Source organism: Zonotrichia leucophrys, chromosome 1 (assembly GCF_028769735.1).
Source record: "Zonotrichia leucophrys gambelii isolate GWCS_2022_RI chromosome 1, RI_Zleu_2.0, whole genome shotgun sequence".
Taxonomy (NCBI): domain Eukaryota; kingdom Metazoa; phylum Chordata; class Aves; order Passeriformes; family Passerellidae; genus Zonotrichia; species Zonotrichia leucophrys.
In genome coordinates this window covers 38,286,197-39,439,629 of record NC_088169.1, presented here as the reverse complement: position 1 = coordinate 39,439,629, position 1,153,433 = coordinate 38,286,197, and the positions used below count along the sequence as shown (strand labels likewise).

Below are 1,153,433 nucleotides of genomic sequence, written 5' to 3'. Positions count from 1 at the left end.
TTCGTTGTAAGTACATCATCACTGGGGACAAAAACACACCACAAGAGATCGAAATTGCTCCGGGACTGACAACATCAGATCCCAAGCAATTTGTTCTCAGCCTGCACTGTTTCCACCCACCCCTGTTTCTTCCTAAGGACAAATTGTTGCTCAAGCTATCCCTGTGCCATCTTTACCTGAAAATGTTGATAAAAAAGGGCCCACAGTCGCCCGGGTCCAAGTTATTGGGACAGATAAACCCAAATTGTGGTGCAATGTCAGTGGGGGTGGGGAGTCTAAACGCATTGAGATGCTTGTAGACACAGGTGCAGACTGCACAGTGATTCCAGTACAAGACTGGCCAGCACACTGGCCTTTACAAAATGTTGCTGGTCACCTTCGAGGTGTAGGAGGTCTGCAATTGGCAAGGCAATCCAAAAGCATTATTCAATTCGAGGGTCCAAACGGACAATTGGCAAATATCCGTCCATTTGTGTTAGATTATTCAGAACCTTTGTTAGGGAGAGATTTAATGGCCCAGTGGGGTGTCACAATTAATATTCCAGACTCTCCACAGCATTTTTGTGCAGCAGTCATTAAACAACAGCGCCCCACCCAAAAACTTAAGTGGAAAACAGACAAACCAGTTGATGTGAAACAGTGGCCACTCAGTAAACAAAAAATAAAGGTGCTTGAGGAACTAGTACAAGAGCAACTAAGAAAGGGCCACATTGTGGAGACCATGTCCCCATGGAACTCTCCAGTGTTTGTCATCCAAAAAGCTGACAAAAAGAGGTGGCGACTTCTCTGTGACCTCCGACAAATTAATAATGTAATTGAAGATATGGGTTCTCCTCAACCTGGTATGCCATCCCCAACAATGCTTCCCCAAGATTGGAAATTAGCTGTTATTGATATTAAAGATTGTTTTTTCCAAATCCCATTGCACCTGATGATGCACCGCGTTTGGCATTCTCTGTCCCTTCTATCAATTCAGAAGCTCCTATGAAAAGGTACCATTGGACCGTTCTTCCTCAGGGCCTGAAGGTATCTCCAGCTATCTGCCAGTGGTATGTCTCTTCCCTGCTTTCCCCAGTTCGTGCAGCCGCAGAGAAGGCCATCATTTATCATTATATGGATGATATCCTTGTGTGTGCCCCCAATGATGATTTACTAACACATGCGCTTGACCTAACGATCGATGCATTGATTGTTGCAGGGTTCGAGCTCCAGGAACAGAAAATTCAAAAGATGCCACCTTGGAAGTATTTGGGCTTAGAAATTGGAAATAGGACCATTGTTCCTCAAAAACTAGAAATCAATCCAAGGATCAAGACCCTTGCGGATGTCCACAAGTTGTGTGGGTCTTTGAATTGGGTAAGACCATGGCTTGGTCTGACTAATGAAGACCTTGCCCCTCTTTTCAATTTATTGAAAGGGGGAGAGGACCCAGGGGCTCCTAGGTCTATTACCCCAGAGGCACGGAAAGCTCTAGAAAAGGTTCAGATTGCAATGTCCACAAGACAGGCCCACCGATGCCGGCCTGATCTGCCATTCAAATTTATCATCCTAGGTAAGTTGCCATACCTCCATGGAATTATTTTCCAGTGGGAGGAAAAACAAACACCTAAGGCAAAGGACACACCAAATAAGGACCGGGACCAGAGGGACTCTCTCTTGATCATAGAATGGGTTTTCCTCAGTCACAAAAGATCCAAGAGACTGACAAAGCCTCAGGAGCTGATAGCAGAACTGATCCGGAAAGCAAGGACCCGGATCAGGGAGTTAGCAGGATGTGATTTTAAGTGCATTCACATTCCAGTTGAGTTAAAATCAGGTCAAAATACTATGAAGATACTGGAACAATTGTTTCAAGAAAATGAAGTGTTGCAGTTTGCTCTGGATTCCTACTCAGGACAATTTTCGGTAGCACGGCCCGCTTGCAAATTGTTTGAACAAGATGTTCAATTTACTTTAAAATTAAGAACTGCTCTAAGTAGGAGACCTTTAAAAAGGGCTCTAACTGTCTTTACAGATGCGTCCGGGAGGTCACACAAGTCTGTTATGACTTGGAAGGATCCTCAAACCCAGCAGTGGGAGACGGACATTGCTGAGGTGGAAGGTTCACCTCAGGTTGCTGAATTGGCTGCGGTTGTTAGGGCTTTTGAAAGGTTCTCAGAACCATTTAATCTGATTACAGACTCTGCATACGTGGCAGGAGTAGTATCCAGAGCAGATCAAGCAATACTGCAAGATGTATCTAACATTGCAGTTTTTGAATTGCTCTCAAAACTGGTAAAGTTAGTCACTCACCGAGAGCAACCCTTTTATGTGATGCATGTCAGGTCACACACTGACTTGCCAGGGTTTATCGCTGAAGGCAACAGAAGGGCAGATGCTCTTGCTGCACCTGCAGTGATGGCCACTCTCCCAAATGTTTTTGAACAGGCAAAAATCAGCCACCAGCTTTTCCACCAAAATGCACCTGGCCTGGTTCGCCAGTTTAACATCCCTCGAGAACAGGCCAAAGCGATTGTGGCCACGTGCCCAAATTGCCAACAACATGCACTCCCTACAGTGAGTACGGGAGCAAACCCAAGGGGACTGAACAGTTGTGAACTGTGGCAAACAGATGTAACACACATACAGGCTTTTGGACGGCAGAAATATGTTCATGTTAGTGTAGATACCTTTTCTGGAGCGGTCTATGCTTCTGCCCACACAGGAGAATCATCTATTGATGCTATTAAGCACCTCTTACAGGCTTTTTCTTTCATGGGCATCCCCAAGGAGCTGAAAACTGATAATGGGCCTGCTTATAAATCCAAGGAATTCGGGAGCTTCCTGCAGCAATGGGGAGTAGAGCACAAAACTGGCATCCCCTACTCCCCTACAGGTCAAGCCATTGTAGAAAGAACTCACCGTGATATTAAAAGGGTCCTGGACCAGCAACAACAGGTTCTGAAGGTAGAACCTCCCCACATCCGGTTATCCAGGGCGCTATTCACAATAAATTTTCTGAATTGTTCTTTTGACAGCCTGAACCCTCCCATCCTACGCCACTTTGGGGGAACAGTCACAGGTTGATGAAAGAAAAACCTCCAGTTTTAGTAAAGGACCCTGAGACTTGGAAAATGGTGGGACCTTACAAATTGGTTACTTGGGGACGTGGATACGCCTGTGTGTCCACCCCCTCTGGTTTAAGGTGGGTTCCTTCCAAATGGGTAAAGCCCTATGTTCCCAAAGTCTCAGAGAAATCTGCAGAAGCACCCCAGGTTGCTCACGCTGCCTGGAGAAGAAAACGCCGCACGCGTTCTCTGGAGGAAATTCCATTTAAGCCTCCTATCTGGAATAGTTTGTAATATATGTTTGTCTCAAGTTTTTGTACCAGTTTAGATCCCACTGTTCGTGTGTAGCCTCGAGACGTCATGAGACCGAGCCTGCTTCTCGTCCTACTCGTGATCATCCCACCTGCAATCTCCTACATAGTACCGCAGCCCAAACCACATATGGACTACCTCGATAAAGGTTCTCAGACATCAACAGAGAAACTGACAACGAGCTGAATGGACTTTTCAATGGCTGGGGACTCTCGGGCTGGTTGGGATCTATTCTGAAAACTGTAATTTTAGTGCTGTTTATTTTAGTTGTAGTTATTGTAGTTTTTAGCATTGTTTTTGGAGTAATCAGACGCATGGTTCTCAAGTTAATCTCAAACTCATCTCCCCCTCCTGAAGTCTACCATTTGGAAGCCCTCAGTGCTCCAGTGGATGACCTGGAAGCCTCAGTAGAATCATTCTGCACCATAAACACAGCCCTCTTCTTTTTAAACAAAACTAGGGGGAGATGTTGTGGTGTGTTGCAATATCCTGTTTTACCTTCTCCCTTCCCCCTCACCCCTCGCTGAGTGTGCCCTGTCAATCAGGCTAACATACCAGCAAGGCGTCGTGTGATAGGTGTCCCTAGTACCTTGAGACCCTGCCCCTTCACCTGGTTGGTGACTCACCTGTCCCCTCCCCTTCCCCTGTCCTGAGCTTAAAATGTGAATGAGACCATGCGGCCTCCATTCTGTTACCAGCAGTGGCCCAGTGCAGACATATCTGTGCTCATGGAATAAACATCTGGCTACCTTCTAGCAGAATCGACTCCCTTTCTCTCCACCATCGCCAGAAGCTCTCCCCTGAGGTAAACGGAGTCCTGTCTTGTGCCCCGCTGCACTCTGCCGCCAGCCAAGGTATCTCTGGGGTTAAACACCACAGTGCTGCCTCTGGCCAAGCAGCGAAGGTCAGAACTGGCCTAGGCACCATCTAACTGGTTATATTGGGATACATATTCCAATACAAAGGATATTATCAAGAAGGTCTTAATATTTCAAGAACTAGGGAAGCAAGAGCATGCAGGACAAACGAGGCTATTTATGAATTCAGTGGTAGAGTGAGTGTTACATAATTCTCTGAATAGGAATATAGAATTTCTTTATATTAATATAAAAATTATTCTGTGATTTAGGTTCCATTTTTTTCTGAAACAGAAATGGCTTGCTTGTAGTTTGTTCATGTTGTGAACTGATGGAGAAAGCAGATAGTTTTGGCCTATCTGAATATATTATCAGGCTTATTCATGTCACTGAGAATGAATTGGCAACACCTTTGTCTTCTAATTTCAGAAAGATCAGTCTGGCTTAGCACAAGTTGCTTTCCCCATCTTCCTTTACTGAGATAAAGCCTTTTTGTCTGAAAATACTTCTTATTCTGGGGTTCAACTCCCTTCACGCTTTGCTGGGTTAATTTTTGTAAAACCAGAAGAAAACTAGATGGCATTGGGTTTCGAGGGAGCTTTAAAGCCTGATGCAGGAGCTGAAAGAGAAGTGCTGGAGAGCATCACACACATCAGCTTTGTGCCTGACATCCAGATGCCAGCATCAGCTTTAGATACCTGCCCTTAAAGGGCACAGTTTGGCTATAAATATTCCAGTGAGAAAGAGAGGTAGGACTGATGTGTCACAGCTTTGATCTTCTCTGGGTGAGCTGAAGAAGACAGCATGACCCAGTGCCTGGCTCTTTGCTGATGTGTGCTCAGCAGCAACGCACATCTACAGAACCCAGGCCCGAATGAACAAAACTCACACAGTCAAACTTTCAAGACTTCACTGAGTAAAAAGGAGCAAATATAAAAAATAAATTTTTTAAATACAAATTAAAGAAATATTATCCTTTAGGAAGAATTGTATCAGGATTGACAAGTCTCTCTCAGGCTGTCCTGCTGTGAATGTGGAGAGCTGGACTAGAGGGAAGTGAGACCTTCCACAGACAATTTAGCAGTGCAAATTATTATTCACAATGATATTGCATTGGTACTTAAGCATGCGCTGCAAAAGATTGCCTCCATCCCCAGGGAAACAGTGATGTCAAGAGACAGAATAATCTCAGAGCTTGAAAGGAGACACAGGCAGGGAGGACGACGTCAGCGGCACAAGGCTAGACAGCAGGTCAGCAGCAGAGGAGAACAAAATTCCAGTCCCTGACCTGGATTGTGCTTCCTACCCAGCTCTCAGCCTTGCAGCCACAAGAGGCTTCCCACCCTTAGTGTTAAGTCTTAAAATAAACAAAGTGATAGCATCCCATATGTGGTCCCTGCATTAGTGCATAATGGAAACTGGTTTTACAATCTCTTACACTGTTACCCTGCTGCTGCTGTCACTTTTCAGCAAGATGCCCCAGACAGCAGTCTGGCTCAGCAATGACAATTTCAATTAAAGACATTTGTTTTCACATCCTCTTAACAGTTCCCACATGGTGAGAAATGCCTCCTCTCCCCACATGAATTTGGGGCATAGGACAGTGAACAAAACACATATGTTTCTCTCTGTGCAGAAAACTTAATTCCATTGTGGCTTCATTTGGCCTCGTGATGTAGCAGAGCCAGGGTTGCACTGTTGTGTATCTCACAGTGCTAATATTAGGGAATTTATTTTCCCTAAGCAAATATTCTCTGTTTAGCCTTTTTCAAATGTAGAAACAAAAGCAACTATCATACAAACAAAAAGGGAATTCTTGTATAAGGGAGTAAGTTTGTTTGCTATGATATCCAGCCTCTAAATATGCTGTTACTAGTTTGCAGATCTTATTTCTGCAACATCTGGGGTTAAGTATGCTTTATGTTGCTGTACACATATTTAAATAAGTAGAAACATTTTATATGTTAATGTCCTGACACTGCAAAGTAAACACATTTTTTCAGCTGTTTAAGAGGTTTTTTCCCACAATCAGCATGCTAGGTTTAAGGAAATATTTGTGATGTGCTGCAAATATTGTACATATGCTGCTGCATATGTACATTTTTTAAAGGAAAATGATGGGTTTTGCCCATTAGCAACATAATCCTCTTCCTCCAAAGAGCCTATTTCTCTGCCAGTACCCAACTTCACTTTGTTTCACAGAACCAGCAAGTAGTCAAGGGATCAGGACCTGCTCTGCATGCGAAAATGATATGCAGATATGTTCATGTTTGAAATGACAGGCAGGCATGAATAAAACTGGCCTGGCGTTTTTGACCTTGCAGGAAACAATACTCACTAGCAGTGATTAAAACCTGTCCTGGGGTGAGACAGCAACCTGGTCTCTTCCCTTTGCAGGATTGCTTGATATCTTTTTACGTACCTCAGCTTTCTAGATACCTCCCTACTTAATTTGAAAGCTCCTCTGGTGTTTATTATTAATTATTATCAATTGTCCGTGAATAGTCTCCCTGAAATGACTGTTTCTTCAGAGATGAGTACCTACTTTTTCCCCTAAAGCTATGTAGCAGGTACTTTCTTGAATTCCTGCAGAATGACAAAAAGCCAGGTACGTTCAGGCTCTACCTGTGTCATAACATCTCTCACCCTGTATGCAGAGGTCTAGCAGCTGCAGCACTCATCCAGAGTGGGAGAAACTCAAAAGGAATGATCAAAAGGCTGAGACAAGCTCACCTGAGGGGATGCTCCTCTACAGCCATCACTGGGATAGACAAGAATCTGGTGAGTTGACAACTTACTGCTGACATTGCCCTGGGTCCTTGTATAACTGTGTGTCTCCTGCATTTCTGTCTGGGAAATGGCCAACTATAGCTCAGATCATCCCAGGGCAGCCCTAGGGGCTGTTTATTCTCAGGAGGGGCACAGGAGGCCAAATCTGTGACCTGATTGAGAAGCTCAGAATTCCTTTTGTTTTCTTGTACTTTCAATGGAAGCATTAAATATTTACAGAAATGAATTTCAAATGTTTTATTTCCTTACATGAGAAATGCATGAAAGGTGCTTTCCAAGTGTTCTGGCAGCTGTGTTGGGTAGAAGGACCATCCCCCCTAACTGAGCACCAGGAACTTCAGCTGCTTCTGAGACTTACTTAAGTCAGGCACCAAAACCAAGCAAACTGTGGAAAGTCATGTTCCTTCCCTCTATTGCATCAACAAATCACACCATTGTGTTACCTTGTATGAGTTCAGTATCTGCTGTGGGATTGGAACCAAGGATCATCCAAGTCAAATGCAAAGACCATATCATTCCATATGGATCCAGGAAAGGTGAAAATAGTCTAAATATAGAGGAAGTGATGGAGAGAGGTGGTGGGATCATTATAGTTTTAACTGGACATTTATGTTTAGATATTAAAGTCATATTACCAGACTGCCTTCCTTTTTCAAGAGGACCCTGAGCCCTGGGCAGAGAGTAGCTCAGAAAGGGCAAAAACAGGTGACAGGAATGGGATAAGCAAGTAGGGTATGAAAAATGGCAGAGTTTGGTTGTACTTCAAGGAACACTGAAGAGCAGAACCCTTAGGCACAAAGTGGTAGATGTTAAAAAGAGAAGAGATTAGGAGTTTTATTTAAAAGACAGCTCTAGACAACCAGAAAAGGGAATGCAGCAAGTCAAGGAAGTCAAATGGATACTTGTGTTATATGAAATTTAAAACAATGACAACAAAAATTTTAGAAAAATCACCCTATTTCTCTTATTCAACTCAAAAATTGTAGTGAGGTTCTGCTGATCTCCATGGGATAACCATTCTGAAGAATCCTGTTGTTGACTCCTGAGTCCGACCAGGTTTTGTGGCATATGCAAACGTAAAGGATGTTTCCCCAATCAGGAAAGCAAAATTAGGTAAAGAGAAAGTTTTTTTTTTTTGCTATTTTCTAAGTCCAGTAAATAGTTCTGGAGTTTTCATGTTCAAATGTACACATATCCTATAAGCATGTGGTATTACTGATTTTGTGGGCATTTCTTCATATTTCTCTCTTTCTTCCACTGCAAAATAGACCAGCTTAAAGTAATACATACGTTACAGAACCTGTTATTTTGTAGAACTCACCCTAAGGGCCAGTATTCCAGAACAAAGAATAAACAAAAACATATTTTTACCAGCTAAATAATATGATTCATTGGCAATAGAAAGAGAATAAGGTAAAAGTGAAACTATCTGTATGACTGAAGCTTTAGTGTATGTGAACAGTATAAGGCACAGTTGTGCAAGGCTTGAAGCTGATTTGACTTTTCATTGACTTCAGGGGCTCCTTGAGAATATCCATCAATCAATAATTGAATGCATTAAAACAAGAGGTCTCTAGAAAGCAAATATTAGAAAACCATTTCAGTATATTGACAATATAGCAATTTAATCTTGGCACGAGAACAAATATATCTACCAAATGTCACAGTAAATAAATGTGTTTTTTAGAATTGTTGGTAATTTTACAGAGCTGGGGTCATGCTAAAATCTCCTTATGTGTCCAACAATAAGGTGTGGCCTAAACCAGTTAATAGTTAAGAGGGAGATTGAGGTGGATGGTTTCAGGGTTCATCTCAGGTAAGACAGATACTTAAAATGCCTGAGATGAGCAGAAGGACCCAGACACTGAAAGTGCCTGTTCCTTTCTATTAAATGGTTATCTTGGTCTAGATAAGTAATCAGCAGGCAATCAGAGTTAAATAATGATCTTCACCACTGGTCATGGCTGTTACACAAAGTTCAAGAGCTGGAGGAGAGATACACATCACCCATGACTGGGAGACCTTAGCACCTGCTAAAGTGGGCAGCAGAGAGAAATGGTGACAAATGCACATGAAGTGACAACTTCAAATGTCCAACAGGCATCAGAACTCCTTTTCCTCACTGGCCACTTGAGGAACTGACATTGATAGCCCTGGATGCCTATAGATCTGAATCATTCTTTGGTCTCTTGAGCTCAAGGTCTCTTGAGCTCAGATATGTTTGCCAGTTACCAGGATAATTAATTTAAGTAGTATGAAAATTGCCCCTAGGTATTAATAAAGCAACAGTTTTCAGATGCCAAACAATTGTTTATGTGAATGACATCTCTCCTAATCATCACAGAAATGCCCTGTGTTTGTGCAAAAAATCTGGATTGAAGAAGGACCTAGAATGGAGATGCCACCTTGTACAAGATTGAAATCTATTGGTTTTTTCTGGTAGATGAGGAATTCCCAGAACTCAAGTTGATTACCCACAAAATTCTGGTCAATTTGAATTCTCTCTTAGAGACCTGTGTAGTTATCTTTTGAGTGTTGATTAGTTTTTGTGGTAGAGATGATAATTTTCTGGAGAATGGTGATGGTAGAAAATAAGGTTTTTTCAGGCTGTTTGTACAAACTTCTTTTTTGTGTTATCTAAGACTGTGTTATATTGTTAGCACTGCAGAACCAAAGAAAGCTTGTGAACTCGCTGTCCCCTGGGGCATACCCATCCTTGACAGAATGATTAATTAATTTCTAGTATCACCTGCTGTGCTTGGGAATGTTTATCTTGCTGTAGCTGCACAAGTTAGAAGGAGGCTGGCTTGTCTGGCAGGATCTGAATGGAATTTAAACAGTGATCAAAATCAACATTACCTCTTTCTGTATTGACAGAGAAATGAGGAAAACAAAGCTGGAGCTGCTCTCAGCAAAGGCAGGAAAGGGGAGCAACTGAATGTCCTCCAGATCCATAAGAACTAGTTCTTACATTCATAGTGTTCCACAGAACTGATGATTTTCTGTTGGTTTCAGGAGTGATTCAGGCTGGGAAAGCCAGAAAATAACATACTCTGTGATCTTTTATGGTGACTGCCTCCTTACCACTCTCTGGTACATAATGGTACTTGCTGCTCATTTTCCCTTTGTAGTTTGATTTGTGGGGGTTTTGAAATGTCAAGACACAGTTTACCCACTTTTTATATACTCATAAATCCAAATAAATAATAAAATAAAAATTGGGCCATTTATTCAGTCACTTTTCAGTGTAGAACGTCATTTAAAAAATACAGCTTAGCTGCAGGGTAAGCAATCTTTCAGCATTATGTTTCCAATCTGTCAATCTGATCAGAGCTTAAAGGACTCCCATTCTCTCTTTTCCATAGAAACAAAACACTTGCTCAACAGTAAATATAGCTTAAGCTGCCTAACAGACAGTGTGCATCTCTGCTTCTCCATTGTCATTATCTTGGAAAATTGGCCAGTTGTCAGCTGAATGGAGCTGGCATTTTGAAAGTCATTGAGTGGCTCAGTACAGAGGATTTGGCAGCACAAACATTGACAGATTCTGGAGAAAATATGTGTCAGGGATGAATCTCATTCCACTTTTGTGATCATGAAAGTCATAACACATTTGCACATGTATATAACCCAAAGGTTATGTATCCTGAGTTATGACTTAGGCCTCATCTACTTCTTTACAAGATCCCTTTTCAGTGCTGAGGTAGATAAATAAATTTAAACTTCCTCATATTTTCTTTAAGGCTGAGGCAGCCCTGTCCTGTTCCACTATTTGGACTTCCTAACACTGGTCTCAAAGCTGGTTCTTTGTTTCAACAGTGCTGAAATAAAGGACTACAGTGGTGCTACACTACAGAAATAAAGAACACCAGTGCTGAAATAAAGAACTACAGTGCCATATTAATTCTTTTTTCACTATCACAGTTTTCTATAACAAGTCTCTAAGAAGAAAAACTTCTTGGCTCCAGTTTCTTGAACACTATGGTAGCAAAATTAATGGCAGGTTGCAAGGTCTTAAGCTGTCATGATTAGAAATGTATTATGGATGATCTGTAGTAAGTAGAGCTGCATGAGACAGCAGACTATGAGTTTCTTGCTGACCAAAAGAAAATATCATTTCTTAAATTGCAACAGCAGAAACAAACCTAAAAACCTGCAGATATTCAAGCTGATTCAAGCTGCCTAATTTAATTTTTTCCAGTGTTTTTGTCTTCTTTTGTTTTGTTTAGTTTTAGCAGGAAATAGTAAAACTTCAATTCCTTTTGAAGACTAAAACTGCGTACAGAAGATATTTCTGCAGAAAGGCCCAGAGTTATTATTTGCCCTGGGAGATATAAGTCAGAATCCTGGAGAAATAAATATCCGAGCTGTACTCCTAAGAGTAAAGAAATGGTACAATTTATTTATTTTCTGAGTTTGGTATATGCAATTCATCTGTTATTTCTGGGTGATCATGAAGTTTATACTGAAAAGATTATTCTGTGACTACAAAACAAAGCCAAACCACAAATATTTAAACAGCTAAGAAGATTTTATAGTGAGAGCCACCAAAAAAACCCTATTTTGAAAAGTCTGTCAGTGAAGAAGACAGATGACAAATTTTTGAAAATTCCTTCAGAAAAGGTTTAGACAAAGTCAATGGGAAACTCTCTACCATCTGATGTACTCAAGGTAACATTTTTAAATGTTAAAATTGTTGATTGTAGTTGTATGAGTTTAGTTTTATCTCAGCGTATTTTTTCCTAAAATAACAAGGAGTGTTGGACATGAATGTATGAAATTAGGTGATGCCTCAGTTAATTTTCCTTTTCTAATAATTGGTATTTCTTCTTCCTTACTTGCTAGTGAAACCTATCAGGGAACATAATGCTATTGTTGTGTCGTCAGCAACCTCTGGATGCAGGACCAAGCTTATTCAGAGCTAGGCATCCAAATGTGAGTATGAAAGATTAATTTTTAAAAAATGGACAAAATTCTCCAGACCTGTTTTCTGGCTTGATTTTCAGGAAATTAGAATAATTTTAAACTTTGCTGATTTCAGGGGAAGCAACAGTTGAGACCTCACTCCAGAAATAGGGTTCACATAGATGGGATTAAATGTGATCTAAATGTGGGTTTATGTCTAGCATTCTTTTCAAGGAAACTGTAAAGAAGAGGAGAAGAAATAAAACCCCAATGTTTTAAGGCCTTCTGGATTTGTAAATAGGAAAGCTAGCTCATAAGGAACTGGAAGAGACTTTCATAAATACCAGTCCAGGATACAGACTTACTTCTGGGTAATAAGTTTAAAGTGATATAATTTTATATATCACTGGGGCTGTTGGAAAAATAAACATGAAACAAGCTGTATCAAGTGGAATTTATCTCATCCACCAGAAGCCATGGAAAAATTAGATGTCTGTTAAGAGTTTATAATTTAGGCTCATGCTGTAGGCAGCAAAGTCATACCTTTCCAGAGGACTCCATATCCCCTTGTCTTAGGCACCTACTTTGACATGGGATAGGCTTTTCTCTGAGGGTGTCTTTATTTCTCTTCTAACTACAAGGAAAATTTAAATAACTTGATTTCATTTGAAGTCTGCTGTTTACCAGCTCTAGATAGACAAAATAAGACTGAAAAATAAAAATGGGAAATATTAAATAAATACATATTTAAAAAATTGAGAAATACAAGGCAGAAAAAATGAACCCAGTGTAAAGGTCTTTGTTATTAATTATACTTGCATTGAAGGATGAAACCAAGAAAAACAAGTGAACTTAAAAAAAAGGAAAAGGTATCTTTAAATTACAAGAGCTTTACATTTAAGCAATCCACTGACTTCTCCTTTGATGAGACCCCTTCTTCTTAGATTAAAAAAAAGATAGCAAATAATTTTAACTATGGCTTTGGTTTATATTTTTGGGTCTGATTTTTTTTTTTTTTTTGGACCCTGAGTCACTAATTGCACAGCAAAGGCAAACTGAGAGTAATCTGCAGAAGGATCAAACAGCATTGTTTCACAGTGGTATTTTCATGGCAACCAAAAAGCCTCTCCGTGCTTTGGAAGGAAGTATTGGAGCTATACAACATCACCAGAGCATTCCAATTACCCATCAAATTATGTTTTTTTCCCTGATCCACTGACATGCACTAAGATAATCTCTGTGACTGTCCCTTCAGTGGATGATGTACATAATCACCTATTTAGGGATGCAGTGGTATTAAATATTTGTGTGGCATCTTGGTCTTGTCTTTATACAAAAGCGTCCAGGTTCTGTATGTGCAATATGGTTTAGCAAGATACCAAGGAAAACTTAATTTCACCATAGCCTGTCACACTGGCTACCTCCACCTTCCATGAATCTAAAGAGCAATCTTTTCAGGAAAATCTGCAGAAGTAAAATAAAATCAAAATAGATGGTGGTCAAGCTACTATATCCCCTTTACAAGAACTGTATTTTGCAGTGAATGAAAGATACAGAAACCATACTGGGTAAGAGAGAAGAATTCCATATGAATATATGAATGTTAGTTATTCAGACAGGGAAAAGCTTGCGTTTAACCACATGATGTAAGGCAAAACATCTGGGGACTTCTGCTTCCTGAATAGTACACAGATTATGGCTAACTGTAAATAACCATGAACAAAGAATATCTCAGTAGCCAATATTTTTCTCTGTTGGTATCAAATGAAATTCATTTGGTATCAGCTGGAGTTTTTATAGTCCTAATGGAAGTTATTTTCAGTTATCACATCAGCCCCTAAGTATACAAAGGCAGCAATTTCGCTGGTAATCTGGAGATCAGTTTGTATGTAGGGGGTATACTTTAGACTCTTTCTGCAATGCAGGCTTTTATCTTAATAAATGTGGTGAATCATAAATAAAAAGGAAATAATAAAAAAAGAACATTCAGCTGGGGCTAAGGTTGGATTTGGAAGCATTTCATAGCATGAATGTCTGAACTCTCAAACATGCTGTCCAGTAAGCCCTGAGCTCAGTGGAGAACCAAGGAACCTGAGAACTAAATAGAACTGAATTTTTCTTTACAGTAACTCCTCTGATACTCCTTTAACATATTACACAAGACAAAATCTAGTTGAATGCTGTTGGGATGCATGACATACACAAACTTGCAATTCTTTTTAATAAACACATGAATTTTAGCACATAGCATACTGCCAAAGGATTAAGTAATCCAATAAATAAGGAAGGGTTTAACTCTGCTTTTTTTATAGTTCTACAAATCCTATCAGCAATGCCAGTCTTTAATTGTGGTACGTTGATTAGTATTTCAATACTCTTTGTTAAGAGGTAAATTAAATTCTCCAAAATTGCATTTTTAGAAGAGCTTTCATATTTCACAGCTCTGTTACTCATTTTCTCTAATGACAAATTTAACAGTAGCTAGTTAAAATTTATCTAGTGTAATGCATACACAGTGCTTAGAAGTTACAGAATGTGTTGCTGCAGCATGCACAGACAATTGTCTGTGCAAGAGAGTAGGGCTGGACTCTCAAGAAGTAATACAGCTGAATTTTCTTATATTGATTAAAATGTAAGTGACTGTCAATGCTAATGGCCCTTAAAGATGAACTGCAATTTTCTAATTCCCACCAGCCATATTATAGCTACGTGAGGAATGGATTGCTGTCCTACATTGTGTTCCCTGGCTCCAGGGATCCAGCTCCTGGATCCAGGAGTTCCAACTGTAACACTTGGACAACTATCACAACAGTTCCATCCAGGCTTGACCAGTAAAACACCTTCCCACTGAAAATAGAGTGAAGTGTGAGAGTACGTGATATAGAGCCAAGTTCCTTGGCTGGAGCATGATCTATTCTATTCTATTCTATTCTACTCTATTCTATTCGTGGTTGGGTCTCAAGGGGAGGTCCACCAGACTTGGAAGTGGTCCCATACCCTGCGACGGTGGTCACAAGGGTTGCAGGATGAAGAGAGAGGCGAGAATGTCGATTCCATGTTCAGAAGGCTTGATTTATTATTTTATGATATATATTACATTATGACTATACTAAAAAGAAATAGAAGGAAAAGTTCTCAGAAGGCTAGCTAAGCTAAGAACAGAAAAGAATGAATAACAAAGGAGCTCTCTCCGACTCTGTCCCAGAGAGAGCTCGGTCCTTGATTGGCCATTAATGGTACACATCCAACATGGGCCAACCACAGGTGCACCTGTTGCATTCCACAGCAGCAGATAATCATTGTTTACATTCTTTTCCTGGGGCCTCAGCTTCCCAGAAGGGAAAATCCTAAAGAAAGGATTTTTATGAAAAGATGTCTGTGACAATACCCCACTCCCTGGCTGCAGGCCTGTGATGCTTGCTGCAGCAGCTACTTGCTTGCTGCCTGTACATTTCTGTAAGGAATATATTTTTACTTACCATATAATTATGTGCACTATTTCTTCTTTATGATACCTGTTATTCATGCTGATAATGTAACACAGTCTGTCAAACTGTTGATTTCACATCATAAATGTAGAGCATGATCAGCTAATGAGGTAAACAAAAGCAACCAGCTGAACACAGAACATATTGCTATGGGCTTTTAACAATGTTAAACTTCAACATTTACGACTTTTTTACCACTTCAGGTAAAATCTGAATAATAAAGAAGGCACACCCTCTAATTTTGTAAAGAATGAAAAGTTCAAAGTAATACAACAGTTCAAATGTTTTCTTTATTCAGTGAAAAACACTCACTATTGTTTCAAGCTGAAATGCAGAAAAACAAAAACAAAAAATACAACTGGATAATCCTAACCTGTCACAGATTATCAGTCTTTTTTGAGTTTGAATCCCAGTAGTGAATCTTTTTTTTATGCAGTCATATGTAACAATTATGTAACAATAGTTACAGGGATATAATTTGTAACCAGCACTAGATTTATAATTTTCTATTTAGGTAACAAACCATTTTGATGCAATTGCTTGGTTATAGCTCTTTATTGACAACCATCTTTGCCTGTGCAAATGGCTAAACATCAGCCCACATTCTTTCTGATATTCTAGGAAAACAACTGAGTCATGAAACCTACCTGAACTGACAGACATAGGCAAACTTTCAGCTGCTGTATGTAACTAAGATAGCAAGAACATTTTTCCCAGCACTACTGAGATTTGGATCTTCATTGCCTTTCCCTTGGAGCAGTCAGTTCCACTTAAGCAAAGAAGTTCCAAGGCTGTTAAAATTCCAGCATCACCATGACATCCATGCTCACTTTGCATTCATGACTGTAAGGCAGTACAGAATTAGGATTCTTCTGGTGAGTACAGGTGCTCTCATTTCACACTAAGGACCAAGGGGGTGAAGATCAATGTCTGCATTGATATTAAAGCAAAACCACTGAAGTGACATCCTGAACTGCATTAAATACCAAGTTCCTTGCCTGGAGGACAGTCTGATCTATTCTATTCTATTCTATTCTATTCTATTCTATTCTATTCTATTCTATTCTATTCTATTCTATTCATTCTTATTCTTATTCTATTCCATTCTCCTGTGGTGCGCTGTGCTCTTCTGTCCTGTCCTAGTCTTTATAGTAGTCTCGCTATGAACAGAGGTCCAGCATTTTTTCAGAAGTTTATTAAGCATCATACTTAACATCTCTCATACTGTGATCACTTTTTCCTGCATTTTTTTCCTCTGGGAAAAGAATAACATGCGTAGTGTGTTTATGCTGGGTGGGACACACTCAGAGACTTTCTTCTGCTTTGCAAGTTGGCCTCCATTTGTTCTAAAGAGGCATCCAAAATGCAACAGGTCCAGGGTTCTGTGACCGTCCTTATTTTCCAAGTTAGCTCAATCTGTGTAGTCCTGCATCCTCCAGTCCCTTGAGAAAGTTCCTTATCTGAAACAGGAAAGCTATACACTGATAACAGACAAGTGCATTATACCAGCAGAAGAGAACTGTCAGCTATGTAGTCAGCCTGCAGCAGGCTTAAAAAGATGAAGACTGAAAGAAGAAGTGCAAGAACTTGAGCCTTATAAGAAGTGCAAGAACTTCTTACGAGAATTTCCTTTCTGGAAGGGAAATGGAATCTTGCAATTTCAATGGGGACAATTGGGCAATCTTTGGTCCATGTCCTTGCTCTTGATGGCATCTCCTGCCTTTTGATGGCTTTCAGTTGGTGACAATTTTTAAATCTTTTTTTTCAGTATCCATGCCATGTCTCTGATATCTTCCTGTCAAAGTTGTGTCTTCCTCCTTAATTTTTTACGCTGCTTTTGCAGCATCTCTGAGCTTAGATTTGGCATGTTTTGGTCCTTTGCATTGCACTTCATTTCCTCCGAGACCATTTTCTGGTAGTCATTAAATGTTCAAATTTTCAGGATTTTTTGGGTTTTTTTCAGTCGCATTTCCTTGGTGCTATCTCCTTTCCAGTGTGTTTGTGAGCCTTTCTTTTCTGGTTCGCAAGATTCTGTTTCCCTTCCTGAAAGAAAATGAACATTTCTAGGATGGCAATCAGAAAGGAGAAAAATATTATTATATTCTCCCATTATGCTTTATTGATGAAGATTACTGCTGAATATTCTGTTCTAGTTGTCATCTATATTAATTTATTATTTTTGTCCATATGGAAGCAGTAAAGGCATTTATAGTAGACAAAAGATCGATAGACAAATGACAGTATGCAGTCTCATAACCGCACAGAACTAACTTGACTTCTTAGGAATGTTACTACAAAGGAGCTTAATGTCCATAAAGAAAACAATGTAGGGACCTGAATTTGCCTCTGTGGATGTGAATTCCCCTCTCTGTAAACCTTTCAGAACATTTTCCTTTTCTTTTCTACCCAATTGATTGTTCTAAGTAAATGATGCATATGAAAAAAGTAAATATTGGGAGACATTGAAAAGGGAGGTGGAGTCTCCTCTTGCCATGCTTCAGGGCAGATTTAAACTGATTAAGCAAACTTCTTGAGCCCTACTTTAAGAAGGCATCACCACAGCTCATCCTACAGCCAAATGCTGTAGCAATCCCAGCAGATGTGAATAGCATTGAAAGCAGCTGATCAATCACAGGAAGTACTGTGTCTGTTCCCATTCTGCCTTGTAGCCTACATCCACAACTGTCAGTTTGCAGGTGGTAACTCTAGCTGAGTGTGTAGTTAGCCTTTGCCTCATTTATGTTTCTGCTTGATTAGTCTGGAGAAGCTGTATGCTGGGCCAACACCAGGATGAATCAATACCCTCTTCTTCAAGGATTAGCAGGCAAGTGGATGTGACAAAGACAAGGTTCCTTGTGGGATCTCAGGATCTGAGTCCTGAGATGCCGGGCCACCGAGACCACCCTTGGGGGGCCCGGGAGTCCTGGAATGTTGCCAGAAGTGTCTGGTGGCTGGACTTTGGTCCTACACAGGAGACGACAAGGATGAGGGTTTCACCGGGGTGAATGGTGAAGGGATTAGCTAATTAGAGGGTGAGACACAGGGTTTAGGATTTATGTACAGGGGGGTTTAGAGAAGTAAGATGGAGGAATTGGGGTGTGTCCTCTTCTTCTTCTTCTTCTTCTTCTTCTTCTTCTTCTTCTTCTCCTCCTCCATCTTCTTTGGCCATGGTGGCATTTTTGGATTGGTTATTACTGAAAGTGCACCCAGCAATAAGAATAAATGGTATTGGGGAAAAATGATAAATATTGTACACGTAACAATGGGTATAAAGATACGTGGCTGTCCGGAGGACAGCACAGTGTGCTCATGGCTGACTGCTGAGCAGATCTCTGTTCGGCTGAAAGAACATCTTTTAGATAAACAATTAATAAACATAAAAACCGAAAGAAGAACTGAAGCCTCTTCTCGTCCTTCGATACGCGGGCTGTCCCAAGGCCACTCCGGGCCTTTCCAGGCCCTTCAAACAGCCGAGAAAACCCGACAGTTCCTCTACAGAATAAGTGTTTTGGTCTGACACAGCCTAGGCTGGTTGTGTCTCTCTTCCAGCAGCCAAGAGATGCTCCTGGCTGCCCAGTGATGCCTCTGTCTCAGCCCGGGGTTGCTTTGTGGATGAATGTGCTGAGCCCTGGCAATGAAAGCAGGATGAGAGCTGTGGTGCTCAGCCTGATGGATCCTCAGTAAGAAAAATTGACCCATCAAATGTTGTCTTTGCATGACACTTCCATGTAGGACTTTACTCTAGTTAACTTGGGGCTTTTCTGTGGTCAGGACTGGTTAAAAAAAGCAGATGGTGCACAAGAATAAGAATGGGCAGTCATACTATCCTCAATTATAACAGTAACCATGTATTTTAAGATTGCATTTCAAATATTGATAGACCATGTACAATGCAATAAATGCAGTACCATTCTTGTAATTAGTGGTCCTAGGCTATCTTTCAAAGACAGCTGCATTTAGAGCATTTATGCATTTGAATTCTGTGAAATTGTACTTGACACAGAATTTCTAAGAAATGCAAAAATAATTGAGACATGATGGAGGAACTCTCTCTTGTCTCCAGTTTTTCATATGATAACTGACCCGAATTTCTTTTAAGTCAAAAGCTGCTGTGATGACACTGAGTAGCCATTAAATCCAACCTATCAATTCCACTGAGATTTCTTGCAGATATTAAGGCTGAGTAAGTATTTGCAGATTTGAGCTGATGTTTATCAAATATAAAACTGCAGTAATGGAAGCCTAAAAAAATTATGATTATTTTCTAATGATGAAGAAAAGGACTGATTTTTTTATAGGGGATGCAAAGCTTGCAGTTCTCAAACTAAGAAAAAAACAAAACCCAAAGCTGTAGTAGAGATACTGAACACATTCCAAAACTATAAAAATAAGCAGAGTAAACAGTAAATAATGAATATTGTAATTTCATGTGGATTAACAATAAAATTTGAATATTTATAGTGTTACTATGCTGAAAAAACAGTTTGAATGATTAGGAAATCACCTTATTTTTTCTAAATAAATAAATTACTGCCTCTGCCTCCATCCAATTCTACATTTAAAACCTCATGACTTAAGTAATATAAGAGGGGAAAAAAATCTTAATAAGTGTTTTCTGTGCTTTGCAGTAGACATCTGTCATGGCTGAGTATTGCTAATAACGAAAAAGATACAACCACCTGTCCTGGGTTGCCTATATGATGCTTTTATCCCCAATCGCCTCATTCTGTTTATGTTGAATAATAAGTTTTGCACCTTTACGAGTGTTCCAGAGAGTGAAGGGGGGAGAGAAGAAGCACGCAGTTTGTTTTCAGACACTGCACTCACTCCTCCACATTCCTGCTCCTGGACTGTGTTGTCTGTGGACAGACAGTGGACAGAGCTCTTTTTTTTGCTTTTTGGTTACTGCTAGCAAGCTGAGGCAAAGAAGTTCCCTGGACTGTTTTTTCCCCTTTTCTTTGGACCTCTTGAAGCTGCTCTGGACTGAACACCCAGGGCAGCACCGGCAGCTGCAGCTGGGGCCCACCGGGCCAGGCCTGGCCTGCGACAATTCCAGCACTGAGGGACTGATCAGAGATTGAGTGAGCTGAGCTGCAACCCGGGGCTTTCTCAGTTTGTCATCTCTTTTGGAGTGGCAAGGGGTCTCATTGTTTAATATTGTTTTAGTTATATTGTTTAACAAACAGGTTTTTTCCACCTTTCTCCAAGGAGGTATTTTTTTTCCTCCCAGACCAGTTGGGGGAGGGGCCAATTGGATCTGCTTTTCCCACCGGAGCTCCTTTGGGGGATTCTTCCCCAAATTTTCTCTAAACCTGGACACCACCCTTCCCAGATTCCAGAATTCTATAAACATTGTCTGCTGAAAGTTTGGGAAGAACACGCATTTATCGGGTTTCCAAAATGAAATTTGGTTTTCGTGTCTTGTTCTATCACCTAGTGTAGAAGTTCAAACTAATTTTCTTTTATCTTATTTAGTTATTGTTTTATATTATCTGTTTCACCAGCCTTTCCTGTCTTCTAGATTAGCTTTATCTGATGTTGGCAGAATGTTTTCTTATTAGCAGCGAACAAAATGTCAAGTTTCACTGATTTTCAGAGCTGGATTCTTACTTCTTTTCATTTCCTTCATAAAGAGACCATTGAATTCCTACTGTTGAGAAAACTGCCTTTTCTTAATGCACAAATCATGCTCTTTTCCATTCTAGAAGGCGCTGCTTAAAAAAAAAAAAACAACAAGAAATCAAAATACAGCATGATAAAATAATGATACTAAGCATCATTATATCATGAACTCAGCTTGGAAAGAATATCTTGCCTCTGTGACTGAGCTAGCATCTGAAGTGTCTTTCCAATGGAAGTCAACAGAGTTATATCAGGCAATTTTTTAAAATTGACTCAGCATTGGCTATGCTCACAGGGACAATGCAGAGAACATTCAAACTCAGTTTTGGTTTTTTTTTTTACATTTCATCTTTTGTAAAAGGAAGAAAGGAACAACTGCCACACAAATAAAATGCTTTGACACTTACATATTTAGTAGACAGAAAACAAATCCCATGATCTTTTCTTTGATGTTAATTTCTCGGCATTTTTTAGCAAATGAATTCTTCATTCTACATTCCAGAAGGAATGTTTAAAATGGCCTGTTTATGGACTCTTTATGGGCTATTTCAGAAGAAAATCCACTGGCAGCTCCATTAAAACCAAAATAAATTAATACACTGCCAGTGTTTCGTCTGTTGGTGTCACAGCAATTCTTTATTGAATTGATGCAACCAACAAACTCTCCAGAACTGATCTTGTAATAAAAACTTCTGGATAACATTAGGCACACTGAGGACCTAAGTTTCTAACATATAGGGAAAAAAATCTTGGTAGTGCTCTTTGTTTTCACCTTCCCTTTATGTTAGAAGTTGAACGAAAGAATTCTTGAAGGGATTATTCTTCTCTCTTTTTGTCTTCCTTTCAAAAATCACCCAAACATTTAAAATAAGTGTTCTGTGTGCATGCTGAGGCTGTAAAGAGACAGCTCCAGCAGATAACTTTTCTTGTTCTCAGGTGATTGTCAGGTAGGTAGGATGAGCTGTCCTGGCAAGGAATCTCTTTCTGTCCTTTCCCAAATGGGTTTGTGAGGAAGCACTCATACCATCTTAGCTGAACCTTTTCACACACACAAAAGTATAGCCAGACACAGGTTTCAGCACAGGATATCTTACTGAGGTTTTTGCTTCTGACAGATCTCAACAATGCCAAAAGTACCTGCTTTTCAAATGTCTGTAAATGTTTTATTTGACCTGCTGTGTTAATAGCCAGGTACAGAACAAGTAAAATAAAAAAAAAAAAAGAACATTTGGCATGAACACTATAAATATGCTGCAAATAGCTATGTATTTTTTATCAGTGTCATTTTGATGTTTTCTCCAAGTGAGAGATTTAGAAATCACAAAGACTATAGGGGAGAAATGGACCAAAATAGTTATCAGCGCTCTGGTGCATATCCATCATGTTTTGTGAAACCAGAAGAGACCTCTGGCTACCCCCTGGACTGCTATTCCAACCAGTGCCACTAATTCCAGACCTTTTCTGACAGCTGCAAAGGTGTATTTGATAATGGTGTATTCCCAGGTTCTTATTCTGTGCTCTCAGGTGCCAAGAAGATATGTGGTCATTTCAGGGAAATCAATGCAGTCTTCAAGATTATATTTCATGATAGACACTAACCTATTGACCATGACATCAGTTTTAATCAATTTTTATAAAGGTTTTAGTTCACATTTAAGGAACTTGTACGGAGGCAGAAAACTTACAGGAGATTTAGAGAGTTATATGATCAAGCAGTAAAAATGTCAAAATATTAGTAATAAAAAAAATTGATCTTACCTCCTGTTAATATAGGTTGTATTTTTCAGAGGATAGCTGGCTTTAAGGGACTCAGTGCTCAGTCTTCACTATTGTCCTCTGAGACAGGATGAATGGAAAATAGTCACTTCCTATATTGGAGTTACTAGAGACACCTCATGGGTCTTTGAGTTCATTAATTTCACTGAAATCCCTTCTGAAATGCAAACAGTAGCAATGATGCTCTAAAACCCTGAACTTACTTTTGCATTTGGAAGAAGAACACATTCTGATTTATTCACTGAATGTTTTATAAATGTAATTACAGAACAGTACAGATCACCTGTCTTCAATCATTGTCCCCAGTAATGAAAAAGGCATTGTTTACTCCACTGCTGTGAAGAGTAAGCTTGAGACAAAAGTTCAACTCACGCCAAGAGAATGATAAAATACACATCCTTTGCATAGAGGAGAACTGATATTTAAGGCAGTGTCAGAGAGATAGATAAAGAGCTGTACAGAAAAAGATTTTAAATACTATTTTTTTCATCACATAGAGACAGTGAATTCTTTCTTGGGCAACCCAGACCTGCCTCTACCTTTACTCACATAAAAGTCAACAATATTTTTATGTCTTGATTTTGCACACTGAAAATAAACTCTTGCAACTTTCTGAAGGCATAGAATTGCCATGCCTTCTCCTGAGAAAAATTTGGAAGTAGCTATGTTATTTTTGCATGCTAAATGTCCACTATTTTTGTTGCAGTTTTTTGTAAATTAAAAGCACTTCATCTTGAAAGGTAAGTTAACCTTTTGAAAGTAAGTCCTGCCTTACTGAAAGAAAAGCAAAATTTTTTTTCAGTGGGTCCAAAATACTATTCTACTTCAACCTTCAATAGAGTAGCATCTATGCAGGAATTTGGTTATCATTACAAGTCTATGAAGTGCAAACATTTAATTGCCTGTGAGGTTACATGACAGAGAAAATAGTATCTTAAATGTTAATTATGACCTTTTCTTTATTGCAAGTTATTTTATCTGAGGAGAAAAATCCCAGTAAAGTTTTTAGTCTAAAATAATTACTTAGATTATTAGGTCCCCTAATGTCATCTGAAGATTCACAGTGAAATTTCTCTTTTATGGCCAATTGACACCAAATAGCAAGAATAGACCTGAGGGCAGACTGAGCAGATTACTTATTTTTACAGCTGAACTCAGCCAGCACACCAGCTGTGTAATTCCACCAGATATTACTACTTTCAAGGCAAATGTGAACATTATTTTTTCTGAAGGAATGTAATGCAGCACTATAAGGCTTTTGGACCTTGGTCCCTGAACCAAGATTGTATGAAGCTTCAGTACTCTAATCTTACCTTTAATAACTAAGATAGCTGAGAAACAGGGGATCCTCTGCCCAGCCTTCACACTGTATAAACAACTCACAACTTTCTTTAATTTTCTGTGATTGCATATTGAGGAAAATATGACTAAAATGGAAATTTTTAGGCAAAAGTGTTAAATGAAAGAAATAATCTGTCAATCTAGAAAACTATTCTCAGCTGGGAGCTGGTGCCTTCTGTTTGGTTAGTTATACCAGTCTCAGTACAGTCTGTCACTTCAGGAGATTTCCCTCTGCATAAATTGCAGCGCTACATTGCTGGCGGAGTGAACGGCCCCAGCCAGGCCTGCATGTAGATAATCCCTGTGCATTTGCAGAGGTGGCCATCCAGCATAAATCTTATTCTTCCCAGGCCACAGGGGCTTCATCAGCCAGTATTTAATAACTTTGTATTCAGAATGGTGACCTGGAATTCCCAGTCACATTGCACTTCACTCACACTCACTCCCCAGACAAAACTTCCTTCCCTGTCTGCTCCCAGCCTGTGAATGCACCCACTCATTGGGGTTTGCTTGCAGCTCAGGCACTGTTTCTCCTTTCCAGCCTTCTGAGCTTTCTGTAATGTAGCAAATGTGCTATTGATTTCAGAGGGATTGCTCATGTGATTAAAATGGCCATGTGCTAAATTGCCTACAACACCAACTTCCACTCTGAGCCATTTTCCCTGGCAGCCTAGAGGTACAGAATCCCTCTGCAAGAATACAGGGACCACTGTGGTCCCTATACAGGTTTATTACCTGCACACAGTCTGTGCAGCTGTCTATTCTCTCTCTGATTTTGGCTAAATCTGTATTATTTCCTGGTAGAGTATAAGAGCATGACGCTTTTCTGAATCCTCTACAAGCCTCTGATTTCTAGCAGCTTGAGGGAGAACTTGAGTGAGTTCTAGTTACTAAGAATTTAGTAGCTGTTAGTGAAATTCCTTTCCATGAGCATAAAAAGCGTCCTGAACTTTTATAAGTGCCCCATCCCAGGGCAATGAACCCTTCCACAGCTCAGTTAGGACCTCTCTTTTATGCCTACTCTGCATGAGGGCTGCTCATCACATTTTTTGTAATATAAATTCATTTGAAGGTGTTTTCTAAGTATTTGTAAGGGTATAATGTATAATAACTATAATTACATTATATTGCATTATAACTTGATATAAATAATATAATTGACATTATATTATTTATCATATTTTACTTCAGCATAGTGCATTGCATTGCACATTTGGACTTTTTGTAACGTAAATAACTATGAAAAATAGTAAAGCCAGTTAAGTCAGATAAACTATGCACAGTTAGGCCTGAGATAGAGCCCCAACTACTTTATGAGGTCCCTACACACATCTTACAGTGCTTCAGGATCTCACATTTTACCACTGTCACTATTTTACCATTGAAAGTTATGAGACTTGTCACTGGCTTCCATGGGAGCAGCGCTGAGCTACATATGAACTATTCAAGGTCACATAGGTATAAAGTGTCGGGTGCAGGAAATAAACCTGTATCTCCTGATTCCTATGTATTTCTTTAGCCTCAAGGGGAACCTCTGTTCCCTTGCTTTTATTTAAAAAACATTTTTACCAAAACATATTAGTTAGTCCATGATGTTGCATGAATAATTCCTCTTACAGTAAGACTTGGTTACTTTTCTCATACATTTTTGATCTAGAAAGAAAAAGAACATGCAGTTTCTTCCAGCTAACGAAATTCTCTGTTGAAAAATTAATGGATTAATTTTGCACTTCCTATTGATCAGATCTTCAGGTTTGTAAGCCAAACCCTAGTCTTTCTTACAGGAATCAAAATCTAAAATCTTGTTCCATGCTTGCCCACAATTTTGGACGCTTTTGCATAAGCTAACAGTAAAATGAGGACTATTCCAGGGCCTGGAGGCGTTGAACGCAGGCAGAATATAGGTTGGATAGTTAGTTGGTGCCAAACCTTTGCACTCAGTTATCAGTGTCCTGGAACATGTGGAAAGACATGATCTTTTCATTTTATGATAATGTACTGACAAAATATGAGAAAAGGGGTTGTGAAAAACACATTTCAGTACTTAAAATACTTCTGAAATCCATCCCCCAACACTTCTCTGAACAACCTCAGCCTTTTGGAAAGTTTTTTCCCATATTATTTATATTAAGGACCATAAGGGACAGCCAGCCAGAAACATGGAAATCTTCTAAAGGCAGAAACACTATTTATAACAGAATGTTCCCATGCTGCCAAATAGACCAGATTCTATGGCAAGAGAAAAACAACTTAGAAACAAAAGGGCAGTAATCTCCATTATGATGTTTGCCTCTAAACATTCTCTGAAGACATTTTATAAACCCATTTGCAGGAAATGAATCCATACAAGATATGGGATTAGGAGGGTGAAAACAGCATAAGCTACTCTTTATGTACACTGTCCACAGAAACTATATCACATTGGCTGTCAGTCTCTGTGGACTAAGTTGAACAGCCCCTGACACTGGGGATTTATTCCTTTGCTTGTGCCATTTTGTTCCTGGAGATAGCTGTGGAATTACCTCTGTTTGCCAACACTTGCAGAAGTGTGGCTATCACCTCACAAACATCAAGAAAATATGATAAGAAGCTGAATTAATTAAAAAAGAAAAGCAAAAGGGAATAATGAATTTCATTGAGAAGTGCTGCTGGCTATGATGTAACATACGTGGGAGATATAGGATACTACAATTAGCACTCGTGATGTGATGTAGCACAGGATTTGCATCACTAGCCCTTCACAGTTTGGACTGTGCCAGGACCAGCAGCACAGGTCTGGCACCTTTCTTTGTTGCTGCATTTACTCTTTGCTGCGGTATTGGTGGGAAGGAAAGAGCAGGACCCGTAAGTGTATTTCTCATGTTGTGTCTGGTACAGGATGAAGCATGTGTTGCTTCTTTCTAGTCAGAGACAGACAATCTTTTTCATGTTCTGTCATTTACCCAAAATGTGTTACAGTGACACTCTTCAAATAACTTTGAAATTACTTTCACACCACTTCCACAGGCAGGCAAGATTATTGCTATATAGAATGTGAACAAATGTGTTTGAAATCATTCTGTTATCTAGTACATCAAATACAATGAACAACATTGAAACATTGGTTACAAGTGTAAATTTGAAACAGAAATAGACCTGAATAGTACCAAACCTTTACAATTGATAATTTTATTTTGATTTTAACATGCTAATAATAGTTATAATTAGAAGTTAATATCTTAATAATTTTATGTTATTGAATTCCGTGGATGAAGGTCCATCAGATAGAGTTGACAGAAAAAATTCTCTTGATTCCTTGCTTGGAGAAGTCTTGACTGTTACTGAAGCCTTGTTAGCAGTGGTATAGATTATTAGAGCATTGTCACTTTGTTTCCTTTTCAGATCTGTCAGTCTATGTCTCTAGACTTTCATAAAATGATTTTGCTTCTTAAAAACACAAAAGCTGTCTGAAGACGGAACTTTTCTAATGTCTGTGTTTCTACCCTTTGAACAATTTTCATGCTGTTTTTCACAAACTCTCTCTGGCTGCATTTTTTATGCTTTTAACTAGAAGTTTTGTCCTAGCTCTGTATCATCGTAATGGTTTATGATCCCATAGTTCAGTGAACTTCTGCATTGTCTTCATTTTACTTCCAAGCCTTGAATCCTGATCTGAGGCTGTGTCCTCTGCTCCAAGTCTTCTAATTGCCTTTTTCTCTAATCCCCATTACACTCTACTTGGGAACTCCACAAGCCTACCAAGAAAGACAGTATCTGTAACACTGGAGACATGACTTTGTTATTGATTCACAAAGGATGCTGAGCTGGGTTCACATGCTCAAAGACTTCTTAGCAGGGTCTGTAGCTAGAAACATACATAGGCTGTAGTCCTGAAAGTTGCTTTGGGGGAAAAATATTAGAAATAGAAGAGAGAGCAAGCTAAAAAACAAAGCAGAAAGCTTTTCCTAGGTCCATCCAGGAGAAAAGGTGATGAGGCTCCCTTGTCAAACACTCTCTGCATATGCCCTCTCCAGTGCGTTAGGATCCCTTGTCCCCCCAGGAAAGTTTCCTAGAGTGACTACATTTTCTTTTTTCAGAACCTTCTTTTGTTGTCTGGCTTACAGTGCTATTAGCAGTGATAGGAATGTGCTTTGATGAGGAATAGGTGCTGCTCTTGGTTGTAAAGCTCAGTGCATGCATATTTTCATAGAATCATAGAATATTTAAGGGTTGGAATGGATCCTAAGGAGCATCTAGTCCCAACCTTTCCTGCTATGGGCAGGCACCCCTCCCACTGGACCAGGCATCTCAAGGCCTAATCCAACTTGGCTGTGATCACTGCCAGGGTTGAGGCATCCACAACTTCCCTGGGCAGCCTGCTCCAGTGTCTCACCACTGTCACAGTAAAGAATTTCTTCCTGATATCTAACCTAAATTTCCCCTCTTTCATTTTGTAGCCATTACTCCTTGTCCTATCAGCACAGTTCCTGACAAAGAGTCCCTCTTGGCTTCCCTGCAGGCCCTTCAGATACTGGAAGGCTGCTATGAGGTCTCCACACAACCTTCTCTTCTCCAGGCTGAACAGCCTCGACTTCCTCAGCCTGTCTTCCACAGGGGAGATGCTCCAGCCCTCTCACCCACCTTGTGGCCCTTCTCTGGACTTGCTCCACCAGTTCCAGGTCCTTCCTGTGCTGGTGGTACTGGAGTTGGATACAGTGCTCCAGGGGAAGCCTCACAGGAGCAGAACAGAGGGGGACAATCACCTCCTTCAACCCATGTGCCATGCTGGTTTTGATGCAGCCCAGGATTTAATTGTCTTTCTGGGCTGTGGGCTCACACTGCCAGTTTATGCAGAGTTTTTCATCAACCACCAACCACCAGGTCTTTCTCCACAGGATTGCTCTCAATCCCTTCTCTGCTCAGCCTGTAAGTGTGCCTAGAATTGCCATGAGCCAGGTATAGAACCTTGCACACTTCTTTGTTGAACTTCGTGAGTTTTTAAATAAACCCACCTCTAAAGTCAGTCAAGGTCTCTCTGAATGGCATTATTGTCTCTCTTAATGTAAATCAAACATTACAACCAAGGGTAGGAGAAGGTGGGGTTCTCATGCCAAAAACAAAAATAAGAATTTGCAATGATACTTAGCAGAGCTTGGAGATGTAAGGCCGTGAGAATAGCAAGATGAGAGCAAATAGTTTTAGAGCAAAAAGGGAAAAATCCAGTCCTGGAGAATCTGGAAAATGCTGCTTTTTTAGCCTGAGTGAGAGGGTACAGAGCTGGCAGGGAAAGGCAGGCTGAAGAATTGTGACTGCAGCACCCGCAGCAATGTAAAAGATATTTTGGGCACTGAACAACCTTATGAAGTCCAAGAGTTTCCCTAAATTTTTCATTTCTTATATGGTAATATATTTCAAGTTCCATTCTTTGTGAGATTATTATATAGTGTAAATTTCTTTAAAACACAGTGATTACTGTCCTGTTCTTCCTTGCTTAACTGCAGAGCTTGAGCCTCTGACAGGAAATACTAAAAAAGATTTTTTGAAGCATGAGGAAAAGATGGCTTGTTTTCCATTCTTCATGTGCTCTGAAAAGTTAATTAAGAGATAAGTGAAGAACATGGCTGTGAAAGTAGGAGAAGTGCTTGTACTGTGAGCATCAACTAAGTCTAATAGATCCCATTCACCCCAGAATGATGGATTTTCTAATAAGCCAAGCCAGGAGGTAGCCTACTTTTATGTTTGCCATCTCTCTTTGAATATTCTGGCTGGGACCCCAGAGAGGAGCTACCTTTTATACAAATGAAGTCTGAGTAATCTTAGATATCTCAGAAAGCACAAATCTTGATATCCAAGGAAGAAAAGAAAAAAGCTATAATTTCTGATTTGGTTGTTAGGGCTCACTTCAAGCCCAAACTCAATTTTTTGTAAGGAAGAGTCTTTTCCCTTCAAACCTTGCCACTCTTATTTTGGTAGCTTTGAAAAGGCCCTTAAGTCTATCTCCTCTCTACATTGCCTCTGCTGCCTTGGTGGACATGGCAGAAATTCCTTTCTGTGTGTCCTGTACCCTCCCATTACAAACTCTGGCCATTTGGAGGTTGCCTGTTGCTTTCCTCAGGAAAGAAGGCAGTTTATGGACTTTGTTCATATCTCAATGAGATAATGGAAATAAACCAGTAGGTGTGACCTATGTGGCAGGGTGCAACACCCTCCAGAAAAGTTTTGAGGGTAACACTAGGGTACCAAGAGCTTCTTCTCAGGAATGAGAAGATAATTCAGAATCTTGAGTCCAGATGGAGACGCATACATCGGCCATGATTGCTGCCTGTGGATGGTGGATCTGGCAATACCAGCGGGCTTTGTGTCACACACAACAACTTCTTCCACTGAATTATAGCCGCCAAATGTTAGAACAGGTGATGCAAAATCATCCAGTTCTCTTCAACTCTCTCCAGGTAAAGTTGCCTCTGTTCCCAGCATTATCAGGAGGGAAGGACAGAGCTGAGCTCTTTATGTGTTCTCTGTTGCTCTGTATAGATGCAATACAATGGGATAACAAGATAAGTGTTGCTAACAGAGCAACAGATCTTTACAGATGAAAGCAGACATTTCCATTTTAGATATATACAAAAACATCCAAGGCATTTATGTTAGAGGAAACTTTGGGACTACAGACCTGCAAAGTGACACATGCATGTGTTTCCTAAGTTGCTACAGGCAAAATCAGTCAGGTGATCTTCAACTAAATATTTAAACTGTCTAAGACAATCAGTCTGAGTTTGCTTGAGAAGAATTATGGTGCTGTTCCACTGTCACATTGGGCAATGGTTTCTGACAAGGGGTAGTCAGCCTCTCTAGAGCTGGATAGGGAAAAGAAAAGCATTCCTGTTGCCTAGAAATGCTTGTACAATTCAGCCTTTGGGAGTTAGTGTCACTTCCAGGCTGACTGTCAGAACCTCACTTGTAGCTGTGTTTGGCTGTAGCACAGGAGGGAAGCTGATGTCAGTGGGAAAATCCACATGGCTACGTAGAGATTTCATGGCCTTGGTATTAGTGGCTTTCTTGCAGTCAGTTCCCTAACAGACCTGGGACACTACTGGGATTCACTAAGGAAGCTTCTAGTGCTATTAAAAACTTCTCCTGAGATAAAGTGCATGGTCCTGAGGGCAACACCAAGCTTTTATTATCCTCCATGGGCTGAACCTGGGACCACCACCCCAGGATCCTGGGCCCCATTTCATCTCAGCCATGCCCATCCCAGCTCCAGCAAAGCTGCAGGAGTGCCTGTGCTCGGCCCTGCCTCTCTGCTAACTCTGGCCAGCCTGGGAGCCCAGCTTGCTGCTTCCCACAAGTGTCAGAGGCTGCTGGTGTCCCTGTTACTGGTGCCAGCTCTACCCAGAGCGCTCACCCCTGAGGTCACCACAGCACCCTGCTCCCCAGTTCCATGGGAACAAATGGTCACTGGTGAGCTTGGATGTTACACTTCTTGTATAAAATAACTCTGTCTGCCAACAGCAGTTAGTAGGTCTCAGGGATTTTTTCCAAGCCAACTGTGTGTGTGCAGTGCCCTGGTTTATACTGAGCCCTGTACTGCCGTCACACTTGCTCTGCCATCCTGGGTATGAGTCTCACACTTTTAGCTCTTTCCATGGCACTGCTTTCCTGAGTCTCATTCCCCAGTCTGTATATACATCCAGGATATTCCCACCCCAGGTGCAGAATCTGGCACTTTCTCTTGTTGAATTTCAGATGATTGGTGGTTACCCAGGCCTTTAATTTGTCAAAGTCTCTCTGCAGGGCCTCTCTGCCTTCGAGGCAGACAACAGCTCCTCCCAAAACTATTGTCTGTGAACTTGTACAAATATCTCCTGCTAATTGTAAAAGAATGTCCTAATTCAACTGCCAATTACAGAGTAGGCATCCTTTAGACTGTTAGTGCTGATAAGGAATGCATTACCTCCTTCAAGGTTCTGACAACACAAATTGTCCATCAAGGTAACACAAGAACACCCTGAGGAATATCAGTCCCATGCTTTATGTGTACAAGCTCTCTTTCAGTATTGAACACACTTTTTATTTCCTTGTTTAGACACCAGCAGAGAGATGTGGTTTTGCATTTCACTAAGTGTATGCAACTCTATTAACAGTAAAAGAGATTGGAATGTGCAGCAAGAGAGGCTATATCCTAAGGCATTCATCTCTCATCTCTGCTGGAGAATTGTACTGTGTTCATCTAGGAGTACAGAAATTTCATCCTGGTCTTTTTGTATAAATTCTATATACTGATAACTAACAAGTGCCCTTTTGTCCCCAGAGATTTTTTTAAATTATAATTTTCTCTGTTTACCAATTGTGGAATATCAGCAGGTCATAAACTACCATAGATTACCTGCAAATCCCAAAGGCATTTATTAGATATGAGAAAAAAACCCCCAAACACTGTGGTTCTGACATAAAGGATATTTTGTCTCATTGATAGATGTGAGATTTGATGGGAAATCACCTAGATCTCACTTTACTTGGATGTGCTTAAAAGTTCTGTAAGAATTCATAAAACTATGAAGAAAAGAAATCTGTGTTAAAAATGGAAAAATATGTATTTTATCTCTGTGTGTTTCCACCAAATATTGAAACTTGCAAGCCAGCCTAAAGGTAGGCTTGTAACCAAGTATAGACACTGATGTTTGGATCTGCTGTTCAAAGGCAAGTTCTATATACATAGGTTTGAAGTCTGTGGCTTTTAAGTGAACCTTTTCCTCTTATGAAGTTGGAGAGAGCTACAAAAGTGGGATTTTAAAATTGGCCACAATCTGTATTTTGATGTCTATAATCTATGAATGAAATGTGTCAGAAAATGTTCCTGGGAAACTCTTTATTCTGCTGAGAGAAAGATTAGAGGAAATGAAAAGCTGAAATGGGGTTGCAGTTAAGTAGGACTGGCAATTTGTGACTGGTGTGGGACTGGGAGAGCAGAGTGAGTGACACTGGGGCTGAAACACTGACAAATGTCTTCAGAGTGAAATTAACAGCAGTGTATTTCATAGAAATGAATTTTCTTCTTTTATTCAATGTTTTTGTGTCAGAAATTGGAAAATGCAATGGCCCAATTATTTCTTTATTGTATTGGCATGGCTTCAAGTGACTGCCATTTCACACTGATTGAAGATTATAGTTGCTAACTACGTTGCTGTAGAAATTGCAGAAGCTTTTCCCCTTCCATCTGAAAGTGTTATGCTTAACAAAAATAGTCACTCTGTGCTAGGAGTTGCAGTTCAGAACTTTGTCCCACAGGTTTTCTATTATACTAAAGCCATGAGATCCAGGGAATAAAGGAATGAGCATATAGAAGAAAATTATTTCCCACTCTGACCCTTGTGACTAAGACACTGGAATACCTTGTTCAAGTCACTGTTCTCTTTATGCATGTTCAAAAGGAAATAATTTTCCCTTCATTTGCCAGTGAAGTGCCTTATATTTCACAATCTTTTAATTGGAAAGAATGACCTACATGCAGTCCAGACATTCAGCGATGTTGTGTATGAATAACAAAAGGTCAAAGGCTGAAGGAAAGCTTGAATCATCACCTCACTCTTTTTTATTTTTTTATTATGTGCTAGGTGACTTCCTAAAACACTGATTCGGGTGTGAAATAAAATGCAATAATCTGTCATTTTATCAAACTACCCATGCATTGTGGAAAGGCTGGGGGTGGTAGAGCCTGAATTAATTTCTAGATTCATTGGCTGCAGAGATTTGAACTCCTCCATACTTCTGCTATAAAAGAATTCACATATGACTTTAATTAATGCTAGGTTTTAGAATTATTCATTATGATGGTTTTAGAGTTATTCATTATGATTTACTATGTTGTTATGGTTTATTGTAGATGTTTCATTTGAAAGGAGTTGACAAATTTGTGTCTGGAAGAGATGGCATTTTTAATTTTGCAGGTGATTAAAAGTATAGGCCAAATTCTGTCCCTAGATTTCACTTAATTCCTCTGAGACAGAGTCTGGCTTTAGTTTACAATAGACTCATGCAAGTCTTCACAGAAAGCTCATTTGCACAGTGTTGAAAGGGTGATGTTCTACAAGGTATATAAAGCAGTTCAGCTTGTCTTGAACAGCAAACAAACTCATGTAGGTTCAAGCTAATTACTTTTTGGCACTGAGGGACCTGAAGTCTTAGTTGCTTGTTCTGATCTGACACTTATAAATTAACTGCCAAAAGACCCCAAACTTGTGTGAGTTCAGCGGCCTATAGCTTCAGCCAAAGGCAGCATAAAAGCTTTATATATCAATTTGTAAAATGCATGGATATTCTCATTTGAACTCTTGGTAGGACCATAATTTGTCTTAAGTTCACTTTTACCCATTTACATTTTAAAAAGTTTGGTGCTGAGGTACCTAAGCCTAGGAAACTACTGGAAAAACTCCTTTGGAATACATCTTTCAAAAGTTAGAAACTGCTTATCTGAGACAATATAACAATTCCTGGTTAGAGAAATAGGTCTCCCACTGACATGAGAATGCTCAGGATTGGACCTTTTGTGAATACATTTGAATTCTTACGCACCTCTGTTGCTTTTCCGATACTTTTTGAACTACTTTCTATGTTAGGAAGGCCTGACCATAAATCCAGAATACATCCAGATGACATTTTACTTGAATCTTCACATGAAATGGTTTATGTTGCATTCTAGAACACTAAAAACTAAAATAATTTAATTTTATGGTCTGTTTTTCCTTTCTCTCATTGATTTCAGCCAAAATGTTGATCTCTGAATCTATATGCAGATTAAAGAAGAAAGTTTCAAAACCAAGTGACTGGTATTGATTTCAGACATCTGACCATAGTTAGTCAATCGGAAAGTATTGGCCTGAGATGCCTTGTACTTCAGAAAATTTCTCATGTAATAACTCTTTGAAACCTGATTGTGCTTCATTTCAAATGGTGTTATTGACCTGTGCATGGAAAAGACCTTTCTTCAGAGAATTTTAATTTCATGTATTCTTCCTCTGCTTTGCTTGTCTTTTAAAATGAGTCTTTAGGGATTTTCTGAAGTGGTTAGTAACTAGGAAAATATTCCTGTGTCTTCTCATATACACAACTCCATGACTGTTTGCTACTCACTATTGTTTGGGATGCAGCCAAATGAAATATTAGTGGCAATTGTTCAGTTGATGATTAATGTCTCAGCCTTCAGAAATGGTGGGAGAGAGCCAATAATTGTTAAGAGCTATAAAAGGCACTTCGTGAAGATATGCATGCAGCCTTACAGAAAAGTATTTTCTCTTCTCTCTCCTGCTTTAGATCCATGTCTGCTTTTCTTTTATCTGCAAGCAGAAAATTGAAAGCTGTTTTGTTGTTTTACTCTCTGTTTTTTGAGGGCTTCATTATTGATCTGGTGCCAGCATCTGTGCAACTACTAGTCAAATTTGTCTCTTAAAGGCAAACATTTTTTTTTTTTCCAGAAAACTCAAATCTGACATGAATGGAGCTTTTCCTCACATACTTTCCTTTCTCCCTCATTCAGATTCTGGTTGCAACTGGCAGCAGATACTGCAACAGTCTGATTTGTCAAAATTTCAGCACCTTTGTGAGCACACATTTGTGCCTCTAATCTCTGATTTATATTCTATTTTTGTTTGTTCATTTCCTCCACTTCCTTTTTCTCAGTATAGAAAGATCTTATTTTTCAGTCAGTGAATATGCTCTTTGTGATACTGTTGCTCATTGTAGAGGACTGCAGAAAAGGAGGATCCTTGCAAGAATTCCCATCCCTCCACAAATATACCCATAATTAATATTCACATAGGTTTCACTTACCCTAGTGTGAACAACATATAAACAGTCCAAGCTGGTGGAGTTGAGAAAAGGGCATAAGTGAGGTGAGAGTTCACCTGAAAGGATTCCATCTGATGTCCATCTTGCTCCATCTGAGCAAAGTGCTTCAGAAAATTCTAAGGTGCATAAATTATTGTGTCACTGTTTTCAGATTTCTTATGAAAGATCTAATTACAGATCTGATTTGCTTCCATGACAGAACACCAGCTAGAGCTTATGGAAATATGTAATTTCTGCAGTCTTCATGTCCAAATCTAAAGCTGAAAAGATTCCTCTGCAGCTGTAACTAGTGATTACTGCAGAAAATTTTGTAGTAATCACATTAGAATTATTAAAAAAATGGTGCAGTGAATGGGCAAATCTTACATATTTTACATGTAAGACTTTAGTGTGTGTGCAATCCACAAGTAGACAGTTGACTGGGAATTTTCAGTCGATCTGGAGAGCTGAGTATCACTGCGTACTTTCCCTGATGCTGCTGCTGAGCAAACCAGAGAGGAGTCCTGTTAAAGAAAAGGGGAAACAAAAGTTGATTCTTCAGAGCAGGTAAACTGGAGCATTCATTTTGGCCTTCCTTTGGAAAGATGAACTTCCCTGGTGAAACATGCTGAAAGCACTGGTTGTCTCTCTCAGGACATCTTCATTTTGATTAAGTCTGGATGCAATTTCTTCAACTAATCTTCACCATCTATGGGTTTAATGTATAAATTTAAACTCCTTTTGCAGTCAGCACAGGGGAGGGTGCTCTGAAGAAGGCAGCTCATCCCTTCTTTGGACAGTAGTTTGAAAGTGCAGTGTCACAATCAGCCCATGTGAGATGTGATGGTGTTGAGAGGATGGGCCCCAAGCCACCTTCTGTCCCCAGCCTAGAACCTGTGCTGCCTTCCCTGCAGTGGGTCTAGACAACCTTCCATAGCTAGGATGAATATCAGTTTGGATTCTCCTATCTCTTTCCTGTAACTAAAGGAGATGCAAATTCTTAGATAATATAAACGGGGTGAGATGAATCTTCTCCTTGACTGGGAAAGTAAGAATAACTTGTTACGGACATAGTGCAGTACTCAGCTTAATTTTTGTACAGAAAAGCATCCAAACTACAGTCTGCCAGAAGTAGTTAATAGCAATAGAGGTTTTTTGGGGAAGGTATGACTAGCTGCTATGCATTTCCTGGGATTTATCCAGTATTTGTTTCCAAACTTCCATAGGATTTTATGGAAGTAAATATAAATGTTTGTCTTTTTCTTCTTCTCTTAATATTTTTATTCACTTCTCATTCTTTGCTTTCATAGTCTCTAACAAACACTTTGTGAGATTTTGAATAACAGCTCTCTCTTCAGGTAAGACCATCTAGGTAACCTGGGAACCCAGAAACTGAATAATTCTTTTGTTATGGATAAGCAAAATCCTGAATTTCTTTTTTTTTTTTTTTTTTGTGATTAGTCTCAAGTGATTAATTCAGGTGCAAACATTTATGTTGTAAAGAGAAGTCTTCCAAGGCTCACCTTAGTTACTGAAGATTTATATCCATGACAGATGCCCCATCTGGGAGACTGATTGCCCCTGCTCACCTTTGCCAAATTACATCTATGTGGTTTCTTTGGGGCCTGCAAATGGAGGAACTTTGGCAGTAGCCTTTCTCTTGCTTTTTATAATTACAGGATTTTCTCCTTTGCTAAGTAGGCTGATTTCACAGAAACTATAGCCAATTATAACACAGATATGTGTGTAACCTGCAGTTAGGTGTGTTGAATCCCATCTAGACTGGTCATGCAAGATTGCCTTCACAGAAAAACAGGCTGAAATGGGTCAGGAATTTAAAATAATTGCTATCCCTACATTAGTCTAAATGAGCATTTAAAAACAATGCTGGAGTTAACTCTACAGCAGCACAAAGTGCATTAATTGTGTGAGGGGAATGCACATTTGAAAATTTCAATTAGACTTCATTGAGGGTTACCAAAAGTTCAGTGTGAATTGGAGCCTAAATATTGCAACTGGGCTTGCCTCTTAACTTCATCTGCACAGGATTAAGTCAATAGTGAAAAGGATGTCATCAATTAGATTGTACAACAAGTGCCTTGTTGACATAATTACCTGCAGCACTATCCCAGTTGTAAAAGATGCATTAGCAGTACATATTTGCTTCCAAAACAGACAACTCAGTTTCTCTAAAATCACATTGAAACTGAGGTTAAAATACCTTTGTGACACTTTCTCTACTGCTCAGTGAATGCAGTAACAAAAAAAACCTTATGTCTCTCACTTGCCAAGTTGAGTGATGCCTAATAATCAAGAATGTCAAGTTACCTCTAGGCTCAGGAACAGAACAGGCTGTATTGTCCTGTTCCTGAAAAGGCATGACCAAAAGTACCTATGTCTAACAAAAAACTTAATTATTAAAAAAGCAGGTTTTCTTTTGTCCAGTTCTTCCAGCATAGTTATTAATACACATCCATTTCTCAATTCTTTCCTGGGAATAGAACACCAGTTTGAATAAAAGTAGCTCCACTATATTTCTACATTGCTTTTCTTTATTTTTATTCTATTCTGGTGACAAGTTCACTTGAAGGTTAAGAAAGTCTAATCACATTAGCTGTAAGTGTTAACAGTAAGGAGTCAGCTCGATGCAACGATTTTCCTAGTGATAAAGCTGACTAAAGTTTCTACATCCTTTCAAACCCATCAACACATATCTGTCCTCTGGAGGCAAGCCAATCTCCTCTTCTTAATTTTGTCCAGATAGCTGAGATAAATTTATATTTATGCTCTAAATGGGATCAAGAAAGTGATCCAGATTCTGAAAAATTGTTCAAAAATATGTTTGTGGGAGTTTTTTTGTTAGGTTTTTTTCTTTAAATCTTCACTTGCTCTATGTTTATAGTCAAGTGAAAAATTAAGAGATTCAGACAAATACCAGGCAATTCAAGCTCACACACATTCAATGAAATAAAAAACAGGATAAAAGGAAAACCCATAGCAACTTGATATACTTCTGCTTTTCATTAGCTAGGTGAGCCTTGACTGATTCAGCTTTTAAAGACAATCAATGATTTTTCGTAGCATAAAAATATTTTCGTTTTCCATTTCCTCATTATAGAGAGTTTTGAGTTACATTTCTTCAATGCCTCAGTATTTTTTCCTGTTTGATGCTGGGATTCAAATTATCTTTTGACAGTTGCTTGCAGAGAATTTGCTGGGATTAGCAAACCATCATAGATCAGGCATAACCAATAACTTTTACTGGTTTATAAAAGAACAACAGAAGTGTGTTTCAGTTTCATTTGTGCTGCTGGTTATGAAACACAGTGGTGAGGGTCTGATGTAGTTTGGCCCCAGCCAGGAGCTCAGCCACTCACAACCACTCACTCAACGCCCTGGTGGGATGAGGGAGAGAATCAGAAACCACAGAAAAATTGAGACAGCTCATGGATTGAGATAAAGACAAAGCAAAGCAAGGGATTAATTCACCCCTTCCCATGGGCAGGCAGGTGTTCAGGCATCCCCAGGCAAACTGGGCTCCATTATCTGCAATGGTGACTTGGGAAGAAAACTAGCATTGTTCCAAACATTCCCCCTTACTTTTTCTTCCTCCAGCTCTATATGCTGAGTATAATGCCATGTGGTTTGGGACATCCCTCTGGTCAGTTGGGATCCCCTGGCAGTGTCCCTCCCAACTTGTGCACCCCCAGCTTATTTCACTGGCAGGGTGAGAGGCAGAAAAAGCCTTGACTCTGTGCAAGTGCTGCTCAGCAACAGCTGAAACATCCCTGAGTTATCAAACTGTTTGCAGCACAAATCTAAAACAGTCCCATGCAGCTACGGTGGAGAAAGTTAACTCTATTCCAACCCAAACCAGCACAGGATCGTATACAACTTGCTGGCATTTGATTGCAAGGATTTTCTCAATGCACATCCATCTTTGATCAAAGGTTCACACTGGTTGAATTCTCTGACTAGACAGCTGTACTTGACCATAAAGTCTGCTATAAAGAATGTACTTTGTACCTCATACTGCATAATCTTCAGGTTCAAGGTTCCTCAAAAGCTTCAAAGCAACTTCAGTAGTAGCAAACTTCTGCTTAGTTTTCATCCAGCTACTCTCTTAGCAAAGATGGTTGTGGTGGGTGGAGCAGTCCTTTGAACTCAGACAGGAAAGCAGGACATGTGCAACAGATTTCCTGCACAGGTGTTTGGTTTATCTACCAGTTGGACAGTCCCTATCTTTGCCATTCTTGAGACAAGTTTTCTGTCAGTGCCTGCTATGGACAAGATGTCAGAATATATTTCTTTTAGATTAGGTGTTTCATTAGGAAAATCTTGTGTAAGGGGAGGAACCATTTTATTCCCAAGGATGGCTACTTTTGGGTTTTTTTCCTCTTCTGAGAGTGAATAGAAGCTCCTAAATTAAATTGATATGAATTATGCAGTAAGGATACAGAAGCAATCTGTTCAGATCTGCAGCGGCTCTAAACCACATGGGCTCAGAGGCTTCATGGCCACAAGATTTGGCTCAACAAAAATCAACCTGTATACAAGAGTTTTGCATTTTAATCAGCACGATCAGAGTGTTCTTCCCCACTGGTCTGTACTGCCAAATGTCTACTTGGTGGAAAAAAGTCATTAAGCACTTAACAGTAGTTCTGATGCAATATGACTCACATGCTTGTGCTCTGTAACTTTTCTGGGGTTGGTAGGCTGTTTTGTCCAAAGGTACATTTGCCAATTTTTTAAAAAGAAATCTCAGGTTGAAGTGACTGGAAGTTTTACTTAAATGAAGATGACACTCTCTGATTTACTGTTCTGTCTGAAAAATGATGAACAGCCACTGTGCTTAATCATGGCCTTGATAAGATCTAGAAGGCTATGGCTCAGACACTGCTGTCTCAATCTCTCTTTGGGATGGCTTTTTGACAAAGAATTAGGTGGAATCATTTTGGTATGTAACAGCCACAGATCATTTATTTTTCTGTCTTCAAAGAATAGTCAAATGCAGTGAAGATTTACAGCAAGATTTATGCATGTTATGTTAATGCATCCCTACAGTCTTAGTTTCAAAGCTTTCATAGTTCTGTCAGTCAATTTGATTCAACATCATAATAAAAGTAAGTCTAATTTTCCTGGCTTTCAACACACCTTTATTTTCAGCAAATCAAGCTTGCAATAACAAGAATCAGAGTCATACTATCAGTGCAGAGTCAGACTATCGGTGCAAAGTAACAGATGAATCTGCCAGGATAAGTAGTCATCTTTCACAAAGGGTGCATTGATTTATCTTCATTAAGGCATAGAAATCAACCACAACACATCACACTTGACCATTTACTTGTCTACCTTCCAATTTACATCTCTGGGTCCTTCCATCAATTAAGAGAGAGGTGTTAACCCCATTTGTTAAAGTTACTGAAGACTTAATTTTGACCTTGTTTTTTGGTTACTGAAAATTTTCAAGTGCTTCTATTTCTAGAAACACCCTTTAAGAACCCAGTGGAGCATTGCTTAGGGCTTATGCAAGCATTCCTCTGCAGAATCAGGTAGGTAAAAGTAAAAATTACTCAAATATTTCTTTTCTGCCCTAAGGGGGTGGAACGACAGAGACAGGCAAAATTGATGAGGCGTTTTCAGGTTTGGTGTGATTTAAAAAGAGCCCAAGTTTTAAGCTGCTGTGTATGAAATTATATGAGATGAGTGAAAAGGCTTGAGGCTTTGAGTGAAATTTGGCAGGGAAACATCATTTGCTGAAAAGAAGCAACTATGCTTGTTTTGTGGAGAATTGGCTTCATTTGGCCAAGCTAAAAGCCTTGTCAAATTATGAGCTGTAGCTGTAAAATATGCAGCTTTTAAAAAGTGCGCAGCACACATATGCAATGAAAAGTCTAGTCAGGTAAATTGCTGCAATTCAGAGAAGGCTCCTTGAAAAAGGTACCTAGCAAGGCTTGTCAGGCACTAAATGACTGCTTGTGCAAGAAAGGGTTCCTGCTGACTTAGTAGGAGATGTTATGCTGCACTTATACCTCCTAGGGATATATTGATTCCTGGCTATTGTCAGAGACAAGACAATGGATGAAATAGGATTTTGGTTTAGTTCTGTGTGGCAACTCCTATATTTCTAAGAATGTAAATTTTACCTAAAACTGAAAAGCTAGTATTGTAATCTGGGTTCCCCTAGGCAAAGCTCATTGCATTACTGAATGGGAATAATATTGAGTGTTGTCTATTTTCATCATCAGAGATTTTGCCTTGCCACAATTAAGCCACTGGGCCAAGATCCCTGTTAATTTTCATATCTGTCAGTAATTATGGAGATTTTCCTTTGCAGGCCAAACTCCCAGCTGAAGGCTCAAGGATGGCTTTTTCTGCATCTGAGTCTGTGGGAGAAGCTGTCCATGCAGCTGCTCAGTACTGCTGCTGCTTAGCACTGTACATTGGCCTCCACATAAACTGTGCAGTGATTTCAGTGTAATTTCTCAAATCTCAGCAGAAACAACAGATTGGGATAAACTTTTGTTTAAAAAAGATGACAGACAATGTCAAATGAAAGAAACACAGCTCTGTAGGAGTTTTCTGTAGGAATAGGGGTTTCATTATCAAAGGTATTGGAGAGGTCAGGTCCAACTGAAATAATGTCTTATGTTCCCATTCATTTCATCTGAGGAAAAAAAGAAACAGCTTTGTATTAGCTTTATAACACTTAGCTTCTTTTGGTCTTGATTCTTAAAAAAACTCTTTAAAATAACTCCTTAACTGCACTCTACTTCATATTACATATGCTTTCTCTTTAATATACTTTGCTTGCCATCAATTCACATGCAAGTTCTATCCAACACATCTGATGAAAGTACCTACTCCTGAGAGCGCTAATCTCAATATTTACTTAGTTATGCACTCATACTAAACATCCCTAGCTAATACAAAAGGCAATTAGTTTGCTGATTCATGGACTCTTTTACTTCAATTTCAGTTAGGAGCAATAAAAATTAAGGTTGGAAAAGGCAGTCTGGTTTACATGAGAACTTTGAGCTGAATGAAGATTGATGTTTTGTTCAGTACTGGTACAGGCTTCTCCTTTGGGGAGCTGTTGAGCTCCTTGAAGAGAGAAACCCATTTAGCAGGGCTGCCCAAGGAAGAACCACAGATCCCCTCATCCACATTACAAGAAGGGAGTACCTGAACACAAATGCCTACCACACAAAAAAATCCAGCAAACACAGCACAGGAGAGCCAGTCCTGGTTGGAAGGTAACTGTTTGGTTAAGAGCAGCATCAAGGAATCATACCATATTCAGAAAGCTGATCATTTATAAAAGGAAAACGTTGAGGAAACAGTCAGTTGAGCTCCTGTGTGTTTCAGCTCTTGGAAGCAAGCAGGGCATGATGCCATATTTCCCTCTCTGTGAGACTTGTTTCAGGAGGCTGACTCCCGAAGAGCTGTCAGCCAGCTGTGCTTCTCAGCAGTGATGCTGAAGCGTTGACTCAGGAAAGGAGGTAGGAGGCATTTAAATCACTGTCTCAGGCTGCCAAGATCAAAGCAGAAGTTGCACATTTTTAAAAGTGTAATGTGGCAGAACATCTAATAGCTGTAGCATGGCAGTGCAGCCAGTGCTAGGAGTGCAACACATGAGTGGCCCTTGCCTAGGACGCAGCTGGTGGCACCAGCAGGAGTTGCCTACCCCAGTGGGAGAGTGAAGGGGGAGAGACCCAGAGCCTCCTTCTAGAGGGCTGCAGCAGGAAAATGAGGTTGACACTGTTCTGGGAAAAATAAGGCAAAGAAGGGGAAGAGAAACATCCTCTGAACACTCCAAGGACCTGGAGAAGGAGCAGACAGCTGCAGGTTTTAACTTCACAGTGCCATTAGCTCTTTAAGGACACACGCCCAGAAGCTCTCAGTCGCCAGAGGGCAAAATAAATAGACTTTGTATGGTGCCCACTCTTAACTCTGTCATTACAAAATTCAACTGATTGAAATTGCTGCTGACGAAGGGAAGAAAGCAGGGTAATTAGGCAGCCATGTCACTACTCTTGTTTAATTTGTATAACCAAAGCAGCCAGAAACAGGAGGCATTTCTCTGTCACTGTGTGTTACACAAATATAGAACAAAGACATGGTCCCTTTCCTCAAAACCTGCAATTTTAATATCCACAGACAAGAAACCTTAAAGAGACAGCAAAAATGTTGAGATACATGAGAGGTAGCAGGCCAAGCATTTCCCAAGGACCTGCTTCTTGTCATGAGGGAGGGAGGAGGAGGAAGAGGGGGCTGCAGAGGAGGAAGGCACATACAACCTCTGGCTGACACAGCAGAGCTGCTGAAAAGTGTGCACTGAGTGAAATCGCAAAGTCATGAGGTCAGGGAGAAAACCTTTGTGGTGATGTACAGGCCGCACATCGATAGCACAAGGTGACATTTGTCATTTTTGTGGCAAAATCTGTTGCATTGGCTGAGGCAAAGAATTTTAATGCTGGGAGGAAGTCAGAAAAACAGCCAGCACATGTACAAGTGCATCCCAGGCAGTCTGTGTCATCTCTGAAGAGCAGAAAGCTGGAATACAAGTAAGGACAATGGGGCTTCAGTAAGTTTGTGGGGCTTGACAGTCAATTGTAGCCAAAGGCATTTCCTAAAAAAAAAAAAGAAAAAAAAACAAAAAGAAAAATCCAGACAATTCCCTCACTGCCACAGGATTCAGACCTTGTCAAAGATGTCAGTCTGACAGTCCTGGAGCCTGAAGCCCTCATTATGCACAGAGCAGGTGCAGCACAGGGAGCAGAAGGACAGGTTTTTTGGTGCTGATCTAACAAGCCTGCCTTTAGCAGTAAGATGCCACTTTTCTGTGACAGATAAATTGCTGATCTCCTGATGGAGTCTGCAATTTGGTGGTAGGTGCAGTGGAGTTCAGAGACTGATTGCACTCTTATTGAGAGCTGAGGTGAGGCAAAGCATCCGCTTTGGATCTCTTGAGTGAGAAGACTGTCAGAAGCAATGCCTTACAGTCAAAACACATTACATTGTAATTTGTAATTTAACCTAGCACTCACAGACCAAAAATTAGAGCCCCACTTCAACACTGCATCTTCTCACCAAATTTCTTTATCTTGGCTTTCAGACCCTTGAATCATTCAATATCTTCCAAATTCCTCTATTGGACCTTATTGTCCTTCCTGACCTGCCTCAATAACTAGGGATATGAAGATTTTAGGAGAAACTATTGAGAAGGGTATGACACAATTCTGATGTAGAATTAGCAGAACCACCTCACCTGGATGCTGCACCCAATCATATGTACCTCTACCTGGAAGTGCTTTTCATTGCTTGTAATATGGTAAAATGCACATATGCACTATGGACCACCTCTCAGCATTTCGCATGCCAGGCAGCTCCTAGAATACCTGGCAAGGGCCTCTTCTTTCTAACTTATGAGGATGTCTCATTTCAATGTCATAATTTCCTACAACTCCAATCTCTAGTCCTAATCTATCTCGATGGATGGAGCAGAGCTTATAGGTTGTTAAAACATAAATTTATTCTAAACTAAGGATTTAGCACATTTGGGGAACTTGGAAAGTTCTGGTTAATCAAAAACTCCTCATGTCTTAGAAATGTGTGATTGGTAGGTACATAAAGTTTTTTCTTACTTTTTGCTCATTTCTTGAACAATTTCACATCCCTTTCTCAGCCTTTAAATACTTATTGCCAGAGCTCACTGTTAGCCATAGTTTAACTCAGGGTTTTAGTTTGTTATCTTCTATTTTCACATCAGTCAAACCACCTGGTAAACTCCTGCGCTCACTTAACAGCTGTAATTACACTGGTTGTGCTCACGAGTTTCACTAGTTTTACCAAGTCCCTGAAGTACTGTCTGTATTTTCCAGGATATCTGTGCACCTTTTTGGCTTGCATTTTGATATTCTGAACTGCCACTGCAAATGTCACTGCTTTCCAACATCAGTCCAAAATTAAATGTTAGTTTCAGGAAGGTCCTTCCCTACTTCCTTTTCAGATATAGGTTATCTCCCTTTGTGCAACATAAAATGTGAACTTTATAAAATACTTCCCCACTACCCTTTTTGATGTCATAGCAGCACTCTCCATCAGCATCAAATAGGCTGGATGCCTCTTCTTGTCTGATTTAAAATGTGGAATAGGACATAAAATGAATATTTTTATACCATTGCTTTCCACTTTTGCCATTTGCATCTATGTTATTTGAAAGGATGCTTGTTTTCTTCTGAGTATTGCCTTCTGTTGTGAGTGGCTTTTAGTGCCTTTATCAGTAGTGACTGCTTTCCTTATCGATATTTGTGGCATTTCTTTTAATCCATTCTTTAGGCATCCAATCTTTAAGCATTGATTTGTTTAATTTTTTTAAAATTAAATATCGATGCTTAACCCATTTTTCAAAGCAAGGGATTTTTTTCCCCAAATATTTCTGCAGACTTTAATTTTAGACCATTTTGGAACCACATTTAAAATTATGAGCTATACCATAGTTGTTTTAATTTTTAGAAAAGGTGTTTTCAAAGACATATCTTGACACAGCATCTATGGGTATCCTGTCTGTTTGTACAACACAATGTGCAATTAGATATTTTTCACTGCTACCTAGGCAACAGTTAATTTTTAGGTAATTTTGTACTAGTGATTGGCTCATAGAATACTGCATCCCCTGGAAAGAGGCACTTACTGCTTTGTTGAGAAAAAAACCTCTCTGCTCTAAACAGCAGCTATTTACTGTAAAATGTAAGCAATCACTGTAAAGTCATTTAAAAGTATAGAACTTAATACTTAAAGTATAGTCTTTAAGCAATGGTCTTTAAATTTTCATCATATGGACTATTCTATTACTTCAAGAAGTTACTCATCCAAGTAACTTGGGTAACTTCTGAAGTTATCAGTAGCAAATGATCAGCCCCTCAGAGTGGGAAGACAGGAAATGTATCAGTTCAGAATATCTTGTTTTGTGAGGGATTCAGTCCATTTGATTCACATACACCCTAGGGGAAACACATGGGTTCAGGAACATTCTGCTGTTTCTGGACTGTCACCTTCAAGACATGCACTTCTCCTCCCTCCTGTGTAAAAGTGAAACGTTCCCAGGTGTGACTAGGACATGAACTCAAGGATCTGGACTTTGTGGAAAATTGGTCTGATCCTGCCTGGCAGTTCTGTTGTTAAGGAGGGACTAAATGAGTGGGTGTGATGGCTTCTTATTCTACAGAGCTCTGAAACTACAGCTTGGAGTCTCCTGAATCCTTGTTTTGCTCTTTTCTGGATGAGCCGACAACACCTAACACTCATATCATCATTGAGACCATGTCAAACCCTCACAGGAGCATTACTGTTGTCCAGGGTACGAGAGTCATGTTCTGAAGTTCTGCATCCAGTGACTGGAAAATCTGCCTCCATGTCCTTTTGGTCAGGAAGAAGTCATTAGGTCAGATTATATTGCCATTTATTCATTTTTAAGATAGGAAGATGGGGCTGTACATATTAATGGAGGGAAATTGTACATCTATTTCAGCATCAAGCAGGGTAAACCTCCCCAAAGGGATTATGTACACCCCATGCCTGGAAGTGTTCAAGGCCAGGCTGGATGGGGCTCTGAGCACCCTGGTCTAATGGAGGGTGTCCCTGCCCTTGGCAGGGGAGCTGGAACTGGATGATCTTTGAGGTGCCTTCCAGCCCAAACCATTCCATGTGATTCCATAATTCTATAAAACAGGACATAACTCCCCAACCTTAAATATTTTAAAGATGTGGGTAAGATAACCACTCAGCTTTTTAAGTGGTTGCCGTAGGAGGAAAGAGAAACATTACCTGCAGTGAAAGAGAACTAAAGCAGGTCTTGTGAGGTACTGTTCTGCATTATCTCAGGCACTTCAGTATCAATGGGGAATTGGGCATGGCAGGCATCCAAATACTCAGCTTTTTACTACCAGTGATGTTCCCTTTAATGCTTTTGTCTTTGAGGGAAATTCATCAGATGTAAAACCTGAAGACATAGTATACTGTTCTGATCATCCTTCATTATTATTGTTCCAAATGTGTTTTAATACAGCTGACCCCAAATGTTCAGAATTCACAAATCACACTCCTGTAAGTGATCTTGAGTTAGAAGCCAGAAATTTCAAGGACAAAAAACCCCGAAAATAATAAAAAAGTAATATTTCCCAAAAGTAATACAAGTAATATTTTCTTATCTTTTATGAACTATTATTCTGGATGTGTCATTATCATAAGGATTCTTTTGTGAAATTTAAGTATTGATATTTTCCCTTCCCGTCCCTTCCCTTCCCTTCCCTTCCCTTCCCTTCCCTTCCCTTCCCTTCCCTTCCCTTCCCTTCCCTTCCCTTCCCTTCCCTTCCCTTCCCTTCCCTTCCCTTCCCTTCCCTTCCCTTCCCTTCCCTTCCCTTCCCTTCCCTTCCCTTCCCTTCCCTTCCCTTCCCTTTTATTCCTTTTTTTAATGAACACAAAAAACCCTTGACTATTTAACATAACCTTTACAAAGGTTATTTTACTTTTTCTGGAGGGCTGACCATGGAGGTTAAATTCATTACACTGAAGTGTCTGTCTGTGCTTCTGTGTCTGCTTATGTACTGTGTGTCAAGCCTCTCTTGCAGGCCTTGGAGAATTCTGGAGGAATTGCCTTGGATAAACACAGAGCTGTAGAGTCATTTTAGGTGAGACAGTCTCCAGAGTCTCTTCCAGAAAGAGCAGTCTTTCATAAGTTTGAGTTGTGCCTGCCCACCCTGTGTAGCTCTCTGGATATTGATGAGCATCCCAGCCCCTTATGGGATCTGGACATCTGAACTTGGTCAGGGGATGTGTGGGTGCCTGATGAATCCCTCTGCACACACCACTGAAGGAGGGGTTGGCTAAGGCATGCTAAACACAGCCATACCATGTATCCCTGATGCCCTGAAGCACCTGAGACACCTGAGCTGGACTGACAGAGCTGATGTGGTGCTCATTCTCTGAGGTCATGGTGTGGAGGTAGCTGGGAGATTTCCATGGAGTTTATTTGGAACTAAGAGACGCAGCTCACACCTTGAACTGTCTTCAGCTGTGAACAGAATCCACGTTTGGTTGTTACAAGGTGCAAACACGTGCAATTTAAATCTCATGTAGGTATTTCATCCAGTGGTATTTGTACTACAAGATGTTACATCTGTACAAACAAAAATGAGACATTCTCCTTTGTGTAAGGAAAAAAAAAAAAGGCAGTGGTTGCATAAACAATGGCTGGGGGTTTTTTTTGGCTCAGTTTCCAGATTATTAATTTTCGTCTTTGTATGTCAGCATTTTCTTTCAGTTCAGTGATGTATTTTGAAATCTGTATTGCACACTTTCTAAATTCCCAAATGAATTATTAGAGAAGCACACTAAATTATGGGTTTTCAATGGCAAGATGGGTATCTGCCTCTTTGCATATGCATTTTATGTAAAAATACAAGCATGCTTCTAATTTGCTCACTGCAGTGTGACCTTTGTATTATGGTTTTGCTATGGGAGTTTCAAAAATTGTTTCAGACCAGTGGATCATGTCTGAAGGAACAAAACAGCAAATATATTGTAGCTTTTTATTAAGGCTAATGCATGCTAATAAATGCTAATGCCATTTTCTAAAGTACCAAATTGTGATATTAGACTCCAGCATCAGAATCTGTGGATTAGTCTCAGGTAGTTGAGAAATGGAAAGACCTCTAAGCTTGAAGATCACAGTCAGAAAAGGGAAATGGAAAACTCAGGGAAGGAAGCATGTATTATGAAACACTAAAGTCAGGTTGCTTTTATGATGTGAGTCTCTGTCCAGATCTTCCCTGTTTTTCCCTAAGGTTCACGTGTCTGTAAGTTTTGTGCTTCTGCCAGGCCCAAGGGATCACATCCAGTGCCTGCCAGTGTGTGAAAGAGTGGTAGGTGCTTGGTGTGGGCAATTGAACTGAAGGCAAAGGCTTGAGGCTTCACTGTTTGCTAAGATTATTAGGACATATCTGGCCTGGCTGTGCTGCTTTTAACCAGCAGACATGTCTGGTGTCCTTCCTGTATTGTCTGAACGTTCCCTCCTGATATTGGAAGGATTCCTCTGCTCCAGAGTCCTGGGATACTAAATTTAGGTATGTTTGAGCTTTCCTAGTGTCACTGAAAGAAGCTATGTCACCCCCAGGGTAGCTCAGGTAGCTAAATTTCATGAGGGAAATGTCCTAGTCTGGTCTTCCCAGCACACAGACAGGGAGGTTTTACTCTGCCAATGTAATGGTAAAGCAGAAATCTGCACTGACCAAACTGGAATCCCAGAAGTTAAGTATACCTGTGAAAAAAAGCAAAAGGGAAGGGATTTTCTCAGCATGAAGTCAGTCATTGATGGAAAATATACTGCAAAGGATAGAGAAAAATTAATGCCACGGATTGAGTTGTTATAGATCCTTGTTAACTGTGAGGCTAGCAGCCATTTCTACCATCTCTGAGGTGAACAACAGAATTGTGAGGGCTTTACATGTTCTATTCTTCTGGCTGAGCCAGACAACTGGTTATCACAAGAATTCTTATTTATTATACCCCAGGGTAGAAGTGAATGATGCATGAATACAATTCTTTCTCTCTGCTGTAATTCTGAGACCTGCCCCAGCAGGCTGTGGCAACAGCTGCCCACCCACAAACACAGAGCTGTGTGATAAGGCTATTGTGAAAAGGATTACTTAATTGGATTAATTGCACGATTACATAGACTCAGAGATAATCACAGGGAAATAGAAATCTTGTAAGTGGCAAGAACTGTTTTTAAAAATTGTCACTTCAAGATGACAGAAAACATAGATTTCCACTGCAGAACTAAAAAAAAAATCTGTTCAGAGATAAACTTCTTTAAAGTTGATGTCTTAGAGGAATCTGGGTGAGTCTGAGCCCTGCTCATGCCATGCAGCCCGCAAATGCAAATCTTTGGTGCTCAGGGATGGAACTGTGGCTGCAGAAACTCTTGTGGTGCAGCCATCAGAAGCACTGCAAAAGCTGGAAGCAAGACTCATTGAACATTGAAAGATGGAGCTGTCAGTGTCTTTATGTCTCCCTTTATTATTTGTAAAGTATTTGGAAGGAGGCAGTTGCTGTAAGCATTTTCCCACCTTCTTAGCTTTGTTACTTCCCTTCTGTCCACTTTTAATCAGAGTACAATAACAGTGCAGTTGAGAAGAGACAGGATGTTTTTGGTACCTTAAAATCAGAGGCTTGCTGTGCCTGGCTAGGATTGCTACCCAGTAGCCAGGGGAAAAGCTGATGGTTTTGCTTGTCTGGTACACTGAAAAAATGCCTCATCCAAGAAATTAGAGAAAGAAAATAATGACTGAACATACAAAATAGCCAACAAAATGACTGCTAGATGATGACAATAGTTTGTAATCTTGAGAATTAATTTTGTTCACTAAGTCTGCAGGAATCTCACACTCTGTTTGTAAAACAAGGTCTTTAAAAGTGGACAGAAATGCTAAGATGGCCACAATACTTGCTTTTGTAAGAGACGCAGCAATCACTTTCAAACATTAACCACGGCTCTGCAATGTGATGGGTCTGTGTCTGAAAAGGACCCAAATACATGAGCTCCTTTCAAAAATGGTTTCCATTGAAGAGTTCTGGAAAAAAAATTATGAGAATAAGAGAAGTTGAATCTCTCTTTAAATAATACAGAGAAGCAGTTAGTTGTATTTTTTGTTCTGCTGTTATTAACTGCATTCTGTATGCTATCCACTTTTTAAAATCCTCTGGAGATGCTCTTTTTTCTTATATTGTGTTTCTATTTCTGCAGTGAAACTCTGGACCCACTGAAATCTACAGAAGTCTTGTCTTGCCTGTTGGCAAGGAGTCATATCTGGCTGACTTCAGCAGTCCAAACAAAATAGCCATACATTTTATAATCCAAGATGTTTGTTTTCTGAAATATCCCTTCCTCTTTCCTCTGCTGTCTTACTGAGGAAATGTTTCTCCTTCTTCCTTCTTCACGGATAGCATTTCTTCCTTCTTCACGGATAGCATTTCTTCCTTCTTCACTGATAGCAGTAGTGGCAAGAAGGTGCCCAAGGAGCACAATAACTCTGGCAACAGGTGTAATTAGCTCTATTATTGACACTATTGGCAACTGTGTAGTGAGGGTTTATGTATTATTCCGAGTGTGATGGAGCTGAATGACCATGTTTGCAGGAAGAGAAAAATAGCTTGATCAATCCACACATTCTCTGTCTTTTTCATATTGAAATGACTTTTTAAGATTTGTCAATAAATAGTAGAAACCTGTTGAGGGATTCAGTCATTCATTAGGTTGGAGTGGCATAATTTTATTCATATGAGGTGTCCTTGCACAAGTAACAAGAGTGAGTTGAGAAAACTAGGTTTTACCTTTAATTTATACTTGCAGTAGTTGGGTGCTTTTTGCATATGTGTGGAGTAAGGAAAGCCAAGCTTCAAAGAAAATGGACAACTATATTTATTGCAAAAAGACCTGTTAATAAACAGGCTGGGAGAAGGACAAACAAGTTAAATGTTATGGGCAAAAATCAGTGGAGCCTGTGTAAACTCATCAATTAAACCTTGCAGAGTCTGGTGGGGCAGTCTGCATGGGAGCTGTGACCTCTGCTGTTACTGACTGAGACCAGGCTTTTCTAATTAACATGGCTCTCCAGGGAACACTGAATTGATGATGAGTTTTGTGCAGGTACCTGATCACAATTGCAAATAGAAGCTCAGAAATTCAGATTGCAGGTGCTTCGCTCTGTGCTGCTGAGATGAATTTTCTCTGTGCATGCAGAATGTGGAGTCCTACAAAACTGTTGCCCAGGCACTGCTCTGAAAATTCAGCCCACAGAACTCAGCTTCTTTTTCATTCTTGTCATTCAGCCTTACTGAGACTGTGACCTTCTCTTTATATGATCTTATTTAAGCAATAAATTGCCTACTCCATGAGAGTGTATTTTCTCATACTCTCATGATTTTCAATAGTATTTAAATACACCAGAGGCTTTTGCTTTGTCTACTTCTGGTCAGAGGTTGCTGCGTATGGACACTTTTGCCTCAACAGAGAAGAGGAATGCCTTATTAAAACTGATAGTTTCTACTACATGACCTTTTCAAAAAGCCTGTTACATTTTACTTAAGATTCTCAAGAAGTTGAAAAGCTATATTCACATTACATTTCTGTTCCATTTAATTTCCTCACTCCTATCTTGACATATTTAGAAACAGGACTTCAATCTAGCTTTGAAGAAGAGACAAATTCTTATTGGAATGCAAACAGGACCTTAGAAACAACGTTGTATCCTTACACAATGGAGATACAGGCAATGAACAGTGCCTAAATAACCTGGGCTGCCTTTCCATTAGTAAAATTAGAAGTGTCAGAATTTTGGCCTATGCCAAACCACACAGAGGGGATCAATTTCAACTCCATGGGCTGGCTTCAGGTTTCACATACTCCCTAGCAAACTGGTAAATACTCTCATTCCTCTCCTTTATATGTTGGAAGAAAATTTCAAATACTTCTTGAAATAAAGTCACAGATCAGGCAAGAAATCTGCTCAGAAAAGGAAAAGGGTGTTGCAAGTAAAAGGTGTAAAGCTGGAAATAGTTTTGTCTCTGTCTTTGCTACAGTAAGGTGAAGTCAGAGATACAAGTGAGGAAATGTTCCAGATGAAATCCAGCAGGGAGGGAGCTGGCAAAGGGCTACAGAGAAGATCTGGGGTTTCAGCTGTGACAGAAGACACAGGGGAAAAAGAAAAATAATAGAAAAAGAAAGATGATGTCAAAAAGCTTGGACATGGAAGGGTTTGGTTGTCAAGTTGAGATTCTGTGAGGAGTCCCACTGAATATTAACCCTTGGTGAGGCATGGAGGTCCTCAGCAGCCAACTCACACTTTTCAACGCAAATTTGCCAACATAATTTAAAATGCCTGGTGTTTGCTTACACAATGGCATTACCCCCATTTTCTGAGGAAAGGATCATGTGGGATGAAGGTAAAGAACAGTGAAACAAGGGTTAACATCCCTGGGAACTTCAATTTAATGTTTCTTTCTCAGAAGCCTGTTTCTGGTGTCATGCTGGGATGCTAACAGATGAAGCATGTCTGGACCCATGTCCCTTAATATTTCAACCTTTTATCTTCTGGTCCAGTGAAGAAGTGGTGCAGAACTGAAATGCCACCCATACTGTGACAATTCAATTGTTGTTTTATATTTTAAAAATGTCCTGTTGTTCACAGAAATATGATACCAACAAAAACCCAATAGGAACTAGATGGAATTATTTACTTGCCTAAAACACCAGCTTCTTTATCTGCAGGAAATCCATGTCTCTTTTGTAAATATCTGCTAGTGATGGGGGGGCAGCTGGATTAAAATAATTGAGGAGTTAAAGTATCAACCCAGGAAAAATGCTCATTAAAAATAGTACAATGCCAAAAGGAAGCCGTCCAAAAATGTCACCATTGTTCCTTAACTTTTTGTTGTATCTTAGAACACAAAATGGGGTTTGATGTTATATGACACATCAATCCCAACAGCTTGTGTACTTTTATTTGTAAAGTTTTTAAGTTACACATTTTTTCTTTTTTTATGATTTTGGACTTTTACATTCCCATCTTCCCAATTCAAATATGTTTGCTCCAAGTGGAAAGGATGACAGCAAAACACTTCAGAACTGCTTCCAATTATATTGACCTTGAATTATAAATCCTTTTCTAGCAGGATAAGCTGGCTACTGCTGCACCTCAACCAGGGCTGGTTGACCAAGAGCTTCTAAACATGAAGGTGAGCAATAGTGGGTGACAAATTATCAGTGTGTGCATGTACAAGGCTGAACCCACATTTGAATATAATTCAAGGAATATGTGGTCTGATGTCCTGAGGGATTGTGCATGTCACATGTGTTCATTTGATACTGTGAACAAGTAGTAATGGAACCCTAAAAAACCTCTGAAACAAAACAGGAAGAGGTGTTTGAAACAAACTCTCCATTTACAGCAACAATTCTGTATCCTTTCCTATGCTGCATAAAGCACAGTTTTATATCAGCTATGTGAGAAAGGAAAATTGCTTTTATATAAAATAACTGATTTTGAAATTGAAGAGCAAGTAAGAACACTGTATGTTTACAAATTAAATTTGTAATGTAAGTATCAATAAAAGGGGACTTATTTTTTCAATCATCTTTTATTTTTGGAGTTGCTAAAATATTTACTACTACATGGCAGTAAGAGAAAACCAAGTGATTATTGACGTATGCTCTAATTAATCATTTTCCTCTTCCAGAACTATGTTAGCATCATCATTACTCCTATTTCATTAGCAGAAGATGAAAAAATAGGCATAATTCAAAACTGTTGCTAAGTATAACATGGATGGGTGTGTAGAAAACCAGACAAAGTCAAGCAGACAAGCAGAAGTAAAATGATTAATGATTTCTTCAAAAAGCACCATTGATTTAATAATTTGGGGTTGAATGTGGTGCATTTTGGAAAGCCCAATTAACTGCTGGTTAGGAGGAGATAACTGTGTGCAATGCCCTTGCTGAGTGCATAAAGACAGTGGTGTCTAAAGGTTAAAAATGGATGCAGAAGAAAATGCTTGGAAACAATTCAGGGCTGAACATGCATGAGGTCAAGTGTGAAAACTGCTTCCTGCTTATTCTCTTTTTTATCTCCAAGCAGAGAAGAAATCAATAAACCTGTACAGTGCACACTTCTGAATAAGAACTAGCCACCCCATCCTGAGTAGTCCATTCACGTGAGCTCCATGCATTGACAAGAATAAAAAAGAAAAAAAGGACCTTTTTTCTCCATTGCCACAAATTAGGAACAGTATTTTACCTCTTCCCTTTGGTGCTGCTTTAGACATGGGTTAGCTCATGGCCACTGCACACCTGAGAGGGACACAAAAGGTAATCTTCAGCTATTTGGATATAAAATGAAAATACATCAAACAAGCTGCTTTGACTTAAGCAGACTCTGCAGGTGAAGATGAAACATCCCAGAATGGGTAGAATACTTCCCCTAATTCATGGAGCAGCATTCTATCATCCTCTTATCTTTCTTTCCTTCTTTTCAAACATAGGTGATTGCCTACAGGAGCCAAGGCAGGAACCACAGACCCCATTCCATGAGTCAGTTCCTTTCAGTCAGTGCAGATGATTTTCTTTTCTCCATTAGCAAACATTGATTTTCCTAGTTTTGTTTCTTTGGACCTATACTCTGCAAAGCTCCACCTGCTCCCATTGTGCTGCTGCAGATCATCACTAACATCAAGAAATGCTCTGACAATAATAAAGGCTACTTACCTGCTGGTTTTGAGACAGCAGAGAAAGCACAAAAGCACAAAAGGATGCAGAATAAAGATGCTCTGGTGATTAATCCCTTCTCAAAACCTTCCTCCATTGTGGTGCCAGCAGCAAAACTTGACAGTGGTCAGGCTGTGGCTGAGCAGAGGCCTCTGCCCGACGCTGTGGCTGGAAGTATCATTTCAACTTGTGGTCTCTTCCTACTTGTCTGTCCAATTTACCCATCCCTTGTAAAATATTTTAGGTAAGCACCATCTTTTCAACTGCTATGCCACAGGGAAATGCCACAGTGTGCTGTTTAAACCCAGTCTAGATAAAAGAGGCCTATTTACTTATTATTGACATGTAAGGTAATAAGAAACCACTGAAATATCTATTAAAGACAAATGCAACAGGCAAAACACAGCACTAGATGTTGAAAAAACCTTAATGAATGCTCAGCAATTTCTGAAGATCCTTCCATAACAAACCCAGGATGTTTTAATCCCATGCCATCCTGCAGGGCCCTTGGCAGCCGGTGTCCTGCAGTGCCATGTGTGGGTGTCTCAGCCTCATGGGCAGCCCTGCTGCTCCCCCAGTCTGCTGAATCCCAGCCCTGGGCCCTGGCATTTCCAGAGAGCCATCTCTGCTGTCTAACTTAACCCAGGGTCCTTATTTGAAACATCAGGATGTGGCTGTCACACCTGTGTCTCATGTAACTTGTGTGTTATTTTGCCGTGTGCTTTGTGGCCCCCACTGAGCAATCCGGAGGTGCTGGTGTGCTTGTGTTGGAGCTTGGGCTTGGCAACACAGTGGGGGAAAATCCTGGTTTGGTCTCTTGTTTTGCAGGGAGAGCAGAAACTGATTGAACTTTTTTATTTTTAATTGAAGTATTTCAGGATTTAGCTACCACTGCTACAACAAAAGGCTTTTGCAGAACCATCCATTTTCTGAGGCTTAGAAATATATGTTTAATTTCCATCCTAAATTTATTCATGGCCACTTTTTCCCCACCAGTGCTTGCACAAGCAATGTTCATTAGTCTGAATAACAGCTATTTCACAGGCTGCAGCACTGGAGGCCTGGTAGGAAGCTCCAACAGCCAGGCAGCCTTGTGGGCATCCTAAATCCATTTTTCAAGGAATTCATCAAGGCTGGAAGAACAGCTTGGTGTGATAGCTGCATGGAAGCCAGACTCTCAGCTGGGGGGGAATGCTAGCAACAGTAGGAAAGATTTCTGGATGAAAACCAATAAATGCATTGTTACACAGGATTTTACATGCAGTGGGACACAGTTAGCTTCACTTGAGAGTAGAAGCCAAATTTTCCTTGGCCGTTATCTGTCTCCCACACCTGATGCAAGATGACTTCCAAGGGAAGAGAGAAACTCTTCAGAAGAAAAATCTTCATCTGGATATTTAGCTACACTAACATAGATTTTATCAAACAAAAGGAAAACCAGATTATTTCTTCAGTTTGCATGCAAGAGTGCTGAACTCAGCATGGAACACTTTGCCAGTGTCCATGTGGCCTCCCAGGGGAGCCTCTTTGATAGCTTTCTCTACCTGAGAAGGAGAAAACACTTTCCATAATTTTCATGTCATCACCTTTTCAAACCACATCAAGAAGTGAATCTGAGTATTTATATTTTTTTTACTATATTTATACAAAGTACAAACATTCAGTGTTAGCTTTGGTTTTAAAATATTGCCTTCTCAGAGTTCACTGATGACTTTCAGATAGCTGGGAGCATGTTATGGCGCTGGCAGACATCCTGGGAAATTTATAGTGAACAAATCTCCAGTTCTTCAGGGCTCTTTGAATAAACTTCCATGTTTAATGAAAACAAGCAGCAAGCTGCTGTTGGTAGTGAGGAACCTTATAAGACTGCCCTGGGATAGGAGGTTCTGGAACTTAACAACCTTTATACTCTAAGTTCTGCTTTTAAAATGTAGATGCAAATAATTGTGTGTGGATGTGAACTGAGATCAAAAAGAATGAACTATGGAAAAAATTTATGTGTGTGGGTCATTTCTCAGCTTGGGCAGGGCAAGTCAGCCAAATGAGAAGTAGTTTTATTGAAAAACATATGGCAAAATCAGGAAATATTCCTGCTGAAATCAGACTTTTAAGATTTCAGGTTAGTTCAGCATATGATGTAGTGCCAGGACTGTGTCTTTGAGGAATAGACCACTTGAGTTGCAAGCCTAGCTAGTAATAGGACAGAACTTATGCATAGATGCAAGGCAGTTTATCTCTGGAGTTCAGAAGCTGATTGAAGTGTCCTGTTTCAGGTAGCCACATATCGGAGACAAACTTCTTTCAAGATCATTCATGTTGCTTATACATATTTTGCATGTCAGATGGGGCCCATGCTAGACTCGCACAGTGATGATATACTTCCATACAGGATCCTGTGGTGATGGGATTGGAACTAGATGATCTCTAGGGTCCCCTTCCAATCCAGACCATTCTGTGATTCTAGGAGGATCTGCCCTTGGTCTGTTGCTTAAAGGAGAAGGCCACATGGTATTTGGCTGCTGTTGAGAGAGTCAGTGTCCAAACTGAGCTTTGGGCTCTGCCAAAGATCCCAGATATTTCTGTGTCCTGTGGGAGGACACAGAAGGAGGGGGAGCCCCAGTGGCAGAGGTTTGTGGAGTAGGAAGCACCTGGGTAAGTCTGCCACTCAGCAGTGGCATTGTCTGGTAAGCTGAGAAGCCCACCCAGCTGAGTTGTGTCACATTTACCCCCATAAACTGCAGACTACACAGGAACAATTCTCAGCCACTACACAGCCACAGATACATTCAGATTTCTGTAAGTGAAAACTTTTCCATGCATTTCATAGGCACTTTCTACAGCCCAGGGATCAGATGTCTTCCAGTGCTTCAAAAGAAGCTGATTTTGGTAAAAGACACTTTTAGTTGACAGTAGGTGCAGTGAGCCTTCCTTTGGAGCAGACAGGAACAAGGCAGTAATTCATTACTGTGAGCATTACGCAGCATTTTGGTAGGACAGGAGCACTTCTGCTCAGGGGTTTGGGAAAGTTCTCCTCAGCAGGCAGTGCCACAGAGCCCATTTGCTGGAGAGGCACCAGGCTGTGGGCTGCAGGGAAGGAGCTGAGGAAGCTTCAGAGCCTGGCACACGTGAGCAGGGCACGGCTGTCACTGGGGACCTTGGCCATGGCATGTGAGATCTGCAGCACTGCCTTGTGCTAGAGGCTTTGCAGGTGTTTCCTCCAGTGCCTGGACACCTGAAAGCTGTGTCCCACAGGCCAGACACCTCTGCAACAGCATTTTAAAAAATGTTCTATTCCTGCTGTGTAGAGGCTCTCCATGTCCACAGTGGTGTGGCCCCAGGCTTTTTTCCACAGGAATTTAAAGATACTGGGCCTTAGAGTCCTTTGGGGAAAGATTTCCTCTTTCTATGCATTTTAGAGCATCAAGGAGACATGAGCTTAGCGGAAACTGTCAGATAAAAAGCATTGCTTTTGTGTGTCTCTCAGATATATGTAGAGGAAAGTACTATTCTTGGCAAGGAAAGCATTCTTTGAAAAAAAATAGATGCTAAAATAATTATTATTTTGAGCCTGAAGGGCTTGACTTTGCAAACTCAGAGTAATTTTAAAGCAAATCTACTCAAAAGTTTGTTTTAACTGGGTTCTTTCATCACTTATCTCAGCAAAATAACAGCGGCCAGGGCTTTCCTGTCTGATGGCTCATATTGCATTTATGTTTACATGCCCTGCAGTGCCCCTCATCAGTAGGAAACAGTAAAATAAAATAAAAAAAAGAAATGAAAATCTGCTTCTATGCTGCTTTGTTTTGTCTGTTGTTACTAACAGAGATTCACAGAAAAAGAGTAGCAATTAAAAACTGCTGGAGCCATTTTGGGTCAATTTTTATTATTTGTGACACTAGAAATGAAATGCTAATAACAGGTAAATGTAGCAAAGGTTTACTACTCCTGCCAGAGAGGCCGCAGCCATATTTTCACTGAGATCACCCAGTTTGCTGCTTCAGGGAGGTGTTATGCCCAAGAGGATGCAATCAATGGCAGGTTGCCTCAGGTGAGCACACTAAAGTCATAGGGCACGTCAGGTCTGAAGGTATTTGGGAAAGATAATCAAGGATCCATTTGTGCGGGTGGTAGCTTGGCCAGAGGTGTTTTATGTAGTGGACAAGAAACATTTGAGACCTTCATAGCACAAATAAATGCAAGGAGAAACTTGTTACTGCACCTCTGTTTGGCAAATGATGAGCCATTGGTATCCCAAATCACTCAACCAGCTTCATGGCAGCTGGCTTACAAACCTGCAAAGCAAGGTGAAGAAAGGGATGAAAAAACACATTTCCAGTCCCTGAGTAGACCTTGTCAAATGTCCCTGGGTGCTGTGCAGTCTTTTTAGGCCTTTTGTTTTACTTGTAGATCAGACAGATTTCTGCTGGGTAGACCTATTTTTTATTCTGTCTCATCTCAGTAAAAAGGGAAAAAGCTTTTCCACAATGTGCCACACGACACGAAGACTATTGTTCACCATGGTAGTACAAAAAACTGTACCAGAAAAGGCTTGTCTTCCACTTTATGTGGCATTTCAATATATATTAATTATAATTCTATGAAATACTACTATAATATCATGGAAATAGAAAGCAAATATTGCCAGTAGGATGGTTCTGATCAAAACTGTTGCATCTCCTGTGTATTGCTTACTACTTCAGAAGATCAAAAAAAGGCACAAATACTACTGAAGGATTTTTTCCCACTCAAGTATTTAAAGTTTTTCTTGTCATTGCTGCTACAGACCTAACAATAAAACCAGAAGATTAGCTTCACTGAGCCAATCTAAAGATCCAATACCCTGTCTTTGGCAGAGAGCAATGACAGATGCTTGGAGAAGGAATGTAAGAAATAGCACATTTATAGTGATCTTTCCCCTGGTATGCACTAGCTGTTCCCAGCAATAACCATTTAAGAGTTTGCTGTGCCAGCCGTGGCATCCAGACCATCATGTTTAATGAGGAACTCCGCTCACTGGGCTGTCACCAGGTTGTTGTAATTAGGTCCTGAGTAATTCTGCAGCAGCTGGAGCTGGGCAGAGTCCAGATGCCTCCTGAAAAGGGCTCCAAGGTGCAGTCCCTGGGGCAGAGCTCCTGCAGAAGGTGGAGCTGCCACTCATCCACTCCTGGGGCAGTGGGAATGGTGTGTGCTGGGACCCAGCCTCCAACACACCCTGGGCACAGGTGCTCTGCTACACAATGCTGTTCCTTGGGGTGAGGTGGCAGCTGAAGAAAAAGAGAAATAAAGGAAGAAATATGAAACACAAGCCTTTCCAAGAGCCTTCCTGGAAACTTATGCTGCTGGTAAGCTGTAATTTTGCATGTTTTGGGAAAAGAGGTAAAACTTGTGTATGCTTCCCTATGGTTTACTGATACAGTTTTCCAGGAACAGAACAGCCCTCTTTGTGAAGGTGTTAAGTGACTGAATAAAGGTGATGGCCTTAAACTGAAGGAGAGTAGGTTTAAATTAGAAATCTGGAAGGAATTCAGTGATGTGGCACTGGAGCAGGTTACCCAGAGCAGTTGTGGATGCCCCATCCCTGGAAGTGTCCATTGCTTGATGGCCTTTGAGCAACCTGGCCTAATGAAAGGTGTTCCTGCCCATGTCCCTTCCAAATCAAACCATTCCATGATTCTATAAGTCTATGGTTCTTGTTTCACCCTGCTGTGAAAAACAAGGGAGGAAACAAGAATGACACATGTTTGAGACAGCAGAAAGCACCTTCAACTAGAGAATTGCTGCTTTTGCTTTCTGCATCTTTCACCCATTGCTCTGTAACAGAAAAGCTTCAAGAGAGACCAACTTCATCTTTTCCACTATCTCAACATATCCCAGACTCATTTTCAGTGGTTCTTGTGTATCACTCCTTCTCACCTGACTAATCTTGACTAATTCTCTATGCTGACAAGCTTGTGCAGCTTCAGCCAGATTCCTTTGTTTGAGGCACTTTTATTGAACAGGTTCACACTTGAAATAAAGCAGGGTGTCACAGTTCTGGTTCTTGGTTCCAGTAATGCCCTTAGCTTTCAAGCAGCCTGAAATACCTGATACACCATCATCTAGAAGAGGAAATGTTTTCCCTTTGTGCTCTAAGGAATTAATTCTCCCTCTGACTATTAATTTTGCAGTGCACTACGCACTCACTTGCAGGTGTTAGTGAAGATAATCTTTGTGCCAATTAAAGCTCTGACTTGGCACAGAGACGATACAGCTTTGCAGGTTGCTTTTCTCCTGCCTGGAGAACATATGTTTCCCTCTTATTTCCACACCTCAGCTTTGGGGACAGCACAGTGATAAACAGTGGCACGACCTGTCTTCCTGTGCTGTTCCCAATGATTTTAAACAGAAGTTACCAGAGACACATCTGAGGCAATGGTTGTCCCTGATAATCCAACCTTGCACTGCTGATGTGTGAACTCACCCTTACTCCCAGTATGGTCCCATGTCCTCTGCAAGTGACCCCGAAGCCCATGGGCTACCACAATGACCCTTGAGTTGGGTTCCCCTTTCACAGCTGCACCCCTGCTACTGTGACATTGCTGGTACCTCAAGGACCAGCCCCACGCCAGCTAAATACCAGTTAGTAATGACAAAGCAACAGCAGGCTGCTGCAAGGCCCTGCCTACTCACTCCAAAAGATGGAAAGAAAGCTAAAATCTGCAAGAAAGCTGTGTAAAGATTTCCTGAAAAATTATTTTATGCATCGTACATTCTACCCTTGCTGCTGTCCATTGTACAGCTTTAGGATTTGCAGCCATTGCAGGGCTTTCTTCAGTAGACACTCTCAGGAAAAAAACCATCCAAACCATCAAACCATCTTCATCTTCTTCTTTGTGGGCTGAGGAAAGTGATGCTTGGGAACAGGTTGCCCAGAGACACTGTGGACATGTCATCCCTGGATGTGTTAAAGACCAGGTGTGATGGGGCTTTGAGCAACCTCAACTAGTGGAAGGTGTCCCTGCCATGTCTGGTGGCATTGAACTAGTTGATCTTTAATACTCCTTTCAACCCAAACCATTCTATGATTCTATGACCTTTCTCTCCTTCATCTTTCCTCAATCCTCCCACCACTGCACAACTCAAGCTTTGCTACAGCCTGCTTGCATTTATCAACAGAACGATCACAGACATTTCCAGCAATTCCTCCACATGGGCTGACCCTCAGCTCCTCCTTCCCAACTAAATGTTGGAAATGGAAAGAAACAATAGAAGTTTTTTACACTGATTTGGGCTCCAGATTACATTTCCTGCTGATAGGTATTCCACTGCATGCAGGAAAGAAAAACTACTCTCTCTCTCGTTGCTTCCCCAGCACACAAAAGCTGAGCAATGCAGGCAGTGTTTAACTGTGATGCCAAATGTGAAAGACAATCACAAGAACAAACCTGCCTTCACTGGAAGGTAGCAGTGCCTTGTGTGTTCACAGGTTGTGCTTCCTGGGCACTACCTTGCAGGGCACTTGCAGCAATTTCCAGATGCAGATGTGCAATGGAGTTTTCAAATGAAATTCATGCACAGTTCAAGTTGAGCTTGCTGAGAGTTTACCTGGGAAATGTTTTGATAAGGCAGAAAGTCTTGTGGTTCATGTTAGATGAACCATTGAGGAGGAAGCCCAGAGTGTAATTAGAAGTGAAGATGTGAATGTGTAACTGAATGTGGGTGAACCACAACTGGACAAGTCACTGCACACAGCTGGGAGCTGCACATGTGGGCATCTGAAGTGGAAATGAACCACATTAGTCCAAAAGCCCATTGCATCTGTCCATTAGGAGGAACATCATGGGCTGACTGCAGATGCAGGGAAACTTCATGCTGCTTTTAGTTGACGTGCACCATTCTGTGCTTTTCTTCCCCCTCTTAATGTAAAAATTGTTACAGAAAAATTACCCCAAGCACTCACTGTTTTCTTGATGAAGCACAGAAAGCAAGCTGTACTTTCAAATATTTCCCAAAATGATTAACTGTCCATCAACAAATCTAATCTGTTATAGTATTTCTCATCTAATCATAGCTTGTAAGTGAACATATGTGAATACTTGCAGCCAAGCAAAGAAAATCCAGAAACAAAAACAGGCATCATGAAAAGCAGGCATCACTGTTCAAATTATTGAGCAGAATTTCTGTGTCCAAGAAGTGAAACATGTATTTATCTTGTGGCATAAGGCTTTTGGCATCCATTTCTTCAGCTTTACTATCTGGATTTAGAAAATGGTCTCACTCCTGAATTTTGCTGAGAATTGATATGCAAATTTAAACTGCATTCCATCTGACATGCAAATATCATAGTCACTGGAGATACAGAAAATGGAATGCTGTTGCTAACTCAATCTTCTATTACAACTTCTGTGCATATCATATACAAATGGGAATTCAAATGTCATTGGTTTCCAAAAAAAGTCATGCCTCCACAAACAAAATTAAGCAGTTTTTTTAGAAGTACTATAAGGTTAATGGAAGGTCCCTTGCTGTACAATGATGGCAGAAATATCATGTCACTGCAGCATCATTCTACAAACCAAAATAATTAAACCAATATTAAACCACTACCACAATGCGGATCAAGCTACTTTACCTTGTGTGAATGTGTGCAGAGACCAGTGTAAAGTAACACCAGCCCTCTAGTGTTAAAAAAGTTTACATTTGTCATAGTTCTGTGATACCTTGGTAGAAGGCTCAACTATTAGAAGTTGTTGAAATGGTCCTTTTTTGGCAACTCTGACTGTCCATCTCCAGGGGAATATAATGTTTGATTATAACTGGGGATGACTGATTGTATATTAAAATGCTGTAGCTGGATTAGCTCAGAAAACAGGTCTTAAAGATTGTACAAAAACCTTCTCCTGATGAAAAACGCTGATTTACTTGAAAATAGAAAGGGTTTGGCCAAAGCAATCCGAGCCTAAGTTGACTGTTGGTGTATAGACATGTGCTTTGTTCAGCTCAATCACCTGGGATAAGGCAAGGAATGTATCTCAGCAGCCATAGTGTGAAACTGGGGATGGCCTGCATGTGCTGTGCCGTGGCAGGAAGGCTTGTAGAAATATTGGGGGTTAAAGAGCTGCTCACACCCCATCCAAGGACTGCATGAGGTGGAAGGGGTCATAGCCAACACAGACTCATCTGAAATGACTCCTCATGGGTGGCTCTTGGTGTAAATTGTCCCAAAATGCCCAACAATATCTTGTGGCAAATCAGTTGAAATGTCACATGGCAGAGCCAGGGCTGCCCTGGCACTGGGTTCCAGGGATGCTCAGGCAGCAGGGAGGGAGCTGTTCCTGAGACAGCTTCTAGTTATCATCTCAGCTGCTGCCAGAGACCATAAGAAGGGCCTCCTCTACTCAAAGGACTTAGCACCACATAATTAAAGGTGCAAGTATTAAGAGGGCTGACGTGTAAACCTGTGGGAGCACTCTTACCATTAGAATAAAAGCAAGGTTATTTGGGTTTAAACACAGATCAATATAAAAAAAATCTTTAAACTGAAATAAGCATTTCCACAGGTATTTAAAGTGATTTAGAGAAATCAATTTGCAATACCAGGTTAAATTTAAGATAGTGCAACTTCCTCACGTAGATAATCCCTTACAGATCCACACTGAATTGATGAATGCATATGAAGCTGAAATATATCTGTAGGCCAGCATCAGATAAATATCCTTTCTGTTACTGATGCAATTAAGATGAAGGTTTTAATACCTGGATTTTTAAATCTGAGGCATTTGACAGAGCTCAGAAGAAGCAACTGGGGGGGAGAGTAAACTGGTCAAGTTCAGAGCATTGTCCTTTCTGGTGGAAGAGCTGGAGCCGAACAACTGCATTTGACATCTTCTCAATCACAGCAACCAAACTGGTTATAGGATCACACCCTCAGGATTGTCTGCAGCATAGGAAGGGATAAATTATAGACCTAGTATCACTGATGTGAAAGTGTTGGCAAGAAAGCTTAGGCAAGCCTTTCTGTGTCTGTTGGCTGGTCTTGGCTGCCCAAGCACCATGGGGACAGAGGTGACCCTGCCCTTGCAGAGCAGCCTGAGGGGACCTGCATCTTCTCATCCATTGATGACATTTTTAGAGCTTTAACTCCTCCCCACTGTGGGTACAGTGAAAAAGCAGAGTTTTGTCATGGAGGACAGAGGCCCAGCTGCATCTACCAGCTTTGATAAGGAAGTGGTTGTCTCCTACAGCTGGGTGGCCAGGGCCAGCAGTGCCTACAAGCACTTTAAAACTCACCACCAAGTGTCTGGTCACACTGGAGGACTTGGAAGGCCATTGAGAAGGAACGGGCATGAGTGATTTGACTTGGAAGGATCTTAAAACATGATCTAGTTCAAGCACCCTATTATAGGCAGAGACACTTTGCACTAGACCAAATTGCTGAAAGCCTGATCCAATCTGGCCTTGAAGACTCCCAGAGATGGGGAATCCACAACTTCTTGGGCCAACCTGCTCCAGTTCCTCACCACCCTCAAAGTCAAGAACTTCTTGCTAATATCCAATTTAGATCTACCCACTTTCAATTTAGGGCCATTTAACCCTTGTCCTGTCACTACAGGCCTTGATAAAATGTCTCTCTGCCTTACCATCCTCCTTTAAGTACTGGAAGATGCTATAAAGTCTCCCCTGAGCCTTCTCTTCCTCAGGCTGAACAGCCTCAGCTGTCTTCATAGGAGTGGTGCTCCAGCCCTCTGATCATCTTTGTGGTCCTTCTCTGCATTTGCTCTGAGAGATTCATGTTTGTGTCAGGAATATCTAAGAGATCTTGTTTGTGTCAGGAACCTCAGAGCTGGACACAGCACTCCAGGTGGGATCTCACCAGAGCAGAGTGGAGAGGGAGAATCCCCTCCCTCTGCCTGCTGGTCACACTGCATTTGGTGCAGCCCAGGATATGGTTTGCTTTCTGGGATGGAAGCTCACATTTCCTGGGTCATGACCAGTTTTTCAGCCGCATGAACCTTTTCCTGGGGGACTTAAAAAAAGAAATTGGGTGACTTTTTATGCATGATTAAAACGTATGGGGAACATTGGTTTTTCATAACAAAAGTATTAATAATTTTTAGTAAAATACAGGGAATAGGTTTCAATGAGATTTAAAAACTAAAAGTAGATACAAAATGTGAAAACTCTTCATTTCAAAGCAGGTGCATTTGAAAAACAGAGACATTAATAAAAACAGGAAAACTTTGTTTTCTTTGATGTGGGATCTCAGCACCTCAGGACTGAGGTGCCGAGTCACCGAGACCACCCTTGGGGGGCTCGGGAGTCCTGGAATGTTGCCAGAAGTGTCTGGTGGCTGGACTTTGATCCTACACAGGAGACGACACTTGTATGAGGATAGGAGGATTTCACCAGAGTGAATGGTGAAGGGATAAGTTAATTAGAGAGTGAAACACAGGGTTGAGGATTTCTGTACAGGGGGGTTTAGAGAAGTAAGATGGAGGAATTGGGGTGTGTCCTGTCCTTCTTCTTCTTCTTCTTCTTCTCCTCCATCTTCTGTGGTGATGGTGGCACTTTGGGATTGGTCATTACTAAAAGTGCACTGGTCAATGAGGGTGAAAGGTATTGGGGAAAAATGATAAATATTGTATACGTAACTTTGGGTATAAAGATAGGTGACCGCCCGGAGGGCAGGAGAGTGTGCTCATGGCTGGCTGCTGAGCAGACCTCTGTCGGGCCGAGAGAAAATCTTTTAGATAAACAATTAATAAACACCGAGACCGAGAAAAGAACTGAAGCCTCTTCTCGTCCTTTGAAACGCGGGCTGCCCCAAGGCCACCCCGGGCCTTTCCAGGCCACCCAAACAGCCGAAAATCAGACACTTTGATTGGTCAGAACAACCAAGAAGTTTATCTTTACATAGAAGCAGAGATTTATTTATTTTTAAATAACTGCTAAAATAAAAAAGGGACCCCCCCCCCCCCCCCCAAAACTAAAACCCAATGCCCAGGTAACTACTTTGTCTTTTCTTTTTTCCTTTTTTCTTTCCCTTTTTCCTTTTCTTTATTTTTCTTTCTTTTTTATTTCTTTTTTCTCTTTAATTTCTCCCTCTTTTTAAATGTGAAGTGATCAGATTCCCCAGGCTGTATGTATTTAGAAAATCTGAGAGAAGTTACTTGATCTGTAGAACATGTAGTTCTATAGAATAGGTGTTGAGAGAAAAAAAAGCAATACTTACTGCCCTTATAAACTGGCATCGTATACATTACAGTGAAATCATAACTGTTGAATCCCTCATTTCTTGGGAGGACATGCTGAGAATGGAGAATATGCATAGACACTGTCCACCCTACATGAGATTGGACAGCAAAACATAAAAGGAAACCAGAAAACGAGGCATGAGAGAGAATGTAGCACCCAGCTTCTCTGCCAATGAACTCACCAACCAACTCTCTTCCACCTTTGGGGGAAGATGTACTTACCAACAGCAATCCCACTGGAGTGACTTCCAACATGTGGAGGACCCAGTCAGAATCTGACTGCCCGTCTGTAAGATACACTGATATCTGCTGGTGTAAATCAGTTGGTTTCCAACCTCAGCAAAATAAAGTAACTCCCATTGAGACACTGGAGGCTTGTGCCACTTTTGGTTGATGCCCAAATTCAGAAAGAAGAAAAGGCTGATGCCAACAGCTCTTCAGGTTGATGGATAATGTTTGGGGGTTTCTTCTCCCTTCTCTACAAGTACTAAAGAAATTTCTTTTCCAGTTTCCAGTAGGACACCTATGTATGAAACACACTTTTGTAGGTGCTCAGGTAATTCACCCAAATTCCCAAGGGCAGATGTGCAAGTCAGGTAAAAATATGAAACCAGTAAGGGTACTGAAATAAGCATCTGAGACAGGAACCTGTGGAAGGGGGATAAAGTGCCACTGCCCATACACTTAGCTCACTGATGGGTTAATAACTTCATGCTTAGAGGGTCTTCATTGAGAACAATGGGCAACAGCTGCTAATGGGGTCTGACACCAGCGCCCTTGGGATGAAGAGGAAGGTTAATTGAATTCTAGTGAGGCTCCCTTTGTGTTTCAGAGCAATTGAACAAACCAGGGCAGCCAACTTCCCAGCACCAGCCTATGCTTTGTGGCAAGCTCATCTGTGGTGTGACTAAATTGCCTTCAATAGCAGGAATGAATTCAGCCTCTGAAAGCCAGATTCAGGGAGACTGAGATAATCCTATTGGAAATTTTGATTGACAACTCAGGCCAGTGTTTGTTTTCAGATGTGGAAGTATTGCAGAAGGAATGGGCACTTTGGATGGGAGGTTGCTTGCTGCTCCTCCAAATGCACTGTTACAACAGTGCAAACTCTGCTACTTCAGTTACTCATGGAACTCCAATCTGCATGGACATGTTGTGAATAAAAGAAGAGAACAAAACAGATTATTCTTACAAAGTTATTCACTTGCTCTTGGCATTTAATCTTCTTTGGCTTCTCAGAAGCTGTGATACTGGTCTCTGAATGCAGACAATTCTGAATGTAATGTTATTTTGAAGATGTTTAAGCCTGATTGCTCCACATTAGTTAAAACAAAGATGGTATTTTCAGGCTGTAAATGCATACTTTATGTTTTCAGTTCTTAATTCAGTTGGATGTCTTCCAAAAGCAGGTGGTTTCAGGTTATTAGTTCCTTCATTAAAAAAGTGATTGTCTGAAATCTGACCTGACTTTGGAATGATATTGACATACATCTTTGCTGCGTGTTCTCAGACTTCCCACAAGCAGGTTTTTATTTGAGCACTGACAATATGCACTACTCTTTTTGTCCAACAAAGCCATGAACACTTTTGTAACTTGCTTCCTATGAAACAGATCTTTCTTATTGGATGAAAAGAAGTCTAAACAACTTCCTTTTTTCATTTGTATAGGGTGACTCTGCAGGTAGTAATATTCCCTGAACAATTTTTTGTTTACCTTTGCTTAGGATCTATTCCTAAGGCTTTTCTCTAAGGCTGTCTGGACTCTGACTTCCTGACACACTGTTTCCTTTTTGTGTCCCTCCATTGTTGGTGCAATCTCTTTGAACTCCAGTCATTCTTCAGCTCTCTTCTCTGCTTTTCACCTTCATGCACAAATGTGCATTGGTTTCTCTGCTGCAGAGTATGACCCTCTTTAGTTATGTTGGCACTGCTGTGCAAGGGAGGTTTTTACCTTTAACTGGTTGCTTGCGTGACTGTGTATATATTATTTTAATACCTTCATAACTTCATTCCACTTCCTATATTTGCAAAAGTAAAATGGTGCATGCACCCTCACACACACATACACACACATATCCAGGCTCTGAAGCAAAGAAAAAGTGGGTTAAATAAAAATACATAATGAACAGTCCTATTTAGAGCTATCTTTTGACAGAGACCCCTTGTGGTAGTACTGATGAGGTCAGTTGCTGGAGTGAAAAAACCAAAGCCCCTCACTTGCAAGAGTTTGAAAGCACCTCTACATAATCCTGTACAAACCACAGAGGTTGTTACTATGCAGCATTATCATGGATGAGCCACATACAGCCAATGCAGTTACAACGAAAACCAGAGGGAGGAATATTGCTTAAAGCAACTCACTTTTATTGACAGTGTACTGTAAGTCAAGGAAAAAATGTTTGCCCGATTTTTTAAAAAGAAGGCTTGCAGCAAGAATGATCTGCAGTTCAATGTATTATTGAACTGTCAGAAATACTCTCTTTTATAAATCCAATATTTGTCTTCCTGTTATATATACAAAAACTCAAACAAGCACAAAACAGAACAAAGTAATGGATTTGCATATGAAGTTTTGTTGATGGTTCATGATCTATTAAACAAGAGAATGCACATATTCTTTTACCACAGAGTTACAGTTGACTAGATTTAAACTTAAATATATTTCAAAACACATAAACCCCCCACAAAATACAGATAAGTTCAATACCATTATTCTAGGAAAAAAAAATCTAAACAATGTCCAACCATACAATGGGAAAATACACTGACAGATGCCAAGAAAGCTGTATTTCATAGTCAAAACTAATTTTGCATTTTTGGTGAAGGCATCTGTGTGTTTTCACTGTTATATTCTGACCATTTTAGATTAATATCTTGGCCAGAAAAATTTGCAAAATACTGGCTTTTGTCTGTTTTTGAAAGGATATATTTTTGAAGTGGTTATGTAGATAAACTGTGAGCCTCTTACAAGATCTCACATCAGGCCATGTTAGAGCAAACTATCATTTCCATAGGAAACAATGGTAACAGAAAGGTCCCAGCTCTGCTATAAACCTAGTCAGGGGCCAAGCAACAAAATCTGCAATCTCTTAGGTCTTCCCTGAGGGAAGGGCACAATTTTACCCTACATTTTTTGGCAGCCTTAGATTTGGGAACTAGCGAACATGGTTGTGTTTTGTGGCTCTCCTTCTTTGCCTCCATATCTGTACAGCATTGGCCTTTCACTGGAAAAGCTTTTATGAAAGGAGAGCTGCTTTTCACTGGCAATAACGTAGCACTGCTGGTGCCTCGTAAAACAAGTGAAGGCCAACATGCCAAACATGATGTGCTGGGATAAAAGGGACAAAGGTACTCAGCCACAGCACAGTGCCCTGCCTCACCTTTGCAGGCCTGCAGCATGAGCAGTAACATGGGTAAGTAAAATTCTACCTATGCAGTCAAAACTGGATGTATTTTTAAAGACATACAATATTACTTTGTAATTAGAATCGCCAACATGCTAATTTTTGTCACAGACAAGAAGAAATCCTTAGGAGTACACAAGAAAAATGGGACCCAATTAAAAGAAGAATAATGACACTACACATATATGTAACCAGTATATGCTGAAAATGAAGCATAAACCCATGTTTTACATGTGAAAATCTTCTGCTGGATGCCTAAATGCACAGTTTCTCATGTATTTTTTTCCTTCCCCCCCACCCCATTTTCTCTATGAAAATCAAGCTCTTTGCATAATTAACCAAACCTCAAAGATATTTACATTTTAAAAGCCAATTCTTCACCTTCTATTTTTAAAATAAGTAATCCTGTATCTTGCATATTTTAAAAAAAGGTCCAGTGAAAGCTTAGAATTGTAATTCAGTATCTGTACTTAGTAAAAATACTTCCCTTGAACATGAAGTCAGTGCTGACCTCTTCAGGTCATTTGTGAATAATAAAATTTTTCTAAATAAATGTTACTAAGTAAGGAAAACAAAATGAGAAGAAATACATTACCCCTGTATTGTAAAGTGTTGCCACTTTAAAGTATGGTAAAGGTTGAAGGAAAGCGCAGAGGTGTGTATATGAAATTTTTACTATGATTTTACAGGACACATGACACCTTTCAATGCTCTGTCTGCTAAAGGCATTATAGTCTTTCTGGCTTTGTTAGTACTGCTATAGTATACAAGTTTCTTAGAGTACAGTTAGTACCTACAGAAGTCAGTTCTAACACAGAAGTGTGGGCTACACTTCATATGGCAGGAGGATAAGCGTAAGAGAAAATTTATGACATTGATTTTAAAGAAATCATACATCACAGCATCTTTAATTCAGCATAGAAAATTAGATTGTGACTGAAATTACTTAAATGCTTCTCAGATATCAAGAAGATCCTCTCCACTCTCATCACTCTCCACAGTTAATTGTCTTGTCCACCATTTCTTGACTTCTGATCCACAGGAAGCAGCATCAGACATAGGATTCATTTTGCATGCAACAGATTTCATAGTTGAACGTCCACCAAAACGGAGGTTGACTGAGGACACTGAATGGCTTATTGGTTTGGGGGCTAGGAAATTAAACAGAAAGTTCAGAAAGTTCTGTATTAGAGATCTGCTTCTTGAACATTTTTGCTTAGAATTCAGGTATAGATATCTAGCTGATGTCTAGCTGATATCTATCTAGCTAGGGCACGTTTAAACTGATTTAGTTCAGAGAGGGTAGGGCTTTGTTCTAATTTGTTTGTTTGTTTTCCCAGCTCCAGATGTTCACACTGCTCCCACTAATCTGCTGGCAGAGCAGTTTAACTGAGCAGTACCTCATTTCCTTCTGCTGCGATAACTGATGCAAAAGATCTCTTCTTATCCAGCTAATTGCAACCTAAATGATTTAGGCAGTACTTACATGAGCTAACCTGCTGGCAAAACAGTGAAAGTAGTAAATGTGAAGAAGGGGGGGTGGGGAGGTGCTTTTAGGATTGGCAGCTACATCTAGAAAGTGATACTTTACAATGGCCTAGGGGGTGAAACAGGTACAGGTTGCTGGTATGGCACATGTCTAAGTATATAAGCCCCAAAACTGATCTTAATTATGCTATTCATGATCTTAAATACCTGTCTTTGCTGGACTGGAGGCTGACTACTTATAATATTGGGCATGGAAATGACCCTCTTTTTTACAACTATCCACTGAGGAATGTTCAAAACTCACACAGAACAGATCAGTTCTAAGAAAGGAAATCCTTAGCAATTCATTTTTTTAAGATTCCTCACTTGTAAAACCTATGCAGTTGACTACAAGAGAAAGACTCCTCCTTAGCATGTTTCCTCTCACTCTTTCTCTCTTTTCCAACAAAATGTTGATCTTTGCTGCTCAGTGATATTTAAATGAAGTCATGGATTGAAAGCTTTCTATTAAACTATCCTGCTTCTTGGACAAGTACACTGGCAACAAAAATAGGGTCAATGGTAGTCCACAGAACAGCATTACTGTCACTCCTGCTTCCACTTAGATATGATCAGGGTCTGAACAGTGGCAGCCTTTGAGGGCAGCACTCTGATTCAGAATAGGACTGACTGATGTAAAAGGTCCTGAGCCAATGTATGAAAAAGTAAAAAATGTAACCACTTCACAGGGCAATGCTTGAGCCCATCCTCCAAACTTTCTGAATTGTGAAGAAAGGAAGAAACTGCTTTACTCCAACAGGCATGAGGACAGGAAAGCCCTGATGTGGGTGCAAGCAGCAGCCAGGAGGGAAAATTGTGAATCATGAAGCCTTTCTTGGCCTTGTTATTGCACAACAGGAATTTTGCATGTGGGGACCTTACTGATAAACCTTTTTCACTTACCTGATGGCAAGCGCCATTGTCCAAATTTCCGCTGAGGTTTCCCAGCATCTCCAGCATCTTGTCTATAGCCACCTCTGTCAGAAAGTGTCGGGCTGAGGAGCTGCTGCTGGCTACTTGTCTGGACAGAGAAAAAGGAATCTCAGTTATAGCTCCCCTAGGTAACCCTAGGAAGGGGTACCTTTCTATTCTGTTTCAAGCTTTATTAATGAATACAAACAAAACATATTGTCATTGGTTAGAGCAGCATGCTTTCTGCTCTTTAATACCTCGGAAAACTACTACTAACACACAAAAGCAGAAAGGTCATGTGGGCTCCCAAAGGCATTTGTCCTGTTGAAGGGTATGAAATTATTCTCAGCCTACTACAATCATTGTGGAAAGCCCTTATGTTGTACCTTCTATATCTCCTATTCTGCTCAGAGGTCCCAGCATGCCCAGTGTTCTCCCTCTCAGTGTAAACACTACTTCAGAATGCCTGAACGGGAAAGCTTCACATCTCTAAGCCTGCACACAGCTCATGCAAGAGCTGAAAGCTGGGGCTGACAGAGTTGTACAGCTGAGTTTGCCCTTTATGATAGCTAGACAGCTAAATATGTTGGGGAATTTCTGCCTTAGAACATCTTGCCTTAGAGCATCTGATGGCAAAGACTGAAACAAAACAAAGTATTATTTTTTAATTTTTTTTCAGTTAAAATGATGTTTAAAAAAGAACAAATAAGAAATATGGAAGTTTTGTGAATTTATTATGAGTAGTTGATAGTTTTCTGGATAACATACCTCTGGCTGTGCACTGTTATCTTGATTAAGAGCATTCATATCTTCACTTGGCTGTGTTGTCTCAATGCTGGGAGGATTCAGAAACCGGCTCAGCTCCTGCTGTTGGCTCTCTCGCAGGCTGTGGATAATGCTGCACGACTGCTGCTGTTTCTATCAAGGTACAGTATGGGATGAAGAAAATGTTCTGATTGGTCTGTCACACCAAAGTGTTTGATTTTTTAAAAAAAAGTATTCCAAATATTTAGCTGAACAGTGAGCACAAGCTGCCAATTCCAGGTGCATCAATAAAGATCCATGTATTAGACGTTGCTATTTAAATAAAGTGAATTCTAGCATATTTCTAACCTTTAGGGAATAGAGGATGAAATTTATGAACTACATTAAGGGGAAGGCACATTGCTCAATCCTTGATTTTAAACCTTTAAACACATACAAAGAGTTTAAACACATACAAAGTTTTGAATTTATCATTTAAAAGTTCTTGCAAAGAAAAAGAAACCAGGAAATTGATAGAGATTCACATGGAATTACATAGATTCATAGGGAATTACATGAATGCAATGAAAAAATTCTGATTTCTTTCATGGGCTTTGGAGAGGGCTGTCAATAAAACTGAATAAAACAGTAGTGAAAACCTTGGGACTAAGTATAGATTTACAGTACAAATAGGAAAACAAACCTACTACCATTACAATTTTACAATCTAATTTTCTTTTAAATTAAAATAAACAGCACTTAGGAAGGGTTTCACTTTCCTGGGTAATTTTTACATGATCCCTCTAGGGAGACTTAGAGAATAACAAGAGAATTTCAAAATATATCTTAACTTCCATAATTACATTCAGTTTATAAAAGGTTCATAGAATGTGAAATGATCTGAACCATATTATTAGAGTGAAATGAATAGCATATTTACTTTATCATAGTGTAGTTCGGTATCATAATGAAATGAACAGCAGAGTTGAACAAACCCAGAAGTGAGAGCTGAGATTAAATTTACTGCCATTATTATCACAGAGATAAAATCAAAATGAAGCTATGTATCATCGAACCCTGATGTTTCAGCTGGAATGTACATCATATTCAAAACATCCAGCTAAGTATTTGTATAAATTTACAAACAGAAGACAGATGCCATGATGACAAATCACTATGGAAAATCTTCTATCACAAGAAGTAATTTTTTATAAAACAAAAAATATATGTGTCAAAACCTGGAGTCAGACTCATACTAGCTGAAAAATCAGTCATCAATGTAACCATGTTGTGACTTGGTCCATACACCTGCTTTCCATGTAGACATTGCTCATGTGCACACACAGTAACTGTAATGGCTCACTCAAATGATTTATCTTAATACAGGCTCCATCTGGATTGTCATCTACAGGTTTCTCATCTGCCAGCAGAGGCAAGGAAATTATACAATTACATTATGTGAGGAAGGATTAGGCCTATAAAATTCGATCTAATTTTTTTTTTCTTAATTCCTTTGACTTTGGTCTCTGCATATGCACCTTCCTGTATTCAAGACAGATAAAGTTTGGAAAGGAATATAGTTTTTGCCTTCAAAAGATGCTTATTTTTGTAGCACTGTAGAGCCGCAACAATCAGCTCTATTTTTGTAGAGCTGTAATAAACTTTTTTTTGCTCAGTTAGCAACTGCTACATACTTCAAATAAGTATTATCATGACTCCGAAGTAAATGAAGCATAGGGACACAGATTCCAGCATTGTTGAGCAGTTCAATTGATGCAACCATTTAGATACTACTTTAGCTTGACTTACTGCTCTGATTCGCTTTAAGCACTTTTTCAGCCACATTCGTATGGTCTGTTTGGCCACCTCCTCTTCTATGGTATATTCCAGTTGCTCCCTGGCAAGCAGCTCTTCCAGTTGAAGACTTTTTCTGATATCAACGGACCTATATGAAAGCATGCTGGAAGAAAAACAATTAATTTAAATATAAATTCTGGTGTCTTTACCTTTTTTAGAGAATCAAATCTCATACTTAAGGCCTTGGTGCAAAAATACATAATTCAGGTGTACACAGTAAATTCACATTTGAAGCTAAAAAAAAATTGCTGAGATGATTCTAGAAGAGACTTACCGTGCTCAAAACAAAGACCTTATTGCCAACATCCAGCTCTCCAGTAGGTGAACTGCTGAACTGTAAGCAATTAGGGCATTTGTGATGGTTTGGGTGTTTTCCCTCCCTAAGTGTTTACGCTTGGATAATGTTCCCATATCTATTTTATTTCTAGTCTGGCTCACTGTCATGTTGCTTCACTTGAAGGTACATTTCATTAGTTGGGATACAAGAGGAGCATGTCACTGTAGTTTGTGACAAACCTCCTGCAATGAAAATGTTAAAATTACTTAGAGCTGATTCCCTAGGACCTGTGTTTGCCATCACTAATATTTTTGTAGGGAAAAAAAGGGAAATCTAATTTTTGTAAAACATTTAAAATTACAGTGCCTCTGGCTACCAGTCTTGTCTTATCCTGAGCCTAAGTGCTACCTGATAGCCTGGAAAGAAACACAGGCTGTTATATCTGTTCTAAAAATGTGGAGAAAATCTCAGTGTACCTGAGCACGTCGTGAAAAGTGACATCGCCACCATTGTGGAGCCGCTCCATTTCATAGCACATGTGCTTGAACAGCAGCTTGTCCTTGTCGAGATCCACCTCCAGCCTGCCTCGCAGAAGCCTCAGCAAGAATTTCACTCGGAAGGTAGGGATTACACCCTGTGTTAAATTGCACAATTGATGGTAAATTATTACTGTGATCTAACGACCAACTCACACATTCAACTTGATCACTGAGAGAAAAACTATTTCTCCTAGCATATTTAAGTCACTGTGAATTCACTGCTGAAGAATGTGCACACTCAGCCAGTTCTTCAGCAAATTCACAGAAGTCTTTGTGGTTATTTGACTCATATACAATGAAAATCTATGCCGCTCATTTTGCCAGAATTTTTCAAAATTGCTTGGGGATTTAGTTTCCCCATTTGCATTCATCTGTAATTAGAATCATATTCCCAAAGAGCTGCCTCTGTAAAATGGAAATTAGACTACAGTTTAAACACTCATAGCCACATCTATAATTTGTTGTAAACTGTGCCCTACTCTGTGCATCTCTGAATGAGCAAGAGAATGTTGAGAGTTTACTGGCTTTTTAAAGGTTATCTGCTCTAAGAGGCAGCACATCCTGCACTTTTGGTGACAACAACTTCTATCTGTTTTTACAAAATTAAGACTGAGTGTACTTCCCTCTAAAACTGTGGTATTCACAATCTTCAAATATCTTTTGTTCTGTTAAATGAGCCTCATCTGAACTATTTTTGCTGTAAGGTTCTCCACATCAAAGAGATTCAGTCAGTGCTGGGTACCATGGATTCAGAACTTTCTTACCCTCATGAGTACAGGCTGCAGCTTCCCTCTCCAGCACAGCCATGAGCCAACTACAGACAACCAACTACTTTCACCATAATGTTGATCACACTCAAATATCAGTGATGTCATGAATCATTCAGATTATGATTTAATTTGTGTAGGCATCTGAGCAGCTCAGTCTCCCAGATGTTATTCTCATTTCAGAATCACAGAATGGTTGAGGTTGGAAGGAAACTCTGGACCTCACCTTGTCTCACCCCTCTGCTTAATCAGGGTCTCCTAAAGTCAGGATCAGGTCCAGATGGCTTTGAATATCTCCAAGGATGGAGACTCCACAAACCCCCTAGGAAAACCTGGGCCAGTGCTCAGTCATCATCACAGTGACAAACAGTTCCCTGATGTTCACAGGTGGCTCTTGTGTTTCAGGTTGTGCCCATTGCCTCCAGCCCTGTCACTGGGCATCCCTGAGCTGAGCCTGGCTCTGTCCTCTTTGCATCCTCCCTGCAGGTATTTATACACATTGAGGGGATCCCCTGAGCCTTCTCCAGGCTGAACAGTGCAATTTTCTCAGCCTTTCCTCTCAGGAGACTGCTCCAGTCTCTTCATCATCTTTGTGTCCCTTTGCTGGACTCTCTCCAGTATGTCCATGTCTCTGTGTACAGGAGAGCCCAGAACCAAACCAGGATTCCAGCTGTGGCCTCACCAGTGCTGAGCAGAGCAAAAAGACCCTCTCTGCCTTGGTCTGCTGGCAATACTTTGTCTAATGCTGCCCAGGATACCATTGGCCTTCTTTTCTGCAAGGGAAACGATGGCTCATGTTCAGCTTGGTGTCCACTGGGGCCCCCAGGTCCTTTACTGCCAAGCTGCTTTCCAGCTGCGTGGCCTAAGCAGGTACTGTGCCTTGGTTTATTCTTCTCCAGGTGCAAGACATGGCAGTGTTCCTAACTGAACTTCATGAGGCTTCTGATTCCACTTCTCCAGCCTGTGAGGGTCCCTCTGGATGGCAGCACGACTCTGAGGCATATCAGCCACTCTGTCCAGCTTGGTGCCATCAGAAAATGTGCTGGGGGTGCCCTCTGCCACTCTGTCCGTGTCATAAATGAGGATATTGAACAGGATTGGAGCCAATATTGATCCCTGGGGCACACAAGGAGTTCCTGGCCTCCAACTAGAACCTGTCCTGCCCACCCTCACCCTCTGAGCCTGCCTATGCAGACAGTTTTCAGTCCACTTCATCTCGCCCAGCCCATACTTGATTAGCCTCCCCATAAGAATTTTGCAGTGCTGAAATCTCAGCAAAGATCTTCTGAAAATCAGGCACAAAAAATGGATATGAATCTGTAGACTTCCAAGGGAACAACTCTCAGGAAGCTGGGAGGAAAGATGCTATTATATTGATCCTATAAATAAGTATGTTTGTTTGTAAAACTGCTATTATAAGCACTTCACAGAATACAAGTTAATATCCGAAGGGCCATGAACAACATTAGATCATGCTCACGTCTCAAATTTGAACAGTAACTGCTCAACAGAATTTTGTCACACTTTTTCTCCCTCATTTTCCTTTTCAAGAAAAACTGGAACTTACTGTATCTCTTCCTATTATCAAGAAATTATTATTTCTTACCTCTCTTTTGTCATCAACCATGTTCCATATAATTTGAAAATGCCTTAGGTCATTATAACTTAAAAGCTGATCTTCTTCAGTTGAGTAAAACAATGAGAAATTCTCCACAATGATAGCTGAAAACCACAAGAAGAATATACACCTTAAAGAAATCCTGTAGTTACATTGCAACATCTAGTTCTGTTGTGCAAACTCCATATTAACAAATGCCTGTATGCTAAGACAAAGATTTTGAAAGCATAATATACTGTCTTGCCACACCAATATTCATGATGCTTTTTAAAAACTGTATCTTAAATGCTAGTGAGATGCCTAATCTAAGATCAATTAAGTGAATTCCAATTATGTTTGAACAAAGGTTAACTGAAGAAATAAGAGCTGAGAATCAGTGTTCTGTAGGGCAATTCTACTCTACAAATAGAAAATATCTCTTTGTTCCAAAAGATTTCCTTCCAAAACTTCCTGAGATTTAGCCAAAGAAGTATCAAAATCATTATATACATGCAAGGTAATGCTGAAGGTACAAGGTAGCCTCATACTGAACAGCACAACAGCCTCACATCTAACATACTACATGCCAAGATGTACCTTGTTGGTATTAATGTCTATTTTTACATACCAACAAGCAAATTTAGCATGATGTATGCAATGATGACATAGAAGGAACAGAAATACATGAGAGCACCAGCATAATTTCCACAGTCTGTTTTCCAGTAGGTGCTGTTATCTGGTGTACAAAATGGCGGCTGAACCTTCAAAAAAAAAGAAAACAAGGTAAAAAAATATATAATAATCAATCTAATATTTAAGACTATTATTTCTTTAAGGTTTCCCAATTAGGGAATAATACTGTGAGCATTACTGTGGGCAGGTTGTTTCTCTTCCATTAGTAGACAGAAACCAGGAAAGAGAGAGAGTTATGACAAAAAAGGCTGGGGCATAGATCTTACCACCACATAAAGGGCACGTTGTGCATTATTCCACTATACAGGAACAAGCTGGTGCTTTGAAGCACAGTGATTTTCAAAATGTTTCTTCCCAACTCATTAATTTTAAAAAGGAGAGGCATATGATCTTCCTTGCAATGGAAAGCACAGACAAACATTTACTTGGGCAAAATATAATGATTCAAGAAGGAATTTTGAGGTCATCCAGACTATCATTCACATGGAATAAGCCAAAGCGCAGGAATCAAAAACAAGGTAAATCAGAAAACACACCTTGCCCCAGTCAAAGCAGAGATAATAGTGAAAAGTGACTTACTGCATTTCTGATTTTGAAACCATCTGTTTATTTTTGGTTTTAAATCATCTAATGGCCCAGCTCTATGAAATATTACTCTGTGAGTATGAGACTGGAACTGCAATTTGTGCATCATGTTCTGAAGTTTAGTGAACATTATTTTCTTGAAGAGATAAAGGCAAGCCCAGCATTCCTTGTACAAAGTTATGATACTGAAAACAGTTTGAGATAGAGTAGTATCTTTCATTTCTTGTCTACTTATCTCTGGCAGTATTGTAATTACCATGCAGTCATGCATAATTTTGTTCCAGTCTTCTCCAGTAACTATTCTGAAGAGTACAGTAATAGCCTTGCCAGCTGATGAAAAATTTGCATGTCTGTTTTAAAGAAAGAGAGAGAGAAAGATTGAGAGTGAGAGATCATTTCACTTTCCAGAATTAAAATGTTGGCAAGAAAAAATATTTCAATTTTCTACTGTTCTTCCATTTTAACCTAAAAATAATTACAGTATTATTTGAATGAGCCCATTGAATTATTTATTTAATGACTTAAGATACAATAACTGAACTCTAGCTCAGAAGAGGTCTGAGTATTTTAGCTCATTTTATCAGAGAACTAAAGAAAACTCAAGGCCAGGTCCCATTTTCTGTCTTCATTTTGTTTTGTAAGCCTGATGATGACTGGGAAATCTCCAGCTAATGGCCATTCAAAGAACTGCCTCCCTTCTCTATCAGCCTATGGGTTCTGTATCAGCCATATGGATCCTGTTCCTGGGTGATGCCAGTAGGATGCAGTAGGCACACTGTGTTTCAGCCTCTTGTGGGCTAGCACAGTACTGCTTGCATCATACTTCAGCTGGCATAACGAAGAGCAGCTCTCAGTCTGCTCTGGGTTGGATCAGGTGTCATTTGTCCATTGCACAAAGACTGGAAAGATGGCTCAGTGTCTCCTGTCAGAAATTCTGTTTAGAGCTCTTCAGCCAGATCTGCAGTTCTGTTTTTTTACCACAGATAAACTTCTCTAGCAGAATGTGATTTCTTCAGGCTGTTTAAAGAACATCCCTGTGAGGTGGGAACTCCATACTGTACCTGTTAATGTTCTCTCCGTATTTCACTGTACCAAATAACACCACTCCAGCAAAAGCATAACAAAGAAGCAGTAAGAACATGCCCACTATGATGAAGAAACTCTTGTACATGCTGACAACCACAGTCAGGAGAAGCATTTTCAGCGTTACCTGGAAAGACAGAGAAAAAGCAATCCATGACAGCATTCAGGAAAGCAAAGACAAAACACAAACGTGAGTTCTTGCACTTGCCATTTTGACAGCAAATCCTTTAGACACATTCATTAGTGGATGAGCTCAGTAAAATGGTACATTATGAATGTGATTTGAATTGTGTGTGCTTTTTACTTGTTACAGACATCAGCATATCTTCCTCATTTACAAGGTCAGGATGTTGCTCCTCAGATGGTACAGCATAAGCTTAACTATAATATCCCAGGATCAGTATTCTCCTGAAGTATCAGCATTGTCATTGCACAAACAGTGGTGCAGTAAACTACTTTGGGCTTATCTTAAAGTGATCCTAACTGTTAGACAGAAATCACAGATGCCGCTGCCTACCTAAAGGAATACTTTCACGTACAGAAAAAAAGATTTTCTTAAGATCAGTACAGCTTCTTTAAGCCAGTAATTTCTCATGGGAGTTTGTGAAAGATCAGGGACGTCCTCCAGAAGCCTTCCAGTACCTAAGTGGGGGTGACAAGAGAGCTGGAGAGGGACTTTTTACAAGAGCATATAGTGACAGAACAAGAGTAAGAGGCTTTAAACTGAAAGAGGTGAGGTTTAGATTTGGTGTTGGAAAGAAATTCATTGTGAGGGTGGTGAGGCACTGGAACAAGTTGCCCAAACAAGCTCTGGACACTCCATTCCTGGAAGTGTTCAAGGACAGGTTGAATGGGGTTTTGAGTAACTTGGTCAAGTAGCAGGTGTCTCTGCCCATGGCAGGGGGGTTGGAACGAGATGATCTTTAGGGTCCCTTCCAAACCAAATCACTCTGTGAGCCTATGATTCTGTGAAGTTGGCCAAAGAACACAAAATGAGAGCATAATTTTGAAAACTTCATAGGCTGTGTGCCTTGATAATAGATATTACTTTTCCATGTATGTATATTTTACATTTTACTCTTGATGAATTTATTGCCCTAGATTGTCCTAACACTTTTTAAAACTTTGGATATGATAAAAAATTCCCTTTAATGGGACTGAGGGTGTTACTTTATAATCATGCCAAATTCCTGCTGGCCTTTAGTCATCACATTGCATTAGGATGGGTAAATTAGTGAAAGTGATACAGCTGATAACATGAAAGTACAAATGACTAGGTAAAAACCTTGAAAAAAACTTTAGAATCAATCAGAAAGCTTTGAAGGCAATCACTTGGTCCGGCTGCATAGGACAAGCAAGGATTTTTCATTTGACGTCAAAGGCTCAACAAGTTCTGTGCAGTCTGATTTAAGGAAAACTTTTTATCTTTAATGAACAAACCCTTTGACTTACTGTTCTTAACCCTGGCAACGTAGTACAGCAGTTTTTTCATCACATTTACTTTAATATGTCAGACTTCACAGAAAATATTTGAATAGTCTAAGAAGTTCTATAGCAAGGGAATGCAGTGTCACCACTTGTTAAATAAACGTGTTTGTTCTCTGCTTATGCTTATTCTGCCAGTCTACTCTCAATTATACCAGAAGAAATCCAAACACAAAAGAAGTGACTTGAGAAGTGACTTGCTTTGTCACCATCTCAGTGTTTTCAGAAGAACATCTTGGCCCAAAATTGTTTTTAAATGGAATATAAATCCTTTATTGTGACAAGACATACATTGTAGAGACAAAAGACACAGACCTGCACGCTGGAAAAAGAAACTTTTTAAAGATAGCACTATCATAATAAGATGATGCATTCAACCACCAATACAATTGTCTCACAGTGAAAATAAAAAAAACAGCATGCCCATCACACCTCAACTGAAATGGAAAGGGCTGAAAGCAGCACAGTGTATGTTCAGAATTGTAGAGAGCATTTTTAAAAGCTGTGGTATTGCTGCTGCACTTTGTTTTCTGAAAAAAAGCAGCTTTTCCAATAACCACAGAACTATTATACAATCTACTCAAAATCCTGACATTTTAAATATAGCATGTAAAGTTGCAGACTGCTGTTTGGCTGTTTGAATTTTGGTTTTTTTTTTTTTTTTTTTGCCTAGAAAACAGAGCCTTACAGAATTTGCATGAGAGATGCACAGCATCTAGTCCTTTAATCTATATATGAGCACTGCACTAATTGTAGTTCCTAATTTATACTTACATGCTTTCCACAAATGGAGAAAAACCTGAAGACAATTACACATGCCCCCATCATGTATGTGTATGCATTCTGGAACACAAATACAAAAGACTTAAAACATGGTCCCCTAGGAATCTCTTGAACAAATCATAACTGATTTTTTAGTAATATAGGGCAGTCCCCATATGAAATAACAGAAATCATAAATAATTAGCAACAATAGAAAGAACTCACATCCAATCTCCCCACACATCAAGCCAAAACCCCTTCAGTCCTATATTAATTATGTCCATCAGGCTTGGTGTACTTGTCTAGGAAGCTGCTGGATTACAGAAACTCCTCAGGTCTTCCAAGCTATTTAGTAGCAGGGAGAAACTGTGAATGTCAGGGCAAAATGATTAATGAAACAGGTTTTTCTTCAAACAGAACATGGGGCAGACGAAAGAAAATCTTGCAGACATTATAGGGTTGTGACTCTGGCAACTTGTGAATATGACAATTATCAACCATCCCTTCTTCTTCCCCTGTAAATAAAGAAACTAGGAGTGCACTTGAATTTTATAAATTGGTGTGAAATGAAGGGAGAGCTGATTTCCTCCTCTGTCTCCTCCATGTCTTCATGAATTAAACACTGCCCCTTAACCAAAACCAGTGGTACAGAATCACTGTTGGGTTTGGGAGGGTTGGTATAGTTCAGCAGTTTTGAACTATGCCTTCTTCCAGTCCTCTGTTCCTGTCTGTATTCTGTACCTTGCCTCTTTCTTCCTTCATGCTCCCAAGATCTTTGTTAGAAGTGCTCTCACTCTCTTCAGTTTCCTTCCTTTTGTCACTTAGATCCCTCCTAAAGGCTTGTTTCCTACCACATTTACAGACTCTAACTTGCATCAGTAAGACAATTTTTGCACTAACATGATTGTACAAGACAATAATTCTTATCATCAAGCTTAGTTTCTTTCAGACATATTTCAGTCTTATTAAACTCTCAAAGATTTATCTGTATATATAGCAGCAATCCCCCTGCTGGTGCCTCAAGATAAAACAGTTTTAATCACTGGAATTGCATTTTGTATATCTTACCAGTAAGGCAAAGTGAAGTATGACCCATATAACTCCGAGAGATGTCACCAAGAGATCATACCGATTTCTTCTGCTTTGCCAGAAGCCAGAAGGTGACATGGCAATAATCTTCATTGTGACCTATGGATGAAAGGATTTCTCACTTGTAATGAAGAAATTATTATCCCTTGCCATGAGATCCTCTTCCATTCTCCATAATGTTTGATTGGGTTCATTTTATGAATAGTTTTAAACAACAAGGGCCAGGTTTCACCTCAGCTAAATATTCCCATGTGGACTACCTGGATAATATTAGCTTCCCTTAGGTGGAGGAAAACTGGTATACAGATGACCGAGACCAAGGGATAAACAGCATTCTGAATTGTCTCTCTGCCTCCATCAAGTATCAAAGACAGGAGTGCAGCTAACCACCTCACACTGAATGCTTAATGAGGTGAATGGGGGGGTAAAAATAGCTTTAAGTTAAACAAGTTAAACAAGTCATGCAAATAATATGTAGCTAAAAAAGGTAGCAGTATCCTATCTAGCTAACTGCCTGTAAGCAAGCTAAAATCACATAAACACATTTAAACTCAGGAATATAATTGTGTTCTGCAGCACCTACAGCTCAAATTTATTAAGAAGCTTTCCTATATTGCAAATATTTCTTGCTTTAAGGAATACTGTGCACTCTGCACCATCTGTACTCAGCAGCATGGAAGATAAAAAAGCTAAGAACAGTAAAGGCAGTATATTTGACAGTGAACCTGGTAAAAGACAGCTTCCAAAGTGCTTGACATTTCCAATTTAGGTAACAGGAATGCAGATGAGAAGCTCAAGAATAGATACTAATAGTTAGAGAAATAGTCACAACAGGTAATGGATACCAAAGTAGAGTGATGCATGTAGAGGGAACACTTAAAAGTTTCTCACACACAAGTTGTATTAAATCTCAAAACAGGTTATGAGTTACTTTATAAAGACTTTAAATGTCAGGCATTCATTATGTTATTTTTTCTATTCCACCTTGCAACCCTGCCATTTAACATTTCAGAAAACAAACCCGAATATAAGAGGACACTAGCTTGAGGTAAAAGGCTGATTTTTCAGTTAGCTTTTGCCTTATAATGTTTTCTGAAGCCTGACTACAAAGTGAACAACATGGTCTCTGAATCTCTGAATTACCATTTGAGTTACTAAGGTATCTTGCCTTCAGTTACCTGAGATGCCCTAGAGAACTGAATGAAGAGGGATGGATGGGTCTGGCAGGGGTGACATAAGACCTGTAAATGTCCCTGGCCTTGTGGAGTGGCTACTGCAGGTAACTGAATCTCACCCTTCATCTTCCCCAATCACAGTAACAGCTTAAACACCTACCTCACATGTAGAATTTAAACACCTAACTTTAGGTGTCCATAATCTCGAACTGAATACCACACCATGGAAATAAAAAAATCACATCTCCTTTACTCTGTCATCATCAATGTGGTAAAAAAAGTGAGATCTTCAAATTCTTCCAGTTTTCTATACCACATATATATGATGTGAGAAGTAGAGGTTTAAAGCTGAATCAGGAGTTGTTAGATTGGACACAGGGCCATCAGCTATGCAGAAAGCAGACTCTGTGAACAGACTATGCTGCATTAGGGAAGATCATGAGCAGGAAGCTGCTTCCTCTCTCCATAAATTGTATGCACTCACAGTGTGATAGCTTGCCTGTTGAGACAGTCAACAAATTTTTCCTGGCTCTGACAAAGTTCCTTTGAAATTCTAGAAGTGTATTTGTTTCCCCTGGCAGTACAGGAGAAAAAAAGTATTTCCAAAGACATAGTTACTAGGTAAATTAAAACCTGCCCGTGTATGACACAAATAAAACTTTTCTGTGTTTGCTCAGTCTCTCCAGAGATATTGATTTCTCCTGGGTAGGGAAAAAAGAAGCAACAACATGGACATACTCTTGCTACAGCTGCTACAAGGTATTCACTTCATTTTTTATTCATCACTACTGGCAAAACCTATCAATGGAACATAGGAACTGTCAGATTGGATTAGAGCAGTGGGAAACATAGTCTACTATCCTGTTTCTGATAGTGGTCAGTATCAGCTATTCAGAGGGGACTGACAAGAAAAGTAGTCAACCAAAAACTTATTAAGAATTATGTACTATCCTAACCACAAAGGAAGCATCTTCTTTAATCTTAAATGGATATCCTTATACATTAAAAAAGTATATGTTTTCCAAAATGTGTTTAAATAATTAGATTCTAGGCCTATGAAAATAGGCTAAATACACCTTGCAGAGTTTGTAAGAACAATATTCTCATAGACAGAGAACTGCTACCACACTGGAGCCAGACTTGTGCTGCAAAAGATAGACAATACTGGAGAGTAGCTTATAAAATAGTGGACAATACTGGAGCTGGAGAGTAACTTTAAAAAAAGATATTAAAATGAAGTATGATATTTAAACCAAAACAAAGCTGAGAGAGGTTTGATTTTGTCACAGGTACAGAAGAGTGGGGATTAACACACCAGGCAAAACATAAATGGGTGAAGCAGAACTGCGAGGCAACACAGACCTTTTGTTGCATGGAGGGAATGTAATATGAGATGTTCCACAAGAAAAGAGGTCACTGGGTTCACCAAAACACACTGTTAAATACTCAGCCTTGAATATATATAAAAAGACACAAAGCTCAAGGTGTAGAGAAGTATGACTATAACACATTAAAAGTTTCTTCTTACAATACATGTTTAAAGACAAGTGACATAGAGAACCCTGCATGTACACATTCAGAAATAAACATCCTAGTGAAGAATGAGAAACATCCCTAAAGACAAATGAAATATATACATACAAGTCTTAATCTCAAGAAGTCAAAAAATATATTACTTTACCTCAAGGACAAAAATGAAGGTGAAAACAACAGACATTGTTGCTAAAGGCACAGTTACTGGATCTGCAGCATCCCACTGAAAAACAAGCACAGTCCATTAATAGAAGAATAGCTGTTAAACAGAATAAATGCCTCTTCATTGCCTTAATTTTTCTTAAGGGTTTTGTTAATTAATGAATTTCACTTTAAAATATACTCAGAAAGGAATGGCATTTTGGTATACACCTCTCTCAGATTTCCACCTTAACTAGAAATTATAAATAATGGACCAGATTACAAAAAGACAGAAATTGACTGAACTCCACAAGTAACAATTAATCTACAGTGATCTATGCCAGCTGAGATTGCTGTATCTAGAAATCACATTTTCTTGCATTCATCACACTAATGGCTCAATTGATCATTAATTGGTGTTAGGAAATGTGCAAACACATGCTGTACTACTGTAATGAAGCACTTAAAAGAAACACAGTTACCTTAACTGATAACAACACAGACTGGGCCAGGACAAGTACAGCAATAGTTCTCTTAAAAAATGGATGCTGAGTTATATCATACATCTTTGCTCTAAAGCCATCATTATCTGAAAAAGAAAGAGTTTGAGGAGGAGAGTTAAAATACACAGTAACTTCCCCCCCTATTTCTTGACATATTTTCCATGTTCATTAGAGGCAAAATAATCCTTTCCCATTTTCAAAATACATTTCTAATTTTCTGCCACAATTTTCCATATCAAATAGGGCCTTCTGAACATATAATTTCAAATACTGAACACCAGTGTTGCATGAAAGCTTTGGTAGTTTTAGGGCAAGTGCATCATTCAACTGCTGTCAGGTTAATACATTCCATTCATATCATTACAGCCAACTGCAAATATTTTTCATTTGGAAAATAAATTTTTCATTAAGGCTTATCCTAAAACCATCGAAGCACAACCTTTTTAGGGTTGATTTTAATAGCCTTATGGAGAGATCTGTAGTTGGAGCCTGTTTCCACATTAACTTATGCACAACCTCCTAGTGGCCTCACGATTACAGTTTTAATTTGAATTGCAGACTCCTGGGGAATTACGAACACTAGGGCTCAACATGAATAAAATCAAAATATCTTTGATACCGGGACGAGGTGGGAGATGAAGAGGTTGTGCTATCTTCAGTCTGCTTTTCAGATCTTCCCATCGTCTCTGATCTACAGTCAGTAAAGCTGTCCCCTTAATAAACAAAGAGAAGCATATAAAGCTTTTGTCATTTAACAGCATTGTAACATGAAAACAACACTCTCTTTGGTGCCTGAAATAAAGTTACATACACAACTTCCCTTAAATAACACACTGCTTGGGGAATGGAGTCTGAAGTATCAGCTGTTACCCAAGAGGATTTCTGGATGCATTAGCTGTGAGTTTCTGGGACTCAACTCAGCAGGCACAGTTGCTGCTCTTTGTAGCAGCAGCCCATTGTGGGCAATGAAACACTGCAGGAGGTCTTCCATTTGACTGAATGTCATTTCCCAGGAAGCAGAGTGGTGGATTTTGTCTGGACTTTGCAGCAGAGAGTCTGTGACTTACTAGTGCCACTAGTTTCTTCAGGGAAGGAGCCCTCCAGGAGACCACTGTTGGTCTCCACAGCTCTTCTGCTTGGAGTGTAATTGAAATAAACTAATAGTATGCTATGAACCTACAAGAGCTCTCCATAGAAGAAGCACAAAAGGAGGTGAAGACACACCTTTAGGGTAGATGGTGGTAGCTGGTAATGTGTAAAAATGTTCACATAACAGAGCAAACTTCAAACAACTGAACGTTATCTAAAATGACCTTCAAAACAAAATTAGTACCTTATCACTTTAGAGAACTGTAAAATCTCACAGAAGGATTCTAGAGTTACAAAACAAAGGAGACCTTTTCAAGGTAAATGTCAAAATCCTGTCTTCCAGACACTTGGCTCCTGTCCCTGTCAGAAAGAGCCACACTGAGCTGGGTAAGGGCTGGCATGATCTTCGCCTTTACATGGGCATTCGCTTGTGTAGATGCTGGAACTGTGGCTGGCTGTGCAGCTGATAAGGTCAGGATTTCTCCCTGTCAGTGAACATGATCTCTTTATGGAGCTGTGTCCCTAGATGGTACCCTGGGAAGAGGTACCTTCCAACACAATGCAGACAAAGTGAAGATGTAAAGATGCTCACTACTCCTGTCAGGCCCAAATGGCACCATTCAGAAACACTTAGATTAAAAGGCAACACATTCCCCCAAGGAGCATGTCTGCTTTATATTCTTGGAGAGTTTTCACTGCAAACAAGACAAAAGGTGGCAAAAAGGTGGATTTTTGTAGAATCAAGTGGTGCCAAATTGCTTTGTTGCTCAGAAACTGCCAGTTCCACAAGCAGGGTCATCATAAGGGAACCACAGAGCAGAGCACTGTGAGCAGAGCTAGGCTGGAGGAGCTGTGCTTGCATTTGGGCTTCTGCTCAAAGCACCAACTAATACTTGAGTCATTCACATCTTCACTGTGGCCTGAACTCCTGGCAGTCAGGAGCTGAGACAAGTGATAGTTGAGGACTGAAATGGGGTTGGAATAATCTGGGCTATTGCCCTGTCACTGGGACAACCAAGGTCAGAGCCCAGAGCTTACTGTGGTACTTCCCAGTCCAACGTTTCCACACTTGCAGTTCCAACAACTCATATGAAAAACTAGAACATATGTGAAATGATTATAAATTTTTCTTTTTAGAAAATCGTTTGTTCTCGTTTAAAACAGTTTGTTCAGTAATTGCCCAACTCTGACCCTCATCAACTACTCCTGTAATTGTTCTAACGGTATATTAGCCATGAATTTTCTAAAAAAATATCTACTTTAAACACCAATACATTGGTTAAGTAACTAGATTTAAGAGAATGTGACTGAACTTCACACTGTGGATTGTTTTGCTCTCTACTTTCTGCTTTCTGGGCTAGTTGCCAGCCATCTCTCTATGTTTTTTTTTTTTTTGTTTTTGTTTTTTTGTTCTTTTTTTTTGTTTTGTTTTGTTTCTTGACATTTCTTCACTCTACTTGAATATTAATTGGGCTGAAACTCTTGCCCACTTAATTAACATTAATAGTTTCAACTCAAGTCTGAAAACATTTTCTTTTCTCTATAGTAAATACATAAGAAGTAATGAGTAGTCAAGGAAAAAGAAAGAACAACAAACATTACATGCCACTGCTGGTTACTAAGAAACAACTGAAGAAGCTGAACCAGAAGATATAAAAGATTTATACTTTAAATATCATGTGAATTCTACAGAAATATTGCCTGATGTGCCTGTTCAGTGTAATTTACAGGGAACTGTTAGTAGTGAGCAAGGACAAAAAGCATAAAGATTCTTGTATTCATGTGTGTATTGAAACTTTTGAAGGAAAAGTAATATTGCACAGATGAACAAAAAGTGACAAAAGCATCTATAAAAATCCAGTGGGGTTCTCATACTGCAGAAACTTCAGCTTTGTTAATCCACAAGCAAAATTTAGTCAATAAGAAAAGGAATTATTCATACATTGCTTCTTGTTCTCTAGAGCAGATATATTTTAACAGGAATGACTGCACTTCATCTTACTAAAATTACACTGATGTTATGCAAACATAAAAATACCTTCAAAACAGTAGAGGTTTTAGGCTATTTATTTGGCTCACAATGTGCTTGACCCCACTTCATGATAGTAACGTATAACAGTAACTACAGTAATGTGCTGCTCGGCTCCCTTCCGGAAGGAGTCAAGTGGTTTCCCTGATGGACAAACTCAATGGTTGTATTTGCTACTGGGCTCAGGTCAGGGTCAGAGTCAGCACCCAGCTCCAGAACAAGCACACTGGGCTGTCACACTTCTCCATGCCCCATAGCATGTAGTAATCCTTTCCCTTCAGAGCCACGAGTGGTAAAAATATCATTTCTCATTATTTTTGTGACTTTGAACTGAAAGAGGAAAAAGTTAATAATTTTGTCTCTATGCCTCAGAGGCACCACAAGAGGATCAGAAAACCCCCTCATATGAAAGGTTGTGAAGTGTTCGTGCAGCAATCCCATCCAGAGGATGCTACCTTTTAACAAGCGTAGGCATGAGCTGCTCTGAAACAATTCCCTTGAGGGCAGGTTTTTCTCCTTTTCAGGGTAATCCAAAAAGCCCATGTGAACTTGTCTAGGAATCTAGCTACCTTTTAGTTGGAGTGATGGACAATTATTTTTACAATGTACTTTGTGGTTTGTAAAGAAAAAGCCATACAGCTTTACTTTGGATCTGAAATACTGCAGGGCCAGGGTTCTTAAGAGACCCCTTCATTGCAATACGGGCAAGTATAACACATCTTTTTATCTGTCACCACATGTAAACCTACATCAAACTAAGCAGCATCTGTAAATACACAGTTCTTTATGTTCAATCTCCATCTAGCAGCACAGCTGCACTAGAAATAAACTCTAACAGCTTTGATAGAGTGTGTGATGGATCGCTGTCATCACAGGCTTTGATCTTCTAGCAAGTATGGATCAGATGTATCTGAAGCCATATTTGCAGTCTTGCAAAATGTAAGATTGGTAAGCCAGTACTAGAGGCAGCCTTACCAGGTAATACAGACATTGTAATATAGGTTTCAGGTTTCTCACAGAGCCAGTTCTATACTCAATAAACCCCCTCACTCAGAACAAACCACCTCCTTATACCTTGTTTTCATTAAAATTAGCGATGACAACTCCAACAAAAAGGGTCAGTCCGATCATGCAGCCAAGGAATACAAAAACATGGATGTAGATTCCATGGATCTGAATAGACAGAAATAAGATTAATAGTTAAAAAAAAAGAAAACACCATAGTTATTTGTTGCAGAATTCAAAGAGTATGATGTGTTTCCTTACCGGCCCAACACGATGAATAATAACATCTCTGACTTCCACCCAGCCTTTTAATGACAGAACTTCAAATAGTGCCAGCATTGCATTGCCCACATTATCAAAGTTAAAATTCCGAGGATTTGCCCTGAAACGCAGAACGCAAATTAGCGTAACCAGCAGTAAAGTTCTATTTGTTACCTTGATTCTTCATAGTGTAATATTTAAATGCTTTGCAAAGTTGTAGTGAAAGCCTCAAACTTACCAAAGATCCCTATCAGGAATAAGAAAACAATAGCAACAGCAATAGATATGTAACATAATTTTTTAGATCCCTATGTATGTTTTACTTTCTTACTCAGAGTTTGACTCACAGCAATAAAGCTTATAACATGTTCAAAACTGGGCTGGATGGAGCTTTGAGCAACCTGGTGTAGTGCGAGGTGTCCCTGCTCATGGCAGGGGGGTTGAAACTACAGATCTTTACAATTCCTCCCAACCCAAACCATTCTATGACTCTATGTTGCTGCATTTTAAAGCTTTTGCCAAAGAAAGAGAAAAAACCATCGTTCATGGAAAAAATTGATCTGATGTCATTGGCCAGATTCTAAAATAAATTTACCTGCAGGAAATAATTCTCTAACCCACATAAAAGATTTGAACTCCATGGTCAGTGAGATTGTTTAAAAAAATGTTGTTCCCTATTTTATTATCATGAGAAACTGATAGGATAAAGCAAAACTTGAAAGAGGACATGAGAGGACATCACACCTTCATGACTTTGCTATACCATGTGCTCTGACCTTTTTTATCATTTGAGATTCAAGAGAATGTTTCCAGTTGAACATTAAAAGTACTCTCTTTGGGCTAGATTAGCACATTGCTCTGTCTCTACAATCCAAGTCAGATAATCCAAGGCGTGCAATGACTTTTCAATAGTTTATAAGGTAAATAGTTGTATTCCAGAAGAGTTATTATGTGTTTGGTGCTTCTTGAATCCAACCATTCAGTGAAAAGAGAGTTCTCAGATGTAGATACTTCTTTTTAATGCAGTCCTTATACTGACATCTGGCTCTTGAAAATCTGGCCTGACAGCCAACAGGTGGTATAAATGTCTTTGCAGTAAAACATTTTTCTGCAATAACAAAACATTCCCCAAAGTTTACAGTTATGCTGATTAAGACAGTTTTTTGCTTATTTCTGGACCAAGCTGAACAGGACTGAATTTGCTTACTCAAGAAAGAATTTATCTAAGCATTCAGAAACAAAGACTTCTGCAGATGTCAGAGTTTTACTGACTGTTCAAATCACAGTACACTATTTCTTTGGTGTAGGGTGGCTCTGAATCTACCACTGCTGGTACATTCTTTATCCCCACACATGGCCAATTAAAATAATTGTGGCTGTTAAGCTGATTTTGCAAAATGTCAACCAAATGAAAACTGTAAACAATTAAAAAGAGTGAGTTTTGCCTGTTCAGGTGTTGGGAAATATTAAATGTATTAGAATACAAATTAAAAACATACATTAGCTTTTAAATAACTTTTAATGTACTTCTGCACCAGAGAGACCACAAGGACTCCCTGCACTGGAAAAAGAAAGAAACTGCTGGCTGGCATGGTTGATGACCATAGAAGAGAAAGGCTTTTTTAGTCATGATATAATCATTTGTTTTTATGGGTAGCTGTAGGCTGGTTGATTTCCATTTCTTTTCCTTCCCATCTTTTCCTATTTATTCTTAGGTTCTATTGTGGCTTTATGGCTCTCAGGTTGCCTTCATAATAGTACTAAAGAATAACTAAGTGATGATACTTTTTAAGAAAATAACTCCCACTGTAATAATAACCAAATCAAATCTAATTCCTATATACATTCAGTACCTAGAGGTTTTTTTCCTTCCTTTCTGGTTTATGAAATGGAGGTCAAGTCTGGAAAATGTCATATATCTGGCTTTTTACTAAATATGTCAGAATTTTTACTCTTAGTATCATTTGAATTACAACAAAACCCCTCCATCAGTAATTTAATGTCATCACATTTCAGCCATTTTTTCTACACCAACAGCTGCATTCTTGAAGAAACATAGGCTGAAGTGTAGCAACTCACCAGACTCGTGGCACCCAAAATCCAGGCTTTTTCTCTCCAGGTCTTAACTTTAAATTGAGATTTTTGGAAACACTTACATTTATTCTGAAGATGCCATGACAATCCTCCTATAGTGAAATAAACCACAGCCTGAGATTAAACAGAAGCCTGCGAGAGATGTCAACATGCCAGCATAAACAGCACATTTACCATGATGGGAATGCAATAGAGACAGAAATGAAGGGCTATTTATAAGTCTATGATTAATAGTCATGGACCTTTACCCAAATGAAAAATTCATCTCAGCAAATGGTCCATATACCCTTTTCCTTCAGGACTGACAGTGCTTTTCAATTTGCAAGACTATGTGGCCTTTTACCTCTTTCCTAAAGACCACTGCCCTCTTTAGGTCATGATGATATTTCTCAAAATGGAGTAAGAAACAAAGATAACTTTCTCCACTTGGCATCCCCATTGATTTGGACCTCTAGCAGTCTTACCTGTTTTTCAGTTGTGGACCTAGGAATGCAAAGGTGTTATTTTCCATGATGAATTCCATGTGCCATCCAGTCCTTTGCAGGTAACATGACATTCATTTGACAACTTTTTTTTAAGACAGTCCTGAATATTTGGACCTGCTTTAGTTATTATATGGAAACCCATCCCTACCCTCATTTGCTGATGTCTTAATCACCTTTCCCTCCATCATCCTGCTTCTGAACAAGGAAGAGCCCAAGACCTCTGTTTCTCATATGATAGCTATGATTGCCCCTCTTGCTTTCCCCAGCAGGCAAAAATGGCACAGCATACCATTATTTTGAAGCAGAAAAGTAGTTCTTACCCTAGAGATGATGTGAGGGTCATTGCATTTAGCCAGTTTTCCAGCAAAGAGCTGCACTCCAAAGCTTGCAAAAACAAGCATTAAAGTCAGCAAAAGAATAGAAACCTGTAAAGATGAAGTTGGATTTGTTAAACTCTTCTGCAGCCTTGAAAAAGGGTGTCAGCTTCCTTGAGGAACTGCAGGGAGGATCGTTTTGGGGTGTAAACCTGGAGATATGGCTTTGGTGACAGACACCAAAGTTTCTTTAGGTTCTGGTCCAGTAACCAGGTGCTGTGTTATATTAGTCTTATCTTTAACATGCAGATAAGGATAAAGCTTTCTTGTGCTCAGTGTAACACCTTGCTAAATTTCTGTATGCTTAAGAACTGCCACTCACTTTAAAAGAACTGTTTGAGTACTTGCATATGTGCTGCTTCTGTTTTGCTTATTCAGGCTAATTAATCAGATTAAGCCATTGGAAGACATTTGATTCCAGGATAGCTCCAATAAAAATAAGCATGAGCAAATTAAGATGTAAATATCTTTAACAGAATACAGTATTTATGAAATGCCAACTAGCTTTATACTTTTTGTCCTTGCTCTATCACTGTCTGCAAATATTTTGTAGCTTAGTGTTTTATAACAACCTTACCTAATAAAGCCTTCTGTTAAGGAATAAGATGGCTGTTGCTTAGGCTGACCAGTATCACATAGGGCCCCAAGACAATAGATTATGTCTGATCAAGCAATCACAGACTCCACTGTTGTTCTTATTACAAGAATGGCCATGATCATAATAATAACAACAATGACATAAGAATGAGATCCATATCTGTGATGGACAACTGTACTGTTTTTGGCTGCCTCTCAAGAAGCTTGAAGGTAGAGACCTGCAGCTCAGAAACTTGGTTTACTTTTGTTCTTGCAGAGCTTCCATACACTACTTCTCATATTCCTTGACCAACCAGAACTGTGAAAAAGGGGTAGATTTTTTCAGTAGTCTTCCTATGTAATTATAACTAAAAGTATGCTAAACAAATAATATTGTTTCTAAAAGAATTATTACAACAGCTTTACTCAGTATGAGTTACTTCTATTCTAATTTTTAGCCTGTTGTGTGGTCATCTGTAGTGATACCACAATGAAAAGTAAGCAGACAACAATGGTGAAAAGAATAGAAAACATGAATTTTATATCAAAATGTTATCTTACTCCTTCAAATATTTTCACAAGAAAAAAATAATTAGCACATACCAAAAAAATTTCCTTGAAGCCACTAAACAGCTCTCTCACCACTTTCCTCATCTGAGGGACCAGTTTGAAAATTCGAAGAGGTCGGAGGCAGCGGAGCACCATTAAGAGCTGAGCTCCAGATTTGGCAGGGACATTCTGAGGCATCCAGCACAGGAATATCAAACTCACCTGGAGGTGACAGGACAGAAAAAGCAAAGAAAGGTCAGGCTTACAATGTCTTACTTGGCATAGACACTGCACAGAGGTCAATGAAGATTTCTACCTTAAAATTAAAGAATAAGGTAAAAGAGCATCTAATTTAGAAAAAGGGCTTAGATCTCTAATGTCTTGGCTTATTGTCCTAACTAATTGGCATCAGCTTGTCTTTGTCTTGCCCTTTGACTCAAAATCCATTTTATATGCTTAATTAGATGGAACAGTTCCAAAAGGAGAAATCAATTTGGCTGACTCAAAACAGGGACACAAACTATATTCTTGGAACAGGCAGCATTATTTCTCTTCCTCCTTCTAATTTCAGAGATTCTACCCTGGAACTGAGAAATCTTCACCTGGAAAGTCTGTTAACAGTTTCCCTGACAGTTTTTCCTATCACTTTGTTACAGGCATAAGTTGTTTTGTCACCATGTGGTTTCATTACACAAATGTTATGTTTTTGGAAGTGTTTTCGAACAGCATAGCTGTGTCGTGTAACCTGAACAATCTCTGACAAATGGTTATTGATTTAACGTCTCTTAAGTGCTTATTTTTTAAAAGCCAGTGTTATCATAGGGGGACAGAGATGAGAGTATTACAAAGAAGTAAGTGCACAAAAACTGGAGGATCAAGACAATATCATCAGTTATTTAAGACTTGATATAATTTGTTAAAAACAAAGTGATAAAAGGCAGTCACCCCACCAAAACAAACAGATTTAACAGTCCTGACTTTCTTTCACAGTCTTTTAAGATCACTGCAGTCATATTTGGAATATCCAAACTACACCACTGAAATTTTTCCTTCAGACAAGCAGAGGGATTCAGAGAGATTTCAAGAAACTAAAGCACACAGGAATTATGCATATTAAAATAGGAGTTTTTTACAAGTATGCATATTTTTATTTCTGCTAACAATAAAATCTTTGATACAAATTGATCGTGACAAATTTTATGCAGCACATCTGCCTGGTGGACTCATCTCTGAAAGATTTAATCTAAATCCATCAAAGCCATTTTTCTCAGTAATTTCTTAAGTTAGAAAATATTTCATACTGTATTATACTGAGCACTGGTTTTGACACATTCCATGGTATTTACTGTTGTATGTGAAGAGGAAATGGACACCCTCCTCTCGTATTTTAATGGAATGCAAGAGATTTCCCAGAAACTGTTGAGTACTGTTGAGAAACTTTTTTCCTGAGAACCACTAATGATAGATATGGAACATAGGTTTCTTTGCTTTCTTCTATAGCAACACCAGCAACAAAGATGTGCCCTCTGTCAAATGGTAAATGGTTTTGAAACACCTTCAATAAAGCAGGAATTCTGTTGAGAGGGGAAGAAGCAATTAATATCTATGAAACAGGTAAAATTAAGATTCTCCTGCATAAAAATGCTGAAATGAGCTCAGAGTTCTCAAGTTTTCTCTGAAGGAAAATCAGATCTGATACTTAAAACATATCAACAAATAAAGAATTAAAAGGGGTCATATAACAACCCCATACTAAATTGCCAGGTGTTTATCACATCCATGTATCACTACTATTTGTATCAGGGTGCAGAGACAAACTTCTTCACACTACTAAACATTTATATAACCAAATATATCAGAGTTAAGAATGCCACAAAAACCTTCCATAAATATAAAAACTTACAAGATATATAAATATGTCCATAACTCCTCCAAAGTCCCTAATGACAGCTGTTGGTGTAAAGAACAAGCCATCTGCCATAATCTTCAGATTAAGCTCAATGCTCATGAATATCACAAAAACATATTCAGCAATCTGAAAAAAAAGCAGAGAATAACCATAATTTAGGAACAGTCAGTGGAGAAAAGCAAGGTGACTGTGGTTCAATAATTGCAGTGCAATTGATTCAGTGGCAGTACCTGAAGTGTTGGAGCATGCATAACTCTTCTAAAAGGGGATTCGAACATCATGGAAATGCAGGAGCATATTGTAACAATGATCATGACCCAGTCCAGGTAAGTGACCAAACCCAGCAAGTCACTGTGAATGATACACAAGGAAATGCCATTACAGAAATGCCCAGATCTCTGTGTACTTACTTTGTGCCTACACTACAGTTGAGTGCTTTCCTAAGAAAAATAAATTGAGCTGAGAGGTGTCAAAGATTTCAGTATTTCAGAAATGCGTAGTAAAACTACAGAAGTTGCATGCAAGTGAAGAAGAAAAGTCTGATTAAAAATCATCTTCCTATTCATCCTTCTCCCCAAACAACTTTAAGGTAAGAAAAACCTTTTTGAAAAAGAAAAAAGAAGTACACATGTGCATGCACATTTACACACAGTCATGCACGTGTGCACACACACAAACTTATACTGCAGGCTTATGAGACCAAGCAAAGTTACTTTTGCAGTGCTTACTAAAGCTGATGGTATTTGGTATTTTTCACAGCTCCAGTAACAGGATCTGTTTTAGAACTATAAAAAGAAGAAAAGATACAGTCATTTACATTTTATTTTAGTCAGCATTATAATTATACCATGCATCCATCAACTCCAAGTAATTTCTGTCCAAAATCAAGGCTTCATTTTATCCTGTCTGTATTTTAAATGTCTATATAAGTTTCATTTAATTCTATACAATTTCAGGCATATTATCAACACAACTAGGATCACTTTAACTCATTGCATACCTGTAATTCCTCTAAGATTCTTTGAACTGACAGGTGGTTTTGGGTCTTGATTTTGTAAACAGGGACTTAATCTTGTATTTTTCTTGGGAATAAGGGGGACAACCTGCTACTTAATTTTAAGCACCAAAATGCTCTTTACAATTACTTCAAAACTTCTTGGACCATGGCTGTATGAGGCTCTGAGCAACCTGGCTTAGTGAAAGATGTCCCTGGCCAAGGCAGAGGGGCTGGAACTAGATGATCCTTAGGGCCCCTTGCATCTCAAACCACTCTATGATTCTGTGGTCATATGATACCCTCAGTTAACACACACACACACACACACACACACACACACATCCTTCCACAAGCTCTATGTCTTTTATTACTTTAATCTTTTTGTGATTAATATTTTTAGATTCTCTGTATCTGAAATTTCCAATGTAATTGCCGTGCTCCACCTGCCATATCCAAACAGCCATTAGGCAGTCAAAGAGTGAGAACCACTTTATAAGTAATATCTAGGTGACATGAGTTAAGCTCCTGCTGCAGCAATTATTTATCAGTATCACACAAAGCAGAATGACTGCTGCAGGAGAACCTACAAGAATGCTTTCCAAGAAGCCTCCCCTGACCCACTGGTTATAGGCACTTTTACTTATCTTCCAACTCCCGCAGGAAATCATGCCAAGACAGGATCTGCACTGACATATCCTATATTTCATTGGAGGGCTCTAGCCATTGGGATGTGAAATCACCATTACTTCCTTGCTGAGCTTAAAGTGAAAAATGGACTGAACAGACTTGAGGAATTACCACCAGAGAGATTGCATGGTTATGAATTACAGGAATGCACAAGACATCCAAGGAGAATGAGAAACATCTTCCACAGACCAGGTTCATCCACTTACACCAGTAAGCACACAGAACATACTGGATTAAGTGCCTTCCCACTGAAGCCACTGACTTTGCTTCTTAAACTCTTTCCTCTCCCTACATTCTACATTGCAGCATTCCTCAGCCTTCTTTTATTAAAAGAAAATATGCATCCTATCAGTTCAAAAAAGATATCTAGAATAATTTACTTTATAAGCTAGATGGGACATCAAATAAAGCAGGAAGGATTTAAGTAAATTAAATAAAGAAGACTGTTTAAGAAAATCAGTTTATTCTTGTAATTGCAAAGATTTTATTTAAGCTGTTTTAAAATAAATATCCTGTTACTACTGGCCATTTAGCAATGCTCAGAGGCAGTGACAAGTACTTGCTAAGTGGATTTGATTGACTGTTTGTGTGTTTTGTTTTTCTGTTTTAATTTTCAATTGCTTCATGGACCAGTGCATCACAATCAAGTTAGCAGTTGCATAGAAAAGTGGGGATGTAACTCAAGGACACGTCTCTACAAAGGTGGCAGAAACTTAAATATAGGTATGGCTGAAACTGAGTATCTAACCATCCTGTCATGCTAACTAGAAGTAATTTGCTGAAGGGCACAGAGAAAATCAATGGTAAAGCAGCTGCTGAAACCAGTCCTTCTAATTGCCAAGCTCATGGCCTTGAGCTATCTTCTGTCTTACATTGCTCAATGCAAGGTGACATGCATTAACCTTTAAAATCCTGGTGCCAGCAAGAGACAGAGGTTTAAAAAAAGAGTTGTGAGATGATTTTATAGAAAACTGTTTGTACACACTCACATATACCTACAGCTTATTTGCTGAGCCTTCCCAGTTTTCATTCGGTTTCAGCTTTTCTCCTTTTATCTCCCATAGCTGAACACCTCCCCAGCCCATTCTGAGTCCCTTTTTATGAGCTACAGAGCATTTGGGGGAGCAAAGGTGCAATTCATTCCTCTTCACCTTTTTCTGTTCTATGAATAACTGTTGGTGAATAAAAACTTCTTGCCTTATGATGAGGAATAGCAAGCTGATTCCCAAATGTCTACAAGTGGGAAACATTAGCCTTTCCTCTCAGCTCCTGCTGCAGTTTCCCACAGTCTTTATCTCAGCATCACGGACTGCTCAAACACAGCATTTTGTTGCTTCCTTTCCTCCAGCAGCAAGACTACACCACAGACACTAGCCGCCAGCTTGTGTGGTGACCACACTGTATGCAGTTTTCCTTGGAAAAGGGAAGTTAAAGCTTGCCTGAGAAATGGAGGTAAGCAGCCATGGAACCAAGGTTGCCATGAAATGAACTTACGCATTAAAGCGAGCCCGTACCACCACTCGGCAGAAGTTCCTGAATCTGTGCTCACGGCCAACTATGAACAGAGGTTTATCGAAATATGGGTGATTCTCTCGCAGTTCCTCCTCCTGGACTTTCCTTTTGAAAAAACATAAATTATTAAGTGTTACACATTATCCCTGGCAAAAATATCCCTTACACTTGGTTCTTTTTTTCATGTTGACTCTTAATACTTTTAACTTCATACAGAGAATAGTTAATACAGAAAATGTGCACTCAGACTTCTGATTTTTAAATACCTTTTCATTTCAGCTTGTTCCTTTTTTTCTTGGATCATCTTTATCTCACTGTCTTCTCTCTGTGCATTTCTGTATCTCACTGTGTTGGAGTGCTAGAAGCAAAACGATTCCTTTTAATCGAGGTCTAAGGGTTGTTATTTTTTAATGTTTCAGATGAAAGCAAGATATGGTATTTTGCATAGAAATATTCAAATGAAAGATCTTTATTTCCGAATGTACCGCACATCAACTCAGTCAAGCATATTGCACAGTATTTTCTATCTACAGCATAAGGCTCCTTATTTTCATCAAGGTTAATTTCAGTTCTAATTTCATGCTTGAGGCTCCATCCAATCTAACTTTTAACTTTAAAAACAGAGGTCCTCTAAGACCAGCCAACCTCTCTGAACTGGAATGAATGCAATCAAAGTTACTAAGGGCTAAGACTGGGAAAGAACAGGCATGCAGATCATACAGGTAGGACTACTGAGTGCAGGGATGAGGGAGAGGAAGGGAGGGAGGGAGAGGGAGGGAGGGAGAGAAGATCTGTCTGAGCTCATTCAGTGGAGGGAACAATCAGCATTACTATCCTGAGTTATGCAAGGCTTTGAAGCACTCCTGGTGGGGTAATGCTGCTGGCTATCCTACGAGCAAAGCCACATCTGCTGTAGTTACCTTTAAAGACTGAGATAGTTTGGAAATGGAGTGACTAATAAGAGTATCTTGAAATTTCATTGCCACAGAGATCCACAAAATATCATACGAATGTGCAGAAATGAAAATGCACTAAACTGCATGAAATTACACCACAGTGAAATCCATGATTACTCTTCTCCCTTTCAGTCTGTCCCTTTGTCTGACAGTTCTGCTGCCTGGAAAATATTGCTAAACTTCCATCAGAAATTTTCAACTGCTGTTTTCCCAGCCTGAGTGATTTGTATAATGCCAGAGTAACGCTTTTTAAAGTATCCTGGGCAGCAATTGTTGTGTTCCTAATGCAGTGTCTACAGATTCGGTGAATCTATCTCAGCAAGTGTTCCAAAACCATAAGTCTATCAGTGAAATAACTATGTCAATTATTTTGAGGATAATTCTAATGCAGTTACAGCATTTGTCCTATGACTTCCTTTCAAGATTTGAAAAGACAAATTGCAAGCAAGTTCATAAATAGAATTAGTCTTACACAAGCATTTATTTGATAGCTTATATTCTAATTTCTTATTTATTAATTCTTATTTAAAATAATTTAGTTCTCAAACTAAAACCAGCATTTCTATGAGGACTTACATCTTGAGTCAATGTTTCAAGAGATTTTCCTCTGCTGATTCGCTGGCTGTTCGAACCATGTCTCAATGACCTGAAACAATCATAATCAATTTAACAATACATCTCAAGATGAAATTTTGACCTTTATAAGATGACCATTATAAAGCACTTCTCTTCAGCCACCCAATATCTCAAATTCTTATCATTTTTTTTCTTGCTAACATCAGAAGCTTATATGTTCTTCAATTGTTTTCAATCTGGTCTAACATAAGCCAATTACTGTCCTTCTGATCTTTAAATTGATAGCTTTGTAGTTGGCAAAGGAAATGACATTTGAAATAAAAAGGCATTTTTTCCATTTATACAGTACAATGAATTTCATCATGGTTATAATAAAGAATGTAGAATTCAATTCTTTGTACAAGTAAGTAGTTTTGGCTTTTCACGTGTTAGGGATTGCTCAAATTTAATTCCCTTTGCCATGTTAAACCCATCCTTTTTGTCCATTTTTACCTGCGTTCTTGTCGTATATGATGCTGGACACTAAGTATTGACCTTTCCTTTGCTGGCTGCCCCTCAAATGATCCACTCAGCATGCGTTGTCTGGTGCAGGCCCTATGAAGAAATATAAAGATGATGACACAGAGTTTTCAGTATAAATGATGACTTCAGAGGTAGCACATTCAGAGAAATCAGCTTGGCTTTGTGGGGAGCAAGTACTTCAAGAACAATAGAGAATAACAGTACAATAACAGTCCAATAAGAGCAATGGACAGCCCATGAAAATATTTCCCAAGCAATGGACCCCCACTCTGCAACACAACCAGTCATCTGGTAAACCTTCTCCAAGCCTTAGCAAGGACCATCTATGACTTTTTTCCAGTTTTTTGTAAAATATTTGGTTCCTCAAGACTTCACGAAGAGTGAAAGGCATCAAGCAATGCACTAACCATCAGTTAAACCAGTTTCTCAGCAATAAAGAAAGGAATAGAAAAGTACAACACCAATTTTAGTCCCCTTTAGGGCTATACATACACATTTAGGACCTAGAACATAACTTGGAGTGTTCAAAATAACTGGAACCATATCCAGTATGAAATGAAAAGCTGCATATTGCTGATATTCTGTAATATGAAATGTCTGCTCTCTGGGAATGCAGTAAACTTGCAGCATTTTGTTGTGTGGGTTTTCTCACTTGTTTGCTTATGGTTAATTGTGGCAAACACATTTTACACATTTTGGCAGAAATTAGTATTTCTTGGCCAGTAAGTGTGCCACAGCTAAACCGAGCATGAATATCTTTATCTTGATGGCTACAGTGAAATTGATTTGCTTATGAAAAAGAGAGGTTTCCACTAAAAGAGCTCAGACAGATCCCTCTAATGGCTGAGAAATAGCATTTCAACATTTGAAATATGTTTTAACTTCCCAGAATGGCTCAATTTAAAGTTTACAGTATACACTCCTTATTGCTCCTTTTGCGTTATGAGATCATTTAGAGAAACACAAGACCCAGCTGGTAATATTCCATACTTTTATTGAACTGAATCCTCATTTTTTTTCTGAAAAGATGAAAAATGATACACCCTTTGTGTAACCACTCTATCTGCCAGTCTGTAAGGCTTAGATAAATGCATTGACAGCATGGGATGGTCATGAGGCTTGATGGCAAAAGGTGTTCATGGCATGTTCTTTCCCCACCGTGGCTTTGTTTTTCACCCTTCTCCACTTTTTCTCCTTCTTTTGGATCTAAACACATAAATGATACAAGAAGAAATCCCAAGAGGTATCTGTAACAAAAATGAGAGGCTTAGAATGCTTGTCAGTGTCACCACTGCCAATCAGATTTGCATGCTAGAAAAATACATTGTGCAACACTTGTTATAGAAAGCATCAGGTTACACTACACTGAACTAAAGCATTATGACATATAAGAAAATTACTGCATGTCTTATAAAACATATGTCATCTTAGACAAATCTTGAACATTTTAATACCAAAGGATTTAAAGCATTACATTGTGGAGGAGGATGCCACATAACACTGTCAGAAAACAACCGAGATACTTGAATACCTTTGCAATTTTTGACCGAATAAAAGGGAAAAAAAAAATTATTTCCTAAAAATACATCCTATCTCATTCCATTAAAATGACAATCCAATTTTTCCCAGCAGAGACAATGAAAATTCTGGGGTCTGAGTTCTGTTCTCTTGGTGTGACAAAGAGGCTAACTTATCTCTTTTTTCCCCTGTAGATATAAATTATGCTCTGCTTCTAATAGCTAAAAATTATTTTCTTGACATAAAAACATAACTTGTACATCAACTTTTCATGCTCTTATATGTAGCAAATTGAATTCCAAGTTACATAAACACTTAGTATTCATAACAAAAGATAGCTTTAAATGCTCTAGGAATAAATTCTTTACCTGACTAATGAACAAGACGGCTTATTTAATTGTTAATAATACTGTGAAATAGACATAGCCATATACTATGGACACACTATGGCAGAACAGGCATGTATAAAAGCTAACACCTGCAGAAAGACTTAGTATTGTTTATGATCTCTAAGTTAGGTTCCTAAATCTGTACTTAGCTTTTACATCCATTGCCTCATTTTCAATACTCCTGGAAGCCCTGCAGCTCTTGTGAAGTCAACAGAGAAATAATGAAATACCAGTTGTTTAGCACAGAGATCAGAAATTTTTATCAAGTAATTGCAAAGAAACATTTATGTATTTCCAGAGAAGACCTGCTGAAAAGTCCTTGTCTACTTTTGATAGCCTCTCTCCTGGCATTTTCCCCTTACGGGAATTACTGCCTTGGGAATTAATCTTCCTTGCATGAACTCTTGGTAAGAGCCATGCTTAGTTATCAGTTTGACTCAGAATCTGGATATTTTTCAGCTGCTTAGACATCGAGAGTTGTAGATCTTTGGGGACTTTTGGAAAATATGGCAGGTGCCATGAATTTTTCAGAATTGAATAGTTGCCAGTTTTAAAGTCTGCAGTAGGGTCGGTGTTCTCACTGTAGACACGTACAGGTACGCGCTTCCTCTCAGCGCCTGCCTGTGAGCCACGTGCCCAGGCTTTGAGACAACTCATAGCCCAAGGAGATGTAGGGCCCAATCAAGTTGGCTGCACAGAGGTGGCCAGAATCCTCTGCCATGCCTTGGAGTATTTTGTTTTGCTTCCAGTTGCTGCTCCAGCAGGGTACAATACCCCTAAAAACCGGTGTATCACCTGACATCTTCCAGAGGATGTTTTGGTCATCCTCTGGCATCTCACACATTGTTGTATGTCCATATGTGAACAACTTCATTGAATGCTTGGTGAATTAATTTAGTTAATGATGTTTGGAAGGTATTAAAGTAACCATAAAGTGGGCATCTAACGACAAAGCAGCCAGGTAAAGATCTCACTGGGCTCCATTACCTTTATTGACTAGACCTCTGTCAAGTAGATAGTAGAGTTCATCCCTTAGCTCACAGGCAGACTTGGAGCTGAATGCCCCACCAGGCACAATCAGCATGCCACTATGTTAAAAATTCAGTCCTATGTGGTTTGAAAATCGGAGTTTTAAAAAACACTTTTCTTGCCTTGATACATTTTTATGTAACTGTAGATGGTCAGAATCTTTTGACCTTCAAACAACAGAGGCAAAATTACCCTTTTTAGCTAAAATTGCCCTTTTCATCTTCTTATACCACCTCTCTGGAATATTAGATTAGGTTTATTTTCATTTGTGGAGGAATAAAGAAGGTATGAAAAGAGACAAGAAATATCTCAGCGTCTGGACTTTGTACTCACCTTGCAGAATTCTGAACACAGTTCAGCAGCTGCAAACCGCATGCTCCAAATTTGCCTTGAAAAGTGCAACTGTAATAAAATATCCCGAAGAGAAAATGCAATTTCTTAGGTAACCAGAAAGCCAGGTGAAGATCACACAGAACAAGACAATACTGGGATACCATGTAGTTTGTACCACCTAGTTTGTATTACGTGCAACCAATTAGAAGGTCCACATTTTTGAAGTCCTTCAAACTATTTCATGCTTTGGAATTCCTGAAAAATAAGTTGTGAATAGAGAGTTCAAGTAACATTCTTTGACCAAATGTAAAATGTTAGAGATTTTGATTGATAATTCAAAATACTATACCTTTCATGAATATTCTGAGGTCTCTTGAAGAGGATAAGCCTGTGGCTCACGCTTGGATTTTTTAGTTAGGCATCCGTTTCACAACAAGTGTTCACTCATCTTGCATTCCAGTATAACACTGCTTTGGGGGTTTTTTTCTGTATTTTATCGTGTGAGTATTTATGCAGTAATTGTAGCAACTGCATATATTACTATGTACTTTTGTTGTTCTCCCTGAAACATGCTCACACTGAAGCCTTCATAATGTGCAGTGCTTAAATGCAGTTTTCAGCATCGTTCAGCATTGGTTTTACTCTCTAGGACTCTCTATCCTTACTAAATCTTTCTATGCTCTCATTATAATTCCACAGAACTTGGAATATATGGTTAAATGTGAAAGCCTAAGATTTATGGGAAATCCACCTGACAGGCATGGTTTCTTCCTTTAATTTATAAATTTAATTTAATAAGGCACTTTTTGAACAGCAAGCACAATACACATTTTTACCACATCTACTCTACTGCTCTTTGTGGGAAAAAATATACTATTTTTAAAAGAAATCTGAATCTGGCTGGTGAAATAAAATGGATTATTAATGCAACTTTGATAAGCCAATATTTTTTTCTTTTCCTTGTTTTTTCTTATTTCCTTCCTTATGTCTCAAAAGCAAAAAAATCAAATAGTCATTATTTTCTTTAGTGACTACTCGTTGAGGCAGTTGAGTAAGAGGCTTCCTTTCCTTTAGCAATTTTTATTGTGATTATCACTCTTGTCTTGCTGTTTCAGCTTCTCTTCTCACAGATGTTTATATAAAAACAATTTTTATTGGACTATAGGAGAATCAATAAAAGCAATGCAAAAGAAGAAATCTCAAGTGGCTATCCAGTCTCCCATCTCTCTCAAAACGGGATCAATTCCATACCTGCAGTACTGGAGACTCCATAGCCCGAAAACTCGGCTTCACAACTGTGCTTTGCAGTGATCCATAATATGGTGATCATTTGGCACAAACCCCATGAAACAGAGTAATTTCTTTTCAACGGATATGTGCATTCCAGTATTTCTTTTTGTTTGTCTTTGCATCAGGCTGGTGAAATCCAGTGATGTTTTACACTTGTAGAGATTTAGGAAGACTAAGTCTGGATGTTGCATGGGGTGACAAAAATCAACGGAACTTACCTGGAACATTTGTTCTCAGAAATGCATGGGGTCAAACCCTCAAAGTTATGAAGAAAGAAATCATACTCTTAAGAGAGAAAACATGAAATATATGCCAAGAAATTTGTTGTGAGTCAGAACAACTAATACAAGTCAGTTGTGTAACAAAGGCAAATTTCTAATAAAGGATACCAAAGGTATATCTTCTACGCTCACAGAATCATAGAATCATTTAGGTTGGAAAAGATCTTTGCTCATATCTGCATTAGGGTTCAGGGAGATTTTATTTAGAGACAAAATTTATAGCTTTCCTAGAAATCACTCTGTTTTGCAGAAATACTTGTATGAACAAAGTCTAAATTATCTTCTAGCATATTCACAAACTAGAATAGGACCCTTAATTCAAGTTATTCCTTCTCCCCTTTCTTCCTTCCCCATGTGCTCCTCCACCCCCTCCCCCCAGCACTCTCAGTTAAAATAAAGATAAATGCACTTATTTCAGTTAGTTTATGAAATGGAATGTTCTAGTTAAGCATGAATTATTACTCCCTCAGGACCAGAAAACACATCTGACAATTCTTGTCTAGAACAGTGAAAATCCTATCACACACCCCTAGCAACAGTTTACGGTTTGACAAGAGCATCAGTGGTAATGAAAAGCAAATAAAAAGCTGCCCATTTGAAAAAAAAACCCAAAAACTATTTCCCAAACTGTCACAATATATATTTTATATATGTTGTAGAGTCTCCTTCCTTGGAGATATTTAAAAGGTGTCTAGATGTGGTTCTGGACAATTTGTTCTGGATGGTCCTGCTTGAGCAGGAAGTTTGGACCAGACAACCTCCAGAGGTCCCTTCCAATCTCAACCATTCTCTGATTCTGTGAAGCATGGTTTAATGCACACCAAAATCAGGTTTTGCACTATTGACACTTTGATTATGTTTTAGACTATGTGAGATTACTTTTAATTTGCTCATTTTCCCCACCATTCTGTGCCGTTTACAACTTCTCCTCAGCACTGGAGAGAACAAACTGATTTATACAAAACATTTTGACTGGACCTGCTCTACTCTCTCTACTTCAGAAAGCCAGTGGGAGACTAATAAAGGACTAGACCCCATTCTTAGATAACAATTGAGCAAGGAATGAGTGTCAGGAGAACCACAGGCACAAAACTTGCTTTTAAGAGAAAAAGCAAAGTTTGCAGCAACACAGAGTGAGAGAAAAGTGTGAAGCACTGAAGATATGCAGGAGAAAGTAAATTTGCTAGAAGTGGTTATTGCTGCTGAGGGAAATGCACTGGAATTCTCAGAAAGAAATGGAGCTGTTTGCAATTCAGAGAAACTATTAAAATGGATCTTGTTTCAAAAAAGTTGTTCTAAAGGTCCCTAACTTGTACTTTATTTCATTTTTCAAGGTTGAGGTCTCCACCTCAGAAAGGATTTATGTGAAGAGGTAAGTCCTTCGTGCTCTGCCGCTGGTAATGGCGACACAAAGCACTGATCAGAGTCAAAGTACCAGGACAGTAGTTACTACATCCTTGACTTGGCTCCCATGCCTAATTGCACAAAGACCTCAAGGAGGCAAGGTGAAGGTGCTTCTAAACAAGGATGCTCAGAAATGAGACAACTCCCTGGGGTTGCAGCAAGAAAGCTGCAGGAAAACAGATACCAGCTTTACTGTATATGAGCAGGTGAGACATCTAGGACTGAGTCCATGAACCATCTCTCTTGGTATGCAAGGGCTATTGATATCCTTCCTCATCTTGGGGAAGATGTCTAGCTGCAATTCAGCATATTAGAGGGAATAAAGTTTGGATAGAGAAGGATGAACAAGAGAGACATGAAGGTACCTGTGTGTAATGCATGGTCCTTCCATACAGCTGGTTATATTGAAATATTCACAATTTGATTAAAAACAATTTAGAAAGCTTTAAAAAGTGTGGGAAGGTCAGAGGTGGACTTAGGCTGGAACAGACTTAAAATTACCTTTCAGCACAGCAATTTTATCAAGCTGAAGTTGCCAATGGGCAGCTTTACTATATAGAAGTATTGCTTTGGAAAAATTTTTCTTAATTCAGGTAGACAAAAATGAAGATTATGCTGGAAGCAATTTTTTCAGAAGGGACATTCTGAGTTATCTCTTACTGTTCTTGGCATAAATGCCATTTCTTCTTTTGTCAGATACTCTGAATAGCTAAGAGTCATCTAATTTTATGAAGGAGTTTACAGCATTTACGACTAAAGCAAAAATAAAAACTAGAATCTCTCATGTGTTGAGAGTTTGAATTTTTCTGTTATTTAAACTGAATCTTAAGTCTCAGCTGTAAATCTTATCACTTCTCTTCCTGTTTCCAAAATTCCTTTGCATTAACAGTGCTGTCACCGTCATTAACATGGAAACACTGGCAGTGCTCAGGACCAGTCAGCCCATCACTGGCAATCTCTGTCAGCTTGCACACCAGACATGCCACAAACACAATCTTCATATGCTAGAACAGATACATTGCAAATGTCATTAGATCAGAGCTTATTTAACAATTCGCGGTCAATAGCAAGGAATAATTAACAGTATTTGTTCTTTTTCTCAGGAGAGAGAAGACTCTGTAAGACTCTTTTAAGTGATTTACAAGCATCCCAAGAAAGCATTAGAGGACACATGATCCACATTTTTCTTATTTGATGGAAGTTCTCTCCTTTTCTTTGTGTTCCTCAAAGTTTATTGCTGATGATCCAAGAGATAGATTGGAAAACTCAGTAAAGGTAGATTAAATTATTAGAGTAAATAGATAATTAAAAATAAAATAGTAAATTAGTAAATAAAAACTTTATTCTTCTGCCTCTGAAACTTCAGAGGAATTTAGACGAATTGATAAGAAGTCTTTTTACATACAAAGAAGCCATGATCTGAAGGACCAAGTGGAATTCAACAGGATTGAAACTGGCTGGACTGCTTTCTGGTTCTGTCCTTGTATCCCTGAGAACTTAGTGAAGTCCAAACAATGGTTTGCTCAGATTTTCCTCCCACTATTTCAGGTTTTTCCTGAAAAGGAGGAAGTTCTGGGCAGATGGGAAAATTTTGAATTTCAATTTCCAGAATTTAAATTTTTCTCCTATTGAAGAAAGAATGGAGCTTCTACGATATCAGGGATTAAGGAAAAAAAAAGAATATGTAAAAGTAGGGATATTTTCCTTTGTCTGTGTTTTTCCTCTGCAGTATAGTGTATGAAACACACCAAACAAACTGACATTTGTGGAACCCTGGAAGTGTCAATAACGTTTCACAGTTCTCATATAATACAGAATTTCATTACAAATGTTTTACTGAAATACTGTCAGGATGCCTTTTAGAAGGCAGGATGTATTTTTAGAAGTATTTTGCTTAACCTGTCTGTAACAGTAATTTCTGTAAAATCAAGGTCGCAAGTGAAAGAAATGCTTACAAATAGTACACTAAATTTTGTTAAGATTGAATACTTACCATATTGCATTTACATTTATCAATAATATTTTTACAATGAGTGTTCATTTGAATTAGTAATTGATTATGTCGTCATTAGATGGGTTTAAAGTCAGAAAAGGTTTCATGTAAATTTCTACAATTCTCCCTGTGCTGTATTCTTATAGAGCATTAAAAAGGACTGGAGCTGCAAAACTTCTCAAATGGTATTCAAAAAACTTCATAATTCAGAAATCACACAAAACCTCTAGTTCACTGCTCCTCATAAAACATTGCCTTACTTAATCTGTACTTTTTAGATCAATATTCCTGTTCATACTGTGTATTTACCTGGGACCTCTCACTGACAAAATGCAAACATAAATATAAAAATTGTGACCTATAAATTGTTTCCATTATTAATGCACCTTATGTTGAGAACAGTCATTCTAATGTAAAACCAACAGTGGCATGAAACAATGCAGCACTGAGTTACCTAAATGATAACTTCAGAAATGGGTTTTGGAGACTTAGGCTTGCATTATTCACTTACGGTGCTGAGCAGTTACTTGATACGGAAGACCAAAAGGAGTGATCATTATTAAAGCATTCAGGAAACCTTTCTACAGAAGTCATGGTTCTGAAATCTTCTTCACTGTCCATTTGGTACTTGGAATATGACTAGCTGTAGTCTATGTTTTTTACTGCACAATCCCTGTAAACATTTATGTGCAGATATTTGCAAGAACTGGAGTAGAATTCTAAAATAACACCCCTTAGGAACAGACATGGTTAATTTAGAAGGAAGAAGTGAAAAGAGCTGAAACATGATCTTACTGCATGATGCAACTGCAATATATATTGAAGAAGTACAAACCCTCTCTTTTTGCTGTTCAAGTATATAAAATAACCAAAGAAAAATGTATCTTTGCTGAAGAAAGCAACAGATGTACTACAAAGGGATACATTATTATGAATATTATACCTGCAGTAACATTAGTAATAAACAGGGTTGTGCAAAATCAGATGACAGTCAAAACAATATCAAATCACATCTGACTCTTACCTTAGAATTTTATTGATTGCTGTCTCTTTTTCCAGAAGGTTTCTTGCTCTGATACTGAAAACAGATTTACGGAGCTATAAAATTAAGAAAAAAGACAGCTTACTTTTTAATTGTCTTAAAGTATAACTTGTGCATGTGACAGAGCAATTAAATATTATGATGCTGAGTGCATAAAAAGGATGGTGGAAAACAATCAAAATACTTATGTACATCTTTTAGCCTTCCAACCCCAATCATTAGGTAGTTCTGTGTAGAAAGAAGTAGACAGTTTTGTTGGCTAGCACAAATTTGCTTTATTACACATTTCTTCTCCAATTGGCCAAATCACACTGTTTTGCTACTCCTTTTCCACTTCGGATTTTGACCAGGCTGGATCATACTCTGGAGATGCCATGATTGTACAAAAGAACCAGCAAGCAAAGCTCAGATATATCATTTCAATGCCTTATTTTTTTCTCACAGATGCAAAGAAAAAATGTGCTAAGCAAAATATGCTTGTGCTCGCCTCTGGTCGTGAACAGTTTCAGGAATCTTCTTGTTAACAGGAGTTCCTGAATGTGAAATGAAAGGACTGAGATACATGAAAACAACAAGCAAGTGATTAACAAACATGGCAAATCAAGGAGCAAACCACAGCTGAAAAAATTAGCTCAGGAATTGCACCTGTGATGAACAGAAAGCCTCTGGCACATTGTAAGACTTAAATCTGTCAACTGTTTAGAGATCATAATCTCAAGGGAAATATTTGAGAGAGATTTGGAAACTGTTAGCAATCTGTGTCCTGGTTTTGATCAATCTGAAACAGAATCTTTAAGCACATTTCTTTACATGTTCTTTAAATTTTCTAAAACTAGCTCAAATCCAGAGTCATTCGACAAATAATTTTGCCAGAACTTCTCTGAAGACTTATATTGACTCTGAGTCACAGTAAGACCTTACTTTGTAGATAAACAGAAGACTAGAAAATGCCTTAAAAACTTGTTAATTATACAGTCTGTACTTAATAAAATGGATTTTGCTTTTTAAACCAAAACTGTTACAGCAAGCTACAATCTCTTTCCTACCCCTTGCTCATACAAGTGTGGCCCCTTTAACCTTTCTCATGTCCTAGCTCTCTTCTGTACAGCCTGCAGAAGTAATAACACAGATGATTTGAAAACACCCCATTTTGAGAATCTCTGGGTTCCTTAAACAACCGGCAACTTGAAAATGGAAATGAGGTATGCAACACTTCAGAATGTAGTTTGGAAAATAATGTATTGGAATTTCATTTAAGATTACAGAAAAGAGTAATAAACTTGTTGAATATTTCAATATAAACAAGAAAAAATTCCATTGCCTGGATATGGTAAACATAAAAATAGACTGAAAATCCTAGTATGAGATATACCTGTTGAGGAATACATCTATTGCAGGCAGCTGAGTGTGCAGCTGCAGTGCAAGCTGCAGGTTAAGCTCTGGGGGTGCAGGAGCCTGAGCCCAAGGCAAGAGGCCATGAACTGATGACCCTCTGCCTAACAAAGGCCACAAGGACCTGTGGTATTTAAAGATATGGCAGCAGCTGATGACCCCAGACTTTTGCTTGCTTAGACTGTGAGGGTATAAATGTCCTGGGTGCCTTTGCTTGGGGGTCTCTTTGCTTGGGGGCCTAAGCACAGCCAATGGACAGCAGCTTAGGTGAAGTTTTGAAGGTTTTCTTACAATCCTGTCTGTGTCTGGACTGTGATGGAATTTAGATAGGATTCAGGTATCCATTCTTTAATCTAGGAATACATAGGCATATACAAGATCCTAGAGTTTGGTGCCTAGAGGTCTCAGTGGTCGAAAATGGAATTCACAAAACAACCAAGGCACTTTCAAGGATTATGACTTTTGAAAACAATGGTCCTCCTTTCTCTTTCTGAAGGAATCAGGAGCCATTCCTTCAGCAGAACACTGGTGAATTTATATTGAGTTAAAAATATCCAGAAGAAGCAATAGAAGAAAATACTTTTAGATAAGCACAATTGATCTATTTCTCATATTCAAAAGAGACAGTAGTCAGTCAAATTGCAACGCACATATGTCAATATATATGCTGAAGAAAATAAAACATTACTACAGATTTTTAAAATATACATCCTTATTTCTATATTAGATAAATGAACTAAAATACTTCCCATTTAATTTTCCAAATTTGCATAGAACACCAGGCAAATGCAGTGGGACTGTACAAACAGAAAATGGGGGTGATGATCAGTATTTTGTTTAATAATGTCTAGATACCTCATGCTGGTATACAATGAGGCTGCCAATTAAAACTTGTGATACCTGCCGAGTTCTGGAATGTTGCAGAGGAAATTATAAACAGTGTTAACATACAAAAGACATTACTCAATCAGACAATGGGAAATTAAACAAGTACAGTACACTCTACTGAGGTTATTTTAGGGTGTATCTGTCTAGCCTGCTGGGTTTTTTTATTACAGATTGTGCTGCACTGTGAGGACACCCTCAGCGTATCTTTATTAGCCTTTATTTATCTATTTATTTATTTATTTACTTCTCTCTACCACTTCATGCAGAAACCACAGTGCCATATAGCTTTCGGCTAAAGAATATTATTTTTTAGCATATGACACTGTCTTGAAATCACCTAACAGCATCTGATCACTCTAAAACACATCTTCAGCAACACACTTAAAATAACTCTTGCACATTACTTTAAACTGCAAGGATCTGCTGTGGCAGGTCAGCAAATTCCCAATTGTATTTCCTGAATGCAAAGGTTTTAGATGGATATAATGTGCTGCTGTTAAATCATGATAAAGCTTGTGTCTTTGTTCTCAAATTTCTTTGAGCTTATTTACACAGACATGACCACAGAATTACGAAATCTGCAGGTAGTGCTTCTCTTTCACAAGTGTTGACACTCTTTGCTGCTGTTGGCAGGACAGACTTCAGGCAGACAAAATAATTCAGTTCAGTGACAGTGAACTTGGTCTAAACGCTACATCCCATGAAATCTCATTTGTTGTCAAGAACAAAGCCACTGTTGTAAAATAAGCAAAATCACAGAACATTGTTGCTCTGCAAGTGCCACCCGCTGCTTTGAAAAGGTACTGCAGACAATCTCAATAACAATGTTTATTTAGTAGCGTCTTTCAAAAATCCAGGTTTTCTACCCTGGAATAAGAAAATCCTTGGCATAAGATCAAAAGCAAAGCACCACAAGAAAATACCTTGTGAAGTGTCAGGAAATGACTGTGGACCAGTTCTACATACTACAGGTACTGGCACAGCACTGCTGATTTCAGGGGATGTATGCCAATTTACACCAGCTAAGATACAACTGAATGGTTTTATGTTTTGAGAAATGCTATATATTTTGGTTTACTAAGGCTTGATGTGTTTCTCGAGAAACATGTTTGTAGTGCCCAAACCTCAGCAAATGCTACATAAAGCAATTATTTTCAACTTGAATTGGATAAACACTTGTATTCTATCAAGAGGTAAAATCTCTGGTGATGTAGTGTATGATTTTTGTATCAGACTGCTTCAAAGCCGGCAGAAGTAACAAGTGTTGGTAGCTGTTCAGGAATACAAAGTCATAAAGACAAGGTCATAAATAAATAATGAAATAAGAATATCTGAAATGTTTGCTTGATAGTAGAATAAAACCCAGTGTATGCAGTGCATTTTCATAAGGTAATTTCTTAAGTTTTATATGAAAATAAGGAGTTTTGGCCTACTGCTGTTAATAATACTCTTACAGGCAACTACATGACCATATGGGAATAGTCTGCTGTGCCATGCTAGAAATTCCAAGGAAGGAATAAAAAAAAAAAATCACCCAAAGCTTCTGTTTTAGTTTGGAATTTGTTGTATGCCAATATAGACTTTCAGAATGAACAGATTATTAGGTACTATATTGTTATTTAAACATTGTTGTTTAAAGCTTCTGGGGAAAATACAAAAAGTCAGTACAATAAGCAGTGTATCAGAATAATTTTCATGAAAGAGCAAGGAAATATTTAGGGAGAATTTGTTCAAAACTTGAGCATTCCATAAAACATAGGATATTCCTGGCCCACAGGAATTTGGCCTGTGTAGCCTCTCAAATGCAAATATTTGTTCAACAACATTCTACCATATCTTTGGTTTGAAAAGATGGACTCTTCCAAAATGAGTGCTACAAAAGTCATATGAAGAGTGGCAGAAGACCAGACTGCAAGTTTTTGGTAGATACCTAACAAAATGTTCACAAAATTTTAAGCAAGTTAAGCAACTACAGGTAGCAGGGAATTTCTTAAGCTCTCTTGAAACCTTTGCATAAAGGCCGAAATTACAAAGGAGAGAGATCACTAATCCATTTCCCTCTCTCAAAGTAGAGCTAAGTATTTTCATTTGGACTTTGAAAATCTGGCCCTTTGTGAGGTTGTCCAATGTAAGAAACAGGCTTGCTACACAGTCAAGAAAGTGATCTAGCATTAGATAAGTGCCCCAAGAACTCAAAGGCTGTCCCTTTGGATCAGATGTCTAGAATGACAAGTGGGTATAATCTCCTTAACTCCTGGGAGTCATTGACCCAAAACAGCCTTTATTCATTCTGTAGCCCATGATTGCTGCCTCTCTCTTAAGGAAGGTAAAGTTCTAATTAGGTGGCTACTGGTCTGGAAAATCTACACATCTTTTTGTAACCAAGAACTTTTTTTAGTTAGGTCTGAAAATGTGGACAACGCGAATATTAGCACTCATAACATCTCCAAAAACCTAAAGGGGAGATAGTCCATCTCAGACACATAGAGGAGCAGCTCCAGGGAAGGAGAAGGATCCCTCTCTTTTATGCCTTACAGTAACATGGTTGGGTTTTTTCCCCTTTGGTATACCCGAGTTTTAAACTTTCATAGGTTTAATGGGTAGATTTTTCATAAAAATATAGAATGGTTTGGGTTGGAAGGGACCTTGAAAGACCATCTAGTCCAATTGCCCTGCAATGTGCAGGAACATCTTCAACTAGATCAGGTTGCTTAGAGCCCCATCCAATGAAAACGTGAATATTTTCAGGAATGGGGAACGCAACATCTTGCTGGGCAACTTGTTTCACTGTTTTAATCATATTGTAAATCTCCCATACCTTCTTGGTGATTTCTCACGGGCAACTCCTTGCAGCACTGACTCCTTCTTCACAGTACAGAAAACAAACTCCAGCTCTCTTCTCAACCAGCTAACCCACTCTTTTGTAGCACTCATCTTCTTGTTGGACACAGGTGTGGCGTATTAAGGGCAGGCCTGTTCCTAATCTTTGGTGATTAGTACAGCTGCAACTCCTCAGGTGTGACACTGCCTTCTGCACTATCTTTATTTTCTTACATTCTATCCCTCCACATTTTACCACTGTCACCATAAAAAAAACTTCCTTATTTAGTTTAAAACCATTACCCCTTGTCCTATTGCTACAGACCCTTGTAAAAAAAGTCCTTCCTCATACTATAAGCCCCCTTCAACTACTGAAAGGCTGCTATAAGGTTTCCCCAGAAGCTGTTTTCTCCAGGCCGAAATACCTTCTTTCAGCTTGTTCTCATGGGAGAGGCAATTCATCCCCCTGATCATACTGGCAAGTGCAGCCTGGGACAAGTTTGCTTGCTTTTGTTTTCTATCTACTCAGTGCAGGAGTCAGGGAGACCCTGTGAAAAGCTCATGAAGAGCACAAAGTAGATTACTCATGGCAGCCAACAGCAGGTGGAACTAAGAACTCCAGGCCAACATTTGGCTGGGTGCACAGTGCTGGAGGAGAAGTCTCCTCTCCACACTCTGAGCTGGGGATCTTGAAACTCTAGGGAAGAAGGGATTGTCAGGCTGGGCTGGACTTGGAATGGAAGATATGGACAGGGAGTTTCAAGGGAGAGGTAAGGAAAACTATTGCTTCTGGTTGTACAATACAAGCACATGCACTTGCCTTCAGTAAAAAGAAGTGATCATTACTATTGCTAATCAGTTCTTGTGAATGAGTCCTGTGAGTGGATGGAGGACACTGAAGGGCCTGGAGACGGTGATCTGGATTCTTTGGTAGAAGCAGGAAAAAGTAATGCAGAAGGTTCAAACAGAAGGGCTTTCCTGTAACTCAGTCCCTCATTGTCTCTTTCCTCCACACCAAACTAATGTGTGCTTTTGTTAAAGTACAATTGCACTAAAACTTTTTCATGTATTTTGTTTGATTAAAGAAAAAAGAGAAGTATGATCTTATAATTGTATTTTAATATATCTCCACAGCCTTTGTATCAAACACTTGAAATATTTTAGTGTAGAACTGATGAAGTAGAAAGCAAATGCCAGAAGGAAGTCCTGAATTATGGCTCTTTTTGAAATGGCAAAGTATCCAGTCCCTGGCCTCTTTTCTCTCAAAATGCAATTGAAAACTGGAATTCTTTCAGGCAGACTTTTGAACATACTATGCAGAGGCAAGAGTGATAAAGCAATTTAAAATCATCAGAAGTCAGAGACAGAGCACAACAGAAAAGTCTTGCTACTATTGCAGTTGTGTCTTCTCCACTCTGAAGGCAAACATGGCTAGAGAGGTAAAACATTACCAGCTCAAATGTGTACTTAAAAAAATCCCTAATGAGAAAGAAATCTATAAATTGGTTATTTAGACACAAGGACATTTTTATATATCCATGTTATATGAAAACAACAAAATCTTTAAAAAGCAAAAGAAACACAGAGGTCAGCTGATTTTCAGTAAACCTAAAATACATCACTGTATTTATGTATATTAACTTCATTAGAAAGAACTGATGAGAATAGACATGGCACAAAAATCATCTTTGAAAATCATGACTGTAATGAGCAAGAAAATGTCGTACCCATAAGCCATCGTCATTCCAGCAGGTACATTGTTTTAATGACTTCTCTGAATGCCATAACAAGATAGATTGTGGCATTATCCTATGAATGACATAAATAGGTAAGACTTGAAGCACTTGACTGTGCTTAATTAACAAGTGGTATATAGAAACTGAAATTGTAGGACAGAATTAAATTCAGACAAATTAAGAAAATGAAGAAAAGTTTGAACGATTTTTGTTGATTTGCACAAAATTCTGCAATAATTGCTTCAGAAAAATGTAGTATTTAGTAGTATTTAAAAAGAAATAATCTTTTTGATTTGGAATACATGTTCAATTACACTTTATTACTTTCTGCTCTATTCACAATTAATGTAATTAACTTATTCTTTCAAATTACTTACAGAAAATAATAATAAGTAACACAACACTATTGTATCTTTTTCAATTCTGCTTTGTACAACTGAATGCCCAAAATAAAGTTCAGAGAAGCTGATTAACTTGGGACATAAGTTTATTACAGTAAGAAACAGAAATTCTGAACATTGTAATTTACGAATAAATATTCTATCCTTAGTTTTAAGGAAAAAAGTACGAATAAAATATATGAGCACTTGATGGTTTTCTGGAAGGTATCTTGGGACATCCTGTCTTTTATACTAAAATCGATGCCTTAGAAAACCTGAAAAGCTATTTCAACTTTTGCAATTACAAATACTTTCTGCAAAGAAAAATCCTTTTGGAATACTCTCAGAAGATTGTTTTTTTTTTTTTCCTCGAGAAACAGAATAGTTAAAGAAACTGAGCACAAGTCAGAAAAAAAAACCCCAAACCAGAACATATATCCAGATTAAACAGAAACATCAAGATTAGATGGCATGTCTCAGCAGTTCAAAAAAGCAGTATCTATGATATTAACAAAATATGTTAAACACAGATTCCAGCACGAGGTCTGCCGTTGAATGTCTTCCATGGTAATGGCTCTGACTACCTCTGAGATCAGCTCTCACTTCCTGACCACAACCTCCCTTCACAAAGGTAAATTCTGCTGTAAGCAGGAAAACAGTGGGAGAGCCACATGGTGTGGGAGACCAAGCTTTCCCAGGAGCTAGACCTTAGTGCTGCACCTGGCTCCCACCAAAGGAATGGCTACTAGCTGCATTCCATATAGGGGCAGCACTAAAACCAGAACTCATACATGTGGAAAGAATCAGCAAAGAAACAGGAGGATAGAAGGGAGAGAAAATAGAAAATACATTTGCTACTATCCAATTAATCTTATAAGTGGAGAAATAAGGGATCTGACTTGATTATTAATCCCTTCAATTAAGTGGGAAATGCTCCAAGACTGAACTATAAAATACATGGATATATTAAATGCTCTCGTACTTTCTTTTGCAATTCATTCCTGCTTTGTCACTTTGTTGTGGACATGCACATGGGTTATCTGCACTATCTGTACATTTTGAACCATAAGCATTTTCAAAGTTTATTTCATGAGTCTGTCAGTTTTGAACTTTAATCTAACAGCCATGTGCTGCGCTCTTTGGCCAAAGATTATTAACCAGTTCAGAAGTGTACTTCTCACAATAATTTTCTGCAAGGTTTGTTAAAACTTGAATGTCTCTTAGGAAAGCATTTGAAGGGTTTCTGTGCCCCTCTGATTCCAATCTTGAAGTTAAGAAGGCAAAGCCAATGCTCTACAGCCAACTCAGATGTATTCCACTGGACACCTGATTTGTTGTAAATCTCATGTTAATTTAATTCTTTGTCCCTCTGAAACCTGCTGCAACTATACTTCAGGCTATGTGAAAGCCACTGAGATGTCCTTCTTTTCTGCCAACTTCCTATCTTCTCATCCACCCACTCACACTAAAATTATGTTTCCATACTTCATCCAGTGCTTCTGGCCAAGAATTTACTGAAATATTGGTTATCTAAGGAAATTCCCAGCACACTGTGAATAATTTTCATACAAGTGTAGAAGTATAAAAGAGCACTTTCCTCTCTGTCCCTAATACTCCCCTTTTCCCTCACCTACAATGTACATTTAATACCCTAAATCCCTCTTTTAATCTTGTACTTTTTGCAAGAATTCTTCCTTCTTTTACCAGAAAATACCTTCACAGTGCTTTCTACTACCACAGGGGGAATGCTGATGAATCTGAACAATCCTGGTTTCTCTAATTTGACCATGGGTTCTTCAACTCATGGCCTGCAGATGACATCAGGACAGACTAGATCAGCACACAGTAGGGTAGGTGTGTGGCAAGATCACTGAGTTTAAGTAAATTTGCTCTGCAGGACCTCAAGTGGAGAGCGAAAAATTACCATCCTGCCTTTCCAGCAGTGTTAAGTTCAGAGAAGCCCAGAGAATCCCAGTTTTACACACCAAATGTTACAGATAATAATAAACAACTCAAACAAAGCACAGTGCTAAGCTGCCTATCAGGCATCTGTTTGTGGGAGAGCCCAGGTGCTGCTGGCATTGGATGCAGAAGGAAGAACATGGCACAATATGTATCCACACACCTACTCAGACTCCACATGCTGACAGAGAACTCTTAGAGGATGTACAAAATGTAAAGGGCATTTAGGTATCTAAAAGTGATTTCTTATAATAGTGCTTGGTTAATTTATAACATTCACAACAGTTTAAAAATTTGGAAGATAAAACACCATGGAACTCACAGACTTGAGTACAAAAACAGGAGTATAGCAAAGAAATCTATGTCCCAAAGATGTTATTTTGATTTGGCATAGATGAAAATCATATCAAATGGATTGTAGTCTTAGTTACAGTGATTTACACCAAAAATAATTGTTTCCAATTTTTTTTGAGAAGGTAGAATTCCTTGGAAAAAAAAAAAAAAAGAAGAATGCACTGAAAATCTACTCCTCCTTTACACCTTAACTTTTAATGAAGTGGGTAATTATAATAATTACAATACTGAAAACACTAAATTCATTCTTTAACAGAATATATATAAAAACTGCTTTATTGATCAACACAACTTATGGGCAGACTGATTCTAACACAATTCCATGTAGCGGCAGATTTTTATAGAAAAAAAAAGAATATTGCTTGTTGGAGAATTTTGCTCAGACATGGCTTGAAGGAAAAAAGGCCATGAACACATACAGCTGGTTAAAAAGTAAAAGGCAGCTGTAAGCAGCAAGTTCTCAGGCTTTTCCCTTAACAACAGCAAACACCATGTCCTTGAGGAAGTGGTGAGAAAGGCATGGTGGAAAACATGGAGGCCTTGAATGATAATAACAAGTCAATAACAGGATGAGAAAAACAAGTATTAGTCTCAACAAGAAAACCACAGGTTTTGGCAACAAAGGAGGGGTTGGTGTGTAATCTGTGGCCAATGAGGAGCTCGGGTTTTGTAATATGTATAAGCTTAATTAACACCACTATAAAAGTGTGTAAGTGGGATCAATAAATCGGAGTTCGATGCTGATCAATTAGGATGTGGTCGACTCCCTTCGCTTCCTCAATTACTGAAGTGTAAATAAGGGAATAATAGGGGAATGTAAGGGATTCCTATCAATTAAGCAGATGTGGAACACAGACATACTGACTTAAGTCCAGGAGTAACTGGAGGGACTAGCCACAGCTCAGCTACCACAAAGGAAGGACAGAGTCAGATCTACCAGCAGGATCTCACCTTTTGATTCTACCTTTTAATTCCACTTTTTCCTCATCAACTACAATGCAAAAGCATGTGAAAAGTGTCTGCAGCCATCCCACTGCCCACAGGAGCAGTGAGAAGGCAATCCTGCAAGGCACTGAGATCAGTAAAATGTTTTGTCATGTTTCTTTTTTTACAAAGAAAAGTAAAGTATAAATGTAAGGTTAATACTTAAGCACAACCAGTCATTCCAAGCTTGTTTTAAGGATATTTTTAAGAAGATTTGATCATACAAAAATTAGGTTGCCTTGGCAACTGTAACTATAGAAAGCTAGAGTAATTATTTTCAAAAATCCTTCTTAGTGCTTTCTCCTCTTAATAGGAATGTGTAAATATCTTGTTTTAAGCTGCATTTATCAGAAATACTACTCATCATTGTTTCTACCCTTGAGGCATGGGGATCCTAAAGTATGTGCCTAAAACAGCTTGAATAGTGCAAAACCAATTTGGAAATGCTTATTTAAATTCAAAAATTAATGTCAGATAATGCATATTTGCTTTTGAAGGGAAGCGAAAATTTGAAAAGAATGCAGCATTCTGTTTTCATACTGCAAGATATCATTGAATAAACTGTGCCATGTATTCATCTGTCTTCAAACACAGTAACAATTCACTTTTGTAAACAGCAAGCAAAAGGAATTAAGATGGAATTTAATATATCTAAAATATATTCATGTAAACAGATCTACTGAGCCACTGCATAGCTCTGCATTGCATACTGTGCACTTACCTGTGTGGCTGAGACAACTTTAAGGTCTTTGTTCATCTCTTCATTACATGGTAGAAATGTACTCTGATTACCCTGGCATAGTGTTTGAGATCCATTATTAGTGATATTTGGCATAGTTCTGCTAGCCCCTAGGTTTGCCATTTAATAACTTTTCCAGTTTTCCTGCTGTGCTTGTTAAAGCAGATGAAGTCCATGTAGGCTTGACTCCTTCCTAGAGCCTTCTTGGCCTGATATGCCATATTTTGCCACAGTCCTCCCTCCCAGGTCATGCTGCCCTGCTTTGGTTTACTGAATCAGCCACAAGAACGGGCTCTTGCACAGAACTAGGAATGGCAATTAACACTAGTTTACAAATTGTCTATTTTAGTTCATTATCAGAAGAGTAACGTGTTCCCCAACTCTCCTTTCCCAATTCTGACTCCCAGCTCTGCAGCTCTGCCTGTATGAATGCTGCCCCGGGTTATGGTTGCAAACACACAATAGGAAAGCCAGTTATACTGTATAACAGTAATGCATAGGCTCTTTTTTTCTTGTCTGTGATTCTGTAACTTAAAATTTATTTAAAAAACACAGACGTTAATATTCAAAGAGGATTCAACAGTGAACAATACTGAAACATGATAATACTGAAAGTAGTTTTGTCTATAAAAATGTCACTAAAATATGCAATATTACAAGTGGTCAAGGACTGATATCTCTGTAGATGCCACTAGAAATCGGGGAAACCACTTGTCTTCCATGATGCATGTGAATATTTTTTTCTCATCCCTTTAGTTTTATAAAGTGTCAGAAGTCAGATACATCTACTTATACTGCTGGCATCATCATCATGGTCATCATTCCAAGCAGTACTAGTATTTTTTCAAATCTAACCATCCATGGGAGACTAGCAGCTTTTAGCATAATGGGTATCAAATATATTTGTTCAGGGTCTGTTTTCTAGTGATTCCCAGGCTTACAGACAGAGTAATGGCCTCTAAATAATTAGAATAATTTTTAAAATTTTACTCATCTTCAATGATTACACAGCGATATTAATAACTTATCCAATTTTTCTGCTCTGCTTGTTAAAGTAGATTATGCCCATTTAGGCTATATTCCTTCCTTCACACTTCCATCAGTGAAGTGTATTTTCAAGGTTCCAATTGTATCAAGGCACTCAAAAATCCAGTGCGATATTCAGAAACTTTAATTTTCCACCAGCTTCTCAGTGATTAGCAGCAGAACTGTTTCAAAAAAATTGCTTCAGATGATGCATGCATTAAACAACTAATGTATCAAGTCTTGAATTTTGAATTGGTAGGAGAAATTCATTTGAAAGGAGATGGGAAAATTTAAACCAGAAGAGGATCTGCTATGATGTCTGTTTTAGGCTGAATTAAACATAACCTTTTAGCCTATGTTCAACCATCCTAGCTTTTATTCACTTTTTATGTAGTTTGACAAACTGAATAATTTGATGCCTTTTCTCACAATACTCCAGGCAAGATATATACTATCCTATACTCTTGATTTACCTTTTGATCAATATATCTGTTTTCTTCAATTGCTGATCTTTTAGAGTGGTCACATGAGGAAGAAGATGCTGAAGGAAGTCTTCGCAGCAAACAGCTGGTATCTTGTTGCTGGCGATCAATAAACTGCTTCATAAAACTTTCCCTTGGGAACAAATAGAGGATATTGACACATTAAAACACCAAGAAGAGTTAATATTTGGTTTTCCTTCTGACATGTCACAATTCACTTGTGCTGAGATGGATAAACTCCCGAGAAAAAGTGGTACCGGGGTATAGATGCATAAATGAACAGAGTGCCAGAACAACTGATAACACCTGAATTCATTTATTAAAGAAATCCATAACTAAATTGGGAGTTGGATCTCTTGCACATAGATTGAAAAAAAATGGCTTTTATTATTTATTTATTTACCAATTAAAGTGCTAAATATTTCAAGTGCATTTTGCAGTTTTCAGCTCTTTTGAGCTCATTAAACAGCAAGTTGTTACTTCAATGCAAATCAAATGCTGATATAATCCAAATGAAACATACTCTCTGCATGAAATTCTTTCTTGAAGATTTCAAACAACATCTGTTCATATAACTGCTTTGAATGTCATTATTAAGGCGCTTCAGCAATTCTGTGCCTCACATATGCCATGTTTAAAAAGCAGAAGCATTTCTGTTTACAACAAATATACATTCATCTTGCCATATTTTAAGTTCAATAGAGTTGCCTCTTTCAGTGCGAACTATGTCAAAACTAATTTTTCTCTGGAGAGATATTGCTACATAATACAATAGCTTGAGATTTAAAGATATGATGTGCTAGTTTGAAGTCTGTTTCAGTAGTTAATAGGATCATGAATACAGAATAAGCTGCGAAAAACACAACTAGAAAGAAATAACAAAAAAGACTTAGACTAGGAGAAGAACACTCTCCATATATAACCAAAGGGTACTTTGATACTAAAAGTAAAGGATCTGTGATTGTTTCCTTGAGATCTGGGAGGCTGCTTTTCATGACCCTTCTGACCAGCATTATTCCTTTTGCTCAGCTAAGGTACTACAAACAGGTCAAACCACTTGACTTAGCTTCCTTGTGAATTTAATCAAAAGAAATGTAACCTTGGTAGACTCGGAACCATGGCAGCAATCCTTCACATCGTTCTCTCTTCTGGCATGTGCTTGTTGAGGACATTGACACGGGCACTTTGAGGATCTGTTCAGCCAGCTTGTGGCATGTCAGCAGACTTTGTAGCCTGTATATACTAGAGCAGCCCTTGGATTTCTGTCAGACTCTTTTGACACCAAGGAAGAATAATTTTACTCTAACTGATGATCACAGATTTGCAGAATGGTTTGGGTTGGAAGGGACCTAGGAGATCATCTTGTTCCACCCTGCCTGCCATGGGCAGGGACACCTTTCACTAGACCAGGTTGTTCAGAGATCCATCCAGCCTGGCCTTGAACACTTCCAGGGATGAAGCATCCACAGCTTCTCTGGGCAACCTGTGCCAGTGCCTCACCACCCCCACAGTAAAGAATGATCAAGTAGATCACTGAGCATCTGATCTTTAGTTAAGGTGAGTTTCACAGGAAAGAGGTAACTACATAAATACAAAAAAGGGACAAGGTCATCACAGGCTAACTGTTTTGGATGCTTTGTTTTATCCTCTCTAATGATTTACTGCCATTTCACCCTAGCTTTAAAAACCTCCATGAGAACCCATTAGACTGCTAGTCACTATGCGAGCCAAGAAACTAAAATCCAAAGGAAAGGAAAAACAACACACTTTTCAATTAAATTGTACTTGTGTCAGTTCTGATCAGTCTAGCTGCTTTCATATATAAGGTATAAGGAATGCTAGGATTGTTTTTCCCCAGATGAGAGAAATGAGGTATACCCAAAATACCATATCTCTTGAATGCCTATGTTAATTCTGTTTCATTTCTTATTTTCTGAACTATCTGCCTAACAGACAAGAAAAAAAAAAAGTTAAATATTTTGGGTGTTATGTGGCCCCAAAAAAGTTTACAACATGCTAGCAAAGGAAATACTTCAATACCTTATTTTTGGAACTGTGAAATCTGAAGGAAGCTTTGAGATTTTCACCATTTGTGGCCTGTTTGGAAATTTTTCAAAGATGCGTAGACGCAAGGGAAGCTTCTCCTTTGTATCTGCATTAGCTTCACTTTGCTTTAGCTGAAAACAAAGAAATAAAAAAATAACAGAAAGCAAAATTTTGATCTATAATATCCCACTCATTTTTCAGAATCCAAATAACAACAATGGCAATAATTTAAAGAAGCAGAAGATGGCAGCAAAGACCTACAGAAGGTAAATTTGATACAAGTTAATGGCTTGTGCTAGAAGATTACAAATGCCTAACAATACTATGCCTTTAACCGACAGACATAAAATGGGAGGATTGATAATAATTTCAATTTTAAAGTACAAAGCATATTTGTGCCCTATTCGATATGCTTATTTCTATGTTTTCTTCACAGATTCTAACACTTTCATCAAATAAACACCCAAGACCTTTTCTTATTAGGCACATCTTCCTGTATATGCTGACAGCTCTCTGACACTCAAAGAAAACACAGCACTTTAAAAGGCAAGAAATTTTAAGAGAATTCAGCTCCCAGAACACAAAATAACAGGACAATTGCATTTAGATGAGTATTATAAGTAATGACAAAGAACTCAAAAGAATCCATCTACATCAGTGATACTCAGCTATGGCAAATCACGTTACAAATGTTGTATTTATAATTATCCAAAACCAATTATTCAATGGAATATCACCCATCCAAATACAGAAAAGGCAGATACATGTATATACCTGGACAGGTGATGGCTAAAAAGATAAGATAAACAGATATGATACAGAAATATGATTCCTGAATACTGATTACCTTATGTAGCAATTCAGGTGAGTTATTGCAACAAAATACAAAGTCAAAAAGAAGCAGTGAAATTAATTTTTGCATTTATTTTAAACTGTATGTATATTGTATACTATTTCAGCACATATCCAACTGAAATTCCAACTCTTCTTCTTATTCCTGCTTGTAAGCAAAGGATTAGAAGCTTAAATTTTAAAAGACATTTTCACCATCAGCACCTGCAGGGAATACTGTTGACAGACACCAGCTAAAGATTTTTACCAGGGGCAATAGCCCAGGAATTCAAACAGAGCTTTACTTCTCACTTGCCCTGCCTAGTGAAGTGCATGCTTCCACAGCATGCTGTAGAAGAAAAACTGCTCTGCTGCACTGTCATGCTATCAGCAACATCACCACTTCCAGCCACAGGACAGCTTAAACTGAAAATCAATTCATATTCAGTTGGATAGAAGTTGTCATGTGGGCTGAAAACTGCAGAAAACTGAGCAGCTACAAACAAAGGCTAATGATTAATGGCAAAGCTGATTCAGAATAAAAGGGAAATGTTGCATAAATCTGTATTGTGTCCAGTCTTGTTTCATTGCTCTATTAACGATCCTTAAAAGGAAGAAATTATGACTTTAGTGCACATGATATTAAAACGTGAAGAGTTGCAAATACCACATTGGACAAGGAAAAGGACACATTTAGAAACAGTGGCAGAAAATAAGAGACTGAAAAAGTTCTAGATAAAGAGTAAGAGCAGAAACTAAACAAGAACTTGGACTTCAATATAGCATCAAAAGGCCAGTTTGGGCACCAACTGCATTACCAGCCAAAGGTCATGTTCACAACAAAGCTTTGTTGGTTAGATATCACAAGGGTATGAAAAATGACACACAAGTTCCCAGCTCATCTCTGAGCAGCTTCGAAGAGTACATATCTGGGTATGCACAAATTTGTAAATGCTGTTTAACCATTTTCTCACTGACAAGACAAAATAGTGCTGAAGAGAGCCATGAAACCAGGGGAGAGCTGTGTTAACCAACTGGGACAAAAGAGAAAAAAGAAGAGAAAGACTGAAGGGTCCCATTATTTACTCCCCATCTACTATAACTGATAAAGTAAGAGCAGGGGGGATGAAGCAAATTTACGTAATAAATATGTGAAAATAAATTACTTCAAGAATACAATAGTGTATACAACATAAAGGAACGAGAGAACGAAATTAAGAAACAGAATTTCTATGGTGAGAATAAAGATTACTAGCCTTATGGGAAAATCTCTGAGTGTTCAGAGCGCTCTCCAGAGGGAAGTGCCTTATAATTTCAAAATCAGACTAGTCAGAACCCCTGAAATGTCATAGTATTGCCAAAAGAGATCTTTCACTGAAAAGGAAATTAATTGGATAATCTAATAGGGCTTTACTGCAGCGCTGTACTGTTGAAAGCATTGGGAAGGGATATTTTCAGAGGAAGAAAGGTTTCCAGTTTCTGACACTTGTTTTTCAGTAAGGAAACATTGCATAAATATGCATATTTTAGGCACAGACAATGTCACTTAGAGCTATGAACTCCTGTTTTCATAAGTCAGTGTATACAGAATATAGAGCACTGCAATGTTGTCTGAAGTTCAAGTGCAGAACAGAGCACAGAGGCATTGAAATCAGGGAACTGTAGAGTTCAAAAGGTAAAGAAGGGGATAGGAGCATGATTTAAGATAGGCTTTAAAAAAACCTAAAGTCAAGGCAGTTCTATAGAATAACTCCAATTATTCATGCTGTGATAATATTACATATTGGGGAGTGTGAAGCATTTAGCTTCCCTGAGTTCTTCTCTGTGCACTTAGGGTGTAATTGTTGCTCCACATGACACACATCCTGTTTTGTATTGCTGCTTAGAACCTTTATATTTCAACTTTCTCTAACACTTGACAAACATAGATTTTTAAAGGTACAGGATTATTTGAAATGGGGCTATGATGGTGCAGAATGTTTCTAGCAACAGCTAGACCCAACTAAACTAATAAACTCAAATAAAATAACTGGACATTTTTCTCTATGACTTTTAGGTTTTATTTCTTACCCTTACTATTGATAAAGAATTGCACACTGGCCTGATTTGCTCTGCATAGGCTTTTGCCCTCCATCTACAGCCCAAGAGCCTACTGGAAATGCTCAACAATGTTTAGTCAGCCTAGCCTGGCTAAATTCTTTTGTGGATGGTAAAAAAGTTAACATCTGTAAAGCCATTGAAGAATTTTTTGTCTATCTCACTACTTATATGCTGCTTGAGTTTACAAGAGTAGATTTATTGGCACAATACTTACAGTACAACTGCCCACTCTGAACACAGATGCACTTTTCCAAATAGCACTTAAATGGTGAGGAATGTCAGAGAGGATATTTTAATTTGAGATTCCTGTGTTTTTTTAAATAATACTTACAGGTCTCTGAACACCACGCTCTCTCTAGTCTGTTCACATAATTGTCTTAGATCAATCCAAAAGACAGCTGTGAGGAAAGGCAGACTTATAGGTGAAGAGAATGTTTGTGTGACCCTTTTCTCACAGAAAGCATTATGGCCATGTATCCATTTAGTTTGGAGTAGTTTGAAGTCTGAATCACCAGCACTTCTTGTCTTCTGGTTGAGTTTATGTGCTGTGTTGACAAGCAAACCAGATTCTTCTGGGAGGAAACAAAATGCAGGCTCCACCTTAGTCACTCAAAAATGCAGTCTGAGCTTAAGGATCCCAAGCAATGGCTGGTTCTTAGGATGGCTTTGAAACCCACATGTGATGGGACAGTGTGAGACTGAATCTGTTCTAAGTGAATCCTTCTGACCTGGACATAATGAGAATGGGATGGCAGCAGACACTGCTATATTGTCCCAATTCTCTTCAATGGCACAGTTGTTTTGTGGTGTAGTCTTAGCCATCTTACTTATTGCAGTTGTAAATTTATTTTTGACTTCAAGGCTGCCTTACAAAAATGTGATTGCCAAAATCACCTTTGGTATAATTAAGATCCAGTCCCTTAGAAATGAAGAGAACCTGTAAGTGGTTGTCCAAAATACACACAGTAAAAGGAGTCTGGGTGAAAATGGAAGATTGAGAAAGGCAGGACACAATAAAGGAGACAGCAGGTAATGACTGTGCATGAAAAAAGAGGTCATCCAGACAGCAATCACTGTAAATGTGGTCAGAGTGAAAGTAGTGAGTTCTTTTAAAGTACATACTGCAACTCCTTTAATAGCAGAGCTGCTGAAAAAATCTCTAGAGAATTAGAATGAGACAATCATCAGGAGCTGATTAGGAGAGCTGCATTTCCATAATCTCCCTCTGTGTTTGGCAGAAGAAACATGCCACAGTGCATTTCAGATATTCAGGTGAATGCAAGGCAGTGTCACACCTGCCCTCCAGCTGACATCCACTCGTGTGGAAGCAGGATGTGAGAAGTGTCTGCACATGCAGAACTCTCCTGATTTTCCCAGGTGGAATGCGCTGAAAGGTGGAAGTGCTCCAGGGTCTGGTAATATGAACAAGATCACTTGAACAGTTCAAAGGACAAACTAACATGAGTATCTCTTAATATCACTGATTTGCATTTAGGGACAGAAACAACCTCAAAAGTATTAATCTTGCCCAAACAAATCAAAAGCTCAAATTTAACAAAGTCAATGAGTTTTTAAGATATTGATACTTGGGAAAGAACATGCTAAAGGACATAAAGAATTACCATATCTAAAGGGAAATACCGACCCATTATGACTTTTTGTTTTGTTCTCTATTCATTTAGTTCTCATCATGGAAGAGGAGCCAGTTATGTGCAAAACTGAAAGAGTGAAAGATGCAGTTTTCATACGGTATATGAGGAAAGCATGCGTGAAATTCGCTTAAACGCTCTGTAAGTATTTCAATGAAATCAAATTATTAAAAAAAAAATACAGCAATGCTCTCTTTCATTTTACTTGACAGGCTGAAATGAATCATTCCAAGTAAAAAGTTTAGCCAGTGATGTCCACACGTGTATTTAGGAACCGGCCAGCTGCCCAGAATAATTTCATGGGGACTGAAAAGTTCAAACCTTTGGCCAAAGTTCAGAAGGTCTCACTAGTGGATGATTTTAAATTAATATTGTTTGGTACATTACAGGGCACTGCTAAATATCAACATTTTTCACTGCAAATCATCTTTAGGGGCTGTATTTGAAGAATAAAATGACAATACAGAATCTGTATTGCATGCTTAGCATATCATGTGCTCCAACACCAAACACTGAGCACAAGAGCTCAACCAACAGCTTTGCAAAATTTTTTATTTATCCAAGTCCTCAGATTTACCATCACCTTTGCTCGTCAAAAGGATCTTTGAATGAAACCCAAGTTATTAGCATTAAATTACATTAATTAAAAAACTAAAAATCAGAAAGGCAGATCAAATGAGATTCTTTTTTCCTTTCTGTTATTCTGAAATTCTATTGACCTGGCAGACTTTTGGGTGTGAATGAGCTATAAGATATGCACATGGGTAAGCTGTCACATCACACACTCAGATTTGCCATCAAAATGTAACAACATTTTTGTACCTGCATTTGATTTAAAATTCAACACAAATCAGACGTTCAGTAATACTATTTACATCTGCAATTTCATTTACAATGAAGAAAAATGTTGATTCTGTTAGAGCACCCTGCACTATGAAATAAAAGGAAGGTAAAATAAACTCAGAAATTAGGGTAAAAAATTGGATAAATAGAATTTGGGTAAAAATAACACTCACAGTGTTAAAAAGAAGTATTTATGAAGTGTAGATCTTATTAGCATGTCTACAGTGCTATACAGAAGACTGACAAAAGTCTTTGCCTAAAATTACATGGCACATGGTGACCTCAAGCCATAATATTTGCCTCTTGGTTCTTCTAGGCCCTGAGACATTATAACACCAGTAATTTTTCTCCAGATTTTCCAATTCTTCACAGCATCTAAAACAACATGTGAGCTTTTGTGTGCAATTCTCCTGCACAGACCTCTGTAAGATGACATTTGGGTTGTGCACTGCCTAACTGAGAGGCAGTTTGGACTCTAAGATACAGAGTACTGTAGTGCTCTCCCACCTGCCACCACTCTGGCGGAGCCTTGTCTCTTCTTTCTTTGAAAGCAGTCTCTCAATTAAAATATTACTTGAACTGCATCAAATTATGGTCTGGAATAAAGTACCAGGAGCTACAGGAGAGAGCCAGCAGTGAGGGAAAAGTCTTGCAGCATGCACAGACAAGGGTTCAATGTTGGAGCTTGCTCTCTTGTCCTCTTTTACTGCTTAGATGTAACAGTAGTGAATTTCACCCTTTGGGTTCACCTAAACAAAGGGGAGGTTGTAAGCAGTAAAAAATTCTCCCATGTAGGCATGGTTAAACATAACCTAAACCGATTTTAACTGTGTTCAGCATCACTGTGGGGAATTTTCAGATAAATATATCAGAAGCTATGATCACAGTGGTGCTAGCATTCAGAGTAGAGACTGCACTGTTGATAATATAAGAGTAAAATAAACTAAAAAAGTTCCTGACAGATGGAGGAACCAGACTACATTCATTTCCCATAGGCACAAGATCTGTTTCTTTAATAAACAACTCTCTGTAACAGGGTTTATATGCTGTGTGTAGTATGGTTTGGTACTGTGACTGCTTAGATAACTTTTCCTAAGTTCTGCATTAGGTCTTCCAAATTTAACAGATATTGAGTAAGATTTCACAAATATGGGATTTTTAATAACTTCCTTCCAATAATTGTAGCTCCTATCAGTTCTTCAGAAACAAATGCTGCTGACAAGATATGATTCCAATTCAAATAGTGGAAAACTTATCTAGCAAAACTTGGCCAAGATATAGTCTGTTTATCTAAAAGAAGACAGGAATCCAAATTTTCATAGTTTCTCTGTGATCAACTGAGATAAATAAGATGAATTTTTCACAGCTATTACTTCATACCAACTACAGACTGGCAAATATTGCTACATGGTTTACACTTTAGCCTTCTTTCCAAATATTTTTGCCTCTGCAGGGGCAAGTATTATACAATGAAAAGAAAATGAGCAATCCAAAATTCTGTGCAGGGAGAGGTTGTAATCAGGCCCCAGGAATGTGCTTACCAGACTAGGTTCAACCTTCTTGCCCTTAAAATGAAGTAGCCACCTAAATTAATTATTTCTTTTTGTAGCCAAAAGTTATGAAGAGACACTTGCAGAGGTCACTTCAGATCTTGGGTTGGCTATTTATTTCACACATTTACTTTTATTCCATTGACTAAATAGGGAACTTGAATCCAGTATGTGCTTTAAATCAGATGCCTGACTCCCAGTAATAGCCAGGATGAATCCAGGCCACAGCATCTATGATGGCATCCATCTCAGCTAATGACAGTTCTCCAAATGGGAAGCAAATCATACAATCTTCTACGCACTTCTTCTATTCAATTGAAAAAGGTATCTCCAGATATTGGCTCATCCCATACTAACACATAAGTGAGAGAAGCCAGATGGACCATCACCTCAGGTGACTGCTTCTCTGGATACAGGGGCAGGGTAAGGCTACACCTGTGCCAGCAGTGGGCTATGGGCTAAGAATTGGAGTGAGATCCCTCACTGTGTTACACTGTTAGCAAGACTGACAGCACAATTTCTGGCCAGCTAGCACCCTCCCTGATCATGCCTGAGCACAGTTTGGCACTTATCCCAACTGGGCATGTTCCCTGGAGGCAGTATGGGCACTTCCCTATGAACGGTAGCTAGTTTTGGGACAGGAAAGTAACTTTGCTGTATGTGCAAGCCAGGCTGTGCCAGCTGGCCAGCTTTAAGGACAGAGAGCCTCTCCTGGACAGCTTTCTCTCTTGATGCAGATTGGTTAAATTAGTATCTTTGACAAGATGCTCTAGTGTAAGGAAGATAAAACAGTTTATAGATTCATAGAATAATTTAGGTTAAAAAAGCCCTCTAAGAGCATAGAGTCAAACCATTGACCTAATGCTGTCAGTATTTATCTTAGATAAGGTAAATCACACCTTTATTTAAAAACTGTTCAGGGTTAGGTACATAATTTTGATGGATAGTTTAAAATAGATAATGAAAGTGAAACATAAATTTAATGCTAACAGTGTCTAACTATTCTTTTAATAGCTATTTCACATATAAATACCATAATGAATATGAAAAATACCATTTTCATATTCATTATTTTTCTCTTGGCATGAGTAGCAGATACATTTTTGTTCCCATACAAAGGTTAGTGAGCCACAAAAAAAAAAAAAATCCATCATAACAGAAAATGCATTACATGCTCCATTTCACCAGGGGAAACTTAAGACTTCACGTAAACTGGGTATCATTATTTGTTATGAACTATATACATGATGAACAACAATCAACTAAAGTATTTTCAAGTCAACAAAAGCACAAGATGTACGAAGTCTGCTCTTGTACAAAGGTAAACATTCAATATTTGTTGTCATTATATTGCAAAGGTTCCATATCGTTGTCTCCTTATTGCAAGAGTTTCATACCGCCTTGCTGTTTCTCATAGGCAGCTCCTCAGAGCACTGACTCTTCTTTCTTCTCACAGAAACCCAATAACTCCCATTCCCCTTTCAACCAACCAATCCACTCTTTTCTAACTCTTCTTATTGGCTACAGCTGTGGCCTGTTAAAGTCAGGCCTGCTCTTAATCTCTAATAATTGGCTCAGCTGCAATTCCTTAGGGGTAAGATTGCTTTCTATACTACCTTTATTTCTGTATATTCTATCCCCCTATTAATATTGACTAGTTACAATGTGTTCATCTTCAAGATTCAGGGTAAAATTCATTTCAACCTTAAAGGGTGCTTCTGCATGGGAAGCAAACAAATTACCACTGCAAGAGGACCTAGAGACTCTTGATATTTGCTTTCCTATCCTAGTTTCTACACAAAGAAAGATTCCTGGAGATAGCTTTGCAAATGGTCCTTGCCTAAATGTAGCTGAGAGACACATCTTCATCTGCCCTGACAGGTTCGCAGGAAAACAGAGCCAATCTGGGAAATTTTAATTTTGTGGGCAGACTTTCAAAGGTTGTCACCACAGGCAGCTCCCATTTACGTAAAAAAAGAGCTGAAGACACCCAGTGAACCAGGCTGTGATTGACTGAGGAAGTCATCATCTTGACTTTCTATCAGGATACAGACAGCCAGAGGTATTTAAAATGCTGAAGAGCAAAGAGGTCATAGGGATAAATGACTCAATCTGCAGAGAATGTGTATGTCCCTGCCCACAGTTTAACAAAGGAAGATAACTTTTACCTAGGTCCTCTTTGGACCTAAGTATAGAAAGCCTGAAACTCTTCCCCATTCATGCAAAACTTTTATTCCACGGGATTAGTATAGGCTGCTCTATGCATTGTGTGGGGTATTACATGAGACAGATCACCACTAAACTGGAAGGGACAGAAGGCATATCCAACTTGGCTCACTACTTAGTTTCATCTGCATGGTAGGAAACACACCCTGCTGGGTTTGGCTGGGGTAGAGCTAATTTTATAGTGGCTGACATGGGGCTGTGTTTTGCATTCTCACTGCAAGCAGTGCTGATAACATAGGGATGCTTTCCTTGTCTCTGTGCAGCACTTCAACAGCATCAAGGCCTCTTCTGCCTCTCACCCCACTCCACCAGCAAGGAGGCTGGGGATACACAAGAGGTTGGGAGCTGACCCCAGGTGACCAAAGGGATATTTCAGACCATATGCCATCATGCTCAGTATATAAAGCTGGGGAAAGGAGAATGGGGGGATGTTTGGAATGATGGTGTCTCTCTTCCCATGTCACCAATACATGTGATGGAAGATGGCTTTCCTAGGGATGGCTGTACACCTGCCTGCCCATGGGAAATAGTGAATGAATCCTTATTTTGCTTTGCTTGCATGTATGGGTTTTTCTTTACCTATTAAACTGTCTGTATCTCAACCCATGAGTTTTCTTACTTTAACTCTTCTGATTCTTAGAGTGAGGGGGGAACTGTGTGGCTGGGGTTAAACCTTGGTACATACCTTTGTGAACATAATTCCAATTTTCAAATCCAACCTATGTGATCCATATGAATTTGTGAGTGCTGCTTAAGGTGGAAGCACTTTTGTGTAGGTGCTGAATAATATTTGTCACAGACTGTGATGTAGGTGTTTGTGCAGCAGATGGCATTTTGTTTCTGTTGGCTGTGTCAATGCATACTTGTGTTTCCTTCTTTTAAGGCATGCTATAGTGAGTTTGGATGCTCTTGTAAATGGATACTTTGCTGGCACAGGCCAATATTACAAAATCTTCTAACACAAAAATGATCTCTACAAAGACCAAAAAGATGAGACACCAGATAAATATTCCTAAAACCCCACTTAAATAATACCAAATGTGATAATGAGTTCATTACTCTTGCTCTTATTCACAGGAGTAAGCAAACATCAACCACAGTGCACAGTATTTTTTCTAAACTTTTTTTTCCAAGTGTTTTTATTATAAACACCATTGTCATGTGCATTTGTTCCTTAAATGTATTCAGCTAAATATGCATGTGGCTGTACACTTGATCTGGCGTCCATGTAATTTGATTTGTTTGGGATTGCCACATTGGAGAGGGTCTGTGGAGGAGCCGCAAAAATTTCTTCTGTAATGTAATTAGTTCTCCTCACAAAGAGACCTAATCACAGGACAGGAAGCAATGAATAAGCCATTTGCTTAATGATAAAGAGTCTCTTTAGACAGAACAAAGAAATTCTTCACTATGAAGACAACCACTGGAATAAGTTGCCTAGACAAGCCAAGGAAATTTTATCACTGGAGATGTCCAGGAGCTGACCTGATAGGACTCAGGGTAACTGCATCCAATGGCCTGCTCTTAATACAGGTTAGACAGGTGCTCTTCAGAATTCCTTTCCAGCATAGACTGTAATGTGATTCTACGATTTGCTGATAGCTATGAACTGCAGGACAACAGATAATTATGCTCTTCAGTTTTACTGTTGTGCATAGGCATACATCCTCTCTTAAGAACTTCTACATTTTCCAAATCATTACTGGGCTCTATTAGATTCTCTAAGAAGATAATGATTACAAATTAGATCTGAGTATTTGCCATCCACACAGTGAAGTAATTTTTACAATCAAATATCTTTACTTAGAAAATGTAACTGAAGTTGAGACAAAATTCACAGATGTAGCTGAGGCCAAAATCCAGAATATTCCTTTAAACAGGGGAGACTTTGTCTTTGCACAAATTAGCTGCTCCTTGCCTTTTTGTGGATGGTTGGTTTGCTCATTTTGAACTAGAGGCAGAACATTTAATTTGACATAAGTGGCCTGAGTCTTAGATTCATTACAGTTACACAGTATTTTTCCAGTACAGAAATTCAGATAGAAGATTTATTTTACTAAAGGACACACAGAGACAAACCTATACAAGTGGTAATTGGGAGGTCACAAAGGCTGATCCAAACTACTTCAGAAACTTTCATGGCTGGGCTAGATGAAAACAGAATTAATTTGATGTTACTGGCTGCCCTTTCTCCCACATAAGTTTGCTGATGAAATTGTAGCCAGGGCTAGATTCCTTAGTGCTGTTATTCCCTTTCACAAGAGATGGAGATTGTTTTCTTTATATCCTTGTGGTTATGGACCGCTTCTTTAAACAGAAATATATGTGTAAGAATCCTCCCTTCATTCAAAAATAGTGCTCCCACTTGTTGGATATTATGCAGGAAAATCCTGCATGCTTCCTCATATTCTGTCACAGATTTAAAAGAGTGCTTGGTCCATTCTTGAGGAACTATAGAAGGAGAAGCCCTCTGAATTCTAAGTGGAAAAGAAGTGCCTGTCTTAGGCTCCAAAAAATGCAGTAAAAATATAATTAATCAGTTCTTCTAAGCTGCTAGCTCTTTTTAATGAAGGAGGAATTAAATCTCATGCAGAGGCCAGGCCTCTACTTTTTTTTCAAGAATGCAGAAGTTAATTACAGTGTGTACACAAGTGCATATATTCACAGGCTCCTACGGGCCTAAAGAACAGTTCAGAAAGGGCAATGAAGACCTCTGTGGCACAGAAGGGCACAAAAGCAAACTCAGCATGGGTTTTCATGAATCCAAATGCTGTAGAAATAACCAGCAATGCTACATAAACCCTTCATTCCAAACTGCTGCAGGACTGCCCCTTCAGAGGATGGGGCATCTAGAATCACCCATGTGCCCTGACAAGCACTTGCCTTTTCCTTTGCTATCAACCAAATAAAGCAAAAAGATTAAATGAGTTCCTGGTGATATAAAAGCTAGGTAAGCATTTTATCCCCTGGTGATATACATGAAGCAGCAGACGCCTACATTTACATTTTTGTTACTGCTATTTTCACCTTCATAGCAAACCCAACTCCCATCCCTCCTCCTTGAACAAAATGTGTGCTTTGAATATGATTCTTGGCTAGAATATTTAAAGGTCTCTATTTTATACCATTTTATACCATTTTATACCATAAAAACTTCCTCCAGGATGAAACTCTCTTTTTGACAGATTGCACATACCAGGAATTGGGGACTTGTGAATGAATACTTAGGTGTTTATTTCACCATTACAAATAAAACATATCACCCAGAATTTGTGATCCATTGATGCTGTTGTAAAAAAGGTGACAGATGAGGTAAGAGATAGAAAAAAAATTCAAACAACACTGGTGTCCTGAAGTAACAGCCATGAAGGGCCTTTCAAAAAATTTTTAGTTATTAAAGAAGAAATAGTCTAGCATGAGTAGTTTTCAAGATGACCTTATTTTCCAGTCTCAAAAGTTGCCTTGTCTTCTAAAAATGGGCACAGTCTCTGTAAAGCATACTACTTTTGAAATAATGCCTATTTAAATGTTCTGCATATGTCCCAGGAATGGGGGACCAACTTGAATTTTGTGAAAATTCTGTCTTCCTTCTATGATGAAAAGAAGAATTTTATGCATTTTATGTAGTCCGTAAAATTCAATGTGGAACCATTTCTGTACTTTTCCTTGGTTAATGAAATGTGCTTGACACTTATCTTCCCTGCAACTTGTTAAAAATCCATTCACATGGAATCAGATATAATGAAAAGGTAATTTTTCATTTTTATTCTATTTTATAGTTATTTCCCATTTAGAATTACCTCAAGCTGCTCTCAGAATAAAAATACTCTGAAGACAAGTAACTCTAAGTAGGCTTTAAAAAGCTCCTTGATTTTCACACACAAATTCACATATATAAAATTTTATGCCAAATGTGTTTAAATTAGATATACCAATTATAACACCTTGTTCACACAATATGTTCATGAAAAATCGCTATGCTGAAACTCCCACTTTAATGCTGAAGCCTCAGCACACAAAATTTGGAAGTGATGCAACTGCTGAAATTGTCAGTGGTGTCTTCCTGGATCTTCCTGAATGCCTGGAGGTGCTGGGTGAAAGGCACAGGGCTCCAGCAATGTATTCTGACCAAACGTGTTCAGCATCCCAAATCCTGTCTTTTCCAGCTCCTCCTCTACTGACAGACAAAATGTCACTTCTGAGGTACCACTCAACACAGCTTTTGAAGCCATGTACTTGAAAAGACAATTACCACTGTTTGACTTGTCATTGTGGTATCAATTAAAAGCAGTAGTGAACTATTAATAAAAATCAGGGGAGAAGGGAGCAGAAGGGAAAGAAAAGCTCCTTCACACTGAAAAGTAAAACTGGGTCATAAAGTGTGAGCACAGTTTTGCTCCTCACTGAATAAAGGAGTTGTTAATAGGTGTGTCAAAATGATATTTGCATTATCAGGATAGTGAGACTCATTGGTATTAACCAGAGTAACATCAGAACTGAATAAGGACGCCGTCTGGATGGCCTAGACTTCCCCTATTAACACCCTGCTTTCCAATACTAAGCTGCCTCACCAGAAAAGAGATCTAAGGAGAGCAAGTGAAGACAAAGGGAAAGCAAAATATTAAATCCATTAAAAGCAGGACCAATGAAACACCAGCAAGCTAGCTGCATGCAGGGAGACAGGACTTCCTGATACTTTTCTATTATGGACTAGGTATTTTGAATTCTTGTTAAAAATAAAACAGGAAAACTTTCAAGAAAAGACATCACCGAAATTCTATCCTAGTAATTTCACATGCTGACTTATTTACTTTGAAAAAACAACAATAAATGAGGAAGTTTGTAAAAAATATGAAGTGTGACTTTTTCCAAGATGTGTTAGTTTAACTGCCAAATTTTCTTGCAAAAGGAGATCACTTAAAATACAGTTACCCAGTGAAAAGAAAATTTGGTCTGATTCTAAAGTTAAATGTACAGGTGCACAAAGACATATAATGTGGGAATTAATAACAGGCACTGTAGGAAAGACAGAGCACTGAAGAAGCATTTGAGTGAAATGACTGAACATCACAGGCTAGAGGGCATCAAATGAAAAATCAAGTGGAAGGCTCATTAGTTTAAAAAGAAGTATCTTTTCACAAGGTGCGTTGTTAAATTTATCTTTGCTACTGAAGGCAGTAAATGCTAGAATATATACATTTTGGAAAATAGATTTAACAGGCAAGAAAAAAAAAAATCCATCAAGAACCGCTAGACAAACATACATCATGTAGGACACTGGAAGCTCCTCTGTTCCTGGAAGGTGACTATCACTCAAGTATGGAATATCAACAGAGAAAGAAATATCACTTTGTGATTTCCCTTTTCTTGTGTTAGTTCTTAAACACATTTTTCTGGCTACTGTCAAGGAACTATACATTGATACAGGAAGACCTTTGCTTTTGTCCAGCAGATGTGTTGGTTTATTCGAAGCCTAGAGATTCTTCCTCACTAAGCTTATTAATAAATTTTTGTATTGGTATTTGGCACTGTTTTTTTTTAACCAGAAAGGTATATGGTGAAATTCTTCCAATCACTGGTCACAAGGAACTGCCAAGCAATTGTGAATGCCTTGGTTCCACTTTCAGCTGACACTGATAGTGACAGAGCACAGTGCAATAATGCTAAGGCTGCAGGGTCAATCCCAATATGGGCTATTCTCTGTTGGAACACATGATCCTTGTGAATCCCTTCCAGCTCAGAAGAGCCTGTGGTTTAGTGATATAACTGGAACTATTAGGGACACATGAAGCTATGGGTTACTAGGATGTGGGGCTTTCCTCCTATGTCAGTGACCATCATGTTGAAAACCAAGCAACACCATACTTAAAAAGAAGTAATTTTGGTGTAGGGGTCTGAAAGGATTTACATTCAAACAGTACATTTGAGTTACCAAAAATAGGTCTTTAGCAAGACAATCCACTGCCAATACAAACAAGATCTGTAGTTACTCCATATCATTTCATTACTGAAAATGGATGAAATAATATTGTGGAATTAAGATAGGCTCAGTGGGAGGAAAAAACATGCTAAATAGAAGGAAGCTCGTTAGGGGCACTATTGGAGATGTTAAGGATTTAAGGATTTTGTTTTAAAGAAGAATATAAGGCATACATGTACATTTTTAAGATTTGGGAATATATTCAGCACTTTCATAAAATTGGCATGATTTTGAAAGGCATGTCTTGTTGTTCTGCAAACCATAAAAATCGATAATTTTGAAAAACTCTGTATATTTGACAGTTTGTTATGTGTAGGTGCTTGTGTGCACACCTGCATTGACATATGCATGTGTACCAAAGGTATTTGCAGGACCTGAAATGGAGAAAAACTTCAATGATTCTGAAATGGTTGGCACATATGTGTATGACTGTGTAGTTTCAAAATCACAGGCTGCTTGTATTAGAGAGCAAAAATATATTCTATATTTTTTATGGTAAACAGACCCAAACGACACATTTAGGATATGATAATCAGATGCACAGAACAGAAAAACAAACTTTTGCAAGTACACTCAGGAGGTCTAAAATTTCTTATACTCTTTTCAAAGAACATGGAAACAAGTGCAGAGGGAAGAGTTTGTCCTGACATTTTGATCAGTGCTTTTTTGCCCTGAATATAATTGCTTATACTACTGCCTAGAGGGTACCTCATCCTCCCTGAATTCACGTTATTTTTAGCGCAGAATGAACTGCAGCACATTGCAAGCTTTTTAACTACCCCAAGGTACTGACTGTATAACCAAAATACATCTGATTCAGAGGCTTTTTTGTATGTTTTAGAAGACAAATATTAAAACTCTTTTATCCTGGCAAGAGGCTTGGACAAGATGATCTTCCAACCCTAATGATCGTCTATTCTTACTGTGAAAGATCTTATGACTCTCTCCTGCCCCTGCTCATGCTTAGTCAAAATTGCCCCATTACTGTAAGCTTAGGGAGAGCCAGGGAAATTCTCACACATATGCATAAAAATATGCACTCTCAGTCACACCTTAAAGATAAAAAGGTATCTGTTGAAATTCTTACCATCTCTTACAAATTGCAACTTTCAACAAGTTTCCACAAGTATTTTTTTCCACTTATCTTCACTAATACTTAATTGCATTACAGGCTTTCAAGTCGGTTTTTTAGCGCAAAGACATTCGAAACAGAAAATATGAGTAGTGCCAAATATAAATGTAAATCCCATCGTGGCTCTCATGGAGAAAATCTGTTACAACTCCTGAACTCTTATACAAGCTGCAGCTTCAGCAAATGAGCTCTGAAAATTTGATCTCTAGAACTGAACCACAAAATAATTTTCTTCTGACATCAAGAAGACTTTTTAGAGAAGCTTGATGCAGATCTGTTGATATCACAATTCAAAGATTGAAAATAACAGACACCACTAACAGTTTCAGTTCCTAGAGCCATTGCAAACAGCTTGATTATATTTTCTTAACTCTTAAATCCACATTAAGAAAAAGTGGGTTTTATTGTACTGCTTCTGGCATCCCCTGATGCCATAATTATACATTCAATTATCCTTCATAGCAGACAAGCTTTCCTCTCTTAGCAGAACCAAGGCTAGGTAGAACTTGGCCTTACTCATAGTACTGGAGAACATGGACTTCAGTTTGGCTGACAGATTTTAACCCATCTTCTTTCTATGACAAGTTCCGCTGAAGACACCTTTCTGTTAGCCCTCACCTCTGTAAGGGTCTCACAGGGGCTTAATTATGACTTATTGACAAAAACTAATGGATGAATGCAGAAATATTTATTCTTAGAAGCTCACAGCTAAAGAAAAATGAGCAGTGCACTTACTTTGGGTTGCTCCCTTTATTTGTTCTACAGACAATAATATAAAAAGGCAGCAACAGGAGCATCTAGCAGAAGGCATAAAAATAGCATGTATTTTCACTAAAGAAAAAAAAAGCATTTATTTTCACTGTTTCAGTTGTTAGAACTGCTTTACATGAAGACATTATGGATATCTGAAGGGCAAGAATGTATAGAAACCAAATTTCACAGCTTAGTATCTAGAAATAGTGAAAAAAGGAAACAAAAAATAAAAATACATAAATATACACGATGACTGCTTCACCAGTCATTATGAATGTATAGTCAAGAGGTCAGTAGTAAAACCTTGGCCTTCTCTTCCTGGTATTTAATTTCAACAGAACAACAAGAACAAAAAACCCCTAAACCTAAAAATGAGTTAAAATCTGCAGCCATCCCAAGCACTGAGAGCAGAAAGATGGTATGTGTGCAAGAGACAAAATAGCTAATGGAAGATTAGGCTGCAGACCTGACTTCTGTGTTTCATTCTAGAAAGCATTATTAAAACATTTTTATCTCTGTCAGCATGACTCTCATGTTGGAAACCTAGTTGGTGTGAAAGCTTTGTCTCACATCATGAATTTCAGCAATAGGTATGTGCCTAGGACACAGAAACATTTATAAAAGATTATTAGAAGGATGTTTTAGTTTAATAAAGAGAGGAGTGAATACTCCCAGAGCAAGACCCAACTTGAAAAATGAGAGATACTCTTAAAAATGAGAGATTCAAAGAAACCAGTGCTGCATCTGTTTTTAGGGATTTTTGGAAGCTCTCCTAATAAACAGATTATTGTTTTGCGAATTTCCAACAGTGGATGGATAAGTAAACTCCTTTGATAATGACGATGGAGAAGTGATCATTGGCACTAAGAAATGTATGGCCTAATGCAAAGGAAAGACAGAACTAACTGTTTCTGGATGTGAAAGGAAAAAAAACAGTAGCTGAGAAATGAGAATCATAATGGTGGTGAGTAGAGAAAGGTGATAAGCACATTGGCAAGAGTAATACTGGAACAACATAGTAAACTCAAAAAAATGAATTCCAGTATCTTGGTGTTGATCCAGCAACCCTTGTTAACATATCTTTACAGAGAATATAAGATGGATATCCTCTACATCACTGGCACAGCAATGACAGCCTCATTCTCGGGGGAAGCAATTATTTGTGTCTTTGTCTTTTAAGACCAAATATAACTACAAAGTCTTAGCAGAAGACGTTAAAATGTGCGACAGCAACATTTCTGACCTATTCCCATAGCAAATGGTGAATATCTGGTTTCACACAGACCGCTCTGCTTTTGCCTCTCAGCATATCTTTTGCTCCACAAGCGAGACAGGGCCTGTACTGCCTTCTGAACCAACTCAGGTGGAGGTCAGGAACCTCTACAAAGATCCTGTTAAATTTGTGCCATGTTCCCTTAAAAAACTAACTGAAGTGCCAATGCCAGGGACCTGCTATTTTATGAACCTAAACTCACAAATGCAGGCTTTGTTTTCTGCTGTGAGTGAAGAGAGACGACCAGCTTTGAATGTTGACTTTTATCCTTTGTTTTCATTATCATCCAAGTCTCTAACCTCAATTAGGATCCCAGCCTAGGCACTTCAGTAAGGTGCCTGCTGTTACACACTATGGTTTTTGGCTTCATTAATGTGAAAGCACCCATGTGATTAAATGTCAATGAAACACAGGTTCCTAATTCATTAAACTTGGGTATTTATGTCATTTAATGTTATCCACTGAAAATCAGGCATTTTGCCTAATTAACTGTCTAGACTTCCCCTGTAACAGAAAAAAGAGAGCACCCTACTTGGATGGGATGAATCATTCCCTGGAGGGTAACTATGACTACAGGCAAGTGCAGATGACTAGCTTAGATGACATACCTAACTTTTTGCACAGTTAACAAAGTGACATGAATCCTGTCCCTTGACAATTTATAAAACTCCAACCTTTGTCTACATGAATGAGAAGTTTTTTTCCTTGAATATAAGTGTTCAAAAACTTGAAGATAGTTGCTTCTAAACTCCTGAGAGCTGGATTAAATATAAAAACACTAAAACTTTTGTTATGAGGCTTACTGAATAAGCATACAGTATTATCATGATTTATTTTTTTCAGTGTATGTCAGAAGATAATCTTACGGGTTTTTTTTATAAATAACAGCATTTAGGTGCATAACATTTTTTACTCTTGGGAGATTTATTTACACGGATTAAAATGTGAATCCAATTGCTCTGAGTTAGCAATGAAAAGTAATAATTGCAAAATCAACAAATGATTGCACATGAATTTAGGATCAAAAGTACAAATTGTGCTTCTCTTTGGCTTAGAGACAAACAAAGCTGAATACTATAGGAATCACAGTAAGAAAATTTAATGTTTGCTCTGGGGATGTAAGTTTGGATTGTTTGGCATATAAATACTGCTTTAGTTAATAAAAATTACAAATCTATAAGCAAATAAGTATATATAAGTTTTCAAAAATCAACAGGACACTGTGCTGATCAGTCATGCAACAATAAAAAGATATTTTATTCTACTTAATATAAATATTTGATTTGAAACTTCTATTCAAATTACTTTAGAGAAAAATGTAGACGGACTCAGCACTATCTCTTTAGAGACTGACTTGCTTTGTCTTGACTAAAATTAACCAAAATTCCACTTATGTATTCTTGCATAAAAGGGAAGTAGTGTCACATTCATATTTAGAATACATGTGCCAGAATTATCTTTACCAAAGTTCAGACATCAGATACTCTCCCTTTAGATAGTAGGCTGCTGAAGGTCTTTTTATAAATCAGGGATTTTTTAATTTGAGTAGTGAAGAAGGAAAAGTAACTGTGTAGTGATAACAAAAAAGGATTAATTGCTATATTTCCCTGACAACAAGAACAGAAAAAACAGAAAAGATAAGAGGGATTAACACATAAATATTTATTAAACCCTAAAAATTCTTTCCAAAGATGTCTATACTGTGGTGCCATATTCTGGACAATTAGGTGGCAGTAGATTCCAGTGCAGACTTCCACATTGCCTCCATCACCATCACCACCACCACTACCACCACCAAAACCCTCTAAGCATTATAGAATGAGACTCCATGATAGCTCTGCCATTTTTGACAGCACTCAGATCCTAATTTACTTTATTCTACTGCAATTGCTCCATCTTATAAGATAGATTGCCTAATGGATTCCTTTTATTTCTTTTATGCTTTTGCCCTAAAAGCTCTGCAAAGACCTCTAAAGTTTGCTTAACTGCCTCTTTTTTCCAAAGCTTTTAAGCATTTCAAAATGTGACTCTGAACCACTGGCATCAAATTGAAGTGTTCAGACATTAAACACTCTTGAAAACAAGAATCTATCTCAGCAGACAGAAGCAGAAAAGAATCTGTGTATATATAAAATGATCTATAGGTACATACACATTATATATATATATCTCAAAGCAGTTGCTGCTTTGATAAGGATTTAGGAGAAAATAAATATGATTTTTTTTTATGGTATGAAGCAGAATTGGAGGGAAAGGAACCTGTACATTTGAAAAGTACCCTCATTGGTGAGTGTGGTAATTGAATCAAATTAGAAGAAAAATTTCCCTGCTGCATACTGTTGTTTACTCCTCCAAGAATTTCTGTTGCCAGGTAGTAAGGAATGGGGAAAATATTTTTAGTAAAGGATGCCATCTGTACTAATGTTGTGAGTGAGCACTAGTGAGCACATGTGTGATATGACAGAAATCTCATCTTCCTTAAGGGATTTTCTCTTTCAAGCAGAAAACTACACTTGTGTGAGATTTCAACAATTTAAGAGTGGATGTATGTTCCTGATTGATTCAAGAGGTCTAAGACCTAAACCTGACTTTTTTTGATTCTTCATCATATTGGGAATTTGTGTATGAACCAGGGGATGTCAGCTTTGATTTTTCAGTAGGAAAATAGGGACACAATAATCTTGTCTGACACAAACTCTAAGATAAGCCCTCTGAAGTTAGTGAGGTAAGCTGGGTTTGTTATCACAAGCATAAGGTAAACAAAGAAAAAATTATATTTTATATTGTTAGAATTATATATACATATATATATTTATATATATATATATATATATATATACAGATATAAAAATACATATATTTTATGGTGGAATTCCAGGAAATAGGATTACAGAGGTAAGATTTCATGATCAAGGAAGTCAGACCATAGCTTATTCTCAGAGATGCTTGAGATGCTTGTTCTTTCCCTTGTGGAATTATAAAACAGTTAAATGACCATGCACATGGTTTTAGCCACCAACGAGTTCATCCTTAAGAATATTTTCTAAAATCCAGTTCAGATTCTGAAACACTAAGGGTTTAAGAATGAGTGCACTAGGTTAGCTCAAAGGTCCATCTGTCCAGTACCCTTTTTTCTGTCAAGGACCAGCCAAAGGGTTCTGAGATATAAGAACAGATAAAAAACAGACTAGTTTTATTTCCTCTCTGCTTTCCCAGGAAAAGTGGGATATGCACTTGAGAAGCAATGCCATAAAGGTTTCATTGCTATAAACCACAGATTATGCAGCAGATGAAGGAAAGATAGTTTATACAGTGAGGGTGGCTTGGGGCTGGCTTCAAATTTTCCTGCAGCTGCCCTAGAAAAAAAAAAGTATGTCTCTCAAACTTGCCCTCCGAAAGTATCTGCTGCTCTTCAGTGACTAGAGAAGGAAATCCACACAAATATTTCAAACTGCACATACAATGTTGTAATATATTGGTGAAGTGAGGTGAATTCTACCCAGATGTTCAAACTTTCATAAAAGTTTAAGGAACTTCACTGGCTGCAAAAGCTGTTAAGGGAGCATGTAATAAAATAGTAGAGTAAGCCCAGAATGGAGCAGTCAACAAGGCAAACATGAGTTTCTCTGTATAGAACAAAGCTATGGGTATCCTAAAAGTTTATAAAATTCTGTTAGGAAACAAAATACCATTAAAAAAAAGCCATATTAAGGAGAGGGCATAAAATTAGACAAGAATAATACCTATACAGGCTTTTATATTAATAATAAAACTTTAAAAAAACCCTAGTTGCATTAGAATTTCTGTTATTAAAACCCCTCAATGTTGATACAAAACACATCTCAGGAACTTGGTAGAAGTAACAGGCAGCAGAATCCTACAGAGTCAGACTATGTAGAACAGGCAATGTATTACCCAGGTGGAGAGTATCTGGTACCAGTGACAGATTCATGCTATGTGTTACAGAAATTCTTCAATCAATGCAGTGAATAAGGTAAATGCATATAAAACCAGCACAGGACCCACATGCATTGAAACTGTGTCTCAAACTGGAAGAAATATTCTGTGCATGTGTAAATGAGGATTATAAAGTAATTTTGAAATGTAAAATAGTATTTAAAGCCAAAAGACAAGCAGTAATAACACTGGAAAGCCTTTATTTACCCTCATGTGTGTTTAGGAAAGGGAAGAAGAAAGACATTAACCTTTTACTCATAAGTGACTCTGTGCTGACTTATATAGCCAGAGAACAACTAAGTGAAGAAGTATCTCATGATTTAGTACTGGGCAAGATCTATTATACGGCATAAATACCAAAAAGCTTTTCTGTAACAGTGATTAAAAATGGTCTATATTCAGATCTTACTTAACAAGTAGAAGGTCAAATCTATCTATTACACTGAATTTAAATGAAAAAAAATTACTTAAAATCATAAAGCTTTGGTAAAGAAATTTAAAGGAATAGACAAATGACAGAATCTGGGAAAGGGAGGTATATGGAGTTGCTTTAAATATCCTGTTTTATCAGCAGAGATACCCTGTTTTATCTACCAGCTACAGAAAAAACTCCAAGAAGATCAACAAGACCAGCAATGTAAAAATGAGTGCAAAGAAGACTTAAAAGTAAATGGATATGCTTCAGAAAAGAAAGCCATCTGCTAAGCAAAGGATAGATAAAACAAAACCCCAACATAAATTTTAGAGCTTTTTTGGTATAAAAATAATGGCAGATCATTAAAGGCTTTGAGGGAAGAGTTTCTAAAGAAATAAACTCTAATAAGACAGCTTTTAAGAAGACAAGAAAAGCAGAAAGTCTAAAAGAGCAACACACTATTGAGTGTGTTCTAAAAAATAAGACCAAGGCAAGAAATTACAATAAAGAGTGTTGGCCACAGACAGGGTCAAAGAAGGCCTTAAACTCTGCCTAAGACTGATCTACAAAAATGTCAGGAGAAAAGTTTTGGGAAGATAACTGACACAAGGTCAATTTGTTACTCCCTAACACCTGACAGCACTCTCTCAAGACTTCTAAAGGATCTCAGAGATAGCAAGGCTGACATACAGCAGTGGTAGATAATTTGTAAGCTAAATAAGCTCTGGAGTGAGAGGAAAGGAAAGTGGTAAATGTGACTAACTTTAAAAGAGGGATTCAGGGTAGAGCATGAGAGGTGAGAACCTAATCAGTCTGACTTGATATCTAGGCAAATTGATAAAAATATGTAGCAGTGGAATCAGTAAATATGTGGAAAATATAATGGGAAAAGTTAAAACAGCTGCTGCAAGAGAAAGTCATGCTTCAAAATCTGTTAAGGGTGATGAATTTCTAAAAAGAAAGTCAATGCTTTATCACAAAAGGCAGAAGACATCAAAGAAATAATCTCAGTTTCTTTATTAACTTTGGGACCATAGGTTAGGGAGAGTGTGGAGAAGACAGAGATAGATGAGAATGAAGTCAGGATAGTAGTTTTGTAGTTGATAGATTCCTTGTGCCTAAGTTTGACATCATCTGTATGACTGACATTGATATCATCTGTATAACTGACATAGTGAAGGCTCGAGGGAAGGGCCTCATGGCAAGACGAGCAGGATCAGTGTCATACCTGGAGACTCAGCAGAGTGTTAGGGTCAGCCTGGGTCACTGCAGAGGGTCAAGTTTATTGTACAGCTAGATGGTGACTATGAGCTACAGCACAAACACTTTTCACTTGAGTATCATGGCAGACATAGACAAGAGGATGAGATGTGGCAGAGGTTGGGAGATGCATTGCAAATAATTAGAGCTATAAAGATAGAGGAAATTATTCTGTTCTTAAACCAGCTAAATGGTGTCTTAGAAAAGCAGATTCTATTGTTATGTGTACCTGTGCTGCTGAGTAAATCACTTAAATTAATCTTTCCCAGGTTTTATGTTTGTTCTATATACTTATGAGGGGTATAAAAAACAGAAAGGAGATTAATAGTTTTGTCTTCATAGTAAAGCCTGAATACTGTGCAATAAATAATGCACAGGATTGCACAATTGTACAATGAATGGACTAGTGGGTTGTTAAAATGAGCTCTATCTACTCTTTGCATTGAGGCAAGACTTTTGGAATTAATATTATGTAATGGGGTAATTAAAAACTGAATAATGATGTATATCCTTAACGAAATTTGTACTGGCATATTTAATTCTAAAGGTTTACTTTCTTTTAAATAAATTATATTATAATCTTACTTAGAATCTCCTAGTCTTTTAATGCATTTTTGCTTTTATTTATTCATATTTGAATACATTTACTGAAACAACATGAATACCAAGTGTTTACATATTATTTTACATTCTAGAGTACATTGGAAACATTAACTAATTAGTCCTTTACCAATAATCTGAAAGCTAAGTAATAACATTTTTCTTGTAAAGTTCCAGAAAAGAAATTAAGTCATAACTAAGAAGAACACAGCTCAAAAGGGATTATTAGGCAGGTTTGATTTCTGCCACAGATAAATTCTCCTTCCTTCCTAGAAAATCATTCAGCGTTTCATCATCTGAAAATGCCCTGGGACTTGAGCTTTACAGCCAGTACATGCAGGGAAAAACATACATCCCCAAGGATGGAGAGCATTACAATTTCATAATTTTCAACCAATGAATATCCTTTACATTAACAGCTTGAATTATTTGACTTCTCTCTTAGAATGCCATTCATCTTTTAATTATAGATGTCAAAAATTTTTCTGTGCAGCAATACAGATTTATTTTTTATAGAAATGGTCTTGATTAGAACATAACAATTACCTTACAATCCTGCTTATTCTTAAAGTCCATTTTTAAACTGAAAATTCAAAATATCATTCAATTAAGAAAACTCTTTCTTGCTTTATCTTCTGAGATAAAACAAGCAATATTTCAGCACAGTAGAGCACAGTCACTGTCAGCACTGAACCTGTGATACCATCATATTTACCCCTCAGGAAACCTTTTCTGTTCTAGACACTTAAGCAGCTGTACATTTATTCCAGTAACCTCATACCACTGAGCTCCAGGAACTGACCCCTTGCCTCTTTTCACCTTAGGCATTTTTAAAATATGCAACACTTTGTACAACATCCATTTGTTTGCATAAAATACCAGAAGGGAATGCATTCAGCAGAACTGAGTAATACTCTATGAGGAGCCACTCAAGAAAACATTTCAAAAACATAAGTACAAATGAACCACCATCAGCCACCTTGGACATTTTTATGCATCAGAATGGTGTATAATATGCATTATAATGCATGCAGAACCCATATACCATTATGGCATTCAACCCAGCTGGTATTTCCAACGGCAGAGTGCTGTGATCTGTTAGATGTTTACTTGGGTCATGGAGTGGGATGGTAGCCAAAAGGTCTGGTGGCTGGGGCAGAACTTTTGTTTGGCCCAGAACCACTCTGATGTAGTTATACTGCTATAGTCTCAAAGCTACGAAGTTGAGAGATCTTAAAAAAATTATATTTATGTCTTGCATTTAAGTGTTCTCTGTTACTATCACAGAGCAAGAATTCCTGCCAGGTTAATAAAATTTCAGACTGAAATGTGGCAAGCATTGCTAGTGGTGGTCTCTCATTATTGCTTTTTGTTCACCACTTCCAAAGCAGGCAGCTAAAGCACAAAGCATGCTGCTGCCATTTAATAGGCAAAGGCATGGACTTTTAAAGTGGTTTATGAATCAAAGATGTTTCACATAAAAGCCACTGGATTTCACATCTCAAGCTCTTCACTTCGGAAAATTGATTTGTGCTCCTAACTCACGCAGACAATATGAAAAATTTCCTGTAAGATTATCAGTATGATATGACATTGCTTACCACACATCTGAGCCATTTTCATTTCAGATCATTTTACCTCTTCAGACTGGTAAAGAGAAAAATGAATGCCTTTGATTTGGCCTACTCAGTTTGCATACTCAAGACTGTCCCACCATCCCAAAATCATCTGTAATACCTGTCACTTATGTAAACTTGTGAACTGAAATTCAGTATTTCCGTTTCACTGTCACAGAAAATACTTCTCCTTTTAACTTATTTCAGGTTTACAATACATATGGATATTTAATACTGCAACAGCAAAAGCAGCATTGATTTCTGCATTGAATTCTCTAAAGAAAAAACAAAAGTATAAAATATTGTCATGTAGAACTTCAGCATAAAATATCTCAATTTTCTGGGTGATTATTTTTCAAGAATTGAATGAACATAATTCGATGGCAATTGCTAATGCACATGAAAGATGAACAAAAGCTGTTAAAATGATGGCTATAAGCCAAATATTACAGGAGAATGTCCCATGTGTTAGCCCATGCTATTTCATGCATGAAATAGGGAAATGTTGATGACTTGGCTTCTCTTTGTACAGATTAAAGCACAACTATATATTTATTTAAAAACTATAGATACCTTCCTCTCTGGTGGTTTGTGCACAAGGGCAGAAAGGCCAGTCTGAATTCTCTATTTACATTTGTTTTATGTGATTGACATTTGGGGTTTCAGGTATGAGAGAATGTCTTCTTGGTCCCCAAATGAAGAGAATCAATCAAGCAAGTTAACTCTTCCAAGCGTCTTTAGCTTTCCCCTAACACATAGACCAGAGTGTGCTCTACTGCTTCCTTACTGTGGACCCTCTTCCCATTACCCTTCCCTGCAGTGGAGCTGGGCTGTGCTCATAAAGCACGGGCAGGGATATCTTTCACTAGGTTATAAGGAAAAACATGGCCTAGCTGTGATTTTTTTTTTTTTTAATTACAAGAGTATCTAAATAAAATTTGATTGAATACTAAACCAAATTTCTACATCTCTTTTAAAATATTTTAATTTTTCCTTAAGGTTGGTGGGATAGTACACTATCTAAGAAAATACTGCTATTCACTTCCACATGTAATGTTTTGTTCATTGTGATGAAGATGTTTCCCAGTTTTGCCACACAAAATACCAGTAAAGTAAAATGCCTTATTGAAACTAATTTCAAGCACAATAAAAATACGTTCTTACTTGTTTAAGCTTCTTTAGATCTTCATCAAGTTCCAAGTTGTCCAAAATAACAGCAACAAACAAGCTGAGTAGAATCTACAAAACAATTGTAAGTGATTTGTTAAAGTTTATCTTATTTTTCTAAAGAAGTATTATCAAATAACATGGAAAAATGACAGCCCTACTGATGTAAATGGGATTCTTGCCTTTGACATCGATTGAACTAATACCATTTGCTACTATATATCTGCTAGCCCATTTGCAAGTAGTAAACTGTTTTTCATCTTACCATACAATTATTATGAGTTTAAAAATGCTAAATTCTAGGTTTTATGACCAATGAATTACATATGTTTAACAATATACCCATTAAAATGTACTTCATATGAAGAGAAAATTAAATAATCAGAAATAGTAGCAACAAACAACAACAATAATAAAAGAAATGCAAAGCAAAATCCTAAAACATCTTGTAAAGCTAAGGTGGTTCTCAATTAAGGTGTGATTTTTTAGTCACCTGACAGTCATTTACTTTATGGCCTTCTTTTATGCTCAGAGTGCCTCTGTGAAAAGTAGCTAACTCCACTCTGGAAGAAAAGTAAGCTGGTTCATTATTTGCATGCACCACATGTACAGGAAACTCACGGCACAGAAGAGGAAAATCAAGTGTCTCAATTTACTCAACGTTAAAAGTTGTTTAGATATATTTCTAGGAGGAAAAATCCCAAGGAGAAAAAAGTGTTCATCGCTATCAGACTATTACATTTCCCTTGCATACAGATGTTGACCAGAGGGCAAAGAAGCTGGAGATGTGACTGATATAGGTGAGAAGCAGACAGAATTAGGAGTATGGTAGGTGAGGGAGGATATCACTGTTCAGCATATATTATCAGACAACTTCTATCTAAGGCAGTAAATATATATACACATGTATAAGTCAACAGCTGCCAGCAACTGCCAAGGTTTTAGTCTCTGAAATTCAATGCCAACATCCTCAAAAGCACTGAGCTTCTACTGGCAAGCACCAATTTCTGATATACCAGAGGGGTACCAGAAGGTATCCTAACCCTTTTTTTAAAGAGCTACAGGCCTACAATTTTTCTGTGGTCTTGGACCACTGAGCGACAGCCAGAGCAAACCTATCCTTCCACCACTACTTGTAAATGAAGTGTAAGTTTGCCTGTCACACTGGAAATTTATTCCCTACCTATACAGAAGATGAAATTTAAGTGGCTTAATATACCAGACAAGGAGTTTGGAACTTAAACTGCATCTAAGTTGAGTGGATGTTATTCCAAGGCAGGATTTTCTTTTCCTCCATAAACTATAAAAGTACAGAACACATAGGAAGGACTCTGGCCCACAAATTTAAAAAATGTCAGTGCTCAGAAAAAAAAAAAAAAAGTTATTTTAACAAGAAGCTGGCTTTAGCTGGGATTAGAAGAATCCCAGGTAGCACCCTCCAGTACCCTGAACATCCCAGTGGCCATACTGACACAGATGGATCAACACTCACTGGATAATCACCCCCAGGATCCTGGACATCTCATGATTTAGACTGATACTGCTGGAACAATGCTGAAACCAGGCTCAGCATCCCCGCAGCTGGTTGAACACTGGAAGCAGCACTAGTGATCACTTTTGCTCTCTTTTTCTGTCTCTCTTTCTGTCTTTAATTCATTTATACCTCTTTAGTGTCTCTTTTACCTTTCACCTTACTCCATTATCCAAAACCCACTGCCATGTGCTTATACAGTAGGTCACAGACTAACATACTAATTTCCATGCCAAGTGGAACTTTCTGATTGTTTGTGGACCCTTTGACTTTTGTCATTCCTTTTGATCAACAAGCATTTATGAAAACTACTTTGATCCCTAGTTGCTAATGAAGAATTTTGCTATAATTCTGTTAGGATTTTACAGTATGGTAGTTTGCTTATTTAGATATCCTGTTCATGATATGATACTCAGTACCTGCTGCTCAAAGCATAACAGTTAAGAAAGTTCAGTTCCATGCAAAAAAGAAGTACAGCACTCATTAAATATACCATCCCTTACAGTCTTGCTGATTCATGCACTGATATGTATCAAGGCAAGACTTTCATTAACTCCCTTTTTGCTTTTTCCAACAAGAACCAAAGAAAATGTACCACAAAAGAAAACTTAAATGCAAACTTGTTATTTGTTTAACTTCCTCTGCCACCATCTCAACTAATTACAGTCCTTGTTTCCAAGAGAGTGAGTCTTTTTTGGGATTCAATTTTTCTTTGCCTTCTTATGTGAAACCGATTAATTTCTTTCCAAGTCTCTAGAGTCTGCTATGCCAAATGCCTGCAATTATCATTCTCAATTCTAATTGTCCCCCCTTTTCTGGTTGGTGAAAGTAATTTCTTCATTTGACTTTACTCTTGTTATTCTCTGATGGCTGTTTATTCTTAGAATGCTTCTTTTTGGTTTTTGTAGCAGCCCAACCATTTTCATCCTCCCTTACCAGTTCTATGTTATTTTGTTTTAAATTTCTTTTGCCTACAGACGACTCTGTCCTACATAGTTTTCCCTTCCAAGGTTTGAGGAAGATCTTAGAATTGAAACCAAAATTTCATAAATCCAGATAATTCTGCAAAGTTGTCTGTGCAGTGTTTTTTCATTCATGTAGAATTTGCATAGGTGCATGAGAACAAAAGTGTACCCTTATGGAGCAAAGCAAGGACTGCGTATTTAAATGAAAATTCCCTACAAAAGAACTGAGGATGGTGTACAGAAAAGTGACTTCATTCCTAGGAAAATCAGTGCTTTCAGTAAACAAATAGAGAAGTCCCAGATGATTCTTTCAAATTAAGGAACATAAAACAGAATACTAAAATTGCTCTTACAGCTAAATTATTTCTCAATTAAGATGTGAATTTTTAGCAGAGAGGTCACTTGACACAATTTTACTTTATGGGCTTGCTCAATACTCATCTAAGAAGTAAAAATGAATTACTGATTAGAAAATATTCTTGATGAAGAATCAAAAAAACATCAATAAGATTCTCTTACCAGTAACTGCTTTCAAATCTATGACCAAAAACTCACTTTCTTTTTGCTTTAAAACCGCATTTCTCAAGTTTAACTGATCACTGCTGCATGAAAAGTTGCATTTTCTGACCCTTGTGAGCAAATTACATGTCCTATATATCTTAAAACATACATTTTCTTGGCTTATACTTTTGATGTGATTAAGCTGCTCTAAGAGCAGGAAACATACTTGATTGCCATTTATAAAGTGGTCAAGTTTTCAATCCACATGAAGGAATCCATTGCACCCACAATTGTAGTCCAGCTATTCAGTTCTTTAGAAGTGAAATGGGATACAATGTAAAGTAAAAGAAGTAAATAGAAGCTGGTGGAGATTGTAGAAATACAGTTAGTACCTTATGTAAGCAGACATATGAGCAAAGAAAGAAAATGGAATGAACAAAGTGAAAATAAGACTAAGTGAATGGAAAATAAAAAATGACCATAGTAGGAGTGAATTAAGGATGCATAAAATTATTATTTTCCTGATTGTGGTATTTTATCTGTGTGGTATTAAAATAAAGTAACACGCCGTTATTGATAGAGGATAATCAAAGAGAGTTTTCCTTCCGATTTTCTCTATGAAAGAATGTAATAATCACACATGAAATACATACAGAAAAAAAAGTTGTTATTTGTTTTTTTATACAATCCACATTTCTGTTTGCATGCAGGAACTGCTGTATTAGTTCTTATCATTTATTGCTTGATATACTATATCATACATTTTCCATGCATTGATTTTGTATCAGGCAACAGGACAGCAGGGATGACTAGTTAAGGGTTTATATCGTAAGGTTTTACACTTCTCACTTTAATTGCTGTTGCCAAGAGAATGCAATGAAAGCTGAGGGGACCAGTTCTACATGACAAATAAAATCACTTAGCTCTGAAATCATTAGAGCTGTGAAGGTGCAAGGCAGATAACAATTCTATTGTTAGTCTGGCAGTGTGACTTGGATCTAAGAAGAACAACACCTCACACCAGAACAAAGGCCACCACCTTGTGTCACAAGGCTGAAGGGTAAATTTATTCTACCACATCCGTGAACTAAAAGCTGCCTATGCCAAAAATGAGCATCACAATTAGTTTTAACTAGCTGAGAATAATAAGTAGTATAAGAGCTATGAGAGTAATTCAAAATGAAATGAAGCACAACACATTTGAGAGTGAAAACTTACCAGAGTAGCAAAAAGATGATATAGTATAAAATAAATAGCAACTACTGGTGCCCACATATGTCCTACAGCATTCAGTGTCTGATCCATGACGTCCACCCATCCTTCCTGTGTGAGAATCTGAAACATTGACATGAATGCCTGCAAGAAATAGAATTGCAAACATATTAATGAATTATACTAATATGGTTTTATTGACACATTCCTAAAACTGATTTAACAGAGATGCATACCTCCTTTGGTTTTCTTTTTTAAACCTTAGAAATATGTTTAACTTTTAAAGCCAAGTAGAAGGCTACTCATGAGCTAAAGGAGAAATAAATAGCTTGATTTTGACAGAACTGTAACCTTCAATTGTTAACACAGTCCTAGCTTCATAAGCACATACAAAGAACCTTTTGGTTTCCTTCATGGCTGGAAAAATAGGATAAATATCCTGAGCATCAGAGATTATTGTTTTGAATATGATACTGTATTGTGATTTTTTCATTATGCTTTCTCTTCTATGTTTCCTCTCTCTAAATATACCTATAATAAAGTATTATAATTAAATGAACCACAAATTATGTTATCTTAATAGCAGAAGCCTTTGAGGACTCCACAGGCAAGACTAACCAACACATGGCAAGCTCTCTGCACCTGCACTTGATTCAGCCAGTCAGACTTTTCCTCTATATTTTTAAAATAGTATTTTTTGTGGAACTACCCCGCAACATTTTCAAACTCCTTGAGACTAGGTATTTATGTCAAAAATAGAGGAAATGGGAATGTTTCAAACAATTTATTTATTTAGTGATAGGAACATATGAAATTAGATAAGCCTAGAACCCAGACACCTTTGAAACCGCAGCTGGAGCCTACAGAACAAACCACAATTGAACTCAGCATGAGCAATGTGTAACTGCAAGAAATACGTCCTACACAGACATTGAGGAATGCACACCGCCTAGGAAACAGAAGTTTGAGTATGGTATCAAAGTGAAATATCTTGACAGTCTCAACTGTCTAAATGAGGCCAAACTACTGCACAAGTTTCTTTTGCTTTTGCCTGACATTGAAAGTACTCTCTTTCCAGACAGTAAGGATCAAAGTTGGTATCTTACCGAAGTTTATGCAAAACAAAAAAGTGTTACAAACTGAAAAGAACAATGCAGCTTACAGCTAACAGGATTCCTAGAATTCAAAATGTTAACACAGTTACAAGGATGTATTAGATCTGTGCTCAGTGTGCCCAGCAGCCACAGATTAACACATTAATGAGATGGCACAAAGAGAAAAGGATTCTTCTTGTCAAACCTATGAGAAAATAGTATCCAGACAATCCTTCACTGCAACTTACCCTGGGCCAAAACCTGTGCTGGAAAAGCTGAAAACATGTAGCTATACAAACTTATATGCTTGGGAAACAATGAAATGGTGCTAATTTTTAAAGTTGCTGGCAAAAATAACTGTGTGGAAGACCTCAAATTTATATTACTATTATAAACCACAGGAAAATACTTTCCTTGGGCTTCTTATCAAGTTTATCAAGGTTTTCAAACAAAATATTGATTTCTCTATAATGTTTCTTCCGATGTTTCTTCTAAACCAAACCATTAAGGTTATATCCCCACCCTTAGGGGAGTCCACTCAAGATTGTGACTTCTCACTTGCAGTAAAAGCAAATTTACTCTAGAGAAGTCTGTCCATGTGCATGCATACAGCACTTTTGGCTCTATGTGTGATCCCTATGGCTAACAATCATCAATATTTGGTGTCAAGAAGCTGGTTCCAACTCTATAAAGGAGGATGTGGCGTGATTTGTATAATGAAATCCAGTGTATTTCAAGGACTATATGCTTAAAATTTGAAAGGAGGACCTGCAGTTACAAAACGTGCTGAGATGGGGCTGGGTAAGGCAGGGATAATCCAGTACATCTTGTTATACAGGCACTGCATAAAAGACACTGCCTCTTTGGAGTGCCCAGTGTAACAGGACAATTTCCATGTCTGTACCCAGGGACTACCTTGGAGAAAGTTTGCTGGAAGAAGAAAAGAAGTGGCAGAAGGTACTAAGCAGTATCAGAAGACCTCTGATACTGCCTGTCCATTCTTTCACTGACCACGGATAAGGATCCTAGCAGTAAAGCTTTTTCTCCTCTGTTGGTTTAAATAATACATATTTTAAAGTGCAGAAACTGAATCATGTTACATCTCTATATTTGGAGGAAGAACTATGAATTTTTGCTCTGTTACAGGGTTCACAAACATTTAGCTGCTGAGGGTTTTGTAAGTCATTTACCTGCTGACTCACTTAAAAAAGCCACTCATCAAAGTCCAACTTGTTTTCTTATTGCTGCTGTGTTCTGTGGCACTCTGAAGCAGATAGAAGCACAAACACCCTGCTAGGTTAAGACCAAGAAGTTTGAATGTTGTTTTTTACAGTTGCTTTTCAGAATGAACTCACACTAATCAAAATTTTAGAGATGCTTAAACCTACAAGTCCAAATTATGAGAAGTGAAGCTGAGATGAACATGGAGCAGACCAAGACATCCAAATGAGAAATCACACATGTTCAGAGAGAAGTTAAACACAGACTTTGATTTCTACACCAGAACCATCCTGACCAAATGTTAAGTCCGAGGCTTTCTTTTGAGATGCAGATCCCACAGAGGACAAAGGCTACCACGAACTAGAAGTAGCAGAGAAAAATGCTGTCAACTACTTTTCTGTAAATTCTTTAGGGGGGTTAAAGTGTTTAGTATGTCAAGTATTTGGAGAGGCCAAGAACAAGGCCTGAAATTTGCACAGTGCCCTCTGCTTTATGTTTCTGCCAGTAATCTTGTCCTTAACCAGCACATTGCCAATCTGCAGACACATCCACCCTTCAAATGAGTGTCCCCTCCCAGCCATGTGCACAGAATCTACACCGTGCAAAATTACAAACTCTTAGTACTCCTTTCCTTATTAGAGAATCATTTGATCCCCATGCAAGACATGCAGAGAAAGAAACATTTGGGATCTTTATCTAGGAAAGGCCTTTTGTAGTCAGCTGAGCATGCATGAAACAAGCAGAAAATTCAGCCTCCATTAGATCTGCCAGCAGGGCTTGAGGATGAAAAGACAAGGACCCCATCAGTGTTCAGCACTGCTTCTCATGTCCCAGGTCTCTATGTGATGGGGAGCTGAAGCTAAACCAGGCAGCTGTCACTGCCAGTGGCCATCATACCTGGTTAGTGTGGCACTCCTTGCTGAAGCTTAAGGTGGGCACTACATTAAATAATACATCCCAATGCTGGCTTTAAAAACACCTGAGGGACTGGATAACTGAACTAGTGCAGCATCCTTTCTTCTGAATCACACTTAATTACCACAGCTTACTGTTTTTTTTTAAAAACATATATTTTACTCAGTTGTTCAAGTTTATATTTCTTAATTCTTTAAGTTATAAAAATAGCTTCAGTCTACATTGTGGACTCGTCATTAATACATTAATAATAGATTAACGTGGAGAAGATATTATTTAATATAAAAAATCTAATCTTCCATCAAAACCAGTTATCAGTAAAGCATATAGTTTTATAAAATGGTCTTTCAATATAATTTAAGCATTTTATTATGATATTAAATTCCAGTAGAATTCAAAACATTAGTTTAAGTAAATAAGGCAGCGCACAATGAATATGTGCTTTGCACCGAGCAATCTTCTTTGGAGCAAGTTATTTTTAGCTGAAAGGTGTACCTCCCACTGTTTATTTTAAAATTAATTTGAAATGCAACTAGCTGACAGAATCAACATCTGTGAAGACGAGACAGAAATTTATGCAAATGGTGATTTTCTGAATTAATTTGTGTTATAGAAAAGACTGTCAATTTCTTTGGGTATTTATGCCCTATTACTTAATGAGCTGTTTTGATGATGGAAGTCAAACTACCTTTTTATTTATAGAGTAAGATTGGCAAAGGTTTGGTAGAATATATGAGCCAAAGTGCCATTTCTGACATCTTGTCCAACTGTTACAGAGGTGGTGTCACACAAATTACTACTTACAGTTATATTGTACTTGTCTTGTAACTGGTGCTTGCCCACAAAATTTTAGGGACCAAATTCCACTGGCCTAATTCATGGAAGCAGTTCTACAATCATAGGGATTGCTTCTGCAAATTAAGTTAATAGGATTTAGGACATTGCTGCAACATCCTCCTACCAGCAGAAACTTATGTTTTCCTCCTGACACAGTCACAAGGACTCAGTAACACCTAAAGAAGAGTAGCCATCCTTTAAAAATGTGGCAGTGATACTGAGATTTTAACTGAATCAGAGAGTTAAGACTGCATTGTTCATCTTTTTTTAATGGGTATTGCTAAGGTTGAGCTAATATCTCACATCACGAACCTTTTTCAAGGTCAAGACTAGGAGCCACTAGCTTTTGTGAAAACTGGGGAATTGTTGTTCGGATTAGTTGGGCCTGGCTTTCATCTTGTGTTGACCCATTTAAAAGAAGGGCCACATTCCCAACTTTGCAAATTGAGACAGAGCACAAGGCTGCAAACTTCAAAAGAAACCGGGGCATGGAAGTCAGAGACACTAACAGTGTGTTTTGTTCTCCATACAGTGAATTTTCTTAGCAGCTACCCTATACCTATGTGTTCTTCAGGGGGCCCCACCACCCCATCCTTCCTCATGGCTCAATATGTGGAGCCCAAGAAGACATGCAAAAATAAGAGATAGCAGATGGTTAAAAACAGTAAAGCAAACATCTATATTTTTGTACTTAGCATTAGAGAGAAAGCCAGTCCATTTGGCAAGTTGTAATGGCCAAAAGAAGGGTGAAATTAGTAGCTATGGCAACAGTGAGCTTGTGCCTATTGATTTTCATCAGGAAACCATGTGAAAACATGCAATTTAGAGGCATTAGCAAAAGGAGGAGGTCTATTTGTTCCAAAACCCATACTGCGCCTTCTTATAAAGCACTTAGTTTCAAAATGATTTTAGGTTTTGTCTGTTTCAATGTAGAAAGCACTTTAATGTAGAAACTCAAAATTTAGCCTTTAGTGTCACCATTTTTGTTATCATGCTTGTCCTCCCTGTATTTTTAACTGAAAAACTTACAGCAACAGTCCTGGCTATTTAAGGTTTGCTCTTCTTTGAGGGTAAGCTCCTTATCATTTATCTTAGCAAATTCTGGCATTGCAGACTTAATATCATCTCACATGTTATATAGCCTGTCTTCAGTTATGTTTTGAAAATAATTAGAATTGTCTTATTGTGAACTGATTCAGTGATCTTTCTTCAGGGAAGAAAATTGGAAAAGTCCCAGACTTTTCTAGGAAGACAAACTCCTTCAGAGGTATGCCACCATTTCACACCATCAATCACAATTTTGAGTACAAAATTTTCACTGACTTTTAACCTAAGAAGAGATGCTTTACTATAAAACTACAAAAAGAAACCACACACTGTAAAATTTATGCTTCTGAAACAAATATAACAAGGTGAATTGAATACATGAAAAGATAAAAAAGAGGGACTCATGCTTCTGGCTATCATATGAAAAAAAATATTGAAAACATTTCAATTCAGTATAGCTGTAACACTCTTCTATGGTTGTTAACAGCTCTTCTCTTTTTCCAGTACTTAAGTCATAAAATCGACGGAGAAAGACGTGTCCTGTTTGTAAAAACACTATAATTTGTTGGCAAAAATATTTTCTCACTCTTTAATCATGTATTTAGTATTTACATATTCCTGTTAAAATTCAATATGCTAGAGGCCTTTATGGAAGCTCAAATGGCAGCAGACTAAAATGCTCAAAATAATCCAAAACTTTACAAATGTGTTGATATAAATTGGCCATTTTGCATTGCAAGTGGATCTTTCTCAGGTACTTATATCAATTTATCTAGTCAAAATATAAAGATGATGGAAATCCTGTCTTATTTTGATCATACTGCAATTATTCTTTCAGGACTTTCACTGACATTTTGCATAAATAATAAAATAATTAGAAAACTAAATTCCATGGTAATTTGAAACCTGCAGTTTTTTTCAGAAGTTGTACATGGGAACTGAGAATAGAATATGGTGGTAATATCACCTGAGTTAGAGACCTGTCTTAATTAGGAAAGCTTAAATTTTATTTTATTTTATTTTTCTTCAGCATTTAATGAATTATACTGAATATCTAATTCTAGTGGCTGCTTTTCTAAGCATGTTTTCCAAAATAGAAAGCATGGTGTTGCATTATTCCCTGTGGGTAGGCATTTTTTGTTCCACATTGGATGGCCAGCTTCCCATAGATCAAGTTCAGCTTGATAATTACAAATTGTTGTTTAGCCATTTTGTTCGCTAAATACATGACCCTTGAGGCTTCCTTCTTCATTGTTATTTAATTGTTCCAAGCAATGCACTTCCACTAAAATAGATACATAGGATAACCAAACTGGAATGACAGAAACAAATAAATTGTCACTGCAATCAATCCATGTACACTCAGTCTAATCCAGTATTAAAGAAATTGCACTATTTTCATTCAGAACAGTGTGCTTCAACAAATACATTAGCTTCAATTTCCACTGATTTTCAATGTTCTGTTCTGAATTAACGTAATGCCCATAAATATCCATTATTTATATCCAAAAGGCAAACACTTATTTTGTCAACGCAGGCAGGTTTTATAACCCTGTGTAAAACAAGCATTCTTGTACAAACCAAGAACAATCACTTTCATAATAGGAAGATATAAATAATGTGTTTACAGGTTTTATATAAATTCTTGGCTATATTCATGCCTGTGGAAATCAATTCTCTTCCTGTTACATGACAGAGTACTGTTAAGCTGTATGCTGTGCTGTGTCATAATCACAGTGCATGGGCAAAATTTCTGTGTTCCCTTGACAGCAGAAATAGAATACACATCACAAGGAAACATGGTTTTCTCTACAGAAGGACTACAGGGCGACTATTACACCTAGAAAATACAATTTTTAAAAACCTATACATACAGAGATAAACTGCTTCATGTTTCTCAGAAGGAAAGGAAGATGCCAATATAATAAGAAATATGATAGAATCTGTCCAGGTTTGGGCTGGGATGGAACTAATTTTCTTCCTGGTAGCTGGCACAGTGCTATATTTTGGATTTAAGATGAGAATGATGCTGATAATATCCTGATGTTTTAGCTGGTGCTGAGCAGTGCTTGCACAGTGTCAGGGCCTTTCCTGCCTCTCACCTTGCCAGTAAACCAGCTGAGGTTGTTATGAGGGGTAGGACAGGTGACTCCAAATGACCAAAGGGATATCCCATCACATATGGCACCATGGTCACCATATAAACTAGGGGAAAGCTGGTTATGGGCTGCACACTGGAAGCTGGCTGAGCATCAGCCAACATATACTGAGCAACGGCACTGTGAGCCACTGATTTTGTATATTCTTGTATCATTATTGTCTCCCTTTCCATTTCTGTCCTACTAAAATTTCTTTATCTCAGCCCACAAATTTTCCTTTTTCCCCCTGCAATTCTCTCCTCTATCCCACTGCAGGGGGAGGATTGAAGAAGTGGCTATGGAATGTTTAGCTCTACTAGCCAGGTTAAACTCAACAGAATCACAGAATCATTAGGACGGAAAGGACCTTTAAGATCACCGAGTTCAATCATTTACCAAACACTGCCAAGTCTGCCATCAATGGTAAGAAAATATCTTACAATATTTTTCTTATTGAAAATACAATAAGAAAATAGTGACATCCAATGAGTAATCAGTGCTTTTTATACTTGCCCTTGGAAAGGTTGTAAATCTATCCAGTTCTTCCACAAAGCAAAACATCTGTAAACTGATTGCTGACATTACAATTAAAAGGCTGGCAGTAAATACCACCAAACTTCCAAGTTTTTTTCCTGGTCCAAAGATCTTATACACAAAATCCTCCAAAGCGGGAGAAATCTTTATAAGCCGAACTACTCTAAGAACCTGCAAAGGAAGAGAAAAATGCAACTGTATCAATTATTTATCACGTTAATCAAAAACTTTCAAAATATTAGACATTCATGGCCAAAAAGGGACCTGAAGCCTTGTAGACCAATAAATATCAAGTTGCCACCACTTGTAATAGATGACATGTTGTGTGTTAGGTTGAAACCACAAAACCAGGAACATAAGCAGCATTGAGACATACAGGCATGGGATGATTTTACAGGCATGGGAGGAGCCCAGGGGTCTCCAAGGCTGCAGTCAACTCACTGATCATGAAGTCATTACAGACATGCAATTGGGTGAGGCTGGTTTTGGGATAACAATGGGAACAAAGACATAGACAAAACACACCACAAGTATTAAATATGAATGTAATGTGAAATTAGAGACCAAAGGAGGTTTACAGTATGTTTCCAAACATAAGAATGCCTCCAGGTAGGAGTCAAAGTGTATCAGTCTAGATTTAGCAACGAAGAATCTACTGAAGTGCTAGGTAAATGGCACTGTTAAAATTTCATTCTTATATGAAATGGATAGGGTCTTGAAGCGTCTTTGACAAAAGCTCTACTTTGAACAGTGGGCTCAATGAAATGGCTTTGAAAGGCTGCTTCTAACTTAGATTTCTCTGATTTTATGATGTTTGCTATATCAGGTTACATATTCACATAAAGAACTGCCAAGTCTTCTTCCTCACATCATGTTTCCATTTCACTGACCTGAAGCAAAATTGTTTCACATTATGTACTATATAACCTAGTAAACTTGGTAATGAACATATTTTGCTACTTCATATTATATATAACATGGGAAATTTTGGGTCGTGTTTCTCAGTATCAAAGAAAGTCAGCATCTCACAACAGCACTGTTTGCCCCTGACATATCTGACACTTCTCAGTGCTGGCAGCAAAACTTTTATCTTGTGTGGAACTCCTGACCCATTCACTGCTGAGTCTACTTTGAAAGAGCTGCTAACAACTGTGATTCTCCTGTTTCTGCCATTGATGTTGACTTGTGACAAGAACATCAGTATTATCAACAGGCAGTGGCAGCAACGTTAGTTGCTGAAGACAACAGACAGCAGCATATGGGGCAACTGAGATTCTGCAGTTCTTAGGAAGAAAAAGGGTCTCTATTTCAAGGTATCACAAGAATCATATTGAAACTGAAAAGTAGGAATTACAGTGTAATTATTGTCTGACCTTATGTACAAATCAAATACAATTACTATGCTGATTTTGGAAACAAATTAAGTGTGACAGAAGTTGTTCATACATTGAGCTCACTGTAGTCCTGTAGCTTGCTAATAGTGCACACCTTTGGATTTCACATGAAGCTTATCTCCCTACCCATTTGTAAGGTATGCAGAATGTGCTTGTCATCTAGATTTAACTACTAAAGAGAGGGGTGGGGGGAGAGAAAATTTAACTACTAAAGAGAGAGTCAACTCAAGAGAGCAACTTATTCCAAACATACCAGAGCCCTCACGTGAGATGGGATAAGCATCCACTGTCTTCACTGGCAAAAATGAGTCCTAGATTCAGAGGTATCACTAGACAGCTTAACTTTCACAACATCAGCACAAGGTGAGATAAAGTCCTTTCTTTCATATTGGTACCACAACTATATTGCATATAATCTGAGTACATGAAACTGACCAAGGAAGATAGTGAGATGAGTGAGACTTCCAGATACTATTAAAATGTAAACATGGTGCCTTCTTACTTACAAGATTTACTCATGGTGTAAATGTTAGCTCTGTTCCCATCAATCCTAGTTTCAACATAGACCCCAGTGGGGAGAAGATTTCATACTAGTTGGTATTCCGACTGGTGTTTTAGATAAACTAATTATTTGCCTTACTTTTTTCCCCTTTCTTTGGGGAACTTCAATTGACCTTTAAGCCACACACTAATCTTATTGATACTATTTGGTTTCTTCATTTATTTTCATTAGGCAACAAACTGAATCTAGCAAAAGTACATTCTAATGAATTTATGCATTTTGTGTAATTGGATTGCAAATTGTATTATATTTAGGAGCTGTAGAAGATGCACTATTTGGATTAAATCTAAAAAATATATTAAAAACAAATCAAAATTAATAATACAAAGAAGGAACCATAGCTCTCTTACAAATAATGTCTGCATCTCCTGCAAGGGATGACAGTTATTCAGAAAATGACTCAGCAGTATTTTCCCCAAGCACAAATACAATACCATCTCTTTAGTCCAGTATAGGTTAAATTCTGTTTAAATATATCCCTTTTATGCTGGTTCATTACAGATATCTGAAACAATATGCAAAATCTGTTATTTCTTCACTAATTTTATGTCCTACAGATATAGCTAGATAACAGTCCTTTGCTGTAGTCTTTCACAGAGGGCTCTGCAAAGCATCTTGAATGAATGCACAGTGAATGCAAGGAAGATAGGTGGGAGGGTGGACAGTAGCCAATGTAGTAAAGACTGAGTGATGTGTTGGCAAAAGGTAATGATATAGACCAATGAATAATGCAAACTGAAATGTATGCAAGACAACCCAAACAATAATTCTTGCTTGCTATCCTGGAATGTGTCAAGAAGGACTTCTGTTTTCAGTAATCTGTTTTGTTGGCTGACAAGGAACACATTTACGCTGTCATCACAAATACCTAAATGCCTGGAAATCTGCCTAACATTAAGACGTATTCATGTGAAAAAGGCATTTTGACCTTGGTTGATTTGAAAATGTGCTATCTAGCTTGCCCAGAACTTAACTGTGGAGGAGTCTGGCGTGTACCTTACATGACTGACTTCAAAGGTATTCTGTAACCTTCCAATCATTCACCTCCTAGGTGACTGGACTGCAAATACAACCCAAATCTTTCAGTGTACCAGGTGTTTCCGTTTGTAAAATGTATGTCTTTCATATATTTTGGAAAAAAAAAATCACATCCTGAAATTATCTGTCATAAAAGCTAGCACTGTTTAATTAAAAAAAACAAACATCACCACCATCACTTCTCCACTAAACTAATTAAATCCATTAAAAAGAAAATACTCATTATTTTATTAGCAGCATCTGCCTACATTTTAATCATACTTTCAACCCCATGAGTTAGTGATGATGTCATCCATTTAGTCCAATACTCATAATTTATGCTGAAAACTCTTACAAAGAAATGACCAGTCATAAGCGGACTATGTCCTAATAAATATGAACCAATTATTAACTAAATTGCTGACTGGTTTAACTGAGAGCTCCCAGCTATGCTCCCTGTGCTGTGCAAGTGCATACTCCTGACACATCATCCTTCCTTGCACCTTAGATGCATCATGCTGCATAGAGTAACAATATTCTACATATTTGGACAGCAAAATCAAAGCCATAATGACTTAAAAGGCTTCAAATTATATCAGGTGAAAACAAAATAGAATTTTTCATCCTGAAAGCTTTCTTGAGAAGGTTTGCAGAACCATTTAGAAAAAATAAAGGATGACATTTGCAGAAATCTGAAAAGGCCTTTATGTTTCAACCCACACTTGGGGAGACTGCTTCCCCCATGCTGTATTCATGTTGACAATATGTGTCACTATAACATTTATTGACAGAACACTGTCTGATGATTTATTATTTTCCTCTATTGAGTATTATTCACCATGCCAACCCATTGCTGAATAACGGGAAGATATAAATCCTTTAATATTTATATTCTTTAAAAAACCCTTTCTTTAGCACTGTGGAACATAACTCATAATGAATACCAGTGCTTTCTCTCAAAACTGGATCAACCCTAAGCACTTGAAGGAGGATGAATGAGGAATTGGTTGGGCTGGCTGACAAGAAGAATCAGTCAGAATGATAAGTCAGAATTAATCAGTCTTTTTTTGTCTCTCTTTCCTGCTCTTCCCCCATCTAGATAGGGAATGGCTGGAGAGTTAAAAAACCCAAGTCGAGGATGATTCTGAAGAAATTTTCTCAGAAGACTCACAGTAACTTATCTCAGCATGTGACTGCCACAGAGATGAAGATTTGGAGAAACAACAGCAAGTGAATTGAGGCCTCAGGGAGAGCAGCCAGGAAAGTAGTGGTGGACACTATGGGAGTGTGATGTTGTAAACAGCTGTGTCATAGGTCAAGGCTCAGTGAAAAACAACGCAGAAACAAACCAGAACTTATGAACACTGCAGCTCAGATAAGAAATGGGAGTTACTGATAACAGAAAGGAATTCTCAGCAAAGTTAGAAAAAATGCTATTGTTCTCAATCCACCCAATGAACATAGTTAAAACCAGAGATTTTTTTATTTTAAAGTAATTCTCAAAATTATTCAATACTGTGAGGAAATTTAAATTTGTGTGAAATGTGGAGGGGTAACATTTTAATTTGGTATATAGGATAAAAAGTAAAAGTAGCTGATCATACCTGAAAATATGTAAATTGAGAGTGATAGAGGTCTGGATAAATATGGAGAGTGGTTCCAATTACAAGCAGCAACTCAAACTTGTGAAGAGATGAGCTGATGTATCCTGTGAAGCCCAAACACCAGATCTTCAGAAGAGCTTCTAAATCAAACAGAACTGTAAAAGCAACCTAGATGGATATATAAAATAAGAAAGATGCAATAAAAAAACTGAGTTAAATTAGAAGTTTCTGTGTCATGATGCCTATCAGGGCTTTGTATGGCAAAAATAAAGATCTTCATAATATTTAATAAAACCAACCATATTCTAAACAGAATAAACAATAATAGATTTCACTTCATAGAATTTTCTACACTCAACACAGACAGGTAGATTTCATGATTTGGAAAGCATGAAGATCATCCAGATGATCTCTCACTTTCTATATACAAAAAAAGAAAATATGATAACATGAATTTTTCAAAATGTGAATCAATACGTATGAGATTTCTGAAGAATTTCAAGAGATCTAAGAGAGACACCAAATTTTGGAAATTGCTACTGCAATTTTCTGAAACATCCATAGTAATGTGACAACCAAAACAGGTAGAAAAGAGGTAATGGTTTTTAAGGATCCAAAACAAATTTTAAAAGGAGAGGAAATTCAAAGTCAGTCCAGAATTAGTTAATTTTCATAATGATGTTAAAGAACTTGGACATGGTGGGAAGAAATCTACTTGTAGGAAATGACTTTGGGATTCTTCCAGAGGCCTTTCTTGAAATATTTGCACAGTAAAATGCATAATGTTCAGTTTGAACAAAAGCATAGGTGTACATTTTCAAGATTTATTTTCTCTTACTTCTCTCATAACCAAAATGTTTCTGGCTAGGCACACTTCCTCATCTGCCTTCTTATTTTACCACTGTATATACTCTGAGATGCTCTCTTCCACAATTTCCAACAGCCAAGATATGCAATGGAAATGCTTTTCTGTGACTCAGAAATGTTCCTCTCTGACCCTTTACACACATTGAAGTTTAAAAGAGACCCTAAAATAACACTAGTTCATATCTAATTGCCACTAATACTTTCAAAATGCAGTAGAAATAAAGAAAATATAACTTAAATTTCCCTTCAAGACAAGCATTATAAGTCTGTTAAGATGAGCGACTAATTGACTGTGGGGCATGAGCTCTACTGAATTTGGCAAGGGATAAAAAAGTTAGAGACTAAGATTTTAATCCTGACCCTGACAATGAAAATCTCTGGGATGCTGCCTTAAAAATTTAAACTCTGCAGTCCATCAAAAATATATTTATCAACATGAAAGTGGGAGGTTGTGAGATAGCTAAATAAAATTTCATGTATTTTATGTGCACAGGACTGTCACCAGCAGGAGTGGAGATGGAAATTAAACACTGAAGTTTATGCCAGACAGTGTAGGGACACATTTATGTGTTTATCTTCAAATGGATCTTGCCAGTTTTACAGCCTGTGTTCTGGGATCTCAAAGAGGTCTAGGAGAGCAGTGAGCCAGGTTTGGAGAGACTATTCCTTTACATGAAAATCTCTTAGACACAAGAAAAATGTTTTAGCAAAAAAAAAAACCTTAAAAGTAAAGCTCACTTTTAATGACACAACATCTAACTGAGTCCTAAAAGAAGAAGGCCATTGAATTAGGCAAAATGGAACAGTGGTTAGAAAACAGCTGGGATTCAACTCAGAGCAGGTGGAATAACAATGTCATTTAAATACACACATGCAAACTTCAGAGCACATAGGCTTCCTATTAGAACAAGACTAACAAATATGATGTTAAGTGTATTTTAATTTATTCTAAAAATGTGTGGGCAGGATCATTTGCATTTCACATACTTGTCAAATGAATTCAAACCACTGGCACTTAAAAATGTATCAAATGGTTTGCATAACATCTGATTACATTTATACACCTGTCTTCCTGCTGACAGAGCTTGTATTTTTTTCCTTCCTTATAATTAATTACAGGAGAAGATTCAGAATATCTGACTAGAACTTTTTGTTAGGTGTGAAATGAAATACAATTTTATAGTTTTGTGGTTTTTTTTTAAAGCTGGAATAATTCCTTTCATTGCTGTAGAGAGAAGGCAAAAGCAAACTCAGAAGCCAGAGCAGAAAACACAGGTGTAACACATAAGCAGTTACCAAGCAGTCACCCTCCATCCACTATGTTGCCAATTCTGCTTTGGGGAGGCCAAAGAGGAGCTAACAGAAATGAGCCATTTCCCTGATAGTCATGTCCCTTTTGGTCACCTGGAAGCTTTATGGTGTTAATTCCACCTTCATCAACATTACCTTTTGCTAGTAGCCACTCAACACCTTTTTTTGGCAGAGGCAGAGCTCACTATCAGTCAGCATCCAACCGTGACAGACTCATTTACTGCGTCTTACTTGAAAGGTTATCAAGCTGCCAGGAAAGATAAGAATTCTTCCAAGAAGGATCAGTGGGATTAAGGGCACAGACCTCTAACACTTCCTTCACTACCAGATCTGACACAGCATTCAATCCTTCCTTCAACCAGGTCAGGGCAAAGGCTACCCAAAGGCAGCAGTGCAAGGGGACAGGTTACAAAAGGAATCTAGGAGAAACTATAAAGGAGAACCTGATTTTGAATTATGGTATTCAGACAGCATTTGTAGAAATTGTATGCAACTCAAATTAGACAGCTAGTATGTAACATGATAATGGAAGAACCATATAAAAACCAACACACATCACTATTCTGTCTACGTATTTAGCACCTAAAATCAGCATTCTCATTAAAAATTAGTGTGTTTGAAGCTCTACTCTTTCCAGGATACTGCACTGGGGTTTTGAGTCATCCTGTTAAAATTCTGATTAATCTGCAGGACTGGTGCATACAAGTTGAAATGCCTGCCAGAACCTCTTATTTGCTACTGGGTATACAAAATTATACAAACAATGGGACCTGGGTATAGATTAACTCCTTTAATCTTCTTGTTTAGCCTTTCCTTCATGAGTTTATTTTTTCTTTCCAACAATGAAAATAGGTTTCTTTTATTGGTATGGGGCATCTCAATACATTAATTTAGATTTGTCCACTGAGTTTAAGTGGAGGAATTTCTGCAATTCTAGGCCACTACAACGTGTGATACACAGGATGAACCAAGTGAGATATTTTATTAGACATGTCTTCTCCTAACTCCAGCAGCTTCCAAGACAACTTCTGGAAAATGTATCAAAAAGCCAGATATGCTTGCTGTAGTCTATCTGGCTATTTCCTTTAGCAAAGTGAATCTTCACTGCTCTTGGCTGTTCAAGTCAGCTCCCACTGAAGGGAAAGCTTTCTGTAGCCTACTCTAATGGAAAAGGCAGAGCAATAGCAGTGCATTCTGCTCCAACTAGTCTTCACCAAGAAAACAAACACTGTAGAATAATCTGCATTGCCTGAGTATTCAGCTTCCTCAAGGCTCTTAAAAATATTTCCTTTATACACTCTTTGTGCTACAAAAAACAAGTTTCATAACAACCAAAGAGGAAATGACACCAGCTTATTGATTTTTTCTCTCTCTTGGGATTTTTTATTCTTCTGCTCTTCTGATACTTTGTTCCTCCTTCCATAACATACTAGGGTTTTGTTAGTTAGATTTTTATAGTGCCTCTAGTAAAAGCATCACAGGATTTAAAAAAATGAAAAATAAAACCAGGAAATCCAATAAATGGACATAAGAAATGCTTTACAAATAAAAAAAATCCCACCTTTCTCTATCTCAGAATATTTTACCTCATATACTTGGAAATGTAAAAAGCCAAACAAATGATTTTTCTGACAACCTTTTCACTAAGAAATCAATTATCTAAGCTATGCAGAAAGAGAAAAATGTATTGTTAGAGAAAACTGGGCATTGCTTATAGGACAGACACAGACAGTCTACATTATAGGCTCACCTTAAATAAACCCTGGCAAGTATTTCTACTGGAAAAAAAAACCCTGAAAACTTTATACTCGAAATGTTGAAGAGATTGTTTCTAGCACTGATTAATAAAAGCATAATTATACTATATATTCAGAGCCAAAATAGAAATAGGACATGCAATGTTCCCTATTTTGAATATAAATAGAATTAATGTTATTTTGTTAAGAATCCAGGCTCTACTTGCTGTATCCTGGGCACAAAGCAAAAATGCCTGCTGTGAGGAGTTCATGGCCTCCAGCTTTAATGTTGACTTAATTATTTGTTTCCAGTCAAGGACATTGTACCGGATTTGCCTGTGTTAATTTTCCCCATTATGCTTTGCACGGTGCTATTTTGGATTTGTACCCGACACAGTGTTGGTAACACAGGGATGTTTTAGCTGTTGCTGAACAGTGCTCGCGTGAAGTCAAGGCTTTCTCTGCCTCTCACCCCACCAGTGATCAGGCTGGGTATACACAAGGAGTTGGGAGGACGGGACACAGCCAGGACAGATGATCTCAACTGAACACAAGGATATCCTATACCACAGGGCATCGTGCCCAGCATATAAGGCTGGAGGAAGCAGAAGGAAGGAGGGGCATATTTAAAGTGATGCTGTTTGTCTTCCCAAGTTACTGTTATGGCCGATGGAGTCTGGCTTTCCTGGAGATGGTTTCGCTGCCTATGGAAAGTGGTGAATGAATCCCTGGTTTGCTTTGCTTGTGTGTATGACTTTTGCTTTACCTATTAAATTGTTTTTTATCTCAACCAATGAGTTGTCTCACTTTTACTATGACCATTCTCTGCCCCGTCCCACTGAGGCAGAGTGAACAAGAGAATGCATGGGGCTGAGCTGCTGGCTGGGGTTGGTTAAACTATGATGGAGATGAAAATGAGTTTCCCTCATTCTACTCTAAGATCTGTGGAGTGTTTTATAACAACTCAGCATTTGCTGGTTTTATTCCAATGTCTTACGTTCAAGATAATAATTTTCATGTTCATGTTGTTTTTCAAATAGTCTTAGAATCTGAGATAAAGACAATACATTTCACAATTATTCTTGTAATTGTTGTCCGTGCCAACATTGACTCAATATTCATACAAAATCCCGCAATCCCCAGCATCATGAGAGACAATGTAGAATGATGCAGCACTGCTGTCTTTATAATCTGCATTTTTTTAAAGGTTTGTACTCTGGTGCTGTTTCTAACAGGTTTTTTTGCTCTCATTTCTGTCCTAGAACTGGTGAACTCTCAGCTTCATACAATTTTAAGAGATCAAATACAAATTCTAAAACTAAGATAAAAAATATGTATCAATTCAATCTTCCTTAAAAAAGGAGATTCATAAAGCATTGTACTGTTATGGACTAAAGGGCTTAAAGCTGGGCATGTGCGTCGGAATATAAAAATATTCCGACATAGAAAACTACACAACAACCAAAACCAGAGAAACAACCAAGATATTCGGCTATCATTCACTCTAGCCTAAGAGTGACCCCTCTGTCTTCAAAGGACTGTGTAACTATTGAAGCCAGGGAAAGTACAGTAAGCATGAGGGAGAAATGTGCCCAATCCAGGCAAGGTTCTAGGATCTCCAGTGCATGCTCTACAGTGAGATCCTTGATCAGCTAATTACTCAAGCAGGCTCCCTGTCAGAATGTCACTTGTAGCTTAACTTAAGTGGTTCAGGAGCACTTAACAGACTCCTCCTTTGCAAAATTCATGACTGCATAAATGGGTGGCGTGCTCTTGAGATGGCTGAAGCCAGACTATTTGTAACACTATTTTGGTTATGCTAAGTGACTTTGTGGCAGGTAAATATATAATCTTTATATAAATAAAGATTATTTAGGAAGAAGTTCTATATTATATTTTTAAACACAATGTTTTGTGATCTTTTTAAAGTTAAATTCTTCTGACTGTTACACTCCTGCTAGAAAAAGACAGCAACTCAGCAGCCATGCATTGCCTGCAGATGTTACCCTTAAGCTTCAGCTCACTACCACTAACATTTTGTTTGAGGAAATTACCTTTCAAAAGGTTGTAAGATAAGGCTGTCAGCCACTGTCAGACAGAGGAAGTTGAAAAACTGAGCAAAGTAATCTTGGAATGCTTGAGGGAATAAAAAATTACACACTAAAATGTTCTTGACAATCACATTTTTTACTTTAGCTTACCTTGAAAATTACCCAGATAGTCGTTTTACCATACTCACCTCAGCAAGGTAAAATTCATCATATTGTCTCTTGAAATTTTCTCCTTTATAGTAGTTGCTAGCAGCAACAATCACATCGACAGCGACCATGCTTAGTATGAACATATGAAACACAGATGACCTCATCATTTTCTACAAAAGAAAAAGTAAATGTTATCATCAAAAGGAGTCAAACCATGTGCATTTTAAAGTTATATTAGATTGTCAAAACACAGTCAGCTAAAGTAATATGTTATTCTAAAGCTTCTTTATATGATTTTCATGTTTTAAGCTTTAAAATACGTTTTAATATATTGCTTCAACTGGTTTACATGTGTAGGTTTTGAGACTTTTTAATTTCTCTTTGCCAATTGACTTCTTATTGAAGGTTTATAATTTAATATGATATCCATTACTTTAGTATGTTCTAAAGCATAAAGAGCACATCTATCTAGTCATTTGGCCTTGTTCAATACTCCTGCATTATGATTTATTCAGGTAAATCTCAATGACTTATTGTTCAGTCAATTTCTATCTTGTGCACTGCTTTTGCTCAAGAAACATGTTTTATGGGATTCAACTGATGTCAAACTATTGCCTAAATGAATAAAACACATCTACATACAGTATTCATTTTATACACATCTGAGCCTATGAGCTATGAAGTACTCCCAGATAATTCACATATCTGTGTACTTAATGCTTTGTGTCACTGCTGCTGCAGCCACAGAGGAGAGAAGAGAGAAAGAGAGGCACAGGAGAGAGTGCAGTGTCCAGGAGTTTACATCTGTGAGATGCTAAAACATTACTCATATGCAGAAGTTCAAAGAAGTAACTTCTAAGCACTCATCACAAAGACCATGAACTTACGATTTACCCTAAAAGCTTAACCACTTCCCTCGCTGGGTCAGCCACAGTAAAAGCTAGAGTCAAACACAGAATGTACTGTTATTAAACATACTGTTCTGTTCAAAACAGAACATACTGTTATTTTACATTAAAAAATATTTAAATGAATGGTCACTAATATTGATATTTTACACATTTCCACAAATAATACAGTTCAGGTTTTCAATACGAGTAAGTTACGTATCTATACAGTTCCTTGTGTTTGTGTGTAAGTTGTACTTACAGTGGAAAAGGCCATTTTTATTTGTTCCTAAGTTTATATATAGAAGTATCCAACAAAATTTCAGGAAAAAGAGAACTAAAAATTTAGAAGAACTCTGCCTCCTTTCATCTTTTCCCTAAAAAGGTACTGGTTTATATACACATAATCACATAATTACTTATGTTGGAAGGGACTTGAGATCTAGTCTGGTGCTGCCGGCTTAAGCCCAGTCAGCTAGAACAGATATTCCAGAACTTTGTTCAGTTAGAGTTTGAGTATCTTGCAGGATGAAGGCTCTGCAACCCATCCGTGCAATCTGTTCCATTGTTTGACCGCCTTCACAATGGAAGAGTCTTTTGTTTTGTTTAGCTGTTCCTGATGGCTCCAGACTTTCTCCCAAAACTCAGGGGCTTGAGATCCCTGAAGGTCAATCTTACCTATCAAGATGGGTGAAAAAGGCCTCAACCATTTCTATGCCACTGCCATGCCTTGCAAGGTCTCCTAATCCTTTCAACAGCAGGCTCACATTTTTCTAGTTTTCATTTTGCTTCTCTTATATGTAGAAGCCCTTCTTGTTGCCTTCCATGTCATGGCAGATTCAATCCTGTAACTCCACTCTCAGACAGGGTATTTGTACTCCTCCTGGGCCACTTGGCCCTGATTCCATCTCTTGCATGCTTCCTTTTCAATTTCGAGTTTTGTCCAGAGCTAGTGGTTCAGTTATGTGGACCTCCTGTCTTGTTTGATTTCCTGCACTTGGAAGGAGACCATTTTTTAACTTGAAGGAGGAAGATCCTTGACAATCAACCAATTCTTCTTCTTCTCTAATATCTATGACTGTGTCCTATGGGATTCCTCCAAGCAGATACCTGAACATGAAAAAGTCTGAACACCAGGGTTGTGGTCCTATCTTTTGGCTTTGTTCCTTCTTTGAAAGTTCCTGAACTCCACATTCTCATGGTCATTGCAAAAAAGACTACTTCCGAATCTCACAACCTGACCAATTTCTCCTTCCTGGCTAGTATGATAAGCCTCCAGAACACCTGACCTCATCAGAACACATTTTAAGAAGTTACCACCCCTACAATGCAGAAAGCTGGGCTGTTTTCTGCTGTATTGTCCTTCTAGCAGAGTAGTTACATTGCCTCAGGAGAACTGAGGCTTGTGAATGTGAAACTCATAGAATCATGGAACGGCTTAGGTTGAAAGGAATCTCAAAGATCATCTACTTCAGAAGGACACAAAATTTAAGAAACGCACATTTTTACACTGTAAGACATATTAACACATTAGGAAATTCATATACAGAGTTGTAAAACACTGTCTCAGTCTTTAATGAGCTGAGATTCTTATATTTATGAATAGTCAGCATTAACATTTTATGTGAAACCTTTCCTGAAGCTCAGTCTTAACCAAGCTACTCTTTATACAGGATTGTTGTGTGCTTCTTTTTTGATGAAACTAGAACATAATTTAGGATGTATGGGAGGCTGCAAGGACTAGTACTTGTTCAGCTTTTAGCAAAGCCTTGTGCCTGTCTACTGAAGAATTCATCCCCTCTTGAATTCCACTGGAGTTTAAGATAGCTTGTTTAAAAAGGTGAATGGAGACTAAGCACATATTTACAAGCACACAAGCTGATAGAATTGCCTCTTGTCTTTTAATATCTCAATTTTTTGTGTGAATTACAGATAGCATTGCAGACAGAAGACAGCTCAAACCTTTCTTATACAAGCTGGCTTCCTTTTGACCCTAGTGACATAAAATGGTTGTATATTCTATTCTAGAAAGGGAGGTTCAGGAGAGAAGCTTTACATTTAGAAATGTAAAGACCCATGCTTTAGGTCTTTACATTTAGAAATGTAAAGACCTAAAGCACAGGTAAGTCACCAAAATAGTGGCTAAATAAGCTCTTGCTTTTATTTTTAATCCACAAGGCAAGCTATAAGAATACAATAATTAAAGGCAGGGCTGCTGGCATCAATCATGCATTTTTTTCAGTGGTATGATTCTAAACAGGTGTTGTTCTATCCTTTACATTTCCATTTCACACAAATTCTAACCAGATAGTTAGTCTCTCTGCATATTTTACACTGTATTTTTAATGGTGTCAAAATTTCCATCATAATAATGAAGTATTCTGTCTCAATTGTGAAAGTACTTGCTAAAAGAAACTAGCAAGTGAGGTTGCAAAAGCCACTTTTATCTGCCTTCACAGGGAAGCAAAATGGTAATACAGGAAAAATAAAAATGCATAAATTGTCTTGATATACATGTACATATACGCGCACTTTGTCATCTTCATGTCCTCAAGTGACATAGCCACATGTGTTTTAAAAATCCAGGGATGGTGACTCCACCACTTCCCTGAGTGGTCTATTCTAATGTTTCACAGCCCTTTCCATTAAGAAATTTCTTCTAATAGCTAATGTAAACCTCCCATGGTGCAACTTGAAGTCATTTCCTTTCATCCTGTCACTTGTAACAAGAAGAAGAGATTGACCCCTACCTTACTAAAACCTCATTACATATAGTTATAGAGAGGAATAAAGTCCTCCCTGAGCCTCCAGGCTAAACATCCCCAGCTCCCTCAGCCACTCCTCATAAGACTTGTGCTCCAGCCCATTCACCAGGGTCCTTGCCCTTCTCTGGACACCCTGCAGCACCTTTTATTTTTAAGTAAGACTCAATAAAGCTTGTTGTCAAGGTTGCCTTCCCAATTAAACTGAAAGGAAACTATTTAGCTAATAGAAAGTATTGCACTGGCATAAGATGATTAAACATTAAGATAATAAGGAAGGAGGCTCAGACAGGACTCAAGCCAGGCACAGGCAATGTAAAGGCAGGAACAGCTGGCTGAGGCAACAAATTAAGAGATAGCTGTGGTGAGGAAAAATAAAAGCATCTAAGTGCTGGTAGAGAGACAGAGAGCACACAGAGCCAGCAAGGTGGAGGCATCTGAACAAATACCTCCACCACACACACAGCAAAAATGCTATGCTGAGGAGATTAAAAAAAAAAAATCATTATTTTTACATCCCAGGACAAGCCAGTTCATGGGGTCCAGACTGGTATCTGTGTTTCTTGTTATTTTCCTACATCATGTCAGACTCTAGCTGCTCACTTGTCACGAATGCTGTGCACGATAAGCAGCTTTCCTGCTGGCCTCTCACACAGCTTGCTGTATCTTTAGGAGATCAATCACAGTGTTCTAACCCACACACCTACCGTGCCCAGCTTTCCCCCTACTCTAACCTGCCTTAGTTTGTTCTTTCTGCATCACAGAATTTTAATTTGTGTTTGCACCCTTAAAACACTTCAGATACACCTCTGCTTCTATGTTCGACCATGAGAATCCACTGTCTCTTTATGTATTTCTGTATTTGGAATGAGGCCTAAATAAAAGCTGAATTTAGTCCACAGCTCTTGCCCAAGCCTTGAAAGTCATTCTGGATCATCAGATCAGCAGTGTATCATTTGGATTACAGCCTTTTTCAGAGCACACAGGCATGGAAAATTCTCCATGCAAACTTGAAAGAGAAGACATAATGCCAATTTTTGTTCTTGTTTAATTTACTGACCTTTTTTTAGCCCTTCGATATGTGTTTCCTAAGCGGTGTAGGAATGAGATGAAAGAAATGTTCTGATGTTGCTGTCAGCCAGATACATGGTAAATTGTATCTAATATTAAACTGGATTTAAGATTAGCTGTGTTGAAGAAGTCTCAAGTGAAATGCCCTGCTGCTGCCATCAATCAACTACAACAGTGATGAATTTCTTACATTTACTATGAATTACTTATAATGCTGGCATCTGACTTCATGCAGGACGCTAATGCTGTGTCCAGGACATCAAAGAACCTGTATGGCACAGCGCTTTAGAGAAGCAGTGGCCATAAAAACCAGTACATAACAAACTTTGTTAATCATCCAAATTCTTTCATTGTTTGGAAATATGCAAAAGGAGCCACGGATTTGTTTGTGCTCAGATGGGAATTTCATGAATGCAAAAAATACTTCTAAAATACTACTCATTTATTTAACACTAGGGACATGCTTGGTGCAACTGAGGAACCCTGAATGAAAAACTGTATTAAGTATCCTGGATTGACCCAAACAAATCAAGTAATGACACTGCAATTACTGACAGGTAGAGACTACCTGGCTCACTTAGCCTTACAGAGCATTACAATGCATGGCCTAAAGCAATATTTTGTCACTCCAGAACAGGATACATTGCCTTAATCCTCCTCCCACGTTCCTGCATGGCAGAGGAAGGATGAGTGACATAAATTTGCCTTTGCCAGCTCACTGCCCTGGAGAACATCCATAGCAGCTGCCACTTTGTACAGCCAGAGCCACAGATGCTGGCTTAGGAAAGCAGTGGTCCATGTGAAATGCAGTCACTAAGCAAACTGGAATTATTGAATATAAAACTACCTTTTCCTGATGCTAGATTCCTTTTGGGGGCTTGATACATACATCAGGTCACTCTCTGCATCACCATCCTTCATATAGGATTTTTGTTTCAAGTCCACAAAAGATCTTACTAAGCAAGACAGTAAATGTTGCAAACTTGCAGGGTATGACAGACCTAATAAGGACAGAACCCATAGGCCATATTACCCTGATATTACTAACTGAAAACTGACCCAGCTGATAATGTTTAATATCATCATGTGAAAGCTTGAAAGAGGTGTCTTCAAAGAGCTCAATGGTTTCAATTTAGACCTACAGAAATTTAGACATCATCTGATAATACTAACAGTGGTGGTGATCTAAGAAAACAAAAAACCCTGACAAATAGTCTTGAAGAATAAAAAATTACTTACAAAGCCATCAAACTTATTAGTACTGAGCAAGACATGGTGACGATCTGATATGCAAAAAAGCTTTGCTTATTTTGGCTATTTAGTGTTTGAAAAGCTTTGACTGCATAATTGTCAAACTGGCAGGGTAGCTCTTGAAAGTACCAAACCAATTAATGAACAGTGTAAACATCATTTAACTAAAAGGCTTTGATAATCACTGTATGGGTAAGCAGCTTTTTTTCAGATTTTGATACTCTTGAATTGTGCATTCATCAATGGTAGAAACACAATTGTATCTGTATTTCTTTATATTTTAGATATACTTTAATACTTCATAAACCAATAGTATCTCCTCCTCTGTGTTATAATGGAATAGCTCTGGAAAGCTTCTTACTCCCTTTTAGCCTTCATTGGTTTTTGCTGTTTGCACAAGGAAGCTAGATTCTGCTAAAAGATTCCAGCCAAGCTTCCAGCCATACCTGTTTAAAGACCTTATAGTGGCTACATGATCACTGTGGTTGAGTTTACACCTATAATTTTAATAATGCTGTATGTATGCTGTACTCCTGTCTATACACACCTACTGGAAGACCATACTTTCTGGTAGTTAGAATAGACTTTGATATTTTAAAGCCGTTTAGAAGTGCACAAAAGAGTTGGGTGGTATTACTGAATAGCAACTGAAAACTTACATTTGTGCTAATCCAGCCTTTTTTACTTATGGGCCTGTTGGAGCCTACCACTGCAGAGACATGGAGGCAAATGCAAGTCCCAGCTTATTTCCATGCACAGGATCACCATGATGCGTGGAGAGGCATTCTGGAACAGAACTGCCAATCTTATGGTACCCATTCACTTCACAAAGCCCAATTAGCTGGAGTTATGTGGGCATCACAGAATAAGGAAAACTTGTTCAGAAGAGCTAACAAAGCATGACTCAAGGTCATTATAGCAGCTTGGAAAACACTAGATCAAATAATAGTAAAATGAAAGTACTGCAAGTGAATTCTCATTTTTCTGGACATTTCAGAGGTTGGCCCATGACTCCTAAATATATATGAAGGGATGATGGATTTTATAGAGCAGGGTCAGTTTAAGGTGTATGCAAAGAATTTATACCACTAAGAAAGGAATATGATTGCCAGTCATTCTTGATTAAATGTTGAAATCAGGGCACATCAAAAGCTTCAGAAACTATTATAAGGTAGAAGACTAGAAATAGCAAAATCCCCTTGAGTTTAGGATTCTATGACACAAGATTTCTAAGAGTCACTAAGCAAAGATTCAATCCTGGCCTAAAGAAAAGGGCAAGCTTTTTTGTCCTATACATGTTTAGTATACTTGTGGTGTTTATTTAGTCTCTTTTTTTTTTTTTTTTCAAAGTGCTTGAAGATACCTTGAATGTGAAAGAAACTTTAGAAAATCACATTCTATACACTGCTAATCACATATAATTCATAGCGTGAATAGGATAAATTTGATTTTCATCTTGTTGGTTAATGGCCATCTGAGCAAGTACAAAATTGTGAAATTGCAGAAAATTTTCCCTTTTGTTTTCAGGACATTGTAGAGCATTTTACAAGCTATGTAACTAATTTTCTAGAATTCATTTTGCTTTCAACTTACTTTATGACTGCCTGAGAAAGATATGCTTGTGAGGAGAATTTAGAAATTATTCCCATACTCTGCAATCTGAACATTTTGGAAAATTATTAAGCATTAACCAGAAATGTTGTGGGAACAAGCTTTTTAAAACCTTATATTGATGCAGTTATATATCAGTGTGGGACATTAAGAAACATTGTAAATCTGAGAAACCATCTACCGTATTTAAGAGGAACTTCAATGCTGGGATGAATTCAAATAATGCAACCTCATTGAGTAAACAATGTGAAGGATGAGTTTAAAAGATGCTGGAAGAGGTGGCTTTTGATACTGCAAAGGAAATAAGTAGAAGCCACAACTCAGATGTTTGGTGATGTCAAGGAGGCAGTCTTGGCTTTATAGTACAGACCAATTGTCCCAGTGCAATGGCAGCAGGGTGGTTCTTCAGCAATTTTGTCCACAGACTTGCTTTAACATTTTGATGATGTAGAGAAGAGGTTCTTAGGGTAGTGATGTAGTAGAGATGAGTGTAAAGACCCTTTAAGATCCACAGTCCAATGAAAAATCTGCTTAGAAACTCTGTGATACTTTCAGATCACCTCAGCTCAGAGAATCTTTGTGATCGGCTGCAGGAGATAATTTAGGTGGTATGGCGACAGTCACGGAAGGAAAATGGTCTCCAAATCACAAACATCCTAACTCTTGCAGTTTTAGAATATGCATTTGTAAACTTTTCTATAAATGTTTTCTGGCTGCAGCAGAGGTGACACTGGCCTGACAGAAAGAGCATATAGACAGTAAACTTCCTGCCTAATAAAATATTCTACAAGTTTCACTTTACTGTGCTTCTCTTTCCACCTTCTACTGCATCTGATTAGGATACAAAACTCAAGGTAGCTACTGTATCTGTGTTTTCACAGGGTTTCCTACCATGGAGGCTCAAAACAAGCTGGAAATGGAATGATTACTGAATAATGGTAACATTCAAGACATGCAAATATGTTCTCCAATCAGTAAGCTTAAGATTCTATGCTACCACAATAAGGTTGTAAGGCAACACACGTAATTTTCCGACGGCATGGTATAGCTAAAATTATAAAGAAATCAGAAGTAGTTAAGATCTTCCAATAATCTAAATGTCTCAGTGATATTTGAAAATACAGGTGAGTCATTAATTTGCCACATTTACACAGACTCTCCTGCCTTTTAGCATAACTGATTTTGATTGGAAAATTAAAAGCTACTTTAAAAAAAGCCAAACTGAATTCTGATCAAAGGAACAAAGTAAAGCCAATAACACAGCAGGAATGAGAAAATACACACTTAGGAAGTAAACAAATGGAAATAATGATAGAAAGCCTAATGAAGAGAAATTAAAAACTCTTATCTTAAAGTTTTTTAAATAACCAAGCGTTTAAGGCTAAAGTTTCTGTCAGAATTTAGATACTTTTTTCCACTTACATCCCAGATTTGAAAGCCAAATTTCTATTTCTGCTATAGGACTAAAGAATGTGTTGCATATGCTTCTTTCAGACTAGCTGCATCCTGTTAATTCACATCCTGCAACAACAGAATAAAGCAGTAGCATAGATACATTTCTGCACGCCTCTTAGAAGAGCAGCCACTTTTCTCCTCCCACAAACTTCTAACAGAACAGTCAAAAAGAAAATGGTGACTCTTCTGCCCTAAAAATACATGAAATAATGGCTTCTTTGAAACGAAACAACCCTCCTCCCCACCAATTTATAAATCAGCTAACACAGTGTCATTTTCTTTTGCAAGAAGAGCGAGAGGAAGCAAGCAGCCTTTCAGCAACTGCAATCTGACTTAGAGAAATTGAGAGCAGCTGCTGCAACATAAAAGAAATCTAAAAATACTATTTATATTGTTCACGATAACAACAATGCATAAAAATTGTTACCTACCTGTCACATTTTTAGAACTCTTAATAAGTATATCATCACTTCAGCAGTAATTTTCTCTAAAGCTACATAGTATGAAATGCAAAACATAACCCAAATAATATGAAGTTTTTTTCTTTTTCCTAAATATAGCAATACAGATCAATTCAGAACATATAAGTCAAAATAATTAATGACAAAAATGTGCAATTAAATAGGCCAAAATAATTTTTGTTTATCTAGTGACTTCATCAAAGCTGTAGGGTGGACATTCACTCTATACTTTCCTAAAGTGTGATTAATCACACCCCTGTCCTATGGGGATTAATATATTCTCTAGTCCCAGAGTATTTGCAAAGAGAAAGTGGAAAAGTTCTTTTCCTCTGATAATAAAAAAAACTGAACTAGCTTAAAATCACAATTCTAAATGCATTTAACTTTAGCGCATTTTATATGTATTAAAAGGCATTTAACCTTGATGCATTTTATGTGTTGACCTTAATGCATTTAACCTGTGTGGGTGACCACACACTGAAACAGGTTGCTCAGAGAGGTTGTGAAGTCTCCCTCACTGGAGATATTCAAGAACCTTCTCGACACAATCCTGTGTAACATGCTCTAGTGTGATCCTGCTTAACCAGGGAGGTTGGACCAGAAGTCCCATTATGGTGCTTTCCAACCTTAGCCAGCCTGTGAACCTCAGGTACAGGAAGAGGTATAGACACATTCCCAACTGCTCACATTATGGATAACCACCACGTAAACACAAAAAAAAAATATTATATAAAAAACATATGTATGCATATATATACATTTATATAAATAGACATTTATAGGGCAGGCCAAATGTATAGCCAATGGCTGATGCTGTCCTCAGTCAATCAACTTATAAAGAATGTACCTGACATTTTTATTCTGTATTTTCTAATTTCTTCTCTGAAAACTCCAGCTGATTCACTATCTGCATTATACCATTATCTGTGTTTACATACTGTTGCTGACTCCTCTAGATATAGTATTCTACTTTACGTATATCAACAATGTTGACATTTCCGATGTTTTCACATTTATATTTTGAAAATATGTTGACCACAAAAGAAAAATAAAAAAGTAATCATGTTGGGCTTTGCAGCAAAACAGCTCCATCTCTAATATTAAATCTATTCGCTACTATTTAGAAGCCGTGCCATTTATGAGCTGTGATACATAAGATATTGCTCACTCTTTCAGATGCACACTAAACATAATTTTGACATGAATTTATTATTACAGGGGCTTTAACTTTCCCCCAGGTTTCAGGGAAGATGAGTGGCAATGGAAAGAATCTGGACCCTACCTGTGCTGTAATTTTTTTTCAATGCCTTCAAAATTTCTGTAATTTTTACATTTTAGAACTCTAGGAACTTCACTTCCAACAAATTTCAATTAACACTTGTTCCTTGAATTATATGCCTTTGAAGATTTTACCTGGAAGGCCTCCCTGAAATTTCTTCAATAGACTACTTTCTCTTTCACTTACATTTCAATTCAAGAATCATGTCTCTGAAATGTCATTTATTAACCAGGTGTGAATCAGCCATTTTCACTGCATCTGTTTCCTTTGGCCTTTTATTTCCCAATTAATTAGAGTAATTTTTATTTTTATGTTATTGCAGTACTGTAGATTTACTAGCTGTTTTATAAATGTGAAGGAAAAAGGTGCTGTTATTATAATGATTAACTCATGAACTGAAAGAGCAGAAGATCATAATGTAAGCATTGCACCTCATTCTGCAATTAGTACTTAGGATCATTGTGAAATCCTTCAGAATTCTTTATATTATTTTTAGGAAATTACCCATGTACCAAGACAGGTGCAGCCATGATGGAGAGTGGTGAAACACACTGCCTGCCCTTCCCTCTTTTGTCCCTTTACAGTTTAAACCACGTGGTCAGGAATTCAGTGCAGGATCTGTTTCAGAGTGGCCTCGTGGCTGTGTCAGCTCCAGTGAATGAGCTGCTCCTATCAGAGCTGGTAGCTCCTGACTCTGCAGATGCTCTGCAGGGGACAAGGCTCAGTGCTGGCCACATGTGCTGCAACCCAGCTCTCCTCACAACAGGGTTCATCTCATGGATGACTTACGTGGGTGCTCTGCTCATAGTGTAAAGTGACAGGAGGCAGGAGAGAGCTTACAGAACTCAAAATGTGTTGGAGGACTGAAAATGTAAAACCTGCTATTAGGAAGACTTTAAAGCATATCTTTTCTTTTGGCCTCATGAAAAAACAACATAGAGAGCATTTCAGAAGTAGAGATTGAATTTCTATTTGCCTGCAACGTCTCGTACAATGATGAAGCACTATTTTAAATTCCCAACTACTGAGAAAGCACTAACTGCAACAATTTAACAGAAAAGAAGAACAAGAAAGAAAAAAAAGAGAGATGGGAAACAATTTTCTTTATTTTGAAGAAGTGACGGTGAAACAAAATTAAATCCAAATTCTTAAAGGAATCTTTTGCTTTTCTGACATGGAAACAGCAAAAATATGTCCATGTAAATTGCTTTTCTAACTTCAAAAAATACATATGGAAGTATCTAGTTCTGTTGTTGGAAAACCTGCTATCATTGTTTCCATACAGCATAAGAACCTGGAAACTGAGATTCTAAAAATGCAATTATTCAAGGAAGGAAACAAATTTTTCAGTGGGTTTTCTTCCTGCTATCATTGAAAGCACACTAAGATAAAACCTTCCTTCATGGAAAAGTTTTATATACAGCTAGACCTCCTTATATTCTCCTGGTACTTATTCCAGCTTTTTATCTTATTACAATGATTATTATAACATGTGTGCTTTGAAATTCTTTGGAAGGCTGAGCTAAATTTCAGTGCTTTTTCACAGCTTTGGTATTGTTGAGCTGTTTAAAACTTAGAGAAGTACTTGATCAGCATTAAAAAATTTAGAATACTTCAGTTTTTCATAACTTCCCTTCTGAACTAAAAACTGCCAAATGTGTGCTTTAGGCAATTAAGACAACTCTACACAGAATGAATGAAAATATTTTCCTGGGTCAGACTGGCCATTTATATCTACTATTGGTTTCTGCAATTAAGGAATTAAGACAACTCCAATTAACCAGGAATTAATGAAAATCTTTTCCTGGGTCATACTGGTCATTTGTATTGATTATTGGTTTCTGATTGCAATGCCTTCCTTCACAGAGTACATTAATCTTCTTAGTTACTGGATGTACTGCATTTGTCTTGGGAACATGGTGTACAGTGTAATTCAGACTGGCAACTTCTACCTCCTTTGGAAGCCTACATAAATAAGTATCAAACATTCTAATAGAATTTCCACCTTTTGATTAGAACAGTTTTTCCTTGCATTTTCCTTGCATAATTTAATTAGCACACTCTCAAACTCGTGATTTACATATAAAAAGCAGAGATTACTTTGAAATAAATCAAATGCTCCATTAAAGAAGTGATCATATGAATAATTAGAAGCAAAAAAAAAATTTTTGCACTTAGGCTCAAAACCTACTTTCTAGTAAAGTGGCTTCCAATCAAACAAAATTTAACAAACAGAGAAGAACCGCAGAAGTATTTCTCCCTACCTGAAATAGCACTGGAAACTGTGCACAATTTAGGCTCTATTGCCTTGGGCAAGGGGATAGCAGAGCTAATCAGAGATTTTGATTGCCATTAATTCAGAGGGCAAGGGGCAGTGATTTGCTTTATACTTCCATTTTTCTTGCAAAGCATCTGGTCTCCAGCTTTACTGCAGCCAAGCTGGGATATCCCTATTTCCTTCAGTAAGGTAAAACCAGTGGTTAGACCTGTCTAACCAAAAGGATCTGGAAAGACTACTCAGTTTAATGTGGCTTGGATGCAACAGAGTAGCATCCCAGAATGAAAACACGTTTATTGCTTTTAATTGCTTCCATCTCACAGGTAGTAGTGGAAGAAATTATTTACCCACTTGCCAAAAAGTCATGATGGTAAGGCTGGATTTGGAATGGACCACATAGGAACTGTGCCCGGTAAATCTCCTGGAGATGCTAGAGTTATAGGACAAAGGAGACTGCAACCTTCTGGTTATATTCTAGAAACATCCACAACTTCCAATGGTTTTGGTTTTTTTTTTTTTTCTTCAAATAAGATTAGGAAGAGTTCAAAATTTAGATGGAATATAAAAAGAAATAAGCATAATGTGTAGTGTTCATAACTATGGTCATACTTAGAGCATAAAACCAAGCAGGTCCTACAAAAGATAAACCAACAGTTGCACCAAATGCAGGTCTTCTTTCAAAGGCTGGGAGATTGTGTGTAGAGGGGTACAAGGCAATTTTTGGACTCCTTTCACCATTTCAGGCTCACAGAGCTGTGTTAACTTCTGCTCATCTATATCCAGCAAACTAAAGAGCAGTTCAGTTGCATGTAGAGCTGATTTGTAACACTGAAAGCTTTAACATTACCTAAAAAAGAGCTGCTTCACTGAATGCTACTAGAGATGATTAGGATTACACAAAATAAATAGGATTGATCAAGCAGTAAAAACAGTAGAGACACATAAGGTAATGTGTGATTTTGGATGAAAATTATAAATTCTGGGGCATGCCCTCAATATTGAGAAGAGACATGGATAGAAAGAAGTTGATTAATAAGGGAGAGTAAAGAAAATACATAATTTTCCTTTCTTACAAATTCCTGAACTCTTAAAAAAGCCAAAACCTCTTCTCCCTATAACCCATCCTTTCAAAAATTATTCCCACATGTCCTCTAATGAATTCTGCCTTCAGAAATACTTTCTTGATGTGAAAGTGTATGGGCAGGGATTTAAGACCTGCTCACACCAGGGAAGGACAGAAAAGCAGAATAACAGCAAAGGAGGAAAAATGAAAAACAGGTTTAATACCGTGGTGAACTTACTAAGAGTGTTTGACAGAAATGTGGGGGGATCTTGTAGGGAAATTGCTGTTCATGGGCTGTGAAACTCATTCTACAAAAAGGATTTGAATGAGCCTCACTTCTAGCTCCTCTTCTTCAGCTAGTGAGTGCACTGTCTGCCTGAAAACATAGAACATTAAATCAGGCTAAGAATTAATAAGAAAGAAAATTAAATAAAAGAAGAAGGCAGGTTAAAAGTTTGCCATCAGCACATACACAGCTGTTTTTAAAAGTTTAATTAATAAAAATTCTATAATTGTGATTTGATTTTGCTATATGCTAAATCAAAATGAAGCAGCTAATTAGTAAACTAAATCTCATCTGGTCTGTATGGCAAGAGTTTCTATTGAAGTGAACTTCAAAGCATTTCTTTAAAAATATGAGCATCAAACATTTTTTTGAACAACAAAGGAATATCCTTTGATAGAAAAAATGCTGTTGTGCTATATTTGTAACATGTAATTCTTATTTGATAATTCTCAATGGAATTCTAAGGTATCTCATAATACTTTAGAAAAGTAGAAGTATACTCTAATTAAATGATAAAGCAAACTAATAACACGTCTGACAATATTGGTGTAAGTTCCGCAAATTTAAATGTTTTCTTATTTGAAAATCATTCAGCTTATTTTATATTTTTCCAAAGAAGACCTACAGCACTTTTAAAAATTGTCACATTAATATATATAATTTATAGTCATTCCAGAAAAATAAAGAAATTCCAGATTTTTTTTAAGGTGATAAATTGATATAAATTTTGACTATGTCAAGTATGAAGAAATTTGTCCTTTTTGAAAACATCTCTTTAATTATGGAACTGAAATACATCCAAAACTGAATGCTTCTCCTTATGACCATAATGACAGTTTAGACCTACAGGAAGAGTAAAGCTTACTGAAAATGCTTTACTACAGTATGTTATTCAGTATTTCCACTGTGAATTCAACTGGAATCTTAACATTTAAATGATCAAGGTATTGAGTTATCCTCAATGACTGTCTTACAAATACACAAACCACCTCTTGTTGATGTCTTTTTCTTTTGATTATGAAGTACCTTAGGAGATCAACTCCTATCAGTATATTTAATTGCCAGACTCACAAGACTGCCAAATAGATATCATTCCTTCTATGTCTGTACAGCCATACCTATGCATAGCTATCTATTCTTGCCCTCATTCTCACCCCTCAGGCTTTTAAGTATTTTTAAAATTAATTTCTAGCTAATATTGCTATCCCACCAGTGCAAAGAATAAAATCATTAAAATTAAAATGGTATCTATCACTGCCATACATCCCCTTCTAAGCTGCAGTTTTATTCCATTGTTCACCCTTTACACACTGTTATCTCACAACTCTTTTAAACACCCAGCAGGATTAACCTTACTGGTTGTATATGTAACGATTAATGCTGAACTGACAGTGTGCACAGGTTAAACTCTACACTAATTTACAATGTGAGGGGGAGCTTTATGTCAAAAAGGAACTTTGCCAGCATTACTACATGCAGTTTTCGAAGTGATCTGCAAAAGTAACTACACCAGTTTACCATCCTGCCATTTCAATGATGTCGCAAGTTCATAATGCTTTTTGTTGAACACACTTGCATAATCACAATTAATAAAAATAAATAAGTTTGTGGCATACAACATGAGTTATACATACACTTACCTGTCTCAATATAAACTCCTTAGTGGTTTAGGAAAACACAGCACACTCACATGCTGAAGTTTTCTTAGAGGTCAAGAGTTTCAAAGCAGTCAAGTGGATTTAGACATGTAAGTTCCACTTAAGTAACAAAATAATGAAAAAATAATTCTTGGAATTGCTGAAGCATAGTACATCATTAATTCTGAGAACCAGGCCATATTCTAGAAATGTGTTCAATGTTAGAAATAGGCAGTAAATTTAAGGAACTCCCTTTTTTCATTATATTTTTAGCTGGAAAAAATAAACAGCTAGTTTCTCCCACACATCCCTTAATCTTCATGTTTTTAAGGAGGAATATTTAGCAAGTGCATGACTCTTTCACATCATGGGTTTTTTTATTGTTTTGTTTTTTTGTTTTTACTCTTTTTGTTTTTCTTCCAAGACTGTTTGATATGTAGCTTTGTTTCAGTCTGCCATTTTTTATGACTACAAACCCATTGTTCTATATTTAATTGTTCTACATCTAAAATATTAGAAATTAAATTCTTCTGCAGAGCGGTAAAACTCTTGCCGAGTTTGATAGTGCAAGGGTTCTATTTCTTCTTTTCTGTGCGTGCCTTAAACAGAAAGGGGAAAAAAAACCTGTGCTAGTCTCATCTCATGCCCTTGCCTCTTTACCTCTTCTCTGAGGAACAGGTAGAAGATCAAGCATTAGTGTTTGACTCAACTTAGCTCTTCTGTACACTGAGAATCCCCCATCAATTTCCTCTCAGAAACCCAGTAAAAGAGCAGTGAATCATCCTCTTTTGCAGCTCAATGAACAAAAACCTGCCTCAGAATACTCAGCTGGAAGACTGACAAGCCAAAGTTGGTATTTCTGTATCATACACATACATTTGCCCAAGTATTATTGCAGGCAGATCTTTCCTGTATGTTTGGTTTTAGTTTACACAATGGCAGTCTCAGCTATAACAAACTTCACTCAATTTGCTATATCCCCCAGGAATTTACTCCTATCACTTTTTGAAGGGTGCTATTCCCTGGCACCTCTAAGTCTCCTGACATAAATTGAAAGATGCCAATGCTGTAACTCAGCTATACCTTCATCCACATCCTGTGCATCCACATCCTTTGCAATCTTCATGTGAAGCACGTTCAGTAGTATCCTTGAAAAAAAGACATTGCTACCTCTTCCCACGGAAACCCTACTGGACTGGTAGCAGCACAGGAGCCACTGGTTCCACAGAGCATACAAAAGGCATGAATTCATCAGAAAAGCAAGACCTCCACCAGAAGAAATGGTTCAGATTATCCTCCAGAGACAGAACATGAGATCGCTCACCCATAACAAACTTGCTCATGGAGCTCTTCCAGTTGTTTGCATTGTTTCTGTCCTGTTTCAGTGACTGATATGCATAAAGTTGTACAAATTTGTATGCATGTGAGTGGAGAAGCATGTTTATAAGTTCTGATTAAGTGGCAGCAACTAAAAGGATGGAGGGTAGCTCTAAATAGTGGAGGTTATCAGCCTTGGCTAAGGACAGACATTACAGACCAAAGGTTGCTGAATCCTGGCTAAAGAAGAAAGAAATAAGAATTTAGGGGTCTGTGAACAGATCTATTGGTAGTGGCTTCTGTGCTGTGAAGTGTTAGGAAATTTTACTTTGGGCAGAGGATGAAATGGACCTACTAAGTGTAAAAACAGTAAGACCTCTCTTGCAAACAACCATGAATACTCAGTGGCAGGCAGTTTCTCAGTAAAAGACAAATGGTTTAAAGGATATTGAAGAAAACTGAAATATTAAGGATGATAGTTCTGAGCAAAAGAATAACAGACTGGATAGCAAAGGTTTATGTAGCTAAAGAGAGGATGAAGGAGGAAATTGGATGTACAGTCTGCTTTCACTAATTAGTGTTTCAGTTCCTCCTCTCAGTTATGTAGGATCAGGGAGTGAAGGCCAGAAATAAAGAAGCACAGCACATGTACTGCCAACTCCACTATTTTAGCAGTGTCTGTAGTAAAACACCTGAAATCAAGCTCACTAGTGCATATATCTGCTTTCCTCAGATCTTCTGAAAAGTTTATGACTGAGAAAAGGAAATTATTTATATACACTCTTGGTAATGGGCAATTAATGAAATGTCACTACATATAATATATGCACCAGGTGGCATTAAGGCAAAATGATATATGACACTTAAAGTATGATGTTTCAGGCTACTATTCAAAGGATAAGATGAAGATTCAGTGAAAATGACTGATAATGGAAATTAATTATGGAAGTTCCTGAAACACTGCAATTTAAATATGTTGTGGGTCTAGGCCTATAAAAATGGAAAACAGTCTGTCACAACTGTTAAGACTGTGTGATTATTAAGAGATGTCTCTGCCTGAATTAAGGTGCAAACAAGACCATATGTCAAAGTCAATAGTACTAATCTTATTTAAAATACAATTTGAGGTAGAGAGATAGAAAGAAATAGAGGAGAAAGGAGGGTGGGGAGAGGAGAAAAAGAGAGAGATACATATCAAGAAGACAGTCACCACTCATGGATCCAGCAGCACCTCACTGATCCTTTCACCCCAGCTTCTTGGTGGCAGGGAGTCCTGAGGTCATTCAAAATTTTTCACTATTTATCCATTTTGCTCACTGGGAATCAGTCTGCATTCTCAGTGTTTCTCATCTTCTGGGTTGGTGAGTTTCTGGGGCAGGTGGGCCATGAGTTGACTATGGTGATCTCTCCCTTCTGGAATTACTCTCTACCCAGTCAGAGCTGATTTCAGCACAGTTGCTGAGTTGGCTTTCCTTGTGGCTGCATTCTTTATGTCCATTATCAGAGATGCATTCTTCTCCCTCAGATTTGTTTACATACCCCAAGGTCTGAGATTGCACTTGAACAGTAGTACCACCTTTCTCTTATCTCAATCAGCTTGAAGATCTGAATCTACTGTATTGCACTGCAGCCTTCAGCTTGTTAAAATGCATAGGGCAGGTAAAGATGTGGGTTTTCAGGTATTACTTTAAAAATTCACAAAGGATGACATGATTGTGCAAATACTCTCTGTAAAACAGCTGCATTTATGTGAATCAAATCACTCATAAGAAAATATGATTCTGAAAACTCTAGGTACCTATTAATTATTTCAATAGGATTTAATAAATGCAAAATACTTGTGAAAATCCAGTACGCATGTTTACTGAAGCAGGATTTTTCTTTACATCTTCGCATCAGAAATATATTATTAAGGCCTAGTGAAGACAAAGGAGGTAGACTTTGGCTCTAGTGATTCACATGAAAAACACTGGCAGATCTAAAACAGGAAGGCAAACACCTGCAGTACAATGCAGTCTGTAGAGTGATGGGCACCACTGTATTCAGACCCTCCACTGCCCTCTGGCAGCACTCGTTGCTTTCCACTGGCTCTGTGTCACTATGGTCCTACCATTGGCATCTGCCTGGGGCTTAAGGGCACATGAGATAAGTCTGGACCACACTGATTCTCAAGAGTCACCTAAGAGACCCCAAGAGTAACAAAAAGATATTACAAAGTGATTTGCTTTAAAAATTACTCTAAAAAGAACAAAATAATAACCTGCAGAGTTGCAGTACAGGGTATTCTTTGCAGTTCTAGTGAGAAGAGATCTTTGTGAAATATCAGAAATATGGAAAATACTGAGGGGTAAAACAACCTGCATGAAGCACACAAATGAAAACCCTGCTAGTTTTGTTCTAAGACTCTGCAGTCTTCCACTTTGCTCAAATTTGTTGTCCAAGTTACAGCTCCAAAAGAAGTCATGCTGCTCCTGCTGTTGCTCCTAACACTTTGATTGCTCTAATTGTGCTAAGCACAGAAAAGCCACTTGACAATTTAAATACCTGTTTTCAACTTGATAGGATTTGAAACACTGGACATATTTAACCCCAGAAGTAAGAAAAAATTTCTAAAGGAAATTCAGCTGAACTTTGATTTCAGTGGCATTACTGAATAGCTCCTATAATCCACTGATGTTCATGTGTCCCAAAATTTCTAAATACCAATTATGAGTACAATCTGTACTGAAGTCCACTGCTAAAAATAATGCTAGAAAAATTGTATATTTTGCCTGTTTAGGTCAAAGCAAAAAGACTGAATTAAGAAAAAAACCCAAAACAACAAGGAAAACACTTAACTGAAGCAAAAACATTCTGCATATTTTTATTGTAGATGATTTTTGCTTTATTAATTTGACCATGATGTTGTAAGAGCTGAATGTCACTGCCTAATGAGTGAACCTGGATGGATTGACCCTGCCTGGATACCAGGTTCCTACTGGCCCACTCTGTCATTCCCCTCCTCAGCTGGAAAGAGTGCGGGGAGAAAAAGCTCGTCAAGACAAAGGCAACTTAATAAAGTACAAACAAAGGCTGCATGTGAAGCAAAAGGAAAACAAAGGATTTATTCTCTACTTCTTATCAGCAGGTAAAGTCCAGACACTTCCTGGCAAGCAGGGCTTCAGCATGCATAGTGTTTTCTCTAGAAGGCACATTTTGTAATAGCAAGCATGTGTCTGTCCTCTCCTTTCTCTTAAAGGCATTCCTTTATAACTGAACAGACTTGCTATGGCATAGAACATCCCTTTGGCCCTCTGAGCTCAGATGTCCTGGATGTGTACCCTCTCCAGATCTTGCCCAGCCCCAGCCTACTGGCAAGGGGAAAATATTGGAGAGAGCCTTTATGCTGTGCAAGCACTGCTCAGCAGCAGCCAAAACATCTTTTTTAACAAAGCACAGCACTATGAGAGCTTCTGTGGCGAAAACTACCTCCATCTAAGCCAGACACAACATGTCTGTACAGACCTGTACTAAAGAAGATCAAGATTTATAAAAATTCCTTATGTAAAATTTATTTCTTCTGGAGCAGGTTTTCTGTGGGCCTATTGGAAAATCAGGGGCTACACAAAAGTTTCTACTTTAAGCTTGTCAAAAACCAAGAAGTTCAGAGACTTTGACTAACTGTGTCAGCTAATCCTTGTGGCAGGATGGCCAAGCCCAGGAAGTGGTGGTGAATGGAGTTACATCCAGCTGGCAGCTGGTCACCACTGGGGTTCCCCAGGGCTCAGTGCTGGGGCCAGTCCTGTGTAAATATCTTTATCAATTGACTAGACAAGGGGATTGAGCAAACCCACAGTCAGCTCACAGAGCACACCAAGTATGGAAGTGTAGATCTGCTGGAGATCAGGGAGGCTCTGCAGAGGAATCTGATCAATGGTCCAAGGGCAATGGCATGAGGTTCAACAAGGCCAAGTGCTGGGTCCTGCACTTGGGTCACAACAGCCCCATGTAGCACTGCAGGGCTGGGGGCAAGTGGCTGGAAAACTGCAAGGCAGAAAAGGACCTGGGGTGCTGGTCCAGAGCTGTTGAACATGAGCTGGCAGTGAGCCTAGGTGGCCAAGAAGGGCAATAGTATCCTGGCCTGTATCAGCAATAGCGTGGCCAGGAGGACCAGAACAGTGATTGCTCCCCTGCACTCAGCATTGGTGAGGCTGAACCTCAAGTGCTGTGCTCAGCTTTGGGCCCCTCACTACAAAAAAGACACTGAGGTGTGGAAGTGTGTCCAGAGAAGGGCAAGAGAACTGGGGAATGGTTTTATGAGGAATGGCTGAGGGAGCTGGGGTTGTTCAGTCTACCTGAAATAAGGCGGTAGTGAGGTGGGGACCAAAGCGATAAGTCTTCTCCAAAGCGACAAGTGACAAGATGAGAGGAAATGGCCTCAACTGTCACCAGGGGAGGTTTAGATTGGATATTAAGAAACATTTCTTCACAGAAAGGGCTCTTGGGCATTGGAACAGGCTGCCCAGGGAAGTGTTCAAAAAACCTGAGGGAACGAGGGAAATGGTTTAGAGGTGAACATGGCAGTGTTGGGTTAATGGTTGGACCTCTGTGATCTTAGAGGTCTTTTTCAACCCTAACAATTCCATTATTATATGATATAATTCTGACATACAAAGTTTTTTTGAAAACCTACTGCCTGAGATAAATTCAAAATACTTAATCTTAAATCTCCCTAGAAGGTGCCAAGGGCCTGATGTGACCAAGTTTTCTGCTGCAGCAGGCTCTCCTCTAATAAGAACTATTGCTAAGGAAAACCACAAACCACTACTTTTTTATAAGCCTAATCATAGTTAAACACCTGTCTATTTTGTCTTTCTGATGTGATTCTAATCTTTTAAGTCTGCAGGAAAATTCCATGTTCAAAGTGAGTAAGTCATGCTTTATTTTTTGCAAATGCAAATCAGTGAGAACAATAACACGTTTTCTTTCTTTTATTGTTTACTTTCAGGAAGTATATTGCTACAAATCGTGGCTAGTAATTTACCTGTTGCAATGAACAAGAACAGACAGTTCAGCAAGCAAATGGAAAGCTATGGAGAAGAAACTATGAACTGTGTTTAACTCATTGTTGAGGTATGTGATTTGGTGTAATAGTTACAAAGAAAAATACAGGCAGGCAAGAAAGAGAGCAAGGAGAGAGATTGGGAGGTAGGTTGTAAACCTTGCAAACTGGCAATAGGCATGCAGTTCTGTATCCCTTTTTTAAAGAAATTTCTTTTTGATTCATGTATGCAATAGCAGAAAAATAAAAGCATAAACAAAATTACAATAGGGATCTAATAACTATTAAGTTAATTAATATTTGTTAATGTCAGAATGTTCCCTACAGGAAAATTTAGAAGTTGTCTTAAAAATGACAGCCCTGCCACCAAATACATAAATGTCATTTTATAAAACTCCTTACTGATATTCAAAATCTATTTCGCTTTCTGATGTTTTCTCAGCTTTGGGAGTTCTATACTTATACACAGGCATAAACAAAAAACAACCACATCCCATGGCTGGCCTTTATAGTCCTCAGACATTCCTGCCTGACCTCCTCATGTTAGTGATTGCATGTTACAACAGCCTGTGTTCCTGACTGTCAAGTTTTGTTGTTTTAATTCTTTGTTTTATTGAAACTGAGCATCCATCTCAAAATTGCAACCAATAATCTTTGCACTGTTTTGTGTTATTTCTGCATAATTTCAGGAAAACAATTTCATTAATCTGCAACTGTAATCAATTAAAATGCTGCATTGTTACTTTATGTAACTTCTTCCTACAAACAAGTTCTGGAGACCAAAATGATAAATGGGTTTAAAAAAAAAGGCTAGACAAGTAGATAGGTGATAAATCCATCAACAGATACTAAATATAATGGCCTTAATTTAACATCCACTTCAGAAAGTCCCTAAATGACTTACTGCTGGAGTGCAAGACAGGGAATGAGGGCATAATCGGGTATCCAGAAGTTCAGACAAGGATGAGCTATATATGACTATTTCTGGGACTGCACAACTTTAAGACATGGCAAATGCACTGTTTATCTGCTAGTTCTATAAGCACTGCAGGGTTTCCAGTAATCTATGACATTCCTGGATATCCATACCAAAAAAGGAATCAAAAGGAAAGCAATGTGTTAAAGTTTTTTTTTTGGGGGGGGATAGCAGCCCAAATGGGCTTTAATCTTATTAAATATGAATTATTGACCAAAATACAGTGAAAAGAAAGCAAAATCTTAAAATCTGGGTCAACTCAAGCATCTTACTAACTCTCACCATGCATTATTGCTTCAGTTCTATCAAACCAAACTAAAATGAATATAGACTTCCTAAAAAAATCATGCATTTAGAGGTTTAGCAATATATTGAAGGCATTCTTTAGTTATTAAGACTCTAGTGAGAGATATGTTAACTATTTCCAAAGGGCTTGGGTGAGGTTTTTTTTCTCAGGAACATGATGCATAAATTTGAATCTACAAAAGAGTTAATCAGATTGGGAAATATATAGCCTGCCTTTAGGACACATTCAATTAATATGCATTCTTCTGACCTTTCTTATCTAAGTATATTGTCACTCAATATCCTGTGAAGGATGGAGTTCTTAGTAAAAGATAGTCAAGACTCTCTAATGCCCTGTATAATTTTAATTACAATTTGCAGTAAGTTTAGTTTTATTAATTCTTCTCTGGGCTTTGCAAACATTACTGCTCCGAAAATGAAAGGGAATATTATTAAAAGTTCTGTTTTAGCAGTTTCATGAGTCTGGGCCTGTCCTTTGGTGAAACTCTACTTATTTAGTGTATTGAGTTATTTGGAATTTAGTTCCTCAACATACTATATTGTGCATTGGGAGAGGAAATATTCTAATGGCTAAGGGAATGGAGAGAGACTCTGGAGATCTGGGTTCAATTTATTGTCTAAGCCCAAATTTCCTGTAGACCTTGAGAAAACTACTTAATAGGTTTCCTGCTGTTCACATTCCTTATCGTGGAAAAATATATTTCTGTGAGATTTGGCTACTGTGGTATTTAAACATAGTAAGTAACTGCTTGAGAGACACTTCAACAAAATAGGACTGTTTTGAGTTGGGAAATAGATATATCCAGCTCTCTAAAGCAGGGAGTGATGGAGAAAAGAATAACTTGACTTTTGTGTGGTGTGTTTACAAGAAAACGTCCCTAATACATGCTTTGGAAGACACTTAGAATCATAGAATATACTGAGTTGGAAGGGGCCCATAAGGATCATCAGGTCAAATTACTTCCAGCTACAACCACTTCCCAAGAACCAGGTAGATCTGCTGGGTTTTACTAGTCTGGTCTTGTATAACGATGCTTACTCCCACGACCAGGGCAGGGTTCTGCCCTGTCAGGCCTTGCTAGCTGAGGCAGAACATTGTGATGGTGAGTGGAGCACCTCAGGTGCTGTGTCTGAGCAAACAATAATTCAGAGAGAGACACCCTCCAGGCTCTGTGCAGAGCCTCTGTAGCTCCTTGTGTCACACAAACGTGTGGTGGTCACACCAAATTGCTCAATTAAGTAAAACAAATGGGAAGGTTAACCATGTCTTCTGCGGCAGCTGATCTACAAAGAGGTTTTACAAAGGAGGTCCAGAATCCCACCTGGTGAGTAGTGTATGAGCAGTATGTCTATCCTGCTGGCTATGTGAGTGACACTGGGCTTGCCAAGATACCGCTCCTGTCTCTCCCAGAGCCCACCTGCCTGTCCTCAGGGCACACTGCACATGGGCAGAGCACAGCTAACAGGCACGGGCAGATATGGGATCTGCAGGGGACTTTTGCACACAGCAGCATAGCAGCTAACAGAAAATCAGACAAGAGGGCAAGAAAAATGGGCACTATTATGGTGCTTTTGAAGAACTTTAACTCAGTCACCTAAGTTTTTCTTAATTTTACAGAAGTGGCTAGAAGTGGCAACATGAAAAATTAGTATGGTTTCTGATTATGACACATCCTAATGCAGGCTGTGGAAGCTTTTATTTTGGTATAATGGTTTTATATTTATTGTATTTTTCTTTTGAGTGTTCCCAAAGGTGCTTTGTGGTCTTTTGTTACTTGTTCTCACTGTTCCCTATGACTAGCATTGATTTAAAATATTGATTTTCTTTTCTTACTGAAAAATAATCTTTGTGTTTTCCATTTCAACAGGAACCATTTAGCACGAATTCATGCTGAGGCTCCACATTGCCACATTATTTTGCTGTTGTTGATATTACTTTAACATATTGTAGTGTGTTAGAACTTCCTGCCTACCACAAGTTACTCCTACAAGCTCAGTAGGAAACTCTCAGTTCACAAATAAAGAGAAACTGAGGACTAGTTTTTAGAAAAAAAGCCTTGAAAAATTCTTTTTACCCTTTAAATTCTGTTTACCCTTTAAAGGCACATTGTGTCTCTTATTTTTCTTTTCCTATTAATTTTAGAGGTTGCTAATAATTTTGTCACTACTTTTTTCTTTTTTGTCTTTCTGTCTGCAAAGACTTGTAAAGTACACATACTCATTTAAAGCTGACCTGGAAAGATGCATCTCATATCTTCCATGAAACTGTGGTTGGTATTACTAACACCAAATAATGACATCTTCAGCTTTCTCAATATATATGTTTGTAATGAACAGAAAAATTATGAACAGTTTCCCACTGTGGCTCCTGAGGGAAACAATGAGCCAGACAGCAATTCCCTGTTCATGTTAATATTAAAATAAAAATGAAATGCACAGCTGAAGATAGAATGATATTTAGAAAAAGCTTGAGGACACTGCGTCTGATGTGTCAGCATGAATGGAAGTGGTCACTTACAAACTCAATGTGCACTCCTACTCTGACAGTAAAATCTTCAACAGATAAAAGATACTATATTTACTTTTAATTATATGTTCTTCACCTGGGAAAGAAATAGAAGCTCACAAAGCTATGACCTGAGCAAGCAAGTGACATTGTTATTACTACAGACCTTTTGAACATATGATTAGTGTTGGAAATTTAAGCACACCTTTTTGCATAAAAAAAAGTCAGTCCTTCATGCTACATATTATCTCACTTTGTTAAAGAATTCTCTAAAATTACAGAACTCTAGAGAAATTGAAGGAGACTAAAAGATTAAAAGCAATATCCAAAGGCATAAAAAAAGCCATAGAGGGTGGAGGACATGACCAGAGAAGAAGGAATTGAGTGTTTTAGCAGTTTCATGATGGATATATTGAATATGAGAGACATGAAACTAAGCAGTACCTAGGGATTTTCACAGCAGGAATAACAGAAGAGAATACAACAGTGGGTTTAATCTTCTTTTCTTTCATGGGGAGTAATTATTGGTGAACAAGAAAAGTTGGAAGCCTATTTATATACTAATTTGATCTTTAGTGTAACTTAGGAATCAACAGCAGAAGGTATTTGTCATATTCAATTCTTATTACAGTGGTGTTCATTAAATTGTATGCATGTATTTCTTCCAATTAACTGGGATCCTCTTACAGTGGAAGAAAAATCTTCTCTTTCAGTTTGCCAAAAATAAGTTTTGATTTGAATGAGTTTATTATTTGAGTACATGAGTTTATTTAGAAGAAGATTAACCGATTCTAAATCCTAAATTTCTGAGGCTGCAAACAAAAAAAAAAACCCCATCTATATTTTATGCTCTGTTCTCATTTAGAAAGCCTAGAAATTGCATCAGTTGACAGAAGCTTGGACACTTCAGTGATGCACTTAGCACTGGAACAGTACTGAAAACCAACCACATTAGTTTTACTGAGGAGACTCGGGAGCAGAGTATGGCAAGTGTAATGTAACAGCAAACTGGTAGTTTTGGTGAGGTAAAAACGGAAAATGAGGAGGAATGGAAGGCTCTGCAGAGAAAGTAAACATGTAGGCAACAGAAGAATATACACATTATAGTCCAGCCCCATCTCATCTTGTTATCCTCAGTTGTATATGGGGATATAATAAATAGTGGGCATTATGGGAAAAACCAAAGAATCTTCCATTGTGCTCTACTTGTACATAGAGTATGGGAAGAAATGTGAAAGTGTGGTGAATAGTGTAAAGGGGTGGATACCCCAATATCTGACTAACTCTCAGAAACTGGCTGGGGATTCACAAATGAGCTGCTGTTAAATGTGTGCTCAGTTTTAGCTTTATGTTCCTTCAGATGGGGAAGGTAAAGCTGTTACCATCCTCTGCTGTTTGCTTGCCTCATTTTTTCAGAGGCCTTAACTGTAGAAGCAGCTGCAACTGAAGGGACAGTGTGGGGACTGACTGACAAGGACTTTGCTTATCCCAGCAAAGCAAAGCCAGTTTATTACAGTTTACCAGTATTTATATGTCAATACGCTCGCACTCAAAATTTTCTACTCTGACCCCTTTGTCCTGGTCTCCTTTAGAAACACAACCTTCTGATTATTGTTCTTATGCCAGTAAAATCCTTTGTTATCTCTTTCACTAGTAAAGTCTTTGTTACATCTTCTTTTGTTAAAGTGGTCAGTGTTAGAGGGTCAGAATGATCAGAGATGATGTTTTCACTTCTGTTCTTGCCTTGAGTTTGTCTCTCCTTTGCCTTTCACTGTACCAGGGCCAAAAGGTCTGTGGAACTACCCAGTTCAGCTTCTGCAGTTGTCTGATCTCTGACAGGACAGCAAGTTTAGTCCTGGGACACCTCAGTTCCCTCTCTTGTCTGATAATATAAACTGGCATCCACTTCAGTTTATGTTAATGAAAGAAGTTATGAATTCAGATGGCTGAAATGATTGCAGTTTATTCAGCTCAACGAAGGAGGGGACAAGACAAATACAATGTAAATGTAAGTGGTAAGAAGCACTGTCCTTTTCTGCTATGAATTAAAAAGATAATCTCATAACACTAGAGTACCAAACACATTTTGCCCATATACTTTCTTTTTTTTTTTTTTGCATACTGTAATTCACCATTTTTATTGAAAGAGACCAGAAGAACAGTAAGCTTCTCAAACACCTGGAGCCCCTCTGTTGAACTTGAGTTGGTTTGTCAGTATTCATATTGTAGTGGGGCCCAAAACCAGACACAGAATCTGGATTCAGGCTTACCGGTGCTGAGCAACAGGAGATAATTCCTTGCACACAATGACCCAGGATCCTGTCGACCTCCTCTGTTGCCAGGGAAGGATGGTGGTTCCTTTTCAGCATGCTGCCTACTGAGACTCCCAGGGCCTTTTCTGCAGAGCCCAACCTCAGATGCTTATGTTGCCACAGCTGGTTCCTCCTGAAGTGCAGCCTGTCCTTAGTGAATTTAAGGTAATGTCCCTGCAGGTCCTTTCCCAGGCCTGCTTACTTGCCCCTGAATAGCAGCTCTGCCCTTACCAGTTTCCTCCCCAATCTTGCAGTATGGACAAATATGCTGCATGTGCCCTCACTGACATTAATCTACCATTTAAAGATGTAAATTTGTGAAGGACTCTTAAATTTTAAATAGATTTGAGGCTTGTCATTTGATACATGTGAAGTAAAGAGCAACCAGAGGTCAGGCAATGTTTTTCTATCCCAACTGAAGTAGGTTCATTCTAACAGAGAGTGGGATTTTGCATTACTCCAAGGTGGGAGGAGAGAGAATGAGACTATCAGAACCTGCCCTTCAGTACTTCAGATTCTCTGTCACAAAAAAAATATCAACGTGAAACATTTGGGATAGGGATAGGCTGCTGCATGGGGAAGAGTCTGAACATGGTCCTGCACTTGCATGAGCACCAGAAAAAAAAAAAAAGTTCTACATTATCTTTCCCATAAAATGATTACCTAATATTCACAGATGCCATCTCTAGAAAGGTACTAGTATGTTCTCATAAAATCAATGAATTACAGAATAGTTAGGGTTAGAAGGAGATCATCCAGTCCAATACCCTGCCAAGTCAGGGTCACCTAGAACAGTGACACAGGAATGTGTCCCTTGGGTTCTGAATGTCACCAGAGATGGAGTCTCCATGACCTCCCTGGCAGCCTGTAAAAAATGTGTTTTGCAAGATACCTGTCTTTTGTCTGTGACTTTTGTTCTCAGTCAGGAATGCTACATAACTTATATTAGTGGTCCTGTGGACTTAAATTTTGAATTGATTTTAATGCCTTTTAATAGAAAAGAAGATGAGTCTGTTGGGGATGCAACGCAGACTTCAAACAATTAAAAATTTACTTTCAGAATCAGATGTAGGGCAGAACTCTGGGGCCATATCCCGCAGCAGTCCAATGTAGCCATTAAGACTCTGCAACATCAACATGTTTAAGAAAGGCTTAAGCTTTTATTAAACAAAATAAACCCCCACCATTCTCTGCTGAATTCAGTGTTATGCTTCTTCACCTTCATTTTTCCATGTTCTGTACAGTTGCCTACTGAGACAATATTGCATTTTTTTGTAGCTTGTCAGGATATATACCCTGAAACAATTGAGGAATTAAAGGACACAGGGTTTAGCTGAGTTCTTTCACTCCCAAACTTAATAATAATATGTAATTTCTGCCAGAGTTAGGTTTCAAAGCTAATATCCTGCCAAAATAAGTGTCAGCTTACAACCCTCATGGCTCTTTTGTTTTGCAGATACTCTTTGCATATGTTGCCTGGAAGAACGTAAGAAGTAGTCTCAAATTTGCTTATAATACAGGATATTTGACCACCAAACATCAAGTGCATCAAGATTTGTCAGCCAGCCTTTTGTTTTTTTTTATCAGAAATTGTTTGGGTTTTTTCCCCAAATAAAATCAGGGTCAGTCCCTAAGATCCAAACACATGGAAGTATCTACTTGTAGGAACTCCTAACAAAGAGAAACAGAACAATGCTCATGGCATAGCTGGTCACCTTAAACACACAAGTTAAGATCAGATGTGGCATTTGCAATTCTCATTTACAATTTCTCTTAGAAATTCTTTGTTCTTCATTTTTTTGTTAAGCAAGAAATGCTTGTTTTCTAATCAGCAATCTCACCAATGCTTTTAAGTGTAAAGCTTAAAGGCAAGCAGTTACTCATCCTAGTTAATGTAGTGGAGGAGAGAAAGGTGATGGTAGTCAGCCACAGCCTGTACATATGGCTATAAGGTACTGTACTTAATAGGTAGAAGGCTCCCTACATAATGTCCTTTGTCATCCCACTGGGGATATATTTACACTGTGAGTTCGTCTGGTCCTGTTTTATTTCCAAATCATAATTCCTCAGTGTGCCACAACACCTCCCCAACTCTCAGCATCTTCTGGTGGGGAACCCACAAGAATGGAAGAAGATAGGTTGAAAGAATATATTAGGTACAGTCCACATCTATTCTGCCCATCTTGAGGTGAAGTGTGGAACAGTTTTATTCCATGCACCAAAGCCAATCCTCCAATATTGCCTCCAACGGCCCTATGTCCTCCTCATGAATCATACAAACCAGGCTCAGTTCTCCATGCTACCAAAATCACTCAAGCAGGGACACTGAGAGCCAGTTTCCCAGGACAGCTACTAAAATTTACAAAGATGGAAACTCCACCATTTCCCTGGGCAGCCTTGCCAGCACTCAGTCACTGTCAGAGTAAAAAACTGCTTCTTGTTGTTCAGAGAGTGCCTCCCATTGTTTAATGCTGTGCCTGCTGCTTCTGGTTCTGTCTGTGAAAGAGGATGTTAAATGCTTTTGCAGGGCACCAAGGCAACAGAAGTTAGTTTATATCTTACTTTCCAGTGTCTAACTAAACAGGTAGCACAGGACACTCCCTGCAAAATCTCGGGTTCATGTCAGGGAAAATATGAGTATGAACTGCAGGAACTGCAGAGATGTCCCCAGTGCCATCAGCAACTCGTGATTGCGGTGCTTGGCACTAGACAGGTCTTTAATCTCAAATATGTGAAATACTTCCTCCAGTTACCTTTACAAGTATTTTTCTATCAGAATTTAGCCTGCAAACTCACAAATCCCAGAAGCACAAGTCTTTAAAATCAGGCAGGAGATAGGGATTGCTGTTTCTATTTAAAACTTTTCAGAGCTGTTTAAATTGTTGCTACATCTATTTAGTTTCTCTCCACAATATTATCAGCTGTTATTGCTACACCACAACCAACACACACCACCTCTGAACCCCATTAGGCTCCTGCAGGTAGCTGGAACCTATCCATGGCCATGGAGAAATGCATCTCCACACCACCTACAACCTCTATATTCCACACCTCTGCACCTCATCATTGTCCTACAAACAGTTAGAATGTATACATGTATGGGACATGCAGATATCTAAAAATATATATAAATAAAGTGTACCTAAGAATAAATCTGAGAGCTGCACAGAGGAACCTAGGTGGTTGGAAGCCACCAGTGCTGAGTATTTTAGGGGTTCCTAGGAGCTGGCTGCACAGGCTAGCAAACTAGCCACCTCTCTGATACTGGCCCAACACAAAACAAGAAACAAAAAAAATTATATAATTGATTTTTATAGTAATTTCCATATGTCTTTAAAAAAAAAACTGGATTGAAATTTATTGTAGTCATGCTTTATAGCTCGCTGCTGCTGAAGGAAGCAGCTCTCACATTCCTAGACTGCTCCTACTGGGCCCTTTCTTGTGTCAGAAAAAACATTTATGCAGCTGCAGGGAGTCTGATCAATAACAAATTCACTCCTCTCCTCCTGCCAACTTTAACCCCATTCCCTGAACAAGTGCATAAATACGGTGCCAGCTCAGGCACATAGAGAGGGAAGTACAGCAATGAAGAAGGGTATGACTATCTTGTTTCTGCAATTCTTAAATTATGACCTGATGCAGAACAAAAAATCCATTTCTCAGAGCATTTAAAAATCATTAGATCACACTAATATGTAGACCAGCAATTAAAAACCCACAAAAAGTATTATATCACACCGAATACTTATATTAATGAATGCAGAGCTATCTAATGTGTGGAAGTTCCAAATTATACAAAGCAAGTCTTAGAGCTCAACTCTTTTTTCTGATATCTAAAAGTTAGAGTGTGCATGAGACACATAAAACACAGAACAACAATCCTGCTCACTGCCTCCGTGATGACAACACCAACTCAATACAGCTTATTTGTCGATAGGGACAGTAATGCCATGAAGGATAAACTTCCTAATGGAAATTAGGACATGGACTATTGGAGTAATGGACGCCTAGTGGAGTTCATGCAGTTTAATGTCTTAAAAAGGGTGCTAAACACTGTTTCAGAGCTTCCCCTATTTCACGAAAGGATGAAGAACAAGAGGGAAACAGCTGGCTGAGTGGCAAATATAAGAAGTTGAATGCATGAGGTTTATGTCCACTGGAACACAATTAACTGTGTTCACATGATTCCCAAACTGGGCAAAAATGCAAGGCCACAAAGGCAGACCAGGTAACTCAGCTGGTATCTTAATTTTCATCTGAAGTTTTCACAGTGAGTTCACCTATATTTTATCCACATACCAGAGACTGTTACTTGAGAACACCACAAATGATGTTCCCGTTGCTGTCAAAATCAAGAATTAAATTTGGGAATAAGAATAATCTATTAAGACATATGCTATAATCAAATACATGGCAGTGGTTTGGCAAAGAAGAGATATTTGAGAATAAACAGCTTGTGGAGGGGATGGATGGTGCTTGCCAGCTTAGGGTTCAGCAATGTACATGCTGCCAACAAGAACGTGTATTTTAGCTTACACGTTAAACCAAACATAACCAAAATTGCCAGAAAATGCTATAGTAGATTTGGCCTTCTATTCTGAAGTTTGTTTTATCCAGAAATGACATTATTTAGCTTGCAAATAAAAATTTCAGCTGCTGTACAGTGCTCTATTCTAAAAATGGATTTATAAAAACATTACTTATCTAAGTCTGGATTTATTCACAAATTAACTTCTATCCAAGTAGGAATATCAAATCTGGAAGTTTCAAACACTGTATGGCTTGCTCCCTACATGCTTCTTCTCCCTTTTTTGTGAGCCTATTTTCACAAGGGAACAAGAGAAATTAGGCACTTCTGTGTTTATTATGATTAGTCATGCCTCTTGGCATATGTTATTGTATTTTGCACTTAATAAACAAGCATTCATGATGCAAATATCCTAGGAATGGAATATATTTGTATATGAATTCTGAGAGAGAGAACATGATTAATGATTTTATTTTATACTTTACAATTGTAAATCTTTCTCTCCTAAGAACACAAAACAGAACCTTATCAGGAAGGATTTTTCCAACCTTTCATATGATACATCTTTATTTGTTGATCTGTGATTTTCAAGAAAAAAATCTACACTGTGGAAAGCAATAGGTTCAAAAAATATATGACTAAAACCATGGTAGCTATTTCTCAGCATAATTTCCCTATAGCAACATTTGAGTGATGCTGGTAACACACACACATTTATTAAAAAGCAATGTCATACCTGTAGACATGCAGGAGCTCTGCCTTGGGGTTTATTCACATCAACAGCCACAAGCTGCCAACCTCCAGCAGCATCTTCATGAAACATCTTGAAAGGGAAGACTGTTGTCAGAAATGTTTTGTGTGGCAATAAATACAAGTGAGATCTAATACATTCCCCTTAAGCAACAGCATGCATTTTCATGATAGCTAGTTTAAAATAACAGAGGAATGGTTCTTTCTGCTACAGAAAAAAAAAGTAACATGCTTTTCCCAACAATTGTCTGATTTTACCTAGACAACATCAAACACAATGTGTTTCTATTAGTCCTAATATAGAAAACAATTCAGTTAATCTCTGACCAGCATCATCAGATAGTGGTACCTGTTCAGAATAATTTCCTTACTAAGGTAAGCTTATCCTAATAAAAAACAAATACATTGTGCCCACATAAATAAGCTACATAAATAAAAGGTGCTTTTGGGAATCCTTTTTACTGTCAAAATTATTTTACTGCAAGGACCACTTTATTTTTGTTGCACTGACGCATACCAGCAAGAGTAGCTGGACAGTCCCTATGTATAATTTCACAGGGATTAAAATTCCTGTAAATAGCTGAATGTTTCCAAGCTCTAATGACAGCAATGGAAAAGGCTTTCTTGACCACAGTGGTATTCACACTTTATCAATAGCCTCTGGAAGAGCAGACATAGGCATTCTGTTTAGTTGGGTTTTTTTCCTCAGAAATTAGGACACAAAATGATGCTGGACATAAGGAATAGTGAGACACCATACCTGAAAGTGATTAAAACTGTCCTTGAAAATGTCCTTGAAAGAAAATGAATGGTTCTAGCATTCTGAGTTGCCATCTGCATATACTATGAAATGAAGTGTGGCAAAGTTCCCACCTCACTCCCACCTTTTCTTTGACGCACAGCACCCCGAGCCATCTCAAGAACACAGCCACAGGAGACTGGTTGAAGCTTAAAAGTCATCCTGAGAGAACTGCTCACAAGACTGGGGACAGTGTCACCCAAATATGGTTGTAATTCCTCCAAGTCTTTATTTAGCATCTCTGCACTTGGAAGAGTTGCCAATTAAGATCAGAATAGTTAATCCTCTTCTTACTATGCTTCTAAGTACATTGCTAAAGTGCTTTAGAAGAACCTTTACCCTTTTATAGAGAACCCCTTCCTAGACTTTGACTCCTGGACACTCATATCTTCTACAGGAATAAGTTTGGGGAACAGCTCAGTAATGGAAGAAGTGGGAAAATTAAGGCATAGCTCTCAAGGCTACTTCATGCACAAAACAAGCATGGATTTTTACTTTTGTCTGGTGCTTTGAACAAGAAATTCTGCAGGATATTTTCTGTCCTTCTTAACACAGAAAAAAATAAATAATTTTTGCAGTTTGGTAACCTGGACTCAATATCCCATTATGTCACTGACTTGAGGAATGAAGCAGCCGTTTGAACCATTTGCTTATCTGCACCCAGCAAGCTATTTTTAATTTGCATGATAGAGATTATATTCAACATATTCATTCTCTTTGGCATCATGACATCATTTTGGATATTTTATATTTTTTAATGTTGGCTGCTTCTTGTGTTTCCCTACATCAAACTCTCTGTTCCATCCTCTAGTTCAGAGTATGTTGGATAAGCCTATATGGCTCAGAATTTGTCCTATGAACATTAAGTTCCTCAGGCTAAGCATATGTCATGTAGAGAAGTCCTTTTTTTTAGACTTTAAATTGATATCACAAAGTCTGCTTTGAAAAAGACATATATATAGAGTAGAAATTACTGCCACAAAGTCTATTTGAGGCAAAAATGGTAGCAGCCAGCAGAAAAGGACTAGATTTAAATATGGATTACAGGAATACAAAAAAGAATATAAAAATATTCAATATTAATTTTGAAAACTTAAATCCTGTGGCTTAGTAAAATAAATAATCTCCAGCTACATGGTTAGAAAAAAATTCCCTCGTGGATATGTTTCACATATCTGTCTTTCTAAGAGCTTTTTGCAGGCAGTTGGTACTGGTTCTTCTCAGAGACGGCAAACTGCACTGTCCTGGAAAAGCCTGGTCTTTTGCCCATTTGGGAGACATAATCTGATTGTTAAAATAATGAATGAGAGAATTTAAATCTCAGCCCAGTAGCTCTTTTTCATACTGGGTTCTTTCCCACTACTCAGCCCACTCCTCCTATTATGGTTTCCTCTTATCCATTATTCAGTGTCCCACTTTCTGTGGCTGCCCCTGCTGTGAGCACGGCTCTTTCCTTGCCCTACAACCTATTCTCCCTTGGTCTCAACACACCCTTCTCAGTTCCAGGACCAGCTTCCCCAAACACTTCAGCTACCCTCTGACTCCTCTTCTTCCAGCTACTTTGGCATTTCAGCTCTTATTTCTTAGCACAGAAAGTGATATCCTATAGCCCTGACATCAAACCCACCAACGACATGATAAAAAAGCACTATCATACTTTGTTAAAAAGAATACAAACACAACAATAGCCATATAGAGAACTGTATTACGGTCTCTATTATTCCTTTCTAAGAAAGACTAGTTAGATAATGCAACCAAGAATTAAAAGTTTTATGAAAATTCATATATCAGGTTTAGAATATAGGTACCAACATGCAAAATCAAATATATTGTATACGACAAGAACTTTTTGCTTATTATTAATTAATGAACTAAAGCAAATCAAATCCCCAAAGAATCTCAGCATCTCAAGTGCTTCACCTGGGTGGTGGCAGTTGAAGTGGTACTGCTCCTGGACCCCCACATCTGCTGGAACTGCACTCTAATTTCTGCAAATGTCTCAATGATGACTGCAATAAAAACATTCTGTAAAAGAAAAAGAAAGAATGGCTAACACAAAGCTCAGCAAGCAGAAAAGAGAAGAAATTAATTCTGATATGATATATGTGTCAGAACAATTTAAAAAGACATATTTTCCAGTACCTTAACAAGCCAGGCCAGAAAGAAAATTAAGGTGATGAAATAGAAATATGAACGCCATCGGGGAAAACTGTCAATTGCTCGGTACATAAGGAACACCCAGCCTTCCTGAGAAGCAGCTTCGTAAACTGTAAATATGCTTGTGCCTGTCAGAGGAAAAATGAAAATGTTTGTCATTAAACCTCCCTGAAAGTTTTCAGTATCAGCAAACAAAATTTTATCTATCCTATTTTTGTTTTTTCTAAAGGAGAAGAGGGCTCTCCTCTCCTCCTTCAAAGTTTTTCAGGTGCATTTCCACATTTATTCCTTTTGCAGTTGAATATTAATTGGTTTTGTATCAGATCAGACTGACTCCCTTCCCTCCCTGGACAGACACGTATAATCCCTTAGAAGAGTTCACTGCCAGTATGCAAATGCCTCCAAAGGCAGAATTTGTCCCATCATTTGCATTCAGCAGCATCCCTGAGAAAAGGCAGATTTAACAAGGATCAACATCAGTAGGTTAAAGAAATCACTTTAAATATCAGCAACAGCATCAGCAATACACCAAGAAGGTGCACAGTAAGCACCTACAGCAAGCTACAGAACTGTTTTGAAATTCAGGTAGTAGCTGCATTAACATACATATGTTGCCTTTAAAAAGCACTTTTAAGTTGAACTTGCTATATCACTCTTGAGGGGGTGGAGAGAAGATGAAAGGAAAATTATGAGAGACCTTTTTGTGCAGAAACCACTTTTGAATAACAGCTATAAAGCTACTAATTTTAAACATAAAGTCCAAACTCAACCTAATGTCTGAGTGATAATACGTTTTAGCCAGCTTGGCCTTCCTCTGTATCTCTGCAATGAAAGCTTCAAAATATAGACCAGTTATGGCTTGTAAGTCATTCTTGTTTAAAGCAATTTTATGTTCCAAAAAGAAACACAATTAAACTGTGAAATTAAACTGTGAAATCTCACAAACTGCTGTGAAATCACAGAATTGTCCTACAGCCACCCGCCAGCTCTGCTCCACTACTGCTTCGTTTCATGGAACAGCTTTGATAAAAGAGAGGGAGCATGAGGAGCACTGCCCTTAGCAAAACACAGCAGCTGCTAGCAACAGAAAGATAGAAAGCTATCTGATCCTTTTCACAGGGAAATAAGTGGTTCTGGGCAGAAATTCCAGACTCCAGGAGTTTCCCCCCAAATCACAGCAGACTATAAGGAGTGCTACTATTTTCCTGTTGAATTTGTAACATCTATATCCTTTTGTTTGCGCACAGGGATGGGATGAACCTGGAACCACTTTTGTCTCAGGGTAACCCTTCTGCAGGTAAATTTTCACTGATGAGAGGAGTGAGGGAAAAATTGATTTTTATATATAACACCTGCTTTTGATAGGTAGGTGTCAAATGGTCAAGATGGGCATGGTGGGTAGGCAAAACTGTTAGTTTATTTAGTTACTGGACTCCTTGCTTTTTACTGCATATGGTTCTCAGGACCAAGGGAAAGAAATTAAAATAAAAGGAAAGGAAAAGCATTCAAGCATAGAAAGCAAAACTCTTTCTATTTCTTTAGAAGAAAAAGTGGTCTCTATCAATACCGAAATTCTCATCAGTGGTTATTTCATGGGTATTTTACATTTCAAAAATTCAAAATGTAATGGTTCAATTGTCTAATAATATACTGTTGCTGAACTGATTAAATTATTGAACAAAACAGTGCTGTTGAGGACAGGCAGAGATTAAGGGGAAAAAAAAGAATCTATTAAAAGTTGCTGGCTAGGAAACTCTCATTAGTCATTACCAATGGGAAAGTCACAGTGAAGATTAGTAAAATAGAGGGGATGTCATGCAAAGTATTTATAACACATCACTGGGCCATCTGCCACAGTAAAGCAATACTGTGAATGGACAAAAATGCACAATTAACCCAATTAAAATGAGTTTGAGTTTGCCTGTGACACTAAAGTAAAAATGTCTCTATAGTGTATAACTGGTAGAGATACTCTTAAGGCTGTCAGAAAGCAATCCCTATTAAGAATATACATTCTTGATTAATGTATGTGACTAGAATGTAATAAAACTTTCATTACTGATGCCAGTAACCATGCTGGTCACTGTCTCTTGGAAATCCTCTTTCATACAGAATGATGGATGTAGAATAAGGAATGCAACACCATAAAATGTTTTGCCTTGAAAAAGAAGAATTATTCTTAGTTAAAATCTACCTTACTGCATGTTTTTGCTCTTCTGTTTTTTTTTTCTGATTATTCCTTTAATTTTGGACTACATCTTCCTAAAGCCAATGAGTAAGTTATTAAAAGACTCTCTTCTCATAGCAACATACTCTGTTTTTCTCACCATGTTCAGAGCCATATGGAGGGTGAGAAAATATCAAAATCTTAAGTGATGGTAGGATACATCCCAAAAAACCAGACATGGGAATGCTGCCATAAATGAAACTCAACATATGCCCCTCAGATCAAATGGCAAATTTATTGTTTTCCACAGATGTCTGTATTCTATCAATGACAAAGTGTCTTTTCCTACTAGTTCAAAGGGCTTACATAATGACAGCGTAGTGCTAAGAGTCTCGTGGTTAGGGCATGAGAACATAGATCCCTCAGCAGCAGGAATTTGGGTGTCACAGGATAGGAGGACTTGAAAACCTGCAGGGCCTGGCTATTCAATACACAACAGAATGCAGTCACCTCTCGTCAAAGTCCTGAACATTAGGATCACCATTTATGCAATGTAACTGCAGGCATCAGTGAGAATTTTCAGCCATGAAAAAGCTTTGAATTATGAAGAGAGTTAAACACATGGTTGTTATGATACTTCTCATTAGCTTAAGCATATTGGCATGGGCAGCTTGCTGAATTTGAGATATGAAAATATCTAGCAAATATTTATGATAACTTTCCTATTTATTTCAGTAAATATTAAACCTTGAAAGCAATCAATATTAATTTGGGAGGAACTTTCTGACAAAAAATAGGTGAAATAAACTAACATGCTTTGAAGTTTTTGTTTTTTGTTTGAACTTGTCAAATAAGTTCCATTTTGATGTTATAATAAAACAATTCCTTTAAACACAATGATACTTAAACAAAAAAAAAAGAGGAAAATCCTTCTCAGTAGAGATTAAAACTCAAAAAATCAACATCATAATCTGTATCAATCTCAAATGACTACTTTTATCTAAGCAAGAAACACCTCTACCTTTGGAAATGTTTTACAACTGTACTGGTTAATATCAAAAAGAAAATAAAAGAGTTCAGAAAATGAAGTATTTAGTGAAATACTGGGAAAGAGATTGAATCTTGCTCACTTTATGTGACATTTTCACTAGCTCCATACTGTATAGAAGACAAGACAGCAACCAGGTACAAACTGTATCCTTGCTGATATTGTATGTTTAGCATATGGAGATTCAGCACCAGAGTGCAGGGGGCTTATTTCTTTTTCAATACATGTGCCTTTCAGATCTGGAAGATGGGAACATTAGTCTGAAGGGGCTAAATAATGGTGGAGAAAATAATTGCTTTAACAACTAAATAATTGTAATAAAAGAAAATTCTAATGGTATCCATGCCTAATCAGAAAGCAAGGTAACCTGGCTCTTCCATACTCTACAGATGAGTAGATTACCAGGGAAACAAAAAGAATTAGAAGAGTCAGGGAAAAAAGTGATGATTTTTCTTAAGGGAGTAAAAGCACCTCTCCTGCCAAAACCCTATCTTTTAAATCACTAAGGAATATAGAAAGTGTGTATTTTTCAAAAACAAAGGGACTCAAAGTTAACAGAAAAATAGTATTACTATCCAGGGATGGTCTTTAATGTACTGTATTTTATATTTATGCACATTTTGTAAATACACAGTATTTTCTCCTTGTTTCTGAGACTCTGATAACACCATGCTCTGTGACATCATCTCCTTCTATAACCAGCTCATTCTGCAAATGGACATCATGAGAAAAGGAGTGCACTGAATAATGCTGCAGTTTTATAATAGCAGAACTAAAGGAGCAGAGCTAAAAAATCACATAAAAATTCACTGAGTTGGGAGATAGAACCATTTCCCCTAACTTGGTGATGCATTCTTGCTCCTTGATTCAAAATCCCATATTGTCTGAGGAAGAGAATGTATGGTCCTGAGGAGCTGTCTTTCATTAATTAATATCTGTGCTATGTGTAGCTATTCCAAGTGAGATGCAAAACCTGAAAACTAAGTTTAGCTATGCATTAACACCAGCAATTTCTGCATGTGTAAGTTATGTTTATAGACTACCTCAGCTTACCATGTTAGGATTTTCTCAATTTTCTTGTGACTACTGTGAAGATGCTGAGAAAGAAAATCTACAGGAGGGCCACTTTAGGTAAAACAAAAAACCCCAAAAGTTTGCTTTTAAAATTTTTTTTTTTTTTTAATCAGGAATTATTCAGGCAAGTGAAAATCCGTGCGTTGTTATTAAAAGCTTACACCTCTACCCACTGCCATGCAGGAAAGGCAGCAGACGCCAGGCAGCGCCGCGCTCCTTTCCCTTGCTTTGCAGCAGCCGCTAGATGGGAGTCGTGCACCTCGGCCACATCTGGAACATCAGCCGGCGGGGCGGCGGAGCGTCCACCCCGGAGAGCACAGACTGTGTCAGCCTCTCGCTGCGCCGGCTAAAGGATTGATTCTCCCATTTGCCGGCAAAGCTAAGCCGCCTCCTGGCAGGTGCTGCTGTCTAATTTCACTGTTGTGCTGCACGCTGAGGGCAGCCTTCCTTAACACGGCTCTGTGAGTGACTGCCCATAAAGCAATGACCTCTGCCTTAGCTATGGAAATGTTAGCATGCCTGTTTCTGTCCCTGCTTACCTTCACTCATAAAATCACAAAGCTGCATGTTTCTTCAAGGGATGGGTATTTCAATTGACCAGTCGGCTTTTAATTTATCTTTCAGTATTAAGGTATTTGTAAAACACTGCATGCGGTCAGGGTTTTCCAAGTGTTTTACACTATTGTTTCAGTGAAACTGGAAAGGACTAAAAATTGTCCAGAAATGCAAGGACAAGGTTGTTAACACCTCTGGGAAGCAGCTGGCAGGCAGGATTGAAATCAACTAAAAAATCAAGTAATCCTGAATGGCTTAATGGGGTTGCTTGCCCCTGAGTGAGCAACCTATTTTACTTTCCCAATTCAACTCTCATCAGCCAGTCTGCCAGCTAGCAGAAATTAGAAGGAAAAGAAAAAAAACCCAAAACATGCCAATGCCCTACCCCTCTCTTGAAACCTCAAGCCCCAGTGCCATTTTCCTGTTACTAAGCTGCTGGAAAACTGATTTACAACAGCAGAAAAAACCCACACTGCCAGTCTGAACAGTCTTTTAAACCTTGCTAAGCATAGTGACTTAAAATATACAGTAGTGATGTGTCACTGATTCTTCATTTTGAAAATCTATTTGTTTATGAGAAGATGAAGCTTTTATGAGAAAAGACTATAAACAGAGACTGTACAGATAAAAGCACCAATATGGAGATAAAGAACATTACAAATATAAGTTCTAGGATCAATGCAATCTGATCTACTGACTTAGTAATAAAAAGACAGAAAATCACAGAATTCACAGAATTACTAGGTTGGAAGAGACCTTCAAGATCATCAAGTCCAACCCATGCCTAACACCTCAATTAAACCAGTCAACTTCTGGGGAAAAAAAATGGAATTTTCTGCACCGTTTGTATATTAAAAATGTGTGCAATATTCAGAAGTCAGCTTAGCAATATGAATGTAGCAATGCTGGCCACACATACAGACTGCACAGGGTTCAACAGGAGCATGTTCTGGGTAAAGAAGTCCATGCTTTGACCAATAATGTCTTACATGTGATAGTACTTAATAGTAGTACTTAATAGATAGTACTGATGTAGTATTTTATGCTTTGAAAAGAGAAAACTGCTTTACACTTTTGAACAAGTCCAAGGTATGAAGAAAGATGAACACTCTTCAGAATGACTTTATGTGAGATTTGTTTATGGAGATTTAGCCAGAATAGCATTTATATCTGCTTTTCTTTACTAAATTTTTAATTAAAATAGCTATAGATTTACCTTAACAAATAGGGATCCAAAATGTCAACAGAGCTCATAAGCTGACTTTATGTGCAGAAATACTGTCTGCTTTTTCCTTTTGGCAATTAGACAGCTGTAGGACTGCCTGTCTTGTAATCACTGTTGTGAGTGTGGGGAGGCAACTTTACAAATTTAGTGGCAGCAGATGAGATTCCAGTAAATGCTGAGCTGTAGCACACATAGCTAGCTGGAAACTGTGCAGCACAGTCAAGCCTCCCACCTCTTCTTCACTTTAGAGAGTACTCTTAAGGACACAACTGTTCTCAGATCTCTGGGGTCTCATCTTCAACAGAATGGGCAGAGCTTCAGGCTGAAGCCTAGAAGTAGGACACTGCCATCGCTGTGCTTCTCCTTATCAAACTGCAAAAATACTCTTCAGATCTAGAAACCAAGAGTACAGAAATCCCTAGGCCTTGGCTTTAAGAGTGATGAGTGCTGTGAAGATGGGCCAGCCACCACCTCAGTCTTTCCAATGAAATGCCTCTGATTTCAAGTACAGTCATAGTGGAGTCAATGCCTGTTACAGTAAATGTTATGACAAAACTGTATAACATAAAAAAGTTCAGTGGAGGAATCTCTATCATTTAATAACTTATTCCTTTGAAAATGAACAATCTTTTTATAGGACTGTTACTTCTTCTTTTAAAATGCATTACATATGTAGACACGTTTATAGAGTAAAAGTGACAGCCCAGAAATGAAAATTTAGAAATTCCCCCAAATTGTTACATTTCAAATTTAATGAACACTTTAAGGGTTATCATATTAAAGAGGAAAGTTTAAGGCAGAATTCTTAGTACAGATATTATGTATTTGGATTGCCATTCAGCCAAATGCTGGGAATGACTATTAAAAACAACGTAGCAATGTTAGAGAGAAAACAAAGTATGCAAATCTTCTTTGACATAAGGCATGGAAATTCAGCACTGAATTTTATATACTATTAATCAAAACTATTCATTTGTTGCATTAGCTTTTCCAAAAGTGACAGAGCAATCTAATTCATTTTAAGTACAATCATGAAACAGCAAAGCTGCTTGGTCCTAAAGCTCTATTTCAGTTTCATTTGGTTCCTCTGGGCATCACGTGTGAATTGTAGGTGCTTCTCTGAGGATGTACTTGCTCTCTTAAAATGAAGAGGTCAGCACCTTTCTCTTGAATGGATATCATTTTTAAAAGCAGGTGCATGAGATTTTACCACAATCAGTGGTAAAACTGCTGTCATCATAAATAAGATGCTTTTAAAAATGCACCCCAAAAAATCCCAATTTGATTTGCTTCAGCTGTAGTGCACATCTGAACAAGATTTTATTCATGTATAAAAGTTTCACCAAAGGGCAGCAGTAGAAAATCCCAACTAACAAGACCTGCTGAGCATTCAATGAACATAAGACAGTAAGAGCACTTAGATCAATGCATTTCTCTAAGAAAAAATAACAGACAGTAAAGCTGGTTAAGTAGACATTATGAAAACCGATACATGTTAGAAATCTCATTAGCCTCCACACATCTGAATAACAGCAGCAAATACACAGTGTCAAATGCATCCTAACAGACTAATTCAACTGAAGAGACAATAAATTCCCCTCCTAAATGGAAGGAAGGAGGTCTATGATTGACTGTTTCAAGAAAACCCAAATGAAACTCATTCAATGACTTGTTTATTTATTATTAACTACTCCCTGGTGCCTTTACATGCCACTAAAAGGAAAATAATTCATCTACTTTGTTGATGTGAGGGACTGGTTTGCCCACTATCCTAATACATGGAGTTAGAAATAGTGTGGAGATACAGACAAGTGGTTTAGTGAGCCAATAGCACACTGAATCCCACAGCACCTTTATGAGATAAGCATATTATCCTGTTTCAGAGATGGCTGTATTAAGTTAGGGACTCTGAGACTCTCCTCAAGCAGTGACACAATCAATGTCTAAGATGAAACAATCTTAAAGATTTCTGATTTTACAAGAGCTGGGTGTCAAAAGAGAAAAAAACTGGTTTTCTTTTTTGTTTTTTAGTAAAAAACCCAAAACCATACATGGATGTCAGCAAAAACTTTTTTTTCCTTTCCTTCAGAAAACAAAATACTAAATTGGAAAGAAAACTAATTCTTGTAACATCTGACTTCTTTTATTCTGGACTGTCTTAAAGAAAGTATTTGCATGACCAGAGATCTACTGAATATCAAAAGAATTCTTGGAAAACTAGCACTAATGGACTAAAGCAGCTGGCAGGTTTAATAGGAGATGAAAATCAAAACCTTTGGCAAGAAAAGCTGTATAAACTGCCAGGTATTTCTTGGGAGAGAGAATTTCCAAAGTTTTAATATACTCTGTTTAAACCTTGTTTTCTGTATTATCTGCTTCTGCAGAACTTCTTTCTGATCTTTATGCACTACTGAAAATAATCCCACACACCCATAACAGAAATTTCTGGGATTTCTCACTGTCAAATTAGTGTGGGGGTTTTTTTCTCAGATAGGCCTTTTTCTTTTTTTCTCAGCATCAAGTTTACCTGCAAAGATGTTTATTCTTTGAGTAGGTGTGTGTCAGCTCGGTGCTTTGACTCAAAGCTGCATTAATTTTCTACAGACCAATGATATTTAACGTATTTTTTTCTTCAAAGCTTTTTGCTAAAGTGGAAAATGTGGCATTTTGTACTGAGACATATGAACAACACGTGATTTGAAAAAAAGGGCTGTGTATGAAAAAATAAGTTTTGGCATTGCTCATTGAAGCAGTTTCTCAAGAAATACACACCAGACCTACTTGGAGCAATCTTTTATCAAAGGATGAGCTAAAGAGATCTCATCTTCCATATGAAAATTATTTTCAGTGGGTGAAATAAAATCAGAGCTTTTAGATCTGAAGGTGCAAACAAGTGCTATGCACAAAATCAAGGTTGATTTTCTGCATGCCATTTACTTCACAGGGACTACCTCTTTGTCTACTCTTCAATTAAAAAAAGAAAATCTTGTAAGTCTATCCACTCCCTTCACTGAAGTCAAAGGCACCTCTAAAAGCACACATAAGGAAATTTACTGCTGGACATAATAAACATGTTGTTATCCTCAGCAATGTGTCTGCAAATCCTACCATGGCTTGGGTAGAAATTTTGTGTTGTTACCTTATGGCCCTATATTTTTCCTAACAAGAAACAAATCCTGATCCTTGTTTATTAAGTTCTGCCAGTATATTTCTGTAACATTTTGGAGAAGAAAATTATGTTCCAAATTTTTAAATCACACTGCCCAAAGTCAGGCATGTGAGCTTATGTTCAGATAGCTGGATATAGTCAGATTCTTTGAGACATGGAAGGTCACAAATTAAAAATTTTCAACCCTGGCCTAAAGGCTTGAAGGAAAAGAAGAATCTATCAATCCTTTGGTAGAAACAGAGTTAAATTTATGGTTCTGAGATTCTACCATTTAAGTCCCCACAAAACATAAAAGATGCTGGGAAAAAGGTATATTTTATCAACATGGTGTTTACAAAACACTTATTAAATTGCCTGCCACATAAAAAAAAACCCCAGAGATTAATACTATGAGATGCAGTCATGACAAAAAAGCACAACTGTTTTCAGACCCATTAATTCTACAACCTCTCGGAAATGGGCTTCCTAAATGAAGATAAATGCAACAGGAGAACCTCAAAGAAATATCTGCTTCTAAAACTGACCATCAGGCAGATCTCTGGCACCCTGGCACTAAAACCCTTTCTAGTTATTTTCCTAAGAAGCTTGCAAAAGTACCAACTAAATGCTGTTAGCAGGATTCGCGTGCTCGAATCAGGGATAACTGTAATTGAGAAGAAACAACTGCTAGCAGACAATAGAAAGCACTGGAATAATTGAGAGTTTGTCTCCTTGGAGCTTTTTAAGAACACATCAGCTAGGCATCTATAAGAAATAAGATAGGAACAGGCGACTCAGTCCTGGAGTGGCCTGGCAACGAGCTTGACCTTCAAACAGATAACTTTTTTAGGTTCATACTAATTTTCTCCAATTAGAGAATTGGAGAAAGCAATAAAGAATTCTCTAAAGCCAGTGCAGCATCTTATCTTTACTAGTTATTAAAAAAAATATTACCATGGATAAAATAATCTGTATTTGTTTAGGCTGCACATAGACACTACAAAGAAATTAAGATCAAAGTTCAAAAATCACCTTGCATTAGGGTTTTGCCTGGAAAGTGTTGTAGGAGTGGTGGCGCTGACCAAAGTTACATTGCTTCTGAACTGATTAAATCATATTTTTCAGCAAATAAAACATTTTTATTTTTCTTCCATAAAGGAAGCATTCATGAGTCATAGGTTGTGGTTCTAACTTCTGTAAAGTAAGAGATGTAAAAAACACTGGGAATAAATAAAATGCCATGCAGGACATGATTTAATGATAAATTTACTCTGTAAGGCTCTGACTACTGTGCTAAAAGCACCACAGCCATATGACATGAAGTACTGATTTGCTATAAGCTAAGTCTGCCCCTTAAAATCACCCTTTTTTTTGAGGACTTCATTTTGTAATGAAAGGTTGAACTGGCATTGTCTGTCTGCACCCCGACTTCCATCAGATCTATTTCCAGCATAAAGCTGTCCTAAAGGCATTAAGCTGATATAAGTTCAGCATTCTGTGCCACCCTCAGTGACACTAACACATTCATGTGCCCTGCATCATCCTAAGCAATCACATGCCAAACCACAGCCTGAGGCTACTGCAAAGTAGCTTTCCTGTGGGCACTCAGGGAGTGAAACACTGTAGCTCCAGCTCCCTGACCCTGTCTTTGGATGAATGTGCCTGGACCATGTCTGGATCCCTGCAACTTCAGCACACACCTTCAGCACTATTCCAAATAGGCTCCACATCCTCAGCATCTTCCAGCGGCTGACATTCCTACCTGCCATACATTCCTTCTATACTGGGTTATGAAATCACATCCCTGCAACAGTGGGATGTGACACAATGCTCATGGAAATTTTGGACTGAAAGGTCTCATGTTCTTGATTTATGTTTTAGGGTCACAAGGGTGACTCATGGGGTCAGTGGAGATCAGAACCAACTCCTGTACATATGGATATCAACCATGCAGCTCTAGAATGGACAAGGCTTGAGCACTGTAAACACCTGTCAGGCCACATGATACTGTTTGCAGACCAAAGACCAATGACAAGTACATGATTTTATTAATGGAAATCCTGCCCCTGAAACAGTTCCACAGTTCACATTTCCACAGTATATGGCTTAGCAGCACTATGCATCTGAAAGATACATGGCCAAATATCCAAGTGGGAATACAACCTAGGGCAGTATGAAGTTCCCAAGTTCAGCCTCCCAAGAAATAAAACACACAGAGGGCAAAACAGCACTAAGTACTTGTCTCTGGCCATAAAGAAAGACAAAGGATAATACTGGCATTGAAAAAAGTAGACATGAAATTGAGGTAGGCTGAATTCAGGTATTTTCCAATCATCAGAGAAATGAAGTCCTGAAAGAGCTTTTAATCTAGTTTTGCCTCTTTTTCTAAGTCAGGACTTCACAGTTTCAAGAAGAATGGATGTGATAGAGTTCCCTATGGTCACAAGAAGGAGTAGACAAAAGCATCACCAAGGTTCTTACCAGACGAAAAACAAGGCCAAACCCAACCCTAAGCTCAATAGAGCCCAGTTGTTTTAAATAACACAGTCTGAATCCTCAAGTAGAAAATAGTACAAAAATAAATTTTGATTTTCATTAGCTTCCTGACAGAGAAGATTTCTAGGAATTCTTCTAATGAAGTTATGCAGGAAGGATTAACACTGTGGTCTGGGCAGGAAGAACTCAGCAATGTGGCTGATTAAATAAAGTACTGCACACGGCTGGGGAAAGTAATTCTTTAGTACAGTGTCTGGTTTTGTTAAAAAGCACGTGTTCATTGAAATTCTCTAGTGAAAACTCAGTTCCTGAGTTGCACCTTCCCCCTTGTGCCTGAGGACACTGTGGACACAGGTGCAGTTACGCGTCTGTCTGTGGAAAATGAATTGCGTATAAAACTAACAATATCTCTATACTTTGGTCAAAAATGTTCACTGCAGAATCTCTAACAATTTGAACACTTTAAAAGCTGCTGCCAGCATAGCAGGTCAAATCTACTTATAATTCTAATATTTAACTGAAATGAAAGACTACTTAAGGACTGAAGGAAGCAAACATGTTTAGAAAGGAAGGAAAAAAAAGAAAAAGAGGTCACAGCTCTTGGAGATCTTAAGAGTCCACAAGTCTATGAAAGCATCTGTGTTATGGATTTCATAGCATTTCTAAGGAATGAATGAAATCAGAAAACATCTGGAACTAGACACGCCAATAGAGACTTGTTTGTCTGGTATAACATAAAGCATAATATATGAACAATCTGGTAAAGTATTTGAGCAGAGAATAGAAACAGACAGGTATAAACTAAAAGAGTTTATTTCTCTTAGGTTTAAGACACCTGTGAAACTGCTGTAGAAAACAGGTTAACTACAGCTTGAATAAGGACACAATAGAAGAAGCCTTCTTCAGTGGATAAAATGGCCAGGTAAAAGCCTGCAAAGACTCATCTGATTTTGAAATAACCATGTAGACATCTATTAAATTAATCCAATAACCTTCCCAGAGCAACTATTCAAAATTAATATTCTTCTGTGTCCAAAATCTCTTCAGAATTTCTCTTAATACTCAAATGACTGCAGTCAGCTATTTCCAGAGCATTTACCATCTTGCTTTGTGAATGTCAGTAAAATACATATTCATGGCTATGGTATAATAATGGTAGAGTGTTGAACTTTTAAATGCTTTTCAAAGGATGCAATTTCCATTCATCACTACTACCCTTCCATGAATCCTCATTATTACTACATAGTTTTGTATTTGCTAATAAGGACAAAAAGAAAAGATCCAGGTAATGACAGAATTATGATTCTACCTGAAAAAAAAAGAAAATAGGAGAAAGAAAATGCATACGGACTTTGCTCTAGATTAAACAGTAATTAAACGAAAGCATTTTGCCTCAGAGAGAGAGGCAGGTAGACATTTAATTAATTATCACTTAACCTCAAAATTCCAATTAAAATGCCTAAAACATCAGATGTAAAACAAATGTAAGAAAAATATTAACATGTACAATATAGCAATGGCTAATGCAGAAGGATTTGTAAGTAGTACACATACCAGTGTAAAAAACCATGCAAAACCTGCCACAGGCAGGTAATTAGAAGAAAATAATACCACAGTTTATCAGAAGAGACATACAGAAGTCCTGTTGTGACTAATATATCTTATTTGAATTTTTCAGCCCCGGGGTAACTTCTTTCAAGATGAATCAACTAAGTGTAGAGTCAGCTCCGCGAGATATAGAACAGATTTCTCAAGTTTTTATCTTGTACACATTACCATGGAGCATCTATGCTCCATTAACAATTAGATGCCCCTGTCTCAATGATGACTGACAAAGTCTTTTCACAGTAGATTTTCTAACTGTTTTCACTTTTTTGGATTTTATGCAAGAAATAATTTAAATTCTTTCAGTATCATTAATTTAAAATGCATGCAGCTTAGCTGGAAATGAGCTCAAAGTCATCCAAGTTCACTGTAGCTGTGTAAATTAAGTGACAAAATTTGGAGCTTAGTTACTGCAATATTCTTCATATTGGAAAGAAAAAGGTCATACTGCTGTATGGCTAACTCATTTTTGGATGTGAACCGCAATGCTTAACTTGAGGGTTGATACAGCAATGAAATGAGACAAAGTAATGATCATTATGGTACTCTCCACAGCAAGGTGGCAATAGCACAGATTTGTTGGAAAAGCAGAGGATAAAAGAGGAAAGAAGAAAAGACTTTTTGGATGAGAGTGGAGAAGGCTGATAGTAGTACTCCCATGGTAGTATGGGAGATGTATGTTGACATTTCCCAAGATGGCCAGTCAGTCCCTCTCTGGAGACAGAATTGCACATCTTCAAAAAGTCTTAAAATCTGCTCAATATTTAGTAATACCTCCAAAGCAGCTAGAACAATTAAGCAGTCTGTTGACTGAAAATATCTATAGATATTTTAGGAAAAATAGCAATTATTTGCATATTGAAACAATTCATGGAACAAAAATGCCCTGATGGCAAAGAGTCAAGATGTATTTCCCAACTCTGTGCCCTAAGTATAGCGTAATAGAGAAGCGGTAACTATTTGTAAGATGTGTTTAAGATTTATTAAAAAAAAATTAGTCAGATCACCTGCTAGGTACTGCAAGATCTAGCTCTCAGTTTGTTTACAATCAAAACTTATGATCAGAGTAAGGAATACACAAGATACTTAATGTTCTTAGATGAGATTTTGGTCTTTCAAGTCATTCCTATTCTTTCCCAGTTGCTCTGAGAAAGGCAGTAACTGTAAGTAAATGGTATTGCAATTCTTAAAGAAGTATTTCAATATTTCACAGCAGATCCAAAATATTATACTATTCTTTTAGCTTGTACCCTAGATCTTTTCCAATACCACTCAATGCATACTAGATATTGTGTAAGAATTTCTTCACGGGGCAATGCCATGACATTGACAATGGCGTAGAATACAGTAGCTACTGAAAGTCTCTAAGAACAATAGAGAAAACACTTGGGGAAACAACCATTCAATATTTAAATATTTGAGTAACAGAGTAATAAAGTGAGACTGTTTACTATTTAATGAAGAAGGAGCATATCATTACACATTTGCCACAGGGTAGCAGCATGTATGAAGCCAGTTACCACAGACAAGCTGATGTTCTGGAGAGTCACACCTAAGCTGCTGCTCTGTGTGTTCTCCCCCCTCTAGAGTGGCCATCTGTGAATTTGATTTTCTGGAATAGCATTATTTCCCCTTATTCCCCAGCAGAAATGAGAAAGGCAAGCTGGAAGCTGGCCCTGTGTTATCAAATCAAAGGTCTTAAAAATTATTTGGTAAACTGTTCTAATTACAGTAACAGAGGGCATGTTGCATGAGTATTGTACTTTGTATTTTTACTCGGTGGTTTTGCTTATTTTCACCAACGTCATGAAAATGATGTCTAATAATGAAATCTCAGGAGACAAGGTAAAAAACCACATGTCCCATGCATTACACAAGTGCTGAAGGTCAAAGCTTGTAAACCGGTCACATCCTGCAACTCTTGTCTGAAAGTAAAAATCTTCCACTGTGAAAACAATTACCTCTATTCCCAGTAACTGCAGCTGTCATTATGCAGCACTACATTGTCTTAATGGCACTGACTGATAATTAAACCAATAGGATCTAATTTTCTTGGTATGGAATGACAGGTTTCTAATTGCTTGACTTCATTCTCTGTCTGTTGGCTAAGAGTTTTCTGCTCCTTAGCATGGCTGAAATTAGTCACCCCTTGTCTTTCTAGGCTGTTCTCATACTTGTCACACCTTTAAATCCTCTTTCTATTTTTTCACATTGTTCTTCATTCCTTGTCAGATTGTGAGTTGTGGAGTAGCTATCCACACAAACAGTTATTGTCTTTGACACAAGCCTTTCTTCAGCTCTCATGAAGAGTGAAAACTGGTGGGCTGGGAGGTTGGTTTTGCTTGAAGCAGCTCTTTTTATTTGTTTCCTTAGTAAATCCCCATTAAGAAAGTTACCTTAGTGTGCATTTATTTCTCTTTGACTATGGTATTCCTAGCACACATGTCCCTTGGATGCTTTACTTAGTCTCTCAAATGATCTGACCCTTTGGTTGGCATTCTGCACTGGGGAAAAAGAAATGTCACTGAAGAGAATAGACTTGAGTGGTTTATCTCATGCTTTCCATAATAATTATAAATAAATTGTAGCAGTAGTTTGAAAGCAAATTTCCTCCTCTGCCTTCACAGAACATGTAGCATAAAATCATGCTGGGAGGCCTTGCTGTGCAAGAGAAGGCGCAGTAGAAAGTAACCATGAGAAAGTTGCTGTGGAAATAGCATTTACACTGCCTGTAACTCACACACAGCAGTGGGCACTGGCAGGCTGAAAGGCTTCCAGGGCATGCAGTGCAAAGGTTGTCCCCAGCTAGGGGTGCCCTCTGGGAGCCTGGATCCTGCAGAGCCAGCTGCCATGTCTGCAGCACCACATTTCCCAGCAAGCTCTAATCCAGGCCTCCTCAAACCCTTATGCTGTGGCACATATGTCTGTCCTCATGAGATGCAGCGCAGGAGCAAGGGGTGGGGATACTTAAGTGGTTCACTAAGTACCCAACAGCTCTCCAAGTGAGCTCTCCAAGGCTCTACTGCATTGAGGTGGTTTTTTGTTTGTTTGATTGTTTTTTGGTTTGTTTTGGTTTTTTGTTTGTTTGTTTTTTCGGGTTTGTTTTGTTTTGTTTTTTTAAATTTTTAATATTTGATCCTCTACCAATCTCAGGAGAAAACTTACTTGTATAGAATTTAAGACTATGCTACTTTAGATAAATTCAGAAACACTACACAAAGTTTTATGTCAATAAGGCATCAATTCATCTGAGGTGATATAGCTTACAGTTCAAAAAAACCTATCAAGATGTAGAACTTGCATTTGACCTGCCTCAACTTCCAGTTTCTTATATCCTTCTAATAAGTCTGTCTTTCTCCCACATTTTGCTCTTTCACCTTTTTCAGCTTATGATCAGTGACAGTTTGTGGACCTTTCACCTAACATCAGCAAGTATGAATTATAATTTTTTTACATTGTCATCTTTGCCATCACTGTAACACAAGTATTTATTAGATGGCATATTATAAAGGAAACTTCAACAATAATTACTTTGAAAATAAAATCTAACCAAAATAGTTCAGAGTGCAAAAACTCTTTCTGCATTCTCAGGAGCAGATGGGAATGAAAGAGTGATAGAAAGAAGTGCACAGCCCAGACATCGGACGAGTGATTAAATTCTGTGCAGCATACCATAACAACACAGATGATACATCAAAATAGCAAAAGATGTCCAGCAGGAAAGGTCCACAATTACAAATAAAATAGAGAACAAAAGAAAAATAAAAGTTTTCTGGGAATTTATTTTATTCCATTATAGATTCACCTATTCAGCCACCAACACTAATACAGAACACTCCCAAATGGCAGGGGAAAGAATGTTCCACTGAAGATTCTCAGCAGCAGTAAAGTTTTCTGTGACTGTCAGTACAACTGTACTAATCTATTCACATTAGTTTCACCTGATTGCCTGGTTTAATGCAAGACTCAATTACTTTGGGATTAACACGGCAATAAATTAAAATTCTGGAGAGCTGCTCAAATTCCTCTAGTTTCCAAAACTCTACAACTTTCCACATGCCATTTGTTAGTGTAAGAGTTAACTCTACAGACATTATTTGTGCATTTTTTTTTCCTAATCCACTGCTTAAAAAGTCTTAATTAACTAGGAAACTAAAATGGCTTAACTGAGAAAATTCAGGAACATCAAATACTAAAGGAAAGGGGTTGTTCAGTGTTGGGGTGGGGGTTTGTTTTGATTTCTTTGTTGTTTTGGCTTTTGTTCTGTTTTTGTTTGTTGTTTCTTTGCTTGTTTGTTTTTTAATTCAGGCCACTTCTTCTGTTGTTCAAAATCAGAAGTATTGTCTTAGTATCCTCTGTGGGTTTAGGTATCCCTAACACAGAAATACAAAGTGCTCACTGTGACCATGACTAACAGCCAATATTTACACATCAGTCATGTCTGTGGACCCACAGAGTACAAGCAGTTTAAGAAGTCAGTGTGTGCTGTAGAGTGGCAGGATAATGGTACTTCAGCTGCAGGGAAGTGGGGCAGCTGCTGCCTTCTTGTCCACATATCATGGTTCTTTCTCCCACAGAAATCAATACTGGTATAAGCTCACAACATTAGGTGGCAACAGACACAGAATACAGAACCAAAACCTCAGACATGCAAGCTCACCAGCTGAGATACAACCTTTTGTTAAAGTCACTGGTTTTCCACTGAACATTCAGGCCATTTAAAAGGCCTGTTCAGTCCTATGGCAATAATAATTTTGCCATGTGCCACAGAATTTTTGCTAAGCAGAGCTAATTGCCACTCATTTTAAAATTTCTATCAGTGCCACATTGTTTGTTAACTACCATATCATCTTTAGCAGGAAGAAACAGTGAATCACATGCATTGGTCTGCTTTCTACGAACCTTTTCCATAACTATTGAATGAGAAAAACTGCATTTTTAAAGTATCTATAAGGTTAATCACTTACATACATAGTTAATAGAGGGTTGTGATCCCTGTCCTGCCAGGCTACAGGAGCAAGTGATTTACAAAAGATAAACTATATATATATTTATTTATTTATTTGTTTATGACCAAAGGAAGTCAGTAAATAAGGCCCAATCCCTCAGTGTCTGCTCAGCAGATATCTCCATACTGAGGATATCAGCATTTCTAAAATGCTGCTAGCCAGTCATCCTGGAAAATGCCTAAAGACATGTTAGTGTGATTATAAGGTTTATGAAACCTCAAATAAACCTAAATCTAAATGGAGAATGGAAATCTAAATGGGAATGGAATATTATAACAAGGACAGGGCTGTCACCAAATAAAGAAAAACTTTTGCAGAATCAACAACCCCTTACGAGTGTCTTTGGGCCTTGCCAATGTAGCAGCACAAATGTTCTCACAGCACTGTATCTGAATAAAACATAGACACCTCTATTTGGAGCTGAGCTGAAATTCATAAAGAAATGAACCATAACCATTCATTTAAGGGGGTCAAGGGACAAGCATTAGGTGGGACATCTTTGCCATAGAAGCAGTGGACTACCACGATCCCACCCCACGATAGCACAGTTGTGGAAACTGCAGAACTGATGATCCACTTGGAAAATTATGCAGCTAATTATTAAGTTCCTGCTAACAGTTATCATCCAAAAGGTGCAGAAATAGGATCAAAACATAATTTGCAGAATGTGGGGATAGGCCAAGGGAAAAAATATTGCTGTCTGTTGTCTAAAAGGTATTGGTTTACCAGACTCTGTTTTACCTTGCAATACAACATAGGCATATGCCATGGACACTGCCAAGGCTGGGAATATTTGTGTCCTCTAAGCACACTTTGGTAAGGTAAGTTTGCCTAGTCTTCATTTTTGTTTCTGCTCAAAAGCAATAAGTCTGTTAACTGTTTGCCTTCCTTAGTTCTTAGTACCCGAATGAGTGATTATGTTAATTATGTATGTTAATTAGCAGTAAAAAAACAAAGTGAAATTCACTGAGTGGAGACATCCACAGCAGTGCCTCAGCTGGTGTCAGGGCTCTATTGCTCTCTGTCTACAAGGCCTAGGAAGGAATTCCAATGGAAAAAAAAAAATATCTATCACCATTTTTGAAATAATGATTTCTAGTGGTTTCTCAATCAGTGGACTAATGAGGCATGCTTTAAGTAATTTTGGCTCACATTTAGAAAATATGTTTCATTACTAGACAATTTGAATGGCTTCCCTAATTACATTCTGACACCTTCACACATTAACATCGCTATCACTTGTCATGTTACCACACGATAACTCCACAGGTTGAAGTCATAAAGAGAGCTTCTTACTAGACACTGTGCATGAAAGTACCTGAATCAAAGAGCTGCATTAGTGGAATAAATTAAACCCTTTTCTAAAAGTATTTAATACTATGATATACTTGCTAGAATAAACAAAGTGTGAAGACTCAATACATGTATCAAACATATATATCATCCATAGATTAAAAGAGTCTGACTGAAAGTTTTGATGAAATCACTATTGAACAAATGCTTATTTCATAAAAGCTCAACCATTCAGCCTTTAATGAGTACAATTAAATGGAGGCTCTGACTAACAATGACATCCCCTCACTGCTTTCTATCATCCCAGATACCAAATGACTCAGATCCCAGGGATCTGGGCTGCAGTGGTGATGCTGATCTGCATTTCTGGCCCTCTATGTCTGTGCAAAGTGACACTGGGTTCATTCAGGAGACATGATTGCGTGAAAGAGCAGTGGAGGGACAAAGGACACATATTGGGGGAGTCTGACAAAAGCTCTTGCAATCCTTTTCACTATCAGCTGTATTTCCTACTTTGAACAAATAACATGCTAATATAAAGTTTATTCTGCTCATGAACCCATAATTATCTGCTTTTCAGGAAGGTTGAAGCCTCAGAGCTGGTAAAGAAGTCAGTTGCTTAGGACAACTAATCAATCATAATCCACCTGCCCTTCTTGTCCATGCAAGGGACATGGAGAGACCAAGTGGCTGCTAATCCTGCCACCAAGAGGCAAGCCAGCTGGGTCAGGTGGGTGGATAGTGATAGAGTAACTAAAAGGTCAGCTTCTGCCACCAGCGAAGGGCACTTTCCTCATCCAGTGGCAGCAGTCAAGTCAGATTTTCAAGTGTTCTCTTTCATCTTGGCATGCCTTGTTAACATTCAGCCTCCTAAATGTTAAAGGTGGCTTTATCAATCTTGGGGTGAGGTTGTCCATGGAGACAAATCTGAAGTTATTTCACAGAAGAATGACAAAGAGAAAGTCTTTATAGAACTCCCTTTAGAACCAGCCTCCAGTTGCTTGCTTTCCTAAGATGCCTGCAGCAGGAATTCCTGCTGCCCCAGAGTCAGAGGAAAAAGGAAAGAACCATGCACTACTCAGCCCATGCACAGAGATTAGTAGGGCATCCTTCCAGAATGGAGGTCTTTTGCTTTGACCACTGCACTACTATAGAAAGACAGGGCTCACATCTACTTTAGCTTTAAGAATTTGTACCAAATTAATCATATAGATGCCCACATAAACAAATGGACTTGTAGCTCTGAATGCTGGCAGTTTCTAGAAGTATCTAATTTGGCATCTGATTTAGACTCACTTTTCAGCTTTTATTTTAGACTGGTGTGAGCATCCTTCCTCCTTCTCCAGATTTTTGTTAAGTGTTTATGACATCACACCACTCAAACTCTGTGTCCATTCTGAATTCTAATCCAAGAGATAGGATGTTTCCCAATCTCTTGGAAACATTAAAATCTCTCATGGAAAATGTACTTAATGGATTGTGGCAGATCCAGATTCACAGCACACTAACTTAATCTTAATTTCTTCCTTCTGAACAATGGACCTAATGCACCCAATCATCCGGACTAAGAGCAATGCCTTTGCAATGCCAAAGGGTTGCACATGCACAAGTATTTTCCCCATCCTATAAGAAGTTGTAGTTCCATAGGAGCTACTTGAGAACCAAAGTAACGGCCATGTTTGGTAGATAAAATTTCAATTTGTGCATAAAAAAAGGGGTTATATTGATCATTGCATGAGTATTTTATTAAAACAATACCTACAAGCAAATTGATGAAGTTTGACTCTACTTTGAAGTTTTGTTTCACAAATATTAAATTATAAATTAAATATATATGTATTTCTATCTAGCCATGGCAGACATTTTTCACAGTGACAAACTTTTTTCATATAGTTACCACTTTTAAAAAGGCCCTTATATAGAACTTCTGGGTCACACATTAGAAGGAAGAAGCCCTTTTAATAAAGCAGGAAATATCTGAGACCCAAAGCTCTATTGCTGTTTTACAGGCCATAAATCAGATGGTTTTGCTGGCTCACTGTGCCAATGAACAGCATTCACTTCTGCGGTAAGGCACAGATGTTGATACAGATGCAGGCTTCATATATGGGCTTTGAAGCACTCCTTACCATGAACATTTGTTTTCTTTGCAATGAAATATGTGTGTTTATGTCCTCTGTGTAAAATGGCCATTAATATGGTAGCCTTTGTCAAGCACTCTTTGCCAGTACAAGAAGTAATTAGTCTCATTTAATAGAGCACTGGCCCTAGCAATTGGTAGATAGGTTGATAATAAGGATAGAATTAAATCTTCGCCTTTCAGAATGATCTCTCATGGCCTAAAACTTCTCTCGCTTATTTTGTGGAATATTTTTAAACCTTAGGTATCTTTATTCAGGACTTCCTTTTTCTTTTAAGACTATTTGAAGCAATATGTAGCACTGTAAATCATGAAAAAACCTTCTCCAGAATTATGTGAAGGGTAAAATCACTGATGTGCTGCAAGTCTACATCTGTAGATGATTGCAGATGATTGCACCCATGAGGCACATGGAATGATTACTAGTTGATGTAACAAAAACCTGAATGCAAAAGATACTGCACTGCATGGAAAGTGCAGGTAAGGAGGAAATCGGTACAGAATCCAACAACAGGGGTGACTCTGGCATATTTGCATCCAAGAGGCACCCTTTTAATCAGCATCCACACAGACAGCTCTGCCAGCACCCTTAGTGTGGCCCTGAGAGCAATTGCTGCCATGCTAAATATTGACTAAAGGTAGGTGCACATTCAGATAAACAGTGAGATGTAAGGCAGAAGTATTTGTCATCGCCCCCCAATTCCCAAGACTTGTATGCTCTCATTTAATCCAACAAATATATTTATGCTTTTTAGGTATATTAGATGCAAATACTTAAACAAATACAATCATGTGACTAGTAATTTTTACAATTAGTAGCGTCTGTTCACAAAAGTAATTTTTCTCAATATTTAGCTTAACTTTTTTTAAGCACTTCATAATACTGTCACACTCTTGGCTATACCCTCTGCAATGAAACATAGCTAGGGAAAAAAACAGAGAAGAAGAGAATAAAATCAGAAAGAAGAAACAGGCTAGCTATGAATGTACCTGATGCTCTCAGTGGGAGACAAAGCTGGTCTAACATGAAGAAAACATCAACCCTTTTATAAAAGCCCAAATCAAAACCATCTAAGAAGTCTGAGAAAGAGAAGAGCTTGTCAATACCATACAGGTAGAGACAATAGCAAGTAATTTTGCTACCCACATCCACACAGCCAGCCAAGCCTTTCATTCATATCCTTTCTCTTACTTCCACTCAGCCCAACAGGTAGCATTCAAAAATCTTTCAGACATCCTGAAGAATAAAAGATTCAATTTTATATTAAGGGTCACACTGTGTAAGAACAACAGCTACTTAAGAAGCCAAGTACTGCATCTAACTGTTGGAAAGAGTACTTGGACTTCTACTGAGTTCATGAGCAATCTACTATGGGAAAGCAGGAACTTCCTGTAGCCTCCCATCAGGTGAAACCTGATGAAGCTGAAACCAGCTCATCTACTCTACATCTACTCTAGAGGAGTATCATTCTTTCCTTACTATTCCTTCCTCCCATTTCAGAACTTCCCAAACAAAGAATTTGAGGTACTGGGAGCTTTGCTAATTGATTCATATTTCATTAATTCTTCAGTTTCATGAACAGTTATGAGACAGACCTCTGTGACTTTTGCTTGTAACTTTTCCAGAGGTACTGCCAGACAGAACTTGCCTGGACTTCAGTAACTCACCCTTAGAGATTACACTGCAAAGCTGGCAATACTAATTGGTGTTCATTTACTTCTACATGCAATCTAGCAATACGTACATTGAAAGACAGAGGCATTAGCTGTAGATATATGCTGATGTGGCCCATGTTGGAAAAATGATCTTCACAACCATCGTGTGTAAGTTTCATGTTATTAATGTACATTAAAGGGCGCAGGCGCTTGAGAACCTATGGCACAAATCTTCCTGTATCATGCTGTACCAATGCAGAGGCAAGTTTTGTAAAGAGAAAGGAAATACTACATATTTTAAAAGGCTTTTAACATTGTCTCACCATGACAACACACAGGAATATGGCTAGGTGACACTACTCTGTGATGGGTGCAAAACCAAATGGTTAGGCGTCCTTACCAGCAACTCTTCAACTGTCAGAAAGAAGATTGTCAAACAAAATTCCTGAGTCTAATCTTGGTCTGGTTCTATTTGTTTTTTCACTCTTGATCAAGTTGTTTGAAAATAAATTATACTCATGTAGTTTAAAGACAAAAGTAAACTATAAGGCAGTGGAAGCAACGAGGAGGAGAGAATTAAAACCCCTGAAGATCTTGAAAATTGAAGAAATAGTCTAGAAAAACAAAAGTAAGTATGCTATTCAACAGAGACAAATGCCAGGGTTTACATTTAAAAAAAATATAAATAAACAAAGGATGGGAAACAGTGATGGCAGGTCTTTCAGCAGGACACAAGGGCTGTAATAATTAGAAAAACATGAAAAAGGAAAACATCTCACTGATATGTAGAAATTGTAGCAGAGTTTAAAACCACATAAAATAATGGCTCTGCTGGGGTATTCTGACAGTACTGCATTTCAGTTAGGTGGTGGATCAGCCAGAGAAGGTCTAGAGAAGGAGAGTAAGAACAATTTAAGGTACAAAATATAAGTCTTCTAGTAAAAGACTGAAGCATTTTGAGCCATATGGAAGGCATAATGAAAGATGCAGACAAGCTTTTTTTTAAGGCTTTGTCTATGCCAGTAGTGAATAAGGTGGGAAATTATGACCTTAAATTCCATAAAGAAGAAAGATTCAGGTTATACTTTATGAAAATCTTCCTAAGAGGACAGACAATGAAGCAACACAATAAATTGCCTGGAAGGACTGTGAAGTCATCTTCTCATCAGAAGAAGATGGCCTAAATTATTCTGACAAGATAACTTCACATTTATCAGTAGTCTATAACTATGTTCTTCCTTAAACAATACATATATACTTGCATGGAAACGTACATAAAACAGATAAATTGAACACCTCAAAATTAAAAATAGAAAACTTGGAAAAGAAATATATTTTATTTAAATAAATAAGTACCAAGACTTACACTATCATCTTTCCAACCTTCACCCTTTAAAGTCAAAGCCACTTATAAAAATGGGACCAGGGCATGGCCAAAATCAAGGTATTTTCGAAGTACAAAGCTACCTAATTGGCATATTCACGACACTAAAACTCTGATAACTTTTATCTGATTAGGACAGTTTGGTCTTCACCCAGTAATAAAATAGTAAAAATCCCTCCTTTTTACTTTCAAGAGAAGAAAAAAACCAGAAATTATCAAATTCAAATATTCATAGCTTGTACTTATATGCCACAAATTAAGAGTTACTAATTATACAGTTGCTGCCAAACTGCTACACTCTTGTGATTTTTGTAATGATAGATTTGAGGATCCAACAGGACAGGCTGTATCATAATATCTGCAAATGAAATACCAATGAATGTACCAAAAAAGTAGTATAATTACACAGAAAATATTTATTTAATTACTTACCCACACACAAAAAGATGCATCACAAAATGGATATTTATAAAATATTGATGAATTTGCAGGTTGCAATCCTGTTCATAACAATCCTAATTTGAGGAAGCTTATTTAACACTTTTTGGCAAAGCTTCTATGTCTTATCCAGTATTTTAAAATTTAGTTATCAGCCCTCAATTGATATTCAATTTAACTTCTGGCTACTGTTCTGACAGTGTTATATCCTGGTTCCCTATTTCTAGGCAAAAACAACTTATCAATTATAGGTCTCCTAGGTCTATTAGCAATCTCTGACCTTTAAAATGCAATACTCAGAAATAAATATTGATAAGACATAACACTGTGTCTCAGGAGACCAGAGTTTCAGCCCTGTTTTTTTAGCTTGTTTTGAAGGCACCCATGGACAAACTATTTCACCTGTCTTTGCCAACCTGCCCCCATCATTAAAAACAAGCTAGTGTCCTTTATTAAGCACTCTCGTTCAACTCTTCTACCCACTGAAGCTTTTCTAAGACACTGCAACTAGTTTTCCCTGGTGGGCAGCTGGAACAACATCCTTCAATGCCAAAAAATACTTTTCTCATAACAAGATAAGAAGAGCTAATTCAATCTGAGGCCTAATTATTCTGGAAATATCCCTATCCTCATGCTCTCCTCCCAAACTACCTGGAACTACAGAACTTGAATGTGGATGGTTTTCAGTTCTAGCGTGAACTCAGCCTATGTTCATCCAGGCATGACAGTAAATCTGAAGGCTGACTGAGAGATAAAACAGGATTATCCTTTGAGATCTACAGAAGAAAAAAATTATAGGAGATTTGGTACTATCTATGGTGTTATCTATTTAACAGTACTGGAACAAATGGTACGCTTCTGACTTGCAGAGGGAACAGAAGGTAGCTTGGCTGAAATCAGGTTTTTCTCCCTTTCTCACAAGTGAAAAAGAAAGTGAAAATGGCAGGTTTTGTTCATTAATTATTTGGTATCCCAGAGTACTTGTAGCAGGACTCTGAGACTTGCTTGAAACTCTGTGGCTCATTGTGTATATCGAGAAACCTGATTATTCAGGAACCAGCTGAAGCAATTTCAGCTACAAAGGCTTTCAATACTCAAAAAAACCTTTTTGGATTTCAGTCATTAAACCTTTTCATTACCTTCCAATTCAGCTGAGGCCAGGATAACAGTCTGGAGCTCAAGCCAGAAAAATGAAGGAAAAGGAAAGACCACAAAAAAATCCTTATCAGAGTCAAAGCAATGCATCAGAAAGAACTCAGCCTGTGGGTATGCTCTGTCATTTGAAGGTACTTTCCTACCTGTCCTGAAATGAAAATTTACAGCGGCAGGCTTCTGTTGGACCTTTGTCTGCTCAATAAATGTGAAATAACCGCAACATTTTGACAGAGTAACTGCATATTTTCCATTTGGATGTGGATCTTACCACAGCTGCCCATGCTCTTGCTACCTTTCCTGCTTTTGTGTTCTACACTCATTTCCTCATGGGGATGGCACAACACATTGCAGCTGTCAGAGATTGTATTTTCCTGGTAACTGCAGTGTTTTGCACAGAACACAAATTGGACCGGTATTGCAAAATCTGCCTGACTCTCAATCATTTTTCTGGCTGATGTTCTGACTTACACAGTTTGGATTAAGATTGCCACAGATATAGGATATCATTTTTTGTCCCAGCTTCTCCTTAGTAACGAGATAATTATAAAAGTAATTCTGATTTTTTTTCCACAGGAATTACTACTAAAATTAGACAAGCAGAAGGGATTTTATGCTCTAAAATAGATCAAATATAAAACCAGAAATTAGTCATTGCATTTGCATACTGGTGATAATCAACAGTTGACTCCTTATAAAGACATGTTTTAAAAGTATTTAAATCCTGGGATCCCAGGCAATGCAAAAATATACCATAACTGCAAAGCAAACAGCACAACTTCTGTTTCTGGCATGTGCTCTACTTGAGTAGAACACTGATTGCACTTGATGTCTTTTCATCACAGACATGAACTATCTGTTCCATTCATTTCAAAAACAGTTTTAAATGGATACTGAAATGGATTTTACCAGTAGGACAGACCTATCTCATTAAAGCCACTGTAGCCCAGCTCTTGCCTGCTAAGTCCCAGATCTTCAAGGTCCATGCATTTAAATCCAGGTGGGCACTGGTAACCTTCTTCTAGCTCTCTGGAACAGTGGGTGTCTGGGATAGCTAAATTATTCCAGGTTACATTTCTGTGAAAAATACAAAATTAAGTTGTTACATAAACTCAGTTCGTAGCAAAACTAAATATTTGAAAGTGAGAGGACTAAAGGGAAAAGTTCATCAGCTGTTATTTTTACTATCTGATGTTCTTTGGTATACACTGTTTTCATTAATTAAGCAGTTATTGCAAAACACAAGCTAACGAACTCTTAAAACTTCATCCTTATGTAATGACAGTACAAATACTACCAGCAGAAATTTCACACTAATGCCTAGAGACCCCATAAAAAATGGAGACTCTCCAAGAAATGGAAGAGTTAACATTCAGCAGCTCCAACTGTTTTTTAATGTAATTTGAAGACAATATTTCAAGCTCCTTTGCAGATCTTGAGAGTGTGTTGAACTGGAGTCAGTACTATGACTTGGACTTACAATGGCATTACCTGTGCTTGTTTTGACACTCCTTAGAAGGATCCTTGTGGATGACTTGTCAGTCACCAGAGTATGTATTCAGCTTCTTGTAACTTGCTCAGTACAGGTTCCCATCACACATGAAGGGTCACAGGAAAGAAGCCAAACCACTACATGTCGAGTGCAATTAATATCTAGGCACTGCTGTGACTGAAACAGATCTCTGACTTACTTTTAGGTCAGTCCAATGATTTGGTATAAGAGACGAAAAAATCTGAACTGGTTTGAATTGGGTCAAGGTAATTTATATAAGTGACTGTATTTTAAAATAGAAAGATCACGAGACAAGGGCCAGTAGCCCGACACAATGTCACAGTGTTGGCCATTTTTACCATTGTCATCTTATTGCAGGGTTCCATACTGTTGTCTCCTCATCACAAAAGTTTCATACCTTGGTGTTTCTCATAGACAGCTCCTCCAAGCACTGCCTCTTTCTTCTACACCAAGTAACCAACTGACTCCAGTCCCATTCCCAACCATCCAACCCACTCTTTTATAGAACTCTTCTTCTCATTGGTTACAGCTGTGGCCTGTTAAAGCCAGGCCTGTTCCTAATCTTTGATAATTGGCCCAGCTGCAACTCCTTAAGGGTAAGATTACTTTTTACATGATCTTTATTTTCTTATATTCTGATCCCCTACAGTCAGAGGCTGAGCACTACTTGTTTTCCCAGTTTCTCTAGCAGCTGTGATTGAGCTGCTGGAGGCTTTGTCTCACTGGAGCACAACAGGAATTTAGTCAGTCCCAGCACTAAGAGCCACAGAAACTAAAATGATAAGGAGGACAAGGTTGTTGCTCTCTGTGCTATTACATATATGCCTATGGGTTATAAATATATAAATATGGGTTATCTAAATACTCCCAAACTTTGGGAAGCAGAAGCTTAGGCAGTTGATTCCCTCTAATCTCTTACAGTGCCTAGTTAATGATCACAATACACAATCCTTTGCCACAGACTGATCACCCTGTTTTCCCAGAAGTTGTTTAGTTAAGAGGTAACCTTAGGCAACCACCTCCTCCACCCTGAGCAGGTCCCTGCTAGGATCTGCAAAGCAACACAGCAGAGAAATAGGGATTTATGTTACTTGTGCTATGGGGCTGCTGGGCAAACTCAAGAGAAGAAAGGTCCAAATAAGGCTCCAACTCTGCTGAATGAGCACACAGCTAAGAAACAACTGTTTTTCTCCCTGCTTGTACTCTCTCATCTAGCAAATGAAAAATCCTGATTTTTGGTTCAGTTCTAGGGCAATTCCAAACCAGACATGAAAAGCTAATCACAATGAGTTCTGGTCTGAGGAAAAAAAAAGTCAATAGCATTTTCCATTCTTTTTCAGGTTAATTTTGACTTCCTGGTCACAGCACAAACTTCTGATATAAAAACACCCAAAATGAATTGCTGAAAGTTATGAAAAAAATGCTGTTGTATTCACTTTGTTATCCAGAGGCATCGACCAGTGTCTTAAAATACAAAATTTCAAATTATCTTGCTTGTCCACAGAAAAGGTGAAACTTTTCAGCCTGCCCTTTAACATAATTAGTATCTTCTTGTTCTTCTGAAAGTCCTTTTCCTTTAGTCTAACTCACAGAAGTATTTTGACAACTAAACTGGGTGAACAGAAGCTTTAATTATGTTTTTTTATTGTTTTTATGCACTGCATGGAATAGCATTACATTATTTGAAACTTGTCAGTGAGAAAACAAAACATCCTACAAAATTGTTTCCTAGGCAACTATAAATGCAGATAAATAATAATTGTGGTATCTATCCTGTAGCCATTTCTTTATGATACCAGAGAGACCTATATATCTGCATGGCTGCACACACAGACATGTACAATTCCAGATGGAGTTTTAAAAACACCTTGAAATGTAGCAGTGTGCGTAACTAAAAAGACAGACAGATCCACAAGCATATGTGTATTTGTTCCAGGTTTGTAAACATGCTCAGCACGTCATTCAAGTATTTCAAAATTAATCTGTTCACTCTAATTTCTTTAAATTAGATGTTAATTCATACCCAGTTTCATGCTTTATGTTAGATTTATGATACTGCTATCCAAAAGCCATTATCATATATGGGATTAACATAAAACAATATTTTACATATATTTTTAGAAATTAAAATTATTCATTGGCACAGGCAGATTCAGAACTTCAGCTACTGGTAGCCAATGAATTACACATTATGGCGTGCATTAGAAAATCCCTCAAATCCCAAGAGGGCAGCAGCATGAGGGCGTATTATTAAAAGCATTGCTGGCTCTCAATCACTGCAATGTGAAGCATTCACTTAAGTGCTTCATTTAAATTTAGATAGTTTTTTTTATTTAACATCATCTTAAAGAAAAAAAAAAAGCTGTCTCTGTGCACTGAGTATGATTTAGGCTAAAAATGAAGTCTCTCTGCTTACAGTAACTGTACAGATACAGGCCTTTTTGGCTCACTGTCCCTTGGCAAGTTGTGTTCTGCCTCAAGACAGTAAATAAGCATAGAGTGGTACACATGGACTAGAGAACATTGGATATCTAGAAGTGGCTAGAATATCACCAGATGTTTTCAATATAAGATGATTTAAATTTTATTCCTCATTGGCCATACTCAGTATCAATTAAGTACTGAGATACTGATTCAGCCCATAACTAGTTTTAAGCATCTCAAAAGTTCAATTAGGCAATGTTCTTAAATGTCTTGCTGAACAGGATAAATTGCCTAGATAAATTTATGAACAAGAAATAATTTGTCCCAATAGTCCCACAATATTTCTGTGCAGAGTCTGTGGAGTGCAGTATCAACCCAACAGGCAAGCTGAGAAATTAGTTCTCCACAGGAAAACCAAGGATGAGGAAGGAGATAATTGACTCCACTTCACTTGATAGGCATCCTTCAATAGCAAGATTGTTGCAAAAGACACAGGACTGTTACTCTGACATGTTTAAGTGCCTGAAGAATGTTATGATTACATACATATGTATACCACAGGAAGGACATGAATTGATATCTCTTGGGAGTACAGTGCCTGTTTTCCATGGCATCTGTTACAAAACTGGTCTTTCAACCACCATGTGCTCATGTGAGAACAATCCCTCTTTCAGCACCTTCTCCTTACTACAGCAGTTCTTCAAAGAGGGGTTTTCACACCCTAAGAGACAAATTACCATGGAAGATTCTAGTTTCCTGTTTTCTGCTAGCCTTTCTCTAATGAAAACAGAGATGGGGGGGAAAAAAGGGATTTTTTTTTTATTCTGGTATTCTATTAATTTTCTAGGGTAACACCAGAAAGCTTTTTGTGCAGTTTCCAGATCCAGAAAATCAAAAACAAAAGCTCAAAACAAAACCTAAGTAGTCTACTTATTGATTTATTGATAAGGTATAAAGAATAATTTGAAATGGTTGATTAGGTAAAGAAGTTAATAAGTAAAACTTATTTAACTGGAGCTGAAAGGTTTTCTGTATTTGTTAAAAGGAACCCTGTGTCTGTCCCTGTACAAAACCAGGCTGCCCAGCTGCTGACTGAAGAGCTACTGCATGTTAAAAATACCATAGCAGACATAAAAATGGCAGGTCAATCATGATGCAAATAAGTAGCAATGGTGCAGCTTCCAAAGAGGGAGCAATACATTAACTAGGGCTCAGAGGAATTGGCACTGTGTTCTGTGCTATCCATTTCCATTAGTGACCTGGGGGACCCTATGAACCCAGCTACATCAAAATCACACCAGGCATATGATGAAGGAGAACAAAAACCTTTGAGAACAGAGAATGATTATGCAGTTCTGAAGACTTTAAAGGTTACTCTCAATAACTGTGATTTAATGTCAAGCAATAAATTCAGAAAGTGATAGAACCTAAACAAAAAATGGACACTGCTGAATAGAAAGTACTAATACCAAAATAAGCTTAGATCAGATGACTAATAAAAAATTTTCCTTTAGATATCAAGAATTATAGGTTTTTTCTTTTGCTAGACATCTAACTGAATATGCAATTTTGAAAAAAATAATCCAATCCTGTATGTTTCAGAAGAGATGCTTCTGCTTTGCCATATTGCCAGAACACAAGGGAAAAGCACCAAGCCAGTGAGACTCTAGCAATAAATAAATCAATCCAGAGAACTCCATGTTACACAGACCTTTTTCCTGAAGCTCAAATTAAATGAATGCTGAGCTAGAATCTCTCAGTAAATGCTTTCTGATGAAGTAATACTGTATTTTTACATTGACTTTAGACAAGTTATCTGATGAATATTAATACACAGCTCTCTTACATATATAGGTCAATGATATCTAATAATTTGTCTTTATTCTGAAAGTCAGGGTCATCTACTACCACAAAACAACTTCCCTGCACTATTCAACATAATTATCATAGTCCACAAACCTATTTTTTAAAGCTTTAAATTTTATCTTATATCAGTATTTTATGAAATGAGATGTACATTAAAAGCTGAATTGATTCTGTGAAAGTAAGGTCAGCTGTGTCATAAGCATTCTGTTTTTAACAACGTTTTGGTGCTTTTTTTGAAACAACAGAATACAAAAGCAAAATATGTGTAGATGTGTATTAATAGTAGTGGAACCTCTCAGGTCACATATCTGATATAGAAAATGCTAATTGCTAGGGTAGCAAATAAAAAATTCTTTTTTACAAATATATTTCTAATTAAATGAATCATAAAAAAGAACAGATTCTCACACCAAATGCAGAATAAGTTGTTTAATCACCAACACTTCACACTCTAGATTTAAAGCTCCCTCCCACAACTGAGTCAATATAAATAGCCAAAACTTGTAACTCAATTTTGTTTTCCTCACACTGACTACTGCTGCCTTGGGGATGCCTCATGGTAGCCCTCAGTATTTAGATGCTGATCTAGGAGGTCCCAGGTCTATGAGAGCCCTGTGTCCTACTTGAGCACCTTGGATATATCAGTAACACAAATGCCTGCCCATGGGTAAGTGCATCAAGTTAAAAACCCTCCAAGCTAAAAAAAAAAAAGGCACTTTCTATGATCAGCCAAGTCCTTAGCCTTAGTTTGTTTTCCCCCGGCACCTTCAGCCAGTTATAGAGCATATAATCTTGTTCTCAAACCAAAAGACTTTCCTTAAGGAAGAGAATTTACAGAGATAAAAAGAAAAAAATACTCATGGCATAACTATAATTAATTGCTGTAATTTTATACAAATAGAAATGAGAAAATCTGTGGTTAAGATTCTTATGACAACATTATACAGAAACATTGTGCAGAAAGGAAGTTTTAAACTACTTTTCTAATTAGACCTTATCCTCTTAAAGGCTCAGATAATTCATGGCAATTGCTATGCACCTGATGATACCATTAGGTAGTAAAAAATATTTGAATTTTTATTTAGTATTCCAAGTTACATTTCTTTTCAGAAACTTTGGGAAGTTGAAAGACAGGAAGCCTAGATGGAAAATTGCTTGCTTTTTACCCGATTCCTTGCAAAAAGTAAAATCGAGAAAGGTTAAAGTTTATTTGTTGCATAGTGACCGTGAAAACAATCTAAGCACCTAGGCAAATTTCTTCTGATTTTTCCTTTTATATGTGCTCATCCAATCAAGTATTTTTCTCCTTCTTCTTTTCCTTCTCTAGAGTTTCCCAGAGTGGGAAACTCTGCACATACAACTGCTGTTAAGAGATAGCTCCTAGACTACTTCCTTACACTAGTGCTCTTTTTACAGGCCTAACAATAATAACAGCTGCTTCTGCACAATTGTTAGAATAGTAACAATATTGTGCTATAATAATTGTAACAGCTTTGTTTCTATCACAAAGTCTTCTGTCTACTATTTTCATAATTATTACCCCACTATGATCTCAGCTTAACAAGGACAAAATTAACAAATAATTATAAACAAATAAATCACGGATATTGATATCTCTAAAATTTGCTGTAGTAAGTCTTTATAATTGGGCATAATTTTTTCAACTTTGCACTCAGTCTTGACCCTGTAGTGAGACACACATATGATTGTTAACTTCAGTGAAATGGCTCCATACTGCAATTGAGTTGTACTGATACATCTTCTAATTTGTGCAGAAAGAGATGGCAACTTAGAACCATGCTGCTGCTGGAGCCATTACAGGTTCGAGAGAATCTAGGACTGTCATCCAAAATCATGGGTGAAAATGAAAGAAATGTCACAGAGTACCTCTCTGGTTTAAGGACTGCAGATTTGTTTAGTCACAATTCTTCCTCTGATGTTTTATAATCTTAATATTCCTGAGTATTCCCAAGGGTAATTTTTAAATATTTTACTTTCGGTCAAATTTAAATCTAAGGTTTCATGTACCACACTTTCAGAGCCACTTTCCTGTTTTTAATCCAACAACAAAATCTGTGTTATTATCTTTTAAACTGTAAGCGCAAAGTTTTCATCCATATTTAATGTTTCTCATAATTATATCTGTAATTATAACTATAAAGCCTTCAACTCTTTCTGGTAACAGATTTTGTCTTATATCTATTCATTACTTTTATTATATTGAAAGATAAGATAGGGCATGCTTAAGGACTCATGGATTTACAAACAGCATAAACACAAAGCTTAAGCTTTGGCAACGTTCCATATTTTACATTTTAGCTTGGCAAACACAGACTCTACTAATCAAGAATTAGTAACTGAAGAGAATACCAGACAGCATCTGCTAAGGGATAATTATATTCAAATCAACAAGCCCAAATAACCGAGGGCATCTCTTCCATTAATTTTTGATAAATCTTGAAATAGCAGGGAAATTCCGGAAGAATGCTAATGTGCCATTAATTTTTAAAGAACAAGCAGCTCAAGTGCTTAGCCTAACATCAAGCAAGACAAAAGAAAGAGCAAGCTGATAAAAAGTCTAGTTAGTAAAGAGTAAAGAACATTAATGTAGTAAGTGGCAGCCAGAATGGATTTAGAGAAAATAATACTCATCACAGCAACATGAGTTTTGTAAGATTACAGATTTGTCAAATGAAATTGCCTATCTTGGACTTTGTAAAGCAATTCATTCAGTAACATATGACTGATTAAAAAGTTGGCACTATATAATATCAATAAAGTACCAGCTAAATGGGCTGAAAACTGATTAACTGACATGTCAAAAACACTTCCCAGTGAAATTATCAAAATTATCTACCAGAATCAATGAGGGGAAAACATACAAAAATAAGAATAAGGATAGAAACATAAATAACAATAAGAACAAGGCATTATGACAAGTTATCAGAATTACTTGGTTAGCTTGATCAAATAACCTAAAATATGCTTTAATACAGCCAAATGCAAGGTTATAATGGCAGGATCACTGGCCTGCAGCCTATGCATTAAAAGGGATAAGAGGATGGAAATATTATGTTATAGAATATAGGTGCCACACAAAATTTGAGATGAGGGGATATAACAAGGCATCCTCTCATATTAGTCCCAATAACATCATGGCAAGAAAAAACTGCTTCTCCAGACTGTACACACATAAGCAATAATGAATTAATGTTCCTCTGCACATGAAACTCATACAAATCATGATGAGTAGTACATACAGATTTTTGATCACAGTTTAATATTTTAAAAACTGAAGAAGTAATAGAAAAAAAGAAAATGATAACATTGAAGAAGATGGTTTGCAGAAAAAGATCTAAAGAGCTAAATAATGTTAGTTTATTGAAAAACATATTGAAAGGTGCTTCAATTGTTCTAAGTGGATTCACACAGAGAAAATACTAGGAATTAAGGTTCTGTGTAATCTGGCATAAAAAATTATAACAAGAAAAGAAAGCTAACAGTAGAAACCAGACAAATTAAAATTATGAATTAGGAACACTTTTTAACAGTGAAATAGTTTTTGTAAGAAACAAAAATTTCCCTTGCTTATGCTGTTCTTCTGCAAACCAGTCAAGAATAGATACACACCTAGGAGATGCACTGGAGTCAAACACAAGCTATATGGTGTCACAGAAGGGAAAAAATTGAAGCCTGACTAGATGATACAATAGTTACTTTTAATTTTAAATTCAATATATAGATACTGTAATATCTTACTACTGCTAATGTATTTTCTTTCAGTAATTTTCCCCAATTACTTTTTTAATTACTTTTTTAATATCTTGCAATTGAGTTTAGATCTTTTATTCACTATTTATCTGTTCACTTTCAGGCTCCAGTATTGGGGGGTATTTTTGCCAGTTTTCACAATCTTGTAGTGTCTAAATTGGAGTCTGTGGATGAAACTTGGATAATCTTAGTTTTTTCCCATTTTAGAAGACAAAAATTACTTACATGTTTATTCAACAAATTAAGAAAACTATGCACTTTCTTTTCCTGCCCATATTCAGTAATAAGGCACCATCACATCAGACTGCCTATTATGTGAGGCAGCAACACTGAGTAAAGTTGGGTTTGATTTTGATTGTAGTATTTTTTCATTTCACATGTGACCTAAGTTAGCATCTAAAAATGTACCTTTGATGTTGCTTCTACTGCTACTCACTGCACAGGAATTTTGAAGAGATTCAGATTAAATCACTAACCTTATCTCACACTTCAGGGTGCAAAAGTTCAAAGATCAACACCTCTTTGCTGAACCCCTAGAATGAGCTGCACAAGTAAAGACTGCAGCTCTGATGTCCTGACTTACCCTACCTCATTTTAGGCAATGAAGACAGAGAGAGGGAAATACAACTCCAGAGGTTCAAGGTCAGTGGGTTCCTCCACACCTGAGGCACCCTTCTCTCTCTGACAGCTAGAGAGGAAATTCAAGGAATTTAGATTCCTAGCACAGGTGCTAACATCAAAGTCAGATGATTCTGTTCCCATGGCAGATCACTGATGTCACACAAAGACAATAGTGTCACGAAAAGAATCAAATGAGAATGCCCAAATGAAAACAGGATGGCTGCAGGTACTCAACAAATTTGACAAACCATTGGTTTGATCACTTGTTACTGGCATTAGAGGAAATTAAATTCAATTTACTCAGCCATTCCCTTCAAAGCAACTAAGTCACTGAAGTTCACCACAGAAAAATGAGTAAAAGAAGAAATATATCCTATGGAAAGTGCTGAAATGTGCATACAAGTACTAGAAAAAAAGCTCAAAAAAGAAAATATCAGAAGTTCCAGTATGCATTTTTTATAAAGTAACATGCACAAACAAGTACTAGTTTGAGATTTCATCAAATTCCACATGACATAACAACTCTATGACACCCCATTTTTGTGGCTGCAACAGTCAGTCCTGACACAGCTGAATTCAAATGGCAATTGCATGATATGTATGCCAATGCAAAACTTATTTCAGAAGAATCAAAATAACATGAATTAATGGCATTTACACAATGAAGGAAGCTGTCACTCTAAGTGCTTAATATACAGGACATAAACAGGAAGAGTTAAAATCAAATCCAGCTAGCTTGCATGAATCTGCATGTCACTGAGGTATATTAAATTAGACTTATAAATAAGTTGATCTCATACATATAGTACTGTTATAATCCAAAACAGCATTAATTTATAGTATTTAGAAGAAAGATTAAAACCCACCTCTCTTGTCTTTTAAATTGCAACATCGTGAACTGAAATTTGTATAACAATCTAAGCTGAAGACTGTATCCAAGTTATTTTAAAGTATTTGGTGATTTGGAAGCTCAGGACCACTTCAAAAAATCTTAATGTTATATATTGGAATTCTCTGGATGAAATATAGAAAAATATCTTCTAAGTTGCTGTCTAACCACTATAAGGAAAACCCAAGGCAAAAAATCTGCACTGTAGGATTTGAAAATCTCAAGATTGAAGTTCATCTGGGAATTACTTCCATCAAAGTTTACTTGCACTTTTGGATGCCTCACCCACAAAGCAGAGTTAGCTGCATCCAATGAGTGGGGAAAGTTTTCCTGACTCTTTCTTTGGACCACTGCAACATGCAGTTTTATCCCACTAGACTTTTTCCTTAGGCACCAGACAGGGTGACCTTCAGCATGATAAGAAAATACTGCCCTGAATCCAAATCTGAACTACATGCAAAACTAATTCCTTTCTAAAGGTCGTGTTGCAAAGTGTGAAGACCATACACAGGATGCCTTCATCAAATGCATTTACACACACCAGTCACAAACATCTGAAATGGCAGGAGATGTGACTTAACCCAGAAAAAGGGGCTGCTACCACTGAGCACCTAAGAAAAAAATTTCAACATCATCCAGCTAGTTCAAAAAGGAGATTAGCATTTGGTGACTGGCCATCTGACAAGGCCCATCCGCCAAAACTCTCACTCTACCTGGGAGAAAGCAGCTTGATATCTCCAGTTGATAGCGTGACTGGTACTCAAAGTAGGCAGGAAGACTTACTGCCAAAATTGGATTGCTGTGAAAGGGCTTCCCTGTCAGGGCATTGCAGGGAGAAGTATTAAAACACACAGCTGCAGACCTACAGTAAGGTCAAATAACTTTTTCAGGGATCTAAAATATTGCTGGGTTTCCAAGAGACCCAAATGTAAAATCTCAAATTGGTCTAGCCTTCAAGCCTTCAGGCTACCTCCAGCTCTAAAGAAAAACTGAACGAGACATTGACAGATTGTAACCAAAGCTTTGTCCTCAAATAGCAGCTGAAAAGCCCTTCTCATTAACTTGCCAGGTAGAAGGTGTACAATAAGTTGGTTTGGATTGTAGTTTTAATACTGCTGCTGGGCAATGGACATGACAATTAAGAAAAGAGTCAGCACAAAAGGCTAAACTGTACTAGGTAATGACTCTTGCTCCTGCTGCTTTGGCAGATGCCCCTAAGAAGGAGAAGGCATGAGGACGCCAAGCCTTTATTTGAGGCAAACTGGAGATGAAGACAAGGAGCTGAAAGGAAGAAGGTGGTAGTGATGTAGGAATTTGTGAAGAAAACTGGTCAAATCACACATCAGTGAACCCAGAACAGCCTGCTACAACAGGGACAAAAGGGTGGCAAGTATTTTAGGCACTGGAAAAAAAGCGAATGTGGTATGCATTTGTGCCAAGTACAAAGAGCGTAGTTCACTGAGTATAAAGGCAGGTCTTCCACACTAAGGAGTGACATCAGATTTGGGGGATTTTCTTGAAATTTATTAAAAACTCTGGTATCTTACATGAGAGAGTGAGCAGGGGAGTGAGGGCCAAACTACATAAGCAGTGATAAGAGACATGTGTAAAGACTGAGTACAAATTTATTTTATGTAACTAGAACAAAAAAGTTAATGATAGCACCTCTGATAGTAAAAAGCATGTTTTGGTGGGAGGTTTGGACTTTCCATGTGGGGTAGGATGAAAAATGAAGTTGGAACATTCATGAATAGGCTCTCACCTTAGTTGGTACACAAAGGGAGATAAAACAATAAAAACTGCAGGAAGCCACTCTCTCACTTCTGTCCTAATGTACAATAGCTCTGCATCCAATCCTCCTCACTTCCAATGTGCCTCCCTTTAAAAGGGATGTAGCAAAGGCAAATTGTTCTTTAGATGTTCAGGATAATGACTCTGGACCTTTTGTTATGTCAAGAAGGACTACATAAAATCACAGAAAAATAAGGTTGGATACGAACACTCTACAGGACATTAAATATAGTTCTCTGCCCCAGTCTATTTCTACTTTTCCCGAGAGAAGTTCCCACAGGCTGTTTTAAAGATCCTCAGGAGTGAAACTGGGAGCCTGTCTAAGAAATAGGTGCAACTTTACACCTACCACTGCAAACTTTTTTCCTAATGTCCTCTCTGACATGAAATTTTCATCTTGAAATTTTGTACGTGTACTTCTTATTCTAGTGTATTACAGAAAGAGTGACCATATTCCCTTTTGCACAGAATATTCCCATATTCTGTGCAAAAGTGTTATCCACACAAAACCTGTGATATGTCTACCACTCTTTTAAAGTCAAAAAACTGCTGAACACTCTTTATCAATTCTGTTAAAAAACTGCTGAACACTTTATCAATTTCTCTCTACATATATATTTGCTCCTTTAGACTCTCTCCAGACGATGCCCGTATGTTGTAAGACACTACAATTTTACATTTTTACATGCCCACAGTACTGTTGATCTCCATTCCTCCATTATGCTTCTAAATCACTTTATGCAGAACTACCTTTTCCACATGACTCACTATGCTGTATTTGTACAGCTGGTTTTTCCTAAGTGCAGTATGTTGTCCCTGCTGCCTTTCATCCAACTTTTCAGAGCATTTCTTCAATGTTTCAATACTGTTGTCATTCTAATCTTGTCTTTCGAAACATGGGCAGTCCTTCCCAACCTCACATCATCCTCAAAGCAGTAACTGTACCACCATGCAGGATATTAATGAAACTCCACAAAGCACATGGCAGACTTATGAGGATCCCTGTTCTTTCTGTTCTGATATTAATAGCATCTCACTGAGCATGTTTTTTAAGCAGTTTTGGACCTATTCTATGATTATTTTCCCCTCAACCATGTTTCTCCTGCCAGCTTACAAAAATGTCCTGTGAGACTGCTACAAAGCCTTTCTAAACTAAAGAAATATGACATTCAATTCACATGGCTGTTATACTGCCATAGGCAATTATATTTGTTTGACATGGTTCATCCTTTAGAAATCCATATTAGCTCCTACTCACTTCCTTGTTTTCTTCCAACTGCTTACAAAAGTTTTGTTTACCACAGAATTCTTTCAGGGAAAGAAGTTAAGCCTAAGTATCCCAGATATAATTCCCTGGCTTCTCTTGTCCTGTCTCCTTCCTCCTTTTATAGACTTCTACTGTTTTCCTGCTTCCCACTCACTCTCCACAAGTTCTCAGAACTAATAACATAGCTGAGATGATGGCTTCAATGTGCTCACAAATATCTTGGGATGGATGAAAATTGCAGCAATTCCTAGGCCTTACTGAATTGCATTAATCCAAGGGAGAGGAATAGAATTTAGGCATCACATTCAGCTTCCAGGCAACAATACAAAACTGAAAACAATCCTCTGGTTTTCAAAATAGTGTATTACACGGATTACTCATGAAAAGAGATCTGAAACAAAATGGAAACAGATCTCTTTCAAAATTCTCTCTCAGCATTCCTTACAAATGCTTGCACATCTAGAAGTGATTCTTTTGCACAGCATTTCAAGGTTAAATTGGATGTACTGTTATATCATCTGTGAATGTCAGGACATCCACAGCCTTCTCTATTAGTTGCCTGGATTCCTCTTGCAATATAAAATAAGAGAATTTTCCTAGCTTCCTTTATGTTTAAATCAAACACTACCCAATCACCCATCAGGCAGATTCAATGGAGATCACTCTTGGGATTCCATTTTTCTGGGAATGTCTGGTCTTTCCCTCAATTTTGTGATACACTGGAGGAAATTCTGACTTCTGGAATCCTCATCTCCTGCTGGTTTCCATGGAAAGCTCAGTACCCGCCAGACATTATTTCTGTACAGTGATTATCAGGTAAAAATCTTGTGGCTCAATATAAAACTTTCCCTGCAGCAAGGAGGAGATTATGTTATTCAAATTCTTGTATTTATACTGAGCCAATTTCCAAATAATGTGTAAAATCCACTCTAGTTTACTCAAAAAAACTTATTTAAAAAAAAATCTCATAAAAATTGACCGGCTGAGAAGAAATTCAATCAACTTTGATGGCTGCACTGAGACAGAGAATTGTGTAAACTTAAACCGCTCCAAATCTTAATACAGACAAGTACATGTCATTACTGAGTCAACAGGAGCTGAAATAATTGGGTTCTCATCATTCTATCCTAGACCATCACTAAAAAGTCATATTTTTGTTTAAAACTGAGCTGGAAAAACAAAAACAGTGTAAAATATGTGTTAAATTAATTAACAGTGTAATTACTTTGGGTAAATATCCGTATCCCAATTCTAATAAAAAACAGGATTTCTGCTTAGAAATCACATGCCCCGTGAAAGTGACAAGAGCCCAACTCCTGAAGGCTCTTTCTCCTGGGCACCAATAGTGCTCCCACATCAGCACTCTCATCCATTCCTCTGACATGAAGTAAACTGAATTACTTCCCTTTTTGACTGATGCTGTATTTTAATTGGTTTTGGTTGGGGTTTAAACAACATCAGGCCGGGAAAAGTAAATTTTTTCCATTTCTCATGTCCCTGAGGAATTTATCCTAGAGACATGCTACCAGTAAGAGAGATTGTTAGTAAGTCCCAAAGACAATAATAAAGCAGATCTGGTTGTCCACTAAAATCAATAAATTAATGTGCTCTGTTAAAGAAGTCCCATTACACTGATTTTTTCAGCTTGGGCTTTGATTTCTTCCCTTTCTCAGAAACCTAATTACTCATTCTTACTTTCCCACTGCTGATGTAAGACAGAATCTCAAATTCCTTTTGTTCTTTTTAATTGTATTTATTTCCTCTATTAGATATTTTGGTGAACTTTCAGCTTCAGAGTCTTTGAAGCTGTTTTCTGACATTTTCGTGGCTTATCCATAGACAGATGGAAAGATGACAAGAAGCCTCTTAGATCTTTCCATTACTCAGTAATTACTTTTCTTATCTGTTTTCCTGGGGATCTCCTGCTTTAAACAAGAAACTTTGCAAAGAAGGATTTTAAATTGACCTCCATGGTAACAGGCAGACAGGCCTACAGAAATATTCAGCCTATACCTTATCAAAAGTGTTAAAAAAAGGCACCTTAAAGAATGACTATGGGAAAATAGGTAAGTACTACAATTTATTACAATTTATGGCAGTTAGCCATATTAGCTTTTTCTCTTTTGATGAGACTTCCTTTCCCTTAGCTCCAGTGCAGACTGAGATTTACAAAAGGAAAATTTACTGTTGTGGAATACATATAAATCGATCATGTGCTTTGGAATTATTCTTGCGTAGTCAAATGTATCTTGGGAGCAAAAATAAAGAAAGAAGTAAGTAGCTACAGAACTTGTATAGAAAAAATTTCTTTCTCCGGTACTGTGTGAAAGTACCTTTTGTATACTGGAGGTTACCAAGAGTAAATTGCAATTGATCTGGGAACACAACTATTTTCACCCTATATTGTATATCTCTGAAATTAATCTCAGATATAACAAAAAAAACCCCCACAAACAAAAAATCAACCCTCTCAAACTGTTTAAAATATATAGATTTATCAAGATAATTGGATTTTATATTTCAAACACACCATCTTTTAAGCAACTAAAGATCCATACTATGGAAATCTACATAATATACCAATTCTTGACAGGAAAAGATATAGTGGTTGAAGATGCCATCAAGAAAAAAATTTTACAACATAGTAGAAAAAAGATAAGTCATAATCACTTATCTTAAATAGGAAATAGAGTAATAAAATTGTATAAGAAGAAGACAATATTCCTTATAGGGAAGACAACTGTAAGAATACAGAAAAAAAAAGGACTTATCAAACGACAACAATAAACTTTTCAGCCTTTGTAAGCAAGTCAGATTTTGCTGATTCTCAGGCAGAATGAAAACTCAGATTGTGGTTAGCTCACTTCAGTATTTTTGTTTGTCATAGCTAACATCAGAAAATGACTCAGGAGGTGGAGAGACAGGAGGTCAGGCAGTGCGGGCATTGAGAAGGATGGAAAGATAAAAGAACTTGCTGCAGTCAAAGAGGCAATAAGTGTCTGATGAAGACACCATGTCCTTTCAAATAAAAAAGAACAGGAAGATTTTAAGACACCATTTAAAAATGAAACTTGACTCTCCCATAATAATTCATAAGGCAGTGGACTTAAAAGTGATTTCTAAAATGTCAGAAATAGATGAAGTCTTGACCACAAAAATAAGATTTTACCCTTCCTGTTTGCCATGGAGTTCTGCATAATAAGAGGCAAATCACCTAAAATTAAAGCTCTCACAGGTGGTCACTAATTGGATGGTTTATTTTTCTAATCTTGACTTTGGAGCCCAGGATCTGGTTTGAAAAAATAATGAAAATTTACAGCTGTGTATCATTAAAGACAGAAGTTATTTAAGGACAAGTACAGCCAACTCTGGCCACTTTCCATTGCCTGGAACTCAGCCACCTGAAACAGACACACAGACTCAACCTCTGAGAGGAATGTTTAACCCTCATTATAAAATTGAGAAACTGAACCTCAAAACAAAAGTAAAATTTGGCAAGGCAATTTTAATACTTTTGTGCTCTATCACATCCCAGCTAGTAAACTTTCCCGCATTCAGAAGTGACATGTCCCCTTCTTTCTAACTATATTTAGGACCAATATCTGTCCATATTGTCCTCTTTTTGCACCAGAACTGTTATTTCTTTCTCTATATTTATTTTTCTAGCCCATGGTGGGAATTATAAATTCTGGAGCTAACTCCAGGAAGGTCAGTCCTGATATACATGAAGAAGGCACACCCTAACTCCAACCTGAGCTTCTGCACTGCATTCCTCAAAATTTAAAACAGGAACAAATAGGTGTAAGTCTTCACAACATATAATGATGAGTATTACAGACAAGAAGAGGAAATCACTACTTTCAAAGCAGGAATGAGTAGTATGCCAAAACTGAGGTATACATCCACATGTCAATAAGAAAGAAAAAATGTATCTTGTTCTTTGGAGGAGCACCATTCATCAGAAAAATTGGAGGAACAACTTTCAGGGAAAAAGTGGTGTCTAGTGTAACTGTAGTCATCATACACAATCATGGGAGCCCATTTAAAATTACAAGTGTGGTCTGGAGATGGCAAAAGTGATAAACTGCTTACTGAAGGTGCCTATCCCAGGTACCTTAAAAGTAACTTAAATTGGATTTCTAATACTTATACATCTAAAAACATATACTTGATGATATTGAAAGAAAAAGGAGTTAATGCGAGATATTCAGCTTCAAGTCTGAAATTCCCTCTGTTCTGCATACTTGACTTTTCCAACTTTAACGCTATTTTGGGCAGGTATTAAATTTTATTTGATACACTGGATATTTGTCCCTTTTAAGGTTTTCCTGTAATCCAGACTTTCAAAAAACTAAAATTGAAGGGTTTCTGTATACCATTAAAAAAAAAATACTAACACTTATTCAGAGAGCAGCCTGATATGTATAGAAAAAATTAACAGAATTTTATGGGCAGTGCCAAAGCTACAAAATTAAATTTCCATGTGGCAAACATTACTATGTCACATTTATTCTTTTTCTGCTGATTTCAAGGAAAAGTTATATTCAGTGACACAAGCAATTACATGACGTCCAGTCTTTCCTGCATTGTGTATTCCACTAATTTTTTTTTAAATAACATTCCATAACTCACAGAATTGCAGACCTTCTCATTACTACATGCAAATTTTTTACAAAGAATTTTTTCCCTATTTCTACAGGAAACTGTCAAAATATCTGTGCCATAAAGATTTTCTCTTAAAAAAGAGAGGAACAGTTAGAATGAAAGAACTTATCTGCATGAAGTATACGAAGGTCAGCTCCATATTTTACTATATCATTGATTATATAATTAGGAAAATGTCCCAAAGTAATTTTCTTTTTAATTTAACAAAATACTATATTTTGGTATTTGGTCTAGCATGTTCTCAGATGATTTTATAACCTTTTATGTATCTGCCACTTCTAATTTTATATTTGATACTTTTTAGGTTCTATTTTAGAAAAAGCTTTAACACAGAGTTTTGCAATCATCAGAAATTTATTCAGCTCACTAGCACATTAAGTGGTATTTTGCTTTCTTACAATGCTTACTCTATTAATTTTGTGTTCTGACAAATTCAAAACAGGAATAAAAGGATCCAATTTTGACTAAAATAAAGGCCACAACTCCAGATGCAAAATCTCCCTATCCAAAGGAACAGGGACCAAACAAAGAAACAGATGCAATATGTTTCTCACAATGTAATGGTACTCAAGGACACAGTCAAACCCTCAGTTCAACAGGACAGGTAAGCACATTATCTGTGATTTTGCGACCCATCTCAGTGATTCAAGAGGCTACATTGTACTTTGAGATAATCCTGTGGTTAAGCACATGTTGAATCAAGAACATGATGTATACTCAATCACCAGCATAAAATATTTATCATCAGTATTTTTCAAAGGCTGGGGAAAAAAAGGGTCTTTGAATCAGAGCATCAGGTCACAGAGAATTATTACTTCAGAAAGGACCTGAGATACTGGAAGAGGTTGCCCAGAGAGGTGGTGAATGCCCCATCCCTGGCAACATGCAAGGTCAGGTTGGACAGGAGCTCTGAGCAGCGTGATGTAGTTGAAGAAGTCCCTCTCATTGCAGGGATGTTGGACTAGATGACTGCTAAAGGTCCCTTCCAGCCCCAACTATTCTGTGATTGTATGATTCTTGGCCCATAAAAAGACATTCTAGGGAAAGAAAGAAGAGTGCAAAAGGTGATAAATCATTAATGACCTGTTACGTGACTTGTGAGGGTTCCTCGGGGTGAGAGAGATAGACGAGAATCTTGCTTCATGATCAGAAGGCTGGATTTATTATTTTATGATATATAATACATTATGACTATACTAAAAGGAACAGAGAGAAAAGTTCAGAAGCTGCTATGCTAAGAATAGAATGGGAATCTAAAAAGAAGAGAGCTCTCTGTGAATCTGTTCCAGAGAGCTTGGTCCTGTGATTGGCCCTTAATTGTAAACATGGAACATGAGTCAATCACAGGTGCACCCATTGCATTCCACATCAGCAGATAATTATTGTTTACATACTCTTTCTGGGGCCTCGGCTTCCCAGAAGAGGAAAAATCCCAAAGAGAGAATTTTTATGAAAAGATGGCTGTGACAGTGACCCAGGTCGGCCACAAGTGGCAATGCTCTTCATAAAAGTCCCCTCTGCTTTCCTGCTCTGTCACCTCCATGCCCCACCCAACATACAGAGTCACTCAGTCTCCTAAGTCAGACCATAGCCAAATGCTACAAATTGTAACCTCTCTGTCACACTTAAAATTTGTATTTTTCATAATTCTACTTTTGTTTCCTCAATTTGCCTTAGTACATTTTGCTGGACTGCTTTTAATCTATCACGCAGATTTTATATCTACTAATGCCAACTAAAATAAAACAAAAGCAATGAAAGAACAGGTCCACATCATGCCTGCACAGGTGAACTCACCCTGGCTGTGTGTCGTCAGTCACACAATGGTACGTAAAAGTTCCAAACATCTGCACACCCAGGATCCCATACAGGAGAAGAAAGAACAGAAGGAAAATTGAAACGCTCCATATTTGCTCTCCAGAACGCCTGGCAAAAAGATAAACAGGTCATTGAAAGCACAGGCAATGTGAAGCCTCCTCTGAAAAGAGTAGAATCTATAGAATAGAAAATATGCTCATGCAAAGAGAGCAGTATTTCATCCTGCAGAACATTTCTCCTTAAAACTTCTCTCACTCTGTGCACAAATAGAAAACGGGGCTGTGATTTTTTTCTAAGTATCTAAGCAATTAAACCAGCTGAAAACTGCAAAGGGTGGGAGAAACACGCAAATAAAATGTGCAAAATCTGGCTTTTGTAAAATACTATTTAATGACTCATACACATAAGATACAGTAATGAAATAAACTTGATACAGAATAAAGACCAAAAACTCTTTCAGATTACCATGACATGTTTTTTGCCATTACATGCTGTACCAAGCACACTTACATGTGGTTTTTTTCCTGTCTGTATACACACCAATATAAGCACACTGGCAACTGGAATGGTCAGGGCATATGCTCATGCAATGTTATTTATAAATATCACCCTACTAAGGGTATTCACTTTGATTATTAAATGGCCATATTAATGGAACAGAATTTACTGCCATTGGTTGAAAATTGCTGGCTACATTTATTAGCAAAAATAATTAAAAAATTATTTAAACATTTGAAATTTCTGATTGTTTTCTAAAAAACTTGATGATTCCTTAAATATAGAAAATAAAAAGAATTTTTTAGCCAGAACTAAAACTCAGGAGAAAAACACCCATTAAACATGAAGGGTTGTTGATTGACTATACAGTCAGTCTTTTAAGTCAAAACATAAATAAGCTTTGTTATTTTTCAGACAACAGCCTTACTTACTTCAAGATATTTGTTATCCTAGTTCTTGGCAGCTCAAAACGAAAATATATTCGGAATGCTCGGATCATAATGAGTGGTCGTGGAATCCGTAACATGCCCCAAGGTGACATCTGGTCAACGATTTCAGCTATTTCAAACACCTAACAAAGAAAAGAATCAACAGTTTGTCTTGAAGACTCTGTCCTGTCCTGCACCTGTGTTCACTTCCAGAGCTTTTAAAAGTATTAATATAATACATGTTTTTTATTTTAATTTTCAATCTTGGATTACTTTACAGTTTATTTCTACCACACTTATTAGAAAGAAAAGTATTTCCAAGTACTTTAACTCACTTCTAAATTACCCTAATGAAAATCACAACATATACTCTGCCCATGTTCATTAAGTTTGAGTCGCAAACAACTCAAGAAGACTATGCAAGCTTGTGCCAGCTGCCTGTTTCTGTGCTAGTCCTACCCCACATGTTTCTCACAACATTGTTGGAAGTATTAATATATTTTCAATATGAAAATCAGTATCTGTTAACATTGCACAGCACTGAGATTTTTACTGTGATATAAAAGTACATGTACACAGACTGCCTATAAGTTGCAACATGTTTATAAGTTCTCCATTTAATTCCAAGTGCATAACAAAATTGTACATTTCCTAGACTCCACTTACCATATAAATTTCAGCCAAGGCACAGGACAGGGAACCATTTCTTCAATACACTGACAGGTTACGCACTCAATAAAGAGTATTTAGCTGAATGATTGGGTGTAAATATCTTGTTTTAATCCTTGTCTCTCACTCTCGGAGAGTAACTGCTTGATTTAATGTTTGTTCAAAGTACTAAGAAAATGGAGAGGGAACCTGGTAATTCATAAACTGGGTAATGTACAGTTCTTATCTGTAACAATCAACATTCCTTCTGCATGTGTACAAGATGTACCAAAGTCTCCCCTGCGTAAAAAGCGTAAAATTACAATGTGTGTTAAAATTGTCAGAAATTTTATAAGTGCCTAACAGCAATCACTACAGAACTTTTACAATCCTTATGTTATTGTAAGCTCAACGTCACAGTTTTCAACCTGTTCTTATGCAGAAAACCAGCTACAGTTAAGGACTAATTGATTTGCAGGACAAAATTTCCCCTATACCTTAACGCTGCAATTTTTTGGAAAAAGTCCAAGTTCCTTGCTTTATAAGAAATGATCAAACTGCTTCCAAATGTTTTGGGTTTTTTTCATTGTGCTTTAATATGAGTTTTGAAAAATGGCTTGTTAGGTATGAGTGACACTGTATGAAACCACTCCTGTCACGATATCATTACAACTACAGAATGGCAAACATCTACCATTGGAATAATTCTCCCTTAGGTGCCTGAGATAGTCACAATGGCACCTACTAGACTCACTGGATGGAAATGAGTACAACTGTCATGTGGAGTAAGAGAGAAATGTCTCTCTGAAGATCCTCTTTCTCCTTCTGTCTGCACAGGGTTTATGTCAACAAGCATCAGATCAAATAAGAAAAAATAATCAAGATAAATTCTACTACTAATACAGATATGCTGCAATGTGCAATTATAAATCTGTTGAATTCAGCATGGTTTTTTAAAACAATTTGATCCATGTACAAGTCTACCTTCACAAATCACATTTATTTGATTGCGCCATGTATTTTTCACAATTAAGGAGCTATTCATTGTAAAAGGGAGTGAAATGATTACCTGTAAAACCAGTGACACCCAAAGACAAAAGACCATGAATCCATCAAACACACACCAACGATCCTTTACATAGGAGCTATCACCCTACAAGAAAGGAAAGCTAAGAGGTTAATTTTTGTTTATTGTCAGAATTTACAAACTTCGTAAGTAAGAGCTCTTGGAAGAGGTCTTTAAAATTGCACAGCTCTTCCTGTGCATTTTTAAAAAGCCATTTTCCAAAGACTCCAAAAGACTAGTATCTGGATCAGAATATACTGGAAATATATACACATTGTGTGGGTGAATAAATACTAACTTCATTCTTGCATGATATTTCTAAGTTTGTGTCAAAAAAACCTTACAAAGACTGCTGTAAATCAAAAATCACACAAAAATGAACACTGGACTTACTTTTCCATTGTATTTTCCGTTATAAAATATTTACACAGGAAGATCAGTGTAAAATGCTGGCAATCTAGTATTGTGCTATTCAATTATTTCAGTATTGTTGAACAGCTTCAATTAAATCAGCATCATTTTACATTAATTTTTTCATTAGTTCTCAATCATGTTCCATGCTCTGGAGAAGCATTGCTATTTCAAAAGCACTTGACAGTAACCACTGTAACATCAGAACACGGCTTTGGTGACAGTCCAATCCAGAGATCACTCCTAAAACGCAGCATGGAGAATTCTGCATCCAAGCTCAGTTTCCTTTACTCTGCACTATTCTCAACCTTTGTTCCAGACTGCATGTTTCAATATCCTCATGTTCCACACCATTCCAGACAACATGCCCTCTACTGCAAGCTATAAAAACACTTCTTTGTTGGGCTGCTAATGCCTGACACTTCACTTCAAACATTGAACTTAAAAATATCTACATTTATTAGACATATTATGGCTGAGTGTTAGATAGCTTTGTGTACTTTGTGGAGCACAGAGGAAGTTGGGGAAAAACGCATGTAGAGAGATGAAGCTTGTTGAAAGGGAGACTAGACAAAAATACACCTAAGGAAAGTGGATATCCCATTCATGTAGAAACATATGCAGAGAAAATGACAGCACATCTCAGGACACAAAATCACACCTTTTTAAATGAAGTTTCCCACAGATTTAATAAGTCTTCCCTGTCTTATAGGCTCTTTGGGTCCTCTTAAGTGATCTTCCACGTGCAAATGGCAATGTTTGACATCCACTTTTCACAGTCTAATTGGGGAAAAATAATTGTCATGTCTCAAGAATCTTGAAGCCATTGCTGGACTTTGGCCTCGTATGTGAGTCCTGGCTTTATAAACATTTTTCTTTATCTCAGTTATAGTTATTTCAATATTTTTTTTAAAGTCTCAGCATTGTCATTGATTCTAAAAGCAGAGACAAGATGTTTTGTTTTAATCTAATATTTTCAGGGGCATGCACTATCCTAAAAAATGATTTATTATTTCTTGCAATAGGTGACAGCATGATATATTGTGTAAATAGACACAAAATACATTTAAAAATTTTATTTCAGCTGCATAAATTCTTCAGAGTAGAAGTGAACTGTTAGGGAATCGGGAAAATACAGTAAGTGATTTTCAAATCAGAAGTAGAGAACAGAGAACTATGGCACTAGTTTTGTACAAAGATTTTCTAACATATAAGGATGTTAAAGTTCTCAATTCAAGAACCATGAGGAGGAAGACCGCAAATCAGGGAAGCAACAAGACAGAAACTTTTGCATCATAATTCTAGCCTGTCATTCCTGAAGAAAGTAGACTTAGTTCCCCACATAAACTCTGAGCTAATCAGTAACTCTTCACTCAGGGCTGAGAGAACTCAATTATTTAGTGGTTATGCTCAGTACCAGTGAAGCAGAAACATGTTATTTCTCCACAGAGATCAGCTACTCACACTCTAAATCTCTTTCTCTGGAACAAATCTCCAATGAGATTTGCATCAACATGCTACTTGAGTCCTTCAATTGTGGCTCTGAACAAAAATGCTGATTGGTCTTTCTCTTGCTGAAGAACTCCTTGAAAATTACTTTTCTCCTCTTAAGCACCCTTTGTCTAAACAAAAAGTCTTCCCTGAGTTTTACTGTGCAGATCTGAGCATGAACTTAGGCAGAAGTCCCTGTATTCATCCTCCTCTGAATAACCCACCAAGCTCTCCCTGAAAGCCAAATCTTTTTTTAGAAATTGCTTTTTCTCTCCACAATAGATGTGGTATGATTGAAGCAGCTTTGCTGTTTTCTCTTTACAAAGGAAGATGTCATGACCCTTTCCAGTCTTCTCACCACTTAGGCTGCTGCAGCAGCTCAGTGCTCTCGCTGTCACACCCAGCCTGCTTCCACAGCTACACCCTCCCAGTAAGGGCAGCTTTCAGCATCACCCACAGAAACTCCACGCACCTGAATTACATCTGGAAAAACTACTCCTTTTAGGGGGGCTCCGGGCTCTTTCCACTTTGATGTAGAGAGGCTATAGCTAAATCCTATTAATGTCATTTGCTGTTTGTCTGGCAGTGGATGTGATGGGAAATCTTTAATGCTTTTATTCTGTCTATTGACATGGGTGTGTTAGTTGATGTTGGAAGCATTTTTAAGGCACGACCACATTCTGCTTAATGCAAAAATCAGAATATAGGTGCTACTTCCATGAAAAATCTAATTCTGGCTAAACACAGGCTAGAATTTTTATTAATAGCAATGAACACTGAGTTTCATTCACATTTGAAAAAAATCTTTAGGCTGAAATACCACACTCATGGTCAATGACAGCTCTTAGACGTGGAAAGGAATACAAATAAATGACATTTAAATACCTCTGGTGACATTGTACCTAAAATAGCTCAAGTATTGCAATGTGTTAACCCCACAACCTTTTTCCATTGTATCTGCTGAAATCTAAGAAATATTGATGAAGTTTCATTTAGCACTTTTTAATAAATGCACTATTCCAGAACATGAAGGATTAGTACTGTAGACAAGAAGCCTTGTACACTAATCAAAACCTCTTAAAGTCATTAAAATTGCTGACTTCTACTGCCTACAGTGGATAGCGGATTCTTGATGTGCACAGCAAGTCCTGAAAACTTCTCCAGCAACACAATTTACAGCCTATCTAGACAACAAAATCGTTTGCCACTCTTCCAAAATAAAGCACCACAAGGTGTCGGAAGATTCACTTTCTTAACTGTGCTGAGCACATTAAAGATAAAATGCCTGTAGCCAATATTAGGTGCCCTGAACAACCATTAACAAGTTCACAGGGGAAAAAAAATTAAGACCTAATGCATTGAAAATGTGAGTCAGTACAAAATATAGAGAGAACCATAGACAGAACTAATAACACTTGAGGCAGTCACTCCATGAGAGCCATTACGGTTTAACTCATATAAGAAAGGAAGACTAGACAGACTGCAATTTTTTAATAAACGCTTATTTCATTATCAACCTTGCTGAAAACAAAATCTCTATTAAATTAATCCCCAAACTGCATAAAGCAATCTGCTTGTCTGCTAATTTTCTCAAGTGATTTCAGTATCTCAGTGGCAAGGTAGACAGCTTAGCTAGATGATAGCACAGACATGCCCAAGGTCATTTCTGCTCTGCTCGTCTCCTAACACCTCAGGAACACCTTGGGATGAATAGCAAGTCCCTGCAAATCAACAGCCTCCTCTGCCTCCTTGCTTGCCTTCAGAAATTTTTGTTTCCTTCTCATCCCTGACTACAACCTGTTCTCTCAACCCTTTCCTCCTGCCTCTTTCCACCTGACACTGTCTAAAAGCTAAATAAAAGAAGTAATATGACTGAAAGCTAAATAAAAAAAGTAATATAATATTTGCCCTGAATAATCAGATTTACCATTATTTGGAAAGGAGTCCTGCAGTGTTGGATCTCTCATAGAATCCTAGTCTCCCACTTTTCCTCACAGTCTCTGACAAATAGGAGAGCTGAAAGAATGCAGAGATGTAGGGGAATAGAATATAGGTAAATAAAAGTAGTATAGAAAGTAATCATATCCCCTGAAGAATTGCAGCTGGGTTAATTATTAAAGATCAGGAGCAGGCCTGATGTTAACAGGCCACACCTGTAGCCAATCAGAAGAGTGTTATAAAAGAGTGGATTGGTTGATTGAGGGGAGCTGGAGTCAGTTGGCTGCTGTGAGGACAAGGAAGAGTCAGTGCCTAGAGGAGGTGCCTACAAGAAACATCAAGGAGGTATGGAACTCTAGCAATGTGGAACCTTTGCAATGTACTGACAATAGACCTCTTGCACTATAATGATAATACAGAGAGACCAGCAAGCTTAGTAACAATGAGCTACTGTGCCATTCTATCATGATCACTGGATCCTGCATGTGCTGGTAGTGGTTAAACAAAGCATGTCATCAACTCTGGTATGTCTTTTGGATCATCCTGTGGGCTGCTTTGTAAAGCACTACAAACAAGCATTAAGGTGTAGAGGCTGAAATTAATGGAGATTTTAGGAGCAACAAAAAGTGGACAGGATGAAATAGAAGGAATAGAGGAGTTAAGAATTTGGGAGTGTATTTTTTTCCCCTCCAGATGCTGTGTTCATTATAACAGAAAAAGCAAACTAGAAGAGAGCGCAGCTGAGTTAAGGAAACCAACCTTCCCTCCCCCACTCTCTGCCTCCACACAAACACTGCAGGGCACAGAGGTTTGAGTGGGACACAAAATTAAATCAGAGCTCAAGGGAGCACCTTGCCTAACCTTTCTCTCTCTTTGCATATACAGATACATATGTACTCACAGAGGGTATGTATCTCCTACCTGGTCACAGACTACGAATACATTCCTTACATTTTTGGTTCAGCTTTAAACTTTTCCTATTTACTAAAAAACCTGTATTTATAGTCTGCTTAGTAGCAGAACAATAGGGACAATCCAGTCCAGCCCCCAACCTGACCAACACTTTCAATATTTTATTCACACAGTAAAGACAATGAAGACATCTGGCCTAATCAAGAAGGAAAACTGCATCTGACTGTTTTCAATTCTCCTTTTCCATCCCTCAAACTAAAACTATTTCGCTAGTGTCCTCATGCGTCGAACAAAGGGCAGGAAACACACGCAATTGTGAATTGCTTAGTTAGGACCATGCTAATGACTAATGAAAGACTGAAATATTTTAAATGAGTGGCTTACCTCTAAGTTTGTTCTCAACAACAGTGATAGGATCACTTCAAAATAAACCAAAATATATTTACTTTAAAACTCTGTATTAGGGGGAAAAAAGAAACAATGCATGTATGTGGGAATGACAACTTCTCATTTTCTGCATGTCTTCTTTATGATAAAGTATCTTCATTCATAAAGACAGAATTTATATAAAATGTACTCACATAACAGCAACTGACTTAAAACAGCCAATGGAATTACAATTTCTGTGTAAAAATTAATTCTGAATGGCTACAAGTACAATATCATAACTGTATCATCACTGAACTAAACAAGTTCAATTTGTAGCTACTCATGCATTGTACTGAACTGCTCCACCATCAGATGCTTTAAGTAACACATTCCATAGTACATAATTTATCTTTTTCCGAATAGATAATGTAATATTGAGAGCAATCTTCTATGCTAGAAAAAAGGGAAAAAATCATTAGATGTTACAGCACAAATCCCAAAATTACTCTATTTTTAATTAATACAATGAAACACAGCTCTTGCTAGTCCTTTGGGTAAGAGAAGGATGCCACACATGCTATGGACACACAACAACATAGTTTCAATTGATTATTACAAAAAACCCTATAATCACTAAAGACCCACTACTTCATCCTTTGCAATCATTACAATAATTGATTTTGAATTGAATTTGTTGAGATTTTCAGATTGTTCAGGAAACACCAATAAAAATACAAGGCCAAACAACTATTCACTAAAGAACAACTTCAAACTTGTTTTTAAGGCAAACTAGATTATGTTTAATATATGTAATTAACTATACTAAATTTACTATTTCATGTTTCATATCATACTGGGTGGATATTAAACTACAGTGTTCACATTTCATATGCTATTTTTAACAGAAAAAAACAATCAAAAAGACTGTAAAGGAAGAAACAATTCTGGCTGTGAAGCAAAACTCCAGACTTTCAGATGGACAAAAAGGGACCATTTTACTTGCTAATAATCCTATAATAATCTCAGTGTTTTCTGTAAAAAAAAAAAAAAAAAAACCAACAGGGTGGGGGAATTAGTAAGAGTTAAAAACCACTGTTTTAAACCAAAACTTAAGTTAAACAAACCTCACAAAACAAAAAGAAGACCACACAACCCTCTCCCAGCCCCAAACTCTGGGGGCCTGAATATATGTTGTATTGTAAGATCTGTGTGGGTCCGAGTTGCTCCAAACGAGCTACAGCTGCAAAGTCCTTAGTTGGGCACCAGCTGTAGCTCGTGAAGGTAACTGAAATAAATAGGGGTGGGTTGAGAGCCCAGGAGGAGCCCCTGAGATGACAGGAAGGACTGTGCTGCAGAGAATGGAGAAGAGCCCCAGCAGAGATGCAAGAACAACACAGCAGTGAAGATTACAACACCGAACCAGGGCCAAGCATCAGTGTTACCCAACTCACTTCATAAAGTATGAAAGTATTGAAGGGAATAACTGTTTCCACAATACAGTGGAAAGGAATGCCATAACAGACCACCTGTGTCACCCACAAAATTTTAGAGCATCTCAGTTCAACCCAGTGTCAGGTACTTTGGATTGACCACTATTGAGAGCCTCTGGGCATATTCTTCATATCTAGCCCACAGAGAAGAGATGCTAATGCCCAACAGAAATATGGCTCCTAAACCCTTGAGGAAGGGAAATTTGCTGATATATTATATGGCTACTCTCTTGATAGACCACCTTACCATAGCAGCAGGGTGCCAACATACCCTGCAGAGAGTTTAGGGGTTACTGCACTGAAAGCGTGAATTTCATTTCCTTCTCCATCTGCTCATTAGCCATCTGTATTCAGTGCCCCAGGTATTGCCTTACTAGCTGACTTGGCTTCCCTGAACATCTTAAGGGTTCAGCAAATCTAGAAGTGGCTGATAAGGAGGATGAATAGGATTCCCCTACATGGTACAGCACTCACTGTTTCCAGGAAGCGCACAGAAAAAAAAAATCTCCATTGTGAGAGCAGTCAGACACCCAAACATGTTGCCCAGAGAAATGTTTGCATGTTTTTTGCTAGAAATATTTAAGACTCAATTTCACAAAACCCTGACTAAAGAACTCTGAGCCCTGCTTTGAGCAAGAGGCTGGTCCAGACCATCTCTTCAGGTTCCTTCCAACCCAGACTGCTCCCTACTTGTGGACATCTAAGCCAATCTCCTCCAAATGCCAGTTTGGGAGGTTAACTCCAGTTCTACATCTAGTTCCACAACCATGGACATCTGCTCATTCTTGGAAATACTCTGCAGTCTCAGAGAGGTGATGTGGAATAAATACTGCTGTGCTTCATTCAGCAGTATTCTGCCCTCCCCTAGCTCCAGTGTTTATGGTGGGTGCAATAGGCAGATTGGGATCCAAATGTTTCAAGGTGAAAGCTTTTAATTTGCAGGATCAAATATTGCCTGGAGGCTGAACAGGAAGTTTTGATAGGCAAACAGTCTCATCTAACATGACAAAACTCTGATTTATGATTGACATTCAAAGCTTTCATTCAACAGAAAAAAATCCACAATGATGAGGATTGGAATACATAAGAAGGAGGCACTTTCCAGAAAGAGGATTGTATCATTTGGTAATTGGCATTATAAAATGTTGAAGAATACTTGTGTTTTTTTTACTACAGAGACCAGGAAAAGTTTATTGAAACAAAAATCCTAGTATAGCTGTAAGAAATCCATATTTATATTAATGGTGGAAAACACAATACCGTGAAATCCAATTTTACATTTGGCTTATTCCTTTAAAAATCCCACACAAATTTCATCATTTTCATGAAAATACAGCTGCACAGCAATGCTCTTATTCCTTTCAGCGGGGATTTGGATGCCATTAAGATTTGTTTATCTTCATGTCTTTTTTGATCCTCTCAAATTAAGAGAGAAGACAACATGGGAGAAAAATAAAATAAAATATGATTTTTTAGTATATCAGACTTTCTTCAAAATGCAAATTTCAATCCAGAAAGGCACATTAAGAATGAGTTTCTCTCTCTTGCTACTTGAAAACATGTCATCCAGTATGTTGGTTTCACTGCTTTCCTGATATATGTATCATTTTACTTTGACATGAAGTAATACATTTAAAATATCCCTCAATAAAGCTGTTTTCATGAAGAATAACTAGAAAGTAATCCTTGAAAGTGCTATTGGAGACGGAAAAGACAACATTGCCAAAAAGTAAAGTTTTGTTCATCTAATTGGTCTGTATATTTCTAGCTACATTATGAAACTCAGTGAAATTCAGTTTTTCTTAGTAGCTTTTAGGTTAAATTTTGATCACCATGGTAAGTCACTAAGTATTTTATTATATGGACACATAATTCAATCCATGCCCTGGAATAATTTCTCACTAAAAACCTCCATGACCCCTTGACCAGTTAGAATAAATACCATTTTTATTTTAGAAATACTGCTTATGTACTTTCACCAAATAATTTAAATGCATTTGATTTTCTAATGTGTTAATGCAAAAATGGTGCAAAAAGCCCCACTGTGTAATATGACTCATTACTTTCCTGTAATAAACACTCCAATAAACCAGACACAAGTAACCATAGAAACAGGTGCGTATATTCCAGAGCCATGGTCTCTAACCTTCCCTGGCCCACAGGCAGTAACACCCAACCAGCAGCATGCTGCAGGCAACTTCCAATTTCTTTTCTTCATGATAATCAGTTTTAATTTCTTTAATTTCCTGTGACTGGAAACAGCAGCAGAGTATTTTATGAGCAACACAATCCCAGTAGCCTGGGAACAGATGTCCTTACGATGGCTGTGGACACTTAGCAAAGCAGCAACAAACACAGGAAAAAGGTGAGACAGAAGAAATCAACTTTTGTGGACACTTGTATTCAAATAAAGGATATAAATACTTTTTATATGAAATAATATTTAAAACTAACAATCACAGCTCCAACACTAAAATATTCCAGTATTAAGTTTTAAAACAATTTAAAATAGCCTATTATTTGCCAACACAGGATAACATAGAACCTGCACTAACTAGCTTTCCAACAACATTATAGACAGTATAAAATTCCATTTTTTAATATACAAATATATACATGTATTTTAATATACATCTGTTTTTGAAAAGAACTTGTAACAAGAATAAGTAGTTTTCATCTTATAATTGCAAGGCATAGGGTAAAACAGAAACTCAAATCTTATGACAAATGGTCTTTTTTGTGTTTGCTCTGTGAGCTTTTTATGACCACAGGTAAGTAGTTTTCTATTTTTTCCCCTTCACTCTACTTACTCAAAGCATCCTAAGATTTTCTTAACCTTGCCACTTATTCCACTGGTTATGTCCCTACCCTCAAGGTCAAGGCTCTCACTTTTGTTTGTGACTTGGACATCCTGAGATGGAGCTTCCAGCAGAGATATCACAATCACATCAGAGCATGTTATTGCTGGATGACAGGAGCCACATATTCTGTTTTACTATCCAACCCTTGAAAAGAACACAACTCCCCTATCCTTAACTCATTCATAAACTATGGGTATACAGCATTTCTAAAGTCACGGAGTAAAATTAATTTCAAAATTTCAATCTTCCATTTTCATTCTGTAATGCAACAGAAACACCCTTGACAAACTTACCAAAAGTTGTTAAGCCAGTTGACAGTGTTTCACCATAATCCTATTAATATTTCCATCACTTATCAGAAAGATTAACAGATTTTCTCCATTCATGTTTGATAAAAATGGCATGTTAATTAAAACTACTGAAAAGCATGCAAAACAGAAACTTGTCATAAAGTGCAGTAAACATCAGATCTGTAACCGATAACTCAAGACAAAGTTATGAATTAGGATGATTATGGAAGAAATTAATTTAAGCATAAATGAGTTTATGCCATAAATGTTAAAAAATAATTTAGCATCACATTGTGTGTATACTTTTTGTAGTCCCCACTTTTCCACTGACAATAAATATATGAGTTAGAGAAATTGCTGATTGGGAGATACCTACAGGTGAGGTGTTAGCCTGTGTGCTTTAAGCTTCCCTTTCTATCAATGGGAAAAAAAACCCAGATAAATTATCCTCTGAAAGAGCCTACTTTGGACACAGACAACTAATTTCAGACCATTGCAGTCCCTCAAGTGCTGATGAATATTATTTTTCTTTTACTATTTTAAGTGAAAAAATCTAGTTTTTGCAAGCTCCATCCTAAATTCTCTCCTCTTGAGGAGACAGACAGAAACTACAGCAACCAAAGAACATATCAGAAAAATACTGAGGAAAATGTTCTCTCTGAATAGGACAAATGCTGCCTGGAAAAACCTGACATGCAGGAAGCCACTGATTTCAGGTAATTAAGTATTTTGTTGGTTTTAGTACTAGATAGCAGCAAACTAAACTGCTCCCATCTATTTGAGACTGTTTTGGTAGCAGAAGAAGCTTAATTACAGTTTCTGTCTGAATTCACCAAGAATGCGGAAAGCTAATGGTGTAACCATCCACTTCTGTCCCTTGCAGGAGTTCTGAAGTCAGTGAAGAGCACACAGTGATACTGAAATAAGACTCTGACAAATCCACTCACAACTACTTCAGTTAGTACAAAAGTTTTGCTGTAAATGTAATTGATTTAACAATGGGGAAAATGTCAAGGACCATTACTTAAGACTTTTTGCAATCCTATTTGTTAGCTGACATGTGTCACAACTGCACAGTGAAAAATAGGATATTTCTATTAAATTCAGTGCAGTGCTTGTATTGTATAAAAAAAACATTCTCATTTTCAGCATTAAGTGTCAAAGAGGCTTTTTTAACAGACAGGAGAAAGAACTCTCACTTTTTTTTTTTTTTTTACCATGTGACTCTCTTAATGGAGGATAGGATAAACCATGCCTTCTTTTCACAACATGATTTCAGTGTAGGTTCTCTCATACCATCCTGACAGTGATTAGAAGCTGCAAGGGGGATGCAGTCTAATGAAGAAAATTTCATATACCCTAACAGTGTCTATGGAACAAAACTACATGCACTCATCTTTCATTCCCTAAAGGCTGTATTATCATCTGAGATAACTGCTACTTGGTTCCTTTTTGTTACAGTTTTTGGCACATTTTCCTCTTTGATTATTTTATTATACATAATGACACCAGTGCAACTGTGTCTAATATAAGCAATTCACCTGGAATATTTCTCTCTCCCCACACACAAGCTGAAAATAAATACTTCTTATAAATGTAAAAGATACCTTTAAAGTAAGGTATCCTTATCTTGGTCATACCTATATGAGATGACCTTCAGAAGATGCATTACTAGAAAGCATCAGGTAGTTTTTTCATTCTACTGATTAAACGAAATAAAGACCTTCGGTCACAGGTTAGGATGCTCTATTTCTTTGAGAAGTCCAATGCTCATCTAACAACACATCTGTTTTAGGCTTGAGAGTTATCCTTCATTTCTTCAATTCCACCCCAGCTCCTTTTTCAAGGGGTGTATAATTTATGAAAATTTCCTTGAATCAGAAAACAGACTGTATTGTCAAGCACATACAGTCATGCTCTTAAGTGACATATGAGTGGGCACATCAATGTGAACTTTGATTCTGAGAGATCGTAAGACTTGTCAGTTAAGTTCCAGGTTGACTCATGAACTATTTTGACAGACCCAAGGAGTAGTTCCTTCACGGTGCTCTCAGAAGCCTGCCAGTCAATCACTAAGTTATGCTGTAGACATTAACTGCATGTAATTTGGAAAGCACTTTAAATTTTATTGATGATAAAATGAAAAAGATTGATCTGCTTTCATTTGACAGACAATACTTCCTTAATGCAGCTGATTCTGGCAAAGCTCTTTCTGACCAAGGAGCATGAAACATGACAGGAATCAGAAACAAAGAGTCACCGAACCCTGTTTAAATTGTGGGAACTAAAGAGCATGAGAATAAATCTAGGATCAATTGAAGGAAATGGAATTCTGAACTGAAAAGATCATGAAAATACCAATGTCAAATTTAATTCAGTAAGCTTTAACTACATATTTGCAACTACACAACTAGCTTTAACTATTATATTTTTATTACATTTACTATCCCAAGCCATCATTCTTCTATAAAGAATGATTTTTAAAATTTAAAATAGATAATTGTTTAGAATGCAAGCATATGTCCTAAGAAACAAACCGACTTGCTCTAATTCTGTCTCTGTCTCACATAAAACTTCACAAGACACTGCAAATTCTTACTGCTTGTACTTATATTTTTAACAATGGAGACAAACATTAGTCAGACTGTCCTAAAACGTTGTTTTAAATGATATTTCAATCAGTAAGAAATTACAGCCTGAATTTAATTTTTCAGATACAAGTTTCAAAGTAAAGACAGATGTATTAATAGCATTAGTTCACTTGTTCATGACATGTTTCAGTAACTTCATGGGCAGCCCACAGTTTGGATAGATTTTACAAGCACAGCAACAATATACCAGAAGAAAACATAATTAATAAAAGACACAATACCACTGCAAGATTTCACTTTAACTTTTCTACTGGGCTGAGAGAATTTTGGAGGGAGGCATTGGTTTCTTTCATCATTGAGTTAACACATGGAAAAGGGAAACTTTCGACAGACAAAAGGCTAGCAGTTTGAGAAACTACTTTTCTTTTCTAAAATGCCCTAGAAACCAAAGGAAGTGTATTTTTCGTTTGTCCTCAGAAGGTGTTAATTAGGCATTTTCAAAATCTTCCTAGCTCAGCTATACTTACATTGTTAATAATTGGGACTTAAGTGGATGGTGCCTAACTTCTCCATAAATTAGGTTTCTTGCTGGACTATAATTTTGCATCAATCATGGTCCAAAGTTTTTTTTAGCATTTCAATTCCTCAAGAATTTATGGAAATACTGATTCACTGTAAAGTTCAGTAGACTCATATTGCAATGCATTCATTGATACTATGCTCACTAAAAGATTTGAATTCATATAAACTAGAACATTGCAGTAAAAAATTGCCTTATATAAAGATGTTTCATATACAAACATCTTTAATAAATGCTAATAGGTTTCTAAACAGTGCCTTATTTACTTCATTTGTCACTATCCTTGGCAGTCCATGGATCAATATGCTTTTGACAAAATTATAATATTAAACTAGTATTTTCCCTAGAAACAATGATCCAAAGAATAAGTCAAATCATTCACTAAAAAAGATTATTCATTGAACAGCATTGAAATAAAAATGGAAAATTTTGATTAAACATTACCAGAAATATTTTTTGCATAAGGTTGGTCAAGCATTGGAATTGACTGTTTAAAGAGCTTGTGGAATTTTCATCCTTGGAGTAGTCTGAGATTCATCTGGACAACCCAAGCTAAGGGCAACATTATCTAACTGGACTTGCTTTGGGCAGCAGGTCAGACCAGATGACCTCTGGAGGTCCCTTACTTCTAAGTTATTCTTAGACAATTCCCCAAATGGCGCCAAAGAAGGCACTTCATTTCAGTGTAATTATATTTACAGATGAATGCTACAAGACACTAAGTTTTAAGCAAATTCTCAATTGTTAAAATAACAATATATGCAGACATTTTCTACTTAAACTCTCTTTGCATATCAGTGCTTATATATTCTATTTTACTGTATTTTTATCTAATAAATGAAGAGTAAAATGTCAGTGCACAAAAGAAATTATCCATGTCATTATCGATACATTTATAACATGAATTGAGGCAACGGGACCAACTCCAGACAGCTATGAATTCTGTGTGCCCAGACTCATCATACATACTTCAAAGACAAGCTCATCATACAACAGAGACAAGTTCCTCCTGTGCAGAGCAGTTAAGGCCTCCAAGTCTGTCTAGTTTGGAGAACAGGAAGCTGAGGCAAAACCTTGTTGCTCTCTACAGCTTCCTGAAGGGAGGAAGTGGAGAATGAGGTGCTGATTTCTTTGTGACAGGATGTATGGAAATGGTTCAAAGCTGTGTCACGGAAGGTTCAGACTGGTAATTAGGAAGCATTTCATAAAGAGGGTAGTTAAACACTGGGACAGACTTCCTGGAGAGATGGTTGACACCCAAACCCTGTGCTTTAGAGGCATTTGGACAGTGTATTTAGCAAAATACTACAAGTTTTGGTCAGCCCTGAATTGGTCAGGCAGTAGGACTAGATTATGATTGTAGTTCCCTTCCAATGGTCCCTTCAAACTATTCTAGTCTAGTCTAGTCTAGTCTATCACAGAATCAGCTGAGTTGGAAGGGAACCATAATGATCACCGAGTCCAGTTCCCAGCCCTGTCACACCATGTGCCTGAGAACACTGTCCACATTCCTCTTGAACTCTGTCAAGCTGGTGCTGGTGACCACTTCCCTGGGGAGCCTGTTCCAGTGCCCAAACACCCTCTGGATGATAATATCCAACCCAAGCCACCCCTGACACAACTTCAGGCCATTCCCTCAGGTCTGTCACTGGTTACCAGAAAGAAGACATCAGTGTCTGCCCCTTCTCTTCCTTTCATGAAGAAGTTGTAGACTGCAATGGGATCTCCCCTCTGTCTCCTCTTCTCCAGGCTGAACAGATCAAGTACCCTCAGCCACTCTGCATAACTCTGCCCTCAAGGCCCTTCATCATCTTTGTTGCACTCCTTTGGACACTCTCTGATAGTTTAATATCTTTCTTACAATGTAGCACTCAAAACTGCTGACTCATATTCAGCTTTCTGTAGACCAGGACACCCAGGTCCCCAGCATCTCATTCCAAGTCCCTACTGTACATCCAGGGTTGGCCCATCCCAGGTGCAGAATCCAGCACTTTCCCTTGCTGAATTTCATATGGGTTGTGATTGCCCAGCCCCCGATTTAGTTGAGGCCTCTCTGCAGGCCCTCCCTGCCCTCAAGGGAGACAACAGCTCCTCCCAGTTGTGTAGTGTCTGCGAACTTGCTCAGTATCTCTTCCAGTCTTGTGTCCACATCAGGTCAACAAAGAATGAAAGATGTTGAAGACCACAGAGCTGAGGAATCCTGTGGAACCCCACTAGTCATAGGTCACCTGTCTGATGTCACCCCATTTATTATAACCCTGTGTGCCCAACTAATGAGCCAGATGTTCACCCATCACATGATGGTAATTCTGATAGTCATGGTCTCCACTTCAGAGGCTGAGATCCCTTGGTCCATCATCCATGTTGAACACAGAGGCAAAGAATGTGTTAAACACCTCTGCCTCGTCCATGTCCCTGTTTGTGAGGTGACCATTCTCATCCTGTTAAAGGCTGATGTTATCCTTACACTTCCTATTGCCATTAATATACTTGAAAAAACTCTTTTTATTGTCCCCACAGTTCTGGCAGGTTTAACTCCAGCTGATCTTTGGCACATTAATTTTCTCCCAACAGTGACAAGCAGTATCTTCACATCTTCCCATGTTGCCTGACCTTGCTTCCACTCATCATACATCTTTCTTTTCTTTTGCTTTATTTCCAAGAGAAGACTTTGTTCAGCCAAGTCTGCTTGACTTCTGACATTTGGGAATTGCCTGGTCCTGTTTCATGAGGACATGATGTTTAAAAAGTGACCAGAACAGATGCACCCCAGCACCTGCAAAAAACATTTTCCCTGGGGACCTCACTTACTAATTCCCTGAACAGCCTAAAGTCTGCTCTTCTCATGTCCAGAGATGAGGTTTTGCTGTCGTGCTTCCTTTTGTCAACAGAGATTTCAAACTCTTGCCGAGACAGCTGCTGATCTCCATCCACTTCATTCATCAGATCGATTCTGCTGACAAGCAGTAGATCAAGGAGAGCATCCTTTAGAGTCAGCTCTCTTACAACCTGTTCCATAAAGTTGTCATCCAGGTTTTTAAAGGAGGTTGTACCAGCTGTGTGACTCTCCCAGGTAATTTCTGGCAAGTTAAAGTCCCTCATAAGGACAATAGCAATCCTTAATATTCTTTTCTCACAAATCCACAAATTTAAACAACCCAGAAAAGACACCAGACTATGCAGCAGCATATCTTTCATAGACCCTAGGTGTTCACTGTGAGTGAAATTGGTATTTGCATATTCAAAACATCAGAAATCAAGGTTTGCACAAAAGTCACACTGTTGGCCACTGCTCTCTCTGCATTAATATCTACATTTCCTTTTTTCTGCAAAGGCTGTTCGGGTTGTAATAGGAACTTTTTATTCCCACACTGTTCAAATGTTCACAATGGTCACTAATTCCCTATGCATAATCCTGTGTCCATGTCTTCACTTTCTTCATGGACATCTCTGAACAAGAGAGCTCAGGCAGCAGCAAGAAACAGCACTTCACAAAGGATTACTCTGGCTTTACACAATCCATGATGACTTTCTCAGAATCATCTTATTTCAGTAACTTTCTAAATATTAATACTGACAATTAAACTTTTACTACTTATATTCATTAAGTATGATGATACAATAGCTCAGTTTTTCTTAGTTTGCTATCTGCAAACTCAGAAAAAATTAAGATCTTAAGTACAGATATCTCTGGAGTCACCAGACATTTAAGGAGTTAAAGGCAAGGATAACATAATACACGTTATCTATTATGTGCAGTAGTGCCATAATTGCATTGACAGTAAGGTATGCAAGTGGATTTTATACATGAAAGCCAAATTTGTATCTTTTTGCAGAAGACTAGAAACAATCAATGAAATAATGGTACCAAATAATGATTACTAAAATATTCTGCAATTTTGCAGCCTCCAATCCACTTATACAAATTAGCCCAACAACACCAGCAGTCATATGACAAGAGAAGTATTTTGTTTATCAACAAGGTAAAAAAAATTCAAACCAAGATCACTTTATCAACTAACTCACAATAAGACTCCTGTTCTTATTTAGGTAAACATACAACAACACATCCAGCCACATGAAACAAAAATCAAAATTCTAAGTCCATATATGGACCAACAAACATTTACAAAATATTCTTACTAATGTGTATGTAGCTTATTTTTCCTTTAATTCTTTCTACTAATAAAATGAAACTATCTGTTTTCTTGATAGGAAACCTTTACTATGAATGCTTGCATTACATTTTGAGGGAATTAAATACGCAGTAAAGCCACATCTTTATCCATCTGTCTTTTCAGTTTATACGCCATGGTGTTGCCTGCAGTTAAAAACAATCATAGCAAGAAGAGCTGGCAAGTTAAAAAACAAATACCAAATGTCATTAGCATACATTCAGATCACTGGAAGCACACAGAGAATACTGTTTAAATGCTTACCTTAACTATCCCACGGATATGCATTTTTGCTATCATCTCTGCAGTATAAAGAAACATCAACAGAGTATCAAGAGCAAATGTCACATACTGGAGAGGCGGATAATGCTCGAAGGTTTTTGGAGTGTTCATACACACAGAAATAACACTGATGATGGCACAAATTCGTAGTAAAGAGTGCACCCACTGAAGAAAAAAATAAACAAAACCCAAACAGGAGACATTACAAGATTGCTTTGATGTTCAAAAAACCCTCAAATATTTAGTTTCCATATCTTATCCTGGAAGTCTTTTGTAAACCCACGTCTGTGTCCTTTTACATCACAATCCACATATGGTCTTCAACCAAAAAGAAACACTTCTAAATTACTTATACATATATAGACATGTATATACTTTTATTAGTTAGTGAGGTTGTATAACTCAGAAAACATGGATTAAGAGCCAAGAAACTGAGAATAAGGATTCTATCATTTCTACTTTGTGGCACTTGTAATTCAATTTCCTTTCAAATGACAATCCATCAAATTTATGGGTAGACAATAGGTAGAATTAGTTGAAATTGGGAGGATGGATTAAATAAAATATTGGTGGAAAATTTTAGTTCAACCCTTAAGAAGAAATTATTTTTAAATCTGTTCACAACTCAGAAAAAATAAATGAGAGTCACAGGACTCAAAGCATCCTTCTGATTATGAAAATAACAAATATAAAAAGAATATAAAAGAGACTATGTCACAAACAGCTACTTCTTTCAGGATTCACTTTTGTTCCAATCAAGTTTTGTTGCTATAGGAGAACAGTTCATTTCTATTACTAATTAGGACTCAGTCCCACTCCTCATTGCCGGTCAGAGAGGGACACTAAAAAGCAGAATGTATCAATATGGAAGTTTAGGGTTGGATTTTTTCCTTTTAAATCAAAATATGACTGAAACATCTTGAAGTCAGGTAAGTATAATGAATCATAGTTAGTAAGGTCATACCTATTGTAACAAAAAGGAAGAGATACTTCAGCAAGAAAAAAATCTTTAAACAAAAAAAACCTGAAGAATATTTATGAAAATTTTTCATCTGGGGAAAAATTCTAGACTCATTTACAGTGTACCTCAGACCTTTTGATATCAAAAAGACAGCTACCTAATTTAATATTCACTGTTCACTCACTTAAATGTAATGATATCTGACATGAATTGAATAGTTCTATCATTTGCATACTCTGGGCTCAGATTAATCATTTAGAAGCAGAATGCACCTTATGAATGATCTCCAACATCCCTTTAACATCCCCTTTGTTTTGAACCTTGTTTCAACTGAAACAATTAACATAAGTATTAAAGTGTGGCTGATACAAAACTTGTTCTCTAACACAGTAAAGTGCCAGCATTACAAACACTAAGCAATATACAAGTAGTTCATCAGCATGACAAAAAATTATTCCATGAGAACCTCGTGCATTGTGTGATGAGAAATGTAGGTAAATACCCGCCATATATTTCTCTGCAATGACATTTTGAGTTTATTACAGCAGCCAATACAAACATTCTACTTAAATAACTGACAACACCCATATATTAATTCATACTACATAGTTTTAGGTGTTAAAACTCAGCAGCAAAGCTGAAGAGATCTGGCATCCTTGCTACAAATGAGATGATGGTTTTCTTAAACGAATGCAATGATAACAAATTGTATTATTTCAGAATATTTTACTTCCTGCTTTTAAAAAGTAAAAAATTATACAGTAAGAGAAATGTGAAAATGTCTTCTCTGCAAAAATGGAAATGATTCACAATATTGGAATCCCGAATCCATGCTCACTCCGGAAAAAATAATTCATTCATAACAAATATATTTACATGGTAAAGACATTTTCTTAATACTGTACAGTCTATTAATAACTCCACTCCTAAGATTTTCCCCAGTTTCAAGTTGCCAGACACTTTTACACCTCTTTTTTTCTCAAGGCAGGTTTTAGGTTAAATGGTATGAGAAAAATGAGAGCTGTACTTCAAAATAAACAACCAAAATAACAACAATTTTATATTCATAAATGTTTTAAAAGGAGATTTGAAAATCAAAAGTGCTTATTGATAGCTACTACTTGAGCAACAAAATCCTCCTTTTAATATCGTTTTCAAAAGATAATTTTTTTTGAACTTGTAATTTCAATGAACATGTTAGAAACCAGAGACCTTGAAAGGATGGCTGTTTTAAAAAAATCAATCAGATGAACTGGTTGGAAAATACTGCTTGATCATCCCATAATTTTGGAATAGCCAAAAGAAACTATTTTGTTTAGTCTTTGATGTTTTTCAAAAATTTAACTGGTACATGAGCAACTCTAGTTCAAAAACTTTTTTCTGACTAATATCTAATTCAGAATTTTTGTGAAAGTCATATTTCAACAATTCAACTTACATTTCACTGAAAATTAGTAATTACAGAAGGAGATACCTACTGGTTTGTTAATCCATAGAATATCTGCATTGTCTGACAAAGATTCATCAGGACCAAAATCTGTAACTGGCTGGGCTTCCACCCTTGAACTCTGTTTCCTTTTTAGCATCCTGAAGTTAACTTCTCTTATCTATAATCATGAAATCTCCTTGGTGAAAGAAAGACAGAAAACATTAATTCATTTCAGCAGTTTTACAAAGCATTTTAAACTGTTTTATAAATAACCTAATGCATTTTGTTTTCATGCACACTTCTTTTGTACTTACTAACAGGATATTGATTTTATTAAATATAAATCACTGACATGATACTCGTTATTTTACCAAAAAAATTACACAAACATATGCAACACAAACAATTGTCAGAAATTTAGCAATGCTGACAGAGAATTTGTTCTGAAAATATGCAAAGAATTTGTTCTGAAAATATGCAAAGAATTCTATTGCTGTGAACTTCAACACAGAGTAAACATTGGATGAATTTGACCTGGAGCCATTTAATTAAATGGTGACATTTCCATTTATTACACTAGGCTAAGATAAATCCCAACATGCCAAAGGCAAACAGGCAATGTTAAGCAGCCAATAGATGTTAATGTTATTTACTGAAATCAGAAGAGCCTTTTTGCTACTAACATTATTTTTCTAATAAGTATTTTCTAAAGTATTTTTCTAATACTTTTTTTGATGTTAACAATTATCTATCCAACAGCCAGAAAGTTGTCTCTCTGTGATGAAAACATGTTGTTTCCACAAGGTCAGGCTGCGTCTGGACATTCCTGCATGGGTGGCACTGACTGAGCCTTCTGTATGCTCAGCCATGTGAGCCACAGCTAAGGGACACGCCATGAGAGCTGTAAGGTTGATTTAGAGCTTAGTATTGACTTTCCCACAGACACAGTTCATGGATCCCAGAGTCTAAGCAAATCCAAGCAGATGAGGAAGATACACTCTCCTGAAAAGTAACTGTCTGCCCTTGAAATACAACTCTATTGTTCATGAATTACAATAGAGACTTTTTTTTTTGTTTTCCAGCAAAGTAGGGGGAGGAAGAAAGCAAGATCTTGGGGCCTTTCTGGACCTTTACTTCGGACCAACTGTGGTGACACTGCCCTGTGACAACCAAAAGTTTGTCAAAACTAGTTTAAGATAGAATAGTTTGAGTTCAAAGAAGCCTTTAAAGATAATCTAACCTTTAAAGATAATCTTCCCTACCATGGGCAGGGACATCTTTCACTAGACTAGATCAGGTTGCTGAAAGCCCTGTCCACTTTTCAGTGATAGGGCTACCACAACTTCTCTGAACAGCCTGTTTGTACATCTCACCACTTGCATTGTAAAGAATTTTTTCCTTATGTCTACCCTGAATCTTCCCTTTTCCAGTTTAACTCTGTTGCTCCCTCGTCCTGTCACTACAAGCCCTGGTAATTACAGCCACAGGTGTCACAATGACACATTCTCTAACATGAATGCAGGAAACACTGTGCTCGATTTAGCCGGAGGCAGTAGTGGGCTCAGGACTGCAGAAGTGCCCATGTGCTTGGTCTCAGCTGGCCTTTTCAATCCCATGGGCTGCTGCTTCATGTCCAAACATTATGCTTGCATCCTTTTCTGTCTCTTCTTTTCAGCTGTTATGGCAAATGTAAACCCTTAATCTTATTCCAATTTCCTTAAAGTCTACCTCTGCTCTGTATTCTCTTTCAAATTCAAGAGGTCGGTTCCTGTCTCTGTGAAACCAAGCCTGAACCACTGGTCTTTGTACAAAGCACACAGTAACAGGGCTGAGGTCCTGTACTGATGTTCCCAGCTGGAGGAGCTGACATAATGCAAAAACTGATTTTTAGAAACAAACAGAAATAAACTAAAGGCACAAAATAAGTGACAATTTCTGACACCTATATTCATTTCAAATGGCAATTCACAGCAATCAGCGTAAGTAAAACTGGTAAGCTGTCACTGAACACATGCAAATACTGTAAAATTAATATTATATATTAATAACCCTTCTCTAACAAATAAAGAATGAAATAATAATCACAGAGGTTGCATGCTCTCTCCATGTATATGCTCAAACTTCATGTTCTACTTTTGTTTTGTAACTGAATTCACTACTTCCTCCTCTTTAGCATTTTTTTTCCATTTTCTCCTATTTATTTCCCAGTGTAATGGACTGACCTTTTTTCTCTACTTAGACCAATGCACAACCAGAAATGCTTCAAGTCTCAGAGCTGCTGGTGTGCTTTTTGAGGGCATGACACCTTCAAAAGGCTACATTTAGCATAGTAATAAGAAGTTACTGCAATGCCTTGGGAGCTGCATTTCCCAAAACCTTAGGGGGAAAAAACACTGCCTAAAATGTTTCTTACAAATATGTTCCTTGGAAATTGTTACTCAAAAGCTAAATAAAGAATAATAATTTTATGTTTATTATTTCTGGTAATGGTCATTACCGGGCTCTAGTAAGCTTTTAAGAAAAGAGGTAGCAGTAAACAGAGAATTAATAAGTGCAATCAATAATTATGAGAAAAGGTTCAGGATATGAAAAACTGATTTTTGTTTAGCCACTTACAGATTTACTTTTTTTACATAAATGATGGTCTAAATAACAAGCTATGTCTATTTATGTAAAAAAAGCAAATAATTATCAACAGTCTATTAGAAAGACTATGTTGTTTTTATGCTTTCCTCAGTATTGCTTATTTATATATTTGATGTGTAGGAAGATTAGCCATACCCTTCTAATAAAATTCCCACTTATCCTTTTACCCAGTGCCTCTTTGTTTGTTCAAGTAATTTTTAACTGGTCCAGGCACAGAAAATAACATGAACTTTAGATGTTCGTAATAAATGTCCATTATGTATTCAGTTCACGTACTAAAATCGCAGAAATCACAGAATATTCTGAGTTGGAAGGGACCCAGAAGGATCATCAAGTCCAACTCTTAAGTGAATGGCACATATGGATATCAAACCCACAGCTTTGGCATTACTAGCACCATGCTCTGACCAACTCAGCTAATCAGTGTTGTGACTAAAGAGATTAGAATTCTTATTTTTAAGAGGCAGACTTGAATAAACAAATCTCCACGTATATAAAACCAAATGGAAGGGAGGAAATGTTATGGAATAAAAGAATCAGCTTGCTTACTTCTCTACTTGAAATGACCAGAAATGCACACAAAAATTCAGAATGAAGATGACAGATGAATAATATTTTGTAAATGGTCTTTAGCAAGATTATTCAAACTAGAGCATAGTTGCTTTCAAGCTTTTATGCAACTGTTTTTGCTGTTCTCATTACTTTAAGTTTACCAGGGAACACACACTTTTCCATGTGCTGCAGTTTTGGAACTCTGCCACGTCTGTAAAGAATTTTAACCCTTGGACTGCTAATCCCTTTTGCACTTGTTTCTTCAGGGAGGAACCAGCTGAAGGATGGAGAGAAGGGAAGCTGTGCATGAACTCCTTCCAGCATGCGACACGCAGCGAGCAGCGCACCAAGCTGTGCCAATGGGGAGGATGTGGCCCTCCCTAACCCTGGTACAAATCCACCCCTGCAGTTCCTGCATTGATTCCAACATACGTCATTAGGTCTTTCTTTGATCACAACCTGTTATTAATGTGAAAGGCTAAACACATTCCCTAGGATGTATTTCTAGCTGCAGTGTTTTTAAGACATACTGGGTGCAGGGTGAAGACAGGCTCTTAAGACAGGAAAATATCATGGAGTTTTGGGGCTACAACCACTTCACATTTCTTTGCAGTACCTTCTTTATAGCAGCAATGAAAATTCACATTGCAGGTGTCAACCTTTTCAGTGTTTTAAATTTCTCCTCTATTTTTAGAAGAAAAGGAATAAACTAAACAGAAAATTACTTGCTCTCTGAGCCTCTCAGATCCATGAAGGTAGCCTTGTTCTCTTCCTTTCTATCTCTGAACTTGCAGGTATGTTTTGCAACCTCTACACTTTCTAAACCACCCCCACCCACTAAATCTGCAGCTTCTGATGAAATGAAAGTATGCCAGGACAATGGTTGGGGTGAACATAAGACCCACTGTGCACTTGGGAAAAAAAAAAGTTAGAAGAAGATATGACCCAGTTAGCAATATTCCCACTAAGTGCAAGACACTCCTTCTGATGGAAATATGCAGTTCCTAAAAAAATCAAAAGACAAATTTTAAAAAGTAGCTGATCCTCCACAACATCAAAAGCTGAGAAATCTGAGTCTTGCTTATAAAGCAAGCTCACTGTATATAGCATCATCTGCTCAAAAGATCTCTATCACAAAGTCAGGAAAACATGCTTATAAAGGCTCTGGCTGATAAAGAAGGCAGCTGAAATATTACTTCACAGAAATATCAACAGGAAAACAAAGCAGGTATTCCTACAACTTACAGAGAATTCAAAAATCAGACAAATCCTTGGAATCAGCTATGCCTGGCTTTCAACATACTTTTTTCTCACTGCCTACTGACTTTGTCACCTAAGATCATGTGAGCACGGCCTGAAGGTCCTCCCAAGGCAGGTCACCTACAAGCATTCTCTTCAATTTTCTCTTTGAAAATGTCAACTCTGCTTCCACCTTCTCCCAGAGCAGGGACACAGAAAGTGGCACACACTTCAAGACAATAATTACAAATAAGAGAGCAGAAATGGGCAACAGGAAGATGATGTGAGCACCCATACACACAGCACGATGACAAAACCCCATTTCCATATTATACATTAAAAAAGCTTTAAAGTGCAGGCTACCTTAAAGAAATTGATTGCTCTTAACTTCAGTATGCATTACATGGTTATAGGAAAAATATAAGTTCCCATTCTTTCATCACAGCCTTCTCCTTTCCTTCTTTGCAAATTGACACTGTTTCTCTATTGCCTGCTCCCTGCATCCACTGCTTCATCCATCCCTGATTTTGGGTATGGGTACAGTTAAATGGCATTCAACATTTGTTTTCATGTAGCAAAAATCTGAAGTGAGCAAGCTGCATACACAACAGTACAGATATATTTATTTCAGAAAGGTAAATACTATTCCAGTAGATACAATCACATGGCACATGACACCACAGATGCTATTAACTTACAAGCAATTTCAAGTAAGAGCTTATTTCAGTACTTTTTCTCTGTGTGGTATCATAATTGTATCTGATTAAATGTTCTGAAAGATGTCTTTGTTATTTAAGCATGATATACCACTAATAACTGAACAAACAAGGATTTATTAAAAACAAAGCTGTTTCCTCACAAAGAAGGCACACTGAAGGAAATATTCTAAAAATAGTTACATTCAAATTTTCAAATCATTTGGATACATGTAGGAAAGAATGACTGATGGTGTCTTGTACTTACTAACGGGATCCCAGACCAAAAATACAAGGACTGAGGTTCAAAACTGAGAAAAGTTTAAAAATTGCTTGAGGCTGCCTGCCAATGTAAGAACATCTAGTCTGAAAACAGGCAGGTGTTCAGACTTCAGCTTTTTGCTTGCAATGCACTTCCTGTGTTTTGCCTTATTATCAGCTAAGGACAATGCTCTTACAATATTTATTTCTTACACATAAATTCTTCCTCTCAGATGTTGCCAAAATAATACCCAGCAAGCAGAATCAAATCTCTCATTGCATACAAAGGCAGATCTCTTGTGAGTCTACTGCTACTGTCACATAATGTTGTTCTCTTTACTTTAACCCTTCTAACATCTGCAATATACAATTTTGAAGAAATTACACACACATGTACATGATGCAGTGATGCAGCCGCAAAGAGAACTTTTTAATTTGAAATAGAATTGCTTAGTTTTTCCACATTTTTTTAATTAAGAGATTTGGTTGAGTAAAAAAAAAAAAAAAAAAGCCAGAACAACTGAAGATGATTTATTAAATGATGCTTATATCACATTCCACGACACTTCTTTTACATACAAAGAGTACGTACCTAGAGTTCCAGGTACACCAAAATGACCTTTGTAGTAAAGAACAAGTACACTCTCACATTTCAAAGTCCCAACTCCCCATGTATCCCAAAGCTGGAACACATCCAAGCATGAAGCAGCTATTTCCCTGTACAAGTAGCCAGCTTTTGCTTTTCAGTGGAAACCAAGACTGGTGAGCACCCTCCACCTACCCTTAACAGGCTGATTGTTGGCATGACTGGATAGCACGATAGCTTTCCAAGTTCTACAATTAAACTGTCAGAATGGCTGATAAAATGCTGAAGCGTTATGATGGCCACTGAATGAACAGTAATCATACAAAATATAAAATACATAGAAAACACCAATGGTTATGTATTTCATTCCCAAATACATCTGCAGAGTTTAACAGCTGGTTTACTCTGAAAGTTCACTTGGACTGTGAGCCACCTCCCCACCATTTGCTGACCTAAGATCAGTCAACTGCAATGTGATTTATAGAAATACACGAGCCCATTCCTGACAAAAAGGCAAATAGCAACAACCTTAGTAAGAACCATGCTGGTTAAAACCAGAGAGCAGTGTTCTGGAATTTTCTTTTGCAGCATAACCCATGTCCAGGTGGAAAATCTGTTTAACCCTTTGTGAACGTACGGGGACAGGCAGTACCATGTCATTGATTGAGTGGATTCAAGGAGCAACTCATCCTCTCTTTATAATATCCCACATTCAGTAACATGCTCTGAGTACTGTGGATCAATTTTTCAAGGTTTAAAGGAAGGAATTCCTTCCCAGAATGATACATGGATGGAAAGGAGCTTCTCTGTAGGCAGATGGCTGGCAGCATGCCTGCTTAAGTGATTATTTTAATGTTTCTGGGATTTTTTTGAATCATTAATTACATGCTAGAACCTTGTATATTCATCTTCTCACTATTTAAATACATGAAAATTAAAATAAATGGTGGTTATATTCTTTTATATTTGTTACATTTTTTTCTAAAATAATTATTAAAGAAACTGAAATATTTTAGATCATCTTTCCTAGCCAAACTCTTTCTTTTCTATTCTTTAAGAAACTGCCAGCAAAAAAAATCCAATGCCTATATATCTTAAACTTGAAGTCCTGAAAACAGAATTAGGACTTTTTCTTTTCATATCCTCTTATCTTCCCTTTGAAACAACCCTAATTGACATGCCCTTGCTGCAGGGCAGTTCCTAGAAGTGGCACCGTAACCTCTGGTACTTTACGTACTGAACGCAAATGCTTTATTTTGGAGGGAAGAAAGGAAAGAAAGGAAAATTGAGTTCATAGAATCATAAGCCAGTTCAAGTTGGAAGGACCTCAACTCTGCTCTTGTGAGCCTCCATCTAGGTTCTCCAGAGGCTCAGTTCCAGGGCCTGCAACACAAGACATTGATCTATTGGAATTAGTACAGAAGAGGCCACAAAGACGGGCTGGAGCACCTCTCCTATGAAGATAGGCTCAGAGAGTTGGAGCTATTTGGCCTGGAGAAAGCTCCAGGGAGACCTTAGAGCAGTCTTCCAGTATCTAAAGGGTGTTACAGTCCCTGGGGAGGGACTTTTCACAAGGATATATAGTGCTAAGTTTAGATTAGATATTAGAAAGAAATTCTTTACTGTGAGGGTGGTGAGGCACAGGAACAGGTTTCCCAGAGAAGCTGTGGATGTTCCATCCCTGTCAGTATCCAAGGCCAGGCTGGATAGGGCTTTGAGCAATCTAGCGGAAGTTGTCCCTGCCCAGAGCAGTGGGGCTGGAACTAGATCATCTTTAAGGTCCCTTACAACCCAAACCATTATTTGGTTCTATGATCTCAGAAGGTCTCCAACTGTACCTCCTGCTCAAGCATCATCAACTCTGGTGACAGCCCAGGCTGTTGCAGATTACTCAGGTCACTCCAGTCTAGACTTGAAAATCTCCAGCAAAGAAGGTTTTTTGAGCAACCTGTTTCACTACTTAATTGTCCTCACCATGAAGGGGAAAAAAAAGTGATAAAAGATGAATATATCACAGAAAATAGAGAAAGAAAAAAGAAATTACCTAGTAGAGTCAAGACAATTTGCAACTATAATTTAGGACTGGTATTTTGCAAAGCAAGGTGTTTATCACTATTTAACCGATCCAGGAAACTTCAGTTGAAATAAAATATGCTATGAAGGTAATGAAAGGGAGAAGAGAGAAAGGTTGAAAGGGAAAGAAAATATGATTCAATCTGTAACACCCACATTAAGCTGACTTTGCTCTTTATCCCCAAAAGATTTTGTGCTCAAAACCTACAGGAGATCCAACCATGGAAGCATTCTATTAGTAACGCAGTAAAAATTGTTTTTGAATGCAACACCTCTATTTTCCTCATAAACACATCACACATCTTATTTGTAACAGAGTGAACTCCTAAACACCTAAGCAGGTGGGGAGGAAACCAAACTCCCGAGAAGCCAGAACCAGTTCTATCTCACCATGAGCTACTCATGCCTCAAGAAGACATTCTCATCTGCAGAAGCCTTTTAGGGCCAGGTCCAGCAGCCCATTACTCCCTACAACACAGTGTGATAGTATTCATCCTCTACTGTGAAGGTTTAAGACACAAAATGCATTTGACTCAAAGATAGGTTTGGATGAATGCCACACAGATAGATCTATCATGGTACCAGCAGTGTCCTGGAGCTGGAAATAAGTCAAAACAGAGTAAGTTATATTTCCAGGTGGTATAGCTCAATGAACTGTGATGGACCACATTTCAGATTAAAATAAAACAGATGCACCAAACAGGAAGACTAAAGCACAAATGATATGCCAATTGTTACAGTTTTGAAAGTTACCAAGCTCAAACAGTAAAACAAAAAACCACAACAAAACAACACACCAAATGAAAACAAATCCAACTGTTCCTACAAGTCTCCAAAGGTATATGTAAATACTTGAAGACAGCTGGAGACTTCTAGCATCCAGTTAGACCAAATCGAAGAAATGTGATTTCTCATCCCCCTCCTGAAGTTAAGAAACTTCAGCTTTTGTGATTCAAGCAGCAGAGCATAGTTCATTGTTAATATGTATCATTTCTCTGTTGATCACTCAAATGGCAGGTGGAATGGGGCTGCTGGGAAAGGAAATGAAAACGAAAACAAGCAATGATATGAACCAGGAAATTGATGATGCTTAAGATGAACAGAAAAGACTCCAACAGCATTTAGTTAAGTGTTTCTTTGGTGTAAATATTTGCCTGGATGCAACAACAGTTAATCTACCAAATCATAGCTGACTTAAAAGCCACGTTTGCACATTAAGAAACCTTGATCCTTTCTCGAAATACATCTCTGATTTTACTGAGAGTACTAAAACAAAAAGATGTCAATAACAAAAAATATTAAGTATCCCTATTCGATATACGAACCACTGACACTACACGTTAAATAGATTTAGCCCAGGCCTGGGTACATCACTCCCTCCAACCACGCCAAGCCCGCAGCCCCTGAGGGAGCTCTCCGCGGCCACCCCCGTGCCCATCCCCAGGCACCCCATGAAATGAGTGCCCCCCGAAGAGGCCTGTTGGCCGCACGGCCCCGCTCTGCCTCAGTGACGGGGCTGCGGAGGGCCCCGGGCCGCGGGGGAGGCCGGCAGCGGCCGGCCCGGAGCGCCCCCTCCCACCGCGGGGAAGGACGGCCGGGGCGGGCGATGCGGAGGGCGCCGCCGCCCCTTTCCCTGCCGCGGAGCCAGGCGGGCCTCTGGCCGCGCCCGTCCCTTCCCTGGGAGCCGCCAGCGTTCCCGGCACAGCCGAGGCGGCCGCCGGCACCGAGGGGCCGTGCAGGGGGGCGGGGAGGCGCGGGGCCCCACCGCGCTGCGGGAGCGAGCCGCGCCCGCCGCCTCCGACCTACCGCCAGCATCTCCCTTCATGGCGCGGTCGGGAGCGGCCCCCGCGGGTGTGCGGGCGTTGCGGTGCCGTGCCAGCCTCGCACGCCGCCCTCCCCGCGATGGATCGGGGCGGCGGGGCCCGCCCGGCGGCGGCCGCGTTCAGTCTCTCGGCAACGGCGGCGGGGGCGGGCGGGGAGGGAGCAGGTGCGGAGGAGACGGTGCCGACCGCGCACGGGCGCCTCGGAACAAACAGACCCCCGCCGTGCTCACGAACCCTGCTGCGAAGAGAGGGGGCTTAGCGGCCCCGCTGCCACCTGGGGGGTGATCCCCGCGGCGGTCCCGTCTCGCAGAACACGCCCACAGAGGCTCGGAACTGTGCTCGCTGCGCCCCGAAACACACGAGGGGTGCCCGGCACGGGCCGGAGCCCGCCGGGCCGTCCCTCGGCTGAGCCCGCACTGCGCTCGGCCAGCAGCAGCGCCCGCCGAGGCGCCGCTTGCTGCGGCAGTTCGGTAGGGCTCCAGTTCGGGCTTCAGCCTTTTTGTTTCTTGGTTGGTTTGGGGTTTGTTTTTCGTTTTATTCATTATGCTCTTCAAGTGCTAGGATAGGTGATTTATTTTGGTAAGAAACCCTATTTGTACACGTTAGGCCTTTTTATAGTGCTGGTGCACTTCTTTGCCCTGACTTCACTGGGTGGTCTAGTTAACTGTCAAATTGCTGAAGGGCCGTGCTGAAGCCCAGTCTCGAGCTCCACAGTGAAAAAAAACCCCATGAAAATATCTTCACTTGTTGGACCAGATGGTCTTAAGGGTCTTTCCAGCCTAAGTGATTGTATGAAAAAGATACCACAAATAAACAGATGAAGAAATACTTGGAAAATTGTTTCTGTAAATCAGGTTGACATGTTCCAATCTGCATTTTATCTTCTTGCACAAATTAAAAAAAAAAAAAAAAAAAAAAGTAAATTTGTGGAAAAATTATGTTTAAATGAAAATGTATGGTGGGGAATGTGAGCCTATAACTTTCTGGAGATGGTAGAATACGATTCAAAAGACAAAGCCCTTAGCAAAATACCCCAGAAAGCTGAAGGAAAGTGTATGGCATAAATTGTATTAGGTTCCTTTAAATTATATCTATTTGATGCTGGCAACCAAAACTAATAAACCAGTTAAGGAGTTGGCCTCAGGATTACAGATGCAGTTCTGCCAGCAGTACTTACATGTATTACCAGCATTAGCAATTCCAGTGAATTTAAGCACCTAATTTTAGTGTTTGCAGTTTTTGATAGCAGTCAGCTGATGTTTTATGAGAAAAAAAAATTGTAAAGCAAAACAATTTAAGAATAAATGTGCTGACAAATAATACTCTTCCTATTTTGTCTCTTCCTCCCCACTTAACTCCAAGTATTTCATTACTTGGAATAAGTTGCTAGGCAGCATTTTGCTGTTGGTGATAGCATCTCATAAATGAAAACTGACAGTTGCAAACAGTGAAACATTGCAGCTATAGCTAAACAAAAGAAATCAACATTTGCCAGCGGATGTGACTTTGTGTAACATTTCTCCTATGGATATACTGGCCTCTGAAACATAACTCTCGATAGAACAATTTTCCAGTTGGAAGGGACCTCAGGAGGCCATCTGGTCTGACTGATCTGCTTAAACCAGGCTCAGAGATGAGATCACACCAGCTTGCTCAGGGCTTTATCCAGTTGGGTCTTGAAAGCCTCCCAAGACAGAGACTGCACAGCCTCCCTGGTAAGCTTGTTTCTGTGCTGGACCGTCCTCATGCTGAATGATTTTTTCCTGACGTGCACTTGGACCCTCCCTTGTCAGCAGACTCTCCTCCTGCAGTGCACCCTTGGGAATTGCGCAGCTTTGTCCTCTTGACGGCTTCCTCATCGAATCTGGCAGACTGCTCCTAGGTGCCCCCAAAGCCATCCGAGCTCCTTCAGCCTCTCCTCATGGAGCAAGTGCTCCAGTTCCAACCACCTTGGTGACCTGCCACTGAATTCACATCTTAGCATCTGTCGTGTGTTGGAGAGGGGTTCAAGATATGCTGCAGTAATTTAGATACTGTTTAATGATTTCCCAAAAAGAAGGGATTCATTTCCTTACATGTGGTTTGTATTAGATAGAATACGTGTTTCTTTATGTATTTGGCACTTCTGGTGTTGTGTTAGGTAGCATATTGTTGCTAGCTGCCCTTACTCTGTGGAGCACGAGCTGCTAATGGGAACCCACACTTTCAGCAGAAGACTGGATTCTCTCTGACAGCCTGTCTTGAGCACAACTGGCATCAGATGATGCTAATGCTGGAAGAAAGGTTTAGCCCTTGATACCTTGATGTAGCTGCCTGTGTGCAAAGGTGAAACAGTAGTCTTCCATTCACAGAATTGTGCAGACGGTGAAGGTCTTCTGTTTGCAAGGAAAAGCCCTTTCTTGCTTTGCTATTTAACCACCAATTTACTTTCAGATGTTGCACACATCTGAAAAGCATGAACATTTTCATACTTCAGTGGCATATAGGAGGCATGTGAGGATAAAACTTAAATATCTATTAAATAGTTGATACAATTTTGCAAAAAAACCTGTTAGTCCTTTAAAGTCTGTAACAATGTCTAATATTTAGGGCTCCAAACCTTCAAGTCTGTTTTAATTCCAATTTAGGAAATTCACACTGACCTACAAAGCAAGCCATAAACATATAGATAAAGACAGAATTTGGGAGTTAATCCTACCACATTGCTTTACAGTAATGTTAAATAGGTCAAAAGAAAAGATGTTGCTTAGCAAAGATTTACCTCTCATCTCTACAATCAAGACCAGATAAAGGAATTTCCCTATTCATCCTTCAAACTTCAACACATGTTTGAAATTGGACATGGCAGAATTTTCATTTAGAAGAAAAATTTGGGGATTTGTACTGTGTATTCAAGGGCAGAATTCTCAGCCTTACCTATAACTTTCTCTAACATATTTTGGAAACACTACCAAAAAAAAAAAGGGAAGGGGGAAATTCAAAGCATCTATTTATTCTACATGTTTCTTTACAGAATTTGGATAGCCCTTAAGCCCTGGTTTTTCTTCTGAGTTTATTTGAACTTTATTTGCTTTATTGTCCTTACTTTCCCTAAGTATTTGTTAAATAGCTGAAGAGTAATGTAAACAAATTTTAAAAACATCCCAAAGAGCTGATCTTACTGAGATTGCCATTGTTGGAATTTGATTTACCACTTATGAAAGAGCACAGTGCTTGATCAGATTTCATACTGCCTATAATGACTAAAAGAATTCATGAAATATTAATTTTGAAATTATGCTTGAGCTTTTAAAAAAGGTCACAAAATATCATTTAACAATTCAGAATCAAACTTCAGACCCAAAGTAAGATTTAATCATTTTGGCACAGGATACAATTCAAAACCTGCTAAAATTCCTGCCTGTTGCTCTTTAGCCTCAGGGTGCCCAAGTCTTTAGTCATCTAAATGGTGGTTACCACAAATTTCTCCCATAGTCTGAAGTCCTGCTCTGCAGATGCTGAGCAGCTCCCTGGTGTTACTGGGGCTCCATGTGAATTAGAAGAGCTGAGCAGCCCAGTCTGCTTCTACCTATCCCTTTATGGCTCTGGCTAGTGGTGGTTTCACTCAGAAGCCTGTAACCATAACAGAAATGGTCACAGAGCAACATCAGGAAAGCGACAGCAGGAGAAACTCAGTTAACGCTCATGAGAGCTTTGATTGGGATGGGTTAAAAACTGTCATTCTTGAGTGTCTGTGATGTGTGTCAACATCGATCAACCAGAATAAAGGACATGGAGTATGATTTTCTTAATTTCACACCTTGAGGAGGGTCTGAAGTCCACTGCTAACTGTGTAGAATTAGTTTGCTTTCGATAGGTACAGAGTTCTCAGGAGAAGGGCAATAGAGGTGTTTTCCCACACTTCCTTTTTCTTAATTTCTGTCTCCATGTTTGGTTTAACAGCAAGCAGTGCAAGACAGAGCATTGAAACCATACAAGATGGTTGCTTTGCCCTGGAGAATCTGGTGTGCATGTGTTTAATTTAGGCACTCAACCTGACATTGAGTACAGTTCTGCCATGAAGAAGTCAGCAGCATCTCTTTTTTAAATTTGCTGTCCATAGGAACAGCTCTTTGGACAAAATGATGAGAATGATCCTTCATTATAACTTATTCAGGTAACTAGTTAAAAGGATCACAAACAAGATAATCCTTCACACTATTTCTGATTTTTCAAGACTCCCAGCATCAAGAAACCTTGTTCCTTTGAGAAATAAGGCACCAATTGAACATAAAGTAATAATTTATGGTGAAAAATTTTTGTTTTTTATTTTCTTTTTTGGGCTCTTCACTATTACTGTTAGCTCAGCTTATGACAGAGCTTTACTTGTTTTCTGAAATAAATGCTAAATAGTTAAGAACGCAGTAGACTGGGTTTTAAAATGCAGTGTTGTTGCTGGCATTTTGGGCTTTCTTGCAAGATCATGCTGAAATATCTTCTACTTCCTTAAAGCCTCTGTAAAAACAGGGTATTATTGCTGTGTAGGGGAATTCACTAGCAAACACTGAACAAACAAAAGACCTACCAGCTATTTAATATTTCAACTGAGGCATGAAAGAGTAAGCTAAGGTTTTACCCTAGAGTATAACAAAATAACATCTTGATTAATGTTGGCCTATGAACTGTTTGGGTAGTTTATATTCTGTACTATTCAGGCCAGCTACATTCAGACCAGCTCAGCTTTTATCTTGTTCTAACCTTAATCCTGTAACTTCAAAAACTATTTGTATTCCCTGTGTGATACCATGAGCTGTCCCAGATTCCATGTCCTGTCAGCAAAATTAACACAAGGTTTTCAGTTCTGTGCAGCTCTGGTGTAGTCTGTCTCCTGCTCCCTTCTAGGGATGGCATTGGCCAGCACAGCAATGACTCTCAACAGTTGCATGCATTTCTGAACTCTTCAATTCAGACAGATTTTAGTTAACTCCATCAAGTACTTTTTGCTTCATGGCTTTTAAAGTGGTTTGCATTAGATATTTACAGCCACCTAGTTTAGTGATTGTATATTTTTCACAGAAGAATCACTGGACACTTAAAATTCTCCTTGTTTCACATTTTATGGAGGAACACTAATTGCTTGATATGTGGGATTTGCAACTTGTAGTTAATTTTAGAAAATTTTGATGTAACTGAATGCCTCTACATTTGAATGCTCCAGTCTCCACTCTTACAAACCCATGCTGTTACTAAAATGGCTTCAATGGAAACCTGGGAAGACTATTTGACAGATTTTGATGGTTTCCATTTTTTTAAACTTAAACTGTTCACTTTATGTGCATTTTGATTTGTTTTATTAAAAAGAAAATCCTTGAGAATGGCATGGAATGTGTTTTGCAAAGCTGATGGCTTTATTAAGTGACAACAAAATTAAAATGTTCACTGTAATAAAGGCCATAATAAAGGAGTTGACAGAGTCCATCTGCCTGTCCAAACTGAATCAAACCTTGTTCAATAGCACATTATGCCATCAGAGTCATAGAATTATGGAATATTTGAGGTTGGAAAGGATCTCTGGAGATGGCCTAGTCTAACCTACCTGCCCAGAGCAGGACACTCTAAAGCATGTTGCTCAAACCCTGTTCAGATGGCTTTTGACTATGTCATGGGGTGAACATTGCTGGGCATTCTCCTCCAGGATGAGGCCACTCTTAGTGTAAAATAGCTTTTTTCTTTTTCTCACCTTTAAAAAAAAAATATTTTTATTTGATTTATTATAAAAACAATTCTGGCAAAATTGAAGTTAAAATATTTTTTTGCCTTTAAAAAAGAAATCACTGCCTATGAATTATCTTGTCTATCCCCAGGCTTGCAGCTTAGTTTTTACACAGTTCAGAAGACTATGAAATCACAAAAATAGCCTTCACCAGTTTGGATAGGAAATTACTCTACTGATTCCTCTACTGGTCAATAAAATTGCAGGGAAAAGATTATAAATTATCCCTATCTCTCTACCTAATCCTGCAAACTTTTATGAAGAACAGTAACAGGGAAACCCTGAAAAAATGAGGTTCAAGTGTAAGTGTGCTTAACACCACCTATTTTTTTAATTACATGTCTTTATTTAAAGTAATTTTAAGTCTAACAAGTATTATTTAAACCTGTTGCCTGTTTTGAAGTGGCTGTTTAGTATTAGCAGGTGTGTTCCAGCTTCTCCTCATCAGCAATATGTTGACTTTCTCTTTTCTACCTTTATTCTGCAAGAAGTGGCATTACCACTTGTAAACCATACATTTACCAAGCACCTGCAGGTCTAGAGCCTTAGTATGAAACTCCAATACATAGCATTTTACAACTGCTGTGCTTCTTGTAGGTGTATGTTATCCAGTAGAGAAAAAAGTTCTTTAGGGTTGTGTACAGGAGTGGCTGAAAGGAAGTGAGCAGTTCTCAAGACAGCATGTCAGGCTCCCATTTTGAAAGAGACTGACTTCTTTTAAATTGAATTTACAGCCTGTTTGGAAGCCAATTAGCTCCTGAATACATACACATCATATATATGTATATACACACTTTACACATGTTTATACATGCATGCATAAAAATATTCGAGGCTTAAATGACTAAATAATAATCTGAGAAAAGGTCAAAATCTATTAAGGAAGCACTGAGATATTGTATTAGAGACAGGTGCACAGGAAAGCATTTATTAAATTTAAGCTCTAGGTACACATTTCGAATATTGCATCCTTTGACTGTGTAAGTATGCCTTCTCCAAATTCGAAAAGTCCACAGCAAAAAGGTGTGTATTTCTTCAAAACATAACAGATGTAAAAAAAATAAGACAGTGATAAGTTCATCATATCATGGTGAATGTCTTCTCCCCGTATATTTGAAGTTATAGTTTGTAGTCTGCTTGAAAGTCTTCTGAATACCTGTCAGCAACAGTCTGCTCAGGGAAAAAGGAGGAAGATGAACAGATGGCAGCCTTTAAAGTTGTGGATTAAAAATAAATTTATTGCTAAAAGGGAATTACTATTGTTTAAAATGCAAAGCTTTCTCTTTATTCTTCTCTGAATTGAGACTTCAGGCAGTACAATTTTTGACAATCACATTGTTCTTAAAAGTGCTCTTTTCTGTAATCTAAAGGGTCTTTATTTATGAATATATTTTTACTGCAGCATTATAAATACATTTCAAAAACTATCACACAGTTAGAAAACATAATGCTGCATTAAGCATGGACTTCAAAGTTCAAGGACTGTCAAAAATAAATATTTATTGATTTGCCTCCCAATATTACTTCCCTTTTCACTAGATCCATCAAAGTAAGTCAAACACATGGGCTTAGCAGGACTGTAAACATTCACAGGACTGAAGCCAACAGATCACTCAATACAGGATTTTTATGATTTGTGTTGCTTGAGAGAACATTTTAACACACCTGCAATATGAAATACACTATAAAGGGCAGCAAAACTGGTAAAAAATAGATTTGGTTTGCAACAGCTGTATGAAGTGCTTTTAGATTTTTTTACATCCTAATTCTCCTTGCTTGTATCTTAGGGTAAAGTTATGTGTCATAAAGAAGGTAGTACACTAGGGGTAGGCAGTTGCACTTCACAATTTCAAGATAACTTACTAAAATATGACAAAAGTCTTGTGTTTTAATAGTCCATTGGAATAATGTTTTCCTTTAACCTGTATATCTTCAGGGACTAATAATATATGTTAACAAATATGCTAGAGCTGATTTTGTCCCATCTCTTCTTTTGAATTTTGATAAAGTTTTATCCTCCAGTGAAGTGGGCACTTGACTGAAAACAGGCCCCAAACTAGATTTTAAAGGTTCTTTTGTCATATATAAGGCCAGCAGAACAAAGTCAAATGGTTGATGCTTTTTTTTTTTTTTTTTTTTTGCAGAAATATCACTAGCAAAACTAGTTATGTTAGCAGGAATGCTGTGAATTGCAGCCTTGAGTTCACTATGTAAAATGTAAGACACCCACTTAAAAGCATAGGAACGGCAGCCTCTGAGTCAGAATTTTAACTAAATCTTAGGATGTTTTCTGGAACAGTATAATCTGTGGTATTTTAGATACTTAATATGAAATTAAAACAAGAGTTTTTCATTCTGGGGAAGATACTGAGGGCTTTAATCTCCAATGCAAGCTTCAAAACCAGTGAAACCTTCTTTCAGTCGCCTGCTTTAAAAATGCATGTGTGTGTGTGTAGACTCGGAGACCTATACTTACCTTCTTTTGTGGTCAGTTTGTTTCTTTGAGAGCTTTCCATCCCACGGAGGCATCAGGCAAACAGCAATTTCCCAGGACAGCCAGAGGGATCTAAAACTTTTCTGCAGCATGAAGAAGTGCACGTGGCCATATCTGCCAAAGCTGATTCATTTGGAGAGACTATCCTTCCTTTTAGCTTAGTTTTAAAGCAATTCAAAAATCTCCCACTGCTGAGATGAAGTATTGGACTGTGTTTTAATAAGGCATTAGGAAATGGCAAACTAATAATACTTTTAATGTGCAGTCAGTCATGCTGGTGCGAGTTGGCAGCCTGCAGTGTCGCACGGCGCTGTGACGCGAGCAGGTGACCTCAGGCTAAGGAGGGATGGACTGACGGACGGACGGACCTGGGGAGGCAGGCGCCAGGGAGGTTCCCCAGCAGCCAGGCAGGGATGCTGCAGCTGGGGAGCGCTGCTCCTGGCTCCCGCTCGGTACAAGTTTCACAGATTATCCCAAGCAGCCGTCTGTCAAAGGACACGGGGATACACATACCTCAAATACTTACGGTGCCTCTACTTTGAGAAGGAGACAGTTCGTTCACATCTGTGAACAGGCCACTTTTAAAACATCAAAATAAACCATCTGGCTGAGCAACTGTTTCTAATTACTTCCCTGCCTAGACTGTAAACTTCGGGGTTTGGCACCGGCCTCCTTCCCAGAGCGCTGCCCAAATCCCGCTCCCAGGCAGCTAATCAGAGCCACTGCAGCACGGCGGGAGCAGCGCTGGAGCCGGGCTTGTCCAGCGCGCAGCTCTCCGCGTGCCTGCCGCCTCTGTCCGCCCGTCCGTCCGTCCGTCCGTCCGCCCGCGCCAGGTGCGCTGGGCGCAGCTCGCAGCATGCTCGCACCGGCGCTGCTGGGGCTGCTGCTGGGGCTGCTGCTGGGCCCCGCGCTGCCGGCCGGGCCCCCGGCCCTGCGGTAAGTGCGGCTCTCCGCTCTCACGGGTGCGGCGGATTTTGAGGTGCCGGGAGTGTGATTTTGAGGGAGCGGTGGAGCACTTTGTTGGCTCTTCCTCTGCCTCCTTAAAGGTGACGGTGAGGAAAGTGCTCTGGGTCACTGGGAACCTCAGTAGGTAGGGGCGTGTGCAGACTGCAGAGTTATTGGCAACGATGCATTTGATGCCCAAAATGCACACTCTGAAAGCAGTGAAGGGGGAAGACCTGACTAGTGATGACTCTTTACACCCAAACTTCCAGATTCTGCTGCCTGAGTGGAGCAGGCACCAAACCACAGAACCATGCTTATTGCTGCTCTTTGATGCAGTGGCACAGAGAGGTGCACTGCCCTTCACTCTGCGTCTCCTCCACAGCCAGCGCACACTGGCTCCTAAGGCCAGTGCCTCCTTTGCCCCTGAGCCTTGCAAAATCTGCTATCTGAGAAAGGGCAGGTTCTATTCATCTACATCTTCAGTATTCCTTAGCATTGTGAAGACCTGTTTTTGGCCTGAGCAGTCCTATGATTTCCTATGTTTTTCCTATGATTCAGTTCCTGATGCGACAAAGTGTGATTTTCCCCTGAGAATGTCCTGAAAGTCCTGATCCCCATGTGCTCTGGTGCATGGTACAACTGCATGGCAGAGCTGCAGATCTACGGATCTAGAATTGGATTCTGTTGCTTTTACGAAAACCACAGCCACAACCTACAGTGTTATTACAGAAACCCACAATTACTTTGGTTTCCTTTTCCACTGGACTCATGGATCATATGTGTCTGTCAACCAGAAGGATTACTTTGGCAAACGTTTTATTAGAATCAACCTTTAGTGTTCTGTATGATATATATTCCTGTTATGCTATCCAGATGTTTGGATGTATATGGCATCTTTAAACTTTTTTGAAGTAATTAAGATCAAAATGTTTCATGATGGATAATCAAACTATAAGTGTCTGTGCATATATACCAGATATGCCTGATGGGAAAGTAGATGAGGCCAATATAGTTAAAAAGGTAAGTAAAATAAAGTATACGCATTCTTGCGGGTAGCAGTGAGGTTTCTGATGAAAACAAAGAAAACTAGGTGATTTGAGACAAGTAATAATTTGCAACCGTAGCTGAAGAGGTGGTAAGAACAATATTCTGGGTATTGGCTGAAGCCAGTGACAGGAGGGTGGTTTCAAATGAGCCAAGGTCTCAGTGGCTCTGAGCTGCAGCCCCGGCTTTGACCGCAGCTCGCTCAGTTTGCTGTCCCCCACAGGAGCGCTTTGGGTATCCCTGCTCCCTGCCGGCTGTCCCGGGCTGAGTCGGAGCTCAGGTGCCGTGTCCCAGGGGGGAAGCTGTGCAGTGACAGAGGCAGGTGTGAGTGTGGAGTCTGCATCTGCCAAGTGACCGAGGCCGGCAAATACTATGGTCCCCTCTGCGAGTGCCACGACTGGGTGTGCGAGACCTACGACGGGAAAATCTGCGCAGGTAAGGAAGCCCTAATGGTGACAGAAGCTTAGAAAATTAGGAGTGTATGTTAAAAACAGGAACACAGCACACTGGTACAGTAGAGACTTGATTATATATGGGTCCCTGAAACATGACTCTAAATGGAATGGTGGAGACACCCGAGGATTTTGCCAGATTAAAGGATGCAATTTACAGGCACTGTGTCTGCCATAAAATGGGACTTAGCTTAGAGCAAAATTCATCTGCATCAGGGACAAAAGCAGAAGTTGCTTTGGGTTGGAGGCTCTGCAAACTATGTTTCAAGTCTAATATAGTATGTAATATTGATCACATTTTTATATATTTCCTTATTTGAATTGCTTGCCTAATGATGGCTTATGGTATCTACCCTGGCTTTAAACTATTTAAAAAGAATCAATTTTGTCCAGTGATTATTATTTTTTTCTTCTGCTTTAAAAAAAAAATACTTACTGTGAGATGTACCACACTCATATTTGCTATATAAACATGAAAACTGTTTTTCTCTACGTAATGATAATACTTTCTAAATAAAGACTTAAAACAATGTAATTGTGTTGCGGTTTCAGGGATTTCCCCACTGACATTGTATTCTTTAATAACATACATTTCTGGGATAAAATTTAGTTCCTGCCAGTTGTTGGAACATGTCGCTTGGTTTACATCTAAGCATTATCACTCTTTCATCTTTCCAGCTGTCTTTACTTAAGTTTCTGGGTTATTTTGGTCAGATTTTCATCTTTTTTTTATCTTTCTTTCTTTCTTTCTTTCTTTCTTTCTTTCTTTCTTTCTTTCTTTCTTTCTTTCTTTCTTTCTTTCTTTCTTTCTTTCTTAGCAGCTTAGAATAGGATTTTAGAAAAAAGCAGGGAAAAGAAATGCCATCACATTCCTAAGGGGATTCAGCCTGGAGCTTGATGAAAGGGGCCAGAAGGGTACTTCATTTCTACTATCCCTGTTTCAACAGCTTTACCAGATTCACAGAAACGTGTCATCTTTTCAGGCCAAAACCTGCAATTAGGTCAATGGGAATGTTACAGAAATTCTTCTAGTAAGAGGACAATACAAATGCATTCCAGCAGTTGGTTTGGCAAATTTTGTAGGAAAAAGGACCAAACTTACTTTAGCAACAATTTATGCAGGAAGTCCAGTAATAACATGAAAGGACCAAGAATGGGATTATGAGAAAAAGATTTATATTTGGCACCTGTGGCTTTAGAGTTCTGTAGAGAAACTGATTCATAGACTCTGCAGTAAGCAGTATTAAATCCCCCTACATAAGAAATACCATAGCATTTCACTGCTTTGCTGTCCCAAACATGAAGTTTTTGATTGGTACTGTTATTTCAAAGTGCTTGCTGTTGTTGCTGGGTTAATTGCATAAAGGGAAACTGAATGCTCCTTCAATTTTAATATTCTATTGTAAATTCCACCATCATGTTCCTGTTAATATCATGAACAGTGGCTGCAAGTTTTGTAAGGGCTTTGGTGGTATAGTGTGCACACAGAATAAAGAGAGCCAAGAGATCTCTTAACAATATTTAGCTTTCGGGTAGTACTTCATGCAGCAGTTCAAAGATGTGAATGTTAAGTGATTAAATGTTTTTTTAAAAATGATTTTCTGTACTTGTCACTTTGTCACTCCTAGCTGGAGTATTGAAGGCTTGTTACCATGTTATCACTGAGATGTGAGATAATTTGAATTCTCTCTTCTGGAAAAAAAAAAAAAAGTAGTAAAAAATTGAGTACAAAGTCCTGGGGAGGGAAACAACTGTGAAGGGTGCAGGAGTTTAGCTTTCTTCGTTTGGCTTATCAACAATTATGCTAAAAATCCAGCTGACTTTGTTGCAGTCCAGGACTGCCCAGCAATGCAGGAGAGCAGCCCCAGGTAACTCCTCCAGAGCTGGGGTCCACTTGGTGAAGCACCTCCTTTCAGGCTGTGCTTGTTGCCCTCTTCATTTTTCCACCATGTTTTTAGTCACTGAAATTGTGTGTATGTGGGAGGAAGGGAGCATAGAAAAGAAGGTCAGATCTAGGATAACTCTAGGCAAGAGACTGGGACTTAGCTTGTATGAATAATTCTTTCCCTTACCCAGCTGTTCAGTGAACTGCATCCAGTGATGTTTCTTAACATTACATCACCAGGCCAATTTTCAGTGTATGACATATTTCTCTTTCTTTGCATTTTTGGGCCATTTTTTTGACTTAATGATGAAGTTGTGTTTCCTCTAAGTGAATAGTCATAATGTCTTTCTGCAGTTCTATTTATTTCTGTTTCCTGCTTTAATTTTCTTTTTCATATTTTATTTTGACATTTGCTGTCCCTTTTAATTGTGGATCTCTCCTGACAGAGGCAACAGCAGTAACTGCTGACTGGTACCACATGGAGAACTTCTAGATGCTCTTTCAACATCCCTCTAGAAAGGCATGGTATTTGAGGCTAATGCTGTTTAAAACACACTACTTTTCAAGCTGCCAGAGTGATTCTTTTTTCAAGTGACTGATGTCTGATCACCAGTGATGTTCATATTCAGAGGTGGGCAGGCAGAGTTGTTTGAGTCACAAATACCAAAGATAGCTGTGTTTCCCTGCCAGTCAATTCAGACATACCTCCACTTCCCTTGCATGTCCCAAGCTGATCAAAAGATTAAGTTGCTCAATATGCAGCTCATTATCTTAAAGGCGCTTTTTGTGTCAGATCCCCTTTCTGGACCAGTTATTGAACAATCATATTCTGGAGAGAGAAGGCCTGAAGGTAAAGAAAATGTCAGCTATCCATCTGATTGATTTGCTTTTTCTAATAAACCTTTTATGAAAATGGGAAAGAGATTATGCCATGAGTAATGAAGAAGAACAGATTTAAATGTCGCTGTCCATTTATTTTCCCTTGAGACTTTGCTGTATTTCTCTCCAATTATGTTTCCAGGTGCTTTAGAAGGAGTTAAAATAATTTTCTTGCCTTTTATCCCACTGGGGTTGATAAAGTAACAGGTGATCCCTCATGGAGTCAGAAACAAAGAAGAGAGAAAACAAGTACTGTGTGCCATCTGAATCACTAAGTCTCCAGTCCTCCTGCTGATCTTTTTATTTGCTTTATGTATCATGGGGTGTAGAGGAAATCAAGTAGATACTGTCCTGTCATTCTCTTTGCAATGTCAGGGACATCTTTATTTTATCTTTTGTTACCAATATTCAGGGAGATGAGCTAAGAGGAGGCAGACTGAATCAAAAACAATCAGATCCCCAAAGGATTTATGCTTCATTCAGAACAGACAATATACTTGTTGCTGGATTTTGCAGATAGTAGTTCTGACCTCAGACAGTTGCATATTGCCTCAGGCTTTCTTAGCATAAGTGGAGCCCATATTGTGTGCAAGGGAAAGTGGAATACAGGACTAATTCCTGTCACATCACTGCTTGATATCTATTGCTCTGTGGGGTTTCTGCAGTATAGTGGAAAATCCATTTTAATTAATTTTTTTGTGGGTTTTGTTTGTTTGTTCATTTGGGGTTTTTGCTTTTTCTTTTGTTTTGTTTGTTTGGTTGGTTGGGTTTTTTATTCTTTTATTTTCTTTTTTTTATATATATATTTTACTGTGTCTGCAATTAATGAATGTTACAGAGAAAAAAAAATGAGGCCTTTGTCGGGGTCAAGCCATTTGTCGGTGAGGGGAGATTCAGACACTCAATATGAGTGATAAGCAAGTTCCGTTTATTGAAGAGAGCATCAGACACTTATACAGCAAGTAATAAGCTTATGAATATTCTGTAAGCTAAGCAATCTATTGGTTAAACTATACCATCAACTCTTCCTCATTCCTTAGGGGTTACATGTCTCTTTTCTCATGCCTCTTTCACTGTTTGTTATCCTACCACAGCTAGGCCCAAGGACACTGTTATCTTGCAGGTGCCGGACTTGGAATTAGCCATGGTTTTGTACTTTTCCATTTTCTAGCAGCTAAATTCCCAACAAATGAAAAACTAAACTAAGCATAGATTTCCTTGGCCAACTGAAGTGGGAACACTTCAGATGTTCTTAGAGAATGCGCCACAAGAACTGTCGGCTGGGACATCTATGATTGCACTGTAGTAGGTTAGATGAAAAGACAGATACAATTTGGTGACAACATAGGCAGCAACACGTGAAGAAGGCTTGTCTTTGCTCAGAACTGTATTTGTTATCTTTGGGTTTTTTTCATAGTTATTAAGATTTTATGAATAATTTTCCTTCCAAACTGAAGTACCTTTTACACCTACTGAAAAATGATGGCACAGTCTGATTTTCCATAAGCAGTTGCTGTGGAACTTGCTGTTTTTCAGGCCAATGAAAGATTTTTTTCTGTTTCTTTCTCCAAAGCTGTGGGTGCTGTACCTATTTTAATACTAGTTCAGCAGTATAATGCTGGCATTAGTCGTCGGTTTTCTCAAACAGAGGTATTATCATGCATAATATGAAAGACTAAAGAATTTGAGTGTCATTGTTTCCTGGTCTGTAAGGTTTTAAACAATATAGAGAACGCAAGTGAAAAATTAAATTGACTAGGAATAGATGTAGAAATAACAAGATAAATCCAAAATGAAGTATTAATGTAATACATAGCTATGCATCCATGGAAGTTTACTGGATGTATGGTACTACACAGCAGTTTGAGAGAGTTAGGAATTTGAAGATAGAATTTGGTGAACATTTTGGGCTGAGGACTGCTCTTTGCACAGAAACTGAATAGTGTCTTTTGGCAGAGCTATCGAAGTTGAGCTGGAAAGGCTCTAACAAATGTGCTTTTGTATTCATACCGAAGAGAAGTCTGACATGCTGATTGTTCATTGAGCAGCATTTCTTGCTAAAAGTGTGAAGAAAAGTCAGCCTGTGACCTGCATTGATTGCCATTTGATCCAAAGTGAAATTCAAAGCCCTGGATTTTGAGAGCAGGTGTATAAGCCTCTTCTGTGTTAGAGGCCATGTTTGCAAAGATTCAACTGTGACACACCTGGCCATTGGAGACAAAGCCTCCTTAAAAGATCAAGTTAAAAATAGGGCAGGAGGCTACTGACAAAGCCTGCTCTGACCTAGTTTGCTTTAGTCTGGACTTCAGAACTTGGCATTTTGTGACTTTTCCTCCCAGAGCAGGGGTGTGTAGGTGTGATAATAGCATCCATATTCATCTCAAAACAGGTTCCTCAGGTTCTAGAAGAAGTGAAATCGTGATAGCATAGACCTCATTGCAGGTTCATTTCCTTGCTAAGTGCTTGAGGTCCCAGCAGACACAAAAAGCACAAGCTAAAGCCTGTATTATTCTCAACTTTGTGCTGTTGGTACCTGATCTAGGTAAAATCAAGCAGCCTTTGATACATTGACAATTGTTGTAGTTCCAAGTGCAGTGTGTGGGTTCATAGCCATGGTGTGTGAGGCAGGAGGAAGCTTAGACACAAAAACTGCAGGGGGGATTAATGGAAGGGAAGCATCTTAAAAGTAACTTATTAAATTTTATGTACCTAGTTGCTTAGCCCTCATTTTGAGCACCTTTATTTGTAGATGCTACTGATGGAAAATAGGTGTTAGTTTAAAAAGTAAAAGTGAGTGTGTTGGGCATGTGGAAATGTAATGACTTTATAGCACTTAGCAGAGCTGGAATGTAGTCCCTCAGTCTGGCACCAACAGCAAAACAAGGTGGGGAGCAGCATCTCCTTCACCTTTTGTCCTTCTGTGGTCTGGGGTGCCAGAAAAAATGGCTTACGTAGACTGTATATATTAACATTCTATTTGTGTTTCAGAATCATTATTATGAAAAAGATATGGTGAATAGAAAGTAGATGGTGTATTTAATGTTACAAGTGTTTATTAATTTTTTTTACCTGCTTTAACAGTGGATAAGTGTCAGCATGTGTTCTTATGACAGCCTTTTTTGGACAAACTGACTGTCTTGATATAATTTTCTATGCTTATTTAAAGTTTTATTGTTGGCAGCTGGTCCTGTCAAGGATTTGAAACAGTCATCACCTATGGCACTGTAGACCTTTCAATGTTAGTGTTCCCAAGTAGTTTGTCTTTAAAAAGAACATCACTGATTAAAAAGTTCCTATGAGCTTTTCTGAGAGGAAAGGACTCATTGCTAGAGCTGCCCAGGACAAAGGGCAATTTGTGCCTAAACAGTACTGGAGTTTGATTTTGGCCATGCAAAGAAGGACCCCATAGTATATATGTGGTACCAGAACTTACCAGTGTTTTAACTGGAGGGGTGTGGTTGTTGAGGCCATGTTGTGGTGTGTTTATGGTGTACACAGTTGTACTGCTGGATCCAAATTTCCTTTGGAAATGGAAGGACTATGAAGGGAAAAAAACCTGTTCTTCTTTCAAACACTATTTTTAAAGGTTATTTAAAAGCTTCATTTCTCAGTGATGGAGGGAGTAATTTTTGCAGATAAGGGTTTGTGTAAATTTTATCCATTGGGAGTGGGCTGGAACACCAGCTTGAGCAGTTGCATGACTGTCACCGACATCTTTTGTGAAAAATCCTTTCTTTGGGATTTTTCCCCTTTCTGAGAAGCTGTGGCCTCAGTAACAAAATGTAAACAATGGTTATCTACTGCTGTGGAATGCAACAGGTGGATGTGTGATTGGTCTTGGGTGAAAGTTTGGATTTACTGACCACTCATGGCAGAGCTGGGTCTCACTCTGTGCTGAGACACAGACCTTTGTTTATTCATTCCTTTTCTATCCTTAGCTTAGCTAGCATTCTGAGAACTTTCTCTCTATTTCTTTTTAGTATAGTTATAATGTAATATATATCATAAAATAATAAATCAAGCCTTCTGAACATGAGGTCAACATTCTTGCTTCTCTCTTCACCCTGAAACCCTTGCAAGCCCTGTAACACATGACCATATTGTTGTATGTAGAAGAATAAGGATTCAAGAGACTTTAACTGGAGTTGCACCTGTCCCCTTTCTTCAAAGAGCTGCTTTGCGCTTCTGCCTGTCCACCTGAGTAGCATCAGTGGTACATCTGGGACACCTTCTTGTCAGTCACCTGGAGAGTGGCAGTCAGAGCTTTTGGAGTCATATCTGGGCCATTTTTGTGGGGAAGGTCGCTGGGAGTCCCAGCTGTGACACTGCCAGGAGTGAGCTGAGTACTAACTTTGTGATTTGGAAAACGTCACAGCAGAATGCTGTTGCCTTGGCAGCTTAATGCAGCAGCAGATGTTCTAACTAGAGCACCTGGTCACAGTGTTTTGTTCCTGGGGGCAATTCTAGGCTGGGGACATTGTGAGTGGGCTGGGGGAGAATCCTCCCGTGGCCCAAAGAGACTGCCAAAGTCTACCTTTCTCAAGCCTGCTTTTTCCAGTTGTCTGCCTCCAGCAGGTCCTGTTCAGTCTTTTCAACCAGGTGGTGTCTGTCATTTTAGATATTGGGGATGTTAGTTTTTATGATCCAGAGTTAGAGGCTACTGAATGTAAAAATGGCTCATTTTTTTTCCTGGTTTGCATATAATTTCCTATCTACTTAAAAGGCTGTATTAAAGTTATTAAAATTTTGAAGCTGTGTGGTTGACAGCTAAGAAATGCTGAATCTGTCTACCTTTGTTGAAGAGTCCTGTGCATTTGGACTATTATGCATCTTTTAATTTTATATTTGTTATGTTTTCTTCAGTGAACTTATGCAGCAACAACAGGAGGAAAATTGTCGCTTCCTGGTGTTTAAAATGGCTTAGTTTAAAAACTTGGTAACATGTTGAAAGCGAGTTTAAATGTTTATTATTTACCTTAATCCATTCATTTGCCTGAAATGTTTGAAACACACATGGCAAAGAGTTTGGTAACACAGCAGTGTCAGGTAACAGAGGTTTCTTGGCACCCCATTTCCTTACTCCAAATGTTTTAAAGAGTACTTCCCAGAAAGTAAGTGGATTCTTGTGAAACTCAATGGTACAAGCTCATTGAGTCTCAGAAGCCAAAAGCTTCTCTTCAAAAAATCCTGTTCTTCTCCACTTCCTGAAATGTCCAGACTCATTTCTTGTCTAGCCTTACCCCTTTGGAAATTATTGGATACAAGTAGAGTTGGTATAAAATTTGAATGTCTTTTCAGCAGATGAAGATACCGGCATTTTTTAGGAGATGAATAATTAATGGTATTCTGTGAACAAGAGCTAAATTTGCATAATCCAAACCATTTCTATGTCCATATCTTCTGTGAGTAATGCGGTTCCTCCCAAAAATGCAAGCCCCACTTCAAATGTGGGGAACATGCCTGGTATATGGAACTGAACTGTGATGGTCACAGCATGCAGCTCTCATATCCACCGTTCTTTGCAGTTCTTGCAACAAATTACTAGAGGGTATGTGTTTTTCTTCTGATATTGAAGAGAGGGAAAGTTGAGGATACGCCTTCTGATCATCTAAGGCTGATAATGAGACTCAGAAGAAAACCCAAGTGTCTGAGTCCTTCCTATGGGCTCTCAAACCACCAAGTCCCTATGAGGTATAAGAATAAAATCTGTTAGTATTAAAACTATCAGTTAGGGCTGTGTCAAAACCACATTTTATGTTTCATGCTTTAGTCCTAAAAATACTGTTTCCTACAAAAAATAGTCATGTATTCTTTTTCCTAAGAGCTACCTGTGCATTAGGTGTTCAATAATTGTTGATTTCTATGTGTCTTTTCCAAGTGAGAGCAACTTGGTTTTATGAAAACACTCAGTGTATTTCAGCTTAAAAGTGTTCCACGTATAAATAGGGAAGTGAATTTGTAGCAGGTCAATCCCACAGAGAACTGTAGGTGCAGTGATATGCCTGGTGGACTGTGTTCCAGACCACCATCCTCGAAAGGGTTGTTTGTAAAGTCATGCTTTGAAGGGTTACTGGAGAAGTTCAGACCTCTTACTTTAGGGACAGGAAGGAACTGAAATGGAGGAGGACAACCAATTTCATGTCATGAGCATACTTGCAGAAGGACCAAATCATGCTGGATGGTGGTGACGCCATGACAAAAAGTCATATAAGAACATATTGCACTGTGGTTCTCCTGAATGCTTTTGCCGAATTGTGCCTTTTAATCACTATATATTTTATATGAAAAAAACACTTATGCTGTCTCACAGAACACACCACACTTTCGCGCTAATTGTCTTGACAGATTCACTCCTTTCTCAACAGCTTTTAAGCTGGAAAGAATAGTGGCAGGGAATAAATTGTACATTTGTAGTCTAACATGCAGAGGTAAGGCAGAGACCTTCTGTACAGAATCGTGTAAATGAGTACTACAATTTCTTTTTTTCTGGTGCCTTTGAAGTCTGGTAAATTCTGTGGGAAGCCGATAACCAGTAAGAAATATATTTAAAATCAGAAAATGGTCTTGAAGCACTTAATTGAAATACTGTTGTTGCACTGGTTCTTCTAATGACTCTCTTTTGAAATAATTTTATTTAATTTTCGCTTCTGTTTCAAGCCACACGTAATCCTCATCAGAGACACAGCAAGTATATTGAAGCACAATTCCTAGGCTGTGCTTAGGAAGAGATCAAGTTGCCAGCTATCCCTGAAGGAAAATTGTCCATCACCTACAATCCAGTTTCTCTGGATGGGAATAAAGAATGTAGGAGCTATTGCAATGGGTACAACTACTTTCCATTTATGTGAGTTTGCCTGCAGTTGGCATTTGTGGAAATCCTTTTGTTCAGCAAACCCAGATAAAGTGAATTTTTTCTCTCTCTAGAACATTTTCATTTCTCATTCACGGGGCTTTAGGGCATCATCCTACAGTGAAAAGTAGTGGAATATTTCTTACTGCCTTCTTTTTTCCCCCAAGGCTGCTTAGTTAATCGAAGCATAGCAGAGAAATGTTAGAGTATATCATTGGCATTGGTTACAAACAAAGAGATTTAAATGTGGCATAGATTTCTGTATCACAATAAAAAAATAATTGTCTCTTCAAAATTTATAATGTTTAACTTCCTACAAGCTTTGTGTAGACATACAGGAAAAGTCGATTGGAGATGGGATTGGCAAAATTACCAAACCTCAGTCGTGTACTTTGTTGGATTTAGGAGTGGGTCCTGTCACTCATCTTTACTCTTCAGGTTAAAAATATGTTTTAATAAAAGCAGATGGTGTGGCTGCTTTTTATGTTTTTCAAAGCTAAACAGAAGCCAATGTTTTCTGCTGACAAAAGTCTAATGAAATCAATAAAGTTATGCCAACAGAGAATTGGTCTCATGGCAATTCTGGCCCTTGTTTGGCCAAAACCTCTGGGTAATAGCAGACAAAATTACAGCAGCAAAATATAGACCCTGTCATTTATCTGCAAGTGGTAATAGTAAAACAATAACAATAACGACATCTCCAAAGTTTTGAATGCTTTTAAGCTTGACAGCATTTTACATGATTTTCTGTTTTGTTTTCCTCCTGAGTATTGTGCTACTTTAAAGAGTTATATGTTACTTAATGGTAATTTGACAGGACATTGACCAAAATAATTTTTCTCCAGAATGTCAGAGTTAGACTTAGCAGGAATGAGAGTTATGTGAGAAAACATTCTGATAAATGAAAACCCATTTTTCAAAGATTTAAACTAAGATGTATAAATGAAGGAATTGTTTAAACTGAGAGATCTATCCCAGCTTTTATTAAATGGTCTGTTGGTTTGGAAAGCCATAATAAAATTAAGATTTTGTAATTGGATAAGAAAGGTAAGTCTCAACTCCCTCTCGTGTCACCATCCTAAAGCTTTTGGATATGACTTCTTGTAAGTTAGGAAATTCCATTCTAAATGTATCAACTGCTTTAAATGTACGTCTGGTACACTTACATACAGGTTAGAAAAACTTTTATTTGCAGATATTGTCCAGAAAATACAACATGATTTCTCTGTAGATGGTTTCAAAAGGTCGTCTCACTTGAGAATTTCTGAATGAAGTTCTTGCTGGATGATGTCTTGAAGGATAATACCTAAAGAATACAGTGACCACAGACTTCCTTTTATTTCATGGGTGCCTATCAAAAGAACTCAGAGGTTTTAAAAATAATGTTACTCTTTCTGGAATGACATGTATCAAGCTCTTTCGAGACAATATCATAATTCCTCTGGCCTTTCATGGGCTTCCAGTTCTCTGTATTTTTGCATTTCAGGTGTTGTCTTGGCTTCTTCTCCATCTTTTTCTGCATGAGCTGTGGTTGCCACTCCCACTTGCAGCATTTTGGTTGGATCCAATTGCCAATTCGTTTTACTAATTCCATTCCCTCTTGACAGAGTCTTTTCTGCTTTTTGGGTGGTCTATATCTGGCTCAGTTCCTTGGCACTGCTCCTCACAATTGTCCTAATCTGTTCCTCTGGCTCATCAAAGAACAGTTGTTTCCATGAGGAGTGGGTGGAAGTCAGATCCACCTTGGCTCTCTTTGCACTCCCTGGTGGCTCTTTCTCCAACCAATAACCTCTGCTCTTGTGTCCCAGGGATCTCAAAGGAGGCATGTCATCAAGAGGAGCTGAACTGTTTTGGCTATTCACAGACTTTGTAGAAGTTAACTCAGTTGTGTGTAACCTAACACTCTTTGTTAGCTCATGCTTTATTTGTGCAGGTTGTTCAGTTGTAGGGGAGCTTGTTAGGATATGAATCTAAACCACAGAAACTTTAAAAAAGGCATAAATGGTGTACACTCATGCATCTTCATTTCTGCTTGATTCACCCCTTTTTCTTCCTGAAAAAAGGTGGCACAGCATGCTGAAATTTTATAGTTTGCTTTAGTTTCTTCAAACCTGTCAATTATGCTTCTTATTCCCAAGAGATGGAATGATTTTGACCACAATAAAAAAGCTTGTCTTAGGGAGACTGTGGAATCTCTAGCTGGGGGTTTAAGAACAGGTTGGACAAGTCAAGAGGGATCAACACACACTTGTTTGTGAGTCCAGACAAAGAAGTGGACCAGATGATCTCTTCCAGAGGTCTCTGAGGCTGATTTTATTTGATGCTGCTGTGAAACCAATCCTCAGTCTGATACTCTGTCTTAGTGAGGAGGATCTGCGGTAGTATAAACACAGTTTTTGTCATGCTGCAATGTTTCTAAATGTAATACTTTATTGAAAATGATGCATAACCATTTATTTTAATCTATTACTAGAAAAAACTTCAATTTTATGCAGTGTTTAAAATACTTAATAAAATATGAGTGTGTTTTTAAATAACCACATTTTTAAATGATGACTGCGGAGTCTCTAAGCAGAAATGATTCTGAGAACAAGCTTGCTTGTTTTAAGTTTAGGCATCTTTTCAATAGAAAGGCATAAATTACTGTTTCTAGATACTAGTGGTAAATAGACTTCCGTAACAAGCTCAGAGTCATGGAAAACATGTTTTATCCAATACTTGAAACATTTATTTTTTTAATTTTCTTTGCTTTAACAAATGGATTCTCAGTCAACTACTGACCTTATGGAGTTATGACAAAATGAACAAAATACCAAGTGATAGTGAATGGTTGCCCTGCCATTTGATGTACACCAAAATAGATCATGTTAAAACTTATATTCTAGAAGCTCTTAATTCTTGTTGGGTCCACTGAACATCAAATAACATAATTCCTACTTAAACAGGAACCACATCTTGTCTGCATTTTTCAATGAAAGCAAATGAGTATAAATATTTTGTCAGATAATGAAACAGGGGAAGCAAGTAGTAGTATATTGGCTTTTATTTTTTTGACTGCTGCCATGCTGACAAATGTATGTTCCCTATATTGTCTCAATGCAAAATTATACTTCTAGAAAGTTAATTATTCTTAGACAGCAATGAACTGAACCCTGTACTGATAGCTGAAAATATTATTTAGATTTATCATAAGTCAAAAGGTGTTGCCATTGTTGAGGGACAGAACTTTCATTCCTGATTTCTTTCATATCACTGGTCATTGGGAAATTGCCTCTACTATTCCCTTCTTCAGCTAAATCACCCATGAATGCACAGGGTAATTCTGTATCCGCAGCATACAGCACAGGTCTGGATGAATATTTCTTCTTCCTTGTTTCATTCTCTTGATCTTCCTGCATTCCCTAAGCATATGGTATTCATCACACTTGTGCACATTTGTAGGAAGGAAATAGGGAATTCCACCCACAGAAAGCTTCCCCAGTCTTCTCCTTTTCTCCCGTATGCAATGAACATGAAAACATCACTGCCTAACTTCTCCTTTTGCCCAGTGTTCCCCACATCCCTTTGGACAAGCCCTTCCTGGAGCTGTGTTCTGGTCTGGCTGATACTGTGTCATTCCACTGCTGCTGCTGCTGAGAAGCCATGAAATCAGAAAGTGCTCTAAGGGGAGCATCTGCATTTCTGGGCTGTGTATTCTATAAAACTAAATAACTTTATGGTGCTTAAATTTTTTGTAAGGTTAACCCCAGAAGAAAAGCAGTAGTTTTAATGGGTGATGCTACTTCATCTGTGCCTTGTGACAGAATTGTCACCTCACCAGTGCAGTGACAGAAGCTGATGTTGAGGAGTCCAATTGTCTTCACATAATGCACATTCCCTCTGTACCCTCTTGATCTGTCTTCTCTTCCCATGTGAGTCACATAAGTGGTTTTAAATGTCTTTCAGTGAGTCATATAGTTTTGCTAATTTAGTCCCTACTTTAATGTCACTGTATACAGAGTCACTTTCTTACCTATAAACTAAAACTTCATTTGGTCATCTACTCAACACCTTTGTAATAATACTTTCTTTCCTTAAGCAGATTTTTTTTTTAATTTGTTTTTTTGAACATAGCCGTGTCAAAACCTCAAGCTCTTGTTTCTATTCTGAACTGTCAGTTTAAATTTTTAAATCCTTTCTCAAAAACGGATCAGACTGAGCATTAAGTTGGCTACATACCTCCTAACACCTTCTGGCAACCATCAGAAGCCAAGAGTTCCGCTCTGCTGTGTCTTACTGCTTGGCTGAAAAAGAATGAAAATGCACGTAGAAAAATTTAATGTGGTGAAAGTGAGAAGAAAAGGATCAAAGGCTGGAAACAAATGTAAAAACTTCATATACAAGGGACAGCTGGAATTTATGAAACCTCAAGCAGTACAAAATGTTCCTCAGAACAGGAAAATGTAGGTCTGTTATAGCAGCAACAGTTTTTAAACAGTAACTTAATTTTGTGATGGTAACATTCACAAAATTCCTAGCTCAGTGGTTTTATGCTGCCTGCAAATGGGGGAGACAAATGCCTGAAGACATTGTGCATGTGGTATAGAAAAGAGAGACTAAACTGACAGATGCCAAAAATCAATAGGGAAATACTAATGCCTTTCTAGGCAAACAGCTAGGCAGGGAAATCCTATTTTAGACATTTGGATAAGCGAGATTTATTTCTAGAAGAAATGTAAGAAAGAGCCAAAAAAGATGATTTGTTTGACTGCTGTGTTGAAACATATTGTATTGGCATTATATGTTTTGACATTAAAATCAAATCAGCAAGGAAATGAGCATAGTTCAATATCTTCATTCTTTCCCCCCAGTACTAGATTCTTCCCAGGTAGTAACACTTTAATAATAAAAGCACTTTCATACTCCTTATATGATAGAACTGCAATTTATTTTTTTTTTTTCATTCTCCACCTAAAGTACTGGAATATCTCAAATAAGCATTTCCAGGTAATACTTGCACCATAGCTTTTGAAACTTATAAGTTTGAAAACTAAACCAGAAGCAGTCTGAATGCAGTGGAGTGATTTGGTGAGCCGAGTATCACTGTCTGAAAACTAAGAGTCTTTCTTCTGGTTTCTATAGAGACAAATCAGTGAAGTCAGACGTCGCTGATTTTCTTGTTGTTTTGAGATGTAAACCTTAAAAACAAAGATTCCTTGATTTTAAAATGGAATATAGGCATATTTAATGGCTGTTAAGGGCCATCTGTTCTGCTGTTCTTACACGCAGTTTCTCTGTTGCTGCAAGTGTGTGTGTTGACCAAGCCTACACTTGCACATACCTGGCTTTCAGACAGTTCCAGAGGCAATACAGCAACATTAGTTCTGTCAGGAGCTACTTAGTCTGCAAATGTATCTTGAAACCACTTGGTTTTTTTTTTTTTTTTTTTTTTTTTAATGGTGTTCTAGTGATGTGTAGAGATTTCAGTTAATCTTTTCTGCTAATTTCCAAACATGTAACAGTAGGATGTGCTACAGAAGGCTCTCGGAAGAGTGTATTGCATACCATTTATATCAGTTCAGCTCTTGAATTCTGTGTTTTCTCCCAAATGTATTTCCACCTGTGTTTTAGTATAAATGAGAAATTTGATCACCTGTGCTGTTTTGCAAATAGTATAAGAATGCTCTCTGATTTACAAATCCTGGGGAATGAAAAGTGATGTAGAGCTGTACAGTCTGCTGAATAGATTCGTGGGGCTGTAAATATTTTAAGCTAGTATTGCCACAAAATTTCAAGATGTGTTATTTGGTTCCTGAGTAATGAGAATTGGTCCTCAGAATCTCATAAACAATTGTGCAGTTGGTAAATGAACAGGGAATTGACAGAAACACTGGTATTGGAACAAATTGTGTAGAGGATGCCTAGAGGCAACTGTTCATCCTACAGGATGATCAGGAGGATTTCATCAGAGGATGAAAGAAAGCATTTCATCATAGAGGATGAAATGAAGGGGAAGTAGATAGGAATCAATACAGCTATTAATACCTATTATAAACAACAGTCATTTTGCTTCGTTGCTCTGCCTGCCTGCAAAACTTCAGTTACTTTGCCTGCAGTGTTTGTAGTGGTTGCAGTAAAATTAGCACGTGCAAAAAGGAAATTAGGTGCAAGTAGCGAAGGATACATTGGTTTTTGTTTTTCAGACAGCAGAAATGACAGGGTTATGAAAATTAAATTTCTGCCATATTACTATGAGCTGTGCTGAGATGGAATTTTCAGGCACTTTTTCTTACCACTGTGGAGAGTAGCTGTCTCTGTGTCATGATTTTGATTGTGTCACTCATTCAGCATTACCAGCCAACTATACTTCACGATCAAAAGAATTTAAGTACTCCTTTCTGAAATTCAGATGTATACATCCAGTTTTACTCCCCACCAGGAATCTATCATAAATCTATCACATACCAGAATTAATCAGTTGGGGTTTTCTTTGTTTTGTTTTTGTTGTTGTGTTGGTTGGTTGCTTACTTGCTCGCTATTTTTTCGGGGTTTTTTGCTTTTGTGTAAAATGCTGGTTCTGATGATCAAGCATAAATATTGGCAGAATTAAAATGGAGAAAGGTATACATGAATTAGAAACCCCTCTGAAGAAAATCCCCTTTTCTATATACCTTTTATTATAAATATGCAATAATATATTTTTGTGGCACAGATCAAGCCTTGTCTAGAGATGTGTTTTGCCATCTTTTTAGCAGCAGTAGATAAATGGTGAAAACAGAAAGAATGATCTGGTTTGGAGCCAGTTTACCAGAATATGATCAGAGCATGATTTAGGAAAAGACTTGTGGAGATTGGCCAGTCCAGCCTTCTGCTGAAGGAGGGCTGTCTTCAGAGTTGCTCAGGGTTGTCATACACATGAAGTCAAAGTATGTCGATGTGACAAGACAAAAAAAATGAGAAGCACAGATTAACTTCTGTTGAAATAATGCTTAATTATCTGACTCATTTGACAAAAATTAGGAACAGTTAAAAATAATTTTTGACATGAGGAGAGGTGGCTTATGAAACTAAACTGCTCTATTTTGCCATGTTTTAAAATGAAAAGTATAATAATTTCATCCTGGGAGATTTTTTTTTTTAAATAAAGTTCTTTAGTTTACATCAGGAAAAAATCAAGCACAGAAAAGGAAAAACTATTGTTGATTGTCTTTTGAGGAAAATCTGTTAATTAAGGTAGTTCTGCCTACCTCTTTTGCACACAATCTGTCCATCTGCCCCAGGTTACTTTGTGTTTCCCATACTTCTTTGACCTCTCAAGCCACTAGGAGACTTGGCTTTTGCTGTTGCATACATGCTATCTAGTTGCAGAGATTGTTCCCAGGTTTCTCTGTGGAGTATGTGATGAACATTTGGGCATTTTCTGTTGGAAGACAAGTGGTAAATGATCACGTGATAGAAAGCAGAGGGTTAAACTTGCTCACTAGTGCTGAGCAGTTTTGAAGTTTGAAGACCTTAAGAGTTCATAAATCGAAAATACACTGAATGAACATGAAAATTTCATCATTCAAATTTAAAAAAAAATCAAACAAGAAAATTTGGATTTATTGCTTGGGTCTAAATATGTCCCTCTTGGTGGAAGATGAAGTCGTAAAACTTCCATCTGTGTCTCAAACTTTGTGCCTAGTAAATCATGCCTTTATCAAGCTGGTTGGTCACTGGTCATGAAAGGCTTAATGACTCCAAGACTCACAGTTTCTGGGAGCTTCAGTCAAAGGTTTTTTTCTTAGCACTTGATTACAGCCTAGCAAAGGCAGCTGCTTTGACTCTGCTTAAAACATGACTAAGGATTGGAAGGTCTTGTTGCCCCAGCTCAATTTGACTGTGGAATAGGTTTTGTTAACCTTGTGTCTCATCTTTCCTTTTATAAAAGGGACATAATTACCATCCTTCCATAATAAAAACTATTTTGCATGGTGGTTGAAGACTTCCATAGAACTGTTTCATGTTAAAAAAATGCTCAATCTCGTCTGTTAAGCCTGATTTCATGAATAAATCTGCCAGGGAAAAAAAAGTTAAATAAAAAACCACCTAGGTGACCCTTTGCTCTATTCATCCATCAGCAGGGAAGTAAACAGTTTGTCTATGATTGCCTGTCTCACTTATCTATTACAGTCTGTTTGTTCTTCCTACCCTGTAATTACTCCATTGGATCTGCTGAAATATCCTCTGATTCACATTCAAACTATTTTCAGAAGCACCCTTTAATTCTGGCATGATATTTCATTGCTCAGTAAATATGAAGAGGTGCTCAAGATTTGCTTTATTACAAAGTTCTGGATGGCACTGTGAACTTATTGCTGTGTGAGGTTCCAGTTTGGCAGCACCTAAAAACTGATTTCCTGCCTGGACTGAATGCCAAGAGTTGGAGGCAGGAACAGTAGGTGGCACAAACTTTCTCCTCCCCAGTACTAATAAGCTAAGTCAAGGCAGTCCCCCTTCAGGGGGATGTTGTAGGTGGCTTCCCCAGCTGGGCCAGATGTTAAGACCATGACTAAATTGAAACCTCCTGCTGCAAGGAAGTTAATGGAGGTGACCTAAAAGGATGAGGGATTGCTGGGCTGCATCACACACGCCGAAATGAAGGTGGTGAGCACAGGAAGGCAGCCACCTTGGGGCATGGAGTTTTTTCCTTATTTTATTTTTTTTTTCCTTCTTGCATTTGCATTTTATTTCTTTGTCTAATATTTCTGAGATATAGTTCTGAACCTTGCTTTAGCATTATTGGATGTATGCTGTAATTTACTATTGAAAATTGATGCTCCCAGGAATTTCTATGTACAATCAGAGTACTGAAAAGTTACAGGATAAAAGCATAACAGAACCCTTGCCAATCCAAGTAGCTACATTTAGGACCATGTCTTGTCCTTACCTAACGTCATTTCAAGAAGAAGTTTTAAAAAATGTCTACTTTATATCAATTGAATAAAACAAAGGTATGTTTTTCCTAGATTTGAAGAGGAAAGCAAAAACTCTGTAGTGCTCAAATATTCAAAAATCCACACTGCTCTTAGTAACAAAAAGGAAAAAAGGAAAGAAAAATTACTGATACTGACTTTAGAAGAAACAGTACATTGAGAAAGGCAACAACAGGCTTTACAAAATTATCACTTAAGTTTTTTGATTGAAGGGTAATGAATTTATATGCAGATGTAAGATGGGTATAGCACCTTTAGAAAATGTGTCAGACTGAAAACTGTCAATAACATTAAAAACTTTTTAAAGGAAAACATTTAAAACATAGGAGAAAGCTGGGCTTCCCTCTCCTTTGAGTAGTGTATTTTTCTTCGATGCTACTTTGTTTTATTAAGCACTGACACTTACAGACCCTTTTATTGTCTTCACAGCTGTCAGTCTATTCACATGAAGCATGCTTAAATTAAAATTCTGACTCTTGCCAGTTATATCTCACACTTTTCTTGGAAAAAGATAATTTTCACCGTACTTGGCTGAAAGTTTCTCTATTTATTGTGAACATACTTTGCATTATTCCAACTAGGGTAATGCAAGGAATTGCATATTATGCCATTTTCCACTGGATTATGCAAATAAACACCAGAGGAAAGGTACCTAACTTTGATACTCTAACTTATAACGGTTGTTTGTTGTTTTCTTTTTTTTCCCAAAGTTGCATTTCTAATTCTTTTTACCTTATTGATTTAAGATTTAATCTGCTTTAATGCAGATTAAGCCCAGGTTGGTTTTGCTAGTTAAATCTTTCTTCCATTCATTGCCTTGGCTGTTACTGTAAACTGTAGTGAAACGTTGTTGTGTTTAGAAATATTGCCCTAAAATGGTACTAAAATACTTTCCAATATGAGATACCAATAGAACTGAATCGAAAAAGTAAAATTGGTCAACAGTATAATTAAATTATATGTAGTATACAGTCTTATTACTATTAAAAAAATGTAATGCAAAATTGTTGGCAAGTATGAGAAAAATAAATTCACTGGTCAAATAGTACCTTGGGAGTGAAAGAAATTTTAACACTCCACTGTTTCCTTTTTCCCTCATCCATTCTTTCCCTTTAATTAGAAGACATTACTTCTTACAGAATTTAGTCAGGAGAGACAAAGATGAGACATAAATACTGAAAGACTTATTACCTGCAAGTTTAAACAGCTTTGATGTGTTAATTTTTCTACTAGCATTACATAAAAAATTGAAGTAAAAATAAAGCAGGTAAAAAGATTACAAATTTAGGCAGTTTAATTTATAAATTGTTTAAAAAATGCCCCACAACACTTTTGATACCAAGAATTGTTCACAGGACAGTAACACCTCCTCCTATACTATTTTATGTCTTTTACAAATAATGTATCTGTCCAACTACTGCAGAATAATATATAATTAAACAGAAAACTACCACAGTGACTTCCACTTTGGGAAGCAATTTGAAAACAACACATCTTTAAATTATTAAAATATGTGTTATTTTTGACTATGGTAGGTAAAAAAATCTCTTCTTAAGAACACAGTGGCAGTTCTTAGCACTGCTGAGTACTTTGGCAGAAAAAGTGAATTTGTTCAATGAGTATTAATGTTCTGTATTTGAGAAGAGTGACAAACTATCATATGATTAATAAAAAATACTGTTTCAACTTTTATTATCAAGGGACCAATTGATTTTTTTATATTAAAATAAATAATTTAAAATCTAAGCATGAAAACTTGCTCACCAGAATTATAAGGTAATGCTCAGCCTGCATATTATTTTATTAGAACTAAAGATGATATATAATAGTAATGTTAAAAACTCCAAATGATCCAGGTGACCAGTGAGGTATTCTAAGTTTGGGATAAAATACCAGAAGAACTGTCTTGGGATTGGGTTGATAAAGAATTAATGAATAAGAATATAATTTAAAATTGTCACCTTGGTTTTATAGATTTTTTAAAAAATTAATTTTCTTCAAATTAACTTGACTTAATTCTTTAAAGAAATGACAAGTTTGGTTGTTTAAGTGCTTCTTTAGCTGGGACACCTTTATTTTGTGCTTCATTTGTTTTCTTATTGAAAGTCTTCCAATTTAGAAAAAAAATTTCGCCATCATTAATGTTTACATTTACATTAAGCAGTCTCAGAAGCAGGCTCTTGTTTTTGAATGGATTCTCATTTTATTGATGCATTTATAGTGAACTTCTACTAACAGTCACTAATCAATTTATTTTCTCAAAAGGACCTGCTGATTTAAAAAGGCATTGGATATTGATAACAATTTACAAGAAAGTGAGACTGGCAGAATGGTTGATAAAGATATTTTCTAACATTATTATTAGTACATAATCAGAGAAGCATTAAATAGAACTAAAAGAATTCACAATTCAAAAAGAATGTGCAATAAAGAGAGCCTCAGTAGAAGGAACAAGAGTCATGCACATGGTGGGGGATAAAGAATGATTCCCTAGATAAACTCAAATTTGATGGAATTAACAAGATATGACTTGTTTTTGTCCCAGTGTATTAATACCTTTTCAAAGGTATTAATTTTAGAGAAGAGATGACCACAGATGCATGCTGAAGAAGTACATGTGATGCCTTCACACAGGTCAAAAATTGTCTGCCCTTTGAAGAACTGAGAGGATTTTCTTCTTCAGAATGCCACTTTTCTGTCTTGAATTGGCTTGAGTCATAGACCCCAGGACTGAGGTGGCATTTTAAATCAGCACCTGAAATGAGTGTGGAGCTACCTGGGACAAGAGCTCATGGTTGCAGGTCGTGCCTGCACTGCTTTGCTCGACCTTACATAGATTTGTTATTTGCAGTTGCTATCCTGGATTTTTCAGTATTGTGCCTAAAATACATGACATAAAAGCTTCTGTTTCCTTACCTCTGTGTTGCAGGAGGCCTCCTACCTGCAGTGAGCTCAAAGGACCTTGTCACACAGCACAACAAGTGAACTGAGCCACCTGTGAAATAATGCGCCTTTTTGATTTTCTTTGTCTTTGGCAGAGGTATATGGGGGACATAGTGGACAGAATTGTGCCAGTCCAGAACCATGAGTTCAAGCCATCAGCATGGGCTTGCCTGAGGCTTGAGAGGTTATTCTGGCTCAGGTGAAGTGACTCTTCAGTCAAGGATAGGTCCTTGAGAACAGGGTCAAGTACATCTGGTCTCTGCAGTCTAGGCTTAAAGATCTCCACTGTAAATCTGTGAGTCTACTGAATGTACTCCTTTCAAAAGGGGAAAGCAGCTTTACAGCACTGACCTGTAGATTACCAGGGTTCTTTATGTTTTATTTACCCTCAGGGGATGTCTGAGTTTTGTGAGTCAGGATGATCAGGGCATACAGCACTAGAATAGTGATAAGTCTGACTCACCAAGGATGCTCATGTGATCCATGTTCTGTTCATGGATCTTGTGCTTGATGATTAGGGGAAATAGGTCCAAAGGGCCAGGAAAGCTCTAGAGTAATTGTGGTGGTTTGACCAGGAAGAAGTGGGAATTCTGGGATGCTGTGGTCAAACCAATGGATGTTCGAGAGTTTGATACTGGCACCTGGTGTAGCCAGTGGGGTTTGGACACACCTCCGAGAATACACAGGGGTTAAAAAGCAGAGCTCTGCCCCTGGCAGGCTCTCTTGGGACGTGGAGGAGAAGAAGTCAGATCTCCCTCCCCTGTCCAGCCGCTGCTGCTGGGCGGGGGAGGGGCAGCCACGTGGTAGGCCCTGGGCCTGGACAGAGATGGGAGGTGAGGAGGCCCTCGAGGATGGAAGGGTGGAAGATCCCAGGGAGTCAGCCCTCGGGCAGCCATCGCCCCCCCCCAGGAGGGAGAGAGAGAGCCGGCGACACCGAATGTGATAGCAGCCGGCCCAGGAGGAGAAGGGGGGGAAGAGTGCCCGGCCGGAGCGGCAGCGTGTGTGGGAGTGCCGCAGCTCCGGGACAGAGACTGAAAGTTTTAACCCCTTTCTTTCATGATTGGGGCCTTGCAAAAATGCTAATCCTCCTCGAAGCTGAATAAGAAGGGAGATAAGAGATGAGATGAGACAAGGACCTGGCCCGAAGAACGTGGAGATGATTGAATGGGGAGAGATGATTTGGAGTGGCCTTTTGGCTGGACTTTTCTTGTGGCCATGGACTCAGTTGTTCCTGTGACACAGAGACTGCACTTAGGGGGAAGCAGTGGCTCAGAACCAGGAGGGTTCATCGTGAGGACCCCCCGGCCCCAGGGGGTTGGAAAAATATGGGGGGGACAGATGTCCCAAAGCAGAGACTGTGCCTTTTTGGAGTGAGACAAGGCATCCTTAAAAGACAACCCTAAAAGCAGCTCTAGTCCATGCACGGTGGTGAGAGCACTGGGCATGGAAGGAAGATGTCACAAGCGGCAAAAGGACTTTTTTCCGGGCGGTGCCGAAGTGACAGGGAAGCACACGAGGTTTCAGTGTGTTTCCAGGGGAAGCCTATGGAACAAGAAGGACTCCTTTCCTCTTCATGAACTGAAGTTTGAGTATACTAAAGTGTGGTGCCAGGCTGGGCAGTTGGTGATTTGGGAGAATGTATCGGATTGAGAAAGTCAGGTAGTGGGGAGGAGGAAAGTGGTTTTTTTGTAAGGTTTTCAATTTTTTTTGTTTTGCTTATTCCTGGTCACATCTCACAGCAGACACCAGGGTGAGGGCATTTTCATGGGGGGCACTGGCTCTGTGCCAGGCTCAAACCATGACAGTAATAAAAGAAGTAGCAAAAGGAGCAGAATTTTCTTTTCATCATGAAATTTGTACTCTGGGCAGGGAGTAGGCAATGTCCAGCTTTAACACCCAGAGTATTCTTCACAGAGGCAGACATGAAATAAAGTCTGGATCTTGCAAGGCTGGCATGGAAAGTGGCCAATGTCTGGACATCACTTTGATTAATTAATGAAATAATAGTATTGAAATAATAGTGTTTAACAACAATTATTACAAGAAAGATGATTGCATCCTACTGATATGCTCTCTATGGATTCCTTGAGAAAATTACTTGGCAGTATGAGCAGAGGGGAAAACACTGATTGAAATTGGCACTGACCATTCACAGTGGACTTTCTGTGTATATCTAGAAAGGTTGCACATTGCAAATTGGTTATGAATATAATGAACTACTGAATATGAAAATTGGAAGTGAATATCACACAGAACAAAAATGAATTAAAACTGGCTTTAAATTTAATGCCTGAATTGAGAAAATAATGCTGAGAAAATAGAATTATTTTTTATGGAAAAGGGTACTATTTATCCCTTTGTTGTGTAATTTAGTTTATTTAACAAGGCTAAACTTTCAAACTTTTGAGATATTCTTCAACTAGATTCCATAGAAACAGTGGAAAAACTAACAGTATGACAGATTATGGAAAGATTCAGATATATTAAATTGATGGGTTAATAGATGGGGACTGTTATTGAATCTTTTTGTGAAAAAAAGCCTGTAGCTTTTTGTGAAAAAAAGCCTATATAGAATGAAATACAGTAATATCTGCTTATAGGAAGCTTGTTTCAGAGCCCAGGAGAATACAAGATGTGCTATAGAAGCAAATCATTAAGTTGTGAATTCAGTTAGTGGGAGCTGTTGAAAGGGGGGCAGTAGAAAACATTACCTGGGGAGATAATTCTGTGGCCATCACTTCCCTTCCCAGGCAAGGGAAGGACAGGTGGAGGGCCAGCTTCAGGGAGGGCATGGCATTTTCAGGCTGCATCATCCTCATTATTATCTCAATTCCTCCCATGTTTCAGCTCAGAGGACCCTAGAGGTTTGTCCTCAGAAGCAACAAAAGCAGGTGTATAGTAAAGCTCCCAACCCAACCGGTCTTTACTGGCCTTCTCACCAATAGTTCCAGCTTTCTCCCAGGGCCAGTTTGCGCTTTCTGATTGAGATGAGAAGGAAATTAAATCTTTCTTGTGCAAATTGGAATTGCACTTGCAGTTCCTAGGGTGGGTGGGGAAAAAAAAAAAAAAGCCCTTGTGGCATTGGTTTTAAAACAGTGGCAAAAGGATTTTGTTTGAGGAAAGTACATGTTGGTTATTTAGGAGGTGAGAGTGTGTTAATGCTTTGCAGACCCATGCCTCCCTTGGCAAATAGATTTACAAGGATATTGGGTAAAGTGTTTCCATGGCAATGCTCAGGCCTTTTGTCAGCATTTTTCAAATGAGGATAGAGAGGTGCAACACTGGGCAGTACAGGGCAAACACTTTTGCTTCCAAGCACCCAGAGGAAACTGACCTTTCTGAACTTCTGTGAGGCATGAAAAGGCAAGAGGCAACGAGGTGTTGGCTGTGAGAGGCTTTTTGTAGCATTGTCTGTATATCATTCCAGATAGAAAAAAGCTTGAGACTGCCTTTTCAGGGAGTTCAAACAGAACACCTTTGATGCTGATGCAAGGAGAGAAGCCACAGAAGGAGAGGTAAAGGCTGCTTCTGCAAAGGAGTAGCTGTTTAACAATACACATAAATCATTGTTTAATCAGATGGTTACTGGCTGTTGGACTTGAGACCTGAACAAAGTCTGATCCATGGGACTGAAGGGATGATAATATACTGAAGTACATGCAGACAAGCAGACAAATTCTGTTCCTATTTAACTGGGGGTTTTTTTCAGTTGTGAGAAGTGGTCATTCCAGTGCATTTGGATGAAGGATTAATTTTGCTTAGTGGCCTGTACAGAGTTCTGAGATGTTAATATTTTTTTTCTTTTAGTTTTTAAGCCTGAGCTTGGCCGTAGTCCTCTGCCTGATGCTAGACAAAGGATGTGTCCTGGAAAATGGTGGGGAGGAAGGACGCCCGAGTCCTCAGTAGAGGATTGCAACCATAGACAGATCTGTAGACTTTTTGGATTTGCCCAGAATTTCTCACAAAGGGCATTTTTGGAACACTGTTACCTGAGAGCATCTTTGTATGTGTGCTGGACCATGAAAGTGCTTTTAAGTTAGTATGTGAAAGAATGTCTCTGAATTCACAATTTAGACTCTCTCTTAGCTGAAGAAGTTGATTACATCAGTAGATGCAAACTTGTGGAAGTCACAAGTCAGGCAGGAAAGAACATTTTCAAAAAAAAAACTTCTGGTTCTAGATGCTGTGTATATTTTTATATTTATCAGGGATACACTTTGCACCACCAGCCTCGCAGTAGATCTTTGTGTTAGTTTTAGCTAGAATTTATGGATATGCAAATAAACCCCTCACATAAGCTGAGAAAACACTGCAGTAGTAGGTGCTGTCACAGCAGGATGATGGCAGTGAGACTGAAATGAACTAGGGACACCATTTGAAAGAACAAGCTGAAAATTGTGACTTTCTTTAAGGTGCTCACAGGCATTCTACTGAGGAGCATACAGGGCATACTCAGTGTTTTCAATGCAAATCATGAATTTATTGATTCACTAATCAACCCACAGGTGAATGATGGTAATAGGACTGCTTCTGCATCAAGCTTAGGATGGTAAGCATACCTTTTTGAAGTTAATGAACTATCAGCAAACTGCAGCAAAATCATGTGCTGCGTGCTGGTGGTGATGTGCCACAGGGCTCTGTTGTTATCAGCACTGACTGGAGAAAAATATTTCTGGAACATCAGAAGCCTTAGGATAGGCAGTGGTCTCAAAAGAGACTGTAGTTCCCAGGTCTGGGGACACAGTTGATGCCCTCAGCCTCTGGCTAAGGCAGAGGCTGGGGAGATGGTGCCCTTGCTGCAGGTGGAGGGTGTCACAAAAAAAAGGAGCTGCAGGAGGAGCCAGATCATCTCCCACACCATGTAGCTACAGGAACCAGGGTGCACAGCTGTATTGAAAGAGAGGCATGCAGAGTGTACATTTTATATGACTGGAAAATTATGACAAAGCCCAGATACTTGTGACTTCTGGCACTCAGTGACAAACAGAGCCAGAGCAGCACCAGGAGAGAGCAGCAAGACATCACTGTGGCAGGGAATGGAGGTCACAGTCTGGTGGCCCATCTTGCTGTCAAGGGTTTTTTGTTGCTGGTCAGAGTTAAGGACCTGAGACTTAGGGACAGTGCTGAGCCTGGTCCAGCCCTCAAGTTACTGACCCTGCTGCTCTTCCATGTGATACAGGGGGACCTGGATCTTATGAAGTGTGACTGTGTGGCACTGGGTGTGAGGGGCAACACCTGAGGCTCCAGATCTTACTGACGAAGGACGAATGGCTCTTATTTTTAAACAACGATCTGAATTAATTTTGAGAGATCCAGTTATTCCTCTAGTTTTCATGATCTCTTTAGAAATTAAGTAGCTGGTAGAATTCTTGCAACTAGAATAAACTTCAGTAAGTTTTAAAGCTCTTTTAAACCTAAGTTTAACATGTACATATGATGTGCAAAAGTACTGCACTCCTTCTAAGAGCAAAGTCAAGGTCTTTGAAGTTTGGAAACCCATACCTCTTTTCCTTTCAGTGCCAGGATGTATTTTACTCACAAAGGCCTTCAGAGTTTATGCCAAAGATTAGGTCTTAATTTTTTTATGGTCATTGGGGATCCAAATTACTGTTTATATTAGCTTGAATTCACTTCTGTTGTACTTGTTACCATTATAAGATTTGTCTCTATTCCCATGGAAAAGTGTAACTACTTCCAACATTAAAAAAAGAAAAAAGCTCATAATTGATGTTTGGTAATTAGAGAACTCAAGCTAGGCTGTAGGCTGTCTTAGCATTATTAGTTATATTTTGCCAACAAAAGATTCAGCTAGTACTACTGTAGAGAACAGTGACCAAGTCACACCAATGACCACTAGAAGTTTTAATTTTTAATATCTCTACTATTTCACTGCAGAGAAAAGCAAGAATGAAAATTAAGGGCAGTATTTCTAGTTTTTGTCCACTGAGATGGCTGTAGGAAAGTGTCTTGGAATTTTATAAAATTCCTATTGATATCACTAAATGCTGTGATTTTGCAAAGACTGTAAAGTCATAGTCTGTCATCAGTCTCTCAGTGATTTTCTAGTTGTCATAGGCAAATGCTGTAGTCTAGAGTTCATTCAATATTCCTATTACTCTACAGAAAAAATGGTCAACTTTGTTTATTTATTTTTAATATGATTTTTTACTTATTTTATTATGATTTGTCTCATAAACCTTTTTTATGTATTGCATAAATAGATTTCTGTTTCAATTACTTCTTACCATGTGCCAGTGGTTACAGCGAATTAAAGATGCATTTATCAATTAGCTGTTTGGTAACTTCCTTTCTCCTGTGATTATTCTAAACTTTCTTGACAGCACTTGAAAAAGTGAAAGCATGGTCTGAAATGAGTATTTTTCCCTTGATTAAGCATTGGTCATTAATTTTGTGCTATAGTAACTTCTGGTAGGATTCCTGTGCTGAGTTTTGGGTGCACTTGTGTAGCAGAAACATCTGGCTATTTGGCAGAATCTTCAGACAAATGTGTTTCCAGCTTCAGAGCTGTCTTCTCATTTGCCTTATGACTTGGCTTTTCTTGGCAGATTGACTCAAATTCCTTAATGCCATTTTTTCTCCCCGATTTTCTTTTTATGATAAAGACAATAATTCAAATGTTCTAAGTCAATGTTTATTCACTGGAAGTTTATCTTGGAATATCACTGAAAGAGCACAGGGAACTGGAATGAAAAGTCTGGATGTAGTGTAACTTAGTTAAATTAAAAATAAAAATATCTTCTGTCTGGTTTCATGTAGCATACAAAATAGCTGAAAATTTTAATCAGTATGATGACATGTTGTCCAAACTCTAATAACTGCGATACTTACTGTCCTGGAAGGCATTATGTTCTGACAGTATTTGCACAAAATGTATCTCAGTGTATTACTCTATGTAAATTCTTGTAATTGCAGCCACCAAGGCCCATGGGAAAGCCCCAGGAAATGTGACAACATTTTTCAATGCATGCTGTATGCTGAAAAAGTAAAATAGCTTTACAGAAAAACTAACTGGCTGAATGTGGGGAAGTTCTGATAGTAATTCTTTCAACAAAGCTGATCAAGAACAAATATCATGGTAATATACAGTATACATGTTCTTGACAGAGCTGTAAACTCTACCCAGCTCTGTCAAGAGCATTATCTGTTCTGAGCACACTGACAAGGAATATGTTCATGCATTTTCAGCATCACAGATGGTTACAATTTGCTAATATTTTCCAACCAAGTGCCCTATCAATTGATCATTCCCTATTGACAGAATGCTCCAAATAATTTTGTTCTGAACACCTACACTGTTCTTTTCTATGGCTGTTCCTGGAAAAACACAGGGAGCTGTTCTTGGAAAAGCAAAGGGGGCTGAGTGCCTTATGCCCACATTTGCTTTTACAAATTAGGTCTGTTTATAATGATTATGGCCTTTTAGGTTGTGCTTACTTTCTTATTTTTTTAAATTATGATTTCTGTAGTGAGTTCTTCTTTCTCATGACAAAGATGAGTAACATAATCCTGCTGGATACTCAAATTTTGATCTTTTTTATCTCATTCTTATAAATGCTCTCAGGAAAGGTTATATGCTTCACATTATTTTGCTAGAATAAATTTGACTAGCCCTGGAGGTAAGATTAATCTCTTCTGATGCAGATTCTTTTTCAAATGCCAAGAACAGGTGGCAAGGCTTGGTATGAATGGGATTGTCAGGGGTTTAGGCAATTTCTTCAGCATGTGATTCCTTAGCCTGGTTTATTATAGCCAGACCATTCATCTGGTTATATCCACTGAACATCCATCTTCATGACTCCACCTGCTATTTCTCTCCCATTTTGCAGCATAGTGCATGCAAAGTTCCTTTGTGTTTCAGGGCTGAGTGGAAGCTTCATCTGAGACCCACAAACCATGACTTGACTGTCCATAAAACTGTTGGGCAGCAGACAATTTCTAAACTGAGGTAGCTAAAGATTTATGTAAATGCTACGTAGTGAAAAAACAGGAAGACTGGAAAAGATTTTGTGAGGACCTACAGGCTTGCTTCAGCTTTTTTATAATGAAACTCAGTTCAGTGATTTGCCATTGATCTGCCTTTAAAATTAATTCTGATTAATATTTTAAGTTGTTTGAAAGGTATCCTATTTGGACTCAATGATCCTTTTTCAACTATAAAAATGCTAAGGTTCTATGCTTCTGTGACTTGGCAGCACTCCCATGTCATCTGTACATAAATGTGTGCTGTGCTGCTGTATTTAGTGAGCTATCAATGGATAGAAAAGCAGTGTTGGAGCAGGGTCTGAAATATTCAGATTTAAGAAAGATGAAAGAAATCCTGTGTTGCCACTTGTGAGTGCTTTATTCCTAATACAATAGAGCAATTATTTAAAAATATGTTAGCAATGTGAAAATATGTTCCTTGTGGTGCTATGAAAATAGTTGTGCCCTTAGCATGACTGCTGCAAAAAGTGATGGACAAACAAGCAAATGCAGCTTTAATTACTTTTAAAACAGTATACAAAACCCTTCATGTTATCTTTCTTATTTTCAGACTATTTTATTTCTTTTTTAAAAAACATCCTCTCTGTTCTACTTGGAGGCATAGGCGCTTCAGTATAAATGAATACTGATGATGAATTAATTCAGTCTACAGTAGATCTGCATAGACTAAAAGTAGGTTATTGTAAAAAGCTCCACTTTCTTGCCAAAGTGGTAACTTGGGGCCAGCAGAGTAAAAATTAATCTGTCTTTTTAAAACTGTCTGTAAAATGTCACTGTAGCATTTTATTTTTATCTTCTAATTGTCTATCACTATCTTGTTTACATGCTTTCCATATTTATCTTATTCTCTCACCTTACTCTTGCTGTTTAAAGGTATTGACTTTGATTTAATTTTCTTTTTTTTTTTTTTTCAAATAAATTGTGGATTTTTCTATCTCCTACATTGGGCCAGCTGTAATTTTCTCTTGCATCCTACTAGACTTGAAGCAGGAGAAATAATTAATCTCTGGATTTTGAAAGATATTGAAGTATGAGTGCTCAGGATTCATTCCTAGTAGGGCAGTGCTGCAGGTATTTCTTGGATGGAGTCTTAGACTAAGAGTTGGAGAAAAGTATCAAGTTTTGTGGCTTTCAAGTTAATGAATAGGGAGCCAGAACCACAGAGCCACAGCTGTAGAAATATTTTGGGAGTCCAAAGAAGCCAGTTTAAGGGACTTCTTGAAAACCCAGTTTCTCACTTTGTTGAGAAAAAAAAAATGTACACATATCTTTCCTTTTTTCTTTTTTTTTCCTGTGCAATGCAGTAATATTACATAGGTATGTGTGTATTTTAACTTGTAGGAACTGTGTTAACTAGTGTGTGTCATACTAAAAATGAGGTGCCTCATTCATATTCCAATGTGTGAACCTAAGTAAATTCTAAATGTTAGAATCAATGGAAAAAAAATACATATTGCTAAATTGTGCCACTGTTTGTGGTAATGTTTGCATGTTAAACTTGACACCACTATAACTATTACATTTTTCATTGCTGAATTCTTGCAAAAATTAATTAGCCAGTTTGGAAGTTTAAGAAAACCACTGAGAGTGAAGTTATCTAGTGGGTTTTCTTAGGTGAAGAAATTTGGCACTCTTTACCCTCAGAGACCAGAAAAACATGGAGTACAAACTACAAAGGCTTGACTTGCACAGATTTGTGTAGTCTACCTTACTAATTGCTCTGAAATTCCTCATTGGCTGCTGTATTTTTATAAGATGAAGAGAAAATTAGTGTGCTGTTGCAATTTATAAATAATTCTTGCACATTTAACTCGTAATTTTCATCATTAGTCAGGAAGCAATTAACATTTTAAATGCTAATTTTTAGACTATTAAAGAAATATCCGCTGATATTAGACTGCTGAGATGGGGGAGTGCCATGGAAGATTATTATAGCTTGAAGGCTGTAGAGGAGAATACTATATGTTTCAATTCAGTGTCAGCAGGAAGTCATATGGTGCAATTCTGTAGAAATCTGGGAGATTTATTTTAACCTCTGGAGGAAAAATAGCAAAGCAGAGTTATATAGAAAGCCTTACCTGAGACAGAAATTTAAATGTAAAGCAAAGAAAAGGTGTTTTGAATTCAGAGTTCTATTGTTTTTTTTAAGCAGGACAATTAGATTTCTCCATTTTTACACTTCTAGCATTAGAAATTTTTCCCTTGTAGTCTTTTTCTTTTTTAAACTTAGAGAGGTCAAGTTAAAATGATGACATCTGGACATCTTTGACATCTAAGGCTAGTAATTATATGTAAGCAGACATTCCCACCAATGGGATATGCAAAGGACTGGGTTTCCACTTTAATCCTCATATTGCTGTTCATTCCAATCAGCAGAGGAGAAGGTTATTAGAAAAAAACAAAGTCCAAACCAATAAGGACAAACATAAACAGCTCAAAGTTCAAAACACTCAAAAAACCCTCAATGCATTAATTGAAACTCACTTTTCTGGAGCAATTGTCCTCTCTAAAACACATCTAATGTTGGATTTACCTGATTTCCAAGGCGTGTTACAATGGAATTGTTTCACTGGTTCAATACTTGGAAAATTAAACATTGTCTAAAATTGCAAATTTATACTAAAAAGAGGAGAAAAGCCACTGAAGTGTCGTAGCAAGCGTTAGGTTCATATGTGTGGCTGCAAGAGTTTGCAAGGCCAGAAAATTACCAGTAGCTGCAGACTCTTGTCCAAAACCTATGACTGATCCATACAATAAACACCTAGCTTAAAAACCAAATTTGTAGACAGTCACTAATGCAGATGATAGGTCAGATCAGTATGTACAGCCCTTCTAGCTTTTCTTAATGGTGTAAGCTCACAATGAGCCCTCACATTTTCATTTGAAACAAAAATTTCTTGACTCTTGCAATGGAAGAGGCTCTGCAGAATGGCCTGTCCTCTCTTTCTTCCAGGAACCTGTAAAGCTACTATGCATCAAATGACACTCATGGCACTTTCAGACCATTGTATACGAAAATTCTTGGAACAGAAATGGAAAGCTGGAATTGTGAGAGGTGTTTCTATCCTGCACTGGTGAAATTAGGGTGGAAACTGCTCCTGAAAATAGCATGATTTTTGTTCCCTGGTGTTTTGTCCTTTCTTTCTGCTTCAGAGAGACTGAGCTAGAGTACCAGGACAGAATGTGCTGGGACGTGGGTGACACAAGATCCTAAGGATGAAATATGATTTCAACAAGACTATTTTTTATTTTGAAAGCTTTCACTGCAAATGAATGCCATGGCATAGGAAGTATGACTTCACCTTGGCTTTGTAGCTTAATAGCATGTGGGAGATCTCCTGTGTCCAGGTCAGTACAAGAGCATGCAGACATCTTTATACTAGTCCTGGTGTTCCCTTCCTTCTAAGTGGGTTAATATGTTTGGAAGAATTTTCTCACTGATCTATTTTTGCCAGAAATGGTAAAAGGGAGTGATTCTGGCTGTGCATTATGGGAGGGGAAAAATACATGCTGAAACAGCTTAAAGCACAAAGAAAAAGGTAGTGTAACTTGATTAAGAATTTAGTCTCCATTAGCTGCTACAAGTGTATAGAGTAATTTGATTATTGCATCTCAATCACACTTTCATCCCAGTTTGAAACTAGCTGAGTATCCAGCTCTGTGCTTTCAGCATTCTGCAATTTACAGTCTGCAAAGTCTTAATGGTATTGCTGTTCTTAAAAAGAGAGAATATTTTGATACTGCTTACTCCTACACACATTCCCATGTGTAGCCCAATCTAAAACATCCTGACCTGTTATATGTTATTGCTGGAAGGTCTGGAGGTATTTTGCAAGACTAACACAGATGAAAAGCACTTCCAGAAAGTCAAAGAACGTAAGAATTCCTTGCCATACCACTTTCTATTATTTACCAGCAGCCCTGGCTAACCAGGGGGGTCCCAGTTGACTGGAGCTCGGCAAATGTGATTCCCAATTACCAGCAGGGCTGCAAGGAGGATCTGGGGGACTGCAGGCCTGTCAGTCTGACCTCAGGGCTGGGGAAGCTCATGGAGCAGACCATCCTGAGTGCCACCACCAGCATGCCCAGCACAACCAGGGGACCAGGCAAGCCAGCATGGGCTTAGGAAGGGCAGGTCCTGCTTGACCAACTGGATCTCTTTCTATAGCAAGGTAACCCGTTGCATAGATGAGGGAAAAAGTCTGTGGCTATTGAATGTCTGGACTTCAGTAAAGTCTTTGATGTTGTTTCCCACAACATTCTAACTACAACTACGAGATCAGAAACTCTTGAGTTTTCAATGCAGCTCTCTTTTGGAAAGTGTGGAGGCAGAAAATCTGTTTGAAATGCAAGTTAACTGAATTGCATTTTTCTTTCAAGGCAGCCATTGTGTGAAAAAGGAAAAGAAAATACTTCCTATATTGAGTTAATAAATAAAAAAGTATGCATAATAAGATCCTGTTGCCATTCACATTTGATCTCTCAATTTCCTTCCAAAGAAAAGGTAGTTTAAGAAAAGTTATTGCAAAAGAGAAAGACTGAAAAAGAATGTGCTAAGAACAAGAACAAAATTCAACTTGCTCTATTTGCTTTTCTCAAAATCTGCTGATGATTTGTACTGAAAAAATGCCCACTTTCTATTTCAAAAGATATTTTAAGCAGACCCACTACAGTTTTCTGCTTTACGCATTATTGATGTGTGGTGGAAGCTTATTTTCCTAATATATTTTTAGAGACCTTTAAAAAATTATTTTGACATTTTGTGGCAGCATGTAGAGTGGTAAATATGTCTTAGTCTACCATTTTAGTTATTTCCTATTCTTCTTGCAATACCTTTGCAAAATGTATACATTTTTTGTGCTAATTAAAGTATATTTATTTTTATAGTAAATATGTACCTATATTTTATATATGAGTGGAGAAATGCACATATCTGTATGTGGAAATGATTTGTCTGAAAAAGCAATGGAAAAACTTCCAGGTAGCCTTTATGACTTGCTTAATGCCAGAAGAATAATGTGCAATATTTAGCTCTGTCTTCAAAGGCTTTATGAACTGTTCTTTCTTTTAAACATCCGTGGAGAAATTAAGCACCAGATACACATATTGAAATGCTGAGTGGGATATTGTGTACTCTTCCTGCTAGTGCTTGTTTTTATTTAGATTATCAACATTAGTAATATCACAAACTATTATTTCTATTTGTTTTAAAAAATTTTCATGAAACAGATATTACCTGAAGAGCAATAAACACTTAAGGCTAAATATTAGTGAGGATCTGGGGGTGGGGAATGTGGTTTATTTGTTGCTTTGGAATTTTTTTAACTTCAGAATAATAACATTATTTATCTGGTGATGAGAAATTCCAACCTGATAGACCTGGATAGACCTGGAAATAGTCTCTTCAAAATTGGCATCTTGCTCTATCATAGTCCCAATGGAGGTATCATCTCTTAAATTGAAGAGAAATGACACAGCATTATCTGGGACAAGAGATAAACTTAAATTCTTTTAGGTAGTTTTACTACATTTGCTTCCACATGATATCCCTGATAAAAAGTTGTGTATGGAGACCAAATTATAATGGTTTTTGATAACTTAGTAATAGGGAGGAGTACAGTCCTGCAGTTCTCTTCTGTTTAGAACTTAGTTCTTTCCTGAGTGTTTTCCCTACAATTTTCTCCACCATCTGTGGCAATTTTCCTTCCACTTCATGCAAATACTGTGGTATCCTTTTCACTATGATCTTGCATTCCAGTCACTGAAGAACTAAATACTCACCTACCTAGTACAAAGGTTAATATCCAGATCACATGGTCCACCTAGGTGATATTTTCTAAATATTGTTTTAGTTTCTTTTTGATTACAGGTGTATCCAGACCTGTATTCTTTCAAGATATCTACTTTCATGCAGAATATTCATCCTGAAATATTTTCAAATTCTTTGTTGATGATAGAATATAAGAAAATAAAGATAGTGTAGAAAGTAATCTTACCCCAAAGGAGTTGTAACTAGGCCAGTTATCAAAGATTAGGAACAGGCCTGGCTTTAACAGGCCACAACTGTAACCAATGAGAAGAAGAGTGCTATAAAAGAGGGGGGTGGGTGGTTGAGAAGGGAACTGGAGTTGGTTGGTTACTTGGTGGAGAAGAAAGTGGCAGTCAGTGCTTGGAGGAACAGCCCATGAAAAAGCACCAAGGTATGAAACTTTTGTGCTAAGAAGACAACAGGGTGGACTAAGATAACAACAGATGATCAATACTCACTGTCTTTATAAAGTATTATTAAGGAATACCCTTTCTACCAGTGCTTTTCATACTAAAATTTTTCTTGTTTCTGCTACCAGGCACTATTTTTCACCTAGAGTTATCTTCAAACTCTCAGTACACCAATAAAAATTAGTATTTGGTTAGTTCCCTGCCATATTTATGTATTACTAATTTTCTACTTTACTTTCTAATTTTTTAAGTAGTTTTATGTTTGTTGCAGTCTTTTTGGAATCTAGGTATGCTATTACATTGGCTTCTCATTCTAAGTACGCGTTATTCAAAGTATTTTTGCTAATATCAGAAAACCATAGAATGGCCTGGATTGGAAGGGATGTTAAAGATCATCTAGTTCCAGCCCCCCTGCCATGGGCAAGGACGTCTTCCACTAGATCTGCCTACTCAGAGCTTCATCCAGCTTGGCCTTGGACAGTTCCCAGGATGGAGCAACTGGGATCCACATGTGGGCAACCTGTTCCAGTGCCATCACTGTAAAGATTTTTTTCTGAATTTCTAATCTAAATCTATTCTCTTTAATTTATAGCTGTTGTCCCTTGTCCTACAACTACATGACCTTATTTTTCCTATGAAAAGCCAAAAGCATTTGGAGAAAAAAAAACCCACAAACCAAAAATCCCTCACGTGTTTATCTTTAGATGTGTTCATCTGTGTAAAGAGATTATATAAAGTATTTGTATGCAAGATATTTTGTGACTAAATGAATTCTGAACAGCAGCTATAATGCCAGAATGCTTAAACCTGAAGCAATTTATGGACCTCTATTGTGTGTACAGGAAATGGAATTACATCTGGCACTTGTTGCTAGGCAAAATGTGCCCACCAAATAGCACTTAGAAATAATCCAGCAGTTTAACTAGTAGGAATGCTAAATTGCTTCCAAGGCAGTTTGCCTGTGATGTATTTCTAAAATGAATATAAACTTCTTTTCCTAACCAGTAATTTATGCCCACAAAGTGTAAACCCTGCTGTTTGTGGGGGCGGTCAGCCCCATGTGGGAAAAAAATCCCAGCATTCTGGGGGACCTTTTTTCTGGGATGTACTGAGCACCTCTCAAGAACATTGATTTCAGTTGGAATTAACAAAATATACAATTGCTTTGTAATGCAGAAAATTAGGGTCTTGAAAATCAGCACCCATACACACTGTGAGGGGTGTGGATGTCGGAAAGGAATTTTGTCGATCTTTTCAGTAGGTTCAGCATTCACTTCCTATCTGTTCCAGCCCATGGACACTGAAGTGGAATAGAAATGATTGTATTTGTGATGGTGGACTGGAGAGGTCCAGGCCAGACGTCCTTCAGAGTATTTCTGACACTATACAAAGTAGCAATAATCTATCTTTTTAGATGAGAGAAAAGTGTGTTTGAATATTATGTAAGCAATCAGGTGAGCCATGTAGAAGAAATTAGAAACACGTGTGATAATTTATATCTGTTTGTCTGATCTTAAAGCATTTCCAAGATTTAAAAAAATACCTGCTGTCTAATTGGGATTAAACCAAGCAGTGTTCATAATAAATTCATGAAGATGCACCTTTTCCAAGAAAATCACACTATTATATATATATATATGTATTTTTTTTTTACTTGTTATGGAGAAAGATTGAATAAATTGTATTCAAATAAAAAATAACACTTTATTTCATTATGATCCAACTTGGTTTTTTGTTGTGCTCCTCTATATTGTAGATATCTACCGAAGACCCCAGCTGAATTCATATTGTAGCTTTGTAGCTTTGATTGGCAACTGTATTTTGAATGAGCTTCTGCTTTGCTCAGTGATTGTCATTCACACATTCTTTGCAGAGAACATGAATTTGAACTAATGGCAAGAAAATTAAACAGTTCTTCTATTGATTTGTTAATTCTTCTTCTTATAAAGGCATTTCCTTTAGAGAAATTGCATTCTGTTTGGGAATATCTTCTGCAAGGCCTGGATTGTTTCTTGATGTGATCAAATCTCATCCTTTTGACTGACAAGGTTGATTCTTTCTGCCAAGAATTTTTTGTGTTTTTTTTTCCTGTGCATTTTCCATGTCACTGCTTTCTTCCTTCTTCTTTCATGTCTTTATTTTGAGTATATGTTTTAATGATTGTCTATATTTCCTCACCTTCCCTTCTTTTATTTCTTCTGAATCCTCACTTCAGTCACATTGTTTTATTATCTGTGGTCCACATTATATAACAGTCTTTTCTACTCACCTGATGCTGCCTCTTCTTCTCTCCTTGGTTTCTTTTTTCATTTCCTCAGACTCTAATTTCTTCTTCACTTGCTTCTAGGTTCTTTACGCGTGTTCTATTTAATGCTGTCTTCTGCCTACCCCTACTGCCACAGCCGTTTAAAGCAATTGATGTTTTCACCTGGTTCCTATCCCTTCCTCTCCTCCACAGTATTTTGCATTCTCCCTTCAGCCTATACTTTTGCCCTTTGTCTTTTTTTCCTGTGAACAAGCCTTGACTTAATTTATTAAGAAGAAATATGTTCATCTTAGCTTTTAAAATTTCAAGTACTGTTTTCAAAGTACTTATTTTGATCTTGTATTTGTGTACACTTTTTTGTGTAAGCCATCATAGTCAGTCTTAACTTAATCCATATTCATAAGTTTCAGTATTGGCATGAATTTGTTGTCCTTGTCTAATCTATCTTTCAAATTGATCTGCTTCTCAAAGCAACTAACATATCCATAGTAAACAGACATTATTAATTTCTGTGATAATTGATTTTCCACAGAGTATGAAAGCTAGTCAGGGCTGTGTATTGGGGGAGCTCTGGGAAACAAAGCTGTGCTCCCCAAAAGGAGAACAGAGGTACTTGGAGCTGTTCTTGTTTTTCGAAGTCCTATTTTAACTGTTATTAATTGCATTATTTTTGGGTTTTGTGACTTTAGTAATGCCTTTTCCCTAGTTAATTCTTTTTGTCTCTTTTTAAAAATTCTATTAATAAACCATTTAATTCACTGACTAGTCAAGGTCTTAGGGTAGCCGGAATGGCTTTGTGATTATGTCAGGCTTGAAGAGGCATGAATAACCATCATGGACAGAAAAATTAGGAGTTCAGTATGTGTTGTGTTTCTATTAGCTTGTCTCAGTTGGAAGGAAAATTAGCTTGTTTTTATTCTTGATTTCTGAACTGTCCATGCTTGCTCCTTTTAGTTTCTAAGCCTTTTACTCCCACCTTCTTCCTCAAAATGTTACACTTTCTCAAAAGTGTAGAATTCCTAGGGAATAAAAAAAATAAATTGCTCTTCTATTATCAAGACAGCTTGGTGAAACTTTGTGTTTTGCTCTTTTTTTTTCCTGTTGTGTCCTTTAAAATGTTCATTCTCTTCACCTCAAACTCAGAAGAGCAATGAAATTCTTGTTTAGAGAATCTGTAATTTTAGAGGGGGTTTTTTCCCCCTCTTCTTTTTTTCATTTATTGCAACAAAAGTTTTTGGGAATTTTATCTTTTGAAATGTGACAGAGAATCTACCCATTTTTTTTTTGTGCATGTAAGAGATTTGTTATCAAAAGGTACCTAGCATCCTTTGTTAGAACAGCCTTCCTTTCTTGCTGCTGTGATTGAGCTTTTGAAGATCCTCTGGTGGTTTCATTAGATGAGAGGACACCTCTGTCATGAGCAAGAGTGATTAAACTAGAGATTGATTTGATCATGTCTGGTTTCAATGTGAATTTTGCCATTGACTTCATCAGGCCAGTCTCTTCTGTATCCTTCTCATTCTGTATGTTCTTTCATTCTTTCCTGGCTGCCTACTCTCTAAGAAGAAAATACCCAGTGCAAAGAGTAGAGACAAGCCCACTGACTTCTGTAGTCTGAGTGTAAAGGCAGTGACTGGCTTACCTTGAATACCTTGGGGACATTAGCTAAACTCACTTGTTTTACATGTCTCCACTATGTTCTATTCCATATCTATAAAAACTGGGCAATTGTTTTCACCACAGTTTCTGTGAATGTAAATGTCCACACAAGTACCTAGTAATTGATTGTGATATGCTAAGATTATATGGTAAGAGTACTACATAAATATCTGAAATTAAAAGAATTCAGGATTTCACCTGAAATGACTTCAGAACTTTGAGCTTCAACTTTGTAAGGAATGGGAAATGTCACTCAATTGTTTGGGTTTTTTTTTTCTAAATTCATTACTTATTACCACTACATTTAAATGTGCAGTGAGGAGAATAACAACATAAAGAGACTGAGAAGCTCCAATTATACCACCCACACCTAGAAATAATCTTTCTACACTAAGAATGTGGAACAATGTTTTAAAAGCAAATAAAACAATCAGTTCACCTCCTGTCCATTATGTTCTTTTAATTGAGAAGATTTCCCTGATTTATTTTGAACCAAGAAATAGAGTTGATTTCAGTTTGCCATGAATTGCAGTCTCTGGTATTTTTGAAAGGTATAATACTGTGCTGATTACTCTTTGTTTAAAAGGATGGTAATCTGTGCATACTCTCACAGTTGGAGCTCTGTTCCCACCTGCCAGCTATTTTCTCACTGTTTCTCTGGGCAAGGAGGTTTTTGTGTTGCTTTTGATGAGAAGAATAAGTAATATAATAGCTCCTACTCCGCAAAAGCCTTTTCTGAAGTTGTCTGAGCACGTTCACACATCCAATTATGGTGGTGTACCCAAGGCACCTAAGTTAGTAACCTCTCTCTCTTACTAATATGCCTACGTTGTTTTTCAGACTGTGCTGTGCAGAACTGTGAGGTGCCATGAACTGTACGGAAAGTTTTCAAAAAGGCAACTGAAGAAATCAGTTCTAATATATATTTCACAAAATATAAGAGGTTTCTGAAAATGATCATCTTATCTGGGAAATGTCTAAGGGTCTAAAAGCAAGAATATGTTATATCCTAGTAAAGACTTTTCTCCAGGCATAAACTCTAAATCAAAGCAAGCTGCTTGTTGGAGCCACTGGCTGTAGTGCTTTCATAATTGTCTCAAAATAAATTATCTATCTATCCATCTATCTTATCTATTATTATATAATCATATTACTTTAAATAAATTATTTATATAAAGCTATTAGAAAGTGTCCAGAGAAGGGCCTGTAGGGAAATCAATACAAGGAGTAGCTGAGGTAATTTGTTTTCTTCAGGCTGGAAAAGAGGAGACTGAGGGAAGACCTCACTGCAGTTGCAACTTCATCATGATGGGGAGAGGAGGGGCGGGTGCTGATCCTTGTAGTGAGAAGTGACAGGACTTGAGGGGATGGTATGAAGATGTGTGAGGGGATATGCCAAAAATATCTTCACCCAGAGAGTATCTTCACTGGGACAGGCTCCCAGGGCAGTGGTCACTGCACCATCCTGACAGAGTTCCAGAAGCATTTGGACAATGCTGTCAGGCACAGGGTGTGACTCTTGTGGTACTCCTGTGCAGGGCCAGGAGCTGGACTTGGATGATTCTTGTCAGTCCCTTCCAACTCAGAATATTCTGTGATTCTGTGGCACATCTGGAAAAAAGTAAACTTTTTTTCATCCCTGCCACCTCCTTCTCTCTGGCAGTCTTCCTACTTATAAAGAAAGTGCAATGTATTCCTAAAGAATCATATTTTGAATGCCTGATTTCTTACCAGTCCCCCTATTATTCCACTTGGTGAGCCTTCCTTCTGACAGGCTCAAGTCACTGGATGAGGAATATTGAAGAATATGAGTGAGGGTGCTTCCAATCCAGACCTGACCTTTTCTTGAAGACACTGAAATTGCAATATATTTTAGCCTCTGTTATCTCAGGAATTAAATTTGTCAAATACCCTATACCATGTTGTGGGAAGTGAAGTCTGTTTAATTTCACTGAGGAGCTAGTGCACAGCTTGGTAGATTGGTAAGTCTGTACTTTGAAGAATGTGATAAAAACAGGTGCTGCAGCAGGTTTGGCTGGACTGTAGAAAAACTATCAACCTGAGGCATGTTCTAGGAAGCAAGATCCATCTTTTTGTTGCTGAACTTCAAATTCTTCTTGAAACTGATAAAGAAAACACTGCAATCTCTGAACAGGATAAAACTTCACAAATATCTTTTCTAAAAGCATAGGGAGAAGTTTTAGTGCTGAGAGATTATTAGTATTCAAAAAGCAAGGGAAGAAAGACCTAGTACCTAGCTGTACAGTGGGGGAAAAGTATAGCCAAAACAAGTACTGAGGAGCATTTGTTTAACATTTGGCAGGAGATAAATGCAGGCACAACTTTACTCAGAATTGTATTTAAATTTGATCCATGATCTTCATTGGAATGTTGAGGTATAACCCTTATATGTGTCAGATATTTTCAAAACTTTCTAAAGTGAGATTTTGAGGCACCCATGTTTTTCCTCTACTAATGGTCTATTGAAACTATGTGCAATGCTCTGTTTGTTTTTAAATGTTAGTGCAAGCTTGAATACTCTGGTTTTATACACCTCTTATTTTGTAATGAGTCTTCCCCATATGCTAACAAGTTTTGGAGACATTAGTGACTCAATTTCAGGGATTACTAGGTGGTATTTAACAATTTAAATCTGTGACCAGCTGCTCTTTCCAATTTGTTTTCTGTGTCGTGTGTGTCTACATTGTTTGAAGATAAATGGGCCAGATATCCTACCAGACATAATTCTAAGGAGCATGATTAATTATTTTTATGATCTTGAGCAATAGGAGGAATGTGCAATCCCTTAATTTCCTACATATGTAAAAGCACCATTTAAAAACCATTAGATTTCTTTAAAGTGTAGTAATTGTAGGAGGCTTGTAGTTGTTTTGCAAGGACATGTCCCCTTTTGTGCCCTCCAGCTCACTATGCAGAGGAGATAAAGCATAAAGTTTTAGCTTCTAACTCAGTGTTTGCTACACAGTCATCAAACAGGCCTTGTTCAGTGCATTGGCTTTAACTAGGTGTAGGTTTTCTTGTGTGCAGCTCAGAATTGTGCCCAGCTTGTAATTTTGACCCTTTTGCCACTAGGTTTGCCATACTGTAAACAGTACTTGACTCACTTTTGTACTCTTGGGCACTGTCTTACCCACCTGGCTTGTTCCATGTAACGTTTCTGTAACTGGCCTGTTTAATGTGGACTTTGTTGACCAACAGAGACCCAGAAATGGTGGAATATCTGGGATTTCATTAGAGAATGCTCAAGGGAATTGTAACTCGCCTATGCTAGACCTTGTTGTTAATCCTAGTAATAAAGGCTCTCAGACTCCATAAGGTGTTGTTTAAAATAGCTTTTATTGCTATCTTTAATTGGTGATAACACAAGAAGGAAAAAAAGGAACAGAAGAGACCTTACCTCTCTTTAAGTTGTGCAGCATCAGAAGGGCTTCTAATCAAGGCCTGTCAGGCTGCCTGAATTCTGTCTGCACTGAGGTTCACCATTGTGGTGGCCTTCACGCCTCTTATAGGATATTCTCTGAGGTAACCATTGAGAGTCATTTTGACTGTCAAACAAAAGGATGTTCACATGAGAACTTGAAGAAAAAGGCAAAGCCACACAGGTGGCCACTTATTTAATATGCAGCAAATGAAATGTTATACAGCTAATTGAGCTCAGCCAGTCCTTGAAGCAAGTTTGTGGTGTCAACCTGTGCTGGATGTAAACAGCAGTACCAGCTGCATTCATTTTGAATGTGTAATGTGTATAGCATAACTTTACTCCTAAATAACTTTCTGATTTATTTTTTTCCCCTCAGTGATTGAATACACTGGTAAAATTTGGTATGAATTTAACAAGGTATATTTTAGCCCTACCATCTTTAGCTGTATCTTAAGTATTAATGACCCAGGCATTTGGAGGCACGGTTTTTAATAAATGTATGTGCCCTTTTTTAAAATAAAAAACCCTGAAGCATTTGTAGGGTTTTCATAGGGAGATGGTGATATTTTTAATCTCACAGGGAGCCAGAAATTGTCCTTCAGTCAGATTCAGTTCATCTCTTTTAGATTTACACATCCTAAAATGTTATGTGTAGCCCAGACCATGGAAGGAGCCAGTGGAAGGTATCTGGGACAATGTTTGTTAGTCAACCTGAAGCACACACCAAACTGACGGGACTCAGGAAATGGGCTTGTACTGGCTTTTTTGCTTTTGTGCAGATGATTTTCCTTACAGTAGTTGGTATGTGGCTGTGTTTTGTATCTGTGCTGCAAACAGTGTTGACAGCACAGGGATGTTTCAGCTGTTGCTGAGCAGCGCTTGCACAGAGTCAAGGCTTTTTCTGCCTCTCACCCCACAAGGAGCTGGATCTGGATAGCTGACCCCAGCTGACCATGGGCATATCCTGTGTGGTGTCATGCTCAGCATAGGTAGCTTGGGAAAGAAGGAGGGATGTTCAGAATGATGGCGTTTCTCTTCCCAAATCACCGTCATGTGTGATGCAGAGCAGCTTTCCTGAGGATGGCTGAACACCTGCCTGCCAATGGGAAGTGGTGAATGAATTCCTTGTTTTGCCTTGTTTGTGTGCACAGCTTTTACTTTGCCTATTAAACAGTCTTTACCTCAACCCACGAGTTTTCTCACTTCTTCCAATCCCATTCTCTCCCCCATCCCACAAGGGGTAACTTCTCTGAAAGTTATCTTATGAAAAGGAGTTGTTCATCTCTCAGGTATAATTTTGTTTGACATGTGCAGTATCTGTGCAAAAGTCTACACTGGGACAGTAATATATGGAAAAGCAGTCCTCTAAAAAAGCTAAGAAATACTTACTCTGCCTATTTAAAGATCTTCTTACTTAAAAGTTGATTATTTTTGATCTTCAAAAAAAAAATGAGAAACCGTTTGGTTAAAAATAAGTAGGAAATCTTTCACAGAAGAATTGAATTATTAATGGAAACCTTGAGTCTAGACTGTTTTGATGGATAAAACTAATTTATCTCTGTCTCCCTGAGATATTTATATCATCTGTCTAAACAGCATGAGTCACATTTAAAATGATATCAACTTGTGCCACCTCCAGGATAACAAACTGGAGCTGGTTCAGCTAAGTGTTGCTTTCCTTCATTTTTATCATTCAAAATATCCAATTGATTTTCATTGAGTCAGTTCACTGTACAGGGAATTTGAATCCATAGCCAAGAGGGGAAAAAGAGATGTCACTGATCAGCAGTGAAATTTATGCTTTCTTGTATTTTGGACATTCTTACTACAGGCAGAGGAATGTGGGTTGTCTTTGTTTCTTGAGGTATGTTTATGTACAGATAGGCACAAACTTTTTAATACTAACTACACATGTGTTGTAATAATATACAGAGGTTTTTTTACAAATACAGCTGTGGGTTTTTTTATATACTTCAAGTAAAAGACTCAAGCTATGTGAAAGACTGTTTGGTCTCAGAGCACTGTCCAGCACTCTGAGTACTAAAAGTATGCATTACCCCTGCCATGTATTGCAACTGCAGACAATGAAATTGGAATAGAAATGTTTGGAAAACTTTTATCTCTTGCTTACTTTTTATTTTTTTTTTCTAAACCATGATGAAAAAACTATTTTAGAATTTTTCATGAAATTAACTTCCAAAACCTTTTTTTCTAATGTCATTTGGAGTTCTTTGATATCAAAAGGAATTCTTAAAATAATTATTAGACATTATGCTTTTTTTGGCATTTACTTGCTGAAAACGTTAGTTTCTAATACCTCATTAGGCATTTAAACAGAAGTAGGATGGAAACATAGAAAGGGCTACACAATTGTATAACCTGACACAAAGAGTTATGTGCTGAGAGATTTTAAGAGTGCAGGAAACAATCTCACCTTTATCCGTTTCATGCTGAGACAGACGGTTGAGAGGGGAAAAATTCAAACATTTACATGAAGTAGTAGACCGTGTAAAAGAGTGAAAATTCTTCCTCACCTCTTTCGGAAACGGTTGCTCTGAAATTCTGAAATATAGGATTAGAGTAGCATATATAAAAATTAAAAAGTACTATGACCAGTATATGCAATAAAAATCTTTTGTAAGCATTCCTTTAATTTAGTTTCTAATCTTGTCAGTGGAATTGCAATTGTCAGTAAATATAGTTTTAAATTCCAAGACTAAATAAAATCATTCATGATGACCTCTTTGGGCAAAGAAAGATAACTATAGTCTAAGTAGTGGAGAGTATTCAGACTTTCCAGATGGAGCAATTTTTAAAATTTTATTTTTAATTTTTTTTAAAATTTCAGTTTAATTTTCTAATCTATTTTAGTTTTTAAAGATACTGATTTTAAGGTATTTTTTTGTCTGATCCATAGATTCTTATTATGTCTTTATCTAATACTTGTCCTGTATGACGTTGATTTAAATTTTAAGTGCTTTCTTAAAATACTGTTCTGCAAATGGTAATACTTTTTCTCTCCAAATTTAGCAATAGTACTTTTAGATTAGCTTATTTGCACAATTTGTATTCTGAGATGATTAGAAGATTTATAAACTCCTGAATTCACACTGACACAAGTCAACATGGAACAAAGATTTTATTGCTGTAAATACTTTAGAGTATGTATACTAGAAATAGACACTGTGTCTAGTTGATTAATAACCTGAAAATTAAATACCATCAGCAGTCATGCCCTCACACTTATCTCTGGTAATTTCTCTATTTTAATGCAGGTTCTGATTGATTTTTTCATTTTAGAACACTATTTGATATTTGTTTACTAAAACACTGTCCTAAGTGATCCCTCCAACACATGGCACAAGTGCAAGTGGAATTTTTTTTGCTTTTCTATAGAAGTTCCTACAGTCATTTGTTTTGGTTTAATCCATACCTCTGTTGGAGTTAGGATTTAACAACATTTATGAAGTTTTCATTATCAAGATGCTTACAGTAATAACTAGATTGAGATGGTTTGTCATCAGTTTTCATTTTAACTCCAAAAATCCATTTCAGATAAACTTAAATGTGTGTGTGGAATCCAATCACTGCAGAGCATTGAGAGGCAAACTGTGCTACAGACCTTGTGTGCTCTTCTGTGTCACTCAGTCTCTCAGGCTCCCCATAGCCCAGTGCTCAGTGGTTTTCTCTCTTACTCTGGGCTACTCCAAGGTCTGGACACCTTAAATAAACGTGGATAAATTGGTTTAATGTGAGAGCATCTAAGTTCCAATGTAGTGAGTTTTCCTTTCATTTTTAATAGCCTTTTGAGAGGGAGATAAGGTTAAATTTCTTTTCATCCTTAAAGGTCTCTCCTCCTGTGTTGCTTTTAAAATCTCTGAGGAAATACTTATCAGGACTGTGGCTTGTTGATAAAGGAGCTCAGTTAAGCTTGAGATGTTCTGTTATCATCAGGCTGCTTTTCCCTTGAAATTTCCTCCTGGAGTTTTTGAGCATTGTTTCTAAATTCTAGTCCTCTTGGTCAATCCATAGTTTAACCTCATCCTATCAGCACAAGGAGAATAACAAGTGGTTGTGATGTGAAGGAGGAGGCAGTATTCTTGTGAAAACCCCAGTGTCAAGAAGACCTGGCTTTTGTTGGAGGCAATGCAACACAGACAACCAGGACCCCAACCCTAAAAAGAGATTAATTAAATATACTGAGATGGAGAAAAAAGTAATGATACAAACTTATTATTATTTTTTCCCCCTTAAAACTGCAACTCTAACAATATTTAAAAAAGGAGATTCAGAAAAATGCCTCATCTGAGTTCAAGTCACAAGTTACTGAGAATCTCAAATGCAGTTAGATGAGTAGTCCATTTTGCAAATACTATCTTGGTGTAATCTGAATTGTTTTAACTAGCTTTTCATTGGTGCAAAGTAGCACAATCTATTTCACTTACTACTGGAAAGAAAGGTATCCATTTGGAAAGAAATATTAAAAACATCCTCATTGTGCTGGTCTAGGCTGAAAATGAAAAAAAAGTTTTAATTTTTTTCCAACATTTTCTACTCTTACAATGGAATTATCCTTCCTTCCTGTCTAATAACTCAATCAGAATTTGGAATCCAGAACAAAAAATTCTTCCTATTTCTTCACCCATTTAATGAATTAGGTTTTTCAGATTTAAAAAGCACTTCAGAAATCATTCAGGGGTTGCCAAAAATGCATAGTAATGTGCCCAATTCATTTATCATTCCAGCTGCTGATTTTCTTCTGATGACTAACTTCATGCTTGAGAGAGAAATCCTTATCTTAGCATAAGCATCTCACCTGCCTGTATAAAATTGATTCCATTACAATTTTAAGATGAGAACTGCCCTCGATTGTGTTCTTACATAGAATAATTGGGCTTTTGCTATCAAAAACATGTGGCAGCAAGGACATCTGAGTATATTTTAGTGTCTGGCCAAACAGCCTGGATCTCTGCACTCAAGTATGACACATCGTTTGATGTGAGGATTACTTTGCTATAACTAATGTGGCACAACCACATAAATAGGTATTATTCCAAAGGCAGTATTTCCAGTTGTGTTTACTCAATGAGGCAAGAATTTATTTAAAAGCTTTAGCAGTTTAATAATCACATGACAATAGTTTCACAGTTCATTCTAGACTGAGAGGACTCTATTAGTCGTGCTGAGAAAAATAGTGACTGTAATTTCAAAGGTAGCATGTTGTTTCATTGGGCTGTTTGTTTTTAAACTACCTACCTCTACTTGCACAAAACATCTGAAAGCTCTGAAGTACCAAGATGTTTATCCTTACCAAAAATTCTATGACAAAATCAATTATCAATATTTTCTTTATAAAGAAGAATTTTTAAGCTCATCACTTGGACTTCTGGTGATGTTTTTGTGTGGCAGAGGTTATCCAGAAAATTAAAGATATGGGTGTTAAACCTAGTCACCTTTTTTTTTCAATTTAAGGTCTTGAAGACCAGTCTTTTCTTATTTTTTCTTTCTGTTAAGGAGTCTACATTTTTGTGCCCCACCACTGCTCTGTAGAAAAGATAGTCATGGCAGATAAACATGCATACATTCACACATGCTCTTAGGAAGAGCATGGGAGGTGACAAACCAAGTAGTTTGTTTTGACTGATTTCATTGCCTATGCAAAGTTTAAGCACAAGGATGTAGCAAATTTCAGTCACAGTGAATGTAATGTAATAAAAAATATTAAAGAAAACAGGTACAAACATGGAGAGAATCTTTTCCAGAAAGATGCACACAAAACCCAATAGCACTGCTGAATGATGCAATTTCTGCTGACCCATAAAAACCAAAGCAATGCTCAAACTTAGTTTCTGGTCCATCCAATAATTATTTAATACAATTGTTTTCATAAAGCAAAGCAGTTCAACCTGTAACTAAGCTGACATCATGCTCCTTTTTATATTCAAAATGTGTCAGAATATTTAAACCCTGACATTGAATATTGTATAGATAAGTGAAGCAAAAGAACATAAAGGAATAATCTGTATTTTCATGCAAAGCTATTTAATGATGCGTCAAACTCCCAAGTCCCAGCTTCCCAGCAGTTTAGTGAAAAAAGACAGACAACCTCTGAGGTCTGTTCAGCCCACACAGGGCCTGAGTCACTCTGCAGAAGTGCCTGTCTCTCATGATGGATTGCACACAGAGCTCAGCAAAAGCAGGCTTCCAAATCGATGCCCTGAATATGTTCTATACAGATGTGCATTCAGATCTTTTTATCAGAGATTTTACCTCTGTGTCTTTGCTCTTGGACCTGTAGGCATGCTTGTGTATATAGTAGAAAAATATTTTAGAAGGCATTTAGGTTGAGGTCAAGGGTCTAAGTAGAAAAGTATGTGATCAGAGCCAAATGTTTATGGTTTTAATTACCATCTTTCTGCTCAGATATTTTAATTCCCAACCAATTGTGACTTTGCAAGTGACAAAAATTCTGCAGATGTTTTCCCTGGGTAACTTGACTTAGTCTTCCAAAGTTTAGAGACCTAATGGCAGTTTTCAAGGATAAACTGGGCTCAGGACCACATCCTATGCATTGTGTGAATAATTTCAAATGCAGATTTGTTGCCACTTCCTGTCCCTGGTGATATATCCCCAATGGGTACATCTCAGATACTTGTCAGCTGAAGGCTTAGTCACACCATGTTTCCAGAGCTGATGTCAACATGCAGTCACATTCTTCTTGCTGTTTCCAGCTGGGGTCGCATTAGACTGTAGCATCACTTCCTTGCCCCTAGTTTGTAATTCTGTGCCTCTATTTCCAGTTTCAATCCACTTTTACTATTTCGGTCCTTCAGGTTTTACTATTTCGGTCCTTCAGGTTGTCAGTCCAGTTATTTTTGTATGATCTTACCTCTTCACCTCTTTAGTGAGGGTTTACAGGCTTATTATTGCCAAATGTTGTTTGTATTATCTGAATTTCTTTATCAGTAAAACACACAGAGTTCCAAAAGCATAATTTGAAACTTAGCTAGACATCTTCTATTCCAGTAATATGCCTTTTTGTGCTAATATTGTTTCCTCCCTTTAAACTGTGCTGTGATTCTTTGGCATTTCTAGAGCATTTTTTCCAGAATATTTTTTCCTTTCATGGGAGGCATTGTGTCCAACACATATGATCCTATCACATGGATTTCTTATGCTCCTTTTCTTAGAATATTCATTATCTCAAAAAAGATATGCCAGGTTATTTTGGCATAATGATAGTCTATTTTGGGGTAAAGCTGTTATTCATTATATTCCATTTTCATTACTTCAGTGACTGTAGCTTTGCAATGCTTCATAGTTTATTTCAAATCCTGGCACAACTCAGGAGGTAACAGGCATTTTTTTAAAGTTGTCTGGATCACGTGCACTCCTTTTACTTAAAAGAAATAAAAGCTAGGTTTTATTTTTCAGATCCTTGATTGCCAGCCTGATAGATTCATTAATAGTCTTTGTTGCTGAACTGCCCTTTCATGTACAAGTATTTTAAGTACTCTCAAATGGAGGTTATGGAGTATTGCCCTCTTGATGCAGACACTTCCTTAAAAATAGTTTTATGTCTTTGTTTTCTTCTCATCTTGGATGAGTAATTTTCATTGCCAGAGAGCATGTCGTTAGCCACACTGCGTTTGCTACTGGTAGTCAACATCCCAGTATTAGTTTTGTTTTGGACTGCCTGTAAATTGTCTTTAATCTTAACTGGTTTTTTCTGCTTGGCGAAGCTACTCTTTTTTCCTGTTTTCTTTTTATTTGGATGATGAAAGTGCATTTTAGTACTTGGAATTTTGCAAGATCTGACCTTGCCTAACATTTTCTGTTCTCACTTTCTTCATATATTTTCTGACATCTGACAGTTTTCCTCACATATTAATTTTATATTACACCCTAAAAGCTTTCTGCATATTCCAGATATCCTCTGAGGTGACTGCTCATCTAGTTAGAAATGGAGCTCTTTGTTATAAAATGTTTCTCTCAATGTTTGAAACTGCAGGTTTTTCACAGTCTTCAGACAGTCTTTTTCTTAAAGGAATTATTGCATTTTCTTGAGTCTTCCTTTTTATTTTTCCTTTTTTGTTGATGTTTTGTTGGTGATGATTTTTGGTGGAGTTCTGATTTTTGTTTAGCATTTATTTGTGCTGCAGTTATTTTTTTAAAAAATGGAATGAATGTGTCATCACTTTAAGATACAGCTTTCTTGACCAGCACTTTGTCTATTTAGTGAGGTCTTATACTTCACTTTTCTCATGTTCTTTGTCACATCCTCAAATAACTGGGTCTACTAAATTTATTTTTTGGGAAATTGCAATCTCACCTCACAGCTTTCATAGTGATAGCTACTCCTTATTTACTATTTCATAAAATTATATGTTTTCTAAATAATGCAGAAATTTATACACAACAAATGGGATCCTACAAAAACCTCTCTTAAAGAAAAGGTTTTTTTATCTTACCCAGTAGTTAACTTCTGTGCTTTTTATAATTTTCTTACAATTTATTGCATACTTGGTTTATACTTCCTCACATCATTATTTTTGTCTTGAGGAAGGCAGTAATATTGGTACATGTGGTGTGGGAAATAAGCAAGAAGGGGATTTGTATGTCAAACTGACTTGCAGATCAATTGCATTATCCATGTGGCAGGGAAAATGCAGCAAGATACACAAGTTATGGCAGGAAGTTATAGCCTTCTACACTTCAATATAGTCCTTTCAACCCGATTTTTGTGCAGAATATTGCCATTGCTTTACAATTTAAAAAAATCCAAATGGCAAAATTAGTATATTTTAAGGGATGGTAAAGGTGAAAATCATGTGTGCAATCTTACAAATTCATGCTAGTTAGATTCCTGACAGTTTCTTTCAGTTGCATGCAAATGATCTTCCATTACGTCTCAAAATTTTATTAATTTTTGATTTTTGGTGTTTTCTTGTTAAATAACTCCTCTGCATAACCTCTTTCATCAGAATATTTTTTTCATTTTCTTTGAACAAACTGTGTTGCATTTTAAATGAAATTATTCATTTCCTTCATGCATCATGCGTTAGATTAGGGCATCTCTTACTGAGAGAGGTTAGTGCTGCTGGACCATTGGTAATAATTGATACAGAGTGATTTCTGCCTTACTCTGTCATTTAGACATGGGAATGGGAAAATGAGTCCTACTTTTATTAGAATATCTTTTCTTCACCAGCAGACATCAAACTGTTAAATCACAATAGTGCCTAACATAGAGAATGCAAAGTCATAGTGACAAGCAATCCTTCAAAGGAAGGAAAATGGATATGTTTTTCCTTTACATTTTTGTAAGCTACCCTAGGATTTACCACCACTTTCTGGATTGGCTTTATGCTGTTGTCTGTCAGTGAAGCAGAATAGTCACTGGAGTAGGTTTTATTCTGTATTTTATGTCCTTTTTTTCCTTTTACTTTACCAATGGAGAGTTATTCAGCAATTTTTAAGATGGCAACTCATGTTTTAAATCATTAATTAACATGTTCTCTTATGGTTTTGATTTATGTTTTTTGCAGCTATTGAACTGTATCTTGTCTTAGAACCATGTTGGAAGGCAAGCAAAGTTTTCTTGAGCAACAAAATAATTTTTTTCTAATTAAAATTGTCATTTATAATAATTATTTAAACTCCTTCTTACTGGCAGCAGACTGGGCTTGTATTTTTCAGGCAGCTGACTCTAACCAGGGGAATAGATGTATTTAAAATAGACTGCAATTAGATTCTGGTTTTAAGATGCATTGATAGGATGGGAATATTATGTAAATTGGATAGATATTTAAAAGATATGTATTTTAAAATTTAATTCTGTTTTGAAAGAGATGCAATTGTTTTCACATTTACTACCTAAAATTGTATAGGAATGTTACAGAATGAAGTACTGAAAGTTTGCTCCTGGAGTTAGTGTAAAAAATGATACTTTGTATGCAACATAAATAGTGAAAATTGTCCAACCTCTCATCCACCAGTGCCCCCAAGTCCTTCTGGGCAGGGCTGCTCCTGGTCTGTTCATCCCCCAGCCTGTGTTGATACTGGGAGTTGCCCCAGCCCAGGTGCAGCACCTTGCACTTGATCTTGTTAATCCACATGAGATTCCAAGGGACCTTCTTCTTGAGCCTGTCCATGTCCCTCTGGATGGCATCACATTCTTCAGGGGTGTCAGCTGCCCCACTCAGCTTGGTGACATCTCCAAATTTGCTGAGGGTGCATTTGATCCCTTTGTCTGTGTCATTAGGAAGATAATCAATAACACTGGTCACAGTACAGACCCCTGAGGGACTCCCCCTGTCTGTGGTGTCCTCCAGGCCTCTCAGTGTGACCCCCAACCAAGTCCTTGTGCACCTAACACCTCACCCACCAAATCTATCTCTCTCCAGTTTAGAGAAGGATGTTGTGGGCAACTCTGTCTAATGCTCTACCGAAGTTCAGATAAATGATATCTGTGGCTCTTCCCTTGTCCACTGATGTAGTCACTCCATCATAGAATGGCACAAGTTGGTCAGGCCTTGCCCTTGGTAGAGCCATGTGCTGGCTGTCTCCCTGCTATTTTTAATTGCATATGAACTCTGTTAAGTTAATCTGTTAGTCATGTTCATTTAAAGATGTAATTGATGGAATCTATTTTAAAAGCTGGATAAGGAAATACCACTTTCTGAATGAGGAAAGAAGGGTCTTGACACACTCTTTCCTTCCTTTGCTAGGCCATGGAAAGTGTGACTGTGGGAAGTGCAAATGTGATGAAGGATGGTACGGTGAAGCTTGTCAGTATCCAACTACTTGCAATCTTACAAGGAAGAAAAGCAATGAAATGTGCAAGAATTCTCAAGATATCATCTGTTCTGGTGCAGGTAAGATGTCTTTTGTTGCTTTTTAGTAATTAGTGCTCTCCCAGTGTTATCTTGAGAATCACTGTGATTTCTAACTAGTACTTTTGTATAGTATGCTTCAAGAGATTCAGAGTAACTGCAGGTGTACTCAGATGTTTAATTTTCCCATAGGCTTATTTCTGTGCATATAATGTACACTGATGAGGAACACCTACTATAGTACTCTGATTTATTCACAGCTGTTGTGAGTTGATGCAACTGCAACTGCGCAATTTATTTTCCTCATTAGAATGTTGTTGCAATGGCATTAACACTGGAAGTGATGTGACTTCTATCAAGTGTTTGTGTTTACAGAATCCAGAAATGGCATTTGCAAATAAATGGCATTTGCAAATTTTTCCTGGACATTAATAAGCTGTGCAATTTTTTGAGACACTTTTGAATTGTACCTGTGATTATTAAAATCAGTTGTAGAAAATATGTTGATACATTTAAAGGAGCATTTCCATCTTCACTAGTCTGATTTGGTAACAATCTATACTCTAATTGTTTAGTTTCATAAACATCCTAACTTAAAAAGTTTTTTCCTTGAAAAAAAAAAATTCAGAGGAAAACCAAATGGCATTTTAGAAGACTTTATTGAAGAATGGTACCATTTTAAAGGGCATTTTCTACCAATTAAGCTTTGAGACCAGAAATTGCCTTCTGGTTTTTCCATTACATTGACCTCCAAGTGGAAAAATGTTTTAAGAATGCCACTTTTGCTCACCATTGCTGGTCTTTAATTTCTGTTGGAATCCACACATTTTCATACAAGTAAATTTCTCACAAGTTAGTTGCTGACATGAGCAAAAAATCCCAAGGATTTGTGGGACTTGTTAGAAGGTAGAACAGGGTAAGAAAACAGTTTAACATAAAACTATTAGCATGCAGCACACTGAGTAAATGATACACTTAATGTCTAATAACAGATGTGTGAAACTTGCTATCGAGAGAGCCATGAGAGATAGCTAAATGAGAAACTGACTTTCAAAAATAAGTATATCTCACTATACTTAGTCAAACCTCTTAAAAAAGAGCCTCTTTCTTTCCTTGGTTAGAAGTGGCCCCAGTCTTCACAGGAAAATGAACATAACAGACACTCTAAGTAGCTAAGGGGGAATTGTTTGTGGCATCATGAGAAGAATAAATGGTTTTGCTTTTGCTGGTATTAAACAGGACAGGAATTCAATGAGACTGACTAGGGAGTTTGGCTAACTTTGATGGGCTGTATTTTGTGTTGGTGGGACTGCTTTTTGATCTGCTACTAACATTGTCATTGAAGTCTGGGAGCAAATTTGTGACATGATGAGGCGTGATACAAGAGAGATCTGTTTGCAAATCCATTTGCATCCTTTGCTGGATTGCCTGAGTGCTCTGGCTTTTCATTATGTCAGAAAGTTTTTTGGTGGGTTTTTTTTTTGCTTGTTTGGTTTTTTGGTTTTGTTTTATTTTGTGTGGTTTATACTGTGAAAAAAACAGCTTTACACTTCAATGGCACTTGAATGCTCTATCACAGCTAAGATTAGGCTTAGAAACACAGCTAAGATTAGGCTTTTTGTTGATATGGATAGTTTCTATGTCTGTCTTTGTGTGGATGATCTTTAGATATCAGCCTTCTCAGAAATAAAATATGTAGCATCTCTGACATACTAATGAAACTCATAGTTTCTATAATCTGCAGTCATTGGGTAATGTCTCTTAAATGTTTACAGGCACATGTCAGTGTGGCAGGTGCCAATGTGCTAACTCAGAAGAAAATGGACTGGTATATGGCAAATTTTGTGAATGTGATGACAGAGAATGCATTGATGATGAAACAGGAGAGATTTGTACAGGTATGTATCTTAATGAGCACAAGAAAAGTGAAGATGAATACAAGCTATTATTTAATTGAATGGTTCTACAAAATATCTTTACGAAATGTATGGCTTAAAATAAAAGTACCTCTATTTGCAAGACTTCACACTGCAAATTCTAAGTGCAAATTTCAGATGTAAAAATGAGCTAACCATAAGGTTAAGGAATGAATAAATCCTGTGACATTCTCCTCTTTTTGGAAGAACTGCAAAGAGAATTGTACATGATAAATCGCTAAGGTAATTCATAGCTTAGTGTGTCTGTCTTCAGTAGAATATATATGAAGAATGTGAATGCTTTGTGACACAGATAAGAGAGAGCAGAATGGAGAACATATGAAAAAAAAAAACCCAAAAAACAAACCAGAACATAGATTATTAGGAATTTTGTCAAGGAAGCAAAAATTAAAAATATCAGGAATAAATGTAGGATGATAACTCAGAATCAGGAAGATAAGAAGAGAAATGAATGAATAATGAATTTCATCTATGATAGGAAAGGCAAAAAAATAAGATGAAATTAACTCTGCTGATAGACAGAAAAGCAACCAAAATTCAAACTGTTCTTTCATGTCATTCTAAAGCAGGAACCTGCAGTCAAGTATTGTGCAATACACACCATTTATGGCATTATAAATGCTGTTGCCTGTGTTGAGAAGGAGGCTTGTCTTTGAGCTGGAAGGTGCTGCAAACATTGTTCAAGCTACACACTTGCAGATTTTGTCCATATGCCCACAAGAGTGTTCCAGTCTGCTCCTAGACTATTCATATCTGGTGGTAGTGCGTCCTGTGCGTGTGTGTGTTTCTGAAGAGAGAGAGTACTTCTGGCAAATCTTTCTCTGTCTTGTCCTTACACAGACAGCAAAATAAATTCTATTTGTTTAAGGGCCTTTGAAGGCAAAAAGAACTTTTATTTTTTTAAATCCTGGGATTAAGTAGGGATTTTAAATGAGAGTATGCAGAATGGTCCTCTGAAGTCCAGATTCAGGAGCTCTTAGATTAGTAAGAATTGCAACTACTTAATTTAAAAACTTTGTGCTGTGAAGCCCATGGCACATGTGCACACCTTAGCAGATGAAAATATTCTGGAGCTGATTTCACCCAGACTTGAATGATGCAGTCATCTTTTTTGGGATATGTATGTATTGTTAAATGAACATCTGAAAGATTAATTTTGAAAATAATTTTCCTTAATGAACTGGTTTAGCCATGTTCAAACATCTTCTTGACAGAGGGGAAGAAGAAGGGAAGCTATATACAACATGTTGGTGTGTAATAAATCAAGATGTCTTTACTGCAACTAGTTGAGGAGTCAAGAACACATAATGTGTTATTAGACATGCCAAGTATGTGTCCTACCTTGATGTGTAAAGCTGTACTTAAATTTTAATGATTACAGTCTTCAAAATTTGTCCATAAAGTAAAAAAAAAATAAATTAAAAGTATAACAATTATGTTGTCAGTTAGTGTTTATTGATTAGATTTAATCTATGATTAAAGGAAAACCAGCTCTAAAATAGAGGGGAAAAGTGCAGTTTAGATATCTTTTGTCTGATTTTATGTATTCATACATGGACTATAAATTGTTTCTATTCTGAATCTAGTGGTAAAAGTTTTTAAAAGAAAAGATCAAAACAGTGAAATAGTTAATGCCTTTTAAAAACTTGCCTCTTTCTCACTGTACAAAATTTGTTTTGGTTTAAGGCCATGGAAAGTGTTACTGTGGAAACTGTTACTGTGAGGCTGGTTGGCATGGAGATAAATGTGAATTCCAGTGTGACATCACCCCCTGGGAGATCAAGAAGAGATGCACATCTCCAGATGGCAAAATCTGCAGCAACAGAGGTGTGTCATTTGCATGGACCTTCTAGAGATGTTTATATAGTTGGCTTTTATTTCACTCTATGCATTCTGTACAGTAGGACATAGATTGTGCTTGCTGGGAGTTTCTACTTTTCTCACCTATTTCAGCTCTGGATATACACTTCCAACTGGGTAGTTACCTGTGTTTAGGTATAAACTTACACATATTCACATCTACTTCTTGATTGAGTAAACTCAAGTTGTTCTCATTCTTTATTTTTGTAATAAGACTGAGCAGGATAATGTGTTATTTAGTACATATTTGTTTTGGTAAGAGACCTGCCTTGCAAAATAAATATTACCAGATTTTTGACTTTAAGCAGATTGGTGCTGTAAGGTCACAGAACTGTATGTCAATTCATTCTTAAAGAAGACTTAAGACTCACAATGAAATGGGGAAAATGAAAACACAAAGCATTTAATTTCCACTACAATCAAAAAAACACCTGTGAAGCATTCAGTAACAATGCTGTGGAATGTATGGACTTCACACAGTTTTTCTAACTACATAAGGTTTTATCTGCACGCAGTTTTGGAATTTGAATTTTACTTTGTACTTCTGTCTAATTTTGCCATTTTGGGAAAAAAAACAAACACAAAATAAGGTTGCTTTTCACTGGCTGCTGTGACCAAGGAGTTAAAAAATAGTATGTTCTTTTGGCAATAAACCAGAATAATTATAGTAGTACATAAGCAAGAGTCACATAGATACTTCTCTTAAAAGCATTTCTGCTGGCAAAACCTGCTGTATTGTGAACATCCAATCATCCTGAGAGCATTTAGAAACCTCTCTTCTTGTAATTAGGCTCAAATTGAAAGTTTGGCTGAAATACAGAGATCATGTAGGTTCATTTAGTCTCGAGACTTCAGCATAAAATTTTTGTGTAGTTCTGGAAATAATAGGTATCAAAGTGTCATCATATCAGGTTTTCTTTGCACTGAGAAAGTAATTTCTTGGCAAAGAATTTCTCGTCAAAGCAAGCTTTTAATCAAATTTGAAATTTTAATGTGTGATTATTTCTTTAAACTGGCATTGCAATAGGAGAAATTATGTGAATAGCATAGCTGATGCTCTGAGTAGCTGCAACCTCCAATGCAAAGGTATATTTGTGTGATACTTTTATGCCTTTGGCCTCTCATTTAGTTGTGATTTTATCTTCATAAGAGTTTTGTAGGCTTCTGACAATGTGAAGTTGCTTTCCAGCAAAGTATTTCTGCTTTTTATTTCTGCTTTTTATTTCTGCTTTTTATTTCTGCTTTTTTTTTATTTAGTCCTACTTACCCAGTTTTCTGTGTTTATACATCTTGTGATATAAGTACAGTTCATCTTGCCAGTCTTGAGCGTTCTAAAAATCAAATATTGAGGCTAACCTTGCTACCCACCCTTCTTCAGTGCTAAGATGTTCTTATCTTTTCCCCTGCACTACTAGCCAAACAGTTTAGACCACATGTGAAAATTTAGATTTTTAAACTTTGATGAGATTATGTTCTGCATTCTGACATCCAGGACAGCTGATCTAATTTAATTTGAAGTTGTTTCTGGGAGGATTAATCACTCTCCAGAGGTGTTTCCTGGTTTGGTTGGTTGGATGGTTTTTCTCTTCTTTAGTAATGCCACTAAATTGTGAATGTATAAAAAATTAGGCACAAGTTTCTTGAGGGCTATCTCAGGGTTCTTAGCATTATATAGGGCTGTAGCTCTTTCTGCTCAAGTCATGCATGCTGGGTTGTGTAAACCTCCTCCTTTTATTAGAGAATGTGCTCATATCTAAGTGTACTGTTTAGTCATCCTGTCCTGTTGTCCTCAAACACATTATATTGTTTAGAATAACCTAAATACGATGACAAATGTGTTGGCAGAGTAGCAGAAGGTGAAACCACTCTGCAAGAAATGAACTGCATGCATTCAGTAAGGTCAGGCTGCTTTTATGAGCCTGTTAGCATCTCAAAAAATGCAGTGAGTGTGTTGCCCTAAAGCGTATTTGGATTTCTGAATAAGGAAAGTTGTTGTTGTTGATTGGGGGTTTTTGCTCAGATTTTCCTAAATGAGTAGGGTTCATATTCTATGCATATTAGTAAAATATGCAAATTTGTTTTCTGTTATTCACATTTGTTCTTATTATAAGCAACAGGGTGTGGCCCTGAATATTGACTTGGGAAGGTGGAGGAATATCCTTTCATGTAGATCTGTGCTGCTGTTCTTCTTAGGTAAAGAATGACTTCCTAGACATTTTCAGCTGTGTTAATTTGGATTCTCTTGTAGTTTAAATGTTTATGCTTTAACAACCATTAATTATCCCTTGTGCCCAAGCCCAAGTCATTTAAACAGAATTGATTTTTATTGTCATTACTGACAGGGCAAATTACTGTTGATGTCAAGGATGTACAACTGTTCTGTGAGCTACATTTCTTGTTGACTCCTAGCAAGGCTCAACAGCAAAAAAAACATGAACAGGAAGCCAATTGTTTTGTTTAAAGTATTGCTACTTAATAACCATAGAAGGTTACAAATTATAGAAGATGACCACACACTCAAGATTATCACTTGCAGCTTTCAAATTGCATTTCTGTGAGAGCTGAAAATTCACAAGTGTAAATTCCTGTAATCAAAGTGTTGTTCTCTAAATTACACAGTTCATCTTCTATCTCTTTTTTTTTAATTGTATATTCTTTTTTTTTTTTACATTTTTAGGCACTTGTGTATGTGGGGAATGTACATGCCATGATGTGGACCCAACTGGTGACTGGGGCGATATTCATGGAGATACTTGTGAGTGTGATGAAAGAAACTGCAAAGCAGTGTATGATAGATATTCTGATGACTTCTGTTCAGGTAAGGTTTGTGTGTAAAGGGGACTTAGGTGTAGTTTTATAAAATACCTTCCAACTGGTCTGATCTTCCTCTTCCCTAGTGCTCCAGTTCTCATTTTCCTATTTTAAAATATACCAAGCTTGGGGGGCAGGAGGGGGCTTTTTAAATTAAAGACATAATTATGTATTTTTTTCCATGCCATGTAACAAAATTCTGTAGAAATTAGATTATTTTAAGAAGAATCTTTTAGTTTCTTCTAATATCCTTGTGTTCAGTGTAACCTAATGTGAATTGGATAATGGTTGAAAATTTAAAATATAGGTGTATCCTTTTTGGGGAAAATTTGAATTTGAAAGTTCATTAGATCAGACTGTGTTTGTTATTTCATTTTGTATGACAGAGAGATAGATGATAATCAAGAAGAAGAAATTAAAGGAAGAGTAAATAAATGAGTCAATGAAAAACAGTCCCCTGAGAATACAAATTGACATGAGACCAAGTAGAGCATCAATACTTGAAAAATATGAATATGTGGCCCAGCTAGCTGCACTTCTGTAGCTGTATCCCAGACTGTACATCTTAGACACATCCATCTTCCTTTTTCTTCTGCTTGGACTTAAGAGCATCATATCAAAACAGTTTACATCCATCCATCCATCCATCCAACCATGGCTTTGCTGTTTAGATGTTCCATGTATCAGCTAACAAAGGCTGAGATTCTGAGAGAGACCTTGCATGCAATTTTTTGTGGATACTAATAATGATACTAATACTAGGCAGGAGAGAAGGACTTAGTTCAACACACAGCATGCAGTTTGTACACACAGGAATTCTGCAAAAGCAAATGAATGTGATTTCAAAGGGACTTTACAGATTGGAGGTTGTCAGCTTCAATGCATCCTGTAGAAATATGGTCTGGCCTAATTAATAACAGGAAGAATGCAGTCACATCAAGGACAATAATGATGTGGTATAATTTCATCCTATTCCTAGAGTGAGATGTGTCCCACAGAAAGATGATTGGAGTTGTCTGTAAAAGAGAAAGAAAGCTGAAACCAGCGTGATACATAAAATGTTCAGCCTTTTCTTTGCCTGTTTAAAAAGTGAAATGTTTCTCAACAGTTGTGGGGCTTTTTTTGTGTGCGTTTTGGCTTTTTTTGGTGTTTTTTTTTTTGTTGTTGTTGTTTTGGCTTGGGTTGTTTTGTTTTGTTTTCAATAAATTTAGAGGAATCACTAGGTAATAAAATGGGGGGAAAAGAAGCTTTTCCAAAAACCTTCAGTGACTTAATTTACTAGTTACTGTTCAACCACTTGCAGGTACTATATGTTTATTTAAGGGTTTATTTAATGAATAAACTGGAATGATGTAGAGATGTGTGCAGTCACGAAGTCATGAGAGCAGCAGGAAGATTGAGTTGGTTGTCAGTTTTTGAATGTATCACTGTGTTGCTGTCAGGGATTCTAGCACACAGGGACTGATCAAAATATCAGCATCAGCTAAGGAATGCAAAGCTACAAATCAACAAGGTAAATGTATTCTATAGTTAATAGTGAACACAAGAGTTTCAAACCTAATTAAATTAAATCAAACCTTGTCATCTACAACTAGTGCTGTGAAACTGAAAAAGTCATGCTTGAACTCCCCTTTCCTGGACAATATTGCATTTGCAGCTGCTGCTGCCCAGGATGGTAATGGTTGTAAGAAAGTACAGACAGTTACAAATAAGACTGGGGGAAGACTTTGCCATTTGGCATTGGATTAAGGACTGGTACATTGGTCTTTGTTACACAGACATAATTGTAAATGAAGAAAACTTAGATATGAAAGGAAGGACTCATATGGCCTTCTTGAAGTGACTAAAACTCAAGTATGATTTTGTTTTTCCATCTCCTCATCAAAAATTTTAGTACTAATTATTTTTATGCATTTCCTTTCCATTATGTTTTAGAAAATCCTAATTTAGTTTTAGCTGGCCATCCAAGTATACTTTCCTAAAATAGATTTGCAAAAAAATCCATTTGCACATGAAGCAGTGTTAACAATATCTTCTAGTCCTGCTGTTTCGTCCTGTTTCAGAAATAGAAAAGATGCATAAGTTTTAATTTTGGTTTATTGTAGTAGTCAGGCAGAATCTGCAATTAAATAAAAGATTTAGCAGAGGAACTGTAGTGGGACAGGTTTTTTAATTGCTTATATGAAATAAGTATTCGTTGCATGAAGTGTACATACATTAGGTGTATCTGAAAAATAACCTCATTGTTTCTCACAATTATTTGTAAATTGATTTGGGATAAATCCAAGAGTGATTAGTTAGATTAGGGAAAATAATCCATCTCTCTTAAAACCTTCATCAAAAAGAGATTATACAAAATTTTCTTGTCTTGTTCTGCCTACCTAATAGGTAGAGACAGGGAACCACTTCGTCCTGAGTAGCATGGAGAAATGATAGGAAATCCTGTTTTCGTGTAAAGAGCTTCACTGTGACTGAATGAAATTCTATGTTTATTCAATAAAATACAAATAACAGGAATTGACAGCCCTGATGTGAGGATTTAATATCACACGAGGGCAGCTCCCTGCAGAAGCTTCATATGGCTTGAGGTGACTTTATTTCACAGTATATAGTACTGACTACTGGATGCCTTCTTTTAACAACTGAAGTGCCATTCAGAATGTTCCTGAACTATTGTCTTTCAGAAGTCTTCTTGACATTAAAGTGATCATGTTCATTTAAAGAGATAATATCTGTCATGAATTGACACAGAAAGAAAACATGCTTCCATTAAGAAAATTTGTCTGGTCACACATTTCATTAGTTCTTTTGCTGTGGCTTTAACAAAGAAACTATTGTATGAAAGTACCTAATCCTCCCATAAGTATCTCTCTGGGTCAGGGATCATAAATCCCATTCATAACCTGTCAGCAGGTACACATGAAGGCAAAGGAAAGAATTATGGGATCAGAGAATGATTTGTGTTGGAAGAAACCTTAAAAATCATGTCGTTTCAACCACTACCAGGGACTCCTCCTCTGCAGGGATACCCTCCAGTAGACTGGGTTGCTCAAATCCCCATCCAGGCATCCCTTGAATATTTCCAGGGGTGGGCATCCAGGCAGCTTGTTCCAGAGCCTCACCATCCCCACAGTAAAGAATTTCTTCCTTGTAATCTAATCTAAACTCATCCTCTAAACAAGAGGAAGCCTGTAATGCTTTTCAAGGAAAACAACTTTTCTTTACATTAGTTATTTTGTGCAATTAATAAGACTTGCATTTTGGGAAGTAATCTGATGACTCCTAGAATGGCTGCTTCCTCCCATTTTCTCCTTGTGAGCTAATAAACAAATATGTTTTATAAATTGGTACTAAAGGGCAAATATGGTTAAAAAGAGATATAAACCTCTGTTACTATGGTTTTCAAGAAGAACATGGATAGAAAAATGGACATTGGAGCAATGCTTTGGTCATGTGTCCAATGAATGACGACTGTGTGAAAATTGTGAGAGATCTAAACTGCTGTCTGAGCTCATGAAAATAGATAATTGATTTTATGGCAAGGAATTTTTTTTTGCTGATTCTCAGACTTTTCTTAGGAACATTTTGCATTGCCAGAATCTCAATGATTTTTGCAAAGAGCATAAAGAGAGAGAAGGACAATTATCTTTTTTTTTTTTAGTTTTTCTTGAGAAAAGCTCAAGACAAATTGCATATGTTTGTTTTATATGAAGGAAATATATGCACAGGGAATAGTCTCAGACATGCTGTAAGATACCAAACAACATATCTAATTGTCCTACTGAAATGAGAATGGCCAATATTTCAAAACTTTATTATTTGTATTTCACTGTTTAGTAGAAGACACTGGTTTGAGGCTTGGAATTTATGAGACGATGATTGCCTCTAGTGGATCATGTTGATTGCAAGTAGATAAAGGATGGTATTGATATATTTCTTAGAGAATATGCTCCAACCATGGTAGAAAACAACATAAAAATAAATTAAATATTGCCTTATGACATTCCACATTTCCAAATGGTGGTAAAATGTGTATTTTTAATCTCTATTCCACCCTTTTGCATTAGATCATGTGCTGAGTGGCTAAACATCCCTTAAGGAAAAAAACAGGAAGGGAAATATGGCTCAAATGGAATGGTAGACAGTGCTATTTTCAGAAACAAAAGTAGGTATAATGGATTGTATTTTTTGCTAGTCTCATTACTGAATGAAGCCCCAGCCGTGATAAAGTTCATCCAATTAAGAGTTTTTTATACCTCATCAGAATGGAGGTTAATCTTGAATTGTATTAATTATAAAGGTCATGGACAGTGTAATTGTGGACGATGTGACTGTAAAGAAGGATGGACTGGGAAAAAGTGTGAACATCCACATTCGTGTCCAATGTCAGTTGAAGAAAGTGCTAAGAAATGTCAAGGAAATTCCAATTTACCTTGCTCTGGAAGAGGTAAGCACATTTATGGAAGAATTTTCATGCCCTTTAAATGTACTTCCATTAAAAGAATTTTTATAGATGCCCAGCATTACTAGTAATGAAAAAATGTGTGCCTTCTTAGCTTACTGTGCATGAATCACACCTGTATAACTTGTGATTTAGGAGGAGAAGAATACAGAGGTCACCTATTTTTCCTGCCTTGCATTTTATTTCACACGTCTTAACATTTATTTTGGAGGTTTTCAAGAGTGCTTTGAAGATTGCCATAGTTAAGTCTTTAATAAAGATACATTAAAAATATGGACATTTTTTGACAAAAGCAGCATGAGATTTTCAGCCTGTGTAAAATGTTGTGGCACCATTGTGATAAAGACTGTTTGGATTTACTCTGACTAACAAACTGCCCATTAAGTGTAGGACTGACTTCCATAAAATACAGTCTTGCTTCAGCACAGTTTGCTAGTTGGCCGTTGGCTTTTCATTTGAAAGCATTTTTTTGTGACACTGTAGCCTTTTCAAGAGCTTTGACTAAAAATATACACTGTCATGCACACACTTAAAAGATACATTGCAAGCAATTTTTCTCAGAAGGAAAAGGACCTGCTAATTTTTCTCTGTCACGGAGTGAAATGTGGTTTTCTGCAGAGAGAAGAGAGAAAAGTAAATACAAGACAGAATATTTCCAGAACTGGTAATTGAAGTTGTTATGAATTTATGTATTTTCTGGCAAAGGCCTAAAACTTCTCTTGAATTACTGCATTTGACCCTTAATGTCAGTTCATTTGTGATTTATTCTTTCACTAATACTATCTGACATAGTCAGAAATTGTAGGCTGTTCATCCAAGTTATTTCTGTGATAATTGTACTATTTTCCCCCTGTAATTGTATAGCAGCTCATTTACTTCCTAAATGTAGCATTAGGAGTATCTTAAAAGAACTATGTATTAACAGACAGTTGCTTGCTCTTTTCTTAACTAAGCTGCAGTTTTCCAGTTAATTGTCTCTCTCTTTTCCTGCTAAAATTTTACAAGAGAATTTTTTGCTACAAGTTAGTTGGAGAATGGCCATCTGTAGAGAATTAACTGCATTTTATTTTTCATGCTTGCAGGAATGATAACTAAAAGAAAGGAGCATTGACTTTTGATTTATTTTTTAATGTTTTTAATACTGGATAATTTTTTTTTATTGTCCTTATGGATGTTGAATATTTCTTTTTTCATCTGCTTCACAAAAAGTTGTGTATCTTGAGAGCTTGGAGTCAGTTCTATGATTTAGTTGCATTGTCCTCTGTGAAGACAGAGGAAGAACAAAAATCATAAAAACAAGTTTAATTTGAATAAATATATAATATTGAATTTTTAAAATTAAATATAATAAGAGTAAATGTAAAGATTTTAACATTAATGATGACAATTCTACCATTTTGGCCTTCTGCATAAACACCTAATGAAGTTGGCAGTGTTCTGCTGTTGAGATCCTGGCAGTGAAATAGATAATTTTCAGGTGAAATAATTTGAGTGACCTGTTGGTCAAAATTTTTAAAAGCAGTGTCTATAGTAAAAAAAAAAGCAAAGCTTAATTGATAGTGGCTTTCAATGAACTTTGACTTCCAAACAAGAAGAGATCACTAAGGTGTTCAAGGAGTGCAAAAGGCACATATGCAGATGGTGGACATAATATGATAGACAGCTGCTGTATTGAAGGAACAAGTCATTCTGCAATTCCAGACTTGAAAAAAAAATTCCCCATGAAAATTTCCATTTAAAAATGGAAAGCAGTATCTTGTTTTAGTTCTATGAACAATTTTGTTTAAGACATTGGGAAGATGTTTTGTTCTACTCATCTTTGTTTTACTAGACAGTGTATTTTTTTTTATCCCAGACTCCTTGAATTTCCCCTCTTTCCATGATACTTTGAATAAAAGAAAAGTGTAAGAACATTTCTGAACTGCTAAAGTAGGAGTTAGTCCCTATGAAAAATTGTCATTGGACTTGCATAGTTAAATTTGGTGCCATTCAGAAATCCCACTACCTGTCATGGGAAGAAGTGTGGTACGAGCAGATGAATCAAAATAAGGTTTTCCAATCAAACACAATTGATTTCAAGTCTTCAGGAGTGGGAATGCCATAGAATTGTAAAAACATCCTCAATTTTTCTGATGTCCTGAGAGAGGATTGTGTGATGAGGAGAGTCTGAAAAGGAAAAGGAGATTTTGCCTTTTCCATTTGAAAATGATGGTACAACAACAGTTATCCTTGCCCAGGTCAGTAATCCTCTGTACTGCCAAAGAAGTTGAGTACTTAATGTCCTTATTTAGTGGGATTTTTTGGTAAGGCAGTTCCTGTATGGAATAGAATACACAACAGAATTCTCAGAGATGCAGGTGCATGACTTTATGATTTTGCCACATATTGTTCCCTTAAAGAATGTTTTCTGTTCATCTGTACCTTTTGTTTTTAGATTTAGATGCTTTTGTTGTTTATAGCAATGGGAACTAAGAGAATTGGCACATCCCACCCAGATTTTGAGAATCCCATATTCCCTTAACTATCAGTCATGTATCTCGGCAAGAGAAAAAAAGGTATAGAAAAGAAAGAACAGTGAAAGAAAATGGGGGTTTGTAACCTTTAATGTATCATAACCTTTAATGTATCAGGCGTATATAAAAGTTGTATTACAAATTATAGAGAACTGAAAAGAGGTTAGGAGGAACACAATTAGGTAATCACTTTCTATAAAATGCAATAAATTATTATTTCTCACTCTATATTTTGCTCTTCTGAGGGTAGATGAAACGACCTTTGTTTTCAGACTGTAATTCCCTTCCTGATTTTCCCCACTCAAGAATAGCAAGCTGTTTCATGGGTGTTGCTCAGCATGTGGGGATATTAGAGAGGCTGCCAGAAAAGTATTACACAGTAGTCTTATATTTCTTAGCTGCTCCAGTGGGTGAAGGAGAGAGAAAACTTCTATTGACATGCTGAGTAGCAAAGGAAAATGTCTACATGCTGAAATGGTGTTGTAAAGGCAGAGCAATTATAAATTCTCTTTATTACATCAATCAGGTTGTCTTTATCATGTACAAGACTAGTGAAAGAAGATTACAAGAAAATTTTGGGAATAAAAACCTATTAAGTACTTTCCAAAAATTACTTTCCCTGCAAAAGTCTTTTGAGGGTGAGGAGTGATTCTAGGCATCATCATTCATATAAAGTGAAGAATTCCTTCTATACTCTAATTCCCAAGAGTGTTGCTTTTTTTTTATAACTTGCTCCATGACTTTTAGCTTAGATGTAAAACTTTCACTTTTTTCACAGTGAAATCTGTTACTTTTAAGAACACACTGTACATCAAGACCAGTGTCAGACATAAAGGAAAAGACATACCAAGAAATCATTATGGTTTGAAATAAAGAGGTACCATATTTTTGTCAGGATTAAGGGAAAAAACAAACCATTTTCTCTAAAATGCACATCACTCACTTGAGTTTTCCCTTCAGGTACTAAGCAGATTTAAAAATAGTTTTAATAAAAAAGCCTTTAGGAAGAGAATTAAAAATAAAAAGAGTAGGTTTTGAGAATAATAGATGAGAAGGTTTTTTTTAAAAAAATAATCTTGTTTTCCTCACTTACCCTTGGTGAATGCAGCCATTCCATGGCAGATTTACAAAGCCAGATAACTGAAAAATATTCTTATTGGCATTTTAGCATTTCAATATCTTCTCTAAAATTGCTTTTATTTATTTGTCACATGGAGAAGATGAAACTATTTCTTTATTGGTGAAATTCCTCCTTACACTTATGCTCTAGCATGGGCTAACTGAAAAGTGAAGGGATTTTTTGATTCTTTACATAAAAGATTTCTGTTGTTCTTGAAAAGGCCCCTAAGCCCCATTTTCAAAATACTAAATCATTCATTCAAAAAATTGTGTGTCATTTTGAAAGTTTACCAAAGCAATACCTTTGTCCTTTTTTCTCTATTTAAAATTAAAAGGATTTGATTATCTTAGTGGAAGAGCAACAGTGTTCAATGCATTCTTAAAGATTCCTTGTGGTGAGCTAAGACAGTGACTCAGTCCCTTGTGTTCTGTAATGCTATTGCCAGTCTGGCCAGATAGCCTCTCCTGAAGTCTGAAAGCAAAGGTCAGTGGTGACTCCACGGAGCAGAGCCATTGGCCAGTGCTTGCTGCAAAGAATTAATCCTTTTCTGAAGCATCTCCTGTGTCTTTTTGTATGATACACAGTTTGTGCTGCTCTCAAATGTGTCATTGCATACAAATTGTTGTATCAACTGTGGTAGATTCCACTTGATGCAAAATGGATAGTATAAACAGAAGGAAAGAGAAACACACATGCGATAATCGTATGTGTGCAGTGACGAGAGTGGATGGAACCTAGATAAATATAATGTGCTAAATAGCTGCCTAAAACCAGGTATAACTGTACAACTGTCTTCTGACCTTTGTGAAGTTTTACATGACTCATGGAAAAGATGACATTAAATATGCAACTTGTGAATAATTTTGGGTTGGATCATTAACTACTATAGCTTCCTATAAACCTTTGAATGACATCATTCAATATATATTCAAGATTTTTAAATAGATGCAAACTGTAATGTGGAAACCTGATCTTTTCATCTCTACAACAGGCAAGTCCCTACAGCTGGGTATGATGCCTTAAAAGGGTAGAAAGGCTGCTGGTGGCATGTGTCGCATCATGAGAACTTGTTCTGCCCCATTACCACTGGAACCTCATTGAGTATAGTTCTATAATGTTACAGTTCTGGTTCTTTTGTTCTAAGTGCGGTTATTAGTTAAGGACTTTGGGGTCTCCCTCTAGTATGGCATTGCCAAAATTGATAAACAAAAGAAATTTCCTGTTTCTGTTAGACACTTGCAGAAAAACATTGCTTCTGAAGCTTATGGCTTGTTGACTCAGTAACGAGAGATGATAGTGGAAGTTGCTATTTGAATAATTCACTGTGCTTTCTACATGACAGGATGGGGTCAGAGCAGAAAAGTGTAAACAATCCTAAGGTAAAATCTAGGTTACTACCCCTGCTACTAGCTCTTTACTGCAGCCCCTTATTATGCAAATTGTGCTGTTTAATTGAAGTGTAAATTACTCTAATGTACATCATCTCTGAATTTGGCATGCTGTTTCCATTCATTTTGCATGACCCCTGCATTCTGAAGGAGGTCTTAATTAAAGCACTATAGTCGACAGCCTGGCAGCAAGTAGCATTATCAGCTGGAGTAACAAGAACAGAAATTCAAGTCATGTGTCACATCTCTAGCTTTCATCTCATCAACTTTGAGATCGAGCTCTTCTACATCTGTGTGCTTCAAGCAGAGAGGCACTCTTGCTGTGCTATTACTTTAATGCTGAATGAACTGGTGTAACAGCATTTGTCATACAATTTGGAATACTCTCATATGCTGGACTGGCACTTTGCACTCCACTTGTTGTCTGTTGAAGTCTAAGGAAAAAATAGAAATAAATAGTTGGATCCCACTCCTTTTACATTTGTATATCAATAGTTTAGATCACTGATTTTAAACAGCTTCTCTGATTCAGGCTCTGTTTGAGCCTTTCTCTCTAAATTGAAGGAGGATCTTCTGGAAGCTGTCTTTGTTAGGAAAGCTTCAAAATTTTAATTTTTTTTTTCCCTTTTATTTTTTTAATCAGAAAGTGCTCAGGAGCTCATCACTTCAGTTTTTCTCTGTAGAGAAAGGTACTTATTTGTGACCCATCTATAGCACTCCTTGCTGTTGTTTTTGCCTTATACTGTTGTATTTTTGGGAAACATCAAGTAGGGACAGAGGAACTAAAGGAAGAACATTTAATTTTTTTGGTGAACCCTTACTGGCAGTGCTTATAATTCAGTAGTAAAAAAATGGTTCCTGAAGTACTTTTTATCTGCATAGACGCTTTCTTAATCTGTTCTGGGAGAAGCAGGGTGTATTGGAAAGTGTCTGTCTCAGAGATGCAGGTGATATTACAAGTATGTGGTAATTCTGTAATAATAGAATTTTTTACTGTTCTGAATTTTCTCACTTGTTTCCATGGTAAGAATTTTGAAAAGCAGTAAAGAATTGAGGAAAAATAATTTATCTGGTTTAGTATAATTCTTAGGAATAAAGGCTATGGGGTAAAAGCCCAGTATAAGAAAGGAATCTTTAAACCGTGGCGTCATTGGCTGGTAGAGTAACAACCGCAGATGCCAGCTCACCAACATTAATTTAGCATGCTCTTTTTCAATATAGTGTGTTTTCATTAAAATGTATTTCATTTTATCCTCACCAGTAAATGAGGCAGTAGAGGACAAAAAAACCTTCTGATGTTTAAATGGAATATTCAGGAGGCCAGATCAATTATTTACATATGATATATCTGATTATTCATCTGTGACATATTACTATGTAATTACTTATTATGAGTGTGATAGGTGTCTGCTACAGACCACCTGATCAAGAAAGGATTTAAAAGAAGCTTTGCAGTCTTAGAGCTGGAGAATGTCTCAAGGTTGGAGGCCTTGCTAATCAGAACCCAGTTTACATGGGTTTTTTTCCAACCGTATGCCTATTGGAGTGTATTTGGAAGCACTTGTTTAGGTAAGGTTAATCTGAAGGGTAAGAATGGTTAGGGTACCAATGGCAAAAAGTCTATCGAGTAGCAGACTTAACTGCTCAAGTGTTTTTCTGATGGCTGTAAGCACTGACCACTGACAACATGAAAAATACCTCTTGTTTTCTCAGTCAGTGCCTCTGAAATGCTTCCACCTCTGGACACTTTGCAAAATTCTTCTTGCGTGTGATGTCTTCGTCATTCTTGTTCTCCTGATCATAATTCTTTCTCCAACAAGGACCTCTTTCATCTGTGAAATGACATCTGTGAATGAAGACATCTGTGAGAGACCTTGAAGGCCAGGACTGCCTTTCTGACAGCTAGCTGTCTTCTGTGTGCAGTGTCTTCCATATCCCAGTCTTGATTAATTTTCTTTACCTTTATTTCCCCATTTCAATTGGTCTGACTCTCGTTTGCTACTCTAAAAGTCGTTATTCAGTAGTTGTTAGTGAATCTTTGACGTAGTTGCCCTTTTTTTTTGAGGCACCCATGTTTTTTCCAAATTGTTTGAACTTGGTTTCTTTAGCAGGGTGGGAAACATGATGCAGAATGCAAACTGAGGGGGGGAAAGCATATTGCCCCCCTATAATATTTACCTATTTCTTGTCTAATACAAAAGTCTCAATATTGAAATTGTTATCCAGAAAAATAGTGTGTGAGAAATAATAGTTTTGCCTAATACTATGTGTGAATTTGGGTTAAATTTTTAATGCTTGTTCTATTTGTATTCTAGTGAGATTTAGAAATGTAGATGAGTACTATATTTTAGAAGAATTCACCTATATATTAATCTATATTTACCTATATATTAATATTTGTAGTAGATCTGTCTTAAATTAGCAAGACAAATTATGCTGTTTACAACTGAAAGAACATGGTTAGGATTAAAAATGTTCAGAAATAAGTGGATTCTTGTAAGTGCTACACTTTGCTACAGGCTGGCAATTTTAGAATGTTTTCCAGTAGAGGATTGCTGTAATTATCATAATTGCTATTACCTAATCAAAGACTGGACTGACACTCATTTATGCTAGACTTCCTCTAAATCTGCATTCTGCTCTGTCTCTTTCATTTGATTAGATAGTGAGCTGCAGATAGACCCACAACACATCAAGGCCTCTGATGGATGGTATATGCTTGTAAGAGCCTAGAAAACAAATATATTATTGTCAATGCTGGACAGAGAAACTGCATGCTATTAAACACTAAATCCTGACAGTCAGAGATGTGAAGTTTCTTTTGTTTCTGCTGAAGGATGAATAACATACATGAAATACATTTGCTTTTTATATAATAAACTGATTTTAAGGAGGTAGAATGTAAGCTATGCATTCCAGTCAATGAAGATATAACCAATTAAAATTTATAATAATTTTTAAAGGAGCTTAGATTTTTGCTGCTCCAAATTGTCATCCTATTTTGGTTCACTTCAGAAAGAGGTGTCTGACCAGAAGTCAGGCTTTATGAATCTCTTGAGTACTTTCAGAGATACGGGAATCATTCACACTGACGAAAAAATTATTCATTGCAATGTGCAAGGGTAATTTTAAGAATGAATGCTTTTGTAATGCATACAACATGAGACATAGATGCAAGTTAATTTTGCATTTGTGCAAGTGACATAACTATTTAAAATGGAAGTACCTTTAAGTACCTTCTCTCTTGACTTTGGTATATCAAGTGTTCTTAGTTAAATCACAGTAAGAGGAGATATTCCAAAAAAATCTCTGCTGGAAAAAAGAAGCAATTGAGATGTGTGCATGTGCTTATGCAAGAGCTGATTAGATTTCACAGCTTGTTCACTAGAACAAATATCTCCTGTATAGTCATGAAGTTGTACGATGCAGCAAAAACTGAGATTTGTTTGTATTGTCCAAAATATTTACTCATCACCATAAGAAATGTATGTATATTGAAATATTAGTGCATGAGTCAACTGGCATTTGGAAATGCACTTGTGTGTGCACAACAGAGTCAAGTCATCATGGTAAATAGATGCTAGCTATTGCAAACACAAGAATGTTCTGGGTGAGGTTCATCTTAAATTTAACTAGACATAAAAATATGATACTTCAGCCTTTGATTTTGATGGAATGATTGTATTTCTAAATCAGAAATTATTTTCCCATTTCTTCTATATTTCTGTGTTACTACAATATGAATTGTCATAATTCATAATTTATCCTACTGTCCTGAAAAGAATTACTATCAGGCTAACCTTTAGATGCCTGCATTTGGGTTCTATGAATCATTGTAATTTACCAAATTATTTACCCCAAATGTAATGTCCTACTACAGTATAAATAAAGGTAATAGAAGTCTACTGGAGCAAGGAGCCTCTGCTGTTGATATGCAGATAAAAGTCCTTTTCCTGAATACTTGTCATTTTAGAGTGCTTTGAGCTGCCTTGGCAGTGACATCTTTACTAGCAAGTTAAATAGCTCTGTGGATCACCCCAAGGCACTGAAACATGCTTGTCTGAAGCTGGATTGATAGAGCAGCCACTGGGCCACTTTTGCCCTGTGCTAGCTAGGATTCTCTCAAAAAAATTCCTGATAGCAGCTCAGGAATTGATGAGGAATAGTGACTGGTCCCAGTAGGCAGTCTGGATGAGGCTGCCTTCATGGAAGATGCTTTGATAGTACAGATGCCATTTCTTCCATGCCAGCTGGCCTCAGTGCCAGGGAACTGTCCCAGACCAATTTAATTCACGAGTAAAGAGACATCTGTCAAATACTGTGGTTATTCTCATGAAGATTGAATTTCTTTCTGCACTGAGGTTGGTGTGGTAGCTAGGAGGCCTTCAGGAAAAGGTGACAGAAAGGAGTTTCCAGTACACAATGTCAAGGACCCACCGCTTACTCTGAACCTGTTATCTGCTCTGTGCCTTCAAGGCAGCAACTTGTGTAAAATAAATCGATCAGTTCTGACCCAAAATGGTTTTTGTATAGTATGATAAATGATTAATAGGCTCCTAGGCTGACTGAGTAATTTGATTCCTGCCTTACTTTGTGCTTATGAAAATTTTTACCTAAAATGCCTGAAAGATCCTGAAAATTCAAATAAAACCAATTTTTAAGCTAAAAACAGTTAAGAATTGCAAACATTCAGACTGTTGGTGAATACCATGTCATGTTTTTCTAGGATCTGCTTTTTGGAAAGGAAATCTGGACTTCATAGAATAATTTTGGAGGTCCAACATTTTGTGGGAAAAATGAAACACCACCCTTTTTCTTAACTTGATTTAAACCTGACAAGGTTCTAACCTAATCAATGCTTACTTGCTTATCTGTTTCATAATTTCTTGTTTGAGGAGTTCCCTATTTTTCTGCAAGTATTTTGCTATGATTTACTTATGTTACAAAATGACCCATGGTAACTGCACATCAGTAGGGTATTTGAAGCACATAGGGACAAAGATTAAAAAATTCTTTATATTCTATTTGGAAGAAAGGTAAAAAAAGCTAAGCCAACTTTATTTTTCTGGTAGTCAAAAATAGACTTGCATGTTTATATCAATAGTTATGTTTTGCTTTATTAAATTCCCAAGTGCTGTTTGCCAACTTTGCATGAAGCACTGACTGGTACGTTAGCGATACAGGTATTTCTAAGGGTCAGAACACTATAAAGGTAATTTAATAACTAATTTAATCTAATTTTTAAAGTATGTAGGGTTTCCCATTAAGGAAAAAAGTCCATATTTCTTTAAACAAACTTTTAGAACTTAATACATTTAGCAAATGCTGAATTCAAATCAACTGAATTTGATATTTAAGCTGAACTTCTCCTATATTACTTTCAGAGTCTGCTTTTTTGGTGTGAGCCTACATAGTGATCAATATATGATTTATGAGGGAAAAAACCCCAGTATCTTGCAAAAGCATCTTTTTTTCTGATAAAAAGTAAATGTTGTAAGTTGCTGTTAAGTAAAATGTCTGCAAAACTATGTTCTTTAGAGTTTTGGAAGTCCATCAAATACCTATTTATAAAACTCAGGAACATTTTCTTGTGGAAAATGCTTTAATGTATTTTGTTGCCTGTGATTTTATAAGCATTTGTATCCTCGCTTTGCACAGAAAAACTGAAACAAAAGCATGAGCCCCCTGAGAGAGAGATATGGAATTGTTTGCTTTTACATGCTTTTAGAGATGTTTGTATATTGTGAGATCTGACTACAGACTGGACTAAATATTTTAAATGGAAGCAAGGAACATGGAGAGAAGTGCAGCTGGGGGAAATATTGGCTTTTGATCTCTCATTGAAAGTTTTTGCAGTTATCAGTGAACAGTGGAAAGTATCATTAAAAAATAAAAGCCTAAATACCTTTAAAATATTTGTGGGATATAAGTCTAAATATTTATATGAAATCTTGCGCAATAACACTACAGTAAACTTGTTTTCTGCAATTTATGTTTGGAGAAAACTTGTGCAAAGTTCAGAGGCAGTTCAAAGTCAGGAAAAGTCAGGCTGAAAGCTAATCTCCATTCTGAAAAATTGCTAACAAAAGTTTTTCCCAGTCAAAGTCTTTGTCCCAGAATTTGTGGTTCTCTTTCTGAGCCAGGGTTTCACAAGAAAGAACTAGAAATCGCTATAATACATTATGTCATTTTGTTTCCTGAGTGCCACTAATGCATTTCTTTTACAGGAACTGCTGAAGTTTTTCTAGTAGGCCTGTGGGTTCAAATGCTCTGCCCTTTCCTTGCCACCTTCATTTGTCGAGTGCTCAGAATACTTTCAGGAGACAGCTTTGTCAGTTCTGTTAGAAAAATTATTTTATGGCATACTTGAAGTCAGATATTTGTCCATGTCTTTGTTCTTTTTAGTTTGTCATCTTAATCACACTTCATAAAGCCAATAAAGAAAGACATGACCCAAAAAATAAGTGCTTCTGATTAAATTATACTTTCAGTAAAATTTACTGTTACCTCAGCTCTCCAATTCTAAAATTTAAAGCATAATGTTGGGTAAAACCAAGCAAAACAACTTTCCTACATTACTCAGCTTTTCAGAGCAACAGATAAATACCAGATTCAAGAAGCTGCTGTTTCATAAACCTTATAATCTTTGATGAATCTGGTCCCTCTGAGACATCGAAGTAGAGAGGGATGGGAAAATCAGATAGTAACCATTACTGGTGTTATCTGAAACTTTGGATTTTTTAGTTGTTTTGGATTTTTGTTTGTCTTCCTGTTGATTTGTGGTTTTTTTTCCCTGTCATGGGTCATAGTTGTTGCTTTAAAGATAGAGTATCTGAAAACATGCTGCTCCTAATTATTTATAAAGTGCAATATGTGCACCTTTCTTTCTCATAGGTACTATAATAAGTAATTAGTATCTACTTTACTTACTATAAATTAGTCATTGCCTAATTACATGTTTCAAAATGACAGCACTTAAGGAATGAATGTTTTTGAAAATTTGCAGGAATGCAATTTGTATTGAATGTGAAACTAGGTGTCTTGTGGGGTCCCTTCATCAGTTTACTTAAGAATCTTTTAATAGCATTTTCTGCCTCACTGAGGCCACCATAGGAACATGGTGTGTTTGGAGTTAATTTATTAATAAAACCCCCTTGATTTCTGTACATGTCTTTCTGCTCATTGAGAGAGGTGTCCTTTTAGTAACTATGGTGGTGCTGTGTATGTTTGTAAGGCTGTGGAACCACACTCACAAAAACATCCTTCCTTCTGAGTGGATTGTGAACCCAGTCTGTTATTTCCCACTAGGGACTTGTTTCCAAACATAAGGCAATGATTAAGAACAGAGATTGAAGAGGAACCTGGAACATAGCACGTTCTTTCAAATTTAGAGGTTTATTTTTAAAGAAATGACCTTAGGACTTGTTTGCAGTGTGTGAAAGTGGCAACCTTGCCCCACCTAGCAACTCATAAACAGTGCTACTCATTGTTATTGCCGGTAGATGGCATTCTTTATATTAACTAAATAACTAACAGTTTCAAAGTTTGTTGCCAGTTTTTTTTTGAGGGGAAGGAGAATGGGTGATAGACATTTGCTTTTCAGGGTATTCATGGAAATCATACATGCCTACTATTTTGAAATGTCTGTCAGAATTCCTTACTTTAATTCAGAAAAGCAATCTTAATGGTTTTTCTTTTCCAAAATGAAATTAATTATGGAATAATGTAATGATGCAATTAACTCAGTAATTTTTACTTTTATTTTGGGTGAGGAAGAGGAAACGGTTTTTCTTTTCCTCTTTTGGGAGCTACAATATTTAATGGAGAGTTAAGTGTTAAATATTATTGCTACTTTCATTCTAGAAAACTGCTTTAAAGAATTTTTTTCTCCCCTAGTGCTTACTCTCTGCAGCACCTACAGACACAACCATTTCTCCTGTAGTAGATCTGTGGCAGAAGAGGGAATAACTCAGTGACCCAAGACCGGGTGTATAGCTCTTCAAATGTTTGGTGGCTTTTTTTCCTCTTTCAATGCTTAACCGAAAGCCCAGTAAAGTTAACAAGGAGATGTACACTGGCATAAGAAATTTTGTGAAATTCTGTTTCAATGCATACCGAAATAAGAGGGCTGCTCTCACAGAAAGGTATGTTGATGGAATCTAACTAGAAGATTTTTCATGCATTAATCATATTGGAATCCATGACCTTTGCAATGAAAAGTGAACAACTGAAGTGTAGAAGATATTTCAAGATCCATTAAAATTCAAAATGTATTGCATATTCCAATGCATAATCCAGATATTGATCATTGTGGCTTTTGCATGTGTTGAATGTTTATTTCACAGGCACCAAAGATAGATAGGAGCCATACACCCCTGAAGGTGTGTGGACTAAAACTATAATTTTCCCAGCTGGGATACTGGAATAGAGTACACTTGGTTCAGTTTGCTATCACATGAGGACACATTCCATCACATTTTGCCTGTAAAATTGATCCATACCCAGATGTGAGCTCAAGGTGAGTGTGAGCAGCAGCCTCTCATGTTCTGGGCAAATGAGGCTTCTCTGGCTGGAGGAGGGACTGCCAAATGCAGAACACTTTCCAGCTACTCACTATTAGTGACAATGAATATGTATCTGTGAAATAATGAATTCATACCAGCGATTGCTCAGTTTCTAAACCTAGCCTTTGCAGTGACCTTCAGCCTTTAATAAAGTAAAGCTGTGTCAAACTAAAGCATTAAGTTGGAAGACCCTCTGTGTCACCAGGTCAATTGACCTGGACAGACTTACACTCTCTAACTTAGAAGAAAAAAATTAGACTTTTACCTAACTGCACATTTGTGCTTACTGGAAGAAAAATATGTTATTCCCAGGACTATCAGAAGCTCTGTGGGTTGTGACCTGCTTGCGGTGGTGATTCTTGTCACGACCTTGTAGTTAGAGAACCAAGCTGAGAGTCAGGAAAGATATTTGAACTGTGTTTAGGATTATGGGCAAAATGCCCATGGATAGAATATTTAGGTGTATCAGTAATGCTCTGCTACCCAAAGGTTATTCCATTTACCCAGTCTTTGTTGGAAATGGCCTTCAGAAACTGTGCTTTCTTAGAGAAAATACTACTTCAACACATTAGGAATCACATTAATTTTATGTAGAGAAATAAGGTATTTATCCCCCACTGCACAAAGGTTCAGATTTTTATACAGAACATGCACTGGAGCATAACTGAAGAGTAGCTCAAAGTGTCTCCCACACTTTAAAGTTTCATTTAAGCTTTGAATGAACTCTGAAGATAAAGGGATTTAATATAAACCAGAAATACCACTAATAAATGCAGACATTTCTAGGTATGTAATTACTTACTAGAATTCTGTTTTCTGCTTATCTGTTTAATTAGAGGTGCAACTTAATATTTGTGAACTAAAATGTATTTAATATCCTAATCCATGCCTTTGCCAAAAAGCACAGACTACTAACCCACTTTATCATTATTGGATTGATATTTAATTTGAGTTGGCATGCAAATGTTATGAATTCTGAATCTTTTTATTCAAGTTTTTACCTCTAGTATCATTTTTTTGAGCTTGTGCCCAGATGAATGAGTAATAGTTTTGTTTTAATAGTTTCAGTATGTTTTAACACTTAAAAGCTGTTACCATAAGCAAGAAATATGCTGATCTTTTCCCCTCTTCTTCTGGGTGTAGAAAGAAAGGGATATCTAATCTGAACAATCTGAACTTTATTTGTATTAGCTATCTTCTTGTTTCACATCACACATTCCAAGATTTTTTGACACTTCTGGGTGACCTTAGCTGATCCTTTAGCAATTGGAATGTGATGCATCTTTGATTATCATATAATACAGATGCCTGCAAGCTGTAATCAACTTAGAGGCCTCTTGGTCATTTATACATGAAGCTGTCAGTTTCTTTATTGGCTTTCCACATTGACTAGTCCTAGGTGACTGATTTTTGTCTGGAGATATCACCATGATCTTATGGTCAAGAAAATATTTGTCCAGGTTTTTTAAGGATACAAAGGAATAGCAATTGAATAATAAACATATAATCATAATTTTATAATAATTGTCAGTAATTTACACAGCAAAACTGATAATGGTTAATAGAGGTAAATTGTAAGAAGTGTAAATATGGCTCTATAATTTCCTAAGCCTTAAGGGTTTTTTGGTGACAATGTCCACAAAGAAAGATGCAGGGAAAAAAAAAAGCTCAAAAAGACAAAGCTCAAAAGCTCAAAAAAGCTCAATATTTATATTATTACAAATATAAATACAAATGTATTAAGTAATAATAAGACATGTTTTCCAGGGGTCTGAAATTAAGTGTTAAGCGTTATGATGAACAGTTGCACCTAAATCAAAGCAAGTTGTGCAAAAATCTGTCACCTGTAGAACTGTCTTACACACCAAACTTCACATATTAATTACTCTTGGGTCGCCTCAGTGAATATATTTACAGTAGGTCACATGAATTTCAGAGTAAACCTCTCATTCCATTCATGATGTTGAGCACTGTCAAGCTTAGGAGCGTCTTGCAGAGATCATCAGTCTTCTGGGCAGGGAGCTTGAACATCAGTGAACATGCAAGCTGTATGCGTTTCTATTGAGATCAGATAGATAATTTCTCAGATGACAGACTTTCAAGGATGATCTAATAAGCAGGTACTCTGTAGAAAGAAAAGTGATCTACCAGGATTTGTTCAGCAGTTTTTCTTTTTTCTATGCTTAACTTGTAACTACCTAAGGTTATTCTCACTACAGCAAACAGTTATGACATTTGACATGGTGTGTTTGGGCTGGCTAGATCTAGCTGCAATGCAAATAGGACATGTAAACATAGCCAGTGGTAAGTAATATCTTAAATGAGATCTGAGGCTCCTTTAGGTGTGAACGATAACTCACACTAAGTGACTAAATGACCTTATAAATAGTGCCCACTGATGTGGAATTGCATAAATGGACTGTCACTTTGTCATATAACATGTATCTGTATTTCTGAAGAGCTTTTTCTGAGATGCTAAATGTGGTTCTTTCTCAATGGGAATGACTCATTTAATCACAAATTTGATATTGTGACATTTTTGGGTATTATTCCATCTTGTCCATCTAGCTTGGTGTTAAAGTCTTCAGAGTGTTACACATTGAACTGAATCAGCAAGGCGACATAATCTCTTCTAGATTAATTCAAAAGGATTGTGGAGCAATAGATCATTTAGATAATGGAGCGCTGTAATGATTTATTCTACTTAAAATCCTGTAAAATAGAAATTTCTTTCCTCAGCGATGGGTGACTTCTTGACAGCTATATTTTATGAGCTAGAAAAAGGCTATATCACCTCCAATACAGCAGGTTCTCTTTGGGCATTAACATGCCTATATTTCCTGAAGCATTTAATTATCATTAGGGTGGATGACTGTAGGCATCATAACTTCAAATGTAAATCTTAATTTTCATTTATCTTCCTTGTGACTCTATGAGAATTCATATCTGTGAACAAATGAGTGGAATTTACTTACACAGACATTCACAGAATCTCAATATTGCTGCACTTTTATTATTTTAAATTTAGGGCAAAGCTTGGCTCAAAAAACCAACAGAATGTTTCAGTTTTCTTCCAGAGGCAAGTAAATAAACCAGTCAGGGACCTGATTACAATCTTAACATGGAATAACTTTATGTCAGTAAGGATTGTGCTGTGCTAAAGGCAATGAACTCTGCATTATATTACAGGGAACACGTTACAGTCTCTAAACTCTTTTGTCAGAATCCTAAATGTGTTGTGCTCCATATTTTTTTGACTAGGTTTTGGTGAATTTTCATATTACTGATATTTGTCTAGAATATATTTGCTTAATAATGGCAGAAATGTTCCAGTGTAAGGCACTATCATCAATCATTAAAAAAATCACATAATCCATGTATGATGTAAACCTTTACTCAGCTTTTTTAAATTCCTTTGGAGACAGTGGAGGCTGAATTTAGAAACAGTTTTGAGGAGGTGAAGTGTTCCTGCTGTATCTGAATATCTACACACAGCTCAGTAGTAAAGCAGTAAAAAAAATTATAAAATAGGATAAACTCCAAATAATGTAAAATAAACTTTGAAACTGAAGAGGAAATTGAAATGCAAAAATACTGGGAAAATATGCATTCTCTTTTTCTCCTGTGCTGGCAGCAGAGCTCAAAGTGGTGGTGGAGTTTGCAGCCTCTTTGAGGTTGGTTCCAGGCAACTCCAGGCATCCCACCATGGCTCAGGCCTTCACACACAGGGAGTGGTGCCACTGGGAAAGTGTAAGAAAGGTTGGAAAATGATGGACAGGGAAGAGGGAAACAATGAGTGAGGAACAGCATTGTGAGCACTGGTGAGAGAGAAGAAAAAGGAGGAGGTGCTCCATGGCAGAACACATCCCCTGAAGCCCATGGAGGACCCACACTGGATCAGGGGAGAAATGTGAGGAGGAAGGAGGGAGAGATGACCTGACCAGGACTTCCATTGCCCTTTCCCCTTGTGTCTCTTGTGGCAGGGAAGGAGAGAAGTCTCCTCAGTGCAATAGTGAAGCTGGACATGGGAAAGGGATAAGATATGTTTAGTTTTAATGTTTGCTTTTTTGTTTCCAAGTACGCAAATGAGTAATTAAAGATCTTTTTGTTCTTACCAGATATTAAATATTCATTGCTAATAGTTAAATATTTATATTATTCTTATAATGAAAATTTTCTCCAGGTTGGATCTGTTTTGCCCACTGTTTTTAACTTTGGAAAAAGAATTCACAATTCTGATATTTGGGTTCCATACAGACACATACTGAGGTCATAATTTTCTGTTTTATTTATGAATGAAGGTGTATCTTCAAGAAAAGTCTGTCACTCTCATTTGGAATATGAAGCCAGCACTTCCTCTGGCTGCATTTTGATTTTAAAAAGACTTTTCTTACTATAAACATTTGCAATCCAATTATCTGACATTATCTGACAAGTCATTGATACTGTCTCCTTTACTCCATAAAAGAATTAAAAAATAAGTGAGCATTAATTCCAGGGCTGGCCCATTAGAAAAAAGAAAAAGAGGTTCCTTGTTCCCACAAAATGCAGTTTTAATTGGTTCATTTGTCAAATGGTAGTTATCCTTAATAAAGATGAAATCAAGACTAAAAATCGTTGCATGAAATTTGAAATCATTGCATGAAATGTGTAATGATGGTGATTGCTGTTGTGGACTAAGACTGAATAATGACTACTAATATCTGGTCTGAATGGTATAGGTAGGTGAAAGCATAAGGTGTCAATACTTTCATGGAACTTCATTACAACTATGTTCTGCATGGTCTTGATGTCACATTAAAAGAAATATCTGGGTATTCCAAATAAGCAATCCAAAAGTCATAATTCAGGATGTGTACTTTCAATGCACTGTATATTCATTGCACTGGACTTGGTTTGGAGTAATAGTGCGTTTGAAATAAGGTCAAGTAGTACCAAAGTCAGAATTTCTTTACAATTAGTGCTAAGTAGCCAGCAGGATAGGAAAGAATAGTAGATTAAAAAATAAGGCAAACATTTCTAACAACATTAAAAGATGATGCTGTAGTAAGCATCACTAAGTGATGTGATTAGTGGAACCTGTTCTCCATTCCAAGAGGCCCCAAATAATGGTGATTCTAACTGGGCCTGTAGCAAAGTTGGCTGTGCAATTTTTACATTTACAATGTATGCAATGCTGTGAGTTTCATGAAGAAATACATCACAGGATGGTTTTGTGGTTTGCAGGTATCTTCAAGGTAACCTCTAGCTTCAGACTGAGATAGCTCAGATCCCTTTTAATATTTGTTTTTTCAAAGACACCACATTAGTGTTAAGGAAGGATAAAATACTGCCTGGTGAGTCTTTTAAATGGCACTATTTGTGTGAGAGTAGATGCATAATGGCAGAGTAATGATTCTACTCTGTCTATATGTTCAATAAACCAAACTGAGGTTTTTATTTAGGCTCTGCATTTAGTCACCAGCTTCATTTCAATTACACAGTCGTCATTTGTATTCTCTTAGAGCCTCTGCTCTCCACTGGGGAGTTACAGCAGTATTTTTTTAAGCACTGTAAGCCTGTGTGGCAAAAAGTGATGACTTCTGTCTGAAGAGGTTTCCTGTGTAAGGAGAGACTGTTCTGTTCCACTGTCAATAATTAAGAGCACGTGGGAACAAAAGGGAACATTCCCTTCTCAGGATTAGTGTACCTGAGATTTTAACTGTTCTCTTGTCTTCTGTGTTATAATGTCACATTCTCTGCTCTGAGGTTTGACAAAATATATCTTTTATTGTGGAGCCTGATATTCCCTTGTAAGTAGTATGTTATCAGATATTTCAAAGCGGCATGATGGCATATTTTTAACTTTTAATCTGAAATACTGAATAACATCTGCTTTCACTGCCCATAATGGAGTTCAAGAACCTTTATAATTGCCTACCATCTTAATGGATCCATGAAGAGCAATTACAGTAATTGATATTTCAAAACAACACAGATTAATTAGATTGCACCATACATTTATTGCCAGCTTCATGTTTACTCTGTTAGGAATTATTTTGCTGCTTTTTATTTAGTGTGACTTGGGTTTGTCTTTTGTGTCATGAACACTTTTAACAAAGGAATAATGGGCAGTTCCAGTAATGAAGACAGACTTGGTACCTGGATGAGAAATTTCAATGTGGTTATCTATTTGATTTTTTTAGTTCATGACTTTTAACTTCTGTCAGTTGATTCAAAGAGGACTTCAGGATAGCATAAGGAACAGCAAAATCTTCGAAACAAAATGAAACCTCTTGCAGAATTATTTTTGAGTGCTATTTGATGGCAACTGAAAGAAATATCTTCATTTTATGAGTGCAAAGTGCAAATGCATCAATGGCAATGATGTTTTCAATTTAACCTACAACATCAGTGTATGCAAAATCATGTAAGATTACATATTCATAGCTGCATTCAAAATGCTGTCCATGATGATGATTGTGTTTCCATTCTTAGGAGTCAATGAGAAGTGTCTACACCTGTTTCCAAGTTTTGACCTTCATTTGAAGGTGTTGAAATGATATTTCTGATTGTTCTTTGAATTCCCTGGGGAGAGATGGAGAAAATTTTGAGGATGTAACAAGGCAAGGAGTGATTCCCCCCTACTCCCCCTTTTTTTTCTCTTTTGTTTTACGTTCCTGGTAGCTTACTGCTTTGACACCTGCAAAGATTTGGGCTTCTCTGTACATTCAACCAAGCTAGAATGATAATAGTTCATTAATTATATATGCCCTTTTCTCATCTGATTTTTTATAATTATTATGCCTGGTTTGGGATCTATAAGCAATCTTGAAGGAGTCCTGCTTTTCTGTGAGGGATGCATGGTAGGGAGCTGAGTTTTGTAACACAGAGTTTGTCATAGCATACTGAATTATTATGAATCTTCTGGAGCTCTTCATGGTTAGTGAAGGGATATAAAATGAGATACTAATTTATGCTGAATCAGAATCTCTGTTGTTTTGGCAGATTTTTTCGAATAACCGACAGCTGATATTCCATGACCGGTGGTAACTCAGCTTCCAATTTATAAACAGGGTAGCACAAAAATCTTTCTGTGTCTTCTGTAAATATAAATAGATGATGTCTTTCATCAATATATATTGTGATGTTACAGCCAAGCTGCTTTGTGTAAACGTGACTTCTGAATTCCTCCTATGGATAGGGAAAAGAGAAAAAAGAGTGCAAAACATCTGCATGTATTCCTTAGTCAAGTTGTTGGGTGCAGAAATATCTGAGCCTATTTACTTAGACTTTTTGTTCCTATTGAAACTATCTTTTTTTTTCTGAATCATTGCAAAATCTACATTTGTCTTCTCAACTATTTCAGACACATCCTGCAGATACAGCTAATTAAGAGCCAACCACTAGTTGGAGTTTCCCTCAGAGCTTTCCACTGATTTGTTTTTGTTTATGATGTGCTTTGTTTGCTTCATTTCAGTGACACATTTGTGCAGTCTTATTTAGCCTTTTAAGCATCAAGTTACTGGAGCATCAGTGCACACAGCATGAAAAGAAATGAGTCATTCACCCATTCCCAATCTTTTGTTTCCTCAGCTGATTGAAGGGTTCAATAAATTACTGTGGTTCATAATGACTATAAAAGTTAAACACTATTTTTATCTATTCAGCTGTGTTTTAAATACAGCATTGGGATCTATCATTCTGTCATGGAGAGAGGCTCTGGAAGCATTTGACAACTTATAATCTTTCCTCCTTCACATATTCATAAGACAGAAAAATTATGCATGCAAGCAATAACTTTACACATTAATTATTGAGTCAGATATCAGGAAGACCATAACTTTATGAAAGACAATGCATAGAATGCACTTCAATTTGAAGAAAAGATGAAGTTCAAAGGGAAAGATCCCAAGGTTTGAATAACAACAGATAAGTTCCTGTCCTTCCTCCTCTATGCTTTATCTAGGTCTTGGGCCAGAATATTTACATTGTGATATCCCCTAAGGAGGAGCATAAGTGAGCAGCAGGAGATCCAGCTGTTCACTGGGCTCCTTAATGGGCTTGGGCAATGCCTGACTGGTGCTGGTTACAGATGGTGTAATGAGATCCTTCTCTCACTGAATCACTTGTGTTTCCTAGTGTGCTGCAAGGAGTTAGCAGGGCCATGCATCACCTTCTGTATTGCTTTCTTCCTTGAAAGAAGATGAAGCCAGACAACTGCCTTGCCCAGATCATGCAGCAAGAGTCATAGTCTTCTACTACATCCTTCTGCACTCTGTCTTTCTTTATTATTTGGCTTAATCAATGCACCTGTGTCAGTATATCGAACAGTGGTAAGATAGCTTCCCAATTTGTTCATGACTGTTGGTGACTCATACTACTAATTTCAAGTAATTCAACTGGCTGTATTGTGGAAGCCCCTGCACTCCTTCTTAGATTGTTACTGGATTTTTGATGCTAGCATTCATAATTCATCCTGGTGTTATGCAGGAATAATTCACAGAAATAATTTTTTCAAAAGAGACAGAGAAGAACACTTCTATTGCTATTCCATCTACACACTGCAACCCAGAAACAGCTGCTTAGTAGGAGTTAACCCGTGCTCCTGAATAATCTTTTGCAGATTAAAAAATTGCTCAGGTATACTGAGCAATTCTTTTCATTCAAGTGACATTTGAATTTGACTCTTTCCACAGCCCTTTTTATTACAATAACATGGGCAGGATATGAAATAAATTTAGTGCAGAATGAAAAATGGCTGATGTCTTTAACCTGCAGAGTCTCATGATAATCTCTATGATTAGAGCCCTTTACTTTTAAATAATAAATACTTTGTTTTAGTGATTTTGGGTTTTTTCTCTATGTTGCTTATGATGAGAACAAAACATTTGCAGTTATCTATATACTTGTATGTATTTGAACAAACACAGTAGCATTGACACTTTGGCACGATTGCACAATTTGTGTTTTCAGCTGTATATCCTGCTATACAAAGCTCAGATAAGATCTGAATTGTGTTATTTGGAATTGCTAAGCTTTTGTATTTCAGAGGCTTTATTCTGCTGTCATGCTTCTCTTGTCAGAAATTGTACTTGTGTCTCCTAGAATACTTTTTTTTTTGAGATGTGCATTGGTATGCTTTGCACTCCACATTCCAGCATTCTGCTGGAAAAACTGGCTGTTCATGACTTGGATGGGTGCACTCTTCACTGGGTGAAAAGCTGGCTGAATGGCTGGGCCCAGAGTGTGCTGGTGAGTGGAGTTACATCCAGTTGGTAGCTGGTCACCAGGGTTGTTTCCCAGGGCTCAGTTCTGGGACCAGTTAGTCCTGTTCAGTATCTTTATTGAGGAGCTGGGTGAAGGGATCAAGAGCACCCTCAGTCTGTTTCCCAGTGACACTGAGTTGAGCAGGAGTGTTGATCTGCTGGGGGACTGGAAGACTGCAGAGAGGTCTGGACTGGCTGGATTGATGAGCCAAGGTGTGAAGGTCAGCAATGCAAAGTGATGGGTCCTGCCCTAGGGTCAAAACAACCCCATGCAGTGCTACAGGCTTGGGCAAGAGTGGCTTGAGAGCTGCTCAGCGGAAGTAACTGGTAGCTGGCTGACCATGAGCCAGCAGTGTGCCCAGGTGGTCAAGGACTTCAGTGGCACGGTGACCTGTGTCTAGAATAGAATGGCCAGCAGGACCAGGGCACTGATCGTTCCCTTGTACCTGGCAAAAGGTGAGGCCACAGCACGAGTAATGTGTCCAGTTCTGGGCCTCCCACTTCAAAAAGACAGTGAAGTGCTGGAGTGTGCCTCAGAAAGACAACAGAGCTGGAAAAGGGCCTAGAAAACATGTGCTGTGAGGAGCAGCTGAGGCAAGTGATGCTGTTCAGAGAAGGTAAATATTCAGGCTCAGAGAGGACCTATTGCTCTCTACAACTACCTGAATGGAGGTATCTCTCTCTCTGTCTATTCTGCCATCTCTCAAATGGAAGGACAAAAGGAAATTGTATTAAATTATACCAGGGGAGGATTAGATAATAACAGTCATTCACTGCAATGTGGTTAGGTATTGGAGCAAGTTGATGATGGAGATGGTGGAGTCACTGTGTCTGAAAGTGCTCAAGAGGTGTTGGAATGCAGCATCTGGGGATATGGTCTAGGGGGGGATTATGGTTGTGCTGAGTTGGCAGTAGGACAGATGACCTTGAAGGTCTGTTCCAACCTTGATGATTTTGTGATTTGCTGAACTTGTCTTGAGATCCTACAGTAGCTCTTGTGCTAGAGCATAGACAAGCCATCAGGTGTTAATTACAGTCAGTGCTACTGACTGACTTCAAATGAGAACACTGAGTATCTTTTTATGCAAGCTATTTGATTCTTTGATCAAAGAAAACTGAAAAATAAGTTGAAATATCTTTATAGAACATTTAGGAAGATTTATGCTGTCTTAGTTTCATTCTTGCCTTATTTCTGATGGGGCATCTTACTAACTTTCATCTTCCCGAGGAAAGATATTTATAATAAATTTGGAGACCAGTTTTCATAGAATAAGAGTCTTTCTTTCTAGATGACTGCCGTTTCTAAGTGAGCTTTTTTTCTGAGGTACCCAGTGGGGCAAGAAAAGTAAATTACTTGAAGTGCAAGTATCACTGTTTTGAAGGTAACTGGGAAAAGCAACACTCTTAAGAAATAATTTCTGTGTTACTTAGAAATAAGTAAAATATGTTGCTTTATTGATTCTGGTCTTGATTTATGTATTTGGAAATAGCATAGGCTCTTATTAACAAAGAGTATAAAGGCTTTGCAAAACAAATACATAACTTCATTTTCAAAGAATTGTAGGGTGGGCCTATTGAGTTCTATAAAAAATTCCACTTACCAGATTACTTATTTATTTATTTATTTATGAATCAGAAATTGTTGAATGCGAATGTGTACTGTGTAGTTCCACCACAAACTTTTGGAAAACCTTTATTTATTTTTTTTTCCCAAAACTCCCTCAAGGAACACTAATTAATCAAACTTTTTTTTTTCTTCACCTTCTATAGGAGAAATAGCATAATAACTCATCTTGAAATTCTGTCATTTTCTACATAATCAAAAGCTGTGAACATCTTGTTGCTATGGTAGTCCAGTAGAGGAAAAAAGTTTTAAATGAAAGAAAAATATTTTAGTGTGAGGGTGACCACACACAGTGGAAAAGGTTGCCTAGAGATTTTATGTGGTCTTTGTCTTTGGAGTTGTTCAAAACCAAACTCAACACCATTCTGGGCAGGCAGCTGTGGGTCACCCTGTGCTGAGGAGGGAGGTTGGACTGAATGGTCTCCAGGGGTGCCTTCCCACCTCAACTAATTTGTGATCCCTCTTGATGACACTGTGACTTAGATTAGCTGAAAAGACTTTCCCACAAGGACACATTAATCTGTTGAATTTTGTGGCATGGCTTCATGGTAGCAGTTTAATTTTTCCATTAATGCAAATGAATTATTTTCAATTAAAGATAATGTATTGCAGTCCCATAGGAGTAGAATAATTTGTCCATCTCTTTTCTAATTTGAGATGGTGTGAATTCATTTTAATAGGCTAACATCTCAGAGTTGTTGTTATGTATGTCAATGCAAAGGAAGAGCTAAAACACTCCTCAGTGTTTTTATCTCTCTGGTTTACATATCTATGCAGACATTGCTGTTAACTTATCTTGTGCTGGGTTTCCTTTTTTACTTCTGTAACAAGTGCATGAAATCTGGATGGTTGCTCATCACTTAACCACTCAGGACCTCATTCACTTGGAGCAGACACTCGCCACCACTGCCTGGACCTAACATTCACAGCAAGAGGGGAGCTGAGATGGGGACTTAGGAGAGCTGCTCCTTCTGTTTTTCAGGTTTTGGAAGCATACATCCCTTGCTGGCTGGTTTATGGTTCACATTAGACTTTGTGCTGCCTAGTGGGGCTCTACTTTGCTTTGAGATATTTTGAGACACAGGCCTACTTAAATTTGAGTTTATTTTCATTAAGTATCTATATGCAGAAAACAAATATATGAACTTCCACACAGCTGGAGTTCCAGACACATCTGCCTAGTTACCATGGACTGCATCTAATCAAGGTCTTTGTATGGTATGTACAGCTGTCTAGGAATTAATATGTTTCTTAAAAAAAAATTATTATTTCATTCGGAACATAGACCTCTGTTCTTCAGCATTGGTAAGAGTTTGTCCATGGGGTCTTCTACAGAAAGTTCTGAGTTTGTGTTTCCTATGCAAGATCCAGCCATGTGAGATCCAGCTCCAGAGATGAAATCATATTAGTGTAGCAGCATGCTTGAGTTGTTGAACTCTCCTAACATCTATGTGCATGCTGATAACTTAGTTCTGGATCCAGTTTTGTTTGAAAAGATTGTACAGATCAATCATTAAAACTTTTATATACTTCCTAGCAGAAGCAGGAGGATGAGGTGAAGGCTGACATGGAATTTCTTACCCTTTAGTGTCAGTGCATCCAGGGCTTGTTCTGTGTGAAACTTTTTATAAGAACAGGTAGTGATAGGACAAAGGGATTGGATTTAAAGTGGAAAAGAGTAGATTTAGATGAGATGTAAGGCTTTCTTTTCTGCAAGGGTGGTGAGGCACTGGAACAGGTTGCCAGAGAAGTTGTGGATGCCCCATCCCTGGAAGTGTTCAAGACCAAGTTGGAAAGTGTTCTGATCACTCTGTTCTGGTGGGAGGTGTCTCTGCCTATGGCAGGGAGGTTGGAAGTAGATTAGCTTTAAGATCCCTCCCAACCCGAACCATTTTGTGATTCTATGAAATACAGAATTGCACCATTTGACTTATGAGCAGATTTCATGATGTTTCAGATCTGTGTGCACGCACTACTGTATCTGCCATTCTGAATTTTTCTCCATTTGGAAGTTGTTTAAATTTGACATTTTTAAATGGTGGTGAGGTTATTTTCTCTAGAATTATATTGATCTTCTGTGTCATAAGTCATGTGATCATGTGATTTTGATACAGTATGCTGTGAAAGCTCAGCATTTTTTGCATTTTTCCTTTAAGAAACATCCATGGATGTGGTCTTGCCTGGGGTTTACATAAAAATAATACCTGCATCCATTTGTACTACCAATTTTCAGATCAAGTTATTTTCAGGGAAGAATGCTTATGAAAATTATTGCATTGGCAGTATAGAATCAGAAGCAGTGAATCATAGACTCGTTTGGGTTGGAAGGGACTAAAGGTCATTTAGTCCAACACCTTTGCAGTGAGCAGAAACATGTTCAACTTGTTCCAGTATTTCAGCACCCTCATAATAAAAAATGTCTTCCATATATCTAACTGATTCTACCCTCTTTCTGGTTTAAAGCTATTTCCCCCTGTCATATCAAAATAGTGCACTCGGTTTGTCTCTTGACATTTGAGATGGAGCTTGTTTTGTTTTGTATACTGATTTTATTGGTCTTCTGAACACTGAACCTCTGCTCAACAGTGGTGACTTTCTTTTGGGTAAACCTGCGTTGTCTTTCAATTAGATAAAAAAGTGAGGCTGGGTTGAGTGTATAGTTTCGTGTGTATTACTTACACTGTGTAAATTATTCAGACTATGGATAGTTTTCCATTGTGCCATGAGACTTCTTGGGAAAATACATTTCTTTTTCATTAATTCCAGCTATAAATAAAGTAGTGGAGAAGCAGATAGAGATGGGTGTAATGTTTCCTGTTGTGATCTTTGAGACAGAATGAATGAATGAGTCATTCATTTAAGTAGCGGCGCTGATAATGAAGGCTTCAAGGAAGATATTAAATTCTGTCATTGTGATCTGCCTGTGCTCGGGCTCTGGATCCTGAAAGCAACACTCCCAGACTGTCCAGGTCTGCTGCAGCACAGCCTGCTCTGGCAGTTGCCTGCTGATGCTTTGCCTGTTAACCCCTTTTACCATCAAAGCTTCTGAAAGCCAGACTATTACTGTGCAAAGTGGAGAGTCCTGATGTCTCTGGCAGTGATGCTGAAATGCACCAGCCTCGCTGCTGGGGAGAAGGCAGGGCTGCTGCTCTTGGAAAGAAAGTAGAGAGTGATTGACTTTTAAAAATAAATGCTTCCTTTCTGTGTTTGTACATGCACTGCAGGAGTTTTGGTGTGCTTTGCATGCTGCTGATGTCATAGTACATGTAGTTGCTGATTGTTTTCAGCTAATGTCTCCACTGCTCTTTTTCCCTCTCACAACTGAGTATCAGTTTCTGCCCTTGTATCTACAATTTCCACCCCCCTGTAACTTATGCCTCCCACTATTTCTCACAGAAAAATAATGAGTTCTACTGATTATTTTTCTTATTTCTTCCCACTCCCTCAGCACCAAGCTTCACTAGCCTTCCCACTCCAGGAAGGGGAAATGAAAATAGCAACAAAATTAGTAATCCTGCGCAGACTCTTATTTGCTACTATCAGTGCTTTGCCATAACTCAGATTCCTGGGTAGAAGGGTTAAAATCCAAGCAGTTGCTGGAACCTTACATCTTGCTGTATAAGAATCTAATAACAAAAGTTTTTCAGTTGCATGGAGCTGTTGAGGGGGAGACAAATACAATTTCCTTCTGACTATATTAGCAAAGAGGAGCCAAACCACATTATTTGAAGAAACAAATGCTCTTTAGATCATTACTGTATGCTGTAATAAACAAACAGAGGAAAAGCAAAACAAAAATTTATTAGCTTAGACAAGTGATTTGTAGAATTAATTGCTTTTTAAGTATAACATTAAACTGCTTTTCTATATCTGAGTTATTTAGAATGCTTTTCTCTAGAACAACAGTAAAAGGAGACCTCACATTCAGGCTGTATTTAAAGCAATTTTCAGAACTTTAAATTGGTAACACCATGTCCATTTTGTTTTTATAATAAAAAGTTTATAGCAAGTATGGAATACTCCATCTAGGTCTGATTTCCAACTGAAATCAGTATGACAGAGATTGTCAAACTAATGTGTTCTATCTGGTTAGCCATATTTGGGGTGGTTTTTGTTTGTTTGTTTGGGTTTTTTGGTTTTGTTTGTTTGTTTGGGGTTTTTTTGTAGTGGTTGGGGTTTTTTTGTTTGTTTGATTTTTTTTGTATTTGCCAAACAGAACTCTGACATTTCCTGGAAGAGGACTGAAATGAATTTTTGGTAGTGTATAGAAATCCGTATGAGCAGGCATGGCTTTAGCATTTATTCATGGTATGCTAAACTCAGATATGGCATCCTAGTGCTGGAACAATGTTTCTCACCACTAGGATTTGCCTCCTGCCTGCTCTTTCATATCACTTCAATCTCTCACAGTGAAAGCCATGAACAACAAATGCTACTTTAAACATGCTGCAAAACTTCAGAGTTCATCTGCAATGGTTATTGTGAACCACAGACTGGGCTTTACAGCTGAGTTTGCTCCCCCACGTTCCCTGTCTTGGGAGAATGTGAGGATGTGGGGTTTTTTCATAACACCACTTTGCATGCTGACTTCTTTTAATACACTGGTTGCTAGTGCTCTGCTTCCTAGGGGCTGTAATCCTGCTTCTGTCTTGTAGACAAGCAGGTGGACTGCTAATGATTGCCTGAATTTAGATCCAAGGTGAAGATCCAAGGAGGTGCAACCATGCACCATGATCCTGAGGGTGGTTTGGTGTGAGTGTGTAAAAGGTAGGGTGGCCATAGCACTGATGGAAAAATTGTTCTCAGACAAGAACTGCTAAAGCTAGTAAAGTTTTGAAACATGGTGGTGCAGGAAATAGTGGTTTTTTCTGTTGCCTCAGTGGTCTGTAAAATAGTACAGGACTTCATACTTCAGTCAGGTGGATGTCTTGATTAATCTGAGCAGTGGAAATGGAAATGGAGTCCAATTATGTATTATGGAAAAATATATTGGCTCTTTCTATAGATCAAGTAATTTTGACTTGAAAAGAAATTATTTTGCTTTTAAAGGATATGATAGTATTTTACTCTCTTCCCACCACTGTTTGACCCAGCTACTGAGTTTAATTCTCTTTAAATGACACTTTTCTTCAAATTGGAAAAATTTTCCTGAAAACATCTGAGTTTCCATTTGCTGGAACATCTTCTGCAGAATTACTCATCCTCATCCCTTTGGCACTCCTTTGCAGTTTTGAGATTAATTCACCTCATTTTGCAGTGTCAGTCACAGGCTCTCCTTCTTGCTTTGTTCCTTCTTTTGGCTGATCATTTCACTTTCCGTCCTCTCACCATTACCCATTTATTCTTCTGTGGGCTCTGCTGCTTACCTGCCTCCCTAGCCTGTTCCTCAGGGAGGAGGGCAGACCTCCTCTCCATCGCTCTCTACAACTACCCAAAAGGAGGTTGTAGCAAATTGGTCTCTTCTCCCAAGTAACAAGCAGGAGAACAAGAGGAACTGGCCTCAAGTTGCACCAGGGAAAGTTTTAGACAGGATATTAGGAAAAGTGTCTTCACTGAAAGGATGTTCAGGCAGTGGAACAGGCTGCCCGGGGAGGTGGTTGAGTCACCATCCCTGAAGGTATTTAAAAGTCATAAAGCTGTAGCACTTAGAGATGTCTTTTAGTGGTGGCCTTGGCAGTGATGGGTTAATTGCTGGACTTGGTGTTCTCAGTGATCTTTTCCAACCCAAATGATTCTGTGATTCAGTCACTTGCAGGCATCTTTGCTCTTCTTTCCTTCCATTTTGAATCTTAATTTCTTAGTTTGGAAACTTATCCTTCAAGCTTTATTCTTCAGTGTAAAGTGTTTTGCTATTGTGTCCTGACTTCGTGACTAAAGGTTTTCCATTCATCTCATCTAAGTATGAACTGTAAAAATCTTTTTTTTTTTTTTTGCCAGATTTACAAGTCTTGGATATATCTGGCCTTAAGTCTACTCTTGTATGATTTCATTACTCATCCAAATTAATGCTTCATCCTTATCTCTGCCATCAGTCTGGGTATACTTTCTTTAGTGGAACTTAGACTACATTTCTTATATGTGCATATTCCAGAGCATACTTACCATGTGCAAGATGTTGTTTTAATGTTCTTCTCTTCCCATCATATCCCATATTCTGCTGCCTCTGAAACCATTCAGATAATTTTCCTGCCCCTACCTTTAAGTGTAAAAGCACTAAAAAATAAAGAAATAGCACCCAGAAACTTCTCCCACCTTTAAATAGACATCTCCATTGTGTTTCTACTTTGTTGGCTTTCACTGCTTTACCAGTGAGCTTTAGTTAGGGTTAAAAATGTACTGAAATAAACTTTTATAGGTTTTATTTGAAAAATGTGGTTTACATGAAGGGTTGACCCTTGCTAACCCTAGCCTCAACTGTATCATTCCTCTCCCCTGGAATAATCTTGCTCTAAAGTTGTGAAGAGCTGTTCCTAAACAGCTGCAGGGGGTAGGGGGTTGCATTTGCCTTTAGATCTCTGTAATAGTGACTGCTGTCTCTGGGAACACTATGTTTTCCATACATTCATTAGTGGGAAATGGGCAGATTTAGTTTACAGTTTGCTGGATGTGCTTGGAAAAAGTACTTTGGGGGAGAAAAGATACACAAATTGCTACAGCAGGTAGCTTGGATGCATTCTTTGTCTATGCAGAAGGATAAAAACCTTCAGGGTTCACTGGATAAGCCCAGATTTCTCTGCTCAGTCGTTCTTTGGCTTGGCAGATACTTTTTTGCTAGATTATTGCACTGAATATTGCTTTTCCTTGAAAGGATTGCTATTTTTTTCCTAGGCAGCAATCTCATTTCTGATGAAATTTTAAATATTTAATAGAGCAATTGGTCTGTAGAAAGAACTATTTGCATTGTCTTTGTATTCTTACATGATGACTGAGGAAATTGACATAGCAGTACTTTGTGTAGTATCTATACTTATTTCCAAAACAGAAGAGGATAGATGTTTTCAATTTAGCATAGAATTCCCTACAGTACTTATCAGGTTTTACAGTCTTAACATTTTTAATCAGTTGTAAAAGATCATCTTACTCTCTGATTTATATAATAGACCTTAGGTTTTCTATTTTTTTGCTTCATTTAACTTCAGAATATTTCCAATGCTATAAAAAAATGACATTTTGTTAATCGTACTTTCATCTTTAATTTTTCCATGCATCAATGTTGATAACAGTATCACTTTTAAAACAGTGACTTTTAAAGACAGAAATGATTAGTCATAAACCAAAAGAGATACAATATTTAGTATCATGCATATGACTGAAATTTTCCTCAGCATCTTGTTGACTAAAGTTTTCAAGGGACTAATGACTGGTCATGGGTTTTGAATTCTCCAGTTGCTGGAAGGCCCTTAATGTTTTCTGGGAAACACTGGGGACATTCTTTCTCTTCCCTCTTGAGAGAAACTATGGGAGGAATTGAGATTTATATAAAACTTCCCTGGCACTCCCAGGAGTTCTTGCTTGGTAGCCTAACAGTCTCTGCATTAAGGGCAAAAATACTTTCTTGCTCCCTGGTTTCCACTCAGTTTCAAGCACCTCTTTTGCCCACTGATGGTGTTTCCTCCTCTCCTGTCTGGTGCCTGGCACTGGCCAAATGAGGCTCTTCCACACATCACCGTAGAGATGAGCTAGGTTGGCTGCTGAGTTTTGCATCTACAACTTAAACACTCAGGTTAATCTGTTGGTTGTGTCTGACCAGCAAAATAAAGGTCAGTTGTAGCCAAGACAGAAATTTTGCAGGTGATCTTTATAGAAGTTTTGGGGCTAATTCACACTGTAAACATGGTTTTTGCCCTCAGTATTAGCAAGGCTGAGTACAGGAGGCTGAGTACAAATACACCTGGCTCCTTATTGTACCTATCCAGCTCAGTCTTACCAGTGTCCTTGCCTGCTCATGAAGTTCTATCATGACAGATGAGCAAAGAGAGAATTACTTTTAAGGATTTTAAATAAGTACACATCTTTAGAGTGATACATAATGTGCCTGGCTGGTCCTTTGAGAACCCTTGGGTCACTGGCTTGTCATTGCTATGCACTCTTCTTGAAATCTGCAAATCCAGGGTTACTTGCAATGGAGAATTTACTGTTAATACTTCAAATCATAGAGTGGAGAAATGAAGGATTGTGTCATTTTCTGAAGATAAACTTTGCATTTAAAAAGTTGTTACTCCTTCAAAAGCTGTTACTTCTTCGTTCCATATTGGATACTTTTCCACAGAGCCAGCCTTTTTGGGTGCTGGTAAAAAGCATTATTTCACAGATGCCATTAAATTTGGGGCAAAGATTTTAAGAGCCATAAGGCAGTGTCTCTACAACAGATTAGAGAGCCTTGTAACAAGATGCTAGTGCGCAATCTGGCCAGTTGGCAGCAAAAAAGGAAAAATTTGCTTAAGAGTAAGGGTAAGAGCATTTTAGCTTGGAACAACTCAGTAGATGATGCAGTTGCTAGGAAATGTCTTTCTTTTCTGGAAAAAGTCTTGAGGTGAAAGCTAATCAATAAGGTAGATACAGTGTGATGTCATTTGTTGCCATGGTTTCTGAGCTTAGCAGTCTGTTATCTGCAAATAGTATTGATGGTTGCTATGCAGTCGAATATTTTCATATTGTTGTTTTTAAGTGCTGTTATTAAGCACTTTAATCTTAGCTAAAGCTTCAAAGAGCAGACCACTTAGGAGTTTAAATGTCTTAATTGATAGGCTTCTATTACAACCCTAAAATATCTTGAATTTTTCTATCTAATAAACAACAGACTTCAGCAGGAAGTGAACAAGGTTAACATTTTGGTGATTAAATTTCCACAAAGCAGTTGACATTTTCTAGTAAATTAATCTGCAAATTAAATAACTCTGTGGAATTACTGCTATGACTCTTTACATGGCAGATCATGTGAAAAAGGGGGTAAGCAGTCAGTCCTCTGGATGATAAGGCAGTCAAATGTATGAAACTCTAAGTGGCTGAAAAGCCATGACGGTTTCTTGAACAATGGTCTTGTGTTTCATGTATCTTCCACTATGGGATTGTGAAATCTTTATTATGTTTGGGTTTTGCTAGAAAATATTTTGTAGCAGCTGAATAAGCTGAAAAGGAAATGAGACTTATTTTTCCTGATAGTTGTCAGTGTGAAGAGAAAGCATTCTCAGGTCAGATCCTTTAAATCAAACATAACTTCATTTTTAATGTTCTATGGAGATGTTAATTTTAGTAGAATGCTTTGAATCATTTGCTTGGTTTAGTGGCATCTCTTGCAGTACTTTTTCTTCACAATTTGAGTTTTTGAAATCATTTTTGGAGGAAAGAATGAAAAAGAGATGAGTAGAGGAAGGGAATTTAAAAATCAGATGATGGCTTGCTGAATTCTAGGGTTTGTACATCTTAAGAGTGAAATTTGTCCTGCTGTCTATTTTTCTCTTTTTCCCCAATGTATTCCTTCTCTTCCCCTTCAATTTCCACCACTCTCTGCCTTGACAACACATTTCTTTAGAAAGTGTTTTGCCACCTTCTTTCTTGTCTTCTTCACACATCTCTCCTCTGTGTGGTGACTTTGACTATCACCTTTCATTTGAACAGAGAAGTAATTGCCTTCCTAGTCCTACTTGTCCCCTTAATATAGGGAGTGAACCGTCAAGGATGCACTCCCAGTGGGAGAACCTGAGGAAGATGTCGTGAGAAAAAGTGATGCCTAAACCTGAGGAAGATGTCATGAGGAAAAGTGATGCCTACGGCTAAAATCCTGCTCCTACTTAAGAGGGCAGGGGTGTCCTGGATGACTCTGTTCCTGGAACTCCTCTAGAAATTCCCTGCTGGCTGTGCAGAAATACAAAAGGAGCTTTTGAGAGCATCCTCAAAGCAGGGCTACTTAGAGCAGGCAGATGGAGGAGACCTGTCAACTTGATGATGACAGCAGATGTCAAGCTAACAATCTGAAAAGGAAGCTAGCAGAGCAGCAGTACTTCTTACCAAAATTTTTGAAGAAAGAGAGGGGAAAAAATAAAAAACCAAAAGTAGAATCAAAAGAAAGGCAGCATGGAAAAGGAGATACAAATCAGTGTTGCTGACTGGCAGGAGCTCTGAAAGACTATCTGATGCTAAATCTGTAAAGTGGTGCTGTTGAGTAGAATTATCTAAAGAAGTATTTCACTATTAAGCTGTCACAAAGAAAAAGCATTTACTTCAGGTGCCATATGCCAACTGTGCAGTCAGACTTCCAGTCATACATCCTGTGTGTTCTAAACCTGGGGGACAAGTCTCAGCTGTTTGAAGTCGCTCTTCCATGACACTTGCTTTTACAATACTGGATGTTCAGTTGCTTGCACTGTTGTGAAGGTTGCATTGTTTGGGATAGCACACTTTTATTTCTTGAGATCTTTTTATTTTATTTTATCTTATTTTATCTTTTTCTATCTGGGGTTTTTGTGGTTTTAGGTTTTATACCCTGAAGAACAAATTAAACTGTCAGACCTTCTTTGGTACTCTTTCACATCATAAAGCAATTAAATTTTTAAAAAATTAAAATAAACATACTCTATCTAAAAAATATGCCCATGATACCTGTTATATGAGGGAAATCTTGTATTTTGTACTAGTGAACAACTTGATAAAACATACTGTAGTGGAAAGTCTCAGGCAGCTTTAACAAAAGACTTTCTTAATTTGTGAATTTCTGCTGCTTTCCTTAGGCCAGATATTTACATACATTTACATCCATTTATTTCAGACCTGTTGATAGTTCTGAATGTGGTAGCTGATGCAGTTATTGCAGCTGAGAGGTGACCAGTAAGACTAAGAAAAGTACAGCTATTTAACCTAATTATATGCTTCAGCTACTGTTCATGTTATTTGAATAAAAATCTCAGAACTTGCCATTAAAAGTTTGCTTTAGTGTACAAAATTCTTGGGAAAAAAAGAGCACAAAATTCTGAAGTTTGGAAATTACTTTAGGTTTCTTAAAGCCATTTTCATTTCATTTTATGTTGGTATGATTCAGCTAAGCCCTTCTCTGGAGCTTTTATATCTTTAGTTGAGGTCTTGGGTCAGTGATGCTGCAAATAATCTTTTTATGAGTAGACTCAAGGCATGTTTACTTTCTGTATACTGATTTAGAAAGAGAAAGCAAGTTCTCAATCCAAACCCAAGCAAGTAGTGGTTCTTGTAAAAACTGCTGAATGTTTTTTCTTGTGTATGAGGAAATAAATAAATTTATCTTCATAATACATAATTTATTTTTTACATAATTTAATATATAATACATAATGCATAAATTTATTCTTCATAATACAGTGCAAGAAAAAAAAGTGATTGTTGATTGAACATATTGTGGAAAACCCAATTGTGATGCAATTTTCAAATTATCTCCACAAAAACAAGTTCTTCATCCCAAACCCCCTAACAGTCACCAGACCTTCATTGTTTGAGTGAGATCAGTCAGATATTTAAAGAGATTCTAAGGATACTTTTGTATGTACTTAAGATGCTTCCAAATGTTCCCTTCTTCTGGCCCCTCATAAACCACCCAACAAACCAGATCCAAGAATTGCCAGCATTTTAAAACCCAATAATCCTTTCATGTATAAAGCAGAATTATTTTTTATCTAGTCATTACAATATATATATTTTTTTAAAGCCAATCTAGATGGGAATTAATTCCATTCCATTAATTCCAAGCAATATTTGGAATAGGACATACAAAACACACAATGCATGGCCACTAAGAAATCTGTAGCTGTTTCCTGCTTGAGTCTAAATTTCTGTACATTGATCAAGCTTAGCTAGTTTGTGCTGCTCTGACCACCTCTGACTGAGTGAGGCACCACCCTATTTTTTGCAAGTGTTGAATTTTGTTTTCCAATTTTGTGGTACTCTCTGTTCCCTTTACTGGTCTTATATTCCCTCCACCACTCAATCAGTGAATTATCTTTTGCCTTGAATCTGCTGCCTTCTATTACTTCCTTTCAGCCACATCTGCTTCCCCTCACCCTTTATGTGCACTGAAATTTTGTGATCTTCTGTACAAATCTTCCCATCCCCCTTCTCTGGTTTGCCATTTCTGAACCTGAACATTGTTTTAGATCATCTTGCTCACATCCAGCATGAAATGAGTTGTGTTGGCAGAAGGACACAGCAGCTTTACTGAATGTGCTCAAGTTGCCTGAGATTATGTGATAAAAAAGAAATTGCTATTTCTGATAGCTAATGCTTTCAGATGTTAAGCGTGGGACAGCCATGGGGCAGAAAAGTCCTTGCTAAAGGCAGATTCTCTCCTATTTATCAGTAGCCGAAACACCATTTTTTGATATACCAGATGAGCCTGACTTGCTTTTACCACACTCTCAGTGCAATTTGGCACTGTCTTCCTTTTACAAAAAACCAAAAACATAAACAGAAGAAAGGCTTTGTTTATTTGTTTTCATTTAGAAGATAAAAATTCATCATCCTGCACAGAAAAATCCTTTATGCTATAGAGTTACAGGCAGGGAAAGACAATGAAGTATATCTTATTATACTCAGTGTTTATTTTTGCATTGAAAGCTGTTACTATCTCTTCCTTTGCTGGCCAAAACAGGGTAAAAATGCTTTATTAAAAAAATTATATACTTCTAACACAGAGTTTAAAAATTACCTGTACAAAGGAGACTTTCAGTCAATCCATATAGGCAACTGGAAATTTGTTTGAATGCAAGCAGCTAATTGTCACAGCAATTTGCATGAGGACAGGTTTAATATTAATCTAGAAACTGTTTAGTTATGTTTTATAAATGTTGGACATGAGGAATGAAAAAAATCTATAGTAAATGGGGAATAAAATCAAAAGCTAAAAGCTTATAACATTTTTCTTTAAAATTCTAGAGTCAGTTATCTAATGAACTGGTGAGATGTGGCACTTTAATTCCCTTTAAAAACAAAACACCCCAACCTAAGCTGATCTTCTGTCACTCTTCAAGCACTAACAATTATTAGTGATAAGTTAATACCCCTATTGACATCAATGGGAGGAGGAAGTGTGAGGAAATATTAAGACTGTAGGCAAATAAATGTCTTGTATAATTATTCTATTCTTAGCATCTTGCATTTCAGTAAGTAGCTTAAGGTTTTCAATGCTAATGGCTCATATAACTTCCATCATAAAGCTGCCTTCATCTGAAGCCATCTGATAATGATATTTACCCTCCCTGTTTAGCGAGGAAGAGTAGAAGCCACTTGCTGTAAAACGTCTGAGGTCAACTGGTTTCTTTTTACACATAAAGTGTAGCTCTTGCACAGATGGTTAAGAAGGTGCAGAATGTTATATTCATCCCATGTTTAATTGTTTCTGTATGCCTTGGAATTTAAACAAAATTTAGGATGTATGGCAGTAGCTCTCCCTGTAGGTTGCTATGGTAAACCTATTATTCTATACAAAGAAGGAGTATGTTTAGTAAAGTGCTGATCTCTTTTCAGTATAATGTGAGCTTCAAATTACTTTTGCATGATTGAATTTGTTTGGCAAGTATTTTATCACAATAGCTAGGAGAAGAAGATCACAGAATAAGGTGTGGCTTCTGATATTTCAGCAGCAGATACATACTATATAGTTAGCTGTTCAGTAGCAATAGGACTTTAATTCTTTGTTAAATTATCTCCTTAGAGTAAGCCTGATTTACATAATCTAACCAAAATCTCACTACTTTTGGAGGCAGAATATTTTTGTAGCCAGTACAAAGTGGCATTTATTTAGTGACACCATTAAATTAATTTCTCATGCTGAATTTGAAACATTTGTAAAAATAAAGGAGCTAATAATTTGAGTATCAATTTTAGCAGCAGTGTAATAAAATACTATTATTGTATTTTTGAATATTTAAATATAAAGAAATAGCTCAAAGAAAACCTTTTCCAGAGCACTTGGTGACTGAAGTTTCTGTCTATTTTCAAGACACTTTCAATTCTGCTGAGGTCTGCAGTCAGATGATCTAAACCATATTTAGGTGTAATTTAGGTGAGAGCCAGACAAACAAAAAAAAAAAAAAAAAAAAAAAAGAGGCACAGATTGAGAAAGTAGGGCCTAAATTCCCTTTGATCTTGTATCTCCTACATGAAAAAATGTGCTCGATCTGTCTAGGGATGGGCTTCCCTCCATTTTTCTGCTGGTGAAACTGTTGCACATTGGCTAAAATGAATAAATATTACTTGCAGCAGGGACTGAGAGGAGCCTGTTCCCACTGCAGCACAAGGGACCAGCCACTGGACTCTGACTTACTAAATTAAGCATTACAGGAGATAATGCTTAGTTACAGAACCTGCAGGATCCTTATTGCAGCACCTTCCTTTGCTCGTTCCTCTTGAGGATTTTCCATCTCTAAAGACTCTTCTAGTCAAAGCAGTTTGCTTAAAATGATTTTAACATCTTCAGGCGTTCTTATTATAGCAATGTCTGGCCAGGAGACCACTGCTGAAGATTCTTCTTTTATTTATGTCAGTCTTCACAACAGATGGGTCCTGTTCATCAGGTGCCTCTCAGCCTCCAGGTTCCTGACTGTTCCTTGGGACAGGCTGATGTGGCACTTTTGCAAAAGTGATCAGGTTGCCTAAGATGAATGTATAAAAAGAGACAAATTACACTCAATAAAATTCTCAGTGTATTTAGGCGCTAGGGATTTTTTTTTCCAACTTCTAATGTGGCTGTCCTTGACAAATAATTATAGCCTAGAGAATGCAGGCCAATGGCATCATTTTTTCTGTAGGCAATCATATCTTAAATTTTGACATTATTACTAAGCACAACTCTATTTCATGATGCAGTAGATGCACTTCCAGTAAAAAGTTTCTTTCTGAAACAAGTATCCTCATATAATTGACAATGAAACATAGTTTTTAAACTATGCGTATAATAAAGGTTTTAAGTATTTACTCTAATTCTCTTTTGTATGTCTTTGCTAAAATTCTTGCCCCTTATGTCCTTCTAGATTGAATCCTGGTGCATAAAATGTCAGCTTGGAAGTGCAATGTATGTTGAGGCTTGGGTAGATGAAGAGTATAGAAGTTGTAAAATGAGCTTAGAATTTTTTTTCATGAGTAAAAAGATTTCTCCCTATTCCAACTTAATTTGACTGTTTTCTTTAAATAAGAAAAAAAAATCCAAACAAAAAATAAACCCCACAAATAAATATAACAAATTAAGGTTAGAAATTGGGAAAGGAAGTAATCATTTGTCAATACCTTACCCTAAAAGGTTTTACTGTCATGACACCTACAGTTAGAAAACCTTTACTGAGGTTTTCATTAACAGTTCTTTCCCATTCAATAAAATATTTCAGCAAATGCTGGAAAAAATTAGTGCAGTGTGTTGTGAACTTTCTGGTTGCATAATGAAAGGCTGCACTTGGAGGATATTTTTTTACTTTCCAGCAATACTATATTGGTGGTTACGCTCAGTAGAGCAGTGACCAGGCCCAAGTTGAGTTTCACTGATGCTGTGACTAAATTAAATCAGTAAGGGCAGGTTTTCTGCATCCTAGTCCATTTCCATAGTGGCCATTTTTTACACAAAGTATCCCTTCCCAAGCCCATCAAATGTATGAGTTTGGTCCATGATTTGTGCCATTTTAAGAACATTCTTTCCCTAGCATTGCATAAAATAATTTAACAACATATAGATACAAACTCTTAGGAGTTAGGGCCCATTATCTGAACTGAATTGTTCTCAGATATGTGCAGTGTAGGACTTTTCTATATATTAATTTTTAATTAATTATTTTTAATTTATAAATTTTAATGTATTAATTTTCATTGTTTTCCACATCTGGTCATTTCGTACTCTGCTCTTAGGGTTTTGGAGTGAAATCTGTGGGAACTTGGATAAATCTGTTGTCCCTTTAAGAGCTCTGGGGAGCTCTCCTGTAAATAGATTGATGGAAGGGAAGACTGTGACAGAGGTTGTGCTTATTTCCTCAGATCTAGACAAGAAAAATTACAGGGATTTTGCTTTCAAAAAGCTTGACAGGGTATCTGAAGAATTATTTTTCTACATGAATAGAGAGTATCTTAGATAGCTCTGTGCATAGACTATTTAATTCTGATCACATTTGTGTTGGTGTTTCTGAGATCTGTGCTAAATATTTTAGATCAGCTATAGAGGTTAATTATGCAGATAAGCATGGGCCAGCTCAGTTATGCTAAGTTCAGATATGGAAAACATGCAGTGATAGTGATTGCTTATTGTTGCCATTTCCACTAAGATTATAACAGTGATATACTTTCCATCTGGTTGCCATGGAGGAGGAATAGTTTTGTTTTGCTATGATTTTGTTTGTTTGTTTGTTTGTTTTTAATTGTGTTTATGAGTTATACTTTAATCAATGCAGCATGACTTGTAGTTTGTCTTTGGGGTCAGGATGCAGCATGAACTTGGGGTTTATTCAATCTATTTTACTTTACTGAAATCATGACTCTAACGATTATTTATTCTTACAGGGAGATGTGAGTGTGGCCAATGCACTTGTTTCCCTCCAGGAGACAACAGAGTTCATGGCAAAAACTGTGAATGTGATGATCGACAGTGTGAAAATGCAGATGGCGATGTCTGTGGGGGTATGTGTTCGCTTAATATCACATAACATAGCAGAATTTAGCAGCACAACAGAACTAAATCTTAACTGTATATAGCTTTCTGTTCCCCTTGATTTTATAGAATAATGTCACTATAGAACTAATTACATCATTCATTGATAATAAGATGGCAGATTTTTGTTAAAAACAAGTACTACAGGTATTGAACATGTTAGAAAATATTTATTTTAAGACTTTAGATATGCTAAAACATAAATGGAAGTGCTGTATTCCATCAGTTCCATTAGACACTTAAAAAAAAGCCTAAAACATTAGGTAGCCTTACATTGTGTTTAGTTGTGATGCTTTATTGTGGGTGTTGTAATAAACCTAAAGGTACTGATGACCAGGAAAACTTTTAAATATTTTGTATTCAATAGCAGTGATATGCCTGTTTTCTAAAAAAGTAGCAAAATATGTTATGAAAGAATGTAAAATGCTTGAGAGACAGTGTCATAGTAATTGTAGATGCAGATGGTTTATTTTAGTATTGACAGTGAAAGCCTTACGTTGTGATATTTCAGTAAAGTATGCTGGTGTTTAGCAGTATTTCAAGGTAGTTTTGGATATGTAAGTGCATGCATACCACATGGTATTTTATAAGCAGCCAAATAATATTTATCATTAATGCTCTCTTTCTAGTTTTTATGTGCTTTGTTTTTAAAATGACTCTTTGATTCCACATGTTAACAAAGTTGTTGTATGAACAATGGCACATTGTATTGTATTCCTTATTTCTGTGTAGGAAAAAGAATGTATTCCTTCATGTTCCTCATGTACATAAAAAAATTCTGACTACAGGGAATATTTCTTCAAGGTGTCTGCCATGCAGAATATAGATATATATAGAAAATTTTGTTTTGAGTATCTAACTAGCCATAAAAATAGTTTACAGCATTCAGAGTAATTCAATAATATGAGTGGATAGAAAAAAAAAATTGAAATTTAATTTTGTGTAAAAGACAAAAACAACCCACTGAAAATCTGTTTCATATTTGTTAGATGTTAAATAGTTGGGACATAAAATTAATCATCATTCATGCTAAAATCTCTTGTTTATATCACTCATATTTTACATTATTACATCTCCATCTCTTTCTTTTGGGTTTGTCTATGCTTCTGTCTCAGGCTGAACTTCCTGAAATATCTTGCTGAACTGTTTATTCTTTTATCTTTCCTTTTCCTCTTTTCATTGCTATTTTTCTACCACTGTTGCTGCCTAGGCAATCACAGTAAGGACATAAGCCCTTGCTAGTAAATCTGTCTTCAGAGCATTATAAGCTGGCCTGTGTGGGGTCTGACAGTGAGCACTGAGTGCCTGTAAGCACAAAGAAGGAAGAGCAGTGTTTTCAGGTTAAATGCATGCTGAACTGAGAAATGTGAGTGACAACCAAAATGATTTGAATAAGAATTGTTACTGGCCTTCTCCAGCCAGCAGAGACTGATTAATAGCGTGCTTTCCAGACCAGCTGTCCATGCAACGATAGGAAGACATGAGGTGAAAGCTATGATAAATTAGGGTACAACTCAATGAGATCCCATGGCCATGTTTCTGCATGATGGTAGTGAGTCATTCGCTTAAAAATTCAGCTGTCCATCAATGCAGCACCAAGAATAGAGACTTAATGTCTCCACAAAGACAGAGGTTGCAGGAGGACTCAGCATAGATTTCACAGCACTCTGCAATTAGAAATTGATTCATATAATTATGGAATCACAGAACAGTTTGGGTTGAAGGGGACCTTTAAAGATCAGCTAGTCCAACCACCCCTGACATGGGCAGGGAATCTTTCACTAAGATCTGGCTGCTCAGAGCTCCATCCAACCTAGCCTTGAGCATTTTCAGGTTTGGGGAATCCACAGCTCTTGGAAACCTGTTGCAAGTCTCCACACCCTAATTGTAGAAAAATCTCTTCCTTATGTGTCAGCTAAACCCATCTCCTTTCAGTTTAAAACCATTACCCCTTGTTCTGTCACTACAGACCATGGTAAAAAAAAAAAAAAATCTCTCTCGGTCTTTCTTACACTCTTCCTTTATAGCATTGAGAGGTCACAGTAAGGTCTCCCCCAGAGCCTTCTCTTCTCCAGGTTAAACAATCTCAATGCTCTCAGCCATAATAGGGGTGCTCCACCTTCTGATCATTTTTAGGGATAGTCTCTGGACCTGCTCCAACAGATCCATGTCTTCCTTGTACTAGAGACCACAAGTACTGGTCTTTTCTTCATGTTCCTTTTTCTGTACCTCTGTACATAGACTTAATGTGCTAAGACAGGAGAAGGTGTCTCATGCAGCCTTTTTGAGATAAATATATTCTACCTAATGGCCCTTGCCCTACTGTTCAGGTTTTTTGATTATGTAAGATTTTCCCAGGTTTACTTCCGTGTTCATCCACAGAAGTATTTAACATCACATTTCCTTTGGCTTTACTTGGTTCTTTGAGTCCTTCACATGCAAGTTAAGTGGTTTTAGTGTGCACACTAGACCAAATGACCAAAGAATCACGTTTGCCAGCACAAGTCTTTGGCAACTCTGTGTTGCTTTTTTGCTTTTTTACACCAGGCTTGATATTTACTCATCCTGTAACCTGGTGAGACATACTTCTCTCATCCCTCTGAGAAGTTAATTCCATTCACTTCAATTTGTTCTCTGGATGATTATTGGCCTAGCCATGAGTTCTTGTCACAGCCAAGTAGCAGCCATTAAAGGAACAAAACAAAACATTTGGGGTCCTCTGCATACCACAAGTTCCTGTAGAATTGTGCTGATCAAAAACTCTGCAACGAAACTAAAACAAACAAAAACAGTAAAAAGTTGGTTGAAACTAGGATCACTAGCAAAGAGTTAAACTTGTAACAGGTAACTTGTGTAACAAGATAGGTATAGGTAACAAGACTCTTACCTATGGATGTATCCATTGTGTATTATATCAATGTATCATTCTGTGCTTCAAATAGTGAAGATAAGAACATCACCAATAAGAACATTAGCTTTGATAAGGCCTTTTAATGTTTATTTATAAATGTTTGCACTATCTTTAACAATAAGAAACTAAGACTGGTCATTCCAGTAAACCTGCTCTTTGTCACTCATGACAGTGGAATACTTTAAGTCTGATCTCTTTATTTTCAAGTGAGCAATTCCATTGTGATGACTTTTTAGGCCAGAGCACATAAAAGTACAATCATCACCAAAATGCAATCCTAACACTGTAGGGAATCTAGTTGTGTCATGTCACATCAAAGAGTAAATGCAGATTATCTTTTTTTTGTTAATACCAATGCCTTTAGTTATCATTAGTTTGAAATTCTGGTTGTACTAAAAAGGCTTCCAGAAGCTGGAGGAGTTGACTTATTCTTGGAGCAAATGCTGAGGTAATTTTTATTTCACTCCTTACACAGATTTGCCTTCACACCTCTCTCTTCTCGAAGTGTAAGAAAACAGCTCAGCAAAAACTCTGCTTGAGATTTTATGGGAGTAGACTTTAGTGATGGTGGGTTTTTTTTTGTTTTGTTTTGTTTTTTTTTTTTTTTTAGGAAATCCACTAGTAAATTAATTTTCCCCACTCAGACACATCTTTTGTTGATAACATCCTCTTGCCCAAATACAAGCATCAAAGTGTCTTCATATAATAATTTTGGTCAGGATTCCTTGTGTGCAGCACAGAATATGGATAAGAGATGCCACCCATCAAGTTTTTGGTACGACTTCTTATTTCTTCTCAACTGACAATAAAAAAATTGGTCTTTAAATTCATCTATTATATATTCAGGACCCAAAAGTTAGGGTGATCCTTTTGACTCACAATTTTTCTTACTTTTGTCTCTGTAAACTTGAGGCAAGTCGGGTACCTGTTGTCTGTGCTTCCTGATTTTTGACATTCTTAGTTCTTGACATTCTTAGTTTGTGACATGCTGTTCTTGTTGAGGTTATGAGGAAAAGAATGACACAAGATTTTTTCTATGTCTGCATTGACATCTCTTGTTTTTGAGCACACACACTTCTGCCAAGTCATCATGACATATTGTTGTTCTGTGAGAGTGCAGACCTTCTGATTTTGACAGAATAATACATTCCTTAGTTTACTCCTGTGACTGTGTTGTTGATTATCAATGCAGATCATTTGATCTCATTCTGGGGTTTCTTCTGGAACCTACTTACACATTTTCATTCATGCATCATTTGCACCAGTATTAATATTTCCAATGTTATCTCTGTGAATTGTCAGAGAACAAGGGAAAATAAACAAGGAGTTTATAAGGCATACATCTACCTAAAGCCACAATTCCCAGCTTTCCAATGATTTAAACTTTTAAATCTGAGACAGAAACTTTCATATCACATTTTATAGTGATGGGTTCTAAGATTGCACAGTCATCACCAGGATGGACAATGCTAAAGCTCCCTCTCAAAGTCTGGTATAAGTTGCCCCTAATTGCCATGATCCTTTGAATATAAAATTTTCATTACTATCCAGCCAGGCTAAATAATTGGATTCAGAGGAAGGTCTGCCTTTTTTGCCTTTTTTTTTTTTTTTTTTTTTAATACAAGATATAAAACAGGAAATGTAAAATCTTTCTGTTTTATGAAAATTCTAGGTCCATGCTGCAGAAATCATGAATGACATTTATTTTTGTGATCTGTTCAGTGGAGCAGAAGCATGATATTTTCAGATATCATGTTCTTATGAGGACCAGTAGGACCATAACCATAGAAATGAGAGAGCTATGATTAATTATATGCTTCATTAAGCAAAGCTAAGTATGGTACAGTTGCAGTCAGACAATTTCCTCATTTCTTGCACTAATGTTGATCCACAGAATCAGAAGTATATAAGACATTTGTAGAAATCTGTAATATATGTAAAAAACAAATTAAGAAAGAAAAATAATACCTGTCACTTTCCCAAACAAAGACAGGTTTGGCACTGACTGCTGTGAGAATTTAGAAATATGACTCCTGAGTCTACCATGGCTTCTCTGACTATACAGCACATAATTTCAAAGTCTTCAGCCACCTAAATTAAAGCACTTTTTATCACCTGTGATTCCAAAGACAGCCCTTGCCTGACCCCAGCTTGGCTCCACAAGGACACAGCAGTGCCTGTCTGGCTGCTGCCATCATGAGGATGTCCTTGATGCCTCAGGGCATGTCCAATGCCACAGGGCATCTGAGTTAAACCTCTGATTTCTCTGAGGTTCTTACCACGTTAAAATAAAAGTTTATATCCTGTCCAACAGCTCTTTCATCTGTTCTGTCAAAGAGTCTGTAGAGCAGGGACCATATTCTTTTGATAGAGGAAACTGAAGAACATATAATAATTGCAGAATTCAGTACTATATATGGAGAGTGAATATAATAGATAGATATACTCTATCTATCTATCTGTCTATCTATCTATATATATGTATGAATTGAGAAATTTTATTATGGTATTTGTTATTGAAAAATGCAATTTATTCTCCTGGTGCAAAAAAAACACCAAAACCAAAAAATACAGAAAACCCAACCAACAGTTCATATGCGTTTACTGAGTAAAACTGATGCAAACAAAGGTGAAAATTATGGTATTAAATAGTGGAGAACTAACATTTTAACTGGAATAAAAGTGATGTGAATCAGGGTTTTATTCTGACAATTCTAAGAGGAGAGTTAATGATTTAGCGCCTCTGGCCTTGTGTTTAATCCTAGCTCTGAGGCACATCCAGGGGCAGAAACAGATAAATTTGAAACACCCAGTAGGTATTAGATTCAAGAGTGATGATTTCAGCTAGTACAGGTATTAATGGCATTACTTAGTCTGTATTAAATTAAATTAATTTTAATTTTTTCTAATTTTTTTAAATGCACTACAGATCTATGTCCTGGTCACCCAGACATTTGTGAGGGTGTATGAAAAGTCAACACTACATAGATGCACAGAGAACTAAGTTTGTTTAGCTTTTTGGATAGCATAAAATATGATTTAGGTTTGCAAAAAGCATTTTAATTTAATTTTTCTGCTCAAATGAGCAATAAAGAAATTGCTAGTACATTAACATTCAAGTTGATTAATAGATATTAATTTTGTGAATCCAAAAGGGGCTTTTCTGTTAAACCTCTTTTATTAGGCTTTAAATAGCCATTACACTGTTCCCATGCTTCCCCTATGTTGAATTCTGTGCATTTTGTGCAGCAAGAGCCTGTCTCTGAGCAGGCCATGCTCTCAGAACTCCAAAGAAATTTAGCCCATGCCAGCACCACTTGAAAGTTTGTTCCAATAGTCATCACCCTTGTTTGAAATGCTGGTTCGTTTCTTACATGATTTTGTCTGTGTCAGGTTTTCTCTCTTGCTTTGTCTTTCTCTGGGATTTGAGAATACTTGTTCTGATACCCTCTGAATTCCTCAGAACTTTTAAGTACCCTTCCAGGTTTTGCCAAAATCTCTTCAGACATGGATATCACAGAGTTGCAGGACTTTAACACCATCTCATCCTTGCTCTTATTTTGCTCCTCCTCACTTTTCTCCATGTAGGTAGATGTGAGAATGACATTGGCCCTTTTTGCTGCAGTGTTCCACTTGAAGGTGCTGCTGGGCTGCCTGACTGTTGTGTTACTCAAACTGGAGCCACAGTCCACCTTCATTAAACTTAGTCAAGACTAGCTGACCTACTTTGAAAATGTAATGGAAGTCAGTATTTTAATTCATGTCTATATTAAGTTTCTCCAGCTGCAGTTGTTACAACTGTTCTGGTCTTCTGGTATTCAATAAAAAACAAAAAAATAAAAATCAGTGTTCAAAGAACATTTTTAGCATATTTGGGCAGGGTAATGAAGCCTGCTCACCTTGAAATATTTCTTGCAGATATATGTGGTTTAATATTCTCTTCTGTTAATAATATAATGGAAAGTTCTGTGATTTAGAAGAAAAAATAGAAGTTGAAATCCTGTTCCTATTTAAATACAGCAAAAAATATTTGTTTCATTTTCTGGGTGTTCTATATCAGGTATCCTGTGTAATGCTGCAATTTTTCATATTCTTATTACACTTCTAAAACTTTTTATTTTTCATTCATTTAAAATACATTAGGAACATTACTTGTATTAGTCTGAGAAACTTCTGTTCCTGAGATGCCAAATTTTGCTTGGGTCTGGCCTCAGTTTGCCCTTCAGGAACATCCTCTGTTTGTAATAGTTAGTCTGTATATAAGAACCAGTTTCCTCTGTAATGATTACTTCCCTTTTTCATTGCTGGTGCTCCCCTGTAGTAGTGCCTTTTGTATTATAAAATGATTCTGCAGGTTTTTGGGGAACACTGACAACAGCTGCATGAGTGAGTAATCCTAAACCAAAATTTCCTACAACAACACAATTTCAGTTCCAGGCCTGGCAAGAAAGAATTCATCATGATGCCCAGTTTGGTTCAGGCTGATTTGGGTTATAATGAGCCCCTGCTAGTAATCTGCCACATCTTGCTTTTTTGGTGAATTCATATTTCACATTTAAATATTATGGTTATTTGAGTTATAATTCTAAGGAAAAGGACAGAGTATTTGGCACCATCTTTTTTTGTCTTCTTTGCCTCTCCCATGTCATAGTCTTTATTTTTTGAGATAAATTTTTAAAACATTGTTGATTATTTAAAGTTCATTAACATAGCTTTTTATGAATAAGCATTTAAAATGCAGTTTGTTTGTGATTTTAACCGTTTTCTGTTAGATCTGAAATATTGATTGACCAACACTTCTCAATATACATGCTTAATCTGTATAGTTAGGGGTAAAGAAAAATCCCTAATTAAAGAACTCCAGCCAAAATTAATTGCTTAACATGATAAAATATTGATTTAACTATTCAGATTACCTCTTTCTTCTGTGATTTGCAAGGAGGATATTCACAACTAGACCATGTAAAGGGGTAGTTCTCAGGCTACCACACTCACATGAGATAGCTTAGATGTAACAAAAAGCAGTGGGCTGAACACTTGTACACTTGCCACGTCAGTGGATGAGGTTTCCAGAAAGCTGCAGCTGCCCAAGCTGGTGTCAACTAGGAACAAATAATATTTTTTTTTAAATTGATTATTTGATACAGAAGAATAATTTATGTTTTGAAGATTTATATCGCTTAAAGGAGGAGAGAAATTTCCTTTACAGAAAAGTGCCAGTCAAATTTTATGTGGTAAACTGCAAGCTCTGTTTGCTGCAAATTTATAGATTATTCATTACTTTTTTATTTGACTTGTGTAAAGGACTTACAGATATGATCAGTCTCTTCATTCAGTAACACGTAATGACTGAGAGAAAAATGCCTTAAAAATATTTTTTCAGTGAAATTGCTATGGATTTCTTACTATTCACTGCTAAAAGAGTAGAGGGGTTTGTATCTTCAGAAATAGTTTTCCAGCAGTGGCATCCAGTTGTATATTTTGCACTTAATACGTTAAGTTAATCTGAGTTCTAATCTCTATGTTACTAATTAAAAATAAATAAGGTTGATAAAAATACTCTGGCAGAAGCTTTATTTTAGTTAGATCATATAGATAATTGCATGACACCTATCTGGAAGGGGCATATAGGAAAGTACATATGCTTGTTTTCTACCTCTTGTATTTTGGGTCGTCACATAGTTGTTCTTGTTTCCCATTCTGACACAAAAGTTCAAGTAGCATCAATCTTTTATCATTGCTAGTTATCAATTTTTAAAAGTGGGTAGAAATACTATCATAATAAGACTGTTGTCGTTAACTGAGCCTTTAATATGATAAACATGATCAAAATATAATAGACATCAATAATGTAATATGATAAAAAAATCTCAAAAATCAACACATTTTTTGGAATACAAAAATTAATTTGAATATTTAGATGCTGAAAAGGACAACTCCAAGACTTTGGACCTCCCAGTGTTTTTGTAATGGAAAGTTTTAAGGTATTTGACTATCAGTAAACTTGAATGAATTTTGCTTTCAGCAAACTACCAGGTTTGTCTCTGCTCTGGCCTCTTACCAGTGTTGCCTCTCAGTTTACAAAATCAAATTGCACTGGAGGCTCATGAGAAATCCACTAATCAGGAAAACTAAATAGCTGGTTTGCTTCCCTGCATCCTACAGCTCCTTGCTTTCCCAGATACACCTACAGCTTGTTCCCTTCTTCCCAGTCCATGCTCCCAAATTATCTCAGTCCCTTCATTTCTCCTCCCTTGCCCTACATAGAAGATAGGACAGGGCAAAAGTCACTGGTATGTGTTTGCTTCCCTGGTAACTAATTAGCTAAGAAATTATTGTCTCTAATGCAGAAATAATATTCAAAGCTGAAAAATGTGATTCTGGCAGGGAGACATTTCTTTTTTTATTTCAATTTGCCATTCCTATATTCTTCTCTATATGTGTTGCCACTTTTCCCTTCTTCCTGGCCAAATTTTCTACTCAGCTTATTATTCAAAATATTTTGAATTTTTATTAATTTTTTGCAAATAATTGTTTTAAAATTCTTTTTTATCTTTCCCCTCCCTTCTTTAAAGCGTGAGTTATGGCTTCTAGTGTCTATTTCTCACCCACGTTCTGGGTGAGAAATTGACCTATCCCTCACTTGTTTTCTGCACATCATTAGGGCACCTTTTTAAACAGAAGAAGGAGAGAACTGGGGAAATCCATCCTGCTGGAAAGGGGTACTGGATGCTGGGTGCTGTCCACCTATCAGTCTTTCTATCCCATAGCACACACTTCATACTGAAGAGGTCTGATGCTGCGACCACAGTCACTGCAGCCACAGTGACAGGTTTCTGCTTGTCTTGCTCATAACCAACCTTGCTGTCATTACAGGCCATGGTATCTGCTCATGTGGCCGATGCATTTGCCAGGATGGGTGGTTTGGAAAGTTGTGCCAGCACTCAAGGAAGTGCAACATGACAGAGGAGGAGAGCAGAAGTCTCTGCGAGTCGGCGGATGGCATATTGTGCTCCGGGAAGGGTAAGATCTGCCAGCTGAGCTACCCTGTGTCAGTGCCTGACAGAGGAAAATAATCACGCTCTGGAGGACTAATGTGCATGGCAGGGGGTTGTTGTTCAGTAACCCTCTCTTTCAAAGGCACTCATTATTAAAAGGATGTTAAAGGATGCTCTGTAATGCACTTACATCCATTTTGTCAGTCACCCACCCTAGCCGTACGCGTTCAGCAGCGTTGCTCTCCTATGCAATTTGTTTGTAGCATATAATTTCCTGTATGTGTTTAGCTGATGGTCTGTGGGGAACAGCTGCACATTATAAACTAACTGTTAGTGCTCCTTCCGCTCTGGGGAAAAAGGCCACCACCCACAGTAACACTGGTGGGGAAGATGGCAAATGTAATATATTGGACAACAGTAAGTGGAGGAAAGTGTTTAAAAGCAATTTGGTACCCTTAATCCCTCTGCTCCCCAAAACAGCTGCATAGGAAAAGTAGATGTCTGCAACCCCCAGAAATGAATCCTACAAACTTTCTCGTTTACTAATTTCCATTCATCTGGTTGCATCAGCTTCAGTTCCGCTCTAAAAAAATTGCCACAGGGAAGAATAAAAGTTAGAAAATCTTGATAATTATCTGAAATTATTCTCTGAGGTTCTTACCTTGCAGTCTTTCAGGCTAGGAAATTGCATTAATGGAAAGAGGGCTTTTTAGCTCCCCCGTAGTGCAAATTGCCTATTTTTGTATATAATATGTCTGAAGGAGAATAGACAAAAAAAGACTGGTTGGAGGCTAGAATACATTCAATCCAGACCCTGTGTGTCATTTCCTATATTTGTATGTCCCTTGCATAGACAGGAAAGAAATCTGCCAGCTGGAAAAACCAGTTAGGAACCCTCTACAACAGGCAGATTTCCAGTTTTCCCTTTGGTAACTTTTATTTCAGTGCAGAGGAAATTTAAATGGGGTTTCCAGCCCAAGCTTCATCTATCTGTATTATCACTTAGCAGAATTCTCCCTATTGCACCATTTAATTTTGTTTTGGGGCTTTTTCCCCCTCAGTTGATGCAGTGTCATAAAAAATGAGAAAGTTGCACTGTTTCTCTTTTTTGTTTTTCCAGATGGGACTATCTTTAGTATATGTGTACGAGTGAGAGGTACAGAAACGAGAAACTGAAATTACTCTGTTTTACTGCAGAAGTTGGCCTTTTTTCTCTTAATGTGTGCCTCACTGAGATTTTTTTATATAAACCAGGAAGGTGAATGAATATGCTTGGTACCAATAAAATGCACTGTGTATATTTCTGTATAAGTATAAACATGAAAAATTATGTTGATTTTTAAAATATTCATAATATCTGCTGTCTTTTTCTAAGGATGGCTGAGAGCTATTTATTCCAGCCTGTGGGTCTTGCTGTGAGAACAATTGCCTTTGAACATGTGTTGCAAGGGTACCATTTACTTTGAAGCTTTGGGAGTAGATAATCCATTAGGAATTTGCAGACAATCAAGAGTTTTTTACCTCTGTTGGCTATGCTGCTGGAGCGTGTCTTGGGATCTGGTCACTTTTATAATCTGTAGCAGCCTGAAAGGTGCTCTAGTGTTGTCCTTTTCAAACTGACCCATTCTGTGATTTTGTGACCCTAAATCCATACACAGAAAGAATGGTGGGATTTTTTTTTTTTTTTCCTTTGGGAGAAATAATTTCTTTGGCCCCTGAGCACACATTAGAGAAATCACCTCCATTAGACATCGACAGCAGTGTGTAGACAGTAAACATCCAAGAAGGCTACTATCTCTTGCCTCTTCTCTAAGCAGGGTGGGGATCACAGGCAAAGACAGTCTAATTATAAATTATATACCTTATGTTATTATAAATTTTGATGCTATGCTAGTTTTTTCCTTTTTTTCCTTTTTTTTTCCCCAAATCTGTTCTTGATGCTGAGATATGTATCTGGAAATCATGTCTTACTGGATATTCATAATTTAAAATACCATTCATAGATAGTGAAGCACTATCCAGGAAACAAAATGGCAAAGTTTTCTGTCTGATTCATTACAGTGAAAAAAAAATATTAGTGGTCAAATAAAAGGGAATTTCAAACCTGGGCACTAATGGTGGTTTTTTCCATTTTTGTTGGAAACCTAGCCATGATATGCAAGTGCTAAAATGGACTGAGGATAGCTTGAGTTTCTGTATATAGGTTTTAATAGACTGTGAAGAGTCCTGGTTTTCAGCAGATAACTGCTGAACACTATCAGAAGATTGCACTCTGCTAATGTAAGCAAAGTTGGGCATCCACATTCCTAGGCTGTTTTCTGAATCTTGGCTCGCTGTCTGTGCCACCTGTAGCAAAAGCTCTTCCCAAGGCAAACAGCAACACCCACCACGCTGCTGCCTCCCTGGCAGTAAAGATAGGGCTGTGCATGGTGACTGTAGTGGTGCAGGATGTGGGCAAGGTAATGAGCCAAATCCCATCCGAGACGAGCTGGCTGGGATCCCAGGAAACACCCTACAACTCATTAGACTCAATTAAACTGAGGAGCCTCCCAGAGCAGCATGCCCTGCTCAGGGAGAAGGCTTGATGCATTTGTTTCCCTAACAGATTTTGCATTTTGGAGCCTTATCTTCCTTGCTTGACTTGGTGTTAAATTTGCTGCATCTTCTGCAAAACAGTTTTAAACATCAAGGGCATCCCTCAGTATCAGGATCAGCGCTTGCTGATGCAGAATCACTTCAGGCTTCTTACAGAGTAATAATCTTAATAACTGCTGTAATTTCACTAAAATCCTCATACTATTCCTCATTATTTTCAGATGTACCTTGCCGTTTGTATAATCAGAGGTATTTGATTAAGTATATCTTAGTGTGTATATCTTAGTGTACCTCTTATAGAGCAACCCTATGATATATCTGCCATCCTCCACTGCCTCCTTATACAACAGCATCTTTGATCCTTGTAGGGAATGTCAGTATTTTCTATGTCAGTGGCCCTGTAAGCAATACTCAGAACCCACAGAAAAAGTAGATGCTTAATCAAATACTTCCATCCTCAAATGTTCTAATCACTAGCTCCTCCTGAATATATTTACATGTTCCATATGTTACAAGTTAAAGCATTTCCCTAAAATTAGGCAATGAGTTAATTTTTGTGAATTTGAAATAAGCATTAAATTACATATTTAATTACAAATCAGATGCTCTGCTGAGACTGTTCTGAAGTTTTCAAGAATTAAGCTTCAGTATTTATGGGAAAAGGAATGGAAATTTTGTTGCTCTCAACAGATGCAACTTTTTTTCTTTAAATGTATTAGGATTATTACTATGGATTTTATTCAGAGGTCACTGAAAGAAGTGGGAAGATGGAAAAGCAGGATTTTATAGGCTTTGGCTCAGGCCCTGTTGAGTAACCCATGAATCCTTTTTAGGTTATATTCTGACATAACCAAGCTTCCTTCTATATATTTTTTCTGTAATAAATGCATTAAACATTGGGGACTTTTTAATGGAATGATTCTGGAAATATTGCAAGAGGCTAGGATTTTCAAGTGAATTTAACTCATTTATAAGCATCTTCTGTAAAAGGTCAACAGCTTCTTTTGTGAGATTTTTTTTTTTAACTCAGCCCCTCACAGCTGAAAATTTTGCACATATTGTTTGCTATAATTTATCTGGGTTTTTTATGATTTTTTAACATCGATTTTTGCCGTTACCCCTTCGTAGGGCTAGATCCACAAAAGGATTTTTGATTAGCAATCAGTAAGATCCCCCCTTCAGTGTTTAAATGTCTGAAATCTGCACAGGGCCAGGCTGCTGAAGATGAGATCTGTAAAAGCCAGGTCTCTTCAGCCAAATGCTGGAATCATTCAGGAGGAATTACCATCTCCCTGTGGCATTTCTAGTTGCAGAAAAGCCTCTTTCACACACTTCTCAGGCTTCCTGACATATGATTGTCCAGGGGCACCTGTCACTTTCCACATTTCAGAGCCACGAACCTGCTCCTAAGGGTAAGGACATCTCAGAGTCTTCTCTTCATGGGAGGTTCCTGGTGCTCTGTGGGTTATGGCATCACCTGAATTTGACTCCACAGTCCCTGCTTTGCCTGTGAAGGTGTGGCCTGACATCCTTGAGGGGAAGAACAGCTTGTCCCAACAAGGGATGTTAGGGCACATTGCAGGAACGAGGCAATTGCTGAGCTGCCATTACGTGCACAAACTCTTTCTGACCCGAGCAAATGTTCAGTAAGTCCATGGGAGGTGGAGAAGTTTCATTCATGGTGGTGAGGGTTTTGGGGGTCTGTAGATGTTAGTCTTGGGCACTGCTGGTCTTTTGTGAGCTCATCCCTAAAAGCTTTCGATGAGGAAGACTATTTTCTTCCTGGGTGTGATTTTATTGCTTTCAGTAACAATGGCTTGGGGACAATTTGAACTTTGCTAGTACAAAAAAAGTAAAATAGAAGTTACTGGGGAGAGAAGCTCTGATTGTAGGTCTCTAAAACCAAAAGAAATCTTCAAAATGTGGGTCCTGATTAATTTAAATAGCAGGATCAAAGCTCTTAGTAGTAACATCCCATCATACTCCAACTCATGCCAAAAGAATCCTTTCATTCAAAAGCCTTTTAGCTTGATTATTTTCTTTTATGCAACAGCCTCTTAGGCAGCAATTTTGTGCACATGCACATGTGCGTATGTGTTCATATGTGTAACTTGGGTTGTTATTTTCTAGTCTGAATGTGCCAGTACTCTTTGACTGTGAGTAATAATTTTTGTGATTTCAGGCTCCTGCCACTGTGGAAAGTGCATCTGTTCACCCCAGGAATGGTACATTTCGGGTGATTTCTGTGAATGTGATGACAGAGACTGTGACAAACACGATGGTCTCATTTGCACAGGTGCAGTACAGGCTAACACTTAATTGCTTCAGGAAACAAACTGAGTTGATGGGAATTATGTTAGACAAAGCCCAGCTTCTCCTTTCCCCACTGATGGAGGAAGCACATTTGCTGGTTATTCAAACCTGCTGTAATTGTTTCTTCATGCAGCGCAATGATCAACCTAAGGTTTCAAAACAACAGTTAAAAGCCTGAGTATGAATTTAAATAAGTAAGCCAGCTATGGAATCTATCAACAATTCTCTCTGCAATAGACTACAAGTTACTGGGTTTTGGCAAGGAACACAGTGCCATTATTATGGTTTCCTTAGCCTTTGTTCTTTTACTGGACATTCCATGTGTGTAATGCATTTAAGTCACAGACAAAATTCACTGGTGGGTTAGTAAAATAGATTTTTACAGGTTAGGGGCATAGTTGTGTGGGTTAAGAGAGCTTCCTAGCAATTAGACAATTGTTGGTGGGAGGCTGGAAGAGCTGATAGCTTTTCTTGTGATGTGATGGTAAATGATTCAAGCAGCTTCACCTTAACATTGTCTGAATATGCAGGTGGCAGATGTCGATGGAAATGGGCAGGCTGCCAACAAACCCTTGTGACAAGCGTAGTGACAAGAAGCAGCATGGGAATTGCTAAATTAACTCACTGGCTGCTTCCTGTTACAAATCTTAATTTTAGAAAATCTTTGCTGAGCAATTATTAGATGTGGAAGAACTCTGCAAGCCAATTAGAGTGAGAGTGGGAAGGCTGACACTAGTAAATTGTGTCTTCCAGCTAGCCCCATTAGGAAGGGTCATTTTCTGGAGACAGGTAGCCAGTATAACAAGAACAGGAGCCTTATCTGTAGCTCTAATGCCTAATCATGGATCTTCATAAAGTCAGAAGGAAGAGGAGTTTACGTAGATACAAAGGTTATAGAGGTCTCAAACTCAGCATCCAAGGGTCATAAAAGTATTTAAATAAAATTAATAGGTGGGTCTCAGCTGTTCCACTGCTGCAAAATAGGGCCAGGACATTTTACACTTAATACAGAGTTTGAGATAGGATATATTTGTATAGCACTTCTAGATTTTAGGTTTAAAGTTTTTCATGCTCAAAGCCATGGTTTAATTGCTATTCTGTTGATAGATTTTAATGGCTTTTTCTTTATGAATAATAGTTAATCTTGTTTTTCTTTGTACCTGGAGGCACAGTGTGAACACTTGGCCTCACCAGCTGGGTACAAACAGTGGTGTACAAAATTACACTTCACCATACACGATTTCAATATTTGCAATACTGCTGATGGAATTATTGAGAACATGCTATTAATGCCATGTAAGTATAGGTGTGGGGTGGCTTCTTAATGCAATGGTACAGTAATTGCTTCCTTTCAAAGGAAAAAGGGGACAATAAAGGAACATAGCATAGCTTTTTTACTTCCCATAAAACACATTTTAATGTAGTACATTTCAATTATTATAATTGTCCTTTATTCATTCTATTCTAGGTAACGGTGTTTGTAGCTGTGGAAACTGTGAGTGCTGGGAAGGATGGAATGGAAATGCTTGTGAAATCTGGCTGGGGAGAGAATACCCGTAATGGAGGATGTCAAAGATTGTGGAGGGTTTTTTTGTTTGTTTTTCCTTAGGCTGCTAGGACATTTAATTTCAGAAGTATCTGGGTGTGGGTATGCATGAACGCACACATACATGGTTGTAAATACCTTAGAACACATTTGAGGATCTGCTCCTTAAAGAAATGCATCAGAAAACTAAGCAAGGGAGCACGACAGCCCAAGCTCTAGAGGGTGAAGTCATAAAATACTGGCCCTATGGAACTTCTCCAGAGATTTTTTTGTAAATTCAGTGGAACTGATATTATACCTGTAATGACTATTTCTTTGAGCAACCTAAGGCAAAGGTATAAGAAGACCCTTTTTTTTAACATTATTTACTTGGTTGTCACATCTCCTTGTCAGCATGCAACAATTCACCTGTAGAAGAGTAGCACTGGTGGAATATTGTCAAATAATTAGTTTGATTTGTTTTATGGTATTTGAAAAATACATTATTTGGCCCTTTTCTTTCCAACAGTCCTGATTATAAACCAACTCATAAATTGAGAGAAAATATTATAGATATAATATTAATGACTTTTTAATTTGGTCAGTTGTGTAACTGAGGTCCAATTACGTGACAGACCCAAAATATTTGAATGGGAACTTTTCCACAGGAGAACTTTTAGTTTCTGTGGTTGATATGTCTGAAAGTTGGTTATCTAATCTACATATTGCAATACTTTAAAATACATAACCTATAGAAACATATGGAGGAAACTAATAAAGATATAAAAGTATGATTGCCTATTCTGCATATATATTCTGCAACTCACATGTACTTTTCTTGTACTGTTCTACATATCTGCAGCTGCCTCCTACATGTAAAGCAAATGAAATTTTTTTATATTAGTAACTTTAAGGAGTTTACTCTTAGAAATCACTGTTCAGGACAGATTGCCCTTTCACACATGGAATTCACTGAATTTAACTGCATTTGTAGACGGAGGGAACCTGAACATCAACTGACTTGAAAAATCATCTGTGCTATGCAGTAGCTTGTTCTCAGCCAAAGATGTTTGGACAATGTTGACAAAGTAATTAAAGTTTTAATACAGTAAATACAAACAAAGCAGTGGTATGAACAAAAATTTTATTTTTATTTTCCAATGGTGAAATGCTGCTCAGTGTGAAATTCACATTGAGTTATGAACGATGCACAACTATTGGGACTTCCCTAACTTATTTACATATGAGTCTCTTATTTTTTGTACATGTAGATTTGGCAGCCCTTGAATTCTTTAGAGCAAAAAAAAGAAATATACATTTTAGTTTCAAAAGTGTTTACATTTTGTGAAACCATGATTGAGCAATAAATTGATTAAATGGCTCAAAAATACTTCTTTTAGATAACAAACTTTAACATTGTGGTTTAGGTGCCAAGGTCCTGATTTTTGAAGAGCTGCATGACTCAGAAATAATGGAACTATGTATTAACAAAAAAAAAAAAAAAACTCCATTATTAGTCTAGAAATAACTTTTCTTTTAGAAAGAACAGTTTTGAAATAGGAAAATGCAATGGTACAGAACATGGGTAGAATGCAAAATTTCAAATTAATTAATTTAACTGCTTTAGTATTCCCCCATCCCATATAGCTTGCTTTTTAACTTTAACCACATTTTTCCCCTCTTAACCTGGATTCTTTCTTTCTAAAAATGAAGCTTGTGAAGCCCATATTCTCAGGGAGTACCATTACCAAACATCCAACTTATATATAAGCTATGCAGATAAATAACTAGACATACATCCCAAAGCTGCTAGCTACTCTCTTACCAGATAACCAAAGTATCAGGCAGAGTTCTAAACTGTATTCATAACACATAAAGAATCCTCAAAGTGAAATTCAGCTTGAAATTTTAATTTATGTTTTATACTTAAAACCCTAAAACTCCATGGAGCTCAACAGGAATATTTTCTTAAGTTTTAACATATATGCATTTTGCCAACCCTAGTGTCTGGAGAGCACAAATTGTTGCTTTTATTTATATTTATGAATAGTGAATACCACTGACCTGAATCTTCTCATAATCACTGGGTTTTTGCATATACATTCATCTGCTGAATCAGAGTGTAAACAATGAAGGATACAAAGTTCTCCTTGCTTTCCTTCCATTTATGTTAAGTATTGTATTAAGAAAATACTACATAATCAAAACTCTATTCTGGTGTCAGTAGATGCTTTTGACTTGTTTCATGGCATCAAAACATATACTGTAGATCAGCTGTGGTATTTCAGGTACTCATTCATATATAAAAGAACAATTCTTTAGGTGGTTCCAGTGTCGTATTTGATACATTTTTGTAATTTGTTTTAATTTTAAGTTTATATACTTATAGAGTATAAAGTAATTTTTACTTTGATTTTTTTTATACCAATCAGCTCCAACCTTTTTGACTACTGGATGGATTATGTAGTCATAGCATTTCAAAAAGGGTTATCCAAGTTATTTTTAACTTACATACGGAAAAAAATCAGAATATCTAAGACAGCTACTCTCTGTGGTTCCTTTAAATGCAATTATCAAACAAAATGGTGCTATTACTATAAACCTTAAAGTATTAACTAAGACTACTAAAAATGGAATGTACACATTAATTCTTTTCCAATTTTTCTTTTGTTTCCTATCATGTTGCTTGAACATTTCCCCTGCTCTTCATGCGGAGGTAACTGGTGATGTGACACCCAGCTTATCTCTTTTGTGGCTCCTTTCCTCTTTAGAAAGATGAAATCAGAAGGAATAAGATTATTATTCCACATATTTGAGTATAATAGCTGTATTAATAAAATTTTATCTTTTTCCCTTGTGTCATTCCCTGTGATGGGAATTCCAGATACATAAACTGTAAATGCAGGAAGAGGCATAAGGAAGTGAAACTTACTACTTGATTTTTCACTGCTAGTGACTGTAAAAGCCTGCTTCCAGGCCTGTGGCAAAAGGCAAAACCAAACTGGATAAATGGGGACTTTTTACTGATTAGATTGATAAACCTTATAAACAAAAATACATTATAGCCTTGTTTTCTTCTTATGTGAGAAAGAACACAATCCAGAAGTGTGCCAGTGCTTCTATAATAGACTTGCAGGATTACACCTATTGTGTACAACATATCTGTAATATCACCTATAAAAACCTGTGGATTGATTTGCTTCTATAATTTATTAACCTGCTTGTGATCCTTTTTTTCCCCCCACTGGCTATATTCTTTCTTAGAAATGCATAGATGCATTTAATCATGTACCTGATCTCACTTTCTGATATATTGCCCTTGCTTCTTTGCAGAATGACATCTCACTTTGTAGCTAAATGGTACAGCTAAAGTATACTGGGATGAAGAAAGCTAAGTTGAATATTTCTGTGACTAAGTAATTGAACAAAAAATTTATTACATCTTTAAAAATAAGTCATAGCATTTGCATTAGTCATCACAGAAAAAAACCCTGTTATTAAACATTTTAGAATGCATTGCATGAAATATGAATTTATCTAAAGAGCCATTTAAAAGAAAGAGAACCTTCTTATGTAGTCTAATTTTGCTTCCATTCCCATTTGAATGTAGCTGAATAATGTATTCTTTATAGCAATAAACAGATGGATCATCATGATATGCTTTTACTGCATGGACCAAACTGTCTGCTTTTATACCTCATTGCTTAAACTAGTTTTAAACCAAGACAAAAATTTCCCCATATATATAAATGTAAGCCAGGGTTCTTAGTATTGTTTCGGGTATATGTCATAGTCAAAGTGAATTGGTTTACTTTATATCTGGTGAAGGGGAGGGCCTGGGAGGGGTTTATTAAGAACCAACATTTATGAAAATGACAGTATATTAAAAAATCAATTGAGAATGGCTAAAAAACCCAGAAAATGAAGCAAAAGCTCTGTTATGTGAACTACAAAGCACTTAAAAGGAGCTAGAGACCCTTCCATAGGCTCTGTCTTGTGAGCAACCTCATAAGGATTCTTGTGAATTTATAAAATTTTTGAAGTACAGCAAAATGGTGCTTTGTTGAAGTAGTTCATATCTCCTCAAAAGTGGATCTCTAAAACTGTGCAGGTGTGACTGATTTTGCCAAATAGAACTGTAGCTGAAATACAGATCAAAAAAGAGAAGAAAACAACTGTGCAGTGTTAACATATAAAATGGCAAGATGAGGTTAGATTTCAGTGTGAACAGTCTCTAAGAGATTAGAGAAAACCCAGAAGAACAAAATACAATGCAAGCATGCAAAAGACCTGGAACGCTGCAGATTCACGGACAGCTGCACATGTAAGTACAAAAACCCCAATCTGTAAATACAAATTGATTCCATCAGGTTTACTATACAGTACTTTAGTAGTAACAGACAGTTGAAAACAGCTTTCACTTAACAGCAAAATTAATTTTAGAGGGAAGAAAATGGTGAAGTCTCATCCTGGAGAACAGCAAGAGAGGTATTATATTAAGGAGCTGAAATTTTCTTTGGCATGGTAAAGGGGGAGAACTGAGTTTGCCAACCTATTTACATGACATTTCACCATCCTGTGGCCAGTGCAGTGATGCTTTGCACAGTCTACTTCTTACATAAACTTTTCTGTTGGTTTCCAGTATGCCTTCATATAAATGTTTTATTCATCATGTTAAATCTGTGTATACAACAAATAAGAATAAACACAAACTGTACAATGCAGACAAACTCTTTGCATATATGTATGTAAATTTGTAACACTGACCAACAGTTCTTTGACAGACACAACCTACAACATGCAGTTAGTTCATCCTTGTCATACTCTTCCCATGCAACAGATGAGACAAGACAAACTTAAAGGGAGGAAACAAAGCACAAAGATACCTGTGTTATGTTTAAACAGATTGTAGAAAAATAAAAAATCAGGGCATTGATTCATTGGATTAAACACTCATATGAATTTAGCCCACAGAAACAAAACCCGAAAACAATAATAAAAAAAAAGAAAAAGGCAAAATGCTGTATTTCCAGTATGTACTAACTGCTTAAAGAAATTAAATCTGCCCTTAATTATAGCCTCCCAAACTGGTTCACAGATCATAGTTACTCAGGACCAAAAGGTTAATGTTGAAAATATTGTTTATGTAGGATCAGGCAATGAACCAGATCCTGCTTGTATGGCTCAGCCAGGTCTCCAGCCCTGTCTCTCCTCAGGCTCTTACACTGGGTGTATAAGACAGCTGAATGGGACATGAACTCGTGTATTCCCTCCTCATGAATCAGGTGAGAGAGAATGTAGCCTTCAGCTGCTTTATCTTACTTGAAATATTGTGAAGTTCTCCTCTCACTGTTGCAGGAAGGCCTGGGGCCACGGCGGGGCCGGCCGCCAGTGCAGCGTCAGGGCTGCTGCCTCTCCTGGCTCCTGCAGCGCAGAGCAAGCCCCCAGCTCGCCATCTGAGTTGCTTTGGTTTGATTTTGTTTCCTCAGGGATGGTGCACAAATCCCACTGGGCCAGATGGGACGAGAAGGGCACACTGAAGTTTTTAATAAAGTGTTGTTTTTCCCTGCGCACACAGATTTAGTGCTAGCAGGGAAGGGCACAGTCTTAAGTCAAAGTTTCTTTGCATTTTTATCACAGTTTTAGATTAGGTTTGTATTTCATCTTTTTTTTTTCTACATGGATAGAGGGTTTCATGCTTAACTCATTCCCTCCCTAGAAAGACCCAACATCAAGCATTATCTTGCTGTTCTCACATCACACATACAAAAAGAAGTCTGACCTACAGAAAAAAGAAAAAGTTTATCTAGAATGTAGCAGCTTTACAGTAGCCTCCTTGAAGAGTGCACTAAATGTTGCTTATAAAAACAGAACACATTTGAAAACTAGTATGAAGAGTTCATTCAGACTGAATCAGACTGTTCAGCTGAGCAGACAGGGAGTTTGAAATAATCAGCAGTCTCTGTCAGGGACTTCAGCACAAAGATGTGATAAAACAAATTGTCAGAAATACAGTGCTAAAAAAGGAACGGATGGTTTCCTCTTTTTGTCTTAAAATATCAAGGTAACAGCAAGAGGCCAAGAGAGTGTTGCCACACGGTTTTCCAGACTGATACAGTTTGATCTTTGCTGCCATTTCTAAGAAACAAATTCCTTCTTAAGCGTACAGAAAGTGCCTATAATTTTCAACTTCTGAAAGCCTGTGACCAAGTGCACAAAAACTTCAGTGGCATCTCTGTGGCATTCTCTAAATCTTTCCCTGCCCTCCTTCATCCCCCGCAACACTGGCTTAATTGTTCACAAGTGACAAACTCAAAGGGTTGATGTTGTTCCTGGTAATATGATCCAAGGCTTCAATTTTATGATGTTTTTGATTTCTTCTAGGTTCATGTAAGAGAAAGTACAGTATATAGAGATCAAGGCAAGGCACCTTCAATCTAGCAATTTGGTGGGCATGTTATCCTAGGAAGCTGGGTGGAGGTACATACTGGGATATCAGTGAAATACATAGGACTGGACTTTGCATGCTTAGCTAAAAATAAAAATAAAGTTTTGTAATATGTCCAGTTTTAAAACGTCTTTTTTTTAAAACACCAGAAATATTAAACTATAATTTGTAACTACCCTTTGCATTGGTGCTGCAAAAAAGAACACAACAACATCCTTGCCCATGCTTTGCTAAGTAGGTGTGGGATTCAGCCAAAAATAACAATGGCATTAAGTTCAGTTCCTTAAAAACAGGAAAGGATTATATTTAAAATGGATTTAGGTAGCGCAATTCTGATTAGTCTTACTTTTTTTCCTTTTATTTGTGGTGGTTGTTTTTCAAACAATGAAGATTTAGTAGATGAAAAATGAGCCTTAATTCAGGCCTACAAGGCCTACAAAATTCTTTGGACCCACTTTTCCAAAAATGAGTGGGTCTTGCTCGCTGGGCAAGGCAAATGTTACCATTACCAGTAAGCCTGTGATATGTATAAAACACACACACAAAAAGAAACTATAGGGATGCCAAACACACGTTTCAGAAAACTCCCCATTGGTTGTGTTTGACACTCTTCCCTCCACTTTAATGCCAACCTCAGAAGCACAGTATCTGTTACTAAAGAGTATTCACATTTAATCAATATTTTAAGCCAGAGACAATGATCCTATTCTTTATAGATATAATTTTTAATAATAGATTTTTGAAGGCTTCCTGATTCCCTGATTGCTTTCAAAACTAAGCCACCGGCAACACTTAAGTTATAGAGAAACACAATCCCTGCAAAAGGTCACAAACAGTGGAGCGAGCAGCCTTATAAAAAAGGGAAGAAGAGAAATCCATAATAGCACAGGTTTACAGCATCTAACTAGAAATTACTTGATTATTTGTGTGCTACAAAATAGAACTTAAACACATGGATTTTGCTGAAACTGGACTCAAAAAGGGATTATGGGCAATTGTCAGCAGGCAAGGTATCAAGTGTACTTGTGAAGTATGTCATTCACATGAAGTGTCACAGTCACAGAAAAGATATTAAAAAGGCATTCCAATATCTGGTAGGGCATTCCATGGTCTGAGTTTAGCTGGTTCATCCAGGTGTCTTCTCGTTGTGGTGGAGCTACATGTTGAGATTTATCCTCTTGCAACAACTCAGTTCAGAAACAGGAACGGGCAAGCTGGTGACCTGCCACAAGCTGATCCACAGACACTGCCGAGGGGAAGTCTGGCAAGGATAAATCACTCAACTGTACTTGGGACTCAGTAAAGTCACAACACCTGTGAGGATCTGGCTATGTCGTCTTGCTCTTGTTCACTGGTTTGCCTCCATTCATTATTGCAGATGCACTTGTGCTTTTACTTGGAGTTACCCCAGCCTTTGGCACTGTTTCTCCAATATCATGCAAAGATGGTTCTCGGTACATGGCAACTGAGGGGAAGGAAGAGAAAGGGAGAAACATTTTAAACAATTTATCACATATGACAGTTCATCTCAAAGAGATTAATTTTCTATGTTCCTCTTGCATACCAGGAAAACCGTTTATTTTGACAGGTGCTTGTTTATTACCACTGATAGAATTGCTTGACCCTCCAAAGTTCTCACACTTCTTCTGCCTCTGACTTAAAAATTCAGTAGGAAACTGCATTCTTCCTTGTTTAATGGACACTATATCTTCTTGGAAAGGAAAAACTAGTGTTCTTTCTTTGCATAAGGCACACAAAATTGTACATCTGTATACCCATGTGTATGTATATACAACCCTTAAATAAACATTAAATAAACATGCAAACTTTTAGAAGTAAAATGTGTTAAGACATTGTAATTAAAAAATGGGATTATACAATACAGTTGTCTAGACTTAAGTGTTCTTTCTTAGTCATAGATTGCTGGACTAGGCTAGGGTCCAGTTCTGCAAAGTTGCATGTACATCAGTCTTCCAAATCTTAGGAATTGGGCCATGGTCTTTTCTTCAGGTGTGCCCTGAGTGGAGAGTGCAAAAGTTGTTTGGGGGTTTTCCTACCTCATTTCCAAAAACACATGCAGTAGCCACTGATCTTCACTGAATGTAGAAGTGCAGTAAACTCCAAATTAAACTATTAATTCTTAGAGGAATTAGAAGTTTTTCCCTTGGCTTCAGTCCCTATCTCACCCCTTCAAATCCTTTGAGGGAAATACATGTATTCAATTACACAGTTCAAGCATTAAGCTGCCTTAATGATTAATGCTCTTGGATAATTCAATTTCATTTTCCATGTCACTCCATCAGGTAATAATTCCACTTATACCTAACTCCAGTTGCATTTATTTATATCAGAGCAATGTTAAAAGAGGTGTCACAGCAGTCAAAGGAATTAATCATCACACTGATTTCCAGACTGGGGGTGTGCTACCACAGAGAGCACAATTCCTTCATCCCTTGGCTAATTAGAGTAGGAGGCTGGAGCATCAAAGTACTGACCTTGATCTTCAATAGTGTGAAGTTTCATAATAAATGTAAAGGGCCCCATAGCATCATTAACTAATCAAATACTTGTTCTAACATTTCCAGTGACATAATCTTAATCCTTTTATAGCTTCTTAAAGACGGAAATTAAATGTCTTCTCTGGAGTACATAAGGCTGGTTATGATCTATATCTTCAGAGTGGCCCATAAATGTGTTTAGGGCACTTAGCTGATTAATTAAAAGAGCTTAGTGAAATAACACTGTGACCTACAAAATTATCACATTGAACAACATGAAATGGAACTATAAAGTAAGGAATTATATAGCAGAGCTGTCATATTTGATGATTCTCATAGGCAATATAAATCAATTTATTTCTAAGCATTGTCTAAGCTATTTTGATGAAGTCTGATAATCCAAAAATTATTTTTAAAAAGTAACTTCTTTCCTAGTACATACAAATTTGCAATGCTTTAAAAAATGCACTGGTATTCCCTCCCTATAAGTCTTTATATAAAAAGATCAAGATATTATTAGTATTGTTGAGAGCTTACGAAACAACTGTAAACTTTCACAAGACAGGGAAAGCACAAAGGCTGTCTTCAAATAAACATAAGTTTATTCTGATTATTTCCTTATGATGAAACTAAAGTACTTGACAAACTGATCCTTCAATCAAAAATTTTAACTTAAATATCAGAAGAAACTGGAGTGCTACCCAAAGCATTACTCAAGTATGTGTTTTCAGATGGTAAGAAATGAGATAATTTTCAGAATGACTATGACTATTTTCAGAGGCTATGTGCAGGAATTAGAACAATAAGTAGTGCCATCAGGACAAGAAGCAAAAGGCAGCATATAAATACATACATATGTATTTGTATATAAATACAAAGGATAACACAAAACTTTCAAGATATTAATGTATTTTTCAGAGAATGTGACACCATTTTAGTGGGTAAGATTACTTTGATTGTTATTTGCTCCTATCTTGGTTTAAAGGCCAACTTACATTACAACACTTGGCATAGTAATACATCATGGTTTATTTTATAGAGAGACCTTTTTGTTTTGTATTAGAAAGCTTTTACTTTAAAATGCTGACATTTCATCCATTCCCTATATAACTCCCAATCTTCAATAGTCATTATCTTATTCTGCCTAATGAAAGGACTATTTTCTCACTTCAAGATTCACAATAGTTTTTGTCCCTAACAATGTAATATTTTAAAAGCAGCACAATGCTATTCCACAAAAAAAAAAAATCTTTTCTTGTAGCATGACCACTTAGTCCATGGAAAATTGTTTTTATATATGCCCTTTGTGGCATCACTACATGGAGGCACAAAACTGCTCCATGAAACTTGGGAACCACTCCCTCTTCTTGTGAGATGTATAGGAGTGTCTGCCACAGACGGACTGAGCCTCACCTTCCAATGGCTTGGGTAGAAAATGAGCTGCTGGTTTTGTTTTCTTCACTCTGTTTCCTTTCATGACCTGCCCTTCTTTGTTCAGCCCCAAGAACCAGGCCCTTCCGGACTCCTGTTGTCTGTAGAGCATGGATGAGTAGATTACATAATAATTTTCAAAAACGGACTCCTTGAATTTGCACTCTGGTGTAAAAAGTTCCTGTGGGAAGAAAAACAAATGTTAAATGGTATCTCTAAAGTGCAGGATTTGTTTTGTTACAAATGCCTTGTGAAAAGTTTTACATATTATTTAAGATAAGGTTCTGCTTTAAGATCAGGAGTTCTGTCTTTGTTTGGAAGACCTCCAGTGAACTTATTTCACTTCCCATGCATGCCTCAGTTTACCCATCTGTGCTACAGAGATAGTATATTTTTAAAGTAGAAAGAAATCCACAGAGGCATAAAAGCACTATTTAAAATACAGGCATAATTATTGTTATTATGCTTCCTTCTCTGACAGGATGGACTTATGAAGATTAAAAAAGTCTATGCAAAAATAGTATTAATGAGATAACAGTTGTTCTGTTTTAACTGAATGCAACAGGCTCCCTCTTGTTTACAGCAACTAATGTTTGATGCTTAAGGTGCTGCTACCAACATTCAGCATTCCCTGTAGTCCAGGAAAATACCACCACAGGGAAATACTATTCTGATATACAAATTTCTGGACAAAGAATAGTAATTCCTACTGGCATCCTCAGCAAACATTCCAAAACTGGAATTTTTTTTCAGAAGTCACATTCAGTAAGAGCAATTATCCTAAACTCTTTATAGGTTAATCTAAGCATAAACATCTGTAGTCCAGTAGCCAAATAATTAAAAAATATATATTAATAACAGAAGTAACTAACAAAATAAACAGTATGAATATCCATTGAGATAGAGGTTACCAAAATTCTTAGAAAAAACTCAGCAAGTTAACAAGCAAATAAATACACATTTAAAATATCACAAGAAAATAGGATTCCATGTGAATGTGATTTTCCGTCTGTGGACCCATCTGCTGAAGCCTGTAGAAGAAATAACACATAAAAGGAGGAGGTAGATGTGGGAAAGGGGGAAGTAGCTTGCTAAGATTTCAGAGCTCAAAGTTCTCAGCTCTGAATACTCTTTATATTTCTTTTAGTTATCTTTCCCAAAAAGCAAAAAAAAAAAAAAATCTGGAAACTTCACATCTTTTCACTTCTCCATTCACAGTACTTTTTCCATTTCTTTTTGTTCCTGGCCCCATGCAGTACTGAGTTAACACCCAGCAGGCAATGTATTTTCAGGGTCTCTATGCCATCCCCAGCTGCCTATATATTGTAAGAATTTCACAGCTGTTTCTGCCACAGATTTACTTTCTGGAAATCAAAGTCCTTAAAGACACAGTTCCCCATACCAAAAAGCACAGATTAAAGACTTTTCTGAACGTGCACTGAATGTCAAAAGGTACACAATCTAATTCTCCTAATGTGATGGGGTACATGGTATTTGTACTGCCATGGCTTAAGTTACCACCTGTAAGCAAAGCTGTCTTGATGAAAACCAGGCATACTATTAGCAGTCCCAATCTTTGAGCTTCAGATTAAAAAAAAAATAATGTATTTTATGCAGCAAGAAACTAAAAGCAGAGAGCAGCTTGGAAATAATTTGTGAGCCAGCCCTAAAATAGGTTGCTTTGGCCGTGTCAGACAGTACACTTAATGTCTACAGGTCAGACTCTTACAGGATGCAAAAACAAATCTGAATTGTGCAGTGGCATCCTTTTGCACTATCACATCTTTACCCCCCATGTGTACAACTGCATACCAACTGCATATACAGGGATATGTATGTATACACATGCAAAAATGAAAATAGAGACTTTACTAGAGGCACTGAATACTGATGACAGGGAAACACCTTAACTGCACAGTCTCCTTTGCCATGGGGCTTTTTCTCTCTCTGTTCAAAACTTTAAGACATCTGTTGTTTGTGTTACTCTCCTTTCTCCTCCACTGATTTCAAGTCACAGTAGGGCTCAAGGAGACTCAAAATAAAACCAGAAGGCAGGGAGGCATGCTAGAGGGAATGCCTGTTAAAGCCTAGCACAAGCATTTACATGCGAGTCATGTTCCTTGGCTGTTGAAACAGCAGATGCTAATCAGGAAATGCCTACACAGCTCTCCTTATTGCCTACTTCACTGAAAATGCTACCCCCTGTGTTCCCCATGAAGTTTTACTTCCTTGTAAAGCTCAATTACCATAAACACTACTTCTTAGCCAGTACTCACATTTTTTGTGTTATAAACAAAAGCTGTTTGTCATTCTATGTTCCTCCCTACTAGAGCTGCTTGGCTGCCTCTAAACACTATTTGTATGTTTTCCCTAACAATATCCATTATTGATACTCAAACAAGGTTCCTTCAATTCATATCCCTTCTCTGAATCAAACCAGTCTCTTTCCTCTCTCATTTCTTTGGCATTGCAGTAGTGTTTCTGACAGTGCACAGTATATGAAGTGGTAGGGATTTACTTTACCAAGAAAAAAGCCACAAAAATATAGTTTATGGCAATGCAATTACTTAGCTACTCCTGGTTGTAGACTAATATACTGGACAAACTGGCATCATTACTACTATGTAGTTATAAAAAACATAATGATACTCTGATTTATTTTTTTTTTTTGGTACAAGGAAGAGTCAAACCCAAATACTGTATTCTGCCTAAAACTACTGCAGCTATCCTACTCCAGATACTTCGGTAGGACAACAGCTTTGGGCAGAGTTTGCATTCATCCAGTATATTAGGAGACTATTCTGCCTGGATTAAAGTCAAAAAGCCCCTTAAATATCTGTTACTTTAAAACAGACTAATAGTTCCAGCAATGTGAGGACTATTCATTAATGAAAATTAGGCACCTGACAATTACTATACTGAACTGCAGACACCAGTTCCTCTAAGGAAAGAGTTAATCAGAAGACTTCTGAAACGGCCCCTTCCCTGGGGCTTAGGTGAAATTGAATATTTCTAAGTTAGGAGTGATGCCTAAAGTCTTGCCTCAGACACTGTCTCAGCTGGCTGAAAATTGCTTCTGTATTTTCTACAGTAAAGTAGCCATAACACCTAAGGTGCTGGTTTTGCATGTACCTAGGTCAAATCTAGATCTGCATATCTTAGACTTAACCCAGTGAGAACTTCCAGAAAATTACTAATGTGCTAACAGCACTGACTTTAAAAAAATAATCCATGGGTGACTTTATTTAAACCTATTGCTGGGGTAGAGGCAGTACAGGGTGTTTTATAAGGGAAACTGAGTGGTGAGGACACTCCCCTAGGCTACCTCCCTATCTGTATCCAACCTGAAGCAATCCAAATCTGCATCTGGTTGACATGAATAATTTAGATCTTCCCTGCAAGAATGACTTTTTGGGTTTTGATCCCAGGAATTTTTATATAAGGAAGTAAAAGAATAAATTGCAAAAACAGATATGACTTGCAAACAAGAATTTGTGCTCAGGATTTCTCTTTCAAGGTCAGAGCCCAGATTTAACCTGTAGTTTTATATAAAAAGTGGTTTTATCCTGTCCAAGCAACATTTGAGAAATAAAGTGTACCCCAGATGCCAATTTTCAAAACCCCAGGAATGGGTTTTGGCTGAGAAGTGCAATCTGATACAACTTCCTGGGTCCCAGAGAAGTAAAGGACGTGTTAAATTACACTTTGCTGAGAAGAATTTTCACTTGGATATTTTTCTAGAATCTCATCAAATTTTTGCTTGATGTGAGTCCTATTTGGAGATATTTTAATTCTAGTTGCAGTAGCATTAATTGCTAATTAAAGATTGTGAGCTCAAACTTGTGGAATCAAAAGTTCTGTCATTGCAGAGTTCTTAGTTTTGGGACCCCCACCAGCACTGCCAAATCTTAGCATTATACTATTCAAAATGATGGGATTTTGCCTCATGGAATCATGTGGTGGTATCAGAATCTACTTTCATATAAGGACAAAACACAAAAGAAATAAAATAAAAAGAGCCATTATCCACTTCTGAAATCTGTGAGTTTTTGAAAAGAGCTCAAGTTACTTGTGGTGTCAACACAAAGATATAAGGGGTTGTTGAAAGTAATTCAGATGACAACTGAGATGAATTCCCTACCAAGTAATGTCTTCCTGTCAAACAAAAGCTGAGGTCTGACATGATGCAGCTGAGCCTCAATGCCAATCAATAATAGGGCCCTGTAGCAAGTGGCTATCATTCAAAATCAAAGTACAGCAAACTTAGTTGTCCCATAAGCCATTCAGTAACTGAAAATATTTGAATGGATTACTAGTGTAACTTCCCATTGTTGTTATTTCACAATTTAGTTTGTTCAAGCTAGTTAGCTTTATAGAAGTTACACATATCCATTCTTAGTCATGACTTTTCACTCAAAGTAAATCCCACAAAGCACAGCATTTTCCTATTCCTGTTCTCAGAAAGAAGAAATATGCTGTGAACCACAGAGTTACAAAGCAAAACTAGCATGACAACCCAACTAGACACATAGCTTCCAGACATTGTTTACAAATTAAATGGACACCTGCAGTTTTAAATTATATTTCTGTTCAGTAAGTCAATAATGAACTGTCAGGGCTGAACAAAGAGTAACCTTTCATTGCACACCACGAGGGACAGCATAATAACCCGGCTCTGCAATGGACAACTGTACCAACAATAAGGGCTCCCGCAAAAGTTTCCTACCTTCTAGTCCTGAACCTTTAAGCCTCTTTAGTTTTGTGTTTTATTCTGAAATATATGAAGGAAGGGCATTGGTTACAGCTCACAGAAGTGATAAAGCTTGCAGATATCCTCCTGAATTGTAGCCAGCAGCAAACAAGGAGCAGCAGACTCCGCTGGAGATGGGCACAACAGGACTTGCTAATCAACCAGGCAGCAAAAGCACAGCTGTAGGCTGGACTAGCTGCAGTTTCTGCTTGGTGCCATGCAGAAAACACAATTGCAATACAAACTCAAAGAGATTGCCAGGCAAGGGACAGCCAGGCTAACCAAGCATTGTAAAAAACCCTGATACTATTCATTACTTGCACCTAAAAGTACAGCTTATGGAACAGGACCTCAGAGCTTTTGAGGTACAGTCCATGTGGAATCTGCCTGATGCAAACACCTCACACTCCAAAAAAAACAACACATCCAGTCAATGGTATCAGCACAGTAGGAGGTGGTTATCAATTTTTTTTTTTTTTTTTTTTTTTTTTTTTTTTTTTTGTAGAGATGATGACAAAGAATTCTTAAGAACAGACTGAAGAAAGGGCAACATGAGCTTTGTGGAGGCTTATAGGAAATTTCTGCAGCGAGAGAAAAGCAGCACAGAGTCAGCACAAAAGTGTTTTGAGAGTTAGAGGATAGCAACACAGGAATAAAAAAAAGGAAATGACATTTTAATAGAGGATAGAAAGGTTGGAAATGACTCATGAAGACTGGTCTTAAGGTTGAAAAGCAGTCTGCTTAATGAGGAAAATGCACTCAGAAATAAGTTAAAATAATCAAGGTGGGAAATGAACTTTGGGGCACAGTTCTGAGAGGAGACTGTGGGGGTAGGACTGTGTTCCTCAGTGCAGGAGGGGAGGATGCTGCAGTGATCAAAGTGCGGAAGGATGAGATCCCAGAAAACAGCTGCAGTGGGGTGGAACAGCAAAATGCCTTGTCACTGACATATTTGTGCAGCAAAACCTGTAAGAACAGGAGACTTCTCCTGCACATTACACTTGGAATACACTTAAATTGATATTCCATTGACTTGCTGCACATTGAAATAGGTAAGTTAGACTACCCTCTTACAGTAAACCTAATTGACAAGTGCTTGTATAGGAAAACAAAAACCAAAAAAAATCACTTAATATTTGGTCCATAGCATCAAATTTTCTCAAAGCTTACATGTTTTAAGAGTCTACAGTTTGAAATCATCTTGTGCATGAGCTTCTCTTCAAACGGCAGAAAACACAGCAACACATGGTTACATACTTCATGAATTAAGGAGAAATTTATATTCTATTTCCTGCAGGTTGAGAAGACATTTAGTGTATCTGGGCCTAAGAAAGCCCTAATACAAACATAATTTTTAAACATCAGAACAAGAACAAGCAAAGTTGGCAGAATTTTCTATGTGCAAACTGGCCAAGTAAGATACCAAGGAACACAAGGCTGCCACTGCAAGCTTTGCAGTCAATTACTAACTTCAAAAGTAAAGGCAGTAATAGCTGAACCTGACAATCCTATAGATATCCTATGAAAGCAGCAAACACTCACAGCCCCTTTCAAATAGTTTCCACCATTTTCTGACAGAAAATTTCCTCAATAAATTACAACAGCCATAGAACGCCATTATTGTCTCTTTCTAAGCTAATGTTATTTCTATTTCTGAAGATTACTAAATGTGATCTGTAAAAAAGAAGAAAGTTATAAAAAGAGTATTTGCTATCATGCAGGTAAAAATCAAGGATGATTCTTTCTGGCTAAAGAACCACTGAGAGTACATTAAAATGACAGCATGTAAAAGAAAACTTTTAGCTATGATTTCTATATCTCACTTCCAAGTTCTTTAAAGACTTGAAAATGTGGCTATAACTGATTATACAGAAATAAAACACTTTTGATGAAATTTAGGCAAAAGTCAATGTAAATTAAGAGTATTGCAAATATTAGCACTTACTTAACTAGGGTTCTAATTAGCAGGGATATGAATGGTATTATTGATCATGTAGCAATTCTTTTATTCATGTACATTCATAAGCACCTCAAATGAGGTCATGAATAAAATTCACATAATATACATAAAGATAAGCTAACAAAAATAGTTTGAACAGATATCTGTGTGTTTAAGAGGATCACAGAATTACAAAAGAGCTAAGGTTGCAAGAGACCTTTTGAGATCATCTAGTCCAACACTCAGCACTGATCAAAGTCTGGCTTAACTTAATGTGCAGATTGGAATCATGGAATCATTAGAGTTGGGAAAGGCCTCCAAGATCATCAAGTTCAGCCTTTGACTGAACACCACCATGTCAACCAAACCACAGCACTAAGTGCCACATCCAGTCATTTCCTGAACACCTCCAGGGAGGATGGCTCCACCTCTTCCCTGGGCAGCCTGCTCCAATGCTTAACCACCCTCTCAGTGAAGAAATTCCTTCTGATGTCAAACCTTCCCTGTGCAGTTTAAGGCCATTTCCTATTGTCCTGTGTCTGTTTGCCTGGGAGAAGAGGATGACCCTCACCTGCCTACAGCCTCCTTTCAGGTAGTTGTACAGAGTGATAAGGCAAAACCAGAATATACCATTTTGTTTTACAAAAATTTCCCTACCTCACAACAGATAGGTTACCTTGCTTACAACTAGAAGCTATGGCCATACTGATCTATAATTTATTAAAGACAATAATATTCTTTATGGAAGGCAGAGCACAGAGCACATGCTCTTTCATAAATTTAAAATTTGAAAAGATGAAACAATGATGTCAGAAAAAAGAATATTTTAAATAATAACTGCATGAATGATATCAAATTACTACTTATGTCTACTAGACAGGAGAAGTCATATATTTCTCTCTTCCTCTTACATAAAAGCTACTATTATGTTACAAGCAGTGCTCTGGTATTAATTTTATTTTGACCACTATCTACAATTCATAGCCATCAACTCAGTGGGACACAGCTGAGATAGAACAAATTTCTTTCATATGAGCATTTCCGATAAATGTTATTTAAAGTTGGACAATTTGACTCAAAAAATGACTTAATGTTTGTGAAATGCAGCTCATCATGAAGATCAGAAACATAACCATCACACTGGGAATGAGTGAGTAGAGGTTGTTTAAACACAAGAGAAAAATTGAGGCAGCAGCCTGGAAAAGGTTACTAATTTTCAAAACTGTCTTCATGACACTGACTTCAAAACTAAAATGCGTCACTAAATGCTCAAGAGTAGAACCACTAAAAAAGTGCTGCTTCCCCTGAATAAAAGAAGAAAAATTTATTTTTAGAAATATTATTGAGAAGCCAAATTTGTACCTATGGGTTTGGTCTGGGAATGGTCTGCAGCCCACCAAGAGCCATCACATCTTATAGCCTATGGTCAAGTATCCCCACAGACACATGAAGGAGAGAGAAGTTATTTTCTGTTTCATTTCAACTCTGAACTTTCACAGAAATGTGTAATTTTTTGCTTGGGTACATCTTTGGCTTTAAAGGAATCTCAGCCAGAATCCTTGTATCACTGAAATGGGATATTTGTTCTCCTGGAGCATAATCTCTTCCCCACCTAATCCTCAGCATCTACCTTCCCTTAAGAATCAAATATGCAGTAAAAATTGCTTTAAGGCTTCAGCTTAAACACCAACAATAACTCCTTGCTGTATCAACACAGAGAGACATCTTTTATCTCCTGTACAGCATCTGTGATTAAAGGAACCCAGTATCAATAAGAAAGGCGGATGCCCCAAGGCATGACTAAGAGAAATTACTTGTATTGTAAGAAATATTTCCTTCCAATACTGTCATGGGGGGTTTTGGAGAAGAAGATGAGTAAACCAGCCTATATTTGATGGTCACTTCAACTCAGAACAGCCATAATTCATCAGCTTGCTGGCAGCACCAGGCTCTCATCTAGAAAAGGTCAATGCCAAGGGAAAAATGCGATGGCGCTAAATTAAGAGACTGAAAGGAGGATTTAACAACATAGCTGTTGAAACAAACCATGATGGGCTTGGGAAGAAATTCTCCTCCAGTTGCCCATTAATTCACCATCCTGTCCCTGGATGAATAATGCAGGAGAAAAGCAGAGACACTCAGTCATAGACCAAACCTTTCCCAGTGACAGTGGAATTTTTTGACACAAGTTTATCCAGACACTTGCAGTCATTACTGTAGACAATCTTCTGCAATGTAAATGTCTCACATAAAACAAGGTATAAAGAAAAACTCAAAAATAGCTATTGAAATGGCCAAAAAGAACAAAGGAGGATGATGTTTTCTAGTTATTTACCACAAGGAAATTTCTACTCCTCTCTAATACATTGAAATATTGGATAAAAAAATATTAGAGTTTCTGCCACTATTATGCAACATCAGATGGGATGGTATATTTTCATATATACAGTTTTTTTGTAGACTTGTCTCTGTATGATAGTATACATGTCCATAACTATGTACAAATGCAAAAGTAAACATAAATAGGTGCAAATTTAGAGGTATTTTTCAAGGTATAATTTAGGCTCTTTCAGTTCTACATGTTCCTTCCAAAAGATGTGTGAACTTATGAAAGTTCAAAATGGGTGTAATTTACAAGCTGAGAAGCTAGAAAAAGTTGCAAGAACACTCAAGCTAAATGAAGTGGCCTACTTTAGTGTACTCTTTTCTATTTATTTTTTCTGTACAGTTGTGAGCCTGTTTTTCTGCTTGCAGCCTTTCTTTACGACCTGTCAGTGTATGAATTACACTATCTAAAAATCAAGTATTATAAAAAAGACAGGGGCTGGAATAAATAAAAGCCAGGAGGGTAGGTTTTATGAAATTATAGTTATATGATTATTATATGGCATTCTTGCTAATGTCTCTTTCTCATTCTTTTGCTATTTTACACTCAGTGTTCATAAGAATAATATGAAAGGCAAATTCAAAGGAACCTGAGTCTGAGGAGACTTTTGTAAGGCAAAGCTATTGTGTAATGGATGTGATTCCATCTCTGAGAAAACGCAGTAGCTAAGTCTTCTCTTAATCTCACAACTCAGTATGAGCTGCAGTTGATCACTAAACACTGGGAAGCACAGGGAACAGGGACAACTTTAACAAGAAACTTTAACTCTGTTACTTAACTCTTGTTACGCTGCAAATATGTGTTTTAGGACAATCCGCCAATCTCTTCCTTCTTTCACTGTGCATCGTTTTACCCATCTTTGTTCTTCTTCTTTGAAAGCACAACCAAATATTCAACAGGCTTTCCCCATTTCCTTCCAAAGCAGCTTTCACATATGAAGACAAAGGGCTGTAAATCCATTCTCTGTTCTTTTCCATTCTCTCCTTCTCCAATGAGAGGATAGAAAATGATGGACATCAAACCAGAAAGACAACCAAAACCTGACAGGTTGACAAGCTCTTAAATATTCTGTACCGTTTCCTGATTTATGCATTTTCATTCTTTCATAGAGATAGATGCCTACAGCACTGTTTCACTTAAAAATAAAAAGTCAGTGCCCATAGGATGGGGCACCCAACAAACTGCTGCCTGCCATGAAATATCTGTCCAGGAAATATAATGCAAGAGCAAACTTGCCTGTCCTGAAATTAATAAATATAAACAAAAATCGTAAAAGTCTTTCTAGTATAGGAAATATTTATATATATATTTATGTATACATAAAATGCAAAAAGCAGTATTCACTTAAAATATTTCAGTTCATCTAGAGATCTAAAACATATTTCTATTACTGTTTAACTTTCACTCATCTACATAATTGTTACTTCAAGTATCCATTATCAGAAGAAACTTGAAGTAGAGAGGCTCACACCCAAACATTCAAAAACTGTATCTTCAATCAGTAAAAAAGAAATTCCATTATGTCTCCTGTTTTAACTAAGCAATTAATGGGATATAAAATGTAAGCGACTAAAAAGTATTTTTGTGGAATGGCATCACACCATTAGCCAGTTGGAAAATTTGAAAAGTAACAAGTCAGACACTTTTGGGTAAATGTTTATATGCTAAAACCCCAGAAATGTAATGTATCTCATTAGAAAGGAGATGATTACATGCAACTCCTAACACACTCAGCAGTGATGCTGGTTTTTGTTATGCATGGGTAACTCCAAGGTGGTTATATCTACATCCTGATATTCAGATAAAATTCCTCTTTCAGCAGCAAACTTTTAGGGGTTGATTATGTACAAGATGAATACAGATGCCTGGAAAAACCCGTAAAGGTACAAAAATCAGAGTGGTAGCAAAGGGTTATGGATTTTAATTTGCCTCAGTGTTACAATATACATTGCAGAACCAAAAAAAAAAAAAAAAAAAAAAAAATTGAAGTAGTTCTATCAAGTAGTTTTCATGACAAGAAAAAAAGCATGTTTTTTGTCCGGAGCTGCTGATGACTGTGTTATAATCAATGCCACTACTTACTCGAGGTGCTAAAAATCTGATAGTTTCGTAAAAAATCAGTTGTATCAAGCCACTATGCAACTCACTGTCTATTATAGGATATTTCTATAGCCATCCTGAGAAAGTCAGCACTTAGTGTTGTATGGACATAACACATTTATTCTAGAGCAGCTTCAATCTATTCATGAACTATCCTGGTGAATAATGAGATGAAAATATCCAACTTTTAACCCTTTTAATCTACTCCTGAGGAAGGCAGACCGTAAAACATAACAGCTTCTTCAAAGAGGCTCAGATGTTCTGAATACATTTCCAAGAAAGCAATGAGGTTTTACTTGAGATTACGGTTGCTTTTATGGCTGCTTGGATTTAATGTACATCATCTATGTTCCAGAAAAATGGAGGATCTTCCTCTTTGTCAACATGGCAGTAAAAAGGCATTATCTATAGACTTGAGTGGCTAATTGCAAATATAAACTGAGCTAGAAAGCAAAAATTACTATTGAACTGTATATAAAAACAGTTGCAGGACCAGAGTCAAAATTCTAGCCAATTTAAAACCTTAAGGTGACCTGCAACCTGCCTTCGACTGGTAAAAGGGACACAATGGGTACACATATTAACATGGTCCCTGCTACATCATCTGTAAGAAGCAAGCACAAACTGCTAAATGCAAAGAAAACACCATTTAAAGTCTTTTCAAAGAAACAGCCCTCTGATTTCTAAAGCAAAAAGCATGAAGGTGAAAATATCACGTATTTTGGTTTCCAAGTTTCTTGGAAGCACACTTTTTTTTACTGTTTCACCAAAGCTGAGCACAGTTTTCATATGCTCATGTCACAAGAAAGGTGCATCAAGCCATGCTGCACACAAATTATGAGCTACAAGAAATAATTCAAAAGAGCTAGAAAGAGGCTGAACTTCAGCCACTGAGTTGGTGAGCCCCAGCTGATGCCTGGTGATTGATGCCTCTGTAGTCACCCTGATCTCAGCGGCGTCCTTGCTTACAAGACTGTGGTATATTTTTTGTCTTTTTGTGTCTTTTATATTTGGTGATCTGCATTCCATTTTTCTTGTCCATTCCCTTCAAGTCTTTCAACAAACCTTTGAATCTTTCTAGCCCAACAATCAAACCATGAGCACATTAAAATATTGCTACAGGCCAGAGGAACTCCTTGTCCTGAGAACGCCATAGTGATTGCAGACCTGTTTCTATACCTATATAATGCTGAGGAATGTAACTTTGGCCTTAGGTTTGACTGCCCACTAATACTTTCATGTTTAGAGCTACAAACATGCAATTTGCTTATCCACAGCTTTATCTGGATTTCCGATTTCTCCCCCTGTCCTAAAGGCATTGCATGACATGTGTTCATAAAATCTATCAAAATTACATGTATGTTCTGCTGTTATTCCCATTGGATTATCTCACTAAGTTCTAAAACAAGCAAAAATGCAGATGAAGCCTGTGTTTAGGCTTAAACTTCCATTTTTTTCCCATTAGTCTTAGCTTCTACCTTATACATTGGTCCAGATATTTACAAGGAGTCCCATGTGAGTCTGTGTATAAGAACCTACTTTTCAATACTTTACTCATTACAACTGAATTTGGTTCTCATGTTTATTTTAAAGAACTAGATATGGATGCATTTCTTTCCCCTGAAAACTCCCAGTACTGTTCCTTTGTACAATCAACAGATTGTTTTTGCCTTGCTGCTCGTAACTCCTTACAAAACCTGATTTTTTAGATGCATGAGCTGCACGGAAGAGGCAAGCAGATGTGCCCTTTGGGCTGGGACTGGAGCAGTTGGTGTGACTCAGTGCCGCTCTGTCAGGGCTGATGTCACTGGTGCTGACTCGCAGGGGCCCCAGGGACTGCCCTGTGCTGCCCCAGCTCCAGCCCTGCCCTCTGCAGCCCTGGCACACCCCGGGCAAGGGGCCAGCCTGCAGCACTGGGGTAGCTCACAAATGAGCAACACACTGCCCATGCCCGTCATCTGCAGGGGCCAAGGTCAGAGGGGAACACAGACACAGTTTAAAATGCATGAAAACAATGACTTAGGGAAGAGCAAATGAAAGAGTGGACATGCAAAGGGAGCTCTGAAAGATTTCCCAAACTATAAAATATGGTCTGTACTGTGCTGCCCAGTTTTCTTTTTATTCTTTTTCTTTCTTTTTGTTTTAGCTGTGAGTTTTAACCTATCACCTATATAATGGTATTTATTAATGCCACTTCTTTTGGAAAGACTTCAGACAGCTACTGAGAAAACCCCACTGAAGTTTAGAGACTATTACCCATTATTGTTCTGTTCAAATACATGATTTCTGTAATGGATAGGGCATAAAGGGTGGGAAAATAATGCTGGGGAGACCAAGTCTGCTCATAAAGGGTTGGAGCTGCAGTACTTCATGTAACAAAATTGAGATTGAAGAGTCATCACAGAAGAAATCAAACAACTGATCATGTAATTGAGCATCTAAAACTTACAGCAGGTGGCAGCTCCTCTTCTGCCTCTCTAGTTTGCCTGTCAGGTCCTTTTAATTGTACTTTTGATCTAACTAAGAGCAAATTAACAAGAAAAAAAACCCAAGCAAGCCAAACCATCTAGATATTTTTGAAATGTGGGTAGTTTTCTACTGTTATTTTTTTTTACTCACTGAATCTCTCAAACAGCAACAGCAACAGAAGAAAAAAAAAAAAAAGACAATTCTTATACATTAGCTTAATAATTTCGTAGCCCTACCAGTGCTTAAAACAAAATGGGAGCAGCAACTGGTTGGGTTTTTTTCCTAACAATAACACAGGCTTATTATTGAGTAAAAAATAAACATTTCTCTTTATATCCAAATTTAGAGATTGGTTCATGGTATAATTTGCCTGAGTCCCCGACAATGTAACATCTCCTTGGCATTTAGACCTGATCCTCTGCACTGACACATCACCTTGCACATTCAGTACTTCACCAAGCATTCAGAGGTGCCAGCGGGAAGCACCAAGATATTTGGGAAATCTCAGGGTGTGAATCAGGCTGCCAGTAACAGGCTGTGACATTCCAAATGAGACTGCTAGGAAAAAGGAGAAGCCCTCTTTTTCAGGATGTGCACAGACACGATGCTCTGTCAGTGATTAAGAGATGAGTGCTGCTGCAGGGAGCTGCCTCTGCAGTCGTGCTCACAGGTGTGCCTCCTCTGCTGCTTCTGGAAACCCTTCAGCCTGGCAGCTGAACTCTTCCATGGAAAAAAGCAGCAACTGAAACAATGCTGCCAGTAAACATAAAATCAGAGGCATTATACATACCTGCCTACACAAGTCACTAATTTCAGTGAATAAACTTCAATTCCTTTATGTACTTGCATGAGATCAGCAATTAGAAAAGAGGGAGTCACTGTGAATAGCACTCTCAGTTTCTGCTCAGGCACTCAGTCCCCCGCAGTAACAAGAACATGTTGTTTACATTCTGTGTGATTTACATCAATAACAAAACTGGTATTTCGCAAAAAGACAAACAGAAAACTTTTCTATCCTTTTCATTTCTGTCAAGCTTTATGTCTTCAAAGGTCAGCGCGAGTATTTCCACCCACCATTACCAGGAAAAAGAATCACAGAATCATAGAATGACTTGGGTTGGAAGAGACCTTAAAGATCATCCAGTTCCAGCCCCCTTTGCCATGGGCAGGGACACCTTCCATTCAATCAGGTTGCTCAGAGCCCCATCCCCCCTGATCTTGAACACATCCAGGGATGGGGCATCCATGACTTCTCTGAGCAACCTCTTTCTGTGCCTCACCACCCTGAGGGTAAATAATTTCTTCTGAACATCTATCTGAATATCTAAATGTACTCCTCTTACATTTCAAATAAATAAGCTGGAAAAAAGCCTTTGGAGTACATCTAGAAAGTTGAGATTAAAGCCAGTGTTCTCAAATGTGATCTCTGATTTTGAGATTATTTTCTAAAGCAATACCTGGAGGCCAGATGGTCAGCCTTGCAATGCTGGGAAACCTCTGCTTCACTTTCAGCTGCTCTAGTGCTCCTGAAAATCAGGTCAGAAATTTTGGTGGCTCAGATATAGAACTGTGGAAATCTACCCAGAAACATTTTCCCCTAAACTCACAAAATCAGTCCCATTTTTCAATCCAGCTGAAGTGCTCTGCTTGCCAGTGCTAGGTCTCCTCAGGAAGCCCCAGAGCATTTTCACCACTGGTTGTCACTGTTATCCCTATGCTGTCCTGTTTATTCCTCATGAACAATACTCAAAAAAGAGTTAGATATCTCACTATCAAACTTTAAAAAACCCAGTCCAGATCTAAACACATATGCAGATCAAATACAATTCAGAGCTGTGGTTGCAAATCCATCCTCAAACCTATTTAATGTGAGGGTGAATAGATTTTCTGTTGGTTTCATCGGTATGTTTAAGAAAAAGGAAATCCACTAATTGAGTTTAGAATCAAAAAATAGATCAGGAGAAGTGCATGGGACAAAGTTGTGCTATAGGACAAAGAAAAAGCAGTACAGATGTGCAAGGTCTCAAGTCATGGGAATCAATCGCAGAGTTCATTTGGGCTGAGACACTGTGGGTAAATGAACAGGTACAAAAATATTGCTTATAGAAACCTCTACTCCCATATATCCAGTGAAGTGCTAGGGTTTGTCTGCAGAGCTTCTTGTGAATTTTATCAGTGCAAAACGGCACTTTGAATCATTAAAAAAGTACCTGGGATGAGCCAAACATATAAGGTGGTCCTCAGATGGGCCTGAGGACATCCTGATACTCAAGTCTGGACATGCTGCAGCTCTGCCTCATTTTTGGCAGGAGGGGAGCACTTCAGCTGTCAAATCTTCCTGCCACTCCTCCCTTTTTAAAAACCACTCACCCAGCTTTCTCCAGAAGATGCTAGGACAGACACTGACCTCGGGATGGAAAGACAAGCAGATAATAAGAATCTCCCTGCTTTGTCAGCCTTCCTCCTGAATCCATGCAGGACACTTATCCAGATCTGGAACATGAAAGGGTATGTTCACAGGATAGCTAAGTTGCCACAGGTCACAGCCTGACACTCTAAAAGGAGGCAGAATTCTGTATAAAATATTTTATCAGAGTTCTGAAGTGAGCAGGAAATTCCCGTTGCTCTGAAGTGATATCCAGGGGAGAACAATCCATCCCCTGCCTCAGCCGATCAATTTGTGTTGGCAAAGCTTTTTCAGGAGATGAAATTAAGTAAATGGAGTCATGCTTACAAAGAAAAGGGGAAAAACCCCTCTCTGCTTTATTTTTCTAACTTATCACTGCCTCCAGAATGCTATTTTAAGTATTTAATTATTTACTCTTATCAATAATAACAAGTGCTGCAATATTTGAGGAAAGAAAAAATCTCCCTTCTCTACTCCCAGAGTATCTGTCTCTTGCCTGACACTACTAAGGCTCATGACTTGTACAACACCCACAGTCTGCATAACTTTTACAAAAAAGTTATCTGGTACCTCAGCTTGTGCTTCTATTAGATATGACTGACTCAAACCCCATCTACATCGGGTTACAAAGCAGAGGTTAAATTTTGAAATATTACAGCCCACAGAAAACTGATACAAAAATACTCAGGATCCTCACTGGAAGATAAGAATTCATATTTTAAGTGCTTGGCTCCATGTGTCTGATGAAAGTATACTTGATTTTAGTACTGAAGGTGAGTTTTTCTCTTTGGTTAAATGCTAAATTTTATATTGAGATTAAAGGAAGAATTATAGAGCTACCCCTGGCCAGAGATTTCACCAAATACCAACCAGTAAATACGTAACAGTTCTGTCTGGGTGTTCACAGCAGCATCACTCCATGCTCACCGTCACCTTAAAGCAGTAGCCAGCCTGCAGAGTGAGCTTCACAGGCCCTTAATGAGAGCCCTGAGTTTAGGATAAACAGGTCACACCATGGGGACACCACAGGGATGCCATTAAAGGCAATTGCTCCTGCTGGGGGCACGCCTGTTCCTGGCACGGGGAAAGGTAGGGAACAGGAGCAGCCTCCCTCCCTGGCACCTCCCCAGGGTGTGCACAGCGACTGTGCTCTGCTTGGGACTGGCCATGGGGAACAGCAGCTGTAAACAGGGACCTGAGCCTCCAACAGATGGACTGAGCCATGACAGATGTCCAGCACCATCTCCTTTTGGATTCTTCCAGGAGGTCCAGCAGTAAGGGTGGGGAGACGAAGGAACCTGTTTCTGGCTGGGTCATGGCTCAATTTATGAATATTAAAATAGGCTCTCTCTCCCTTCACTGAAACTCAGCAGATGCCAGACTTTCATTATCTTGGCCATTTCTTTATTATGCTTTTATTAGATTCCACTTCTAAAATCATGCCCTCAAGCAATTCAATTTTTACATCTTTTTAACTTTTGGGGAGTATTTTTGATCATAGGTCACTCCTTGTTTAATTCTCAGGAAAAAAGCCTTCTGTAGGTATCACCAAATTTAAAAGTTAATAAATTACCCCTTGTATTTCACGAAATATATTCTTCATTTTTAATTCACTGCTCCAAAAGGAAAACCCAAATTGAAAATGAAAAAAAAAAGGGGAAATAATTCCTTAACAAAATTCTGGTTTACATCCATTTAAATGAAATGCTAAGCAGTGTGCAAAAATTATATTAGCATAATTTTATGTATTTTAATAGCCTGAGTATTTCCCAGACTTGCTGAAACCTATATCAGGAGTCAGTCCTCAGGGCCAATGAGCAAAATGGCAAATAGACAGAACCAAGTAAAAATATCCAGGAATAATTTCTAGTCTTTATTGTGTTTATTTGCCTAAATATAATATTTATATGATTTTCATTTATGAAATAAGTTACAGAAACATAAAATGTTATGAACTGTAATTTATTTTATCAAAATAAAAACCAGGAGTGCATTATTCGTATGGATAGTCTAATCTGAATTTGACCCCTGTTGTTAGGCACTTCGAGTCTTTCTAAGGCTCAGAAGCTGCAGGTACATTACTTTCAGAAAAATGTTCATCATGAGGAATACAGAGGCCTTACCACACTGGAGAGAGTTCTTATTATATTTACATTCTATGGATTAAAGCAGCAGCCTTAAGAACTCTCCAGTGCCTTGGATAATAAAGACCCAACCTGCAAATATTTATAAATATAAACAACCCTTATTAGTATTGCTGATGTCAGAAGGACACTCATACATGTACATAAACTAAAGTACATTAAAAAGTCCTTATTTGAAGAGAGGTACTCTGTGAAGAATTCCATGTATTTATCAATGCTGGGTCCCTTAAGCAGTCATGGAGATGGCATCACATCTTCCACTGAGAAATTCACAGTTGAAAACTGTGAGATTTGGAACCTGATCTATGGCAAAATGCCTGGATTGGGGTACATTTCTCCCCTATCCTTTCGTGCCTCAGATATTTATTCTGAAATGAAAACTGCTCTCACAAAGTATTACTCTGCATGAGTAAGTTAGCTGCACACAATGTGAATGACAGTGAAGGGAACTAGGTCAGCTGTGCTGTTAAAAAAAGAAGAAAAGAAGAAAAGAAACAAAAAAGAAAGAGAATACAGCAGCTAATCTAAAACCAGAACACAAATAATAAAGAAAGTTTTAAAAAGTACTATACTATTTAAAAATTTTCAAAGCCCCTTCCTTTTGTTTTATTAAATTTGTAATTTTTTCTGTGTTTCTGTTTTCCTCATACTACAAGATGACCCAATCTTTTTCTTGTGAAAGAGCAGATGTCCAGTTCCTCAATGGCAAAAAAATTCTCACATTTTATTTGCAACAGAGAAAAGATTATCATTTAAACATCTGTTTTGGCAAAAAAATGAGCTCTTTTTCCATCCCAAAAATTACATATTTCTCAAATACAATCCTTGCTAAAATATTCCCTTCCACTGCCTCTCTCTTTAACTATTGTAGATCCCAGTCGAGGCAAAACTGAATGGTTTTCTGAGCTCGTCTGGAATCTGAATTAAATGAGGTTCTTCCTCAAGTGATGTGTGTCTTGCTTCTTGTGTACCTCCTTACAAACCCACTGAGTGGTATTTGGATTGGGACACAGCTTATTAGGACAGAAATCTAAATATATGGGATATTGTATGAGACCAAAACTAAAGGATGTTAGGATATTATTTCAATTATTAAGAAATAATTGATTTTAGGTTCCAGTTCATTAAACTGATTTACAAGAACTTTTTGAAAGATAAATAAAACTCCTGAAGTGGAACAGGCAGTAACTAAGAGAACAAACAAAACTATTTCCTATAGTAGCATTAAGTGGTTTAGATGCCCTGAGCAATGCTTTATTTGGATTCTGAATGCCTCAGTGCTTAAACACATCTGTGACATGAAAAGTCAGTCAGATCTAATGTATTGGCAAGAGAAAAACATGCAATTACTTCTAAATCAGAACATGGCACTCAATTGTCAAAGGTAAGCCCAGGCTTCACTGAAGAAGCTATAAGCACCATGCTGTTACTTGGTCACTTGGTGCCCCTTCCAATGCGAGCATCCAAACCTGTGGTTATCTCTGTATTGAGATGAATCTGGTACAACATTTAAAGAAATCATTAAAAATACTTAATTCCTTGTAGATTTTCCCTTTGCGTACTGATGTCCTTATCCATTAAGTACAGTTTTCAGGGGTTCCCTTGTAGTTGCAAAGAAAAGCTGCAGCACCTCTTGGATTTTTACTGATAAGCAAATGAGACCTGAGTACACAGAGAAGTGATGACCTGTTTTGAGAGGTGAGCTGAATAATTTTACTGCTAAGAACTACTTGTTCAGAAAAGCCCTGCAACAGAAGGGGCTGTGTGGAGCAAGAATAAGAAAGATGAAGATATTTCCTGTCCAAATCCACCCTTTATGTTTATTACAGCCACAAGAATCAGAGTGAAATAATGGGTTTCCCCATTCTTCTCCTGAGGTGAAGGAGACCCTGCTGTGATTTCCAGAAGTGGAGGCAGCTAAGGGTGGCCTCATTGCTTCCATCAGGCCACTGGCTGGGTGTTGGGCTGGTGAACATTATTGATGACTTGTCAGGCCCTATTTGGGCTCGTCCTGGCCTGCCTGGAGCTTTGCTTATTTAGCTGTAGCAGCAGACTTCAGCATCACTCAGGTTAAAAGAGGCTTCAGAAGGCCCAACCAGTACTTGAAAGAGAGTCAGATATGAGAGGATGCTGCAAATGCTTTTTCTCTTGCTATTAGTTTATCTTCTACATTGTTGACAAGGAAGGAAAGAAAAAAATTAAATTAAACTCAATACTTGCTCTCTGTTTTCAGATCTCATAATTTTTAAATCAATGTTTTTCAATTACTTGTGAGGAACAGCACAGTGCTGTAGCAACAGCAAAATGGTTTTGCCGAAAGAATTTTCTAAGGCATTTCTAACTCAGACCATATTTAAATCAGCTTTTATCAGACGCTAGTTACTGCACTGTGAAACCAAACTCTTCAAATTCCAAGTGTTCACTTTAAACACGTGAAATTCCTTCCAAAGTAAGAATCCGCTCTTAACTAAATTACCAAGAAAAGAAGGAAAAGCTAGAAAGATCAAGTGGGATCTAAAAATCACAGAGATATGATATTAATAGAAGAGTAAGAATGTTCTCTGAAGCTGATGACAAACAATAGTAGTTATTCATGCAGTTTAAAATTACATATTTTAGTGGCAATCCCTACACTCTGCTTACCTGTTGACAAGCCTTCTTTCTGCTTCTGAAGAAAACCAGAAGCAAAATTTTCAAAAAAGTCAAAAAAGGCATGACACCATTTTCTGTTCACATTGTTTTTCTGATTAATTTTATAGCTTTAGAAAGAAATTATTATTTTAAAAATATTTCATTTGTGGAAATACTAATAATTAATTATCTGTGTTTTTTTAAATTTTGTATGAGTTTTAAATATGAGTTTTTTAAATTTGTGATGAGCTTCTGCAGAGTATCAGCCTTGATACTCCTATTCACCATATTGTTAATGACATTTATCATACCATAAGAAACAGAAGTAACCTACTGTCCTAATCACTTACCACTTTTAAAACAACATATGGCTGACGTTGAATACATTTTTGAGAATTCTGTTTGGCAAAATTACAGCTTAAAATAATCTGTCCTTTAAATTCTATTAAGAATACATTATTAATATAACTTAAATATATAGGTATTACTCTAAAGTATTTCAGTCATAACTGAGTAAAACCAAGGGAGGTTTTTGCCTTATATGTTTTTAGGTACTTCACAGAACTGAGTAAATGCTCCTGTTCCCATCTTCCTGTTGCAACAAAAGCAAAGAGAGATCCTGAGATCAAAAACCCTGTGAAGTAAAAGCAAAGGCATATTTGCATCTTCTAAAACACCCACTCAGATAAAATCATTCTAAGCCTGCTTAACACTCTGGGCTTACCTTATCTTATTTACTCTCTTTTCTGTACCACTCTTGCTTCATCTAAGTGCCTGCAGCCCCTTCCCACCTGTGCTCATCAAATCCCTTAATGTCCCTTCCAACGTCCTGCACCTCTCTGAGGCTCAGTGAGGGCATCACCTGAGCCTGGGGTTACTGGGAAAAACAGCCTCTGAAAGCACCCACTCCAACTGGGCCTGGACTCATCACCCACGTGAAAATCTGATTCCAAGGTGTACAGGAAAATAACGTTATTATTAAATGCCATCATTTTACCCATAGCAGCACTAAAGAATAAAATGGATGGGAAAATACAGACTTGCCTATGCATCACTTTGCAGAGAGACAGGGAAACAATAGGATGGAAAAGTGCAGGACCCTTTCTGACATCTCTTCCACAGCCAAAAAACCTAAATGTTGACTGAGATAATTTTTGTGCCTCGGATATGAAGCCTGTCAAGGATTTTGCAGCATATGTGCAGCAGTACATAGAGAAAATAAGCTTTGCAATGACTTTCAGTCAGAGACTAGGACTGTAGCCAATCTTTATTATAATTTTTCAGTGCAGAAAAATTACTGTTTTGGAGGCAATCACCTCATAATGCTTGAGAGCAGATTTAGCTAACAAAAAATCCACAAAAAACAAGACAAAGTAGCAAAGTTGTTATTCTGAAAGTGTGGGAGGGAGCAAATGAGCATCTTTTTGTGAAGCACATAAGGAGAAAATTCTCAGATCAGAAGCAAATCAGAGTGCAGGTGTATACAATTTACAGTTAAAGAAATAAAAGAACAGCAGGCTATTGCAAAAATAGGGCCACTCTTAGACCAAGTATATAAGCAGCAAAATGTCCTGCAAATTTCTGAGCTCTCCTGCCCTAATCTAGAATAAATGCAAGTGGATAACATGCTATTAACTCCATGAAGACAAAAAATTGATCTCTTCCTAGAATGTTTGGACATTTTCAAAGTGAATTTTTTGACAATAACAATTCTGTGTCTCATTCACTGTGTAAAAGGTCATTTTTATCTCACTCCTGGCAGACTAGGGTAAATAAATGAAATGAAAATTATTGTTCACACCCTAAGAGTAGCAAACTAACTGCTGTACTACCCAGCAGGCTTACTGCTGGTCTTAATTAAATACTTTCAGAAATTCAGAATCCTGGCTTTGATTAGGATCAGCATCTTCTCCCAGGAAGCTCCATCATGGGCAGATTTGAGCGGCCCTGGGAGGAGCCGCGGTGCTGAGCGCCCGCGTGGCCGCTTGCCAAGCGATACTTTCGTGGAACTCCTGGAGCCAAGCATCACACTCTGACACATTCTGCCAGCTGTCCTACATTCTCCAGCACAGTGACAAAATAAAACATCTCATTATTTGACTTTTCCCCATGCTAATCCATGCTGCTTGGCCAACCAGTGTGAAACTAAATAGCTGATGGCATTTTTTAAGGGAAAAAAGCCCAAATCTAGGGGTTTGCAGGACTGTGGAATTACTCCAAAAAGCTTTCTGATGAGTCATTATCCAGCTGTCTGAAGCTTTTAGCAGCAAAGACATTAAAAACATATTACCACCTCACAGCTTTCGCTCCAGGTCCTTGCTCCAGATGATTTTTTTGCCTCTATGCACTGCTATCTACATTCTTTGCAGGATATTTATTCATGTACTGCTAACTGCAATCATTGCAGAACATTTATTCACTGAGAATTCTGCTTATACCTCAATATTAAAGAGCTGTTGGATGGCCTTGGATGGTGCTGTTTAGAACAGTGGTTGTAAATCTATTATTTCCTTACATTACATCTGCATCAGCCAATTTTTTCTGCTTGTCTCTTTTTCCACATATGCCCTGAGGAAAAGTTTCATTCTAGGCAATGACCTACATTAGGGCAGGCTTGCTGCTGCAGCCCTGGGGAGCACCTTTCAGTGATGTTCTGCCTCCCCACTGCTGAGCTCCAACTCCAGCTTGTTTTTCTTGCAAAGTCTCTTGCTCAGCTTCAGTCTTCTAGGAAATAACCTGAATATCTTAAGAAAAATAATCCACAGGAACTATTCAGAAAGGATTTAATTACATGATACTAGCTGTCACTGAAAAAACCCTCTGCTTATGCCAGAGAGATAAAAAAACACCAAGAAAAAACAGGAAGACTGAAAGCATCAGGAGAGGTGATTCTTCCCCTCCACTCTATTCTCATGAGTCCCTGCTTGAGTGCTGTGTTCAGCTTTGGGGTCCCCAGCATAAGAAGGATATGGATCTCTTAGAGCAAGTCCAGAGGATGTCCATGAAGCTGATCAGAGTGCTGAAGCATCTTTACTATGAAGTTAGGAAACCAAGATAGTTGGGGTTCAGCCTGAAGAAGAGAAGGCCGCAGAGAGACCTTCCAGAGGCCTTGTAGTACCCAAGGGGGGCAATGAGACATGTGGACACCAACTCTTTAGGAGAATATTTAGTGATACGGCAAAAAACTACCCTCTCTTTAAACTGAAAGAGGGTAGGTTTAGATATTAGGGAGAAATTCTTTACTGTGAGAGGGATAAAATACAGGAGGTTGACCAGAGAAATTGTGGATGCCTCATCTCTAAAAGTGTTCAAGGCTAGGTTGGACAGGGCTCTGAACAACCTGGTCTAGTGTAGGGTGTCCCCTCCTGTGGCAAGGGGGTTGGAATCAGAGAATTTTTAAAGTCCTTTCCAATCCAAATCATTCCATGATTCTATGTCCTGTTTGGGGTATAACTGCTATAACTACATCCTCCTGGAACACAGGAAGCACCCTCTACACTACAATATATGTATCGAGTAGCAGTGGATATAAAGGATCTCTCTGGCATAACTTTAACTATCAAGTCTTTTGTAGCCTCTTGAGAGACTCATTTACCTCCACAGAGAGACCCCTTGCAACATATGAGTTGAAGATATGTAAAACCAGGTCTCTTGTACTGGTCATAAAGAATGCATAGGACAATCTCACAGGACAATTGTCTCATACTAATTGCTGAAGTTCAGAAAAAAAACCCCAAAAATACTGAATAGGAAACACATTGAACAAGTGGTTTAACTGTAAGTAGCATGTCCTTGAATAACTTATACAAACGAATGTACAATCTCTCTTATTTTGTGCTCAGTATCACAGGGATCTATACTGCCAGCAATCCATCAGTATCTAGCACAGATACTTCTCTATAAATAAAAATTCTGGATGAACACTTAAAAGCAAGTGGCATTGAGGCATCTCAAGGTTTGAAGTGGTGCTGGTGTTTACTACTCAGCTTCCCTGACTGCACACTGCAACAGAGAAAAACCCAGAAATACTCCTATATGTTAGAATAAACTAATTAACAAAAAAGTATATGTAGCTATTTAAAAATTATATGAAATAATCATCGGCTCATGCTCCAGATTGTGTTCAGATAGAGAGACCATAGGGTCCATAAAATAGAATTTATTCTCAAGCCCACAAGGCTTCAATTATAGGAGCAGGCATAACACAATTTGTAGAAGAGAAAGGGGAAAAAAAAAACCCAACAAATGACAGTTGTTTGGTTTGTGGTAAGTGAAGTTTAAAGATGATTGGCTAGGATTGCTCAGGCAATCTATCTACATCTCCATACTACATCTATCACCATAGCAACTGCAGCTTTGGAAGTGTTTCCAAGACTCTAAGAGTAATTAATTTCACAGGAGATGTAAAACTGGTTCCCTATTCTTTTATAAAGGAGTTAGATTGATAATGCCAAGTACCCCAACAGCCTAAATACAATAGTTATCACAATTTACTTTGTAGGTTCATTTACTTACAGTTTACATTGTTATTTAATAGTTCATTGCATGCATGCCATTTTAGGAAGGTGGAGAAGAAGAACAGGCTCAGTCTACAAGGACTGGAAACCAGTGAGCAAGTCCAAGGCAAATAGGAAGTCCTGGGCAGCAGTCTGGTCACTGCTTGCAGGTGGCAGGGAATCCAGACAGCAGGCAGTGTCTGCTCCCTGCAGGACATGCAGCAGAACATGACTGGGAGAGGTCGGTGCTAACACATCTCTCCTCATCTTCTGAACTTGCAGTACACAAGCTATCTAAAGAAACCAATATTCCATGTAAGCAAAAGCTAGCTCCACAATTGCATGGCATCCCTTACACTTTTGTGGCAGCCAAACAGGAACTGACACCAGTTTTTGCTCTGGTCACTGGCTTTAATATTAGCTAGAACTGTCTCTACAAAAAATCATACTGCTGGAGAAAACATCCTATTAATCATCCCCCTGTACTGCTCAGTCTTTCAGAAACCAACACACACAGGCAAGTGTTTTGAGAGAGACATGAGATACTGTGATTTAATTGAAAGATACAGATTCTTTCTGGACAGGAAATTTTTCTTCTAGACAGAAGCTTGAATAAAACAATGATTATAAATTTATTTAAGTACATTTTAAAATATGTGGTTTTCTAGAAAAGGATATTGCATGAAAATCCAAGTGCAGAGGAACTCCCTCCTTGTCCTCATCAGTCCCCCTTCTCTAATGGTGCTCTCTGTGTCCCCTCTGTGTGTTTATGCATTTTATCAAAAAATACTTGCTAATACACCCTCTTCATCTCCACCATGCTCACAACCACCTATCTTTGGAACCAGCACTACTGGTGAATCTTTAGGCAGAATATTGCACTTAAATATCCATTTCCTGAAGTAAAATACAGAGAAAAAGGGCAACACTCTTAAAGTCAACTTGTGCATATTTCAGAAGAAGGACAGCTCCCAAAAGTCATGTCACTGGCTGGCCCTGGTAACATCTGAGCTGGCACCAGCCCAAAAAACTGCTGCTTTTTCCTCAAACTGCCGCTCATCAGCAATGGTCCTTCTGCAACCAGGATTTCACATGACAGCTCATCATCATTAGCGGCCTTATTACATTGCTTTCATTACAACTGACTTCTTTTCCTTTCCTGCCTTGTAGTTTTCAGAGCCAAATACTTTGGGAGGTTCTAATTAGCATTATTTCCTCTTCACGGACGGGTCCTAAATTTGTCATGGTGTTCGTCAGTTGGTATTCATTTACCCTTTTAATCTCTTGGGCAGGCAGTTATCACCACATACCTACTACTTACCATTATCAGAAATCTTTTCTTAAATGTTATGCAGAAATGTGAAAGTATTGTAAAGGTCATAGCAAGCATAAGAAGCAGAATGGTGGGACTACACTGAAGTAGCAATTAAAAAGCCCACTTCAACTTATATTATAACTTATGATTACTTATATTTGAAAAATATTCCTGTTCCCCTCGGCTTTTCATCAAGAAGGGATGAGGTGGGAAAAGATTTTGAACATAAACCTATAGAAAAGTGTCTGAACCAGCTTCTCAGACCACAAGGTGGTCAAGGCAGCCCAGATGAAAGAGTCCTCCTGGTCATGGTGCAAAACTGTCCCAGCCTTACTCAACAAATTCCAGACTAATCTCACCATGGGTTTAGCTGGAAACTGCATCCCTCCTCTGAAATTTTAATGAGTGTGCGCTAGATTAATTAATTGTAAGAGAGTTTCCCAGGAGCAGAGAATGCCCCAGTGACCCAAGACCAGCACAGCAAAGCTATTTACATTCATACCAGACAAATCATGTCTGCTTTGGCTGCTCTCACATAAACTGACCAGGCATATTGACAAACAGGGGACAATAGTCTCTACAGCAATGTGGTATCCCATTATAAAGCCATTTACCCTGATTTAAACAATTTAAATTAGATTTGGCATATTAGATTTTTTTCTACAAATCTTTTCAAAAGATTTGCTTGTTCACAGTTGTTTTCTTGCAGTAATTTTCATTTCAGAACAGCACAGTCAAATTAGCTACTTATTTAAAATAGTTTGACAATTAAACATCTCCAGTCACTAAATATAAAAATAAATAAATAAAAAATCCAGTAAGAATTCAGAAGACAGAAAAAACTTAGAACTACTGTGTCACTACAAACCCCCCACTCAACAGAAGATGTGAATGGGGATGTCTGATCTTCCCCACTTTAGGTACCTGAATTTGGAGACTTTTTAAAGAACAATTTAGTTTAAACTAACCTAAATGTCACCCAGCAGCTCTTGAGCTCACTGTATGTCACCACAGCATCTCCTAAAACCACTATGGCCCAGGGATAAAAATGAGAGGCAGGCAGCTGAATCTCAGCTTGATGACAACAAGTGTCGTTCTTGCAAGAAATGCCCAGTTAAATATTAATAAACTTAGTTAGCAGACACTGTTTGTCATTACAGTAGAGCAAAAGGGCTCAAGTAGGAGCCAATAAAACTTTTCCTGTAAGTGAAATGCCCTGTAATTACTTGAACTAAATTACATTATTAATAGTCTGGAACATGCAGTCACTTCCACTCTTTTTTCAGAGAAAGAACTTGGTCTTCCCTCTTCATCTCTCTCACAAATACATTGTAATCCAATTAACACTTTATCTAACCTTTATCAGCACCTTCTTCAAACAAGTTCTGAAAAGGAAATGAAAAAATATGTTCAGTTGTGCATAACAAGGAATTCAAATAGTCCAAAGTACTTTTCTATAATTAGTGAGAAATAATTGTGAGTTTTAAAAGACTGTTTCTCTCCAGATACACGCAGGTAGGTACACTGAAGAGAAATATTTGTGCAAATAGTACATGTTCGTCTATATACAAATAGAAAAACAGTTCTTATGGGAAAACTCCATATTAAATAATATACTATATTTTTAAATGTGTTTTTCTCTTTAATTTGGACAGACTCTAAAGACTGCACCCAGAAAACCCCAAAAAATTAGTTCTAGATTATAATTATGAAATGTATGCTGTACAGAAATAGGGTCTTTGGGGCTAACTTTTACAGTTGTTATCCAAATTTCTGGTGTGCTAATCTTTAGAAATGAATGGAATATGCACTGCAGGGGAACAAGACAACAAAAAACTTTAACAAAACTATTAATTTCATGCTTAAAAATCTCTTTACCACCAGAAATGAAATCTACTGCTGCTACTTCTCAGTACTTTTTTTTGGTCTGGTGGGTGGCATCCCTGCCCATGGCAGGGGAGTGGAACTGGATGATCTCAAAGATCCCTTCCAACCTATGATTCTGTGATTCTATTTATGTAGCTAAACACTCTTTAATTTTTTTTTTTTCTGACTGACTTTGCAGTTTGCAATAATTCTTCATAGGTATCCTTGCTTCCAAAGGTGCAGTTCAGGATACCATGTCAGGCTGATTTTACTCTTGTGCTTTCAGGCATAGTTTTGCTTCAGCAAGGGTAGGTTTTTAAATATTTCAGGAGCATTGCTGTTGTGATCCTCCAACTGCATCAAGAATTCAAATAAAAACTATTTTTGTTTTGGTCAAGTGAAAGGGACAAATTTGAAAAATGTTAAACACCTAATTGCCTCTTGAGTCTGAATACAAAAATTGAAAGCTGCCTGTGATTGGAAATTACATATTTTTGTCTGTAAATTTCTGCTGTTGAACGAAATCATTTTTTTCTGTTTGCCAAAGCAAAAACTCAAATATTCAGAATACTGTTACAGAAAGCATCTATCGCTAAGCTAAAAGAGTGGTGTGCTACTATGATGCTTGCTTAATGAAAGAGTAAACGGAACTTTCCAGAAAGGAAAGATGACTATTTTTTTTTTACTTGGAGTAATATTGTAATTTATGTCTGAATTGAACTTTCATTCTTTTAATTTACTCAAACTATTCAAACAATTCAATTTGAAAGATTCCACAATACCATATCAATGCCAACTTGACAATTTTTTCACCCTTGTCTGGAAATCATGATGGGCCTTTTCTGCATCACTATTCAAAAGTGCCTCAAAAGTAATCTAAGAAGTCTGAGAAATGTTTGTCTTGATAAGTTGAAGTCTCTGCAAATGAGACTGAAATCTGTGAATAACCAGGAGGTGAAATACAAAAAATTAATTAAAAGAAAGACTATGTTCAAACATTAACATGCTCTCCAAAAAGAACTGCCCAGAGGGTGAGCTTGTGGTCACAGCAGGATATATACAGGAAACAGCTGGAGGAGCTGGAAGACCTCTAAGGCATCTTTACCCTGTGTTTACCCTCTCCAGAATGCCATTTCCATCATTTAAAGACACAGTGAAGAGAACAGAAGTCTGTTTACTCATTAGATTTCTGGTTGATGAGCAAACAAACCTTTCATATTCACAGTTGGAAGCACATGGAGCCCATGCATAAACCTTTACCTGTAGGCTCTCACTTCACTTTCAGATATCATGGGTTGCCAAAGCGAAGCTGAAATCACCAGCATGCTTCAAATACACCGGTTTGCAGCTGTAGGTCTGTAATTAAAAGCCATGTTTGACATCTGATTTTAACTGACACCCATATATATGGCTTTAGGCTGGTCTCCACTCTCATTGTGGTTTGTGTAACATTAATTGAAATGCTTCCCTTGAAGGGAAACTTTCTGATGGCCAACCGAGTAAACAGCTTGGGTTCCAGTTCCCTTCAATCATCCTACTGATGTGATCCAGCAGGAAGTGATTTTAAACACGAACTGTCACTAAAGATCAAAGCTCAAGGTTAAAATGAGAAAGAAACAGATATCTGAATTTTTTCCATGACAAAAAAAAAAAAAAAAAGGTTCAGACAGAACTGTGTTTTAGAGATGCCAGCTTGGAAACAGACCAAATGAGTAACAGCCTGTATGCTACAGGGATACAAAGAAGTCAGGAAAACCCAGTCAAATACACCAAGGCAACCTAAAAATCCCTCTAATGCCCTTCTGACCACGCATGTTTATTAAATTATGACTTGTTCTAGTAATGCTGGGTTGAAACCACTGTAGATTTGGATAAGAGAGCTTTGGTATTAAACAGATTAGCAAGAGCTCTTGCTTATTAAGTCAGAATTGCATCTATATATTGAAATTCAGTGACCCTTTTCCCAGTTGTTGTTAACGAAGAACAATTCAGAAGAGATTTTCCTGGTACTTAACAGCCTTTTGCGTTTCACTGCTTTCACTTTTTACTAAGCAAGAATTGAAAAGAATTGGAATACTGGAACTGGTTTCCAAATCTGAATATAAGATAGTATTTTGAGCAGTAGACAATTTTAACTAGCCATAGATGAAATGCGAGTGGAAACACCCTTTTATTCAAAGTATTACTTTCACTGTAATTAAGAAAAGTGCTTTTTCAGACTATACTTCCTATGCATGATATGCTGCGGAGTAGCTTTTAAAGAAACATACACTTCAAGTTGAAAGAATTTCATTAGACAGATATCTCCATCTGCACTGAAAGTACTGGAGCCAGTCAACCACCTCTCTTCTTTTTCACACATCAGCAAATCAGCCCTGAAATGCATCTCCCCACAAGCTCACCTACCTGACTGCACTGAAGGATTTACATCCTAATGACAACTGAAGCCAAGAAGAGCAAACACCATTTTTTCCCTTAAACTCTGAATTGAAAGATATCTATGAAATTAAGCTAAGCATCCAAGTGCAACAACAAAGGGCTAAAATAAACTTTTTTTTTTAAGATCAGCTTGCCCATGTACTAAGGCTTGGACAGACACAAGATTTTCCCCAAACAACTGCTGACATGTCTCCTCAGACACCTCCACAGTAAATGTTTCACTGCATACACTGCTGAAAACACTATTTCCAGCCCTAGGGGACTTTGCAGTAAATCTGACAGTTCTCAGCCTTTAACTTAAAAGTATTGTTCATTTTAACCCTGGAAGAGATTGGTCACAAATCACCAGATTTTGAAATGTCTACAAGGGCTTTTTTTGTTCAAAGTTTCCCTTCATAACTTATAACAAGAAATTTCATCATAGACTACTGGAACCAGGGTACTTAGGGAAGCAGGAAAATACACAAACATGAGAGAACGGAAACATGCTGCTACTTTCTCAAGATTAAATCAATGTTTCTTATTTACTTAGCTGGTAATAAAATTCACAGGCTTCCCAGCATTTGGCTTGAAATTATGGGGACATTGCCTGTTTTGATTTATAAGGTGTTGACTTCTTCAGAGACATCACCAAGGGGGACCATAAAGAAGCATTTCTTTACTACTCTGTAGGCATTGCCATCTAGAAGCATTTCTTTACTACTCTGTAGGCATTGCCATCTATCTTATCTTAATCACTTTGAGCACTATTTCAGGAATGATCTCTGCCATAACTCAAAACCCATGCACAAGCACTTCAACCTTTTCAAAGCTTAGACATGATTTCAAATGCTTTTGCATTTTAGAACAAAGATTTCTTACTGGGTGCACAAAAACCTTTAGCATTCGGCAAGGGAGGTGCAGAGGTACCACGACTGTTCTTTCTCCTTACTGACCAAGGAAATAATTACTACTGAGAGCTTATGAAAAGACTATTACAGAATGTGAGAGAAGAGTGAAAATAAGTGATTCATATATACATATATATAAAATAAAAGCAATTTGGTTTACATTTCTAGTTGACAGATTATCTGTTTAGAATAGAAGCAAATATGGTCTACAAGAAAAATTGCACAGTAACACACTGTAAAGAATTTGTGCTCAGATGCCTTTCAACATGAGTGATTCAGATGAACAATAATAAAAGTTTCTTATAATTATTAAGAGCTTCATTCAAGATTAGACAACCAAAAAACTATCCAATAAGTTGCACAGTATAGGATGAATGCATTTACTGGGATGCTTATTTTATATATAATAACAGATGCTTTAGTTTCACAAGTCATTAGAATAAACATATGTCATACTGCAAAGAAAAGAGATGAGAAATTCTTCCCATTATCTTCTTTCTCTTTCCCCTGTTCAATGACAAGATTATTAATTGCAGATGGCAAAGGAAAGTGTCTTCTTTTATGTGCACAGCTGCATAGTTATGTGGTAGCGATTTTTTATGATTCTATGAACTTCAGATACAAAGTAAAATTCAAAATGTTGCAAAGCAACCTTCCAGTGCTGCATGATCTGATTCTAAACCACAGAAACAAACACACACACTAAAAAAAAAAAATTAAAATCATGAATACTTTTCTCTCACTTCAGCACAACACTTGCTGAAATTCCCAGAGTAAATCTCTAGCACTATAAATTTTATTTCTCTTTCCCCTCATCTTCCACCCACGGGAACCCCTAAAAAGGAAGCACTGGGAGAAGTGCACTCACTGAAACACTGCCTGGAGTAGTGATTTATACATCTGGCTGAAATAGCCAACCACTGGATGTCACTGTTACTCCACACGAAGTAAGCAAATACAACCATGAAATTACCACCACCATAGAGCAGCTGTCCACTGTTAGATACTTCAGAAAACAACAACAACAACAATAAAAGCCCTTTGAAAAATACAGTGAATTTAAAATTTAGGAAGAGTTCAAGGGAAAAGCAGGCTTGGAAAACAAAATCTTAGGGAAGCCTCAGTGCAAAGGGTGGTCATGGTAGCCTATGTAACGGTGCCAAATTTTGGCTTTGAAAGAAACTAAAGGAAAAGTTGGCTTTTCCTTCACAATGGGAGAGCAGTTTCTTCTTCAAGTGCTTTATATTTGTTGCTTCGGGGACTCCAGGCTGTTTCCAATTGCAACCAATTACATACAGCCATTGATCTGCAAGTATTTTTCTAGCTGGAATAAGACTGACTCACATCACTTATTTAGGTAGCACTGCAAAGACATACATGCACATGTTAAAAAAACTTCTGTCAGACCTCAGCTGAGTATCCTTTTCAGAGAATGGCTTTCAGTTTCATTAATTTCCCATGAACAAATTGTTTTTCTGATGTAATATGTTCTATGTTGCTTAACATGAGATCGTAAACAGAAATTTCAATATTTTTACAAAGAAAATAAACCAAGCAGCTTATGTTCTCCCTAGAATGCAAAATCTCCCTTCTTGATCCCAAATGATTTTCTCTGCACCAGCTTTGAACATGAAACTGCTTCAATCTATTGGATAAGGCAAAAACCTATTTCTTTTTCTTTTGTATATCATGCTCCACCAAGCAATTGTTTTATCCTTATTTTAACCTCCTCACCTGGCTGTCTCTACTGTTTCCAGTAGCCCTTGAAAATGCAGAAATAACTCAGCTTGCTATTTCCAACATTACCTCCAAAAAGCAAAATGAATCTGAGGCCATAGAATCTGAAAAGAGACCTTACTTCAATGTAATGTGCAACTAATTGTACTTAACAAAAAGTATGCTCCTAGTAAATGTGAGATCTGAATAAAAGCAAAAGTAGCCCTCATTTTTAAGGGGTTATGATTTATTAATTAATACATTCATGTTATTATTTTAGAATCACTTCAACTTCCATTAGAAATTTAATCTGATATTTCTTAGATACTTTCTTCTTTCAAATTAAATGTGTTAGGAATCAAGAGTTCATAATGAGAGTTTTTTGAAAGGTGTCTAAAATATGCAATCATAAATAAGGAAATATAGTTTCTAAAAACCAGAATTCATACAGGTTTTTTACTATAAAATGTAGCATTGATTACATATTTTTACATAGCAGAAAAACACACAAAAACCTGTGGGTCAGACATTAGAGAAGACTGAACAGTCACGTAAATTCTTTGTGAATTAAAGATGCAGGAAATAAATAACCACAGTAAAGATATTTCAATCAAACATAGTTTTTTCAGTGTTTTTCTAGCTCCACATGAGAGTTGGCCTTTGCTGAATAGCACACCAAACCTGGCTTGTCACTGAAATCGTCAGGACACGTGGCCCCAGAACTTCTCAATGTGTACATGGAGCCCCCCCATGATGACCACAGACTCTGGCTGCCTGTTCTTGTGATCAGGTTATTGAACACAGTTTAGTAATGAAATTGAGTTTTGTGGAAGCATTTGTATTGATGGAAATCATTCACTGGAATAATGGACCGTAAAAGGCAGACAACGATATGGCACATCACATGTTCCCTGGCCATAAAATAGATTTTTGCTCATAGTTTACAGTTGTTTGACTTCTGTTTTCACTTACTGACTAGCCAAAGTATATGTGGATCATTCAAAACTACAGTCAGCAACACAGATTCTGCCAACAACCGTGCTTTTTACTTCAATAGAAAGGCAGAAATTGGAGAGAAGATTCATTAAAGCAGAAAAAAAATCTCTCAAAAGGTTTTTCTACTGTCTTTACATTGTCATGAAGATAAAGTCTAGGCAATAGGAAAAGGGGCTTGAGGGTACCAGTGGAGCCCTGATTACTGGAAGACCTCATACAGTATATTACCAGACAGTGCAAAATACTGAAATTCCACAGAAAGTACCTTGAGGCATTTTCTGGCCTTAGATAAGTTCTAGTTTGAATTTTTCTCCCTTTAATCTTTTTGCACTGACTTTAAACAATTCCCCCTTCCATGGTGGGTACTTACAGCTCCTGGTGCTGCCTGCCACAGAGGAGCTCTGACATTGAGAGGGGATTTTCTTTGATGAACTGTAACAAAATCTGTGTACGAGGCTGCATTCTCTTCACCCTTCATAAAGGGATTGCTCCTTAAATGGAAGGTAAACATATTAAGAATGACAATTTCCATCAAATCATTTAATTTAGGAAAGGACAGATGCTCCTTGCAAAGTCAAATAGTATGGCAAGATTATCCATAATAGGGATTTTACAGTACAGTTGTCAGCATTGAGAGATCATCTGTTTACCCACAGGTATCACTGTCACTGTCCTTGGGCTTTTCCTGAGGCAGGGGACAAAAGTGACAAGGGACAGAAGCATGCACAGGATCTATGGCCTTGCGCATTCAACAGATGTTGGTCCTGCAGAGGTGACCACTGCTTTCAGACTCGCTTTCAGATGCCTCCTTTGTTTATGCAAGAATAAAATAGAAAAGTTCAGTGGCAAAGGTGCCAGAACTGCGCAAACATTTAAATACTGTAGGGGCTGACCTTGATTTGCTTCTGATCTTGGTGGTTATTACTGTGAATAGTCTTACTAAAATTAATGGAAGTACTCAAGCAAATAGAGCTTCTAATGCCTTAAATTTCCTGAGTCTTGAGGTCCACAGGTGCATAAATGTAGATCATTACACCCACATGGAGTCCCCTGACTTCCCCCAAAAAACCTCCATTTAGGTGAAATCATCTGCCCACACTGTTCTTTTTTTAAGGATTAGAGATGCAGTTTGTGGCATAACATACCAGGCAATTTTTCTGAACTTCAACAAGAAATTCATTGTTTCTTGTTCAGACAGACAAGGAGAAGCTATTGTAAAGATACAATATAAGTGCCAAAATAGAATAAAGATTGAAATAAATGTGAATATAGAGACCATCCAGAATTGGTTTTGCAGCCATAAAGAACCTCTGCTTTTATATAGTCATAAAATCCTCAATAGTGTGCAGAACAGATCTAATTTTTTTAAGGTTTTTCTGCTTTTCATTTGGAAGCTGCATAGTCTTTTGGACATGTTGATGGTCACTCACCAACATTTGTTTCCAGCTTCCACTTTACAAAGACAGCATTGAAAGAGTAAAGACCACAAAAATTTTTTATACCAGTGTCTCAACATGGTGCTGTTTTGTACACGTGTCCCTGCCCTTCCTCTACCTTCCTCTTCTTTCAGGTTTTAGCCAAAGCTTACAGAAATTTCAAAGTAACTGAGCACATGAAAGCTCAGAGAGATGATAATGTGCTAGATCCAATCTTTCGGTTTGAATAGCTCCTAGTGTATATGCAAGTACAGATTACATCAAACAACTTCTAAGACTCAGTTCCATCCTTAAACTAGCCCTAAAAATTCACCATATTATTCACCATATTATTCTGATTAGTTGCAACATAAATTATTACGGATACTGTGTTTGGTTAATGGTATTGTATCCATTTATTTTAAGAATTTTTCATTTTATCAATTAAGTTAGAACTACTTTGAAGACTGTATGCAATATTGGATCTGGTAATAGTTCCCCACCTGGAAAGCAAATTATACTTCCCTATTGCTTATTGGATATTTAATTCTGCATTTACATTAGACACATTATATTGGTACATTGGATTCACTCTGAATCCAAATTTTCTGCTGATTCCTGTAATATGTGCCAGGCCAATCCATGAAAGTACCAAACTCCACATGATACAACTTAAACATAAAGCTTTTGTGCAATTGCTGAAAGGGCTCCTTTTCTCAAAAATCACAACTGCAAAATGAATGCAACCTGTCACACCCAATTAAGTGCATATTAAATGCATAGGAAGCCTGCTCTCATCTAGATATTAAATACACATGGTCCCAATGGGCTGCTGAGTCTCTGCTGACTTGCAGCTAGGGACCAAGTGTGGGCCCATTGAAGTCCTGGCTCCAGCGACACAGAAACCAGCCAACAGCTCTGGAAATGAAGCTACTCTATAAAGTACAAGATACCAAAACCCTAGACAATTTTCTCAGGGCATGAAAACATGGGGATTATTCCAGGTTTTTTGAAATGCTGCTCAGCAGGCAATTAACTAATAACGAGCAGGAGACTTCTCTTGTCAGTCCCTTTTTAATCTCTCTGGTGAGAGAGAGAATGTAACAGCACTGTTGCTCCCCATGGAGAAGAAAGGATGTGTTTGTAGGTATGTGCAAATATTTATGACTGACAAGTAATGTATCTTGTAAAATCTTTCAGGCAAGAACCATATCCTCTATATTTTGTATCTTTTTATAGCATCAAACCATCACAAAAATCTTTACAAACACCCGACAGCTTATTTCGTACAAAAGAACTGAGCATGCATTATTTTTCTAAAAGTGAAAGAGCTGACTAAGATGAATCTCCAGCAAACAGTCTCCTTTTTAGTACCAATAGGTATTACTAGAGAAATCCTCATTCTAAAGCTGTGCCAATATTTGAGACTGACTGCATGTCAGTTAACACAGCAACGGTCAGGTGCATCCATCACCAGGCAAGAAAAGAACTAATCAGAGCAAAAATTGTACTGGATTTAATTAGTAATTAAAACTTGGGCATTTAAGTAGTCAATTCACCATTATACTATGGAAAACATTATGGAAAATGTTTGGTTTTTTGTAATAGAAATAACAATTTAGTCATTTTCTTAAATTTGGTAGCTGACAAAGGAAAAGAAACTGTGTCCATACATACCACATTTCAACCTGGAAAAGCATCTTACTTGATACTTCACAGAATTTTGACTGAAAAAATTAAGACACGTCTTAGTGATATCTCTCATGGGAAACATCCTAAATGAGAAAAGCAAGTATTGGCTGAACTGCTTGTAAAAGGGGCAAATTGAGACAAAATACCTTCATAAAAGCCACGTGGAGACTCAGCTATTTAGAAAGAAAATGAAAACAAACATTCTAAAACAAAGATTAAGAATCATATAAAATGCAAACTTTTAACAGGACAGAAGGTCAGTGGAGATGAATTCTCAGTGCATAGTGCTTTGGCAAACAGGGGTTTCAGTAGTCTGGACTTAATAAACCAAAGCCAGGTGGAGGTGGCATTATCTCTCTACACAACACGATCAGGTCAGTGATGGAAAGGTGTTTTCATTTCTGATGCCCATTCTTTTACCTTTGGAAGCTTGGGAACAAGCAGCTGTGGAGCTGGCCAGCATTGCATTTATCTACTCTTTCATCATAGTTCTCTTTGGAAGATGTATATCACATACCTTTGAGGAGGGATTCAATGTTCACTGGTCAAAATGGGTGGCTGAATGGGGTTGTATTGTGTGTCACACTACTGTGTGTGCCCTACACTTAGAGGAAATGCTAGTGATCTTCCCTTTGCTCTCCCCTAATACCCATGGTGTTATCACCCTATTATAAAAAGGAGGATCTAATGCAAAATTGATATGCAAGCATTCCCCTAACAAAAACTTCAAAGAAGTTTGCTGTATGGGGGTAAGGAAATAAATATTCCTAGTAAAAACACTAAAAATTTTTAAAATCAATTCTTCCTTATTTACATAATTATTTTATACAAGAACTGAATGTTAAAAATAAAAATACTTTTTATAGTCCATTCTTGCTAAATCTCTATTGTATAGTTATGAAAGCACCTTTGGCTTCCAGAATAAGAGTGTAAAGCATTCAGATGTGAAAAAAAAATTTTTTGCAACTTATATTAACATGAATTATCATCATAGGTTATTCCATGAACTCAGAAAATGTTTCTACAATTTATTGCATGCCCACAGAGAAATACTCTCTGACTAAAACTGATCAAGCCACAGCAGTATCTGCTCAACCAGGAAAAGAGTCCACATCATAGCTTTGCAAGAAATAACTTGATATGACAGAATATCTGATAAAAATATTCCTCTGCAAAAATTCAACAAAATGCTTCAATTTTACTAAATCCCAAAAGGTTGCAAAACCACCAGAAATTGGAAATTATTTCTGGTTGTCTTATGAGAGGGGAAAAAAGCAAGTAGCAATTGGGATATAACTTCTCCATTCTAACAGAGAGAAGCTTTTCAAGATACATTTTATGCTCCAGAGGATGCAGAAGTCTGGGGAGTGAAAAGAAGGAGCACTGTTGCAGATAATTTCTTAACCATTCTGAATTCAGGGCAAAATGCAGCCTAAACACCACAAAATCCAAAACTCAGGCTCCCCAGTCCATTCCAATCTTAAAGCAAGCATCAGTCTCATAAAATCTTGGTATGTCCTTATCATTTGCATTTATCTCCTTTTCATTTTTCTATCATACTATATTTTATATAACTTTTTTCATTAATTTGACATTATTTCTGTATTTGCAGCACCATCTCTGGCTCTACACTGAAAATATCATCCAAGATTTCCTTTGTATCACCACAGCACAAGTCAGATAAATAATTAATAAATAATCCAAAAAATAGTTCAGATGTCAGTGTTCAAAATTTTTAAAAGTAAAATAGGTATCTTTGGTCATTCATATAAGTCATTCATGATAATAAATATTATATATAAATAATGAGTATATTAAATATACTCATTTTGAGTGCTCAGGTATTTCTCACTTTCATAGTTAGCATTAATGTTTTCCAGTAGGGAAGTATAGAATTACAAGGCCTATTCAAATTTCAATTAGCAATTTCATAAGTAATTGAACAGGATAACACTAATTAAATTCACAGTTTATACTACATTGAAAGTTTCTGTAAATCTTCATGGGAGTGGGGATATAGTGCAAAGGAACAATAACTTACCAAGAACAAATCTTCCCCAGACCTGAGGATTGCCCTATATTAGTATCCTCTATTAACAGCTAATTGAAAACTAAGTTTTTAAGTTCTCAATAACATACACCATATTTTATTAAAATGTGCTCACTCTTATATAAGAGAGTAATATTAAAGCTAATACACATGGAGTAAATGAGAAATAAATGCATGTGCTTTGGAGAAAGCATCTTGGAACACAAAAAGTAGGAGATTTTGATAGCATTTCTCTCATTGTAAGTCCCAAAGAGACTTGGTTTATTGGGATTTAAGGAATGTAGAGAGGCATGCATAGCACAACTTTTTATCAAGAATTTGACATCTCAAGTTATATATTGCTGTACTCACAGAACTGATTGCTTAAACCACATGTCTTTGCTGATTATACTCTTGAGAGTATCCTGTGCAGCTTGAAGCTACTCCATGCTGCTAAATGGGAGCAATTTTGGAAGAAATGCACAGAGGTGGTTGAAAGGGTTCATTCATTCATACTTCTTAAAACAAATTTAGAAAGGTTGATGAGGAGGGGACAAAACCAAAAATTCCATATCCAAATATGTATGTAGAAAAAAGGGGTGCTCAAAGAGATAGAAACAGACATAATTAAAAATAACAGGATTCACATTTCTAAAAGTAAAACCAGATATTGATAAACTAGATGGACTAATGCCTTTTCAACCATTAAATTCCTCTTCATTGTCCCACATTTAATTTCAGACATCATCTAAGAATTAATATCAGCTAATAGACTTGTTATCTTCCTTATTAGTGCTCATTATGCTAAGCTACACTGCTGTATTGGACAGCTGCCATTCCTATTTTATTTAAATATTGTATACTAAATATATTTAAGCTGTTAACTGTGGCCAAACATTAAAAATAAAGGAAAGAAATCTGGGAAAGAAAGTAGAGCTTATATGTCTAAATGAACCCAATCCATTTAATAAAGCATTATCAAATAACCAAGAATAAGAATAATCCTATTTGACAAAGGAAAATAGCAGGTGGGATCGGTCTTTTATATCATAAATATCTATCAAACTGAGATGATGCTAAATCCATTTTAAAAGGATTTATCCTGTAGAAGGCTTTAGAGGATAAAGTTCAAAATGTATCCCATATCTCACTAAATGCTTAAATGTTTATATCAAGAAAGAGCTGCAATCATGGCAAGACTGAGTTGTTATTATAGAGAGGTGTTTTGAAATGGGACTAACAACTAGCTAGAAGACAACGTAGATCTTGCTATTTTCACATAATTTTTCTTATAAATTTTCCATTAGTTCATCAGAAGCATGAATTTTTGTGCTATTAATACATTTGGTTCCATATTTTTTCATTACTTTGTGTATTCTGCGTGATGACTTGCAGGTAGCTTTGCCATTGCCAATGTCTTGTCATAACTTCAGTCTCATGTTCAGGTTGAGACTTTGAATTTTCATGAATTTTTTTAAATCCTCATATTGAGACAGTCTGAACAAGTGGGCAAAGACTGAGGATCAGCGTGTGAGTAATTGAGCAGCACTCACTCCTGAGGGTGCTGCACAGCCACCTGGGGGGTGCTACTGCAAAAGGAGGCAGTAGAAGGATGGCAACCTACAGCTTCAGCTTTTCAGAAGTTTTTGACCCTGTCAAACCAAATGGCACACAATGGACTGACTGCAATTTCTTCAGTACACAGGAGGAACAAGAGTGTCAAAGATGAAGCACTAGAAGCCAAGAGTATATCTCTTTTGTGTGTGTAACTTATTGAAACTGAAAACTGAAGAAAACAAAAAATATACATATTTGAGACTTAAGGTGTTTTTAAAATTTATTTTTGGAAACTAAATATAATTAATGCTAAACCTTTTGTAGAACAAATTTATTTATCTCAAAAAATTTTAGTTCAATATAGGTTTTAGTTTTAGTTAATTAGATTACAGTTATAATTTAGAAACTACAAAGCAATCACAACCATTTCTAGAGCATTTTTATCCAAATGGATGGTGAAAAAGATGAGCTAGTTGAGTGTGTGCACCTCATCATCTCAGCACTGGTGTTCTGCCCTAGTAGAAAGATTGATTATGCCAGAATTCATTGCATCAATGTTGGACCCATACTTTGAAGGTTCAGAAAACAAATTAAGCCTAATTAAGAGACTTTCTAGTGACTCCTCTATTCTCTGTCTTACTGAATAGGGTGATAGAGGGACTGAACTTGTGAGTTAAGCATGCCAATGGGATATCTAAAGCCTGGGGCAAACCTGGGCTGTTTCTCAGTGTAGTAAGGCATTACTCCCTGTTTTGCACAACTACAGGTAAAAAATAACACACTTTACTCACCACTGGCTTTTATCTGAAAACAAACATGATGGTACCAAGTCAAGGGGGATGACAGATTTGAATTCAGGTGAAACCGTGCATTATTACATAACTGACCTTTCCTGTCCAGCTCCCATACAAGGTTTTCCTGTGGTTCTCTTGCACAGCAAGTGCCCAGTTTTAACATCTTAGCAACTAAAGAGGTGAAGAGACACAGACAATTGGCATTGGCCCTCTACAGCTTTTATACCACTGTGAAAGCAAATACGGCTGCTAGACCTTCCTCAGTGCACAAGCTTGTAGAAATGCTTCAGATTTTCTCTTTAAACCATTTTCCATCTATTACACCAAGTTCAAGTTATGTGAACTGCACTGTCAAAAATCTGTGATCAGGAAGCTCAGTCAAAAGGTGTCTCTGAAAGAAGAACAGAACCAGTTGCTGTTTTCTTCTGGGACTCCATGTTCCCCAAGCACAAAAACAGACAACCAGAAAGCAAGGAAAAGATTCCCTAATTTTATATGCAGCACTGATAATGAATCAACTAGAGGGCAGGCTTAGGTCTTTTGGGCAACTTTTTAAAAAATTTTTTATTTTTAAATTATTACTATAATCAGTGAAATAGCAAGAGTTTATGTATCAGTCCACATATAGATGGTTTCAGCATGCTGATTCACAAAAAGTAGCTGAGGGTTACAAGTGTAAGAATACTCCTGGGCAGACCTTTCAAAATATGCAGCTACATTTACAAAACTGTTTACCTCTTTTACAATCAATTCTGTTTACTCTTAATTCTAGAAAAATCATCCACAGCTGAAATTCCTCTGGCTCCTTCCTTCTTCCTAATTTCACCTGCAGTTTTCAAAACCGTGGAATACCCACTGAACCGTGAGAACTTCTGCTTCCCACTCAGTGGTGTGCGGACAGACCTGTCTAGCAGAAAGAGCAAAGAAAACAAGAGGGAAAGAAGCAAATAAATTGGTATTTTTACTTACTGGTCTTGTCTAATACTTTTTGGGATGTATGAACATAGCCTAATCCCCTCAGATCACTTCCTTTTCACAGAATTTGATATTGCCCAAGCTAGGTTATTTTGAAATATCATTGCTCCCTTCACAGCTCTACTGCAAGGCATGTCAAAGTAAGCAGCACTCAAATAAGTAAAACATGACTACCCAAATGTTTAAATTATGCAAAATGCTAACAATATTCTAAATACAGGAAAAGTGTTTCTTTAATGCTCTTTTCTGACAGTTCACCACAACTCCATCCATTTCAAAGGCTTCTGCTCCCCACACAGAATTAAACAGCTGCTACAAAGGTGCTTTGAACAAGAGCTGCCATCAGTGGGATAGGAACACAAGCAGCCTGGGGACTAGTATCAAACAGTCCCCCAAAAGAAAGATTATGAAGCAACCAAGGACATCTAAAGAGAGAAATCTAGGCTGAGGAATTATCTTGAGAGAGATTTCTTCCAGAAAATATATCAAATATGGTTTATGCTGTAAAGTATCTTCTGTCAGCATGGTCCAGGGCATACATGTATTCTAGTCTAATTTCAGTCCTGACAGCTGCACTCTGACCTTCTGCAAGTAAAGCAATAGCAATCCTTGGAGTAATGTGACCCTTTGATGGATGCTTGTGCATTGTGATGGTCTGGGTAGGGGTGTGGCAGCACAAACAGCTCTAATGCCAATGTGGCAGAGCCATTGTGTCCGTAACACTGCCACTGCTGGCTGGATTTTCTAACTCTGCTACCCAAGGATTAAATGACTATACGTCCACAAGCTCTAAGATATCACTGTGTCTTAGAAATGCCCCTTCTTTGCCTAGGTCATCAAGGGGATTACCACAAGTAGATGCTACTGCCCTAGAAAAGGAAAGGTATCCTGGCTGTTTTTTCAATAGGCTGAAGATACAATAAAACAGTACAAAAGGTCAGCTGCCAGAAATCAGAGGGACTAATGCTGTTCCTTTGGATATTTAAAAAAATACACAAAATCTAATGGAAGAAGCTCTTCACCACATGGGGAAAGCCGAGATGTGAAACAAGAAAACAAAGGACATAAACAAAGGAGTGCTGCCACAATGCTGTGTAGGGCTTAGTGCCATTTTGTACTGGGATCAGTGCCATTCCAGGAACAAGGAATACTCTTGCAACACTCAGGGAAAGGCCACTCAGTATCAAAAGGCAAGGAAGAGTTCATAGAGTTCATAGAGTAAGGAAACACAGAAGACACAATAAAGGCAACTAAAAAAATTCTGGATTTACAAAGAAAACATTTTATCAGAGGCTTATAATGTAGACAAAAGCAAATATGCCCACAAAGAAAACAAATAGAAATGTATATGGAACATTGCTGATTTAAGTTAAGTGTGGTGAGGATCTCAAAGTTTATCAGTAAAGAATTCAGAAAGTGGATACTTGGGCTATGCCATGTTGCAAATATACTAATAAGAACTCCTCAAAAGTAGTGTTTCTACTTAAAAATACAGGTGTTTTTTGTATTCAAGACCAAAATGTCAAGTGCAAAGGAAACTGCTTGAATGTTGTACTTTGGTTCAATAATCAGACAAATTACAGAATGTTGTAAGAACAAAACATTAGCAACAACATTAGTAGTTCCTCTGAGATTAATTTTAGATTTTTTTTATACCAGCGCACAGCTATTTAAAATTTTCTGGAGTAATGACTGATTTTCTGTCTCACTTTTTTCTAAAAAGAAAATAAATTTTGTCATACTATGGGGGAGGAAGGAAAACAAAGACTTCTCGTGTTCAGACAACGGTGGAGGAGGAGGTGCTGGCCCAAACCACTGGCCCACATTGTTATGCAATGTCCTCATGCTCCAGTGAGGAAAAATGTGTGCCACAGTGAGTGTGTATCTGTCTTTGCCTTTCTTTGCTGCTCTGCTCCAGCAGGTCACCTCTGAGTAACACGTGTAGGCATTGTCAGTTCTACGATTTCTTGCAGCAGCAGCAGCAATATTAGGTGAGTTAGGATCTGGATGTTGTCCTGTGATACTTCTGCTGCCAAATCAGCTTGTGCCTGCTCCAAGAGTAAATAATTCTGTGTCATCTCTGTTACAGTTTTGTGAGGTAGAGACCAGTCTAGGCCCAAAAGAGTTGCTGTTGGGATAGTAATGAACACTGAACACTCCTTGCTTGGCCTCAACATTTGCTGCCTGTGGATGATGAACATGCTTATTCTGGATTTGCTGATACCAAAATAATTACTGTTGTCCAAATCTAGGCAGGACAGCAAGCTGCATTTCCACCATCAAGCCAGCTCTTGCTCGTCTCACAGCTGATGGCATTGCAGGGACAGGAAGAGCATGACACACAATTTCAGGAATTATATCCCTCTGTTTGAAAGTTCTGCAACAGCCAAAACACAACTGTACTGTCCCACAATTGCTAGTGAGTATTTAATGGGCTCACAACTAATACTCCACCATAAGCAATCTGCATGGTATGTAAATGCCTGTGTCATCTGTGGACTTCCATTTGCTGTCTTCATCATGCATTTCTCAAATTATCTAATTTCCAGCATAGCATGATTGACTGCTCTAGCAGTTGTTTAGAATGAAGGAAAACAAAATGATTGGTTAACATACTCTGAAACAAAGTACTTCAGTTCATTTTTCCAAAATAGAAGCTTCTGATGAGGAAATGGTAAAGAGATGAAAGTCAGTCTGACTAACAGTGGTCAGGAAAGAAGCTGGAGATAGTCGCTGGATGCTTTTAAAAATCCCCATAACAGAGAAGACGAAAAAATTAAATTTTAGGAAGTTTGATCCTCATCACCTACCACACCCTCAGAGAAGATCTTTTATAGCAAGACACAATGCTGCATGCCTGGAAATATTAGGGTATGTAGTAGGGTATGTAGTGCTGCAATTAATTTCTGCCACTGCAAAACATGGTTGGGAGAAATGAGTGCCTTAGAAAAAGATCAAAATATGAAAGATGTAGAAAATCATAAAAACTTAGAAGTTGTGTGCTACCAGATATTTTACTAGCACAACATTTTAGTACGCTGATGAGTACTTGCAAGTGGCAGCAGTTGGATTTTGATCTATGCTGGATTAAAAAAAAAATAATCCAGGCTGAATATTTTGAAATCCTGGAAGAATGAATGTGAACTCTTCCCCTTATTATGTAAGAAGATGCAATAAATAACCTGAAGTAGCACAAAAATTCTTAAAACAAAATAAAATACTTTTAAATGGTAGGTATACTTTTAAAAGGAGTATGTTTGACTCCTACTGATTTAAAAGTCTTTGATTTACTGACTGTTTAGGAATATGAATCAAGACTCTCATATAGACTAATTACTAGGGAACACACTCTTCCACTGAGTGTACTAAAATATCACAGTGTCAGTAACATATGAAGGTAAATCCTACATCTGCAATGGCAGTTCCAAAGCACACTGGTGTACTTGTCAATCAAAAGACTGTACAATCTCCAAATTTAACGCAATTGAGAAATAATTGTGGATCACAGCTTTCACCCAGTTACTCTGTGCATGGGGAAATCCCTGGGGTTACAAGGCTCCTTTTATAAACATGTATAGAACAAACAGCCCTATATTAAGATGTAGTAAAAATATTTGGCTCATTGCTTCATGGTTCATGGATACTTTACTGATGGAAAATAGGCTGCTTTTGTGTTTCATTAACCTTTTCATTATCTTGAGCATAAGTCAATGCTGCTTCTCTAAGAATGAAGGGATAGAAAACTGTGAGGGAAAAAAATGAAGTTTAATGATCTCTACAATTTAGTCACATATCCATATTAAATTCAGCACTGACAAACAAATGCTGGTCATATATGTTATATTACACAGGTATTAATCAAAATATTTATATCTTGCAATTGTGTAAACTGGTATGCATACATTTTCTTGTTACAAAGAATATATCAAGAATGCACTAGGAACTGTAAAATGGTAACATTAAATGTGTGCTTCTCATTCTTCTGAAAGATGTCTAAACTATCATTAGTAAAAGACTAAGCAAGAGCCCTAGCACTCTTTTGCTTCTGAAAACAGTACGATATTGAATGCCTTTAAGAGCTCAATTTGGTGCTGTGATCCAGTGAGAATCTGGAAATCCTCCAATCCCACTCCTCAAAGGCAGTAGACACAATACTTAGAAGCAATGACATTTTAAGGCACAGAAAAGCTTCTATTGACCCTAAAGTTATTCCTGATTGCCCTGGGGTACAGGCAAACCTAAATCCTTATTTTGGGATAAGAGCAGAAAATGCTTCTCTGACAGAATCAAAAAGAAAAATCAAAATGTGCTTGCTCTGAATTCTCTCAAGAGATTCCAAATAAATCCACCCAGATCATAATGACAGAAAATAAGTAATGTATATCTCTCTAGTCTGCCACAGTTTTGTTCCAGATGGATAGAGGGAGGAAAGAGAGGAGGAAATTTTATTAATCATGATTCTCTATATAGCTTTAGCTATCTTCTTAGAGAGCTCATTTCAGAGGGCTTTTATGCTGGAGATCTGTGTATCAGAAAAGTTATGTAACAAAAATTCATCAAGACTATACAGCCACACCCAAATCTGGATAGATTTACGTGTGTGTTAATTCTTCTCCAAACTGATCTAAAAATTCTAACTTTTATCAGCCTAAACTGACTTCATAGAAGAAGAATTTCTCTGCTGCTGGGTTGGAGACAATTTATAACAGAGTGTGATGGCTTAATTATAAAAGATGGGCATCAGGGAACTGCACAAGAACTGTTCAGGTGGAACTCCACAGCTGAGAATTCCAACATGCTTTTTCAGAAAGCAGTGCCATAGCCAATATTTGAGTAAGCTGCCACTGAACAGATGCAGCTCTGCTTAGGGTGAGTGGAAGGCTCTGTGAGGGGAGGCTCTGTGACTGGTCTCTACCACCACTCCACCAGGCAGTGCTGCAAGAATGCTGTGGGTGCATGATAGCAAGCAAAAACAGGTACAGGCAAGTTGGAGAATAAAGAACAAAAAGTGGTGTTAAATATTTCAAATAACAAAGGTGTTGAATGGTGAACAATTAAGCTTTTTTTTTCCCTCTTCCTTTTCAATTCCAGGTGTATGAACAGACTAGATTTTGTCCTATATTACATCTATACAATAGCAGAGAGAAAAGTGAGGTTTGGTGCATGGAAGACGTTAAAAAGTGTCTCTAATTTGGACTAGGATGGCACAGCATACCCTAGGGAATATCCCTCCTCTTGCTTGGGATCCTGTCCCAGAGATACCAGTCGCCTGTGCAGGTGACAGTCAAGGAAGAGCTCTCAGGATTTTTCCAGTTACCTGTAGAGGTTGGTTACTGCAGTCTTCAGGGACTTGCTGGGTCTGCTTGACTTTCCCTTACTCCAAGGGCACATCCTGTTCCTGAGAGCAATGTTTCAATATAGGGAACAAATGGAAACAAAACTGTTTGCTATTCCTTAACCTTTTCAGCCATAATTTTGCCCTCAAGACCTCATTCAGACCTTTGGCACACCTGCTCCATCCAACTACTTCTCTACAGAACAGCATGTGAAGGGATTTGAGAATTAATTGTGCCGATCTGAAGTCACCAGGGAATTTGCCAGTGCACATTAGTCATTTGCCTCATGGGATAACATGTCAGAAAGAAAATAGCAGAAATATATCAGGCAACCTAATGTGTCTGATGCTTTACACAACACATTACAAGAGTGAAAGATATTAAGCTTTGATACAGTCACAAAGCAAAGGAAAAAAACCATGTCACTTTAAAGAGAGACTTACATGCAAGCCCAGTTGCATTTGTGGTTAATGAGACTCTATTGCAGCTTTGTCTTCTGTACAGATTTTGTAACATAAAGGAGAAATCTTTTGTCTTCTGTACAGATTTCTCCTTTATGTTACAGATTTTGTAACATAAAGGAGAAATCTGTACAGAAGACAGGCATGTTTAAACAGCTTTAAGACTGTAAATATCACCTGTGATGTGCAGAAAAAGTGTAGGTTAGGGGTGACAATTTCAACTTCAGATTGTCTCTTTTGGCCTAGATCTCAAGAGGAAAAACTCTATTTGAAGCCTTTTTTAGCGCATAGTGAATAGCTGAAACAAGGACCATTTTTAACTTCTATTTTATTTTTGCTCACTTGCCTACTTTGTCTCAGATTTTTGCCTCTAGTCTTCATTACCAAGTTTTGATAATGGCTTCCAGCCCACCAGTTCCCAAGTCTATAAAAAGAGTCATAATGAAAATTATCACAATTATAAAAGAAATTTTAAACAGCCATTTAAACAAACAGACATGTAACCAGTTTTCTTTTGTGATACATTTTTGTTAGGACAAAGTGTGTGTTGGACTCCTCCAGCCTTAGAGACTAAATTACTTCCTTTTTCACCAGCCTGAATAAAACCACAGAATTACAGAATATGCTGAGTTGGATGGCACCCACAAGGATTGTTGAGTCCAGCTCCTGGCCTTGCACAACACCATCCCCAAGAATCACACCCTGTGCCTGAGAGCATTGTCTAAATGCTCCTTGAACTCTGTCAGGCTGGCAGAAGTGACCACTTCACTGGGGAGAAATATTATCTCCTTCACATTTACACTGTCTGCATGAATTGCTAAGCAAACACTTTTTAGTTACTATTACTATAAACTAAGAAACTTTCAGTTTTCCTTGTTCATGAAAGATTCAAGTATGATTTCTTTAATCCACATCACTTATCAATGATCTGTGAAACTGGAATTTAAAATCCAGTATTTTTAAAGCCAAACCAGAAAACTTAGGGAAGTATTTAAAAAGGCGGAAAAAATTATGAGAAAGGAAGAGAATTAAATTATCAGACATATAGGGTTGAACCATGTGCATTGAGCGCCTGATCCGGATGTACTTAAATGGGAGCACCTCAGTTAAGCAGGGGATAGATGAGAAATTCCAAGATTGAAACATGTCTGGGAGCTCCTCACAATCCCAGCCATGAGGGAGAGAAAAAGCCACGCAGCCATGTGCAGTAAACCTGCCAGCTGCCACCCCTCAAGCCCTCAGTGCCAGCATGCCTATTCCTCTTCAGTGTTATTGTACCTGGCACTGAATCATCCTTGGTCCTGCTGGGAAGCATGAAAGTTGGTAAAAAAGGGCTACAGAAAATATTTTGTGAGAGGATGTCCCGGTGTGTTGTGATCCAACAGCCAGCCCACAGCAGATGCCTGCCCAGCATGGCTGGGCTGGGGCTGCTCACGCCGCCCGAGCCGATCCCTCACAGCACGCAGCACAGGCAGGCAGCAGAGCAGTCTGACACACCAGGAGTCAACAGATTTGTTATTTCTTACATCTGAAGGGTAAGGAAGACAACTAATAAACACTGTGTAATGATCCCTAGTGGCAAACTGTAAAAAGATTTATTGATTTTTGGCCATTTGTTTCATCCTCTGAAGCAAGCTGTGTTTTGACACGTACAATACAGTATGGCATGGAAAACTCTGAACATATGAAAAAAATATATAATTTCATCAAGTTCTGGAGAGAGAATGATTTGGTTTACAGGAAAGTACTATGATATAGCTTAAGGACCAAGTTTTAACACTCTTGAAGAGAATACAGAGAATATGAAGTTATCTGAGCCTGAAACAAGAGGAAAGGATGCTGTGAGGGAATGGTAAGTGTGACCCAGGGAAGGAAGTTTGCCAATCAGGCATAACCTTGCTATAAGCTGGTATTTAGTATCATTTGCTCTGAATGAGCAATGACTAGGAGAGGTCAACTGGCTTGGGCTTCACAAGCTAAATCTGCTCCTTGTAGCTGCAATGCTGTTAAGTATATGCATATGCATATTACTAGGCATATAGAAATTCAGGACACAAAATTATAGTTTAACTGGTCATTGAGAAAATGTATTTTTTCTATTCACATTTCTCTACTTACATTCAGTCCTTTCCAATGCTATACAACAGAAAAACGAAAAGTTAGCAAAGAGATTACCTCAATCTTATCCATACCTGGGTTTAAGTACAGCCCTGAACTAACTCAGTTCAGCCCTAAATATGACCTCTAGACTAGAGATTTGGTGACTAAAAAAATTCTATCACTGTATTCAAACATTGAAGCACCATATCTCACTAAGAGCTATACTTATCATGTGCAAGAGTGTGATTGTGAAATTCAGTGAATGTTTCTACAATATCTCTGTAGATATGCAACTGGGCTATGAAGTCTCAGTATATCAGATCCCCTACCAAACACAGGAGTTCTTAACATAAAGACTAATGGTTATTTAAGAACTTTTTATAAGACATTTATAAACTAAAATATGAATTTTTACATAAAGTTCTCAATGTGGAATTTTTTTATTAATTTCAAAACTTGTACATGGAAATCCTAAAATTTTCTTAGCAATTATAAAGCTAAGTACACTATAGAGATTTGCACCCCATTAAGTTGAAGACAAAACGAAGTTTTGTCTTGTTTTCTAGTTGAAGGCGCTGTATGTGGAATCAAAACTATTACAAAGATGTTACTCTTCTTACTGTTTGGAGGGGCCCTTTGCAGAAGGATAAATAGCGTATCAGTGCAGCTTTGTACTGTGAGCAAAACCACAGGAACTTTTAAGAAACATACCGGTGAAACCATTTCTTGTTTTCCTCTATTTGCAATTCTTAAGTAAAACAGTTCAACTATTTCTAATGGTATATGGAACATGGGAAATAAGGCTGGGCTTGAATTATATTTTGAATGGAATACAGAAGGAAGTAAAACAGCATAAGAGAATTTGCATCTGGTCTATTTTGCCAAGGAAGGCCTTATGATCAAATGGGAAGTCAAAGACAAGGACTGCAATATCACAAAGGCTGAGACATGGAGGTCAAATGCCATGATGTCAACAGTATTAGAAATTGCTTAAATTTGGATCAATTTTGACCACACAAATGAGAACCATCGGCACTTCTCCTCCAACCTAAAATCATCTCCCAGATTAATTTCTTTTTAAATCTATTCACAAGGAGTAATGGAATATCTTGTCTGAGCTGAATTTTTGGAAGAAGCTTGTACAGCTGTGCAATACAGAAGAGCTGAGTGAATCCTACATCACAACACCTGAGGCCGTGTGGAGACGTCCCACTTCTCTGCTATGCTCCACTATGACAGCTCTGTAATCTGGAGTCTCACAGCTCTGGAATTTCAGACCACAGGGATTCTATTTACAGTACTTGTTAAACAATGAAGGTGCAAACATCAGTGCTAGAATTGACCACTTCATATTTGCAATGCACACTGGAGAAGGAAAGCAGTAATTTGGGTTTTTTTTAATTCTGAAGGATATCCAGTTCATTAAAAGCCATCGTTGATGGCAAAAATAGAAGCTTTGAAAACCCACAAATATGTGTATTTTTAGAAATTTGAATAAACCATCAAATAGAAAGAAAAGAAATCTTTTGAACAGGGTTGGTTGCCAGGAATTTTTAAATTTTTTCTTTTCACTTCTTCAAATCTTCAAATTCAGTAGTTCATAAAATTAATAAACAAACAATTACAAATAGAATTTGATTTAAATGTTAGCCATGGCACAGGTATATGCTTTTCCAGAACAAAAGAAAACACAGAAACTTTCTCCTATATAGAAAAAAGTGAAAAATATACTATCTATTTGCTTAGTAAAGACAAATCTGAACCATCACAGTCTGCAAAATCAATTTTTTCAAACTTTCCAGTCTTACTTCTGAAAACGCTTTTGGTTACTAATCCAAATGAAAACTCTAGAGCAATAAAAGGAAATAAAAAAGGTATCTAATCTACTATAGCAATATGTGAAAACAGGAGATTTAAATCAGATGCCAAGGAAAGGCATGAAGATAATGCAAAACAATTGACTCGGGCGTCCTCAAACACACCAAATAATTAAAGTCATCCATTTTACACCTGTGTATTCTTCTAAAACATGCAAAATCAGTTGTGTCACTACTGTCTAATAGTTTCTGTTATTGAAGTGTCACATTAATCTGTTGCTTTACCTTAAGTCTTTTCTGTCTGAAATATGAAAGCATTAATGAAAAATACCCTTAAGGGTACTGTCTTTATTACATAAAGCACAGATGCATCCTTGATAGGTGCTGGAAAGAAATACATGCAAGAAAAAACCCCATCTATTTCTATTTACTGTATATCCACTTACACATCATTGCACTATGTACTGTATCTCAGTTTTATAACATTGTTCAGCTGTTCAACTCCAGCACAATAAATAATTTTTACAGCATTGATTTGCAAATTTTGCTCACTGAATTGCATTGCTTCAGCCATTTGAAATGAGTGCTATTGTTACCAGTAATAATGGTTTCCTTTACCACCACAACACCCTCATTAAACCACAAACAAATCATGAAACTGCCCCAGATTCTATAAAATAAATCTGTCCTTTTATCAGAAAGGAAGTATTGCTGAGTCCCTTTAAAGTTAGCTGCATCTGAAAATTTTAAACCAAGAGGCAGAAGGACTTTTCTTTATGAAAGCCCCATATAGTACATAGATTTCTGTGTGCACGAAAAGTAAAAATTGATTTTTCATATGTAAAAAAAGCCAAATGATTTTTATTAGATCCATAATAATAACTGTGCTGTTGTTTGTTCTGAGCTAATGACTTCCTTTTCTTTTTATTGCTCATGTCCTCACAAATTGTTATATACATTATATACACCTACTGTTGTTCCAATTGTTTTTGCTATTTAAGAGATAATATTTCACATAAATAAAGGATATTAAGATTATATATATTATATAAGTGATAATAAATGAAATACATTATTATTGCACATAATACATTTTTATTTTTTAAATTTTTGTATGTGAAAAAAATTTACAAGCAAAGTTCCGCATCAAATCTTCTATCCCTGTTCTATGTTTTGTGCCAAAAAAAAAAATAGGATCTGAAAGAATTATATGAATCAGTGATTAAGAACTGAACAAAACTTAGCTTTTCATATTTCACATGTGTCTACTCTCACTTACGGTCTGAGTTTTAAAAAGTAGCTCTTGTTAAAGAAAATTAAAATATAATCATAGCCACTGTCAGTGACGCATTAGCAGCAGTCTTCAGTCATGTTTTGAGCTAAAAATGCAGCAGTCTTAGAAATAAATTACCGTGTTTCCCTTGCATGGCTGCAAGTACAAAACCAGGTGTGTCACTCCTAAAATCATGCTAATTAGAACATAGACACAAAAAATCTGAAAACACTTGTAGGATTTCCTAGTGCTAGTGCAGAAAGCTCTCCGTATGTGATATGTGCCATCTATGGTAATGTAGTGCTGTCAGCCCTGGCAGTGGTATAATGATTCTTTGTAATGGGGGAGTAAAAAGCAAAATGAGCTGTTTGCAGCCTCTGTGCCTGATGGCAGACAGAGGTCCCTTGTCCTCTCAGAAACACCTTGGGCTACAAGGGCCCAATCCTGAGACCTCAAGGTCTGGAAATGCACCACAGCATGTTCCCCATGGGACAGCACAGAGGAGCAGTAACCTGTCTGCACATCTCCTTGTGGCTCCTGTCCTGTATCACCCTCCTGGATCAAGGTCTCAGCAAAACAGGTGCTCTGCAAACATGATCACAGGTTCTTTACAGGCTGGTTAGGTTAACCCCTGTGCCCCACCTAGGCCCTACATGCTGACTCTTTTTTGCAGGAACAATGAGTATTGGCACATCTTTGTAAGAGGCAGAAATCTCCCTGGCACCCATCCCTGTCTCCTGGGACCGCTCTGAGAAGGAGAAGAAAAACAGGATCAGAAAGTTCAGGAAACAGCCAAGGTGGCATCACTTTGACACAGGAAGTCTTAAATTGCACACTAATACAGCTCTTGGCTAATTACCATAGAATAAATAAATAACAGCAGCGATGTTTTCTTTCAAGAGCAAGAAGCACAGGAAGCTGTTGCTAAGCTGAGAAACAGCGCAACTCACCTCTTGAACCTGCAATTTAAATCTTTATATTGAATTCTGTACCTATAAAGTATGACAAATATCATTGCACCATCAAGGAGTGGTATCTAGCATGATGCCAGCTGCTGGCTGTTACCAAAGACACAGAATACTGCTGCTGCTGAGATTACAATCTGGGGGAACACAAAAAAAGGAAAAACTTCACAGAGGTACAGCAGATGTGGATGTGGCCTTGAAAAATCTTTAAAAACTGCCTTTACTCTGCCTTCTTCATGCTGTGTAGTTAGCAAGCACACAGCAGACAGCAGAATTGCAGCAGTATAAACCTGGCTGCAGTCCCATTGAAACAAGCTCCACAGAGAAGGGTCATATCAGAACAAAGTCCATCTAGCCCTGTAACACAGGACAGCAGCCAAAATTATATTAATGTAGAAAGAGCAAAAAAGCCACCAGACCCAAACAGTGATGGGATGAGTAACTAAACCTAAAGAAACAACAAAACAGAAAACCTATGATACGTAGAAAATCACTATGACTACTTTCTTTTAAAAAGGAAAAAAAAGGCCCAAACTCATAAATCATATTCAGGTATGTTCCTAGTGTGCTGGCCTAGATAAAATAAAATGCTTGTGCCCATTACATACTCTCCTTTCTTATAAGAGCAATAAAACCAGAATTTGCATGTAGTACAAGGGGGTGGGGGAGGGAGGAGGCAGATCTCGTTCAGTGATGAAGAACAATGTTTTAACATGAATTCACTTCTTTACAGAAGTCTTAGAAGATATTGGGCATTATCTTTGTGACTTGCACATACTGGATGATTAGTTCTGGATAAACGACACATGGCTATTGTAATTTTGTTCTGGACTTTAAATTGTGGATTTTCCATATTTTCAATTAGATGTTTAAATAAGTTTGCTATACACAATGGAGGAAGAGTTTTGGGAATTTAGCATGCTGAGCTACACAGAGAGCTACAACTTCTACAATTTCTTTCATGGCGACTACAATTACAATATAGTGCTCTGCCAAAAAACCCACACCAAAACCTTCAAAACAATTAGCTATTACTGTAGTTTGTGGTTGTTTTGGGTAGTTTATGGCTTAATTAACCTTAAATTTTTCACTAAACATAATGAACATGCAGTCCCTATGAACTGACTTCACAAGGCTATCAAGAAAGCATTACCACCATTACACTAAGATATTTTGTGTAACAAGAACCATAACTTGGCATTTAAGGAATTTGTATTCCAAAGATTTATCACTTAACAAAAGACTCATGGTGTAGAAAGAACTACCTGCCCTAGGATAGACATTCAAATTAGGGTATAATTCAGAGAGTTTAATTATCTGGACAATAGCCCCTGAAAAATTAGGCACTAATTCACTGTAGTTATCTTCAGTAACATATCTCCTAATCTGTGTCTGTATAGAAAACAGTCGGCTCAGTAGTAATTCTACACCCCAAAAATACTGGGGTCTAGAACTTTCCCTACAGCAAACAAAATCAAGGTAAACTTATGCTCTACAATTAAGTTGAAGAAAGTCATCACACTCATTTAAATACTCTTTCATAAATTTTTGAACCTGGTCCATGAAAACTACTGAATATTATTATTTTATTTTGAAGGAAGTAAGGTTAGAGATGAGTGTCTTCATTGCCAGTGTCATTTAGTCAGAGGATGCAGACTTTTCTTCCAATGGTAATAGTTGTATTCCATGCCAGTGCCTACATAATTTCACTTCTTGAAGCTTTTATACTTGCACACTACTAAAGCAAGGTAAAAACATCAAGAAAACTCAAAGCATTGGATTACCTAAAATATTTTCTAACCTACTTGTGGTAATGGAAGAAAATTAGTGCAGTAGGTTTATGTGGCTCCGAAACGTTTGACTGAACAAGAACTTTGGCTATTTATCTTTTATTGCATGCATGCAGAATTAAAGCATCTCCTTTGCACAATACTATTTTGTGCTGAAATGTTTTGGTGAATGTAAAAAAAAAAAAAAAAAGTTCAAATACTCATGCTTTTATTTTTGGTGTTGTGGAGGCTTTTTAAGTCTTGAAGTCATAACCATCCGATTGCTTCCTAATCTCTGTAATATTTCTAAAGTATATTTTACCTTCACAGCAAGCTCAAAGGTTGTGCCCTACTGCACAGCCATGTCATATTAAATTGCCCTCAAGAAAATTCATAGGCATTAAAACTATTTCTAGTTTTTGCTAGAAAATAAGTCATAGGGGAATGAAGAAGTGGTGCACAAGGCAAGCTTAAACTGAAGCTTCTTGGGAAGACACGTTTTAGAATGCAATAAAAAGTCACATGAGGTTTCACAGAAGGAGTTCCTCAAGGAATATATACTTCAGTTATTACTCTTATACAGCATGCTAGTGGAATCTCCTGGAACATAGTTTACTTACTTGTGATAAAATTTCCCCTTTTGACAACTACTGTTTCGAAGGTTTTTTTGAAGATGTGAAAAAATGAGAGTATGCAGCTTTTAAAACTTCATCCATTACTTCAGTGAAATATTTTTCTAATCTTAACACAGGTTATTAAAATTGTTTTCCTCTGGTTTTCTAACTTTTTTCCCTTTCAGTAGCGTGAAATATTTTACTAGTGGTAGGATTATAATGCCATTTCTGAACTGCCATCTGGCCATCATGCCATTCCCTTTCTGAATGTTGTTTGCTCATTACAGTAAAAAACAACTCAAACTAAAATGCACTCAGCACAACGTAGAGCAAAGCTACTGGAAGTCTTGAAGAAAATATAAACTATCCCTAAACACAGAAGGTTAAACAAAAATATAAATTTACTCTTAAAGAGCTTGCTGAACTAAGCAAGTGTTGTTATTATTGCCTCTCAGTTCATAAAAATACAGCCTCTCAAAAATATATTAAAGCTTCTCAGACCTCACAATCAAACTAATGCCAGAAAAACTGAGCTGTAAACCACAGCAATAAATGCACTTTTTTTCAAAGTGTTAGAAGTTCAACTACTTTTGAGCCCTTTTATGTGATACCTCATTTTCTGTAATAGCCTCATTACACCAGAAAATAGGCAAATGTTTCATCATTATGTTTAATGAGATAGGAAGTGGAACTTTCAAAAGTATTCACTCTTATCTGGGCTTTGCTCCACTTGAATTTAGTGGGAGTTTTATCTGAAATGAATATATTTATGTTTGGGACATTGGAGCTGCTGAAGGAGGTTATGAGCTACCTATGTTGTAGCAACAAACCTGTGCTGCTGATCCATGAGATTTCAACCAGGCACAGCAGCCACACATTACTTTTTCTTTGAGCTCTGCTGGACATCAAATGAAGGCCATTGCTTGCATTGTTTTCTGAGAAATAATTTATACTAGATAGTTTCATTTCATTTTGTTCTCTCAAGGATAAAAAATGAAGGACTAGACCTCCATGGAAAAAAGGACAGCACTGAAGACTACTTAAAACTACTTAGGACATTTGAAAGTAAAGACTTTTCTGTGCTCATTTTTAGCTTTGCACACTCAAATGAAAATGAACGTCAACTATGACTCAATCTTTGGACAAGAAACTAGCAAAACAATCAGTAGGAACCACTGAAAAAGCAAATAAAAAAAGACAGGAATTGGACAAAATATTATTAGAAGGATTTTCTATGCTCCATGTTGCTTACTGGATTTAACTTCTATTTTGAATAATTCCTACTTCCCTTCCTACATTCTACTTTTTGTATGTGATGATTGAAAATAAAGCTCTAAGATGTATTTTGTAAGGACTGGAATAAGAAATTTGGGGATTGATACTAGTGCTGTAACCACCTCTCTGCAGATATCCAGAGCACTAGGTTTTGTTTATTGACTAAATTCAACAGTTTCTCTTTCATGTAGCAAAAGAGTGCTTTTAAGATAGAGTGTTCAAATATTTTTAAAAGGTTACACTAAGTTTTTTTAGTGCTCTGAAGCAGACCTTCAAATACCATGAACACATGGGATTTACATTAGAAAAACTTTTTTTAAAATTGATTAATTTATACATTAAAAAAGGTTAAGCTGAAAGCACACCTAAGAAAGCAATACCATGGAAAAGATTTTTCAAAAGTATGTAAAGAGAAAGGGGAAAACAAAGGAAAAGCTATATTACAGACTAATATGACTTCTATTGATGCTATAGATAGCATTTAAGTTGACGTAACAAACCTTTATTCTGCAGGTAAAATTCACAAATTACCTTTCCAATTTCAACAGGAAAAAGTAAGGTATATATTTAGTCACACATTTTCACATCATTTACCTCCAGTAACATTTATTTCTATGATCTTTTTATTCATAGGTAGTTCTCATTTCAAAGCAATCTCTGCAGCAATTTCTATTTTGTATACATATGTGAGGTTTCAGATGCACTAGTCTGCTTCTCACCTTCTCCTGGTAATTGTCTTGAAGAGCCACTCTGAGCTGGGTGTTAGAAAAATGAATTCTCATTACCATCTTACATTTCCAAGTCAACTGGAAAACTTGCATTAAAGTAGTTTTCTGGTTAAGGTATTTTTTTTATTAAGGTTTTTTACTAAGGTAGCCAGCCATTCTAGGTGGTACAGTATATCCTGAAGGCATTCTCTCAGAAAGGTATTTTTCTTTTCCCTGACCACTGTTACAACAGTGTTTCTTTGAACAGCAATGAAAATGATTATACATACTGAAAAGTTCTTTTGGTTAAGTTTTCCAATTCCATGTATATGTATATATATATATAAAAAATTCTGTTACAGAAGACTGCATTTATCTTTGGCTCTGCCATTCTTATGGTTTAAAAGTTTAGCCACTGCTCATGTGTACTCCATATCCTTTCAGAAAGGAAGCAGTAGTCCTAAGGAACAAAAGCAGAAAATTGGATGCTATGTTACACATACACTCTTCTTGAAAAATCTTTCATAGCTTGGTTTTGCATAATACTCACTGACTTTAACCCTCTCAGGAATATTGTTCGAGCCTAATACTCCATAGCGTTGAGTATTTTAACTGCAGGAGTACTGCAGAGTGGATTTTCTTCACAATAAAGGGCTGTTAATTAGGCTCTAATATTTACTTAAAAAAACCCAAAAAAACAAAAAAAAACCCCACAAAACTTAACGGGTATTTCTGATTTCCTTACCTTTTTAGAAAATTTTAAGCAAGTTAGGGACCAAAAGAAAAAAAAAAAAAGAAACCACCCCCATAGGGGTCCTACACTCCCCTTTGCTCCTCAATGCTCCTGTTTTTTATGGCAAAAAGCATAAGTTGGCTTTGAATATCTTAATAGTACTTTGACTACCAGGTCATTTTAGGACATTTTAGTGTCTTCTAGACCACTAGAAGATACTATTTTTCAACATAAAATTAGTTAAACCTCTGAAGCTGTTCTTTGAAGTAAAAGGAGTGATATAAAATAGTTTCATATCCCCTGACATACAGCATTTGAAAATACAGAAAGGGGAAATGATTAAAAGAGGATTCAAATAAGTAATGTTGAGATGCATTCTGGAAGCCCAAAGTGAAATGCATATAATACACTGTGTACATGGTGGACTACACTTAAGAAAAGCATTCAAGGGGATGTAATAAGCTCCCCAGGGCCAGAAGTTCTGACAAGAGAGGACAGGTCCCTTGCAATGCCACACTAACACCTAGCTATAGATGTTACTTAATTTTTTCAGTATCTTAGAAAAAATGGTAGTTTGATTCTAAGATAATATTTTTTGTTTTATTAGCTTTATTGCACAGATTAGTTTTAAAGCCATTTTAATATAAAGATGAGGAAATAAAAGCATCCTTTAAGTTGCCACCTTAAATCTTTCATTATTACATTACTTTTAAGATGAAAGAGAAACTACTAAGTACAGCTCATCAAAAAGAAGGCTGTTCAATTTTATTGAACTAACACCTCTCAAATATAAAAACTTTGCAAGTTATGTCACTGAATTAAGTAGAGGTCTGAATAAAAGTATAGCTATTTTTCTAAGGATTATTTACGTTTCAAATTACCTTTGATGCTATCAAGGAGTAAGTGCCAAGTCTAAAGAAGCTTTAACAGAATGTGGCCTAGAATGCTTTTCATCTTATTTCATTTCACTTAATTGCTACCCATGAAATATGGATTTATATTTTTAAATTATGTGATTTTGAAATCATTATGTATTGTGTATGTTATCATAATGCAATGTGTATGTTAAATCTGACATCTGAAACAATGAGTTATGTTTGATCTGTTCAATATTGCTTTTTTTACTACTCTCCACTGCAGAAGTTGCACCTAGCAAACTAAAAGAGTCCAATTTAGGGAAACTTTTCAAAGATTCAGTAGAAAATACCAAAAGCTGTACATGGCCCTGATTTATCTTCACCTACAGCATAGCTAGGAGATATCCATGGTCAAGACCAAATGAGCCAGATCAGGTTGTGGAAGTTAAGTTTTATCTGCATAGCGATAAGGTCGCTCAATATAAAAGTCCTCTGAAAGAAATTACAACTTAGTCCTTGGGTTCAGGTAATCCAGTTAGCTAACAAAGCAGGCTTGAGGGAAGAAATAGCTATCAGAACTAGAAAATAAAAAAGAGAAGACGAAAAGCTCACTTTTAGACAACTGTTTTGAACATGAGGTTTTAGCCCCCATCAAACAAACTGTATGAAAAAATATCTCGCTGTTCTGCCACTGTTCACCATTTTGTTAAAGTGATAAAAAGATAGGACTTCTACTGAATCTACTGAAGACACATTTCTGGAGACAGCATGTGGATGAACAATGCAATTTTTCCATGGTTTAGTGGCAGAAATCAGAGTATTCCACACTGCAGACTACATCAGGCTTGCAGCAGAAATAATTTCACAGTTTTGTTAAATTCATTTGACTATAGAGTTAACCCAAGTCATTTGAATCTGTCAATATTTCTGCAGACATCTCCCATGTGATAGAAGGCTTTGGGACTACATTCAAGCCACATGCTATGGTGCTATGTTGAATTTATTATGACTTTCAAAATCAAGAAAGCAATGGGAAATTCCGACACCTGCTTCCTAACTCCATCAGAGCCTGGACAGAAACACTCTAGAGAAAGACCCAGAAGCTCTGTGCAGACTAGCTTCTACTGTTACATATTCACATATCTCAAATCTCTGCTTCATAACTGACACTTAATATATTTTTCTGTTACCATGGTCAATGTTCTCAATTAAACAGCTTTGGAAATTTTATTATTTTTTAAAAGGAAGACAAGACAACTTACTGGCATTCTTGTACAGCACACATAGGGGTAACAAAGCTACATTCATTTCTGCATGTCAAATTTTTTGGGATCACCAGACAGAAACAGAAATAAAAGAAGTTACTGTCACTATGACATTATGGGCATTTGTTGGCACTGTTAAGGCTCTGGTTTCACTCATGGAAGCAACAGAGCTCCCCCCTCACTGAGGCTACCCAAAAGCATGGAAACTGCAGAAGTGTGTGGGAAATCCTCAGCATATTCCTTTATAAGTGCAATATAAGATTATAATTTTAATAATCTGTCCTACAAAATCCTGCCCTCCTATCAATATTTCAAAACTGAAGTTTAGAATGGAATGTGACAAAGAAAAAGATTTGCTTTTTTTTTTTTGTTTTACCAGGTCATACAATAGAATACATAAATAGAACACAATACAATAGAATAAATACATACAATACATACAATAGAATAAAGAAATGAATCTATTAATTTGATTGTCTTTTTACAGATGAAAGTAGATATTTATTTTGGAATAAAAAAAAGTATGCTACCTTACTAAGGACTTCTCCAGAAGAACTGGCTTTCCAGGTCTCTCCAATCACTGAGTGGTACCAAATTGACATTAACAGAAAGATACTACCAACAATCTTAAGCATAGAGAGAACAACCTGCTGTCTACCAGTGGCAGGAACTGAGCCAGAAACCCTTAGAAAAAGCATCAGGCCATGAAGTGCCACATAAAATTCCTTCTTCCATTCAGAGACAAAGGAAAAAGAGTATAGCACTGCTTTAACAAATAGGACTTGACAAAAAAAAGAAAGAAAATAGATGCGGGCATTTCCCAACATTTCTTGTTTTGACAAAGTGAAAAAAGTAAAGAAAAGGAAGTTGTTTCATCTTCTTAGGAAAAAAACCCCTACATATGAACAAACCTATTTACAGAATTTCTGAAGTCCATCTCTTTCAATAAAAATATGACTTAGTCTAGTTATAAATATATGAACTAACACACCCCTTCATGCATATAAAAAATAAGAGCCTTTTTAAATGAACTTGTAATTATGAAGTTCTTTTTTTTTTCATTGTCTATAACTTTTACAAAAAAATATGGGAAGATTTCAGCATTATCTCCATTCCTAAAAATCTTAAAAATTTGGTTGAGTATTTGTTTCTGTTTTCTGCATTTTTGGATTATTTACTTTATTAAAAAATAATTTCCTCGATGAATTTAGAGCATCTCTTTCAAAGTAGTTTTAATTTTTATTTAATACCTTGAGTGTTACAATTCCTTTACATCAGCAATCTCTACATTAACAGCTAACTTGTGGAGTTATTTTTTTACTTTTCAGTGAAACAACTAATCAGCATTTTCTTTATACTTCCATGAGTAGTGTTTTATTGTTCAAATCTTTTAATGAAGCTTCTACCACTATAGGCTCACACAAAAATGAGTCTGTAAAAGTCATGAGGATAACAAGGTTATAGTGCAATTTTTAGGACCAGGATTGAGGAGCTCCATGCTATATTTCTGAATTTGATGTATCTACAAATAAATAAAACTGAGCATGCCTCATCATAACTAATAAAATCTTTGACCTGCTAGAATAAAATGTCATTTAGTGGGAATGCTGCATCTTGTCTGTCTCTAACATGGCCCATGTCCCTGCACTTCCTATTAGGGTAATTCCAACAATTTCAAGTGAGGCTATGTATATCATGGCTAGCTCCTGACAATATTCACTAGTGAGACTGTTTTCATATAGTGAGACTGTTTTCACATGTTTGGCAGAGTTTGGAGTGAACCTAATATAATTTACCTGTGGATCACCTAATCCTAATCCTTTCCCCTGTCTCCTCCTTTCTCAATGTCATACTTGCACATTCAAAGCTGTGAGTTGGACAAAGTAGTTTAGATACTACCTCACTATTCCTCATATTCCACCCATAGAGCAGTCACCTCCACATGATAATCTCTGAAAATAAAAAAAAAAATCAGTTGACCTATCTTCTACTCTAATTGTGTCAATTGAAGAAAAGTGACTTTCACAGTTCTGAGAACCAGGCAGAACACTGATACTTGTCAAAGACGACAGTGAATGTTCTGTAAGTATTAAGGGAAATACCAATTTTATCTTCTATTCTGTTTTCAAATGCTATTCTTCAGCCACCTTCAATAGTCAGATGAATGCTAAATGGGTGATAGAATCGCCTCAGCTGATGCTTCCTGAAGTTGTCACTTTCAATGCCTGAAAGGCTGATTCCTTCATCTCCTTTCCTGCTGGCGCCAATAGATACTTGAAAATGAAGAGACAAGGGCATACTCCTGATCTTCAAATGTCAAGAAGAAAATAGTCAACTCAGTCCTCCTCAAGAACAACTAAATCTTGAAACAGAATATTAAATGCTGCATCTTCCTATGTTACCCTAACCCTTAAGAGAAGTTCTCCACAGAAAAAAAAGGCTGGGGGGAGGAGAAGAGGAAAGCACAAGGTTGAAAGCAGGTTGAAATTAAAAATGCAGTTCTACTAACAGCTTTTATTAGTGTATCATAGATAACAGCATTTGTTAGATATCATACTGAATAAAATGAAGGAATTCTCCCTGATATATTCCCTTCAAGAAGCTGAAAGAGAATGATGCTTACTTATGCAAATCCTTCCAGTACCTACTGAAGCATAGACCAATAGCTTCAGACTCCACTGGAGCAAATGGAAAAATTTCTACCAAATCTAAAAGTTATTCTATTACATTGTAAAAACAAAAGCAACTCGACAGAGATTGTGCTTCCAGATGGTTCTGTATTAATTATACTTTACTCTTAGTCTGACTTGACTATTCTCTCATTATCACACCAACTTGTGTTTTGCACTTCCCTTGGCAGGGAACAACCAAACACATCCTAGGGTAAAGAAAAAAATACCAAAAAGAATTTTAGAATGTAGTTAATCACAGGCACGTCTTCTTGTAATTTAAAATTTTATAAAAATTAAACACTCACTTTTTTTTCATTTCTTCTTTTTTTTTTAAATAAACTCATGTTCATCCAGTAATACATAACACTGGGGAGAGAAATAGCAATCCTTGGGAAATAGGTTTGAAAAAAATCTTATACTTCTACCTATTCCTAACAGCATCAAAGCTGCTTTTAAGATCTTTTCATAATATTATTCTCTTTCCTGATGATCTGGGCTGCGCTAAGTTTTGGCCTGTAGCCTGAACAGCAATGTGAAAGGGTATAACTGCTTTGGGGACATTAGTCACAACACGGAAGTCACATGCTGGCCAAGAGGGACATGAAAAAGAGAACATATTATGCTTCTGAAATGTTGGCTATATTTTGTTTTGTGCCTGTGGTATAAAACCCTTTCTCTATCTTTTTAAAATTCACCAGCTGTTAGGCAATTCTGCAATAAGTAAACAATTCCATGGTGAATTAGGCAATCACATCTCTTTTGTGGAAAACTTTGGGTCTTTAGCTCTGTACATCTGTGGAGTCACAAAGTACTGGAATTTAATCTTCATGTTAAAACATTGTTTTCAGTTTTGCAGACACAATCACACTAAATATTAAGTAATACCATGTAAATGTCTGGTAATGCTAAAAAATCTTATCAGTCTGTTAATAAGCCAAAGCCTTCCATAACATGACATGCTACTGGAAAAAGAAAGAAAAAGAAGGAATTAAGCCTTCAAGTTTTTGTTTCACTTACTCAAATACAAGGTTTTCCTACCCTGTACTGTCTCTTAAGCCCAGGCATTCATGGTTTCCCAGGTAGTGGCATCACGTCACTTTTTATCTATACATTAAACATTTATAAATGTTTAGTGACAAATATATCAGGAGAAGACAATGTAGAGAAGAGTCATATCTGAATTCAAACACAATGGGGTGACTTGTATGCTCACCCCTCCTCCAATGTTTTTTGCTGCAGTAAAATTCAGGTTTTACTGCTGATTTTTCTTCAGATTTACGATTCATTGTGAGACACCCGCAGGGAGAGCAAATAAGTCCCCAAGGCTGTATTTGTAGTCTGCTAAAAAAAAGAATCCTTGTCAAATCAACAAGAATCAGTCTAGAGAGCTTCTCATCTGGTAGTGAATAGGATATGCTGAATAAGCACTGCACAACAAACTCACCAGTTTAAACCTTCCAAGAGGGATTTCTGAAAATGCTCTGCTATGCCAACCCTGATACCTATGAGATCAGTAACTGTAATTAGCATCAGAACTAGGCCAACACTTGGTACTCCTAAAAATTTAAGATCCCTTCAATATTCAGGAAGTATTTTAGAAATTTAAAATTGGAATTTTGAATTACACTAAGCTGTGGACAGAAAAGGTTCCACCATTGCTAGGAGTTATTCTGATGCTGTGCCACAAGTAGTGCCTGGTCAAGCAACAAGAATGAACCTTAAACTTTCCTTCAGGATGTCTGTTTTCACCTAAAGCTGCCTCTGACTGAGTGGTGTCCCAAATGAGGGAAAGAGGAGAAGGCAGGAAAGAGTCACACCCTATTCAACTCCTGGCCCTGTATGGTAATGAAGATCTATGATATTTGTCTAAATGAGTATAATGAGCATATAAGATCATGCACTATCCATGGGAATACATCAAGGAATACTGTTAGGGAAAGCTGCCAGCAGGTAAAGGGGAAGATTGAGGAATTTGACAAACCAAGAGGGAAATCTAGACTTGATGTTTGCTAGCTATGTACAAATGGCTGGATGCTTGCTTTCCTACTCAGTTTTGTATAGACACAAATATTTAACTTATTTACATTGTAAATGAACTGTAATTGACAAATAGTTACAAATTTACCGAAAGGGAAACAAAACGTGGTCCATAGCTCTCATTTCTGAAGCTTAGTTCCCCAGGAAGGCCTCAGGGGCAATCCCAGCTTTTTCTGTGGACATATTCGCCCACACACTGTCTATAGGTCCTGCAAGGCTGCACACCAGATCTTGTTCCTGGCCACAGAAAATCCCACAGGGAAAGGTGGTGGGAGCAGCCCTGTCCCCAAGAGAGGGGACTGTGAACACCCTTGGGCAGGTCCCAGATTAACAAACTCTGCCAACATGTGGGAGGCCAAGGCAAGGGGTCATTAGTCAGGACATGCAGAATCAGCATTTCTGCAGGCCTACCCAGATGGCCAAGCTTGCTCACAGGATCCAGCCCATGGCTAAAGCTGCCTTAGAAACAGAAATATCCCAGTTTTTTTCACAGGGCATACAGGAAGATTACATGGGATATAAATTTATCACTGACCATCGTTCACTAGGTTTAGCTACACATTTGCCTGTTCAAATGAAAAAATGAATACACCACAACAATAAAATAAATGTGTATGATGGCAATGTGAAAGAAGACTCTTAAAAAAATCCAGAATAATAAGAAACCTGTTACAAAAATGTAATGGATATTGTATATAAATCAGTCATCAAATGCATCTATGGCTTTTGTCAACATCTGATATTTACAAAACTCCATCTTTCATACAAAACCCTGTTGTATAGAGTTGCACACTACAATAACATTTTTAATATATCATCCTTCTTTTGACATCTAATCATAAGGACCACACAGAATGATGATACAGATGATACAGAATTATGTTGTAAAGATATGATGATAATTTAATACACAGTGGTGCCCACACCATCCCATTATAGGATATGAGGGGTACCTTAGAAAGTTCTCTGAAATTATAGGATGCTTGCATATACTTCTTCAATTACCTAGATAAATACAATTCTTTTGTCTTGATATTATCAGATATAAACTGAATATTCTTATAAAGATATTTAAATTTTTTAGAGAAATTTTTTAAAAAATGGCAAAACATGCATTTCACTATTTCATTTCTGCAAGGTAATGTGGATTGTTTTTCTCACATAATGAAAGCAAATTTTTGCTTCAGCATCTGACTGAAGCAATTCTTCAGACAAACAGAAATAGTTTTTTGAAAATAGACTAAATATCTAAAAGCTCTCAGTTATTTTCTGTTCATCTATCTTTCTATCTAGACACATACCTTTTGTAAATAGATCTGAATAACAGAAGATGCATTAACTATGCAGTTACAGAAGTGATAGCACCACATGTGTCTAAGTGTTTTACTCCACCAAAAGTTGGAGCTTTTTCTTACCTATACCTCTTGATAATGCAATAGGAAGTCTTTGTAAGAGCCCCATTTATTATGAAATGGATTTCAACTTACCATAAAATCCTCCCAAAATTGTCTTTAATATTTTCAATATTCATTAATCATTAATGAAAGAAGTAGAAGGATTTTGTTTTGGAAATATGTTTTTCATAATTGTCTAAAATTTGGGAGATTCCAAGTCCTTGGTAGCCTACCTCCTTGCCTGGATGCAATGAATGAGTAAGATTAAACAGTAATGAATAGAAAATCAGAAATTTCAAATGTGATCCTTTTTGGTTGGGAAGTGACAATTAGAAAGGAAGTAAGAGAACAGAAGGCAAGAGTGGTATACAATAGAGAGTGAGATGCATTCAACATTTAGGATTATTGACAACCCCAAATTCCTAAGAGCAACAAAGCAGAGAATAAAGAAACATCCAGAATAGTGTAGTTGTATTTATGCAACAAAACAAACATTGGCCAAAAATACAGGGATGTTACCATGAGAGACAGAATTGCCAGAAGCAGAAATTTGACAGACTTGATTAAGCTGCTGGTCCATCAAGCCTGGCTCAGCCTTCAGCTGTGACCATTGCACAACAGCTCAGAGACAAACCTCCTCCAGAGCAACTGCGCTATATGATGCTGCACGTTGGGGAAAGCATTCCTCTCGGTCCCTGTGGCAGTCATCCTACTTCCTGAAGCATGAGATTAGATTACCTCATTTTAGCATACCTACCTACAGTACTATTCCTTGTCATACAATTATTGAAAAATATCCAGCTGCAGCTGCAGACCCTGTGACCGTTCAAACTCTGCGAAGTTGGAAGTGCAACTGTTATTCTTGGGGCATTTATATACATTCCAGGGAGAGAGAACACATACAGTAAGTGATTTTTTGCACAGGGATAGGAGAAATATACATGAGAAAGGAAAATGAATAACTAAAGCAAATATGAAACTGTTTTTACTGATAAAAATTCAACTAGATCCTGGATACTGTAGACATTAATGAAATAATCAGGATATAAATATTTGGTTTAAGTGGCAAGAAACAGAGCTGCAAGTTTTGAGTCAAGTTCTGTTATTACCCCCAGTAAAATATTTAAATTCCAGGAGGAAACTACAGCCATAGAGTAAGAAGCCACACTAGAATACTGTATCCTTATGTATTCAAAGTGGCACTTTTCATTAAACAAATGGTTTATGAACAGTAGTTCAAATAGTAGCCATTTTTGGGTATGAAAAACTCAGGTCATAATCAACATAAGCACGAGACTTGAACAATAGTGATATAATCCTAAACATTTCTCCAATCACAATATCATTATAAGGTTTTCTGCAATACTGTTCTGCTCCACTGTGCTATTTATCCAGTTTCTCATATCCCTTCTTATCACAGTCTCCTCATGTCTGCCTCCTTCCATTCATCTCTTCCCTTCTCACTTCTCTCCTACCTTATCAAACTCTCAGGTGCCTCTGCATACCTCCTTTTTTACCTTATCTTGTGTGTGAAAGCATTGGCTTCAGCACATTCAATCAAAAAATGTGCTGAAAACCTAACCCACTGAAGAAAAGTCATGGACTTAGTATGTATTTTGTACCTCTTTTGTGCTGCATGCTGTAGCAGGCTCATTTGACACTCTTTTGTACAATATAGCAGGGCTATGTTATCAGTTGTTGCTTAAATGCTGCCATAGAATAAATACATTCATTAGCAATTCTCTGTATTTATTTTTGGGAGGCAACCTGAGAGACAAATTATCTACCTCCAAAAACAGATATAAATAAGCATAAATCATGCAGATGTTTTCCTCCTCCCTGTCAGTGTATTTCAACTGCTGGAACAGGCTGAACTTGTTTACCTTTTGAGAGATGCAGCCTAGTTTACAGAGGAACACAGCCCTGAAACACGCTGTATCCCTCTCAAAAAAAAATTTTCCATATGAAGCAAATATAGGTCACTTTCTAACTGATCCCAAATTGAATAAAAAAAATAACTAGAAATGTAAAAACTGTTATAGATATGTAAGGAAGCACTTCAGTGGTAAGCCCTTGAAATAAGGGATTTTGTATAAGGTCTGTGCCTTTACACTCTTCAAAATATCACATAATCAGTTTTCAAAAGGAGTTGTGGTTTCAAATAATTAAAAATACCCATTTTCCTCTTTCCAAAGTGAGCCACAATACTTCCATGATACAGATAATGACAAGTGAAATAAGGTCCTACCCTTTTTTTAGTAAAGTCTGTGCTGGAAGAGAAATGTGTGGGAGCAGGTTGAGACCCTAAAGCATAAGTCTGACATAAGAAAGAAAATAATGTTCTCTATTGATCACAATATTATGAGACACTCCACTCTGATGTGCTTACATTTGCAAAACTACAGATACCTCAAGAGCAGTGAGATTTACCCTTTTCTGATATTTATATACTTTTGACCACTAGAAATAAAAGTCTACATCTTTTCACAGAGAAAGCTTTATTTGTCACTTTTTCTATAAGCAGATATATTCCTGACTATTCCTACAATACTTTGCCAGGTGTAGAATGATCCAAAGGTGGAGAATGACCAAACCATAGGTCAACTACTGTTGTAACAACGTTATCCTGATGTCAACATGAACCCATTTTTGATTATTCTTGTAAAAAATTAAAATTTTAAGACATCATATTTCCTCTTTGGTTTGTCTTCTGCTTTGTTTATTATAAGGTTTTATGCACATTTGAACCTTCAAAGTACTGCACATTATAAGCTTTGCTATTCCAAAGCATAAAGCATAAAGGCTCTATGAAAAGCTACACAAAATTTATTTTTCATTTGACTTTGAATTGAATAGTAGAAATACAGACTACTTCAGTTCTCACTCTTTTCCAGGCTTCACTGAAGGTGCTCCTATGTTCTTCCTTGAGGCTGAATTTTGTTCTCCTCAGAGAGGTCAATTACGTGGGCTTAAAGAAGTGGCAGAAATAGCGGCATTGGGAAGCCGCTGAAATGTCAGGAGAAATCCTCAAAGGCTTTTTTTTTCAGGTGAGAGTTGCTGGAGCGATAGAACAAATACGCTGCTCAGCAACAGATATTGATGTTCCCTCTCTTTCATGAAGGCTGTGACACAGACTGATATCTTACTGCAACAGAAACGCTGCCCCAACCAACACCCTTCCAACACCCTCAACAGTGTGTACTGCGGCAGATCAAAAAAACAAACCCCCACCTCACAAAAGATTATTCTGTTAAGTGAGTAGTGCAACATTCCTAATTCTAAAATACTCTACAAAAAGTTGGTAAAACCTCTCCAGTACTTTCTACATCCTTCCAGTGAGGTTCCCACTCCCCCAAGGTCAGAAGAGAACCTCTGGAGCCACAGTGAGCAATGGTGGAAGAGGGGACCAGGGAGGTCAGACCTGGCCTTGCAGGCTCAGTCATCTTTTAAAGCATCAGGCTTACTAAGAAACCATGCACTGAATTCCTATGACTTTGATATCTGCTGCTGGACATTATCACAGGTGTACTCTTTCCTCTCTGCTTTAGTTCACATCTCTGGTCTCAGTAAATTTGCAGAAGAAACGGTGAAAGAGGAAACACAAAGAAGAAAACAGAAGCAAGTTAAGATGTTCTAGACAGGACTTTTCCTTGTCTGCATTTCAAATTTTCCCTTTTCTTTTACTCTGATACCTACCAAAGACAGGTATTACAGTGACAAACTGCTCCTATGATAATAAAGGGAACCAGTAGCCCTTCCAAACACTCCCAGATATATCAAATAATGCTGGAGAACAATCCATTGATGTAAACCCAGAAGGCTCTCATATTCTCATCACAGGAAAATAGGAATCATAAAATGGACTAACATTTTATAAGTTTTACCTCTGAATTTATCCTGCTAAGATAGCAGGAAATCCTAGAAGCAAAACAAAACCTGCAGCCCCCTGGAAGCTGAACTAATGAACCACTTGTAAAGGGAGTTGATCAAAATTAACATCAAACCCAACGAAAGCTTCTGCCAAGTACAGCACTGCCATCTTCTTGCTGCAGGCAATACCTGTTCCCCATGGAGAATCCCTGCAGCTGTGCTCCCTTTTTCAGTGCATGGAGTCAGTTTCATTGCTTTTGATTTTGACAAGACAAAATCTGAAAATGAAACCTCACCTTGCTCACCCTTCCAAAAGGAAGAAAGGAATAAGGCATAATTTTTGACTTTAGCATATGAAGTCCATAACTACAACTTCAAAAATCTTGCTAGTAACTGAGATGGCTCTTTGTAGAAAAATCCAAATTTTCCAACTAGTTTTCACAGTTATTTAGTCAGTCATAAATATTAAATTATTCACAGTTCATTAAGCCATCTAAAATTAATGTCAACTCACTTTAATGATTCTAATTGTTCACTAACATACATATAGAACTGGAAAGCTACCAGTAGGTAAATATATCCTATTTATGGTCAGATACATTCAATAGACAGATATAAATGTGTGTATATGTAAATATAACACACACTGAGAAATAAAGTTGGACACAGCAATCCAAAGCTTCAAAATAGGTGAGTTTAATGGATAGCCTTTAAGTGAGCTAACCCTTAAAAGAACAAGCAAGAGCACAACATGAAAAGGCTCTTGCTCTCATATGTCATATGACAGAAAATAATTATTTATGGTATTACAATAAGAAACTTAAATTCAGAGGAAAAAAACAGGTTATGATTTTGGAAAAAAATTGGAAAATTTCTCTCAGGAATTTTGCAAAATCCTGTCGAACTCCAAAGATTCTTCTTCTCCTTTATTTGACAAGACTTTGAAAATGTATGTTAGAGACTCTGGCTCAATCAATTCACAAAGGACAGAATACAAATCTCAAGTGCTGCAGCAGGCAAAATAGGTATGAAAAGCTCTTGAGACTGATCTTCCTACACAATTTGCTGTCCTCCTGTTTCTGTTCCAAGAAATACTGACATAGCACTCTTCTATGAATTTCTGCACATTTTTCTAGTTTTTATTCTGAGAAACAGTTGAAAAAATTTTAAATATAGCAGAATAAAGGGGAAAAAATTATTGACTCTCAAACTGATGTAAACAACTATTAAAAAAAGGATTTAAAAAAAGGCAGGAAACAATGTAAATTTTCATCTGACAATCTTTTTGTAAAACTAGTCTGTCACTGTACCTTCATTTTCTTCACACAGCACACACAGCAGCTTCACACATAATACCTTTGCTGTCAGTGCTGTTGCTTAATTAGTCAATGTGATGTGAACCTTATGATAAAAATAATTGAGCTGGGGCTTTCAGTCTCTGAAGAGAGGCATCAACATGTAGGGTATTCTCACAAGATGCAGCTTTCATATCCTGTGAATATGAGTGTGATGGGAAGAAGGGACACCAAGCTATTGTGCATAGGAGGGCTATACAGAACTTCAGTCTCAACTTAGACTGAAAATGCTACTTAGTCCACAAGGCATGATTACTTTTTTCCAAATCTTTATAAGAAATTGGTAATAAATATACATATATGTACATTTTAACTAACATTCCCATTATGCAGCAGCTTTTTCAGCGATGGCTGTTGGCATATGAAACTTAGAAAACTTTTTTCTCCCATTCTCTCCTAAATAGCCAAGGGAAAAATATGTAACATGTAATACAGAACTTCTGCATTCAGGTGCAACAGATACACAGATGTGAAAGCGTCAAAAAGTTCACCAAGACAGTAATAGGAAGTGATTGGTTAAAACAATTTTTCTGCAAATGGTGAATTTTCTGCATACACTATTTCTTCATCTTGATCCTCAGGAGAAGACAGATTTCTCTCTGTTGCTTTGTCATTTTATATTCAAATGCATTAGTCTTTAAGGTGAAAGCAGGCAATTGCTGACACAAAAATGTATTTCCAGTGTTGTCAATACATTAATATGAAACAAACAAACCTGGATTACAGCACTGATGTTTTGAAATCAATACCTTTCAATTTTTGATCAACGTTATTTTTTTCTTCTTGAAAAAAGTGTAAGTTGAAAATATTTTCATAGACATAACAAAATCTTCCGCTGTGTTTTATAATGTGTCAATTTGTAATTTAATGGGCCACTCATCTTTCATTCTCTGTACAAGGAAGAGTAAGCAGCACATTAGAAAAACAATCCTTGCCTCACTTAACTTCATTTAACTTGAATAATTTCCAGAATAATACACAAAAACAGTGCCTACCACAATTTGTACAAGTGTGGTCCCCCTGCAAAATTAACCATCAGGAAACAGCACATCTTCTGAAATTTATATTTCTTTCTGGGGGACTGAGAATGCACTTCAGGAACAGTGTTGGGCAAGAATGTACTCTTCACTGTGCCAACACAAAAAAAAAAAATGCTCTTCATGCCATGATCCAGAAATTACCTCCCCCCACAATGTGATGGAACTAGAAAGTTCAGTAATTTGTTTTCTCTAACATCACTAAGTTTTTCCTTCAAGTTTTCTTCCTTTTGATAGCAAATATTGCATGTTTTCCTGTGATAGAATTTTTATTTTGAACAGATGTAAAAAGAAGGTAGACAGTACTGCTTGAGTTTCCAGCAGGCATTTTGTGAGGAGGAATTTTCTCTTTGTCTTGACATTGGCATTCAAGATTAGTTCCATTTTTTCTTCCTAATTAGCTTTTGCAAGACAATTGTGTGTTTGAAACAAACAGAATACTTTCCCTCAGGGCATCAGAAACTTAATCTTTCCAATTTCCTTTCAACGGACATTGAAAACAAAGCAGTGTATTGTAACTCAGCTGGGAATTAAGAACTATGTGACGCAAAAAATGGAAAAAGCACAATGTAAATAAATTTACCATAGATGTCAATAAAAATACAGTAGTGACAAATCCTTTAAGCCACCTTGTTAATACCTGACAGAACTGCCTGTTCACATTAAAGGCTGTCTGCCTTTCAAAGGAAGTTAAGACCCTAAATTTAAACAAAACTGAGGAATTTTATATTCACAACACACTGAGTGATTAGCATCAAATCATTTGAAATACCATAAACGATCTGAGGTCTTTCTGGTCACTTTATCCAGCAGTCCTCTTTGTGACTCAAAAAGACTTTTTTAAAACTTTGATCATTCTACAGAAGTAATAGTCCCTCCTTATATCTGATATCAAAAAATCAGTAATGCTAAGCATACAGTTACAAGATTATTGTGATAAACCATAAAGCCGTTAATAACCTTTTAGATGGAACTGCACTCATAAACCTTATAAAAAATTTGTTTAGAGTGGTTTTTGGATTCTGATCAACAAGACTCTAAGAAAATAGTTGAAGGTCCTTAAAAATTTTGAAGAACTGAAATGGAAATTATAATCTTTGTGGTATATGGCACTCTACCATGAAAGCCTGCCAGGAAAAGAGCACTATGGTGTGCTTTTTTAGGATTGCTAACGTTCAGACTTTCATACGTAGTACACAGTAATTTCTACTGTGTCACATTTACAAATAACGCTCCACACAAGCACGGTGTGTGCAACATACACAGACATTGCAGAACTTCTTAAAAGTGGACACCCATCTCATTCCTGTGTAGACTTCAGCTTCAGCTGTGCCTCCTAAACAGAGTCCAGCAAGGTACTTACTGATGTGTAGAGGAAACCTTCTCCATTTAGGGCTATATACAACCCAGTCTTTACACCCTGGATAGCGACAACTCGAAGTCCCACTGGTATAAGGTTGAATAAAGCTGTGAAGAAAACACACATTCAGACATAAATATGCTACAGTTAATACAATTGTCTAATAAACATAATTAGCAGAAAAGAAAGAAAAATAGTTCTGCATAATTTTTTAAATGCTTTTAAAATTAGACTAACTCAGAAAATCTTTCTTCTTTGATTCTGGCAAGTAGCTCTTTATTTTCCTGGGCATTTTTATGGTTTTCAACTAAAAGGTGCCCTCATCAAAGACTGATGTCAAAGGATCTGTGGTTTCAATTTTTTTTTTCTTTTTTGAATGTTATATTTGATACAAGCAGTACCAAACAGTGTCAGGCAATGACAGAGGCTTACCATAGTTCATAAAAACACTGTAATATGTGCTTGATTCTAAATGGGCATAAATGTTATTGAAGAGAATACAGAACTTGGGGTAATAATTAGAAAATAATCAGAAAAGCAACTAATAACAAATACCCTAGAAATACTCTATACCTCTGTAGTAATCCAAACAGCCACTGTCTGAAAAAAGACCAGTGTGAAGAGTGGGAGTTTACCAGCCTCACCACAGAAAAACACAAGTTGTATAAGTAGGTGGCATGAACAAATTCTTCTAAAACTTATGCCAGCACACACCTATATTACATTTACTGACTCATGCTAGAAAATTGGATGCAAATCACACATCAGTTTTGGAAGAAAAGACCAGGATGAGACAGAGTTTATGCTAAATGTTTTTTCCACTGTGAATAAGCCAGGGACTCCCAAGTCCTTGGAAGAAAACCAAAAGCACAACGTGTGTATCCAACATATGGAGTTGGGACAATGTTTCTACCAAGTCAAATGTCAGGAACACAGTAACACCTACAGTGAATTCCTCAAAATTTAAGAAGGACATCCATAGGTGTGACCAAAAAATGTACTGAATGAGGCTATCTGTATTCAGAATGCGATAGCTAAAGCCCAAACCAGAGAAAAAAAGATCATGTAATTGCAGTGGATAAATACATTTCTCAAGGTGTGAAAATTCCTGCTTGGTCAAAGAACAAAAATCCATCCAGTTTGTTTATGATGAATATGACCAAGTCTTTACAATTGAGAAAAAAAAAGCATAGGTAGACTACCAGAAATATAGACATGTATAAAAAAAGAGACACCTTTCCTTCGGCATTGTCATGCAAAAAAATAATGTGTAACATCAGATAATTTTAGGAATACACAAAGCCAATTTAAAGCTAGGCATTGTAGCAGAGTTCTTCCTAGAGCGGTAGAAAGAAAAATATATTGAAATGAGCTCTAGAAGAACTGAAAAAATTTGGCAGGTTTACAAAGAAAATAAAAGAGATGACAAGAATTTGCACAAATAAATTTTAATTTCTGTTATTTCCAAAATTCTCCATTATGATAGGATATTACAGTGCTCTTCACAAAAAAAAAAAAAATATTTGGTACAGATAAGGTTCCCTCTTTAATAAATGTAAAACAATGAAATATGGCACTCGCAGAAAAGATATCCCTAGAGTATATAGGCTAAAGACTGCATGGCTTAAGGGCTTTTAGTTCAATGTAATTTGGAAGTCAAAAAATTAGTTATAAACTCCTCATTGTCCATCCATTTCATTATCCTCAAATGAAACAATGTCAAAACCAGAAAAATCACTGTTGTGTGTTGTGGAGGGAGAGTATGTCACAGCAAAACAAAGTATCAGATGGCAATTGAGTTTGGATTTTTTCCTAGAAAAAAGAAATTGCAGGAGCGAACCATGCTAAAGGGACTGAAGAAACAATTGAAGGGACACAAGGAAGGAAAAACAAACAATACTTATATAAAGAAAAGAGGTGAACACAAAAGACAAGTCAGCCATGAGAAGTCAGTTAATGAAAAATAATTCGGTCATAGTGGTTCAGTCAAAAATTCTGAAATGTAAATATTATATACCATATTACAAATAAAAATAAAGCACCAAAGCTAGAAAAAAAAATCCAACCACCACTGAACAAGCATTACAGGCCTGTAACACAGCAGTGTTTTGTGCAGCCTATAAAGTTACTGAAGTGGCTTATAGTTGCTGATGAATTCAGAAAGCACTGCGGAAGGCATGGAATGCATCTTTTACTGCCACCATATTTTATTTGGAGATTTTCAGAGATCCTGTAATTAGTCTAAACCCTTAAAATTTTAGAGTGTGACCTGAAATGCTGCAATTCTGCACAGTCAGAATATTCAATAAGCTTCACAAAATCCTCCAGACTTGAGGAAAACTAGGGAGGCCAAGTCTACATTCAGCTATTGATTGACAAATGTTCAGCAATGTGTTTCATACTGGGGACAGCAAAACATGCACCAGGAAGGCACAGCATGTGGTTTTAATGCACTTTGAAGCAGGCCAAAAGTAATTCAATTTCCTCCAGAGCCTGACTGGGCAGTGCTCTTCACTGAGCAAGACTTTTGCATTCAATTACACATTTCAAACATTCCTAGGATTCACCTGTGGCACACCTCACTCTAGTAAAAACCTGCTCTGAGAAAAGCAGAAAGCCCTCTACAGTCTGCTGGCATTCCAGTTTTGCACAGCCAAACATGTGCTCTTATCTGAGGGGGTTGCTAAAATGAGCCATATCCCCTGCTTCCTTCTCTCTTTAAGAAAATGATCTGAAACCAAAACCTGGGGAGTGAGGTCCCTGAACATCTTTATGTGCCTAAAACCAGCTCAGTGGGTCTATAGATGGGCTGAGAGGGGGAACAGCCCCCAACAGCCCAGGAAATACAGCAGTGCCTGGTGCTCAGTGTTCCCATGCTGCATGCTTTGGTAGAAAGCCTGGCAATTCCACATGTAAGTAGGATGTGAGAGCATCAGGGAAGACAAGGGAATTTCTGACTGGCAGAAATGGTGCAAGTAAAACCCTTTCTCCTTGTCAGTGCTAAGAGTGCACACTCCCTTAGCTTTGCTTTGTGCTCTATCTAAACCACAGCTATGAAGCATTTGGGTTCTCTGCCTTTTCCTAAGCCTGCAAGCCTATTCCCACCACAAAATATCAGAAAATGGGGATGGGGACAGTTAGCAGGAACAACTGCCATGAAAAATGACTATTTGTTTAGGTTTCATGGAGAAGACTTGCAGGAACTCCAAATCTGAGTTGGATTCTAATCCTCAAAAAGTTTTAGCAAAAGTTTGAGTCCACTTTTTTAATAAGCAATCTCTCCTTTCTTGAGCAAAACACAAAACCACCATATAATTCTTTCCTTCTTTTATGTTATACCAACATAGTCCATTAACTTGAAATTTGAAATGCCTGAAATCAGATATTTCCATATACTTGTGGAAGTCTATTTAGGTACAATTTACTTGTAGCTGCAAGAAAATTGCTATTACAGATCACTGTTTTTCTCAGGAATCTTGCTACAGACTGACTGTTTAAGAGTTCTGAACTTGCAGCCTCTTCTGCATGCACACTGCCCTTGTGGCAGTTAACAAAACTTTCCACAGTACCAAATCTCCAATCAGATCAAGGCAACTACTTCTTCAATTTATTTTCACCTGCAGGCCCACAGGCAAAAATGACAACTTCATCAAAACATCTTTTAGATTGGCAATGACTGCAAGGAGTTTGGTGCTTAGAGATTTGTCCATCCATTTCTTATGGAGCAAACCAATTCTAGCTGCCCAGTCTTACAAAGACCTAATTAAAACTTTTTTTTTTTGAGTATGACTGAACATTTACCTGTCACACTGGGATTATCCCAGTGGGAGAAACAGGCTTACCTAACTCCCAGAAGTGATGAGTATATGCCTGCATAATTCTTTGAAGACAAACTTCAGTAAAAAGCACTGCAAGCATCAGGCTGCAGATATTTCTGTGCAGTAATCCAAAATTAACATTCATTAATCCAAATTTAACAGCACTGCAGGTGGTTTTTTTCCTAATCTTTATGTGCTTTATTTCTATCTAATTATCTCCTTTACCTTACAAGGGTGCTGTAAAGGTTATTTTATGAGTACCTTCAAACCAAAATGTGATAGTGGTAGGTATTCTGTAAAGACATTAAAAAGTTAATGCTTCCACATTCAATTTGGAAGATATAAATAGAAGTATGCATTAAAAGATGAAAATAAAGGAATGTTAAATGGTTGCAGGATTCCTTGAAGAGCAACTCTACCAGGTACCAAGCACCACAAAGGAACTAAAGCATATTGCAGCATAATAAAAGATGTGCACAGCACAACCAAGTAAGATGTTCTTGGGTAATATTCACTTTTTCATTTATCAGTATATTAAATACGACTACCAATAGGTAATAATGTTGTTTTAATCAGAGAATATTATAAAAATGTTATAAAACAATTGTAATTTCATAAGGGGTACAAAATGCAACATTTGAGTGTTACAATCAGGTCTTTCAACTATAAAGGAAAGTATCCTCATTTGCGTTGCATTTTTCCAGTGGTCATTGGCTGAGATACACTCTAGGTGTATTTAAAAAAGCTATAGACCTGAAAGATTCAGGGTTTCAACCTCAGAAATTAAAAAGTTGTAACTGTCTGTTTCTCAAATTCATTAGTCTTCCTGCTAAACCTACCCTTCATTCGTGAGACAAAACTTTGAAGATAGACAAAAGCCTAAAACTGATCTGGTTTAGGTGGGGAGGACAGGATGAGAATGTAACGCTTGTTACTACAAGCACATATGGAAATCGTTTCCATCTCTTTATGATTTCTGTGCAGGACCTTGTTTTTCCTAATTAATAATGATGAGGCCAGTGAAGTAAGCTGCATTTGCACCTGTAAAGTCCAGGAACATGAGAGTGAGTGTGACAGCTACACTGAGTAGAACCTCAGTAACCAAAGCTACAGCTTTAACCACAGCCACTCCTCCTTTTGCTACAAGCAAGACACATAAGCAAACCAGAAACTGAAAGGTATTAGAGAAATTCAATTAAAAAAAAAAAAAAAAAAACAAAACCAAACAGCTAAAACAAGATATCACTGAGACTGGGGCAAAAAAAAATTAAATACAGACAGTGCACAAACTGTGCACACAAGATTGTTTGGCTAACAACCTTAATTTAGGGAAGTGATTTGAGGAAACTCAGCACCATTAACCAATAGGTGCATTAATTACCATTGTTTGATGAAACATCTTTATCTTGGAAAAGTTATAAAAAGAAGTTACAACAATGAACTGAAACCTGTTTGTTTACGTTGAGTTCTAATGTCATGGCCATCAACATGAGCGGCAAAAGTACATTCATGCAATTGCACATCAAGTCTTCCTTCCATTTTCATGCAAGTTTTTGCACACAGTGATACACTAAAAATCTTGTCACCTCTCTCTGCAGTCTCTGGCCTTTACTCAAACTGGGACAATGAGCAGCTGATTAAAGCAGCTGGTACAACTCATTTTGACTTCAGATAGAAGCAAATTTTAATCTTAGTTTGAGTTACCTTTCTATAACACTGTGACTACAAAAGGGTGTAAAGTTATGTTTACTGACATACATGTAAAATGAGTACAAAATTATATAGGCACTGAGGGAATTTTAACTCCAAGTACTTCTCTAATTGCTTGACATAGAATACATGGCAACAGCACAAAAAGTAGCAGCATGACTAAGCTTCAAACAGTTTCCTTGCTGAAGACAAAAAAGAAACTGCAACTTTTTTCTCTCCCTCCCTCCTCGCTCCCGCTGGCTTCTCTGACACCCAGTTACTCAGTGGGCTCTCTTCAGGGACAGTGAAGAGTCAGAAGGCAGGTGGAAGGCTGGCAGAGATGCACACCCTTTGGCAGTCTTTATTTCCTTCTTTTTATGAAACACCCTTTGAATGGAAGTCATCCTCACTATCCAGGTAAGTATTCTATCACTCCTACAGACAGATGATACGTGTCCATCCCTTCACCCTGTGGGCACATTTAATGGGCAGCCTGCAAGCAACACAGTCAGAAGCAGGATCTTCTCCCCTGGGCAGCTGCCAAAAGTTATTCGCTTGTAAGCCTCAGACAGAAATTATCAAGCTAAGGAGCTCAAAAAATAAAATATCAAAACACTAGAAATTCTATCCATGAGAAAATTATTGTTTTCAAGTGAAAGAGAAGGAAAACAATCATATGCTGCATTAAAATAAAAGCAGTAGGAAAATAATGTTCAACAGGAAATGAAAGGCAGCAAATTGGAAAGGGAAAAAAACTAAGACTGGCAGCACAAAGCAAACAAACATATATTCATACAATTATGAATATACCAAATGGGTAAAACTTTTCAGCTCTTAATATAGGGTTGATACATATATACCAACAAAATTTCAGATTTAGACTGTAGGCCTTCCTGACAAGCACATTAATTTTACGTTCTTCTGTTCTAAATTGTCTTTATGAAAAATATAGGAAAATTTGAGTAGTCAGAAAAAATTAATCCCACCAGTTAAAGACAGAAAAAAATGACTTTGTGGGAAAAAAAATGCCACAAATGTTTAGCAAAAAAATAATTTTGGAGTAAAACAAAATAACTAACAATATTTATCCAAAATACACAATACTTCTATATGGTGTTTGGTTGAGTTTGGAGAAGTTCAACAAAGTACAATATTTCAGAATATTCATAATGTAGAACATTTATTCTGCATTTTGGAAAAAGAAGAATAAGGTAGATGGGCAGAGAGTTGGAAAATCAGAAATGCACAAAAGGGGGGAAAGAGTAAAAAAAAAAAAAAAAAAAAAAAGAGGACAATTTGTAAAGATGACAACATCAAAAAGAGAAAAGTAAGGCCACTGTGATCTATCTTTGAAAAGACTCCACATCCGTAGAGATTTAAGAGCTAAAAAAACCTCTCAGAAATAACAATAAAACATTACAAAGTTGTTTCAGTCCTACACATTAGTCTCAGCTGAGGCTGAGACTAAGAGAGAGGGGCAGAGGGATGGAGATCTGCACTTATACCCTAAGAGAGTTCTCAGACCTCATCTAGGCAAAGCTTCGATAAAAAGTGAGAATAATCTTGTCTTTTTTAAGCTCTTAGTGTGTACTCCAGTACTGAAGTGGGCATGAGAGATGGACACAGAAGGAAGAAAAGAAACAAGGATGGGGGTGGGATGGGGAGGACATGGAAGGGGAACAAAAACACTTGAAAAATAAGCAGAGAGGTACACATAAAAATATATTCAACAACTTTTTTCATTAAAAAAACTCCAAACCAAACAATAAAAGGTGATCATGCTATCTGCTGATGAAAGGTGTTAAAAATGACAACTAAAATAGGAACCTTGCCAATATAAGGCAGAAATCTCAAATACTTTAATTTCTGCAGCCTAATTTCAACATTTTTAAGGAAACTAAGGGGTTATTTATATATGCATAATAAGTGTATTAAATGCATAATTGTGTGTTAAAAGTGCTTAAAATAAAATTTGGGATGACACAGAAATGTTACTTAAATATGTCATGATTAAAATTTTTAAAATTAAAATAAACAAAACACGAATCAACTGTTTCTAGAGTAAGAGTAGGTTTGTTTAATTACCATTTGCAGCTGAAGTTATCAAACATATATATGCTCATTGAACAAAAATACGTAGCAGTATCACAGGAAAAGCATACCAAAGCAGCAACCCACACAGCCTTTCAAGACCTCTTTTGTTTGGAATATTTTTAAAAACTGCCACTTTTGCCATCTCTACAGTGGCAAAAATCTCTTAACAGCATTGGAATTCTGGCTGGCAAAGGATTTTTTGCCCCAAATTTTTTAGTACCTTCAGCAAGTTAATTTAGCATGTGTTTTATGAAGGTCTTTGATTTGCTTGTAAATTTGGATTTTTCTGGGAAATTTAGTTTCCACATCTTGTTGTTTCTTTGTTATTTATTGGAAGACAAGAAATTTTTGTTAGATGAGCAGTTCTTAGTAAAAATTATTTTAATACAATTTTACCACTTTTATAAAATTCCCAGAAGACATTCATTGGCCTAAATATCTCCCTCCTAAGGTCCGTGAGCTCTCAACGCCTTCCCCTTCCAGAGGCAACATATTTAGGCCAATGTCCTGCACGAGCCATGCTGGTGGTCACCAGGCTTCGAAGGGACAGAACCCTCCTCCCTGGGACCCCACACATTCAGAAACCCTCCAAAGGCAGGCAGGCAGGCAGGCAGGCATTCCCACGGTGCCTGTGCAAACACATTCGAGCGGTGCGGTCTGCGGGTGCGATTAAGACATTCCCCTGGGGCAGTCACTTACTAGAATTACTGCTGTCATCCTTGGTTCCATCGAGACTTCCATCGGGGTGCATTTGCAAGTAGTAGCCTTGCCTGCAATATAACCTGGTCACTATACCCTTGAGCTGGGGATCTGAAAGACAAACATATTTTGTCACTAGCCTCAAAACTTTTTCCAAGAGTTATCCCTACTTCTCTCACTGTAGGAGGATGTTTGGTGAAGCAGCAATGCTGTCTTAAAAGTAAGTACTACCACAGGATGTGTGTTGATGGAGATGGAGAAAAATCTCTCTGCAGAGTGTTGTTAGGTCAGTTCTATGTCCTGTTCTCTACCTCCAACATCCTTCATTATAATTAATACAGGTAAAACAGAGAAAAAAAGAACATCCGAAATACCCACAGACAAAAGCTTAAACCATATTAAGCCCTGCAAAAAATTGTAGACTTCAGCAACAAGTTTTATAGAAACTAACAAAACATTTGAAAAACCCTACTGGTTTCATATATGTTAGCAACTCACTGTACTGCACCTAAGTTTTAAGGAAACTGGGAGGAAAAGGTCTGTTACCTGTCCTATCGAAAGTGGTAAACTTATCAGGTGCAATTTTTAACAGTACCATCTGAAGTTCCCAGAATATTTTAACCAAGCTAAAAGCAGATCCAACTCACCTGCCCTCTCCCACCCCCCACGGAAAACACTCACAAACAGGGCAAGATATAACCTTTGCTCAGCAGAAAGAAAAAGCTGAAGAAGCTCTCAGTAAGATAAAGCTAGGGGAAATCCAGGTAGCTGGGAACAATGAAGGTTCTCCATTTAATACCCTGCATTTATGAAAGCTGCCAAGAATTGGGCAGGGAGTGCCGAGCCACAAACTTTGATTCACAGCACAGATGCTGCCTTACCAAACCACAAACTGAGCTGTTAGAAAATTATTTCAGAGAAAGAAGGCATCACATCTTTAAAAAATTCAACAGAACTACCTCTAGGTGATTAATATAGTTAAACATTAACTATTAGGCCAAGTTCCAGACGGCCAGTACATAAATTTGTGAGAACATTGACATTAAAATATCTATATCATATCATGCTTTGCAATAATGAATTAAATTCATAAATACTTTGATACAGATATATAATAAAATAAACATGTGAACTTCAAAGGAAGACAGAAAGTATTTTCGTGCATGCCTGTGGGCAGAATACAAAATTTGTGTATAATTGCTCTCACAATTAATCATGCTGGGTTACTTAGAGTATCCTAAGGGGACGTGAAAACAAACAGTGATAAACAAAACTGCCTCTAAATGGTATGTACTGAAATTTCTGTAGAGGCTCAGTTCTATGGAATTATCCTGGAAATGTTTTTATTTAACATCCAAATTACAAAGTCATATTAAACAATAAGACCATCTGAATTAAAAATATAAGTTAAACTGTAAATATAATAAAAAACTGTTACTATAAATAGTAACACTCCAAGACTTCTGAGGCATGAAAATAAATAATATGGACAATCAAAGATCAAAATATAAGCATATTGCAACTTAAATTTTTAAAATTTATTTAAACTAGAAATTATGCTTTTTGTTAAATTTACATTATCAAAAGTTTGTCTTTATCTATGAATACTCAGAAACAAATATTTAAAAAATTTAAACATGTCAAACTGTAATTCATTTGAATGTATTATCTCCATCAATTTCATCAGGTGATTCAAAAGTATTTTCATAATTTCAAATTGAAAATTGAGTTCATTTTACACAGGCACTACTCCTGTTAATGTATGCTTTCAATGTATACTTCAAATTGACAGTTTTAAACATGCTTGCTTAACACTCATTAAAAAGGCATCTTTAAAGACTAAATAAAAGTATAATAAAATATTTTAAAACTAGATCTTTAAAAATTATTAACAGGAAAATTATAACCATTTTGAAAAGCACTTTCTATACCCAAGGAGTCATGAATAAATGATTTTTTATCAACATTTTCTAGTGCAAAAAAGTTTCATAGGAAGGCAAAGTACAGTCAACTCACTGTCACCAGCTGGTTACATCTATTGCTTCAAGGGAAAAATGCCAAACTTACAAGTCAGTTTCAAAGTTGTTTTTTTTTTATATACTTATTCTATTCATTTTTCTAAATTGAAAAATTAAATATAACTTCTAATAATTATTAATCTGTTTTCATCAAAAGCATTATTTAAAATTAACCCTGCTTTACCAGCTATCCAAAATTATATCTGAATGAAAGTGAAATGACACATCAATCTTGAGGCAAGTCATAATAAGCAATAGTCACAAAGACTACTCCATACAGCTTCAAGGTAAATATCTCCAAGATGAAACAGACAATCCTGCCAGGCAAGAAGTTTATCTCTTCTCCTTGCAGAAAGATAAATTATCCTTTCACATCCTTTTTGAGACATCTGAGCAGCAAGCAGAGAAGAGAAATCTGCTAGTCCCTGTATTTCTCTGGCATTTCATCTATCCTTTGTCTCTTAATAATATTAAAGGAACAGTCAGCTTCAGATGATTTGCAAATGAGTTTCTCAAATCCTTGTTGACCACACTTTAAATTTTTTTTGCTGTCTTCTAGACAGTAGGAGTGAGCAACAATGCACAAAACCAACAGCAGAAGACTGGTACCTGCCCGCAGGTGTACTGGGTGTGCCACCTTTATATAACTCTCACCAGAGTGACAAAGACAGACAAACTAGCATTCATCCTTACCCTTTAACCCCCACACTTGCTTTTATCTTCCCACGTGTAAGAGAAAGAAAATGGCAAGAAAATACAGCAAAAAAAAAGATAAAAACAACCAGAAACAGGATGAGAGCTGACAACCTCAGCAAAGAGCTCCTAGTTCTCATGATTTTATCATAGAAATTTTGTTACTAGTTCTCTTTGGGTCCTAGCTGCCACAGTGAGGTTATTTTGTGAACAATATAATTTATATTTAATTTCAAACACCTTGATTTCAGGGCAAACGAAACTAAAAATAAGCAAACTTCACCGTGCATCCAAAATTATGGAACAGTTCAACATCTCCTAATGATTTTCATCTATCTTTTTTTGCACCTTGATTTCTGAGGTTGAATAGTTCAGCATGACATGTCAGCAATGCCATACATTGGGGAAAATTATTCTGACTTAGAGGTTATCTCTTAAAATTCAAAGCTGTACCAAATGGACAAAGCAACAGCTCCTTAAGCCTCTCTTTCACAGCAATCTGTGTGACAGCAGCCACTTGCAGCCCACTTTTCTTGCTTTTTTTCCTTGTCAGTGGTGATGGCAGGATGCATGATTGCAGCTAGCATGAACACTCTGTCAGTAGCTTTTCTGATGTTCTCAACAAAGGCAGAGTTTAATTAAGATGTCTTCTCTCTCAAATAGTGGCTACAAAAACGGCTTTGCATTAACTCATGACAGGCTGAGCGCAGCTCTTGCTCTAGCAAAATTATGACACTTAATGTTTTGAATTGTGAATATTTTCTGTTCACAGAGAGAATGGCTTTCACATGTACTTCCCCACTTCAACACACTGCCAGGACAGATGTATTTAGAAACTTTACAGATTTAAAATAAACTAGGGAAAAAACTTATTAAATATGAGTGTTAACATATAGTTGAATTTAAAACACTGAAAGAACAGTGGTGAATATGCCTATTGTATATTTTAAAAATTAGTCCCTTTGCATCCACTGGAGTTTTAAGATTTAGTTTTTACCAGAGAAAAGCTTTTTTTTTTTTTTTTTAACTGTCATTATTTATTTCCTCTCTCTTCTGTGCAAAGGTACTAAATAAAAGTCTGCTGACAAGCAAATGCTTAATGGGGGGGATAGTCTCACATCAACTCACATTCTTATGGAGAATAAACTGCACTATCCAGTCAGCCACCAGTCTGCCACAAAATGAGTCGCTCAGTGAGCCAGGTAAATGTCAGTATTTAGAGGTACATTTTGCTCAGATAGCAGAGCATCAAACCCATGATAACAGCTCCAGGTACTTCATGTTTTACTCGTCCTTACTCTTTGCACTTTCGTCCAGCAGTTTTCACCTGTGGATATTTTAGTACTTAAAGTACCACTCATATAAAGTGCCACTCATGCCAGGAAAAAAAAAATAAAAACAAACAACCCCAGAGCATTTTTTATTTAAGGTTATGGTACTCTGATAGTCACCATGACTTGGCTGTCATGTCTTGCTCACTGATGCTGCCATGGTCAGCATTTGTCAGGAATCTTCTCCCTCATCTATTAAACTTTATTGAAATACAATAAGCCCCCATTATAATCTGCATTCAGATTTTTTTAAAAAGTCTACCCCCTCAAATCCTGCAACCACAAAATTCCTTTTGTTCCTGAGATGTAACATATCCATCCAAAGTCCAGAGAGTCTCATCCACTCCAGGCACACCTCCCTATTATTTTGTAAGGGCTGTGAAGAGCAAAAAGCCCCTTTTCTTGACTTCTCACACAAGAGTACTCTAACAGTAGTGTGTGTGTAGGCTGCGTTGGACTGGAATTCTTGCTCTCTCTCTTGCTGAAGTGTCTCTACTTTGTACAATAATTAATTATCCCCCTGCAGGCAAGTTAGACCCCATCCACTGTACCACAGTTCAAGACATCAAGACACCCCTCACCAACTTCTGCACAGATACTTACTGTTGCTTTAGATTAATGTCTGGATACTTTTTCAAACTTAAAACACATCTCTGTAGTGCTTAGTATTTTAAAAACTCCACTAACCAATTCAGCGCTGGAAGCACAGAAAAAATTCCACGTAAAATTTAAATTTTCTTTTTTGGATTCTCATTTCAGGTATTTCAGTTCCCACCGTAACACTTTTGCCAGTTTTCAAAAGTCATCTTCTTCTCAAGTGTGCTGCTTCTGCTATGTTGCAACAGTACTCAAACAGGTACAGTGATCACATCACATTTCACCTTGTTTATGCCAAGCCTTGCATTGTCATTCCAGCCCATAAATGTGCAGGGTCCTCTGAAATGTTATACAATCACAACAGCAAGCTTCCTGAAGCAAGTACATTGCCAATGGGGAATTCAAAATGCAGAACTTTGTACTGCATTTAAAGGTGATAAAATCCTAAATAGGCATCTAAAACCATCCCTCATTATTAAAGTCTTCAGCTGTTCCAGTGATACAGCTCTTGCATTCAAAAGCTTTATATACTCTTAACTTCTTTATTAGACTGTCCTATCATCTGATGTCTTAACATTTCCAAGTTTCTGATTCCTTCTTTTACTTTCTCTCATTGTTAACAGAAATAATAAAATTTGAACATTTATTTTATATGCTAGTGCTCTCTCATTTTAATAATATTTTTTCAATATCTCACAATATGCATTAGAAAACTAAACTTTAATTAAAAACCCAAGAGAAAAATATTTTTGAAAGAAAGTTTTGCTCTATTCAGGGCAAAAGGGAAAAGCACATAATGTGAACTCAGAAAAGCAATAGCTTCCATTATTCCCTGTTCCCATAAGTAATAATAGTACTTGTTCTGAAACGAGGTGGCTTTCTCTTTGCTCACTTATTTTTCCGTTCTTATGATGATTACAGGGCACTCAACTTTGGTGTTTATTTTTAACTCTACTTTTTGTCCGTTTATGCCTCACATCACAAGCTCATCTCCTGCAGAACCCCGCTTTGAGAGCGCGGTTAGGAGACAGAGAGTCCTCCCACGCTCCTGGGCTGCCATTGTCGTTGGCACTTCCACAGCGTTTATGAAATTTCCTGGTAAACTATGAAAGCAGGCTGGAGTTCTGTAAAATGGTTGCTTTTCTTAAAAGCCCCCTTTGTGCTGGCATCCTTGTCTTTGTGTTGCAAATGTTTTTATGTTAGCAGCAAAATGTGCTCCCTTTCCATTTGTGGGTGCTGACATTTTGTCTCCGGGCCTCACAATGCATTTCAAACTACATAAGCCTTGTTTCTTGCTATATGGCTTTACTAGAACAAATTTGATCATCAACAGAATTACAGGAACTTGGCTGCTAGCTGGGATAATTTATATCTGTTCAGATTTACAAGTTGATTGGATTCAATTGATTTGTTTACAGCGTAACAATTAACAGCCTCTTTACCAGACATATTATTTCGAAGGACATTTTTTGGATAGGGAAGAAGATTAGATTGTTCAGAAAACACTTTGTTCCAAAATCAATATTTTACACAAGCATGCTAGCTGAATTTTAGTAAATTCATGAAATAATTTACATTTCTCTTCCTACTGGACTATACTGTATAAATCTGATGGTTCTGATCTTGCAACATATGAATTTTTTTGAAAATTTCCACCTAAAAACAGCCTTCCACTTCTTACCTCTATTTCTTCTACTAAAATTCACTAAAATTCAAAACTAAACTAATTCACTAAAACACACTAAAATTCAAAGATCTCAAATTCCTTAATATCTAAATGATATCAGTTTATGTTATACACAGGAATACTGAGAAGAAGCTGGTCTCTACTGTCAAGCTTACTTAGAAAGCACCAGTCACAGCTTAATATATTTAACTAAAAAGCATGATCTTCCACTAATGAAAAAGCCCCATCTCAGCAACTATATTCACTTTCTCAATTTACATTGAAACACTAAAATTTCTACTGTCTAAATTCCATGTTAGAGAAATCTTGCTATTACAGTTTTTATTTGTTCTTTTCATTTTACATAAACCTATAAAATACCCAATATGTCTTACTGAACCTTATTAATGTAGATAAAATAATATTCTAGTACCATGTTTTGGAGCTGTTCCTGTACCTGACCATCTTAGCTCTATCTGGTACATTCTTGATTCTAAATTGCAACAGCAAAACATTAACATTATAAAAAATACTGCTTAATGTTTCTCTTGAAAAGAAAAAAGCATCAAGTAATTATCCCAGAAATAGGTAATTTGTGTCTTCAATTTGCAATAATCTCTACCTTTCCATGAAAAGCCTTTGCCAAACACTAAATATAATTTTGCTCACACTCAAAAAATATCAAAGCACTATAACATGATAGCTTCTATTACCATTTAACCTATGTATAAAATTTGACTAATGCACTGCCCCTGGAATCAGTAAGTAAATGGGATTTAAGAATGAGATTTCTCTAAAGATGACACTGAATGTTGAAAGCACAATAGGATGGACATAGATGACCTTTACATGTGTAACTGAATTTATTTCATATAGCACCTAACTCACCAAAGAATGAATTTGATACTCCCCTTCCTAAATAATTTCTGGTTTTAGAAGTCAATGTTTCAATATTGCATTTATTTTCACAAGCTGTAGTACTTATCTCCTGGCATGCTGCATTACTAAGCAATGAACTTTCACCAACTGACTTAGAAATAATTTTCAAAGTGCCCAAACAGTCTATTTTACAAGTATTCAAAGCCATCAGGGTAATTGTTAATGGAGAGAGGATAACAGGATAATTTTAATGCAAAGTATTGAATTCTACTCGACATTCCATTTCAGGAAGCTTCAATAACATCAAGTGGCAGGGGTCTTTAACTGTTCTTGCCAATGGCTCAAAATATTGAAATAATCCATTCACATAACGTGCAAGAAAGTTTAGTTTATCAACTAGTCTTAAAATTGGAGAAAAACAGAGGATGCACTGCCAATGAACTGGGACAAAGAAGATTTTTTTTCCTAGTCGGAAGTAAAAATTAGAAATTGTAAAATATAGAAACATAGACTCATTTCATTTGGAAAGACCTTTAAGATGTTAAGTCCTACTGTTAACCCAGCACTGCTACGTCCACCACCATGTTCCTTAGTGCCAAGTCTATACGTCTTTTATATACTTTTATACTTTTATATACTTCCAGGGATGATGACTCTTGGGGCAGCCTGTTTCAATGCTTTCTCCCTTCCAGTGAAAAAATTTTTTTCTAATATCCAACCTAAACCTTCCCTGGTACAACTTGAGGCCATTTCCTCTTGTCCTGCCACTCATTACCTGGGAGAAGTGGCTGATCCCCACATGGCATCACACTCCTTTCAGGCAGTTGGAGAGAGATAAGGAGCCCCCTGAGCCTCCTTTCTTCCAGTCTGAACAAACTGCTGCTCCCTGCTCCCTCAGCCACCCCTGTAAGATTTTTTCTCATAAGATGTGTCAGCGACACACTGCAGAGCAAAGATTCCATTTTCTTCAACAGCTGAAGAACTTAAAAGCTTTCCTGATTTCAGGTGCAGCAGATTTCAAATATCTCCTAATGCAGCAGTCTCATTTTTTTACTGCCACCACAGATGCATTACTACATTTTATAAAATTTCAATAATCAAAAGTTGTCATTTCCACATGACAGTTTGCTGAGTTGAGTAGAATGAGTTGAGATTTGTGCAGGTTTAAATACATAAATCAGAAAGGCAAAAGAAACAGGAATTATTCTTTTTCATTAGTACTAATGATTTAGTGCTCAAATGTAAACTCCTGATTAACCAAATAAAAGTATTAAGTAGTAACCAAAGATAAATAAATCTGTTTCAAATTTTAAAAATGAATTTAAAAGAAAATAAAGGTGTTAATAAAACAGTTACATCTTAATTTAGTATTCAATAATGTACAAAACAAAAAGATTTCTACTTTATATCAGACAGGAAAATATTTACTGTGAAAAAATTTGGATCACTAAACTGACTTACAGCCTTTTAAAAAGTAGAAAAGTAAGAATTTTACTTAGTAGAACACTTTATATATTTATAAATTATTATTTAATCCTTAGGCTTTAACATAAACCCTCATTGTCAAACCATGTCATTCCCCAACACTGGCTGAACAGATTTCTTTACAAAGACAAAATTTTTTTACTAAGAAATTGCAGCAAAATGAGATCTGTTAAGTACAAATTGCATTTCAGTCCTCTTCATGAAGAAGGAATATTACTGGACATGCAGGAATCCAAAGGAATATTGATTGAGAAATGGATAATCCCATTGTGAGAAAGAAATAAATATATTTCCATATTTGTTATTAGTTAAGAACATTATTGTTTCTGTATAAAGCAAGATTACAGAGGTTCCATCAGACAAGTGGACAATTGTGCTGTTAGTATGAATACAATAACTTATTTACTTGAAAAATATTTATTTGTCTAGGAAAGCATGAATGCACTGGCATTAATTCTTACAGATGAGCTACAAAAGAATTTTTAATATCATTACACATACAGTGTCATTAGCAAATTTTTAACAATTTAAATAGCACTACATTCCTCTTTCACAAAGGGTTGCTGTTTTCACTTATAAACTCCAAAACCACTAAGAGCAACAGAAGTGAAAAGGAGGAAGCATTAAAAAAAAAGTATATAAGAATGTGTTCTGCTTTTAAAATTTATTTATGTATCAAGAAATTACATACCCAAGAAATGTGATGAGTTACCAGAAGCGGATTAGTGAGAACTATTTGTAATTTGTACCAGAAATAGCAAGTCATATTAAAGATGAAGTTCTTTCTTTTTTTTTCAGTGTAACTAATTGTTGCCTGTGAATTCTCTTTAACCAGGCTAAAAATAGCAGACTATTTCCTATATTTTATTCTACTATTTGCACAAGCACTTGCATGTTTTCTTTGTGAGATGGAGAGACAGAAAGAAAAGCAATGCACTGCTGCTCTCATTTCCTGAGATAATTTTTTTCCAAAATCTCCCTGTGAGAAAGAGAAAAGTCCATTCAGCCTGCAGATTGCAAGGCTTTGTAATCTGTGGTATTAAACACCATTCAGAAATCCTAAGAGTAGCAGCTTGAAAAACTGATTTTCAAACTGAGACAAGAAAATAATCCCCTGCACTTGAAGAACAGAGTCTGAATCTTTTCAAATTCTGAATAAGAGAATAATTTCTTCTATCATTGGTATGCCTCTTCACTGAAACTATTCTCTGCTTATTTTTTGAGTTTGAGGTTAACTTGGGCCACACCTTCAAGGCTTTTTTGCCTTCTCCTCATCTCTGCTACCCAAGAAAACTTGGAATACGCAGAAAGAAAACAAACTATTATGAAGTTACATGACCCCAGGATCTGGGCTTTAAGAAAATCAGCAGAATTTGACACTAATGATACAGGACAATCACAGGAAACTGACAAGCAGTCACTCAGCTCAAACCTCTTTGAGGGACTTCAGCACAAACAACTTTGCTTCTCTAGAACTTGTCTTTTTTCAAGAGCGATTCTAGCAAGAACAAAAAGGCATGGCTACAACTGGCAAATTCCATTTATTCTACCTAATGCTCCTGAAGGTAAAAAAAAAAAAAAAAAAAAAAAAACAACCCCAAACAAAATCAATCTGCTTATCCCACTCTTAGATTACCCTGTTTTGGAAACACTGTTTAGTACAGATATTTAGCTAATAATCACAAGTATACTTATAGCATCTATGAGAAAATGTGCAGAATCAGTTCAGATCAACTTGATTATTCACTAGTAAGGAGTAAATCTTCCAGCTCTGAATCTTTTGATATTGTAGTGGTGACACACTGAGCAGAGACTACCCAGCCACTCACTGCCACCTACAGAAAATGAAAGTATTCTATAACATATCACAAGATTAAAAATACCTGCTAGGTTTTGGAGGAGGTCAAAGTTGGTTCATGTTTTGATGATGCCCAAAAATACCTCAAAAACACTGATAGGTCTTTCAAACTCTAAATCTAAATTTTATTACAACACAGACCAGAACATATTGCTTTTAAATATATAACCTGAAAATGAAATTAAAATAAGAGCTTTATAAGGAATCTCCTATCCTATCTAGTGAAATTTTGCAGTGATTTAGTGATCTGGCTTTTTTTACATCCTGCTTTGCCTCCAGTGCAGCTCTCTCATCATGGAGAGCTGGCTATGAATCTAACACACATACTTTCTTAACGTGTTCAGATTGCAAGCCCTCCTTCCACGGTTTCTCACATCCTCTCTTTCACTCCCTACCTACTGTCCTCTCATTCCTTTATTGTTTCCCAGCTGTATTCTTCTTCAGGTATTGTTTTCCAGCTGTGCATGCACAATAATAGACTATTCAAGAGGAATAAGATAACCCTCTACCCTGCTGTCCAATCAAATCTTAACTTCAATAACAAAATAGATTTGTAAGCTTATACAAATGAAATGAATTTGCCTTCAGTCACATATGTCCTTCTTTAAAAATGTAAAGAAATAGATTCTCTTCAGGCTGTGAACTTAACAGAAGATACAAACTCCACCTTGTAGCTACCAGGAAATGCAGTGCAGTCTGTAATTTCAGGTTGTATCACAGAAGTGTATCAGCACAAAGACCCAAACCCACCAGGAACTTCCTCAACCATCCAGCTATCAAGGGCATTTTGCAGAGTAGTGAGTCAGACTGAAGAACCATGGCAGTTTCATATGTGCATTTTCTCTCAGGATGTGTAGTACAAAACTAAAAAAAAAACCCCAAACCAAAATATAGTCTTCAAAGATCCTGAGCCACCACATCCATAACTGTGGCTTCTTTCTTCACTGTCTGCTTGGCTAAAAGAGTTAAAAGCATCATCATTCCTTGTCAAGTCTGGCATTATCTCTTAATTTCTTACAGATGTCCAATTATGTGTGAAGATACTAAATGAGGCAAATTCCAAACCTCCTTTTTTGGCATCTCTCAATAAAGTAACAGGTGACATTCATCTAACGACATATGAACATCTCCCCTGTGTAGTGTTCTTTAACTCTTTCAAGATGGAGTAGTGAGAAACACATAGCTTATTCTGAGGGACAGGCCACTGAATTAAGTACCCCTGAGAACGCTTACTTATGCACCCAAAACATCTATCATGTGCTCTTCAGACCTTTCACACTGAGGAGACACCAATGCTCTCTGCCCTTTGGACAAGTCTTTCCCTCCAAAACTCAACTCCAGCCCTGTCAGACTATTCTGGTTGGACTAGAATTATGGCCAGCTCCAGACAGCTGCTCATTCACTCCTAGGTTGTGTTAGGAAACCTACCTATACTACAAACATGCCACCATATGGGCACAGCTAAATTTAAACTAGCTTGCTTAGCAACCTCAACTATCAGCTGAGGATTTTTCTCACACCAGGACTTCCACTCAATCCTTCAATTTGAAGCTTGTCCTGAAAACTACTTTATAGAACATACAAGTTTAAATAGCATGTTTTAAACAGAAATCAAAAGCAATTTCATTCTCCAGATCCACGTGCTACTGTAAAAATGCGTTGTGAGAGCCATCAAGACTGAGGTGTCTTTCACTAGTACTCAGGAGAGCCAACAGGTATGCTTCTAGAAAAAAAAATTACAGCATTTTCTCAGCATTAATATTAAACCCTCTTTAAATCTCTTATGTTTCCGGCACATTTATTATACCGACACCTTAAATGCTATTAGAAGCTGAAAGATTACAGACATTGAAAAGTAGTAAATTTGTCCCTGGGATTTCCACAGCAACTTCTGCCTGTGTCTGGTGGTGCTGCAGTGACAGCTCTGCCAGCAGCCCAGAGCACGGAGCAGTTGCAACAAGGCCATGAATTTTACTCTGTGATAATGTCCTAAAGACAGCTCTCAACTCCATGTTTCAGATTTCTTTAGCTCCCCGGTGCTGGGCCTGAGCTGCCTGTCCTTCCTTCATTTTTTAACCCTCACATGCCCTTACTCAGGCTGTCCAATGAGCAGTCCAAGGACTGATCCTCTGTACCATAGCAGAGGTGGTGTTGGTGCTTCACCTGTAATACAGCAGGTGAAATATCATAGGCCTTCATATCCTAACACATCTCCAGTGCAGATTTACACACACTTCAAGAGGAACATAGCATAGCTGAAACACCTAGCACTTCTACTTTTCATCAGGATATAAATTCAAGCTTCTCCAGCTCCTATGGGCAGTCAGGATGAACAAGCAAACAGGACATTACTAATTTAGAAAAAGATCTGAAATTAATCTACTTCCTTTTCAATGAATCTCAGTTTGTAGCAGAATTCTTGTTTGTTTTTCAGGGACCTTTGAAAAAGTTCTCTGTTTCTCAACTCAAATACAGCAGAAGTGTCCAAGATAACCCCTCAGATTCGACACACAAGCCCAACTCCTTTCTCTACACAAAGTGAGGATTAGCCTTCATTATGTCTTAAGTTCTTCACTAAAAATCTGTGGCAGCAGCCTCATCAAGTGGGTGACATTTGATGTTTCTAATTTTTTCTACCTGTATGCAAAGTGTGGATTTACCAGAGAGGGAAGAGGAAGAAAAGGGGAGAGAGAAAGTAAAAGCTCCCAGGACTCTGACTCATGCACTTGTCAGCTTTGTGCTGCCACAAAACCCACCTACCATATTTTTCTCTGCATATTTTTTGCAGAAAAACACAACTGGTCACACCAAAACAAAGCAAAAAAAAAATCACCATAAACTCAGACTTTAAGTCCTTTGTTTCCTTACAAATGAAATAATTTGTACAATATAAAAACATTAAAACTATAAAGTTCAACAGATTGACAACATGAAAAAAAGACCTGCTTCAAAACTGAGGAAAACATTCAAAATTGAGAAATATCTATCTGAAAACAGAAGCTTTACTCCAGACTGTTCCCAGGTTCACATCTTTTCCCTACAAGGAGAAACATGGTTAAAATCTGTGAAGACTATTTCATTATTTTGAGTTCTACATTGCAAAGAAAAGTACTTTGAAACAAATACCAAATAATCTAGCTAAACCAGAGGCACATAAATCTTGTCCAGCTGAGTCAATGGGATTAATTCTGAGGCTTCTGGTTCCAGTCTAGTTCAGATGTATATGAAAGGACCTGAAATCTAAGGAACTTGTGATAGGTATATGCCCAATTTGGAAACAGAGACACCAAGGAAGCAGAGTATTACTGCCAGATTCAGATTCTCATAAGAGTAGGACCTATACCCTCTCACTGGGAAAGTGTAGTGTCTTGAGAGAGGACAAGTGCCTTCCACAGAATTTGCCTGGCTGCCTCCTGACATCTCCAGATGTCCAGCTCTAATGCAAAGAAAACTAAAGCTAGTTTTTAATTTCTGCCTAAAACTGCATCAAAAGTTGCTTCTGTGTTTCTATTTAGCATTCTTTAATTTCAGAACATGGTTAGCCTTGAATATTTTGAAATATATATTTTAAAGGCCATAGAGTTATTAATTTAAATTATTGTCCAAGCTCAAAGTCAAGCTTCTTCCATGATATTTAGGTTAAAAAAAACTGTATTTTCTACAACATTTTTTATGTGCCCTATTAATTACAGCATTCTGTGGACTCTAGCGACTGTGTTACTTGGACTCCAGCAGCATGAAGACGGTCAGGATAGCACTGTGGGCAAAGCACAGAGGGCTCACACAGGAGAGGAGCGAGGTCAGGCTCCACCTTGGAGGGGACTGGGCTGGTCCAGAGCAGAGGGACATGTTCCTGGAGGATGATAAGCACAGGCCTCATAGGTAAAGTCACAGTAAAAAGACTCTCCTGGCAGCAGATTTCCAGGCCATGCCTAAGCATATGGAATTAGAATCACCCTCATTTTAAAGACAACAAAATAAAAGAACCAAAAGGATGAACAGTTTGTCCAATGGAGCAGTACAAATGTGGTTTTATGCTTCCTAGTCCCGTAGGTAGCTGTCCCTGCCAGGCTACACAGAAGAACTTAATAGGCCTGGAAAAGACACAATTAATAACCGGGTAGCCAGAAAGCACTATTTACAAGCATGTCAGAGGCCCAGAGTTAAACATTGCTTGTATTTGTTTCTACAAAGCAGTATTAATCCCACAGTTGAGGGAAATGGAAGGATTTTAAAAAAGAGGAATTTAAAGTGGGGGGAAGTGAAGGAGAAAAGGCTTGCCACTCTTAATAAAATAAAAAGATGTCAGTGCAAATAGACATCATTTATTAGAAACCTCCTATTTGAGTAACAAAATGTCATCTACTGATGAATGCAACTGGAAGGGGGGAAAAAATAAAAAGAAACTCTTGTCAACAGTTTCCAAACAATTTCAAATCAAACAATTTGCTTCTAAAATTTGTTTTGGCTAATTCATGTTAACTACTGGATATGTGTTGTTCAGAATACATAATTTCTCAGGGGAACTGCCTCCTCTGAAAAGTTGCAAATTCTTTCAATGGCAGTTTTTGCAAACCATAAATAGCTCTAAGACTTTTATAAAAGTCCTGAGACATTTCATAGAATCACAGAATGGCTTGGGTTAGAAAGGAATTTAAAGATCATGTAGTTCCAATCCCACTGCCATAGGCAGGGGACAACTTCTACAACACCAGGTCTTAAAAAAACCCCATCCAATCTGGCCTTGAACAGTGCCAGGGATGGACCACCCACAATTTTTCTGGGCATCCTAAATTTAAAGCTGAGTAAATTAGAAATTTTTATGCAAATTATTTTACATATTGTTGGGACAACAGCAAAAATCTAAAATTTTGAAGTTCTCAAAATCTCCTAAATAACCAAACTAAAGCTAAAAGCTTCTGGTTTATATCACAGAACTGTCTATACTCCAGGCATGATAAAAGACAATAAATTTTAGTGACAAGAGCTACAATTAAGATAATCAGAATATTTTGGAGGATAGAAACGGAAGGAAGACGACCCCAGATAAATGCTAGAAAATTTTAGATTTCAAAATATGTTTATTGCACCCTAAAATACTCCTTGTTCTTAAGAAATCTGACTTCTCTGTGAAAGAAGAATCCTGTTTTCTCCTCAGCTCTGCTGCCACTGCAGTGCAAGGGAAGGCTCCCAAAGGTTCAGGCTCCCAGCTCCACCAGGCCGCCTGCTGTCTGTCCAGGCACGGGAAACTGGGAGGCTGTCAAGAGGAATATAGCTTTGTTTTGGGATCTACAGTAATACTGTGGGTCTCAGCTCTCCTGAGACCTGCTTTGCAGCTTTTCAGGAAGTGGAAAAAGTCTACTTTTAGAGCAGACTCCATGACTGGAGTCCTTAGGACTTCTACATCTGATGCAGTCCTCCTTGTCTCCCTTCACAGCAAGTGGATCCATCTATTTCAGGGTGTCATGAATAACTTCCTAGAAATAAATATTTTTAATTAATTGCATGCCAGTCAAAATATGAACCTACAAGTTACCCAAGTTTTGGTATCTCTATAGCAAGAATTTGGTTCATTCAATTAGGTGAACCTAATCCCAAGGGTATAGAGTAGATCCACGGCCATCTATTCAGTGGTTGTAAAACATACTTTGTTTTTCCTGGAACTTCAGCAGAATCAGAATATCCTAGAAGAACATTCAAATTCAATAGTAAATGACCACAACGAATAATCAATGATGTAACAGATGATTGCAAAGAGACTTGTCTGAGAAAGGTTATGAGTCATCTGAATCCAGCCAATATGGAAATCCTTTGAAATGTCATCCTTAAAGTGGAACTTTTTCAAAACTGAACTTTGCAGGAAATTATTTCTTAGCAGGAAGAACAGGAAAAGGTTCTAAACAACTGTTTCTCTCCAAATAAATTAAAATGACTACCTCAAAGTCAGGATTCCACACAAATAGGTGATAATGGTTAAACCTCCTCTGAACCACACACCTGAAGGGCAACAGCCCCTCTGCCTTTGTAACACTCACCCACAGCATTCCAGAAGTTGGATTACATCCCATCCTACTTGACACCTGTCTTATACAGCCCTTGAAGAAACAAGTTTGAGACCTTTCAACAGAAAAACACACACTGCATAAAGCAAACACATCTAGCATCCATTCACAGCACACAGGTAACAATTGTGAACATGTGCCACAGGTATTAAAATAATCAACTGGTGTCTAAAATCAGCATGTAGATGTGGCAAAATGCATAAAACCAACCTCAAGGGGGTTAAAGTTTATGTTTTTGTTTAACAGAAAAATGGTTCTAAGACATTGAAGCAATTCTTTTTTGCTTTATCTGCCTACAACTACCATTGCTCCACATCATCAAACCATCTCTGAAAATGTCCTGGCATTTGTAATAAACATCAGTCACCTGTTATCTACGTCAATGTATTTTGAAAAAAGCTTTCCAGACAGAACTAAGCAGAAAATAATGTTCCCATTGTAAAATACTCTTTTAGGATAAAGCCCATAATAAAGGTTTCTAAAAAAAAGGGAAAAACATTTCCAGGGTTACTCACATTAGCTTGGTAACCAATGCAGGTTAGGATTAAAGGCTTTTTATCTAAATCAAAGTGAATAAGAACTCAAGACTTGAAATGTCCACATGACAGAAAAGTGTTTAAGCTGCAGATCTGCTTTTTTATGCCCAGGGGTCTAAAAAAAATTCTCCAGCCTTCAGACAGTTTTCTAGCCGAAATTTTAACAAAGTTCTCCTGTTTTGATGGAAGCTTGGCATTTGGCCTAACCTGACAGACCAGTAAAACAGTTTCAGGCAAAACCAAAATATCAGCCCAAAAAACCTCTACCAGAGGGTCAGAAAAAAAATGTGCGTCATTTGCCTGGGAAGAAGGATCATGTGTGACAATTTCACTTTACTTGCTCACCATAAAATATCTAGTTAATCATTTTCTCCTCTCCTTGATGATGATATAGAGCCCTAAAGAACTGCTCCACTTTTATGGTTTTTGAGGTTTTTGTTTTTTTTTTTTTTTAAGCAAGTATAGTTACAAGTACAAAAAACAAAGCCAAATGCAAAGCTAACATAGTGCATACATAGATGGAAATTACAGAAGGTCACTTGAAGTCACAAAATAAATTACCCAGATCTCATATTCATTAGGGCAGAGTTTCATTACTGCTACAACAGCAGCAGACAATCTCAAAATTAGCACAAACGTGTGCACATTCTACCCCCTCTAGCACAGGTGACTTTCCACTGTCATCACTTCTTTGTCACTATGTGAAAACACAAACCCTTACAAAGCTTATGTTTGGCTGCCAAAAATAAAGCCTAGTTAAATGAAGCTAATGTCTTATCTCAGATTGCTAAACCAAGGACCACACACATCTCTGCTTCCCTAGAATGATGTCTGGAACTTTCTAACCTACACAGCTCCCGATATTAAACTTCACATGTTGCTGTACTTCCATAGCTGAAGTTTGCCAGGTTTGCTTACATTTCATACTGCAGCTCCCCTAAGAATGCAAGCTAGAAAACCAATGCCATGTATTGAAATCTATTTGGATGTCAAACATGACTCATTTGAATAAGCACTCAGTAAAATTTCCATCTACAAAATAATTTTAGTTATATTTTAAACCAATTCTGATTCTTTATGAGGCAAATAATAGCTTGATGCTTGTTTTGGCTCGGGGATGGGGGGAGGGGGAAGGTTTGGTTTTTCTCAAAGCTTCCATTCAATTAAAACCTTTAAATGAAACAGCATTTATTTCTAATAGGCCACTGCAGTTTAATGAATCCACAGGTCTATTTCCTTATATTCAAAGTGGACATGAACACGAAGGAAGATATATTTTTGATTCATATGTGTACTACTTCCAGGATTACTTCGGATGGACTTATTGTCTGGTCTCACAGTCTTGTTTGCTAGTTGAAGTGATGAACTCAGAACGAGGAGCAAATTCTGTAGATTTATATAACTTCTGCAATTTATAGAAATTAGTGAAACGGATTCAAAATCTTTGATTTTGTTTACCAAAACCTCTACAAAAGTTGATTGTGGTCATTAGCAGATTCCATAATTGCCGTCCCAGAACAAACCGGTTATATTTTATTTTCCCTTTACAGAATTGAAATGAATTCCAAGTATCTGCCTATTATACTAATAGAAAGGATTAAGAAAAAATAAGTTCAGTGAAATCTACTGGGGATACAGGGACAGACCGGAAGTCCAGCCACACTTGAAGCTTGACTTCAACCCCAGTGCACTGACTGAAATGACATTAATTGCTGTCAGGTAGTTGGTTGTCACAAAACAACTGTTACTCCCCTTAGTCACGTTTAAATGCATGAAACTGAAGAATCAGGGCAGATAGAAGGCATTACAGAACCAATGAAATAAAATTTAAAATCTGAATAATTCATATAACTTCTTTTTGAACAAATCTGGTATACCTGGCATATTTTTTTTAGATGGGACAAGATATGAATGGCAGATTTGCCAGAGTTTTCCCCCATACCATCCCCCTCCTTGGGTAATCAGGTGTTTTACCAATATGGTAACTCAGGATTTTTCTGTCAAAACAGGCTTTGACTGGAAATGCTGTTCTGACAAAACAGAAAACACAGCATGTTTTGCAGTGAAAAGCCTAAACGCCAGTTTGCTTTCCCAGATGACAGAACAGTCATTTTCTGAACAGCTTTGTTTAATAAGTTGTTGGTATTGCTACCACTCTGATTTTCCAGCTGAAGCTTTTCAGGAGCCAGAGCAGTTTCCAATGCACTACATCCGTCTGTTTGGAGCCTCTGAGGGAGAAGACCACAAAAGACTACTACTCTTTTTTTGGGTTTTGTATAGTCTCAAGGTGTGGACTTAAGGCATCACACCTTGCAGTGGTCTAAGCTTTGTCACAGCATAGGTAACAATAACTGTGGCCTTGCCTACATCAGAGTGTCATATTCTTCTGTTCAAGAGTCCAAGTGCTCATGGAAACAATATTACCACCTTAATTACTTACCTCAGCAGTCATGTAAATACCCAGAGCATTCATATCCAGCAACCTTAATATTTAATAGCATAACTCATCTGCATGTGTGATGCATCTGCAGACCCACCCTATTGCTAGGATAGTCAAAAGAACTTATTCTTTTTTCTGCTTTTTTACTAATTTAATTTGAGGGCACATAGTTACCCAAGTGGCATAGAAGCTCTAGGGTATTTGTTTCACTTCTCCCCTTGGAACAAGGTGTGAGATCCGGTGCTGATTGATTTTACTTTAATGACTAAGCCACAGCTTCATTGCAAACATTATTTCAGCGTTATCTTTGCAATGAAGGAAGGCGGCAACACAGTCCCTGGGATTCCGAATGGCAGGACTGTGCAACTGTGTGTTGGGATGGTTGGAAAACAATCCTGCTCGCTTTCAAAAGCATCTCTGATGAAGTTTAGAGGCAAAGGTGTAGCAAAGGGCTTTCAGAGCTATAGAAATTCATATTTCTTCTTCTTCTGCAGGAATGCAAATAGGAAAATTTCTATCTTGCTCTAAACACAGTCTGAATTACCCCAATTAAGAAAACCTATTCAATTTTTTCATCTTCCTCCAAACAGAAACTTAGATGCAAGTCTACATCAACATAGAAACTAGTGCCATTCAGAATCAGCTCACTGATGACCTGCCTCACAGTAGTTTATAAAACACTGATCTAATGCCTCCCTTCAAAGAGAGAAGAATAAACATAACTACCCATACGATCAAAATGTGGAAAGCCCAACTGCATCCAGTGTACAAAAAGGCCAAGGTCCAATTCATCATGAAAATATTCTCTCAAAGCTCAACAAAGGATACAAAAAATAATAATACTGGTATTTCAACAGTCATGCCAAAGATACTTTTGTGTTTCCATGGCAGTAGCCATTAGACTCCAAAACTGCGTAATTTTCATTCTACTTAAAAAAAAGTTAAAAAAAAGAAAAAAGCCTTCTCAGAGATAAAAATTCAACCCAATAACCAAATGGAGACACTCAGGACTCACAGAGCTGTCAACATACTAAAGCCACTGTGCAAGACATTGCTGATATTATGGCAGAAGTGAAGAAACATTTTTTCACATCCTACACAACTATGACATATCCCTAAAAAAGAACTCAGTATGCCACAATCTATTGGACTCAGGATGTGAGTTGTGCCATTAGTCCACTGGTGTCACATCTGAACAGCCCCAGAAAATCAACAGTAAACATCTAAATTGTCCCTAAGTAATAAAACACATCTAACGGGAAACCAGTTGGAACAAACACCATTATGCAAGTAAATATTGCACAATCAAAACCTAAATAGAGTAAGTAGAATAAAAATAAGTAGCAAGTAGTTGAAGACTATTTCTACATCAGATCATGTTTGTTGTAGTTTGGGTCATCCCTAATACAGTTGATTGCAACAAAATTACCTCAAAGTAAGCAAAACCTTTTTGCTGTTCAGGCTACAAATGTAGCTGGTATCCCCAGGAACTAAAGGAACTAAAGTTCTGAAATTATCCTAAAACTTAAATTCTAAGTTCATTCAATTCAAAGACAGTGCTTCAAACAACTCCTGCTATGTCCTGGATGGATGCTAATAGAAATATTAAAAAACCCTAAATAGATAGAAATAATAGAAAACCCTAAAAAATATCTTGTCTTTACAAGTCTGTTTAATCTAGAACTACTAAGATCTCTAGCCACATTGCTCAAGTACATTTAGCTTTCCCTTTCCTTAATGTGATTGAAACTTCTGAAAATTTAGCCAAAATTTTCAGTGAATGTTTTTGTAAAAACATCAGCAACATTTTGCCACTAGTTAATTCCCCACAACTACTTTTCTTCAAGCCATGTACTACTTACACCTAAACACTCAGCAAAGAGAAGAAAACAGGCTGATCTTCCTCGCATCCCTCCCTATATTTGAAGCAAAAGCAAACTGTGAAAACCAAAATAACAATACTGTGTGAAGTTGGTAACGAGCTGACAAAATTATAGCTAAGAACCTCTAAGCATAAACAACTTTTAAGATGAGATTCACTATGGTCTCCACAGTTCAGCCACTGAGGCTGCTTAAAACATTTTAATCTGTTTTTATTTAAGTTCTGGAAGTGGAGAGTTTTAGTTACTCAGATCCTGAATTGTTGACTGTTTATCCCTGACAAATTTTGAACACAACCTGCTTGCTAGTATCCATCGACCTAAAAACATACACCAGTAATTCAACAGAACTGTTTGCTTACTGTGCCAGTCAATTTCAACCATTATGTTTGCACCATAAACCACTGGTAAAGAGGATGATGATTAATTGATTGAATTATACTGACTATGATAAGTGGCCCTGAGATGGTTATTGGCTTGATCCAATCATTTTGTCATCACAACAATGAGACAGAAATTACTATTCATACTTTGGTTTAATTGCAACAAGATTATTCAGGCTTAACCTGCATTGATTTCTGTAACTTTCAACTTTATGAACACCTGATGAGTCAATTTCTCTCTTGTTAGAGAAAAACACTTTTAAAACAAAAAAACTCAGAGAGTGCTGATAAACCTTTCAAAAATAGAGAACTAGAGAGTATGGCTAATGGGAATGCTTTAGTTTTCCTTCCTTTCTGTGGTTTGGATTCAATTATCTTATCTCTACTGTGATATTCACTGTTTCCAAAGAAAGATGGCTGCTTATTAGTAGCTTTCAGGGTTACCAAAGTGTTAAAATGCATGTAAATCTGAGCCATCAACTAATTTTGATTTATTTACATGCTTTTTTTTTTGCACATTTTACACAGAACTTTAAACAGATTATTTGTTATACAGAGCAGCACATATTAATTTTGCAAAGCTTCCCCAAATCATGTGCATTACATCAAAAGATCTGGTTTTAGGGTAGTACCATCACAACCTTACAGTTGTTTAGTACATAGAAGTAACTTAGACAACAGAATTTAATGAATTAATTTACATATACCAAAGTGCTTAAATTCTATAGTTCTCAGTTGTACATAAATTGCAAATTTGGGGACATCTGACTTGAGAACTGAAATTAAAAAACTTTTATTTCTTTTTCCTTAAATAGTTCCTCAAAAAGTCACTACTGAAGCTCTGTGGAAGCAGGTTTGTCATTTGTTTAGGAAAAGTCCATGGATACATAAACTAGAAGGCCAGATAGTTCTACTTCGTCATAAACACTATGAAGTTGGATTTATCAATCTAATGCCTTGAAGAATTCAGCCATACACTAATCTCTGCACAAAAAAGAAAACAAACAAAAAACCAAAAACAAACAAAAAACCCCAACAAATCTCTTCTCAGAATTCAGACTGTTATTTTAAGCAAGACCAAACTACGTTAATTAGGAAGTTAAGACTGTGGTCTTGATTTTTTATTTTGTGTGAAAAACGTGTAAGTAATATGTGCACCAGTCTCTGCTTGGAGTTTGTGATAAACACGAAAGTTTATTATCCAAAGGAAGAGTAAAAGAAAGTAAATACAAAGTAAGATCCAAAGAAAGAATAAAAGTGTTCAGATGAAAAAACTACTTGCTTGGGTGTAAGAATCGATGATGACGATGATGCATACTGCTCACTATCAAACATTTTCTAATGAGTACCTTAGGAGGAATGCAAAAATTTTCAAATCCTTAAAACATACACAAGCTAAGTTCAATAATACTTGCTAGAGGCAAAAACAGTTGGCTTTTCTTCAGATTACCTATATCAGCAGAGATCAGTCTCTCAAATTTTCAGCTCCAGGAATAGTTTTCTACTCAAAAATTCTAAAGTATCTTGTGTTATTTTAGAATTATTCCTACTTCTTGGTACAGTCATGATCCCAGATAATTTATAAGATGATGAAAAAGAATTACTAGCAGGAGGAATTAAATATTAATTTATTATGCGTCCTTACACCATACTTAGGTCTTCATCTTGTAATCAGGCCTTTACTTGCCTGATGGCAAGCGTGGCTAGTCCTCAGGACTGATGCCAGAAGTGAACTTCCATGTACAAGCCTGGCCAGACCTCCAGCAAGGCAAAACTTGCTCTGGACACAAGGGGAAACTTGCTAAATTTTGCTGCTGCAAAGCCCTTCCTACCATGCAAGTTTCTTTCTAATGCCATAGGAAGAGATTCAATAGTTCATTTTGTTGGCTTTAATAATACGGTTTAAAAGGCTGTTTGGAACAAAATATTACACATTTCATGTGTATCGCTTTGATTACATAGAAGGAACTGTTCTCATTACACAGCGAGAAAAGTGAAAGAAGAAAATAGAGCAGTGAAGTTTAAGAGTTCATTTATTTAGTAGTTGCTGGTATACAGATTACAGTGGCATATTTTTCAACTCATCAGAATTTCATATGAAGAGACACAAATCACTAATTAAGGTAGAGGAATCCAAGTCTCAGTTATACATAAACTACATAGTTGAAAATGAGAGGAGCATCTGCTCAAGCTGGAATGTTCACAATGCATAAAGCAGTGAGTGTGTGAACAACTAAACACTCTGTAAATGTTGAAAGATTTTGGAACAGTTACTATAATCCATGAACTACAGAGGTACAAGGAGGAGTGGCTGGAAAAATTTCTTACTTTACCACATTTCCGAACATAGTTATTTGTTATAAGATTGTTCCTCAAAACAAAACAAAGAAGAAATAATCAAGATTAAAACAAAACCAAATGTAAACACTTATTTTCTTTATATTCTAGGAAGAAGGCTGCTCTTTATGAGTTACCAATAAGCTTCACACACCATTTTAATCAAAAAAGTCTGCTGTTGTATGAAAAACTCTGCTGCAAATTTGGAAAGAAATCATAAGAACTTTCACTTGGTTCATTGTAGAAACTCTCTTTTTCGAAAAAAGCATTTTCATGATCTAAGAATTACATATATGCAATGCTTTTACATAAGTAGGTATATACAAGCCATAAATTTATTACTGACATAAATAGTTACCTTTCACAGAAAATCCTCTTCCACACTACAGAAAATACTAAAATAAAAGCATAGTAAATTTACTAAAAAGAAATTCCCAACCAGTGCTCTAGTTTCAAATGGTAAGTAAGGAAGTCTCCCTCTCTCTTTCTCTCTCTCAGGGAGTGCAAATACTCATCAAAATCAAACAAGAAGCACCTATAACACATTATTGCATTAAGGGAGACCCTGGTTCCAGCTCCTACCTCTAGGCTCATAGTTCCTCAAGAATCTTTACTGCAAATAAACCTGCTGACCTTTTCTTAAGCCTGACATATCTGCTGTGTGCTGAGTGACTTTGAAATTCAGTAAAAAAAATGCCTTGAGGCTTCAAAAGTACCTTTTCATTAGGACATGAAATTCCACTCATATTCACCTGTAAAAAGAACCATTAAAATGCAGATTAATTTAAAACTAATTTCCTTCCTTCCTTCCTTCCTTTCCTTCCTTCCTTCCTTCCCTCCCTCCCTCCCTCCCTCCCTCCTTCCTTTTGCAAAAAAAACCACTTTAAACAATCTAACAACCAAAACGACATGCTTTATAGGGCCAGGCTTCACAATACTAAAGGAGGAGAAGCTACATTTAGTAACTTGGATACATCTTGGAATTTGCAAAATAAAGTAGAAAAGGCAGGCTTTGCAATGGAAATGATAGTAAATAATGTGTGCTTGTGTTTCATAAAGCTCAATTTTTCTTACATGAAGCAAAACACTAGATTAATTATTTTTTTAAAATGTTGAATTTAATAATTTCTTTTTGTGGATTACTGCCAATAAGTTGTCCAGTCTTGGTTCAGCTTACAGTAGTTTTATAGCACAGTAACTCCAATGCCTTTCAAAAGTTCTACACCTGGGTAAGGGATTAGAATCAAGATCACAGATGTAATTAAATTGTTTAATTTAGTTACATCCTAGGGATTATACTTTATATCTCAGGAAAAGGATATTCTTCACATTCCTATTTCAGTCACCCGTCTCTAGCTTCATTTATGAGAGTCTGACTGAACATCCAATATCATGCTTATTAGCTTGTACTCACCACTTTACAAAATGGCAACCATAACAACTGGGAATTCTGTAAACCTTGTAGAAACAAGGTTGCTGTAACTTTTTTTCAACACAGTCTATCTATCTAAATTTCATATGAAGCTTTTGCCATTTAATCTTTCCAATCTTATGCTAGCTTTCCTTTGAATTACAAAAATTCTCCATTTTTTTGTTATGTATTTATCTATGGAAATATAAATTTAGGTAAATTTAGGTAACTCTTGCTGAAAACAGCTATAGTTTATAACACAGAATCAGAACTTGGTAGTCCTGGACTCTACTCCTGCTCATATCTAACTTAATGGAAATATATATTCCTCCTGGCATCAAAAGCAGCTGGGCTCTTCCTTGGCACCAGGAAGGCGTATGTTCCTTCATGTTCAGTCCCACAGGAAAATAAATTGGAATATCTACACTGGACCTCAGCAAGTTATCTTATTTATACAATTGAAATGAAAAACTAAACTCCTAAAATCCAGAAATGTTACTGCTACAATATAATGAAAGCATGTTGCTGATTTTTGACCATAATAAAAGAAATTTTAAGCTCTACTAATTTTCTCATCCTTTTCTACCATGGAATAGGAATCTTTTTTCTATTTTCACACTTTTCAGTGTATGTCAGAGCATAAGATCTGAGATAATAATAATAATATAATAATAATAATAAAATAATAATAACAATAACAATAATAAATAAATCTTGAAAACAAAAGTGTGCCTGCTTCAAAGGGTTTCAGTAAAAACTGATGTCACAGTAAGAATACATGATACATGCCAGGAGTACATCTTCCTATCTATCACTAACTCCAGTACTTGTATAAGGCAGAAAGGACATATGACCAAGTAAGACAGACCTCTGTCTACTCACTATGAAAAATGGGGATTCACAGTTGTGTATCTTCAAAACTATGCTTAGAGTCTAAAGCAAACGACTTCAACAGAAAAATGCTCTGTAATAAACTTTTTGAGTGTTATCTCTATATTGAAATTAATTACTTCTGTCTGTAAGCTGCTGACTTGAAAATTCAAATAAAATTTTAAGTTCCAGATTTTGTTTGATTGAAATCAGAGCCTGAAACAATAAAAAATTACATCTGTTAATAGATTATATATTGTTTAAAGTTAGGATTCTGTCATTAAATACAGTGTAGAAACCTGACTTCACCTCTAACATTTCTATTGGTACATCACCATGAATCAGAAACCACCTGTACTGTAATTTCCATTATTATCCATAATAATCAGATAATTTAGTTCTGCAATCCATTTAATAGATACAATAAGGCATATACTTTACAGGACTATATGTGGACTGAAACTGCCTGAACGTTAGAGATCCAGAAGATCACTCAAGCTTGAAGAGTTCATTTTTTAATGAAGAGTTAAATTGCCAATTACTAAGTGAAGACATTCAAAAGTAATATTAGTATATGAAAGATATTCTGAAATGACACTGCTACAGCACTATCTGTACATTAAATGCTCACTATTCTATCACCCCTATTTGAGATATTTCTAAAAATCAATAGTCCCTAAAATTATGTTACCATTTTCAAGCTTTTTTTTTCCCATTTGCTCTCAAAGCCAACTTATTCATCACATTTAGACCTACCAGTACCAGCTTAGAATAAAGATTTCATCCTGGGCATTACTGTATTTTTTTAAAAGCTTCAGATAGCAAGCAAGGGTTGATGTGAAATACTGAATGCATGGGAAAAAAAGCTTGAGACTGAGTCTAGAAAGTCATGTTTTCAAAAATATTTTTAAAGTATGCTTAGAATATATTACATGAAATGTAGCATATTTACACAGTTTCAGTTTGTGATTATCATGCAGTCCTTTGAACAGGTTAATGAAGGAAAAAAGGAATGATTTCTTAAATAGACTGTTAAGACTGTGTTTATACTTCCAAAAGTGTTGTGGGTTAATCAATTTCATTTGACGAAAAGTAATGAAAAATAAGCAACATCAGTTCAATACCCTGAGAAACAGACAGCCTTGCACCTAGACAATGCAAGACCTGTGGGCTTTAGTGAACTGCCAAGAAGAATTAATTCTGAGGACAATCTCACAAGAAAGCACAGACACCTGTCTTGGTCTGCTGAAACTTTGAGCAAGGCAGATCATGCAGTGCTGGAGCTTACTGCTGGGAGCTGATGTGGTTTCTGAAGCTTTGGGAAACAAGTCCTCACAAGCACAGATCTCCATTTCAGTTCCACTTTGTTCCACAAGTAGGAGAAGTAGAAACTACTTTGGGCACTATGTATATTGGGAATTATCTTATATCTGAGATTATGGGCCACTCCCACATCTGCCAAAAAACATTAGCTGATCTACTGACGAGTTTTCCAAAAATGCTTTCTTTGGAGATTTAAATTACTTTTGTAGATGCAGTAAAATCTAATCAGTGCATTTTCTGAACACATTCCCTAGGTCTCTCTTTCTTATAAATATTAATGCACAAAATCAGGGGCCAAGCCATCCCAAGATTCATACACTCTATGCATAAATTTAGAAGTTCTTAATGTGGTATTAGCACACAGAAAGAGTAAACATCACACTTGGTTTTTAATACATTTAAATGTTGAGTATTTTTCAGTCGAATACTCCCAAGGGACCTAATTAACCAAATGAAGATTTTTCAGATTAGCAAAGCAGTTAGATATATAGATGAAAATACAGGCTAAGAAGTTTGAATTTGCACCAATGACAAGCATATGTTTTAATCTCTGTACTTTGTAGATGCATGAGGTGAAGTGACATTTATTTTCTTCTTTTCATTGGGTAGCCCCAGGTTAGATAAGGTTATTTCACATGAAAACAAAATATCTGTCAATCCTCCCACTTGTGATTATATTAACATAAATTAAACATTAAACTATTATAACTAAACAACCTGCAATGCAAGAGAGAATGATTCAAAATTGATTGATGTCTGGCATCAGATAGGCAAGATCTTGGCTTCATGGTTATTTGGGAATTAATGACAGTGATTTGTTTATCAGATGACAGGTAGAACAAAATAAAAATTAAATAATTTTGAAATATGATAATACTAAACAACATGAATCAAAGATGTCCAGTAAATGAAAATGGTTTCATCCACTCAGTAGTTTAGCAGACAAGTCTTTCACAGAAATCACTTTGGCAGTTTAATTAATTTATCAAAGTCTTACAAAGGCTGTTTGAAACTACTCTGGCATCTATCATTGGAACAAATATTTAAGTAAATACAAATTACTCTTTATTCTGTGTGAGCTCCTGGATGTATCTTTAATGCTACCATTTCTAAATGTTAGTCTCCCAAAGCACACTTCTGTTGATATTTTTGTATGCCCCTAAAGGAAGGGCTATGAAGAGAGATTTTGTTACAATGACAGAAAAAAAAAAAATCATCAGGGTATACACCAGATCGAAGCATTTTATGCATTCATAATAGCTTCATTTTTTTCTAAAATAAATCCCACTGAACAGCAACAGTACTAACAGGCATTTTTAAAGAAGACTTTAAAAATCAAGAATATTTTTTAAAGTTTGCTGACATGTTTGCATGTGTGCATATATTGTGTATATCTATTTATCTAATTCACATTTGTACATATATGTACAAGGTTAAATGTGTATTTTTAATTTAAAAAGCAGCATCACCAGTTTTTGCTGCCTGACTGTTTCAAAGATGGAAAGACAGTTCCTTTTCATATGTAAGTACAAAGCAAAACACTTTTTTTATTCCAAGAAAAACAGTCTTGCTTTTACTGCTCTACATAAAAAAAAAAAATCTACATGTAATTCTACTCTTGAATTGAATTGCATGAGAATGCTACAGATGGTATGTCACATCTCGATTAGCTCATTTTTCACAATGCTCTTGTGACACTCTGTATCATTTACACAAGGTTTATTTGTCAAAATCCCATAGCACCTTTTTGACAACAGATGTTTTGAAATTCATCCTATTTTGCTTGGCAAAGACTTATTTTAATGGATTTGACAGTATGATTTCAGTGACAAATTCACTGGCCATTTAACTCAGTTTAGAAAACCTAAAACCAGATTCTGATAAATGTTCATTTTGTAACTCTTATAATGTATTTTAAAGGAATTGCCCTTATAAAGTAGGGTTTGTTTGGGTTTTTTCACAAATGATTATTCACTCAAATCTATCCTGCATAAGATGTTTAAGTAAAGACTTTGGCTTGATTGCTTCTTCAGTTTGTCTCTTAAATAGAATGCAACTTTGAATCCACAGGTATTCCATGTATCACTTTGTGCATCAGGAACAGAGATAGTAAAAGCTATGATAGTATTTTTTTCAGCAGGAATTCTTACAAATGAGCAGTAATTCTGAGACCTTAATGTAAACCAATGGATAAATATCCCCATGTCTCATCATGAAGGAAGATAAACTCAGGGGTCTGATACTGCAGATTTTACTGGTGAACAGCCCTTGTTCTGACTGTTCTTGCTGAAATGTTCTGTGTCAGTGGTACAGGTTAACAGCGGAGTTATGTTCTAATTCAGGTCTCTTTTTCAGGAATGTGACAAAGTGCCTTATGAAAAATGAATGAATGAAAAAGGATGAATTCAAAAGTCTCTTTAAAGCCCCTTCTCACCTAAAAAAATGTTTGGCATCTCAGCACTGCAAGGCAGTCCTCTCTTCCTCAAATAGCAATACTGTCAAATACAGATTTTCCCCAAAAAAGACGGCACAGGTGGTCAAACACAATTGCTGTTAGCAATCCCTAAATTTGTTTTCCTGAAGAGTATTACTAATAAAAATTCACCATCATAAACCAGATACTCTAGTCTTTTAAAGCACACATAGACCACTCTGAAAAAAGCCACCACAGATTTTGCCACTGACATTTTCCTGCTCAGGTTCACTGTACCCCTGTACTATTTAAAAATGGCAAGATTTGGCTTGCATTAGGAGTTACAACAAATAATTTTACTGCAAGAAAGCCATGTAAAAATAAAATTGTGTGGACTTTGTTGACTTATGTTTTTTCAAATGTGAGCCATGGAAAAGAAGGAGGAGGCATCAATCAGGAGAGTTCCCTGATTATGCTTAAAATACTCTTCCGACCCAACCTAAAGAGGAGCTGTAGTATACATACCAAACCACAACACATGGTGGCATTCTCTATAATGTAGCAGAGGGTGGTTTGTACTTTATCACTGACTGGTAGGTATTCGTCATGTTTCAAGTGATACTTAACATTTTCACTCTTCAAAATATAATAATTTTGTTATAAAACTACTTTTTTCCTGAGGACAATAGAGTAAGTCATTACCATTTCTGAATGCTGCTTAATACTACAAAATTTTTTAAAAATTAGAGAAGTCACTGCAACACCACTTTAGTCCTTTTATTTCTAGGGTTCTAATACAAAGTACTGGATAGAATGCAATCAACAAGGTACCAGTTTTCTCCATTGACTCCTGGTCATCTACCCTGAAGAAGAGCTGCCTGCAAAACCTGCTGCTCTGCATGGCAAGGCCCTGGCTGGGAACGGGCAACAGGCACCTGGGTACCCACAGGGATGCCGAGAAGCTCTCCCACAGCTGCCGGCCGTGCCTCACCTCTCACTGTGCTGACTGGGAAGTCACCGAGCAGCGGGGAGGGACCCGTTCACTACAGCCAGGCTGCACCTGCACTTTGGTGGCTCAGGGAAGGGGCTGCCGACCGACGGCCCCCGGACACCCAGAGCGCCGTGCGCTCTTTGTCCTTCAGAGAGACACACAGGCGAGACGGGGAGGTGCGGGGCGGCGGGCAGGGCTCCCCGAGGGGCTTGCTGCGCCTGTCGTGACCCACACCGGAGCCCCGGCGCCGACAGCGGGGCAGCCAGGCTGGCCCGGGGGTCCCGACGGAAGGCTGCAGCCCGTGGAGCCCTGGCCCGCTGCCGGGGCGCCGGGAGCCGCGGGCGGGCAGGACCGGGGCGGCGCCCGGCCCGGGAAGTTTCTCGCCACAGGTTGTCCCCTCCCGCCCGCCCCCCGGGAGCCGCGGGCGGGCCCGGCCACAAGGACGCACCTTGGCGCCGCAACCGCCGCTTCTTGAGCCCGAAGATGCGGACCTTGGAGAAGATGTCCACCAGGTTGCCATTGCAGAGCCCGCGGTTCTTGTTGGGGCTGTTCCGCCTCCTGCTGGCCGAGGGCCGGTCCCAGTGCTGCTCCCTCGCCTGCCGCTTCTGGCGGATCAAGCCGCTGGCGATGGCCGCTGCCATGGCTGCTCGCCGGCTCGCCCACGCCGGGCAGGGAGGAGGGAGGCGGCGAGGTGCTCAGCCCCGGCGGGATCCCATCCCCGGGGGCGAGGGCGAGCGGGAGCCTCCTCCGGCCCGGGGCGCGGCTGCGGAGGGGCGCCCGCACCGTGCGGCCGGCGGGAGCTGCCGCCGCCAAGGGTCACCGCATGGGTGCCCGCCGTCCCCCCCGCCGTGTCCCGGCGCAGGGGCTCCTGCTCGGGCGGGCGTCTGCCGGCGGGCTGGCGGGGCGAGCGGGACTCGGGGCAGAGCCGCGCCCGGAAGGCTCCGGTCGGGTCGGGTCGATCGGGTCGGGTCGGGTCCGCCCGGCAGCGTCGCCTCCCGGGGCTGCCCCTCAGCCCCGAGCCGCCGCCGCCCGCTCGCCCGGCGCTGCCATCGCCACGGCCGGGGCGGCTACCGCCGCCTCTTCCCGGCTCTCGCCTGATGATTGCCAAGTGCTTCAGAAATCAGCATCTGGAGAGAGCAATCTTCTTCTCCGGGGAGAGCTGTAATCACGGCTCCTCGGTCCCACCCCGCTCCAGCCTCCCCTACACACGCACGCACACACACACACACAGACAGGCGCACACACACACACATACACACACACACACAGGCACGCACCGCTGGAGCTTTTTTTTGTCCTCCCCAAGGCGAGGGGCGGCGAGGGTGCAAGCAGTGGAGGAGGGGGAATGGGGAAAGACAGAAGAAAAAAGCACAGAGGGAGAGAGGCGGAGGGACGGGGTGATGCTGATGTGGTTTTCTGGTGGGAACCGGGAGGTTCCCTGTGGATCCGCCGCCAGCTGCCTCTGCCCCCCGTTAGGTTTCCAGGTGGCTTCGTGCGGGGCTCCCTTCCCGGGGAAAGAAGGAGGGCTCTGCGAGCTGCCGGAGGGGCGTATGGCCCTCCCCGTTCTCCTTCGCCCGCCCCGGCACTCCGAGGATCCCTCTCTCACGCACCCTCTCTCCAGCTCCCCGGCAGCGGCTCCCTGCCGGCCGCCCCCCGCCCCCAGCGGTGACCCCGGCACCTGTCCCCGTCCCCAGGCGGGGAAGCGGCAGGCAGGGCGGGCGGGACACCGAGGGAGCCGGAGGCAGGGCGGGCGGGCGAGGGACACGGCGCTCCGCCAAGGACACCCTGCCCCGCGCAGTGCCCCCGCCCGCCCCCTCGGCCCCCAGGCAGGAACGGACCGAGCAGGAGGGAACTCTGGGGGGAGACGGGGTTCTGCCTCATGGGAAGGTTTTGGAGCCGTGAGCTGAGGGGCTGAGGCGACCTTCAAGTCAAATATCAAAGGGATTACATGGGGCACCCACAAACAGCCACAGCAGGTGGATTTACTAATCCCCAGCACCGCGTAAAATTACAGGCTATGTCTTGAAGCACTTAAGGAAGCACCAGCCAAGCTCACTAGACACAGAAAACCTAAGAAGTATCTGCCCCGAGAAGTTCATAAGGCACTGCAAATAGTAAATACCATGTAATATAAGACACCCCACTTATTTCCTTTCACCTTTTCCTGTTGGCTCGTCTCCCTTTTCAAATAATGGCCCAAAGTTTTTTGAATTTACTTTCTGCAAGCCTAATGGTTAAACTTCCTGAAGTTTTAGCTAGCCAGAGGAAATTAGAGAAAGACAACAAGCAGCTACACAGAAAAATATTGTTAGCCTATAAAGAAGGGCAGATGCTTGCAGAGGCAATTATCATGTATTATCTATTTTTATACTGTTTTCACAGTGCTCTAATCTCTTATTAGATGGTTTTGAGGGTTTTTTGTTTTGCTTTGGTGCTTTGGTGTTTTTTTTGTTTGGGTTTGGTTTTGGTTTTTTGTTTTTGTGGTTGTTTTTTGTGGTTTTTTTTTTTTTTAATGGGCTTGAAAGTGTAAGTATTCATCTAGAAAAATTCACTCTTTTGCAATACAGAACCAAGAACAGGTTCTTGTTTCAGCAGAGGCTTCAGCTTCTTTGATATTGACCATTTTTCCCCCTAAATCCTTTAATCTACAAAGCGCTATTTTTATACAGAGGGCAAAAGTGTATGGTGGGAACTCCAGTATACAGGGATTTTGTATTAATACTAGACCAACTAGGAACAGAACATGCACAATCGGATCTGGATAATACATTTTAATTCTATTTAAAAGTGTCTCTAAAGAGATTCAGCTAAGACTCATTGGATTTCCTATCTGGCGATTTTTACAGAGCAGCAATTTCCTTACAACGGTTACAATTGCCTTAACTAATGCAATTAGAGAGAGAGGTGGTTATTTAAAAAAATAACATTAAATTTCAGTGTAGTATTTTTGCATACTGCTGTCTTTTTTCTTCCTCCTCAAAAGTGGACAATGCACGGAGTGCCGTTCCTCAGACCCCTCCAGAGGGAAGCGCTGCCCCAGTGCTCCTGCCCGGCCCCGGCCCCGGTCCCTGTCCCGTCTGTTTCTGCTTTCAGCACCACGGACAGCGCAGCAGCGGTGGCCGCGCACGGTGGGGGACACCCTGTCCTGTCCCCACTGCGGCGAGCTGGCAGGACACAGCCCAAAGTCAGCTCGACTTGGCTGCTGACTCCAAACAAAGGAATGAATGAGAGGGAGTAGAGTGAAACAGAGGCCAGCCACCCACCACCTCTCAGGAATGCAGAGGTACAATACAACCCTAACATTTGCACGAGAAACTCCAAAAGGGTGTGGATCCCAAGTCCCTCTTTATAGCACCAGATGATGCTATGCATCATATACTATCTACTACTATTGTTCCTTTCTATATTTTCCTTCAAATCCTGGGCCTTTGCCAAAACACTCTGACATTTCTCAACCACATGATGCTCGGGGTGATGGCAAAGAAGAGGAAGACAGAGGGTGAAAATGGGCGGTATGCCTATAGACAAAGAGAAAATGTGTTTCTTACTCCAGAGATTAAAACGAAAAAGAAAAAAAGAAAAGCTTTGTACTCGCATCTCAGAAATGCAGAGCAGTTGTTTACATCTTGGGGTTTTACAAAGAAAACTCAAGAGAGCCATCTGGTGTCCTAACCTGTGATAAAATGTGTGCAATTCTAGCCAAAGTGAAGGTTCTGCTAACAGAGGGATTGCACAAGTATGAACATATCAGATACCTTAAAAACTGGGAACTGCGTGAGTATATGCATTTAGGGCAAATGGATATATCCTAGGTATGACATATTTTACATTAAAACAGAGTTTTATATGTGATTAGCAAAACTTCGGATATGAAAACAGATTATTAAAAGGCAAAGAGGGGGAGAAAAGTGCTTTCTGCTCTCCCATCTATTAATTTATAACTGGTATTTTATTATGGATTTCAGAAGTTTTCTAAACAAAAACATTATAGAATCTATAAAATTGCTTTCTTTGATCAATTTTATAGTAAAAAATTAAATGTATATAAAGTGTGTAATACTTGGGTTTTTTATATATTAGGGGATGAAACATTACTATTCCTTTTTTTTTAATGTATTGCTGGGAAGAAACCATATTCCATTTCAGATAATTTAACATGTAAATTCCAATGTGACCTTTTTAGGCATGACAGTTCAATACTAAAATATACACCATTGTTGTTTGCATATGTGCATGTACCAGAGATACATAAAATGCTTTTATAAGAAATTCAATTAGGAAAAATGGTATTCAATGCTTTATAGTCTATTCTGCCTAGATCCATAAGCTACAAAATGTATAGAACTTAAAGTGTCATCTTTACACATTATGGGCTTTGGGTTTTTTTGTTTTTTATTCATTTATTTAAACCTATTATATGTTTTGCAATAACTTGGATCATGTTACAAGCTGCAGAGTAATGCAGTTCAATGCAGTCATGTGCACACACTCTACCCAAATTTTCTCCTCCCAGATATCCTGAAACCACTCTTGATATCAAAACAAAATAAATCAAATAAAGCCCAAATTTCTTACAAGCAGATATTTTCTACAAGTGCAAAATGTCAGATTATTACATTACTACTCAACATGTTTAAGTTTCATGAGCTATGCTGAAGTTTTTACTGCACTTGCCTGCGAAGAGTAGGGCACACAGAGTTCAGTTGTCCAGTTAAATATACTAGAAGATGATGAGGTAAAGTCAGCTTACATTCTGGAAGTCATTAATAAAGTATAGTGAATCTAGATGTTCTTTCAGACTCTACAGAGTTTTGTGTCTTTGCAAATGTTTGGTTTTTTCCTTTGGAAGATGTTGTGTTCTATTGTAGCACAAGTACTAGCACCTTGCTCCTTATACCATTCAAAGCAGAAAGGATGGTCTAGGGGTAAAAAGTACCAACTTAGGCCTAACAATTGAAAGGCATGCATAAAAGTACATCTAGACCAATGGGAAAATGTATTATTCCAAGAAGAGACATTTCAGGAATGGATAAATTACTTGTTTCTAAATTGTGTTGGATTTATTTAATCACCCTTGTGGTGCTTCTGATCAGACTGATTGCCAAATTACTGTTTCCAGCTGAAGTTGCAATTTGTTGCTTCTGACAAAAACAAATTATTGAAGCTTGCTGGTAGTTTAGGTGGACCATAATCAAAGTGTCTAAATTCAATGTACATACTAAGACCCCTCCACTCCCCCAAATATCATAAGAAAATGTGATACAGTCCTACAAATAGAATTATTCATGTAATTGCATAACTGATATACTCCCAAGGCACACAGTATGTATGTATAGGGAGGATGAGTGCTGGTAAGCAACAGTAACTTTCAATTCTTGATTTAAATGTCTTGAAGGAAAAAGATGGAGCAGGAGAAGTAATGACTTGAACAAGGTGAAACATAATCTATGGCTTACTCTATAGGTTGGTAAGTGTTTAATTGTAAAAAACTGAACAAGCTAGAAAAATGTTTGTCAACTTAAAAGGTCACATCTTTCATGAGCAGACCAGTATGAACATATTAAAACATAGATAATAATTCCTTTTTCAGATAGCTTATATGCATTCCATGTTTATAAGAAGACTAGTACAGTATGTTTGTGCAATGAGCTGTTAACAGTTTAAATTAGGTCAGTTTTATATGTTCTTGTCTATTAATCTGGATATAATTCTCCTTATAAGTTATTGTTAGTTTCCCAAAAGGCAATGTACTATGAAGCACTGAAGTTTAAAATCCTTAACACCCTGAACACTTGAGTGATAAGACTTTGATAAGACTTTGAAGATAAGACTCATTGATAAGACTTTGAAGAACATTAAGAACAAAATTTGTTTAACATGATAATATGTTTCACAGAATTTGGATTTCTATCATTTCACACTTCTTTGTGTCAAAAGCACTCAGCTTTCAGTCTCAACATTCACAATGTACTTGAGGAGCCAAAATCATACCTATTAAAATTTACTAAATACATAGAAGGTCCTATGGAGTCACCTGTTTAAATAGATCTGGTGAATCCATTTAATTAAGATAAAAGTAAGCTTCCAATATATTGTTCAAAGGACTGCACATATTTTAACCAGCTTCTTCACAGGATTTGGCTTATGTATCCAACTCATAAGAAAAAACATTAAAACATGATTCCTGTATATGCAAGAATATATTAATGCACCATGCAAGGCAGTCTAGCATTAGATGACTGGTTATGCAGAGAACTATCAAAACATTCTATTCAAGTACAAACACTATTCAAATACAGAACACCTACAATGCTGCCTATAGCAGCTCAGGTGCAATATTTCTTCTGCATTCACATATTACATTCATTTCTTTCACATACTTCCTGAGATACATCTATAACTCAAAGGACTAAGTACCTCTACACTAGATATTGACTTATTCTTTACACATTACATGATTCTTAGATTTCTTTTACTTTTGCTTTTCTTTACTTTGCTGTCACCCTTTCCTTTCCAATACTAAATTGCACAGATTATCCTGTAGTAATGAGCCTTATGAATAGTCCTGTGTCTAGTAAAATACCTGCTTTAATTCAGAGTTTCATTTTTTATTCCATGGGCTAAGCCTTCATCCTTCAACAGGGGGGAAAAGGTGGATGAAGATTATTAATGCTATTTTTAACAATTGATCTTTTGGCCAGATAAGATGTATTATTACAGCTGCAAACTTCTAGCAAAGCTCCTGTGACACCTTTCATGACCCTTTCTATCTTTCCTCTACTTCTGATATCATTTCTTTTGAGACCAGGTGAACAAAAGAAACCAGCTTGACAGGAGTATCTGTACAGCACAGGGATCATATAAGGATCACCAAAATAGCTCACCCAGACCCAAAACTTAAACCCAGGAACTCTCTTTTAAACAATTAATGACAACAGGGAAGGAAGAAAAAATAAAATATAATCAAGACCACTTTCAGTATATAATCCAAAAAAGTAATTAAAAATCAAATACTTTGTGGTTTCTGCAGTGAAATATATATTACTTTATATTTAAAAATGAAATAATTTCTTTAAAGAGAGGCTTGTAATAACTGATAACAGATACACATTACCATCAATTTTGTTCTTACTAAAGCTAATAGCAGATCTGCCACAAGACTGCTTCAAACAAGGCTCTGGTGACACAAGCCAGAAAAAGGACTTTCATTAAAGAAAAACAAACACAAACAGCATCCCCCCACCCCCCCCCTCATCTTTAGTCCACACAGCTGCAGAGAGCAGTTTAAGATTTAGAGGCCTAAAAACAGCATGGAGAGCTTCTTCATTAATATGCACAGCTTAAGCCAACATCTGTTGTGTTTACTTATCTAGCCACAGCAGGACTTGTCTGCTTGGCCTGACTTCTGGAACATGCAACAGACTTTGCTGTTATTCTCTCAAGTAACTGAAAGTCCCTGTAAGGCGAGTCTGCTTAATTTTGTTCTACAGAAACAAAGGAAACACTGTCCCTAAGAAATTCAGTCTCTACAGTGAATTGGCTCTGGAGTCAGTACAGCTGGCAGAGCATGTAAGCTGCTCTACCTGTTTCATGCTACTCTCCAGCGAGGATTTCCTGCACCTAGAACATATTTGCAAATGCATTTCTTGCTTTCCTTGGAACCAGTATGAAAACACATGACAATATGAGAAAAAAATGTGCAGTATTTCTGAACCCTTGGAACAAGGAAGAGGTTGGATTTTGACCATCTCACAGAGATCCAGGAGAAAAGCACTTTATTACAAAAAGCACATTAAAATAAAATACTGAATAGAAAAGATAGTATGAGCAGAGATGTACATAAATTGCTATCTTGACAAGCAGAAGAATGATTCTCTCAAAAAGCATCTAATAATCTTTTAAGTATAAAAAGTGATTTTTACCAGTGACAGGAGGAGCTGCAGCATGTCTGCCCATGTGCATGAATGCACACATGCACACACAAAAACATCCACAGCAACACTTTGTTTCTTGGAAGAAAGCATGAAAAATACTCCCTGCCAAATAATCGGAAAAAATGGTCTTGTTTTCTGCTATGTGACCTAGAATTGACAGTGTGATTAATTTCACAAAATAACTTTCAGATAGTCATCTTTGTTTGCAATTATTCTACTTTTGATTAACTTTTGAATAACTTTGGATTTGCAATTCCTTTGATACTATTTTAAAGACATTTACAAGGAAAAAAAAACTAAAACAAAACTAACATCTCATTTTTTTCTTGTTCAAGAGGGAAAGTCATACAATATTTCTCTGGGTACTGAAGGGAGAAAATATAGATACAGAACAATTCTGGCTAATACCATGTTTATCTAAAGGGTAAGCCTTGATTCCCTCTCAAGTCTAATTGAATAGACATGACCCATCCTTTGGGGTTTAGACACAACCAATATCCTCTGAAAAAAGTCCCATACTCTGTTCCCCTTTCCAAGCAAACAGAAAATTCAGTACATTATCTAATACTTCATTGAATGCAATAAATTGATGACCGATATAAATCTCTGAATAAAAATATGCCTATCTTCTTTTCAGTTAATCTAGATTTTTAGAAGTATCTGACAAGCTAATATAGTTTATATTAGCATAGGAACAGATTTTTCCTTTCTCCCCCTCAATGTTTCTTTCAGTCTATATTATTTTCTTTCACAGAAAGATTTCCTTTGTATTGACACACTATTGTTAAGAAAAAGATGTAAACAAATATTATCTATTACAAAAAAAAAAAAAAAGCCAGGAGGAAACTTTTCAGATTTCACCCTTCTCTCTTTGATAATCAGTTGAATTCAGCTCTAGCTTCATCAACAGCAGGGGTACTTGCTGTATCAGCATTTCCATTTTACTTCTTCCAAAACAGAAACATTTATTTCTTCTACACATTTTATGTCTTAAAAAAAAAAACCTAACAAAATCAGTAATGAATGCTTTGACCTAAGGAGAAAAAAAAAAGAACTAAAGAACTTCTGCTTACCCATCTTGTTACTTATATGATCATCAAGATCATATCAAAACATCAAGACAAATTTCACAGACTTTTGCTACATTTTTTTTTTATTTTCTATGATGATGATGCTAGATATAATATAATGAATACTAGAATTATTTTTAAATCCTGAAAAAATTGGAGTCCCTGTTTATGTTACTGTGGTGATATTCCTGGCTATTAGTTCAAATACCACAGTATTTATTATTAGTGGTAATAGCATGAATATTTCTAATACAGTGATCTTATTTTACAACCCAGTCCTACAGAGTCAACACAAAATATCTGACATTTAAGACTTAACTCATCAAAACCTTTCAACATCATATCTCTCTAAAGTGCAGTGCAATTATCTGATTTGCCAGCAGTGGACACTGTTTGTCTAGTTATTCACAGATATATTGACTGAGTAATATCTTGCAACACATACTGGAATATTTTTCTTTAATTCCTTGTGCTGCAAGTAATTAAAGAAAAAAAAAAGGGAGTTATTTGTACCAGACACTAGCTAAGTAAAAGTTGTGTGGTAGAAATATGTTTCAACATCTGTGTAATAGCATACTGCACCTTTAAAAAAAGAAAAACATTAAGTAACTTCAGAAAAAATAGACTTAATCATATGGGGTTGGTTTCTACCTTAATCATAATAATTTCAAGTTGTAGAAGATGTTCTGATGTGAAAAATAAGCATTTATTTTCTTGTATTTTTCATAGAGTGATGTTTATGGGACTGAAAGTGTACAGGCTTTGCATTTTTCTATGAAATTCTTGCAAATAATGACATAAGCAAGCTAAAAAAAATCTAAGAATATTTACTTGAGTTTCCTCTACCATTTGTTGAATAACACAATTGTTCAAGATCTGCAAAGGATATGTTTTACCCCTGATATTTTTACAGGGGCTTTGACATTAAGCTGAAAAGTAGGTTTTTTTAGGATGAAAGAATAGATAGCTATAAGACCAACACAAAGAGTTGCAAAAGGTTTAGTAGAAACCAGCATAGCTAGTTGGAAGACAGTTTCCATTCATCTTAAAAATAGAAAGTAAGTGTTAGCATTTTTAAAATGCCATGCACAGGTTTAATCACATATAATTTTATCTTAGGCACTATTAAAAAAGTTACAGCAATCACCTACTTATCTCATTATTCAAATGATTCATTAGGCTCCTCCTAAAATGCCTATCAGTCTAGCACTTAAATAAATGCAGTTCTCATGCAAGAATGCCCAGTATCTTAATAGCACAATTAGCTCATTTTCTGCCTAATGCAGCTGAAACCTCATAAACAGGGCCCAACAGTCTGCTGCCAGTCTGTGTACACAGGACACCCACAGAGGCTATCAGAACTATGCTTTTTATCATATGAAAAGTCAATTGTATTCAGTGGCAGTGATGCCTTAAGTTTTAGCCTTCATCTTTTCCAGATTCTGTACTGCATTAGTATATAACTCTGAACTTCATATAAAGTATTAGAAAGTTATCTTCACAGTTTAGCCAGACAAAAAAATCCTTTTCTAGCCTGAGAACCAAGGAACCACTGCAGATTCAGGCCCAAAAAGTATAAACAGGAACTGAGGAGAGCAATCTGGGAGGATGGGACTTCATAACCTCAAGCTGTAATTGGATAATTTGCTCCAATATGTAAATGGACGAAAACTTTTAAAAGAGTGAAAACTTGAGACCCGGCAATCATCTTGGGTACAGCCACAGCCAGGCCCTTGTAGTACCCAAGCTGTATCCTCTGAAGGCCTTTAAATAAATACCTACTTTATTCCTTTAACTCTGTCTAGCCTCTGTTCTAGGTAGTCTCTCAAGACATCAGTAGGACCATTTGAGATCTGGCTAAGACTATTGTGAAATTGCCTCCCAGAAAGCTGGGAACCTCAGACATATTGGTGTGAGGTCTAGCTTCTAGCAGGCTGCATTCCAGTCTCTGAGAATCTGGAGTATCCACTCGGTCAATGACTTTTTCAGTATTTTATGTTTTGTATAAAAGTGGCTTAGAAGCCATCAGTCAGTGCACAAACAGGTAACACAGAATACTTGGGCTGGAGTCAGAGACTGCTGAAACTTCCTTCCAGTCACATCAGCTCTTCAAACTGCTCAGTCTTTGACACTGGTAAGCAGAACACTGTCCCTTCCCAAATCCCACTTTTCCCAAGAAATCTACCTTAAAACTAAACTCACTACTGGTGGACAAAGTCTCTCTTCTAACTCAATCCCCTGGGACACATTTATTACCAAAAATCTTTAAGCATCCCTTGCATTGCCCTTCTGTGTTCAGGTAGGTCTTGTATTTACAGACACAAACTCAAATTAAAATTTATCACCCCAAGTCTCAGGGCTTTTTTTACTTATTTCCAGACTTAGTTTAAACTCTATGGAAACTTGATTTAGCTACAGATGTAGGGAGGAAGAGCTAAATTAATACCAGGAAACAGCTTGATGAGTGGAAGCTCTCTTTGATGCAATCCAAACTGTGCTCTGTAAATAATAAGTGAGAGGTTCTGGCTATGCTAGACTGACAAGGAAGAACAGAAGTCATTAGAAACAGAACAATCTGGCAGCCAGATTGCTCTGAACCTTAGCTCCTTTGCTAAAATTCTCTCTCTAGAGACAAAGCCATCCTTTCTGGGCTTTAAAGCTCAAAGAAAAACAATTTACATGTAACAGTTTATTGTGAAGCAAAGAGAAAAGTTTAAAGTTATGGTTGCAGTTTTACACATGTGGAATAGGGTATTATACCACTCTCTAAGTGTCAGTCATATAAGTAAGTTTTTGGTGATTTTGTTTACTATTTTGTCATACAAAATAATAGTGCTTTGATGCTACTCACATTTTTTAAATTAACTGCCAAAACCTTGGATACAGGCAGATCAACTTTGCATTGAATCAATTTTTAAAATAAACATCCTCATTAAAAAAAAAAATTACCAACAGCAGCAGACCTGGATCTGAACAGCATACAGGTATTTCTAAATCTAATGGTTTTCTTTTTCCCAAGACAGAAAAATACTTTTGTTTTACAACAACTGAAAATGTATGCAAAAAAAGGATTAAAAATATTTTATCTGATAAGGTGCCTGAGCACCATTTATTTCTGAAATTATTTATGATTATAAATCAGCGCATTTAAAAATGTGGAGCTGTTGGCAACTTAAACCTTGACCGCTTCTTACATGCTTCACAAGACATGGAATTTTCTGAAGCACAGATAATCTTTACCACTTGTAGTATACTTTCAAAATATTATTTTCTGATGCCCTTGATTTATGACCCAAAACATTCAAACTTTCCCTCTACAAGCTGATCTATCAATGGTCTACACAGGCTCAAATATGAATATCAGCAGTTGCCTGACAAAGCTTAAGCAATTTAGCTATCAGACACAAAAAGTTTCTCCAAAGATCATCCCAGGACATAGGACATTCTTATATTTTTACTTAAAAATATTTATTTAGTAATTATGCTTTAGAAAGGCATAGATTTATACACGAAATTAAACACACAGCAACACAAAATTTTCCCACTGCCAAAGGAGAAATGTAAGACTGAGTCTAGAAAATAAAACTTCAAAGACCCTGTCAGGAGAGAATCTAAATGAAAAGATAGGCACAAGATGGAAGGGTATAAGAAAATGTGTCTTTACAAGGATAAAGGAATTAAGGTTTGAGATGTACACTGACACGTGAAAACATACAAATGAGAGAGAGACTAGAAAATAATATAAATAAAGATCTTGTTCAAAGAAATCTGTGACCAATTTAGTGATCTAAGCAAATTTCAAGTCTATCATTACTAAATTAAGACTATTTTCTTTACTCCAAGTATTCAACAAAACAATTCAACATTATTCAACAGAAAAGCCTTTTTGAGCTGAAAGAACAAATCTCTTTTGCAGACTGAAATATGAATTGGCCATTTTTTTCTATAAAAAATAATAGGAACTGACAAAAAATTCCAGAAAAATTGTACTCACTTATTAAAAAAAAAAGAAAAAGAAGATAATTCAAAGAGTATCATACTCTTACCAATCAACAAACCTGATCTTACTGAAATGGAAATCTATATAATAATTTATGATATAGAGCAAAGTTGGAGAAAATATTTTAACAATTTCAGACATCACTAACTACTTGGCATTAGACAGGAAGGAATAGTATAATATCTAAGGAAAGATATAGTGATTATTAATGGAGAAGCCTTGCTGTGCCTTTTTCTGATTCTCTCCAAACAAAAACTAGGACCTTTTATTCACATACAAAAATTGAGGCAGACTAGCGGATTTGCTGGCAAAATCCCCTTCATAAGACAGCTAACTCAACATGAATTGTCTCAGAGTTTCAGTTAACAGTGGTATTCAGCACCCTGCATGTACAGGCATTTTTCCAACACAGATTCTAAGGTGCTGAATGCAAGACTCCATTCCTCTTCCACTGGCCTTAAAAGTAGCTTTTAGATTTAGATTCCTAAGCCCAATTCTAACTCTCAGAAATGTACCTCTGATGCTTCAAACACAATGAAGTATTTAAGTTCCTATAGCAGTTTATACCAACAAAAAAAGTTTGAGATAAGCTTTTTAGAAAACAAATTTTCAAATTTACTTAAAAAGTTACCAGTTTTCTGTAGCTAATAAGTGGGTGTTTGAAAAAGGCTTTCTGTATTCCAGTATAAGCTGAAATATCCTGGATTTCCTTTTTTTCCTACTTAGAGTGCTCAAGTCCATCAGAAATCTTTAGGCCATTTAATTTTTCTCACAAAAGCCAGCAAGGGTGCTAATTAAAAGATTATGTAAAACAGATATAATGTGAGGCACTGTAGCAATATAAATTATCAGTGATAAGCCCCTTTCATGCATTTAGTTATACATGCTGGAACTTTAATTTTTTGTATTGTAGCTCTGATCATTTCTCCTGCTTATTCAGCGATGCCTGAACACATCCCAAGACAGATCTTCTTTCTCTTCTGACTATACTTAATCAACATTCTAACATATTAACAAAAATCTGGTGTACATGTACTTTTTTGCACACAGGGGCTCCCATAGTGACCTTAAAGCTGAGAGGAAAATAACGGCAGATTTATTATCTAGCTAGCAGAAATTAATAGTACTGTGAGCATCTATTGTCTGTGATAAGAGCTGGCTATCTCCTCACTATTTCTCTGCAGATAAGTGGCAAGATACTTGTAAATGCTTCCAGCTTTTGGGCTGGAAGTGAGGAAGGGAAATGAAAGCATTAGATGAAAATCTGGGATGGTCTATGTTGTAAAGCCCTCCCAGCTTCCAATATATATTTTCACACACACTGAGTTTGAAAGAATATTTCCATTTTAAAGCTTCTTACATTAAAATGCTATATAATCCACTGGCCTTTTGTATAAGCTTAATGCTAATTATTTTCATTGAACTAAGTCAGCTATTAAAAAATATTCTTGATGCAGTTCTGCCATAAAACTAAACACTATACCTTATTTAGCTAAGACACAATACACAAGTTAACTCATTCTAACCACCAGCACATGTTGACACTGCCTTGGGAAAATGAATTTTAACTTCATTTGAATTTAAAGGCAGGCTAGAGATACTGCCCTGCTCTGGGTTGCTCTGCTCCAGATAAACACAGAAGTGCAAGCAAAAAAGCCCCTCTATTTTCCCAAGATCTCCTTGTGGATACTCAATTTTCAAATGTATATTAATGACAAAAAACTGCCTTTTCCTAAAATGTACTTTCTCTGTCCCTTTTCTCTGTTTGGTAGACAGCACGAGTTCTTTGTTCCTTTACTTTGGCTTTGTTAACTTTATGTTGCCACCAAAAAACCACAACCTTTGCACGTTGATTCAGTCTGTGCTATTTTTGAATTGTTAATTACTTTGATTTAGCTTCCTTGTAATCAAATCTTATTCTCTCCTTTGTGGCAGAGCTTTCCTTTGGAAACCACTGAGGCACTCCCATAGTGTTATACTGCTCTGTGTATGTGGTGTCTCCTGTAAGGACTGAGCCTCTGTGACAGCTGGGACAAGACAAATCCTGCAGCCCACTGGTGATCTCCATATGCTAAACATTTCTGGTTTCATCACCTATCCTTCCAACTAATGACTTTTTCCCACAATACAAAATATAAGAGGAAACCAGTGCTGCTGCTAGCATCAGAATATTTGTAAAGTCTGGATGTAGAGCACAAAGTCGTACATCCTCTAATATAAATTTAAAACTTTAGTATAAATAGAGCCATAATCTGTAAAATAGGGCCAGTGGTGTTCATGTCGTCTTAGTTTTGTGTTAATTACAATCATTAATACAGGAAAGGAAATGAACTCTGAAGAACAGTAGGTAGATGTTCAAAGATGAACAGTTTTTTCACTGATATACTCACTGTCAATTAGAGGCAATTTCCTTGCTTATCCTGTCCCCAGATAACATGGTAAACAAAGCAACAAACACCCTAAACTACACATTTAGAAAATTAAAATTTTATAAGTAAAAAAATAAAAAAACAACAACAAAAAACCCCTAGTATGTATTCTACAAAAGCCAAGATCATAAAGGATCAGAACAATCTAATTCACTTGTAATGTTGACTTAACTGATAACTTGACAATTGAAATTACTTGGTTTTTTTCTGACAAATAAACACAAAAGCCAGGTAATACAATTTCATTCAGAAGTTGAACATTAGAGTGACAGAAACGTTGCCCTATTCACCTTTGCCTACTCTCTAACCAGCAGGTGGCACAAAGAGCAACAATAGTGCTCAAGCTCACCCAAAACACATTGTTATGTACTACACGTTCCTCACTACAAGATCAAAGATGATTCCTTTATTTTTTGTGTAATATTGATTCAATTCAAGCTCCAAACAATGCTAATATTACTCATTTTTGAAAACACCCTCATATTTATTATGACCCCTTAAGAAATCTTCAGCTAATCAAAGAAACATTGCTAAGAAAACACTGTGGGAATCTGGAGTGAGAGATTATGCAGAAATATCTATATAACACATACAAGCCTAAAGAACTCTTTGAGGATTCAGATTTGCAGTCAATACAGATTTACAATAACAGAAGATGCAAAGAACTAGACTGAGATCACCTAAACATCACTAGAAGTTTGAAATTCAGGCTCCCTCTACATGGATCAACTTGTCCAAAGGAGACAAACACCTGCTGAGACTTTGGAAAAATCTCACCACCCTCTACTGATTATAAATAAATCTGTGTTCCTAATAAATAATTAGTCGAAATGAGAGAGGGAAACATTCAACAGCTTTGGTACAATAGGGACTATTTTTGCATCCAACTTTTTAAAAGGCGCTCTCTGATCTAGATTTAGGTTCAATATCTGTCCCTTTTTCATCAAGATTTTACAAGCCTATTTTGTCCAGCCTGCAGATAGGTTATCTTCACTCTTTCAATCCTGTGTTTTGCTAACTATTCCTTCTCTTCTTTTCTGGAGATCTCCCCAGGTGTGAGAGAGATGCTGCATAAGCTGTTCTTTCTCTGCTGAAGACCAGGCTCAGACCAGAATCAGAGAAGACATGAAGCAAGGTGAAGCTGCTTTGCCTTGGAGCACTCGTGTTGTTTCAAGCTGCAGCTGGCATAGTGCCATTTGTGTGCTGAATGAATCACAGAACTGCTCAGGCTGGAAAAGACCTTTAAGACCATCAAGCTGGTATGAAACAGGAGAGGGAACATTGATTTTTTTAGCACAGTCAACTTGTCATTGTGTTTTTATGGTTACAGATATCATAACTTTCTGTAGATACAGTACAAAGATATTCAAATGAAAAGAGAGAAATGAAAATTCATTAGCTGCATCTATTTTAGCTAAATAATTTCCCATGGAAATCAATGCATTCAAATCTTGCAAGAGTCAGTAGAAAATGTGGACATGCCAGATACATTGTAAGAAGATCTCAGGGATAATACTAATGATTTATTTTTATTTTATTTTCGTTTACTATCCTGAGCAGTAAGAATGATAAACAACCTTGGATGATTATTATGCTCTTGGTTAATTTGGTAATACTTTTTTAATAACCTGAGTTAATAATCTTTGTGAATCACATGACATCAGACATGATTCCAGTACTTAACAGTGGCAGAAATTATTGAATGTATTTTCTGTCTCACTACCTTCTGCCTCCAGTTTTTTGCCCTCTCTTGCTTTTTTCCTCTACCCACAATCTTTGCCTTTCCCTTCAGAATTCTAATCCCTGTAAATTATTCACCTATCTTCTAAGGGATTTTTAGACTAAACACTCTAGGGTAAAGACCTGCCCTACCAATAGGAAATGTAAGACAGGAAACCTCTCATTCTTCTGTTATAAGGCTACCAAATTACCTGCTGCTCCCTTCTCTTAGAAGGTATTTTCTGCACAGGGCTACAGCCTGAACAGAAGAAAGAGATTGTCCCTTCTCACTCCCTGGCTGTAAGCTGCCATTCCAAAATCCCTCCTGTTTGTAAAAGACATGTAGCTAAGATCTCTTTGTCTATACAGACACCTATTTGTTTCTAGCTATAGTCCAAAGCAAGTAAATCTATAACTGAAGAGGCTCTTTTAAAAATTATCATAATTTTATTCTGTGCTAGCTGTCCACCATAGCAGGAGAAATTAAACAAATCGAATGTTTAACATAATGAAGAAAGTTCTGAGCCCAACCTCCAGTAAAGGTTCTGGCTGTAAATGCCAAGTGAACCAATACAAACAATTCCAGAGCAGTTTATAGCACTATTGAAGAAAAAAACTAAAATTTTCTTTTATTAGTAGAGACAAGGAACTACAGATAAAACAGATTTTATTCACACAATTTTTTTTCTTGACAGGGATACTGCCTTTGCACTCAAATACCAGTAAAATTTCATGTTTCAAAGTCGCATGAAGAAATTGAGTCTTTTCATTTTAGTTAAAGAAAGAAGAATTAAAAGAAAAAATGCTTGAAAGTAACTAATCCTCAGAGGTAACAACTCTGCAACCTATTACAGGTGGTGTTGACATGGCTTTAAAACTAATTTTAAATGAGATACACAAAAATCAAGGTATCTCATTTGCTGGTAATTTGTGAAAATCTCAGCTGTTCATACTGCCTATAAAAAGTTTGCAGCATCAAACTATTTTCAATACTGCAGTTTGCAGTACAACTATTTTAAATATCATAAAATAAATATCTGCAATATTTTTGTATGAAAAAGGAATTGTCTTTTGACATTATTCCCCTGTTGTTGTGGAAAGGTGATGTTTCTCTGGTTCAAACAAAATTTTATCTGAATGCAGAGCTTAATATGTTAGGACAGAAAAGGATTATATTCTAGTTAGCAGAAAATCAGCTAGTCTTTTTTTTTTTTCTTTTTTTTTTGACATAGCCTGAAAGCAAAAGGTGTAAATTCAAGGCATACTGTCAGATGCCTGTGTTAGAAGCCATTTAATGTGAAAGATTCACAGCAGGTGTCTTAACCATTAACAAACCCAAGAGCTACAAATTAAACGTTGACAGGCAATTTGGGAACATCTAGCCATTCCTCACTTCTTTCATGTAATGGTGCAGTAGAAGCAAAATTAATTGCCATGTCGATGTCAGCAAGATGTACAAAAGAAATGCCAATAATTAGTCAGTGAATGTTCCCACCAAGACACTGAATATGCTCCGACAACTTCTCCCCTCTTATACAACTTATCCTCAGCTTTGAAATTCTGGAAGGGGCAATAAGCAGAGCTCAGCAATAAAGAGCCAAGAACAGGGATCCATTTCTTGTTTTGAAAGTGATTAAAGGTATAGAAATGTAATTTCCTGGTCACAGAAGATGTGGTCATTCCCTGGAGATGGAAGGTCTTAGCCAAGAGCACATTTCTCTTTGCACTTGCTCTGTGTCTGTTTAGATAGATATTCAGTTCCTGAACAAAATGCAGTTTCATTTGCATTTTTTATTTATCCACTAGTCTCCATCTCCCTTGGTGCACTGCTTCCCTCTTCCAGTGACCAACAGCTTTAGGGGGAGTTAAAGCAGCTCACACATCCAATAGAAAAAATGGCATTAGTTTCAGCAGGAAGAATTTCTTCACTGAAAGGAAGCATTGCAATGGCCTGCCCAGGGAAGTGATGGAGACATCATCCCTAGAAAAATTCAAGACACTACTGGACACGGCCCTTAGTTCTGTGGTGAAGTTGATGTGGTTGGGTTCAGTCAGAGATTGAACTCAATGATCTTGGAGATCTTTTCCAGTCTTCATGATTCTATGATTGTGTAAAATAGTTCACTGACCTGTTTCCCCAATTATTTAAAACACACAGATTCAATGAGTGGGTTGTGTGAGACACAGAAACTGCATATTTCTATTTGTTATAATGTTGAAAACCTCTTTCATTCCAGCCCACTTCATAACAAGTGCTTATTTTTATTACAGAGATAGTACTAATGAAGGGACTTTTCATGGAATCAATAGCAAAATGTCAATGATTTTGATAGATCAGACCCAAAATAGCTGCCAATTACAGTACTCCAAATTTATTTTGAATGTGTTTAAAAATGTTTAAAAATGTTTATCTCTGTTGAGGCAGTTGGGGAAGAGCTGCCTGCTATTTAATCTTGAAAATTTATTTGTGAAACAGGAAATATAAGAGAAGGATAATAAAAAACTGCATTATACATGGTTTCTGCTTTTCTGTTGTGGATCAGGGCACATTACAAGGTTAGTTAGAAATCACACTCAGCTTGCTCTGGTCAATAATTTTTAAAGCAATTTAAAGGAAGTTTCCAAAGAAACTCCTCGACTCTTCCATCAGATAAATGAGAAGCTCACTTCCTAGGAAATGGCCGTGTGCTTATCACCCCAGTTTTGAGCCTCTCAGCTGAGGCCAAGGCTTTCAAGGCAGGCTCCTGAGGCAATGTTTTAGGGTAACAATCTACCCACCAACACTTGCAAAGGCTGATAATCTCGGATTTGGAAGGACAACCCAAAATCCTTGCCCAAGGTTAATAATGTCAGTCATGCTACAGGACAGTAAAAATCACTGAGCCCTTTTCCTTTTGCTGTACTCATACAAATTCCCAGTGTTTCATAAATAAATCATACATAAACTAGTAGTCAGCAGCTTATAAATAATTTTTAAAATAACCTCATGTTTTGAAAATTGAAATAAGAATGACTGGAATGAGTATTGAGGAAGACAGCCATAACAACTGATATTCAATGGAATAGTTGCCTATGTAAATTAGCTCATAAGGAAGATGTAAAGAAATCTTTTTAACAGCCTAAGTTCATCAAAATATTTTATAAATATTATTTATTTATTGAAAAAGCTGTCTTTAAAAAATATGTCTTCACTTTTTATTGTCCAGTTATTGTACCATGTTAATGTGTGAGAACAAGGAAACAGAACAAAACTACAAATAGAAGTCAAAAAAAAAAAAACTAAAAAAAAAAAAAGGGGGTGGGGGAGGTAATTTAAATTATTATTTGTGGCAGTGGAATACATATGGTGAAAGCTAAATTTAGATTGGCTGTGATCCCACATATCCCATTAATTCTGGCTTTCAGACACGGAAAGACTGTTTGGAGCAGCCTCAGCACAGTGGGGTCCTGGCCCAAGACACAGAGGTATCAGATGAGAGGAGTAACCATGCATAAATATTCATACTCATATATATATAGCAAACAGGAAGCAATGCATATAATAATTCACATAGCCATTCTCCCATGTCCCTGAAATGTCTCTCTGAAATGTATCTGCATGAAGATCAGATATTTGTCCTTCATCACAACATTTTATTGTGTAATCAGGCACAAGAAGAGCTTATGCACTCCACTGCTGACAGGGAAGAAATTTGTAAGTGAAATATTAAGTTTAGTGTGAACAAAATGAATGGAAGTGTGATTTTGTATAGAGGAGAAGGAGGGAAAGAGAATGAATGTGCAGGTATGCAAGGGAACAATCTTTGATTTACAGGATATAGTTTTCAGCTTCAGAGAAAGAGCTAGTCAAGAGTATCCCTAAATTACAGTCAGATCTTGACTGGAAAACATACTCAAAGAAATCTGCCTGCAAATTTTGCAGAAATCTGATTTTCTTTTATTCCAGTGACTGATCTGTAGGCTCAGTCCTCATTACACCACTTCTCACCTTACACCATTTCTCATCAGATCAAAACCTTGAATCTTTTGTATGACGAATCTTCCTCTTGAAAAAGAACAAGGCAAGATTTTTTTTTATTGTCACCTGGCATTCCACAACTGTGCCTCCAGTTGTTTCTGTAGCCTGATTGGCAACATGGGTGCTGGAGACTCATACCCTGGAAAATCTGTGTAGGGAGAAAAATTCCCCCAGAAAAGGAATCCTGGGAACTCAGGATTCAAATTCCCCTATCAAAGAACAGCTATTGCAACCCAGATCTGTAATTAAAAAATAATCTGCACTCTATCACCTATCACCTTGCATATGTGTACCAAACTGGGAGTCACAGTGCCAGCTGAAGTGTCCCATGCTGTATTTGTCTGTGTAACAAACATGACCTGACAAAGAGGAAACTGTGCCTGTTTTACATCCTACAGGCCCATCCACTTAAGTCTGTGTTCAGATATAAATGAGCACTATTAAAATTGTTCCAAATGATCTCACATTTTAAAAAATCCAGATTAAATTATTCAGACTTAATTGGTTATCCTTCCTAGTTTTCTTTGTTTCTGAAAAGTTGCCTAAATGAAGTATGTTAATGAAAGGTGTGCTTATCATTCTTGTGACCTCTGAAGAGAGATTTTACTTGGGAAAGTGATAGAAGTGAGAAAAGGAAAAATAAAAAAGCTGGAAAAACACAGCCACACTGTCGTTTTTTTTCTCCACCCCCCCTACCCTTTCTTTCTATTTTGATCTATTGTATCCCACAACTTGATAAAAAGACTGAATTAAGTACAGTATTTTAAATTAAAATATTAATTAATTGCTTCATTAGGGTTTGCAGGTTCCATTCTAGAGTAAAACACACAACTGAGGTTTGACATAAAAGTAAGCTGTGTTCAGGGTACAGTAAAAACCACAGTAATATTTCAAGTGTAATATTGCAAACTACTACAAGTCAGCGGGAACACATTAGCTGTTTCTGACTGTCAAAACAAGACAAGCTATGATTCAAAGAAAAAATAGCTATTTTTACTACTAAAGTTCTGCAGTTGGCCCTAAGTTACAGGTGAGGGCACTATAAGCAAAAATAAAAGCTTGGTCCAGGCTAAATGCAGATACTTTTAAAGTGAAATATCTTTAAAAGGCACAATGAAAACATCCTCACTGACATTTCAAATCAAAGAACAGTAAATCTCAAATTGAAAGGGTTTTTTAATCTGGTATTTAAATGCAATTATTTAGAGAACAATTGAAGCTTTTTGCTGTAAAATACATACTATATGCACATGCATATAGACATTTGAAGATAATTACCAAAACTCAATATTCATATAACCAAAGTGATGAAAATTTAAATCTTCTGCCCAGTGCACCTAGTTAGGGAATGATCTGAGGGAAAACTGTACAGCAATAGAAATAAGATACTAATTCAGACATTTTCCTCTATGATTATCAAACCTCACTTGATAACTTTGCAAGAGACCTCATATTCTAAGGTAGCTCTGTTTTTACTAAGTAAATGAGACTGCAGAGCATTTCTATACTTTTTTCAAAAAGGTATCTGATATAAAAAAATACATCACACACTCAGAATTATTTGAAGTTTAAATGTTAGTATTTTCTTTTCTAAATTGCTAAATACGGTTTTAATATTAGAAACTAGTATCTTTCTAGTATTACTTTTATTTTGCAAATATGAAAGGCATTTTGAAAGACAGCTACCATGACTTTTCCATTAAATATATTATTTCAGCTCAAAATACTTAATGGAATTGAGCAGGAAAAAAGGCCACGTTTAGTCACTGATGTAAATGAGATGATTTGAAAGAACACTCAGCATCAAACTGTTCCTCTGATAGTGAAGCACTTTTTCTATTTAATTCACTAAGCACACAATTTTAAAGGTCAGCAAGAAATTAATAAAGTCTTTATTTAAAAGTTTTGAATATGGTTTGAATCTTGACCCCATAATAATTTTTTACAGTCTAAATATTGAATAATGTAAATGTAAGGCACTTTTTTAGAATGACTGATAGAAAAAAAATGCCAACTGGGTTGTCTGAAAACTGGGGTGAGAGAACTGAAGATGCTGGCATGTGCATGCCTAAGAGTGGAGTCTAATATATTTGGCTCCCTTTGAGTAAAATTCTTAAAAATAAACAAAGACAAAACTGCCCAAGAAATGAAAGAAAAAACCTTCAAGAATATGAAGAAAGAAGAAAAGATAAGTAAAGAAAAAAATAGCTATATTCTCTGGGATTTTAAAACTCATGAGACTTCCAACAGTTTGCAACCTTAAGCTATTATTGCATTGCTTTAATGAAACTGTGTAAGCAGAGATACTCAGTAATGAAGAACTTCATGCAGAGAAGACAAATGGAAATATTTGACTCATTTACCAAAGTCTGTTGTCTTTTGTGAAGCACTAGACATTAGGACCAAACCCTAAGTTATTAAAATTTTTAACAAATCCAAGTTCTGCATGCTTTTTGACACTGGACTATCAAATGCCTAAATGTTTGGATCCAGCCCCACACATAAAATTATGGGATACAAACATAAACAAAGTCAGCTTGGCAAACAGAGGGACTCCCAGCAGGACTCAGTGCTGAAACTTGGGATTTCAGGCTGATTTCCCCTTTACACTGCAAGAGCTGATCAGCTCAAATTCTAGTAGGTCAGAATTCTAGCTAGGTCAAAATTCTAGCTAGGCCAAAACTCCACAATGGGTGCCTGAATGGTTTGCTCAGTGCCTCCTTTATTCACAGCAACACTGGCAGAGCTGTCCAAGCCCAGGATGGTCCCCAGGATCCCAAGAAAGGGAGCAAAGTTGTCTGTTAAACGCCTGGTGGGGGTGAGAAACAGGAGCATGATGATGATGATGATGCAGTCAGTACTCCCAGAAAACTGCAAGGAGACATTTTTCTTCAGGAAATGCAGTTTTCTAACATTTTGAAAGCTTAAGTACCTATAATGAGCCTGATGACACAAAATAAAGCCAATGATGTCACAAGAAGGCAAATATAATTTTTCTTTCAACTCAGAGCAGTCAGGCTATCACCTCATGTTCCATATTTTGAGAGAAAATGAGCACTACTTTCATGCACAAATATTTTAGGTTAAACCTCTACCACTTAGTAAGACTTTGATAATGTTACATTTGAACAGTACAGTCAAAACAGAACTACAAAAATAAAAAAGCAGTGCTTTGTTTTTTCACTAGCAAAAGCACATGCAATAAAAGAAAAATCACAAGCTGTCACATAAATTTCATCATTTAACAAAAATATATTTTCTCTCTTTTTTTAATAGAAACAGGATGAATATAGAGATTCATGTGATCTATATTCCTTTCACAAAAGTAAATTTTACTGAATCTTCCATGCAAATGAAATTAAACAGTTGGTATTTATCAAACAAATTGTGAGAATGCTGTCTGGTAAAACACAAATTAAAATTTATTGCTGAAGTTAAAAATATCTATGAAAAATATTCTGATGGCACCTACCCATGCTATTTAATAGTCTAAGTTCCTCCCAACAAAGAAGATAAGCCTGCTTTCCCACCTTCCTTCTTCTTCCACCATCCTTGCTACCACCAAAGCTGTTGTTGATGCAAGTGTCCTGCAGATCATATACCTTCTAGGGCATTCAAATATCTACATACCTTATATCTATATATTACCAATCATCATTTTCCCAGCTTCAACTTTTTTTTTACTCCAAGGTGGTGAAATTTTTTTTACTTCAAGGTGGTTTTAAGTAATAATTTTAGATAATGCAATCCAACTTTAGCAATTTGTAATGGATGAAACTTAATTTTCATTGCAAATAATTTTACTCATGTTTTTAACACCAAACAGAAAATCACCTATACTGTGTAAACACCAAAAAGTTTCCATCAGAGCACAACTAAAGAAACTCTCTTCAAACAGGTTCAAAAATGTGGTATCAAACTGTGTTAGAAATAATTTATTTCATGAGGGACACAAAAATACTGGCTGTGGGAAAATGGCATAAAATAGGTGAGGCTTTCAGCAATGCTCTGCCAATATCAATGGCAAAGGGAGGAGAGACTCGAGGTATAAGGACTGCTATGCCTCAGTTAAGAAACCAAATATTTTTGGAGATCAGGAGCCCACTGAAGGAAGTAATTCGCCCAAGAAATGGCTGTACTTATGACATGGATGTCTAAGTACTTCAGGGGAGACATCTTTTTCAAGACTGCACACAGTTTGGAGTCAGCAGCAATATTTACCTAATACCAATGCAGATTTATGGCCAATGATCAAAAAAGAAAAATCCCATTTTCATGCTCTAGCATCCATTTCCAAAACCCTCCTGATATTGGTTCAGTTAGATTTACCTTCTTAAATTTGTTTGGGATTGCAGGCCTGCATGACAAATAAAACTGAACTAATTTGTTGTCTCTTGCAGTGAAGAAAGCTACACGTGTAAGAAGAGAATATTTTTTTACTAACCCAAAGCATTACCTTAGCAAGACTAAGTATGCATGTCATAATAACCCAATATTCATGCCAATTAGTGTCTGAAAAGAATGTCTGATTTTTAGGCTAAGACAAATATATTCTCACACATTTCTGCTTGACATAAATGAATTTAGTAAATGGCTAAAGTAGCAATGTGTTTATATATCAAGACTTATATACTTTAAAAAAATTAATTGCCTTGTTTCCTCTGGATTTTACTCGTGCCCTAGCTGGGAATATAATTGAAATATTTAACTTCACCTATTTATGCAACCACAGAAAATGAGGTACTTACTATTGCAAAGAAGACAAGAAAAGTAATAAGGGATTAAAGGTCAAATGCTTGAAGGCTGCATCCCAAATAATGATCTAGCAAGCACAGGAGCAAGCAAAAAAGCCAGAATAGGTCTGCATATCATTAAGGAACTGCATTACATATTTTAAAAAGTGTGTACGTGGGTGCACACTGCAGACAGATGACAAATCAATTCTTCAGGACAACTACGCATTATGATTCTTAAATGCTAACAAATTCCAACACTCAAGTACCACATTCACTCAACATATGATGCTGATATCCCACAGATGAAAAATTATTAGTAAATTTTGTACCTGCACTTCCATAAAGAAGGTTACAGGTTGTACTTAAGATAATCAAATATAACATATTAAATATCAACAAGTTCTCAATGGATTAAATTTATTACATCGAAAGAAAAGACAAACACAAGAAGAGAGAGAATATTTTCAGATATACTGAATGAGGCTTCATTGGATTATTCTTTGGTGCTTTTATATAAAAAATTGTGTTTCCTCTAAAGTAGTGCTAGTCTTAACAAGTGATGTCAACTTTAAAACATGCCTGAAGAACAGAATGAGGCCTGGTGGTGAAACAATTTATGAAATGATGCATAAATAGCCTGTGCAGTTTCCCTATGAGACTTGACAAAACATACTGGACTCTATCCAGACATCAAAATGTAATTAAGTATGATTTATTATGTATATTCATGGATTATTCACATCTGAACACTTTGCTTGCTCCAACTGCATCAGACTATTTGGCCCTGATCTAAAAAATATTTTAAGTGAAAAATCAAATTAGAGCAAGTTTTCCTAGAGGAAATAATTTTTTCTTTGTCTTTCTCTACACATCAAGACCAATTAATAGTTTGAGACATTGGATTAGTGTTAGACCATTAATCTAAATATTTAAAATAGAGACAGATGGTGCCAATACAACACACAGTGTGGTCCTGCAGGAAAGAGAACCTAACTATGGGAGCAGCACACCAATATTCCATATGTTCAAGCTGGTGGAAAACACATTAAACAGAAAATTATTTGGTCCCAACAGCAACAGAATTACCACACTTCCTACCTGAACCAATAATTGTCAAACCAGTCCAAGAAACACCCCATGCCAAACCTCTACATTTTCATGCCTTTGTCAGGACACTTTTCAAATACACCAAGAAGAGCTATTCTCCTTCAAATACACCAATGGAGCTTCTCTTGGCTCCACTGAGCCAAGAGAAGCTCCATTTCCTCTCATTTCTAAAGATGAGAAATCTCTTACCTCTAAAATCCTGCCACATTAGCCTTAGCCTGTTGTGTTCTTGATCTTGTGGATTGCAATTTTCATTTAAAGAAGTGGTATATGATGATTAAGAAAGGAAGAGGTGCATTTTCCCCTTTCTCTACTGGGGGTTTGTCAATGTTCTGCAAATTTCAGTGTGGCTTAAACAACTTTTACAAAACTTAAAGGAAAACCACAAATACCACAGCCCCCCGCTCCAGCACTAAAGGTGTTATCATTGGCCATGTGCCTGACAAGCACATCAATATTGTTTCCTTTTTTTAAAGTACGCCTGCATTAACATTCTTGTGCACGGTAACTCTTCCCTCCTCCAAGGTTTCATTTGGCCCTCCTTTTGGTGGACCAAATCACCAAATTTGAGACCCTTTAATTAGACACATTTCTATGAAATTCTTTGTGGTACTAGTACAGTGGGAGGGCAGTCACTGGCTGAAGCCACTAAGAAGCTCTTACAACACTAATATTTTGCTGCTTTTCATATCCTCCTACCAAACCCAAATAAAGGTGTTTGCAAATCCTATAGATTGTTTAGCTGTAAAAATGTGTTGGAAGAATACAGAAAGGAAAGGAACTAAATACCAGAATTTGTTCTGGAATAAAAATTAATTCAGATGAGAAGGTTATTTAGGTTGAAAAAAAGACACCTAGTCAGCAAGAAAGTGTTGTAAAAAAGTCTTAAGCAAAATGCAGGAAAACCACCTCTATTTCCAAAAGGAAAAGATCATGCAAAATTTTTTGGTTTTAGCTATTGTGCCATCTAAATAATACTGTCTAATTTTATTTATTTATTTATTTATTTATTTATTTATTTATTTATTTATTTATTTGAAAATGCTTAGCATCCTGTTGCTATGGCAACAATTTGCTTTGCTGAGTGCATCTTTGTTAACATTCACTTGCTGTAGTAATGTTTCCATCACCATCTGGCAGTGACAATTTTTTTTGCTTGAGTGAAAATTCCTCTAAAGTATAAAAATCAGGCCAGTTATTTTTAGAAAGCTGACTGCCCTAGCTCTTACTGACTTTGCAGAGTTCCAGTCAGAACTTCTGTAAATTCACTCATGTGATATCGATAACTTAAAGAAAGGGATAAGTAACAACGTGAGGAATGATTGAGTTACAAAGCTGACCAGTTGTCTTTTTATGTTTGATACAGAATGTTTAGTTTTCAATTTTTTTTCAAGAAGGGAGCTAAGCTGAATCATGCTTTAAAATCCACATCCCCCATCTCAGCTCCTTTGCTTCACTAAAATTCATTGATATTAAGCAAATAGCAAAATTAACTCCATTATTGGCAAGATGTGATCCCAGAATATTACATGGAGACTGGGAAACCCTTGGTTTCCATGGTAAATCATTTGACTCTAATACATTTAATAAGCATGTTTAACATTCCATACTCTGTGGGTCAAATTGAAATAATGTAATCACAGTTATTTAGCCAAATAAATAAGGTAAGAACTCAGAGGAACAGTAAAAACTGGGTATATACTGACCATGATCCAATCTGGACAAATATAGAAGCAAGAATTCTTTCAAACATAGGCCTCCCTTATGTCTACATTTTGACATTCCAATAAGTTTTCTGAATTCTCCTCTAACCCAGAGAACAGTATAACTACATCACAAGTATAAAATACGTATTATTTTTCTATTAGAAATAATCTAAGTGCTACCAAATATTTATCATAACAAACTTCTTTGGTCATGCTTCTATTTTGCAAATCTGGTTATTTGGTATACCAGAGTTAAGAGTGTACATGAAGTAATTTTTCCAGATCACTCATGCAAGCATCTGCCACTGCTAATTTCTCCCTTCAAAGTCCAGAGCATAAGACCAGAGAGTTCTGTTCTGCTCCCTGCAGTGAACATAAAAGATAGGCTCCTTCATATGAAAAAAATTTCTTTCCATGTGTGCTCGTATACAGAAAAATCTCTACCTAAGTGACGGTTTTTTGGCCCTGAAAGTAAATCCCTTCAGCAAAAACAGAAAAAATTGACAGTACGTGAAAGGCTGACATTCGGAAACAGAGGAGACAACAACATGTAGCTTGGCCAGAAACATTGAAGGAAGAAATGTATTGATGGTCACAAAGGGAGAGTGGAGAAGCTGCAATGACTTTTAAATTCTAGGCCAGTTCCATAGGGTTTGAAAGCTTTGTAGAATACATATGTTTAAAACTGAGAATATTTAATGTTGAAACTTGAGAAAGAATCTCAAAAGAAACCCAAAATATTGAGCCCTATGCTGCACAGTATTAAATTATTCATATTTCTCAGTGAGAACTCTGTAAGTTACCTCAGAAAAATTACTAAATGTATGGTTATCTTTGATGATTCAACATTTCTCAGAGTTGGTATCTCAAAACAACTCCCAAACAGCAATTTTACAAAATCTAAGTGGGTTTTTCATTTGTGTTTTGGTTTGTTTTGATTGGTTGGCTGGTGGGTGGTTGGTTGGTTGGTTGGTTAGTTGTTTTATACATTGCTGCAAGCTTCCCCTATTTTACAATGGACTATTTCTTGGGTTAGGTTTTTTTAATATTTTTGAAGAAATATACTGTCTATTTATTAAACATGACATGAGCTATTTTTTAAAAGACTGAGAAGAAAATTCACTATTAAATATATAGTTTCACTTTTTAGAGAAGGTTAACATATGTAAGATAACTTCAGAAAGGTCATAGTCTACAAAGAGGACCATTACCAATTTCCTAACCAGAAAACAGAATGATAGCTTGGAGTTCCTTAGACAAAAGTATACAATTTTTATTTTCTTCTTTATAAGGTAAAGAAATCTAACTTATATTGAAGACCATTAATTCTTCGTGTTACATATCATTATAAAGTGCATAGTTCTTTTCTTTGGGAAAAAGGTGGTCTGTTGAAATGAGAAACTTTGCATCTTCTATATATAGTCTCTTTTTATAGAGAAAATTTAATACACATATTTACACAGGCAGAAGAAATTATCTAAAAGTCACATGAACAAAACCAGCAGAACTCTTGGAGTTACATATTTCTTGAATGGATTTTTGAAATGATAATTTACGACACTCGAGCCATAATAATGCTGTTAAGACAAGCATCTAACTCTGCTCAGATTTTTAGCAAGGATCAGCTTCTGGTAGGGCCATTCTCTCTCTATTAAGCATAAATAAGACACCCTGTACCTTAGTGGGGATAAAGGGAGCTAAGCTGAATCATAAATCTGTTTGTCAGTCGTCTCCAGCACTGATGGGCAGGTCAGACACAGCTTCACAAAAGACATCAGTGCTGGAATATGAAGGAAGCAGCGTCATGAATATAAATGTTAAAAAATTATTTTTATTTTTATTAGCAGAATTAGACCGGAGTTAATTTCATAGATTGAGAGAATCATAAAACGGTTTGGGTTTGCTTCCCCACGCACTACAAACTCAGGAAAACTAATATTCTGCTAATTCTCTTTTCTTGGGAAGTAAGTAGCATAAGAGGCCTGCTTCTTCTTTTTGGCTGATGTCTATTTTGTTTGGACATCAAGTCCATGACTAACAATTTTCTCTTCACAGTATCTCCAGAATCCCATTTCAGAGTTTAATAAGAGAAATCTCTTCTGTTACTACTGCTAATGAGAATTATAAATAGCCTGAAAAAGGCAGAAAAAAGTGGATGGGCATATTTACAAACTTGTTATAGTAATTTTAAACTAAAATGTCTGAAGCAGTGGGCAAAAATTATTTTAAAGGTAACAATCAAATTATAAAATAAACACATTATATTTAGCATAAGGCAAAAAAAAATTAGCTATGGTCAAAGAAAAGCCAGACAAAAGTATATATCAGCAGCTAAATAAATAGACATCAGCACAGGACTCTTATTAATCTGATTTTTTTATACAGAAAAGCAGTTTTCAGGTACTGATGCAATTCAAACCATGACATCTTTCTAATTTACGCTGAAAAAATTCAATATGACTGAAGAACTAGAATTTCTTTACAAAATGAACTTCATACTGTAAGTATTCAGTCTCAAAACATACCCCTCAGTATTCTGAAGAGCTCTATTTCATTACTTATAACAGAAAAATTATGAGAATCTCGCAAATGGTAGAAAATACACCCACACAACTGCTACTAAGTATTTATTTATGCCCACAGGAACACATTGCTTAAAAAGGGCTTTTTATTCTTAGCAAAATATGTATCTAATTCACCACATTAGGAGCATTGTTGCAAAAATTTTAATGCAGAAAACAGCAAATACAAGACTGACATGCTGCAACATATATTTTTCATTCACAAAATCTGAAAAAATGGATACTGGTGTCTTTTCTGCTAGCACAGATTTCTAGGTAATGCAGAGTTACCAAGGACTCTCTACAAGCCCCCCAAGTACCACTATTCCTCTTCACTGCAAGTGGTAAAAGAATCACTGCTCCTCACCTGCTCCCATTACAATATCATTAATCCACATGCCAAGATAAAGGTATTATGACCAGTATAGCCTAGGTGGCCCCTCCACTCTAGGCCAAGAAAAACTCTTGAAATTAAAATGAACAACATGTTAGTCTGCACGGACAGACTTTTTTTGAATTATGTAGATGAATCACAATCCCATTTAAAAAAAAAAGGAAAAAACCCATCCCAGCTCAAACAGAACTTAATTTACAATAATTATTCATCCTTTTGAAACTTTTAAAGTGCCATTATTGTTGACATCTTAGTAGCCCATGCATTTTCTATCAAACAGACAGCTCTATTCAATATGTGTCATATCTAGGCAATAAAGTAATCATGAAAATTAATGATAATGTTATGAATCTCAGAATAAAAGCAATTAACTTCTTTTTCCAAATGCCAATGATACAAAGCCTCTAGATCTTAATTAGTTCTTTATCATCTTATTTCATATTTTTCCACAATATACAGTTATTATTTAATTGAAAGTTACACTGGGGATTCATTTTCCATCATGATGGAGTAGGTTTGCTCGTGTTGACAATGTCAACTTTTCTGGGAAGAATCTCTCTGCTGAAAGTCTGAATTTCCTTGTATTGGGTTGGTGTGGCCAGGTTTTAGTAGCTGGGAAGCACAGGGGTGGCATCTTTAAGGAGCTGCCAGAAGTTTTCCTCATGTCTAGCAGAGCCAATGCCAGCTGGCTCCAGGATGGTCCCACTGCTGGCCAAGGCTGAGCCCATCAGGAATGACAGCATTGCCTCAGTGATAAAATATTTAAGAAGGGAAAAAAAGTATTGTGCAGATGTAATTGCTCTCTGAGACGAGAGAAGGAGAGGAACAGCCCTGCAAACCCCAAGGTCAGTGAAGAAGGAAAGAGAGGAGGTGCTCCAGGTGCTGGAGCTGAGATTCCCCTGCAGCCCATGGTGAACACCATGGTGAGTCAGCTGTGATCCTGCTCATGGCTGTAAATGGGAGTGCAGAAATCCACCTGCAGCCTCTGGGGGAGCCCACACCGTAGCAGGTGGATGCCTGAGACGAGGCTGTGAAATCATGAGAAGCCCACGCTGGAGCAGGGTCCCATCTGGGACCTGCAGATCCATGGAGAGAGGAGCCCACGTTGGAACAAGTTTCCTGCTAGGACTTGTGATTCCGTGCCCCATGATGGGGCAGCCTTTTCCTGAAAGACTGCACCCTATGGAAGAGTGATCCACATTAGAGCAGTTCATGGAGAACTGTTGGTTGTGGGATGAAGTTGTGTTGAGGAAGTTTGTGGAGAATGGCTTCTTGTGGGAGGAATCCCAGGCTGGAGCAGGGTAAGGACTCCCCTCTCTGAGCAGTGGCAGGTACAACGTGTGATGAACTGACCATAACTCCCATTCCCCATCTCCCTGCACTGACGCAGGGTAGGAGATAGAGCTGGGAAGAACGGAGGGTTGGGAGGAAGGTGACTTTTAGGATTTCTTTTACTTTTCGTTATCCTGCTCTGATTTTGTTAGTAATAAATTCAATTAATATCTCCAAGTCTGTTTTGCCTGTGATGGTATTTGGGGAGTGATGTCTCCTGGTTCTAAACTCAACCCATGAATCTCTCATAATACTTTCTCTCTCCTGTCCAGTCGTGGAGGGGAGTGACTGAGAGGGTTCGGTGGGTGCCCAGTATCCATCCAGGGTCAACCCACTACATTCCTCTTTAATGGACCAAGTAGAGAGACATCACACAAAATCCCTTTATTTCTATTTTCACAGTAGAAAGAAAAGAATTATCTTGATCACAGGTGTTGGGTCAGGCCATAAACAATAACATGCTGGGAATTAAAGTAATCCACTATAACATGTTTTTCTCACAGAAAAAAATTTCTGTTTTACTGACTATCAGACAGATAAATTTTTTTTTACCTTTTCCATTTAGTTTTTTGACACACGATCTTGCAGATCAGCTAATGTACAGGATCTGATCCCTTATGTGCTGTTACCAAGAGAAGTGCACTATGCTGTTGAGAATTTACTGTGTTCTGTTCTTGTTTTCAACTGAAATGGAAAAGCTTTCCTATCATCATGGCGAATACAAATGCAGCTCTTGTTTCCTAATTATCACAGCTATTCAGACCTTGAAAATATGACTTGTTTTTGCTGTAGCTGTACTGTGCAGATCTTAGGGGTGTCATAGAAACTAGGAATGATTCACTGAGAAGGCATGCTCCTTCTCAGTCGATAGTGAACCAACAATCCAGAACAACGCAAAGAAAAATTGGTCTAGTGAAGATTGTATCTTCCTTGAAACAAGTTTTTGACACATCATTTGCTTTTCTCTATTCCTTTTGATAACTAAATTCAATACAGCATTTTCCCCATAATTTTTTTTTTGCTACAGCTCTGATGTTTTATGTATCTCTCTGATAAACAACTTGTACCTTTTTAACAAGAGGGAAGAAATTAGAACTTTATTACAGAAAAAATCTCATCAAAGCCTACATCAAATGACAATGACTTTTAAATGCCTTCTGCATTTTTGAGTGAAATGTTAAAACACTACACAACACAGTACTTTTTAAAGTGCAGAAATAGAAACAATACAATTTCTCTGCCTAATAGCAATCTTCCCCTTTGTTTAACAAAAATGATCCATTTACCTCTAAATAATATGTATTATGCCTAGCTGAGTACCATCTCCCTGTGTCATTCAAAGATTCTGCAAATAGAGTTTAAATTTACAACATTTTGATGAAACTTGAACCAGAAAAATCAGGCAGTTCTCTATCATGTCTATAGCATTAGCTTTTCAAAAAGATAGCACAGTCTGTGCATGTAGCTGATCTTAGTTTAAATAGGATGATTACTCTTTCCCCATCACAACTGTTATATCCAAAATCCCCATATGCAGTAGCCTGTTAAATCTCTTTAAAGATACTGGATGACTAGAAGACTTAGAACCTGGTCAGTTTAAGTTCAGCCAATTTGTGTCCAAGAGTAAGCACAGTCTGATTCACTACCTTTGTGTTGCACGTAATATTTCATTGGCATTCTTTCTTAAAACGCTGCAGGCACTTCACTAACAAAATCTGGGAAGATGTGTTTTTAAAAATAGCAGTACAAGGTATCACCATGTGATTGAGAAAATTCTGCTAAGACTGGTAAGTAGGGAGAGACAAAGAAGAAAGGGAAAATTACATACCACTATTTGTGTTTGTTGTAGTCCTCCCTCTTCTTCCACCCTACAAAACAAGATCCCATACAGCAAGCGTTATCTACTCTAGGAAGCAGGAGGCAAAAAGACTGTCAATCACAGGGGTATTACATACAGAAAACTTCCACCCTTTCTCCCCTTTGCAGTCCATAAAAAAAAAATTGTAGAATAAGGAAATATTCTATTATGGAGAAATCATAATATAAAAAGGGGAAAGAGGGAGGAAGGTAGGATGGCAGAAAACAAGACTATGACAAAGACAATTACTAGTACATAATTTAGACCTTCGTAATTTCTGTCTCCTCCCATCCTATAAAACAAGATTCCATACAACAAGCAGAAGTGGCAAGAAATGAAACTGGGAGACAGGATTGTCTAAACTGCCAGCCTGAAGAATTCTTCAATCAAATTACGTCTTAAGCACCAAGTCTTGATCAAATGATCGAATCTCAGCTTTGCATATAACAAATATTGCTACTTCAGTCCTTGGTCTTGAAGACTGAAATGCTTCCAGTGGGCTACTTATGAGCAGGTACATACCAAAGATTTTCTGTACCCAATTGAGTATCTTCATAGCACTGCTTATTTCTAGCATTACTAAAAGCTTTCTTTCTCATGGAATGAAACAGACCTCTTCTTCAAATAAGTGTGATCTAGGTCAGAGGTGATGCAAGGACATCTGATGGCTCTTAAGTGACCAAGGGGTAAAGCAGTTAATGTGTAATGCTGAAAACCGAAGGAGAAAAACACATACAGTTCATCTGGAAGCAGTTAGTTCAGAAAAATAATGAATTTTGACTCCAGCGACTGTTTGTGTAGAAGGAAATTATAGGGCTCAAAGAAACTTTTTTATGTTGAACACTTGGAATATCCATATTATGAAATAAAGTATATCCTTGCTTACTGCCAAGGTTGCATCTTGAATACAGCAGGCACAGAAATTTCTTGAGCATTAAAAAAGAGTTTTTTGATGATCTTACTGGAAAGAGGAATTAACACCCAATCAGAGATTGCTCAATAACAAAATGGTCCTAAAATAAGAGATCTCAACAGATGTAAAACAGTGTCAATTCTTAAAAAAGTAAAGAGAAACTAATGCTGCAACTATAAGACAAATAGGATGTAATTATTACCAGAATTGTAGGTAAGTTCAAGGAGATTGAAAGAATATTTTTTGAAATACATTCATTTCTGCAGCAGGTTATGGCACTGCTTTTATACACATTTAAGTAGGCAACAAAGCCAAGAGAGGAGGAGAGGGAAATTAGATATTCATGCAATCACCGGACAAATATTACAACAGGACAAGCATTAGAAAGGAAGTTTCCTGACATGTTAAATAAATGCATCTTCTAACTGCAAGTTCTGGATCATAAATTACCTGGTTTCAAGAAAATCAGAAACCATTCTTCTATATCACTTCCCATAGGAGTAACAGTTTGTTCACTAAGCCATAGAAACTGGAATATAGTCAAGTCATACATTTGAAATGTTACAGTACTGGGAAGCTTGCAAACTTTAGAGACTGATCTTTTTCTTAAATGACCTTTATAAAAATTTTACCTACACAAGATGCAAAGGTTTGAACATAAAAAATTAAAATTCCTCAGCTCCTTATGAAATCTCCTTTAGAACAATATAATTAAGTCATGTGGGGTAGACAGAGAAAGAGGGAACAGCAGTATGATGGAAGAAGCAAAATCCAATAGAAGACAATATAAGCTGGTTCTTCTCAATAGTAAACCCAACAGAAGAAAACCTTGAGGCTGGCTGAAGATAAAATAACCCAATCTAAAAAAAAGAATTAACTTAGAATCAGAGAAGCTGTGAGAAAACAGAAATGTACTGCCATTCCTGGAGAAAAGAGGAATTAAACTAGAAAGCAAAATAAATTACATATTTGCCTTATGGTAGCTACAAAATAATCTGTAAACTTCTATTTCCATGTAGCAAAGAGAAGATACTTGTTGATGACAGTCAAGAAAACTGAAGAGCTACAGGTCACAAGAGAACAAAAGAAGGCAGCACTACCAGATGATCCACTGGATTAGGGAATACAAGGCAAACTGGGTCCTACAGATGCTCCAAGCAGCTGGCAATTGATACAGCTGCTGCAATACCCAGCAATTTCTGGCTGCCCAAATCTGCCATTTATGTCTGCTTTACCAGAACCAGAACCATCAACCATGCTCAAATGATCTTTTCACAAGGGCAGACAAACAAAGGAAATACCTTTCAACTGAAAACCAGCAGGTTTAAATTTCATGTTAGGAAGAAATTTTTCACCATGAGAGTGGTGAGGTGCTGGGATGAGCTGCCCAGAGCCCAGAGAACTTGTAGATGCCTCATTCCAGGCAGTGTCCAAGGCAAGCAGGATGAGGCTTTGAGTAACCTGGTCTAGCAGACGGTGTTTCTGCCTGTGGCAGGGGTGTTGGAACTAAAGAATCTTTAAGCTCCCTTCCAACCCAAACTATTCTATTACTCTGTGATTCTATGATTATATAGATTGCTATGCAGATCCAGAAAACACAACACCTCTGCCCTGCTACCTACAGATTTTTTTTTTTCCAGAGAAGAAAGGCAGAAATTCAAATAAGGAGTTGGAATGAAACCCAAAGCATGGGGTTGCACTTCTGACTTAATGTCTGTGGAAGCTGTTTTGATCCTACAGGCTTCTGGAGTTCCAGTCAAGTCCTGCTTATACACATCAGCCACTGAAGACAGAAGACAGCAGGCTTGGATTTCCCTTGGGAGTTAAAGCTTTGCTCCTTCAAACACTTCTTATTCAGCAGCAATAATCTTCGTAGACCCAGCAGTCAGACTGCATCATCTTTATATGCAGTTTGCTGTCAGACACACGCTGCCTGTTCAGATTAATTGGAGTAAAGCCTGCCCAGAGTACCCAAGGAGGCCCAAATCTCACAGCACAGAGCTGGTAATATGAGCATAATGCTCTTAGGCCCGTAAACTCTGCACTTAGTCATCCTCATTCCAAATAACACATATGATTTTCTCACCAGCTTGGTTATGCAGCACACAGTGCATTTCTGGACTGTTAATGGCCATGAAGACACAGAGAACACATTAAGAGATGTTGTTCACTTGCGGTGTTGGGAAGACTCTTTGGAATGAAAAGTTAGCCAAAAAAATATATATAAACAATTCCTACAGTGCCAAATTTGTACTTTAGCAAAAATCATCAAAACGTTGATTTCAATTAAACATATTTTAACTTACATGAAATACATAATTTCTTATGTATAATATATATGTAATACATATTTAATATATTAATATATTACTATATGTAATATATATTAATAATACATAATACATAATTTCTTCTTTCTCCATCAGAAAAAATGCTTGATCTTAAGCAGCCTTGCTGAAGTTGCAGAAGTTTCATTGGTTGCAGGCATTTCCTCATACAAAAGATATAACATTGGAAATACCTGCTGAAAAACTGTACTCAAAGTCTGAATTGGCTATTTTTTGGTGCTAAATATCATAACCTAAAGAGTTTTGAAAATTCATCTAGAAATTCGCGAAAAGATTATTTTTTTTTCCCCTCAGAAGAAAACTATCCCATTTGTAAATTCCCCTACCAATCTGCAAAGCAATTGGGTTTTTTGCTAAAGTTACTTTTATCTGTGTAAATCTAATTATTTGAAGAACAGGTCCCACTGGTCTGCATAGCACCAGCCACAATGCTGGATCAGAAGCAGGCAGTACAGACACAAAAAGCAAGGAATCTATTTCTGTAGGAGGGACAGTCTTTTCTAGGTGGGACATGCTCTGTTTAGCAAGTGGTGAATGTGCACAGAATAAAGAGTTTGAAGTGAATGCCTATTTTAAAAAGAGAATGACTAAATAATAAGAACAGTTACAAAAAGACCACCTTTTGGGCAGAGAGATGAAGGACAGTTCATCAGTTATACTGATTGTAAAGAACACCTCAGCTGCCAGAATACTTGGAGGGGGAAGAAATACAAAGGAAAAGACCCAAGGATCATAAAAGGACAAAAAAGAAAAAAAAAAGCTGCTGACAGATCATTTCATGAAAAAAAAAAAAAGCAAAAGCAAAAATTGAAATTTCTCACAAAATCTGAAAAGACACTGTGCTCAGTTATATCTGCAGCCTGAATTTTAGCATAAGCATTACCAGAAGACAAACATCTGAAAATAGCATTCAAATACTGGAACTTCTGTTTTCCTTGATAGTCTATTTGGGAAAGGAGGAGAAAAGATCTTAAAAAGTAGAAAACAAAAAGGAAAAAATTACCGAAAAATTAACCAAGGAATCCTGGAACACTAAGGAGTAGAATGAGGAAATGAGACAGCTCCTACTAACTGACCACTCTGCCAGGATGTCAGTGATATTGGATATTTCTGTGGCAACATGCAGTGCTCACAGATAGAACAATGTGATTTCCACACTACTGCAAGAGACAGGCAACCTGTGACACGTGAGCAAATAATGTTGACAAAAGTTTGAATATGATTTTTTCCCCCTCAGGTATCTTTGAGGCATGTACAAGAAGAGATGCACTTCATGCCTGAGCACCCTGTTGTTTTTTGAAAGCCAAAGCCTTCAGCTCAGAGACCAAGTGTTAAGAGAGGCAGTGGGCTGGTGTAGAGTGCAACTGAATTGTTTCCACCTCCCACTATTCAATTTTCTTTCTGTTTCCTCATTTCAAATTGGTGGAGCTATCTTGCTTGTTGTGAGGAAAGTTATTTGGTGGGCCAAGGTAAGAAGCAACATATGAAAATAAAATTAAGATAAAGTGTGAAAAATAGGACAGAAAATTTATTTGGTTAAGGTTCAGCTATCTCTGAAAGATGAGCATAGAGTTCAATCACCATACAACAGCAGCACTTTAGATGTTGGAAAAACATCTTAGATATTTTTCCTTCTGTAAGAAAGGAAGGCAAAAAAAGGGAGAAAATACATACTAGATGAGAATATGGAGTTTGTTTTTCAGGCCTTTACTTCTATAACAATGTTACTCAGAAAGTAAAAAAATATAAATCTAAAAATACAAATCTACTAAATGTGGATTTATATCAAAGAGACCAGACATTTTTCAGACACATTTTAAATGGGTTTCATGAGACCTTATATTGTGTTTCCCCAGAGTCTTTTCATTTTTTGTTATCTTTACAGTGAAAATAGGGGTTAATACATTCTAGAATGGGATTTAATGTTCAGGTCAGTTAGGCTTGTGTACTCATTAGCTCACTATAAATGCACATATTGGAGCCTACAATGAACTACAGACATTTCTCTTTTTTTTTTTTTTTGAATGGTAACTAACCTCCTCTGGCTCAACAGCCCCCATAGAACAACCAAAGTTACCCTGAATGCACCTAACAGCTCAAAAATTGCAATATAAATAATAATTATTGTCTAGTCACCACAGTTAATCACTCACTGCACTGTGGACAGGCAATGTGTCAAGCAAATACCAGTTGTAAAAATGCAGCCATATAATTAAATGAGTTAATTTCATTTATAAATGAGCACCTTTTGCTCTCCCAAGTTTGCTTCATAAAAAATTAGGGATTGATGATACCATGTTTTTGTTAAAAAAACTATTTTTACATGAAGAAAATTACATACAAGATTGGAAGAAAAGATAGCATGAACTTCTAGGATGTAAGCACTGCAGTTAAATGCAGATCTATGGGACATGGTCATGGGAACCGAAGAAAAACCAGAAAAAAGAATAACACTGTATTGCAACTAAGCTCCATTATATTTTCTACATGTTTACTTGAGATGCTGCTTCAAGGAAGGATGTCATTTCCCAGGTGTATGGAAGCTAGAGCATGACAACCCACTTTGCTTGGTTCTGCAGCACACAGTGCATTTCTGACCTGGTACTAAGCCTTTGTGGTACTACAACAGTACAAGTAACACATCTTAACTTTACAATTTTTATATAGTTTTGCAACACGTCTAACTATACAATCTTTGTGCAAAGTTATTCAGCTGTTGCTCTTTGTCCATTATTTATTTGGAAAGATTACTTGAGTTTTTAATTCCACATCAAGACAGAAACACTTGTAATATTTTGACTTTCTGGCAATATAAACATACATTTTTGTGTGTTTGAGAACATGCAATAAATGATTAGCTTTCCAATGTAAAGCAGTAATCTAAATATGAATCTGATAAAATAATTATAATACCACTCCCAAATTTCAGTGAACCATATGCAATGGTCGTCATGAAATACAAGAGAAAATTTTCTACAGAAAAGATGCAAAAGCTGCTATAAAACAGAAAAGTGGGAACATGGGATGAGAAGATAAAGAACTGCGTGTTGGTTTTACCTGGAAGTCTGAAGTGTTAATGACAAGAAACCTAACCTGGAGGAGAAAATCTTATTCCCAGCTACACAAGCTGAGCCCCCATATGAGCAGAGTGAGGACTTACATTTGGAGGAGAGAAAAGAATTGGAGACAACAGAATAACAGAAAGTGTGTGTGGGTGTATGTGTCTGTGCATGCCTGTGTGTTTCAGGGGGAGACTAACATCAGAAGAAATTAAAATAGAAGACAATTAGCAGATGAGGGAAGCAGGCATTTAAAAGAGCTGAAAATAGATTTTAAGAAACTATAATTAGTCTCAAAAAGAAGAAATACATGAAAGAAACAGCCACACAGTAAGTAGAGAGCAAAGAAATAAATGACACCTCAACACTTTTCTAGAAATCTCAGTTTTCTGTAGGTCTCACTAGCACACTGACTGCCAAAAAGAGTTTTAAAAGCTATAAAAAATACATTTACGTGTTTAGACACACAATTAAATACTGAAGGTTGTAGAACTGCATTTGAATACTGAGGTCTTTCTGCATGCCTCGATGATTCACTCTAATATGTAAGAACTGGGCTGTTTTTTAACTTGTAACCCTTCCCAAGCACCAGAATATGAGTTAAGTTGAGTAATATTAGTTGTAGAAATGTTGATTATGTCCCCTCAGTACATTGCTAGCTTACTTTGTCTTTAAGGTATATTATGTGCTGAAGCAATAAGAACACATTATGTTGGTCTGTAACAGCTTGAATCCAGAGCAGGCATTTTGTCCAGTCTGCAGATCAGACAGCTGTTGAGTGGTACCTAACCTGCATCAGCAATTATTCTTCTGTGTCCAACACAGTGTGCACAATGACAAATGTCTGGTTTGTTTCCTAATCTATTTTTTTTTAATTCTTTGTTCTTCTACTAAAAGAAAACTCAATAATGAGATCAAAAGGAAAGAAAGAAACTCTAAACTCCATGGAAAAGTAACTATTTATGTGTCTTTTGTACATTTTAAAGCCCCTTTTCACACTAAGTATTACTCACACTTTGTAAGTTGTTGTAACTTGCCACATAGACTAACAATTACAGACTAGATTTGTGCACATTCACTTGGTCCTGTTATAGTTCTCCAATAAGTGAATTAATACTGACCTATCTCCTCCACACAATAGTTTGAAAAAAAAAAGCCATTAAGAAATTCTTTGTGGATGATTTTTTGTAATTGCCCAGCTTCCACTCAGGTACCGAAAAAAGATTTTCCAAAATGCTTGGCAACTGACATATTTAGCATATTCCAAAAAAGCTGATGCCTTATTTTGATAGCTATATAAGATTGAAGTATTTTGCCAGTGTTTTAGAAAAAGATAAACTTAGTTTAGAAAACCTAATCTTCTTCCATTGACACCAAAAGTAAATCACCTTAATGTAACTGTAATTAATTTGGACCTGAAAAATATTTCCAGCATGATGTCCAGCTCTGCAAACATGACAAGTGGAAAAATTATAGAGCCTGCTATGCACACTCTTTCACACACTTTGTGAAATAATAAGGAAGGACAGTATAAGACTTAATCAGATTAAGATGCAAAGCAAGAATCTGCTCACCTAAATGTACTCAGAGCTTTCTGAAATTGAAAGTATATTTACCAAGTGAATAAAGCATGAAAGCTCCTAACATGTAAAACAAAAGAATCATCTGGGTTAAATACCTTATTACCCTAGTCTGATGGAAGATTTTAATTTCCTTACCAGATATCCTTCAAAAGAGTATAATTTAATCTGGTTTCATATCCCACTACTGAATATTTCACAGAAAAAGTTTTGAAAGGATTTCCACCTCAAAAAATTTCAAAAGTTTGCAGCAAATAAGGCAAACATGACTGAATTTCACTTCGTATCAGTCAACATGGTAATCACACACATGATAAATTTTCTGCAGCAAAACTACCCTAAGAAAGGCCATCCATATTCTCACAAATGAGCCCCAAGATATATGTGAGCCTCCCTGACCTGTAGCACTGCTCCTGCCAACCTGCACATCGTTAAGCAATGGATAACATCTGTAAATACCCGGGAATGGCAGAGTTCAGCACCCCGATGTGTGTGCAGTTTGTGCTTTCCCTCTTGCTTCTCACACACGGGCATTGCTTCTAGAGCAGGGAACACGAACAAAGAGCCAGGTGATGCGCAGCAGGGTAGGAAATGGGATCTGTCACATCACGAGTGTCTGAAGCCAGCAGTGTCTCCCACTAATCCATCTGTGGAGGTTCCTCAGAGGAACATAGGACAGACATTTTTATGGATGACAGTAATCTCCTTTCTTGATCTCTGCAACAGTTGACAGTCAGGGAGATCCTAGGTCAAACTGTCCAGTCTTCTCTAAATTTCTGCAGCAGACAGATATTCAACTGGCAGGGAAAAAGATCTGCTGAAATGTTCAAATTTCTGATGTTATCCCAAGATCATTGTGGAATATTCTGACTGTGGCAAGGACTCAGAGCTGCATTTAATCCAGTATTATGCGATCACCAGAGACGAAAATTAATCCCTGAACAAAGTAGTTCAAGGGAAGCAGCACTGGGTACTGCAAGGAAGAGGACATGCATTTTGTAGCTGAAGGAGCCAGCAAATTGAAAGAGTTGGAAATTGAAGGGTTCCCTGCAATATCTGCAGGGTTCTTAGCACTTCTCAGGATGAGTTGTTGGGTCTTCAATTTAAAGAAACCTCTGAGAGTCTTAGAGGGTTTAGAAAACAACAGCACTTGCTCTGTTTTGCCATTTTAATCTCAAAAGATGCAACATAACCTGAAAAAAAGAAATTATACCATCCAAAAAAGTAAAACACCTAATTTAATGACATCAACATCTCAGTCTGGAATACTGTAGTTAAAAAACCGTAAATCAAAATTCTTCCATTTTAAAGGTGATTAAAAACATAAATAAATATAAAAATTTTGTAAATAAATACAGATGGACACTTACTTCAATCCGAGCAATTGGGTTGTAGCCAATCAATCTCACACACATCCATTAGAACTAGGAACTTGTTTCTGTAGTGTGAAGACAAACTAAATCCAACACTTAAGGGAAAAGTAATATTGACACTGAAGTACAGCTGAGAGCTTTAGCTAACATCTTAAATGCTAAATCTCACCACCACCACCGCCTGCTGATGCAAAAGGAACCTCTTCTCTACTTACCCATATGCAAGGAGTTATAGTAGGATACAGTAGGCTGAAGGTTCAAATTAAAAATCCTGCATGGATACTCACTATGTATCATCACAGTTAACCCCTAATTATTAGGGAAATCAAGAGGATAAACACCAGAAAATTATGAAAGAATTGCATCTAAATTTAAGGGTTTTAATCATCATATTCAACATCAAAATTTAGGTCAATAAATGAACTGGGGTTTTTTACCAACAGTATTTTGTCTTAATCAATATCTTGCACAACAAGTCACAGTTTCAGGACACTCTCTTTATTTCAGAAGTTTTAAAAATGCAGTGTAAAATACAGTTAAATTATTCTCTTGTAAACTACTATCTTTGGCTCTGGGAAACAGAAAGCTTCCCAGTTCTACCCAGTTAAAAATTTTTCACTGACTTCTACATGAAAATAAGCTTTCCAAATCTTACTGAAATTTTCTCATAATACTAGGAAATTCTTTGAATATATTAAAGAGTTTTACTAAAAAAAAAAAATAAAAAGAGAAAAAGAAGATAAAAGCTATAAAATTTTTCTCTTCCCAGAGAAAATGTCCTTCTTAGCTGGCAGCAGGAAGGGTGACAAATACGCTGTTCCTGGACTGAGACAAGAGGAAATCAGCTGTTATTGACATAGAGGGATGATGCTGCCACACTTCAAGGAGACTGTGTGCAAGAACACCAAACCTTCTGGACATGGTGTCCTCACATGGGACAAACTCAGCCCACTGTGAAACTACCACATGTTAAGTCACTTGAAGCATGTGAATGCAACTTTTCCAGCCTCATAATGCTTCTTATATGGGATTTCTGAAGTAGAACTTCAGCAGCCTGGAAGATAATTTTTTTTTGTTTTTTTTGTTTGTATTTTTGGGGGGTTTTTTGTTTGTGTTTTTGGTGTGTCTTTGTTTTTGTTATTAGTACTTGGGAGAACTTGCTGTATTTGAAGAATTTGACTATTGGCCACGTCTCTCACTATGCCACGTCTCTCACTATGCCAAGCATGGTTTACAGTTCATTGCCAAGGAGCATTTACAAAATACTTTCTTATGTGCATTCACCTTCAGCTTTCATACCTTCTCTCTTTCTCACTTGGGCTCAAATTCATCCTAGCAGGATACTCTAAGAAAATCTAGCCAAATGAAGACTGGAAGTGATAACTCTTCATATTTTCATTTAGAGCACCTCTCAATCCCACTTCTGCAAAATCCCAATTTAAAAAAACCCAAGAGATTGTGTTATTTGTAAAATTCTTCCCAATGATTGAGGTTTAAATAATTATTCCTTCTATGAAGAGGAAAATTACAAGGTATTTATAAAGTTCAAAAGAATACGTAATTTTACTATAAAGGGAATCAATTTACTACAGAGTGAAAGTTGCCCAGGTGTTATAAATTTACTATTATCAGAAGAAAGGGAAGAAAAATATTTAGTTATTCATTCTAGTCAAACCATGTAATAGAAACAAAACATGTCTACAATTATGCTATCCTACTCACATGAAAAATAGAAACCAGGAGAAAGTAGAAGAAATTAAAAATTTCCTTCTCATAAGAACATTTAGTTTATATGCTATAAAGACATAAAATTTGGTCAAATTCCAAAATGCACATTAAGTGTTCATCATCCAAAGTAATCTGAGAGAAAATACACAGGGGTCATGTCTAAAATTATGAGGAGGTAAGAGTTCAAGGGATGCAACCAGTCACATATTTCTGTGCAGAAGCCACAACAAGCAGTACTCCTGAGCACCTTCCAAAATATAAAATTATTAAACACTATTAATCAGGTAAAACTTTGCATCCCTATAAATTCCTTAAAAGGTTTGCCTCCAAAATCCAATATGAATCAACTGCCTTGTAGCTGGGGATATCAGTCTAAAAGCCACCTTCACAGCAAAAAAAAATCTGAGTTCACCTTCGTCCTCCAGAGCTCCAGTAATTTTTTTGTCCACAACTTCTTCATCCTCTTGATGGACCAGGAGTTATCAGAAGGCTTTTCTCTCCCTGCAATTTGCCCTGATAGTACTTAGGGTCAGGTAAAAAAGGAGCAAGAGGCACTAAGAAAACAGAAATCAGACCCATCAGCATCAGCTAAATCTGGGGCCTTGGACACAGCTGTTATGGACATCACTATCAGGATTTTTCCCCTCTGCAGGGATGAAGAGTTAATAGACATGCAGGAATAGCATCCTTGTCAACAAGTATTTGTGATCACGACAAATGCTACCAGATAAATGACATAATAAAACTTTTTAGTCAGTTTTCACTGGATTCTTTGTGATGGGGAGTGGGTATGATTGTTGTAATCCTTGCTGTCTTCATAAACCCTTCTCTTTCATCCTCCCATCCTTTTACAGCTTTTCCATCTTCCTGTTTAAGTTCACCAACTTATTTCTTATTCTCCTTTCTCCCCTCCCACAGATGTGGATTTTTTCTGTCTTTAAATCTCTCCTAGAAACCAGAACTGGGAAGGCAAATCTGAAGATGCCCAGCAAGCTCACTCAAAATAGCAGCACTGACTTGACAACTCTGGTCCACCAAAACACTTCACAAAGGACATTCATGTTCAAGCAAAAATTTGAGTTAAATATCATTGCAAAGACAGCAGATATGCTCTTTGTTTTGGGCTGTAACACTGTGTTGTACCACAAATTGGACCCTAAACATTGGACCCTAAACCCTAAGCCTGAACATTTGTATTGAATATAAAATAAAAAAATAATTTGAGGTTTTATTTTTAAATTAAATTGAGAGTTTATTTACTCTTCCAGTAAACAAGAAATTGATTTTGTGAAAAAAATTAACCCTTCAAAAGTATTTGAAGTATTAAACATTCCTTCAGGATAAAATTACAACAGAATTGGCTGAAGAATATATGAATGCAAATTATGAAGGAGGAAATTAATTGTGGAGAAAAATGCTCCCAACCTTGTAAATATCAGACTAGAGATATTTTGGACCACCTTACTCAGGTGAGTAGTGGAAAAGAAGAAAAAATATCACTATCTGACATGGAAAAAATTAAAAATGGATAGCTGTGCTGCCTGCAATATTAAGAGGGTGAAACTCTACACAAGTTTCTCAGTCATTGTATTCTTAAATTCCTGACAATTATGACCAAACAAAATGATCTTCAGATTTGAGTAAAGCCAAAACAGAAAAATTTTCCAAATAATATAGGAAACATAAAAGGGTGAAAATTTTGTTAGCTTTTTAAGGTGAATGAGAGGGAAGAAAGTGCAGGAAGATAATAAAACCAAAGCTTTTTGTTTTAGTTACTTCTATTCAGCAGGAACCTGAAAAGGCAGGAAGACAATTATACTCTGTAAATAAAGTTTTCATGAGAACACCTTTGGTAAGTATGACAGGTTCTGTGAAACTGCAACCATTATTCATGGCACCCATCTGTTCAGAAACACTTATTAGCTGCAATGTTTCTGGAGAAAGCGACACGTACTGAATTTAAACTGAAGTCCCAATGCCTAAGTAATATCAGAAATTCCCCTGTGCAATTTTTTCTACATTTCTAAGATTCCCCACCTTCAGTTCTGTGACTCAATATTATTATTATTATTATTATCCTTAACATTAAAGTCTGAGACATTTCAAATGCATTCGGGCATTTCAGAAAAGCGCAAGACGCGACTGTTCCCCACAACGAGTGAAGGCACCACTGCACACAGCAGTAAATCACTGTTTGTCCTCCACAGCAAGAGCCTCTTTTATACACCATTCATGTGGGCTTTTGTAACATCATTCAGAAAAGCACTGTAAGCAATATTATAAATTCAGCACTGCCAGCATGGTGCTTACATTTTCACATTAACTGATGCTTTTGTCCCTGATAAGTAGAGATATGGTTTCTGATATCAGATAAACTTGGAAATGCTAAAATAAATGCCCCGTTGATAAAAGGGTTTGGAATAAATCACTCTTATCTGGCCAGGGAAGTGCCAATGATAAATTCCAGAGAACAGAAATTATGATGGGCTGTGCAAAGCACGGGGGCTTTTCTGTGCTCCCTCCAGCCTCCTCTTTGACTGCATCCATCCAGCTCCATACTCCCCCTCGCCTGGTGCCTCTGCTCAGGAAACAGGGAGAAGACCATGTGCAAGGAACAGGAGACTTGCATATCATGATGGAAAAACACAAACCATGTCACGAGCCAAATTTATGCATGTAAACACGCATACCTTTGTCTGCACTGATCTATGGAATTTACTGCCTCTGAATTTTGTCTTGCTACATATACAGTACGAGATCACAAGGAATAGAAATGAAATATCTACTTTAACACTGGAACAAAAATTTATGTATTTAAGGGGATTCATTTTAGTTAATAAAATTTTGGAGCAACCTCAGTACAAGTTATCAAACAGAAATGATTGAGCATTTTTAGGAAAACTATAAAAAGCTTGTTAAAAACACTTGTGACCCTGTTTTTGGTCATGTAATTGAAATATTACTCAGTTTAAAACTTCATTTAAATTTATATGGTGCTGAATGAAGAAAAATTACAGTAATTCAAACTTGCAGCTACTCATCTATATTCAATAATATGTGAAAAAAGTAGAAAGAAGAGAAAGGTCAGAGAGACCAATCTCCCATAGGTTATACAGTCATGCAGGCACTGTGAGAAGCCACAGAAAACACTTTTTAAGCTTTGTAACAAAGACAGATTTTGTTCATGAGAACACAATGCTTAAGATTTTAGACTTAAAAACAAAAATTTAGCTAGTTTCTGGATGTGCCTTTGGAAATTGCAAACTTTTCTGTCAGCTGTTGGCTGATAAAACCAATTTTCAATAAGCAAAGGTTTGGCATTTTTTTCACATTAAGAAATCCCAAAATAATGCCGATGATAAAAATAAGGATTGCACTCCACTGAACATGCTTACAGCTTGGTTCAAAGCCTCGTCTCCACTAACCCACTATGATTCAGGTGAGGTGTGCGCTGGGTAAAGCCACCCACCAAAATGATGAAACAAAGCACACACACTCCATCTCCTCTGTATTGCTTCACCATCTTTTTGTTATTTTCCACACTGTGTCCCACTCAACTTAATGTGGTCCAACAGTAGTATTATTGTTTTATCACTACAACCTAAGTTTTAAATTCTTCTAGGTAATGTTGAATAATAAGCAGAGCTTAGACTAATGGAGTTGTCCAATAAGCTATTCTGTTTTTCTTCTAAATGCACTAGCAAAATAAGAAACTTGTAAAACACCCTAAGGTAGGTAATGATTGTACATTTTCAATTACATTTACAGAATGTTATGGCACAAAAGAGAACTCTGAGAAAGTTTCAATTATCAGGAACAGAAGACATATTATTGATACAACCATAAAACTGCAACAATCCTGATCAATACATAACATTCTTTTTCTGTTAAAAAAGCAATAGAACTCACCAGTACTCCTTTTTATTTACTTACAGTTGAAGAAATTTAATTCGGAAATAAAAACAAGGACCCCACACTACACTCATAAAATTCAGTAAATTGTAAGATCGGCTTTTTTCAGGTTATAGGGTAATATATAATACTTACTGCTGAATCATTTACAAATACAAAATGTATTATTGGCTAGACAGTCCTCATAAAACAATGACCTTTAAAAATATATCAGAAATAAAGAAAAAACTATAACATATAAAGAAAAAATGTAATTTACTTTGCACAATCTGTCTTCTTCCTCTATACAGATTAATTAATAGAAATTCTTTCAATCTAACTCATGCATTATTGGATTAACTTGTATGCAAGTAATTATATCTGCTTAACTTCACAAATTTTCAAGGTAAATCCAGTGCACTACAGTTATTTATTTCCATAATGCTTCATTCTTTTTTTTTTTTACTTCATCTTGTGCTAAAATAAGAAATTATTATAAGGCAATATACTGAGACAAGAAATCCAATTGCTATTTGACTGCGGAGATATATCCTATTTGAAGACCTGAAACCATGCATCACTAATTGCCACAAAAAGTTTTTCCTCCTGTTAACAAGAGAAAAATTAATGAGCTAGAGGAGCACTATCTGAAACAAGAATAATGTGAAGAACATCACGAAGGGCATGAAATTGGAAGGCATAAGGCCCAGAGTTCCAGTCTCGGTTTTTCATTCCTTACAAATGATATGCAATTTTTAGGACTTGCAAAGGAAAGGCATGATAGGTTTGGGATGGGTAGGAAAAGAATCCTGCAGCTTTATAGAGATAAATCAGGTGAATACAAATATGATCAGATTCCAGACAGGTAGCAAATAATGGAAGCAACATTTTTTGTTGTTATCTCTTCATTTCATCTAATTAAAACTTGGAAGAGGATGCTGAAGAAAATGGAAAAAAGGCAATAACGTGAAAAGACCAAAATGGAAATTGTATGTGATTCATTTGGTTGTTTATTTTTTCTGGTAAAGAAGAACAGTTATTACCTAAGTGGGGGGTAAGACAGAGACTAACATTTTTCAAGACCTGGATTTAGTCTATCCTTTAGATGATATTAATTTAAAGGCTTTCTGCAGTTCAGATGCTGAACTGCATCTAATACTGCCAGGAATTTCTTTTATTCACATGCATGTTCTTCTTTCATTACCTTAGCTTCTCTTTCACAAGTGCTAGGACAATTTAAATTTCCCAGTTGGATAACTTACTGAATTTGTTATAATAACCTGCATGAGTAAAAAAAAAAAAGAATGAACAGGCCAAAATGAATATGACCTTCTTTTAATAGTTCTTATATTTAATTCCAACTGCAAATGTCAAGGTTTTCATGAAACAACTTCAGAAAGAAAAACTGTTTATAGGGGAAGGAATAGCTGTGAAGATGACTATGTCAGATTTTGGCTTCTTTGTCCTTTCTCTAAAGGTTACATATATCAGATTTGATGTTAAAATCAGTAAAGGGAGATGATGGGGAATGAAAAAAATAATTAATAAAAACTTAAATGTTTATTTACCATAAATTGATTAGCAAAACACTAGTCTGTTATGCCAACTTTCCACTCCTTATTTATGTTTATTTAAACTATTTTAGGTCCTGTTCAGAATCTTAATAGAAATTAGGAGTTTTCTCCTACTACCTCTTTATTTCACTTAGTGGTCTAAAAGCAGCCTATCAGCAATTTCTCCATGAAGTGATGAAGTGGAGTGATATTGTCTTTTTAAAACTTAATTTGAAAAAACACAGAGATATGGAGCAGATGTCAAAAGATGTCAAAATAATCATTTGCCAAATCTAAATATTTGGCTGGAATGTATTTTTCACTTTTCACAAGAATGGATTTTTTTTTTAATGGGAAGTGGAAAGAAAATAAAATAGGGGTAAAAGGCAGCCTGGAGAATATTAAAATCGCATCCCCAGCAAGTGCAACACTTGGTATATGGAGACCCCATATAAAATCTACTTGATGCAAAACCTTTTCACCTTGGTCTCCATACCCCAGTGAATTTTGATTACCAGGCTTTTTTTGGTCCAATGACTAAATATAGTAAAATGGCAAACAAATTGCAGTTAGGTCTGAACTGGATGATTAGCTATTCTGAGACATACGCACGTGCATGTTAGCTCATCTCCAGTCATTCAGCTTGCTGCAGAACAGAATGAATTTAAATTCTGACATGTCCTATGGACAGGGAATCCACCCCTCCCAACTGTTCCTGCATACCATTATACTTCAAAGGATTTTACACCAAGGATGATCAGAGGACTGGGAAGCCTGCCATATGAGGAAAGGCTGAGAGAGCTGGGGTTGCTCAGCCTGGAGAAAGGAATGCTTAGGGGAGACCTCATTACCATGTTCCATTATTTAAAGGATGACTAAAAGGAAGGTGGAGACTCCCTTTTTGCACATGGAAAAGCTGAGGTGGAATAGGTACAATTTACCCCTGAGGAGATTCCAATTGGATGGAAGAAGAACATTTTTGACATTGGAACATTTTCCCTAGAAAAGTGGTGGATTCCCCAGAATTGAGCACTTTTAAGATTTGCCTGGACAGGGTCTCCTGGGCCATCTTGTCTAGATTGTGCCCTCACCAAGAAATTTGGAACAGATTATCTGTAAGGTTCCTTCTAACCTGCTATTCTATGATACTATGAGATATTTTCTTTTACAGAGTGGCATTAAAAATGCCACAAATCATCCAATGGACAACAAAAAAAACCCCATCTTCTTTTAAGTGTATTCACTTAAAATTCACTTAAACATACATCCTACTTCTTAACATTTTAATTTTCAACAAAAAAATGTAATTAAAATTATTGTAAAATAAGTAGGATGACTTTATTTAACAAAAGTCAAAGTATGATTCATCACACAAAATTGTTTCCCATAGCAACTGCTGAAAAAAACTGTTATTATTCATGCACTCTCATACATACATGTAGAACTATAAAAGTAAAGCAAATATTTTATTTTTTCCTAATGGTGCAGTCAAAAATTTAGATCCCATGCAAGGAAAATAAAATTTAGGAAGATTTTCTTGGAATGGATAGCTAGTTTTCTTCTTCTGGGGAGAGGGGAGGGTAGAGGTCAGGTTGGGTGGGGGTGGTGGAATATGACGATGCTTGTATTTTTTCTTTTAAAGAAAATGCATCAGTCAGATCCAGGAAACTGCTGATACAGGAAAGGGAAAAAAAATCCCCAAACTCACACATTGGTTGCTTCCATCAGCATAACACATTCTGGATTTTAGGTAACAGTTCAGAATAGATTCTGTTGAAAAATATTGGGAAAAGCCAGAAAAAAACCCTAGCATTTTAATTGTTTTACCTAGAAGTGTTGCACAAACTAGGATCAGAATTGAGAGCAATACTGCTGTCACTGGGGAGGATAAGACTTTTCTGTAAACTCACAAGTGCCACAGAGAACATATAAAGAGAGCAAGTGCATGAGAACTCTGACACTGGGGAAGCTGTGAGAGAACAGGCATGAAAGAAATAAAATCTCAGAGTCAAGCTCTTTGTCACTGAATGCTGTAGATGAATCAAGGCATCAATAGACTTGAAAATTGATTTGACCAGCTCTTGGACAAAATTTCTGAGTCAAATTAATAAAAGTACACTGCCTCTGACTCAGGACACACCTAAACTTCTTGTTAGTGGAAAACTACGTTCTAGAAAAAGCACTCCTACTTGCTCACCCTGTTCTTACTGTTTTCTAGCTATCTATTATTGGATTATGGCAAACAGAGTTGGTTGGACCTTTGTATTGAACAAGTAAATTTGAGCATGCTGCATACTGCTGCCTACATACCTGCCTTTAGAGCACCATATCAATATAATCAAGATAATCAATCCCAAACAGTAAATTCCCATCTGGGAAAAAAAAAATGAGCACGACTCTGGTCTATGCTATATGGCATGAGCCTGGGTGCCATGTGTGGCAGCAGGGAAGGACAGAAAACCTCAGCCCGCCTCTCCCTCCTGCTCTCAGCACAAGTCTGAACGAGGAAGCACGAGGAGCACACACAAAGGACAATCATGCTCCCACAGTGTGCCAGCAATGAGCATCCTGCAGCTGATCATATGCCAGTACATTTTAAGGTCCATCAGGAGCCTGTTCACAAGATATATTTGCTTTAGAATAGAAAAAGTCAGTGCTGCTTTTAGCAAAACAGATCAAGTCAGCTCAACAGAAATAATCAAATTTTAAAAAACCAAAAAAAACCACCAACCAATCAACCAACCAAAAAAACCCCAACAACCCTGGTCACAAAGAATACAGCACTGGTAAAGCATGAGATGGACAATGCCATGTGTACATCCAATTGGCCAGCATGCTGACCCAAAACCAATACTGGAGGGATTCAAACACTTCCAAATGAGCTTTAGAGAAAGGTCTGCACATGGAGAGATTTGCAGTTCTTCCCAACTGGCTGGCCACAAATGCTTCCCTTCTCTCAAAATAAAAGATAACAAACAAAAACCCCACCAATAACCCTCCCCAAGATGACAAAACCTGGTCAAAATGCAATAAAATGAGGTGCTTGAAATGTGCTATTTTTAAATGAGCAGATTTTATTTGAGGTAGTATTTCTTTAAATCATTTACTGCATGCTAGTAGAAATTTCGATGAATAATGCAGCTTGGTATTAATACTCGAGACACTAAATATGCTTTACAACAATTTGCTTTAAAGAGACATACAAGTTCCAGGAGGTGAGGGTGAAAACTGTGGAAGAAAATCCTAAAATAAAACAAACAGCAGAGGGAGGAAGCAAATGTCTTCAAATAAAATCACCCTATTTTTAAACTAGTCCCATTTTTGTGTCTTTAACATACATATTTCATTTTTCTTCTATAACAGAGAAAAGACAACCATTTTTATCAGTTGTTCACAATTCTAGGCTCAATTTCCCTATGGCATACAGATCATTAGAAAATGTATTACTAATAAATTATCTTTTTCTTCAAGTATATCCTGCCATTAAAATAGAGGGTTAGTGCTTCCTTATAAATACATACTGCTTTATCACCAAAAAACCTGCAACTGGGACAAAAGAAGGCTTTACCATAAAAAATACAATTTTTATTTTTTTTCCTTTGGTCAATTTTTGTAGGGGAGGTCTTACTGTTGGCACTAGATTTTATTATCATTGATTACAAATTTGCACTCTCAGTTGTTTAATTAAAACACGTGATGGTTCTGTATTACTATGATGGGATTCTTCATCAGGAAAAGAAATACAAGAAATTATCAATATTGAAAGCTGGCAACTTTCTTCATTCCCTTGAAAATTTGAAAAATTGTTATGTTTGAATTTAAATATTACAGCTGTTCCTGCAACTCACAATGAGCTGGTATTAGTTATGCCACAGGCTTGTGTAACACAATGAGGTTTCATGAGAAACTCTGCTGCCTGCACAACTCATTCTGCTGGGCAATGAAACACTTTGGTGTCCCTTAGAGGAAGTTTCATGCGACCGTCAGCAGCCAGGACAACAGGTATGTCACTGGAGACAGAGGGCCCTGGGTGCTGCAGGAAGCAGATACTCATGAGGATTTCTGACTGGTACACACAAGTGATTGCAGCTTTCACACTGCACTGGTTCTGCAATATGTCATCAGGAACTCTGTGGCTACTCCTCCTGCTCCTCCATCTCTCTCTGGAAGCTGTGAGCATGTCCCAGAGCCTCACAGACTTGCAGTGAAACTCAAATTGGCTCCTGTGATACAGTGCCCCACTCACTAAATGTGCCTAGCCTGGCAGCTCTGCAGGACTCACTGTTGGTGCTTTTTTGGATGAGTGGTGACCAACCAGTGGTCACCCAAGACCACTTTCCTGAAGCAAGGGTGCCTAGAAATAAATCATGTCATTGAGACACACTAAAGCAGGAGGAGGTCTATGCTGATATCTGCATTGTGCAGCTGGAGACATGACTGCAAGAGACACTGGACGATTTTTACAGGCCACTCCTGACTCAGGTCATCCTGATACAGCAGTGGCAAAAATGGATTTCAGTGCTAAGCAGATGCTATGAATACTAGTTAAAATAAGTAAGAAAAATAAAACAACAAACCAAAAAAACCCCACAAAAATACCAGACTCCATGCCCTCTTGCTATCAATGACCCAAAGGAACCTCCTCAACACTATCAGTTTTTCCCTTACTCATTATACCAGGACTGTCAAATTACTTATTCTCAGTAATGACTTAGGGATTTGAAATGAGAAAACAGCTACAATCTCTTTTTAAAAATTTTATTAGTGAGGAAAAAAACCTCCCTATTCATTCTCTTCTCAGAAAAAATAAGCTTTGACTGAGCTTCAGATTTGGACTTTAAACAGTAAACTGACACAGATATTGGAAAAATTAATTAATTTATTGCTAAACAACACACAAAGGGGAGTTAAATGCTTTTAATTGTTCCCTGAAGCACTTTTCTGCGGATGGAAGGAAGGAAATAGAGATAGCCTATTAATAAGAATAAATAAATATTCTATAAATGGACACAAGTAAGGAGAAGTATCTTTACCTTCTTTTTCCCTATTTCACATCAAGATCATATTAATCACATTATAATCTCCAGTAACTATGCACAAGATTGTACTCTAATCCATAATTTTCAAACACATTTACCACCAACATTTTCATTATCCCTCCCAGATATTTATACTCCCTAAAGCACAGTATTTTTAAGATTGTTACAGATTTAAAATGTTTCAGAATATTTAAACAACTCCCTATTCCCTTCACATCCTGATGGAAATCTCTGTTTTGAGTAGAAAAACAGCATAATTTACAACATGAACATCATCATCTATTCAACTTTGCAGCAATGTGCTTTCAGATAGCTCATCTGAGGAATCCCACATTAAATGCAGGTTTTTAGCTTTTTCTATGCAATATGATGCAGTCTGGCAAGGCCATGAAAGCAGCAGAACAAGATTAGACTGTGTTCTGTCTCCTGGTAAAATTTAAAATTTTGAATGTGAACCAAACCTAGCCTCAATAAAGAAGCAGTGATACAGCTCTGGAGTCTGCCCTGCTCCAGCCTCTCCACCTCTGGGCACTGGGAATCATCGCTGGGCATCACTTCCCATGATTCAGTCAAGCTCTACACGATCTGTGCCATGAGTGCAGACAGCAGCACGATCAGTGAGACAGAAATGAATTGGAAGAGCAGAAAGAGAGAAGCTGCATCTCCTGGTCCCTCCTGCCAGGCAGGATCTGGCCCCTCCTGGCCAGTGAAGAAGCACAAGCAGAGGGAGCACAAGCTCGCTCTGGCACAGGCTGCTTTCTGCCAAGGCCTGTGAGCAGATTCAGTCCTGAACAGTCCAAATGAGGAACTTTGCAAAAGCCTGCAGAAGCCAGAGACATCTGTTCACCCTGTGTCTTTTCACTGATCCCCCCCAAGAGAAAGTACTGCTGATGCGTTTTCTGCCGCTCTCCATATGCACATAAGGCCTCTGCTCTCACCAGCAATTTATCACAGAGCTTTGCTGGCCCTCCAGGGCTGACACCCATCATTTCTCTGCTGTAAATTAAAAAAACACATCCCTGTACATTATCCTATGAATTTTAAAAGTTCTTTGAGCCAGTAGGCAGTGGTACTTTGCAGAGCATGTGTACGAGCACTACAGTGGAGGCACAGGAGCTACCACAGATCATTTTCTCTTTGATGAACCCTGTGTGCTGCAGTGCCAGCCATACCAAATCACTGCCTCATGTGCTTGTCCCCAGCAAGCATCACCTTCTGGAAGAAAGCTGAACATAACAGCACTTTAGCCTTAGTAATCCACACATGCAGAACATAAAGCAGCCAAGGAATTTTTGACAATTTGTTTCTCTAAGATTAGTCTAGTCCTCTCATCTAAGAAAAAGATTCTTTGCTAAGTATATTTACTTTTCACCTAGAAAATTTAAAATGTGAATCTCAGAGGACAGACAGTTAGATGCTGTTACAGAATAAGATGTCTAATCCTTGTTTCTAGCAAATGTCTTGCATCACTTTAAAATATAGACTACAATAGCAGAATAAAAAACAGAGGCTCAATTTTTTTTTTTTAAAGCCTGCATGTCTCTGGTAAAATGAACACATTATTAACTACTAAATGGAGCTGCAAGTGGGATGAGATGCTAGTAGAGATTTCCAGGAGAGAAGCAAGAGAGTGAAAAAAACCCATTCCTGTACTGAATAGAAAACCTGAATTTGCCAAGTATCATACTGGTGATAAGCAATACTCTGATAGCGCTGTTGGTGCTTTGGTCCCTCCCTCCTACTGTGCTCACAAACTCTCAGAGAAGTACTGCAATGTGAAAGACAGAAGATGAGCTGGGGCTGACCCAGGAGATCCCTGTGCTCAAATTCAAACACACCTTTTTTATATATTTTCCCACACTTCTTTTCAGGTGCAGTCAGAGGAGACAACATGCTTGCACAAGGGAGAAGCACTCCAGTGATAATCCTTCCAAGTGATAGAAAGCATTTTTCACAGCAGGCAGGGAAAACATAGTGGTGGTGCTAGCACTGCTGGTAGGTTTGTCATTTAAAGATTGAGTAATTGTGGTGAACCATCATATCAGCCCAACCTCCCTCTGCCTCAGGGCCAGGCTTGTGTCATTCTGAGTTCATGGGGAAGCTACTGGTCACGGGGTAGGGAACATCCTCCAGAATTCTTCAGAGCAATGAACTAATTTAATGCAGGCATCTGTATTTCATTCCTACATCACACTCTCATTATTAATTTTCTTTAATCTTTGTATAAATCACTTAAGGATTATTCCCATATTGGAAAGTAATTATGACACTGAAAATTATGCTGGTTTTATTCCCCTTATTCAGCTGTTTTGTAGTTAAAATAAGTTACTGTCTCTAAGAAAGGCCTAGTGGTCAACAAATATTGTAAATTTTTAGCCTTGTTTTAAGTGCTGTACTAATTTTTTCTCTTGTTACTAATATATTTGGTTTTTGTTTCAAGGTGGTTATGCCTCCAGAATATCATCTCTAGGTTTTGGCATGAGTAAACTTTACTCCAAAAAGACCTAAGCACTGAGAGTGAAAACAAAAGCATTCCATAAAGGTACTGGCAGCTTTATAATGATGAGCAATCCCTTCTAATATATTCTTTGTTTTTTTCATTTGGGCTTTTTGTATGTCATTTTAAGAGTTTTTATCACTTTACAAGAAATCCAGGGAACAATGTTCCCATCTCCACCAACATAATTATTAAACTGAGATATATGCCCAGTTTCAAAGGCATTGATGGGCAAGGCTCTTTGGTCTCTCAAAAAGTGTGGATAAAAACCAAGAGGCCATAAGGCTTTTTAATCTACAAGTTTTTGTAAAACAGACAAGAGGAGTGAAGCCTCACTGAGGCACACACTTCTGAGGGTAGACTTTCAGTATGTTATTAACTGGGGTAATATGCCAGAGTTCTGCAAAAGCATCTGAGTTTACTTTACCCAAATGTACCATCACACAGCCTCAAATACCAGTACCTTCATGCTTGGAGATTATTAGCAGGAGATATGATATGGGAGAAAGGTGTTTAAAACACATTTACATAAATAAAATTCAAGAATAGCAGTGCTGCTTCTAGCAGCATTCATTACAGGCTGCTGAAAATGAGTCTGTTACCACAGTAACCAAGCTAATATTGGCTTTCCAGCTTGCAGACATTAAATCCCTTAAATACAGGTGCAAACGATGAATTCAGAGTTTTGGAGTGGGTAAATTTTCTGTGCCACAAATGTCAGAATGGAAGGAAGAAGATACTATAAATTTTTATGGTAAAGATACAGTTAATCAGTTACTCAAGAAGAGAAGTGGAGAAGCTTGTAGTAGTAATGAAATTTGGACTGGATGGAGCACAAACCCTGTGCACCACAATATTGTTTTTACTCAGAAATAATGGGCATTATTTGAAGAGCTATTCTGGTGCTGTGTAAGGTGAACTAGAATTCATTTCAGTCCCTTTACAGAGTAAAAATATAGATCAGTTTTTTGGTTCAGTCAGCAGGTGAGGTCCTGAATACAAGCAAGGAGGTTGAAACAGAGCATCCTTCCCATATTATTTCTGAAGTAAAAAACTTCCCAGGTATATTATACTCTGAGGGAACTGTACTTTGCTAGCCTCTCCTGCCAAACTGGTGTTACAAACAGGCTGCACGTGGTTGCAAGTAATAGATATCTAATTTTTCCCCAACTTAATGATTAGTACTGAATTCAAGGAGAACATTCACTGCTAACTCTTTCTAGAAATATTTTAAAGACTCACATTTTAACAGGGTTGGGTTATTTTATTTATACATATATTGCTCTTTAGTTTTGTACATTAATTGCATCCTAAGAAGAGAAAAAGATCCTTATAAACTAGAAGTTTTTAAAAATCAAATGAAGAATCTACATATTCCAAAGAAATTCTGAATTTAACATTGAGTAGTTTAAAATGGAACTGCATGCTGCAATTCAATTGTTATTACACCACGTATTTAAAATAGATAAATATATGCATCTTCATACAACATCTGAGTCTACTAACCAGCATCATCTCCTGAGAAATCTCTGCAAGTTAAAGAACATGAGTGTTGGGGGAACAGAGGCCAGAAGATGCCTGTCAGCCTCAGGGGCTGCGGATGACACCGGGGTGCCCTAACCTCTCTGAAGGACTGTGCTGGAGGTGAGATTCGTGAGTCACTTCTTTCTCTCACCCTCTGACTGACTCAAGCATTTCAAGAAAGCATGACAGAGGTAGGCAGGCAGCTGACAAAAGCCACTCTGGCACTCTGGGAGTAGCTGGGGCAGGCTGGACCTGATTAGGAGAGCCTCTTTCAGAGCATAAGCTCCCTCAAGGAGCCCCAGATTGTAAGATCCACATTTCAGGGTGACTAAGGTGACATTTTCCAACCTACCTGTGATTTTATCAAAATTATTTCAGATGTTTACCAAATACTGGAAATGAACAACAAAGGCATGAAGGAGGAGGCAAATAACAAAGTTCCCATTGCTGTGGGTTTAATCAGAAATTTTACTTAGTGATTCACTCAATAGATTTTAACAAATCTTTCCTCTCTGAAGTTTGACTGTCAGAGATGACATTTCAGATTCAAGAAATCTCTGAAGCACAGTAGATAGCACTGTTGAAACTTTCTGTTTTCGGTGAGCAAAGGATAAGCCCAACAGGTTCTTATATCACAGATCACAAATGTTGGTGCAATGTTCTTGATCAGTTTTAATAAGAGTTGCTGTCTTCCTACTGTCATTCTTCAGCATCATGCTCTTTTAAGAATCTGTGGTGGTCCACAGGGGGCTTCTTGTATTAAATCTTAAAATCTTAAAACTTGTCAACAAAAAGGCAATTTAGAATACCAAACTCTTAAATAACAGACACATTACTGAAGCATGTCACTATCCTGAAATCTGTTTTTACCTTTTGCATAGCGTAGTAACACCTTGAAGACTAAGCAGCATGACAGAGTAAAGTCACTGTTTTACAAATCAACACAGATCAGGCAGACCTTTATAAATCCTGCCAGCTGGTGTACTATAAACAAGAATCTATACTGATTGATTGTTATGCAGTTCCTAAGCATATATATGTATGTAAAATAAAAATATTCTAGTATGGATGAAAAATAAAAATATTCTAAGATGATTGATGCAAGGAGAAAAGGAATACAATAGGCTGCTCTTGCATAGAAAATGCTGAGAAAAAATTGTTTTTTCTACACTGATCTATGGGGTGTTTTTAGATAAATGTACAGAGCAGTATCCTACAAATAAATGTGTCTCAATCTGTTAATAAGTCATATAAAGTATGTTTCCCTTTTATTCTCTCACTTTTGACCTTATACCAGAAACTTGCAAAGGTTTTGACCATCCAGGCTCCCAGGCAGTGGTTTGATGTGTGGGAAAACACCAAGATTGAAGCACTCAGTGTCACTTACTGACCTCGGTGGTTTTGTTTTTTCCTGTAAGGAAGGGAAGGATGTTCCCTGTACTGCTTTTCCTCCATTCACAGTCAAACCACTTGTGTCAACACACCAAGGATGTTAAGAGTGTTCACTTGACAAAGTACATCCAAATGTCAACTCTTGCAGTTTGCAATGGAAGGTAAGTCAATATAACAGGTATTTTGACAAACAGAAGACAGTCTTAAATAAGTCTTCACTTAAGATATCTGGTTGACTTAATATCTAATAGCAAGTTTTGACCAGAGTGCAAAACTGAAACTAAGAACTGATTTCCACAAAATCTCTAATAGCTATTACCAGTTATATAATATCAATATTATCTAACATAATATCAATATTATCTAACATAATATTGAAATGTTGCAAAACCTTAAATTTTTTCCCTTTAATATTCAATTAAAAATTGGTATAAAATATAATCCATAAGCTTCAGGCTTTCAAAAATTGTTCATTAAATGCAGAAAGACTCCAAGTTTTTGAAGCTTCTGTTTCTCTGCCTCAAGGGCCTCAATATTAAACTGTGTAATTAAAGGAAAACTAGCTGAGGTTACAATAATGAGTTTAAGCAAGGTAGACAATACCCACTATATTTTTAAGAAGGCTCATAAAATTACAAGTCTTAATAAGAAGACTAAACCATTGCATCATGGGACTGTTAAAATCCAAATACAGGTGATACTGAATCAAGAGCGTTACAAAAACTCTGAAATTCTGTCAGCAGGCAGGCTTGTCATATCTGCATGACATGGTATCACTGATGTTTTTGTGACAGGTCCCATTCTTCATAAAATTATGCTCACTGACTCAAGTAAACTTCATCCTCTGATATCTTAGTCACTGCATCTCCTGTGGTGTCTTCAAGCTCTGATAACAAACTAACCTGGTTGCAGTGCTCTCCATCAGAATATTCTTATTTTAAAAGGAAACAAAATGTACTGACCTGTTGCATTTTTCAGCTGTCATATAAGCATCATTAGTACCAGAATTTTTTAACCTTGTCACTGACTCAGAACTTTGTGGTTAGTCTTTCAGAACATCTTTAGTAGAAATTACCAAATATGCAGGTAGTAAAATACTCTTTGTTTTTTAGCTGATGTTTAACTTCCCCTCTGACTCTGAAATAAGTAATGTGGCGCTCGTGTTCTCATGTTCTCACAGCTTTCCTTAAAGCAAAACAATTCATTATTTCTGTCTTTTCTCTATCATGCTTGATAAATTCATAACTCAAACTGATATCGGTGCAGAAATTCTGATATATCAAGACTCATATGCTAACTGAACTACTTGCTATGCACATGATCTTTACTAGTGTCTAACTGCTCCAGTCACTCACTCTTCTCTTCCTTAATTAATTTATTCTCATTATTTAATATTCCATAAGAGTCTGGGTAATGTCAGTCACGTCAGCTATCACTTGTACACAGAATATATTCTATCAAATTATTGAAATGTATACTAACAACACTGCATATAAATAAGTACTTTAAATTTCAGAACTTTGTCATTTTCCATCTACTTTTAGAAAAATAAAACAGCCTTTCAGAATTTCAGAGCAGTTATGATTTTTTCAAAAATATGAAATATTCTGGAAGATTTGACAGGTATATGCTGGTTTAACACTTGCAAGATAAATAAATAGCCTGGACCAGACACTAATGTCTGACTGTCAATTTTGCCATTTGAGAAACAGTCACATAATATATCAACATGGCATAAAGAACTCAATCTTGCAATTTTGCAAGCTGCCATATAAGACAGTGAAGTGTCCCAACAGTGCTTCAAGAAAAGATGATGTATTCTTGCTATGATGAAGAAAATATTAACATTTGAGTAAGACAACTGCTGCTTACCAGCAATCCCTAAACACAGGCTTAGTTTATTTTCCAGTTTTCTTCATCCACCCCCAAAAGCCCTAACTGTTTTCAGGGCTTCCTGCAACATTTCTCCATTGGTATAATTTCCTTTAACATAACCAGTCATAGTGTCATGGCATATAATGGTATATAAGCTGCAGCTATTACAAAAGCAACCACATTTGCCTTGTCATCTTCACATTCGGTTTAATTTTTCATAATATGGTGGCTTACAGATTTCTTTTTGATGTTATAGAGCATGTTGTTGTATTATGGAATTATGTCCTTACTCTAGAGAAAGCCTGAAAAGCCAATTTGTTTTAAAAGAAAATCTATATTGAAGTTCCCTCATTAAACTCATTTATCAGTTGGGCTTCTAGCGGCGAAGAATTTTATATTTTTTAGTCAAGAGATTAAATATACAACACAAAAGGAAAATATAATAATGAAAGACTAAACAAAATTTTTAAAATGATGGGATACAAAAATATTCTCATTTTTATAAAAATAAGAATATTCATTCCCTCAAGGGACTGTCACTGAACTGAGCTAAAAACAGACAGGAGGATTGCAGCACACAGCCCACAAGAACTGCGCCCTCCAAAGCTTGTGTCATATTTTCCTAACCTCCTCCTTCCCATTGAAAAATGTGTGCCAATCATCATTCATGCATCCTCAGACCCAGCTGAAGTTAGCAGTTCCCCAGTTTCAGGAAGTGAGATAAAAGAAGTGAGATAAAACAAGTGAGAAAACCCACAGACTGCTGTTCTGGGCACCCATAATCTCTGAGTGGTTTGAGACAAGCTGCAGCCCAGAGGAGAAAGATGTTGCATAAACAGGCTAATTGGTCAGGCAATGCTTTCTTCTCGGAACCATCAAAATTACCTTAGTACCTTCACGTCTATTATTTCATTTTATAGTTCTTTAAAAGAAAATTACTCCTGGTTTACGTTGGAACAATTCCTTTGTAGGGTATCTATCTAAAATTTTGGTATAAATTAAGTAGAAATATCAGTTGGTTTGTTGGGTTTTCTTTTTAAGTAACTGTGATCTTCAAGTAAATTCTATAACTTCAGCATTATGGCCAAAAATCTGCTGTCATTTGAAATGGCACAGGGTCCAGCAGAATACTTTCCTTTTACAATGTAGCTTTGGGTTGAAGAGTTTCACAGTGGTTTCCTTGTCCCATCATACATGACAAATATCTAATTTCAATACATTCTTAATGAAAATATTTTCAGCTAGAAAAGAATGGAATGGCAGAAAAATTTATTTGTTTAATGAAAAAAACACAAGAAGGCTGTTTGGCTGTTTTATACCTGCAAAACAGCAGGAACAAATAAGGGGGGCAACCCAGAGGTGTTTTGCTCTGTCCAGGTGAGGAGGTGCCTGTCTTTGGCCCTAATGAGAAAAGAAAAACCACAGGGCTTCAGAAAGCTTTGGCCAGGTGGTGCCAACACCCTTCTTGCTGCAGCCTTCTGTATGGGGTGCTCAGGACATGCTCATGCTCTCTCAACATCCCCAAAATGCTGCTGTTGGTGTTGTAAAGCATCCTCTGACCACACGGGACTGAAACAGGTATTTCCTTGGAGAGAGGGTGATCGCCGAGACCAAGATGGATTTTTTTACTTGTGAGAAACGCACAATTAAAACTGGCATCTTTTTAGGAAATTCCGTTCTAATGGAAATGATCAGCACCCATGGCAGAGAGAAAAAGAGGCCCTCCAAAACTCTAATATAGTAAAATTTTAGCTGTGCTCTGATCTGTGCATTGAATATCTCTCGTTCCTCTGCTGACACCCTGCCAGTGAAAGAAACCTTGGAGAAAAAAAAATAGCAATGCTTCACTGAAAACACCATTTGTTGATTTACCTCTATCACCAGAGCACAGTGGTTTGTTAATTTAGACATTTGCAGTTCTGCTAAACTGAGTAAATTATGTCATCAAGCCCAGAAGCAACTCTAGAAATAGTCACACAATTTCTTTTCAGATAATAAAATCCTCTGAAGGACACAGGCAGAGCTGGATGAAAAATTTAAAAAAAAAAGTCACAAAAATGTTCTGCAAGTTTTTTTCTTCCAATTTTTTAGAGTTTTGACATCTCATGAAAAAGCCTCCTCTCCACCAAAAGCACATCAGCCAGAAAGGCACTGCACCAGTGGACACCTAACACAAATACATGTGCCTAGGTTCCTCACATATTGAAGAAATAGCCTGGACTCTCTTATTCCAAGAGAGATTTGCCTCATTTTAAAAATAAATTGGGTCCTGGAAGCCCTGTCAAAAATTTGGCAACATGCTTGAATTTTGATAAAATGTGATGGTTTTTGACAGAGGCAAGTGAGATATTGGAGCAAGAGCTAATTAGAAATAATTCCTGCCTTCAGTACTTGATTTGAGTACAAGCACTAGGGCAGGTTTCTGGGGTTCAAACTGTAAGATTGTGGCAAAACCTGGCTGCTTGAGAATAAAACTGCAATCCCACAACAAGCTGTGCTCAAGCACATCAGCTTCCCTCAGTCTTTGATCAAGATGGCTGAGAATCAGTGCAAATCTTACTCAGAGAAAATAAAAACAGAAGTTCAGAAAAAGCAGCTCAAAAGGGATTGGTGTCTACCCTCTGCTTCTGTAGCATAATTCCTTGGGATTATACTTCACCTCCCACTGAAAACTCCCAATGTTAACATCAACCAGTAAACCTGTCTGAATCAGTGCTGACATCCTGAATTATTTAAACAAGAAACTCTTCACAATAAGGTGCTTTCAAAAGCAGAAGAGAATTATTTTTGCTGCTGCTCTGTTCTACAGCTAAGAAGTGAGAAAGTAAAAGCATTCCCCAAACATACTGCAGATGATATCAGCACCAGGGGCCATCACCAGGAGGTGAACATTCTCCCCTAAGAAAATGCTTCCATACCTTTTAAAAGAAGAGTACAGGGGGACTTGGAGGGACAGGCCTGGGAAACCCTTTCTCTACTGCTGTTTCTGATCTTGGAGGATACTCTTGTTTACTAGCTCCAGCTCACTCACTAATACCCTTGAGGTTTTTGCCCTGACCCCAGTAAATGAGAAGTGTAAGATAAGGAGGCACAAGGTACAGCCTAGAGATACTGACCCTACTGCTGCAGTGCCTAATGAACATGAAAATAAGCATGCCAAATACTGATTTGTATCTATGCCACCAACTCTACTCCCCCTCCCAAACCTGCTCTCTGGTCCCCTCCTCCTCTTTGCCTCTCTTCTCAAGCACAGTTGCTGAAACAGCTCTCGGCTCACGGATGCAGCCCAGGGGAGCAGCAGCAGCTGGAGTGCAACCTCTGCTGCTGGGATGGCAGCAGCTTGGCCAGCTGATCCCAGTCTTGGGGTGGAAAGTGCAAGGAAGAAATATTTCTGCACTGTTAATATTTCTGCACTGTTAATATTTCTGCAGGCTTTAATTCATGCAGTCAAGCAAGAGACTCTACCAGTCACCCACTGACTGGGCTGTGGTTTGTGCTGTGATATCTTTTTCATGTTGAGCACTGCTTTTTTCCCCAAAGAGCAATAATTCCTCTACACAGTGGGATGCACTATTGCATACAGCTCTGCTCCCCCCCCATAAAGGGGTGGTGCAGAAGTATTGCAAGTCACAAAATCAGACAAGAGAAAAATCTGATCAGAACATATACCTCTTCATGCATGAGACAAGACTGAACAATGAATGACATCATCTGTATCTTTGTTAACCCATTTTCAGGGTTAACAATCTAGGGTACCTTGATGATTGAATTTAAAAAGACAACTAGTTTTTGCATTTACTAAACCAAGGTACCTGCTGTGTTTTGTTTCTTCTGGCAACTTGTTTAGCTTTTATGCAAATAGTATAATTTATTTGAGCCATTTGCAACATTAAACATGGAATTAAGAGGAGAACTTGCATGACCAAACTGCACAACCGTATGAGAATGAGATGGTTTCCAAAGATAGTTACACTGAGCTTACATTTGCAGAATAAATAATTCAATCCTCATGCTTCACATTTAAATATTTATTCACATACACTGCTTGTCACAATTAGTTTGATTAAACTGTTAAGAAAAAGGAACTGTGCAAGAAATGAGACTTCATCCAGGAGGAGAAGCTATTTATGTTGAAATAAATTATGTGAAATTACTGTAGCAGCAGCAGGTCAGGAAGCAATCCCCCAAATCCATACAAAGATTTGACCCCCAATTCAGTTTCTACCAACCTTTTTTTTAATTTAGCAAACAAGGCCATGAGCTTATTTTCTTCTTTGTCTCACAGAATCATGAGACATGTTTTTCTATTTCCCCCATGAAAAGCCTTATTTATAGACTGAAAGCACACTGTATTTTACAGACTATTTTTCTGCATCATTTTCCTTTACACTGTGCTCAGGAGAAATTATTTGCTTTCACAGCACACTTGCCACTGTTCCTTAAAGCAGGAAGGGAAATGTTAAAGGAAAACTTTGTCTCTTAGTCTCAAGGGCATTTCTCAGGAAACTTCATAAATCCTAAACAGCCTCAGAGAGAAGCCTGGATATGCAATCCTGTCTGTAGATCAAAATAGGGATCACTTCTGATCTGTGTGAGCTCTGGTGCTACAAATTATAGGGGGACTGCGTGAGGCTCCCTCTCTAGGAGGAAGTAACATTCTCACTGGCACTAGTTTGGATGTGACTGAGGGTAACCCAGAGCTTCACAGGACATTTTGTAGTACTACTGGGAATTCTAGCTCTGACTGCATGTGCAATACTGCAGACTGCTGCAACAGGAATAGACAAGTGGGTCACCTTGGTCTGAGACAATTCATTCCCTTTTCTAAAGTAATCAAAGGAAAAAGAGGATGATGAGTCTATTCCATTGCTGACCAACTACAAGCTGTAAATTCATGTAATATCACCATAAAAGAGCATTCACTGCACAACACAATCAGCTGGTGGGAGGGACTCTGCAGGACAAGCCAGACTGTCAAACCAGCCTCCAGTTCAAGCTCATAGAGGATCTGCTGCCTTCCCATCAAAGGACACTGACTAGACGCTTTGTCCAGAGGAGAAATAAATATCTTTATTGTTTCTATCTAGTTATTTTAGTACCTTTTTTGGAATAAGCCTAATGGACCCAGATTAGGAATGCTGCAAAAATTCATAAATGTTGCAAAAATTCACAAATGTTGCAAAAATTCACAAATGCCTGTTGCACCTTCAGTGCTGATTGGAGGTGCAAGAGCACAAAGAGTGGGAAGGAAAGTGTGGGATGCTGCCTTTAACTGCCAAGAACCTGTCAAAGAGTTTTATTTATTTTTTGATTCAATGAGATCAAAAATTTAGTTGTTGTATCTATGAAGCAAGCTAGATTCCTGAACTTAAGTGACATTTGTCTTTTTTTTATTATATATTTTGTTGACGTTTCCTCACATCCCATTTACTCCTATTTTACCGTCAAGTAAAGAGTTTATCTTTTCCTATTTCTGCACATTAAAGAATACATTATTTAGGTTCAAATGAAAGTGCGACACTCGAAGAGGTTCTGTTTTAACTCCCAGTACCAAAAATGAGCAGGGGCAGCTTTGGGAAAAGCTCTTTGCCACTTGGATTTAAGTTTAGAAGAGCTCTAGCAAGCCTGAATATGGTCACCTTTACTGCTGACACCTGGAAGAAGGTTAAACATAATTACATACACCCAAATGAATCCATAACCAAGGTGAAGACTAGCACACTCTCAGAATCAAAAAGAAACAAACAAAAAAAAATTAAAAATAGGTTTGACTATTTTTCCAAAGCCTGTCAAACAAGGAGAAAACCAGGAGGACAATGGAAAACCCTGCTTCCCTATTATACAGCCAAAAGTTAAATATGCAACCACAATCCTCAAGAAATAAAAAGATAGTCACCTATATTCATACAAGGAATTGATGTATAACTTACACTATTGAGAAAAGCTGCCAGCACACACAGATTTGCTCTCCTACAGTTAAGGGGGAGAAGCAAGAGGCATCATAGGATTCACTTTTGCGCAAAAGTACGAGGGGAAAGTTATCTATGATGTGGGTATTTATCAGTTTGACTTTTTCAGTAAATGGATTACTAGAAGCCTTCACTTTCTTCCTTTTAATTTCTGTCACCAAAACAGAGCAAAAAGGAACATTTCTGTGTCAGAGAGAGCAGCCATCAGGAACTTTATTATTATATTTATTACTACCTAGAGAAACTTCCTCCCCAACAGTCCTCAATGCTGGCAACCTGCTGAGAGAAAGAAAAGTAGAGTGCTTTAGCTCTTTGCTGTACTTGCCAACAATTTCCTGACATTTTAAAGCAGCTGGGAAAAGGCTTCATTTTCACATTGATGATGCAGCAATTCAGTAAAGAAAGATTCCTGTCAAGATCTTTGTAAAGAGACTTTTACAAACCAGAACTTATCATAGGACCTGTATATCAAGGGAGTTTTTGCTTATTTTTTTTTCTTGAATGTTAATAGTTTAATGCAATTTAATTAAGTATTTGTATCAGAGAACACCTCACATAATTTAACCTGGACCTGTCAGTCCCATCAGATTGTTTGTAACCTGAAGAAATTCTCCAGCTCTGTTTACTGCTCAAGGCTCCTTGTGCCAGTCCAAGGCTCTCACTAGAAGATGTAGGAACAAAGGACCATTCACTGGGCTTTCTTTAAGAAGTAGGGCTGATAATAAACATCCAGGAAATGATGACAAAATGTTTGGGGTGTGGGAAAGGTTTGCAGTTATTTTCCATCCCTTCTGGTATAGCCTGGACCAAGATATAAAACTATTTCTCCCAAATGTCACACATATGTTCAATGTCTCATGCAATTTAAAATTACAAAAGCATACAGGTTAATGGGGGATGTTAACTATCAGCCTAAAATGTTTTTCTTCAAAGAACCATGCAGTACTGGAACTTGAGAGACAGTCCTTCCCTTACCTCTCCACTTCCCCCTGGTTTTTTCTTTAGTTTGTACTCAGCCATGATCATACCACTTCCCAACAGTCACGCAGTCAAAGCACATTTCATCCCTTCAGTAATGTAATAAATCATTTAGAAAAACATTATTCACTGCCAGCTGAGTCTGACTCAGGAAAGAAAATGTCCAGAGGTTGCAGAAGACATTGAACTTTTAACCATACTACTAATTACCCTGATCTCACGACGTGCTACTTTCTAGTCATTATCCCTGGAATATGAAGTTTCAGAAAAACAAGCTAAAAGCAAATCCATTATTAAGCAGGAGATAATGATAAAGTTAACCAATAGTTCCTTCTTTGTAACAAAGAATAAAAAGCAATTACAGCGGCAAAACATTTTCAGTTTTTGTTTTCAGAGTGGCAGTACATCTACCATGTAACTAACTAAATTTTATAATTTTATTATAGATGCAATAGTATTTTACTACATACCTTCAGCATCACATGCAGATGCTCACTACATATAAGAAGTTAGTTTTTTCTTGTAGATAAGAGACTTTGATTTAAATATTTGCACTAGCACAAGTGAAAGCATAATCAGGACCCATTCCCTTTTGGGATTGAACAAAAGTTGAAGAGAAGGTTAACAATAATTAAAAAAAAACCAAAAAACAAAAAAAACCCACCAAAAAACAAAGACCTGTTTCATGAAAGATGCTAATAGGCATGTTTCTTCTTGATATTCTTAGAAAAGCATCTGATCTTCACACTTAAGAGAGAACAGTTTCAGTACCTTTTACCTTGTGATACAGCAAAATCTGCCTAATTGCTCATTGAGACCTTTTTTTTTGGTTGTTCAGATGGCCTTAGATAACCTATATTGAATTCAGTTGCATTTTCTCAGGTGGAAACTGTAAGCCATTTAGTATACAGGCTTCCCATTATTTTAAGGATACTGCGCAGGAGAGGGAAAGTCTGAAGGAAAAAGCCTTTTAATCACAAATTCCCACTACTCTCTACAAATATAGGGTGTTTTACCAGATTCAAAGTGTTAAAGATGAAATTGTGATAGGACCTTTATTAATATTCACAGAACATGAGATCAAAGCTTCTTAGAAAGCTGAGATAAAACCATGCATATGTAGTAGAAACACACTGTAATTTTGGCTTATGGTCTCAAAAATATTGTACATTTTGTGACTGACATAAGGCAGGATCCTGAAATTAAAAAAAAACCAAAACCAAAAAACCATGTTAATTCTACAAGTTGTTCTGATATGCAGGTGTGCAGCTGAGATACCAGACCTGATAAACCCCTGAGCAAATGGGAAGGAGGGCAAATAGGATAAAGTTGGTGATCTAATGAAACCCTGTATCCCATGCTTTCATTAGTTAATTACCCACTAGAGAAATCAATATGACTCATCTGCATGCTGCACAAGTGCAAAGGGAACTGAAGCTGCCAGTCCCTGAGGGTGGAGGTGAGGGGTTGGACCCACAGTTAGTTTTAATCAGCTGTAAAAAAGAAACTGCACCCCAAAAAACCAGAAAACCACTTTAGCAGGGCACTGGTTGGTCATGAAAATAATTTGGAAAATCTTGTACATAAATACTGTCATGTAACTATTGATTTTTAGTTTATCCTCATAATCGGACTACTGAAGCAACCAGCTTGGCTAAATAGATATCCAATCCTAGGTTCAGAAATACAACACGAAGAATCCTGCTTAATTGCAAAGTAGTGCACTGATACTCATCAGTTGAACAAGTAGAGCAACACAGAAAACCATATGCCACAAGAAAGAGTCCATGATTAAAGTCCTAGCCTTGGATGCAGACTCAATTTTTCACTCTCCCATAAACCTCTCAAGATAATTTATTGCTACTAAATGTACAGAGTGGCTGAGAATATTCTAACACCAGACATCAGAAGATCAAAACTTAAAAAGGTCTGCGCTGAATCCATAAAAGGACTTAAAAATAATCCACTGAAGGAAACAGCTGTCTTAAATTAGGCATATCTAAATGGCAATGTCTAAATAATGTGTAATTTTTAAAATCTTGTTCAAAAAGCAGAATAGAAAATTCAGAGCTAGACTGAGAGCAAGCATAAAATGCCCAAAGCGAATTAGACATAAATCAAGAGATTCATACTGCTAGTGCAAGTCATCAAAAACTAAGCAGGGGGAAATACCATTAACAAGAGACATGAGCTCATATTCCTTGGAGCTTCTGACTCTTAAGTCAGCTCGGAACCTGCAGTCCTGACTTTGGTGTGCCAAGCAATGCCACAACTCATATTTCTAAGAAACAAGAGGCAGGGAAGGGCGTGTTGTTTCCTTGAACTCCAGAATTCAAGTGTTTTCCCTTCAGGGCTGGTGTTGGCCTCAAGGCATTCCATGGACCAGAGTCACAGGCTGGGAATGGGCAGCACCATGCAGCCGGAGGAGAGAGACACTGATGCAGCTGCACAACAGCCAGCCATACCCCAAAGACTAACTTTTAGGTCCTGTTGCCTGAGACCATTGCTACAGCTTCCAGGAAATACTCATATAAAATGGGTAGATTTTATCATTTGTCAGTGCTGACAGTAGTGCTACAAGTATAAAATAATCAAGCGTAATGGCAAGAAAAATATTTAGGAAACTGAAAATCAAAACCTAAAGCGTGGGTGTTGTCATACCATCAAGCTCAATGCATGATTCAGACCATAAAACAAGTGCAAAACTTTTGTGACTTTCCTAATTCCTTTCCAAGCTGATTTACAGCAAGGACAGCCCTAGGGTTAAGGTGCTCAAGCAGAAGCCTGTAGCCACACTGTGAGAAGTCTCTTTAAGGATAGATTCAGCAGTTTCAACAGTTAAAATGATTTCTTCTTTTACTCTATTCTTACTCTTGACTATTTCATGTATCTGGCAGAGGTTTTACAACATATGCTCAGCAGGTTTTTTTTCTTTTCCTTCTTTAGTAAGGAAAAATCAACCAAATAGAAAACATGAATGTCTGAGGGGCAGAGGAAAAAGAAAACCAACAAAACAAACTTGTGTACTTATAAAAGAAAAAAAAAAAAATCAACCAAAAAATAGAAACTGGGCTCTTTCCATGTGTTGTGTCTCACCACAGAAGTACTGGATTGAATTTAGATTGACTAGGCTGAAACAGCCCCTTTGAAGTACTTCAGAAAGCATATAATAAACATAAAATTTTAAATCTCCCATTTATTTAAAAAAAAAAAAACTTTCACCAAAACCCTATCCAGTTTAAGAGGAGGGCTTTGTTTTGGTTTTGATACACACAATTGGAATCACAATAAAAGGCAAATCTGGGAATGCATGCCAGAATTCAAAGTCACACTGAAGATGCTCAATCTTCAAGAAGAAAAACTGGGGAAACCACATTACTGACTTGTAAACACAGGAGCACTTGTAAAGGAGCTAGGTCAGAACACCAAGCTTAATACAATAAATAACTGAGAAAGACTTTTGGCTCTAAGCCCTATTCATGGTAAAACTCATATGAATTCATCTGACATTGCTTGAAGATATGCCTCAAAAATAGATAAAATCCTGTGCAATCTAAAACTTTGCTCAGATTATGCATCAGCCCCCTGTGCTATAAGAATAAGCCTAGAAACAAAAATGCTTGAATGTCTTCTGCCTCAGTAAATAATGCCAACACAGAAATTTCTTCCTACAACCATCACTTAATTATTGCCTGAAAGAACTAAAGACTCCTGAAATGCTGATTCATAATAAAGCTTATTCTCACTTACACTTGCCCAAATAAGAGAGTTTACAGAGCTCTCCAGAGTCACTGGAACCTCAGTTTAGCACAAGGTGACAGACTTCAAGAGATCTCATGTCCCTCGGTCACTATGACTGTTGGTGTCAAGCAGTCACTTCCAGAACAAGGGTGACAAAGGGCACAAGCCATATGCTGTTTGTATTGCAACAGCCTTCTGAAAAAAGGCTCTGTCTATAACTTACATGTGTGAAACTGTTACTCATTTAAATTTCAAATTGGCAGTGCAAAAAATACATACTGTGGCACTTGGTTGGGTACCCACCTTGAGTTTAAATATGGATCCTCTCTAATTTCCCTAAAGATCCTCCACGCTAACTACAAATACGTGTCTATATTCCCAAGAACACTGTGCATCTCCAACAGGAGATTACAGGCCTCATTTTCCTTTACATGGGACTCAGAAGAATTTCAGTTTTGTCTGGATAATTTGGAAATGAGTGCATACTCTGGCCTTGTTATTGTGGGTACAAATTGTTTCATTCCTCCCTCCTAGATTTAAAAAAAATTGAAAGCACGATCTAAAGCAATCTTAAAACTTGTCATTTTACCTTGCATTGTATTTTGTGATACTCTGATATTACTTATTTTCTTTAGCTCCTTTCCTGATTTCTAAAACATAAATTTGTTTTGCACCATTAGCTTCACTTGCTTTTCACTCTACCTGGGAGCTAACTAATTTCTTATACCCCTGGGTCCAACAGAGCAGGAAAAAGGGAAATGCCTTCTCTAATCCTAGAGTAGGTTCTCATAGTCTTTCAAATCCATTTTCATGGGAGATGCAAATGTAGGTGTTCAAAACATTAACGGCATCCCTTTGAAACAGAAAGCTCAGTTTTTGGGGAGAGACACCATTCGCTGTCAATGTGAAAACTTTACACTTACAACACTCTCTCTACAGAAAGGAACATTTTTAGACACACTGACAGTGAGATCTTAAGAGGAAGATTACATTTCCATTGGGTATTGTAAGCATAAGGCGTCTGTGTCTGAAGATAGCACGATTTTACCAATTCTTCTAAGTTACCTTCAGACATGTTCCTTATTCACTACTGAAATGGCAAATTCTGTCAAATGAGCAATGTTAATCCTTAGAGTTCAGTCTTTTGTAGATGCTCCTTCTAGCACAGGTCTCACAGGAAGAAACATCTTTTCATTAAAAGTAGTTAAATTCAAGAAGTGTTATACTTTACAATAATTATTTTTCTAATTATTTCTCTAAGCATTTGACCAATAATTACAGAAGGCAGCAGGCTAAAGAATTCTACAGACAATGGTGTATCAATGTGGAAAGCACTAATAACAATTTCACTTATATCTTCACATAACAGTTTCACTTTAATACATTTTAGTTTTTCCACAGTTAGAATTCTTGACAACTTTATTAATAATATATACCAAAAAAATTAGACTGAATTAATTCCCTCACTTACAGGACCTCTTCTTTATTGCTTAGTGACCTCACTGAGATATATGACCTGGATAAAGGACAGGACCCAAGAGGCTTTGGGGCAGAGATCCAAACTTAACCACTGAGAAGGAAAGTGGGAAGGCCCAACCAACCCTGCACACAGAGACACACTGCAAAGCCCACTACTGTCCTTTGCTCTAAATGCAAGGCCTAGCTGATTCTATGGATGGATTTACAGCACAGATTTTACTGCTCACGCAGAGATTTACTGAGCTGTAACAAATTACAAGACACCCTGGAAACAGGTTGCTAGTGCTCATCCTGTGAGATTGCTGAACTCCACTGACAGACTGGCTGAGATGAGGGCAGTGCCTCTGGGCTAAATTTTTACAGTAGCTGCCAGGAGACACACACCACAGATTTAACACGTCATGTTACTTGAAACTATGTACACATGCACACACAAAAAAAGCACTGAAAAGTGTAATTCTGGTATAAAGCTGAACATGTCAGCAAATAACAGTTTCAATTCCAAACTCACACCCTTCCAAAACTCCCCCTGCCAATTCTGCAGAAGTGTGAGATTATTTTGATAGCAAGTTATCTGTGACAAAAATACAAATATGCTCATTTCCCACAAAGAAAGAAAATAATACATGACTCAATAAGTCTGTTAAAAAAACAAAAACCCCACAGGGTACTGCCATTCAATGAAAACAGAGATCCAAACCAATTCTACATCATCCATTTTAAGACTGCATAAAGGAGTTATGTCCATTCTTCATACTAGCTGAACCATTAAGGAAAGACAGGAACCACACAATCCATCAAATCTAAACGTTTTTTTTTTCCATGACCTTTTTAAAAAAAATGGGTTTCAAACAGCATTGAGGTAATAAAACAATCTAAAATCACCACACACTGCATGAGGACTGAATTCAAAGCAGCCAGTCCTTTCAAAAGACCCATTCAACTCAGGTCCTACTTTACTTCTCCATCCCAAAAATTGCAAATACAAATTCCACAAAACAGCCTCAGGGGAAAATATTAAGTACCAAATCTAGTGAAATCACTGTTGTGAAAAAAGAATGCTATTTTTCAAATTCTGCAGTTTCGTTATCATTATTTAATAATAATATTATTTCTCTTACTGCTTATATTGTATCATTACTGCCACGGTCAAAAAAATACTCAAATTTACTCTATAAAGATATGCTTTATATTTACACAGTTTTGTGTTTTTTTCTTTCAGCATTACTTGCCAATTGTTTGGGAGAAGAATTACAAAAAGGCCACAGTTTGCTGCACACATTTTGTGCGATGACAGTTATTAGATTTTACATGAGAACAGTGGTGCTCCCATATGCCTTATGTTTCCAAAAACAACTCACTGAGGGAATGCATTCCTGTAGCCAAATACTACTTCAACAGTGGTAGCTGTCCAGTATCTTACCAATAATGCTGTATTGGCACAGATCATTAAAGGAAATAACGCTGCAATCCTGGGATACCAGATCATCCCTCAGCCAACTGGATCTGGGAACTGGGGGTACACCTCGCCCTACTGGAAGTGAGACTTCCTCCACTCTTTTATAAAGGATGTTGGGTTTAGGAAAGTGGTTGGACAAAGAGAGTTTTGATGAGCCTTGTGTTGAGAAACAATCAGTATGGACAGGGAAAAGGAACAAGCATTTCTCCCTCTCAGATCTGGCTGAAGAGGGAAATTAACTATTACAAAGGACACCAGAGAAGGGAGAATCCTCTGTGCTTAGTGGTGCAGCATCTCCTCTTCATAAGAGATTCAATATTACCCATCAGAGCTGGGGAAGAAAAGGCAGAGATGTGAGAGTCTGTTCAAGAGAGTATCAGAAGATAGCATGTCTTTCTAAAAGTTGCTAATGTATTATGTGGCACTGAAAGGAAAAAGGCTGAAAACATTACACACAGGAGAAATAACAGGGAAGAGAGGAAAGTATCTTTTAAATTACAGATACTGGTAAACCAAATAGCTCATGGAAGCTGTATTTCACCAGCACAGCTAGCACAGTTGTGACAGCCAAGATACACCTGGTTAAAACCAGTTTTTCCTAATTTAACATATATCAAATAATGCAGCAGAGAGGGAGACACAGTTCTGTCTAAAGCCGCCCAGCTTTCTTCCCAGAGCAAATAAGTCATTGCTACGGAAAAAAAACCAATATGATCTCACACTTTATTCGGTGTGTTTTGACAAATTACTGAAGAACTCCAATTCTTCAGAACCACATCTATTAAAGAATATTTATAAGCTCCCTCTACATGCAAATCCCCTCCTTTTCACTGAAAAAGACATTTCTCCAAGAATGACTAACTGGAAAGGGTAATACAGGCATCCTTATTGGTAATTACAGTTGCAGTAGAGTGCCATCCTCATGGGCTTGCATATTCCTCCATGGCTCCAGGCATCAAAAAGGAGACACTGAAACTGAAGAAAGCTACTGTAGGACAATTTTATGACCATTTTATGTCAAATTCCATTGTATTATGCAGGGACTGATGACTAACTTTAGTGCAGAAGTAAAAGCTGAAATGTGATGCTGGAAGGAAGGTAGGTAGACCTGGCTGTGGGATCTTCCCATTAGAACCTGAGGGAAGGCTGTGAGTCCATGCACTGCAGTAAAAGGTTACCAAACAAGTTCTAAAATCTCCATGATGAAAAACATCATTATAACTTAGCACATGCTGCTTCCACAGCTTGTTCTTTTACTTATCTAAGGCAGCAACTTGTTGACCAATGAAAGACTTTCTAAATTAAAACTAAATCTAAAAGTTATCTTGAAATTTGCTACAATAAATGGAGTCTTTAGTATGTATTTAATTTGCCTTTGTGTGTTAGGATGAACAGATGAACCCAAAGCATTAAACCAAGGATACAAGTTTTAAAAAGGGACATATACTGCTAGTGCAACTTTTTATTTCTCATCTGATTTCTGCGAAGAAAAATTTTCAAGGAAAAAAAACCTTAATGATAAAGATTCAACTAACAACCATATTTTCTGTGTATTAGTGATAACAATTCAAGAGAAGAAGCAGGTCTCTGCAAGTGTCCTGCCTCTGAAGAGCTTGAAATTTGATTTTTTCACTATATCAGCCCAAGAAAATATAAGCTTATTGTAAAGCTAGTCAAAGGAAATAAAAGATGAACTGAAGGCCAAAAAATTTGCTAGCAAAGTGATGCTATAAACATTGCATGTTTAATGATACAATGAAGCCAGAATCCATGCTGATTGCTTAGAGACAAGGTAGAAGGATGATAAATGCCAAGAGCTGACAGGAACAGCAGCTCCTGCAAAAGCAGCCAGCAGCTGTTCCTGCAGCAGCATCCCCTGGCAGGAACACACAGGTGGTAAAGCTCTTGCAGGTGATTTTCTATGGAATAGATCCTCCATTCTGCTTCTTGCATCTACCAGCTCTCTGGCTGGCACAAAATGTTAACAGATATGTGCACACAAAGCATTTCAAAGTTACAGAGTCCCTTTCTTGACTGTTACCTGTCCATGAATGTTTATAGGGGTGGCAGGGGAATCTTGTAATTAAGTCTATACAGGCTGAAGAAAAGCTCCAAAGGCAGGACACCACCATGAAAAATTTAGCTTTTCAGTTTGTGTTATAGTACATTATCACAAGTGAAACTGTGGGACACATGAGTCACTTCAGATATTGCTGGGCTGGGCATTTCAACAGCTCTTACCAATAATACTTTTGACAACCAGTAGAGCTAGTATTTCTAAAAAGAATAAAAATAATTTTTTAAAAGCCAATCAGATCTCAGCAACTTTTCAAATGTAAAATTTAAGCTGACAGCGATCTTATAGAAAAGTTGGTAATTTCAGTTTCCTACCAAGACCCAAACAGCAATTGGACCCAAAAACCATATTGGAAGTAGAAGCACTGATGCATGGGCAAGCAAGGACAGTTCTCAAATGTTTTAGAAAATTATTATGTACACAAATGCATTTCATCGGTGTGAGAACTTGAGCAAAGTAACTGAATGCATAATAAATTATAACTTTTTTTTTTAAATTAGCACTGTTTATTCACCTTAAAGGTTTCATTACTGACAAATATATATTAAAAGAAAGGAGAAAAAAAATCCAAATTATTTATATTAGACAAATGATAGAACATGATGGTTCATTGATTCAAACAAATTAAATTCCTTAATGCAAGAGTATTAATATATTAGACAGATCTTACAAATTCACCAAGCAAACATATGTCTACTTTTGATCCACTATAAGCATTTAGTTAATTTTTTCTTGCCACAGCCTCATTTTGCAAAGATTTATAGCTCTTTAATTTTTATGCTGCAATGTAGTCCCAGATCTCAGTGGAACTATTCATGCCAATAAATGTAGAGAATACACATACATCTTTTGCAAGAGTGGGGCTCAATTCTCAGACCAAGATCTAGATTCAAGTAGTAAGTCAATATTTAATCAGAGGAAAAGACTGCCAGTTGCCTATATATTTCATTCAGTTACCAGAACGTATGCTAAGGACAAAAAAAGGAAAAAACCCTCCCTGCTAGCAGAGCATGTAGGCAAGCCATTCAAGGAAGGAGGTATTCTGAGTAACAATTGACAAGTTTCAGGTCTGTGGAAATTTTAAAAATGAATATATAAAGGAATGTCTGCTGATTTCAATGTAATTCATACTTTCACCTCAATATCTGAAAATACATACTTTATTCTGTTACTATTTTTTTTCCCTTTTGTAGTTTTAGCACATTTTTAATTCAATGGAAATGCAATGAAATGTCAAAGGCAAGTGTTACAGTAAAAGCAGGGAAATGAGAAGACCTAAACCTTGCAGAAGTAGAATCCTGAGCTAGAAATAAAGAAAAAGGATTTTATTGTTCTTCTGTATCAGTTCTGGCCATCTGAGCAGCAGCCTCTGCTCCACTGGGCATATTTACTGCTTCTCCACTGGCTCTAACAGGTGCCCAGGCATTTGCTCCTGTTGACATCTTCTTGAATGTCTCAGTTTGGACCTGAACCACATCCCTCATTAGTGTCAGTATTTCAGGGATTTTTCTAAATCCAGAGAGAAAAATAAACCCATCTCAGAGAAAGTTCATCCCTTCCAAAGTAGGTGTAGAACAGTTTGGATATACTCTCTTCCAGGAGCACCTGCCCTGCACCCAGCGCCACCAGGCAAAGTTTCGTGGCTTCCTTTGGACCAGACATACTGAAGGAGACTCACCACGCTTTAAAATATAGATGGTGCTCTAGCTTAACTTCAGATCAGTGAAATAAATCCCACCACTGGGACTCCCTGGAAAGACTGGTCCTCAATATAAGTTTGCTCATCTAAAATGCTATTTCACTTAAACCAGCATTCAGGCAAGCCCACAAGAGTTCGACTGATTGGCAAGATGAGCAGTGGTCATGCAAGCCTGGCTCATACTGGTGGCCATCAGGAGCCCATTTGTTCTTAGGCAAACCCACCATTTTTGCCCATGCCCCCTCTCTGAACATGAAAATTTAGTAACTTTACTATAAAATGGATGAGCTTTGTTACCATTTTCTGAAACTTTTGTTTCACTCTCATTGCTGTTAACCCCTGCTACTATTTGACTTCAGCAAAACAGCTCTCATTTCTGATTATTACTATTTAATTTTGTACATGCTTTCTCCCCTCAGTTTCACTGTACTGCTGGGTTGCCCATCCTGCTCTGGGTCTGTAACTAACATCTGTTTCAACAAATCTGTCTGCCCACCATTCCACCTTCTTTTATAGGCTTTGGCAATAGTCACTAAGCTACTTTCCCTTTCACAGACTACAGCTGCCCTATTTTCTTTTCCCTACCTCCCTAGATTTACTGTCCATATAACTGATGTCACTATGGGGCCATTTTTCCACCTTATGTAAAATCTCCCTCCCCATGCCCTACCCTTTCACTGGTTTTACTACTGCACAGATATGGCTGGGATTTTTTTAATGTCTCAAACCCCAAAGTAGTGCTTCAGATTATGTACTCAGAAACTAGGAATGAATACTGGATGCAATCTCCAAGCCACAAAGCTAATAGACCCTGAGGATCAAATTCTTCCAGAACAGATACAAAAAACTGATGGAAGCCAATGGTTTCACTGCTTAGGCATGGAGGCATGCTGCAGTCAAAAGGGGGTGATCTGTCTTCTCTGTCTACAGCTAACATTGTCATTAAATCATAGAATTGTAGGATGGCTTGGGTTGGAAGGGGCCTTAAAGATCATCTAATTCTAGCCTCCCTGCCATGAGCAGGGGCACCTTTCACTAGATCAGGTTGCTCAAAGTCTCATCCAACCCAGGTGAAGCACCTTGCACTTGGTCTTGTTAAACCCCAGGAGCTTCCCATGGGCCTCCTTCTTGAGCTTGTCCATGTTCCTCTGGATGACATCCTGTCCTTGAGGTGTGTCAACAGCACCGCTCTGCTTGGTGACATTTGCTGAGGGTGAAATTTGCTGAGGGAGCACTCAATCCCTTTGCCTGTGTCATTTATGAAGATATTAAGTAACACTGGTCCAAATTCAGACCTCTGATGGTAACTGGGACTCTGAGCCATAGACCATTGCCCTCTGGATAAAACTGTCTGACCAATTCCTTATCCACCCAACAGTCCACCCATCAAATCTGCCTTTCTCCATTTTAGAGAAGGATGTTGTGGGGGACAGTGTCAAAGGCTTTACAGAAGTTCAGATAAATGGCATCTTTAGCTCTTCCCTTGTGCACTGATGTAGTCACTCCATCACAGAAGGCCACTGGTTTGGCCAGGCAGGACTTGCCCTTGTGAAGCTGTGCTGGCTGTCTCCAATCACCTCCCTGTTCTCCATGTGCCTCAGCACAGCATCTAGGAGGGATCTGTTCCATGACCTTTCCAGCCACAGAGGATAAGGCTGATTAGTTCCCTGGGTCCTCCTTTCTACCCTTTTTAAAGATAGGTATAAAGTTTCACTTTTTCCAGTCACCTGGGACTTTACCTGACTAGGTGAGTTACATCAATCTCTACTCAACAATGTTTCTTCTTGCTAGATTTAGTATAACTGCTTTAATAAAATTACTTTGATATAGTGCCCTATACTACAATATACTATACACTACTAGTAGTTTCATTTTTTATTCTGAGAGGTAAAGAATTCTGATTGAGATCTTTTGTCTAATAATTTGTCATTATAAATAATTCTTTTTATATAAATATATCTGATTTACCATCTTTAATTCTGCAGGACAAAGTTCCTTAAGCCATTGACAGTTTGTGGGTGATTGGACCCAGGCTCCTCTCTCAGAACGAGTTAAGAATGCAACGGGTTCCTTTCTGCATCTCATGGTTCAACAACAGGGCTCCTCTAACTAATTTTGTCTGAAGCTCCCACTCCTACTGGTGACAAAGGGTGGGAAGACCTTTTCATGACTTGCCAGTGGATTTTCAGGAAGAGAGTTCACCACATTTTGGAATAATAAAGTCCTGTTTTCAATTATTGAAATCTGAGCAGACAAAAGTGCAAGGAGACACTGCTGCACTGTGACTCAAACTGTGCTGAACATCACATCTCACCATCTGCCTTCATCTCCTCATCTGTTCTTGAGAAGAGGGACTTCATAATGAACTATGAACAAAAAAAAATGGGCGTGCATCATAAAACTGGATGGGTGTGGAGAGATGCTGAAGCTAAGCCCTTAAACCTTTATGGTATGTCACTTAAACCAGAGAAAACCCTCTTCCAAAAGAAAAATGGTTCAAAGCAAGCAGTATCTGAACAACTTCTGCAGCCATCAGTGCCAGAGGCATATTTCAGTCCAAATGCCTGCACTTCTGGCAAAGATATGAATTTGTGGTGTGACACACTAAAGTGAGAGGCTGAAACTAAGGAAATATTTTTGGAGCTCCAGAGTCAGAAAGAAGATTTCAGGTCTTTCAAAATCTTCACAGTTTATTATCACTTACTGATTAATAAACTAGCAGTTATATGAATGACCAGCCAGTGAAGTATCTAACTTGAAATAGATTTAGTAAAGTTGAAGTTACACTTATCCTCTGTACACAGTTTCTGAAGTTTAAGTTAAAGTCCTGGGTCCACTGAATTAATAGGAAATTTTTAACTGATCCCTATAGTGCAAGATTTCACCAGCTGTTCTGTTTGTCAGACAGGTATTGAATTCTTGACTTTGAACTTAGGTTTTGCCATACTAGCTTTGGAGTGTTTCAAATGCACATAAAACCCTGAAAAGTAGGAATATCTACTATGTCCACTGCAAGTTTCCACAACAAAGTCAATGAAAGCAGTGCAAGTATATAATTTTCAGAAATACCAGTAGTTATATCCCTTTCCAATATTGAACAAACAAAAAATGCATACCAATTGTAGAGTTAGAGCAAATCCCTGTCTCCTGAAAACTGCTTCCAAGCATGGAAATGATTTTTAATTTTTTTGTTCTTATCAATCTTATCATTTTACAAATACAATATCTCTACAACTGCCACAGTCAAAAAGTAGAAAAGCCATTCTGCAATAATGCAAACTGCAGATTCTGCCATTTGAACACTCACATACAAATAGAATTTATTTAAAGAAAAAGGACAGACTGATGTTATGGACTTACATGTAGGCAATTTGCGATGTCTTAAGAGCTCAAGTCAACAGAAGTTGAATATTAATGTAGCTTTTTTATTGCATTTTCCAAGAATAATTATAATAAACTTACACTGACTGTAAAAACTCATCTTCGTGACTTTTACATGGCACATTAGTGCTGCTTCGTTGGCAGGCAGTAATTTGTTAATCCAAGGTGGTCAAACTATTGTGATTTATGTAACTGTACTCTTTTCATTTAACCACTGTTGAATATCAATTACTTCATACCTGATACTTAAGTTTAGACCTGGGACAAGCCATCTCTCCCACAAGCCATCTCTCCATTGTTCCCATGGAACAAATGTGGCTCAAAATGCCTGGATAACTTGATTTTTCTGATTCTTGCATCTCTTATTTGGGGCAAATCACCATTTCAAGCAATTTTTATGAAGCAATGTTTGCAAATGTGAGGTGTTTTGAAACTGACAGTGATAAGTGCCTCTAGCATTCTGAAATTACAGATTAGACAAAGATCTGTCATAAGTCTTCATAAATGTACTCTTCCTTATCTCAACTTAGATAAAAGTGGCAACTACTAGGACAAACAGGAATTTGTTGGATTCTTTTTACTATATCCTTGAAAAATCATCATAAGTGCAAGGATTGTCTGCTCTACATGGATGAAGATCACTACCTTTAGCAAATAACAAGAATTTGGAATAGCAAAAGCAGAGCTGAATTCAGGACTTCAAGTCTTACATACTGTAGTGAGACTTTCCACAGATTGAGAGGAACTATTTGGGCTACAAATAGTCCTACTTAATAACAGTGTTTCCTCTCTGTGACTTTGCACCAAAGCAGCAGCTCTTACTTTTTAGGCTATGTTTCCATCACTGGCAGCCAGGCAAACACTAAGATTCCTTAAGTTACACCAAAACTGCAGTGCTGGCTCAGAAAAGACCCAGTGCTCCTCACATGCTCACCTCTCCTTGGCACAGCTGGCTTTCCAGGGGCACAACAGGAGAAGAGAAGAGGAAAGAAAAAGGTAGGGATCCTCCATGCACCTCCAGGTGGCTGCCTGGGTGTAGCTGGGAATCACCCCTTGGAGATCTAATGTACCTCAGTATCAACAACAGATGCCCCATAACTCCTGATGAACACTAAAACATTTAGACACAGTCTCTGTAAAACCCCATGTGCTGCTGAGGGCACAGGTTCAGAAGTGACAAGGGTACAGAACTGAGCCCTAGGGACAGCTCAGTGCTGTGGCCACTACTGCTGTCTGCACTGCAGCAGCAATATTGACAGCAATCAGATCAGATCCCTTGCACTGCACTGCGTGTGGATGCACAAGATGGCAGTTTTCCACCCAGGAAGGTTTCGTGTTCTAAATTTAAATGAGATCTCATTTATAAATAGCAACTGAACAATGTCTGTTAAATAGTCTCCTTTGCCAGCATCATGATGATTCCAAATTGCATCAATGGAAGCAGAGAAAATTAACAGCTTTGCCTTAATCCTTTGTGTGTTATGTTGGGGAACTTGTCAATATGACTCCATTCCCAGCACTTCTATTCCTGTAATTTGAAGTAATAAAGCCCTCAGAATAGAACAGAATGTCCACAAAGACAAACTATCTAAACCAGTAATGGCAAGAGAATTAAGGTTAAAAGTTCAAAGTTGATGGTACTGACCATAGCAACTGCTGAGATTGACTGTGCTTCTTGAAAATAAAAAAAAATTAAAAAAAAAAAAAAACAACCCAGAAAGCAAGAAATCACACAAGGCAAAAGTAAGAATTAGCTTTCTTATTTTGTAGTGGAAGTCCCTTTCAGTTAGATATTGACTCCTTTTCTTTAGCAGTTGGATGCAGCATGCTATACAACTTGTATTCAGTGTGCTGCTCACCAGAAAGTGTTGGTCTCCATTATATTACTGAAGCTTACAAAGGCATACTTAAATGCCATGTAAGTAACAAACCACAGTGCATTTTACTAGATGACTGCTCAAAAGTTCATTGTGGGCATCCAGGAAATCTACAAATACAGCGTTCAGAATGGCAGGAGTTACCAAGTGCACCACTAGGAGCAGCATCAACAGCAATGCAGGAAAACAACTAAAAAGAGAATAGGTCTGATGTATTGCTGCACTACCCGAGTTTCACATGACTCTTATACCAGCAATTTTCCCAGGAATCGGTCCAATTCCATTTTGCTGGACAGAGTTAGAGTGGTTTTAGGCAGTGTAACACAGCAATGAATCAAATTTTCTACAAACTCCCATTATAGATTTCTCCCTGTCAGAAACCAGGAGGAAATATGAGATATCTTCAAAAATAACTGCAAAGAGATATCTTCACAGTGATCATACATTAAGAAAGAGGAGCAAAATGCTTACTGAGGTAAAAAAAAAGGTGGAAAAAAAGTTACTTTCATTACCAAAGTTGTGACATGCAGTAGAGATTTGAGGAGATAAAGTATTTCCTTGCAAAGTAACTACATGCATATATTCTGAGAATCTGACTGCTCAGATGCACAGGAAGACTCTGTTGCAGCCTCCATGAGGCAGAGCTGCACTATATATTAAAATTATAACCCAACACAATACTATCCAATATGCCATGCAGGTTGTACGCTACTACAGGCTCAGGCTTGCTGGGAAGGCTAAAGCCACAAAGACAGGATCAGCAGCCATGTCCTCATTGTCCTCATTGTCAACAGCATTTCAGAAGGCACCTAGGAAAGACTAAGATTTGTATTCTTGTTCCCATGGGGGTTTTTTGTGGTGTTTTTTTGGTTTTTTTGTGTTGTTTTTTTTTTTTTTTTTTTGTTGTTTTACCTTTTTTTGTGTGGTTTTCTTTTTTTTTTTTTTAGTATTTTTTGCTCTTTTTTGCCCTTTTTTTTGCTGTTGTTTATTTTTTGGGGTTTTTGTTGTTGTTGTTGGGGTGATGGGTTTTTGGGGTTTTTTGTTTTTTTCCCTAATTTAGTTTACTACAAATAGCACGTATCTAGATATGAGAGAGGAATATATAACAGTTTATTATAAGCCACTAAGCATTAAAAATCTTCTTTTTAAAGCATTGTGGTGAAAACAAGTAAAGGCAAATATCAGAGCACAAAGAAAAAACATCATATATTGGAAGGTTTGTAGGGGAATTGCTGATTTGAAATCAAAGCCAAAGGAAAAATATGCTGAAGAGTGAGACTCAAAAAAAGGGGGTTTAATATTAGCACTCATACTGCAAAATTTACTAGGGTTAACAAAATGGTGTAAATGTGAATATGAAAGGAGAGATCCTAGAATGGAGAAGAAAAAGGGGAGGGGAGAGCCAGGTAAATTAAATAAGGCAAACTTTAATAAAAGGGAAATACTGTGGGTATTTCCCACAGTCTCTCTGAACCTAGGGGTTCATAGAAATTAATTCTAGAATTTGGATGAATTAAGTGTGTTACTTGAAGCAGGTCACATTTCCAGGGGTCTGGCTGGGGCACCATCCACCTGCCCAGCCTAAAAAATCACGGCTATACTCTTGGTTAACTGCCATACACATTCTGAACACAGCCTGTGATGTTTGAGGTGTTTTGGGGTTTTCTGATGTTAAGCCTTAACCCATGTGGAATCAAACATTCCTTCCTGAAAATACTAAGTTGCTGGGGTTTTTTTCAGTTTCTTGTCCTGGGCTTCTGTTTGCCCAGATATTATATATCATTATCTAGAGAACCTGTAAGAGGGCAATAGCTAGATCCCTTGAAATGGAATGAAATAAAATTAAATATTTATTGCAGTATGGGAGGAGTGTGCATGGTATGAGAAAATACCAAGGTCTCGGGCAGAAAATGAACACTGTCAGAGTTTCTATCTGTAAGCAGAATTTGTTCTTACATCTCCAATTAAGTACACTCAAGTAGTTTTTTGAAGTTCTCATTTGTTTTTTAAGGTGAACCCCTAGGAATTTGTGGGTATCAGGTAAAAGCCTTGATGGACCAATAACCTTTGCAGTCGATGTGAGGAAACAATGAGACTGTTTGCCAATGCAACAGAAGAAGCAAACTAACTAAAAAATGAAACCAAGCAAAATCAAAAGAAGAAAGTGTGAAGTTTAGGGTTATTAAAAAGAAATAAAATTAAATGAGCTGTTTGAAGAGTTCAAATTTTAGTGCTTCTATTAAGCCAATGATGGCAGCATACTCAAAGAAAAGAAGTACATTTAATGCATGTACATCAGAATATTTTATAAAGTGCTAGCATATATTCTTCCTGTAAGAGAATATTCTAACAGTAAAACAAAACAAAACAAAATTTTTGAGAATCCTTGGCTACCACAAGCAGGAAACATATATCCTTTTTTTCCATAAGGAAAGATTATGCAAATGCTATCTGAAATTCACACACTTCTGATAATGACTGCAGGTATTCTGCCTTTTATGCATGGTGTTTTGGTGTTTTTTTTGGTTGGTGTTTGTTTGTTTTTTTTTTATAAGGAATAATCTGGCAAATTTTAATAGCAAGCTTCAGTTTTCAGGACAAAGTCCCTGCTGGCACCCGTTGAATCATTAGTTTTTTAAGTAGATGCATAATGAAGGGATACCTTTTGTTTTCAGAATGTTATACCACATTAAACAGGACTACAAGGTGCAAACCAATCCAGTCTTGACTTCTCAGTGTCAATATTCATTTGTGTATCATGTTTAAAATGCATGGGTTGGAGAGAGAATGAAACAGATTTCAGACATGTTGCTTGATACATGTGAAATTATGCATATGATAAATCTGCCTAAAATTCAAAGCCACTTTCAAATAAAAGACATTAATGCAAACCATGCAACACAGATGTGAATCTCCTCCCACAAAAAAAGACAGAAAATAAATGGAAAAAGTAATAAAAGCTAGTTCTTGTGACTTCTTTGTGCCCACTCACAAGGCACTGTTTAAATTTATAATATTAAGTTCCATAAGGAAACCTCAGAAGGAAAAGGCATTCTGTCTTCAGCAGCAGGGATATAAAGGCAAGGAGCACAGGGAATTAATGAGAAATGAGCTATATTAACCTTCTCTGTCTCAAGTCTTTCTCTTTTCTCTCAAAAGAAAGGAGGAGGTTCTAGGTTAGCAGCTTCTCCAGGTGGCAGTACGACATCATTCCTGATCCTAAGAACTTTAAAAGTCCACCCTCACAGATTAGCCAGTATTAAACAATTAAGGAGTCAACCATAGTAGTTTCCATACTTATATGTGTGATTTTTTAATTATCACTTCCATCAACAATAATTTTCTAATTTTTTTTAATTTTTTTTTTTTATCTGTGGCTGTTAAAGATGACCAAGTTATCTGATTTGTAGCAATTTTCTTATTACTTTGGAATTCCCAAATCAAATTGTGTTAACTGGTGAACCTTAACCACCAAAAATCAGAAAGCCCTGGTGAACTGAGACATACATTGCAGTTTCTTCCACCCACAAACACCAGTAAGATTCCTGGGGGTCTTACAAAGCAAACCAGCAAGGGATAATCTCTGGTGAGTTACGCCCAATATTTCAGTTGCAAGTGGGAAAAGGGTGCAGAATAGCCTTAGGCTTCCAGAATTGCACATTCATCAATTAAAAAAAAAAGAAAAATAGGAAAAAAGGAGAGAGAGAAAATCAGTTTGTCTGACCAAAGCATGCGTAAAATACAAAGCAAATTCAGTGTATATGCCTTGTCAAAACTGGCAGCAAGAGAACACAAAACATTGTCTTAACAATTTTAGGTCTATTAGGAACAGCTGAAAACCAGCACATTACAGAGGATATTTGCTAAGAGTAAACCAAAGATTATTGTGATGGCAAGCAATAAAAAACTGAAACTGCTTCCATACATGGGAAATTATTTTCAATTCACTAATTCCATAGGTTTGCTCAATCTTGCTTAAATATAATGGGAAACTGCACACAGACAAGATAAAAAACATGATGAAATTTACTTTTGTGTAGCAATGCTCATAAGTAGGACCCCTGTAGAGCTGGTTATAGGACTAACAATCAATAAAAGCCCCCTCTCCAGATTCATTAAAATGAAGCCTCACAACAGAACTTAAAGTAAACCCAACTTTTTTCTTATTTCAGAGCCATTTTACTTGTAGTTTCCCTCCCAAGCTCCTCCCTGCTAAAGAAAGAATTAATGAAACTCTGTAATAGTTTTAATGTCTTGACAGGTTTGTTAGTATTCAAAAGCTTTAAATGAGGAATGCAATTACAGTTCTCATGATGCAGCTAAAAGAGCCTACCACTTCAGTTCCACTTAACTTTTACTGCAAGTGGACAATGTCCAGCACAGAAAATCCTGGTTACTGCTGCTGATCACAACTATTTCTGCTGCAGAATGCAGCTGCTTTGGACTCTTGGGCTCTTAAAGGATTAGTTACACTTTGAGATATGAGTAGGTTGTAAAGTTGCTGCAAAAGTAAGGCCACCTTACAGAACAACACGTAATATGGTTGTGTACACGTAACTACATGAAAAGTCAATTGTGCTAAAAGACCAACTTGATTAGACCACATAAAGAGTGTTTTCATGTGAAACAGTACTATATAAAGAGCAATATGAAGTTAAAATAGTACACAGACACCACAATGAGCAAAGAAGAGCCCACCTACCATGTGCGATTCCAGTTGCAAATTGCTTCTTCTTTAATCGTCTCCTCCCTGAGGCTTTGTGCATATTGAAACACATGAATGTAACCCCCCAAAATGCCTAGCACAACACAAATACTAGCAATTATCTGTTTCTTTCAATTTTGTTTAGTAAAAGAAGTAAAAGATCAGTCCTGTTGTTTTTCACCCACTCTGCACCAGATGAGTCCTGCAAACACCAACAGGCCTCTTTTCTCATGTAACAGGTTGGTAGAGAATGTGGAGAACTCAACAACCAAGGCTGTAAGAGCAAGAATGTGGGAGCCTGAGCAGAGCAGAAATAGAAATTGTATCACTGTCACACACAGTGAACAAGAACACTCAAATAGCAAGTTGGTAAAAAGGTCATAACCCATGCCATGTATGCCAAAGCAGGACTGTGAAGGACTTTTCAAATCCAGCAGTGGGTACAGCCATGGCCTTTGAAGGAGAGAGACTACCATGGCTTCTGTGGTAGATGAACAGGCAGTACATTTTTGTCCTCATGCCTAGACATGGGAAGCTTTTAAGAGTCTTTTAAGTAAAACTGTGTAAGTTTCTGAGAGTCTTGGGAGGAGTGGATTGTTTATGGGGAGGGAGGAGTTAACAGGGAGGGTGGCCTGGGCTGGAGGAATGCTGGGCAGCTAGTGAGAGCAATGTGAAGATAAGAGCAGGGCATTAGGGCAGGAAAAAAATGCTGTGGGGATCACACTGGGGAATACAAGGCTGGGAGTGTACCTTCACTGCAGAAGGGCTAAAACCTGCTCCTGCTAGGAGAGGATGGTGAGGGTGGGAGGAACGACCAAAGACATTTCAGATATCACATAATGTGAGAGGAAAAGAGAAAACTGAGTTGGCAAAGGTAACTGTTTCAAGTGATGCTGGATAAAACAGAGTGGATAGGAGAGGAGAAGGTGAGGATCACAACTCACACAGGAAGATAACTGAGAAGCTTACACAGAAATGACAGGTAAAATGGGTAGAAGATAAGTCAGACAAGTCAGAGGATAGCTAGCAAGGTCTTGATGCATGGCACAGAGGGGTTTGGAATGATCCCTGTCTATACCTGACCTGGTACTGCTTCTTCTGAAGCAAATCACCCCTAGCTGACCAATGCAGATCAAAATCACCTGCATGAAACAGCCTGTGCAGACACAAAATGGTTCATGTGCAACTCACACGAAACACCAGCCACTGTGAATTAACTGGCATACAGTCAGAGATGAGATGTGTTAAAGCAGCTGGAAATGGTGTCTGCAGGGCTTTTCTGAAAGAACAAAAGCCATATGGGTTCACAGTCACATGTTAAACGCAACTATTGTCTGTGGTTATTAGATGGGTGCCAGAGGGAGATGCAGCCCAGTTAGGGTGAGCTAACATTCAAAACCTCAGCTCTGGAGGATTCACTTTTCCCTTGCACGAGATTATGGGTCCTTTGAACCCTGCTAACACAAACAGTCTGGATTCAGAAGGGCAGATTGGCAGGGCTGGGAATACTGTTCCCAGGAGGGAACAGACTCCAAGGAACCTAATAAAAAGAAGAAGGCAAATATGTACAAAAGTAAAAGATACAAGCAGTTTTAATGCTTGCTTATACAGGTCCTGAAGATACACAAGCAAGTGGAAAGTAAAGACAAGATGGACCCCTGCAGTTCTGTCTGTGAGGCTTGACTGCAGGATAGCACAGAGGGGTTTTTGTATTTTTATTTTCCCATGAAGTCATGAAGATGGCACTGGGATTACAATAATTGTGTTTCAAATTAAAAATTAAATCCCCGGGAGACGATACAGCCAAATGGAATAAGAAACCAAGAACCACCTTCATGCATAAGTTGGCAAAAGTGTATGGTAGAAATCAAAGAGAAGGTCTCAAGAGTCAGCTGTTGAAACCAAGAGCAGGTGATCTCCATCAGTATGAAAGCAACATTTGCAGCTCCACTATCTGAGGAATATTTAGACTTTAAGGTTGGGCAGAACCACTCGCTCAACCCTTTGGGACACAGCAAATTCAGGTGTAATTAGCCAGGAGATAATTACAGCAGCAATCCTGCTGTAGATGTAAGGAATGGTCCTAGGTTTTTTGAGAGAGTTTGCTGCTGTTACTGATGTCTTGGGACACACTGGGTGCCTGACACAACACGGCTTGACAAGTCTTTGGTAGGGATGATGGTATTGTATGCAGCAAGACAGGAGAAAAATGACAGTTTAAGTAATGATCTCTGCTGAGAAAATTATCTTAGTCTGGGTCTCAGTAATAATTGCTTGTGCAGGGGTAATGCAGCAGCAGAAAGCCCAGCAGCAATCTTGGTTACACAGTGGTGAGTGGCAGTGAAAGCACCAGCTGAAACACCCCAGGCATGAGTGGCAAGGGAAGTTGGCACACATATGCTCAAGATAAGTTGCTGTAGAAGGATTAATACATTTATATTTGGATCCAAATACACAGAAATCACATGAATGTCCAAGTGAGTCTAAGAAAGGGTTGTGACCCACTATTATTAGCCCAGTGGTTATGGAGTACTAGTTCAATGACCCAGCTTATGTAATTAACCAGTGTATCAAAGAGTGATGAAAGGATCTGGAGTCTGGTTTTCAGCCCAGTTAACACTGCCACTCCACAAACACCACCTTGTGCTGTTAGACGGCCAAAACCCATGGCCACATAATCACAAGGACAAAAGCAGCTTTCAGTCATGGATGTATAAATCTATAATTTTTAATCAGTCTGTTATTGGGGGTGGGTTTTTTTTTCCTTCTCCATAGAAAGTGGGGCTGGTGTAAGTTTGTTTCTGTATTTCAAAGGAAGCAATATGACTTCATGTAAATTCCTTGAGTTTCACAATGATATTCCAGTATGCCAAGATATTTACACGACCTGAATGAGTGAAAAATTAATACATGAGTGAAGGAAAAGCAAAATATCATAGATGCTGTAGTAAATGTCCGTTGGTTTTGTTGGAAAATTTTACATTTCTTATAACTAAGAATGTTCGTATATTATTCATACACACAAAATTATGTGTTTGGGTAGTAAGGAAGAAGAGATAGAGCATTCTACACAGCCTATAATTCCTGTGACTGCTAAAGGAGTTTAGGGTATGATTTTTATGAGGAATAAAAACCCTTAGCATCATTAGAAACCTCCTGATTTCAGTAACTGAAATATCTCTCAAAATTACTTTTCTGTGTTTAAGAGCAGGAAGAAAATTTTGTACAGTAAATTCCTTAAAACTAATTTCCTCAAAGTACATACACCATGAAAAAGAAGTCAGTCTTTCCATATCTTTTTCCAGTATAAAAATCATCAGCCTTGGATAACTTTTTATTACTCACTTTTGCAACCAGCAAACATAGTGCGCAGGAGCTAGTTATTGAAAATAACAACTTGGTTTTTTGTAAAGCCATTTACACTGTAGTTATCTGAATGGCTGCTTGATAGGACCTGCCTACAACCTATCCTGGTTTCTGCTTTTCCAGAACTGATTCTCTCGGAGTTACAACCCAAATTTCATCTCAATGGTAAAATTAGACTGGAATATTTTAAGTATTGCAATGTTAGTGTAAATGAACATCTTCAAAAATCAGTAATAGCACCAGTAATTTAGCATTTGAAGTTACTAACAGTTTTTAAAATAGCACAGAACAAAAGCCACCTTAAATGAAGCAACCTAGTAGTAATATTAGAGTGACAGTTGAACTTAAATTGCTGGTTTGCCCCTGTATTTTCATTAAAAATTGATAATCTTTCCCAAAGGCTCTGTAAATTGCCGGACCACAGAAGGTAGAAGGACAGCAGGGACAAGCTGAGCCTGCCTGTGTGAAGATGATCCTGTTCTGAACAAACAGTAACCAACCAGTGGCCAACTGCAGCTTCTCCTTAGGGCTGACCCCACCCTTTTTTACTGCTCTTTTACTGATGACTTTGACGCTCACTTCTTTAAGAGAATGATAAGAGAGCCAGGAATACACAGCTGCAGTGAGATGGCACCAGAACATCCCTGTGGCTGCAACATGGCAGACATTTACACCATGTGGGCTGAGGAAAATGGGAGAGGCACAACAGGAGTGGTCATGCTGGGGCTCAGGGCACTTGCAGGTGGCCAAACACTGGGCTGCAAGCAGAGCCTTTGCCCTCAGCACAACACATCCTCATGGGCTGTGGGCAGCCTCCTGAAGGCATCCGTGGTGCCCTGGGCCTCACTGCCCTGTATTGGGACACAGTGAAACAGCAGGATGACAGACAACTAGCTAAAAAGCTGTTACTTATTCAAAAATCCATGTACATATTTAGGGTAAACTTTAGTGACCAAGGTTTTTCCCTTTAGGTCATTCTTCTTTCTCTGCTAAGCTGAAAGACAAGGGTGTCTAAGCTAAGAAGTAAAGGCAGCTGGGCATGGCTGGGGAAGAGAGAAGTCACTCTGCACTTCCCTGCATCAGCAGCTGAGAGGGCTTTCAAATGTCAGTATTCTCATCCTTAATGTCAACAGCCTCTTTGAAAGGCTCTTTGACAGCAGCTCGATGCAAAGGGAGGATTCTTTCCTATTCTATCCAACACTTTACAGCACCATGCTTTGTGAAAGCTGAAAATACTTTTCAGTTACAAAATATTTTTTTCTGTGATTTTCCAAATCATAGACAAAGGAAAATTAATAAGATAGACCAATTATTCTGCACATTATACAAGAAAAAAAAGATCTTACAATGGTAAGATGGCCACTTACAATGGTAATTTCAGTTGATCTGTGATCAGGTACAGAATGTTGGGTCTGTGTTGCTTCACCCCTCATGTAATTTGAATAGCAATGACAGAGCCACTGCACTTTAAAGCTGTCTTGGTGATGAATGAAATGAAAAGAATTGCCAGGAAAATCTGCATCTTCTATTCTAGGAACACCTTGTTTCTTCAGTGATTTTAAAACTCAATTTTTAAATGCATTAATTTAATCTAATCTGTAAAACAGCACTTCCAAGAGCAAAGTTTTTACTGGAAAAGAAAGTAGCTTGATCTTTTCCAAATACAGTAAACTCAAACCACTATGGAAGATTATAGCAACCAGGAGCCTAAACAATCTGTCTGCTCAATGAATATCCTTGAAGACTACCATCCAGAAATTTTCAAGCTCTTCCATCCCTTACAAAATACTGCTTTAATCTACTGAAGAAGAAAAAATGGTTTAAATGAACTTTCATTAAACTCTTAATTACTTAAAATACATTTAATTCACATTAATTTTCTCTGTTAATTATTATGAATGTTTTTTCTTTAATTTTATTTCATTTTTTTATTGCTTTGCATGTTCTCTTGATTAATTCACTTTGTGGTGCTTATAGGCTTAAGTGCAGGCTTCACCACAGGACCTTTTCTGGTGCTGCTATCAGCTGTGAATCCCATTCTCACATGCATTGCCATCTAGCAGTGTCAGGGCAGCTTGACTCCAGATATCTTCATTCACAGAGCAGAAAGCATTTGATAAACTCAAGATACTTCCACTTAGTCTCTGATCTGGAACCTCCACATTGTGTGTGTACACAGTGCAGGCTTTTAAGCCAGGCAATGATAAAGACATTGATAAAGTTCAATAGGCTCCTGTTTTAATAAAGTTAAAGTCCTACATCAGCACCAGAAGTATAAAGTCCAGTGTAATGTTATGGCAAAATCCATTATTTAACCTTAGGATTTCATGTACTGCACCACTTGAGCTTTACCATTGCAGTCTATAAGGTAATAATAGTCATTTCAGTGAAATTGCAGCCTTACAAAGCTCTGCCACAAACACAGTCTTCTTCACTGCAATACAAGATTTACAAGGCAATATATAGAACTGAAACATTTTAAAACCTGATGAGGATGTTTGAGGCAACAGAGCACTTTACAATAGTTAATCGTAGCAGATGGATGACAAAAATGAGTCATGATAATATGAATTTTCTGTATAGGTGTGGGCAAAACAGATGTTAAGTCTCTTTTTTCTTAATGCTCAAACAGATATTTTTTTCCCAGTGTCTTCTTTAACCCAGATCTCTTTCCAGTACAATTCCCTTAGCTCCTGCTGCTCTCTGCACAGGAGGGCAGATGCTGCTCCCTTACTCCCAGTCTGCTTGCCATTAAGCAGGTTGGGTTTCTCATGGGGTTGCAGGTCCCCACATGCACACAGGTTGCCCAGCACAGGAGCAACAGCTTATGGTGTTGACCCAAACCATGTGTCATGCTTTTGTGTCCTTTCCTGCTCTCACAGCCTGAATATTTAAGAGGGGAAAGGAAAAGACTGTCCTGGTCCACCCAGGAGCCAAGGCACAGCTGTCTAGTGGTGTCACAAGCACCCTCACCAGCACCTCCCTCCCCTTCTATTGCAGATGCTTTATCTCATCAAAGGTCTGCTTTCCTTGCTCTGTAATATACTCTACAAGTTAATACCCACAAGCCATCCTTAGATCAGCAATGAAAGGAAGCAATTTAACGATGAAGAAATGGCTGATCCAAACTGTCACATTCTCCCCGAGGACAATGGGTTTTATACCTTATTGTTTGTGTTTGTTTACTCTGGGGGAGTTTCTTTTTGGTTTGATTTTTGGTTGGTTTTTTTTTTTTTTTTGGTTGGTTGGTTTGTTTGATGAGGTTTTTTTGTTTGGTTGGTTTTTGGGGTTTTTTTGTTTACATTGTTTTGCCTCTGGAAGCAATGCCCATATTTTGTATGCCTCATGTCTGATGTGAAGTAGCAGTGACTTGATATGAAGGACATCTTGAAATATTCTGCCTTTGTGAATGTGAATGTAGGAATCTGCAGAAACTGTGAATGAACATTTACAACAAACTGTGAGCCTCCTACTGATGCACTCAGATACAAAACAGGAGGCGAGAGAGGGAAGGAAAAGAGATGAATTTGTTTTCCTAGCAAACAGCTGTCTTCTTTAACAGAAGAAACTAAAAAGAAAACAGTGTGTGAAGAGGCCAAAAGCTGCATTAATTACACTATTTTTAGATGCTACAAGCACAATTTTGATAAACACTCTAAACTGTGAAAAAAATGTACTGTCAATGCAATTAAGTCTTTTTCATGGTGCAGCATCATCAATGCATGTGCCTGCTGAGAATATATTGTAGGCTGTGCAATGCAGTTTCCCTTTGATTAATGATTCAAGGCAATCAGTAGGGACCATACCAACTCCTGGGGGATGCCACAGCAAGCAAGCACAATGTCATCATTTAATTTCTTCTCTTGACCTACATTACAGAGTGAAGACTCAGTCACTATTAAGGGCCAAATTCCAGACATGGTTACAGAAAAGCAACTCCCACAGGGTTAAGACTAACACATTCAGAGCTTAGGAGAAAAATTTGTACTGGAGACTTATTCTTGGATATTTGGAGGGATGCTAATTATTTGTTTATTTAGATCAAGTGCAGGATACCAGAAGGTGACAGATTAATCCTTAAGCTACCTTTAATGTCCAGGCTGCTGTGAGTTACTCATACCAGAAAAGCAATTCCTCCAGCCAGGAAACAGCTAGATCTTGTTTCTCAGCTAGTTAGTATTTTTATTTAGCCAAAGCATGGCATTAGAATCTGGTGTTCTATCAGGATAGACCTAGAAGTCAGCCTGAAATAATCCTTTTTGCTGGAGGCAGCCAGTAGTGACATCAGTCTGTCAGCTGCATTGCTCTTCTCGAGTGACATGAAGTCCTCCATTTCACGCCAGTGGGCAGTGACCATATTATCTCATGGAGAATTCAGAGCTGAGTGAGGTAACACTGCAGATTTGGTTTCTTAGCCTTCAGCACTTGGAAAACACTAGGAAGCTCAAAATGCTATAGCACCTCCCTCAAACATAGTTTTCCACTGTTTGGGAAGCAAAACTGCCCTCTGCTTCCTGAACCGGCTCTCTGTACAGTATTTATTCTTTCCCAAAGACTCAGTTATTGTCTTCAAGTACATCATTGTTTCAAGCAAGGATAAGTGAAAGGCCAACATTAGCAACGTTGCCAACAGCAGTGCTACTCTGACATGCTGAAATTTTCTACAGTGAGGATAAAGCTCATCTGCACTAGAGGCATCATTTTCTCCAGGGCTAACTGTTTGAAATGCATTTCCTGAATAACAAAAGGGCATCTCTATGTGCAAAAGTTATTTTCAGCCTTGACTTAATTTATAAACTCAAAGCATCTCCACTATTTTCATTTTTCCCATAAGGAATGGATGCAAGAATAGACATGATGGATGCTAGTCACAATACCTTCTGAACCCCAGAAAGCTGCCCAGACACTTCATAATGAAAATTTACATGATATGAAATGGAACAAAAGAATATAAATGCTTTGATATATGAGATTGCAGATGAGAATAATTCTGACTGTAGTGGAAATTGTCAGTTTAAGCAACTTCACTGGGTTGTTAAACAGGAACATACCTACCAGTGGAAGCTTAATGTTTTTGCTAAGTAAAAGTAGTATAAAACTTTCGACTTTTCCTGTCTTTGAAGGTAATAATTTAAATCCCTATGATGTTGCTTTGAAATGTCCACAGAGTCATGTACACTGAAAACTGACTTCAAATTTGTGAATTGCCACCCATTAAGTACTTCCTCTGAGTATGGTCATAAAAAAGATCCAGAACAAAACAGCACACTCTGTTCTCAGGAAGCCCACAAGGAGCTACTTCTGGCCTAGCATAAAACAATTCAGGCAGTAATGCTAGTACTCTGAGGAATGTCTACTAAATTTGAAATTGACCAAAACTTGCAAAGACATGTATTATTTGGAACATTAAAAAGTAATTTGTACTTTCAACTTTTAGTGCATAAGAAAATTGATTTCAAATTTGCTAAGTCACCGCATCTCTTTTGTACTTATAGGCTGTTCATCAGCTATCACAGACTGCCATGGTTTTCCTTACCTTCAAACCAGAGACGGTTTAGTGTCTGCACTTTTCCAAATGGAGTGGCACATAAAGCTCACTGTCTTACAGAAAAAGTCTTGAATTAATCACTTTTTAAGCTTTACACGTTACATAAACTCAGTTATTTCTGTTACTGAATCTATATAACTTAAACTTCTAACTCTTCGGAGCTACTTAAGGGGAATTATGTCCTTTTATAAACATAAGGCATAAAAATACAACTTTGATTTTATTTTTCCCATTCTCATGTATCTATCTCTCTTTACATAAAGAAGTGTTCCATTATCCCTGAAAACAGTAAAACTTTTAGCCCTCAAAATCTAGATTTCAAAATCCTTCAAGCACCTGGAACTGTACTTCCAAGCTTAAGCAGTACTGGTGCAAGACTGAGAGAGCTAAAAAGTAAAGTTAATTTATTGACAGACAATCTCTATTCCAAGGATGTCAATTACTCATTAACTACTTTATATAAAGACAGGTCCTTAGACCAAGCACAAGAACCAATGTATCCTATTTGTTGCCCTCCCCTTGCGAGCCCTACCAGCTAAGAACCTCTGTCCTCAACAATTACAAGATTTAATTGGACCACTTTCCACAGGAGAAAGGAGAGCAAACCACTCAGTCCGCATCACAGACCTCTACTCCCTGAAGACATACTTTAGGCACTTAAATCCCTCATTAGCAAGACCGCAAATGTATATTTTGCTATTGGAAAAATAAGTAAGAAGCAGCCAATCTAAGATTAAATTGACTAGTTTTTTTTTAAAGAACACAGGACTAAATGTTCTTTAGAAGAGCTCCTCTGACTGTAGAGAAAATAATCTGGGCGTGTTCCTGGAGCAAAAACCCCCTTTCTTGAACTCTGTTGCTGCTGCCTTCCTGTCTCATGTTCTCATGTCTACATTCATCCTTCCCACAGTCACTGGATTGGAGAAGCACAATTTGATAAAAATCAAAACTGACAAACTATCTACCTGATCAAGTGCTTCGATGTCCTTGGAGACCAAAATTCAAGTCCTAAATAGGAAGAACATAAGACTTCAGTGACCACCTAAATAGGATGGCAGCATTAACTGCTATCCCATGGGAGCTTGGAGGCAAAAAGACCAGAAGATGGGAGAACAGTAATTATCCTTATGAAGATTCACATTGGTGTGTCACACAGAGATCACATTTTTACAAGGCCATTGATGAGTACACCCTGAAGCAGCTGTGAAGGCAGCCCACAAACCAGGACACCTCTCTTAACCTTGTCCTCACTATCACATGAGTGACTTGGCTCAAAACTGCACATGTGAATCAAGATAAACTCTGCCCTTGCAGGAACAACAAAAGACAAAGGGAAACACCATAATTTTGCCCTATTTCAGGAGATAGAGTCACACAAAGAAACTTGTTCAAAATGAGAAGCTAAGAGAATTAAAACCTGACAGTCAGTGTGGAGATTGTTGAAGAAGCAACACTGATGAATGCATACCACAGATGTTTTTTGGAGGTATTTTTAGAAAGGGTAGAAAACTCATGATGACTGAACAGCAGGTTAGGGAGGTAATTGGAAACAAGAAGTTTCTACTTTGACAAAGCTGTGTCAAACCTAAGAAAAAAATGGAAGTTATCATGAACCCTGGCAGATTAACTATAAAATCATAACAAAGAGGGCCCAAAATAGGGTTTCAAGAGCAATTGTCCAAAGAAATTAAACTAAATATAAAATCTTTCTTGAAGCATATCAGTAGCAAGAAATTTGGCAAAGTCTGTAAGGCAAACAGTTGATCAAAGTCCTCAAGAGCAACATGACAAAGGATAGAATTGCAAAGAATAAAGTTCTTTGTATTAGTGTTCACTGTAAAAAAAAATTGGACAGATGCTGAAATTTTTATTTTGGGTGGTCTCTATAAAGGATACCTCTGAATTCTGTCATATTTTACAGTTACTTTAAAGCAATGAGTAGTAAATTGCAAAACCCCTCTAGCATACAGTACGCAGTTCAAAGAGAAATCAGGGATGAAATCAGTATTTACCAGCAGTAGTGAGTAACCTTTCTGTACAAAGCTGTCAAAATACTTGGAAAGGGTAAGTGCAAGTTGAGTTTTTCAAATCTGGTTAGGTGATAATTAGATTTACATACCCAAAGAAAAACAACAGAGGTGGTGAAGGGTCTGGAACACAAAGATTATGAGGAGCAGCTGAGGGAACCAGTGTTGTTTAGCATGGAGAAGAAGAAGCATGGAGAGGAATGGCACCTTAACACTCTCTACAACTGCCTGACAGGAGATTGTAGCAAGGTCGGGGTCATTCCCTTCTCGCAGGTAACAAGTGACAGGACAAAAGGAAATGGCCTCAAGTGGGGCCAGGAGAGGTTTAGATTAATTAGGAAAAATTTCTTCAACAATTATCAAGCACTGGGACACGTTGCCCAAGGAAGTGGGGGAGTCACCATCCCTGGAGATATTTAAAAAACATGCAGATGCGGCACTTAGGGACATGTTTTAGTGGTGGAATTGGCAGAGTTCACTTAATGGTTGGACTCAATGATCTTACAGGTCTTTTCCACCCTAAATGGTTCTCTGATTCGATATAAGGAAAATTCATAAGGGTTGATGAAAGAGACCTTATATTTTAATAATACAGATGTGATTTTATCTTCATCAATAAGAATATGATTAATCTATTTTCAATACCTGAATAATAGTTTATGTGGTAAAGAATTTCAGCCCCCATGTCCCTCCACAGCACACTCCTTGAGACACTAATTTTGGATTATTAATTCAGTGGAAAATTGAATGCAAGAGGTTACAAGAAAAAAATACATTATCAATCAAAGTAAAATAAAAGTACTGTAATAAATAGTGCCAAAATGCCTGACTGAAAATAGGTTGCTCAGATGTCTTTGAGATAATTTTAATGTCTTTCCTTTCATGTGTTAGAGAGTCTGCCTCTAAACTGTTTGTTCCTTTCATTGGAGCAGGCTTACCTAAATGATCTGAACTTGGAAAAAAATTTGCTAGAAATGACGTAGCAAAGAGATATTTTTTGTGTGTGTTGCACTTTGGTCCTATTCCCAATATGCTGAAAGATTGTATTTGTCAATTTTTATGCAGCCTTTTCAGAGCAGTGCTTTCAAAGTGATATTGCTCCCCATTTGTACCCAGATATCTGCTTATATGGACAAAGGGGATGTCAGAGCCAATGCATTTTCCAGGACCAATCTTCATCCCCTTTCCCCTGAACTATGCATATTGGACTTTTCCTCTCAGAAATTTGAGATCTATCTTGCCTAACTATAGCTATCTACAAGTTTCATTCTTATATTTTCTCTTAATAATATCATTGTTGTGTAAGTCCATGGATATATCTGATTTTGTACTCTGTTTCTATCAATGGCTATAGCCACCCACTGGATGAGACTGAAAACAAGGACAACCACATAGAACCATAAGAATGGTGTGGGTTGGAAGTAACCTTGAAAGACCATGTAAAAAAACTCTGCCTTGGGCAGGCACACCTTTTCACTAGATCACTAGATCAGGTTGCTCAGAGCCCCATCCATAACCTTACCTGAACAGGACTCCCCTGAGTACTTTCCTAGCTTCCACATGTTTTCCACTGTGATAATTTACAGAGCCTGGTGTGATTTCTGGGTTACTAACCCCAACAGAAGCTTCTTCCAAACACTTGTCCATTTCCTCCTAGAGACCATGTAACCTTCAATTACTCCCAACATTGCTTATCAGCAAGCTCCTCGGTTCTCATTCCAATCCCATGAAAAAAATGTGTTTTTTCTGTTTTGTAATGGACATTCAGAATTATTTAATGTCCCTAGTTCTTGTATTTGAAGAGGCAGCATGCAGTGTCTCCTTTTGCCATGGCATTCATGGTTTTAGAATTATTATATGCCTGTCTCCTCCATGTCCACCATCTCTATGTCATCTATTTGTGTCATCTGTTGTGGGTTAACCTTGGCTGGCTGCTGGGTGCTTGCCAAGCTGCTCTATCATTTCCCTCTCTGTAAAAAGAACAGGGGACAAAATTGGAAAAAAAAGAAAAAAAGCTTATGGGTAGAAATAAGGACAGGGAGAGATCACACTTCAGTTTTTGTTGTAGGAGAAACTTGACTTGACTTAGGGAAATTAATTTAATTTATTGACAATTAAACACAGTAAGATAGCATAAAATAAGATAAAATCTAAAAACTTCTTCTTCCCCTCTCCCTTTTCTTCCCAGGCTTAGCTTCCCTACAGACATCTCTACCTTTTTCCCTGTGAGCAGAATAGGAAGATGGGGAATGGGGAGTTCAGTCAACTCCTTGTGCATTGTCTCTGCTGCTCCTTGCTCTTCACACTCTTCAAGCATGAGGTCACACTCATGGGATACAGTCCTTCATGAAGTGCTCACCACGGGCTGCAGCTCTTAGCAAACCCCTTCCACTGGGTGCAGTCCTTCAGGAACAGGCTGCCCCAGTGAGGGCCCCCTTAGGGACACAAGTCCTCCCAGAAAAACTGCTTAACCATGGGCTCCTCTCTCCATGGGCTCACAGGTTCTGCCAGGACCCTGCTCCAGCACAATCTTCCCATGGGGTCATAGCCTCCTTTGGGTACCCCACCTGCTCTGGCATGGGGTCCTACAGATATCTGCTCCACCATGGACCTCCATGGAGTGCAGGGGCTCACCATGGGCTGCAGAGGAGTCTTTGCTCTGGTGCCTGGAGCATCCCCTCCCTCCCATTCTTCATGTATTCACAGCTGCCTCTCTCACAAATCCTCACAGTGCTCTCCCAGACGCTGTTTCCCAGCAGGTTTTGCCCTTTCTGAAATACATTATCCCAGAATCACTACCATCATCACAAGAGGGTTTGGTCTCCAGTGGCAGATCTGTCTTGGAGCCAGGTGACATTGGATCTATCAGACACGGGGGAACCTTCTGGCATCTTCTCAGAGAAGCCACCTCTGCAATTCACCCAGCTACCAAAACTTTGCAGTGGGACCCCAATACACATGGACAGCCCACCAAGTCACAGTGTATATGGAAGCTGCTCCCTGCCTTTGACTGTTCTTTGGTTTTTCCTGAACATTTCCTTTTCGGCTACATGACCTTTTTGAGAAGAGAGAATATGAACAATACGGTGTTCAAGATATGGATGAACCACCAGCCTGCAAACATAAACTTTTCTTTTTTTAGTTTTCTACACATACACATGTTCTTTTATAGTTTTCTGTTATTTTCCTATCAATTCCTAGCACTTGATTCTTTCTGATTGTTACTGAGATGGTAGGTCCATAAAAATAATTGTCATAATCAATAATGCCTCTGTAAAATTATTTGTTTTCCAAAACAGAGATTTTTCCAGCCTTCTTTGCTAAAATGTCCCATTTTCCATCTTCCTCTGGTTTTGATTAAATATGTATTTACTGAATATTTGGGATGAAAATTAGCAGTAGCAAAAAGCTGAAAATAACAAAAATGTTGAAGCCATTTGCATGGCTCTTGCTTGTGTAAAAAAACCCTACTAGCATTACCTTTTCCTCATGTATTAATTCAACTTTTATCACACAGTAAAAGGCAGAAAGGCAATAAATTCTCATAAAAAATAAGAAAAACATTCATTTGCCTGTGACCAAGCCAAATACTTGCCCAGCACCCAGATTAGGATACATTTACTGCCACCCTGAACCCATGAGAAGCACTCAGCAAACCAGGTGATGCTTGGTATGCCAAGCAGCTGGGTCTAGGGATGCTATAATGAGTCTGAAGTTTTAATTTTCCCTAGGGAAATATAAATCCTGCATGCATTCAACTGCTGTATTTCTGATACACGTGTTTGCGTAGAGAAGATAATGAGATATTTATAAGTGGCATGATACATTACCCCATAAAATTGATGAGTGATCCATGCATCACACTCTAAGAGAATCAAAAAATTAATCAGTCACAAACTATCCCTTCGTGCTTGTGAATTCTAATTTCTTAGAGGAGCTGTGGAAACTGTAAACTATTAAGAAGTCAAAAGTTAACATTCTGCAATAACACATGATTTATCCATCTGATTTGAAAACTACCTAATGGAAAGATTTAAGTGCTTATCTCTTTCCTTAAATAACACAGGTGAATGATGCAGTCAGAAGTGCAAAACAGTAGAAAAACCCCACAAAAATTGAATGTTCAGGAGGTTTTGGCAGGGAGAAGAGCTATCCAAAACCATGAAGGCATACAGCCTAGGCAGGAAGCCTTTCATTGTGAATGATACAGGTTATGGGATTATCCTTCAGAGTGTCTTTCAATAATTTGTGAAGAACTGTTCAAGGGCTGGAATAGATGGATCACTGGAGAAAGCACACCTCCACCATTACAATATAAGAGCCAAAAACTTGGCATGAGTCTGGACATCAGAGTGCATTTCACTTTTGGGCTGCTCCAGAGGCACTATAAGTATTACCTGTTCCTTGTCTGGGGCTGGCTATAATTCAGTCTTAGACAAGATGTGCTTAGAAAAGATGTGTGTTTCAGGGCCCTGCCAAGTTCAGAAATATTCACAACAGACAGCTACTCCACACTGATGCAATGCCTACTTTAACTAAATCTATAGTTTAAAAATCCCCACAGATATTTCTAGTGAGAGACATTGAAGAGACTGTTCTTCAATTCATTGATTCAGCTAGATTTCGGGTTGTCTGTAATCCCTAAACACCGAGTCATTTCATAGATGGAAGAATTAATTGTATCAGATAAGACTAAGATACTTGGTTTAGAAGGAAGAAGGACAAAGTAAAAGCAAGCAGAACTATGTTCAATTGAACCCACTGAGTTAATCTGGTTTGCTCTCTCTCTTATACCCTTTACAAAGACATTTGCTTCCATCTCCTTTAACACTGTTATTTCATTCTTTCTTTTGAACTTTTGGACTAAATGACTATTGAAAATCTTAGCAAATACCTCCTAAGATTTTTGATATTTTTATTTTCAAAGGAAAAGTCATGGCTTAAATTTATTTCAGCTTGAAAAATAAGAAACTTTCAACCCTGTCAGTAAAGGAAAAAAATTTTAAAAATTACTTGGAAGCAAGCATCAGCTATATAAAAGACATGTGACAAAAACTTGAGCGAATTACTGTCAGGCACAATTTTCATCTGAATATCCAGATAAACCTAAATATTTTTTAAGAGTTTTACTGTCCCTCCTGACCCCTGAACGGAAAAAAAAAAACAGGATACAAGTTCCTCCAAGCTGTAGAGACCCCCACTGAGGAAAAAAAGGAATTTTAGGTTTACGTTCAGAGGCATCTAATTAAAGAGAGAAAATTACATTCATGTAGATAGTACCCATTCAATTGTTAGTGCACACAGGGAGTCTGTGCACTAACAATTGAATGGGTACTATCTGCATGTGCAGCATGTGTATTCTAATATTAAATGTGAAATGAAAGTTTTTAATAGCCCTAGAAGGCTCAAATGGATATTATAATGACTTTTTAACAATATGCCTTATTCCATTTAAGGAGAGAATTGCTAATCCATTTGCTTCTTTATTTCTGATTTTGTTTTAGAAAGGGATAAATTACACAAATATTGTTACATTCTATGTGATGCTCAGTCACAAATAAATCAAGTGGAGAGTAAAGATTAATTTCTGCTGGAAACAAGAAAAAGAAAATTAGGCCTGTTATTTTGCAATGTAGGAGTGAAAAAAACAAGGAAATTACAAATATAACTAATATGATAAGGAACAAGATATTTCTGAGAAGCATGAAGTTAGCCTAAAACTGAGGTAACAAATCTCAGTGTCTGTGAATTAATTATTTTATATTCCCTCCATCTGGAAACAAATATGGCAATGAATATACTTCTGTCTTTTAATTTAAGTTCTTATTCACCTTAATATTTATGAATGCAGTCCAGCAACTATCAGTAGCATTCCTAGCATTAGTCCCATTTGGTCTCTGCATCTCTCACCTATTTCTCATTGGAATTTTTTCATGTTAATTCCCATCTTCTCTAAATTGTCTGGTTTCTACATACTTTTATTTAAAAAATTTTTCAAAATATTATGTCAAGGTGACTATTAAAGTGCCTTATAATAATTTTCTAGGGACTGACTACTAAAGGATGATGTTCAAAATTATATATTTTTTTTTCCTTAGGAAGCTTGGATTTTCTCAAACTTGCCTCTTTTTCAAATTCTGAATTGGCAAGCAGTTATGATTCCCTCCCTCAGCAAGATCAAAAATTCACCCTTGTTCTCAGGATTGTCTTTTACTGGATCTCTCCATTTACACTGCTGGTACCTTTGAAGATACGTGCTCTGCAACACCTCTGCCCAAAGGGACAAGGACTGCCTATGAAATTTGAATGGCATCACTATGGGCAAGGCAAAAGAAAGAAAGAAAGTAACAAACAAAAATGTCCAACCGAAAAGTTTGCATTCAATCAGCACCATTTTCACTTCTTCCATCTAACCTTTTCAAAATCAAGATAGAGATTACTTTAAATGAGGTTTACAAAACTACAAACACCAGATAGTTGTCCTAGTAGTTTTCTTTGGGGAAAACTTCTATTTGAAAGAAGTGAGTCATTAGTTTCTGGGCTTTCCAAATGACAAAAATGCCTTCACTGCTCTTCCCTCAAGCACTGCTCTACTTGCCTTCTGTAGCATTGGATTCTTGTTGGCAACAGTAGCTAGTTTTTGCTTCAGGACTGGATTATCCTCTGAGACCCCTACTCTCCTTGAAAACAGGAATCAAGTTCCATGGAGAAAATACAAAAGCATAAGTAGACTTACTTCTATAAACAGGAGAAGAATAGCATATTTCTATAAAGTTCTAAAATAAGATAGCAAAGCAAATAAATTAAAAGTAATTAAAAAAAAAACAAACTAATTTTGCTGGTTTTGAGATAACTGTGGGCAGCTAAGCTAATTCCTGAAGCTGGAGATGTGCTCAAGCCACCACACTTGCACCTGGGCAAGCTGCAGATACTGGGCTCCCTAAGGCAGCCCAGAGGGAGTAGGCACCTCCTTCCACAGGATGCACTTATCCTTCCACAGTCAGAGGTACACAGTGGGACCCAAAGGGATTGCAAGAACCAGGGAACCTGAATTTGGATTCTTGCTCTTCAAATAATACCAACCCTTGCTGAAGGGACAGAAACAGTCCACGTTTAGGAGACTTATGTGCAAACCACTAAAGTGAACAGAAAGACCAACCAGAGTGCACAGAAACAAGATACTGCTGGGGAATTACTGTACCTGCACCAATGGCCAGCTATGTCAATGTTGAACCCTGCCTACAGCTGCTAACTCTGGGGTGAAGACACCTGAGCCCTCACTGGCACAGCAGTCTGGGGACATCCTGTGTGCCAGGAACAATGGTGCCCACAACACAACTCCCTGTCTAATCAGAGATTTTGTCAGGCTTCTTCCCACATGAACAGCGTGCCTCCCATCCAGATTATGGCCGGGGCAGCAGCAACTCACTGCACCCCTGCCAAAGTACTCAGGACTTTGCCATGAAAACAGCCACCATGCCACCTTCACTCCTGGCCGCTCCTCACAATGTCCCCTTGAACCTTTGTCACAGACTTCACTTCTCCGTGTTCTCCAGAAACTTCTTTCTGACACTTTCATGCCCTGAATAGAGAACACCCAAATCAGCTTCCTCATGTGTTTTTAGCAGTGCTTGCACTGAGTTCTGCTTCAAATGTGAGAACAGGATGCCCTGACAAAACAGCTCCACATCCCGAGCCCAAGTGTGCAGTCTGCCACCATAACTGCTCTGATTAAAATAGAAAGCATTACTGAATGTAGACAAAAAAGGCCATGAAGTACAGATTGCTAAGGTCAGAAGAATTCTGCAAATGGGTTGTGACTTACAGTACAATCATTTACATTTACAGTACTGACATTAAAACCAATGGTCTAAGTGCACTATCAGTGTGCTTCTCAATGCTTTTTAAAGAAAGGTTTTTTTTTCTAAAATGCTCAGAGGAAGGTGAATTCTCAGCATGAGCTAATATGCTCAGAAACCTCATTGAAAGACTTCCCGAACATAGGAAGTAATGCTAAACAGCATAGATCTAGTGGAATTTGATGGTGTAGTTATAATTAGAGTTTAAAATTTATTTTCAAATGAAAATGCAGCATTTTAATACATACTGTTTCCTAAATAAAAATATTCATTTAATGAATACAAGCCTTGGACTCTTCTGTCAGGATTTCCTCAGCTTACTTAGAGCACCTACAAACTTTCACTCTGTCCACTGTGTAAATTTCTATAGTGCACTGTAATTTCTATAGTTTTGCAAGAACACTCCAGGCTTTTAAACTAAGATATAAGGTATTGTATCAGTTTTACACATATATATATATATACACATATATATATATATATATACTATTTTTTTTCCCAAAAAAGGGAAGCTTTCAGAAATGGAAGAAACTTTTAAATAAATTCTTGAAAACAGTAGCTTCACTGATCAATATTGCTCGGTGAGAGTAATGGTCTCCCCATATTTCTGTTATCCCTTGAGAGAAGGATGCGGTCATAAATATGAGAAAGCAGAAGTCTTCCAAGCTGCCAAAATATCTGGACATCATATAACTTTCCCCATGGTAATATAATAACCTGCTGCATCTGCTTGCCTTTATTAAAGTATATGTAGGAAGTTTCTACCTCAAGTTAATAGCTGTGCCTTGGAATGGTGGGATACTTACTACAGGATAGTATTTTACAGTTTCATCTGACCTTTCAATTTTCCTTCATGATGTGTACTTTCTACCACTACTCCTTTCCAAGAGCTTGGACGAAAGGGCAGAACACTTTGGTCTAGAAGTGAGTAAATGAATAATTACTCTATAGGTATTTAGTTCTTTAAGAAATGCCATCTGATTTTTTCCAAATATAAACTAATATTATGCACGGACATGTGAATATTAATCTTGAATTCCAGATATGAATTCTATACAGCTACCGCTTAAATTACTGTCATAAAATGTATTTGCTATCTTGAAATGTCAACACAGTCAGCAACAAACTAATTCACATCACTGAAAAATAATATATCTATAGTGTTTTAAAGTGAGGGCTAGAAACACAGCGATTGAAAATGCCAAGACAAAGCTCTTTTGACCCACATCTCACTCCCAAGCACAGGAAATGAAGCCCACACTTGAGTCTTATCAGCACTCCTTGGAATCTGGCAGCACAAGAGGGTAATCAGGCAGCGGTGCCGCAGTGTCAGCGCCCTGTCAGCCGGGGCCTTGCAGCCGCAGAACAAAACCCTTGTCTGACCAGGGATAATATCTAAAATAGTCTCAGCAAAGCACAAGGGAAGGGCTAATAATCTCTGCCCTAGAGAGTACACCCTCTGGCAGTTTGATGCTGCACTGAAACTCATAAGCATGGCTCTTTGGTCAGTGCCAATCCCCTGAAATATCCATAAAACTGCACAGTCTATTGCTTCTGCTCATGAAGCTGAGAAAGAGTTGGTACTTTAAAAGAAAAGCTACAGATAAAAAGTGTCAGGGTGGGAGAAATGCAAGTAAACAAGTTCAAGTGCTTAAATTTTTTACTGTTTATTTATTATACCTATTTTTTCTTTTCCTTCTTCATCAGCATTTTTTCCCCTAACATGCTGAATAGGCCTTCAGCTCTGGGTTTTGTTTCTCCATCTGATTCATCCCACCCAGGATCTATGAAGTTGGCAGCATGCTGTACAATTTTTCTCTGCTTATTTCTTCCCCCTGCAGCTTTACAATAGTGAATTTACTGCAGCAGAGAAAATATCATTCTGATCAAATTTTGAAAAATGTTTCTATATATTTTTGAATGAGGTGATTTATTTATTTTTAGTCTGTAATTTTTCTTACGATGTTTCAATAAATCCATTATCTAGCAAATCAAGGAAATTATAGGGAGAAATGTCTTAATGCACTAAGGAACACATTTTTACTGTAACATTTGGGTATTATAAAGAGCTGTGATTGCCTCCAAAAAGCTTATTTCTAGAGGACACAATGGTATAGTTTTTTAAATGGTACGTGCTAGCTCATTCTCAAAGCATCCTTGCTGGTTGCTCTCTTCCTGTCCTCTCTTTGTACAGGAGGTTCATTGAATCACAGCTTTTCTGCCTGCCTGAGTTTCACCCACTCGTTATCAGGAATGAATCACATCTCCGTAGCATCTCCTCTCCTCCCAGCCAGTCTCCAAACAGAAGAACCAGCCCACAGATCAGCTCCTGATCTCAGTCATGTGAGCGATTCTGCCACCCCAGCGGATGTGGGCGGCCACCTGTGGTGTGTGCACAGCTCTGGGTGTGCACAGCTCTGGGTGGGCACAGCTCTGGGTGTCACAGCTCTGGGTGGGTACAGCTCTGGGTGTGCACAGCTCTGGGTGGGCACAGCTCTGGGTGTCAGCTCTGGGTGTGCACTGCTCCGGGTGTCACAGCTCTGGGTGTGCCCAGCTCTGGGTGGGCACTGCTCTGGGTGTGCCCAGCTCTGGGTGTCACAGCTCTGGGTGTGCACAGCTCTGGGTGTCAGCTCTGGGTGTGCACAGCTCTGGGTGTGCCCAGCTCTGGGTGGGCACTGCTCTGGGTGTGCACAGCTCTGAGTGGGTACAGCTCTGGGTGTCCACAGCTCTGGGTGTCACAGCTCTGAGTGGGTACAGCTGGGCACTGGGGCTGCCCTGTCCCAAGCAGTGGGAAGTCATAAACTTATAAGAGCTGCCACAGTACTTGCTAAAAATTCTCTTTCCTTCCTGTGCTGTCTCTCCTTGCTTGTGAAATGACCCCACTACTCCCCTTAACACAGTTCTAAGTCAAAGTTTCTAACCTGCACTTTATTGGCACCACCCAGAAGCTGTTGCAGTTTTCACTTATGCTGCAGGTAATGCTTTAACCCCATTCCTGAAAGGGACTTAGATTATTGACTGATATATAGTTCAAAAATAGCTAGTCTATCTTTTTCTTCTTTTTTTTTCTCCTGAAACTTGTAAAAGCAGCTGACAACCTGGGGTTCAGATTGTCCCATATTTCAAAAGAGAAACAGATGTTCTACTCATATAGAAATTACTGTCTATTGTACTCCTGAAGTCCTGGAGCTGTGTTAAGCTTTTCCACCAAAGATAAAATAAATACATTCACACTAACAGCTTCTTTTGACAGTTTTTGTTATTTTTACTTTATGCACACGTTTTTTTAAAAAGAGGCTTTATTGCCCAGAGCTTTCTTTCCAGAGACCATTCTTCATTATATCATATCAAATAAAGTAACAGAAAGAACACAGTGGGACAGGAGAGCAGAAGAGGAGTGGGAAAGAGCAAATAGGGAAAAAAAATGAGCTCCTCAGAGCTCAGGAACACAGTGTCGTTCAAATCATGTCAATACTGATGGCTGAACTTTCCCTGAGGAGAGAGGCAAGAGTGAGAACAGTTGACAGAGCAGAGCTTGGAAAGAAATGATTATACCAACTAGCTTTGAGATTCTAAGTGCCTCACTATGAATATGTCATTTTGGAATATCATTTTATTGGGCTTTTTATGAATTCAAGGATAATTCAGAAATCCTCCACATTCAGGGTTCATCTTTCTTGCCCAAAAAGCCATAGTGTATCCCCTTTTAAATATCTATAACTATGTGACCTGGCTATCCCAGCTGAGATAGTCACATCCTAAAGTTAAAAATACTATTTCAAAGGACTGACCACTAAAACTTTGCAAGACACCTAATTAATATAATCATCACCATAGTATATAAGAGTATGTATTATTCAGATTGCACTCTTGAAAACTGTGTGAAGACTCATAATGCATCCCAACATCCTGAAGTTACTGGATTAAGGCACAGAAGTGGAGCAGGACAGTAGATCTAATCTGGAAAAAATTAATTCCTTTGACAGAATAAAAATTGTGACAGGTGAGTAAAGGAACAACAATAAAGGATGCAAAGGAATACAGTAAATTTTATCCTATTTTTGACTAATTTATCACTGGTTTGGTGTTCAGAGGAGAGGTGGAAGAAGACTACATGGGAAGGAAAACTAGGGAAGCAAGTAAACTAAAAGGATGAACACTCTTCACTGCTACTCCTTTCATCCTTTTCCAGAGCCACAGACCCATCAGGACAGTGAAGAATCTCCTACTTTTTGAGTGCTGTCCCAGTAAGATTTGGCAGAGAGGGGGGGATGTAGATTTACTATCACACCCACGACCTTTGGCCAAATCTTGAGCAAGTCCTGGGAGATACTTGGTTTGTACTGCCACCTATTTCTCTCCCATCTGGGAGTCTCATTTTGACATGCAAGGCCATCTCTTCTACAAGACAATATTTCTGTGAACTTGTGACAAATGAGGCAACTCAATAATAGTCTCAACAGCCCAATCCTGCTGCAGGTTCACCACATCACAGAGCAGCTGATGAGACCATGTGTTCTGCCTACATCTTTCCAGCACCTGAGACAAGAATGGCTTTTTCTATTTTTGCTGCTTTCTTCTAGTACATTTTGTCTTAAGAAAAATAAAAAAACAAAAAAACAATTTTAAACCAAAAGTCCATCTCAACTAACTTTTCTCCTCCATCCCTTCCCCAGTACCTAAGGGAATGGTCAAATGGTCATTAATTCTAAAAGGCACTCAAGCAGGACTTTTACCCATTAAAAACAACAACAAAAAGTCAAACAAAAACAAAAACTAGAACAAAACAAAATAAAACCACACATTTTCTAGAAAAAAATAAAAGGAAGTTTAAAAGGAGCACAAAATCACAAAAGTGGCAGTCAGTTCTTGTTTAACATTTCCAGTGCTTGTCCTTACCTCTTCCCCTCTTTCTCATCTATCCTGCACAGATAAAGATGTGCTAATATTAAAGAAGCCCACTGTACCTACTGATATCTGCAGCAGCATGTATTCCCCTGTAACAAGAACAGATCTGTAAAACAGAGAAGCTGGCTTTAGGAACTTGACATCTACTAAAAAGCTGATAGAGCTACACTCCCAGTTATTCAAAACTGGAAATGATCTCTGAATTCATTATGACAAAGAGAGAGACATTTAAACGCCTTTAATTCTCCAAGTTTATTTATAGAAACACAGTGTAACTCTGTTTCTTCCCCTATGTAAGAAAGTGCTACAGTATTATTAGTAACACCAAACAAACATTATATGGATTTCAGAGTTTCCCATTTTAGCAGTGAAATTGCCAAGGTAATGAAGCAATATTTGTAATACTATATAAGCCTTCTCATTATTATATTCAAAGAAGACACCCTGAAGCTCAACTAGTTCAACCCAGCAAAAGCTCACACATCAGCTGTTTTGTTGGAGTGGGGGTGGAATCTGACTGCAGCTTCTTCTTTGAGATATCTTTGCCTGCACTTTGTACCTGGATCAGTGTTTCACTTCCTTGTTTGCTGGATACATACTTTTCCCTATTTCTCGATAGGTGCATTCCAAAAAAATCACGTTCTTTAATATATACAGCACAATTAAAGAGGAACCTAAATTAAGGTATTTGTGTTGATGAGCATTTTGTAATTGTCAAAGCCAGCTATTGCAACCAGAATTCCTTTGCAAACATGCCATATCCTGCTTGTTTTGGGCCTCCATATTTAAGTAGTATTGAAGATTCAGACTTCTAAATCAACTTTAACGTTCAGGAGAAAATGGCAAAAATTTAAAAAAAAAATTAAAAATATAGAACAGAAGGAAAAAAGAGGCAGTTGGGTAAACAAAATTTTCATGACCGATCCTTACATGGAAGTGATACCCACTCGGAAATCATCCATCTCCATGCTTGCCATCACTGTTGAGGAATTTTTCTTACCAAAATAAGTTAGGTTTTCTCCAAGCTTTCTTGTTGTTTTGCTTAAAGTTCAAGAAAATGTAAACCAAAACTGTCTCTAGAGGGAGATCTGGTTTTATGCTCTCTCAATCTGCACTATAAATTTGTAACCAATCTACAGTATAATACAAAGATTAACCCAAATGTTAAAAAAATCTATAGCTATGCTAAAATTTCAAATAACAAATATTTGAGTATTCAAAAAGGAAACTTATCTATAAAAATCACAATTCAGTGTTTGCTTGGCAGGCAAAATATATCAGTCATTAACTGCAATTTAACTTCCGCACATGAGAGCAGGTACTTACTATTAGCAAAATTATTTTCTAAAAAAGCAGGACAAAACCTCTCCCTGTGCTACTCCCATGTAGGGGCATGACAAGAACAGAAGGAAGATAGGCAGACAAGGGAAGACATAGATCTCATAGGCCAGTAACTACCCAAAAAATTCCTGTGTGAGCTTTGAGTTATGGGAAAGAATTGCAGTGCTGTCCAGGTGAGCACATTGTCACCTGGCTGCTCTGAAGTTGGGATAATGGTGCCAGTAACCTGGATTTAGAAGTTAAGGAAGCCAAGCAGGCTAACACATTTTTCTCAATCCCCTTGGTAGCAGAACACAGGACACAATTTGCTTTCATCTGGATGGGTGTCCAGTACACCTACAATTGACTGTTCCAAGGGTGGAAATACAGCCCTACCATCTGCAATGGGCTGATCCAGACTTTAATGGAATAGGTAAAGCTCTGAAATTCATGCAATACATGGATGTTGTTATTGCGTGGGGCAACATATCAAAACAAGTTTTTGAGAAGGGGAAGACAATAGTCCAAATCTTTCTCAAAGCTAGTTTGACCATAAAACAAAGTAAGGTCAATGGGCTTGCACAAGACATTCACTTTTTAGGAATAAAACGGCAAGATGGAGTGAATTGCCAGATCCCAGTGGATGAAAGTAACAAGATAATAGTAATGTCTCCACCAACAAGCAAAAAGTCAACACAGGCTTTCTTAGGCATTGTGGGGTTTTGGACACTATGCTGAAGGGGCCCCACTGTATCATGAACTACCATGAAACTAAAAGCATATGAATAAATTCACTGATGAGTCATGTAATATTGTAGGAAAGCATCCAAGGTAGAAAGCTGTCATGTGGAGTACACATGACAAGTCACAGAAACTGCTGAAGGACAAGGTGAATTGAGTCAGTCTGTAGAGCTGAAAGCCATCAAGCTGGCTTTAGCCATTGCTGAATGATAAAAATGGCCAATACTTTATAGTGAGTCATGGACAGTGGCAAATGTCCTGTGAGGGTGGCTACAGCAATTGAAGCAGAGCAATTGACAGCAGAGAGTTAAACCCATCTGCTATAGCTGCTTCTGGTAGTAAAAGTACATCACATAGATGCTTCCATACCCAAGAGCTGGGTCACTGAAAAAAGCAAAAATGAATCAGCAGGTGGGTCAGGCTGTTGTGATGGAAATGGCTCGTTTGAATCTGAGCTTGCAATGGATTCTTTAGAGCCCAATGGGCTCATGACACCTCAGCCATCAAGGAAGAGTTGCAACGTATAGATGGGCCCATAGATGGGTTGGACTGAACCACTGACGCTATTGCACAGGCTATTCATCAGTGTGAAATGTGCTGCAATCCAGCAGGCCAAGCACTTAAAACCTCTCTGGTATGGATGAGGATGGCTGAAATATAAATATGGGGAGGTCTGGCAGATTGACTGTATCACACTTCTTCAAACCCTCCCAGACAAGCACGACGTGCTTATAATGATGGAAGAAACCACATATCCCCTGGAAACATATCCCTTGCCCCACACCATCACCAAGAACTTGACCTTGGGCCTTAAAAAGCAAGTTTTATGGTGACATGGCATCCCAAAAAGAATTAGCCCAGAGAAGGGTACTCCAAATTGGTGCAGTTCCGAAACAACCTCATAGACGCCTGGACAAAAGAGCATGGCATTGAATGAGTAAATCACATCCCCCATTATGCACTCTGGGAAAATTGAATCATACAATGGACTTTAAAGACTGCACTGAGAGAAATGGCTGGTGGGACCTTCAAATATTGTGGTATACATTAACAAAAAGCCACCTGGTTAGTTAACTCTGAGAAATCTTCCAATTGAATGGCCTTGCCAAGTCAAAACTTTAACATACTGTGGAAGAGGATAAAGTCACTGTACTGCACATAAAAAATAGGCTGCAGAAGATAGTTCTGATTACCTTCTGCTTCAGGCAATGGCAAACACATTTGTGAGACAGCTTTTCTCAATGACCTGGATGCACTTGGTAGGTAATGAGGAAGGATGGGAAGTCTGATCTGTGCCTCAGTGAGATTTGATTTCAGGTAATAGCCAGTGATTTGAATTACATTATGTTAACTGCTATATAATACTGTGTCCTCACTACAACAGTTCCTATATGTTCATGTCAATGACATGACAGGGATTATTGCCCAGATTAGTGAAGAATCTGGGCAGAATGCAACAATGACAGACCTGGACAAACACAGAAATGATGGAACCAGAACTGGCTTCAGCACGGAGCAATCCAACACCACAAACAGCTTCCTGCCCTAAAGGACTGCTATGATGGATACAGCTCAAAGTCATGGACTAAATTATCTTGGTGGATACTTCAGAGGAATGGCCCATAGACTAAGGAAATTATATGTGCATGTATATATCAGTAGACTGGAAAGAATGTGTTGGAAATATTGGGACCTCACCATGATGAAATGGTATAGAATATGGGATAGGTATTGCCATGGTTTCAGCTGGAAGGGAGGTTTTTTTTTTCCTGGTAGCTAATACAGTTGTGTGCTTTTTTTCCTAGTGCTTTGTTTTGGATTTAGGACGAGAGTAATATTCATAACACACTGATGCTTTAGCTGTTGCTAAGAAGTGTTTATGTAAAGTCAAGGCCTTTTCTGCCTCTCAACCCACATCACCAGTGAACAGGCTGGGGGTGCACAAGCATTTCTGTCCTATTAAATTGTCACTATCTGAGCTCAAGAGCTTTACTTTTTGTTTCCCACAAATTTCTCACTCATCCCACTGGGGTGGAGAGTGAAAGAGCAGCTGTACGGTGTTTAGCCACCTGACGGGTTAAAACATGACACCATTTCAGCTCTAACATGGCTCACATTCAGCTATGGATCATCAAAGACCTACAAAAGTACAAATAATTTGAAATTCTTCAGAATTGCATGTCATATGCTTCCCTTCAACATACATCCTTCAAGTTTGAAAAAAAAAAAAAAATAAAAAATCACTAAGCAAACAAGATATTCTGCAGCAAGCATTCAGCATTTATAGTTTCATTTCTATGTTTAAACTTGCTAAACTTGTAAACAACTAAAAATAGCACCTTCCAATGCAAAAACAAAGAAAAGAAGATAAATTCTTACTTGGTATCTCCTAAAAATATAAAAATCATAAAATAATAAATTGCAGTGTGGCTTGCACTGCACCACCTACAAGCTGGGGAGAGGCTATTTTCAATAATATGTAGTGATATGACAGAGAGGAATGGATTTAAACTGAGAGAGTAGGTTTAGATTAAGATATTAGGAGGAAATTCTTTACTGTAAGGGTGGTGAGGCACTGGAAAAGGTTTCCAAGAGAAGTTGTGGATGCCCCGTCCCTGGCAGTGTTCAAGGCCAGGCTGGATGGGACTCTGACTAACCTGGTCTAGTGAAAGGTGTCCTTGTTTAGGCAGGGAAGGTTGAACTAGATGATCTTTAAAGTCCCTTCCAACCCAGGCTATTTCATGTTTCTATGACTCTGTCATTTTCATTTAAACAAACTTTTGCAAGTGTCTGACTGCCTTGTGTAGAAAGATTCTACCTGAAACACTTCTGATGCCTGTGAATACTCTTAAAGATCTTAGCAGAGGTCTGTGGGGCTCTGTGGCCTCAGCTGAGGCTGCCTATGAAATACAGAATCATCTTCTGTATGGAGGTACACAAATCTCACTGATCCAGTCCAGTCCTGTTTCTTAAGAGACTTAGAATGTTGTTTAAACTTGTACCACCTTATTGTATCCTTCCACCTCTTAAGGAAGAGTGACTGGCATGCATTGCTGGCTTTTTTCTCTCCTAGAGGTGAGGTGTGCTACATGATCCACCATAAAAAATGCAGGGAAGAAAATAATGAAATACTCTTTACTGCATGTAATAAGTAGTTTATGCATACAGTTATGGAAAACATTTTGAAACAGCTAAGATTAAACACCGCAGGAAGCTGCAGAGGTACATTATTTATCAATATGATCTGCACCAGTATTTGGCTCCCTCATCCTGCAAGTAATTTCCACTATGCAGTGCTTTACCAGGCACTAATTGGTAGCTCTGTAGGTACTCTTACAGTATATTTTCCTTTGCTTTCAAAAGTCAAACAGTGAAAAATAATGTTCTAGGCTGATATTTTTATCCCTATTTTTATTGCTTTAAGGAAAGACTACAGGAATAACTGCTAAAATTTGAAATGGCTCGTGCTCTCCTAATAGACTACTAATTTTGGATTTTACTTCATATTATAAGAAAAAGGGTTTTCATGTGAATAGAGGTTCGTTGTTTTTGCAAGTGTAGCAAAAAAATTTGTTTTAGCATTTAGGGGAATATGCTTTGAATTTGGTTTTACAAGCATTTTAATATTGCAGTAAATTTAGACACATTTTTCTGTAACTTCATGGTGCTTGCCTGTCAGATTATCAATGATTACTCATTCATTTCAGGTGTGATTCACAACCAACACGAAAAATTTCCTTGAACACGATGTCTTCAGACAACAACTATTTACAGGTACAAATGTGCTGCTGTTCAAAGGTGATGAAAACACTATAAATGTCTAAGTTAATAATTTTCATACCTTGAAGAAAACAAATTTTAGACTTTTTAAGAAGGCCATCCTGATGAAGGTATGAGATGCTCCATAGGTTACAACAATAAAACTCCTCAGCAATTTACTGAGGTTTCTTTTTTGCAGCAGACCTATGATCTGTTGCTTACATAAAGTCTGTGAAGTAAAGAATTTCATGATTAAGGATTTTAGGAAGCAATTATGGGATGCTTTCCAGTAACACAAACATCCAAAGTTACTGCTTTGCTTTGGTATTTTACTTCATTTCCAATATCTCAAGGTTAGAAAATCTATTACACAAAGAAGTGTTTGCCAACAAGTGATATACAACAGCTCAGTCTTCACTGTTACCTCTCATGCTCAGAAAAGGATGCAAAACTTAGAATCACAGAATCATAGGATCATTAAGGTTGGAAGAGATCTCCAAGATCACTGAGTGCATTCAGGTGTCTAAGATGTGTATGATGTTGTCTATAGTAATTCTGTAGTTGAGATTCTAGTTGAGATCAATTCTCACTGTAGTTGAGAATTGATTTTTAAGCTACTTTAAGGTGAAAAGGGCAAATTAAAAGGTAGAAGTTTGCAAATTTGGAAGGGATGCTAACATCACCTCAGTCCACAATCTTATACTACAGGTTGGGTAGAGTTCCTTCAAGAGCCACAGACCTGACTATTTGTAGGAGTCCTTACATTCCCTCCACTTTGTCAAAATCCATGCTGAACATGATGCAAGACCTTGGGGATGTAAAGCATAGATGGATACTCCAGTTGCTTTCACTTCTAGACTTGATGGCACATATGCTGAAGTTACAACTAAAGACTTGATCCTTATGTTTTAAAATAATTTCTTCACAAATGCCCATAATCTAATAGAAATTATATTACAGGACAGGGAAAACTAGTAATATATAGTTATTATGTATACCTAATCCCATTATTTTTAGTTTAATCATTCCCAAACACAATTTCTAAAAGAAGAAATTACAAGTACACAATAATGACCTGAGTTTATTTTCTCCCCACTCATCTGTATAGGAGGAGATTTAAGTGCTTTTCCGAGAACAGCTATGTCACAAGATGTGATATTCCTCTCTAGAGGCTGTCTCAGTGCCGTAAAAAGCTTATTTTGATGATACCTTCACAACAACTAAGGCACAAAAGACCATTTTTTGTACTCAACAGACTCTTGCTTGGCTGCATCAGCTGTATACGAGGGCAGGGATGGGCACAGAGGAGGTAGAACATGCTGCTCTCTCAACACCCATCAGCTGGCACTTACAAGCTCTTCTCCTCACTCATGGTGTGTCCAGTGCAGTGTAAACTCAAGGCTAACAGCTTTTCCAGTATTTCCTTCCCTTTTCACGCTTTCTTTTTCCCTGTTCATACCCCTGCTTACCTGTAGGATGCTGAGGAACCTGCACATTAGAGGCACCTTAATTCTCTACAGTGCATCCATTTTTTAATTCAGTCAAGACCACAAACAAGCTTGCTAATGTCAGCTGTGCCAAGGGTACTTGAAAAGCTGATTGAGCCTCTGACCCCACTCCAGGAGATGAGATCCATGAGCATTCCTTCGAAGCACAGATCCGTGCTATGCCTGTGGAATGCTGCTACGCCTCAGCATTTCTGTACTTTGCCATGTTTGTAGGAAAACGTTCCCTTCAAGCATTAGCCATCTGGCAACGTTTGCTTATCAAATCTTTCTGCATGCCTCAAGGGACAGCTGTGGGCAGATCTAAGGCAGCAACAAATGCACCAGATTAGGCCCTTGGTCTTTAAAAATTTTGTCTATTTTAGTGGAGAGTAGGGAGAAGGGGAATATTTATCATGATACCTTATATGCTCTTTATAATTGCCACATCTTTTAGTAGATACATCTTTCCTATACAAAAAAACAGGCAGTGCTTTCAAAACACTCAAAGAGTTAGCCTAGGTATAATTGCAACTGGAATATTCAAATCGACTTGAAATATCTTAAATTGTTCATTACATAATAGCCAAACCTAACACCTGAGAATAGGGTGCTGACTTACTTGAGGAATACTTGTATGACTAACCAACCATGTGCTTCAATTCAAGTTTCAGAATCAAGCCAATAGCTGGCAATTTATTCTAGTTCACAGATTCTTGTATTTGCAAAACACAGTTGCAAATTTTTTTATTTGTCCTTCAAAAGATATAAATTCACTCAGAATGAAGTGATGTCAGGCTTAAGGGAAGAAAAGCAACCCAGTAGTAGGATTTATGATTTTGTTGTTTGGAAGGCTGCTAACTCAAGCTCCCTGCCTCCCCTTTTTATTTTTATATGAATACATAAGTAATTTCTGTCAGAACAATCAGTCAGAGAAACATTAAACACTATACTCGATGGAATACATCCAGTAAATAATCACACTGGAAACAGTTTATCTCTAAGAAATTGAAGTGTATGGGCTCCAGCTCTTAAGCAAAATACTTTCTTATGATTGAAATGAAGACACCACCAATTCAGAAGATAAATCTCTCTCTTTTCATCTATTCTGCCTCTGCATACCCAGTACTTATTAATACTGATGCTCAAACTCTGGAAAGAGCACACTTTACAGATTAAGACCTCTCAATCCCTCACTTCCCAATTTGAAAAATCTTGTCTGAACACACAAAAATCGATATATTACCTTACATTCTGTGAAAGCTAAACATAATTTTATTTTGTTCATTCATGGAATCACTCAGGTTGGAAGAGACATCAGAAGGCTTATAGTCCAACCTTCTTCTCAAATGAGGGTCTACTCTGAGGGACAACCAGAGTCCAACAACCAGACAACCAGACAACCAAGTCACTCAGGGCTTTACCGTATTACTTCCTGAAACCCTGCAAGAATGATGCTGCACAATCTCTATGGGTATATCCTGTCCCACTGCCCAAATGTCCTCCTGAGAATGACACAGGATACACTCCTATAAAGCTATGTCACTTTTCCCATTCTTCTGTCTGTGGCCACTGCCTCAGAGACGGGCTCAGACTCCTCAGCTCCCTCCCTGTAGGCAACATGCTCCTGTGGTTAGGTCCCCTGAAGCCATCTCTGCCCCAGGCTGAATAAGCCTCTCTTCCTCAGCCTGCCCAGCACTGACCAATTTTGACCAACCCTCCACTGCAGGCCTTCACATAAGGCCGTGTTGGATTTCACTCCAATCCTCTTCTTCACCTACACCCTTCTGGATGGCAGCCCTACCTCAAACACATTGAGGACCTCAGTTTGTTGATGCTGCCTGTCATCTCTTCCTCCAAGTTGGTTGGACATTGACAGAGTTATTGAAGAGGGCAGGACCCAGGACAGACCCCTGCACTTGTAGTGCTCTTGTAACTGAACTCTAGGAAGAGCACAACCACTGAACTTTATTTAGCCTGACCATCTATTCTTTTCACCCATCTGATAGTTGATTATCTAGTCTGGAATGTCCTAACTAGGACTGAAGAATAGAACTGCAGATGGTGCAGAAAGCTTTGCTTAAGTCATAAATGTCCTTCACTGTTCTTCCCTAGTCCAGCAATCCAATAAATTTATCAAAAAAAGCCAGTAGGGTTTGTCAGATATGTTTTGTTATTGGCAAATTAATGCTGGTGGCTCCCAGTTACCATCTATATGTGCTCAGAAATGTGCTCTAAGACCTTTTCTAGAACACCCACAGGGGTCACAGTGAGGCTGAACCTCTGTAGTCCCCCAGATTGTCCTTTTTGCCTTTACAGTGACAAGTGCAACATTTGCTTCTTCTGCTCATTGGGAATGAACCCTTGTCTCACAGATTTTGAAAGATGATAGAAAGTGGCCTTGCAAGTACATCAGTCAGGTCTCTAAGAAGCCTTGAATGCAGCCAGTCTGGTCGTGTCCTCATCCTGTGCTGGGCATTCTCCTCTTCCTCCAAAGCCTTCACTGAGCTCAAGGCCTGAAACACTTTTCTTAGTGAAGACTAAGACAAAGAAGGCATTGAGTCTATCAGCCTTACCCATGACTCCTGTTATTTAATCACACACCCTATTCACCAGTGTGTCACATTGTCCTCCTCTAGCCCTTCAGCAAATCCCTTAAATAGTGTTTTTCCTATCTGAAAATGATGTACTACAAGACTTCACACACAACAAGGCTCACTTTGAGAAAGGTGGGTGGGGAGTTTTGTTCAAAATCGAAGGGCCTTGAGGTTTTATTTCAAAACAAAAAAAGCGACTTCATGTATCAATTTATTAATTCTCTAATATACATATATATATATGAATATATATATATATATATATGTAGCCTTAAACACTAAGCACAGGACTTGGGAAGTCTGTAAGAAAAATAATTACAAAAATAATTACTCAAGAAAAATAATTACTTTTCAACTAAATCCTTTTTTTCCTTATATGCTCAGACTGTGCCTGAATTCAAAGATCATTTCAAGCAGCATCAATTTAGAATGCTCTGTTAGAACAAATGTTGCATGTTACTTTGCATGTGTCTCTCTTCACTGCAATCAATAAACACCTGTATTGCAAAAAGGGAATAGGAGACAATTTATTCCTCAGTTGTCCTGTGGAAAAAGGGAGTTAATGAAGGAACAGTGTAGGCACCTTTACTGACTGCTGTGAAAAGGACTCAATGCAATCAACAGACTAATCCTTTACATGCACATTTTAAACTTTCACTAAACAACAGTACACAAGCTGAAAAGAATAATATTAAGAAATTAGAGATTCCTCAAGCAGACAGATGCAGAGATCAAAGACAGTAAAAGGGTAATCAGGGTTCAGTGCTGCAAAATATTCAGTATTGTAAACAGACATGAATGTCAGCAGCTCTTTCAAAATATGAAGATGTCACAGGATCACTTCACACCCTGGAGAATAAACGTAGCAAATATTGATTTGAGCAAAACAGTTTGTAGAAGAGTGTGATCTGTAAAACAAAAAAAGTGTTTCAAATAAACAAAGCATGGTACACATTAATTCAAACATAAATCAATTTTTAGCTGAGAATTTACAAAGAAATGGGACAAATATGAAGTACATATTTTTTCACAGCTGAGTAATACTCTGATCAACCATGTGCTTTGTAAACACCTGCCTGCATGTCAGGTCAGATGAATCAATCCCATCTGAGTCCCTTCTTCTTCAAATACAGTTATTCTCCCTCTTCTAGACAATGAGAAACCTTAGACGTGACTCATGTACATGGCTGTAGCTGAATTTTTATGATGTGAAACTTATTCTGTTCAGGACAACATTTTATTTGGCAAGAAGTAGCCGAAGAACTCCACCTTGCAAAAGTGTGCCTAGTCTCTGAGTCCACAGTGGTCACTATGAAAACACTTGGACAACATGCAACCACATTAATGCATGGGCAAGCCTTGGTCAGCCTTGCTGAGGTGTGCAGACCTTAGAAGAGCAGTGGGTAAAACACTCAGAGAAACCTCCATGAGCAGAATAGCCCTGTTCCACATCCTGCTACCAGGTAACGTCCGGAAGATCTGCTGGCTTCTCTTATTCAGATGGGTACGGAAAGAAATCCAAAGGCTACATGAGCACACACAGACACAATTTCAGAATTACTGGATTTGTGCATTCCTGGACACCACTACACAAAGCAATTCTTGGCTGTTAGGTTATTATTATTATTATTATTATTATTATTATTATTATTATTATTATTATTACTACTGCTACTACTACTACTACTTTGTGTTGAAAATTCAGATCTTAAATAAAGCACTATAAGAATAATTGCAGCTTTAGATAAGTTGAAATCTTGAGCTAAAAATTTAATGTTTTATTGACTAACAGCAAGAAGGAAGCCCCTAACCCAAAACCTAGTCCCTAGGTAAGAGGATACAAACCACACTTTTAAAAGATGTCACTCAGACTGAACTTTCAACAACCTCTTTGGTCACACTTGGTAGGCACAGAAGGGTCATGGACCAGGTCTGACCCCTGCTCCTGAAGGATAGTGCTTTCCATATAATTATTATTGGTAGAACTGTTTCACACAAAGGGCAAAACAGCTGTTCCATCACAGATTTCAATTCACTTTGGCCAGGAGCTCAAGGAAATGTGGTGTTGTTTTGGTGGAATAACATGCATTGCCTCCTCTCAGTAATCCTTAAGCACTGAGACAGGGATTCAATGTAGGTGTGAGAAATGACAGCACCCTAAGCAGTCTGCTTCATTGTCCATCACAGAAGTTCATTGTACCTGTGTGGTTTGGATGATCTGGCAATTTTGTGAAAACTGAGGAAAAAAAAGACCCTTCTGTGTACCAAAGTTCATATCAACACAAGAGTCTTAGAAAGGTCTGTGCCCTCCTCTTGCTTGGGCAGAGCTTTTCACAGTGCTCCAAATCCAAGAGACCCTTCTGCTCCTGATGACTATTTGCTTACTTCTAGTCTCACAGTGATGTTTGCTTAATTTCTTCCTCAGGATCCTTTCTCTAACTACCTATATTTCAACAATTCATTTTATTTGCACCTCACAAAATTCCCTTCTTGCATGCAATTTTCCCGTTAAAGGTTTGCTCATCTTTTCCTGGCTAAACACACAAGTGAAAGGACCCCAAGCATCACAGCAGCATGCCATATATGTCTGAACAAGATAATTTATGCAGAGAAGTGAACAAGTTCAAAATACTCATTTGCTTCACTTACTTATTCACATGTACAACTTCACCAATGTTAGCTAGAAGCACAGAAGTTCAGTAATGAGACATTAAGCCTCAAAATCCTCTTCCTGAAAAATCTAAAAATACATCAGTGAATTTAACTTCTTATACAGTGCTGCGGCTGAAGAATCTCCTTAGGCCACAAGTTAAAAATACAGTTTTTCATACCTATTCAAGTGCCCAGTAATTCAAAACAGAATCACTTATGTGCCCTGCTAGCCGAAATTTTGCCCTTTAGAAGTTGTTAGTCACTGCAATAGTTTCTTTTCTGTCTTAAGCTAAGACAATCATTCTTTCACCAGAATTAAAATAACTACTACGGGGCATTTTTTCTCATAAATTGACACCAAGAAGACAAGAAACAGCTAGTGAATGAAAGTTGATAAAGTTTACAATTTCAAGAGAAATAACAACTATTCACTCATTCTTACTGAACTAATGTGTTTTAGTAAAACAAAAATAAGCTTGCTTTTTCCATTACAGAACATTTAAAATATATGTTCAGTATTATTGGAATGTAGTAAATTGTGAGGATTCTCTTATCCAAATTCCAGGTATTGAAGAATGGGTGAAAGAGCAAGGTACATTTTTTTCATCCACTTTGTGTTCATTGCAGAAATAATTAAACTGACAGACAACTAATAAAATCAGTTCTAGAAAAAGTAAGAGGTGCACATTTTACAAGGCTATACCTTCTGAGTTATTTGGGACAGATTTGATAAATATAGCATCATACTAAACCTCAATTCCTCCCAACCTGTCAAAATGTTTACATCAGGATAAAAATTATTTTTTTTTTCTCTAGAGAGTCGCTATTTTAACAACTTTTTACTTCATGTTTCAATCAAAATTAAGACTTTAAGCATTATTATTGAATAAATGAGTGCAAAACCCAAAATCTTTCTCAGCTTGGTCAAATATTAAAATATTACTGGGCAACTAAAATTTGTTCCTTTCTTAGGACATTCATTCTCCTACTCAAGGAATGGAGAGGGGGCACCTGAGAGCTCAAGGTTTCCTTGCAATTGGACCTTCCTATAGAAGTGTAATATCTGCACTATGCAATCCCCATTAATTACAGAGATACTCTGGAGGAGGAGTATGATTTGAACCCCTTTCTTGAAATCTCAATCTAAAATCAAAATAAAGTAGAATTAAAATTAGTAATTTTCTGTTTTAAAAACTTTTTAAATCTCTGCCTCCCAAAAAGGTTTGTTCAGCATCTTATTTTTAATTGATTTCCTATTTTGGCAACCTCACAGAATCCTAAATCAAGAAGTTTACCCCGTTTGACACTGTGAAAAACAGTGGAATGGGAAAAAAAATCTTAGGGAATGGTTTTCATGAAGAATTTCATCTTTCTTCATTTGTTCTTTTTTCATGTGACATTTCTCAAATTTATTATGGCTTTACATGTGTTCATCAGTAATGTACTTACAAATCAGAAAAATTTCCCTTTTCAGATTTTCACCTTGTCAAAAAAAAAGAATGATTGCACCAAAACCTTACTAACTTGTCATCCTATCCATGTGAACAAAATTCAAGTACATACAATATGTCAGATGAAAGCAATCAGGAAAAATCTATTACTTTGTATTGTGTTCATCTATGACCAGAAATCCTGAGACTTTTGATGCAAATATCAACTTTTTAACAGGCAAAACATTAAAAATGCTGGCTTGGGAAATAAGAAAACAATTGTTATAGGGGAAGGAAAAGAATACAAGTTTGTTTAATGCAATTGTTAGGTAAAAACATAGTAGGTGAAAACATCAACCTGCAGCAATCCTAAACAAAGCAGACACTCCCAGGTGATGTTATTCTGCAAAGCTTTACACCTCATCCTAAGAAAAAGCTTGAATCTCCATACCAGCAAACATCCACAGGGTCACAAAAAGGATAGCATTTCCTGTTTCTTCCTGTCAGCTCCCTTTACATATTGTTGCAACTGACACTTTTTAAAATATTAAACATCATGAAAGAAACAGAGCCCCAGATTTGAAAGAAAGAGCAATAAGGTGAGTTCACCAAGGAAGTGATAATCACTAGAGCTTGCATTCACCCCACCTGCCTGCCACTTTAAAGATCATGTACACTTAATGAAGTTGAAAACTCAAGGGAATTAGGGCATTATTCCTTACAAATAACTTCAATACTAACAAGGATCTGACTTCCTACCCAATAAAAATGTGTAGGTTGTAATAACTCTTATTGAAATAACAGTCAATTCTCACATCAATTCCCACCTTCCTCAAATCCTCAGTTTTATATTCAGTAAGATTTTTGTGGATTTAATATTTAATTTTCATCCAGGATCCAAAATTCTTTTGAGACGTAAACTTACAAAACTAAAACATTGTTCTCTCTACTCACAAAAAATAAAATAAAATAAAAATAGGTGTTGTATCAAGCTGGAAGGCTTATCTACATAAGAGACTTGATAAGGCTGAATTTACAGCTGTTTCAAGACAACTTAAATGCCCATTTCCTGAAGGCACAAATGTTGGGCCCATGTCAGGAGATGCTGGCAGGTGGGGTGGCCACGTCAACACATCACCTTTGGCAGCAGCGTGATTTAGATCCACTTAGGCTGCATGAGGAATTACACATTATTTTATTTCAGCATACTTCATGGTAATGTCTGTGTGTTACAGGCCTGGTGCAACTTGCCCAAACCCGACAATAAGTTTGTATCCATGCAGATAATTGAGCAAGAGAAGCAGAGAAGTAGCAAAGTCAGGTCCAGACAAAAATGGAGGGACTTCCCTGGAAGGGTAAATATATAACTCCAGGTGTGATTTGATGACAACTCAAACTATTCTGTAGTGGAGCTGTCACAGAATTCCTTCAGCCCAAAACCTAAATTCAGCTGGAAAAAACATGTTAGTGGAAAGCAGAGCCCTCCACAACTCCAGCTAACACTACTTCATGCAGCCTTGATAAGAAAGACCTGAGGGTGTTGGCTGACAAGAAGCTCAACACGAGCTGGCAATGTGCACTTGCAGCCAGGAAGCCAAGAGAATCCAAAGAGCAGCAAACAGTCCAGGGAGGTGATTCTGCCTTGTGAGACCCCATGTGGAGTCCTGCATTCAGCTCTGGGAGACACAACATAAAAAGGGCATGAACCTGTCAGAGCAAGTCCAGAAGAGGGCCATGAAGATACTCAGAAGGCTGGAATACCTCTGCTATAAAGACAGTCTGAGATAATTGAGGTTCTTCAGCCGTGAGAAGGCTCTAGGAGACCTTTCAGCAGTATTCCAGTACCTAAAGAGGGCCTACAAGGAGCTGGAGGGGCACTTTTTACAAGAGCTTGTAGTGACAGGACGAGGGGGAATGGCTTTGAACTGAAGTAGGGCAAGTTAAAATAAGATATGAGGAAGAAATCCTGTGTGTAGTGAGGCACTGGAACAGGTTCCCAGAGAAGCTGTGAACACCCCATCCCTGGAAGTGTTCAAGGCCAGGTTGATCAAGGTTTTGAGCAACCTGGTTTTCATGGCAAGGAAGGTTTCCTGCCCATGGCACAGAGGTTGCCGCTAGATGATTGGTAAGGTCCCTTCCAACCCAAACTGTTCTGTGAAGACTCTGTGGTTATTCCTTATTCTATCACTAATATTACAGCTCCAGGGTATTTTCAATAGACAGCCAAATGACAGAACTTCCCATGCTTCATTGCAGCACGGACACAAACCACTTGGTTCTGCCCCACACCAATTTTACAACTCAGGCAACATTAACATGTGGCCTGTACAAGAGGTATTGCCTACACTGGGCTCTGGTGTTCTGGGTGTATAAATGTGGACTAAAACCTGGGAAACTTTCCCAGCAATAGGAGGAACCCAAAATCTCTATTCATTACTCCTTTGAAGGGTGTGGTAGGTGCAAAAAAAGGCTTTGTTAAAATGCTACCGATCTGCACTTGACCCTGGTGTTTCTTTACAACCTCAGTATTGTCTGGCTGTGAATGATTACCCATACAATTCTTTCATTCATCCACTAAATCAGAACACCTGACTAGAGATAAGAGTCCAACTTCAGCCATAAATCCATTCAGAGCAGAGAAGTTTCATTATTGAAAATTAACCATTTCCTATAAATTTAATTGTTTTTTACTCTGCAAAAACTCTTACACTCAGGTTAAGCTGATGAGTTGCATCTTGTGAACGCGACGGTAGATATCCAGAAACTGCTTCCAATTCTTGTAAGAAAATTAATTTGCTAATTTTGGGTTAGGAGTTCCTTCCCCCCCCCCACACACACACACCACAGCATTTCTAAACACAACAGCAGATAGCTATTCCATCTGGATTCTCACTAATTAGTGAAATGGCAGCTGATCCTGTCATTTCTCACCAAACTTTCTTCCAGTCTGACTGTCACCCTCTAAGTTTTCTTCTAGTAGGGTCCTCTCAATTTAAAATTAACTCAAGCATTTTCATTACCATTTTTCCTACTCCAACACACTAAAAACTATATAAAAGTGTAATTTGGTTATAAAAGTGATAGATATCTAGTAACTATGATATTTTTCTCATATTTACTTCAGCTTTTACTTCAGCACTGTAAGAAGAATACACATTCCAGTTACACTGATTTTACCACTACAATAAATTAAAATATATTGGAATGATAAGGAGAATGCATTTGTAGGAAAATTATGACAGCTTTCATACCAATTATTCTCTAAGTATTTACAAGGAGAGATTTAGGTAAGCATGCCATTGAAAAGAACAAGCTGCCAAATACTCCACTCACAGTATTTTTTTTTTTAATTTGTATATGGTAAATCTGGGTTTTTTCCATTCATATTATGTAAATATTCTTTTCATCCTCGTACACAATGCTACTTATTACACATTTGCCTTTATCTTTCTACAGTGACCATGACTGTATCTGATTTTCAGAAATTAAATGGCATTTTTAAATTAAATTTAAATTTATAAAGGATATTATTTATGTTATAAATTAGGATTTGTATCCTTACTTGTAAAACACTAATAAGAAAATTACTCATACACAAAATCCTTTGCATATGCATTGAAAACTTAAGACTTCAGATTAGACTTCTTGACACAATAAATCTGAAGGAGAAGGGTGATCTTCAGGTAAAGGCTATGAACTTGCACTTCAAGAACTTCTGTCAGGATGAAAAACCTTTGTAATTTTCCTGCCTCTTGTAACTCCAAAAACAAAATGTAAATAGTAACTATATGAATATGTAGGTCAGTGGGACATAATGAAAATACAAATCAAAATTATACAGTATCATAGAATGATAGATCCACAGGAGTTTTTAGGTTGTATAAGACTTTTAGAGTCATCACATCCAAATGTTGACACAGCACTGCCAAGTTCACAACTAAACCACGTCCCCAAGTGCAGCATCTACACATCTCTTAATGCCTCCAGAAATGGTGGCCCCACCATTCCCTGGGCAGCCTGTTCCAATGCTTGACAACCCCTTCCGTGAAGAACTTTTCCTAACATTCAATCTGAACCTCACCTGCTGCAACCTGAGGCCATTTCCCTTTGTCCTATTGCTTGTTTGCTGGGAGAAGAGACCATGTTCCCCCTTCCTGCCCCATAGGGGTAGGAAGTGATGAGGTCTCCTGAGTGTCCTCTTGTCCAGGCTAAACACCCCGAGCTCCCTCAGCTGCTCCTCACAGGATTTGTGCTCCAGAGCCTTCCCCAGCTTCATCAGCCCTTCTCTGGACACGCTCCACTATGCCAGTGTCCTTCTTGTCATGAGGGACCCAAAACTGAACTCAGAATTTAAGGTGCTGATCACTGACCCAACCCTGCTGGCCACACTATTGCTGAGACAGGCACAAGTTATTGCAAACACCAGCAGGGATAGGTAAAAGACGTTAGTGGCATTCCCAAAAATAAGGAGCAAGATGGATTTAACATGAGCAGAGCAGGAGGATGTTCCCTCCTGGGAATGAGCCCTCTCTCTACTGGGGTCATACCTGAATGTGGCCCAAAAAGCAAGTTAGGAATAGGAAAAGCAAAACAATTGCTTCATGAAAGAAGGATAGTTTAGCACAGCTCTCCCTCCCAAGAACCCAGAGGCTAGGGTATGAGGAGGGCAAGCAGAGGTGAACAACCCTTCAGCCTTCTTTCAAATCCACCTGAAATACCATGGCAGCACTGTTGAAGAAAGGTGAAACAGCTTCTGTGAAATGCAGATTCAAAAGTACTTATCTGCTGTCTAGTAAAAACCTGCTCTGAAAGCAAGCTGGAGGCCATCTGAATGTCTTTCTATGAAAATATTCCCTTCAAAATAGATAAGTTTACCTTGCCTACTAGCAGTAGTTACCTGTTGACCTCAATGGCTGCTTTTAACTCCTTGCCTTGAGTTTTGAATACATACAAAGCTGTCTGGAAATCAAAGAAAAAGAAAGAAAAAGAAAGAAAAAGAAAGAAAAAGAAAGAAAAAGAAAGAAAAAGAAAGAAAAAGAAAGAAAAAGTCTGCTGCCTTTGTGCATTAAACTTCCTGGTTAATGCATCTTCATTCTGCCTGATTTAAAAAAATACATTAAAATTTACATTTGTATGGATGTAATTATTTACATATGAGAGGGAAAAGTCACTATAGTTACTATAAAAAAATCACTGAAAAGTCACTATATATAGGTCTGTATATAATAAGACAGAGAAAACACAATTTATCAACTGAAAATAACATATGCAGACAAACTTACAGCCCTGAGAATACAGCAGTAAAATTTAAAAATATATCTCATTCTAATTTTTATGAGACATAACAAACATTGTCTATCCATCTTTTTGGAAAAGAATTAAAGAAACAATAAACTATTTTTTAAGGTGTTAGATATTGGAACAACACATTAATGCTAGTATAACACTAGTCTCCAGGACTGTTTATTCCCAGATGTTGAAAAGTTAGGCATGTTAAGAAGTAGTTGCTGTTGACCGGGGGAAAATCCATTTTCTTCCAAGTTTTCAGGATGCATTCCTTTCTGATCCTTAGCAATTTTTTTGTCACATTGAAAGTATGAAAGGAAAGCCTCCTAAATTCTGACTATTGAAATTTGGGATAATTAGTGAAAATAAAATTCACAGAATGTTTTTCCTGTCTCCAGCAACTGCTACAGCTGACCATTAGAGACATCATACTGTAGAAGATGACACATTGTATAGATTTGTCTTGTTACTAAATCTCTCCAAGTATGCCCTCTACTCTCAAGAAATCCCAAAAACTCCAAAGTGAAAACATGAATCTGAACCTCCCTCCTAATAAATGTTGCAAGCCATAGGAATGATTCCTTACTAAAGACAAGAAGTCACTTTTCTTTAAATCAAAAGAAATTTTCTAAAGTGCAATTTAAGGCAAAAAATTAGTAAATCCTCAAAACAAGCTGAAATTAGAAAATATAAACATGACCACCACGTTTTAAAATAATGCTGTCATGCCAGCTTTATAATTGAATCTGTATACTCCCACAAAAAAAAGAAATTCCTTCTGGCTAGTCTCTAAATTTCCTTCAGAATTTATGGTTCAGTCTTACTCTCATGGTAATGAGTTATAAATCTTTAACTGAAAAGAAGGCTTATGAGTCTTTTAATTTTATTGGAGGACATATGGATCTTCCACTCAAGTAAATTTATTGCTGAGTCTTAGTATTTTTTCTCAACAGTACAATATTATTACTTTCTAATTGTTCAAGATTTTTCATTTTGACACTGATTTACAGTACCTGTTAATAACAGAACTGCTTCTATTTCCTGCAACCAGAAGTGACCTGGCTGCCTAAGGTTCCTTTGGTGATGATGCTGCATATGCAGATTTGAATCATGCATTTCTAGCAATTAATCTCTCTCACTGGTTGTCCTGTTTCAACCTATGTAAAGGTTAATCTGACCCAAACAGAAGGATTTTCAGATTTCTTACAGTTAGGAAATATCTGTTTCCCTTTGCTATTAATTTGTAGATGGCTGCAGTTCATTGAATGCTGAAAATTATGCAAATAGTGTCATACAAGTTCAGGTTAGAGACATAATGCACACACTCCTTTAAAAAAAAATTAAAACAAGTTTGGTCATTTTTAAAATCTATGAATTAACTTCTCTACATGGGGTTAATCTCTGCAGACTTCATCAAGATAAGGTTTAGTCTTCCAGTTATAAAAGATGGAAACATAATTTCTATGCCACTCTGTTCCTTAACAAAAGCAAGACTTCTTTCTGATGATATTATTCAAAAATTCTGACATCTTTAGGAAGTACTAACATAGCTAGTAGCATATTAAAATCTGCATACTTGAAAGAAGGAAAGAAAGCTGTAAAAAGTGACGTATTCTGTAGGAATAAGTACGAATTGGAGAAATCCCACAATAAAAGGATGTTTTGACAATTAGTGGAAGAGTGTTACCTGTATTGTGCAATGTTATTGTTACGCTAGTTCGTGATCAACTACGCAGAACTAAAAATATTTCTTTCCATCTTTTGATTTCTGAAAGATCAGAGTAGGATTTCTAATTTGGATTTGGCTCATTTGTACTCTTGTAACCTCCCTCTGTGTTGTTCCCATGGATTTTAACCTAATATAACACATTAGAAAGGGTTGGTTTTTTTTTTTTTTCCACATGGAAGCTGAGAAATGCAATGTCAATTCTTTCTGTTTGAAAAATGTAGATTGAAACAGCTCTAGGTGCCAGCTCTCCATACTTCATAGCCCCACACATTGTTTCCAGTCAATGCAGATGTGGCTTAGAAAACAATTCAGTGACCCATCCAGAACAAGACAACTGGAACAAACAGAAGATAATGGATCTGTTTGATGCTCCTATGAAGCAAGGAATGCGTGGCATGGCAAAGACTGACACAGTTATTAGAAGAGAAACCACCCAAACCCAGCCAGATGCTCAGCTGAACAACATGAAGGTGAGGAACACTGAGGCAGTCTCATAAGCAAGGCAGCAATTCAAGCAGCTTCTTTTGTGTCTTCTCTCTGCTGGTACCATGTACTGGAGGCACAGAAAGAAGTTCAGTTTAGGATGAGACTAGGGCAGGACAAAAGGACTGTATGACTTGGAGTCAATCAGGTGTTTTTCATTTGGGCCTGGTTCAGAGTGGTGTATGGATGTGATTAGCTCTGCCACGATACCACATCAAGACTTGAATAGAGAATCCCATAAAGCACATGGCACAACCCTTTGATGAAAAAAATTGTCTAGGTGCTATAGAAATTTCTCATTAACACAGTAGAGATGTTTGTTTTGGGTACAGCATAGAGGGAGGAGGGTTTGTTCCACAACACCTATCACAGATAGAACACTTACCACAGTATAAAACACCTCTCATAGAAACATTTAAAGACATTTTATAAATACTGATGAAGTCTCCTGAGACCCCGACAATTTTCAGAAATAATATGCTTGTCTTGTGGAAAGTTACTCTGCTGTCTGGAGGAGTTATCAAATTGCACAAGACCATAAATGTGTAACAAAGCTCTCACTAAATGTAGGTTATTGCAGAAGAACTGTAAGAAAATATTGTGGCATAAAGATGGGGTGGGAAGGGAGGGGAGATGATTTCTCCTGAGAGTGATTCTCCACATTTCTACCTCCAGATGTTTACAGCTACTCCCTGTCACCAGCCTGCCACCAATGACACACCACCCTGCTTGCAGGACAGGCTCAGACCTCAATGCTATTTAAGCCTTTTATTTCAGAGAAATAAAAGGAGAGAATCACCCATCTTACTTCCCCTTTGCTACAGCTCAGGGCCTTGCTGGACTACAGCAGCAATGGCAGGAGAGATGCTTACCTTGCTTCAGCGTCTCTGTGATAAATTTATGGCTCAAAAGACAAGAAGCTGAAAGTGGCTTTATTTTTTAAGCACACAATTTCCTGTCCCCTAATACACTCATCTTAATATGCCTATAATCTTGTTAGTAGACAAGTACTTGGAAGCAAACTGCAAAAAGTCCATTAGGTGTTGTGAACACTCTCAGCCTAGGTGCAATTTTAATTTAACTAATGTTCTTTAATAACGTAGCACCTGACAGGCAAAAGTATTTCTGTTCAAAAAAGACACTGCATGCAAAATTTAATTGACTATTAACTTTGCGAATACATAACATTAAGCAAATTATATTATTAAAAATTAGATTCTTACACACAAGATCCAGTTGCTAAAACAATACCTCTCAGCACTAATAGCATTTTGACTTTTATACCTATAAAACTATTATTATGCACTTATTGCACTACAGTGATGATAGCGCTCTCACAACCAGAAAGGGAAACATGAGCAACTGAGAAAAAAAAAGAAACAAACAAAAAAAAAAGAAACTATCCCAACACATCACAAAAAAGGCATTTAAGACTTAAGCCTTTTTTTTTTTTTTTTGGCTAAAGTTATGGATATTTTATTAAATCAGCTCTCAGTTTGTCCATTTATATCACAATGGAAAAAAAAAAAGAGGCCTGGCTACCTGTCAGTGCCAAGTCAGATCGGTGACTGAAATCTGCATGATCACCAGTCCTTATTATCACAGTCACTCCTCCTGTGCTCCTGGGTCACAAGCACAAGTGATGGGCTCTGAGAAAGCCAATTCTCTGGCTTCCAGAGAATGTCAAACCTTGAACTGCCTTCCGACTCGCTAAACTCACCACACTGAATATGTAAGCAGGTTGTTCTTGACACCACAGACACCTCAAGTACTTTTTAAGTATCAAAAAGAGCTAATTTATCTGGCTGGAATTTCAGAAAGGGGAGTGGCAGTTTACCATACAAAAATGCCCTCATATTCTATATTTAATTGGCAATGAAATCACAAAAAAATCAGTTGTGATTGGACTTCAGGTGAACACCCAGGTGGACAGTGACTGACTGAACCTGTTTTGCCTGTCCTTAGTGATATAAAAATTGCCACAATAAAAAAGTCACAGGAGAGTTTATAAAGGCTTTGGCAGAACAGAATACAAATTATTATGACTTATTGCTAATCTTCAAGAGTTTTAGGTATTACTTTTTTTTTTCTCTCTCCTTGAAGTTTTTTTAGTCCCTCAGCTTATTAAGTCTTATGCAGCTTCTGTTGTTATCATGAAACACTCAGAATATATTTCTCAAGTTAGTGTTTAGAGTGCATGTCAGAGCTGTTTATCAAAGACACGGCCGACCTATGCTACTGCTTCCTTCTGGGAAAAAGTTAATTGGCAATTGCAAGAAGTCATCTGTGTGAACTAAGTCCACTAGATACCAAAGATGAAGACCCTTTTCTGATACAGCTTTACAAAATCCCAGCAAGGGGAAATACAAATTTGATATTGAAAATGAAAGTATTAACAGTGACCAAAAGTTTCACATGGAAAAACTACTATGTAAGTATGTATATAAATATGAACAAATATTCAAGCTCCCAGATATGAGGTTTATTTACATCCACGTTTCTTAATGCAGAGAGAGTTCACTAAGATTGAATTACAAATATTTTTCCAATAAATTAATGGGAAATTGTAATTTCCTCTATCTATTTTATATATTCAAATCATATCTTAAGGTGATAAAAGCAAAAACTTAGTCTGCCTCAGATATTTGCCTTATTTACTCAGAAACAGTATTATTGATGAGTAGTATTCAGTAACAGTAAAAATACACAAGTACAATGTGTGCAGCTAGGGAATCAGAAACCTCTATCAACAAAGAGCAAGCTGATATTTTTCCTTCAAAAAGGCTCATCCACATATCTTTTATATTCTTCCTTTAAATCAATCCTTCAAATAATAGATTTAAAACCAATGTATCAAATGTGGTTAACAACTCAGAGTGTATATATAAAGTAGATACCTTAAAAAGGGAGTGTTAGCTTTCTTAGCAGCACGCCTGGCTTTTCCTTTTATTCATGCAAAAGAGAGATAAATTAAACAATCTGAGACAGTTTCAACTGGAGCATTAGGCAGCCTTGCTAAACTACTTGGTTATATGCATGAGAGAGTTCTCCTTTCCACCAACCTTTTTATCAAATAACCTCATCTGTTTTACCTGGCTTCTGTAGACAGACATGCCTTGTAATTTGGGAATTTTCACATTTTATTTCTAGTAATTACATACTATCAGTTAAATATTCCTTTCTTTTTAAATCTAGTCCTCGGGTCCTTTCATTCAACATTGGGATGTAAAGAGAACTCAATATATATGGCAAATACAACAAGCTATGAATAGACTTTTGGATCATCCTAGAATTTTCACCTAATCAGGTTTTCCTCCACTTCTGTTACTAGAATAGAGGGTTGGATGTGTTGCCTTTTAGCTCTAAGAAAGCTTCAGCATCCACAGAATTATAGTAAGAGAGCAGACCTCATTTGTGCCACTTCAGTTCTCTTCTCCCTTATGTGGGAGTACCATCAAACATAGGACTAGAAGGTTCATTAAAGATCATTTAGTCAAATCTGAAGCACCAAGACAGCATAAAATATACATTAAAAGATGTAGGTAAGATGATAATCCATATCTGCCATTAAGGAGAATTTTATTTTAAATTCCGGTAGAATGTATAGTGTATTGACAAAAATCTTTCCTGATTTGAATTCATTTCTTAGGGGCAGTTCTGAGAACATGCTTATGTACTACTCATTAAGCAAAGACTTAATCCTCCTTCAGTCATTTGAATTGCCTGTGAAAGAAAAGCACAGTTTCTGAAAATGCGAAAAACACAGACAGAAAACCAAAAAATATGTTAAACATGGACTTGCTTCTTTGTGCTTAAGTTTGTTAAAGTGAGGTTTAATAAAAATAGTGATATTGAAAAATTATCTTTTCTGTACTTTGGGTATGAAATAATTGGATAACTAATATGAAAACTAGGTACAACTTTTTCTAAATTATAAAATAATTAAGAATTAATTCCATTAATTTTTAAATGCAAATATTGCCATTTTTAAAGTCAATGATGATATAATCTTACTGTAAATATAAAGAATAGACTACAGATCTGTATTTTAACATAAATTTACTTCCTCCAGCTAAGTCTGTTGTGTTGATAAATATCCAAGCTTCTGCTGTGGAAAAAGGAGATATGCCAAACTTGGTATGTGATGAGCTTATAGAGAAATTGCAATGATTTTAAGCTTATGCTTGATAATAACAGAAGATATTTACTTAGCACAGAAATGCAGCCTTAAGCTTCTGTTTCTAGAGATTATACACACACACACACCATAATTACAATGAACTTTAAAAAATTTATTTTTAAGGTATTTTGATATTGCATATACATTTTTAATTTAAAGAATCACAGAATCACCCAATGGGTAGGGTTGTAAACCACAGTGGGTCATCTGGTCCAACCTTGCTGCTCAAGCAAGGTCATCCCAGAGTACATGGCATAGGATTGTGTCCAGGAGGTTCTTGAATCTCCAGTGAGGGAGGCTTCACAACCTCTCTGGGCAATCTCTTCCATTGCACAGTCACCCACAAAGTAGAGAAGTTCATCCTCACATTTAGGTGGAACTTCCCGTGCATCAGTCTCTGCCCATTTTCTTCAGTCCTACTGCTTGGCAGCACCAAGCAGAGCCTGGCTCCACCCTTCAATGCTGACAGACATTGGTGAGGCCCCCTCTCAGTCATCTCTTCTCAAGGCTGAACAGGTACATCTTCCTCAGCCTTTACCCACAGGAGAGATGCTCCTGTCTCTTCATCCTCTTTGTCACCCTCCACTAGACCCACTCCAGGAGCTCCTGTCTTTCTTTTACTGAGGAGCCCAGAACTGGACACAGCACTCCAGATGTGGCCTCACCAGGGCTGAGTAGAGGGGCAGGATCATCTCCCCCAACCTCATGGCAATGCTCTTCCTGAAGAGCCCTGCTGGCTCAGAGACACCTTGTTGCCCACCAGGACCTCCAGGTCATTCTCTGCAGAGCTGCTTTCCAGCAAGCTGGCCCCAGGCTGTCCCTTATTCTTCACCAGGTTCAGGATGCTGCCTTTGCTGAATTTTGCATTGTTCTTTGTCCATGTTTCCAACCTGTCGAGGCCCTTCTGAGGGGCTGCACAGCCCTCTGAGGTATTGGCAACACCTCCCAGCTTTGTGTTGTCAGTGAACTTGCTGAGAAGACATCTGTCCCTTCATCCAAGTCATTGATGAATAAGTTAAACAACCCCAGGCCCAGCAGTGTACCTTGGAGGGGACCTACCTGATAGTGACAGGTCTCCAACAAGACTCTGTGCCACTGACTGCAACCCTCTGGGATCCGCTGTTCACCCAGTTCTTAACCCACCTCACTGCCCACTCATCCAGTCCTCACTTCCTGAGTTTGCCTCTGAGGATCTTGTGAGAGACAGTGTTGAAATCTTTGCTGAACTCAAGGCAGACAATACCCACTGCCACCCCTCCATCCAAGGAGCTGTTTCATCAAAGAATATGACTATGGTTGCTAAGTCACTTACTCATTCAGCTTTTAGGAAATGCTGAAGAATTAGGAGGGCCCCTTCTTTAGGGTATACTAGAGTTAGGAGATCCCATTTCTGCAAAATTTTTTTTCCACAATGCCTTTGTAAATACATCAGCTTCATGGTGCACATTTGATGAACATTTATGCTACATTTAAATAATGTTGGATGCATAGCCCAATGTTTTACTTATTAAAAATGATTCAAACCCTAGTTTGAAAGAACCATCACTAATTTCCTTATGGTTTTTTTCAGGGCTGCCACCATTTACAATAAACAAAAGCTTCAGGACAATTCATCTTCACAAGTGAGGGCTATAGCAGCAATCCTGATTTCCCAGCTGGGAATCTGTGACACAGTGACATCATGTGAGACAAATCCACAAATAACAACTCAAACTTAGGCAAAATGAGGTACATTTTGCCTATTCAGACAGAACTGAGCATATTTTAGTGGGAAAAACAGCTGATGTGAAGATAACCTTACCTTTCCTATGTGAAAAAATCTCACTTTTTGCTGTGGAAGACACAAGACAACCTTGTCCCTTCCACAGCAAAATTTCACAATCTTCTTCCTAATTAGTGAAGTGCTCCTTTAAAGTGGTGCTGTGAGATAGTCTAGCACATAGAAAGCTTGGTAGGCTTGCCAAATTTCATAGTTAGGACCTGAGGTGGTTTGGTTTTTTCCCCCTCGCTCTCTCTTTGTGAATTTCTCCCCTGAAGATCTAAGGGAAGCAATTCCTATGAATCAGCAGAGCTTTGGGGCAATTGGCTGAGCCATAGGTTTCTGCAGCAGCCATCAGACCTCAGCATGTATCCAGTGGCAAAAGGTGGCTCTGCCACCACCTCCCACTGCCCAAATCCTGTATAGAAACAAAGCAGTGGAGTATAAGGTAAATCCTGAGAAATTTCTGTAGTGCTCATGCTCTAGAGCTGTCACAATGATGACATTCAAACATTAACTTCTGCACTGACATGGTAATCTTTGGGACCATTTATATCTGGCCAAGCCAAGCTATCTATTATATAGGTATTTAAATCTGAGTTAGTCGCCCTAGGCTCTCTTTACAGTCAATAGACAGAAACAGTTCTAGGGTATGATTCAACTCCTCCTAAGGCAGGTGTTCAAAATAGGTCAGATGAATCATGCCCTAAAAGCATCTGTTTCTTTCCATTAACAGTGAAGGGGTGTCTTGGTTTAGGGCAAATTTGGGTGGAAATTCTAAACGGGGTTCTTCTAGAAAAGCAGATTTAAGTGGTTTTTCTCCTAACTGGTTTGGGAAAAGATGTTTTTGAGAAAAGTGGAAAAAACCTGTTTATTTAACAAGCAAAGTATTCACAAACATAGAAAATTAATATTAAACAATAAAAGTTCTTGCTGTTCTGAAGAGATGGCAAATTCAGCAAGCCCTTGTTTTGGGGTGAAACTCAGTTTCTTATCAGTCCCCCCTGTGCTGGAAAACGCATCCCAGGCCCTGGTGGGCCAAAGGCATGAGTTTTGGGTTTTTAGTTTAGAGCAGGTTTTAACAGTTCTGAGAAAAAGAAAAACTACAGTCTAGGGAACTTTTCTGCCTCAGCTAGCTAAAAACTAATTAAAAGCAAAGGAGAGCTTTCTTGTGCTGTCTGTGCTGCAGAAAACAGTCCGTAAGAAGGAATGCAGAGGAGTAAGTACAGTTTCTGGAAACAAACTGCGCGCTTCTTTTTCCCCTCCTTCACTCTTGGAATCAGTCTTAAAGGTGTAGAACTTAATATCCAGCATAAACAGAACAGACAGTTGGAGGTACAAGCATCATAAAGTCACCTGAGGACATTGGGCCAACACCAACAAGCTCAAATGCAAACTTGTGTTGCATAAAAGAGTTTCTGGGGAGCTGAACCAAACTCATGCTCTTACAAACAGGTTGACTGCCAGGACTCAGCCTTGCCAGGGGAAGCCTTGCTAGGAAAAAAGGCTCTTATTTACTCATCCTCCAACCCATTCCCAAAAGTGCATCTTTATTTTCTTCCCCTCCACATAGCTGTTTTCCTATTCCCTAATTTCAGAGGCTCGTGTCACCTTGAGCCTCACAGCATGCCCTTCTACCAGCACTTCTCTAAGTGCTCTCCCTGCTTCCTTAGGCACTTCCCCTCCTCTGCAGCCTTCTCCTGAGTGCATTTATCCCTTGCAGCTGCATTTCATCAGCCCATCTGCTGTCTTGCCAGTGCCTACATTAACCATTTCTCTGCTTGAAAGAGCTTGTAAACTCTACCCCACACCATGACTTCAGATATTTTGTTAGCATTTATCTGTACTGTGCACACTGAAAGCACGTTAGCTTGTTGCACTTGGAGGAAACAGTCTGGAGAAGTGATAAAACATAATGTAATGATTTAACACTTCTGGCTCCTTTTGAAATAAGAACAAATTTCTGGAGCTTTTTCCCTTCAAAAATTATTCGAGTCCTATAGAACCCTGCTGTAATACTGAAAATATTACAGCAGCATAGTAATGGAATCTGTAGTTCAACCATGATTAAAATGAAGCATGCAAGTTTACAGAAGGAAGTTGCATGAATGAAGAAACTGCATCTTTTTCCTTCCAAGGGTAACCACAGTCTATACACTTCAGGCAAAAAAAAAATGTCAATAATGTTTCACACAAGTTAGAGGTTACAGTACTATGCACCAATACAAAGCAGCAGCAGCAGCACAGACAACTCCACAAAAAAGAGAGACAAAGACAGTGTCTCATGAATTCTTAATTCATTAAGGAATGAACGTACTCCTACAATCTGTAAAGGAATAAAACTGTTCTAAAGAACAAGGCAACTTGGGGAAAGGAAGAGTGTCTAATCACTTTCCTTTTGATCTGAAAATTCATATTTTAAGTCTCACTATGTGTGGCTGAAAGAACAAGAATCGAAGGTAAAAATAAAATTATAAATATTAAAAATGCTGAATGAAATCCTCATCTCTGTGAAGTTTTCCTAGTACCTAAACAGTAGGTATCATATAGAAGAGTGAAAAGCATACAATAAACAGAATATCTTTTGTCCCTAAAATACATGAATGTTTTTCCCTTTTCTAAGCCTTATTTTTCCAATCCCAAGTCATCAACTCATCCAGGCATGAGGAACAACAAAAGCATATAGTAGTCCTTAATTTTAACCGTGCAAAATGGAAACCCTCTCCAGTGTTCAATGACCTGGATGGGGCTCTGAACAGCCTGGTCTAGTGGAAGGGTCCCTGCCCATGGCAAAGGGGTTGGATCTAGGTGAACTTTAAGGTCCCTTCCAACCAAAACCATTCTGTGTTTGTACATCTATGAAAATAAAGATGTTATTTTAGTTTTATGTATATTAAAAGCATCAATGAATTAAATGAAACAATTCACTTACATTCAGTTACAAGCATGCTTGCAGGATTACAGGTTATTTCATTACTAAGTATATTTCAAAACCTGCAACTCCGATGAATTTTCCCTATCATTTTATCTTTTATCTTTTTTGTATAGTTCAAAGGAGATATAAAAGTATGAATATAAGGTAGCGAAAATTATCATAATTGTGTTTAACATTCTTCTCTCCTCTTGATGAAGGAGAAGAAAGTGTCAGACACATGAATGGAACAATAATTTCAATACAGTAAGAACGCTTCAGTGTGGCTCCGTGGTGAAATATTTTTTTAACTTAAGTGTCTCTATATAGTTTTATTATTCAGCACTAAGGAACATGAGTGCTGCCAGTCATTTGAATGATCAATAAAAAGAAATGTGCCCAAAACAAACATTAAAAGACTTTATTAAAAGCCTGTAATTGGCATACTGGGGCTGCTTCAAATCTCTGCCCCTTGTTTAGGTAAAACAGAGAGAAAGACATTTGACTTCCTGCATTTAAAGGACAGGTACTAGGTACTGTTTTTACCTTTCACAAAGTGGCTGCCTCTAGAAAAAATAAATTGAAACTCAACTTCAGTTGACACACAGTTCTCACAACCTGACTGTTAAGACATTTTTAATCTGGCATAACTGAGGGTCTCTTACTGAAAAACAAAAAAAAAAAGGACTTCGCTTCCAACAGATATCTTACATAAATCAAATTTATCCATCAGAAGAAGCACCTACCATCACTCATGCTAAAATACCATAACTCTTTGTCACAGTCAGCATCTTTTGCGATCTGGTGGAATAAGACTGGCCTGTAGGTCAGTTCAATAGGCCATGAGGAAACAAAAGGTTCAAATTGCCAAAAATTTCTGAGGAGATAATTCATTTCTGCTAGATTTCTGAGTTTCCAGGACAGCCTCATGTATTGTTAAGTGGGAAATTGAAAAAAGAATGAACTGAAGGATATTATTTTGCAAGAGATTGGTTAGATGAGATTTGTCGAGCAGATTGACATCTATAACAATAAAATTTATTTATGGTTCATGCAGCCAACAGAAAAAAAGATGAGATTGAAGCTGATTTAGGTTGGCCAAATGCATCCCTGGGAAATGAAACAAACTGTATCTTTGTATCAGCATACGACTGACAGGAATTGGAGCAAACTGATACTGTTAAGTGCCCTCCAATGGCCATGTGCCAATACTGTTATCCTGTCCCTAAGAATCTCGTCTCTAGCTATCTGCTAAAGCTATCTGCTGCGCTGGTTTTTTTAATTTTCTTCACAGGAGCTGGAGTGGGGCCGTGTTTCAGATTTGTGCTGCAAACAGCATTGATAACTCAGGGATGCTTCAGCTGTTGCTGAGCAGCGCTTGCACAGAGCAAGCTGGGGGAGCACGAGGAGCTGGGAGGAAGGGACACAGCCAGGACAGATGATCCCAAATGCCCAGAGGGATGTCCCATACCCTATGGTGTCATGGTCAGCATATAAAGCTGGGGAAAGGGGGAAGTTTGGAATGATGTGTTTGTCTTCCTAAGACACCATTAGGCATGATGGAACCCAGATTTCCTGGAAATGGAAACACCTGCCTATCCATAGGAAGCAGTAAATGAATTCTAGGCTTTGCTTGTTTGCATGGATTTTGTTTTCCCTACTGAACTGCCTTTATCTCCCCCCATGAGTTTTCTCACTTTTACTCTTCCAATTCTCTCTCACATCCTGATGCAGGGACAGTGAGTGAGCAGCTATGTGGGGTTTTCTTGAACAAAATTTGCCCAGAAGGAGTAACAGCAATGATTTTCCAAGCCTACTTTGACTGTCTTCTCAAGTACTACCTTGGTATTACCAGCATCTTGTCAATGAAATCAAGTTACCTTCCTTCAGCATTTTTAGCCAGTACTTTTGATTAATATTCTTTGTTCTTAAGTGTCAGGAACAAAAATGTATATTAATTATATCACTGTGAATTATCATCTCTCTCAGATTTCTCCAAGAGTTCCACAAGTCTGTTTGTCCACATGTGCAAGCATCAACACAATCAAATAACTTAACTATTTCTGTGCTTCATCTCCCCATTCTAAAGCGATACTAAGCTATGGAAACTCCAGTCCACAGAATCTCAATTAGCAAGAGCAGAGTAAAAAAAAAATTCATCAATTAAAAATTATCTTTAATCTTCCCTATTGATTATGAATGGCTTTGGGAATTGGGGCAGGTGTTCAAGATTTCTAGCCAATGCATTTCTCTCCAATGCCATTATGACACCACTATGCAGAAAGCCCTAGGACCAGTGATATTTTCTTCAGTACTCATTATTTCTGTTTCTCCTTTTAATTTATTCCATTGAACAAGCAGTACAACCTTTGCATTCTTTCTATAGCATTACAGTCTCAGTTACCTACCCAGTATCAGCAGCTCCCCCACTCCTGTGGTAGTTTTCTTTATTTCTGAAGAGGAAATTTATCAATACATAGGGGGTGTAAGCATGTGTGTGAAAGCTCAAGCTTCTCCCACACCCTTCAAATTATTACTGATTCCATAATTCTTGAACCAGGTCCCCCCAAACTTTTAGAAAGAGTTTAGGTGGGAGAATTTGGGTGCTTTCTGGTTTTTAAAACAGCACTTTCGAATAATTTCCTTACTTTTCTCTTGCAGGCCCTAGAGCTAAGAATATATTAAATAATTTAAGTGAATTTCTGATTTTATATTGCTTTAAGAACTAGAACCTTAAGAAAATTTCCTAATCAATGCTAGATTCAATGCCTGTGAGCAATGTAGTCCTTTTAAGTCCTAGAGAAGTTTTTTCGCTGTGCACCATAACCCAAGAGGCTTTTGTATCTGCCATTTACAAAACCACATAATTAAACAAAAAATGCATTAAGCTTAATTTGCATTGAAATTAATCTCCACAGAGCAAATATTTGTTGATCATGAAACAGCAGCTCCGAATCAAGAGTGTTATTTTTCTGGTGGTAACTACTTGCAACAATAATTGACATTTCTCATTTAAGCAAAAGTTCTTCTCATCAACATGTCAATACACAGTTGACAAATATTGGAGATAAACAGTTGCAAAGGGGTAAAAGATTGTACCTGCTACTGTGAACACATGTGAAAGCACATATGCATGCACCTCCAGTTAGAGTTTTATTCTTTCAGCTGTTATTCCAAAAATAATGGACTTGATTTGGATATAAAATGGCAGGCTTTTCTTGTTTGGATACATGCCAGAAAGCAATTTTCAAGCTTAACTGAAAGACTTGTTTAAATTGTTTTCACAGTTTTCCACACTTAAATATTATCTTTTGTACCATTCTTTAAATATGCATTGAGCCTAACCAAGCTGTTAAAAAAAATAATAAATGTCTCTAAAATTCAAGTGAAAACAAAGAAAATCCCAGTTGCTCTCTGACAAGGAAATTTAATTCCTCACCCACTGACTTCATAGGGCAGTCTGCTCAGCTTTTTTAACACAGGTGCTTGGGCCATGTACAATTATTAAACCATGCAAGAGACGGTGTAGGCTGAGCTGGAGCTGAGCACAAATCTTGGGCAATCTACAGAACAACTCCACATCCATTTTGCAAAGAAAATCAAGCTGCTCTTAAGCAAGATTTTGCACCTGTCTTGAGTCTTGTTGGCACAATCTGCCAGACTCTAGCAGATAATTTACAGTCAAACTTTAGGTGGTGAAGCCATTATCTAAGGAAATAATAAAGTTTCTCATATTGCAAATGGAGAACAGGAAATGCCTGCAGAGGAATAAAACATCTGTCTAACAAAAATACACAGATTCCAGAAAAATGGCTCTGCTTTGGATACTTCTGAGGCATCCAACTCTTTCCACTTGTATTCCTATGAAAATAGTTTAGCAGATTAAATTAAGGGAATCAGTAGCCTAAAACTGAAGCTCACGTTAGGGAAAAGTCCTTTCTATTAAGCTCTGTTTGATGACAACACCTACTTGCAACAAATTGTGACCCCTTGATCTCATATACTGCTATTAATTAAATATTTATTGACTTCTGTGATGTTAATGCATTCAGTTATGGATGCACAGTTGAGCAGAAAATTTAGACAGAGGTATTCTGGTATTCATGAGAAACCTGATGACGAGAGTCTCGCACTATCGGACCGGTAAACCTGAGTGAAAATCAGCAGAAAAAAAGAGAAAGACAAGAAAAAATACACGAGTTATAGTGTATGTTTTTATGGTATTCTTTTCTTATTCCACAGAGGTTAAGAGGAATAGGAGCTTTTGTAAATGTTAAACTGAAGAATTACAAAAAATTAGAATGTTAGTAAATTAAAAGAGACATTAAATTAATGATTTCAGTAAAAACTGTGATTCTGAGATCCCTTTCCAAATGCACCTTTAGGAATATGAAGAAAAACTGTCTGAATAAACAGAAAGCAGTGACAACACTGTAATAAAAGGTACTGAGAAGATGGAGATGAAAGAAGGAGTGCTACTTTGGATGAAGCCTATCATACTGTGCAGCTGTCTTGGAAAAGCCACAGGCAAGTAAGTGCTGGAAAACTGTAAGAACATGAGACTGGCTTAGACAGGCAAAAGAAGGACAACATTTTTCAAATGCATTATTCATTGTAACTACGCATGGTCTTTTATTAGACCAAGTATGAAGGGCAAAACAGGTACAGCAATACCAGTAAAAGGTACATGTGGGTATAAAAATACCAGTAATGTCCCAATAACATTTTATTAACATTTTAAAAATGCTAAAGCACAAGCGATTTTGCAACTGAATGCTTCCTACATGTATTTCCTAGGTAATGCAAAGGAATGTTATTATGTATTTAAGCTTTTTTATTTTGGTTTTTTTTGTTTGTTTATGGTTCATTTTTTTAATTTAGATAAATTTGGTTTGTTTAGGGTTGTTTTTTTCTTACTTAGATAAATTGTGATTTTTTTTTTCTACACCCAGTTCATGAAAAAGATATCTTAAGCTTTTTAAACGAGAAGGTGCTACTAAAACTATATGTTTGCAATAACTTAAGACAAGCCCCTATTTCTTCTCCAGGCAAAATTCAAAAAAACAAACACCATGGCAAGTCAAAATACCAACACAAGCTCCATCTTATCTCTATAAATGTATACAGAAATGAGCCAAAAATGTTTTTAATTTACCTTTGATAGCAACTGGAAAGAAAAATGTGTGCTCAGAAGAGATGGGCAACATTCCTTGTAAATAAAAGGAAGAACTTACAGCAGGCCTTATTGTTCACAGCCATATAAGTTTTGACTACTACTGAGTGTCTTTAAATGTCAGAGCATATAAGCATTTAATTAATAAGTTCATATTTATAGCTTTCCCTGTATATTTCCATGGGCACAATTAGAATAATGTTCTCGTGCTTCTGTAGCAGGGGAAAATACTCCCACTGGTGAGGGAAGAAGTGAACCACACACTGGAGACTGCAGAACCACTCCGAGCCTTGCTCGGATACAACTGACGTTCCTACAGTGGAGTTACCACAGAGGTGTGCAAGGAGAATAGAGCTGGCATATCAATAAGGGGCTATTTTGAGCACTGGAGATGCACAGATTACAGTCAGAACTTTAGAGAAGGATGACGCAAAGAAGAGTTTCTTTTCATTTTGAAATTTTGCAGAAGGCGCTAATGTCTGCTTCCAGCATGAATTCGGTCTCTTTCATGTCAAGCCAGTATTGCAAGCCAGTACTATAGCTGGGGAAGAACAGAGCTTCAAAATGAAAACTGGTTTCAGCTTCAGGCTGCAGTTCAGTAAATGTAACTCTAGCTAAATTTAGCTTTTCCTTTTTTATAAAACCAGAAACCTGTGCAACTCTATCAAAGTAGTTGGACCAATTTTTTTATTTGATGGCAAATGATGCTGGTCCCAGGTAAAAGAAGTGAATGCTTCACTGCTGAACTAAAGCATAAGAAGATGCTTTATAATGGAGCTGAGAAGGAGTAGAACAGTAAAATGGTTGTGGAAAAGCAAATTGAAAGGCTGAAAGAGGGTAAAAGGTGGCTGCTGAAAGCCATAGAAAGTTCTACAAAGAGAGAAAAATGAGGTTATTTTAAAATCATGAGAGAAGGAATTAGTTTTTGTCATCAGTTGGAATGCATTTTTTTTAAATTTATTTACTTTATTAAAATTCAATTGGATTCAGGTTTGGGCTTCAAGTGGGTTAACAAAAAAAAACACCTGAAACTTAAGGTTCTTAAATTATTCTTTTTCAACTCACACACCACTGTTGTCGACAAGACCTTGTAAAACTATTCTATACATTGACAGATGCAGTTTGTTAAAAGCATGACATTCTCTACTGCAGCAAATGATGCAGGAAATACAAGATTGTAAAGTGTGGAGATTGCCATTAATAACAGGGCATCAAGAATATTATTTTTAGTATTGACAATTCTTAATATTTTGGTTTATTTGTTTTTGCCAGTACTTTAGTATGTAGAAAAATGATTTTTTTTACTGTCTAAAATTAAATTAATATGATTGGATGCAATGTATATGCAAGGATATGTACATGACTTCAAAAGTGGTCAATCTTTAGAAGCTCCTACTGTCTCAGATTCTGGATGCACTGTCTGAGACACCCAGCACAACTTTGACCACCAAGAAGTATCCTGTCTAACTTTAACCAGCACTCCAGAGAGTCTCCTAAAAGTCTTCTTTCATATTAGCCAGCAGTACATTTAATGGCACTTCACACCTATATTGGTCCTGCCAAAAATAATTAACTTGCAGAATTAAATGCCTACAGATATTTCTGAACAGTATTAATAGCACATACTGTACACCTTGGAATGCTATATATTTAGATGTCTGAAAATGACATTATGAAATAACTGAGTAAAAATCTGTTCCCAGCATTTTTGTTGACAAAGGCCCCAACTCTCTGGATCCCACACAAAGAGATGCTTTTGCAGAACTAGAATATGATAAAGTTTATCTCTGTCTTTCTCCCTTTCAGTGTGACTGTGTCCAAGATAACATGCAGCCAAATTTTAGGAATATCTCTCATATAACACTATAATGGATTTTTAAATTATTTTTATTATTCTTATAATAACCTGTAATAAAGAGGTTGACACATTCTTGAGTTTTTCCTTAAAAACAGTCAAGTGCTTAAATCTTGACATCTTAAAATTTATATTTTTACTACAATCCATTGTCATCAGTGTGTTCAACTAGTTTGTGTCAGCTAGTTTGCAAGCAAATAATTAAAAGCAAAGGGTAAAGCTAAGAAGGTGGCAAGAAATGAAATTAAACTATTCACAGTAACTTTAACACCATCTGCTAAGGTACATAAAGTCTCAAAAAACAGTATAAGCTAGCCAAAAATTAATCACGCTACATAAAATTCAGAAGTGTGTTGTATTTTTTGTTAAATGCAGTAACAGCAAGTATAGGAGTTCAGTATTAAGGTGAAAAATGGCATGGGTTTACATGTTCAATATTATTTAAATACTATTTATGGAGGTCTAAGCAGCTTCTTTTGGAAGGAGAAGTTCAGACTTCCTCACTTCAGTATCCAGCACTCGGCAGTTACACAAAGAGGTGCTGGAGCATAAGCCAACATCTACTTTTAGTACAATTTCACTGAAGGAGGACTTCACTAAAAGGAAGAAAAGGAAGTCCAGATAGGATGAAACTACACATGAGATAGTTTCACCAGTCATGCTTTGGGTTTCACCAGTCTTTGCAGGAAGAATTGGAATGGGTGGGCAAAATTTTTGATCACCAATAAGGTCCCCTTCCTTACTCAGCATCTAGAGCATACTTGGGCAGGGTAAAAGGTTAGAAGAGGAGCCTGTCCAAGTCACACAGGTGAAAACTCAGTCTTGAAAGTAAGGTGAGCATTTTTGTTGCCCTGCTTTATGGTGCTGAGCAACCATGTACTCCATGGGCAACTTTGCTCAGGACCTTTTGCAGAGGCCTGGAAGGAGCTGTGGCACGGGCAAACTTCCTAATGCCCAGGGCCACAGAAGAGACCTTCAGCATGAGAATAAAGCCACTACAGAAAATACTGCCTATCTGGAAAGTACCGTGTTTGTCTCCCTGTACCCTGTGGATCTTCCTACCAGTCAGACCATTTGCTAAGTACTACTTGAATATGAAGAGGCTGAGGCAATCAGGGAAAACCACTGTATGCTTATGTACACTCTCCCACAAGAATAACCAAAACTAATTTTTTCAAGTTCAGACCTGTTCCCCAACGTCAAACAGAAACAGTTCTCCTGCTGAACTGGACAGAAGCATAACCAAGATGCAGAAAATGCATGATGAGTTAGTTGTATGCAAATCCTGTGGAAGGAGAGCGTTCTGCAAGGGCAAACATTAATTTCCTTTCTCTACATCCAGCACTTTTCCACTTCTCTGCTCTTCAGAATAAAGGGCAAATGCTCCCAGTACTGTGATTACCCAAGCACTATCATTTTCATATAACTGTATTGTTATTATGCATAATTGTAATAAGAAAACTTGGACAGCACGCCTGCATGAAGTGCTTGAATCAGCTTATAAATGTTACTGTGTTACACAAAAATTGCATGGCCTCTGTCAAATCAAACACATTGAAATCTACATTAAGCCTTAATTCTCTGCCTAACAGCTATCTAATAATCACTAAGCACTCCAATTGCACAAAATGTAAAGGCCATTACAGATGCTTATTAAGTTTAGAAACCTTCCATCACCAAATTTAAATAGATTTCAAAGGGGTCCCAAATATATTTAAAGTTTGATATTACTTTGCCACCAAGCTCACTGGAAGGTTTATAAGCAAAGTTTTCCTGTGAAGTACTCCAGTGAAAGAAAGTGAAGAAACTGCTAATACATTTCTTAGATTTCTTTATGAGTTATGCAGTAAAATGTACTGGTCTGCGTGAGCCTGACTTTTCAAGGTTAAAGAGAGAGGGTTTGAGCATGACAGTATTTGGAAGGAAATGTGGTGATTATCTGTTCCACAGCGTAAAAAGGCAAAAACTGCTGTGTGGCATTGCCAGCCATCCAGCAACTCACTGCAATTGCAGCTTGCAGCATCAAACAGGAGGGCAACTGGCATCCCTTCTGGGTGAACACCTGCAGTATAACAGAAGAGTTCTGCTAATGGAAACATCTGAAAACTCACTGTAACATCTATTCAGTCATGAGTCTAAAAATCTATGATAGTCAGGAAGTAATTTCAATTTTTTATAGCCTTGCTATTTGCAAAGGCAGCAGACTTCAGCAAGAAAACAGGAATATAGGTAGTGATGGAGGGTGTTTCCTACCAAATTCCAGGTACTCTTAAGAAACTCTCATTTTTTTTCTTCAATGATCTTCTGTTCCTGTTCCTATTCCAGGGTGGTTACCAAAGAGCTTCCCATACCTCCAAAGTTTTGAGAAAAAGAGGGATAGTTAAAAAAAGATTCCTAACTGACCTTCTAACTGACCAAATCTGGGTAGAGAACCCAAATGTGTCCTCTAAGGTTGAGCACTGAGCTCTGCTCCAGAAGAGAGCAGTTGTCTGCAGATCTCAACTATCAGAAGCAATCCAAATCTAACTAAATTGTTCTGGTACAGAACTAGTAGTTATTTTAGAGCATTCTTGTAGGCCTCACTTGTAACAACTGATCTGCAGTGGCACAGCTATAATGATTTCACCACAAAAAGTAGAATAAATTCTCAAACCCAACTATCAGCACAAATTCATCAGTTTTTTGGACCAATCTAGCTGCAAAGCCACAAAAGGCTCCCAGGGTCTAAAATATTCAGCATTGCCTCATCTAGTGGAGACAGAAGCTTTTAGGAAGAAAACTGGCACATCCAAGACTTCACTGAGATGTAAATCTTCCAAGGTTAAAACTGAAGCTGAAGCCTGGAGTTAGTGATGCCATGGCAGTGACAAAAGCTGTTGTGCTAGATTAGGTGATATTGTCTCATGGGTTTGGAGAAAGGCTTATCATCAGCCTTATGAGCCCTATAGGTAATTAGGAATTTATGAGTCCTCTGCTCTTACCATGGCACGTTGGGGTGCAGATGTACTCCTTTCCTCCGTGAGTGGGAACAACTGTCACATCCAGAAACAAGGAAAAGATAGTGCTGAGGATACAGAGTGATACTGCTATTTCAGGTCAGACTGAAGAGAGTTCTGACTCAAATTATGGGTGGCTGGAAATAACATAAAGATGCTTGTTTCTATTTGTGATCACCTCAAGAATGGGCTGACCGCTTCAGCACCTGGATTTCAGCATTTCTTGCGCTCTGGTGGTGGAGCAGAGCTCAAAGCAGTATGAGATATATTGCCCAGGATGCTGGATAATGTGATTTGGTATCTAAAAGCCAGATGCCTTTCCAAGGCATCAGCAGATACGTGTGACCAGGAGAGATTAGGCATGCTCCACACAATTTCTCTTACTACCACAGCTGCCTATCTTGTGCTGATGCAAAGAAAATCCTCCCAGCCTTGACCCAGCTGGTTACCCTTAGTCTTCTTCTGCAATGAGTGGATCAAACAAGGTGATTGATGAGCAGGCCTATTGAGTGGATCAAACAAGGTGATTGATGAGCAGGCCTATTGCCTGGTTCGGCAGGAAGCACATCAAAAGCTTATGGTGCCTGTGCTTGCCCTGGAGAAAGCCCAGCCCAGTATTTCATTTGGGGTTTGGGACCTAATTCCAGTCCCCTGGAAGGGTTGGAGAGATGAGCATGTGCTGCCCGCTGCCCCTCATGGGACAACCTGTGAGGTGTTTTTTTGCAAGGGAGCTTTGTTCTTGGACAGATGAAGAGCCACAGGCCATCCATGAGAGCCCCAGGCCCCTTGCTTTGGGGCAGATGTGTGAGTCACCCTATGTTTAATACTCACATCTCCTGCACACCCTGCTGTGAATCTGGGCCCCACAGAGCCACCTCTTTGCTGCAAAAACAAGAGTGCAGCGCTCTTACATAAAGGGCTGGAGATGGGCGGCGGAGGAGGGACAGAGGTGTCTTCCCACAATATCCTGTCTCGGGGAGTCTGCCAGGAGACAAAGCAGGCTCTCTGGAAGCAGTTCAGCTTCCTGTGTTGTTGAATAGTCTAAACCTACTGTGTTCATACTGTCTCTCTTTAGACTTGAGAATTATTGGTTATGGAACAATGAAATTTTGCCCAAATGAGCTCTGCTGTGCAGATTTGCAGGAGGAAGAGCACCTTTATCTATTGCCATAAGAAAAGAAAAACAGATCAAACAATCTCACTAAATGAGTTAACAGCCTCTGGCACGCCTTCAAGAGATGCACAGTATCTGAAAGACACCACTTTAGTGGTTTATCCTTTCTCCTCCCCACAACAAGGCTCAGATCACAGATAGGTGAGTGCCCAGCTTTCATTTAAGCCAATGCTGGGCCTTCACTCACAGCCTTTTTGAGGTGCAGCTTGTGACTCAGCAACAAAGATAACAACCAGCTGATCACTGATTATTTATTTAGTTATTCTGAATTTTAAAATAATTTCTTTTTTGCGCTGCTTTTGATTTTGCAATTTCCTTTTATGAAATTTCCTTTGGTGAAAAAGAAAGCACCTGACAGATTCTCCAGTCACTGAGTAGCTAGTGAGCATAAACAAGCCCTGGAAGAACCACTCTGCACAATTATTAACAGGAAAAAAAACCGAACAACTTGAATAAACTTGAACATATCAACCTGAACAGCTAAGTTTCATTGCTTCAGAACAGTTGAACCTCTTAAAAAATCTTTGAAAGGATGACAGAATTACACAGTGGCTTTTATTACCTTTAGGTTTAGTAACCAGTGTGTTAAGAGCTACTTCCCAAAATTGAAGGGCCACTTACAGCAGAAATGCTTTTCCCTTTTAGACAGCAGTAATCTATTGGCAGGGCAACCACTGCCAAAACACACTGAACCTGTTCTAAATAAATGTAGGAAATTAAGGATGGGGGAAAAAAAAGTAGATTACTCTTGGAATTTTTTTTCTCATTTTTTCTAATTGCAATTTTATCTTATGGTCCTTACGCTGAAAAAAAGTTGGAGCATGAATCTGAGCTTCAAAATATCTCACCAATTTTTCCCTTACACTTTTCAAGCCTGAGTCCTATTACATGGCACAAACATTTAATGACACAAATATTGCTTGTCATGAAGAATTATTTCCAGACAAAAAGCTATTACGAGAATCCATCTAATGATATGAGTAATGTGACACACAGTGACACCATTCCTTTGAGGCTTTTTCCTGTATTACTGGCTCTCCCAACTGGCTTTTAAGAGCATGATGATCCACTTACTGATTATGAGCAATCTCATCAGCACTAACAACGTCCTCGAGACTCAGTGCTATGTCTCCTTTGAAATACTTCTATCAATAGCCAAGGATCACATTGTAATTATCAAAGACATCAGAGGTAATTCAAACTATTTTGTTGCCTATTACAAGTACTTTGGATATACTGCATCCTTTCCTGGTTGCAGATGACCCAGATGTGCCCTAAACACTTCAAATTTAACACCTCTGACCTATACAACACATGCTCGTAATGCAAAGTAAGATACCTTTTTTAGGGCTGTCCTGGTTTCAGCTGGGACACAGTTAATTTCTTCTCAGTGCTGGGTTTTGGATACAGAATGTGAATGACATTAATAATACTCTGATGTCTTCGGTTTTTATAAGTTGAGTTCATAGTAAACCAAGGAATATTTTTTTTTGGCCCTACCCCTCTGGCATTGCGGACATCCACAAAAAACCCCCAAAAACTCAGTAAGAGGGAGCATAGCTAGGACAGGTGACCTGAGCTGGCAAAGGGATATTCCACACTATGGAGCACCATGCCCAGTACATAAACTGGCAGAGTTACATGGAAGGGAGGCCAATTAAATGGGTTCAGAAACAGGGCCTGCATCAGCCAGCAGGTCATGAGCAATTGTATTGTGCATCACATGTTTGGATTTTTCCCTTTCCCTTTTTATTACCTTTATTAAAATTATTTACTATTACTATTTTATTTTACTTTGCTTTCAATTATTAAACTATTCTTACCTAAACCCTCAAGTTTTACCTTTGATTCTCCTCCCCTGTCCACCAGGGCAAGGAGTGGAGAGAGGGAGGTTGGGCGAGTGTCTGATGGTGCTTAGCTGCCAGCTGGGTTTCAACCACAGGAATAGTTTATATATTCTTAGAAAGAACCTATCCCACCACCCACAGCAGCTGAAGTTAAGCACTGGATGGTGTTTTCTTGTCTTTAAATTTCTATACAGGGAGTTTCTTTGCAAGCCACATTATTTGAATACTGGGCTGATGTACTGACAGTTACCTCAGTTTCTCTGAGGAACAAGAAAGAACTTTCTCTGTGACCTTAAGAAAAAGATTGCCATATTCCCCACAACTGCACAGCCAGAAACAAATGCCTTTTGCAGTACTCCACCAACATGTTGCAGTCATGACTACTGTTAGGACTCCAGTTCTTTCTCTAAACCATACTTTGAACATTAATTGTAAATTAATGAAAAAGTAAGTAGGCATTTTTTAGTGAAAGCTGCATGCAAATCAACATGGTTTCAATAAGATATTGGACAAATTAGATTTAGATTAGATTTTTGGACAGCATTAAATGTTCTGAATTGGGCAGCATGTACAAGGAGCAGTTTTCAAACATCATTACTATTCCTAACAAACTATCAAGCCTCTCAAATGTCTTAAAATGTATACTTGATTTTATTTGAAAAAGAGCATCTTTAAGATTTGTTGCTCTTTCATAGGTCAGAAATTATTTACATTTCATAGGCCAGAATTTATTAAAATTATTATCTACAGACTGCTTATGAGTAGATAAGCTTAAATAGGGCCAGTTTCCTCTCTCTCTCTCATCTTTTTACATGCATCCAAAAAATGCTTTTCTAAGCCATAAAATCACCTCTCAGCAGCAACATACCTCTAACTAACATCAGGGGCTAGTTTTCAAGAAGAAGACGAAGAAGAAAGGGAGTTTAAGCTCTTATCAAGCTCCAACCCCCCGGTTCCTCATAGCACTCCTTGTTCCTCATCGTCTCCCGTCCCTGCCACAGTCCTGGCAACTCAGCACTTCCCATCTGCTTTGCAGCCCACAGGGAGAAGCAGCAGAGCCCCTGCACAGCCAGGGTTGGGGTTACATGTGCACGGGCACAGGCACACACCTCCCCTGGCCCTGGAGCCTTGTCGTGTCAGACCACCTCCAGCACATGACCCACACGGGCCCAGTGCGACCAAAAATCTTGATGAGACCCAGATAACTCTATCATTTGAAAATTAAACTTGGCCCTGCTCACAGATACAAAAAGGAAAAATTGAAATCCCTCCCAAGGCAGGCCCTGAACACATGCTGCTTGCTGTCTGCATCTTCATTGACGATGTGCCTCATTTGTCGCCCAGTTCAATGTGGGGAAGCTGAACCATATGCTCTGTGACCATTAGTAAACCCATAGCACTTGTACATAAGAAAAAATCTGCAGGAATACACATGAAATCCAACACTTTCCTCCCAAGAAACCTCATTTATACTCTTACACTGTGTATGGGGGAAAACATTTCATAAACAAAACACCCTTCTATGATCCCAGACCCATTGAAAATTGACTAATCCAGCACTGGGTGAGAAGAGGATGCACAGGAAGAATATTGCAGAAATGCACCACAGCAACAAATCATTGTGAATAATTTAACAGCCACTGGAATACCACATTCCTTTTCTCACACACAGATTCATCAATTTCACTGTCTTCAGATCGATACCTTCATGTTTACGGACTGAGGAACTCTGCACTCTCATCAGGCACTGCTTTAAGCAGCTGAGACTTTTAAAGCAGGGACAAACACTGCAGAACAGCGATGCTGTACTGTTCTGTTACTATTATTTGTTTTCTCAGTATGTTTCCCCAGGGATAGAAGTGCACTCCACAGCGTACAAACAACATCAAACCATTATCTTCAAAGCACGATAAAGACACCAAAGTGAAACACAATTCTGAGGATGACCTTTATGTGCTATTATCTGCAGTGCAGTAATTAATTTTATCTGCTCTGCACAAATGAAATGAATGGAGTCTTTTCAAAATATGTGAATGAATAGATGAACAAGTGAATAAATAAATAAATGGAAATCATGAGAAGCCTCTCCCAATAAATCTCCCTTTGTTTCACTTTGTGAAGCTGTACACAGGGGCAAAAAATGAAAGACAACCCTATGTCTGTGTTTTGAAGTGCACAGTTATTCACTCTGAAGTGTTACAAAGAATATTTTGGCTTCAGATACCAAGAAAACCTTTTAATAAATGGGACTTGATTCAATCTATCATCTAATATCAGGGAACAAAGCAATCCGGATGTCATCTATGCTTTCAGAAACCAGCAAAAAGTCTACCTGGACTTGATGGCTCAGGTATTTCCTGGGTAAGGGTGGGCTTGGTGGACTGTAACACTTGTCACCTGTGGGTGACAGGTCTAGTTTAAAATGGAGTCAACTGGGAAGCCAGGGAAGAAAGCTCTGCACAAGTATTATTGGGCTATAAGGTAAGAAGCTCGAACAACTGCTTACAAGGTAAAGTTTCTAACAAGGCAAACCACAATATTACATAGCACAAAGCCTAGCTATTCTTAAAATAGACCATCACAGGCAGATGTCACAGACAAAAACCAAAGTGGCATTCTTGCATGCATTTTAAAAAGCATTTTCCAATCCCTCCTCCCCAAATTTTAGCAACAGACCTTAATCCAATGTTATCAGATCTTGTGTTTCCCAAAAAAGCCTTAGAAAAGAGTTAAGCAGAGCCAAGAGATCCACTTGGCTTTGGCTTTGCAAATACCTTGCCTCTGCCTCCTGATGAGTACTAGCCATCAACACCTGCAAACAATTTCAGGGTAATAGTCCACCGATTAATTACAGGGGCTCAGAGATTTTTTTTCCATCAGAATTATAAACACTTTTTCATTTGTTACAAATACACAAATATAATGTTACCTCCCCTCTCCCCTTTCCAGTAAAATGAGTATCATAAAGAGGCTGAGCTTTCCCAAAGAAAGGAACGGTTCACGTCAAAATGTCATTTTAACTTTTGCAATGGTATAACAATAATGACTGAGGTCACTTTTAATCGTCCTTCCGCTGATGCATTCATTGGAGGGAGTGAGACACCCTGAGTGTTCTGGGCACACCCAAGTCCTCTCCACTGTTCTCAACTGCAGGAGAACTATTGTTAACCCCAGGGCTCAGCCACACAGTGCTGTGTGGTGCTAACTCCACACTCTGAAGTCATTAAAAATTTTGAGGATCTAGTGTGGGGATTGCCTGCACATTAGGTCACTGGCCCCTGTTGGTATCTAATTTGCACTGATCACTCAATCATGTAAAGCTGTATGTTAATTAGGCCAATAACTGAAACATATTGTGAGAAGATTTAAGCTTTGCAAAGCTGACAAAGATTACTGAAGTATCAAACAAAAGAGGAATGAAATATCCCATTTCAGTTGGATGATTAATTATATTAATGATTTCTTTTTAAACAATTGATTTTTTTTAATCCTTAATTGAAAAAAATAAGTTAAATGCCAGAAGACAGAAAGCTCTTTAGTCGTCTGCTACCACAAACAGTGGCAGCTCCTGAAGCCAGAAATGCCATTGCCAACCAGAAATAAAGAAGCACAATTTCTCCTTACTTTATAAAAAATTCTTGCAGTACTTTGGAGCTTTTTTTCCTTTAAATTTTGAAATTAGGATAGTACATTATAATAAGAGCTTTTTATTAAAAAATTCTAATAAATGTGTAATCTTCGTGTTCATGATGAAAAGCTTGAAAATACCACATGAAAAAGGGGTAAGAAGGTATTAAAAAAATTGATTTTCAGTGCAAGATAATCCATATATTTGAGAGGTATTTTATATTTTTAAGGAAGTATATAAAAAATGGCTTGGATGCCTTTTAATTGTTATAAATTTTCAAGCATTTAAACTCTGTATAGGTATGATTCCACTTACTTTGCAGGTGAAGAGGGACATAAAATAATTTGAGAGCCAGGGCTTGGAACTGTTTGGTAGCCTTGTTTTCTTCCACATTGTGTAACCAAAATGAGCTACTCTGGACTGCATTTTGGGGTTTTGAAGATAATTGCTCTCGCTGATGTTTTTTCATGTTTGTCAATACAGAAAAATGAAATGTTACCAGGACTTCTTTTCTTTTAAAACAGGTCCAGAACTTGGGAATTGACTCAGTATGTTGTCCCAGAAATCCCTAAATGGTTGGTATGCTGCAGACATGTTTAAGCTCTTCTCTTTTGAAGAAATTTGCTGATTTTATGTGCTACACCTTCCAAAGGACATTATGTTGAGAATTCTCACATTCTTGAAAGAATAGGCACCACTTTATCCTGCAAGTGATCTCAGGGATTACAGTAAGAATTTTAAAGGATAAGAGACATTACTTGACTTGAGTAAAGGAAGAAAAATCTGGTTAAACTTAAACATGAGATTTTCAGGGATTTTACAAGTCTCAGAAGGATTACTGAGTTAAATAATGCTTTATTTGAAAAATTTCTGTTATATTCTACACAAGAAAACATGGGTTATACCCCAGCAATGAAGCTGTGCTAACATAAAAATCTCACCATTAACAATCCTCAGCTGCATTTTAAGCCCATTTGGGGTTTTTAGTTCATGTTGATATTTTGCAGTTTTAAATTAACACATTGTGTAAGCCTGTCATTTCTTTTTTTTTCCACCAGCAGGTAGATGCAAAGTTGATTGCCTAATAAAACAGCAATGCTACAAGAAACAAATTAGCACCAAAACTCTTAGGCATAAATAATCAGTTAATAAAATCATAGAAGTTAAATTAATCAGCTCATAAAAAGTGATGCATTTCAGCATATGTCATCCCAAAGATACACCTTTCAAAGAAGGCTTTTTTTTCTACAGCCAACATTTACGTTATGTTTTTAAACTGCTACAAAATAAATGAGAATTTTTCATTACAAAAAAATAACTTATTTCCTTTTACTATCTGTATGCTGTATATCTGCAGTTTGCATGCTGTATATCTGATGAGTTCCTTCAGGTCATGGTTTAATTTTATTTTTACTGGAGAAAAAACCCCAAAACCTTAATGTATTTTGCTTTTACACATCAGTTTCTATCATTGCCAGAAGATGTTTACTGCAGCTAGTCAAGCCTGAGAAAGATTTTCCTATTGATTATTGGATTTTACCCAGTATAATAATTTACCACTAATTCTTATTTTGATAAGGTCAAACTGGAGGCAAAATATTCCTTGGATAGAAAAAGATGATGAAATAAAACACGATCTGTGCAAGAAATGCCATATAACAGGTACTTTTTCTGAAATGCATACTTCTAAATCTTCCAAACAAAGAGTCCAATAATAAAAAATAAATAATTTGTTACTTCAAGTGGTATTTATCAGTTTTAATTTATTTTAATACATCTTTCTTAATTCACAGAACTCTCAGTATGAAAACCTGAACTTTAATTGGGAGCTCAGGCTCAACAGAATCAATATTCAGCAGGTTGTGCAATCTGTCCAGATCTTTTTAGATAAGTTTCCACTGCTGTGTCTGAGGCAAGACTGAGCATCACGATTTCAGAATGACTAAAAGCCAAGAGCAAATGGCTAAATCAAGTTAAGGTAAATCTTCTTGTTGAAATTACAGTTTGGAGGCAGACATTTATGTGCTAATACACTGCAGAATTAAAGTCTCTGTGTCTTGCTGCTTCACAATAGTATTTACTGAAAAAATAATAACCAGAATTTTTTTATTCAGGAAGGACTTACTGTAATTAACTCTTCAGGTGTCTATATTATGTCAGTAACTTTTTCGTGTATAAAATAGGGGGTTTTTATCTAGCTTTCAAATTCCTTCATAAAAACTTGAAATATACTGTGACAGAAATAGAAATTAGTATTAGGTCATTGACAGCATCTCTTAATCTCTGTCTTTCATTAAGGACTTTAAAATTGCTGGCTTCACACAAAGTAGAAAGCAACTTAAACCACTTGTAAAATATTTTTATATACTTTTGACTGCGGGCTGAAGAGTGTGACAGAGGCCAGAGGAAATTTCATTGAATTTCACTGAAATTTCATTGAACAGGTCTGACTCTTTTGGGGTTGACAACAAGGAAATAAAAATTTTTACTACACAGCTTTCAACTGGTGATGTTTGGCTTGGCTGAATGCTGCAGCAAAAAAGCTGGTAAATACATGGAAATAAATGCTCATCCTAAACTTCATTTATCTCTAGACAAGATAGTGTCTACAAATAGAAGTATTCTTAGCTGCAGATGAAGATACCCTGTCAAAACTGAAAGCAGTTTATACAATATGCATTCTTATATTTTAAGATATTCCTAATTATTTTAAAATATAACCAAAGAACCAACAGATTCTTTTCACTGAGATTATGTAATAACAAATATTTTGGAAACATTTTGGTGTTTCCTTGGGCTGAGGCATCAGTGGTCACACAGAAAAATATACCTTTTCAAACAAGTAATTAATTTTAAGAAGTGTTACATGATTGACTATTCATAAAGTTTCTATCCTACTGCGTGGCAAACAGCAGTACTTTATTTTTTATCATAGTTAATTCATCAGTATGAATAATTATGCACAATATGTAGCAAACCAACGTATTTATTCCAGAATCTTCTTTGTTATATACTGTATTTTCTTATTTTATGATGTTATTACTGCAAAAGTTTCAAGAATTCTGTTCTTGAGCTATGCTGGGGTTGGGTTTCTGATCTGCTTGTTTTGCATGCTGCCCTACATCTGACAGTCATTCGTGAGCGATTGAGAAATTTATTCTGCACAAACTCCAGTAAGTCTTACTGCTATCTCTGCAGATGCATGAAAACTGCTCTCCTACTCACTTCTGAAAAAGTAAAGCTTCTCTTTTTGTACTTTGACTCACCAGTGTGATGTTACCACCATGGCAGCACTGAATATAAATATGAACAGATTGACTAAGAATATTTTTGTAATATCAAAATGTAGACTTTAATAATTTTAGATGTTCTTTCATCCCTCACATTCAACAGACTTGAGATTCTGCATCCTGAAAATGTTGCATTCACCTCTGAAATCTACCTGCTACTGGATATGTTTCATTTTAATTTATCCTTTCATGTTTACATAATCTGTTCATAAATCTGAAGAAGAAATTTAGGCTGTTTTAAGGTATTTTTAAATTCCTGTATAAATCTAATTATGCAATACTTAATACCATATTTATTTCAAATTAAATATACCCTGCTCCACTTTGAATAGCAGGGTATTTTAGGGAAAAGAAAGAATGGCCAGCAAAAATAAAAATATAAATCAGAATTCAAATCTGGGGCACAAACAGCTGTGGTTTCTTCCAAATTTACTATGGTTTTTTTTGTTAGGTCATTCAGAGTCCAAACTGCAGTCCCAGTTGTGGAAGTGAGGGAGATGTTTAGTAGCAGTCTTTCACCTCAGCTCTCTTACAGAACTTACATTCAGCCCATACCTGTTGGGGTGCCCATTTTGCTTACTGACTTGGCACCTTCATTCCAGCGTCTTCTAAGTGACTAAGAATCAAGCAGCTCCAGAGTGAAAATTATCTTCCCTTACTCCTGCACATGGCCTGCTGAGACTGGATAAAAATTTCTTGAGAGTGCTAATGAAGTAAGAAAAATCCAGATTTTACTAGATAGTAAAATCTGTACTAGATAGTTCAGTCCTTTTGTTTCACAGTACTGTCACATTTCAAAACAAAATGGGAGAGGAGAGCCTCTCTTCATTAAAGATTTGTAGCTGATTTTTATCCAAAACATTGTTCTCAGGCTGCATTTTACCTTGAAGAGGAGATTTATTAAATGCCTGAACTGCTTCATGTTGTTCTACAAAGGTTTGACAGATTGAGCCTTCCAAATGGTCATAGGACAAATGAATAAGAAAATCTCTGTCCACTCTAATTAAAGGAGCATTTTTCTCTCAGAAACAAACTGAAGTATGGATATCATAAAATATTGGCAGTATATTCCCTGAAAGTCCCCAGATCTTTAGCCATGTTTAGCTGACACTGGACAACAGCAAAGAAGAACTGTGTCTCAAGAGACCTGAAGCCTTACTTGCACCAAAATACTACTAGGAAATTTGGCCAAGATCAGAGAATGGAGGAGCTAGCCAGTTTTTATACCATACATCTCGATGTCTTAGATAATAGCAAAGGTTTTTTTCTTCTTAACCATCATATCAATCTGTCTGCCATGATCTAATTAACATTAAGTCTCTGCTGTGTACTACAAAAAGAGATAACCACAAAAAAGGGCCAGCAGATGCCAACATTTAAACCTTGAAAACCTCGAAGGGAACAAAGAAGATATTTAGTAATGCAAAAGGCTTCCCAAAATTAATTCCTTTAAGTGACATAGAAAAAACCCTGCTATTTCTTCAGAGGTTGACAAAATTCCTTAAGAGAAGTTGAGAAGGAAAGAAAATATAATACTGCTACAGAGAAATGCAGAGGTTGAGAAACAAGTGAATTCAACCTTCAGAAATTACAAGTAATTGGGAAGAGATTTTAGTGGAATTTTTAAACATCTAGCATCACCTTCCTGAATGGCAGTGTGATGTAAGTGAGCTTAGCTCACACTTTTGGGGGTTGTAACTGCATTATCTGGGTCCTTCTTCTGGAACAAGTGAGCATAATACCTTCAAAGATGGCATTCCAAGCAAGGAGTCATTAGGATAGTCAGCAGCTCTTCCCAGGCCTTTGCATTCAAGGCTGCTAACATTTAAAAGTTATCGGAATATCAGATATCACACAGCTTTTTTTTTCGCCACAAACCCATCTGTATTTTTTTGGTAACTACCTCTGAGATGAAGTGCTGGTGAAGACTAGACTCTGGTAGTTTTAAAAATATTTATGACTTCCAGGCTCCACCCTAATCTATCTTTTGATCTGTATTCTATCTGGGAGGTGTAAAACCCCCTATGTTCACTAGGGCTCTGCAGCATCTTAGCTCAAGAAAGCATGCAGCTTTCATCCTGTGGTGAACATATCCAAGTACAGTCAAGAAAAAAAGTGTCTTTTTTAACAGAGCAGTGACTGTCTTTAAATTCATTATCCTTTACACTCACTGTTAAATTACTAGAAATATAAGGCATGTCCATTAAAAAAAAAAAAAAAGAGTTTAAATGAAAAATTTGTGAATAAGAAGCTATCAAAAATAGAGATTAGAGGTCTGAGAGGAATTTCAATGGTTTTTTCCTTCATTACTACTGCATGCCATGTCCTTTGAGAAATGCTGATTTTTGCTCTCTGTGCAGGGCAGTCAAAGCTTCATTTTACAATGAATGCAATATGACTGTAACCAGTCTCTAATTCCAGTTTTTAGACGTTTATTGAGGGAGGAAAAAAAAAAAAAAAGTAAGAAAGAAAGGAGGTGGCAAATGTACTAGGAGGCAGAGGAGAGAAATTGTGCATGTATGTGTGTGGGAGAGCAGAATGAGTTCAGAAGAAAAAAGTCAGTTTTAAATCTCCTTTCTGCCTTAGCCCAGATGTCTTTGCATCATCAGATTTTGGTGCAGCATCCAACATCAAGACTCATTTTCTGCTGGTAAACTAATTTACAGGAATCATTTAAGAATGAACTTCCTTTAGTAGAAACTACATAACAATGAACTGAATCAGAAATTGCTGCTTCTGCAGGTAGTAGTTAGGAAACTGAAAGAAGATTAGGATTTGAAATAATAAATTGATTTTTTTTTTAAAAGAGAGAGGGAAATTGAAAAGAAAGAAGAGAGGAGGCTGACAAAGTGATGGAAAATATGAAAGGGCGTATATAAAATAGCATATAGCGATATAGTCAACATACCAGAGAGATCCTACCTGACCCATTTCTCTTTCTCCTGCCATTCATTTGGCATCAGAAAATACTGACGGACCAAACATTTTATTATTGAGAGGCATTTGAATCTTATGATTGGTAAATGATATTTTTTGATATTAGAAATTACTGCATCACTGTTACCCCTCCTAAGAGCTGCAGAATTATCACAGTGTGCATAAACAGCCTAGCAACAAGACCCATGAGATTTATGGTCATAAAACACTTTTACTTTGTTGCAGTATATTTACATTTAAAAGATGCAGTTTAATTAATGATCATGTCAGGAACTGAAGAAAATAAGAAAGGTGACTGTTGACCATGTTTTAGGTGCATTAATTCTGAAATAAACCTGGTACAAAAAAAAAAAAAAAAAGCTTTATTCTCCCTGTACAAATAAATTATAAATTAAATAACTCATCATTTTTAGTCCTCAGTTATGAAAAATATGACTTCATTCCAAAAAAATAAGGGTAGAATTGGCAGATAAAAAAAATTATCTTTCAGGAGAAGCAGCCATCTAAATTAGATTGCCCCTTTATGAGTAAGCAGAAAAGATTACTGTGAGACTAAGCAGATCTACAGGAAAAGGCCTGGAAAAACACACCTCTACTGCAGAAAAACTCTCAAACACAGAAGCTAAAGACTTCTACTCTTTGAAGAGCTTCACATTCCAGAATTCAAGAATTTGCTTGTGGAGTGTCCTATTACACTAAAACAAATGCAAGTGAGAAAATAACAAACCTGGTGGCAAAAGGAAAATGTGTTACATGGATGTTTCCAAAGATTTTAGAGAAAGCAAAGTATAAAATATTAGTACTGCAAGAACTACCAGCTCTGGGGATTTCGATACTTGACAATGAATGGATCTGACTCTAAAACTGTTTTTTAAGAATATCAAACTGAGAAAAGCACAGAAGCATCCCACCATCTATTCCCTACTTACATGGGACTAAAACAGGATGTAGACCCATGATTTCCCAGGGTTATCCCAAAGTTTGCTCAAAGCTCTTTACCCATCTCAACAAAAATCAAACCCTAGCAAATGGTGGGCTTGCTGGTAGTGACCTTGTACTGGAACTCATTTGTTAAGCTACAATTTTATTTTTTAGAAAAGAAGATATGGGGTAGAGACACAGAAAAGAAAGGCAAAACACTGGATGCTTTCCATTTCTCTAAGTTAAGATCCAAATGTAACATCAAGATGATGCTAATATTATACAAGCTTGCTGCACTGCACCAAACTCACAGAACATACTGCACTACTTAAAACACTGCCACACTCTCTCTACAAGCAGGCTGACATAAAAAATCTCCTAAGTTATTTCTAGCATTAAGCTGTTCATCAGTCAGAGAAGGCATTCATTTAATCATCTTAAAAGGGTGTAATATTTTGCTGTGTTATCCATTCATTGTTATATATTCAACATTACGTGATCTGCAGAGGAAAAATCCAAAACAATTGTGGTTTTCCACTGCACAGAAGCTTCCTTTTGTGAGAAAAAAGACAATTTCTTCACCTGTATCACTGACATTAGGCCCACAAGGACTTTCTGCTATAGAGGATCACACAGTTTTAAAAGGCGTAGGATCAGCTGGGAAATAAATAGTATAAATGTCATGTTACACTGCAGGAACAAAAGAAAAAAAGCATTGAAATATTTATAATACATATATCAACATTTGTGAAGTTAAAACATAGAAATCTGATTAATTCTGTGAGAGCTTTAGTAACAGAACACAAGGAGAAGCTTCTTCACAGAAGAAAAACACATAACATTTGCCTCCCACACCAGCTTAAATTTTATCAACCATGGTAATCCCAGCATCTAATATTCAAATCCCAATCCAAAATACTGGCAAAGGATATAAGATATCAAGAAGGTCTATTCCTATGCTGTATACACACCCTACACTGCACTTGTGGGTTTTATCTGCTCATTTATCCTTATGTTTAGATTGTCCTGGCATTCTCCATATCCTTAATATGGGACTCACAGATCTTGTCAGGTACATTTTATGTTAGCTGGCTAATGAACACCTCTAGAAAAGGTCCAGAGACTTTGGTTAGATAAACATATGCCTGTTGGGCACAAATATACACATCTGAGCATTGGAAAACTTTCTTTCAGAGTATTAAAATATTAAAGCTGTTTCTTACAGGTTTTTAGCTAGGTGTGTGTAGCCTTGTTTTAAAAAGGAAGGGCATCACCCAAAAGATGCAAGGCAAGCTGTACAAGCTAGCTTCACGGCAAGAGGCCATCTCCTGGCTCACTTTATTTACCAGTAAAGACATAAAATGTTCAGCCTACAAAGGGGCTGAGAAGTCACTTGCTATGTGCAGAGAACAGGAGATTTTAATACTTTTGTGATGGCAAGTAGCCGGTCAGCTAGAAGAATCAAGATGATTTCAGCTGCTGACCTGTGGTCTGTGCTGCAGAAAAGGAGTGAAAAAATCCCAAGGTCTGTGCCTCTGAAAGCTGGGATACCCAGCTTGTAGACTCTGAGTCTTTACAGGGACAAGCTTATCATAATGTTCTACTTAGAGGAACCCTGTAAGATTTTTTTTTTCATTCAAATAAATGCCCTCCAGTTTCCTGTTTTCCTTACTAACAACCAAGACTCTGTCAGGAATCACAGACACCCTCAGGAAAGGTAATGCAGACCACAGCAGATCTGCTCAAGGCACTGATTTTTCCACAGACTATCACAAATCTCCATTTTAAGATTTAAAACTGATGACAGATGCCAGGCCAGATCGCTGTCCCTCAGGTGCACTGGGGTAAGTTCCAGGGTCAGACAATTTTGTGCTAGAAGCTGGACAAGGAGCATGACCTAATTCCAGCACATGTATACTTCTCATGCCAGAAGTACCTCCAGTGGTGTTACTAGCAGTGTCCCATATGGCCTATTTCTGTTCTCATTTTGATACCAAAACACTGCTCATTACTTATACACCACCATCAATCCAGTGGTTTTACCAGTTCTGTGACTTCTAACAGACATATCTCTGGAAAATCTCGGGAAATCTAATCAAATAAAAGGGAATAACCTGCAGAGCACATATGGCATTATTATACATAAGCCAAATTTGTTGGTAGTGATTTTCCAGAATTAAATAAAACAAATGCCTTTTCTCCTTTCAGTACCTGAACTTTTCTGCTTATAAATCCTTGACAAAGAGTATACATGAACACTGGAAGCATTTCACAGACTATTCCATGACAATGAACTTGCACTCATAACAGCCTTCTAGCACTTAGGGAAAGAGGATACCAGAAGATATGATAGAACAGTGAAGAAGAATAGAGTGGATTACAAACCAGAGAAATGTAAGAAATAAAAGTAAGGGTGAAGGAAAGAAAGGTGAAGAAAATGAGAATTCCATGCTGTAGTTGTACTGAGGTATCTGCAAGTCTTAAATACTTGTCACTCACATAGGAGAGGAGAGGAGAAATAAGTCAAAAATATATTATGTATCTACAGGAAGTGTATTTTTATATTTAAAACCATCTGTCTTACAAAAGTTCAGGTCGCATCATTGAGTTAGATAATTATAAGCCCTTCCAAAGACCCAGTTTTAGTAGAAAATGCTAACTTCATATGAGTTCCTGGTCTGAAATAGCTGTAGGCTTTGCTCATGCATGACAGAGGCAAAAAGGATGTGGTCAAAACTCCTTTCAGCTTCAGAAATTCCTGCTCCCTAAGGGAAGGTGGAGTTGCAATTTTAAGATTGCTCCAAGTCACCAAGACCCCAAAAGCCATAGGATCCATGACTCAGAGTGCAGTGACAGACTGAACAGCATCCCCCTGAGGATTTGGGTGCTGAGGTTTACTTAACAGCCAGTGAGACAAGAGTTTTATTTTACTTGATTATGAGGCACTTACACCTCCACTGCCCCCATTGACCCCACTGCCATGGCTATTAGACATTGCTACCTATTTCCAACAGGAATATTGCTGCTGGTTCAGGACAGTCAGGCAGAAAGTCAAGTTAGTTCCTACCGTATCACTGCTCACCATGATCCATGCTGGTTGCCACAAGACAAGGTACCTGGTGTCCCTTGGCATCCATCTCCTGCTGGATCTTTGGTCTTTGGGATCACTTCCATGATCTTTCTTCCAACCAAGTTCTTCACCTTCACCTTTCCAGGCTCCTTTCTTCTTTCAGAGATGTGTTACTTTTCAGAAACACTTACTGACATCACCTCTTCTTTCCACACTCCAAGCCCTGAGTTCTCCTCATCTAAACAGTCTACATGCAGAAGTGTGTGATTAGGTGATTAGACACCTAATTGTTGCTTCTGCTTATGTTTCTCTTAGCTGAAGAACTGAGGACAAGACACTTTTGCTTAGTCCAGATGTTACCAAAGTTTACAAGCAAGTTATGGTGGTTGCAGCCAGCAAGTAGCAGGTTTCTGTTCAGGAGTTCAGCAGCTCAACTTGAGACACTCACCTGCACACACAAGTACATCCACTTCTCTGCGCCCTCATGGCTTACACAGTTCAAACCATTTTTTCATCTATGACAGTTATTCCACCTCATACCAGGCAATGACACCTAAAAACTGGAAATATGGTATTTTATAGATGCAATACACACCTGAGTGAGTGCACATGCTAGTTCCTGCTCCAAAAATTTATTTTAATGACATTAGATGAACATTTCTCAGCTCAGTTTGGGACCACAGTAGTTCCTTTTCAAATAGTAGTGAGCTTGCTTTCCATTGAGACAGGAAGTCAGAAAGAAGACAACCTTCCCTTCTCCTTACAGGACTATTCCAACCAAGTGGTACCGGCCAATTTCCTGGGAGCTGGAAGTTTTGGCTCACTAGGAAAGTGAATACCATTTGCTCCTTGCGGCCTGAGCGGCTCAGTGTGTTCAGATCAGATTAGCAGTGCTCCAGAGGGTAAAGGAGAAGCAGCTTTGGATCCAAATGACGCTTAAGTGCAAGCCATTTGATCATTTCAATAATCATAGGGCCTTTGCATTCGCAGAAGTCACACTGCTGGTGTCCAAGAGAGCAGAACTCACACTGCCCTTCCTAGGGTAGGGAGGAGATGAACAGCAGTTTCCACCTCACAATTTTGTGCACTGGCTGCGGAATTCTGCGTGAGACACATTTAGATTCTCAGAAAATCCTTTTGGGGTACAGCCTTTTCTGTTTCAGTCAGATTCCTGGAATGTGCTTGGTACTATCATTAAGAAGTCTCAGCTGCAAAGCCAATGATTGATGTGATCAAACAAGGCATCCATATGACTTGCCAGATATAATACTGTTATACATTCCTCACTCTTGCACAGATGCCAGCACAAGCCTGGCTTTCTCCTTTGTAATAACATGGGAGACGGGCAACAGAAGTCACTTTACAGAGGCAAAGGCTGCAACAGGAGTTGCTACCTATTATGATACAGTGTCTCAGAGTGACATAAATATACAGGATTCAAAAAGGATCTTGAAATGGGTTTCTGTTTGGAAATAAAGGGTAACAAAAAATTCCTTCAGACTCTCATATATTCTTTCAAAAGATTCTGAAATGTTACAATAATGTTGCAGTATCCACTGCCAACCTTCCCACAAGAATTAGACTCAGAGAGAAAACAGTTCATGCTCAACGCTTTTCCAAGGCAAGGCAACCTAACAGGTAACAAAGAACTTGTCAGGTCTTCTCATGGAGGCCAGTTGTTTAGACATTCTCCTTCTTGTAAAATGCTGGTGAGGCCAGGAAGCACTATCAACCTCCTCAGAGAACAATGAGTATTAATGGGATGCTTACACTTGATTGTGAAGCTCACAGTCTGCCCAAATGTGTCCTGTCCCAAAATGCTCTGATAAGGAGTCAAAAAATGCTCCAGATATTTTTGACTGAGAACTGGTGTCATTAAATGTTCCATCAAGGTAAATGACATAATCTTTTAAGCAGCCAAGGCAAACCAAACAAAAGTTAAACTTCTCTTTGTTTTCAGAATTTTTGTTACTTGAATGACAGAGAGGAACACAGCCCACAGATTCCACTGCAATCATCCCCTTCCAAGGCAGACATAATGGAGTAAAAGCCAATGCCACATAGATATTACAAAGCATCAGTGCATACATGGTTCAGTCCCTGGTGCTGCTTTATCTCAAATGCTTAAGGCATCACACTAATTTTGACTAAAATGTCAATGTTTTGGGAGTGCAGCTGAAATAATAAGCTTGTTACAACACTAAAGTTTTGTGCATCTTTTCTATATCTTCAAGGGAGGAAATCAGAAAATTAAAGATTTTCTGAATGGCAAACTCTCCTAAATATGAAACCAAAAATGCAATGCAAGTGGTTATTATTACCCTATATATATATACCATATATACTCTAGGCATATATGTAGTCAATTTTTTTTATAGCTTTTTAGAATGGCAGCCTCTATGTTCTACCTCAGCAAATTCTGTTCAAAGGGACTGGAGAGTGGATCCACTCTGGAGCTGCAGACAGCTGTGAGGATTTCCCGTATTTCTGTATTATTCCTCATATTTCCAGCATCTGCTGAAGACTGACACCAAGAATAAGGCCAGGAGAAATGTAAACCATAAACTAGCCAAATATAAAGTAGGTCCTTGTAAAATGATAAACCAAAGGGCAAGGTGGTTTTGCAGTACACATAACGGTACATGCTGTCGTGGGAAAATATTTAATATTGATAGTCTGCTGAGTATTACTATTTTTATTACCACAACAGCATTAAAGTCAACATCAAGAGCCCATGTCCCTGTCTTACCACATTCAGTTCAAATACTTCTATTATGAAGTTAAAGTTCTTGAGATCTCAGGGCACCACAACAGACCAAATGATGGAGATTATAATCAGATCATATTCTCTACACAGTAGCCATCTGAATTTACTCAGCCTTGTAAGATACAGAACAAAGAATCTGCATTAGATCTCACATTGCTGCATCTTCATGCTATACAGACAGATAACAAAGGACAGACTAATACTGAGAAACAGCTTCCTCCAGAGGAATAATCTTCATTCCTCGGTGCCAAAAAGTCACAAGAGATGACAGCCTTAGCCCCTACCTTTAATGCAAGTTGCCTCACAGTAGGAGAAACATAATTGTTCAGCCTATAAAAAATGACACAACCAGTAACAATTGTACAATATCTGTGTAATCACCATGCTTTAACTGCATAACACCAAGCCATGAAAACTGTTTTCCTTTCTGTAGAAGTGATTGCAGAGGACAGTTGCTCTGCCTAAAGATGAGGTGGAATGATGATAGAAAACACTTTTCCATTTCTGAGAGTAGTTGTGAAGAGGAGGTATGGGCTGATAATTGTTTTGTGACTTCTGAGCTCCATAAAGCACAAAGTTTACAGAGGAGATAGGAAAGGCTGGAGGGAAGTAAAGGGAAGAAAATTAAGTTCAAAATGTCTCATTACTGTTACAGTCCCGTCATCTTCTTCTCATGCCTCTCATGTACATGTTGAAGTTTCTTCTGAAGAGACTTGGAAATCAATGCACTACTTTTGCTGAGAATAGCACAAAAATTCCCACACAGGAGGGAGAGGGATTACTGAGCCTGAATAGAGAGATCTGCATGTTTGCATTATGGCTAATGAGAAACAACTGCACAAATTGTGGTAATTTGGTCAGCCAATAATGGCTGTTTCCAGGGACAGTTTTAGCGTCTGTACACTGCACTTTCCTGGCCAAAGCTGTACGACACAGGCAGAAGCAGAGCTCAGGTGCTGATAACGCTCAAGTACAGTAATGAGATTGCTGCTGGTAACAAAGTTGTAGCTGTGTATCTGTGCTTCTCCACCTCCTTGTCAGATTTAGGTGAACACCAGTTCAGGAATATCTGAACCTGCTCTGATCATATCTTTCTTCTTCAACAGAAAATAACCAAAGCTCTATGCATGTTACGAAAAGCAAGCAGGAGGCAGGAATCTCGCCTCTCTAACTGGCATATATGTTTTAAAGCACTGCTAGAGCTTCAAAACTGGTGTCAAAGAGGCTGATAAAATCAACGGAGTAAGCATCTTTAAAAATCCCCAAGAGAGGTTTACCAGGTTTACCCCTTTTACATAGGCAAACTGAATACCATCTCGTGGCCAGCTACTGCCTTCTAAACTTGCATTTGTAAATGTTGTTTGGCAAACAAATAAAATAGGGTGAAAATATAAACTGAAATCAAGTTATTTATAACTAACAGCACATAGCATAAAGTTTCATTCTTCTTCCATGTTATTTGTGACTCATTAAACAACCTCCATAACATTAACATCCTGTGATCCTTAATCAGATGCTCAGAGTGCACTGGTCACATTGAGAGGAAAAATATTTATTCCTGTACATTGATAATTGCATAGTATTCCTGTCCTGTCTGGGACTTTTTTTTTTCAGAAGTCTATAAAATAATTTGTGACAAAAAGAAAAAAATATTTGAATTATGTCTATAGCATCAGTAAGAAAGATAAGAAGCCTGCAGCAGACAAAATGCATTTATAACTTTTTTATATTTCTCAATGTTCTTTTTTGTACTTGTCTTTGAGGGTAAACGGTGGAATAATTAACATATTATCTAAGTGGACTTGGTTTTGCTAGTTTATATTTTAAAATATACAAGAATCTATTTGCATGGATTGTCTCATAAGAGGCTTAAGTGATTCAGGCATCATTCTGCCACTCTTCCTGGATTTTTTTCTCAGTACAGGTAAATATGATCTGCTGGGATTTTTGGCTTCAACAGCTTATCTTCTGGTGTCAACAAGAAAATACATTCTCCAAACTATGGAATTTATTTCAGCTGGAAGCAAAGTCAGCCATACCAAAGCATGGAGTTGTTGTTGTTTTGCCTGTCCATCTGAATGGCTACCCTGGTGCCAGCAACAGGAGGACTAGGACTGGCAAATAAAAAAATAAAAGCCCAAAATCCATGGCTTCTTACAGCTGAAAAAGGTCACTGGAAGTAAAAGGCAATATTTTCAGTGACAGTAGGTAATTTTGGAGCCTACATATCATCCTCATCCAGCATTTAAAAAGACAAGGCCAGACTGCGCACAGAAGTGCCTGAGGCACAGGGAGCCTCTATATGAATTTCAGCTATATCCAGGGACTGAAATCATATTAATTTGAGCTTGTTCAGACCTGTCAATGGACTGGTCATCCTCTGCAGTAAACAGTTGCTGTACAATGGCAGAACCCCAGGAAATTCCCTGCTTTACCACAGGTTATTGGTAAAATCATTTTTACTAGACTGTATGAATACCACAGTTGCTTTCTTCCTGTAACTGCCTGAATCCCTCTGCTGATAATTTATTAGGTTTCTCTGTTTGAAAAGCTGCAGGTGGTAATAGAATATCCAGAAATTTAAGACATGTTCACAGTTTGATGTGATGGAGTTCATAAAATATAATTACTGTGGGGTCATATGAGCACTGCATTATGAAGGTGTGGAAACCAGTCTGATTTTATGAACTCCCTGTGTACACCTTTGTTAAATGACAGCTTATATTTTAATTTTAATAATAACTTGACATATATATTATTATTATTATTTTTACTTTCATTTATATATGAAATCTAAGGCAGTGCTGTCATCACTAAGTAATGGATATTCTTGAATATTGAAAAATATTCTGTTTCATGAAAACATCATCCAAGAAGATGGTTAGATCAGGAAAGTGGAACTAGGGAGTTTAAAAATAAAAAGTAAATCATTATGAGACAAGGAACATCAATCCAGCTATCAAGATCTCCTACTGAAATAAACTAGAAAAGAAAATGGAATTTTTTTAAGATAAACTGTCCTCTATCTCTAGGTGAGAGGAAGGAGGAGATTTCAGCATACACAGGAGTAAACCAGATCCTGGGTCTATGGCTTCTTGTACTAAATGAAAGCTTGGATTTCCTGGAAACAGGGTGCTGGGTGTCTCCAGCATCTCAGGAAGCCGTAGGAAAACCTAAGCCCCTGCATGGTACCACTTTGGGCCAGCAGTGCACTCACAGGACCCCAGCTCACCCTGCGCATTACACAGCCAAAACTACAGGGTCATGCTGAAGTCATTAAGAGATGACAAACCCTTTTTTGGTCAAAGACAAAACAAGAAAGAATGCCAGAACTGGAGTGCTCCCAAATTAGAGGAAGCTTAAGGGAAGGGTGGTTTTGTTTGCAGAGCACCATATGGCAGGAAAACATCCCTCTGCAACACCATCTATGATTGCTAAATTAACTAGAGATGCATTGTGAAGGGGTGCAATTTTATATTTACCCTCCTTTTTATTGATGGCTGTTGGTGTGGAATACAATGTCCCACATGCAGAACATGTCCTGCTAATTTATTTATTTTTATTTAGCTCTTCATTGAGAGATTGCAGCAAACCACACAGAAGGAAATAAGATGCATGAGCAGTTGTCACTTCTGTACTCTTTTGACATGAAATACATTTTATTATTATTCAGCATATCTGTCATCCTCATTCCCTCTCTTAGCTCTAGAAATTCCAGCTATATTGTAAATCATGTGTATAAACTCTGGTATTCCCAGCATATCAAAATATATATCTTCCATATGTCTTAGTGCATCCTGCATCATTTGAGGTTTGAAATATGCAGGAGAGAACCAATTTGTCTTTTCATTGAATCAAGCCCTTAAAAAAAAAAAAAAAAGAAAAGAAAAGAAAAGAAATGGAGATCCACTGTGAAAGTGGATCTTTCCAGCAAAAAGCATAGACTAAGCAATGAATAATTTCATCTCAATAAATTATGTTCTTAAGGAACCAGTCAAACTCACTATTTCCTCAAAGGCAATAGTAAATTCTAATATTCCACTTATGTATTTTTTTCTCCCAATTTTCCTATGCATTTAGGGCAGACACTTGATACAGTGTCAGCATAATACCGGGAGAAAAGAAAACACAAATGTACAGATCCTCAAGATAAGTCAGCCAGCTCCATTATCTCATCTATTTACCTTTTTGTACGGTCCTAATGTTTGTAAAGGTGCACCCCTGGTTCTGTTGTTGATTGAATGCACTATTCTCATTTGGACAGGCAGCTGGCAAGGACAATGCTATTCATGATGTCTGGTAAATGAAATACTAAATCTATATAAATTGAGAATTGACATCTATACTATGGATATCTTTTCCGCTGCCTGACCCTGCCTTGGATATCGTGTTTGACACTGTGGATGGAATAATTAATGTCAAAATAAAAAGGCCATATTAGATGGTCAAATTAGATGGCCTATTCTGTAACTTCCATTAGGAGCACAAAAAACCCTGGATATGCTACCAAGCGAATTCACTGCTTAGGACCATAGTTTCCTCATTATCTAACAGGATCTGGCTGAAGAATTGAAGCGTGTATTTAATGTGGTGGTTTAACTCAGTGACTGCAGAGATGCTTTGCAGGAGACCATGAGGGGCACCTTTGATAGCAGCTGGACCATTCACTCTGAAAGGAAGACAATCATGGAAAATGCTTGATCCCTAAAACCCAAACCTCTGACCAAAACTATCCAGCCAGGGTCACATATGCAACCTGGAAGAGGTGACAGAGCCATGGTAAGGAGGAAAGGCATCTGTAAGGGCTCAATGGTGACTACTGAGCTTTTGGAAGAAGTGGGGGTGGGAACAGCTATTTAACTGCAGCAGCACTTGCTGAAGAGATTTCCTGGAATTATAGAATATAAGGCACTAGACCAGGTTGCTCAAAGCCCCATCCAACCTGGCCTTAAAACACATTTCCAGGGAGGGGGCATCCAGAACTACTCTGGGCAAACTGTTTCAGTGCTTCAGCACCCACACAGCAAACAACTTCTTTCTAATATCTAATCTAAACCTACCCTCTTTCACTCTGAAGCCATATTCCCCTTGTCCTGTTACTACAGGCCCTTGTAAAAAGCTCCTTTCCATTTTTCTTGTAGGCTCCCTTCAGGTACTGGAATGCAGCCATTAGGTCGCCCAAAATTCTTCTTTTCTCCAGGCTGAATAATCCCAATTCCCTCAGCCATTCCTCACAGGAGAGGTGCTTCATCTGTATTCATCTTGGTGTCATCCACCAAGTCCTCCTCTGGACCTGCTCCAGCAATATCCTTCCTGTGCTGGGGACCCCAGAGCTGGATGCAGCCCTACAGGTGCAGACTTATCAGAGGGGCAAAATCACCTGCCTTGACCTGCTGGTCTCACTGCTTTGGGTGCCATCCAGGATACGACTGCCTTTCTGGGCTGTGACTGCACACAGCCAGGCCATGGCCAGGTAGCTCTCAAACAGCAGCACCCCAAGCCCTCACAGGGCTGCTCCTGCTCTGTCCGTCCCCCAGCCTGTGTTGATACCAGGGTTTGCCCCAGCCCAGGTGCAGAAACTTGCTCTTGGTTTTGTCAAACTTCATGAGATTCCCTTGGGGTCACTTCTCAATGTCCAGATCAAGACATCAAGCCAGCTAATGAAATCCCCTTGCTGCTTTTCAGAAGATCAGGAATGGAAGACTGAGATTGGCAAAACTGCATGAGAAAAACTGCCTTTAGAGAGAAAGTGGCTTAGAAAATCCTGTCTTCCCAGATCAGACTACAGTGAAAGGTTGTTTAGCCACTAACTGTCTGGCAGATTTGAGGTTATCAGAGGATAAGGAATTCTCAGGGCAGGGGGGGGCTGGAAAAGGGTGGTTTGTGGGCTTAAAAGAACGTTAAAAAAAAAAACAAACAAGCAAATACACACATAAATCCCTCATTTCCCAAAAGTTCTTGACTGATTATGAAGCTCCTGTTATACTGGAGCATGATATATTATTACATTAATTTGAAAATATTCTCTCTATTCCCATTCTTAATCAAGCTGGACAAGCATTTTCAAGCTTTATTATTACTCCAGTTTGTCTAAAGATGAAGACTGCAAAATCCTGATTAAGTATACAGAAGAATGAACTACAGTTCAGGATGAGAGCAATTAGTAGACATCCCTTACACTGATCTTGCTGCAACAGCCTTTTTTTTGTTTGTCTTAAGATGACAAATGAGCAGGAAAGCTAAAATTTCTTGAAGCTTTATATTTTATACTATGAAGTATGTCTGTCAAATAATTAATCCTTATTCCATTACTGAACCATTTCTTTCAGACAAAATAAGTTGCTAAACTCTTAATTGTCAAAATTATTGTTCATACTGCAGCATTTGACTCATCTTAGGAAGCAAATAAATACTGGGCAGTGGTCATAGGCCAGCTGGAACCTCTCTGTAAGATGCCTTGATGTCAGGGACCAAGAGAGCTTCTTTTCATTGTTGATTGTGTACTCTGATTCCTTTGAAAGGCTTACAGCATTAGTATATTTTAATCTACATACAAAATGAAGGTCTGCATTTCATCCATTATGAATTCTAGTAGCTGTGAATGGGAAATTAGAAAAACACATTAAGAACCTCGAGAAATCACCTTCTACCCTTGGAGGAAAAGAAGAGAGCTGTATGTTAAGAGCAGGATATCTCTTAATGTATAAACCCAGAATTTTCCACACATAAATCAGTTGACCTGATTGCAACAATTACTTAAATCAGAGATTCATATTGACCATTTCTGAACAGGAGAGTAACTGCTATCAACAGTGTTAAATAATGTACATGAAGACATTGCCCTCTGTATTCTCTCCGGACACTGAAAAATAATAGAGATCTGCTTTCAGATTTTGCCACACAAAATCCCCAGTGATAGCCCATACTAAACACCAGCAGAGAAATGAGAATTATCTCATTTGAGGAACAGAATAACACAACCTTGACTTTTTTCTCAGTCATAAGATTAAATGCCAAATACTTGCTGAGGGATTGCAACAAAAACAACTTTATTTTTTCATTTCACCTTCCATATATTACAGCAGAAACCAAAAGAAAATCTGTCGCAGCAGAAAAATTGTAATGACTGTTTTACAAGTCTCTCTTAAAGGTCAGTGGGAGTCAGAGAATGTAGTGTAGCAAGGCTCAAAGCTCACTGTAAGAATGCTAGACATCAGAAATCACTATACATAGCTGGAAAGCCCTTGGTTGTGACAGTTACATATCACCTACTTATTCTTATCAGGATGAAGTTTGCAAAGGACTCAAAGCTAGAGAGATAACTGAAAGACAAAATAGAACTTTCTCAAGCTGTTTGGACTTCCTGATTTGACTTTTTCATCATAACAAAACTGGAAAGTTCCACTAATGAGAAAAGCCTGGGACTGAGGGTAAACAGCAGAAAGCATATACTACACATCATCATCCCAGGTGGACAGGCAACATATACAGGAGGCATGGACAAAGAGACAGGCCATTCAAAGGACTAGATGAAAGCCCCCAGAGTGGGAAAACAGCCAAGGGAAGATCCAGCCATAAGCGCTACAGGTTATGACTTGTAGGAAGATGTGCTGGTGCTTGGGGTAGCAAGAAGGGGCCTTGGCAAAGACCCCAGCAAGAGTAAGCAAACAGGCATGTCTGTGTGGCAACATTCAGGTTTTGGAAGCAGTGCAGTCATGTTAATGTGAACTTCTCCCAGATACTTTTCTTGCAACAAAATTAAGAAATCTCAAGAGCCCACATTGCCACCTCAACCACACAGCTCAAAGGGAGCCTTTGAACATTGTATTGCAACTTGCCAGATTTTTATGGTACACCTACACAGCTAAATCATAGAAGTTTTCCCATAGCTTATTTGATATTTCATCACATAACTGAATCCTGGATTTACTATCCTCTCTAAACACCCCTAGTTACTCTTCTGTGGACACTTTATGAAGTACAAACTGTGCCAAATGGCAGTGGAAACAATGACCATGTGATGTGCTCCAACTATGTCCCAAGGTCTGCAGGGTTAAGCACACGCTCCTCAGCCAGGGATTGCAGCAGCCTGAGTATCACACATCAAAATGCTGCTCTGAAAGGCAGCCACACATTCCCCACGCAGGGCCCAGAGAAGAACCAATAACAGGTACCATGCTGTTGCCAGCCAGCCAGCCAGCTCTGGAGAAGCTAATCCTAAAAAAAAGTGGTTCTCAAGATCCTTGGTATTCTTTTATTTAGCAGAAGATGTAGCCTTAGTGTCTAAAAGAAACATAAAAAGTCTTGGAGCCAGCACTTTGAGGATGTAGACCCTTGGTGCAGAAGGAAATGAAGAAAAGGAGAGGGTTTTGACCTATAACAAAGGGGGCACCTTCCCAATAAGATTAAGATCAGCTCTGCACCCCCAAAAATGAATTGAAAGTCCTTTAATTCTGCTGCCAAATTATGTAGGAGGACTGAGAAACTTACAGGCTAGAAGATGTTATTTCTTGGAAAAGGTTTCTCTTTGCTTAGTTCTCATTTTGCTTAGTTGATGGACTTTATAACCAAGCTGGGCAGGCCTGGATAGAAGTTACTTAGGGGTCCTGCTGAGTCAGCTGCTTGGAGGCCTAAATATGCTGCAGCAGTTTTGATGAGCCTCAGTAAGGGTGTCTGTAAAACCCTTAGAAGGGTGGAGTATTCCCACCAGGATCCTCAGAAGTTGTGACTACTACCCTGTAGGCTATGCATGGACATTCTTTGTGACATCTCCTTTGCCTGACTCCTCATCTTTCACATCAAGGGACTTAAATTTGCAGCCTTTAGGCTATTAAATTAATTAAAATACACAGTGCTCAGGATGGAAAGGCTGCTGATCTGGCTTCTGTAAAGATGTCAAAAAAAAATTACCTTTCCTCTGAGTCTGAATAAAATCAAATTATACACAGAGTAGATTAGATTAGAGAAGATCTGTTTCTTAAAGTACCTTATCTGTTCTTTTCTCATGCTATTCAGTCAAAGCAGGCAGATTCACTGAATGCTGTTTATATCTCTGAGCCTCATGCTTGCATAGGGATCAAATTCTGATCCTGTAAATGTTTTACTCATTCCAACAATGATATTTATAATCTTCATCTGGCTCCAAAGCAGAGGATTTTAGCAAAAAGAGGAAGTAAACTGGGATGGATGTATAAGTGCCTTAATGGCTCCTGCTAAGTGTCAGTGATCCTCTTACAGGTACACAGGCTCTAATGGATCACAAATAGACAAGGTAATACAAAGTGCTTCCTGCACAGCTCAGCCTCATGGCAGAACAGAAACAGTGCTCGCTGGCAAGATCAGGGAACTGAGCCTTTTTCAAAAATGCCTCAGTGGTTCAGAAGCTGCCGCGGCTCTAGTGGGCATGAGTGAGATGAAGGCTCATGTTCAGAGGAGCTCAGTGCTTGAGGATTCCCTCAGAAGAAAATGTGAGGGAGCATTTAGCCCTGCTCCCAGCCCAAAGGCAGCAGCAGCTACACCCCCACACCAGGTGAGAAGCACTCAGTGTCTGGGAACAGGCAGTGCATTTTATCCATTTTATCTCTCACCTGGGAGTCACTCAGAGGTCTCAGGCGAGCTTTAGTCTCAGACACGAGGGTGAAGGGTGCACACGGGTTCACTGCTCTTTTCTGAATATATGGGCTGACATTCCTGCAAACTGAGCTTCCCTTGTATCATTAAGCAGTCACTGCTATTACAGCAGCAGTGCTTTGCACGTCATCCTCTTTTACTACTCTCTTCTATTGCATATGTGGGGTTATTTTTCCAGGATGTGTTGTCATCTGGTGGAAACACAGCACGGGAAGTTATTAAATTCTTGAATAAGACATTCTCATGCCACTGGAAAAAGCAAACCCAAGAGTATTAAATAAAAATTAGTTCCTTCTTACCCTTTTGACAGAAAGTCTATCAAAGGACTTTTCAATTTTTCAAGAAGTGAAAGTCTAGGCAAGTGTTATTGTGTTATCTCCTGCTTTAAGAGGTAGCTAACAAACCATCCCAAGCAGCCTGTAAATTGAAAATATTACAAGTAACTCACAATTGCATCACTTTTCCATGTAACAGTTTACCACTTTTTTATCTTTCTATGCACACACAAGCACACACACACACAGAGGGGCTCTGCATTGCCCTGCATTCACTTAGTTCTTTCAAATTTTTTGGTAAACTAGAAAAGCATTTGAATATCAAATAGAGACAATTAATATTAAACAATAGAGACTCAATTGTTTTAGTTCCTTTAGGAATTTTTATCTTGCCTTAGGTTTAAAATATGTGTTTTTATCATTCTACTACACCGAGTATGTTTGCTTGGAGACAGGTATTGTTATTGAGCTTTCTTTCATTAATTTCTGAAAATTAAACACATTTAAATTTTATGTAAGCATTTCTAAAATTATAAACTGTGTTTAGGTCATGTTTTTTAAAGAAGATCTTTCAATCAAAATAAAATAAGCTCAAAAGCATAACATTGAGAGGTGGCCCTATATATTCACACATAGAAAAAATCACTTATAAAAATGTCACAGCTTGTATGTCTACCATCTTTCTAATAGCAGGCTTCTAATTAGGTAATATTTGCTATGCATGTGTCTAAGACCTTTCAGAACTATAAACAAAACCTTTATTGCTGTGGGACCAAACGTTTTACTCTCACTCATGAAATTTGTACATCATTTGAAAATGCAGTGGGTGGCTGCATATTTTGTACTGAAGAGGACAGAGTACTGAAAACTGCCAGGAGCAAGCAAATTATTTGTAGCAGTGTGTATTTATTCAAGGTCAGCCACCTGAAGCAGCTGGGAGGTTGAGAAAACTGATGTCCCTGACAGGCACATATTAATGAACATTCAACAGTGTTTAAGTACAATTCATCTGCTTCCCCTGAATCCTGCCTTATCAGCTCCACAGCTGCTGGATGCTCACAAAACACTCACCTACTTCCACATAAACACTGCTCACAGCTGCTGCTTGTGTTTGTGTTTAAGTTTTGGAGCTTTTTCCTCTACAATAGGGAAAAAGGAACTTCTTTAATAACAGGAACTTTTTCCCTCTTTGATGGGGAAAAGACAGTAAGAAGCGAGAAGGACAGAAAGATGGAAGAAAGGGATAAATGTCACAAATGCCATTTTGTTGTTTTCTGAGGAGTCATGAGCATCTAATGTAAGCTCGAAGATAAATAACCACCTCAAGGCTACCTTCTTTGTCAGCGATATTTAGCACCTTGCACAGGCCTTAAGAACAGTGAAATCAGCTAATTGCACAATAAATTTGAGTGGTGAGGATGAATAAATGCTCAATTTCCTCAGTTAGCACCATATTTCATTAAATTTATCTAGTCTATATATGTATATCAGAACAGTATAGAGTGATGAGACCTCTTCTTCTTCTTAGTCCCTCTTAGTGTAAAATTCATTTCCATGCCAAAGGAAAATTTGTTTAGATTTTAGATTTTTAGAAAATGTAAGAAGGGAAAGAAAGCCACACAAAGTCATTCAATTATAACAGCAAGCATCTAAAACACTGAACAAATGAATATGATTCATCAACCTGAATCCAAGAAAAGAAGAGGAAACCTTAACTTTTAAGAATTTACATTGCAATAACTTGTAGAGCCCTCTGCAATGGTATTGAATTGTATCAGGCTCCTGTGAAGGCTGAAGAAATGGAACACATGATAGCAGTCCATGCCAACCCACTGCAAAGCTCAAAATCATCTCATAAAATAGCATTAGCATTTCTGGAGACAAACCTGGCAGGCAACTTGGATAAACATTTTCACTGGCGCAAAAACATTTTCAGCAAATGTTCCTCAAAACATTTTTTTCATTAGAAAGCAGAAAATTCGAAGTATTTTTCCCCTGAAGATAGCATTGCGTAAGACTGTATTTGCAATCCTCTCTGAATCCTGCCTGCAGGGTGAGAGCCCAGAGTGCTGTGGAGTCACATCAGATGTCCAGTGTCACGCAACATACGTTTGAATAAACTCAGCCTTGGGACAACTTAAAACTACAGAGCAGCAGAATCAATGAGAGGATCTCGGGACTTTATCTTGTCAGTGACCCTGAGATGTGTTACAGAGTCTCTTTTCCCAGCCTGGCACTCGAAGGAGTCAGAGCTCTTCATTTCTTGGTCTCAAGGTTGTTTATTGTATCTTATCTATAAAATTCCTTCTCCTGCCCTGCCAAAATCTGCTCAGCAAGACAGTCAGAGGCATTCTGCCTCCCCTGGGGCAGTTTTTTATACTAAAAACTACCTGTACAATATTTACAATTACTTTCCAATACCTATCACCTATGTTAGACAATGAGCTTCTACTCTAAACCAATCTAAAAGTGCCAACATCACAGCAGAAGATGGAGGCCAAGAAGAAGAAGAAAGGCTGGACATGCCCAGATTCCTTCATCTTGCCCCATTCTAAAAACCCCAAAAAATCTGTTTTTCACCCTGTGATAAATTCACTATCATTCTACTTTATATGTATTTCTTCATATAAGGTTGGTAATTGTTTTTTCCAAGGGCTAAATCGAAGGCACACAGGTCTTGGGCTCTGTGCCAAGGTCTCTGAGCCCCCTGGGCAGGCTCGAGCCCTCCAGGGCAGTCAGAGGAATTTCCTGGGTTCTGACAAGAGGAAAACTGATTTATTCTGACTGTAAGGCAAGAATAAGTTGACCTATCATAGAGAGTGACTGATCCCTCCTGGTTTCCTTTGGAGCACCTTCTTTCATTTGATGTTCAGGTGCCAACTATGATCACTGCTATTAGTATAAAAAAAACATCACTCTCTTCAGAAAACCTGACACACAGACTAGAAAATTTCTCATTGTATTACTTATTTTTTGATAAAATCCTTTTTATAAAATATATCTTAAAAGCAACAGACAAGGCACACTGTCTTTATGTAAAATCTCTGCTCATGTACTCCCTTAAAAGGAGTTTTCTATTGCAGCCTCCAAGTAAATACATTAATAAAGAAAAATCAAGTATCACAATGTAACAATCCAATAATCTCATTTGTACTGCGATATGGCTAGATCATTCATTTGTACTGTGACTACATATTGAAGCTCTTAAACTACAGAGACACATCCCAGCTGCTTCTGTTTGCTGCCTTATCTGATTCAGAAGGTGCCCTAAGCCATGTCCCTGGGCTCTGGCAGGCAGACCACTTCAGCTCCTGCACTAGACTCAATTCTGTGCTGGCCCAAAGGGGCAGAGAAGGGGCAGCAATGTTGTTGGGTGCGCAACCAAACACAGTGTTCCCTTCAGAGCTGTATGGGAACGGTACTGCTGCTGCCTTCTCCTACTCTTGCTGTATGGAGGGTGCATATGTGTTTTCTTTTCCCCTCCCCTCTCCTGCTGTGGCACTGTTTTAAATTCTGAATAGTCTGAACCAAGCTCAGGTCAATCCAAGGCACCACAGTCCTTTGCCCTGCCCTCCCCAGCCCTCCTGCCCAACACAGATGCAGAAGAGCCAGTGGCAGTGCAGGAGCTCTGGGAACACAGACACACTGGTGATGAGAAAAGACCCTCAGATTAAATGCTGATCTATATTCCAGCAGTAATAAAGGGCTAATTTAGATAAATTCTCATTTCTCTTCATTATGTCACCATTTCCTTTGTAGGCATTCATTTCTTTCTCTCTGGCTCTGCAAAGCAAGTCAGACCGGCACAGCAAAGAGCTGCTGTACACACCTGAACTTTTTAGGGACCTTGCAATCTGGAAAATCAGATTTTTGTCTATCTGCACCTATGGCTATTTCTTTCATATTAATAAGTTTTTTTGAAGTTTACCCAACTGAAGGTAAAATATTACTAGAACTCCTCACATGGGTGCTACTGAACTAGAAGAACAGTTTCCTGACTCAGGTTGGACTACATCTAACTTAGCTGAGGTGTTTAAAAATTAAGGCATTCATATTATTTTCATTTTATATTATTATTCATTTGGTAAAACACAGCTATCTATTTTGGCATGACAAGTACCACCTTCTAGAGTTGTCTTTTCCTTCTTAGTGACTTAGTTTAAATGACTTAGGGGAAATAGTTAACATTCAGCCTTACAGATTTCAAAAATCAAGCAAAATGGATTCCACTCACAGGACTCACGTTTTCTTGAAGATGCAGAACAAACCCAGGTAGCAAAACATTTCCTCTTTGCTTCACCAAGATTTCAGTTTATCTACATTGGAATTTAGGGTACTAAAAGGCACAAGAGTAAAATAAATGTCTCAAGTGTCTCCCTTACTATTGTTATTCCAGTGGAAAAGAAATATTTTCAGGAATTTTTACCAATTTGGAATGACGTCCTTCTATGGATAGGCCTCTTCAGGAAACTAATAAACACTCAATTTTCTCAGCATTTTGGTAAAATACAAGGAAAAGCATACAAAAGCAAACTCCCCTGGAGTTTGGTTTTTATGCAACACCTGATATATTTCATTTTTACAACCCTCATAGGCTTGTTGGAAGTAATATCTTGAAAACATTTTTATATTCTTGCTAAGTTTTCAGTTTGCACAAAGCAAATAATGAAATATTTTATATACCACACAGGAACAAAAAAATTTATATGTATATGTACTTAAATGTACTTATTTAGTGTTCTCTTGTGCATGTGAATCTAAAGAACCCAGCTCATCTGGGAACCAAGGGCATGAAAAATTTAGGAACTGGCCCCATCATATCTATTTGCTATTGAACACAGATGTCAACAGGCTTTGAATAACTAACTAGAGCTGAGACTCTTCTTTCTTAGAGCTAGACCAGAATAATCATTATTTTTTATTTTAGACAAAAAAAAATAAGTCTTAGAAAAAAATCAAGTTCTTGTCTGAAGAAGTGATACTGTCCACTACAGCAAGGACAGATACATCAGTACATCAGTACATGTGATACATTATAGACGGAAATGCAAAAACCTCCCCAGAAGCACTGATAATCTATCTCAGCAATGCCTCAGATAAAATATTTCTGAGAACAGAGATTCACTCACTCACCACATCAGTGTTATCCTTGGCCTCAGCATGTGAGAGTAGAAGCAGAGTTTTATACATCAATAACCAAAGTGCACCAATCAGGGTCCAAGTTTAAAAATTCAGGATTGACTAACTAAGGGAAACAAAAATAAAACAACTCTGCTGCAACTGAGTTCTTGAAAATATCAGATTTTCAGAGTGAATTAGTTAATTCTAAAGTTTTGATATCATCAAAACAGAGTTGTAGCCAAGTCTAAAAATCTCCTATTTATTTGCAGGAAGCTGTTTATTTTCTGACCCACCACATGAATGACACTTTCAGTGCTGTTGCTCCCTGCCTAAATATTAAGCAAAAGTGGCAATTTTCTGTCTGGCTCACCTCTATATATCAAGCACTGTCCTGCAAGACACAAGATAAATCTCACAGAGTAGATCTGCTCTGCCCACACCTCTCTTTCCACCTAGATATTACAGAAATACAACAGCCAGAGGAGAGGAGTCCGAGTGTTTCCCAGGTTGGTCAGTACAGAAACAGGAGTCCTGTCCACATTGCCACATGTTCAGAAAACCATAGGCAAATGTCCATTACATAAATATAGATCAGACCCACAGTGCACAAGAATAATCTTCCCTTCCTGGGATGCCTGCCTATGCACTGAACAGGCTGTTTGCTTTGGGATGTGGCAAAATTGATGCATTTTCTTAAGTATCTGACATTCTACTCCTGTCCAGATCAACTAAATGGCACATACATAGTTACTGTTATCCCAGATTGAACAGGCTCATTCTGCAAAGGACTAGAATATGCTCTTGAATATATGGCACCTCTATATTTTCAATTCTCTGCAGTGCAAAAATGGACCTTGACATAATTTTATGCTGTTCAAAGCTACAGCATAACTGCTGCTGTTCGTAGCTGCTGAGGATCTTATCCCTTCCACCCAGGAAGGGGAAAAAAGGACCAAGGAGTTTTTTTTCTCTAGGACTCCCATACAGTAGCCTTTGCAATCTTGTTCTGGTGATAAAATCTGCCATGGAACTGGTGAAGATACTAGGCAAAAACCACTCCTGATTCAGCTCCAAAATAAATATTTTCTAATTTTAACTACATTCTTTCAAACTAAATATCAGATAGACAAAAAAAAATTGAAATATTGTGGATTTACCTAAGACACATGCAGCACTTGGGAGCCTTTGAATTAACAGAAAAAAGCAAGAAACTGTTTATTCCAAAACATTGTTAATTTTTTAAAAATTAAAAATTATAAACAATGGAATGGAATACGGAATTTGCCATATCTTTAGTGTTGCTGCACCTCATCAGAGAGTGACGCTCCATAAAAATAAATTTGCAAATTACCTATATGGAAAAAACTCATAACAATTGAACTTTTAGTATGGATATTGAAATAAAGGAGATGTAAACAATCTTGCAAGCTTACTGCAGAAATGGAATGTGTATGTAACTTTCAACTCAGCCTCTCCTGAATTTTGAAGGGTATAAAAAAATAAAGTTGTTTACTGACACTGAACTTTAGGTTAGTAAAGTAAAAGGTGATTCCTTTCAGGATTTTCTTGATGACTGAATCACTTCCTATCCTTCTAAAACACCTTCTTTAGCTATTGGTGAGTGTCTTGCTTTAGCACTTGAGTGTAACTACCTTTGAATCATCAGATTCAATTAGTGGCAACATCTTACCTAAAGAGCAAAGCTAAATCAGATTAAGAGGATGAGAGGGAGCACAAAATGGTTTAGAGTGAAAAAGAACTAGATATATTCACTATAAAATAGCTGCTTCTCTTGGGGAGTAAGTCAGTGTCCTGCGAGTGTTTAAAGATTACTAAAGCTATTTTTGGGAAAAGAGCTGATTTAAGACACAATGAAAAGAATTCAAATTTAATGTTAGAATTATATCAGGAAGAAGCACATGTACATGTCTTTCCAGAAAAAGCACCCTGCACCCAGTCATAAAGCAGTCTAGCAGGATAAAAAGTAACAAAAAACCTCTTTTTTCTAGCGGTTTGAAAATAAAAGTCACAATTATTTCATTAATTAAGTAATAATAAAGTAATTCCCTATGGAAATACAGGAAATGATCTTGTGTTTCCAGGAGACAAGAGTGATAGGGGCTCCCATCCTAGCAGCCACAGCAGAATGCTATTCTGTGTGATGGGACCATCTCCTCCTACCAACGCTGTTTGACAAAGGCAGAAACACCAGAGATTGGTGCAAGTCATCCTTTTCTCACCTTTACACTTCTTCCAGCAATTCTGGTGCCTGAAATGACAGTGTTTACTGCTTCCTCCTATGCCAGACCCACTTGGGGACACCTAAAGCTATGGCTTTTGTACGGAATGGCTTTGCTCTGGTTTCACATCCACACAGCACAAAGACGCACACATTGACCATGGTAGGCAATGCCCTACCTTGACACTCGTATCAGGAGCTAAACATGCCCCTTTGCAATCTTTTTATTAAACAATGCAATTATCATAGCACAGGTTGCCTAGATACAGTCTCCCATAACTGTATGACATGGAATGAGGTCAGCTGAGTGATTGGGACTGTTATTTGTCTTTTAATCTTTTGTCAGTCAACACAACATTGCAATGTATGAGCTAACAGATCCTTCAAACTTCATATACATGCCTCAGCTATCTCAGAAGATGACAAATGAGATGGTATCTATTCAATGATTTACTTGACAAAAACACTAAACTTCTAACACTTTCAATAGAGATTAATGTGAAAAAATTTAGTATTTTTGAAAAGCTGCTCTGTTCACGACTGTAATCTTAGTGTTATCTGCAGACCACAGAAGCAGTAAAGGCCAGTAAAATGTTATCTGTTCCTTCTTTCCTTGTAAGTCCAAACTGCTTTGGAATCAAGATCATGTAGTTCAGTGTAGCTTTTCCATAATTACAAAATGACTTTATGTTAGGCAGCCATAGCAAGCATTTTAAACCCCTGTACTTTTATGTAGAAATCAGCAGCTGAAAAGGATTGCTCTGGTTCTCTCATGGTGCTTTGGAGTGCATGAACCAATATCCGAGCTGCTCCCTTACAAAACAGAGGAGAGAACTTGGCGGAGGGACTCATTGCACGTGGTCAGGCAGAGCAGACGTTCTAAGCACAGAAATCACCAACACAGCAGGATTTTCCCTGTGCTTGGGCAGAACCAAGAAACTAAGCTTTCAAGTACATTGAAATCGGACTGCTGGAAGCCTTCGCTTCAATAACTTGCTTGCTAAACTGTGCTCAACTTTCAGTTTGCACTGTGGTTTCTAGTAACATTTTCTGGAGTTATCTCTCCAGGAGTATTTGAGGCCCTTCACTGTCACAGAATTACTGTGTTGACTGCTGTCAGCACTGCTATCAGCCTTGTTGCATTGCCAGATTTTGAATCCTTCAGAACATCTGAGAAGATGAAAATCACATGGAAGAAAAAGATGAGAAACACTACCAGAATGTACAGGTAGCTGTTCTCCCAGAATCAATTTATTTCCAAACTTCCTTGGACTGCTTCCAGACCTGGAAGCACATACATGTCCATTTTTTCCAGAGATAAGTGGATGCTTCGAGTATCACATTATATAATGAAACCAAACAGGCACAAAAGGATTTGGAAATGGATAGAACCACTTTCACATTACCAATTGTTTTTTCTACTCTTTTAAATGCCTTCTGTCAAAGTGTCACAAAATTATTATTATTATAAATCCTTTGTCTCTCTCCTTTTCCCCTACCATTTACACATCACCATCTCACATACATAAACCTGTACAGCTCAGCCAGTCTGCACTAATTCTCGTCCAAGTCTGATCTTTCAAAAGCTAGTAGATCCCATTGTATTTAACATTTGGTTTCTTCAACAAACATTTTTAACACCAAAGAAATATTATTTTTGTAAAACTGAGAAGACATTCAGGTATTATGGAAAATACAAATGGACCTCAAGAGGCTAACATCCTGTGAAGAAAGAAAGGTATGAAAATGCTATGAAAACATAAAGGAAAATAAAATGCCATGAAAATATAAAGAAAAATAAAATGCCTTGTAGAAAATAACCCAACTGAAGTATTCAACAATACAGTTTTGACACTTTCTACTTGACCACATAATGTGCTTTACAAGATGTTGGGAATAATTTTTCCATCCTACACCTCAGGTAGCCAAGGTATTAAATTATTATGATAACACAGAATGAAGAAAAATGTGAGTAATAGGAAATATGCAGGCTGTCTGTGGTGTTATGTGCCAGGTCACAGGATGAAGCTCAGGGTCTGAGGAAGGCGTGGGAATGTTTTTGTTGTGGTAGGATTTTTCCATGTTTCTCTTTTAAAATTGATCCCCATCATAATCAACCAGTTAATTTGTTTTCTTTGTTGATTTATTTTCTGGATTTGGGTAAATCTGTGACAGACTCCATTCCCATGCAAGCGAATAAAAGCAGAAATCTCCCATTGCCACCTTAATGCCAATGTCTGTTCCTTGCATTTACCCTCCCTTGGGTCTAGGGAGGAAAACTAGTGATGCAAACACCTCATCCTCCCTGGAGATTATAAGAAAACTCTGGGCTTATGTGATAAAAGGTTTTTCTTCTACTCTGAGATTGTGTTTGCCTTAAAAAAAAAAAAAAAAAAACACAAAAAAAACCAAAAACAAAACAAAAAAAAACCCCAAAACTAAAAACCCAACACAAAACAAAACCCCACAAAAACAAACAAACAAAAAACCACAACAAAACAAAAAACCCAACCCCAAAACACCCAAGCCCACATTTTCTGAAATTTCTCCTTTTTTTTGTTTGAGTTTTAGGGCAGTTGGTGGAGATTATCTTTAGGACTCACCTCTCTTCTCCTTCTTTCTGGGCTTTTTCTGCCGTTCCACTTAAAGAGAAGGTGTAAATATGATGTACACAAGACACCATCAGTGAGACAAAGGATAAGCATACACTTAGAATTTTGCTGAGCCAGTAGTCATTCCCAGGCTAAGAAACAACTCAAATGCCCTGAGGACTGTGTCTTTATGTAGGCTATCACTGTTTCAGTCAAAGCTCAATTTTAGGAAGCACTAACCCCCAGTGTATGTAGAAAAAAGTTCTGTCTTGCTACTTCCCTCAGTTGTTAATAATTATCATAATTCCAAGCAAGCTCCCAATTAGTGTGAGCTAAATATTCAACCCTTCCCTTCATAGTTTCCTAAATGAGAATCTCTTAGGATAAATAAACATAATACTTAGTTTCATTTAAATACAGACGACATTCAGTGCTTACTTTTAAAATTATTCCTAGAGATACTGTTCAAATACTTCACGCCTGATCCTTACCTAGCTGTTATATCCCTCTAAAAGAGGTAAGTGTTTTAAAAAGAAAAAGGTCTCTCTTCCATGGCCTCTTGTTTAATTTTTTTTTAAGTGTTACAGGCAGAGTGTGGAGAGCTTTTAAACTGAATATATAACCCACAGAAAGATCCATTCACTCCTTAGTCATCACTAACACTATTAAGCGAGCAGCTGCAATCCACACACACATTTTTTGCTTTTATCATGAAAACAGAATGAAATTTATCAGTTATCAAACACAATGCCTTCTCTGTATGAATAAATTATCTTGCAGTTATAACTTACAAAATGTTCCCATCTCTATTCATACCAAATGCATCAAGTCGTTCGGATGACAGAACGCTACAAAAATTATCTGAACTGTCAGGAAGCTCGGATGACTTATTGTATAAAAATTATTCCAATTTTTACCAACTCAAAACAGAAGCAAAAAGGCAAAAAAGAGAAGCCTTTCAAGAATATTGGTCATATATAGTTCAGAGTGAATCATCAATGACTAAATCATGTTTGTTCTTTCTAAGGAATCAATGATTTACATCTCAACGACACTTGACAGGGAAGTCATGATCCCTTCGTTCAAACAAATCCAAACCCCCAAAAAGCACTGTATGAAATTCCGAAAGTATCAATAACAAATGAACTTACAGTAACAAATATCTTCTTACATTTTGCACTCAGATAACGTCACACATGAAATGATGGAAAGCCTGAATGATTAAAGTCACATGAGATTATGTTTGCTTGTCATTTTTGCTTTGTCTCTGACAAGCTACACTCCAGCTGAAAGGAGCTACATGGATGAGGGAGAGATATACTGAGCTTACTGACAGATCTGGAAACCAGGAGAGGTATTTAACCTGTTTTTTATGATTCTGCAACTGAAATCTGGTCACATGTGTTTGATAAATATTTACAAAACTGAACAGAATGTCTAAATCTATAAAAGCAAACACTTTTTTTGTCCACTTTATTGATTATAAAGCCAGTTCAATGTTTATGTTCACACAGAATAGTGTAAATCTTTTAAAAAAAAATTTCATAAAATAAAGTTGTGCTTTCTTAAATCTGTAAAAGAAGGTTAAAAATAAACTTTTTTTTTTTCTTTTCTGAAGACAGCAACTTCTTTCTTGTCAACTGCAAAAACTTCAAGCAGTTTTCACTTGAGCTGAGTCAACACAGATTGAGCTGAAGCATCTGGTCCCATGAAAGCTGCTGTGAGAGTTTGCAGAATTTTAAATCCTATTTCAGGAGCATTGTGGTGACATTGTAATTATCACACTGCACTACTAAATAGGCTTGAGCTCCATTTTAAACACACAGAGCTTGTGTTCCAGCACAGCCCAGAAACAGTAAGACAGGCCTGTCTGGTGGTGTGACTATTCCAGGAAAGTCTCCTACAGCAGCACCCTCAGAGCTCTTCAGTTAAGGACAAAAGAAATCATGAAATTGGCAATTATTAAATTACTCTTTTGGAGAAAAAAATAAAATCTTTCTAATCCCTCAGTAATAATTAAGGTTTGGCTAATGCCTCAAAGTGTTGAGATATGGAATTTTCCAAAGTCTCAGAGGTGGATTCCCAGCACTGAAGGCCACGGCTGAGGTACCAGCCCAGTTACTGGTGCTTCTTTCTAATCTCTGCTGTGTGTCTGACTGCTTTGTACTTTGTATAAACCTTTTAACCCTAAATCATTTCAGTACTGATATCCATTTGAATTGTTGATCTACAGGAGTTTCTTGCAGTACCAATACTTAATTTGCTTTTCTTTTTGTTGCCCTTTACTTTGCTTGCCCCTGCATCTCTGAGTAATCAGAGCTTTCAATTTACCTTTTTCATCCTTTTGCACTCTTTAGTCTCCATATCCTTTCTGAATTGAGTAGTCACAATCTTTTAAATACTTTTTCTCCCTTCATGACTTCTCTCTTTCTGCTATTCCAGTATTTTGAAAAAAAACTTCTCATCATTGCTCTGCAGTCATATTCCTAACAGTGGAGAAAACCCTCTCACTGTCAGTAGAATAATATTAATTGACAAAGAGCACAGAATCCTCCACATTGTTACCAGGGAGGAAAAAAAAAAGGCTTTACTGATTTGCCCCACATGCAACAAGGTCCCAACAAGAGGAGGGCTCCACATGAGTGAGCTGGCCTGAAATGGAAATGCACAGAGAAAGTAAGGGACCTTTGTAGACCTTCATGTAGCACCAGCTGACTGAAAAATTTCAACCTTGTTGCATGCACTCTACAAAAACCACAGTCTTGGCATTTTATTTATAAATGTTAAAATAAAAATACCAGTCAAATGTGTTAAAGTTGGAAGGAATTCTCTCCAATGCCTTTGACCTTGTGATCCATGACACACATCATTTATAATCAAATTACAAAATGTACTCATTCCGCCTATAATTTCCTAAGTAACATCTTGAAGCATCATCTTTTTGATATGAACTTACAACATGACCTTCATTCCCTTAATGCCCTAGGAATTTTCTAGGGACAGTAGCAGACAGAACATACCACTGATAGCAAAAGGAGCAATATTTGACCTTTCTGTTGTTATTAATAAACAAACAGCATGCCATTTCCTCAGCACAGCACTCTGAATGATCTTTCTGTGCCATATACTGCCCCTTCCTTCCTTCCTTCCTTCCTTCCTTCCTTCCTTCCTTCCTTCCTTCCTTCCTTCCTTCCTTCCTTCCTTCCTTCCTTCCTTCCTTCCTTCCTTCCTTCCTTCCTTCCTTCCTTCCTTCCTTCCTTCCTTCCTTCCTTCCTTCCTTCCTTCCTTCCTTCCTTCCTTCCTTCCTTCCTTCCTTTCCTTCCTTTCCTTCCTTCCTTCCCTCCCTCCCTCCCTCCCTCCCTCTTTTTTCAAGCGACTTCTATCCTATTTGTCTTGTATGTATAATTCCATCTTGTACCTATATAATTCCATTTTGTATCTGTATAATTCCCCATTAGTTTATTCCAGGTCATGTTTAAAAATCTGTGTGGTTGTGCTGCTGTTGCACCAATTATTTTAAAAGTCTTTAATTTGCCAAGCACACCTCATTTTTCCTTATACTCTCACATTTTTCTGAAGTGCTGCTCTCCTGAGTAATCACAGAATTACCTAAAGGAGTGTTTCTCCTGCACCAACCTTAACCCCGTTTCCTTTGATCAGACATTATCCAAACTAAAAATAAGACAGCTAAAAATCCTTCCACATGATCACAGACAACATATAAAATTGGGCCTTACAAAATGACAGACAAAACTTTAATGGGTCTGCTCTGCCTGTGTATAGATAAGACAACTGACAGGAAGGAGGTAAAGTGAGGCATCACCTGGACCTCTGCTACTCTAGTTTATCCATGAAAAAAACAGGAGCACATTGCCCTGATAGTGGAAAAGAAAGGTGGGAAATTCCCTTGATTCACTGAAATTGAAGATGTAGTACCTCAGAAAAAGATGCTCTGCAATGCCAATCTGTGCAAAAGAAGAACTTTTCCATTAAACATCTTCATTTGTCTGCTAATATATAAAAGGAGTTCAAGTGTTGAACCAGGTGGCCCAGAGAGGTTATTGGCATCCTTGAAAATATTCAACATTGACCCTGAGAAACCTTATCTGGTTAGGCCCACTTGGAGCAGGAATTGAACCAGATTAATTCCAGAGGCCCCATCCAACCTAAATTACCCCATGACTGTATCTGAGATGCTTCATTTTGGATGTATTGAAAGGCAAGTCTGCCTCAGACCTTCTCCCTAAAAGGAAACAAGTATCAGTATACATACAGAGCTTATAGAAGCCATGGCCTCAAATCAAAGACACAGAGTCTATAAACACTCCAAGGCCACTGTGATTAGGAAATACTCAAGTGCAAGGGGTTTTTGTTCCCTGAACCTACCACTTGATCACAGGAAAACAGGAGATTTGTAAATTTATAATGACAAGAAGCTCTTGAAAAAACACTCCTTGTTTTCAGATTTGGACAATCACAATTTTTCCTAAATTTCAAAATAATACCTTCTTATTGCCTATATGATTTTTGTTGTATTTCCCATTGTATTTAAATATCTGACCATCTTTCATATTATATCAACTCAGCAGAGCTTGAACTCACAGAAGTTTTTGCTAAACTGGGACATGTTTTAAGTATGGAGACAGAAAAGATGAGAATCCCTGATGGCTAAACGATTACTTGAAAGAAGAACAGATCTGGTATTAATTTTTAAAGGAGAAAGGACAACTGAGTTTTTAAAACCTAAGACTAAATAAAGCTAATTCAGAATTATGAACTTCATATTCAAAGAGAAATCTAGAATACAATGCCAAGACTCAAATTTAAAGAAATGAAGACATCATATAAAGTATTCTAGATTTTAATGTGACCAGGCCTGTCTAAACTTTCATTGGTTACAGCCAGAAAGTATTTTCAAAAGCTGCTGCGACATGAGCCTGCACGCAAAATGAAAAATGCAAAATGCAAATAGTAGGAGTTGTCATTAATCACTTTTCATGCAACTGGCAAGGCCACCTAGACACAGGAGACACCTGTGGCAAACACTATTACTATAAAGCTTTAAAGAAGTGAAGTAAGGAGGCTTTTAGTCAAGCAAATACCACCCCCTAAATCTGTCTATAACAAGGACTGATTTTCTCCTCTATGTTTCTCATCAGAGCATACATTAGTGGGAAGAAATTACAGTACTGTGCAGATGGTTCCTCCCTGTCAAAATGAAGGCATTTAGGAGAGAAGAAAATAGAATTTGCCTACTAAGGAATTTGTTTCCTTCTAGTAGTTTTGGGTAAAAGTAGGAAAAATACTTATATAACAGAAAATCCACCAAGAAAAGTATAAAGTACAGGTACAGCCTCCCTTGGATACTCTAATGCATTAAAACCCCTAAAAGTGTGTGCACACATCTTTGTTAACACAAACTGAATGTTATGTTTTTAATTAGAGGTGATAACACAGTCAAAACCTATTTTAATGATTGAGACAAAAAGCTTCCTGGATGTGAGTGTTGTAGTCTAAAGTGATGACAGCACTGAAGTGATGGGTTCATCTACACAACTGATAAACATGAAAGGAACCTAGATGGGCTTATTTTCCCTAGAAATGTCTGCAAAGGAATGGTTTTCTGACAAGTCCTTTATCAACTTTCTAATATAGGATACCACAAAGACCCCTTATTAAATAAGGATATGTTCTAGAAGTGAGGTCAGAAGAAATGTGAGCACCCGTCCAAGAGCTTACAGGGAAATGTCACTTTAAAATCCTGTAGCATGTAAGACACATTAAACAAGATGAAAGGCAACAAATGTGTTTAATTTTAATGTGCCTAATCTTTGAGGCCAAAAAGCCTACTTCAGCTCCTAGGGTGGGTTTTCTGTTATGTGTGTGGGTAGATATATCAGCCATATATCAGCACTGGGGAAAAAGAGACAAAAACATAAAGAAAAATCAAATCACTTAGAATTTTCTTAAAAATTCTCTCATAGCTTCTAATTCAAAACTCTAATTGAAACAAAGACTTGTATTTAAATAAAGCTAGTTTTGTGTCTCCTGGGAAATCTGCATTTCCAAAGCAGAATGTAGGGTAAATTCTGAGGTTAGTGATGTCCAAAAGGAAAAGGGGAATTACAGAAGTGGAGGCAGGATATACAAGAGGAAAATTCCTCTGTTACTAGTATCAATTCCTTCCTTTCAATGACTAAAACTATGGCAATGCATCAGCTTTTATGGCAGGGTACTGGCCTAGCAAAAAAAAAAAAAAAAAAAAAAAAAACCACCAACAAAACAAAAAAAAAGCCAAACAAACAAAAACCCAAAAATAATGGGGAAAAAAAAAAAAGCCAACCCCCCCAAAAACACTAGGAGAGCTTATTCACAGCAGTAGCTAAAAAGACAGCACACAGACCCTTTGCCTACTGTGGACAAAGATAAAACAATTCTTTTTCTGTGCTTTAAGCAGTGTCAGGTGACCCAAGAATTCCAATTTAGAAAAGCTACGAAATTAAATAATTTGGTTTTAACCTATGAATATTTTCCAGAAAGGCATTGTGTCTAGATCTGAAGACATAAGGAAGCAGAAAATACAGTTCTTAATAATTTGTTCCATCTATCAGGCATTTTGATCACTAACAAAATTGTACCAATTTTGGAGTTTGTCCAGTCTCAGCTATCAGCTATCAGTTTCTTCTATGAATCTGAATCATAGAATAGAATCACAGAAGGTTTGGGTTGGAAGGGACCACAAAGGTCATATAGTTCCAGCCTTCCTGAGTGGATAGGGACACCTTCTGCTAGACCAGTTTGCTCAACCTGGACTTGAACACTTCAAGGGATAGGGCATCCAAAATGACTCTGCACAACCTGTTTCAATGCCTTACCACTCTCACAGGAAAGATTTTTTTCCTAATATCTGATCTAAACCTACTGCCTTTCAGTTTAAAGCCATTCCTGTTGTCCACACACCCTTCTAAAAATTTCCTCTCCATCTTTCTTGCAGGCTCCCTTCAGGCACTGGGAGATTGCAATTAGGTCACTCCAAAACCTTCTCCAGGCTGAACAATCCCAATCCCCTCAGCTTTTCCTTATTAAAGAGGAGTTCCACCCCTCTAATCATCTTGGTGGCCTCCTCTGGATTTTCTCCAGCAGCTCCATCCATGTCCTTCCCATGCTGGGAACACCAGAGCTGATGCAGCACTGCAGGTGGGGTGTCAGCAGAGCAGAGCAGAGGGGCAGAATGTCCTTCCTTGCCCTGCTGCCCACACTGCTTTTGAAGACCTACCTTTCTGCAGAGTCCTCCTTTCTGTAAATATGGTCTCCATCCTATGTCCCAGTGCATATTTGCTCTAGCAGACAGACCTCCCAAACAATCCAAGTTATGCCCTGTGATAACACTTCCCAGAAGGTGCAGCTCTCCCTACGTGACCTGTTTCTTTTGGTTTGTATTAAATCCACAGTCACTTTTAATTTTGTTCTTGGAAGTGTGTGAAAACAAAACAAGAAACTTCTCAGGTCTCAATATCCTTTGAACAATCAAATTTTCTGAATTATACTATTTTATATTTTTCATTTCATGTTGGATTGAAACATGAATGATTGAAACAATCATTTTTGCCACTGTTCTTTCAGTTCTTGATCTATTAAATGGAAAATAAATGTCCCACCACTTAGACACACACAGCCCTATGGGGCCAGATGAGATTCATTGCAGGGCACTAAGGGAGTAGGTGGAAGGGCTCACCTAGCCACTTTCCATCATTTACCAGCAGTTCTGGTTCACCAGTAGGACTCGCATTTCAAGAGCCAGTGACCAAGAGAAGGAAGTTAATTTCATAAAGTTAAGGGATATAAAAGAAAAAGCTCTGAATGTCAAGTGATTATAAGATATTTCAGCTACACATCCAAAATATGTGACATATGCTTAATCTCTAAAATTATTAGAGATTATATAATTCTCCTCTGAAAAGCTTCTTTCACAGTATGCAGGACTTGGAGCTATTCTCAGGTTTCTCCTCTTAAAGAAGCTGAAATCTGTTTAAGAAATAACTACCAGCCACTAAGTAACAGTGACAAAAAAAAAAATTCCATTTCCTCCATGGAATAATCATAGCATAAAAGGACATTGTTGCACCAGTCTTCTGAGAGGAGTATTTTTTAAAAACAAAAGTGAATAAATTAATCAAAAAGACACAGAAGGAGAGTGAATACGCTAAACATTTAAACCACAGTATGAAGAAAACTCAGGATTTTTGAATAGTTTAGGTGGTAAAGTACCAATATTTATATCTTTAAATAGTACCAAAGGAGAAAGAAAAGAGAAATGGGAAAGGAGTGAGTATTTCTATTCTTCAGAGAAGAGGTACTTAATTTTAGGCAATAGAAATAAGTAGTCAATAGGAAGAAATTATCGCAGATAAAATGTTCATGAGAGAAGAACACGGACATCCTGCAGAAGAGCTCAGTAAAGACACCTGCTCACCCTGCAAATCAATAAAACAAGCAATGCTGGGATACAACCTGAAAAAAAGTAATTTTGGATTTGATTATAAAGCCTGTGGGTGAACCAGTACAGCCTTAATTGGAACACCATGTTTTGTTCTCCGAAAGGGAGGAAGAGCAACAGAGAGTGCAGGTAATTCCCTCCACTCCAAGCCTGTAGAGCCATAGAAAGACCAGAAGAGATGGTGAATAAAGATATTAAGGTAAAAGTGGCAGATACTTCAAGGAGGTAGGCAAAAAAAACAAAAAAAACCCAAATTTTTTAAAGGGAGAGAATGCATGAGAAAGTAAATCTTATATCCACTTTCCTATTCATCGTGATAAAGGGTGATAAAAAAGACTGAACAACCACAAAATTAAAAGAAAATTTTCAATTAAATGTTGCATAAATCCATCGTTTGCTCTTCTGCTGTAGAGGCTAGAATTTACAGTTCACAAAGAAAAAGGACTTTTTAAGATAACACTTCAATTGTACACATAAAAGTTCATAGTTTTGAAAAAGTTTAGGTATTAGCACTTCCTAGATTAAGGGGCAAAGTCAAAAATGCTTGTTTGATAAATAAAAAATGGAAGATACAGTTGAGCATCCTGGGCCAACTGGGTCTTAGCAGAAAATGACAGATAGTGCGGGGCCTTGTGCAGGAAGATAAAGGATTCCACAGGGAAATGAAGAGTCCAGGAATACAGACCAAGTAAGTGCTTAGAAAAATAACTTTGTGTCAGGTGGGTACTCTGCAAGGCCTACCTCTCCTCTTTCCCCACGTTTCCCAGAGGGAGCTACAAATTCAGCTGAATGAGAAGGAGAAAGCCCCAAGAGACAAAACAGCAAAGATCATCAAGGTCATATTGTGCCCAAATATTTGCAAAATACAATCAGGACACATAACCTTCTGTTGTGGGGCAATGTATCCTCTCTATGACACATTCCATTAACAATTCATTGAACATGTTTAAATCTCAGCAGAGAAAAACTAACACTTCAAGTGAACACTGGAATTTGACATACACATATATATATAGATACATATATATATGTGGTAAAAGTCTTCTGCTGCATCCACAGTGTTAGGATTTAAGTTTTGGTGCAAGTGTAATATTCGACACTGCGCAATATTCCTTAGAGGTCCTTCTGCACTAGATATCTTTCGTTTCTCATGAAAACTTGTTTCCCAGGGGCTAAGACTGCAAGTATAAATTTAATTACTCTTCAGAGGAAACAGCCCATGGTGCCACCAAGTGTACTCATAAAGCTGTGTTCAGGAAACAGGTAAGTGGAAGAATGTGCCACTGTAAAACTCTGCCCAGCCTCCAGCAGTCCTGTGTGGCACCCCTTCACAGCGCTGCACATGAACCAAAATTGCTCACTAAGTGGGTACTATTCTGCCTCAACTCATTAAGGAGAATCTGTTGAGAAATAATCACTTTGGACAATGAGATCTCACATTTCCTGATGGATTGAATGGAAACAATGTTTCCTTTTTAGTAATCTTCTCTCTGTCTTTTAAAGCTGCTTTTTTTCTCTCTTTCTTCTTTTTTTTGGGGGTGGGGTTTTTTGGGGTTTTTTTTGTTTTTTGTTTTTTTTCATTTTTTGTTTGGTTTGGGGTTTTTTTTTGCATGGAAACAAACATTCTCTCTACCTTTGAGAATGAGGAAGGAAAACATTGGCTGGTCCTTGTGTTGGGTCACACAGTCACTCAACACAAGATGGAGATGGAGTAGAACAAAATTATCATGATAAAACACATTTCTTGATCAAGTCATTAATCACTTTTCCTGCTTCCTACAATCCAGGTGAAATTCACACAGACTAACACAGGAATATGATGTTAGACACTGAAATCTGAGCATACCACCCTGATCACTCCTTATCCAATGGAAATAAACCAGCATTCGCAAAGAGGAAACCAGCTCAGCCCAAATAATGTGTCTAAAAATGGTCAAATGAAACACTTTCTGAAATTGCCCATTTCCCTCCATCAGCTATGAAACTAAATTAGGACTACCAGATCAAATTTAGAGGTCTAATTCTATCATGTCTAGACCATGAAAAGAGGCAAAACCTCCTTCTTGTTTCTATATGTCTATCCAGAATATTCTAACATACGCTTAAACTTCTTCCTTCCCTTCAGTTTTTTAAAGCTTGTTATTCTGGGTGCATGCTAATTGTCATAGAACTGGTCCAAACTCAACAAGGGAGTGGGAAAAGGAACACACTGAACATCCATCTGCTTACCCCTTGCAGATCTTTGTAGGATGTCCTGACACTGAATAAAATTTTTGGCACCAAAGCCTTTGAAATTTCCAAAACCAAATACCAAGATTGGATCCTACTCTTTCTTATGCCCACACCCTGATGCATATTTCTCCTAAGAAAATGCATGCTGCGTTGACTTATCCTTTTCTTGTCATCTGACAATATACAAAAAGGTCTCATTTCAGTCACTTTCAAGTCAGCTTCTACAAAATATATTTTTAACCAAAAAGCACTTCATTTGTGTCACCTCACTTAGAATTCAAGTAGTGTGTGTCCTCAGATGAGTCAGCTCATGGAGCCCAGAACCTCTTGAATCAAGGCCTGAGCTCCCATACATTTTCATAGGAGCAGAGCAAGACACCCCAGCTCTGAACTGAGCACCAGCCTCAGAACAACCTGTGCCACTGATGCACCAGCCCATCTCCCAGGGAAGCCCAGCACTAGAGTTCAAATGGCAAAATTAGATGGAAAATTAAAAAGCATTCCTTTGCCAACAGGCTGGTTGAAAACTGGAACAGCTTCCTGTAGAGGTGGTTGATTCCCAATGTCTGTCACTGTGTAAGAAGCATTTGGACAATGCACTTTGCAACACACTTTAACTTTTGATTATCTCTGAATTGGTCAGACAGTTGGACAAAATGATTGTTGTAGGTCCCTTCCAACTGAAATACTGTATTCTATTCCATTATTTTCTACTCTATTCTATTCTATTCAAAATATCCCTTTGCTTTAATAATATAAATTGCATTTACACTTCTAAGGTGTATACGCTTATTATTCTTAAGACATTCTGTGGAATCTTTTTACTGCCAGAAATGAAGTCAGAAGATATACAATCCAACTTATTCTTCCCTTCTCTTGCCTCTATAAAAAAACCAAAAAAACACAAGCGAAAAAAACCTTCAGAGTGGTGATAGATTATAAAAACCTGCACTGAAAGTAGAACAGCTGAAAGGCCACAAGACCAATCTGTAGTGCTGTGCTGCTGGCTCAGCCTCAGTCCTTTTGTGGAAAGACCAGTTTCCCCACATGGCTCCATCATTGTTTTACACCCTGTATCACGAAATCCTCCCTACAACAGGGAAAAATCATCTCTCTCCTACATGTTTCTTGTGTATCTCCTGAAACAATGCAAAAAATAGGAGGGAACAAGACCTGGATAAACCTTATTAGTAATTCACAGCCCTGCAGATGGCCACTGGGAGCCAGTAAAGTTTTTGGCAGACACTGGACAGACAGTTATGCAAATTCTTCTGCTTTCCATCACCAGCATCAAACAGCTCTGTGCAGCCAAGACAGAGAAAAGGCAGATTTTCTCCAGATCTCTCTACTGGCCTAGACATCAGCCATCAGCCAGGCAGTCAGCTGAAGGCTGCTGGTAAGATGATGGGAGGTGAAAAACTCAGCTTGCAAATGTACCCTCTTCAATCACATCAATGCCCCAAACTCCTGTTCTCGCTCCCCAAATATTATTCTAGTGGCCCTTGCCTTTCACCAGTTAACAGTTCCTTTCCCATCACACCCCTGTTGAAAAGCAAAAGTTACAAAATGGCATTGAAAATCCTTTTCCTATTTTGATTTCAACATCTCCAACATCTTTGCCAAAAGAGCAATTGCTGGCTACTTCTTTTGTTCACAGGTGGGCACTACAAAAATCAGCTATTCAACTATGCAACACTAGTATAATTCTTAAACTGATTTCAATTTTGAACATTAGCAGACCTCCCTGCTGAAGTCCAAGCTAATTTATAAATACATCGCATGTTTGCTTTTTGGAGAAAACCTCCCTTGCTTTACTACTTATAGAAGCTCCTGGTAAAGCAGTATTAGTGCAACCATGATTTGGCATTGTTTGCTTTTAACAGCCCTCAGTGTGTGCAGGAAATGATAGTGCTGGCAACCAACAATCTTCTCCTAATGAAGGAAAGGTTTCATTCCACCTGAGCAAGAGCAGTGGGAGTTAATTCCTGGAGAGAAAGAATTATAGGCATCAGACATCCTTAAAAAAATGCCTGAAATATCCATGCCAGACTCTAATGTCCTGTTTCATTTATTTCTCTTTTAAGGAACTGAAATTTTGCATGGAATTTCTAGATGAAGTTCTGTAATTGCTTGGTAATATTTCCTCACATAACTTATATTTTATCTGAGAAAAATAAAAGTCTCTCTCCCCTTCTTTTTCAGGTAAGTGCTTTGGAAAGTTATCAAGAATGTCACAAGTTATTTTATTTTATAATGACTTAATTTAGACTTCATTGCAAACCAGTTTGAGGGCAAATTTGTTTATTGCTTATGGGATTAACTTTGAATTGTTTCCAGTAAACTTTATGAAGTTTCTTCTAGCACTGAAACTTCATTATGTGTAACAATATATAAATTTACATACATTATTACAAAGATTAGAAAATGTCCATATCTAGAATTTTATTTTATTGCTTACACCTCTGAAAAACAAAACACAATGGTGAAACAAGATGATAATCACTGTATCTATCATCTCCCAATGATTAAAAACTTGAATAGCTGAGACCCATTTCTATTCCCACTTAAACTAAAAGAAGCAAAACTATGGATAAATAATTCAGAGATTTCAATGTCAAATAAATTAAGATTAACTTATACTGGATCTTGATATAAACCTTAGTTTTCCTGACTGAACAAGAGAGAATCTGAGAGGGGGAAAATCCCAACTATATACAGACAGACTGAAAAAAATTTGGAAATTTATTTTAAAAATGCAGGAGTTATAAAACATGTTTGGATGAAACAAAGAAAGACATCACAATGCACTGAATCCATACATTTCTTGACTGTGAAGTTGTTTACATGGCCAGACTGCATTATGGGGCGGGAAAAATCCCAAACTCAAACTCTCTAGTATGCCAAATAATTTTAAATACTTCATGAAATTTTGTACTAACAGAAAATGCACTAATTCAGGGCCAACAAACATGATTTTTTTCTTCAAAATCTTCTTCTTTAAACAGCTGCCTTTTCTATCTTCCATTTAGCTCCCATCTCCTAAGTTATCCCATTTCCAAAGACACAATTACTGCATTTTAACAGGATCCCCTTTGAAACTAAAAAAGCACATAATACACAGTGCTATAAATCTCCTAAAACACTTCTTTTGAGAGCCTGTTCTGGTATTAACCATTTCTAGTAGACTTGCTCATGTCTGACAATATAAAAGACTATGTACCAGTGATGCAAGGACAGAACTGTAGATAACAAAGAATAACAGGAGGTCTCTTCATCTCTTAAACTACATTTATGGGAGTTTAAATAGATGTGCATGAGTGTGCACTATATATAGTCACTTCTGTCACTAGAATCTATATTCAAATGTGGCTTTAAATTTGAGAATAACAAACAGTTGGAAAGCTTAACCTCTGGAAAGAGTACTAATGAAACCCCATAGTAAAAGTACTGTTCTATGTCTCTCTGACACCATAATTTGATCTTAAAAATACCTACCAGGCCTGAACATTGACAGATACAAGAAACAGAAAGAATATTCTCTCAAAACCTAAAGAATAATTAAACTTAATTAATCATTACAAAGAAATTAATTGAATCTGCAAGGCTAATCAGAAAAATATTATATTAAATATTGCACGTAGGTTTTTTTACTCTCTCGTTGTTGAGCAGCAAGGGATTTTGCTGTTAATGCTTCAAACTGATTTTACTCTTTCTGAAAAGGCAAGCCTTATTTATAGTTAACCTACATGAACAACAATAAACACTGTGGCCAGCACTGGCACTCAGCCCCATTGTCAGGGATTTTGGTGAGTTTTTGACCCCGACAGCCACTGACAGGCATGGGGATCCTTCTGATGGTGACTGCAGCAGAGCAGGGACTCTGCAGTGTGTGATCATGATCCCCCAAGTGACCAGCTCCATCCTGGGAAGAATTTCAGTCCCTGGCTCTGCAGGGTAACCCAGGGACGTCCTCTGAAGTGCCAGGAAGGTCCTGCTGTTCTGAAACCCACAGCCAATCTTTGATCACACAGACCTGGGGCACAGAGTGGAGAGCTAATAGTCAAAATTTCAAAGTAGCACTACTGCCAGTTTAGGTTTTTCCATATTTTCCTTGTTCGCTGTTATAAACAAAAAATATCACTTCTTCAGTATTTCATATCTTGGGAATTTAAGTTCATCTAATCAGAAAAATTCAATAAACATGAGTAGCTTGATATCAAATGCTCAGAAACAATTCCTTTCTGAATTGTTTCTCAAGTGACTTACATTTGTGACTCTCTGTAAATTTCATGAAATCATGCCATCTCACAGTATTTAAAACCATTATTGTCACTTTCCAGATGCCAATGAATCTTGGTAATTTTCCTAATCAAGTTTCAGCATTTGATATCACAGTGAGAAACACTTTTAAAAACCACTTTATCAGCAGCTAACATAGATATTTCTTTTATATTAACACAGTCAGTAGGCAGTTTTCAAGGCAAATTTTTAAGAAACTTGTGAGGATTTCAAATAGACGTTATTTTCTATCAGCGAAATTGATAAAAAAGTAAATGGAAGGAAGGAAAAACCACAGAGGGGAATACATTTTACAGTTCTATCAACACATGCTTCAGGAGACCAAGGCAAAATATGAAGGTGATATATTACTTTTGCCTAGTGATCTCCTGCCATAAACCTGCACAAAAATCTGCTATGAGCTTGCATCTGATCTGAGAATACACAGCAGAAGACATTGTGTGAAAGATAAATGTCTTTGCAATTCTTTTTTTTTTTTTTTTATGGTGGAATACAGATAACATGTTCCTACTATTAATGACTCTACCACAAAAATAATTTAATTTGGCCTTAATTTATGAGATGTTTTATTAATTCTCTTTTAAGGAAAAAATATTAAAAATACCAAAAAAAAGATTTAATTTTATACATGAAGAAACTGTTTTAGGAACCAGACAACCCTCATAAATGTACAAATATTCAACAGTCACCAGAGAAAAACAAACAGCAATATAGAAAAGGTTATCTCCGATCTTTGACTTCCTTCATGCAGGGAGCTATTCTTAGAAAACTATGTATATGTCATTGCAATAATATCTGGGAAGATGACTAATATTATTTTGACCTATTTTGACATTAGTAGTTTCAGAATATAAAGTCCTTGTTTAAAGGAAACAATGAATGGAAAGGTCTCAAGGACAGATATTAAAGCCCCAGTCCAAGCAGAAGAAAAAAGATTATCACAGATGGAAAAAGTTCTTATTAAACAAATGCTTTACAGTAGTATGAAAAAAAATTCTAGGAATGTTTTGCCAAATATTTTTCTTTCCCTGGATAGTGACATTAAGTCCTGCTACTCCTTGTCACTCCAGAGGTCTCTTTAAAAACACTGGTTTCTGTGCTGGAAGTGTAAAGTCCCTACCTTACCACAAGGGACATTTGTGTGTGTTTGTGTGTTTCTCTGTGTCAGGACACAGTTTCACAAACACTTGTTCTCAGAGGCAAAGTCATTTTAAGAACTGCCAAAGCCTACTTTGGCTTTAGGTCCCTGTACATCTGCCACAGCTCTTGGATGCAGCAGTTGTGCACTTCTGCTGAAAAATTCTTTTTAACACAGAATATTTCCCACGTTGGGGGGCAGAATGGATCCACAGACTACGTGTACCTGAACAATCACAAGCTGAGGTGGGAAGGTGGGAACTGGAAGCCAAGTCCAGACTTTTTCAGCCACCTTCACTTGTGCAAATAGGTTGAGAAAGGGCACAGGTGTGTCCTCTTCAAATTTTTCTGAGTGATTTTTACTCAGACTGTAAGGAAAGAATTAAAAAGAAATGAGGTCAAAGCTACCAGTGACGCACTGCTCATTGTTTCAGCTTCTCACCTTCCAGTAACACCATTAGATCAACAGCTATTGTGTAAAAATGAGTGCAGCCATATCTACACAATAAAATAAAAAAAGCTAGAACAAGGAGAGAACAGAGCAGAGAAGGGAAGGTGATGAAAGGAAAGAAACAGAAAGATGCAACCTTTGGGAAAAGAAAATCAATCAAAGCCAGGCCTAGGGTTCCACAAATTAAGAAGGAGGTGAAGACCACAGAACACTTCCAAAGAAGGACAATAAAGCTGGAAGGCTAAAGCCTCATAGGCTGGTCTACTTTGGAGAAAAGGAGGCTGAAGGAAGATTTCATTGCTTGCTACCGTTTCCTGTGAAGGGGAAATGGGGAGGGAGGTGCTGACCTCGTCTCCCTGTACTCAGTAACAAAACATGTGGGAATGGCTCACAGCTCAACACATGGAAGTTTAGACTAGACTCTAGGAAGCACTTCTTTCCTGAGAGGGTGCTCAGACTCTGGGATGGGATTCCCAGAGAGGTGGTTGATGCCCCAAGACTGTCAGCATTTGAGAGACATTTGAATAATGCAATTAACAACATGCTTTAGCTTTTGGTCAGCCCCAAATTGGTCAGGCAGCAGGACTAGATAGATGGGGGCTGTGGATCCCCTTCCAACCGAAATAGTGTATTCCATTGATCCTTTTGACCCCCTCTATTATGTTCTAGTCTATAAATTACAGAGGAGAATGCATGTGATGTATAGTTTGCTTTTCCTACATTCATATGCCATATGGAGACTATAGTAAAGTATGGCTCTGTGATTAAGCAATCCCAGCTGCTAAAATGATAAAACAAGTAAAACATTCAAGGATTTCTCCTTTTGTTTCCCTCATGAAAAGGACAGGAAAACCAACAAAATTTGACATATCTGTTCCATTTGACTGACACTTCATTTTGGTCATTTATATGTAAAACAAAGGGCTGGCAGGCCTTAAAGGGAAGTTGAAGCAGCAATCTGCATGCATGGCAGTCAAGCTCTTACACATACAACTCCTTACATATGGGCCACAATCCCCTTTAAAAAAAAACTGAATAAAGATAAGCAAAAGAAATACTACAATGGCATGTTCCTCTCTTTTCCTTTACTATTCAAAATGATTGTACAGAACGACTTTCTAATTTTTAGTTTCTTAGAGTAGAAATAATGAAAGACTTTGAAGCTACAGGCTTTTTCTGGCAGAAATTAACCATATTGTGTTCTTCTTTTAAAGCACACTGAGGCAACCACTATGTGCTTATTAGGCTCATTTCCTCAGCCACAGCAAGCCAAGTCCAACAGTCAGTAACCACGTTGAGCAGACGGACTTTTTGTGTTGAGTTACCTTGCCTTTACTTCTGGCACATGCTGCCAGCTTTCACTACTCTGTCTGACTCAATATTTCTAAAGCAATGTTCCCACACCTTCCTACATACACTTGGCACAGCCCTTTGACCTGCTTCAGCACTACAAACCTACATAGCTAGCACTTGCAGAGAAGGAGCTTAAGAAGCCTATGAAATTATTTTTTTAAAGTCTAACTAGCAGTTCCTAACCAGCCTGGGCAAAAGAATTGCTTTCAAACATTGATATTTCTCCTGAACCACTAAGCAGAGTGTCTACCACCAGAAGAGAGACACACTGAGTGTCATTGAATTATAGGCAGAAGAGATGATTCTCAAATGAGAAGCAAAGTAAAACTATTCACCAAATGAGCTCTGGAATGAAATGAAGCAATCCACATAAGACAATTACCTAAAATTTTAATTGCAGAACAGGGCAAATAAACCAAAGTCATGCAATACAAGCACTGAGGGAGAGAAAGATGAGATGTCTAAATTTATTAACTTATCAAAAGGATAACGTTTATATAAGCTGAAAGATGTCAATAAACTTTAGCAAGCAGTCAGCCCCTTTTGTGTTAAATCTTCCTTAGCTTCTCTAAAGAAGCCACTTCTGGGATGAAGAGGGTGTCCTTTGTGCCTCCATCTGGGAACTGAGGATGAGTCATTGCCAGGAGAACACTGATGAAGGACAAAGCCCATCTTTTAATACCTAATCATGAAAATTAAGCTGTTTTACTATAACTATGATATGTTGTTGTAATTAGGATGTCACTGTGTTTCCAGGTAGATTTGGTCTATGCTAAAACCTCATTTTTATAGCCTGTGGTACCCTGAATGATGATCTAATTGCTAGCCTGTGAGACTTGTGAAGGCATAAACTTATTCTAACCCTTTTGTACCTGTGATTATTTCATTTGACTCCTTCTGTTCCATTCTAGTTGAAATGCAAAAAACCAACAACTTTCACATCACGCTATGAGAAGTCTCCAAAAGTCATTGCTAGACCCTCTCAAGCACATTTGTCTTTCTTACCTCTATGTCTTATTTCATTTATTTCATGTTTATTTCATTTCAGCCAGCACCACAACAGAGTTTGAGGCTTTGGGGTACCACTTAAGACCTGAAGCTGTGCTATACTAGAGCCAGTGGAGCTGCCAGCAAAGACAAATCTGATTGCTTCCACAGGATAGCTCTGCAGCACTTACTATAGCCTCAAAGGCTTCCTGAGATCTGCTGACAACAATTCAAAGACCCCTTGATCCAAGCAAACTAGCTTGCATCAGCTAGAACCTAGAAAATTAGTTAACTTCCTTATCTTATCTTGAACCCAGCTCAGAATTATGTGCTCCTGAAATCCTTCAACCTCTCTCTTTACCTTCTTTGTCCCCAGATAGCATTACTTGTACTGCCAATCTGCATTCAGCTGCTGAGACTTCCCATTTTAAAACTGTGTCAAGACACTGATGATGTTTTGACAGTGCAGGTTGTAATGTAGAACATTTGACACAGCTTGGAAAGAGGTAGAAAAAAATCTATTTCAAGTGCAGGAGCAACCAGTTTTTTGATGTTTAAAAACCAAAAAAAACAAAGCCAGGCCATTGCAATAAAATCAGCCATAGACAAAGACATGCTTGCTGGTAGAGTTGATTATCTTAAGATTGTCTCTTCTTGACACAGGAGCTCTGAGCTACATATTATTATGCCCTAAACTTCCAATTTTTAAAATATGATTGTTCAGAGTCATCTTTCTAAATCAATGTAAGTGCCATATTTCCAAATGTGATGAAAACCAAGTGGTGGTGCAATGGTTTTTACATTTATAGTGTGCTGAATTTAGTATGATGAATATTTTGATAAAACCAATCTGCTTATTTAGATGTCTAAATAAGGACTGAGCTAGCACACCAAATTTCAGACAGATGAAAATTATTTGCCATCAAAACACGAAACGTCTCTGCAGTGAAAATTCTGACACATTCTTAACAGTAATAGCAAGTAAAAGTCCTAGAATAGATGCCTTGTTCTCAGAAAAAGAGTCAATGTCATTAAGGCCACTATGCCTGCCACTTGAATCCCACATTACAGGAGGATGTGCCTTGGCAAGCAGGAGGGGTTTTTAAATGCATGAGTGCAGTTCCTGGTCAAATGAGTGGGTAACAGACATTTGTTCTAGAAGCAACTCATGGTCAAAGGGTTCTCTTAGAGCAGTAAAATCATAAAGCTTTGTGTGTCCAAGAGAGAAGTCTGGGTTTCTGACATTCGTTCAAGCCATCCACACCTCCAACATGATCACCAGCAAAGGTCTGGGGAGCAGAGGGACAAGGAAGCAGCAGTGAGCATTGTGAGAGGCATGTATCAATAGATCCACAAATCAGCCAGGGGCAAGGCCTATCAAATGTCTAGTTTGGGGTTTTTTTTTATTTTAAGAAATAAACACAAGACACAAACCCTGTATTTCACAAAACAAACCATGGCCTAGAATAGGAACAATATTTTGAAGCGTAAGCAATATGTGCATGTTTTTGACTGGCTCCTTATGCTTAACTCATTGCTTTCCATGCTTAGCCCTTGATTTTTCTCCTGCTGTTGATGGTGGGTCCTTGGACACTCTCTGCACTGGGTTGCACTTTGTTTTTATTCCAGTATTAAAAACTGGGTTGCAATAAGTAAAATGTCAGAAATGGATTCTTAGCCAGGTGGTACCCAAAATAAGAAGGTACCATACCACCTGTGCTTTTACAAAATGTTGTGTCACTCTGTCATGAGGTAACCATCATGTTGCTGTGACTCAGTGAAGTTCTTTGTTGCAACATACTCCCTGAGCCAAAGGCATAGACATACACAAGAAAAGGGAAAGAACGTGATGATTTCTTTTTCTGACTAGCCACAGTGGACTGAAAATAAAACAGTAAAGCTGTGGCAGCTACAATTATTTGCTGTGAAAAAGCAAACATTCCAATGCTGTAAGAGGAATCAGGCAGATGATAAATTAATTCAGAATTCTTAATTCAGCCAACCTTGTCATGCTTGTGATCATTTTGCACATGCCCTCAGTACATATGAAACTCATCCACAGCATTGCTTAAATTCTTCACTCTGCATTCAAGACTTTCATGCTTCTTTGGCAGTACACAGACAGAATGAAGCAACATTCAACAGGGGAGCTGAACAGTAAGCATGAATTTGGAGCAAATAGCTTCTGCACTAGTCTGTCTTGGAGCCTTCAGTGGCATGCCAGGAGTTTGCCACAGTAAGAGATCTACAGTAAGCACTTGATTACAGCTCAGGGGCTATCATTAATTGCGTGGGAGAGATAAAACTCTCTTCAGATCCCTCACTAAACCAAAATGCATTCTCCTGTTAAGAATAATACAATAAATATAAGCCTTCTAATGAAGTATTATTTCCTTCTCTTTCATCCACATGAAAGCCTAGAAAGAGGATGCTGCACTGCAGAATTGTCCATGACTGCAGTGTCCCCATTCCTACTGGAAACTCTTGCATTTGCCAGGCTGAGGCAACCAGCCCTCCTGAGTATGAAACATTGTCTCCAAAACACACACATGAAAAAAGCCTAGCATGGTTCACAGAAACCTGCAAGCAACTGAATGTTTCCTGGTCAATATACTTGACATTGCTAGTTTAGTCTTCTGAAGAACTGGACCTTAGGAAGACTACAATGATGGCAGCAAGGAGAAAAGCAGATGGAAGTGGACAAATTCATCCATAATATCACTCTCCACAATGAATGCCTGCCCTGATATCATGAAGACCTTCAGTAACTAGGCTGTTCATTTGAATTTATGTCTGCTTCTGAATATCTAACTGGAGCCACTGGAGCCATAAAAACACCTTCCATTTTCCTGGGTTTAAAGAAGGTTGGACTTGATCTTGTCAAATGAAAGCTGAGCTTTAATGCCCTCAAATGTAAAGCCCCAAATTATTCACATAGCTACAGTTTTCAGTAGCCTTTACAATCCACCTGTCTCTTTATGATGCTTCTACTCTTTAAAGGAACTAATTCAGTCACAACAGAGAAATCAATAGCACATGATTAAGTGCATCACAACCTGCCTGCCCTGTTAAATGATGAGTTAAATTCCACAGTAGCAAAATCTCTTCTTTAAAAGCTGAGTGTCATGAAATCAACTTCATGTGATCCTCCAGAACACCAGTATCCCACTACAGCAAAAGGACTGCCATTTTCTACAGTGAAATTCATAAAAGCATTAGAACTCTTTCTTGACATCACACTCAGGGCTGGAACTGACTCCTAGAGGAGAAAAAAAAACATCAACCTTCACAGAAAATCGTAAAAGCTACTATTCCCAAGGAAATCAAAAGAATTGTATAGGTCTGTTACTATTTGGTAAGTAGAGACAGTAATAGTCACTGACATGCACTTTTTATGTTGTGTGATGTACCTGAGTAATGCTGAAATGAAGCCATAAGGAGAGAAAGATCCACCTTTGCTCTTCTTTCTGAGCACTTTGGCTCTACAGATCAAAGCATAACTACATTACTTGCTCTGATTACCTACAAGTGAAGAAGGAAATGCATGAACTGATACCTATAAATGCTGAGATAGGCAGAAAGCAGGAAGATAGGAAAAATCCTCTTGGCGCTACCTGATCCTCACCAATGGACACAGCCAAGCCAAAGCCAGTTACTAAGCTCAAGCTACTTTTGTGATTTCTTTGTCTCTCTTTTCCCTTCTGTGCAAGGTACAAATCACTAGTGTCATCACATTTCTTGTCAGAGTCTGAATTAGGAAAATAGCTATGAGTTTTCTTTTTTCTTTTTTCAGAAATTACAACTGTTGAAATGAAGCTGTTACACAAAAAAGCAAAGTGTCATAAAAGCCACCAAAAGGCCTCTTTAATATAAAATTTTTTTGATCCAAAGCAACCACTGCTATTGCAGTTGCAGACTTCAAAATGGTCTTTTTAATCTTTAACACAGATTTATGCCTCCCTAGTTCCATAACTTTCTGTAAAGAAATCACAATCTTCAGTCTCATTACTATCAAGGTTTCTATGGTAAATTCTTTTCTTCTTTGGAAACAAATGACAGATTCAAGATTTTATATACACCCACATGGACATAAACACATTTTTTGGTTTACTGGATATATTTGCCTCCTCTCTGAAATATTAAAAAAGCCTGAGTGTGGAAAACTGTGAAAAGAGAGAAGGGGCTTTCAGGCCTCTGAAACCAGGTATTATGCTATACCTGCATGTTTCCAAACATTCCTTGGAGCTCCTGTCACACTTTAGAGAAATACAATCAGGTTTCCGCAGGTAGAGGTGTGTACAGCAGCCTGAGCTATGCTAGCTTTGAGCCTAGTGAAGATCTTCAGCTCCACATTCCATCTGTGTGGCCCCATGGAGATCGATGCTCATGCACCTGGCTAATTGCTGGTCATTTCCTCACAAGCAAGCAGCATTGACCCAACAGGAGGTGCTTGTTTGATCTTTCTCTGCAGTCACTGGGGAAGATAGAAACACACCCAGTTTTCACACTTTTTTGAAAGAATGGGGATGTATGATAGACACAGCAGCAAGTGGATACAGAAAAGAGGCTGCAATTTTTCATGGATAATAAAATAATGAATAAGTGAGGGATATTATTTAAGTATGCAGTTGCAAAACACTGCTAGCAACAAAGCCTGACTTTGACCAGATAATACAATTCAAATTATAATATTAAAAAAAGGACCGGCAGCAGCTACGCCAATAGGAAATATGAAAATCAGAAATACATTGTTTTCCAGAAAGGAAATTGTGACTGAAACTAAATAAGCAGAGTAATACATATGCTTTGCTTAGTGGCCTGCTGTGTAAGTCAGTGCTTCAGCAGCACGGAATTGTTAACTTAAAGAGTTGCTTTGACATTGTTCAACCCTGTGTAACGATACAATATTTAGTTTTATTTCAAATGTTAACAAAGCAATTGAAAGGAATGAACTAAAATTAAGAATTTAAATTGTATAAATATTTAGAAAAATATGTGTCAATTAGAAACAAAAAAACTCCTAGTAATTGTAAAGTGTTGGTTACTGAATATATAGGCTAAACATCAATAATAGAAAACACATTTAATGGCAGAAGCCCTTAAATAACTGAAAAAAATTAACTGTGTACTAAGCATTATGCCACTTCAAAAAACAGTGGGTATTATACGCCCTCCATGAGTTTTGAATATGTCATAGAATGCTAGGAGTTACACATTTAGAATCATAAGCATTTGGCTATTGCCACTGAAATAGACAGACTGCTGCTAAGAATATTTAAAACATAAGCAGTATGTATGTAATCAAATCAATTCTGAAGTTTACAGCTTTGCATGACCTCAAAAAAATGCAAGCAAAGTACCTGCAATCACCTGAAATATGCTGTACCTGTCAACAAATTTTAAGATAGCATGAGCTTTGAGAAGAAACATTCAGAGACATTCAGAGCCTGAAACAACTGGAAGAAGGCACTGGAAAAAAAATATATTTATATATGTACTATTTTCAGACTTTCCTTCTTTTCCCTGTAAAGACTGTTGGCACTGTTCAGTTATGAGCTTTAAATTAGAGAGAATGATGAACACAACATTAATAAATTACAATACATGCAATGCTTTGGCTGTGAGTGAGCTCTGTATAAACAAAGTGTATACAAAACCATTTCATTTCTTCAGAGATCGTGACATTTATAAATTACTCTTTTATAAAATGAGATTAAGGTTGCTAAATGACCCGCGTAGGCACATTTTACTCCAAAATGAGATCCATAACTCATAACACGATATTGGTATAGGAATATCTATACAATACTCTGATCCTTTACACTCCAGTGGGCTTCCAATAGCAGTGCTGACTTCTGTCGTGTTTTCCTTGTACCTTTCTTTAGACACAGAAATATAGCACAGCAGTAGTTCCAGAAACAGATTTCACAAAACATACATGTGATGCACAGAAACCCCTGAGGCATTGTTCCTCCTTGTCAAGCAATCAGTGTGGTTCCCAACCACAAGTTATTTCACAGCTGTGGCTTTTTTTTTTTTTTTTTTAATATGCACACTCTGGTGTGAAGGCAAGAAGCTGAAGTCTCAAAGAACTGTATCCAAACCCATGTACTTTAATAAATTGCAAGAATTTGTCTGTATTAGAATGGCACTATCCTACCCAAGTCAAAAATAAGACTGCAAAAGTCATGGTATAAGTACAGCAAAATGTTGCATCACTTCTGAGCACATCATCCAACACATATTTATCCTTTCAATACCACTCTAAGGTAGAAAGGTGTCCTCCTCATATTGTAGTGAGGGATGTAAGACAGATGCTTGGTTTATCCCAACCCTCCAGAAAATCTACAGACATAACAGGAAAATACTTTGTCTCTGCTGTGCCAGCTACCTTCCTTCGTGTTACCTCCACCATGATTTCTGATGTTTAAATTTGAAAATTTGGTACAAATCATATGACAATCCACACTAACAGTAGTGGATTGGTAGTAATTCAGCTTTTTGTCTGCTTTTTAACAAGGATTTTCTGAACAGCTGTGTCTGAAGAGTACAGTAAATCCAGCCCTTCAGGTGAGATTCATAAGCTGTGATTCATAGGGCCTGGTTGTGGTTTGAATTTATTTTTTGTTATTTTGATTCAAACATATAATCTAATACAATAACAAAACTTCAAAAATTTCAAATACCAAAATACCCCACACTGCAAAATTAAGAATTCTAGTGTTTGATCTGTGTTTGGCTCCCACAATTCATATAAAGACATTTACAAAATTATGGTCTGACTTATGGAGTGTTCAAATTTTAAAAATAAAATGTAAATTTTATTAGTTAACATGTTAAATGAGTATTCTGCTATTACAACATTACATAATACTTATATTGAGAAAAATCCACAAGCTTCAAGGAGCCAGTAAGTAAGCATCCCAGAAGGATCCTGTAAATATTGGTTATTGCTTGAGAATGTCATGTACCAGTTGTAGTACACAGTAAATCACATTGCAATTATACCTAATTAAAACCATGGACTTCCCCTACGTATTGTATTCCCAACCCTGGCTTTCTCATCCTGATTAGCTTCTATGACAACACCATATCAATCCTTATAATTCCAATCCTTGATTCTGTAAAGGAAACATATGCAGCGATGATCCTGAGTCTAACATTTTCCAGCCTGGTCATGATCACTGCTAGACAGCTTAGTCAAGCAGCAGGTCTCTGACAAGCAGGCAAGTATTTGCCAGTGAGAATTGCCATTCTTTGGACAGCTTTATCATCAGAACTACTAGCAGCTGTGCTTGAAACCAAGCTTTGGCTTCATTGCATTAAGCTTTGCCCACCACTCCTCTTTCCAACACAAGAACTGGTAATGGCATACACTGTTTAAATCCCCTTCAACTTATCCTGTCATATTTTATTCCAACAACATAAACTGTGATATTGCAAGATACTGAGTGTTATAAAGTACTGAGTGACTTTTACTCCTATGAATGTCAGTAAGAGTTCAGTATCTTACAAAACTGGGTTGATATTCCCTAACTTCTGTGAACAAATAATCCATGAAAACAAACAAAACAATCTAACATGCTGCATTAAGTATATTTCCATGGCAAAGAATCAAAGTGTTCTTGCAGACATGGGCAATTTCTGTAAATATTTTGCCAACCACAAAGTGAAAGCTATTAGCAGATTACAGACCTGCAATTCAACATGCAAATCTCCAGATCTAGGGTATTATTTACGGTTCACAAGCTTTAAGTGAAATCCAGAGAAATTTTAAGGATCTGTTATAAACTCCTGCAGACTTTGTATGTGGTGCTGCACAGAATGAACCTTCTCCAGATCACCTTCTTGAGATGTGAAGACATCACCAAGTTTGCAAAATCCTTTATCCTTTAGGATCTCTCCCCTTATACTTCAGCTGCATCCACTGAAGTGGATATAGATGCAAAGGTACTGCTATCTATACTTCCCAATACTTTTAAACAGTTTAATGTTATATTTTCAAATACATCTGATTTTCCAATGAGCACACATGGTGTGACTTAAACTGTTGCTATCTGCATCCATATTATCTAAATACTAGCCTGGAAGATTTCTGCTTACAAATATGCATTGAACCTGTCTGCATGAGGCTGGATACCTTATTCAAGATAAACCACTGTGCTGAGAAATAAAAAGGAATTTAAACACAGAAGAATACCATTATGTGCTAAAAATAAAAGGCTTTCATATAAAATTGTTGGTATTCAAGTAAGTAGTGCTTTCATTCTATTACTTACATCATCATGTTATTCAAAAAATAAGCTATGATGGAGGTGTAGCTACTTCATAGAATCTGATACGTAGACAATGTTTTAAAGCAAATTAAGGGAAAATACTTCTTGCACAATTTAACTGAACTTAGGAGTTCTCTGTAAAGTGAAAAAAAGAAATATCAATGGATTTCATAAAAAGAAGGAAATCTTATCACCTGAATGCCACCTGACCCCTAAGCGTAAATAAAAAAAAAAGTCCCACACTTGGAAGTGCCTTATTTAAGTATTTTTTTTTATTATCTTTGTGCCTGATGGCCAAAACTGTCAGCATCTATTGATATATCTACCTGTTGAATTATTTATATTTTAAGTGTAATATTATAAAAAACAGAGCCTGAGGCAAAGAACACTTTGCAACAGAACCATATTTATATTCATCTGAGAGCCAAGTGGAAAAACCACTCCTGAATATTTATTTCAAATAAAATACAATTTAAATGAACTCAATGGGGAACAATACCTATGCCTGACAATTTAAAAAAAGTTCTAAGTGCAACCAGTTAGATTTGACTAACATAATGCAGTGGTAACCAATGCATGAGAGTTTTCTAGATGAAATAAAGAACAAAATGTGTCCTACTGTTTCCAATTACTAAGAATGGAATTAAAAAAAAAAAAAAAAGTAGAAAATAATATTCCAGCACTGTTGGGAAAAATGACCTGTCAGATCTATGACACTCTGGCAGCATTTTGGAAAATCCTGAGATTTTTCCAACTCATGCTAAAATCCAGCTCATCTCGCAGCAGCATAGTGCCGACACCAACCATTTCCTATAAGGAAGAGGTTCTATTTAAGTTGAAATTCACATTGGACTGCTGCTGTGCTCCACACCCTCAGTGGTGCCATGGCTGAAGCTGTGTGCCAGGCTGTCACTGCAGAATCCCCCTGGCTGTGGGAACACAGGGTGCTGCCCACAGGGAGGGGCCTGTGCTGAGCAGCAATCAGTGCCGGCCACTAAACAGGACCACAGCACAATCTGCACTGGGAGGCACCTCAGAAGGTTTCTGGTCCAACTTCCCCCACACAGCAGAAACCTCCAAGATCATGCCATGTTTCTCAGGGCATTGTCCAGCTATATATATAATTCCTCCAAGGATGGAGCCTGCATAGCCTCCAGGGGCAGCGTGTGAGCTCAGCACTCAGTGGGTGCCTACAGTCAGCAGCTGGCCTGATATTCATTGCCCACATACACATCACATGCACTTGGAGCCCTCCAAAAAAAAAATTAATTGGCCTTGTCCTTCCCCCTCCACACTGTGCCAGTCAGTAATCACAGGATCACAGAATAAGCTGAGTTGGAAGGCACCCACAAGGATCATCGAGTCCAGCTCCCGGCCCTGCACAGCACCATCCCCAAGAGTCACACCATGAATCACAGCTTATGAATCTCACCTCCCCCTCAGATGTAGTAAATGCAGCTCTTCTGCAGCACCAGAACTGCCTTCTGTCAGAAGTACCTTATTATCTGTAACTTTAGGAGAGAGGAAAATGAACACACCTGAGTTACACATTCATATATTAAAAAAAAAAAAAAAACAAAAAACACTATTTATCATGTCTTTGAGCCTGTCCTCTAGTGAGCAATTTTTAAAGCAGCTTCCATGGATGATTTCATGTGTGCAGGTGTGACTCTCTTGGTTTCTTTCACTCTCTCAGGAGCTGATTATTTTCACTGTCTCTTAGAGAATTAAATCAGCAAGACGCAATGGGAAAGAGAATCAGGTCCTTATTTGCAAAATAATCCATAAAAGCTTCTGTTAATATAAAAGCAAACAGGACTTGTTGTGAACTTAACTTGGCTACATAACAATGTCTTCTAATGAATAAAGCAAAAGAAATACACAATAGTATTTTCATAATGCATCTAAAATATTAGCATGCTACAAGTTTTCATACGAGTCATGTAAGGGACGTAAGGTTAAGGCATTAACAGAGAAATTATTTCATCTGTGGTTAAGGGTTCCAACCCACAGTCTGAAAGGTCTCTCTGCTTATGTCAGCTGCGTGTTACCCTAACGGTCACGACTCTCCTCTGATTTAGACTACTTATTCCAGATTATATTAAATCAAAGTCAAAATCATGGCACAATGCCCATCAAGATCCCTGCATTTAAGGAAAATGCAGGTTTTTAAAACTCAAAACCAGAGCTTCAGCCTTTCTGATAGCTACTTATTGTAATCCTATGCATTTGTTTCCTAGAATTGTCTCAGCTACGGAGGGCTGCTGCTCTGTTCTATGACTTTTCACCTAGCCATATAAAGAAGACATCTTTTCCAACAATTAATGCAAGAAGAAAGGCAGACAAAAAGGAGAGGTCTGCCATGTAGGCTACTGTGCAACTGTAATTAAGCCTGGGAGTTAAAATAGGGATTTCAGTTTCTCCCTAAGGAAGCCATTCTTCAAGAAAGACTCACACAAAGGTTAGCCTTCTTTTTCTAATTGCATGAACAGAAAATGCTATAGAAAGACCATTTTAATTATAACTAAATTAATTTCTATCAAATCTGCAGTTGTACACACTTATAAATGTAAATTCAATAAGGTTCACCCTCCTCTTTCAATTCCTATGAACAGCTAATCTGAAAGCTCACCTTTTAATTGCACCTCCTGACACGTCCAACCATGTACAGGTATTGTGCTCACAGGCACCAGTGGATAATCAAGCTGCAGAGCACCATAAAAACTACCTTCTGCCACAGAGCTCTGCATGTGCACAGGTGATGGCACACACAATCTCATTAAATTCTTCATATTACCCTCCAGACTGGCTGTGAAAAGATGATGCCCGTATAAATACATATGAATGTGTGAATGCACACACACACAGACCAGCAGCACAAAGAAGGGGATATTGGACTGTCTGGAGAAATGGTGACAGTAGACTTCACTTGATTTGCCTTACTACAATTAAACTGAGTCATTCACTTCTCACTGGTGAGGCTTTCATTTCCCTAGAATCTCTGCACTTCCATCACCACCCAGCTGCAGATCAGCAACTTAATTTCTACAGAAGAGTGAATAGCAGGTGAGACAGCTTAATGGAGCACATCTCCATACCCATCTTGATTATCAGATTTGGTTTTCGATTATATGCATTTTCCATGCCATATCAGGTTCAAGGCCCTAATCCCTATTTTTAAAGGTCTCAATGACTGAGCATCAAGCTGTCTCATAGTTTGAATATTGTAAGGATTTGGCAAATAATTTCATCATTCTGGTAGAATGGAATCTTCTACAGTAGAGAATTTATCCATGAATTGCATCAACACCAGAGATGGGGTTCACCTTCCTTCAAGTCACATTTCTTGCAATCTTCTCTAACAACACATAGGCCTCTTTCGGAGAAATTGAAGTTGGTTGGGCTATATAAAATTCCTATTTTAGAAAAAAGATTACATGGCCAATATTATAATGTATAGTATATAATTTTATATGCCGTAATTACATTATTAATATATTTGTTTATTAAGATGTCACATTAATAATTAAACATTAATAATCTTTCATGCATTTCATGTTGAGAAGAGCAACAATAAGATTGGGGTCAGTCACCTTTCCTTAGTCCACAAATGCAGTGCTTTGCTTAGGTACAATAACTGATAAATGCCATTTTCCTATGGGAGGAAAATGATAAGTGAGCCACAGGTTTTGTATGCAACTACAGCTTTTCTGTGTCTTGTACATGCCCATCCACACCTGCCCATGTCCACAGATCAAAGGACTCACAAAGCACTGGGAGATGTACTCACTACCTAAATACAGCCTAATTCTTTTACCATGCCTGTCCAACCAGACTAATCTTAGTTAGACCTAATGATCACTGCCCAGCTAGAGCTGGATCAAACGAGGTGTCCTGGGTAAAAACCCAGAGCAAAAGTCACTCTCTCACTGCTGGCTGCACATACTGACTGCACTGCTCCATCTAATCTCCTACCATTACAATATATTAAAGTTTCTGTTCTTCAGAGAAGGTTTACCAAGATATTTTAAATTCACCTCATTTTTACACAGTGGATTAGAAAGCTTTTCTCAGAACAAAATGAAATAAATCATCCTTGCTATTTCACTGTCTTTTCATTTAATCCTCAATTCACAAAACTGGGTCATTTTCAATGGTTTCACCACATGAAACAGTAAGGAATAATAATAGCCAGCAATTAAGTCAAATTTAGCACTTATTACTCAACAAGAATTGCCTAGGAACAGAACATGTTTTCCATAAATGCATTCATTGTTCAAAATTCTTTTAAGCATGTTTCATGCATTTGCATCCTCTCCTACAGATATTTAATAAGCTGCTCATTGCAAGAATGTATCACAAGTTGAATACTCACAATTCAAAATTAAAGTTAATTTGACAAAGCTTAAACTGAATATGTCTTTTGCTGATTACAAGCATAGCTCATCTGATCTGCAGTATGTCCATTCATGAGTCTGAATTCCATATTTACTTTTCATTATTATTCCCTAATAATCAGTAAAAACAATGGGTTTTTTTTAACTACTTCTATGAGTACCCATGTTCTGAAAAGATTCAAGCTACCTACAGCAGGAGATAAAACAGCTTCATTGAGCTCTCTTCTGTCCTTGAGCACAAATCCAAGTTGCTATATACAATTGAAATCAGACTATAAAGTTCTAAAGATGAAAAGTATGGTGTGTTTGACATGAAATTAAAATAATTCTGCTTCTGTTCTGTATGCGTAAGTGAAAAATACGAGCTACAGTCTTGACGTGACACACACTTAATGTCAAACATTAATGATTTCATAGCAAATACATAAGTGGTCCATTTTGTATTCATCAGCTTTGATATGCTGTCTGGCCTCAAAGACCCCTCTAAAATATGCACAAAGGCTGCAGCACCAGACATGCTTTTCTGGACTATTATCCTTTTCAAGCCATAATATAACCACTCATCTACTCCAAAGTTGAGGTTTTACATTGCTCCCTTTTTAATTTCAATTATAACTTGCAAAAGAAATCAACATTCCCTTACAATACAAATCACTCAGGTTGAATACTCATTACGTGATCAAAATAGAAAGCGAGGAGTTAGAATAGGCACGCTGTATTTATAACATCCTTTGACTGTACCCATCTTTAGTTTCCTAGCACAGAGAATCAAGCCTTTAAGTTAAAAATAGTCTTCAAATCTTTGGTCCTTAAGTTAAAATTAGTGCTTCAAAACATTCACACTTTGGGAATTATAGCTCGAGCAACAAATCTCACCATTTCAGTTACAACATGTGACAGCGCTCCCCTGCAACACCCCAGAAGCCTCACATAATGGGATGTTCCCTATTAGGCAGAGGCCGGGGAGGCACAGAGCTGCGGGTTGGGCGGAACGTGGGCTGGAGCCTGGAGCAGAGCACGGAGCCACAGGCACCGTGTGCACAGCCAGCCTCCATCCCACCGGCTCGGGGAGCGGGCTTGTCATCCTGGTGAAGGTGACACCGCCACACGGCATCGACAAAGCGAATCTGCTTCAGGCCCGTGCGGCACGTGTCCAGCCCACACACTGCTTCTCTTGCCGGCCCTCATCCCGTGACTCGTGCAATTGACAACTGTGCAAAACAAGAGTGCAGTAGGCAGGCAGATCAGATTTGGTATTTGAGCTCTGCACAGCTGCAGGAGGCCTCACACTGTCACAGCAGCAAAGGAGTCACCCCAGCATTCATTACTCCAGGTTGGTCAGCACCCAGCTCTCACTCTCATTTATTTGCAGACTAGTAAAAATCAACAAGATTGTTCATTTCAGCTGGCTGTCTAACATGTTGCACACATTTACAAGTGTAAACTCAATAAGGCTCATCCTCCTCTTTCAATTCCTATGAACAGCTAATCTGAAAGCTCACCTTTTAATTGCACCTCCTGACACGTCCAACCATGTACAGGTATTGTGCTCACAGGCACCAGTGGATAATCAAGCTGCAGAGCACCATAAAAACTACCTTCTGCCATAAAGCTCTGCATGTGCACAGGTGATGGCACATAGAATCTCATTAAATTCTTCACATTTGGATTTCCCAGTCTGACCATGGAAACAAGTGGAACCCTGTAACGAGACCAGTGAGGCCATCAAGGTCTGTCTTCCAGCCACTGTTTGGCACAAACCAAACCACTGTATTGACCAAATCTTTGCTGGCTTACACAGCCATTCATCAGGACTTACCACAGATAATAATACTGGATAACTAAGATTTGTTCTTGTCTTGAACAGATAATAATACTGGATAACTAAGATTTGTTCTTGTCTTGAAATAAACAACAGCATACATGAGAATATAACAGAAAAATTACCTACACCATATCTCTCTTCTAAATGCAATAAACTTGTGCATAAGATTTTTAATATCAATAGACTGATATTTAGAAGTGGTAATTGGGTATTTTGTACAAAATTCAAATAAATAGGGACCAAATTAATAAAAATATAGCTTCCTCTTCAGCACTTAAATATCACAGTAATGGAGAAACACTCTAAAATGCTTTATTGCCTCCCACTTTCTTTCAAGTTGCAAATTTTATCAAGTTATACAGGGGTGTGTATATCTATACACAGACATAGCATCGCCAAGATTACAGCCCACAAGCAAAATTAATATTATGGCAAATATTATTTCCAAAACTGTTCTTACTTCTTTCGTCACCTCACCTTTTTCTCTGGGATCTGATTACATGCAAATAGAGCGTAAAATGGGGAAATACAGAGATTCTGGGCACCTGCTACGCTTTCTGCTTTGCTTCTCTTTCCATCACTTCACCCTGTGTAATGGGGAAGGATAGGTGAGGAGATGCAGCGGGCTTCTTGCTTTGCCACACAGGTTGTCACTCCAGGGACAGCAGAAACTGGTGCAGGATATGCAACACCTGCCTCCACTGGAAGCATCCTGCATGCCAGTCCAAAGCCATCTTCCACTTTCCTGCACTGGCAGCCATCCCACCCTCTGCAGCCAGCACTGAAGCAGAACTGCTGAGCTGTCAGCAACTTCTCACAAGAGGCCAATTTTTACGCCGCATAATTGTAGCAAAAAAAAAAGAAAAGAAAAAAAGAAAGGCAAAAAAATTCATGAGAGTTGGCAACCCATGTTAAATTTGCATGCATATCTGATTAGCTGTGTCTTTAGAAAACACAGTCTTACAAAATATTGCAAAATTATTCATTTTATTTTTTTAAAGTCTGGATTGAATTCTGTCAAAATATAAAAGCCTGTTTTCTTCTTCCTTCCCTCCCTCCAAGTGAGTTTAATCCAATTTTCCTTTGAAACTGTAACATTTTATTTCACATTGCTTGGGAGTTATGAGCAAAAAGAGAAAAACAGTAATAGGAGTGAAAAAAGAATTTGCCAGCTTCATCTTTATTTAAGCAGCCAGAGAATGAAATAGAACACTTCCCCACAGTTAGTCCTCTTCTTCCACCCACTTTCCCAGAAAATATCTAGAAGATAAGCCTCCAAACTGGTTAATCAAAGCTTTTGGAAGTCATTCTCAGGGGCAGTTTCATATATCCCCTACATGCCCTTAGCCTGAGTTCAAACTACTGAGATCACGATACAGGAAGGGAGCCAGGATGTCACAGATCTAGGCGCAGAGGGGAGACCTGCTCTGGCTCACCTACATAGCTGGTGTCACAAGGCCAAAACCACAATTGCCATCCAGGCTAGAGTGTAAGAGCTATAGTGAACTCAGACAAGATTTTTGTGTTTGCCAGACTGGCTGGGACATATTTCCTGACACTGGAAACTGGGCGTTGCAGGAGGACTGAGGTAGGAGAGTTGAGGTCACACTTTCTGACCCTGCAGAAGAATTTGGGTCTGACATGCTGTTGTTTCACCTTTCCCTGGGAAAGCCTGAATGACAAATGCTGTGTTTCAGACTATGACTGGGGCTGCCAAATGTCCACTTCACGTGGCAGTCTCAGCTCACAGCTTGGCCGCTTTCACCCAGCAGCCACATGAGTCCACCCCACCCATGCCTTCTCCCCAGTGAAGTCAGAGTAAGGAAAAACAAACACTTTCAATATGAGAGGAAGGACCCAATCAGCCTCTTTACCTGCCCAGCTACGGCATATGACAATGCCTTTCCAACCTACCACCCCCTTCTCAAACCGGCATCAGAGCTTTCTATCCAAACATGAGTCAGACCACTTGAGCCATTTTCCCAGTGACTGAGCCCTTGCAACAATCAGAAACTTCCAGCAAAATATTCCAGCAAAATATCACAAAATATCCTGGTTTCCAAGATCAAACCTCCTGCCTTCACTCCCCCTTCCTCAGTGCCTTCCTGGCACCCACAGCCCAAGGAGCAGACTCTCCAGCACATGTCCCTGCCACACAGCTCCAGTGCTCAGACAAAGCTCAGCGCTCAGACAGTGAAGACAAAGAATAAAAAACAATAGGGAAGCAACACAAAACAATATACATCCATGTGTGAGGCAGAACTAAAAGCTCTCCTTTCCCTTCTCCTGTGGTTCCACACACATGTATTCTTTCTTCCATAAATGTGCATTGTGCAAACTGCCAAATGCTGCCATGAAAAAAGCTGTATCAAATTGGTTACATTTTCTTTACAATAATTCAAGCAGAATTTTGAACGCTATATTTTGCTCAAAGTGAAATATCTGAGGAATTTTTTAAAAGCAGTAGTTAAAATAAATCAGATTTAATTTCTGGACTTCCATATAATGCCCTGGGTGTGTTTGTGTAACACTTCTGAAAAGAACAAAAGAGGAAAAAAAGAGAGGCTTCATTTCAGAAAGTGCACAAAGGGAAACATTGCTGTGGTTACACTGATTTTCTCCCACTGCTTTGATACATAGGTGCTTACGTACATTTGACAAGCACCAAGCAATTAGGTACTAAGCTATTAGACAGTATCCAAAGGGATGGTGAAAGGTCTGGAGAAGATGCCTTACAAGAGCAGCTGAGGTCTCTTCAATCTGTTCAGCCTGGAGGAGACTGAGGGGAGACCTTAGTGCAGCCCACAACTTCCTCAGGAAGGGAAGCAGAGGGGTGGGTACAGATCTCTTCACTCTCATAGCCAGCCACAGGACTCCAGGAAATGGCATGAAGCTGAGTCAGGGAAAGTTTAGGTTGGATATCAGAGGGAGCTTTTTCACTCAGAGAGTGGTTGGGCACTGGAACAGGCTCCTCAGGGAAGTGGTCACAGCATCAGCACTCAAAAGGTGTTTGGACAACTCTCTCAGGCACATGGTGTGTCCCTGTGGGATGGTGCTGTGCAGGGCCAGGAGATGGACTCGATCCTGAAGGGTCTCTTCCAACTCAACATATTCTATAACTCTATGATTCTACGACTCTATGATTCTATGATAAAAATAAGCCTTCCATAAAGACTTCCTATTAAGGGTTAGAAAGCACAAACTAATAAGCCACTCCCAGTGTCATAAATTAGATCCATTTCCTTCTGCAGTGAAATGGCACCTTTCATTTTTTATTATCCTCTTATAGCTCTAAATAACGTGGTCACTATAGTTCATTTTCTTTGTGGTGAAACTTTATGCTTTAGTTCATAAAAACAGAGCATAAAGTTTTGCCACTAAGAAAATACTGTGCCTGGTAATGTTGACATGTAAGTGATAAAGCAGGAAACAATAGAAAAACAAAGAAAATCTGGGAAGAAATGAACTATGAATCCTGCATACTTTTGTCACTTTGAAAGAGAAGCTGTAAATTCAAATCACAACTGCAATAATTTCTCTTCTCAAAGTCCTCAGAGCCCCTGTCATTAAGTAGATGGCAGCCCTCAACCCTGAAAAGAATTTGGACACTGAGCTCCTGGTAAGGAACTGGCACTTACATTAGTTACATTCTGCACGTGGAAAGTTAAGCTTACACCAGTGAAAAGATGGCATCAGGGGTTTTTTAGTTCCAGATGAGCACCAGTTTCAGAAGATCTAGACAGCTTTGGTGGCAGCCACTTGGATGTTTATGTATTGCACTCTTCAGTACACCACGTAATAGGCAACATTATTCACTTGGCCACAGTGCAACACAAGTACACAGAGACAGCTTGATTTTTAATCACACCTGAGCTAATAAGTCCTCCTGAGACTTATTATTGTCAGCTTGAGCTGTCTGGAAACATCTTGCCCATATTTAAAAAAACTCTCAATCAATCCTCTGAAAAGGTCTAGTGCATCCAGACGCCTGTAAAAGCACCACAGAAAACCTCAGACTGTGTTCCTCTAATAGACTTACTAGAATTTAGCAGCTGAAATCTCTGGCTGTGCTGTGCTTGCTTCAGCCCAGGATTTTGATTGGTGAGTAAGGAGGATTTTCTCTCTGGTTGCTCCTAACCCCTTTCCCAAGCTGCCTGTGAGGCAGTCCCTACTGTGTGGCTCCAGAGCTCAGGAAAACTCCATGCTCAGGCACTGAAGACAAAGAAAATAACCAATAGGCAGTCAAGTAATTAAAGCTCTACTAGAACAAAACTCATACAATGGAGATCAGTTAAGAAGAAAGTTGACCACTCTAAACACCCAAGGTTGCTTTACATGCAGGCCACTTACTCCTCCCTGGTACAACACCCTTCTAAACTACAGGATTTAATCCTGCTGAGGTAGTGGAAGCATTACAGCTTTCTAAAGTCAATTAGACCTAACATTTGAATGCTTGATTTTGTAGCTCCTTTTAATGAATTTTAATTTATTTGTTTGCTTTAATGATGTATTGACAAATATCATCAAGCAGCAACAAAAACAAGCTGAAAACAAGCACTATGCTTACACACACTAGGTTTAACTTGCCTCATATCCCTGGGAGCTATTTACATTTTTTTCAGATATCTGAATGCCAGAGTATTAAAGCTAGTGAGCAAAGAATGGTTTTAAGGCTAAGCCACTGAAAAATAAGTTTGTGTTCTTGGAAAGAGTATTATACAAAAATGTTAAATCATTATGTTTTTAAAGTCCTTTTCTTATTTCTAAACAGACAGAGGTTAGTAAGACTACTTTAGCCCACAGAAATTTTGGGCTTAATAAATAGCACCTGCATAATAATTTATGATCCAGGCATGGATACAACAAATTAAAGCAATTAATTTTTATTGGCTTTATTTTCTATAGTGCAACTGAAAAAAAACTGCATAGTAACCAAAGGAATGCAAAGCTCCTGGTACATGCCCTGTTCTCTCAGAGCCTTCAGCACATCACTTAATGAATGCATTTAAATGGACCTAATTATAAGGGGGGGGGGGTGAAACTACTACACATCTTATAGTTTCCATAGCACTAATTACCTTTTCACTTTCTCCCCTCTCAAAAATATTAAAATGCTTGGAATGATCAAAGAAACCTGCCAAAAACTTCTACCCTTTTCTCCTTAAAACCACTACGGTTGGAAAATATTCCCAAGCACTTTTGATTACTTCTATTCATACAGAAAAAATAGGCAATGCACTTGTTTCAGATATTATATTATGTGGCAGTCCTTCTAGAAAGTAAGTGCTGTTGTGACAGAAGAAAATCTCCACAGCATTACTGATGTGAAAGAAACCCTTTCACTTTTCATCAGCCGAGACACTCTCTATGGTGAGGGTGTGGCTAATTTTTCTCCTGAGGCTGTTGATATCTTGCTGCAGATCCAGCAGCTTAAACATAGGAGAATTGTCAACATTGTGCCCACATCAGATAGAGACATGCTTATGACTCCTGGGCAATTTTCTTTCGTGTGCTCAAAGAGGGAAGGTTGCAGCCAAAGGAACTGGGGCATGACTTCTTTTCTTTGTTCTCCCACTGCCATCTCAGCCATCCAGACAAGGAACACATGTCTGCAATGAGGATGTTTATTTACATCACATGCCCATGCATTAGCTTTGTGTCATAATCATGGTCAAGGAACTGATCTGAAAAACAAAATACCAGAAATACTAGAAAAAGGAGTGATGCCAACTCTGCAACAGGCAGGAAGCGGTTCTTTGTTCCCCCACTTTGTTGATTTCCAAAGTTGCCCTCACTCAACATAAACAGCTGAAAATACACACCAGTCTTTCTGCCCACATTGCACGTGCTGTGTTCAAGTCATTTGGATATCAACCATATCCATCTTTGAACAGATGCTCAGAGTGCAGTACAACAGGTAATATTGCTTTCACTTGTGTAAATATTGTATGTTAGCGACATGTGAATTACAGCTTAAATTCTGAAAGACACTAAAATCCCTCACCATTCATTTACCTGCTTAAACCCAGAAGTAGGGGCCATTAGAAGTCACTATTTGTCAAATATTTTAAACAACATCCTGTAACTTGTTATTTTAACTTCTGCAGCATTACACAGTGGTGTAAACTGTCAACTGAGCAGAGGAAATGAGAGCAACAGGAAACTTTAATTGCCATTTCAATAGAACTCACCATTACAGCACAGGAGCAAATGAATGAGGAGCAGAAAGTGTCTAATAACACTTTGAAAAATATTACAAAAAAATTAGGCTGAGTTGTCAACCCTAATTGCTATCCATATTAAAGCAGAGTACTGGCTTTGCAGTTGTATCCCACATGCCATTAGGAATCTGTGAATTAGGTGCTTTTTTAATCAGCAAAACTGCAGCACTCCATGTGACACCAGAGATGGATTTGTTCTAACTGGAAGATATGCAGTATTATTCTGCATCCTGCAGCCCATGGCTCTGCCTCTCGCCTTCTGGCTGCTGCAGAAACAGCAGAGACATGGCTTTTCCCACCTTGTCAAGAATCAACCTCCTGGACATCTCTCTATGCCCAGAATAGAAGAAATAAGTTTGTGCCAGCCACTCTGCAGGAAGATGAGGTAGAGAATGAGCTAAGCACTACTTTGTCCTTGGCATGCCAAGTGCAGAAATAAAGTATAATCTCAGCCTTACCATATGAATAGCACAACTTGAATGAGTGCACATTATTGTACAGGGATTTTCTTCAGATGTATCTGGCACAGTCAGCATGTAATTTTTGTGCTTTTTTTTCATGACCATGGCAACACTCTGCCAAAGCAGAGGACTCAATAAAAAAATCTTACCCTTTGTCACGGCATTTGGGAGAACCTGAATTTGGACAGAAAGCAGTAAGTACTGTGGGGTGCTGGGATGAAGAACAGTGATAATCTAAAACTCTATTTTAATTGTATGATGACATTTTTCTAAATCATTTTTATCCCTGAAAAAGTATTCCAAGCAAGATAGGTTTTTAGTTTTGGTTCTGAAAGTGAAGAGATGACCACAACTCTAGTCCCTCCACTCCTATAGGTACTGTGACCTACTTAGTTTATAAGAGAGAACCAGCCACTGATAAGACAAATGAAGCATTACCTTCCTGTTACCTCTGGAACATTTACAAAGACTGATGAAAAATAACACAGAAATTTACATAGGATCAAGGTTAGCTAGAGTAAATAGTGAGTAATTTCTAGCTTTTAAAAGACTTTGCTAAGATGAAATACTTTCCTTATCTCCTACTGAGGACTTTTCCCATTTATGTAAATAAAAAAATCATTGGTTAAAATAGTAATAAATAGAATAGAATAGAATAGAATAGAATAGAATAGAATAGAATAGAATAGAATAGAATAGAATAGAATTCACTCAGATACAATAATTTCTGAGTTTCTCAAGGATAAGTCAAATAACTGGATTATTTGCAGGAACAATTCATCTCAAAAACAGTGAATTTGTAGTCAGCATCTTCATTAGCTAAAGTTTGAGACACAGACAGGCCTTGAGCCTGCTATTATTGACTTAATATGATTTTTGAATGACTGAGCTCATCATTAAATCTCTCAACATACTGAAAGACACTGATAAAACTAGACAGTTGGGAAAGGCTGGTTAAAAAACTGAATGGTAATACAAATACAAAAACAAAATAGGCAAGTGGCATCTTCTATTTAATATTCTTGGTAACTAAATAGATCCTATTCATTAAATAATCATAGGGAAATTTTCTCCCCAAGACTCATCCAAGTCAGGGAGAATGCTCACACTGATTTTTAAAGACCTTTGGTCTGAGGCTGAAAGGTCCCAAACAAATGGAAATTTTCATAACACATTTGATATCCCATAATACAACAACTAGGTCATGAGCCTTATCCCACCACTAACATTTCACCATACCTTTAAGAACATTTTGAGATCTGTTAACATCAGAATGAGAATTTGGGTAATGTATTAACCTATTTATTTATCAGATTATCACTAGAATATTTGAACTAAAAATTGCCTGCAAAAAGCCCAAAATCTAATTGAATCAGCATCCACTGAAAAATCCTTTGTGCTTTTTTGTACATGCCAAAACATGAAATATCAGGGTACCAAAATTGTTCTCTAAGAGCTCTTTGCGCATCCATCATAAATATGACTAATTGGCTTCTGTTTAGACATTATCTTCTTAAACTTTCGTTACAGTATTGCCAAAAGTGCAGCAAAGTTGAGTGGACACAACTGAAATGCATGATGAAAAAGTACCAAAAAAAGAACTAAAAAAAAAAATGTCCTTTATTAAGTATAAACAGTCTCATGGTATCCATGAGCAGGGAAGAGCAGGAAGGAAGAGGAATATACAGTCAGAGGAATACTGTCAGTATAGTATACAGAAGAGAAGAAGGGGTCTTTATAATGAAACAAAAACAAATTCTTTTTATCCCATTTTGAAGAAGAGAACTTCCAGTAATAAGACCCCAAAATTTTGATTCTCAGCCACAAAATGTGAAGCTCCTTTGCTGAACGTCTACCTAGCAGCGGATTTACTGGCTTGGTTCTTTCCTCCCTCTACTCCACTCACACAAATCCCTCTGCATACAGGCTGGATGGTACAGTGAGCAGATGTTGTGCTCTCTCTAGAGAAACTTCAGGAGCCTTTTCCCTTCCCATCTGTCATTCAAATACACCCTTACTTGTTCTGAGTGGATCTTGTTCTCAGAAGAGCAGTATTTCCCCCAGAGTACCATAAACTCCAAGTTCAAAACTCTTGGCTCTTAAGGAGAAGACTTCTCCTGTTAGGAACTATCTCCACACTGAAACTCATCAGGTCATGGGGCCACACACCATGCTCAAAAGATGGTCACTGCTACTGAGGTGCTGAAAGCTGTCACTGGTTACTTCCTCTTGGCACTAAAGGAAAACAGGAGCAAAACCATGAGCTCTCTTATGGAGCACAGCAGAAGTGTCCAAGATCTCAGGCTTCTTTAAATCCCTTACAGTTTAAAATACAGGGAAACACACAGTGCTGCTGAGGCTCTGCACTACAGCAAAGGATGTGAACTGACAGCAGCTCTGTGCTGTACCCACAGAAGCAGAGAGAGTGGTGAGGAAACTTTGCTACAAATCCCATCCCCAGGTGGAAAAATCTCCCCCCTCAGTGCTGTAAAGCAGGATTTTCCACTCTTTCTCTAATAAATTTGCTTGAAAGGAGGATGGGGAGAGAGACAAAAGCAGAAGGAGGAGAATAAGTAGATGGACTACAGTAGAGGTCATGGCACTGACAAAAATAATTTTCCCATGCTCATGTCTCCATCTCTGGAGCTATTCAAAACCTGACTGGACATGATCCTGGGCAATCCACTCTAAAAGACCCTGTTTTAGCAGGGGCGTTAGATGATCTCCAGAGGTCCCTTCCAACCCCAACTGTTCTGTGATTCTATGTTCTCTGTGGGCTAAGAAAAGGAAATACAGCTTAAAGTGCTGTGTAACAGGATAATCTCTAATTAGGTAACTGCATCTAGGGGCAAGGACAATCTGCCCAGTCATTAGCCATGGGATATTCTGACAGAAATGGTGCCTTTTGATAGGATTATTAAAGGAAATATAGGAGTAACAGCTAATTAATTATCTTGTAGCAAGAGTGGTAACAATTTGCCCAGAACAAAACAGAAAAATATAAGAGCTTGTAAAAATATCTGAGCTGAAAAGATTCAGCTCCATCCTCTTGCTATGAAAGCACTGGATGTGTTGAAAGTGCAGATACGAGTTGAGTATGCAAAGTGCCACATTCCAGACACTCCTACTTACTAGCACTAAGACAATTGTTAATGTAGAACTGCTCACCACTAATTTAAACAAATTGCACATAATTGGTTGCTATAAACACCCCAGAAAACAGTTTCACTACCCCAGCTGCCTGTTTGATTGTATTCTCAGTTCAAAAGGCTTAGCACAGACTTGCAGAGGGTACCACGTTTAGGTATTAGAGTTTCTTGGCTTTTTTGACCTCCTGGGTAAATATCTATGAACTTAAAGCAAGAATTGCTATATTTTGTTTCAGTGATGGAGCTTTATTTCTTAATAATGATTCTTGCAGTCTACTGGGCAGCATTTTACATACTGGCCTTTCCACCAGTGCTCTTTCAGAAGCTCTGTATATCCACTATATCTGACCTCAAAAGAATGGATATTTGTAGAACTATTCTTCAAAAAGTACTGCTGAGACCTATCAGACCTATGTCACATATTTCTATACTATACTAACCAGATCTTTCTGTGCTGGATTAAAAAATTTTAAAAAAACACCAACAAAAAAAAACCCCAAACAAGCAAAACCCAAATAAAGAAAACCAAAACAAACAAACAAACAAAACTTTTTTTAGATGGTAGCACTCTGTCAGGAACTTAGGGCACTGTACATACCCCTGAGAGAGAAAACATTAGTGCCTTGTACCAGGGACAAGGAGACTACCAGGTGACTCGCTTACTAATTTGTATACTGCAGTGTAGGCAGTTTGAACTTTCATTCTCTGATATTCCTTTTTTTAGAAGTATTTTTCAAAAGGATTAGAACTTCCTGCCAAGTCAGCCTTTCATTTAATAAATTTGATTCGAGGTCCTTCACTGAAGACAAATTGAGACTTCTGAAATCTATTTGTGCAACCTCCACGTTGTTCTGGTTTTCAGCATTGCCTGTACCTAACTGAGCAATGACAAAACCAAGAACTTCAGGATTCTGAGAAAAAGCTCCATTCTCTCTACAGGAAAACCCAAGAGAACCATGTTCACATGAAACATGAATTGCTGTTCAGTCTTGCTGTTCATTTGCTGCTTGTTCTATTTGTTTTCTCTAGACCTAGATTAGTTTGTTAACTAGATTAGTTAATGCCCTTGTGTGCAAACAGGGGAAGGCATGCTTGTTCTGCAAATTAGTCACTGTAAGATAAAATTACAAGAATATGAAGCAGACTGAACCTGATGATGTAAGAATTATTCAAGTAATTATTCGAGTAATAGTACATTAAGGACAGAACTACTTAATCTGTACAAGAAAATTTTTGTCCTGCACAGAAACGGGGACCTTTCCTTAGAAAAGCCATGGAGTGGTGGATTACCAAGAAAGGATTTGAGTATTTAAATCTAGTTAGATTTTATAAGCCCAAAGCAGTGTGCCAAGGCAAAAAAAAACTCTTCATTTTTTTTTTCTTTTGTGAGAGCAAAGATCATTTACCACCACAAGAATGGTGCCATGTTCTGGCCATGGAGAGAATGCTCCTTTTTTCCTCCTGTAAAACACATCTTCGCAGGTTTTCGATGACCGGAATTTGACAGTGGAGCACTGCCATGTAAAGCAAATAGCAAGAAACTTCCTAGAACAAGGATTAAAGATGGTGCTTTCAATTAGCATGACAAAAGGGAAAATCGCTATAAATGCAGAGACACCAAAAAACTTAATTTCTCCAGCCTATAAATAGGACTGAAAATAAGGTACTTTCACTCTTAGAGTTAGTTAGTCAGTTAGTTTGGCCCAAATTGTCTTAATTGCCAAGCCATACAAAAATTCCTAGCCATGCTACATTAATGTTCTACTAACAGAAGAAACAGTTTCCAAGATGCCTAGTACACTGATAAGTATTTATACTGAAAGTCTTTCATTTGTCTATTGCTAAGAAGACTTCACTGGCTTAGAAGATTTGACTTGACTTCCAAATTCAGGGTGTTTAGAACAGCTTCAGAAATTACAGCTTTTTCTAACAAGCTAACAGGCTGAATACAGCCCCCCACTGTGCCTTATTTTAATGCAAAACATAATTGTGTCCCATCATAAGAGCTTTTCATAACTATTTTTATTGTGAGCAATGGAAACATAAAATTCTCTGCTAAATGCAACACCCTTCTTAGCCCCAAATTAAGCAGTGATACATGGGTTTTTTCAGATATTCAACTTGTAAAGGAACAGTCACCTTAAGGGGTCTTCAAGGGATAGATGAGAAAAGAAGAATTTACTGCTTACATTCAATCTTTTCATATTTATTAAATGCAAGAGTAAATATACCCTGTGCATCCTCACAGAGAAGAATCAAAGGGCTCCAAGTGTCACAAACTGATTTTCCCTAAAACTGTTAAAAGAAAAACCACCCAACCAAAAACCATATACAAACTGCTTTAGACTGTCTAAATTTCATTACTTTAAGAAACACACGCAAGTATTCTGGACCATACTGTCAGACTATAAACTAGACCCTTGAAATTCACAGACTATGACCAGATTTAGTCTGCCAACATATTTAAAGCATCAATAATCAGAAAAAAACTATTTCTTTACTCATCTCCTCACAACTATATAAGGGAAGAGAGCAACTGGTGGCCATGCAGGGAGAAATACAAATCCTTAAAGGAAGATCAAGAATTATGTGCAGCAACAATGCAGGTTGATTCCCATATAGCTCAGAAAATATACAGTGGATGTGCAGTAAAACAACAGGTTACTGGGATGACTGAAAGTGCTGACAAGTTTTGTTGCACATGCTCACACAAATGAAGGGATGATTCCAAATAAGGTCAGGGAGAAGGAAAGGAAGTACAAGACAGTGAAGCAGAAGAAAAAAAAAAAGATTTTATCCAGAGACAGAGGAAATTTCCTGTCCTTCAGCTCTTTCTTACCCTGGAACTCCATCTTCTTCTTGTGAAAGGGAGAAAAAGGAGGAGATATGTTCCTTTCCCTGGCAAGATTGAGCTTCCCTTCCTGCCTGGTTCATCCTCCTCAGAAACTCGCTATGATTCACTCCCTGCAGACTCAGGTCTCTGCTGCCGAGCTGCCAGACTTGCTCTCAAGCAGGTATTTCTGCTCTCCTTCCTCCACCAGCTTTGCACAAGGTCAACCAGGGCCCATAGGAAGCCCCTTTCTAGGTGCCTCTTCCTCAAAGGATGAAGCTGGGATTCATCCACTTTATAGAAGTTTTAATAACCCCTTAGCTGGTCCAGGATGGTGTTATGCTGTTATAAGTCCAGGTACAGTTCCTCTCTGCAGCTGGGAGCACAAGTAAACCTCTACAAGCAGAGCTTGCCTTAACTTTCCTTACTGGGAGTGAAAGGCTTTTTCTGATCCTCTTTGGCTGTGTTCAGATTGTTAAATTAAAGTGCTAGAGCCCTAGTCATCCACACTCTTCCTCAAGACCCAGGCACCACCTCAGTGAGCTCTCTCCAAGCTAATCTGCCAGGGAGGGTGGAAACTGTAAGCAGTGTGGGCATGAGCCAGCCAGAGCCATTTGGACTTGGATCAATCCCTGGCCCTTTTTAATTAAGCAATATAAATTCAGTCTTATGTTCCTGAACAACTAGGAGGAGTTTAAGGTGGGAGAATGGTATCAATGCCAAACTGAAGGTGGACAGTTCTTACTCACAATTCTGATTTGCCATCTGTTGATGAGGAGACTGGCTTTCTCTTTGAAGTTACTTTAAGACCTCCAGTGTAAGCCTTTTGATGCAGATTTGTGGTGATCTTCAAGGACTGAACGGCACCCAACATTCTTGACCTGTTTCACTGTGAACTTAATAAACTATTGGAATAAAAATGTAAATTAATATTGAACCTATAGTGTCTTCTTCTATGGTTCGTACAGACCCAGGACATGGTGTCTTGCACAAAGATTTACATAGCTTAAGATCCGTGGAAGTACATACTCTGCATTTTAAAAGTTGTGCTGTAGAACAGTTTGGAGGGGGATAATACATTTCCTCTCCCCAGCAGTTGCTGTGGCAACCACCCAGGCTGTTTCAGTTTAGCTTGTGGGCCGCCCTCAGGAGCTGACTCCTGTGCCACCATCTCTGCTGCAGGGCAGCCAGCAGGTGCCAGCCCGGCAGCTGCAGCACACGCAGCACGCCACACGCCCATGCAGGCCCAAAGCATGGAGGGCGGCCAGACAGGAGGCTCTCAGGGCCTCCAGGAAGGCAGGAGGCCCTGGACACATGGCCTAAGGTCACCCTGGAGGCCACTTATCCAGAGCTGGGCAGTGACAGCTGGTAGACTCAGGGGAGCGTGGGAGCACCTTCATTTATAATAGCAAAGCAATGTTTACAAGGATATTTCACCTTTAGCAAGATAGCTATAAATGGAATAAATTGAGAAAAGCTAGATTCTCAAATATAAAACTCTCTCTATTTCCTTGGAAAGAAACACTTCTAGAAATAGATGCTTTCCATGAAAAAGCCCTTAAATTTCAGATCTATTTGCTCTTCAATTGATAAATAGCTTCAAGAATTTCTAAATTCTGCTTGCCTGTAGAACTCTGTATCACTAACCTGTCTAAATGACTACAGACTCCTTTAATCCCTTTATTATTTACTTTATCATTTCTTTTGTCATTCTGGTTTTTCATCTCCCTCTGAGAATAAGTGGGAGAGAGAGCATCCCACACTATTCATGTATCATCCACATAGCCCCTGATAAAAACTCATCTAATGTACTAACATCATATTCTGGCTTACTTTTGTTCTAACTTCAGCAAGTTCCACCCCCAAATTCTTAACCTACATATATGACTACAAGGGCTTAGTATTTATCTTCTCCTCATCTTCTGTCTTAAATCTATTAGCAGGTGTTCTTTTTGGCAGCAAACCGAGACCACAGTTACTTCAGACAGCCACTGAAATCCAAGGAAAAGGAGCTCCAGAAAACACAACAAACCCTTGTTTTGCTGTTACTCCTGATTCCTTTTTAAAAATATTTTAACCCAGACTGAACAAGGTACAGCTTATTTCTGCTTTAGTTATAAGGCCCAAAACTCCAACCTCCCTTTTCATTCAATGGCAGCTGGCACAACTGGAATAAATCATTCTCATCCAGCATCTAAGAGAAACTTGGTAACCCTACAGTTTAAAGTACCATGATACTCACCTTTATATACTTATGTTCAATTTTTTTTTCTTTTTTTGCTTAAAGATTATTTTTTTTAATGAGAGAACCATATTTATGTAACTATCTTGAGGAGAATCCTTAGAGAGTGTTTTCATCAATGGTGTATGGGAATGGTCAAAATCAACACCCATGATGTTGAAGTGCTAAGAAAGCCAATGTCTTCAAAGACAGGCTTTCACAGAAAACTTTCAGTCAGGAGAGAATATCTTACTGTGGCACACAGATCACTGGATTCATCTCCACTTCACGTCAGTAATGCTTCAGATACATCATTTCAGACAAATCAAAGTGAGGAAAGACACTAGAACAGAAAATCACAATTTCTCTACTCCCACTTCTTTGGTTCAAATTTCTCCTACCATGAGCAAACTTATTTTTTTTACCCAGATATGTATTACATAAAAAACTACAAAAGCTTTTTTTTCCTATATTTTCACTCTTCCACAAACATTATCTGATTTTAAAGTCCAGTTTGAAAACAAAGTAAAATCACCTTCAAAAAATGTGGTCCTTCCATACATACACTACATAATGACCTATTTGCTGTAAAATAATCCATACTGCTTTTTGATAACCTGTTCCATGGAAGAAACCATGCTACAAGTTTCAAAGGTAAGAGAACTCATCTATGCCATGTTTCAAAGCTCTGTGCATATAGCCAGAGCTCAAGAGTTCAGAACACAGGGTTTAGTGACACACAGTCACTGGCTCTGCTACTAATGTCCCTGGTCAGCAGAAACCTGAAGTATGTAGCACTGAAGAGGCATGTCACAATCCTTTCTCACAATAATGACTCTAAACCAGGCCATTAAAAGTGAGCTCAAAGGTGAACAAGGTGAATCAAAAGTGAGCCAGACCCAAACCACAGGTCTTGTTTGTCCTGCTGAGGGTATGGACACACAGGGCATGCCTTGCATACACACAGGTTTTGCAGTTCTCTGGGGTCTCTTCTGCTTGTGCCACGGCCACAAGCTTCAAGGAGATACAAAGCACCTAAGTGAACAGAAAAAGCCAGGACCAGGACCTGGAACAAACTCCCCACCAACACAAATAAGAAATGCTCAGCAATAATATCCAGAAAATGTCCCTGGATGCTGAGGAGTCCTGCTTCAAGAGCAGAATCTTGCACAAACCATTTTATCCTCAAGCAAGCAATATCCTCAAATGATCCTCAAAACAAATGAAAAGGATAAAACATTTGTTATTAGGTCTTCTAAATCCTCTTGCTGATTTTACTGTCTTTTCCTAATCAATCACAGTTACTTTACAGTCTCTGCATTTCTTTACTTCTGTTATTGTTCTGCTACTGTAAATTGGCAGCAAGTGGGAAAACAACAATGTATACAGCTCCTGCCCAACAAAAAGAAAGGGTAGTCCATCAGCCTACCCTTCATCCATCCTAAATACCTATTATACCATTAATAAAATAAGCCGGTGCAGTTGTTCTGCTCATGGTCACTAGCTAATTATTCAAAGTGGTCGAGAGGACTTAAAAATAACTGAAAGAAATACAGTTAAGGGCTACTTCTTCTGAAAGACCTTATCCAAAGTAAAAAGGTGATATGCTTACACAAGGAGAAGGTGAAAAAACTCAAAGAGATGTGAGAGGCTATAATGGAGATGGCAGAGTTTGGGATGGATCAAGGTCATACTCATAGAGATAATAAATGTCTGAGGAAAGCCGGGAGACTAGCAAATGTTGGTTATGAAACTCTGTGTAACCAGATTTTTTGAAGCAGAAAGTCTCCTTCACATGGGGACAAACACAAAAAAAAAGAAAAAAGGATTTAAAACAGCAAGTGACTAGGAAGAACTCTCTCAGGGGTGCAAAGCTTTACAAATTTTAATCCACCTGTTAGTGCTACTTTAAAATATGGATTTTAGTGAAAGAGTCCAAGCGACAAAATTGCACCTGGGTTTTAGGCACCCTAAAGGTAGCTCACATTTGAGATCTTTGGTTGGTCTCCTAGTGAGATAATCTGCCTACATCACATTTAGGTTCAGTTTCTCAGAAACTATAAGCTGTCTGGGTTTGACTTGCAATTTCCAGTTCCAAGAAAATCAGAACTGTAAAGTGGCTCTTTGTGTCATAAGTACTACAAATTAATAGGGATTATTATTAATTTAATCCTCGTTAAGATATTCCTGATAGGTTACTCTATAAGATACTACTGTATTAATGATTTTACTGATTTTTTTTAAGCATTTCCCTGAGCTATATTTTTTCCACATCTTTTCCCACATCTTTTTTTTAATGTATTTTCCACCGTGTTTTGCACTGGTAGCTCCTCTTCACCTCATTCAATGTCAATAAATGTACCTCTGATATGTGCAGAAACTACTGAGCAATTGTAGTGCTGTATAGTACACTTCTTTAATGAGAAGCATGAACTAGGAACTGTTTAATCTGGACATTTTGTTTGATTGTAGAGGGACATGCTTAGAAATACATTTACTGAAAGAGTAACAAGTCTGGCAAACTTGCCTTCTTTAAATTAGCATTTTCTTCTCAAACTTCATTAAAGGGCAATCAAACTCCTGCCTATTTCTTTTGCTAGCATTGGTGAGAAGCAAGAGATTTATATGTAAACAGAAGTCTGCTTTTATACACAACCTGTCTCTCCTGTTCAAACCATTCAACAACAGTACGAAATTCGAGTTTTCAGTCACACTAGAGCTTAATTCCTTAAAAGCTTCTTCAAGAGAGTAATATTCCACTTGTTCCCTCAAGAGAAAGGAGGGAAAACATGCCCTTTTCAGGACATACTTCCTTATCCCATAGGCCTAGAAAATCCATAGAAATTAACTTCTTTTAGCTGGACAAAAGCAGCACATGCAAAGGGATGTGTGAGCTGCTACCTTATTTTTGTCCTCCTAAGCCAAAGATATCCTATACCCACAGCAAAGGCAAGTTATACTGCACAGGAATCAAGATGATAGAAATGTCCAGGATTTCAGGACAGTTCAAGGAAGGAAAATGCACCATGAAAGAAGTGCTTTTCACCTGAAAAGCTCTCCATAATCACTAATCACAAACACTGGGCAGGAATAGCAATGTTAGCCTCTGTTTTTCAACAGAAGAACCAAGGAGTACCCACAGAAAGTGCAAGCCCCTCCACATCCTTTCCACACAGCACGTGGTTATGTAGAGCTCACTGGTATGCAAAGTTTTTTGATGCCCAAAATAGAAATGCTGTTTGATAACTGAGGTTGTGTAGCTCTTTCAGAAGCTGCTACACACGGTGACCTGAATACAAGCTCCAACTTCACAGTCCAGTGACAGCTGAAAACTGTCACAGCTGATAGATGAGGGGAAGGATCAAACCCAAAGATTTGCCCATGTCTTGTGTTTTTTTCTTACACCACCTAATGCCCAGAGATGGAGACAGGACAGGACCAACAGCTAAGACACAAAACCTGCACATTCTGTATCCTCACTATGTTTTTATCTTCCTATATGACAAAGCCATACACAAAAAACATGGATGACACAATGAATTTCAGTGAAAAGTGAAGTATATTCCTCTCTCAGCTCTGTAAAATACAGGCCTTTTGGGAATCTCCTTAGAACAATGTTTTCATAGAGGATTACAGTTTATTTGTATCACTGTCCTCGAGCAAAAGCCAAAAATTCCAATGGAATTAAAATGTTTAACCTTGGCTTGAGTCTACTGTCTGATAGGACCAGGTTCATTTTAGTGCCACAAAAAGATTAAGCCAAGTAATTTCCAAGACAGCGCCTACTGTATGCAAGGGCTAAACTTGTTCAGTGCAATTCCACATGCTGTTTCCAGTTAAAAGTCAAATAAGCAGATGTCAGAGTGAAAAGACAAAATACAGATATTAAAATTAGACTATCAATTTCTGCCAGCAACTATGTGCTACCTGTTGTTATTTGACCCACACCACCATTCAATATTAACTCAAAAGCTACTAAAATGTTTTTATGTTCACCCCAGTATAGTACATAAACTAGTCATTGAATTTTACTGCAGAAGGTGTTAATTATTTGGCTTGTGCATTGAATATTATTACAGTCATTATTATTCTGACTTCTTGATGCAGTTTCATCAGCAACTGTTTACTTTCCCGGTAACTATTAAACATGAATGCTTCTAACAGCATTTGCAACAATACACCAAATCTGCATTCCATGTATCCATTAAATGCCTTTCACTTAATGGTTTTTAAGGTTTTGGCCTCAAAAAGTTCTTCTCCAGAGTCAATGCGCTCCTGATTTGGATAACAGCTTTGTTAATTATTCGCACGCTATTTTTCTTTGTTGCAGCGTATATTCAAAGAATACATGGGTTACATTTTGCTTGCTGAGTGTTCAGTCCATCATGGTGCCAAGCATCATGAGTTCCTTTTGCAATTATTATTTTCAGTATTTCTGGGTGGATCTACTGTAAAGATTCACTTCAAGAGCACAATAATTTATTTTTCTTTAATAGCCAGTCTGAAGATGAATATACTCTTTTAAGCACTTTATTATATGGTCTCCAAAGAAAAGATTTTCTTCCTGGATTAATTTGCTGTGACAATAGAAGCACACTCTGTGCAAGAAGGGGGCTCTCCCTGAACTAAACTTGGGTGCAGTCTGACAAAATTTACTCCCAAGTAAGCTGTTCTCCTACTGTATACACATATAAACTCTTTCTGTACACTGGGAAGTAGCTCTCAGATACATTAATTGTACATCAAGCCACCTGCTACATCTCAGCAATTTTTTTTCACAACAGACATTGTAAAGTTTTATGATTGCTCGATGTTTTGTTACTCAGTGAGTTGTTCAGTAAACTAGTAATTTATCTTTGAAAAGCTATCATTCACTGAAACGTGAAAAACAAACAAAAGGGCCAACAGCATGCCTGTGCAATGTTCAGAAATTGCCTGCAACTTCTAACAAGCAGGAAGGGAAGGCATAGGTAAGCAATAGTGTGACCAAAATCACAAAAGCCCTCTAACTTGGTATAGAAACAAATGACTGCTCCCCAAGCAACAAGACCTTCCTTGACTGAGTGGAACAGGCTCCAGCAGGACTCACTCTTTAGAGGCACGTTTGGCAAACATCTGTAAATATTCTGTTGAATTGGCACACAACCACTTCATTTACCCATCTGCAACCTAGACTCAGAGGATTTTATCCTAAATGTTGACTGTTCCTATGGAAACCTCAGTAGCAACCCCACCAGCTACAAAATCCACCCTCAGAGTCAGTGTAAGGGCCCAATTCCCATCTTTTTAGATTTATGAAGTCCTCTTGAAAACCTGGTTTCCAATTTCAAGCAACTCTCTCATCTCCAGATTATATTTTTACAGTCATTTACTGGACAGAAAATCTTTACAAAGGGACAAATTCAGTATGTCTAAATCATTCATTTTTTAGATTTGAAGTCAATAGGAATTTTAGCTTAAAATTAATATACTTAATATAATCCGAGAAGGTTAAGTACAATAAACATCAAACTCAAATGAAAAAAGCATACGCATAAATATTTAAACCAATGATATCTGTAAATACATTTTTTGTATTTTCCTTAAGCCTAAGTCATCCTTTTTATATTTGAATTCATTTATAAATGGCCTGTCATTAGCAGACATTGAACTAGGTGCAAACATTTTATTACAGTAGGGAGATGCATGAGCAGGCATAAATTTCACCCTGTAATAAGTAGAGTATGCAATTTAATTTGATCAAGAATAATTAAATTTGTACAAATTCAGGAAATGTATTCCAGAGAGGACAAAACTTCAATAGGTGAAATACATGTAAATAGGCAGTTTTACATTTGAGCAAGAGAAACAGACCATGCCTCAATTCCCACCACAGGAATTACAGTATTTAAGCAGTCAGAGCTGCTTTTAGAACCTACATGAGAGAAATTTCAAGGACCTGATCCCACAGCTCTTACTGTCTTTGTCTTTTGGTGGGAGGTTTCCTTTCTATGAGTAAGGAAAGCAGTGGGGAGGCCAAATTTTTTCAGAATTCAGATAAAGACACATACCTACTGTATATTTTATGGGCAGGACACAAGCTTCCATTTCAAACAGATCCTCACATGGCTGTGCAGAGAAACTTTTTCAAAATTATTAGCAACCAGGAAATACCAGACAAGCTATTTCATGGAGTAGGAAATTAACATGGGACTATGCAGAGATCCCTGTTCAGCTGCAGCCCGGATTTCAGACTTGCTGCTTTTAAAACAGGTTTTGTATTTGAAATTGATGTGAGATTGATACTAATTTCCTAAATGAAATCCTCCATCAGTAATGTATTTATAGTAATGCCAATTGCCATCTACTCTCCTGTCAACATCCCTGACTGTGTTGGAGAGATGCTTCTCCTTGGGAGTGAATGGAGAGGAAACCTGATCCATCCTCTGTCTGCTGGGCTGCCACCAGGAGTGAAATGTGATAGCAATTCCCGCCATGGGGGCATCTCGTACTCCAGCCAACACACCTCCCGTGGGCACCCAAACAGCTGGCATTTGGCAAAAAAAAAATCTATTCACTGCTGGACTTGCTTCAAAAAGCAGCCAGAGATAATCTTCTTTCCCACTTCTCCTCAGGCCCCAAATTCTCCCCATGACTTTGCCATTCCCTAGCTGAAGATACCCAGTTTGGAGGCTGGGGATGGTGGTGGGAAAGCCAGGAGGACAGTGTCTTATTATAACAAGCCCTGGTTCGGGACTTATGGTTTGGAGCAGTTTTTAACTCTTTGTGAGAAAAAGTCCCTTTGGTCTTGCACTTTTTAAAGTCCTCTCTGTGTGTATGACAAGCAGGAAGGGCAGAGTTAGACAGAAATAATTGCAAAAGCAAGTGAGGCCCAGGGAACCTGACACATGGCAAACATTTTCACCAGAGACAGAACACTGCAGATATGTGGGGCTTCACTGATTGTAGCACCATTACACTGAGGAACATCCAAAAACATTCAGTGGCTGAAAACAAAGCCACATCTATTGATTCCCAAAGTTTTTCTCCTCACGAAGAAATCTAAAGAGGTAAATAATTGCAGCAATCAAACGCAGCTCCTCTATCGAGGATATCAAATCTGAAACCAAGGGGTTTCAGCCAAGCATAAAACCAAAGCCTCCTGATGCAACCTGCCAGAGACTTGCACACAGCGCTTCGGACTCCCCATCCCTCCCTGCCGCACTTGTGCCCGTGTCCGCAGCTCCGACCGGAGCCAGTACCGGTGCGAGGCCCCCGGGGACGGCAGGGGAGCCCGGGAGGGGGTCCGGACATGGAGGGGGGGCTGCGGCCAGCGGTGGGGAGAAAACGCAAAGCAGAGAACATTTGGAAAGGAGCCACCCAGTCCCGTCTCTGTAAATAGACCAGCTCTAGGAAGGGACAAAAAAAAGTGCAGCAGGCCGAAAATAGCTGAATAAACTGCAATTACAGCCAGCGTTAGTTGCCTAACCTGCTGGATTTTCTGCACGGTTGGATCAGCGGCAGATGCTCCCTCATTTGATGACTTTTGAGACTGAAAAGCCCAGCTGGTCCCGGAAAGTTTGGCGGCACGGGGGCGGGGGGCGGTATCGGACCGTGCCGCAGCGGGGATGGGGTCAGCGAGCTGCCGCAGAGGGGGAGCCGCTCCCACGGCCCCCGGGCCGGGACGGGCATCGCGGCACCGCTCCCGCGCTCGCTCCCGGCCCGAGCGGAGATGATCTGCCGTCAGAGCAACAGCGCCTGTGACCGGGCGCCCAGCTAATCCGGCCAAGCGGATTATTAGCCTCCTCAGACACAGAGCCGCAGCTCGGCGCTCCCGGAGCGGAGTGCCAGCCCGGGGCGTGCGGCTCGGCCGGGCTCGGCGTCCCGGCGGCTCTGACGGGATCAAGTGGGAGCGGAACGGAGCAGCGCGGACTGTGCGGGCAGGCAGCGACCCCGCGGACCCGGCCGGAGCCGTAGCACCCGCCAGGGCCCCACTCCGCGCCCCCTGCCCGCTCCCCCTGCCCGCCTCGCTCGCTTAGATGAGCCGCCCCCACTCCTTCAGAAGAGGGGCTCAGCCCTCCTCGGGCCAGGGCAGCCCTCGGCAGGCAGGGTGGCGGCGGGGGCAGTGCCGCTCCTGCCAGCCAAATCCACTCGTCGTCCCATGCAGAGGGAGCAGGGAAGTGCGGCAAAGTCCCCGGGGAGGTGGAAAGCTGTGCCGCGGTTGCCTGGCACTCCGAGGGACACAACTCGGCTTCAGGGGCCGATACTCTGACAGCCTGCCCTCCGCAAGGAAAGGACACGAATATTCAGGAGTGGACCAGAGTGTGTGTGTGCGGAGGGGCACACGCCTCACCCCCCGATATGCAAACTGAAAGGCCTAGAAACCACCAGCCCTCGTCCTGCCCCTGCCGCCCCCCTCCAAATCCCTTCCTCAGGAGCATTGCCGCTTGCCCAGAGCACCACGGCGCTGGAGCCGCCCCCCCGGGCTGGGAGCGACGGCAGCGGGCAGGGCAGGCAGGGCCACGCCGCCGCTCTGCCCGTCCCCGCGGTCACGGCCCCTGCGTGCGCGGCCCGGGCAGGCGGAGGGGCATCCCCAGGGGCTGCGAGAGGGTGCTTAGTCCTGACCCGGTCTGGCCCATCCCACCCGGGGGGGCACACGGCTAGAAAGTGGCCCCCGGCTGGCTGCAGTGCTAAGGGACGAGTGAAGCGAAGGGCACTTTGCGGGAGGCTGAGCGCAGCCTCCGGCGGGGCATTTCAGCCTCTTTGGTATGCTAAGTGGCTGCTTTTCACTGCTGCGGCAGCGGCGGTGGGGAAAGGGGCGAGACGAGCTGGCAAACGGAAGCCGGGGGCGGGGAAGGGTAAATCCGCCGAGGTGCCCACCTCGACTCTGCCCCGGACCTGGGCTGAGCAAAGCAGCAGCCGGCAGCCCGGCTGCCTTTAAGGAGAGAGAGGGGTGCGAGCTGCCAGGGCTGCTGCTTGTTGATGTTGGGGTGTCAGGCAACGAGAGCCTATGATCTACTACACTGCAGTGCCAGCGTCAGGAGCCTCCTGCTCAGGAGCTGCCACTGCAGGGCAGCCAGCACACACACACACACACACACCAGCGCGCACACACGGCATCCCTCCCCGCGCAGCCCGGGCTCCGGCGGCTCTCGCAGCCTCCCCAGGCACGCAAGTGCTTGCAGACAACCTGCCGGCCGGGGCGAGCGAGCGAGGCGGCGGGGGGACCAGAGGCCGGCGGGAAGGGCCGGTGTTTCCCCAGGAAAGCTCCCGGCTCCCCCGCCTGCCAAGCATCCCTTCTCGCCCACCTTGCTCGCCAAGCCGCGGGCTTGGCCGCACGGACGCCCCGAGCAAGAGGGACGCAACAGCAGCAGCGTGACCCCCAGGGACCAGGCGGCCCAGAGCACCTGCATTTGCATTTCTTATGTAATGTACTGCAAGTTTCCCCCTCGGAGCCGGGCTGAACCGAAGCGCATGATCCCGGCTGCCAGGCAGACATAGAGGCGGACGCAGAGACACCGGTGTGTGGCACAGAGGGGTCATCCCGGCAGCGAGAGGCGGAGGACCAGCAGAGCCGACCCGGCGGTGCTGCTGCTGCTGCCACTCGGCATAGCTGGCTGAGTTGCCGTCTGGGCACAAGCCCCAACAAAGTGTCCATCCCTTTCCTCACCGCCCTCCACCCTCCTGGCCTTGAGTGCCGAGGGTGAGTGGTAACGGGGAGCCCCCAGGCCGCGGGAGGGGGTGTCTGGCTCGACTTTAGAAAGCCGAGCGAGGCGGTGGGTGGGTGTGTGTGCGTGTGGGGTGACATACTGCAAGCTATTCAGAAAGTGCTGTGCAGGACGCGAGCCCCGGCACGCTCGCCCACCGCAGGCAGGGCCGGCTAACACCAGCACAGGAGAGGCAGTCTCCTCTTCCCAAAACTGACTGACTGGGGGGCTCCCGCGGTCGGGAGTGGGGGGCTCCACCACCTTCCCCACAAGAAGGGTACTGATGTAAAAGTTTCCTCCTTGGAAATAGCACATAGGAACTAGGAGATGCCGGCTGAGCGAGGGTCGCCTTTGATTTTATGTTTTTACCCCTTTTCGGTGGTGACAGGGGCTGAAGCTAATACAAACCGCTCCTTGCTTATTCATACACGTATGCACATGCATGTCCGTGCTGGCCTCGATATATCCCCCCTTCTCCCCTCAGCAGGATTGCAGATCTACCTCGGCGAGCAACAGACAGGGTAGCATTAAAGAAAAACAACGCATTGCAATGGATTGCTTACCAGTTGGGTTCTTGTTTTTCTTAAGACTCTTGCCACAAAGACACTGCAGCATATGCGATCCTTTGCTGAAAATGTTCCAAAGAAACCACATTGATTTGGGCGAAAAGCAATCCAGCAGCTTATACACCCTGAGAAAGAAGAGATCCTTGTGGTTGCATAATAATAAATTGAGATCAGTTCTCCTGAAGAGGGGCACCAGTTTTATCATAGAAAAAGCGATTATATTCCGATCTTCTCCCAGTTTTTTTTCCTCACGTGGTGTATTTCTTTGAGACTTTTCAACGGATGCTTTTTTTTCAGCCAGGCTGAACGGTTGTTCCCCCTAGACCAACAGTGAATTATAACCAAAAGCGTGGAGAGCAAATATAAGGAATCCCTTTTTTCAGCGTGAAGCCAAACGAAAAGTAAGGTAGTGAAATCCCAGCCGAGGCCAAAACCTCATCGGAGACACCGGCAAAACGCGGAAGAAAGATCCCCAGAGAGAAAACCATAGCCTGGTACTTGACTGCTAGGAGGATGGGTGGATCTGCAGAACAAAAGCCACGGCAGGATCCATCCTACTGAACGACTGCCATTGTGCAGCCCCGCGGCGGGAGAGCGCACCGCCAGCACCCGGCGCAGCCCGGCTGAGGCGCAGAGAGCGCTGCCGGCCGCGGGCGCGGACCCCGCCCGCAGCCGCCGCCGATGCCCCGCAGCCCCCGCCGCCGCCCCGCGACGCCGCCCGCCCTCGCCCGCGCGGGCCGCTCGCCTCCGGCCCCGGCTGCCGCTGCGCCCGCTCCGCCGCGCAGGAGGCAGCACCCCCGCCCCGCGCCGCCCGCCCGCCGCAGCCTCGGCGCCCAGTCGCCGGCGGGCGCCGGGGGAGGAGCAGCCGCCGAGCCCCGCCGGCCCCGATCGCCGTCACGTAGCCACGTGCGGCCCGGCCCGGCCCGGCACCGCCCGCGGGCAGCACGGGTGGGCTGCCCCGGGCCGGCCGCCCAGCGCGCACCCCTGCGCCCCTCGCCCGGAGCGCCCCGGGCCCTGAAATCCCTCCGTCCCCCGAGCGTGGCTCTTGCCCGTCTCGGCCACGCCGCGGTCTCAACGGCCAGGAATGACCAAGGCGGTCGCGAACTGAATAAATCAGCCCGAGAGGGGTGTTTCTTTCTGCAACCTGCTGGCACCGGACCTAGAGAGTGTCCTGGTGAGATCTGGGGTTGCCCCAGCAGAGGCAAGCACCGTATGTCTCACGGTGTGATGATGCCATGAGCGGTGGAGTCCTGGGCCGGGAGTGGGGTTCCCGAGTACCACACACAAATGCCCAGAGAGGCAGCGCTAACACAAAGCACCTGCTGCACAGCCGAGTTGACAACACGGCCGTGGGCAGCCGGACCGGCTCCTGAGCAGCCCCAGTCAGTGCTCTCCATAGGCCCACCCAGGCAGCGCTGCCCTGTCTCCAGCCCTCCCTGGCCTCTGCCGGAGGGCTGCACCAGACAGCCCAGAGCGATTGCACCCACGCATGGCAGTAGCGGCGCTGGAAGAGCTGGAAGTTGATGCCCATGTACTCCCTCTCCCCTTTAGAAGCTCTGTCGACTCTTTGGGTACTGGAAGATGTTGGGAGATAGGACAGAGAGCATGACCAAATGAGGGAAAATACTATAAGGTAGTAGTAAAATAAGGAGCTGCTGAGAAGAGGGTGGAAGGAGAAAGCAGGTGGGAGAACACAGAACAGTGAACAGCTCCCTCTCCCTCTCCTCCATCTCTCTCTCTCCTTCATTGCCAAAGCAATCTATATCTTCATGATCATCTTTACCTCTTTGAGGAAATGTTTGCTCTTTGACCATTCTCTTTTTCCAGTGTCAGAGTACAAACTGGAAGCTCCAGGACACTGTTTTCATATATGGAATCTGTAATAATATTCACATTCCTTTAGACATGGTCAGATGTTGGTGTTTTTTCCTGAACCCATGGAAGTTGTCATTGCTCAAAGAAGTGTAAGACTAAAATAGGAAAAATGCATAAGTTTGTGTGTGTGCTTTTTCTGCCTTGCCAGGATCTGTTGCTTATCAACACTGAGAAATGCAGTAAACATTTGGTCAGCACACCAAAAAAACCCACCAGGAAATAAAACTTTTTTCATAGTTTTAATTTCAATAAGATTCCGGATTTATACATATAGATGAGATGCTTGGTTACTAGATCCTCATCTACATTATATTTAAGTATCATTACCCTATTCTAGAAAGATGAAGAATTACACATAGGAATGAGGTGCTGTATTGTGAGAAGTAACCCGTGGAGTTTGCAGAACTATGGAGAGTTCCCAACTCTGAGCCACCCAAGTTTGTGAAAATAAAAAGAAGCAAGACTCAATAGATTAAATGTAAGGCAAAGGTCCCAGAGGTGATACTGCTTTTGGCAAAGAAGTGGCTTGGTGTGTAGTTCTGTCACCTTGGCTGTGCTGCCTGTGGAGCTAACACACTGTCCTGCCTGGTGTGTGGATGGATGTTCCACAGGCTGCTGGGAAGACAAGCTGGCTCGGCCACCTCGCAGCCAGCTGGCTGGGAGTTCACAGCAGCCCTTGTGCTATTCATGGCAGCTCATATGTCACAACTCTCCACAAACATAAAACTGATCTAGAGTATTCCCAAAATATCTGAGGCCTGCATCTATCTCCTCTTGACTGCAGGAGCCAACAATATGTAGCTGGGCACAGCCTGTGATCTGTAGAAAACAAAAAGTTATTTACCAGCTTCCCACCCAAGTAATTGGTATGTATGTCCCTCAGGCTAGCATGTAACTGCCTACTTTCTAAATGAGAGTAAAACTTCTCTGTAGCATCTCATTGTCGTTCAGTTGTCAGGAACCATGGCTACAGAACCCAAGGGGCCTGGTTCTGATGGTGGTAACATGATTTAAGGTTTATGAGAATTATAACAGAAGCAGAAATTTCCTATCTTAATTGAGACAACAAATACACACCTTGCCTGTTTGATAACTTAATGCCCTTGAAAAGGTCCCCAAAGCGTGGCAGGCTTGCAAAGAAATACCTGAGCAAGAGCACAAATTTATTCAAGATTCCTCTTTATGTAAAGTCAAAGTCATGGATAGATGAGCCTTTTGAAAAAAGAGGTGACCTAATGTGGAAAAAAAAAAGCCAAAACAAAAACCCACAAAAAAACCCCACAAACCAAAAGAACTTAGAGCCATCTGAGATGTCCTAGGACATTTTGCAAATTCAGGCATGGAAAATCTGGATCTGGATCTATGGGAGACCAACACCCTTATGGAGCTGCAAGTGGAGACCACACAGTGCATCCTAGAGAATCTCAAAAGGACAGTGATTGCTACCTGTGGGTAAGCTATTTTTTTGAGCTTCTAAATCCTTATTGATTGCACAGGGGCTTCGATAGCTCATACACAGACACACACAGAGTTCAGTTTAGGCATCTTGCCCACAAGCTGTACCCCAAACTAAATGTTTATACCTGTAGACTCCTGATACCCTTGGAGACAGCTAGCTCTGAACACCTTCATCTCTTCCTCTTCTATGCCAGGGGCAGTGTCTGGAGGAGAAAGGGAGAATGAAACCATCATATCTCATAATGGAGTTCTTTGACTGTTCCACAGAGAAAACATCAGAAAGAAGTCCCCAAGTACCAAGAGCAAGAGACATAAAGGTACTGAGCCTTTTTGGAAATGTCGCCGTGTTCCTAAAAGGAACGGAAAAAGGAATAAGGAGGGGTTGTCAGTCTCCCTTGATTCAGCATACAGGTGCACTTGCCCTGAGTGAATGAAGAGTATGAGTTTAAATAAATTTGGACACGCTGATCTGCCAGTTCCAGCATAGTACCAGTTTCTGCAGGACTAGAAGGGTGACATTTCTTTTCTGAGAAAGGAAGAGAAAAAATGGCGAATAGACCATATTCTTACAAGCAAATGTTGGCCAAATCCATTGTTCCATATATACAAAAAGAGGTTACCAAATATCAGGACTTTGCTGTTGCTCCACAGTGGTGAAAGAGCTGCAAGGAGTTCTTGTGGCAGCTCAGGGGAGCAGTGCCCGAAACTGATGATGCACTGGTGCCCTGTAGAGGTGATGCCTGGTTGAGTAGCCTGGGTAAAGCTGAACATACATGGAGGGCCTGAGATTATTTCTGTTTACTAAAGCAAGTGGTTATTTTCACAAGCATGAGTGCTGTGGTCAATTGCCTGACTCTGCCCTACAGCTCATGGCAGCATTGCTTATGTGGGAAAGAACAAGCTAAATGAATAGGAGAAAAAACCTGGAGTTGCCTGCTCAGTAGAGGCTTAAGGTCCCTGGATGTTCAGCAGGACCAGTTGTGAAAGGAATGCTAATGTTTCCATAGAGAATAGTAAGATTTTATGAGATATTAACTAGGTGGAGGACGGGATATGAGTGTGATGTGGATCTAGTGATACATGAAATGGTCAGAAATCCAGATCAGAAGCCTTGGCCTGATACCCTGTTTTGGACTAAAAGTTCCATGAGAGGATTTACAAGGAGGTGCCAAGTTTGCTTTACTGAGCAATTTGTTGATTTTTATGTAGCAATGTGGAAAAGGAACTTTATTCGAGGGTCAGGACTCTGGCACGCTGGGTCTGGTAAAACATAAAAACTGTGCCTAGACTAGATCTGTTTTGCAGGGCAGAAAAAAAGACCTAAGTAGCAGCCAGATTGAGGCAGCTCAGATATTGTCCCACATTAGACAAAATGTAATCTATTCATTAGTCTGTAAAACACTTGAGCAATGTTCAAAGGAACGGAAATGCTCCTGCATGCCTTAGCTGCATGAACATATTCACTAGCAAATGTAAGGTCCAGTGGCCATAAACACATATCAGTCACTTGGATGTGTACCACCCCTGTTCTCCCCAAGGGAGAGGCTAAATGCAGGCCACCTGGCAGAGTGCAGAGTCAGCAAATCAGGCAGTGTGTGATGCCATGTAGGTTTGCATGCAGGATTTGTCTTCAGGAAACCCATTAAAATTCCTCCCATCCGACACAGAGCAAACTTGCCCAAGCAGGCTGTGGTCACCACACTTGCCTCTGTCTAACCTGCAGCACCCACATGGCAGTGACTGCTTTTAGGGCACTGGGCAGGGGCTAGAAAGTGGTGAGGGATTTGCTGATTGAGTTTTTCAGCCTGCAGACATGTCTTAGCTGTGCTGGCTGTGCTGCTGGGGGCTGCCCTGGTACCAACTCCAAATGGCTTTAGCACAGAGCCTCCTCAACAGACCAAAACTTTGAAAGCAGAGCCCTGGGTACTCCATGATATACAAACAGCTGTAAAGGCCTCTGGTTGTGCCAGGAGGCTGGGCAGCATCCCTGTTCAGATTGCAAGGCTAATTCCTCAGTGTTTTGCTCTGTGGAAACACAAATCTGTCATTGCAGAGATCGTAAACTGTAGGAAATCTGAGATCGTTGTGGTCATTCAAATAAAATACAGCTATGGGTAATAGAGCAGAAGGAATTAATTTTTAAACAAACCTGGTCCAGGCACTGCTTTCAAAGGCAGATTGACTCTTTTTTCCTTCAATAACAGGAATTTCATAAAGTGCAGCAGCATGTAGTACAGGGCAGAGGATAGTAATTTGAGAAATATAAAAAACCTTGAGGAAGTAGGTACAGTTAAGATAAATATACTGCAAGAAATGTCTCACGGACTTAAGGACAGTGGCATTGAAGAAGAAGTAGACTGTGTAACTAAGCAAATATTGCAGGTTTTAGGACAGAGGAAAAACTTAAAATAGCTTAGTCTAAGTTGTTTAGGTGGTACAATGGTCTGGTGTCTGTAGTTGCTTGATTTAATTTCAGATATGTGTAATTGCTATGAAGACTGACTAGTGAAACTTTTACAGCTCCTAAAGGGCAAAGCATTTGTGTTACAGCACTGTGGCCAAATTAAAACTAGTGTTAGTGAAGGACAGCAAAATGCTTTAAGTGGTTAAGTGGAAGAAAATAAATCTACTTCAGCAGAGGTTTTGTGTCTCAGTTTATTGTATTAGAAAGATGTGAAGAAATCAAATTGTTTGGGAAAGGAGGAGATACTTCAGTGGTTTTTTCACTGACCTGAGCAGTAGAAGCAATGAAGTCTCTGAAAGATCCTTAGAACAGGTACACAGCACACGCTGATGAGAGCATAAGGATAGCATGATACCTTGACCTTCATGATCCAGCTAGGAAGGATAAAGTATGTGTCAATCTGAATGAGAGTGTTATTGGTACAGAAAGCAGAGACTCAGCTCCTGCACAGGTAGAGAGAGGTGCAGCAGTGACAAGCTTGGACACATTTGCAGATTGTTTGTCTTTGCCTTGGCACCATTTAGTAGGGCACCCTAAGGCAGCAGCTATGCCAGTTAAAGTGGTGGGCATGAAAGGTGGTGTGGTGGGCTGCCAGGCTGTTTAAACAAAGCATGGTAAAGTGTGAAAACAATGCAGCACTCTGGCTATGGGAATGGGTCACCAAAGAACAGAAAAAATCTGTTTGTCATCAAAGTAGACCAGGGAAATTTGCAAACATCTACCTGCTGGAGACAGAGGACTTTTTTTCCTGAAGTGTTTTAATTTTCAGTGTTTTCTTATCAACACATATTCTCCAAAACAATAATCATCCTCCACAAGAGGAAATCAGAGTCCCCTAAAGGAAGAGAATCCAAACCATTCATAATCTTAATCAAGTACATGTGTCTTTCTTTAGAACAAATTATTTTTCAGGCCTGACTTGATTATGTAGTGCATCAAACTCAGCCAGTGATATCAAACTGTCATAAGATAAAGAGTACCCTTCAAATAGATAAGTAAGAAATTGCTGGAGATAGAAGTCAACTCACCTATATAGTCACCTGACATAGAAAGTGATCTCACTGAAAAATTAGAGACTTGGTCATGAGAGACAAGAGGGGAAATCCTACCTGAGTATTTTTATCTTCTACTGATGATGCAGAGAACTCAATCCAGCCAACCTGCAAAATTAACCAGGGGCCAAAGTCTTAGAGCTGGAGGTAAGGGGCTCTCTTCAGGATGAAGAGAGTGATAATCTAATTCCTATGACCTCTCATTGCCATTATCTGTAACAACAGCCCAGGATAGCAAAGCACACAGAGACCAGGCATTGACTGGAGCTTTTTCTGTCTTCTGTGTTATGTGTAAGTCTGATGTCATGACACGAAAATTTGTGAATTGCCCAGGTAAATAAGACCAAAAACACCCACAAAGCAGATAAAAGAATTAAAGAGCTTAGTAAGCAGAGACAGTGTCAAGAGCTGTCATTTGGATTTTTTTCAGTGAGAACTCTCTACATGCCAGATTTTATTATCGCTAATCATTTCCAGAGCTGAAGTGATCAAGAGGAATAAAGATACTTATTCTCTCTTTTTTTTTTTTTTCCCTTGACCATAAAAGGATCCAAGGCTTACCCAAGACAGAACTAATTCAGATTTAGCTTGAGTACCTTGACAGGCAATTTTGCTGTACCACAGAGACACAACTGAGATTTGGAAATCTGTCCCCACAGCCGACCCACTTTTGCATTTTCTTCCTGCATAAAATAAAGAAAACTCTTTTCTTGTAAGGACTACAACAGGAAAACTGTCCATTCTTTGGCTCCAAAGCTGTGCTTTCTACTGTGTAATTTTTCTATATGTTCTATTTTGAAAGCACGTTAACATATGATCATTGGTGAGGGCAGCTGTAATAAGATTTTATTTTTTAACGTCTAGGAATGCAATTATTCTACAATGGTTGTATGAAGAGACTATTCAAGACTGAAATAAATTTTTTAAGCCTGATGGTAGTGATAGTGAGTGGATTTCAGCTCCCAGTTTAAAATACCTAAATGTAAGAGGTCTGCATGTATTTGCACATAATCTATATACATCTATATATGAGATAGCAGTCTCTGTTCCCAAGGCAGTCAATGAGATTTCCTCAGCACAGTGAATGGAGTGTCAAGAATTTAGAGTAGACTGTAGTTTAGCGTTTTTCTGCTCCCCTCAAAACAGCCACCAGGTCTGCTTTGCACTGCATCAGCTGAAAACCACTATTGATTTCCCTGACCCTACTGGCTAGCTTTCCATAATAGAGATTATGTTTAAAAGCCTTAATCTGCAAGTTGAGTCCAATCCTTTGTTACATATAGGAGATATGCCAGTGAAGGAAAACAAGCTGGGCTAATTTAAAAAATTGTTATACTGGCTATCAAATGAATGAAATGATAGGCAGACAGACATCAACTCCTGAAAAATACCCTCTGTGGGGACATGCTGGTTGCTGCACGTGCAAGTTAAGCCACATCAGTTTCACTTTCTACTATGATCACCTCCCACATAAACAGCTTGATCTTCTGAGGTGCTGAGAATTCGTACTTTCTGGAGCCAAGAAAAGCTGCAGCAGTACATTCAAATCTGAAAATTGGGACATTTATTTAGATTGCTATGTGGCAATGTTGATGTGAGCATCCAGCTTGAAAATGTTAGCACAGCTTCTTCAGTGAGAAAAGAAAGCAGGTCCTATGATTATTATTCCTTGTTATTCCAGTCAACATCTTCCAGTTAGCATTTTTGCTTTTTTCTAGTTGTTTTTTTTTTATTCCTACAGATTCTGGCATTACAGTCTGGTGATTGATTTCAGTGATGGTCCCTCTTTGACACTTGTCATTTCCAGATCTTTTCTCAATATTGTTACTGTTGAAGGTAGAGATTTGCACCACACAGATTCAAGTCCTCCCTTGCTTTTCTCCTTGTGCTATCACATACAGAGAGAGTTGTAAATGATTGGGTAAGTCCAGACCTTGGATTCATCGTTGTGTTACATTTATTCTTTATTTATGCTTAGGTATAAGTGGCTACAGAAGTGGTGTAAATTGGTGACAACAGAGTAATGGAAAGCAGGGTTTTTCCAAAGGCATTTGCTATCCTGATTTAGAGTCAGTCATTCTCACTTGTCTCTAGTGTTTGAAAGGTTTTAATCTTGAAGGAATTCACTCTAACATTTTTTGTTCTGCATAAAATAAAGTAGCAAGGTCTATCTGTAAATGAGAGTTATGTCTCAAGTCCTTTTTTATGGCAATATATATTTTATCAAAAAAAGAAAAGGGTCTAGATTGGATTTAATTTTGCTATTCCAAAATTAAAAAAAAACAACTCCAATAAAAATGATGAAGGCAAAATAAACCCAGTCTTACCTTAGAATGGAAGGTGCCAAATAAAACACACATAACTTCTTTCTTCATGTCCTTCTCTTCATGTCAGTATTTAGTAGATGTTTGTGCTGAAAAAGCTGTTCATCTCGAACATCTTTCTAAAGAACTTTTCAAATTTTTTCTTCCCAAAAAAATTATTTCCTTTGAGTTATTCATGTGTTTTTCAGATTTTTTTTCCCAACCAAATTATTAGTTTCAGGTCTGATCTAGGCAACTCACCAGCTTTTCAGCTACATTAACTATTTTTTTGGGTTTTTTTTTTTTTTTTTTTTTTTTTTTGAGTAGCTGCTTGTTAGTGCACAGAGTTTGCACAGAAATCACTGAAAATTTTTTGCTTAAAAGCTTTACTTTGTACTTGGAGCATGGGCCTTAGAAGTAAGTCTACTCTTTAATAAATTAAAACACATAGTGATGTACTTTTGTACTGCAAATGAATAAGAACATATTGTAAATAATAAATTACAAGAGAGACTGACAATGTATCTACTGCACCTCTTAGATCCTGCATTTATGTTACACTAAATGACTATGCTGTGCCTTGTGTTACAGGACCATAGAAAGAGGTACCTCAAAATGAGGTTTGATAAAATGTGAGCATTGTTGGAAAACAAAGCCCAAATTTGTTTCCCATATGCACCCTTAATAATCTGGAATCACTGTCAAATCACTGGAGTTGTTATTCCTGATTAGGCATACAAGTTAAGAGCAGAAGATGGCTAATAATAATGGTCTTATCATCCTCTGTAGAGATATCTGAGCCATTCTGCTGTCTTTTAAAGGAAAAAAATGTATTGCTCAGTGGCAGCGGTTCATTGACTTTCATTTAAAAGATAAAGCAACAAAGCATTAAAAAACAGAATTAAAGCCATTTGCTTAACCCCATTTATGCATCTGAAGTCACATCTAGACCAGCAAACTCAAGAAACACAGAAATCAGCTTAACCAATAATAATACATGTTCAGATGTTGCAGCAGCTGCAAAAATTCTGCTATTAGTTCTTCCACAAAGGCTCATTTTCACACTGAATGGTGGCAAGATAAGGCTAGTATAAGTCATTTAAGAGTGAATAGATTACTGATTATATTTATTAATCCCACCTTCAACACGTATTAGGTTTCAATGGAGTTCTACAAAGAATCCAATTTAAGTGACAGATGGCAAGGATGAAAATACTGCTGTGGAAAACCAGGCAAAGCAGAAAACAGTTGTGCCTTTTAATAAATAACCTAGGGTCCCATTTTTTTTTTTAATATATATGTATTCCTTGTGCATTCTGACTCCCATCTCAGGACTGCCTGAATCTGGACAGGAAAAAACATTTTCCAGACTTTCCAGTCAGCAGGGGTGGAGACTGAGGAAGCATCTTCTGAGAAAAAGGCCATAGGAAGTAACAGACTTGCCTAGACATCTAGGATCTTACTATCCCTGGAATGTATTGGAATAACACAGAGGAAAATTAATAGTCAGTACATGCTGATTCAATAGTTTGAATAGTTTGAAAAAACTCTGATTTACACTCATCTCTCTTTACACCAATCAGAAACTCTCATGGAGCCATAGAACAATGTAGAAAGCACTACATATATGGCAAAATTTGAGTTTGCTTCATTTACAAGTATCTTCATAAACCCATTATTAAAAAGAAATAAAATTGCATTAGCACTGATGAGAGACCAAGGAAAGAAAACAGGCTGAGTTCTGCTGCAGTGTGCCCAGATCTGGTATAGGCATATTGCCATTTGAAAATAGAAGGAGTTTGGTTTAGGAGTGAGGACCCCTTTTCTTCCTTCTTAAAACATGCTTTGTAAGGAAGCAAGAAAAAGAAATATGGTTTGATTAAAAAAATGTTTAGATCATTCTTGATCTAAGCATAGAAAGAACCTGTAATATCTCTTTAGATTTCATTTGAAAGAGACAGGAAGCTAAAACGTATTAGACAACTGAAAACATGTTAGACCTGAAAATCTTAGCTAAAATAACTACTAAAATAATGATTTCTTTTTTTTATATAATTTCTTTTTTCCCCCCACTATTTAGGCAGCAAATCTAAGTGTCATTGTGTTATTTTCAAGTTAGCTGCCACAAGGTATCATAAAATTGTAAGCCTTCATTGCTTTTCTGAGGTAAGCCTGTTTATCAGGCATCAACTGACAAATAGGGCTGAAATATGGAGAGAAGATGAAAAACAGAACAAAACTTTCAGTTCCTCCCTCCAGCCACACTCAATTCTAAATGCACTGCTTTTTGTCGTTGTCCATCAACAGGAGTAAAAGATAACGTTCCACACAGCATTAAAAAAGGACACCACCAGCCTAGCTTTAATAAATTAAATCAAAATCTAATAAAGCTACTTTCTCAAAAGGGCACCTGCCTCTGAGATCATTTCCTCTATATTCTTTCTCATTATTTAAACTAATTTTATCTAATTTAATTTTTTTATTACTTCTCCATTGTCTGCTGCTGTGAGACCATTTCTTCCCTGTACATAGATGCAAGCAGCTTGCAAGGATTCATCTCAGGGTGCCTGCAAGTAGGACCAAAATTTCAGGGCCCCTTTATGCACCCAACTGTTCATTCTTTCTCCTCTTCTTTAACTTCAAGCTGAATGACTGAATGAGGCAATATTGCAAAAACAAATGACAAAAAATGCTCTTGGGCAAACAGCATTCCCATCTTGACTCTCAGCTCACAGCCCTGCACTCAATAGCTCAACCTCAGCCATGGTTTTTCTCAACATGACAATTATTTGGATCCCATACAAACACCTGCTTCAATTACCTTGTTCTTTACAAAATCTAAGTTAATTTTTAGAGGTGTTTAATTTTTTAATCCCAAGAATGCACTAAGCATCTTATTCCCAGACCTACACATTCAGAACCTAGCACGCCAGATCAAGTATTTAATTTTCCATGGCAGCTTGGTAGTTATTCTTTGTGTTCCCTTAAGTGGTTTAGGTAGGCAGAAAAGGAAAGCCCCTCCTCACAAAGTGATGTCTCCAGTGTGTTACTGTCTGTTCCTGCTTCTTTCTCAGGGCCTCACAAAGTCTGACCATGCGCTTCTGAGACAGGGAGCAGCTTCTTAGATAAACATTCCTTACCCTAGCATCTGCAGCGATTCAGATGAGAGAAATAGTACTACTCACCAGCTGCTACATGGACCTACACATTTTCTGAACACTCAGAAAACATTTACAGATTAACTGATCTTAGTGAATAATATTTTCCTACTATCATCCTGCTAAGCTCGGCAACTTAAAGCTCAGACGATTTAAATTTAAGCAGCCATATTTAGAAGGTCTAGGTTTTCATCCTAGAGGAAACATGACTACTGAATTCTCATTTCTCTTTCATTAAACTAGAGCACAACTCTGACCACTGACATTCACTTCAGAGAAAAAATTGAAAATAATCTCTCTCCAAGTGAGCAGTTTTGGCAGCACAGGCTGCATTTTCTGGAAGTGGGGTTTCAAAAAACATAGGCAGTGCTCTGCAGAAAGCTGGACAGTGCCACTTGTGGCAGCAGTGCTTGTCTCCAGATCTAACCTCACCAAAAAGCTAAATACCATTTTGGCATAATTTCCTAGTATTATTATCTATTCCATGTAAAGGGTTGTCTGTCATAGCCATAAAAATGTAAAGGCTTTGGAAAACAGCCCTGCAGTGGTACAAACATGATTCAGATAGCCACATTTCCTCATTCCCACCCTTCACAGTGTTTCTCTGTTCCCTGCTGCCTGATGGTGACCAGCTAGCCCAAGCAAGATACACCACTCACCCTCACCTCTCTCCTGAGACAGCTGATGTCATTTGCATGCACAGGTGCAATGAGCAGGTCAGTCTGACTAATTCACAGTGCTGACCCTCACACAACACTCAGATTCCCATTTATCCTCCTGGGATAGAGGCCAGACTCTTCATGGGCTTTGCTTATACTCACACCTTTTCTTTGTTGTTTCTGTTGCCTTCCCATCTGGTCTGGAGTCTTGGGTTTTGCAGCCATTTCTCTTTTCTGCCTTTCTGTTTAGTTTTCATTTCTCAAGAGGATAACATTGTTTTATAATATATCTGTTCCTCATTTTGTGTCCTGGAAAATGGACACACCTTTTCTTTGTGCAGCGCCTCCTGACTTGAAAGCGTGAACTTATTCTGCTTCCAGCATAGCAACACCAGGAGCACCATTGGCCACAGGTCTGTTCTCAATGCTAATTTAGTTCCTGTTGTGCTTTAACCACCAAAACCAAGGCAGGTCACAGAATCACAGAATAACAGAAAAAGCTGAGTTGGAAGGGACTGAAGGATCATCAAGTCCAGCTTCTGGCCCTGCACAGAACCATCCCCAAGAGTCACACCATGTGCCCAAGGGTATTGTCCAAAGGCTTCCTGAGCTCTGTCAGGCTGGTGCTGTAACCACTTCCCTGGGGAGCCTGTTCCAGTGCCAAATCACCATCTGGATAAAGAACTTTTTCTAATATCCAACCTAAATTTTCCCTGACACAAGTTCAGGCCGTTTTCTCAGGCTCCTGTCACTGGCCATCACAGAGAAGAAATCAGTACCTTTCCCTCCTCTTCCCTTCTTGAGGAAGTTGTAAACTGCAATGCAATCTTCCAGAACAATCTTCTCCATAACTTTACCAGGCACTGAAGTGAGGCTGACAGGCATGTAATTTCCAGAGTTCTTCTTGCCCTTGTTGAAAATCAGGACAACGTTCACCAACTTCCAGTCAGCTGGGACATCTCCAGATTCCCAAGATAGCTCAAAAATCAAGATTTTGTAGTGACATCAGCTGCTCTTTGAAGATTCTTGGATGTACCCTGTCAGTCCCCATCAATTTGTAGGGATCTCGCTGGAGCAGCAGATCCCTCACAAGTTCAGGGTCACGTGGGAATTGATCATTCCTGCAGTCATGGTCCTCCAGCTCAGGGCTGGGGACACCCTTGGTCCATCATCGATGCTGAAGACAGAGGCAAACAATGTGTCACACGCCTCTGCCTTGTCCATGTCCCTGCTTGTGAGGCCACCATCCTCATCCTGTAATGGGACTTACATAAAGCCATCAGGTGAAAAGGGAGTGCTTGTAAGCTCTCTGGTGGTGTTAGCCATGCGGGCCAGCTGGGAGCACAAAGGAGCAAGGCTCTTTTACTGGTTTTAAGCTACTGGCCGTTTAGAAGACAATTCAGTGGCATCCAGGAACGTCTAAAGAAGGCAATGAAACTGAAACAAAAGTTGTTGCTGATGGAGGCTGTTTCCCAAGTTGTCTCTATCTACCTAAGAAACATGGCATAGCTGGCAACCACACTTTGGTTATAAAGCAATACATGTGGAATAAAACTATTAAAGAACAATAAAAAATAGAATCCCATGAAGCCAGTGTACATGATGATCACTTATCAGAACATGGTTCTATTTTAACATATGGCCTGTAAAAAATGTTACTCAGTATATTCTAAAACCGAAAAGAGTGACCTTTTTAATTGCTGATGAAATTGGCTTGCTCCCCAGGCAGTCCAGTTTTGATGCAGCTACAAAGGAATTAACTGTTTTGTGACAAAAAATAAAAAATGCATAACTTATATTTCCAGGAAATACCACAGATGAAAAAAGAAACTTAGAAATATGGTGTGTCTTTTAATTATAGTTTTTAAATATTCATAGTGAGAAGAAGTAGAAATCAAAGTTACCACAAGCCACCATTATAAGTATTAATTCAACTGATTAAAAATTATATTAATAATTTAACCACTTTTAATAATAGAATAACAGACTGGGTTTGATGAGCTAATAATAAAAAGATTTATCTACAGACAGAAACACATTATGCACAGGGTACATCATTTCTCATATTCATAGAAGATCCATTTCTCTTATAATGAAAATATTGTAAGATTTGATCTACTGAAGCATTGTAGATACCCCAGTGTGACTGATGTAAACCTATCAGGGGACCTATGCCAGACATGTTGATTCTTATCTTATTTTAACCCGGTTACTTTTCAAATAGTCATTTGTACAGCCTGACATGGGGTTCAATGCTGCTTTTTCAAACTCTCTTTTCTTTTATTAAATGCCATAAAAGCATTTTCTTGTGAAGAAATCATAGCTCATTTTACATTTCTCTTAACAGCATTTACTTAACGACTTCACCACTTCGGAGTTACAGCTGGGACTGACTCATAAGATATTTATATAAAGGACTATTTTATCTTGTAGCTAAATTCCCATATACAGACAAACTCTAACCATAGATAGAGCAGGACAAGATTGGTACCAAGGAATGTGGATTTATATTTAGGATTGCTGAAGACTCAATTTTACAAAAAGCCTCTGAAGTGATCTCACTATTTATTCATTTCCTAATAGACCAACCTGAGCTTATTTCCAGGCTGAAAGTGCCTGTGAATCTTGCAGAAAGAAGCAGCTTTCACAATCCATCTGCTGCCCTCTTCTACCCAGAACATGTGGGCAGTTGCACAGCTGTATCAATTTGTTCCCATCATAGCAAGCTCAAGGAGGCCTCTCAGTTATTTCCTAACAGAGCTAACTGACAGGTGTTGGTTCTTTTCAGATATGCTCTCTGTTTAAATTGAAGTGGTATTTTTTTTATTTATCCCTGAAAAACAAAACAAGAACATTTAATGCTTTGACAAGATGCCTTTTTCCCCCAGCATCTACAGTTTTTCCAGTGAAGTAAATAAAAAAAAGAATAACAATAATTTTAAATGACTGGAAATTCCAAATGATAGTCAAAGTGAAAGGCTGAGAAAAAAAAAAGAGTAATTTTGTGGAGGGGAAAAAAGGGTGGTTTTTAGTATAAAACAGGCTGAAAGTTTTGAACATTCCCTTTCCCCTGCTGCCAAACCAGGGGACACGCAGACCCCTGCTAGTATCTGATATTCAGTATGGCTGAAGCCATTACTCTTAATAGAGGCAGACTACTACAATTATCCATTGATGCTCTCTCTGAGGGCTCTGGGGTCAGCCTGGCTTGGTGCTCTTGAGGCTCCCAGCCCCATGGGGCAGGTGTGTGCTTGATCACAGCCTTTGCAGGGACTCAGCCTCATCCTTTGAGACATCTCACCCACTGCTGAGGATGGTGCCCATGGGCAATGACTCTCAAATTCCACTGACTTGTGGTGTTATGAGTTTATTCATTCTCATGGGCTTGGAGCTGGACTGGGATTTCCTCAGCTCTTGGGAGACCATCATGTGCTCCCTTTCAGTTCCATTGCCTGCCTTCGAGTGGCTGTTTTCAGTAACTCTTTCTCCATCTGTGTCCCTGTAGAGCCCATTCATGCAAACCCACACACATGAGACTTTTATGACAAACTGGATTTTATTTTTGACAGCAGGAGAAGGAAGGGAGGAATGACCCTCCTAACCTACAATCTTAAAATGATAGTTGTATTTTTCTCCTAAAAACAGCTCTGGTTCTCTGCTTGAGCTTGTTCACCACTGAGTTACTGTGGAAAATGTTGTTTTAGGAATGCCTCAGATATTATGATAGATATGTGCTTTTATTCCTGATAGTTGGAAAGGCTTGAAGAAAGCCACCCAATAAACCTGCAGATAGAACAACACTACAAAGGGAAGAACAGCAGTCACTGTAGGGTAAGTTATCTACCTCAGTGTTTTGCTTGCAGACTCTCCTTCCACAGAACTTATTATAATAAGTACTTTAAAACTCCTAGAGTGGTAAAACCACTCTGTGTCACATCAGATGGTATATATATTCATATAGATATATATATACATATATATGCTTTCAAGATTCATTGAAATGATTCATTCACTTCCAAGGAACCAAGCTGACTGTCCACTCTCTGTACTTTCTTTGGCCTATTTGTACAGCACAAAGTAAATAAAACACTATCTGCCAGACTCCCTGGCTTTTTTAAGCTAATGCTTAAAGAATTATAAGTGTCTGTGACATGGCAGTATTTTATTCAGTGTTCTACCCTCTCTAGCTCAAAGGAGTCTTGGGCAGGGACTGGAGTTCTGGGATGCTGTGACTAATGGGATTGTATATGAGGGGCTTTTTTTAATCTCAAGATGTCTTTTTTTTTTTTTTTTTACCCTGCCTGAAAAATCTATTCCAAGAGGGTTTCTCTTGGATCAAGTTTAGAAGGCATGACGGAAAACAAGGAGTGGGATTTTGGTCTTCTGGGAAAAAGGATGGACAGCAATGCCCCAAGTTAAGGGTGTGGATCATCCAGATAAAACAGGTCCTGGTAGAGGTGAACCTGAGATGTTGGACAACTGTACTCATTCTGGGGAGAAGAGGTAAAGCAATTCTCATTACCAGTTGTTAAGTTTTCTGATACAGACATGCTAAAGGTGCTGGACACCTCTTCTCTGAGTAAGAAGGATTGTTCTTGTGATTGCTTGTATCTTCTACATTTATCTTTGCTTTATGAATGTATTTATAGCTGCTGGAAGCTCCTTTTCTAGGAACCACGAGGACAGGCACTCAGAGCCTTTTAGCTACTGGGCTCTTACTGTTTTTTGTAGAATCATAGAATATGCTGAGTTAAAAGGGACCCACAAGGATCATTGAGTCCAACTCCTGGCCCTGCACAGGACAGTCTCAGGATCCACATCATGTGCCTGACATCATTGTCCAAATGCTTCTTGAATTCTGTAAGGAAGTCAGGCTTGGGGAGCCTATTCCAATGCTCAATCACTCTCTGAATGAAAAATCTTCTAACATCCAGCCTAAACTTCCCCTGGCAGAGCTTCCTGTCACTCCTTTTGGTCCTGTGACTACAGCAAAGAGATCCCTGTCTGCCCCTCTCCTTCCCCTCTCCAGGAAGCTGCAGACTGCAATGAGGTCTCCCCTCAGTCTCTGCTTCCCCAGACTGAACAGACCTGACCTCAGCCACTCCTCATAAGGTTTTCTCTCAAAGCCCTTCACCTTTTTTTTTTTGCCTTCTTCTGGACACTCTCTAATAGTTTAACATCTTTCTTCCATTGTGGCATCCAAAACTGCACACACTATTCAAGGTGAGGCTGCCCCCAGTGCAGAGCAGGACAATCCCCTCCATTGCCTGGCTAGTGCTGCTGTGGCTGGTGTCCCCCAGGTCATGCTTGTCCCTCCTGGCTGCCAGGGCACTGCTGGCTCACATTCAGCTTGCCACTGAGCAGGACCCCCAGGGCCCTTTCCATGGGACTGCTTTCCAGCCCCTCATTCCCCAGTCTGTACCTCCAGGGTTGTCCCATTGGGGATTGCCCAACCTTCAGCTATTTCAAGCCCCTCTGCCTTTGAAGGAGACAGCAGCTCCTCCCAATTTAGCATCACAGACAGAGTTAGCAAGACCCATAAGATGCGACACCTTTTTCCTGGTCATAGCTGAGAGTCTAAACCCTTTGGCTTCTGGTGGAGACACCAGTTTTGGGATGATGCTGGGATCTTGTGTGCTATCTCCAGATGTAGAAGTCACACATGGCTTAGAGCACCAGTTCCCTGCTCCTGGCTGAGAGACCCACAGATTGCCCCATGGGGAAGCAGAGCAGAGGCAGGCTGCCCATCCACGCTGGCAGAGTTCACACAGTGTAGCAGAAACGGAAAGGAGATGGGTTTAAGAAGGGCCCAAAAGACTCTCAGTAAGCAAAAACATTTAGGGTAACAAATGACACCAGATGGCTGGATTTGATGCTGTATTTATGAGGGAGATCAATTAAGAGAAGTACTGATCCACCATTTCATGGAGTATGTCATCTTCAGAGGCCAGAGATGACTGTTAAATTACTTAAACTGACTTCTCATGTATTAAAGGCTTGTAAATGTCACCCACACATTCCGTTCTGAACACAATGACTTTAATTAGACTTAAATATTTCAATCTTCAAGCAACTAAACCCTTTGGTACCACAGAGTGGGAACAGACAAGATTAAGGCATCAGTCTACAGTGAAGGGAATCTACAACATCTGAAAGGACCTCTTTTACTTAAATTGCAGAAAGTGCCATGAGTCTTTCCAGTATGAATATATTTTTCTTCCCAGAAGCATTTCTTTATAATCCTAAATCTGATGTTCAGTTTGACTTTAAGTAAATGTCAATCATCCATCTGTTGACAGGTGCATTTCAGAGTACCAGTTCATCTGTTGTCCTGCTCCAGTCAAAGTCTGATGTCTTAGAATAAGGGAGAAAAACAGAGAAAACAAAACTCGGCCAGTTGTTGGTTTTACTGAAATTAGGAGCCTTGGGAACAGATTACAGCCATTTATTGCAGACCTGCAACTTCTGTGGCACTGCACAGGCAAGAGTGTTGTACCTTCCTTGCCCTAGGAATATGTGGCTGAAAGTGGATGGCAGAGTGGTATTTCAAGCCACAACATCCAAAGTAAGAAGGACCACAACCTCTTAGGCCTACTTTGGTACCTGCCTGTGCTATCTTCACACCCTCAGAAGCTGGATCAAATCCTATCTTTAAGACAGCAACTAACGTCACCTTCCAATTATAGTAACTGCACCACCCTCCAAAATCAGTGTTAATTTATCATCTTCCCTGTTAGAAAACTGCATCATATGTCAAGGTGAATTTTCCTGACTTCTGCTCATTGGATCTGATTGTCTCATGTTATATAATACTGAATAGACTTCCAGTTTTACTTTCTTTCCTAAAAGCCAGAGCTACACACTTGTAAGATCTTTTTTTCCCCTACATGTGTGAGTAGCTACGCAAGATCTTATCTCAGCCTCCTTTTTATAAGCTGAATAGGAACAGCTTCTCATCTGAAGAGTTATTTTTAGCAATTTCATTTTATGACTCTTCCTCTGGAAGTGAGGATAGCAGAGCTGCTGTGGTAGTCCAGCATCTTACAGTAGCACAGCACATTACTGCAGCACAGAAGTACAGCTCTTGTACAACTATTACTGTGGCATGTTGCTCCTTTGTGCAAAGGCAATATTGAATCTCTCCCCTGCACTTTGATGCTCCCTCTTTTTTCCTCAGTCAAGGAGGAACATCACCTTGATCAAGGGTGATGCTGGTATCTCCAAGGGCAGGGTGACACAGAACCCTGAAAGGAAGGCAATAAGGATGGGCATTGAATAAGCAAAAAAAAAAAAAAATAGTTTCTGACTTCTGGAAACAGATTTCTTGAAAATATTTGGTGTCAGGGGGAAGAAATTCCATTTGTAGTCATGGTGAAAGTGGAAAGTTAGGGTGTTTTTATATTATATTAAAAAAAAATCCCACCTGAATGAACTACTTACCTGCTACATGTCATCGTGAACCTATTGCCGCTTCTCCAGAAAAAAATTACAGCATTTTAAGATTCAAGGACAGGTCAAGGAAAAAATCAAACCAAGAATAAATATTGACTGCCTCACTCTTCTTTTTAAAGTGAGGCTCAGAACCAAAAGGAAGAAAAAAGCTGAATACATGCCATGTTTGATATCAAAGATGTTGGCAGAGGTAGTTTTGAAAGTACATTTGAGACCTGTAAAGTGCACTATTTACAGGGAAATGTGTTTAGCTCCCTGATGAAGTAGGTGAATTAAAATTTAGATGCAAGGCTCAAAAAAGTTCCAGTGTGTCAAAAACATATCACTTCAAAATGGTTTGAAGAAAAACAGGTTTATGTTGCTAGAGATGTTTCTCAAGATAATTTATAAAATTATAGTTTTATAATAGGCAGTTGTGTCAGAATAGAGTAAAATATTTGTAAATGTATGTAGTTAACAATGCAAGATTATTTGAGCTATGTGATAAAAATGAATGTATTTTACCATCAGGAAAAACACGGAAAATAATTGTACACTGCTTCTTCAGAAAAGAAGAAAAATTGAAACTCAAAACCAGCCATTTATGATAGATATTTCAGAACATATTTATCATCACTTCATGAACACCTATATGATATGTAAATAACATGTTTCTCTTCTTTAATAATCAGCAGCAAGTACATGAGAGGACTATGTCCAGATTTAAAAACTAAAATATCCATATATATATAATTTACAACCAATTCATGTTTCAGTACAATATGTTTGCCTGAGTAGATCATGAAAATTGTTCATTTATGCTGGCAAATTGAATAACTGCATATTCTTTGAAGAGGAAAATTTCATAAGATACAAAGGCTAGTTAGACACATGATTTCCACCATATCTCTACAGAAAATAGGTCCTTAATAGTGTGATTTTTGCACATTTAAAAATCTTTCCTGCAATATATAATCCTAAAAGGATGTTTTTCTTTTAGAAGAACACATATTCTTTCTCCCAAGTTATCAGTGGGGAGTGTAGCTCCACAGGATTTTGCATTTGTGATGATTTTTTCACTTCTAAAGGATGAGTCCCTATCAGAAACTCTCAAAATGAAAACTTATCATCTAGAAAAGATCTCATCTCTGAAACCAAATAAAAGCAAGAGAAACCAAAACAATAGAGTTGCCTCTACCATTCAAATTTGAAGCTGCAGTATTATAGTTGTATTCTGACTTTGTTTGAGGAGGTTAAAGCAGAAGCTGTAGAATTGCAGAATCTGACAGAGTGGTTTGGGTTGGAAAGAACTTTTAAAGATCTTTGAGTCCAACCTCACTGCCAAGGGTAGATCTGGTGCTCAAAGCCTCATCCAGCCTGGCCTCCAAATCTTCCAGGAACAGGACAGTCACCACTTCTCTGGCAAAGCCTAAGGAATACAGTAACCCAGGTGATTAACATTGTGGAGAAGGTATCCAGCTGAGGATGCTGAGTGTTGAAACACTGCTGTGAGTTGGTTGTGACTAAGCTGGACCTGGATGACACATGGAATTGCTCAGGAACAGGGTTCTCTCCCCTGTGACTTCTGTGTTCTGAGCTTATTGAGAATGCTCCTTTAAAGTGGAGGGTTTGCCTTTGAAATTTTCCTGTCTGTATAGCATGGTTGTCTTGATTCTTTCTGTTCTTCCCTCCCCAGAAGCCCCTGTCACAGCCTCTGCTGTCCTGACACTGGAGCCATTCACATAAAGAGAGTTTCTTATTATTATGTAGGAATCTAAAAACTGGTGGAGAACTAGACTACATAATTAAATATATTTATTCTCATGACAAATCCTAACACCCTTTAGCCACACGTTTTTCCAATCACAAGAATTTTGTGCAGTTCTACTTCAGAGAAACTAAATTGATTTTTTCTTCATGGTCACTTGGATAAGCGGCAAAAAGATATATGACAGCAGCCTGTGTTTTAGCCATGGAGACAATCTCCTGTGATATCAGAAAAGCTGACAAGCCTGACCCTGAAGGTTACCTCAGTCCCAGCAGACCCTGGAGAAGGTCGATGTGCTATCTTTGGCCTTCAGCTAGTGCCAGGGAGACAAGCTACACTTACTGTTTACCAATCTGGTATCTTACAAAGAAAAGATAGGTCAGAAACACATTTTTTTTTCTGTCTATGTTCTATTTTTGTCTCGCTGAAGAATGCCATTCTGCTCTTCCTTATTTTCTCCTTGCTTTTGTGCAGGTGCTTTTCTATCTCAGAAAAGGGACCTATACAAGAGAACCAAAAATAAGTGTCTTCAGTATTCCTTGAGCTGCAAACATTTTCCTGTAGCTCATCTTTCTGAAAAGCTCAAGAAGTAGAATCAAATTTTAATTTTTAAATTACTGAAATGTATACTTTTGTGCAATGGTTCCTTTAGAAGATGAGCTCAGAGATAAATCCGAAAAACCCTTAGTAGTTAATTTTGATTCAAACCTGCCTTTCCTCTGGTCTTCTTTCCACTAAGTGTGTATTTCAGTGGAGGAATCTGCCCTGACTGCCTCCAGCTTCTTGCCTCTTTCACTATAGGATCTCCATTCCTAACCCTCTGCTTCTACTTAAAAAATCATTTTCCTTGAACGGTTTTCCAGATTCTTTCTGAAAACTGAGTTTGTTTCTGTTGCATGCTGCTGTGCCATATGGACACCAGGAAATGTTCAGAGTAGCTGTGTTTCTAAGAGCCTAAAGGTATTCTGGCTTATGCTGGTAAATCATCTGCTGGTAGTGTCTAGGATTTTCTTAGGGAAAATGATATGTACAGTCCCACAGACGAAACTCATGCACCATTTGTTCCTCTGCAGCTGGTGCTGAAATGCAATTTGAGAAAGTACAGGCCACAGAACTTCTGAACCTGTTCTGCAGGGTTTTGGGCCTCCTCAGCCCTCCACCACCTTCCAAGGAGTGAATGAAAATTGATGTCAATAAAATGAGGCAATGGTGCTGTTGCAAGTCTCACTTGATCATGTGGATTTTCCATTTTTTCTTGCAGGACCATTGGCTTGAAGTGACTGACACAGGTAGGTGTAGTGAACTGCCAGGTGTCACTGCAGCTGGGTACTGGTAATTTGATCCTTTCCATCCCTAACTGCTATGATAGCCAGTTCAACAAGCATCAGCAAGATGTAAAATGAATAGAATCAAAATTGTGAATATTTTCATATTTACAGGTGTTTCTGTATTTAAACAGTTTTTGAAATGAAAAGAAGATCATTTTAGGAAGGCTGAAGCTTAAACACAATACAATGAAGGAGTTATAAATGGCTTAAATGAAACTAATGGCATTCATGAACAGGAGGAAATCACTTTTTGTATGAATGAATGAATTTTCACTGCTTCCCAGTGTTTGCCTTTGTACTAAATTTGTGTGTGTGCATGTGTGTATTTGGGAATGACACTGTCTTCCCTGTTGTAGCTACTTGCAGGAACACCAAGTCACACTTCTCCGTGAATTTAACAGAAGTGACAACACCAATTGTCACACAGCATTCCCAAGGTGGATGGTGGGTAGGAGAAGGCAAAGCAGTAGGACACAGATTAGTGGTTTTGCTTTATTTTGCTAATGAAAACTACATTTCCTTCTTCAGGGATGCCCTTTATCTGGAGGAGTGGAAATTCACAATTTTCAAATGTGGTTATCATCTGCCTCTAGTGGAATCAACACAGCAAGTTGAGTCTCCAATCACTGTGGCTAACAATAATTCTTTTCTAATTTGTTCTTATATTGAGTATTCATTCATTCTCATTTTGCTTATTCTTTGAAAAGTAAACCAAGTCTGCAAATGTTTGATATTGATGTTGGGTCAGAATTCAGGTTTTGATATTTATCACTTGCTCAATGAAATGGAACTTTTTAAAGACAGTTAATAAATCACTTTGTCAGCCGAAAAGTGAACCACTAGAAAAGGAATGAAAGTAGTAAAAAGGCTTTTAAAAATATCTTACACATAGTCTGTGACTTCTTGTGAAAACTGTGGAAGGAACCTTTTCAGTCAGTTTCCTTCAATCCATTCCTGATTGCCCCCTGAAAATTTTTATGTGGGGTCTAGCATGAAATATGTGTGCACATACTAAGGTGAAAGATAAATGTAGCTCTTTGTTCTCACTGTTTCCTCTGTATAAATCCAGTATATTGTAATGGAAATACCTGCAGGACCTGCAGCTCACCTCTACAGGCTGGTGTGAAAAGACATATATATCAGAAACTACCAGAACCAACGTGGCGTTGCTAGAAACAGACTAACACCAACAATTGGTCAGTGACGTTTTCTGTGAGGCAATTAAATGTCCATTTCACTTGGAAATTTTTCTAAATGGCGGATGGTTCAAAGCATGAAGCTACATGATTTGTGCAGTAGGAAGAAAGGGAGCTTCCCTGCAATGGGCAGAGCTCATCTGGGGTATGTGGGCAGATGATGGAATGCAAGGACAAGCCCCTGAGCTGAGGGGTACAATTGAATCCTTTCATTTGGGCACACCCTGATTCTTGGTCGACTCTGAGGACTTCTACACCATCAAAGTGTGAACTGAACCTTTGCTTAAAGTTTAAATACAGATTCCACCACCCCAGGTGTGGATTTGCTCAGCTTCTGCTTGCCAAATAAGTATACAGTAATTACAACAGTGTATCATGGAAACCTTGAAAACTTATTTCTAAATTTGCATTTCTTCCCCATGTAAAAGACCTCATCTGTGAAAGGGTTTAGTGTGAATTCACTATTATTCATTAAATTTCCATATATTATCAAAAAAATAAAGTTCAACAGATGTAAAAACCTCAGAGCCTGGAATGTCTTTAATGACTGTCATTAACAGAAATAATTATATTTTGCAGCAAAGTGAATTTATTCAATATTTGCTGTACTGGACAACAGGCATCACTTGTGCATGTCAGCGACACCTTTAGTAATCAACTTTTTTATGTCACTGACTGTTTTGGAGCATGTGATTTGTTGCGTGATATTCATGTCACAATTTTCAGCTATTTTCTCCAAAGCCTGATGATTGTTATTTTGTAACAGTTGAAAAAGCAATTTCACTTTACTGGAATCTGTCATTGGACTGCTTTGACAATTACAGGATGTCCAACACATGCAGAATAAAGACAGGACAAAATTAGAACTGCTGCCCTTCTTTCAGTTGTGCTGTCATCAATATTTAGGACATCAGGCAGTGGGACACTGTGGTTTGCATGGTTCTTGTATTTCAATGCCTTCATAAAGTCAGAATTGAACATTTAAAACCTGAAGGAGAGGTGATAAACAGAACCAACGTGAGGAATCTGTTAAGGTGTTATCAATACCCTCTTCACTGATGATGTTACTCTAATTAGAGCAGGTTAACTCCACTTATGTGTGTTATTTCAAGAAGCTATTCCTGACCATAACAAGCAGCAATGGGTCAGCTAGTCTTGAAATGTGGGGCCTAAAGCCATCCTGGCAAAGGTGTGTGTTTGCTTCATTCCTTTGAGGAAAAGACTGCAGGAGAATGTAGATGCTCACAGTCTAATTCTCAGTTACAACAGCACACACTCACACTGACCTAGCTGTTAATGCAGGGGCTTTACAGCTTGATGAAGGTACAGCCACACTTTTTATGCTGTCATACCGTGAGAATGGAGTTTACAGATTCTTGCCCTGATAGTGTGGGCAGATAGTGTTCACCTCACTTGCACAACTAAACTGATAATCTCTATACAGCTTCATCCCATGATTAAAGGGAAAGGATGGCTTTTAAATTTCACTGAACTCAGTATAAAGGACTCTGTAGAGAATGAAAACCAAGGTTCTGATCCTGCAAATATTTTCTCCTTTGGGACACTTTACTTTATTTTCCCCCTTGTATTCCTCCTTTGCTAAACCATCTTAGGGTTTTGTCAAACATTGATCTCTCATGGGAAGTGTGGCATCCCTGCCAGGACCTTGGTTTTGGAGTTGCCCATCTCCCACATCCTCCCATGCAAGGAGCCTCGACAGACATCTAGCTTCATCTTTCTCAGAGGTCCTCGAAAAAGAAAAGTAATGAGTGCTTCTGCTCACTTCTGTAATATAATTCTTATAAGTTCTTATTACGATTCTTGTGGCATTTTATTCTTTCTCTCCGTGTTCCCCCCTATTTGTTACCGATGAGGTTGATTGATTAGTTGTGTCAAGTTAGGATGTAAGCTCTCCCAAGCATGTGCCATCTTTTGTATTTGCATAACACCTGATTCCACGATGCTAAATGTAATGGATGCCAAATCCATATTAGGGCTGCTCCTATGTGACACTGCCTTACAGACAATAACAACAATCCCATTAGTCATAAGAACATATGACTAGTGCTGCATTTTTGTGTCTATAGCCATGAATTACATGACCATGTGTTTTTTCTATGAAAAAAACCCTGTGATTTCAGCAGCAGTGTAGGCTGATTTCATGAACAGGTAGTACAATAAAAATTTATCTCCAAATTCTGATCATCCAGCAAACCTTTTGCTTTTGATTCTCATGACATGATTCCTTTGTGAGGATATAAATTCTCTGAATACTTATTTTCAGAGAATAACTCCTTTTACTGGGTTGCAGATGATGTGAAAATATAATAATACATTATTCCAACAAAAGCCTCAGTTTCAAGAGAACTATATAACCTTGATTTTAGTTGCTTCAGTTCATTCTATATTTCTTGAGCCTCTGTATTGTCCAAAATGCTTCCTCAAACCAAAGAAGAATAAAACCATTTCCATTTGGCATTAGTTGTTCTATTTCTTTTCAAAAAACAGCAGCAGCCTTGGTAGTGTTCGTGCTCTGCTATTAACGGCTAAGAAACCTTTTCCTTAATTATATTTTTGCAGACAATGCTTTCATTTCACCTTTCCCAAGGCAGATAATGCCATGCTGCAACACATCAAGTCCTGGTACACCAGCCATACAGCTCATTAGCCCAGGTCATGGGATGGAATACAAGAAGCCTGGCATAAATGGATGTCATGAAGCACAATGTAGGATGTCAGGGATGAGTCCTTGACATGCAGCTCTTCTCTGCAAAATGCAGCGTGATGAAAGAGTGCCTTCTCCAGCACTTTCCAGCAGCTAAAGGCAACAAACTGAAAGTGTGTGCAAGAGCACAAAGAACTCCAGAGCTTGCTAAAATGTTTTTTAATATCTTCTAAACAGAGGTGATTATCTAGTTAGAGTTGCAAGAAAAAATGTTTCAATGTAATAGGATCTCATACAATACGAGTCTCTTCCTGCTTTTCATCACTCGGGATTCAGGCCATTCAGTTTTGAGAGACAGCATCTCTCTGCCTCTGGAAATCATAAAAGTCAATGATGTACCTTAATTGTCTATACAGGAAAATTTGGCACTTGCTTGAGAAGAATTGCCTTTGTTAGACATCTAAGATGTATGTACAAGGAAATTGCTAAATTAGCTGACTTGATACAATCCTCCCTTATATTTCTTATGTTAGAAGCATATGGGCCTCATTAATGGCTAATTTATTAAATGTATGGAAATAATTTACAGTTTAAAAAATAATTACAACCCCTAAGAATTATTTTTTTATTATGTAAGAACAGAATCCAATGATTTTAACAGACTAATCAAGGTATCTGTGTTAATCATTTATTAAAAAAAATGTAGCTAAAACTTCCTGTAATCTGAATGAAAGCAGGAATTAATTTTGCAACCAGAATCCATTTTAAGCACTACACATCCTGTAACCACTACAGGCATAGTGTGCATAACAGAGGGACTGAACTGCAATAAATGAAAATAACTTATTCTTGGGGGGAAAAAAATAAGGAAAATATATCAGCTTTCCCACGAAGAAAAAAAAAAAAGAAGAAATCAACAGAGCAGGGCTCCTTCACCTCATGTTCTATTCATCAGCTTTTCATTACCTCTGGCATTCTTGGGGCATATTTCCATGGTGTTGTCTCCAGACTTGAAATGCATTGTAATATTTTGATGGCATGTGTAGTGTCCTGAATCCTGTAAGCAGCATTCGTTCTCTCAAAGTGATGCAGCTTGGAGGCAGGACAGTTTGCTATTTGTGGCAACTAAATTGAGGAAGAAAAGGAATACTCAGAACAGTCTACTCTGAGAGTAAAAGTATTTTGTGCAAGAACCCCAGAATTGTCCTCTTTCAGCTTGAATGGCCCTGTATTTTTAAGCTGTTTCACTGAAGCCTGAAGTACACAAATGGAAGTAAATTTTGAAATGCTTTTGCTTTCTGGGATTTTTTTGCAGCTATTATATGAATTATTTAAATCTTTCAGATAAAATGTAGTACAGTGAAGAGAGTTCACTTGCTGTTCAGTGCTCTTCACTGAAAGGAGTTGAAGCTCCCTCCCCAAACAAAAGCGCAGTTCTTTTGCAGGTGGGTTACAGAGGAGTGTAAATCTCAGTAAAAGCTGTAGTTTTGTGCCCATTTCCACACTGTTTCCTCCTAGAAGAAAAATGTTTGGGCTACAGTTCTCAGATTTATAAGCCTGCTTCATTTCTCAAGGCTAGAATCATCCACTGATGCTTTTGCAAAACATCCTGCGTAGGCTGGTGCCACCATCTCCTCCTGCTCTGCATGCCAGAAGGGCACTTGCCTTGTGCTTTGCTCCTCCCAGGCTCCTTTCTGAGGGCTGGTGCATGGTCAGAGTTGCTGTGAGAGCATCCCTGAGAACTAGAAGGCTCCTGAGCCCTCTCTATGTGCTGCACTGAGTCAGGCACTTCAGGATTATCGAGTATTATATCAATAGAAGAGGTCTGTGTGCACACAGTATGAGTCTGTTTGTCTTCCCTAAAATTTACTGGTGTGACTCATGACTGGCTTTCTTTCTGCTGTTAATGGCATAATTGAAATACTTTTATAGTGGTCAATTTAACATGCTTTAATCCAACAGTAAAAAGAGAGGAATGGCAATTACAATCCCACACACATTTTGAAATTTTTAATATCCATGGGCTGAGTAGAATATATTCTTGTTTGCTAATGGTATGGCAGATTGCTGATGTGCACCACATCACTGCACTCTCCTCATGGCTCATGCAGGATTTCAGTGGGCTATGGACTGTGGCTGGAATGGGATCAAGTCTGCCAGTGTGTTCTCCAGCCAAGATGGAACAAAGGGAAGGTAAAGCAAGGTTAAGGGAAAATAAAAGCAAAGTTAAGGTAAGGTAAAAGGAAGGCAAGGCGAGGTGAGGCAAGGCGAGGCAAGGCAAGGCAAGGCAAGGTAAGAAACCGCAACAAAGTAATATGAAGGGACACATGGACAAGAAATGCTACTAATGACAAAGCAAGAGAAAAATACTTAGGAAAAGTGCAGGATGACACTTTTGATAGATGAAAAAGAGCTGATCCTGTGCAGAGGGATAAATGAGGAGGACAGACAGCTGAAGGAAGAGACAGTGAAGTAAATGACTCAGGTTGGTGCAGAAAAGGGATGCAGGAGTGTTGTGAAGTATTTGCTGTATAGAAATGAGAGACTGAAGGTGTCCCACTGCCTTTCCTTTCACTACATGACAGCATTTGCTGGTTGCAGAGGAGAAGCCTCACAGGGAGTGCAAGTATTACTTCTCTCTCCAGAGCTGGCCAGCCCCAGGCAGGGTTACAGGCATTTCACACAGCACAGCTTTACTCATGGTATTGATCAGAGGTCTCAGCAGTCAGATTTGTGGTGGTGGCAATACACCCAGAGGTCAGTCAGCCTTTTCACACAGGCAGTGCTTCTGATGATTGAGCTGCTGGCTTTGGGCCTTGCCAAGATTGTAAAAGTTGCAAACCATCACACTGCAAACCATCACACTGATCATCTGAATAGTAACTCTCTCTCTCTGAGGCAATAACCTCTGTGTCTGCAGTAGGGACATGTCTCTGACACCATCTATGGCTGAAAACATTTAGAGCGCACATATGTCGGGGATGAATTCCCTCCCTGGGGCTCACTGACTAAGTGACAAATGCTGCAGTATATAAAGTATTTTTCTGATGCAATTTGGTGCCAGATTCTGCAAAACAAGAGATTTAAATCGCACAAGATTCCTTAGGGTTGCTTGCAAATTAGCCAGTTCTGGACTTGCATCTTTCTGCAGTTTTTTTCAACATTGTTCAGTGCAATCACACACATAAATGCTTGAGATCCCTCCCAAACTGTTATTTGGGTGCAGATAATGGCAGTTTGTGCTAGTGGGAGATGTGCTGGTATAGTCATACACCTTTAGTTTGCATGTGAGTCCATTCAGACCCAGATCCAGACTCTGTGGAGGACAAACTTTATTTGACTCCCAAAATTTCTTCCTGTGTCATCAGGATTCACATGAAGAATAGATGTTAATGGGAGCTTTATGCAGCAGTTTTGCTGGGTAAAGAGTTTCACCTAGTGATATTATGATAGCTTCTTGGTTATATATTAAAATGAGGACAGAAGATGTTGTATTTTAAAATTTGAATATTAATATACTTTGAAATATGTTGTAAAGTATTTTTTATAGCTAGATGGAGTGATTATAGCACTTTAAAAATCAATCACTGTTCTCCTTTTAAAAGGTTCTTTGCATTTACCAAACTGATGAATAGCCTAATTAAATTCAAAGGAGTTAAAAAAAACAAGTTCATAAACTGAAGCATGCTGAAGTGCTATTTTGGGGAACACAAAATATGACTATGTCAAAAGCCTGTTTGGTGAAGCAGCATGTGATGAAAACTGTCTTACTCAATTGCTCCCTTCCTGTCTCTGATAAAGCTTTTGAATGAAGAATGGCAGTGCTGTTCTTTGAGGATCAGAGTTCCAGGTTCAACCTCACCTTTTTCACTTCCAGTAGTGATGTGAAACAGGAGGAGATTATAAATGCAGTACTGTAAATTACTGCTCTCCATTTTTATTTTTTGTGGAATTATTGATGCATAGTCATTTTATTTCTTATTTTAGTGTCCAGGCACAGCAGAATTCTGTTGCATGAGGCACTGTGCAAGCATAAAGTGGTACAAGTTACTTTAGTGCAAAACACCCATGGAAGTTAAAATTATTCTCCTCTCTTGAACTGGGAGATTTAAGGGATAGGACGTCATTGTTAAAACTAAAATATCTTAAATTTTGTATGGTTAATTATCTAATTATAATGTATTTATACTTGCTTATTTTTTATCAATTTATGATCTATATTGACCTTCTTCCTAAAACTTCAGTAGAGTGAAACAACAGAAAACTGCTACAGACATTTACATTTGCTTGTTCTACATTTCTACTGAAGTCTTTTTAGTTTCTCAGGCTTGTTTGGTTTCCAAATACAACAGCAGGAGTCAAAATTTCCTTTAAAATGGCTAGGGAATCTCCTATATGAGAACTTAGCTAATCTGGCACTTGGATACTAAAGAAACAAACGCTCTTCTCTGCACATGTATTAGATGAGAATTTAACTAATTTGGCACTTGGATTATAAAGAAACAAACTCTCTTTTCTGCACATGGATTGCCTGTTTCCCCACCTAACAGGCAACACTTATAGGAACCTGCTGTCTTCAAAATTTTGAACAGTTGTCAAAATTTAAATTAGGTGAAATAAAATATTTTTGTGTTATAAAAAATGTGCCATGCGGGAAATAGAGATCAGGTCCAGAAACAAACTCAATGGGTAGGTAAGAGATGAAGTTGAACTAGGGCTGACACTCAGCACAAAAACCCAGCAGTGGAGCAAGGGAGGTAAATCAAAGGACTGGAAAAAATGAGAATTGCAAAGTGCCAAGTCTTAGCAACACAGAGAAGGAAAGAAAGAAAAGAGCTTATTAGACCAGTCTAGTGAGAGAGAAAGGAAGATGTAGTAGGCATGGAAGAGTAACACACAGCTCCATGTTGGCCTTAAGGGTGGAGTACCACGGTTCAAAACAACGTTCAAGGGTCAGCTAATGGGAGGAAAGGGACAAAGCACTTTGCTACAGAGATGGATATGTGGGTTTTAAACACTGTGCTCAGTGAGATGTCTGGGTTTTTCTTCAAATTGCCAGCTTTTGAGGCATGTTCAGGATTACCCTTTGACTTGGAGGAGAGAGAACAAGAGCTTACTCTGATTTTCTAGTTGTAACTCAATGATTTAGCAGAATAAATAGAACTTCAAGTGAAAAGAAAACTACAGCTTATTTTCTTGTTTGGATTTCTTTTTGCTAGCACATACTGGAGTTTGACATTACTTTCTCTTTGCTCCTAGATGCATTAGCACACACTATTCTACAAGAATAGTGTCACTGTCAGGTTTGGACTGACTTCTGCCACTGACTGACTTAGAAAGTGAGGCTTTCTGGAGGAGATAAGCTTATAAGTAGCTCCATAAAATTTCTACTTTTCTCATTTTTGATATTGTGTGGAGGTTATCAGGCAGCCAAAGTTCAGTCACTCTCAAATGCAGTTCATGGCTCAGGAACATACAGGTGCCAGACGAATTTATTGCAGAGTGGCACAGTCTGATTTCAGCATGTGAATGGTCCCTCTGATGAAAGTATATAGAATCTGGACTTTCCAAGAAGCATCTCACAATGAAGAGATGAAACCTGTGATAAATTTAATGGTGTTTGCTACCTTCTTGATTTTGTAAAATTCATTTGTCTGGGGAAGAAAAAAAATCAATCTCCTAACCACTTTATTTAGACATTAAAGCTGTTAGTCAAATTCTCTTTTTTTTCTTTTTTCTCTTCTTTTCTTCATTATTTACACTTGCTCTTCAGTGGACTAGTGCTAGTATCTAGGGCTATCTAGGGCTAGTATGAACAATACCTGCTACCAGTAACTCCTGCCAAATGGCTGATGTGTCTCCACTGATTAGTGAGTACAGCTGCACATTTTGTCTGCTGAATTCTGGAAATGTGTAAAGTCTTTTTCATGTATGCTACACCGTAGTTGCAAAGCTGTGTTAACAGAATGATTATAATTCTCTGCTGCTGCTTTGTGCTGATCCCACAGGGTGCCCTGGAAATATCTACAAGCAAACAAGGCAGACATTGTTGCTAAGAGCTGAATAGTGAAAGATGCCATGGCCCAAATTAAGGTGCAAACAAGACTATATGGTGAAATCAACAGTATAAATCTTATTTACAATAAATGGGAGATAGAGAGAGGGAAATAGAAAAGAGAGGGGTGAGAGAGGGGTGAGAGAGAAGGAGAAGGAGAAGGAGAAGGAGAAGGAGAAGGAGAAGGAGAAGAAGGAAAAAATTGCCACCTGTGGATCCAGCAGCATCCCATTGGTTCTTCTTCACCCTGGGCTTCTTGGTGCTGGGCCACCCGATGTCATTCAAAATTTTTCACATTTTATATGATTTAGGAAACAGAGGAACTAATGCTCATTGGGTGCATAGTTCTTTTATTCTACTTGGTTAATGATTCCCTCACTTCTAATGCTAATTCTCTTATTCTAATGCTAATTAGTCCACACACTCAGTCTTCTCTTCTTTTGGGTCGTTTCTTGGGTTGATAGGCTGTGAGTCACTGGTCACAATCTTCCCCCAGTATTACCTTTTATCCATAAGAACTGATTTTAGCACAGTTATTGAGTTGGCTTTCCTTGTGGCCCATAAATTCTGAATTCTTTGTGTCCATTGCCAGTGATAGATTCTTCTCCACAAGCTTTGTGAGCCTCCCCTAAGTCTGGGTCAATACTTGGACAATACTATATATGTACCTGGACAATACCATGTTGTTTCTTGTATCAATTTCTTGCTGTGGTTTAACAGAATCTGAGTTCCAGGTATCCACAGAAGCATATTCTGGGTGGCTTTGGTGGTCACTGGTGGTGGCAGATGTCATCTATCTGCCCCATAACTTCATCAGTGATATGTGTATGAGCTGTTGCTTCTTTACATACTTTGCCACAGTGGAATTTTTTGTCCAGATATGTTAACCAGGATGAGCTAACCAGATCTCGCCTCCACCAGGCCTGGAGCTAAGCCACCCTGTTGCTCCATTCTCTGCTTATCTCATGGCAAACTCCTTCTGTGGCCTTAACAGTGTTTGAGACAGGCAACCGTGCTATTTAAGTCCTTACAATTAATGCTTTTCCATATTTACCTTTAAAAGATATGTGCTGGTTGACAAAACTGCTTCTGTGTTCCTATATTTTTCCTTTGGCTTGCTTCACTTGTAAAGGCCATTCTCTCTCTCTGTCCGTAAGGTGTAAGTCATGTCAACTTCAGTTTCAGATGTCTGAAGATCCCCTGCAAGGTGCCCAATTTCATCAGAGTGCTTTCATTATTCAGCTGTTGTGTGGAAAGAGCCTCAATCCCTCTCCCAAACTCGACACTCTGGGAGATACAGCAGTGAACTGCAAGGCCATCTAGCAATGGAAAGTTTCATTGGATACTTGTCTGGATATTTGGACTTCTGGCATATTCGGTACTACCTTCTCTTGTGTGAAAGTATTTTTTATTTTCTAAATCTAAGTTGTGTTTAAAGATCATTGTGGCTGCCAACCAACCATCTTCATGTGGGTGGGACAGTTTACTGCTCCCAGATCACAGAGCTGGGCAACACCACAAGTGGCTTGAGCATGTAGAGCCAAAATCAAGGGAGATGAGGAGACAAAAGTGGAAGAGGTTTCAGAGTCTATTTGTGCATGCAGGGACATGAAACAGATAATGATTCAGAGAAGCTCCCAGTTCTGTTTCCCAATCATCACACCAAACTACTGAGTATCCTATGGTTCCTACCCTGCCCTTTCTTTTACAGAAATTGACCCTGTGGGCAGGGAATGGAGGAAACACAGACAGAGATCCTATCTTAATATAAAGGCCAGACACAGCTGGATATGAATCTGCCACCTAAAGCTGGAGGGAAATCTGGCCTTTATTGTTCAGGCATAGATATCCAGGGGTAAAGTGGTATCGGCACCACTGATTTTGTTGCTCAATCTGACAAAATCAGATTATGGTATTTCAAAATTGTTACAGTTTTGCAGCCTATGACATGCAGGTATTGGGGCCAGCTTCATAAAAGTTAATGTGAGAGACTATTGAAACATGTCTGGAGTGCTAGCCAGAGAGTACTTTTCATAAAAGCATCACAGTGCTTGTTTTGGGTTCTCAATGTGTTTCTATAGAGAAGCCACAACACTCATTTTGTGGGATGCAGAGAATGCTGTAGATCCATCTATCCAATGCATTGTACAGGTAAAAACTTCAGCCACTGAAGGGATAAAATTTGATTGCCTTACTACCAAACTAAGCATGTTTGATAATTTTCTAAATGTTTAAATTTGTATAGATCCTTATGGGACAGAAAACACACTCTGCCAGCAAACTTGAAGGTTTTTCTTGACAGTGTAGGAACATTATTAACTCTTCACAAATATAATTTTAATAAAAGACAAAGAGCTTATCCCTAGGGTCATTCTTACATTAAATCTTGTAAAAAAACCCCTACAAATTCACAACCTGGAGAAAAAAGTAATCCAGAACTTTGGTTAATCTTTGGTAACATTTTAAGTAACTGGAAACAGAATCTTCTAAAGGAATGTGTCAGGAAAATTGAACTGTAGGAGGGACTGTCAGCTATGCCTACAATTTCTTATATACATCTCCTATTGGTGATAACCCTATATAAAAACCTTAAAATGGTTAGTATGAGCACTGCACTTTTCTAATAATTTTCCTTATTTGAGTCTGATAATTGTCCATTAGATCACTGTTACTGCAGTTAATCATACCTGCATTTCTTGGCAAGGTTTGCTTTCTTCAGAGTTAAGTTTTATCTTAAGTTACAGATCTTTTTAGTATTGCTTTAAGGTCTGGAAACAGCCTACTCTTTTTTTCTTTCGTCTGGGTACATGCAGATAATATTTATGTCTTGAACTAAATCCAGGAAGAAGTGTGATTGAGACCTTTTACCTCTGCCTGAGTGGTCCTTCTGCACATGTCTAGATTTTTAGTGTCTGAATTCAGGCAAAATTAATTCCAACCCAACTAGAGTTATTCACTATTACCCTCCTCACTATCAGATGAAGGACAAAGAAACATGAGCAATTCCAAAAATATTCACCTTCATTTGCAGGTGTCATCTGACACTTTAATGTCATTCTCCAAGAATAATGAGGATACTATGCTGAATCTGAATTCACAATAGGCAAATCCAAACCTATGCAAACAAATAAACAAAAGGTTAATAGTCCATTCATATCTGCCAGCTCCGTGCACTAGGCTAAAATGTTCTCGTTTTTCTCTCTTTGTATAAAACTGATTCAAAACAAAATCTCTTATTGGTCTGAGGGAATATCAGGTCTCCCCTCCTTAACATGTAACACATGGATTCTTAAGAAGCTGTTGGCTTTTTTCACTGCTGGAGAAACCCTTCATTTGCATTTTTCAGTAAGAGTCTGATAAATAACAGAAAGTCCTTCTTTCCCATCAGCTCTCCCAACTGCTTCAAGCCAGATGGAGTGTTCCCTTTCTGCTTCTCCCACCTTTGGTTTTGGAAATGCAGAACTATTTATTGTTCAGCCGGAAGCCACAGCTTGTCTTTCTCTTCCCATCCTATTTTGTATCTCCTCCTGCTGTAAATAGTTCCAGACTGTGACTCTTCTTCAAAGCTCCTCCAAGCTGATGGAGGATGATTCTGACCCAAGTTTTCTCAGCTGCTCAGCTGTCCCCAGGGATCCTGGCATTGCCGCTGTCCACAGCAATCCTGGCAGCACCAATTCATCTATTCTAGAACAGACATCTAGGACAGATATAAGTGTCAAGGACCTCATCCAACCATAACCCTTGGGAAAGCTGGAAGCTGCAACAGAAGCACAGACAGCTGTGTGCCTGTAACCTCCAGGAAGACAGCACTGCTCTGGTCATTCCTGTTTCGTGTAAAGAGGGTTTTCATCTAAATTACAGAGGCTTGAGCCTGTTTATTTCCATACTGATATTTAAATAAAGTTAAAATTCTGCAGAATTTGATAACACTTGTTTGGAAGAATTGAGGTTAGAGAGGAGCTGTTTCGTCAAGTCTTACATATTTAGTAGCTGACATCTTCTACTATATTTAGCTTGTGTACTGAAGAGCAGATAGCTGATTATGCAACAAATTGAACTTTTTCCGGCCTCTTTGCAATGAGCAGGGCATTTAGCAACCTGATTACAACTGTAAACAGTTAATAATTATTGTAATAAGGACTGTTAGCATTAATTTAACATTAAACTTCTGATATTTTCAAAGCATTTTGCAAAATACTGGAGACTTGTAACATTCCTGTGAGTTAATTAAGACCTGACATTCTTCTTGCTTTGGGAGGGATCTCAGGATTAAAGGTCCCATCTGGAATGAAATGGAGATTGTATCGACACATGTTTCAGTTTTAGCATTAATAATACTGATAACATTTAACTGAGTGTTTAAGCTCATGTAACTTATGTGCCTTAGTACAGAAACTGGAAAAACTAAGCTACTGCTGGCTCAACTTTTCCAGAAGTTTCTCTTGCTGGTTATAATGAAGGCACAATTAAGCCCTCTGTTAATGAACTTATAAATCCTGCTACTGTAACATTTGTTAAATGTGTGAGGAAAAAGAGGAAGTCTGGAAGAAAATTCACGCAGCAGAAAGTCATTCAGGTTTTTTTTAATCCCCAGCTAATGGTGAATCAACTGTGTAAGTATCAGATATAAGGATTTTTTTTAAGAACAGTATTTTTGTCAGTGTTTAACTTCATGTAGTTGGCGCTTTCCAAAGATTACTGAGGAAATGGGTGGCATCAAGACTTTGAGATATGAAGAAATTTCCCCAAATATCCAGGCCTTTCATCTCTCAGCACTCTCCTCTAAAAATTAAATCCTCATCCTTAAATGAAAGAATGAAATAGACTTCTGAAGCATCATTACTCTGCTTTATAACTCCACAAGTAAATCAGAAAAGATGCTTCACAGGACAAAAACATCTCAAACACTTTGGTTTCTCACAAAGTGCTAATTATCAGTATGATTCTGTATTATCCTTGTTGTGATCAATTTTCTAACTACTTAATAAAATACCCATGGTAAAATAATGACTTTGAGAGGTTAACTGTGCAGTAAATTGGATGTTATTATTCAGCAACATTCCATAAGATTATGTTTGTGCATATAGCTGTAGGTAAATTGTCAAAGGAATATAACAAGTCAATAAGGAAACCTGCAGTTCTTCTTCCTTATTTCACCCAAAAAATTTCATGTTTGAAATTTAAAAAAGCCCCAAAAAACCCAAACAAACAAACAAAAAAACCCCAAAAAACCAAAACCACAAAAAAAGAAGAAAAAAACAAACGAAAACCAACCAACCAAACAAAAAAAAAACCCAACCAAAACAAAGCAAAACCTCTGTAATTGATTTTATTGACTCACTGTTGCTTGATTCATTCATGGTTATGCAAGGTAAGGGCCTAGCCATGGTAAGCCTTCCAATATTCACCCATTCAGAGACCACAAACAAGTAATGTACATTTCATCATCTGCTAAAGTGTTAGCCCTGGGGAGATGGATGAATTCATATTCTGTATTTCCTAAGGAACCACACATTACCTATGCATTACCACACATTGGAGACAATAAGGCAGATTGGTTTTTATCTGAAACAAGCTGTATCTCCCAAGATAGCAGCATTTTGTGTTTAAATTAATATAAGCTTATGTGTTACTGCATGCAAAATTAAGAGATTACTTTTGATTTTCTTCTGATAAAACCACAAAGTCTTGCTTTCCTTTTCTGATTTATTGACATTTTGAAGTAAATTTAATTATGCTATCTTATACATTCTTTCCCCTTTTAGCAAATCAACTGTCCTTATATTTTGGCATTCTGTTTAACCATGGCAAAAAGTAACCACAGATTCAGTAGAACTTCAATTGTCCTCCTTTAAACATTTACATTCCATGATTTTGTGCAAGCCACTCTTCCAAAGGAAAATGTATCAGACCTAGAGAGGGAAATAGAATTACCCATTTTTCATGATACCATCCTACCTTAACCATTTAATATCACCTATCAAGCTGTAAGGAGGCAAAAGCATGGGCCTCCAAATTAATGATAAAACACTACAAAACTCCTGCCCCTTCAGGTTTCCAGTCTCATTCAACCTCAAAGGAAAAGAAAGGAGTTTTTTGCTCTTTTCTTTTTCTATCCATAGATATTTCTGGAGTTTTTGTGGGTTTGGTGGAGGTATTTTTTCCCTAATAGCAACTCTTGGGGTTTGGAGAGCAATGAAGTAGGTGGCTGATAAGTTTCCTCGACTTTGACATCAGTGATTTTTCTGACTAGATACAATGACTGATGTCCTCCTGAGTGCTTTGTGACATTAACTAGGGAGCTGACACAAGAATCAGCTCAGACTAGAAGCAAGTGTAGCGTAGCCATGATATTTTCTGAAAAATCCTTTCCTCAGGATTTTTTCTCCTGAGAAGCTGAGAGGCCTCAGGAACAAAATGTAAACAATGATTATCTGCTGTTGTGTAATGCAACAGGTGCACCTGTGATTGGTCTCATGTGGTTGTCCCTAATTAATGGCCAATCACAGTCATCTGGCTCAGACTCTCTTTTTGAGACACAAGCCTTTGTTATCATTCTTCGTTTTCTATTCTTAGCTAGCCTTCTGATGAAATCCATTCTTCTGTTCTTTTAGTATATTTTTAATATAATATATATCATAAAATAATACATGAAACATGGAGTCAGATCCTCATCTCTTCCCTCATCCTGAGACCCCTGCAAACACGGTCACAGTGTGGAAGTGTCAGTGCCCGAGCTCAGCCACAGCCACTGGAACAGCCGCACGGCTGAGCTGGCAAATGTGCCCCAGCTCAAGATGAGTGTGATGCAATGGCATTCCGTGGAGCTCACTGTGAGGAGGGATGGCAGCAATGGCTTCCTGCACCTTGCCATGGTCTAGGAATGTGTGCACCAGTGTCTCTTTCTTCTCAGCTGACATTGTACTAACACTGTGCCCTGCAGCAAGCTGGTCATGTATCTGAGCCTTGTGCAGGAGGCAGTGAAGAAAGTGCCAGCTTAGAAAAGCTCAGGTATGGGTTGCTGGCAAAGGAAGAGAGAATATTTGTCATAGTCACAATGTGACTGAAGTATTGTTAGAGGTGTTTTTCATACCACATGTGGCTTCTGATGCATACCTTCCCAATTGTGCTCAAAGGCTTAAAAGTTTTGATTAAAGGCTTTTATTTAAATTACTGAGCATTGGGAGAGTTCAAAATTTTCTGTGTGAAAAATCTATTACTTATGACAGAGTCCTTAGTTATTTGTAAGTGAAAACATTCCATTTATATGACACCAGTGTATAAATTAGCTAGAAAACCATGGATGCACTTGTGAAGTCACTATTTCAGAAGCTTGCTGAGATTAAAACTCAGGTTTGCATTATCACTGGATACATAAGCACCAACAGGTCCAGAAACTTTACTCCTTTCAGGATTACTGTTACTAGTCAGTTTTTGGTCTCTTACAAGGACCCCAACACACATATTAACCAACAGAGATTACCACAGCTTAGAATCTTCTTGTTCATCATTCCATTTTTCAGCCAGTACATCTGTTATGAAAAGCTCTATATTACTTTTCATCTTTTGTGCTATTTTAACCTAGCACAACCCACTACCTTTTGTTCACATATGTGGCAGAATGTCACTATGGTAATAACTGTGCTATTTTTTTCGGCTGTTTTAATGGTATGATAACATTTGTTGGAAGCTAGAGAGGAAGCTAGAGATTTGCTGCGGTACTATTTCTCACATCTGGAGCATATTGCCTACTGAGGCTTGTTCTGTTGATTCAATTTCTGATTATAAATCTAGCCCTAAATTTTATTTGTTCTCCTTGCCTTCCACTCAATGATTTAAATTTGTGGGTTTTTACTCTTTATGTGTAGTTTTCCTTAAGACATCCTGTGAAAATCGCTATGCAAGCACAATTCGTGCTGCATGGTGTTATTAAGTATTCTCTTTTGAGTTGTACAATGAAAGAACTGTATAATTCATTTTGTTGTAGCTTCCCAAAGAAATATATTTAGCAAAAATATTTTTCATTAAAAATTGATTTGTCATTTAGTTACTTCCCACTGATTTTAAGTGAACACAAATGGGATAGACTTAGGAGGTTTTTTGAAAAGTGTGGTGATCTCATGTATTTTCTTCAGGTTGAATCTAAAAAGGCTTCCATTGATAAAATACTATTTCAAAGTTATCACACCTAATTTCTTATGACAATGTTCCACTGTAGATCAAGATTTTAGAGTAAAATCATCAATAACAGGATAGGTACTTCATAGTTGAGGCATGTGAATCAATCTCCTTTTCTCACACTTTGAATTTTAGTATTACAGATCATAGCATGAAGAACCATGATATGCAGTAATGCTTAAAATATTCTGCTGGTGAGAAGATAGTGTGAGAACTCCTATTTTAAATTAAAAGATCCCATTTTTACGTCAGAGCAGGATGTGATTATACACTGCTACTTTGCAGTTCACCATAACAGTCGTGAATAGTGAAAACTGCTCTGAAAACATGGTTGTCTGACTTTCTCAACAGATTTTAACCAAACTGCACTTCCACAGGAACCATCTCTGATGCATTAGCCTTCTAACAAGTTTTTTGTGGAATAAAAAATTTGCTTTCATTGGAGAACAGTTCTTAGAGAAGTTGTCTTTGATGCTTTACAGAGGGGTAGCTCTGTCTATGGAACTGCAACCAAATTTTATTCTTTAATCTATATGATCAGCTTTCATAGTATTGACTAATGTATACATGAGCTGATTTAATTTTACTGTGATCTATCTTACATTGACAAAATAAGTTCCAATTCAAATAAATCCTATACGTCCCCTTCTTTAATAAGCATTAAATGTGAATCAAAATGCCATTAAAAATTAAGAATATCTCCAGATCTCAATATGCAATGGAGTTCCACTAAAAGTAATAGTGGTGCTGAATCAAATCCAAATGGAAATACCCTTCAAATTCAAGGAAGATTTAGAACTGGACCTGAGTTTATGTGACTCAAACCTGTCTTTAACAGTTGAATTACAAAGTTACAACTATTCCTTGCTTAACTGATATATCCAGGGCACAAAAAACTTGGGATCCTCTCCAAAGCTCTACTGTAGTCTAATTTTGACTTGCTTTTGAAGGCATTGTCATCCTTCTGAGTAATAGAGGTACAAAAGTATCTCTTGTATCTCTTCTGCTCTTGTCACTGACTCTTTTCATCAGCTCCTCCCTCTTCAGCACTCCTCAATGTGATATCCTGTCTGCTCTGCAGTCTTTCTATTCCTCAGTCAGCATACTGCTGGCATATATTTTAATTCTCCTTCTTTTGTGGAATCTTGCTTCACAAACCTGTGTCTACTCCTCTGCCCAAATATTGGAGGGAAGTGGAGTGTTACAAGGTGCACAGATCTAGACTGAATAACTCAGAAACCAGATTTTTGCCTCAATTTTTTGTTCCTACCTCATCAGTTCTTTTAAATTGTATGGCTTATGTATATCTAGTGGAGTGAGGAATGTACTTTTAAAAGCCTTCAGGAGAAGGCCCTATTTGCCTAAATTTTAAGCACAAGAACAAGCTTGCATTAGGTACATGGTTTGTCATACTTTGTGACCCTCTCGATGGAGACATGGGAATATTGCTTAGGCCTGTACTTCCTTAGCTTAATACAACTAAAACTGGATTTTCTTTCTTCCTGTCTCTCTTTTATGTAATTGCCACAGGCATTTCAGATGCATTTGCAGTAATTCAAATTTCCAGCTGTGCAGTTCTCTGTCTTGGGCTTCTCATGATCAACTTTACTTTTTCAACATCCTTCAAAATCCATCCTTTCCTTAACACCTCCACCAGCAAAACTTCATGTCATTTTTCCTTCTTTTGTTTTTTTCCAAGTTTACATCTCTAGTCTCTCTCACTGAACATTTTCTTCTTACAATTGTTCAGCTTGAAGCATTAATTCAGTCCTGCTCTAAACTACAGTTAACATGAGATCTGAGATCCTCAACTGGGTCCTTAACTCTTGCAAGATAAAGCATTAACTCTGCCCTCTCCTATTGAGAGAAGCAAAACCAAGCTGCTATGTAAGTGTGGGTCTTCTCCTCATTCAAGTGCCCTTCTGGCTTGTACACCCTCTCTGTTGCTCTCCGTCCATTTTCTTACTTTGTTAATTTCTTTGCCTCACTCTCCCTTTTGGAAGTTTTTCATGTAGCTCTTAGCTTAAGGCAGTGGAGATGTGGACAATGCAGGATATATGGATGGCAGGATCCTGCTCTCAGCTGGCCTGGCAGGACCCTCCTCCTCTATCCACTGACTTTGGAAGGAAGCAAGGACAGCAACCACTGTTGGGCCAGCCACCTGCTGTGTTTCCTTTCTACTCTTCCCTCTGCTCAGTGATTTTCTTAGAGCGCATTAAGGAACATGCCTCCCTGCAACTCCAGCCTTCCAGTCCAATAATGACTCCCTGGGTCATTGCCTAGTGGATAGGAGCCATGGTATTTTCAGGTTCTATTGCTGTGGAGAGCAATTTATCCTTTTAAATCTGAAGGATATTGGTAATTCTGGCACTTGTACAAAATGGTTTATGTATTTGCTTCAAATTGTATTTTTCAATTTGTTTACTTCAAATTGTATTTTTCATATAGCTTTTACTTCTCCAAGTAATATTTATTTTTAATATCAAAGCATTCATGTCATGAGATGATTTGCAACCTCCCTTGGTTTTATGTTTAAACTTCAGTGAGAATAATATTTTTATTAAAATATTTGTCTTAGACTTAATTGACAGAGCAAATATTAATGAGTGATTCTGTGCTACAAGAGCTGCAGAGAATGAAACAATCTTTACAAAACACATTTTTTTCCTGTTCACTTGAACACTGAATGACTATTCCACCTTCCTGGGAACAGCATTTTTTGTCCTAATTGTAGTTTTAGTTCCCAGAAGGGAGTCATACAGGACAGAAGACACCCATCCATTTTAGCATTTGTCTGTTCTAGTGGACTTCCACTTCATATGAAATAGTTTGAGCTGATCAGTCGTTTTCCCCCACAAATTTACTGCACTTCCGTGCATCTGCTACCAAGTCCAAAAATTCTGGCCTTGTTGAATTTGTATTCTATCTAGAATACTATTGACAGGAAAAAGCAATAGAATATTTTAGTCACCTGCATGTTCCTTTTCATTCACAAAAGTCACCTCTCTTTCTTCTCCAACTCAATATGGGGAGAGGGATCCATCTAGTATTCAAGTCTAAGGATGAATAAAGAATTACAAGATTTACTATACAATCTTTTAATCTTGTTTTTCTGCCACTGCAGAACTTTATTGCAGCCACACAAAACTTGTGGTGCTTGTGCTGTCTGACTTCATATGATGGATTACTGAGAATGAAAAATTATTCACTGGTAACACCTCACATCACTCCAGTGCAATCTCACATGATGATAAATGCTTCAAGTTCTCTGAGCTCAGACTTGCAGAAAGGAGAGATTGAGGATGTTCAACAAAAACAAAAGCCCACATGAATGGGCTTTCAAGGAAAGATGAGAGTGGAAGTATAAAATAAGATGTTACAGTGCTCTGATACAGGGGACAAAGCCACATATGTGTCTGATTGGTGGTTCTAGCAGTTGGGAATAAAAGGAGAAGCAACTTGACTATAAGACAGTTTTATTTGAGGACTGAAGTAAAGTAAAACCAAATACTAGGTATCTATTTCCCTGGCAGAGACTAACAGGACTGACATAAACCAACTTCCTTAAGATATCTTCAGCACTGAAAGTTTTCTTTACATGGATAGCTTCCAATAGAGACTTTTCATGTTTGCTCCACTCGTGTCAAAAGCCTTGGCCTTACAAAAAAGTAACTGAGCCTAGGATTTACAGTCTCCTGTGTTCCCTTCTACTGCATTGACTGGTCTGGGACATCTCAATGGTAGAAGAGGCATAACCAATAAATCTGGCTCAGTTTTCTGCAGTGTTTCCACACTGACATCAGGTTGATAGCCTAGAGGTATCTCTCAGAAATTCAGCAACAAAGGTGGGAAGCAGGTTGCAGGAGTCAAGAAATGTGTACCCCAAAAAAGCTCTCTGAAAGCTAAAACTCTGAAGTAGTTTCTTCTCCAAACATCTCTTTGTGCCCAGAAGTTCTGTAGATTTAGCAGCTTACATGTGCCTAAAAGGAACTAGAATCTGGCACAGGCTGTGAGCACTTATGGACACAGAAGAGTCTGAACACCACATCAACAGGAGAGCTTCCTTGCACAAGCAGCACCACGGGCTCCATCAGGGCTATCTATGCATGACTTCACAAAGGTTTCACTCAGCTGTGAGCTAGGAGGTGAGGAGGGCTTTAAGGACACCCCAGAAAGGGAGTGGGAAAACCTTGAGTGCTCATTAATTAGGGGCACTGTTCATGCTGCCATTTTGTCACAGGGTCTCTCTGACCCCATATGAGGCACCTCCACGGAGCTTGCCTCATATGAAGAGAGGCCTTACCTTCTATGACTTGGACTTGGCAGGGATTGAAGCACAAATGGAAGCTGGACTGTAGAGGAGTCTGTCAGAAATCTGGGGGGTTGCCAAGGGAGGTAGTGCATGGCAGAAGTAGGGGGGTCTGAAAGTATCACATGCTGACTGTCCCGAGTCTGGCCATTCCATGGCAGTTTACCCTTGAATTAATATCCCTAGAATCCAGAAATGGAAACGCTGCATCTTGCCCTTTGGCCATTTCAAAGAGACTCTGTGCATGAGGGCGTGGTGGGCTGAACTACACCAGACCCCAGAAGTCCATGAGGACACCTGTGGGTGTGGGAAGCTCCCCAATACAAAGTTGTTGTGAGGACTTGAGGGAGAGCCAGATGCCCAACTGTACAAAAGCAGCCACTCTTCAACACTCCTGCCTCTAGACAAGACAGTCTCCAGGCCAAAACAAGCTGCATGTCATCATGTCCTGAAGACAATCTTGGAAATTGTAAATTCTCCTAACAGATGTCTCAGACATTGCCCATACATTCCATCTCCAGTATTTCACATTTAAATAAATATCTCTCTCACCAGAAGTAAAATCTGAAAAGCACATCTTTCTCTACAGTCAAGCAAAAAAAAAACCAAAAACAAAACCAAAAAACAAAAAGCAATAAATAACTTCAGATCCTGCCACACAGGATTGTTTCAGGTGTTAAACAGCAATCAGTTCCTGCTCTCCAGTTAGAGTACTTGTGGTTGAAGAAATTTTAACCTTAGACTTCATACTTAAAAGAAATGAAAAGCCAACATTGCTATCTCAATTTAGTTTTGCCACAAGTAAATTTTAAAATATCTAAACTGACAGGCAGAATTTGTTATATAGGGAACTGGTGTCAGATCCAGCCATATTCAAAATCTAAAACTGACAGAAAAGTTTGTTATACCTGTATTTTATTACATGCTAGAGTAAACAGGATTTTGCCTGACAGCTTCTCAATAACAATAATCTTACCATTATTGTATTGTTAAATGTTAGCAGTAGAGCACTGTAAGGGGTATATGCCAATATGCAACAAAACCTGGGCAGAATTTTTGATGCCACTTAAAAATACATGATGTAAACACATCTTCAGCTTTGTTTTTTCTTGGTGGAGTTACAAGAGCATTAGAAAAATCAGATAAACCTTCTTAGAGTATCTAAATTCCTGAAACCATAATAACTTTTTCCTAAAATGTTATATTTTCATTATTTTTGCTAATTTTCAGGTTATCTCTCTGATTTTGCAACATTTTTTGTCATAGAAGTATCATCTCTTTTTTCTGTTTTGATGTCACTCTTTGGACTGTTTGTACTTCAGATACATCTAATAGTATGTCTTAGTTACAATGAGAAGGCCAGAATTCATCCCAGTATTTGTTAGTGACTTCCTAATATTCAGTAGAATGTACTTTCTAATACATACATTCCAGTTTTCCTTTAGAGAATTACACTTACAGCTGTACACAGGTAAGTTAGGCTTGTCCCTGTGCTGTACTCTGCAAAATGACAAATTGTTGGACATCTCTATCCATCACCAAAGCCTCACCACTCAAATACATAGGTTCTGTAGCTGAATGTAATTAAAGTATGCATTATTGATGCGTCTCGGCAAGGAAAGAAGCAGCTAAAATGTACTTTTGTCATCAATATAATTCTAAATACAACGACATCTGTCATTATTAGTTTTACCTAGTACCTTACAGGAGCAGTACTGTTTTAATTAACTATTGGAGGTAGTTTTTTTCCTCTGTTCATTAAACAGCTTTGTCTGGTTTCCCAATGAAAATAACTCTGTTCACTTTTCTCATTAATCACTCTCCACATCTGATAACAATTTTATTTTTTTTCCCCAAGTTAACTTAGTCTTTTCTCTTTTCATTTAAACTTAGCCCTGCTGACTATTTCTTCCCCTTTATTCCTCTCTATGAACTCCTAAATATAATTTCCTTAAAACCATGTTCCTGTTTTTCAATTGCTGTGACTTCGATGTTTCCAAAACCTCTTCCTTGTGAAATATCTGGAGCATTAGGTCATTCTGTATTTGAGGACCCCCATCTATGAGTGCTTTCTTTGCATTCCCAAGTGCTCCAGGACTACCTAGGAGACTCTGCTGGGCTCAAGGCTCATTGCAGTGCATGATCCATTCTATGAGAAATATAAATGTCACAGTACACATGAGGAGTACTGCCTTTCACTGAAGAACTGACATGCAGAGATGACAGCCTGCCCGTGCAAGTTCATGGCAGAATTTAAGATAGTGGGCAATTTAATGTCTTTATTACCAAACCACCTCATCCTTGTCACTGGTAAAACTGAGTCATGGTTATCAGTCACAGATGAGTACAGATGATTCAGAGGTTCATTAATGAAGCACTCTTTGATGTTGTTCGAGGCTGAACTAATTAGGTTTGGAGATACAGCCAGAATATTCAAGAATCTTATTGTTTCCCTTTGTTTGCTTGTAATTGCTGTTCGGCAGTACAGCAGTTTTCTGTGCTAGGAGATTTATTTCTAATTTCTACAGAGTATTACATTACCCTTTAATGTAACTCCCTGGTGACATTTTTAAATGATTCATGCACACTTCATATGTACCAATTTATTTTTAAATTGAAGGTGCAGAGGAAAATCTTACAAGACACACATCTGTAAAGGGAGCTTTGCTGAAGACTTTGCATTCAAGGAGTCGGTGATCTTGCATAGGTCTCATCTGCTCTGTTAGGGGTCATATTTAGGGCTTGAGAAGCCTTCATGATATTAATATAATATGCAACTTATAGCTTTGGGAAAGGTAAACTCTACATGGATCGAGGGGTGGTGTGCATTGATGACGGTCAGGAGAGCACTGCTCATTGAGGAGGGAGTGAGCCACACCACAGGTGAGCAGGCACAGGGCTGTGTGCACTGGGCTGAATGTCCAGCACGGCCTCCAGGCCCTGTTGTGCCATCTGTGTCATTGACTGCAGGATGAGCTCCACCAGCTCATGGAACCGGGGGAGCCTGCAGACAGCTCCCACCTGCTGATTGCAGCACCTGCCTGGCCTTGGCTTCATCTGAAAAAAAAAAGGGTAGAGAGAAGTTAATGAAATGTGTGAGCATCCTGTAGCAATACAGCAGGGGGTTTTTTGTATACAGTACAATTATTGTATTACACAATTGCTCAAATGGCCAGAAAGGGAGACCTTCCCTCCACGGACATGATCAGCTCTGCATAGGGTGATGGGGAAATTCCATTCAGTCTTAGCTCTGATGCTGTATGAACACCTGTGCCCTCCATCTGAAAGAATATAGCATCTACTCACTACATCTATTCCTTTCAAGTCTGTCCTATTAAAGTAATTATATTATTGATACTCTTGTTGTCAAAAAAAAAAAGGGTTTTTTTTACTGAGGTCCCAGAAGAGCCCTTCTCTCGCTCTCCCCCAGAACAACTTCTCAATCACTCTTACTCAGTACAAAGTCACTAAGGGTGACATTTATTTAAGTCACTTAAATAAACATTATTCTGATTTTAAAATATAGCTAAAGAGGAAAAGCTGGAAGAAAAGAAAAACAAGGCAGCTTCTGTTAACCAAATTCAGGATTTGTCTCTGATGTTGTTTTGTGTGGTCACTCTTTATGAGCAGAACACATTCATTCATGTAACTTAGTAATGGGGGACAAATCATCATAGGGGAAGAAATAAAATCCAGGACATACTTATTTCTAAAATATTACTCTCAGCTTGGAAAACCAGCACCTGAGGACTTTTGATGCTTAGGCAAGAAACTTAGTGGGATTGCTCTACACTTAGAATAATAGTTAAATTTCTCAGTCAGAAAGCCAGATGATGATATGATTAAATCATGGGAGCATAAATCAGGACTCGCATCCAGGTGACTTTCATGAGAAACTTTAATTAAACTTTGATTAGGTGTAGATTGGAGAGGAGAGGTATTTTTGTCTTGCCTATCCACCTCTGTGTTCACCTCTCCGTTCATTCTCTAATAATTTTTGAAGCTACCAGTCAATTCATTATGAAAGACTAGGTGAAGTCTTAAATATATCAGACAGCAGGCAAAACAGAACCCAACCAGTACTGCTGCTTGAGAACTATTTTCTCTTTCCTTTTTTTGATCTTTATATTGTATAAGAGATGAAAATATTTCTGTCCTTTTTGATCAGTCCATAGAATCAGTTAGCCTGTATCCTATTTCTAGCAGCAACTGGAACAACAAAATAATTTGTACAAGTACAGAATTACCTGTCCACAGTAAAGTGGTTCCTCCACAGTGGGATTTCTATCCCCATGCTCTCTTAGCTGGAGCTTGGCCTGAACAGGATTTTGTATTCCTTATCTTTCCTAGGTTGGTTTTCTGAATGCAAAAAAGATTTTACAGTTTTTCTCCCTACCTGCTTGTGTATGCAGGTGTGTCACACTACCACCAAAAACCATTGAACCCACTGGGCATTTTTAGCAAAACCTGAATGAATAAGAAAAGTCTGGTAAACCGCATGAAAATTGGTGGTTCTGGAAAAGGACTTATATTCAAGTCCCCAATCAAAAAAGTCTGGAAAATTCAGCTACAATACACCTGCTTTGGTGATAGTTTGGAAGCCAGCCTTCAGACAGAGAGCTACAGTGTTGTGGCCTCTGGCAAATGAACATTGAGGCCAGGGGAATGAGACCTAGGACATGTGGGGGGAAAGCAGATGAGGGGACAGGGCCTACAGTAAAACAACTGGATTGCTCTTTACAGACAGCTTGCTTCACACACTTGCTTCTGTAATAAATAAAAAAAAAAGGTACAAAAGGATGAAACATTCACATCACAACCTTCATGTTATTCTGGAGGAAAAGGGAAAAAATAAGGTTCGCTGCCACCATGAGAAAATTATAGAGTGTTTGCAGGGACTGACTCCATTGTACTAGTAAATTTAACTGAGTGAAGTGTTTATGAATTTTTTAATCCATGTAAACCAGAGTAGTTTAATTACATATTTAAAAAAAAAGTATTGCATAACCTCTGTGAGGTGTTGAATATTTCATCTCAGCCTAAGGATGCAGCGTGTTCCATTAGTTGAAAAAGCCCTTGAGGATGTGTGAAAGCACTGGATGAGAGTGTCTCCATGTTAGATAGGAAAGCATGCATACATGTATGTGTATATCCATAGGGGAGAAGAGAAAATAGCTATGGGCAATGCAATATGGTGAACAGTAGGCTGTATCTCATTGAGAGGAAGCAGATATTATATAGAAAGATACAAACATCTTTCATAATAAAATCCAATTTTATTAGTATAATAATTTTTACTTGAAGCCCCATTTTGCTTTGAGATGTGCCTTTGATTTCCTTTAAGGAGTAAAGAGAATGGTTATGCAAAGTCTGAAACACTCATATACTCTTATCTGAGTATCAGGATGTTAAAAGATACCTTGATTGTAATATTTGGCATCTGTCTAAGATGTCCGTTTTTATGCAATCAGCTTGCTGCTGAATGTTCACACTCCTTGAGGCTATTTGAAGAAAATAATATTTAATTTAGCAAGGTATTTATTGTTAACTTGCTAGATACTTTGGTCTCCAATAACATAAAGAGACTTTTTTCATTCAGTCATTTATTTTGCTCGTGGCTTCAGCAGAAGCACACCATAAAACATATGAATTCCCCTAAATGCAGTTCAGAGATGGCATACACTACATTCCCTTCAGCTCAGATTCATACCTTCTGAAGAGCAGGGATCTGCAATAAGTTCAGAGTCCGTAGTGGATAGATGTGAGTTTGGCAATGCAGCCATGCTTGGTCAAACAAGAACATCCCTCTCTAAGTAGGTGCTGAAAACTGCAGCTAAAACTTTAGTTTTATTCATCTGTCCTTGCCATGTCCCCTAGATTAACCCACTAATAGCCTGTAACAGTTTAATAATTTAAAGCTGTTCCATACTTAGCTCTTAAAAACATAAAACTTGGCTTTTCTCATCTGTCACAGACCTGGAGCCCAAGTCAGCTCTGAGATGGATAGTAACAATTACCAAGGTCCAGAAACACAGGGACAACACTGATCTGTAGGTGCCTGACCCAGAAGGTGAGGCAGACCTTGCTGGGACACAAGGATCACTGCTGTGATGTGGATGATGAGAGCAGGAGAGGAAGAACTTAAGCAAGTGCTGTTGGTGCTTGCAAAGCATGTTTAGCTAAAGGTCTGTAAATGTCCAGGGGAAAGCTTGGGGTAATAAACAGCTGGTCTTCACCATTTCCTTGTGAACATAAAGAGCTATGACAAGCAGTCACTCCCTTTCACTGCTGGCAAAGCAGATTGCTGGGCAAACCAGATTGCTGCTTTGCTGTCTCCTCTTTGATTTAGTCCAAGCTGCCTACAGTGAACCTCGGCCCACATTTCCTTCCAGTCTGCTGTCTTGGTTTAACCTCAGAGAGCAGCTCAGCCCCATGCAACTGCTGCTCACTCTCCCACAGAGGGGAGACAATCAGAAGAGTAGAACAGAGAAATAGTTTAATGGATAGTTTAATGGATAAAAGAAGAGCCACCCACACAAGCAAAGCAAAACAAGAAATGCATTCATTGTCCATTGCATGAGCAGGCAGGTGTTCAGCCATACCCAGGAAAGAGGGGCTCCATCATGTACAACGTGACTTGGAAAGACAAACACCATCACTCCAAACTTCCCCATTTCCTTCTTGCCCCGGTTTTATATCCTGGGCACAATGCCCTATGATATGGGATATCCCTGTGGTCACTTGGGGTCAGCTGTCCTGGGTGTGTCCCATCCCAACTCCTTGTGCACCCACAACTTACTCCCTGGGGGGGTGAGAAGCAGAAAAGGCCTTGACTCTGTGCAAGCCCTGCTCAGCAACAGCTGCAGCATCCCTGAATTGTCAATACCCTTTCCAGGACAAATGAGAACCAGCCCGTACCAGATACTGTGAATAACACTGTTTCTATCCCAGCCCAAGCCAGCACACAGTGCCACAAGATGGAAGTTGCATTGGGCTATTCCCCAGGAAGGCCTGGGTGGACCAGTCTGCTCTGTGTCCATGTAACCCTTCCTCTTGTGTGGGTGGGATGACAGCAAGCCCAGCTGAGCCCACCAAGCCCATACCTCTAATGCTGCAGGAAAGGCAAAGGCCATGCTGAAGGGCTGCAGGGGCCTGGGCATTCCCTTTAACAAGCCCCAAAGCTACTTGAAACCCTGAGCCTCCAAGTCATGTTGGGTTGCTGCAGGTGCCAGACAGACTTGGGTCCAAAAGGACGAGGGGCTAAAGTGTCAACTTCATTATTTTGATCAGTATAACCTCAGGGTCTTATTCCACTTGACAAGTTTAAACAAGTTTTTAAATGAACTTCAGCACAGAACGCAATCACAGGGGCAGTCTTTTCTGTTGTAAGCCCAGGAAATGTCATCAGTGTACCCACATGATAGAAACTCTCTTTTCTCTCTTCATGGGAGGTTGGGAGTTGTACCTCTCAGTGCTCCCAGTCAACACCTGTTATTTAAATAACTTTGCAGCACCTGCTAAGCAGCAACTATGTCTCACTAGATTTCAAGGGTTCATCCCCTCTCACAGGCAGCTGCCCTCATTAATGGCTTCTCATCACCAAGAAGGTTGGTGGCTTTGTTGCTCTGTCCTGCTCCCTTCCCACAATAAAACAGAACAAAGTCCAAACAAACAACAAGCAAACAAACAAAAGAAAAATCCTGTTTGCTTTGTGTTGTTGTAGTAAAACAAATTTGTTTCCAAAAGCTCAGCGGGAGTAGCACACATGCTGGAGAAGGCAACAAGGCAGACTGAAAAGGAAGCAAGACCTCTCAGTCAGCAGCGCTGGCTTTAAACCTGTTCATCCCATCCTGTGAAAACTAAACTGAGAGTGTGGAGAGTGACTGCCTTCTAGCCTGGTGGCTTTAACACTAAACCGAAATCCAAGGCAATTTAACCACAGCAATTCAGTGCATTCATTCAAAAAACTAATTGCAGAGAGATGCTTCTTGAGATTGCTCAAGGTGAAGTTCATCCATATTCTAGGATTACTTTGACAGAGCCTCACCCAGTCCACATAAGAAACACCCCAAATACCATTTCTCCAAAATGGGTGATTTTAACTCTCATTTTTGTCTTTGAAAAATGTCTTTATTACTCCTGGTTATCACCTGGAAGATATAATTTAACTCAATGGATTTTCACTGTTCCCACAACTCCTTGGGGCATATTTCAAGAGATGTCTCAGCTTTAATTCTCTCACTGTCCTCTTTCCTCTAATACTTTTCCTTAATGCCATATAATCAGGCAGAACACTATCAGTTAGTCAAATTAGAGCGCAGATGACATGCCATCAGCCAGAAGGAAGGAGAGGGATTAGAGGCTGGTTCAGACACATGGCAATATCTAATTAGTTGACATATTGTGAAATCCTGTGAGATCTTTGGAGAGTGGTGGTAGGCAGTAGAAGAGCTGCTAATAGGAGATGGTGATAATTTTCCCATAGTCTCCAAAGCAAGTGATTGATTACTTTGAATATTTTGAAAATTGTCATGGGTAGAGCATTTTTCTATATCTAAACAATTCATTTGGGCCTTTTAATACTGTTCACAGATGGGAAGGTGGGTCATTTACAGTAAGACTTCCAAAAGTTTAATCACAGGGCTGAGAAAAACTTTGGGAAGTGTTGAGATTTTAGCCATTGCTCTTGCTGGCAGGAAAGGAAAAAATCCCAAACTGGTGACTGAGCAGACTTGACAGCACACAAGTTTGGAAGATCCTCAGTGGGACACTTGGAGCTTTAAGCTACCCAAAGGGAGATGAAAGGTAACCTTTGCTGCAAGATGTCAGACTACAGGCTTACAGTCATGTCAGAAACAGAACCCAATATTTTGCTGTTTGAAGTCCAGGGACTGCCAATAAAGTTTGAAACTTGTATTAAAGCTGTAATAAAAGTGGCACTGCGAATGTTCATCTCCCATAGCAGTGAGAAAAATGAGATTGACACTTGTTTTGTATTTCCCCTCTGTTTTCATTAACTAACCTGTTACACCAACAATTATTTACCTGTCATTAACACTAGCCTGTCACAATCTGTTACAGTAATTTCTACTTGCAGTACTAATGTGACAAAATTCCTGTTGTACTTCATTTCATACTGAATTACATAAGTGACAAACAAACCCTTTCAGTTTGGACATCAGTAAGAATTTCTTCCCTGAAAGGCTTGTCAGGCATTAAAATGGACTGTCCAGGAAAGTGGAGTCACCATTCTTGGAAGTGTTCAAGAAACAACTGAACGTGGCACTTTGTGCTATGGTTTAGGTGGCCAAGTGGTGTTCAGTCCAAGGCTGGAGCCTGGGATCTTGGAGGTCTTTTCAGCTTTAATGATCCTATGATTCTATTCTATTCTATTCTATTCTATTCTATTCTATTCTATTCTATTCTATTCTACATTAGCATAATAGTCAGGCAAGAAATAAACTTTTGAATTTGCATGAAGCAGTCTTTACAGAAGTCCCTCTACATTCCTTCAGATTATACTTTTTTTTTAATGATGAAATAACAGTAGCCATGTTGGCTCACACTGGAGCTCCCTTTAGCCCAGTACCTTGTTCTTGGCAGTAAAGAAGGGACATGCTCAAGGAAATAAAGAAGAACAGGACAAATATATAGGATGTTTTGCCTGTACAATAAACTCCTCCAAATTTTTGTGGCCTGTGTACACTCAGTGGTTTATAAGCATTAATAACTGCTACTTGACTAAGAACCATGAGGTCTCTGATCCCTTAAAATTTTAATAGCCACAACATGCCATGAAAATTGATTCTGTGTACAAAGATATACATTCAGTTTTATTTGCTCATGCCAGGTTTTGTACTGAGGGATACGGAGCAGAACTTACTCCTATTCACTTTCAGCACACTACTCATCTGATTGGACTTCTTCTTTATGGCCCCCATTTCTCTCTTTCCCAGACTACTTCCAGCATCTCAGTTTACTGAGAAATCCATGAACTTGATCATCTTTGTAGCTCTTCTCTGAAGCTTCTTCTGCTTCTCTCTTCTTATTTCTCCTCTCTGGACATTTTATTTTATTCTTCCCTTTTTGAGATGAAGCGAGAAGAACTGTATGTAATGAACCATACAGCCATGGCATAATGATATTCTGCCTCACTCTCTGTACCTTCTGCTAACAATTTAATATTTAGGGTTTTGACCTCTGTCAGGCATTGATTTAGTGTTTTCATCAATGCATCCAAAAGTTTTCAAAATGGCACTTCTGAGTAGATATACATACATATATGTATAACGCTGCATTTTTTATATTATATTCTCTTTCTTTGCCCTCATTCCCCTGAAGGATTCGTGCATGATACACTCTTCCTTCATTTCCCTCAAGGATCAAGTATTATCTGAAAACTCTTACTTTGCCACCTTCCTTCTCCAGGTGCATGTACATTTTTTACACAGATCCATGCAGAACTCATGAATTCCTAAAATCTAAAGAGCTGAGAACTTATTCCTATGCTGTGTTCCTTATTCCAACCAATTACTTGGACAGGAACCACCAGCATCCCCTGGCAGCAGAGACTGCCAAAGGCATATGGGGCTGCATCCCTGGAGCATGGCCAGGAGATCAGGGAGGCATTGGCTGTCCCCTTATGCTCAGCACTCACTAGCTACATCTAGATGCTGTTCTCCAACACAGGAAAGACATCGAGAAACTGCAGCAAGCTCAGTGATGGTCAGGGCTGGAGCAGTGTGCCTGGGGCAAGGGGCTTGTCCATCCTGGGGCAGAGAGGCTTTGGGAACACTGCCCAGCTACCCCAGTATCCATAGAAAGCTTGAGGAGATGGGAGTCAGACTATCCAATGCGCTGTGCAGTGGGAGGGTAAGAGACAATAGGCAGGAATTTAACCTTCTCTGAAGTTTCACCTTTGCTGTTAACAAAACATATTTTAAAATCTGTGGACTGTTTGCACTGACAAAAATGAACATGTAATAATGCCTATACCTCACAATCTCTGGAAGCTCATGTAAAGTAACTGCTTTACTTTTGAGGACTCTAAAGTTTTCAAGTCCCATTCTGAACTGATTTTTACCTCATAATGATTTGCAATTTCCCTTTATGATTCCACTTTGCTGACCATATATGTATTCCTCACTAATTCATGGGCAGGAATAAATAGAAGACTGACTCCAGGAGACATTTTGGGCTAGTTATCTAGAAGGGACAAATAGGCATGTCATTGGTGTGATGCGGAAAAAATTAAAAATTATTGAATGTATTTTTAATTAGTTCTAAGGGTTATTTCAGAGTCAGAGGAAATAAATTAGCATATGAAGAGACAGGTTTTTCACTTTTCAGTTACATCTGAACTGTATAATATTTTCAAACCAAAGAATGAAAAGCCATCTAGCAGATCTTCAATGCAAAAATCTACTAATTGATTAAACATTTTATTTTTCTAGAAACAATGTCTTTCTTCTAATGTAAAGATCTAATGGTTAAGACTTCAAAATAATGAAATAATATATTTTCATTACTTTACAAATTCTAAGGTTTAATTTTTAAGAGAAATGGTGAATACTCAATGTATAGCATTAAGGACAGAGCACTAGAAAGCTGTAGAGTTATAGCAGAAATTTTTTTAGGGGACCACGATTTAGAGCAGGGAGTGATGCTTCAATCATGTACACACAGAGCAACAGTGACATCTAATGGCCATAAAGTTAATTATTTCTATATACGTCACATGGCTAATTAAGACTATTTTACATTGAGTATCAAAGGCTATTATTTTCTATTTACATTGTATGCACATTAATAAAATCTGAAATACCCAAATAAGAAACGCACACATAAATCTGTGCAATCAATACTTTAACTGAAAATCAATACTTTATAATTCTGAATTATGTTAGAGCAAAAAATACTACAGCACTAGTGGAGGTAAGGAAAAAAGTCAGAAAGCACTTAAATTACTCATATGGGTACAGAAAACATTTTAATTTTGGCATGGTACAACACCATTTATTAATCTAGTCAACTGCAATATGTAAAATGGTAATATAGCCAGAATAATCAAAGATTTGAGGGTTTTACATCCTTGAAAGCAGAGACTTGCTATATGTCACAACAAGAAGGCACTTAGAACAATTTCTTAAACTGAGTCTTCAGGGCATGTTAGAGCATAGGGACAAAAACCTTGATTAACCTGGATAAGTTGCTCTTCTGGCAAAAGAGGAATCTACCTAGACAAGGAAAAGGAAAAAGAAGCGTTTCCAGGGATCACACAGGAGACCCACAGCCAGAATTCTGAAGGATTTCAGGGAGGCAATACTCATTGCCCCAGCTTTCCCAGCATAGTGACATACCTGGCCTTCTGACAGCTCCAGGGCCAGGAGCGCCTTAATTTGCAATAAAGAATGACCAGCAACATCCAGTCCTTGAGTTCCTCAACAAAAGGGCGTGTATGGCACTATGTATGGACAAGGGATAATGTGGCTCCCCAGTCCAGACCTATGCAGGATGAAGCGATGATCCATCCAATGCTGATCTTGCTCTCTGGCCTCTCTTCAAGGCACAGGCAAATGGGGCTCCAAATGATGGAGGCTAAGCTCTTCCACCAGCCTAGATGCAGTTCAACCTGCACACCATACAGAATAACCTGCAAGGTCAGGTCTCCTTCACAAGCCTGCATGGACATGCAATACTCACTGCCTTTCAGCTCATTCACAAGAAATTTTATTCCTTTGGCCTACACAATATTCCTTTCAGATCCTTCCCCCTGATTTTCTCCGTGTTATCATGACCTCTTCAATATCACAATGAGTGAAGAATTCAAATACATATAACCTACTTAGGGATTTGAGTTATGGGATTTAGATAACACATCCAGAGTATACATTCTTGCTGCAAGACTGCAAGTAAGTACTCCTTGAGAGCGTGATTTGGTACAAAACAGAAATACCACACTGAGAATGATATCCAGCTTTCCTGGGAGTTGGAGGTAAGCCAAAGACCAAGCAGAGGAGAATCAAACTCCTTCCATTATTCCCAGGATCTCTGCATCTCTCCAAATTTGAAGGCATTATGTTTTCTAGTACCTGAAGTAAACAAGGGAAGCAGGTCTTTCCTGGGTCAGGCACTTATTCTGGGTCAAAAGCAAAGAGAAGTCCTGAAACACAGAGTTTCTATTAATAAAATCTAGGCAACAGTAAAATGAGACATACCAATGTGTGTTTGTAGCATTGCCAGTAGTAAAGGTTGCATTTGAACTTGTCTAATTGTCTTTTATCTAGCTTCATTCAAAGACTACACATAAGTCATAGTTATTTTCAGTGCATTAGTTCAAAATATTATTTTATTAATTAATGAATGAGGAAAGAAAGACTATTCCTTTACATTTGCATTGAATTTGCTAAAGACAGTTGAGTTTGCCCAATGACGTTGGTGCAGCATATTGACCAGCACAAGAAGTAACAGTGACAGTTGTTGAGGTGCAGAAATACTTCCTGAAACCTGTCATGGGCTTGCTGACCACTGCAATAATTTTTATTGGTTTGCAGCATGATACCTCACTGAAGAATGAAGCCACATGGAAGACACAGAAGCAATAAATAGGCAAACCCACAACATATGTTATTAGTTTTTGCTGACTGGTTGGTAGTTGTTTCCTTTTTTCTGTTTGGAGAATACTGCACTGTGTCCATGATAAAGACACAGTAGACAGAACATAGCCCAGGTGTCATTCTTCTTGGCTGAGCATGTATAAATAAGCTCATGAATCATCAGAGATGGTATAAGGCACCTGAACTTCTCACACCGACTTCAATCAAGCTCCTTTATGTTTAAAAGCTCATTTTAAACTTTATGACAATGACTGTTGTTGGATCGCTACAAACTTTAGAGAAGAGATGATGGAAGCAAGAGAGGAGTACATTACTAAGTGTTTTACTGTACATTACTGTAAATTACAGAGTGCTTCGATTGCATTGGAATGGATGATGATTAAGATGACAAGGCTGAGTGACATCATGGGAGAAGTTCATCGGGGCATATGTCACAGTGGGAGCCTGTTATAGACCACCCAACCAGGATGAGCAGGCTGATGAGGCATTCTACAAGTGGCTGCCAGAAGTCTCATGATTGCTGGCCTTGGTACTCATGGAAACACATTTGCCAAATGTCTACTGAGAATACAACACAGCAGAGAGGAAGTAGTCTAAGAGGTTTCTGAGGTGTGTGGGAGACAATCTCCTAACACAAATGCTGAATGAGCCTACCAGCAGAGGTACCCTGCTAGACCTTTGTTTGTGAACCAAGAAGGACAAGTGGGTGATGTGGTGGTCAGTGGGCATCTTGGGCACAATGACCATGAAATGTTAGTGTTTTCTATAGGGGTGAAATAAGGAGAAGCAGAACTTCCACAGACAGACTGCGGCCTGGTTAGGACAGAGGCCTTGGGGAGCCAGTCCTGAAGGGCAAAGGAGTTCAGGAAGGCTGGATATACTTTTAAAAATAATGGTTTAATATTCAGGAGCAGGCCTTCTCCAGTCTTTGGAGGAAAAGGCTGATCTCTTTAACAGAGAATTTAGGTTGGAATGTATGGATGGTAGGGATGGGTTGACAGTTGGAGTTCATGATCTTAAGGGTCTCTTAAGATGATTCTATGCCTTGATGATTTTATGATTCTCTATGTTTCTGCTTGGTTACTCTTTTCGCAGCTGGCTTATAAGGTGAAGCCTTGATTTCATATGCTACATTTTTCACTTAAACTTTCAGGCTTTGTACAAGAATTGTAGAGCTGTAAGTGAATCTTTCTCTAAACCGTGAAAGCCAAGGGACAAGCTAACTCTCGTGTATTTCATATCCAGGATATTCTTTATTATATCATTAAGAAACATGAACAACTTTTCGTTCTGAATATTTGCTGCCCTCAAGAGGAGAACTTTAACAAATATCTAATTCATGACATTACACAAAAACAGTGACTGAGGGGTGGTTGTTTTCATGTTTTACAACACAGAAACATATCCCAGCCATTAAATGTCCAGATGACTGTTGTTGAAGCTCTGAAAAACTTAGCTTTAGAGTTATTAATATTTTAAAATCGGGTAAAATGAAAAACACACACTAGATAATTGTCACCTTACCACTGTCAACATATCATTTCAAGTCATAGACTTGACTTCCTATGACCCTAAATAGAGACAGCAATACCCACACTGAGGACTAGCAATGTGTTCAGGTAGTGACTAAAAAAATTACGGAAATTACTTGCCAATGTTAAATACTGCTACACGTTGTAACTAGTTTGTATAGGGCTAGCAGCTGCCTCTGCTTTAAAAGAGAGGTAAACTGTCACTGAGTATGTGTACTACTGCATGATGTCTCCTCCCCGCAGCGCCGGGGGTGCCGGAGGGGCTCTGCCCTGGCCCCGCAGCTGCGAGCGGGCTGGGGCGACCCTGCCTGGAGGGACCCGCAGAGCGGGCGGAGGGCACAGTGCAGCAGCGGGGAGGGCAGCACGGCGGAGCGGCCCCAGCAGCTGCTGGAGCAGCTTTCCTACTGGGGAGGGAGCAGAGCGAGCCGGCAGCAGAGGCGTTGGCTCGCACCCATCCCCAGCTTTAATTCTGGAGGGGAGGGAGGGAAGGCGGGAGGGAAGGAGGCGGGGACGGAGGCAGGGAGGTGGGTGAGCGGGTGGGGAGGGGAAAGAGTGGTCGGGAAAACCCAGAACGCTGCAAGTCCCTGCTCCCTCAGCAGGGAGACGAGCCTCCACCCCCGCCCTGCCCGCCTCCCTCCCTGCCCGCCCCGCCGGCTTCCCCTCCCTGGGATGCTCCGGCTGTCGCCGCGGCAGCCTCCCCGTACCGGGGGCCTCCCGGCCGGCGCTTACCGCTGAGCTCGGCGCTCCCGCACACACGGGAGGGGAGCGGAGAAACTTTGGAGCCAGGCGCGGAAAAAAACAGGCAGGGCCGGGGTTGGGGCCAGGGCCGGAGCCGGAGCCGGAGGGGAGAGGCGGGGAGAGCGGCGCGGCCGCGCAGCCGGGCCACTGCATCTCCTACCAGCCCGCCGCCGCTGCTGCAGTGATTTTTCAAGCCCATCGAGGCAGTCCCTTCCGCTCCCCTCGTCTCTCCGTTCCCGCCCGGGCTCCTCCCGGCGGCCGCTGCCCCCGCTGAGCCCCGGCGGGCGGCTCGGGGACCTGCGGCCCCGGGGAGCGCCGCGCCCGCCCCGCAGCCGAGAGCGGGACCCACACCGGGAGATGCGGGGAGGGACCGGCACCCCCGTCCTGGAGGAGCCCCGAACTGCGGCCGGGAGGTTTTGGGGTTGGTGGTTGTCGGTGTTCACCCCTTCTCTCATGAGTGATGCAAGGGTTTGTCCTGTGACAGGCGGGACACAGGGCTGGGTCGGCCCGCTGTCTCTGGGATGTAATAGGGAAGACACTTCATGTCGTTTGTGGTTCTATGTTCCAACAAAACACGCGGAAATTTGTAACAGTGCATGAGGAGAAGTGGATGGATAGACCACCCTCCAATATCAAGGCACCCCAGTCCGGCTTCCCCACAGGAAGGAAACAGTAGGAAATAAAGGATGAAGATGGTTTTGCTTCCAATGAAGCACTAAAAGCAAAACAGTTGTTTTGTGAATGGTGGCTATCGCTGAAAGTTGGGCCTTGTGGGTATCAAGATGACCATAAAACATTTGTTGCTGGGTCCATGACACAGGGATCTTCGTTTCAATGTTTCAAATACAGTAAAGCACATGGGTATGAAAAAAATACTAGTTCCAAGGTTTACATTTCATATGGAGAGATGAATGAGTTTGAAGATATTGACTTTAGTTTTTCTTTGTATTTCCTGCACTCACTGAGCCAAGTTTAATCATCAGTTTCATAAAAATCATCAATTTCATAAAAATCTGCTCAGAGAAGCAGGAATGGAAATACATTAACCTCTGAACTGATACACAGCTAAAATTCTTTTTTCATACCACTGTTACATTCATTTCATGTCTATTCATTTCAGCCCCGACAAGCACTGTTTTAAATGTCAGGACTATCAGGCCCAGCAGCATTTTACAAATGAGAGCAGCACACTGGAATTTAATGGTGTTACACCTGAGTTGAGGTAGAGTCGTTGAACCTAGGCATCTCTTTGTAAAACCCTGTCTTGCAATTTTATAAGAGCAGAATTCAGAGAGGCAGAGACATTATGATCTTGGGTATAGGCAGTAATTGTACAGCAAAGATATTTTCTGTAATGATGCTGAAAAAGATGATGTCCTTTTCTGTAAACCTACTGTGTAATATGCAGGGCTTAATATATTGTGCTCATTCAATTATAGTTTTAGTGAGCTGGAGTCACAAGAGACAGAAAAGCTTTTCAGGCTTTCTGGTGATTTCCTGAAGGTATTTCAGCACTCGGTCACAGTGCAGAACATAATAAATGGCACCATCTGTATACATAGTTCTTGGTTCCTGACAGAATGAGAGAAAAGGCTTTAGGCATTGTATGCCAAAAAAAATACAACACAGATTTTTTTTTTTCAGTATTTGTAATGCCTTAATATCTGAAGAACTGTGGATTTTCCTGCCATTAGTGACTGCCCAAGTAGCTGTCTCAAAGCACTGTTCCTGTGGTTCAAAGACAACCCAGGGAACCGAGGAGACGCAGCCAAACTCAACCCACAGTTGCACGGAAGCAAGCGCAATCAGGGATATTGTTCTGACACAAACAAGAGCAGAGTTTTGCCCAGGTCATCAGCATCTTTTCTGTCTCACACTGGTAAGTGACAGTTCACTTGGGAAAATGATTGGGCTGCAAATGTATTAAATCCAGCCTCTTGACCCAGTCATATGGTCCACACAGAAGCATACTTCCCATTAATCTGAATGGCTGAAGAAAGGGCTGAATGTGTGCCCTGTTCTTGTCCACATGACACCAGTACTTTTCATTAATTACTTCGGCTTCTCTGTAGTTTCTATGGAGAGAAAATAGAGTCCAGGAATTTTTTCCACTTATAAGGAAGATAAATGATATAATTCTTGCAAGAGTGTAGGCCCTGAATCAATTACAGGCTTGGAATATGTTTTGCTTAATAATGCATTAAGTATTTTGTAGCACCAGAGCTGGTATGTGGAAGAACATGATGATTTCTCTGCAGCAGTCACACTACTGAAGTGTGGAGAAGGATAATGGTTAGGGCTACCATCCCAGAACCAGAAACAGGATTTCCTGGGTTGTAGTCCCACTACTACCAACTCCCTCTGCTACTATGGGCATATTTTAAAAATTACCTATATAATATTCCCTGTCAGTCAAAACAGCATAATGAGATCCTGAAATTCTTGCTGTGTTTGGTGGGAAAGGCAGTAACAAGGTCCTGCCCTCCGAAATGTTTAACTCATCACAGAAACATGGAACAGTAGCAGATCCTTTGCTGGTGTGCTCAACAAAGGTCTGTGCTCTGGTTCAGGGCTCTGGAGATGAAAAGTGATTTATAAGTGTTACAGCTCAAAATAATAACTTAAACTATTTTAAAAGGGTGTTCTCCTTTTTTTTTTTGTTTTCAGAAAAAGACTGCACAAACAGCATCATTCAAGCAGTTTCTTGAAAAATTTAAGTCAAATATTAATACTCAATGGAATGATGACCATTACTCATTTTCCGTTTCATCTTTGACCTGATTACCAAGGAAGAATATTTATCTTGTTTGCTTCATGTTTTTATTTTTTAAACAATTGCTGATAATCAGAGAAATCATGATTAACACTCCAATGGAGCAACTACTCTGGAAACATTTGTAAGGCTTGCAACACTGATTAGCTGTACTTACAAATATTATCATATTTCATTAATCTAAGTAGCCATAATAGCCTTTAAGAGGCTATTTATTTTCTCAGTATTGATGGAGTTTGCAACATAAATTCAAATGTTCAGAGAGCACAGGAGAAGGTTCTCTTTGATGTGGACTTGTCTAAACTTTATTCACATCCATAGATATTCCCCACTCTGACTTAAGGCAAAATTTCTACCTATGTCTTTAGAGACATCAGAGGGATTTTAGCTGAAGCCAGTAGCAGAGGAAGCAAAGGCAGCCTCTTCTCAGGCTCTGTGGTCAGTCAGACCCAGAAAGAATCCACTTAAGCTGTGTTTTACTAATGACATTTCTGGATGCAAGTCAATGAACTCAAGAAGAGTGTCCAACCTGGCGAAATGCTAGAAAACATAAACATGCTAGAAAACATTTTAGCACTGACTTTTTAAAGCCTTCTTTAGCCTGGCATGGTCTGTCCCAGATTCATTTTGGGGTTTGAGTCTAGAAGAACATCAGCAAGCAGGTAAATGTACAACATCACTTTTGCTTGCACTGAAAATATTTTTGTTGCTATTTTTAAAATATATTTTTATTACTCCATATATCTAAAGCAGTGCTTCAACACGTGGAAAGAAAATTTACTGGTTTTGGATTTCAAGTTTCTACCTAGCAATCCACAGTTTATTGTGATAGTTTTAGAAGATCAGGAATTAATAAAGATCACAGCAACAGAAACAGTGGAGGAAATTGCATTTCTTCAAATACCATAATTTCTTCCCAGGGAGGGGAGAGAATTCTTCTTGATGATCCCAATTATTTAATAAAATTGAGGACCATACAAGTAACAGATTTGATTTTTGGAAGATTTGATTATTCTATTGTTCAATATTTCCAACTTGGGAAAAGATTCCCAACTTTGAGGATATCTAGAATACATTTGGATAACAAATGATTAGTTGATTTTCATGATATTAAAGTTTTGGAAATGAGTTTTAAGTTTCATAAGTGTCTGAATTTCAATAAGTGCTCTCAAAGTTTTCTCTCAGATAAATTCAGGCTATTGCACTGCATCTGGAAAGCAGTGGCAGGGTGCCCCCTTTTCATGCTATAGGCCAGGAATACTGTAATCAAAATCAATGTTTCTGTGTCAGGTTAGGGGAGGAGTGAATAGCACCAACATGGAAAGTTGTATGTAATCTTTAGCTTGTATTCCCTCACCTGAAAGTACAGGACATGGTAGATTTTTATTCATGGTCAAAAAAGCTGTGGCTATACATAATACAAGCCTCTTCTTGTATTTTCAGTTTTCTGGCTATGAGATCCAACTTCCAGTGATAAACAAGCCTTCTGCTTATTAACTTGCAGTAGTTTCTCACATTTTGTTCTCCTCAAACATGGATTTTGTCAGCAATATCCTTGCTCTTTGTTTATAAATATAAAGGTAAAATGTGTGGGATTAGTTATTAAACTGTCCAGAAAAAATCCTAGATGTAAGGAAGCGATTGTATGCCCCAAATATGTCCTATTTTCAGCTTTATCAACTGTTCACACAACACATTACTTCTTACATATATTACATTTTCAATCACTTGTGACTTTATAATGAAATCTCTGCATGCTGAGGGAACTGCAGGTTGCAGCAATCACTTAAGTGCTATATCACTTTTTCACTTATTATACATTGCTGCTCTGGTCTCAAAGATTAAATACTTGTTATTTGAATGTATAAAAGATGGTATGAAAGCATTGCCTTTACATTTTCTCTTGGACTCTTTTTGTCCAGATCTTATGGAAACTGAGGGATGGCAAGGACAGGGCTGAGTAAATCTACAAAAGTCTAAGCAGATCCAGATGTAAGGCAAGGATGGAGAATCAGTGATTCTAAAACAAAATTATCAGAATAGCTTCTTTTTTTTTAACTCATCCTTCAAGGAGAAACCTGCACATATTTGGTCAGACTGATCTAATTTTGGTTGCCAGTAAAATCAATCCCAATCATCAGAATACTCCCTAAAACTACAAGTCCGAGAGTTTCTATGCCTAGTGAAAATACATGACTAAAATTACTGTGTGCAAGTCTGTATATTTCATTAAAGTTTCATTAAAATATGCATGAAAAATTATCAGTTTCATACAACACTGTTTTCTCTTTCTTTCTCCTCTCTACCATTTTTTAACTCTGTTTCTAGTTGACATGATACATAGCCTGAAAAATTAGGAAAGAGATTTAAGAGAGCTGTCAGTCAGCAGATATCAGGTGTGGGCTGTTGGGCCTGTCATTGAACTGCAAGCACACAGATCATCTGGGTCCATATCTGCATTCCAACAAGTGGCGGGCCGCAACCTTAACCCCAAATGTAGGCAGTAAAGGCAGCCTTGGCTACGCCTGGCTCCAGGGAAAAAGCAGTGGAGGCAGCCATTTTGTGGCAGTTTTGCACTCCTCCTAGAATGTCTTTTGTGGCTGCAGGGTGCCTGGAGCTCCGGGCTTTGTGGTTTTCAAAACCCTAACCCTAGGCTCAACCCTAACCCTAACTCTAAAGCCTCAACCCTAACCGCAGCCAGGAAAGGCAGCATTGGGGTAGGGCTGGCTCCAAGGAAAACCCTGTGGAGGAAGCCATGTCGAGGAAATTTTGCATTCCGCTTGGGATGCCTTTTACGGCTGCAGTATGCCTGGAGATCAGGGCTTTCTGGTTCAACAACCCTAACCCTAGGCGAAATCCTAAACTGAGCCCTATGCCTAGGCAGGTAAATCAGCCTAGGGTTAGGAATGGTCTAAGGAAAAAGCTGTAGAGGCAGCCATGTAGTGGAACTTTTGCGCTCCACTTCGGATGCCTTTTGCAGCTGCAGTGTGCCTGGAGCAAAGGCCTTTCTGGTTTCCAAAACCCTAACCCTAGGCGCAACCCTAACCCTAGCCCTAGGCAGGTAAATCAGCCTAGGGTTAAGGGTGGTCTCAAGGAAAAAGCTGTGGAGGCAGCCATGTTGTGGCACTTGTTTGCTCCTGTTGGGATGCCTTTTGCAGCCGCAGTGTGCCTGGAGCTCTGGGCTTTCTAGTTTAAAACCCCCTAACCCTGGGCAGGTAAATCATCCTGGGGTTAGGAGTGGTCCCAAGGAAAAACCTGTGGAGGCAGCCATGTTGTGGCACTTTTCTGCTCCCCTTGGGATGCCTTTTGCTGCTGCAGTGTGCCTGGAGGTCAGGGCTTTCTTCTTTAAAAACCCTAACCCTATGTTCATGCAAAACTTTAACCCTAAGCAGGTAAATCAGCCTAGGGTTAGGGCTGGTCCCAAGGAAAAAGCTGTGGAGGCAGCCGTGTGTTGGCATTTTTACACTCCCCTTGGATGCCTTTTGCAGCCTCAGTGTGTCCGCAGCCCTGGGGTTTGTGGTTTTCACTGCTCTAACCCTAGGTGCAATCCCAACCCCAATTCTGTGCAGGAATGGCAGCCTTGGGCTACATCTGGCTCCAAGGAAAAAGCTGTGGAGGCAGCCATGTTGTGGCAGTTTTGCCTTCCTCTTGGGAGGCCTTTTGCTGCCTCAGTGTGGCTGTAGCTCTTGGATTTTGCTTTTCAAAACCCTAACCCCTGGAAAAATATCACTCTTGATAACCCAAGGATATCCCTGTTACTGGCAAGCAGATGGGACACAGGCAGGACAGCTGATCCCAACCGACCACAGGGATATCCCATAGTGATTGGTGTCTTGCTCAGCATACAAAGCCTGGGAAGAAGGAGGAAGGTTGAGACCTTTGGAGTGATGGTGTTTGTTTTCCTAAGTCCTTGTGTGTGTGATGTCTGGCTTTTACCTGCCTGCCCAAGGGAGGTGGCAAATGAATGCCTTGCTCTGTTTTGCTTGTGTGCATGGCTTTTGCTTTACCTATTAAACTGTTTTTATCTGAACACACAAGTTTCCTCAATTTTACCTCTCTGATTCTTTCCTCTACCCCAGCAGCGAGGAGTGAGCGAGAGTCTGCATACGGCTTAGCTGTCAGCTGGGATTAAACAACAACATAATTTTGTCTTCATAAGTGTATTTGTATCTCATAAATTTAAAAAGAAATGCAGTTGTGGTGTTTTACAAAATCCAACAAATTAAAAGCCCAGAAACTTCAAAGTGACTTTCACACAACAGAACAGCACTTGAGATACCGCATGCTTTGGCAATCACCCTATTACTACAGTATTCCTGACACTGCAAAAATTTAAAACCACAACAATCAGTGTGAAACCAGCTGGAGGAAGAAAATGCTACCTGTATCAAACAAAAGCAGTCTGGATGGTTTATATTCATTATCTCATAGATTGGTCTCCTGCATTCTTGTGTTCACCAAGATGTGTGTGTCTCAGTGGTCTGGCCAATTTCACTTATACATGACACAGGGACAAGGGACATTACCCATCAACTTCTAATTAAATCTCTGTTATTTTTCTTGCTGACAATGGGGTTTACACATAGTTTTAACTCACTTTGTGAGTTAACCACTATGGCATAAACCTGTGCTTCAGGATCTCGTTTAAAGATTACTCCATATACTTTCTGGAAAACTAATACTTATGGACTGTGTGTCATCATTTGGGTGTTTTTGTGGCTGCAACCTTACTGTCAATCCTCCTGTTAGCAGAGTTCGAGTCTTCTACTTAAGTGTTGTCATGCTGTGGCCCCATGAAAACTCAGGCCTTCTGATCTTGCTGTAAACAATAGATTCCTTGTTGTTCACCCCTTTGACTGATGTTAACTGTGTCCTTGGTTATCAGCATATGATGTTCTTAACCTTTGTTTGATATTGTTTCTTTTATATACATACAATGCCATCCATAACTCATTCTACTAATCTTTGTATTTCTAACACAAATCTCTGCAAGCTACACAAGGCCAAGTCTGGGAAAAAGACTGAACTCTGCTTTAAACTTCAGAGAAACATGAAAAATGAATATGCATGCTCAGCTCTAGAAATAACAAGTACACATTTATAGTCAGTAATTTCTTTGCTCATTTCTGCGGCACAATTAAAGGAATTACTCTGTTCTCATAGAAATATATTTTTAAAATGCAACCCTACTAACAACTTTGCCACAGAAGACCACTAAATGTTTGAGGCTCAACTGGTACTGAACTGCAGCTGCAGCTTTTTGCTGAGGCCAGAGCTACATGGATCTTGCCTTCTTGAATTTTCAGGACTAAAAGTTTCTTTGAGCAGCATCATTGAGAAAGTATTTAAAGCAATATATTGAACTTATCTTTATGATTATGTCCTCTTATTATATCCTGTCCATATGGATATAATTTCAGACAGTTTTACACAAGTTTGTAAATGAAAGCACACCCTAAAGACATTAGCTAGGCCACAAGAGTCTGTGACAGAGAACAATAAGAATTCATTCTGGTAACTGACAGACATATTTGAAATATGATTATGTTGGAGAGTAACACCAGCTGTTGTTCACTAATGACCTCATAATTTTATGTGTATGCAATGATATTTTTATTTGATATTCATTAAGGGAAGGGCAAATTGACCCAACCAAGTAAATAACTTCCTAAAGACAAAACTAAAGATACATTGTCCATTAAGGAAGGCTAGATATCAAAACTAAAATATGAGTAAATGTTTTCCTCTCTGTGAAGAAAGAGCATTGAAAGGTTCACTCTGCAAATTTGATACCCTAATCCATGCTGAACTGTTCAGTAGTAAATAAACGAAAAAGAACTGGGATGTGGCCTTCTTTGAAAATCTTTATTAGATGCACACAAAAAAAATTTACACGGATTTGTTGCTAGGCAGGCACTTTGCACCTGGTAAAAAAAAAAAAAAAAACAAAAACCCAAATCCTGTAAACCCAGCTTCCCTGACAGAGTGTACAGTGGCTAAGTTCCCTCATGTAGTGCCTTAGTTCCATGGTGTGTTTAACTGAGGAGTACTGTGCTGGATCATCTCTACTCTGCACCAGCATAAGCATGGAAGAGGTGGTACAGGAGCCTGTCTCGGGTACCAGCTCCCAACCACTTGTGTGGGATAGTTTTCAGCCAGATTTATTCCTTTATTTGTTCCACTAAGAAGCCACAACAGCACAAGTGACTGAGGGAGCAGAAGAATGAGAGTGAATGGACAAGCATCAGGCTGGGAAACTGCTTCTTCTGGAGGATTTCTGTCGTTTTATGCTTACACAGCAATAGCAAGAGCCAATGGGAAAGGAAGGGAGACAGAGACAATGGCAGGAATTAAGTCACATCCACCTCATTCAAAGATCATCTATTCCCAATATTCCCTGAAGCCAGTCCTCCCTCATAAAGGGAGAATAAGGAAGAGTCTCTACTGAGCCCCAAATGACCTCACTCAGAACACTGAAGTGCCTGCCTTACCTAATACAATTTGATAAAACACATCCTCTCACAGTGTAACTGGTAGGATGATTCCTCCTCTCCACATGTTGTAACTCAGGCAGGGCTGAAAGAGGGAGTGGGTGAAATCTGAAACATAGTGACTAAGGTAATTGCTGCAACTGAAATTTAAACAGTTCGTGCGCAACTCTAATTCATACTTTGAATAGAATAATTTAACATTAATTAGAGAAAGAACAAACAGCCCAGTACTTCTACATTCATGTCAATGCCTGTACTAGAAAGATATTAGGTCATGTTGTTTCGGGTTCACTTTGGGATGTTTCCATGCAAAACAGAACTGCCTGACTCAGAGAGAACCCTGCAGCAGCTGGAGCATTTAATTTACAGAAAGATGCATAGAAAAGAGATTTGAAGCCCAGAATGGGACTTTTGGGTGTCATCATCAGGCAGAAGATGTAGCAGGTGTCCTCTGCCTTCTCATCCTCAGCGCATTAGGCTGCACATGGAATCAAAGGTGATCTCTGGCCAGCTCCACATCCTGACAGGCCTGACACATGAGCAATATGAGGAATTACTCAGGCTGTCAAGACCGCAAAAGCTTTGCCAGGTTTCAGATGCAGACCTTGAAGCACATCCATATTGGGAGTATTCAGAGCAGAATCTGTTGGAGCACAACATGACCATGCAAATCTAGCTAACTGGTCAAATGTTCATGAAGTCATAGAATGGTTTGGGTTGGAAGAGACCTTGAAAGGCCATCTAGTCCAATCTCCCTGCAATGAGCAGGGACATCTTTAACTAGATCAGGCTGCTCAGAGCCCCATCGAATCTAACCTTCAATGTTTGCACCAGTGGGGCATCCACACCTCTTGTGGGAGAGATGTCACAGTGTTCCCCCACTCTCGTTGTAAAACAAACTTTTCCTTATAGCTAGTCTGAACATACCCTCTTTTAGTTGCCCTGTTGCTACAAGTCCTGACAAAAAGTTTTTCCCCATCTAGAACAGGCTGTCCATGATGGAAGGGATTGAGTCACTAATATGGAAGTATTTGAATAGATTAAGATGTGGTGCTTAAAGACATGATTTAGTAGAGGACTTGGGAGTGTTAGTCCAACCGTTAACCTAGCACACTAAACATAAGGAACCTGAGAAATGCAGGATTAAGTTTAAAATTCCAAAATTCTCAATATGCTCACGATCTGCAGTCTCAGTAAGATGCACAACTTTATTCTTAAGCTTATGTCCTAACACTACAGTTGTAATCATACAATTAACAAAATAGCTACTTTTTGAAGACTGTCACCGAAATTAGGGGTTTTTTTTCTTTTCATGGTATCACTTTCAAGTCTGTTAAAGGTTGATTGGCACACCTTCCTCAAATCCTGGGTTTTCCTGCAGAACCTGCCCTGCTGCTTGGCAGTGCACATAATTTATACACACCTGAACAATATGTACCTGCTAATTAGATGAGTTGTTTGTGGTACTTTGAGACCAAGGCAACTGAACCGGGGAGAAATTCTCAGGGCCAGTAATAAATGTTTCCAAATTATAACATACAGCTTTTTCAGTGAATGGGATGTGAAATATATTGAGATTTTTTTGTAGCCTAATGTCTCAAAGTATACTAGGAATAGGAGATATGAGACTTCTGTTCATGTCAACATGCTGCCAGAAATACAAGCTTCTCCCACTGAGATGCACTAGCAATGAAAAACAGAAGGAAAACTAAACTCAAATGAAGAGTGAATTAGATATTAAACAAGTGAACAACCATCCTGTCAGAATAATTCTCTCCACTGTAGTAAAATCAGTCAAAGTTTTATGTAATTTTAAAAAATTCTGATTATGGCAGACACCATCAGCATTCTAAAAAACTGAAGCACATGGTATCTAGACATCAAAATGTAAAATTTTGACTACTTATGATTGAAAACCAAAGTGGGAAGCAAATTGAGTTACATGCTACATTCATATGGTACAGCTTTCACTTTTTTAATAATGTGTATTTTTAAGGCAGTACTCTTCAGATTTATTTTAGTACTTGCATAAAAATCACATGATGGTAGCTGAAAAAACGGGGAAAAAAATGAAGTACCCCTATTTGCTAGCAACCCTCTCCCACTTCTTCTAGAGAAGGAACAAATGGCAGCTCCACTTCAATGAAAATTAATGTCTGACAAATGTTCAATAATAATCTCATCAGACCTGTGAAACAAAAAATACACAAACAGAAGAACTCTCAGAAGTCAAAATCTCCATTGCTTTACAGTGAACTCACAAACACTTTGTCTGCCAAGGTGACTCTAAATAGAAACTTGCCTGAAGAAAGCAAAGTGATCCCCCAGAAATCAACAAGGTTTACACTTATTACCAGCTAAAATGGCTGAAGGAACACGTCATACATGTACAAACAAGGCATCTTTCCAAAAGGCATTCTCTGTGTTTCTGGTACTCCACAGTTCAGGTTCTTTTGCAAACTTGTATGTGAGCATGAAAGCTAGAAAAATACCTTTGAAACCTCGGATCTCTGTTCAAAGTTGAGATTTTCCCTTAACAACTTCAGCAAAACTTTTATTTTAGCCTTTAGGTAGTCTTTTTGGTTTGATGAGTTTTTTTCCCCTTTATGTAGTCTTTCGGGTTTGTTTGTTGTTGTTGTTTTTGTTGGAGCTGTTTTGTTGGGGTTTTTGTGGGTTTCCTTGATTTGTTTGTTTGTTTATTTGTTTTTATGTGGTTGAGGGTTAGTTTGTGGTTTTTTGGTTGGTTGGTTGGTTTTTGGTTTGGGGGTTTTTTTCTGGTCTTTGCTAAACAGTTGCACTGGTACTGCCACCGTGAGACCTACTTATGCTGAACAATGAATCAGCAGAAAAAGAAGAAGAAAAAAACATGCCTAAGTAAATGTTTGCACATCAGTTATTTGAGTAAAGGAGGCTCAGAGGAGACCTCACTGGTCTCTACAACCACCTGACAGGAGCGTGTAGCCGGGCGGGGGTCGGCCTCTTCCCCCAGGCAGCAAGTGACTGCCTGAGAGGAAATGGCCTCAAGACGTGTGCCAGGGGTTCAGTTGGACACCAGGGAGAAATTCGTCATAGAAAGCGAGATTAGATATTGGAATGGGCTGCCCGGAGAGATAGAGTCACCGTCCCTGGAGGTGTTTAAGGACAGGCTGGACTTGGCACTCAGTGCCGTGGTGTGGTTGACACTCGGTTGACACTCAGTTGACACGGCGTTCGGTCATAGCTTGAACTTAATGATCTCAGCTGTCTTTTCCAATCTAAGTGATTCCGTGATTCCGTTTGCGATTAGGAGGACGCCGGGGACCCTCGCACAGCCGCGGGCAGGGTCCGAGGCCGCAGCCTGCGGCCAGCCGGCCGGCAGCCCCGGGGCGGGGCGGGGCGCGGCGGGGCGGGCCCGGCCCGGCGACCGAAGGTGCCCTCGGCTCCCGCCGCCGCCGTACGTGGCCGCCACAGCCCCGGCGCGTGGAACGCGTCCCTCCCGTGATTGGCTGCCTGCACAGTAGGCCCCGCCCGCCTCGGCGTCCTATTGGTCAGTTTAGCTCCGGTGCAGCTCGCGCCGCGGGCCGCCAGGGGGTGCGCGTTCCCGCGGGCCGGTGGGGCGGCACCGCGCATGCGCCGCCCTCCCGTGGCCTCTCGCAGCCTGTCCCCACCGGCCCCGCGCCCCGGTCTCGCGCCATGGCGGCCGCCGCCGAGGAGCCGTTCCCGTTCCACGGGCTCCTGCCCAAGAAGGAGACCGGTGCCGCTGCCTTCCTCGCCCGCTTCCCCGACTTCGACGGGCGGGGGGTGCTGCTAGCCGTGCTGGACACCGGCGTGGACCCCGGGGCGCCTGGCATGCAGGTAGAGCGGGGCGGCGGCGGCCCTGAGTCACGGCCGCGGCTCGCAAGGAGCTCCCGGGTCCTACCGGAGCGACCCCGGCAGGACGGGGACGAGTACGGGGCCGGCCATGGCACTCGGGCGGCCCGAGGCAGCGGCGGCGAGAGCGGGGGAGGCCCCGGAGGGCTGTCCCCGGGACTGTCCCTGTCCCGGGGACTGTTCCTGTCCCGGGGACTCGTGGCTTGTGTTCGCTCTCGCTTCCCGCCCCGCACGCGTGAGCGGGGCTCGGGTGCGGGAGGGCGGGGAGATGCCGTGGCCAGGGATCCGCACTGGTCACCCCCGGGGCTTCTGCTGCCGTGCGGATCCTGCTCCCTGCCCAGCCGTCCGCAGGCGTGTCATGGCACTTGGATCTCCGGGGCTGCCTTCTCGCGCAGAGCTCATTATAAAAGAACGCTTTGTGTTTTTGTTAAACCTGCGTTACTTCGGCATTAGGTAGCTCGAGGCTACGCACAGCTGCCTAGGTGTTTTACATGAAAAGTGTATTTATGGCACAATTTGCATACCCGTCTTTCTCTTTATATTTCTCTTGCGTTTTATTGCAATAGCAGTCTGTATCAAATTTGATTCTGCCAGCTTTTTTTCTGATCTGCCAACTTTATGTCTCCGTGTCGGTTTTGTAAATTTCTGTGTATGATGTCAGTTTGGGCATTTCTCAGCGCTTATTTCTTGTAACCTTTGTCTCTTAACATTTCTTTATCTTGCAAGTTTGCATGTGGCCCTTTGTGTCACTGCTGCTTTAGATTTTTTGTCAACATGTTATGTCTGAGTGATGGCATAGGAGTCCGTGGAAGAATGATTCGGAGTTGTATGCAGCTCACTTGGACGCTGAATCCTTTGTTATGTTTTGTTTTGACTAAGCAGGGCTTGTGTTGGTTTCCATCCTTTCTTTGGTGTGGAATTAACTCCTAAGTGACCTCATTCAGGGACCTGACCCTGGCAGATCATTAGTTCCATGTTCTGAAATGACTCCTTATGGGATGGGGTTAGACTAGAGGATGAGTTAAGAGGACGGGTTGGATGGAGGGAAGGAGTACCCAGGTGTCACTTCTGTTGATTTAAGCTGAAATGAAGCCAATGCTTTTGGTAAGAAGTTGTGGGTGAGTGGAAGAGTAATTGGAAATCTTAATGAAAGCTAGCCAAAAGGAAATCATGGTAATACCATGGGCAGAGCAGAAAGTAATGGAAGACAATTAGGAAGGTGTGAATATAAATTGAATTATGTGCATGCTTCTGAAGTTTCACATATAAAAGCAAAAACCCCTGAGTTTTTGAGGTTATGAATGAGTAGTCGTCAACAACAACAAAACCCCAGTATGAATTTATTGGCAGTAGTGAGAAGCTTTGTTCTGATATAGGTAATCCAAGGTTCATAAGGGACATTTATGAAGCATCATGATCTCTGTGTTGACCATATCAGTTTTCTCCAACTTACTTTCTTTACACACAGGATAAAATTTTGGGTAATGCAGTAGAAGATTTGTAGAAAAAGTAAAAGATTTGAAGAGCAGGATGTGTAATTCATGTTGCAGTGGGTGAGAAGAAGTTTGCAGGGTTGTCAGAAAAACATGTAAAGAAGTTGTGTGATCTTTTCACACTGCCCGCTTAATAGACCTGGCTTAAGGAGCTTGCTAAAGTACAGCTAGGGGATACTTACTGCACAGGGAGTTATAAAGGAGGCAAAGGCAGCACCCAGTCCAGAATAGCTTTGTAGGTGTTTCTTCAGCAAAAGAATGTTCTCACTCTCTGGAGCATTTGCCAGTTTACACTTTGGCTCAGTGCAATGAATCAGTGTCCTGGGCACAGGCAGTGACACAGCATAGCTGTACTGCAAGAAGTAGTTTCTAACCTTGGGATAATTTTTGAAATTTTTTTTTACACCCATCTTTCCTGCTGCTGCTTTTTCTTACTGTCAGTCTTCTTGTCAGTTCCTGGCCTGGCATAAAGTTAGATCTATAAGATGTTGAATGAGTTGCTAACCTGTAGCAAGGTTAATTGATATGACAACTTTGAGTTCTGGTTAATGACAATGATTGTTACAAGCTAAAATGAGCTACTGTGATTTGGATATAGTGGAGTTCTTAATCAAAACAAAACAGTTAATTTCTTAGCTGCTGCATAGTGTTTCATTCCTGGGTAGGGTTCTTTGCTTGTTGATTCTGTGACTTGGTTTGTAAACATTGATAGCACTGTTTGTTTTCTTTCTGAGGGACAGAAAGATCTGGGGACAGAGTTTAACAGGGAAATATCATTATGTTTCTGTTCTTCCCTGGACGCTTGCTGCTATAGAGAGAATAGTTAACAAAACCTTCTTAGATCTGTTGTCTGTTGATTGGCTTTCTTTGATACATAAAATGTTATTCTAGCTTGTACTTACTTTCCTTTTCTTTATGAATCTTTGGAACCAGTGCCTTCTAGGGAATTTCTTTCACCTCTTCTTCCCTTGCTTTTCCACCAGTTGACACCAACTGTAAGGTTTAGTTTGTCTGCTTCTTTCATGTGAGTTTTGCCCTCTTTCAGTTCTCTTGGTAGAATGTATTTCCTGCTGTCTGCCAAGTCATTGTTTGTAATTCTCATTAAGGCAGAGTGACTGATGAAATTTTAGATGCATTTAATGGAGTGTTGTGATTGTATAGGTATAGTCTTTGCTCAGCCCCACCCTGTCCTTTCCCTGTTCCTATTGCGGCTTCTTTTGTTTCATGATAGATAAGTCAGTTCATTTTGCTTCTTGCAAATTTATTTATTTTGTAAAGTGGCATTTGGAATTATTATTTACTAACATTTACTTGTGCTTTTATGTGACAGCTTTTTAGCCGTAGCAGCTAGTTTTGTTTTACTTGCTTTTCAGCACTGAGTTAAAAAAATTGCTTGGAAATTATTTTGTTTGTGATTATGATGATCAGCTGTCCCATGACCAAAGTGCTGAAGAACTTGTTCATCTCTTGTGGCTGCAGTAGCTGACAGTTGGAGTCAGTGATTGTATGGGCTGGCAAAAACATGCTAAAATATATCTGGCTTTCCTTGTGTTGTGATTTTCAAAGATACTGGTGTTCCTCTACTTCTGTTATAAGCTGTATGAGTTGTCAGGATTATGCACACAGATTAATTTTAGTGTTCTCAGTTTACTAATTTATCTGCTTTACAAAGTCAGAACTAACATGTACATAGGATTTTAAAACTTCAAGCAGAAATGTATAAACAGCAAAGTAGTTTTCAGTTTTAAACTACTGATTTGTTTTTTAAATGCCTATAGGCAAGCCAAAATAATTAAGACAGGATTGGGGATTTTTTTTCTAAACACAGTATGAAATATTTTTAATGGTATAAAAATAATTGTTTTTAAATTCTAATGCAAAAGGTACTAGGATGTACCTTCTGTCTGTGATCAATTCATTACTTCAGGACTCTTCTGTTCACATGAGGGAATTGATCAAGGTCACTTGATTATTATTATAATTTTAAACTCAGGATGACAAGATTTGCAAAGGCAAACTGAGCTGAACTCTTGAGTTTCACTCTGGCGTTGCTGCTGGTGGGCAGCGTGCCGAAGGGCCGCTCGTGGTAGCAGGAGCTGCCGTATCGGTTACTTGCACCGAGTTCCCTGAACCTGTCTGGATTGCGGCTCTTAGGAATTGAGCCTTAGACCAGCTGAAACTCTGAGTTTCTTGTGTCTGACTGAAAGACTCTGATTTCTTGGTTCTGACAGTACAAACTCACATGCATGTATGGGCCTGCTAGGTTTCAGCTAGGAGGCAGAGAGCCATAGAGTGTAGGAGGTGCACCTCGTTTTTTGGGCTAGGAAACAACTCCTAAAACTATCCAAGCTTGCTGCAGCATAAGTCTGTGTTCTGGCCACCTGTTGCTGTATAACTTGCCTCCTTCAAGCAAGTCACCTTGGATAACATTTTCATTCTTGTTTTCTTGTACTTTGATCACTGAATAGTTGACTTTGAGTAGAGGCATACTGAAAAGTGACAAGTGCTGCTAATGTCAGGATTGGTTTGCAGTTGTTTTAGTATTGGAGCGGCTCTTGACTTTTGTGTGAATTGTGGCCAGCATTGAAGACATTAATTACAAATGCTTGAAAAGTGTATGGTTTACTGCCTACACACTGTTCCCCAAGTAAATTTTCACTACTATGTAACTATCGATTGGTTGATGTTTTACCAGGTTAAGATGCTCTTAAGATTTTCTCCAGTGAACTTGAATTTCTGTGAACAGAGTGTTCATTTCTGTCATGAAAGTTCTTCCCTAGCAAGCCTGTTCAAAAGCAGTATTTGTTACCTTCTGGGAAATGAAATTGATGCTGTTTTTATGGTTACTATGGGTTTGGAATATTTGGGGTTGATTCTTTTTATTTTTTTAAGCATTGGGGGTGTTGCTTGTTACTTGTTTGGGTTGGTTTTTTGTTGTTGAGTTTCTAGGAGATTGTTTTCTGGATTGTATGGGTTTTGGTTGGATTTTTGTTTGTTACTTGTTTTTTTTTTTTTAAGCCGTGAATTTGAGACCATGGAAGTATGTATCCTTGTTTACTGAGATGTGATAAGAACTTGACTCTTGTCCTTTTGGCAGCAGCAGTGTGACTTTTATGAAACAGTTTGAATGTGTTGGTAGCTTCCAGTAGCTGAATTCACAATTCTAGAGCATTATTGGAACAAAACAACCTTCCATATATTATATCTAACATCAAAATTATTGATAGAGAATAAAGGCAAAAATACCATAAATTTAAATGTAGAAAACAACAAATGTGGCTGCTTTTCTGAATATGAAGCTCTTTTCACTTTCAGTGTAGTTATTGTATAGGAAATACTAGGAAGATGATTGATATCTTCTTTTTGTAATCAGTCTTTGATACAGCACTGTAAAAATATGTATGTATGATAAATTCATAGAATCATAGAATTGTTTGGGTTGGAAGGGACCTTGAAAGGCTGTCTATTCCAACCTCCCTTCAAGGAGCTGGGACATCTTTAACTACGTCAGATCGCTCAGAACCCCATCCAACCTGACCTTGAATGTTTCCAGGTGGATGGGGCATCCACCTGGGCAACCTGTTCCAGTGTTTCACTGTTCTTACAGTGAAAAATTTCTTCCTTAAAACTGGTCTGACAGTCTCCTTTAGTTTAAAGCCATTCTTCCTTGTCCTATCACTGCCTGTGCCATGTAAAAAATTGCTTCCATGTTTCTTATAGGCCCTTTTTAGGTGCTGGGAGGCTGCTATAACATCTTTCCAGACTCCTTGTAGAAGTATTAGGTGTATATAGCTGTAGCTGCTAACAGTGCAAATGGATTAAAACACAAAGCAGAATCTTTCAAAGAGGAAAAATAAGGTAATAGTAACTTGTGCCCCTTTCAGGCTTCTTTAAGCTCAGTTAAGAGATTCCAGTTTGTGAGAGCTTGTACTTCAGCACCTGTCATTTTCTTACTTGTGCATTCATTACTATAAAATTTGTCCAGAATGAGGGGTCACACACAACACAACAAATAATATGAAAACAAATAGTAGTTCTTGCAAATAGCTTTTTTGCAAATTTAGGCTTGCTTTTAAATTGAGGCTGCCTGTGCTTTGTTGATAGAGTGTTTTTACTTTTTTTCTCTTCTAAATCTTTATTAGAAATAAGTGGATTTGTATGAACATGTTGGTCTTAGTTATTTGAAAATTTATCTTGAGTTCAAGTTGGTTTTATGTCCTTCAGTTAAAGCCTGAAAAAGCTAGTTGATATTTTTAACAACAAAACTTTCCTGATTTGTGTGCTAAAGTACTAATCAAGTATATTTCCCAATTTTTCTGTGCTCATATTTTCAGATTACAACTGATGGGAAACCGAAGATAATTGATATCATTGACACTACGGGCAGTGGTGATGTAACTACGTGTACCATTGCAGAACCTAAAGATGGAGAAATTACTGGTCTTTCTGGAAGAACTTTAAAGGTGAGTATTTGGTGGTACAGAGACACCACTGGACATCATCTTCTTTGGTTAACAGCAAATTTAGCACTTGTTTTGGTTTTTGCAAAACTTACTTCCTTTTAGCCAGATGTTGTGGTTTAAATCCAGCTGGCAGCTAAGCACCATAGAGCTGGTCACTCAGCCTTCCCCAGGCAGTATGGGGAGAAGAAAATCAGAAGGGTGAAATTGAAAAAACTTACATGTCGAGATAAAGACAATTTAATAGGTAAAACAAAAGCCTTGCATGCAAGCAAAGGAAAACAAGGAGTCCATTCACCACTTCCCACAGATACCCAGGTGTTCAGCCATCTCCAGGAAAGCTGGACTCCACACAAATGGTGACTTGAATATAGATGCCATCACTCTTAATGACTCCCCTTCTTCCTTCTTTCCCTGCCTTTATATGCTGATTGTGATGCTGTATAGTATGGAATATATCTGTGGTCAAGTTGGGATCAGTTGTCCCAGCTGTGTCCCCTCCCAAATCCTTGTGCATCTCTAGCCTGCTCACTGTTTGGGATGGGTGAGAGAAAAAGCCTTCACTCTGTGCAAGCAGTTTCCAGCAGCAGCTAAAACATCCCTGAGTTATTAGGAGTGTTCAGCACAAATCCAAAACAGCCCCATATCAGCTACTGTAAAGAAAATCAACCCTAGCCCAACTGAAACCAGCTAACCAGATCTTACCCAAACCTAATGGTGCATTTGCTCATCTTCATGTAGATTGCTTAGTGTTTTTTACAATATGTCTTTATCTCTAATTTATTCTGTAGCTGAATAGGGGTGTGTACAGAGCTTTTTTGGGGGCCTGATAATAATTTAATTATTTGTTCAAACCAGTATCTGATACAGCTTTGGAAATTGGCTGAAGAAAATGTGCTAATATATTTTAAAAATATCAGACACAGTAGTGTCTTTAAAAGTGCTAGTATTTTCCACATTTGCATGACCTACAAGAGGAATTGTGTTAAGCTCGTGGTGAATCGATTTAGAGACTGAAAAATCTGTGAGGACCTGGTTGTAGACTCACTGAATTCTCACTATATGCATTGCAGAAATGCTGTAGGGTTTCCAGAAAGGACACAGTCTAGTAGGTCTTGGGTACACAGAACTGATGTTGCTAACAAGTTCTTCATTTCCTGATGGGATTGATGATGTGGTATGGGGGCATCACATCTTTGGATCTCTCCATACTGTCAGCTTTCTTCATAATTTTGTACAGAAGATGATTGTAAGGCTAAATCTGTTGCTCTTTTACTTTTTTTACTAGGATGGGCAGATCCTGATATACAGAGTCTAAATTGCATGAAGCTGTGAAGTGAGATATTCAGATGTTTGTCATGGCTTCCAACCATACTTGCTCATGTTATGTTTCACTTATAGTACTGTTATTTCCCCACACCCAGCAAATTCAGTAAAGCTGGAGCTTTGTGTTTTAAAAATAGACTATCAGAGCAACTAATGCTTAAAGATGTTCAATGGCAGTGTCACATGAACCGATACTGATTTTTGGGAGCTGGATTGAAAATGCCATATCATGTTGTTGGAACAGTGCAGTAGTTACTGTTATGGAGACAGAGAATTAAATTGGCAGTATGTGCAGGTTTGTTCTGCTAATCTGTCTTACATAGTCTTGGGGTTTTTTGTTTGAGGACTTCTTTTAATGGCATTAGTTAACCTATTTCTAAATGTACTTTTCTGTAGATTCCAGCAAACTGGGTAAATCCTTCAGGCAAATATCACATTGGCATAAAAAATGGTTATGATATCTATCCTAAAGCTCTTAAGGAGAGGATTCAGGTAAGGATGAATTATCTTTTCTTTCTGATATATAGTCATATTTTACAGTTCTGTTTCTTAATTTTGTTAGAACACTACAGCATGTGGTTTGCTAACATACTTGGATTGCTAACCAGCACTTAAATGGTATTCTCTCTGATTTTTATTGATTCCATTTCTTCTGTGATTTTTTCAGAGCAACAGGGGGGTGGCTTGGAAATCCTCCTCACAATGGTCCATTGAGGCTAGAAGTACAGAAATTACTGGTAGCCCCCTTTTTTAAGTTGTATGGCAATTTATGCTTATTTATACTATTGTATAACCTTTTTTAGCCATTGTCTCAAATCAGAATTTTCAAATTATCTTTATAGACTTCATACTTTGACATATATTTCTTAGCATGTTGAGGAACTTCTGATGTTATTTTGCAGAAAGAGCGCAAGGAAAAGCTCTGGGATCCTGTTCACAGGCTGGCTCTAGCAGAGGCCTGTAGGAAACAAGAAGAATTTGATGCTGCTCATAGCTCTCCCTCACAGGTTTGCATGAAGCCTAATTTTATGAACTTGTTCTTTGCAACAATTTGTTACTGGTTGACAGGATTAAAATGTTTCATTAGATGAGTGAAACAAAGATACTTGTGAGTATTTTGACATGTAATTTGCCAGTGTATCTTCTGATTAATTTTATAAGTCTTTCTATGCATGGCTGTTCAGTTTAGTTAGTGTTGTTTACGTTTGAGAGTTGGTGTGAAATATGAAAATAGGATTACTTCAAAAAATTTGTTGGATTTTTTCAGTAAGTTTTGTTTTTAATTTAATGTGCAATGTTTTGAGGCCACCATCCTTGCTGTGTTCAAAGTTGGAATTTTCTAAACATATTCTTTCTTGTGTAAACTGTGTACTATTTTAATGAAGTACCAGAAATGCCTCAGATACTACTTTATCATTTAATAGTCTTTAAGAAAATAATGGCTTTAAATGTTATATTTACAGAAATTAGAAGTAGTTGTACATAATAGCCCAAAAAATAAATAGTGCACTGTTGAAAGCCATTGAACTTCTAGATTTTTATGACTCCTAGGATAGTCTAACATTCCTGAGAAAGTAATGGAAAAAATGTATAGCACTAGAAAAGAATGTAGGATTACCTATCTTGTAGTAATTTTGGAAATATTCTAATTGAATTTTGTTTGTTGTATTAGGTAAATAAGCTAATAAAGGAAGAACTTCAAAATCAAGTGGAATTGTTGAATTCTTTTGAGAAAAAATACAGTGATCCTGGCCCAGTATATGATTGTGTAGTGTGGTATGATGGTGAGACCTGGAGGTAAATGACTAAACTTGTCTAAAATATCTTGTTCTTTACATAAAACAATAACTTGCATTGAAGACTTGTTATCTTTATATCTCTGTATCTGCCCTCTTTATAGAGGTTTTAAGTATTTTTTGCTTTAAAATCGTCGTGCTGTATTAATTGAATTTCTTGACAAAATTCTGGTCCCAAATGAAGATGGGATAGAATAAAGTCTTATTGAAGACAATGTGATATGAGTGTAAGCTTATGGGATTTTTCTTCTGAAGCAGAATAAAACTGTTTTGACTATCCATTGGTGATGTGAAATAAGACAGAACGAGTGTCTGTGCAGAGACTTCAGGATGTAACGTGGCACATTTCTTTTGTATGTGCTTCATACAAAACAGTAAAACTTCAAATGTTTGTGTACGATCACTGAACGTCTGTCTACCTTTAGTAGAATTTCTTCCTTGAACTTCCCTAAATTTTCATACTCTTGCTTTTCAAATACAGAGTTATTTGAATTTAGCAGTGTTTTGAAAATCATTTTATTTAGATAACTTCATAGTTTCTGAATTTTATAAACAATCAAGTTTTAAAGTAGTTGCTCAAAGAACTGTTTAAAGAAACCAAAACACAGAACCAAACTCTTGAAGTCTTTTTGCTGTGCACAGCTGGAAATGGTAGGTAACCAAAAGTTTGCAGCAGCTGTGACATTGCCTTTTTTTGTTTGTTTGTTTTTGTCAACAGAGCCTGCATAGATACAAGTGAGAGTGGTGACTTAGCTAACTGTACAGTGCTGAGAACCTACAAAGAGGCTCAGGAATATGGATCTTTTGGAACATCTGAGATGTTGAATTATTCAGTGAATATATATGATGATGGAAACCTCCTTTCTATTGTGACAAGTGGAGGTAAATAAAAATAATCTTAAAAACATTTTGCTGCTAAGTAGGTATCATGAGAAGCAGTAATTTGAATTGGGTCTTGTTTCTGATACTTGGAATGGCTTGAGGCAGCTGTCGTAGTACAGCATTTGTTATTATGACTTTTAAGATCAATACTCATATTTCCTGAACTAAATTCTATAATGATAGCTCATTACCAAACTTGCTTGCTTTTTTGTATGAAATATTGTCAACTTTATGTACATAAGCATGAATACATAGAATGTGCCCACTTAGGTATTCTTTAACATGTTCGTGCATCTTAAAAGCTAAACTAAAGAGAACCTTCTTTCAAAAAACCTTTTTTGTTATGTTTGTTAAATGTAGAGTGATGATTGATTTTTAGTTGCTCTCCTTTGTACTTGTCTACTTTAAGAATCTTGAATATAATACCCATGAACAAAATGGGTATTGATCTTAATATAGGTTTATGCAAACTTTTTTGTTATGTCAGATGTCACTATAACTGTAGTTCCAAACCCTCTGAACCTGTTTTAGAGTATTCTTTAAGTAATCATGGTTTATTTTGGAAGCAGACTGGGTGGTTGGGATGGTATGGGTGCATTTGCTTTGAAAAATGCTCTTCATTCCTCATGAAAATATCCCATCTCAGTAGGGCTACATAAGCAGTTCAGATTTCTAAATAGATGGTAACTTATTTGAGATGTTCCTTTCTGTGTTTCTGTGCAGTTCTGTTTTCTGTTCTTAATGCCTGCTACCTGAGTTGTCTCAGGTGTAGTATTCCTAACTTTGAGTAGGAAGTGTTGAGCCTGCAAAGTAACTTTTGGTAGTGGAATTAAGTTAATGCTTTGCTCCTCTCTTCCTGCTGCCTCCTTTCTCTCCTTAAAAAGCTTTTTGATTTGTTGAACCTCATACAGTTAGCCTCAGCCTATTGATCCAGCCCGTCCAGATCCCTTTGTAGAGCCTCCCTATCCTCCAGCTGATCAGCACTCCTGCCCAGCCTGTCTGCACAGTGACTGAGGATATTCTCAATCCCCTTGTCCAGACCATCATAAAATATTGAACAGGTCTGGCTCCACTGCTGATTCCTGGTGAACACTGTCACCCTTTTGGTATCAGCAGCACTGGTGACTGGCCGCTGACTGGATTTATGTGCTTACAACTCAATAAGCGAAAATTAATTGAGCTGTAGCATAATTCTTACAAATGAAGTCCACTGAAAAAACATACTTTTCCTTTGCACAGGAGCACATGGGACACATGTGGCTAGTATTGCAGCTGGATACTTTCCAGACGAACCAGAACGGAATGGTGTGGCTCCTGGAGCTCAGATTCTTGCAATCAAGATTGGTGATACGAGACTGAGTACAATGGAAACTGGCACTGGTCTCATAAGAGCTGTGGGTGTTTCACTGAATAAATTATTAATCTCAGCTGTGTGATCTAAGTGTAGAATATTGTGAAACTTCATGCCCTACTTGTTTATAGGCTTTGTTTTTATGGTTCTACAGTATTTCCAACAAAAATACCAAAAAATTAAAAAAAAAACCAAGCTACTCCCCCCAAAAAAAACAAACCCTTAAGCAATAAATAACACAGCCAAAACACCTAAAACCAACTAGAATGTATTTTAAAGCATATTGTAAGACTGGTGTTTTAATATAAAACAAAACTTCTATTGCATAGAGCTCTTAGAGTTTCTCCAGGCTAACAGACTTGCAGTGTCTGACTAGGTTGATGCATGAGAGCAGTTACTTGCATATTGGATAAAGTTCTTTGTGTTGTCAGTGTATCTTTTATAGTTACTCAGATCTAGAATAAATGTAGAATAGCGGCAAGTATCTACCTATGTTTGTGTTAACTCTTTTTCTTAAGAGTGAGGAAAAACAGCATTCCTTTTAGTGATGAAAGACCCAAGAGCTTTTCTGTATAATGAATTGGTAAGGAAAGATTTTACTTAAGAAAAGGATGTGAAAAGACTATGTTGTGGTCCATAGGATATTTTGATGTAGCAACATGAACAGTAACTTTTTTGCAACTTTTTGTGCTTCAATCAAACTGCACAGGAAAGGAGAATTTTATGTTCTTGAGACAATAGTAGTGCTGTCTGCAGTTTTCTCTTAGGATAATGTCTTGATTTATAACTGGGAAAATGGAAAGAATAAGGCTTTTCAGGGAACAGGTTTTATAATTTTCTTAGTTCTTTGGGAAAATAGCACTTATCTGGCTGCAGTAAATTATTTTCTTGATTCAAGAGATTTATCTGTCTTTCTGAGATACGTAGCAAATCAGTTTAAGCAGATGTTTTCTGTCATTCCTGAAGTCACTTTCATTCTTTGACTAGCACGTATTTTGACTTCCATTTTTACTTTATCAGATGATAGAAACAATAAAATACAAATGTGATCTTGTCAACTACAGCTATGGAGAAGCAACGCATTGGCCAAATTCTGGGTGAGTGGTACTGTAGTTAAAGTATTTTCATTTCGCAGAGGTGGAATTGTATTTGTTGAGTTTTCTGTAAGTCAGCTAGTGGCTAAGAGTGAACCATCCAAGCTTGATTCCTCGCATGATTCATAAGTTAAAAACTGTGCAGTATAAGTTTTAAACTGGCTTTGAAAGAGGTAAACGCATTGAAAAAGCTTTTCATTTATAATATGTATATAAATATATAATTCACAGATTTATAACACGTACACAAATAATATTTTAGCATAATAAAGAACTTTTATAGTTGCAACACCACATGATGTGTGAGGTATTTTTTGAAGACCTAGGATCACTACATAATTTTCACTCCTTTTTGAAACTAGAAGATATTTTTGTGGTCAGCTTCTGTACTGGAACCGCCTCTGCTAGGTGTGGGAAGCAGGCTGCATAAGTTTCCTTGTTTGGTGAATGGTCAGAGGTTGTACTAGAAACGGGAGCTTTGTCCTGTGGAAGAAAGCTATATTGTTGAGTAAATGATTCATTTCTTTCTTTAGGAGAATTTGTGAAGTGATTAATGAAGCAGTGTGGAAACACAATGTAATCTATGTTTCAAGTGCAGGAAATAATGGTCCTTGCCTTTCTACAGTTGGATGTCCTGGTGGAACTACATCTAGTGTAATAGGTAAATAATTCATTTAGACAAGTTTTTTGACATTATTCAGCTTCTGTCTTTTCAAACTTTGTACTTTTGTGCCATGTTTGATTGCTGAGCTAAAATCTAAAAAATTGCCTGCTGTGCTACAAGGTTAATTCTGAGAGAAGCACTTGCTCTATGTTTAGGTATACAAATTTAGATTGTTATGTTCTTACAATTCAAGACCTTACATATGTAGAAAAGAGGTGGGAGGCAAATGATCTAGATTTAATGTGGCTTAGTATAAAATTTGCAAAAGAAATGTTTGGTCTGACTTACTTGAATATTTCAGGATTACTTTTTAAACTCTAACTATCTAAGCACACCACTTTGCTCCAACCCATAGCTGCTGGTGAATGCAACTTAGGAAAATATGATTCTAAGTTGGATTCTAATTAATCTTCTTGGAAGTATTGCAATGCATTTTGAACTGTAAGAACTACAGTTTTCGATCATCTGTCTTCATCAGATACTGTAATTTTTATTTTAAGTGGAACAGATGTTTTTAATTTGGATAGAAAATAATCCCATGCTAGGATCTAGGCAAGTCCTCATGTAGGGGAGGAATTTTTCCAGCTGCAGTGTCGCTGCTGTGCAAGTCTATTACTGTCATTAAAATTCTTTTTCTGATAGGCTAATATATTGAGTTATAAGATTCAGCAAAATGTCTGGCATTCAGGGGTAACTTCCTTAGTCTTAATGAAATAAATAAATCCTTTATTGTCTCACTGCTTCATTACACAAGATGCTTTTTAAGTGTCAGAATTCTTATGCAAGGAGACCAGTATGTAAGGAGACTAGCATGAAACCTTGGAAGCTGGAGAGCTGCTATTCCAGGGCAGCTAGTAGAATTAATGCTGATTACTTTCTGGAAGTTAATCTGCTATTAATTCTCTACTGAGACTGGGGGTTGGAACTGGAACTAACGAGCTCTTTTCAGGTCTGCACTGGCTTTGCTCTTACAGTGCATCTACTCTGTCAATTCAGCTTAGTTGTATCACTCTAGAGACAGTGTGATTATTCACTCTGCATGCCAAGTAGTTTGCTCCTGTCCTCCATCTGGAGTGAACCAGATAGAGTTTTTGTTTTTTGAGGGTAAAGCAAAATACAGCTGACACATTGGCTTAGTTCACACAGAGACAGCCTTGCCAAATTTGTCAGCTTGGTATGGTAGTTTTGTACCACCATGGTAGTGCTTGTGCTGTAAACAAAATCATAGCTGCAGTGTGCATCCTTGGCATTCTCTTCTACAATTGCTACTTTATCAAGCTTTGATGTAGCTGTTTAACATACTCTATGTACTTGGAACTGATACCCAGTAAAGACTGTTTCCTGCGTGAGATGTGTGGATGTGGCCACTCCAGGGGGTGTAGCTGGGAGCCACATGAACCAGTTCACATGGATTGCTCTGATGTGCAGTTGTTGTAGTTTATGGCAGAGCAGTGGAAACAGAGGAAGAAGGTGCGGGAGAGGGAGAAGAAATGTATGAGTTACCTGTTGAGAAAGAAGTGTATAAGATTGTATTCCAGCTGAATAAAAGGGAAACTTGGAAGTTTGCATGATATTTTACTATTATACAGTGTGCCCATCAGCATTGTTACTGCATAGCATGAAGCTTTACACTTGCCTTGCAAAAATATCTGGATTTAATGAGATGGAAAATGTGTTTCCATTTTAAATGTCAAGCAAGAATTCTTTTCATGAAGAGTTAAAACCACAGAAGAATTTTACTTTAGTTCTTAATAAAAATTTATGTTACATCTAAAACGCTTGAATGTTTTTTACAGGTGTTGGTGCCTACGTGTCACCTGACATGATGGTTGCTGAATACTCTTTGAGAGAAAAACTGCCAGCAAATCAGTACACTTGGTCATCCAGAGGGCCTAGGTAGGTTATATTCCAAGAAAATTGATTACTTTGGGGTTCAGGTGATATAACTCAAAAATCTAAACTGGGTCACTAATACCAAAATGAATGTATTTCTTCCCTGTGAAAAGAGCATAACTAGCCTGCTCTTCTGGTAACACTTTTACATATTGGGATCTAGAACTCCTGGAGGAGAGGGAATACAGGCCTCAGCACAGCCTGTATTTTCCAGCAAAGTATTTGGATGCAGATCTATTCAAAGATGATAAACGTTACTGAAAGGTTGTCTGGAAATTTGTTTGGGTTTTTTTTGTTTACTTTTTTTCTATAGCATTTATTTCGTTAGGTTAGTGTGGTGAAGTTAAATGTCCAATAAGTGATGAAGATTAAAATAAATACTGTTACTGCAGTGGTGTTAGTTCTGTGACAGTGACATTGCTGTGATGGTGTAATTTACTCAGGGGTTTTGTTTGAGTTCAGTAGAGGCGTGAGTAGGCAGAAAAAATTGCTTGCTGCCTTACACTACAGAAAATTTTCTGAAATATGTGTGAAAGAAATTTTAAGGGCAGTGTAAACACCAATTATTTCATTTCTCAGAAGCATCTGATAGTAATGTGATAGACAAAAAAAAAATAGTAGCATCTTTTCTTGAGTTCTTGCTTGTGTTTAGACTTTGCAGTTGTTCTCTAGCTGTTCTGGTGTTTATATTTACCGGCAAGTATATTGTTTCAAGAATCTTACTATGAAGGATTGTCATGTTTTTTGTAGGGAAAAGAGAAATGTGCTCTCTGCCCTCAGCTGAGAAAGGAAGATTGATTTGTAATTAATTTTGATAGACACACAGACATGCACGCACACGCACACACGCACATCACTTTTTGTGTGCTTAGTCACTGTGCCCTGTAAAATAGTCAGCTGAAAGGCCAAGTCTGGCCGAAGGAGGATTCTCCTTGTTTAGGGTGCAGTATGCAGATGACTGGAGAGTTCCTGAGGTTTGCTAGAGCAGTCTTGATGTAGGGATCAGTCTGTCCCAGTAAGCAGTAGAGGCTTTCAGGCAGATGTGCTCTGCACTGCTTGTCCCAAGGTGTTGGGATGCAGAACCTTTTTATGGGTTTATATATGGCTGTCATAAAATATGTCCAAACGTCAGATTGCCGTTTCATACTTGGAATATTCTGATTTCAGATGGATTTTAGACATATGAAGCTGTTAGTGTGGGATATAAGTACCCTAAAATATCCTGCCTCTCTACAGAACTAAATAGCTCAGGCGCAGGGCTGTCCTTATTCAAGCAGTGCAATTTTTGTCTATCCAGAGCAAGAAAGATGGAGCATATCTGGTTCACAGAGTTGAAAACTAGATGCTATTCTAGCTGTGCCATAGGCACACAGTTGCTCTGTTCTTAAATGTGCATGTGAAAGAGGAAGTGGGGTTTAGGGATCAGGCCCAGCTGATCCTGACGTACGTCTTGACGTTACTTTTTATGTGTTCTCCCCTTGCCCTCTTGTTTCAGGCTTGTAAATTCAAAACTTAACCTGGTAGTGAACTATCAGCATGCAAAATTAGAAGTCTAGGTTTTGGATCTTTTCTAGCCTTCCTCCTCCTTTTACTATTTTTCTTTAGAAGTAATAACCATTGAATAGGCTACGTGGAGTATGAATTTATTTATTGAAGTGTTTAATAGGTTAGTTTGTGTGTGTTTTGTAATTCAAATCCCAGAAAGTATTCTGCTGGCTAAGCTCAAGCCTGGTGGAAAATATTGAAGGACTGGAAAATTTAGAAACCTCTCACTGTGAAACAGACACAGCTGATGATTAGCATGACATTTTAAATTGTTAGTTGGTGGCATGCTTTTTCTTAGGTTCAATGGGTTAATGGATTTACTGAAGTAAAATGCAGTGAGTATTCTCTAAAGCGAATTTTTTTTTTAAATGTAGTGACAACTTTATCTTAAATTGTGCAAAAAAAAAAAAAAAAAAAATTGTGTTTTAACCATTGCTTTTTAATGCTAGCACTGATGGAGCCCTTGGAGTAAGTATCAGTGCCCCAGGAGGTGCTATTGCTTCAGTTCCAAACTGGACTCTGCGAGGAACACAGCTCATGAATGGCACATCCATGTCTTCTCCCAATGCATGTGGAGGCATTGCGTTAGTGTTGTCAGGTAAAGTGCTACAATGTTAAACATAGATGCATCATCTAAAAGAGGTTAGATACTTTTTCCTCTTAAAAAATGCTGTCACTTTCAAATATTTTGTTGTATCTAGTAACACTCTTATTTTTTATTTCAGGACTCAAAGCTAATAATGTTCATTACACTGTTCATTCTGTCAGAAGAGCATTAGAAAATACTGCAGTGAAAGCTGAAAACATAGAAGTATTTGCACAAGGACATGGTATTATTCAGGTATTTGAAAGCAAAAAATCCCAGTATAATATAAATAACTGCTGGTGAAAAGCTAACCCACAAAACAGCCAGAACAGCTTTTAAAGTGATCTCACTCAGTTTGTTCCATGCTACTTGATTCTCAAATCTCACTGGGGGAGAGGAAGGGAATGCAGTGGGAGAGGAGGAGGAATGAGAAGGTTCTTCTAGTTTCAGCATGTAGTTACTGTAAAATAAATGTGATAACTGGACACATTCTTAGGCTGATCAAAAAGATACATGGACATACAAGTGGCATGTAGGCTTTTATCACCCACATGTGGATTGAGGCGCCACATGGGCGCCTAGATTCTGTACTAATGTTGAAAAATGTTTTTAAGTATTGTCAGAGACAGCAGAACTTGTTCTGTCCAGACAAAAGCTGGGTCTGTAAGTTCTGGGCAGTGAAAACAGATACCCACGCTGGTTCACAGAGAGGTACAGCTGCAGTTGTACAGTGACTTTGCTGCAGGCCTGCACTGAACAGTCTGAGTGCTCATCGTTTCTTGTGGGCTTCAGAGTCGTTTGGAAATCTGTGATGTGATCCTGTATATGGTAAAGGCATACTGACTGTATCCCTATGCATTAGCTTATGCTCTTACAGAGCTGGGCATGGTTATTGCCTACAGTCACTCCTGTCCTAGTCTAATAGAAAATACTAAGATTTTTTTTCTTGTGCTTCAAAATGCCAGCTATTAAATGCTTAGTCCAAAATTCAAGTTCTGGAGATGCTAGAACCTAGTAGGTAATGCCTATTAAGCACATCTGTAATGCTGAGTTTGATGCAGAAGGCAGCAGTGGTTGTAGCCATATCAAATCAAAAATAGAATGCACCAATCATACTTGGTGTTTTAGTAGCCTATGATTAAATCATGTGCTAAAATGTGATTAGAATTGATCTCGGAGATGAGGTGTTGTATGTCCACTTGTCTCAAAGGAGAGTCCCCTAATCTTCACTGGTGAAGGTACCTGTCTGTCAAGTAGAAGAGAATTTAAGATTTTTGTAGCCAGTAAAATAACAAGTGAGGTGGAAAGGTATATTTTTAAAACAGGAAGATTAATTTTTTTATGTGAGTTGATTGTGACATCTCATGTATTTAAACCCAGAGCTGGATTTCATGACCTGATTCTTTTACTTCATATGAATATATAAGACTTGCATGGGTATTCCATTGCCCTTTTTTTTAATTGCTCAGCTTCTTATAGTATAAAAGTTCTAAATGTTTTAACTAGTGTTGCTCCACCTATGAAAAAGTCAAATAAATTAGAATAGTAGGTTTGGGCCTTGAAGTCCTCTTCTTCATTGTAATGTCTGAATAGGAATCTTCTTGTGTATTTGTAGCAGAGGAGACTTGGCCTTGTTTGTTTTTTCAAATGTTCTGGCATTTCTGTCTCTCTGGCCATTGCAGACTGCGAAAATTGCCTCATTTTCTGTACTGAGTGTCGTGCAATCACACGTTGCTCAGGTAGCATGTGAGGTACTTCACTGTTTCTTACTGTGCTTGCTAAACATTTCATATTGAAGAGAATATGCATAAATTGCTATTAAGTTGAAATTTGTTAATTTAGAACTTGCTCTTTCTAACAGGTTGATAAAGCCTATGACTACCTCATTCAGAATTCATCATTCGCAAGTAACATCGGCTTCACAGTTACTGTCGGCAGCAACCGTGGAATCTACCTCAGAGATCCAGCCCAGATAGTGGCACCATCTGATCATGGGGTTGGCATAGAACCTGTCTTTCCTGAGAATACAGGTAGGAAAAAGCTTTAGCAGGTGGAGGTGCAGAGAAATACAAATGTAAACTTGACACAAAAAGCTGTGAAATGAGTGATAGGAATCTGTACTGTAAAAGGAGTCAGTGTAACCATAGTTTCATGGTCAAGGAAGATATGCAAAATAAACAACTTTTCCTTTTCAACCTCAGACTTACATGCAGGGCTTTCATATTGTTTGGGGAGACTTGCTTCAATGATTTCTCTCACTGAAAAAAAGGAGATCTCTTTGTTCTGTAGAAATTTAAAATCAAGTTGGGGAGGCTTTGGAGGAACAAAGAGTAACCATAGATCCCTGATGTTTAATGAAATTATGGAACTTCAGGGTTTGTGTTGTAGATAACTTCTGGCAAAGGTTGATGATTGTTCTAAAGATGAAAGCACTTACCCAGAAATTAGTTTCTCAGTTATTTAAAGACTATAAATTCTAGATTTAGAATTTAGAAGGGCAATACAGGAATTTCTATGGATTAGATTTAGAAGGGCAGTACAGGAATTTATACGGTTTGTATTACTAAAAGGGTAAAAATAAGTTGTGCAGATGAAAATAAAGTTTAACCTGTTTTTCTGCAAACCCTTTTGCCCTGCTTTATTTAATACAAATTGGAACTGACTGAGACTGAATTATGTTGTGTTTAGAAAGGGAGCTGTGTGAGAGCTTGTTAATGAGTTTATTCCTTTCCTGAAACCAGTGGTCATCAAGAAGGTTGGCATGTGACAAAGGGATGAGTTTATTTAGGGGCAGAAAGAGTATGAATTAGGGCAGGTTACTGACTCTGAATAACTTAATTGCTTGACAGCTTACATTGCAGTCAGTGCATTTTAAATTTAACGTGGCACAAAATAATTGTTCACTAAACTTCTGCAGGAAATAAGCAATCTAAAAACAGGAATTTGCAATGAATGACTGGCACTGGTGCACAGATGTTGTTTCCCTAGTTTTCCGTGGTAACTGTTTTCCCTAGTTATTTCTGTGCTGTGTCTGGTGTCTTCAACAAGACTGAGTTTGAGAAACTCTAAATAGGAGTTTAGGGAGGCTGATGGCTCAGTTTGTCTGTTGAAGCTCTCTTCAAGCTTTTATTGCTTCTGCTGTACTTACAATAGAGTGTTCTTTTCTCTGCTTAATCTAGATATGATGAAATGTCTGAAAATTAAGATAAGCTTAATTAGGACTAAAACAGAAAAAAGAAAGTGCAAAGTGTCATTAATTTTTTGAGTGGGAGGAAGCTGCTGATAACTAAAACATTTCAACATTTCAACTGCTCTGGATGCTTTTCTGGAAGCTGTGCCTTAATGCGTAGCGTTTTTGGCATAAAAGCTAATTTGCAGAATCTGCCAGTGTGTTTGCCAAATCTGACTAGATTATCATAGTAATTTTAATAGATTTTACCTCTTACTTAGTATGCTTTAGAATGTAGTTTGATAATTAGCATAGCATTCAGAATCAATGTGATTGGTTTTTATTGTATTTCTCTGCAATTGGCGACACTTTATCTGTAGAAGGAAGTTTATACTTGCTTCCAGACTATGTTGTGGGTAACTGAAGCCTTGCTTAGCAGCCTGCCTTTGGCTTTGTCAGGGTTGACTGTTTCAGGGAATTTCAGAGGAATTTCAAAGCTGGATACCACCTTTGTTTTACTGCCTACTGTTGTTATTCTTTTTTTGTCAAGTTAAAAGAAGTAATATAGAACACTCCCTTTGTGCAGAGTTAGAGATCCAGGGGCTCTAAGGAATTGGTTCCCATAATATTTTACCAATGTGTGTATTTTAATGGCAAGTGCTGTTACAGTGGACTCTGTGCGCATGTTTTTGTTACTGAATTGATTTTATAATTTGTTTACTGACAGAAAACACAGAAAGAATATCTCTCCAGCTTCATTTAGCTTTGACTTCTAATGCACCATGGGTCCAGTGTCCTAGTCATTTAGAACTCATGAACCAGTGTCGACACATAAATATTCGTGTGGATCCACGTGGCCTGAATGGAGGAGTACATTATACAGAGGTATGGAAGTACTGGTGTTCTGAGCAAGACCTTGTGCCCTTGTGTGTCCTTATGGGTCTCTATCAACTTTTTATGGAAATGATATTTAAGGAAATAAAATCTTTGAGCTTTACAGAACATAAAGTAGTGCTACAATGTATTTTAGTCTATACAGATTGAAGCCAGGGTTCAGCAATAGTTGGGCTATACAATGTTGCACATGTAGCACATGCCTGTAGAACTTTGAGTATCTCTGTTTGAAAAATAAGAGCATATAGTAAACATAAGCCAAATGAATAACTATTGATTGAGTTTTTTCCCTCTGGTGAAATGAGTCAAAATGGGAAAAATATATTTTTTTTCCTCAGTGATTGTTGATGTTCTGCTGTTTCTAGGGTGACAGTGCTCGAATGACATTTTCTCCTCGGTGACAACTACAAAGATTCAAAATACTTTGCAACTGGTTTAAGTTGAATGTTGTCTTCTATAGTTTGATTTTGACCAAAGATTGAGTCGTATTTTATTTTGTTAGGTGTGTGGATATGATACAGCAATGCCTAATGCAGGCCCTTTGTTCAGAGTTCCAATCACTGTTGTTATACCAACAAGGTGAGTAAATCCAAAACTCTTGAGAGTTTCTACAAAAACCTGAAAAAATTCTTACAGCAGGCTTATGCAGTTGTGACATTTTTAATAGTTTGGTCATGACAACAGTGTGTCCTGCTGGGCTTAGCCACAGTGGCAGCAGCTTCCTGTTCTGTCAGCATACAGATGCCTTCTGGCTTGTTGACCAAAGTATCAGTCAATGTCCTGTTCATATGGGTAGGTCAGCTGGAATTTGGTTTTTCATTTCTGCCTGGGAACTAGAGTACATGGAGCCAGAGGGCATTATTGGGCCCTTGTATACATTGGGATAGTCTTTGATCATGACTTCAATACAGTGAGCTTAGAGTTGGTGTGGTGCCCATCATTGGGTTAAAAATAAGACTTAAGTGATGTTGATAAGGAAGGAGAATATTTTATTAAACCTGTTTGGTGGACAATCTGCCCTGAGGGGGAAAGACAAAGTAACTGTTCTCTCATTCATTCATGGAAATATTGCTACTTCCATACCTTAGCTCACTTCAGTGGCAATTCACTCAGCCAGGAAAAACAGATGCCCTGAAAATGAGGATTTTGTGATATTTCTGTTTAGTCACTGTAATTTTTGGGATGGTATTTACATAGTGTGGTGGAGCTGACATTTTGAATCTTTTTGATATGTTGTACTGTCAGATTCTGTATTAGTAGGATTAATATAATTGGTGTTAAAGACTAAATATCCTCATTGTACACACTTTTGGAGTATTTTTGCATTTAAAAATCCTTCCAAAATTGGCTTCACAGCTTGTTTGACTACTATTTGTGTTTCCTTTTGACATACAGAGTAGATGAATCATCAAGCTATGACCTGACATACACAGATGTTCATTTTAAACCTGGTCAGATCCGAAGGCACTTCATTGATGTTCCCCAGGGAGCTACATGGGCTGGTAAGGAAAATGACCACATTACCTAAATAAAAAATTGCATCTGTCAGACTTGACAAAGTTGGTTTTAAATAATTTTGAGTTCTGCCTGAATAAATACTGAAGGGGTTTTGGCCCATGAATATGTAAATGTTTGTTTGATTTTTAAGCTCTTAAATTAGTAATTTTGAGTTATTTCATGGTTTTTGGTATAGTAGGATCTTGATTCTAAGTCTTAAAGAAACCAGCCAATAACATTCTAAAGTGGTTGCCTATGCCTGGAGGAATGCCCCATGTTTATAGAAAAGTATTGCTGTCTGAGGCTTACCTAGTTTTTAAGGTGTATGGATGTAGTGTTGAAAGAAGTCATAACTGAAGAAAATGTGATTTTCACAATGGGTAAAAAGCTCATAATTTTGCAAGAAGGGGAAAAAAAGGGTTTTTTTCCCCTTGTCTTTCTTTGTGAGATTACTAAACAATAGTCCTTTCAAAAATCTTTCATTCAGACTGAAGTTAGTGATAGGACTCTTAATTTGCAATTTGGCAGTCTGTCCTATACAGGTGATACATCTGTACTATCTGATTAATTTTGACTGTTTAATTGAGATTTATTTCTCTTTAACCATCCTCTGAACTTAGCTAGTTTTCCTTTAACCTGAAAGAGCTTTTGAAATTAACTGATGTATAAGTATTTTTCACATGTGGAGCCACTTTGGGTACTGCGTAACTTCTTAAATTACAAATTACTTGTGAAAGTAATGCTTCTCTGCTTTTCTTCTAAAATTCTTGTGTCTTCAGACTGTGTTTCTTTTTCTTTAATCTAGAAGTGACAGTGTGTTCATGTTCAGCTGATGTGACTGCCAAGTTTGTGCTTCATGCTGTTCAACTTGTGAAGCAAAAAGCATACAGAAGTCATGAGTTCTACAAATTTTCATCCTTACCAGAAAAAGGCTCAGTGATTGAAGCATTTCCTGTCTTAGTAAGTTACCTTAGGGTGGGGTAAATAAAATAATGTATCAGTGCAGTATAACAACTTTTTTGGGATTTAATTTCCTAAAAGAACCCACAAACCCAAGACTTTTTGTGTTTATTGCTGTAGTCAGTTCAACTGATTTTCAGTTTTGAAAAGATCTCTAACAGCTTGCTAATGTTTCTGAGTTATTTAGTAATATAATACACGTTAATCTCTGTAATTTGTTTGTACTTGTTCATGCAGAGCAGTTTGTTTCCCTTTCAAATGGGAGCTATGCCTTGTTGGATAGTTAGCATATTTTGCCTTTAGTGATTAATGCGGTAGTCTGGGACATCTTCATCTTGAAGCCAGGGGTAACTGACTGGCTCACGTTCATACATCCCAGGTACAGGAGTCTTACCTTGGATAATGCTAGCTCAAAGAGTCAAAACAGTCAGGGAATGAGCTAGCAGTTTAGGGGTTTAGGTTTAGTTGTATAGCTCTAATGCCAACGAGTAGTTATAATTTCTCTGCAATTCAGTCCCTTACTATCTGGAAATATCCGGTGGAGGACCATAAGCTGTGTTGGTCCCGTTGACACATTATTTTGTCATGTTATTTAAAAACCAAAAAAAAAGAAAAACCCAGAAGCCCCCACCAACCAGGCAAAAACACATCTCAAGTTTTGTGTCATCTTACTTAGGGAGTGAGTGAGATTTCTTTTTTTTAATGCATATTTCTTAGGGGACACACATGAAACTGATCTATGAACTAACCTGTCTGCCTAGTTTGAGGGATAAAAATAGAAGACGGAACATTTAAAAGCAGTACCTTCCTCTGTAGGGTGTACCCTGGCACTCCTTGTTTTGAAGCATTTTTCAGTCATGCTGTTTTGTTGGAATTGTCTTATGTTTTGTGAACCAAGTATAATGTCTTACTTGGTACTTTACAAATCTATACAGTTGGAGTAAACTGGACATAAGAGGTCTTTTTTGAGTTGTACTCCGGTCCTTTTTGTTTTGGTTGGGTTTTGGGAGGCTGGGGTCAATAGAAGAGGAAGATGGGAGCTGGAGTCTAACTTTGTGCTTTTCTTTCCCAGGCTGGAAAAACCATTGAATTTTGTGTTGCTCGGTGGTGGGCAAGCCTTAGTGATGTTAGCATTAATTACACAATTTCTTTCCATGGTGTACTTTGTGGTGCTCCTCAGCTAAACATGGTAAGTTTTCCAGAGCGCTTATATTGAATTACTGTGAAATCCTTTGGTTTCTCAGGAAAAAAACCAGCTTTTCTTCCTTATTGCCTGAATTTAGAAACAGTGAAAGTATTTTTGTTCATGAGACTTTCATGTTCTTTCTTAAAAGTTGTTAAGTTGGAGTTCAGTCCCAGAGAAATGCCAGTTACCATTATTTGTGATTTTTTTTTCTATGTCTTTTCATTATAAACCACTAGTGAAAAAAGAAAAAAAAAACCCAAACAAAAAACCTAAACTCAACACCAGTACATAAAACATAGTAAAAGGCTGAAAATAGAAATATGCTTACAGTACGAAGTGTTTTATGTAAATAAACTTCGCTGGGACCACAGTTCTTGTACTGAAATATCTAGGCTACCATTGCTAAAGCAACAGCACTCTGCATACCATATTCAGAGTAAAATTTCCTTAAAATTTATTTTTTATTCAGTGTTCTGTTGAGATGTGGTGATTGGCTTGAGTCATCATTTAGGGCAGTTGAAGGTTCAGCGGGTGGGGCAGTGTAATGATTCCTAATGGTCTGTGATACTTAAGGATTGAAAAAGTTGCTTAAAATGTTAGTGTGACATCTAAGTACTTTGTCTTGGTCCTGTGTTCTTTGCTGTCCTATGCAGCCTTGGCTTGGCACTGCCTCCCTGAGGGAGGAGAGTGCTCTCTGAGAGCTGGTACCTGCATGAAGCAGCAGCATGCCAATCTGTCTTGGCTCCTGCCTTTCTTTCAGCTAAAGGCCAGAGCAAATTGGAGCTCTCCTGTGGGTGAATTTGGATGTATTCAGGCTCTGAGAGCTGAATAAACTGAGGAAGAAAGAGTGGGTAGTGTGTCAAGGTACCGGGTCTTGAACTGGTAGAAGAGAAAAAGAAAGAGCTGTTGGTAATGGTGTGCACAGAAGCTGCCCCCAGCCCAGCAGAATTGTACCAAATGAGTAATGGACACTGAAAAATAAGAGAATGCAAATAGTCTTGATGTTCCTTTTTGAGCACCAGTAACTTTCATAAAATAAATTTCAATAGTGTTCATATACTAGTGCCTTTGTCATGGGATACTGCTGGAAATAAACTTTTTGAATTATTTTGCCCATAATCAAGTCTATGTATGCAGTATTGTTTCTCTTTTTCAGAGTTAATCTATTCTGTAATAATAGTCCTAGGAAGCGCCACAAAATACGTGTTTTAATATTCTATATTGTATATATTGAATTACGTATTTAAGGTAAATCATCCTAAATGCACAAACAAATGCAGTCTTGCCTGTAGTATGACTTACCAGTTCTGTACAAAGTATTTAAATTAGGAAATGAAAAGATGAGCAAGTGAAGCTTAAGTTTTATTTATATAAGTTTTGCAAGTCCCAGTATTATCTGCTGTTGTAAAATAGAGATGCACTTGTGACGCTTTCAAAATAACACAGTATTATTTGCTAAAGTATAAATAACTACAGCTTATGTTGTATTTTTGAGGATCATAATAGATGGTCCTTATCTGCTGTTGTAAGTGCACAAACATAATTGTTCTGTACTCTTCTTCTAGCACGCTTCAGAAGGCATCGTACGGTTTGATGTTCAGTCCCTGTTGAAATACGAAGATATTGCTCCATGCATAAATCTGAAAAGCTGGGTTCAAACACTCAGGTAGAGTTTCTGGGGAACTGTTTTGGGAGACTGGGAAAACTGCTCATATGTAGAGTTAAGCTAGTAACACATTAGCAGTGAAATTCAGGATTACAAAAATATTCTTGTCAAATTCAAAGTAGCTTTGGAAGCATCAATTAATTTGTCAGCATCAGTTAATTCGTCAGCATTCTCTTCTTTGTGGTGACTTTCAAGACAAATTACTTTCCTTAAACTAATTCGAAAGAAGAAAAATTTACAAAGATATCCCACTGCTTCCAGACACTTAGATGTGAAAGGTACTTTAATATCTAAAGAAAAAAAATTTTTAGAGGTATTGGAGTTATTATGTGGTACTATTTGTTGTTTTAGTTTTTTCATTTTGTTTTGTTGGGGTTTTTTTTGGCTTGTTTTTTTTTTTTTTTTCCTAAACAGCTGCTTGGGATCCTGCCAAATTTTGGCCTGGGAAAACCATCGTCTTTCTCTTGCTTGATTTAAACTATTTTTGTAGAATCTGGTGCAGATATTTTGGGGAAAACTGTGTTTACCTTGTTAGTTTAACACATGCTGATTTAGGGAAAGAATTTTGCTGGAAAATTTCTAGACAGTGCAGCAGTGATTAAAGCTACCCCCTTCAGAAGGATAAAGTGGTACTTTTGAGGTAATTTCACAGTGGTCAGTAATCTGAAGTTTTCCATTATTTGGGCCTGTGAGTGGAGACTTTTAGCTCTGTCTTGTGCTCTTGGGTACTTGTAACTGGAATTGACTAATTCAAATTGCCGGGAGTTTAATGAACATATCACCTAATGTTAGATTCAGAAATAATCCATTTGATGTGCTGTAAATGAGGTAATAATACATTGCCTTAATATTTGCCTTATTCTTGGTTGGAAAAATGGATGTGCTCTTTACTCCCTCATCTGACAGTAAATGAACTGCAATTAAGTAAACTATGGATAAATACTTATGTTTTTAAATCAAGGCAGGAATAGTATCTCTTGAATGAGCTAATGAGTCATGACAGAGGGAATTACTGAATGGCTTTTCATTCTGTCTCTTGTTTCAAATGCTTGGGGGCAGGGTGAATGTTAGGGAGACGTATCATGTCATATGTGGTATTACTCAGTTCTTAAGACTTCTGTCAGCAGTCTATCCAGTGTCTGCCAGACTGGGAAACCTGGGTTAAGCAGACTTGTGGTCTGACCCAGCCCCATATCTTACTGGGTGGCTAGTCTGTACCCTTGGACAGTGAAAGAGCTGGCAGAACCTTAGAGACAAATTCTTATCATGTAGTTAGAGGTTATCTCATTTAATAAATGAAAGGTAAACTTAAATGATGCCAGACCACCCTGATTCTGCTATTTTTTATCTCTGAAGCTTAGATTTTTTTTCCTATATCATTATTATTTTGTTTACATTTTTTGATGTTTAAGGTCTAAAATGCTTGGCTGCCCTGAACTTTTGACTGCTTTTCCCAAGTGTCTGATTTAATATACACTCTCTGTAGTGTTCTTTTTTCTGTGTTACTACTCAAATTACTTTAAGGCTTCTTACATTCTCTGAAGACACAGCCTTCTATAAAAAGGAATTATCAATTGTTCTGTCTTCTAATTGCAGTGCCGTTAATCAGTTTTGAAGACAAGTATTGATTTCAGCATGGATACTAGAAATGTAACCTGATTTTTTTTTCTCTTAAACTTAATGGCCTTTAATTTTGAGCATTTGGACATGCCTACTACATTGTTTTCCTTTTTATTTTCGGGCAGTGTCTGTAGTATCACTAAACTTTGTTTTTTAGGCTGACATTAATTTTAACAGAGGAATTAATGCTGCTTGGGTAGTTACAATATATGAGATATTATGGCACGTGCTGAATTCAGTTGTATCTCAGAACATGCTTCTACTTAAGCAAGACAAATTTTGATAGAGGATACATGTTTCTCAAGAGAATCTTTTGTTGTTTAACTGCAGACCAGTGAGTGCAAAAATAAAACCTTTGGGATCCAGAGATATTTTACCAAATAATCGTCAACTGTATGAGATGATTTTGACCTATAACTTCCATCAGGTAAGGGTTACATTAGTTGGGTTTTTTTGAAGTTATTAAACACATCATGTTTTCTTTAATTAAGTCTTAATTTTAACTAGCTTTCTCTCAGAAAGGATGTCTGGAGTCACACTCTAGGCTCCCTACAGTGAAAATTCCTTTTGGTCCACTTTGAAAGCTACTGTTATTTGAAACATGCTACAGTTCATGCTGTTGTTGTTTGAAACATGCTACAGTTACCTTTTTGAATAAGGATTGTACTTTTTTTATTCTGTAGTAGATTAAATGCTTTTGCCTTTCTTTTAATAGCCTAAGAGTGGAGAAGTAACTCCAAGCTGTCCACTTCTTTGTGAATTGTTGTATGAATCTGAATTTGATAGTCAACTCTGGATTATTTTTGACCAGAACAAAAGACAAATGGGTTCAGGAGATGCCTATCCACACCAGGTACAGATAATGTATTTATTTTACCTTCTTTTTGCTGAAGACTGTTGAAATGTTCATTTTTTTTACCTTCAAGGCCTCCTGTTAGCTCTTTACATTTTCTGATGCATAATTTTAATGTTCTTATGTAGTCACAAGAAGTCATACAAGGTTCAGTGATGATGTATTTGTATCAAAAAAGTTAAGTATCCATGAAATAGAACTTTTTTTTTTTTTTCTCTCCTGCTGAAGGAGAAAGAGGAAAAGTTGTTAACGTCTGATTTCTTGTGATTTTGTCTGGTGCTTTTCAAGAAATGAGTTCAAAATTGTGTTGTTCTTTGGTTTGTTTTTTTACAAACACAATGCCTTAAACTTTTCATTGCAGGGTGCAAAGGTCTGACTTGTGTGCTGATAGAGCAGGGGCTTCTGTATTCATGAATGCTGTCCTCTGTGCTGTTGATATCTTCAAACAGCCTTTTTAGTGTTTCAGCTTTGTTTGCTTCCCGTTGCCATCCTTGAAAGAGAAGTTTTTTGCACAACACTTGTAGATACTCTACCCTCTGCAGGAATCTCTTTCTGCCTTAACAGACTCTGTGTGTGCCTGGATCATGGGGGAAGTAGGGAGAAATAAAAAAAATACTTAAAAAAGGAAAAAAGTCATAAAAGAAACATTATTCATAATTTTTTGTTTGAAACTATATTTTACCAGTATAAAATCACAGTTGAACATCATCAATGTAATGGTAATTTTGATAGATTGATTATTCTGGAACTGTACAAAAGATAGGTTCATAGACGTGCTTTACAGTTTATAAATTATTTTCAGAAATTGCATTGTGTAGGCTTCTGTTCCTTAACCTGAATTTTTTCAAGATAATATAAAATCTAAACATCACCCTAGTGCTTTGGTATTTAGACCTGGTGAACTATCATGCTGTAAATCTCTGGTGTTGTGCATCATAGGACAATTCTAAAACAATTCTAAATTATTTAATCCAGCAAGAAATACCAACAGGAAGCATCACTCCCTGTCCAGGAAGGGGGATGTTCTAGGAGCAGGGTAGTTCTGAGTTGTTGTTCCTTTCTACTTGGGGCCGCTTTCTGTTTTAGTGTAGCAGTATCAGAAAGGAGACTTAGCATACTGTTGCTGGAATGTGTGCAGAATGTGTTGCCCTGTCAGGTTGATAAAAATTAAAGAATGCTTTCGAAACATGACAGTCTTATTTCTGGGGCTTGGAAGATTTTTTATTAATGGTAAAATATTGAATCTTGGCATTTATGAGAACTTCTTTCTTTCAGTATTCTGTGAAACTGGAAAAAGGAGATTACACTATTCGGTTACAAATTCGTCACGAGCAGAACAGTGAGCTGGATCGCATCAAAGACCTGCCATTTATTGTTTCTCATAGGCTCTCTAGTACCTTGAGCTTAGATATTTATGAAAACCATAGCCTTGCTCTCTTAGGGAAGAAGAAATCCAACAGTTTGACATTACCACCGAAACACAGTCAGCCATTCTTTGTTACATCCCTGCCTGATGACAAGTAAGTTACAAAGTGTTGTTTTTCTCATCTGTGTCTAGGCAGCTGCCTCTGCTCCTCACTAAAATGACACTTTAATTGTGTCTGCCTGTCCAGGCTTGGTTATTCCTCATGTTGCTCTTTCCCTGTTTGGTGTCTTTACTGAGTTTCCATGGAACCTTAGTGAGCCTGGTTTTAACACTGAACTTACTTTCTTTGAACAGAATACCTAAAGGAGCAGGACCAGGATGTTATCTTGCAGGAAGTCTTACTCTGTCTAAAACAGAACTTGGAAAGAAAGCTGTGAGTATATGGAATGGATGACGGGGTTTTTTTGTGAATTTTTTTTCTAGCAAGCAAATTGCATGCCAGGAAGTGCTGTAATGTATCGGATTAGTACTTTAAAGAGCATTAGGTTTGGTAACATAATACATTTTAGAAGCAGTTGTTTCATTATAAAGTCAGCATAACTTCTAAGTAGTTCTATTATTGTTTTCATCTTCTAATTTCAAATTTAATTGCATTTTCTGAATTTTGAATTCTAATTATTTTGCTCTAGAATCCTTTATTTCTAGAAGCAACTGCTTTCTTGTTGGTGTGGAGGCTTTAAAATTGACCTTATGTAACTCCCTAGCTTAATGTAACTTTTGAATGAAAAATACATGCATACAGTGTTTTGTGCATGTTGGTTCTGTAATACTCTTTGTTGCATGCATGCAATATTCAGCAGAAACATGAGCTTTCTAAACACATATATGTTACTGTTACCAAGTAATAGGAATTTAGCTGACTCAAATGCATAAACAGATTCTCTTACCTGCTACACACTTGTTGTCAACCACTGGTATGATTGTATGCTTCAGCAAAATGGTATAAGATCTCTGTGTGTGAAGCTAGAAAAAAAATGAAAGATTTTTTTTGCTCATAACACAGCACCCTGTGAAAAATGTTTTTTAACTTGTATGACTCTGTGATGCAACAGTGATTATAGTAACTGTCACTTTTCTGTGTATCTGGTGCTACAGTGCTTAGAAGATTGCCTTAGCTCTTTTTAAACAGATGGTAAGCCTGAGACTAAATTTTAGTCAATCTTGATGATTGTTAGTACTCAGTGATAGTTGATCTATGTGCATATACCACTAGATGTGGCTGAACAACATGTATAAAACGAGGGTATGTCTTCATAGAAAATAAGTTTCTGAGAGTACGTTGGCATGTACCTTTAGATATTGTTAAGCATAAAAGTTTAGTCAATTCAATCTAAATGGTTGTACTTTTGGGGCAGATTGCATGTAACTGCAGATGATAACGTATTAGGAGAATTTATTTATCAGTGAGGAAAAACCCAGTAACTAGGAGCTCTAAAATACCTAGTTTAATATTTCTTTGTGGTACCTGCGAGGTTGCAAGTGTGCTTCTATGAAATCCATGATAATTTAGTTTCCCTAGCTAGAATTGTGCACTTCCTTGAACTATTGGTTGCAATATTGCATATTTTATTTTAAAACCAGACTAAATGGCTATATACAGTGGTTTCTGGGACAGGAAGCAGGAGGTAGGTAGATACAGCCTGTCAAATTTCATATGATAGAGAATACTTAAGACCTTACACATGAAGAAATTCCAGCTGAGGTGTTCCTCATGTCATAGCCAAAGGCATTATTGTTATGGTCATGTTTCAATGGAAAAAGGATGGTATCAAATAGCAATTGATACTTTCTGCTGCCTTTAGTGAACCTCAATATGTACCAGGAGACAAAAAAGGAGGACTAGGCAGCAAAGTTGTCTCTAAGTCAGTGAGTGGATGCAAGGTAAGGGAACATGTATCTTAATTTGTCTGTATTTACTATGAAAGAGAGCAATGCCACTGAACAGTCAAAAATCTAAAATTTTGAGGCTGAATTTCTGTAATTTATTTATTGAAGCTAAGTGGTTAACAACACTTGCTTATATTGCAGGAGTAATGGATCGTATATACAGTGATGCATTGGTTTATTGGTTATAAAAACCTGAAAGAGCATGCTTTAAGAGCATGTTTGATCATACATGTGAATCTCTAAAAGTTGGAAATCTGTAGGTTGGAAGTATAACTGTAATTGTACAGAGAAGGTGTCTCCATCCTGTGTGGTGTGTGCATGTTTTCTTACAGTATGTTATTCTAACTCCCAGGGGCAGTCTGCAGCAAAACGACAAGGAAAATTTAAAAAGGTACTGAATGTTAGTTTTTGAAAAAGATATACTGAATTCTTTTTGCATATGACTTAAAGAATTTGTCTACCAGTCTTGGTTTTTAATTTGTCTCCTTCATCTACCTGCTTAGACCTCAGTTATTTACTTCAGCACCTTATGTTTACTGGTAGAATGATAAAACACTACTGTAACACATAGCTGAGAGGCACGTGAGCATCTGTATACTTCTGCCATAAGTGCTGTAAAAATGCATGTGCTGTTAGTGATCTGCAATTTTTCTTGTTCTTAAATACTCAGGAATGTTCAGTGTTTGTGGTCAAGATTTTTTGTGGTGAGTGTTTCTGCCTATTCTGTCTGCAGATTGAGAATCAAATATGAACTTCAAATTGAATAATTGAATATCTAACTGTATTCCCAGTCTACTAAATTGATAGTTGTCTTCTTTACAGTCATAAAAAACATACAAGGAAGCTAGAGTTTATGCAGTCACGTAGCAGGTAGTAGTAGTCACAGAATAAATTTTGGAACATGTATCAGATCGTTTAGGGAGGGGTTGACTTTTAGTGTAACAGTGTTTAGTATTGTTCTTTCTTGTATTGTCACGCCAGATAATACAATATTTTACCAGCAGTCAGCATAAACCAGTTTGTTTAAAAAATGCAAAAATATATTTCACTAAATTACCTACATAAGGTTACTGGGTTTTTTCTTGTTCTTAAGTTGTAAAGGTATTTACTTTCTGTTGATTTCAAGGTACTTTGTTCTGGAGTGACATGCAGATTAGCCAGGATTCCTGTTGAGAACTGTGAATAATGTAGTTTATAGTCATACTCCGTTATTCTGTGAATAGTAAACTGGAACCTGAACCTGCTAACTTACTCTCATCTTGGTGTAATAACCTTGAAGGAATGAGATTAGGCTTTCCAAGAAGGATTTTAATGTATGTTGCTGAGTTTTATTTTCATACCTGAAAATCACGCAGATTGCTTTCAGAAAGATAATTTAAAATCCCATGTGAATGCATGACTTCCTGGTAAATAGGGTATAAGATTTTCACTAAGTGAATCTCTAATAAGGGCATTAAACTATAATAATAATAATACAATTTGAATTACAAAACTTATTAAACAGATTACAGAGTTTGTGGGTTTTGGGGGGGGGGGGTTGTTGGTTTTTTTTTTTTTTTCTTCTTTGGTTCTGGAACAGAGATTTGTTTTTAGATCTGAGCCCTAAAACCACCCAAGCCAAAATGAAAGCGGTCCTTCTTGTTATTTCCATCTGTTACTCATCAGTGTACTAGCAGCAGCTAAACTAGTGGATTTCTTCAGGGCTCCATCTTCAGCCCTGTGCTCTTCAGCGTCTTCATAATGAGTTGTACACAGGACTGGAAGGGATACTCAGCAAGTCCGCAGACAATGCTAAATTGGGAGGAGCTGTTAAAGGCAGGGAGGCCCTGCAGAGAGACCTTGACAAAATCTGGGGCTGGGCAATGGCAGCCCACATGAAAATCAGCAAGGGGAAGTGCTGGATTCTGCACCTGGGCTGGGCCAACCCTGGATGTACGGTACAGACTGGGAATGAGGGGCTGGAAAGCAGTGCCATGGAAAGGGACCCGGGGGTCCTTGTTGACGGGAAGTTGAACGTGAGTCAGCAGTGGCCTGGCAGCCAGGAGGGCCAAAGCATGTTCCGGGGGGCATCAAGCACAGCAGCACCAGGGGGATTGTCCTGCTCTGCTCTGCTCTGGGGTGGCCTCACCTTGAATATTCTGTGCAGTATTTGCCACAATATCAGAAAGATTTTAAACTATTAGAGAGTGGCCAGAGGAGGGTAACGAAGATTGTGAAGGGCCTTGAGGGGAAGCTGTATGAGGAGTGGCTGAGGTCACTTGGTCTGTTCAGCCTGGAGGAGACTGAAAGGAGACCTCATTCCAGTCTGCATCTTCCTTATGAGGGGAAGTGAGGCCACTGGCACTGGTCTCTTCTCTTTGGTGACCAGTGATGGGACTTGAAGTGTCCTGAAGTTGTGTCAGGGGAGGTTTAGGTTGGATAATAGAAGAAGGTTCTTCATCCACAGGGTGGTTGGACATTGGAACAGGCTCCCCAGAGAAGTCACAGCATCAACCCGACAAAGTTCAAGGGATGGTGCTGTGCAGGGCTAGAAGCTGGACTTGACAATCCTTTGGCCCCTTTCAACTCGGCATATTCTGGGAAATAAAGCACAGTGTAGTTCAGGGCATTGCTCTGTAAGAGCTCCAATAATTAATGCATTTTGCTGAGAATGCAACTCAAAGGCCTTCCTAGTTTAAAAATTTTGATATTTACCCTGCCCTGTCATAGATTTACATGCAGTTAAGATGTTTTCCAGCACAGAAAACTTGTTTATATATTTCTGCAGTGGTGCAGTCAGTCAAAAAAATATGTGTAGATATTTCATATTTTTCAAAGATAGGACCAGGCCCTCTTGTAAGATTAGCAGCCCTCTTTGCCACAAGGTCCCACTGCTGATTCATGTTCAACCTGGTGTCCACTAGGATGCCAAGCTGCTTTCCTACTGGATGGCCCCCAACATGTAGTATGCCTGGATTTATTCTTTTCCAGTTCTTGCAATTATCTTTGTTGAATTTCATGAGGCTCCTGTTGGGCCCATTTCTGCAGCCTTTTGAGGTCCCTCTGGATGGCAGCAGACTCCCTGGCATCTCAGCCACTCCTCCCACTTTGGTGTCACTAGCAAATGTGCTGAGGATGCCTTCTGCCTCCATCGTCCAGGTAACTAATGATGACATCAGACAGGGTTCAATCCAAAATTGACCCCTAGGGCACAAAATTAGTTACTGACCTCCAGCTTTGTGTCACTGACCAACCTCTGGGCCCAGATGTTCAGCAGGTTTCAATCCACCTCGCTGCATCTCAGTTTTGCATAAAAGCAGTTTGTAGTTATGCCAGGAAATATCCTAGGTTTCCAAAGATAGTTAATTCTTTTATACTGTACAAAAATGTCAAGGGGCTCTTGCCACATAATAAACAGGTGTCTTTTGTTTTCATTTGTAACACAGTTACAATCTCATTACTTTTTCTCCTTGTCTCCAAGCTTTGTCCAGAACAAACTTAGAATGAAAAGCATATAATTGACTTTTTCAGTCTGTAAGAATGACTTTTTGTTGGTTTTCATAATGCAGCTTTTGAACACCAGTATGTAACAATTAGCCAAGGGTATGAAAGTTTCTACACCATTTTCCCTTTTCTGCTATCCTTTCTTCCAGTTTAAAGCAAGAAATGTATTATGAAAATATTGATAAGTACTAGTGGAAGATTAATAAATACCACTGTGAAGTCAGATAAAAGGGTGACTTCTTTGAGCATTAAGATACTATCCCTGTTTAACCATGAGGCATTCAAAAATAGGATTAAGTGTGTGTCTGATAAAATTTTGTGTAAGCCTGCTTGGTGACTCCAAGAAGCTTTATTAATTTTCCACTAAATGAGAGTTGCCATAAAAATAAGGAACGCTGCACAAATTGTATGAATCTTAAAACGGATTCAGATTCCATATATATATTCATCTGTATGTGCAAATAGGCATTAATTTGAAGATACTTATTAATGGAAAATGAGACCTGGGATGTGTTCCTAGAGGGAGCTTTTTTTCCTGTGGTTAGCTTTGCTATGAAAGCTTTGAAGTACAAATAACCATAGTTTTGTATGTATTTTACATATAATGTACTAGGTGGTAAAACACCAGACAGAAATCTAAATTGAAATCTTGAAGCCAAATTAACTGTTAATTAAGCTCTTTAAGAGGTGAGTGTTTTGATGGCACTGTGCTTGTTTATGTGTGTAATTTGTAGTTCAGTTAAAAGTTAACCCCCAGTGAGGATTATGAGGCTCCACAGAGTACACTGACCGAAATGTGTATCCTGTATGCATCACAATTTCTCAATGCTGCATATCTTTTTAGTGGATAAATTTGAAAGTTTCCCTAAATTTTTTCAGTGGATAATAGGCTCACTTGCTGTCTTTCTCTGTCTATAGCTCTCTATCTTTTGATAGGTATATATAAATTGAAATCCAGTACACTACTCTAGGAATTCTGTTCCTGTCAGAGAGAAATTCAAATAAGAAAACAGATTGGACTGTTGATTTGTGAAAAGCTGCCTTTATTCTCCTTAGTCTCTAATGATGAATGTCTCTGTAATGGCAATGACAGTGCCATTCTGAGATCTTCTGTACCTAGGGAGTTGCCAAGTGTTATAAATGATCCTAGTGTTTGCAGATAAAATAATTAAGCCTTCAGTCCCTCTTAATGCCCTGTTAGTTAAATGTGATAATAACCTAAACTTTATTTATCCAATGAAATAATTTTGAGGTCTTTAGTGAAGTCTGTTCTGTAAGCTCTTCTGAGAGGACGGTGCCTGGGTCTGAAGCTCATTGTTTTCCTTTCAGTGGACATAGCTTGTAAGGCTTGCAGAACCTCATGAGACCAAAAGTACCTATGTGATAAAACAGGGAGATGACTTTTTACTGTTGGTGGTTTAGCTACACAGGGTTAGTTTCTCAAAATGCAAGTGTTCATCCATGTAAGTGAGATTTTGTTAGTCCAATTACATTTAGTTTGAAACAAACCAGAGTTGTAGAGCTTTCTCATATAGACAAGGCTTGAGAATGCAGAGGTCATCTACGAATATAATTTCAAAAATATGCTGCCAAGTGAAATGAAAATTGACTTTCAAAAAGGAAGTCTTAACTCTTGGAAGAATATTTCTTAGACAGGTTTCTTTCTCAGGAAAATACTAGTCTCGATAGAGGACATCTTTTAGAAGATATTGTAAATTAAGATTTTTGTGCTGAACTTGCTTCTTAGACTTCTTAAAATGTTTTGTTTGCTTTAGTGAACTACATTGTTGCTTTCTACTGTTCTAATTACCTTAGTGAACCCCACACCATGTTCCTGACCTTTTTCTGTACGTACTTACTTCCATTACCTGTTACGTTATGCTCTGGCCTAGGTCTTACTGGAGGCTCATTTAGGTGTATTCACTGGTTGTTCACTTCATACTTGCAATGCATGTGTGCAGGATAGTTCCTTAATGCAGATTAGTTATCTGAAGTAGTTTTCAGAAAAAAATTATTTGAATGTCCATGTTGTGATTCTGTGATTTCATATTAAGTAGCTGGAAATTTTTTTTAAGGGAATATTAAAGTCACTTTTACCAATATTGTGTTCAGTAACCTACAGCAGGATGCTGGTCTGTTTGAACTTGAAGTTCAAATAAAATTTTCCTGCAGCATGTTTTTTTAATGTTTCAGAAGTGTAGTGTTGAAATCCAATTCTGTCACCATTTTATTTGCTATTTCAGTAACTTTAACTCCATTTTGTACACAAGGGTTCATTTTACTACACAACACTGACCTGGTTTATGGGAAGCATTCCCACAAATATATTCTGGAATGTTGGTAAGAATAATTAAATTGCCACAGTAACTGAGCTTGCAGCTCAATATTTTGCACCATGTTGCAACAGAGTAGTGATATCTGGAGGATTTAAACTTATGTGATCTTCTCTGTGAAGTATCCTGTATGTAAAGTAATGGGACATGTGCCCTTGCTGTTCAGGGCAAGGCTTGTGTAAAGATTGCAACATTAAAACCAAAACGAACAAATGGCCTCACCCAGCAGTTTGATGTTTTAGAAGCAGTGGATAGAATCTAATGCTACCTTATATGTAAATTGTCAGGAAATAACTTCAAGAACATGGTCTGAGTTAGGATTTTCCTTTTAAATATCTGTAATTGGTTTTCTCATGGTGGTTATTGACTAGTGTAGCATGAACTCAAACTATAGTCATATTTCTGTGCTATCATATAAGGGTTAAAAAAAATCTTGCTATTGTATCTACTTAATTAGAACTGAGATATAGGTGAAACTGGAAAGTCTGCAGCAGCAAACTGGAAATCAGTTGACTTTGGATGCATCAGCTAATTCAGTATGCACGTGGAAGAAATAGTCTCTTGGGAGCAATAAACATATCGTGTGACATGTTTCATGTTTATCCTACAGTGGTACTATATTTTAGAATTCAGCCATCTTTATTAATTTGTTTATGGCCAGATTTGTAGGATAGGATCTCTGTCTTTTTCCCTTATCCCTTTAATCAAGTTATTTGCTTTTTTATCAACAAACAAACAGAAAACTACTTACCTTATTCCCTAACTAATATTATGTAAAATTATGTGAATGTAAAAGTGTCAAATTAGCTAAATTTTAGGCTTTATCTTCTTACACCTAGTGTGCTGTTTTAATATTTACATCCTTGTATTGCTTAGAATAAAAACTTAAAGCAATTCCTGAATTTTTACTGTCTAATATCTTTGCTCTCAGAACCCTTACTCACTGTATGTGTAGTTCAGAGTAGTTGCTGGCTATGATTTAGCTTTCATATGACATCAAAAAAAGTGTACTGTATCCCTCTGAGTACGTGTCTCTTTTCCCACCTCCAGGATGTCCTTACTGTTCATTATCATCTGATACCATCACCATCAAAGAGTAAAAATGGCAGCAAAGAGAAAGAAAAAGAACAGGAAAAAGAAAAAGATGCAAAAGAAGAATTTGCTGAAGCTTTAAGAGACCTAAAAATACAGTGGATGACCAAGTATGTCTGCTGTCATTACTACGCAAGCTTAAAGCAGGTTGAAGTTCACAAAAATACTCTGAATCTGTACTTTAATGCTATATCCTACTCTCTTGTAGGCTGGATACCGCTGACATGTATAGTGAGTTGAAAGAAGCATTTCCTAATCATCTTCCTCTGTATGTTGCAAGACTTCATCAGCTGGATTCTGAAAAGGTTATTTAGCACTTGTTAAGCTTGATTTGTCTCAATACACCCTAACAACTCTTCCTTTGTGCACATTTGAACTTGAAGTGACTGTATGCAGCATCAAAATGCAGAAATTTCTAATTAGAGTGACAGGTACCTCCCTTGACTGTGATTTACTTAATTCCATGGCAGAATAAAAAAAACTATGCCTAACCAAACTGTGTTTGCTCATCAAGTTATGCCTTGTTCAGTTAAACACATTTTAAGTTTTCGTAATTATGTAGTCTACAACAGTTTTATTCTGAATGGTGCCTACTGAGACAAACACACATCCTATTCTGTTTCTCTTCTGCTCTGGTAATCTCTCCTAGCAGCATGACTCAGCTGAGGACAGTAACCCCCTAAAGTGACAGAGCTAAATCTAGTTTCCATTACTGTCCTCAGAAATGCAAGCTGTCAACAGAAGTCTGCATGTTGTTTTGTTATCTTGAAAACAAACAATATGCACCTTTGTGCATATGCCACTAGCTTGAATATTTTTCTTTTCATTTCATTCTGATTCTGTATTTATTTCTGAATTGAGCAACTGCTACATTTTACAAAAGTACTCTTTGTACTGGAAGGAGATTTTCTTTCTGCAAACTTTGCATTTTGTACATTCCAACCTCCAACCATATTTCACAGTTTGTTTTCAGTGAAATAGACTAAGTATGTAGGAAATCTTGAAGACTTTCTAGGGTGTTTTAAGCAAAATTTGAACGAAATGGAGAAAGGAACATATTGAATGATCAAATGTTATTTTTGCATAGCTTTGCAATCACCCTAATTTTAGTAGAATCAACAATGAAGCAATTTTATGGTGCTGAACATCTTTATATTCTTCTTTTAGGAGCGAATGAAAAGACTTGATGAAATCATTGAAGCTGCAAATACAGTAATCTCTCATATTGATCAAACAGCATTAGCAGTATATTTTGCCATGAAGACCGATCCCAGGCCTGATGCAACTACTATAAAAAAGTACCTACCCAGTAAATAATTTTCCTGCATCCTATTTCTGTAGTCTATGTACTTTGTCTCTGCATGTAAGAAATGGAATAACTGCAACTTTTCTTGATAACTTGTATAATTTTTTTTGTGGCACACACACAATTTAAAATATGATGACACAATTGTTGTGTTCTCTTATTATATTTCCAGAATGCAGGGACACTGAAATGTCCATTTTTTTATTTATTCAATAAAATGAACAAGGATTCTTGCAGGATTTAAATGTATCAGAAAAATGGGATTTTAAATTGTTGTATCAAGCTTAGTCTAAGCTCAGAGGGACCACTGGAGTATTAGTAGAAGTATCTGTTTTGAATGCCACTTGCCTTTTCTTTATATTTTGCAACCTTTCCCATCTGTATTTGAAGAAAAAATTTCTATCAGCCAAAGAAGTAACTGCTTGCTTGCAAGAGATTTTGTTTGCGAAAAGCGTGATGACCATGCTGCAGAGTATTTGAGACCCACTGTTCTTTAGTTTCAGATTGTTCCTCTGTGCTATTAGCATGTATAGCCTTCGGAAGATAGTGTTTTGAAGGTGACACCTTAGTCTGGAGAATAAGTGATGGATTTTGCTGTGTGTAGCATGGGGCTGTTTTAGTAACAGAACAGCAGCTCTGAATATTAGGCCCTTAAAATGGGAGATGCATCTTTGTGGATTATCTGTAAAATATCAGATTTCAGTTGTAAAGCTGGTCCATCTGTTCTAGCTATCCTGAATCCAGATTTTTGTGTAATTCTAGAATTGCTGATATAAAAGCAAAGCCTTGACATAATAAACTTAATTCTAAACATTTCTTGGTAAGTTGATCCATTAGGTCATGTGTTTTGAATATAACATCTGAAATTGAACACCAAATTCAATGGTGCTTTAAATGGATGCAATTCCTTTGAAGTCAGCAGAATTATATCTGCTTATGTTAGTGGTGGATTCGACTCTCTGTTTATAATGCCAGGAACTATAAAGTTGTATTTCTAGATGCTGACTTACTTTTGGAATCCTGAGTTGCCCTTGCCTTAAGTCATTTAAGGCATTTCATACTTAGAAGAATGATTGAGTATGTTTAATGCGTAGTGTCTTTGGGTAATCTTATATGGTCAGTTTAATTTATAGTAAATAGCCTTGTATGTACTAATGACTGTAAACTTTTTTAGCTTAAACTGAGTCAGTACTGTTTCTGTTCTTAAGGCTGCATCTACAAAAGATTCTAAATGTTTTTCATACTGTTTTTTTCCTCCCTAGTGAAATGGAAAAACAGAAGAGTACTTTAGTGGATGCACTTTGTCGAAAGGGAAGTGCGCTGGCTGACCAACTTCTTCATCTGCAGACCCAAGAAGGGGCTGCTTCCAGTGATGCAGAAGGCAAAGATGAGGATCATGAAAGCTGCTCAGAAGCTTTGACAGAGACATTCTGGGAAACAACAAAATGGACTGATCTTTCTGACAGCAAGGTAAGAGACCAGAGCAGGTTTTTTTTTCATTTATTTGCATGTTGGGTTTTCTGATGGTTTCTTCTGGAATTATGCACTTCCTTTGTGTGCACAACCTTGTACATTCCTCCCTTCTACTTTGCCATGATGTCTCCCCTGTGCATTGTGCTTCCTTTATGACCTTTTTCCACAGAGATTTTGCCAAGCCTGTAAAATCCGTGGTAAGCCCATCTCTGTTCAAGTGAATGTAGAGGTTAAGGGAAGGGTGTAAGACAGTACCAGATTTCCACAAAAAAGCTGCTTCCTTTCTTTATTGAATTGCTTCTTTCTGTACTTTCCAGGGAATATTTTCGATTAACCTCTGCGCTCTTGTAGCTGTACACACAGAGTGCGTAGCACCTCACCCTGTTCAGTCCTGCATGCTGTAGCCTCTTCCACACTATGGACAAGAGAAGTTTTGTGTTTTGCTGTCAGTAATGTCTGTAGAGGTAAAGGAAGAAACCCTTGGAAATAATGACACTTACATATATATTAGCACAGACTTCCCTGTCATTTTAGAGTTCCTGATCCCAAGACCTGAATTTTTATTCTCCTTCATTCAAGACAGCAATTCCAGAAGGGAGAAAAATCCATTGTAGGTGATTAATTATGTAGCTTTTAATTTAGAGAGGTTATGACTTTGTATTTTTAACTTTTGAGCTATTGATGTTAATTAGTTTCTGAACTTAACTGTCACATTTGGCTGTGTTTTAGTGGAAGATGGAGTGACCAGGGTATTTGTTGATAATTGTGTAAAATTATCAAAGTGCTTCAAATAGTTACCTTCAGAAATTAGAACTTAATAAGAGTAGAAAAAAACCAAAATAAGGCATTTAACTTCCTTGACAGTAGATAAACTTCCTGTAAGAACTTGTGCTTTAGGTGGAGGCCTGGTCAGGAAGGTTGATGGTGCTTACCCTCCTCACTTTAATGTATATGTCCTTGTACACATACATCTTTTCAGCATATTTCCTCTAATCATTAACTGATGTGCTTCAATCATATTGTTTGGCACGTGATTTTCTTGCTGTCTGTTTGTAAATGCAGTACTTTGCTCCAGCATAGTAACCCCTGGTTTATTTCTGTCTCCTGCTCTTTATTTTTCTAAAGCTGATGGAAATAATTTCAGTGGAAGAATGTCAATATAGACATTTTGTTGGGAGTTTCCCTCTTTGGCTTTTATTTCAAGACAGATAGCATTGCTGAGCTCTGTGCTTTGAGCGTGGAATAAGTTACTCTGATTTGAGTTCTATGGATTAGGAACCTCTCTTTGACTGTCTTATCCAGGGATTCGTGAAAGTGTATACTTCAGTTTTGCTCTGAAAATTGATTCTTCTGTATTGTTAAATTGGTACTAAAAGATCACAACTCCTCTAGATTTTCGTAGTATTTCATATGGAAATAACTTCCATCCTATTTATGTAGTATATTTGTCTTCTTTTTCCTATTTTTTTGAGTTTTATTACTCAAATTGAAATCTAAACTGATTGACTGTTATGAGACCTACAGAGCTACTTGTAGGGTGCAAAAACAGTTGGTAAAACAAAAGCCTTCCACACAAGCAAAACTAAACAAGGATTTCATTCACCACTTCCCATGAGCTGGCAGGTGTTCAGCCATCTCCAGGAAAGCCAGGCTTCATCGTATGCAGCCATGATTTGGGAAGACAAACACCATTACTGTAGAACTCTCCCCTTTCTCCTTTTTACCCAGCTTTATATGCTGAGTGTGGGGCCACACGGTGTGGGATATCTCTGTGGTCAGTTGGGGTCAGCTGTCCTGGCTGTATCTGCTCCCAACTCCTTGTGCACCAACCGGCCTGCTCACTGGTGCAGTGGGATGAAATGCAGAAAAATCTGGACTCTGCAAGCGCTGCTCAGCAACAGCTAAGACATTTCTCAGTTATCAACACTTTGCAGCACAAATAAAAAACAAAGCCCCATACCAGCTACTGTCAAGAAAATTAATTAGCCTATCCTAAACCAGCACAGATTGAAAGTGGAGCAGCCAAGTCAAATATAGGGGATAGACTATGTGTGAATGTCCTTCAAAGGAGAGTTGTCAAGAGACAGCCAGCTTATTTTGAAGCAGTGTGTTGGAGATGAAAATGTGGAGCTCTTCTTTTATGTAGATATGTCTCTGTAATACTGGCACTCAAAGGATGGAACATCTGGGTGAGAAAGGATGGAAATCAGGCATTTAAGTACTGCACTGATCATTCAATTTTTTATATATATATATGACTTAACATAGAAGCATTGCTCTAAATGAGTTTAGTTATAAGCTTCCTATAAAGTTCATGCAGCCGTCAGTAATTAAATGGCTAAGGAAATTTTTGAAAACCAAGAGAGACCATGCTTTCTTTCAGGTTGTTTCTAAAGTGGAATCAGGAGCATCATCACTTCTCTGTGTGTTTCTTCTCACCTTCTAGTAAATAAAGTACTGTCCCTTGTTTCATCTCTCCTCTGCAGATGTAGCACCTGGGCAGCAAAGGGCATTTGGTAGTTCCTTTGAATTGTCTGTTTGTCACTGAAGTAACCTGCTTGTCACCATACTATAGCAAGTATGTAGGGAAGTAACCTTAATTTTGATAGTGCATTTGTTCATACTTTCAGCTATTATCTAAAGGTTCATTTTGAACTAAACACTAAAGAAAATATTTATGTCCCCTGTGTACACAAAAGCATTTCAAATAAACTCTAGTTAAGACCACTTTATGCAGCAAGTGTTTGATAGATTATGCAAACTTGTTTATGATAGCACTTTAGTTTATTTTCCTAGAACACAGCTTTAAATTTTGTAGGCTAAAATCCTCAATTTTAAACACAACTGCTACAGGAGAGTAGTAGAATGTTGTGTATTTGTTATTGGGAATGACCAATAACTAGAATGTAATGCCCCTCAACCTTTATTAGCCGTGGGAGAAAAGCAAAGTCACACTTAAAAATGAGTTTAAAAACAAGTAAAAGGCGCATACCTTTCCATCTTATCTTTTAAACATCTTTAACCTGGATTGTTTTTCCTGATACTGTTTGTATTGTCAGATGCAGCTTTCTCTTCCAGCTGATTTTATTCAGACGCTGCCAAAAATGTGTTGCTGGATATTCGATTCCTTAACTCCCCTTGCTTCCATAAAATGAGTAATTTTTTTAATATTAATGTAGTTTTTATTCATAATAGTGCAGTTAACAGAGCACAGAAAAATCAACAAACTTAGCTAAGAAAGCCTGGTTTATTACTATAGATGTATATGAACCTGAAAAAGCTTGTTTGTTGGGAACTGTAAACATTACAATTTCAGTGTTCCTATAAATAGCTGGAATATATTACCTAGAAATTGTATTGTTTAACCTAATATTTTAACTATAGGTAAATGTAGGTATATTTTCATCAGCTCTTTAAATGATTAATTAATTGATGATACAAGTCTGTTTCCATAGAGTAACAACATTAGGATACTAGAAAAGTTTCACTGGGCATTTTAGTATTTCTGGATTCAAACATACTTTATTTGAGAGTGTCTTCAGCCCCAAAAATGTCTTCAGAAAGATAATTTCAGGATTTTACTGTCCTAAATACACATCTTTATAGCCAATGGCTGTTAGGAGGTGAACATCCAAACACTTTCATGGGTCTGGCTCCTAGCACATGTAGTATTCCAGGCCATTAGCTTGGGGAATAAAGTATCTTAACAGTGATTCTTTTCCCCCAGTGTCCTAGAAGTATGCATTGCCTTTTCTCAATGCCCTTTTATTGTTCTTTGTACAATTTCTGGCCCAAATTGCTTTTGTGCAAAAGCTGGCCTTCATTATATTTATTATATAATTTATTATTGCATTATATAGTTCTGAAGTAATATCAAATACTTTGAAGTCATTACTATTCTTTCATCTAACAATTTGGTTATGGATACTACAAATAGGTTTATTTGATGGTTTTATTCATTCAGATAGCAGCTGTTTTCTGTGTTCTATCTTAATAGCATTCCAGTTTACATTTTCCTTACACATATCACGGAATCCTAACCTTTACTTCTGTGATCTTATAAAGCTTGCAGTATTTTATTTATAAGGCTTAATTTGGCCAATATAAGTACAAGTTGTAAAGTATTATTTCTTATCTAACATCTTTTGTTTGTAAACAAATTCTGATTTTAAAGCAATTTATGCATTGTTCATAACTTCTGAAGTACTAATGAATTTTAAGTAGTTTTGCTGAACTTGTATGCAGTTGATTGGGGTTTTTTTTTCCGAACACTAAGACAGAAATTACTGTCTTATGTCAGGAGCTCTTGGAGCATTGCTTTAAACCTTTTGGTTTAGCAAAGAACCTTTTTCTCCTTTAGAAATACCCAACCTTGTATTTGGCCAGAGCAAGGGTATTTCGTAAAATGCTTTGTTTTCTTGCCACAAAAACTCTAGGAAGCCCTGTTACGAAAGAAATGCTGTCAAGTGGCTTTCCTCCTGCCTTTATCACTGATGTTCAATAACCATTCAAAACTTACAGGGTCAGGTAAGAGCTTTCTTCATAGAGCAGTGACATTATTTCTGGTTAGCCTCAGAAATGTTGTATTTGCTGAGAGCTCCAATGCATTTTTCATATGATTTTTTTTTTGTTTGTATTTTTTTTTTGTTTTGTGGTTCTATCATCTTTTACAGAAGAGATTTTTTTTTTAAGTTTAGTTTAGCCAACTAAGTCTGCTAATAGATCCACTGAGCAGTTATTCAGAAATGTTTGCTAATGTGTTTTGCTTTAGGAAACTATCCAAAATAATTGGATTGAGAATGCAGCATGCAGATTATTTTTCCAAGAGCAATATTTGGAAAATTGTATATGTGAATGGTGCTGTATGCTCATTGTTGCATATATGTGTGTGTGTTGTAAGCTACAACAGCTTAAGTGAATATTTCAACACAGCAAAATAAGTATTTGAAGACAGAAGAAGAATGAGCAACTCTTGAATACTTTGGCATAGTATCTTGAAGCTTTAAAATTACACCTTGACTTGCTTGATAATTAAGTTTATTTCTTTTTTATATTTTAACTATTTATTGATCCTGCAAAGACTTGTGCATGTTATTAAGTGGAAGTGCTCAGGCTGCTAAAACTAGATAGGTTCTTCACTCCTTGTAAGATTCAGATCTCTGGTTCCTTAGTGTTTATATTCTAGAGACATATTTAATTTTTTTCGGTAATGCAAAACATGTTTCTTAACATCCTTGAAGGGTTTCTGTTAGCTTTTCTTAATGGGATATTTTAAGTAGGAAATCTTCAACCTTTACTGTGGAGTCAGAGCAAAGGAAAAATATTGTAGTGAATGAGGGGAAATGAATAGCAAGCTATAATAAAAGATTGCATAAACACTGCCAACAACAGACACACTACCATATTCACTAACTTTACTGCTATGTCACTCTTCAGTAAAAAATAAAAAATACCTTCTTTACTGTGAGTGTTCCAAAGGGAATATATGAAAGTGTCTTGATTGCTCTAGTTCTTAGTGCTGCAGCTGGTCAAATGGTTTGAACCCTGTTGCAACACCCTGAATGCTGTCAGTGGTCGGGTGTTAAGAACGTAAAATTATTTTTCATTAGGTCTTACGTAGACACATTCATTTGCTCACATGAACTACTGCATTGGTAAGGACTGTAAGCTGCCTTTTTAGAAATAATATTATCAAGAAGGAGCTTTTTTATCATCTCTTCTTGAAAAGTTACCAATAGTGAGGAGCTGACCTAAAACCTGAGGCTTGTCTTCATACTTATGTGTCTTCATTGCTTGTTTATAATTATTTACATTTCTCTCTCTTTGTCTGTTTATATCATTCACTGTGTACATTCATACTTGTTTCTGCAGTAACTTGTGACTACCTAGGAATTAAAATTCTCAATTGGGTTTTTTGCTTCTCTGAGTCAAAAATATACCTGCCTGGTTGATGTTTTAATTGTCTTTTTAATATGCCTTACAGTTGCCTGTAGAGAATGAAAATGCAAAGAAGCTAGAAATGTGACAAAAATTAAAATAGTGACATCTGTGTTACATAAGTTACAATGTCAAATATGTTTGTGAAGTCAGAAATAGTCTCTAGGAAGTTCATGTTTATGATTACTACTGTGAATCATCTGTTATACTGCAAATATCTCGTGTAAATGTTTTGCTTTGAATCACTTCTGCTGCCTGAACAGAATTTGATCTCACTTGTTAAACCTTGTAAGATATTAAAATACCTAATTTGCTTTGGTTTTTTTCATTTGTATTGTAGGTTTTGACTTTTGCCTATAAGCATGCGTTGGTAAATAAAATGTATGGAAGAGGACTCAAGTTTGCCACAAAACTGGCAGAAGAAAAACCAACAAAGGACAACTTAAAAAACTGCATTCAGGTAGGGAGTGTTTGGCTACGTTCATGCTGTGTAAGCTTTCAGAAGTAAGATACAAGTCTTCTGGAATTTTTTGTACTCTTCTCATTTTAGAAAGCACTAAATGTAATATCTTAACTTTATCCAGGTTTTGTAACTCAACTTTCATTTGAAACAGTGATTTTTTTTTTTCTTCCTTCCTTGTTCTAGAATGGTTTGTTTGTGAGTAACTGTTGTTTTTAACAGATTTACTTTTTGGAACTTACTTTGGGGCATAAAAGAAGTAGAGACAACTTAGTCCAAGATATCTGCATAAAAATCCCCTTATGTTGTTGTTTTACCACTGGGTGTTTTTTTACTATTATTAATCTTAATTACTGTTTGTAGAACTTAGTGGAGAGTTAATGGGATTTTCTAAGATTAAATTCTTGTGCATTATATTGAAAGAATGTGGATCATATAGAAGGGGGGAGGAGGGGTCCCCCTTTCAGGACTGAGGAAATCAAAGCTCCAATCTGTTGTCTTTCTGATGATAGACATTTTTAGTAGTGTTGATATCAGTGCAGTGTTTGTTTAGATTTAGATGTTAAAAAGAGTAAGACTATTTTTTTTTAATGTGTGCTTTTTTTCTTCAGCTAATGAAGTTGCTTGGATGGACTCATTGTGCAACTTTCACTGCAAATTGGCTTCCTGTCATGTATCCACCTGATTATTGTGTATTCTAGAGAATCAACAATTGTAAAATTAAATTGATTTTATATGGGACAGGATAGGAAAAGAGAAGTTTGACTTTTTATTCGAACGCATGTTTTCATTACTGAATGCTGATTATTAAATTGTGTGTATTTATCAGTAAGGGCACCTGGGTATGGCTTAATACCTGTTAACCTAACTCCTGTCATCAAGGAGTTTCCTTATTGTGCATCCCATTGCTGGCAATGGATGTGCCAGAACTGCCAACATCAAGGATTTGGAATTAGTTTGGAAGGAATTACTGCATGCATGTTACGTTCTGAATTGTTACTTTGAACTGCAAACCTGTAAAAGTTCTGTATTTTTTATGGTACACTGAATTTTAACATGTTTGATCTTAATTTCAATTGTATGAAGGCCTTAAAGCTACTTCAAGAGTAGCTAAAATCTTACTTATTAGATGAAAATAATGGACACCTGTATTGTTTGCAAGAGTTTACATTTAATGTTTTTGAGAAAAATTCAACCTCTCAAATGGTTACAATGTTTCTCAGAATTGCAGATGCATAGGTACTCTTGTAAATTTTCAAAACTCTTCATTTTGGAGTGATTTCAGGCAAACTCAGAAATCCTGGTGAAGCTGAATATCAGGACAGGCTGATACATGTATAAAAGTGCCAGACAGTTACATGTTGATCAGATATTGTAAAGCTATACATAGATGTTTATTAATGTTAAAAATACAAAACACAGCAGAATAAATGTGCAAAGTTGAAGATCAAAATACCACCATGTTCACTCTGATACTTAAAGAGATTTTTATAATGAATAAAAATACTGAAGCTAAAATTTGTATTGGTTTCTGGATGAGTACCTAAATAAAACTTGCTGAAAGAAAGCAGCTTACAAACAGCAGAGGTTCAGTGCAGCCCAGAAGATCAATGCATTTTGTTAAAACCTTCTTACTAACACTGTTCCTTCAGTGGAGGGGAATTGGTCAGTTTGAACAGGTCATATTTATCAACCAGAGACAAACGGCTATATCTTTTGCCTTGCTGGGTTTTTTTCTACTTGCAATGCAAAACGTAGATGGAACTGCAACTTTACAACCATAAATGCACAGATGGTGCAACATAATCTTGGAAAGCATTCCAATTTTTGAGGTGCTGCCACTAAATCAAGATCAGTAGTAGTTTTCTCTTTAATTCTTTCTTACTGTTGCTTTAAGTAGCTTGACATTTGATTCTGGAAATTCTGCTAGAATGGTTGTGTTAAATATATTGCAAACTTTTTCCAAAAATTCGTAGTCTGTACTGAATCTGAATTTATTTGCCCATAGTAATACTGTTCCTGGCTTACAAAAGTACACCATTGTTGCTAGCAGGGGGTCCAGAGCTCCATGATGGTACACAACATCAGTTGCCAGTATGAAATCATAATGGTAAGTTGATACAGGAAAGTCTTCATTGAGGCCTTCTCCCCACACCAGTTTTCTCACTTCAGGTTTGTGCATATTCAAGTTCTGTGTATTTCTTGAAATATTATATGAGAGATTTTCAAGAACTTCTGGCAAATCAGTAGCTGTAACATGAGCCCCTAAAGAAAACATGAGTTTGTTAATTCACAGAATCACTAAGGTTGGAAGAGACCTTCAAGATCATCTGTCCAACCATGAACCCAGCACTACCATAATCGCCCCTAAACCATATCCCCAAGTCCCACATCCAGATGCCTCTTGGATACTTCCAGAGACAGGGGCTCCACCACCTCCCTGGCCAACTTATTCTAAGGGTATCTAACCACCCTTTCTGTAAAATAAAAAAAAGCTTCTAATATAAAATTTGAACTCCCTGGCACAACTTAGGGCTGTTACCTCTCACCCTTTCACTTGAGACAGGGCAAAATTCATAGGTATGTAGTTGAACATACATGAAGCTTTATCTACATAACTGGTCCAGCCTCCCCCATAACTAGGGTAATTTAGTTAACAAAACAGTATTTTACAATGATTTTCATTTAAAAAAGCAACAACAACAAAAAAAAACAGTGACAAAGTTTCCTTCAACTGTTGTTTCATTGCCTTAAAGTGACAATGGCAGAACTAGATCATCGTTCACTAGCAATTGAAAAGGAAATACAAATTTACCAACCTAAGATACAGGCCACAATGGAAAGCAAGCCTGTTCCAGCACCAATTTCCAAAACTTTTTTGTCTTTGAGGTTGAATTGTTCTTGATTTGCTTCCAGATACTGAGATAAAGCCAGTGCCTAAAATGGTTAACACATATCATAAAAGGGTAAGAGCTAAGTTGCACAAAAATTCATTAGATGTTTTTATACAAGGGTGTTGTGTTTTTTTAGTGTAATGAGAAACACTGAAGTGTGTAACAAAAATGTAAGATGGGAAGAATTGTGATGTATCCATTTTTTTATTATTAAAAAAAAACTAAAGCAGTTTATTTTTAGTTTTAAGTTTATGTGATACTGATTTACTACACACTTCTACACAAGTCCTCTGACAGCTCGAGACAGAATCATAGAATAAGCTGAGTTGGAAGGGACCCACAAGGATAGGCAGTGTTAAGATGTGAACCATACAGTCAGAGCAGCAGAGTTTAACAATATGTAAGTAATGTTCTGGTTTATTATAAATGTTATGCTATACTATCACTATCACTACAGTAACTTTAGGCTTCAGCAGAGATTTTTGAAAAACTTTTGTTTCAATTTTTTTAGTAAAGAAAATATTGAAAATTGGTTATTTTACAAACTTGATGCTTGTTTATTCATAACAGTGTAACCTTTGAAAAAAACAAAAACAGCACTGTATTAAAATATTAGGCCTTTGTAAAGATTTTGTCAGCAGAATATAAGTAGGCTGTTTATTAACAACATAAACTGATGCCAAAGAAACTGTCTTCCCCCTTTTGCTTCTCTTCTTTAGAATTGTGTTACTGTTTTAACTCTTGTGCTTTTCATAATGCAACACTGTCTACCTGCTCTGGGAAAGCTGACAGCTAATGAATCACCAGTCCAATTTGTGCAAGCTCTCAATTTTCTTGGAGAGTTTTACCATCTGCATTCTGACACTTGATTAATGTGCGAATTGATGATCTGACATTTCAGAATAAGATCCTGTTTCACCCACCCATATGCTCTCTATTGTTTTGAAATTGTCTGCCATTTTCTTGTGAGCTTTTTAAATAAATGTGGATCTGAACAATTTTGAAATCCTGATTTTCTTGTCTTTATCAGTTGACTCTCTCTTCCCTCAAAGGCAGTTTTCTTAGTCTGCATAAAATTCTGTTTCTAAGAATAGGAGAGGCAGAGACTGAAGAACTGCTTACAAGTATGATTTTCCGTACTGTAATGAAACTGTTCTAACCTTTTCTTTAAAAGAAGCATATTTAGTAATGTTAACGTCCTTTATTTATTCAATCTCTCACAGTTTTCATTTCCAGCCTCCTTTTAATACTGCTGATTACTTACTTACCAGCAGTGACTGGTTGGAAGCATGGAGGAAGCTGAATGTTTCTTCCTAAGTTCCCTTACTAAATTCTTTTTTCAATCCCTACATTTGATGTTTCTTCCTAAGTTCCCTTACTAAATTCTTTTTTCAGTCCCTACATTTGATGTACAAATGCTTTGGTGCCATAGTCCTTTTGGCATGAATGGCAAATTACCCTAAGGCAGAGCTTTCTGCTGAAGGACTTCATTCTGCATAGGGAAACTTTCATTGTCAGAAGTGTCATCTAAGAAAGCTTCCTTAATATTTGTGTGCTGCTGTCCTGGATTGCTCTTGTGTCCCGTGAGCTTTCTGCATGTGGTCTTGTGTACTTACCCCTGGCCATACCACAGCTCCAAAGTGTTCTATGGACTCCTGAATGACAATCTGGTGGCCAACGTATGTATAGTGCTCCTTATCAAAGTAGTGTGAAACTCTAGGAACCCAGTTCTGCAGTATTTTAAGAGTTACTGGTGAGCCTGTGAGAGAAAAGTTGAAATTTCATGGGTGTATGTGCAACTTGTTAAAAGGTAAAAAGTATTCTACAAAAACAGTGTGTGAGCACGTGGACTAGAAGAGCTCTCAGGACATTGGTCTTGAATCATAGAATCATTAAGGTTGGGAAAGATCTGGAAGATCATTAAATCCAGGCATTAACCAAACCAGCACTATGTTCATTGCTGAAACCTCCCCAAATGCCACATCTACAGATCTTTTGAGCACTTCTGTGGGTGGGGATCCCTGAGCATCCTGTTCCAATGCCTGACCACCCCTTCAGTGAAGACTAGTTGCTGTCCAAAACCAGACAGCCTGGGTGGCCAGGGGGTGAAAGGAGCAATGGCCATTTCCTGCCACTCTAGGTATTCACATGAGCAATTTAGGGATAGACATGATCCTTTCAGGAAAACCTACCAATTCAAATACAAAACTCTACTAATGATAGCTAAAAGACTTTCAGGACCAAGGTAACTTGTATTTTGGTGTTTGTGCTGAAGGTTTCTTTTGTGAGGCCAGCAGCTCTAGAACAGCAAGCTGCTTTTTACATTAGGATCTACATCCTACATTGAAGAAAACCTGACTCTTTCTTAGTGGTTGTTTTTTAAGCATCCTCCCACAGAAGGAGGGTTGCACAATGCTTTTTATGTTGGCATACACAATGTAGTTCAGCAAGTCAGTGCTACAGTTGTCCTCAAGTGTCTCATCATGGCAAGGAGGCTCGTGGCTGAGGCTTTTCAGATCTGTGCTGAGGCTGTTCCATCTGATCTCACTGAAAACAAGGACACTGTTCTGAATGGCTGGAACTTTTGTTGCAAGGATATGCATAGAATTAACTGCAAGGGGAAAATATGCTCTGGATTGCAGGGATTTTAACTGATTCCTGACTGGAATCCTTAGTAGCTGTTGGAGCAGTTTAGCCTGTTAAAATCTGTAATAACATGGCTTCAACGGTGCCAGCCCAATTAATGCATATTATAACCATATCTCTTTTATAAGAGATTTTAACTGAGAAATAATTCTTAGACGTCTAAATAAAATCAAGAGACCTTTTAAAATATATTTCTTAATTATGGAGATAGAGGGGTATGTCTTGTAGATTTGATCTGATAGTATATGCAAGCATAAGGGGACATAATGGGTGAAATTGGATATCAAAGGAAAAGTTGCATGATAATATCTGCTATTTGAAGAGTGACAAAAATCAAAGTATGATATGCTAGCATGCCATAGCAATTGAAGTATTTAAATTGGACTAAACCTCTTTCAGATTCTGCATCCTCAGAGCTGCAAGTACAGTTTTCAGAGTCATACTGCTCTTCACATGTTTCTTCTTCCTCAGATTGGCAGTCCATTGTTCTTTGAATTTTGCTGGGAAATGGTGGCTGCTGTGCAGAGATCATGGCAAGAGAGCTGAAACAAGGGAAAAAATAATGTTATAAAATCTTGCAGGCACTCTCTTCATATGAAATATATCTGGAAAAAGACAGTGAGTAGTTTAGGTGGCCTTTAGTGGCCTTTTGGAGTTTTTTTCAGTGATGGATTGAAGAAATATGATGAGATGGGACATCTCTACTCCACTGGGTGGTACGAGCTGTTTCTGGGAATGTAGTAATGCTATCAGAATTTTTCTTCTCTCTCATTTATCATTTTTATCATTGTGTTTATTTTATCATTTATGCAGAAACTTAGAATTATGTCACTGAATTGATACCTCTAGTTAGCCTGAAGATTGAGCTACTCTTATCAGGAGGAAGATAACTGTCTTAATATCTGTGACTTTTTATCTGTGTAATTTACTATTTTCAAAAAATTTGGGACTTATGATTCCAGAGATAAAACTGTTTGATTTGCTGCAGTCAGTGCTCTCGATTTTGTCTCCTTGCATAGAGTTGCCTTCTTTTCCCTGTCGTTTCCTGCAGAACAGCTAACCCAATTACACTGAAATGCAATGAACTGCAGAATACCCAGATGGCAGTCAGGAAATCATTGCCATGAGAAGATTGAATCCTTAAGGGTTTTGGATAACTCTCTCTGTGCATCCCCAGGGTACAGGGCAGTGCGTAATCTAAGATGGAATTGATTGATACCAGCCAGCATCAATAAAAGCAAGAACAGAACCTAATATAGATTTGCTTGGAGAGACATAGGTCAGTGAAATTCTTTGCTTGACTAGAGTGTTCTTCAATAAAGAAATGCATATATCTGTGAGTGTTTGAAAATTAGATATAGAGGTATAGGTTAGATCTAGATTAGATACAGAAATAGATATATACACAAACTTATCTATATGTAAAGAGCAAACAGTTCATAACTTCTGGCTTTGACCAGAGGCTGTACATGTTCACCTTTCCCACATAACATGGTGGCTGGAGTGAGCTGTGTTTTTATCCATGATAAAAATGTTTGTTCACTCTGCTCATTTTTGAGACTGCATATTTGCTCTCTCCAGCCACAGGCACTGCCAAGTGTTGTATCATTTGATTGCATCATACTGCAGGAGGCTGTTTGACATATCCTCACTGGAAGGGGTAAATCTCTAGCAGTGGCCAAGATGTTTAGCAATGCCTGCAGGTATTTTTTAAGGAGCAGTGTGACTGCTGACTTATGTGAGTGATTTAATTTGCACATGATATTGACACCATTGCAATTCTACTGATACCTGATATATTCCTTATTCCTGCTCTGTTTATTCCCAAGGACAGGATTTCTGTTCTAATTCCTCTGACACTGCATTTGTTCCGTCTTGGCAGTGATTTTGTACTGCAAGAGAAAAGAGTGTTTTAAAGAGCTTTAAATCGATTTCTGCACTTTTTTTTTCTTCAGAGGGCCTCCATCTGGCTAGTAACAAGATCTGGCTTTCCCAATGTCCTGGGTTGACTATATGATGCTTTTATCCCCAATCGTCTCATTCTGTTTATGTTGAATAATAATAAGTTTTGTACCTTTAAGAGTGTTACAGAGAGTGAAGGGGGAGAGAGAAGAAGCGCGCAGTTTTGTTTTTCAGACACTGCACTCCTCCACATTCCTGCTCCTGACTGTGTTGTCTGCGGACAGACAGCGGGACAGAGAGCTCTTCTTTTGCTTTTTAGTTAGTGTTAGCTAGCTGAGGCAAAGAAGTTCCCTGGACTGTTTTTTCCCTTTTTTCTTTGGACCTCTTGGAACTGCTCTGGACTGAACACCCAGGAGAGCACCGGCAGCTGCAGCTGTGGCCCACCGGGCTGGGCCTGGCCTGCGACAATTCCAGCACTGAGGGACTGACCAGAGACTGAGTGAGCTGCTGCTTGAACCCGGGGTTTTTCTCAGTTTGTCATCTCTTTTAGAGTGGCAAGGGGTCTCATTGTTTTGATACTGTTTTGGTCTTATTGTTTAATAAACAGGGGGTTTTTTTTCCACCTTTCTCCAAGGAGGTATTTTTCTTTCCTCCCGGACCAGTTGGGGGGAAGGGCCGATTGGATCCGCTTTTCCCACCGGAGCTCCTTTGGGGGGATTCTTCCCCAAATTTGCTCTAAACCTGGACAAATACATCTTTGGCGCCCAACGTGGGGCTCGAACCCACGACCCTGAGATTCAGAGTCCCATGCTCTACCGACTGAGCTAGCCGGTAGAGTGGCAACGAGTGCCAATTGCCACCTCAACAGTGCACCGCCGACAGTACCGAACGAATCGAGATGCTGTGATCCCCATCCATAAGATGATCCGAGAGCTGGAGAGCCAAGGGGTGGTCAGCAAGACCCACTCACCCTTCAACAGCCCCATCTGGCCTGTGCGAAAATCTGAAGGAGAATGGAGATTGACTGTGGACTATCGTGCATTGAATGAAGTGACCCCACCCCTGAGCGCTGCTGTGCCGGACATGCTGGAACTCCAGTACGAGCTGGAGTCCAAGGCAGCAAGGTGGTACGCCACTATAGACATTGCCAATGCATTTTTCTCCATTCCTCTGGCAGCAGAATGCAGGCCTCAGTTTGCTTTCACCTGGAGAGGCGTGCAGTACACCTGGAACCGATTGCCCCAGGGGTGGAAGCACAGCCCCACCATCTGCCATGGACTGATCCAGGCTGCACTGGAAAAGGGTGAGGCTCCAGAACATCTGCAATATATTGATGACATCATTGTGTGGGGGAAGACAGCAGCAGAGGTGTTCGAGAAAGGGGAGAAAATTATCCAGATTCTCCTAAAAGCTGGCTTCGCCATCAAGAAGAACAAAGTCAAGGGACCTGCTCAAGAGATCCAGTTTCTGGGAGTGAAGTGGCAAGACGGACGGCGTCAGATTCCCACCGATGTCATCAACAAGATCACAGCAATGTCTCCACCCACCAATAAGAAAGAGACACAAGCTTTCCTAGGCGCCATAGGTTTTTGGAGGATGCATATTCCCGAATACAGTCAGATCGTGAGCCCTCTCTACCTGGTCACCCGTAAGAAGAACACTTTCCACTGGGGCCCAGAGCAGCAACAAGCCTTTGCACAGATCAAGCAGGAGATTGCTCATGCAGTAGCCCTTGGCCCAGTCAGGACAGGACCAGAGGTGAAGAATGTGCTCTACTCTGCAGCCGGGAACCATGGCTTGTCCTGGAGCCTTTGGCAGAAGGTGCCTGAGGAGACTCGGGGTTGACCACTGGGATTTTGGAGTCGAAGCTACAGAGGGTCTGAAGCCAACTATACTCCAACAGAGAAAGAAATCCTGGCTGCCTATGAAGGAGTCCAGGCTGCTTCGGAGGTAATAGGCACTGAAGCACAACTCCTCCTGGCACCCCGACTACCCGTGCTGGGGTGGATGTTCAAAGGCAAGGTTCCTTCCACTCACCATGCCACCAGTGCTACATGGAGCAAGTGGATTGCTCTCATCACTCAGCGCGCCCATATAGGTAAACTGAATCGCCCTGGGATTTTGGAGGTCATTACAAATTGGCCCGAAGGTGAAAACTTTGGTCTCTCTGATGAAGGGGAACAAGAAGAGACACGAGCTGAAGAAGCTCCACCATACAACCAACTGCCAGCAGAAGATACACAATACGCTCTCTTTACTGATGGGTCGTGCCGCATTGTGGGAATGAACCGGAAGTGGAAAGCAGCTGTATGGAGCCCCACACGGCAGGTGGCAGAGGCCACTGAAGGAGAAGGTGGATCAAGCCAATTTGCTGAACTCAAAGCTGTTCAACTGGCCCTGGACATTGCTGAGAGAGAGAAGTGGCCAAAGCTCTACCTTTATACTGATTCATGGATGGTAGCCAATGCTCTGTGGGGATGGCTGGAGAGATGGAAAAAGGCTAACTGGCAACGTAGAGGAAAGCCAATTTGGGCTGCTGAAGAGTGGAAAGACATTGCTACCAGGGTAGGGAAGCTGCCTGTGAAGGTCCGCCATGTAGATGCCCATGTACCCAAGAGTAGAGCTAATGAGGAGCACCAAAACAATGATCAGGTAGACCAAGCCGCAAAGATAGGGGTGTCCAAAATAGACCTAGATTGGGAACATAAAGGAGAGTTATTCTTAGCTCGGTGGGCCCATGATGCCTCAGGCCACCAGGGCAGAGATGCCACCTATAAGTGGGCACGAGACCGAGGGGTGGATCTAACCATGGACAGTATCTCTCAGGTTATCCATGACTGTGAGACGTGTGCCGCCATCAAGCAGGCCAAGCGAGTGAAGCCCTCTGGTACGGTGGGCGGTGGTCCAAGTACAAGTATGGGGAGGCCTGGCAGATTGACTACATCACACTGCCCCAGACACGCCAGGGCAAGCGCTACGTGCTGACCATGGTGGAGGCCACCACTGGATGGCTGGAAACCTACCCTGTGCCTCATGCTACAGCCCGGAACACCATCCTGGGCCTGGAAAAGCAAGTTCTGTGGAGACATGGCACCCCTGAGAGGATTGAGTCAGACAATGGGACTCATTTCAAGAACAGCCTTGTCAACACCTGGGCTAGGGAACATGGCATTGAGTGGGTGTACCATATCCCCTACCATGCACCAGCTGCAGGCAAAGTAGAGAGGTACAATGGACTGTTAAAAACCACATTGAAAGCATTAGGTGGGGGATCTTTCAAGAACTGGGATCAGCATCTGGCAAAGGCCACCTGGTTAGTTAACACCCGAGGCTCTACTAACCGAGTCGGCCCTGCCCAATCTGAGCCTTTGCAGAGAGTAGATGGAGACAAAGTCCCAGTGGTACATGTCAGAGGTTTGTTAGGGAAGACTGTGTGGATCAATTCTGCCTCGAGTACAGACAAACCCATTCGTGGGGTTGTCTTTGCTCAGGGACCAGGTTGCACGTGGTGGATAATGCAAAAAGATGGAAGAACACGATGTGTACCTCAGGGAGACCTGATTGTTGGATAAAACCTGTATAAATATCACTGTTTCCTGAATGTTATTACCATTGTCTGTGTATAGTTGTATAATGGATGTATCATGTATGTACTTGTAGAGTTAGAATTTATATTAGTTTTAGTAGTAAGCAGACGATATGGGGATAAGGGGTGGAATGTCCTGGGTTGACTATATGATGCTTTTATCCCCAATCGTCTCATTCTGTTTATGTTGAATAATAATAAGTTTTGTACCTTTAAGAGTGTTACAGAGAGTGAAGGGGAGAGAGAAGAAGCGCGCAGTTTTGTTTTTCAGACACTGCACTCCTCCACATTCCTGTTCCTGACTGTGTTGTCTGCGGACAGACAGCGGGACAGAGAGCTCTTCTTTTGCTTTTTAGTTAGTGTTAGCTAGCTGAGGCAAAGAAGTTCCCTGGACTGTTTTTTCCCTTTTTTCTTTGGACCTCTTGGAACTGCTCTGGACTGAACACCCAGGAGAGCACCGGCAGCTGCAGTTGTGGCCCACCGCGCTGGGCCTGGCCTGCGACAATTCCAGCACTGAGAGACTGATCAGAGACTGAGTGAGCTGCTGCTTGAACCCGGGGTTTTTCTCAGTTTGTCATCTCTTTTAGAGTGGCAAGGGGTCTCATTGTTTTGATACTGTTTTGGTCTTATTGTTTAATAAACAGGGGTTTTTTTTTTCCACCTTTCTCCAAGGAGGTATTTTTCTTTCCTCCCGGACCAGTTGGGGGGAGGGGCCGATTGGATCTGCTTTTCCCACCGGAGCTCCTTTGGGGGGATTCTTCCCCAAATTTGCTCTAAACCTGGACACCCCTGTGGTGTGTGATTCGAGGTAAGATAAAGGTAGGTTAGAGACTGAAGTTAATGGTGCAGTCACTGTATTCCCTGACATGAGGGAGTGCATCCATGTTCACTTTCCACATGTCACAGTGTGCCTCCTTCCAACAGCAATGGTTTTTTTTCATTTAATCAAAAGTAGGCTTCTGGATTTGAGCAATGTCTCCTTTTCATGCCTTAAACTAGAATATAATCTGCTCATGTTCTAATGCTTTAGGAAATCTCTGTGAAAAATATTTTCAGACTTCTGCAATTGGGAGGGTACATAATGAAAAGAGAAGAATCTGTCAGAACTGGTGATGGCTACAGCCAGAAGACATTTGGTTGAAGACAGTTTTCTGAACATCATATGTTGAAACCTGCAGAGCAATACATTCTCATGTTTGGGGGTTTTGGGCTAAGCGTTTGTTTTGGTGGGGTTTTTTGTAAGGCTCTTGTAGCCTTACAAAAATGATTTGTGCTATTTAAGTGAAAAAAACAATCCTGAAATTAAAAAGCAGGAGAAAACTTTACCTTGTCCAGTACTCTACTATGTATAAAACCAGAAGGCTTGTTTAATAATAAACTGTTAATTTGTCAGTTTGGGTAGAAAGTGATCCTCCTGTATTTTTTTTCCTTGCTTAAGCAAGTTCTTACTACAACAGGCCAAAATTTCTGTTGGCTGTGGGTGGCAGTGAATTCCAGAAAATAGCTTGGAAGCATGCTTGATAAATACAAATTTGTTGATCAGCTATTAAGGACCTGCAGCAAATAAAATGCTGTCTCTGATCCTGATATATATGTATACCTTATTTATCACTTATTCAAACTGAGCTCTAACTTGATTAGACATGTTACATTTTCAAAATAAAAATTGTTATGCTTTCCTTCACTTTGTTCTTTGAGTTCCCCTAAAATGTGAGTCTGCTTAAATATTTATAAAGAAACCTTGCTGGTTTTACTAAATTCATTAAAATGACCAGGAGGCCTAAAATCCACACCAGTGGTTACCCTGCCGCTGGTTGTGGTTATTAAGTCCTTAAGTTGCCTGAGCTCCTAGGTGGTGATTTGGGGGATAAACACTATGCACTCTATGTTTGTATGTCACCTGACACACTGGGCTCTGGTTTTTGGCTGGAGCTTCTGGATGCTATACTAATGTCTTGTAGAGGTGTAGCTTTTGCTAAACAGAAAGGAGTTTATAACTGTGTATATATGTACATATATATGCATGTTCATTCTACTGCCATAATTATTCAATTACGTATTTCATAGGAGTTAAAAGTAAATCTTTTTTTAGCTGCAAACTACAGGACAGTTTTAGTCTTATAAATTCAAGAATTCAAGTATATTAGTGTCGAGGCCTTAATAATGCACAGTTTTATTTGCCATTTTAAATGACAAACTGCTCCTGAAGGCTACAGGCACAAGTGAATATTGAGAGGCTGTTTGCAAATAAGCAGTGTTTGCATTATTGCATTCTCTATGCAATATATGTTCATGTTGAGCTGCTGTGCTCATAGAATTACAAAAAACAACATTTGTCACTATTTTGACATTTTTCTGATCCATATTTTACTAAAAAATATATCTCTCTAAAATAATTTTGGTTTGATAATGTTGCAAGCAAAATCTGTTCCCTTAGAAAACGTTGGCTCTTTCTAAATGTTAGCAGCCAGGTTTTTTCCAAATTATTCTTGTTGGGAAATGATTATCTAATTCTTTCAGAGTTTTTAAACCAGTATTGACTTCATTAATAGTCTTAAGCTGTTGTGAACACAACTTAGAAAATCACATTTGATTTGTTCATAATCTAAGGAAGAAAGAAGAATTCACACAGCTATATCTATTACAATATTACATAAAATTAACAAGGTAACACTTAGAGGGAAATTGTAAGATGATGATAAACCTTAAGGTAACAGACCCCTATAAGAATAAACTTTGTGCCTCTTAAACTGCTGAAATCAATTTCTTGGAAAGAGCTTTTAATATCCCGTTACGGGGCCAAAAAATAGTAGGTTACTAAGCAGTGCTGTGTCACTGGGTCTTCAGCTGTAAACACAACTCTGCTGAAATGTGTTTCATCTCAGCACAGAGTTGCTCAGTGTAGTCTGTGTTAGTTTAAATATTTGGGCAAAGGCCAATTTCATTTGCTCACATGTGCAGTCTGTTCTTTGCAAGTGCAGTCTGTTCTTTGCAAGATCGGGTTTAATCATACTCGTACCATACACTAACATCTGCTTTAGAGCTCATGCAATTTTCTCATGTTACCATGACCTAAATTTAAAAAAATAAACACCAACTGCACAAATGTTAGGAAACAAAGGAAATGTCAACGTTAGGAACATCACTATAGTAAATTTATGTGATATTTGAATTTACAAGGTAAACGCACCCAAATACCGCCGTGACCGTCACTCCGCACGAAACAGAGAGCTGGAATTGTGTTGGCGCACAGAGCTGACCTGAAATACAAAAATTCAGACAAAGGTATTTGTGTTGTTAGTTAGCAGGGAGCACAAAAGCACGTCAGGCGAGGTTAGCTGGGCAGCTGTGTGGGTACCTGATGTGATAGAGGGCATGGGAAGTTTCCTGTGGGTGGATGCACGCTCCAGAGGTATTTTATACAGGCGTGCACCTGAAAAGAATAACTTTCCCTTCCAGCCAGTCGGATTGCAGGTTATTTAGAGTAACGTTACCAGGCAGCGCTCGAAGAACTTACGCTTACCACGTTACACTTAAGACTTCCACATGTGCAGTACAAAATCAAAAACCCTCTTAGACTTGGAAGCCCCAAGCGTACAAACCTTTCTCGGCTCCTCCAGACTCTTGTTCTGTTTTTGCAGACGACGCCGTTCCCTGTGTTCGCCTTACGTCAGCAGAGCTGAGCCAAGCCAGCAACTTACTGTGGGCAAACTAGTGCATAAATAATGAGTGTGGCAACTTGGCAGCAGCCCAAGCACAGGGAAAAGTTCACGAAGCTCCCACTACCAGGAAAAGGTCAGGTCTTCCTTGCCCTGCTGAGCGTCTGGCTGGGGAAGCTCTGGGTGCCCTCCCTGCCCTGAGTCACAGACAGTGTGGGGAAGTCTCAGTCCTAAGAAAAAAACTTTCTGATCATCACTGCAGGTCATAACCATAGGAAATACTGTATGGACTGAAAGAGGATGAAAAGTTAAAATGAAAATCCCACTTTTATCAGAAGATCTCCCAGCTGATTATTTTAAAACAGATGGATGTCATAGATGTTGAAGATGAACCAGATGTGTATTCCTTACACATATCAAAAATTGGGGAGGTTTATATACATTTATTCCTTTGCTGCCTTTCTGCCCTCCCTTCTCCTTCTTTGCAAAGACTCTGCCAAAAGATATTCAATCCCATTAGAGGACAGAAAAATTTTAAAGCTACTTTGAAAGTCATAAAGCTAGAAAATAACCCCTGGCTAATTAATGAATGGATGAAGGCTAGCGCAAGAAATGGGGGAGGCAGAGGAAATGTGGATTTTTAACTCAATTTATAGGCATTTTCATTTTGGGGTGAAAAGCTTTTGAATTTAGATAATGCTCTCCTGAAAAGTGGCAAAGTTAAAAAATGACCCTTTTGAGTCACGGCAGCTGTTCCATGTGTGTGCTGCTGCGGGTCTCTAGGAGTCACACCAAAGACAGGAAGCACTTTTCTCCACATTAAAATGCTCACCAGCTTCTTTCCTCTGAAATGTGATAGTTAAAAGATACTTTTTAATTTATACTTGGAAACTAGTATTATGATATTAACTGTATTAAGCTGTTATTGTAAACTTTGTATTCCACAGACCTGCCTGACTTTACAAGCAGTGGAAATGAGAGGTCCTGAGGCAGGTGAGTAGCTGTTACTGGAAATTAAGATAGGCTGCTGTTGGAATGACTGCCATGGCTTTTTTTAAGATGTGGTCCTTTTAGCAGGTATATTCCTGCTGTCATATTTATTGTATTTGTCACCAGGGTGAATGCAGCTCAGACTGGTGCTGCTGTCAGAGCTCTGTCCTAAGCTTTGGAATGGGACTGATGGTGGATATAAACAGTTTATTTGTTAAATGAAAGTAGAGAAATTGGCTTACTCTGTAATGTATCTCTTGTAGCAAGGGTGGAAACTAGGGACAGTGTTACCATTTATTTATGAATCATGCAAGCATGGCTTAATTTCTTGTTTACAACTCATGGAGGAATAAAAACTGATACTCTGAAATGTAGCTTTTGTTGACATATATTTACTATATACTTTCTATAAATACTTCTTATTCCACACTCAATCTCCAAGTATTTCTTGTTTAATATTGAAAATGACTGTTGTCTGGAGGGGTAGCCCCATGGAATTAAAACTTCTCCAGACTTTTGTGATTGGGCAGGCTGAGGGCAATACAGCACCTCAGTTCTACATGTAAAAGGGCATTTTTCAGTTATCAATTCAACATCCAGTTCCACAAAGCTCTGAATTATTTGGTTGGCTTTTCTGTTTCTCTAAACACTTGTAGGAATTTTGCCATCTAGACCATTGGTGGAAGAAAAATGAGGCAGGCTGACAAAAGTGATGAGCTAAAGCAAACTTCAAATATTTTTAGAATGTATGTATTTTAATGTGAACTGTGTAGCTTGCATAGGTTTAGGGGCATGTTAGGTCTGGTAATGTGAAACTTAATTAGTAGTATGGGTCTTTTTCCCATTTAGTGCTCTTAAACTATCAGGAAAGCTGGGAGGAGTATTTTTCCTGACTGTGTCACTGAACTCAGCAGTAGCATTCTCTTCCTTGTACAGGCAGAGTAAAACTATATCCTATTACTGGATTATAGAGTACAGTGTTTCAATTTTGAAACAAATTAAAATGTTCCTCTGCTGTTAATAGTACCAATTACAGCATAAAAGTTATGTAGAACTATCCAAACTTTAAAAGTTTGTGATAAACAGGAATGAAAATGTTACAGTCATTAAACTCATCAGGAGCAAAAAGCCTGCCAGATTTGTGCCAAAGGACAGCAGAGTTAAACTAGAAAAGTTAAATTATATTCTTGACAATTAAATCAGTAACCACAGATGAACAGGACAAGATGGCAATTACTCAGAACTCCACCGTGGTATTACCAGCTCCAGACCAAAGTGTGGTGCCTGTATCTAAAAGTAGGCTTGATAGCCAAGCAGAGGAAATTGTACAAATGTGAGTTGTATTTCTAAGGGAGTCTTGGAGGCATTTAGGGAACAGTGGGGCAAGTCTGACAGTGCTGGTTAAGCTGAGAGGAACAGCGGTGCTGGTGATAAATACGAGGTGCTGTAAAGAAGGTTTTGTGTGTTCTTTGGCAGAGTCTACAAGCATGTCATGAATTGTCCTCCAGTTTACAATGTATGTGGTTTTCCGCAAGCTTTTCATAGGTCACTCACTAAAGATCCCTACAGAAATTGAGTTTTGTTGGGATAAGGGGTTTTATATTTTGTTTTAATAATTTAACAGTAAGGAGACCATAAATGGTCAGGTTTTCAATGATCCAGAAGAACCAGTGCTGCTGAGTGTATTATTAAAATGTAGTGAAAATAATGTGATGACAATGCAGAATTATTCAAGACAGTGAAAAGAAAAGTAAGCTGCAGAGTTCCAGAAGGATCTCTGGCATGTTATGAGAGGTGATAATGTGATAAATGAAATTCAGTGCTGACAAGTACCACCTAATACACAGTCTCTAACAGGGTAGCACCTAGGAAAGAGATCTTCATGGATCCAGAGACAGCAATATACCATAGCTATATACCTGCAAAACCACATCACTAACCAAAACCACAAAGGGATTGTTACATTTTTCTAAGGAAATGGAAAAAATCCAACCAAACAAAAACCGGAAAAGGAACATTGTTTTTTTCCACTACAGGAATTCAGATATTATCTCATCTTTTCAGTGTGTGCCTCAAATCTTTGATTAAAACTTTCATGGTCTTGATTAAAACTTTCATGGCTCCTGCAGGATTTGCTGGAGGGCCTGGGTGACCTGGTGAATGACTGATGAAAAATGGCAGAGTCACACTTCTACGGCAGATTCTCCTCATTCTTATTGCTGGGGACATCTGTCAGCAGCCAGCTAAATGTCTACAGCATGGTCTTGGCATAGTCCACTGAAGTATAAACAACTGCAAGGTGAATTTGTTCTTGGCTGAGATCTCTGACAGGGAAACACCAGTGAAATATCTCGCAGGAATTAAGGAATGTTTCCCTAGGAAGATGACACTGCTAACAGCTCAGCTGAGGTGCCTTTACACAAAAGCAGACAGCATTGGAAACAGACAGGAGGAGCTGGAAGCCCCTGTGCTGCTGGAAATCTATGACCTAGCTGCCACTACTGACATGATGAGGTGAATCCCATGACTGGAATGCGACTGTCAATGGCTGTTAAGAAGGGACAGGGGAGAAAGGAGAGGTGGTGGAGCTGCCCTCTACACCAAGAGCTGGATTGAGTGTGGAGAATTGTTTTTTAAGAACAGCCAGCACAGCTCTGCCAAGGGCAAATCCTGCCTGATCAAGCCAGTGGCCTTCTATGATGGAGTGACTACATCAATGGACAAAGGAAGGGCTACAGATGTTATTTATCTGGACTATGGTAAAGTCTCTGACAGGATCCCCAACTTTTTTGAATTGGAGAGAGATGGATTTGATGGGTGAACTGTTCTGTGGCTAAGGAATTCTTTGGATGGTCACATCCACAGGGTAATGGTCAGTGGCTCGATGGACGTTGGTGACAGGTGGAATCCCTCAGAGGTCCATGTTGGGACCAGTGTTATTTAATATCTTCTTAATGACATAGACAAAGGAATTGAGTGCACCCTAGCAAATTTGCAGATGTCACCAAGCTGAGTGGTGCAGTTGACACAACTGAAGGATACGATGCCAATCAGAGGGACATGGACAAGCTCGAGAAGTAAGCCCATGGGAATATCCTGAGATTTAACAAGACCAAGTGAAAGATGTTGCAGCTGGCTTGGGGCAATCCTGGAGGCCAACACATGCTGGGGGACAGACCAATCCCCATCCATGGAAACATTCAAGGTCAGGTTGGACCTTGAGCTCTTAGCAACGTGATCTAGTTCAAGATGTCCCTGCTCATCACAGGAGAGATTGCACTGGATGACCTTTAAAGATCCTTTTCAACTCAAAGCATGATCTTCAGTGTTTGGCATTTTTTATTCCAATTCATTATGGCTGTGGAATAAATTCTCAGCTTAAGGTCACTAATACTCAAAGTTAAGTCTGGTGGCCTTCCTGAATAAGGGCAGTGAAAGGTGTAGGATAACACTGAATATGAACCTCAAACCAAACACACTGTTTTCATTATTTTTAGAATAACAAATACATACATTCTCCTTGGTAGATGTCTTCTTCTGCTTGCCTGGCTCAGGGATGGTGACTCAACCACTTCACTGAGCAGCCTGTTTCAGTGCTTGAAAAAAATTTATTTTTTTCTTCAGCTGATTCAATGTTTCATGTTAATCAGGCTTAACCTTATTTGCACATACAATGAGATGGCACACATCTCAAAGAAAGGAGCAAAGCTCAGTGTTGCTAGATAAGAAACCTGGAAAAAATTGCCCAGAGAAATTCTGGATGCCCCACTGCTGGAGGTGTTCAAGGCCAGGTTGGATGGGGCTCTGAGCAATGTGGTCTAGTGAAAGCTGTCCTTGCCCATGGCAGTGGGGTTGGAACTAGATGCTCTTTGTGTCCCTTCCAACCCAAGCCACTCCGAGATTCCAAGTAATAATTTTAAATTGTGCTGACATGTAGGGGATCTTTATGTTCAGGAGCATGAAGGAGTGAAGAAATGCTCCAAGATTTATGCTGAGAAGAGGGGCACCCACCTTGTCATCAGTTCCTGGCTGCTGTCAGCTCTGTATAATGCATTTAATGCCTGCTCTGTCCTTCCCTGGCAGTGCAAGCACTACAGCTCATTATCAAAGCTGTTGGGGAAACCAGTGTTGCATCACTTGGACCTATCACAAAAGCCAAGATGGTGAGGAATGGGACTCTCAAATCTATGTTTATTTCCATAATCTAACCTTCCTCTGTAATTTAGGCTGCTCTGGATTAACCTCAAGAGCCTCATTCACGTGATGATAGGTGTGTTCAGTACCTTCTGTGTCCATCTATGTTGTCTGTTGAACCAAGATTTCCTCCTGTCTTGCAAGAAAAACAAGGGGACAGGTGAGTCAAAGTTTTTTGTGGGCTGAGTAGGACCTTCCTTCACTTTTCTTATGTGAAGAGTCCTAGAGTATTATTTAAGCACACACTGTAATACCAGAATTAACAGGTTGTTTGGGTTTTTTTTAACTAGTAATTTCCTTGTTGAGTTTTTTGCCCAGCTTCTCTAAGTGTCTCTTGTCATGGTAAAGACCATTTAGATGCCATGCACTTGCATGAAGAGATTGGCTAGAGAGGTACAACTGCAAAGAGAAGGCAGGGAAGGAACAGAGGCACAACCTCTGGCACTACTGGATGTGGAAAGTGCCTTTGGCTACATGAAATCATGGGAAAATCAGATCCTTTGCCCTCATTTTCATATCTTGACAGCAGAGGCAATATAACTCATCCATGGATTTCTTTTTTTTTTTTTGACACTGATTAATTCCTGTTTAATTATAAAGTCACACACTTCTGCTTCCCTCAGCAATGAGTTTTGAGGATATGTTCAAGCCTTCTGTAGTTAATTTTTCAACATCTGAAGTTCTTTGCCTTATTGTTTTAGTTTGAATTTCATCATTAATCTCAGTTCTTCTCTGTTTTAAATAGGGACAGATTTTTCTCTTTGGTGCCACCTCTTTCTCATCTGCTTATTCATTCCACCTGTTTGGAGAGCTCTCTGCTTCCTGCAGAGAGAAGTCACTAAAGCTGAACTTTCATCTGAACTCTCTCAAAGCTCTTCACGGAGGAGCCCCCTGCCTTGCCATGGGGTGTTGTCTTACCTCCTGTGGTCCCTCTACCATTTCTCTGCCAGTTGTTTGGAGAAGGACTCAATGCCATCTGCTATTTTTTCCTAATGGCAAGCAAAGATCTTGAACTAATTCCATGTGGCTTTTTATAGAGCTAAGATTGTGATCTTCCTAATATGCTGAAGTGGAAGTTTAACAGCAGGGGCTGCCCTCACTCAATCTGTTTGGGGCTGGTAACTATAGACACAAATGAGGAACCAACTGAAGCTGGTTGTGTCAAGGATGAACACTCTCAGGGCTACAGACTTTGGCTTACTTTTTTTGGTTTTTTTGGGCTGTTTGATTTTTTGTTTTGTTGAATTTTGGGTTTTTTTTCTGGTTTTGTTGTAGTTGTTGTTTTGTTGTTGTTATTGTTCTTTTGGGGTTTTGTTGTAGGATATATAACTATCCCCTGTTGTAACAATATTTGCTAAGCAATAAATTCTTCAAGTTCTTGTTCAGGTAAAGCTACTGAAGCCAATGGGGATTTTGTCAAGGTGAGGGTTGGTTAAAAGGAATTACAAGAACGCAGGTTCTGACTAATTGTATCCCACTGAAGAAACTCCTTGCTTCTCTTCCACTTGTGAAAATGTGATGTTTCTCTAGAAGGAAAATAAAAGTGTATTTAAAGTAATTTCAAATGAATGACTAATGAGTAGCCCAAGCAATATTATAATGAAGCAATTTGTTTTGTAACAGGAATAAGTATTCAGAAATCAGACTTTGCAGCCTAATACAAGAAGTATTTTAAAAAATTAAATGGAAGGATCTCTATTGACTTAGAATCCTGGAATCATTAAGGCTGGAAAGGTCCTCTAAGATTGAGTCCAACTGTTAACCCAGCACTGCCAACCTCTACCATTAATTCCTGTGATTTTTAACAAACCTGGACTTGTATGAGCTTCACTATACAGATGCACAATATAAATACAGAGTGTTTCCTTAACTATTGTGTGCGCAAATCAAAAAATTTAATGCAAATCAAAGCAGCTCTGTGCCTGAATTAGTCCTCAGACTCATGCTGACATTATTGAAACCATAGTGGAAATGTCAGATGGTTACCATAAGGTAAATTTCTATGTCACTGGAGAGAGTGGGCTTTTTTGCATTGGACTGCAAAAAATACATTTCATATTTTTTATCAAGTTTATTTTTAAGAGGGCGCTTGTATATTTGGAATCATGCCTTTTTAGAAGTTTTTTTCTTGCCTCTCCTTTCTTCCATGTATAGAATTAGTCTGGGTGCAAAAGGGATCGTTTTGAGACCTCCGGTTTCACTCAGATTTAATCAACATCTGTGTGCTGTGGTGTGCCTCATCTGAAAGCTCAGCAGATTTGTCCAAGCAAGAACTGCAGAATTTAATCCTGAGTCACTAATAATATTTATTTTTAAAAAATCAAATGAGCTCCAATGTCTATCATCACATCTTTTTAACTGCTGGCTGAAGCTATAAATGGGCTATAAATTCAGTGTAGCTTTATCTGTTGTATCCTGCTCTGTGTGTGCTCTCCATCTCATAGGTAGGAATAGGATGCTGATTTAGTTGTGTAGAAGTTTAAAAGGATTGCAATGTGGATGTTTTACAAACATCTTCAGCCAGAAATGATCATTAAGTCCTTCCTAGCTCACTAAAGCACAAATTAGGTCCTTCCTAGCTCACTAAAGCGCAGAAGCACAAATTAGAGACATAATCAAAGTCTGACTGTTTGAAAGGAGAGACTTGGCTTTTTTTTATTTTATCAGAGGGACAGCTGAATCTTAGCTTATTTCCTCAGCTTCACCTACTTTATCAGTGTGTTTTGTGAAGGTGAGAGGCCAGAAGGCCCAGAACTTGGTGCCAAGGAAGAAGTCAGCCTTGGCAAACCTTTTGTTGTGCCCCTGCCTCTGCAGTCATGCTGCTTGCCTGTAGTATGTTAGGAATGGCCCAGAAAAAGCAGAATTACGTTATCTAGCAAGTACCAGTAATACTTGAAGCTATGAAAGATTTGCCTGGCAGCCTTTGTAAGGCTATTCAGAACAGATATTTTGGGATAGCTATTACATCAAGGTTAAAATGATTCCCTGCCAGCACCACCAAAAAGATGAGGGGTTACTTTATGCATTTCACACCAGTGATGGGCCCCACAAATACTTTGTTGGACCCCTCCCCTCCCAGGATATGGTTCCAGGCCTCAATTTTCATGCCAAATAGCCAAAACCACAATTGTTTTAAAAGCTCTTTAAGGTCTGCAATTGCAGCACTGCAGCACAGACAGATGCTCAGAGGAGGGCTAGCTGTGCAATGCAGGAAATTATAATCAAGTGAAATGTATGCCATGAGTAACAATACTGTGTCACATAGCACAGCCTAATCCAGTGTTAGAGCAGTAGCAATCCTGGACAGCTACATCTGGTGTTCCAATTTTGTGTCCTTTGCTCATCCTCTCCTCCATCCCAGAGCTCCAGCCTTCCTGCCTGCATGCTTGCTGTCACTGGCAGGTGTTCTGCCTTTCTGCTCCTGTGTCCTTGGGTGGGAGGGAGTGATGCTCACACCTGTCTGAGTGTTTGTGACCTGCTCTGGTGTCACTGCTCTGCGCGAAGCCTCTCTTTGGGGAAGTTTTTACTCATGTATTATTACTCACAACAACTGTGCTTTTGTGTGGATATTTTTATGTTGTTTCTCTTTCTGGTCAAACACTGAAATGTACCGCTAAGATTGCAAAGAATTCTCTCCAGCTGTTTCAAATGTAAATAGTTATTATGGATGTTATGCAGTAAATGCTTTCCTAGGCAGTTCTCCATGCATGAGTTATTAAATTCAGTTAAAAGAATTATAGTATACTTTAGTTTTAATTATCACTTCTGCAATGCAACTCTTCTAAAGAATATTGCTAGTGGTAGTGCCATGTAAGCTAAACAGTAAAGCTCCTCCACTGATGAAGTGGCTTCTCCGTGCATGTGTTTAGGAGACAGTGAGCAAGGTGCCTGCTCATTGCTGATGGATATGGTTCTCTCCCAGGTGTTGGTTCTCCTGCCGTGCACTTGCAGAGGTATCTATTGCAAAGGCACCTGTGATGGGGTTTTCAGTCCTCACTGACCAGATTCTGCAATGTCATGAAGGGACTGGGGACAACGTGAGAACACAGAAATGTGCTCTCAAATAACAAGTTTGCCCAAACCTTTTTAAGTTTGGGTGTAATCTTTGCTCTCCTGTATCACTCATGTGGTTGTGTCAAACTGACAATGGAAACCTTTCATCGCCTTGGCAGGGAGGTTTCATTTCACAGAATCACAGAATCTGTTGCCTTCTGATACAAGGCAGGCGGCCTGGTTTCAGGAAACAGCACGGCGACCCCCTTCCCCAGGGTCGCTCAGGCCTAAGAAACACGCTAACACCAACATGGTGGACGGTCAAAGGCCTTTATTCTCTCTTCTCGTGGGGTTTTATAGTCTAAGGGGCTTCTACGTCAGGCGAGGGTCTGTCTTTACCATCTATGGTTAGTACGGGATGGAAAGTTACTGGGCAAGTGGAAAGTTACTCGCATCTGGTTCAGGGGGCTACATTCCTATGTTAATTTTCTTATCTAAGGGGACAGGGGCCCTGTCTTCCCGTAACATCACGAGATCTTCCGAACGCCAGGCCCTATCTGCTACAAGAATCACTAGGTTGGAAGTGGCCTTCAAGATCGAGTCCAACCCAGCCCTAACACCTCAACTAAACCATGGCACCAAGTGCCCCATCCAGTCTTTTTTCGGACACATCCAAGGATGGTGACTCCACCACCTCCCCGGGCAGACCATTCCAGTACTTTATCACTCTTTCCGTAAAAAACTTTTTCCTAATATCCAAACTTTCCCTTGGTGCAGCTTAAGACTGTGTCCTCTGGTTCTGTCAGCTGCTGCCTGGTGAAAGAGACCAACCCCACCTGGCTGCAGCCACCTTCCAGGGAGTTGTAGAGGTGATAAGGTCACCCTTGAGTCTCCTTTTCCCCAGGCTGAACACCCCCAGCTCCCTCAGTCGCTCCTCACAGGGTTTGTGTTCCAAACCCCTCACCAGCCTCATTGCCTCCTCTGGATGTGCTCAAGTGTCTCAAGGTCCTTCCCAAACTGAGGGCCCAGAACAGGACACAATACTCCAGGTGAGGCCTCACCAGTGCCGAGGGCAGGGGAGGAATGACCTCCCTGCTCCTGCTGGCCACACTGCTCCTGACACAGGCCAGGAGCCATTGGCGTCCTTGGCCCCCAGGGCACACTGCTGGCTCGTGTTCAGCCGGCTGTCACCAGCACCCCCAGGCCCCTTTCTGCCTGGGCACTGTGCAGCCACACCGTCCCCAGCTTGTAATCCTGCAGGGGGTTATTGCGGCCAAAATGCAGGACTCGGCCCTTGGACTTATTAAACTTCATCTTATTGGACTCTGCCCATTCATCCAACCATTCCAGATCTCTCCGCAGAGCCCTCCTGCCTTCCAACAGATCAACACACGCTCCCAGCTTAGTGTCGTCTGCAAATTCACTAATGAAAGACTAACTTGTTCTAAACACCATATTTAGGCCACTTAATCCTGCTGGCAGAAGGGATTCAATACCAGGTCAGAACATCTAAACTCAGGCATCAATGTGGGAGTTCAGTTCACTCCAGTCCATTGAGATCTATCCTGTATAACTGATGAATCTAGAAATAATTAAACTCTCTAAACCCAGGATTCAGTAGCCTAAAAGTAAGTGTCTAATGCTATTTTAGGTGTTGTGGAGTATCCCAGTTGGCATCCAGTTGCTTCACCAAAAAGAATGTGGGCTTTCTCCATCTTACATCACATCTACCAGCCTTGTGCAGATGTCTCATCTGCCCTGGAGTATCAAATGGCAGGAGGAGCCAACATTAAAGAGCTGAAGCCCATCTGTGCTGGTAGGGCATCTGATTCCTCTCCAGACTCGCTTGACTGCATCAAACTGATCTCTGCTGATTGGAGAAGGAGACAAAGTACTAAATTTTGAGATAAGATATAAGCCTGACTCTCCAAAATAAAGCTATCTACTGGAAAAAGAACAAGATTTGGGAACAGAAAGTGACAACTTAGATAATTTGTGGGTGCAACTGTCTCTATTCCATCCTTCTCTTACCACACCAAATGGCAATCCAGCTTGCAAGGTAATGATTATTTTTAAGTCAGTTTTTCACAGTCCCTCTTTTTGTGACTGCACCCTGAGGTAAAACTGGCTTGAGAATCCCTTGTCACCTAGACAAGGATGCCAATAGGGATTCAGAAGCAAAGTATGACAGGAGGCAAGAAGTAGACTTAATTTTAAGTTTTGCCTTTGAAAAGTGAAAGAGGTGGGAAAGTGTCTCTGGGAAATTCACCAGAGATATTTTTTTTGTGCTCAGACAAAAACATTTGGATTTGACTTATTACATCTATGGCCAGCATCTGATGATATGGAATTTTTACCATGGAAACAGAGCTACAGGGCATATTTAGCCAGAGACAAACAGCAGCTTAGGGTGGGAGTTCACAAGATTGACATTGGACTTGGCTGCCCAAGAGGCTTACAACTGCCTTTTATGATCTAGACTTCTTTTCTGTCTGTGTCAACACTTGAGAGAAGTGACAGGTAAAATGGGATGGAAAGTATGTCCTCTAATCTGTAAGCTGAAAAGCATTCTCTTTCCAGCAGGAAACCATTCTCTTTCCCCCAGCCTCTTCCTCTTGGAAGTGACGCCTAAGTAAAGTTAGAAAGGTTTAACAGCTACAGAAAAATCTGAGTAATTAATATTTGTTTTAATTTTGGCTACTAGCTAGTAGCTGTAGTTGTCATCCATCTAATAATCTAACCATCAGGTGGTATAATTTCCTAGAAATTTTAGAAAAGTGGGTTGCAATTGCTTGTGGAAGGCCATTCTTCCAGTCCAAGGCAGGAGAAAGTACACCTGAGCCATTCTTAGCAGACATTTGACTGACCTGCTTTTCAAGACCAGACAAGAGATGCAGTCTTCATTTTAGTGAGGTATGTGAGGAGAATGTCACAGGTGCTGGGTGCAAGGGTGAAAGCAGGTTTGCACTGTTTGCTTTTGTGCAGCCTCTGGTTGAAGCTCCAGGTCAGATAATTGCACAGCTGTAGCTCAAACCTTGGGGACACTCCAAATCCCATTAAAATCAATAAGATTAAATTGAAAAATATAAGCAAGCTCATTGCTGAATGACAACCACAACTGTGTTTGAGCATGAGGTGGCATTATTTGACACCTTTCCATATCCTTGGTACCTCACTAGACTGAGACTTACATGGCAAGAAGTTGCTCCAACTCCTTATGAGCCAGCAAGTTCCACAGTTGAGTGCCCTCTGAGTTAAACTGTGCTTCTTAGCAAGGTTGAAGGGCAAATGCTCATTTAAAGAAAAGAAATAGCATAGGTAGGCAGACACCCTACTCCCATCCCCACGACATTTCACAACGTTTGTAAACTGAAAGGTGTGAGTGTGTGACTCACTTGGCAGGCACAGATATTGCAGCCATCTGTGCTGAAGGAGGACCACATGGAAGAGAACTGCTTTGGCATGTTGTTTTTTCCAAACTATATCACTATGAAGACCGGACAAGAATGTACTTACTCCTTAAAACTGGAATGAGACCCTGCAAACAGAGCTATATCCAGCAAAGTTTTATAGACTCAGAATTATCTCCAGCATCTGTGCTGGAAACATGAGAAAGGACATTCATGCAGTGATTTAAGATGTTGCTAATGAGGATAAGGTTGCCTCTACCAACTTTTTTCAGCTTCCCCATGCACATTCAAGCTATTCCATAATTTTAAACCCTTCTTTTGAACACCAAACTGCTATGGGCTCTCTTCTAAAGTCTACCACCCAACAGGTCTCATGAGCTCTGATACTTGTCTAAGAGTATCCTCTTAGTGCGGCCACTCTTCTGCAGAAAGCCATGTCCCTGGTTTGTGTGTTGTCTGACTAGAAAAACATTTCTCTGTTGCATGACTGATGGGAGAATTCAGGACCAGATAGTCATTGCCTTAGTTCTTGGTGACAAAACACATCTTCCTAAAAGCAGTGTTGCTGGCATGACTATCTTGAGCCTTGCAGCACAGCTCCTTAAAGTCAGCTGCTTCCTAGGATCAGGACAGCAATAGCCAAAGCAGTATAAAATCCATCTAAAACAATAGCACTTTCAATTTTTCAAATTTTTATTTTTTATGACAAAACAAATATAGCTTCAGTTGTCAGTTGAAGGGGACAATTTCTACAAAAGCACTTCTTATCTTGCAGTATTTTAAAGGCTTTGTCCTGCACTTCTAGCTTAAGGTCTGGCTATGCTGCTCTGAATAGAAGCAGCTCCTTTAATAAGGACCTTTGATTAGTTTGTTCTTAAGTACAGCTTCAAAAACACCAGAATTCTATCTGCTACTTTAGAAATACGTAATAAACAACAGAAGCAAAACCTGCATAGAGCTAGGTTTGTGGCATGTAACATCTTTTCATTTATCTTTTCATATCTTTTCATTTAAATTCAACAGTGAGTAATAGTACCATATTACTTAGGAGAATGCCTTGCCAGTGTTTGCTAATCACTCTTCCTAAATGTAACAGATATCCATGGTCCAACAGATATGTATGGTCCAACAAATTGTAAGTCAATCTTCAAGTTCAGTGAAAGGCAATATCCTGAAAGAAAAATCACTTTGGCAGTTTGTGATCAGCAACTTGAGTTACAGTCTTGGTACTCTCAGCATCACACTGTTTCATTTAAGAAACATGACCACATATTTTTGAAGTGAGGACTGGTTTTTTATTTCATTGCACAAGCCAAGTTAAAAATCATAAAGATAGCAAGAGAGCAACAGCCTGCCTCATCCAGAGGAGGAAAAATCAGAACGTAGCTGTTAAGTGTAAGAAGGAAAAAAATATATATAATACATGTAATGGTTTATATAATATATATATAAAATACCAATTATAGCATCAGGCTGATGGTTGTTTAATAAGAGACTTCTGTACTCATTCCATTGCTCTTATCTCTGGATACAAATGTGGTATTTTTTTTTTCCATTGTGAGTACCAATTTATCAGAAACAATGAAATGCCTGGTGTTCCCTGTCTCTGGAAACATCCCTTTCCTATACTTAGGGCTCTAAAGACTTCTGAAAGGTGGGACAGAAGTGAAGCAAAGGCCAGGGGCTGTCTCACTTTGTGTCTCCCCCAGGGACAGGAAGAAAGAGGTGGTGGCCTGAAGGCTCTGCCCTTGCTGCCAGAGCTGGCTCGCCTGAGTACCTGGGATTAACCCAAACAGTACCAGCAGGTGCAGGGAGAACCTGCTCTGGTTTTTAATCCAGGGGAACAATGACAGTAGATGAACACAAAACAACAGGCCTTTTGGCAGAGCCAAAATAACTCAGGAAAAAGCATTTAGAAAATCCTTTATCCCTCACCCTTCGTCAGACAAGGCAGGGCTGGGCTGGAGCCAGCCAAGACTCACCTCACGCCGTGTGCCAGGCGAGAGCACAGAATGGGAGAGATGAGCTCTCCTCGTCCTTTCCCACCATCACACTCAGAGCCAGACAGGTTATTTCTGAACTGCTGTCTTCAGGGACTAATTAGCTCAGGCTTAGTTTCAAACGAGCCATGGGTCTCTCTCAAGTCAAGCATCAAAATTCCAAACACTTGATCCTAGGTCTGACCTACTCAGCTCTCTGTGAGGCAGGACAGGACAGCCTGAATGGGCACCTGGGATGGTTCCCACTGGCTCAAGGGTTTTTCCACAACATGGAGCCACCAGCAATCCAGGTCTTGGGGAGCTTGGCAGAGTAGCACCCATCTGTTCACCCAACTCCACATCAAACTGGATGCCCTTGTGTTGTGGTGTGTTGCAATATCCTGTTTTACCTTCTCCCTTCCCCCTCGCCCCTCGCTGAGTGTGCCCTGTCAATCAGGCTAACATACCAGCAAGGCGTCGTGTGATAGGTGGCCCTAGTACCTTGAGACCCTGCCCCTTCACCTGGTTGGTGACTCACCTGTCCCCTCCCCTTCCCCTGTCCTGAGCTTAAAATGTGAATGAGACCATGTGGCTTCATTCTGTTATCAGCAGTAGCCCAGTGCAGACGTATCTGTGCTCATGGAATAAACATCTGGCTACCTTCTAGCAGAATCCGCTCCCTTCTTTTCTTCACCATCGCCAGAAGCTCTCTCCTGAGGAGAACGGAGTCCTGTCTTGTGCCCCGCTGCACTCTGCCGCCAGCCAAGGTACCTCTGGGGTTAAACACCACAGTGCTGCCTCTGGCCAAGCAGCGAAGGTCAGAACTGGCCTAGGCACCATCTAACTGGTTATATTGGGATACTTATTCCAATATATTGGCGTCCCTGTGGGTGGCTCGACTCTGCAGCCCGAAAACGGACTCGCAGTACCTCAGAGAAGCTTCTGCCAGCCGTGCATCCAGCTGAAAGGAGCCTGGCTTCAAGACTCCCAGCTAGAGACTTTGGGAATACTCCCAGAAAAAGTTTCGTGGACTGTTCGGCGCCTTTGGAAAGCCCTGCTTCATTGTGGTGAACAGATTTTCCAGAGGGAGAAAAGGGCAGCCTCTCTTGCACCCAGAGAGAGGTCCTTTTCCGGTGGAGACCTGCCTGCCTGTACCCAGCCTACAGCTTCCATTTCACGTGAGTATCTCTGCTTTCGGTAGAGCAGAAGCTCAAAAACAGACTCTGCCGCGAGTTCTGTTCCTTTTTTGCCTTTGCATTTTGGCTGCGCAGCCCCACAGACGAGAATTCATAGCGTTCTAGTTTAGCTTTCCTGCTGCGTGTTTCACTGTTTTTTAGAATTCGCGCCGGAGCGGGATCGCTCTCTGCCCTTCCCCCCCCCGGCTCAGCAGCGTGTCCAGACACGTGTTAGGAGATTTTCTTTCTCTTTCTCTTTGCGGAGGAGGGGGGGGCTCTCTTTCCACGTGGCCGGGGGACCTGCGGGGGTCGGGAGTGCTCTGCACACGCGGCGGCGGGGGGGGGGGGGGCGTCCCGGTTTCGGCTGCCACGTGGAGTGGCTGCTCCCTCTGCTCCGCGGGGGTGTTGCATTCCACCGCGGGGGAGGCTTTGTTTCTGCCTCTGTTCAGCAGAGCGTGCCCTGCCGCTGCTGCCCGGGAATTTTAAAAGCAGTATATACAGCTGCATTGTGAAGCTTTTGTCTGCTCGTTATCGCTTTCTATCTGTGGTTTTTTTTAGAAATTGGTAGCTGATTTTAGCTTTGTTTTTGGTCAGGCGGGATTAAGTACTTTGCTTTTTAACATGGGTTCCAAACTTAGCATTGTACAAAGGGGAGTGTATTATCATATTGTTAGCATTTTAATCAAGAGTAATGTGAAATTCTCTAAAGGAAAATTGAAACAGTTTATAAGATGGCTTTTTCTGCAGTTCCCAAACATTTCCCCTGAAGAAATCCACAATATTCAATTCTGGGATAAAGTTGGGAATGAATTGATAACCTTAGGACAATCTGGCAAATCACCCTCAGCTAAATTTGTGTTCTGGAGTTTGCAAATTCGAACAGCATTACTCAAACAAAAGGAAATGGAGAAAAAGCCAAATGTAAAGCCATGTGCCTCTGCTCTCCCTGTTCCTCCCTCTCCCTCTAAAACCCCTAAACCTCTTTCCCCAAAAAAATCCCAAGCACGTGTTAGCTTTTCGGAGAGCAGTGATGTCCAAAATGGCCCCCAGTCCCTAGGGGGTGCACAAGATGGTGGGTGCCACGTGGCATCTTCCCAAACCTGGTCTTCTTCTTCCCAAAATCCTCTTAAGCATCCCAAAATTCCTGCCACCTTCCCCCCTCCCCCCGCCTTTCCTGCAGTACCCTCAGCTCCGCCCCTCTACTCCTGCCAGGGGGCGGCTGCTGACGTGATGTCACCAGGTGACCCCGCCCTCTGTTCCCACGGTATCCCCGCCCCCTGCCAGCCCCTTGACCCCGCCCCTTGTTCCCACGGTATCCCCGCCCCTTGCCGGCTCCCTGTCCCCGCCCCCTCCCCGGGTTCCCACGGTGGGGACACACCCACTGCCTGTCCCCAAACCTGTAGCTGTGATCCCAATGCTTCTGATTCAAGGGATACAGAGCAGGGGACAGCAGACCCAATGCATGGTGCCATGTTGTCACTGGCCCCTGTTACGTTTCAGCCTGCAGCTCAAGCTGGAGCAGCCCCAACTGCTAATTGGAGTTCTTTTGGACGACAATTGATTAAAGAGATCTGTAAATCTCATAAAGAATATGGTCAACACAGTCCATATTTCCGTGGCCTTTTAAATTCTGAATTAAGTAGGACTATTGTGGTTCCACATGATTTAAAACAATTGTTTTCATGTCTCATGACATCCACGGAATTCAAATTATGGGAATCAGCATTGAAACAACTGCTAAAAGATGCTCTCCCAAGCTTACAGGCTGATCCAAACACAGCAAAAGACAACAATGGTAACCTTATTACTATTGACCACCTCTGTGGTGAGGGTCAATGGTCTTCTCCCTCAGTCCAAGCTGCTGCAATTCCTGCAGAAACACTTGAGAAAGTAAAGGAAGCAGCTGAAAAGGCATTCTTTTCCCTCCAACCTGAGGGGCCTTTTGAGCCCTATAGTAAAATCAAACAACTACCATCAGAGCCTTTTGTGAAATTTGTAGAAAGGCTAACTAGAGCCATTGAAATACAAGTTAAAAAGGAAAATGCAAGGGAAGCAATTTTAGAAGAAATAGCGTTCACAAATGCAAATGAACAGTGTCGAGCAGCAATCCTGAGCCTTCCTATGGAACCTTCCCCTACATTAAAAGATATGCTTCTAGTCTGTAACAGGAAAGTGCCTCTGATGACTGTAGCTGAAGACACCAGACTAAGGCTGCTGCCAAGACCACCTCAGCGTGTTGCTGTTGCCAGCCCTGCACCTTCTCTTTCAGCACAGCAGTACCCTGGGCAGCAGCGGAGACCAGCAATGGTTGAGCCCACTAAACCATGCCTGCTTTGCAATAAGCTAGGGCACTGGAGTAACCAGTGCCCCCTGAAAAGGGAATTTGATGAATTTAAAAATAGCAGGGGAGGAGAACTGCAAGCCCTCCCTGGGGGTCAACAACAAAAAAACGAAGAATAAAGCGCCAGCCTGCCAGGCGTGCAGACATAAAAGGAGCAGGCCAAGAGAATAAGGGTAGCAAAATAAATCAAGCGCGCGATAATATTAACATTTGTGTAAGTGAAGCAGGTGCTTCAAAGACCAAGTCCGCTAGTCCACTGTTAAATGTGAAACAAAATAACCTTTGTTATGATTTAAGTGATTCTGTATTAACCGCATCTTCTGTCAATGAGCCTTACAGGTTGCAGCTGACAGAGTCACTCCACCTGAAGGACACTGACTGGCATATTGTCTCTGTAAATCCTGAACAGAAAGGTACTTGGAACCAAATTCGTTGTAAGTACATCATCACTGGGGACAAAAACACACCACAAGAGATCGAAATTGCTCCGGGACTGACAACATCAGATCCCAAGCAATTTGTTCTCAGCCTGCACTGTTTCCACCCACCCCTGTTTCTTCCTAAGGGACAAATTGTTGCTCAAGCTATCCCTGTGCCATCTTTACCTGAAAATGTCGATAAACAAGGGCCCACAGTCGCCCGGGTCCAAGTTATTGGGACAGATAAACCCAAATTGTGGTGCAATGTCAGTGGGGGTGGGGAGTCTAAACGCATTGAAATGCTTGTAGACACAGGTGCAGACTGCACAGTGATTCCAGTACAAGACTGGCCAGCACACTGGCCTTTACAAAATGTTGCTGGTCACCTTCGAGGTGTAGGAGGTCTGCAATTGGCAAGGCAATCCAAAAGCATTATTCAATTCGAGGGTCCAAACGGACAATTGGCAAATATCCGTCCATTTGTGTTAGATTATTCAGAACCTTTGTTAGGGAGAGATTTAATGGCCCAGTGGGGTGTCACAATTAATATTCCAGACTCTCCACAGCATTTTTGTGCAGCAGTCATTAAACAACAGCGCCCCACTCAAAAACTTAAGTGGAAAACAGACGAACCAGTTGATGTGAAACAGTGGCCACTCAGTAAACAAAAATAAAAGTGCTTGAGGAACTAGTACAAGAGCAACTAAGAAAGGGCCACATTGTAGAGACCATGTCCCCATGGAACTCTCCAGTGTTTGTCATCCAAAAAGCTGACAAAAAGAGGTGGCGACTTCTCTGTGACCTCCGACAAATTAATAATGTAATTGAAGATATGGGTTCTCCCCAGCCTGGTATGCCATCCCCAACAATGCTTCCTCAAGATTGGAAATTAGCTGTTATTGATATTAAAGATTGTTTTTTCCAAATCCCATTGCACCCTGACGATGCACCGCGTTTGGCATTCTCAGTCCCTTCTATCAATTCAGAAGCTCCTATGAAAAGGTACCATTGGACCGTTCTTCCTCAGGGCCTAAAGGTATCTCCAGCTATCTGCCAGTGGTATGTCTCTTCCCTGCTTTCCCCAGTTCGTGCAGCCGCAGAGAAGGCCATCATCTACCATTATATGGATGATATCCTTGTGTGTGCCCCCAATGATGATTTACTAACACATGCGCTTGACCTAACGATCGATGCATTGATTGTTGCAGGGTTCGAGCTCCAGGAACAGAAAATTCAAAAGATGCCACCTTGGAAGTATTTGGGCTTAGAAATTGGAAATAGGACCATTGTTCCTCAAAAACTAGAAATCAATCCAAGGATCAAGACCCTTGCGGATGTCCACAAGTTGTGTGGGTCTTTGAATTGGGTAAGACCATGGCTTGGTCTGACTAATGAAGACCTTGCCCCTCTTTTCAATTTACTGAAAGGGGGAGAGGACCCAGGTGCTCCTAGGTCTATTACCCCAGAGGCACGGAAAGCTCTAGAAAAGGTTCAGATTGCAATGTCCACAAGACAGGCCCACCGATGCCGGCCTGATCTGCCATTCAAATTTATCATCCTAGGTAAGTTGCCACACCTCCATGGAATTATTTTCCAGTGGGAGGAAAAACAAACACCTAAGGCAAAGGACACACCAAAAAAGGACCGGGACCAGAGGGACTCTCTCTTGATCATAGAATGGGTTTTCCTCAGTCACAAAAGGTCCAAGAGGCTGACAAAGCCTCAGGAGCTGATAGCAGAACTGATCCGGAAAGCAAGGACCCGGATCAGGGAGTTAGCAGGATGTGATTTTAAGTGCATTCACATTCCAGTTGAGTTAAAATCAGGTCAAAATACTATGAAAATACTGGAACAATTGTTTCAAGAAAATGAAGTGTTGCAGTTTGCTCTGGATTCCTACTCAGGACAAGTTTCGGTAGCACGGCCCGCTTGCAAATTGTTTGAACAAGATGTTCAATTTACTTTAAAATTAAGAACTGCTCTAAGTAGGAGACCTTTAAAAAGGGCTCTGACTGTCTTTACAGATGCGTCCGGGAGGTCCCACAAGTCTGTTATGACTTGGAAAGATCCTCAAACCCAGCAGTGGGAGACGGACATTGCTGAGGTGGAAGGTTCACCTCAGGTTGCTGAATTGGCTGCAGTTGTTAGGGCTTTTGAAAGGTTCTCAGAACCATTTAATCTGATTACAGACTCTGCATACGTGGCAGGAGTAGTATCCAGAGCAGATCAAGCAATACTGCAAGATGTATCTAACATTGCACTTTTTGAATTGCTTTCCAAACTGGTAAAGTTAGTCACTCACCGAGAGCAACCCTTTTATGTGATGCATGTCAGGTCACACACTGACTTGCCAGGGTTTATTGCTGAAGGCAACAGAAGGGCAGATGCTCTTGCTGTGCCTGCAGTGATGGCCACTCTCCCAAATGTTTTTGAACAGGCAAAAATCAGCCACCAGCTTTTCCACCAAAATGCACCTGGCCTGGTTCGCCAGTTTAACATCACTCGAGAACAGGCCAAAGCGATTGTGGCCACGTGCCCAAATTGCCAACAACATGCACTCCCTACAGTGAGTACGGGAGCAAACCCAAGGGGACTGAACAGTTATGAACTGTGGCAAACAGATGTAACACACATACAGGCTTTTGGACGGCAGAAATATGTTCATGTTAGTGTAGATACCTTTTCTGGAGCGGTCTATGCTTCTGCCCACACAGGAGAATCATCTATTGATGCTATTAAGCACCTCTTACAGGCTTTTTCTTTCATGGGCATCCCCAAGGAGCTGAAAACTGATAATGGGCCTGCTTATAGATCCAAGGAATTCGGGAGCTTCCTGCAGCAATGGGGAGTAGAGCACAAAACTGGCATCCCCTACTCCCCTACAGGTCAAGCCATTGTAGAAAGAACTCACCGTGATATTAAAAGGGTCCTGGACCAGCAACAACAGGTTCTGAAGGTAGAACCTCCCCACATCCGGTTATCCAGGGCGCTATTCACAATAAATTTTCTGAATTGTTCTTTTGACAGCCTGAACCCTCCCATCCTACGCCACTTTGGGGGGAACAGTCACAGGTTGATGAAAGAAAAACCTCCAGTTTTAGTAAAGGACCCTGAGACTTGGAAAATGGTGGGACCTTACAAATTGGTTACTTGGGGACGTGGATACGCCTGTGTGTCCACCCCCTCTGGTTTAAGGTGGGTTCCTTCCAAATGGGTAAAGCCCTATGTTCCCAAAGTCTCAGAGAAATCTGCAGAAGCACCCCAGGTTGCTCACGCTGCCTGGAGAAGAAAACGCCGCGCATGTTCTCTGGAGGAAATTCCATTTAAGCCTCCTATCTGGAATAGTTTGTAATATATGTTTGTCTCAAGTTTTTGTACCAGTTTAGATCCCACTGTTCGTGTGTAGCCTCGAGACGTCATGAGACCGAGCCTGCTTCTCGTCCTACTTGTGATCATCCCACCTGCAATCTCCTACATAGTACCGCAGCCCAAACCACGTATGGACTACCTTGACAAAGGCTCTCAGACATCAACAGAGAAACTGACAACGAGCTGAATGGACATTTCAATGGCTGGGGACTCTCGGGCTGGTTGGGATCTATTCTGAAAACTGTAATTTTAGTGCTGTTTATTTTAGTTGTAGTTATTGTAGTTTTTAGCATTGTTTTTGGAGTAATCAGACGCATGGTTCTCAAGTTAATCTCAAACTCATCTCCCCCTCCTGAAGTCTACCATTTGGAAGCCCTCAGTGCTCCAGTGGATGACCTGGAAGCCTCAGTAGAATCATTCTGCACCATAAACACAGCCCTCTTCTTTTTAAACAAAACTAGGGGGAGATGTTGTGGTGTGTTGCAATATCCTGTTTTACCTTCTCCCTTCCCCCTCGCCCCTCGCTGAGTGTGCCCTGTCAATCAGGCTAACATACCAGCAAGGCGTCGTGTGATAGGTGGCCCTAGTACCTTGAGACCCTGCCCCTTCACCTGGTTGGTGACTCACCTGTCCCCTCCCCTTCCCCTGTCCTGAGCTTAAAATGTGAATGAGACCATGTGGCTTCATTCTGTTATCAGCAGTAGCCCAGTGCAGACGTATCTGTGCTCATGGAATAAACATCTGGCTACCTTCTAGCAGAATCCGCTCCCTTCTTTTCTTCACCATCGCCAGAAGCTCTCTCCTGAGGAGAACGGAGTCCTGTCTTGTGCCCCGCTGCACTCTGCCGCCAGCCAAGGTACCTCTGGGGTTAAACACCACAGTGCTGCCTCTGGCCAAGCAGCGAAGGTCAGAACTGGCCTAGGCACCATCTAACTGGTTATATTGGGATACTTATTCCAATACCCTTGGTGCCCCCAGCACTGCAAGGAGGAAGGTTTGCTCCCCATGGCTGTGCCTGCCTTCCCCGCCACCTCCCAGCCTTTAGGTGGCCCTGGCACTCACTGGCTGTGACATCACTGAGCTTGGTAAGCCTCTCCCCACAGGAGAGGGGTTTTCTCCTGGAGAGTGTTTGTGTGTGCCACAGTGGCTGGCCAGCACCCAAGCGCAAGGAAGCAGTGGCCCTGTGTGGTGGGAGGCAGTGGGAAGAGGAACAGAAGTGAAGAAGGAAGATGCACAACATTCTCATTTCCATTCACCATTCTGTGCTGGCACAGAGGCTCCCACCCTACTAAGAGTCCTACAGCTGCCTCATTTAAATCAATCAACAGGGCATTTACACACCAGGAGTGAAGCCTGTGGTTTGAGGGCTTGTCCTGTGCAGGAGTGCTGCAGCCCCTTTGCCAGCCAGATTCAGTACAAGATACACCAATTTGCATTGTACATTGACTGCAACAGAGATGTTGAGAAGTCACCTCAGTTGTCCATTTCTTCCCCATCCTCCCTCTTACTCTGCTGTGCTCCCAGATCACTCTCCTCATTTCTTGGCTAGAGAAGTTCTCTGGCAGTTTTACATGAGCAAAGACTCCTTTCACAGGAACAGCAGCTTTTCTAATCTTACCCTCCCCCTGCTTTAAAGGCCTGCATTTTGACCTCTGACCAGATGTCATTTGCCATTTCTGTTGTGGCATTTCTAGTGCACGAGGACAATGACTAAGTTAGGCTGCCTTTTCTGCTGGGCTGCTGGACCAGTCACACCACCTCACCCAGGTGGCTTGAGACTCCAGGCACCAGGATTACTGGTTGTCTATGCAAAGAGAACAGTTGTTTCTTGATGGAAAGCCATGACTAAAACTTGTCAAAATGTAATTTAAAACAAACCTGAAGGGGCACTACTTATTTTATCTGCAATGCAACCTGGCCACAGCAGACCAGAGACTCTGGCCCTCCCAAGCCTGCTAAATTGGTATCTCAGCAACTGCATTACTCATTTTCACTTTCTACTGTCAAAGACTTCTTATTGGATCACATAGTGTTTAGTTTTCCTCAGTAGTGACCTTGTCTGTTTGCCTGTAAAGCACTCAGGATACTGAGCTTGCCACAGCCAAGTGTCCTTTCATCCCATGGAGCTGCCACATCTGGACAGGGATTTTTGCTTCAGACACAGACAATGAGGGAAGCGATGAATCCTTTCAATTACAGCCTTTGATATACACATGCTGTAACACCTCTGATCCAAGCCTCCTGTGCAGTGGGACATGTCTGTGCTGGAGTGGAAACACAGTCCTGTTAGAATAAAGCTCACCATACCAACAAAGCCACCTAATTCCATTATTTTATTTCACTAAGCCAGCACCCCAAGCTCTAACTTGACAAAGGTCACAGAGGTACACATGGAGGCCATGACTCAAGCATGGGTAGTGTAGCCATAACCAGTGAGTAACGCCCAGCATGTTCAAGTTATGAATGTGCATAGGAGCTCATGTTTGACCTTGGTCCCCAGATGTGAACTCCTTTGGATCTGATGTGGATGTGATGTAAGTAGCTCCTTCTTCAGTTAAATGTGGCCTGGAAAGCAGCTGTCCAATAAGCAGCAGGTGCATTTAGGGGTCTTCACATTTAAGGGTATTTCTTACTTTAAAAGAACCTGTAGGTGTTTATTTCTACCACAGGGTGCAACTCCTGCCAAGAAAATATTCTTGAATCCTGGAGCTTCCCAGCCTCCCTCGGCAACTTCTCCTAAAATCTTTTGACTTTAATGTACAGAAGGATCCTGAAAGTGTTAGGAATAACATGTTTCCTTATCTCAGTGTGCTACAGATGCATAACCCACACGCAATAGCCCCAACTGTCCCATTTAGTGACTGTTCAAACACCTAGCAGAAACCAAGTTTAGGCTGAAATATGTATACCCATAGGAGTGTACATGGACTACACACACACACACACACACACACACACATTTCTTTCAAAAATGGCTTCACAAAGTCTTTGACACACGTGAGGGAACAGCATGAAGCTGTGTTTGGAGAGATTTAGGTTGAACATTAGAAATGGGTTTAGGTTGAACATTAGAAATGGGTTTTGGATTGAACATTACAAATGGGTTTTTTGTGGCACGAAGCCTACCAATATTTCAAGAAGTGTTTGGAAATGCACTCAGGCACATGGTCTGACTCCTGGGGCTGTCCTGGGCAGGGCCAGCAGTAGGAATTCAACAATCCTTGTGGGTCCCTTGCAGATCAGGATATTCTAAGATGTCTCACTACAAGCACATCCAGATATCCATATCTTTTAACCGTGACGCTGCATCCCTGTGGTACCAGGAAATACACTGAAGCTGGACACCTGACCCAGCCAGGCACACTCCTGATGCTGCTCCCCACACCTCTGAGGAAAGAGGGAATACCCTGGCATGGGCCTCCCCTGGGAAACTGAAACCTGAAGTCAGAAGTACTTTGCAGCCCTGTCATGAGCTCAGCTACCAACCTGCCGGTTCAGTGCCAGAGCGCTGCCTTTGATATCAGTCAGTGTCAGAGGTGTTAATATCCAATTATAGCAAAAAATGAGCTTTGCAGCCAAGGAAAAAATGATGTTGCCTTTTCATAAGCTGGGAAATCTTTGTTCCTAGGAGAAAGTGGCTTTTTTTATCAATTATGAAATATATCAAATCACTGTGAGATGTGTTTTCATTAAATTGAGAATGAAGGCTTTTTTTAATGCATTGCTATTCATCCAAAGTAAAAGAGACATTATACACAGAAAGATTTTGCTAATATGAGTGGGGAAATTAAACTGTCTAGCACTGTCAAAGACTCAAGTTATCTTGATCAATATCTGACACCTCACTAAGTTTCAGAAACACAATTTACCTTTCTCCATTTCTATTCCATTTTACACATCCATTGGCATAGCATTTTATGCTTGCTTTTTTCAGTCTGTGGCAAGCTGCTGAGTGAGTTAAAAAGGCTGACATGAAGAATGGCAGCAGAATTACCCTCTTCACCTCAGTATACAGGATCCCCCTGCCTCTGCGGGGATTAGATTACTGCTGAGTGAGAAGGCCTGCATGGTCAAAAATACCCTGAGAACAGTCCACTTCCTGACTTCCCATAATAAGCAGCAACAACAGAAAATCTGCCACGTGTACCTGCAGGCAACTCTTTTCTCTTCACTCCGTCACAAAGGTTTGGGGTGCTGCTGCCTCAGTGAGCTGGGCTGCTTCCTCACCCAGGAGGAATGGCTGAGCCCCAGGAGAGTGGGGGCAGCTTCTTCTCCAGCAGCTGAAACAGAGGTGAAACCAGTGATCATCTCCTCCTCCACAGCCATCACAGAGGCCTCAGCACTCTAGGGCTGCCTCCTGCCACCAGGAGATTTGTCACCCATCCTGACAGACTGGTAATGGTACTCAGGCTGATGAGGACAAGATGGCAGTGCCCACTTGCCCAGAAAAGGAGAGTCCAGCCAGGGAGTGGGAACTGTGGGGTCAGTTCCAGTCAGAATTTTTCAAGTGGCTCTCTGCTGTCTGGAGACATTCCTACTCAGCCATAGCCATGATGGAGGACACCTCATGCTTCTGGCAACCTCCCACAGATGTTCCCAGCACTTCTTTCCTGCAAGCACATGGAAATTTATTTGTCATATCCTGGCATCATTTCAAATCCTGCTAGGCCAGGCAGCCTGAAATTGCTGTTTGGAACATGGTGGCAGTCAGGTGGGAGGCTCCTCAAGAGCTACACACTGCAAGCCTTAGGGAGGAGAATACTGAGAAGGGCTTTGTGCTACACTCAGGCCACTTCTATCTCAAATATGTCCTCAGACACAGTCTTGTATCAGCAGGGAGAACTCCCTCACTTGCTGACCTCTTGCTCACAGAGCTGCCTCACGAGCTGCTTACCAACATTATGCATTTCAAGCATGGCCTCAGAAACATCTCTGAAAAGTCCCATTCCCTGGGGACATGGACCTTACAGCATCTGTATGCCTAAAGCAAGTAGGGCCCTGCTGCTGGCAGGCATGGCCTTGCCCAGGTGCAGTCACTTTCCAGAGTTTTCCATGAGCCCCGTGGGGCACATGGATAGGGGCTGTCCCCACCTCCACAGCACTTTTGCCTAAGCTGCAGACCAGATGCCTTCCATGAAGGTAGTGTCCCTTGCACAAATACTTATTTACTTATATATTCCTGAGTGATTGATCCCAAAGGATGTCACTCTGTAGGTGTTTCTGCCTCGTGGATGCACCTTCGAGCTCATTCCCCTAAGCACTGGGGACAAGCTTCCCCCAGGAGCCTGGGGTGCAATCTAGGCTTCAAATGAACTGAAGCAGCTCAAGCTGCGCTCCAGAACTACAACATTTAATGGGCTGACGTTACTGACCTATCAGTGTTTTTCACAGGCTCATCTGAAATTAGGGCACTACCGAGGCTGTTTACACAGTGCTGCTGCTCTTTCCCTTCTCATGGGTGTTTTGACAGGGATTTCTTTCATCCAGAGAATATTTGGGGAAGAATTTTCTGAAGGGAGCAGCTGACTGGCAAGGGATCCATCCACCTTCAAAGCTGTCATGTGAGATTTTTCACAGGATGCCAGAGAGGGCACTGAAATCATCAAGATCACAGGTTTTCCAGGCATGGATTCCTGGTCATCCTACCCCTAACTATTAACACAAGCATTACTTCACAGTGAATGAACTCTACCCACTCCCCCTGCAGAGATGTGGCATGAGGCTCCTGCAACATTTGATGCAATTTAACCTCTCAGAGTGGAGCTTTAATGAGACCTAAATGCTGAGTTTGTGCTAGTCTGTCCAGGGGAAAGTTTGCTTCATCCTGCAGGCCATGAACTTGTAAGAATTCTGGATAAGCTTAAAAAGAAGTTCTGTTTTGCATGTGCATCAGCATACCTGCACATTTGTGTGGGTATTACCATGTGCTGGTATTTGAAAAAGCGCCCCATTAAGTTTTTGACCAAAGATTACATGGTATAAATATAAACATGAGCAGGGATGTTTGGCTTTTGGGTTTTTCCTGATGTATTTTAATGGCTGCAATAAACATAATATTAACAATGCAAATGAAGAATGGGAAGTTCCAACACTGTGAACATATCTCACCAATGTGTACACTTTGCAAGTGTCCATTTGTGCCTCCTCTGAACAGAACAGAACACAAAGGATGATCCCTGTGGTCCCTTGAGGCTCAGGATGCTCTAATTAGTCCTTGTGGCCTGAAAAATCTTTTTATCAACTGCTTGAAGATTAGTTAAAAGACCTAGTGTCATATAAATGGTGTAGTGAAGGTACATATATCTGCCAAAGATGCAGTCTTATTTTCACAGCTGGTTAGGGACTGGAAGGAGTAAACTGGGAAATAGAAAGCCTTGATTAATACTTCAGTCATTTTCTTCCCCTGATTTTTCTCAGCACTTCCTCAACATCTGTAAGATGCAGAAGAAGGAATCCTACACTTACTACACTGCAGTTCTGGCTAATAGAGGAACTCAGTTCTGGCTAAGAGAGGAACTCAGTAGGCTCTGGGAAGACCATGCACTTCAGGATGTAGAGCCAGCACTAGGCCATCCATGCAGATAACGCCTGACTTCAGCATGTGTTGGCTTTACCAATACAGCTACCTCTGGGGTTGTTTCAGTGCTTCTGCTGACCCAATAACCCATGGAATGAGCAGGAATAGTCCAGTTTAAAAATGCCTGCACTTAGCATGGGAAACTGTCAGCACAAATAGCACATAACAAACCTTCTTCAAGGTGATTAAAAAAAAGCTACTGCCACTGGAGAAGTCAAGGCTTCTTAAAAATAAAAAAAAGAAAGAAATAAAGACAGTTGAGGCAAGTGTCCTTGGAAAGCTAAAGAAAAGGATGTAACAACTGGAGGAGGCAAAGCAACACTTGACATATTTGAGGTATTAACAGCTTCAAACAATAAACTAGAAAATTTGTGAAAGGAGGTCAGAACAAAAATCCATAGGCACAGGAGCTTAAAGGTTAGATCTTCATGAAACTATGAATTCTCTGCCCAGAATCAAATTGCCCAGAATCTGAGGATCTTGGCAAGGTCTGTAGGTGAAACCCCTTCGTCTCACACAGAGCATATCCAGTAGAGCGGGCTGGCAGAAGACAGACTTTGCTGCTGATCATTTGCTTTCCAACTATCCAGTTTCACTTCTTTGGTAGCAAACAATGTTGGGACATATTTAAGAGATGACAATGTGACATTTCCGACTGCTCTGCTACTCCAAAATATGGAGATGGGTCTGCAAGTGTCAAGGAATGGTAGAGTGGCAGAAATCAAACTCCTCTCTACAGTGCTCCACTGAAACAAATCAGAAAAAGGATAGAGAGAGATCAGTCCATGAAAGACAAGAAACCAAAATTGCATGCTGCATCCTCCAGCTTCTCCTTGAATGATTTGGCTGGAGTTACCTGAGGGCCCTGACTGGTCAAAATTCAGCATACCCTGCTCAGGTCAGGCCATTTGACCCGAGCTCACCATGTGTGCCAGTCTGCAGAAAACTTGCCTGCCCTGCCAAACAAAAGGAGAAATACACTTGAGAGCTGAATAAAAACACTGTGAAACTCTAAGTGCAGGTCTGTATTAAACCTTGTGAGCCAGCATTCATTACTATATAGGTGAGGCCTGGGACTGGGACCTTGCACATAAACACTTTATCATATAAACATTAAACATGCACTATCTTGCACTGACTGTGCAAAGAGAAAAGGAGCAATCCATTTCAAAAGGCAGCATTTGGTTGGTTTCACACCTCCTCTAGGCAGAGGAGGAGAGGACAAAGAGCTGATGTTAATGACACTCTGATATAGGCATAAACTTACAGGAGTGAGACAGCTGCAGGGCAAACAGAATTATCTTTTGTGCCTGTACTGGCACAGCCTCTTCCATCCCCTCCGTGGGCTGGGTCACTGCAAACACAAGGGCTGCTGCCATAACATGGTCTAAAAAGTTCCTGACAGTCACCAACCACAGCAAATGCCATATAATGTTGCATGGGCAGGAATAGGGCTAGATGACATGGCTGGATTCCCTCATTTCTACAGTCCTAGGGAAATGCCTTGCCACTTAAAAATATTTAACTGCAGTGATGTCAAAGCATCTACTGAGATATGTTTCTGCTGCATTTCATTTCCACTAATAAATATTGAAAGGGTCATTTTAAGAATTCTAACTGATTGATGGAATATCAATTCAAAACCATTACTTTCTTCCAACTCTTCTTTGAGAAGTCAACTGACCTACCTCACTGATTAATTGATCCAACCTTCTTTTTTGCAGATACAAATTAATTCCTGACCACATGAGGGCCTATAACCTCAGCTCAGCATTTAAACAAGACCAAGAACTCAAAGTGAACAGAGCATCTAAGAGAATGACAAGTTCATAAACATAGTTTGCTGCCATTGGATCCTAAACCTGATTTGGATACAGTTCTACTCTGGGCTAAATCTGATCTTGATCCAAACTGAGGGTTTAGAAATCTCCCCTAATGTGGAAAAGGCTCATTTCTTAAGGGTCAATATTCTAGGAAACAGAACCTGCTGTTATTTTCTTTGAGGAAAAACAACAACAACCACCAACAAAGCAAATAAACAAAACCCCAAACAAAACAAAATAAAACACACTAAACCAAACAGCAACCCATAACTCCAAAATCAAAGTAAAACCTGCATCTAAAATTGGAAGGACTGAAGGCAGCAATTAAACCACAAAATAAATAGCACCATAAATTTCATCCTTCACATGACCTGTTCCTAGGTCATCTTTTCACCACCCCTTTCATTAGCGCTGTACCTGACCGTCGTGCTATCAAGCTCAAGGCCAAAAGCTCGCCGCGTGTCCTGGCACAAGCTGGCATGAGCCTGATGCAGTTTGCCAAGTCCACCTCCTTCTGACTTTATCACCAACTTGCCTCTTGCCTCCTCAGTATGCCTGATGTCATTGCTCAGACATCCGCTGTGTGATTTGCTGCAATTGGCAAAGACCTATGAATTCCCCATGAAAACAAGTCCCCCAACTTGTGAGTGTAATGTTACTATCCTTAGCGTTTTCCCAGAATGCTGCAGTGCAATGATCTTCTTTTTTTGTATTTGTTTTTCAGTTAATGAGATTAATTGTGGAACAGACATTTGAGAGACCTGTGGTTTTAGATCCAATCCCCAAAGGGCTTTGCATGCTGAAGTACTCAGGTAATCAAGACAAGGCTGCATATCCAGAAATTCAAAGGTTAACCCTGGGATGACATTAATTCCACATAAATAAAATCCCACATAAATAAAAGTCTTGTAATGCTACAGGGTCTTAGGAGTACTCACAGTGGATGAAATCCTGTGCTTCATCTTTCTTCTTGTCATATTCTTGAACTTATTCATGTCATATAATCTATTGCTTTATAAGAGCTGAGGAGAAGAGCCAAACACGTCTGGGGCTGAAAGCTGTCATGTGTACTTCAGCAATCTATTGCCCTTGCAGCATCTCATGAAAAATCTTCCACTTGGCAAGCAAAGTGTCCGTGTACAAGAAATGCATACTTTGTGACATGCAACACAACTTCAAGTGGAGGTCAGATACCTGACATGGTTAATTTCACCCAGCAAGAAATTCTCAGAGGAGAAATAGGTCAGGACACTCTTAATGGTATATCAGAGAAGTACTTATGAGGCTCAGCTTTGTTTAAATTATGGATTTTAAATGAGTCCACGTGCAACATGTGCGTTACTACCTGCACCATTCCTGAGTCTTCTCTTCCAAAGTCTTTGCAATGGCTGCAAGAGCCATACCCATACAGTTTTACAACAGCTTTGATCCATTAATTCCCACTGAGTTCCAGCTGAGTAATTGCAGGGCACAAAAACCCCAGTTTAGTCAGAGCAAAGAGCATTCTTAGTTTTGTCACCATTTAATGCTATAGTTTCCATGCATCTCTGTTGAAAATTTTGCAACCAAAACTGCAGAGCATGAAGAGATGGGGGAGAGATCACTCAGGCCATACTTAATTATTGCTTTCCAGGAAGCTGTAGAAGATGAAAAGAAATTCTTATACTTTGAGAACTGAGGTGAGAATATACTTGATCAGGACTGAAAAGGCCTGAGAAATGTTTCTGGCTGATCTTTCCTTGGGAGGGAGATGGCAGATAAGAAAGAAGGGTGGTCAAATATCATCTCCCAGATATGCTCAGATTGGTTTTAGATATGGCACAAAATGCAAGACTTAAGAACATCCACTTACCTGGATTGCAAGGTAGCAATAGGACAAAGAGCAATGGCTTTGAGCTGAAAGAGAATAGGTTTAGATTAGCTATTAGGAACAAATTCTTCACTGTGAGGGCAGTGACACACTGGGCCAGGGTGCCCAGAGAAGCTGTGGATGTTCCATCACTGGAAGTGTTGAAGGCCATGTTGGATGGGGCTCTGAACAACCTGGTCTAGTGGAAAGTGTCCCTGTCCTTGGAGAGAGGGCTGGAACTGGATGATCTTTAAGGTCCCTTCCAACCCAAGTCATTCCATGATTCTGTGATTACCAAGTGTATCAAGATGCTAACAACTCAAGCACTGATGCATGGAGCACAGGAACTGAGATGAATTCACTAGCTGGATGAGCACTGAGTGCAGATTTGCATGACACCAGGAGGATTTAAAATAGCTGATGACAGCTTTGCAAGCATTAGTCCACCTAAGACTCCCTGAGCACAGTCAGAGGATGTATGAACTGTCCTATGAACACAAGTAACAGTTATTTAAAAATTCTGCTTGGAGCCATTGACAGCTGCATGTGTCAGTCTCCAGGCTTATTTCCTTGCATGCTAACACTTCTGGTGTGCATGTATATGAGCATAAATGCTTATATTCAAAAGTATATGGCTGGTAGCAAACTAGATCCTGTTACACATGTAAATTGATGACAGCTTGTAAGATAAAAGGGGAAAATAAGAAGGTAATAATTAGACCTTTCAGTTTGAGTTCAGTTCCATGCACTAAGTAAATACACACTTTCTGTGTACACTGAAATCTACTAACAAGTGAACAATATTCAGTATTTGATAAATTGTATGAAAACAAATAATTTCTCCACCAACCCCAGAGTAATAGACTTTGTGAACAGCGATAGATGTTGACTTTATTACACTTTTCCACTTCTTCTTTCTATCAGACTAGAGAGTCATAGCATAAATTAACTTTTAACAGCACACGTGCAAAACCAGAAAACATTTCTGAATAGTGCAGCTGAGACTGACATTCTGTTGGAACAGAAGAATAAATCAGAGAGAGTTCCTTGCACTCTTTTCTTGAACTCCCTGTGTTTAGAAATAACTGGGACTCCAGAGTAGATGAGGTACTTCTTAACAATACAGGTAATGTGAGAGTAAAAAGAATTCTTGGAATGCTTTGGAAAAGAGAGTTAGAAACATAATAATTTAGTCTTCTGAGGAGCAGCTGAGGGAGCTGGGGTTGTTTAGCCTGGAGAGAAGGAGGCTCAGAGATCTTTTTGCTCTTGCCACCACATAACAGGAGGCTGTAGCCAAATGGGGGTTGGTTGGCAACCAGTGACAGGATGAGAGGACACAGCCTCAAGCTGAACCAGGGGAGGTTCAGGCTGGACATGTGGTGAAAGGGTGGTTAAACATTGGAATGAGGTGCTCAGGTAGGTGGTGGCGTTGTCATCCCTGAAATTCTTCAAGTGAACATGGCACTCAGTGCCATGGTCTAGTTGACATGATGGTGTTCTGCCAAATGTTGGGCTCAATGGTCTCAGAGATCATTTCCAGCTGAAATGATTCTGTGGTTCTGTAATTCTGTCTGCTTAAATGGAAGAAGTGATCTGGAGGAATGATAACTGAACAAGGTAAAACACATATCTGCAGAGACTCTGCAGTTATTCATTCTGACAACTTCTGGATAAACAAAGGGCTTAATTTTCTGTCAACCTATGTGGGAATTAAAGGCAAAGAGAAGTGCAATGTCACTTCCTGCACCTCATAATAATCATATTAACAGAAGTGAAAATGGCCTAGGATCTTGCAGCAAGATGCAAATGTACACAGTGCTCATATTTAGGGGCTGTAGCATGATGTTTATAATTATAACTATCAATAAACTCCAGATAAGTAAATATAAACATTAAAACAGTGTTCACAGCAAAAGAAACCCTAGCAGCAGCAATGATGTTCTTTACCATCCCTAACCGTGCTAGCCTTGTAAAAAAGCAACAGATAGAGTGAAAGTTCAGAACAAAAATATACATGGAATTGAGCTCAGCATTCAAAGATTGTATGAACATGCCAAAACTATTAATTCTTTCCTTTCAGCATTGAGAACAGAAAGGTTTGTTCCACTGGCTCCCGGCCAGGTCAGCTCACCATCAGCCAAGGAGAGAGAATAATGAGAGTGACCTCCTGCCAGCAGTGCCCTGTGCAGTCCCAGCACATGCAAGAACTGTAACAGCTGCCACTGGAAAACAAAGTGGTTGCATTTATCAAAAACAATGAGGGAATTCAAAGTCTCTAACAAAGACTCTGAGAAATGTATAGCATCCAAATTTGTCATGCAGAAGCATGTGTTATGATGACACCTTCCTTAATTAAAGTAAGGAACTTTCATTTAGCACCACAACTACAAAGCCAGAAATGTTCCCAAAGAGACTCGTGCACAAGGAGGTAAGTTTTTACACGCTGCACATTTGTCGCCTGACGTTATCAGTGCTCCCAGAGTTTGTGACATATATAATGCTAAAAAAGGCAACAGGTACCTGACATAATTTTATAAAAATAGGTGACTAGCATATTCACATTATATATTTATTATATACTATATATTGCATATCAGTAACAAGCTTACATAGTAAGTCTATAATAGAAGAGACTAAAACCAGGTGGGCTTATTCCTTCCACCCTTCCTGGAGAAAGAGGTTCTGCTTATCGCCTGCCCATCACTTCCTCTTTCATGGAAGACCTCAAAACTTCTTCAGACCCTCAAGAAATAAGATGTAATAGCTAAAAATTAAGCAGTGTTATGGATATTGCCACTTTTAAACACAGGAAACAATAGTGGCTAATCAGGTAATAGTTGGCTGATCACTTTCAGAAAATTATTAAAGGCTACTTTTGATACCTGTGAACACAGCATGTCCATGTGCTGATGTGTATCCACATCCTCAGGAAAAAAATGAAGGTTCTTGCTCAAAAGTCAAGTTTGTAATTTAGAGGGAGAGTTGAACTTTTAGTGCAAATATGTGTCTCCAGCCTAAAAAGAACCCCAAATTTTTTGCAGTCTTCTATTAAAAAGCTTAAGAAAAAAAAGTTTCTGAGCCTAATATCCTCCAGATTATATTTATTTTACACTGAAATACAGCCCCCCCCCAACATATGTTTTTATACTTTTATAATTATTTTTATATATTTCTCTGAACAAATATATTCCAACAAAAGATTAACGCAAAGGTCATCTCTCATGTTCCCATTATGTGTTAATCTAAGTCTCTGGTATGAAATGCTGTATTTATAATCCAAAGAAAAGAAAGGGGATTGTCTGATGTGCTACCGAAAGTTATCGGGTCCCAAGTTTAGACCAGGGATAATGTCATTCTTTGGTAAACAGCCACTGTTTCTTCAAACCCAGCTGCCTTTGGCATATCAAACCTGTCAGAGGTGCTTACAGCAGTGCATAGGTTATTATAACGCTCGACATATATTCCCATTGAGAAATGGCAAATCACATACCCCACATGATTTTCATATTTGGTGACAGACTTAGGTTATTATGTACTATGTTGTTTCCAGAATCAACTTCTATTTCCAGGAGTGATGTAAGGTTAAAGTTATGAAACGGTGCCATGCTCCTAAGAAACCATGTTTCCTTACCTTAGATGTTAAATTAAAAACATTGATTCAGAAGTTCAGAAATTATTCATAATTGGTTTTTTGGGGGAGCTTTAACTTACAGTATTAATTAATATTTAAGTGTGTAAAAAAAAAAGGATTTTCAATACTCCTGGAAAGGAATACAACTGGATTTCAGAACAGTTACTCAGCACACTTGAAAATCAACAAGAATCTATCTAAATGTCTTCCTAAACCCAGAAAGAGCTAATTTGGAATAGTTTGATATGAGAATTGCTTTATAATGTCAAATTTTAAAAAAATCATTTGCATGTTAATGAATGCATTTTATTAAATATGCAGAACTCAATAAAACCCAGAATTTATCCATCATAAAGAATTTGCCCATGAGTTGGAATCTAATATATATATTTATAATTCAATTGCCTCTGACATACTAGCAATACTTGGGGTCATTATCTTCCAGAAAGGAAGCTACAGCAGGAAAAGCGTGGCAAAAATGTACTGGCCCAACCCGATTGCCACAGACCAGAGGATTAAAGAAGGACAGAGTCTCTCCTTCCTCACACATTCTCTTCATCACAGACTCACAGAATCACAGAATGGTTAGGGTTGGGAGGGACCTTAAGGGTCACCCAGTTCCAGTCCTTCTGCCATGAAGAGGAACACCTTCCACTAGACCAGGTTGCTCAGGCCCCCATCCAGGCTGGCATTTGTGATGTTCTCAACTCTGCTGGTATCAGCTACCCTACCTTCAGAGACTGTGCTTAGGCACAGAAGAGTTTCAAGTGTTGAAAGGAGACCGGAGACAAGAAAATGAACTGAAAAAATAGGAAATAAACTGGTAGCAGCTTGATGTATGGAGAGAGCATAAGGAAGTAGTTTTGCAGTGGGAAGGGGTTACACATGGGTAGATTTAATGGGATACAGGTTCCTTAAGGACTGCTCTGAAAACAGTATGTGAGTACAGCAGGACAAATACAGCAGGTGGACTCAAGAGGGAGGAAAAATGAAAAAGAAAGAGAATGCAAAAAGCAGACCAAGAAAGGAGGAAAATAGCACCAAAAATATAAACTATACCAGAGCACAAAAACATCCACTACATATAGAAATGAAAGCAGTAATTAAAAAAACCCAGAAATTAATATGAAGGAAGATTTTCTTAACCTTCTTCTTGCATACCTGTTTTCTAGGTTGAGGTTGTAACTACTTTGGGACAACAAATCTTCTCAGTCCACTTTTGCCAAGTATCTTATTTACAGAGGCTTAACTGGTGTGAACTACTAGTTAGAATAGTGTGATCTCCAATCAAGACAAATTAATCTGACATTTCCCCAGTTTGCTGCCCTCCCCAGATGTGAGCAACGGCTCCAGGAGCAGCTTCCTGGACACAATCTATGGTTCAGCTAAGTGGAAGGTGCACAACTCACACAGGCTGTGCCTGACTTTCACTCAGCTTAACGCTTCTGTATCCCACTTTAGCTTGACATCTTTTAGGCAAGGTAGAAATCCAGATGAATAGATCTCCCTGTAAATTTCCCAGGTTCTCTCTCGGGGTCTCTAGCTGGTCAGAGTGACCCGGAGATATGTTAGAAAGTCTCTTTTCCAAGCCCAGCACTCGAAGAAGGAGTCAGAGCTCTTCATTTCTCAGTCTCAAGGTTGTTTATTGTTTCTTATAAAATTCTTTCTCCTGCCGTGCTGAGGTCTGCTCAGCAAGACAGTCAGAGGCACTCTGCCTGCCCCAGGGTGGTGTTATCTTTTTATACTAAAAACTACAGGTACAATATTTACAATTACTTTCCAATACCTATCACCTATGTTAGACAGTGAGCTTCTACTCTAACCAATCTAAAAGTGCCAACATCACAGCAGAGGATGGAGGCCAAGAAGAAGGAGAAAGGCTGGACACGCCCAGATTCCTCCATTTTGCGCCCTGAACCCCCATTCTAAAAACCCCAAAAAATCTATTTTTCACCCTGTGATAAATTCACTATCATTTTACTTAAAATTTTGTGGCTTGTAATTCTTAATATAAGGTTGGTAATTGTTTTTTCCAAGGGCTAAATCAAAGGCACAGAAGTCTTGGGCTCTGTGCCAAGGTCTCTGAGCCCCCTGGGCAGGGGCTTGAGTCCTCCAGGGCAGCCAGAACAATTTCCTGGGTTCCCACAGTTCTCCACATCTGTGTTTCACACCTACTACGATAATGCCTGGACTGGGAATTGGCCTGTGAGGCAGCAGGATGGTCACTGAGACAGCAGCTCAGAACCTGAGCTACCCTGCCAGGTTCACTTCTCAGAGGGCTGCAATATTTCAGTCCCAGTGTATGACAATGTCCAGCTGGCAGACCGACAGGGAGACACTCAAAGTACAAGCCAGAGTGAGCTTATTTTCCACCAGGTGAACATATGAAAAACAAAGTTCTGCTGGGTGATCACATCTTCAATCAAGTAAGTAATAGGGCACCTTAACTGATATGAGAGAGCTTCATACACTGATACGGGAAGAAAACATGAGCTCTGGCTAAATACCTTGCAATAGAGGATTTTGGAATTTTTTATTGGCCTGTCAAATACTCAGTATACAAATACTGCAAGCACTGTTGCATGTTGTTGGTGCTGTCTCCCACCAGATTAAGGCTGTGTTTTGAACACTGTAGGTCATTACTGTACAACAGAGCACAGCCTTGGGAACAGATGTGTACCTAGAAAACCAGCCACCGAGTGTCTCTGCCCTGTTTGTCCATGTCACACAGATCAAGTGTGCTGACAGCTGCCAAAAGAAAATTGCCTGCTGTCACTCTGGACATCTAACCTTTTCCTCTGTACTTGGCTCTGCCGAGTCCACACCCTGAATCCTGTGTCCCATTCTGGGCCCTCACTTCCACACAGACATGGAGGCACTTGAGCAAGTCCAGAAAAGGGCAATGGAGCTGGTAAAGGGTCTGGAGCACAAGTCTGATGAGAAGCAGCTGAGGGAGATGGAAGGGACAAAAGGAGGCTCAGGGTGACCTTATCACTGTCTACAACCCCCTGAAAGGAGGCTGTAGCCAGGTGAGGGCTGGTCTCTTCCCCCAAGCAACCAGCAACAGGACAAGAGAAAATGGCCTCAAGCAGCGCCAGGGGAGGTTCAGGATGGACGTCGGGATTAATTTCTTCATGAAAGGGTTTCTAAACATGGCAACGGACTGCCCAAGGAAGGTGGTGGAGTTGCCATCCCTGGAAGGTGTTCAAGAAATGACTGCATGAGGCACTCAGTGCTGTGGTCTTGTTGACATGGTGCTGTTCAGTCACCATGTTTAGGTTGGGGTTGATGGTCTCAGGGGTCGCTTCCAACCTAAACGATCCTGTGATTCTGTAACTCATCCTAAGCATCTCATCTGTACTCCTTGAAGTCAGTAAAAACCTCACCTTTCCAGCAATCCCTATGCAATTTGCTTTATTTGTGCTGAATTACCACCTAGCAGTCCGCGGAGTTTTAGTACACAAGGGTGAATAAAAACATTTTTCGTGGAGCTTTATTGATTTCTGGCGGCTTAACATATTCAACATAGCCCAACCGGTACGCACCCACAACTCTCTCTACCCCGCGCAGGCCGCTGACTTTCCCCTCACCGGAGGGCGGGGCCACGCTGGATCTGACCAATCAGCGCCGCGGCTGATTGGGGCCGGACTGGCGCGGGGAGCTGTCACTCCGGTGACGTCACGGCGGGATGAGCGGGCGGGCGGAGGTATGGCCGCCGCTGGGCCCGGGCCTGCCCAGGGGATGAGCGGGTTCCTGCGGCCCGGGGCAGCTGCCCTTCCCTCGGAGGGGACGCTGCAGCTGGGCAAGGGGGCAGGCTGCCGCCGCTGCCTTCCCTCTGGAAGACTACTGTGTGCAGGCCTCTGGCTGTCCCGCGTGTCCTCCCTGCCTTGTGTGGCATTGCCACCCGCTCCGGGGCTGCGGGGGCAGCAGCTCGGCAGGGCCGCTGAGCGCCTCCCCCGGCCTGTGCAGCTCCTGTGCGGAGCGCTGCCAAGGAGACACTTGGGGACGCTGAGTGTATCCCAGCCTCGGGGTGTTCTCCTTGGTCCCAGAAGCCGCCGCAGGGATGTTTGTGTTGCCCAGTGCCCGTTCATTCCGCAGAACATGAGCAGCTCTTGTGTCTGGGTCAGCTTCTCCAGCTGGCGGTGCTGATGGAGGCCCTGTGTCCCCCTGGAGCTTTGGCTGAACCTGTGCTGTCCCCTGTTGAGTCGTCGCCTCTGTGCAGGCTGCTGCTTCACTCACTGGTGATTGAAATCACTCTGTGATTTCAAAATGTTTGCTAGGCTGTGTCCTAATGTCACACATTATAGTTTAGGCAGCTATTTAGGTCTGGAAAAGATAGACTTATATATGAGAGGGTCAGAACCATTTCAGTTTGTGCTTTGAAGCTTCATTCTCTAATGCAGAACATAAGGTGTGGAGTCATAAAGTGACTTGCCCATTATTGTACGGAAAATCTTTGAAGCAGAGGTGCAGTCACTCATTCAGTACTCTTAAACAGAAGAAATAAAACCAGGCTTGCTGTTTTGGTTTATTTCTTAATTGTCTGGGGCTTTTTTCATAATAATATGTAGATGTATAGACTGGGAACACTCCCTCATGGTTTTTTTAGGGGGGCTTTTTGTTTTTGTTTTTTTGTTTGTTTGTTTGGTTGGTTTTTTAAAATGATAATATTGGGGTTTGTCTTATTTCTAGGTTAAAGTGAAAATACCTTTTGGAAACAAATACCTTGATGCTATCTTCTCTGTCCCAGAGAAGAAACCAACATATGGAGTGATTCTTACTCATGGAGCTGGAGGAGACATGAATTTCCCTCATTTGGTGTCCTTGGCAGCCTATCTTGCATCCCATGGAGTTCTGTGCCTGCGGTTTACTTGTAAAGGCCTTAATGTTGCCTACAGGACTAAGGCTTTCAAAGCAGTTGTGGTAAGGAGTGAGAAAACTCTCAGACCAAAGCTTAGATCCACAGTTTCTTAAATTACAGCCAGAGATTAGACAAGAAACAGTGGGAGAATTGGAACCAAAGTTAAGATAAATGGAGCACTGTGTGTGAACAGAAGGAGCAGAAGCAGTTCATAGATGGGCAACAGCTGGAACAGCTGCCACAAGTGTGTGGGTTTGAGTTCAGGGAAAAAGAAAAGCCTGACAAAGAGCAAGGGTGTTTTATGGGAAAACTTACAGCTTGGAAAAGTGGAAGAATTTAGGATGGGTGATCTGCTTGCATTGAGCGGGAGGCATTTTTATAGGGGAACAAAGTCCAGTTCTAAAGGAATTGTGTATGATGTCATTGTGATTAAATGTACATTTGACTTTACTGTCTTTAATGGGCATCTCCAGTCTTTATGGAAGAAGCATAATGTTGTTAGTGTGTTTATGTTAATATGCTGGTATGTAAGGATAATGTTAAGGCAGCTGCTAAGATTAGTTATCTCCTAAAATGTGAAAAAATGTTGCTGAATTTTGTCTTCTCTGTTGGACTTAGCTGATCGTGTCACAAATACATAACCTCAATGAAGAGCATTTTTGCAAACCTGCTTTTCCTTTTGATGGGCCAAGAGTGTGCATGAGGTCTGTTACTGTAACTGAGTTGATACATAGTATTCACTTGTTTTGGTAACTTTATAGGGCGTCTGATATTTTAGACTTGCTGAGAGCTAATGTGAAGTTGATTATGTTGTTGCTGCAAAACCTTATGAAACCATTTATGTGATAAAACCCAACAGAGCACCTTGTATGTGCCTGTTCTTTAATCTTCAGTGCTGAAAGAGCTTCCCATTTTCTGTGTAGTAGCTACAAACAGAAGAGATTCCTAGCTTCCCAGCTGTCTTAATTCTGACTTGTAATGCTTCTCTTTCTCTTATTTCTTCAGGAATACTTAAAACTTTGTGATGATTATAAACTTTCTGGTGTTTTCCTTGCAGGTATTGTTTTTATTATCAATAATTTTCTCTCTTATACTAGTCTCTAGTAATAGCTATCTGTAAGTATTCCAAGTCTGTCCCACTTTGGTGACAAGCAAATGAGCCCTTCTTATGATGCCATAGATCTTACTGCAGAAGAGGAAAGAAAGAGCAATAGATTGTATTTTCCAGGTACTTTGGGAGAAAACTTCCTTGTCACTTATAATTTACAGGGCATGATTTTTCTGATTATCCATGTGTACTTTTTAACTGCAGGTCTTGAAGAATTCTGGTTACTGATAAATGGAAAACAGTTTTCCCAAAGCAGGTTATGGTAATTAAAACCTAGAGGCAGATCAAAAAAGTCAGCTATGTTATGTAGAAAGGGGAATAGGTGGAGGTGGTTAGGACTGTCTTCATAGGGGAAATTATAAGTTTTCTCTTAAGTGAACCAAGTCTGTGCTCTGTAAGAACTGGTGACTTGTAACACTCAATTGCAGTGCATTGTCAGCTCATATGCCTCCTCTTCGAGGAGATACTTTCCAATGCTGTTACTGACTGACCTCATGTTCCAAGTTCACATTTTCCCTCCCTTCTACTTTTACTTTTAGGCTGAAGTTCAAAGTGTGCATAAACACTTGCTGGATTTGTTTTGTGAGCCAAGTGAAATCAAGCAGAGAATTTTGTTTTGAATTTGAGCTAATTGAGGTTGCATGAAAATAATGATACAGGACACTATCATGGCTATCTCAAATTTCCAGGCTCTGGAGCATAGGACCAGTCCTTCTCTTCCCTTGTCCCCAGGGTGGGGTGTTGTTCCTTCCAGTATTGCAAGGAATCTCTATCCCTTTATATTTTCTTTCTTTTCCCCTTCTTTTTTAAACAGGGGTGTAAATGTTAAAACTAGACAAATATTTTAGCAGAAAATGTTGAAATTAGGATTAATGTTTTTCATGAAGTAGATCATCCCTAGCATTTTGTGACACTGAAATACACTTAGTTGTATTGGTTTGGGGAGTTGTTTACTAAACCAGAATGTGGATGAGGTGACAGCAGACAAAACTTTTTTCCTTTATTTCTGCATGGGAGAAAGGCCGTTCCATGGGCTCACGAGCTGCTGCCTCTGTGATACGTCAGCTGAACCAGGGTGATGATGATGATGATGATGATGATGATGGCTTCATTCAAGGTCTCGTGTGTTTATCTTACCCATTGCATCGACCAAAACTGCAGTCCAAGCTCCGGGATGAGGATTTGTTACTGATCACACGTCCAGTGCTGTTTGTCTCGGGATCAGCAGATGAGATGTGTGAAAAAGTGAGTACCCTTGTAAATCCTGCTGTGAAAGGGCAGTCTGGAGGAGCAGCAGTGGGCCTCAGTGATGCCTGTATTTCACCTGATTAACAGCTTTGCCTAAATAGGTGTCTTCTGAAGGAAGCCTTGGGTAGAAAACTTCATCAGACACAAGGAAGCCTGCCAGGGCTTCCTTTTGCTGCTTGAAACATAATGGACCATGCTTGATCTTCCACTTTAGCAAGCTCATCTTTGGGTCACTGAAATACCCCTGATTTAAATGGTTTCAATAGGAGTGCATAAATTAAAAGTGGTCTATGGAAGTAGTGAGTTATTTGCTATTTTGTTTTAACCATTTCAAGTTACAAAACCTGTGTGGTGCCACCAATGTCACATTTTCATGGCAAATTCTTCTAGCAAAGCAGTTCTACCCCCAAGTCAGGCTTCTGTCATCAAAAGTGATAGTTTTGTAGAGATGAAGAGCAGGTGTAGGGAGGGAGGGAAACAGTGCTTTTCTGCTGTGTTTCCTTGCAAACAGGTGTCTGCTGTTCTTGAACAGGCCAGTGTGAATCTGGGGCTATGTGCAATTGGCATTTTCCATGCTTGGACGGTTTCTAAGGAGTCATAATGCTTTTGTGAGGATTTGTTGCCAAAATAAGTCAGGCCAGTGACCAGCAGATCCTTGGAGTGCTCTTTATGGGGGAATCTCTGACTTTGTGAGCTGGTTCTTAGATCTGTTTGCTGAGAAATTTCAACAGTCTCAAAGCTAGTCCCTAAAGAATTACATAGCTATTCAGCCTCTGCAGACAAATCTGACTTCAATTCTATCATTTTATTGCCAGCACTACCCTCTGACAGTAAAAATGGACTCCTTTGAAGTTTAATTTTCTGCTATTCTCTGTTTCAGTAAGGGTGAAGCTTTGAGCAGATCCCACTATTCATATTCTGAATAGAGAATACATCCCATTTTCCTAGCAAGGTGTTTTTCATGTGCACCCAGATCTATCTATCTGTTTTTTAGGGGCTGCCTATTTTGCATTACACAGGCAAAGCAAGAGACATCTAGGAGTTCCAGAGTTTGTAGCAGCCAATTCTCTAATATCTGCATTCTTGTTTTCTCCATAGCAATTGCTAGAAGGTGTGGTGAGCAAAATGAAAGCCCCTAAAAAAATCCATTGGATTGATAAAGCAAACCATGGGATGGCAGTCAAAGGACGAACAGCAGATGATGTCATGGAAGAAGTAAATGCACAGGTTTTTTCTTGGCTTAGAGAGAATGTTCAACTGCAGCAAAAATAATTTGCAGTGCTCAAGCAGTATCTTCATTTAGTTTTTCCTAAATGTGGCAAATAAGGGGTTTGTTATTTTTTAGAGGCATATTTTTTTAAAAACTGATGTTTTCAGAGGTCTAAGTGCAAATGCAAATAAAGCTTTGTATGAATGAAAAGAAAATGCAAACTAATAAAGAACTTCCAGAAGTACAGAAAATGTATCATGGTAGCATTGTTCTCTGTGTTTCTATGCAAATATCCATATACAACACTTGGGAATGCAGAAGATTAAGTAATGCTTTTGACTAATATTTGAAGTAATATACTGGAAAAAAATCTACTTCAACAGATATCTTTAGGGGTCCTCAATGTCTGAGTATCTTACTGATGCTGTACTCATTGGGAATTAAAACCTACTGATTTTAGGGTTCTGCCAGCACATCCCCTGAGGCTGATGAGCCTGGTGTACTACTTTGCCTTGATGCTGTGTGCTGGCCTTACCAGGTGCTTCCAAATCTGTGAGGCAGGGAGAGGAATCTCTGGTTGGTCACAGTGTCTGCCACCTTAGGGAGCCAGATTCTGCCTCTGTGAGGAGGAGGTAATGCAGGCACAGCTGGGTGTGTGGAGCAAAGAACATGGTTCAGTTTTGAGGAGTCCCCTTCACCACTGTCCTTTGTGTAAAGGACTGGTCACAGAGACCCTCTGATAAATAAAAACTGATAGACAAATTGTGTTTAGTGATGGAGGAACTCCTGGAGCAGGAACCAGTTGTGGATCCATTGTGACAGGAGGATCTCAGGTCCCTGTCTGAGCTCTGACACTGGAGAGTGGATTGAACACTGTGTGTGTACTGGCAGCTGCAGCCTTTGTCATTATGGGCTGTGAGTAACCTGTTGGTATAACCGAGCCTACAGCAATCTTGAAATTATGGTTTTCCTGCAGGTTAACAAGATTTATTATGAACGCCATGGCATTGCCTTTGAGATTCTCTCAGAAGGAGCACAGTTATGGTCTGAAAAAAGAAGCCTTTGGCTGGATGGATAGATAGAGAGGGAGGGAAGATATATAATGCTCATCTGCCCTTCTTGGCAGAACAGTTTCACGTTTGTGGAAAGACTTACTGTATACAAGCATGAGTAAAAAGTATCTGCATTTTCAAGGTAACTCAGGACAGGAACACATGACTGATACAAACATGGTTTTTATTTAAAAAAATTATAAAAATGTGTTTGAATAAGGCTCTGCCACCACTGCATGATTAAAAGGAAATCAGGGGTGCTTTGTTTTCTTCCATGTGCAGATCATGAAATGGTAAACTTTAAAATATCCACTGACATTTTCTGCGGGCATACTAACCCAGATTTTCCTTCTTTCTTTAAGAAGACAGTCTGAATTTAGGTAAATACTGAAAAAAAATTATTTACTTCTGTCAGAGTTCATCTTTGGCCTGCAGTCAAAAAAGAAGAAACGTTTCAGTTAACTGGAAGCCTATTTTTCACTGTCTAGTCCTCTACTCCTGCGAATACATCAAGAAGTGTTTCTAAGTTCGATAGGTGTTAATGGCCTGGCCTGATAACTGATACTGTGGGGCACTAAGCAGCCCTGCTCCAGCAGGGCTCAGCAGGAACTGAAGACACTCAGCACTTTCCATTTAACCCTGCATGGACTGTACCTTTTTTCGGTGGCAAGTGCATGGGAAAAGGTCATCATCAGGCTGCTGCACCTTCTCCATCCCATCTCTGATTTTTGGTTCACTCACTTGCAAGCTGGCATATTCCTAGTTTTAAAAAAAGGAAGGTATCATTAATCCATACATTTTTTAGATGGTACATGTAGTTGCCAATATTGTACCAAATCAGCTGAGCAATTCTGTATGAACTCTGGGGCTACACAATCTGTTCCTGCAGACTGTCACAGGCAGGGTGAGGGAACACTCAGCTGCAGACGGGAGCCCCTTCGGGTGCCTCCCTGGAGTTCGGTATCTTGGTGCTAATGCACAGATATTTTCAGCTGTGGTTCACAGGGTGTGCGTCTGATGTGGAATTCTTTGATCATTGTGGGCTACATATTCTGGCAGATTAGATCAAGATTTATGGGATCCCACTGCCTCTCAAACAGCTAGCATAGTCTTAAGGGGTTTCATAGCATATAATTGAATACAATGTTTGTAAAAACCAAATGAAGATTTTAATTGCTGCTGCTTGCTTCATGGCTTCAAGTACCAGACTGGCCAATTTCCAGCAGCTCTGTTGCCCTAAATTCTTGCTGTGTGATTTCTATTTCTGTGCCAGTAGCCATTAAAAATATACTGACCTGGAAAAGTTTGAAATAGTAACAAAAAATGTGGTCTCCCATGAGATTGTTTCTTGCAAATTCTTGTCCAGATTTTGCAATATTTTTTGCCTGTCAAAGAAAATGAAAGTTTGGTTTATTTTTTTTTATTGCCCAGAACTAGTATTTGTTTCAGGGTGCTACTGTTGGTTGTGGAGTTACAAATGAAGTTGACAGTTTAGGATAACTCAAATAAAACATTCTTTTTAAAAGTTAAGGCATTGTTAGGAAAATACTCTTTTTTTTCCCTGAAGTTCAATTTGATTTCAAATTAGGGACAATATTATACATTTTTGAATGTTTTTCTTCTTTGTAGAGTTGATGAAAATAAATTTCAAGTTCTTCTAGTGGGTTTTTTTTTTTGCTTTGTTTTAAAGAAATTCAAATTTTATTCTCTTCTAGAAACATTACTGCATACTTCTAAATGTGTATTTTACCTCTTCATCATGATCTTTTGCCCACTGTAGTTTTTCTAGCAGATCACTCAGGTCACTTTTAAATGGAATGTAGTGTTTCCATGGCTGCAGCTCATTATAAAAGTGCTCATAGTAGATGGAGTCTTGCTTTAGCACCACACTGTTTCCTGCTAGTAGATAAGGCAATCTATATGCTGCCACTGTGCCATCAATATTAATTTGATATTTATACTGGAAAGAAAAGGACCAGAAGTTATTAAAAACCACAAGATCCCTGACTTGGTTAGGTTATATTCTGAGGGCACTGGTGTTACTGACTTGCCGATATTGAGACAGGTAGGACTGGCTAGGCAAGCATCAATGTCTAAGAAGCTTTTATTATCTAGTTTGGAATTCATCACAGTGCAGGGTACACAGAGCTTCATCAATTAAGTTCTCCAGGAATTCTTAGGTGCTCATCCTCGGATGTGAGGGTAGATGTGCCACTTCATCCACAGATTTTCCCACTATGTTAGTTATGTTAGTAGTCCTGATCGCTGAATCAGGAAAAAGAAATAAAAAGGAACTTGAAGTTACATAGATTACACGAGGTTCTACAGAACCTTTAGATGTAAATCAGACATTACTATCCTGAGGGTAAGAGCTACATAGCAGTTAATCCCACTGGAGGGATGTCTAGTCATGCTTGTTACTGGTAGTGTCCTGAATAACTAACAATCCCTTTATTTTCAATAATACATACTAAGTTATTTCATAATGGGAAACAGTGAGAAGAATAAACAGTGATGAAAAATAATTAGTGGCTTACCTTAAAAAAATCAAAAAATGAAATGTGCTTAACAATAGGACCATAGAGGTTTTCATCATGTTTAAAGAAAAAAAAGTTTGTGAAAGCAGCATCTATGATCTCTGGATATTTCCTGCTGAGTTTTACAAGCTCAAGCCTCTCTTTGCGGCTGTCACGTCCTCTCCAGAAGGCTGTGGTGTTCTTGTCTTCCCACGATGGGCCAGTGTTTGCTTGGACTGACATCATATCCAGGCTGACTCTGCAGCAGAAAGAAGTGGTTTAATAGTGAAGCCTACTGGAAACTTTTTCAAGTGCAGTTACTTAAAAGAGTTCACAGTAGCCATAGGCAGAGAGCAAAGATGAAGGCAAGTCATGAGCACACCATGATGTGTTATTGTATCAGTCATTTGCAGCAACAGAAACAGATAATCAATGTTAAGTTCAAGGGTGCGTGGCATGACAGCATCCTTCAACATCAACATTCATGGCATGTGGAAACAATACCATGAAAAATATAGGTAAAAGTGAATACAGTTGCCAGAGAAGGCGATGCAAGGTGCTGTAACTTGCTTAGTAAAATATATTGTGCATCCTTAAAAATGTTAAGAAATTCAACACATAAACTGGGAGGGCAAGGGATAGCAAATTAGAAAAACTTTTCACAAAAAAAAAGGAACCTGAACTAAATGCAGTGAAATGTTAAGTTCAAGATGGATTTCAAAGATTTCTTAGAAGCAAGCTGTCTTTGTAGTGTTTCAAGACAGAAAAGGGCAGTTGCTAAGGCTAGTTATGGTCAGTAATCAAAGTGGGAGATGGTAGCTCCTAGTTTGAAAATTCCCAATAGCTATGTTGGGATTTGAAAGGTACACAAAAAACAAATTCCAACAAAATCAGGAAAGAAGGATGCCTGGCCAGTTGTCAACAAGTTCATGGGGAGAGAAACAAAGCAAACAAATCACATGCCTAGCCTTGAAACACTCTCAAGGGCTGTTTTTAGTGATTTGACCATTTAGATAAATTTAGATTTTTGAAATGAAACAGTGAAGTATAACAATATATTGATTACACAGTCACTGCCTACCTGGGTTTCCAGTCTCTCGATGAGTAAATGAAAATAGTTAATATACTGTTGCCATACCGATCTCTAGGGAAGATCACTCATTGTGAATTTTGTGAAAAGTTTAAGCCATTTCTTACCGTCCCATCGTCTCCAAAACGGAGTCTGTTAAGTCGTATGTTGGCATGACAATGTCTTTTGACTCACTGGAACCACACCACGAGAAGATCGGGTGCAAGTTCTGTGGGGGCTTCCTTTTCTCCAGAGGCCAGTCCCCCAAATTAACAAAAAATTCTACATCTGGCATTTTCACCTAAAGAGAAGCAAAGTAGGCACAAATGCAGTTTAGCACAAACAGTATTCTGCTGGCATCTTGCATTTTGAAAACAACCTCACTAAGAGGAAAAATTGCTAGATGTCTAATATACTTAAAGTACCTGTAATAAATCATGGACATTTAGAAACCTGTTAGAGATACTGAGACCACAGAGTAAAGCCTACAAAACAGTATTTAAAAAGAATATTTGCAAAGTCACATAAGGCATAGGAGCCCCCTTTTTAGAGGATGGTTTCCTGTTATACTTTACATGATTGGCCACACAATCTTTTGATCAGGCTAGCACTGGTACCTAGTCAGCAATTGTATAGTTCCAAGGTAAGCTGGATCAACTTGTTACTGTATGGAAAACTGATGCTGGCTGGTAAATCAGTTTTCTGTCACATCAGTGATCTAATTCACCCTGTATCTGCAGGATGCCTAAATCCAACAGAAGAGAAGAAACAGAAATAAGCAGCCATGATGGGAAGACCAGTTTAGTCAGTGCTTTGGTTAATAATTAAGCATAACATCATCACTTATTTAAAATATTTGGTAGCATGGAACCATACCTGAAATCACTGTCACAGCCAAAAGGCAATAAAAATACTGTTGATGGCCAGGAAGCAGGACAGAGGGCATAATTTTGCTGCTTTATGAAACTGTGATGCACCCCTGTATTGAGTTTGGTTTGGGTATTTTCAAGTGAAGTAAGAAAAAGTAGAAATAAAGGCAGCTTTGTAGTTTTCCAAAGAAAGGACCAGCTGCCTTGTGAGGAAACACTGAAAATGATGGGACAGTTCAGTTTGAAGAGCAAAAGGCAAAACATGACAAATGGCTGTGTTTTACAGAACCCTGAAGGCACATATAAGGTCAGTGCAAAACTAATGTCATATCTCTCTTCCCTCTCAGTTGCCTCTTTCAAAACAAAATAAATTAATAATTTACCAAATATCAAACACCTCCAAATGGTGGAAGATACTCTATTCCTTTCAAAGGGTGTTTGCTGCACAGGCTAATGCTCAGCACTGAACTTCATTACTATGGCGCCATCTAATGGTTGTAATGGGCATAAACCCTACAAACTGAATTTTCTACACATCCTCAGCAGCAGAATCCATCAGCAGCTTGAATGTTCTCCAACCAACCATCTACTGTCACTTAGTGACACTATCCTAATCAAAATTCTTATTCAATAGTATTTAATGGGAATGAGAAAAACTGTGTTTTCTAGATATGTAAATAGTTTCTGGTTTTGGAGTTAGCAATCCTTTTTCAACCTTTAGTCTGAAGTCCTCAGATGCAATTTAACTCCATTATTTGTTATCCAACACTATGGACACCAAGAACCGTTTACTTCCATCTTCCAGAGAACAATCTTTTAGATACCTGTAGTCTACATTCCTGTCTTTCCTTAGACATCATATCCTCCTGTAGACAGTGTTAGATGAAACAATCCCCAGTTAAATTAACATGCATTTGTACATTTAGTAATTTTCCCCATTTTCCTGTGCAATGTTAGTTCAGCAATGTTAGCAACAGAGCAACCCTTAAAGCATGACACCCAAAGGCAGAGTAGCATAACTGATCCATTACTAATCCTGAGGATAGTGGAAAGGTTACTTGATATTACACTTCTTTAATGTGTTATGTAAACTTGTGTTCAGCTTTTTGCAGCAATGTACCTGCAGAGACAGAATTTTCTGTTGGATGCTAGAGGATGATTTATTTATTTATTCTACAGGGAAAAACCTCAAACCAACACACCCTGTTCTGGCCTATCAAACTCACCTATAAAAGCCTGCTTATTCAATTAACTTTTGTGATAATCAGATGGCATTCTAGAACATGACAGCTTCAAACAAGGAAAATACATGACCTTTCCATAATTAATCAATGAGCAAGAGTTTTTTAATAGAAACAGCAACAAATACACTGACGTATATTTAAGGCCAGGCTTCTATAAATTAGGACATACAGAGTAAGTGGCTGAACAGATGTACTCACTTTTCTGGTCAAAGAAAGCAGTATGGCATCCATGAAAATTCTGAAGCCAACATGTTCCCCGTATGTCTTTATATAAACCTGAAAATAAACAAAGATTTTACTGGGTGATTTCATTTCAGAGAATGGCTGGCACAATTCAGAGCTCTTTTAATCACATAGTAACTACTCAGACAGACTATATGGCTGTATAGATTTACGAATCAGCTGGGAAGCAACAGAAATCTCATCACAGAAAAGTGATGAAAAAAATTACAAGCTTTGCTTACTTTTGCAATGTTCGAGGTCTGTTTCATGAAAGCAGAAACTGTTGCCTGTCTCTGTGGTGGTCCATTCTTCTAATTTCCACAAAAAACTCCACTGAACTAAGTACAGTGTATACAATTCTCTGTTACAAAGAATTGTAGCTCTGATGCTCAGTTCAGCTAAAAGTGGTATCTCAGAATTATGCATGATATAATTTATCGATGTACTTCAAATGAGATGATTGTGACACCTCACAGCAGTATTGCTCAGAGAACAGGAAACTGAATTGGCATTTAGGAGACTTGGGTGGGTGCCCAGTACTCACATTGATTGCCTGGAAAGTAATTTGCTTTCACTGTGTTTCAGCTGTAACATGGACAAAAAAGCACTTACAAAGTAGGACAGACATTGCTGAGCTCATACACAAACTGCAAAGTATTCAAGGACAGAGAAGCAAGCAAAGTCTTGTTCTTAAAGAATACAGTACAAGAAGCTTTTACAACTCAGAACAACCAAACTGCCCATGGCTTGCCACCAAATTTCCATATGGACTTCAGATCAACCAGATTCCATACCTCATTGTCTTTGATGGTGTAGTGACACAAACTCTGTCTTTGTCCAAACCTCTGCGGAATTTCTTCTGCAATCTTATCTGGGTCAACAGTGGGAAAATTTGCTAAGTCTCTCTGAATCTGTGGAATGGTTTGAGGGCAGTTCATCTCTTCCAGCCATGCACTGCTATCCTCCTGAGGGCAGTCACAGTTTTCATGGTAAACAGGTCCTATTGGGAATAAAATTGTTTTAATTTTAATAAGTCATAATATTGAGCTGTTGAGATCACAGAACAGGGTCAAGCACTGAACGTTCATTGCTTAGGGCCAAAACTTCAGCAACTCAAAATGGATATGGCTGAATTTTTTTTTAACTCTAATGGAGTCATGTCAACCTATATCAGCTTATGTGTGAGCCTTCTACCTGTATTTATCAGGCAACAGCTTCACAGCATTTGCTTCCTTTTATTATTTTGAAAACTATATGTAGGATGCATATAATGTATCCATAATTCCAATGGGATTTGACAGTCCAGAGAAGTATGAGGTCCCAAAGAATCTCGTGCTTCTAGTAGAAGACATTCTGGGACACACTTTGTCAGCCCTGACAGGAAACCTGTGTGTAGTGGTGCCTCTTACCTTTTAAAATATATGGAGACTTTGCAACATGCTTATCTCCAGTTTTGACTTCTATCCTCAGGCTTTTGTAGCTCGCATACATCCTGTATCTCACGAGGAAGGAACCATCTTTCCTGTCCAATACCTGCACACCAACACGAGTGAACTGTTCTTCAGGAGCAGTGATCTTCACCTGGAATGCATTTTCACCTGGTGATGAAGTGAACCTACCCAGAGAATAAGTGGGAGCTTAATACACATGGAAACATACAACAGATTTCTTAGTCTGGTCCATTCCTTTGCAAGTCAACAGATTTCCAGCGAGCCATGTCAGCCATGATTTCCTCTGAGCTGTGTTAGGCCTCTACAAGGACATCCAAATGTTCACTTTTAACAGGTTGGTAAGTCTATTATTTTACATTCAGAAGCAAAATGTTTTCAGATTACCTTATTTTCCAGGTATTATTAAAGGAAGTAAAGAACAAAGTTACACTTCTTAATCATTATAGTAGCTAATATGGGAAAAAAACAGGGAAAAGAAATTATAGAGGGATTATGTAACTCTACGTGTACATGAGATATTTTGGTATAATTAAACATATACCAAAACAGAAAAACCTCTATAAAACCAAATAAAATAATCTGAATAATCATGAAGTTATCACATATCATTGATGTATTAACAAAGTTGGTGCAGTCAAAATGCTGTCAACTTCCTTCCACCTCTCTTCCAGTGACCAGGCTCTTGGGCTGTAACTCCTTACTTCATCTTTCCTAAAACTTGTCCAGTCATACTTGAGACCTGCCAGTTCAATTAAATGCAAGAAATATTTACTATCCAAGTTAAGCTGAATTGGCAGCCTCCATACTGACACAAGCCATGGTGCATCTAATCTGGATGACCTTGATGCAACATTCTGAGCACCTATCTAGGTTGCATGACCAGTTTTCCTAAATAAATGGAAAGCAATGAGTATTCTCTAAAAATCACAGAGTTGTTAGGGTTGGAAAGGACCACCGGAGATCATCTAGTCCAATTCCCCCTGCCAAAGCAAGGTCACCCTGCTGCAGGGGACACAGGGACGTGTCCAGGGGGGTATGCAATGTCTCCAGAGGGGGAGACTCCACAGCCTCCCTGGGCAGCCTGTTCCAGTCCTCTGCGACCCCCAGGGAAAGTTTTTCCTCGTGGTGAGGTGAAATTCCCTGTATTTTAGTTTACGGCCATTGCTCCTCGTCCTATTTCATTGCTAAGAAATTTACCTATTGGTCTATGGAGTAATTCCTAAATGATTCCACTGATCTTGTGCCTCGGCACGTAGGAGAAATACTAATGTTCCTGAGCCTAACAAATTAAATGTATTAGTCACTGCTAAAGTTTTGACAAAGGAGAATAAATAATGAACTTTTCCCACTGACTAACACGTATGCTTTGCTGCCGAACGTTTCCATCCTCTTATCTCATCCCCTCGCGCCGTTATTTGATACTCCTTGAAAGGATTAATTAGCTCTTGCCAAGTGATATGCCGAGTCACGTAGAGGGAGCTTTTAGCCCGCACCTTCTACGAGCAAATCGCCAGCCTCTCGGTTTGACCGTGCCCAGAATCTCCCCGAAAAGCCGCCGCCGCCCTCACCTCAGCCCTCGGGCGTCCACGGCCTGCACATAGAAGTACCGCGCGGGGAGCACGGCCGCGGCGCGCAGCCCGGGCCCCCACACGGCGCTGCGCTCCGCGCTCGGCCGCCCGCCCCCGCCCGCGGCCGCCGCGGCTCCCAGGGCGAGGCACAGCGGCCACAGCGCACGCATCAGCAGCGCTGCTGCCCCCGAGGGACGAACACCGCCGGCACCGGCCTCTGGCCCTCGGCACGCCGCCCGGCAGTCCCGCCCCCGGCGCGGCTCCACGGGGCGGGGCCGCGGCATGGCGGGGCGGCGCTGCCGGGAGGCGCCGGCCCAGCCCCCGGGAGTGACTGGGACCTGGCGCATGGAAAGCATTGGGGACAGCTGGCTCTGACGGCCCGCGGCCCTGACCTACGCACCCGGACATCTCCGAGCTGCTCTTTAACCCCTGCCAGGAGCTGAAGTTCTTCCCCTCAGCCTCCCTTCACTCCGTTCCCAAACTTTAGGGTGGGAAATGGAGTTTACAATTCGGAAAATGTGTTTTCAAAATCCTCCCCTGAGCAGCTGGAGGTGAAGAGTTTCTTTGAGCTGAGGGTGGCAAAGCCCTGGAACAGGCTGCCCATGGAGGCCGTGGTGGCTTCCTCTCTGCAGACATTCCAAACCCACGGTGTTCCCATGCCACCTGCTCCAGGTGACCCTGCCTTGGCTGGGCGATTGGATTAGATATCTCCCGAGGTCCCTTCCTCCCTCAACACCTTTGTGACTCTGTGATGTGTGGCTGCTGGTAGTGCAGGTCTGGGATTGTCTGGAGCAGAGGTGAGGGGGCACTTCACCCGCTGCCACCAGGGCAATCGCACAACGCAGCCGTGATTCCATGGCCCTTTGTCAAATAATCCAGCCTCCAACTGCAGAGAGCTGGTCCCAAACATTAATGCTGCTCTTAACTACATGCAGAACCATTTAGGTTGGAAAAGACCTCTAAGATACTTTCAACTTGGCTCCTGACTGTCTCTCTCTTGTTAAGGCAAACAATAAAGAAAATTGAAATTCATCATCAAGGACTCATGAAATTTTGAAATATTGCAAATATGCTTAGAGAAAAGCACACAAAAAGCACTTGTTTGAAGAAAATTTCAAGCTGAGAAATGACAACTTGGGTTGATGAAGAGAGTCTTTTCTAACCAACAATGTCATTACAAAATGCCTTAAATATTACCAAGCTCCAGCTTTTAAAAACATAGTTTTTCAGGACATTCAGCAGTTAGAAGACTTACAATTTCCAGTCAAAAAATTCACACAGACTCTGTTGTATATCCATGACTCTTTAGCTCCTCTCCTTTCCCTGTCTTTACTCTCCTGATGTGTTTTACAGGCAGAAATCACACTCCTCATATTTTGCTGCATGAGAGAAGCCAGTCTCCTCTAGTGGGAGAGAACTTTAAAGATATTTTTAATTAAAAAGAAATTTGATAGCTGTAGAATTCACAGATCATGCTTCCTCCTCTTAGCAGGATGGCACTGACATGTAAAAAAAAGCACAGCACTGTTGAAATAAAGGTGACACACTTCCACCCTCCTGATGTTCTCTCCTCCAGCTTTTTTTCCCCCACATAAGTGCAGCTCAGGGAATCCATGCAGAGATTTGGCACTATTTGTCAGCACCCAAACAAGTTAAAAGATAAATCATGCAACCTAATTTTAGCCTTGGCTGGCAAAGCCAACATGGCTGTTATCCTAATGCCTATAATTTGGCTCAGATAAAAACACTTTGGAGGCAGAATTATTTAATTATATCAAAGGCTGTTGGCCAACTAAGGCTCAACAGGCTTCCAGCTGGCAAAGGCAAAAGGGATGCTCTCCTTTACAAGGGGCAGGTTGCCTCAGGATAAGCCACATAAACTATGGAATGTGATCTAGGGCTTCTCATATCCAGGGGATGGCAAACATGGCTGTACCCTCAATTGCTCAAGCACTTTGGCAATTCAGCTCAGCCTAACCACTGAGAACCATCAAATAACACTAGCAATTCAGGAGATATTATATTCTGGTTTTTTTCCATTAACTGCAGCACCTCTCACAGAAAGTATTGCTGGGAGTAGAGGCTCTGTGGACTGAGGCACAGTGTCGTAATTGCCAGGAGTGAATCTTCTGCCAGCAGGACCTCATATAACTTTTTGATATTTTATTTAAAAATTTTTAGTGACTTTGTTATAAAATCGATCTGAATATTTAAAAATTAATTAATTTTACATATTTGTGGCAGTAGCAGAACAGCTCCAGTTGCATCTTCAGCGTTGTTCATGCTGACCGCAGTGAAGGATGAGATGACAAATATTGTCAGAAGTTGCAGACAGTGTTACCTGAAATAAACTTTCATTCCTTCATGCAGTTTTACAGAAGCATTGTTGTTACTCATGTTCTTACTACTCTCAGGGGAACCAACTCTGGTGCAAATATAAGGTAATCTGGTCCAAGCTCCCTGCCCAGGCAGGGTCAGCGCAGAACACATTGCACGGGATTGCATCCAGACGGCTCTTCAGTATCTCCAGTGAGGGAGACTCCACAGCCTCTCTGGACAATCTGTTCCAATGTTTGGTAGCCTGCAGAGTAAATAAGTTCTTCCTCATATTCAGGTCCAATTTCTTGCGCATCGAGCTCTGCCTCTTGTCCTATTGCTCGGCACCACCGAGTAGAACCTGGCTCCATTCTTTTGGCACCTTCCCTTCAATACTTATAGACATGGATGAGATGCCCTCTCAGCCGTCTCTTCCCGAGGCTGAGCAGGCCCATCTCCCTCAGTCGGTTTCTCACCATGCCGCGCTGAGCCCCCACAGAGGCAGCGCTTCCCGCCCCCGCCATCCCCGACCCGCTCCTCCCTTCCCTCCCTCCCCCGCCCGCCCGCGGGGCACCAGCGGGCGAGACCATGAGGGCGCAAATGGGGGGGAGGGCGACCGAAGAGGCGGCACTCACGGCCCCGAGGCGCAGTCGCGGCCCAGCCGGGAGGCGCTCGCCACTGCTTCCTCCGAGGCACCGTGAGGGCCCTCAGCGGGAGCGCGGCCGCGGCCTCCGGGCAGCCCCGCGCCTCCCCCCGTCCCCGTGCGGCGGCGGGAGTTGGTGCGGGCCGGCGGCGGAGGAGGCGGGGGGCGGCGGGGGCGCGCAGGTGAGCGCGCGGCTGTGTCTGCTTCCGGCGCGCTCGCGTCCCCGCTCCGCCGCGGCCGGGGAGGCGACGCCGGCGAGCCCCGCTCCGCGCAGGTAACACGGGCCGGGGGCAGCCCCGCCGCCCCCGCTGCCGCTCTCAGGCGCCCGGGAGGGGAGCGAGCCCACGGTCCCGGGGGGCCCCTTCCCCCAGCCCGCGGCTGTTCGCTCCGGAGCCGGCTGGCGGCAGCGCGGGGGGAAGGGCGGGTGCTGGGATGTGTCCCTGCGCTCCGCCAGGCGGAACCCGGCCGGCCCCGGGGACCTGGGGCGCTGCAGGTGCGGGGCAGCGGCCCGGAGCCAGTGGTGCAGGAGGAGGCTGCGGAGCGGAATTCCTGCCTCCCTCGCGCCAGGTTCCCATCTGCGGCGCGTGTCTGCAGACGTGCGAGCTGCTGAAATGACAGATAACACACACGCTGTCAGCTTGCCCTTTAAAAGTGATCGTTTAAAGCAAGCCAGCCAGCCGTCTAAATTTGCTTTTGGTAATACTTAGCTGCCATAAACAAAACCTGCTTTTCTTTCTCATTCTCACGTCTTGAAGAATAAGAGGCACGTAAAAATAAAAGGGAACCTTTAACAGATATAGGAGGAAAGTACTGGAACAGATTGAGTGTGATGTTGTCAATTTACAATCGATAAGGTTATAGTTACTGTAATTGTATGCTTGAACTTCACTTGCAGCAAAAGTTTGCAGGATTCAGACCTTAAATTATGACCTTAAATTGCTGTGTGATGATTTATTAATTTGTATAAATTATTCTGTATTTCACAGTGTATTCTGACTGTAAGGGTTAGAAGAAAGCAACCACAAGCATGAACATGTAGAAAGCTTTTAATTTTTAAATTTTTTTATTTGTGTGCTGGTTTATAAGTGTGATTATTATGACCTCATCATGATATCACTGGGGTGTATGCTGTTGGCACCTCACAAATGATAAAAAGTGCTGATGTAGAGTTCTAGAGAGGCTTAGGGAAAGACATCCTGTTGTGGTAGATCAAAGGGTATTTCAGCTTTTATTGGCTATGAGTTCAAAGATAAGATTTGTGTATATTTTATGCTGAATGAGACACCTGTACTAACTCAACATATTTTTTCAGGTACCTCATTGATACCTTGCAGAGGCAATGGAGGCAATGATGAAAACCCTGTTGTAATTAAAGCATAAAGAAAAAATATTCTTCGCTGTGCAATACTCTTAGTATCATTCAATGCCTACTATTTCAGAAGATGAAAAAGAAAATGGTTCTGGAAATAATGGCAACACTGAAAACAGACCTGGGAAAGAATCCCCAGAAGCTTCTCTTCACGATCCCGTGAAGCCATACTGCATGTCAGACGCCTCCACTGCATCCTTGGTGTCTAGGGAAGATGGGCATTATCCATGGGGATGTCCTGTGACTCATACAAGGGAGAAGTTTTATACCATCTGTTCAGACTATGCTTTTTTAAACAGAGTCACATCTATTTGTAAAAGTCCAAGTGCTTCAGTTAGTGCCTGCCTATCAAGTAGTGCTGCCTTAAATGTTGGGAATAACACACCTAACTTACTCAGCGTTCAAACTGGTGCTTCAGAGATTATCTACAATGAGGATGCTAACTTGGAAAGCTTGCCTGGCAAACTTGGAAAGCTTCCACTGGCATGGGAAATAGACAAATCTGAGTTCAATGGCGGGAACTCAAATCTGAAGAGCAAAGCAGGTGAGATGGTGATGTTTTGATGTGAAAGGAAAAGGCTTCCTGTTTCTGGCTTGTTTGTGAAGGGAGCTGGGCATCTCACGTGTCCTGTCAGGAAGTGCTACACAAGAGCCTGTACTTCATTTCAAGTAGCCTGCTCATCAGGATAGGAGAGAGAAAAGGAGTAAAAATCAAGTGTAACTGCCAGGAGAAGTGGATCCAAAGCAAGGCTGACTTCTGCTTAACTGTGTGGTATTTGGGGTGGTTTCTTCCCCCCTGGCCTTCCCACAGTGTTGTTGGAGTGGGTTTTTTTTCTTTTGTTTTAATAGGAGCTAGTATATTATGCATCTGGATGTATGGCTTCAAAAGAGGACAAAAATATTTCTGCTTTAGCATGTGGCCCGGCTCTCCATTTTCTACTGTCACAGAGGCATATAAAAAGGAAAAGACTTTGAGTGTATATTATTATTAATGGATTTGCATATAAGTTTTTGTCCGAAACTGTAGCTGGTTGCAAGGCTGGCAGTGAAAAACAAGCATTTCATTATGTTCTGTTCCTACATAGTGTTAGGAGATGGGAGATCCATGTTGGTCTGAGTCTATTTCTGGGATGGGTGATTTAATGCATTAGAATAATCAGATTGACTTATCTCTCTAAACAGTTGGGCAGGTCATCATTAATTCTGTTCATGATCTAAACTCCATGTTGTTTACAGAGCTAATGGCAGCTTTACAAACCTGTTGACAGTTTAGATTATGTATTTGAGCTTTCTCCTTTCAGTTAATGTTTAGTCCCAGTTTACGCTTACTAGCACAACTGGTGTCTACTGTATGCTATTACTAAAAGTACTCAAGAAGAAAGCTGCCAATAGCAAACTAGGCATTCATTTGATTCTGAAATTTGGTTTGCAGGCAACATGAAGAAACAAGGGACAAAGAAAAAATCCGTGGACAAAAAAAGCAAACAATACAGGGAGTGTCCTCAACGTTCAGCTCTTGAAGACGTGAAGGAGAGAAAAGTGTTGGACCTTCGGAGATGGTATCAATACTTCGAATAGTATTTATGAATTCATTTATGAAGTTAGGAATTTATGAACTACACTAACCATGTAGTTTCTCAGTAAACACTGTTGCTAGTTGCCTGATTTCAAACTTCTCAATAATGTCTTTGTAATTTTTTTTAGTAGAGATGTTAAGCATATACACACTGTCTCATGCATTCTAGAAGAAAAATTAGAGCTTCCCTCCCATCTGTTGAAATTCTTAAAACATTTTTCTTTCTAAACATGCCCTTTGCTTTCAGGAAAGAGAGAAACTTACATGGGGATTCATTGCAAAACAAAATACAAATTCAGTAGCATGGTCAGGCAAAAAGTAACCTTAAATGTACCACTGATATGTTTTACTTCTGATGTTATTTTTTATTGGGAAATACTTGATCAGAATCCCTCATTTCTATACAACCATTATTGTATTAATATAGTTCACCAATTCAATTAGTTTAATGCATCTGTCTGGTTCTAACTTTGTCTATGACACCAGAAAGTTGGAGTTAAGCTAGGAAATCTGTGGCCCAGAATGACATTCATTAGTAAATTGGTAGAGATGTGGTTTGCCACAAGGGCACATATTAGAAGGGACTGGATAAAACCGTTTATTATATTAGTACAGAATCATGTTTTCCTACAGGATTGTTTGTACAGCCCATGGGGCTGTTAGAAATTTGACTGATTTATATGAAATAGGGTAGTGGCATCTGGCAAAGAAATTGATTAACATATTTCTTAATTTTTGTTTTTAAGGTACAGTTGTTTTGGATTTTTTGTTTGCTTTTTTATTTTAATACAGATGATATAAAAACATTCAATATAACATGGCACTTCAGTGACATAACACACAAAAAAGTAGTTCAGGTTTGTCATATATGTGAGTCAAGATTGTGTTACTAATATATTTGAGGTTTTTTGTTAAAGGTATTGTGTTAGCCGACCTCAATACAAGACTTCCTGTGGAATTTCATCCTTAGTGTCTTGCTGGAATTTCTTATATAGTACACTGGGAGCTGGAAGGTAAAGTCACACATAGACTGCTTTGCTTTGCCTCTAGAGTGTCAAAAATATGTTTCTAATTACAACACCTTTTTTTTTTTTAAGTTTACCCCCCATCACTCAAGAAGAAGCCTTGCATATACTGGGTTTTCAGCCCCCATTTGAGGAGATTAGGTTTGGTCCCTTCACTGGAAATACAACTCTAATGAGGTATGTTTGGTTCTTTTGATGGAGCTAAGAGATAGAACCTTTAAAAATATGGCAGTAGTTCATTTATTTAAAAACAAAGGGGTGACATGATAATTCTCTTAAGTTTTAGAATAATGAAGCATACCTGAGTACTCTGACAATGAAACTTCTCAAAGAGCTGTTTGCACTGGCCATTTTGAATGGTGGTGTTACACAGGTCAGATCAATGTGAAATTCTTTTTGGTTTTTGGTTTAGTTTGTGTAATAGTTATATAATACTCTAATGAGTCTAGTCTCCTGGTTAGGAAACTTTCTCTTTACACTTACTTTCCTGTTTTTGAAAATGCATGTTAAATGCTTGGTAGTATCACTGAAATGGCCTGAAAAGACAATTGATACACTATTAGCTTAATGTAATTTAAGAACTGAAAATGAGGTAGCGCTGAATCCTTGCTGCATTGGAGCTGTTCAGGAACAAAAGCTTGGGGCTGGAGTCACAAAACACTTTGAAATTTTTTATCACTTCTGCTCTTCTGTTTCCTGATATTTAAAGGTTGAACCTAAATTCTTTGTAATTTTTTTAAAGTATTAAATTAATAAAACATTCAAGGATTAAACAGAGCCAAGAAGCATATTGTAGTAGAGTGCTGAACATTTTGACAGGGCTTTGGTGTGTTATCTTTTGGTGAGATTAGAAACTTTTGTGGTATTCTTGCTTGCTTCATGAATTATATTTGATTTAGTTAATTTTTTTTAGGCCAATTTGTAGTATTTGGCAGATCAGGGTTGTGGTGGATTTGAAAATGTGGCAGCAGTCTATTCTCCATCTAGCATACTGGCTAGGTCATTGGAAAATGTAATGAAAATTTCCTTACCTGCTTTTGGAAATTCAGATACAGGATTTGTATCTCTTCAGGAGTATGTTGGGGTAGAGCATCTCTATGGTATAGCAACTCTTAGAGACCAAGCTGATATAGTGCTCTGTCTCTTTGTGTCAACAGTCTGTACAGACAAAAGTTGAACTTATAATTCTTATTTGATTTCCTCTTTGAGCATTCTCTGTGCAGCATAGAAGTTACCCATCTTTTTGTTTTCTTTTTTTTCCTGCCTTGTCCAATAATTTCGAAGTGCTTAGCAGACTGGGAAACAGGAGAGCTAGAAGCCAGCCCCATTACCCAACACAACTTTATGATTGAGGTATTATCTTCAGACATGTGAATTTGAATCTTCTAATGTGGAAAAATTGCTGGCGTGTCCTCACTTATTGCTGCGGTGAGGAGTTGCAGTATGAGGCTCCTGTAATGCTCAGGGTTTGTGAAGTTTAGGTGAGAGAAACCCAACAGGATAAGCAGGAGGTCTCACTTGGAGGGTCCCTTTTGGTGTCTGAGATTTCATTTATGTACCCTACAAATCACAGTTAAAGTTTGGCGCCTCAGAATTCGTTTGTCTTTCTAAAGGCTGAGTAATTGAACATTAGAGGTGACTGGGCTAAACACAATAGGATCAACATTTCACATCCAGATCTTTGGTTATTATGTATCTGTGTCAAGTCTGGAAAAGCAAAGTGAAGGAAAAGGCTCTGTGTATTTACTTCTCTGTCTAGGATATGTTAAGTTTTGTATTGGGTGTTGTGGTCATCTACAATCTAAATATTAGTGAGGTAGGTATTTAGTAGCACACCAAGACTTTTTTTTCTAAACTGTCAAAGCACAGGAAAAGTGTGAGAAATGAAATTGCATCTAATAACTCTTGAGTTACTACAATCTTTAAGCTTATTGTTTCAGATGGTTTAGGCAGATAAATGATCACTTCCATATCAAGGGATGCTCATATGTTCTGTATAAACCTCATGGGAAGAACAAGACAGCTGGAGAAACTGGTACGTAGCTAACGCTAAAGTATTCATCTCACAGTGTATAAATTGAAAAATGCTGCAGTGTGTAGCATTTGACAGGACAAAGTCTGTAAGTAGTACTTCCAGTCCAATATAAGGTATCAAATAGCTCCAAGTTGGCTGATTTTTCTGGTTTTACTTTTTCTCTTATTTAGCTAAAAATTTCATTTATACTTTTATTATGATAAAATACATTCTGTGCTATGTATTCTGCTGTCACAGAATTGGAATTTTAAGACATCCAGGAAAACAACTGCATTTCCAGTTCTGTGTTGGTGTATGGAAAGATTTCTTTGCTGTCATCCATTGGGAGAACAAAAACAATTTGTCCTTACTAAATGCTTTATGCTTTTAAAAAACCCAGTTTTAAAGGTAATGAACTGTTCTGCCTGGCTGTAGCTAACATCTCTCTCTAAAGTTAGGTGATTATTCTCAATTAGCTTATGAAGCTGCATTTTTGTCTACTTTTTAGGTGTGCTGTTTAAAAAAATTTACTTTCATGTGCCATTTACTAGCCTTTGGTATAGCCTGGGTAATTACCTTCCAACTGAAAGATTCTTTGAAAGCACAAAATCATGCTGAGAAGTTTAAGATATTATTAAAATGGATTGGTTTTTTTCTTGACATCCCACTTGAAAATTGTCATGTTTCAGTGCCTCTTCTAGTCATCTCCTGAAGCTGAGCACTGTGGTCACATTATAAACCATTGCACGCCTCTGTGTGTTCCTGAGACTAGGAAGCTGCAAGAGGCTCATGATACCAAAATGTTTGAGTGTTTTCAGTGTAACCCAGAATTATCATCATTGGGTGCCATATCTGACCTAGGGCAGCTGAGACTGTGTTCTGTTGCAGTGTGTATTTCCTAGGTTAAGAGATACTTCTGATTCTTTTTTAAGTTTGATTTAGATCTAAACATAAAGCATGCATTATATTGCATTTCCCTGGTACAGAATGTGCAGCAGATAGTGTTTAATTTCCTGCCTGATACAAAAAAGTAATAAGTTTGAAATCATAGTGTATTTTGTGTGTGCCTGTCAGGTCATGTCCTCCCCCTTAAAAAGCAGTATAACTACTTTGTTGTCAAATAGGTGTTTTTTGTCTGCTGACTGTGTTACACAGGACCCAAAGCACCCTGGCCTGTAACCTGATCTTTCTGTGTAGCTGCAGGGGCCCTAGCCAAGCTAACACGTGGACTGAAGGATGAATCAATGGCCTACATCTACCATTGCCAAAACCATTATTTTTGCCCAATTGGATTTGAAGCGACCCCAGTAAAAGCTAGTAAAGCCTATAGGTAAGATACTGTGTTTATGCGTATTTTAATGGAAGAAACATACAGAAAAAATTACTGCAAATTGATACAATTTTTCTCCATAAATAATGGTTCAGTTTGTGTCATATAGGCATCTGTCTGAGCTACAAAAACACTACATTGAAGGGACTGACTTAAAATGTAACATGACTAAACAGACTACATTGAGAGAACTTAAAACAGAAAAGTTTGAGTGGTATTAAGAAATTGTTTTTTTAAGACTTTCTAGCCATGTAGAGAGAAGGTAGTTATTTTATTGAAGGACAAGTGAGGGTAACTAATCTGAAAAATAAAAACATATGGGTTGAAAAAAAGCCAGGTGGGGTTTTTTTATGGCTTACAATAAAAAGCCAGGTAATTTTGGGGAGAGTCTGTTCCTAGAGAGCTTGGAAAGGAAAACAAAGAAAGTGTGTGTATGTTGCAATTTTCCTTTATAAACTAGAAGCAAAAAGTCTACAGTGATATTAATCCTTCATGAGGTGGATGTGATGAAATTTACATTTAGAAACCAGTGGTTGAGTATGGCAATAGCAGGGGTTGTGTAGATATCACAGGTTACATAGTTTTGTTGCATTAATACTGACTAATAAAGGTGATGGCAAACTCCAACTACTGGCATGTAAGGCATAGAAAAATAAAGATGCGTGAAGAATTTGTTACCAGGAATTGGGAGGGAATGGGGAGAGAAAAGCTAGAAGAGATCTTTGGGCTAAGACATTAGGTTGAGCTTTTTTTAACAATGCTTGAAATGCTGGAGTACATCTAAAAGCTTAATATGAGAGTTATTTTAGAATAAAAATACAGTTTCCTGTATAATAATTTCAGATTTGTCAGAGTGACACTACTAGGATAGTATAATGCAATAGTTGATATAGTTTTCAATTAAATACGGATTAAAAAAAAAAGGTAATGGCATTAATATTCATACAGAATTTGGGGAGAGTCTTGCATTAAATCCACACATTTTAACTTTAAAAATATTAATTCTTGAGATATGTATTAGCTTTTGTAAGGCATTTACCTTGCTGCTTGATGTAGTGCTATGTGTTGTAGAGCACTCTGTGCACTCTCTTGAGGAAAGTAGTTTGTTTTACTCATTCACTGAGTCACATTAAACTGTTTTTCCTCTCTCAGAGGGGTTGCAAACATGGTATGTATTAAAGGATTCTGTTGGATTTTCTCTGTGTTCAGCCATTGGTCAGTATTTATTAGTATTATCATAGAGCATAAGTAGTCAGTCCCTGAGAAAATTAGCAGATATCAGAATTGGGGAATGTTAAACGATGAAAAATGTAGGTCACTAGTATAAGGTGAACTTCTGCCTATTTGCTTCCTGTGCAATCTGACTTTGAGGTAGGGTCACATCAAGGAATAGAGAATGCTAGCTCTGCTTTTGGAGTTCAAAATGGTCATTGATTGGGGTGGTAAAGCATAATCATTCAAATCTAATTGGTTCCCAGTGTGAAGATTATGATAGGGTTAATTAAAGCTTTTAATATATGAACAAGAGAATACAGTTTTTTATTGAGCCTGAGTTCACTGACTTGCCAAGTTTGTGAGAAGAGTATAAAAAATATTGCCCAAGTAGAAATCCGGCACATCAGTCTACTTGAGTTTACCAAAATGTTAATCTCCTGTTTACTCAATGAGTTAGGAAGAATCTGCACTAGAAGACCAAAGTAAAAACAGAAGTTTACTAGATCAAAAATACAGTCTGAAAGATAATATGGTGTGTGGAAACATAACATGCCTTTTCACTGATTTAAATTTATGTTGTTTAGTAATGAGTGAGAAACATAACATGCCTTTTAACTAATTTAAATTTATGTTGTTTAGTAATGAGCCATTTACCCATGGCTGAAATGGATTCTTAGTCACTAGTAATGTTATTTTTAAGTTGACATTAGCTTTCTTTCTTAACAATAGTTCTCTTCTAACAATGTAGCATGAAATAAAAAGTTCAAGAAGCTTTTATAGCCTTACTTTAGGATGGAGGTCAGACCAGAGGAGCATCCTGTTTTCTTTGAATTTTCTGATCCTACTGAGGAAAAAAAAAAGTTTTGTTTTCAGAAGGACTGCCAATAGATTCTGGAGCAGTTCTTGTTTATCTGTTTTTGCACTTACAAAGTAAAGTTTTTATTTAAAAACCCAGCTAAGAAACATTTTAGGTCCCAAAAGAAGTGGGTGGATAGGTTGCTAGGCTGAGCTTAGAGACAGTTCTTAGGTCACCCACAGACTTCCTGTATGATCTTAGGTTGCTGGATTTGGACTCGGGAGACCTGGGTTCGGTTCCCAGTTCAACCACAGACTTCCAGTGTGACTTTAGGTAAGTCCATCAATCTATCCTGTGTCTTGGTTTCCCATCTTTGCACTGATGGAATACATTGTTATTTTACAGGGAATTTTTTGAAAGTAAATAAATTGTTCCAAGCAGTCAGGACATATGCTGTCTAATACCCTAGGCAATAAAATGCCAGGTTTTGTCACAGTTGAAACTGATGTAGTTTTTCATGAAATAATTATACACAGGAAGTCACAGAGCAGTCCTGTGTATCTCATCAGTTTTGCCCTAATACCTGTCAGAAATTTTCCTTGACAAGGTCACTGCAAGCTTTGAGCTTCTTGGAAGTTGATTGCAAAGTAGTATTAATTCAAAGGTTTGAATTTCAGTATCTGGTATTGGATGTTTAGAAGGAAGTGTTTGAAGTTGCCAGTTTTGTTCTTACAGATTACCCTACAGCTTTTAGTAACAACTGTCAGCCAAGGTATAGTTTAAAAATAGTGGAAGGGACTCTTTCATGTCTGTTAGACATCACAGATAGGGAGGAAGCTGTTTGTACCACATTTATGTGGCTTTCCACAACTCTTATTTCTGTTGTTTCCTATATATTTATATTTACATCATGTACCAGACTGTCTTTCATCCAAATAAAACTGCTTTCAGTGAAAATCTGTCTTCCTCTCAAATAACGTGCAGTAGCATTCCAAGATTTGCTTTCAGGCGTTGTGAAACAAAAGGTTCCCTGTACACAATTGTGAGCACTATAGCACAGGAGCTGGTTTTTAGTTTGGCTGAGGAAACAATTTTAAATGTTAGAAACTCCTAAAAAGAACAAGAGACTATCAATATCTTTTTCTTTTTAGTATGCACAATAAATCTTATTAGGATTGTATCTTCTATTGAACAGAGGTCGTGTCTTGCAGCAAGAAGTAGAATATTGGATCTTAATTGGAGAGCCCAGCAGAAAGCATCCAACAATACATTGTAAAAGGTATGTTACTTGGTAAGAGTGTACAAGAATGTTTTCTCTCAAAACAGCTTGTGGTTCTCAGAGTCACTGAGTGACTTTTTAGTTCTTTTGAATGAATATATACATGTGTATATATATGTATCTAATAGAAACAGATGCTGCTTTAGGGAGAAGCTTTGTGTTTTGACTTCTAGGCTGGCTCTGCAGTTTTATATCACCTGTCAGAACATATGTGGGCTGCTGAGAGCCCACATCTCTTGTTTGAGTGTGACACAGCTCATCTTAGTCAGGAAGAAAAGGCAGTTTCAGCTGTCATCATGCCAGTTGTGACTTCCAGACTGCATGGCCCTTGGAGGAGTTTGCACTGGAGCTGAGGACGTCCACAGGCGCTGTCTGGGATGTGCACAGAATATTCTGCTGCTCTGAGATTGTGCACAGGATATTCTCCTTACTCAGGAGCAGGTGCAGCCTGTACTCTATTGTGTTATTTGCTTATCTGTGCATTCAAACAGTACATTTAAGATGAGGTTTGACTCAAACAAAGTTGGTGTCTAAACTGGATGTATAGACTAGGAGAACTAGGGGGTGCTGTGTAGAAATATCATGGATTGGTTATATTTAATTTTTTTTTTTGTCAGTGATGTGATCTGGTCAATAACTGCAAATACCTGGGTATTTTGGGCTATGAGATTAAGTGCAACAAAATTAAAATCACAGTATGCATATGATTACTGGGAAATGGCATATTGTCGGTCCCAAGGATAGAACTTTGTAATGTGATATATTAGCTACAAGTGGCACAGGAAGAAGTTTCACAATATATAATAAAACCATTTCTAATACTAATTTTGATTGTGGAGACATTCTTCCTCCTGCTGCCCTCCCAGTGAGAGCTGGCAGAATGTTGTGTGCTTAAGGAAAGGGGGCAAAGGTTGGAGAAGAAATGTATTTTCTCAACTTGGAGGGTGGTGTTAGAGAGAAACAGGTAGTTAGACATTGATAGAAATGAAAAAGTGATGTAGGTTTAAAGATGTCTGGAATGTGAAAGTATTTGTTTCAGTTGGGCTGGAAGGAATTATGAATCATTGAAAAGCTGAGTGAATGGGAAGTGATTGAATTGATAGTTTAGAATTAAATAAAATGTAGGAGTGAGTTATGATGAGAGCTGTCTGGTAAAAGCGCATTTAGTGTGCAAAAGAAACCAAGGAACTGAGCAAAATAATACAAAAGGGTAGGAGAGGTTTAAATTTCAAAAAGGCTAATGTTTCTCCTTGCCTAAACCACACTTTGCTTCTTTCTTTTCCAAACTGATGAATTGTTAAGTGTAAGGAATGTAACTATGACTCATGGTGCTATTATTCATTTTGGAAGGTGTTTCCAAGAGCAGGAATAATCACTGTGAATGCTTTGATTAAAAGTGACACTTTTACATCTAGCTTGATGTCTTTAATATTGAGGCTTTTGTAACTTTACACATTCATTTACCTTTAAATCACTGATAAGACTAAAGCTACAGGTCTGTATTTGTGTGTATGTGTATGTGAGTCTTTGTGCTGCTGAGGTTTAAATATCAGCTGAGTGGTAATGATTTTATTCTGTAGGTGGACAGATATTGTCACTGACCTAAACACTCAAAATCCAGAATATCTAGATATTCGACACCTAGAGAGAGGATTGCAACATCGAAAAACAAAGAAGGTAAGCTAAACTCACTAAGATGGGAGGAAACTCATGGTACTCATATTTCAGCAGTGTAAGATAACCTCACTAAAGGAATTTGTTCTGTTATGAAGTGTTGCTGAAGACAAAAGTGTAATGTGGGTTCTTGCATACCAAAGTCATTTAGATTTACTCACTGGACGAGATATAAAACATCAGTAGCTTGGTACATGCCAGGATGAACCAGGATGTCTGTGTATACAGAATGTATTTGGTCAGAATATTTAACTTTGTTGGATTAAAATGTAGCTGCAGCAAGTATAGGGATGTTCTGCAGACAAATTACATAGCCTTTGGGGTATGACCCTCCAATGACATTTAAGTGGGAAAGAAAGTACAATTGAGTAGGATCAGGCATAAGTGAATGTGTGTCTCCCTTGAGTTACTCTCAGTGCATGTGGCTTTCTTTCCTATAGATAGGGCTTGTATCTCATGGGTGGAGGATGTTGTGATTTGCAGACTGAAACTCTGTGAGAAATAATAGACTGTAGAGATTATTTCAGATGTGAAGACCCTGTGGAAGACTGTGTCAGCAAGATCAGAATGGACCAGAACAGCTAATTGCTGAGAAGATAGCTAGAAAGTAAAAAAAGACTAGCAGAAGTGAGTGATACTGGCCCATGAAGGATATAATGGATAGCTTAAAAGGATTAAAAAGATTAATAAGAAAGTAGTAATTGAATCTGGGAAATAATCAGAACTGATTGATGCAAGTGTATTTCTGTATATGATTTTGTGGTGTTTTGTTGTTTGTATGTTGTGACACTTCTTGTTTGCTTTCTTTTTGAAAGTATCATGTTACTTGCCAAAATGTTGATGTCAAGTATCTGTGTATGTTAGAAATGTGCCTGTGGTGTGCATTTAACAAAGAACCTTTTTTTCTTTGATTAGGTTGGAGGTAATCTTCATTGCATCATTGCCTTTCAGAGACTTAACTGGCAAAGGTTTGGTCCTTGGAATTTTCCATTTGGGAACGTTAGACAGAATAAACAGTCCCAAACACAAGGGCAAGGAATTTCCAAATCTGAGAGTGAAGACAATATATCTAAGAAACAACACGGGCGACTGGGTCGATCTTTCAGTGCTAGCTTTCATCAAGAATCTGTGTGGAAGAAATCTAATCTTCGGGAGAGGAGGAACAGTGGGTATCAGAGTTACAATGATTATGATGGAAATGATTAAAATTAACTTTAGATTATAGAATTGATATATTAAAGTTAGTTTTAATCAAAACATAATAGGGATTTATTAGTCCTAGACCACATAAGAATAGAAATTATGGTATAAGATACAGCTTCATAATTATTAAATAAATATGTTGATATGGTTGCAATAGATGAGATCTGATGTATAAAGTGACAGATAAGCACAGATTGTTGTAATTTTGCAATCAAAGGTGAATATGATAGCAAAATCAATAATTTCTTTTGAAATAATTGTACTATGTCCTGATCTGTGAAAACAAAAGAGCAGGTTGAAATCAGTCAGTGTAATAAACAGACTTCATTGAGTATATTTATTGTTCAAAAGCATGAAAAATTATGGTATTATAAAAAAGGGTTATTCTGCAAATGGTGTAAGGATAAAAGTAAGCATTGCGTTTGTTTTTAGCACTTCATTTTAGTAAGGCTGCCCATATCCAGTGCAAATGAAAAAAAAGATCACGTAGGTTAGAAAGCCTTGTTGGATTTACAAAGAGAATGTACATTCTCCATTTAATTCCTATTTGACTTCTGTCAGTCAGATAATCATATCTTGTCAAGCAGGTCACAGTTCCTTTTCCCTTATCTGGTTGCCTGTTTTTGACTCTGAGGAATCACCTGTTCGAGGATGGAACTTCTCTGTTATTTTTGCTCTGTGGGTAAAGTGGCTGAATTCTTACCCTGGAGCCTCCTGAGTGCACGGACTCACTTAACACAAGCTTATGAAATTAAGTATTAAAAGCTGCATTTACCATTAGCCAAATGAGCTAGCTGAACACTGGGTTCTGTTGGCAGTTCTTTTCCTTGTTCAGTCTAAATCTCTGTCCTTTGTCTGCTGCTTTTTTCATTTTGTGTGAAGGGGATGCAAGTGCTGAAAATTGCTGGCAGCCCCGATGATATACCTCTCAGCCAGCACACAATTCAAGCTTTTTCAGGTGTCCCTGGTGAATTCTTTTTTTTCCTTTTTTTTTCTCTTTGCTTGATAAATCCAGTTGTTTGCCCAAACACATCTCAACGGTTGTATTGTTCTGTGTACAAATGTTCATACCTGCTCAAGGATTAATTTTTTGACATAAAAAGATTTGTCATGGAATGCAGGGGTTTTGTAGGTTGCTGCTTTTGTTAACCAAAAATGGGAGACTTTTAGACTTTTGTTCATTCAATAAAATTTGTTTTCTATCTTGTTGTTTGCTTTTCATTTGTCTTGGAAATGATGGCCCTGCATTTAGTGAAGGTCTTCAGCAAAGTAGGTAAGCGACAGATCAGAGTTGCAACTACTGCTTAGCAAAGTAGGTAAGGTCCCTTGGGTCATAAAAAGTGGTGCTCGGTGCAGCCTCTGTGACTTCTGCTATTTAATTTCTCAAAGCCTGCAGCCTCATGACTGAACAAAATTCATAGGTTTTGAAATTTTATTTTCCGGATGAGCTATTTTGAGCCCCTGTTTTTGCAAGCTGAGTTTGGGCTGATGGCCTCAGCTTTGTTTGGAGTACTTGAGCTGTGTTCTTTAGGGGATTTAGGACTTACAGAGCCAGAGTTCCATGTGTGTTTCTTAACTTTTGCTTGATAATGACAGTTGCACTGAGAAACAGGGTCTCCTCTGATGGTAGCTGGCTGTTTTGCTTAAGTAGGTTGGGATAAAATTCTGGCTTTACATTTATTTTGCTCTTGGGCTAGAGACTGTCACACTTTATCCATAGAGTATGGATTCTTCTAGCATTAGCAGGAGCCCAGTGCATGTCCTTGGGGTTGTGCTGCAAGGAGCTTTCCCTGAGTGGGGTGCACTGGGATTGTGGTTGGGGCAGAACGGAGAGAGCACAAGGCTGCAGGGGAAATCATGTTTGGGAGTGGGAAAAATGGGACTACTTTTGGTCTGCATTGTGGGATTTTGTTCTGGGACAAGAGACTTTTTCCATTCTCCAACCAGAGAAGGGCAATAGAGCTGGTAAAGGCTCTGGAGCATAAGTCCAGTGAGGAGCAGCTGAGGGAGCTGGGATTGTTTAGCCTGGAGAAGAGGAGGGTCAGGAGTGACCTTATCACTCTACAACCACCTGAAGGGAAGGTGTAGCCAGGTGGGGGTCGGCCTCTTCTCCCAGGTAACAAGTGACAGGACGAGAGGAAATGGCCTCAAGCTGCACTAGGTCAGGTTTAGGCTGGACATAAGGGAATTTCTTCACAGAAAGGGTGATCAGATATTGGAAGGGAGCTGGTGTAGTTACTGTCCCCGAGTGTTTAGACTGGACATGGCACTTAGATCATGGTCCAGTTGAAAAAGAGGCGTTCGGTGACAGATTGGACTCGATGATCTCAGAGCTCTTTTCCAATAGAATTGATTCTGTTATTCTCTACTGTTAGGTACTAGGCTCTCCTTCAGGCAGCCGTGCAGCCCACCGGCCTCAGGAGCCGCCGCTGGAGAAGGCCGCGGTGTGCGGGGCGGGCTGTGGGCGGCCGCCCCCGGGCCGGGCCTGCGCCGGCTCCGCCCCGCGCGCGGCGACTCCCGGCGGCCCCGGGGCCGCGCCGGGCGGGGCCTGCGCTCCGGGCGCGGGGAGGCCGCGGGTGCCGGGGCCTGCGTCCCTCCCTGCCGGGTCCCTTCCTGCCGCGTCCCTGCGCCGGGATCCGCTCCCCGCCGCAGGTCAGGGATCGCGACCCCCGCCTGTCCCTGCCGCTGTTCCCGGCTATCCCGGCCCGAGCGGCTGCCTCGTTATTTCCGTTTGATTTAATAAAGCAGTCGCAGGCCGCACAATCTTAGGGTTATTCCTTCCTTTGTGCCTCAGAGTTTTTCTCTCAAAGCAGCTAAGGAAGGACAATGGGAGTTCAAGGACTTTGGAAGCTGCTTGAGTGCACCGGGAGACCCATAAACCCAGAAACGCTGGAAGGGAAAATTCTTGCTGTTGGTATCCTTTAAAAGTGAAGCTGGGGAACCAAAGTTGCAAGGGAGATTGTTTTAACTGTTTCCCTTATTTATAAGAGTTATTATTACATTTAAGTTGTCTGCATTTTGATAAGTGGAATTTTTGCTTTACAATATGTACTAAGCCCTTTTACTTTCATCTTTTTAAAAATAGACTTTTTTTTAATAGGTTCCTTGTACAAGTGTTGGACTATAGAATTTTACAGTTCATTTATAAATGTGCTGTTCTTAGTAGGACTACAAGATGAAGAAGTCTTATGCTTATGTATTAGCTTTCCCATCCTGTATACTTGGTTAAATGCTGGAAAGATGTGAAAGGAAGCTACTTGTCATTTACCTGTAAAAATAACTGGGGAGGTATTTGCTGCGCTTTTGCTTCCACTCTGCTTTTTGCGCAGGGCAATAGGGATGATAGTTTATTCTTCTTCCAAGTTCATAGCTATTTGGATATTCTTGGTTTTGACAAGACAAGCTTGGAGCCGTGAGCAAAAGCCATTCAGTCAAATGTGTGCACTTTATAGGAACTCCCAAAGTGGTACATGTGTAAAAGAGAACATTTTTTTCCTCTCAACGGTTCTTTAAGATATCAGTATTTGGTTGAACCAAGCAATAAAGGGAGCCCGTGGTGGCGTTTCTGTACGGAATGCTCACCTGCTCACTCTGTTTCATCGACTCTGCAAGTTACTGTTTTTCCGGATTCGACCTGTCTTTGTTTTTGATGGAGAGGCACCTCTTCTGAAGAGACAAACCTTGGTAAGTACCTCTGTAAGTTACTGCAGTGTAAAAGAGGCTCTGTGTCTGCTGCTGATAGGCAGCCATTTTCAGTTTCCTTCCTGTTGTTCTGTTTATGTTTCTGTGGGGATGGAGGATTGAAGTCCACTGCTCTGCGGGTGTCCTTTGCAGTCCCAGCCTGGGTTAGCTCTTGGAGCATGCAGCAGCTCTTTAATCTAGGCAGATTTGATTTGCAGAGGAGCCAGGTTGTAGAGAAGTGGATGATGGCACAGGCCTGGCTTTTGCACCAGAGTGGACCTGAATACAGCTCTGCAGGCATTTGTAGCCAGAAGATGAAAGCTGCTCCTGAGTCCCACGGGGGAAATGGACTTAGATTTAGAGGCTGTGATGGCTCTCTCCCCCTTGGTGTAGAATGAGTTAGGAGTAGCTCTTAGGCTCAGCACACAGAATTTTAACAGGGATTCACTGGGTATGCATCATCAGCATCCAGCAAAATCTTGTTGGTGTTAATCTTATTTTCATAGGCTAAGCGAAGACAAAGAAAGGAAATTGCCATCAATGATTCCAGGAAAACTACAGAGAAACTCTTGAAAACACTTTTGAAGAGACACGTTATCAAAACTGCTATTACAGGCAAAAGGCAAGAATAAAAATTATTTTTCCCTTGTTTATAAGTGTAACTCATATATATTGTAGTAACTCTTTCTGAAGCTGTTAATTGCTGTTCTATTTTTTCTTTTTTTCCCCTAAGCAATGAAGCTTTGCCCAGTATTACGCAAGTTCGAAGAGAAGGAATTGATGATATGTATGTATTGCCTACTTTAGAGGATGAAGAGAAGAATAGGTAGGTAGAATTAAGAAAAATAGCTTAAATGTTTTTTAATAAACTTGGGTAAAAGTATAAACCACGTTTTTTATGCTGATTTAAGGCCTTTAACCTGTGAGATACTGTAATATATATAAATATATAAAAAGTATATATCTCTAATTTATATTTTATTTCAGTTTCTTTTTGGATTTAGAAGCCTCCTAGTTATTTATGGGAAAGTAACAGAGGAAGCTTTCAGCCCACAGATTAAATTTCTACCCTGGATTCATTTTAAGGTTGAAAGTTCTGCCTCAGTCTCTATGGCCATGTCCATTCAACTAAATGGGACTGATTGTTCAAGCTTGGGTGTGGCAGCTTGATTCTGTTTTGTGTTGACATGTTCAGCAGAAGCTGGCTTTGTCTATACTTGTCACACCTGTGGCATCTTCTTAAATAATACTGAGAATGTGAAGCTGCCCTGTAGGTTATTCTTTGCACATCTGTACTTTGATACACTTCAAATGCTGACCAAGTAAGAATTGTGTAATGATCTAAACAGCAGCAGTTGTCTCCATCTAGCTTTAACTGGCATGTTTGCCTTCTTACTTTCTGCTCAGATCTTTATGACCTGTGTGTGTATTTATATGTATATAAATATGTATGTAAATATATATGTTTGTGTGTGTGTTTGATGCTGCAAATTTTTGTGCTTGACCAGTGAAGGCATGACTAATGTCTTTTTGCTTAAAATGGAAACTGTTTTCCTTTTCTAAATATCTACACATTTGTTTTCTCTGTGATTTTTAGCTCAGATGAGGAGGAAGAAAAAGAATGGCAAATGAGAATGAGCCAAAAACAGATGTTGCAAGTAAGTGCAACATAGTTGCCTTGTTACTGTGAACAGTCTTCTCATTCATGTGCTGTGCTTGAAAGGCAAAAAGCTTATGAAATCCAGTTATTTGGAGATATAGGTCTTATTATAGCATTACTTATAAGAAAGCAAGTTAATTTTCAATACTCTAAGAATTCCTATTAATGAGGAAATATAAATGTGATTTCTCCACTAGAATACAGCAGAACAGAAAATTCTTGTGATAGCCTTTCTTTTACTTTCTACTACTTCCTTTGAACATATGGAGAACACATTGTTTTTTGTAACAATGCAGGAGAAATGCATGCATTTGTGCACGTGTATGTACATTAATAAGAGATTTAACAAAATTCCTGTGCTTCTCCAAATGTGAACTGAAGTTGAAGCACTTAAGTCCTTGTGTTTTCACTGATAAATTCTGCGTTTGCTTCTGATGTGCTGATTTGATAGAAAGAGGACAAGAGAAGTACATAACCTGAGAAGAAAACATAATAAATAATAAAATTATCTCTGCTTTCACCAATAGGAAAAGAAAAAAAAACACTCTTGGAAAGAATGTTTATCTTTGAAGCAGTTCTCATTCAGAAGGAGAACCTCTTTAGAAGGACAAAATCTGAGTAGTTGAGGCTATGTGACCTGGTTCTGTGTTTTATACTAAGTATCTTTTTGTAAAAAGAATAAAACCAAGTTTGTCTGTATAGTATACATCAACAAGGAGGTACTTAGTATTATTTTATTACATAGTAGTTACATTTTTTTTAATGTTTTCTTCACTATGTGGGGAAGTAGCAACAAACTTCTTGAGGGGTTGGGGTTTTTTGTTTTGCTTGGAATGATGCTCTAAATATTTTATTATTTTTTGTTGTGCTGTAATATAAAATATGTATTCTGGTTTTCCATTTTTATAGGAACAGTTATGTGAAAATCCTTATTCTATAGATATTGAATCAGAAGATTTCCACAAGCTGCCTCCAGAAATAAAGCATGAGATCTTGACTGATATTAAAGAACTTACAAAGAGAAGAAGAACGTTATTTGAAGCAATGCCAGAGGTAATATTTTAAATTGCTTTCAAGGCATTGGAATGGAGCTGTTGCCATTAATGCAAATGAAGAAAGAGTACTACATCTGGAAGGCTTTACACCCTGGACTGTTTAATAAAACATGTTAACATGAGGAGAAAAAATCCAATGAGATAATGACTCTTAACAGCCTTATCTCTTGATTTCCAGTAAAATTAGCAGAGCTAATTCAGTTTGGTAAAAATGTTAAATATTGTGCTGTGTTTTGTGCTTCATCAGCATTATGCTGAAGATTGCATAACATGCTACTGGTGTGGATGAGGCAGGCAGGATGAAAACAGCTGGGATTCCAAACCCCGAGGTTGTTAGAGGAGCTGGCAGCTGGGAAAAGGCTTTTGTAACTTAGGCAGGTGTGTTGAAGCTGGTCAGACATGAGAATATGGGGAATCTTATAGTGCCCCTTCTACAGGGAGGTTTTGAAGGTGCAATATACATCAGATCAAATGAGGGCTTGTGTCCAAGTGCAAGCTAAGAGCCATCATTTTAAAATGATCCACATGTGGATTCTCTTTTAATTGTTTTTTTTTTTTTAAGATGGGGATGACCTCTGATAGCCAAAATTGAGATGTCATGTTCTCCAGCACTCAAAACTACTGGTACCTTTCAGAGTTGTTGTGTGTTGCCAGGACAGTATTGCTGTTTCTTGTGAGTGCAGCAACCAGTGAAAGACAGATGTTAGCTGCTTAAAGGAACTCTTGAAAGAATTCCCACACTTCCAGAATGTGGGAAATGAATTTGCTTTAAAAGGGGTATTTTATTTCAATTGATTTGTTTGTTTTGTTTTGGTTTTTTTCTTTTGTTTTTTTGAGGACTCCGATGACTTTTCCCAGTACCAGCTTAGGGGTTTGCTTAAAAAAAGCAACCTCAATCGGTGCATAGAAAATGTACAAAAAGAAATGAATCAACAGCACTCGGGTGAAATCCAAACACAGTATGAAAATGAAGGTGGTTTTGTGAAAGAAGTGGAATCAAGGAGGGTGGTCTCTGAAGAGACTTCTCACTATATTCTGATAAAGGGTATGTTGGGTCTTAATTTTGTAAAACCTGTTGTTCGGAGTGTGCACACTTGAAACTGGCAGGTTTAAGACAAACCTGAATATTGTTTATAATCTAGCCAGTACTTTGTATGAAATGTACATTACTGTTATACATCATTAATTGTGATCTGTAAACCTGTAGAAATGCAGTTTAATAACCTATATAATGATGTTCATTATGTAAAATGGAATGTTTTTATAAAGCAGTATTTTTCCACACAAAACTTTCTTTCAGGTATTCAAGCAAAAGAGGCTGTGAATAGAGACTTGGAAACTACTGCAGGACCTTCATCAAAAATTCATGAATTGCCTAAATTAAATAAAGTCAATGAATCTCCTGCTAGTGCAAAGCTGTCTGTATGTGACAAGAAGCAGACAGAGGAAGGTGACAGTGTGGTGGCAGCACCCCCCTCTCCTCGGACTTTGCTTGCTATCCAGGCAGCCATGGTGGAAAGCAGCTCAGAAGAAGAACTGGACACAGGACAATTGAACGTGGGCCAGTTTGTGTCAGAGGAAGGCAGCGTGTCTCCAAGAACACTGCGGGCAATTCAGCAAGCTCTGAGTGAAGATGACAAAGGGGAGGAAGTTGTTACTGCTGCAACTGGTGGAGTGCTATCAGAAAGACCAGAAGGGAAGGATTTTCTGCTTTGTAGCTCAGATGAGGAAGAGCAGATTCCTGAAGTTAAGGAGGGACAAAACATTCCTACAGCTACAATTCATTCGTCAATCCAAGTGACTATGCAAGATGCTAAATTTAAACAGAAGAGTCAGGAGTTGGAAAAAAGTGATATTACACCCAAAGACACTGGTATATTCAGAGATGAAAATTATTCTGCTGTTGAAAATACTAGAAAAGGTAAAGAAGATGTAGACAAAGAAGAAAATGATTCAGAAAAGCATATTGCACCCAAGGACACCAGTATATCCATAGCTAAAACTTATATTGACAATACTATAGAAGACACAGAAGATGTAGACAAGAAAGAAAATGGTTCCAAAAATCATATTTCACCAAATGATACCAGTATATCCAGAACTGAAAATTATTCTTATATTAACAATACTAGAAAAGATAAAGAAGACTTGGACAAAGAAAAAAATGGTTCCAAAGTGGACTTAAAGTCTCTGGGAGAGAAGGATATGAATTTGTGTTTGCAGAAGCCAAGCTGTTCCCCTGAGCAAACCAATATAGATGCTTTGATTCACACTGAAACAAACCTTTCTAAAAATGAGAAAAACTTGAAAATTTCTGAAAATACACAAGCAGAAATTTCACAAACAGAGGATAATGTATCTGAGGATATTAGACTTTTTCCAGAAGCAAGAGATCCTGAGATGGAAAAAGAAGGGATATCACAGTCTGAAGACAGTGATTCTGATGGTATGTGCTTTTTGATTGTGTGAAAGGATAAGAAAATAGGACAGTATTGTGTCTGTAGTCAGTTGAAGGTAACCTTTTTCTCTTAGTAAGAAATGCTTAAAAATCCATCCCCTCCCACATATGTAGGAGGCAGGAAGAAAATCTGAGCTGTGTTTTTCCCACCTGGTGTCACATTTTACCATTGAAACCTGAGTATAGAATAATGGAGAATCAGGAAAGCATGTTGTGTACATTGAATTTAATTGGTGTGTTAACCAGTCAGCCACTTGGTTTCTGTAATTTCACAATCCTTATATTTATCTGCTACATATAGAAAAAAAAGTCATTCCAAGTTAAAAACATGTACAAGTCTCTGTTTTCCTTTGATAGGAAGCTTTATTGAAGTGGATGCTGAGGCCAGTAATGAGGCTGAGTCTCCTACTAAATATGATGAAAAAGTGGATGATGAGCCAACAGTTGCAGAAGTGGAGACAGACAGACCTGATGCTTTCACAGTGGACTTGCAGAAGGAGTCTGATGAGGTGCAGTTGGGAAACACTCAGAATGCTGAAGGAGAAGCTGATGGTAAAGGTGCAGTGGATGAGTGGCAAGACATCAGTTTGGTAACTCATTGTTTCTTGTTTTGAACTTGTAATGGAGTCTCCAAATAGTTGTTAATGAAAACTATTGAACAGCTTCTTATTGTTTCATTACTTTCTCACATAGCTGTCTAATTGTATGGGAACTGATGTTTCTTTAAAAGTGGTTACTTATAATCTCCCTAAAACCAAAGGAAGACTTGAAGGTAAATTGATGACTAGACCATCTCTGGGCTTACAGTTTGCTGCATTAGAGAAGCTGTAACAACTTCCTAGAGTGAATTAATGGAATAGATCCTACTAGAATAATTGTAGTTGGAGACTTTGTGCTTTACTTTCCTGGGTACACCTGAATTGTTGAAATAATAAAAATCTTGGTTTATATTTTTAGGAAGAATTAGAAGAATTAGAAAAGAACCTTTCTGCTGAGCAGAATACACTTCAGTCTCAAAAACAGCAGCAGGAACGTGTTGCTGCTTCTGTAACAGGACAGATGTTCTTGGAAAGCCAGGTAGTATTTGTTGAGTCATTTTATATGTTTCCTTCCTCCATCCCAGTCATTTACTCAAAAGCTATTAGTAATTTTGCTTAGTTATAGGTCATCTTTTTTCCTTCTTAGGAGGTTGTTTTCTTCAGTTTGCTTGTTTTAAAATATTGAAAGTTTTGAGGTAGTCTTGAATTCCTACTATTTTATGTAAGTCTAATAACATTATAAAATAATAGTATAGTTATGGATAAATCAGTATATCTTTTAAGCACCAACTTTTAAAGGTTGAGCCACTTTGATCTTGGCCTCCTTTCGTGAAAGGTGCAAAATGAACAAAAAATATTAGGAAACTACATTCATTCAGCAGCAAAGAATTGGTGCACTCTATGTGTTAGGTAAACTGTAATTATGCCTAGGGATTAAAAGGTTAAAAAATTACAAGAAGTCTGTATAGTTTATGCCCTGAGTAAGCAATTTGAAGGAATCTCACCAGTAATGCCTGAATAACCCTGATATTTCTGTCTCAGTGTTTCAAGGTTTGGGTTATACAAAGTGTTTGGGTTAGCAAACCCATAATACAGGAGACTAGTGATAGTATCTGTGATGTAATAAACTTATGCTAACAAATTAATTCTGAGAAATATGTAAATGCTTGTATTTTTTTCTTAATGGAACAGTTTATGTAGTTTTAAAATCATATTTCATCTGGGTTAAATATTTGCACATACTTGTTTATTCTGGTGTTTTAAGGACAGTAGATTACTTTTGTAGTATTATGTGCCATGTAGTCATATGCACACTGTTATAGTTGTAAGTATTTTCGTCTTGTGCTTTTGTTCTTAATTACAGTAAAAATTTAAAGTCTTGAGGCTGATTGTGTCAAGCCTCAAAAGCCATCTGAGTGAAAAACATAATCCAGACCTGTGTACCTAGCACAAGCCTGTAAACCTAGTGCATGTGGGATATTTAACTGAGGTTGTGTAATGTGTACTATAAAAGCAAAAATGCATCAAAATAGAGGCATATCAAAATATTATCCAAGGAATGATTAGTCTTCCCACTGTTTCTTGTTTGATATGAATGTTTCTCATACACTTTCATACTACTTTCTTAAATGAAGACCAAATATTTTTTAAATTTTTATTTAAATTTTATTTTAATTTTTATATTAACCTGCATCTTTCTTTCATGAAGCCCACATAGTTGTAATGCATGTAGTTTTCTCCTTGCTGTGCAAAACAATACTTAAGTATGCTTGTGTAATTAAGATGGCAGGTTCTCAAACTGTGTGGTAAAAGTGTGCTCAAGTAGTGCTTGACTTGCATGGCAGACAGTGAGAGGAGTTGAGTGGAGATTCCCCCTTGACTTAACTGAGCTTGGCACTTCCTACTGGAAGTTTGAGGTTTGTTGTCAAATATTAAATAACTCCCAAGTGTGAACCTAGCAGTTCTGAGTCAAGCAGAGGTGTATTAGAAGTTAACTCTTTAGATGAATTTGTAACTGTTTTCCTTCCATCCTCCAGGAGCTCCTCCGTCTGTTTGGCATTCCATACATCGAAGCTCCGATGGAGGCCGAGGCACAGTGTGCCATACTGGACCTTACTGATCAGACCTCTGGCACAATCACTGATGACAGTGATGTCTGGTTGTTTGGTGGAAGACATGTTTATAAAAATTTCTTCAGTCAGGACAAATACGTAGAATATTATCAGTATGTTGATTTTCAGAACGAGCTAGGTAAGCCTCAGGTATTGATTTGTTAAACACAGTCTTTAATAAGACAGCTCTGTCATCTGTGTCTTTGTAATTTCTGCAGAATTTTGTGTCTCTTATTCAATGTCTGTTCTTTGGAGAGTCTCTAAAGCCATTCAGTTAGGTTGCAGTTTTTCTGCCAGATGACCCCCCTTGAATTTGCAGACCACCTGCATGTGATATACTGAGTTAGTATAATGATCACCAAGGCTGTAGATATGAACTATTATACCAGTTTCTGGGTAAATTTTAGCGTGAATTTTCTGATGTGGTGGGAAAATGATATTCTGATGTCATCAGATTTTTAGTCTTCTGGAAATAAAAGTTCAGTTTGGACATACTGAGATGTAGTGTATTAAAAATGGATCTGGAATATGAGTAAAACATTTATCATATAGTTGACACTGAAAGATTTTTTTCTTCTGCTTTTGAGCTAGTCTAATCAATTGTTGCCAATTTTGTTGAACTACTAAGCTTCAGTGTCACATAAAGTATTAGGCAAAATATTAAGCAATTAAAACTTGTTATTATGTCTTGAGCAGAACTCTTTTAAAATCAGTTTTGACATTTTCAATTTGAGAGGCTAGAGACTTTGAAATACTAGCATGTAAAATTTCATAATATTTTTATGTGGTGAAAAATGTAGCTTTGGTTTCTTCCAGCAAATTGAATGAAATAATTTTGCCCTACTTAAGTATGCTAGTGTGGCTTAATTGGAAAGGATTGCTGTAAAAGCTTGTCTGTAATTTTTTAATGGTTTTAATGTGATAAGTCAAGTATTTATTTATTGGGAGAAAATAGTCATCATCAGTCTTTATGTCACATTCCTGTGCAGTCTTGTGCTTCTTGTTTCCCATGCATTGCAGAAATTCTTGTCTGGACGGCTGATGGCTATCGTGACTTGATGATGGTCTTGCTTTGTGTGTTTATCCCTTCTTTTCTACATGGAATTTTTAAAATTTTTTTTTTCAAATCCAAACTCTTGAAGCTAGTCACTGAAAATCAGTCTGGTTGCCTCAGACCTTATAGCCTATCAAATAGAAGTGGTCAGCTGAGCTCTTCCTTCTTTCTGGCTGTTTCATGGGCTCTTTGATCTACTTAGTAACTGTACCAGCACAGAGCAAAACACTCACAGTTGAGGAACACTTCTAGGAAGCAGAGACATTGGTATTATGGACCAGAACTCAACAGAATGTTTTTATTTGATTCTGGCATTACTTAATTCAGGTCAGCATTCGATGAGAACAGAGCAGTAACTGGATGTAATAAATGCAAAAAAACCCCATCTTGTAACAACCTCAAATTTTGAAATTACAGAATCACAGAATTATTTAGGTTGGAAATGACCTCTGAGATCACCAAGCCAAATGTTTGTCTGATCACCACTTTGTCAACTAGACCATGGTATTGAGTAACACATCCAGTTGTTTCTTGAACACTTCCAGGGATGGTGACTGCACCACCTCACTGCGCAGTCCAGTCTAATGTTTAACAATCATTTCCATGAAAAAAATTCCTCCTGATGTCCATTGTAACATTTTCATTTTGGCAAGATATATTTGCCAAATTAGCACAATTATTAGTGGTTGAGCTAGCACAGGAGTATATTGATACTGCTCCAGAATATAAAATTGTGCTGTTGAATTAAATATAATTTTATGGAGTTAATGCCTTTGTGTTCCTCTCAGTTTTTGCCTTTCTGATAATATTTTTTATTTTGTAAGATAATAAATACTGAATCTATGCACTTTCTTTTTCAGGGTTGGATAGAAACAAGCTAATTAATTTGGCATACTTGCTTGGAAGTGACTACACTGAGGGCATCCCAAATGTTGGCTTTGTAACAGCGATGGAGATTTTAAATGAATTTCCTGGGCATGGCTTGGAACCTCTCTTAAAATTTGCGTATGCTTCATTATGATTTGCTTTTTTGGATCTCCATATTGTGATTATTAGTAAATATCCTTTTCTGATCCTTAAACATGCAGCAAAATATATGACCATCACTGATTAATGGGACCATCGTTAATGGGACTAAGTAGGCCGTAAAACATGACTCCCTTATGTCACTATTTGGAATCACAGGTAGACAAGGTGATATAGCAATCACAGTGAGACAAATTCTACAGAACAGCTGTAGAATTGTGCATCTGCCTCAGAGTTTATTGGAGAGCTGAATCCATAGTGGAGCAGAGGTTCATTCTCCTTGTTTTGGTGGAAGGTTGCTGTATCTTGCTCATAGAGAAAGGGAACTTGACTGAGGAATGAATGACCTGGAAGGAGACAGGCAGGTAGGCTGTGGGCAAGAACAATATTTGAAGAGGCTAAGGCAGCTGTATTGGCAGTAGCAAGGATGGTTAGAAGTCTTTTTTTTTTTTCCTTTCTTTCCCTTGCATACCTAAAAACCTCTAAAACGATCATTGTGTGTGGAACATCCTCTTCAAGTGAGGCTAAAGTTGGAGCCTTCTGGTTAGCTGTTTATGGGGAATCCAGGTGATATTTGCTACTTTGGCTTACAATAGCTGCATTTAATGTGTATGTTTTGTCTTTTCTGCTTTTAAGATTTTTTTGTCCCTTTTGCCATTTTTCATTTGGGCATTTTCTACATCATCTCTTGTAGCAATTGAAGTAGGGAGACTAAGGCTATTGAAATTAGCAGGTTGGCTCTTGATACTTCAGATTTTATTTTATGAGTCAGATTAATAATTTTCTCTGTTTTTCAGTGAATGGTGGAATGAGGCTCAGAAGAATAAGAAAGTGATGCCTAATCCACATGACACCAAAGTCAAGAAAAAACTGCGGGAGCTGCAGCTTTATTCTGGTTTCCCAAATCCAGCAGTGGCAGAAGCATACCTGAAACCTGTGGTGGATGAGTCAAGGGGTTCATTCACCTGGGGAAAGCCTGATGTAGAGCAGATCAGAGAATATCCTTTTACTTGTTGGGTAAAAGTACTCAAAATTCATAAGGAGTCAGTAATGGAGTGTCAAGTTTTTAACATCTTTGTTGCAAGGGGCCCCAAGCCCTATCTGCATGTGCTCCCCTAAAATGATACCAGCTCTGGAATAGAAGGGAATGCAGCCATGCATGTGTGGCAGTCAGGGCTGCTTGCCCTCCTGAGAGTGGGCTTAGCATGCAAAGACAATCTTGTAGCTGAACTGACTAGTTTGTTGTGATATTATATTTCTATAACTGTTATATTTCTGTAACTGTCCTGTGCCTATTTCTCCTCTTGAAATCTCTGTAAGTTTGCCTTTTTTCACAAATAAGTCTTGACGTCTCGACAGAAATGGTGTTTTGGTCTGCACTTTATCCCTTGTTATTCCCTGCATTTCTTCCAATAATGTCTAACTTTTTGCTTCAGTTGCAGTCTGAGCTGTAGTAAACTATTGAAAAGTAGATGGCAAAAAATGCAGAGCTAATAGTGTTTTGAACAGTAAATGAAACTTCCAGTAGATACAAGTGTAAAAATAAGGTTTATTTATAGGCATTTTGTGTTATGGCAATACCATTTAGCCAAAATAAGTTCTGTCTTCGCTGAGACAGGCTTTTGAAAATGTTGATATATTAGAAAAAAATTCTGCAACTAAGGGAGATACAGCAGTGTGATTGTGATGTGTTTTTTTAATTGAGAATCTTTTGTAGTAGAAAAAGCTTTAAGTGGAGCAACTTTCCTCCACTCATTGTTTACTTCAGGAATTTTCATTTTATGTGTTTACAAAATACCAGTAGAAGCCATTTTGAAAAGTTCCTTAACTTTCTGCACATTCTGCAAGGACCACTTTGGCTGGACTAGGACAAAGATAGATGGAATCCTTTTGCCTGTGATAAAACAACTGAACTTGCAGCAGGTGAAAATCTACCTATAGTTTAAGAGTATCTGGAAAATTGTGAGAGAAGCATTTTAAAAAGGCTTTGAAGTAAAATATCTTTTCAGAAACTGGGCTTTGGTTTTTAATATTTTTATGTATTTATTTTTTTTCAAGTCACTAAGCTTGCTTCTCTAGACTTGATTTCTGTATGATTTGAGTGTACTGTGCGAGACTCTGCATAATGTCAGACATTGGTTTCAAGTTTCCTTACCTATCAAGCACCTATCTCAAGTCCAGGCTGCTGTTTTTTCTGGACACAATCAAGCTACAGATACCTCAAGCAACTGCAGTACTTCTAGAAGACAGTGTTCCATAAGTACTTTATAAAGTATATATAAAAGTGCCCCTGAGATTTTGGTGGAGTGATGCTGTACACATCCTTTGAGGAAGAGTGCAGACTGAACTGTTGAGCAAATGCCCATTAGTAATAGTACTCTAATTTCCAAGTAAGTGTTCTGTCAGCTTTATTAACACTTGAAAGTGAATGGTAATGCCCACTGTGGTAGCTGTCAAAGTAGGTTGTAAAATTGATCCCCAATGTCTTTTTTCCTTTTGCCATACACAAGATAGATACATTTTCTAAACCAGTCTTCTAGGTTCTCTGTGTCACTGAGTGGAGTGAAAGCCCTGTAGTTACATATATATACTTTCAGGTTGACTGCAATATCCTTTGGAAGAGTCTGTCTCTCTTAGGCAATGTTAGGGAAAAAGTAGAGGACTGGCTTAGCCTATACAAAAAGCCTAGCTGTGGTTGAATAAATCCAAATTTATGCAAATCCACACTGTGTGAGGACTACTGGTTCTACTCTTCAGTCTTTATACTGTAGCAGCATGTGGTGCAGTGAACCTGAGTCAAACACCTGCATGTTCTTGCACTTGGAGGCAGAAATGCAAAGTGCGCTTACAGCATTTACCTAGTAAACATTCTGCTTTCACAGCTGGAAGCTAAGGTTGTGTTTGTAAGGACATACTTAAGAGCACTACAGAGATTTTCTGTATTAGGCTTGACAGTAGGAACATATGTCTAATCACCAGCAGTGCAATATTTATAAAGTCTTACTAGAGTTTGCTAATTATTAATTTCTGTAAAGGTTCTTATTGCCTAATTTATTATAAAGTATGGGTATTATTACTGTAATGATGTGTCTTATTGTTCACATCTGTGTGCATGTGTATTAATTTAATTACTTCTTTGTCCTGCTTTAGTTTAAGATGCTTTATAATATAGCTAACAACTGAATTCCCACAAAGACATTCAACTGTGTTTCTGTTTTATTTTTTATAGACTCAGCTTCGAATCGATTCATTCTTTAGGCTAGAACAGCATGAAAAACAAGCTATTAAAAGCCAGAGACTGCGCAGAGCTGTGACTTCTCTGAAGAGAAAGGAAAAGGAGGAAGTAGACAATGAAATTCAGGAGGCTACTGCTGTCATGGAGATGGAACTTAAACAGCCTGGGAAAAGAAAAGGGAAAGGGAAAGGTACCACAGGCGGTGCAAATGATGCTGCAGCAACAAAAGTACAGAGTGGAAAGAGAAGAAAACAGTCAGATTCCAGAAAAGAATTTTTATATGGAGGTGGTTTTGTTGGAAATTTGCATCTTTCAGAAACTTCTAGTGACTCCTCAGTGGAGGAATCTAAAGGCAGAGATTTAGGCAAGAGTAAAAGGAGGAAGAATATGTCTGCAACAGAGACAGCAGGCCATAAAGAGAAAAAAGGGTGCAGTAGCTCAAGTGGTGAGGATGAAGACATGGGAAATGTGGTCATGGTGACTGCCAAACCTGTGTTTGAAGGCAGAAAAAAGAAATCACGGAGCAAGAGAGGAATAAGAAAGAAAATGTCTTAAATAAAATAATTACTTAAAAAGACTGATTTTTCTGACTTGGGCTTTGTAAATATTCTAATGAATTCTTTTTAAAATATAATAAATTATCCTTATTTGTACTGCATTTTGTCATGCATTTTCTGTCCAGAACTTAAATAGAAGTGATTCTAAACAAAAAAACTAATTTTAGCACACTTACTCAGAAAGACTTAGATTTCACTTGATAGACGTTTCCAGGCTTCAGATTTTAAAATTGAGCCAAAACATGTTGTCCATTTATTTGCATTCTAATTCAGTTGATAGACCTGTTAAAACCACCTGCAATCAGTTACTTCCTAACTTCAAATTTAAATGAAATTCTGAAAATTTCTTGGGTTTTTTCTAGGTGTTGGAAGATGTAAAATAGATTCAATTTTTTGCTTTGCTCCCTAAGCCTGTCTTGAAAGTTTTATGCCCAAAGTAATAATTTTTATTGAAGAGAGCTGAGGCAAACCCTCAAAAAATCTCAAGGAAAAACATACAGTACAGTAAGTCCCTCTATAATCGGATGTGCAGTAATTGTTGATATTCTGAATGTAAAAGACATGTTTCCAGATTTGGAGTTACATGTTACAAACTCCATTTGGAGTTTGGCTCTGTCCAAAGACAGTATTTGTTTGCAAAGGGGATGTTCAGAGGTATCTGCTGGTTGCAGCACTCACATTGGATTAATTTGTGTGAGGTGATGTGAAGCTCAGACTTCTCACATGCCTCTCTTCTCTGAGTGTAAAATTTATTTCCAGCTCCTGGGTGTTAAGGAGGGAAAGTACAGAATTCTACCCATCTTACTTCTGTTCTCATGTTGCATTTTAGTCTTTGCTTTTTTTTTTTTTTTTTGTGTGTGTGTGTTTTCATTTGATATTTCTACTGCATTTCTCATTGTTTCATTATTTGAAATCCAAGACCATATGTTAAAGTTTTGTATGAAACATTATCCTCCCCTAAATGGGTGAGGAGCTGAGGAGAGATGGGTGGGATTTGGCCCTTACAATTGCAGAGAGACTAATACTTCATGTACAGTTTATATGGGGCAAAAATCATCCCTTTTAGATACCACTTTTAGAATCACTTTTAGAAAAGATTCTAACATTTTAAGCAAATTCTCAGTCTGTCCAGCCAGTTTACAGGACTATTTTATAAATCACTCATTAGCATTGCTGAATTTTACTTTAAAAATGTGTATCAGGTCCTGGTGAGTTTTTTATAAAAGTAGAAGAGTTCTCTTTAATTTCTTCTGCTAACTATGGTACAGACTCACACTTCTCTGTAGGGCTTATTTTTTGGCAACACTTAGAAAACCAAGTTGAGGTTGAAGTCTAATTTTTCTTAAAAATGTGTAAAGTGAGAGATGGCTCCTGCCCTGAATTGGTTGCAGTCTAAAAAAGAGAAGTCTTAGATGCCCGTGTTTGGTCCCACGACAGTGTTTGTGATCTGTTGAGTGCATGGACATCTTGGATATGGAGCAGTGGTATGTTTGTGTTTATGCAGGGTGACAGGGTTAGGATTTTGTACCTTGTTACAGTTCTGCATTCCAACGGGAGCATGCATTCCTATACAACAGCTGCAAAAGCACCCCCTCCCCTTGGTAAATTTTTGTCCTGGAAGACCCTTTTGGCTCTGACTAATGACTTTGTGTTCCTCAGTTACTTTTTAGTAGCAGTGAGGAGTTGCTAACACGCTGCCACTATTTATTTTGTACACAGCGCTCCCGAGTTGGTTACTTTGTGTTCGGAGCTCCCTAGGGAGGCAGGGGTGCCTCTTGCTGTTACAAAATTGCTCCCTTATGTGAGGGCTGCGTGGTGCCCTCTGCTCGCTGGGGCCGCAGCTGTCGGGGTTTGTGATCGCTGCCGGTGTGGGGATGGTGGCAATGTGTGACACAGGCTTCGGATCACGCCTTTGCCTGCGGCTGTCACGGGGGCAAGCCACCGGCGAGATAAGGACTCCGCTGTTGGAGCACCGTCTTTGGAAAGCTGTGAGAGATTCAGGTAATGTAGACCAAAATGCGGTGGATGCTAGTGGTGTCTCGCTTGTCTCTGTCTTTTAAGCTAAATTAGTTTATATAATTTACTTTTAAAAGTGTAACTGAGCTGTTCAGCACTGTTTAGTTGCTTGTAGCACTCCTGAACGCCCATGTTGGACTATTTTAGGTGGCTGTGTAGTTTAGTGCACCTCAGGATATTTTTAGAATTACATTAAAAATGTAAAGGACGACAAAATACAAAGACTTTGTCCTGTAGGGTGATTTTACCTTTTATTTTGTCTTCTAATGGGAAGAAAATCTGTCATTTTTAATACTTCTGATATAAACAACGAGGTGATGACTGTATGCAACATTTTCTGTTTAGTATCCCTGTAGTTTTTTATGCCACTTGTTATTCTGAAGATGCATACAAAGGCTTTGAATCCCACAGAGTGTCTTTTCTGTTTCCTATCTAATGATGTTGCTGTTGCTAAGTTCATGTATAGACATAAATATAATGGCAATATTTTTATTCTGTGTGCTATGGTGACATGCAGAAAGCCCATAAGTTATTTTCACCTTTGAACAGGATAATGGCTGCTGGTATTGTAGTAGTAAAGTTAAACATTAAACCTTTGTGCCTTTTGTGGTGTGAAGTCAAGAGAGTAAGGTGCATCCTCTCAAACAAGAGGGGGCTGTTCCATACAGCCTCTCTTGATCCTGAAGTTTTGCGAGAAAATCTGCCTAAGACTTTGCACTGCAAAGGCAATTTGATATTCAGAATATATTTTTATTTTGATTGTCCTTTCTTTTTTTTTTTGTTTTTCTTTTTATTGTTTGGTCCCACTATGGAAAGATACTCTTTTAGTCATTGTCTTATTTAATTACATCCCTATTGGATGTTTGAACATCTGTAGATTATTAACTGTATGCTACATGTAATCATCCTGGCAAAAATCAGTCAAATTTCCATGTAAGATTGGACATTTAAAAATCATATGAAAGTATCAAAAATAATCAAAGCACTGTGTGAGGTTTTTGTTTTGGTTTTTTTCTGTGAACTCAGTGTTTTTTCTGATTGTAAAATATGAAGAATTAGAGACTATTGGTTGTCTGCAGACAGCTGAAAATTGTATTGTCCTCTGTCCCACTTATCCTACTAGTTTTTTCTCCAGCATACTCCTGTTCATATAGGCATGTATTCTTTCTGTTCAGCATGTTATTTGTAGATCCTGTTCTCTTATTCTCATGTGCAGCTTTTACTGTTTCATTGTTTCCTTCCCTTCCAAACCAGTTAATTCAAACAAGATGAGATCATATTGGTGCAATTTTTCTTCTCTTTCAGGAATTTGTTTCTATCTTTCCTTTCAATTCTTTATAAGCCTACCAAACTGGATTTTAATTCTAACAACAAAATTTCATAAAATAGGTCTAAACATGAATCAAAACTTTGGTTTTTTTTTTTTAATCTTTTTTTTTTCCTCTGTGGGAATATAACAGTTGAGCAAGTGTGTCTGTGTCTTGTACTTTTATGCCTTGAATGCTTATGTGTGTTCATGTCTCTACTATCAATAGAAGTAAATTGTAGCATAATACATGTCATTTATTTATTCAAAATGAAGCTTATGTGTGAAATTATGTTGAGACAGACTTGTGTTTCTCTGTCCTAGGGTTTGTGGCATAGTATGGATTTGACGTCATCACAACATGGTCATCTACAAAATCAAGGAGTCAGAGAATTCAAAAGACAAGAGGGTAAAATGTTTTTTATTTCACTATGTTTCCTTGTTGCACTCAAGTATTATTAAGTAAAAGGAACAAAGTGTCTTTCTGACAATGAGCTGTGTTCTAATTAATATTTTTGTGGAGAACTGTGTTTATGCCATTGGTACAGAAAATGCAACAGATAGCACTGCTGTAGTGTGCTAGCAATGCACAAGGTATTTCAAGTGTGTTATACCTGCATGCTCTTGTCCTGGCAGCTTCCTGCTGGTGCCTGGCATCTGTCCTCCAGTTACTTGCCTGTGTCTGGTTCCAAGGAATGAAGCTGTGACTTTGATCAAGCTTTTCAGGCAGGTTTGTTTACAGGCTGTCGGTTAGGAGAATTGGTTATTACAAGCCTGATTTCTGTCTAGACAGCGTCAGACCCTACCTTCAAATACCTTCAGGGGCACTTGGCAGTGTTATCTCTTAAGTACTTTCATGGCTGCACATCTTTGAGGATTCTAAATCTTCATAAATTGTCCCTATTTTTTTAGTGGTTACCAGGATTAGACAAGGTATTAAGACAAATGCATGTGTTTTGCAGTGGGGTCTAGTTATTATTAGAATATGAATCCCAATATAACCAGTTAGATGGTGCCTGGGCCAGTTCTGACCTTCGCTGCTGGGCCAAAGGCAGCACTGCGGTGTTTTACCCCAGAGATACCTTGGCTGCTGGAGAGTGCAGCGGGGCAAATCCAGGCTGTCAGGACTCCGTTTACCTCAGGAGAGAGAGCTTCTGGCGATGGTGGAGAGAAAGGGAGTGGATTCTGCTAGAAGGTTGCCAGATGTTTATTCCGTGGGTACAGAGATGTCTGCACCGGGCCACTGCTGCTAACAGAATGGAGGCCACATGGTCTCATTAACATTTTAAGCTCAGGACAGGGGAAGGGGAGGGGACAGGTGAGCCACCAACCAGGTGAAGGGGCAGGGTCTCAAGGGACTAGGGACACCTATCACACGACGCCTTGCTGGTATGTTAGCCTGATTGACAGGGCACACTCAGCGAGGGGCGAGGGGGAAGGGAGAAGGTAAAACAGGATATTGCAACACACCACAACAAGTTATGTTCTACAGCAGAGTGCAAAAGGAGGACATTTGAATAATTATTTTATTTTTCATAATGTTTTTGTGTAAAATCTCAGCTGAGTTGTGGTTTGTGTCGAGCCAGGTAGTTCTCTTCCATGTCTATAAACATTAATCCAAGAGGATGAGGAGACTGAAATTGGCTATCTTTACAGACTTTGCCACCCTAAATTCTGTGCCAGGTTCTGGAGATGTAAGGATATTGAACCTGATGCGCAGAGATTTGCCTGCTCGATTACTTTGAGCCTGTGCCTTCCTTGTTCTCATCCTTTTTCTCTATTCTTTCCTCATTCCTATTTCATTATTTCACCTGCCCAGTCTCAATATCTGTTTCTCAGGGTTCTTATTCCAGTTTGGTTTCTTTGCATGTTTCAGTCATAGGATCATAGACTCACAAAATGGTTTGAGTGGGAAAGGACCTTAAAGACCATCTAGTTATAAACCCCCTGTCATGGGCAGGTACACTTTCTACTGGACCAGGTTGCTCAAAGCCCCATCCAACCTGGCCTCAAATACTCCCAGGGACTGGGCATCCATAATTTCTCCAGGCAACCTCTTCCAGTGTTGCACCACCCTCACAGTCTCAGCTTTTTATACTTGGTGCCTTCCCCTTTGCTTATTAATTTACCTGTCACACATTCTCCAGTTTAAAACTCCTTATTTTTGTTCATGATTCCCATTGCCACTAGTTCTCAGTTTACGGATCAGTCCTCATCTGATCATTCCTTTTGTGGCTTTAAACAATCAGTTCTCCACACCTGCATTTTTGTCTCTCTTTCCTCACATAATTTCTTGTACTAACTTTAACTCTCCTTGGCTAAATGTTTCTGAGACCAGATGCTACCACTCCTGTCTTAATTTCTTGGGAAACTAAATTACTTTACCCTAGTTGCATTATGTAAATTCACCCCAAAATAATTTTATCTCTGAGACAAAAGAACAAGTTTGCCAGGTGTACTTGTCCTTGACAGTCCATCGTCTCACTTCACTCAGCCATGGCTCAGTTTTTAATCCATAAATATGTGAGAAAATGCTGGCCTAGTAACCTTCTCGTAAATGCTGACATTTTAGAAGGGACGCACTCCTTCCACTTGCCCTGCCTAACAGATGTCCCAATTGAAGGCAATTCCTGCCATCATTTCAAGCATCTTGGTGGAGTCCAGAGCGGTGTCTTAAATGGGACATACTTGGAATGGAGCCAAGTGAAAAGCATCCTAACCCTGTAATTTACAATTTAAGATAATTCAACTGGGAGGAGGTAGTGATGTGGCACCTCATTTATATTTCCTGGGTTACTTCTAGAGATACTTCTCTCTCATTCTCTTCTGTACTGATGCTTTTTCACTGACTTCACAGACTTTGTTATAAAATGTGAAATGATGAAAAACATCCTGGGGCCTGAGTATGGACCCCAAATCTGCCTCTTCACAACTGAGTGCCTGATTTGTAGTTGGACTTTTCCTTGCTTTTATCCTTCTAGCATGATTCTTGCAATCCTGGTTTCCTGCTGGCTCATCTTATTAATTTAACACTTCCCTGTTGCCTTTCTCTCCCCTCAATAAGTAGACAGCTTAAGATATTGCTAAACTCAAATGAAAACTTCTTGTGTATGGACAGAACAGAAGTTGGAGGCAACACTCAAATAATCAAAGCATATATGACCTTTGTAGGGAAGTCAGTAACTTATTCTTCCCTCTCAACCTTGTGCCCAACTTTCCTATTTTCATTTCTTTAGTCTTTGCAGTAGCTGCATTTTGACAATAAATAATATATCTCAACTTCCACATAAGAAAAGTGGTATGACTGCATGGGTTGGTGTTCAGGTCCTTTATGCAAAGGAATATTTTAGAAATCAAGAATTATTGGTAGCTGAATGCTGACAGCGTTTTTAAAGTCACTTCCTATCTGTCAGGAAGTTAGCTGCCTTTTATAATGTATATTAGACCATCTAATTTAATAACAGAGTCTGCTTTGCAGTCAAAGGGACATAATTTAGTTATTTTTAGAAAGTAAATAGCTTCTGAGCCTAGACTTGGAGATGTTTTCAATGGCAGACAAACATGATGAAGTAACAAGGGAAGTACAAGGCAATTGTACTTGGCAAACTTGAATTCATTATGTGTTCATGAGATAAAATGACTGCAGTACTTCTATTTTCAGCCATTTAATGGTTTTTAGATGACCTTTGACTTGGATAGGGCTGGGATATCAGTGTTGTAAATTTGAAACTGAAAACACAGCTCTCAAACCTGGATAAATACATTGGCTGGATACTGTGAGCAAACCCTTCTCTTGTTCTTGTGTCCTCGTGCTCTGGGCTAAGTGCATCTTGTCTTTTGGCTGAGAAAGGTCTGCCTGTGGGTTGCAGTTTTGTATTTCTGCATTTCAAAGTATAAAGTTTCAAACATTTTGTTACCCTGACATGATATCTCAGATTAATCGATACAATACACCCTTCACTGCCATCCCTTCAGCAGACAGGGCTTGTAATGAATGTAGTGGAATGCCTGCGCTTACGTGATGATATTCCTTTTTGTAGGTAGGGATGAAGTAAGGAAAAAATAACTGTGCAGTTTAGACATACTGGAATGGTACTTTGCTTTATATTCTTAGAAAGGTGTAGTTTACATCTGACTTCTGTGAAGTCAAGAGCACGAGTAGCTTTCCCTCCTAACACCTTCCTGTGAGAGCCCTTAGGCTGAAATTGAATAAAACAGAAATAAGTGGAATGAAATAAAGATACTAAAATGATGCTGCCTGAAATGTAGGGACTACATTGTGATTCAGGACTGTGTATGTTTCCATGGAGCCATCTGTAGTGCTTGTAGGACTAGGGCTCTGATCCTGACATGACAGTAACTCAGCAAAACTTCCAAGTCTACAAAGTCCCTTACTATTGTGCCCTTTATGTAGTTTCAGGAAAAATTTGGTGTGAGACATTGGAAATCCCCATATGGATTTATTGGGATACCTTTGAATAATTTCTGTAAGTGGAGTAATCTCACTCTTCTCCAGTCATGTCTTACAGTCACAGAACTAGTTGCAGGTTTGTTCCCTTACTGATCTTTTTGCAGGTATCCTCTTGACTTTGGGATATATAGATAGGGACAATATATTTTTAATATAAACAATATGTATTATATATATTATTTCCACATTATATAAATAAAATGCATCTTTAAATATTTAGTTTGGATGACTCCACTCCTGTGTGTCCTGAGTGGGGGGTGATCTGAAGAGTCCTGGATGTTATGAATTCTTGGAATCTCTTGGAAACTCTCTAGCGACACTCAATCACTAATATCAGCACAAGTAGTCCTCCTTTCCAGAGGACTGACTTCTCAATTGCTGAGAAGTCATAGAGGAATCATCTTCACAGCTGTTGATGCATGCTATTAAAATATTTGTAAGACAAGTCTAAAATGTGAACTTTAAATCTAAACTCTACAGGTGAGAGTATACTCCTTCTGAAGATGGGAGAATAGGTTGCTGTAGGGCTGAGCTTTGTCAGGTCAAGTTCATGCTGAAGTCTTGGATTTCATTCCTTTTGCCAGTTGGAGAAAATCCATCAAAGCAGGCGAGAAGCAGATGACTGGATCTTATTTCCTTGTGACATTGGGCTGTGACACCATTTGACCTCCTGGGATTAGGCAGATTCAGGCCAACACTAGAAAGAGACTAATATATTTTTCTCTTCCCTGTAGGCTGTTCCCATGAATCAATGGGTGAAAATATTTTTTTTCTGAATGAATCCTTCTTCGAATCTACTAGCAAAGTATTTGGAGTATGTTTTGTTACTCTGTGTGTTTTTTGTGAATGAGTCTGAAAATGGAGATATTGAGTGCTAGTATATTCTTCATAGCTTTCATGGTGGAAGGATCCTTTTACTTTTTTAGCTATGTTTTAGTTCAGGTATCTAGATTTTATGTGACAAGTGGTGTGAATAGCTGATCATGTATCTTGTTTCTAAACAGGTAATATTTCTACTAATTCTATGCAAAATTGAGCACATAAAGATTGCCTTAATTTTATAGAAAAAAGATGCTGCAGTTTGCAATTTTTTCTGTTCTGATCTGGTCTGTTTCCTGTTATTTTCTTTCTACCTTCCCTTCCCTACTTGAAGGACTTCAGCTTTCTCTTAGCAGAACTCACATAATTTTGTTTCTTTAGTTTTTTTTCTAACACATAGCATTTTAACATTTGTTTAACATGACGTGTGAATGTGTAAGCAGAATCCTCTGGTTTCCTACACAGGATTTTTGCAGCTTGACACACATTTCTCTAACTAACCTGTCACTGGCTTCACAACTCCAGTTTTCCACATGATTAGTACATCTGTTTGGAAAACTTTGTTTGTATTTCAGTTGCTTTGCCTTTGAAAATAATATTTAGGCTATTTGAAATAGTTGATTCAGTGCAAGATGTGTCAACAGTACATGAGGTTTTCCCTCAGTCCTGATATTAATGAAAAGTCAAGGGAGCTCATAGAACACGATCAAAAGATGTTAAACTTATATAATAAGCAATGTTTTATCTAAAATATTCCAAAGAACACTGTAAGTAATTAACCTATTGGATTAGTCTTAAGAGACTTGAAGATATTCTTGAAGGATTCGGGGCACCATAGAGGTAACTTTTTGTACACAACTTCAAGACAAAGGAGATCTCTGTTTCAGTAAGAAAAATTATCTCAAGTTCTGTATATTACCTTGACTGGATGAAACTGCCTCATCTTACTGTAAATAAGGTTCTGGCACTAGAAGCTCTAGTGGCTTTTATGTTTGGTCATGCAAACAGGTGAATAGGCTGAAGAAAATAATTCTGTGTGTTTATCATTTCCACACTTCTCCACATCAAAGAAGAGGGTAAGGGCAAACCTACCTTGTCAAACACAATCTGTGTGTTTGTCTTCTTCTGGCTCTGTGGAGAAGAGAGGAACCAATCCTGGCAGACTTTTCAATTTTGATGGCTCAGTGTCTGTGCTCCAGTAGTATTGCTGGAAATGCCCATTATGCACTTCCATCCTTACAAGAATTGATAGCCAGATCAGTCAAGCCTGCTCTTCTCTTATCCTACTCTATTCTACTGATGGGTAATCTCTTTTTATTTAAAATGTCATTAGAGTCCGTTCATTGACTCAAAAGTTCAGGGCTTTTTTTTTTCTGACCAAGAGAATATTCACTAACACAGAGGTAAACACTTGCAGGAGAATAACTCCCTTTCAGCTTTTTACACCTGTTATCAAGGAACTAGTTTGATCAAAGTACCAGCAAAATTTCCTTGATGTCTTCAAATATTAAGAGTTTACCTCACTTGGATTTTACTTACCCTTGCAGCAATTTTTGTGTCACTTGAAAGATTTTCCACTAGTTCTTCGTTTTTCTATTCTCAGTGCTTTGAGGGCAGTTACAGAAAAAATAACTTATTTGCTTTTGTGCACTCCCACAAGAAATTGTTCTGAAAGACAAGAAGCAGCAGAGGAGTGTTTCTTGCTGTTCAAAGGGAAACTTGTACAAAATAAGTGAATCTGACTAAAACTCTGCACTCCTTATTCTTCAGCACTCTTTGTGAGGATCATTAATGTCCTGGTTCTGAGAAAGTTTCTCCTTTGGGCCTTGTCTAACATATGGTAACTCTGATGAAACAGATATTATTCTTGATTCTTCAAAACAGTAGTGTTTTCTTAAAGGAAAAAAAAAAAGTGTAAGCTTCTCCGGATAAGCCACCTGGAAGATTACCAAAAGGATAAGATGGGCAAAAATTCAAAAATTCAAGCAGTGTTATTGATCAGCAGATTTGGGATTATTCTTTCAGGGGTACAGACAATGCTCAGGAAGAGAGCAGGGGCTTACAAACTCTGTTAGTGTAGGTGCTATGCAAACCTGAAGTAGGAAGTTTGCTGATCCTGTAGGGAATAGATGGGGAATGTTTATTGAGTGCTAGAGGGGCAGTTGTAACACTGCTAAAGTTTTATAGATCTTCTCGCAGGAGCTTTATAAGTTAAGACCTAATAAGTTACCAGCTTCTCAACAAAATTGGATCCAAAACAGACGTCAAGGGAGGAAAATCAAGAAAAATGGTTGTAATTGAAATGTAATAGAAAGCATAGCTTTTACTTCCACAGATAGTAATGATCACAGAACACGATCAGACTGCTCTAAGCAGTGGGAGAAGATTAAAAGCAGGCTATATCTGGTATGCTTGGAAACAGGATGATCTATTAAATATACTTATGATATGTGTAATAAGACAGCTTTTTATTATTTCTTTCATAAGAGGAAGATTAATTTTGCCCTGAAGCAGCATTTCCCTGGCACTTAGCTCATGTTTGTCAAGAGCTCCCTGATTACAGGCACAGTGATGCATGTGTTTTCTCCCAGATTAACATCAGAGGCTTGAAGAGGCTGACACATACTGCTTGTTTTCCAACATCTTAAAATACCATAGTTTCAATGTTGGGCATTTTATTTTATTTATACTAATCAAATTTATGAAAACTTTTTTTCCTAGCAATATATGCATCATATTGTTTTTAATTTTGCTGTATCCTGTGATTGGGGTTCTTCTCCCCTGCAATAGATTCTACAAGTACTGTGGTTGGTTAGTCAGCTTTTATTGTGTTTTTGTGTCTTAATGTCAACATAAATTCAAATATTTTTTGGTTTTCTTCCTTGTTTGATGTTATTCTCTATTTTCCTGTGATGCTGAAATTTGAGTTACGAGCTTAAAGCACTGGCTAATAGGTTTGAGCAACTTCATGATGTATTTTTGTGTGGTATAATCTTTTTCTGTCTTCACCCCTGCTTTTATTCCTTGAAACAAGGAAGGAAGAGAGACTTTGACCATAATTATCATAATAAAAATACTGAGGCATATGGTAATATAAACGACAACACTTGGGGTCTTTATGTTCCTTGTGACCACAATGATTCAAGGGGGAAGAAAAAGTGAAGAATCTCAATAGAGCAAAGTCTTTTATGTTGATGAAAGCATAAATGGTTTCATTTTCCAGAGCCAGCAGATCCCAAAGTTAATATCTGTGATTTTGATGGGAGCTGTAGGCTTGATACAGAAACTCTGCTTTGGACAAGGTGGTAACTGAGTTATCTAAATCTCTAGTATGCTTTCTAGGTGTAGCTTGTAAACATGTTCTTCTTTCACTGGTTTGCTAACAGACCATAGTTGGATATGAAAGCAAAATTCCCATGAAAACTTGGAAGGAATCTAGACTTTGCTAAGAAAATGCTCTAGATAGTTTCACTTACATGATGTTTTCTGACATTGTGGTGCAGTTTTGTGTGATGATGGCAAAACAGAAACTAGCTTGTTATTCCTCTAAAAAGGAATGAATCCTCTTCTGTTAGAACAGTTATCCAGGATTTTGTTAGCTATCATAAATATTCTTTGCTTAGCAACAAGGATGGCATTCAGGATATCAAGCCAAGTGGAAAGAATCCCTCTGACAGGGCGCTGTTGGGGTGGGTGGATAAGCTTTCCTGACAACACGAGTGCTTTCACTCCTGTCTGTCATCATTTGTGTTGCTAGGGTCTGTTTCACAAGTTTTGTGGCAGACTTATAAATGATATTCTGGCTCCTTTTGTTTACTGTCAGAAAGAACCAGAATATGGGGAAAGTGAACAATAAAAGGATATGGAGAATAATGAAAAATCCAGGTGCATAAGGCTGTGAGTGTCTTTACTAGAGCAGCTGTTCTTGAAGGAAAAAAGTTTAAAAATTTCCTTTGAGTTGATGAAATGGAAAACAATGTATGCTAACATTCCCCTTCTTTACTTTGTATGAACTTGGCTGCTTCAGTGAGACATGAAAGAAGTTATTTAGTCACACACTGAAAATTTCAATTAGAATTCAGAATAGCTGTGTACCATGCTAACCATTAATGGTGAAATGTATTTTATTCACGGATGTAATTTATATTCTTGCTTCCAAATCAGCTTTTCAATATGAATTGATAGTTTTATTATCAGTCCTCTTAGCCTCTTTGACCTTTTATACTTTTGCTTCCAGGGGAAAAAGAAGATGAACAGATAGTTGCAGAAATCATGGAGAGGCGTTTCTTTCCTGACCGTATAGCTTATAAGACCTGGGAAGGCTTTCACTTTGCTGGCCATGAGATAAGAATTACAGAAGCCACTGATTGCTACGGGGCAGTCGTCTGGCCATCGGTACAATATTTTTGTAGCATAGTTATTTTTCATTTTTGGAGCCATCTAGCATTTTAAGACTTGTTTGGTATAATAAATATACTTTTTTTTTAATGTTATAAACCCAAGGAAATAATTCTGTGTTTCTCTGTCTCTGTTCTGCAAATCCCAAAACTGAATTTAACCTGTTTTTCTTTGTGGATTTATGTTTCTCAAAGCTTACTTGGTATTTCTTGTGCATGCCCTAATCACCCAAGGTGTATGATCCTGTGTGCCCTTCTTGCTTGCCAGTAGCTTTTAATCCTATTAGCCAATTACAAGCATATTTTGAAACAAATATGGCAGTTTTATGATGATTGCATTTCTGTACATTTTATGAATACAGATGGCTGTGTAGCAGGCAGATCCAGGTTGCAGAAACAGCTGTGATGCAAGCTCACAAGGTGTTATCACTCATAGAAGCTATTCAACCTTCTCATGTAAGGAACAAATTTACCTTGTTAATACATAGACATGGGAAAATGTTCAGCTGCAGCATTCAGTTTCTTAAACAGCTGGAAATCTAATTGGAGAGAGCCATTGTCCTTGGCTCTTGATATAAGAACCGTCAACACATACACCATAAACGTATTCTTCTTCAGGTTTTGAATATGTGCAATGCAGCAAACTTACTGTTTTGAAGTAATTAAGACTGAAAGAAATCTCCAGGGAGGTGCCATGATACATGATGAAATTTATGTCCCTAAAGGAGAGACCCCAGGATGTTCCATTTCTTTCACAACTGCCTCAGCCTCCTAGGATCATACTGTTTTTCAGAAGTAAGACCATAGTTCAGCTGAGGATAGTTGTCTTACTCTTCTGCTTTGAAGTCCAAATGATATTCCTGGTTTTAGGAGACCTGGACCAGTCATCTGTACTATATGTTTTGGTGACCTCTGTGTATGTCTTCATGGAAAGTTTGGCTGACTACTAATTATTCGCACAAAATCATGGACTTAACTGAAAAACATTTTTTTTTTCTGGAAAAAAGAATGTTTTTCAGTGAAGTCCATGATTTGGACTTTACTGAAAAACATATTGGCTTAGCCAATATTTTTGGCTTCCTTCCACAACAAAATTGGCTAAGCCAAAAACACATTGGCTTAGCCAATTTTGTTGTGGAAGGAAGACAATCCTTTGATCTCTGTCTCTTGGTGCTCTCCCTTCCACTTCCATCTAGCAGTACTTGAAATCTTCTGAAAAATGGCAGCCAAATTTTTCAAGAGTGCAGAAACTTTAAGGAAAGTAAAGTTTCTGCATGTTTCATGGAAAGGAATGCAGATTTCAAAGTTTCCCCGATTTAACATTCAGAAACTTTGATTATGCCAGCCAGTTTCTACAATAGAATACGGCAAAACCCTGAGGGAAGGAATTATAGGAATTAATGTAACTAGGAGAAAATCCTAATGTAAGGTCGAATATAATGTCAATATAATGTCAAATATCAGATCCAGTCTTTAGGAACCTGACTTAAATTATTCCTGGTTCTCACAGACTGATTTCTATATCAGTGCTGTTGATTAAATGATATGTATAAGTTTTTATTACCTTTTCTTCTGTGCTCTGAATTAAGAGGTAGGAAAAAACCCCTTTGTTTTACTTTCTAGCATGCTAACACTGGGCCAGTAGTCCTCCTGCTCCTTTCCTTCTCATTCAATATTACTTAAAAGCAAAATTAATTTTGCTGTGCCAGAGCAGGCCGCTAATGATTGCTTTTCCAAATGGTGATCTGTATTCTGAGAGGATATAGCAATCATCTCATTTGTCAATGGAGATTGTATATCTATCAAAGTCTGATAAAGATGTGGATATAAATATGGAAGCTATCTTTATGAGAGAAATAAAATTAGCAATTTCTATTTCACCAGCGAGCTAAAACGCACTAGTCAGTGTGAGATAGGGCAGAAAAGCTGAAGAAGATTTTTTTAATCACTTTAACTGATCAGATAATCACTTTATATATACATGTGTAAGGAGTCTGTTGTAGATGCTCTTTGTGTCTGTATTTACTATGAAAGTTTGCTAAGCTTAACCAGATAAGCAAATAGAAACTGTAAACAAACTGAGCCAAAAGAAAAGGGGTAAATCTATTTGTCTCTTTTGAACCCTAACAATTAATTATTGCCAGAAATAATTGACTACTGGAAGAACTCAACAAGGAGGAAATTTTTGTGGAGGAAATATTTTATCTCAGAAGTAAGTCCAGTTATAAGCAGGAATTGGTGACCAGAATTTTACAACTCATGTCATGTGTTGTGACAGATTATCTAATTGTAGTTGCTCCTTCTGTCTGTAATAATTCACAGACTTATTTTGTAGCATTTATTTTGTGACCTATAGAGCCCAAAGATCAGGGTGAGCTGTGGTCCTTTAGGGATAGTACTTGTATGAATATTGCTCATTTGAACAGATAACAAATTTTTTGCATGCTTTTAAATGACAATTCATATTTAGTAAAGGGATTTAGTTCATTATTTTGTTCAGTATGTTAATGGATTTCCTCCCCTACAGGCTCTTGTTCTGTGTTATTTTTTGGAAACTCATTCTAAACAATGCAATTTGGTTGACAAAAATGTGATTGAAATTGGAGCTGGAACTGGCTTGGTCTCCATAGTAGCCAGTTTGCTGGGTGAGTATGTGATTATCTTTCTTAAGCTCTTGGAAACACCTCTCAGATGAATAATGGAGGACAAATGATGTGGCTTGGTTCTTCTAAGAGACCGTTGTTTGAAAGTTTCCAAGAGCAAGAAACAGTAAATTCTAAAAGGCTTGTTTGGAAACATGCTTTGGTGTTTGTTTTTTTTTTTCTGGGAGTGTATTGATACAATAAAGGAGGTCACAGTAGATATGTTGTCATTAACCATGCTAAACTGGGGATCAAAATAAAAAATTAGTGGCTTTGCAGGGTATCAGTGGCAAGTAGACTGAGCCAGATGTAGGTAAGACCAGTGCATTCCCTTCCTTTGACCAAACAGCTCTTGGATGCCAGGTCACCTTCCATCCAATTCTATCCATTTGTGTTTCAGTATTTTCCTTCAGCAACTTGATCTCTCTGCTACAGACATTGTTGTGTTTTCTCTCATGGCATCCTATTCATCTCCAAGAGTAATCCAGGTCAGTGGGTTCTGCATTTTAACAGAACTTTAGCTTTTGTTAGTCTGAGAAAGCTTCTTCTTGTGTGAGAAGGGAAGAACCTGAGGTAATGCTTAAATTTTATGCCCACTTCTTGGATTCAGTAATGGGTATTCATCAATCCCTTGTCAGCCACTGTACTTTTAACCAATGTGATGATATCAAGATACCGTAACTATCTGATTTCTCCCCACCAACTGCATTTAGATGGCAATCTGTAGAGTAGAACTACAAGGAAGAAAATAATTACTTTAAGCACAATATTTAAGAGTTATTGGGAACATCTGCATTTTTTTATTGCCCTCAGTGAGAGTTACCTGATAAAATCAATTCCTTGTGCAGTAGCTTTTGTGAATGGGCTTTTGCTCAAGTATTGATGTATATTCAAATACTGTATTTGTTTTCTCTGTGTCACAGGTGCCTTTGTGACTGCCACAGATTTGCCAGAACTACTGGGAAACCTTGAGTACAACATTCTCCAAAATACAAAGCAGAAATGCAAACACCAGCCTTGTGTCAAGGAGTTGTCCTGGGGAATTGATCTGGAAAAGAACTTTCCTAGGTCTTCCTGTCACTTTGACTACATTATGGCTGCTGATGTAGTTTACTACCATCCATTCCTGGATGAACTCCTCCTAACTTTTGATCACTTGTGTAAGAATGATACTGTTATTCTGTGGGCCATGAAGTTTAGGCTGGAGAATGAGAACCGATTTGTGGACAGATTTCAGACACTGTTTGACTTAGAGATGATTTCTAATTTTCCCAGTTTGAACATAGCCTTATATAAAGCAATGAGGAAAGACAGGATGAAAGCCAGACCTTCCAAACTGAAGGTCTGAAAGAGAGATATAGGGAGGTGACTGTTGCAGCTGTCCTCTCTTTAATAATTTCCATTTTAGTAGCTGCTGACACTTACATGAATGACATTTCTAGAGATAGGTAAAACAAATCATCAAATTCCTAGTGCATTCCTATAAATTCCTAAATTAAATTTGCCAATAGTGATATGCACAGAAGAGATATATCTGTGACATTGTCTTGACTTTTATGTGCTGAGCTGACAACTCTAATAACTTTTACAAGTCTTACCATGACTGTTATGGGTCATATAATGAATATTTCCAGAAGTTTTCAATTACAGCTTTGAATAGCCTCTTATAAATTTGAACAATTATTTAAAAATTTAGACTATAAATCTTTGCATTCAAAAGTTTTGGTGTTACATCTGATATTTCCCCATTTTCACTATCATTTTAATCCTTCCTTTGAATGCTCTTAATAGGACATTAAATTAGCTGAAAAAACCTCACCACCTGGAAAGCACACTTTTGTGATAAAGGGATGGAATACATTAATTACTCTTAATGTAATGATTATGCTTTCATTTTTAAATTTAAATTTAGGGATTCTTCAACACACAGGACACATGAGGCAAGAGGGATTTAAATGTTTTGTTGCTTGAACAAAGGTCTTGTATTAGAAGCGTACAATCACCAGCTGACCTTTACTAAGACTTTTAGTTCTTGGCCTGAAGCTCTGCTTCTCCAAAAATAGACAGTTATCTGAACCTGAGGGAGCAGCAATGGAAAAAGGACAATGGCCATCAGGAAAGAGCTTTGCAGTGCTGTCTGCTGGTGGCTGGAGGCAGAAAACTCAACCAGCCTGTCATGGTGTGTCATTGACTTGGAGATTTATTTGTATTTTAGCATGGGCAGACAAAATACTTTCCTCCTAGCCACTCAGTACTGCATGCTCCTGTTTTCAGCGGCCTATCCAAGACTTCTCTTTTGGGTAGATTAATAAAGTTTTTCTTTCCACATACCATATTTTTCTGATTCTGTTTGTAGTTGATTTTGAGGCCTTCAAGTCTCTTTCAGCTTTATCACCTCTACTGTAGCAGGCAACTGCTCTAGTAATGTGGAGGCTCTGGGACTGACAGGATTTATCTTTTAATTCCTATTTGTATTCTCTCAAGGAGTTTTGTTTGTTTGTTTGCTTGGTTTTTTTTTTTGGTTGACTTCCTGAACATACTATTGTTTTTACCTTTGATTATGGCAGATGCATGTTACCTATTTACTCTGGCAAAAGTCCAGGGTAGAACTATGGTAAATGTGATGTGGAATGTACATTTTGTCCCAGCTGAACATTGGTGCCTGGTGCTAGAGGTGAAGCATTGCAGACAGGAGAGGCTGATCTGCCAAACTTTTCCAGGGGGATCTGGATATCCTAGGGCATCCTTGGTGAAACACAAAGAATGATTCTAGGATAAAATTAAAGCAAAGAGTAGCATGTCTTAGCCCAGAAGCAAAATGAAAAGAAAGGAAGTTAAGTCTACTTCTTTACCTCTCCTGCTGAGAAATCACAAGCGAGATTTTGGCATGGAGGTTATTAGAAAAAAATCTAATCATTAAATATCATCAGTAAATTTCCTGTGACAAAGTTTGTAGAGGTAGAATCCTTTATTGGATCAATCAGTTTAGCTAGAAAATTAGACTCTCTACCAGCTGACAGGGAATATTACCCCTCCTTACAGAAGTTACTGTGCCTATGTCCTCAGATAATTACAGCTGTAGAAAAACAGACTGCAGAATGGAAATATTTGGAAATAATTTTCTTTCTACATTGTGTAATAGAAATAGTTTAGTGTAAGCAAATAAAGAAACAAACAGGGATCTCTGCCATTGCTTGATTTCCTCTTCCTGCTTCCTTCCTCTTAACTTGCTTGCAATCATTGAATCTTCTGCAATTGTAACCATAATTCTTGTATCCAAAAGGGCATCTCAGTCTACAAATGTTTCATGGATAAATGGATTGACACTATAATTAGTGAAATGACCTTGTGAACTCCAAAATGGTGAAGGCGAAAGAGGAAGACTGCAGCAAAGCCGTTGAGTGTGATCACTTTTAAATAGCTGTCCTGCTGACCAGCCTTCCTGTTTGCGCCACAGACTGACCCTGCTGGATTCTGCAGGAGATGTGTTTGTCAAATGGAGTCAGGACTCAGCACTTCAGGCCCAGCAGCTTGTTAATATGTACTGGAATGTAACATCAGCTCTCTTTCTCACAGATCTGCCTAGCACTGCTGTGTGAAGCTTCCTGGGAAATCTCTGGTGCCTGGCTGCTCTATTGTGCAGCACCTTTTGTCCTCTGGTGTGACGGGCAGGTTATTAGCCATGACCAGTGGAGGGTGAGCTTGTACTTGGCATTTGCCTATGGAGTTTATTTCTGCTCTCTGAGAATAAGTCTCACATAAATGTCAAGTATTGCTGACCCCTAAAGTCAGTCATAATTTTAATAACCACTTATTCTTTGTTCTAATAGCTCAGATAAAGGATCAAACTGTCATTCAGTGCATTATATTGCTAATACAGATGGCATTTGTAGCTGCAGTTTCTGAAAGGCAGAGGGCAAGAAGGTCAGTTAAATTTGTGGGTGAAAGAGCTCCACTTTTAAAGAATGCCAGAGGATCTGCCCATGCTGGTAGGCTTTTACAGTCTCTTATAGGGTGTTGTGATAATCAAACTAATTTAAGAGATAAATTTGGATGTATAGGTATAGGTTCAATCCATTCCATGGGTTTTATGTATTTCAACCTAAGAGCAGCAGTATATTTAAGTAACTTGAGGTATTTGCAAAATTTTCCACAAACAATGTTTTTCAAGCTCATATATATTTTCAGGAAGTGTTCTTTTTTAATAAAGTGTATGTAGAATTATTACAGTGATTTACTTTGCTGCTTATTTTATATTTTCATCAAGGTTTTTTACAAATCTTTGCCTTTTCCCTCTCGGAATTAAAGAAACAAACATTCCCAACATTGCAGATTTTCCATATGGTCATATTTTGGTTTTGTCTCTCTCTTGCTGAATTTCAGTTTTGCAGCTCTGAGTTATTTGGTTTTGTTTGCATTATTACACCCACCCACTTGGGCTTTTACCTCTTATAACAACTGTAAGAAAAAGCTGTAGCTGCTGAATATTTAGGAAAAAAAATACTCAAATGACAGTACAGATCTACTGTGCAAACCTAATTTTCCTTTAGAAATACAACTGCTAAAAATACCCAAATAACTACCCCTGGCCCAAATGGTAGTTGAATGATGCACAACTCATATTGGTCATTATACAAGCACTAGTCAGTGGTAAGTGAGCAAAAAAGACCAAAGAACACCAGGTGTGTCCTCCTGAATGGATCTTCATTTCCAGTCACACTGAGTCAGGTGACTCAGTCATCTGAAGAAATAGTACATATACCAAACAACCCAGGACCTTGAAACCTAAATGGATTTGGAAGTCACCAATTTAGAAGTCACCAATTCAGCCAACACCCTTTGAACTCTGGGGACCTGAATGGTGCAGGACTTTTCCCTATTCAGCCACTGCTACTGCACTGGTAACCTTGAGGTGATCTCAAGTGAAGTTCAGTGACAAAGAAAGAAACTGTCAAGATGTCACTGCTCCATGGGTGTAATTAAGAAACTGACATGTTCATTCTTATAATAGGTCTGTGACTTCAGGGAAATGTTGTTGCACAGGTGTAAAGCAAAGAGGAAATTGAGCTAAATGTCAAGGGATTTAAACCTCTCTCACAGGGGAAAGTCCAGTATCAAAGTTCTTTCACAGTAAAAATAACATTTCCTGTGCTCCACCTTGTTTGGATAATTTACATTAAGGAAAAAAGTAAATGAATTTTATTATTCCATAAAAATAAATACTTCTGAGCCACTCTAGATAAATTATAGACACCCTAAAAGTATGAGCGCTCAGCAATAGGTCAGAATAAAAATAACAATTTTTCCTTTTGCACAGTTAAGACATCCAAACATACAATACACAGATTGTACTGTATTGTCTAGAATTTCAGATTCATTCAGGTTGGATGGCACCTCTGAAGGCTATCTGGTCCTACCTTCTGCTCACATCGGGCCATATTCAAAGTCTGAACAGGTTGCTCAGTTTCTCCAGTAGTACATGAAAATCTTGAAGAAAGAAGATTCCACAACACACCTGAGCAGCCTGCTAATTTCTTCCCCCCCACCTCACAAATCCAATTGGAATTTCTCTTGCTGCAACTGGGCATCTGCTTATTGTCATTTTGCAGTGCACCTGTGGCTTCATCTTCTCTATAACCCTCTTGTTATGTAGCAGAAGGCAGCTATGGGATCCACCACTCAGCTGCAGAAACCTGGTGCTCTCAGCCTTTTGCTTCCTCCTGCCCCTTACCCCTTTCAGTCCTCCTCTGCGTTCTCTTTAGTTTGTAAATATTCCTATCACTAGTGTCCCCACAAGCTGGCACAGTCCTGCAGATAGGGCACCATTATGCCACGTGGAAGGGTCAGGATCACTTTGAATGCTCTGCTGCCCACACTCTTGCCAGTGCAGTTAACTTGCATCACCTGCAAGGCTACAGCACTGTCTTTGTCCCGCTCCATCAGGACATCCAGTTCCTCTCCTGCAGATGCAGTCTCTAGGTTTTCAACTCATGAGCTGGCACAAGTTAAAGCCTGTGCTTTTGCCTTCTGCTACTCTGTTGGACATTATGTGGATTTTAATGGCCTATTCCTTCCATCTGCCAAAGTCCCTCTTAGCAGCAGCTTTGCCCTTCCCCTGCTTGGTGCTGTGGCAACATCTAATTTCAGTTTATATAGTCTATTGTCCATGCCACTGATGGAAATTAATGACATCAGTCCCTGCCATGATCCCAACCTGCATCACTCCTACAGACTGCTTGCTTGGGCTGTTTTTATTCATTAGCTTTGATTTTAAAGGCCCATTCAGTTTTTAACCACTCATCCATTTATCTCTACAACCGAGCTACAAAGCCTCTATGAAAAAAATGGAAAAAATGGAAAAAATGTGATAAAGAGATGGAAGAAAAAGCACTGTGCTCTAATTTTGCACAGGAACAGTCATAGAGAGCAGTTAGTTTGTTCAGATCCTTAGCAAATTTGTATTGGTTGCTTGCAAACATATGTGCTTGGAAATGTCTTCCAGGAGTGTTTAGTGCATAGCCTGCCTGGAGATAGGATAATGCAGACTGGACTGTGGTCTTCTTGAGCCTTCCTCTATTTTTGAATATGGACTAATATTTGCTTTTGTTCTCAGAGACTGGGAGCTGCCTCTGTCACCTTTCAGAGCTGATAGCACTCTTACAGTCACCTCAGCCAGCTTCCTTGGCATCCTCAAGACACTGCCTTGTTCCACAGATTTCTGTGTGCCCAGAGGGATTAAGTGGAGCCCAGCTTGGTTGTTCCTACACCTGCTGCTTTCACCAAATTCTGTCACTAAACAGGAAGATACAGAAATCTTGAGAGCTGGCCTTGCCAGTAAAGACCAAGGAATGGATTTGCTCAGCCTTTGTCACATCCTTTTTTATACAGTACCACACTCAGCAGTAAAGTCACATTTTCAGTTGTCTTCCTTTTGTTGTTCCTGTGTAAAACCCTTCACATCCATACCTTCTCATCCAGCCTCAGCTTTCCCAACTTCTGCACTTCCTGTTTGAGCAATGGCTCCTATTCCTCCTTGGTAGCCTATCCATGTTTCCACTTTTTGGGTATTTTTTTCTTTTTTCAATTTTAGCTCAATCAGAATATATTCTTTTTCATACATACTATTTTTTTGCAGAGTTTTCTTGGTTTTCCACATGATATGATAGACCAAACATCATTGAAGAAGTTGCTCCTGAATATTAGTTAACCTCTTGATATTTTTGCTCTTCAGGGTTGTCTGCAACGAGATCTCATCTACTCATTTCTTGAAGCTTTTTCTTGGGAAATTGAATGCTTTAGAATATCTTTTAATGTTATAGAATCTAAGTCTTTATTCTGCTACTTGCCTTCTTCTTCTCTTTCCTCAGACCCTACAACCCCCATTTCAGGTTGCTGCAGTCAATGCACCTGCAGGCTCTACTTATTTATGAGACCATTATTTATGGTAGAATATCCAGCAGAGCACTTTCCCTGTCTGGCCAGTCCAGCATCTGCGTCCAAAAAAATTGATTTTTGACCTCAAAGCACTCCAGAAACCTCTTGAGTTGCTTGAAGTGTTGCAAGTTACTTTTCCAAGATACCTCAAGGAGGATTAAAGTCCTTGTGAGAGCCAGGGGACATGATCCTGATGTTTTCTCAGACTGTTTAAAGAAGGCTTGCCCACCACCTTTTCTCCATGGGATGGTCTACAGCAGATGTCTCTGTTGGTCTTCTCTCCGATCTTACCCATAAAGCTTTTGGCTCATCCATTGTCTAATCCATAGCAGGGTATGGTTTATTTGAATCTCTTCTCATGGAGTGCAAATCCACTCCTCTTTTTGTCCTCTTTTCCTGTCCTTCTTAAAGACCTGTGGATCACAGCACAGCAGTTGTGCCGTTTACCTGAAATACAAGACCCTAAAACACACCAGTGTGACTATGACTACCTCTGAAGAAGAAAGGTAATTGGAAATCAAGAGAGAAGTAAATCAGGATTATTTAAGTGAGTAATCCTTAGGGGCTATCCAGGAATTGAGTCCAAATGCATTGAAATCCTGGATGCTTATGTCCTAGAAGGTCCATAATTGGATGAATTTTCCAGAGAAATTAATTGATTTTTAGAGATTATTAACCTCTAATATGACATGATTACTTTATTGGATTACCCAGATTATATATTATCAGATGATTATTATAACAAATCAGCTATAGGCCATCTGTCCTCCTCCATGTTATTGACCCTACTCACATTCTTCAAGCTTGAAAGCAGTTCATGTAAACAGAAAATGTTGCTGCTCATGGGATGGCTGTGATTATTGCACCCCTGTGTGCAGCAGTGACTGTGGCACTCTGAGGGGCTCAGCCTTGGCAGCAGAGTAGAAAAGTCATTAAATTTTGACTGTGCTCCTGCCAACAGTCAAGCAGTGCTGAATCAGCTGGTAAAAGTGTATGAACACTCTGGGTACCTATGCAGATTCCTTGATGGTAGAAATCATCTTTGCTCACACCTAATGTCTGGGGACCTCTGTGAGAGCTCTGTCTCCCAGAATGGGTGGAACCCACTACTCCAAAAGAGGTTCCTCACAGACTTTGGCTCAGATGAAACATTGGACTCAGAATTTTCAACTTTTGAAATCTAGGTTTTCCTAGAAGCACAAGAACCAAATAACTTCAGTCAAAATGTGTTTGTTGAAACTGATGTGTGCTGTTAAACTCGCTGTTTTATACTGTAAATGAACTTTGTCAGTAGAGTCCCAGCAAATTCCAATCAGGAAAATGCAGTGGGAAAAAAATATAATTAAACAAGCTGTGCAAAAGGTTGCAGAGATAAGAAATCATATGCAAATTATTGCTGAGCTATCTAAAATAGCTCAGCTTTATTCAAAATTTGTTTACAGTCTAGTGCCCATTTTTCAGTAACCAACTAGCAGATAGTCCATATAGTAGCCTTAAGCAACTGAATAATAGGAAAAAATGTTAGAAGACAAATTGTCTGGCACAGCCTGTGAAGAGGAATCTGCCTTTTATTTAGTACATAAGGATACCCACTTGTAATCTCAGCACTACCAGAGGTTGTGAGAGCTGTGGGAAAAAAAGATGTCAGAGTACAGAAAGAGGAGGAAAGAATAGATCTGGGATTCTTTTTCATGTGTTTGGCCTCATCCAGTTTTTTCTGTCTCATAGAAGTTTGATATAAAATGTATATTCCATTTAGAGAGTTACTGGGAAACTCCTTGCTGTGTCTTCCCACCTGAAAGGGCTTTGTCATTTGTCATGCAGGGCTGAGCTTAGCCTTGGGGCTCTGGTGTGTGATCCCATAACTCCTACCTTCCTGGGTGCAGAGCAGTCCAGATGCAGAGCCAAAGCAGAGATTGTTCCCATCTAGGTCCATGATGAGAAAAAACCTTGAACTTCAGTCTTTATCTTCTTGAATTAGTGCCGTAACCACTAGACAAATGCATGAAATCCTGCACCACTACTTCCCAGTCTGGATCAAGAGGGACCTGCTCTTTCTTTTAGTGGGAGGAGGGGATGCATAATTTAAGCAAACTAGATCATTACCCCGGTGTTTCAATTCTGTGTAATATGAATGGAGAAATGGAGACACTGATGACAAGTGAATTTGAAGACTTGTCAGACCTCTTGAGACATTACCTCTCTGCTAATTGTCTAAGGAGTATCAAAAATAATACTGAAGGGACTGGATATATCCTTGCAGTCCCAAACAAACATCTAATATTTCACTGAGATAATGTTGAAGACAAGCAGGCAAATTAAAAATCCTATGTATTAATTTATTTTTGTATGTTACATTTCTCTTAGCCATTAGAAGAATTTACTCAACCAGTTCATTAGATGATTAGTATTTTCTTACAAGAGGATCTTTTCTCCAGGTAAGACAGCAATTCAGAGATAAGCCTGTGATATTAGACAGAGTTCAGTCAGTTGTGGTCCATAAGCCAGATGTCTACAGGAGATATAGGTTCCTTATTTGTGTGGAACAGATAATCCTCCCTTAAAGCTGTGTACACTACAGAAAGATGTAGATACCATGAACTTCCCACAGAGACTCAAATTTGTATATTGCCCAAGGAGCAGGTAATCTGGGTCAAAGCAAGCTCTTCAATATATCAGAGCTGTGAAGCCTCTCCTCTCCTCTCCTCTCCTCTCCTCTCCTCTCCTCTCCTCTCCTCTCCTCTCCTCTCCTCTCCTCTCCTCTCCTCTCCTCTCCTCTCCTCTCCTCTCCTCTCCTCTCCTCTCCTCTCCTCTCCTCTCCTCTCCTCTCCTCTCCTCTCCTCTCCTCTCCTCTCCTCTCCTCTCCTCTCCTCTCCTCTCCTCTCCTCTCCTCTCCTCTCCTCTCCTCTCCTCTCCTCTCCTCTCCTCTCCTCTCCTCTCCTCTCCTCTCCTCTCCTCTCCTCTCCTCTCCTCTCCTCTCCTCTCCTCTCCTCTCCTCTCCTCTCCTCTCCTCTCCTCTCCTCTCCTCTCCTCTCCTCTCCTCTCCTCTCCTCTCCTCTCCTCTCCTCTCCTCTCCTCTCCTCTCCTCTCCTCTCCTCTCATTTTGTGTCTCTGATGAAACACAAACCCTATTTTTCAGTCTCTTTTACAGGATTTTTTCTTTTGAGGGTCACTGCAACAGGAGGCAGTGTCCCTGTTGCTATGCCAGAAGTCTCACTTGACCTTGTCTCAGCATGTGGAGTTCATGCACCCTTCTGCTGCTTCTTGCAATCCAGGCTGACAGTGGCAGGTGTCTCCTCCTTCAGCCAGAAAGTTCTTTCCAACAAGCTAGCAGCCTGTTCTCTCCTGTGAAATGCAATCCCCACACAAATGTGCTGATGCTCTGAGAGGTTAGAACAGGGCTCATGCCACCTTTTTGCATGTTTAGGGCCACTTTGTGCCAATAGGGATGCACGGCACCACCATGGCTGAGCCTTCCCTCCCAGGGATCAGGGATCTGTTCATGCAGGAGACCAGCACGCTGAGCAATGGGTGTTTCTTGCCACTGCATTCTCCCAAAGCTCAGCTGGAGCTGAGCTGAGTGATGAACAGAAAGATTGTGATAATATTTTCATAAAATTGAATGAAAGGTGGATTTTAAATAACTGGAGAACATGACTGCTCAGGAAGACCGTGGTTGTATCTGTCTACAGCTGAAAAACTAGAAGCCTTGCCATCTTGAGGCAAAGATGGGACAAGGTACTATGATAGCTCAAAGTGGATTCTGTCACAGTTTAAGTGACTCTCCTGCTTCCCTTTCAGAGTTATGGGATGCAACTTGAAGTTCAATGATATTACTGGGACATGTCAGTTTGATAACACCCCAGTTTCATTGTCCTTCGGTCTTTTTTTCAACCAAGACCCCCTCATCTCTCAGGGGGATGTGTTGATGTGAGTCTCCTGCACCATGAATGAACCTGTAGGGAAGCTCTTGACATAAAAGAAAGAATTCCTATGCCTTTTAAAGATACAACTTCTGTATGTACTTTAACACTTTTCCTATCAAGGCCTAGAGTGTTTTCCTGGAAATCTGGTGTTGAAATGAAAGGACATGACAATATTCAGGTAGTTGTGTAGAAGGAGGTGGGAGCCTGTGTATGCAGAAGAGAAAAATGGTTGTGCTACCACTAGTGGTGAATGCATGTGGTAAATTCCATAGCACCACTTGGAAAAGGACCAGTAAGAATTGCTTTTCCATTATTTGAGCTTGTCTTAAACCCAGACTTTTTACATTTATGCCTACCAACAATGAGGCTACTGACTGCATCAGTATATATCCTCAGAAACCATGGGAATACTTTAGTAACCTGGAAACCATAATGAAGAATTGTGACTTACAAACATGAGTGGTGGACAAGACAAAATCTCCCACCTCAGGCTGTGTCTGAGGAGGCTGAATGTGCTGGTTGGAAAATCTCTCTGCACTCTGAGGCAGGGGCTACTGACAGAATAGGATTTAATATAGGGTATAACCCACAGACTGTGGGCTTTATAAGGGGCTGCAGCATTACAGCCCTTCTCCCATAACAGTTCATCAGTCCAGCATGGGACTGGACAAAGCTGTTGCACACATCTAAGGCTGAAATAGATAAAGTTGTTGAACTATAATACCAGAAAGTACTTAATGCTTAGTATATGTGTTTCTGCACTTTCCTCTCACACTTCAGCTGTTCATTCTTGTAACTTGGAATTTGCTTTTCCATACTTTACAATATTTGACGGGTTTTTTTACTGCTTGGGTTCATGTTTGGTGAGAAGGCATGAAATTTATCCCTCTAAAACAAAACTCTAAATGGAGAGATGCTGCTAGAAGGATTAATAGATAGATAAACAAATTCTGTTTAATTAAAAGCATACCAGCTAAAGAAATGTCTAGATAATGAATACTTTAAACTTCTCTCTTGTTACTTAACTCAAGATAACAATGATAGTTAGTCTTCAGCTTTGATCCAGAAGTATAGGGATCCAGTTTCTTTCTCCATTTCCAGACCCACCTGTCACACATAGATAATAATCAGGGATAGTTTTACCTTTCCTAAAATAAGCCTAGAAGCGTGAAAGGCTTATTTTGGCCGCTGGAGGTCACTGTAGCTCTACAGGAAAAAAACAAACCTTCACACAACAACAAAAAGCGAGCCAAAACCACCCCACCAAAAGCCAAAACAAAAATCCAAACCCCTAAAAAACATTAATTAACAACTGACCAGGAAAATGTTTGAAGATTGAGTGTTCTGGGACTTTCTTTACTGTGTTTACAGTGTGAAGACTGTGGGATATAAAGGAAAAACAAAACCCACTGAAAAATGTGACATATTTTTGCACATTTTTTTTTCAAATTGTGCATGTTTAGGATATATTTTGAGCAACTAGTGTAGGAGTCCACTTCCCACGGCTCCTCTACATGCTGAGGTTTCAAGTGCTCAGTGTGAGGGAGAAGGCACTAAGCTAATGCTCATTCTCTCATCTTTACATAGGGAAGGATTTTCTCTACCATGATTTTTTTTCCCAGCCTCATGTGACTGTTATCTGAAGTATCTGCATCCCTTTGCTGGCCACCTCTGTAGGAGATCTAAACCCTGAGGATACAGGAAGCATAATAACTGTGGTTTTGTGGTTTCTCAAAATTTCACTTTTGTCTTTCTTTGCCCCACCAGATGGTAAAAGTGCAGCATCTGCCTCCCAGCAGTTAGATTAAATGCTCAGGCACAGCAAGCCCTGGTGCACCAGGACCTAAAACCAGCTCTCATTACTCCTGGTTATTGATGCATATGCAAGCACTGTGACTGGCACCCTAACGAGCACTGAGCTGCCTTCACTGAAACTTGTTACCTGCTGCATGTGTAGCAGTGACACCAAACAGGGCTGCAAAATCTGTGTGAAAAGGTGTTTGGGCTTCATGGCTTTTATCCTGCCCTGAGCTCTGTGCTGCTGCAGCAGTCCTGCCATCAGCTGTCGAGCCATCCAGTTTAAAGTCAGCTCGGGAAGAATGAAATTTGGCAGTAATGCACAAAATGGTTTCCTTCAGCAGAGCACTTTAACATATGCTCAGTCAGTCCCTGACTTCAAATGGTGAATAAGAATAGGCTTGAAGAATGCAAAAACTTTTTTAAAGACTCAGAATTTGTGAAGTTCTTGCACCAGAATAGTTTCCTGTCACTTGTACTCTAATAGGTGCATCTCGGAGATCTGTCACTAGAAGTTATAGTTCTTGACCCCAAAAAGCTTCTAGTTAAAGACAGTCAATCAACAGTTAATATGAAAAATAAAAGTGAGGCAAAATACAGGGAGACTAAGGATCTGCTCCAGTAGATTGACATCTACTAAAGTCACTGAAGCCTAAGCTCCTCCTATGCAAGGCACAAGCCTCAGTTTCCTTTTACATTTTAGCTCTGAGGGGATTCCCCCTCTCTGCCTCCTTTCAATTGTGCAGAAGAAAGCATATGAGTGAATGAGGGCTGGCACCTCCAAATCCACCTTTAGGTGACAGTCTTGCCCTGTGGTGAGTAAGATGAGCTGTGCTATCAGGAGCATGAGAGATCTCAGGAGCAATCTGCCTGTTTCCCTGGGAAGATGTTCACTGTAAGCGAGGTGAACTGGCAAGTGAATGGCAGAAAAGGTCGCGAATGAACCTTTAAAAGAGAAGCTGTGTTCACTCACATCTCTTTCTTTGAGGTGGCAACAAGCCAATTTAATAGAAAATTCATGCATTTTTAAGTGTTGGTTGTTTATTACATGTATTAACATCTGATACTTAGTGGAAATAACCTTCAAGCACATGTCTGGGCACTGATGATGCAACATGTGGCTAATAGGCTTGCAAGACAAATGTGTGGTGGATTAAGAGAAAAGGTGACCAAATAATGGAGTGGAATCCCCTGGATTCATCTGTCTGCATACACACTTACGCTGCAGTCTGCACATCATGAATGAAATTGGCTTGTGCAGAGGACAGCAGCCCTGCAAGGTGGTGGGGTAGGGATGGGGCATGCAGCACTGCAGCTGCATGATGTCTGTATTTCAATAAATACAGACAACAATTTCAATAAAAAGGCAACAAATTCAGAAAGGGCTTAAGACTCTGATGTTTCCATTTCAGATCTGTGTTGCCTTATTATCTTGTGACAGAAAGTCCAGATAGCTTCTTTATTTCCTGTTAGAAATGCACGAAATGATTATGAATGGGGCTTTCACTAGTGGCCATTAACCTCCTTTTTAGGAATTTTGCTGCTAAGTAAGGCTGGTGCTACCAGCCAGAGTTGTTTAGTGTCTTCATGGACTTGCACAGCACCTCTCTCTCCTCCAAGGAGCTGCTAGGAGGTTAAGACCATCATATTTCGCTTCATTATGTGCAAAAATGTACTCAATACATTTTTAGGATTGAGTCCCAGGCTAGAGTTCAGAGGGCAACAGAGAAATGCTGTTCCAGGAGAGTTCATTGCAGGTGTGCCATGCACAAAAGGTGTGTCAGGTAAAAATGCCATCGAGGAGGTGTGGAGAAGGTGGGGAAGTAGGGGAATAGGTTCACAGCTGGTCTTGTGGTCAGGCATTGGTACCATAAGAGGTACAGCCCCTCTGGCACAAAGGTGTTACTGAAATCCTTTCCTGTCACGAACCTGTGTCACGGGATTACAGACAGAAGGGAGAGGCTGGTACAAAGGACGCCATGTCAGGGTCAAGGTGTGTGCTCTACTGCTTCCAGCTGGCAGAAATTTGAGACATTTAGAATGCTGACTTCAGATTTCCATCTGATTTACTAGCCTTCTGGGATATTTCTTTGAAAGTCAAGTGTGGGAAAAGACCTTATTTGAGGTCTACAATTTTCCCTGCACTGTGTGAGTCTGTGCTTGAGTCACGTCTGAGGGAAGCAGAGAGCAGTAGTACAAGTTTTGCTCAGAAAGGCCTGATGAGGGCTGCCAGGAAAAAGGGCTGAATGCAGAGAGTGAACTGAGTCTGGATGCTGTTCCTGTAGCAGAAGGGATGGTGAAGTCTCCAGGTGTAGCAGTTATCCCTGGAGGATGGAGAAATATGTGTGGATGGGTCTGGAGGCACACACAGAAGGGAGAGTCCCAAGTGCAGGTGACCACTGGTGCTCCTGCCCACTATTGAGAAACCTCCTTCATTCTTTTTCAAAGTGAAAATAGAAATCATAAATTTAACACTTCACCAACCAACTCTGTTGCTTTCAAAATGTTTTGTGTTTACATCCTTTCTCTACCATTCCATTTGGGTATCAGGCCCAAAGAAGTGTTTCAGAGGAAGAGAAGGTAGGTAAATCCCATTCTAAGGGATTTGCAAGAAGAATTTCACTGTAGGAGAACTCAAAGGGAATTTTTTTTTAGAAAAGTAAACATTTGATCCTAACCTGCAATCTAATTTGGAAAATCAGCTCTTTAGCTCATGATTAAAAGCTGTGGCTGACAACTCTACAAAAACCAGCCATGCTTTAAACAGGAGACCTGGCATCTGAAAGACATTATCTATCAGTCTGTCCTTAATACCACATCAACATCTTTGGGAGAAGCAGGACCAAACACAGGGCCATGTACTTGAAGCTCAACTTTGCTAATTATCTGTAACTGCTTGAGTGATTTTGGGCAAGCCTCTGCACTCCTGCCACTGTTTTCTTGTCAGTCAAATATGGTTTTCCTGCTGAGTGCTATGAAGTCTGCCTTTTCTCAGGCACTCCAATGTTTCCAGTCTGTTTACCAGTTCCTCCCTGTTTTTCCAGGACTGTTGCTTGACCTGTTACCATATGTTTGACAGGGATATCAGACAGCCATGGGATAAGCTGCCTTCCCCTCCTAGATCTCCCTGAGGAGCCTAAAATGCAGGTTAGCCTCCACAAAGGCTGTGTGGCACCCACTATCTCATGCTGACCTATGTCTGCCCCAGCAGAATACCTGAGAAAAATAACCAAAACCTGCTGGGTCTGTGAGGCTTCAGCTCACTCATGGTCTTCCCTTTCTATCACTATCAATATCAGTCCTAACAAAATAGTAACAGAATCATTTACCCAACTTCTTGATGGTGGAGATGAGCAGGTTAGAGCAAGTCTTTGTATACGCTTCTGAGTCTGGTTGGGTGCTAAGCTTTATGCTATTGTGGGTCATGAAACATAAGAGAGGGGGTGGCAGTGACAACAGGATGTTTCAATCCGTGCCAACAGTTTTACCAAGTCCTTTCTTGGCTCCTCCAGGGTAGGTTGCCTTTGAAAGAACAATTTGGTCTCTCACTTTCTCTTCCCCCTTAGTAAGCTCAGTCCTGGTAACCTGTTTTGTTGTTTCCTCTTTTATTCCTCTGAGCTTTCTGAGGATATGTTGTCTCTGCTGGGGTGATTTTGAAGTGCAGGCAGGTTGTGCAGGTGTCACTGTCATGCAAGCTGTGGTCAGAGGAGCCCTGCTCAGCTTCAGGGCTCAGGCACATCACTCATACAGGCTGCATGAAATCCTCTGCTTATCAGAGGAGGAGAGCTTTCTCTTCTGGCTGCTGCAAGGCTCAAAACATTGCCAGCAAAGTCAGGAATTCCGCAATGGTGTTTGTCAGGACATCTCCATGGTGAAAATGAATCTGTGTCCATGTTTCATGCTCACGCAGTGGTGGAAGTGTTGCTCACTATGACAGCACCTCTACACAAGACAAGGAAAGAGAAACTGCCTCAGCTCTCTAAGCCTGGCTCCCCTTCTTCTAGGACAGACATGCCAGGACAAACTACCTGCCTTCCTGTTCTTCCCCTTTTCCCTGCCTGCTGGGGCTGTCCCGAGGGTCTTTTTTCCACCCAGGAAATGCTCTATTGCATTTGCACCTTGCTTTGCTGGGTCTTGTTTCCACTGGGAGCTTGGAGATGTGGCCATCCTATGAGGCAACTTGCACATTCCTATTTTTAACATTATAAACTGAAAAAAAACCACCCTCAAATGAGCAGTTTGTCAGGTCTGAGCTATCCACCAGTGAGGATGAATCATCCTCCCAACCCGCTTTGACAAGATTTGACCGTGTAACAGTGGGTGTGAAAAAGACTCAGGAAGAGGGGACAGACGGACACATACACACAACCATTCACAGGTTTACGCTGTGTGTACCATTGCTTCAGTAGAAGCTCATGTCCCTTCTTTACTGGCTTTGCAGGGGCAGCAGAGGCATTTTCTCTGGTTGCTATTGATGTTGTGTTCCTGAGTCACTGAGGGTATGCAATTAACAGGGCTTGTTTCTAGCTGTTGCGATTTTGGTTGCTACACGCACAATTTTGGACGCGCTTCTGAAAGGTCCCCTCTTAGTATGAAAAGATCAAAAAGGATTTTCATCTTTTGTTTTTTATTCCTTCTCAAAAACGATCAGAGCTCTTTCCGTGTTTGTTGAAAAATTGTTGAGAGGTGTATCCTGAACTGCTCTTTTCAATTCCCCCTGGGAATTACTGCAGTAATGCATGATCATACATATCCAGCCAATCTTTCACTACACATTGTACATGGTGAATAATAATGTCTGACTGTGGGCCACAGTTTAGAGAACATAAAATTGGGCAATTTGCAGTAAAATTTGGATTTAGACACATTACTGCTAGTCTCCATCATTCCCAGTATAACAGACGGTGGAAAAAGGCATTAAAATAATAAATTGTCCACTGAAAAAGCTGTAAATCCAGACTGTGCTATGAATTTAGCACCGCAGAACCGCCTTAATGAGCCATGGGCTGCCACCTACTGACATGCTGTTCAGCAGGAGACTGAAAGCAAGACAGCACTAATGTTAGAAATAGTACAGGATTCACTGACAAGCTGCAGAGGTATGAAGAAAGAGGTGAGGAGGCAAATCATTAGTCTGCTCGTGTTTGGAGTAGGAAATAACAGCTGCAGCTCAGGGAGGTGGTGTTGTCATACTGTAACTGCTTAAACATCACGTAGTTTTGTGGTAAGATTTTTTTCCTTGGGATTTATTTGCCACTGCCCTTCACCCTGCAAAATGACCATGATATTTGGTCAATGCAGTCACACCAGAGAGGTGGGTACTGCAAAGAAAGGAGGCAGAAAGGCATTCATTTGACCCAGCACAGCTTAAAGGAGTTTGAGCCTGAGTCAATCAGCTCAGAAGCAGAAAAGAAAGGCAACTACTTCTGGGTTTCAGACAAGTCTCAAGATTGTTAGGATTTGATTTAGCACTGCTGAAATCTTCAAATTATCAATAGTTTAACTATATGAGCTAATTAAATGCAAAAAAAAAAATTGAAGAAATCGCACACTAAGCTGGAAATCAGAGACTTATATATTCCTAAGGGTATTATTATTTAACATTACTAATATAATTACCTTAAAAAATTAACAGCTATATAATAAAAATACAATTGTCTTATTAAGAAGCATTTAGATTTTATTATTTAGATATTAAGAGAAATGCAAAATTCTGTTTTTGAATGGATGGTGTAATTCCCCCCTCTGGGAGAACTCAGCTTCTGCAAGAAAGAACCAAAGCTTTAAAAAGTGCAGAAAAGAGATTGAAAATGAAAGCAAAGGCAAATTATTTTTCATTCCACTTTGTGTCTGTCATTATGAAAGGTACCAATGAAAGTATATTTCCCAAAACATTAACACAGTGTGTGCAGGGAAGAATTAGATCATCATCTCTGGACTCTGGAGTGGGACTTACGTTGCACAATTTCAGACACTTGCATTACATTTTTGTACATTTTCTGCTCAATAGAAGACTGCCCAAGCACCATTGAAATTCACAAAATGTGGTTCACCTCTTCTGCTTTAAATGTCTACCTGAGGACGAGATGGGTTGTGTTCCTTGGTGGTGGTGGAGGGAAGTGACAGAGCAAGTTCAGAGAAGCCCACCCCATCTCTCATCTGGGCACTGGGAGAGTGGACACAGCAGGAAATAGCAGAAGGACATCTCTGAAATCCCCTACCACTGCCTCCTGCCCTAGATTTTGTAAAACTATGCAGAAGTGGCGAAAAGGAGAGTCAGCTTCTCTAACCATGTGTCTCCATGATCTCTGGGAAGGAGCTGTGAGAGCATCTGCCAGCACAAGGTGCCGATTGCTGCCCAGAGCTTTGTGTTCAGCTCCTTGGGGTGGTGGGGATTGATCTCACGGTCTGCTCTCCTCATGGGCTGCCCCTTGCTCGCACCCAGGCAGCACTGCCATCTCTCAAACGCTGTGCAGACTATTTCTCCTTTCAGTTCTTGCCTTTTCTTTTGTCAGAACAATCAAAAAGCCCAAATGGGTGATAGTTCTTGTGAGGAGGACACACAATCACTGAGATCCTGACTGGAAAAAGCAATTACTTCCCAGGTGAGAACATTTCAATGACAGGCTGCCTTAGGAGGAGAGAAGAAAAGAAACTGACTGGGGAACTCAGTTTGTCTGCATGACAATATGCTTCAGGAATTTGCAAATTTAAATGAAAAACTAATGAAAATTTAGGTTTAATTTTTTCCCTATAACTGACCTTACATCTCACAGCTGATCAATAATTTGCTTTGACATCTGAGTTTCAAAAAAGAAGAGAGAAAAAGGGAAAATCATGGCAATATGCCACCTAATTATAGCTGCAACACAAAATCACTACTTCAGCTGTATCTGACAAACATCAGGGAAGCTTTAAATCTAGCTATGCATGAAATTTCTAACAGACTTACCACGTGTGAAAATTGTCTGCAAAACATTGAAAAGGATAAATTCTACACTTATTGTGTTCTAATTAAAGAGACAATGAGGCACCATATCTGGATTTTCTTTTGAGCCTTAGATACTTGCATATCTCATTATAATAATTAACAATACCACTGCAAGTGAAAATCAGTTTTGTGGGAGCTGATGCCCAAGTTGTCATGAAAGAGAATAGTGAGGAGAATTGCTTTCTACTTGGAGAAAATCAAGCTGTGAGATTTCAAAAATAATTATCATGACTGTGAAAAATCTGCTTGGCAGCTCATTCCATTTGTGTCTCAGGGTTGCCATTCTTTCTTTTCAATGATTTCTTGCTAGGTCTAAATACAGACCTCCAGTCTGAAGTTAATTCCCCACTTCAACTTCTAAACTCACTTTTGAAGAGAAGAATTATGTTTGGTGACTTCTATGATAGTTGGCATTTAACTGCACTTCATTTTCACTCCTGGATGTAGACTTCAAAGTGCCACAGAGCTATTAATCCATCCTCCAGTGTTTGCCATTTACTCCTACTCTAAGTTCTTATTCTGCTGTGGTTGGCAGCAGAAAATGCAGGCTAACCTTAGCAGGGGCACCAGCAGTGTGTCCAAGGGCTTCACACTCTGGAGTTTTTGCTTTTGTGGCTGTGCAAATGCTTTAATTCTTCTTAGTAGTCTGTTTGTGTGCATCAGGGTATATTAATTAAAAGAGAGAAATGAGGAACCCTCATAAACAGTTTCAGATGTTAAGCTTTGTTGTAAAGAATCCCTTGGTGATTTGCAATGTAGAAACAGTGCTCAGTTGATCACATAGGGCTGGCCTAGTTTGGTTTTCATGCACTGCTATAGGAAGTGTCAAGGGTAGCACTATAAGGGAAACTGGAATGAGCAGTGCTTATTATGGGCTCCTGTTGGACTTTGTGCTTGAAATTGAACTGAACTATTGAACTGAACTAGTAAATTATGTCTGTGCACTGACCCTTGTCAAATTAAAAAAGAACCTAAAAATGCAGAGGGTTATAATCTAAAAATGAATGGGCTTGAATGAAGATGCTGCTGATACTTTTCTAATCTATTTGAAAATGTAATATTATGTGACTCCCTTGCTGCCTATCTTGCCTGCAGAGGATACCTTTTAAAAGGTAATTCTTGAGGCCAAGTCTCTTCTGAAACATGCTGTAAACCTGTGCATGGCAAAAGAAAGCCCAGGCAGATGGAGAAGGATCCCTGGATGCAGCAGGAATTCTGCCTCAATTTGAAAAGGCATATGAAAATTTTACATATGTATCTGCAGGAATTGTATAATGAAAAATTAGAGAGGTACAGCCTCTTTTGTTTATATGAGGCCTGTTACATCTTGACCAGATTAGATCCATTAGATTTTGCTTATATTTGCACGAGTTTTTACTGTATACATTGAGGGGCTTTTTAAAGGGATGTGACACTACTCCTGCTATCTCTGCTTTGGGGGCATTTCTCTCCAAAAGCACTAATGTGGTAAAATGCTCACTTTTTCCATGCTAACTAGAACTGGGAAGATAAAACTCTGAACTCCTGGAGGAAAATATCCTGCATAATAAGCAAGTGCTCTAAAAGGTGGGCAGTGACATAAAATGAGGGCACAGCTGTTTTTGCACCTTTTTTTGCTCTTGCACTGCTACTGATGGGCTCTGGACAGCTGTCATGGGAAGTCTATGGCTTTCCCTCCTCAGCTGGATGGTCCAAATTCCTCCTGGTCACTCCAGGGCTGTCTTGCATCAAGTATGTGGATGGTGACAGCTTAGGGTTTGAAGCAGAGCAGGTTAAATGCCACAGAGAACAAAATATTCTTTAGTAAACTCTTTTTATTCTGAGAGCGCAACCTAATCACTCGTTAGTGGACATTTGAAGGGAGAGGCAATCCCTGATGCTCAAACCACCTGAAAACTGTTTTCCTTGCTTACAGATCTGACAGCTCTCCTCTCCTGCAGCTGTATTTATTGATTGACTGAGACCAGTCCAGTATTTAGCAAAGCAACCTGGGAGGCAATTTTTAATTTAAAAAATCTATACAAAATAAACTTTACTGAATTATAAAGCTGTATGTCGCAACTTGAATGTTACTAACGGCAAACCAAAAACAAAACCCACATGATAATTTGTACATTCTATTCCTACTGTCAGGAAAGGAATTTTGTTCTTAAAGTGTTATATATTAATTTTTCTCCTCATCACAGGCTAGACAAAAGTAGAAGAAAGGCACTGCCATTTCTTTCCCTGGACATTGGAGAAAGCTCTGTGTACCTTTGCACTTCAGTGCAAATCATGTATTCAGGCATTTATGGCCTAGTTGCATGATGTTGACTGATTCCTCAATGACTGACTCTCCATTTGGGGGAAGCAGTGTTATCTTTGTCTCTCCATTTCTTTTGCTGTAGCTGTGGCTCACCTTTGATTTAGATTTTTTTCACCCATGTTAACCACCAGATTTGGTAATGGTTCTCTTACTCCAGTAAGCTGGGGAAAACTTTAAAATGATGGATAAGCTACTGAAATGTGTATGTACAAGAAAAAAATTTCTGATTTCAGCTGTTTTGAACATGTCTTTTTATCAGCAAAAGTGAAATGACATGTCTATGACTGATTACAATAATTAGTGATAATTTAACAAAAAATTTTGCAACCCTGTAAAAATTGGAAGCAGAAATAGAATTTTATGTGATTTTCAAAATAAATATGCATCTTAGGGAAGGAAGGGCAAGAAGGCTTTTCATATATTGCTGAAAAAAGGTTGAAAGACCCTCTTTGAACTTTTGAACTTTTTAGCGCTTTTGTTTTCCTTACAAGACTGTAGACCTTGTGTGAACGCTAAGTATCCGCTCATTGCTTTTGTTGCCCTGGTTTGCTGGAGCTGGGTGGATGCTGCCAGCCCCACTTCTGCTGCCTCAGCTGCTGCTCTGAGCATGGAGTGTGCTGAGCCCTGGGCCAGCTCTCAGCACAGCTGGCTGCACTGGCATTTTACTCATTGTATGGCTCCCCAGGGACTTTCTCAGATCCTTCAGCTCTGCTCCTCGACTTCTGGCATCTGGAGTTTGAGCATTTGCATTTCACATGCACCGTCTTCAAATCCTTACAGAAATAGGACAAACAGATACACGGTTTGGTCCTGGGTTTGTGTCTGAAATGCTTTTAGCTATAAATCCTTGGGCTGGTGAAAGGAGAGTTTATCAGGGAAGAGATTAAGTTTAAACCCAACATTTCCATGTTGATAACAGCATTATTATTGTCATCAAGCACATGCACTGCCTATCTCACTAGTAAATAGCTCTGGTGTATCACTCAGCTTCAAGGTCTGTTCAAAGGATTTTTTGTTGGGCTCTTGTTAGCTTTGGATTGACCTTGTTTTGTCCCCTTTAAGTTTTTGTAAGTTTTTGTTTGTCTGAGTAACAAGTTTTAGAGAAATTTTATAATAATTTACAAAGGCAAAACTGAAGATACTCAGGTTGTCTTGTCATGAGGCACAAATGCTATGACTGAAAGTTAATGTAAGTTTTTAAGTATAGGCATTTCAGAGGTTAATATTTAATACTTGATTTATTTTACTTATATGTGGCTGTTGCAAGGGGAAGAGCATCAGTGTTCTTGTTGGCTGAAACTTCATTGCAAGCAGATACTTACACATTCCTTTATACTTTCTCTTAGCTTCTGCAGTTCACCTGATCCAATTGCTCATGGTGCTTCTTGGAGGCCAGCCAAGGTCCTGGGGCATGGAGCTGGGCTTGTGTCCAATGTGTTTGGATGATTTGTGGGTGCCCATGCAAAGAATATCTGCAAAATCTTTCCTTTTTTTTCACAGTATACAGTCTGACATCTTCAAGGGTTTTCATCTTGTCCTCTTCTTTGGCTTCCAGCAGCGATGCTCCTGCGACTTCTCAACAGTGTCTCTGTCCTTCATTTTCATCAAAGACAACACTCTTTCTTACTTCAACCAGCAACATCTCTGCTGTTTAAGAGCAATTCTGCATGTAGCTGTGTGGGGGGATACAATATAAGGAAATAAAGGTAGTATAGAAAGTAATCTTACCCCTAAGGAGTTGCAGCTGAGCCAATTATTAGAAATTGGGAACAGACCTGACTTTAACAGGCCACAGCTGTAGCCAGTCAGAAGAGTGTTATAAAAGAGTGGATTGGTTGATTAAGAGGAGCTGGAGTGAGTTTGCTGCTGTGAGGACAAGGAAGAGTCAGGGCTTAGAGGAGCTGCCTGTGAGAAACATTAAGGAGGTACAAAACTCTAGCAATAAGTAACTTTTGCAATATAATAAGAACGTAGCTGTTTCTCTTATCCCAGACTGGAGGTTGAAAAGCTCAGACCTCTACAAAGCTGTTGTTCTTTGAATAGTTCTGTGGATTGTGTCTGGTCAATGGCATGTGTGAGCAATCTTTGTTCCACTTTTCAGTGCGATGGGCAAACAATCATCTGTGCACCTTGTGGTCAAAGTACAGTCACCTTCATCAGACCCACAATGCCCCTAACAAGTTGAAAATGCTGGAGTATTTGTGAATAATGAAGTTGTTTAAATATAATATCTGAGTGGTGTTTTGGTGTTCCTGAACATAAAGGATCAGCACATTAATATATCTACCTTAAACAAATGAATGAAAGTCTTTGCAGTCCATCTTCCTACTTCTGTGTCAGTCTTTGTTGGTCCACAAGTATTTCAGTACAAACATTCTATCCACCTCCCTATTGGTCTCAGAATTAAACAAAGTGGAGGCTATTTCAGGACCTGACTTGAGGTATCTGCTATAGGTACCCAAATAAAAATCAGTGTAGACAGAGTTCAGATGCTCCTTCTCTGTGAAGACAGCACAGATTTCCAGTTCAGGAGCCTGCCTTAGGAACCTTGAGTTGGATAGTGCTGTAGCAGGATAGGGCTGTGCCTTTGTATGCTCTGAAATTCCCTCATATATACTATACATCTCTACCTACTGACTGTAAATCTGGTGAACAGTTTTCAATTGTGCAAAGAGTGAAATATCTTGCACATTTGTTTAAATAAAATCTGCAATTAGCCTGGAAGATTGTTATGTTTTGCTTGGCAAAATATCAGTGAGTCTTTGGTGGCCAGTATTACAGATATCACTGTAGTCATATAGAATCATAAATTTCAGTTGAATTGAAACTATATGTGCTGAATTATTTTTCTTCAATACATGGGACTTCAGATGGTTTGAAAAATGGACTGAAATTTCTCTTGGTTGCACAACAACATCGATCCTCATAAGATGGAAAACCTCTCATATCTCCTTTTAAAAGTGTAGTGTGTTGCTGCAAAATGAATTGCTTCGTATGAACGTCTTACTTCTATGATTAATGGTAAAACTGAAGGGTTTTTTTTTTTAAGATAAAGGAAAATATTAGCTTTATCGAAAAGGGAACACCAAAAGGACAAATGGCATGTTCATCAGGCAGGAAAACTTGACAGAGAAGAATTTGGTGGTGGCCGAAGATTAGAGTTTTGTACATCCTGGCTTTCTCTTTAAGTGCTATTTATATAACTGTGATAATGTCAATAGGTGTTGAATAAAAAATGTTGCAGGCAAATGGATTTGCATTTATATGCTTGACGGCTTCATGGCTTGGTGTAAGTTGGGAGTGGGTTTAGGCAGAGTTTGATGAGTGTGCTTTATAACGCTGGTGTCACAGTCCCAGAATCTCTGCTGGTCAGAGTGACCCTGAGATGTGTTAGAAAGTCTCTTTTCCCAGCCTGGCAGTCAAAGGAGGAGTCAGAACTCTTCAGTTCTCGTTCTCAAGGTTGTTTATTGTTTCTTATCCATTACATTCTTTCTCTGGCCTGCTGAAGCCCATTCAGTGGGTCAGACAGAGGCACACTGGCCACCCTCGGGGTGGTGTTATCTTTTTATACTAAAAACTATGTGTACTTCATTTACCGTAACTTCTGAATACCTATCACTTATGTTAGACAGTGAGTTTCTATTCTAAACCAATCCAAAAGTGCCAGTATCACCCAGAACATGGAGGCCAGGAAGAAGAAGGAAAAAGAACAAGGCATGCCCAAATTCCTCCATCTTGGGACCCCGAGCCCCCATTCTAAAAACCTCAAAAATATATTTTTCATCCTGTGACAAACTAACTATTTTTCTACTTAAACTTTCTCGACTTGTAATTCTTCATATAAAGGTTGGTAGTTGTTTTTTCCAAGGGCTAAATCAAAGGCACAGGGGTCTTGGGCTCTGTGCCAAGGTCTCTGAGCCCCTGGGCAGGGGCTCGAACCTTGCAGGACAGCCAGAGGAATTTTCTGGGTTCTGACATCACAGCAGTCCCCTTGCCACACAGGAGCAGCTCACTCAAAACCAAACAGCTCCATGCTCATGGCTTGCCCTGAGCAGCTCCCTTGCTCCTTGACTCTCTCTTAGCCAAGCCGTACTCCTTCAGTTTTTGATACTCTTCACTTGAGCCTACAGCAGTGTTCCAGTGGCCCAGGCTCACCACTGATGACTTCAGGCCCTATCTGAAGCATGCAGAAGCAGCTCAGGTGTAGCTCATGGTCACCATTCAGGATTCTCTGGGGTACCTGAGACACCTGCCTGGGTCAGGCAGATATACCATGAGATTTAGGAGAGTCTGTGCTCTCCCAAAGGGGCAGGTGCCCCTTTGGGAGAGCAGGGGGCAGGCTGGGCAGATACTCTGTGCCATACAAAATAGAGTTGGCTACCAGTGCTCATGCAAATAAATCACACTCTCAGAGCCCTTCTGTAGTCAAGGAGGAGCAATAATAATTTCTAGAGGATTGTTCAAGATACTAGGTATGTTGAATCATGCTGCTATTTCTTTCTCTGTTGACTGCAGAAGACTCTTCAGATGATAATGCTCCCAATGTTAAGCATCCCAGTTTGATTAGGTTTGGTTTTGTACATCTCGTGTTCCAGATGACACGGTAACTGTGCAGAAAAGCATATGCTGATTCTAATTAGTTTCTGATTAGACCTAGGCAAAGTGTTTTTCTCTGAATAACATATTTACAAAAAAGCCCCTACTGTTTCAAGGTGGCTGATAATAATTCAGGATATTTGTCTCTGGTTTGCTGAAAGACTGGGTTACATAAAAATGACAGCATGCTGTAAGGAAAAGTCAGGAGGGTTTACTTTGATCTTTTTTGAAATGGTTGTTCCCACATTTGTCTTCAGGGTAAAGTTCTTATAATGACAAGAGAAAAAGGGGGCAGATACCACATTGCCAGAAGAGGAGAAACATGCTGCCTCTTCTTCCTCAAACCACTGTGGCTTGCCTGCTGATAATAATTCAATGTCTTATCCTCTTTATTTTTCAAATTCTGATTGGGAGCCTGTTAGTCCTTAGAAATGGTGTGCTGGCTGGTAGACTGAGGCTGTGTTGCATCATGCCACTTTTCTCTGCTTCTCTTTGCTGCTGGATTGTTTTTATTCCCTCTCTGCCTCAGAGCAGCTGCCAGCTTGCTGGAGGCAGGGCTGGCCTCCCTGTCCTGGGGCTACACCTCTGCCTGGCTCAGGCTGTTGCAGTCAAAGGCTCACCTTCTCCTGCTTAAGATCATTCTGGTCTTTCCCAGGTATGTAGGGTGAGCACACATGTCCCCTTGACAACATTGCCTCAGGCTCTTCTATTGGTGTTTATCTTGGCTTTGTAAATATAAATCAAGAATGAACCGGATTAGGAAGGGGATTGGGGTTTAAGTTTCCTTCTTACTGACTCATTCTCATTTTACACAAAACAGAGAGGCATCAAGGGGAGGGATTACAACACCATCAAGGAGCAGCCCACAGCTTGGCTGTTATGAAACTCTTCTGGAGCAGGGACATCCCTTAGGTGTGTCCCACGCATCCATAATGTGCATGCTCTAGCTGTCATACTGCTGCCCACGACCTGTGCTGCCTCCTTCAGCAGGTTTGTGAGACAAGCCTTTTGTTTCCATTGCCTTTCCCCCCTAGTTTTTTTCCCTCTAGAGAGCAATGGTCAGGATGACAGCACATTTTTCAGGGGCATTGTTTTCCTGGCTTGTTTTGACAAGGATTGGCGCATAGCACAGCTCCATCCCCATGAATGTGTCTGTGTGACATAATGAGCATTCCAACTCATCACAGAAAAGGCAAGGGAAACCTGAGATAACTCAGCCTAAGCAGCCAGGTCTTCTGAGGCTTTTTTAAACACCTCATTTTCTCCATCAGCTAAAGAAGAAATAAACAAGTCAAAGTGGGAAGAACTGCTCCCCTCAGTGCTGCTCCTATTGAGCTGCAAGACAAATGTCTGAAGAGGGAGGGCCAAAAGCTCTCCCTCCGTCTTCATTGAGTGCATTGGCTAAGAATAGAAAAAACAGTTGCAATGACATTAGAATATAGTAATAAAGAATTAGTAAGACACCTTGGAAATTCAGTTCATTTCAGGTGATGAGTAAATAGCCTTTTAAAGGTTTTCTGTGTATCAACTGGGATTGCTGTAAAAGAGATGTTTAATTTATTTACTTACTGTAATAAATTAGATAATTTACAGAAATTATCAGTCATAAATTGGTCATGGAGTGAATCAATCTGATCTCTATGAATCAGTTTATCTGTGACCTGTTGTAAGATACCTGATAGGATTTAGATGCAGAATTAATGAATTATTTAATTAAACAGGGCAAGTGTTGTCACTCTGAATGAGGTTCCAGCTCACTCATCTTATGAATCCCAGCTATAAGAGTTCATCTCATTGGCCATGCATTACTACACGATATATTCCTCATCTGAAAGACTGCTCTCTCAAAAAAAAAATTATAAAATATTCCATTTGATACCCATTGACCTGATTGCTTATTTCTCTACTGCTGAACTCATTTCCTCTGAGGTAATTGAGACAATCGGTTTCTCATTATTTGGCAGATCCAACTTTGGCATTTTAATTTTAGTTATTCAATAATTTCTAGCCTGTCAGCTTCTAACTTTGATGTACACATCCCTTTATTACTGAATTTTAACAATTTCCTTATTATTAGTTTTGATGCAGTTGATATTTAATCATTAAGAAACCTATGACTTGTGAATTGCTCTTGGTTTTGAATTATTTTTATAATGTTTTTATTATTAATACATATACATAACCTGAAATGGAAAATAGATGTACAGAATTTATATATAAAATTATGGACAGTAAAACTCAATTTGTTGGAAAGTTGAAAAAGCTATTTGGGTTTTTTTAATAGCTAAAGAGTAATCATATATTTAAATGTGTATATTAAAATGATATTTACAAAATTATATGCTACTGTTAACATGTGTATTCAGCAACTAGAGAGGGGAGTGTAGTAAGGAAAGTGAAATAAGATGTAGCATATTTAATGCAGTATTTCAGACATAAATGGATAAGCATATGTAAGAAGTTGATGTGAGAGAGAGGAGTTTGAAGAAAAAAACACTGCTACCACACAATGTCCTCATTTTTCAAAGTACTCTGTTTTTCTTAAGGAAGTTGTTCTACCTCTCTTTTCCCTCTCCATTTTGTTGTGTAAACTTCCAGCAGCTGTTCAATAAGTTCTTTGCTTGCAGCAGGTCTAGAATGCCACCTTTGACACTTTAACCCACTTTTCTTCAAGGTTGTGGTTGGGATAAAACAGCACTAAAAAGATAACTTTCAAGGCAACCTTAAGCTAGTGCCAGCTCGCTAACTTGGGCTCTGAATGTCTCCTTTAGCTGGAGTTATAAGGTGTTGGTGATTTCTGCTTGGGAGCTGTTTCATGGTGACCCACGATATAAACATATTTTTCTTGAAACCTTTTCATCAGGCTGTTTCCTGTGTTTGTGGTGTTATTAAACAACGTGTGGTTTGGCTCTATCCTGATTGCGCAGTGATTGCTGGCCATGTGCAAAATAATGCTCCTTCACTATGGTGTCCTGGAAAAGGAAAACTCTTCTTGTGTTCCAGCAAGAGGCATATTTGTGACTGCAGTTTTCTGGAGGCTGAGCTTTATCCTGGCCTGACATGATCCCAGGATGAAGGGTGTTACAGCAGGCATTGCCTACTGAGATTCTGTTTACATGGCTGGCCTTTGTTGCTGAATCACAAGCATTTATTGACTTTATCTGACAAACTGATGCTCATGCTTTATCTTTCTGAATGCTAAGATGCTGCTTGTGAATTTAATGCAGGGTGTGAGTCTGCTGCTGGTGCCAGAAATGCGGTGAAAAACACATCCACAGCATGAAAAACTAGAGAATCAAGGAGGTAGTGACAACAGGCCAGGCACAAGTCAAGGCAGCTTCTGGGAAAGGTCAGTCCTGTGCACGCAAGAGGGGAAAAAACCTTGGGCTAATGAACTTGCATAAATTAACTTTTGGCACTCCCTTTCCTCTTGGGACTCTAGACACAGTAACACTAGCAAAATGCAGACAGATGCTTCAGTTCATAGTCTCTTCATTAAATTAGAAAACACCTCCAAACAAAAAGCCAAGCAAAAACATGAAAAAAAAAGAGTGGCAAAAAAGGCTACTTGGAGTGTGTAAAAGGAAAATGACTGCTGAGAAACTCTTTCCTCTGTCCCATTTTTTCATATGTTAGAAATTTCATTGCAGAAAACCATATTTTTTTGTCTAAAGGTTAACTTTGATGTCGCCTCCACAAAGACAAGCTCTATGGGCAATAGCCTGGTAGCGGAGCTTCTGCCCAAAGAAAACAGAACTCCCAGATAAAATCTCCTCCAGACTTAACAAAATATTCTCCAGACTTAACAACATTATATGATGATCAGACCTTTCCCAGATTCTCCTCAGAGCAATTTCTGCTCTCGCAAATGCCTCTTACTTTTCATCTCTCTGATCTGGGTAAAGCAGTTGTTACCTCCCCTTGTTTTCTGCAGTTGTCACCTGCAGCAAGTAGTACCTAGGCCGTAGTACTACTAGTAGTAGTATCAGTAAGCAGGACCAGTAGTAGCAAGTACCTAGGATGGAGGAAAGTCATGAACTTCACGTCTGCAAAACAACCCTTAGAGCTTGGAGGTGCTGAAATGTTGGCACTTATTCCAGAAACCAACCAGTCCTTTGCTTTATGCACTCTTGGTTTTGTTGGTGAGCATAAAATGCATCAATTAGCAGGCACTTCCAAAGTGGCTTTGTCCTACCTTGTTCCTATGTTAAGGAAAAAGGCAAATTAGAAGTTAAATTTGGCTTCGTGTATTGTGCATTAATAGATTAATTCTCACCTAGTCCCAGTGGAAGAGACAGCACTCAGTTTGCTAATGTGTTTGCAATATTAGACAGCCCTCAAAATGTGACACTGTATTTAAAAGTGACCTAAAGCCACTTAAAGAAAATTTCCCATGGGAAAAAATTCTGATGAAGTGTTTATAAATATTTATGTATTAACATGAAACTCAGCACTAATTTTAGCACTGTGGTAACACCAAAGAGGGCAGGATACTTTTATAGTTATTCTGAAATTCAGTTTGTGTGGGAGGCATCACTGAGCTCCAAGTCCTCCACTGTCCTTGGAGGGCAGTGTATGTAAAGCTGGTATTTGTGACCCTGTAAGCTACTCTGCACTGGCAGACTGTGTCACTGGCAAATTGTCACACATGATCCAAGATGAAACATCTCAAATTCCTGCTCTCTCTATGCCTTGCATAATTTCAGGAGTACTGCCTGGGAGAAGGTTAGAATGACAAATCACAATGTGCAGGGTAACCTAAATTCAGCAGCAGTAAGGGATCAGGTGTGAGTGTGTAATGCAAGACATCTTCGGATGGGCTCCTCAGGTCAACTTTCTTTATAGACCACAGAGAGGAACACACATCTCCAGTCTAAACAAGGGAGAAACCAACACTACCCATCCTAAATATGAAGTGTAGAATGGACAAACCATATCTGAACATTCACCCTCTAACCAGGCACTTGGGATGATTATCTTAGATGCAGATTGTAGACACTGGAAACATCAGGTAAGAGTGAATCTGTGTCTGAATCTTCATTTTTCAGAGGAAGTATATTATGGCAACGTTTATTGCTCTAGGTGCTTTTGATCAGTCCCAGAAGTTATTTGCTTCTGGCCCTCTATTTTCTGCTGAGGTAAGCATACATGTAGCTTTGTTGTTCTGAGTCTACTTTAAATAGATAAATGTTGCACCATCCCAGTGTTGTCCCTTAGTGCATTCAAATTTGTCATTTTCCTTGAGGAGAGAACTGAGCAGACAGTGTAGATTTTCATTTCATGACACTTCAAGACATGTGTATCAGCAAAAACTTGTTTTATAGAGCATACTTTATGCAGAGTTGAAGGTCATGAAAAATGTGATGATTTAGCATTTCAATGGAAACCATATACCACATTTGCTGTCTCTATGCTGCTGAAGGAGAAAAAGCGAAATTAGTTTACCTACCTTACTGTTTTTCAGGTACTCAAATGCTATACTGATTACTGCTTGCCTGAGCTGGATATGCATTTCTACATCTTGAGAGGGAAAAAAACCATGACTGAAGATTACTGAGGCTTCTGAGTTTCTAAGTCAAGTGAAATGTGGGTTTGTGGCAAGCTAGGAGAATATAATTAGAGGAGGCAATATACAGCCCTGTCAGGTGACTTGGACTCTTCTGCTATAAAGACATGCATTTTTTGTAACAATACACAACTGTCTTTGTAATGAAAACAGAGGGGTCTCAAAACAATTCAGATGCGTTTCTCAAGATAAAAATATCATATGGCTCGGTCAATTTTTGCTGCATGTAGGCCATCAGGATGTTTTCAGCTAATAGGAAATAATTTTGTTTCATGCTGTTTGTCACCTGTCCCACAAAATCTGTCAGTCTCAGTGTGTCATATTTTCCGGCACCAATTATGTGAGGACTCCAAAGCTCAAGTGTCCAGTATTTCCCAGAAGGAAGAAATTTGATGACAAATGAAGAGATCCATCATAAGTGTGTGCTGCTCACTCTCGTTCCTGCATTATCCTGCACTTAAACAGTGGCCTTGAACTCCTGGCAGCATTATGAGGCAATGTTCATCAGTTCTTTGCTCGGGGCAGCTCTTGTTTTGCCAACTTGAATCACCGCAAAGTTGAGTGCCTGAATTCTTTTTCCAGTTAATGAAGTGAAATCCCCACTTTCACAGCGTAATTCATCTCTGCTGGTTTAGACATCTTGGCTGGTGCTTGCACTCCAACCCCATGTTTCTATGGAATCTCTGGCTAAGTAAAAGTCATCAATATACTTACCTGTATGGGTAGCTTTTCTTTAGCCTTTCATAAAGAATATATACATATATATATATTCACAACAAAAATTAAAGAAATAGAGAAATTCTTTTGCTTCAGTGAGAGAAAAAGATCATAAGATCATCTTTTCCAATGGTGGAAGAAAAGATGTATGAGAATTAGTGTGTGAGAGAAAGATAGAAGATAGGAAAAGTGAATATTTCCAAACATAATAGGTAGTGAACTTACTCTGGATCTGCTTTCATTTAATTTAATTGTAATAATTCTGCCTACTTCAAGGTATGGGATAAAGTCAGACAACACTGCAAATGAACACAAACTCATTAGGAAATTAATAATCACTGTGATAAGAGTGTTTGGAAGGCTGAAAAATTAGGTCAACTTTAAACATTAAAATTTAACTTCACTAAATTAATTGCTTAACATCATACTTCTCAATAATGGCTAAATCTTGCAGGATATTAATCATCACTGTTTTGTATACAAACCTGTTAGTTCTGAACGCTTATCCTGAATTAGCTGTGAGTATGTAATATCAAGTAGCTGATGCTGTGTCTAAAAGAATACACACAACAAATGATAGTTTTTATCCCAGGGGCTCATGCATCAAGTTCCAGACCTCATGGGTATGAAAGCCAACAAATGATGTAGGACTGTTCTTTTGAAGAAGCCCATTTGAAGCACTTTTTTGATGAGGCTATGGCACTGTGGTGCTGTGTTTGTAACCATGAGATGCACACTGAAGCTAAATTAAGTTTCACATTTCTTTTAGCTTCTCACCACTGAGAAAAGTACAGACAGAGTCTTTATGTGTGAGCTTTGTTTGTGTCAAAGGCAATGCTTGTAATGTATCTGAGAATGTAAACCTTGGACAGTCCTGACCTCTAAATTCTCTAAATTCCAATGAACAGTAGCTATAGTACTATTTTATTTCACTATGCATTTATCAGTGAATATCTTGTACTTTATCCTGCTTTGATTTTATAGAGTTAACCGTTGATGAAATCAGGATAGCACAGTGTGGGCAGTATTGCTGAAACTTGTGTAATGATTAGCTTGACAATATATCCTTAAAGTGAACGAAAGAAATTTACCCCAAAATTTTTTCGTTCTTCATGCGTCCATGAGAAGATGAAGAAATAAGTAAATAATTATTCTGTGAAATGAAGCTTCAAATTAGTTCTATACTTTCTCTCTATATTTTCTGACTGGGCTCTGAAACCCTTTCTTGAAGCTCAGGGAGAGTTCTAACTTTGGGTGCTAAAACTTTGGATAGTCTAGCTTAAGCAGTTTCCCTCTTAGTCTAAATATAGACTCCCTTTAGAGAGAGAGGCTAGGGTGTGATTGAAAGCAGAAATATAATTTTGAGTGCTCTGAGGCTGCATACAGAAGTACACCTGTCTTGTGGTATGTTTGGCTTGTTTCCTCAGCAGGAGGGACACTCAGCATGAACAAGAGCAAACCCTGTGGCAGTCAGCAATGCAGGTATTGCTCCCACTGACTGGGACTCTGGAGTGAAGCTGGACGAGTTTCAAAGTGGTGATAATTTTATTATATTATAAATTTAATAATTTTATCCCCTTATGTATAAAAGGAACTTAGAAAAAACAGGCTTATTTGAAATATTGAGTGCCCAAAAGCAAGGTGGTGGGAAAGCTCTCCAGCACGTTCATTGTTGGTCTATGATTTTCCAGAAAGACAAAGCAAATGTTTGTACCATGTCTGTTTTGCTTGTATCTGATGTTTCATGTATCCCTGTACATGTTTTAAAAGGAGTGACAATATTTACTGAGTGAAACTGCAGCCTTTGCAATCACCTTTCCTTCTGATTTTGTAGAGAACTAGATGGGTACATCAGAAGATCCATCTCTGTCTTGTGGAATATTTTGGGGGATGATGTAAACTGCTACAATTACTGTGGGACAGAGGTGTAGCAGATGAAGGTTTTAGTTTTATCAGCTACAGAGGCTTCTGTCTCATACCAGTAGGAGATCAAGATTCAATCTGGCATGCTTTCTCTACATTAATGCTGCTATTTCACTTTCCTTTTCTTGGCACAAATGTATATACTAAATGTACACTAAAAGTTAGTCTTTAAGCCCTTTGAAAGTGAATGTTTTCACAAAATTATTATAAAATTAAAAGATTTAGCTCTAGAACTTTCTTTTCAGTTTCATAACTGTCAGCTGCACTACTAGTTAAGGAGGTCAGTTTCAGAGAAGTACAGGGAAGGGGAAGGTTTATGGGAAAGGCAACCCTGTGAGCTGAGTCATAGGCAAATATCTTCTGACCTCTCCTGATATGACATCAGTAAATTTCAGTGCAAGACACACAAGTGAAAGAGTGCCAAAACATGCTAGAGAGAAAGGAAAGTTTCTGCTAGACTGGGAATTATAAGAATCTGAAATGTTTAAATGTACTAACAGGTCAGCAGTGTACTGAGTCTCACACATACAGTTTGTCCTCTAGTCTAGGGTGTGGGAATGTGGCAATTGATGATTTTGCTTCTTTTGAAATGCCACTACAACATAAAAAAAACCCATAAAAAATGCAACTCATAATTCAGCGGTTCACTCAGAAACATCTGGTGGGCTCTTGTGTGACAGCAGGCTCTGGAGGCATCCTCTGCCCTTTGTGCTGTGAGGCTGTGGCAGCCCCTCACACTGAAGTCCCCTGGAACTTTCCTCTCTATCCTTTCCCAGAGTTCCAGCTCAAATGCCTGGTGTGATCCCTCTGAATGGGATGGAGAAGAGCACAGAGCCCCAGGAGCCACAGGCTGGCTGGTGGGGGAACTTCCAGCAGCCTAACCTGGCTCTGCCCAGAGCTAGTACCAGAGTACCAGCTTCCATCCATCCTTGCAGGAAGGACATGGTGGCCTTCCTTTCAGACAAAACTTTCACTCTGAGAGGAACAAGTGTCAGACTTCTCCCTTTCAGTAGCAGATTTTTTTTGTTTTGTTTAGTTTTTGGGATTTTTTTTTTTATTTTTTAGACCCAGTGGCAGAAAGTTTAACTCTGTTATCTGCATAGCATAAATTGATGTTTCTATTTGTTGCTGTTTGAGAATTCAACTTGTATTTACATGTGTAAATGACTGTTTATATATGAGCAGCATATTTTTAAAAATTACTAGTGATTTTCAGGTTGACAGTGTACCATCTTAGTACCAGTAGTTGAGAGGTAAAAGTTTTTAGTGGCAGAACAATGCTGGATTTAGACTTGAATAATTTATGGGAATTATTTTGATGCTTATTTCTACTTCTATAGTTTTTTTAAGGATTTGTTTTTACACTATCCATAGGGAAAAAGAGACATGAAGGAAGAGCTAGAGTAGAAAAATACCACAATTAATATTGACCAACAATTGAAAAACATCTCTTACCTTCTAGGAATCAAAAATGGTTGCTTCATTAAATGAGAAATGCAGACTAGACATGATGATTCTTGTGGTGGACACAGAATTTCAAAGATACTTTTTAACAGCAAATTTCCAGAGCTGTGAAAAAGCGATTTGAAGAATGTAAGACACAAGTAATATGAATTTGAAAGTCTTCAGTTGGAAACAGCATTATTTTGAAATGATTTTGAAAGTCTTCAGTTGGAAATAAAAAATGAACTCATTGTGCCAAAACATAAAGGCAATACTCCAGATGTATGACCAGCAGAAAAATCCCTCAGGTTTTCAGGTGTAACAACTTTTTCTTGACTACATGGGTAAAATTTTAAGATTCTATGCAAAGTGTTAAAATTGTGATGAGAAAAGATAAGCATAACTCCTATTTTCATCTGAAGGACAAAGATATTTTACTATTGCAATACATAAATTATTCCAATCGTTTTTAAAAAATAAAATAGCAAAAACATAGAAATGAATTAAATAATTTTGGAATTCTCTTTGTTCATAGTTCAGGAGTGGTGTACTTGAACCACTGTATCTTCAAACTGCTATAGATTGAAACATTTTTCATTGCATTAAAAACTAAGTATTTGAACATCTTACATTACATTGCACTTGGTATGAAATCTGTGGTGAATTTGTAATTGTTAGGTAACTAATTTGGGAGATTATTTTAAAGTATTATTTAGACTTGTTTCAAGGCTACAGTGTGAAAAGCTAAATTGGTTTTTAAACAACTCAGTACAATGAACTTGACTTTAAAAATGTTCTGTAAGTTTCAAAAGAGCTATATATAGCATTGTGAGAGTACTGCAGCACAATTCAGGATGATTTATTAGGATCACCAGTTCTAAGGCTTATGGGCAGAAAGATAAAAACTTCAGTACTGACACCTTGAAAGCCTTGTGACACAGAGACAATTAGCCCTGTAGAAGTTATAAAAAGAAGAGTGGGTCAGGAAAATGCTTTGACAAGAATGTTGCCCAGTCATTTCTTTTTGAAAAAGGGAGAAAATATGAGATTTGAAAATGAGTGTGCTGGCACCTCCTAAGGAAAAAAAACCACTGTTTCCTCTACCTTAAGTTTATATGCTATAGTCTTACTAATTATAGTGGAAGGAAAGGGGACACTCTTGTAGAAAGAAGTGTAAACACTTGAACACTACCAGCAGGGTCATTGTCTCTCTCTTTTCTTGAAGTCAGAGAGAATGGTTTGGCAAAGGTGACAAAGTGGGCCCATCCGTGGTTGCTGGAAATAAAAGATCCTGGACATTCCAGCACAGCTCTGTGTGGGAAATGCACAGTCATCTGCATGGGGAGTATGGTAAAGAAGAAAAAAAGCAGTGTTGTAAGAAAGCCGGAGTATTTGAGAGTAAGTGGTAACAAATTTTCTAACAATTGATGAAACAGAAATTTCTTACTGAAAACAAGAACTGTTGGAATTCTTTACCTGGATATCATATGTAAAAAAAAAAAATTTTTTTTTTTTTTTAATTTTTACATCATCTTCATCTTGGATACTGATTCATTTGATTTCTGTTAAAAAAACCCACAGAAACTAACTCCCAAATTACAAGATGTGAGAGAAAAAAGATGATGTCTTCTATATGGAATAAGTTTAAAGAAAAAAGAAATTTGTGAAATTATTATAAGGCAAATTAGCGGAAGGAAAGTTGGAAGAATTCCTTTATAGAGAAGAATTTGTAGCATCACCATTCATAGCCTGCATACTATTAACAATATGATAGAAATTATAGTATCTACCTGTGAAAGATGATTTTGCTGTCTCAGGGCAAAAGTTTGTTTTTAAGTGTAAGTGGTCTGATTTTCAGGTACCTTTTATGTGCACGTGTGCGCCGAATATGTGCATGGTGCATCAAATTTCATGGTATGTGTTGAATTTTTGCTCAAAGAAACAAAAGGAAGAAGTGGATGCTCATTATCAGCTAAAAACCAGGCTACTTCTTCAGGCAGACATATGTATTTATGTGAGCCCTTGATTTCAGATATTCAGGCTTCAAAAATTTGAGTTTTCTACAGATTTATAAAGCAAATTGTTTATCTAGAGAAGAACTTATTTCTGTGCTTTTTGTGGCCATTCTAAGGGAAAGCCATGCCAGCTGATTCTCTAAGCAGATAAGATTGTGATAAGCTCCAGTAGTTCAGTAAAGTCTTTCTCACTAATTTTATAACATACAATAAAGTATGCTTATATTTTACTTTTTTATTCCTGGGAATTTCCTTACACAGTTCATAGAATAATTTTATTGGTTTGTCACTGGTCAAGGATCACCAGTAAATTTGGCAGAATGATTTCTGTTAACTGAACATATGCATGCTTTCTAGGTACACTGATGTGGTAAGGATGTCTTTAAGATGAGAATGTGCCCTTTTTTTTAATAGCAATTACATTTTAGGGAGATTAAGAATGAAAGATGTCTGTCCTGCATATGATCAAGTTACAGGTGATTTTGAAAAAGCTCAGAGCTCTTGGTGTCTTTGATGATAGGCCTTTGGACTCAGAAACACTCCAGCACATCATAATGATTTTAATGTACTGATTAGGCTAAACTTCAAATCTTCAAGTCTTCAAAGAAAGGAAAAGGTTAAATTAAATTTATTTAATGCAAAAGTGGCTTATTATTTTAACAACCCTAATTTAGACATGTATTTTCAAACAGATGGAGATTCAGCTTCTTAATTTTCCTTAATATGCTCCCAGCTCCACACTTGTGCAGGTATTTAGGAGTGATTATTGATATGTAAGCTCTCCACTTCCTATCCCTTAGGCTTTGCACCAATAACACTGCAGCAGTAGCAATTGCATGCATTTGTAGCTGAACTAGGAGCTTGACTGAGTGCAATGGGGCATGAGAACAGTATTTCTGACAGGTGAGGAATGGAGAGGCAAAATTCCCTTGCAAGTGTCTCTTTGAGAGAATCAGCATCCTCTGGGAGTTCAGCATTGAGTCCTGACACTTGCCATGCTGTCGAGTTAACCAGGTAGAAAATACCTGTGTTGTCAATATATGTCTGTTTTAGATGCTGGCAGTTCAGGGATGCTGAATGTGCAGGGACAGCAAAGCCTGACTATTTGTCACCATAAGAAATACAGGACAAGTGCAGTTTAAGTCCCCATTTCTGATGTATCCAACACAAAATTAAACGCATAAAAGTTTAGTGGATTTGGGGATTTTTAAAATCACATTGTAAACAAAAATAAAAAAAATTATAACCATGCTCTGTAGCAAACCACATTGAAATATTGATATAAAATAGAATAAATTAATGACATTAAATAACATATTTACAATATGACCATGTCTCCTATTGCAACTTCCTTGTTCTGACAGCAATGTCAGCTGTGTCTAGCAGAGTTTCTGTGGCTCAGGATCATAGTAGAGGACAAATCAAAGACATGGAGTCTCTATATTTCAAATACCCCCAGTTTAATTGTGTAAGACCCTCAGCTATTCAGGTAATTACAAGTGGGGAAACCCTTTCCATTGGAATTCTGACACCAGTACTGCAGCAGAAGGCTGCCTACCAAAAACTTGTCTCACTGCAGGCAAATAGGACTGAGTGTGAAATTTCATAAATCTCACACAGGTGTCACAGCAGAAGCACAAAGTCCTGCATAACCCAAAAGCTGCCAAACTGTGATAAAACTTAATTGTCCACTTTTTCTTTGAAGTTAGGAAAAAAGAATGAAGGTTCAGGGAGGTTATCATTATCTTATGTACTGAAATCCCTTGTCTTGTGTAGGCCACAGGAGCATAAGGGACCATCCCGTATACTTCAGATTCTGATAGAAGATTTTTCCCTTGAATCATGTTTCAGACTGTCTCTCCATGCTTTTCCACTGAAAAATTCAGTAAATGCGCCTCACCTCAGGTATATTCAGTAGATGAATTCATGTGCCCTCCTCTCCTACAGCTTATGTATTCAGGGAGAGTAATTAGGGGCAGTGAGACAACAATCATCCCTCTCTCCCTCTAATCACAAAGTCCACTGGACTTGCTCCAGTATGTCCTCCTTCTTGTTGCAGTGGTGGCATCTTGGAATGTAGCATTCCAAATGCAGTTTCAGAAGTGCCAAAAAGTCCTTCCTTAGATCTGTTGTCTGCACTTTTACAGCCAGGAGACTGATGGTTTTGCTGCAGCTGCTGGTGCTTTTTTCACTTGTCCATCAGGCCCTTGAAGTTGATTTCTGCAGAACTGCTTCCTAAGTGGATGCTTTGTAGCCTGTACTATCTCATGGAGTTGTTGCCATTCAAGATGCAGGACTGAATTTGTTTGTCATAGAATTTCTTCAGTTGGAATGGATGCATAAGCATCACAGGGTCCAACTCCCTGCTCCTCACAGGACTGCCTAAAGCTAACCCATTTGACTGAGAGCATTGCCCAGGCTCTCCTTGATCTCTGACAGGGTTGGAGCTGTGACCACTTCCCTGGGGAGCCTGTTCCAGTGGCCAGTCACCCTCTCTGTGAAGAACCTTTTCCTAATGCCCAGTCTGGACTGCCCCTGCTTCACCCATTTCCTTGTGTGCTGTCACAGGTCAGCAGAGAGATCAGCACCTGCCCTCCACTGCCCCCCCTGAGGAAGCTGCTGGCTGTGATGAGGTTCCCCCTCAGCCTTCTCTTCTCCAGGCTGAGTGAGCCAAGTCACCTCAGCCACTCCTTGTGAGTCTTGCCCTCGAGGCCTTTCACCAGCTTGTTTGCACACCTCTGGGTGCTCTCGTAATTTGATCTGCTTGTGTTGAGGTGCCCCAAACTGAGCACAGGACTCAAGGTGGGGCTGCACGGCGCAGCACAGAGTGGAGCAAGTACCTCCCTTGGCGGGCTGGTGATGCTGTGCCTGGTGCACCTCTGGGTACATCGAGTTGTTTTGGCTGCCAGGGAACTGCTGACTCATATTCAACTTGCTGACAACCCAAACCTCCAGATGTCATTCCTCAGGGCTGCTCCCCAGCCTGTGATTCCCCTATTTGTACATGTTACCAAGATTACACCCATCAGATGCAGAATCTGTCACTTGCTCTTGTTAAATTTCACTTGTTTGCTGATTGGCCAGCTCTTTATTCAGAGTATATCCAGATCTCTCTGTAAGGACTCTCCACCCTCAAGGGAGCTCACACTCACTCCTAATTTAGTATAATCAGCAAACTTAACTAACTTGCATTCTAGTCCTGAATCCAGAAAATTTATTGAAATATTGAAAGTTTTGCTGACAGCCTGTTTCTCCAGCTTTTCTAGGATCTCTCTGAATAGCAATTTGTTTGGTGTCATCTGCAAACTTGCAGAGAGTATACTGCTGCCCACAATGTTAATGGAGACACTAAGCAGTGCTGGCCCTAGCATTCATCCCTTATGAATGTCCCTATTAACTCGCTGCCGGCTGAAATTTGCACCACTGATGACAACTCCTTGAGGCCACCAGTCCAGCCAACTTCCCACCCACATTATTGTTCACTCATCCAGCCCGTGTCTTGCCAATTTGGTGATACAGAGACTGTGAACACTGTGTCAATGGCCTTGATAAAGTCAAAGTGTGTGGCATAATACTCCCCTTTCCCTTATAACAGTGCCAGTTATCTCACAGAAAAAAAAAGGCAGGTCGATCAGACATGATTTGACCTTGGTAAATTAATGTTGATTGTTTGCAGTCACCTTATCTTTTATGTGACTGGAGAAGGCTTCTAAACACTTTTAGTCCATGCTCTCAGGGCCTGAGGTAAGGCTGACTAGCCTGTAGCTTTGGGCTCTTATCAGTATAAACTGAAATAAAAAAGGGATTGAGGACCTCACATTTCTCCTTTTTACCTCTCTGTCCTAGTTTTAACTGAACTGAGATAGAGATAATTTTATTCCTACTAGCTGGTGGTACAGTGTTGGTTTATTTTGTATTTAGTAAAAGAAGAATGTTGACTACACTGATGTTTTGTTATTTGCTCAGTAGTGCTTACACAAAATCAAGGGCTTTTCAATTTCCCATACTCTGATAGTGAGGAGATGAACAAGAAGCCAGGAGGGAGCATGGCTAGAACAGCTGATCCAAACTGGCAAAGGGGATATTCCTTACAATACAGTGTCATTCTTGGTATATAAACTGAGGGGAGTTAGTCAGGAGCTGCTGGTGGACATCACACAGGGGTGGTGAGCAGTTGTGTTGTGCGTCTCTTGTTCTCTTGTTTCTTTTGGGTTTTAGTCCTCCCTCTCTCCTTTGTTGTCTCACTTCTCAATATTCTTCTTCTTCATCTTATTATTCTAGCCTGTATTTTGCTTTATTTCAATTACTAAACTGTTATTAACCTATGGGCCCTGCCTTTTTTCCCTGATTCTCCTCCCTATCCCACTGGGGATTGAGTGACATGAGTGACTACATGGTGCATAGTTTCTGCAGTTAAAACATGGAAATCTCAGTCTCTTTAGACATCCTTTTGTTGCTTTTATCCTCATAGAAACCTTTCTTGCTGATTTTTTTTTATTTTCTTTTTCTCCCCTAAAAGTATGCCCTCTAGATTTTCCACATAATCACCAGATCCTGAATTTCTTTTGTCCCATGTGCTATTTGTACAGGTAAAACACCATGAAAAAACACAACCATATAGGTGATTTCCTATAGGATACCGTGAATCCCACCTGAGATAGGATTCAACGCAGCTCCATGGGTGGTGAACAATTACCTCAGCAGGATCTCTGCAGCCTGCCTGCCTTAATTCTGTCTTCAACATAAGAAGCACAAACTGGGAGGAATGGCCATCATTACAATGAACTAACTAGTACAAAACAAGAGTGAGAATTCATACCAGCTGTGTGAGAATCCTATAAAGGTCTATTTTCATGTTAGGGGCTACAGTGAAAACATTCCTTTACTTTATAAAATCCTGCAATATAAACAAGAAGAAAATACTGAAAAGAAAACTTGTATCTGATGCAGGTATTCTTTTTGCAAAGTTGTTCTTCAAATAGTAACCTTTTGGTCAGGGTTTATTGGGCAATAAATTCCAAGTATTATATTTGCAGAGCTATGCAGACAGCCAGCACTATGTTTTGCAGTTTCTGCAGCTCCATCTGCATTGGTCTCGTTGGGTGGTGCACACTCCAGGCCATGTGGTGCCCAGTGACTCACGGCCCTGTGCCTCAAGGATCACCCTATCCAGGGCGTGCTTCTCTCATCCACCATGCCTTGGGCTTAGCTTTGAGTATCTGATGGGCTATGTGGTCTTAGGACACCGCCATCATCTTTGTATGATTGTTCATTTTTTTGTGTCCGAAACAATGAAAAAATGGTTGTGTTGAAGCCTATTAGGGTAGTGATTGTATAGCATGCAGTGGAATACGTGCATTTTACAGGAACATAGGAAGTCACAGGCGGAAATATCTCTGCAAGCTGCCTGACAGTGAATGACTAGGTAGGAAATGTGTGAAAATATAATTCCTTAATGTTAAATAATTATTTTTCTTTTGAAACCAAACATTGCTTTAACAAGCAATAATTATGAGATCCTTCGCTTCTTCACCTGGCTTCGACTCAAGTTTCCTTTAAGATGTGGTTTTATGGAATCCTTTTATAGCTTTTACTAGTGACTGTGGTTTTCAAACGTCATCAGATGCTTAATGTTTAACATGCTTTCTGATGTCCTTAACCTCAGAGTTTACCAGATTAGATATTAATTTCCTACAAAGGGGATAAAAAAGGGAAAGTTTCCCAACTGATGTTAACAGTATATTCTATACAGATGTTAACATTAAGCCATGATCTGTCAATACTTAGGAAATAGCAAAGGTGTTTTCCCACTACTGCTAGAGTATGATTCTTCGGAAAATGGTCTTTCTTTTAGAAACTGAAAAGATGTTTCATGAAAGTACTGCCTTACCCTCTACTCATTTTGAAGACACAAAGGTCTTCAGGGTTGCTGAAGACAGCAAACTTTTCTCTATACATAAAACTGGGAAAAGTGGCTGTACAGAAACATACTGATACTAATGACATGTTGACTTGGTCATGGACGTCTAGAAATGGCTGCATAAAGAAGTTTCTTCTTTCTACCTCTAAGCTGCACAAAGATTGTTTTTTTATGTACAAGTATCTCTGATATTGTAATTGTGTTAAGTTCCCCCAAAAGATCTGTTGCCCCTAACAACCCTTTGGTTTTTTTTTTTTTTAACTCTCTTTGTGAGTATTTTTTTGAAAGATACTTTAAAATATACATATATTTCTAATATTAAAAAAAGAATACCACCAATGCTGACTTGATGCCTTTCTTTTAGGGAGGCAGAATGGTAGAGCAAACACTTACTCCAGATCCGTGGGAATCTCTCATGGGCACCTTTGCAAAGCAATGGGAACAGATAATTTAGGTTCTGTTTTATTTTCAGTTTCTTTGCAGAAAGCTGAAACCGTCCAAGTACATTGTTGACAGAAAAGGACTTCTGGAAGATACTTGCCTTTGATCTCCTGCCATACTGTGCTATGGAAGTTATCAAGTGCTCTCAGAACTGCTAGAGCAAATTTTGCCCTCTGAATGCTCTTATCCATCAGAGCTGTGTCCCATATCTCTAACAGCTGTCACGGTTTTCTCACAGAGTTATCTCCATCTGAAGGAGAGCAGGTGTTATTTCTAGCACTCCTTCGTGGCCTGGCATCAGCAGTCTCTCACTGTCACCGCAGGACCATGGCAATCATCCAAGCTGCACATTTCCCACAAACACTGGATGGTGAGGATCTGGAGATTAACAACAGGGCCCACACCTAATTTTCTGATATCAAACTATAGCACTCAGGAGGTTTATCTCACCTACCTGTATTATTTTTCCTCCAGTCACATTAGAGTAATATGAGTTCAAATTGTCACCTTTCCAAGGACAGGGCATCTTGTTTTTGCTTGTTTTCAGCATACACTCTGGCCTCATGAAAATCATAATCTTAGCTAAGTGAAAAAAAAAAAAGCTTCCTTTTCAACACCTCTTTCAAGTATGGGAAACAGATGGCTCTCTCCATGCTTCATGGCTGTTACCATTTGATGTGAAGTATCTCCAGTGTTTGAATTTGACACATGCAAGGGCACCGCTCTCTGCTTTAACACATCTTCCATATCTTGAAGATATTTAGGGATGCTACAAGGCAACCCTTCAGAACCGTTCCTTGGGCTATGGTTGCTCTATGAGGTAGTTGGTATAAATGAAAGCAATGTCCAGTGATTATTATGGAGAATACTGTGCTTCACACCAGTTATACATCTGTATTTTCCGGCTGCCCATTCATGACAAGTGAATGTCAAAAAGTGAATGTCAAAAACCATCTCTATTTCACCTCTCTTACTCAATTGAGTAGGTCAGAGCACTATCCATGCTCATGATCCCTTTCTGCTAGACAGAGCAAAATCATGTAGGAGGACCTAACCTTTTTTCTAGATAGCTCAAGACAGCTTCAGATAACTTAGCTTGCCTATCTAGAGTTCACATTTACCCATTTTTGCTGAATCACATAGAGGATAATTTAGCCCACGAAACCTAAGAAACTCCACAGGTTGACTTTTTTTTGGTTTGTTTGTTTTGTTTTATGAATTTGCTGTTTCTTACTACCTCCTTGTTCCCCAAGCTGTGTGTAACTAAATTTGAGGGTTCTCTAATGAATGAGGGACATTAGAGTTCTTCAGCAGTGTAGATAATACTTTCCATACCTAATTCTTTTCAACAATGAAATTTGTTTTTTTTTTTTTTTTAACTTAAAAAGTAAGATTTTAAAAAGTGAAGATGAGTAGTAAAGTTTCATCAGTTTTAATCTAATATAATATAGTAAAATTTCCTCAACTAGTTTCAAGGAAACTTATGCTACTGGTTTTCCACACAGGAGTCAATTAGAGCCTTAATGTTATCTTAAATTGTAACATTCAGTACCCTAAGTCATAAAAAGATTGAGTATGGATCACTCATAAACACAATACATAAATTACAGTTCCCCAGCTGTGACGTATTGTTACACACAAAACCTTAGTGAAAAAGGCAGAATATTTATAAATTATCACTACCACTTTGTGCTGTAGAAAAGAAAAGCACAAAGCCCTATTTGGAATGTTTGTTATTTATTCCTTTTCCTCCACTGATTTCATGAAATTGCAAGAAATACTACAGGAAAAAATTATTTCACTTATTGTGCAAAAGATGAATGGCAGCAGTGGTACCATCCCCTCCTTCATCTATGTTTTGAAGTAGGGTACATTAACATCCAATTATGTAACTTTGAAGAGGCTGATATCTGTGTCTGAGAGCCTTATTTCCTCATTTCAATAACTTTGGGTATGTTAATTTCTCCACTGATTTGAAGCTTACTGTCTTATGCTAAACTGCTGCTTCCTTCATGGCTCCAGAAACTGTTGCTGTGAATCTCTACTGCCTTCCTCTCCCTCTGTGTCACATGAGGAGTTTAGGCAGTGACCTTGGCATGCTCACGTCCCTGAACCCTGTTGTTTGTTTGTTGGGTGTAGTCCTAAATAACTTGCCAGGTTCTCCCAAAACCACTTGACTAAGCAGTAAACTGAACCCAGCTCCTAAACTGTCCTTCAAACCATTTTCCTGATGTCTACTTGTCTGAGCATAAAATATTGTAGACAATGTTGCCCCATCAGCTGCTTTGTAAAGAATTATGGTTTTGGAACAATGATGACTGCTGAAATATCAAATGGGGATATTATGTGTTATTTGAAATACATGTTTCTATTTGAAATACTGTGCATTAGGTAACTGCAATGGCCCACCTAAACAAATAATTGGTATCTGAAGCTTCTTGTAATTGGACATTCCACTGATAGCAAGGATTATAACTGATGATATGGACAATGCAATAAAACACAATGAAAGGTAATGAAATCCTGTACCTTGTCTTAACAGATTTATTTGCTTACTCTCTTTTGATGTCTTCAGCAAGACTAGAAGCCCAAACTGCCCAGTCTACTGTTTGTAGGCTGTGATATCACCCAAATATGACATGCTTTTTGAAATGGTACAAGAATACTGTCCTAACCCTAAAACATGTCACTGATAAAAACATTTTGAGATGATGCTTTCCTTATCTATTTTGAAGAATACAGTGGTTAAATAGAAGTGACTAGAACTAGAGCACTAATAAGGTATCTGATTTCAAATCAGTTTCTTTTACAGCCTGTAGCAGAGTCATCAACCTGTAATCTGCCTTCTAACTTCAATACTTTTGTTGAGAGAAGGTGGGGAAGTGAAATTTAACTTTCAAACATGATAAATAACAAGGGAATAGCTCATCATGGGAAAAAATATTTTCCAGACCAAAGGTGCCCAAACAAATCTGGTTTCTCCCAGAAAACATACCTTCTCAGCCTGTAAATCCATGTCTCCTCTCTTGTATCTCTTTCATTTAAATCAGTGCATAGGAAAACAAACAAACAAAAACTTTTAATTTGTGTTATCTGAAAAGGATGACTGTTAGGAGAGAAAAGTGCTCCTTTAGAAATCAGAGGGTTGAAGTGCTTTAATTTGAACTCACACGATTAACAATATACAGTTTAAAATTTGAGGGTAAATGAGGTTGGCATTCTAGAAAAATCAATACAGATCAATTTACCTCCAATTATTTTCTTATCACTATGCTAGAGAAGAACTTCTGGGTTACTGAAACAGCAAATAGTAGTGGAGGTTCATTGCACACCACAGTAAAAATTAAGAGATGAAGTAAAAAAGAGAGAGCTTCTGGCCTCAGTCATGTCAATGCTAGGGAAGGACTGACTAAAAAGGAATTTACTCCCACCACCCTTTTAGCCCTTAATCACTTGAATTTGGTTCCTGTGATGAGAACACCTGTACAATGCCCACCTTAGCGCTGCAGTGTGACCTCATTCAACCTTTAGTAACTCCCATCACTTTTTAATTGAGATATCAGGACAAGGTATATCACTGTAAAATCCAGTTCTCTTTATTTGGTGATTCATTTGAAATTCTAATTAGACACTTCCCTCCCCTCCCCACTTCCTCCCCCCCAGATTACCAGACAATAGAAGTAACAAGTCAAATTAGACAAGATCTCTTACTACAAGCCTTCATTACAGTTCCCTTTCTCCCTGGACTATCTGGGTCCTTAGGAACTTGCTTTAAGAAAACCAGTTTCCTCAAGACTAAAACTCTGAATATATGTTACATGCCAGAGGTAGGAGAATTTTACCTACCCCATGAGAATTTTCATTGATATCTAATAGATGCATGTATTTTATGTGAGTGTGTGTCTATATTTCTGACTATTATGTACACACACATGGCAATATCTAATTAACATGAACAAAAAAATTCTACTTTACAAAAGATGTTAAGCTATATAAAGGTGTGATATTTGTATCAAGAGCCAAGTTAGAAAGGACTTTTGCCATTTAAATTGCCAAGTTAAATACAGCACAATTGAAGCAAATATGTTTCTCCAGGCATTCATAAGCCTACACTTGGGAGCTCTTGGAAGTTAACTTAGCACCAATTGTATCTTATTTAACTTGGCCATTTAAAGGGCTAACCCTTTAGCAACTTGGCTCATACTGACTGTATCACACCTTTGCATGACTGACCTTCCCCTCTCAACTTTCCCTCTTTTAGTCCATGCTGAGTGTTTTTGATCAGATCTTATTTATGCTATTTTGGCCAATTAACATGAAAGACAAAAGCAAAATCTCTGAAGGACAGATCTGCAAACATAACACATAATTGGATGGAAATGGACCTGTTCCCATTCTTTTTGCCTTAGCTCAACATGAGAGCATTAAATGCCAGCTGCCTGGTTTTGCCTGTTGTCTGTGCCACCTTACAAGTAAATTTCCCCAAAGTCTGGGAGCTGAATATTTTTTACTCTTGTGCAGGACTCATTCACTGCTCTAAAAGAGGCAGGTACCTGCTCTGAGAGGCAATCAAGGTTGGGTGCAATTAGAGAAGAAAATGGAAGGGGCAGCTGGTGTACAACTGAAGGCTTCTGCAGTAGATATGTCAGGGCATGCATGCAGTAGGGCTAGATGGTAGTGTTCAAAGTGCACAAAGGTTTAGATCTCGATTCCTTTGGTAAATAAAAGCCTGAAAGACACTAAATTAGAGTATTGGATTACTGTGTAAAAGTATCAATTGTGAAGTATCAGTAGCAGTGAAGACAGAATTCAGCGAAAAAAGGAATTTAGTTTTGGCATTAAAATGCTGTTGGCATACAGGGCATGGGAAATTGAACTTCTTCAGATTGAAAATCATGCATAATTAAAGACACTCCCAGGAGACTTCCATCATTTGAGTCAGCAAAACCAGAAGAAGTGGCAATGGAATCTGATGGAAACATTGTGTTGCAATCTTTGTAGAAGATTACATAAGATAATTAAACACTTATAAGTCATGAGAATGCCTGCAGTATAAGCATTTAGATTAGATATAAAGAAGAGAAAATGACTTCTCTGAGATGTCTACGTCATCACATACATGGTGTCGCACCATCTTCCGATCTGGCATGACATTCCAGCCCATGCAATAAAACCTCTCCATTTAAGGTGATGTATGGACAGAGATGCAGGGGGAGCTAACAAAGAGGGGTCACATGGCCCCCAAGAACTGGGGTGGTTAAAGATGGATTTATTGGTGGTAGGAGAAGGGAATGAGTATGTCATCCATCTTCTTGGTGGTAGTAACTGTGTAATGCACAAATTGAACAGCACTCTTCACACTGCTCTGAGAATTGGTCCCACAACAACAGATTTAATATTATATAGCCAGGGTATGGTTCTGTTTACAGCTAAGCCTAAGGAAGTGATGTCTTCCACAAGAGGAATCAGGAGAACCTTTCCCAGTATCTGGGATATATCTGCTCTTCAGGAATCAATGGTGGACTTGGCACTGCTGGGTTCACAGTTGGACTTGATCTTAGAGGTCTTTTCCAACCTAAATGATTCTGTGATTCTGTGACTCTTGGTCATGTGGGATGATCATCCCATGGGCTGTGTGAACAAGCAGGATGACATCTTGCAGTGCAGGCAAAGCCAGCAATGGAAGGAACTTTTGTTCACATCCACCATGGCAGACTGACCAAGGACATGTTCATGAGGCTGATTGAATATCTGTTTCCTCTTGGGTTGTCTGGGTTGGTTTTCATTGAGTTGGGTAAATAAAGATGATTTAGCAGAAGCAGGTGCATCTTGACAATACACTATCAGCATACCCTACACCTATGTCATACAGAGCTAAAAATTAAACCGATTTGTGCCTGGATTTGTACTCCACCTTGCTATCTGATATCTCTAGTATCAGTTTTCAAGAACAAGATATGCAAAGAAGCAATATCTTTTTTCACACATTTTGCTGTAGATAATATTTATGGTCTTCTATTCTTTTTATTTGAACACTTTGTGCTGGCACATCTTGCTGGGCAGTGAAACCATCTGATCTCAGGAACTGATCATGCAAAATGAAACTGAAGCTCAGTTTTTCCACTCCCATCATATGTCATGATTAATGGTGATATTTTCTGATTTCTGTGCCAATATTTCTCATTATTTCAAAAGTTTAGTTTCAGGACATAGAATGAAAAATAGGAGACAAGAAAAAATTATGTAAGCTTGTTGGAAGGAAGGAAAAACAAATGCAGCATTTTGTTTCCCAATTGAAATAGCAAGTGACAGGTCTGAGATGACCTATGAGTTGAGCTCCACAGTTACTTGCTTTTTAAAGACTATTGAGGTTGTTTAGTTTGGTGATATAGGATAGAATGTGGAATTCACATCAAAATTTCTGCAGCCCAAATCTACTCTTGTTCTGAAAAGAAAGTAAGTTTTAGTATAGTGTTTCAAGAGGTGGAGTACTCACTATCACTTAGGCCAAAATTTCAAGGGATTGATTAAACTACAATAAAGGATTTAAATTGTCTGTGTTGAGATCTAAAATTAGTCTAAACTCTGAATTCACAAATTCCCATCATCTGTGCAAAATCTTTCTCCACACAAAAGTCAGATCAGCTTCCACAAGGTTAATATCAGAGTTAGGGAGGAAAGAGAAAACCAATTGTGCAGTCTATTACTTAATGAGCACACAGTAAAATTGTGCTAAAATATTTTATATTTGCTTAGGCAGCTTTCTAAGGTTTTTCCTAAGAATAAATAGATTGTATTTGCTACAGTACACTGTTTTTCTGTGGAAGCTCAGCCTGTGTCACAAATTCAGTGAAACAGTGCACTATATGAAACTGCTTAACATGGATCTCACTTTTTCTGATGTAAACTAACCAGACAAAGTGGGCTGAGGAGTTAGGGCCTATACTGCAGCCAGTAAAAATAAGTTCTGCTTGGAAGTTACAAACTGACTGATTTCTATCAGTCTGTTGTTTAAAAGAAGAAAAATAGACAGATCTTTGTATAATTACCAGGGCACAGGTTGAAGGGGAAAATATATTATTTTATTTTGATTCTTTGACATTTAGAAGTTGTCCATTGCTCGTTTCCTAATCCAAAGTGCATCTTTTAGATGAGCTCTTGTCTCATATCTCTTGAAATTTATCTGATAAGAAAAGACATTTTTATCTCTGAGGTTGTAAAGATGAGACTCACTGGTAAAAGTGTGTGGCACACCCTACTTGATTCAGCATGTAGTTAAAGACAGAAGGAATAGTAAACTTGGAGCTGTTACTTTGTCATCTGCTTTGATCTATAAATTTTGAAGGTACATTTTCATAGAGAAAAAGAGGAATATTGAAAAATGTTAATTCTTTGGCAGTTCTTGGTGTCAATGTGAAAGGTTCCACATGCTGTTTTTGTCTAAAAACTGTTCTTGCTAAATCTGAGCCCTCATCTCAGTTTTATGTCAAAAGCTCCTTGGTTGGATTGCTGTGTTGCAATCAACATTCCTGGATCTCCTTGTGTTATATCCATTCTGTTTCTATCTGCTCAGACTTTACTTCCATCAGTAGTTAATCTAGTTGCTCAGCTTCTCACACTTCTACTGATATCTGTCATCCTCATTTCTTTTCTCTCCTTATATTGCCCTCTATGCTTATACCTACTGATATATTCACATGTGCAATTCTGGAATAGATAAATCTTTTTTTATCCACCTCCCTGCTAGTGATCTGTCCAATCTGCATGAAGTATGACAGAGGTGTTCTCTGCACCTTTCTGGCTGTGTCTAGATTTATCCTTTGTTGTTTACTGCCGTGCAATACATGCCATTATCTATCAATTGCTGACAAAGAGCCAGTGTGTACAACTGTGCCTTACTGGATGGAAGATTTATCTCCTGAGGGGACCAGAGCTATCTGTGATGGGTCTGGCACATGCTTAGGCACATCTCCTGGAGGCCCAGGTACCTTCACACAGACAGGAGTAAGATTGTCTCACTATATGGATGTACACACCATTAAACAGAGGACAGGGCCTGATTCAAGCCCACAGCGCTGAGGGATGGCCTTTGCCAATAGTGACAAGTACTGCAAAAACAGCTAGCAGTGGGCATGAACTGCAGCCCTGTGTCCGCTTTCTTCATGGCACCCTGCCATTTAGCACCATTCCCTTGTGCATGGGATACTCTCCTCCCACAGACTGGAGTGTGTAAGGAGTTGAGGTGCTGTGCCTGATGCAGGTTTCTGGTGACACACATAGCTCTGGGTGCAGCTGTGTTGGTTCCTCTGCTACAGTCCACCAGCTGAGCTGTGCTCATGGCTACTTTCCCTCTGGCTGAAGAGGTTCTCTGGAGGGCAGCCCCAGAGGCAGGGTGTGGTGTTTTGTCCTGTCTCTAGATATCTTGCAGTCCTGTTTTACAGCACCATTAGCATTATTGCTCTCTTCTATGGGGATAAAACAAAGGCTTCAACAAATGCCTCCATATAAAATTTTTCTGAATAAATCAAAATCTGCATAGGCTGCTTGCTCAGTGTGGTGGAGTCTGGGAGCAGTACCATACGGTGCTCTGTACATTCCCCTGGGTGCCTACACACTATTCTCTGTGCTCTTCCATCATTTTCAGGAATGCAGGCAGTTGTACTACCCCTAGGGAAAGTTTCCATGCTGCTAGGAACAGAGGACTTCTGCTTTGAGAATTCACAGTCCCTCAGAGAAGGCACACAGTGGAAGCCAGTCGAGAGCAGAACTACAAGGCTTGGCTCAAAGGCTCTGTGCTAAGGGTTCTGCTATATGCAGAGCAAAAGTGTAATAAAAAATTAAATGGTTGAAATTTCTTTAGAGAATTGAGAGATGTGATTTAAATCTCCTTAGATGGAAGAGGAGATAGAACTCTGTCCCTCTACCCCTGCTACTCTTCCAAAGCAAAGGAAGGATTTGGCTGATGTACACTGAGATAAGGAGGACAAGCAAGTAGAAAATCAGTCATCAACAGCAACTGCATGTAAAAAAACCAGCAGAAACACCCTGTTGCTCTGGGACTCAAGTAGATTTGCTAAAAACATGACTGAGACTGAAAACCTAAGGAGAAACTGGTGATGGAAATCCTCATTTCCAGGTCCTTGCTGGACTTTGGGGTTGTTGTTTCTGACCTGAATGATGCTATGAGCACTTTCAGAGTCTGCATGCTTGTGTTACTTAACTGCCTGAGGAACTCCTAAATAAAACTGTAATATGTCTCTGGAATTCAGGTACCTTTTCTGAAGAGTTTAACAATAAGTGCAACAAAGAGTTTTTCCCTTTAGCAATGGTATTCATGTGTCTGACTGAGTAGTCTCAGCACTAATCTTTCAACTCCACTGTCAAGAGTGTTCTTTCTTATAATGTTGCCCTGGTTTTCTCTGGGAAAGAGTTAATTTTCTTCCTAGGAGGTGGTACAGTGCTGTGTTTTGGATTTAGTATAACATTGTTAACACACTGATGTTTCAGCTGTTGCTAAGTAGTGTTTACCCTGGGTCAAGCACTTTTTGGTTTCCCATGCTCTGTCAGTGAGGAGATGCACAAGAAGCTGGGAGGGAGGGACCATGGCTGATGCAGCTGGCCCAAACCAGCCAAATGAATATTTCATATAATAGAAAGTCACACTCAGTATATGAACTGAGGAGAGTTGGCTGGGAGGGGATGATCGCTGCTCAGGGATGGGCTGGGCATCAGACAGTGGATGGTGAGTAATTATGCGGTGCATCACTTGTTTTGCTTGAGTTTTATTCAGCTGTCTCTCTCCCCCTCCCATTTTCATTACAGTAATAATGAAAATAAAGCAAAATAATAGTTATGATTGTTAGCATTATTATTAATATCTTTTATTTAAATTATTAAACTCTTAGCTCAAAAGTTTTACCTTTCTTCCATCCTCCCCCCCATTCCACTAAGAGGGAGAAAATGAGCAAGGAGCTGCATCGAACTTAGTTGCTTGCTGGGGTGAACTTATAGCACATGCAGGAGTAAATATCAATGTTGACATGTGAGTCACAGATGTTTTGAAAAACCTGCCTAAAGAAATCATCTCTAAACCTGGCCCTGTAGTTCTCTGCAGTTAAACATAAATAGCTCATGCAATGCAATTAGCCTTCATAACACAGTAAAAAAGTAGAGAACTTTTTGTGAATTTAATTCCAGGAATTACTTTAATTCCCTCTCATAGCCATTAATTTATTTAACAATAAAAATATATAATGTTCAAAGTGCAGAGTAAATGGCACCATGACTAAACTGTAAAAAACCACAACCCAACACTACATCAAAGATATAGTATTCTTTTGGAATGAATATGTTCATTTCTTTGTATAAATGGAGGCTCTCTTCCACAGAAGCAGAAATTGCTCTAACTGAAATATCTACTTAGTTAAAGCTTAATTTATCATTAACAACTTGTCATGAGTCAGAGCTGCCAGAAGTCTACATGGAAACAATAGGGGAAAATACATGGTCTTTACCCTGAATTCTCTGGTCCCTTTAAAGCCAGACAATTCTGATTGTTTAAAAACAAAAAATGGGTTTGGGATGTATTGTTACATCTACATCAGTAAATGAGCCAAGAGGAGGGCACGGGCTTGAGGGCTGTCTCATGGCTGTTTGCACCCTTCTGGCACAGCTTCAGCTCTTGTGACCTGGCACTCTTAGGTGGCGCCAGGCTGGGGCTGATGAAGGGGAATGCTCCCAGAAGGGAGCCAGAAATGTGTTTTTCCTGCTTGTGAGGGAAGAGAGCAGAGCTTTGTGCATGTGAATGAGATGATGTTGCTTGGCTTTGGGGTCAAAGACTGCTCCCTGGTTTATTAACTAGAAAAGAGATAGCCTAAAATTTCATCTCTACTGTCAGGTTAACTTGGATTTGTGCTTGAGCCCAGGCTCTTCTCTTGTTCATACAAGCCTGAGTAGCAGGCTTGTTGTCTGGTTCTGGTCTGTAGGGAACCAAGTGGATAAAAGCAAGCACAGAGAGTGTGACTGCTTTATCCTTCTCCACTGCCCACATGGATGGTACAAGTACAGCTGGTGTAGCCTAGCTGGCAGGAACACAAGGGGTGGAATAGTGCTCTCTGCTCACCACTGCCTGAACAGAGATTCCTCTCCCAGCCATCCCTGATTCCTCACCTCCCAGCTCATGCAGCTGAACCCTCTGCACATTTCGTAGCACCACCGTGCTCCTGGGTGACTGCAAAGATCTTGAGGAGGATATGTTCTCCGTAATTGGAAACTAGTCTGACCATATTTCAGGGGATATCCAAATATCCTTTGTGATTTTGATGTTGTAAACAGTCTGGCTGTGGCAGGTTTCTCTGTAATGGTTTCTCTGGAAGATTTCTGAAAAATACAACAGAACAGGTGCAGTGATGCAGAATAGAAAGTAATCTATATGATGACTGGTTCCTCTATAGACTGCTAGGTATGTCTTCACAAAATAATTTTACCTGAATTTTCTCCTTTTCCTCCATCACTGCATTGTTCATTTCAGTACAGACTGTTCTGTCCTTCTACTTAGATGTTATTCCCTTTCAACAGGCAAAATATTTGAAAAGAGCTTATGCTTTTCCTTGGATTTAATGTATACTGGAGATGACTGTACAAACAAGCTCAAGAACCTCAGATCTTCAGTTAACTTGGCAATGACACAAGTAGGTGCTTTAAAAAAGGGTGTAAGAGGTATGGTCACATATTTCTGCAGCTTCCAGCAAACCATTGTTAAAGACTATCTTATGATCTTTACCTTGAGCATCATATTAAATTGCTAGCAATGAATTTATGGTCCATAAATCAGTCTTTTTTCACCTTTTACTTAAGCCCATTTTTTAGATACTGTGCATTAATTTTATCTTTTTTTTTTTTTTTTTTTTTGTAGTAATCATTGGATATCTTAAACCTGAAATATGTGTTCCTCTAGGCAAGCTGTATGTTTTGTCTGTTTCCTCAGTTGGTGCACTTTTATGGAAAATTGTTCCATACTAGCTGTGGTTTATTTTATGAGTTCAGGGTATATTTTTAAAGAAAAAGCCTTTCGTGGAAAGAATTTGTGCTTTACCTACAGCAGATTTACTACAGACATTAGAAACACATCACCAGCACAACCTGTAACCCTGACATTTTCATTAATCCCCTGCAGTTAATTCCACTTGTGGGGAATTAATTGTACCATCAAATTATTTAATCAGGGCCTCACCATCTCAATATGACCTCCTCACTTCTAGTTTGAATTCAGATGGGGGAAAGCATATTTAAAACTGTGATGAAATCTCCCAAATGAGTAATACTTGAACTCATTGCAGACGAAGGAGACAGAAGGTCTGCAGTCATATTTGAAAGAATGTATCAAATTACCTTAATGATACCTGATCAGCAGACCTAATCAGTATATCTGAAGCAATTAAGTTACATCTATAAGATATGAAGCAATGTTAAATTTGTGTGAATAGAAACACTGGGTGTGTAATTGCTAATATTTCTCTTATCCAGGAACAATAGCAGCGAATGAGAAATGGTGCATAAGCTTTGTGTGCTCTAAGGGAAATTGGGTTCTGTTTGCCTGGAACAGGAAACCTTTTCATAACAATATCTAGAATATGTAGTAAGCATGAAGTGAACCACTTAAAGCAGCTAATCCACTCCCTGCTGCAGTCAACAAGAGGTTTCTTCAGTGTTGAGCTTTCCCTTCCCTTTCTTTGGAGTTTTAAAGTGTTTGCTGTGATTGCAAAATATTTCTTAGCTGGTGCTTAGAAAGGCAAAAGTTCATTCCCCATGGCTGAATCCCCAAATAATTGAAGTCCAAAAGATGATGGATGTCCTTTATTTCAATTTAATATTTCTAAAGCTTCATGTTCTCCTAAATCCAACTTACTACTACTAATACTACTGAGGTAGTAGGCTGATTTATGATCTTTTGAGAGAAACTGGTAATTGATTGAATCATTTTACATTAAGTCCATTATGAGCAAGTAGATATATCACTAATACTTTTTTGTATGCTCTTCGTTTACATAGACATAGTTTAGAATGTCCTTACTGAATTTTATTTCTAGACCTTTCCAAGTTCCATGTAATTCTAGGGGCAGATGCAAGGCTGGGAGAAATGTCTTGAGGAAATATACTTTTGGTCAGTTCTTAGAGGCAGCTGAAAGTAACAATTTTGTTGTTTGTTTTTGTAAATTCTGAGGTATTTTACAATATATCACAAGAGTCTTCTTATGGCCTTTCAATTATGCTATGTGAAGTGCTGACCTTTCATCTGACTGTGGAAGAATTCATATATATCATGGGAAACCCTGCAAATAAGGATGAATTTCAAGTCACAAGGAGGATTAGACTGATTAAACAAGTGTGTGGTGCCGTTTTAGTTGCTGCAGGACTCACAGGACTTCTAGAATACTTGTGACTTCCTGGAGAGGCAGTGGAAATCCAGGCAGGACAACTCAGGGCATCTCCCATTGCACTAGGTCCTTTGTTCAGGCAACTGAATTTCATGCTTGATTCTGTACAATGTCTTTGTCTCCTTCCAGAATTCTCCCTGTCCTAAATCAGATGTCTGAAGAGTGGGATGGTTTGCTCTCCAGAGATATCTTTTTTTTTCTACTGACAGTACTGACTGCTTCTTTCTAGGGAAGGAGGAAAGGTTGATACTGGAAACTTACTTGTAGATGGCTAAATTTAATGGAAATCAGAGGGATAGGGTAATATAATTCCACAGCACATATCTATTAATGAAAACAAATTAGGACTTCAGAACCTTCAATTATCCATATTCTGCAATTCCAGTTTGAAGACTGGCAAATATCTTGGCAAGTAAAAGTTATTTTTACATTTGATATTTTAAGTTAATTTAATGTTCAGTTTAACTGAGATGTTTTGGAGCAGAATGAATATTTCTTACAAGATAAAAGCAGAAATTTACTTCTACTGCCCTTCAGTTCTGGCTTGAAAGGTCCAGTCAGGCCCGGTTGGTTACCATTGGGTTGTGGAACTGTTACACTATATTTCCTTTAATTTTGGATGTAAGCAAGCTACAATTAATCTGTGGAGGGCAGATTCTGGTCAGATACCAAGAAGTGAAGGTCTGTACCCCGGGAACTCGGGAATAATGATTATTCTTTTAGATTTGCATCAAGTGTACAGTATGCTAATTGGTTGGACCACAAAAAAAACCAAAAAAAACCAAAACAAAACAAAACTCATTTCTCTTTTCTGTGGCTGACAAAAATTATACTGACTGGCAGATATTAAAAAAAAAGGTTTTGAACATCAAAACCTTACTAGTTTGTGTGGCAGTTTCATTTCAGCTGGGCAGAAACACCAATTAAGTGCAGTTTCGGTTTTGGTTGGCCATTCCTGGTCAATGCACCAATTAATGTAGTGGGTCTAGCACTGGCCAAATGCCAATGCACCCACTGCTGTGAGATAAGGATTAGGATGAGAGCAAAGCAGACTCAAAACTTTGAAGGGTATATAAAAACTTTATTAATGGAACTAAAAGAAAAATAATAAGAAATCAGAATAGACCTTCAGAACACTTCTCCTGCCCCCAACTCCTCTTTCTTTTCCTACTGACAACATAAAGAGACAATATTTGGTATTTTCAGTCAGTTTACCACTTCTAAAATAACCTTTTTTTCAGTTCATTTGAGGAGAGGGGTCTCTCCTGCCCTGTAATGGAGGCTTTTCCACAAGTAACAGTTCTCTCGTGATTTTAATTTTCACAAATAGCAGCCCCCTAAAAAATCTGCAACTGTGAAGTCTCTCCCACGGATTGGTAGTCTTCCCACAACTACCACCATGGGTCATTTCAGCTTATTAAGGTACAGTTTTAAGGATGAGTTCTTCTAGTATAGAACTTCTTTTATCTCTGGGAACAGAGGTTTTCTTCTTCTGTCCCTGGGCCGAGGTTTCTCATCTCTCTAATCTCTCTCTTCAAGCTTCTCATTTACCCACAGCTACTTTAACATCTGCTTGTTTCAGTACGGATGTTGCCCGCCAGTCTGTGTGGACTGCGCGGTGGAGTGGGACCTGGCCCAGCCAGTGTCTAGTTACCTGTTCACAGGTTGGAAGCAAGAGAGCTTTTCCCAGGGCTTGTTCATCTTTAAATGTGATTTCACAGAGGCGCATTCTGCTCTCTTAAGTGGTTTAACAGGTTGTCAATATTCAAAACTCGCCAGCTTATTTTGTTCCATTAGGTCAAAAGGAAGCTGCCAAGGTCCTTACAGGGAATCACTAAAGTAGCTTGTGGACTTTTTCCCTAAATAAATCTAAACTATGTTAAACCATGACAGTTTGAAACAAGAAACTCATTTAATGTAAATGACAAATCAATTTGCTTATTAATTCTACCCAAATTACACTTCTGACTAACACAGCACACTGCATAACTGAACCAGTTCTTCTACCCATCTTCAAGTCAGATGAGAAATTAGTTATATTAGAAGTTATATAATAGATTAGAATCACCATACAGTCTTTTATCTTGTATAGTTTTTGTATTCTCAACTATAAAGCCCATCTTCCTGGTTAAAGGAGACAGATTGAGCATCTCTGGATGCTCAGACACCTTATGCAGAAACAAAAAGCAATATAAAAAGAGATCATAATTTCAACTTTCTTTTTTCCTCTTTCTGAGACAAAAAATTTAGATATTTGATTTAAGTCAGGCCATCTAAATCTACTTTATAGAGATGGACAATTCTGAGATGGTGGGCATGATTAACTCTGTGGTGTTGTGTCCCCTTCTCTTCGCTGACCAGAGAATGCATCTTTATATCCAGATTTATGGCTAAAGATTGGCTTGGCAAGTGTGATTTTTGCATCTTGGTAGGCCTTATGCTACAGACCTTGGGATGAGGGAGGCATTAATTCAACTGTCATTTCAACTTTTGGGGTGTCCGTCCTTAGACATGCTTCATCTCATTTTGACTGCAGTAGCTTGAGAACCAGCACGGCAACAAAGTCATGGACTACCCAGGCACTCTGGACATGAATGACTATCTAAAAGTGAACTTGCAGTGGTAGCCTAGAACCTGTACAACTTCTTAGGACTGGAAAATTCCTGATTGCCAGTACATGTAAGAGTTAATTAAAATGGACATTTATTAGCCTGAACAATGCTCCATGATGCTTTTCAGTTGCACAAGCTGGAATGTTCCCATCCACAGGTTGTTTCCATGCATAGAAGATTGTTTATAAAGCAGTGGTGACTCAGTGATGCTGCCTTTCATTGAAAGGATTTTCATACTATGGAATGTGAGGAGCTGACACTGAGCAGATTAAACAAGCTGATCTCAGCAGTCCAGGGTTTTCCTTTTGACAATACCAGTATTTTGATGATAACTGCAAGGTTGGAGACCACCAGACCTCTGCAACTGAACAGCCCATATCCCTGCATTTATCGGTCTATAGATACCCAAACATCTTTTTGGACACCTCTGGAGAGAGACACATCTTCCCCAGTGGTTTCCTACACTACTGTGAGATAGCCCACCCCAGCTCCACAAGTGATCTGATACTGGTGTTGTCCAGACTTCACTTCTACAGCTGGAGATTTAGAAAATAACATTCAAGACAGGTAGGATGGAGCTCTGAGCAATCTGATCTAGTTGAAGATGTCCCTGCTTATTGCAGGAAGGTTGGACTACATGACATTTCCAGATCCCTTCCAACCCAAACCGTTCTATGGTTCTAGGATTATTAAACATACCCATTTGACCCATAACATGAGATGTTTTTGTTACATCTCAAAGCTATAAACTCTGTCTGCATGTTCGGTTTCGGTCTCAACTCTTTTCACCTTAAATTACTCCAGTGGGCAAAATTATAAACAGTTTCTCACTTTATTTAGTTCAATGTTTATACAGTTGTGTTAAATACACACGCAGACACACAGACACACACACAGAGTATAAGCAGGACAAACCCTTATTCTTCAATACATTTTCAAGATCTGCTTTAAACATACACAGAAACATTGAAGTTCAGCAAGCATGGGGGAAGAGTAGCAGCTTTGTGTTTATGAAAGACATGATCCTAAGTTCCACTGCCCATTTTTTGACAGACGCAGGAGCAAGACAATAACCATTTTAGTACAGATGTTACAAATAACAGCTTATCCTTTTCTTGATGAATGTGTTATTTCACAATTTACTATTTCTCCATAACAGTCTTTGCCACATTGTTTTGTTTAATCTCTGTTCTATAAAACACAGAACACCTTGTTGTGTACTGACACCTACTCAGTGTTGAACTCCTCCTTGGAAGTTATGATCATTCTGATCTCCCTGCCAAAAGTAAAGCAGCTTCAAACCTCACAAAACTCAGGAACATTTTGAGACCCTTTCCCTAACATATGGGACAACAATTATTTATTCTTTGTTTAGTACTGGGCATGTTTCTGCAGCAGTGGAAAGCTGCATGTTGCGAACTTAAATTCCACAATTTCAGTTGTGTTTGTGAAAAACCTGCCACATAAATTCACCATATTTTGGAAGGTCCATTTGAATATGACAGAAAGGTATATTGTTTCCATGTGCTGATAGTTCATTCACCTTTGAATTTTTTGGTCAGCCAATCTCTTCTCATTCATTATCCTAAAGTTCTCTGGATATTTTCTTTACATAACAGCTACAAGACCAATGTTACTGAGTATTTCCTTAAAAAATTTCAGCTGCAAGTGGTTTACTGCACTGCTTCTCTTAGAATTGTACTTCTTTTCTCCACAAAATCAGGAGAGATTTCCTAACTCTTGAATTTTCAGAAACAAACAATATATAATGTATGTGTACACCCAACTATTTCTATTTGCCATTGATATAAATAAAATCTTAAAATTGTCAACTATACCAATGTCTACATGTCATAGACATCTGGCCAGTTCAAATTTATTTAGCTCATAAAATAAAAAAAAGTATATAACTCTTTCCAAGCACTGCTGTCTCATGTTAAGATTGGTGGAAGGAGTCCTGGATGAATCAGGGATATTTTTTGTTCCATTTTCAAATGCCTTCCTTTCAGTGCAGAAGCTGATAATTTCTTACACTTCCAGAACCTCTGCTTGCTCCTTTGTATGCAGCTGTCACTGCTGTCACTAAAATTTCTCAAGGCTTAAGCCCTCACCTTTGCCTCTCTGTTCCTGTTTCCAGCACCTAAAAGACCCAGACCGAAGATGTAAGACTGCTATATCCTATTACTTTCTATTACTTTGGGAAAAATAATGGAGTCATAAGGTGCCTTGCACTTGCTAAAATTATAGCTTTAGAATAAATTAATGCTTCAAGCAATTAATACAGTGCTTTAGTCTGCCCAGACTGACCTAAATGAAACTTTTATTTCTTTTATTGGCTTGGTCCAATTTTATGCTTGATTCATATTCAGCCTTACCAGATCTTCCATGTCAACTCTTGTTCCTGCTCAGACACTTTCACAAGATTTCTTTTTGTTTTATGTGGGGCTGAGACTAGCAGATGAATTTGCAGGATCGTGGGCTGGAGTTGGTATTGCAGATATCTGCTTCTTTTTGGCAATAGCCCACTTTTATTCTTCTTTTTTTTTAAATAATCCATAATAATAAAATGTAAAATAATCCAAAATTTGGGAAATTATCCTGAAAACCACATTCTATGATTGTGGCAAAAACCATGTTAAAAATCAAAATAGATCTTTCTTAAGTAAATAATTTTAAAGTCTCTCTGTACAATGTCATGAGAACTTCTTCTTTTGTTTAATATTACCATGAAAAAACAGCATGTGAAAAAGCAAGTTTTAAATAAACCATATATTCTTTATTTTCACAGCTGGTGGAAGCAGACGTAATTGTCTATTTAATCTCATCTGATACAAATCCTCCATTTATTTTAGCTTCTGATTTTGGATCCTCTTTTTGCGGTGTTTTCTCAACATCTGTCTTTGTTTTGATGTGGCGTCTTCTGTAAAGACGGTAGCCTGAGGATCAATATATGGACAGTATTAAATAAAAGAATTATAAAAATTACCTGAAAAAGATACTGTAGTAACATACATCCATGCAACATTTCTTTCTTTATATTGCTAAAATATTTCAAAACTTCCAGAAAGTCTTTTTAAAGCTATGATTTGATTTTGAAATCCAATTGATTATTTTTATGTCTTCTTGTTTTCTCAATACACATGAAAAGTTAAACTGGTAATAATAATGATAATTATAGTGCTATAACATAAAATTACTATACTTTACCTCCTAAAATTAGTGCTGCAAACAACAGCTGGAAAATGCTGTAGATGAGTGGGAAAGTAAACATGAGTTCAAGTTGTTCAGGAGTGAATGAGAGCTGTACTATGGTGGAACATAGCTGGGTGTTTTGCATGCCTGTTTCCAGAGACACTGTACGACACCTAAAGGGAATAATACAAAGACAGTTGGGAAATAGCATCCAGTGGGTCCAATGCTTTTTACTAATCTGGATAAGCAAAAAATGTAAAGGATAACTAAGAAAATTGTTTTCTTCAGCTGACATAGTCAGCAAAACACTCCACCTATGGCCGGTACCACCAATTATTGGCGGTTCAGCAGCTGTAGAAGACGGTGAACCACCTTCAAGGCACATATGTGGCACTCACTGTCTCTTAGTCTTGCAATGGTGGTCTAAATTGTAGACTGCTGCATTTACATGAGAGGTTTTACTGCAGTTCCAAACCACTTACAAGTCAGGTCTGTTTCACCTGCTTGAAGTGCAAGACATTGGCGCACAAAGGGAAAACATATGAAGGGTTGGAGGAAATGTTATTGTCAGAATCTGTAAATGAATGTGCACGAGAAAAGCTTTGTCTGCACTTAGTATCACAAAAAAGGAGACTTAGTGAATGAGTGACTCTGTAACCTAAATAATGTTTAGAGAGCATTCTCAGCATTGATTAATTGCTGAATAAAATCTTTTTATGCGGTTGAATAAAGGCTGTGCATTACCTGTTCCATGACAGACCAGCTAGGCGAGCCAGAAAGAATCCTAAAGTATATCCAGCTGCTGGAAATATGGTGCCAATGATCCATAATTTTGGTGTGATAACCCAGGAGCCTTTGTAGAGTATTCCCCCAACCACAGCAGTGAGCACGATGAGCACTGCTCCCACAATGGAACCAACCTGTGAAGCAAAAGAAGAGGGATTCAGTCAGAACCACAGAATCACACAGTACTGTACAAATGACACCTCAAGGAAATTCAATGGCAAAAAGCATGGTATCAAACGTGAGTCACTGAAATGTCATGTTAAACACGAAAAGTGTTTACAGCAATTCAAAGCAGTCAGAGAGATGAGATAGTTGCCATTTTAACAAACAGGAGATGTATGATGTACTTCAAGGTGTGACTACAGCTCTAGATCAAGACACAGCTGTAATATGTTTCTATAGCAGATATCTGTAAAACTAGCCTTTTGAAGCCTTGACTATAATTGTACTTAGGGCTGGAGATTAAAAGTAATTTCACAGGTTTGATATGAGTGAGGAATGGTGCACACATTAGAAAAATTTCCCCAGAGTTGTTGAGAAACTGACAGCCTAGTAAGTAGAATACTGCATTTTGCTCCCCACCTTGGTGAATCACTCTGAGGCTTAGTACAGTGTGTGCTAATTAGACACTAGATTGCTAGCGAGCTAGTGCTAGGAAATTATTTGCCAAGTGCAGGGGTAAATCTTTAATGAGGCTAAAAATTCATGCTTGAAAACTGGTTATGAGCTTGTATAGCCCCTTTACATAGACCTGAGCACTGTAGTTGATCTTATTTCTTGTGACTAAATGTACTGAGACCTTTACCACTGCTTGCCTAAAAAAGTTATAGCTCACTCTCTTTTCAATACCCAAGTGGAAGGTCTGCCATTATAGCATATGTTGCCAGGGATCTCAGAGACACACTTCTTAGTCTAAGCTTACGAGGATCTATTCCTCAGCTAAAACATATATTGCCATTGAAGAGGTTCCATCAGTCTTTGGCTGAAACATTTTTAAGAGCACTGAGTGAACAAGTGCTTTTGTTTGGCTGAGCTATTAAACACACGCACTTTGGAAGAAGAAACATGGTCTGGCATGACAAGCTCTTCTTTCACCTGGCACACTGTCTTTGTTCTCTTGTCTGAATTTCTCATGATATAGGCCTTAATCTGACAGCTATGGCTCAATCTTCACTTGGTGCTTCATTGTCCTACACAAAGAAAACTCTCAAGGCTGTGGGCTGCTCACCCACTCAGTAAGAAGGAATGAAATGAGGCTTTGCTGAGAGATCAAGTAGAGTTTCTTCACATGCGAGTACAAGTCCATGCTTTCCCCTCAACTGATTAAATAGAAATAGTAGGATGTGAATGCATTTCAAAATGCAATGTGATAAGCTATCAGTTTCATGAAAATGGATTGACTTAAAAAGACCTTACTTGTGCTCTGTGCTGTCTGAGCCAATAGCAAAGAAGTGATAAGAAAATAGGTAGAAAAACATCCGACCAGAAAAGTTTTCTTTAAGAAAATTTAGATAATATATTTGTTAAATAAGAATGATTAGCAAAGGACAAGAATTCTCAGTACATATGAAAATCTCTTTAAACCTAAATGAAATGTACAGAATAATTAATTTGCCGTCACCCTAGATGTGGCTGAATTATTATTATTATTATTATTATTATTTTGATGAGAACCGTTTTTTGCCAAAATTCCCATATTTTTGATGTAACTGAAACAATCTTGCAAAGATGGCATCCTGTATTTTGTCAATAGTCTTTTAAGGTTTATATAAGAGTTGGAATATTTTATGTTTATTATTTTTTAATAAAGATTGGCTTCACACTCAAAAATTGGATCACAAAAAAATTAGGAAACTCTCTTAAAAGGAGAAAGGCATTTTGATCCAGAACTATTTTATTTTTTATTGTTTTGCAGAGAAAAAACTGCTTTCAGTTCACCTGACTGATTTTCCTTCAATTTCAGTTTACATTATGTACTGAACTCAATTACTAACATAGTTGCAGCCAAAGACAAAAGTAGGTTCTTTAGATAATGATGATTGCTAATAATGCATGCAACTCATGCATGTTTGTGCAGGGGAAAAGCAATACATTTCCAGAGCACCTCATTTGTTTTCTGCTGAAAACTTTCCAGGTCTTTTGAAGTCAAGTACTAATACTATGAATAGCAATGTACTGCTTCAGAGGTCCCACTGTTTCCATAATTTGTCCATAATTGCTTATACTTCAGCCTTATATATCCTACCTTAAGTATGATTTTTGCTTTACTAGGCCACTTGTGGTTGACAAATATTCCCACTGAAACAGGAACTACAAGAGCTACCAGAGAAAGTCCTGTAAAAAAAGAAAAGAGAAGTCAAGACCCTGTATGGTGCAAGAGCTCACCGCAGGACGGGCACCATGATGAGTGACTGTGGGCCTGGAGCAGCCTTTCAGGGGATGTATCTGGTGTGCACACCCTGGAGCACTCATGCACACTCTACCCACACCTGCCTATTTGCTTTTCTATAGACTCTATTATCTTTGGCAGCCTGTTGAAGTAATTGCCATTCTGCTGAGCTACATGCTCATTCACCTGCATCAGAAAGGCAGACAGAAATCTGAGTGTGCTAATCATCACTATCCTGTGATGTGAGTAGCTATATTAAATGTTCATTTTGTCTGCAGGTGTTTTGCTACTGTACCGTATCAGCAACCAGTTTAGAGCTTCTTTTGTTTTGGCCTTCCCCCTCCAGTATTTATTTTGAAAGCACAAGCAACGTATTGGTTTTTTGTTTTTCCCCAAGGACAATGGGAAGTGAAGTTGAAGAATGTGAAAGTGATTCTGCTGGCTTTTAAGATTAGCACAACATGGAACTGCACTTGATAAGCACTAGGGCCACAGCTCTGCAAAGCACTGGAGCATGTATTTCTAAATACTTTAACTATTTTCTCTTTGTAGCTGAATGAGATTTTTGACAGGAAGTCAAATGAAGCCACTCCTGGCAGTGTAGATTGCAGCTTTTCAAAGAGACTCAGCAGCTTTAATCACTTGCTTAATTATCCACGTGTGCCTAAGTATTTTGTCAGATTATGGCCTCAGCATTTAGCTCTTTGCAGGATTGTGTCTTAAAGCTGTTATAAACACTTTCATCCAGAAGAAGCAGCTATTTCTATCTGAATTATTCTATATCCTTATCCCACTACCATGTAGGTCTCAAAGCCATTTGGAAAGAAAAACAAGCACAATCTTGTCATAATTATCTGTACAATATTTATAACGGCTTCAAGTCTTTCTTTGGCAGAGCTGTGGATGATGTGAAGTGATTCTTCATGGGCCTAATGCCCATGGAGATTATCAAAAGGTAGAAAGAGAAATATTTTTAAAAATCTGAGGTGATTTCTTCCTGACTGCAGGATGATGGTATAGGTTGCCCTGAATGGAGGATAGACAGAAGAGAAAGTGCTGTTTCACTGGACTCACCAATGCTGTTATAGGGGAGTACAATTGCATCAGCATCAGTCCACATTTTGGTGTAAATAAAGAGACAAAGTGGCATCATTCCCATTGCAAGCAGCGTGGAGCAAGTTGTCATGCTGATGCTGCAAAGAAATTGGTTACAGTGACAGTTCATCTCATGCTAGCCCATAGTCTTTCTCATTTTCTTATTACCATTTCACACCTTGTGAAAGGTTGTGCAAGAAATGTTGCTGGCTACAGACAATTTATCAGGTTAGAGAAAAGCTAAATGAAAGGAATGGTTTCTGCTGAAAAGAAAAGAACATGAAAAATCAAGGTATTCTGCAGCCACAGAACCATAAATTTTGGTGCAAAGGAGGCAGTCAGACAGATGGCCAGCAGAAAGGTCTGTTGGCAAATATGTCTCCATGCTGCCTTTATTGCTGGTTTCAGAGAGGACAGTAAGCAGGAAATAGGGGCAGAGATGGACATAAAAAGGAGCTTTTAATTATAACAGCAGTTCTAGGGTGTTAAAATTTCACTCTGAAGTCAATAACAGAAATCCATGTAATTGCCTATGATATGTGATAAAATAAAATTCCCTTTTCTGTCTTGTTTTGCTCTAGGCCAAAAAGTAGGTGCTAAGAATTGCTCAGTGAGGCTTAGCATAAGGATTGTTCCTGCATTTTGCAAAGATATTTCTGTTTTCTGTTGTACAAAAAGATGCATTCTGCTACAGGAGCGAAGAAATAGGAAAAGGCAAGACATCTAAAATAAGGAGGAAACTCCTTGTTTTAAGGAATTGGAATTGGAATACAGTGGATAAAATTATGCATGCAAATCTCATTTTTTCTGGTATAAAAATAGAGAGAGAAGGTTCTAGTTAAGAGATTTTGGAAGCTTTCTTCTGAGCCTCACTTCAGATTTCTCTTTATTGTTGCTTGTCCTCAGAAAAGAGACTACTGATCCTGGCCACAAGCTGAGCAGATCCAGAGAAATCTAGAAAAAAATATGCAGAAACCACAGGCATTCATTTTGGTTCTAGTCACTCTCTGCCTTAGAGTCATTGAATAGGAATTTGCAGGAGCCTCTGGTAAAAGAGTCTCCTACTGAGAAAAAGAGTTACAGGCCACAATTAAGGTTTGATGAAGTCCCAAATGGAAAAAAAAAGTCCCTCATGTTTCCTACCTCTGTATTTCCTATATCTTTATACTGTCCCTGAATGTACCTCCTTCTCCAAAATCTGGCCATCCTCTAACCCCAGTCCCTGTTTCCACAGAAGCAGTTGTTTTTGTGAAATATCAAAAGATATCTCTATGAGGAAGCATTAGAGGATATCAGCTGGATTTGATTTACTAAGAAAGATATGAAACATCATACTTCACCTGACTATGATCATAATGCTTATTATAAAACTAATTCCTTCTCCAACTTGTGGTCCATTTGCACAAAGGTTTTGAAGCAGAAGTATAGACATGGTTTGTAATGTAGAATCATAAAATATTAAACTTAAAACCAAAACAATGTCTGATATGATGGGCAGGTTTCTATAATACTGTGGCGGCTCCAGAAACCATCCATACAATTTCCAATGCTATTTCTGTTGAGAAAAGAAGATGCCTGCCTTGACAATCTGCTGTACCTCCTGTATCCTGTGGTCCCTGCATCTTTGTTGCAAAGGTACTGACCAAGAGCCTTTGACCTAAGGTAGAGGTCTTTACCTGAAGAATAACATTTTAAAGGCATTTGCAATTAACTTCACCCTTTGTCATCACCATGGGATAGAAATTCTGTTCATGTTTATAGCATTATAAATCTGGATTTTTAACATTGATTTCATTGAAGCAACTCTGAACACACAGAGCTGACCAAGCATAGTTTAGCTCAGTTTATTCTTTCAGGGAGAGATTAGAACAAAATTTCAGCCTTGTACTCAATATCTTCTCATCTGTGATTTCTTAGACTTGTATTTGTTGAAATTAAGAGTCTTACAGTTCTTAATATCATAGATTTTTCATCTACAATGAGGAAGTCAAGGATTAGCAGAGCTAACCTCATTTATAATTTGAAAGCTGTTTTCTACATTAATACCTGTATGCGACAGAAAAGTTCAATAATTTCAAAGGATGGAAAAAATATTGTACTAAAGCTACAAATTTAACATTATTAGACTTTTTACTCTAGCTCCACATCTTTCATACTTCTACTATTTTTTCTGTTTCTATTTAAGACAGGCATATGATAAATTGGATGAATGCTCTAATTTATTTTGCTCTATAGGAAAGAGAGAAACAATCTTCTTTGTTTTAGACCAAAGTAATCAGGACATAAAAATAAAAAGACAACTTGTTTTTAGAGGCTCTTAGAGTTGATGAACCCCCCATGGAATCTGCATTAAGAGTAGGATTCATTTCTCCTGCGTATTTGATGTCCTAGGCCATGTCAAGTGCCTTACACGTCTGCTTCTAAGTTGATAGCACTTTGTCATTGAGACCATTACACTGCCACAAAGGAGGGTTCTTATTGCTCCCAATATGCAGGGCTGCCTTAAGTAGTGGTTTCTAGCCTGTAAAATATTCCCTCAGTTTGAAGACCTTGCATAAGGTTCCGGGAGTAGAAAGAATTATCACAAGTATTCATTAGAACTAGTATTCATTGAGAAAGTAAATACCTGTCTTTTTATTGTATAGAACAGAAAAGGAGGGAAAATATTTTTCCACAGGAGCTCTTTTCCAAGAAAAGTTTCATAGCTGCTATTTTGTACAGAGGATTCTGGTCCCAGAATCCTATGGTTTTTTTAAAATATTTTCACTACTCAAGATCTTGGGAGAAAGAAAAGTAATTTTAACTTGGGCAAAGTTTTCATAATACATATTATTTTAGTTGTCTTCATAGATGATATTTACTCTAGGATCTGAAGTTTAACAATAAAGATATTTTCTAATGTACACAATTTTCTTGTGATATCTTCTCATGAATTCCCAATGAACTAAGGATATTTGTTATTCTGCTTATATTTACTGCAATTATAGTAACTAACCATCTTTACAAGGAGAAAACACCATGCATGTGCCAGGAAGCTAAGAAAAACATCAGACAGATCAGACAGTCCCTTTCAATGTAAAATTTGCAATGTAAAGAGCCACATGAAGTACTTTGAGAACAGCTGCTCTTACCTTAGGTCCATGTCTCCATCCACCCAGTAGGCAATGACATTGGAGGCTGTGCCCCCTGGACAGCATCCCATGATCATCACCACGACAGCTTGAATAGGAAGGATGCCGAAGGCCAAAGAGAGCAAGAAGGCTGTGAGAGGCATAATTCCAAACTGGCAAAGGAAACCCACAAATATACCCCAGGGTCTTTTTATGTGGCCCAAGAAATTCTTGATTTCCACATTGCAGCCCATGGAGAACATCACCAAAGCCAGCATGATCGTTAGAACAGTACTTAAAACTACGCTCAAAGTTTGATTAAAATTATCTTCTGCCAACACACAAGAGGCGCCATCACAAATAGTAGCATTTGCTGGACAAGCTGTGTAGTTTTCTGCCAAAGGACCAGCATTAAATTGCTGGGAAAGAAAGTTTGTCTGCATTTTGAAGTACAGAACTGCTCACTGTATCCGCAGTAAACTTTCAAGCCTACAGTTGTTTGTCAGTGACTTCTTTTAAACGATCCAGGAAGCAATAAAGTGCAATAAATGCCAGAAAACTCTTACTACTCTTGAAGGGTTTGGCTCAGTGCTGATTCATATAGTTATAAAAGTTGCACTTCTTTGGTACAGTGACCATTAATCATTTATTCATATGGTAATGAGGGATCCCACATGAAGAGAACAGCTGTGTTAATATTTAAGGATGTAAAGGAGGCTTGTAGTGCTGCTAAGACCATAAAATGAGAATCACAAGAGTAAGAGAAAGTTTAGACTTCATTCTTTGAGTTTCTTGCATGTCTTTGGGAGACCTGCTCATGCATGCAGTGTTGCTTGCTGGCAGTACAGGGGTCAGTGCGGGGAGTAACCGACACACAAGAAACCCTGAGCAGAAGTCCTGAGGTATGATTTGAATCTGCAGCTCTTGCTAATGGATGCAACATTCAGCACAACCCACAGGCTCATTTGAATTACATGGAATCTTTGTTTCTGGCAGCATGGAGGTTCAGTGTCCTCCTGACACCTGCCAGGTGCAGCGGGTGCAGTCACACTTTGATCCAGCTTGGAATGGAAGGGGTGGACAGTGAGAGGAGGAGAGTGGGGTGGTAAGGGTGGAGGAGGAAGGAGATATATTCTCTGAGTCAAGCATGGGGAACAGAGAGCAAGGCAGTGAGGCTGGCACACGACTCTGGAGCCATGGCACCCAGCAAGCTGACCACAACCCCTTCCCTGCCACGACACGCTCAGCATCCACGCCAGGGATGACAGTGCAGGCCACCTTTTCTTACCAGGTACAGCACAAAAGTTAGGACACAGGTTTATTGTGCCTGGCTTTGGTATGGCTTGTGCTCTGTCATCCCCATGGCTCAAAAGCAATCTCAAATTTTGAAAAGCTTTTAAAGATTTACCCCTTAGGCTTCCATGAAAATCTGTAAATTTGAATGGTTTTCAGAGGAAGAATCTTAATAATTTTCTTTATCTGTGCTCAAGATTTGTGGCAGAAGTATCTTCAAGTGTAGATCTTAGACTAAAATGGAGTCTGATATGTAAAGTGCAGTTGATGCCCCCAAAAATCCTGATTTTTCAACACAGAAATATTTTTCACTAGAGTAACATGCTAAGCCGTAATTATCTTCAGCAAGCAAGACTCTCACTGGAAATCTCAGCACTTTGTTCTGAACATCAGTGTGTGAAATGATATGAATGATGCAACTTGCTTTTATTTCAAACTTTAAACCTTGAATTGTGTAGGGGGAGCTGACTGCCTTAGAAAGGATTTCCCAGCATGCTCAGATGGCACCTGCTTCTTTACAGAGGGGTCAGCTAAATGGCTGTATCTCAGGCACTGCTGGGTGCCTGATGGGATAATGTCAGAGTAGCTTTATCCTCCCAAGCAGCTGGCAACTCCTACCCTGTGATTAGTGCCACATCTGTGTGACTAGGATATGTCTAACAGAACAACAAGTAAGGTAATAAGGAGCAGTTGAAAGGAAAAGAAAGCCACAAGATCTGAGTTTGGCAGAAAAACTTATTCTCCTTTTTATGGTAGCTTTCAAACGGAATGCTTTAGGAGATTTTACTTTTCAATCCAAATATTTTAAAGGGCTAGTAAGGTTTTTAAAGCCATATTAATAATGCTGTATTAATATTTTCTATAAAACCTCTATCAGAATTTTGATTTGTGCTTGAACTTGTTTCTTTTTGAAACTAAAATATTTTTACAAGCGTCTTGAAATCTCCAGCAAACCTTTGGGCCAGGGGCAGCTTTCCTAGTCCTGTAAGTGTCTGGTATGCTGTGGAAACCCAGAGTGAGTAGTTTGGGAGAGGAGGTGAGGCTTAGAGCGGCTGTTTCTCAGCAGAGCGTCATGCAGGGGTGTGCTTTTACCTCCTCTGTCTGCTTGCAGACCCTTTGACTGGGTGCTGCAGGGGTGCTTGATGCTGTATCCCCAGACACAGCACAGATGAAATGTCCCTGGTTTGGGTCTCCAGCCTCTGCAGCTGTCATTTTGGACTTTGATTTCTATGAACAGTGTGTAGGTGGAGATTTTCATGCACAGGTTTTGTGTTTAGCTAAGGACAAACAGTACATCAGCTACTCACCAGTGTGGCCTTGTGGAGCAGAAAGTTGTGTAAAATTAACCTGTATTTAACTGATAGCTTTGCCTTTGTTTTTTCCCCTCTATTTCAAAAGGGATGATAACAAGTCATTATTTCAGCAGCTAGCATTTAGATCACAAAAATACTCTCTGGAAACAGAAGAGAGTCCTTCTGAATTCAACTTATTATTAGGCTGACATTACCACAATAAAGCACAGATGGGAATTTCTGTATCAAGCAGTCCTCCTGTGTTAGGAAACTAAAACCTTATCTAAGACATTGAAATATTTACAGACAGTTAAAAACTTGGCATGCTGCAGGAGGTAGGGTATTACTGAGTAGGCAGGTGTGTCTCTCAGGAGTGCTGGATTTCAAACATTCCTTTAAGTCTCTTTTGCTTTTCAAAATGTACTTCTGGGATTTAATCCATTTGCATGGATTAAATGCAGGCTAGTGGGAGACATCCTCAAGGAAAGCAGCAATTCAGAGATGGTTTTCAGAGATACTTAGCTGTATGCCTTCTGTTTCACTGGCTGTTTTCCACTCAAGTTATGCTGCTAAACTGGTAAGATGGACTATGTACTGCTCTGTGAACCTAGCTGGCATCTTTTGCCTGGACATGTTCACGTGTTAGCCAGGGTGATTTTAAGCATTTCACATTGACATTTACAGAAGGAAGGAGCAGTGCAGTGAACTTGGTGGCATTTTGGTGATGATTAACATACCCAGACACTGTCAGCATACATCAAAAATGAGAAAAATCAATGCTCAACTAGAGAAATACCAAACAAAATGTATATTTGCATCACAAACTGCAATACTATGATTTTTCTTCTTGAATTTTTGCAGCGATGAGGCTCCCAGCTTATTCAAGTGAGTTTAGTGTCACTTCAGCAAACAAATCCAGGTAGGTAGAACTTGTAAGGATCTGTTCCTGTGCTGACAATTAGGTAATTGATTTATCCATTAACTCAGGCAGTTATAAAACAACAATAGCAGTAAGTGCATATAGAAGCCTGCACTGGGAGAGGCTATTTAACTGTTTGTCTTTTAAGGCTGTCTGGTGCTTATTCCTGTGATGTTTCTCTTAATGAGACTTATGAATCTTCCCTGTCTGCTTAATTCAGACTCTGAGATGCTTCTTAGTATATTTATGTCTTGGTTAGAAGAATCTTTGCTTTCAGATAATTGATTACCTAAAGTCAATTCTAAAGTCAATTACCTGCTTTTTACCACTGTCATAGGGTGACTTTATGATCTGTATCCCCAGTTGACTGTTCTGTTTATGCTAGATATTTTATATGTATATATATAAAATATTATATATATATTATTTGTCCCAAATTTGCCCTAAACCAGGACAACCACCATGTTTGAAAGAGAGATAGCAGCTGTACCTAGTATTTCTGACCTTGTTTATAACTTTAAACTATAGTACATATATTTCCAGCTATAGATGGAAGATTTTTTTCATTTGTTAAAATTTTACTGTACTGGAAGCTTATAGAAGGCATTAAGAAAATAAAATCATGCAATAGAAGGAGAGAAAGTGATGACATCAAAATACATCTAGCTTGGGATAGCTTCCTATCAAAGTCTTCTGCAAAGTTAACTTACAGTATCTTTACATTTACATTTTTACATTTCATGACTGGTGCAGACATCTAGAGACTGCCTGTTGGACCCTTGAGCTGAGTTTCAAAAGAAACATTGGGGGCACAGGTATTGAATTCAGCTGGGAAAAAAAGCCTGATGTACATACATACTCAGATTACAGGCAAATTTTTCTGGCTGGTGTGCTGATTCTGAGAGAATCACCTTGCAATCATGGCTGGATTCCCGCACAGAATAAGTGATTGGCTGGAGGGATAGGGTTTTGCTATGATTTGTCAGAACTCTGATTATTGTACAAGGAGAAATCTATAGTGCTTCTACATTTCCTGACACAACTCAGACTTCCCAATCCAAATCGTGTTTTAAAGTGCTCCTCTTAAGTAGCCAAATGTGAGAGTTTTCAGCAGAACATAACAAAAGTTTAGTTATAACACAAATGCATGGAAGAGAATGCAAAGGCCTGAGACTTTGCTCTTTTCTGGTAGATGTATGAGGGGAAATCCACATTTCACATGTTCAGTAAGGACTGGCTGCTGTGAGACAAACAGCAACAGACTGCCAAAAGCATAAGGTAGCCTTCTGACTGCCAAAATGTAAGAGTGACTTCTGACATTGATTAAAAAAGCTGAAAGTTAGATAATTTCATAAGAAATCAAAGAAGTTTGTCCTGCTACCAGGTATAAAAGTGTAAGTTCTTGAATGATTCTATTGTATTGGAATCCCTTAATAAAAACATGTTTTCATGTTCTTCACCAAGGACTAGCTTTGGTCTTTGCGGGTTAACACACCACAGAAATATTTCAGTACCCGTCCTTTTAAAGTTGTAATTTTAATTTGTAGTATGGCTTAATTGGGATAAATAGCCAAAAAATATAGATGCATAAATTCTAGATCAAAGGTCTGATTGATTTTCATTCTACAAGGTTAAGGAAAAATAAAATTATTATAGGAATTTTATTTTATAGGAACCAAAATTGGCTCTGATAATTTTCATCAGAAGCGGAAACCACTTATACTGTTTCTTCTTTGCTATTATGTTGGTTTATTACATTTAACTCCTGACAAGGAGTAGGAAACCAGTGTTATGGCCTGCAATTCCAATGGCGTTTCCCACCATTGTCAAACTCTAGAACCTGGCAGACTCTTTAAAAATTTTCATTTAGATAATTGATAAATTAATTTGATATTTTTTCTTTAACTGAAATAATAATTATAAAATCACCTAATGTTTCTCTCTGTTGTTTTGAGAGATAAAGATAGAGCAGAGAAAGCAGAGAATTACAGTAGAATACAATTGATAATAAGTGAAAAATGCTCATTAATTAATTCACCTGTTAGTGGATGGGACATGGCTTATCAAGGAATAAGCATGACAGGAGCAGATTAGTAGATCAAAGCACTTAGTGCTGGGGACTTGAAAATTTCCCTATGTCTAATCTGGATATTTTACTTCAGCATGGTTTAGTCTCCCTGATTTAGGTGTCACTAAAATATGTACTTTGAAATGGTCTGAAAGATCAGTCATGGGTATAAATTCATACATCCCTGGTAGTGGATCACATCTGCAAATGTGCAGTGGCCTTTTTGGCTTAGTTATAAAACATTAAACAAAACCAGTTAGCACACCTCAAAATCTCTCTGCTAAACAACCTGGCACATGGTAAATGGGAACAACTTGGGGATTTATTTCAACATTGCTCTAGGGCTCCAGATCAAAACTACAAAGGGAATGCAACCCTGCGTTATCCATGCCATCTGCACTGGGTTGGTTGGTGGGCCCTGAGCTGTGGGAGTTGTGTTTCCTGCAGGGACATAGTTGGGGGGATATCCTAGGGGCATTAAAAATACCATTGCATACATATATTTAAACTGCTGAGCCCCAGCCTAGATAGCTGAGCTGAACAAAGTGAATTGTGCCTGATCTTCCTGATGTTGTCTGCTGAGAATAAGGTAAGGCTCATGTGAGCAGCTCTGAATCAGATGGCTACACTGGGGATGTTGAGAGCCAGGTTTTGTAGAGCACATCCTTTAATGAACACAAACCAAGAAATTTGTGAAGAAGAAGTGTTACTGAGTTCCTGCTTTTAGCTTGTCTAGAAATTTGAAAAGGAACAGAAAGTCAAGGGGCTGGAATTGTTTCAGGTAAGTGCTGAGCAGCACTTCTGGGAATGAGAAAAAGATTTTCTCATTTTTATAAAGGGGAGGAGATGCAAAAGTAAAGTTGTGCAGATTTTTTGGGTTTTGGTTTAGGTTTTTACATTTGTTTTTGGTTTTGTTTCTTTGTTTTGATCTTTTTATCCCCATTATTTAACAGCTGTTTTGCTTTGAATTCAGGCTTTCATAATGAACACAAACAGATTCATTAAGTGACAAGGTTAGGCCCCCTTCTCAAAACCGGGCTGATCTCTGTGTACATGACATAGGCAGTTCTTTAGCATTTCTTTTTCTTACTTACAGCAGAGATGTGAACTAAGAACTCCCACAGACCATATTGGGAGCTGCTGGACTCAGACTGTCTTCAGGTGGGCACCTTCAGAGGTCTGAGCTGGGACCCATATATACCATCTCTTTCTTTGGCACCCTAATTACAAGGTACTATTTTCACCTTCTGCAGATTCACAGAAAGTCTTGAGTCATGTAGGAATACAATTTTCTCATAAATATAAAAGAGTAATCTCTTCATTAAAACTATCTGAAGTCCACGTGAAGTAAAAGCCAGCAAGATATAACTAATGTTGACTTTAAAGCTTTCTGACTGCATATGTTGAGGTGTGGTGAGGTGCGAGGGAGGGGAATCAGATAATGGCAGCTGTTACAAGTTTAAGATCCCACTTCTGCTAGATGCTGTGCAGGGCCATAGTGAGCACTGCTTCTCACCACTTTTGAGTTTTTTCTTTTTGTGGTGACATTTCTCATCTTCCTTCAACATATGGAATATGCCAGCATTATAGGCACTTCAGAAATGAAGAAAAATAAAAATGGAAAAGAATACCCTTTACATATATAAATTATATACAACAAGACACTAGTTCTGAAAAACCAGTCTAAAACTATCGTCCTCTTCTCAGGGAAGAAATATTATCTGATGTTCATCTTGACAGAATTTTAACTTGCTTAGGACATCCATTTTTTATACAGTGGGTAATACTTGTTGGGACTGCATAGGACTTTTAAATTTTTGGCTTTGAGAAGACCAATTTCAGCATCTTTGGCTGTTTGCTTTCAGGATGCCTTTTATCACCAGGAGACACCATTTTAGAAGTATTTGAGATTTGACTTGATATGTATAAGGTGAAACATGATGATGATGCATTCAAGAGTGCTGTGTAGGTGCAACTTTATCTGGGAGCTCCTGGGTTCTTAGGACTTGGGAAATTTGGGCCACCTGCCTGCATGGCAGAAACTTCAGTGATGCAGTTTTGAAAATTTTTACAGATAGCTCTCTGGTTGTAGGAGTTGAAAGTACTGAGGATGAAAGTGCCCTGGTTCTGGTGTATTGTAGTGCTGAGGATGAGTGGACAGGTACAGCCTCTGTGTGAGTGTCTGTATCATAGAATTGTTCATAGAAGAGTTAAGTTTAGAAAAGACCTCTAAGAAAATCAAGTCCAGCTGTGCCATGGGCTTGTGTAAATGAAAGCATAATTCTTAATTGAGGCTTGGAGCTATACAAATAGAATAGATGATAGTATTGAAGTTTCATTATTTAATAGAATCTGAGTAACATTTTGGGTTTTCAGTAAGCCCTTTGGGTTAACAACTTACAGGTCACAACACTGAACCTGTGGCCTTTGGGAGCTAGGAGAATCCAGTCTTAGATGCTTGATCCTCATGCAACATCCTTTAAAATGGGTGATCTCACAAAAGCAATGGAGCAGAACGGGAGTTGTGCACAGCAATTGGTCAAAAAAGCCAGGGGATGGATCTGTGACTGGCACCAGATGCTCTTTGCACTGCCTCCTGAAATACAAGAACTGCAGGATGATCTGGAGCCCAAGTTCCTTTTTCCCTGAACCCTGTTTCATCATGACCTCTCTCTATCCTAGTCAATACTTGATTCTGTGGGCAGGCTGAGGGAGTGCTGGCCTGGAGCAGCCTGCAGGCTGTGCTCAGAGAATTTTGCAGATAGTTTGCCTGGGACCTGCTTGATGCACCCTCAGGTCCCTCTGGGCAGAAAGAGCAATTTAAAATCTGCTACCCCTTCAGCTCACATCAGTTTTTTTAACCAGTGGGTGAAGAAAAAAAAAAAAAAAGCAGATATGCCAGACACTTTCTGCATGCTCCTACACCTTGGCTGTGCTTTGTGCCTGTTGGTAATGTCAGGAGCTGGGGCACAGTCAGGCGTAAATGACAGCTCAGAGAAAGCCTGAGGATCTCACCTGGTGTCAGGCTCCTGCAGCGGAAAACTGTTAGTACAAGACCCACAGCTCTTCTTGAAGCTTGCTGGTGCAGGTAGCTGATCTGAAAATGCTTGTCAGCATTATTTCCATCAGTTCTATTCTGGAATTATTTATAGGAAAATATAATCTGCATCTGGTTGCTTTCATTTCGGACACAGCTGAATGTCTCCTATTTGGAATATAATAAATCAAAAAGGTGTATTGATTTCTTCCTTACAAAAAAAGTTATTTATATATGAATATGTAAAAATAAACACATGTAAACCACTACATATATACTTTTGTACATAAAGTATATACAACAAAAAAAAAATTAGTGAATATAGGTGTGGAGGTGGTTTGGCATTTCTGGTGAGAGAGCACCTGTGCTTTCTGAGAATTTCCATGTAAATGAAGTGACTCCTCTAAAAACTTTCCCAGCCTTCTTCATTAAATGACAACATACTTAAGCAATTACGTTTTTTTCTGCTGCTGAAATAAGTTTAGGCAGTATTAGATTGTTTTTACATCAAGATCTTCAGTAGATATTTAAGTAATATCTATTTCCTCTTCGTGAGGATTCTGTGATCAGTCAAAAACCTGGTGACCTACTGACAAGTAGCATTAACTAGGAAGAAAAATCTCATGCTATTTTTAATACATTATCAGAAATGAGAACATGTAATCTATAAACTTTGTTTCAGCATTTTTAGTGATTCTTGAGTGTGACTCAGTTTGCAAATTTAAATATGTGATTATTTACATACCTACTATTCCAATTAAAAATGTTTGAAACACCTTTGAAGTTCCAGCTTTGAAAAGGTGCTTTTAGAATGTCCAGGTATTAACTAGAGGAACTTATTTTCCTTGCCTGCTGACCCCTGGACACTTAGACTATGCTTTAGTGGTGTTGAGTTCTCATTTTTGAGGTTTGGAAATGCCCTTAAAATGAGAATTAGAATTCATTTTCTATGCACTCATGCATGGAAAAAGACATCAAGTTGTGACTTCAATGAAATCAATGAGTTGGTGACAAAACCCAGTTATCTGTTCACAGTGTTATCTCTGAAAACCTTTCAAATGAGTTTTAAACAATAGTGCATGGGCACAAAATGCTAATGTAGATGTGGCTTTTGCAACAGTCAGGAATACAAAATTGATGAGTGGGACTCATTACAAAAAAATGGGACAGTGCCATACCAATGTATTAAAATTTTAAAAAATGTATTAACCCTCTTTTAAAGTAGTTCATGTACTTTATACCAAATAACAAAGTTATGGTCCAAAAGTGTGTGCATTCAACTTTCCCACAGTTTTTTTTTTATTTCCTTTTTTCGACCAATCTGACCTGGAGGTATCTTGAAGTAGAAATCCAAATATTGAAAAAAAAAGGACTTAAGAGTACAAAGTAGATCCTTGGAGACTTAGTAATACCATTAGTGGACAAGATGAAATAAAAAAAACAAGTCCAATTTAAGCATGCAGCCTGCTGGAGTCCATTTACATTATAAAATATTTCTCAGAAGTACATATTTTTTTAAATAGGAAAAAAAACCCCTCTACAGTAAATGATAGCAAAAAGTCTAAATTTTTTAGGTCACTCAAGAATATAGCCAGGGAAAAAAAATAGGAGAACTTCAGGTTTAGTACCAGCATCTGAACCAATGCCTTTTATTTTTCCTCTCTTGAGAACAGCTGCTATTTCTGTAGCTTTTATGTGGAGGAAAACCTCTGTCAGATGGCCACTTTATGCATCTAACGTGTATGTGTGTTCCCTGGAGGAAATGTCCTGCCCTGGTCCCTCTGCAGGGACAGAGGTGCAAGGCCAGGCATGGGTGATGCTTTTTGAGGCAAGTACACTCTGCAGTGATGATGGGGAACCACACTGTGCTCTGACCAAGACAATAATGAGCTCACTAAAGTAACTCACAAATCTCACAGCTCAAATCTTTCTTTGGCTGAGTTTCTGTGTGTGTTATTTGTTAGCTACACATTGACCTTGAGATCTGATATATGCTGAGCATGTGGGGAAGATAGACCTTTATCTCTTTAACTTGCTTTGTCTTTGGGATCTAACACCTCCTTTGATCACTAGCAAGAATGAAAAATATTTCTCATTAGTTTTATAGATTTCTAGAAAGAAATCTTTTAAAAGCAGTCTCTGAAGTAGGAGGTAGATAATGTTTATACATGCTTCAGGGACAAAATGTTTCTGTCTGAATGAAAGCACCTATATTCAGTTAAGCCTGGGTATGGCAGAGACCATGACATGCCAAATAAGAGACTTGCTAGCAACAGCATTATGTGGAAATTGAAGAATATTTATTTAATTGAAAGATAGAATACTCCTTCGTAAGGAAATCTCCTTTCTTCACATCCAGCGTGTCATCAGCAGTTCTTATACAATATTAATTGTCTCCTGATTCTGTGAAGGAGTGAATGAGTAGTCTGAAGGTCTTCTTTTGTTTTCAGAGCTGCTTGCACTTGTGTTATCAGCTCTGAACACACCTGAGCAAATGGGGCTTGCTGAGATGTTTGATAGGCAGAACTTTCCAGGAATCCAATGGTCCTACTGTTGCCCTCTGTGATTGCCCTTGGTGGGACAATAGTGACAAAGACACACAGACAATGATTAATGCCTCATCCCCTGAGACCTTTTTCCATCTGATATTCCCGTTGTGTCTGGTCTGGGATATTTTTGCACAGTGAAGAGAGGGGAGACAAGATAGGAAGGAATTACTTTACATGTGAATGAGAAGTTTCCCTTTTCTGGCTCCTAGAAATGAGACCCTCCCTTAGTGGCTGCAGCTCCACACGCATTTAACTGCTTGCCAGCCAGGCAGCTCTCTGAGCCAGAGGCTGACTGTTCTCCTCTACAGGCTTTTCAATTCATTACTGCAAACTACATAAGGAGGACAGTTTAACCCTTGGGTTTTGTCAGTTTAATGAGAAACCTGGTAAGCCATCTTGTCCCTTACCTTATTTCTTTAAAATTTTTTATTTACTCTTTTTGCACGGGAGGGGTATCTCTGGTACACAGCACAGTGGGAAAGATCCAGCTGGAGTTGAGGGGTTACCAGTGAAAATGTTGGTGAAGTTGAACTGATCAGGAGACGGTAATTACAGAAGGGTTTTCTCAAAAGATGTGGAGGCTTTCCTTTTTAGGCTTGACAAGGAGCATAAAGAGTAAGCAAGATAAATAAATTGATAATGCCCAGGATTTCCTTTTCTAAGTGCTTTTTACCCTGCACAAGTAACAGCAAAAATCTTTTAAATAAAATAACCTAATTCAGTTAGCTATTTCTTCTGGTTTGAGACTGCCTTTTCCAGTGCAGACACTTTAGTATGAACAGCCTGTTCATACCACATTCATTGATTCTTCAGCAGTTCAACTTAAATCGGTATGTCTATCCATGCTGTCATTATTGAGGAATATATCTCCAGGGAGAGTAATTTTTACCTCAGGTTAAGGAATAGAGTATACTCAAAAGCTGCCTGTTAGCTTGTCATTATCCATGCCTTCTGCTGCTTAGTGCTTGCTCATGTTTTACTCAGACCCTTGAAGCCCCTTTGTTTTTCTGATTTCTGCGGTAACACTAGATCTTTTCACAAAGTTCAGACTTGCAGCTGTATTACTTTTTCCAAATTGCTGCTAAACTTTCAGAACTGTGATGGCCTTGTGCCTTCAACCTAGCCTGATTAGCGTATAAGAAATTAAAGAAATAGACTTTAAATCCCTCAGAAAGTTACATGGAGCGTATGGAAGGGCAATAACTGAGGAGATCTGTTAATGATCCTCTACCCTGTTCAGCTCAAACCACGGGTGTGCTCAGCCTTTACCTGTGTGGGAAACTACTTAAGCCAAGGCCGTGCAAGGAACTTATACAGAGAGTGGAAATATTCACAAACTAGGGGAAGAAAATAAAAAGCATTTGTTAATATACTGGCACAGTCAACCTTAGGAGACTCAGACTTAATCTCCTAAATTGTAGGTAAGGGTAAGTAAACAGCATTCCCACAGGTAATTATCCATTACATATTTTGAAACTTGGCAATAGAGTACTTAATTACTTCTAGGGCAGGGCAAGCTCACTTATTTAGCTAATATATATTTATTATTATTGGCCCCTGTAATCACTGTAAGTGACACAAATGTCCTGACTAAATGATGTTTGAATTAAGCACCATGACGTCTGCAGCAGCCCATCAAACTTAAAGGTGCAACTGATTACCAGAAATAGTTTGATATTTAGCTTTCACATTGAGCAATAGTGGACAGCAAGAAATGGAAACGCAGTGATCAAACAACACAGTGAAAGAGACACTGTTCAATCCCAAGGCCTTCTGACTGCCCCAGAAGGCTTAGACCTTGAGGGGGGCATGTGGTAGGATTCTATATGTATCCAGATGAACACTTCTAACATGTGGAAATTCCAGGTTTTAGTTTACCAACATGGCGTCTGTTGATAAAATGTGTTGGCAAAATGTCCATAGGTGTAATTTGTAGATTATATTGCAGCCTTTAATGGCATGTTCAATAATATTTTGTTAAATCCACATGGTGGTTGTACATTTTCTGTGACTGGGATAAGTAGGCTGGAAGTCTGGACCACTTGAACATATCACATTCATATCTTGTGGTAAGAGACGTGACAGCAAAAGGAGCCAACTGGTCTTGTGATAAAATTTAGAAAGTTATCAGCTGTAGGAAGGAAGACATCCTAAACAAGTGCTCAGGCTGAACAAGATAAATACTTTAGCAGCCTCCTTTTACACTTGTCATAAAAAGGTAATGGCAATATTATCTAGTAGTTTATCTTGTTCAAAGTAGCTTCTTTCAAGCTCCAAAGCAGTTCGTGGACCCAGTGTCAGATTGAAACCACTGCTCTGTAGCAAAGTTGTCTGTGTCTCAAAGCACCTTACCTCCTGAGAGAATCACAAATCCAAATTTTTGCAACTGAGCATGATGATGTTCAGGGAACAGATTAGCTCAAGATATCTACTTTACAAGGAAATGGACTTTGTAGAGGTAGAAAATGTAACAGGAAGCTTGGCTGGGGCTTTTTTAATCTTGGAAAATGTGGTCACCCAAGGCAGTGTGAAGGCGTTGTGTGACTGGTGTCACTGAGCTGTGGAGGAGGACGAGAAGGAGACTGAGGAGAGCTTATCTGGAGGCTGTTTGTTGCTTCTTGTGTACTGACATAGCTAAGCTAGTAGCTCTTGATTTTTGTGGTCTGTCCAAGTTGGTGTTTGCTCTTTTTATTTTTTATTACTTTTGTCCCATTGATGTTATTTATGAACCTGTCAGTCAGTTAGTTCTAAGGACTTAAAAGTTATTTTTAAACCGTGTGGAGTGCTGTTTTCTGTCTAGCTTCTAGTCTAGACACTTTCCCTTCCCATCTGGTACAGCAAGAAGAGTCTGCCTATTCACCAGAGACTTCTAAATCATTGTGTCAAAATTTTAGCTCAGGAAAAGAAGAAATGAGTAAAAGTGAGTTTAACTGATCATGCTTTTTTGGTTATTAAAAAGTGAAACCCTTTTTCTTGTGAGAAAAGACTATTCTCTGGAAAACTGACCTTTTGGAGACTGACCTTTTGGAACTTCTCATCCCACTACTCCACCTCCACACCCCTCCAAGGTGCTCAGCAATGCACGAAAGTGATGCCTCCCAAAGGCACAAACAAGGATCCCCTCATCACCTGTGCTATACAGCTTTGCAGAAGCTAGTTGTTGGGGGTTTTTTCATGTAACTTCTAATACCAAATCAACACTTTGTCATGGAGGTAAAACTGCAATCCTGTCTTGAATCCAAATAAAAAATATCGCTGCCTTCTGACATTTTCCCACACTATATTACTGGTCTCTACAGTTCTGTCCCTTTGTCTTAGATCCTGGTGAAATTTAAAGTGCTGGAGAAACATGCTTACTCTATGGACTCTGAGATGAAAGAGGAGTTCCTGGAGAATGTGTTTCGGTTTAATTTCTGGCATTAGTTTCTGCATACAATAATTTTGATTCCGAGTGCTATGAAAAAAGTTTCAGGGAAATTATTCAATCTGTTTTTCAGTTTATGAACTTCATTATTTCTGCAACATTAGGCTAATTTTGTGAATATTTGATTGTGGCCAAACCTGCAATAGTGACTGGACAGTTGATCTTGACTTTTGTTATGGTGTGAATTATGTTACTGATTTTTTAATTTTTCTTCTGTATGACAGATCAGTAATGCCTAACTGTAAAAAATATTCCATTGATATTTTTTATTCTTAGAGTTCTTATTACTGAAGAATTAACCTCATAGTCCTGCACATTTACCCTTGACTGCTCTCATTATATAAAATGCCTGAATTTAAGAGCTGAAGGACACGTGAAAGGCAACTTAGTCTTATGGAAGGTAGAAGTTTTACATTTTTGGTTTCTACTCTATTATCGAACAATATGTTAAAAGACTGTCAAACATCTGCCAGTCATAACAAATAAAGAAAGCAACATTGCTCTCAGAGGTATCAATTATGGAAAAGATAAGCAGTCGGAAAAAAATTCCATTTATTTGCAAGAGGAATCAAAAGAATAAAGCAACCTGGCAAATAACAATTTAGGTCTATTAACAATTCTGTCTGGCTCCACAAAGTATCATAATTTTGGTAATGATGACAAAAAGAAAAACTAATGCAAGTTTATGTCAAATGCTCTCTTGAATTGCTGAATTGCTTTGTCCTTCTCAAAAATATAAGCCTAAGACCTTGCATGTGTATAAAATTTTGAAACAATCAATCACAGAAACAGCATCTGATTGCAGAAAACATTATTTCAAAATCGATTTGTCATGCTCCTATATGGATTTAGTGCCTTCCTTTTTTTGACATTTCTCATTTGCTAAATGCAGGAGTGCTACTGTAATTTCTCTGCGCTGTGTTATAAATTAGAAGACTGGAATGTAAAACTTTCTTTGTTTTTGAATTTGTCTTGGTCATGGAATTATTTGGTTACTTTTTTTTTCTCCTCTAACTTATAGATTTATTTTGTGGTGCCTTAGAATTAGGCTGTCTGATTACCACGTGAAAATCATTTGTGACATCCCATCACAGAAAATCCTTGGGAATGGCTTTGGCAACATGATCAGTTTTTAAGACTTGCTTGCTGAGAAGAAATAGATGGATGCTACTTGTATTGTTAAATTTGACAAAGGAGAGAATTGGATTTTGCAGCAGCTCTGTTCAGTTACTACACTTAAAGACATGCTGGTTTATGCCCCTTTTTAAAAGTACTTATTTGGTGAAAATTGCTTCATAACACAAATGTGTTCAGTGAACTGGATGCATGTTGTTTTGAACAAGATATGTAGTATTGTCATAGGCCAGTGGTTATCATGTTCCTGGAAATATTCAGCTTTTATTTAAGAATCAGCACTCAGATTTCCTAGAGAAATTTGAAACAGTGAAAAATACTAATGTTGAAACTGTCTGATTCATACAGCTTAAGTTTCTAAATTTTTCTATCATTGATGCAAGAACCTGAGTCCTTTAAATTTTCCTTTGTATCAAAAATGTATGGAGATTGTTTGCTCCAAAAGTTTTTGATATTAGTTAAAATACATATATTTCAGCCTAGAAAGTTGTTCAAGGATTGTGATATTGCAATGCCTAATAATTAAATTGAAGTAGTTAGTAATTTTACTTCCCCTCAGCCATGATGTGTATCTGGCATTATTTCAGAGTTACCATTGGAGCCACATTCTTGAGGAGTGTTTGCTAATGACTGTTTAAATTTGGCACAGAGATAACCTAAATATCTGTTTTTTTTTTTTTTTCCACATCTTTCTGGGTTGTTTTTGTTTTGTTTTGGCTTTTTAATAGAGGTTTTTATGCTGAGAAGTCCTTATTATTGTTATTTACTGTAATTTAGAAATGCCCCAAAATAGCACTCTTCTTTCCAGGTATCCTGTCAGGAATTTTGTGCTATCACTCTATGCTGATAAAACTTTTAAAACCCTCTCTCTGTGGATGGGTGAAATAGGATTGAGAAACAGTTCCACCTCCCCGTCTCTATTTGCCCTTCTGCACTCATCCATTCAGTAGCACAGAGGCTTTCAGGATTCCTTCCAGCTAACAGAGGGGATGGATTCTGAGGGAGCACATGCTTAGAAAATTAGTAAGGATGGCTTTAGTTTTGATTTTGGGTAACTTTTTCTTAGCTGCCCAAATGAATCAGCTAAATTTCTGAGCAAAGTAAAACTCCAAGCAGTCTGTTTTGGACTCCATCCCAGGCAGACCTATTCAGTCATCCACTTAATTGCTAGTGCATCTTCATTTATATACCTCTATTGATTTTAATCTCTGATGATTTATACAGTACCATAAACAGGTAACAAGCCAAAGCAATGGCATTTCACTGAGATGAAGATGCCTATAAAGTATCTTAATTTGTCTAAAATCTGCTCATATGTACAAGGCTTCTCCTGTTGTAGTTGTGTGTTTTAAGTTTTTACTTATGACTGCTCAGCTAAACTTTGGTTCTTTTTGTCACTATAAATTTAAAGACTGTTCTGTATTTTAAAAGTAAAGTACATTTCCATTTGACTTTCAGCTACCTCATGGCCTGCTGCCAGAGTTTCCTGATATTTGTTTTTCTTCTAACTGCTTGTTATTGTTGAACTGGCTCTTGAATGTGTGTAGAATTCATTTGTCCTGAATTCAGATACGGTGTGATTAGGACCTTGACATAGTTGTGAGTCATGAGCCATAATTACCTTAACTCCTAAACACAAAGAAAAATCAAGTATTTTCAGAGTAAGATCCAGCTCACCTCTTTAGATCTTTAGCTTAGGATGAAACAAGTCCTAGAGAGTGCTTTTGCCTGAAAAACAGTTTATTTGCTCCTGAGATCTCTGCGTGACAGAGTTAAGACAGAGAACACCCTTGGAAAGCCACAGCTGCTGTCTCCTTGACTCTGCTGCCTGAATGTGCTGGAGCAGGATAGGACCTGAACTCAAATGTTCCTAATGTCTCTAGCTCTCTTCATATAGTTATTTAAAACAGCTTTAAAATAATGCCTGAAATGGTACTTATGCTGGAATATTAAAATAAGTAACACTGCAATCAGAACAAAAGAGATGAACATTGCAGGGATGAGTTGTCTGTCCTAGAGGTGTCTAAGCAGTCCATTAATACAATACTTTGTGTTTTGTGACTTTGTTGCAGAGTACTATGTAATCTAAAAGAAAAGTGCATATGAGAGAAATCATCCTTGTTAAATGTATCTCATCTTATTTTAATTTTCCACTTCAAATCACAATTAATATGTATTATTCACACCTTTTCATTTCTATGGTTATAGTATATTAAAGTAGAACAGATGCTTTGTGCAGGCTGACTGAGGCACAGAAACAGACTATTGTTCACATTTTCCAGCTCTCCTTCACTGTGAGCAAGAACAGTGTAACAGAAGGGACTCAGCTACTGAAAGCAAAGTAAGTGAGCAATTTTAAGAGATTTTAACCTCTTCTTTTTGCAGTTACCACATGCATCATATCAGATTGCTCACTCCAGGCAGTGGGAAGAGGAGATAGTGGATTCAGATGGTGAGCCCCCAAGGAAAGGAAGGTCTCCTTCTACATAACTTAGGCTAGAGATTTATGGCTTGGTTACTGGTGTTCTATCTGTAACTCCACTGATTACAGCCCACCAAAATGAGGCCTGGCCTAACTTGCACCAAACAAAGACCTTAGTAATGGAACTCATTTGGGATAGAGTTCATGACTTTAACTTATCTTACTTATGTAAAAGTCATTAGGAGCCTAAATAAATAGAGGTAATTTTTTAAACCAATAATTATATAAACTATATTTTTTTGGTGGAGAAAAGAATCAGCATCACTTTTGCCTATAGCTGCTCTCTGGTTTTGTAGGCTAGTCCATACCACAGTCTAGCACCTGGGGAATGGCAAAGCTTGGCAAAAGAACTGATATGACTCACTTGAACAAAATCAGCCTGTGGTCTTGGTTAGAGTTAGCTCTAGAATGAATTAATTCATGTGGAGTATATGTGTGTGTATATATATCTGTGTGTGTGTGTACATATGTATAAAAATATATATATATGTATATTATGCATTCCGACAGTTAAAGTCCACAGAATCTAGCTGCACAGAATGAAGCATATTTAAAGCTGGACAACATTATTCACAGAAGCACAGTAATTCAATTTCTCCAATAAAATGTGGACGAGCACAAACAAACATTTCTCTAACAATGTTGAAGAAAAATGAGAAGCTATCCAAGAAATACTGTAGGTCTACATAAAATACCAAAGCCATTTAACACTCTGCCCAAAAGTATTAGTATTTTATTTTCAGAATTGTACATAATGTAAAGTATCACATTGAATCTGTGGTGGAAGTAGAAATACATTACAGTAAAGGTAGAAAAGTAGGAGAGTTAGAAAAATATAAAACATGCAAAGGCTCCATTCTTAATCTGAATTGCAAATTGAATTATGCAAACCAAAATTACCCCTAACTCTCTATTAGCTCAATGAAGGTCATCTTATGGAATAGTTATATTAAATTGAAAGTCATTATCATAAATCTTTGTTGTCAAAATGTACATATGGTCCACTGTGAAAATCAGATAAGTTACATTAAAATGTGTTGTGTAGACAATATATTATCTCCTTAGGTTTGAAAAAGTAATAGGCTTCTGTTATCTCTGATGTACAAGAATCATCTTTAAGAGACATAAATGTAGCTGAAAAGTCACAGAAGGGTTTTTTGGAAGTGGAAGGAAGGAAGGAAGGAAGGAAGGAAGGAAGGAAGGAAGGAAGGAAGGGAAGGAAGGAATATTTCAGAAGTTAAGGTTTCAAGACAAACTGGAATAAAGGTATTTCAGGAAAAGCAGATAGTGATATATTCCCATATGATTCTGTTCTTTTGTTCCCTTGTTTAACACTGCAGTGGGGTTTTTGGCTTTGCCAGTAATTTCTTTTGCTGTTCCATATACTATATATAGCTTTTGTCTTGCCATGATAAATGTCTTTTTGAAAGTACTCAAAATATTTCAACTGGCAATTGATTGTAGAAGTCACCCTCACTTTCTAAAGCTCTGACTTTTACTGCTAGAAGAGAAATACAACTAGTTCTCATATCCCAGATGAAGATACTGTAAATGTAGATGAAAAATAGCAACTTCCTAATTAGCACAATTTAGTTTAAACAACTGAGATTTTGTGATCCTCCTCCAACTGCTTTCCAGACCTTTTTAGACTTATGTTGAAGCAGTTTTTCAATTCTCTTGACTTACCTGTTGGGCTAAACTCCCTTCTATCCCCTGGAAAGAGAAAGACTACTCAGTGTATAGTATGAATCACCATGAGATGTGAATGCCTCTCTGGACTGACTGAAGTGAATGCAGACTACTTGTCTGTGATTAGATTTCAAACTGCCTCTCTAAACAGAATACTTTTTGATCTAAGAATATACTTAATGCTTTGTTGAATTGATTTAAGTGATGCATGTGAGCACAAGCTACTCCTTCCTTATTGTTTTTTAAACTTGGGTATAAATTTTCAAAAAAGAAAAGAAAAGAAATCCAGTCTCTCCTTCTATATTAAAACGAAATTCTTCATTGAATAAAACAGAAAACCTGTTATTAATGTTTTCCCAAGCACGGTGGCTCAATGAAACCCAACTTACTGACTTAATGTAACCCACCATAAGGCTTTCCATGAGCTCTTGAGCACATAACTCACCAGATCACTGCTGAAATCCCTATCCTGCCAGCTTGACCTCATTATTTTGGACAGCACTGAGATTTCTCAGTCATTCCTGATGCTTTGTAACATTACTGCTATCATTTTTTGATGAGAACCAGCTTGCAAAATACTTATTTTGATTTGCCTGCTGGTGTATTGCTGCTTGAAATTGCACCATATAACTAACTATAGCCTTTGCAGAGGTATTAAGTAATTTTAAGAAAAGTAGTATAAAAAACATCCCCATGCCATCTTTCAGTTTTGTACCTAGCCTGTCAATAACAGAACAATAGAGCTGGAGTCTGAGTACTGTAGTGTTGCTATTTTTAGCTCATGCTTAGCTCTGGTGTCCTCTGTGTGTGTTTGTACAACATGTAATATAGTGAGGTCCTGGCCTGCCTTTAGGGCTCGGGTGCAATGCAAATAAATACACACAGGCTGTCTGTACAGCTAGTGTAAGACTGTCCCTTCACCATTCAAAAAAATTATTCTGAAGCTTGCAGAGAAAACCCACTACAACAGTGTCTGTGTGGGTATTTTCACCACACTCCTGGCTCTGGAAGTGGAGTGCACAGTGAAAGGAGAATACACTCATTAGTGTCTAATGCATTGTTCAAGGTTATACACAGGATATAGAAGTTTAATGAGAACTTAATGGGACTTCTACTACTACTGATTAGGTGTATCTATCATTTTGAGGATGCGAGTAAAACTGCTTAACACTGTAAAGTTAAGGAAAAATGAATGCCCGGTGTGTCACACCCTTCTGCCATTAATCACATTCATTAGCTGCATTCCAGAGACAAGATTCTGACCCATTACCAGTGCAGGACTGGGAGGGCCACTACCACTGGCCTGCTGATTTGAACAGTGATTTATCACATTAACTGCTATGACTGTTTTTGTTCTTTTTGTCATATATGGCTTGTAGATTAACCTAACTATGATAAAAGAGAGAGTCCAGGACTTCACTGTAAATTTATCACCCATGGTGCCTTGCTGAATACCTAGTTCCAGAGGGAGAGAGGCAGAGAGGCTGAGATGACAGCTGGGGGAGAATAAACACCTTGCTGCTTTGTTTCAGAGGGCCTGGGAGAGGTGGTTACCCCAGCAGAAGCTCTATATCTGTAGGAACCTGTCAGCTACTATGTTCCAAAATGGAATTTTGTCAAATCCTCTTTTTTTTAGTCTCTTTTTATATAACTGTTACCTTTTAGCTCAGAGTGCACCCAGGAAGACAAGACCAGTTATCCCTGCTTTTACAATGGATTTTGTAAATGTTGGAATGGTATTTTTAATCTGCTTTGCATCAAGCAGATTTTCACCAGCATCTTTTCAGCATTTTTCTTGGTCATGGGGAACCGTATCTCTAGTAAGGAAAATAACACATTAATGCTTGGGAGTTTGAGGCCGGAGAACTAATTCCAGGCTCCTGCTTCTTTGACAAAACTTGCAAACTGCTTGTTGTGGTGGAAGAGGAGCACTGACTTGTGAATGCCCTGCAGGAAATGTCACCTGAAGGACACCTGACCTTTCTCAGGTACTTTTACCCTGTGTTGAGACATTGATTGTAACCATGAAATGGCCTTTTTTCTTTTTCTTCTTTTCCCCTGTGCAAGAATACATTTTTGGGTTTGATTTTTTTTTAATTAGAGAAGGAAACCACTCTAAATGTACATGCCACACAAGAATATAAACATTCTAACTGTAGCTAATGAGGTTAATATATTTTGAACTAAATTATGAGTACAAAAGGACTGTAAATATTGGTAGAGAAAAAAGAGAGAAATAAAGGAAGATGTAACCCATTTTGTTCTTGCTCAAAATGCACTTATAGGATTTCTGTTGCTCTGTTCTGTGACTCTTTGATAAGTCTTCCAGATTTAAGTCTGGAAAGGTTTGTTTACAAAGGAAGAGAGTGCTTAAATATTGAATCTAAAGATGTTTCATGTGTGATTGTAGATCATTCATTCCTAGTTCATATATAAATTTTTTTTAGTCACTTGCTGAAGGCAGTTGCATAATTGTTCCTAGATTTTATTGAATTAAATTAGTAAACTATGTAATTTTATATAATTGACATAGATTTGCATGAAACATGATTTTTATACTGGAAATTCTATGAATCATTGTAACTGCTACATTGAGGCAGATTAATTAATCACAATCTACATTCTTAACAGTAAGTACAGAAGAATGAATGATGAGCTCATTATATTACAGTATTAATATTTATTTTTTTATTAATGTCTTGCTGGATTCATTTGACTCCAGTGTTTGGTGTGGACCAGAGGCAAGCTTTCTATAACAAGCTGTTTGAGTAATATCTTGCAGATGTTTTCCCTCTTACTGATGCAGAAGCATTGCTAAACAGACAGTTAATAAGAGGCAACCTTCCCTATTTATCCTAATAGATGTCCTACCATAAAAGATTTAAAGGTTTTTTATCTTATCTCTTAGAATTTTAGGGAATTTTTTTCCTGTGGAGTGTGGATAATTGTAGTTACTTAAGTGCTCTTTTTTAAAAGAGATTTTCCAGGTACAATAATTGTCTTAAAGGATAGCTGTGTGAACTTGCTTTTTCTCCTTCATATTCTGTCCTGTCTAAAAGTTGTTTTTTAAGTTTGATCAAATTCTTTCAAGCACTTTTAGAGGTGAACTAGATAAAGTAATTAAGACCTTTCAAAATACATACAGATAGAAACATACTTAATGTTTCTCTGTGATTCCACTTTTAGAAAAGTTCTGTAGTTATAAGATTCTGGAAGGCCACAGAAACTTTTAAACCACAGGGAGAATTTGTGCTCATATAACTGTATTTTTATGCTTGAATTTTGTATCTTTAAGGAAGAGAAGTCATTCATCTTTAGTTTAGGATCACCTACTGTCTGTTGAATTTTATTTGTCTCTCTGCTTGTTTTCTGTGTCCTCATAATTAGATTAGATACATTTAGATTTTGTTACTTTTCATATGCAGCCTGGAGGACGTACTCATTTCTAACCTAATCAGGTGTCTGTATTAGCTTTCCCTTATCTCAGGTGCTCCAGGCAGCCGGGACCACTTGGGCATGGAGGATTTGAGCATTATGTGCTGCAGAAATGGTGCCTGCCATCTGAAAGCCTTTGCTTCAGGTTCAATTCTGCCTTCTCAGAGACCCTGGTAGGCTAAGTGTCTCATTTCCAGGAGCCTCAGCCTCACAAGCACTTTGCTATAGTGGTTCTTACTGAGTGCTTTCTCTCATGCTTTTAAAGGCTTAAAAATACCCTTATGGTTTTTTTTTTCCCCTTTTCATTTTTCATTTTGGAGTGGTTTCAATTTTCTCTCTCATAGGTGACTTCTGAGCCTTGGAGTTCGTGCTGTTTGCCCCAGCCTCTACCTGAATTAAATGGGATTCCTCTGCCAGCAAAGCACATCTCCCTCCTTCTTTTGTGCTTGAACTACCTGCCTTTGGGCTTCTTGACCTACCTGTCAAGCTTTTAAATAGATATACACACACATCAAAATTAATCCCCAGCATGTTTAGCTGTTTGTGTTTTAAAGAGATGGGGGCACCTCCAGCAGAAATTTAATCTTGCTGCAGCAGTGGCCAACAGACTCCTGAACAAATGGCAGCTATATTTGTCATGCTTGAAAGTACCCTTCCTCTTGATGCACAGCATGTTCTCTCATGCTCTCAGAAGCACAAGGTGCAGCTCGGATGCAGCTGTCACAGCGTGATTTGCTTCAGGCTCTTTGCCTCAGGCTTTACTTCTGTGTTGATACGTCCATAACCTCTGTGGTTTCAAAGCCCTGGCTGAACTGCCTGGCTTCTTTCTCCTGCTCCTGGGGAAAATGCTGCTACTCCAAGTGCCCTACCTATGGGCAAAGTTATCTGGACTTACCATTCTCTTATTCTTACACTTACAATGCTTATCCTTGTTTTTTCTATTAGTGTACTGTGTTATAACCAATAGCCATCCAGGTTTAGTGATCCTATCTTGTCTCAATCTGAGGACATAATTAATTTCAAAAGTGCTCAGTGAAACAAAAATTTCCAAAACGTCAACTCTTTGGTACATAAATGGACCTCCCATGCTGCTGTGATCATAAAAGCTTCTGAAATTACTAATATTTTCTTGTTGGTAGGCAAGACAAAGACAAAATATCCAGGGCATAGAAGATCTGAATGGACATCTGGAAGAGACCAACTTACACCATGGATGCTAGAGAGAACTTCAAATAACTGTATTTTAGACTTTGATGCATCACTTGGGTGTCTGGAGTTGGATGGAATGACTTCAAATCACAGGCTGCCAAAATTTTAAGAGGGCTCTTTAAAAGCCGGAGACTTCCATCTACTGAAACAAGCTCCAAGGTTGGATATGTAAAATTAGATGGATAGACCTTGACATAATTTGATTAAAACATATTTAACATTAATTTTTAGATGAGAGTGTTAGAGTATCCTATCTGTAATGTTTGGGGCTTAATGGCTTTTATGGCTTTAAAAAGGCTTAATAGCTTCCATTAGGCTTTCATTAGTGGTGCTGGAGAAAACAGGAAGATGCACACACAGAAAGGCAGTGATTTGTTTTGTAATTTTGTGCTGTGGTGGATGAAAGTGTTTGTAAACTCTGCCCATGAAATTGTGTGGCTGTTAAAAAACAGATTTCTCCCATGTTCTTTGGCTCTTATAGAAATGGTTTCAGAATTCAAGTTTAATATCTTTTTGAGATTCATTTTGTAAGATAATTTGTAAAATAAAGCAACTGAGTTCCCTGTCAGCCCTTGTCTTACCTGAAGTTCACTGCTGGTCACCTGTGCTCTTCATAAGTTTGCCTGTACGCTCTATTTACATTTGTGCTTTTTATTTTACTATTTACTCATGCACAGCAGGAGACCTGTGAATGTTTCTTGATGTACCTGCAGGGGAAGAATGGAGTATATAATATACACAAAGTGGTTTCCACAATTAAAAAAAAGAAACTACAACCCTTTATTTCACACCTCTCATATGACAGTATATTTGTATGAAAATGAACACTGAATTTTAATTTAATAATTGTGACAACCATTTACTAGAAAATAAAGACAAGGAAGGCAAACTGGAGTTCCAAACCATACCTGTAAAGATGGGTTCTTTTTATGGTACTGTTTTTTGTGCCCATAATGAGAGAAAGCTCCATGTGAAAATTCTGTCCTGTCTCCATAGGATCTGTTCTTGACCATGGTGGAAGGCCAAGAGTTTGGACCCTTTGAAGTCAATTTTGGATACAGTTTACTTGGTTATTGGAAAGTTCAGTGTTAATGAGACTGGTAGACACATGGAAAATATACAGTTTTCCATACACAAAACCCCAAAGATTTGGGAAAATTTCTTAATTATATCTTACTTAACTTTTATGTTGTCCTTAAGGTTTTAATCACAACTTCTGATGTGTTTTTAATGGCTTTCTTTCCTACCTAAATAGAAAAATTTTGTTCAAACTAAACCTAGTCTGTGCTACTACATAGTAATTTTAACTGCTTTCTTGCTGCTGAAGAAATTACAGACTTTTGACTTTTATTTTTTTCTCCTAGAGATCAGTGCAGCATTCATCTTACTATCTTATGGGTACAGAAGAATGTTCCAGTAGACAGCAGGACATCAATTACAGATGTGAAACATGCTCACAGGCATATGGGTCTTGTGTTAGCAGCCTGTTCAAAAAATTAGGAAGTGAGTGTCCAAGACAGCCCAGATGTCACAAATTTCTATCAGTGGTCACTGCAGCATGAAATCTCATGTGATTCTTGCTTCTTGCAATCCTTCAAGGTGAGTTATATAACAAACCTCATAAATTATTATTATCAGGACAGGTTTAATGAGTGATTATCAGGGAAATGGAAGGATTAATTAACTCAAAATGGTCTTGCAAAGTAGCAAATATTATGTGGAAAGAAGGTCTGAGCTACTAAGCAAGTGGTCATTGTACTGCTCCAATGACATGATTGGGTATTTTAGTCCTTACAGAAGGAACAGAATCACTAAAGCAGTTTATAACTCTGAGGCAAAAATGGACCTTGCACACTTTACTCCTAAATTTTTGACTTTATTTTGCCTAAAGACAGTTGTTAAAACTGAATCTTCAGAATCCACGTGAATAACTGAATTTTTTTCTTTTTGAACTGAAGCAATTTAGGAGAACATTGAGTCCCTAATTCTTTAATTCAGAAATGTTAGCACTTTCATGAAAAACACTTTTGAAGGTCTGCAGAAGCATTTGAATATTACACATTAAAATACCTCTTTCCCATCAACAATTTTCTTGTCTGGGAACATAATTTTTCCTTGCTTCTTATGAAGTCTGAAAACTATGATGGAACAGAATGGCTATGGATGCTTAATAAAGGTCACTCTACTCATTAATACCCTAAAGAGTGTTTGTATTAAAAGGCCAATCACAAATGTCAAACAAATAAAATGGAAATTAAGAGTTAAAACTGTATGTTCTGTTTTCTAATTTATCTCTATTGCAATATCAGGTTGAGAACAAAAAGCCTGAAAGATCTAGCAGAAAATGAATTTGGTTGATGGCTTATGAAGCGTAAGAGAATAAGGAACTAGAAATTCAAGAGAGATTGCTCTTAATATCCTGCTGTTCCCAGCTGTAGGAGTAACAGGTAGCACAGGTGTTCTTGCAGAGTAAGGCCATGATGCTGTGGTTGATTTTTCTTGTTACAACAAGCACACACCAGGTAAACAAGACTACTACAAGCTGCAAAAGATAGAAACACCAAAGTCATGGCAGAATTCTTCGAGGATTTTAATATATGCTTATAATTAAAATATAGAGCCTGTGATAGACAACCCTTGCAATATTTCTTTGGACTAAATATTAGCTGGGATACAGTTCTGTCTCCTCCTTGCCTTTACAGAAATGTAGGATGACCAGAATATGAGGTACTTGGGCCTTAAGCAGTTTTAATCTGTATTTCACAGCAGAAGTAAATTTCTGCTGACAGTCAGTCCAATATTGTAACTCACGGTACCTACAAAATCAATAGAAATAGCTCTCCTCTACTGAAATCTAGATATTATTTGTGAAGCTAAGAGAATTTTTCCTCTCATAAAAAGAACATTTTGCTGGATGAACTAAAACCAAGAAGAAACAAATTCAAATAGCAAAGGAATGAAGAGACCGAAGTATGTCTCTGGTTTTATAGATTTAAGAGAAACGTAAATTCTTTGCAAGGTTTTGAATAAAAAGATTCCATTTTAAATTTTTAGAGTTTTTGTTACTTTCTGAAGTACATATAAATGGAAAAAAACTTTAGTTTTGTTAAACTAATATTTCTGAGCTCAACCTTGAGATACAAATGCTTCAGGCACCCTATACTTGTATAAGTTAAGAGAAGAAAACTTTTGAGAAGAAAAATCTACCAAGTACAGCAAGATTACTGTTCTGCAAGGGCTTGCATATCTACAAAACTGCTTTTGCATAGACGAACAGGGGTACTCTTACAACTGCTTGCAAATTCAAGGCCTGTGATGGGAATAAACAGTTAATTGAAATTAATTAATCAAATGTAGATTTGAATGTAGTTCCACTTTTAAGTCTCAAATTCTATTGCATTTGCTTGTAGGGAATAGTGTTTTTATCATCACAGTCCTGATTAAATAAACAAGAACTAAAATGAATAATATTTAAAATTATGAAAACATTTTCTAATAATTATTTCTATTTCAGCAGCTCATTAAAGAAATCTGTAATAATTTTTTGCCCAGGAACTGTATATTTTTACTATTAGCATATTTAGCTGTACATAATTTTTTCTCATGGGATTTCTTCCAATATTAATGGCTGAATTTGGTGGTGTTAAAATCTTGCTTGGAGAAAGTAAACCTATGCTCTTGAAGACTTATGCTTAATGACATATTTGCTGCTTGTCAGTTTTGATAATTGGAAAATTATAATTGTTTCTTTCATCTTAATTTTTGTCACTAAATAAGTCTTACACAAATATGTTTTGCTTTTATTGCTTGTTGTAAAGATGGTGAATAAAGTCTAGGGGATGCAATAATTTTCTGAAAAAAAGTAAACAAATATTTTGATTATTTAATATTTAATATGTGAGGCATCTGCATTTCTACAGAAATTTTAACTCATAGAAGCATAGAATAGCTGTACTTGAAAGGGACCTTGAAAAATCATCTACTTCAACCCTTAAATACCATTATTTTCAGTAGATTGCAAAGTTGGAATTGTAATTAAAAGTCTTTTTTTTTAACATTTTACTTAAAAGTGAGTTTATCTGAAGTAATTTATTTTCTTTTCTACTAATCAAGAAGTGTATGAAAGAAGAAAATTGCATGAAAAGTAGTAAATATGTACACTAAACTTGGACAGAGCTTCAGCTATGGAATGTACAGTTAAGCAGAATGCACAGAATGGAAAGAATTTGCATTCACTTTGCAAAGTGATTTTTTCAGCCCGAACTCATGATGACTGAATTTTTTGTTTGATGGAGAACTATTGTCACTTGGTTCCACTGTCCTTCTGCCAGTGAAAGCAGCTCTGATCCAGAAAGGGGATCTCTAACCTTAGCCCTCAGGAGGACTGAGAACACAATTTGGGCAATCCCTACTCCAGGTTTTTCCATCCAGATTAGCATAGAGGTAAGACATTTGCAAATTCTTGACTTGAGTATTTCTGGTCAGGCCTTGAGTACAAAGAACAGCAGAGAGAAAACTTCAGTGTTCAGACGTGAACTAAGTAAAGTATTTCTAATAAAAAATATTTCTTCTGCTCTTTTTTTTTTTTTTTTTATCCTTCTGAGGTCTTACAGTGTAATGAAATCCGTATTCTGCTACAAAAAATATTGAAACCAGATCCTACTGTAGAACATGTTGATATGAAAACGCATAAGATTATGTAGTAATATTTCCAAAGGTTGCTATCAAACCAGCAACACGTGGACTTCTGGAAAGCTTAATTAACCTTTGGTGTTGTTAAAGTTGCTACTTAGTTCAGCCACACTGAGGAGATTATCTGGCAAAGAAGTTGGAAAGCTGATGATTTGAGCACAGGCATGCAATTATTCTCACTGGTAGATTATGTGCTGATGGGATCCAATTATATGCCAACCAAGCCTCTCTGAATCATCAAAGAAGAAATGTTAAAAATTCCCTTGGCTCCAAAGCATGATCTCTGCTGCCATATGTCAGAGCTGTTCTCTGACTAATGCAGGTCCCTGGAAGACAAGTCTTTCTGATCCTTGCAATATCACCTCTCAGAGCATCCTAGGGGATTAAGTGAAAGTACAGGCCACTTCTCTGGAGTGCATGTATTAATGTGCCTGTTACTGTGACATTATTCCAGTAGCCTGTTTTATTTAAAGATTACCAGACTGTAGGGATGGGATAATCTAGTGTTAGCTAATGACATTGAAACAATGTTTGATACAAGTCAAGGTTAGGTGGAAGAGAACAGAAGTTAAATATCCAGCACACATGAGAGAAGGATGACGGTTTTTATAGATGCAGGGGGGAAGAAATGGGCTTAATCTGTTAATTCCAAAATGCAAGCTAGAAACCTTTCTTTTTGCTTCAATGTCCTCTGCCTGTATGACTGCTGTGAGCAAGTGGCTGTGTGGTCAGTCCTGCTAGCTGTCTTGGATATACCTTTAGAAGAGGAGCTGGGTCTGGAAGATTCACATTATTTTAAGTTTTGACCATTTCTTCAAGACTGTATTGAGACTGTTGAGTTCTTTATTTATTCAGGGATATTTAACCTTCTCTTTCTGGGGTAACAGGCTCTTACTGCTTCTGATTTTCGATTGCATTGGTAGGATCAAGGCAGAAGAGGTACAGGCAATTCCCATGTTGGCAAATGAAGAACCATTGCTTCATCAGGGATTTTTACAATGTCTGGGAAGGTAACATACCATTTCTGCAGGCAATATTTGCACAATTTTTGACTTATAGTTCACATAAATACATGACTATTTTTGTCTGTCAATACATCAATAACTGTATGAACAGGAAGATAAGACTAATGGCTTGGATGCTGAATGAAACAGCCTCAGTTCCTGTGGCAAGTGCTGCCATGAGTTGTTGTGCATAGAATTAGACATTCACAGTGATTTAAAGGGGTGGGATCTGACCCTCATTAGGTCTTATTCCATTGTGTACTCATATTATTATAAATGAGTGCTACACAGACAAAATTATAGAATGTTAGCATTAATAAAAGCTATATATACACATATATATGTGTATTTTAAGATAAAATCAGTTTGCTAGGTTAGACAGAAATAAATCCTATCAGAAAATGTCTGTCAGCTCCAGCCAGCAGAAAAATTAACTGACTCTTGTTATATAGGAAGGAGTGTATTTCCTTGGTTATTATTCTCACATTTAAGATTGCAAATTAACGTTTAAGATGTTAATATCAAAAATTGTTAGATTTTATTCTTATAAAGCTCTAAGACTAGCATTTTTTAAATTCCTGGGTCAGATTTTCTTGGAGACCTGCACCAAAGAACCACAACATCCACTCCATATGTTACAGTTTTGGCCCAGTTATGTATCTGTACACATATATGCCTTTATTGTGCACTACATTTATTTTTTTCCTGACTGTTGTAGCATTCAGGAGAATAAAGCATAATGAAAATATCAAAGTGGTGAGAAATTTCAGGCTTTACTTTGAAGACATCTGAAAGGAATATTAGCAATATACACTTAAAAGTTTGAATTGAGTTGAACTTTCATTAAGATGCTTCTATTTTCCTTTCTCTGTTGAAGACTTTGGGTACCATCCAGATTTTCTCTTCCTATTTAAGTATCCTTAGACAGAATCTGAAGCCCTGTTTGGGGAACAGAAAGGGAATGCAGGTGTCTGGATATACATCTTGTGGAAACCTGTCTTCCTTGCTTGTGACAGTAGAGAGAGAATATTTCCTGAATGAAATTGTACTATGCTGGAGTAGAAGTATTTTCTCATACTCTTTTAAATAAAAAAAATCATAAAAATATGAATATAGGTAACTATGAATTTTATACACCTATGGTGTAGAATGAAATATAAAAAGTCGCCTTAATTCTGTATGTACAATGCAAATTTGAACAGAACTTGAAATGGCTTAATTAACTCTTCTTCTAACCCTCTTGATTTAATTAGCATTAGACCATGCATTAATTCATCTAGATATTGTTTACGTCTGCATTGTAAACTCAGCAGTTTTAATACATCTGCATATCACCTGTAACATATAAAATAACAGAAGGACATCAGAACACTTGTGATTAAAAGGCTTGTATTTCACTGGTTAAAAATATAAAAATTCAAAATAAAAATTCAATTCATGCCAAAACCCCCAAAATTATGGATATAACATCTGCTATTTTGCAATCTTGTTTGTGCAGGCAACATGTTTTGATACAATTCTGATTTAATAAAAATAGATTTTTTTAAAACACTATCTAAACTGTAGGCTCATCTGTTTACAACATCACTTTTGCTGCAAGCATGTAGCTACAAAAAAATAGTGTAATCAGATTTTCAGTGTTCTAGACAGTCACAGAAATTATGCATTGAAACTCGAAGGTGCAATTTTTGTATACTTTTATTCCTCCAGAGGTTGAGGGACCTCAGAGGGTGCCATTAAGAGTCAGGTCCTATCAGGAGCTAACCACATGATGGTTGTTGAGGAATTACTGAGCAACCCCAATGATTGGAGTATTGCAGCGCATTAACTGTTAAACAAGTGATAAATGTTCATCTGCTCCATCTGTTTCTCCAAATGTTCATGTAGTAGGCATTGGGATCCTCATCTTGATAATTTCCTAGGTGCTAAAATAATATAAACAAATTAAACAATGTAAAAAAAAAGTGCTGCTAAAATTCTGTACCTTAAAAATTGATCTTTGTTCACTACCCATGTTCTTGAAAACCCTTCAGACTGCTGCTGACAAACAGGGAGGTCATTTGGCTCCAGCTCCCCAAAATATTTGTCCTACTCCTCTCCTAGTTTCCCACGTATCCCAAGATGTTGAAATATCCACCCAGCAGTTCCACGCTGAACTGTTTTTAACAGTGTTTTTAACTGGTTAGTGGTGCATAATTCTGTCCTTAAATGTAAACTAGCCATTAACAATATCTCTTTAGCTGTTTCTCTAGCTGATCAGTTTTCTCTGCAATGGCAGCTGAATCCCTCAAGTGTGGAACCTCCCCTAAGCACTGCATGCAAAGGAGATGGTATAAAGCATTTCCCTCTGTCAGAGTCTTTATCTTGAAACGTGTTAGCAGCAGTACTATAAGAAGGTGAACAGCTCTGATCACTCCATGTGGATTAAAGCAAAATCCTGTTTGCCTCATCAATTTGAATAAAGAGTTTTTACAAATATGCAGCCCATTACTCAGTTAAAATGCTTCCTCCATGTTTTGATTTAATTACAAGAATAAAAAAAAGTTAAAACCTTTCTCATCGAATACAAGTTTTCCTCCAGGCAATCCTTGTCTATCACTAATCCCAATTAGTGTGTTCTTGTTTACTCAATGACAGCTTAAAATAAACTAGCATTTAAAAATCAGCTGTGACATAATTCCTGCTCCAGAGTAAGAATAGCAAAGGTAAAATAATCAGTCTGTTTTATCCCAGGTCCAGGCAGAGGGAATTATTTCTTTTTTAGACCTGCAAAGGCAGGTGGAAGGTCAAGTAGACTTCTGCTTTTCAGATGATTTTTAGCTTGGAGTGTCCCACAAAACATATGATCCCTTCATGAATATTTGTTGTACAACAAAGTTCTGTTGAGAATGCATGTGGAACTGAACTTGGAAATGAAGTGTATAAAGGAGAAAAAATCATATTCAAAGCCTCCTAAATGTATATTAGG

The 1,153,433-nt window shown here is 38.4% G+C and overlaps 11 protein-coding genes, 3 long non-coding RNA genes and 1 other non-coding gene across 31 annotated transcripts; 9 read left to right on the top strand and 6 right to left on the bottom strand.

Moving 5' to 3' along the window:
* Nucleotides 1-70,845: 70,845 nt before the first annotated feature.
* On the bottom strand, nt 70,846-295,286 carry NALCN (sodium leak channel, non-selective). Of its 3 annotated transcripts, XM_064712115.1 has the most exons (45): nt 294,944-295,286; nt 285,135-285,281; nt 282,678-282,860; nt 265,309-265,392; nt 263,595-263,734; nt 262,645-262,773; nt 242,963-243,117; nt 215,636-215,778; nt 215,414-215,518; nt 212,681-212,767; nt 178,956-179,087; nt 172,803-172,970; nt 168,205-168,396; nt 160,446-160,583; nt 156,228-156,302; nt 128,873-129,009; nt 126,824-126,965; nt 125,307-125,378; nt 114,052-114,125; nt 104,761-104,862; nt 104,269-104,338; nt 103,003-103,094; nt 102,719-102,841; nt 100,269-100,325; nt 99,771-99,891; nt 99,535-99,666; nt 97,686-97,853; nt 96,453-96,557; nt 95,633-95,739; nt 93,554-93,674; nt 93,362-93,460; nt 89,789-89,882; nt 89,149-89,255; nt 88,674-88,748; nt 85,797-85,916; nt 84,741-84,809; nt 82,460-82,608; nt 81,655-81,748; nt 80,749-80,881; nt 80,130-80,245; nt 77,694-77,851; nt 76,893-77,043; nt 75,108-75,257; nt 74,331-74,448; nt 70,846-73,051 (listed from the first exon to the last, which is right to left on the bottom strand). In XM_064712115.1, the coding sequence occupies exons 2-45, from the start codon at nt 285,240-285,242 to the stop codon at nt 72,858-72,860; spliced, it is 5,289 nt and encodes a 1,762-aa protein (XP_064568185.1). In that variant the 5' UTR covers nt 285,243-285,281; nt 294,944-295,286; the 3' UTR covers nt 70,846-72,857. The 3 variants fall into 3 exon arrangements, with proteins under 3 accessions (XP_064568185.1, XP_064568194.1, XP_064568201.1); XM_064712124.1 differs by lacking the exon at nt 125,307-125,378 and having other exon boundaries at nt 294,944-295,285; XM_064712131.1 differs by lacking the exons at nt 262,645-262,773; nt 263,595-263,734; nt 265,309-265,392; ... (1 more) ...; nt 285,135-285,281; nt 294,944-295,286 and having other exon boundaries at nt 242,998-243,095.
* Nucleotides 295,287-303,918: 8,632 nt separating this feature from the next.
* On the top strand, nt 303,919-429,074 carry ITGBL1 (integrin subunit beta like 1). Of its 3 annotated transcripts, none has more exons than XM_064718338.1 (11): nt 303,919-304,142; nt 305,419-305,630; nt 359,479-359,625; nt 361,359-361,481; nt 363,207-363,347; nt 366,058-366,198; nt 370,492-370,638; nt 411,608-411,724; nt 421,543-421,689; nt 426,442-426,484; nt 428,041-429,074. In XM_064718338.1, the coding sequence occupies exons 1-11, from the start codon at nt 304,063-304,065 to the stop codon at nt 428,042-428,044; spliced, it is 1,302 nt and encodes a 433-aa protein (XP_064574408.1). In that variant the 5' UTR covers nt 303,919-304,062; the 3' UTR covers nt 428,045-429,074. The 3 variants fall into 3 exon arrangements, with proteins under 3 accessions (XP_064574408.1, XP_064574328.1, XP_064574479.1); XM_064718258.1 differs by having other exon boundaries at nt 426,442-426,555; XM_064718409.1 differs by lacking the exons at nt 303,919-304,142; nt 305,419-305,630 and adding an exon at nt 341,291-341,362 and having other exon boundaries at nt 426,442-426,555.
* Nucleotides 429,075-429,224: 150 nt separating this feature from the next.
* FGF14 (fibroblast growth factor 14) lies at nt 429,225-807,651 on the bottom strand. 5 transcript variants are annotated; one of them, XM_064712086.1, is made up of 6 exons: nt 806,990-807,036; nt 588,685-588,724; nt 522,678-522,788; nt 514,381-514,484; nt 438,457-438,655; nt 429,225-436,010 (listed from the first exon to the last, which is right to left on the bottom strand). In XM_064712086.1, exons 3-6 carry the CDS (start codon nt 522,727-522,729, stop codon nt 435,874-435,876), a joined length of 492 nt encoding a protein of 163 aa, XP_064568156.1. In that variant the 5' UTR covers nt 522,730-522,788; nt 588,685-588,724; nt 806,990-807,036; the 3' UTR covers nt 429,225-435,873. The 5 variants fall into 5 exon arrangements, with proteins under 5 accessions (XP_064568156.1, XP_064568138.1, XP_064568147.1 ...); XM_064712068.1 differs by lacking the exon at nt 588,685-588,724 and having other exon boundaries at nt 806,990-807,651; XM_064712077.1 differs by lacking the exons at nt 588,685-588,724; nt 806,990-807,036 and adding an exon at nt 554,299-555,488.
* A 73,970-nt stretch (nt 807,652-881,621) lies between these two features.
* On the top strand, nt 881,622-934,128 carry TPP2 (tripeptidyl peptidase 2). 2 transcript variants are annotated; one of them, XM_064712038.1, is made up of 30 exons: nt 881,622-881,875; nt 887,718-887,846; nt 889,566-889,661; nt 890,072-890,176; nt 890,842-890,966; nt 891,684-891,847; nt 893,087-893,241; nt 894,219-894,295; nt 894,826-894,953; nt 896,753-896,852; nt 898,844-898,992; nt 899,120-899,235; nt 900,842-901,010; nt 902,877-903,034; nt 903,546-903,622; nt 904,439-904,545; nt 905,346-905,500; nt 906,573-906,689; nt 908,252-908,352; nt 910,303-910,399; nt 910,688-910,825; nt 912,101-912,345; nt 912,546-912,624; nt 914,491-914,529; nt 921,005-921,156; nt 921,255-921,351; nt 922,214-922,344; nt 923,615-923,822; nt 930,103-930,222; nt 930,834-934,128. In XM_064712038.1, the coding sequence occupies exons 1-30, from the start codon at nt 881,714-881,716 to the stop codon at nt 930,921-930,923; spliced, it is 3,786 nt and encodes a 1,261-aa protein (XP_064568108.1). In that variant the 5' UTR covers nt 881,622-881,713; the 3' UTR covers nt 930,924-934,128. The 2 variants fall into 2 exon arrangements, with proteins under 2 accessions (XP_064568108.1, XP_064568117.1); XM_064712047.1 differs by lacking the exon at nt 914,491-914,529.
* Nucleotides 932,093-944,725, bottom strand: METTL21C (methyltransferase 21C, AARS1 lysine; the record flags this gene model as incomplete). The annotated part of the gene is given in 6 exon segments (XM_064735483.1): nt 932,093-932,487; nt 933,042-933,159; nt 934,733-934,875; nt 936,153-936,304; nt 944,609-944,664; nt 944,666-944,725. Coding segments are annotated over 6 exon segments (924 nt in total), but the record flags the coding sequence as incomplete, so codon positions are not given.
* On the bottom strand, nt 938,422-938,498 carry TRNAQ-CUG (transfer RNA glutamine (anticodon CUG)). Its single transcript has one exon. It is a non-coding gene; the product is annotated as a tRNA-Gln (tRNA).
* Nucleotides 944,726-944,891: 166 nt separating the features above from the next.
* Nucleotides 944,892-948,155, top strand: LOC135447180 (uncharacterized). The gene is made up of 3 exons (XR_010440013.1): nt 944,892-945,045; nt 945,857-945,902; nt 948,029-948,155. It is a non-coding gene; the product is annotated as an uncharacterized LOC135447180 (long non-coding RNA).
* Nucleotides 948,156-984,347: 36,192 nt separating this feature from the next.
* TEX30 (testis expressed 30) lies at nt 984,348-989,341 on the top strand. Of its 2 annotated transcripts, none has more exons than XM_064718127.1 (5): nt 984,348-984,365; nt 985,352-985,582; nt 986,526-986,577; nt 987,650-987,873; nt 988,975-989,341. In XM_064718127.1, the coding sequence occupies exons 1-5, from the start codon at nt 984,348-984,350 to the stop codon at nt 989,146-989,148; spliced, it is 699 nt and encodes a 232-aa protein (XP_064574197.1). In that variant the 3' UTR covers nt 989,149-989,341. The 2 variants fall into 2 exon arrangements, with proteins under 2 accessions (XP_064574197.1, XP_064574107.1); XM_064718037.1 differs by lacking the exon at nt 984,348-984,365 and adding an exon at nt 984,415-984,900.
* Nucleotides 989,342-990,303: 962 nt separating this feature from the next.
* POGLUT2 (protein O-glucosyltransferase 2) lies at nt 990,304-999,310 on the bottom strand. Of its 3 annotated transcripts, XM_064712017.1 has the most exons (10): nt 999,078-999,310; nt 997,468-997,673; nt 996,853-997,058; nt 996,035-996,112; nt 993,852-994,024; nt 992,676-992,913; nt 991,889-992,098; nt 991,434-991,523; nt 990,793-990,897; nt 990,304-990,567 (listed from the first exon to the last, which is right to left on the bottom strand). In XM_064712017.1, the coding sequence occupies exons 1-10, from the start codon at nt 999,245-999,247 to the stop codon at nt 990,550-990,552; spliced, it is 1,494 nt and encodes a 497-aa protein (XP_064568087.1). In that variant the 5' UTR covers nt 999,248-999,310; the 3' UTR covers nt 990,304-990,549. The 3 variants fall into 3 exon arrangements, with proteins under 3 accessions (XP_064568087.1, XP_064568078.1, XP_064568095.1); XM_064712008.1 differs by lacking the exon at nt 990,304-990,567 and having other exon boundaries at nt 990,574-990,897; XM_064712025.1 differs by lacking the exon at nt 990,304-990,567 and having other exon boundaries at nt 990,574-990,897; nt 997,468-997,639; nt 999,078-999,196.
* Nucleotides 999,311-1,002,086: 2,776 nt separating this feature from the next.
* BIVM (basic, immunoglobulin-like variable motif containing) lies at nt 1,002,087-1,016,696 on the top strand. 3 transcript variants are annotated; one of them, XM_064711988.1, is made up of 11 exons: nt 1,002,087-1,002,218; nt 1,003,349-1,003,949; nt 1,004,838-1,004,964; nt 1,005,899-1,005,994; nt 1,006,079-1,006,183; nt 1,007,947-1,008,041; nt 1,009,218-1,009,350; nt 1,011,623-1,011,694; nt 1,012,557-1,012,640; nt 1,014,221-1,014,317; nt 1,015,230-1,016,696. In XM_064711988.1, exons 2-11 carry the CDS (start codon nt 1,003,460-1,003,462, stop codon nt 1,015,518-1,015,520), a joined length of 1,590 nt encoding a protein of 529 aa, XP_064568058.1. In that variant the 5' UTR covers nt 1,002,087-1,002,218; nt 1,003,349-1,003,459; the 3' UTR covers nt 1,015,521-1,016,696. The 3 variants fall into 3 exon arrangements, with proteins under 3 accessions (XP_064568058.1, XP_064568050.1, XP_064568068.1); XM_064711980.1 differs by lacking the exon at nt 1,002,087-1,002,218 and adding an exon at nt 1,002,226-1,002,310; XM_064711998.1 differs by lacking the exons at nt 1,002,087-1,002,218; nt 1,011,623-1,011,694 and adding an exon at nt 1,002,226-1,002,310.
* Nucleotides 1,016,697-1,018,081: 1,385 nt separating this feature from the next.
* Nucleotides 1,018,082-1,032,989, top strand: ERCC5 (ERCC excision repair 5, endonuclease). Its single transcript, XM_064711966.1, has 15 exons — nt 1,018,082-1,018,431; nt 1,019,032-1,019,201; nt 1,019,705-1,019,820; nt 1,019,932-1,020,024; nt 1,020,796-1,020,856; nt 1,021,768-1,021,911; nt 1,022,751-1,022,958; nt 1,023,214-1,024,359; nt 1,024,729-1,024,961; nt 1,025,329-1,025,448; nt 1,026,947-1,027,160; nt 1,028,936-1,029,080; nt 1,029,899-1,030,101; nt 1,030,942-1,031,024; nt 1,032,331-1,032,989. The coding sequence occupies exons 1-15, from the start codon at nt 1,018,344-1,018,346 to the stop codon at nt 1,032,889-1,032,891; spliced, it is 3,585 nt and encodes a 1,194-aa protein (XP_064568036.1). The 5' UTR covers nt 1,018,082-1,018,343; the 3' UTR covers nt 1,032,892-1,032,989.
* A 3,550-nt stretch (nt 1,032,990-1,036,539) lies between these two features.
* LOC135450083 (protein-lysine methyltransferase METTL21E-like) lies at nt 1,036,540-1,049,892 on the top strand. The gene is made up of 4 exons (XM_064717904.1): nt 1,036,540-1,036,624; nt 1,045,743-1,045,900; nt 1,048,430-1,048,547; nt 1,049,468-1,049,892. The coding sequence occupies exons 1-4, from the start codon at nt 1,036,555-1,036,557 to the stop codon at nt 1,049,890-1,049,892; spliced, it is 771 nt and encodes a 256-aa protein (XP_064573974.1). The 5' UTR covers nt 1,036,540-1,036,554.
* Nucleotides 1,049,893-1,072,839: 22,947 nt separating this feature from the next.
* Nucleotides 1,072,840-1,083,279, top strand: LOC135450007 (uncharacterized). 2 transcript variants are annotated; one of them, XR_010440931.1, is made up of 4 exons: nt 1,072,840-1,072,922; nt 1,078,821-1,078,942; nt 1,080,439-1,080,604; nt 1,081,058-1,083,279. It is a non-coding gene; the product is annotated as an uncharacterized LOC135450007 (long non-coding RNA). The 2 variants fall into 2 exon arrangements; XR_010440925.1 differs by lacking the exon at nt 1,080,439-1,080,604 and having other exon boundaries at nt 1,081,058-1,083,278.
* Nucleotides 1,083,280-1,083,303: 24 nt separating this feature from the next.
* On the top strand, nt 1,083,304-1,087,237 carry LOC135450052 (uncharacterized). Of its 2 annotated transcripts, none has more exons than XR_010440943.1 (3): nt 1,083,304-1,083,412; nt 1,086,468-1,086,640; nt 1,087,101-1,087,237. It is a non-coding gene; the product is annotated as an uncharacterized LOC135450052 (long non-coding RNA). The 2 variants fall into 2 exon arrangements; XR_010440939.1 differs by lacking the exon at nt 1,083,304-1,083,412 and adding an exon at nt 1,085,260-1,085,392.
* A 25,240-nt stretch (nt 1,087,238-1,112,477) lies between these two features.
* SLC10A2 (solute carrier family 10 member 2) lies at nt 1,112,478-1,120,681 on the bottom strand. Its single transcript, XM_064735348.1, has 6 exons — nt 1,120,260-1,120,681; nt 1,117,108-1,117,226; nt 1,115,890-1,115,978; nt 1,113,603-1,113,778; nt 1,112,874-1,113,031; nt 1,112,478-1,112,602 (listed from the first exon to the last, which is right to left on the bottom strand). Exons 1-6 carry the CDS (start codon nt 1,120,679-1,120,681, stop codon nt 1,112,478-1,112,480), a joined length of 1,089 nt encoding a protein of 362 aa, XP_064591418.1.
* Between the last annotated feature and the right edge of the window lie 32,752 nt (nt 1,120,682-1,153,433).

Bases quoted from the DNA above. Each gene is read 5' to 3' on its own strand.
- BIVM (XM_064711988.1), top strand. From the start codon at position 1,003,460: ATGCCTACTATTTCAGAAGATGAAAAAGAAAATGGTTCTGGAAATAAT. The intron at 1,003,950-1,004,837 runs GTGAGATGGTGA...TTTGGTTTGCAG, and splicing joins AAATCTGAAGAGCAAAGCAG to GCAACATGAAGAAACAAGGG. The intron at 1,005,995-1,006,078 runs GTAAAGTCACAC...TTTTTTTTTAAG, and splicing joins AGTACACTGGGAGCTGGAAG to TTTACCCCCCATCACTCAAG.
- FGF14 (XM_064712068.1), bottom strand. From the start codon at position 807,197: ATGATAAAACTGGTGCCCCTCTTCAGGAGAACTGATCTCAATTTATTA. The intron at 522,789-806,989 runs GTAAGCAATCCA...TTTGTCTTTCAG, and splicing joins GAAAAACAAGAACCCAACTG to ATCCCCAGCTCAAGGGTATA. The intron at 514,485-522,677 runs GTAAGTGACTGC...TTTTCTTCACAG, and splicing joins GGATGACAGCAGTAATTCTA to CTTTATTCAACCTTATACCA.
- ERCC5 (XM_064711966.1), top strand. From the start codon at position 1,018,344: ATGGGAGTTCAAGGACTTTGGAAGCTGCTTGAGTGCACCGGGAGACCC. The intron at 1,024,360-1,024,728 runs GTATGTGCTTTT...TTCCTTTGATAG, and splicing joins TGAAGACAGTGATTCTGATG to GAAGCTTTATTGAAGTGGAT. The intron at 1,025,449-1,026,946 runs GTAGTATTTGTT...TCCATCCTCCAG, and splicing joins AGATGTTCTTGGAAAGCCAG to GAGCTCCTCCGTCTGTTTGG.
- ITGBL1 (XM_064718258.1), top strand. From the start codon at position 304,063: ATGCTCGCACCGGCGCTGCTGGGGCTGCTGCTGGGGCTGCTGCTGGGC. The intron at 304,143-305,418 runs GTAAGTGCGGCT...TGTCCCCCACAG, and splicing joins GCCGGGCCCCCGGCCCTGCG to GAGCGCTTTGGGTATCCCTG. The intron at 361,482-363,206 runs GTATGTATCTTA...TTTTGGTTTAAG, and splicing joins AACAGGAGAGATTTGTACAG to GCCATGGAAAGTGTTACTGT.
- LOC135450083 (XM_064717904.1), top strand. From the start codon at position 1,036,555: ATGGATTTGACGTCATCACAACATGGTCATCTACAAAATCAAGGAGTC. The intron at 1,045,901-1,048,429 runs GTACAATATTTT...CCTCCCCTACAG, and splicing joins GGGCAGTCGTCTGGCCATCG to GCTCTTGTTCTGTGTTATTT. The intron at 1,048,548-1,049,467 runs GTGAGTATGTGA...TCTGTGTCACAG, and splicing joins CATAGTAGCCAGTTTGCTGG to GTGCCTTTGTGACTGCCACA.
- SLC10A2 (XM_064735348.1), bottom strand. From the start codon at position 1,120,681: ATGCAGACAAACTTTCTTTCCCAGCAATTTAATGCTGGTCCTTTGGCA. The intron at 1,113,779-1,115,889 runs GTAGGATATATA...TTTGCTTCACAG, and splicing joins AAGCAAAAATCATACTTAAG to GTTGGTTCCATTGTGGGAGC. The intron at 1,112,603-1,112,873 runs GTAAAGTATAGT...ATTGATCCTCAG, and splicing joins TGCAGCACTAATTTTAGGAG to GCTACCGTCTTTACAGAAGA.
- TPP2 (XM_064712038.1), top strand. From the start codon at position 881,714: ATGGCGGCCGCCGCCGAGGAGCCGTTCCCGTTCCACGGGCTCCTGCCC. The intron at 889,662-890,071 runs GTAAGGATGAAT...GTTATTTTGCAG, and splicing joins CTCTTAAGGAGAGGATTCAG to AAAGAGCGCAAGGAAAAGCT. The intron at 912,346-912,545 runs GTAAGTTACAAA...TTCTTTGAACAG, and splicing joins ACATCCCTGCCTGATGACAA to AATACCTAAAGGAGCAGGAC.
- POGLUT2 (XM_064712008.1), bottom strand. From the start codon at position 999,247: ATGCGTGCGCTGTGGCCGCTGTGCCTCGCCCTGGGAGCCGCGGCGGCC. The intron at 991,524-991,888 runs GTAAAATACACA...TTTCTTTGACAG, and splicing joins CAAAAGATCATGATGAAGAG to GCAAAAAATATTGCAAAATC. The intron at 990,898-991,433 runs GTCAGTATATTT...TTTTAAAACTAG, and splicing joins ACTATTTCAAACTTTTCCAG to GAATATGCCAGCTTGCAAGT.
- NALCN (XM_064712115.1), bottom strand. From the start codon at position 285,242: ATGCTAAAAAGGAAACAGAGTTCAAGGGTGGAAGCCCAGCCAGTTACA. The intron at 96,558-97,685 runs GTATGTGCTAAT...TCATCTTTACAG, and splicing joins GCTTCAAGGAAATTTTTTTG to GTTTCTATTCTTTTGCTGAC. The intron at 95,740-96,452 runs GTAAGAACTACT...ATTTCACTATAG, and splicing joins ACCCTCACATCATCTCTAGG to GAGGATTGTCATGGCATCTT.
- TEX30 (XM_064718037.1), top strand. From the start codon at position 984,808: ATGGAGGCCCTGTGTCCCCCTGGAGCTTTGGCTGAACCTGTGCTGTCC. The intron at 984,901-985,351 runs GTGATTGAAATC...TCTTATTTCTAG, and splicing joins GGCTGCTGCTTCACTCACTG to GTTAAAGTGAAAATACCTTT. The intron at 987,874-988,974 runs GTGAGTACCCTT...TTTTCTCCATAG, and splicing joins CAGATGAGATGTGTGAAAAA to CAATTGCTAGAAGGTGTGGT.